The 1,126,396-nt window shown below is 38.7% G+C and overlaps 3 protein-coding genes and 2 long non-coding RNA genes across 11 annotated transcripts; 3 read left to right on the top strand and 2 right to left on the bottom strand.

Moving 5' to 3' along the window:
- Positions 1-63,355: 63,355 nt before the first annotated feature.
- KLHL4 (kelch like family member 4) lies at positions 63,356-139,747 on the bottom strand. Of its 2 annotated transcripts, XM_067549756.1 has the most exons (12): positions 139,329-139,747; positions 107,431-107,447; positions 91,307-91,469; positions 90,718-90,854; positions 86,966-87,162; positions 81,900-82,112; positions 79,360-79,546; positions 74,481-74,705; positions 72,478-72,640; positions 68,930-69,142; positions 66,865-67,036; positions 63,356-65,294 (listed from the first exon to the last, which is right to left on the bottom strand). In XM_067549756.1, exons 1-12 carry the CDS (start codon positions 139,745-139,747, stop codon positions 65,235-65,237), a joined length of 2,166 nt encoding a protein of 721 aa, XP_067405857.1. In that variant the 3' UTR covers positions 63,356-65,234. The 2 variants fall into 2 exon arrangements, with proteins under 2 accessions (XP_067405857.1, XP_067405856.1); XM_067549755.1 differs by lacking the exon at positions 107,431-107,447 and having other exon boundaries at positions 91,307-91,480.
- A 34,659-nt stretch (positions 139,748-174,406) lies between these two features.
- On the top strand, positions 174,407-470,612 carry LOC137153242 (uncharacterized). 5 transcript variants are annotated; one of them, XR_010919735.1, is made up of 6 exons: positions 199,400-199,724; positions 207,408-207,513; positions 299,904-299,959; positions 460,310-460,345; positions 469,094-469,131; positions 470,468-470,612. It is a non-coding gene; the product is annotated as an uncharacterized lncRNA (long non-coding RNA). The 5 variants fall into 5 exon arrangements; XR_010919738.1 differs by lacking the exons at positions 199,400-199,724; positions 460,310-460,345; positions 469,094-469,131; positions 470,468-470,612 and adding exons at positions 174,407-174,460; positions 367,176-367,320; positions 368,680-368,891; XR_010919737.1 differs by lacking the exons at positions 199,400-199,724; positions 460,310-460,345; positions 469,094-469,131; positions 470,468-470,612 and adding exons at positions 175,206-175,256; positions 367,176-367,320; positions 368,680-368,891.
- On the bottom strand, positions 462,798-942,047 carry DACH2 (dachshund family transcription factor 2). Its single transcript, XM_067548387.1, has 13 exons — positions 941,335-942,047; positions 680,285-680,400; positions 660,867-660,938; positions 604,500-604,631; positions 568,050-568,205; positions 563,977-564,149; positions 549,796-549,931; positions 548,038-548,118; positions 485,198-485,343; positions 484,507-484,654; positions 478,445-478,588; positions 475,355-475,420; positions 462,798-463,656 (listed from the first exon to the last, which is right to left on the bottom strand). Exons 1-13 carry the CDS (start codon positions 941,850-941,852, stop codon positions 463,619-463,621), a joined length of 1,926 nt encoding a protein of 641 aa, XP_067404488.1. The 5' UTR covers positions 941,853-942,047; the 3' UTR covers positions 462,798-463,618.
- Positions 476,567-485,148, top strand: LOC137153243 (uncharacterized). Its single transcript, XR_010919739.1, has 4 exons — positions 476,567-476,653; positions 477,629-477,763; positions 479,790-479,839; positions 483,059-485,148. It is a non-coding gene; the product is annotated as an uncharacterized lncRNA (long non-coding RNA).
- Positions 942,048-986,479: 44,432 nt separating the features above from the next.
- Positions 986,480-1,110,941, top strand: CHM (CHM Rab escort protein). Of its 2 annotated transcripts, XM_067548385.1 has the most exons (15): positions 986,480-986,536; positions 1,001,906-1,001,972; positions 1,013,895-1,013,967; positions 1,019,072-1,019,196; positions 1,027,789-1,028,173; positions 1,033,420-1,033,536; positions 1,034,133-1,034,253; positions 1,037,045-1,037,270; positions 1,068,197-1,068,274; positions 1,082,768-1,082,872; positions 1,086,354-1,086,417; positions 1,089,112-1,089,208; positions 1,097,923-1,098,021; positions 1,102,621-1,102,787; positions 1,108,089-1,110,941. In XM_067548385.1, the coding sequence occupies exons 1-15, from the start codon at positions 986,488-986,490 to the stop codon at positions 1,108,293-1,108,295; spliced, it is 1,980 nt and encodes a 659-aa protein (XP_067404486.1). In that variant the 5' UTR covers positions 986,480-986,487; the 3' UTR covers positions 1,108,296-1,110,941. The 2 variants fall into 2 exon arrangements, with proteins under 2 accessions (XP_067404486.1, XP_067404487.1); XM_067548386.1 differs by lacking the exons at positions 1,102,621-1,102,787; positions 1,108,089-1,110,941 and adding an exon at positions 1,101,288-1,102,498.
- Positions 1,110,942-1,126,396: the final 15,455 nt, after the last annotated feature.

Raw genomic sequence — 1,126,396 nt, 5'->3', positions numbered from 1 at the left:
CCTGTGCACTCTGTCCCATGTAGACCCTGTGCAAATTTGCTGTGCAAATCTCAGGGCTGTCCAAATTACATTGGGAGCTACTCTAGTTCTCCAAGCAGGCCAAGACTGGGAGGGCAGAAAAGTGTCTTAAAACCAACATAGCCCTCACCCTCTGGGCTGTGCGCTCTGTGTCATGCCTTTGTAAGGTAGCTCTTAGAGGCACAACACAGAATCTTGCCTATTATTTTATTCCTATTTTTTACCAAATTTCCACCCCAAAAAATCTACCTGGAATGAGATTCAAATGCAACATCTCTGGAAAATCAGTTTAGTTTTAAGAAAATTTGGTATGGGGTTGATCTTGGCCTTTCAATCTTAACTTTTGAATAGGTACTGCCACTGCATCATAATTAATAGATTCCTCACTGTTATTTCAACATATTTTTCATTAATAAATTGTCTGTATAAACAGATCATGATTTTTACAAATTTTTATGTTTTCAATTCAAAGTATTTCAGCCTATGGATTACTGTTTATTTATTTCATTATTTGAGATCTATTATTAATTCTCTGTGGTGGGTCATCTAAGTCATATGGCATTGTTTCAGCTCCCTTATTAGATTGTATAACCTTTATAAACAGAAGAATGTATGAACAAAATATTGGGACTTCATTTCTCAGAGAGAGAGGTACAGCCCTAGGGAATGATCTGACATTTCCAACCTATTCTTCTTCCTAAGGCCTAGTCTACACTGCATGGCTCCGTGGGTGCAAGGTACACAAGTTATGTAATGTAAGTGACATAACTAATGTTGACATATCTTGCATTGAGTAGCCTCGGTGTCTTCACTATGCGATGTCGACGGGAGAGTATTCCAGTGGAGTATCAGAGTTGATGGGAGAAGCGCTCAGCAATTGATTGAATGTTTCTTCACCAGACCTGCTCAGTTGATGCCGCTGCAACAGAGCCACCCAATGTACACATGCTTTAAGAAAGCTATGTACATGGTCCTCCGATTTAACAATACCTGAATTCCATCCTGCCCTGAAGGAGGGAGGAAGCTGCAACCAGTGCAGTTTGTCTGTAGCCTTTAAAAAATATAATACATAAAAACTGATGTTACAAGCAAATACTGTGTGTGTGTGTGTGTGTGTGTGTGTGTGAGAGAGAGAGAGAGAGAGAGAGAGAGAGAGAGAGAGCGAGCTTTTTAACACAGGTTAAACTTAGGGTTTCTGCATTGTTAGTATTCTTTTAAATCAATTTCATAATGCTATTTTAACATAGCTTTTCATATATGGTGCCATATCAATTTTGTTAGGAGTAACAACGTTGTTAATACAAAAATGTAGGCTGTTCTGTCAATGAAATTGATGTATTTACATAAAAAGTCTATGATATGGCAAACATCCATTTCCTATCTCATTTTTCTTGTTGCAGGCTAATTTTTTCTATCCAGTACCAGGTAATAGAAAAATGAGAGAGAAATTGTTTAGTATGCGCCAGTAGATACATAATCTCTTCTTGGCTTCCCTCCCCCTCCCCCTTCCAGAGCAAAACATCTGTCTCATTTTGTGGTAAGTAAAATACATTCTGATTTTCTGTATCTTTTATTGGCACTTTATATTTGTCATTTCACACATAATGCACCGTAATAGTTATAATCTGTTTATAAAAGATTGTGGACATCTGCAGCCAAATGTAATGTAGTCAAGCTTTGTGGGTTTTTTGTGTTTACTACGCTATATTGTCATACATACAAGTACTCAAAGTATAAAAAAAAATATGCTTAATGTGTATTTTGAATGTTCTTTGTCAGGGAATCCTAATATTCACTTCATTGTTTGTTTGTTTTTAACAAAGCTATCCTTTCCCAGAAAGACAATAGTGGAGGTAGCTCCTGTTAATTACATATCATAGTCTTTGTCCATGGACCTTGGAAATAGCTCTAGTGCATTGCTACTTTTTTCCATCCGAGAATTTTTTAAAAAGTTAGCTGCAATACTGTAGTGTTCTTGTGTTGGACTACAAAGCAGTACCAAAACTGAAAGTGACCCTAATTAGAGCTGGTGAAAATAAATGGTCAAAAAGTTGTGATAAATGTTACTTATCATATTTCTGCAATTTATCATATGGATATCACCACTGTGTGCATTGTCTATAGACATATGTGGACACAACTGATATTAAGTAAACTGGTATGTACCAGAGTTTCAGCATATAACTCCATGTATACGGTATCTTCCTTAATATTTACAATATACAGTGCCAGCTAGCTACAGTAGAACAAAAGATGTATTATAGCATTTTTTAGTATATTTATGAAAAGAGGGAATGGGCCACAATATTCCTATGCAAATTATCATATCGGGATATAGACATTAATTAGACATGTGTACCATAATGATTAAGAGGAGTAACTTAGTAGTATTTAGAAGAAAAAAAAATAAGATCTGACCTCTTCATATGATTTCATCCAGGCCAGCAAACATTTACTGTGGTCTGGGCATGCAGCAAGCAGAAACACATTGCAAATTTTAGTATGTTGAGGATCATTAACTTGATTGTATCAATTTGTTAAAGTGCCAAGTAATGATTTTACAGGTAATTAGACTTTAACAGGCAGAAACTAATTTATGTCCTTCTTGTTTTTTATGATGTGTGTTATGATAGATGTACTATCACACAAGCTGTTGTTTTTAGGTACACAACATCTCTTAATGTCCTAAAGCAAATGAAATATTACATGTCAGAAACTGATCAGTGACTGTATAAAACACATTAGTGGCTTTTCTTCTCTTAGCTACTTTTAATCGAAGCTCATTCATCATGTCATAGAAAGATGGAATGTTTCAGGTTATTCTTGCCGCATGGAGAAATGGCAGTGAACCTTTAAGGTCAAGAGGGCAAGACAATAGCTTCAGGTTATTACAATTGTTTTTAATAGTTGGGGCCCATGCTGCCCTAATGGATTTTGAGAAAAAAAAATTTTTTTTTTTGGGTGGGTTTTTTTGTTTTTCCTGACTACCTGAGAGCAGCAAAACATCCACTTTAATTTGCCAGTGGGAGAACCCTTACAGCTGTCATAACAATTATCACCACTTTGTGCACCATTTACAGTGTTGTGAAAACCAGTCAAAGATTGGTATCAGAGGGCCTGAACCTCTTAAGGCTGGAAATAGTCTAGATATCTTGCAAGTTTTCAGTAATTCCTGCTCTTGGCTATATAGGAAATTCTGCAAGAAAAGATTTCCTTGCAACATTTCCCAAATCAGGGAATGCAAATTTCCCTAAGAATTTTGGTTTGTTTTTATTTTCACAAAGTGTTAACTACACTCTTTTTAAACCTTCAAATTATGTTTTAATTTAGTTAGTTCTAAATTTATTCTGGTTATCATTTACATCAGCTTGGTCATCCTTAACTTCAACACCAATTTCAAATGCTCTGGGTGTCAGAAACTTTTCCCTCCGCAAATTAGGATTTATTTTTTTAAACTCTGAGGTTAATTAAAGGTAATTGAGTGAGTCTGTCTGTCTTACTCAGCTGTGTTACCAGCTCTTTCCTAGAGGGCAAAGGGGAAATAAAGAGCATGGATGGTCCATAAATTTCTCACTTTCTTAAATAAAATCTTTTTCTCATGTTTGTTGGCTTTTATTTGCTGACAAGTTTGCTGCCAATCAGCCCTATTGTCAGATGAATTGATTGCCAGTAAAGTGTCAAAGCTGTAGTTTACTTCATGTAGCTTGTTGGCTGACACTTCATAACTGAGGTATTTACTTCAATAAATTCTTACAGGTAATAATTGTGTCCCTATTCAGGATGTTGTAGTTAAAGATCTATCTACATTTCCATTACAAATGCTATTTGCAGAGATGTAAACAAAGTAGCAACTTATTCAAGACTGAAAATTGGCATGCAGTTCAAGAACGTGACCTCAAAGCTGGAGTGGGAAGTTGAGGTCAGGTCAAGTGGAAAGAAAGGGGTAGTGGCCTTTTTTTAAGGGTTTTTCCCCCTCCTTTCGGTCAGAAGGATGGGTAGGGGAAGTATCGCCTCAGCTGGGAGTTGTCCAGAGAGGTTCAGGTGCACCATTGAAGTCCTGCAAGACAGGTGGAGGCCTTATTCTGCTAGATGGGAGCCCTCTCTCATCCTTGGATCTGTAGCTAATTGCTGGTCCCTCTTTGTGGCAGGTGTTCAGTGCAGGTACATTCCATAGGGTTCTAGTTCCCTGGTAAACCAAATTGCAAGTGGATTTAGGTGGAAGGCATCCCCAGGCTCTAAAGTAGCTGGGGAATGGGGCTGAGGCTCCTAACATCAGTTACATTGGGGAGAAAACCTCCTTTCATTAGTCCCTGAACCTACATGCACGAGGGGAGGGCAGTTGGGGTCTCAGCAATGGTCTGGAGACAGATTTGGAGCGGGGGTGAGGGCATGAATAAATTGACATGAGTGCAGAAGGAATGATGATGTACAAGTTATTGCTGGATAATTCCCAGGTGAGTTAAGTTAATGAACTTGTGGCCTAATTAAAGATCTCTCACATCTTGTGTTTCTTCCTGCACAAGCGGGGCCATTTCAGTGATTGTTTGGAGTGCTGGCATTTCCCATACCAGCTGCAGCAAAGTAGATGGCCCTCTCTTCCTCATTTTTCAGACATCATTACACCATATGTCTGTCCAAATGAAAGTGCAAACAGTTAGATTCAGGAGACTCCAACACCATTGATTGAGGTGGGTTTGGACTTTGGTTTGTTTTTTTTCTGTATTGAAGAAAATCATACATAGCTTTTGAAAAAAAAAAAAATTCAGATATAGGTTTCCATCTACCTCACGTGTAGTACGGTGCGACAATAAATATTAGATGGACCTGATCTTTCTAGCCTCCTCCCCACTACTGACTCAGAACAGGCTGCTACATTTGTGCTTCTTAGGTGTTTCTTTCAGTTTCAGTAGAATTTAAACCATAGCCAAAGCTTGTTTTCTAGCCCTTATGCCTACCAACAATAACAAACTGAAGCCCAGTTTACCCACAAAATTGCACCAGATTAATTAAAGGTTCATTTTTAACTGATTTGGTTAAACATCATGTTGACTATCAAAAAATCAAATGAAATGTGGCTTTCATTGATTTTAGCTTAGTCCAATTATTAACCAACTAAAGCTAAATGATGTAAGATTTAGGTGTGTCTGTGTAGGGGTTTTAATTTAAAGTGATTTATAAATGAAATGGGATGGACTTAAGCATTTATTAAAGTTAAAGACATCCTTAAGTGTTTTATTAGATCGGGGGCATCGGCGGCCTTTAATAACTTAGTATCGCCAGATACATGAAGGATGATCGTAATATTCCTTCTGAAAATACATTATTTCATCTGATTACTCCCTGGCCTTACTAGTGACCAGGCAGTAGACTATGATCTCCAGTTCATTTCACAAAGGGGAAGGGTTACTGGTTACATGAATACATTTTAAATTATTATGTCGCATGGCCAAAATCTGCAGACGTGAGTGTTTAAGATTAGGTACCTAACTCCATATTGAGTTCTGATCCTTCAAAGACTAATATGTACACAAAGTTAAGCCCATGCATAAATCATTGCAGGATTGGGGCCTATGGCACCATAATAAGTAGCAGAATTTTGAAGTAGTCAGCACCCTACATGACAACTGAACTAAATATTATAACTTAAAAGAGATTAGTACAAAACTGAAACAGTTAACCACCTAGTCTAATAAATTAGGAATTATACTTTTAAGCACCAATCAGCACTAAAAACCAAAACCTAACTGAGGCTTGGATTAAAAGTCTATTCAAATTGCTGAAGGGAGTTTGGTTACAGAAAACGAGTACTTAAGTTGCAAATGGAAGTCCATGGGAGCTGAGTGGGTTCATTTCAAATTAGGATTCTTATTTTGGTTCATAATATTTATTTAGGTGCCTAAATTTGAAACTTCTGCCTTATATGATTAATTGGATCAATATAATTGCCACTAGTCTATGAACTATTGAATGCAGGTTATTTAATTACTTGCTATCAGCAAGAGAACTGAGATTATATTGAATTGACATTAGGATTCCGCTACAGGTGTTATGTTTGGGGGATGCCCAAGGCTAACCTTTACTTCCAAGTTTCACACAATATTTTTATACTTAAATACTCTGAGGATCCAGAGCAAGGCTTTCCCTCAAGTAGATAAATTGATGTCACTTCCCTTTTGATAGTGTCCCTTCTCTGTGTCACCTGGGACATTATCAAACCAAAAATAATGTTATAGCACTACATTGTGTGATCACAGCATGAGATGATACCTTTTTGTACCATTATGTACTATGGTGAAGATCATGTGATAGTTAAATCCCAGGATGGAGTCAAAAATGGGAGAGCCCCTAGCTATGCTTTTTGTGTAGCTGTCAGGTAGTCTGATTTGAAATCAGTTAACGTCAGCCATTTTGCATAGACAAAAATGTTATCGATGTATGAATTACATTCTGTCAAACACTAACACTTTTGTATAGTTTCTGTCATCTAGATTGCTACTAAATTAGAATCAGTAAAATGCTGCTATTTAGTGCAAAATGTGGTATGATTTTTCCCTCCCTAAGGAAACAGTGTAATAAAAATAAAAGATGGTCTGACGTCAGTATCATGCAAAGCCTTAAAAGGCCCCTAAATAGGCCTGCACGGCTAGATGTTTTTGTTGTTGAACAAGATATTGTAGCTGCTTCGGAATAATGTCTGAGTAACAATATGTTCTCTGTATGGCATGCTGTGATGAAAGAAAAATTAGGACTTTTCTAAGAGTGATCAAAGCCTTATAATAGGCTTTTTTCCTGAATTTTTCTATGAAATACTTAAGTACTGCAAATGATTCATAAAGGAATTTCTTTGAGCCTAGGATTTCATAAGTAAATATTAGGTTTTAAAGCACCTAGTGACTTAAGTCTGTAAGTTCTTGTGCCTCTGAAAATCTTACCTATTGTCTTTTTACTAGCACAAAAGATTATAGAATAAAAACTTTACTGCTTCAGAAGTGACAAAAAGTTAGATGTCAATGGGGTTGCATTGAAAGTAAGTCTGCAGAATTTAGCAGAATGCAGGGAGAGGGAAGTGTTTCTCGCATTTTTGTTAATGCTCTCCAAAGAGCTCTCTCTGTACGGCTATGAAGCAAATTGAGCATGTAGGGCCAAATTCTGATTAAAGTTAGACCAGAGGAATTCTAGATTTATATTGGTGCAGAAGTTGCACCATAAAACAGAAATTGACCTCTGGTGATTGTTGCAGTTACAATATTAGCTGCACCTTTAACCCTGCCCCGTATCTTTGAGTGCACTCTTTTTTCCTCAAGCCTTGAGCCGACACCACTTTCCACAGGATAATTTAAACGTTTTCAGAAAATGAAATATTCCAACAGGAAAACAAAAATGAAAATCTTGTTTTGGATTGGTTCTATCCAAAATTAAATTATATGGCCTTTTTAAGAACATTGTCTTATGGGAGTTGTTGTTCATGGCCCTGTTTGTTTTCCATGGGCCAGGCTCCCTGAAGGACTACATCTCCCACAAGGCAATGCAGAGCTAGCTGACTATGCTACAGGGAGTTACAGGACATCATGGAAGATATAGTCCAGTGGGGGAGCCTAATGGGCCAAGATCCCTATATGAATTACATTTTCCATGAATCCATCCCATAGGCAACTATGAGGGCCCAAACTACAATTTCGCTAACTCAAGAGAGTTTAATGTTGATCTGATTAAGAATGAAGCATTTAATTCAATTTAAAAATTCAATTTAAAAACATCCAGAATGAAACATTTCAATTTCAGAAATGCTGAAATGTTTCATTTTGACTGGAAATGTTGAAAGTTCTCTAAATTAAAAAAAAAAAAAAAATCTGAATTTCTAAACTGCAAAAATGTTCGAAATGTCATGTTTTTTTCCTGTTTTGGAATAAAAACAAGTGTTGAAATGTCAGAATATCCTGAGACACACAAATTTTTAGTTTTGCTTAGCTCTGTGTTCTATGTATCACATGCTTTTTTATATGGTGTTAGCAGTGGAAGGTGAATTTCTGCAGCTGTGGCATCACAGAATTAATAAAACCTATACACACTATATGCAAGATCTGGCTTATCCTACATCTGCTTTAAAGATTCAACTCCAAGATTATTTAGTTTTGTTAGTTCTCGTAATAATAGGAAAGCTAGCTACTCTTGCACTTTTCTTTTTCAAAGTAATTAAAAGGATTTCTAAAGAGTGCAGAAGGGTTCTCAAATTAAAATTAGACTTGATGGCTTTGTAAGTTTTGAGATGGTAACTATATGAGCAAAAGAAGCTAATTCCCAGGAATACTGGAATGTTTTCTTCTTGTCATTGCCACCACCTTGGTATTGTGCTGAAAATCTATAACAGTTTTTGGCAATTTCAACTACCGCTTTTGCAAGTTTGCTATTCACCTGCTGTAAATCACTGTGGATTTTGAAATCCATCAGTTGGCTGACAGTGTGTCAGAACAAGTTGCTTTTGTCATAAAGTCTGTGGCAACCCATTGCTGATTGTAAATGTTTTCTGATACAAGACTAATTCTCAGTTTTGTGGGGCACATGTCATTTCATCCTAAATTATTAAGATTATTTTTTAAATGACTAAAGTATTTTCAGTACACTGTCACTAGCCTATTCTAAATATTTTGATGTTCTTAAAGGGACATTAATCATATTATGTTAAAAAAAAAAAAAGCCTTGCCTACTTCATACTAAGGCTTGTCGTCTACTTGCTATAATTCCTGCTTATTACTTCACTGATAGCAAGGCAACATTCCCCGTGTGACTTCTCTTGTCTTGTTAAATACAATAATGTTGCTTTTTCTAAGCAAGCACATTTATTTTTAAGGTAAAAGCATTACAGAGAAAACATATTAAAAGCAATAAAAGAACCTACATAAATGCTAATAATCTTACCAGAGATTACCCTAAGGCCTCTGGTCATTTAGTCCTTCCAACCCTTCCTTAGGAATTGATGCCTTCTTTTAGACAGAAGGATGCTGTTCATTTGCTGGATCAGAAAGAAAGCTCCGCTTAAGTCCACTTAAACTCAGGCTATTTATCCAAAAGTCCTTTCTTTTGTCTTTGGCCTTTGGAGAACCCATCTTGAACTAGTATCAGCAAGCCACCCCAGGAGGTAGTTTGTGAGAGATTCTGCTTTATCACTCCCCACAGTTCTTAGTTCCTCGAAGGCTGTGGTTACAAGCCTTCCTTGGCCCACAATGATACATAAACTTAATACAGTAAGATCTCCCAAAGATATTGCAGGAAATTGCCAGATCTGTCACATGGATGTCCTCTCTTACGTGTTTCTCCTTTGCATTAACAGTGGACTATTGATGAATCATGAACTCACTCACTCTGACAGGTCCAACTTATTTTCTCCAGTATTCTTTTCTTCTAGTTACAAATTTGCTGTGTGTTTTGGAAATGGCTGGATTCTTGGCCCTTAGATTTTAATCAGCCCCATCTCCTTTCTCTTACAGCAGCAGTCACTCACAATACATTTTTAGCTCAATCTTAATGCTGCTTCTTTGTAGATGTTCTCTATTTACTGGAGGAGAAAATTTGTCCAGAGTCTTTTTTGAATAGATATTTCAGTAATTAGGTAATTTGTTTTAAATTTATTGCACTAGAGTTACTTTGGTTGAATTGTCACTGACAATAAGCTTGATTTGATATAATTTGATTAGCTAACCAATAAGGTCCTGTATTAGGGATCCATAGTTTCATATTGTACCAAAATTTCCTCCCCTATTGGTATAAAAACATTTTGTCTCTTTCATGCTAAGATATTGATTTATTACTACTTCCGGCATTTTAGCATCTACTGTTAAGTTAATTCATTTAAACATTTGCAAACACTATAATATAAATATATTTATTTTTTCTTTCTTTAACGTATTAACATTAGTATTTGTATTGTGGTAGCACCTGTGATCGTGGATCAGTGCCCCATTCTACCATACCAACACAGAGAGATGATCCATAGGCGGAAGAGCTTACTGTCTAAGTAAAGTAAACATATCTTTAAACTTTTTTTTTACAAATAAAACTGTACAATAAGTCCCACCTGTGTACTTTAGCGTATACAAACCCAAATTCATAATAAATGTATTTTTATCTACCCTAATGTTCTCACAACATCTTCCTATAGTTAGAAAAAATATGTGGTATAAAGATTGTAGAAAAAAGGATGTGTCTAATGTGGAGGTAAATTGCTGCATAACTGGCAGTTTTACTGACTGAAGTGATTACAGGAAAAAATGCCCTTGTAACCTATTTTTAATGGGCATTCTTTTATTTTGGAATATTTATTTTGGAATATTTATGTGTATTCCACCAAGCCCACTGACAGCAATTCCATGTCCCAGAGCAAGAACAGTCAATGGTCCCCCTAGAAAGGAATGGTTCCGGTCTGAGTGGGCTTCTATCAGAAGTTTTTACTTATTTATTATGTGCCATGCAGGTCTATAGTTAGCTTTTGTGGGAAACGATATACCCAAGGAACTCAATTGTGTCTTTGTCAAACTCACATTTCTCCAGTTAGGTATAAAGATGGCATTTGGTAGAGTCTGGGGAGAATGTGGTGCACATGCTGTCATGCAGTGCCTGGCTTTTGGAAAAAACATCATCCAAATAAATAACCATGAAGCAGTTTCATATGTCCCAGAAGATATCATTGACAAAATGCTGCAACAGTGGTTCCAAAGAGGATGGAGCTAGGCTGTTCTCAATGGTGGCAGATGACAGAACAAGGAGCAGTAGTTTCAAGTTGCAGTGGGGAAGGTCTAGGTTGGATATTTGGAAAACATTTTTCACTATGAGGGTGAAGCACTGGGTTACCTAGAGATTTGGTGGAATCTCCACCCTTAGGGGTTTTTAAGGCCTGGCTTGACAAAGCACTGGCTGGGATGATTTAGTTATGATTGGTCCTGCTTTGAGCAGGGGGTTGGACTAGATGACAACCTGAGGTCCCTTCCAACTCTAATTTTCAATGATTCTATGGAACATCAGCAGGAGTTGTAGAACCCAAAAGGCATAACTAAATATTCAAAATATCTCTACTGAGTACCAAATAAAGACTTCCATTCATCACTTTCCCTGATTCAGACCATGTTGTAGGCTCCACAAAAGTCCAACTTAGTAAAAATCTTGGTCAAGTAGAACCTCCCAAAATGTCATTACTAAGTGGTGGTGGGGAGGCAGCAGTTTTGGACCATTACTTTGTTCTGAACTCGATAGTGAACACAAGGGTGTAAGGAGCAATCCTTCTTTGCGACAAAGAAGATTGGAGACCCTACCAGAGAAGTGGAGGGATGAATTAACCCCTTCTCCAGGTTCTCACAGAGGTACTCCGGGAGCATCTGGGGTTTGGGTTCAGAGAGGGTATATAGGACCAAAGGGGATCTCAGCTCTCGGTTGCAGTCATAACTGTAATAGGGCAGCAAAGTATTTGCCATATTTTTACCAAAAATGTTAGCGTAATCCTGATATTTCACTGGGACTTTTCACTCTATCAAGGGGGTCAAATGGATGGCAGCAGTCATCTTCAATGTATCTCCTTTTTGTCTCTGAATTCTCAAATAGATGACAAAGATCATAGGGTGGGGCACTGGTCTGGTCCAGAACATGGTTTCGGGAGGCAAAACTGACAGCAGAGGCTTGATGTGAGGCATAACATGCCTCTCCTCTGTAAGAATGTGGGAACTAGAACCGGGTCTTGAGGGCCCGTGGTGGTTGACATTTCCACAGTTCCACTGGGAGGCCTGCAAAGCCACAGCCAGGCAGCGCTCTGGAGAATAATAGGTACTGCAAAAAGTACCACCAAAGTGACCTAGAATGACAGTATCTTGTGGCCCTCTGATTGGCCATCCATGCTATTTAACCCAGGAAGTTGCCTGGCCCACAACACAGACTTCAGGCCTGAGGTGACTCCAGATTTCACTTTGTGTCCTGATTTCTGACCCTGGCCTAAAAATAAGGATTTACAATATGAATAAAGAATACATTGTAAACAGACTACAGCATGACTAAAATATATATTGTTAGGCTACAAATGCTCCATACTCACGCAGCTCCAAACTCACTACTACATGCTTGTGGGAGATGTCCTCTTTAAATTTAAAAAGTCATCTGAACGCTTTGACACATCAAAAAATATCTGTAAAGCATTGAGTACATCTGTCATACTTTGTTTTTGCTGTGATGTTAAAAACAATCACTCTTTTCTGTCTGAGCATTATATCAAAGCACATTAAAACTATTAATCCAAACATTCACTAAAAAGCTCTCAAAATTAGTTTAAAAATTGAGTAATTAAACCCATGCTGCGATGACACTATTTGCTTGTATTACTTTCAAATTATGCCCAATATCATTGCAGAGCCTTCATTAACTTCCCTATGTAAATTGGCTGCTAAAGAATGCCCTATGTTTCAATTATATTTTAATGGAAATAACTATTTATTATCTGGTAGATAGATATTTTATGTTTAAAATGTCTTGCGATCATTTTTGTTGGTAGATTAGTTTGCTATGATTTATCTTTGTAAAAGCCTGATAATTGGTTAGAACATAGATATATAGAAGATTAGTTATTTTAAAAGTACCTTTACCACAAAGTTCTGCATAGTACTTTTTAATGAGCATTATCAGCTAGATTCAACTCCCAGTGACTTGAGTGGGAGTTGGAACACATCTGTAATGGAATGGGTATCATCAAAACAAATGGAACTGATTCTGATGAATGACAGCAGCAAAAAGGGCCTTTTTATTAGATGATACAATATACTGGAAGATGTTCAAGATAAACCACATCAGCCCTTGAAGCAGCTCATTTCACAAGCTGCAGTAACTAAAAACAACCTTTCTAATTTGCAGTACAACTTCCAGTTTTTTAAACTAAATTTCCTCCTGTAAATATAAATAGACTAGCATTTCTGAAATTTGAATTTGTTGTGTATTAATTTATGGGGCATAAGCATTGAACACTCATTTAGAGGAGGATCTTCTTGCTTAGTTATCAGAATTGTTTAGATTGTATAGTGCCCAATAGTTTTACAAAAATATTATTTACTCTTATCTGCAAAAATAAAATTTCAGAATGCATTTGGAAATTTCAGAGTATGTATTCTGTACTACCATATGCATTCTATCATATCAGTGAATTATACAATATTACGGCCAACTATTATGTTTTTATTATACAAACAGTTATCAAAGGTCAGTCGCAGTAAAATATCAGCAAGGGGTAAATATAGTTCCCAAGTTTGATAGAATGCACTAATCAATATATACAGCATCTAAAAAGGTGTCTCATTTTAGTCTCACTACCTCATAACTATAAGTGAAACAGTATAACAAGCTGGGGAATGAGATTCCTACCATCCTCCTCTCCCTGTCTCTCCCCCTGTGCTTGTCTGACTCTGCTGTACCATCTCAGCTGATTAAAGTAAAACAAGTATAATGGACAAAAGAAAATATTAATTGAAGGGCTGGTTCAAAGTTGTACCTCAGCTCTAAGTCTAACAGTAAAATACAAGATGAGTATCATGACTTATGATATGATAATGACATACTATTGTGTGTATATATAGAAATATAATTAAACTGCTGATATCCAACGTTTATATTCCATCATAATTCCCATTTACTTACACACACACCCCTCCCTTTTGCAGTTGTCCATAATTTTCTCAAACATATTTCTTGGGAATGAAATTTTCTCTGCTTGGTCTTAAGGCCAAAGGTTAATTTGTTTAGAAAATTTAAGCTCAGGATATTCAACTATGGGAATTATGCAAGCATGCACAAAAATACTTTCCTCATATGTTCCAATTGACATGTTTGCATTCAAATCACACAGAATTGGCAAAACATAGAAAATATAAATTTGACTTACTTAGTTTTTTCTTTCCACAATAAGAATTATTAAGCTGGAAAAAAAATTGGTTTGGTGGTTTTACAGTTAGGGAAGTTTTGTTGAAATAGTCATACATACATTCATGCACATCAGTATATTTTTTCATTTAGTTTTCATGATGTCCTTATGTTTAACAGTCTGATCAATTCCCCTTCCAGGTAATGAAAATAATCCTATTGATTTCAGTAGGAATTGGACCAAGTTTAAGTGAGCCATATTAGTGTCACCTCCTTGAGCTCTGCACCCCTGATATTTCAATGATACTTTAAAGCTCTGTATTCAGAGACTGGGTTGACACCTCCTAAATCTTGCACCCAAAAAACTCCTATTGTTGTCTAACAATGCTATAACACTGACCGACAGAATCAGTTCCAACATCTGTATTAGTAATAGCAATCTTTTTGTTGCCATGCTGACAAATGCAGAAGGTGAGAAAGAGGCACGGGAAAACAGACAGAATCCAACTGAATTGGACACAAAATGCCAAGGTAATGGAAATTAAGTCCTTGATCTTGAAAGAGGTGGATGAGTGGGGAATGAATTAGCAAATCTCAAATAAAAGGAGAATGTTTTCTGGTTAAGAGAACCATAGAAGCTGTTGATCCAGGTCTTGGAGCTACTATTCCCCGTTTGGAAGTGAGGTTTGATGAACCATTGGCAAGAAATACGTTATAACAAATTGTCAACTTAAAGATCTGAACTCACTTGAACAAAAGGGCTAAATGACTTCCAAACCAAAGGTCCTGAATTTGTGGGATTAAGATGAACCAAATGCCAGAGATTTAATTGAATCTATTTCCCTGGACATTCTCTGCTGTCCTTCCTGAGAGCCCAAAATCTCAAAAGAGTCTTTACAGGCGCAATATTCCCAAGGACAGAAACAATCTAATAAATAAGAGGAATATATCTTGACTATCAAACCCTCTTCAATAAAACTCAGTCTCCATCATCCCCAATGGCACTGAATGCCTCCGGTGGCAAATGCTATGAGTTTTAAAGTACTCTGATTAAGTGAGAGAAAGTGGAGATTGAAATACTTCCTTCTTTACTGCTATTATTTCATTTGAGCTGTCTATGTACCTTACAAGTAGTGTCTATCAACTGCTACTGCCCCATTGTCATTTACATGCTAAATTTTGATTAAGTGGTTTAGGAAGACAGGATTACTGAAGTGCAATTGTCATTTCCTCACAATACACAGTCTGAGGGCCCAATGTATTACCTTTAAGGTCTTCAGTTCAGCATCTGGATTTGTTCCTGAAGTTTTGCGAACATAGAAACTAATATGTAAACTGTTAAGCACAAATTCAGAGGCCAAATTTAAAAAAACCCTCTATTTAAAACTGTTTAATACTTACTCAAGTATGCTTGAAAAATTTCTTATCTTTAGGTACAGCAGACCTACTTAATCAGTAAACAGAGTTAATTTTGACTTCAAATAAAATTTATACCCAAAATTACTTACTTGATCTAACTTAAAATAGAATGTAGCTCATTGTTTAACCAATGACTAGTCTGATTATATAAATTTGTGCTCTTGAGATTTTTAGTTGTTTAATATGCTGTAGACTGTAATTAGGTGGTAATAAATAATTGTTTGGAATACTGAATGCACAATATTTTAAGAATATAAATTACAAACAATCATTTGAATGAAAAATGTTTTCTAATGATGAAGAGGAAGTTGGATTCTTATGGGAGGAGGCACCATGAAGCTCTAGTTGTATTATTTACTCAGTCCACAGCTGTTGTTATAATGGAGGTTTTTACAGTCTTGGCACTGAAGTTAACTTGATTTAGTTATCAAGAGCAATGCTAATTATAGAGACTCTGGTAGAGCCTCCATTGTTTGGGATATTTGGAGGCTTCTGTTAAACTTGAGGTTGAATATTTTAACAGTGAGAGAGCAGATTATGAATATTAAAATCTTTGCCTTATTGAAGGTCTCAAATATGATTTTTTTCAAAATTAAGTACCTTTACATTTTTATCATTTTTGTCAAATCTATGACATACATAGTATAAAGAATAAATGTTGGTTTTAATTGACTTGTTCAGTGTTTTTTTTTTTTTTTTAAAATGTTTGACTTGTAGGGCCCAGTCCTACAGTGGTTACTCAATCAATCTCCCAGTGACATCAACGGGAGTTTTGCCTCACTAAGTATTGTAGGGTCTGGACCTTAAATTATATATCTAATCATATGCAAAATAATTTAGATTTAATTTTTAGCGCAAGATCATTTTTTAATAAAAGCTAATAAATATAGAATGGTGATACAAGTGGTCTACAAAATGAATGCACTTGAAACAATAACAAATGTTTTCACATTGCATAGCACAATGGAGATACAATCTAGGATTGGGGCCTCCAGGGCTCTACTGCAGTACAAACAATCAATTAAAATAATAAAGAAATAAAATGTCAATTTGTTGTAATGCTACAATATTTATTATATTAAACTTGTTTTAAATTCCAACACCTAATGACAATACAATAAAACCAACAGAATCATGGAATTAATAATTTGGTAACACGCTCTTAATACTGTTAGTATTTTTCTTCTCTGCCAGCATTAAAATTAGAATTAAAATTCTTTTGTTGGAAACAAATTTCTATTAAACTCTAGATACTCAATAAGCCCTTATTTTCAGATTCTTTATCTTTAAGAATGTTTACAGTTATTTATATTCAATGACGTGTTAAAATACAAATTTGCATAAAATAATTATCTAAGAACTTAGTTGGCCTCAATCACAGTATTTTCAGAGCACTTCAAGTATTTAAGAAGAGAGATCACAGCAACACACTCTCTCCCTTTCTTCCTTCTGAGCCTGTAGGAGAAATACACTGATTAGCTCTTAAGTTTTTTGTTTGTGAGTGAGTATATTGTATGTCTATGAGTATAAGGAAAAGTTACTGAGTAAGAGCTAAGTGCAAGATATGCCTTTGGTTCAGAATTTAGTTCCACAGAAAACGTTGGTTGACACTTATATTCCTCCTGTGAAAAGCAATTGATATAAGGATACAGAGCTGATTCTAGGAGTGGGCGAGCAGAGTGGTTGCCCTGGTTGTCCTGGGGTGCCATACTACTGTGACCCTCAGCTATGTTTTTGGTTTGGTTTTTTTGCTCAGCTGCTCCTGGGTGATGGTGCAGAGTACAGAAAACATTTTTCACCCTAGTGAGAAAAATGCTTAGGATCAATTATGATCATGGAAGGAGAGACAACCTTTCAAACATCTAGGGACACTTTGATTAGGGTCTAAGGAAAGAGATATTGAACTGAATTGTGTTAGAGAGCAAGCATTGGAGGTGGTACATTCAAAATGATTTGTATTGCTAAGTAGATAAACTTCTCTGTTTTGTACCAGTTGGAGCTTTTTCAGTGTATGTGGCTTCATTCCTATAGATGAGTCGTAATAATGAAGTCTGCATGTCATGAGCATGTGAATCACTGCAGTAGGTCTATGGCCAATAGGATTTTATGCAGTCTTCTCAGTCTCAGGTGAAAGTGGGTGTTTCTTGCTACCATTGCTATTTGGTCTCCTGGTAGCATGGAGGAGTTCAAAAGCACTGCAAGGTTGCAGACAGACATAACAATCTAAGGGCAGATGCCATTTCTTTAACTGCCACTTATATTGAAGGTAAATTCTTCCTGCTTCATAACATCATCACCTTAGTCTTGCTTGGATTCCACTAGCCGGCTGTTCTTCATCCAAGTGCTGATTTTGGCTAAACATGGAGAAAGCTGATAATATTTTCTTTTGCTGAAAAGGAGATGTAGAGCTGGGTGTTTGAAGGAGTACTGCTTACACTTCACCCTATATTTTCTTGTCAAATCTATCTAACTGCTTCACATCTGTTAACAGTCTGAGGAAGAATTCTAAATCAATTCTGTTTACCTCACTATTTCTTGGAACAGGGACAAGGATATTTGGTGACCCACAATATCAAATGCTGCAGAGCTGTCCAGTAGCATGAATATGGAGGTATTTTCTTTGCCTATGTAAAGGGAGGACATCATTCACTGCAGCAACAAGAGCTGTATCATGTCCTGGCCTGATATAGCCTGACTGTGAGTGATTCAAGACACTGCCAGCTGACAAGTGGAATTAGAAACTTCTCTTAGCTCTCTCCTCAATATTTAAGGTAAGCTTATCATAGCTGCCATGTAACATGAATCCCAAAGTGAAGTCAGTGAGTGCAGAGGTTTGCGCCAGTTGATTCTGATGCAGGACTGGGTCCATCGCATGGTGGGAAGGGCATTTCCACCTTTTAAGGCGGTCTTCTGAAAGGAATCCCTAACATTAGCCACAAAATGAAATTGCCAGAAGAACACAGTCTTTGGCATCATAAGCTACCTGAGGTCATTTCATGTACAACAAAAAAGAGCAAAGTTCCGAACTACTTTGCAATGAGATTGGATGAAGTTAGATCTCTAGAATCCAGTCTGTCTCACTCACATAAGAAGCTTCCTCCCTCCCCCATATGACTGGAGAGGTGTTATCAAGCCACTTCACCTTGAATGGTCCCTTGAAATATGTGTAAACTACTTATGCTAAACAACCTGTTCCAGCTGGTGTCTAGCTGTGACACTCAGTACATTTCCCAGACCTAAGAAGAGCTCTGTGTAGCTCAAAATCTTCTCTCTCACCAACAGAGGCTGGTCCAATAAAAGATATTACCCACCTTGTCAGCCACCTTGTCAGCCTACAAAATGACATTCACGGCTTTAAAATGTAGCCATAGTTTGAATGTAGTTTGAAATTTGGCAAATGATGACTGTGCTTGAAGAAATTTTTAAACTAAATACTGAATTAAGTATTTGGCCATTTTAAGTAAATAAGAAACTTTCGTCCTTATTCTACCATCTTTTCAGATAAATAAACCCTACGCTATCCTACACATGTAATGGCTTCAAGTTAGAAAAAGCTTTGAAGTTCCATTTGAAGAGGGACCTAGATGTTCAAATCTTAGGCCTGGTCTACACTAGTGATGGAGGTCGACATAACATCACTTACGTTGATCTCTGAAAGCCTGCGTCTACACTGGTACTGCAGTTCCATCGACTTAAACCACAGCAAAAGTCGACGTAATGAAACCACCTCCGCAAGCGGCATAGCGCCTAATTAAATTTTATTGGGTCAGTTTTGCGTCAGTGTAGACAGAGCGTAACGTAATTTGACGTTAATGGCCTCAGGGAAGTAGCCCACAATGCCTCGTTGTGACTGCTCTGGACATTAACGTGCTGCTGTTATGTGGTCACACTACCTGGAAATGGCCCTTCCCCTCATGCCCCAGGAAAATTTGAATTTTCATTTCCTGTGCAGTTAGCATAGAGAGAGCCTTGTCACTGGACTCCTCATGGCTACTGCAAGGCCCACACGCGCTCCAGCATGGAATTGACCAGAGGCCTTAGATCTCATCAGTCTGTGGGGCAAGGAGTCTGTAATGGCTCAGCTCAGAGCCAGCAAAAGGAATTTGGACATTTATGGGAAGATATCCCAGGGCATGCTGGAGAAGGGACACAACAGGGATATGCAGCAGTGCCTCATGAAGATCAAGGAGCTGTGGCAGTCAGCTTCCCTGACTTTCTTATATAATAGCCGTTCTGGTTCCTCGCCAAAAACATGCTGCTTCTACGAGGAGCTGCATGCAATTCTCGGCGGCAACCCCACCACTGTGCTGCCCCGCAGCATCGATACTGCCGCTAGATCCATGGACAATGATGAGGACTCTGTGGACGAGGAGAAGGAGAAGGCTGAGGAGAGCAGGGTGCAGGAGAGCGGGGTGTAAGTTCTTCCAGACAGTCAGGACCTGTTCCTGAGCCCAGAGCAGTCCAGCAGCACACAGGACAGCAATAATGATCCTAAGGCAGGCACATCTGGTGAGTTTTTTTCCTTCTGAACAGTTCTGTCCTTTTTAAAGAGGGTAGGGGGGCTAGGAAGGGGATTTCAGATGTTTAGCGAACTTTACTTTAGGGGTGTTACTCCCAGAACAGATTATTGATGGTACGAGAATCATCAGTTGATATCTCATGGAAACTTTCATGTAGGTAATCTGTTATCCTTTGCACAAGGTTTCGGGGGAGTGCAGCCTTGTTCCTTCCTCCCCTCCTCCTCCTCCTTTGTTGTGCCATGCTGCAAACAAGGGAGCCAGCATCGTGGCGCAACACAGCATAGTGGCATAAGGACCAAGCCGGTACCCCACTGTGTGCAGCAAATCTTCCCTTTCCTCGTGCGTTACCCTCAAGAGACTGATATCGCTTATGGTCACCTAGGGAAGATGGCACATGTTTAAAATACCAGAGATGTACAGCAGATGCCCTGCACCTTTGTATTCCCCATTGTAGTATCCTACCAAGTCACTTTAATTATTTTGATTTGGTTTCAGAAGAGACTATAAACCTCCCTGCCCGGGCCTCAGATCCCCTGTGGCCACCTTGTGACAAAACGGTCATCTAAATTAAACCATGTTGCCCAGGGTATTTGAAATTAGCTTTTTAAAGATCATTAATCCTCTCTATAGCACTGTAAAGTGCCTGGCTTACCATCTCTATAACGGCACAGCGAGCCGACCCTTCTGGGATGTTAGGAATGGAATCAGGGTCTGGGTTTGCCTTGTGCACAGCAAGGGGGAGTATTTTATACATTGTTGCAGTTGTTTCATTTTCCTGCATCTGCTAACAATGGCAATCTTTTGCGTTTCTTTTCGTTCTGTAGACACCTTGGCCTTGGCCCAACCCTCTAGAAATGCTGCAGAAAGACTACCGCATATTAGAAAGAGGGGGAAAAAAAATCAAGAGACGACATGTTTGGCAAGCTCATGAATGCCTCCGTGGCTGCAGAGACAGAACTCCAAGCATGGAGGCTGACCTTGTCTCAGAATATGGACAGGGAGAGTCACAGAGCAATGCAGGAGCATGATCGCAGTACCACACAGGAGATGCTGCGAATCATGCGTGACCAGGCAGACATGCTCTGTCAGCTTGTGGAGCTTCAGGAGGAGCGGAGGCCAGACAGAGTCCTGCTGCAGCCCCTCAATAATGCTCCTCCACCTATGGCTTTGCTGCCCTGCCCCTCCTCCACCCCCAGGAGGTCTCGGAGGAGAATGGCCAGGCTGCAGTACGTGATGCACGCCACCCCGGTGGAAATGAGCAGAAAGCTGCAGCTTCCCTGCTGACAGCTGCTTGCAAGGAACCACGCTGCCCCTTGAGACTCTGAATGAACACTACCTCCCCACCCCCTGCCCCCATGACTCGAATGTTCATAAATAAATTTTGCATCATTTCAACACGTTCCTTTATTAATTCATATTTTGTTTGGGTGGGATTTGGGAGAGTACTGATATCGATGGTGGGGGGGAGGGGGGATGTTGAGCAAAGGCAAACAACATACAGGAACAGAAATCAGTCCTGCATCTCATTGCAGAACCTGGTTTTCAATGCTTCCCTAATGCAAAGCGCTGCACGGTTAGCTCTCAGCATAGTGCTGGCATCTGGCTGCTCATAATTGGCGACCAGTCTTTCTGTCTCCACAGCCCAACCCTGGGGGAACCTCTCCTCCTTCGCTTCACATAAATTATGAAGAACACAACACGCACATATCAGTGACGGAAGGTTCTTTTCATTCATGTCCAGCCTAGTGAGCAGACTCCTCCATCTGGCCTTTAAACGCCCATTCAACAACCATTCTGCAAGTGCTTAACCTGTTGTTAAAACACTCCTTGTTGCTGTCAAGGTGCCTGGTGTACGGCTTCATTAGCCAAGGGATCAAGAGGTAAGCTGGATCCCCCAGGATCACTATTGGCATTTCCACTCCCCCAATGTGAATTTTTTGGTCAGGGAAGAAAGTGCCTGCCTGCATGTTAAAGAACAATCCCGAATTCCGAAATATGCATGCGCCATGCACCTTCCCAGACCATCCTACACAGATGTCTGTGAAACAACCCCTGTGGATCCACAAGGCCCTGCAGGACCATGGAAAAGTACCCCTTGTGGTTTATGTACTTGGTTGCTAGGTGGGCAGGCACTAAGATAGGGATGTGCGTCCCATCAATGTCCCCCTCACAGTTGGGAACCCCATCTCAGCAAACCTGTCCACTATGTCCTGCACATTTCCCAAAGTCACTAGCCTTCATAGCAAAAGTCTATTGATGGCCCTGCACACTTGAATCATGGCAGCACCCACTGTACATTTACCGACTCCGAATTGATTTCCAACCAAGTAGTAACAGTCGGGGGTTGCCAGCTTCCACAGAGTGATGGCGACTCTCTTCTCCACCATCAGAGCTTGTCTCAAACGAGTATTCACGTGCTTCAGGGATGGGGCCAGCTCCGAGCAAAGTTCAAGGAAAGTGACCTTTCACGTATGAAAATTTTGCAGCCAATGGTCATCATCCCACAGCTGCATAACAATGCGGTCCCACCAGTCTGTGCTTGTTTCCCGGGACCAGAACCGGTGCTCCATGGACTGCAGATGATGCATTGCAGATTGCAGCAATCAGGAATTGTTCTGCTTGATGGCTCGTAGCAGGGCAGCCTTGGTGGCATCGCAGTTGCCTATGCTTTGGCTTCTTGCTGTATTTAAAAAATACTCAATAAGCCACGATGTATTTGTGACTCTCACAATAATAGTGCAGAGTTGAGCTGGCTCCATGTCTCCTCAGCAATTTTCAATGTTTCTCACCTTGTTCATCTAGTCTTACAGTTTGAGGAAGAGGCAAAGGCTTACTCTGATTAGGCAAATAGCAATTTAACAAAAGTAAACATGATCTTTTTTAGCAAACTATCCACCTCAAGACGTTGCACAGTGTTTGAAACCTAGATCGGTTTCCTAAATCTAGCCATATTTTTTCTTATGGATTTTCACTGGTTTTTTTGGTCTTTGTAGGGAATAATACTTATCTAAACCATGGCAAAACAATCAATCATTTAAAAACAAAAACTATGAATTGGTGTTATAGTGGATTGAATAGTGATATTGAAGAAGATATGAAAAAGCTGAATATTGAAATAATATTTAAAATAAAACTGTATGTACCTAGTAAGTTCAAGTGGAAATCTTGAAAAGGTTTAGTATGCAAAACAAAGTAACTGAAGATGGAATAAGGGGGGGACCAAATAAAAGCAAGCAAACACACACAAATGTTCTCGTACCATGTTATGGACATGCATTTAGAAAGTGAAAATGCATTATTATTATTGCATTGCATCAAAGAGACAGCCATAAGTGTTTTAGTAAATGTCCTATTTATTAGATTATGCCACCATCTAGTGGATACCTGAAAATGATACAGTACTGAGCTGGTTTCAGTATCTTACGTAATGCTTACTGAAAACTTACAAAAGACCGTTTTCTCTAGAAGCTTTGAGCTTTTCATATGGCCTTTGCCTGACATATGTCTCTAACTCTTCGTTGCTGATTTTAAAGAAAGATTTAGAGCCTTATTTTTTCCAGTTTAACACAATGGAATTACACTGGTGTAAGATGGAGGGTGGAGTAGGGAATGGGGTGGAAGGGAGGGAATGGAGAAACCATTTCTCAGCATACAAACGTCCAAATTACACCAGCAGTCAGTGTTAGAACGTTATCAAAGCTTAATTCCGATAGAATAAAGAGATCCTATCCCTTTCATACCTAGCGATTAGAGTAAATGAAAGTAGGCCCCACTTTACATACTCTATTGTGGCATCAAACTTTTAAAATTGCCTGAAGCCCTTCCCCATCTGCCATTGATAAGACTTTTGCTCCTACGTAATTTAGGAGATTTTGAAAATCCCCTTAAGCACCTAAATATGGACTTCGAAGCCTAATTATAGGCTCCTGTTTTTGAAAAATTTGGAATATTTTGGACCATTTCTATAGATGTATGCCTAGTACTTTTTAAAAAAAAAAATAGGGGTGAGAGATTAGATTTGTTTATGAAATGAGCTCTTTGTTTGTGGTGAATTCAAACCAAAATCTACATAAGGATGCTTTCCTTTCCTCTCCCCCCACACACCACCCAAATTAAAATTATAGTCCTTTGTGAAAACAGCTGTAGTTGTGGCAATGATAGCCACATAAACATCAGACTATTGTAAATGCATGTTTGGCACTGACAGTGTGCACAGCACTGTACAAAACAAAGATATTAAAATAAATTGTGCAGCAGATAAGAACTGTTGAAGGCATTGTGACTTTCCTGAGTTTATATATCTATTTATATTACACTCCTATGTCTCTCCAAAGGAGCCCCTTGAATTAGTCAGTAATTCATTAAAAGAAATGGGAAAAAAAAATGAAAATGAGTCCATTCACTAGTATTCGCAAGGTATCTTGTTCCCCTTCCTAGGTTTTATATCTCAGTCTGTGCCCTAGCAATTTCCACAATGATAGCAGCGTATACGCCTATTATCACTGTGGTAGTCTCCTATAGCAATTTCTACAGTGATGGCTTCAAGAGGGCACAGTGGTAGTGGACACAGCCAAATAATTTTTTGTCTACCCTTTTTCTTTTCATAGTTTAACTGTCACTGTAACTGAATATCAAGTAGAAAATTGGCAGTTTTTGTCCCTAACATGTTTCTATCCTCCGAAATAATATAGATAAGCTTCAGAATCTGGGATGTTTATCCAAACTGAACACTTGAACCTCTTGAGATTTGCACAGCACTAATTAAAGTTTGGAGATGCATGTGCCTCTAATTAGCACTGGGTTGTTTGGGGTTTTTTCCTGAGAATCCAGAGATAAAACTCTAGAGACTACAGTGGTCCAGTATCCTTCCCTAGGGTGGACAGACTTGTGGATTTCAGAGCCCAGAGGAAAACTCTAAGATGACTTTATAAAGTTTTCTGTCCCTCTCCTGCTTCCTACAGGTTTTCTCTGAGTGGGAGGAGTTGTTCCTGTGCCATGTGAATAAATGACTGACAGGCATTGTCGCAATCACATGCCTCACTAGCACCTCATCCCACTGTGAATCTGCAATATTTTGTATAATCATGCCCAATTCTATAACAGTTCTGTTGTTTCACAATGCAGTGTCAAACTGTGCTCCCCCAATAGTATGAATAGTGGGGCTTTGTCTGGCCAGAGGAAAGAAAAGGAATTGTGGCTTCTCTGAGTTCCCCTCCTCCTTTGGGTTCAGAGGAGAGGACTGGGAGTGTTTATCCACTGAGCCAGAGGCTGACTGAAAGGAGCTCATGAAGGCCCCTAGCTCATGTGCACTTGTGGGAGGGAAGGTATTTATACATTAGGCCCCCTTTCACCCTGAAGCACTTTTGGCCAATATTAGGGAGGGAATTGTTCACGATCTGGGAACCCGACTGGGGGTGAGGAGGAGTCAGCCAAGCTAATTACTTAGCACCTCCATGTGGAAGGTGTCCAGTGAAGGTACTTACTTGTTCCATAGGGCAGTGGTTCTCAACCAGGAGTAGGCATACCCCTTGGGGCATGCAGAAGCCTTCCAGGGGGCACATCAATTCATTTGCCTAGGTTTACAACAGGCTACATAAAAAGTACTAGCAAAGTCAGTACGAACTAAAATTTCATACAGACAATGACTTGTTTATATTACTCTATCGTGACCTGCACTATACAATTTATTGCCGTGTATTTCCCAAATGTGTCAATACAGTTGCAGTGTAATTAAACCACATCCTTTGCATCTTGTCTTCCTTCCTATGTTGGGAGGATAATAGCCTGATGTTGAGCCAGGTCTATAGCTAAGTTATTATTCCTACTGATAACTAGAATTGCTGCTCATTTGTCATTCTGGTGGCTCTGCACATGCATTAATGTGGCAGGTGCTCGTTATGGCAGTGTTGCTGAAATTGGGTCAGAGGTCAGTGGGTGATTTGTGCTTGGAAGACCAGAAAGCATGATGATAGGAAGGGAGGTATTGTGTAGTTATTGTTTAACAATTCATCAATTGCACACTAGGATCCAATACTTCCAAAACAGTGAGAGTCCTGTGGCACCTTAAAGACTAACAGATTTATTTGGGAATAAGCTTTCGTGGGGAGAAACCCATTTCGTCGGATACGTGAACATTTCCAAAGGCGCACAGCCTCCTGCTGCATACACAGGTATTTTTTGTAAGAAGATCCAGTCACAACTTCATAGGTTGAAAGGAGTGTACTTGAATTCTTTGTCTCCTCTGCCAAAAAGAAATGCATCAATTGATTTGAAAATGATCTGTAGATTTAACCTGAGCATATTTTTAAAAAGGTCACCAACTATTATAACTTTGTCATTATGTAAAAAATAAAAAAATTAAAATCTTAGAGAGTATATTGAAATAGTCCTAATGAGTCTTGGCCAGCAAGTCAAATAAATGGCTAATTTAGATGGAAAACCAGTCAGTTTAACTTCAGTACCCAGAAAAACAATAATTAAACAATCAATTTGCAAACCTCAGAAGATAATGTGATAAGTAACAGTCAGCATGGATTTGTCAAGAACAAATTATGTCAAACCAACCTAATAGCTTTCTTTGACAGGGTAACAAGCCTTGTGGATAAGCAGGAAGCTGTAGATGTGGTATATCTTGACTTTAGTAAGACTTTTGATACTGTCTCACATGATCTTCTCATAAACAAGCTAGGGAAATACAACCTAGATGGAGCTACTATAAGGTGGGTGCATAATTGGCTGGAAAACCGTTCCAAGGGAGTAATCAATGGTTCACAGTCAAGCTGAAAGGGCATATTGAGTGGGGTCCCACAAGGATCAGTTCTGGGTCTGGTTATGTTCAGTATTTTCATCAATGATTTAGATAATAGCAAAGAGAATACACTTATAAAGTTTGCAGACGATAGCAGGCTGGGAGGACCAAGTGCTTTGGAGGTTAGGATTAAAGTTCAAAATGATCTGGACAAACTGGAGAAATGGTTTGAAGTCAATAGGATGAAATTGAATAAGGACAAATGCAAAGTACTCCACTTGGGAGGGAACAATCAGTTGCAATGGGCTTAAATAGCAGCAAGTGGAGTTTAGGTTAGACATTAGGAATAACTTCCTAACTGTCAGGGTAGTTAAGAACTAGAATAAATTGCTTAGGGAGATTGTAGAATTTCCATCAATTGGAGATTTTTAGGAGCATGTTGGACAAACACCTGTCTGGGATGTTCTAGAATCTAGATAATGCTTGGTCCTGCCTTATGTGCAGGGGATTAGACTAGAAGACTTCTTGAGGTCCCTTCCAGTCCTATGATACTTTTATAAGAATGGCATATAATTGAACATCAGTAATAAAATGATTTTTCAATAGCAATATTAATTTTCAAACTACATTAGCAAAACTCAATAGTACCTATATAACTAAAATAAAATTTTATGTATGAAATTGCTTGAATAGGATGAAACTGAAGGTTATGAAGTTTAGAGAGTCAAAATTTACCCTATTTAACATTAGTTGGATCTGTTTTTGGTGATGCCACTGGCTGAATGCTTAGGAATCATCTAATTTGTGAGAAAAGAAATCAACAGTGTCAGAATTATTCTAGGGGTATGAAGGCTATTTTTCCTAGGATAATGCTCACCTGCAGAGGACAAGTAATGAACATCCTTTTGTGAAATTCTGGTAAACGATGTACATCATTTCACTGAGACAGTTCCACACTCGTAAAAGTTTGGGCACTTTGAATTTATGTTTTAATTGTTTACCTTGACACATGAAATTGCAGAAGAATACCTTGTGGCTTAATTTTTTCCTGGCTAAAACTGCAAACTGAAGTGGTACAGCCCTGAGTTTCTGCCATGTGAAAAAGGGGCCAGTGGTGTCATGTGGTGGCGCTTCTGCTTTTCCTAACCCTCAAGAGGAAGCAAGCAAAATTGCTGCAGATCAGCTTCAGCATGACTCCCCACTAGCTGAATCTTTGTGGTTATGGGACTGGGGGGATAGAATGGTCTTAGGCAAGCATGCACCATTGCACTGCAAGGAATTCAGTCAGATCAAAAAGGGTGACACTTTACTGGGTAAAGACAGTCTAATCAGTGATTATACTAGTGGCAACTGCAATGTCTTGTAAATAAGGTACACATGCAGAGCAATGTAGTCTTATTAGCAGAGCTCCAGCAGTCTGTTTGTGCACTAAATTAACTTTTATCAGTAGGTTTCTTAGATTAAAACACAGTGGTACAAGCACATTTTATGCTGCGATTTTAGGGCTAAATTTCTGATGTGTGTCAAACAGCTGACGATGTTGCCGTGTTTCACAGAGTGTTGCTGTTACCCAACCTAAAACAAGTTAGCTAATTAGGAAAATAATCAGACACTTGCAAAATTGTGATTAAGTAATTTATTCTTTACCTTTTTCTTATGCCTAATATGCTTTATTCATAGATGTTCATAAACAATTCTATATACAAGATCAAGCTGATATTTAATATACTGTTAAAACTGTATGTATAGAGAGATAAAAGTATTGGTTAAAACTTAAGTAACTGGAGAACTAAGGCTAGCCACGGAAACAATGACTATAAAGAACACTGCAAATAGTTTAGACCATGCTGGATATTTAGACATGTGATTGGTAAGAAATATACATCTCTAACTAATCAACAGCAAGGGTATAACAAGGTATTTGTATTGTGTTAAAGAATATGATACATTTATTTGATCTCTTAAGAAGCCAATATAAAGAAATATCCCTTACAGTGAAACTTACAAAAATGATTTCTGACTACAAGAGAGACAGACAAGATGGGTAAGATAATATCTTTTTTTGTGGACCACCTTCTGTTGAGGAGAGAGACAAGCTTTCAAGCCACACAAGGCATTTGTGGTTGATTGAGACTGGAACCAGACACAGCTTAACATAGAAAGTGATTCTACAGATTTACAACTCAAGGGATGGGACTAGCTAAGTAGTAGTGGACAAGTATCTACAGCTGTTTTTCTTAATGTTTCATTAATTGTTATCAACATTAATAGTGATGAACTGAGCAAATGAGTCAAATTTTTGTAAGTTGCTGCCTAATGAACTACTAAACAGTATAGAATGTGAAGAAAAGTGGAAGGGACATGAGGTGACTCTATAGACAGACTCTATTCTAAGTTCAGTAAGGATATTTCTGCACATAGAACAAGGTACTGACCAAGAAATTGTAAATTGGAAAATAACATGGAGTCAGGCTAAGCTGGCCAAGAACCACACCACAGGAATTCCCAAGGGAAGCAACCTCTTGCTAGCAACCTACTTTCATAGGCTAACCAGTGCATGTTGAATAGTTGCCATGCTATGATGTCTTTTTACAAACTGATATGGCCAAACATGTCTTACACAAACTGGTTTATAAGATGTTTACATGACAATGTATGAACTTTGTTCTGGCTTCTAAGCAACAGTGTATAATTGCAAAAATAAAATGTCACAAAGGAGATGCCTCATTTTCTCTTTGCATGGGAAGAAGAGACCAAACTTGTATTTTGAGGGGATTTCAGATCTTCTACAGGAGCCAGGATCACCCCGCACATTGTTTGCCAAGAAGAGGAACTAAGGTAAATACATGTGTTTCATTCAGCACTTTGCTCAATGAAGCTAACATATCCTGAAAAAAGGGACTGAGAGAGAGAGAGAGAACACATAGCCACTGAGAGCATCCCTATTTGTGAGCAATTTAAGGATTGATCATAAGACTGGCATCCTATTAACTCATTCTTCTGCAGTCCTGTTTAGGGACTTCAAAATCCAGAAAGAGAACAAGAATACAGCTGGCATAATACATGAAATTAAAAAATACTATTAAAATAGCTCTGTCTATATCATGTAGCCATTCATTGTAACTGTGAATGTGACCTGCAGAATACACCTTAAATAGATTTACTTTACCCAAGAGATGGCTTGGTTACATTCTACTAAATGCTTCTCAGGATGTACATACTTGAGTTAATACTGGCAAATGACTTAAAAATGTAATGTATATTTTTAACAAGTTTAATTTTACTTGTTTAGAAATAATGCTAACTTTAAAAGTAGTTCAGTTTACTTTTGTGTTAAATTGACATCTTTAATAAATAAGCAAATTTAACTTTAGAATGGTTTTGAACTGTCAAGGACAGCCCAGTAATATAACTGGCATATAAGATTGACTGACTAAGCTAAAACAGACCCCATGTTTCCTACCTCACAGCTGGAAATAGGCTTTTATCTGGAGGTATCCTTCAGAAGAATCCATTTAAAAGATTCAATGGTCTATAAAAGAGAGGAGTACAGAATCCCAAGTTACCTGTCTTTCACCTAAGAAGGCAAAGACACCAGCCCTTTAATTTTGGGAGATAGATTCTATCTTAGGAGCTATCTTGATGGAAACAGAGTGGGGATTTTATCCAGAACCAAGTCTAGCTTTAAGTTTTAGGTACTAGAAAGCGTTTTTCTTTTGCAGCCATTTTTTACTTTAATCCTTATTCTTGTATGCACTTAAAATCTGTCTCTTTGGAACTAAATACATGTTTTATTTTTAATCTAAACCAATCCAGCACTATATTTGAACTGAACTGATTGCTAACTCCAGTTAAAGTAACAAACTGTTGGAAATTGAGTCTTTAAAGGAACAACAAGCTTTAACATTCCTTTGATTGTTCCAGGACAAGGATGGACATTACAGAACACACGTGTCGGAAATTCAGAGCTCGGAGGAGAATGGAGTCACATTACCAGTTACGAAGGCAGTTAACAAAGGCTGGTGGAAACCAGAGAAAGTCTGTGATATTACAGGTAGACTCCTGTCCAATACATAGACATAAACCTCATGCTTGTTGCTGACTATAGGTATCCCAGGCAGAGAGCTACAGTAGCAAATCTTTAGGCACAAAAGTGTTATAAGCAGGGATCCTAGAAATCCATTTCCCACCGAAAAATGTGGAATTTGCATTTTTTACAGAGAATCTTTAGGTTTTTACATTTTGTGGAAAAAAAACCCATATATTAACTACTAACTAAATTTTACTGAAAATACCAGTGTAACTTATAATGAAAACAACCTTCTCCTCTTGTGGTTGATTTTTTGAATGTGCTTTAAATTTACATAGCTAAATATACTCCAATAAATTGCGTCCAGTGTATAGAGGTTACTCAATGATGTATAGGGGGTCAAGTTTTAATACATCTCAAATTTCACTTCAGCCTCCAGATGTGAGTAATTAAAGTTATGAAAAGATGCCAAAAACATTAAAAGTCACCCTTAAAGACTATGTCACTGAGTTTGGCAAGGACAAATTTCACGTTGATGGTAATGTGCTGTTCTGTACCATATGCAGCAAGGCTGTAGATTACATTCAAAGTCAGACAATTGTAGAACACATGTAAAGTGCGAAACATAAACTGAATGAAAAGAAATGAAAAAAGAGGTTGAAAGAGCAGGGCCATTGACAAGAGGAATGACAATGCCCTTTGACTGGAACATTCTATTAATTTTATTTTATTATAATGATTGATGGCACTGGGTAGACTTTGAACTTGCTTAAAAATTTTAAAGATTTCAATAAAACATTATATTCAGCTGATACCTATTTATATATAGTGTCTAGGGAAATTAAAGTTCAGCATTTCATTTTAGTCATAGAAAAACATGGATTTTTATGGTTTTTTATATGAGAAATTAGGTGTTTTTTTTAATCACACAAAACTAGGATCCCTGGTTAAGAGGTAAAAGATGATACAACTCTTCATTGATCTTGATTGCACCCCAGAATATAACACTTGGCTATCTATTATGATCATAAGAGATTTCCCTTTTCTTTATTAGAGTTTGAATTCTGTCCTCTGGGATAGGTATTCTACTATGTTTGACACTATATACTATAGATGAAACTTCATTCCAAATGCTGGGAAGACAGAATATCTCTCTCAGTGGGGATGTGACCCACTACATCTTTTACAAATATTTTGAAACCCATTTTTTTTTTCTTGAGACTTACTCTGTAAAGACTTCAGGCTTCTATATCTTTAACATAACTCTGTGGGTTAAATAAATCACCTTATGAAAGAAACATGGGCAAAGCCTACATGTGTCTTGAGCCTTCACCATATCAACTTTGGGAAGAAAACGTGGACATGGAAGGAAAGGGGAGAAATTGTCACAGCATTAAGATATGTGTTTGGAAGCAAAAGGCAGACAAACCATAATTTAGTTGTAAATATTTTCACTTGAGAATATTATAGCTATAATGCAACCTGTAGGACTATTGTAACCAGATGTAGTTAAATATTTAAATAATTTTCATTATAAATGTAACTTTCACTTTCTTTTAATGAGGGTTGCCATAACTGTGGGTTAGAGAAATTACTCCTATTTTTTCTGCTGAAAGAACATCTTACAGTGCCAATACAGAAGAAATGAAAGGCATATGCTGAATAGGGAAATGACTCTCAAAAATTTGGTCAAAATATTTTTATTATATCTAAGAGATATATAGTATAATTTATGTCAGAACTGAACATAAATTCCTTTGACACAGAACTATACTGTTTAATGAAAACAAGTTATAGATGAATGGAAACCGCCACTGAATGCTCTGTCAACCTCCTGCATTCCAAGCATAGTTGGTGACAATAAATATGGAGAAAAGGTAAAGATCTTTTTACTCAATTTTACACATCATTTACTGTACCTGCACTGATTCCCCTATTAAATGGACAGTTTTCAATGTCAAATGCAACATTTATGAGGAAAAGTTATTTTATAGGTTACCTGAGCTGCTCAAAGTGAGCCACTTGTCAGTATTGGACGGACAAACCCACACACACCAATTTCACTTTCCACTATTGTTCATTACTGGTTTTTTCAGATTCTGATTTTTTGCAGGGACAGAGCCTCAAACTGGGGCTGGGCTTCATGGGTTCGAGGGAAGCAAGCATCATCAGGCTGTCAGATAGGGGGTTGGAACATGACTGTTCCGATAAACCCTGCAGGTTTGAGGTCTGAGAGTCATGACATCTATCCTGGAAATCATCTTTCATACTGGCAAAATAAACTTTCACAACAAGAGGGTTGTTTGAAACTTGGAAAATTGAGTTAATGTAGGATGGAAGAGCTACCCAAAGGAGTTGTACTCTGTAGAAACATTTCACAAGACCTCCTGCAAGTCTTGGTGAGAGTTCTGGCATGTGAGTTAGTGATTGCAGGATCAGATCCCTGTTGGTAAAGTATTGTATTGTTTCTCAAGCTGTTCTCAGCAGCTTGAGCTATATGCTTAGTTAAACCCTGTAATTTGAAGACTCATGTAATGCATTTTTACATGCCAGAACTCTCTCAAAAAAGATTAAATGAAAGTATTTTAAAACAAAAAGGGGAGGAGGCAAGCTTATATAAACAATTGTACAGTTACGTAGTATCACTGAACTCTAAAACAGCAATCTCCTGAGTAATTACCTGTTACAAATGTATCTTATGAAAGTTCTAAAACTTCAAGACTTGCAGGAGGTCTTGTGAAATGTTTCTACAGAGCACAACTCTTTTGGATAGTTCTTCCATCCTTATTAATATATGTATACTACAGTACATGAAACCAAGAGTATATTTTACCTTGAATTTAATAAAGTATAAAGGTGTTACATGCTAGAGTGCAACTGTTTTCTTGTAGCAACACAGAACTTAGGGCTTGTCTTCACTTACCTCCGAGATTTGGCGGCAGTTGACTGGAGTTACGCAAGCTATGCAAAAAACTTGCGTAACTCCCATCGACTTCTCTGCTTCTCTTCTGTGCACCGTTTTCACTGCACTGCGCCAACGGGAACAAGGTTCCCATCGATGCAGCGCTACACTACTTGAGAAGGTGGTCTTAATATGTCAATTTCTGGATCAATTGAGTGGGTCTTCACTGACTGCTCAGTCAATCCAAAGAAGTCGATCTGATGGCAGAAAATTTGCAGCTGTCACTGAAGCCTTAGACTAACCCTGTTGGCTACTGATTTGTGAGTCATGTGTGGTATAAGAATATTGGTGTTGATATTTTGCCTGTCTCATTAGGATGATTATTTGCAATAGCTTCAGCTAAGTGCGTGTTTAAAAATGTAGATAGGTGCTATTTTGTACACATAAGCAAACATTGCAGAGAATTTCCTATAATCTGTATAAGATCAGTGTTTCATACCTTATTGAAATGAAAGGTACCATACAATCCCCAATAGCCAGTTTTCACTTTCTAAATCCTATCATTAATATTAATCTTTTAGTTTAAGAATTTAAGTGACTTGGTAGGCTGGAAAAGTTACCATAAAAAAACCAATGTTGCATTATGCAATGCTTCTAATCTCTAACCTGCCTCTTCAGTCAATCTCATTTTATGCCATATTTTTCTCTCGCTATCTCTCAAAACTTTTTTCTTGTCTGAAAATGATGATCAAAGATGCCTCACTTTCTAAGAACCCCAGCTGATAAGTTTGCTGATGTGGTGGATAGAGCTGCCCCAATTGCTTCTGATGACACGTTGCCACCAGAGTCCTCCCAGCTGGTTCTTTGTAACTGGGATGGTTCCTTTGCTGACCAGCCAGTGTGAACTCTGGATACAAGGGGGAATTTTAATAACTTGATTTTAGTAGAGGAACTAGTGGACTGAGGTGTGTTAGTGTGAATAAAAGATGGCAGAATTAGGCTCTCACAGTCATAGTATGAGTTGTGTTTTAGACTTTTTCTTGTCCCTCATGACTGTACCCCTCACGTGACAAACTTGTCTTCTTTCACCTGTCAAGGATGAAACCCCATGGTTCAAAGATCCTTGCATTGGATCTCTGTGTTGCAGCTTCCCTGTTTCCCAGTTGTGTGAACAACTATATCTGTCATATACAAGAAAACTCTCCAGGAGCCTGTGAGCAATAGCTGATTAAAGTGATTCAGAACAAATATATAGTTTATTCACCCTAAGGTATGTAGCAAAGAGGGAAAGGGGAGAAAACAATAAAAGGCCTACATGCCTGTATCTCACCTAAAACTATATCCTTTCCTTTCAAGTGTTTGGTAAGTTCCACTTACACCAGACCCCCTTCTTCTGGGTTAGGAGAAGTGGACTGCATTGCTTCATTCTGTCCATGACTTTCTCTCTCTGAATTCCTATCACCCCTTTTTCCTCTCAAGGTAGGGGGTTTTTAAGAATTTTGTGAGGCTTTGATCAGAAGGTCTGGTTTTAGAGAAAATAAATATTTGAAACTGGCTGGAGCCAGGTAGGTTGGCATTTCTCTATTAATAACCCACCCATTGTTCTCTTACAGACTTTTGATGTTCTTTCTGCAGTCATCTTATTTCAGTGTTTCTTTTCCTGCTTGTTTTCCCTAATAGCCTCCTTTATTTTAACTCCATGTAGCTAGATATCAAGCAGGTAAACTGAGATAAACATTATATCCATAAAAATAATAGATATCTCCTTCTTTCTCCCATAACAAAGTAGCTAAGGTGGTCACAGAAGAAATGAGCTGTGTAAATACTATGCTAAGGTTCAGGGCCAGATTGTCAAATAATTTAGGTGTGCAGTTGTGAAGCTGGCTTGCCTAACTACCACAACTGTGTGTGCAAATCAGGTAATAGGACATTTTACATGCAAACACAAAAATAAAAAAAAAAGATGGGAGAAATGACTCTTTCGGAGTGGGTTGGGAGATAAATGAGAAACTCAGACGACCTTCTCCATTTTTCTCAAGGCATCACTGTGGAGGCTGAAGGTTGTTTCGAGTACCATATTTGCAAATTTCCATACTTCCTATTTTGTTCAGATTTCTTGTAATTTTAATCTTAACTTTGAATTTTTGGGATTTCTAATATTTTTAAATACCCTTGAAAAATAATAGAGACCAAAACACCGATATTTATCTGCAGCTTAAACTCTATCTTATAAAGAAAAATTTCAGGGGTCTAATATGTATTCAAAATTTAAAAAAAAAAAAAAAAAACCTCCAAACTTATAGATTTAAGGTTGAAAGTGTGTTTCATTTATCCAGTTATTACGCTGAACATTTTAAAAAGGCGCTTACATAGTAATTTGTTTACTTAAATTGCAGGGTGGGAAATCTCATCCTCAAAGGATGTATATATGTTTGCAGAGAGGAAAGGGACTGGGGAATATATTCACTTAAGCAAAAACATTTTCTCATATGAGCTAAGAAGCACTTGGCAAACTAACATTATTTGCCAGGTGCTGGAACTGGTTACAGTTCTCTAATCTCTGTAAAATATATTGAGAATAGTGGCAATGTAGTACAATATTGAGCTAATATAATTTTGAAGGTGGATGAAGTGAAGAGGTTGTAGGGAGTTCTGGGGAGAAAATATTTTGAAATATTTTGGCTCAATTTAGTCTATTCCTAAATCAGAAATAAATAAATTACTCCCCAAAAGTATTTTGACGCAGCCCAAGGATGATTACACAGCATCTAGAGAGAGGTGAATTCCACAAAAGGCAAGGAATTCATTCCATGTCTTCCTTCTAGATGGTAGAAGAATTTCCCCAAGGGGTTTGAGACCCCACTCCAATACATCAGATAATAGAGGGTTCTGCGCTTGGGTTCTGCACTTGGGCCCTGGCACGTGTTCTGTCCTGCCATCACTTCCCCTACTGCACAGAAGAACCAGCTTCCCCAGTAATAATTGACAGCAACAATCCACCATGTCTTCATTAGTATGTTCATTTACCTGTCTTTAACAGAGGTTCTTCAAGTCTTGTTTCCTATAATTTCTGTCACCAAAGTGCAGAGTGAAGCCACCTCCATCCACTCTGTACCTTTCTCCATCGCCTTTTTCCCTCTCTTCCTCCTCCATTGCTCACTCTCTCCATCTACCCTCTTCTTTCATTAATCTCAGAGGTGAAAAAACCGTAAAAGCTGCTATAAAAAGCTGCACAAAACAAAATTCAGTGAGAGGCCCAAAATTAGTTTTCCAGGAACATTTTGAAATATCAAAATTTGTGCCCATGAATGTTTACAGAACAGTGAAGATGATGATTGAGGATGTTTGATTCAAAATGTGATTTAGAATGATTTTGCAAAAATCAGTCTCCACCATTTGCCTAACACTAATCGCCATTACTACATAATATATTTAGAGCTCTCAGAATGAAGGACTTGCAAGATTTGTCTCCTGTGGCATCTACTCAGTATTTGTTTTCCCTCTCTGTATTTGCAGTAGACTTTAAACACCCAGATTTTTGGCTGATACACCTTCCCCCATACGGTGGTGTTTTTAATGAATAATTGTTTTATATTTCATAATAACTTACACTCTTGTAACTGTGTTAGTGTGCAGAGTGGTAACTCATTCAGCTTCAGTGAAAGCAGAATTCTTAATTGGTTCTTAGTGCGCAGCTCAATTGATGGACTGAAACAGAAATTTCAAAGCATGGTCATTTCTGTGACTTTACAAAAAGCTGCCATGTCTACTAGGAAAGCATTAGTTGAGCTAGTCAAATCTTGACTGCATTGTAATTTATGCCAATAGAAGTCTGCATTAGCATCAATGAGCTACTGCTAAGTGCTAAGGTCAGTTGTGCATTTCATACTTCAGCTGTAGAGGAAGAATTTTATTGCTTTTCATAGTCATGCTGCAGTGAAAAAGGTTCTTTATGATGCCACAGACAATTAATTGAGGTACATTACCAAGAAACTAAAAAGGTCACACATGGAATATAATCGACACCTCATAACCCCTATTCCTGATTATAGAAATGCAAATTAGTACTTCTCAGATTCCTCTGAGTAGTATAACTCTTCTCAGCCCTGAATTCTCTCCATTTTTTTTACCATTTTTATCCTTTAAAATGCTTAATTTACCTTTTTTCAAGTAATATCAGTCTAAGTTAAAAAATTGTACATCCCTATTCATAAAAAACCTATTAAGTTGCAATTATATCTTTGAGTAATGTGCACAAAGAAAGGAACAGAACATATATTATAAATAAAACACTTTTTAATGCTTCAATAAGCCCCTTCAAGGCCACATGTAGTACTTGTGACATAAGAACTCAAAAACGGTCAGAGATGAAGGGAAACTTGGAACTCTACCAGAATTTAAGGTAATGAAGAACAGTGGGATTACTTAACAAACATATCACAGCACGTTTTATATGCAAAAAAAAAAAATAGTAACATCAAGAATGGGGGTGGATTAACTAAAGGATAAGATAATGAAGGATAGGAATTGAGTTCAACCTTCTATATTTAATGTAACATCAAATGGTATGATGGGACAGCCTAGTTTGACAATTGACTGAACTTTGACTACTGGTGGCAGTTTTGTCAATGGTCTGGGAAGGGGTGCTAGATGGGGTGGGTTCTGAGTTATTACAGAGAATTCTTTCTTGAGTGTCTGGCTGATGAGTCTTGCCCACCTGCTAAGGGTTTAACTGATCGCCATATTTGGGGTCAGGAAGGAATTTTCCCCAGGGCAGACTGGGATAGGCCCTGGTGGTTTTTTGCCTTCCTCTGTAGCATGGGGCATGGCTTACTTGCTGGTGGATTCTCTGTACCTCAAAGTCTTTACATCATGATTTGAGGACTTTAATAACTCAGTCATAGGTTCGAGGTTTATTACAGGAGTGGGTGGGTGAGGTTCTGTGGCCTGCATTGTGCAGGAGGTCAGACTAGATTATCATATTGGTCCCTTCTGACCTTAGAGTCTATGAGTCAGATCCCATTGACCTTAGTAGGAATTGAGTGCTCAAAGTAACTTTTATATTATCATGGTGTTCATTTTTAACACATCTACACAATGATATTACAATGTCATATCATGATGTCACTGTAGCATTGTTGGATTGTGACACTCCATTGTTGTGTAATAATTGTGCAACACATGACACTTAAATGCTGACTCATCATTGTGACTAGCATTTGTTGGAAAAATTCCATCAGAATTTTCCAATTTTCTGTTTCCATCAAAAAAGTACCTAGCTCCTTGTCAGCCAGTGGACTGATAGGGAACTGAAAACCTGGAAATCACCAGTTTCCAGGCTTGCGACTGTTTGGCAGCCCAAACTCCCAGAGTTTCCAGTGCCAGTACACCCTTCCTAATCATAGAAAATTTGGAGGGTTTGTTCCGAATCAGAATGAAACCAAATTCTGAAATATTGAAATGCTCTCTGAAACATAATTACCTTTCTCTTCCCTGCTTTAATTCTGACTTAACACTGTGCTGCATGGAGGCAGCTCAGATCAAGTATGCCCCTGTATGCAACGTATTCTTCCTTCTCCATTTTAATTTCTGTGCATACAGAGTTCCATACTCCTCCTTTAAGTAGGCTCAATCCATTATATCTTTTAATGCACACAGATGTATGCAAATAAATTATAGCAGTGAGAACAATTAAGAATGTATATCCATTTTACCTCCTGACATTCCATGTCATAAAGTCATTCAATAATTCTGTCTACCTTCAAGCTAATATTAAAAGCAGACTCCAAATTTTACCTTTCTAAAACTATCGCATTTCATGTACATTTGTACTGCCTTGGGGACAGTTCCTGTGGGAGGATTCACCCACAGGGACTACAGAAATCTTCTGCCTTCCCTTGGTGACCGCCCTGTGCAGAACAACTTGAAAAATCTGGCCTGGGTCCCAGAGCAGCTTTGCTGACAGGTTGCCTGTAGGATGTACTGCATCTTTGCTTTCCTCATGTTGCCTGGCATCGTCCTGCCTGAACAGCAACAATCTATGATTGGCATTATGCTGGTTGGCCCTGGGTGCCCTAGAGAAGCAGGAATTTTGATCATTATCAGCAGATACCCTCTATATCCCCCATAGAGTTCTGTGGTCCAGATTCCACCAGTGTAACCTTTGAAGGAATTACTGTCTGAAAATCAGTAAATGTAGAATTCATGTTCACTATGAATCATATCTCCACTTGTATTGTTGATGTTCCTACATCTGCCACTCCTAAGACACCCATGCAGCCTCACACCTGCCTTTTGCTGCATTTTAATACATAAATACCTATTAAAATATCCTAATCCATTCAAGTTATATTAGCCATCTACCCTGTCTTCTTCCTGTGAGTCAGCTCTGCTGACGCTTTGTCTCTAATCTTGCGTGTACAGAGCAAAGATTTCTCTCTCCATCCTATATTTCCACTGTTGTCATGAGTCTGCAGTATTTCCACATGCAGTCCCCAAGCACTCACCATTATCTACCATGTAGGAAAGCTAAGTATAAAAGCCAGTACAAATGACTTATTTCCACATACAGTTCTCTGTCTTGATGCAAATCTCCTGGGTAAATCAGAGACATAGATAACAGGCTTTGACTCTCACTCAGAGGATTTTTTAAAAGTACATAAAATATGGGGGCAGAGTTAAGGCTGACTGTCGAACCTTAGGTCTGACTTCCTAGACTTTTCAAACAATGTATTTTTAAGCATCCTTTTGCATTAGAACTAGATTATGCTATGCTTACAATGAGTAGTACTTTGTTCCACAAATAGGCCCAGATCCTCAGCTGGTGTAAATAGATGTAGCTACCTTGACTTTAAGACAACTATGCTGATACACATCCATAGACCCAAGGATCTGGCCCATTTATTGCAATAGGACTATTTATGAAATAATGAAGGGTAAGTGTGGTAAAAAAATTTCCCGTACAATTATCTGATTTGCAAAAATACAAACATTTTTATAATGTTCTAATAAGGCTTTTTTGCTCAAACAATTGATCTGTCTTGGTAACCTAAAATCAATCTCAATGAAGATTTTTGTTTCCTGGCAATATCTAAAAATGGGGCTGCATTAATATCTGGGCTGCTATTCTGAGATTTAAAAGCAAATGTATATATTTAAATAGTTTAAAGTTAGTAACTTTGTTTTATTTATAAGACAGTTTGAAAAAGCTGATTAAGAAAACAGTATAAAGCCTTCAGCTCAGGTCTTGGTAAATACAGTAAGCAAAGTGTGGAGGAGCACGGTGCCATAGGTTCAATTTGCATTTAAGGTACTATTTTCCTCCTCCTTTATTAGTAGTAGTATTTATTTATTTATTTATTTAGACAAAGGAAGCCTCTTCAGCACTCTTTTGACCTCACAATGCCATGATACAGGTAGGGGTGCTTGGTATTTTGAGATAGAGGGCAATTGCAGGAAAGGGGTAAAGGATTTGCCTTCCAGTACTGCCACATAGAGGAATCCAAGTTGAGGAAGTCTTATGCCTGCACTATTACAAAGCCATGAAAGATCTACCATCCCACAACACTACGCCCCCCCTGCCTTCCATCCATGATATAACTGATGAAGGGGAAAGAATGTTGGAGAGTCATGGCCAAAAGAAGGGGACCTAGACAGTGCTACTGCCACAGGAATTCAAACTAGCAACAGACAGAGTAGGGATCATACAAGCATTGTGACTGTCAACTAGCCAGTTGGTGTAGGTATTAATTCCCCTGTTAACATGTCACCTGACAAGCAATTTAATTCAGAAAAATGTAATAAAAACACTTACGACTAATTTTCATTAAGGTTGACCAAATCTGATGTTTGACATGTCAGTTTTCAGCTATTGCACGTCATTATAAGTAAATAAACATGGGGGGTAAGTCTTGCCTTCTCTAAAGTTTTCATTTTGCCCATTCTGATACTGTCTCCTAATGAGTGATGAAGATTTATAACTTTTTAAACTAACTAAATCCATCTCCTATTAGTCTTTTTAGTAAATGACCAGAACATTTTATAGAAACAACATAATGTTTTCTCCTTAGCAAGAGCCACATATTTTTTCATCAGTTTTCTTAGTTTTCTTAAATCCAGGATACATGCAAGATGCCATGTCTTCAAAATTCCAATTACAATACTTAAAAATCTGACCTCCTAGAGCACATGGGTGTTCACAATCAGGGATATGCAGCCCCATTACTGAGCAACATTTCAGTGAGTTTATTATTTACACTCATTTAAACCACTAGGAGAGGTCAAATGTTTGATATGATAGAACCCTCAATTTCTCGTGCTGTTCAATTGTTGCAATTTGTTCCAGTCTACCTTTATGCTGTCAGGCAAAGTGCTTGCTTGCTGTGGACTTTTCTATGTCAAAAAGCTTTAGGCATATATTTCCCATATTGTAATATTACTATTCCTTAATTTTTTTAGAGCAGCCATTTAAACCATTGTCTATATTGACATATACCATTGTCTATATTGACATATCTATGTGGTGTCCCTTGTGGCAGAGAAGAAATAAAACTTAGTTGTAATGAATTTTAAAAAGGTTATTTATGCCATTGAACAGACACAGGAGATGGCGGTTCACCCTAGGTCCCAAATTAACTAACCACTTACTATTTGTCATCACACCAGTTTTCCCTAAAAGCTGGTCTGTACTAAACTCTTATGAAAAGGATTACTGATAAATCTACAATATCAATATTAATAAAGTGCTATTTCCTTTTCCAAAAAAAGAAACAGAACTAACCCTTCCCTCCCCCCCCAAAAAAAAAAGAAATACTCTAAAGAAAAAAGCTTTATTATTAAAAGGCAAGATGCCCTCAAAGTCAACAAACTTGTGCTCTGTTAGACCATGTGGAGATGCAAACTCAAGTTGAGACCCCTAATAAGACTCCTTAATTACAACCTTCATGAGAAAAGATAGTAATGTCACCTCTATTGTTTCTTCTACTTGTCTTCTACATCTGTCCAGCATCTCTGCTCTCACCCAGACTCCTGAACAAATGAGTGACCATACCATCAGAGAATCATTAAATGGAAGCATAAAGCTGTGTGTCATCCACTGTATTGATTTTACTGTACCCAAAATTCTCTCTCCTAATAATCCTGCATGTGCACCTAGTGGGAGGGTGAGCAGAAAAGAACTCCGATTTCTTCTTTGAGCAGTCTTTTCACATTCACAAAAATGAGACATGTTCCAGTAGTAGTGGAGGTGAACTGGTGGAAACCTCTAGAAGCTGTGCCTCTTGGGCCACCCATGTTGTCACGCTGGCTGGACGGGGGGGGGGGGAAGGCATTTATTATATTATTTAAAAAAAGTTTGTCAAAATCATAATAATTCATATGAGATATGCTGTGTCAGGTACTGTTAGAAAGGCTATAATGTGCTAAGTAAGATGATGATGTTTATGTTCATGTGTTAGATGTGTAATGAAAGTTATGGATATGTTTGATATATCTGTATTTCAAATTGTGCTGTGTCTGGGCGGACACCCCAGACAGGATGGCTGCAGCACTAGCCTGCTTAATGGCCCTTAAAGAAATTCACAGGTACAATGGGCCAGGGGGAGAAGCCAGGGATATACCTGATGAGTCAGCAGTCACTCATGTGACCTTGGACTCCATTTTATTCCTGTAAAATTCCACAAGCAGCATGGCAAAGGTCAAAAGACATAAAAGGCAGCTGCACAACATCCATTTTGTTTTCAGTCATCACCAGCCTTCAGCCACCTCCCTACCTCTGGATCATCTCATCTACAACTGAACGGAAGCTGTGAAGCAAAGGACTGAGACCCATCCAGGTACTGGATGTATACCAGAGGGACTATACAAGCCTGCAAACTCCACAATTCTATTAGAAACCTGATATATATGGACTTTCAAATCATTTGTATGTGTCTGATTGCTTTAATCCTTTAACGCTTCTCTTATAGTTTTGTTTGTTTCTTTTTATAATAAACCTTTAGTTTTATTTCCTAAAGGATTGGCTGGCAGCATGGTACCGTATTTTGGGTAAGATCCAGAATTATATTGATCTGGTACTGTGGCTGACCCTTTGGGGTCAGGAGAAACCTTTATTGTAAAGAGCATAGAATTTTAAATAACTGGACTCTTTACTGGACCTAGAGGCCGATTGGGAGCCAGAGACTGAAATGCAGTAAAGGGGGGCTGTGTATATTTTTATTTTGGCTTCTTGATAACCAGTGTGGGGGATCAGAAGCACTATTTGTAGCTGGTTGGGAAGTCTGACTTCAGTGCTGGGAGAATCTGCTCTCCTTTTACAGCCTGCCTTGACCTTGGCATTTTCAGGGGGTACCCTAGGCACGGACGGGTCATACATGTGTTCTCCTTCCTTACATCCACGTTGTGGCTCTGAATATTTCAGATATGATGTTATGAAAGAGGTTGGACGCGTCAACTACCTGTGTTCCTTCCAGTCACAGTAGTGTGCAGACGTGGAACTTTGGCTAGCTCGCTGTACATTTTGTTTCCCAGTGACTTTAACTTGCTGTTTTAGTTTGGTTTTAGTTAGTTTAGTAGTCTTTAGATTATTTTCAGGTTTTCACAGGCCTTTGCACACTGGAGTGCATTTATGGATACATGCTGGCAGACCCAGTTATTAGTAGGACAGGGTTCAAGAGATGTGTCTCTTGCCCCACTGTGTTTCCAGGCTCAGATGCTCAACAGATTGTGTCTGACCTGTTTAATCTGGGGGTAATTCCCGCTGCTGATGTTCCACCCAATTTATCATCTTCCTCTTCTAATATCACTAGTGAGGCAAAATGGTTGTCTTTGCCAAAGTTCTGCCTGAGGAGCAGAGAAAATTAGCTACAGCCCTAATCAGTAAAGGTCAGTTGGGTTTGAAGTACACAGTGAGGAGATCCTGTTATTCACTGGATAGGGTCTCCAGAGCAGTCTTCTCAGCTCTTAGCCTGAGACAATGCTTGGGGCCAAAGGGTGACAAAGTGGGACAATTGTAATGGGGCCCCATGCTAGGGAGAATTCCCAAAACCTCTAACAACTGTGTAAATAAAATGGGTGGTTTACATTTACATTTACTTTAGTAGGAGCTAGACACATGTCTAAGGGCAGAATTCAACTCTACATTCAAAGAATGTGCCTGTTATAGGGTGGCCGGCCCTTGTGACTGAAGTAGATTCTGTTTCTTTGTGCCAGAACAGGAGCTTCCCATTGGGCCTATTAAAGAGAGAGAGAGATCCAGTGAGTCAGAGCTGACAGAGAGAGAGAGAGCTTATGGGATCAGCTACAGAACCATCAACAAGAGGTAGAGGATGTGAGCACCTCCCAGCAGAAGATAATCAATCGGTAGGTCTAGAACAAGGATTAGTATGGATTAGGGTGGAGGCAGAAAGTGGGAAATAGCAGTGCTTAATGCTGGAGCAGGAGCTGGACAGACTAAGGATAGAGAAGAGGGCTAGGGATCAGGGTACAGTGAAAACTCAGACAGAGTCTCATGGTCAGCAGGGTACAGTAGGGACCTAGATGGTACCTCATCAACAGACTGGGTCCCAGATAAGAGGCCAGGGGTGAAAGCGGTGGCCCTTTGAGGGGGACAAAGACAAATGACACCTGTTTTATGGGTTCCATTATGAGGAATGGCCAGAGCTACTGGTGGCTGCAGATGATTTGGCAAGAACAACAACAGCTTGGCTGTAGAACATCAGTTCACACAGGAAGAGAGGTCACCTGATCCTCATAGTCAATGAACTTGAGGGAGAATTAGAGACTTTGAAGCCCTGAAGATGATGAGGCCATTTGAACGGTGCCCTGTGAGGAGGTCAAGAAATGTGGGCTTGCATTCCTTCCCTAAGTGGCTCAACTCCCAGGCCAATTGAGTCCAGCTGAGCTGCAGCAGAATCGATTGATTGGCTGGCCCACCTGATTGGCTGCAAGGAACGAACAGATGGATATTTAAGCTCAGAAGCAGTGGCAGGTCAGCAGCTGCTCAGTGCTTACCTGTAACTGCAATCTCTCCTGTGCCAGCCTTGTTCCAGTCCCACTCCAGTTTGCTCTAATGACCAGTTTCTGACTCCATTTCTGACCTTGCCTCTGACTCCTGTTCCTGGCTCTGACTCTGATCACTAGGTCAGACCAGCCATGTCCTGGTCCCTGACAGAGGGCTTGGATTTTAAGACTGGCTTCAGGGACTGTAGTGAACATTGATATGTATGAATTGATATAAAGTCATATGCTTTAGTCTGGGGATAAGAGCAGTCCAGAAAGGGGCCTGCTAGGTCAGAAAAATCTTGCCTGTGAAAGAAGCACCTAATAGGATGGCTGGCCCCTGTAACTGAAGTAGGTTCAGCTTACTTGTGCTAGAACAGGTGTTCCTAACTGGGCCAGTTAAGGGGCTGCACCTGGGGCTATAAAGGGTCAGGGAGAGACCCAGAGAGTCAAAACTGGCTAAGAGAAAGGGAGAGTAAGTGAGTGAACTAACTAAGATGCTGCAGGAAGTAGGACTGCCAGGGGCCCTTGGGATAGCAGGTAGTGAGAGCCTAAAATGTAAAGGGTGAGCTGAGGAACGTTGTAGGAGTTTAGACAACAAACTTGCCTAAAAGAGACTGTGTGTGTGGCAGTGAGTCCTTAGCAAGCGGGACTGCCCTGTGACAGTGTCTTAATAGAAAATTGAAAGAAACTATTTGGATAAAGAATGATAAGGAAAACCCCTGTCAATACAGCTATTACACTTGAATCTTGAAATTGTATGTGCAGGCTTCAGACTATCAGATGATATGTTTGTTGAAGAAAGTGCTTTTACATTTCAATGAAGGAAGAAGAATTTAAATAAAGTTATGAAAGTGAATTTGAGAGACAGTATAAAAATTGCTGGGACATTAATTGGAAACTGGATTCCTTACCAGCATTCACTGTGAAGAGAATAAAATGTGGTATGCGTTAAATGAAATATTACTGTACAGGTAATTTATCACACAAAATGGGTCTGTCTCAGTCCATTTAATTTTGCTTCATTAGTTCCTCCCCTTTCTCCTTTCATTCACCCTCATCTCACAGTCATACACACAGTTATTTGCTTTCTCTCCCCTCCTCATGTAGAGATGATTTTCTTTTGGTGTTTAAGGAAAAGCTAACATATTCCTGTTGACTAAAACATGTGTGGCATAGATATTATATAGATGGACTTTGTCTGTGTAAATATATAAAATTCAACTATCTTAATGGTAGTATTACCTTATGGAAAGTGGCAAAAGAGGCATTGTGTGAAGACTGATTGCTACTCTGTTGTTTGTTTAATAGCTGTTACAGGTACTTTGTCAACTTCCTTTTGTTTCCTTTTGGTTGTTGTCTGTCTGTAGTTTTGTGTGCAGCCTGAATAATCTGGGGTTTTGATGTCAGCCAGGCTTGGTTTTTTTATTCTTAATTACTAGCCCTTATGCTTACCTTTCCCCTCTCTTCTATACTTATACCTCAAAAATGTTTAAGTATGACATTTCATGGATACTAATGAGCCACCAATGGCAAGAAGAGCTTTAGGACTTTATTTTGAATTGAAATCAATATGTGCATAGCACTAAAAAGCAGAAAAACCTATGAATAGGAAAGTTGATACACATCTGTAGTGTCCTACAGTTGAAAACTAGAGTTGTCTTCTACTTTGTGTAGGTCTGGCTTGATATGAGTAACTGGACATGGTTGAGTCCTCATTTTTTGGGAGACAGGATTAGGGAAGTAAATGGATCAATATAGTAAAAATAATGTAATGTATAAATCTGAATAAAGGAAGAGGTTTACTGTGTAACTTTAGATGAGTGGTATACACTTCACCCACCCACTACACTTCAAGCCTGATCAACTCAAATGTAGTCTGATATGCCAGTAAAGGAACCTGAGTGACAAGACTGGAGTGAAATAAATTCTTGGAGAACTGAGTGGAAGAGGTCTCGGGGAAACCCAAGAAGCACAAGAACTTTAAGCACAACTATTGAAGCACAAGAAATTTTATGTTCGTGTACAAATAACTTCCAGCTTATCCCCAGACAAAATTAGACTAATATGGAGATAAGTTTGAGAGTGTATATATAAGTAATATACATTAGAGAAATTATCCTCAAAGCAAGCATTATAAACCCAAGAAATTCAGTCATGTTTAAACTTAAAAGAAATCCTGTGGAAACAAATCACTCTAACTCTTAAACTGTTAATTACGTTATGGTGCTTTAAAAGTTTTAGTTTGCATATGAGATTAAGTTTTATGGCATGTCCAAAGAAAACAGCAAAACCCATGTCTGCTTTAACGAATATTTCCTAAATGGAAGAAACTTTATTGCAAATGGAAGAAGTTTAACAAATTGTTGACAATGTTAAGAAGATTAACAAACAATAAATAATGTTTGTGGCATCATGTGCTATAATTATATTAATTTGAGTTGTGCATAGCAGAAGTTATTAGAAAATTTAAATTTTTCCATGATCTTTTACTTTGCTCCTTGCATTTTGCCAGGATTCTGATTCCAAGACCAAATCCAAATTTTTGGGGCTACAGTCACAGCTATTTTTCTCGCAAAATTACATGGGATGGGAGAAATACTATGGAGTCAGTTTAACAATAAACTGCATTTCCGTATGGTGACACATTATCTCCTGGGAATTGTAGTTTGCATAGCCAGTTTTACCTTTTCTATCCTATGGGCTAAGCTCTCTGGCTGGATGATATCATCCATGATGCATCTGCAGTCGTGTGACTCCCATGATGCACCATACCATTCAGTCAGCAGGGAGACTGTATTGCATCATGGGAGATGTAATCCAGACAAAGATCCTGGCCCATTGGTGAGAATAGAGCATCAGGAATCTGAACTGCACCTCTCATGAAGCAATGTGCCACAATAGGACGATGCAATTAAATGTTGAACTGACTCAAAAAGAAATTTTTAAGTCAATTCAACAAATCAAAGTATTTTGATTTTGGCTGAACCAACCTGAAACTAACTATTTTGTATAAAATCAATATTTTTTGGAAAAATTCAAATTTTTGTGTGGAAAATTTAGATTTTGTAGAAATTGAGGGAGTTTTCCAACAAAATATCATTCCGATAGAAAATTTCCAGTCAGTTTTAATTTACACTCTACCGCTAATACAAATTCTGAAATTTTCCTGTACATTTAGGGTCCCCCCAGACTTCTGCAGATATTGGTATGTTATCGAACCATTGCTCTGCCCTACTCCATTTGCCTTCGGGTTAGGGTTGCCAACTGTCCAGGCTTTCCCAGGATCATCCCTTTCTGAGGTGCTATAATGGTGCTTAGTACATGCTGCCAGTTATCCAGCTTCATGGGCTCAACGCCATCCTGGATGTCCTGAATGTTTATACCTCAGAGGTGGCATCCCTGCTTCAAGTTCATTTAGGAGGGAGATTTTGGTAGCTGTTCCCCCAAAACCTCTCTACGCACCCCCTAATATCAACAGCATTTGATAGGACCTCTGTGATGCATTCATTCTATTTTCTTTGCCTGATACTGGGGGCGGTGATGGTTGAGAGAGCCATCCTCAAATGGCAGTGGAGGAGTGCCATGTTAGGTAACCTGACACAAGGCATAACCACTTCTTTGACACAGTTTTCACACACTGGAGAACAGGGAATACTGACCTGGCTATTACATCCTGACAAAATTTCCCTCCAGGCCTCAAAGAAACTATCCCCTTCTTACAGCCTTCTGGTAGTATGGCCCTGCATCTGAATTTCAGTGGCAAATAGGTTTAATTCGCATTATTTTCTGCAGAATTTAATTTGAATAAATCCAATTATATCCTGGTAATGAGACTACTACATTTTAATGTCTTTAATGAGTGGTAAAATACACTCAAAAATAAACTGAACAACTCTGTCTGCCCCAAAAGTCTGTAGAGATTAATGCAATTAATTGGGAATTGCATGAAATCAGACTGGATGTACAAGAAACTATTGATTTTTAATAGCCCCTAAGCAGGCCTGATATTAGGATTTGGTAGCATAGGTGAGGATAGGAGTGTTCTCGAGGGAACAGTGTCTTTCCTTCAGCTGGTTGAGGAGTGCAGAGCAGGAGAGTTAGTGCTGCCTGACAAAGATAAGTATGGAACAGAAATAGAGGGATACACATAACCACACAGAATCAGGAAAAGGTTGCTTGTAGGATCAAACTTTGGCCAAGATCTACTCTTTGCTTTGGTTTCAGGTGCCGCTTTTCTCATCGCCAAATATGCTGTGACTCTATGTTTGGAGGCGTGGATTTTGTAGAGGGAGCATTTCCTCCATCCCAGAAGAGGTTGTTTGTGTAAGGACACCAGGAATAAAAACAAATGAAGAAATGATAGTGAGCATCTTGCTAAGGACTACCAGAGCTGGAGGAGAACACATACATAGTGTTTAGATCAACTCTCAAGTTACTGAGAGTTAGAAAGGCCAAACCAGGAAAACTGCATTTTAAATCACTTGAATCTCAGAGGAGGGGAATACATGAAGCCCCAATTCCAACCATTCTGTATGACTTTTAGTTCCAGAATACATTACAAACCAGAAGAGGGATGTTTGTGAATGTATGTTTGGTGTGGTCCAAGATGTTAGAAATCTCATAAGAACATCTGATCTCTTCACATCCCTCATGTAAAATGGCAGAAATTTTGTGAGCTGAGGTAATTATATAGGACTTCAAGTATTTGAGGATGATATTTTGTGACATTTCAGCACTATCTAATACAAACCCTGAACCCTAAACTATATAATATCAGGAGCTCTATATACTGTCTTTTCTGCCCATATCTACTTCAAAACTTCAGAATACATAACCAAGAGAACTTTATATATCCAGATCTCCATTGGGTAACAAAATAGAGCTAAACATGCATCAACAAAGGTTCCTCATTTATGTGGAAGACAACTTTGTTGCAAACATTTTTGTAGAGAGGTAGGTAAGTGGTAATTTGGTTCAGAATTGATGTCTTATTAGGCTGAATGAATAACAGTATACTTATCAACCAAAGATTGAAGTTGTCAAAATGTTAATATAAAAAAAATAGTGTTTAAAGCTGTCAGGCAGTGTTTCTCCCACCCAGCTGGAGAATTTAATGAATTAGAGTGAGGTGTAGGTATCGGATTTCAGCCTTTTATCCCTGTAAAAAGGAAAATTGTCAGTAGATCTTTCCTTCTTCTTCCCCTTCACAAGTAATCCAAGCAACTCAATTGCTGTTGTTAACTGATTTTGAAATATTAATTCTAATGCAACTGTCCATAATGTAAGAGATTGTACTAATTTGTTGTTGCGTTGGTCCGATTTTAAGGCCATATTGAGTTTTTTAAAAATGGACAGTCACAACCAGAAAGCCTGATATAGCTGTTAGTAATTGAGCTTTTCAAAATGTGGTGGCTTTGTATTTTCTTTGGTTTCAGTCCATGTGAGATCTCATATTCCAGGTTTGCTTTTGTTTGTTAATTTCATTTGAGGTTCATTTGATACTGAAATTAAAGAATCAAGGGTCAAGTTTTCCTAAATTCATGTGAAACCCAGGCACAATGGCATATGTCACATATTTTCAAAGTAAAATCATTTGCAGAGTCAGTCCAGGTTTAGCTCACAGACTGAAGAACAAGCTTGTGCTACATAGTGTCACCACACCGACTACTTACATCCTGGTCTGGATTAAGCGATCAAGGAGCAGATGTCTGAAAATACTACACAGCTCCTGCCAGTCAGTTACCTTATATAAAGGTGGGTAGTAATCCCTACCATTTCATAATGCTTATTCAGATTCATAGTTCCATTAAAACCACAGGACTACTTACACAGGTAAAGATTGCCGATCTGGGCATTGTGGTAGTTGTGCTAACTGGCCAAAATCTGCCCTTGTGTGGCTCATATTGTCTGCGTGTTTTAGGAAATTAGTATATTTGTAGCAGAACTTTGGCCTCAATATCCTACCTCATCATGGTGTGATTACATCTAGTCAACCTCTAGATATTTTAGATTCTGAATAATTTCACAGAAATGAAGTAAACTCACTTATGGTTTATTAATTATAGCATTAAAACCATGTGGATATATGTTGTCTAGTTGTGATGGACCCTTATTTCTAGGCTGTGGAAAAATAAACAATCTACATACTGGAATAGATGCCCATCAGATGTTTTGTTTAAAAACAGCTGCTGTTATATGGAAATTCTTATGAAATGTGGCAATTTAAATAACAAATGTTATGTTTTTATGAAATCTGGCAACTTAAATAACAAAATCTCTGTAGCAAGTGGGCAAAGTACAGTACTGTACTAAACATTTCATCCCACAGGGAATTTTGTAGCTTGCATTTATAAACTGCTAAATAATGTAATGGAAGTACTAACAAAAAACTTAACTATAACCTTGAGAAAGTAACAAGTTTGAATACCAGGTATTTTTACAGATCTTCTAATTGTACTTTCTAATTAGCTCTTAAAACTCCCATCATGGTTTCAACATCCTGGTAGCACATAGAAAGCCATTTTTAAAAGAAAATCTTTCAGAAAAAGGCTTTTATCTTCTATTTTTGGAAAGCTGAAATTGTTACTTAGCACACTGGCGGTGTTACATCTGCTGCATCACGTTGTATATCATCAGTAATATTCAAGTGCAGAGTTTGATGCAGGTGAAACAGTCATCCAAAACCTGCACTTGGGAAATAGGAGTTTGAAAGAATTGAAATTGAAAGCATACAAGAATTTATTATTGGTTCATTTTTCACTCTTAACTTATTCAGTAGTTTTCTGTGAAAACATTTTCAATAGCACCTATATATTAGAATGCCTTAATTAGTAGTACTTTCAATGCCAAAAAAAATTGTGGTTCATAGGCACTCATTGCAAGGGCTCAGCTCTACAAGGTACTGAGAACCTGGCATGCTCATATCCTTAGAAGTATAAACTTTCAAATGGGAAATATAAAGATCTATTAGGCATTAATAAATTAATAGGAAATAACTCAAAATTCCTAATAAATCTTGTCTTTCCCTAAAATGAGTTCTCAAGGCCAAAGCTGGATGTGAGCAGTTGCTGAGCATACAGTGGTTTCTCCACATGCCTACATATTCACTTCAATATCATTTTCTTAAGTATTTTGGGAGGTTCTGGACATATAATTGGGTGAAATGAAAGAAAAGTAGGCTTGCCTACAAGTCATTTTGCGGGGAAAGTACTACATCAAAATAAGTGAACTATAAAGACATTTCAAGGACTTTTTCCCAGGAAGAATAAAAGGTTCCAAATAAATCATGCTATGAGGTTATAAATGTTGCAAGATAGTGACAATTATCTAATCAAATCCCCAGCACCATTCTTGAAATAACTGTTGCTCAGGTTTTCTTTCATCGCTAGATGCAATATGTTTCTGACAAGGTGACAGTGTAGCCAAACTCACATATCTGCATCTTGAGGGATGAACAAACTTGACAATCCTGAGAGAATTTTAAGTATTTTAGGATGGCAAGGTACTGGAGAAAAACAAAACTGACAGTGAACAGAACACAACAAATACAATGAAGTTAGAAGAAAAAGTATATGTAAAATGAGCTTCTCAAGGCTGAACTTGTTATACAGACTAAAAAATCCAAAGTATCTTTTCTTTTACAAAGAATCAGGTAGGTCCTTTGGGGGGGGGGTTCAAATGCTGAATGAAAAATAAGATGTTGCTATACTATAATTTTAAAATTGAGTTATCTATGTATATGCCAGATAAGGTGACTGGATAGCAAGTGTGAAATAGACACACTGGGTAGGGAGTAATAGACCCCTACATAAGAAAAAGCCCTGAATATTGGGACTGTCCCTATGAAAATGGGACATTTGGCCACCCTAATGTCAGATTATTAGAATTAATGTGACTTTTATTTCATATGTTTTGGAGGCAAAGTAGTGGCTGTAGTAGCAAAGAACCATGGGCTTGTGCTTTTTTCTAGTGTGGAATATCATTTGTTTAAAAGGAAAACAATACTGAACATTTCTGAGTTGTCTCATATCGCTGTTGCTTTCTGCTTTCCTTCATGATTCTTGTTCCTTGTTTGTGTAGTAAATAATGCAATAAGATTGTATTTAATTTAATTTAACAGAGAAGATGTATTTTAAAAGCCCACTCAACTTTTTTGACCCAACCCCTCCGATCTTTCCCATTCTAAGAAAACATTGTTAAGAAGGTGTGTACAGTGGTAGTCTTGCGGAGATAGGAGCCACAATAATTTACTTTTATTTTTTTAAATGTGTTTGGTTCCATAGAAGTGCTGCAGTGCACCCTTTCACAAAAGAAACTGGCTAATAAACGTGATTGGACTGAGTTTTGCTTTATCTGTGGAATTTTTTCCTCCATGTCGGGATGTGAACAGTACTACATTTTTGGTTGCTGAGGTAGTTCTTGAAGATGTGTCGATGCCAACTTTCACAAGAAATCTTTTCCTTTCTTTTTTCAAGTTAAATGTAAACATAGGCTGAATGAAGCAATTATTTTTATCGGCAATGCCTCAGAGAGTACATGCATTTCCAGATACAATCAAGAGTTCAGCAGCTAGATAAAAGTATTTTCCACATCCAGCAGATCTGATTTCTTCTATATTTTGATATCTATGGGTTGAAATCTATTTTAAAAGTTTTTAGCTTCTACTATTGCCTCTGGGACTGATTGTTGGCATCTCATCTTGCAAATTTTTCAGGAAAGGAATGCCAAATAACAGTTCTAGGTCTCTTAAAAATCAGAAGTGGGAGGACGAGAGAGTTGGGGAGTCAGAGCATCTGGGTTTGGGGATCTGGTTCAAGGTATTGGTTGAGTTAGAGGAGCATACCTATGAGGATTCAGGAGTCGATGAAAGCTGGGATAGCCAGAGGTAGGGGAAATGAGGCCTCCAGATTTTGGAGAAAATTGGGAGAGAGGTCGAAGGAGGAACTAGTGGAGTTATCTCATCATTGAGCAGTCTGATGAGGGATTCCTGGAGGAAGGAAGGAGTAGGCAGGAGCAATGCTTACAAAGTTTATTATAGTCTTTTAATATTTGAGGGGAATGTTTAAATTGTTGTGAAAGGTTTATGTACAGAGAGAAGCCATGCTCTAGCTTTCATGATGCTGTTGCATCTTCTGGGATCTAGGGAATTCTAGGTTCTCAGTGTCTCAGGATCTAGTCTCAGAAAAAAGAGAACCTCATGTTAGCACCTGCATCTGGGGAAAAGAGCTTCCTTCCTCTCTGGGTTTTGTTTTTTTTTTGAGCAGGGGGAAGGGGTTGGGTGGTGGGGGCTGGTAGTAGATTTTTCTTCCTGACTTAACAGTGCCCTTTTCACTTAGAAACATGAGTTTACTTTGAATGGATAAGTACTCGAGAAACAGATATTGTACCATTTTCATTCAATTTCTGAAGATGGTCCTTTTTTGAAAGATGTCTGTTTAAATTATACTTTAATGAATGCAGTGACCCATAATGCAGTGGTTTCTTTTTCACCATATGTACAATGCTGTACATGTTTAGTTTCTTAAGTTACGTAGAATATGATTGAAATTTTGATTCTTTAGGCGTTGAATTAAAAGGAAAAAATTAGAGTTTTCAAACAGACTTCTTTCAGAAATCAAGGGCTTGCAGTGATGCTTTTGCTTGAATGCCAGTTATGCTTGACTCATGTGTGTTTTAAGTATCTTCTGAAAATATAAACATAAACCATGCCATAGAGATCTGGTAGCACGACAGAACATTTGTATATTAGCTGTGGTTTTTAAACAGACCTAGGTAAAACAAAAATCTCATACTCCAAGCACAGATTTGTCTAAATTTCAGGCATTGAAAATAAGAACTTAAGAATGGCCATACTGGGTCACATCAATTGTCCACTTAGCCCAATATCCTGCCTTCCGACAGTGGCTAGTACCAGATGATTCAGAAAGAGTGAACAGAACATGGCAATTATCAAGTGATCCATCCCCTGTCGTCCAATCCCATCTTCTAGATTTCTTAATGTAAGCAAAGCCAACAATGCTCTCCTTGAATAATATTTTTTCATTATTAATGTGGTATTAAGGCTGAATAAATATTTTTATTCAGGGCTGCACCCTTCATGAAAAATAGCGTAACTGTTGTGTTCACTGAAAATCTTTGTAGCCTATCTGTTTGGCATCTGCTTTTTGAGAGGAATGCATTCCTGCATAAGCAGTATTGTTTTATGTTAGAATACTTTCTGAACTTCATTAGCAGTAGTGTTCAGTACTTGAATAGGCACTTATGTTTTTAATAATGAGTGCTGAAATATACCCTAAGTGTGTGCAGGAGAAAATCCTGCTTCTGCACATGTAGAGGTCACTTGATTACCAGAGCCAATATAGTGGTTTATTTAGGGATGAGATGGCAGTATTTAGAAAGCCCATGAACAGCTCTTCTGTAAGGGGTGTCTCTGCTAATTGTTGCTAATTTGTTGTAAAATTTCAAAAGCTCATTTTTGTCTTGTGTACTTGTAGAGGTCCAATTTAAAAAAAAAAAAGACTAAACGTAAGAAGTAAGACTGAATAAGGAAGGACAAAGTTTTCTCTGCCCCGTTTTCAGAACTAGCCAAGTTGCCCAGAACAACTTTCCCAGATGTTTGTTTCTTCCAGGCATGGTGGTCACTAAAGAGAAGAGCAAAGTATCCCCGTTGTCTGCTATGTTTCAGAGTAAACTGACCAGTAGATGTAACCCTCTCTTGATGTCCTAAACAGTACAACGTATGTAGTAATTGTATGTGTTTGGGATGTGTGTGGGATCTGGAAGGAATGGAGACAGAGGGCAAACAAATTAATATAGCAGTAAGAAAAAAGTTCAGGTAACAGGAAGAATAATTGGAATAAATATTCCATGAATGATGCTTGGTGTTAATGGAACCTATTGGAGGACGGAAGTAAAAAAGTTTCCAAAATATGGACCTGATTAACCCAGAAAACTCCTCGCTTGTCCACACTTTTCAGTATGTAATATGCTGAATAAATCATTAAAAATTTTGGAAGTATTTGATTTAAATTAACAAATTAAATTTGTTCAACTATCAACTAGCAGCTTATGTACTTGGTATGCAGAATTGTTACACATTATGTAGTTGTCATCCTGATCATTCTGATGAGTTTTTATGATTAGGCAAACTCCCCTCTCCTTTTGGGTAGAGTTCTTATTATCCTTTCAATTCACAATTTTAGTAAGCTGTACAGACTAGAAAAGACAGAAAGGAAAAATTCAAACACTTAGTTAAGTGTGTTGAATGTATAATTAAATGTGTATAGAATCAGCCATGCTTACTGTCACATTAAAAGGACCATGGGAAAATGAGGAGGCTAGTATGAAGTTCAGCAAAGCCTGGCATTGTGTCCAAAGTTGTTTTTTAAAATTTCAGCAATATACCTATGCCAAAGATAGAAAAATGGAGGTCATGTCTTTGACAAGAAGGCAGTAGACTCAGGCTATTCTAAAATGGGGAAGATAGTTTGTCCATTTTATTCACACTTTAAAATAACTATTATTACAATACTATATTTTCATGGTAAGATGAAATTTCATAAAAATCTTATCACACAGCACCATCTTCTGAGCAAACTTTTTATTGCAAAATGTATGCTAAGCTAAAGATCATATAGTTAATATAGTCTTACAGACATTGTTTTAAACTACAAACTTTGGATCAAAATCCAAACATGCCAAAGTTCCAGGATTTTAGTTTGGGCCTATCTCTAATGTTTGTGACATATTGAGCTTAAATATCATTTATTAAGAAAACCTCTAGATTTTATATGTGAAAAGTAAGGTTTATTCTTCGTTCATTCATAAGTTTGTGATCAATGCAATATATGAGCACATTCTGAGAGCAGTGCAGAAGTGAATCTTATCTCTTGTACCCTTCCTTCTTTTCTGCTTCATGCTAAGCAAACCCTTTATTTAAAAAAAGACAAACAAACAAAAAAAACACCCATTGCACTTGTGTAGAATGGTTAGCAGAATGATAGACACATTGGTAGGGCATTTCATGAACATCTGCCCCTTTCTGTTTTAACTCACTGAGAAACATTCACGTTAATGTCAGGGATCAACAATGAACTGAACTGCTGCAGAAAGTCTTATAACATATGTTATCTGGCATTTTCTTTAAAGTCCAAGGATAGGAAATGGACCATGGTCAGTGAAAAGGCTTCTCCATTTGCTCAAGCCATCACAGAGCATCTTAAAATGGATACATATCTTCTCAAAGAACTAACTGAGACTGTAGAAGGAAAAGAAATGTGATTTACTGTGAGCATATTTAGTAACCAGGCTGCAGGCTCAAAACCAGCAACCTGCTTATCCAACCTATAATTTTGAGTGTGGGTTCATAGTGAGGTGAGAATATGACCGTTGAGGGAGAAATATCCCACTGTTATCTTGGAGACTGACTCTCAGACACTTACAGCTTCTCATGAAACCAATGATATTTTAAAATAGAAAACAACATAACCAGACCAAAGTAATTCTACCCGTACATGAGTAACTAAAAACCTGCAAGTATGATAGTGGAAGCTAGCATTTTAAGATGCTGACAGTTATACGTGAGAACACAAAAGCAAAGCATTTTTTAACTCCAGTTAAAATCATGGCATAAACGGAATTCAAAAATAAACTAATGTTTTTAGGTCGTCAGACAGGCTCTTAGTTCTTTTTGCTATAACTGGACAAATAGCAGAAAAAATAATTGTTGAATCAATTATTTGAATTTTTAAATTGTGTTAAATAATTTCTTCTACAAATAGTGTTCACCCGAGAATCTTTGGCTGAACACCATAAAATTATTTATTGAATAAAATATTTAATGAAAAGCAGCAAAATTCACTGACGTATAGTATCCAGCCAGGTCTATTCATCCTATTTAACTTCCATCCATGTACAGTTTTGTCAGTGCCTGAGACTGGGTAACATCCCACAAAATGTTTTACAGTTCTAACCTTTTCTTTATTCTAATCTACTAATCAATAGGTTATTTTTCAATTCTTCTTGCATCACTATGATTGCAAGTCATCTATGCTCCTTTGATATTGTTCAAGTAATCAAGTGATGGAATTCCCACTTATTTAAGTTAAGTTGGACAAAACTGGAGACTATACTGTAGAGAACTATTTAGTCCATCTAGAATCTTATACCAAGACCATCACCATGCTGTGTGTGCAATATAGGATCAAATGAGGTGATGGTGGCCTAGCCCACACAAATGGTTGATTCAATATCTAATTTGTGTAATTCTAGAATGTTTGGTACTGCTGAACTGAGTCTTTGACTTAGAGACGGTTCTTACATTACTGTTCCCTTTCTAGCTACATCGCTGTTTTATTTTAACTCTTTATACATAATTTTAAAACACTTTTTTCTTTTTGGATTATGAATGACCCTTAAACATTTTGTGATGCTGCATATTAAGGACGTTACATAAAATATCAAGTGTTTTGTATCATCTCTCATGGGAAATAGAATTCTTAGTCTGAGGGAGGGGATAGTCAAATACTTCAAAGCTTCACATACTTCAAATGCAAGAGCTTCAATACTTCAAATACAAAAGCTTCACATACACTTGCAGTGTGAAAATCACTGTAGCACCAAAAATTAGTGGTCACGTATGCAAATGCTAGCCTCAATCTCTCCTAGACTCAATTCCCTATTAGTAAAATATGGATATTTGCTCCCTTCACCCATAGCGAGAATTAGGACAATGGGGAATAATTCAATATAGGGTCAGAGAGCTAAGAGAAGATCACTTTCTCCAGAGCTTTATTCAGGAAATGGAGTTTGCAAATGGAATGGAAAGTACGAGGATTGCATGGCCTGTTGCCATATGCTAGTTTGTAAATGATGAAAGCCAGTTGTCACTTCTGCCATTGTTGTAGATTATATCCACTCGTGCTTTTTTAACAGATGAAATCTGAAGTTAAGAAATCTCATAGGGAAGTACCTAAGTTCTTCTCTCACCTTAGAATGGTTTATAGTCTTCTCCAACCCCCCCCCCCCCCACTCCCTCATTTTACACTTTTTTTCATTTCCATCTGCCTTTTTCTGAATTTGGGGTCTCAGTACAATTTCTTCCCAATAGTCCCTAGAGTTTATGCTTTCCCTGGTATGATCCTTCATTCTCCAGCATTTATCAGTTAGTTATGAATATTATGGAAGAACAGAAGAAAACAATATCTTCAGTCTGAGAGAAAATGGTGATTAATATTCAAGCAATTCTGTTTCTCTCTCACTGTTTATATATAAAATAAAATTGAATGATGCTGTTTTAATATTGGAATCTAGGCTTGACCTCACTGCCCTTTTTGATAGTCAAGACTTCTAGATCTAAGCTATATTAGATACCTTCATCCCATCACCCAAAAAATAAATCAGGATACAAGTATAACACCCTGATTTCACTCTTGAATGTTCATTTCAGTAGTCCCAATCCTTCTTGTTTTTACAGAGGTTAACATTTTCTTCATTCTGAAGAGGCATTTTTAAAAATTCATTTTTATTGTTTATTAAGGCTCACCTCTTCTGAGCATGGTAGATATTTGAAGGAGTAGGCCCAGGAAATCTGACGCCATTTAACTACAGTACCAGTCCATGTCAGTAATATGTGACTCAGAAAGAGGGAGAATGCATGTTTCTATTTTGATATTTATTAGCAAGAGGCATTCATTTAGTTCCTCTGTAGTATTTTCATGTTATCAGGAAACAGAGCATGTTATATGAGGAAGCACTGATGGCAACTCTCATAGTTAAGATTTTCAGTTAAAGCGGGAATTCCACCACTTCGTTTCAGAAGATAAACACAACATGTGCACTTTGAATAACAGAATTTTTTTGAGGATTTTCAAGACAACCTTGTAGACTTCAAATGAATTAATAGTGGGTCCCATTAAGAAATTTGTCCTGGTGAATCTCACCTTGTTTAGTATCCCATTAGCAAAAAATCTTTTTCAAACTCAAATTTTAAAAATATATTTTAAACAAGGTATTTCCCCTTATTTATCAAATCATGTTTCTTTCTCCATTGTGCTGTTTGTCAGTGAATAGGTCAAGCATCCAATGGCTCTCCAGAAGCAAGACTTCCATTTTCTATAATCTTCTAAGACTTCCAAATCTTCTAGTACTTATGACTGTGAAGAAAACTGTACAAATGGCGTCCACTGCTTACAAGGGGGAGGCCGTTGAGGGGTGGATAGCATGTAGTGGGTGCATGAGAGGTGAGCAAAGATGTCAGGGACAGGTACAGAAGTTAAGAGGCTTGTGGGAAGTTTGGGGCTGGGGGAATAAGTCTATACAAGGGACCAGACTGAATAGGTTAGCTCATAGCAGTAGCAGCTGCACTTCATCAGCACTTTGCTGTTTCCTTGACTTTCCACTGCAGCATAGTAGAAATTAGTGGAGAAAAGCCACAAGAAGTGGAGGGGGATGATTGGAAATATGAGTGGGAAAGAGGAGCACAACTTTATGTGGATGGCATGGGGAGAAATGGGCCTTGAGGTTCCTATATGTGGGGGAGGGGAAGTGGAGAAAAATGTTAGAGCAGAAATCCTTTCTTTTCCCCTCCCTCTTTCTGTGTGAGGAGCCGGCAAACAACTACCTTCCACTTTGGGCTTGAAATGGTCATTCTCACTCTAAGAGCAGGGACATGCAAAATTATTCCCAAACACAGAAGTTTTCATGCCCTTCATTTCCAAACTGTGCTCTTTTCTAATGAAACAGAAAAAAACATGGGTTTTGGCATTGACCCTATAATCCTATATTCTCCCCCATGACTCTCTAAGGACTCTTTTAGATCCTCCCATTTGCTGCTTTATGCCTTTTCCCCCCCATTCTATATTCTTGGAACGCTTTCCCATTCCTTGCAGGACCCTTCTTCTCCCTCTGAGACCCATTAGTTTTGCTAATTTAATCAATGTCTCTCACCCTTTCTTCTTGCACCTGAGACCTTTTCCTGTCTCCCATATTTGACTTAGTTTGTAAATTGTGGAGAGAGTTTGAGTTTGTGTTTTATAAAGCTACGTATGTATACATGTAAGCAAGGTCTGAGTGGCCCTCCCTTTGCTCTGCCAGATGAAGGGGGGGCACTTTATTTGCATGGGCTCTGTATCTGCATAAGCATGAGCAGCATGATGGGAAATGGTCATTTTGGCTGGTATTGAGTTACAAATCACTGGAGTGTTAACTGCAGGGGTAATGAAATTTTGTCTCCCTAATGTATAAACAAATGGCAGCAGAACTGTGCTTAGTCTGTTTTGATGAAAGATTCACTCTCATCTGAACAGAACTCAACAAAGGAGGCATTTGGATGCCAGAGACTGTAAAATCAGGCAGGAAGAGATGGGGTCATCACTCTGGTAAGGTTGCACTAGCCCTGACAAAGGGCTACTCTCATACATGGATTGACTATCTCCTTCCCCTGTTAAAAGATAGAATAGATTATTCCTTTTGGAGTCTTTTGTCTCATTAAAAAAGCAGGGACATTGTTTCTCTGTTAGTAGAAGTTTTTCCCATGAATGAAAGCTGATAGCTGAAACTCAGTAAGAGTTGAAATCACTAAAGGAACTGGCAAACCTTGAGAGGCTGGCCACCAGGAGAGGGGATTCAGGGAGGCAGTGGGAGCCAGTGTGATGGGAGCCAGCAGAGGAGACTCAGTGAGGCCCAGAAGCAGCAGCAGCTTGCAGACGGCAGAAGCCAGCAGTGCAGGGGGCCTGCAGGCAGCGGGTGCAGCAGAGGGGACCAGTCAAGCCTGCATCTGGCCAGTGGCAGGAGCTTCACCATCAAGAGGTGGACAATGCAACTACGACGGTCAGTAGGGCAGGGGAAAGCAAGAAGGGAGAGGTGAAGGACACGCCCCAAGTACTTTGGGGTAGGTTCAGCACATTGTGTTCATGAATTCTGCTTGCACTGTTTTCTCAAACCAGTGCTGTGTTACTGCCTTCCTTTTGTTAAAAGGTTTACTTTCTACATTCAGTGCTTGTGATGGGGGCAGTACTACCTTTTAGAGGCGCCCAGGGATAGTGCGTGATTTCCCAAGTGATTGGATGGGGGCTCAAGCCGGATTGGTGTTGTATCATTGACAGAGACCCCTAGATATAGAACCCAGCCCTTTGAGGCTGCTGGCTTTGCATGGCAGAAAGATTACATACATGTAAAATAAATACTCTATGAATAGCAATAAAACATTAAATCACACTAATTAATTGAAAATACAGCTTTTGCTTTTGTTGCTTAGACTGTACGTAGCTGATTAAGTCATGAATAACTCCAAAGTGATTTGGATTTAGAAACCCATAGACTTGAAGTTTGTTCAAATCTGATAAATGTAGTAAGTGAGGTTCGATGTGCTTCATGGAGTGCACTGTACAGTGGCCCCTCTAAGTGAACTTGTCAAATAGTAACTCTCAGCACTTTGCAAGTGAACCATCTGGGTCTGCTGTAGAAGGATTTGGAGCCCTTGAGAGCCTATTTCCTGCATCCATAGAATGAGGGGGTCTCATGTAATATCCTTCTTAGAGGCTTCACAGGATAGAGGGGTGAGGTTGTTAAACAGGATTTGGACATAGAGGGGGAAAAAGATAGATCTTGGTTTATTACCTGAACCTAATGCAGTGCAGTTTGTCTCACACGCTTGAGTGAGCAGGAAGAGCAGCACAGATCCCTAATGCAGAGCAGGATCTAGTGTGATGAGGGCTAGTAAGATTTTCTATTTCTTTTAAAAACATCATTTCTCAGCTACTCAAAGGAACACATGACCTATATTGTTGCAGCATCACAAGAAAGGAGAGAGACTTGCCTACTATGTGCAACATCTGATCTTTTATATAAAACTACTTTAGAAAGAAAATGTCTTTGTCACAAGTACTGTTGGAAACACATGCAATTAGGAATCACATAATTGTTGAAATACTATCTAAAATTGCACAGAGACTTTCTTATCAGAGAAAGTAAAATTTATTTTAATTTGCATGCCATACTATAACCAAATTTGTATGAATTGATTTGCAAGTTTAAAAACATTTTATATTTTTTTATATAAATAATCCATGGTTGGTAAGTCTTAGAACTCTTCGACACAGTTTATAGTATAAAGCTTGTTAAAATAGCATATTGCAGAGTTCTGAAAATGCAACATTCCATCCTCAAAGTTGTCTCCGTATTCATAAAGCACATTTGTCACTGGATTTTCTCATAATGAAACGATGAGTTTTAAAAGCTAAAACAGAGATACTACCCAAATATGATGTTTTACAGTATAGAACATTTTACATATACTATAACATTCCCTCATGTATAATTCCAGTACACAAAAATATCAAAAATGAAAAAAAAAATCCTTCATATAAACTACCACACAAAAGAGAGATGTTATGCATGCTGAATATTATGTGCTGTTTTTCAAGTGATTCTTTGACTCTGAAGTTTATCTTCATTCTTAGCATTTTATACCATTTCAGATAAAATGTAAACATGCTTATTTTAATGGTACATAATGTTACAGTATACATGTACAGGATAAAGTATTGAAGTGAAGGAACATGTGAGGAAGCTTGCACCCTTCAACTGAGGTCATAGATTGTCATATCAATATGATATAATTTTTTTAATTCTGTAAGCTATATTTGATTAATGTAGTTAAACTAACATTTTACTGGTGATAAGTCTAATGTGTGGTGATTATTCCAAGAAAAGCCAAATTGCTTTTAACATGTTCTGACAGATGGTTAGTGGGCAAAAATGATTCTGTGTATAAACCAACTGTGTGATCAGCATAATGCTAGTGCATATCAATTCATTGTCAAATACCAATTTTTAGATACTGCAAGTTACATTAGCAATCTCTTTGTCACTTTATAAATGTGATTTCATTTCATTGGCACAAACTTAATAAATGAATGAGGTCGTCTTTGGGCTGACATTTTTAAATGGTTGTTAGAGAATTTAATCAGTGATATTGACAAAAATGATTATTCTGTCATAGTGTTTAATAATAATAATAAAAAGTTTAACAGTATCACATTTTTATTATTGGAAACTGGGTTTTGTAATTTTGCATAGAATCAGTTCCACAATGTACTGATTTAATTTGTTTCTATATACTTTTTAAAAGTGTAATAAATATTCCAATTTGTGAAATTAGAGGTTGTTAAATGTGATCATGCTGTTTTATTGTGATTTTCTGTTGCCAGTGTTACTTCTCAAATTATATTGCCTTTTGCACAGTTATCATTGATGATTTATTTTATCCAGGGTCTGCTTTTTGCTTACTTAAATATAAAGCTCTTGTTTTCTAAACATGTTAACATTGCTTCTGATATGGATGAGAAAATGTATACCAAGTCTCATTCAGTGACACATAGCTATCACTTTAGCTGCTGTTGTATTTTATTAGTAACAAGTAGTTTTGTAATAGACTTGAACCATTTAAACATATTGTTGTATTACCATGTATCAAGTGTAATAAACTATTGATACTTCTATATGATTGATGTTTTACAAAAACCTGTCTGTGCAATGGAGATAAACTTCAGTTTTATGCTCAAACCACACAATGGCTCAAATTGGAGACTTCCCTCCAGCAGAGAGCTGCGAGAATGTATGTAGTTTGTATTACTTTCTGGAACTTGTTTCTTTTCCTCCTCTCACATGGATTTTATGGAAGTGTGCTCAGGGTTTATTTCACACCAGGGATATCCATCATGGCAATTTCACAACAACAACACAAGCTCCAGCTCTTCCAATATTGACAGGGACTTCCTGAAAGGAGGAAACACATTTATGTGTTTAGTTAATGTCATGTAGTCACTCACAGATTCAAAGGCAAGCAGTTTGCTTTATCGAAAAAAAATGTTTTGCTAGTATATGTAAAATAACTATATTTAAATAGAACTGTGCAGAAGGGTTTTTTTAAAGTCATGCAATATTTGTCGTTAGCATAATTTTAATGAATACCCTCAAGATTTTATGTCCATACAGGACTTTTCAGTTGTTAGTGGGCAGAGAACTTGGTATCTTGTGCTCCAGAAGCATGGGACATGCATGCTAACGACAGGAAAATCTCGGACAACTATAAGTAATATCTGGTGGTCTAGAAGTCATAAAGTTGAATAGATCTTAAAAAACCTGCCAGTAGAGGCAATGGTGACAAATATTAGTCAAAACAATACTAAATCTATGCAAGTTTCAGTATTTTGATCAACATGTAAAATTCCACAGAACAGGATGAATCTACATGAAATTCAATTTTTAGGTGGAAAGAGAGAAGTGAAAGAATCAGTAGGTTCATTATAAAGTGAAGGCGTTTGCTTTGACCTTTCAGTTCTGTAGTTCTGCTGTGCTTGACACATTATATTAGGAGCAAATAGTCTTCATTGATTAAAGCTGCCTTTTTATTTGTTTACATTTTCAAATGTTGCCTTTTTTTCTTGTATGTCTCAAAATCTTTTAGATTATTACAGCAGAAGAGGATTGTGTATAAAGTTGCGTAGCTACAATACACAATATGTAGTGGTGCACTACAGCAAAATGGTAAGTTTTTACAGCAATCAAACTTCTATATAGTGTACTTCAGGTGTTCTGCTCAGCGGACTCTGAAAATGTCTGTGCATACACTGGCTTGGGAAGGGGGGGGACTGTGTTAATTAACATTTGATCAAATACATCTCAGCAATAATCTTATGTTCAACAGAGTGTATAATGAGGCCTGCATAAGTATAACAGCCCAGTGTTAAGAAAATTTTGGAAAATATTTGAAGTTTAAAAAAATATTTGTTGCACATTACAGAACATTTAAACACTGTTTAACACTATAAGGATAAAAATTAAACCATCTTACTTGTCTTTAAAAATCAGCTTTATCTAATCTGGGAACACGAATGCTAATATACATTAATCATAATTATATGCTCCTTGCATAACATCACTACAGAGCCAAGTCAAGGTTGTTTGGGTGTTTTAATTGGGCTGTTCCAAACATTAATATGATTAGATTTCTTTTAAGGTTAACATTATCTCTGAATTTCCTAGGTTCATAATGCTTGGTTTTGAGATTATCATTTCCCTATAGTGTATGTTACTGTAAACTATTATCATATGCTCTTAACCTTAACTCCATCTTAATATATTTTTTGTTTGGGAATTAACTTGAGATTGTCAGATACGAGGCAGTACCAATATTTTATATGTACAAAATCAGAATAATACTTTGTGTATGTTCCAAAGTACAGTACACAGTTACTATTTAGATTTTTTTTTAATGTAATCACTTCTATTCTCCCTGCAATAATTAATGTAGTGTCAAATTTTAAATTTATTTCTATGATGTTACCTCTGTCCATTCATTATTTTGTGCATCATATGACTCCACAGTGTCCAGGTAAGTGTGTCCATCATAGCCTCCTATTGCATATAACCTGTCCCCCAGAGGACAGACCCCAACAGCATCGCGTGGTACACTTAGAGGTGCCACTGTTGTCCAGGTGTCTGTTTTAGGATCATATCTAGGATATTTTATGACAGTGATTAGAAAAATAATTGGTCACAGGTAAAGTAACAATCATTGCATTTTTAAATTCTAAACAACTCCAATTAGATGAACTACAGTACGAAGAAAAATGAACCAATCCATGGACAATTACCATTACCAGCAGAGAGAGAGAGAAGTAAAATGGTTTTAATATTTTTATATAGCCACTAGAGGGCTCTTCAAGCACACATACAAAAAATCTATTCTCATTTTACAGGATATAGTCACATTCTGTCTATTGTCCTATGAGGTTAGATACAATTATTTCATGCCATGTAATATGAATGAAGGGTTCAGCACTAATATTGTGACAGTAGCTTAATCAGATAAATTGCTGCAGATTTCAATGTATTCTTCTTCCCCTTTGCTCGTAAAACATGCATCCACTATTTCAAACCAGAGTTAGCATTTAAAGTAAACTTCATAGTTAGCATTTAAAGTAAACTTCATTGCAAAAAGTGAAACATTTCACATGTAGATAATACTCATTTTGATTAAAATATTTACTTTGATAAAAGTCTGCAACTCAAAATAGACACAGTAAATTTAACATGAGTTTTCACTTTGCTACTGGCTATATAATCTCTTCAGGATACACTGACATAAATCTCAATTCCCCTGGAGTTAATAGTTATTCCAGATTTATACAACTATAACAGAAAGCAGAATTTGACCATTCTGTCTGTCCCCTCTGCTGTTTTGCATGTTCACCAGTGTGTTTCCCTTGTCTTTCTCAAAGCATCACACTGCATGAAACTCACAACACCTCTCTCTATACATATTGTTAATTAAATGCCCAGATGAGTCACTGTTTAATCAGCATGTCACCGTCTTTCCCCAGAGTGTGAGCATACTCTTACCCTAGTTCATATTGCATCCTGAGATGGTGGGGGAGTAACATATAACAAAAGAATACTATTGTTCTTAAAAAGAGGTGTCCAGTGTCCTCATTTTTCTGAGACTGTGTGAATCTGTTGGTAGTATCTCATAGAGAAATACGCTTAAAATAAGGATCATTTAAAAATCTTTCCATAAAAGGGTAAATTTGGAACTTTAAATTTCCGTGAATAAATGCATACAAATCCAGCAACTATCTTGTTTTATCTTGGTGCTGTTCATAATTAGCTCATGGCTCTCTGTTCAGAAATAAGAGTAAAAGCTTTGAGAGTTTAAGTGGGACTCAAAGGAGCATATAGGCCTTGAGTTGGGCATCTGAATAGGGATGAAGCTCACTTTTGAAGAACAGTAATTTAGGGAGGGACTATTCCACATGCGATCAAGCTTAGATAATGTGCTTCTAAAACAGCTTTGTAAAGGGATGAACAAGTCCTCCATTAGCCATGATGTTATACAAGCAAACTAGGGGTTTGGTGAAAATATACTTCATTCAATTTACTTTCTAGAAGTAACACACAAATAGGGCTGAGAAAACTTTGCAGGATTCTGCTCCTGTTGGTTACATAAACCCAAACTTGCAAGTATAGTTCATTTGTGTTTTGTATGAACCCTAGCCTTCAAAAAAGTTATTTAAATTCAGCTATCGCTTTTGGCTCTGCTTACTAAATAAATGTAAGATTAAAATAACTCTGACTGTTTCATTATACAGCTAAATATGTAAGACAGGAAAAAGCATGTAGCCATTGATTTTATAAAGCAACACCTAGACCTAATAACGTGAACGCAGGATAGAGCACCTACCCTGGATATAAATTTCCTTACTTCTGCTAGGTAAATCAGACCCTTGACATTTTTTTTAATTTTACTTTTGTAATATGTTTTGCAAATCTAATGTCTCAAGCTAAGAGATTTCCTTTGTTACACTAAGTAAATTGTTTCCAAGGATTAAAAAAAAAAAATAGATCCTTACCTTTCCACACAATCAGAAAGTCTAGAACAGTGGTTGGAAGCAGGTGCGTCATGACCTCCCACTGCATATAAAAATCCATTGTAGGTTGCAACACCAACACCGCCTCGCCTCTTAGACATTGCAGCACACATACTCCATTTGTTAGTATGAGGATCAAAACACTCCATGGATTTTAAGCAGGAGCTGCCGTCCCGCCCACCAACAGCATATAATCTATAACAATTCACATAAGGATAAACCAGTGCTGTAAACGTACATTTTGTCTTCACTCATTCATTTTAACAGAGATTTTAGTTGCTTAGCTTCACTTCAAAATGCTTCAAAATAATCTTACAGACTGGAATGTGGAATCTAACTATGTAATAGGGTTCTTTTTCCATAATGCTTTTTGGAGAATATGACACTAGGCTCAATGGAAAAGAATGCTACCATATTTTTGCATGCCTCAATATTAAATATTTTAAGTAGTACAGAAAAGAAAAATAAGATTAAAGAGCTTTTTCCACATATGAGCTATTCATTAAACATAAACTGAAGAGACAAAACAGGAAACAGGTAGTCTTAAAAATAATACTGATTTCCTACAGATGCTACAAATGTTTATTTTTGGATAGCTGACTTGTTAACATTGTTTAACAATGCCATGGTTATTCCATTAATAATTAAAAACTTTAATGAACTGAGTCATATATCAATTAAATTATTTCACACATCATTCACTGTATCTGAAAGTCCTCAAGGTAGATATCAGCAGAGACCTGTTAGATCATCCCTTCTATTGAACATGTATGTGAAGCTACTGGAGGAAATAGTGATGTAGTTTGCACTGTTTTCCCACTATTAAGATGACATTTTCCTTTCAACAGTATTGTCTTTGTTTTTCTCATGCCTGGCTAACATTAGGGCCTGGATTAAAGTGACCTGACTCGAGTTCAACCCAGATAAGACACAAGTAATGCTGACTGGTTAAGAGAAACAGAGAATATGGTGTGATTGGTGCTTGCCGCATGATGGAGGGTGTTTTTTTCAGCCTTTTGTCAATAACTTTTATAAATCCTGGAGCCATTCTGGATCTCCAACTGCTTCTTGGAGGTTGTTCCAGGCAGCTGCAGTGGCTTGATGTGATTAGTGTGAGAATTTATTTTAGATGCGAACCTTATCAGTTATCCATGCTTCTTTCACTTCCAGATTAGACTGATAGTAGCTACTTGCAAATTACTCAGACATTGTATCTGGTGCAGAAGGCAACAGTGTATTTACTTAATGGTACCAGAGGCAGGGAAAATTGAATGTGTGCTCTAAAGACTGCATGAGATTCCTATTTACTTTCAGATGTAGTTCAAGTTTTCACATTGAACTTTCAAACTTTGCATGATATTTATCCTATGCATCATCGATCTCCATGAACACCATCATGACAGGTGAAATCAGCTGATACATTCTCACTAGAACTGTTCAGCAAATGTTTATTGAAACCAAACTTCTTACTCTTGGCACCTAGATTTTAATGTTTGTATGGCGGTGGCAGGTTCTTTGACGCCGACACTCTTTGTTGGTTGGCCCCTACAAAGCTTGAGTTTTTTAATTCTGGGCAATGGATAAAGCTTACCAACTTGCACAGTTGTTTTGGCTGAGGAGATATATATCTGAATAGGATATTTTATTCTTAATGTAAGAATATGTACCCAGCTGCAATGCGTTGGGCATGTTTTAAAAATCAATGTAAAATGTACCTCTCCCTTTCTCTGAGGGAAAGACCTAATACCACTAAAAACTAGCCTTTTTGTAGGTGTTTCCTTGGACAAAACACATTGTTTGTATTGAAATTCAATTAAAATATTTTCTGATGTGATTAATAATTGATGATCAAATATTCTAATTTCATTACCACTGCTTTAAAAAAAATAGATCCTGTGTATACAAAGGAGCAAGTCTTTAAAAGGCTAAGTGGAAGCCTTTCACTAAATTGGAGTGCAGTAATGGGAGCTAAATGAGTTACACTTGATCTCAGCATATTCCCTGTTGTACAGTAGATTACCTCACAAAACTAACAGACATAATTTAGGTCAGGTTGGAGACAGGCAGCCTGTTTCAGGAGTGCTTCAGGGCTGAGCCAGCATGAGGCTGGATTTCCTCTTCAACAAAGGAATTTCCTGCATATCATTGTAGAAGACACTAAGAAGAGTTTCTGGTAAAATGTACACTGAGGATGTCTGCAAGATATTTCCTCTGTGAGAAAATGGACTTGAATAGCTAGTTCTGCTTCTCTAAATGTTCTGAGTAAACATATGCATTAAGCTCTTCTATTGTCTAAATGCAATATCCTGAATTTTACGTGTAGAAAATTCATACCTGCAAGGTTAAGGTCATTTGCCAGCTTCATTCTGCCTTTGCATATATTGGGTTATAATTCACTTGAATTTGAAAGCTATATAAATGGATTAGGCAGCATGGGACGGGTAGGTGTATGGGCCAGGGGATCTTTTCATCCATGCCCCACAAAATATCATACCTTGAGGAATCTACAGAATCAAACCCCTCTCTCCAAAATGGGCCATTTCCCCTGGTTTTACAGTTTCCTTCCTATCTGGGGTGTGGGGAATGGAAGGTAAAATTGACCCTATCCTATATCAATTTAGGAATTGCTCCACCAACCACTGAAATCCTGCAGCCCCCTTTTAAATTGGAAAGTAGAAGAAAATAAAGTGAAGCAAACTGCACAATACTGAGAAGAGGGGTAATTTTTAGCACAAGATACATGGATAAAATGTCTAGTTTTGTGAAGTCCCTGGGGATCTGTCGTGTCGCTGGAGCAGATACAGATAATCTATTTTAAGTTCACATCTGAAAGACCCATGCACAATAAGCTGCATGGAACTCAATTTGTCTAGGTCTGATGGAGGGAAAGGCTAAATAAACTCTGACAGGATTAAAATCTGTGGTTTTGGGGAGATAAATTATTTCAAACCTGATGATTAAAACTTTTCCTTCCCTCTCTCTTTATTCAGTATTTTTCCCCTTTGTTTCTTTTTTTAGCCTTGGTTTTGGACTTGCTAGGGAAGGGGGTAGTGGGGTATAGGTTTACAGTAGTTATTTACCTTGTTTGTGGGCAAGTATTACTTTTAGCTTGTGACTCCTACTAGACATTGTACCAGCACTCTATTGCCAATTTTAAAGGGTAGAAGTAAACTGAAAATGTTTCTTTAAAAAACTAATAGCTCAAAAGACCAAAATCTAAAATTCCGAAGTGACTGCAGTATCATTTCAAATTAGCATAACTATGAATAGCTAAAATACCATAAAGATACAATTTACTTATGAGTGGAAAATTTGAAAGGATATTTACCACAATAAGTTGTTGTGGGTTTTTTTTTTGAGGGATGGAGAGTGGTCTGGGATGATATGTCTTTCTGCTATTATACAATCTTATAAGGTCTCTTGAGATAAAAAGTTATTAAACATTGGAAGTAAATTGTGACAAATATATAGCTGAGCAAAAGTAAGTAAACAATCCCACCCCCACTCCTTCAGCTTGTCTGTTTACATACTTGCTATTTAATGCCGCAACCCCGACTGTGCTTCGAGGAGTTGACATGCTAGCAACATAATTCCATTGCCGTGCCTGGGGGTCCCATCTTTCTACTGTATTAAGATAACTCCATCCATCATGACCGCCAACAGCATACATTGGTCCTTCAAGCATTGCTACTCCTTTGACAAAAATAGAATAAGGGACGGAATTAGATGGGTCTGATATCAGGACATTTCAATATCTAATATTTATTCATTGCCTGCTTTAGTTATGGCTTTTCATTCCTCTAAAAAACATCTTTACAGAAAAATAACCTCAGCTCATATAAATCTATATAAAAGCTGCATGACACTGAGCAGAATGAAAATCACATACACTTAATGCAAATAGTATTTCTGCTTGGAGAACACAAATTTTTATTCAAAGGTCAGCAGGAAAGCAGTTTTAACACTGAAATTCCCCTCTCCAGGGTTTGGCCATTTCCATTTGTACTGAACCCTTCAGCTTAGTAGTAGTAGTATTTATTAATATGTTTAGAAGTTGCACATTAGCTCATATTGATGCTATGCATTTAGATACAGAACAAGTTTATTCAACTGTCATGGAGCCTTTGAATTATCTCACTTTCTTTTAGGGATGGATGGCCCGTCAGATTGTTTAATGTGCTTTATATTATGTTTCATTTTTGTTTGTTTTGTTTGACTCTGGATGCCTAAAGTTAATCTTCTAAATCCATATTTACAGACCTAAATATAAATGGCCTGATTTTCAAAGGCACTAACTCTTCACAAAATCTCACTGAAGCTAATAGCAGCTATAGGTGCAAGATAGCTATGAAGATCCAGCTGATAGATTTAGGAACCTAACTTTAAACATTCATGTTTTAATAGTGTAGCCTAGATCTTGGATGAATCCTGCCCCATTGAAGTCAATAATAAAATTCAGATTTAATTGTGACCAGGATTTCACCTATTACACAACACGTAGCTCATCAAAGCAAAAAGTTGACAGACTTAAAAGAGCACTAAGCTGTGATATCACAGGTAATGCATGCCATGAAACCTGGGATGTTTGAATGGTTATGAATCTAATCTGGTCAGTCTTTTGATTATTTTTAAAACTTATTATTCTTATTGTTTTTACTGGCAATGCCTATCTTTGTGAACAGCTCAACGTTTTTCATGAAATATTTGTTTCTAGAATTGAGTCCCCCCTCAATTCACATGCTACAAATTGTCCTACAGAAGGATTTTCAACTTTTTAAACCCTGCTTATAGTGCCTGCCCAGACTTAAATTTGTCCCTGTTTTTATTGTTCTGTACTAAGAATACACAGTTGTATTTTTACTGTTGATTTCACATATGTGATTAAATGTTTATTAAAGATTTATAGAGGGCTGTAGTTCCAAGACACGTTGTATAAACTTTCACACAATGGGATGATTGATAAAATAGAAGAATATTTTTCTGAATAGAATTGAAAGAACAAATTCATTGGGGATTGTGAAGTATGTTGATGATAGGAGGTAGATGTTTGTAAAAATATTAGTCTTTGCACATGTATTTTATTAACTATATTTACAAGTGTTAGAGGTTCTTATTTTCAGAGGTGCTGAGTACTCCCAGTGCTAATTGGAGTCAATGACATCTGCAAGGGTTGAACTTTTTTTTCTGAAAATTAGGTCCATCATATATTGCAAAAAGATCCCTTAGAATAGATAGTCAATGAGATTTTAGAATTTCCTACTAATTTGTTACTTTTACCTTTGTATGTATTTTTGCAAATTTTCAGGGTAAAGTTAACACTGGAAGGCCAGTGCAAGTTTGTTAGCATAATAACAAAAGAGGAAGGATTTTATAGCAGTGGGAAAGTAGCTGACTTTGAAAAATATCCTGTATAAACATTGTTTTATATTGTGTGAATATAACAGTTAGCATTTACATTTATCATCCTTAAAACCAGTATTAGTAATCTGTAAATGTAGTGCAATATATATTGTACAGTAACACTAATGCTTACCTAAGCCATGTCTGTGAGTTGACATAGGAGGCATTATAGTCCAAACTTTGGTAGTTGGATTGAAACATTCAACTGTATTAGAGGTTTTCAGACCATCTCTTCCTCCCACAATGTAGAGCTTGTTGTCAATTACTGCTACTCCAAACTGCAATCGTCTACCATTCATGGTACCAATTTGTATCCAACTGTTTGTCCTAAGGTCATATTTCTCAATTGTAGTGGTACCTGTTAAGAGTATAATGATCAAAACTATAATGATCAAAACTTAAACTACATTAGGTGGTCCTTAGTGTTTAACATTCAGTAGTTTCTGTGCCAACACACTCTCCACCCCCTCTAAAGCCCCTTCCCCTACCCTAGGTAACATTACTAAATTTGAAGACTTAGAAAATGCTGTGCACTGACTCTTGTTGAGATCTAGTTCTTAGGTTGAAAATCATGTACCTACTAAGACAGCTGCATTATATGCATTGGTATAACATCATCAGGAATATAAGAGAAAATAAAGCATTAGAGAATGCAGGATTTGATGTAAACAAATGATTGGCTATAGTAAAATTTGCTACGTTGTTAAATTCATGAATTATTTAGTTAATGTGTGGTTCTCTTCACTTCATTTCCTTATGAGTATGATATATCAGGGCACTGTGGTGCCTAGCAATATTTTGTACTTAAATTGTCAAACCATAAGAAAAATTGCAAATGCCATGGTTAAAGATCTGCCCTTTAAAATATTTGATTGTATGAGTCCTGTGTGTGCATCCAAAACAATGTTTATGATGCTTTACTTTTTACTTTATTAAAAACAGACAAGGTAAAATTGTGTTCATGCACACTGCTGGCTACTACAATGTCCAACCATATCATGGCCTTGAAATAATCCCATATCTGCAATAATACCTGAGCTGTATTTTTCACTTTCTTTTTATATTGGTGTTTTCTCATAATGCTTACAGTAAAAGGTTCCTTTCTACTCTATTATTAGGACCCTGACTCCTTGCCACTCAAAATTGACACTGTTCAAAGCAATGGCTCCTGTCAGTCACTCAGTCCCTACTGCTGCTTCCATAAGTGCTGATTTAACACAGCAGGGAGGCCACTGCCCAATAAATAAGGTAGGCAGGAGGCTATGGTTAATCACACCTATAAGAGTCCAAAGACACCTTTTAGCATGATTGGGTGGTTTCATTCATGCGGTCCTGAAGGCAACCAGATGAAAAAAGCAGAACTGATGTGTTGCCTGTCTCCTAATCTGAATAAAATCTGCTAATTTTCATAACAGTCAAGGTGAGTACCACAAAACCTGCAATTAGTAATTAAAGTATGGTTTATGGCACCAACACAACAGCAGGAAGAAACAGAAAGGAGGTTTAGTATTTGCTGCATAGTACTCTAACAAATCCAGTCTAGAGTGACTCCTTCACCACACTCGGTAAATTATTGAAATAACCAAAACAATATCTAATGTTATCTTTTTATCTCCTTCTGATGACTGTTCTGATCTGCATGCTTTTCAAAGTCCAGTATCTATTAAAACTAATCTGCCTAATCCCTATTACTCTAACACCAGGGAAAGAATCATGGGGCAATGGAACTAAAGAGACCAAGAATTTTAAAATAATATTTTTAATTGACTTGTCGTCTTTTTATATTTTGACTTCCCCTCCCCCACTTTCCATTCTGATCTTGTCCCTTTTCCTGGTTTTAAACATTCTTCGTCTTTCCTCTTCGGTCCTTTTATTCTGAATTTGTAAATCACTTTCATTATCTCTTCATTAATCTCTCCATTTTGTTCACCTATTTGCTCTTTCTTTTGACCGCTCCCTATTTTCTCTACTCTTCTTATGGGTGAGTTTTCCCAAAGTCTGATTATTTTAAAAGATTTAAAGAAACATTCCACACACCAGTTTTAAAACTAGGTGAAATTACATTAACTGTGTACAGTGCATCCGTGCATACTGTGCATACCACCATATAATTTTGCAGAAGCCTAAAGGTGTTAGGCACGCAGAACCCATTCAAATTCAATGGGATTTGGGCACCTATGCAACGCTGAACATTTCAGCCAAAGAGCCTAGTTTTGATCTTTTTTTGAGCTGTTTCAAAACATCCTCTGATAAACATTAAATCTCTACCTAGTACCCTCATATTTTGTTGTTCTCCTTTTATCACAGAAGTTTATTATTGGCAGAAGTGGTAATTTACTCCCCTTCCCATGTTGTTGTGTACAGTAGTTAACTAGGTGTTGCTTTTATTTTACAAATCCAATTCAAGTTCAGTGCAGATGTGAGTCACAGCTGTCATGGGAAAGTGGGGAAGTGAGGAAATACTGACTTCCTAACCCATCAAATGGCAAAAGTTCAAACAAATGGACTTTTTCCAAGATAATAAGTGAAAAGAGTCACTGATGGGAAGTACACATGTTCATTAAAAAGTAGTTTCTTTTTATAGTTCTTGTATGGAAAACAAATTGGAATTTTTTTTCTTTTGATGAGGAAAAAACCATTAGTTTATCTTTAAACTTCCATTTCTTGGTAGCAAATGATTTATACAGTTCATTAATGCTTCATGTTGTTTACCAAAACACAGATACTCACTCCAGCCATTACAATTTAATGTTGTTTGAAGAAACTGACTTCAGGAAAGAGCCTCAGTTTCTTTCCTTCATCTAGTGACAGGTGCCATCATGTATATTTCACATTTAAGATTGCATAGTTGCAATTATTTCAGACTCTTCAGGAAACACAAATCAATTATGCTAAACATTTTGTTTGCTCTTCCTAACACTAGCTGTCATGCATATTTAATGTTTAGGAGTGAACTATAACTTTTAAAGGAGCTCAGTATATTTAATACTTTTTAAATCTAAAAGTGGAATGGGCAACTGTCTTGAAATGCTATTAGCATTCATTACATATAGCAAAATGTAATAAAGTAGCAAATCACTAGACTTGAAACTCATTATAACATCCTATCTTGCTTCTTATTTTCTGAATAGCAGGAGCTCTGTGACGTAACCCTATGGCATTTTGGAATAATTGCATTTCCAGGCTCATGCACTGTAGGTATGAGGGTCCTGAAGAATGTTAATTAGCATGTTTCCTAATGTATGAACTATTCCATTTTTAAAGTGACATACATAAAAGTATTGTAATCCATATGAACTTTTACTTCAGGCCTTTTTTTTTTTTTTTAGTAGTTTGAAAAGGCTTAGTCACAGAATACTACTGAATGACAATTCTTAGTAAATAATTACAGAATAGGATGCGAACTGTGAAAAGAAACTGCTAAGTGACATTTTGTTGATTTTGTTCGTGTATATATCGTTATGTCTGAATGTGACTTCACATCTGAGCGTGTGCTCAACACAACATTATCCTTTGGGTCTTTCTCCAGCTGGTTGGAAGACAAGGGTTTGTTTCACCTTGAAGGGAAATATGCACCTTCTGCAACTGGCAGCAGAGGGAGAGGAAGGGGGAAAGCTTACCTGTACAGAGCAAGAAGGAGCAGGAAATGCCTAGATCAGGTCAGGGAAAGTGGAAGATGAGGGTGCTATTTATATTTCATGTAGTTCCAGAGAAAACTCTACGTCACTTGGATCAGGGTTGGCAGCAGCACCGCCTCCCCTTCCCCCCCGCTTTTTAACCCTCAGAATCTAAAAGAAGTATAGGGTTCCTTCATGATCTACTGTGACTAGTTGCCAGTCTTCCTTGGGAGCTGTGAAATAATTTTTCCCTCACTGCCAGATTGGCCAAGACAGGATAGGGTTTCTTACCTTCCCCACAGCAGGTTTGGGACCCAGTAGAGTGGGGCAGGGGGATAAGATTATAATGTTGCAACTTAAGTAAGTAAAACTTGTTGCATTTGTCCAGTGCAGGTTCTTGTTATGAAAAGGATACTGTTATTGGATAAAATGGATTGGACAAGAATGCAAAGGAAACCATTCCTTATGGGAGCTGAGGAAGGGAAATTCAGGGCACCTACATCTGTTACACCAGGGAGCCAACCTCCTTCCTCTTCTATCCCTTAACCCTTTTACAAGGGGAAGGCAGTGGGGTCCCAACAACAGGATGGCTAGAACTTTGCTGGGGATTATGTAGAAATGATTAAGCAAATGATGATGACCTTCACTGTACAACTTACTGATGGGTATTCCCAGATATTTTAAGTGAATGAAGTTTTGCCCTAATTAAACGACATCCATTCTCTCCTGTTTTTCTTCTGCCAAGGCCAGACAATTAGTCTAAATACCCAGAACACAGCTGTAACAATTAGCCTTCAACTACAAGCTCTAAGAATTTTCTGTGCATTACTAAAAAAATGTTACATTGTTGCAAGAGAGGAAAAACAAATGAATCTAGCTAAAAGTTCTCTTATATTAAAGATGAATTAGCTTTGTTTAGAAGGCATGCAATTTTTAGAACCAAAGATGCAATAAACAATATTTTTAAATAGTCCAGTAATTATGGAGGGTTTGTTTTTCTTTTCTATTTTTCTCCCTCTAACCTTTGAGGATTTGGTTGAAACTGGAGCCTGAAGTTCCAAAATAATATAAAAAAGATTTTCACAGTATTTCCAAACTGGCCATATGCAAGAAATAGTGTAATTTTCTTCTCATGGTTTTTGCAGAAAAATTCTGCTATAAACCTCTAAATTTCTGGGTGCTCCTCTGAATTGAACCTGAAGTCTAAACTTTGAGAGATTAATCTATCACTTACAGCTGTGGGTCTTTCTGCTGGAAGGCAGAGCACAGAGTGGGTGGATCTTTTGTTCTTTCATCCCTAAATGCTGTGTTTCTATTAGAAACTTTAGAATAATCCTATACCTTTTCTGATGTCAGTTATCATCTGGGTGTTCCTAAAATAACTTCCAAACTTGCCTTTAGTAGCATCCATGCCTCCCACAGCATAAAGTGCACCCACTGTAGACTTCCTAGGTTTAGTCCGAGGACTCTGCATCATGGACCTTCTTTCCGGTAGGAGATGATACTTCATGGCTTCCATAAGAAGTTTCTGACACTCAAGGTCATGGGTGAACATTGGGCTATTTTCAAGATCTGCTAGTAACTGAGAAATGAAACAGATTGATCTATACTCATTTAAATTGTAAAAGATGGGATACAACTTAATATCTAAAGCAAAATCACAGATCCAACTATCTTGAGCCCATCTTTCATTTGAAGTTGACCATCATCAAATAAATTATTTTATGCAAAATAATGTAAATATATGAAAATAAAATCTTTAAAAAGTTTTTATTTACACTTTTATGAACAGCCAAAATCTTGCTCCCATTGAAGTCAATGGCAAAACTCTCTTTGGTTGACTAGAAGCTGGTCCAATGTAATATGGAAGGCAACTTTACTAACAGGAACTAATTAAAATTCTCTGTCTTTAAAATGAAATATGTGCAATATTGATACCCAGCCTGTGACTATAGAATCTTATGCTGTTTAGGAGCCTACATGCAGTATTTGGAGTCTCATTTGATCAGCACTTCATATTCTGACATTCAGACAGAGGGGTCCACTTCATGCCTTTGAAGAAACCAGGAAGGAAAGAGGAATGCCCCTTGATTCTAACTAGTGTGGTTGAAATGAAGAAAGTAAAAAATATTAGAGAATCAGAGAGAGCCATAAAATAATTATTAAGTGATATCTTGACAGTGCATTTCATATAATGCATTGCAACACATTGCATTATGTTTTGATGTTGGGATGTATTGACAATCTCATACCACAAACATCACAAAGCTGTAATAAGATGTCAGCTCACTACAGAACTGTACAACTGTCTCTGTGATTGCCTTTCATAAAGTGTCCATTTTAAGTAATGATGTATGGAATGAAATGGTTAGTGCTGGTCTCTACATTGTCTGGTACACCGCTAAAATTCAAGGACAATACATTTTTTTGGTCTTTTAAAAATTCGTATGTCTCTGAATTATTTTGCAATTTGTTATGTTAGTGTGTTTGTTTGTAGAACGTCCAAGTTTCTGTTACTAGATGAGAAAATACAACAAATCATTTACTATATTTCAGTTAAATATGTTTAGACTGGAAATTAAAACATTTTCAGCACAAATAAGTACATTGGCCTTACGATATCCTTTTAATATGTTTATTGGATTTTTGCAAATCAATAGTCATATTTTCTTGATCATGTACAAAAACATCAAATCTATAGTATAGAAATGTTCCTTTCCCAAAACTGTAAATACTGTGTCTGAGTGTGACAGAATACACTCCTGTATTCACACCCTACACACTATTGTAATAATCTTTGTACAAAGTATGCCTTGTTTGGTGTCGTTTAAAAACTCATCATTTGCTGGCCAGTATCATCCTGGCAAAATATATGTGGCAACAGTGTATTTCCCTGTATGATCTTATAACATATGTTCCAAACCCCACAGCCCTGCCCAAACAGAAATCAGCAAACAGATAAGTCCTAGACAAAGGAATGTGTGCTTGTCTTAATCTGCACTTAAGCAATAAACAGAGTCATCAAACAGGGAGGGAAACAAAGAAACCTCAACCAGATGAGAAAAAGCCATCAGGATACATGTCCTTCCACGTAGACTCTTTGTCTCCTAGTTCCTAGCTGGAAATGTTTTTCAAGAGGGGGACTGAAATTTATAAAAAGGAGGGACAAAGACCCCAAGGGATCCCTCTCTCCTCTCCTCCCACCCGCCGCCTATCACATTCCCTGCACTTGAAGAGAAAAAGGAATCAGGTGCTGGACTCTCTGGGAAGGGTCCTGACCTGAGAGGTTGGTTGGTAATCTGCTGGAGCATGTGGTAAGAAATTTGCTTGAATTTAATGTAGTTTAAGTTACATATTAATAAATATCTTCTCTTTATTTTCTTGTAATCATTTCTGACCTCTATGCCACCTTACTTGTATTCACTTAAAATCTATCTTTTTTTTTTAGTTAGTAGTGATACCTCTTTGTAGTTTTTACTTTTATCTAATCCAGTGTGCTTAAATTGAGGACTCTGAATAACTATTTAAAAATAATAACCTGGCATATTATTCCCTTAGAGGAATAATAGATTTAAAATATTTGAGATGTCCAGGACAGGGCTGAGGAGTACAGGACACACATGTTGGGGGAGAAAAGTGAGAATGGACTGTGGTTGGGGGTCACCGTGAAGAATAACCGAGGATGTTGAGAACCAGAGTGTAACCCAAGTGTGGCTGGCAGGCTGCAGTTACACACAGACACTCCAGATGTGACTTGCATGCTGGAAGGAAGTTGTTGAGTGGCCCACGTGGGAGCTACTTCAGCAAGGCACTGCACTCACGGGTGCAGGGCAGGGGTGACACAGCCCCTGTTGGTCTGGACTGTACTCTGGTACGTTACTGTTGGAAAAGGTTTTGAGCAGGTAGTGATTTAGAGATAATGTACATTCGTATACCTGTGGTGGGAGTAGTGGCAGTCTAATGTAAGAGAGGAGCATTCCTAGCTCTCGTTGCCTGTTTGGTAAATCATGTCTCACCCACATCATTAAAGCTTGGAATATGGCTTCTTCATCTGGTACGTTGATGTCATCACTGGACAGGAGTTTTGCAATTTCACTAGCAGGAAGTAAAAGAAATTCCTGATTCTTTATTACTTCGGTGAAGTGTTCCTAGAAAGGAAGAGATTTCAATGAACTCATGGTATTGACACACTGATAGTGCATTCTGTGCTCAAATACTGTATTTGCATAGACTGTATACCTGTTCCCAAATAGAATCTAGGCAAATGTTCTACAGATTACTGAATCTAACATGGCTTTTTAAGTACAGCCAAAACTAATTTCTTCAAGAAATTGGTTTCCATGCCTAAAAAGAAATGTATATAATTGGAAATGTAGAATGCAACACAGAACCAGATAGGAAAGGTCTAGAGGGCGGTACTGAGTTTGTGTGCTAACCTTACATTTGTGAATTCCAGACAGTGACTTATAACTTAGGTGAGATAGCAAAGTGAGTTTTGTAGTTTTAGCTTTCTTTAAAGATACTATCTGAACAGGATTATTCCTACATAGAATGTTAACTCTAGGGGCCAGGGACTGTTTCAGATCCCCCAATCCCATGAGCCCCCAATCCAAACGGGGCTTCTGGACACTGCGGTAATATATAAATAATAATACACCAGTACTAACAGAGTCGGTTGGAAATCTTTGTTCTGTGAGATGCTGGCAGTTTGATCTGAGCATGCATTCCATTCCAATTATTACTGCCTCAGCTCCCTCTAGAATCTTCTCAGTCAGTCCCTTTATGGTTAGCAAAAGAGCTCCCACACAGCGACTGTGCGCTGGATTTCTTTCCATGTCTACTCCAGCTTTTATGAGGAAACTATTTTTAGGCAGCTCCCTCATCTCTCTTAAGTCATTGGACTCTACCTCATCAGTGGCATGGAGGGCTGAATGCAGGAGAGGCCTGAAGCCTCATCATAGTTGTCTTGGCATTTTCATTCATAAGTAGAAGAAAAGAACTATGTTGTTTCTGCCTTAGCACACTAGCACCTGGCTGGCTCAGTGGTCCTCCTTTGACTCATTTACAGTGGGATTGTTAGATTGTTTTACTATTAATCATAGGATCTTTCATCCAAGATTAGAAGTAAAACAACTCTGTTAACCTCACAAAACTTCTGCAAGTTACACTCATTTTACAGAGATTAATGGCCTGAGTTTCAGCTGCAGGAGAATCATGGTACCTCTGAAAAAGTAAGTCTGTAAGCGATTTGCTCAAAAGTGTACAGTAAAGTTAGTGACAAAATCAGGACTACAATTCAGGATTCTTGACTCAGTCTTGTGCTCTTAATTAAGATGGCATGGTTTAAATCAAGTTATTGAAATCCCTTATTTTTGAAGAAATCAATATATGCTTTTCATTAACAAGCTTTTCTGTCTCAATTTAATTTGAGACTTTATCTGTAATCCACTAATCTGTATTCATTGTTAAGCACATGCAAAAGAAGGAGGAAATTACCAATACCTTTTGTTAGATAATGGAAATTCAGTTCTGGTTATACATTTCTGCCACTAAAATCTAAAATATTTGGGGACCGAGGCCTGTAGTTCTTACACAGGTAAAATTCACCATGGATTGCAGGATTTGACCAATTAATCTTGGTGTTCTAAAAACTTTCATTCAAACGAATATTTTTTATTTTCACAAAAAATACTACTTAAGGAAATCTAATTAGTCAGTATTAAGGAAAAGAAATTAAAGATATGCTTTATGTTGTACTAACATAGCCAAGGAAAAAGGTTCATTGCTATGTATGTTTGAATTCAGTGGATATACTTGAAATATTAATTTATATCTACAATTACATAAAATATCATACTGGGAAAATATAATGCAACCTGGAACAAGGAGATGAATACATTTTCCAAGTTGACAATATAATGCATATTGCTTGTGGGCAGTAATATGTTAGACTTTATTATAGTAATGTTAGAGACTTTATTACTATCAAACTTGCAAAGAGAGTTAATGTATTTACAATAGATACAAAAATAACAGCATTGGGGATTTAAAGGAGATGCTAACTTTGCTCCTTAATACACATCCTGTGCTAAGATTGTGACAACCAGGGAATAGGAACAGGAAGACAAGTCCACTTTTACTTACAAAAATAGTACAAGCTGTTTATCAGAACAGGCTTCATCAGCATGAGAAAGATACTAGGCAGGAAACTGTTAATACTTTGCATCAATAATTAAAGTAATTGAACAGAAGTTCTCAGGTTTGTTTTTTGTGGCTATTTACTGTTAGCATCTAATGCAAGGAAACTCTCTGCAATATGCCTTTATAAATTGCTCCCTTAATTTGGCTATTTTTACATGTTTTAACTGGAGATGGGCCAAAATCAGAATCTTTTATTTCGCTCCTCCCCTGAAGTTCAGGGTGTAGGCAGTGTTACCTGATGTCCCCCCAATTTTTTTTTTTTTTTTTTATTGTAAGATCAGGTTCAATCTACTTTAAAACAAATTTTCTTTTAAATTTATTCCTAAATTGTTTCCTGAAGGTGCAGGTTTCCTTTCTTTCCCCTAAGCACTTAGTGAGTGGGCAGTATGAGACCCAGTTCTGCAGCTGCAGGGTTCTTCTCTGCCCCATTTTGTCAGTGCCATGCTCCATTTTGTAAGCAAGAATGGGAGCCAGTTTTGGGGGCTGGGATTTGCTCCAGCTAGATAGCAGGGAGAAGGGAGAGTGGGAGTAACATCTGTGCAGAGTGGCACAGTGATGACTTTACCATGATCTTGATATATTATATGTTCTTTTGAAAGCCTAAACTCCTGGATTCATGTGAGCATTATGCCCAGAATCGTGTGTGTGTGTGTGTGTGTGTGTAAATTACATTTCTAGCCTTTGAGATTGCTGAGCAAAGCTCAACCACAGCATACTCTAAATGCTCAAAGACCAGAAGCAAATAAATGTGGGCTCTTATTTTTAATAAACTTATTTTTAAGCCAACCTCTTGACTTTGGCAGGGAGGGGGATGTATGGACTCATGATTTTTGAATGCTTGGGGTTGGCAATACTAACTATGGGAAAAGAGCAGGGAGGACAGCTCCTGTTACTGACTGGAAGTGTAGTGGGGTATGATGCATGCATGTGCATAGGACTGCAGTGCAAATAGCAATACTGTAGGTAGTATGTAGTCTGACTAAGCTACAGTTGCCTTTGTTTTACATACCCATCTAAAAACTTTAAAATACAAAAGGAATCAGAATTGCTGGTAAATAAAATGGGGCGGAGATGTGTTGTAATATGATGGGAAGGAAACAATCTCCTTATGGCACCCACACACCTTAATGGGTGGAAAACTAGATGAGGCCAATAGTGATTGAGGAAGCCCAGTAGAAACAGGAAGGAGAACACACACGGGGGGAATGCAGAGGTAGCCTTTCCCGTTGCTTTGCCTCCAGCCACTCATTGGCCAGCTGGGGCGGGGGGGATGATAGTCCCTCACTGATCCCCTTTCATTAATGTAAACCCTGGCCTAGGCCACGTGGAGCCTCCTTTTCCCCCATTTCAGCAAAGCCATCCTCTCCACCTTGAACTGGTAGCTTCCGAGCTGTGTTATTGCAGACGCTGAGTGGCTGACCTTTTTGGGGTCAAGAAGGAATTTTTTCCTTCCTATAGGACCAAATTGGCTTAGACCTGGTGGGGGTTTTTTTTGCCTTCCTCAGAGCATCCCGGAGGAGTTAAATAAGAATAGGATTTAGTAATTAGTGGTAGTACTTGGTAGGGTTGTTAGTTCATCACAACTTGTAGCCAGTTTCCAATGTGGCTAAAAGGAAAAAAGCAACAGTTCTCAGAAGTAAAAAGAAGCCTGACATTTTGCTGAAGGGCCTTGTGCTTGTGTGAGGGGGAGATTTTGTGGCCTTTGGGGGCTGAGATCTCCCCTTCAGTACCCTCTCTGCCGCTTGCAAGGAAAGGGGTGGGGTGGTAGGATTCAGAAGAGCGAGCTGAGTCCCAGGGTAAGGCTGAACAGTTATTGTAGAAGCTCTGTAACCCTGCACTGGAACCACTTAAAATGCCTGATGTGAGAGTATAGTTGGCAGGGAAGGTAATGCCCCTCCACTGTGTTAAGTTTAATAAAGTTGCAGCCTGTCATTGAATATCTATCCCAGCGTTTGTCTTCATTTGCCACCATCTCCAGATTAACTTACTTCAGCATGCAAAAGCATTCTATCTCTGGAATGGCTTTTGAAAATTGTGAAGCCTCTATGCTGCTCCTAAATTTGTTGATATCTTATAATTTGAGAATAAAACTGCAATTTGTTGCCTCAGAATGCTTCCTTTTACATTTATTTTGCTGTAATAATTGCTGCTTTTTTGTATTTTTTTTTGGTAAATCTCACCTGTCTATTCTCTTTCACCTTTCTTCCTGTTTGCTTACACCCAGAAAGCAGGGCTGGACTTTTCTTTGCACTACTGTAAATCAGTAAAGATGAACTGTTGTTCTTCCTTGACATCAGGTAGGCCAGAATCCTATTGACTTTTCAAAGGGTACTGTATTGTATCTTCTTTAAATATAAAAAGATGGTTGTTCATACTTTTCTATCTTTTTAAGGAATAACAAGTCAAAAATATAAACAGCAAAATCAAATGTTTCTTTCTAAAGTTTTTAATCCACTCCCAGTTTTGTCCCAGTAATTACACCTATTACACTTTCCTTTCGAGGATGAATTGTGGTGCATATTTCATGTTAGGCATTATGCAGGGTAGTCCTGTTAGGGGGATCTCCTTGGTGCCTTAGCAAGGCTCAATGTCTCTGGATCTCACGAGTGCAAATGGAAAGCCCAGCCCTGCATCATTCTGAGAGACTGCAGCTTCCATAAACCTCAGCACTCAGCTAGTTCTGTTGCACTAACCTCTGGCCGCCTTCCCATCACCCCATTGATTTTATAATCAATCCAATCTAAAATTCATGCCTACTCTGCATACTGTCATTTCAAAACTGTTGCATTATTAATCTTACCATAGTGTACATATGCGCCACCCTCAAGAGTTCCATGCAACCCTGCGCATCTCCAAAGGATCGAATCCCTAAGCAGTTTGAAGGATGGAGCTGCTTCATGAGAAAGTTGCAACACACTTCAATGACTTGAGACAGCTGAAGAAGACAAGCTGCAGCCAGCAAACTTTCTATAGTGTCTTCCTTTAACTCTAAAATACCTGTGTGGATTAGATCAAGAAAATTATGCATTAATTGGTTTGCCAGTCATTTCTCTTCTACCCATGGCTATACCTGCACTTCTAGCATTGGGTGTGATTCCCAGCTCCCATGCACATACTCATGCTATTTCTCATCTGAGCTAGCACACTAAAAATAGTGTTGCAGCATGGACTAGCCACCCCAAATACATACCCACGGGGTTCAGGAGGACTTGTGTTTGAGCCAGCTAACCTGTGCCGCCATTGCCTGTGTTACCATGGAAACACTAGTACTTTTAATGTGCTAGCTCAGATGAGAGCTAGCACAAGTAGGTGTGTGCAAGCTGGGAATCACAGCCAAAGCTTGTAGCATAGATGTACCCTACGTATCTAGTTGCATGTTTTCCCCCTAAGTATTTCCTCATTGGGAAAATCTGGGCAAGTCTTAAGGTTGAATCTCTGCCCCTCCATAGCAACTGTTCTAGCCTAGGGGCTGGTTCACATTTACTGTGCGATTCGGCGGCAGTCGATGAGAGTTACGCAAACTACGCAGAGTAGTTTGAGTAATTGACATCGACTGCTCAGCTTCCCTTTTGCGCGCTGTTCTCACTGCACTGAGCCTGTCCCGTCGACTCAGCGCTACTCTACTTGAGGGGGTGGACTTACTCAGTCGACTTACTGATCGATTGAGCAGGTCTCACTGACCGCTCAATCGATCCAGAAAGATCGATCTGGCAGTGGCGATTTTGCCGCTATCAGTCTGAACATAGCCTAGGTGACAACTGAGCCAGCAGTCATCCTACACCTATTCTGCATGTATTTATGAGCAACTGGATCTAATTGTTGGTCCCTCCCCCAATCTACTTCTGCTAGACCACTCCATGTCAATTCTGAGCTAAGATACAGAAGTATTTTTGCAGAATCATTCTGAGGTTAGGTCAGTTGCCAACCAGGATATAAAGTGTATCTCTGTATAGAGGAAACAAGGAGTTGGGATGGAAGAGGACCTATAGGGAAAATCTAGAAACAGCTAATCCAGAGAGACAGTTTAGGCTGAGATTCATGTTATCTTGTTGGAGTAACCCACTCACCCAAACCCCAGAAAATGGGTAATTTTGTGTTATATAGGGGCTGGATAGATTCTGTTTAATGCAAGATAGTACTGAAGGGGTCATTTTGATGTGAGGTTTATTTCAATAGATAAGTAAAATATTTGTGTAAAATCTGGGTTGTAGGTTGCACTTCTGTCTTTTGGCAATGATCTCTTTACACCTGATATTTGTAAAGGTTCTAAGAGAATCAAACTATAGTCTTCTGTTTTTTTTTAGTACTGTTTTAGCAATAACTCAGTAAATGAAATGGGCACTTGGAAAACATTTTAAATGTCTCTTCTGTCTCTTAATTTTACTTATATTTATCATGAAATCATTTTTTACTCTCTGTAAAATGATTCATGGAAAGGTTGAAACCACTCAACAAACTAGCAATTAGGTATGATCCACAGTTTTTCATTTTCCATCTGTCCCATTCTGGAGGCTGATGTTTGTAAAAAGTTGTCTCATTCAAAGCCAACCAATGAGAGAGCGCACATATGAGAGAGAGGGAGAATGGAATGAATGGTGGCTAAGTGGGAGATAGTTTATCTCCATACCATACACTCTTCAAGGGTGTTGTTCTGGTAATGTGTGCTGTTACATTTTGGAAGATTGTTTTTTCCCATTCTCAGGATTCAGGCATGGGAGAAAGAGTTCCTTGGGCATCTATGGCAGAATGACCATTCATTTGACTGGAATAGACTGCCAAAGAGCTAGTATCTACAGCTCTTCAGTGATTGCATAACTTTGAATGCTGTGGATATTTTGAATTGGATTACACACTAGAGTAACAGAAATCTGTTCTACACTTTTTTTCTCCACAGATTTCAGAGCAGCAGAAAAATGGCAATTCACACTTCTTTGGTTTGGCCTTTTTTGGCTATTGACTAAGGTCTCAGAGGCTATTGACTAAGGTCTCAGAATCAAATTAATAATGAATGTAAACATCGGGGTGTAGTGCATGATAAGAGGAAAGAAGAGAATAGAAAAACTGGAATACTTTGCTACTAAGAGAAAATATCTTAGACAAAATTTTTTTCAAGTAAACATCAGTAGTTAATTTTTCAAATTTATGGCTAGTTCATGCCTTTAAGGAATACATCTTATTTTCCTCGCTATATTGGTTCTGCTCCAAGGATGAGCCTGCCTCCTCTTCCATGGAGGAGGTAAGTTGCTGAAGTTCTACCTGGCCATTTCTACAGCCATCCAAATCAGAAAGCTTGTTGGTCCCAGGATACTAGAGAGAGAAGGCGAGTGAGATAACATTTGTTATTGAACCAACTTCTGATGGTGAAAGAGACACATTTTCAAGCTATCCAGAGCTCTTCTTCAGGTATGGGTACCTTTTCCAGACCTGAAGAAAAGCTCTATGTAACTCGAAAGCTTCTCTTTTTCACCAACAGAAGTTGGTCCAATAAAAGAATGATCTATTTGTCATGTATGATGTGGAGTGTGAGGGAGTTGTCTGTTTATATATATCAGGGGCACCCCAGTTTACCTGTTTAATATTATCCTGCCTGATTGCAAAGAGGTAAATCAAAGGAGGCTTGGGGGTGTGGAGGAGAGAAATAGTAAACAAAACAACAGCAAAGTGAAGGTACAGTCTGAGAAAATACTATGGGAGCCCTTCAGGAAACAATGGAGTAGTTAGTAATAGGGGAATACCATCTGCCTCGCTCCAGAGTTTGGCAATGTTTATTCTTCCCAAAGCCAAACCTAGGACCAAAGGGGATTCTGAAACGTTAAAGATGCTGGCATAGGTAAGAAGAGGGGTTGAGTCAGTTGTCAGAAGCTGCCCCAGATGGAGATGCCGATGCAGACCCATGGAACAAGGGAAAGAATGCAGCAAGGCAGTTTGCTTCTCCCAGCTGAAATGGACATAACTTACCAAAGCTTGCAAGGAAAGATTTGGGTATAGGTAAGAAGAAGTATGCATATATGCCTTTATTGTTTTAACCCTTGTCTCTGTTTGCTTTGTACCTTTGGATGAATGAATGATGTTTTGCTTGGCTTTTGAAGAAGCTGTATCTGAGTCATTTTAATCAAGTGCTGGTCACAGGTCCCTAAAGGAAAAGGGCTTATAGGTGTCAAACACTGTTGTATTAATATGGCTGAGAAACAGGAGTGCTGCCACCCAGAGATCCAGTCCCAGAAGGGTTGAACCATGATGTTCCACCCTTCAGAGAGATGAATGAAGCCAGAATTTTTGTGTCATTTGAGTGCCCCCCCCTGCCCCTCAGGGTAAAAGTGCCTAAAGCACAGTTTACTCTGTAACTATGAAATATTCCTATTTTTCCTCACAATAAGAGCTAGGGTTGTTGTGGGTTATTTTTATTTTGTTAATCAGTACACCTCACAAATATATTTTCCTGTATTGTGTATGTATCTAAATAGTAATATAAAATTGATGAGGTGAAAAATGTTAGCACACTGGACAGTGTTCACCTTTCTTGACAGAATTAGAGAATGGGTTAGAAATTACCTGTATAGGCATAGTGCACCAAAGCTTTCAGTGCATCTGGGTCCACTCCTTCCATTTTGATCTCCTCTTGTTTTGCTTCACGCACATCATTAGTAAACATTGCAGCAAAATAATCAGACACGGCACTAAGAACCAATCTTAAAATAGAAACATTTTAGAGAAATCTAAATTAGTTAATAATCTCAATTGGAAATAAAAATTGGGTCCATTATTATACAATTCATTTGTGTGTGTAGTAGAAATATATATTCTTTCTAAGACTTTATCCTTACAGTGGTGAGCAGTGAAGTTAAAAGGGTAATTAAGTAATCTAATTTTCTTTCAGAGGGTGTGTTTTGCTGTTGGCTTCACTTGTCTCTCTAAAGCTTGACTGTAGAAAAATAGAAAAACTGGTTCATGCTTGAATTTATTTCTATTTACAATAATGAATTTGAAACTGTGTTCATGTTATTTAACTGTCGTCAGCTGATGTGCTAATTATTGTAACCATTCATTCATAACTAATCAGGGACAAGTTGAGAACTCACATTATCTGAGCTCTTGGAACTATGAGGCTATAAAAGCTTGTAAACAATAAGAAAAATTCCACCTGTGAGCTGGAATCTTATGATTTCCAGCAATGAGAAGAACGTCGCACAGCTGCTTCTGCTGGAGATAGTTCTCCATTTTGCGGAATGTCTGCTCTGCATGATTTGTAGATTGGAAATATTCATCTGAGCCATTGGTGTTCATTCCAGGGGGTGAACAACTAGCTATTGATAACCTGTTAAAGAAAGAGATAATGAGTTTACTGTAGCATTATCAACCTGAGTATGCGTTTAACTTCATCTTTAATCAGGCAGTGGAAATTGCAGTATAATAGAAAGTCCTTAAATATATTGATCTGGTCAGAGTGGACTTAGTTTGTCATTTTCCATATGTTTCTTTTAATTATACTTCATACTTTTTGTAAACTAGTATTTTAAAACTTATTGTAACTATTATAATGTAATAAACATGATCTAAATGAGAAAAAACAGAATAAAAGGAAAAGGGGATCATCTCTGGCAAATATAAATAATTTAAAGATTATATTATGCTATTTTAATAAGTTCTATGAAGTCAGGTGGAGGGTTCTAGATTTGAGTAAAAGAGATTATGGTTTGTGGGCGGGGTTGGTTTTTTCCTCCTGATACTACTACCTTTTCATTTACTGAGCTGATTTTATTAAATCATACAGCAAATATAATTCTGATGGGTATTTCAAATTATTTTAAATTGTTTTTGGTCAGCAGATGAGTGTTTTAGGCACCTGTTATAAGTATGTCTATCAATTTATTAAAATGAATCCTATACTGATAGTTAAAACACTTGATTTTAGAATTATTGCCTGTGACTCTCATCCCGCAAGGACAACTAAGTGCAGCAATTTCTACCAAAAGCAGTCCCATGGGCATCAGTTGGAGAACTATTCATGCTAGTAAGTGTTTACATGGGTGTCATGGTCATGGCAAATCGCAGACTTCAATACAAAAATAAAAAATTACATTACACTCCTAAAAACACAAAAAAAGACACTGGAATTTGGCCATCAAATATTTGATAATTTATATTATTTAAACAGCAAGCACAACAATAGATGCTTGGGCGGCCGTATGGGCATTATTTGTTTGATATGCATATAACTTTCCCCAGGTCCTTCATCACCTGTCCAAATGACATCTTGTTTTTATTTTTTTGTGAACTTTTAATGAATGTTTACTTTTTCCTAACTCTTCTAGAGTTAAGATTAACCATTTTTGACCATTTATTGTGTTGATGAAATCTACTTTGCTGTATCTTTTCTGCTGCTTGGTACATTTAAAATGGAAAATTATCTTTACAATTACATTTGGATTTAGAGTGAGCCCGATGCGGTCAAGAACCAGCATCAAACCTTAATTCTTTTGGGTTCATGCATTGTGCATGTGAAAATCCAAGTGAAAGAAACAAAGCAACTTTCATGATGTTAAGGTCTTTCAGCAACATGTTGGGGTGTTTTTGTAGAATCAAAACTTCCATTTAAAAGAAATTTCTCACTTTCACTGTTTTTGAAAAAACAACGAAAGTCCTGTAGCACTTTAAAGACTAACAAATTTAATTTCTGCAGACATAAGCTTCGTGGGCTGCAACCCACTTAGTGAGATGCAAGAAATACAAATCAGATGGGGGGTATATATTAAGAATATATTATGGATTACAAACAGGAGGCTGGCAGACAACTCTCCAACACCACATTCTACAAGCCACTACCATCCAATCCCAATGAGGAATACCAAAAGAAACTAAAACATCTACTTAAGAAACTCCCTAAAGAAACACAGGAACAAATCTACACAGACACACTCCCTGAGCCCTGACTAGGGTTATTCTATCTGCTACCCAAGATCCACAAACCTGGGAATCCTAGACGCCCCATCATCTCAGGCATTGGCACTCTCACAGCAGGACTGTCAGGCTATGTGGACTCTCTCCTCAGGCCCTATGCCACCAGCACTCCTAGCTATCTTCGTGATACCACTGACTTCCTCAGAAAACTACAATCCATCGGTGATCTCCCAGAAAATACCATCCTAGCCACCATCCTAGCTCTCTACACCAACATTCCACACAAAGATGGATTACAAGCCATCAGGAACATTTTCCCTGATGATGATATGGCACACCTGGTAGCTGGACTTTGTCCTGACCCACAACTACTTCAGATTTGGAGCGAATCTATACCTTCAAGTCAGTGGCACAGCTGTGAGCACCCGCATGGCCCCACAGTATGTCAACATTTTTATGGCTGACCTAGAACACTGCTTCCTCAAAACTCGTCCCCAAGCACTTCTCCTTTACCTACGCTACATTGATGACGTTTTCATCATCTGGACCCACAGGAAAGAGTCCCTCGAAGAATTCCACCGGGATTTCAATAATTTCCACCCCACCTTCAGCCTCAGCCTGGACCAGTCCACACTTCCTGGGCACTACAGTACAAATAAAGGATGGTCACATTAATACCACGCTACACTGGAAACCAACTGACCACAATACATATCTTCATGCCTCCAGCTTCCACCCTGGACACATTACATGGTCCATTTTCTACAGCCAAGCCTTAAGAGATTTGCTCTGATCTCTCAGACAGAGACAAACACCTCCAGGATCTCCATAAAACATTCTTAAAATTACAATACCCACCTGGAGAGGTGAAGAAACAAATTGACAGAGCCAGATGGATACCCAGAAGTCACCTACTACAAGACAGACCCAACAAAGAAAACAACAGAACACCATTGGCCATCATCTACAGCCCCCAGCTAAAATCTCTCCAATACATCATTAAGGATCTACAACCTATCCTAGCAGATGATCCCTCACTCACTCAAGCCATGGGAGGCAGACCTATCCTTGCTTACAGAGAGCCCCCCAACCTGAAACAAACACTCATCAGCAACCACACACCATACAACAAGAACACTAACCCAGGAACCTATCCCTGCAACAAACCGCATTGTCAGCTCTGCCTGCACATCGACTCTAGTGACACCATCACAGGTCCTAACTATATCGGCCACACCATAAGAAGCTCATTCACCTGCACATCTACTAATGTTATATATGCCATCATGTGCCAGCAATGCCCCTGTCATGTACATTGGCCAAACCGGACTGTCACTATGCAAAAGAATAAATGGACACAAATCAGACATAAAAATGGTAACATCCATAAACCAGTCAGAGAGCACTTCAATCTCCCAGGACACACTGTAGCTGACTTGAAAGTTGCCATACTTCTACAAAAAGACTTCAAAAACAGACTTCAGCAAGAAACTGCAGAGCTGGAACTCATATGCAAACTTGACACAACCAAACTGGGTCTGAATAGGGACTTGGAAAGCTTATCACACTACAAGAAGTAATTGTCACTGTTCACACATTCTCACCTTCTAAGCAATGGTTGTGAACAGGCATCATGTATTCTAACTGAATGGACTTTGCTAACACCTACCCTCCCCATTGTTGCTCCTTACCCTTGGATGAATATATAATACCCCCTACCTGATTTCTATTTCTTGCATCTGACAAAGTGGATTGCAGTCCACAAAAGCTTATGCCTGCCGAAATTAAATGTGTTAGTATTTAATGTGCTACAGGACTCTCGTCGTTTTTGCTGCATACAGACTAACATGGCTATCCCTCTGGAAACGTTTTTGAAGGTAGTCTTCATACTGTAACACTTTGGTTCCATAGGGTTACTGCCATTCTGTGTCTGCATTACGCCAGGTCTCCAGTAGAAATGGTTTGCAGGTATAGTTATACCGCTTATCCTTCTCCTGTAAACACGTCTTATGCTGGCAAGAGTTCTGTTGTGGGTATAGCATATATCAGTTCTCTGAGTGAAACTAGCTACTGACAAAAGCATTTTTATGTTAGTATAACTGTGTCTAGACTAGTGCTTTTGCTTGTATAGAAATATTATGAAAATATTACACCCTTTACCCACATTACTATACCAGCAAAGTTTTCTAGTGTATACCTTGCCACTTTGTATTACTAAGATGTGTTTATGTTTTGGCATTATCTCCACATTGTGTAAGACCTATTCACTTTAGGGCAAGTCTACACTTAAAATATAACAACAGCTGCACCTCTGTAACTGTACCTTTGGTAGTGCTTTAATGAAGACACTGTAAGCCGACGGGAGAAGATCTCATGCCAACATAGCACTGTCTACATGGGGGTTTAGGTTGGTCTAACTATGTTGCTCAGGTGTATGAATTTTTTACACCCCTGAGCAACATAGTTATATGATACGATATAGGTCTGTGGTTTAGACCTGACATTCGATAAAATGGTAACTTCAAAGTCTAGTTGAGACCATTAATTTTGCAGCTAATTCAACTTCTATTGAAGTGAATGGTGGGCATTCCATTGACTTAAAAGAGAATTGAAACAGGCCCCTATACAACAACAAAACAAACATTGTACTGGAATGAAGCAGCACTTCCATGTGCACTTTAGCTCTTTTTGTTTTGTTTTTTTCCCCAAAAAACAACAGACTGAGCTCTTTTCTTAGTCTTAAAAGTGAGATTTTTTTTGGTCACATTAAAAAGTTTGGAATAAGATTTAGATTTTCCCTCTCCATTCATCTTTGGAATCTCTTCATTTTATTTCTCATTCTTTCCTCCTTTATAACAACTGCAATTATTCAGTTTGTCTTATGAAATGGAACAGGATATAATTTATCTGGTTCTGTTTGTTCACCATACAGCATGTGCAATCCATTATTACATGGAAGAAATAAGGTGAGGTAATAAGAAATTCCAGAAGCTTGCACATAGTTCCTGTTGCTAAGAAACTTCTTCTGCTATGCATATGTCCACAATGTCTGAATCCTTCACAGTCTAGCTGTCCTAGAGTGCAAACCAATTTTTGTGATACCAAGGATGAAACTAGAATAATTTTATCATATACCTACTACTTAGATTGAATATATTTTTGTAGATGTTTCTGGATTATGGAAGTTACTCGTTGTTTCCTGGTTAAGGGATTGAATATATTCCTGATTTATTCCACTGAAGGTTTTTCTATGTTTTTTCTTTTCTTTTTTTTTTTTAACACGAAGGCAAAGTGCAGGTGCTGTAAGTAATTCAAAAAATATTCGATATCAAACCTGTGTAGTCACAAACAATCTTATTATTTGGGTACATCATGCCAGATCCAGAAAGCTGAGGATAGAGCTTTCGTCACATATGATAGATGTGATCTAGTATGCAATGAAGCAAGTGTAAATTTCACTTTAAACATAAAGTGAAACTGAATAGAAACTAAGCTGGTTTCTCTGGTGCCAAAGCCTCTCTCCATTGGCTCCCCCTTGCCAAAGTCTTTTGGTGCTGTGTGTAACTTTGCGCTGCATTGTGGATACAGCTTGCCTTTCACTGAAGCATGTAGCTACATGTACCCTGGCCTACATACCACCACCAATGTAAACAAGGCCAGGGTTCTTCTCTTCTCATTTGGCAGAAAGAATAAAACATTTGCTTTCCGTGGCTATCATTAGGGGAAAATTTTTCTGACTCGATTTGCCAGTATAGGCACAAGCATTCCAAGTGAGAAGCACCACAGGTATTGTGTCCAAAGAAGGAGGATAGCAAGGAGGCAAATGAGTTTGTACCCTCAATTGTTCAGCCTCTGAGTACCTGTCAGACACTAGTTTTTAAATAAACCTGCAAACAAATATTTCCTCTTAGTTTCCCAGATGTGCAGAAATCATGATAAAAATGTATAGAAATGCTCTTTTTGGTTGATTTTTTTTAATTATTTTTTTTAAATGTATTTGTTATAGTTTCTTGTCCTTCAGTGATCAGTACAGACTCGGAAACAGTACAATAAAATCACACATCAGAGAAGGAATCTGTCATGGACAATAGGGTGACGCTAGTGTCTCAAAGAAGGAAGCCAATGGAAAGGCTACAGACAGAGTTGGATGGCTGTTACACAAATTAGGTCTATGCTAAAGTGGCTCCAGTCTTATTCCTTCTCTCTGCAAAATACCAAACCCTACTCCTGTGTGCCACTATACTTTTACATTATTGTGACCACTATTACTGAATAAATAACACTTCTGCTTTAATGAGAAATAGTGATTCAAATGCCTTAATTGGTATTTAAGTTAAGTGTGATAAGTTCTTTTTTTAAACCCTTGTGTCTTTAATGTTTTAGCACTTGAGAATGCACATACAGTGATATTTTTCCACCGAATAAATTTCTTCTAAAGCATTCCATTAACTTTTATGCTGACAGAATAGTAATGTTGCTGAAAGAATTTAGAAGTGTTTTCCATTTAACCACTTGTTGTATCTTTTTACCTAAACAATAATTTGGGTATCCTGTCAAATAGGCATGTGAGCACAAAGATTTGTAAAGCATTACAATAAGGTATCTTTCCTTCAATCTTTGAAACTATAGTGTGCTCTCAGGAATTCATAATGTGTATTGTTTCTGGCCAAAGGAAAAATTAGCTAGTAGTATTATGTATGTTCATATTATATATATATAAATGAAATCAGCAAGCCTCATAAATTTTAGGTATGGGTCACAAATGTTGTGGGTCTATAGTTTATTTAATTTTGTTAAAAAATGCATCAGAGCTTTAGAAGTAGTGCATCTTAAAGAATTAGTGCCAAATAATTTGGGAAGTTTTGTAAATGTTTTGAAGTGGTGGATGAAATTTATGAAATTTAAGTAAAATCCATGGTGGATGAAATTCTTCATTGTACAGTAACCCATTGTGTTGATCGTCTTGTAATGCACACATATGCAAACATACATACACATAATGCACAAAATATAAATAAGGGGTAGGTTACTGGTGCTTCAGAGGGTGGCTGCTATTATGTATGTTCTTTTAGGAAATGCAGAGGAGCTTTTTTATCTTTTTTTATTTTTCCTTTTTTCCCTTTTTAAAATTGATATGGAAATATTCCTTTCTTTTAGGTGTTTCATGAGCTCAAGCCAGCTCTATACCACAAAGTTTTGTTGGCATACTTATTTTGGTTGGAGGAGTGAGAAAGCTAGACCCCTTAGCCGATATTGCTATACTGGCAAAACAGCCACAAGAGTGCTGCTGTCAGCATAGTTAATGTGGTTCAGGGAGGTGGTGGTGTTATGCCAACAGAAAAACTCCTTCCATTGTCATAAGCTATATGTGCACAATGGGCACTGCTGGAATACTATAGTTATACCAGCAAAGCATTTGTACCATAGACATAGCCTCATTGTATGCCATTCTATATATTCTTCTGCCATTTAATGCTTTGTTGGGATTTTCTTTGAGAAATGTGAGTAAACTTTGACAAATAATCTATTGTTACACAATTCTACTTACGTTAGAAGATGACAATGATTGATAAGAAGTGAAACATATAGGCATGGTTATAAAAATATATTAATTGAAAAACAAAGGTAGGCAGGAGAAAAACAATATCAAAATCGTTTGAATTCTCCTCCCCTCGCAATATCTGATATTGTTTTGTAATCATATAGTAAAGAATTAAATTGTTGCATAATTTTACATTTGGTTGGTTTGGGAATTGGATGCTATAAAATGTTTGTTTGTTTTATGCAGCAATCCATGACTGCCTAGCAGCTTGTGTGACAATTTACTTTTGTAAATGGGTATGCCACCTCTTCATGTGCCTTTCTCTCATTTTTCATTTTCATACATCTGTGCATTTAGTATACAATAAAAACTGTCTACTTACGTTTCCAAAAAAATCTTTAGCAAACATTCTTGAGTATGAATGTCCACTCACCATTTCACCTGGTGATTTAGTGAGTGTATATGTATGTATGTGTTTCCAGCATACAACGTAGATTGCAGAGCTGCAGAAGTGCTTTAAAAACACATTGAAAAGTCCAGTTTCTGAAGAGTTTATGGCTAAACTACCTAATCTGCAATATTAGGGGTCCTCTGGATCTGCACTTACACCACACTTTGGAAAAAAAAACAAAACACTGGGACTGAGGGAAAAACTCAGTGAAAATCTCCTTCTGGAATTTTGGTTAAACCATTAAGACTAACAATTTCAAAAGTGGCCAATGATTTTGTCTCCAATTTTAGTAGCCTGTGGATAAAACTGCAACCATTACTCCTTGTGCTGTGATCTCTTCCCATTCTCACAAACTACTGTGGTCTTAAACATGCTCATAGCAAAATAATATCATAATTAGAGATAATCCAAAATTTTCAGAATGTTATTGAATAATGTAGATAAAAATGCAAACAAAACATTTTTCATAACTCGTTTCACATTTTTGACCAGCAGTTCTAATATTACATTATATTCAGTGTTTAAGAATTCAATGAGTTCCAGCCTCGCATCCTCTAACATTCTACTTCTTATATAATAATCATATTTATGCTTTCTTTTCCTCTGACTTTTCAGAATATAATATAAATTATATGATGCTTTTGTGATTTGTTAAACCTTCTTCCAAAAAAAATGAGTTGCTCTCCTCCTAAGGTAACAGATCACGAGGGAGCAGGGGAACATGAGGGAATTACACAATTATCCTGCTTCAAAAGGGAAGAGTAATCTGAAAAACATTTGAGAAAATAAAAGATGTTGAAGTGAGTTATTTGGGGCAGGGAGCATGTTATTTTTGTGCTATGCTATTGGCCACCTTTATTCATGTTGAGTAGTACTTTATTCCTTGAAGAATCCCATTGAAACTAATGCCACTGCTTGATGAGTAACGTACAACACACCATAAATAAGGGGGCAGAATCTGGCCTTATGGGTGCTACTGGAAACAAAAAATAATTGCCATGCTGATGGCCCAGTGTAACATGCAGATTTGGGAGAACAGAAGCCTCCAACTCAGTTCAATAACAGTGAAAGATTACCTTATCAAATGTGCTGTCACAGATTTACCCACATACTCCCACTTTACTGAGAGAGAGAGATTACATATTTTTATCTCTTTTCTCATAAAATGTTTGTAATAAACAAAAGGAGAAATAAAACAGTCCAATTGACTGATGGGGGAGAAGTATTCAATATCATGCTTAACAGAGATTAAAAAATAACTCTCAGGTCTGTGCATTCCCATTCCTTTGCCCTTTAAATCAATCTATAATACTAATCAGTGACATATTCAGCTTTCTTCTATCTTCTTTATCCCATTCCTAATTATGCTTCAGACTTTCTTTTCAATCATCTTTACAGTACAGCACATTAAACAAATATGGTTGAATTTTTTTATTTATTATTCACCATCCATGTGGCATACCCATGTTGTATTCCTAATGGCATATAGCACTGGCTGCCCCTCTTACATTCCTTGTGTTTCATGCTTCAAATAGGCATGTCACATTCAACTTCACCTCCAAATTCTAACTTTAAACTTCATTATAGTGTGTGCTCATCATTTATTCTCTTTTATGGAATTAGCATCCATGAAGGGCTTCTAGAAGAAATTGCTCTAAAAATTAAAATGACATTATCACTGAAGAAAATCACTAAAATGATTCATTAGAAAGCTACAGTGTAATGTTTTATCCAAAAGCATGCTCCATATTTAGCTAACAAACAGCTGAGGATAGAATTGCTTGATGAGGGGAAAAATGATCTGTAAGTTAGAAACCATCATTTTGTTCTTTTGTCATCTGCCTTGTACAAATACTTTTTTCATACAATAAATATGGATTTTCACTGATTGGTCATCAGCTCAGTGTCACTTGAATTTGTGTAATATTATAGGGAATAAAGCAAATAGTCCGTGTATTAGTATTGTAGATGGTTTATTACCATCATTATGGTGGTTGTTCTCTCTAGTCCTATAAGAATATCTCACCATGCTTTTTGTTCACTTACCAATACAGAGAGAATATCATTTAGTAGTAGATGGCTACATAACTTGTAATTTAATGTTGTCTGTCTTTACAATGACAATCTTTTTAAATAAAACAAAATACTCAAATAGAGAAACATTTCTGTAAGCAAATCAACAGCTGATGTGTTATCATTTAATTCAGTGGGCAAGTTAAATTGCTTTACCAATGCATCTAGAAATGTAGCTATGCGAGCTAAAGACAAACTGTAGTATGTGGCATATTGAAATATGAGCTGTTAAACAGTTATAGATCACAAACAAGTATTAAATATTCCTTGTTACAACTAACATTACTATATAAAAATGTAGGTAGCAGTGAATTTAGATTAATGCTTGGTGTCTCTTTCTACTACAGATGATTTCAATTTCTCTACATTTGTGTATCTAAGTATCTCCCCGCAATACTAACCACTGGAATCATTGTGACAGGGACGGTAACAAAAGCCTTACCCAAATCAGATGACTGGGTTTAGGAAATAAAGGTCAATGTTCTGGCATCCATCTTGTGTTTCAAATTTATTATAATTCCTATTATAATTCTAACTGAATACTGAGTTCAGTTTGGTAACGCCATCAAGACCAGAGCCTTACAGATTTCATTTAGCTCTTGCAGTAGTATAATTACACTGAGTTAGTGAGTCTAGGACAGTTTTATTCAGAAAAACTACATTGGAGAAGCAGATTTTATCAATACTTATATCATTTCATTAATTATTTGCATTACCATAGCACCTAGGAGACCTAGTTATGAACCAGAAACCCACTGTGCTAGGTGCTGTGTACACACGCAACAAAAATGGTACCAGCTCCAAAAAGCATACAATCTAAATATAAGAGAGAAGACAATGTTTGGACATAGAAAGATAGATTGGGGAGCACAAGGAAATGATGAGACCCTATTGGTCAGCAGGATAGGCAGTGGTTACAGTATACCAGCAGCCTAACCATTGTCTAGTTTTTTTGTAGGCATCATGGCAAATGACAGTATTGAAGGAGGATAACGATGTAACTTTGTGTACGTTTCCAGGGAACTCCTCCCAAGTGTAAGGGACAAAATGAAAGAAAGCACAGAGGTGCTTGTTTAAACACTTTAAAAAGTGGAAGTTGACATCATGGAACGATTGAGATTGAGTTCTCAGATTTTGCTAAGAAGAGGTCATTAGGGATTTTGGCCAAGCGGTTTCAGTGAAATGCAATGGGGAGAAGCTCGATTAGAGAGTGTCGAAGATGGAAATGGAGAACTCCAGACAATTGTAGACAGCTTATTCACTGATCTTAGAGATGTAATGAAAGAAAGGAGATGGGGCAGTAGCTGGAAAGCAAGTGCAAGTTTTAAGCTAGGAGAGAGTAAAGCTTGCTTGCATCATGAGGGGAAAGAGCCAGAGAAGAGAGAGAGATTAAGAAGAAAAGCAAGGGAGTGGGTGAGAGCTGGTGAACAGCAGATCAGGAGATGTGGCAAGGTTACTGGGGCAAGTGGAGGAGGAGAACAGATGAGAAACTTCTGTGTTTGTGACAGTGAAGAAGGAGAGTGTTATAGAGGGGAAAGCAAAGGCAAGCTAAGGTGAGGGGAAGGTAAGGTAGTATTTTGTCAAATTTCTCTTGGAAGAAATCAGCAAGATCCTGTGCATGCAAAGAAGTGGTTGCAGGAGTGGGGAGTGATTGAGGAGTGAATCAAAGGTGATGAAAAGGCAGCTGAGATTGTAGCGTGGAATTCAGTTAAGTTGAAGAAATGCTAGGAAGGCAGAACCAAAGGAGGAAAGAATGAATTTGTAGTGGAGAAAGTCATTCTGGTTATGAGATTTCTGCAAGTTATGCTCTGCAGTGTGAGAACAACTGTGGAGAAAGTGTATGGGGAGGGGGGAGTTGGTGGGGCTGACCTTGCAGTGGGAGAGAGGGGCAATGGAGTTAAAATTGGAGGAGAATGAAGCCTGGAAAGAAACAACCATCTCAAAGGAGGAAAGGAAAAAGACCAGGAAGAAGAGGAAGTAATGTTGAATTAGTAACCAAGCCAGAAAAATCAAATTTGAGTTGGATATTTGTCTGTATTTCAGGTTATTACTTTTCTCCTATTTATTCTTATTGACAGAGTACAAGTTTTTCTTTGCTTGATTTTAAAGTTGTCTTATTTATTTTTGCTTTTTATATTATTGGCAAACATAATAATATGGTCGATGATATGTTACAAAACCCACTTAAAAGAAAATTAAGAATGTCTCCTTGCATTAGTAATGTGGTAACGTGCCTGCTGGTTATATAGAGGACGCATCTGTGCTCAGATCTTTAGTACGTTATACCAAATGCCTATTATACACAGAGGAACTGGAGAAGAAATGCTACAAATATATTGTTAGCAGGGGGTTAGGGAAATTATATTGTGGGAAATCTCTGCAGTTTTGGCATCTCATCTTGTCTGCACCTGTCAGCTTTACACACCAGCTGACCACTTCCCTTTTCTAATAGTGATGAAGAATAAGAATATTACCATTACAAGTGGTGTGTCTCCGTCCAGTATAATAAGAAAAGCATGGATCAGATGTAATATGTTTCATCTGGAAAATATTTTGGGTATGTTACATCCATTGCCTGTTGTGATCATGTGCTATCTATTATGAGGTGGAGTTTACTGTGTTAATTCTGCCTGCATCAGTTCCCTTGCACATCTGTTTGTGTGCATACAGGAAACAAATCCTTATTTATATTTATGAAGAAGCAGCTTTAAGAGAACTCAGTGTGGAAGCCTGAGTACAGTAAATCTTTAACAGAACGAAGTGGTTCACCAAGTACTTTATGCTGAATACAACAAGGATCCAGGGACCAAATGTTTTCTTGTCTCATTACCAAGAAAACCCACACCTTTAAAACTTTACTATATCATAAAATCCATAATTATGCAGTCCTTGAGCAGTCAATATTCTTGTTTGTTTTCCAATTAAATCACCAATAACCGTTTGATTGGCTGAACAAACCCATTGGATGTAGGAAATACAGAAGAAATATTCTAATTGGAAATTCATCTAACATAAATCCTCCATGCAGCACATAGGAATGGCAGAACTGATTTATCTACACTGATTACCTGCTGGGCTAATTATGCTAGATTCAGTAATTGTTAGCCAACTGCCTGATGATAATTTCTTTTGAAATTTGTGTTTTTCTTAACTTCATTATTTACTATTTATGAGCATAACTTTAAATTTTTATTACAGTATGGTGGACTCAGGAATGTGACTTATCAGATAGATAAGACCTAATGAAATTGATCCACCCATCTTAAAATCTCTGTGAGAAAGACTACTGAGAATAATAATAATAAAAATATCTCCCATTTCTAACACACACTTCACTGAATCACTTTCTTTTGGTTTCAGAAAGAGCCTGCTAATGATGGTGCTATATATTTTTCTGGTGACAACATTATTTACTATTTAATTGATCTTACTTGAATGACTATGCTGCAGTTAGTAAAAGTAATTGGAACTATTAACAGCCTCATAATCGAAAGGATGATAAGAAAGACAGTGAGTGTTGCTGATAAATAGTGTAAGTGTGAGCCTCCTTGCACCAAACAGCAATATGCTATGTAACACTAATGTTTATTGTGAAAAACATAAGTACTTGAACCTCAAAATCACCTTCACAATTCAATTGTCTTTTATAAAGCAATTGTGCCACATTTGGAAACTAAGGCCCGATCCCTGAAATTCACAACTTGTATGGATGGGGCTCCTTGCTGGTGCAGTAGTGTGCCTGCAAGCTGTAAAATGCATGATCAGGGCTTGTATTCACTAACTAAGCAAACAAATTATAATCTAGTTTTAAGTGAAAATCTCTATACAGCCTTAATTACAGAGGTGCTACCAGTACTGTTATAATATACAAACACACTTAGTTTTTGTTTAGTTTCTCTTAATGTGCTCATTTTTCCATAACTAGTTTTAAAAAAGTAGATTTATTTTTATTCCATTTAAAATGTAAATGTACTGTTGTCCCTTTCAGACCTAGGCTATGCCTATATTCTGATCTGGGGTCCAATTCCCAGCTCACACAGACATATTCACATTAGCTCTTATTGAGCTAGCCCCCTACAATAGAAGTGCAGCCCACGCAATATACAAAGCTGCTTGAACCCTATGGGTGATCATGCTGCCACAGCTACACTATATTTAGCTCACTAGTTTGATGCAAGCTAGCATGAGTCAGTCTACGGGATCTGGGAATCGCTCCCCTAGCTCCAAGTGTAGGCATAACTCTAGAATCTTTGATAGATGCTCTTGTTTCTAGTGTACTCATAGGGTATGTCTACATAGCAAAGAAAAACCCATGACTGGCCTGAGCCTGGTCTGTGACTGATTAAGCCTCGTGGGGCTTAGGCTATTTCATTGTTGTGTAGATGTCTGGGCTCGGGCTGGAGCCCAGACCCTAGGACCTTGTGAGGTGGGAGGGTCCAAGAGACTACACAGCGATGAAACAACCCTGTAGCCTGAGCCCTGTGAGACAAAATCAGTTGGCATGAGCCAGCTGCAGGTTTTTCTTTGTTGTATAGACATATCCATAGACTTTAAGGCCAGAGGAGACCATCATGATCATCTTGTCTGACCTCCTATGTGTTGCATGCCACAGAATCTCACCCACCTAGTCCTACAGTAGACCCATAATCTCTCACTGAATTACTAAAGTCCTCAAATCATGATTTAAAGACTTCAAGTTATAGAGAATCCACTTTTTCGTCTAGTTTAAACCTGCAAGTGACCCATGCCCCTGCTGTAGGGGAAGTTGAAAAGCCCTCAGTGTTAGGTTCCAGTTATGCAAAGTTGTTATAGGATTGGGGCCTAAGTGAGTAATGCGTAATAGTAATCAGGTGTCCCTAATTGACCTGAGGTAACCCCTTTTGAAAGTTCTCAAAATCTTAAGCACAGACACCAAAACTGAAGAATTATAAGAAGGGTTACAGACAGATATGTATGTTTTTGTGCAAAAAAACCCAACAACACTGGGCCAAATTATTCTCTGCTGCATTTGTACAAGCCCAATGAATTTAGTGTGAATGCACATATGCCTCACAGCAAATGGGCTCACACGGGTTTGGTATGCATGTTTAATTCTGTCTTTGTATTTAATTGGGACTATTCCTTTTAAGATTAAAAAGCACTGCATGTTTCTAACCTTTAAAAAAATGTACCCTTCTAGAACTTGAAGATTTTAATACTCTTTGATTCTAAACGTAGGAATGCATATCCTTGTTCCCCTAGCAAGTCTTATGTGCTGCAGACTGCTAACTCATTATAGGGGAGATGGGTGAGAGGAGGAACAAAAATGCAATGAGCTTCTCTTTGACAGGAGTTGTCATAGGTTATATATAGCAAGATGTTTCAATATTGTATTTCATTTCTCTCTCGTTGCTGTCTTAATTCCTTAAGCATGCTGTGACAAAGTCAGGCTGGATGGCTGCAAGAGAGTGAGCCTATTTGTGCATTGGGGTGTGGGCGGGCTTATGCCAGCCCATGGCTAAAAGCCCCTCCCCCAGCCTAAGGGGAGGAGCTACTGAGCCTGGGATTCAACTGGTTATGGGGAGGGGGGGAACAAATGAAAAAACAGGAACAGGCGTGAAGGTCAAAGGGCTAAACAGAGGGAACCTGAGGGGGACATGGAGCAGAGAACCCCGGACAATGGAAGAGAGTGAGACTATTTGTGAGCTGAGAAGTGGGAGGGCATGTTAGCCTAGAATGTTAAAGGCCCTTTTTCCTGCAAGCTGAGAAGGGGTTACCTCAGTCAATTAGGGACACCTGAGTCCAATTAAGGGTTGCCTGAGACCTTTGAAAACCCCACGGGGGAGGGTTAACCTGCAGCAAGGCTACTGGCAGCAGGGAGATAGGTTTCTCCAGGGTGGGGGGGAAACGTCTAAAATGGAGACCCTGTTTAGGGGAAGGACTGATACTCTGGGGCTAACAACAGGACAACACCCCCTCCCCCGTGAGGAGGCAAAGAAAGGTATCCTTTGTTTTTTGTGTTTGTTTCTTTGATTTAGTGGAGGAGCATTTCTTAAACCTGTCCTGAGATGTAACTTGAAAACACTATCCAGGGTGGGGTTGATTTACTCCAGGCCAACCACTGTCAGAGGGGGAAGTGCTCAGTCCAGCAAGATGGGGAAGGTGCCTTGTCGCAATGCATATAATAATTGGAGAAGCTGCAAAGATTAAATTAAAGTCGAGTGATATTATATTCTGTCTTCTTTTGAAGCTAATGAATGTGCTGCTTCTGTGGTACTATCTACAAACTCACTTGTAGTCCAGTTTTTAGATATAGGTAAACAGTGTTGATTAGTGAGCCTCAAAAGTTCTAGAGGTTCAATTAAAAAGAAAAAAAGTGCTTTAAAATGTTGCTGATTATCCTCAGTCATAACAATAAGATGTCATGGTATAAAGCAGAATGTGCTCCACCAGGGTGATGTGAGTAGGGAAAAGAGAGTCTGAAGTAAGAAAGGTAGAAGTCTTGAAACAGTTAAAAAATAGACTGGCAAATTGGGAACCCTCGCCCACCCCGTGCCACCTAATTACTTTTGATTGCCTTTCTTTGAACTTCTAAAACCAAAATATATAGAAATAATAACCAAAATGCACACACAGGTGTGTAAGGGTCTCAATCTCTCTCCTTGTATGAAAAGGTGTCCATTGAATGTTTTATTTTTAGATATTGATAATCCTACAAATGTTTGATTTCATTGTCAAGTTCTATCATTCACCACCACAGGCACTGTTAGCTAAAAAAAATTAGCCAAATGAAAATTCATTTTTCCCCCTTCTCATTCCCTATCTGGCTTTTAAAAAACTATTTTAAGACGATGAAAAAGCCACCTAAGCCCAACAGAGCTTTCCTTTTCTACACTTTCCTCTTTGTCAATTTAACTCCATATAATAGGTGGGCTGGGTAGCACAGGCAACCTTAATTCTGGCGTTTGACTGCTTGACTTTGCAACTTTAATATTCTTTTAACATAACTTTTATGTGTGTAATATTATATATGTTAGTTCATCTTCTCGATGTCCTGTCATGTTGATTGCAATCTACCAGATGGCTCTTGTTGTCCATCTTTTTAGCAAGAACTAAGTTTTCTAGGATGGTCCGGTGTATATTGGATGGATAGGCAGCTGTATATTCTCAGTTGAGGACCTATAACCCTGGAATTTGCTTCCAGTGGTTCATCAGAGTCTGATTGATTGTTCAAGCCATGCAATACCTAGCTGCTTGCTCAGGCCATTAATTAACCTTTACTATACATCAGTTTCATAGCACTGAGAGAGGACTGAAGACTATTTTTTGTTAATGATGTCAGTGGCATGGTGATGCTGTGATATTTCACAAAAGTCTAAATAATACAATTTTAGTTTTATTTTCTTTTTATCCTTTAATTATGTCTTCTTAAAAATGTGAAACTCTTATCAACTTTATCAATGATATTCATTCTTTTGAAAACTTTGTCATTTAAACTTTTTTCCAGAGAAAATAAGCCCAAATAACTCATACAAACTTTTCTTATAAATATAACCTTTCCTTATATATAACCTATATTCTTCAGATCTATCTTCTTTACTGCCCTATTCTACATGGTCTCCAAAGCAATAACATCTTGCTTTTAGTGTGGCATCCAGTGCTGCATTCTGTGTTCTAAATAAGTTCGAAAAAAGAGTATTTTACAGTCAGTCACACAGTGACCAGTCCATTTAAGAAGGAACAAGGTCCAGTGCACCTGTGACTGATTACCTGCTGCCCAGCGGGGCTTAAGGGAAAGCATTTGGGCCTTACTGGAGGGGAGAGGGAAGCTGGCTACCTACTGACCTTTCTCAGTCCATGGAGGAAGCTGTGGCTGAGACTAGAGAATATGGAGCTCCTGCAGCCCTGAAAGAAGGGGAAACTGAGGCAGGCCTCTGCAGAGCCACTCTCAGCCCACTGGGGCTGTTACACTCACAAGTAGACCTGATCAGAGATTTTTCAATTGAATGTTTTCCATTGACAAATGCTGATTCTTATTTGTAATGAGGTCCATAGATCCATGTCACTGGGTCTCTGCTATGCATAGCCATGAAGGCAGACCAAACCTGTCGTTTGCTGCCAAGAGAGGTGTGTGGCTCCATCTCCGGGAAGCTACCAGTTTTCATCTGCTTCTTCAGCTGCAGGCAAATCAGCTCCTCTTCCCCGCAGGGTAAATTTGAAGAAAGAAAGAAACCTTACTTAAAAATCTCCAGGCTGCCAGGCTCTGCTTTTATCATCCGAGATTATTCCCTTTCTCCTCAGTCACTGGTACATTCTGTGCTCACTGTTAATCCATGTGGAGTAGAGAAAGGTAGAGAAGGCTGAGAAGAGGGGAAAAGTCAGACAATGTCTCTCCTGCAACCTCACTGCATTTTGAGTGGCTAGGTGAAGATCCATGCCTCCTTCTTTGGAGACCCAGGCCCATCTCCAGTGCTCCGGGGGGAGGGAGAGGGGCGGGGCTTCTGCAGCTTATTTCTGCAAGCAGGCGAGCTCCCAGGAAGAAGCACCTCAGCAACAAACTCTCTGAGCCTGGCATATGCAGTGGCCCCAGAAGCAGTGACTCCCTCACATCCTCTAATGTGGGGATGAGGTTTATGCACAATATCAAAGAGCTGGGGAAGGTTCCGGCCCAGCTGCTGGAGACTGCACTCTCAGTCCTAATGTTTGGTCATGGAACAGCAGTCCAGCACCTCCCCCACAGCTGTTGCTGTAGCAATGAGCTACTGACAGGAATCTCAAGTGGACAGCAAGGAGAACTTGGTAAGGGGCCCTTGAGACCAATTGCTCTCTCCACTCCCCAGAGCCTTCCAGTGGCCCAGAGCTACTCCCTGCCAGCAGTGTGAGCCCAGTTCTGTCCCCCACTGCAGAAACAGACAAGGACTCCAGGGTTGGAGCCTGGTGCCCCGGGATGAAATCAGCCTATGTCCAGGCTATGTCCTGGAATCTTCCTTGAACAAAACATGGGGCCCTGAAAAATCACCTACTGGACTTGGGTTAGCACAAACCTCTGGTCTGAACTGCTCTGTTAAGGCAAGAAAGCCGCTCAGAAGAGGTCTCACACATCCCAACCGCTCCCCCCCCCCAAAAAAAAAACAAAAACAAAACAAACAAACAAACAAAAACTAAAGGAAGAGGAGAAAAAGCCCCTTGATTCCCTTTGTGTTCTGAAGTGTCTGATGCAGAGGATTTCTCTAGGAGGTGCTATAAGAGTTCCAAAGGAAACACTCTAAGAAGCACAAAGTGAAATCTGTTTTCCCTCAAGTCACATAAATCAGCAGCGTGCGGCAGGGCAGGCAGATAATCCTTAGCATCTTTTCCCCCCTACTCACCTTCACAGTGTTTAGCATGAGGAAAAATCATCAGTGCCTGGTTCCCAGGGTAACCCTCACAGAGTGCAGCAAGGGAAATCAATGCAGAAAAGACCAGACCATAGAGATGTACTGATTCCTCTATGCGTGCATATGCTCCTCTCAACAGAGACAATTCTCCTTGCATAGGGCAGGAAGGCCAGCGTTCCAGATTGGATAAACAATCAAAAAGTAAACTTAAAAAAACAACCCCCCCTCCCTCCCCCGAGACTTTCAGGTAACAATGTACTAAATATTGTAAATTATGTTTAGGAGGTCTGCAGCTGCCCTAGAGAAACTACATATTCCTCATATCTTGGGAGGTTTAATTGCACACCTTGGGAGATTTAATAGTGGGTTAGGGATTTGCTACCACTCCTTGAGATTGGGAAAGTATTGGGTTGTCTTCCCCAGTTGCTGGTTTGAATCACTATGTTCTAACTACTGGGCTGTCATTCCCGGTTGCTGCTGTGGGTCACCATGCCTTGATGTTGAAGTTATTGCTCCTAGCTCCTGTTTCAGTTTGCCATGCCTCATCACCACCTTGATGATGAATTCCTGTTTACAATTACGTTTTGAGACTGCCAGTTAGGCAGTTTTTATCCGTTTCATGTGTGCCATGCTACTTTTGTGTGGTTCTAGGTTTTTTTTAACCAAAATGTCATGTGGTGCTATGTCAAATGCCTTAGCGAAATCTAAATATATTACATCAACACTTAACTTTTTTATGAGATTATAAATGTGGTTGATTATCAAGTTAGTTTTACAGGATCTATTTTCCATAAACCTATGTTTCTTAGAGGTAGGACCACTATTCACTGCCACTGATTGACAAATTTGATCATCTTCCAGACCTTAGAGAGCAAAGACCCAATGTCACAGATCTTTGGGCCTTTTTACTCCAAGAAAGGAAATTTTAAGATAAGGCACAGATACATTTTACTATTAATTGGTAGTGAAACATTGTAGAAATGTATTAATTTTCATTACATTGCATATTGGAAAAAATGGGAATGAATGTTCCGATAACACCAAAATGTTACATTTCAACCATTTTCAAATGAAACATTTTGATGTTCCATTTCAAAATAATTTTGTTTCAATATTTTAAGATGTTATATTGTGGAATAAAAACATTTAAAAAGTCAAAATTACAACAAAATATTTCAATTTAATTGAAACATAATATTTTAATTGATCCAAAACAACCTTTTTCCAGAACTTTGTTTCATGGTAAATTTCAGTTGTTTTGGTTTTGATCCATTTTGGAATGGACACGATATCCAAGTTGTGGAATTTCCCATGAAACAGAAAATCTAGTTCCTGCCCATCTCTAGTCACAAGGTCATCTTTGTTTTATGAATGAAATGCCAATGGAAGCTAGTATGTTGTTTGCATTTTGCCTTGTTACTTTTCACTGATTGATTTTTGTTTCATCATTATAATCCCAAGACCTTTTCCTGATCCCTATACTGAATAATTTTTCCATTTAGCAAATATTATTTAGTTTGTGTCCTTCCTCCCAAACTAATTTTATGTTAATTAGCTAAAGTAAAGATTGCAGATGGTAGAATTGTATTAGAAACATAGTAATTCTCTTAGGCCCTGATCTCCAAGCTTCCACATGTAAGCACAGGAGTCTGCTCTCATGTAGCTTATTATAACAGCAGGACCTTAAATTTTTCTTATGATATTACTGAGAGACGTCTATTTCCTGGTAGGAGTACAATAACTCTAGTACAATCAGTAGTTACTTCCGATCATAAGAGATAGCAAATTATATGTGCAGTTCTCTTGCTTTGCTGAGTGTTGCTGAAGTGCTGCGTATTTAAATCAAAGTGTAAAGTGGTAATTTTACAATGCTGCCTGTTTTTAGTAATGTTTTTACCTCATTATTGAGATAATCTTGTCACTTCTCAATGTTGGAATTGGTTAAAATAAGTTATTTCCTATGTTACCAGTACAAATGTGAATACTATTCTATATTTACTCGTTAACATTTATACTGAAATTTTCTTGTTCAAAGTGTGGCAGTTAAAAAATATATATTAAGAAAAAGTACTGCAGTTGTATCTCCTCCATCCTCCCACCCCAACCCCCCAATACAATAACATACAGAGAAATGCTACTATAATTTGCCCAAGACACAGTTTGGGAAGATCGTATCTTAATTCGTCCTATATGAGGAAGGTAATAATGTCATTTCTGAAGTTAGTCCACTGGCACACAATGAAGCTGGAAGCACTGGCAGGATACAAAAACATTTAGTGCTGCCATAAATGATAAGCAGAGACAAAATAATTAACTTGCTATTCATTCTGTGGACCATTCAGGAAAATGCAAAAAGATATAACTGTACCTGAAATGCTCATAGGAAGTTGTACCCCAACTCTTATACCAATATTAGGCTAATTGTGTGGTTAATTGTAAAAAATTAATGTTCAGGACTACTGTAATGCAGATTATTAATTAATGTGAGTATTCCCATTGTTTAGTTTTTGCTACTAAAATGGCAATTTATCTGAAACACATTATCCAAACCAGCATGTTGTGGGGTTTTTGTATTGGCATCAGGCACCTTCATTATAGTTTTATACCAACAGTTTGTTTTCTAGGGTATATTATAGAACTAGGATGCTTTAATGTAAAATGGTCACTAGTTACTTATTGGGCAAAAGGGAAAAAATGAAAATAACGTGGTTCAGTTCTCCTTTGGCTATGGAAACTACAGATCTCTAATAACAATAATAAAATATGAGTGAAATAACTGAAGAGTCAACATACGCAGTACTGATTTTTCTGCTGCTGTTTTACGGCTCAGTCATGAAAGTTGCTAATACATGTCTCTGATACTTCAAAGAACTTCGGCAAATCCTTAAAATTAAGGATATGAGTAGTGTGTTGTCTTAAACAACTTGTGGCTCTGATCCAAACCTTAGTGAAATAAATGGAAAGACTCTTGTTCGCATCAGTGAGCTTTGGATCAGGCCTCATGTGCTTAAAATTAGTCATGTTCTTAAGCAGTTTGCTGGATTAGAGACAATGTTGAACCCCTGGCAGTTTATACATAAAAATCTGGAATCACACCTACCCAGCATGTTGTACGGGCGATATGTTTGCTTCCTATGGTAGAAGAGAACTTGTATTTAAAAATAATGTCATAAGGATATGAGATACAGATTATTTTCTCTGATTCAGCTACTTTGTACTATTAAAGGACTGCAACCATCTGGCATAAATTCCAGCAGTCCCGTGAGTGCTCTAACTCATGCTGTAGCCATAGAATCAGGGACCAGTTACTAGCTATTAACACCCCGCTAATCCAGTCACCTACGAATCTTGATGCAAAATAGAATTTGCCTCACAGCATATGTTAAAAAAGTCTTGAACAGTGAATTTGAATTTGTGATTATTTTTGCACGTTCTTTTTTGGTACAGACAGTCGCTAATGATTGTGCAAGAAGAACTATGCAGCCACCTCTTGCAATGCATGACTTATAGTCCAACTTAATGTTTTATATTACATGACTATATTGTGAGAAATTAACTCTGTCAAAGAGAAATACAGTGTAGTTGTTTTCTTCTTATTTTGCTCAATATTTTTCATTAAGCTCATGGTGATATAGTTAAGTAGTTTAATAACCTCTTTCTGGAGAGCACAATAAATGAAATGACTAGAAGGCTTGAGCTAACACCATATCAAAAATATCAACGAAGGTAGAAAATGAAAAGTAATTACTCTAGTTGCTGGACAGTGATGGAAGTTTGTTTGTTTGGGGAAATGTAAACAAAGTATTTTGAGGAACAAAAATTAGACATATGAATGCTTCCTGGGAGGGAAGGGGTATTAGAGGGCAGAGGAGTGGTTGTATCTGTGGCTGCAGCAAGGGAAGAAGAGTTATGGGCAGGGAGATGAATGAGGATGGATGGCAGGGGAGGTGAGAGGTTGGGGGCTCAAGTGAGGAAGGCACAGCTCTGCCAATGAACCCCAACCTGCCTGCATCCCCCCAGCTCTGCTAGGACACCTGAACCCCATGCACGCCAAGGTTCTGCCAGTGTACCCCAACATTGTACAAAAGCAATTAAGTGTCAGTAGAACATAAATCAGGAAATTGGAGGGTTCATGGCTAACTGGAAAATGTGTACTGTGTGGTAGAGATACAGTACAAACTCACACCTCATTGTTTCTCTGAGACGGGACATCTGCTGTACAGATGTCAGAGGATGTTTATTTCAAACACAAAACTATCAGTATTTTAGAAGAGAAACCCTACCTATAATTTCTCTCACCGGCCCTGCCACAAATTCCACACTCTAATCATTGAGAAACATGACCAGGAACTTATTCCACTATAATATAGTTGTCCTTTGCTCCAGGCAATCCTTGTGAGCTGGGTTATAGGAGGGGATAGTAACAGCAATAGAAACATTTGTATGCGAGGGAGTGAAAGTTTTAAGAAGATGCTTTCCCTGCTTGAGGTGGGGAAGCTTGGCTACAGAAATGGAGAGGGGACAGGTTGGAGGGGGAACACATTGAATGAGTCAGGGCCATGGCTGGGTATGTGTGTCAAAGCAGGGCTGGTTGGGCACAGCTGATTTTGCAGGAAAGGACATGGGGGAGGGGAGGCTAGCTCAATATGCCAATAATAATAGTCACTCAGGCCGTTGTACATAACGCCTAACAACATAGCTCTTCCTGTTTTTTTAAAAAAAACCCAAAACCTAGGAAATTCAATGGCAAAAAACTGTTAATGCCCATGCAACCTTAACTCTGTTCTCTTTCAGCAATGCCCCAATACATCCTATTAATACACATACATTTGCTCCGTCAGTAATCTTAATATTCTGATTACTCAAGCTCTTATTGTATCTCCAAGATCTGTAGATGCATGGACACCTCTATGTGTGGATCTCCCACTTTTTATCATGGACCTGGTCTAGTAGATAGGTCACAGGAGTGGATCTAAGGATAGCTGGGTTCTATTCCTGGCTCTACCATTGACTTGGGCAAGCCTCTTCTTCTCTCCATTCTCCTTGTTTCCCCTCTGTCACCTCTGTCTGTTTTGTCAATTTACAATCTACATTGTTTGCGGCAGAGACTATCTTACTATGTTTGTACAGCATTTAGAACAATCGGGTCCCAATCTTGGTGAGAGACTTTAGGACCTACTGTAATATTATTATTATATATAATTATTAATATAATTATTTAAAAATCATGCAAAGAGTGTAAGCACTTAATGACACCATCTTTTCCTGCCTCATACTCCAGATCTTAGAGGTACTACAGGGATTTGGATAATCAGAATCCGAGGATTGTTGGGAGACCAAAGTTAGGTGAGTTAATAGGATGCATCATTACTGAAAGAGGGCAGAGTTAAGGTTGCATGGGCATTAATATAGTTTTTTGCCATTGAATTTCCTAGATTTGGGGGAGGGGGGTTAAACAGGAATAGCTGTATTGTTGTTAGGATATCAGTCGCATCATCCCCACTTCCCGATGTGCACATCGGGGCACAGCTCAGAACTGTGCTCCCTAGGGAAGGCAGGTGGCACCCAGCCATGCAGAAGTAGCCTGGCTCGTGGAACAGGGCAGGGAAGGCTGCTGGGCAACTGGTCAGCACCACAGCACGAAGAGTCAGGGGCCCAAGCAGATTGGGTGGCTCCTGGCAGGAGGTGACCGTTTTCAAACTTGGGCGGGTATGCCCCCCTAGAAATTTGTGCTAAATGGAAGGCAGAAATCTTGGGGGGGGGGGAGGATATGTGCCCACTCCCACCACACTGCCCCTTTTTTTCCCCCTCCACCACCGCTTTGCACTTTAGGCAGCTGCCCTGCTCGCCCTGTGCTAAGCAATTTGTTCCACTTGTATTTAGCAGTGAGACTCAGAGTTAGTTGCCCAGACCTGCAGAACAGCTCTGTGTAAGCTCGTAAGCCTGCCTCTCTCACCAACAGAAGTTGGTCCAATAAAAGATACTACTTCACCTACTTTGTCTCTCTAATAATCAGTGCTAGTCACTTTTTAGTGTACTAGTTTAATGGTGTACTGGAACTGTAATAGTGTACTATTAATTAGGTGAACCAATTGCAATCAGAAGTATTGTTCATGGTAATTGGTGGGGGGAGACTGGTTGAGGATGTAACTAGGCAAATTATTTATTGTGAAGCAATTATCTGGTTAATTTAGACTTTTTTCCTGTTGTAAAAAGGTCCCAATTTCTATACATACATAGGTTATTTGTAAATAGTTGACAAGTAGCTTTCATGAACAATTCTCATAGTATGGTTGATAGTGAAATATTGACTATTCACATTTTTTTATTTATGGTGTGTGATTGGTCACATAGGTCACCTTATATTGATTCTGCTCCCTGAGCAGATGACTGAAACTTCTAAAATAGGAAAATAATGAACAGTGAATAAAGCAATACTTTATTGGTAGGAAGTTTCTTAAATAATCATTCCTAGTACAATTTTTAAAACTTAAGTTTTAAACATTTTTTATGATTAAACCTGTGGTCAACAGAATATTCATAAATAATATCCTATGAATAATGGCAGAGTGATTTCATTACATTTATTCAAGAAAATATTTGTGGTTCTCTTCTTTTATAACAATGGGATTTAAACTAGCAGAGAGTTTTTTAGGTAGACAGAACTTGATTTATATTTGGCTTGTTTAAGGTTTCCAGTATGCAACAAAAGTTAGACCTTTCATTACATATAGAAAAAATAAAATAAAGGGTCATATTCAGCCCTGCTGGACCTTCAGTGACATCAGTATAGTGACATCAGGGAGGAATTTGACAAGACAGCTAAATGTCTAAGAACGAATATTCATTTTGATTGTCTTCTCAGAGCTGTGGCCATTTTGCTCTCTCAGAGAGTGAATGGAAAAGATTGAAAAAATGTTAGTCTATGAGATAGTGTCCATTAAATCCCATCCCCGAAGAAGTCTTGCTGTCTGGACACTACATGAGCAGGTTTCATTAGGACAGCTTTTCTGTTCCTGCCATCAATGAACTTTATTTTTCTCCTCTAAATTAACTCAGAGGAATGCAGATGACAATACTAAACTACTCAGTTACAGATACCAGGAAAGATTTATTGACACAGCAAAATGTCATGATGAATATCTTCAAAACTGATTTTTTCAAAAGGAAGTCAAGTCCTGGTGTGTCTATGATTAGTACAGCATCTTTGTATTTCAAGGACATTATATGGCACACTGTGTGGTTCAAACACGTAGTTATCTCATAGACTTTTCCTAAGACAGTTGGTGTGTTTTCTTTTGTAGTTGTTTATTCATGTCTGGCTAGATCAAGAGTTAGCCTCCTAGAAACATGTACATTATATCAATATACAATGTTTGATTAATAAGTCTTAATTTCCTTTTTGAGACTGTTTCCCAATATTATTCTATTAAATATTCCAGATATGCTGTTATGGTCATGTTGTTTGCTCTTAATAGTTGGTCAGCAACTCAAAATTTGGTTCCAGATTCAAATGTTCTCAAAGTCTGTGATTGCAGCTTTTGCATTTTGATTTGCAGCCTATCTCTTCTTAATACTGATATTTTATTCTATTTGAACTCTGTATGTTGCCAAACCAAACAGAAATGAATAATCCCTGCAACAATTCTACAGGCATTATCTAAAACTACTCCAGGATACCTAATTTTTGCCAGAAGTCCTCAGTTTTTATACAGAAATCCTTCAAAATTCCTTTGCCGAGTTAAGATGTGGTACTGTCAGAGATTGAGGTGCTAGAAATACTAGTGCTGGAACCAAGTGATTAATTGAAGATCAGCTGATCATTGGGGCTGGATGGTATTAATCAAAGAGTTCTAAAGACTTAAAAATAAGTGGCTGATGTGCTAACAGAAATCTGCAATCTCTCTTTAGTATCATCTTCCATAACAAAGGACTGGACAGTAGCAAATATTGTACCTTTTGTTCAATTTGAAAAATCTATTGTAGCATTAAAGGAACCAGAATGAAACTGAAATTATAGATCAGTGGGTCTTCCTTCAGTAATAAGTAAATTGCTTGACATTTGTGATTCTACTTTTTTTTAAATTATAAACACCCACGTGAACAAACCAGCATAACTTCTACAAAAGAAAACAGTGCCTTTTGGGTAGTGGTTTGTTGGTGTTTTTTGCATTTTAGCAATAAAAATAGTGGTCAAAAGAAAACCAGTTCAAGCTGCTAATGTGGTGCCTAGGACTATGGCATTAGGGCCTTTGTCTAGCTCTCTCTAGGCAAATTACTCCCTAATTTTGCACACAAGTTTTCTTTCACCTTCCTCTGAAACATCTGATACTGGTCCGAACCTGTATGCCAATGCATATTTTTCTACTGGTGTTAGGAGTACAATTGCTTAATATGGCCTATACTAACTTTTATCAAAACATTGTTATTCCAGAACTGATGTAACATTTTTAGGACAGGTCCACCATTTTTTATACACTGTCTTCTGTTTAAAAACATACATGCTTTTGAACACAGTCTGTTGGAGAAAATTCAACATAAAGTGATGATGTAAGACATGGAGAGGCAAACTTAAACCATATTTATATTTTATCTGGTCCAGGACCCTTTTTTCCCCATGTTGCTTTCCTTTTTATCCTGTATTTTACAGATCACTGAAAACTATGGCAATCCCTTCCTGCTGTGTACCAGCCATTCTTACATTGAAAATTACCTGTAAGTATATCGTAACACTCAGGACAGGAATGTTTCGTTTTTTAGGATCTGTTAATGATGTTGGACAACACACAAGATCCTGATAAATTTACAAAAGTAACAAACAGCACAAATATTTTGCCATTCTCACTTTTAGCATGTTTAGCCTAACTTAAATACATTATATGATTTCCATATTAAAAGATGACAAACAGGAAAATCAGATCAATGCTCACCATCAATTTGGTTTATGAAATGTCGCAGTAGTAACCAGCAGGAATGAAATAATGGCTTTTTCCTTTAATTGTCTCACATGTGGCACAAAGAGAGGATGTTTTTTTGACCACACAGAACTTCATTTGATTCAAGAAGTCATCCAGTATAAATAAACAGATGAAGCGTCAATTTTTGCTAAAAATATATATATTTATATTGTGAGAGATGTACAGATGCACTTTGTGCAGTCCAAGTAGATATATAGGAGCTCAATATCTGACAATGAATACTCTTGAATTCTTAATCAGGTTGCACTGTTGTTCCAGACCTTACCTCACTTTTGTTCTCAGTTGTGTTAAATTCAGTTTTTAATGCACTGTAATACTAACTAAAATAGTGTAATGAAGCCTTAATATAAACAGAGCTAACTAGTAACTGAACTAGATATTGAATTGCTGATAAGGGTTAATGGAGAGTATATGTCTGAGTATAAGTCCCCTTTGCCCCCTTCAATCTTCCCTGTCTAGAGGGCTGATATCACAATCTGAGACTTTGCCTGGGTTGGAGCAACAATAACTGCCTGGATTACTATAATAGGAAACTGGTAAAATTGCTATTGCCAAATGTAGGGATTTACTGTACAAAATACTGGACTAAATATATTGCAGGACTTTTTTAGTAGAGTAGATAAAAAGGTTGAATGTTTCTGACAAGGTAAAGCACAAAGAGATGTCAGATTTAAAATTCTTGGTACTGCTATGGTTCAATGTTTACATCAGTTTTGAATAATAAGACGCTACCAGAGCTAATAAACTGTGAAACAAGAAGAAAATTCTCAATCTCAGAATTATTGGTGCACTGGAAGAGAGAGAATCGGATGATTTAGGAATAATTTGTGTATAATTGCACTATGCAAACTCAGAACTGCAGCTTGATAGCTTTAAATGCAATTTTTAAAATAAGCTTGTGTCCCAGAAGTCAGAAAATTTCAAAGAATGTGGTAAGAGAGAAAAAACATGAGATCCCCTGTAAATACAAGACATGGTTAGAATATAATCAATCAGATATATATTCAAACAATAAATATATTGTAATATAATATACATATATGTATATATAATTCTTAATACTCCAGTGCAATCTAAAATTGTAAGATAATACACAGAGCTTGCTGAGCAGCTGTGCTACATGCCTAGTGTTTAAAAAAAAAAAAAAGAAAAAAAGAAAAAGGTTTCCCTAGCAACACAAACCATATGAAAGATCTGAGAATAGCTGTTCTTCTGCACTTAAGGTTTCTTACATTTTAGTGGTTCACACATCAGCTTTCATTTACGTCCAGGTATGTGTTGCCTAATTCAGAAAGGTGCTGAATTTCCTCAACTTTTATTAAAATCAATAAGCATAGAAAACATTCAGTGCTTTGCAAGATTGGCACCCTCTGCTCTTTACTTCTAATTTGTTAGGTGAACTGAAGCATAGCAAATGGTGACAGTGTCTTCCATCTTTCTCTGATGAAAAGGCTTCAGAATTGCCACTGTATGTTACTAGTATTTAGATCACTGTATTGCAATAGAAAAATATAATAGTAATATAGTGTAGCTGAGATTTTTGTACTAGTTAATGTCATGTAAATATGAGCTTTGTAGTAATATGGTATATTGCATCAACATAATTTATTAAATAATGTTATTAAAATACTTTGCTTCTGTCTAACACCTTTTGGTCAAAGATTTGCAATCACTGATTAAGCTTTACAGTGTCCTTGAAAAGTAGATAATTGATACTTACCTTTAACATCGGTAAACTGAGGCATGGAGAAGTTGGATTATTTGCTCAAGTCTATAGAGCAGGTCAGCAATAAAGCTTGGAAAAGATCCTAACAGTCTTGATTTTAAGACCCAAATATACATAGTCAAAAGGGGTGGGATCCACAAAGGTATTTACTATCACTCTCTCTTGGCATAATGTCTGTTCTACTGTGGATGAATATTTAAATAGTAGTTGTACCACAGAGAGAGAGATAGAAGAATGACTTTGCAGTCCAGTGGTTAGGGCACCCACCTGGGAGATGGGAGAACCCGGATCCACTTCCTCTGTTCCAATCACTCATTCATTATTTATCCACCATGGTTCAGTTGCAAGAAGAGAGAATGAAGGAGCTCCACATCAGAGTACATAGCTCAGTGGTTAGAGCACCTCTCCTGAGATGTGGGGTGACTGCTGTTCAAATCCTTTCTACCCTTTTGGCAGAGAGAGGACAACTGAGCCTGGGTCTCCCATATCCCAGGCAAGTGTACTAACCACTGAGCTAAATGTTATAAGATGAGCACTACTTCTTCCAGCCAGATTCAGAATGGGATTGATCTGGTAGGCAGCCTCTGAGTGCATCTATTGAATCAGGCCCCACACAAGAGACAGCCGAATGCCTATCTTCCCCCAGTTCGTGATTCACTCTGGGATGGGTGGACCAAAGTTGGGACTCAAAGGCCTAAGTCTTGCGTTTAGGCACCTAAATATCTTTGTGGATCTGAGTCTTAGTATTTCTTTTGCGCTGGTGATGCAGACTGTGTTAACAAGCTGAGGTATGTGTTTTGGTTGGCTGTCTGTTTTTGGTTCTGGCCCACTTTCCCTAAGGTAAGAAACAGCAGATACATAAATGAGCCTTATTCTTTACCTGATTCACCAGAACACCTATGTCAACAACTACAAGCTGAGTCAAGTACTCAGGTCTGTTGACAACAATACAAAGAAAAATTAATACAGTCCCATATTATATTAAATTTTCTTTGGGCTTCCCCTTTAGAGAAAAATCATGGCTAGAGAAGCACCTTGGATTCATGGTTCCATTGGAGCTATGTTGGCAGAGGGCTGTGGAGGGCAAACCCCCTGCAGGGGCACAAGGCATTCTGGATGTTCCCTGCAAACTGCTAGGTTTGGGGTGACTTTTACACAGGAGTGAACCTCACCGCCTTGACAGTATGTTACAGGAGAATTTTATCAAAGAAATCCCTTTCCATTGCTTTTCATGCAGGAAGGAATGATCTCCTTCGTATTTTCCAACATTACCCTTGGTCCTTGCCCTGCCTGTCTGGCTAAATTTGTTTCTGTTAAATTGCCTCTGCCTTAGTTCTCCTACCTTTGCCTCACAAAAATTAAATTATGTAAAGGTGATTTTCCTTTGATGATGCAATTATAGGGTCTGTAGACAGTGTCACTCTTCAACTATGCTCAGTCTTTGTTTAGCTGCTGTTTTTTACTAGCCTCATACTTAGTTCCCATCTCCACCCTATTTTCTGACAATACATCCACACTTGAAAACTGAAAACAGAAAAAAAATTGCCATTGTTCTCATGTCAAAATTAATAGGATAAAACACGAGACAGCAAACGATTTCAATTTTGCTATTTTAAAGCTTTAAAAACATTTTTTTTCATTTTCTCTCTGCTTTTTCTCAGGAGTACAATATGCCCTAACAAATGTCTTCTCTCTACCCTTTTGTATGAATGGTTATTCTGCCCAGAATCTCATGTACGTTTCCTCTACTGTTGATGTAGCACCTGTTCTTGCAATAATTTTTATGATTTATGATCCTCTGTACTCTACCTGTGGCACAAGAACAGCAAGAGAGAAAAGAAAAGATCAAAGGAAAACTTCAGGGTGAGATACTTAATGAATCCTGAGATTTAGGGACAAATGAACAGTTCAGATTAAGAAGAGACAGGTCTTTGCTAACAGTTCCAGGGTTCCCTAAAATCTTTCTTCTAAAATGTTTTGATAAAGGGAAGGGGAGAGATTGCCTGTGGTAGCCATAATTTCCAGTCAGTCAAGCCTATAACTCTTCCATGGACAATGGGCCCATAAAATCTCTTGGGTTATCCTCATGGAATGCAACATCTTCCCTTTGACTTAAATGTTGGTGGTGGTGGTGATGTACAAGTGCTGTTTTTATGTAATACAATAAAATTATCTCGGTGTAGCATGCTTTACAAGAGAAAAATATCAAAATATATTAGCAAAAATGTGAAAGGATTGTTTGGTGAAATGTCTTTCACTGATTTTGAAGCAATTTTAATTCACAAGGCTTCAGCAGAACTCTGGCAGTATGGAAGTCAAGGATAGTACTCTGCTTTCAAAGAGGCTTTTTCAAGAGCCACTAAAATATGCACAGAAATTAAATGAGCTGTATGAAATGTTTTAATCAAAACGTGAAATATCAGGTTTTGTTACAAACTCTAAACTCAGCTGATGTTTATCAAAAGATTCACTAATATTAAACTTTTTGTTTTTGAAGGAACCTGTGCTGATACAGAGTTTAACATCATAGCCAGGTACAACTCTTACAAATTGAGCCTTAAGAAACACTAAAGGGCCATAAAGTGACCAGGGCCAAAATATAACCTCAGTCCCTACCCCTCCCATGGGGTACAAAAGAGGTGGTACCAAAACCCCCAGACACAAGAACCTCCAAAACAGAACATGACCATAAATTGGAAGGGATGGTATGGGGGATGGGGAGCACTATAGGCATAATTAAGCCTACTTAGAAGAAGGAGGGGGATGAGGAAGCTCTGTCAGCATATGGAGCTATGGTTAAAAGAAGAGGAAGCTCTATGGGAGTATAGAGCTCTGGTTAGTGGGGAAGGAAATTCTATCAGCGTATAGAGGTATGGTTATGGGAATGGAAACCTGACTGATATGAAGGGCTTTAGTTTTATGCTTGCTTCTTTAGCTCCAATAAACATCACACTGCCTGTGGTTTGGACTCTGAACTGCTGCTTTCAGTCTGTGAATGTGTCTGGGAACTGAGCGAGATGGGGCAGGAGAGCCCTAACAATGGAATTGTCATATTTTATTTTCTTAAATTAATACAAACTGGGATTTTTCCCACTCTTAGTTAAAGCTTCAGCAATGAAAAGTGTGTGTGTGGTGTGATGGTATGTGCCATGTAAGAGTCTGTACATGCTATATTTTTATACAATTAGTAGAATTATTAAACCATATTATTTCTTGTAGATTTAATTAGGGATGAGCAAAATGATTTGGATAAAAAAAGAGCCCGTTCATCCAGGGGCTAGACACAAAACACAAACCGAACTTTTCTTTGGTTCTTAATGGCTGTTAACTTCTCTTAATTTTTTTCAATTTTACATGCATCTGCCCTTCCATTTTCTTCAGGAGATGCCATGGAGATACTGCTGTATGTAATTTTCTAGTTCTTAATTGGTGTAATAATTTTGGTTTGTTTGTTTTAAATGTTTGTTTGCCTCTGTTTGTGTCTAACCTTGGCTTTATCTAACATAATGTGTGTGTGCTGTGAACCAGAACTTTTCCATTTAATTCATTTACAAGCTGTAGGGATACCAATTTAAAGTTGCACTCATATTTCACAGTAGTCATTTTAAAAATGTGCTATAATTATTATAACATAATGAAAATTGCCTTAAATAACCGCCTAAGGGACCAGCAAAAGCCAGAAGTGACCTTTAACTAAAAGTCAGTCAAAATTGAAGACTTGGGAGATACTTTAAAGAGGTCATTTGGGACATTCTAACAGATTTCCTATTGCAGGTGATCCTTGCTACAGTTTGTGCTGTAAGTGAAAAGACTGGAAAGGGACAAATTCAGCCCTGTTGTCCATGGTCAGAATACATAATACATGAAACAATGAACAAAGCATGAATTTGCTGTAGCCTTGTAAATATGTAGCTGGTTGAAAAGAGATAGGAAAATGAGCAATGTGCAACAGACCACGTGTGGTCCATGAACAACTCATGATCTATGAGAGATTGGTTCTCAGAAATTAATGAACCAATGATAGTGTGTGGTAAGATGCGGACTAGAGGGAAGCATACAGCAGTCTGTTTTAGAATGTGTATCGAAGCTGATTAATTATTTTGTGTTTTGGATATGCTGTATCCCCTGTACCTACCCACCGAATGGGAGTCTGATCAGCTCCAGGAAGTTTGATTCTATGCCAATAAAGAACCCTCAGTGACAAGTTCAGAGTTGACCTGAGTTCTTGGGAACTGAGTGGATAAAATCTTGGAAGCCACCCAATGTACTCATGAATGGATAATGCCTCAGAGGCTACTCCAACAATCCTAAGCAGATGCATCTCCCATTGACCTCAACTTGTCTGCTTATGCCAGAGCTGAATTTGATCCTATCTATTTTTCTTATGAGTGGAGTGAAGAAATGTATAGCATATAGAATAATTAATCTCTGATTAAAATGTCAAATTATTTTCTTTTCACCATATCACACGCTAATATACTTGCACATCTGGATGAGGATGAGAATAACTAGAAGCACTTTTTTGACATCCAGTACTTGTTTAATGTTGGAATAAGTGATTGTTGGTAGCAAGTAATATCTGACACAGAGTTAAATTCAAGCGTATAGTTAGTAATTTATATGGAAGAAGTTAAACATAAATCAGTGCTCGGGGGGGAAGAATCTCTTTCTACTTGTACCTAAACTTTTAAATGCATTGTAGACATTAAAGATTGTTTAACAAGTTTTATTAGAGTAATTTTAAATGAAGAGTCAGCAGAGTCAGGGGCAACAGAGCTTGTGAATGTACATCGTGATGTACAGTAAGACTGAGACAAATTTGCTCGATAAAATAAGAAATCCACGTGTTTCAGACAGTGACTCAGAAATAAGGAGGCTTATTTGAACTTGCTACAAAACTGGAATGGAAATCATGAGAGGCTTAATTAAGTAATGGATTCAATTTGGGGTTCTTTTTATTTGGTTTTTTGGTTTTAAGCCTTTAAAGTTTAGTTTTTCAAGCTTATCTCACCAACCCTCAAGGCTAGAAATTAACTTTATTTTTAATGAAAGCTCAGATTCTCACAGAGCCACAGGACTTCAGGAGTCAAACTTTCAAGAAAAATGCAACTAGAAGAAGATAAAATCATGAGACTTGCCACACTGACTCTCATACAAATCAGTTTGTTTGGTATTCACATTAGTCATCATTACTCAGTAAGTACTGATTTGATTCTGTCTTTAGCATAAATTGCACCAATCCAGGCATTGCTCCAAGAGGCAGTGCGATTCAGAAAGGCACAATTTCTTCCCCACCTTCCTTCTAGCTTGCAGGAAGTACTAATCTACTGCTGACCTGACCTATCCTTGTCCCATGCTGACTTGGCTACTCTGACCTGCTAGTGTACCCATTCATTACATGCTCTGAATTGGACAAATAACTCACTCTATACCTATGTTCCCAGATCCAAAGTCTGAGCAGCCTGCAGAGGGATGTAATGGGCATTCTTACTCCTTGTGCATGTCTAGTATTATAACTAATTTTTTTCTCGCCTTAATCAAGGCTGATTGTCAATTATGCAGTCTGTTTTTTTAAAACATATTTTCCTCTATTTGTGCTTTTTCGTTTTCTCTGGGACCCAAAATCAGATAGGAAGGTAATATTAAGTCCCATTGCTGCAAAAACTTATAAAAGTGCATAATTTTATACCCATGAGTAATACCATTAAATGTAGTGGTACTATATGTGTAAAGTTACATGCATGTATGAAGGAGTGGGGCCTATTTCAAATGTGAAATACCTTGCAATTAAATGAACCAAGGCATAGTGTTACACAAATATTAATCTACAAGCAATTGTGTTCTTAGAGCTAAAGCTGATTTAATACTAAAAAGAAAAAGGCATTTAGACCTCCCAGTCCATATTCCAGGCCACATTTCCAAGTTACTGTATCTGGTATAGGTTGTCTATCAAGGGATCTTCAAACACTTGGTAGTAATTCAGATAATATGAGCTAAATACCTCCGATGTAGCTCAGTTGATCAGAGATAAATTTGGTCCTACATATTTGAAGAAAGTGTATCTTCTCTTTCTGTACATCCCACTTCAAATGTACTAAAGGCATTTAATTGGAAAATTATTTGCAGGTAAATAAGGCCAAGCCTGCTTATGTACATGAGACAAAGCTATTCCTGTAACAAAATAGAGCTTACATATATAAGCGTCTAACACAACTGCCAATCTGCTGTCAGCATTTGCATAAGACATGAGCTAAATTAAAGACAGATCATTTTATTTGCTTTTCAAATACATGGCATGTTCATATCAGCCTTGTATCCAAAGTAGCTGTAGAAATACAATACTTCCATTTCACATGGTATAAAAAGAATAGGAATACTGTGTTTTCTCACTGAAAACAATCTGTTTAGAACATTTTTTGCAATAAAAGATTTTTCAAAACTTTAAGAAACCAGTAGAAAAAACTGTCATAATTGTGCCCCTAGCTTCTATTTTTTTACAATATGCTCATTACTTTATCTGAATGTCTGAGTATACCCCACACCTTATATAGATATGAGAGACTAGAAGATCCATGTAATGGAAGATCTTTACCCCCTACCATATATCTTCTTTCAGAGTCCCCGAAAAACTGAATTCCGTGTGAAGAGCATGCAAACCCTATGAACGGGTTCCTAGATTCCTTGCCCTCTCAAATACAGAGCACCTAGGAATGCCCTGTCCCAGGGACCCACAGGGAGGCCATACAGCAGCACAGCCAGGGAGCACTGTGGAGAGCAAGTACTGCAGGTAGTTCCACCCAAAAGACACAGAGTGATATTATCCTGCAACCATCTAATTGGCTAAGTGCTGTATTTAACCCCAAGGGTGGTTGCCCCAGGAAGTTGTCTGGGCAACTACATAGACTTTGCCTGCTGCAATGAACGACTTTGCTTGATCTCCTGATTTCCGGTCTTTGACTGTAGTCTGACTCTTACCTCCAGATTCTAGCCTGGTACAGCCTCTGACCTCCAGTCTCTGACTCCAGCTTGACTCTGACTCTGGTCTCCTGATTCCAGCCTGGTGCTATCCTGATCTCCAGCCCTGGCCTGACTCTGACCCTGACTCTTGCTGACAGGATCTGGCTCTTGCTATTTCTTCTATTCCTTCTCAGCGACCACCATCCCTGGTGTGCAGGCCTCAGCTTGGCTGTAACCACTAGGCCAGACCACCTATCTCCTGGTCCTTTACACTCTGCCACCACAGAAGTGCAGCAGTTAGGATTTGAGCCTTAAAACAAAATATAATTTAACTTTGACAGTCAACATCCACATCTAGATGTGATTCATTAAGAGCCTAAACCATATCTGTGATGTGCCTCCATGAGGCAGAGCATTCAAGACTTGCATTTCTTTTGTGCTTTTTGGAGATCCTCCAGAAAGACCCCTTCCCATCCCCATGGCTGATTCACAGTTCATATACTTACACTCAACTCTGTCTCCTTCCTACGCGGGGAATTGAAATGTAACTTGTGGGGTTCTAGCAACATTAGGGGAGACTTTACCTCCCCAATGCATAATTTCTTCCTTTTTTTTTTTTTCTTTTTTTCTTTTCTTCTATGGCTCACTCCTCATTCCTGGTCTTTTTTCTCTCTCTGCATGCGAGATCAACTAAGGTTACTATAGCTTTGAAAGCTACATCACAGGAAAGAGAGTGGGACAGGATCTGTGGAGGATTGCTCATGTGGAGAGGTAGTAAGAGTTCCCTGTCCATTCAAGCTGTTCATCAAATTCTGATCTCAAACCTTAACGCCCTATTCTATACTTGGCCCAACCCCCATTAAGATCAGTCCGCTCAGTGTGGTCAAAAGCTATTGTAGGAGAGTAAAGAGTTAAAAGCTGGACAAGTGGTCAGGTCTAAATTACAGGGAATGGGGTCAAGGAAAGGACAAACCTTGTTTCTGTTAATTGATGTGAATTTTAGTTAATCTGTTATCTCTCTCCTTCTCCTCCCTTCCTGGCCATCTGCGCAGGGGATGAGTCTATCGCCATTCCTGTGCAAGGCCTTTTGGTGGGAAGAAAGCATTCTCTTCCTTCTCCCTCTGGCATGCCTTTACTTCAGAGACATTCACAGCTTATAGCTTTCGAGAAGTCTCTAGAATAGTTCTGACCACACACTACTTCTAATATTTGTTTTCATTATTTTTATTTTCAGTTTTTGTAAAATTTGATCTATGGATCTTTCTTTACTTATTTATATTTGCATATAATTCTTAGCCAAAGCATCACATCTCAGTAAGAGAAATTAATATTAAGAACTTTTTGACAGCTTTCAAAGGCGAAAAGAGAGAGGCCCAGATCATGGTCTTTCATGTGTGCCAAAGCAAGGGGAACTAGAACTTGTAAGGTACCACTGGTTTGAGCTCAAGAATGAAAGTTAGCTCTGTACTGCCCCTGTTTCCCACCTCCAATGCAGTTCCCTTCCCCACTTCCAGAATGAAACATTTTGTCGTCTTGTTTTAAAATGACTTTTTGATTTTGTAAAAATGAAATGTTTTGATCCAAAATGAGTTTCCCCACACCCCCCTTAATATATTTCTTTGCAGAGAATTTATACATTTTGGGGGTTGGTTCCAATTTGGAATGAAGCCATATTTCAAAATCTTAAAATCCTTTGTGAAATGAAACTTCCATCTTCTGCACACTCAATTTTTTTCTCCAGTATAATAGACCTTTGGTATAGTTTAGAGTTTCCTTTTTGACTTAGAATCAATGAAAAAATTGTCTTCAAAATCTTGAGCCCTCAGTTTTATTTATTTCTGTTTTCCAAACTTCTTCCTCTGTCTTGCATGACTGTAGCTTGCCTAACATCCTATAAACACTTTTATATCAGTTTATTCGGCTATTGATGACGATCAGAAGCAAATTATTCCTTGTCCAGCTACATTCTTAGCATTCTTCATTACATTAATGTATGTTTCAGATAGTATTGAAAGGTTTTCTTTACAACTCTATTAGTTCAGTGAAAGCACGGGATAAAATAAAACAGCTAATGCCTTCGTATAAAAATAAAGATTGCTGATGGATGAGACTAGCAACATCTTTGCCTGAAGCATCAAAATTGTCTTATAAATCTGACTCAGTTTCCTGATGGAGCATATTGAACACAATAGTTGCTCACCTGTTCTGCTAAATATACATTGGTCTATCCATGTACTAGTTAAGGTTGGAAAGAGAGTGCCTTGTCATTTTGATTCTTTAAATATTGTGTATTGAGACAGTTACTTAGTAGCCTGCTCAAATGACTAAAAAAATGATGTGTTGCAGACAAAATACTTTAATTCCTGGGTGCTATATTCAATTAATTCATCAGTTTTTCTTTTTATTTATTCTCAAGCATTATTAACCAATCTAGAACTTCAACTTTAAGTTGAATACTCAGAGTTGTATTCTCAGTAAAGAGAGGGGTTTTTTGGCCTGGATGTGCTCTTGTTGTGTGTGTGTGTTTGTTTTTAATCATATTTTCTGTTTTCAAAGAAATATCAGCTCTTTCTTTTTTATAGGAACTGATCTTTTGCTCTTGAGAAATGAAGATGGCATCATGTGTCACAGAATGTCTGTTGCAAAACTTAGATGGGTATGATGAGTGTGTAGTGTGAAAGCTTCCCCCAAAGGGTGCTTTATTAATAAGAAATGTGACAATCTGTGCCACTGGCAACTGCCAGATTAACTAAGACAAAATGACATTATTATGAACTGGGAATTGGAACCAGACAACTCTTATTGATTCATTTTCCATTTTTTAATATTCTACACTCTCCCAACCTGTAGGGATATTGCAACGATCAAACAGATAATTCTTTCATTATGTTCCTTCCTGAAAAGTGTGAGCTCTGAAGCTTTTTTATCTGATATCACAAATTAAAAAAATAAAATAAAATACAGTTCTGTATCATATTCACAGCTAGTGTGCCCCCTTCTGTCAGGATGTGATATTGCAGGGATGTTTGTCTCTGGTGCCCTCTGCAGGTCATCTCTCTTTGCACACCACTCAGCCCTCCAGCTGAGTAGTTGCTAAGCCAAACCCCTTCTGGGGCAACAGATGTACAGGTGGTATAGTCTTAAGTCCCAAAGAGAATCAACCTGTCTTCTGGGTCTGGGGCTTAACCCCTTTCTTGGGGTTCCATTGCCTCTTCCCAGCTCTGGTATCAAGTCTTCCTGAGACTTCCAGCCTCCAATGGCCTCTGGTACTTCAGCCTTTCATAGGACCCTGTGTGCTCCCTATGGCTTCTCTGTTCAGAAAGAACTCTCCTGCCTTTTTGGGGGCCCCAGTGTCCACTAAGTTATTCCTGATGCCTCCCATATTATGTCCTGTAGCTGAGATTGCACCTGTACCATAATTAACTTTCCCTGACCAGCCTGTGATGGGTTCCACCCCATTACAAGTAGCTACCAGAGAGACACCTCCACTGTTATAGATAATATATGAGGGGGTCTACTACCTTCCAGTATAAAACGATGGCTATCAGAGAGTGTGAGGGATAGGATTTGTGAAAGTTATTTCTGTGTGGACGGCATACGTACCTGACATTTAAATGAGTTTTCAGTCTTAAGAAATCAACTAGACGTTTCTTATGAGATATTTCAGACTATCCTCTCAGCATTTCCTCAAGTGAAACCACAGAAACATCAAAATCTCTCAAAATGAATTAGTGGACATAACTGAAAATTGTAAATGAAAACTACAGAAAATATATTGTCTCGATGGAGGAGAGTCCCGTTGAATATGTACTTCACCATGCTATACACCATTACTAAGACTTTCAAAACTATCTTATAATTTAGATGAAAATTCCTTCTAAAATTAATGAGAGTTGTACACCTAAATCCCCAAGGCTGAGATTTTTCAAAAGCCCCTTACTTGTACAGTGTTCACATTTACCCATATATAACACAGTGATATCACAGACACCACCATTCTCTCTGCTTAGAATTGGAAATAGCTGTGGTATCTTGGATACTACTAGGCAGGAACATTGACTTTACACTCATGACACCAGTACCCTCCATATCTCAATACTTTGTTAATTCTGATTCTCACATACTTACAACAACGTAGACAAACATAGTGTTAAACAATAGGCATGTCTTGTTGTGTTTCCTGGAATAATTCATATCTGCTTTTATAGACACCATATGCTTCCACAAATCTGGATTCATAGTCACCTCTATAAGGCATCAATTCCAGAAGAATGTTTTCATAAAAAATATCATGAGCAGATCTTCAATATCCAGGTTATATATTGGTTTGATGTAGGAAGTTGCATACAGAATATTACCTGGAATTTATTTGCTGCCTCAACGTATTGGTTTCCACAGGCCTCATTCTTCTATATTCTATTTCAGGAGTTCTTAACCTTTCTGGACTACTATACCTCTTTCAGGAGGCTGATTTGTCTTGCGTACCCCAAGTTTCACCTCACTTACAAACTATTTGCTTACAAAATCAGATGTAAAAATATAAAAGTGGCATAGCACATTGTAATGTAACGTATGTAATGTAAATTGCTTACATTGTCATCTTTACCATATAATTATAAAATAAATCATGACCCCTCCTGGGTAGAGAAACACGGATACAGTATATAGAGCAGTATAAATGACCAGACTGCAACTTCAAGCAGGGTAGATTTTGTCCAGCTGATCAAATGAAGGGAATTGTGCTGTACTGGTGTGTGAGAGGAGGGAAGAGAGATCAGAAATTGCTGCAAAAGGGGAGAAGTCAGAATGGTTGCTGACTCATCCCCTGGGAACCAGAAGGGCAGAAGGATTTGAAAGGGACAATGAAGCCTCTTACACAGAGTAGGCTAAGGCTACACTTATCCTTTAGGTGAAATGCCCAGCTTGGTCAAGACCTGCTCTCGGGTATTGTGCTAGTGGCCCCTTTTCAGGAGGGCTGGGAAGGAATTTTTCCCTCACCACCAGTTTGGACTAGGTGGAGTTGGGGCATTTTCCCTTCCCCACAGTGGGTTCAGGGATGGCTTTGCTGCTGAGTTGCAGATTAAAATCATATCAAGTGTCTCTGTCATTCTTTCAGTATAGCCAGATAACAAGTCACTTGTCTGTATGAAATTTTAGTTTATATTGACTTTGCTAGTGCTTTTCGTGTAACCTGTTGTAAAAGTAGATAATTATGTAGATGAGTTGATGTACCCCCCTGGAAGATCTCTGTGTATTTCCAGAGGTACGTGTACCCCTTGTTGAGAACCACTGTTCTATTTTGTTAGATTAAAATGATCTTCCAATTAGTATGACATGGAAGCAGTCTGTGCATTTTCCCTTCTCTATTCACCCCACTGGAGTATTGTAATATAAACTCCATGCCTGTATGTGCAGTTTGTTTATATTTTTTGTGTCCACCCAAAAATGACTTCTACAATATAAGTAGCCTCCATTTATCAGACTTCACTTCTGCATTTTCTCTCTCTCCATACCTAACATTAACCTTTTAAAAAATGAGGTATCATCTCAGCTTTTTGGAAAGTTCCCTATTGTTTCTGGCTTATAGAGCGTCTGAAAAACAGTTTGGCCTAAAAGTACCAAGTAGTTTATTGTATTTGGCTGCTCTAAAGACTGGTGGTTCCATGTACTTAGAAAGAGTATGCTTATTTAATAAACTATGTCTCCTATATTGAGAAATGCCAGTTATCAGCAGTTATAGCTGTATCTATATAAATTTATAAGTATATCTATCTGTCTATCTTTATCTTGAGCCCAGTACATTCCAGAAAGAGGGGAGGGAAAAGAAATTCTGGATTTGTATCCAAATATTCCCTCAGGATTTCCTTTGATATCTCTGGCATCACTGCCAGATCTCTTTCTTGGGGTTTGCCTGCCTCACAGAATTGTAGTCTTTCTGAGGCCCAAGGCACAGATCTCTACAGCTACAAGACAGATGAGGCCTTAGGAAAAAAATGAAAACATCAAACTCCCTGGCCAGATCTTCAGGCTTGAGTCAGTTTGTTTTGTGCAGGATATTTTCATTTAGATTCCATACAAGATGATGTGATGGGGTGTTAGCCCCACACTGGCACTTAAGGGGTTAAAAACAGCTGTAGGAAGGCTGCATGGGAGGCAGCCAATAGGAGAGAAGCTGGGAGGAACAGCCTATCAAAGGCCAGCAAGCCCATATAAAAGGAGCTATAGGGTAGAGAAGAGCAGTCTCTGCCTGGAGCGCAAGCGGTGAAGATTGTGTCTCTTGCAGACTGAGAGGCCTGCAGCACCTTAGACAAAGTTACTGCTGAGAGTGGGTAGTAGCAGGCCCTGAGGGTGGGCAAGGAAGGTGCTAGGGCCGGGGGAAGTGGCCCAGTGAGACAGCAGCTGGGAGAGGAATTCAAGACACAGCAGGAGGCTGAGATCCACAGGGTCCCTGGGGCCAAGACCTGGAGTAGTGGGTGGGCCTGGATCCTTCCCCCTTCTTGCCACTAGGAAGTGGCAGGACAAGTAACTGCAGGTGCCACTGAAAAAGTGGTGGGATATGAAACTGCAATGGCCACTGAAAAAGTGGCTGGACTCCTGAGGAGCCAAACCTCCCCTGAAAGGGGGAGAACAAAGATCACGAAGAAGACTCTGTAGGTCCTAAGAGCTGTGGGAAGGGCCACAGGCAAACTGGGAGGAAGAGTGATGGTGCGCAGATTGGAGACATGGGTGTCGGCTTGAAGATAATCTCCAGACAACCAGCAGGAAGCGCCAGTCTGGCAGTGAGTGCTACGAATCCATCACAGATGGTTTCAGCATTCAGGCAATAACTACCAGAAAAATACCTCAGGTTCCTGGTGGTCTACAGCCCTTGCCAGTACCTCCTAAGATAGATGTGGTATTCACCAGGACCTTAATCTAAAGTCCAATGAAGTCACTGGAAAAGCTTCCACTGACTGCCAGATGATTCAAAGTGCTTGGTAGTGTTTGCAGCCTATCTGCTTCATCACATCTTGCAGGTATATCTGTATGATGGACCACAGCCCCCAATATTCATGCCCTGTCAGGTACTTGGTCCCACTTCTGTAAGATCTACGTTGGCATCAGCTCAGGTTTTAACCAATATTCCATCGTAGATTCCACCCAAGAATAGGTTCCAAGATCCCATCCAGTCAGTGGACACAGTCCAATCCAGGCTAGAAGGCCAGTGAGATTTTTATCTGTCATTGCTAGGCTTGATGGCTGACTGCACCTTTTATCCTCTCTGCAAATTTGCAGGCCCAACTCTTACAAGTATAATTTAAATCCATATGCAAACCAAGTGTTGATAGCTTTGACCTGGTGTTTCTCCTTCAGCAGATCAAAGACCTTCTACCAGGACACTGCCAGAAGATATCTTGAAGGGAATGGTTCTCTGAGCTCCTTCCTTAGATCATTACAGACACAAATGTTCCCAGTCCAGGTTGGAGAGTACATCTTGGGTCTTTGACTAATCAGGGTCTTTGGAGATCTAAGGCATCCAGACTCTACCTAAACTTGTTAGAATTGAGAGCCACCTGGCTGGTTCTCAAATATGATTGCCACAGAGTTAAGGGTAACTAGTTCAGATTCTCAGATGATATGATTGTGATACATTACCTGAACAGACAATGGGATGTTAGCTTGCCTCCTGAGATGGAAGAGTTATCTCTTTTCACCTGCCAGGTATTGGAGGGGTAGTGGAAAGAAACACGCTAGCTGATGACTGCATCTTTTGACTTAGGATCATTATGAGTAGTCATTCAAACCCTCATTGACTTCTATATTAGTTGTCAAGTGAGGCCATCCAAGCATGAGCTTGTTTGGTAGAAGTCAGAACAACAAATATCTGAAGTTTTGCTTGAGAATACACAGTGATCCACGATACATATTATATACTCTCTCATTTTCACTGTGCCTTTGTGTCTTGCTTCCATTTCTTTTTTCCTCCAGACTATTGAGGAAGATTCTGCATGATGGAGCCAGAGTGAATTTTATCATGTAAGAATGGGTATGGCAGAACTGTTTCTTGGAACTTTTTTTGCTCTCCCTAGAAATGATCCATTGAGTTTTCTCCTAAATCAAGAACTTTTGTTCCAGGAGAACAAAATGGTGGTGCATCTGGATTTCAAGTCCTTTCATCTGATGAACTGACTGCTAGGTTTCTAAAACAAGATGTCTTATGTTTTTCCTGAGATAAAGACGGTCATATTAAAGTCTCAAAACTTTTCCACTAAGAAGAGTTATACTGCCAAAAGGAAGTGGTTTCAAGAGTCTGTTTATGGTAAAGGCCATGACCTGGTTTCCTGTCCTTTCCTATTTACCACAGAGTTCTTACTGTGTCTAGTATTGATAAAGTGACCCTTAGCAATTGGCTACTCACTCCTCCCTCTTCTTTACAGTCCGGCTACAAATAGGGCTTCTGAAGCTGGAGAGGGATGGTACTTACACATTCTGGTTTTTTTAATACTGGGATTGAAGTAATTCTGCATACCTCCCGATTGCTAACTACAATAGTAAATTAATTCCATGGCTGTGTGACTGCACAATTAGCATATGGTGGCAATATACTCCTGTGGAGGCATTACACTCCTAGAACAAGAACTACTGTTGATAACACCTTTTGTATGGATTCAGGCATGAATGTGAAAGTTGGAATGTATGGCTGTGATAATCCTTAAGCTTGGCATGCCATAGCTTTAACAGTGTAGTAAAATGTATTAAGCAGATCCAGAAGACTGAGTGGGCCTGATTTTTCAAAAGTTCTGAACACTGGCAGTTCCCAGTGACTTCAATTTAAATGTGGCTTCCTAGCATCTCTGGGGAAAAATCAGGCCCTGTGTGGTTTAAGATGAGTGCTTTCACAGGTAACTGAACAACTAGAGTATTAAAGAGGAAAAAAATGTGTGCCAGTTGACAACAGCAACAACCTATATTGGTAATGTAATAAAGGCTTTGTCTTTGTCTTTGTTATGAATTATAGTGCACCTACTATTTAATTTCTACTCTTGCAATGACCACATGAATAGTGTGTGATCTGTGTATGGTGTTGTATAGCATCAAATAACATTTTCTTTATTTTGGAGGGTGTAAATTGAGATATGGGAGCTAAATTAAGATTGCTTGGGTGTATTAAAACTTCTTTTAAGGTATTTCCCCCCCTTGAAGTCAGATTTTATATTTTCAATTTTAACAGGCTTTTTTAAACATATAAAACAAAGCAGAATATTTTCCTAATATTTCTGTGGAAAAAGCATTAGCCTGACTAGCTGCATTATTTCATAAGAGGCTTATCTTTAGTTTAAAAAAAAATTGATAGGTTCACAATATAAAACATTTCCAAGATAATATAAAGGAAGAAATGTCAAAGTTTTTCTTTCGCTGTGTGCACATATTAACATATATATATTCTATATTTTTGGGGTGGTTTTTTTCCTTTAAAAAAGTAGACTTTAATACTTTTACACATTCTTGAAATAATTCATTGGCTGAAAGTAGGTCATGGAATTTTGTCAGATCATGATAGAATGTTTATATACAAAAAAGGTTAATATTAATTATTTTGGGAGACAGATTCTTAGCTTCTCTGGTTGAATTTGATCAATTGTTTTTCTTCTTCACGTCATAGGGAAAGGATGTCAAAATTAATTTTTTTAATTTGATGCTCTGTTAGTTTAAAAAAATTTCATTGACACTTCTCTGATGCAATACATTCCTTGTTGATGACGATTTCATTCATATATTTTCTCAGCAAATTTGTACTTAGATCTAATTTTTAGGAAACTTTGACTGTTTATCATGACAGTTCAAATTAGTATTATTAGTATTAAACTAGTATTATTTTAACAAGACATGTTCTGAATATACATTTAGATCTTTCAGACCTCTTACAAATCACTAGCCAAGTTAACGTGCATACACCTACATTTATCTGTTCTGATTGCCTGTAAGAACATCAGTGTTTTGTTTATATACACTGTTCCCTATTTAATTTTGTTTTGTGATAAATTTGTATAATAAATGCTGCCTGCTAAGATGCTACTTGAAAAGAAGTTTCAGGCTAAGACATTTTAGAATGCATCTTCTTTTGTACAGACATGTTTAAGGAATCACAGATGTCCTATATGCCAGATATCACAATTTGAATAAATAAGAACTGCTAAAAATACACAAACTCTCAACTGTGTTTTACTGCCAGAAACTGTCTTTAAGTAAACTAGTTTTCCATTTTCATTACAATGTAAAGTTCCTCAATTATCCTTGTAGAGTGGTAGCAAAACCATAAACTAAAATAAATCAAATAAATTGCCACATAAAAATATATACTTGTTTGGATCCAATTTTATGTGGAATTGTACAAAGCAGGATAAAATTGCTTAATAATGTTGGTATCTGCCTAGAAAAAAATCAGCAAAAATAAAAGACTATTACATGCCACCCTCAGTCAAATAACTTGTATAAAAATCTTATCCCTCAGTATTAACATTTTAAAATAACTCGTACCCTGTGCTTCCTGCATTAAGATCTTATAGCTGTAAGTAACAGTTTATTACCTGAGCTTGCAGAGAGTATTTAGTCTCTCACTGTTGCAAATTAGCTATGAAAGTAATACGATTTGAAATAAACCTTTTAAAAGCCAAGCCAAGTAGCTCCCTTTTCACATGGTTCAAGGTTAATTATATTTATCAAGGAGGCAGTAAAAAGGGGCAGTGAAGATGTCAACAGATTGGTGGCAATAACATAATATATGCATCTCCAAAATTTCCATTTTTCAAAGTTTTATTTACTGATAAAATCAGCATGAGGACTGTGTTTTGTGATGGATCATTTTTCATTGTTTGCATAAGAAATTAGGATAACAAATTTAACATACTTTTCAGAGCTACTATATGCAGTAACAGAGGAAACTGACATATCTTATTTATTAGGGACTAGATCTCACAAATGAAAAATATTAACCATAAAACATATAAAAAATACATGGCAAGGTTCATGCTCATCTTGAAGACTTTGTTTATAAATATGCTTTCATTATCAGTAATCTCTGTATTTTACATTGCAAGTTCAAAGAATGTAGTAGGCAACTCTAGTTAAAAACAAAGACATGTTTCAGGAATAATTTGAACAGGAGTATAGCTTTCATAGTGCAAACATCTAAAACTCCTACCTCTCAGTGGATTCATCTGTATTTTCCTCTGTGATCATCTGCAACTCCTGTATATTTTTATTTGAATCTTCTTTGACACAATTTTCCTCTGTGCTTGCTTTGGGGATATCCTCATTTGCTCGCAGCTGTTTTATGAGGTTTTGTTGATGCCAGGTTTGAATAGATCGGTGGTGCACAGGGGTTGGACCTGGCACTGGTGCCAGTATATTGTGGTGCACAGGACTGTTGTTCTTCTTTAGCCCATTTCTGTCCCGAGAGTGGCTCTTCAACCTATTCTGAACCGGTGTCCCTCTATGCTCATATCCTTCCTGAAGGCAGCCTCCAGTGCCTGCGGAACCTTGAGAGGGGTGACTGAACCACCTCCAGCGTAGCCTTAGGATCTGTTTCACATCAAACTCTTTCTTTCCAGAAACTGACATTTTTGCAGGGCAAAAGAACAAAAGCCTATTCTTTTAGAAAGGAAATAGATTCTTTGTTATCTGTTGTGTTTCAGCACCTCTTCTTAAGAAAAGACAACAAAAGAACAAATACCAGTAACCCTCTTTTTTCCTGACTAATATACTGCTAGCACTTCAAGCCGATGCTAAGCTGCTGCTAACTATATAGGTGGGAATCCATACTGACAGGATGATGAGGTCAGACCTTAAACAAGTAAATCAGCTTAGCACAGGAAAGCAGCTACCATAACACTACCCAGCTGCTAAGCTTACATAGTCTCAGCACCACAGCACAGCGCTCTCATATATAACCTAGCCTCACATGATCCTAAGGGATCTTAGGCAGCAATTTAAGATGCAGGGAAGCACATACAAATAAAGTGGTAAGACATTGTTTCCCATGAGGTTTTGCATGAAGCCTGCTAATAAACAATACTGCATTTCACTAAAAAATTATGAATGGTGAACTATTTGTGGATTTTGCTAATGATTCATTGTGAAAGTATCCTGCAGCTCATGTTTTCCTCAACAGATTTACTACATTTATTGTAGTAGACCTCACTTTATTATGTGAAATTACTGTAAATAGCCTTAAATATTGAAGTGCTTACCTAAAAGAAAGTGAAAGCCTTTAAACCACATTGTGCAGTAGTGTATGAAATATTTTCTTAACTAGAGAAAGCATTTCTTGTATCATTATGAGAAAAGAAAGCGCTTCTAAAAATCAGAGGAGAAACCCTGTCTAAATGACCATATCTGTGAAAAACATAGTGTTTCCTGGCTGACTGCCTGTGTAAACACCCTCTTGCCCTCTTACAGACTGTAAAATGGTGGGATTTTTTTAAACCATTCTTTTGATAGTGTGCATCAAAACATGTTTTGAACAAAATTCATTATATTCTAGAGCTTTGTTATTGGATGAGCATTAAATGTTCGGAACTGTGTGAAGTGTATTATAATATGTAGTAATGTACATAACATTGTGGTACACAAAAACTGATAGTATTAGAAAAGACACTGTTGTACTTTGAGATATTTCATGCATAGTTGTCTGTGTACTATGCTTTAAGGACTATTTTAGATAACTAGTAGTGATATGCAAGCCTCAAAAGATTGAGGTTCAGTTTGGATAAACCCTGAGAGGTGTGGGTATTAATCCAAACTTAATGGAGCACTTCCCCCATCTCCAATATTTTTGCCCTCTCTCCTCCAACCTACTGATATTTTTCTCCAATTTCCTAACATTTATCTTTTCTTGACCTCCAAAATCCCACTGTCCAACAACACTCACTCTCAAATCTACTTTACCTTTTTCTTTCTGCCCCTTCAAGTCAAAGTGAAATCCAAGGAGTATGGGTGAAAACAAAGCAAAATGAATGAGAAAGAGGACTGAAGAAACATCCAACTTTATTTATGTTGGGCTGTGTGGTTTCATTCCTACTCACATCATCCATGCCAAATCCAGATAGCATCATGAGTTGCAGCAGTATGATATTAATTGGGGGACAGAGAAGAAAGATTTTGAGGGAAGGGAGAGAAGGGAAATAATGGAGGAGGACGACAAGGGTGAAATAGATACATGGGGGAGGGGAAGAAGTTATTTCCAGGTGTGGTGATTCGGGGAATTATCTGTACAACCTGTGAATTCTGCTTGGTATTGCAAAGTTGTTATGAAATTGCTGTATCATGGAACACCTCTCTGCATGTCCACCATTGCTGGCAAGGTTTTTAGAACTCAAGGACCACTTATTAAGATGGAAACACCTGAATAACAATGGGCTGACTAGACCTGGGGACTTCTCCCAACTTGTCTGCAGGGAGTGCAAATGTGCAAAATTCCCAAACCAAACTGAGATACAGATGACAAAGCAAGAGTTTAAAAAGGACTCTCAGAAGGGGGTTTGAGAGCTGCACAGGAAGTTTTGCGCAGGAAAGGAGAAGGGGATGGACTAGCCAGGGCCAGAGGAAGCAAGCTGAGGAAAGAGGGTTCCTTGTTGTTCAAGGGATTGCATGTGTCCATTACACTAGGTGTGTGCACCTCTTGTGCTTTTGGTGCTGGAGAGTTTTTCCATAGCAGTACGTCTAGGGGTAATGACATCTGTGCCGTGGTGTGATCCAAGCTAAAGATATAAAGGGCAGTGCCATCTTGCCTCTCCTTCAGCCACCCACAGACTTACCCCCTGTGATCACTGGTCGGCATCTACTGTCGCTTGTTCTGTGAATGTGCAGTTAGTGTATTTTGCTAGTTAGTGGTATTTGTTTGGGGGTATTCAAACCCTCTTCTTTCTTTTCTTTCCCTTTACCTATTTCCTTCCACTGTTCATAAATCAGGCAGTTTCAGGCTCTGCCTGGTATCGGGGGGAGGGACTGTGCTTAGGTCCCCAGGCTTTAAACCTTGCTTCAGAGAGGCTTGTGAGCAATGTTCTCACTGCCTTAAGTGTTTGGGTGAGGGTCATGTCAGGAACAGGTGTCCGATTTGCCCAGGCTTCAAGACATGAAACAAGAAGGTGAAAGAAGAACCACTCAGGTATATTGTTATGGAGGCCTCCCTTCATCTGGCATTGTCTTGTTGCCACCTCAGTCAATTATAGGGAGTTCCTCTCCACCCAGGAGTGTTTCCCTGGCCTTACCAGAAGACGGAGATAGGAGGAGATCCCCTTCACTGAGGCAGTCTTCAAAGAGACATAAATACTCAAAGCCCTCTCAGCCTTTGAAGCGAATGAAATTGACAGTTTCCATGTTGTCAAAATCTTTGGTGTGGGAATGCTCAGTGTCAGAAGCTAGCTACTTGGTACCAAAGGTATAATGCACCCTTTCGTTTGGCACTCTCCAATACTGCTCCCTACTGGCTTGATCAGGGCAGAGCCATTGACTCTCTGGTTCCCAAGCTGTTACCATCAAGGCTGGCTGCTTCCTTGGAGCTGGCACTGGAGTTGTCACCCTTGATCAGGTAACTGTGCAAGAGGCCTGCGCAGCTGCAAAAGATCTCCTGTCCCTCTCAGTACCGCCATTGCTCATTAATCAGAGCAGTAGTGTCTTCTCGGTCCTTTTGCACATGATGCACATGTCTTCCATGTCGGTGTCAGTTATCACATTCATCAGTCATCATGTCAATCCGATACTAACAGTAACTGCTCTGCCTCAGCACACAGTACTGATAGCCAGGAAGCCCCTTATGTTGCCTCTGGTACTGTAGTCCAGTCATAGATGTTGGTCCCAAACCCTGATGATGCCACCCAGTATCACACCTCCCAGGCCTGCAAAGTACTCTTCCTCCTCCTCAGAGTCTGAAATGGGTTTCTCAGTCTTCCACTACAGGGAATCCAGGGCATCCTTCAGAAAATGGTTACTGCTCTCATAGGAGCCATCCTGACAAGAGCAGATGAAGAGATCGGAGGGCCTGAGTTTAAACATAGTTGGCCTCAAATATTATACCAGCTCCATCACTGGCCCTGCTGGGTATTGTGTGGGATGCTTCTGGAGTCTAGAGCATCATCATCTTCACTATACTGCAGAAACCAATCCCCAACAAAGGAAGTTTCTCCTTTTGGTACCAATAAGCTGGTTAGAACTTGGGACCAAGCAATTGTTATGCTATAGAAATAAATCCCTTCAGGATGAAGTCTTTCCCATGTGATTCTGACAGGCTGCTTGACCCCAGTAACAATCTTCTGTGGGGCACCAAGGATTGTTACTGCCTGCTGTTGGTTTCAGACAGGCTTTCTGTGTCTGCGGTTTTCAACCAGCCCCAGGAGGGTTCTAACCTGCCCCCTATAAATACATTGTCCTCATTGGGAGCAGGTTGTCACATTTCCTAAGTGTGTGGCAGTCCATCACATCCAACAAGTGGGTGCTAAGCACAGTGGAATCAGGATACTCCCTCCAATTCTTGTCCTCCCTTCTTACCAACCTTCCCTGTCCCTTTTCAGGCACCCATCTCATAAGTCATTTCTAAGACAAGATGGGCAACCATTATGTTCTTTGGGAACCATAAAAGAAGTGCCCCTTCAGTACCGGGACAAGGGTTCTACTCCCAATACTTTCTAATACCAAAGCAAAAGGAATCTTGGACCTATTCTGGAACTTCAGAACCTAAACAAATATATCAAGAAGTTATAGCTCTGCATTATCATCACTACAACTATTATTCCTTCATTAGATCCTGGAAATTTGTGAGCTGCCCTTGATTTGAAGAATGTATATTTCCATGTGGTCATTCACCCTGGCCACAGAAAATGTTTAAGGTTCATAGTAGGAGAAAGATCACTTCTGATGTACATTTTGGATGTTTTAACGTATCACTTGCACTGAGGAGTTTCAACAAATGCATGGCTGTGACGGAAGCATGCCTCTGTTGATGTGATGTCCAGGTATATTCCTCCCTGGAGAGCTGGCTGCTGTGGGACCACTCCTATCAGCATGTGGAGGAAAATATCCATCAAACATTCCTCCTGTTTTAATGTTGGAAGTGAACAGGGAGAAATCAATCCTAGTGCCCTTCCAGAGAATAGAATTTATCAAAGCAGTCCTGAATTCAACTCTAGCCAGAACAAGATACACTCACACCTAGTGTAATGGACATATGTATCACATCTTGAAAAACAGCAGTTATGAGAGGTGAGGAACTATTCTTTCCAGAACACAAGCCATGCACTGCAGCAGAAGGACCCTGACCCCACCCTAAAGAACGCTCTGGAGTGGTAAATTATGCAATTAAGTAAAGAGTAATGGTTTTAGAGTCCTGTGAAAGTCTGTCTCTGTGTTATGCTCTTCTTATGCCCTTTGAAGAGGTAAACTGTGGGCCCAGAACATTGTTCTTGAAAAGAGAGAATTTAAACTATGGAGGGAATCTGAGGGGTGGTTGCCTCTGGTTCCCAGAAGTGGGCAGTAGGCCATATGATTACAACTCTGAGGAAGGAGTACTAGATAAAGGATCCGCACACCAAGAGTGTGTCAAGTCCCCAAATTAGGGAGACCGTGCATGGACTCTGCTCAGGCTCCAGAAACCCTGGGTGTTTAGTCAAGGTCACAGCTTTTTGCACCTTAAAATTACTGGCAGGCCTTGGTTAAGATGAGCACTCATCCATCACATTCTGGAACTGTCTAATTTGAGCTGTGGTCTATACCGTATTTTTTTAATCTATGTTGTAACTATAGGCTTTTCCTTTCTCTTGTCATCCAAGGTATCTAGTTATGGCAAATTTCACCTGGTAGTGCTGTTAGGCATAGTCTTTCAAGCTATTTTTCTTTGCATGGTAGCAGATGTTCAATCTTAGGAAGACATGCTGTGCAATGGTGTGAGTTTTGTTATGTAAGGTTCTGGGTAAGGAGAGATATGTAAGCCACAGGAGAGTTTACTTTCTTGAGTTCCAAAGGGGTAGCCGTGTTAGTCTGTTTTTAGCAAAACAGCAGGAGTCTAGTGACTGTGAGTGGCTAGCCCACTACAAAAAATAATGTTCCCTCTTTTGACATTCACATTTCTCATCAACTGTTGTGAATGGCCTCATCCATCCTGATTGAATTAACCTCGTTAACACTTGTCCTTCTGACTGTGATGTAACTCATCCATCCTTGCATGTGTGTATATATACCTACCAAACTGAAGTTTCCACTTCATGCATCCAACAAAGTGGGTTTTTGCCCACGAAAGCTTATGCCTAAATAAATTTGTTGGTCTTTAAAGTGCCACAGACTCTTGCTGTTTTCCTTGAGTTAGTTTCTGATTGGATTCACAGTTGCTCCCTGGCAACCTAGCATTCTGAGACTCTTGAAAGAAGGGATTGGGGTGCATGCTGTTTGTGACCACCTTTGTTCTAGGACTGGTGTATGGGTTTAAACAAAATAAGCTACCTTTAGAATATACTCATTCATCCCTGGTTTGGGGGGATATCATTATTAACAATATGAAAATTACCAGACACCCTAATTTATTTTATTTTTGTGTATTTATTTTGCATTGTTACTGTTTTGTAATAGGTTTTATTTAATTTTTACTAACCATTGTACCAAAAAAAAGTAATCCTAAACTCAGGATTTCAATCTTAATATTTCTACTTTGGTATATTCTTATCATTTTCAAAGAAGCAACAGAGAAAACATGAATATATGCCTTGCAACAATCTAACTACTAGTTTAGTAGGTATATTCGCTACATATTAAGAGGTTAATGAACTAATTTATGGTGGGATGTTGTTAAGATGGACAAGGACCATTGTGTCTCACTATATCCTCTTAATCAGGTCACTGAGCTACAGCAGCAGCTCTGTCAGTTCTGCTTAGCAGCAACTCTGCTATATTTAACCAATATTTCTTCAATCGTCTCACAAAGCTTCAGCATTTCTGTTGCTCCTTATCTCCTGTTCATAAGCCATCTCCAATAGTAATTTAGTGTACTTGAAGTGATCATGGCAGATTAAAAGTACATTACTTGAATGGTGCTTAAGCATGCACTGAAGGTGTTCCAGTTTCTGAATTACAGATTATTTTCTGCTAAATCAGCATGTTTCCAGACAGATGTAAGGAGTGTCATGGTGGTGTTAAAAAGTTAATAGTAGATGTTTTCTGAACAATCTTTCCAATTTAGAATGCCATCTTGAGGTGCAGAGCACACCTCAGGTAGAGCATAAATGGATTATTCGTCATGCAAATAAGGTATAGTATATTTATTTGTGTTTGTAGCTTCATATCACCATTCAAAATCTCAAAGCATTTTACTAGTAAGGTAAAAGTGAACGGATGTTCTAGGCCTTTTAGCATGGAACATCACCTCCATTTTACAACAGTATGCCACATGCCTGCTTCTAATTATTTAACCTAAACCTTGATATTTGTACTATAGAATATGAGAACGACCATACTGGGTCAGACGAATGGTCCATCTCACTCAGTATCCTGTCTTCCAACAGTGGCCAATGCCAGGTGCTTCAGAGGGAATGAATAGAACGGGTAATCATCAAATGAGATGGAGGGAATAGGAATTCAGACTTTCGTGGGTTACAGAAATTTAGACTGGAATTTTCAAAGGAGTCTAAGGAAATTAGGCACTGAAGGCCAGATCCAAAAAGATATTTAGGCACCTAATTGTCTCTTTACATCCAACTAACCATCTCAAAAATATCACTCGCTTGTTGCCTAACCTTGTAGGCACCTAAGTTTCTGCCAGTAGCCACAAGCAAATTTGCCTAAACACAGCTAAAAAGTTGTTCTGGGCCCCCACTCAAGATGAAGCCACGGCAGCCCCAAAGCAGGGATTCTCATTAAGATGACGGTTCCCCCACCTACCTCACCAGTTGGACCTGATCTTGTTGGCATTCTCAGAGCATGCCTAAGACCTGATGCAAAATACAGTGGGAGTGAGTAGGTCAGGAATTTGTGTATGTATGTGCATAAAGTAGTCAGGGTACTGAACTAGGATGTGGGGAAACCCAGGTTCAAGTCTCTGCTCCAATTAATATTTATTTATACAAAGTGGAACATCTCTAACTGCACAGACTGAGAGAGAGAGACTTCTCCAACTACCCAGTAGCCTGGTAGGTAGGGCATTCACCTGAGATCCAGGCAGACTTGAAATCAGGTGTACCACATCTCAAGTGAGTGCCCTACCCATGAAATGTCTCAAATTTTGATTCAATATAAATACGCTTACAAAATTTCAAATATTTTTCACCTCTTCAGGCAAAACCAAATGCTATATTTAAGAGTGTTAGAACATTTTAAAATAGGTTTATTGAGGATTTCCAACTCATAAAAGGTTCTAGTTCCATTTGGTTCAAGCCTCAGGTAAAAGTTTTGAATGGCTTTGGCTAGTTTCCTATTTTAGTTGAATTGGCTCACTCCTTCCTTTAGCATATTAGAAATAATTCTTGTTCTCAGAAGTAATAATATTCACAGTTGTACAAAATACAAATGCAGGATTCAGAAATTCTAACTACTCAGTTTGTATGAATATAATAATAAAAATCAAGTAGATTATCACATTTGAGAAATTTCTGTTCTTGAAAAACTCTCTAAATATGCCATTGTTCTGCTATTGCAACACCATTGTGTTTTGCCAGTTGTTTACCATAGGATTATCAAAATCGACTTTTTTCCTAGTTCCATCATGGTGTAACTAGTGCTGGCTGGAAAAAAACTTTGAAACAGTTTTTCATCATCAAAATGTGCTTTTGTCAAAATCTAAATGCTTTGTGAAATCTTATTGATTTTTTTTTTCCTGGAAAAAAGGGAGGGAGGAGTTCCAACAATGTAGATACAGTATATAGCATTTAACATTCTGATGTTTGCCTTTTGAAATGATTTGTTTTGAATTTTATTTTGTTTTATAATACCATATAAAATGTTAAATCAATGTTGAAATGAAATGATTCAATTTTGTGAAAACAGAGTATTTCAGTTGCTCTGAAAGAAAAACATTTCAGAATTTTCTTTCATGGAGAATTTGGAAAATTTCAGAGTTTGTTCTGAATCAGAAAAAAAACAAATTTTGAGATCTTTAAAAAGATCTCCATTAAAAAGAATTTCTGTACCTGCCCTGCTCTAGTCATAACTTTGTATCAAAGGCAGAAAAGTGATAGAAAGATGAGAACTACACAGGATATGTCTACACTGCAATTAAACACCTGTGGCTGACCATATCATCTGAGTGGGGCTCAGTGGGTTTGGGGTAAGGGGCTATTAAATTTTGGTGTAGATGTTCAGGCTCGAGCCCAAAAATCTGAGAACCTCCCTGCTCATGGGAAGAAACGTTTACACTGTCCAAGACCCTCGAGCCCAAATTGGGTCAGCCATAGGTTTTTAATAGCAGTGTAGACATATCCATAGTAAGCATGAACCGCTAAGTAACTGATAGTTTGAGTTGAGACAAATATCGAAAAATTCAATGTTAATCCATATCTGTTTTTAACTCTCATCATCCAAGTCACACAAATCCTGTTAGTCCCAAAATGCCCCACTTCCCCCAACTTGTTGGCATATCTTTTTGTAGAGGGACCCTTTTCCAATGTCATCTCCTACTGACATCTTAATCTTCTTCCCCCCTCCTCTCCCCCCCCCCGCCCCCCGCCCCCGACCCCTTGAAACCCATTTCTTGAGATAACTGGCTGATAGGCCTACCTATTCCTCTTTTCTAACTTCTGGGGCCAACCAACTGAAAGCCTCATGAAAGTTTTTAAAGAGCTAGCCAATAAACCCATTCCTCAAATCTACACTCTGGGGAAAACTTGCTGTTGGTTATAGTCAGAATATCATGAGACAAGCTTTCAGCACATCTGATTCCAGCCAGAAACAGGAATTGGGAGATTGGGAGGTAAATGTATCAGAATTTTTCAGAACCTCATATTTTGGTTGGACTTAATTCTATACATGGAAAGGGACAGAAATAGTCTTTTTTGTTTCTCCAAAGCAGACTGCACAACCCCAGCTTTAAGTTTACCATAATAATAAGAGTTATGTTAAGATTTTTAGCAGGACTATCTAGGAACTGTAAGACGTATCAATTTTCTACCACTGCTCCAGGAAACTGCAAATATAAATGCCACCACATTAATAAATTGTTAGCTCTTTAAGATGTGGACTGTCTTTTTGTTGTGTTTGTACAGTGCTGTCACAGGATGACTTGCCTTTAAAGGGAACATAGCTATCCCCGCCTGTAATACACTTAATTCATTTTCTATCCTCTTAGCATCACTAAATAACTTGTCCCTTTTTTACCGGGCCTGCTGCTAGGCAACTTCCAACACAGCAAACTCCTTCTTCCATTTATTGGTTACTGCAGCCAGGCCTTACAGTGATCCCCTTTATCTCGTACTTCTGCCTACAGATTTAATAAATACTTATTAGATATTTCAGTGCTTTGGTCACTCTTTCTCATGGCCAGTTCCCTCTACTACTTGGTGTCCTTTGCCCAAGCCTGCAACACTCTACTTTCCCTATAAGCTTTTATGCTTGCTGGCTTTTAAGCTTCTAGATTAACGACTCAAAAGAACTTGAGATAGTCAAGTTCTAGAACAAAGGAGCATGGATAATACTTTCAGTTGCTTCAAGAGTCTTTCTTGTTCAAAATATGACCTGCCTATGAGACCAAATTCAAAAACCCCAAGCAATTAATTAGTATTTTAAAAATGAAATGTTGATAGTTCTTTAAGACAAAAGTATTGTAGAAAAGTAAAAGCAAAGCAGATGTTGTGAAGAGCCATGTAGTTATTTATTATCCCCCAAATTCCTATTTATCCATCAGTATTAAGGTTGTATTTTTAAGTGATACAGTTGCAGCTTTCAAGAAATCCCATTACTGTCTGTCTGCACTTTCAAGTTGATATTTGATTTTGGGGAATACCTTATTATTTAAATCTGTTGACAAGTAGTTTGAAACTGAAGTTAGCAAGACTGTGTGAATGAATGGTAGTGAATAAAATATGACTGAACTGAAACTGTTCTATACATTTGTAAAGGTGTGGTAATTTTTTTAAACTTGTTTTCAGTTTTGCATATGTCTTTACTTCCTGATTCATCCAGGACAGGAAGCAGGAGTATGAAATACTATCTCTTCTTGCATTATGGCTGTTTTTCAAGTATTTCTAACTGTCTAGAAAACAGGAAGCCCTGGAAATCTCAGAGGAGGACTCTTTCTATTGAGATTTTCACCCCAATCACTAGACCAAAGAGTTTTGTATAAGCTCTTCAGATACTTACCTTAACTAAATCACTCCTCTAAGCCTTTTGTGAATTAAGTGTCACTAGTTAACATGTTGACAACTACTAATAAAATTGTTTTGAAGATTAAAAGGTACATTATTAAGAAAATTATAATTGTCTCCTGTTTCCAGAAACTGTAAATTTATTCAATTAAAAGGAAAGATCAGTCACATACAGCTCATAAGAAAAGTACATGGTTCCTTTAACTGCAGAAGCAAACTAATAAGGGGACTACGTATTTTGCACTCAGGCACAAATTAATGATAAATTAGATAAGTTTTTGAAAACTGAATCCATTAAATTTAGTTTTTAAACAGGGGTAATTCTTCTTTCTTTCTTCCATATGCAGCTTTCCAATAAACATTTAATCAGTAACTAGCTGGAACTGTGTAGTTTGTTCTAGTACCAGTGATGGAGCCACGAAAAATGAAACAAAAAACAGATTCTGTAATTTATTTTCCAAGGGTAAAATCTGTTAACTTTCCACTGTAAGATTATCAGTGTACACAAGGGCAGAGGACATTATCTAACCTAAACAATCTGCAGCAGATAAATCACTACTTCAGCAATTTAAATATGATGGCTATGAAAGTGAAGATGAGAAAAATGGCTTTGTCAAAAGTAATGACGAAATATTTGTTTGAATATTTTCTATAAAATGTAATTACTTAGTTGTTCTCACTTGTAAGTTTTGTTACCCTCTTGATCTATTTGTTACTCATTTAGTCTTATTTGATCTATTTTAGATGTATACACTTTGTACATTTCAGTATTTGAAAATTTGAATTCAGAAACCACAATAAATAGTCATAACATTTGACTCCAGCAGCTTAAACAGTTTAACTTCAGAGACAATCAGGGACATCATAGATAAAGGACTGCACCTATGTCTACTGTTTGTAAATTATTCATGTGCAATAAATAAGGCCAAACAGTAAGTACTAAGTACTAAAAAAAAGTCTCCAAAATAAACATATTTATTCATATAGAACAAAACTGCTTGGTGCTTTACAGGCAGGTATGAAGATATGTTCTCTGCTCTTAAAGAGCTTCCAATTGAAGTGTCCTGTCTTGATCCTGACATTAAGCTTAAGCATTAAGATCTGCAACCTGGATGACTTCTGTACCCATGGAGCACTAAATGATCCTCAAGACCTTCCCTCCCCCTGCACCTAGTGGAGCCACAAAGCTATTTATAGCTGCCCACCTTGTGGGGGAAAATATTACATAATCAGAGACTGTATCAAAATTCTTATGCACAAGGGGGTTGAGACTTTATTTTTGTCTTTTTCTAACTTAAGTTCTTGCCATGGTAACATTAATGTTGCTTTAACATAGTTAGCTTTTTTGAAAAAATAGGAAATTAAATCTAAAACATGCTGACAAAATAAAAATTCCATCATATGGCTCCATAATGACTACCAAGTCATCAGCAAAGTTTGGACCTTTAAATCCATAGTATAGACCTTTTACTGTTTCCACTGAGTAACTAGTAACAACAATAAGCTGTTATCTTGTATATGAACCAGCCACTAGAGGGAGGATGAGACACATACTTTGCTCTTGGGTTTCACAGCTATTTGCTGACAACACAGGAATGTAGAGACTCTTGGTTTCAAATCTTGTTTCTGGGAGATAGTGTTCTCTTGTGGCTATAGACCCTTCTGCCTCTGTCTCCCCAACCTTACTCTGTCCCCTTCTGCTTCTATCCACCCTACACTAGTTCCCACCTTGTCCCTCTCTCGTCATTTACCCCCTTCCCAAACACCTAGCTCCTGTTCCCATTCCTCTTATCCACCCTCTTTCCAGTTCCTGCCCCTCTCCCCTTCTGTTCCCATTGTCCCCGACATGCCCTGGGTCTCTGTTTCCTCCCAAACCCTCTGTCTTCTCACTACTACTATCCCCCAGCTCTTGGTCCTCATCCCTTTGCATTCTACTCAGTCACCTTCTGCTCCCTTAGCTGCTTGAGTGCCAGTAGCAGGAGTACTGAAAGCAATAGAGAGAGACAGTATCTCTGCTCATGTGTGTAGTGCCATAGCAGCCTCTGGCAGCATGGTGAAACAATTACTGGGAAACTTCTCAGCTCCTGCAGCCCTGGGCTGGAGCATGCCTAATACAGACCATCTTTTCAGAGAATTTAGCTGCAAATTCTAACAAGTCTTTACTGAACACATGCAAACTGCAATTTTTTCTGAAGCTTGTAACTTGGCCAAAATTTGTTGAATTTCGCAACAAAGGCAAAAGGCATGTCCCTGACACCATGGTGACATTCCCTGCCAAATGTCAAGTCTCTACACCAAAATATGGAGGTACATATTTTTCTCTTATCTTTACTCTTGGAAATGGCTTTGTTTTAGCCGAAAACCTTCCAAAAAAATTTAGCTTGAGGCTAACACCCACCATGGAAAATTTCAGCTGTAATGGTTGAAGTCTGGCAAAGTATAAACAACTGACATCCTTAACTTTAACCAGCTCTGCCAGTTCCACCTACGATACTCTAGCTTGCTACCATACATAGGTTATTTACATTTGAGAAAAGAGTTATCATAGGGATTAAGAGTACTCATTTATTTTGTGTTAGGTTTGTTGTGAGTATTTTTGTGTGACCACCGTTGAGAACCAATTTTAGAGTTTGTTGGGAAATTTCAGGATTTCAAAATTAATTTCCATTCTGAACTGTAATGGAAAGTTTAAATATTGAAAAATTTTGCAGAACAAAAAGCTTAGAAAAGATCCTAACAGAAGGTGTTTCAAGAAAAATTGCAACATTTTCAATTAAAATGATTCAACATTTCAAAATGACTTTTTAAAATTTGATTCTGCCTATCAGAAAATCCAAACATTTCCTCAATCAACATTTTTTCCCATGGAAAATGTTGATTTTTGACAACTCATATTTTCTGCAGGAAAATATTTCAAGTAAAAAATACTGACCCAGTTTAACAAATGACTCCAATAAAATCCTATCATTTTAATAGTACAGAGAAAACTGAGTAAGTTTAACAATTTGAAAGCAGAGAGTGACTATTCTCAATGGTGTTAATATTACACCCATTGTGTGTACTTTCTTTATTTTATCAAAATCATATTTTAAATATATTCAAAATGTGCTTGCTGGAATAGCATGAGATACTTGGCACATGTACTTGAAGATCCACAGTGGACAAGGACAGACTCTTTTTTTTCATGGGGCAAAATTGTTTATGGAAAATGGCAAAAAATTGCTAGTTTCTTTATAGCAATAAAATTTTGGGGATGACTTCCTTCCAAGAGAGAAAATCTGAGCACTGAACTGATTCCTGGTGCACTCTATATACTTGTCTATATAGTTGGGCTCAACTACAGGGTTTTTTTTTAAACTACTTTGAAAATGATTGCAATGAAAAACTATTTAACAGTATTTCATCTGCACTCATTGCTGACACCTGTCATCAGCAACAGATAAATATCTGTGTGGATTAGGCATATCTCAATGTCCTGAGATGATAAGATGACAAAATGGAGCATTAGAGAACTTGAATACTTTTATTAATTACAACAAACCTATATGGAAATGAATACCTGTATGTATTATATTAAATGAATCTATTGTGCACTAAATATAGTCTATTATCTCCATCCCTGGGAAAGTGTCTGTCCTCCTTTGTAAATTTCCCAAGATGGACAGTGTAGTGGTGTTCAAGTATACGATAAAAAAAAATTACTAACATTGTGTGACTGCAAAAAGCCCTGGAACTAAAATGTGACTATAGATTTGCAATAACTTGTGAAAAGATATATTTGCTCTGCCTCTGCCCCACAGCTGTATTGCATTTCATTCATTCTAACTTTGACAAAGCTCTGAAATATATACAGTAGTATAAATAATGGAATAGTGAATCCATTTTGAATGACTAAGCACTTGCCTGAACCTTCTCTCTCCTCCACAAAATGATTTTTAGGTTGGGGATAGTTTGGTTAAGTTTCACTACCACTTCCTCCTCCTGCTATTTTTAATGATTGGAACAAGCAGATACCTTACTGCTAATCCTGCTTTGTGAGTTTCTTCATTGTGATATCTCAGGCTGTGATAGGCAGAAGGAGTTTTTCTGCTGGTGTAGGAACACCACCTCCCCAAATTACCTTAGCTATGGCTTACAGAAGCACTCTCCTTTCAGCATAGCTGCATCTACATTGAGTAGGGGGTCTGTTGGCATAGCTATGTTGGTCAGGGGTATATTTTCTCACACCCCTGACTGACATACCTATGCCAGTATGTGTTTCAAGTATAGACTCAGAGCTGGTCTACACTATATAATTATGTCAGTGTCTACACTACAGTCTTCCTCCTGCCGATGTAAATGCCCTACTACACCGACTTCATAACTCCACCTCCACGAGAGGTGTAATGCTTATGTGGTCTAGTTAGGGCAATGCAGTGTCTCTGTAGACACTGCATCCCTTACATTAGCTATTGACTGTCTTGTTAATTTCATGGTGGGAGCCCTGAAATTGACAAGAAAGCCAGGCAGCTAGAGCCCAGCTGCTCCCCGACTCCTCTGGAGAGTTGGGCAGCTTCGGACCCTGCTCTGGGCTGGGAGCCAGGGCGAGAATCCTGAGCGGTTTCAGACCCCTCCACTTCTGGCTGGCAGCTGAGAGACCGGGCTGTCAGCTCCCCACACTGCTTCTCGTTGGTTGGTGGAAGCGCTTCTAATGAGGACGTGCACCACCAACCCAAGAATGGTAGTATGGACATGAACCACCTCAGTAATTGCTGCAGTGGCTGTAAGTTGATATAATGTAGGTTGACCTAATGTTTCTGGTGTAATCACACCCTCAGCCATAGAGTGCACTTGAGCAGTAAATCTTGTGCTTACTGTATTTTCATGGTACTCTGGGGCATCAACAAAGAAAATCATAGAAAGCCCAAAATTCACATTTGAGGTCAGCATGGCTAAGCACCACTGCCTGTTGCTTGGGAAGTGTGTGTGTGCATGCGTGTGCATGTCTTCAGAACCTCCCATCCCTAAGGGACCTGACAGTGGCTGGAAAAGACACTTCAGCCTGCTCTGAAAAGTGTTCAGTAACTATATTGTTGAGATGTTGTCCTTGAAGATTCTTCATCTATTTAGGAGACTATGGTGGGGTTATATATGATGGAAGATAGGAAAGTTAAGGAGGTTTCAAATGGTTTGGATAAGGGAACTGAACCTTCAGGACCTTTGTGAGAAATATATTTTTCATATTATCTGAGCAGAAAAGAGTTTTAAGAAGATTAAATTGGCTAGTATGGCTCTTGAATTAGGAGATATATGAAATTGTTTTTAATATAAACTTCCTCACAACAAAAGGTTGTGTGTCTTTTCCTGTTCCCAAGCAGTGTTTTAAGCACTTTTCCAAAATAAATGTTTGTACAGTTTCTGAAAATAGGTCATTAGCATTTTTTTTAAAATGAAGACACCTTTCCTGTTCATTTGTTTAAAAAAATGTAAAGAAGCATTGTTTAATTCATTTTGGAACATTAGTTTTTTCCATGATACCATCAGTATTGACTGCTAATGATTTTTTTGAGAACGAGTGCCTCTGAATAGGGGCAGGGATTACTATTAGCAGTTGAAATACTTGTGAAAATTTTGAAGTTGCAACCCCATGTGAATTTAAAACATATAACACAAACGGAGGTTCCAAATCAAGATGTACAGTTTACTTGGCCAAATTAATCAAAAAGTCTACTCTTTTCCATGCATGTGTAAGCAGTGACAAATTTCTCCTGAAATTTAGGGATGTATTTTGCATACCTTAGATGAGAATCTGGCAGGCAGTCTGAGAAAATAAGAAAGATTTCCAGAAAGCTACAGGTTAATAAGTTTAAACCTCTGTCATATATTTATATATTTTATGTTGCCTTTCTCAACCTGGCAGATTATCAAAGTATTTTAGAATAAACAGGAGCTTTCCCCTTTCTTGGTAGCCTATCTTTCTCTTCACATCTATTGTTCATAGAGTGATGCCAAAAACCATGGTCTGTATTATCATTATTGGCCCTATGGTGCTGAATTTTGATATCCGAAGGAATGGTTGTGTCCTCACTGAGTAGGTTAAGCAGAAGGAAGAGGCTGGGAATGGAGGGGATAATTTGATTTACATACAAATACCTTATTAAGAAACAAAAATTGGGAAGAAAACATAAGGAAAAAAGATAACCACATTACATGTTAAGATGGTGTAGTGGAAGAGAAGTAAATATGTCGTCTTAGGTTTCATCACTTTTGCGTGAGTGACCGTGGTTAAAGGAATAGTTAAATGGTGGAAAGTTAAGTAATGATTGCTTATAGATAACAATTGTAGTTCTACAGCGAGAGTCCTGTGGCACCTTAAAGACTAACAAATTTATTTGTGCATAAGCTTTCGTGGGCAGAAATCCATTTCTTCGGATGCAGTTCTGATTATAGTTCTAATTCAGTACCCTGTTTTAAACTTCATTTTTCAGCTTCACATTTCTTTGCCCACATTTGCTTGAACCATAATAATAGGCTAATGTAAGTAATCTTTCCTGATTTCAGGTTTACAAACGTCACAGCTAAGAAAATAACATTCTCTAGACTTGTTCTGGACATCACTTGATTAAACCTGTTCACTTTCATCTTTATAAAACCTAATGTGATTTGCTTGATATTCCAAAGTGCTTCACTCCAGAAAAGTATATACAAAGCCTTTTGTTATGAATTATGTTTCATTATTTATTGATATAGAAGATCACAGCATAATGCAGCATTCAAAAAGTGGAAGGGAAAGAAAAACTTAACGAAGTTGCCTCCCAGAGGATTTGTTCAAAACAATTACATGAGCAAATGTTTGACATGCCATAAAACAGTTACTGCAATTACATTCACACATAGGAAGCAGACATGCTATTACTCACCTAAATAATACAGCAGTCTCCCCAACCTTTACCACCAAAACTGCCACGCACAAATTACCTGCATAGTTGCATGTTGTAATAATGTTTCAAAGGTAAGAATACAATGAGCCCTGGGAAAATAACTTCACTGTCACTAAATATATGCTGGTTCCAATTATGTAGATGGAGCTGCAGTATCCTAGTATCTCCAGTGCTGTTGCAGCAGCATGGAAGCCATTTAGCAATACAATAGTTACATTCATGGAAGTACCACATTAAGTCCCTTGTAGCACCTGTATTTCTCATCCACATAACAATGTTAAATCAGTTCCTTAAACTGATAAGTAGTTTAAGTCCAAAAAAGAGTGTTCATCATTTGCATTTCAAACTCATGTGCCTATTGCCACTTCAGAAAGAGTGGTTATATTCCAATGGCTGTTAATGGTGACAAAGATTTTGGTCTCTAGAACCACGATTTTCCAAAGTGACTATGATTTTGGGTATCTAATCTGCCACACCATCTTGGAGACTGGTTTGCTATTAAGAGAGAGTTCAGCACTTTCTAAAAATCATTGTTGTTTTAAGTTAGGTACCTAAAATTAATTATCATGCTTGAAAATCTTCCTTCATCACACTTTTTTTTCACACTTAAATTAAATTAAATTAAATTTTCACACTTTTGCTACAACACTGCAAACTCTACCAGTGGTGTTTTCCAGAATCCACTGGTTTAACTCACAGATAAGCCATGTAATATATCCCTTCTAGGGAGGCTATTTCTATCTGTGTGTGAGAGAGTGTACATAAATTCTATGTAGGTGATTCCCCTTTCCCATACTGACCTAATCAAAGCCTAATGAGAGACCCCCCCTGCACACATTTCCCCTCATATACAGTCCTATTATGGGATATAAGCTAAGAAGACTTGCACTGACCAGCTGAACATAGGTGAATCCTGCCCAGTATGCAAATATAACACTCCTTGTGTTAAGGAGAGTTGCACTATCCTGATAAATAAATGACCCATTAAGCTTGATGCTTTGCTACTGTGTATAAAGGAGAGGATAGATGGGTTCATTTTGACATATATTTAACGATTTTTAACTATATTTAAGTCATCTTAAAAAGATTTCAGTACATACAAGACTTAAATTTTTTCTTATCTCTTTTTTTGTACTGCTAGTTGAGGTTTTTCAGCCAAACTTATTGACCCAGTCCTGAGAGGTACAATGCCATAATTAGGAACTGCTGTACTCAGCACGTCTCAAAAACAGACTTTTTATTTTATGACTTCACAAAATCTTTCTTATTACTTAGATGTAATTCTTCATAATTTATTATAAGCTCTGCCCTGTACTTCGTAGAGAAACTAGTCTAAATTTAATACCTAATAGTTACCTAAGGTTTTTTCCCTACAATAATTTAATTTTAGATTGTCAGATATTACAATTATTTTTTTTTTCATAGCTTTGAAATTGCTGGGGTTTGTGCAGAAGGCAAATAAGGCAAATTCCTACAAGATGTTTAAGACCACTAAAAAGAAAAGCTGTCTGAAACATGCATTATATTTCAAGCTGGAACCAATGTTAGCATGCTGCTTGTAAGAATAATAATTTTATTTTGGAAGTACCCTCTATAGTGTTTCAGAGCTCTGAATGTGGTTAAAATACCATGAAAACTTAGTTAAAAATCATGCTCAAATAAGTTAGTAGGTTCCACTGCAAAATTCAGGAAAAATTAATCAGATACGGAGTCAATAATAAAACAGATTTGTAATAGGAAAGTCTTACAGTGAAGAGAAGCAATCTGTGGTGGAAGACGTTCTACATCCTACTGCCTACCACTAAAAAGGCATGGTCACTGGCCAACTTAGAATGTGACTGCTGGATACAGAATATGTGTCTGCTCAGCTACCAGTCAACATGAATGTATACGTGGCCTACAATATTTACAGCTTTAAAATCAACTGGACCAAACTAGTCAGTTTGCCACTCTATAGACAGTCAATGTAAAGAACAGAGATTAGGTCCAATGACTAAATGTGTCTCTGTATTCTGAACAATCTGCAGGTAAAAGAGATACTCCGCTAACAGAGCATCTCAATAACCGAACCTTGTAGTCATTAGTATGTAAGTGCTGCAGATCGTCATGTGATAAATGTGGGTGCAGCCTTGCTAACCCATGACAATAAACAATAATTTGTACCTTGTGACTTTTTAGGCAAAGTGCAAATTTGATTGTGACATTAAGATCGTTACCTCAACTCCTTGTAAACAAGTCCATGCAATTAGGTGGACCATCAAGAAAACGAGAATATCTTCACAATGACAACTTCCACCAAACTGCAGATCTATTTTCCCAGGTGAGGCTATGGAAGCTAAGACACACCTAGTATCTAAATAATCCCCAGGATAAAATTGCAATATTTATAGCACAAGACACATGGCATCTTGATAATACTCCATCATGTGTTTATAAACTACCTTGCCAAGGGGCCTCAGATGTTTTGCACATCATAGGAGATCCTTGAGATGCCACATTCCAAATCCCCAGGTTGTGGTACAGAGATATCAATTAGTGATGGACTCTTATAATGTCTTCTAGTTATAACACGAACCACTGGACAGCAATTCAACTATGTTTCCTTGTCATCAAAACAGCACCCTTGTTTTTTCATATCAAACATCACAGCTGACCATAATGACCTACTGATCTTCATTTAAAAGCAGCAGAGCATTCCCAACATCTAAGCAAAGCCAGAATCCTACTGGTGACTGAGCGCACCTGTAATTGAATAGCCCTCATATTCTCGATCATTTTCCCTTAAAAGGGGCAAGAGACTGAACAACTGGAGGACAGTTCCAAAAACATTAGCAATGTCCTTTGTCAGTGAAGGAAGAACACCCTCATGAAGAGATGTCTCCTCCTCAAAAAACAAAACCTCTGTCCATTTGAGGAAGGTTGACACCTTCTTTTCTCTGCATAAGGCATTATTAATGTCTGCTAGTAAAGGTACCATAGCCACATTATTACTCTAAGCAATCCAGGGGCGGAGTCTCAAGGAACTCAGAGGATCATAAAAATTATCATAACAAATCCAAGTTTAATTCAACCAGAGCACCACAGTGTATCAGAATCAATGGCACTTTCAGTCAGAAGGTCCAGAAAGGCCATTCTAGAGCTAATCTATGTTATGGTTGAATAATATAACGAATATATCACACTCACCATTTTGTTCAGCACAAAGTTCATGTCTCAATAGCCCTGTATACACAGGCCACAAAAGAAAAGGTTTGTTTTTCAATTGTTAGCTTAAATCAATTGAATCTTTCCCCTCACTTAAGACCACAAAGAGGTTTAACATCTTTAAGACCGTTTGTATTTGTATGTCCTCGCTTAGGTGGGAGCCTTAGGTATTTTAAATCTCTATTGGGGGGTGGGAGACATTCATTCACCACCTTTTTTTTTTTTTTTTTTTTTTTTTTTTTTGCCAGTAGACAGACAGGACTACGGATTACCAGACTTGAAGCGTCTTTGTCAAAATGAGGCTGGTGACACTGTACAAGAAAGTGTCAATGTAACTTGCCAGATATGAATAGTGAAAGAGAGGAAAAGCACTACTTTTATTTTCACTGTAACTGCTTTACATTTTATAGCATATGTTTCCTGCAAGATGTATAAAGTGCTGGAGAAAAGCATTGCCTTTCTTTTTATGAATGTAGGAAGAGTCTCTTTATCCGTTAACCTTGACAAGGATGGAAATGTCAAATCCCCAGTGATAATATGAATAAAGGTGAATTTCCATCTCATATGAATTCATTGTTGATTCAACAGTTTTTGCTTTGGCAAGATATGTCCCTAAAATATTCTAAGAATTTCAAGTAATCAGAACAAATTCACTGGTATCTCCCTTCAGTGATCTGTAATTACTCTTTCGTAAAACACTCTTGTATATTATTGTTTTAAATAATTTAAGCCACCTCTTCCTATTACAAAAAACAATGTGCAAATCACTAGCATATAAACAAGAATGCATCAAATAATTAGTTTTAGTCATATATTGCAATAAGTTTGAATGCTAATTAGCCAGTTGAGGTCTGAATATAAAAATTCATTGCTATATATTTGTTCTGAAAACAAATAGTGACCAATTAACTTCAACAGAAGATGAATATCTGAGAAGTAATTGTTACAAGTTGATTTTTTTTTCTTTTCTAAAAAAATGTGTTTGCATCCAATTTTTAAGTGATGACATTTTCTTTTTCGGGTTGTGTTTTCAATCTACAAAAGCAGTTTTCAGGGGAGCAGATTGGAACAGTTGCAGATATACCCACATTGGTTGCTTGTTAAATGTGTCAGCAGTTGAATTGCATTGCCCATGCTTTGAGATTGTTATAGAAGCTGGGATACTACTTTTTTTTCCCCATTGATATTCCGAATCAAAGGGGAAAACATTTCCCCTGAGGCTGAGATTTTGAGAATTTGGCATTGTTAGCCATGGGGAAATTCAAATCAACACACTCTATTTACAGTTTTATTTTAACCTAAAATACACTGTGTCAAAATAAAATACGTGGTATCAGCCTTATCTTTACTGTCATTGGAACTGGTAAGTATAATAAGATGATCTGTCTTACTTTTAATTACACTAACAAATCACATGCAATTAGTATATCATAAATTATGCTTTGTTAGTAATGACCACGTATATTCCACAATGGACTTTGATACATGAGAATGATAATAGATTGAGACATGCATTCTTATTTCTAAACTTGCCAGAATTGAGAGATGTAATTGTTTTTCAACAATTTCATTCAGTGTTCATTGCTTTTTAATGTCTGCTAATTTAATTTAAAATATGATACTCCCTAAAGAATAAATAGGATGCACCCACTGAAAAGATGATTAATGGGTATTTTCCATCCTAAGAAAGGATGTCTTGTTAGAAAGAGAGAAAAAAATCATTCCTCATGCATGAGTTATACATATTTCTAGGCATCTGCATTTCACCTGCAGTGCAATTTAAGATAGCAGCTGGTACACTGAGTTGACATTTCAGAAAACTGTACAACAGAATTAAAAAGCAAATGGTGTAGAGTTGATGGCCTTAATAGTCCCTTACATTGTGCTAGGTAAATGCATTAGGTTAATGTATGTCCTTTTATGTCTTTCAGAAATTGTTTACTTTTTTCTTTGATATTTGTCTGTGTGCTTTAATGTTAAACAATTTTATCCATCATTGCCACTGATAATTGAAAGATAATAAGATGCTGCTTTTGGTGATGTGTAATGATTTAATGATTTGGAAGAAAAATATAAAATCATTGCTGATAAAGTTTGCAGATGACAATTTGATGGAGTAGCAAATGACAGGTCATTTCTACTGGGCAATCTGGATAGCATGGTAAAATGGGGTCATTTGCACACCATACCTTTTAATATAGCCAGATGCGAAGTCATACATCTAGAAACAAAGAATGGAGGTCACACTTTAAGGATGGCAATTGTTTTCTGCAAAGTGTAATAGGTGGTTCTGAGAAGGATTTAGGGGTCATGGTGTGATGATGTAGCTAAAAAGGCTAATGCGATTCTTGGATGGATAAGCAAGGGAATATTGATTAGTAGTAAGGGGGTGCTATTACTCTGTAAAGCTGTGTATAGAGCATTAGTGAGACAATTTCTGGAAGAGCGTGTCCCATTCTGATGTCAACGCTTCAGAAAGAATATTGACCCATTAAAAAGGATTAAGAGAAGTCATGCAAGAATTTGAGGTCTGGAAAAAACATTTTACAGTGAAAGATTTAGGAAGCTCAATCTGTTTGTTTATCAAAGAGAAGATTAAGAAATGACTTGATCATTGTCTCTAAGTACCTATGTGGGTAGAATTTTTCTGATAGGAGGGAGCTCTTCAATCTAGTAGGAGGAGGCAGAATATGATCCAGGGGCTGGAAGATGAACCAACACTTTGAATACTGCAGGCTAGATATGTATACATTTTTAAGCACAGGAGTAATTAATCATTGGAACAATTCACCTGTGAAAGTGCTGGATTCTCAGTCTCTTAAAGATTTAGGGGGAAAATGGCTCCTTATTCTGTTGGAGAGGTTATGGTCTTAATGCAGGAATTACTGGATGAAATTCTTTGCCCTGTGTTTATACAGGAGGTCAGAAAAGATTATTATAATGGTCTATTATCTATCTATAATCTATACTTTTATATGTTTTTCTTCTCACCAGGACTGGGAGTCTCACAAAGCTCCAGCCAAACCTTAATTTCAGCCTAAGACAGTAAGAAAGCATCCTCTCAGTAAAAATTGAACTGATAAATGAAATGCTTAATTGTTCCCTCTTTGCAGTTTTTTTTTAAATTGTAGTTTTGACATTGTTATTGTCCATAGATAAATTGAATGGTCAATAAAAATTAAACTGAACCTCAGGAACTTGGAGGAGAACTAAGCATCTTGCAGAATCAATCTCCCATATCTCTCTAGTTTAATGCTATGATGCATAGATGCAGTAATCTAGAATAGGCATGACTCCACTATCTATCACATGCTCTGAGTCAAAAGACACTTTTTCAATATAATTCATGAGTAGGAACTGTCTGAAGAATGTTGTGATATGGAGCCTTTTACCTTCAAGCCAGTATTTAAAATCCAGCCATGTTTGAAAGGGAGTGAGAGTCATTACATGTGCATGGACTAAATTAAATAAGTTAATTATGTTACAATTCCTTCTGGAAACATCCATATGTAATTTAGCACTGTACTTTGCTTTAGCAGATTAAAAATAAAGTGCCTGATCCTAGAGGCAGTTGAACACTCTGATCTCTCATTGACAGCACTGCAGGTTAAGGCCACTCATCAGCTGGCTGGGAACACTCAGGCTCCTTTCCCCTGGGGGTCCGAATACACTAACCAAGCAGTAAAAGCAACAATGTATAAGTACTGGCTACATGAAAAGTGTCCCTAACTTTCTTTTGGCTGTGGATAATGAATCAGTTTTTAAGGCAAGGTATTGAATGAAGAATTTAAAAGACAATTATCACATTGAGCATCAGGTAAGAGTTGCTTTCAGATGCAGTAGGTTTAAATGACTCCTTAACTGTAAACAAGAAAACCCTAATTAGACTGATGAAGAATATGTCTGGAGATGACATTTCACTTGCACAACACTCAGACTCAGTTTTGTGGTTCTATGTGAGGGTAATGATTTTTAAGTGACAGGGCAAGCATATGTTCTTATAACAGGGCTTCAATTTATTTGGACTGCAGCAGTTGGAACCAGTACCTTGGAGGAGAGGCAATGAGTGAAATGGTATGGATAGAGATTTTGGACACAGCTGTATATTACTGGAGTGAGAATATTTTGTACTGGTATATTTTAAGTTTTCTTCTTTTTTCATTTTACAATCACTGATCAAAGCAACAGGAATAATGTGCCTAAACAATAAAAACAAAATAGGAAAGAATGACTCATCCACTTCTCTATCAATATGAATTAACCACTCCTTGATATAACTCTCTTTGACACCTCAGAAGCAGAACAATACCTTTTAAAGGTGACCTGAAAGAGGAAGTTTCCCTTCCAAGACATGAATTCAGATATGTTTTCCCCTGAAAGTATCAATGGAAGCACAAACACCTAAGCAACGCATAGAGCTTATGCACTAACTTAGTGTTAGCAATGTTGGCAACAAAAACATGGACAGTCAAATATTGCTCAGCTACATCTGTGTAAACCCTTCATTTGCATTATTCCAGATTGACACCAGTGTAACTGAACAGAATTAGGTTCTGAGCCATGAAGTCAAGACTTACTGAGTAAAGAAACATTTGTCATCATTTGCTGTTTGGAAAAAGAGAAGGACAATTTCTACTTGTGCCTCTCTCGTGAGGAAATTCAGAAAAAGTCATTACTATTTAAATAAAATTAAATTCTAACTTTTTATCAGGTATATTCCTCTTACATTGCACAAAAGATGGTACTGTCCATTTTTCCATAATGCAACCATAATTTTGGAATTACTTATTTTTAAGTTGCAAAAATTCCCAATTCAAAAATAAAATTTGGGAAAAGAATATGACTAGAATTAATAGCTGCATTTTTATGCAGCTTCCATTTCTATGTATAAATAATAACTGCACATTAACAGTGTAGCTGGTAAGAAATCTTCAAATCATTCAACACAAAATGGTGTTCATATCCAATATCTTTAAAAAGATAAGAAACTGGCACAATTCAGCATGCTTGATAGTTTTTCTAAACATGCATTTTGCACTTCTGCTAGAATATTCCTCTTATCTAACTTTAGAGCAATGTGTATAAATCAGAGGTAAGGATAAGCTTAGAAATAAAAAGTGAAAATTGGAGACATTATAGGTGCCTCAGCATCCTGTAATTTAAAGATAACAAAATTGTGAAATTAGTTAATTCAAAGAGCTTTCTTCTGCTTCTTTGAAGGGAGTTATTTCTGTATTAAATATTTGTACTTTTATCTTCTTTCATCTAACAATCTCAAAACATTCCTACATATTATGTCTCGTAACATCACTTTAAAGAAGGTAGGTAGATGGGTATTTTATACTTATTTTACAGATTGCTAAAATACCTCACATGAGGTCAAAGTGGCAGTGCTAATGTTGGGAAGTGAAGTTAGACCTGACTCCCAGTTCCCTGGTCATGTGTAGTGTTCAAAATGGGACAAAACAGGAGGTGTGCATCATTAATAACTGATTTTTTTAGGGCAGCATGAAATTTGCATACATTTGAGTGTGCTTCGGTTAGACTTTTTTCATCCCCCAAATGATCTACAACTATCATTGTGACTGACAAAAATGTGATAGTGAGTATCTTGGTCTATATAATAGGATGAGAAAAAACAATGTTGAAAAGCATTAAAAGCTAAAACAAAGTGCACAAGAAATGAAAAATCATAGCTGAATCATTTCTGTCTCAGACAAATAACCTCTTGTACTACAAGTGGGAGTACTAAAAACATCATGGATCCTGATAAGTGAGAAGGAGGAGCGAAAGGAAATGCTAGTTCCATGATGTGCTTCCCTCTTCTGTCCCCGGAGAAATAGCTCTATGGATGCTTTTTGGGAATCTTGTTCCATGTTGCTTATGGAAAAGTCCTGCAAGGTAGAACATCAATATAACACTACTTCATGTCAAATATGTATCTGAACACACTTTACAAACATGAATACGTATTATTAACCCCATTTTAAAGTTAACCTATTTCATAGACTTTAAGGCTGCAAGGACCATGATCATTTAGTGTGACCACCTGTATAACACAGGCCATAGAATTTTACTCCCTGTACATAGCCCAATGTCTTGTTGCTGAGTCAGGATGAGAAAGTCTTGATAGAAAAGACTTCAAATAACTGAAATTTTATGACATCCCTTGGTAATCTTTTGCAATGGTTAACTACCCTTGCTGTTAAAAGTCTACACTGTTTCTCCAGGGATGTTGGAGCTCCCCCACTGGGTGGCCAAGTTGGTGACAAGACTCTGGACTACACAGGCCTACTAGTGCTCTGGGTAGCAGCCAGTCAGTCTGTGGAAGCCTCCCAGCAGTGTGATTCAGGGCAAGTCCAGGGCCTTGCTGATCCATTGCCAGCTGCAGGGCACAATACATCTGAGTCGGTGTCTTTGGGGGATCTGCCACCCTTACTCCCCAGCCAGGGGCCAATTTGTCCCTGATAAGGTCTGCATGGAAGTGCAAGCTCCTAGCTCTGGCATTCCCAGCTAGGGGAGATATGGACTGGCCTCGCCGTGGGGCAGCTCCAACCCTCAATGACCCCGTGCCTTCCTGAACACAGTGACTTGCAAAGGCAAGCTGCTGGTAGACTCCTGCTGCTCTGTTCGTTCCCAGTGCCTGGCAGGGTAAAGACACCCCAGGACAAATGCTTTGGCAGAACCTGTGGCCAGCTCCTGGCAGCTCCAGGCCTGGCTAGCAGACAGGGTACACAGGGCACCGTGTGCCCCCTACTTATTGCCAAGATGCTGAGGTAACAGCTCTGGCAGAGACAGAGGAAGCAGACCAAACGGAGTCAGTGCACCTCTGCCCTAGAGCCAGTTCTGCATCAATAAGGATGTGACCTCTGTGACCTGTCCTGGTTTTCACACTCTGAGCAGACCTGATGCCTTTCAGGCGATCTCCCCCAAGCCTTGTCTGTGCTGACCAACATATGGGGCTGCCATTGTCCCACGGCACATGGCAGCAAGGAGAGGTGCGGCAGGGAAAATCAGGGGAGCCCCTTGTCGGTTGCTGCTACTGTGTGAGGGGCAAGTGTTCCCTTACCAGGCTGTGATGTATTAAGTATTACTGGTTGCTCTGAGTAATACAGGGGTCTCCATATGGTGACTCTCCACTCCACTTGCTGGGCTGCCCCTGTCCTGGACAGCCTCACACCCAGGCATGGAGGCTGTGTGGTGACAGAATTACTTGAGATTATTTCTGCAGGGCTCCAAAACAATAAAATTTAGCATTACATTACTGGTTAGGAACATTCTGCTAGGGCTCCGACAACATCGATAACATATCTTAGAGGGGTCCCTATATCTGAGATACATAGAGCACCTGCTTGGATTGTCACTTATATGTTTATGAATCACTACTCCATTGTGGCAGTTTCTAGCTTAAATGCCTGGTTTGGCAGGGCTGTCTTACAGTTGTTGTTTAAAAAGTAGTCCCATCACCTACCTTTTTGAGAGATGACATGTAGTTAAAAACTTTCAGTGGAATCTGTTTACACAACTGGTTGAAAAAGAAAAGAGGTTACTTACCTTACAGTAACTGGAGTTCTTCATGGATCCAATGAGCTGCCCTTCTTGCTCACTGATGCAAAGTCCTTTACCTGGGTATCTATATTGGTGAAGGAAATGATTGGCAGTTAGAGCTGTTCCACCCTTTATGCCCTTAGAGGAGAAGGTGTGAGGGTGTTCAGGGTGCATGCTTAGCCTCAAAAGACACTGCAGACTAGAAGATTCCAGGTTTATGTGCATGGGGTGCATACACCTACCATGGGGCCTGTGTAGACAAAAGCATCTTGAAGAACTCCAGTTACTGTAAGTAAATAACCTTTCTATTGTATGTCTTAGATGGAGATTGTAAGAAATGCATAGCACCAAATGCACTGTTATATCTGATAAATAATTATTAGGTTTTTATAATACATTTTGAATGAAGTATGAACTGTCCAACCATTGGGCAGCTAATAATCTGAGCAGAGGGATTGAAACTTCCATGGATGGTTGGTATTTCCGTGTGCAATTTACCTGGAATTTTTCATTCATTCACAATTGATAAACAATGTGTGAGGGATGTGGCATACCTCTCACCACAGCTAGTATGTACCCATCAGTATAGATTTTCATTAAATGACATCTCGATGCCTTGACAGAAAAGGATTTATGCCTAAGGTTAATGTTTCATTCTCTGGTAGTTCTAATGTTCATCTTTTGGAGAGTAACTTTCATCCACTGTCACTTAAAACACAGTGAACAGTGTCTCTAATCTTCAAAGAGTAGGTTCCAGAGGTGATTGCATTTCAATGATGGGTGAAATGAAATCCTTTCTAGATTTATACAGTTTTTAAATCCATAATGCACTTCTGAGGCTTCTGAAAGGTGTCATATAAATCAATAATTAATAATAATGAAATAAGTATGGGAAAGCATCTAGTTCAAAGCTCTAGGGATAGAGATGTCTGAGGTTCTGAGATGAGTCATATTATTATGGCAGGGGCAGGCAGGTCTGGTAAGCTCAGGAAATGAGGACAGAAGTGCTGAAGTTTGTATGCCTACCGTCACTCTCTAGGCTTAGAGAGGGAAAAGGAGGAAACCAAGAAGGGAGTAGAAGTCCCGGGATTCTGGCCCTGAAGGAAGGGTTTACACCGAGAGGTGGTGAAGAAAGAAGCCTGATAGAATTGGAATAGGAAGCCACCCAGGAAATGGTAACAGAGTTTTGGGATGAAGCAGACCTCGGCTGCTGATAGTAGGGTCCCTGGGCTGGAAGTCGTAATAATGGGAGGACCCAGGTTCCCCTTACAGCCACTAGGGAAATGGCAGAGCCTTGAGTTGGAAGACTGCCGGGAATGATGCCTCATCAGCTAGCTCAGTGAGTCTTTGTGTCATTCTCCCTGAAAGAAGAAAACTTAGAGTGACCTGGCCAGAGGGCCAAGCCACAAAGAAAGAGCATCCCAAGTCACAAAGAGGAAGCACTGCAACTCCTGGAGTGTGAGAGGGGCTGCAGCGTGAGCAAAAAATGAAAAGGGGCATCAAGCTGGATGGAGCTATTCCCCAGACACCGCCACAAGGAGGAAACCCAACATTGAGTAGAGAACCCCATGACAAAGTCCAGATTGAAAGTAGGAGGTGGACAGGCTGCCTGTCTCTCAAAATATGCCCAGGTGGAGGGACCAAGAGAGGATTCCTGACAAGCTCCCGAAGAAAGCAGAAGGATGAGAATGTATGCCTGACTACCCACAAAGGATCAGGCATGGAGCCTTTTTCTTTCCCTTGAGAGAGTGAAGCAGGCTGTTCTGTGTGTCCCCTATGAAGAACAGAAGAATGTGTTCTCTGCCAGAAGCAAGGATACAAGATGTGGCTGTGAGGCTGAAAAGGATCCTGAGGAGAGTAAGGAAAAAATCCACTGATTTTGCTGCATGTTGGGATGAATGACGCTGCTAAATTCCCATTGGACAGGACCAAGGAAGACTCTGCTCATCTGGATAAGATGCTAAAAGAAGTGGAATCTTGAGTGATCTTCAACATCAATACATCTGGTTCCCAGAGAAGGAGGGCAAAGGTATAACAACTAATGATCATCAGACGGCTCAAGATTTGGTGTTATAAGGTAGGTTTTGGGATGATTGACCATTGGGAAGAAGACTTTTCTAGATGAATGGACTCCACTCAGAGCTTAAATTCTCACCCAGTGTTTCTCAGAGTTGTGGGGCTCAGAGCTGCAGTCCTGCGGGGCATGCCGGGACTCCTGCAGCTTTGAAAATATTTACCAGAGCTGTGCTCTGGAAGGCGCCATCTGAATTTGAGTCCTGACTCCACTTTTGTAGCTGGGATATTAACCTTCTGAGATCAAGCCTGGCATGATTGATAGAAGGGCTTTAAACTAGGTAATATGGGGAGAAAGTTGGGAAGGATTAGTGAAATCTCCATGCCTGGTTTCAATACATAAGAGCAGGAAAATCAGCTAAATTAAGATGTAGTAAGGGACAATGGAATACCACAAGGTAAAAATATGGACAATAGGGACAAAGAAAATACAAAAATTGATTGGAGTAGTAATCAGTTAGTGAAAGGACTGTACACACGCTGGTTAGAAAACTGGATGAGGTCTGAGGGAAACAACTGAAATGCTTATATATGAAAGCAAGGAGACTGGGCACTAAAACAGAGGAACTGGAACTATAGGTACAGGAGGTCAAACTGTACATTATAGGAATTAGTGGAATAGCACTGACTGGAATACAGGTTTTGAAGGGTAAGTACTGTGTAGGAGACACAGGAATAAAGACAAAAGTGATGGGGTAGCACTGTCCATCAATGAAGCGGAATACTGTGAAAAAATAAGAAGTGATAATATGGAAAAATAAAATCTCTTTGGGTCAAAATCACATTGGGAAAGAATTGTAAAAGAGGTTCTATTAAGACAGTGTTAGGAGGGCTATACACTTCCCGGGGTTGGACTCAAAGATAAATACATCTCTTTAATATTAATAGGGAGATTATTCCTATTGGGGAATTGTGTCATCATGGAAGACTTTAACTTCACAGATATAGATTGGAGAATAAACACTATTAATAGTGGTAGGGCCTATTTATTCCTTGACATTATAGATGACAGTTTTCTTCATCAAATTGTCATTGGAACAAGAAGAGGTGATGCAATTTTAGATTTGATTTTGGTAAGTAGTGAAGCCAACATAGCAGAGCTTGTTTTAGGAAATAATCTTGGATCAAGTGATCACAAGTTGATTATTTTAAAATTAAATGGAAGGATAGTCAAAATCAGGTAATCAATTATGGTTTTAGATTTCAAAAGAGCAGACTTTGAGAAATTAAGGGATTTAGTTGAAGAAGTCAACTGGATCAAAGGGCTCAAGGGCTTAAATGTGGACGAGGCTTGGAATTTCTTCAAATCAATTATCCAAAAACAATCTGAAATTTGCATCCTCAACAAAGGGAAAAACTTGTAGGGAATGAATCCAGACCCAGCTGTGTGAATAACCACCTCCAAAAAAGGAGTTAACAGAGAGCCTATAGAGATGTGGCCCACAATCACAAGAATGATCAACTAGTCCAGGCAGAAACTGTAGATTCTGGAAAATTAAAAAGAGCTGCAGAATTGAAAGAGGATTAGAGCATTGTTATTTTATACAAGGACAAGATTGTGTAGCAGTTGAAGTCCATTACCATAAATCGTGTTCCAGAAACTATACAAGATATTTTTACAAATCACCAGATAAGGCTAAGCCTACTTTTGCTGAGTAGATGTACTATAAAGCCTACAAGATTTTCAGTTCCACTATCATCACCAGAGGTAGATAAGGAGGTGTTGTGGATGACAAGACTTATCCAGATTTTCAACAAGCTTGTAAGAAAGAATTCAAATTACAAGTAAGCGATGCATAATATGATCTGACTACTTACATTAAACTATCTGTTCAATCTTGTATTTAGCTGTGACATTGAGAAACTTTCCCAGACTGGAAGAAGAGTTCTGTGTAGCTCAAAAGCTTGTCTCTTTCACCAACAGAACTTGGTACAGTAAAATATACTACCTCACCCTCCTTTTCTCTTATTGTATAGGCAGCCACTTTCATAATCATTTAGGTGCAATCATGGTAGAGAGAGGGAAATTTAAACATCGCAGCATTTGTATAACCTTTAAGATTTAGTAAATCTTGAATACAGTAGCAAAATATAAATTTAAAACACAGTAGCAAAACTCATGCCTTACATCTACAATCAGTGTCCCTGTGGAGAACCCAGTGTTTAGAAATCATGAATGTGTTTGTACTACAGAACTGACATACTGAACAATCATTGGAAATGTGACTTCCCTTAGCCCACCTTTACATAAGACCACAAGAGTGGCCATCTGGGTCAGGCCACCGTCCACAGTGGCCAGTGCCAGACGCTTCAGAGGGAATGAACAGAACAGAGGAATTAGTGAGTGAACTATCCATTCAGACACAGCATACTCAGAGATGTTGAGGATACCTACCTACATCTCATGGGTTATGTCTAAAATTAGACCTTCATCTGAAATGAGGCATTGCCTGAGTGACTCAAGCCAGTAGGTGTAATAGGATGCCATACTGTTCTGCCACGAGGTGGGGCTGTGGGTAACATATGTAGCAATGCCTGGCTGTGCATTAAAGGATCTTATGGAAGACACATTTCTAGTATCTGTCTCTATGAATGAAGCTCTGTAGTCAGTCCATATCTGGTACAGTAGCCTGACCTGCTAGTAGCTACTTTGTGCAAGGTTTACATGAGAGCAGGAGCAACTGCAGAAGCAGATATAACAGAGACTACTGCACTGGAGGTGAGAGGGGAAAATGGACCCAACCAGGGCCACCCCTCCCACTAGCATGCCCTAGATGCAGGGGAGACCTGACATACTCTTGTGATACTAGGACTCAGGTGGAGCTTTCTCTTCTGCCCTATGGCCTTGGGGAAAAACTGCAGGTTGGAACCTAACCAGCCAGACAGTTCAGTCTGTCAGCTGCACATGCAGCAAAAGCAGAGATATTCAGACATTCTGAGAATTTCCTACGTTTTTGACTGGACTTAATCTGCCCTGTGCCAATTGGCTGTTTGTTCCAACCGTCTCCCTCCCCATTTCTGTCTCATTTCCTCTGTTTTTATTACACACCTGCCCCTTTTTTTACCCTCTTCTCCCATGTCCTGCACCCTTCTCCCTTCCCTTGTTTTCTGTTAGTTTATCCCCTTGTAACAAAAACCACCATTGTTATCCCTCTCCCCAAAAAATCAGAGCACTAACATGATGTTTGCCACCATCACAACACAGTTCATTTTGCTTGTGGGTTGTTGCCCTTCCCCAACCTCTGCCTGTCTTGTCTAGTTAGATTGTAAACTCTGGGATAGGAACTGTCTGCTTCTATGTGTTTATACAGTGCTACAGTGTATAGCACAATGGTGCCCCATTCTTGGTTGATCTTTAGGAACTACCCTAATAAACATGTTTATTAATAATAGCAGGATCTAGTCTTTAAGCCCTGACCCTGCACTTCAATGTGGACAGGTGTATTGTTGTGCCTATGTGGAGTCTCTCTGACTTCAGGGGGCCTTTACATGGGTGCAGCCTTGTTAATGGCAGGTTCAGGGCCTTACAAAGCAATGTCTTCTGGGTTTGAACTGAGAGGTTTTTTTAAAACCCCTAACTCACGACTGGGTGTCTGAGTAATGTGCATATGTTCCTATTCTGTACATCTGGAATTCAGTAATTCTAGAAGTATGACTGCTTCCAGTGTCACTGCCAGATAGACATCACCGTTTTCTGCCAGTGCTATTTCTGACACTGACATACAGGGTGCTGTAAGAATAGATTATAAGTGCCGATCTGTGGTGGAGTGGGTATAGTCCTTGCCAAGGAATTGGCGGAGACAGGGTTAAAATTTTCTTTCATTTTGAGTAAGGGAAATGTCACAGCTGCATGCCATAACTGCAGTGATTGTCAGTATACCAAAGCTGGACCAGCTGTGATAAATTAGTAAACTGGCTCTGGTGCTTAGGGTAGCTGAGGCTGGCTGGCATTAGGAAGTAGTCTCCTTGAAGTAAGTAAGCTGTATTAGTTGCAAATGGCTTATTATAGTGGGTGGCTATAAGCACAGGGAACTGCCCTTTGTTGATTAAATTCATTTGGAAACCAGGCTGAATTAAGTCTTTTTATCTCAGTTTAAATCATTGACTGTAGGAAGTTTTTGACCAGGCACTAAAATGCCTGGGCAAATCAGTCAATTGGACTTCTAAACTTGTTGGTGTTTGTCCCCTAGCTGATTATGCCTTCCTTGATTTATTGCACCCCATGCTTTTTGGATACCTTGAACTTCTGTAAGTAGGTAGGTATCCTCAACATCTCTAAGTAAAAGACTCAGTTGACTTAAAGAAGGGGTTCTTAAATTCTGTTTTCTGTGTGGTGGTGGGATTCATGGTGAGGAGAAGTGCATCACCACAATATTTCCTCCACTATTTTAAAGGCAATAGGCAAATAACCTTTGAAATTAAAATAAGTATTTTCTTTGTGGCTGCTTTTGCTTGTTGTAGGTCATATGATGTACCTTCAATCATTTCTTTTAATTAACTGCTCTGTCCCATGATTACATTGTGTATTTATGAAAAAGCTATGCGGTAAGCCAGTGCCGAATAAAAACTGCTGGACTTTACTTATCTTATAATCCCCTTCTCACTGATTCCTCTGGGTATTTTTTCGCTTTGTAAAATTGCATTCTGTATGCTGGAGCAGGGCTCATTGTTTTTCTGTCTGACTCAATTTTATCAGCTTGGATTGCAGATCTCTCACCCACGTAATAAATAGCTGTGTGCATGTGACAGGAAAGATTTTTCCATATTAATACAGTGTACATTTATATGGAAACAATCAGTACTTTCTTTTCTAGGGTAAAAAATGCAAAAAGTCCTACAAAGTTTTAAAAATCATGTTTGTGATTCAAATGATTCACAGGTCAAGAACCTTTTGAATCAATCTCTATTGTAGAACTTGATAGCCAATATGCTAGTAAAATAAAAGTGTGAATTACACTTATGCTACTTATACCAATATAACAATTATTTTCTGTTCACATCAGCCTTGAAAAATTCTACTTGCTTGTTCACCTAGGACAAGGTTTTTTATTGGTAAGTTAAATATGTTAATTTTTCTCAACCTCTTGATGCAAGGGTGAGCAAATCTGTTTTGTGCTCAGCTACTGCAGATAGTTTTCATGATTTTTTTGCAAGTCTTCTGTACAATGGCATAAAAATAAATTAGAAGTACTATTTTAAAGAAGGACACAATGTCTCCCTTACTTTTTAAATGTCTGTGTGTGCTAAGCAGCATCAGACTGAGGCATGACAAAGGAAACTTTGTAACAAAAATTCTCTCTTGATATATACCATCTGGTAAAGATAACTTTATTTAAGTATGTAAAAGAATTAAAATGTAAGACAGTTAACTATTGACTGTAGATGATGATGAATTTCATCTTCTATATTAAAAATTCATCAGTTGGCAACTACCCTAGCGTTTATTTGGCACCACTTTGCACTGCAATTCTATTGATGTAAGTTTGATTCCTATATATATATTTTATATCTGTGCAAATGGAGATAAGATAGCTCAGGGGTTGACAATGAGAAATTGAGCCTTTGGTTTACTGGTCAAATGTCTAAATTAATCCTATCTTGGAATTAGCTAACAGTTGTTGTTGTGACAAACTGCCATAAATGACCTATTTATCTTGGGTTTTGGACGTTCTTGGGGCTTACCTCTAACCTTGGCTTATAAAAGCCAATATCCACAAGGCATCCTCAACTTTAAATTGGAACTTTAATTGTAAAGAATCAAAATTACATGAACATGATAGATTAATAATCACTTTTCAGAGGGTTCGTTGAATGTAGTTGAATCTACACTCCGTCAACCTCTCCAAGCCGTGACACCATTAAAACTAGCACTGTGCCATTTTGGCTTTAACCATTCCAGTAGCCTAGGATTTATTAGCATGCTGACTATTCTTTCCTCTCACATATTCTGTAAAATTAGACTCCTTGCTCATCTCACTGGGCTGTTAAGAGCATTAAGCAGTTAATATTTGAACAGCTCTTTGAAGATGAATAGTGCTTTAAGTGCTGTCTCATTGTTCCTGCTTAATTGGAGCCACCGTGTAATGACTTCTCCCCACCTCAGCTAATTAGTTTTGACTTGAAAACAAATCTTTTTTCTATTTCTGCCCCTATGCTCCCACCTGAGCATAGGATGCCTTGTTGATACCAGTTTTAAATCTCTCCTAAAATCCCACATCTCTTGTCTGACATATGTGAGTAGCATTTACTATTAAAAAACAGAGAATTTTAAAGGCACAATAAAGATAGGTACATTCTGTAAATGAATCCTCTTGCGATATTACTGTAATGTCTGTCCTTTCTTACCCCATGTACCTACCCTATCTCCCCATTGTTTTTTACAATTTCAAGGAGTCAAATCTAAAACAAGATTGTAAGCTCAGAGTCTCACTGTTTCCCTGTTTAGGCCAAATTGGCAGGGGTCCAGAGTTTTTTAGACTTACAGTATTGTAGAGCCACAGTTCAGGTTAAAAGGAGTAAGAGTAGGAATTTTAGTGTTGAGAGGATAATATATGAATGTTTAATTCATGGCAACTTGTGGCCAGTGTCCATTGCAGATAAAGGTAAAAAAGGCCAGGACTCAGAAGTGACTTAGACCTGGAATTTCGCTGGTGGACTTTTTTCTTGTAAAAGGAAGGTGAGATCTGTAGTCTTCACAGACTGAGGTCCCCCATGGTATCATCTACCCCCACTTGTGGGAGGGAGATTGAGAAGATTCAGGGGTGGGCTGAAGAAAGTCTGCATTGGCTGTATGGTGGGAACCTTGTCAAATGCCTGACATCTGAGAATCAGACATATGATGTGAAGTCAACCATCTAGAAACAAAGAATGTAGAATAGGCTGGGATACTTTGTTTTGGAAAGCAGTAACTCTATAAGGGACTTAAGGGCCATAGTGGATAAACATCTGCATGTGAACTCGCAGTGCGCTGAGGTGGCTGAAAGCTGGTGCAGTCTCTGATTTTTATGAGCAGAAATAAAGAGAACATATGACCTCTATAGATGGCATTAGTGAGACCATTACCGGATATTGACAAATTGGAAAGGATTCAGAAAAGAGCTCCAAAAATGACTTGCGTGTCTGCCTCGTAGTGAGAAGATAAAACAGCTAAATCTATTTAGTGTATCCTGATTACCTACTTTGTAAAGCTTTTGAGCTTTGAAACTTGCTAATGAAATTGTATATCAGAGCTAGGTATTATTCTTATCCTGAACAACCAATGCATATCTGGGGAGAAGATTACTAATTTATTTTAAATATGTCCTCAGGAGTTGTACCGATTTAACTAAATCTATTTTTTTTAAAACTTTATTTAAACTGGTACCAGACTTGTGTATAGACAGCCACTATCTTAGGAACCTTTTATCACTACAAAAGATTAGCAACCCACCTGTTATTTTCTATGCCTCTAAATGGTTGCAAATGACCCCTCAATGCTCTTAGAATTCTTTCTTTCTTTAGAAAGTAATGATTTTTTTTTCTGGGTATACTGATGCATAGCTTATTTTGGATTAAAAAAATCTATAAAAGCACATAAATGCTTCTTGATTTTTTTTAAATGTACTATAATAAAACTCCTGTTATGGTGTGCATTAGTGGGCAACTAGTAGACTTCTCATATCCCTGAAGGAAGGCACGATAGTTATAGTAGTGCACTACCGGTGATTTTCTCAAGTGGTTGAGGCACATAACTCAGTAATGAATAAAGTATGTAAAGATGTAGAATTGAGCTGACTTCGTTTTCTGTTCCTGTCAGAGTAGTTTTATAGCTTGCTATATTAATATGAGACTCCAGTTCATCCTTTCTGGCGCCCAATCCTCAGCTTCTCTAAAATCAGAGCTATAATAATCTATGCTAGCTGAGTGTCTGGTTCTTAATATTCATGCTGATCACAGTGAAAGTGTCCAGTTGATCTGCATTAGACTTGAACATTATTGGCAAAAATTTGGACACTGTACACATATGCTAAACTTGAACCCTGCAGAATTAGAATGACTATGGATGTCTCTTTAGTTAAGCATTTTAGATTTAGAAGAGAGAATCCATAAAACGTATGTGTGAGCCCATTAGAAAATAGTAACTACATAAAAAATATATCAGTGACTCAACATGTACAGAGAGTCATTTTTGCCCACTGCTAAATGTTTGAGACCAATACATAAACATGCTTATAAAGAATGTGATGCCTTTGTCCCTATCTGTGACATTTTAGAAAATCAGTACAAATATTGACACTTAATAATTAGTTTATTTTTTGCAAGAGTTGTGTATAATAAAAACTGCATGACTCCAAAAATAGTGTTCTAAGGATTTTAAGTTAAACTTGGAGGAGAAGGGTGTTGTTTGGAGGCATTCCTAAACTTGGATTTTATGCCAGATCAGCCGGATTTTTAGTGCAATGAAGGATATGATCACTCCTGGAAGCATACTTCTGAGACTGCTCATGCTATGGAGTGAAAACACAAGTTCTAGAGTACATAGACGTTCCCATAACACAAACGTGCATGGTAGTTGAAGCTATCCATTAAGGAAGGCACTCTGAACATGATAGTTGTAGACTATTCTAGTGCACTGCCTCTAATTGAATATTTTAGTTCTGGCCTCTCACTAATCAAAAAGTGACTATTTATGATTGGTTATTACTACTCAGAAGTATGGCGGTAGAAGAGCAGAATCAACAGTAATGATCACTTGCCCCTGTTAATCCAGTTGCTTCAATCAATCTGCTCAGTAGTTTTTCAAATAACAATTATTTATCTGTACTTACAAAATTTGGCAGATCTGTAACCTATATATATATATATAGGAATCCAATTTTCAAAGAGACAGATGTTTTTAGACTGGGGTGTGTGAATTAGGAAAATGTTGTTAGCATATATTTTTTCTCTAAGGTTATATCAACTACTTCCAATATTCTGATATATTAATTACCAGGTCAAGGAAGTTGCTTATGTGGCCCAACTAAATGAATTTCATGTCATGCCATTGAAGCATGTTTCCTGATACTGATAGTCTTGTCACAAAGCCTTTTGTTTAGTTACCTGTGGTATATGCAGTTGGTATATATTCTTCTAATGGGGGTACTTTGCTACCACCAGCATTTCATGAGATTGTACTTCTGAGGCGTATGTAGCATGGTGAGGTGAAACTCTAGACTTTGAAGTTGCCACTGGTACCAGCTATGGGAATGTGACTTTGAGGAGAAACATTGCTGTGTGATTTCCCTTTTCTCCATCCCCATCATATCCAGCAGTAACAGGAAGTCCTAACAGGCATAATTGCTCCTTGTTCTGCTTCTGTACATGTAGTGCTCTGAGCAGAAATGAAAAGAGTAACTACATAGCAACTACAGCTGGTCAGAACATTTTTGACAAAACGAAGTTTTGTGTAAATATGCTGCATCTCCACTACCCTTCCTCCTCCCCTCTACTTCAGAGTCCTCGCTATGACTCTGTGGTAGAGAAGGAACTGAGGACGGTTAGCCCATGTGCAGTAGCTAGCCTCATGGGGTAGCACGAGGAGAGAGAGCGCTCATGTGTGGGCTCAATGGACACTACTACCAAAGTTTTCCAATCAGCACAGGGATGCAGACACATCTACAGTGGAGCATCCATAGGGACACTTATCTTGAAAAACTATCGTTACTGCACAATCTGAGTAATTTCTTCATCTCCCACATCACAGGCGAGAGCAATGTTTACGCCTTCAGGTTTTGATGCAAAAGTGGATATTATGACACAACTTTGTTTTCACAAAAATGTTTAAAACATTCTGGTTTCATTCCAAAGTGGAACAAAACTTTTGAAAGTCACTTGCCCGTCACAAATTAAATGGAATCGTAGTACTCTAGTCAGCTCCAATGTCATGCACACTCCCTTTGGTACAGCCACTGTGCATCCCGTACTAAGAGAAAATACCAGCACTAATATCCATTGCAATAAGCCCTTCCCCTCTCTCTCTCTCTCTCTCTCTCTCTCTCTCTCTCTCTCGGTCTGGAGGAAATACAGTCTTCCTTATGTATAAATACTTGTACTACTACTAAATGCCTCTTCAGGATACTGAGTTCCCTATGCAGAAATGCAACTGGTGGGGACGGAGAACATAATACATATGAGGCCACCCAGTAGAAGCATCCGCCCAATATGTAGGTAGGAGGGACACTGGGAGTATCAGTCAAACAAAGGAATTAAGAAGATCTATCTGTTTCCTATATCTGTGTTCAATGACAGTATTCACAAACAGGCTTGAGCTTTAGATCTCAAGATTTGCAATACTTTTATTAAATTTTAAACTGATTTGTAAAGAGACTTTTAAAGAGATGAGACCTCAACTGAAGCAACCCAGGGATTCCCAATGTGATGCAAGAATCCATTTATGATCTGTAACAACTAAATCCTTCAAATCCAGTGAGGTAGAAGAATGTCCTGATTCAATGAACACTGCTAGAGGCATCATAATCACTGCAGAAACTGCCGAACATTGGACCTGTTTACTGTAGAGGAAGGATAGCTTGAAAATGAGCCATGGCTAGGAAAGTCTTTATAGAATCCCAACTTTGGGATAAGAATAGTTTCAGAGAAGTGTGTTTTCTTCCCAACTCCATCACCAGTTCAGTTGGGTAGATTTTTAAGAGAACCATTGTAAACTGTAAACTATATTTGTGGGTGCTAAGAAGTTATTTCCCTACCCTCTACTAAGTGGATTACAGCCAAATAGTGAGCTGTCGGTCCCACATAACTCTTATAGTTGCATATGTAGATAAGTTTGAATGACTTTTTTATGTTCACATTAAGCAAGCAAAGGCTCCCTTATGTTTGATAATGAGATAGTGAGTTGGAGGAAGACTAATAACTGTAATCCATGGTGACCTAAATGTGCAAATTTAAAGTAATGAGGCTTGCATAAAAGTGTATATAGAATTCACGTTGAGGCTTGTATTCATGTATTTGGTATGTATAGTTTGACATGTCACTGTTACCATTATGATGATAGAATTGTTAAATTCTAGTGATGACTAAGAAGTAAGGAGATACTTATATTTGCTACTTAGATTGAAGCTAGTGAGCTATCAGTCAAGTACAAGAAAAACCAGTGAGTATCTGCACAGGGAGACAACTTGAAGGAATTCTGCAGGGAACCGCTCCTGTCAGATTTGTATTTTTTAATCCATTTTGTAATTGTTTGCTTCTTGAAGAGAATTCTGAATTCCAGAATTCTGTACATTTTTGGAGCCAGGATTGGTTGTCTGAATGTTACACCAAACAAGCCTTTAAAAAGCAAGGTTTGCTGTGGTAAATACCAACATCATAGGATTAGCAACCAATATTATGTTTATACGACTAACAGAGTGTTGTATTTTGAGTTAATGAAAGCACAGTATTTGAGTTTTCTACATGGGGGAATTATAGTCCTATTCAATGCTCCCATGATATTAAAAACTCTGTTCTATGCCATTACGTTATAAGCAGTAGTGAAACATTTAGCAAGTGTCATAATAGTCTATATTTCTTAAGGGAGAAGGATCTATGCAGGGGAAGCTGAAAAATTTTGAAAAGACAGTTTATCTGTGATCTAGTACTCCATATTAAGTTGTTAAAATATTGTAAGTGAATCTTCCATCAGAATATCTAATAAAGAAATATCTTTGCTTTCTCAAAAGATATTTTAAGATGAGTATTTATCTGGCAATGGAGTGAGCAATAGGAGAGATTTGTGAGAGAATCTTCATTGGAGAGATTTTCTGATGGCATTCCACATTTCACTTCTTTGGAGGGTCATATGGTGCTGTTGTGTAACTGCTTTATCTAGTAGAGATAGATGTGAGACACAGTTTCTATTTTTTTATATAACTCCTGCTGGAGATAGATGAAAATACAATGTGGTCCATTCTGAAGGTATAAAAATGTCAGTAAATAGTGGAATTAGAGAACTTAACTTCACAGTGCAATAACAAAGCTTGCAGGTCCTGCTCCTGAAAGTATTTATGCATGAGTTTAACTTTAAGCACATATGCCAATCTAGTGGGACAATACATATATGCTTAAAGTTAATCACGTGCATAAGTGTCTGCGCAGTTGAATTTTAGGTTGGTTATAGTCAACCTTCCCATTTTGTATGGTAAAGTTGCTGCTTTTTTTTCCTCACATGAAACAGTCACATTTTATTTCTAAGGCATTTATGAATGTACATAGTATCATTTGAAAAACACACAGATGATGGTATGTTTATTTTGAGAGGAGTTGCCCTACCAAATAAAAATGAAGACCGACCCATTTTGTTTTAGATCCCTTCTCATTTTCTGCAAAAGGGTCCTGATCCACTGAATTCAGTGAAAATACTCCTAATGACTTCAATATTTATTGTCAGACCCTGAATGATTTATACTTTAAATATTGCATAAATTGATTCATTTGCCATTACCTATATTCTTAACAATGCTTTAAGAAATTCCTGACAAATCAAAATGGTTCATCATTTCACAGTACCAATCTATCGTTAAACATTTCTCTCCTAAAATGTTGTCAAAGTACACTCTTTAAAAAATGTTCATGCTGTTGTGATTCTTCTGGATTTTGAATCATATAAAAATATGGTACATAGGGTAAACTGAATACCTAAGAAGACTTAACAGTGTAGAATCTATGGTGGCGTATTTTATGTAAAGGGGAATAGAAAGTACATTCTTCATTGTTGGGATGTTTCTTTGTGAATGCATCTTTTAGATTCAGTATTAGGTTTTGTTTTGTTTTTTTTTTGCATGGAGGAAGGGCAGATCTATAGGGGGACAGAAAGAGTCTGATAGTAATAGTTTACTTTCTTTCCCATATTTTGGATTGATAAAATTAAAATTCCCTCCCAAATTAGGGGGTTGAAATTCTACAAGAAAATTTAAAAAATGCAAAAGGTACAGATCATCCACACCTAATACGTGTATGCATCTTACTCAGATTTGTTTATAACTAGGCTATTGTGCAAATAATCATACTTAAGATTTACTTTTTAGTCATTTTAACATTTTTAGCTATTGCAAAGGAAGCATTTTTTGTTTGCTCATTCATTTAATCTGAAAAATTCCATTTTCAGCTAAATTGTTGTGGTTGCTTATTATAATTGTAGCAGTTATGTAGTGCTTTACAATTTAATAGCATTATGCAAACTTAGTCTCTGATTCTGCAATCTGATCTATCTGAATAGACCTTTATGCACTAAAGTCAAATAGAGTTTTTATTTTTTATAAACACACCTTGTAACTTTTTCTTGTTGCAAAATTACACTTCCTGAATCTGAAATGTCAAGTTAGCACTAACTTTTTGCTTAAAAACATTGTCTGGTTTAGAAATTTCCCTGATTATTTACTTTACCATATCCACTTCATTGATGTATCCACTGAAAAATGTTACTTATTAAACAAACAGCTGGAAGTGCTCTAATTTTCTGACTCTAAGTATCAGTAGAATCCTGTCCTCATCAGTATGTTTTGTCTTTCTTACTAAATGCCTAACACCCAATCAATCAGCAAGATTGTTAGGAATCCTTGGCTTTTCCTATTCTGGTATCTTTCATTTATCTGTATTGGAAAACAAATTGTATTCTAATGTCTGTGGGAGCTAAAAGATATCATTTTGCACTTTTTGATTCTCTATTAGAAGCTGTTGATAGTTCTCAATAACTATCGTTTATTTTCTGTTTTTCACTATTAGGTTGATTTCTTTTAAAAAAAAAAAAAAAAAAAAAAAAAAATTCATCTCTCCAGCTCATATTCTATCAAACTGGAAATTCAGCTTTCATTCTTTTGGTATTCATAGAAGTTAGAAATGGGTGAAATCAGTGGGCTACCTAGTTCTGCTCATGGTCAATGCTGGCTTGTTGGAGAAAACAATTAAGAATATAATGTAGAGAACAAGATTTTAAATAATTGAAGTTGTAAAGCTTCCAATTTCCCCATGAAGATAAAGTCTTGCAGATGCACCCCACTGAATTTCCTGAAATTCAACTTAAATTTTCCTGTGCATAACTTCATGCTATTATTCCTGTGATGGGTCTACTAATTCCATAGAGTTGATCAAAAGCCTTCCTCTCTTTATTAGGACTTTTTAGCTCAAAGCAAAAATCAACTGTTGTGCTTTGTTTCCTCTGTCCTTGACAGCTGATTTTCCACATAGCAATTTCAATGTCTCTACTACAGTAGGTCACTTATCATGCAGAATATAATATACTTCTAGGCAGCCCACATGTTTCCCACCTTCAGTTTAGATAAAGCAATGGAATTTAAACATAAATCTAACAGGTTAAGGCCACATGCTTTTATTTTGCTTTACTTTATTGCTACAGAAATCCATTATTAGCTTATTTTATAAAATCAGTTCTTTCTGAAGTGTTTTGACACACACTCCTGAATTATTTGCCTCTTTTTTTTTTTTTTTTTTTTTTTTTTTTTTTTGAGTAAATATAAGCAATATATAAGTTATTATAGTTTTTCCTTAGTCAGGAAATGATACGGTCCACCAGTACAGTATGCTTGGTATGTTCTTGTTCACTCTTGTCAAAAAGCTCTTGGGTTTCAGCAGATATTTCCCAAACCATAAATCATTCCTGATTTCTATTACTTCTGAATTACTTCGTATAGCATGCCTGTTTGCAGATATTGTATAGTGATTTACAGTTTCAGGTGAAGTTTTTGCTAGCAAGGCTATATAATGACAACTTAGTAAGTCTCAGTCATGCATTCTTGATTAGTTTAAGATACAGCGCTCATTACTTATACAGTTCTAAGAAATTGTTTTTATGTTGATATGTACAAAAATGAGTGAACAAAGGCTTAGTTCAGTAAGCATAACATATCTGCTACATTATTGCATATCATAAAGAGCAAAGTAAATAATGCAGTTTTATTGATTTTCAGCAACGTTATAACAGAACACGTTTTTCTAATTACTGCTTCTCATTTTGAATCAATGTTGTCTAGCTATAAAATCAAGAAAACAGCTCATTTTCAGAATACCCTTATTAAAGGACATGCACATTAGGTCATTCTTAGATCAAATGGAGAATTTTCATATATGTCAGGTTTTGTATATGCTTTGACAGGTGATTGATGCTAATAGGTAATTCTATTTTGTAAGTGCATTATAAGTAACTGGTCTACAATCATATCTGATTGAGAGAGGGAAAGAAAAATTATGTACTTTTAATTTGTTCACTTATCCCCCAGTCAGAATATTTTCTAGTTATATGATGATTTTGGGTTTATTCAAGACAAATTAGACTGGGTGGGGGCAAGAACTGTCCTTTTGTCTCATGTTTGTACAGTACATAGCACAATAGGGCCCAACCTGCTGTGGCCTTTAGAGGCTACCCCAATATAAATGTTGGACACGGGAAGTTATTAGTAATTCTTTTGAGACTTAATGAAGTTAAAGGGACAAAATCGACTTAAAAATCACACCTCCGACACTTTTACCTATTGCCAGTAATTGTGTTTAGTGTTCGCCCCTATAATAGGATTCCCTGCCACTGGCTCCATCCAGTTTGCATCCAGTGGCCCTTAGCCTGCTAACAAGTAAGCTGATGGAGAAACAGATTCCTTCGGCCTACATGGCTGCTTCTGCATGCCCAGCTATTCCAGGGTTGTATATGGAGTCTACAGCGCAGGGGGTCTTGCACAGACTCTTTGTGCTCATTACTCCTCTCCCCTATTGTGAAGGAGTCAAACCGCATGATGTAGCTTTGTTGCTATTATGATCTCTGTGTGACTGAAAGGCAAGATAATGTGCAATGTCAGATTCTCAATGTCATCAGTGTCACCATCGCTATTTCTTTTTTTTTTTTTTTTTTTTAACATCAGTGCTGGCAGCACTAGCCTGCTGACAGTAAAGCCTCTGATGTCTCATTGTAGCACTGACTGGTAGGGGATGTGCAGAGATCTTGATATTAGGATGTTCTTATATTCTGAAACAGCCTGATTTTTATAAACCAAACAAAATGCAAGACAATTAAAAGGCTACAGTGCTCTACTATGATGTTTAATTAACTTGATGTTCACCTCAGGATGTGGAAAATGTCAGTTTTCATTGACTACACTCATGATGAGCCTGGGTATTAGGCTACAGATGTCAATAGGGTAATAAACCATTTTCATGGTTAGAGAAGAGCAGGGGAAAGAGATCATAAAATTGTAAGCTCAGTGCCTTTGATAATTACTTTAGAAGTATATCGTTTCTGCTTTTGGGCGGTATATGCAGAGCCCATGCTCATAGATTTGCCAGAATAGTTTGTATATATTGCAGTTAGTGAGCACGGGATTGAATTCACTGCCACACACATCAAGCCCTGGCACACTACTCAGGTATTTTAGGAGTTTTTGGTATATTCCAGGGCTGAGCAGCTGCTATAATTACATCACTGCTAAGGAAATAAGCTGATACTGAAGGTCTTCCTTCACGTTGCCCATTGCACACAGGACACCCTCCTTGAACTGACTCTTTAAAAGAGAGGAGACTTAAGTTCTTCCTCATTAATATTTTTTTGTTAACAGCAAACCAGATGTGCACTGTTATAAATACAGGAAGAATGAAACTGCCCTCTGTGTGAAAGGCCAGCATGTTTGTGTGCCACTTAATTCCCAATTAATTCCTCAGAATAGGCTTTTTATTGGGTGAATTGAATTGTGCAAAGTCTTTTTGCTAGCCCTCTCCATAGGGATGAATTTCATCCTAAAAGAGTAGTTCTAAAGTGTGTGGTCCTGGAAAGTCGGATGGATTATTTTGTTTCCTGTAGTTAAAGATTTTCATAACCTGTGAAGGAAGATGGAATTTGTTTGGAAAACAAATATAATGGGAATTTATATGCACAATGTGCAAAGAAGGAACAGGAAGAAGCATTCTGACTTTAGCCAATGTGTTCTGTATAATAGACATGCTAATTAACATAAAGGAAAGAGAAGAGATTTCTTCAACAAATATATTTTTCATAAAAAATACTGATTTCTTTTTATGCATGCATCAGCAGACCTTAACTTAAACTTCCCTCTGGTCCTTAGGATTTTGTTTTGTTTTGTTTTTGCACTAGTTAATTCTCAGATATCTGAACTTCTCAAAGAAAGGAGTATGTCATGTACTGATTGCTGATACTGTACTATTTTTCCCTAGACTAGGATTTGATAGCTGACATCTACTTAATATGCAGTTCTGTAGCCATGTCATTCCCAGAATAGTGGAAAGACAAGGTGGATGAGGTAATATCTTTTATGGACCAATTTACTTCATCCACCTTATCTTTCTAATCTAGCTAATATGTGATGTTGGCAAGGAGGACTCTTTCCACTGAGGCTTGTCTAGTTACATATTAAGTCATTCTGATATCTTGGATAAAAGAATATTACAAATAATCCTAATGTAATAATTTTGATTGAATGCTGACTCTCAGTGGTAACCATTTTATATATAGATAGAATCATAATGTTTTGTAGTATACAGAAAAATAGACATGAACAAAAATACTTTATTCCATCTCCTACTCCCCAAACTTTTATTTCCAACTCACTTCTGAAGACAGAAGGAGACATTTTCAAGCTATAAGTAATGCTAATAGTTATATGAGGCAAAGTGATTACGGAAATTAGTGTAGAACTCTAATAATGTTTCTAATATAAAATCCATAATATCATCTTCCATAACTTTAATTCCTGAAACATTATTTAGTGAGGTATAGTGAGCTTGTGCTGAACACATTGGCTAACTTGTAACATCATATTCAAGAGGATAATCAGCCACCTGTTTTTTTTCCCCCCCATGAACAGGGTACTGTTTCGATCATTTGCACTTGATATCTCATTTGACTTTGCAAATGTATTAATATTATCCCAAAGAAATTTGAGATACCTATGTATCATTCTTTCTAGCCATTGAATCGTTGATTGTTAATCAGTTTGACATGCTATGCAGAAGTAGTATTCTTCATGTAGTATAGGAAATTCAGGCATCCAGTAAAAACAAGAGTTCTGTAGCACTTTAAAGACTATCAAATTTAATTTCTGCAGGCATAAGCTTTCGTGGGCTGTAACCCTCTTCGTCAGATGTAAGGAATAGAAATCAGATCGGGGGTATATATATCTACATCTAAGGTTAAGGTACAACAATGGGGAAGTTAGGTATAAGCAAAGTCCATTCAGTTAGAGTAGTTGAGGCCTATTCACAACCATTGATTAAGAGGTGAGAATGTGTGAACAATGACAAATTGTAATGAGAACCATTCCAAGTCCTATTTAGACCCAGTTTGATTGTGTCAAATTTGCAGATGAGTTCCAGCTCTGCAGTTTCTCGCTGAAGTCTGTTTCCGAAGTTTTTTTGTAGAAGTATGGCAACTTTCAAATCAGCTACAGAGCGTCCTGGGAGATTGAAATGCTCTCTGACTGGTTTATGGATGTTACCATTTTTATGTCTGATTTGTGTCCATTTATTCTTTTGCATAGTGACAGTCCGGTTTGGCCAATGTACATGACAGGGGCATTGCTGGCACATGATGGCATATATAACATTAGTAGATGTGCAGGTGAATGAGCTTCTTATGGTGTGGCCGATATAGTTAGGACCTGTGATGGTGTCACTAGAGTCGATGTGCAGGCAGAGCTGACAATGCGGTTTGTTGCAGTGGTATGTCCCTGGGTTAGTGATCTTCTTGTATGGTGTACGATTGCTGGTGAGTATTTGCTTCAGGTTGAGGGTCTGTCTGTAAGCAAAGATAGGTCTGCCTCCCACAGCTTGCGCGAGTGAGGGATCATCTGCTAGAATAGGTTGTAGATCCTTAATGATGTGTTGGAGAGATTTTATCTGGGGGCTGTTGGTGATGGCCAGTGGTGTTCTGTTTTCTTTGTTGGGTCTGTCTTGTAGTAGGTGACTTCTGGGTACCCATCTCGCTCTGTCAATTTGTTTCTTCACCTTTCCAGGTGGGTATTGTAGTTTTAAGAATGTTTTATGGAGATCCTGGAGGTGTTTGTCTCTGTCTGAGAGATCAGAGCAAATCCAGTTGTATCTTAAGGCTTGGCTGTAGACAATGGACCGTGTAATGTGTCCAGGGTGGAAGCTGGAGGCATGAAGATATGTATTGTGGTCAGTTGGTTTCCAGTGTAGCGTGGTATTAATGTGACCATCCTTTTATTTGTATTGTATTGTCCAAGAAGTAGATTTCTTGTGTGGACTGATCCAAGCTGAGGATGATGGTGGGGTGGAAACTATTGAAATCCCGATGGAATTCTTCGAGGGACTCTTTCCCGTGGGTCCAGATGATGAAAACGTCATCAATGTAGCATAAATAAAGGAGAGGTGCTTGGGGTCGAGTGTTGAGGAAGTGGTGTTCTAGGTCCACCATAAAAATGTTGGCATACTGTGGGGCCATGTGGGTGCCCATAGCTGTGCCACTGACTTGAAGGTATAGATTGCCTCCAAATCTGAAGTAGTTGTGGGTCAGGACAAAGTCACAAAGTTCAGCTACCAGCTCCAGCTTCCATCGTGTGTGTGCGTGTGTGTGTGCGCGCTCACACGCGCACCCAATCTGATTTCTATTCCTTACATCTGATGAAGTGGATTACAGCCCACGAAAGCTTATGCCTTCAGAAATTAAATTTGTTAGTCTTTAAAGTGCTACAAAACTCTTGTTGTTTTTTCTGTATACTGACTAACAGGGCTACCCCTCTGAAACAGGCATCCAATGTAAGATATGCCTTAAGCATTTCATGTTAAAGATTAACATATGGTTTCTATTATATGGCATATAGCAGATGTAAAATAATGTGTGGCCTGCTGAAATTATAGTTTAAAATTTGGATTAGCATTTAGGATCAAATTTTCAATTTTGTTTCAAACCTTTCTATAAATATGCAGGTCCGAAATAACTTGTCTAAAATTTGAATTGTGCATTTAAATGACAATTGCAAATCAAAATCAGGTGCTTGTTGCATCTCAGTACTTGTTTTGTGTGAACAAATCTAAATTTTATTTCCATTGAAAAGTAAGTGCATTCTTCAGGTACACAAATTTAGAGACTGCTCTTTAAACTTTGGCCCTTCTTGTCTAAGTAAGAATATTGGTTGGACTTAGTTTAAGTGGGAAATTTATGCAGTTGATCCTTTTTAGAACACTTGCCATGTGCAGTCGTTATCATGATTTAATGGACCACCTGGAAATATTTTAATTATTTTAAACATCTGATATACTTACTATTTTGTGCATAATATATACACTATAATACATTCTGAACATATATTCAGGTTTGGAGATACTGGAGCTTTGCCATGAGTACAATAATGTGAGGAAATGATTCAGTAGTATTTTATATTGGTGACATTGGTATGTGCTAGCATACACTGGAATTAATTTATCCTGAAGCCTCCTGAGGTTATGTATTTAAAAAGAAATCAGCTGGATTCGTGGTGTCCTGGCTAATGGTTCCATGTCACTTTACACAATAGCATTGGTTTCCTGCAGTATCCCAAGATGCACATCATAAGAGTTTGTCTGGGAAGCTATAGACGCACAGACAAATGTATAGCTCAGTTTTATTTCATGGGGTGCATCAATTTAGAAATGTGAATGTTTGGTAGGGAGCCATACATTCTGAGCCAATTTTCAAGTCCAGGGAGTCCAAGCTCAATGAAGAAAATAAAGGTTGCAATAATAGGCTAGGAAAATATGCAGTCTGTACAGGGCAATGGATTAGCAGAGATACCAAGACAGCTGAAGACATCTGGTAAATAGTTCTTAGTTATTTTCATGCAAAATCCAATCACCATAAGAGTTCCCATGAGACTAGGCACCACTGTTGCTCTTATGGAAACCCCAGGATGTAAGCACCAGGGCTATGCAAATCACGTCCAGTCCCCCAGTATTAGAGGCTTTAGAGACAGACATTTACAAATCTTGATGTGCTTACCATACTTATATCAGGATATATTGCTTTGACCCCAAATCTTACATTTTTCTTAGGTTTGTCACTGTATAAGTTTTAATTAGTGAGTTTGGTTTTTTTGGCAGAGTTGTTTTTTGTTTGTAACAAAACATGAAACTACAGCAAAATGTAAGATTGTATAACTATGCTAAAGTGCATATGCAGGTAAAGTCCAATGCAGGCACCATGTTGACATTTGGGTCCATCACGAAGCATCAGATTTTGATAGATTATGAATCTTGGCTGTGAGATTGGAAATCTAGTATATGGTTGCGATAACACCATATAAATGTATGCAGTTTATTTTGTATTTGCTAAATAGGATAAACAGTTTGAGAAATGTTCTTAAGAATACCCATGCTTGTTTCAGAGTGGAAGAATTTAGAGTTTGTAGGGTTTTTTAATACAAAAATGTCAGTGATTGAGCCACTATATCTCTCCCTATTCCTCAGCTGATCTCTAATTTTCTTGCCTTATCCATAAATGAAAAGATGGAATTAGACATGCATAGGTGGCACTACTATATTATTCAGTTTCTTTATATGTAATACTTTCTACAAGTCTGTCTTTGTGTGTTAATTTTGTTACAAAAAGCTCTTGGTGATTTAATGCTCTGTTCAGTGGTGGAGAAAAGAATATGGGGCAACTGAATGACACTAAAGAGCAACTGTTTTTTTCCAAACTGGCAAATAAGACTGTATTTTGCATTTTATGCAGTGCTTAAATGTGCACGTTATAAATTTGTCTTGGCTCACTTTATATTGGACTCTTCTGCCTGCTTTATCAGGGTCAAAAAGATTTTGTATATCACAATAAATTTTGAGTACCTCATTTTAAGATCTGTGGCACCTTTTAGTTATCCAGTGGAATCTGTCTCTGTCACTACTGCTACTGTTCTTTTAAACCACCATGCTGCTTACAGGTATAAAACAGCAGGGCTTCTTATAGGTTCTACTTGCATCTATGTTTTGGTACTGAATTCACCATTCCCCTTTTTCTTCTGTAAAGGCTTTGAGTTTGCACCTCTGATTTGTGCATTCCTGTTGCTTCACATCTTCTGCAGTCCCTTGCTAGTATGATGTACACATGCTCAATAGGGAATATGACAAGAATACATAAATATCTGCAACCACATGAAAGGGATGATTGTACCCTTTGAGGTTCACATGCATACATTCTTCAAAACACTAGTACAATTTTGAATTGGGATCTCCTTCACAGCTTTGTCTTATCACTGTAACTCCACTAACTTCTGCAGTTCTACAATGTCTTAAGAACAATCCTAAAGATGTTTTGAAATCATAGATCTGTTTGCTCTTAATCAGGAGTCTAAGGAAACAATTAGAAAGTTACTGGGATAGTTAGGAAAAGTCCTCTTCAATTTAACTTTTAGCAGAGTGCTGCTAACAGGAGACCAGTGACACAGGTCAATGCATCAGATACTTTGAAAAGCCATTATGAGAATCACCTATAATCTCTATTTCTTACACTAAGAGTTGATGCTCTGATTTATCTTCTGCATGTTTTGAATAAAAATATAAAAGAAAACTTTCCATATTCACAGCATTTTAATGACTCCACACACTTGACAAACTTTTGATTTTACTGCTTGATTCTAAAAGTAGCAAAATGTTAACAGCATATTCATAGTGGGTTAGGTAATTTAAGTATAATAGTACACATATAGTTATGGGTAATTTGAAATCATATATACCTGAGATTATTTTTAAGAATTGTTATGGTAATCTGATACCTTGGGAAAACACACTATATCCATCATTTGCTGGCATATATAAATAAAACTATTAACATTTTCAAATCATATATATGATTTACTATAATACTTGTGATTTATTTAATCAATAGTGTACTTCTGTATTTTCACTGTTTTAAAACTAAATTCTATAATCGTGGGAGGGGGGTGTGCATAAAGATGCCAACATTGCTCAAGAATGACATAAAGAATGAAAATATCATAGGTGAACACAGCTTGGGCCAAATCCTCTGCGGATGTAAATCCATGCACCTCTACTGAATTCAATATAGCTGCAGTAATTTACATTGGTAGAGATTGTTTCTTAGAAGGTGTATGTGGTGGTTTTAAAAAAATGGGGAGAACCAAATTGCTTTTACTCTGCTGTAATAAGCAGTATTAAAGGGTGGGGGGCGTGTGAGAGAGAGAGAGAAGCTAGTCTATATTATGACTTCTATAAGGTGGAGAACATTTGGGCAGTCACTTATGATTTATGCAACAAAAATAAATGGAAAAGGGGTCTATAAAGCAAAATGGCAATTCTGCAATACTACATTTGAAGGAACAGAGCTGTGACTGTGTCAAAAATAGATCAGTCAATGTTGCTTATATCAGATGTTTAGATGCATAATGTGCAGATACTGAATGTTTCCTCTCCTGAGTTGGTTTAATATTCTTGCCTTATATACTGAATGAGGAATGGCTACAAATTATTAAAAATCAAATTTGAATGTGTTAGCCAATACGTGGTAGAATTTTTGGAGTACAACTCTCTTCAGATGTTGGGAGTTTGTTGTTGACAGTGCTCAAGACTGCAGTACAATCCTGTCTGAAATTTATAGTGGACTCTGAGTGGACTGAAGTATCATGAGCCAGATTTTCAACATTATCCTTCACCCAGCAGCTATGGGGCATTGTTCAACTTTCAAAATCTGGCCTCTTCACGTAGCGGCCTACTTAGGAGCTCAGCTCTTTTGTAAATCTTGTGCTTTCAGAATTGCTACTACTAAAGTCTCCTGTGATGCTTTGCATCCAAGGACCTCAACACTTCACAGGCAATGAATCAAGCCCCACAATATTCCTGTGAGGTAGGTATTATTAGCCCTATTTTACAGATGAAAGAGAAGCACAGATGTTGAGTCATAAAGTCATACAGGAAGTTTGTGACAGAGGTAGGAATGGAATCCAGATTTTATCTAATTCCCAATCATGCTAACTCATACCTTAATCACACAAATATCCTTTTTCTCTTCACACACAAAATAGATTTTGGTTTTAGAATAAAAAAACATAAATATCATAGGAGTACTGCAATAGTAGGTTAAAATTCAGTGTGCACATCTTTGAGTTCCATTGAACTGAAAGCAGTCAAGAATTCTTAGTAACTGAGAGAAACTAGCTTCCCACAGCATGGAAATAGCGACATTAAAATTTCTTATGGGATTTCTGGGAGGACAGAATAATATTCTGCCTTGTGCGGCAATAGAACTTTGTGAGGTTAAGATGGAGACCTTTCTTTGAGATTAGCATTTAAACTTCAGCTCCAAAGATTAGGGGAAAGCAGATGTGTTCCCAAGGTAACTCATGACATAAAACCTGAATCAGTGAACCTCCTGCCAACTCATCCACAGTTGAGTGCTGATGACAGCTTTAGCAGGAGATTACATGTTCTTCCATGAAAGTAGTGGGACACAGCCTTCTCCAAATAGAGGGACTAGGATTTGGAAATGGGAATTAAAAGTAATATTTGGCTTAATCATGCATTGGACCACATTGTAGCACTGCTCTTCTCTAAAGCAAACAAAAATGATGATAAACAAAATTACTTATAAAAACAGTATGTAATTGTTACAAAAATATTACTATTATAACTTAAATTACTGTAATGTACAAATTTGCTCAGATTTAACATACAACTTTCCTGTGCATTTGGCTCTTCTCCCATAAGTTAAAAACCACAACATAAACAAAGGGCTGCCCATAAATCTATACATTTCAGCCTACATCTTACTGAACAAACTCAAAGAAGAGAGAAAAAATATGGGCTTGGAACCATGCCCTGCAAGTTAGTAAATCTGGCCACTGGCAGATGAAGTTGGGGGCTGAGTTCCAAAACAGAGGCTCCCTTACAGAGAACGTTCTTCCAGCAGTCTCCTCTTGTTTATACTGAGAGAAGTCCAGCTTGAGTGCTCAACTGAGCATCTCTCCCACACGGCATATTGCTACAGTTGAGATCTCTCACAAAACTAAAAATTAAATTCTGTAAAATACTCTGCAAATGAAATGCTGTTACAAATTGATACTGTAACCAATTAAAATGTTGTGCAAAGTATTTTAATAGTTTCAGGTCATTCTACCATGCCTCTTGGAAAAATACAAAATTTAACTTTCCTTACATTTGACCTGAATAAAATACTCAACACTTGATCATACCCAAATTTATTTTGAGCAGCAGGAATGAGGGGCATTTGCAGAGCCTGCGCTTTCTCATTGCATCATTTCAGTACATTTCCTGAATGTAAACTATGGATGATCAAGAATTAAAAGTACATGTGCCTGTAAAGGACTTACTATTGCAGTGTAGAACAGGAAATATTAGAAATCTCTTACCATATTTCATTATCTATTTCTAGACCTTATTTGTCTTGTATGTTCTAATCAAACCAGAATGCATTCTGGGATATCACTCCTCTCTCTCGTAAATATAGATGTCTTTAAATGGCAATCAAATAACAATCTGAACACACATCTTATGAAGTTGGTAATAAAACGTTAAATATTATCTCTATTTTTAGATTTATGTAATACTGACACTTATACTAATTAGGATGAAATTATAATAATGACTTGTATGCTAATGGTGTGAACAATCACCAGCTGGGATCAGAAAATATTTCCAGCATGGTATATATTTGTACACTTATTGGGGGTTAATAAGATTATTCCTTCTTCCAAAGCTCCTATAATGAGCACTTTCAGAAACAATGCTGGACTAGCAGTCTGTTGCAGTATAGCATTTCCTATCTATTTAGGAAAGGTATAAAAAGACATTGAACATATTAAAATAAGAAAAAATATTATGAATAAGATCTGTGAGGCACTATACAAGTATAAAATACTACAGTACTAATATTTTCTCCAAACATTTTCTATATTTTATTTGGTGATGAGTAGAGGTGGAACACAGAAATTCTAGTGTATCACTTTGAGTATCACTCCCAGGAATACTATCCTCCATGCATCAGGAGATAAACTTGTATAAATTCTGTTCTTAGGAACCTCTCTGCATTGCAAATGCAGTCAGGTCAGGGGACCCATTTATGTTTTAGTTGTCTCTGGACCTAGGCACAACACAGCTTCAGTTTCCTGTGTAAACAGGACTTGAACTATGTTCTCCCACTTAGCTAAATTCTTAAATCTGCTCAAATTAGCTCAGTAATAAACATGGCTACAGTCCCATCTACACTACAAATTAGAAGAGTGATACCAAGACTCCTGAATTCATTTTGTTAGAGTGGGCAGCATCTTAGTAGTTGGTTCTAATATATCCAAACATAAAGTCTGATTTGACCAAAGTCTTCAGCTAAGGTAGGTTTTCACATGCATAATCTTTTTCACTCGCTTATACTTTCTAACAATTCTTCACTTTACACACAGACACTCTGCTAGCAAGTCACCTAAAGAAAGATAGAGTAGGTTGCCTGGCCTTTATCCAAAGCGTTCAGGTCTCTCTTCTGTGTTTATATTTGTATTTTTATTCCTGTTCTAGAAATGGCTACAATTATTTGAACATTCTACATGTGCACAGCTTTCCCATTGAAACAATGGTTAGTCCAAAAGGCTCATTGCTGTGCATTTTTATCTGGGTGATTTCAGTAGCTCTTGCATCCTAAGCCATTTCTTTATGACAAAGACATTTTGAATTTTTTCTACCCTGCTACACTTGTCAGGCTAGAATATAAGCAGAAAATAAACCTTAGCTAGAAATGAATGTCAAACAATGCAAAAATGACAGTTTCATCAAATTGATGATGACTAAAATGATTTGCCACAAGCATCAAAGCCTTCATTATAAGTAGTGGACATGGTAGGCTGGAAAAACAAAAATAGTCTAACCTGGATGTTTTTCCCCCTGACTAGTAAGAAATGAAGAGCAGTTTATATTTATATAGATTTGTTAATTTGATATTTAATTTATACTTCAGTTGTATGATTACACTCTTTAATGAAGTATGTCACAACTCACCCATTCTACTATATTTTTCCTTGATTCAGATAGAGTACAAGATTAAATGGACAGTCTGTTGCTTTCTCATTTAAAATAATGAGTTAAATGCATTATCAATGAGGTCTTACTTTTTTTTTTTTTTTTTTTTGGCTATGACTTTTTTACTATACAGGTAACACAATTAAATGGCAGCTAATTGTTTCAGTATTTAAATAACTTTGTTTGGGTTTTTGGTTACTTTTTCTTTTCCCCCCCTTGACTTAACCAAGTAACAGACTCAAGTATGATGCTATGTTTGATATAAACAGAGCTGTGATATAATGTCAACAAAATCCCAAACCATGTGAATGTTACCTAGTTTTCAGTTTTATTACCTTTTCACACGAACCTGGGCAGACTCATGGTTTTGGTTGTTACCCATATTCCCCAGCAATGGGCACACAAGACATACTGAGACAAACAGAAGGCACAATTTTACATTCTTGACATGATACTTGTCAGTGTCAGCTGAGTTTGGTTTTCAATATGTTTCCATTGCTTGAGACCTGAAATTCTCAGGGATGTTGAATGTGCATGGCCGAAAAAACAGTTTCCATGAGCCCATGTATGGCAGAATCATCAAGTTTTGCACAATCCTAACTATATATGCTATTGGAATTCTTTCTGCAGAAACTAAAACATTTAAGTGAGGCATTTAAAGCTGATTGTTTAGAATTTGTTTGACTGAAATGTTGTGTTAGAATATGTCATGAGAATATAACGAGCTAAATCTTCAGCTATACCAGAGCAGAGCTTGACGAAAGGTGACTAAACTGCCTTTCTTCCTGCAGGCTACTGGTGCTGGCTAGAATCTAAACCAGCTCCAGGCATAAGTTAAGCAGTATAAAAACTCTCTAAATTCTATGGGTTTGTAATGGCCTCCAGGAGTCAATAACAGTGAAGACTGCCAGAGCGTAGCTGCCCCTGGCCTGGGAAGAGACCTTTATGTTGGAAAGGGGGGGCCCAGAAGCAAGTGGCAGAGAGCTATTGCAACCTGCTTCATATGTGAATCAAGGTAATCCCCAGCTGCCACATTAAGGGATGCTTGAACATTGCAAAGCAATCAGGCAGGAGACCAAGGATTGGCATATTATGAATGAGTGATAATTCACTGGTTCAGACTTCTGGATTATGTTGCAAATATCAGGAGAGTGCCTCTGCCTGTTTAAATTGGCATGTCTTCATTTGACTTAATAGCTACACCAATTTAAACCAGCTGAGGAGCTGGCCCATAATATTTAACTTGTACTTAATGAGAAAATGCATGAAGTGCATCTTCATTTTTCCAATTTTAAGGAGATGGAGGGAATTTAAGGAGGAGAAAGGAGAAAAATTCCCCATGCTGCTAAAGTGTTTTCCCTCAGCTTCCTCTAAATAGAGCTGCAAAAGGCTAGTTGTTGTATATTACTACAGTGGACTAATAACATACAATTCCATTTATTATTCCAGTTTATTATTTCTGTCTGATATCTTACAAGGTTTTGAAGGCTAAGGAACAGCAATTCAATCTATAACTTCATTTTAGGGACTCTCCTGCACCATTGGCAAGTCAGTTGCTACAGAGTTGCACACACCAGTGGCAATCACCAGAGGCATTCTGCCTAGGGACTCCTGAATCATGCATTATACCACCATGCGGCATCTGGGAATTACGCTTCCACCTCCTTTTTGTGCCCTCCCAAGTAAGCCCTCTGATTGACAGATGTCGTACTAGTCACTTCCCCTTTAGGGTGTGTAGACTCAATACCAGTGACATGACTTCTTGTACCTTGTATTCATAGCGCACATAAGACAAGAATGGCAGCTTCATCTGCAGGAGTGCAGGGATAAGAAAGGGCTCTGTAACTTCTTTCCTCTTGCACTCAGTGATGAGGTGTTCACCCTACATCAGCCTGGAAAGGGTTAAGGGGCCAATTAAGTTTATAAGCTGCACCTGAGGGAGAGTCACTTGATTTAAAATTACTAATGGCTGATCAAGCCCAGCTGGGGGAGAAGCTGCATAAGGCATAAAGCCAGGAAGTTTGCAGCAGGCAGGGGCTGCAGGGACAGAGTCAGCAGTCACTCTCTGGGCACTGAGAAGTGGGGAGAAGGAAGAAACCCAAGATAGAGAATTAAGCCCCGAGATCCTAGCAGTGGAAAAAGTGTCAACCCCAGAAGAGTGGTGGGGGAAAGAGACTGAGAAGGCATGATACAAAGAAGCCCAGGGAAACAGCAATAAGGAAGGGGACTATATAGACCTTACCTGCTGGTTATAGGATCCTTGGGCTAGAACCCAGTGAAGAAGGTGGGCCTTGGAGCCCCTAGCAGCCACTGGGAAGTGGTACAAGACTGCTGGCGGTGAATCCAGACATCTGGTCCAGGGCAACTTTGATACTCCAGTGTAGTGGCTGAAGGGCCAAGCCATGACGATGGAGTAACCTGACTCCTGAGGGAAATACCACCGAGTGAGGAGCCAAAGGAGGGAGTATCAACCTGGCCAAAGATAATCCCCCAAATGAGCCACACAGAGGCACCTCAGCTGTGAGTAGTAAACCCATGACACAATCACACACAGGCAGCTTGAATGTGGCCCAATGTCTATATTAGTAAAAGGAGGAGAGGCTGTAAATGTTAGTAAAACTGAAGATTGCCCATGCCAAATGAAATCTGTGTGACCAAGTAGGTGATTTCTGAATTCTTTTTTTATTTCTATGTTTTAGATATCTCCCAAAAGATAAGATGGGTAGGGTAAGGATGTGTCAATAGAAAAGGTTATGGAGTGTAATATTTGCAATTCATTGTTTTTATTAGAAAAATAATGTTCTAATTCTCACATTTAGGCAGCAAAAGTAAGGAAAACTACTTTTATACTGAAATGTTTGCCAGTGAGTTGTACTGGTTTGTAATTCCTCCATTTTCTCCCAATTCTCATAAAATGGAAGCATAAACAATAGTAAGTGCCATTATACTGCATTCCTTCAAACCAAGAGCAAGCCCAATTTTTTTTTAAAAGTCTGTTCTCTGCTAAATATTCAAGATGCATAAGAAGAAAATAAATAGACTAAAATGTCACATTTCTGCAACACACAGTTAAAGGCTCATAATTTATGCAGTTTTTACAAGCCTTCTCTTTTATTCAGCTTTCAAAAAATGTCCTTATATCATGCTTGCATGTTACAATGATGGGGGCTGTATTAGCAGATAGATGAATTGTTCACATTACCTCTGAATTGATTTCCCAACCGAGTGGTGACAGTCGGGGGTTGCCAGCTTCCAGAGAGCGATGGCCACTCTGTTCTCCACCATCATAGCTCAAGCAAGTGTTCATACGCTTCAGGGGTGGTGCCAGCTCCGAGCACAGTCCCAGGAAAGTTGCCTTTCATATACAAAAGTTTTGCAACCACTAATCATCATCCCACAGCTGCATAACGATGCAGTCCAACCAGTCTGTGCTTGTTTCCCTGCACCAGAACCTGTGCTCCATGGACTGCAGATGACTCGGTACAGCCTGCAGCAATCAGGAATTGTTGTGCTCAAAGTTTTGTAGCAGGGCAGCCTCTGTGGCATCGGTGTTGTCTCTGCTTCGGCTTCTTGCTCTGTTTTTAAAATAATCAATGATAAGCCATGATGTATTTGTCACGCTCACAATTACGGTGCAGAGTTGAGCTGGCTCCATGTCTCTGCAGCAATGGCGATCGTGGGGAGTAAAAAAAATGGTGCGAAAATACTTTTCATGTTTGTTTGGGTAGGGGAAGAATTGGGGAAACAGCGTTGCATCCTGGGACAAAGACACTCGTCCCAACAGCCACTGTGGCTAGTTGCACTGTGGGATAGCTATCCACATTGCACTGCTTTCTAATTTGAATTAAGGCTGGTCAGTGTGAATGCAAGAGACCAGCACAAACATCGTAGTGTGTACACTCTGCTGAGATTTCTAAAAATTGCCTGCTGAAAGTCAAATAAAAGTCAGCTTCCCACGGCAGTGTAGACATAGCCCCATTGTCAAACACAGAATCTTTCGTCCTTATTTTTAAAGCCCTCCACAATTTAGCAATTCCCTACTCATCTGACTTAGTATCTCATTGCAAGGTCAATTCAATGCAAGGCATTTTTCTGTCAGTGATACCAGCTGTGACTGTGTGATTCTCTACTTCTCCAACAAGTACTTACATACTTTCTCCGATGCCATTCCTTCCAAATGGGAAAAGCTTCCAGTTAAAAACTGCTAAGTCACAACCTTATCCTCCAAGTTCCCCCTCAAAACTTAGCTCTGCCTGAATGCACATGTAATCCACTAGCAAGTGTGTTTCGGGTCACCTTCTGTGTGAATGCACAGAAAATAGGACTTGTTACAGTCCCCAGCTTCAGAGCCTTGGCTCTTAATATAAGTTGTGGCAGTTCATGCTTTTAGCTCTGGAGGTTCTCAATCCCCAGAGTGTTGCACAAGAGGACATCCTTCCCACATACAGGAAACTGGCACTAGATAATGGCTAGAAGGTGTCTGATTATGATCAGCACTACTGAGTGGCTAAGAATTGCACACATCCTAGCAGATTTGTTATCCTGTCTCATATTTATTTGTCAGAAAGTTTATGCAAACATATTGCATTCTATAAGTTCTCAAACTTTTCACTTATATAGTTTACTTTGTGTCATTGGACACTGACAATTACATTGTTTGTTTATGTTCCTTGAATGGATAACTGAAACTTAAATAAACACTAACCCCTCTCCCCATCCAATAAACTCACTTGCTGTTTGGTGACTATTTCTCATTGGGTAAATATTAATTGTTGACAGGCTTTTACCATCACATTTGTAACAGTGTAGTTTAAATTGTAGTGGGGAAAATCTTGGACCCAGATCTGCCACCTGTGGTGGCACAGTGCAGGTGCAAATTAGGTTGATCTGCCTTGATGGGGATTCACTTTGCATGAGGGGGAAACCCCCAGGTGGTCTAAAGCTGGTGTAGTCAGCTCTTTGACACCACAGTCCCCTGTATACATATGTGGCTAGAGTCATCTCCCGCTCTGGCAATCTCCAGTTGCAGCAATGGCCAATTATCAGCTGGTGCAACTTAGAATTGTCTCACTTCTGCCCCAAGTTGCACCTCAGGACTGGATTGATGGCTGGCAGAATCAGGATTGAGGCGGCGTGATGGTGGCTTAAATCTATGTTCATGCCCTTACCTCCAGAACTGCACCAGGTCCTGAGGATCTGGCCCTTGTTATCTTGTGTTATGAACAATAGCATGGTAGATAATCTAGGTTTGATGTGATAGGAAATGTTGGTTTTACTTGTTTTGCATTTGTAGTATATTTTAATATTTCACCATTTGGGTCCAGTAAATTGAGCCACTTGATTTTAGAGATATTGGGTTATGTAGTAATGATTTTTGCTGGTTTTTAAAAATGATGCGATTAGTTGGGATTTTTTCTTTAGATGTTGAAATTTTTTTCTCCATTTGGAAGTCCAGAATTTGTTGTTACATCTTTCATTATGGTAGCAATCTTATTTATACAAAATACATGATTTTATGTGTGAAAGAGCCACACAGCTTGTGGTTAGATAAATTCTTCTTTTAAGGAAAAATGTACTGTGCCTTTTAAAGCATATGCTATCACATATGTCTGAGGCTTTATTCTTCTATATTTATAGGTTTCTTTCCAGTTTTTGATTTGAGTCTCCTTTAGAAAACTGCAAGTGTTTCTATTCATTATCACTTTTAATTTATTTCTCACTGAGATTTTTTTTGTTTTATTACCTTGATACCAAAAAATAACCCAACATAAGATTTTAAGAGGTAGATAATTTTAAGTGGCAGGCAGGCATGCAATAAAAAAAGTCTGTCATGTTAAAAATATCTCTGTGTTGACACCTCTCTAGTGGAAGTGTCAGCTTCCTGGGAGTATTAAAGACAATTTTCCATCAGCATTCTGCTCTCTCTTCCTTTATACTTTTGGATATTTTTTCCTTCCTTCCTAGTTTGTTCTCCTCTCTCTCATTATTTCCCTCAATCTTTTAAAGCCTGATCATGTGAACACACATTCAGATGCCTAATTTTACTTAGAGACTCTCCACAGGAGTTAAGTTAGGCATATGCATAAATGTTTCAGGATTAAGCTCCTATATTGTAAGCTCTTCAGGGCAGGGATTGTTTTATTTTTGGGCACAGTACCCTCAGATGACATAAAACTTGCGCTTCCCCATTATCCTATTAATTGGGTTTTTTTAAATGTTGCTGGATTAGATCAGAAATTAACCTCATTTTGAGGAGTATTTGGGTGAAGTTACTATTTATTTAGTAATAACTTTAACCTGCATTTGTTCTGTACGGCAGCTCTTCTGTTGTCCAATCATTTCCCTTTGTTATAGAAGATATATGAAAAGATGCTTTGTATAGAGTTAATTCAACTGCTGTATAACTTTTCTTTTCCATCACTCCAAATTTATTTCATTAATATGGTAATTTGAATGGAAACATGCTCTTCATTTCTTTAGTGTTCACCCATCATTCCTTCCATGGTATGTTCACTCATTTTTACATTACATTATGTTTTCTTTCATGTAAGCACTCAATTAATCCCTTGATAGTTGTGGGGAAAGCTTCTCTCAGACACTATTCTTTGTGCATCATTGTGATACAACGGAGACGCCAATGAAGAAGTCTTCCCCCCCACACACACACACATTAGTCTTCTGTTTGCTTTTCAAAGTGCTGTTTGTGTATAATATGGATTATGCCTATTCAGCTTCCTCTCCCTCAGCAACTCCTCCAGCTTCACCTGTTTTTCCTTTTCTTCCACCCAAGACTCACATCTCTCATGGTTATGAATGCATTGATCCATTTTCTCTTTATTTATAGGTTCATCCAGCCCACCACCAAGAGTCACAACTTCAGAATAATTTTTTTCTTTGCAGTCTCATGGCAAACCCAGACCAAATCTAATGTTTAAAGAGTGAATAGAGGTCTGCATTTTAATGTAAGGCAGCCTTGCAGTTCTGAACTGCCAGTGTTCATATTTCTAACAAATAGCTCTTAGAAATTCTGTTTCAAACACCCAAGTTCCCTTTTCATCCTCAAATTATTTTAACTGTCATTCACTGTATGAAATAAACAATGATCTTTACATTAAAAAAACCCCAACGTAATAAAAAAGCACAGTGAAGAATAGAAAACTAAATGCGTCTTACATAATCACACAAAAAACAAAACAAAACCCTGAATTTGAAAAGGTGTTTTTGTATTATGTATCCAGAAACTCTACTTTAAACTTGTAACTAATTTCATATTTAATTATCTAGAGTTTGAATGGGGAAAGAAAAAATTTTAATAACTTTAAAAACTGAACTTAGTGTAGGTCAAGAATTTTGATAATCTTTGACCATTGCTTAGTCTTATATCCAAGGCTTAGTTTTATATCCATTATCTTTGTTTTCTAGATCTTGTGAATTGTTTATATCATTCATAACCATTTTAAGTGTAACAAAGACATTTATCCATTGTTAATAAAATAAATTTTAGCCACCACAGCTAGTCCAGTCAAAACCAGACTCTTGTCTATTCTACCTAAACTGATCTGTGGTGTTGAAATATTTTTAGAAAGAAGAGCCTGTATGAAACATACTAATCTTTCAAACACAAACTGATCTTTGTTTAGTTTTTATTAACTGAATTTTTTGAGGCTCAACACATTAATTTCTAAATGAAATGTGATAACAAAGGATATGCTCCTAAGGAATTCAATCTGGACCTTGGTAATTTAGCAGGTTTATGTATGCAAGGTTGCCATGGAGCTCTGTCGGCACTTTTGATTCAATGATCTTCCATATTGTGATACTCTCTTTTAGGATATTGTGACGTATACCATTAATGAAGTATATATATGATGACTTTCAGTCAGTTTTAAAAATCTTAAGCACAGAAATTTGTGACAAAACACTTATACTTAAATTAACCTGCAAGTAATGTTGGTGAGCTAGAAAAATATACTTCTGAAGCGAGAAGCTATCTTCATTATTAATTTATTCTGCCTGACAGACTATGGGAGGTTGCTAAATGCTGAAGAATTCTTTTTTTTTATGCCAATTACAGCTGTGATATAAGCATAGACCTTTAGCCAATGGTAAAAGGATTATATAAGAGTCTAGCCCACTCTAATTATCGTGTCCCCCAGAAAAATATATGAATCTCTGATGTGAGGTTAGAGTACAGCAACCAGTTACAATAATTAGATTTATGCTATTTCTTTGGTCTTATTTCAACCCTAACAGAATCTTTCCTGATTCTAGAACAATATTGAAAATAAGCTATTTTGATATAAATTTGTGATCTTTAGCACTATAGTTGCAGTGCCATGTGATTTGAGACCACTTAGCTGGATAATACCACTTGTTTAATTGCTGCACTCAGTGTCCATCTACATAGACAAATGAATATCAGGCTGCCTAACTAACTGCATGCATATAGAAATCTAGTCCAAAATTACTTGATTTAATTGAAAATCTGTGTTAATTGTCACCAATAATAGCACGTATCTTCTATTCAGTCCTGGGGGTCATAATCATTGTAAACTGATTAAACTGTTATTTGTATTAATATGGTACCTAGGAGCCCTAGTCATAAACGAGGATCCTGTTGTGCTAGGTGCTGTATAAACACAGAATAGAAAGACAGTCCCTGCTCCAAAGAACTTACAATTTTAAACTGAGCAGGTTCCAGCATATTCTACACACTGAAGAGCAGTGACACAACTTTCCAGTTAATACATTAGAGAAGAACCTTTACTCTGCAGTGAATCTGAGGATCTCTGGCCAAATAATGGCTTTGAGGCAAATAGTTCATTACATCATTGAACATGAATTTGCCAACATTAGAGATTCTTCAGAAGAAATGAAGACTATGACAGCATTTGATGCACTTTCCTTGGATTTGATTTTTTTTTTTTTTTTTTTTTTTTTGAGATTTTACCTCTCAGATAATTTACTAATGTCTAGGCCTTTAGGCCAGTGCTGCTAAAGCATGCATTCACAGGAGTCTTTGAAAAATCACATTGCCTCCCAGACATAGCCAATCTACCCTTACAGTGAATGGTTTTACAAATATGAATAAATGAATTGCTCTATTTGTAACATTGTGTGAATTCAGTTATTTGTTAACCACCAGGGAACATACACCGATGCAGTGCTCATACTAGTGTATTTCCCCAGTATGTGGAAGAAGAGGCGAGCTTGTGCTTCTTATAGATAAGAAAACTAACATTGCTTATCCATTGACACTGATATCAATATGAGGGGGAAAGAGCCAGAGAAAATAAAGCATTACTGCTTGTATAGATTTTTATCCATAAAACTATGGAGATACTTTATTAATTCCTTTATTTAACTTAGAGTATTTGATACCAAGTCATTATCATTAATAGGTTTTCTGAATTAATGTTGGTTCGTGTATATCTTCATCCTGTGAAAACAGGATGTTCATCCCCTTGCTAACATACACTGTACATTTACAAGCTACTGGTTTTTAAAGCATTTTTCTATACTTGCATGTATTGTAGAAGCATGTGTCTTCAGATTTGACAGTTATGCTGTTAAAACCCAGTGTGGAAAGACAACTGCATGCGCTTATCACTAAACATGGAAAGATAAGGAATCATAATAGAGATCTTGGTCCCCTGGCTGGATACCACAGCAAAGCAACTCTTTTAAGCAACCTTAGTGATATATGATATCTAGAGTATTAGTCATAGTGATATAGAGATAGAAAATAGTTTTTATTTCATCATGGCATGGGGTGTCTATCAATACTGCTCTTACTTACTGCCGAATCCTGAAATCTTCAAAAGGAAATGTAGACACATCAAACCATTTTCATCAACTCTATACTGATGTTTTGAGGAGAAAACTGGTAATGTCTTAGGGTTTTATGCTGGAGAGTTGATGATTCACGTTTTGTTTTTGCAAAATGTCTGTTCTCTAACCCCAGGAAGTAGCCTGAACAATTCCAAGGTAGAACATAAGGTCTTAATAGTATATTTTAAACTTAACTGAGGGTGAACTGAAAAATATGGACATTACGAAAACAAAACCAAAGAAAAATATTTGCTTAAAATGATGTCCCATGAGAGTCTTTGGAAACTGGATTTGAGTGAACAGAAGATGATTTTTAAATGTTCATTGTGTTGGGCCTATTTTTAATGCGCACAAATAATTCTCTGTTTTTAGGACATCTCTCTGCACCCAAACAGCAGTAGATTCAGAACTGGAACTATTGACAGAAGCCTGCAACCACATGCCCTTCTCATCTCCTGTTTTGTGAATACCTAGAAAGGTAAAGCAATATTTTCTTTTAAAGTAAGCTTCTCGCTCTTTTCCCTTTTGAAGGGCATGTTTGAAAACAAAAACCCATCACTAGGCTTGGAAATTCATATTATTCACTGTCTATAGCTACCTAGGTCTGGCTATTGGTGTCCATGAAAATGAGTACACATTCTTCTATTTTCAGGAGGACTCGAAATTAATTCATGTCTTTGGGAACAGTATTGCCAAGGCCTTCATTATTGGTAATAGTGTATTTCCAAGGTCCATCACAGTTGGCTTTATGTAGCCAAGCTGATTCCCCTGATGAGCAGCCAGTGTAAACAGTTCCAAGAAGAAATGATCAGTCTAGGAGTATATGAGGGAGCATAATCTTATGGAATAAGCATGTTCTGAAATCAAGAGACTTTGGAATCTTGGCTTAGATACTGACTCCCTCAATTCACTTAACCCTGAGGTGTGTTCCCAAAAGCCAGAGTACGATTATGTTAAAAAAGACAATGGACAAACTGAGAACTAATTTTGCACTGCTGTGGGCTAGGCTGTTTCCACCAAAGCTGGTGCAGAAGTGGAAGGGAACCATCCACAAGCTATATGGACAGTGACAGGACAGCTGCATTGCCATGCAATCTTCATGCCAAAAATAGAGAATTATCTTTGGTTTAAAATGTCTATAACATCAACAGCTCAGCACAAAGTGCACTGCAAAATAAATAGTATTATCCAGTAACCCTAAGCAGGGGTGTACATGGATATATTTCCTTTTTTGAATGTCTGTGAAGCCTGAGTTGGGTGATTTATCTCAAAACAGCTCAAGTTTTCTCAAAGCTGAGGACACAAATGAGACTGAGAATCAGAAAAATAGTTCTAGTGCTTTTCTTTTGTGTATCTGCCGCTACAATATATGCACCTTTTGTTCAATCACACTTGCTTTTAATCCACATGGTGCTGCAACCTTGGATGGGAAGCAATAAGCAATGCAATAAAGGGTGTGGGGCTGGACTGAGTAAGCTTCAGTGATGGTTGTGTTTGCACACTTTGGAGAAATAAATGGTACAATGTGTTTTTAATCTCTGGCGTTGCTGCAATTTTGAGCATCAGATAGGGGGATTAAAAGCTAAGGAGGCAGCAGAGGCTAGCCCAACATAATGGTATCCTAATGGTGCCCAGAACTGAGCTGTTACATCCTGCACTACAGATGTATTGTAGTTTAGTGCATAAAACTTACTGCACAAGATCCTCTTCCCAGGTTGATCCTCAGTTAGTGATTCAAGTTGGTTCTCTGCCTGTGTGTGGAAGTACAGGAGAGGGTCTCAGGTCTCCAACACTGCACCTGACCCAAATTTCAGCAGGTTGAGTGAATTGACAAGATCCTGTATTTAAGGATCATTATCCTGTGTGCTTCTCGGCATTCGGAGGGTTGTCCTCAAAGTCCACAATTCAGTGATAGTCTATCTGCCAAAAATAAGGTCCAGCTCCTCATGGTAGTTGTGAGCTCCTCAAAGATCTTATTATTGTCCCTGACATTCTTCTAATCCATCTGGAGTGCCTTTCCCTTTCTGTGTCACTGGCTTGGGTCCCAGGAGTGCCCTCTCTCATGCATTTGTCCCGATAGTCACTTATAGATCTGTACATTTTGATGTATTCAAGATGGACCTGGACACAGTCCTCACCCTAGAGGGCAGTGAAATCCAGGATCTCAGTACAGAAGCACAAGGCACAGCTGCTGTATAACAATTCTTTGATTCCAAGTGTGTGAACTCACCATGAACTGAAATCACAAAGGCCATACCTGGCTGCGTATCAGCATTTAAACATTGAGGTGACAACTGGTCAAGATGACCCCAAAGCAGTACAGGAGACACACAGATAAACTGACTGGCCAATCCAGCTAGCCCTCAAAGCAGTGTGGAATACCAGTGGGAGGACTGCCAGAGGCAGAACTGTTGTTTCAGGATTGTGATGCAGCCATACCTACTTTGTTGAAGGTATACTCACCTTGCAACTCAGTAAACCTGCTTCCAAAATGAGTGTATTAATGTGGGTTAAAACACCAGTTAATTTGCAAATAAAAACTTGTGTGTGGTTGCAACACGCTTTATTGTGAAATAACTTGAAGTTAACCTGCAACAACTTTCAAGTGTAGACAAGCCTTAACTAAATGTTTGCAAAGTGCTATGTACTACAAAGTTCTCTAGAAATTGCCCACAATCCTCTAGTGGCAAGGAGTCTCCTGGTACACAGACTCCTCTCTCATTTGGACAATTGCTCTTAGCAAAATTTATTTAAATGTTGGCAGCTTTGACCAGTATCCAGCACAACCATCTGGGTGGCTGTTGAGTAGCAGAATGCTGAGGAACCAAAAGGTTATTTTCCCCCTCCTACACACGTGCACTGTTAATATAAGCGGAGGGCATCTGTTTGAAGATATACTCCCCAAAGAAGTCTCTTGGTGACTTGTTTTCAGACCAGTGAATAGTAGTGTGTTCATGATGGCTGGGAGCTAGTTAGGTTTTGGGGGGAAAATATTGCTTCACAGGCCCACTCAAAAATGGTAAGTCTGGCTCTGATAAAATAAGATTTCCTAACAGACCTGTAATGAGGATAAAAAAAACTGTGCTCCACTGAGTAAAGAAGTGGACTTGACAACGCTGTGTTCAGTCCAGCGGGACTTAGCTACTTATAGATTTTGTTGTTGTGGATATGTGCAATCATGGTCTATTTAAGGAAGGCGTAAAAAATAAAACTTTGTTAGCAATCTTGTCATCCTGCATACTGACTTGATTTCATGAGTCAGACTCTGTATTTCCCTTCCTTGTTCTGGGTGGTTGTTAAATATGACTTTGGTAAGCTAATAAATATTTAATAACTTTAATTTGTCTCTTGGGCTGTATTAACACTCATTCTTACTCTGTAAGAGACTACAGCCTCCAACTGTGAAAAACTGACTGGTAGCCTGGCTCAAGCTATCTTATTAAATCTTGTCTGCTTTTATGAGGTTGTAGTGCCTATGAGACGCTGTTTGGAATTTAAGCTTTCTCTTCACAAAGCTGCAAGTAGTTTCTGTCATTTGACATTATACATGTTGATATCTATTTTTTGCTCATCCTAAAGGAGCAGGATTTTTTATGATTTTTCTCATTGGTTTTTACCAATTCAAGAAAAGCCTCAAATGTGTTATAGTAGGCTTTGTACCCAAGTAAGCTTCACAAAGTCTACAAGAATTTTTATTTTTCAGGCAATAGTATATTTTGTCAGTTATTCTGATTTTTAGTTCAGCTTCATTGTTGTTTGGGAAGAATGATATAGGAAATCCAGAAAATAATGCCTGAAACAACAGTATACATGAAAGTTTGATATCTGAAGTTTGAGATTTCATAATTCATCACCAAGGAACTAAGAACAAGTTTAAAGTCTCTGAACAATAGGTGCACACAGTCGAAAGCCAGAGTCAATGCTACAAGATAAAAATATTTTTTTTAAAGAGTGAGGGAGCTTTCCTTTGTTCCTTAGAACTGTGCGACAATACAAATGCCTACTGCATAAATCTGTAGGTCACCTAATTTACAAAGCTTAGGATTCCAGATATCTCAGCTGAAGATTCTGTACCACAGATCTTTTTATACCTAAAGAATAAGCTTAAAAGAGAGAGGGGGGGGGAAAAAAGAGAGAACTTCGTAGAAACATTTTGTGGTCACAAAAGAATCATCTTTTGGGTAAATGTGTCAGGGATCTTTGTGGGGACAATGCCTTCCTGAAGCATTGAATAGGGGTTAGCTTTTAAGATCAAGTGATCATATTCTATAGGATTAATTTATTGGAATTATAAAGTAGCCAGGGAGGGATGGACATTGGGGTGGACCTTGATCTTCTGTGATGAATAGGTTTATAGTACAAGTGTCCCTGTCCCCTTAGAATATGTTACCATATTTCCATATATTCTACTGTAATCCTGTTTAAGAATACCTTCTCTAGGAAGAAGCAGACAGTGGAGGAGAGCTGGTGAGAGAATTGGGCAGAGTTCTATGGTTTTTATTAACCCAAAACCAGATCAGTGTTCTGCATTATTGAGATTCATGATGCACATTTCACACAACACTTCTAAGCAAAACTTGGGTCAAGAACAGCAAACATTGTGTTAGTGACATCAGATATGATGATGATGAGTTAAAGCCGAATCTTTGGTGTCAGTATTTACCAGTTTGAATATTAAATATTTACTCCTCAATATTTGGAGACAGCTGATGTTGGAACATGAAGCTTTAGAATGTGATCTGTTTGTAGAGCTGGTTGGGAAATTTGCCTGCTCATATCCCTCCAGCTCAATTTAAATTTCAAGTATCTATGTTTAGGAAGTACATTCTGATTTCAGTATGCCAATTAAAATCCCCTGCCAGTTAACCATATAGTATTTTCCATATAGAAAAAATTTCCCATATAGTAAAATTTTTCCATATTTTTCCATAAAGAAAACCTAATTGAAAGCCTACTGTGCTCAAAAAACAGACTTCAGTTTTATTTTTGCAAGCCGTGTAGAACAAATAGGTTCCATTTTCAGCACTAAATTTATATTCTGACAGACACATGCAGGCTGCTCAATCAGAGAAACTCATTATTGAAGATACACAGTGGGTATCAATGGTAAGCATGTCTTTTTCATATTAAATGTATTATTCTGGCAGAAGAATATTTTCACTTCCAGTTTATAGCTGAAGTAATTAAAATTTTCGGCATTAATTATACCTTAATGAAAACCCAACCATATTTCATACTTTTGTTTTGACAGCATAAGAGAAAATTCTGTCTCCTCAACAAATAGTGTGTTGGTTCAATGACAAATTACGTAATCTCTATAAAGTCAAGAAGAATTGTGGAACTGATTCTTGTGTACACTTTATCTTCCTTGGTCTGACAGTCCTCCCCCATGGTGACGCTGAAGTTGCCAAGACCAATTTGCTGTGGTTAACTTCAATATCGGTGCAGATGATGTCTTATGAGTTAGCTGAAGATCTCGTGGTCTGTATGACAACCATGAGACTGTCACAGATGGTTATTGCTCCATTCACGCATCTGGCCATACTACTATTGAACCTAGTCATGGTAGGTTCAACTAATGCAGCTTCTCTTTATTTAAAAATTATTTGCAAACAAGCTTTCTTTTATTATGGATCTGTTTATTAGCCATGGACTGCATTTGAGAATAGATTTAAGATTTCAGAATATGATGCATCCGGTGAGGGAGAATTGATGGGGGGTGTTGAAGTGGATGGAGGAAGGCAGTAAGCTAAGTGCTGTGTTTTTCCATTATTGTTCAGCACACTGTGTTCTGATGCTGTCAGTTCCAGCAGGGCCTAATGTGTGCACCAACTTTAATGAAGTCTGATCTATAGTCACTGGTGCACCAATGGGAGAGTATGAATTTGAATTAGACCAGGAATCATGGTGCAGTTGAGCATTTTGGGTAAAGAATTAGTCACACTAGTATGGATTCTGGAGAAAGGATTATTGTGCTGTTTGTCAGGGATTGCTAAATGCATTCTTCCCTGTTACAACTTGCAGGTTGGCTAATCAAGCTGTGTTTTGTTTATAATCAGTTGTGATGATCTGAAGAATCTGTCCATATCCAGCTAAAGTATTCTTTTTGATACTGGGGACTCCCTACATGTGTCTTTGTCACACTGCAAATTTCATTTGGAACGCCTGGGTCTTGTTGCTTTCTCTTGTCTTTTTTCCCCTCCATGCTGGCCTGAAATTTCAAGGGGTCATTTCAATGGAAATTTCAATGAAAAGTCACAAACCTGAATGGCTCCCATTCAGATGGGAGCACCTTCGGACAGTGGGATGGCTAAAAGTTCGAGTAAGCCAATTTTCTCAAACTGCTCTGCAGAGACTAGGGTGTAAAGCAGTGGAATTTGGTACAGTCCTTTAAAATACAAAGGCAGGGAAAAACTAGGGAGGAGACTCACAGAAAGTTTGGGAAGGAAAGAGAGAGAGCAAGGAGCATAGTTTCATAGCAGGGGGTCTTGTTCAACTGTGAGATCAACCAAGAAGAAAGAAATTGGCTCTACCAGAGAGATCCTCCATGATTCAAAGGGGAAGCCATGTGCAGGAATGGGATTCCTGGACTCTTTAGTCCAGAGGACACTTCTCAGTGATGAGGGAAGTGTGTGTGTGTGTGTGTGGGGGGGGGGGGGTTTTATTTGTCTGGATTTGTATCTTCTGTGGTGTCTAAAGAATAAGTATGTTTAGAAACCATTGCCAAGCTTGCATGTCTGATTGCTTCAACTCTCACGTATCCCAGAAGAGGTGAATTATAGACTCAGAGCTCCCACAAGGGCGGAGCTTTGGGAAAGAATGTGTTTAACCTACTGGGGTTACTTGGGGCAGATGGATGTTGGAACTAGTCCTGGGGACCTAAGGCAGCTGCACTGGGAGGTCCCATTTCTATGGAGGGGTAGCAGATAGTCAGTACCAAGTGTGTGAGAGAAACTGTATAAATAGACAATATGGTGTATCACAAAGGATATGGAATCCTTTATTGTAGTCATACAAAGTTTTTTACTGTAGTTTTCTCAAGATCCTCAATTATTTTTCCAGTTTTTCACACTGAAATGTATTAAATTCATTTTGACATTTACCTTTTAATGAAGCAGATGAGCTATCAAAGTAAAGATCATTTTTATTAGCTTGGTGTATATATACTCTATCTCATAACTTTTGAATTAAAAAACTAATGCTTTGGAATCTGATGGCTTTTGTCTGTGGCACTGCATCAATAAGCCATGCTGTTCTCATCATTTGACTCACTGTTTCTATAAAAAGAACTAACATGCTCAGTAAGAATTGTTTTTTGGTTTTAGTTTGAAAATGGAATTGACCCATTCTAAATCCTGCCTTCCAGACAAGAAGTTTTGTGGTTCAGAAAGGACAAGAGATTCAGAAATATGTATCAGGTTTATTTTTCTGGTAGTTCATAAGTTAACATGTGTCTCATAAGGTGCTGTGGCATTACCAAGTGTCCAGTTGCTTTCCTCAGATAGCCAACATGATCCCTTTCTTCCATGTCAGCTGGGAACAAAGTGAAGACTGCAAATCAGCTCTCTGGGATAAAGAGATTATCTCATGTTCTCCAGCAACCACTATGACATGTGGAGTGGTGTTGATGAGTTTCAAAAGGGAAGTCTTCCTGGGCTTGGAGGAAATTAGACAGAGGTGGAAGGTGAGGTCCTTTATGACACTCTCAAAAACTACTTAAATATAAAAATCGACACTTATCTCTGGAATCCAGTTCTATCCCTCAAAAATCATTTAATTGAGACCTTGTAAAATACCCCACTATTTAATCACTATTTAGTCATGTCTAACCATGTTTCCTAAAATAGTAGTACATTTTGTTTAACCATCTGCCTTTAAGAAGCAGATAGCAGTAAAAAAAAATTAGTTCACATTACATCGTGTGTATGTGGGGGAGAATCCACATTTTCTAGCTGCCATTGCATTCTGCTCTAGTGTATTTAGAGTGCAGTCAGTGAACATTTCATGCTGTTAAAAGTCCCTTCTGTGAAGCAAACTGTTCCTCAGAAGCTCTTGTCATCATTGCAAATGACTTCTATCCCATTTAAATATTGTTTGGACTGCAAACCACATCCTATATGCATATACTGTACTGCCTGAAAGATATTTCTGGGAGACAAACTTCTGTTCTAACGTAATGAAAATGTTGGCATAAGCTGTTACGCAAAAGAGATGTAGTTACAAAAATTGAATAGTGTGCCATAAATGAGGCAATTTACATACATATACATAAAATCCTTTTTTCTACCTCTCTTCACACACACAAATCAAGGGAAATGGCTTAATAAATGACAATATTAAGGGAAGAAACTACCTACCTGTCTTTTTATTATAAAGCAATAAACATTTACTTGTTAGGTTTTTTGGTGATAGCCCACTCCAGTGAGGTCCAGTACGGCCTCATCTCCCATCAAAGTCAATTGGAGTTCAGGTTGCCTAGAATCTCCTTTATTGCATGTTATGTTTACTCTGACTATATTGTGATCTAATTCAGTTATTTTATAGGCTAGTGTAAAACAAAATGCACCTTCTTAGACTACCCACTCATATACTATTAAAGCAGGCCTCTTTCCTTACCTTTTTAATAGCAGATGTCTATCCTGCATGTAAGCTGTAGTATTTATGACAAGTTTGTGATCTTATTGCTTTTGAGGTGGATAGCTAGTGAAGAGACCCAGTGGTACTAGGTGCTTGGTTTTTTTTTTTTTTTTTTGGGGGGGGGGGGGGGTTATTCATACTTTATTCATTGAAAAGATGAAACAAAAATCTGACTGAAAACTCTGCCTCAGTTTACTCATCTATAAGATGGATGTAATACTGCATATACCTGATAGAAGTGTTACAAAAACTGTAAAGACCCTGAAGATGATGGATGAAAAGACCCTTCTAGACATAAAGTCAAATTATTACTATAAATTATTTCCCCTTTTTCCTTTTAAAAAATAACCCTGTGCAGCTCTCTGCTGGTATACTCAACTCTAAGAGTATGACATTGAAGAACTCCTTTTTCAGTTACCTTGATAAGGACGGTATGTACATTTTGTCTCAGGTAATACTATGAGAAAATTCCTAGACTAGATATACAGTGGAATCTTTGAGTGAAATGGTCAAATCTTCAACAAAATATGTTTAAGTATAGAATTTTTTAAAATGTAAACTATATTGTTCACTATTTGCAAATAAATCAAAATCCCACACCCTACTGAAAATCTAATGGATATAATATGTGAATAGACAAGGTAATAACAGACAATGGTCAATTTGATTTCAAAGGGCTTTGTATCAGGCCCTTTAATAATAATGAACATCCCCAAGAGCTGCTAATAATAATGTTCAAGACTTCCTAATATTTTGCTGTTTACTGTAACATCTGTGGGTGTGCGACAGCAAGCCCTAAAACTCTCATACCACAATTGCATCAACCAAAACACATTGTTCCACTGCTATTCAATTGAACTGACTAAAATCATGTTTTCTCATGTATTTTTTTACCAAACAAAACCAAGAGAAAGAGGAACAGATTAGATTAGCAAAGAGCAATGGAAAGCAAGACATTTGTAACTGAAAAGCCAAAACCACTGTTTTATAACAACTGAAAGTAATTAAACTGCTTTAAATAAACATAAACTGTAATTTCCACTGCATCTTCCTGAAAGATGATAGGAAAAGAGTAAGAAAGAAAAGTAGCAAAATAAATAAAACTAGAACTACTACTGCCATGCAGGCAGAACAAGCTAGATGAAATGTTTCCTAATATTTGTTGTTTTCTGTGATGTCCCACCTACCAACAAACTTTTCATTACTGCTTCACGAAGATAGGAAAAGGGGAAAAGAGGCCTCATCATGCTAAGGCTGTCTTAACCACTTCATTGATACTCCAACACAAATCCTCCCAAGGTTCCAGGCTGCTGTCAGTGATTCATTTTATTTGATTTTTCAAATCTATTCTAAATGTTAAATATCCATGATTCATGTTGCCTCAGCTTTAGTCACTTGAAACTTAGTAAGTGATTAATATGTTGCACTATTTCTTTCCATGGATAGTAAGGTATTTTGTACTATGATCTTCTGTTAAATGTAGATAATATAGCTCTTGACAAGATTATTGTTTGCAGGTATTTTATATGCATAGGGAAAAAATACCCAAGATGGATTCATTATTGTTAAAGAATACCAGCCCAATTTTTCAGTTTCCATGATCTGGGATATTAAACTAACTAATAATATGCTCAAATTATAACTTTTCATTTATCAAACTGTTGATATCAACATTTTGTAGATAGTTCAACTTAAAGAATTACTGCAAGTAGCATTGAAGTTAAATTGTATAGATCCTCTGGATACAAAATGAGGCCTTCCTTGGTGGCTTTTCTCTTCCATCTTACTGCACATCGAAGTGGAAAGGAACGCCAATTATCTCCAAGTTTATGGAGAAGCTCCTGTCCTCTTTATTCATTTTTTATCCCAACATTGTTTGAAATATATGAAATTTTTCCTTCCTTCCTTCCTTCCTTTTCAGTAATCATGTATTTCCCTGTCATCCAGTTAGATCTCACAAACTAGGTTTGGGGCACCTCAGTATGGGAAGAGTAGACCTTCAAGTTAAAACAAAGGTGCAGCAGGAAAAGGTGTTTGTGGACCAATAGGTGACCTGATTCATAAGCCAGTATTGAACCAATTCTACTGCATAATGGTGGTATTAATACTAAATAATTTTTTACATTGATAATGCATCCAGTGCTTCAAAATACAAACAGTTCTCCCCCTCCCCCCCACCTTTTGTCATTCTGTTTAGACTGAAAGTGCTTCAGGGCAGGGACTATCTTTATGCAGTGCAGTACACTGCACCATGAGGGCTCATTCTCATTTGGCCCATAGGTAGTATCATAAGACAAATAACAATAGCTAAACTAACCTATAGCTATATGGCCCTAGTTATGTATACATATAACCCCAGTTTTTCTGAAGCAAGGAAAGAGGATTTCAGTATTCAGTGCTGTCAGTTTGTCCCCTAACTTTCAAAGCATAGACCACCCCGTTTCTCCTCCACTTTAAACAGCAGTCTGAGCTACCAAGAGTTTCTATGCCTGACAATGAATACATTTTGGGCTAGTGATTTATTTTAATTGTATTAATGGGGAAATTATGAGCATATCTTATAAATGAATTACGGTTCAAATCTTCAGAATCACATGAAAACAAATGTATGCACAATTACAGCAACTGCATGTGCAGTTATGGAAATTTTACATGCAAAATATATGCACACCATTTTTAGGATTTAGGTGTGCAAAAAGTCCTACTGGCAAATACTTACTATACTTGGCCCTGGCTTGAAAATGTTTATCTAGGTGAGTGTCCCTTTGAAGTTAAATTAACTTCTCAGCTTGTGCAAGGAATAGTCACATAAGGAACAATCTCGATGCAATTGTTTGTGTGACTACCCTGCGGTAGTACTAGCAGCATTTTGACAGGTGATATGAAAAACTCTCCAGTGTTCTTCTGCACAGTCATGTCTCTCTAATACTGCCTTTTGCTGATTGAATACGGAAATTTGTAGTTAATTTAGCATTGGAATTGTCTTGCTTGACGTTTTTCAATACAGCATTTTAATCTCTAATTTAGATATGTACAAGATAAACCTGGATAGGTGACCTTTCAAGAAATGAAATGTTCCAAGTTGATCTAGAAAGCTAGAATGAGGGTTGAGTGACAACTTTCAGAAGGATAGCACTGAGCCTGAGGAGGTGGTGAGAGAAGAGATAAGACTATTTTACAGAGACAGTATTTCCGATTTCATTTCTAAAGATAGAATGTTTAAGAAATATGCATGTACAAGAGAGGAAAAGTTTTTACTTCCTGAGATGTGGCTCAGAAAGCTGTTTCCCATTTAATTAAATTGTGAGACAGTCATGGCATGTGCCTCAGAATAACGAGACAGTTCAGTGAATGGCATTGAATGCTATATCTATTGTACAATGAAAAGTGTAGCATAAAACATTAAATGGTTCACTCTAAGGTTATTTTAGGAGATCCCTTTTTCATTTTATAATGTTTTTTTTCCTGTTCCGTGTGTTTTGATAGTCTTTCTCCTCCATCTGGAACTGGTTGACTCCAGTTACTTTATTTTATGGTCAAATATGAAATTGATTATGAAATAAAACCTTTAATTAATGTATCAGAATGTATTTCACACACCTTAGAGCTTAGTGAAAAAGAGAAATCCTTTACACTTTACTCTCTCAATGTCACCTTCGTGGAAAGCCTGGAGGTAGATTGTCTATAGCTAGTGTTCATTATGATACACCTTTAGGCTATTCCATTTCAATAACAAATTGAAAAAGGAACTTTACAAGTTTAAAGGAATCAGGAGGGAAGGAGAAAGCCCTTTATTCAGGAGCACATTTTAAATTAGAATGAAAGGGTTATAGATGAGGTTCACATCCTTGAAGGTAGGATTTTGGTGGATGTATTACAGGCATCTTTCTGTACAATAGAGAGAGAATCTTACGCTTCAGATAGCTGAGGAAAAAAGATCACTCTGGGCCACCGCCAAATGTACTTTATTCACACTGTAATTGATATAATATCTTTGCAGTTTTACTAAGGAATGCTTTGAATTCTGATTACTGGTAATTCCTTATTTGATCAGACTACAGTTTTGTATTAATTCTAGTTAAATGAATGAGCTCTTTTCACATGCAAGCACCCACTCTACTATAGGGTTAGGAATGACTGAGAAAATATAAAAATCATGTAAGGGCTACAGCTACAAGAAACAGACTTTGTTGTTCAGTGGCAAGAGTCTTAGCTGTGAATAAAGCCAGACCTGTGGCCATCAGCTTTTTGCTATAAATAAAGGGACTAGAGCCCATCCAACTCCCATTACAGTAAAAGAAAAGAGTTGGTTCTTAGTTGGTATCATTTATTAATTACACAGTTTTCTTGAATCAATTGGAGTTGCAGCCACTGTGATCAACTGCACCAATGTGAAATAGATTGATTAAACATGCCATGTGGTCATCTTGCCATAAGCAAAATTTGAATAAATCAAAATGGCAGCAAAAGCATTAGGTAGACATGTGTATTTATCACATTTTAAATTGGTTCACACATACACCAATTATTCAATCTGATGTAGTAGTGTATCTGAAATGAATTGATGATAAAACAATGACACCCCAATAGTTGTGACATTTTCTTTCATAAAGTTTGCAGGGTTTCTGGCAGGTGTCATACAGTGGAACAAAATATGGAAATAATATTCATTGGAAGGAATATTCATTAGTGCTGATTTCTTTACAGCATGCTTTAGAATAGGCAGTGCAGAATCTATATAACTGCTACTTATTTGTAGCTGTTGGCATGGAAATATGTCTGAATTTCTGGGTAATTCTTCCCATTAATTGCCACATAAAATTAGAATGAGCTAAATATTTTAAGGTATTATAGCTCTTTTTCTTCTGCCTTTCTTTTTTAAAATAAAAAGGGAAAAAAGCAGTAATAACCTCTGTTGGAAAACGCAGTTTTTTAGTTGTTTATGTAGTTACCTCCACGCATGCACACACACTATTTATTTCAGCAATCACCTTCTATTGTAATATGGTTAAACGTGGAGACTACATTTTTATTAAGCTATAAACCAAGGATGAACCACTTCCTGGAGCAGCCCTTCCACTGCAGAATTTAGCTGGGCACCATTGGCTATGAGTTCTACAAACCTGAGGATGTGTAGGAGGCCAATACCCTTTTCTATATCACCATGCTTGCCCAGGGACCTGGGCAGGAAGCCATAGTCTCAACTCATTCCCCTCATCCACACCTGAGGCACAAGAGATGAGATGAGGGGAGCCCCACACTGTGCAAGACATGGAGCTATGCCATCTCATCATGAAATGTAGTTTGGGTCCCATGCCCAAGCAGCCCACTGAGTTACATCAGACCTTTCTTAGCTCACCTACTGAGTTGTCACTCCTCTATGATAATCAGCCTGGATGTCTGTCCTACTTTTCTGGGCACCTAGAAAGGAATCCACCTATTCCCTGAGGTCCTCCAAGAAAATATCTGACCCTATGTCAGATAAATATACTCTATCCATTCTAAACAGTTCTGGCATGGTATACATAATTCTTGAATGGGAAATCTCTGCACCCTCTAAAGTGGTAATATGCTTACTAATTTCTTGGTTCACTTCTTCTGCGCCTGATGGATCTTTACTGGTCTGGGAATTGCTCACTGAAACCAATCTTGGAGTAATCTCTGTCCAGACCAAGACTACATCAGTACACTATCAGAGGGACAGCCCACCCCCACCAGGAAGGAGGAGAGAGCTAATGAACTGGAGCCAGAGTTTTCCCACCCAGAGGGTACATTCTCTCCTTAAAACTCTCTTCTTTCTATGTCAGGCTGTTACAGTATTTAGAAATAGGAAATGGTTCTTCTTCTGTTTGAGACAATGTAAAAGCTCCTATTGACTCTAGAAGGAGCAAACTCATAAATATTCAATATAATAAAGTAAAAACGTAAGGTCACAAAGCATTGTTTTAAATTATATTTCGTTACCCTACAAATTAAACCTGTGATACTAATTTCTTTTGTTAACATTCTAAGCTTTGATTAAGCATCCAGAATGTAGGTGCATCTCTGATCTGAACTAAATCCAGGCCCACAACCTAGTAACAGGTGATGGGGCTGCTGTGCAATCCCTGGGGCTGCTGCTGTAGCCTATGAAATGCAATACTATGGGGGAATGTCACAGTAGAATGAAGGGTGGCATTGAGGGGATTGATTAAATAGATCCAGTGTCTATTTGTGGCTGACACTTAGACACCTTCCATTACTCACAGGATGTAGAAGTCTTCCTGTGTGACCACTCTCTCTTCTGCCCCACTGTGTGGCTGGCATGATGAAAATGGCCTCCTGTGAGCCCTGTGCATCTGTGTGGTTTTGAACTGAGGGGGGCAATTAATAGGTAGATGGATGCAGTAGGATAAATTAAAGAAACAGCAGCAAGACTACAATTGAGAGATGGGAAACAATGGGGAAAAATAGTGGGTGCTAATCTTTTAGATATGGAGAAGGAATTTTTAAGAGTTCATCACACAAAAACAGTCTTACTTTTTTAGTAGGATTTTTAAATTAAATACACTATTTTTTTGACTAATATGAGGAGGTGTTAAGAAAATTAGAGGGAAATCATTTCGGTCAGAGGTGGTAGATATTGGTATTAGGCAACTGTTCTTTTTTGTTTCTTCATTTATGTCTAAAAGTGACCCCACATTTTTTCTTATTTTTGTACTAGAAATAGCTTAAGGAATTTACTAATAAAATAGCTATGCAAAAAAAAAGGGGGGTGGGGGGCAGGAAAACCTGTGTAGGAGATTCCAAGATATATTTTAGTCAGTATTGTTTTCCTGTCACTGATAACACGTTATGTTTCTAGTTCATAGAGACAGACAGAAGTATCAACCCATTATAATATACATATTAAAATAAGATTGCTTTTCTAAAATTCACCAAAAAGTGAAAATATGAACCTTAGAATTCATAATATGAGTTTTTAGGCTTTGACTGACTTTATTTGAAAACATTTCCAAATCTTTATGAAAAATACACAAAGTGAGAAAATAGATGGAAAGGGAAATTACATGTGTGGGTGAGGGAACTGAATATTTCATGTAGATTCCTCTAACAACAGTGGTTTTCAACCTGTGGTCCATGGACCTCTGGGGGTCCACAGACTACGTCTAAGATTTCTAAAGGGATCTGCACCTCCCCTTGAAATTTTTTAGGGGTCCGCAAATGAAAAAAGGTTGAAAACCACTCCTCTACAATAAAATTATAACATTCCTTAAAATCTTTGTGAAATTCTAAATGGGTGATTCCAGTGTGAAAATGGTGACATTTCTTTGCAAAAATGACTAATTTTACTTAATAGAAATAATGAACATTCATGCTTTTTTCCAGAAGAAGGAATGTTGTTTTCACCTAAAAAGTCTTTCCTAATGGAAATTGTGACTTTTGCTGCAAAATAAAACTCAAATAGTGAAAATAACACTTTAAAAAATTAAGTAAAAGCTGGTAGTTTCATACACATTTCACTTCATGCTGTGCCAGTTTCAGAGAGTGGCTCTCTAGAGCTGTATAAGTAATGGATTTTTTATTTAATTGGTAATTCTGAAAAATTGGGGGGAAATTTTGCTTTGGGTTAAATTGAAAATGATTTTTTTCATTTTCAGTTCATTGAAAAGAAAAAAAGAAAATGCATTTCATAAGATTTGATAGATTGCAATATAAAAATGAATATTGCACACTGATTGTTTTGGACAGCAGTAGAAGAAAGCGAGTGAGTGGAAAAAGTGAAAGTATGAGTGTAGTTTTAAAAATGTGTGATTTTTATTGTTTATGAAAAATGAGTGAGGCCTTAATTGAATTTAAGTCTGGAGGTACAAAGGCATTAAACAGTTATGAAATTTTGGCTCTGTAGGAATTTTGGAGACAGTAGTTTCTCTAACATAGTACAATATGACAGTTTTACACAGTTTCCTTCATAGCCGGTTACTGCTTAAACTGATTGAAAATTTTACATCAGAATAGTTTTTTGGCAGAAATTACGATTTTCTATTAGTTCTAAAACATCACCCATCCTACAGGAGATTTTCTGCCTTGCAGGCTGAATCACATTGAATCCCTATTTAAACTTCAAAATCTATACCTCCTACTTTCTGCAGTGCAGGTAAAATTATAAAGCTAGAAAACTGTAAGAGCATTGATGGGATTTGGAGGCATTAGATGATGAATTTTCCTTAGGAATCGTTATGGCATAACACCACAGTTGTAAGCTCAAAGTTGTTGTTAAAAATACAAAAGCAGTGAAGATAAAAAATAGTACTCTTAAATGAAACAAGATGGAAAAGAATCTTAAAGCTGGTACTGTAATACTAATGTCAATATTAAAGTATTGATCCATAGGATACATACAGTCTTGTATATGCAACATCCCATATAAGACTAATTAATAATGGTGGGGAGACACAAATTTGAATAAACTATTCTTGCTCAGAATATATGTCTGTGCATATAGATGTGTATATCTAGTATTAATGGTGGAATCCCATTGTATTTAGAATAAAACATATTACAAATTGTAAAAGTAATGATTGATTATAAAAAAGCATTGCATTTCCTTCCACCCCTTAAGACAATTACTTAGTGCTGGATCAATAATCTAAAACAATTCATTAAGCTAAATCAATAATGGTGGGTGGGTTGTAATTTTATCATTTAAACATTTCATTTGTTACGCCTTGTTTTTATTGATGCACAAACATTTTAGTGTGTTTAAAAAAAAATTGCTCTTGTGCCGAGACTAAGGCTGTATAAAGTTACATGTTATAAACCCGTGATAATGTTGAAACAGCCATAATTCAAGTACAGTGTCATAATCAAGCCTTCAGCCAAACACACAATGTCCATATCAATATAGTATTCCACATACATTATCTTCTGCTCCTTTTCCTGTTTACCAAAACAAATAATGATTGAAATGATGTAGATTGTTGTATTCCCACCAGTATACCAAGCGACATTCTTTGAATATTAAGTGCCCCATGTAAATTAGTTTTTAAAATTATTTGTGCTGCAAATTACTAGACCGTCTTGCTGTATAAACAGACCAGATTTCAAAAGAATTTTAGGCAGAGCTGATGCAAGCTGTGTAGTACTATACACAGAGAACTGATGTGTTCTCCCTTCCATATTCCTCTTCCAGTTTTCTCACAGGCCTCCTATTGTATATTTAAGTTGTGCTCTTACTGGCTCTGATGGCACTAGTTCTTCCATTCTGTATTCACCAGATACATTGCACACTCTTTTCTTGTTGCTGCCTTTTTCTCATTACATTCTCCCCTTTCGTCATTTTCTCATGCTGCTCCAACTGGAATAACATCTGTTCTGTGTTCCAGAAATCTTAACTCTCCTTCCTCAAAACCGACTTTAAACTTTGTAGAATATAATATATATGTTTAGTAGTAGTAATGCAAGGAGGAAAGAGGCCATGGTGCCAGCTTATGACAGTATGCCTGCTTGCTTTTTGCACTTCTTATATCAACTACCCATATTTCTTAAAATGGTCTTTTAATCATCACCAATTTTGAATACATACGAGCCATATTAAAGGTCTTGCTTCAGCTTTGTTAGTTAACAATGAAGATTTTAAAATGATTCCACATCCCAGAAATATTTAATGAAACCAGAATAAGAGATTGTGTACAGATTAGAAATTGAGGGCTCTTCTTGAACTGAAACACACAAGAGAATATAAAGCAAAACGTAAAACCCTGAAAATTGAGAAATATATATGGTAGGAATATAAAATACAAGATCTGGATCACTTTTCTCTCAGTATACTATTTTCCTGCTATTTTTTTAACCCTTTGCTTAAGTCTTCACTATTCACTGTTTTCTTAACTATCTCTCTAGATGGCTTAATAGTGTTTCTCCAAGGTATAATCTTGAGGAAAACTTCTTGACACTGAGAACTAGTAGACTGGAGCATTTATCCACCAGTTTCCCTTGCAGGTTGGGTAAGTGGGGAGACCATCACTCAGAATCTCCCCTCCCTCATAAATTATTGAGGAGATTTGGGAAGACAGTTCTACCTTGATTTAGGAAGAGGGGGAAGTAGCTCAGCTGGCTGTTTCTGAAGAAGGGAGGACTGGAATGTTGCCTTACCGCCCATGAGCCATTTGCAAGTGAGTGGAGGATTTGCTTGGGGTGCTTGTGTTTGCAGGGGAGGTTTATAGATGGGGAAAAGCATTCCCAAGTTGTTGGGGAGTAGGGAAACAGAGGCAGGTATTAAGATTTTGATTTTATCTTTATTGTGGTTACTGTAACAAAACTAATATCCTCTGACACCAAAAGTGATACAAAATTGCTTCAAACACATTTACATTTGATAATTTTGGATTGAAAATATTTGGACTACACCAATGAAAAAGGTGTGGCTCAGAATTTGATTTCAACTGTGTTTTGGAAAAATAAACGCATCTGAACAAAAAAAAATTACTAAGTTTTGATAAGAATAATATACCCTAATGAACCTATTTTTCTAGTTAAACAATAGCCATATACAATATGTCTGAGTAGAAAGATAATGGGAATGTGTTCAGTACGGTAGAATCTCATGAAGAGTTGCCATGACTCAAACACAATAGGTACAGCTAGGGTCTGAGAATTAAAAATAGACAAAGTGGAAAACTGCTGAAAACAAGCTGGTAGGAAATATTCATACAGCTTTCTCGAGGCAGTCTATTTGTGTGACATTGAAAATAGATTTTAGCTCAAAGTTCCATGAAGGCATGCAACTGAGCTGCTGTTTGGTTTTGAATATACTGCAAGGTGGAAGAAGTGCAGAAATATTCCTGCTACACTGTCATCAGTTAAGAAGCTGTTTATCAGCATAAAGTCTCAATCCTAATCCATCTAATGATTTTAGTTAGACTGTAGGCTGGTATAAGAGTTCACCCACATAAATTAAATGGCAGTACTGGTGCCCAATTTTTTTTTTTCATATAAACTAAGATAAAGATCTGGCTACTTTTATTCTAAATAAGAGTGCTTGCACAGGAAGTTATGCTGATATTATCATACTGGTATAGTAATGCTTGTAAAATTCTCTGTGTAGACCAGCCCTTAGACAATGAAAAGGGAATGCAAATGACTACACAAGATGCAATGCAGTGGAAAATCAACCCAACTGAGTGGCATCTTGTAATCTCATAAAGAGCTGCTATGCCATCAGGTTTTTGGGTTTTTTTAAACAAGAATTTGCCTTGACTTAATTAGGGCAGCTACTAAGGCAAAACTGAAAAGAATTCTTTTGATTTGTGACCGAGACTCTTTCTTCCATAGCTGCTTTTTACTCAGTACTGCAGATGAGACTCAGTACATGGAGGGAACAGTGCTTTAAAAGAAAATGTGCCATTTTTACATCGTTACTATTTTGAAGAACAGTATTGAGATTAGTGCCCTGGTTAAGTGTGTAATGTGCCACAATAATCTCCCTGTTGCCAAAATAATCTGAGTGGTCTGGAAACAGTTTTACAATGAAATCAAGTAGCCAAGAGGCAATAATAATTGTTCATAACTTGCTGTTAAAGCATTAAATATCTTTGTCAGATCATTTCCTATGAATTAGATGTTATTTATTACTCAGACTTTATAGGATCAGGAATAAAAATGAGGACACTAAATAATTTGATTTTGTTACGTTATTCAGTTCCATATGAATCTTTGCGTGCAAGCCTTGAAAACCATATGTGGCCAGTTAAATGAGCTCTTAAAACCATGTTGTTATAGCTTTTAAAGGATTTTTGCTTTTTGGCAGTACTATAATGGCACAGTTCAAAAGGTTAATTACCTAATGTGAGTGCATTTTCTTACCAAAAATGTTCCCCATTGCTCATTGCATCAATATTTTATTAGTTTTTATTTCTTTAGATCTTTTCTGGATTAGTCAAATAATTAATATTTACAATGCATTAGGATTTAAGCAAACTAAGTATTTAAGCTTTCGTTATACCACATGCTGGGTATATTTATACATATGCTCATGTCAGACTTCGTAACAAGATTGTTAAACTAGCATATTTGAGCTTTGACCTATTAAAACACCTTTCTTGGCTATAATGCAGCAAGGCTTTTTGAGTTTACTTCTCTATATAAATTGCATATAGAAGGATTAGGACTGCCTTTTGAGAGCAATCACAATTCTCTTAGGGAAATACCATTCCTTTCCCCAGATAGCTATGATGTATTTATTTATAAAATAATGCTTTTTTATTGATAGGGGATCTTCATTGAACATAAAGTTAGCAAATCACATGGTAAATTCACAAACGTTTTCTTACAACTACTGAAAAATTGAAGTGCTCAAAACGGAGAAATGAAAAAGAAACCAAACAAAAATTCATAAATGAGTTAAGGATTGCATAGCGTGACCATGTGCTCCAACCAACTGGAAAACTTGTGGATTTCAGGAGACATTCAAGCCTAATGTTAGGATTTACAAAGTAACCCTAGTCTTTTCCTGGTTTTTGTAAACCCACTTAGATCTGTTTCCTAGCTCTCCTGCTATTCATTTTACCACACAGTCAGCTCCCCCTGCTAACAGTCGCCCTCTTCCCTTAGCTCAGTCAGAGCAGTAACATAGTTGCCAATAGTTTACATATATGTGAAATGGAGAGAAGACTATGGGTGCTGGCTCCTCTGGGGACTGCTACTCATATCCCTAGCTCCTCATTTCTTTTCAAGCCACTTAGTTTCACTGGAGAGAGAATGAGTAGAAGAAAGGGGGAAACAAGCAACAGAAAGCTGGGCAGGAGATGTGTTTCCCATCCAGTAAAAATGTTCAATAAATTTTCTCCCCCCCCCCACACCACTTTGTCTCTGACTCCCCCACCCCCAGGTTTCCTCTATGCAGTTCTCTCTGTGGTTTTCCTTCTGTTTCCTTTCTCTCTGGCTGGTTTTCCTCACCCCACCCTCCCTGTCTCTGGCTGCCCTCTTCCCTTCTTCAGTTTCCCTATCTTCCCCTTTATCTGGCGCCCATCTCTCTCACGCATTTGACCCTAGCCTCCCACAAGGTGCTTCCTGATCATAAAACCAATTCTGGCTTAATGGGGAAAAAGAGATATAGATGGTTGGCGGGGAAAGAGACACAAGAGGGGCCAGGAAGCAAAGTAAGAGAAAGGAGGAAGGCATGACCCCAGAGAAGAGGAGAGCAAATAAGGCAGGGAAATGAGCAATTAGGTTGATGGAAACAGGAAAAAAAGACAGTAAAAGTATGGGTTCTAGGGGAAAGAGGAATGATGGGGATGTTAAGGATTAAATACTTTCTTTTTACCATCCCCTACTATAGCTTATCTTGGCTTTTCATACTGAATGTAAAGAGGATGGTGGAGGAAGGCTGTCTGAGGAGGTGTAGAAGGAGCCTTTTTTCCTTTCCTCAGATGTCAAAATTCTCATTGTCCTGACCCTCTGCAAAATCACCTCCCGCCCACGTCCCCCCCCCCCCCCCATGAATTCATTTCCTACTCCAAAAATATTTCCCCGCCTAGACGTGCAGGGAAAAGATAACAGGGATGGTTCTGATCTCATCCATAATCTTTTAGAGATATGTTAGGGTTGAAATAAATACTAGTGACAAAGTAGTTCTGTTTATAATCTGAGCTGGAGACTACAAAAGATTCTAAAATAGATGATGATGCTGGACAGTTTTTTCCAGTTCAGTCTTTCACAAAAAACAGACAGACATACACACGATGTATATTGACAGTTAGAAATGAATGAGCATCCTATAAAGCTTGACTGAAAAGTGTATAGCAGAATACTAGGAAAATTTGACAATGGAAATGAGTTCATCCAAATAAAACAGATGTGGAAAAGAATGCTTAAAGACCAGGATGCAAGCAGTTGCATCATCATTACCCCCACTACTATTGTTTTAAATTAATCAGACCCTACTGATTAAAAGATAGGGCTATGGCTGATAATGTTTGTGGGAATTGAGACCTCAATCCAGCAAAGCCTGTAACCATATGTTTAAAATGAAGTCAATGGGACTATCCAAATGCTTATAGTCAAAACTATGCTTATCTGCTTTGCTGGACTGGGGCCTACATCTGCATTCAAGAGCTGAGTGTTGGCATGTTATTTATTTTGAAGAGATAAAATCTAAATATGCCTAAGAAGTTGGGTGTGATTTAAAATGAGACAAAGTTACCACTTGTGCTAAAAATTCTTTGACAGAATTAAATCTGGAGGACATCCAAGGGTACAGTGTAAGCAGAGCATATAAGTAATTTGTTTATCCAAAAGCTGACAAATATTTATCCATTTTGTCTCTGCAAAATAAGCTACAAGCATTTACTCAGAAAACTTCATCTGAGCTAGCTACAAAGAGACACCTCATGGGCATTTTTCCAAATTATAAGTAGGACTTTTTCATCCTGCATAACTATTTGAGTTGTTTCGTTTATTGCTACCAGTAAACATGCCAGTTTTTGTGGTGTGACAGTGAAATAATGAAGAGTGCCATAAGTGTGTGTGTGTGTGTGTGTGTGTGTGTAGTATAATATAGTTCTTTCAATCATTATCTTTCTGTGCTTACACCTGAACTTGTGAAACTAGCAGTCACTTGATGCCATAATGGCTGTCAGAAGTTATTAGCCAATTTTTAAATCTTGTCATCAAGTTGTGTTGGTGAGATGACGTGGGTGGGCCAACAGTCTGTTCAAGTGAGCTCCAACAAAATGTTTACTATCTTCATCAGAAAAGTGATGTTATCCACCTGCAATAATAAGCCGACAAAATTTTGCCCTGTAAGTTTTAATTTTTGGTAATAGCAGAGGGCCCTGCTGTGGTTCTGAATGATGTCTGCACTGGGTTCGTATTTATTTTATGTGGTTTCAGAAGCAAGAGGAATTACTCCAAAAGTGTCCAATTATCATAGGTCATATATCTGTGTTCTCCTACTGCATGCTACAAAACACACAGTTTGCGCCCATCAATGAGAGCAGTTGCAATATTAATTCTGTATTTCTCAAGAGTTAGTCAATATAATATACTGGTTGTTTGAAGTGTGAAGTATTGCCAGAGGTGTAGAAAGTTACATATTTCTCCCTGTCTTAATTCATTATAGTACTATCTCAGAAGTTGCCATCTCACATGGCCTTTCACACAATAGTTTTATCTTTAAAGCTTCTGCACTGATCTTGCTACTATCAAAGTATGGCAAACAGAGTTTGACAATCATATGGGTTATGAGTAAGGATAAGATTTTGATACAATGTAGTCATGGAAGTAATGGATTCTGTATTTTGCTGGACCTCTGAGACTTCTTTGGCTTCGGGACTGGAACCAGAGCCAGAGCCAGTGCTGTGCGCCTCTGCCCCAAGGCTGGAGCTGGTGCTGTGCGTCCCTCATCGGTGGCTGTGGCTGGAGCTGTGTCCCCATGGCAGTGGGGCTCAGGCTGTCAGTCCCCCTGTGGAGATCCAGATGTCATTCCTATCCCTTATCCCTCCCTGGTTATTTTTAGTAGAAGTCACAGACAGGTCACAGACTCCTGTAAATTTTTGTTTATTGCATGCGATCTGTCTGTGACTTTTACTAAAAATAACCATGACAAAATCTTAACCTTAGTTTTGGGATTTGTACAGGCTTACCCCAGAACCCCTGTATGTGGAAAGGCTATTCTGAAAATAAAAAAAATACAAGAATGTTACAATGTAAAGCATTGTAAGAGTCTGAGTACAATATGGAAGCCTTCGATATTTGGTTGATTGCAGAAAATTTTTCTTAAGCACACTATAGAAGTATTTTTGTTAAGAAATTTCTATTTAAACTATTTAGTCTCTTTTAACTTAGTGGGATTTCTTTTATTTGAAACTTCTTGGCTTATAGCCATATTCTGTAGTGAAGCTGTACCAAATTAAGTCATTCCAGATTCTCTCATACTCATTGACTATTTCACCCTCTCTCAAAGATGACCTGTGATAACACAAAGCACAGTTGAGAACATTTCACTGCACTGTGGAAAATTTCATGATACTGTTCTGTTTCCATTGTCAACAAATCCCATCAATTGCTATTGTTTCTTCTTAAAATGCTTTGTTATTTCAGGGAGATGACAATCAAAGCATTATTCCCAAACATATATCCTATGACAGTAAAAATTTGTTTAAAGTTCCTCCTACAGTTTTGACATGTTCTGAATTTTGCCCTATACATTCTTATTTATTTAAAAGTCTACTATTGTCAATGACTTTTACTTTGAAAACATTAAAGTTGCTGATTCTTTTCTTCTTTTTAACATGCTTTCTGGTACCCTTTATTAATAGTCCCAGTTGGAAGATTCCATTATTCAACCCTGAAACAATATCTAAAACCTTTATTTTTTTCAACCATACCACTGGAAAATGGATAAGGATTTCTGTAACATAAAATATTTCATTTCAAATTGTTCTATTATAATGTATAAGTACAAAAGCAAAAAAGTAAAATTGGCATGCATAAGTGAGATAGAGGTGAAATCCTCTGTTTAAATGCAGGTGCAAAAATGTTCCAGCATTCTCAGCCAGTAGCAGAGATTATAAATCTCAACTTCTGTAATGGTTTGCCTAAACTTGTGCAAACAAAAACAGTGCAATCTAGATGATCCATGTAAAACAGTGCAACCTAGATGATCCATATAAAGCTTCTGCACTGATCTTTCTACTATCAAAGTGTGGCAAATAGAGTTTGACGATCCTGTGGCTTATGAGTAAGGATATGATTTAGTCATGGAAGTCAACTGACTCTACTCTTTTATTATAATTAATGTGATTTGCTTAGTGGTGGGCTAGAAGTATCTGGCTCGTGAGAGAATTACTGGAAAACTGAGAGTGATGGGTTAGTTTGGTAAGAAGGGGGCTGTTTTGTCTCCCTTTGTGGCTGAGAGATGGGTCCATGCACCTTGGGATAGAGCCTTGTAACTGTCGGTAAGAAGCTCATAGAGTTTTGGCAGGGAGAGAGTATCTGTGATCCCTGTTACAAAGGGAGTAAGAGATTGAGTGTTATTAAATGGGGGAAGGGAAGGAGACTCTAGATTTGAAATGTGGGAGAGTGTGATCTCATTCTTAGTTTGTTCTTTCATCCAGTTTCTTTAGTTGGGGTGTGTGCTCAGCAAAAGACTCCTGAGAGCTCTTCCTGGTATGTCAGCAAAGCTTCTTTCTAATCCCACTTAGTGAAGCATTTCACAGAAAAAATAAAAGTTGAAAGAAGAACTGACTTCTATTCTTAGGAAGTTGAGCTCATGGAGATTATAAACCTTTTCCTCTGCTGGCAGTGCCACAGAACCCATACTTTGCTATGCAGTTGTGCTCTGGAATCTAAGTTCTTGTTTGTTTCTATCTCTAGTGGTTATGAAGACAAACTTGAAAACCTGTTGCACTTATAATCAGTGCAGTGTTGTCAGCTTCTGAAAGAGATGAGAAGTAAATCTGTGTGTGTGTGTGTGTGTGTGTGTGTGTGTGTGTGTGTGTGTACTAAACTTAAGAAGGAAAAATCAAATGCACAACTATAGAATGGGGAATAAATAGTGAGGCAGCAGTTCTACAGTAAATGATCTGGGAGTTATAGAGGATCGCAGACTGAATATAAGCTAACAGTGTGATGCAGTTGCAAAAGAGGCAAATATCATTCTGGGGTGTATTAACAGGAACGTCATATGTAAAACATAGAAGGTAATTTTTCCTCTCTATTTAGCACTGGTGAGGCCTCAACTGGAATTCTGTGTCCAGTTTTGGGGCCACCTTTTAAGATATGGACAAATTGGAAAGAGTCCAGAGGAGAGCAACAATTTTAAAACGTTTAGAAAAGCTGACTATATGGAAAGGTTAAAAAACTGGTCATGTTTAGTCTTGAGAAAAGATGACTGAGGAGGGAGCTGATAACATGCTATCAAATATGTTAAGATACTTTATAGAGGACAGAGATCAATTCTTCTCCATGTCCATAGAAGGTTGCACAAAATGTAATCAGCTTAATCTTCAGCAAGGGAGATTCAGGTTTGGTATTACAAAAAACTAATTATAAGGATAGTGTAATAGGTTACCAGTAGAAATTGTGTAATCTGCATGATAGGTGGTTTTTAAAAACAGGTTAGAAAATACCTGTCAGGAATGGTCTAGGATGACTTCTCAAGGTCCCTTCCAGCCATACATTTCTATGAATCCCTTCTTCAAGTGGAAAATTCAATATATCTCCGTAGCATGGGGATGATAAACATGACTGCCTCAACATTTGAACCCTTACATCTTTCAAATGTCCTAACCCCAGTTTTCCTAGTATCTCCCTTCCCCCTTAAGATTTTTTTCCAGCAAGTTTGTAACAACCAGAACTCAAATTTTACTTAAAACTAGTTAAATTCTCAGGTTTGTTTTGATTTTAGATTTCAGTTAAATGGTAACTTTACTTGTTTACTGGTTCGTTCTCTGACATGGTTGTGATATAATTGTGAAAACACATTTGGATTTGGGTTTCCTCTAGATTTTTCTCACCATGAATATATTTGAACCACACCATTTAAAACAACTTTGGTTGTGTCTATTGTGTTTTACTTTGATTCAGGCTTGCTATGCTGTTCATTAAAATATTTTTTTTTTAATAATTAAATATGAAAAATAAATTGGCATAATCTTAAAGTGGTGAAATAAATGAAAAAAGTGTGCGTATGTGCCTTTTGTTGATTTTCTTCATATCCTTAAAATATATAGTCAACACAATATTCAGTTTTCTATACAAAATGAATATACTATTCTAAAATAAAAAAAATACTCTTTACTACACAAAAATAATAGCTTTAAAAATATGAAATATTTGACAAAATTAGAGGAAAAGATCAATTTGTATATCAAATGTATATTGTAACACACAGACTGAGATTACCCATTTCCTTGCTTGGATTCAGAAGAAAAGCAGGAACTTTATTATGGAGTCAGTGGTGATCTATAATGTAGGCTGCATTGAAATTTGCACTTAGAGATTTTAATCCTACTTTATTTAAAAATTCAGGCATTGAATTTAATCACGTGTTTTCCATGGTTACTTTTCAGTTCATTGGGAGAGTACCTGAAAAACACCTTTATCCCCCACAACTGCAGAGTTGTACTGCAGTTTTTGTCCACACTACAGCTAAGTATCAGAACTTCATCTTGAGTTATGCTAACTCAAGTAAAGATAACAATTACAAGAAGTATCAAACCTCATACTTCAGTGTCTGTATACATAGGCTTGCCAGACTTAAATGTTTGTATTTTTATAAATTTTAAAGATAATGTTTATTTTTAAGCTTTTTCTGTTTTTATTGATTTAATTTTTAACAGTTGCGTAAAATTGTGGATTTTACTATTTTTATTGATTTAAATGTTTGCAGTTGATGAGGAGATCAGATAATTTCATAACAATAGATGCTGAGATTCAAAAAGTTAAAGCTTTATAACAGTGAAAACACAAATTATCAACATCATATGTCAACATATGTAAACTAAAATATCCTTAAACTCTAATACATTCAGAAGAAGCATTCTTCTTATTTTGCCTACCATTAAATGTTTATCAATGGAAAATTTTTGTCAGTTGTGTATGTGGTGAAATGGACGTTTACCAACATTAGCTGATAAAAATCCAATTCTTCCCAGTTTAGTTTTACAGCTGGCCAAACACATGATTTCTTGCCTCCCTATGAGAGATCATTTGTGAGCTAGACAGACCATTTGGTCAGGTATTACAATCCTTATGTTCATAGAAACACATGTAAACAGAGGTACATCTCAGAAAATAATATCATTGAATTTTGTCTTTTTAAAATTCACAAATAGCTATTATTTTCACTACTTTTCTTAAAAAATCAAAAATGTGTAACTATTAAAATATTTTTAAATAATTGCTAACTTAAAATATGACATTTAGGTGACTTTCTGTTGCCTAATCATCTTTTTACTGGTTCTTTCCACTCAGATTCACGTTCCTTTTTTCATCAAAACCTGATTCTCTCTAGCTATTAAATACTTATAATTAATTAATTCCTTTGTGACATTTCAAGGTAGCTTATGAGAACAGGTCCTGGGGGAAGATTACTAACTCCCATTACTGTTACTGGGAGTTATCCGCATAATTCCCTTCACAATGATTTTCAAATATACTCCTCATTTAATGCTTTGAATATTATTTTTGTTAGGTGATAAAACTGGAAAAGGTCCTGGTAAAGGCCATATTTTATCTTCTCTTTTTATTTGCATTGGTTCAGGAACTGAATAGTTTCAAATGGCAAGCCATTGATTCCAAAGCTATAGAATTAGGAATAATTCATTGTTCACTTGAAATATCGATCAGATATTAAGCGGTCCTAGACTATCATCAAAACTAAGTCAACTTCTTTCTTGAGATACTGGATTATTACTTCAATGTTTATTTTATCAGCAGATTTCTTGATAAATATAAGTAAATTTGCAGTGCACGCCAAAATCGTTAAGAAAAGTGGTATCAGTGTATGCATACATGTCATAACTATGTCAAAACTGACATGATGTTGACCAGATTGTCTGTCAGTGTAAATTGGCATAACTGAAGTCAATAGAGCTATGCTGAATTACATTAAATGAGGATCATACCATATGTTTCAAAGAAGCGGTGGCTCATGGTTTACCAAGAGTAGAAGAAAGGTGGATAAGGATAAAAGGAAGACTGAGATACTTTGTGGTGTTAGTCCTTCATTTTCAGGACATCAATGATGCACTCCAGGATTAAAAATGTTCAAAACCTCATGAGCCTCATTGAAAGGCAATGGGACTTCAGCTTCTGCCACTTAGTTGCTTGTGAAATTTTATTTAAATGCATGTCTGTAACAAATTCCAGTCCCAACCCACCCCTTGGCAAGCCAACAATATGTGAGAGGTCTTTCAGAGGGAAAGAGAAGTTGCTTGATGTTTGAGAGGGATATTTTATGAAATCTTGCAAGTCTGAAATATTCAAAACAATTTCCACAGCCCTAGAAACCAACTAGAATTACTTTTGAGAGAGCTTCACGCATTCTTCATCAATGATATCTTCAGTGCCTCCTTGGTGCATCTCTTCATTGAAAGTGAAAAATGAGTCACAATTTTGGAATATGGAAGTTACCCGCCACCAACATATCTTCCTGAACCAAACCTGTCAGAACTGAGCTATTCAGTCGTAGCTTAAGTTCTTTGAGGCTTTAGACCTTCAGAAACTTCTGTGAATCTTCCATCTGTCTAGAGAGTTGAGTTCCCTGTATTCGAAAAGAGTAGACTGCTTATTGCAGTGCTGAAGGTAGTCTAAGTCCACTGCATACTCTGTTGCCTGTAGGGTGACCAGATAGCCAGTGTGAAAAATAGGAACAGAGGGTGGGGAGTACTAGGCGGACATATCAGGAAAAAGTCCTGAATTTCAGGACTATCCCTATAAAATCGGGACATCCGGTCACCCTAATTGCCCGGACTGTCTTTCCACACTGGAGGCAAGAGAAAGTCAATGGCATTTGTTTCTCCTATGTGCAACATATCCTTGAGTTTTTGCTGCCAGGGTTCAAGAGAAATTTTAATGTGAATTATCTGCAATTTTCTACTGTAACAAGACCTGCAGTTTTGTGTTCCTGTCTAGGGTAAGAAAAATGGATCCCATCCCTGTGCAAAACAGCTGCTATGTTTCTTGTTTTACTACCACCTAAACACAAAACAATAATGAAAGATCACAGTAAGGAGTTAGTTTTGAGTGTACTTATTGGACTCCTTTTCAATAAATGGGGGAGATTCCCTGGAAGCTTCTCACTTTCAAAGAAATATTTTGTTGCCATGACTTCAGCTTTTAGGGAGAGAAAACTGAGTTCTTTTGTTATCTCCACATCCTATCTTTAGTTTTTTATTGGATTGAGTAATGTTCCCACAGAGTTTATTCCAAAAGTCAATATGTACTTTCATATAAATTAGCTCCTAGCTTTACTGACCCTGTGGCCAGAGACAGCTAGCTAATGAGAGAGCTGCTGGCTCTGGACATAAAGAGAGACTTTGTTTGTACCTCTTTCATTAACTAACTGTTTGGAAAATCTAAACATCTAGTAATTTGCTTTGAGGGCTCATAACAAAGACAAAATGGTGTCACGCTGGCTGGATATGGGGGGGCATTTATTATATTTTTTAACATCAATACATCAGAATCATAATAATTCATGTGAGATATGCCATGTCAGGTACCGTTAGAAAGGCTATAATGTGCTAAGTAAGATGATAATGTTTATGTTCATGTGTTATGTGTGTAATGGAAGTTATGGATATGTTTGTATCTGTATTTCATATTGTGCTGTGTTTCTGGGCAACACCCCAGACAGGATGGCTGCAGCACTAGCCTGCTTAATGGCCCATTAAGGAAACCCACAGGTACAATGGGCCCAGGGGGAGAAGCCAGAGATGTACCTGATGAGTCACCAGGACTTACTCATGTGACCCTGGACTCCATATTATTCGTGTAAATTTTCACAAGCAGCATGGCAAAGGTCAAAAGACATAAAAGGCAGCTGCACCAGATCCATGTTGTCTTTAGTCTTCAGTCTTCATCCTTCACCCACCTCTGGATCAACTTATCTACAACTGAACTGAACTTAAGCTGTGAAACAAAGGAGTGAGACCCATCCAGGTACTGGATGTATACCAGAGGGACTATACAAGCCTGCAAACTCCACAATTCTATTAGAAACCTGATATATATGGACTTTCAAATCAATTGTATGTGTCTGATTGCTTTAATCCTTTAACATTTCTCATGTAGTTTGTTTGTTTCTTTTTATAATAAACCTTTAGTTTTATTTTCTAAAGGATTGACTGGCAGCCTGGTATTTTCGGTAAGATCTAAACTTATATTGATCTGGTACTATGGCTGACCCTTTGGGTCAGGAGAAACCTTTTTGGTAAAGAGCATAGAGTTTTAAGTAACTGATCTCTTTACTGGACCTAGAGGCTGATTGGGAGCCAGAGACTGAAATGCAGTAAAGGGGGCTGTGTGTATTTTTATTTTGGCTTCTTGATAACCAGTGTGGGGAATCAGAAGCATTGTTTGTGGCTGGTTGGGAAGTCTGACTTCAGTGTCAGCCACCAGTTCTGGGAGAATCTACTCTCCTGTTACAGCCTGCCCTGACCTTAGCATTTTCAGGTGGCTACCCTAGGCACGGACGGGTCACAAATGGCATGCCAGATTTCCATTTCCTGTTTCGCAAAGAATTGCAACCTATCATTTTAAAAGCATGTTGATAAACCACATTGGAAGTTATTCAAAATGTTATTCAAAATATTACTCCAGCAGAATGTCAACTTTAGGGGCTCAAAGGGCTGAGATCTGTCTCCTTCGTCTGTGAGACAGCCACCCGACCCTGATTCCCCTACATTCACGCTCACACGCATGCACAACTACTAATTGTTCCTGAAAACAATGGTGGATTTAGAATTTGGGATACCAGGCTTCCCATCTCCACTCTGAATAAAGCCTTCCCCAGAGGCTTCTGGGCAAGCTACATCTGCTGATGGTCAAAGCAGTTGGTTTGTAGAATGGGAGAAGAGGAAATCCGGAAAAGAGAAGATTAGTTGCATTTGATTGACAGAACTTGCTTCCTCTTTGGAGTCATAATGCTAATAGTTGAGGCTGTTCCTGGGAGGAGTGAAAACTATGACAAATCAGATAATTGGTGAGAATCTTCCCTTCCTCTCCTGCTACAATAATAAACTTAGAGCACTGGATTGGGACTCGGGAGACCTAGGTTCTATTCCCAGATCTGACATTGGCCTGTTTGGTGACTTTAGGAAAGTTGCTTCACCTACCTGTTCTTCAGTCTCCCCATCTTTAAAACACTTGAGTTCTACTGATCAAAAGCATTATATATGAGCTAGGGGGTATTATCCCTTAGCCACTTTCCACCAAATTTAATTAATTAATTAATTTAAGCAACGCTAATACTACTGTGTTGTTTTACCAGATAATAACCCCGCATGTGTAAACAACATTTAATATCACTTAATCCCAGGGGAAGTCGACTATTATGAAGTAAAACAAGAAATGGCAACGTTGCTCCTCATAAGCCAAATATTTAAATTTGCTGCACATTTTAAAATATATGTTTAGGAAACAATTAGCTGAGGACAAATCTTGAAGTCTGTACTCACTTTCTCAGGATTCATTGTCTCCAATTAATTTTGTGTAATTCTGTTGAAGTCAAAGTTACTCAAGGAATGGATTTAGCCTACTGTCCTCAATAGAAATGGGAATGGAAACACTGCTCATCTTGGCTTGAAGAAGAGAACAAGAGAGCAAATAGAACCCAACCATGCTTTTTAGTATGTTTTGAATTTATATACATATATGTCAAATACACACCACACCACACCATCCCATCCTGTAAAGCTTTTTCCCATATGAGTTTAAAATGGCTGGATTTTAAAAGGAGATACAATATAACCACATTCATCTCTGGATTAGAGTGCCTATAAGTATAATAAAGGTTAAAGCACAAAATGAGTTATACCTGGCAAGAGACACAAAAGGAATTAAGAAGAGGTTCCTTAAATACATCAGAAGCAAGAAAAATATGAATGAAAGGGCATCTCCTTTGCTTGGCAGGGAACGAGAGCTAATAACTGATGACTTCAAGAAGGCTGAGGTGTTTAATGTCTGTTTTCCTTCAGTCTTCACTAAAAAAAGTTGGTGATCAGATACTCAACTCAATTAATATTAACAAGGGGGAAGGAACGCAAGCCAAAATAGGGAAAGAACAGGTTAAAGAATATTTAGATAAGTTAGATGTATTCAAGTCAGTAGGGCCTGATAAAATTCATCCTACGGTACTTAAGGAACTTACTTAAGGAACTAGCTGAAGCAATCTCAGAACAATTAGCAATTATCTTTGAGAACTCATGGAGGATGGGTGAGGTCTCAGAGGACTGGAGAAGGGCAAACACAATATCTGTCTTTCAACAAGGAAACAAAGAGGACCTGGGGAATTATAGACCAGTCAGTGTAACTTCAATATCTGAAAGGATACTGGAACAAAAAATTAAAAATGTAATTTGTAAGCACCTAGAGGGCAATAGGGTTATAAGGAATAAGCAGTGTGGATTTGTCAAAAACAAATAATGGAAAACCAGCCTAATTTCCTTCTTTGACAGGGATGCTGGCCTACTAGAAATGGAGGAAGCGGTAGACATGATGTATCTTGATTCTAGTAAGGCTTTTGTTACAGCCCCACATGATATTCTCATGAGCAAAGTGGGGAAATACAATCTAGGGCACAACTGGTTGAAGACTATAGTCAGAGTGGTTTTCAATGGTTTGCTATCAAACTGGGAGAGTGCATTTAATGGAGTCCTGCAGGGGTCAGTCCTGGGTCTGGTACTATTCAATATTTTTGTTAATAACATGTTAATGAAGTTGAGAGTTTGCTTATAAAATTTGTGAATGATGTGAAGATGGGAGGGATTGTGATTACAATTTGGTCTAGACAATTTATTAGACAATATAAAATAAATCATTATTAGTTTTTATTTTTAAAGTGAATTTCATGTCTAACAAAAAATGTTAAAATGATACCTCCTGGAGTGAGGTCTGAATCCCATGATTATCCATACAAGATACAGCGATGGGATTGCAAACTTCCTTTGATATTTCTCATACCTGACCCAAAGGGACCACTTCTACTGGTGTAAGAGAATTCAGTCTTTATACCCAGCCAGGTTATGGCCAATCTAATAAGACTGCCATTATGGTTTTTTATTATTTGAATAGCTGTCCAACAGAAACAGATCAAAGTTCACCATCTCGTTGCACGTAGATCTGTGAACAGTTATTATGTTCTAATTCAAATGTGTTTGTCAATGACAACATAAGTTAGATTTCAGTCAGTGACCATTTTAAAAAGTATCTAAATATGTATGGACTTTATAGCACTTGGAGGTAACTGTATAGACTGATGGATTATTATTATTTTCTTAATGTAGGTAGCATTATTTAAAGACTTATTAGAAGCAAATCCAAGTCTCTCTTTTTTTAATAAGTTCAATTTTGTATATACATTTTAGATTGTTAGAATTTTAATGAGACCACTCTCACTTACTGACAGCAAAATCTGGGAGGGGTTGTCTCATGTATTATTGGTAAAAATGGAGATTCAACCATGCAACTCATTCTCTCTCTCTCTCATATATATAATACACACACACACACACACACACACACACAGAGAGAGAGAGCATATTCCCAATTGCCCCAACCTACTTAAAAAAATGTATTTCAACAGCTCAGACCATGAACCCCGTGTGTGAGTGTGAAACAGTCCTCCTCATCCTGGGGTGCTTGCCCTTCATTGGGTTAGAAGGCCACTGAAACTCCAAAGGTTATCCCGCCGCTACCAGGGGGTAGAAGTGGATCTGTGCTGGTGTCATATATAAGAGGTCCAAGTCCACTGTTGATCTTCCCATTTGATTTTGCAGTCTTCCCCTCATTGGTCTTCCTGACGGCCATGTGCCCTGTCAAGACCATTCAAAACACAGCCACTAAGATAATCTTTCTTTCCTTTTGATCTGAGCACATCACTTACCCACTTTGGGGCCCTCCAGTGGCTTCTACATTTGCTGTACATCAATTTCAAACTGATAGCCATGCGCTTCTGTCTTATTGTGTCACCTTCTCTCTCCTGGGGACGTCAGCCTTCATGCCTCATTTATTTGCCTCATCCATGACCATCTAGAACCATTTTGCACATCACACCATGTATGGGAGATGCCTTTATGAGCTAGTCTCCTAAGCCACTATCCTCTCCTCATTGAAGTCAACTCCTAAAGACCCATTTTTTCTGCTACAACTGCAATAAAGTAGGGCCAAATTTGGCAATGTCCTTACAGCATCTGTCTAATTTTAAGCACCTCAGTGGTCCCAGTACCTTGCTGAAATGAGGCCTAGTTGACTAAGTCATCTGCCTAACCAATTTCACTTATTTAGCTCATGTACACAATGTTCATCTGTATTATGGATGAAGGAAATAGAGAGAGGGACATGAAGATACTGGAATTTAAGATGGATGCTGGTGTGGGGGGAAAAAAGACATAGGGTTGAATTGTGAAGAGGGGATAGGTAGGAAGGAATTTAATGTATTAAACTTAAAAACAAACAACTGCTATGTCGATAATCACCCTGACAATTTTGCTTGTGTATATTCCTTCCTACCCAACCTTCTCTGTCCTCTTCAGTGTAGAGACTGTGTTGTCATGTAAGTTTTTGGAAAGCAGCTGTACCCTAACGACACTAATACAATCTGAATAATAGAAAATATTATGTAGGATAACCGCTGTATAATACAAACAGTTAAATTCTCTCAAAGAGATATAAAACAATAGGGCAGCTGTCACGGATTTTAATTTCATTTTAACCCTTTAAAAAATTTTTTTGGAGGGAGGAAAAAGGAAAAAATATTTTCCTTTAAATTCTGACTGCCGGATGGACCTTCTAGATATTTCACTGAATGAGCGAGTGTTTTTTTATTTGTAAAAATAACTGGGTGTTGCTCAACCAGTTAAATTATCAGGTAATGAAATTATTATTAAAGCACAGAAGCTAAACCTCAATGCACATATTAGTCAATTGCTGTTTAATTAACATAGAAGACCATCCTGTCCTATTACTTCTAAATGAAATTTTTATAAAGGAGAACATATTTAGGATTCAAATGCAATCTAAATGTTCTCAAACTTAGAATTGTTAATCATATCAAAATAATAAGGAAGAGAAAGACAAGATTTAAGAAGCATCCTCTTCTTGCACTCCTGTGTAGAGGTCCAGTAGAGTCTTAACTGGAGAGTGGTCACATTGCTCTCTGTCACTAACATCAGCTACTCAAAAGAATACCCACCCACCTTCCTCAATGGAATGTGAAGCTGCTATTGCAGTTTTTCCTCCTTGGGAGCAGACGCTAGATTTTGGGTGAATCAGACAGAGTTCTTGCTGCAACACAGCCTCTGTGCTCCCCCCAGCAGATTTTGCCTGCCAAAATTAGAATTTTAACCCTTCAGAACTCCTTATCTCTATACCATAATGGTCCTCTAAGTGTATAGTAGAACAAATAATGGTCCGTATTTTGCCAGCATTACAGCATTTTCTAGACTTTTTTGTTTTAAGATAAAATCAACTGTTCAAATGCAGACAAACCTTCAGTTTGCTTGATATGATAGTTTTTCCTATGAGTTGTCCAAGCATCTTCAATAATCAACATACTAGTGATGTGTCAAAATAGCAATAAAATTAATGTTTTGTCTTACCTCTGAGTTTGGCATGGAAGCCGAAAATGTCAAAAGAGAGCACAATGCTGCAAAAAAAGTCCTGAGTTGTGGCACAATTTAAAATAATAAATAAGTGCCAATATACACAAGTGTTTTCTCACTGTTCAGTAAGAGAAGATTTCAAAGAACTCTCTAATCCACTTCCTATTTCCTTTGCCCTGGGTCTGCTGACTAATATTTGCATTTTCCCTAAAACAACATATCTTCCTCCCTGGATGGAAATTCCTGATAAAGGCTTTCCATTGAACTTCCCTCAGCATTTACATTAAACAACACTGATGCCAGGGATCATTTCCTGAGGTCTTAGCTTACTTTCTGAACAACATGCAATATCCTCAAGAGTCCATCATGCCTGCCTGCGACCAGCATTTTTGTTGTTCACTCTTGGGAAAATTTCCAATCTTAAATATAATTATTTCAGGAATTGCTCCAGAAATGATCTCCTGATGATTCTTTTGGGAACTTCTGGCTATGAGTTAAAGGAAAATAAAATGACAATTTGAATAAGCTACTATTCTTAATCAGTGATTCATGCATTAAGCCAATTCTAGGAATAACTTTAAGAATCATTCTACCTTGGTTAGGAGTATAGCTCTGAAATATTTGCAAAAACATTTTGAAAATTAAATGAAACTGATTGCTTTGTAGTTTCATTAAAAATCTTGACTCTGAGACCATAGTCATTAAAGGTTTTGCTTAGGTTTCATGTTTTGAGAGAGAAACATACAGTTGTGTGTGTGGGGGGGGGAGGGCGGGGGTTGTTGTTTGTTGTTTGGTTTTGGGGTTTTTTGTTTGGTTTTGATTTGTTTTTTCACAGAACCCAGGTGAGACTGTGTGCTAACAGCTGGGTTTTGTTTTGAGTTTCAGGTTCAAATGAATCCAAAATTCAAAGTGAAACTGGAATGGTACAAACCAAAACAAACTGAAATTGAAGTATTTGTAAAACCCCAGATCATGTGAGTTCAGTGTTTCACACAGGGCTAGTACTTTAAATTTAGCTCTCAGAAAAACAACCATAAAAAAGGTAAGACTACAGAAAATAGTAAAGATACAAATAAATTGAACTGAACTGAGGTTTGTTAGGGGGAAGGGATTGAGCATGAGTCCACCAAACACACAGGGGGGTTAGGCCTCCATCAGTAGGCAGTGGTGTAGCTGCAGTGCAAAGCAGGGAGGTGAAAGGGATAACTGCTCTGCATAGCGTAATTTGTCTTCAGACCTGTTGGAAAGAATCTGTGGAAGATAATGCTGACCCTTTTAATGTTATCTTTCATGGAATCCCTCTCTGCAGTGTCAAAAAATTAGGCAATTCGGTGGAAATATATGTATTGTGATAGCACCTAGGGGACACAGTTATGAACCAGGACCCCATTGTGCTAGTCACTGTACACACACAACAAAAAGACAGAAATAGGCAAGGGTCGATGTCAACGCAGTTCCCCAGAGAGAAGGGGGGGAGAATCAGGGAATGAGGAATAATCCAACAAATCCAGCTGCCCTGGTTTGCTTGGTGTTCCCAGAAACATTTCTGTTTGCCCTAGACCATTTTATTAGGTGAGGGAAGAAGAAACTCAGTAACCCTAAAGTGAGATAAGTAGGAAACACGGGATATGGCTCCTTCAATGTTTCTCCAACCAGCTTTAGTCCCCTGCATGCCAAGGTTTTAGTTGCATATCTCTTAAATGTTAAGAGTTACATGCATATATCCCTATGCATCAAAATGTGACTATACCCTTAGTATGCCTCCAGCTGCAGGTTTTGATAGTAATATGCTGTCACAAGCATAACTGAATGTTTCTTGAGAAGCTATAATGATTTTAAAGGAAATGAAGCAGAATATGGTCTGTGCCTCTCTCTCTCTCTTTTCCTAAACAGCATTTTCATTACTATCTTCTTCTTGCATGACATGGCCAGGAAAAAAGGATTAGAAGCTGCTCCCACTTTATTCATCCTTCCTACAAAACAAAAAAGCATCTAATGACATGTGAACCTGAGAAGGCGGTGGGGCTTCAGTTTAGATAAGCATGTGAACTTTTGATGTTTATCAGAAACTTATTGGAATTTATTTAAATAGTTTTGTCTGGAAATAGAGTTGGAACTCTAAGAAGAACAGGCCATCTTGTGATGTTCTGACAAGGTGGAAAATATCACCAACACTTTACACCTCTTTGTTTCTTCTCTCAACAGGCTAGTTGCAGGTTCTCTCTGATGAGTGCTGCTGGTACTCTAAATGGTGTTACTTGCACTACATCCTCCACCATCCTGCCTAGCCCAACAAAACGGTTTCTATTGACTAGGACTGGTCTAATTGTTGGTGTGCATCTCAGGTCACTTGAGAATAATTTGTGAGCCAGATGGGCTCAGAGAGGATGAGGGGTGCAATAATCAGCAGATAACATAATCTGTGTCAGTGGCAACATGTGCTGGAGCTGGTGTATGTGCCTGCTTTTGCCTTCACTCTGTTACTATGAAACACCTTGGTGAACCAGTCAAATGATGCAGAGGGCCACCACCAAACCAGAGCATCAAAAAGGAATAAATCTGTAATGGGAAAGAGGTTACAATCAGAGAGGGAAGGCAGAATAAGAAAAACAAGGGACCTTGGGACTCAGTGGGCATAAGAACAGAAGAGAAGGGAGTTCAATGAAACAGATAATGCAGGGAAGAGAAGGAGGAGAAAGGGCCTTTAAGGCAGATGGGGAGCAATGCAAATGGAGGAGGAGAAAGGCGCATGGCATACTCCTAGGTTTTGGGCATTGAAGCAAGGAGAGTAAGAGGAGCCCTTGAGGGCTTGGTGTGAGAAGCAATGGAGGAAACGAAAGCACTTTGTTGATTTAATTCATAGCTCTGTACTTCAACAGAAAGCCAGGTTTTAATGGTTAGAATGATTGTTACCCAAAAAAGTGCTCTTTTTATTACCCAAAAGTACCTTTTGTTACCCAAAAAAGGGCTCTTTTAATTGTTAGCCAAAGGATGATCAGAATGACCAGAATTCAAAGGCTTAAAAAAAAATCTCTAGGAAAAAAACTATTTTAGGAAAGAAATCCTAAGGTTAAAATGGAGTTGAGTGAAGAATTCATTCGAAAAATGTCTGTTTCCTATAGTTTTAAAAACAAATAACAGAAATTCTTATTTCAGTATACTTCCTCAGCGAATTATTCTTTGACAATGCACGGGTCACAATCCTTTGTGAAAATTTGCAGTTCAGAATTTGTTACATAATTCACTTTGTTTGGTCACTGTTCTCTGGATGAATATCTTACATCACTAGCCAGTGGAAAAGAGAAATTTTAAAATAGAAGTCTAATTTAGAGAGGGATTTTCAAAAATGCTCAGGTTTGCCTTTATTCTCATAAAGATCAATGGAAGTTTGACTTCAGTAGAAGAGTTAAGCCAATGGAAGCATTGTTTTTGAAAATCCCAACCTGGTAAATATTCTTCCTCAGTCTTAAAATTTGCTTTTTCTGAATTTGAGCACTTTAGGGGAAGCAAACCCAAAAGGTAACATGCAGAGCTGAAATGGAAATTGCTAAGTCTAATAATTGCATATAGTATTTTCTATTATTCATTAAGCTTAATCACAGATTTAATATGAATATAAAAATCTTTGTTGAATCAAGGCTCCATCTCTTAAAAACTAGAGAGGAGATTGAGATCTATGTCAGACAATCAATAGCACACTGTACTATATTATATAAGATATAATTTTGCAACTGTCTTCAGCACTTGCTCCTGAGTTGAGGGAGATGAAGTATGTCAAAGTGATGTGCTTGATTTGTGAACTAAAGGGAAGGCTGCTAACCTTGCTCTTCTTTCGTATCTTGGTTGTCTGATTAATAGAGTGTCAGTAGTGCCAGTCTGGAGGACAATGTGTCACACCTTCCAAATTAACAAAAATGTGCTCCCAAGGTAGTCAGCAGAAGTAGATTGGTTTAAAAAAAACAAAACAAAAAAAAAAAAAACTCTGAGAGATAAAAAGATTTTGATCTTAGAAGTCACATAGTAATTAACACCACAATTCTGTCATCCTTATTCACGTTGAATAGTAATTTACTGTGTGAGTAGTTGCCTTAAAATAAATGGGCCTAATTCTGGAATAACTTACTATGCAGTTTGAGTAAAGGTGGCAGGACCTGATCTCCATCATTTGTTCATTGAAATGTTGCCACAGAATCAATAATCAGCCTTGTAATTTCTTTCTAGAATCTTAAGCCTCCTTGAACTGATGGAAAACTTTCTTATAGGATACTGTCAAACCTAAGGAATAGACATCCCCTACTGTTTAGTGAAGATTTGTTTTAGTTTGCTTGCAGTATATAAGAAATAAGGTAAAACATAGGACTGTATAAAGTCATTGTATGTATAATTTCAGGCAGTGATTTATTTTGGAAACCAGAGGGAAGAATTAAGATAAGGTTATGAGTGACTAAATTGTATCTCCTTAAGAGATGGTATGAGTGTTTTTAGATTTTATACATTTTGAGTGTATGTATACATATTTTACCACCTTAAGTTGCATTTGTTCCAAGGAGTACCCAACTCTTCTGTAGGTGTGTAGAGTAGTTCGTTGTGTTGCACAGTCTTCACTACGAAGTTGTCTTTGTTAAAGCATTTTTTATTATATAATGTCATGTCTCAGTACACAAGGCTAAAGCAGGATGAATAATATTAATCACTTTATTCAATTAATATTAAAATAGTTTTTAATAAATATTTTAATAAAATTATTTATAATTTTGCTATCACTTACCCAGTTACTTTTCTTTTTTTTTTTTTTTTTTGCAATGTATTCATTCCATTATTTGACAATTGTCTTGATCTAAAACAAAAATGTGAAATATTCAGTAACTTTTCCCATTGTTTGGCCTGCTCTACTGTAACCTGCTTTAGGCTCAATGACTTCAATAAAGTATGTCCTTAAATACCTCATTAATTGGGATCTTGATGATCACAAGCTTTTGATATGAAAGAAAAATGCATATGCACATTGATAACTGCAGATTTATTTACATTGCATTATATTTAATTATATATTATATTTAATAGCATTCTTGTTACACCTATCCATATGATATTTAAGTGCCTGTTAGGCTTGACAGTTTTGCAGTTTAATTATGAAAACCAAGTTAGTATGTGAGTCACCTACATGCTAAGAACTAGAGTGAGCTTTAATAAAACAAAAGATATTAAGGTAATCCTTGCAACATAGTGTGTAAAAATAGATTGTTACTCTAAATCTTACAGAAGAGCTGGAAAATATAGCAAAAGACGTTGCATATAAATATACTTTTAAGAAATAAAGTTTACTGTATTAGCCCCATTAAGGTAAACCGTAAAGTGTTTATTATAATACTCATCTGAGGCTTCCTTTAAAAATTCTTAAATTATTTTTGGGGACAAACACATTTTTCCCTAGTACACCTCTGTCCTACTGATGATTCTTTTTGACACTGCTCTGCAATTTCAGATGTTAATCAGTTCTGTTAAATATGTTTTTGAGAAGAAAGGGGAGGAGTGCTGTGAGTACAGTAGGTGTGTAAGGTTGCTATTTATTTAGCTTGTCATGGCACTTTTATGACTTCTCCTACAAAGATTGTGAAATACATTCCCCTTTAAATGTGGCCCACATAGGTTTTATATTGAAGGAGTTATAATAATAGAATCGCCAAATGTCTCAGGTTACATCTAGTATGTCATATTTTAGTTCGTACATTGAAGCACATTTACACTAAAACTGTAGTGGCAATCGATACAGAATTGCAGCGCTAGAACATTAAGAATTATTTTTAAATCTTCGCAATGTATCATAAAGGACTGCTTAGTCAATATTAAATAGCGGTGTAGGACTTTTGCTTTATTGCCTTATTTTATCATAATGTAGAAAGATAAAGTATTGTATTTGTTTTTATATCCTCCAATATAATGCAAGAATGTCAGTTTTAAACAGTAAGATTGCATGCCTATTTTCTTATTGATTATAAATTAAATAGGTATGTAATGCAATAGTTGAAATTGGTTTGGGGCAAAATAAGTGCAGCCCAAAATAAAATATTTTTCTCGAGTAAAATAGTAATATTTTAAGAAAATAATGCACAGCAAGTACATCTGTCCAACAGAGCTTTTAGAAGGTCTTTTACCATTTGTATTTGACATGTTTGTGTCTTTAGTATACACTGCACAGACTTCGACTTGTGTCAGTGCACCCAGTTACTTCTAGAAAAGGTGTACAGTACTCCATGATGTCAGTTTGTTGGGCGTTCACCTATTATAGTCAGCCTTGGCTTTAATGTGTTTATGTCTTCTGGGTTTCAGTGAAACCAAAGATTTATAGCTAACTGGGGACAGTTTTGCTTTATCTGGAAAAATACCAAGTTTCTCCCTGAAATAAGCTATGTCTGGCTTAGTCACAGTTCAACTCAGGTTCTACAAAAGCTTTGTTAAATTTGGCAAAACGTTCTGGGAAAATTGGACATGTCTAGTTGGTTTTTATCTTCTGTGCTGTCAAGTAGCCACCTTTACTTTGTTTTATTTCTCTGTTACAAAGATAAAGCATTATTTGATCCCATTCTTGAATTAACAGTCAGAGTAAATGCTGAGATAATGAGAGATAATAGTTGGTTCTTTGGAAATCCAGGAAAGAGTGAAAAGAAAATGCTTAAAAGCAGGAGACAGAACAAGATGGAAGCTGGAGGCTGGAGCTCTGTATAGTAGCATTGCTGAGCACAGCTGTTTCTTGACTTCAAGTTTTGCAATTTAAAATAAAATTTCTAGTAACCACCAATGCTGAAGTCCCAATCAATAAAAGACTTAATATGCACACACAAGAGCTTGTATCTTTTATGACCTTGTAATTGGATTGAAATGGAAATGCAAATAGCCATAGCTCAAAAAACACTGGCAAAAAAACCCCACCACCACAATACCCCATCCACGTATGCCTGACAAGAAGACTATACCTCCTTTTATTGGATTTTGAATTGGTTGCAGAAATTTACATATTTGCAATCTCCAGGTTTGCTTGTAGCTGTTCATTATCTCCAAGACTACTCATTCCATATTAATTTCTTCCTGGATAATTTCTTATATCTAAAATGTACTTATAAACTTACAGTTTTAAGATCAGTATTTCTTAGTTCAATTGAAATAAATAACCAAGAGTGTTACATACAGTAAACATATATTGCCACTCGGCACCATTTTTGCTTGAATTCAATATTCTTCCTTCCTAATTTGTGTACCTTTGAATTCTTAATCCTCTGGGCATGCACTGATGTTTCCATTAGTTGCAAAATGTGAGTGCATTATATGTTCATCTTAATAACCTTTGAAGATAATTAGTTATCAGTGAAAGATTCCTCACCAAAAAAATCTCCCCTTCAGGGTACTGATAGATTCAAACCAAAATATCCCAAACTTTGTAGCTGTGGTAAGAGGGAGTTGGGATCTGAATTTTGCAGCTGGCCTTAACTCTGTAAGATTGCAAGTTCTTATCAATGTTTTGAGTAAACATGACCTGTTTTTAAAATGTTGTTTTCTAAGAATGATTTAGAATTTATTGCAAAATATTTTTTTTTACATTTCAGTTTAAAGAGACTATTCTGTGTTCAGTTAGACATCTTTAATTGGAAGCAATCAATTAAGAGAGTGATGTTGAAATTGAAATTGATTTTATTTATGGACCAACTGTCAATCTTCTGTTCATAACTGTCTGGCCTGAAAGGTTATTTAAATTTGTTTTCTGTTAGTAAATGCCAGCCTGAGACTTTGGACGTGCTTTAAGTGTAAATGAGTGGAGGAATGGCACCTCAATCTTTCTGTCTAGATGTGTGATCAGTAACACATTTATGTATGCAAATATTGTTTTTAGAATGGCTTTAGTAATGTAAGACACCTGAAAAATATATGTAATTGTATTTAATTTAAGACTACATAATGCTTCTGCATTTGTGGCTGTGTCTATCTGGCTAGGTACTGATATGCCCTTCATTACCATATTAATTATTGTGAGAAACTGGCATAGTACTGTGATGAAAGCCATGCATCTGAGCAACATGCAATCATAACTGCAGCAAGGAGGGCCATATAGGTACTTCGTACTTTGCAGAATCAAGCTCTTAAACTTTGAACTTTTGAAATAGCAGCAAATCTCTGCTTTTAAAGACTGAAAGTGCCTATATGTGCACCTAGACAATATATATACCTTGTATTTTGGAGGTGTGTGCAGAAAGCAAATCTACACTGAATCTACGCAAGGCATTTTTTAAGTAAATTTATTACATTTGATCTGCAGGAAGCCTAGTTTCTACTGAAGCCTTTACAAACCACTGTTTGTATTTTGGGATGACCATTTAGTGTATTGGCATTTGTTGTCTGTGAGGCAACCTGAAATGTTCAAAATTCAGGCCCTCCCCCCAATAAAGATTGGCTTAAAATAATGAGATTTTTAAAAATAATACATTTGGAGTTCTTTTAATTTGCCTTTTGGTTTTTGAACCTGTGGGGTTTGTGTTTCAAGATCTAAAAACTTATTGATTTACTTGAAAGATGAGATGTTTCTGTATTTCCATGACTCCTGAAGATGGGGCTTTAAGAAAAACTGTAAATATAATAATACAAGAGTTGGTAACACTCGTTGAGTTTGTCATTATTATTCGAGTGTGCCCTGGCTCTTTTCAAGAAACACAATTTTAATTATGAATTTCCAGGCAGCTAACATATTTGTGTTTAACAGATAAAGTTTTTGAAAAGTAATTGAAGTACAAAAGACTGATATGTGCCTTTTACCTGAACTTCACATTAACAAAGGATTTTGTGTAAGAATTTTTTTAAAGATACTAAGATCCACTGAAGATGTGCCTTTTTCCTGCAAACCCTAAGAGGATGTCAAAGAAGTGACTGCACTAATCAGCAGATCTTAATAGATTTGTTGGGAAAATACGCCCTCAGTTTATTGGTCATAAAATCTTTTGCTGATTAGTTTGCATCCACCATCCCAGGAAAGGGTGTCCTGATGCTGCACACCATTTAATCTCTGCAAAACTTCTAACTGTTCATATTAGGGATCCTAGCATGCAGATAATATGCTAGGAATTATGTCCAAGTATAGCTTTCCCATTAACTTCCTAAAAGAGCTGTTTTTATAAAATTCTGAACTTCTCTATATAGCAAATCCAATTCAGCGATTGACTCTGAAATAGACTCTTTAAATTATTTTGAAACATTTTTGTAGTTGGTCAGCTACAGAAAATATTATAATACCTGCCATCTGTGTCTTCACTAAGTTTTCATGACCTGACATCTGTTATTTTTTTGCTCACCATTAGATTTACCTCTCTAGTCCCTTATCAGAGTATAATCTGTAGTATATGTTCAAGTTTGTGAGGCTAGTTTTCATTTTCTTCTGTCAGGGCCCTGGAAAAGGACAATCCTGGAAGTAAGAGCAATATGAGAATTAGAGAGTGTGTCGGTGGAGAGATGCATTTATATTTTCTCTTAAATGAGTTCACATACTGAAAAACAAAATGAAATATCTGCCATCATGAAAAATGAGCTAAAACTGCCCTAAAGTAAAATAATATTTTAAGAATTCTTCTCTGCAAAATTATTTAACTATTTTTTCTCCACTATTTCTCCATTACTAGGTTTGTAAACTTGGCAATCATCTTGAAGGAGTTAAATAAAAATTACTTCTCACCTTAGACTCAGATTAATTTTTTTTCAATACAGCTGATCAAAATATAAAAAAGAGAACCAACTACCTCTTTATTGAGGCTCAGTTCAGCTAAGTATTTCTTTATATGCTTGTCTATCCCTAGTCATCAAAACAGTTAAGCGTGTTTAAATTTAAAATGCTTTGCTGAATCAGGACCATATTGAATATGTGGATAACCTGATTTACGAAACACTGACAGTGGCCACAAAACCCTTTTTGCCCCCTAAGCAGTTTTGTTGCCTACATCCATCTTTGACATTTATCAATATATGTTATGGAAACAAGATAATGCAACTTACATTTATATTAACTGAAAATTAGATTAATCCTTAGAGCCAGGGTGTAATAGTCAAACACTATTAAGGACCAATCACAAGGTACAGTACTCTACATAGTACACGTCTTAAAATATCCTGGAGCATTGAACAACTAGCATGGTTACAAGTTATTTTGTTTTTTGTATCCTCTTTTCCCCAGTTCTGTGTTGGAGGAATTTCATTGCTGATAAAGTTGCCAAAGTAAGTTTTCCTTGAAGCACAGATTGCTACAGATATTGCAGCCTACATAAATATTGGTCACACATAGTTTTGCTGCATATGAATTGATAAAAATGGTAACTGAAAGCTAAAAACTATTTGGGAATCCACATGTATTCAGATTCAGAATAAGAAATAGAAAATTACAACAGCAATTTTGAGTTCCTGCAATGTGAGAATTTAAATATATTTAAAACTAAAATAAAAATTGTGTGAGCTGTCAGAACTATAACAAAAGATATCTTCCCAATAAAAACAGAGCCCAAATGATCATAATTATTGAGTGCTCATACCAAAAACATATTTAATTAAATAGATTTTCAGAAAAAATCAGCTTTCTTTAATTATTATCCAACTGTTTCTCAGCCTGAGCACAGCACTACAAAACAAAGTTGTAAGGCTGAATTCTGCATTCAATATCCCTCTTGCTTCTCCTATAAATTCAGCAAGAGTGTCCTGAATATCTGACAGTAAAATCTGTTCCATATGCTTAAATTTCGACTGCTGTTTTACATATTTTTAACTGAAGAAAAGGTTTGTGGTATAGAGAGGGTGTTTACTACCATTGAAAACACAGTACGATGAGTCAGAAGTTCTGGCTTCTGTTTCTGATTGTCATTGTTTGACCTTGGGCAACTCACTTAAACTCTCTCTACTTCAATTTCCTTATCTTTAAAATCTGTAATGTTAGTTTTCAGCATTGCAAAGGTATGTGAAGCTTAAATAATAATTGTGAGATGCTTTTTGGTTGCAAGGTGTTTGAGATAGGACACATGCCAAACACTGGCAAATAAAGGGTTAACAGAAGTCTGAGGGCCTAAATTAGTCTAAGAGGTTGTGGAGGGAGTCTGGACTAATTTAGTATCGTGCCCAGCTGAGGAGGAGGAGGAGGAGGAGGAGGAGATGGTTCCATGACTACTACAGGTCTGATGTAGTAGGGGGAAATCTCTGGAGTTGGAGGCTGACAGAGAAGCTTGAAGTGGCCTTCAGGAAACTCCTCAGTAGTAGGCTATGGAAGAAGCTATATGAGGAGACAGAACTCCAGAGGAGGAGGCTTCAATCCTGTGAGAGAGACTGATAAACTGTCAAGAGGTAAGAGCAGCCCAGCAAAGCTGCAAGGGATAAGGAACAGCCCATAGCTGCCTAGCATAGGGTCTCTGGTCTGGAACCAAGAATAGAGGGTGAGCCTCGGTCCCTCTCCCTCTCCCCCACTGAGAGGAAAAGTACAAGCATTGGGACTAAAAGAGGTCAAGAATGATGAGTCTCTGATGAGGGCTGAAGGCCTGGCATAAAGGCCAGAAGACTTTGGGTTGTTTCTGTCTGGACTCTTCTGATACCCCAAAAGGGGACTGAATTGAAAGGTGATCTGACTGGAAGGCCAGGCCACAGAAGCTGCAGATGCCATAATGACAGACAACGGGGGGGTGTTAGAACAGAAGCACCCCATACTGGCACGAGGCAGCATTCTGGCAGTGAATATATCCCAGATAGTGTTATAATGCAAAGCAGCATAATTTGTTCAGTATTTATTGTATAACTTGAACGTATAAGAAAACTAAAGAAGATTTAACCATTTTCACTTACATCTTTGTTTATGTCAGTGTTAAGAAAAAGCTTTATTCACAGATGATGTGTTCTTACTAAACAGCCTAAGGTGGTTCATCGAGGAGTGTCTCTTTGGGTGCTCCACTTTAGGTTTTTCTCTATCCTGGTCTCGGACGTGTATTCAGTGTGTCCTCTGCCTTGCTGAGACGGGCATCCTGCAGAAGTGCTCACATTGCCATTACCTGAAAGCCAGCGTCAGGAAGGCAAGAGATTTGCAGTTGAAACACCTCATTCTGCAGAAGTCTCTGTGCCTGGCATCCGAGCCTGAATCACGGACTCCTCCTGAATAATGGTCTCCTACAGCAGCCTCTGACAGAAGCCCTTTATTGGCTCAGGCAAAAGAGCACTCTGCCAAGAAGGTGATGGCTCCGAGTTTTCCTTCCCTGGAATTTGACAAAAAACAGTGTTCCCCACCTCAACATGTTCTGTCAGTACTGACTATACAGGGATGTTCCACTGCCCAGGTAGTGGGACCATCCAGTACTGTGGGTAACACAAGATCAAAAGACCCTAAGCAGGCTAGCTCAGACAAAGGCAGCAAAGGGAAATCAAAACCCTCTGCTTCAGCACCATTGGAGACGACGAGGCACTTGGCACCGAGCAGCTCAGTACCACTACAGACCGTGGCACCACCTTCTGTTGGTACAATCCACATGGTGTGATCCTCGGCAACAACCACCACCCAGCAACCATCAGTTCAACTAGAAATGCCTTCAGCAGCTCTGATGCTCCCGGTACCACAGCAATTCTTGCACCATAGACACCTGATGATCTCCTCAACACTGGAATCACCTATTCTCGGTAGTGACATCACTTCAGCATGGCTGGTACCGAGTCGTCCGACCACACTGCCCAGATCTGCTCCTCTCTTCTCAAGTAATGTGGACAATGAAGAAAAAGGAGAAATCTCCTCCTCACACCACTTCCCCTCACACACACACACACACACACACACACACCCCCAACCAGGTTCATCACACAAATTGGCTATCACATGGGGTTTGAAAATCAGCTACACACACACACACACACCCACACCCCGACCAGGTTCATCACAGCAAATTGGCTATCACATGGGGTCTGAAACTCAGCTGGTATGGATGCCATTCATTCATTTCCTACCACAGTGGCCTTACTGAAATTCATGGGCACCATACCCCCACGACATCGCAAGCCTCCCAGTCCACCCAGAGTGAGACCACAATATTCCCCTTCACCTTCAGTACCAGGACCCTCTGAGCCCCCAGAAGAGGCAGTCGAGGAGTCGGATGAAGTTTCAGACCAGGAAGCTGCACCAGCAGTCAATTTCTTATCATCTTCCCCAGACAAAACCATCATGCCCCCCCACTTCCCAGCATGGGGATGACTTTAAACAATTCCAGGAGCTCTTTAAGAGAGTGACAGACTCTTTGGACATTTCACTAGAGGAAGTGGCTGAATCCCAACATAAGCTGCTATATATTTTACATTAATCAACATCCTCCAAAATTGTTTTACCAATTAATCATGCACTCATGGAACCGGCAAAAACCATCTAACAGACCCCGGCAACAATCCCACTCGCCTGCAAAAGATCAGACAAAAAGTATTGTGTCCTCTGAGGGAATGGAATTTCTTTTCTCACACCCTACACCAAATTCTCTGGTGGTGGAGGCAGTGAATGGGGCAGACAACACCATTCCAAAACCAGCCCATATGATAGGGACTGGAAGAGACTAAACCTCTTCGCTCGACCTAACAATTCAGGATCGCCAACTGAGGCATTACTGGCCAGGTATGACTACACAAATGACTCAAAACTGTTAGAATTTATTGAATTTCTGCCAGAATTAAAAAAAGAACAATTCCGTGCCTTTTTGTCCTGTTACTGTCAGTGTTGACAAGGTATGCCGATCTGGGAAATGCCATTTCTTGGCAAATTCCTGGGAAGGAGATGTTGGAGCCCGCTTTTTGGTTGCCTTCTTGGCAAAGTGCTCTTTTCCCTAAGCCAATAAAGAGAGCCTCTGTTAGAGGCTGCCATAGGAGACTGTTGTCCAGGAGGCATCTTTCACCTTCCTGTCATGGGTTATGGCAATGTGAGCACTTCTGTGGGATGCATGTCTCTCCAAGGCAACAGACACACTGTGAATGCAAAGACCAGGATAGAGAGAAAGCTAAAGTTGAGCATCCCAGGGACAACTATCTCGAACCTCAATTATGGCCTACAGTGAGTAACCTTCCCTACTGTACTCAGATGAAGCCCTCTCTGAATTTTCAAGCAAGGCATGCAGTTTTGTTCCAGCTGTTGACTCCTGACATTCAAACATTTACTGTTTTTAATTTTTAACTCAAGGTGTCCCTCTGCTGGCTTATCTGTTAACTGATGAGACAAAATAGTGTGCTTGGGTTTTTAAAAAAAATACAAATAGGGTATTATAAATTTAGGTAGCTGCTCTTGTGATAGAAATATAATACTGAGCAAATAAATAGTTTACACAGTTGCCTTCAGGTTGCTGTAGATATCAACTATACCAAGGTACATGCAAGCTGATTCATTTTTCCTTAATACTACAATATATCTCTTATTACAATTGAAAAATAACAGCTTCCATAACCAATGTCATCCTCTTTATCGTTCATGCAGTCTTCTCTTTTAATTTTCTATCCTCTTGTTCTGTTTCAACAATCTGCATTGGAAACAGGACAGCTGAGTTTTACTAAGAAGACTTCACTTTTCAGGAACTAAATTGACAGTGAAATTTTGGATGGGTGTTGGATGAAATTTTGGCCAGTTTACCAAAAGTACTGCATACATTTCTACCTTTACCCTAGAAAATACTAGAGTTATGTAGAAAACAAAAGTATTGCTAGCAAAAAAAAGTCTTTTTCTAAAAAAAAAATTAATTACTTTATATTGCTCTTTTGCTCAAAAAAAATTTGTGGGGAGTGTGTAGATATTGAAATGATAAATATATCTTTTGAGGCAAATTATTCGGTTGATAAATATTGAGTCTTGGATTTCAAAGAGTTTTGAGTTAATTGTGTAAATTGATTCAGGGAGATGGTCTTGTGACTAAAGCGCTGGGCTGGAGTTTCAGTTCCTGACTACTATAAGCTTGCTCTATGAACTTGGTCAAATCACTTATTGCATTTCACTTCCCCATCTGTAACATAAGGATAATTATATCATACTGGGGTGTTGTGAGGATACATTAACTAATGTTGGTGAGATGCTCTGATACTATGGTTATGGGTACCATATAAGAGACAAGATATATCAGTGTTCATGTAAAGACTTAAAGAATGGTATTTCAAAATTTGCTCAATTGTGTTATGTAACTGAGATTTCTATTTAGCTAACCTCAATATAAACAGTATTCAAGGTAGAACTGGCTGAAATTTGGGATTTCTGATTTGCAGGACATTTCTACATTTAACAATTTGGTTTCAGTCTTATTTAGACCGAAAACAAAATTTTCTAAATTTATTGTGAGCCAGGATGCCAGAAATTGTCATTTTGGAAATTTTTGTCAGCAGCTGATGGGGATGGTGGATCATCATGAGTCATGTCAGCAGTTGTCAGAGATCCCAGTGTTTGTGACTCTGGGGCAGCCCCACCACGCAGACTGCCTGGCGAGGACAGGGACTACAGGGTTTCCAAATCCCTGAGGCACCTCGCTCCCCAGGCTGCCTGACTCCCACAGCTTGGGAAGCCAGCAGTCCTGGTCAATAGCATGGGGCCTCTGGCTCCAGTCGGGCTCTCAACTCTTCCAAGCTCCCTGCTGCAGTGCTAGAAACATACACCCTCAGAGGATTTCAAGGCTCCCGGGCTCCCTGCTGTTGCGCTGGGGCTCCCAGGGCTTCAGGTGCTCTGCAGCTCTGGGTCTCTGGCCCCAGGGAGGTTCATAAGGCAGGACATAAGGCAGGAAGTCTGGCATCCCCCCAGGGCAGTCTGCATGGTGGGGCAGCCTTCAAGCCCACCAGGTGGCAAACAGGGTTCCACCAGAACCCTGCCTGTGATTCAGCGAACATATGTCAAACCCATCTCATTTTCAAAAGAAACTTCTGACTCAACAAACTAGCATTTCCATTGAAATCTGTTTTGCTTGAAAGTTTCCAACCAGCTTTAATGCAAGGTACTCTGTATAGTAAGTATAGGGAAATACAAGGAAATATTGTAGATGCTGAAGTAACTATTTTATCTAAGGTAGAATTGACCAATATCTGTACCACCAGTTTAACAATGTGCACATCCAATTGGGCTGGAGGTCTACTTAGAAATACTTTTTAAATTCCAATCCCCAATTCAATGAGGTGCTCAGTGCTCTAAACACCAAAAGAAGTCAGCAGTTTGCAAAATGTTCCCTATAACTGTCAAATCTTTTGATTTTTTTTTTTTCAAGTAGTGGTCACTATTTTATTTTCAGTACAGGTAAGGAATAGAGAGGGTTCTTTCAAGAATATAAGAAGCTGAGTATGAAGATTGTGCAGACCTGAGCAATTTATATTTCAGTTTAACCTGACGACAGAGGCCAAGAAAGCAAAGGAGCTCCCATCCTATTCTCAAATGCTTTTTCTCAATTTCTGTTGCTAATTAAGGGAAAAAACCTCAAGATTTAGTTTGACTCCAATAAAACAAAACTCAGTATTCCACCTCATATAACCATGGGCATAGAGACTCCTTACTTGCACTTTGTCATATATTGTGTATCTTCTCTATCCCTTCACTGGAGTGAGCTTGGAAAGTATCCTCCAAATATTCCAGCATGAGCGTGTTAGTCAAGAACGGGTATAGAAAAAGTATTTTTGAAGTACTTAATAAACAAATGAGAAGCAGTAGTCATAGTGGAGCTAGATGTCTCAATCTCTTCTAATACAGTATCCAAAGAGGTCTTGGTAATAATTGGTAAGCAATAATTAGTAAGCAAGCTGTGAAGGAGAGAGATGCAAATGCAAAAGATGCAGCCCACCCCATCAATAGTGGGCCAGTTTAAATAGGAGAGATTGAGGGAGCTCCACATCAGAATATCCTATATCAAAATGGTTAGAACACTTTCCTGAGAGGTGGGAGCTACCTTTTCAAATCTTTCACCCCCTGTAGTAGGGAGGCAGAATTGAATCTGCTCTAACCACTAGGCTAAAGTTATAAAATGGACAATACCACCTCCTCTTCCTCCTTCAGTGGCCATTTTGTATGGAGTGAGACAAGGGCCTAACTCATTCCTGCAAGAAACAACTTAGGCTCCAAGACAAGGGTTCCCATTCGTGGATCACTAAGCAGAGATAGGTGCTTCTCTACAGCATGGACTTAGGTGCCTATCTCTGGGAGGGGGGCTTTAGGATATCTCCTCTTGTTGGCATCTCCCACTGGCTAGCTCACATGGCTCCCCAAGTAGCGTTTTGGCTTTTGTGGATTGCATTTGAAGGCACCTTGATCCCTAGGCAGTGGCTTCCTTCTACAGCCAGGGGGATGGGAGTTCAGTGCTCCCCTCCCTCTGGTTTCAGCAGGGACCCAGCGCCTAAGGACCCAGGTGGAGCATTTTGCCATGCTACCTGCTGGAGTCAGGAGAGGGGAGTGTTGATATCTCATCCCCTTGGGTGCAGGAGGGAGCCTACACTGGTCTTGTAGCCCCGCGGCAATGCGCTCCACCTGGGTCCTTAGGCAGTAGTTCCCATCTGAAGTCTGTGGGAGGGGAGTGGCAGGCCACTTTGGAAGACCCCACGGGGCACTCTTGGCCCTCAGGCCACTGTCTGGGAACCACTGGTTTAGCCTGTGCTGATGAAAAAATTCACACTCCTCTAAACAGAGCTCAACAAGGGTGGCGGATGGATTCTTGAGCATTGTAAGGGGAGCCAGGGAGGTGTTGGGGAAAATCTCCTGCTGAGACCATACTAGTCCTGGCAAAGGGCTACCCTCAGGCATGGAGTGACTATCCCCTCTCACTGTTAAAAGGTAGAATTTAATGATTCCGTTGGGAGTCTTTTGTTTTGTTAAAAGCTGGAACATTGATCCTGTGTCAGTAGAAAGTTTTCCAATGAATGAAAGCTGAAATTCACTGAGAGCTGAAATCACTAAAGGAACTGGGAAACCTTGACTGACAACCAGCAGAGAGGACTCAGCAGGGCCTGCAGACAGTGGGAGCAAGCAGATGACGACCGTAGATGGGGGGAGACAGCAGCAGGGACTTGGCCCAGCCCGCATCTAGCAGGAGCCTGGAAAGGGGACTGGCTGAGCCCATGACCGAGAGGTAGACAGTGCAATTATGATGGTCAGTAGGGCAGGGGAAAGCAAGAATGGAGAAGCGAAGGACATTCCCCATGCACTCTGGGGCGGGGGGGAAAAGGGGCTTTGGCTCATTGTGTTCATGAATTCTGTTTGTACTGTTTTCCCAAACCAATGCTGTGTTACTTCCATCCTTTACTTTCTACACTCAGACTCAGTGCTTGCTAGAGGAGAAGTATTGCCTTTTGGGGGCACCCAGAGGATACCTGATTTCCCAGGTGACTGGGTGGGGGCTCAAGCCAGTTTGCTGTTGTATCATTGACAGGAACCCCTAGATATAGAACCTGGCCTTTGTTGCTGCCAGCTCTGCCTGGCAGAAGGGTTACAAAAGCAAGGAAACAAATGTCAGTGTTGTGGCTGATAATCCAGGTTGCTTTAGTCTTCACTTGCATCAAAGTTGAGAATAAAAGGTATATTACCATGAATTATATGGCCAAGGTTTTAATCTTAATTTTTATAAATGGACCATGAATTTCTTCAATTTGTGAGTAATCAGTTCCTTCATATAATTCAAATGTAGGTTTGCTACTCTGAATCATTTTATAATGTTGTTAAAAGAGTATGATCCTTAATAGTTCTGTGTGAGAATTGCCTCAATAGATTGTAAAACCTATTTCAAACAATAACAGTTCATTACATAATTAAGTAATTATGGGTTTTAGAAATAGGAATTATTTTTTGAACAATTTGTAATGTCTCTTAGGGAGAAAACAGGATCTATTATGTCAAATCTTAGTGACAGAACATAGTATTTAGTCTGCTGTTCATTGCTTCAGTAGACCATTATGATGTATCTAGGAAAGTGCTACACATAATTTCTAAGACTCCATTCTAATTAACCTTTCGACACTTCTGATGACAAGAAAAAGACTTTAATCATTTAATAAAACAGTTCTTTTGTTTAATTTTTTTAGTAATGAGACCATCTTAGTCTAAATTATGGCTGAATGCCTGAAAATTAACAGTTACAAACAAAACTTTCATCATGTTATTCCTAAATGTGTATAAGAATAGAAAAAAATAGTGATATAGTGGAAATAGTGGTCTGTTTGTTAACTATAGCCAGTTTTGTAGTGTATTATCTGAAATCCTTCCTGTTTGACAGCAGAAAAAGATAAGAGGTTATATAGATGTGTAGGTTAGAGTATAAATCTGAAAATCTATTCTGGATTATTTATAATTATTTTGAAGTCTAATAAATGTCTACTGTGCCTCAGAAATATACAACACAAAACACCTTCTCAGAGAGTGGATGGTCAGAATTTTTAGCCATTTTCCCTTCATAATGGGAATAATTTATCTTTGAAAAATGACTTTGTAAAAATAGCATTTTTGAAGTTCTGGGTTTTTTTCAATGATTCCATATTAAATATGCTCAGCATACAAGTAAAAAGAGGATTTTTTTTCTTCTGGCAACCCTACAAACTCATTTTGGGCTTGATCTTTCATGCATATCTTTCCCAGGAATAAAAGTACAGCTGGCTAAAGTATGACTGCAGTGATACCTACATAATCCCATTGTCTTTGCACATGTTTCACAAAAACTGAGTAAACAATGCTGTTGATCAAGCTCAAAAAGGAAGAGCATCAAATATTCTTTACTCTTTTGGCTCTGCAGAGCTAATGGGAGTGAAAAGCAATAGAATGAGAACTGTAGACACTAAGATCTTGAGACACTCTAGTTTATTAATTCAAACCTTTAGTTTAACCCAAAGCATTCCTTGTGATTACAATTACAATTAAAGTAAGAAACAACAGACATACAGTAAAAAGCAAGGGCCCAGTTACCTTCTCCTAGGACATAGGCAGGTCACAGAGGTTTTCTTGTATGATGCTCCAACTGCTCTGACAATCTTTCATATATTTATACACATCCAAATTAGTTCTCTTTCATTGATCTTTAAGTATCATATTGTGACTTTCCCCAGGGTACAATCTGGACAGTTTGAACAGCTGTGTCCCCTTAATTCTCTTTCCTGGGGTGCCTTTTACACTGCTTTGTTATCAGAACAGTCACTGCTGGCCTGCTCACATAGCCATCAGCATGCAAATTCACTCCCAGCTAAATACATGAGCACTCTGACCAGTCAGTCATGAATTACCTTCAGGGCAACACCCACACACTCAATCCCAGCCTTGTCCCCCCAGAAATGTGTGTCTTGTACTGTCCAGTACACTACTCAACAATATGAACTCATAGAAAGTCCATCATTTCATAAAAGGAAAATTATATATGCACCAGCTTTGCTATCCCAAATGCAGTTTCTCATACAGTTTAATCCAAACACACTGGTTAAGATAAAACAAGATAAGTTTATTAGCTACAGAAAGGTAGATGTTAAGTGATTACAAGTGATGATACATAAGTCAGGATTGGTTACAAAAGAAAATAAAAGAAATGTGCAAACTAATACCTAAACTTAACAAGCTTAGGCAAAACTTTTGTTTTTAAGTTCACTATCTCACCATACACTGATCTAAATTTCACAGGCAGGGTCTCCTTTCAGCCTGGGACCAGTCCCCCTTAGTTCAGTTCTTTGAGAGTCATTGAGGTGAAATGGAGGCCACTGTCTGTCTGTCTGTCTGTCTCTCTCTCCTATACCACCCTCCCTTCTTTGATGATTACACCCAACTGGGGTGCAGACGACAGGTAGTCAGTCTCTTGTGGACATGGGGGTTGAACCATCCCTGTGATGAAATGTAAATTTCTCATTCACACCTTCCTGTTGATAGAGAATGGCTGCTTAAGTAAGCAATAGCCCATTTGACTTTATTGATACCTGTCTGGGGATGCCAGTATGTCTTTATCTCTGAAAAAATGATCCGAGTCTACCTTTCTAACTCTGGAACATGTTACAGCAATGTTAAACAGTAAAAATGTATAACTTTACATACAATGCTGATATGCATATTTTACCAGGACAATAATGTTCAGCAGATTGAGTTTTCAAATGATGCCTCACAAATCATAATTGTACAAAATGTATCATAGTCTTGTAAAAGTGGTGACCATAATAATGTAGACTGTCATATACATGTAGCTCATACACGTGTATCATATGCAACTCATACACATGCATAAACTTTTTCATTTGAATAAGGTTTTTGCTGGTTTTGCCATTTTCATATTCTCTTTTCTAATTGGTTGATTATCAGTTGATTATTGGTTGATCATGTACTAATGGTATTACCTAGCTAGATGAATGTGACAGTACTATGCATAGGGACTCTTGGGGAATTTCCAAGTTCTCTGCACTTTTCTTTTTCCCTGATTGTTTTGGCAACACATTTTGTGTATCAGGGTGTCTTTCTTTCTTTGAATTGCATCCTTTAATACAAAACATTCTGCAATACTGCTTATTTAGACAGATTCTGCAACACTGCTCTGTTATGGTAGGTCGTGTTGCCCTTTTGGGGGAAAGGAGTGGCTAACCTTATAATATGTTGCCAATTGAGTCTATCTCTACCAATAAGTTCTGCACCATACCACCCTTTCTCAAATGTAGATTTTTACCTCTATAAAGCATATCTAGCTAGGAGAGGACTGAGGGATAGCTTTCATATTCCTATTTACAAGCAATATGGTCAGTTTTTAAACATATCTGAGGCTGTGTGTGTGTGTGCGCGCGCGCGCAATAAACTACACATAATTAGAGATCTAGATAGTCACTTTACTGTCTGCCATGAGCAAAAGTTGTACATAGCTGCACTGGAGCAGCTGCTTCAGGAGCAGCTCACAATGCAGACTGTAATTGTCATTTTTTGTCCTGGTCCACACCCTGCTCCAGGTAGAAAGTAAACCATGCTATGCTTCTACCTGATACAGTGTATGCCATCCAACTTGCTGGAGCAAATACACTGGCAGGCATGCTGGCGGTGGGACAAGGCTCCATCTGGTCCCTTATCTCTCCTGCCTACCTTTTCAGGTTTGATGGGGTGTAGTACCTCTCCTGTGGTGTGCACTTACCCTCCTACACTGCAATCCATGGTACAGGTAGCCTGCACAAGATATTAAGATAGAGGTAGTCAATAGGTGGACCGTGGGCCAAATCCAGACCACCAGACACTTTTGAACAGATCACAAAATCTTTTTATTTACGTATTATCATCATTATTGCTATTGCGGTGTAGAAAATGTTTCTCTGGAGTCTGGACCTTGACCAAGAAATTTGGACCTTGACAAAAAATAATTGACTACCTCTGCATTAAGAGGTCATTTTATTCAATCCCTTGGTTAGGTGTGTAAAACTAGTGGCAATCTAGCCAAATGTTGAGTAAATCCCTAAAAGAGTCTCAAAATACAATTTTTAAGAAATCAAGTTGGAAACTGACATCTTTAGTGTTATAGTTCAGATTAGACCATGGAAAATACAGCACACTATTGGAAAGCATGGAAAATATAGACTTTCCTAACTATAATAAGGAAAATGTGAACACTTTTGCATTAAAATATTATTTATTCCTTTAAAAAAAGTTGTTAAAGTTAATGTTGCAAAGTGAAATTCTTAGAAATCTGTTAATGTCAGTTACAGTTGCCCACATAACCTTACCTTTACTCAGATGTCATATGGAGCAAATAGTGTAGAGTTGTGCTTATACACAAAGGGCAGAGTTAAAGCTGCATGGACAACAGTAACTTTGACATTCCTAAACTTTGAGTGCTTCATTGTTCTTGTAACAAGTCACTTTTTATATGGAATTCTTGGGTTTTTAAAAGTGACATATAAACTATATCATGTGAATCTGTCTATATAGCAATAATGCTATCCAATATATGGAATGAGGAAGGATTGATTTAGCTCTAATTCAGCAAAATACTAAAAATGTGCTTAACTTTTAAGCATGCTCTTAGGCCCCATTCACTTCAAAATAAGTATGTATTAAGCTGCTTTTCTCAATTGTCACTTCAAAGCCTGTCTCACTGCACACTCATCTACACAGATTGAATGGTAGGAGAACAGAAGAGGAATGTTCTATAGGATATTGGTGCATTGACTGTTGATCTGTCCACAAGATTCTCCTTTTCTCACAGGGGAAGAAGTTTTTCAGAGTTAGGATAGGTCTTGCCAGTCTCACACTTGAAGCACAGACTCCTACAAAAGGTATTAGTCAGTAAATTTTCTAAAAAAGCCAAATGATAGGTAAACTCTTATCCTTGTTTCACAAATGGGGAAACTGGTCAAGATCAAGAGAGTTCTCGGATTTGCCCAAGGTTACACAGGAAGTCTATGTGGAACCAGGATTAGAAACTGCATCTCTTGAAGCTTTGACTCCCTCAGGGAGCTGATGGGCAGGATCCCTTGGGAGGCTAATATGGGGGGGAAAGGAATCCCCCTGGCTGTATTTTAAAGAAACCTTATTGAGGGCACAGGAACAAACCATCCTGATGTGCAGAAAGAATAGCAAATATGGTAGGCATCCAGCTTGGATTAACAAAGAAGTATTTGGTGAATTTAAACACAAAAAAGAAGCTCACAAGAAGTGGAAGTTTGGTCAGATGACTAGGGAGGATTATAAAAGTACTGCTCGAACATGCAGGAATGAAATCAGGAAGGCCAAAGCACAATTAGAGTTGTAGCTAGCAAGGGACGTGAAGGGGAACAAGAAGGGTTTCTACAGGTATGTTACCAACAAGAGGAAGATTAGGGAAAGTGTGGGCCCCTTACAGAATGGGGGAGGCAACCTAGTGACAGAGGATTTGGAGAAAGCTGAGGTACTCAATGCCTTTTTTGCCTCTGTCTTCACAGACAAGGTCAGCTCCCAGACTACTGCACTGGGCAGCACTGAATGGGAAGGAGGTGAACATCCCGCAGTGCTGAAGGAACAGGTCCAAGACTATTTAGAAAGATTGGACATACACAAGTCCATGGGGCCAGATGCAATGCACTAGAGGGTGCTGAGGGAGTTGGCTGATGTGATTTCAGAGCCATTGGCTATTATCTTTGAAAGCTTGTGGCAAATAGGGGAGGTCCCTGATGACTGGAAAAAAGCAAATATAGTGCCCATCTTCAAGAAAGAGAGGAAAGAGGATCCAGGGAACTACAGACCAGTCAGCCTCCCCTCAATCCCTGGAAAAATCATGAAACAGGTCCTCAAGGAATCCATTTTAAGGCACTTGGGAGAGAGGAAGGTGATCAGGATTCAACATGCCTGAACAACCTGATTGCTTTCTATGAAGAGGTGACGGACTCTGTGGATGTAGGGAAAGCGGTGGACCTGATATACCTTGACTTTAGCAAAGCTTTTGATACGGTCTCTCTCAGTATTTTTATCAGCAAGTTAAAGAAGTATGGGTTGGATGAATGGACTATAAAATGGATAGAGAACTGACTAGACCATAGGGCTCAACGAGTAGTGATCAATGTCTCCGTGTCTAGGTGGCAGCCGGTCACAAGCGGAATGCCCCAGGAGTCAGTCCTGGGGCCGGTTTTGTTCAACATCTTCATTAATGACCTGGAGGATGGGGTAGATTGCACCCTCAGCAAGTTTGCAGATGACACTAAGCTGGGGGGAGTGGTAGATACCCTGCAAGGTAGGGATAGGATACAGAAGGACCTAAACAAACTGGAGGATTGGGCCAAAAGAAATCTAATGAGGTTCAACAAGGACAAGTGCAGAGTCCTGCACCTACGACGGAAGAATCCCATGCACAGCTACAGACTGGGGACCGATGAGCTAGGCAGCAGTTCTACAGAAAAGGACCTGGGGGTAACAGTGGATAAAAAGCTGGATATGAGTCAGCAGTGTGCCCTGGTTGCCAAAAAGGCTAATAGCATATTGGGCTGCATTAGTAGGAGCATTGCCAGCAGATCGCGGGAAGTGATCATTCCCCTCTATTCGGCATTGGTGAGGCCGCATTTGGAGTATTGTGTCCAGTTTTGGGCCCCCCACTATGAAAAGGATGTGGAGAAGTTTGAGAGAGTCCAGAGGAGGGCAACAAAAATGATTAGGGGGCTGGAGCACAAGACTTATGAGGAGAGGCTGAGGGAACTAGGCTTGTTTAGTCTGCAGAAGAGAAGAATGAGGGGGGATTTGATAGCAGCCTTTAACTACCTAAAAGGGGGTTCCAGGGAGGATGGAGCTAGGCTGTTCTCAGTGCTGGCAGATGACAGAACAAGGAGCAACGGTCTCAAGTTGCAGTGGGTTAGGTCTAGATAGGACATTAGGAAACATTTTTTCACTGGGAGGGTGGTGAAGCACTGGAATGGGTTACCTAGAGAGGTGGCGGAATCTCCATCTTTAGAGGTTTTTAAGCTGTGGCTTGACAAAACCCTCGCTGGGATTATTTAGCTGAGGTTAGTCCTGCTTTGAGCAGGGGTTGGACTAGATGACCTCCTGAAGTCCCTTCCAACTCTATAATTCTATGATTCTAAGCTATTAGGACACAGTGCCCCTTATGCAAACTCTGCATCTGTGAAATCATAGTGCAATATGTTGTTGTTTTTACTTTCTTAAGATTAATTCCATCAAGACACTGTCACCCCTTAGTAATGTCAGACACTCTGAGTAAGCTTGCACACATGATCCTTGGACACCATTTTGTCATTGACAGATTAAGCTGGCTGGCATACTGGCAGGTGGGGGTGGGAGGGACACTGCAAGACTTCACCTGATCTCTTCTTTCTCCTGCCTACTTGCACAGGTTTGGTGGGGTGCAATACCACTCCTCATGATGTCAGCTTCCCCTCCCATGCAGTAATCCATGGTATAGGTAACATGCACAAGACATTAATGGGTTGCCTTATTCAATCCCTTAGTAAGCGAGTGAGGTAATATCTTTTATTGGACCAATTTCTGTTGGTGAGAGAGACAAGCTTTTGAGCTACACACAGCTCTTCGGGAAGAAGAATAAAATTTAAAATAAAAAGAATAAAATACAATATTATACTTAGTTGTTTGCAGTGTTGTTGTAGCAGTGTCGGTCCCAGGATATTAGAGAGACAAGGTGGGTCAGGTAATATCTTTTATTGGACCATTTTCTGTTGGTGAGAAAGGGACAAGCTTTTGAGTCACATAGAGGTGTCTTCTACCATTCAAGGTAGAATGTGGCTTGTTAACACTAAACACTAAAAAATCATGGACTGAACAGAGATTGGATTTATGACTTATTACAACAATCTCTAACCCACTAGCCCCCTCTTTTTGTCCTATGACTGCAGAGGTGTTAACAAGCCACTCTATCTTGAATGGTCCTTTACAATATGTGCAAACTGCTTATGCTAAGCAATCTGTTAACCTTGCATCTTGCTGTGATACAGGGAATTCCTTTCCCAGACCTGAAGAAGAGCTCTGTATAACTTGAAAGCTTGTCTCTCATCATCAAAATTTGGCCCAATAAAAGGTATTCCCTCACCTGCCTTGTCTCTCTAAGTATAATATTGGCATTTAGATTTAGAAAGTATTTCATAGCAAGTTTAGACCTGAGCTTTAATCAATCTATAATGACCTGACAGTTTATCTTGTTGTAATTGAAGGTAGTGACATTTAAGTTTTCAATAAACATATCTACTTTAACCACAAAAGTAATAGTTCTCACTTCCACAAGGGAAAATTGATCAAACTGATAAATTGTGATAAAGCTATAATTGTCAGAAAAACACTCAAGATATTTCAGAAAATATAAACAGACATACAATTTAATTCTGGGTAGATTACTAAGCAACCAGTATAATATATGACAGATGTTGAAAAAGTTCTGAGTGAAGGGGGAATAACACTTCCTTATTTAATTTCTCCACACTATTCATGATTTTATAGGCCTCTATCATATCCCACCTTAGTCAACAGTTTTCCAAGGTAAACAGTTCCAGTCTTTTTAATCTTTCCTGTAAGATGTTCCTTACCCTTAATTGTTTTCATTACCCTTCTCTTTTCCAATTCTAATATATTTTTTGAGATGGGGGCAACCAGAATTGCATGCAGTATTCAAGATGTGGGCATACCATGGAGATAGATAGATAGATAGATATAGTAGCATTATATTTTTTGTCTTATTGATATCTTTCCAATGGTTCCTAACATTCTCTTACCTTTTTTTGGTTGCTGCTGAATATTGAGTAGATGTTTTCAGAGAACAGTGAATCCCAGATTTTTCTTGAGTGGTAATAGCTGATTTAAACCACCATCATTTTGCAGGTAGAGTTGTGATTATTTTTCCCCATGTGCATTACTTTGCACTTAACAATGAATTTCATCTGCCATTTTGTTGTTTTCAATCAATTTGCCTAGTATCAAAGTTTAATTTATGGGCCTGTAATTGCCAGAATCACCTCTATTTTTTTAAAATAGGCCTTGTATTAGCTATTCTCCAATCATTTGGTACAGAGGCTGATTTAAGTGATAGGTTGCATATCACAGGTAGTAGTTCTGCACTTCCATATCTGAGTTCCTTGAGAATTCTTAAGTGAATACCGTCTAGTCTTGGTGACTTATTGCTGTTTAATTTATCAAATTGTTACAGAACCTTCTCTATTGACACTTTAATCTGGTCAGCTCCTCAGATTTGTCATCTAAAAAGAATGGCTCAGGTGTGGGAATCTTCCCCATATCCTCTTCAGTGAAGATCAATGCAAATAGTTCATCTAACTTCTCTGCAACTGCCTTGTCTTCCTCGAATGCTCCATCAGCACCTTGGATGTCCAAGGGCCCCACTGACTGTTTGGCAGGCTTCCTGCTTCTGATGTACTTAAATTTTTTTGTTGTTAGTTTTATGTCTTTTCCTGGTTGTTCTTCAAATTCTTATTAGCCCTGCCTTATTATATTTTTACTCTTGACTTGCCAGAATTTATACTCTGTTCTATTTTCCTCAATATACATTTAATTTGAGCTTCTTATTATGTTTTAAATAGTCTGCTGGCATTTCACCTTTGTGACTGTTCCTTTTAATTTCCTACCTCATTTTTGTGTAGCTCCCCTTTTTGAAGTTAAATGCTATTGTGGTGAGTTTCTTTTGGAATTTCTCCCCCTCCACCCTACAATGATGTTATATTTAATTACATTATGGTCTCTATTACAGAGCAATTCAGCTATATTTACCTCCTGGACAAGACTGCATGCTCCACTGAGGACTAAATTAACAATTGGCTCCCCCTTTGTGGATTCCAGGATAAACTGCTCCAAGAAGCAGTCATTTATAGAGTCTAGAAATTTTAACTCTGCATCCCTTCCAGAAGTGTCATATACCAAATCAATATGAGGATAGTTGAAATCCCCATTATTATTGCATTTTCTGCCTTCATAGTTTCTCTAATCTCCTTGAGCATTTTACAATCATCATCATCCTGATCAAGTGAGTGGAAGTATATACCTATGCTATACTCTTATTGTCCAAGCATGAAATTTCTACCCATAGAGATTCTATGGTACACTTTGGTTCATTTAAGATTTTTACTTTATTTTATTCTATGCTTTCTAGATTAATAGACATTGCTTTTGGGAAAAAAATAGAATATATTATAAAAACAAATAGAAGTGATTTATGATGGACTACATAAAAGTTTCTCACAATATCACTCTTGGGGACTTAGTTCCTTGAGCTCCAATAGTTCTTAAGAATTTTTGACTCCTGAGGAATGAGGTAGCAGGGTAGAGAAAGAAGAGTGACCTTACTGAACTTTGTGTGTTGCCCCCCTCAGCAAGGTATGAATAGTGTCTTCTGAATGGTCCAGTCCATTCCTTTGGTGGCAGGGGAGTTGAAACTCAAACTTAAGGGAAAGAGTGTAGGTGAGTGAGATTCCTGTTGCAATGGTATCTACGGAAAAGCTGATTTACAATTAAGTAATTGTCCCTTGCATATAAACATATCCATCAGATTGGACTATATAACTTTTCCTATAAATCACTACACAGTGTTAACAAAAGTACTACTTATCAATGTTATTTTAAAGATTTAGTCTTTCATGGTTTATTTTCTGTTCCTGTATAATTCACATTATGCCACTAGAGGGTACCAAAAGATTTCCAGGGAAAGCAAAATGTTTTTCAGTTGCTGCTGTGACAACTGATCTGCAGTGGAGGTTTACAGTTCAGTTAATATTAAAAGGCCTCTTAGCAAATAAATATGCACTGATATGTGGTGAAATCCTTAAATTGTTCTTTGTCCTGTATCCTCTTTTTAGGATGTTTGCACTTTTGTAAATATATATTTCTTTTTCCTTCTTTTGACTATGTTAAAAGAAATGATATATAGGCCTACATTTTCAAAAATGACTAATGATTTTGGATGTCTCAATTTCTGAGTGCCCAGCTGATTTTTGAGTGATCCTGTATGGTGCTGGGAGCCCTTTTCTTCCATTTTAGTCAGTGGGAGATGAATGAGGGGAAAGTGTTGAACAATTCTGAAAACTAAGCATCTTTTAGATCACCTACCCATTGAAAATCAAGCCCCTTTCACATATCTCAAGTTGGGCTCCCAAAATCACATTACTAGTCACTTCTGAAAATCTTGGATGGGTGCCTAAAGTTAACTCCTAAATCCATAATAAGTCATCAAAATATGTGGCCTGATTCCCAAAAGAATATTGAAATCAATGGATGCTGCAGATGCTTAATACCTTTGAAAATCAGGCCTTATGTAAGTCACTACGTATCATGTTAGGAGTCTAACTTTAGACAGACATGTTTGAAAATTTGGCCCTTAGTAGTAGTACTATTTTGGAAATACTCAAAGGCCCCAATCAGGACCAGAATGACACTGTTTTAGGTGCTGTACAAACACACAAGAAGACAGTCCCTAAAGAGTTTACATTCTAATCTTAAAAAAGACAAAGTGAAGGTAACAAATAATAGGAAGAAAAAGAGAGAAAATATTGTTAATATACATATGTAAGTCTGATATAACTATATTTCTTGGGTTTTAATTTACTAATATATTGGCAATACCTAAATAAATCATACATTATTGCATCAGGCTGATATATTTCTGATAGTCTACAAAATGTATGAGTCTATATATATATATATATATATGACTAATATCCAATATTTTCAGAATATTGCAGTCTTTATAGTTTACATGTATTTAAAGGTTCCGTTTATATTATTTATTTCATTATGTGTATTAGGGGCTAGATCCCTTTACTCTCACTGAGTAGTACCTTACTGAACAAGTAGTCCCAGTGACTTCAGTAAGTTTGTTTATTGATTGACACTTTTCAGTCTGATTAAGAAGATCACAATTCATGGTGATATGGTCTGTTGACAATATCTTGAATATTTTCCTGGTGCATATTACAAAAATATGTTTCTCCCACATCCTGTAACCGTCTTTGTTTAAACAAATGCAAGGGTTGCCTTTTATCTTTCTGCCTTGTTGCCTCTGGGGTTAGTTGCCTGCTGGTCATGTATGCTGTATCAAAGTGAAATTCACTCTGTGCAGAGGGCACATACAAGGCCCATCTATGTACCATTTAAATTCCACTTAAGCCCTATTTTGTGGATTTAAATGGTTCATATACATGGGGTATATTTCACTCTCTGTGAACAGCTTGTTTTTATTATCCTCTGAAAGCAGATAAGCGCAACACTTTTACCCTGTCAGTCACTTCATCATATCTTTCCCTTGGTCCTTAACATGCCTGTGATTTAAGCAGTGTCTTGGAGCCTGATCTTGTGAAGTGTTCCACTCCTTTATCTTCAGCTATCAGTAGGAAGTGAAGGTCTTCATCTCTCGAGCTGGGAATAATTTTGTCAAACAATATAATTTGTGTTTAAATCCACGTAATTTTGGTGAGAAACATTTTTGGGACTTAGGCGTCATTTACAAAACAGCTGAAGGAGGAGCAAGGATTTGAACAAAATATTTCATTCAACCTGAATTATCATTTTTGGGCTTTTTTGATTTGCTGATATTTTTCTGAGTTTTCTACCTGAGGTCTGGTTGAACTGATTATTTCTTTTTCAGAAATGCCAGTGAACTGCAAAATATGATTCATCCAGCTCTGTTCATTACCATGTTTTGTAAAATTGGACCCTCCGCCCCCACTTTATTATATTTGGCATGAAATGATCCCAGCTGGGATTTATAAACTTGAAAATAACTAACATTATTTGGGGGCTTAATTTACACTTATTCTATCTCCACTGCAGTTTCACCTAATCTGCATAATAGTTTGTTGATAATGATGCATAAAAGGTTAGTTGTCAGACTATTGCCAATGAGCCCACGAGTTCTCTCAGTTACGCTGGTGTGACTCCATTGAAGTCAATAAGGAAATTGGTCAAATATGAGTAAGTTTCTCCTGACTTATGCTTCTATCAATTTATAGTTAATTGAGTGCTTTAGAAAGAAATAATGTTCTTTGGATATTGTAGGTGCAAATGAAATCACAACAATTCATACAGTTGATTATCTTTGTGTCACGCTATGTCATGCCCTCCTTGCCATCTTGTGTTCTGTTGTTTTATGTAGCATATTTCTTTGAATTACATTTAAGCTCATTGAGGCCTTTACTTCTAAACAGATGCTCAGATAGTACAGTGACGGAGACCATATACATACTTACATAGACTAGTGTCTGTATATAACCAAGAATACCTGTGGCTCTGTAAGAATAATGGGAATTTCAGTGATTAAAAGAAGAAAAAGAAATGGTAAAAAACAGTGTATTGAAATATTGGGCTGTGTGTGAAATCTCATTAAACATTGTACGCATGAAATTCAATGAAGGAAAGTCAAGCACATTAAATATTTACTGTATTTCTAACCTTTAGAAAATATGGTAATGGCAGCATTCCATTCTGGTAGTCATTTTGTAGGCAGCTACTTCAGTCAGTCTTTTATTAAATACGATTTTGATAAATCAAGAAGTAAAATATATCAACGTAATTAAAAGAAGTATAGATTCAAAATATTGTGACACAGCCAGTACTCCACTTACTCTCCCATTGAAAAATTCTTCTAGAAATATGGGATATGAGCCAATATTAGTTCAGGTAATTGCAAACTCTGAGGTATAATTAACATCTAATTTTTCATTCTTCTTAAGTTATCTCTATCTATTTGCATTTAATAGTGATTATTCTAATTCTAAATATGTGAAATTTCTTAAGTTGTGCATAGTTTATATGTTATAAAAATATTTTGCATATTGTGGTGAGCTTTAATTAAAACAATTACAGACATGAAAAATGCTGAATGTGAGAAAGGACATATGTAATCAAAAACACCTAGTGTACCTCATAGACTCCAGGAGAAAATATTATTTGATGCTTTGAGATGGTCTCAGTTGTTACATGTGTTTGATTAAACAACAACAGAAGTCAAATGTAATATTATTGTAAAATAATTTACCTTATTTAACCTTCACCTCTCAGATTATTTGGTTTTGCTTCTTTGTTTGGTGTTTGAGAGAATTCTCATTTAAGTCATAGACTATTTGGTTCTTCTGAATTATTTTGCAAAGCTTTTTTGACTGCTTTATATCCCATTTCATTTCCTTTAATACCTACACAAGCTGGGATCCATACAAAAATGACATAGCCGCTGTGACATATTACCATATTATAGACATCAATAATTTCCAAAGCTATACCTCCTCTGGTGATTGAAATTTCTAGGATGATATCAATGGCACTTAAAAGATCTGGAAAAGTGACAGATTGTAAAGGTTGTACTTCAGCAATCTAATTCAGTGCCATCAGGACATCAAATAACTCAGCACTATAACCAGATAGATAATCTAAAACTGACTTCAACCCAAATTCACACATGCTAAGTTGCTGAATCTTATCCTTTCCTCCCTTCCCCCCTCCTCCTCCAACCCCAAAGAAAACCAAAAAGCCCACAACAACACCAATCCCGGAAGACTAACCTTAGAATATTAAAATAAAGAAATAAAGATCTAAAATGAAGTCACACTTACAATTTTATTGTTTTAATTGAATTTTCATCCAGTTAAAGACTTTGCACGATGCAGAGAAGGAACATTGAAGGAAGATTTCTAACTAATGCTAGGCTAAGCTCAAAGATTTAAAGGCTTGGTTCAGTTTTAGTTGATTCCTTATGTCAAACATCTTAGAATAGAAGACTTAGACTTCTAGACTTAGTCCAGAATCTGGACTGCATGAAATTTTCAATACTGTTGGTTTCATCTGGGTAAAAAAATACGACAAGAATAACCTGCATTACATTATCTCAGTATTTCCATTTCTGTTTATGGACAAAACCGGAGAGTGCAGCTTTGAATGCAATAAAGTGATTCATCAAGTTGTATCGAACTTTACAAAATGTTTGAGTTTTGTGTCATTCCAGTAATGGATGAAGGTTTAAGCAATTCATTATTTTATCCAAACATGGTGCAAATTATCTTTGATTCATTTATGTTTCTCTTTTGTTCTACACAATGGGGCTGAGTTCCACTGCTGTTTCTTCCATAACAATTCTAAGTCAAATTTTCTTTTTCTGTACATATATAGCTCAAACTGTTGTTCAGGTTCTCACAATTTCCTATCTTGTTTACTGCAACATCTCCTTTTCAGGCCTGCCCAGTAATGAAATGGCTTCCTTCTGATGCATACAAAATGCAGCTGCGAAGAGCGTATTACTTGCCTATTGCTCTGACTATAACATCCATCTCTTTGAATCTTTTTATTGGCTACCCATGTTCAACTGTATACAATTAAAGCTTCTCGTCCTCAACTTTCAGATTCTTTATAATGTGGCTCCTCCTTCTATACCATATTGCTGTCTTTTATCCATCACCCCTGCTTCTTCCAGTCTGTCAATGATGCTAGCTTTGACTGCCTGCTTAGCTGTTCTTCCCACAAATGTCTTTACACTTCCAGTCTGTCCTTCAGGAAGGTCCTCTCTGAAATGATCCATAAGGCATTGCCAAGACCCACTCTTCTGCAATTGTTAACAAGGATAATAACATATGCCCTTTTTTTGTTATCAGTTTGTTACTCTTCATGATGATACTCTTTTGTCTCCATGATTCCTTTCAATTATATTTTTGTAAATTAATATTTTAATTATTATAGCTCTTCTTTAGTATATGACCTGCAATAAAGAAATTATTATAGAACTACATGGTCAATAAAATTAAACATAGCTTTTAAAAATCAGCTTTTTGACGCTTATAATCAAATCATTTGAATTTGCTATAATAATAAAAGGGAATCTTATCCATTTCCTACATTACTGTCTCAATGTTCAATTACAAAACTGAATTTGATGACCCCAAGATAAGTCATTATTCAGTCATACTTCTAAATATTTAAATTCTGCAGTAAATGTCATTCTTTCCTTATGATTGGAGATATGGAGATAATGAATTATCAGTGGCTTGAAAGAATTCATAGATAATTTAAATTGCCCATTTTTTGACTACCTGATCTGCAAATTACCTACCCCATTTTTATGCTGAAGTTAGACTGGGTATTGTAGGAAAGATGACAATGTTGTGTGTTCTTCACTTTTGACATTTCATTATGTTGTCACATTATGATATGTACTTGGAAGAGGAAGTAGTTTTAAAGCAAAACTTAACAGTATAGTTATAGAACATACCATTTTAACCCCTCTCTATTTCTTTTTTAAAAGTAGAAATATCTTTCTTATCTAAATGCATAAGACTCAAGAATATATAAAATGTATCCATAGGAGAACCGTTTATATCAAATTTTAACACTAGCAAATTCTTAGGGTACTATAGAAATGTTTGTTCTAAAATAAATCCATTAAGATAATTTAAATTACTATTACATTACTCATATGGTTTGCACCTATAATTACCATTATCCTTACTAGATCGTCTAGTTTCTTAATGTACCATTTCTTAAGGCCTTGTCTGCACTCATTCTGCCACCAAATCTTTTGTTGCTCAGGGATGTGAAAAAAACACACCCTGAGTGACATACGTTTTGCCAGCATAAGCGCTTGTGTGGACAGCTTTATGTCGGTGGGAGATGCTTTCCTACCAACATAGCTACCACTGCTCGTTTGGCTACACAAGTGCTCTTACAGTGGTAAGTTTCAAGTGTAAACTAGCCCTAACAAACTGTGGGTCTCTCACATACCCTAAATGCTCTAGAATTTTAAGTTGTACCAATGCAAACTTTACACTTTATTTTCAAAGGATATTACAGGTAAAATAATCCTTTCTTAAACAACCTATTATAGTTTTTCACTGTCTATAAATACAACACATAAAAACTCCTTATTACAGAATGCTTTATTAACATCAGAAGACAGTCTTATGACATGATCTATGGTTGATTGATTTTCCTGAAAGCCACTTTAATACTGAGGAAGAAGATTATTCATCTCCAGAAAGAATGACAGCCAACAATAAATCATTTCCTCCATCATCTTACATTGCAATGAAGTTAAGGCTATCAGATAAGAACCTAAATCAGAACATGATCCTTTTTTTAAAAAAATAGGAAACATAAAAGATTGCTTTCCCATTTTTGAGCCTTCCAAAATTATAAACATAATCAGTATAAATATGATGAGCTATGTGAAATAATTTAAACATTGCTGACAGTCACTCATTCCATTGCTTTTTATTTGGGTCTGTTTCAAATTTGATGATTATCTGGTTTCATTTTTTTAAATAAAAGTATCCTAAACAGTAGTGTATACTGTCTCATCAAATTAATAAACAGATTAATGCCTCAAGATAAATGGTGCTGTTATGGTCATTGCAGCTAGTTGACGTGCATGTTTCAGTAAATCCATATACAAAAATACTTTTTTTCTGTGCATCTAAATTCCTTATGAAGTTTCAACTTGAAAAGATATTCTGCACTTTCTATCCTAAAAAACAGAGTAGTTTATTAAAGAGCTCTTGTCTCACTGAAGTTCTAAATAACTTGAGCAATATTACCAAGTGTTTTCTATAAGCATCACAGTTTAGGGAAATTAGCAGAGTCAGGGGATTTTCCTACTTCCAAAGTGTCTTCAGGAACTCCCTGGAAGAATGGACTGTCTGCTGCTATTTATCTTAAGTTCACAAAAGTGAGGCTTCATCATGTATACCAGGTACAATGTAAAACTTTGTGCCAAACTTCTTCCAGGATAAACTGCCAGAGAAACACCCTTGAAACCTTCATGCATTCAATTTTTCCATGTCTTATTGATTTTAAATTTCAGGCTTCATATTTTTAAGGGAAATTCTCACCAAGAATTCAGTTTATGGCACGACCGTAACTATAAATTCAAGTAAATTTCTATTTTAAAAATGGTTATCTTCCAACTTGGTAAGTGTAAATCCTTCCTTGTATTTATAATCTTGTCTATGGATGCACATGACCGTCTTTAATTACTTTTTGCTTCTGTTAACCGTTTAAATTCTACACAGTTTCAAAACTGATGTTTACTGAATGCCAATCAGTTACTCCTGAGAAACCCTATTAAAAACAATGGGATTACTGAAGTATCAGTGGGGGCATAATTTGAAGACAAGGAGGTTGTACAAGTGTACCTGAACTTCTATTTCTGTGATTAGTAGCAGCCAGGCTGAGTTTGTAGGGCTGGCAATTAGGGGGCAAAATATCTTTGTTAACCGAGAACATTTTTTAATGGAAATTTGTGAGACAATAAATATTGAACCCAACAATGTCACTTTTACAAAGTCTTTTCACACTAGAAATGCACTTTTACATAACTCATACAAAAGAAAAAGATTGTTGCAATTGAAAAAAAACATAAACACTCAAAAGGATGGAAATGACAAATTAAGATACTGAAATATGCATGTAAATTACCATGACAGTTATGGTATGCAGAATCAAGAAAATGAAGCTCAGAGAGGTTAAGGGCCAGATTTTTTAAAAAAGAGCTCAGACCCCAAAAGCTGCCTTTAAACACCGAAGTAAGTGACTGGATTTCAGAAGGGTTTAGCTCCCATTTAGGTAACTCTATGAAGTAACCAGATTTTAAAAAATTGTTCTCAAAGATTGCTGCTGGGTTTGGATCTTTTTAAAAAAAATCTGGCTAGAAGTAACTCTCCAAGTCCATACAGAAAGACTGAGCTTAGACTCCAATTTTACTTATTGCTAGGTGATGTCTAATATGCTAGTTTAGTCACTAGATCAGAAGTAGCACTTTAAAGACTAAAAAATTAAATTTCTATAGGCATAAGCTTTTGTGGGCTGTAACCCACTTCGTCAGATGTAAGAAATAGAAATCAGATAGGAGGTGTGTATGTATATATATATATATATATATATACATCCAAGGGTAAGGAATAACAATGGGGATGGTAGGTATAAGCAAAGTCCATTCAGTTAAAGTAGTTGAGGCCTATTCACAACCATTGATTAGGAGGTGAGAATGTGTGAACAGTGACAGTTACTTCTTGTAATGAGATAACCATTCCAAGTCCCTATTCAGACCCAGTATGATTGTGTCAAGTTTGCAGATGAGTTCCAACTCTGCAGTTTCTCTTTGAAATCTATCTTTGAAGTTTTTTTGCAGAAGTATGGCAACTTTCAAGTCAGCTGCAGAGTGTCCTGGGAGACTGAAGTGCTCTACGACTGGTTTATGGATGTTACCATTTTTTATGTATGATTTGTGTCCATTTATTCTTTTGTGTAGTGACAGTCCATTTTGGCCAATGTACATGGCAGAGGGGCATTGCTGGCACATGATGGCATATATTACGTTAGTAGATGTGCAGATGAATGAGATCCTTTTGGTGTGGCTGATGTGGTTAGGACCTGTGATGGTGTCACTAGAGTTGATGTGCGGGCAGAGCTGGCAACGGGGTTTGTTGCAGGGATAGGTTCCTGGGTTAGTGTTCTTGTTGTATGGTGTACGGTTGCTGGTGAGTATTTGCTTCAAGTTGGGGGACTGTCTGTAAGCAAGGACAGCTTGCACGAGTGAGGGATCATCTGCTAGGATAGATTGTAGATCCTTAATGATGTGTTGGAGAGATTTTAGCTGGGGGCTGTAGGTGATGGCCAGTGGTGTTCTGTTGTTTTCTTTGTTGGGTCTGTCTTGTAGTAGGTGACTTCTGGGTACCCGTCTGGCTCTGTCAATTTGTTTCTTCACCTCTCCAGGTGGGTATTGTAGTTTTAAGAATGTTTTATGAAGATCCTGTAGGTATTTGTCTCTGTCTGAGGGATCGGAGCAAATCCGGTTGCAATTTAGGGCTTGGCTGTAGACAATGGATCGTGTAATGTGTCCAGGGTGGAAGCTGGAGGCATGAAGATATGCATTGCAGTCAGTTGGTTTTCGGTATAAGGTGGTATTAATGTGACTATCCTTTATTTGTATTGTAGTGTCCAGGAAGTGGATTTCTTGTGTGAACTGGTCCAGGCTGAGGATGATGATGGGGTGGAAATTATTTCAATCCTGGAGGAAATCTTCGAGGGACTCTTTCCCATGGGTCCAGATGATGAAAATGTCATCAGTGTAGCATAGGTAAAGGAGAGGTGCTTGGGGACGAGTTTTGAGGAAGCGTTGTTCTAGGTCAGCCATAAAAATGTTGGCATACTGTGGGGCCATGTGGGTGCCCATAGCTGTGCCACTGACTTGAAGGTATAGAGTGCCTCCAAATCTGAAGTAGTTGTGGGTCAGGACAAAGTCCAGCTACCAGGTGTTCCATATCATCATCAGGGAAAATGTTCCTGATGGCTTGTAATCCATCTTTGTGTGGAATGTTGATGTAGAGAGCTTCTACATCCACAGTGGCTAGGATGGTGTTTTCTGGGAGATCACCGATGGATGGTTTTCTCGGGAAGTCAGTTGTATCACGAAGATAGCTAGGGTGCTGGCGGAATAGGGCCTGAGGAGAGAGTCCATATAGCCTGACAGTCCTGCTGTGAGAGTGCCAATGCCTGAAATGACGGGACGTCCAGGATTCCCAGGTTTGTGGATCTTGGGTAGCAGATAGAATAACCCCGGTCAGGGCTCAGGGGGTGTGTCTGTGTAGATTTGTTCCTGTGTTTCCCTATGGAAATCAGTAAAGTTGTTTCATTTTTCATTTTGTAAAATGAAATAATAAATGTAATACTGTGCACTTATAGCACACTCTCAGCTTTATTTCCAAAATGCAAGATAAAGGTAGTTTCCTATTATTGTCCCCCTTTCTTATATTGAGAAACTGAGATGCAGACTTCCTGGGGAATACAGTAGTCTAGTTGCTTAAACATTGGCATAGGAGGTTGTAGAACCTGAGATTTTTTAACTTGCTTATGATACTGACTTGCTACAGGACTATATACAAATAGCTTTCCCTTTCAGTGCATTTTTGACTTTTGAATGCTTTCTTTGTGCATCCCTAACATTACACCAATAGTGTTTTGCATGTAACCTTTCAGTTATTTAAAAAACAAGAGTTTTAAAAAAATTAAAAATGGAGCTGACTAGGCAACAGTTGGATGAGGCAAACTACTGCATATTGCCTTCATTAACCCACAGCAAACCTGTAGACTTAATATGCATCAGTCAGCCAAAAGACAACTAATGTCCATTATTCATAGCTAAGCATACATTTCTGCAAGTGCACATGAATGCACAATATTTCACAGAAAAGGAAGGATGGGCTTGTGTTTAAGTCACTAAACAGGGACTTGAGACCCACCTTCTCTTCCTGGCTCTCCCACAGACTTCCTATCTAACCTTGGGCAAATTTCTTATCGCCATTAGTGCCTAAATTTACCCATCTAAAATGGGGATGATGATAATTCCCTACCCTACGGCAGTTTGTGAGGAGGATGATTTAATGTAAACATTTTCATGCTTTTTATATTTGAGAACTGCTAAGATAGCAAAATCTATAAAAAATAATCTATAAATACTTTTAAAAATAACATGTCATTGTTCATCAACACCTCATTTATTTGCAATAGGGGAATGCTCAGGTGGGTTTCAGAAAAGAGAAGTTGACATAAAGGGGAGTGCAGATGTCTTTACCTGCTGCATTCCTGCTAAGTGACCCGGCCACCCAGACTTCTTATAGCAATATATATTTACAAAAGAAAATAAACCAAAAAACAATCTCTCCCAAATAAACAACCCCTCCCAAAGCAAGACACTCCACTGCACATGTTTCTCCCCTGAGGGGGGGGGGGGTGAGAGAACAAACACCACCTGACAGATGTTAGTCACAATGTTTAATGCACTACTGGAGGGCACTCAGATATTATGGAGATGAGTTCTGTATTAAAAGCTACATAGAGTTGTTCTTGTGGGTGAACTGAGCCTTGAGCTAGGAGTTTGAGAGGTGGGGGGAGGCGGAGATTGGCAAAGGAGCCAGTAGGGGGAACTGGGACTGACTAGTCAAGAAAACTGGGTACAAGAAGTTTCATAGGTTTCACAGCTTAAGGCCAGAAGGTCCACTAGATCATCCAGTCTGACCTCCTTGTATATCACAGTGCATTAAATTTCACCCGACGTACCCCATATTGATCCCAAAGACTTCAGTTAGACTAAAGCATTTCACTTCCCAGGAGATAAAACTGTTGTGTGCCACAGACAGAAAACAGAAGAGACTGATTACTGCTGGTCAATTGTGCATTGGAGGAAAAGATTATTTCCTGACCCCAGCAGTCAAACAGCTGAAGCACTGGAACATGGGGTTTGACTATAGCCATTGTCTTAATGCAGAGATGCAAGTGTTATGAGCATATTGAGCCCAAACATATACACCACAATTAAACAGCCCCTTTGCCCAAGTCCAAATCAGCTAGCATAGGTCAGCTGTGGGTTTTTAATTGAAATGTAAACATATCCTAAGTCTTTTTCTGCTTTCCAAGACAGTCTCCCCATCCTGTAGGTATGCCCTACATTCTTTGTTCCCATTTGTATTACTTTGGCATATGACTGTATTATTATGCATTTGGTTGGTGTGCTCATTTAACTGGGTGATTCAGATCAATCTGTAACACTAACCTGTCATCCTCATTATTTACTATCCCATTAAGCTTTGTGTTATCTGCAAATATCACTGGCAAAGATTTTATGTAATCATCAGGCTTGTTGATAAAGTTATTAAATAGCATTGAGCAGGAGATGGAGAACTGGGACTAGCTGGGGAAGGAGATTGGGACTGAGGTATGAGAAGGGGGAGAGATTGGGACTGTAAATTATTGAAAAGCTTTACCTCAATAAAGTGAAAACATTTCATTTCATCTTTATAATTTCAGCAAAATGTTTCAGCCTAAACAAAATGTTTTGATAGTCATTTTGTTGTTTTTAAAATGAAGTATTTCAGAAATTTTGTTTTGTGGTAAACTTTTACTTTTCATTCTGGTTTGGAATGAAAGCAAATTTGGAAATATTACAAGTTCATTGGAAAAGAAATTCCATTTTCCAACCAAATCTAATGGGTGCCATATGATGCAATATGCCATATGATGCAATTTTTTTTCCAAATTAATCTTTTTTTTTATCTATGGAATTACACATATATATACACACAAAAACTACATTAAAAGAACATTATTAAGTTTGCAAAGTCAAGCACATAAAAGTTAGGAAATGACAAATAAGGTTACTTGTACAACTTTAATTCAGCCCTCTTTTGCATATTCATTATGATACAGTCTTTAATTACATAATCACATACTACTTTTTCCACAGGACCACAGCCTCATTCAGTGCACAGTATGTACCATTTCTGGAAATGAATCAGGTTGGTGTGCAAAGTTGTCTATAGCACCCCTCTCTCATTTATTGCAGAAGCTGAAAGGTATGTAGCAAATGAGGCAGGGATTTTCAGGCAAAGAAAGGACAGTTTTATGCATCCAAGTGCTGCCCTGGAGAACTGGATTATATCCCTGCCTCTGCCACAATATTCCTGTGTGATGCTAAGCAAGCTACTTAAATCAAACTTTTCACAGATGGTCACTAATTGTCTTTCTCATTTTCTGGGTGCTCAATTTGTGACCATGATGCCTGGTTTGCAGAAGTGCTGAACACTTGCAACTGCAACTAAAATCAATAGGAGCGGAGCTTGATTATATACAGTGCTATATAATGCAAAGTAATCTGCAATATCAAGTCTAGATTTCTCAAATTGGGCACCTAAAACTCATATTTTTACCTTAATCTTTGTGCCTTAGCTCCCCACCTGTAAAATGGTATCATATATCTCCCTTACCTCACCAGGGATTTTGTGACTATAAAGTGATTATTTGTGAAGCACTCAGATAGTCTTTGAGAAAATTAATTCATCTTCAGACCAGGGTTTCAATAATATGTTGTAATTAAAGCCCATAGCCACACATTGAACAATAAGGATAAAACAAAATATGGAATAAATACTCAGTGAATAATTGAACATTGTTCATCCAATGCACTGAAGGAGGCAGGGTTTCTGTGGGAAAAAAGCATGTGAAAGCATAATTAAAGACGGTATGATAATACATATAAACAAGTGACACAAATTAGGTAATCTCACTGCACAGGCAACCTTAATTCTGACATTTCCTAACTTTTGAGTTCTTGGCTTTGCGATCTTAATCATGTTCTTTTAATGTAGTTGTTTCATGTATGTAATTGTAACTGCTTTAAGAAAACTTAAAAAATCTAGACCTAAATTTATTCTGTTCATATGCACATGCAACCTCAGGATCCCTTATACTGAGCTAGGCCCTTAAGGAGTTTTTTCAAAAAATAAATAAATAAATAAATAAATAAATAAATATTTATGCAGACATATGCAGGAGGGATTGGGGGAGAGGAGATTAAAAATTCCCAAAGTAATCAAGTTATGTAATACAAATATACTGGCTACATTTTTAGCAAGGCCTCTAGTTCTTACCCTCTGGTACATCTTGAAGTTTTCATTTGTAATTTATTAAATGTTTTATAAAAAACTTGGTGGACATCTAGCCTGAATAATAAATGGCCTTGATAATAGTTAAATACCATGCTGAGAACAACAATATCATTTCTCAAACCATTTTCTGCATTGCCCTTAATTTCATTTTCAAATGTTGCTGAGGTTTTTTTTAAGATTTTCCTAATGCAGTAGGTTTCACCACATCAGAAAAGAAAAGGTCACTCAACTTTGTAACGTCAAACACATTTTGCTTTGGAAGTGGGTTTTGTGACAGAAAAAATTAAATACTCATGTTAGATGCCAGATGGACATTGTCATAGACTTAAGCTGTCTATTCAAACACAGAGCATGTGTAACATTGCAACAGTTGTGCAAATCTCCCTATATTCCCTGAGCTACAATTGATGTAACTCAACTCTGATGTGGCAGGCCCACCATTAGAGTGCAAACAGCAATTCTTCATATCCAGTTCTAATGTTAAACCTTTGTGAAAAGTGCTAACAAGGATAACCAATTGGTGTCAGCTGTGGTGGTGGTATATGTGAGGAATACATCTGTCCACTGGGAAGTGAACTGAGACCAACAAAAATACGTTTTTCTTTGATTATTCCCCATTTTAGAAATTAAAATAAAACAAGACATTGTTATGATGAGAATATTGCCTCTTCATTTTCTATTTCTGATCCTCGGCTGAGTCTCTGCTCTTACTTTGAAGTTTATATAATCAACCAAATCAGGGATTTCTTGGTAGTTTTATATGGCTTTTTATCCATACTGAATTTATCATCCTAAAATCTTTATTGAGGTTTTGATTTTTCTTATTTGAATGCAATAAACCCATTTAGCATTGCCTTATCAAGTGCAACTAATTAACATCAAAGATATTGTTATTCATTATCATTCTATGATTGGTTATGTATACCATAAATGCTGAATTAGCTTTTCTGAATCTCATTCAATACACTAGCTTTAAGTTCCATATAGATTGCCTTCTTCATTTGCACAGTACTATACAAGTTAATAATGCGTATGCATTTAACTGGAAAATTACCTTTTCCTGAAGAACCATCAGACCTTTCAACATTTTATAGAAATTAAAAGTACAACTATTGTAGTGCTAAAGGACACAGTATTCCATTCCCACATATATATTTTGACATGCATGGAGATCCCTGAACTAAACCAAACTTGTGCATTTCCACGAAGCCATGGAAGCAGAATTCAGTTAGCACTTGGAGGTCTGCTTTCCCACTTGCCAAAGAGGATATGGCTACACTGTGTTTTAAAAACCTGTGGCAGTGAGTCTCAGAGCCTGAGTCTACAACTTGGGCTTGTGCTACAGCAATAAAAAGGCAGTGTAGCCATACTATAATTACTATAATAAGCTGGACTTTGTGACAAATGGTCACTTACACCAAAGATCGCAGAATATCCAGGTTGCTCCCATTCCCAAGAGGCCAGTCACTTACTCAGCTCAATTTGTACCTCAGACCTCACACCAAAGACAACACTTTGTAGCCAATCCTATAATAAATTAACTAAGGATTTATTAACTAGGAAAAAGAAATGAGTTATTTACAGGGTAAAGCAGGCAACTTATATACACAAATGAGTTAGTCTAGGATTCCAAAAGATGACAGAGTTGTATAATCTGTCAGCAATGAATATCTTTTACGGCTAACCCAGGTTGACCATGGGAATCTCTGCTTTTATTTTGTAGTTCCAGTCCTCTGAGGGAAAACAGAAAAAAGATGAAGAATTTTCTTGTTAGCTATCTTTGTTTCGTTCTTCCAGAATTCAAGCTCATGGGACAAGCTTTTTCTCACATAGCACCTTCATGGTGTAAGAGGACCCAGTCTTTGTATCATGATGTTCAGGATAGACCACTTAGTTTTGATGGTCCTTGATGCGCGGGAGGATCACTCCTCTTGCCTGGGTTTACAAGTTCAAAGCAGATATTTTTACAGTTATAAGGCAAAACTTATCTATTATCTTTATAGCATGGGATATAGACATTATAAATAAGACTAATGCATGCAGCAACTTACAAGCATTTTATAGAGTCTAAACACCACCTTACAAGTCTAACATCTATCTTGAACAATACTAACATGCAGGTGAGCTGGTCTGGTTTCTAGCTATGAATTCTACAGCGCTCAGCTGATGCCTACAACTTGGCAAACGCTGACACCTGTTCTACCAGCATCATAATGCCAGCCTCCATTGCCTACTTGTAAACTTTCAAGCAAGCACCTTTGTGCTTTCTCCCATCCTGCCCCTCGCACGTGGGAGGAATGCCTCATAAACTTCTGTAAAACCTCGTTATTGTTCTCTTCCTCCTCTAAACTCTCCTTTGCTGTGGTGCCTATAAAAAACTTGGCCATGGTTAGACTACTGGTGTGCCAAGACCACAGCCTATTATGTTGACCAGTACTGTCTCATTGTTTCCTTGTATTGTCTGTCTCCATCAGTTGTCTCTTGTCTTACACTCTGATTATAAACTCTTTAGAGTAGGTACTATTTTTTGTTCAGTGTCTGTACAGCATTTAGCACAGTGACTGGTCCATTACTAGGGCTTCTAGATAATAGCGATAATACAATAATAAGTCATCATTATCATCATGGGTCTGCCCTACCTATATTATGAGCTGGGTTTAAAATGCTGCCTCTACTGCAGTATTTTCACTCTGCTGCAGAATTTCTATACTTAAAATGTAGGCTATGGCTACTCTTTTCTTACATCTATATGTGGATTCTGTATGAGCCTGACCAATCCCAAGGATGATCAGGCTTGTTTAGAAGGAGTGCAGAATGCTTCAGTATATACAGTGCTGCTGAAAGTTGTGGAGCGTTCTTTCAGCTCCACATCTTTCCTGCTCAGGCTCCTCAGAGATTATTGGAGCTCTAAGACTGTGCGTATTTTTGGCTATTAATTTGCCAAGAGGAGGCCATTCCCCAGCACAATCTATATTTACAGAGAGAAATTTCTCTCTTCCTAAGCCATAAGAGATTCAGAATATGAATTCTACATATGTGGAATATAATCACACCTCAAAGATTTGATATAATTCCACCTTGAAAATAGGGTTCTTTCTCTCCTGTCATAATATATGTACATGACATGCTATTGGCACTCACAGCTACTAACTGCCATCATGGAAATAAGCCCAGTTTTTAATTGGACATTATGTTCCAATTATTTATACCTTTCCTTTGGATTTCCAACATCTATATATATTTAGCCAGCTGCAGCCTTCTCTGACTCTTTACACTGACTATAACATTCATCACCCAACTCCCCAGTTTGCCCTGTGGTATCGTCATCTGGAAATATTTTCCACAGTTTATTTTAAGTGTGTCTGTGTTCAGCATACATACACATTGTTGTATGGGACTTTGCCACATAGCTTCTAACATCTTCAGTGAGACTAGAGATCTGTGGCAAAGTGCTGTGCAGCTCGTAAAACTTAGTATGTTTTTTTTCTTACATTTTTATGAAGATTTTATAGTTGGAAACACTTATGGATACTGAATGAAAATTGAGAAACTGTAAGACAGTTCTGTATCAAATAAGTATTTTGAAAAGGACTAAATAAGGCGCAATATCAGAAAATGCCCTTATGTAGATCTGATATCAGTACTGCACCATGAGTAACTACCTGTGGGGTATTGCAGCTTCTGTAGTGGAAAGATCTGCAGTGCCTGCAGAAGACATTTCTGAAAATGTAATTGTAGTACAAAAACAGATGGTCATGAATTTATTTAAATCCTTATTCATTTAAGATGAGGGGGGGCGGGGAAGCAAGTGCACTCGGACTAGTAATCTTCACAGTATGAAATAAGCTACAGGGAAAAATAGATTTGTACAGATTATTTCAAAAGATCAAGGTGTGCGTTGAGTGTACATTTGAATGTCAAGTTTCATGCACAGTTGCTGCAGCTGAAGTCACAAATCGGGTATTTATATGTTCAAGGGACTCTATGTATAACTGGCAATTTGGATGTTCAGATACCAGATTGACATGTTTTGGTAGTTGTGCAAGCAAATCAGACTCTTCTTGGTTGCCAATTCGAGCTAGAGAAAGTGTGTGTGCGTGCATGTGCATGCGTGTGTGTGTGTGTATTAGGTTCTAATTGTTGTTTGCCTGCTCACAAATTATATTTGCTACTCACACCACTGCTAATTCTCATCTACTTGGTTTTGTGGTCAGCTGTGACAGCCTGGGAATAAACATCTCTGTTCATTCTCCTTGACTGAGACTGAGAGTGGAGGATATAAGTCCAAAACTCTTTACTGTTCAGCATCTCTTTTTAGAGGTTATCAGTTCTGTTCTCCTTGGGGACCTCTGCTTGTAATTACTTTCACAAAATAAAACTTAACAAGGTTTATTAAAAACCAAAGAGAAAAGAATAAAGGGAAAAGAAAGTATGTTCAACACTTGTGTGCTGAATTAAATAAGGTATTTCCAGCCTCGCTTCAGATGAAATAAAAGTAAATAGTTTACATCCCTTGAAAATAATCCTCTCTGTCTGACCCTCCTTGTTCGGCCTATTGTATTATTTGCTGTTCAGAAACCACACAACTTTGCTGTGTCCAGAACACATTTTCAAGTTCCTGTGACTAGGTAAATATTCAGACATGCCTCTTCTGACTTTTTTCATCCTTTGCTCAATTGTCAGACTCCATTAAAAACATCATAGTGAAGTTTCCTGTATGATTACACAAAAGGAGTCTTTGATCAGAAGTCCCAACTGAGGGAGAGAGCGCCTCATGGCTACTTTCTGATGACCTCTGAGATTTTCCCCCAGCCTTCCTCTGGTTGGTAGGTCAAAAGTCCCAGTGATTTTTGGTTTTTTAGACAATTATAGTGAACAACTTTAGATCTATACCTTGTTCCTTTTTATAGAAGTTAGCTCACAACCTCTGACTAAATATACTCGGTCTCCATCTTGTCTGGATAGAGAGAGCTTGGATGTGACTCTTTCTAAAATTTTCTTCTTTTAAATTGTCTTAGTATCAAACATACATTAATGATACACTCTAGACTCTCTATCACAGTTTTTCTTTAGCTGATTATTTAATCAAGTAAATATTTTTTCTCCTTTAGAATTTTAGGCACATATATTAAAGAGAGCATCTATCCATACATTCCTAGGCACTGTTGATTTATTTATATTTATATTTTTAACTTAAAAATACCCATATCAAAAGTAAAACTTATGGCTGATGCACAGAAGGCCATCTCCATTTCAGAAGTTCATTCTTTTACCCAGGTATTTGTTTAAGTGCATGCTAGTGTATAACGTCAGACCAGCAGTCTGTACGTTCTGGGTCTTATTCAGTTTTTAACATCTAATTTGTGACTGAAGTAAACCATGGTGTGTCTAAACTAAACCAAAGAGAGGGCATCTCTTATGAGAGCATTTGGTGGTCTCTAGGGATGTATATTCAGCTAAGTGCAGACTTGGTGCAAGTCATGACTGATATGGCTAAATCTGTACTCTAAATTAGCTTACCGGAGCTACCTCTAGAGAGTTTGTGATGCATGAGAGCATAGTTATACCAACTTTGAGAGCGATCACTAGATACTCCCAATTATGCACTTGAAGAGATATAGCTGCTCCCTACATGTTCCTGTCCCTACTCCAGCATGCTCATAAGCTAGTCCATAATGCTGTATCCAGGGACCAAGCAGGAAAGAGACAAGGGGAACAGAAATTTCCATTTTAAATTCAGACTTTTTCCATTTCAAATAGCACAGAGATTGGGTGATTGTTTGTTTGTATTCAAATGGGTGAAGTTTATTTTAAAAGTCCTGTATCTAGGTCACTTTTTTCTGACAATATTGCATTTCATGGCATCTTTGTAGCTCTTCAAGAAATGCCCAAACCTAAAACCAGGGCATCTGAGACACGTTTTGCATCAATTCTGGATCATTACACCTTGAAATGTTCCTTCTTCAAGGAACACTCACAAGTCAGGATTTTCCAAATGAGGATTAAAGTTCAATCTGATGTTAGGAAGGCTCAGAGAAAGCGAGTTCCCAATTGAACATTTAGCAGTCGTTACAGTTACTCTGAACTCCTTGCATCACTTTAGATGATAAAAATGACTGGATTGCATGCTTAATTGACAGTATATGAATAGAGCTAAAAAGATAATGCAGATTTGCATTCACTGAGGAATCAAACCTTGCAGCCCAAATTTCAAAGTACTGTTGTATTAGACTTTTGGCAGTAAAATACTAGGGATGGATTTTCAAAAGAACGCCGCAGACAGCAGGTCCCATTTAGACACCTAAATGAAGCAACCAGGTTTTCAAGAGTGCTCAGTATCCAGTAGCTGTTCTTGAAAACTTTTGCTTTAGATACAAGACCATCCTCCCTCCTCTAATGTGCATTTTTTGTTGACTAAGGGTGTTTTCTAGGGGCTAAGTTTAATTTTAAAAATGTGTATTTCTTATGACTAGAACAAGTCATAATTTGAAAATTACATTTCCTGTAACACAGCAATTTCAGAATGAACTGTAACTTGCCCAGAACACCAGAACCAGAGAACTTTGCCTAGTGGTACCTGTAGGGGTGGCGCTCAGACCCTGCAGTCCTATCCCCTTCCACAGTCATATAATGGCAGTGCTGTCCCAACCTCTTCAGTCCCTTCACACCAAATGTCAAAAGAACAGATTCTGATGCAGAGGGGCTGGAGGGTGGATCGTGGTATACAGGCCTGCATCATACCTTGAAGAACAACAGTTACAGTTAGGTAACCATTTTTTCTTCTTCAAATAGCTGCAGCTGTGTATGGTACGTAGGTGACTCACAAACAGTACTCATAGGAGGTAGGGTTCAGAGTCTAATTAAACAAGAACTGCAGCATTGCCATCCCATCTGATCTGGATGCAGCCATAATGGCATGGTCGTTTGTAAAAGTATGCAGGGGACCAAGTGGCAGCTCTGAAAATGTCCAGCATAGGATTGTCACTTAGAAATGCTGCTGATGTTGCCTGGGCTCTTGTGGAATGAGCTCGCACCCTTCGAGGAGGCATAGCCTGGGCTACTTCCTATGCTGTGATGATACAGGAAGTTATCAATCTGCATGTCCCTCAGTAGAATAAATACATGTCTGCATCACAGCAGTTACAGGTAGGCAACCATTTCTTATCAGCATTTTCATTGTAAATACGGTATGATGAAATACAAATCCATTTGCATGAACCACCAAAATAGATTAATTCCAACACTTTACACTCAGATGTACCCTGCTCTCTGAACATCACCTTTCCATCCTCATGTTCATGAGGAATGTTGATTTAGAATGTGAATATCCATCTAGTGATCAAGTGAATTGGTTTTCTTAAACATTTTAATCATTTTGAAATTGGTGTATTAAATATGGTGTCCTGTTGAGTTTTTCATTGTTGTTGCTATAAGTTTGGAATAAGTCATATTGCATTTTGCAATAACTGAAAAATATAATTTGACATTTTTAATATTAAAACCATCATGGTATTAAAGATGAACTTGAGCTCTGTTAATTCTATTAAACTGTTGGCTGCCAATGAGTTATAAAGTCTAATTAATCATTTTGTCAGCTTTGCCTGCTGAACCGAGTCAATATAAATTTGAATAAATAGAAAGCTGTTGATCCACGAACCTTTGAATATTCTAAATAAAGATGTACCAGTTGTAGAATACTGTAACTGCTACCTGTTCTAACTATAGGTAGTAGAAATACATACGTTTATTGGGTATTACACAGCTTGATGTCAACTTACAGACACTCAGATAGAATAGTTTTCTTTTAAATTGCCAAATTGGGGGGGGAAGATGGATAAAGTAAGCTAGGGTCTGTAGTAGTATATATAATTCTTTTTAAATGTGGTAAAGCATCAGGCTAAAATATAAAGGTTTTGAGGATGACTAAAAATATTTTTAAAGTTTGTAGCTGATATTGCACTGTGACCTGTCATTTCAGGTTTTATCAATAGATCTGTGTTTATGTAAAAGTAATGAAATGTGACTGATGGAACCCAAGCTACTGTAACTTACTGTAACATAATGTGTCAGCATTTTTAATGGTGCCTTTCAAGAATGCATTTTGTTAAGATGCAGTATGTGTTAGATACCTTTAAAAAAAGCAGTTAAAGATGAACATATATAAAAAATCTGCTATCTATTTCCATCCACACATACTAAATTATCCACTAAGGGTTTTGGGTTTTTTTTGTTTTTGTTTGTTTGTTTTGGTTTATGGTTTTTTGGTGTTTTTTAACCCACCTCTGACTTTCACTGAAGTAAATTGTCACAGAATGGTTGAACTAAAATTGTCCCATGGTTGCTACAATAAGAAACAAAATTGAGGTTGTAGGATACTTAAGTGCTGAGCATTGGAATCAAAATTTGACCTGGAATTGGCACAGGGACATTGTAGATTTACCCAGTCTGTGGCTGAAAAGATGTACACTGAAAAGAAAAACATTATTCTAACCTTAAAGTCCTCTGTAGACTGTACCCTGCTAGAAGGTGTGGGATTTACTCCTAACATGCTGAACCTAAATCTTAGTTCCTTAAATGAAATGGAAGAAAGAGAAGGAAAACCTAGCTTGTACAATGCAACTTCAACAGTGGCAAAGTCGTAGGAAAATAGCACCTAAGATCTGTGTTCTCATTTTGACTGTAAGCCTTGTATCAAATGCTTTCTGATTTTACAAGTTTTTGTATTCAGTTTAAAAATGTAAGGAGAAAAAGTCAGTGCTGCTTTTTTTGCTTATATCACAAGATCTACACATTTTAATTTATCCACTCTGTAGCACTGACAATTTTAAGTTACACATCTCAAGATCATGCAACAAGGTTAGAAAAATACAAAATCTCACAAGGGACATATGAAATAACTGAAATAAGTCAATTTCCAGAATAGATCCATAACAAATGTATATATTTTATACATTGGTAAATCTCAACTAAAATGAACATATATGTATTATTACAGCAAGCTCTGATCATATGTTATGAAGTTAACTTACACTCCCAATTGCTTTATTGGCTTCTATTATTTTATTGTAAGTGCTCAGTCTGTCATAAAACTCTGATTTCTATAACATTTTCTAATTAGTTACTAAGATTCACTTTTATAAAACATGGAAAATAAAAGCATTAGTTTTTTTATAGAGGTCGAATTCCATCTATTTCTTTAATATCTCACTAAGCTTTTGAACCAGAAAGCAGAATAGCATTTCATGAAGGATGTGACATATAAAAAACACCATTGTCACTGACATCCTTCTGAGAATGAAAGACAGTAAACTGTTTGTCTTCAGCAGATTAACAGAGAAGGTTGTTTTTGTTTGTCTGACTGGTCAAGGATAATTTACAGTTCAGTTACTCTGAAGGAAAGACTTGTTGATCTGAGTACACTCCTATTATAGCTCCAGGTAGAGGATGATAGATTTAGCCGTCATTGTGATAAACTGCAGCCTATATGCCTGCAATACCCAAAATAAATACAACACTAGTAGATCTGTTTGGCTCAGATACTTGACAACAAGCAGTGGCATGTAGGGGTAGACTTCTTTAGAGAAAGTGCTGAAGATTTAAGTCCCCTGCGTCCAAACATTTCTCCTCCTTCCTATGAACAGTCAATATTTGTTCAAATTAGTTTTTTCTGTTTAAAAATAAATTCATTCTGAATCCTGTTAGCTCACCGGAAATGTTGTACATTATATTCCATCATAAACATTGCTAACCTCATTTAAACTTTTTGTTTGCCTTTCTTTCTTTCGCTCTCTGATAGAATTTCAGAATCAAAAAGAGCTTGTATATCATCTGGTTCACCGCAGCCTGACCACTAGACCAGCTAGGCATCCTGCTACAGTATTCCATCACTGTTCATATTGCAGCTTTGTGAATCATCTCTCCAAGCTTCAACTAAGAAATACTTGCTATCATGTAGTGTTCATTTGGGCTTATTTCCTATGAATAAACAAAATATGTTGTAAATATTTCAGTGGAGTGTTAGTAATATCCCTGACACTCCAGCCACCTACCCACTTCCAAAATGTAGATTTTCTTTATGAAAAGTTTGCACTCTTTTAAGAAATCAACAGCTAAAAAAATCTGGAAATTAGTGTGCTTTTTATCCATGATTTTATTCCATCTCCAGGGCCAGGCCTATTTTATAGTTCAGGGGTGGCCAAACTTACTTACCCCCATGACTCCCCTCCCCGCTGGGCAGAATCTTCTAGCCCCAGCATCCTGCCGCAGGGCAGAAGCTCTGAGCAACCCACTCCAGTCTGGTAGGAAGAGGTCTATAGGGGGCTCCACGAGCCATACTTTAACTGTAAAAGAGCCACATGCGGCTCATGAGTCACAGTATGGCCACCCCTGCTATTCTTCCTAACTAAATCTTCCCTTTTGTCTCCCTTGCTCTACTAGTCTCTTGCCCTCCTTTCCCACAACACCATGTTTCATTTACTCCTCATGCTTAAACAGATTAACAGAATTAAACAGCATTCATATATGTTTCTTTTCACCTTATCTCATGGGTCATCAATAATGTTTTCCTTAGTATCCATATTAGCGTAACATGCTTATTGAAGTTAAAAGAAAGTTCCTTTTGTTTAAAACTCTGCAATAGTTGAACCTAGAAAGTTCTATTTATTCTTCTATTTGGTTTAATGGAGACTTCAGATTTCTTTAATTAAATAAGGCACTGAAACTTTGCTAGAATCCAGAACCCTTTCTACCACACTTTATCATTGCTTCCAGTGTTTGGAATCACTTTTGTCCTCTTTTCATTTAAATTGGCCTAACTCCGTAGAGACAGAAATTAAAATTTTTCTATGTGTTGGTGTGATTTTAAGAGATGATGCCTGTCTCCCTCCCACAATTAAGAAATCAAGACTATTTCTAGATCTGCCAGTGGCTTCCTGTGTAACTTTTGGCAAATCATTTAAATTCTTGATTGCTTAATTATCTCAGGAAAATGGGCCTCATAACATTTTGCTGGAGTATAGCAAAGGAGTATGAGTTTTTTTTTCCAGGTTCCTGGAATTTCCTTTCACTTTATAAAGTTAATGCAGGTTGATGAGGAAAATATTCTGTCCCCGTGGTTTTTTTTCTCTATCAGCTTCATTGACAGAGACTCGTGTAGTTTTCAAATGGCAATAATTTTAAAACATGTTTCTATTTCTACCCTTGCAAACTGTGTGGTGTAATGTGATTTTTCTGCACTGTAGCTAGCCACCAGCCATTAGAAGACACATTCTTGCTCACACAGTGTGTGAAAACAAATCTTGTTCCTATTGAAGTCAGTGGTAAACAAACAGCCATTGACATTAGTTGGAGCAGGTCTGAGCCTCAACCATCCACTACAGAAGTGTTCATAAGTTTGCTTACTTACAGCCTATTTTATTCCAATATATCTGGGGTGTTAATTTTCAAGGAAAATCAATACAGTTTGGAGGATAATTAACATCAGTTTTTTAGCATAGGGATCCAAAGAAATATTAAAGGAAAGCCAGACTTCAAATCAGGGAAAATTTTACATGGCCTGTGACTCAAAAATCTGTTGACAAATTTTCTTCAGACATAACAGAACCATTCTCTGTGCCTTCAGAGAATATCTGGCAATTATCAGGCCAAACCAATTTCCCAAACCTGTGTTATGAGGGACAAAACCATGACTTTATAATGGAATCTAATTGCTACTTTAATATGGAGAGGTTACCACGTCTCCATAAAATGTATGCAGATACACCTTTCCTTTCTTTTTGTACAAATTTTCAAATTGATCTGTAGTTTCATATCTTGTTTTAACTTTATATTTTGTTTGATTTTTCATTATTATTGAGTAGACTCTAGTACGGAGTCTTGTAAGAGAGAAGTAATTCAGCTGAACTTAATCTTGTATTTGTATATTTCCTTTCCATGGAAAAGTTGCTAGTAATGCCATAACAATTGCTGTCCAACAGAAAAGGTCAAAGAACAGACAATAAATAAAAATCTGAATACTGAGTGCCAATTACAGGATGTCAAACTATAAGCCATGCAAAAGTTTGAAATGTTAAAGAAAGTTATTAAAAACAGTACTGTTTGTGTAAAAAAGCAAACTGCATCTTTGCCTAATTATAATTGTCATCTTCAAAATTTCATGTCATTTAGAGGAAGTATTAACCTTGGAAAACAGTAGTTCCAAGGATAACATGAGAGATGTAAAAATGCTGACCTATTGATATTTAGGTATAACACTAAAACCATGGTACACATAGTAAACGAGTACATGTAAATCTCTAGTCTAAATAGGATCATGAACTGGAGATGGGAGGAAACTAATGTAAGACAGAGACACAGGATTTACCCTGCATTTTCCATTAAAATAATAGAAAAATTACCCAAGGAGAGACACGGTAGTATGTGATCCTCAAACAAAATGTCTGTTGAGATATAAAAACACTGAGGAATGTGCGAGAGAATGCCGTCTCCAGAAACCATCACCCTGATATCACTGTTGAGTAAGTTGACAATTTTGGATCTGTTTCTGAGGCCAGTCATAAGCCACACTAATACAGTTGCATCCCTTTGTTCCTCTTTAGCATTCCTTTCGCACCACATGTAGAAGATTATCCATCTTCTATTGCTTCCAAATAATAGATCTGGTCCTGTAGCTCAAGCAGTAGGAGCTAATATATACAGAGATCCCATATTCAGTCCATGTACACAACCCATCCAGAGACATAGTTACATAATGATCTGCTTCTCCCAGTAGCTGGAACAATTTGAATGCATAGCTTGTCAGAAATGTTTCAAAAACTTGTAGTCAACAACTTAAATATTAGACATCTCTCCCTACGCATGCCAACTAGTCCCTTGTACCACATTTTTTGTTTACAGTAAAATATTCTGTGGGATCTTTGTTATTCTTGAGATACATTTTTTCCATTAAAGTGTCATGAAGTCAGGCAAAGATTCATTATATAATTCACTTCTGAACAGGACCTTTTGATCTGAATGGCATGTGATTATTTTATAATTTTGCATTAATTTTTTTTTTATGCAGAGGGAATTCAACAAAATTTGCTTCTTCTCTAGTCCAGAAAAAAGTGGTGAGAACAGGTCAGTATTTCAATTCCGCTTTTTTCATTTCTTTGTCTTGATCAGAGTTAAAGTAATCATATGACAGTTACGACACCATTATATTGGAGATACCATAGGTATATTCTGTTTTAAGCATAGGGAAATGCTGTGATATTTCAGGTACCATACTGTGGTAAATATTGACACTTTAATAGCGACCATTATATATTCTTGTGGTCAGCAACTCTCATTCTTATGGAGTGGAAGTCTTTAGAGGCTTGTATGTGTGGTCATGGGGGGGGAAATGAAAACATAATCAGTAGATTGCTTAAAGTAGGTACTTATATTTCTATCACTTCCTAGTTCATACTTGTGTAAGTGTTCATATCTGTATGCTACTGTGTAGAAAATTAGTTAAGAACTCTTAATGGAAAGGAAGGATGATGGGACATTGGAGAGGTGTGTTTTTTCACATTCAGAAGCCTAACAGGAGACTTTAGTTTTTTTAAAAGAGAAGACTTTATTTAGGGATGAAGGGCAATGATAAAGCTCTAGTGAGTTGGCATTTATAGATAAATAATCAATACTAACAAAGATAGAAATAATGGCAGAAGAGGTAAGATCAGATGCAATGGCAGCATTACCAACAGTAGTGTTTCATCCTATTTACGAATGCAAGGGTGACATTGGGAATTAGGGCTTGGTTCTCAGAGGCAGATAGTGTTGAGTACTAGGACCTCTGCAGGTGGTATCAATGACCTAACTATTTAGCAAATAACATATAGCAAATGAAATGAGGATTTATCTACTATTGTTACATTCTCCGCCAGCTACTTGTTGCCCTGAGCTCTTAGCATGCTATCAACAGTGTAAGTGCAGTTCACTTAAAAATAGAGCTGGTCAGGAATTCTGAACAAAACGGGGTTTTCATCCAAAAATGCTGATCTGTCAAAACCCAAATGTTTAATGGAAACTTATTGCGTTTGACCAACTTTGGTGCAAAACACAGGCAGAGTTCCTGGCAGGCTACTGGAAGCCCTGGAACTTGCAGTGTCTGGGTTGTGCTCTGCCATGCAAACTGACCTGGGAGCCCCAGCTCAAGCTGGGGCTTGGCTCCTGGCTCAGAATCAGATAGCCTGGAAGCCCTGAGAATCCCAACTCGAGCCAAAGAGCTGGAAACACTGGGGCCTGTCAGGTCTTTAGGACTCCCTGACGCAAACCTTGGGGAGCCACAGCTGAGCTAAGAACAATGGAGCTTGGACTTCCAAGAACAATTTCGTTCTGAAACAAAAACATTGCAATTATTTCTAAAAAAAAAAAAAAATTTCAGACTTCCTTGGGAAATTTTGAAATTCATACTCTTTCAAAACTGGAACCATTTTCTTTTTCAGAATTTTCCATGCAATGGAAATTCCAACTTTCAACTAGCTCTACTTCAGAAGCTTTAAAACAGACAAGTTTCACCTGGCTTTGACTTTTGTTATATGTTCTTCACAGTCTAGTCTTTACTTTGTATTAGTTGAATTTTAATTTCACAACTAACCAGCCTACTTCAAATAGACTGTCAGATATTCATTGTGCTTTGTAATCAATCTATAGAGACAAAAAAATTGAAGTCAAAATACGAGTAAATTAGTATAATGACTAAATTGGAGCTAATTGTGCTTGCAGACATTGCACAAGAAAAAGATTAAATTCCTTGAGTAAAATGTTCCTTGTGAATTATTCACTCTGCTTTATTTAATAGAGTATTTATACTGTTTTCTTACACTTCACTTTAGGAAAATATACAAAAGTGAAAATGAATAATTAAGTAATGCATTAGTATGGTTGGGTGGCAATCTAAGAGGGATCTTCATCGTGCAGCTGAAGTTTGAGAGAGCTGGTATTCTAAAAAGGTCCTGAAGCAGTTTGACTTCCACTCCAGAAGCAACTTAAAATAAAAACTTCAATGTATAACGTGACTTCAGAATAAGGTGATTTGCCAACAAAGAGGTTTCTTTAGTAATGTGTTAACTAAAAAATGCGAACACTACCATTTGCAGAACTTATTGTAAATGCTCCAGTATCACAGGCTATTGTATAATTTATTGGCTTTTTCTCTGAGTAGAGGAAGCAAACAAGTGCAGATCTTTGCATTCAAGGTAATTAGGAAATCAATTTCATGGAAGGGACAGTAACAAACAAACGGAAAATCTCTAACCCCAGCATGTGAATATTCACGTTTACAAAGTTCTGCAGACCAAGCGAAGAAGTTTCTTCTTTAGCATTGCAGTTTTTTTTCATTCTGCGGTACAGGCTCTTAGAATTATTAGATGTCTGAATTTTAAAGAATGGTGTCCTCAACTATAACCACACTTTATGAACCAAATTTTGCCCATTGATATGCAAGTGTCATTTCTTTTGATTTCAATATGAACTTCTTATTTGTGTTTGAGGGCAAGTAGTTGTGTCTGTTGGGTTTTAATGTAGAAAATGATACATCCATTAGAATTCTAAATGTTTAAAAAAGAATTTTAGTTCATATACTACAGCAAAATGTCTTCAAAATAATCCATATATATTATTTTATGAAACAGAAAGGAGCAAAGCTTCATTGAAATTTAAATATTTTTAAAAATTAATATAACATTAGTTACCGAAGTTCAGTTAGCCAAGATTATACTATTTAGCTGGATTTTTATATACTTTACTGTATACGGGTCTGATCCTGCACTCACTTATATCGTTTTGAACATGCACATTGTAATCCTATATGATTACTCATGTGCATAAAGTTTCTCACCTGCATAATTATTTGCCATGGGATTGAGACTGAAAACTACCTCTTTATTTCATGGCTCCACTTTTATCAGTAGTATAATGACAATTTTAGAACGGGGTATTCAGTTCAGTGCAATGTATTCAACTCCCATTTTCCTGAAACTCCTTCATATCCAGGTTTTTCTCCAACATTAATCGCTTTCCTAGTCTTGCTCTCATTTATCTGAATTCCCATTTATGCAATTATTTTGATGTTCTTCAAACACTCAAAATAATCAGGGTTGTACTATCATGTGCAATATATTAGATCTTTTTCAGAACCACAAGCTCCTAGACCCCTAATGCAATCTAGTAGTGGACTCCAAACATAGAATATGGGAAAAGTACATCTTTTTAGTACTAATCTCCCCCTTGCTAGCCAACATAGAAACCTAAATGGAAAGACAGTAAAACTCATTTTAAAATAAATCAGAAATTATCCTTTTCACAACAGCAAAAACTTTTTCTTTCACAGATTGTATTTCAAAACACCAATGATTTAAAGGCTAAATTATCAAACACTGGTGTCTGTTTTTGCAAAAAAATTATAGGCACAAATTTTCACCAACAAGTTTGGCACCCACAATTTAGATGACAGGTTTTCAGGTATTGTCTGGCATTTAGATGTCCAAATGACCTAAATTGCTGGTGCGAATAATTGTATGTGCATAATTACGGCCATGTTCACTTTACGCTTCTACTTTTGCTCCCTCAAAAATTGAGGGCTAGATAATGCTGGGCGAAATAATTAGCCAATAATAACTAAGTTTACAGTATTCACTGGCACAGTTCTACATTTATGAATAATGTCTTTTAGCAGGGTTTGTTTGCTTTGTTGCTTTGGGTTCTTTTTCCTTTCGATCTTGAAATTATATTTTATTTCCACTAGGGAGCAGCAAATAACATAGAAAAAAGGGATATTTTTATCGCTTGTCTCTCTAATCCATTAGAAACTAGTCACACACAAGTTGGATAAAGGTTATTTTAATGAAATAAACTGGCAGCATTGGCAGAAGTTTCTTCTCCCTTCAGTTTCAAAATGTTTTAAAATAGTTATGTTTTTTTACAAATTTCCACTGTAGTCTTATTTTCTTTTCTCTATTTAGCTAAATCTCCTTTATTTCTTCCTTATGGACAGTGACATGCAGTAAGTTTTCCTTGTTCAAGCAGCTGTCTAAAATATCAATCCATGGGTTAATGAAGAGCTAGGATCTTTGTGGGGACTTGCAACATTATCACTTGCTACAAGATGTCATGAAAATAATAGAAGAGCCATCTTTGTTATAAAAGCATTTAATTTTGGTTAAATACAAACACTAATAATATTCTACATATTTCTCGTAATCGTGTAGACTTTAGTACAGACTGGAATAGGGAACATAATGAAAAACATGACTGTCAACTATTTTATCTTTTATCTGTGCAGTTATTTAATGGTTTGCTCCTTTATCCTTCTAATTACTCCCACCTCACCAAAACCAAAATAAAGATCCTAGCAGATATTGGACAGCAACAAATACTAAATACTTGCACATGAAATAGCTCTATGTGCCTGTTCCTGCTAAAAATTAAATACGTATAGATAATATGTGAAGAGCATAAACATTAAGAAGAGAGACCATTTAGGATGGTACAGGGTAGTTTAACCAGGTCTATTGGGATGAGATTATGAAAATAAACTAGTTTAAAATACATACCTGATAATGATGAGAGCAATTAGACTATGGAATAATCTTCCAAGGAAAGGAATGAAAATTCTCTTGCTTGAGTCATTTAAACCGGACTATGTAAAGCTGCAGACAGTACATTGAAGGAAACAGTCTTCACTAGTAGAGAGATCTATGTTATCACCATCTCTTACTTTTGATGTCTTTTTTGCTAGAGAATGTTCAGAATGGATACATTAATGAGGGGGAGCCAAGACCCGTCCGGTATTCCTTGGGATGTAGAGAGCTGCTTCTAACCCCCGGAGCTTATCTTCACAGCAGCAGGGCAGGATTCTACACTAGCATTTGCGGGTATTTGGAAGGGACCCATGCTGCTGAAGTCACTAGCATGCCATCATTCCAAGGGTCTTGTTCAGGCCCCCCAGATATGCAGCATATGCTAGCAAGGGGTTCATTGTGCTCTTATTTGGAGCAGCAATATCACTTTACTACTTATTCCTGCGCTGAGTTCCGTAACAGGAGGATCACTGCGGCCGGTGGAGGATCTCCTCTCTCCCTGCCACACAGCTTTCAGGGCAGGATTTTGCTCATGGAAGACACAACATTCTTTAGAAACTTTTCAAAAGCGTTCCATAACACTTCAATTAACTCCCCCATATTATAGCAGTACTACTGATGTGTTGCTAGGACTGTTTGATCCAAATAGTCAGTTTGAGGTAATGAGTTAGAGTGACAAACACATGATGTGAGTGTTTTGTAGGTAACTTTCGGGTCAAGATACCCATCAGAACAAGATCTTTCATGGACATGAATGTATAATATATAGGGCCAAATTCTGCCATTTATTAGTTCCATGTATGCATCTCTCATGCCAATGGGAACTGTGTTTATGCAATTTTGGTGGAACTTCTGATCCATAATTATTAGGAAAAAGTTAACTGGTGAGCTACCTTTCTGTACTTGAGGAAAGCTTACTTATAGTACTTGTGTACTGTGCTATCCAGGTTCATGAATCTGTGGAATAAAGTTAATGTTACTGGGAAAATTTAAGACAGAGCAGGAAAAGAACAGCAGAAAAGGTGTAACAGAAACTAGCAAACAAGAGAGAGTGCAATAGAACAGTGAAAAGACAATCATCTTGTTGCGTGATAGCCCGTTTTTCTAATGGAGCCACCTCACAATTATAAGTAAAGTAATCGTGGGGGGGGGGGAGGGCTCTGAAGCCGAGAATGTAAGGGACAGGTGTTTGGTTTAATGTCAGTCTTTGAAAAGTTTATATGAATTTTTGGAGTCCCTGCTACAAGTTTTGAATGATATTTAAAATCAGATTTCCTGCCTAACATAGAGATGATACAGATATAGATAGTATGCTGTCGCTACTATGTTCTTCTTTTTGATATGTTTGTACTGAATGGTGCTGGATTTAATAATGTTAAGATATATCTCTGAAAACAAAAAATAAAATAGCATAAACCGGTATTTTTAAATAGTTGTCCTTTGAGAAAACGTGGGTGCCTATATCCATATAGAGATGCCTAACCTTAGGCACCCAAGTTTGAAATTTTGGGCCTAAATCTCTCTCCTCTCTAGCTCATCATGGAGATATAAAAAGAAAATATTAATCTTTTCCTGTTGATTCCTTGTAAAGGCTTTGTGGTCTGGAAAAATGTTGTGGCAGGCATGTTTCAAACATCATCACTTCAACGTTCAAGTGCCAGGATCATGAGGCAGCTCTGATGGTATATTTTGCCCTGTGTTAGGCAGCTGAAGGGCCTGTTAATGCGTAATCTACTTTCCTCTTTACTTCTGCTTCTCCACTTTCAATGTCTGCCTTTAGATGAGAAATACAAAACACTTAAATAATTTCTTTCCAAACTCATTCTACACTTCCCCATTTATTCCATCCTCCTCCCAGTTCATATGCTATATTTGCATTATATCACCTTTTACAAACTTTATAAATATTAAATCCCAGCAAAGGACTCATCCCATCCATGACATGGCATCCCCTTAGTGGCATAAAACTGTTTGGAATGGTGCTGTCGTTGGATCCAAACCCTGCACCTGCACAAATCCCTTCTATTGGCAAGGGGTTGCAGGCATTGCATCTATGCAGTTCATAGAAAGCATGCTGCAGAGTGCACCTCTTTCTCAGTTCTAAGCACTGGTTAATATGCCCATGCTCATGTTGCAGAGACCTGATTGTCCCAAGGGAACCGTTCAAGGGAGAGCATGCAACAGTACTGCTTTCCATATTGAGGCCCATTTTTCTCACCTTCACGCTGCCTAGTAGAAGGAAGCATGTAGAAATTGACTAGTTAAAAATGTGAGTGTTATCAGCAGAGAAATAAACACAGGGGAAGATGTGTTAAACTATTTCATTTATTTGTTCCTCTGCCAACATAATCTCTCACACGCATTGAATAAAAAGTAGTCTGTATGTATTATGCATGGTAATTATTAGAATAATTTCTATTCACACATCTGTTGTACATGTTTTTCACACTACATTCAACATTTCTAAACTGTATCTCAAAGCTACAGCAGATAGTGTGGTCAATGCTTTGGGTGCAACAGAATTTTTGGGTGCATCTATAATTGAATAACAGGCTAAAGGTATATAAAACTCAAAAATTATCAACAGCTACTGGCTGGCTGTTGTACTTGGGGTGCAGGGAATCTAAACTCTTGAATCACATCAGAATATTTGTATTGCCGTGTGACATAGGATTCATGCCACTCTGCTGGCTGTATTATAAGTAGGAACTCTAACTCCAGTTTCAAGTTGCACACAAACTGAAAATAAGTTAAATAAGATCATGTTGCTCTATATAAGTATGCTGAGCTCCTTAAATGTGAAAATTATTGCTTCTACTGCTCTGTTGACACAGAGGCTTGAAAATGTTGGAATTTTGCACTGGTTTAGTAGAACAAATTTTGGCAAATATTATGGGTTCGTTTTCATTGCAAGTCTAACATATGATCAGCAGTAACCTTATGGGTTTGGAGAACTTTTATAGCAGAGTCCAGACCTCTGATAAATAGCCTTTTTTCCCCGAGCAGTGCTGCCAGCTCTGAAGAGGTTTGGGCTAGAATATGATGTCACTCACATCAGTATAATCCATAATAACTCCATTGAAGTCAATGGAGTGCATCAACATAATTAAGACCAGAATCTGGCTCAATGTATCCAGTATTTAAACATTTTGTTTTTGTTTCAGGATTTCTTTACATGTAGGAAATGGGTCTGGCAGAAAGTTTTGCTGATGCATACAGCCAGCCTTGAGAGTTCAAAAGGATTTATGTTCATCATTCTTAAGTAGTAATCAGTTTTCTTACAACTGTTCTCTGGGTTTTTCAAGATTTAGTGTCAGCAGCCTTCCATTCTCTTGATTTGCTTTCCTTAGTAAAACTTCTAGTAGAAATAAATTACCCTATAACTAATACAGCTTGCATATTTTATCAGCATTCTTTCTATCATTTTTTTTCTTTCAATTTATTTTAATCTTTCCTGTTTAGAAGCTCCTACAATATAGTGAGTTAACAGACCATCTATCATAAGGTTTCATTGTTGCCTTTGAAAAGGGAGTTCTGCCTGAGTAGGGGAAGCAGGATCAAGCCCCTCCAATGGAGGGGCTCTTTTATGGGAATGTGGTTTGTTCTGGAAGTCACACACATTATCCAAGGGAATTCATTTGTTAGAGAGTCATTTTTAAAACAAAGGCAATACACTTTCAGATATAAAATTTCACTTCTTTGTTTGCATCATGATCTTTGTTTACAATAATTTCATTATTTAATATATAATAGTATGTGATACAATTTTAAATAGTTTTGTTGTGTTTTTAAAAGATATTACAAGCTGTAATTTTATATAGCTTTCATTCAGACACCTCAATGACATGCACTCAGTAGGGTATGATCATGCTGTGAATGAATATTTGTATGAACTCAATATTTTTGAACACATAATGAACATCTGGTGACAAGGTACTTAGAGTATCAGCAGTAGCAACAAAAAGATTTGGGGGGGAGAAGGTAGTAAACTCTTTCGCATGCTGCTACTTTTATGGTTTAAAAATATTTTTTCCCCAATCAGTGCATCCAGGGAAACTTTTTTAAATCAATTTTAAAAAGAAAAAAAAAAAGCTGAACACATAAATATTGTATCTATTAATTGTGAAGCTTAATGGAACATTTTATGTTTCTGAACAACTCGTTTACATAATTAAAATCTCCTTTGATCTGTGAGTAAATGATTTAATCATAATGCTCATTAGGCTAAGTCTTCCATTCAATTGTATCAAGATGGTGTGGAAAATTCTCAGACCTTTAGAAAATATTTTTTTGGTTGTTAAGTAAACATAGAAACCTACTTGTGAACAGATATCTTTTCTTTTATCTTTATGAATATAAGTGATTCAAAAATTATTCAAATTAAAGCATTTTTATCTGATTTTGTTTGTTTTGGGAACAGTTCAGTGGATTACGTCCCTTCTCAGTCAATTTATGTTCACTAACCACTTCACTGCAAAAATAATTCATTATAAACCAATCCATTTTGTGCTGTTTGTGAAAGATGTATGAATTATTTTCCTTGTAAAAGAAATATAACCCTAATACAATTTTAAACCTTTAATAATAAAAACGAAGGCATTAAATGAACAAAAGTAACTTCAAGAATTAGCTTAAGGCTTAAATTGCTTAAGGCTTAGATTTTTAAAAGTATCTAGGTGTTGCCATGCTCAGCCAATGGGATTTAGGTTTCTAAGTGCCAAAATCCCTTTTTAAAATGAGATTTAGACTCCTAAATCAGTCAGGGCCCAGATTTTCAAAGGTATCTAAGTACCTTCCTTTCTGTTTTTCCCCCTGTAATGTTCATACAAGATCCATATTCTGGTTTAAATTTAATATATTTTTTTAAAATGACAGTCCAATATCACACTCTATAGAGAAAATATAACATCTGTGATATTTATTATTTAGGGAAGTGGTGTGGATCCAATGATCTATATGAAAGTATGTAGGATTCTTCTAACACTGAAGGATTATTTTTTATGGCTAAAGTTGATAGTGTAAAGAGATCACTATTTAAATCATGGCAATTACATGGCATTTGTTGCACATTCTGTGGTATTCTGCATTTGAGTATATATCAACTATAAGAATGTTATGAATACAATGAGAAAATTGTTTTTTAAACTTTCCATGGCAACCACTGTCTCTAAATGATTCCTAACATAAATATATGTGCATTCAGTTAGAACTGCTGACTTGAAAGTTATTAATGACATGCTTGAAACTGGTTTTGCTGTAACTTAGTTATTTTTGGAGAGATGTCAATAACTATGTGCTGAACAATCAGGTAAAGAGATATTTGAAATAGTGTGTGAATATACAGATGAAAGAGGTACAGTGGTCAAGGTTACAAGTTCCCACCTGATACCACTATCAGAGTAAAGTCATCATTAGACTGGCCAGCCTTGTGCATTCTCACTGGGAATCCATGATCCTTTATCTAATTAAATAAATAAAGGAGCATAGATGCATATCCGAATTAAATATGAATTTGTGCAACTTTGGAGGCTTTAGTCAAATGAATATCTTCCTTATGGATCTCAGTAATTAAACTCTTATGATATAATCCCTAGTTATATTTTGGAAATAAAGGGCCAGATTTAGATGTCAGATACACTGGTGTAAATCCTGACTAACTCTATTGACTCTAAGGACTTAATGACTAATATAGTCAAGGTTATAATATCCATAAAGGGGCAAGCTGTGCCGGATTGTTTCTAAAACATGGTGTTACATTGAGAAATCTGTAATGATTTCTGTGCAAAACGTTAAAGGAGCAACATGTTACCTATTGTCCTGGACATACGGGAAGAAAGTCATGATGTAAGGGATGTGGTTTTGGTTTAATTAGGCCACAGCTGTATTAAGCTCAGTCATGTTGGAATTATCTTGAAATAAGGCATACAGTGCATGCCATGATTCCTTTCTCATTCATTTCCACTGATTTGGGGAGGACTGCCATCAGCCACTCCAAACTTCGTCCCATTCTGTGCTGGGATCCATCACCCTCCCATCATGTAAGGATTAAGGGACTGGGGAAATAGATTGTCTCCTCTCTGAATCCCATTACCTGCTTCTTCAGAGCCCCAACCCCATTACTTGTTTCTTTAGGGTATGCCTTACCCTAAGTCCACTACCAATTCCCATTTCAGGAAACTGGACGCCTCATGGAATGAGTACCTGCACTGGATGCCTTCCACTAGGCAGTGCCAGCAATCGGAACCAGGTGTGAGAGGGCTCCATTGAGCCAGATAGGACATCTATCCCCTCATCCTGGTGCTCAGGGAACTAATGGCTTACCTGACCCCCTCTGGCCAGCCCCCAGCTCAGATGGTGACTGTCCTGGACCCTTTCCCAACACAAAGAGGGAAACCCATAAAGGAGCCACACCCCCTTTCTTCCCACTTGACCAAGCAAAGCCCTCCTACCTTGGAGATTGTAGGAGTTCCATTGTGAGATGCCCAGGGCTAGTACAAAATACAAAATTAGATAAGGCTCTTCAGCCAGCAGTTAAACAACTGTCCTGCCTCTTTCAGGACAAAGCCAAAAAAGTGTTCCAATCGGTGATAGATATAAGAATGGAAAAAAGAGCCAGTCTTACTTCTGCCTTCCTTGCAGTGCAAGGGCTTGCTCTGTTCTAGGGATCCCCACCCAGGAGTGTCCTTCACTTCTTACTGAGCTTATCTCCTTGCTCCTTTTTGAGGGAAACGGGAAGGAATCATGAATCTTCTACAACTGACTATACTCTTCTCCCTGTGCTAAGAGCAGGCAGTTGTGGTCCTTTGGAAGAAAAATAGGGTGTTTACAATCCATTCCACTTAAAAATAACAAAAATATATCACTTTGTTGTTAACCATAAGTCAATATATCCTTGATTAGAATTTTAAATTACTGTAGTAGACATTCAATATAAGCCTAAAGGGTATTGCAACACAGATACAGAAATTGGTGGGATACCCAGACCAAGTACACCTTTTACACTGTGTTCATGCTTATTTAGACATTCAAAATGTGTGTGTGGTTCCTCTATACAACCTGTTGGTTGTATATTTCTGCAATATGTTTTTTAGCTGCTCTTCATTTATAAACACACTGCATTTATTTCAAAAGCACTGATATTTGAAAGATTAGTTCATAAATTGGTTTTTTACAATTTTATGGTAGTAGATCATAACTGATTGGTTTCAGCAACTAAATTGGGCTTCATGGTTTGTTATTGGTTGGCAGTGTTCTCCTTGCACTGTAGGATGAGACCAAAGTCTACTCTTAGTTATACCATTGATTTCAATGGAGTTATACCAGTATGACTGAGAGGGGGATTGAGCCAGAAATTTCTATTCAATCACTTTCACTTTAGTATATTTGATTTATCATTTTAACCAATAAGGTTTTCAGCATCACTTTAATGAAGAGCTTCAACTTTGTGCCCAAGATTGCCCTATTAATTATCATAATATGTAAAGGTCAATTCCGATACACTTGTGAGGTTCTCTAGTGCATAAGAAGAGAGATATTAGCTACTAGTTATATTCTACGATTCTGAAGGCTGTAAAGAGTTAAAATTTAAAACAGTCAATGAAATGATTTTAACATGGAAAATAAATCTCGCAGGAGTTCTGTTTTGAGTATTAGCATCAGCTTTTTTCCTTTTTAATTATTTTAATATAACTTGGATAAATAATTTTTTCTAGTTCATTCCACCAAGTGGTGGTGATGTAGTGGTGACACACACAAAGCTAAGTAAATAACCACCAATGGAAAGTTATAACATTGAGGGCACATTGGGGTAGACTTCCAGTTTCACCAATAATAAAATCAAAACAATTAAAAATTTGAGATTAAAACAGAGTAATTTAGGTTAAATGTATAGTATGTTAGGCTAAATATAGTACATGTTGTATCCAGCCTTATTAAAGTAACCAAAACACCTTATTAAAGCAAGCCTTTATTTGCATGAGACTACAGAAAATACAAAACAGTTATGGAATTAATATCTTTACAACCAGTACATTTCAGGATAAAAATTTAAATCCAAACAGATTAATCATGGAGAAAATGCTATGTATGTGTTAAAACTAATAGTGCATTAAAAATTGATTCCACAAAGTATTTATACTTTAATTCTGTTACCAAATTTAATTATGCTTGAGTAAGATTTTAACCCACTCACATCATAATTTAGAAGGAAGCAAAATGGATTCCAGTAATACTGTGTTAACAGAACATCACATAAAGCTGTGCAATTTTATCACCTGCTTATTCAAGTCATGCATTTTTTTCCATTTAGTATCAATTGCAAAATTACCCATGACCTTAAGTGAAAGGCATTCTTTTCAATGGTTTTGAGTAAAGTTGCATAGAAGAAATTTGCCTGTTTATAATATCCTGGGTCATATGATGAAAAAAGGTGTATTTCACTCATGTTCATGTGTATTTTCAATGTAAAATCTGTACACTGAAATAAAACCAATTACAATCGGTGACATAAGTTTTTTAACAGCATTTTTTAAAATTATTCCAGTAAAAAAATACAAAATTAACCTGACTAGAATTTACACCATACGTGAAATCTTGGCTCCATTGCCATTGATTTCAGTGAGACCCGATTTTACCCAATGTCTCGCTTTGTCCTAAAATGTAGGAGTTGGTGTTATGAACAAATCACAACAAGTTGTTCTAAAGTTGCCTAACTAAACCCTTATTATTTCTCTTTCTGGCCCTTTTTACATCACGCTGTAGATCCAGGATTACATTTTATAAAGTAAAGTCATTACTACAAAGCCCCATGGTAGTCATGGAATGTGATGGATGATGGTCAGAATAGAAGCTTTTTAAATTAAAGATTGTATCAGAGATGTGTGTGTACATTATTATGTGGGTACATGAAGTATTTGGATTTAATTCCTTAACTAGCCATTGTAAAATCATGGGAAGGACCCGAGACAAATTGATTCTGATCCACAATCTTTCATTGGCCAAACTTTTCTTTGAGAATCTAGACTGCTGTTCATATAAAAACAAGGAAGGTAGTGGAATCATTGTCATAGTATGTTTCTAAGAATAGGTTAGAAAAATGTCTGTCAGGGATGATCTAGGTTTACTTAGTCCTGTCTCAGCTCAGGAGGCTGGACTATATGACCTCTTGAGGTCCTTTCCAGCCCTATATTTCTATGATATAAATAGGGATAGTCCCAACAGCAAAAATCATCATCATCAACAACCAGTCTATACACATACACAGAGCGAGAATATTGACACGCACACAGAGTAAGAGCAAACGAAAAGGAAGGACAATATGGTCAAAAATGAATTGACACCGAAAAAAGACCATGTCACAGTTCATGAATAAAATAAATGAGCATTCTGATGGATGTACTCAGAGAGAGAGGGAGTTCATACCTAAGGCTCAAGATCTAAAAAGGTTCATTCCCAAACCACAGGAACCATAACCAGTAAATGCAAAATAATTGGTCCAGGGCCTCAAATAGAAAAATATTGGAGAGAAGTGAAAAATGTGACAATTATAAACATACAGTTTGTTCATAATGATCCAGTAACAATTTGCGCCTGAGTTCCCAGATCAGTCACTTGCTATAGGTCTGGGACCACAGAGGAGGCAGTCTGCTCCTCTGGGAATGTATGATAGACATTGATAGACTCTGGAGGGAGCTGCAGCCAGTCTTCCTCCACAGTGGAAAGGTCAGCAAGATGGCTGCTAGTCAGAGTGATGCTTCCTTTTCCCCCTCCAAAGTTAATATATAAAGCCATGAAAATTAGTGTTAATTAAGAAAATTAATTGAAAAAACGTTATTTGTTCATCATCACAGTCTATCACTGTACATTCAGTAGGACTCAGCTCTCCCAAAAGAATCTCTCATTTTGGAAAATGATTTGTTGTCGGCAAATAAAAGACAAATGTATATATAATTTTGCTGTCATCTGCCATCCCTTTTACTTAAGATGAAACAATGACACTTAGTTAACTGTTTGGAATTAGTGGAAGCATGAAACATCCTGTTTTTAATCTTTTCTGTGTTTTATATTTCAATTTCACTACTGTTTCTGTGATAATTAGCCATTAAATCAGAAACAAATATAGTGCAACATACAGATGCGTCTGATTATGTATTGCACTGCTAGCAAATGTAGACACCTATCAAATATAGCTGTCCCCACCCAAAGCACAAATGCAAAATAACTCTCTGATGAATATAGAAATGTTTGATTTAAGATTAAATTTGTGGAGAATTTTTCACTTTCTGCAGATTCAACGGTTGTTTGAAGGTAGCTGGGGTGCACTATTCTTGCAGTAAATGGGGCAAATGATGAAGTGAAGGGACTGTACAGCCAACTTTATCTTTGCAATGACTATTTCATTAATCCTTTTGCACTTCTGTCAGATAGAGAATTGGGAGCTAGGTTTGAGCAACACCTGTTCCATACTTTGACTCCGTTATGAGCACTCATTTGAAACATTTTTGAAAAATAAAGACTTGACTTTACTCCATTAATCCTAACTGATCATTCTCTACTCTAGTATGACAGCTGGAGGTGGAAAAGCACCGTTGAAGAACTTTCATAGCAATGTTAGCCTATCTACTTCTGTTGTGACTATAATTTCCCTTATGGCTCTACTTTTGAGTAATTTCAGTACAGCTGATGATTGATTAACCTGCAGATTTATCAGGGGTTTTGTGTATCAGATGCTGAGTTACTCCAAGATCAAATGTACACAACGTGGTACATGCCCAGATTCCTGAACTGCACATGTTCTCATTTTTCCTACTATACAGCGTATTTCCTCAGATTATTATTGGGTTTTATATTATGCAAATTTCAATTGAAATCAATGGTGCAAGGCCCCTATTTGTTTAAAAGGGACTTTCATTATAAAAATAACACACAATGAAAATGATAGAGAATTTAGGGCTCAAACTGCCACCGAAACAACATTCTAATCTAGTATGATGAAACAACTCTTCTTTTTTCCATTCATTGTTTCCAATGTATTATTCTTACCATGTGAGAGATTATTGGGCATCTAACCACTAGATCCAGGAGCAGACAATGAGAGAAGAAACATTTCTCTTCTTTTACTATCTTATCTATGCCCAACTATCCTGTAAATATTGGAGGTTTAACAGCACATGCTGTGTTCTTACCTCAAAATACATACCATATAATATACACTGAAAACTTAGTGGTAAAATGTAGGGGTCACTGAACCCAGACAGTGAAGGTGGGCAGGTTCCATCACTTTCCTATCTTTAATTTAGACGTTAGAGCAGGTAAGGTTATGGGGACGTGCATGTAGAAGCTTGGGTTGCTTGCGGAGAAGGAAGCATTGCTGTGTACAAAATTTCACAACAAAACTCCACTTTGATTGATTTTGGGGTAGATTGTGTGTTCAGTTTTCTTCAGAATTCTAATAATTCTTTTAAAAAAAAACACACACCTTCAGCTGGTATTAAAGTTGAATGTATACATCAATAACTTAAGGACAGAAATCCTTACAAGAACAATCATTAAAAAACCATATGATTCAGAATTAAAGTTAAATGTATCAGAATCCCAAACTTTGGAAAGTAAGGAAACTTACATTTTAGTTAGTCGTACAGTCTTAAAATTAACCCTCTTAGCAGTGCCAGGAGAGAATCAGAAACTCAGACTTCTTGATATATGGGATTAGTTGTGAGTCCCTTGATAAGCATACTAACACTTATGGGAAGTGAGGAAGGGAAATGGGAGTAAATGTCAATGGACCTAGTAAAGCTTGCAGTGTCCTAAGGCTCACAGGAGGCCTCCCAATTAGTATATGTGAGAACTGGAATGCCCCCTGTTCTGCTGTACCCCATGCTTTCCTTCTCCCTCTCTCACCAGCTCACTGATCCACTTCTCTCAGACCACATGTAGAGGCTTATCTTTGCAAAGAAAAGGGTTAGAAGTATTTTTAAATAGTATTTAATTCTGCCAGACCTGATGTGCCATTCTCACATTAGCACTTAAAACCTTAACTTATAAAAGTCGCTTGATTGACCAGTCTGTATACTTCATTTGAACCCAGCTGTATCAATGCAGTAAGTTAAGTAAAATATTGAACAGCTTTTTGGACTCTGATGAATAGCTCCATAACTATGATGTCATAGTTAATAACTGGCTCCATACTTAACCTACAAAATTTGAGCCTGATATTTCTTGGTTTATGGACTTTGTTTAGGTGGAAGACCAATATCAATCTTGTAATGGAAACTCAGATGCAACCTTAACTATGGAGTCATAGGCAGCAGATGTAAGTGATTGTCTAAGAATATTGTCAGCTTTAGAGCCCTGGTTAGAGTTCAAGAGGTCTTATTTCTGTGTCCTGTGTGCAGATCACAAATCTAGGCCTCTCAAAATACTCTTTTCCCCCCTAAATATTTGTTGTTTGGGTTTCAGGGAGGGAGGGGGGAAAAGGAAGGTTGGTGATGGATTACTTATCTCAAAATCTTTTAAAAACAAAGCTATTGTAAGTAACTTGAAGTGCAGAAAATAATCTTAAAATAGTTGAACTGTTCTCTATTGGGATTCCTCCATTTTAAAAGTGATCAAATGTTTATAAAAAGTTTCCTTTTAATATCTTCCCTGCCAAATTTTGGCTCAGAGCGTATCCCTCTGATAAAAGTGGATGTTATAATCTACAATGTCTGCACTTACTGTTCATGCTAGTATTTGGTGTAGCAAAATACAACTTGTTCTCTTGCTCCAACCCTCGCCAAAAGAATCACTATATTAGAAGTTTCAAAATCTTTTTTTCTTTTAAAATACCAGAGGGCATCTTAATCCTGATAAGACTGAAATTCACATTTACAATTAAGGCCAGTATTTATCGCAAGCGTAGGAAACCACTAAAGAGACTGACTAGTTTTTATATTATAATGAAGTATAACTTAATGTTATGCTGTGTGTGTCTGGTATGACAGCTGATGATTCACTGAGTTTCAGATAACTTTTGAGCGTATAACTGTTTTTAAACCACAAACACAGGGATTATGATGGATATGTTGAAAGAGTACATTTGCTACCATTTACTGTTTTGAGAGTTCATTCTTGAGAAAATGACACTTCATATTGCACCCGTGCACACACACAGAAAAGTATTCTGTCTATATATACCTACCAGTAGATTCAGCTGACATGGTTCACTTTCCACCTCTCGACTAGAAAATGGGATCAAGTCGCACTAGAATTTAGATCACAATGCACTAGTGCCTAATGACTGTTTTACCAATGCAAAGACAGTGTGAAACTAACTATAAATTAGTTTTTGCACAGTAAAATTCACAGAACAAAGAATTTTGTGAAAACTTGCAGATTAGGTCAGTTGTGAAAAATCATCATTCATGAGTGCAAACATTAATTTTGCTATGAAAATAGTAATATTGTCAAAGAACAAATAGTGAAACCTCACATATGCACTCTGAGGGAAAATTTAAAGATTCTTACAGAGAGATTTTGCAAAGTTTGCAGCAAAACATTCTTTTAAAATGGTTTCTCAAATGCTGCCCGCCATTTGAAGGGGGAAAAAATGATAGCTCTGAAGTTTAATCCCCAAGTGTTTTGATTTTGTGTAAGTATGTATTTTGTAAGTATCTATTTTATTTTATGGTGGTGCAAATTTTATTCACGGGAGTGAGTACTGAACTGGGTAAGAGTTTCTGGCCTGGGGCACAAGACCAGTGAAATACTTAGAATGTACAAGACACTGTATAAACCAAATTTTGTTCTAGCCTACTGTTCAAAAGGTAGTACTTATGTGGGAATTAGTAGGGGAAAAACAACCTCACCCCCTTTGATATGGAATTCCTACTACTTTGATCCAATCAGTGTTTGCTGTACTGTGCACTTTGCGTAACACAGCTGTCAGCAGTGGTAGACAGATGAATCACCTTGACACTTCCACTTCAGTACAGCACCTAAATCAAATGCATCTGTAAGTGTGGGCTATAAACTATACGTCACCTTCTTAGGGGAGATGGTGAGTGAGTGATGCAGATGACAGTGGCATTTCCTTCATAAAAAAAGTAACCTAGTTGGATAATGTTTAAATCCAGCATGTGGGACAGACTCTAGTGAAGTTTCATTGTGGACAGACTCCCAGGATTCTTGACTGCTAAGCAGTTAAACTGCTTTAGAGTAGCTACAGTTAAAGAAAAAAAAAAGACTTTATTTTTGTCCTTTTTAAATTTTTAATTAGTGCTTTGTCAAAACAGTTAATCTTTTTAAAAGTTCATTCGAACACCACCTGTGTTAGCCAAGCCTTCTACTGTAAGAGCAACGGGGAAGAGTGTATGCAATATCAGTACTGTACTGTAACAGGGCTAGAGCATGCAAAAAAAAATGAACAAGTAGCCAAACAATAGACAAGAAGTCCTGATAGAGCATTTCTAGTTGTTTAATGTTCTTCTTCATCAAATATGACTTAAGTGATAGGCTAAATACATGCTCCTAAAAGAAAAGCGGTCAATATTAAGGTTCTCCAAACAGGCAGTGTAAATAGGGATCTAAGCCAAGTTATTTAAAAGAACAGACGTCTATTCAAACAAAATCTATACAGGGTCTCAAACTTTAGTTCTATGCTTCTAGACTTAAGCTCTTACTCATTCTCAGAGTAAATTCATACTCAAGGACACTGCCTCAAATTCCTCCTCCCTCAGCCATATGGAAATAGCAGTATAAGTAACAATTGCTTCCTGAACCCACTATGGGGATCAGTACAGTTTACATGACATTCATTTTGACTGTGAAGTACTTATCTTTATTAGGTTTGATGTGGGATAATACATTCTAGCTAGGGACGCTTCTTGTCAAATATGTGGAAATATTTAACAGTTCTTTAAAGAATTAGTTTTAAAATAGTGTGGTAGTAGTAAAAGCTATACCTTCTATAATTTGAGTAGGGAAAAAGACTTTTATCAGGTGGAATTCTACCATTTGGATTAGAAAATGTATCTTCTGGAACCAACACTATTACTTTCATTTTAAATCACACTATGCAGCCACTAAATAGTGTCTTTTTTATATTCGTCATACAGCTTCACTACAATCCATTAAAACTTTTCTTAAATTCACATGAATCTCTATGCTACAGAAAACAAGGCCAGCTTTGAATAGCTACTTTTGAAGTTGAACACCTTTGCTAATACATTTAGCATAGCAGTAGAAATAGTGCAGGAAATTTGAATGCTTTTAAGGATATGACTATAATATTTTCACTCTTGGTATTCTGCCATTTTAGCCTTCATTGTTTCGCTCAAATGTCATGGACTATACAAAACACAATATAAAGAGTTGTTGATTAGTCAGCTGATGAGGCAATTGGACCAGAGGAAATGCACAGAAAACGTGACTTCTCTGCATCAGAAATATTTTATAAACGCAGAGTCTAGCCCTCAGAAGGAGCAGTATTATATGAAGACAAGTCTGCTGATATCGACCTATAAATTTAGTTGAGAACTAAAGAAGATTGACACAGTAAAGAGTTCTCCTAATTTTGTAGGCTGAATTTCTGTTTCCACTATTAAGGGCCTCTAACGTAATCCTAGGACGCTAATTACTAGAGATAATGAGTTGAAGAATTGGCACAGTAAGCAAAAATAATGGACAACTTTTATATGTTTGCTGGAAGGTTCACTAACCCTTCAGTATGTCTCAATATAGAGAGGTACTACTGTTGATTTTTACAGTAGTTTATCTCAGTATAGTGTGAATTAAAATGAAGTGGGACTTTTATTTTCAAACCTGCTTAGAGGTACAGTATACACTAATTTAAAGGTATTGTACTTGCCACTAAAGGTTATTACTGAGAGATACCTAATGATCGCTCTGTTAGCATATTCCTAATAGTTGCAGATTCAGTTTTGTTCTTTAGAGGCTAACCAGTATAAACAAGTAGCATGTAGCCAGAGTAAGGGAAACAGTGTGGTTTTTTTTTTTTTTTTCTTAAAGTCCTAATTTAGTTCCACATAATGAAATTCTCTTCATCAATGCTATTGACCTACAGGGTTGGGTACAGCCTTTCTTAGTCCTTTGAGGTCACAAGAAGAAAAAACTCATTTCAGCATCACAGGTGCATCTTATTAGACACACAAAGCACTTGTTAACAGAGAATATGGGATAGCTCGCATTTATCAAAATTATCCTTGACATTTCCTTTTGCTCAGCTGAAAACAGTATCTAAGCTCCCAAAGCTATATGTTATTGGCTAGAGAAAAACACATTTTTGTAGAGGACATCCAAATGAATATCTAGTGAATAAGATTTGTTAACTGCAGTTATTTTAATTGCCTGATTAGCAATATTTTATGCATATATTATATGTATGTGGATTTTTTAATTCTGGAGACTTCTAACCATACAGCATCTCCAGATATTTCCATAAGTGCAGCTAAATACTTACCGTTTGTTCTGTTTAAAAAGAAGATGCTTATAAACACCACATAAGGTGTTGGACACCCCTGAAAACTAACATATTCCAATTATTCACAGAGCAGGTAATGTATATCATTGGCAGGGGAAATGCAAGCTTTGCAGTTATTCCCCATCTGGCTGCCTATGTCTGTCCCAGAGGAGACTACATTTAGGAGCAATTCAGTCTTCATGCCCATTTAGTTGATGGCCTCTTTTCAGTGACAACAAAGGTGCATGTTAGTTTTTTAGAGAGTTTATGACTTTGAAAACCTAGCCTGCATGAAATTTATCTTTGTTTTTTAATTCCAGACTGTCACTCAGACGCTAATAGAAGTGTTTGTGTGTGTTAATTGTATGTTGGTATTGCAAAATGTAACATAATATATTGTTGAAATTGTGATATGTATCAATAAACAAAACAAAGCAGCAAAAAAATAAATCTCTTTACAGAGAGAGGAAAAACAAGGTTTAAGAAGGGAACACTGCATAATTGTGAACTGCATTATTATTAAGACTGACAAATCTGATTTTGTTGGCATGCTTGCTTTAAATTAATAATTATTATATATCAAAATTTGGTGTAGGCAAATATGATTACTATTTCTTAGTGCTGGGGTGCTACTTATAAATGGTAGTTACAAATAATTTATTTTTTTTATAAATTGTGGCCTCTCATTTGTTTTCAAACATTTCTGGTAGCAGCTGAAGATACATAGGTAAGAGGATCTTGCAAAAAAACAGTTACTTAACTCCAGCAAAGTTCTTACTAGATGTTGTCACTGGCTTCCAGCTATAAGGAAAATTAATTAATAATGTGACAGGTTGTGTCTGTTGCTATGGCAAATTCAATCAAACAACTGAGCAAATCATCAGTACAAACTGATAATCTGGAAAAGTTTACCACCTGTAGCCTAAGGAAAGCATTAAACAATCTCCACATTCCCAGCAACCTAGTTTCATGTTATCAAAAGGAAATCTTTCCATATGATGCGCACACACCTTATAATGCTGGTCTAGTTTACTACATTCCTTCATTAATGATGAAGCTCCTTTCCAAAGCTAATCCCTTCCACATACTGCCCCAACCCCCTTTTCTCTCTGTCAAGAGATGTTAATAGAGAAGCTTAAAATTTAAGTATACTTGAACATGAAGTGAATTTTCTGCCTTTAAGAACGTAATCATTTGTGTATAATCAGTTGATTCAAAACAGGTTTCAAATAATTTAAACATCTCTGTGCTTATGATTCCCCTTTATCCTGGCCTAGTGTAGCTCGTTCCTCTTTTGCTAAATGGACTCACTCTTCTCCTGCTGTTCCTCTTCTACCTCACTCTACATCTTAATGGCGTACATCTGTTAGCGGACAGATTGCACAGGATGAACATAAGGCTCTCTTTTCCAGGGTCACCTAAATTGCCAACTAGGTCCATTTAGCCTATTGAAATGTACCTTCAAAATTCCAGAAATTCTGTTAATGACAGATACCTTGGAATATTGTGCTACATAATAAACATAATTGTGCAGGCCTATGTTGGATCTGTAAAATCCAATATCTCATCACAGATGTATATTTGTGCAGGCCTATGTTGGATCTGTAAAATCCAATATCTCATCACAGATGTATATTTGTGTGTTTATAATATATAATTATACTAAAGTGTGTTCCCTATGATTTCAAGTAAAGGAGTCATAGTCTGATTGAGGTTGCATTCAGGATAAAGGAATATGAATGAGTTCAGGAAATTACATAACATTAATAAAAACGAGAGTTCTGTGGCACTTTAAAGACTAACAAATTTAATTTTAATTTTAAATTTGTTAGTCTTTAAAGTGCCACAGAACTCTTGTTGTTTTTGCTGTACACAGACTAACATGGCTACCCCTCTGGAACATAACATTAATGTTGTTTTAGGGGCCTGTTAATGTTTTCATAGATTTCCCTCTTGTATACGGTGGTCATCTTTAAAATGCCAACAGATGTCATATGACAGTTTTAACATACTGGGGAAACCTGAGTTATCTATTGGCAAATGTTACCTTTTTTGATAATCACTGTGTTTTCTGGAGATTTTAGAATAGCTCTGCTGTCATATTTGGGTGTGCTAAGAATAGAACCCTGGTTTTCTTGATTCTGCATATTTAAGAGCTGGGCAAACAACTCCCAAAGCATTCAATAACAACGAAATGGCATACAAGTGAGTTGATTGCACTCATATTTGTCTATCAACAAACACTTCAGTGTTGTAATTAGAGCAGTGCCTCTCTGTACATGCTTACCTCAGATGAGAATGAAACAATCATAGTAATTTTTGTAGGTGCTAGATTTTTCTGCGTGGTTGCAAGATATGTTCAAGTTAGTACTGATTTCTTAGTAGTGTACTGTATATTGTAACTAAACCATTTATATTGTAGATTTTTATGGTTGTAGACAAGTCTGCACCTCTTTAAATATTAAAAAAAAAAAATCAAAAAGTGACAGACTACTATACTGATCGATAATCAAAAATATCTATCTCACCCTATATTTACATTTTTTTAAATGTACTCAGGAACAGCAGATATCTGTGTAAAACATGAATCATTGTTGCTCTGTTCATTTTAGAAAAAAGGGTCCCTGACCTGCTGAAAATATTCTCTTTTGTTTATAGATCCTGGAAATAATTCAGTCCTAGGTCTGTCTTAGCTCAATGGGAGTTTGACACAGGTACTACTAGAGAATTGAGGCCTAAACTATATTTGCTAAAAGTCAATATAAAGCTTACCTTGAGCTATCTCAAACAAGAACCAAACTATAGCTGGGATGTATAGGTTGAAAGAGTGAGATGACTGTACTAGAGAAAATTAAGGCTTGCCTATCCCAGAAAGAAAGCAAATTCACTGAAGGAAAAAGAGGCCTATGGTTATGAATAGGGGCTTAATAGGGGCTGGTGGGTGGAAAAAATAGTTTGTGTTTATTTTGGCCTGGTGATATATATGTTCACAGTGACCAACAGGAACTTATAGTACAATATTCTCATTACAATAGCATAGCTGTTACTTATCTTATCATCATTCATGCACATAGTGTCACTGCCAGACATTTAGATCAAACCTTCATTGGCTTGTCTTCATCTAAAAAGGAGTAAACAGGAAAGGCAGGGACTGATAAAAGATGTAACAAAGACCAAAAAATCAACTATAGATATTACAAAAGGAAAGGGTACAGAAACATAGACAAGAGATGATTTACCAATTAGCTACAATTATCAGATGTGCCTCTTAGCATATTCTAACTTCTTTAGTCCTGCTGAGAAACCTAAGTAAACATTATGGGTGTAATTGGCTTTGCAGCTAATGTATCCATCCTTCGTTGTTTTATGAGGTACAGGCAGGGAATTTGAAAAGTAGTACCATATGGAGTGATGTTGTATTTGTCATTCTAAAAGTTATCAATGCACTTTTCTGTAAGTACTGGTTCTATCAAGGATTTGTCAAGTGAAGTGGCGGTATTAAGTATCCATTCTATTGCACCAATTGAGTCCATCAGTAGAAGTAAATCACACTGGTAAGTTTTTGAATCTTTAAGTAATGCTTAGGTTTTTATAGTCCTGCGTAGTGTATCTTTAAATTCATTATTTAAAATATAAATTTAAATTGCTGTTTGATAAATATGCAATAAATGTCCCACATACTGTATATATCCTGTTATAGACCAATAAGTACAATGAGGTTTCAATCATACATATACAATCGCTTCCATTAACCCCTGGTGTTACATATATTTTGAGATTTTATATATATATAGATAGATAGATTGATTTTATATCTATATATATATATTATACAAAGATATGTAGAGGAAACAATATTAAAAGATTTGAACTTTTTGCTCTTTTTTGTTAATAGATAAGGGACTTAAAGACTTTTTGGCCTTTATCTTACCACTTCTATTAGAGTTAATAAGATGACCACATTTATTGACCAATTTTCTTGACCTAATAACTGATGCAAGTTAGAGGGACTCAGTTCCAATAACACTATTGATTTTCCAGTGAAAGTACCTTTCCAAAGTTTAATTTAAATCCTGGGAAACGTGGAAGTAGGAGTCCTCTGCTTCCTACCATGCAAAACAAAGAAAAAATAAATCCCATTCTCGGGAGACTCTATTCTTGATTTCAAAATGGTTCCTGGAAAACGCAGCTCTCTGTTAACTTCAGTAATGATTTGCTAAGAGAAAATATAAGGGTGAATGAATAAATGCAAATTGATCCCATCAGTATCTGGTAAGGTGGTTTGGATAATGGGCCAAATTTCCAGCCCAGCAATATGCAAGCTTCCATGTTTGTTTCCAGAATGAATTGTTTTGATGCTTTAGCTCATTTAGACTTCTAAGTATTTGATTTGTAGACTCAAAAATGAAGGCCAGCTTCTCACAATCTACCTCAATATGTGAAAAAATCATAATTTATTGAATGATCTGTTAACTTCCTGATGCTTGTGGTAATGGACTCTTGAAAGTAATAAGAACCACTTTTGTTCAGACATAATCCACTGCCTCATTGACTCTAGCATAGTGGAACAATAAGATTCAGTGCCTGCTAGAGCTGCGTCACCAGGAGTATGCTTATAGTAATTTCCATGGCCGCTGCTGCAAGTACGCTAAAAGTTGGAGAACAATGGAGCATGTACTGTGCCACTGATAGTACAATAGGTTCTGTTGTCTGTCATGGCATATGGCTGTGCCTTGTGTCATGATTTTATTAAAAGGGTATTGTCAAATAACCTTTTATATTTCTCTTTTTCTGTCTGTCTGTCTCTCTCTCAAATACCATTTTAGAAGCTTTAAAATGCTCCTTACCAATTTTGTCCTTTTTCCATTTGATAAACATTGATTTGTTGTCTTGTTTCTAATGGAGCTTGAAATTAACACAACCCTCTTTATTTACGTCCTTGTTTGTGCAACCACCATCACTGGTAATATCATAGTGCAAGAAATACTTCATATACCCACCACTACCCACACATACACACTCGCTCTCCTTTGTGAGCAACAAATCTGGGAGCAGTAATAATTAGTTTATTCCTATTGACAGAGTCAATAAGAGCAGAAAAGCTATGCAGAAGTCTTACATAAGCCAGGCTTTTCATGTTAATAGTCTAATAGATTAAAATAGATATTTACACATTGCATCCTGATGATAATTAAACAATGTATCTTACATTTTTAGCCCAAAGGGATTAATATCTTTAGGTATACTTTTTTGTAAATTAAAATTTATCAGAAATATTCATAAAAAAGCGCTAAAAACAACAATTAAGCCATTAACTTCAACTAATAACTATGGATAATAATGGAATGGTAGAAAAGACAAAGAATTGTAAATAAAATAATGGTCTAACGATGAGACAACTTCTATAATATCAAATATTTAATATCCTCCATTTCTAGCTAATTAACTGCTGTGACTAATTGCTCAAAACAGTCCTAGAGTAATAACAAATTGTCAGCATATCAAAAGAATATATTTTTTAAAATAAGCATTTCCACTCAACTAAACCAAAGACATGGTGTACATTTTTATAGTTTACTTGAAGTCACTTTAGATGTAATCTCTTACATCAGGTCTAAATTTGCCCTGTTAACTCTACTTTTCATCCTCTAAATGTAATAATTCTTCTAAATCTCAGTTGTTAGGTTTAGGGTAAATTTCAGAATCAGCCTAACCCTGCTCTGAAATGAATGGGAGTCTTACAATTTTTTTTTTTCTTGCACTGAAATCTGATTTCTTTTTGTCTGATTTTATATGGATCTTTATTGAATAAACAAACTGATTTTTTCTTCAAAGATATGCAGTTATACGCAGATCCTGAACCACGTAAATTTTATGACAGTGTTCACTGAAATTCTATTATATAGTTAGTTTGAAAAATATTACTTAATCTACTTGGTTCATTCTCAATACTAGATAATACATTTTAAAAGTTGCAATACATGTATTAATCTAGAGGACATCCAGTGATGTACTTATGCAAGAGTGCCCACTGCATTTTGTAGGGATAGATCTTACTGGTGTTGAATATAAATAGGCTTTTCAATACTGTAGGTTGACACAAGTAGTTTGCTGGGCAGAGTGATAGCAGTGTTGTTATTGTAGCATAGCAGTGTTAGGGAGTTTTGACACTGATTAAAAGAATGCTTGGTAAGTCGAGAATTCAAGCAGTCTTCGTTGGTATGAGAAGGAGACAATGATTTCCAAATATCTTGTGTTTTAAAATTTATGGAATATATTTATAAAATTTGGACACAATGTAAGTTGTGCACCCAAAACATGAGAGAATGGTTACAACTAGTTACATTACAATATGAAGTTATTGTGACTATTTTGCATGTGGAACTTTTGTATCTAATTTTTTTAAAATGATTTGCATTCTACTCAAGCTTTCTGTTTCTCATTAAGGATGTGGTATAAGATTAGTTTTTCAATTCTCATTTAAGGTGAATCTGAGTTTACTTAAGAGTTCCTGTTAGGCATCCGTTGTACATCAGTATGTCCATTAAAAATTGGAGCCAAATTCTTCAGACCATATTGGGGCAATAGGAGCACCAGGAGACATGTGCCTCCCCTTTAAAAGAGTACAGAGTGCAGTCGCTCTCCTCGTCCAGGGAGCACCACCAATTGATGACTGAGGCCCCATAGGCCCATCAGGACCATATCCCTTTCCGGTGGGGTTTGTACCTTAGTGCTAGTAGGGAAACACTAAGGTGCAGGGACATGATTTGTGGGTGGCACCTGCTTAGGCCAACCACAATCTGGCTTGAGCTAAATAGTCTCTGTGTGCAAGTGTAAACTCTGTTGATGTGTAGAGGATTTATTCTCTTTATATAAGGAGGGGACTACACCTGTACCACAGTTACCTTCCCGGACCCTCAACAAGGGCACCACTAACTCATTTTCCCCTCCTTTTCTGCCCTTGGGTAATCACATGCCACACAACTTAAAGTTCCAAATTAAACTCTCCCCTTCTGTGATCTACTTTATTAATTTAATTAAACAAAAGATATTCAACCCTTTGCTCATTTGATCCTTCCTCAGGGTTTCACCACAGTTCCTTAGCAAGGCCTCCCATGACTCTCCTGAATCCTTGGCCACTGCTCTTCCACAGTCAGCTGTCCTTCTGCCAGTCTCTGTAGAGAAGACTTAGTTCACTAGCCCTTGTCCAGATCCTGGTCTCTTCTCAACTAAGCAATGGACCCTGCCTCTTATTTCCTACGTTGCTCATATGATCAGTGATATGACTCAAGGATTGCATGTTACTTCCAAAAAAACATACTCATTGGGTTTTAATTAAAGAAAATGAGCAAACTGGCCACGAAGTATGACTTTTGCAATGGGAAATCTTTAGAAATCTCTTTAGAATTTTTTTTTAAAACTCTATTACTTTGTCTATTAGAATCCTAGGGATTTCTATATAGAGATGGATGAGCTATTTTGATAACAGAAGCACCAGGCCAAACCTTATCAATCCCTCAAATCAAATTATACCATCCTTGATGTTGACAAACTTTTCATTACAATTTTCCTTACTTTTTCATTTGGAAATGCATAATTAGCCATGACTAGAGCAGAAATATTAAAATACTGTGTGAGAGAAACTCTTCTCATCGTTTATCTGACCTAAACACAAATATGAAGTACCATAAATGTCACAACACCCTATTTCATGAGATATCTAACATCTGAACTTCTGGATGCTTATTCAGATCAACTGAATCTCTAAACTTTTAGTGGTTCATGCCATCACAAGCTTTATTTCAGAAAGTACTTAAGGTCCAGTCCTGCAAACACCTACTATCTTGAGCCATCTTATAGAAGAAGTGTCATTAAATTCAGTGGGACTTCTTCTATTTGTAGGGATTACTCTCTTGAATTTCTGGGACTGGGCACCAAGTGGTTCTATAAACCACTTCAAGGGAGAAATGCTAAAGAGGTTCGAGTTGGTGCGATCTTTGTTGTGTGGCGAAGGACAGGGAGGATTGGTATTCTCTGCTCATTGTAGAAGCCAGCCATTGGGATCGGTCACTGCCACTATTATTAATCTTTATCTTGTGTTGGCACTTGGCTATCAGAACACTGCTGAAGTTTGATGGGGCCTGGAACAAATTATTTTGTTGTAATAGAATTTTTATGTCTCTGACATAAAAGGAAAGAATTTTGTGAGCACAGGGTAAATATAAAGCAGAACTTTTATTTTTCTTTCGTTTTAATTTATTTTGTTTTGTATCTGATAGCACAGAGAAAGCACAGCCTTTCAGTCAATATTCTTTGCTCATGATTAGGAATATTTATTTTCTTAATTCATAGTTCTTACAGTAATTCCATAAAGCACTCTAATGTAATCTTACTCCCATAATATACCAAGGAATTAATAAATAAGGCACAAGAGCATGTGTGCCTTGTTGGGATTGTTGTGTCTCAGGTGAGCTGTTTGATTGGAGGTCTGAAAAATTTGGATCTATAATGTATATATAATATAATCTCAGCTGAGAAATCCAAAGATTGGTCCAAGGTTTGTGTTGATACAGCCTTATAAAAATCTGAACCTGTGTAAACAAGTGAAAAATACAATCCAATTTTTAAGGATTGTTCTATATCCATTATACATTCATTAGAAAGGATACTTGTTTATTCATTAGATAGGTAATTATTTTTTTACTATAAACAGGGTAGTCTACTACAATACAAAATAATCTAAAGGTTGTCTAATGCCTAAAGGCCCACTTCTGACATGCTTATTCTTAGCAAATAGTCCCATGGAAATCAGAGAACTCATGGAATAAGGTTCTAATGAGGGTGGAACAGTGCACTAGTACACTAAGGATCCTGGAAATCTATAGGTTGTTTTGGAATCTGGGGGAACACTAGAAGTAAAGACAATAAGGAAGCACACAATGAAATCTTTTCAGTGTAATAGGTGTAACCCTTCTGCCAGGTGGAGTCGGCAGCAACAAGGGCTGGGTTCAATATCCAGCAATCTCTTTTAACAATACAATACAGAACCCACTCAAGCCCCCACTCAATAACCTAGGAAAACTAAACACCACCCCTGGGCATCTCTAAGAAGCAATACTTCCCCGCTCGCAAGCACTGTGCCTGTGTGTAGCAAAAGAACTTTTAATAAAAAGGGGAAAGGAACTCCACCTTAATTTGGGAAAACACCATAGCCACAACTGGAACACATCTGACTATGAGCAAAACACCCATCCCAGAGTATGTTGGACAGTGTCCTTTGCCTCCATTTCTCAATGGTCTAAGGTGTGAAAGCCTGACAAAAAATGTTCCTTTAACACGCCACTCCCCTCCCTCCAACTCACAGCTGCAAAGCACAAGAGTTCAGAGGTGTATTCATGCACTTCACTTCCCAACCCTGGGGAGGTAGGGGGAAATGTTGGCCAATGCCTCTGCTACCGCTACCACCACTGCAACTGACACCATTCACTCAGTGTCGCTGGCTGCTGCTGCTGCTGTACCATCGTTCACTCTGTCATACCTCTGTTCACTCCACTATGCCGTCATCCTCTCCAACCACAGAAAAACCCCTTGGTGGTGTTTGAGGGACTGTTCACCAGTCAGAGCCTTTGTTGGCATTGGAGTGGTCTCTGACAACCTTATTAGTACGTGTGTAGGTTCTTTTATTGTTTTAATATGTTTTCGATGTAATACTTTTACTTTAAGAATAAATTTACTTGTTAGAAAAAGCTGTGTGGAAACATAACTATGGCAGTTACAGTTTTTAATGTTTCATAAGTAGGCAGTCTGACTTTGTGAGGGAATTAATAAAATAGGCAAGGAGCTGTGCAGCCGGGAAATGCACTGGTCAGAAGGGAGAGAGATGCATATCTCCTCCCAAAAGACAGCTAAAGAGTTGCAAGCCTAAGAGTGGGTGCCCTTGCTGGACCACAGAGGAGGAATTCAGGTGCAGTTTCCCTGAATTGTGAAAAATACAATTTTCATGGCTGTTAGGAAATTTTTTGATAGAACAGTACATAAAAGACTAATCTGCAAGGTCTGTAAATTTGGGGACTCATAGCAGTTGAGGTATGTGAATAGACAAGCTACCTTCTAAGAAGGTAGATATTAGAGGGTATTTGTGGGTGGGTTTTGGTTTGGAAAGGAGGGAATTGTTTAAGGGAGTGCCACAAGGATCCAAATTGGGACCAATTTTGTTAATTTTGTAAACCAATGGTTTGGAAAAAAAGAACATGCAATCAGATGATATAATCTTCAGTTTCGTTGTAGGGGAATGGCAGTCAAAGAAAGTTAGGAGGCTACACAACCAAATCAAAAAAGATTTGCACAGATTAGGAATTTGGACAGAAAAGCAGTTTTCACAATTACATGTAGAGGCATATCAAGTCATGTGCTAGAGACCAACTGAAATCAAGTACCTAAAAATATATGAAAAGCCTACAAAAGTCAGGTGGATAACTAGAAAAATAAAACGCAAGTAAAGGAAAATACTTCTAGCGTATTCTGTTTCAGTTTTTGTAAAAATCAGCTATCTAAAGCTCTGGGGGCACATACAGTCTTGTTTTTAAAGCATAAGTACAAAAAGTAGTGTTTAAAACAATATCACCATTAATGTCCTCCCAAGACTTAGACTACAACTTTTCCTCTTCACGTTTGATTCCACAAAATGACACTGAAAAAAATGGATAAGTCTGCAACCTGTGTTGACAAATTCAGGCTCTGTTGGGCCAAGTTCTTGTAATATTACTGGGAGTCCCAAGTGGCATTATTACAGGTAGTCTTCCAAGTTCTCTTTAACTGACTATATTAGCAATTAGATCTTTTTGACGTGCTGGCAGTTAGTTGTATTACAGTTCTTTCTAGAAACTATACAGGCCCAGTAAAACTGGTTCCCTGAATGAATTTGACTACAATAATTTCATAGGTGCAGAGCTGCTTCCTATGTGTTATATCCATGTCAATAAATGAAAAACAGTTGCTGGAGTCTGGTGGCCCAGCATGAACTGGGAAAGTATGAACCTTTCTGACTTGAAAAAAATTCAAACAGCGTGGATAGCTTGTTTTCCAGAGGCCTTAATGAGGCCAAAGATGAGGAAGAAAAATGATGTTGCATGCTAATGTGTAAAATATGGCAAATAAGTCAACTAACCAAAACAGTTGAGGTTATATTCCAGCATGTTTATGAATTTCACCCTCAAAAGATAACTAAATGTTTGCAATCTAGAAATTGCATTACAAAGTACAAGGCTCAAGAAATCCCATGGTAATTGATGTTGTGGTTTATTATTATTTCATTTATTTATGGAAGCGCACCCATTATCACCTAGGCACTTTCCAAAAACTCAAGAAAGATTAATCCTGGTGCAAGATGTTCACAATCTAACCGCAAAAGAGTTACGGTTGCAGTGTGGTTAATGGTTGCTGATTAAGGACTGTACCCTTCCTAACACATACAATTATTTGCGAGAGAATCATGTTCAAGTCAGTTTTATCAAAAGTACATGAAAAGCTGATAGTTGAGGGAGCTAAGCTTGATATAAAGAAAGAGGTAGATGTTGCTAGAATTCATGAAATGGAAAAAGCCCAGCTAAAATCCATGTCTAAAGAGGAGGCTGATTTTTTATTTTGCTTATTTTGCTTTATTTGCTTTATTTATTTATTTATTTATTTATTTATTTATTTATTTGTTGCTTTATTTATTTGCTTTATTTGCTTATTTTGCTTATGTTTTATTCTTTCAAAATCTTATTAAGGAAATGGTTCTTGAGGTCACTAAGAATTTTACCTCTGTAAGGACTTTAGCATCAAGCTTCATGACCTTAAAATTGTTTGCTAAAAATCTTTGCTGCAGTAGATCCCTTCAGTCCCCAAAGGTTTTTTCAGTTGTTTTAAGATGATGATAGCTTATTTTGCCTGTTTCCCTGAGTATCTTGAGTCCTGTGATATGACAAAAAAAAATCATACAATACATTTTAAAATACTCAACATTATTTTGAATTTTGGCCTAAAAAGTGAAGCTATTTGTCTTTCAGCTACAGTGGCTTATTTTTTAAATATGGGCTAAGGTTTGTTCGTGCTCTTTCTATCGATAGAGAATCCCTATGAGCAAGAGCGATGTGCGTGCACAGTCACGCATACATCATACTGGACTTGTCTATGTGCACTTTATTTATTCTGTTCAAATATTTTATTAACTAAAATATAAAGCATGCTTTGAAAACTAATTCAATTTATTATTAATTTTGAGATTGTAGCATTTGGTTTTCTAAAAGGCTTAAGTAGATTCCAATGACTAAAGTATGTTTATTTTTTAGTAGAACGTTAGTAAAAAAAGCAACTGCCAAAAGAGGAAAATCTCTCTATAGTACTCATTTCAATTAACTAAAAGAGCTGTTTATTAGGGAAACATAAAACCTCAAACTTATAACATTTGTTCACTGCAATATCATCTACAAGCTATTGTTGAGTATCACCATTTGTAATATTTCTCTTCAACCTATGTATGAATTTATAACAACCGAAATTTCATTTCAAATATGTCCTGAACCAAACAGCTTAGTATATGTCCTGAACCAAACCAAATCAAATATGTCCTGAACCAAACAGTCTACAGTACAGTAGAACCATTTGAGAGGATAAAATGAAACTTGTACTAGGAATAAAAAACTAGCTACCTGGAAATCACTGACTGATAAACAGGCTGTTTTCAGGAACTTGTCCTGTAATATCTAACACTCTTTTTAAACCTTCTTTTCCATTATTTTTGTTTCTGCTTAAAAAAACCCCAACAAAATGGTACACTTCAATAAAACTATTGTTTTGCCATCTTAAATCAACTTTTTCCTGGTAAATAACTGAAGATGGCCTACTTGCTATATATGAGCAACTCTTTAGTGGCACAAACTTGTTTTCTCCATTTTTATTTTTGATATTACGTATTACTTGTGTTACTCATAAAGATGTTTGCTATAATGTTTGGCATCTGACGAAGTGGGTTGCAGCCCATGAAAGCTCATGCCTGCAGAAATTAAATTTGTTAGTCTTTAAAGTGCTACAGGACTCTCGTTTTTGCTATAATCATTATAATTCTTGTGCTTTTTTTAATTTACAGCTATGTTGAAGTAGCATGTGTTTCTCTTGTTGACTAGAGAGATTTTGAAGTGATGTTTGTAATAAGGAGCATCAAACCTGATTTGAAGGCTGAAAATATTTGATAATTTGCATGAATGTATTCTATCATGATGAATGTTGAAGACAACAATATAGTGACTGCAGGGTCCAGTCTGATTTCTGTTGAAGAACAGGGTTGAGAACTGGACCCTTTATCCTTAATATAGTTAAGATTGTTACCAGATTAGTGGGTAGGCAGCACAGAGAAACTTATTTGGACTGAACAGATTGCCCAAATTACCCCAAATTAATATATGAATGTACTGTGGCATATCAAACTCCGGCCTGTGCTCAAGGGCTATTTCTACAGTAATTTGGAAAACTGCTGTACATTAGTTACTTCTGTTAATCAGTTTTATTATGTTGAATGTATGGTCCGGAAGTGTACTCCCTCTTTCTTCAGCATATAATACTATGGCAATTTCTTTTATTTTTGCGACAGTAATGTTACCTTTTAATTTGTTTTGGGCAGTGTTGGATTTGTAAGAATAATAAATGTCTATATCAGAATATTCTTGAACAAAAATATTTAAATCTGCTATCCTGTTCTTCTGTTGGAGTCCAGGGTGTTGTCCACAAGAGCCTATAGTAATTTACTTTCTGTTATAAATATGCAGTTGACCTATTTATATAATGTTAGGAAGAGAAAACATAAAAGCAAATGTATTTGTCTTTCTGGAAGGGTTGTGTGTAAGAAATCTTATTTGTTTCACTGTCCTTTACATTTCCTATTCACTTTTTAAAAGCTGCAGGTTGTGACAAGCTTCTTTCAGCGGGGGATGGCTGTTTAAGATTCACCCTAGAAGCTTTCATTACTGATCTTCAATCAGTGGGGCAGGTGGGTGGGAAGAGTCAAATGCAGTTATGTGGGGCAGTTCTTCCATCTTCCACTAGGGGTTATGTGTATTGAACTCTCAGGTTGCGTAGGCCTCAGAAGTTAGAGAATGCAATCCAATCTTGCTCCACTGATATCTGTCAATGGGATTTATCATTGACTTCAATAGGCACAGATTCAGGCTCTGGATGAGGGAACTGAGCCTGAGTCTCTTACATTGGAGTGCACAGCACTTTAGAAATAACATTTAAAAAAAGAAAGTTCCCAGGCCTGAAGAGCTTACAATCTAACCCCCAGTTTTAGGAAGACTTATGCATGGTAAGTTCACTCACACAAGAATACTTTGGAGGTGTGAAACAAAACACAGATAAGAGGTTTTTTTAAAAAAATGGTATGCAAAATGGGGGAAAGAAATGAAGAATAAAATTTTGATTTTTCACCCAGTCTTCTTCTTATACTATTATTATTATTATTATTATTACAATAGTGCCTGTGGCCCAGACAAGACCAGGGCCTCATTGTGCAGACACTGTACAAACATAAACTAATAGATAGTCCCTACATTGAGCAGTTTACAATCTCAATATGAAAGATAGACAAATGGTAGTGGAAAGGAATATAACATACGTAAATAGAATGATGGTTTGTTGGTTTAGACTAGGGTTTCTCAACCACGGTTGGGATCCAAAATTGGGTCATCTGAATGTTTCAAAGGATTGCATGGCAGCCCTTATGGCTCCTGTCCCACAGGCTGGCTGGGCTCGCCTCTATTCCTGGCCCTGCAAACTGTGGGGTCTCAGCACCACTTTAGGTTTGGTTATTCCATATTCACCCATTCAATGGCATTGAGGTTCCTCAGAGGACTTGGAAATCTCTTTCCACCAATCAAATATCCTACTGCAGCTTGGTACCTCAATCTGGTTCTTAAACGTCTTACAAGATCTCCGTTTGAATCGCTGGCTACCTGCTCACTCCTCCATTTGTCGATGTAAACAGCATTTCTGATAGCCATCATGTCAGCTTGACAAATTGGGAAAATAGGGGGCTTTCACAATATTTTTCAGAGACTAGGTTACATTACAACCAAACCTCAAGGGTTTACCAAAAATTTATTTCAATTTCATATTAACCAACCCATTCATCTTCCCCTCTAAACCTCACCTGGACAAAGAGGAGGCATCGATACACACACTTGATGTCAGGAGAGTCCTGGCCTTCTGTCTTCATAGGACTGAACCATTCAGAAAGATTCCCAAATTATTTGTCTCAATCCCAGACAGATCAGAAGAGCATGTAATCTCTAAACAAAGACTCTCCGAGTGGATATCCAACTACATTAGCTGTTGCTACCAATCTTGTAATCTCCAAGCATCCTTGGACATACGAACTCATTTATTGAGATTTATTCCACCTCTTCAGTCTTTCTCAAAAATGTTCCCATCATTGAACTATGTAGAGCCAAGACATGGGTCTGTATACATACCTTTGCTGAGCACTATGCAGTAACTCACGACTCAGCTTCTGAAGCTGCATTTGGCTCAGCTATACTTTCTTCAATACTGGACTTGACTCCAATGCCCCTCCTCCTTAAAGTGAACTGCTCGATAGTCACCTAGAGGGACACTACTCAAAGAAGAAGAAATGGTTACTCATCCTGTGCAGCAATTGTGGTTCTTTGAGATGTGTGTCCCTATCAGTGCTCCACTACCCACACTCCTTCCCCTCTGCTTCAAAGTTCTCAGCTTTGGAGCTTCACAGTAGAGGAGTAGGAGGAACTGAAGGTGGTTTGACTGCGCAGTGCTATATAACAACAGCATGGAGCACAAGACTGAGTAACACACATGCACAGGCCAAATGGACACTGCTATGAGAAATCTCTAATCAAAAGCACAGGGGGGCACAAACGCACTTAGAGTGGAGCATGCTTCGGGGACACATCTCAAAGAGCCACAGTTACTGAACAACATGAATAACCATTTCTTTCTTGCATTGAAATTAGATGTGTTTATATAGAGATCCCAAAGCTGCAAACGCTTATGTATATGAGTAACTTTGCACATGTGAGCAGCTTGTGCGTTACTCACATGTCTGTGGGAGCAGGGCTTTAACAATAATATGTTAGTATATGATCTTTTATCAAGTTTAGTTTTCCTGATTTTTTATTTGTAATTTACCTAGTTTTCTTTTGTGATTGTCAGTAATGCCACAGAAATATTTCTGTACAATAGATTGTTGATTTCTTTCTTAAAAATAATAATTGAGGGGAAGAATATTCTTATAGCTAAAAGCACAAGGGGACTCAAAAATATCTGTGTTCTATGTTGGCTCTTCCACTCTTACTATGTGATCTGGGGCAAAATACATAGATCCACTAATGTTTTTCAGTACTTCTCTTGAGACAAGTAACACCTACAGCCATTGATGTCAATTAAAATAGTAAACAGACCTTGGTGTTTCAAGTAATGTATTCCGAAGTAGTGGATACTTTTTTAAAAAACATAGGCCTTATTGTCTTAGTGCTTTCTTTTTTTCCCATTTGTAAAATGAAGATAATAATTTGTGCATTATGAGGCTTAATTCAGTACAATTTCTAGGCAACTTCATTTAAATAGAAAACGCCATAGAAGTTCAAAGTGCAGGCATCTGACTTTCTGTATTCACATCTCCCATTGCCTGAAAGATCTACATGCCCAGAAGAGTTGTAGCATAAAGCCCTTGCAAAACAATAGTAAACACCACGGAAAATTAAATTGTTTATTAAAGAGAGGGAATTCTATTGTCTGTGTTGTAGTTATGTGGGACCATAAGATCCTCTGACTGGGCTGAAGAGTTAAACAGATTCTAAAATTGAATTGTATTAAGTACAGAAAATATGTGAAAATATACACTCTATTCCATAAGCATTAGGGTAAATTAATAGACTAGTACAGTACATGGTTGAATCAGTGAGGGATATAGTGTGATGTTGTATATTTGCCTAAAAGCTTGCACTGACAGCAAAAAACCAATGTTCTACAGTATGTTTGTTTCTTATCTAATGGAAAGAATAACACAATCTCAATTTTTGAAATGTATACCCCCACATTAATTTTATTTTTTGATATGTCATTGTAATTCAAGAGATGTTTTTAATCTCAGGATTGCGAAGGCACAATAAACCATTTTAAAAGTATTTGGCAAGGATCCCTGTGCTTAGCAACAGCTCCTTTTATTTAAAATTGTTTTTTGAACCCAACCATTCAAAGCTTTGTTCCACTTATTAAAATAAAGTATCTACTTCAAACAACTCTTTCAGAGAATATAATCAAGAGGATAGGGTTGGAATACAATGCACAGAAAATATAAAAGGGAAAATACAACTATTATACATCTTGTACATATTTATACATCTTGTTTTTCATTAAGAGGGATATATAAAAATACAGAATACAGCTTACTTTTGTGTGGCTTTATCAGGATGTCCAATACTCCCCATTGTTTTTATAATGTCTTGAAATTCATTATCAGATTTAATTAAACTGATTTTTTATTTTGAATGAGAGATTTTGATGGATGAGAGACTGCATTATTTTGGTGAATTTTCTAGTCATACAAGTGATGTAAACACAAAAGAGAAACTGCAATACAAAATGCAGGATAGGTTCCACGTCTCTTGCTGTTGGTTTATATAATTAAGTGAACTGCACAATTAACATGTTTGTATGTTTTGATATGAGTCTCTTTCAAGTGCACTCACTTTCTGTACACACTGTTCAATCTCATTTTTATTTTGTAGGCTAATTTACACTTCATTTCACATTTTTGTGATTGTAAATTTCACTTTGTTTTCATTCTGTCTTAATTATTGTTTGTTGGGTTTTTGCTCTGAAAGTATTGCTAAGATAATGCTGGCTTCAGGAACAGAATGCAAATGCTCCATTTGCTTCCATAAATGACCCCATGTGATTCTTTCTTCACTCCATCCTATTTCACATGCATACCTCAGAAAGTAGAAGAAGATGTGTAATGCAACACAATAATCCTATTCAAACTATTTAGTAATGCCTTACAGTCAAAAAGCCCTCGTAGGAATTTTGTCAGAGAAAGGAATGAGGGCCAGATCATCTCAGGTGCTGATTGACTCCTAGAGAGTTCTGAGTGCTCTCAACTCCCGGTGAAGTGAAGAGAAAAATGAGCTGAGGGAAGTTAGAACAAGAGCTGTGCAGAGAAAGATAATTACATTTCACTAAGGATTTTAATATTACAAATTCGTGGTTTTGTTCAGATGAGGAACAAAACACCAAAATTTTGAAATTCTCTTTGAAAGGGAAAGCCATAGGGTCTGCAACTCCAGGGCAGTCTGTCTATCTGGCTGCCCTAGACCCACAAAACATGAAACTCCTGATCCAAGACAGTCCATATGGAATCCTGCCAAATTCAAAAAGCCTCTCTGAAATGTTTTAATCTAGATAAATTGGTAAATTCTGATGAAAAACTGTTTCATCAGAATTTTTCTGCCCAGCTCTAGTCAGCATCTTCTAGGGGGCAGACAGCATCTTACAGAGTAGTTCCCTGAGTAGTGTGTGAAGAAGGTGGTCCTCCAAAAGATAAACATTTGATACATCTTAAAAATCATTTCTGAGTATATGCAACTTTTCTTAGATGACTTTTCTTCATTCTTCAAGAAAAGTCTCTTGTCAGCGAGATTGACTGTGAACATAATTCTGATAAACTATAATTTGCAGATAGTACATGCCTTGGAGTCTGGTAGAGTGGGTTAACATACTGTTCTGTCACTTGTAGGAAAATTCTATTGATCCTGTGCTAAATCACAAATGAAAGTGAGTTTGTTTTCATCTTTATCCCCCAAGTAAGTGTAATCACTCCTCAGAACCACTTCACGTTTGCCACTCACCCCTCAAGAGAACCCCATCCCAGTATTGTGATAATGTGCTCCTTGGAACAGGGTCTGTCTTTTTCTGTCTGTATAGTATTTAGCACAATGGGATCCTGATTTGTGAGATTCATAAGCACTACCAGAATACAAATAACTAATAAGATTTCATCAGGTCAAGAGTGAAATATCTATGAGTGACAAAGCTATAGTGGGAATTACTGTATATCTTGGTACTACCCGCTGCTGTTAGTTCTTCACTCAGCCTCACAAAATTAACTCAATTTACCAGAAAAAAATAATTTGTTCCCCCACATATTAAGAGTAGGAGTATCATAAAAATCTTAACAGTAAAATTGGGGCAAATTTTTAAAATCAGCTTCTGCAATGTTGTCAGTTTGTCATTCTCAAATGGGCATTCAATCACGGAAACCAAGGTATTAAATGTCTACCTGTCCCACTTGTGTGCACAAAAGTAGGTTTAGCACAAAATGTACAGGTGCACATTGAGGCAAGGTGAAAATTTGTCCCCATATGTTTGTAGGACATAGCCTCTTTTTTTCCCATATAGATACTCTTTACCCAAAACTAGTGCAGATGGATGACCCTCAGGCATACTGGCAAGAGAAGATATAATAAAGGGGAAGCTTTGGAATAGTCCTGCACACACACACAGTGCTCACTGAGGAACTGCAGGATAATTCAATGACCCTCCCTGTTAATTTTAGTTTCTCTGGGAAGCAATGACTTTTTTCTGCAGCACTAAGAGATTTCTCAGCTCCTCTCATTGACTTCAATGGAACTGACAATTGACACCACCTCCAGTTCTGTGTTGGAATATTATAGACATGGAGACAGCTATATTATTTTATTGTTTTGATCCCTTTCATTCCATTTCATGTTAACACCTCATTTTTTATTTTTTAATGGCATGATTCCCAAGGTTTCTAAATGACCCTATTCAAGGTCCAGAGCTTTCTCTTTTCCTTTTTTGTTTGGCTCCCTAAGCCCACCAGAAAATGTCATGTAAATTAAGGGTATTCCTTTTTAATTTTGACCACTCTGTCTCTTACGATTGATTATAATCCCAATGGTCACACGCATGTTTGGGGATAGATTCATAAAAAAAGAGTTTAATATAATGTAAAGCTCACAAGAAAAGTTTTCTATAGTGTAGTGTTGGTATTTATTGTTACATTTTTTCTGGTGGTGCCCATCATTGTAGTTTCTGGGTGCATTTTAATCTCAGATTCTGTTGGCATCTTGTGGAGAAAAATGTTATTTCCAGGATGTTAAAATGCTAAGTATATTCTGATATGTTTTTGTATCTTGCATAAATGTAGCTTTTTTTTTTTTAATTTTGCAAACCAAATTTGTAGCCTTGACATTTATTGGGCCCCCATATTTTTCATTTGTATTCTCCCTTGTCTTCACCATCTGTTATGATGGTAAATAAATTTTAAGTAAGCTATATCTTCCTCAGCATGAGTTGCTTTTTCTGCAAAGTTTTTTTTAAAGTTGCAGTTGGATACCATATTTGAAGTCACAGCTTGTCTTCAAATATTTAGTAGAGTATTTCTGTGCCAAGGGATATCAATCTGCCATTTGCATTACTTACAGTATAATTAAAGATTATCCATTCCTTTCTTTCATACATGTATGTAGAGGTTTTTCATTACTAATATTAAGGAATGAAGGTCATCCTACAGCATTTTTCCAGTTTTCAGGGTGTTGAAGTGGTTCCCTCTGCTGATTTTGACTTTTGTAGATAACCTATAATTCTCACTTTTTGATGCAAATTGCTTAGTTGTGTGGCAAGTAGGTATCTTTTTTTTTCTGAGAGCAGCACTGATTTTATCTTTGTGTATATTCCCCCCTAAGAAATTCTGTAGCTAACTTCCCTTTTTTGTTTTATATTATACCTAGGCAACAGTACATTTCAGTATATTTACTATCTATAGTTATTTCTTATCATAAGCGTATGCCTCTGGAGACTTCAGCATGCTGTATTAGAGAAGAGCTTTGACTCAGAAGTTAACTTTACTCAGGAATGTCACTTTAATTTAATTTCTTTACAAAGGAAACTTTCTATACAGCCTAGTTTGCCAGTTTCCTTTATTACAACCTTTTCTGTGGATATATGTTACACGGAGTCTTTCTCTCAGTCCTTTGAGGGAATGGAAGTAAAATGGTGGATTTCCTTTCCTGGTAATACAATAAATGCTTCCTTGAAATTATAACTGGGTTAAAAAAAGGATTAGAGAAGTTCATGGAGAATGGGTCCATCAATGGATATTAGCCAAGGGTAGGGACACAACTCCATATTCTGGGTATACTTAAACCACTAATTGACAGAAACATGGAATGGGCAACAGGGATCGATCACTCGATGATTGCCTGTTCTGTTCGTCCCTTCTGAAGCACCTGGCACTGATTACCGTCGGAAGACAGGATACTGGCTAGATGGACCATTGGTCTGACTCAGTATGGGCATTCTTATGTTCTTAAACTTTTTTTGAGCTATCTCCTTGATAAGGAAAATGCTTAAAGCTCAAAGTACCAGTAGTAGAGCTCACTGCAGATCTTTCACATGGAATGGGTTTTTTTTACATTCTCATAAATTGTTCAACTATTATGTGTTTGCCAAAGAAAAAGTAATTCTAGCCCATGAGTTTCCCAAAGCTGTCAGCAGACATGCTATGATAAATTGGTAATGATAGTTGCTCCTTCTCCCTCCTGCCCCAGCCACTTAACCCCTAATGTTATTTGCTTTCATGGCCTTTTATACTGATGTCAGGTGTATAACATGCCCCAATGTGTCTTTTCAGCTTCCTTTTGTTGATACTTGTGTGGTAAATGGTGCAAATGGCTCCATGTATATTTGCTATATAAATTTTGAAATCTATTGCATTCATCACTTGCCTCATCCTGTGTTACCAATGGATTATTTGTGAAAATGGTTCCTAAAAGAAGAATATTAGATGAACTTTAGGTTTGCCAAGGCTCAGAGGAGTTAGTGTTCGCATTGTGACTTATGTGTAAGGCCCCATGTTCTATGTCTCACATAAGACCTATAGTATGCAGAAAGGCATTCCGATTAAAGAAAGAGGTTCTTGTGCATTAAAATAAAGAATGTGTGCTGCATTGTTTTAAGGAAAAAGAAAACTGATGAACAATTAAGATTAACCCTTTTGTTTGTAAAGGATTCTCACTATCAATTTGGTATTCATTAGCTTTCTACTATAGCAGTAAAGCTTTTTATTCTTATTTTTATTAATGCAATCACCATTTTTCCTTTTTCTACCTGTAAATGGAGTAATTGCACTTTTTATGCTTTTCCAGTGAAATATTAGACTAATTTCATAGCAAATTCTGAAAGTTCATTCTCTTTCAGCATCAATCTGTTTTCCTTTTATTGCAGAATTATACTTACAAATAGCATAATTTCAGAACAGTAACATAAAAATGTAGTTAATGCAATATCATAGTTACAGGTTTATTGAGTAAACATTTTATTTGAAGGAATATTTTATAACTTATCTACTATTATACAAAAGTGGCAAGGTCAGGGTTAGTGGCCTAGCTATTCACACCTGGAGACATGGGTGCAAATGTAAGTCTATTCACTAGGGATCAGTTTGAGGCTGCAAAACTCATTTCTATTGAAGATTTTTATTACAAACTTGTGAAAAGTATATAAAGGAAGTTGTTTATCCTTTTCTTAAAGCAGGCTCGTGGATGAGGCATTGCTCTTATGATAAGAACTTATTGTTGGATAAACTTTAACAAAACCAAATGTTGTTTAAAAAAGTCAGTATTTGGCAGCTCACGTTGGCTAGTACCTGCTGCTTCAGAAGAAGAACCCAAAATGCTTACCCCCAGATCGTAAAGGTATAAATTCTTTCCTGGATAGAACTGTGTGACCTTTTATAGTAAGAACTCACAAGGTTTCAGTTTTCATGGACAGAACTCTGCCTAGGTTCACTGACATTCATGACACTTGGAACTAAACGCCTGAGTCCAAGCCCACCCAACCCCCAGACCGAAGCTCAGGTTGTTAGCCCAAGCTATCAAAAATGCTTCGACATTCACACTGCTGTTTTTAGCTTGCTAGCACGAGTGGAGCTAACATAAGTATGTCTTTGGGACTCCCATCTCCATGCTGCAGAGTAGATGGATCCTTGTAGGCTAAATTTAAAATTAATCTGAAGCCCAGGTTTTCTGTACTTGACCCAGGACACTCTCTACTACTATTACATTTTCTGGAGTGCATTTGGAGGAGGTAAAGAATGCAGCCAGAAGTAAGTAGCCTGTTTAGCAGTAGAATTTAGATTTCTGCTGCCACAAACAAGGGGAGTACTGGCAAGCAGTCCATTCAACTGACAAGGATTTTTATAGACTGGGGGAACTGCAATTAACTTGCTTTCCCCTCCTGTCTGTAGAGGTCAGTCAACTGCTTTCCAAAGATAGGTAGCGAGATAGATAAATTATCCTCGTAGCATCTGGGAGCCTCAGTCTTGGATGAGGACGTTGTTATGCCAAGGCTTTAAAAAGTGACCCATGGTTTTAGGTGCCCAACTTAAATGGGCCTGATTTTCAGAGGGTAGATGCTCTGTTATGGGATTTTGCAGTGTGTTGTCCACACTCTGCCCCAGAATATAGCAGAATTTCATATGGTTTCCATCTAAAACCTCTGAGTGCTACTGTGACAGATAATAAAAATAACAGTCTACAAAACCAAGCCCTCTGTTACAGAGCTCTATTCCTCTTTCCCTGATCATACCCTCATTCTCTGAGTGGGAGATTTGAGGATCCCTTCCCTCTCCATTGTATAATTACAAATATTGTTCTTGGTCATAATACTATCCAGTCACTGTAAAAGTCAAGTATAATATTTAGCTGTGATAGATTAAACACATAAATATACAGAGTTGATTTGTTTAACAGCTATCTATCACTATTCTTCATCACATGTACTGTGCTGCACATTACGTAAGCACTATTTTCAACCCCAAGCTTTCAAAAATCATGATAGAACCCCCAAATCATTATTTTTTTCTTCTAAAAAATATGCTTTTTATTTCTTTCTGGGGCTAGACACTTAATTTAAAAAGAAACCTAAAATAAGATTCTCACTTAATGTCTCCACTACAGGAGCTGGGGCTTTAAGAAAAACACAAAATATTGCAAGACTAATAATAAAATGAAAAGAGTTGGCAATACTATTTAACATTTAAGCTGGATGCATTTTAAAGTTTTGATTTCTGAATATTGAATTCTGTCTCAGTTACATCTCACAAAGAGAACTTCAGTTAAGATAGTGGGATTGCACAGATGTAATTTCAGATAGATTTCAGCCTGTATAATTTTTTATAGTTGGCAATGATGTAAGAGAAGGAAAGAGCTCAGCTTCACCTTCAGAGCCCATGTTTGACCCTAGAGGACTGGCAGTTAGAAAAAACACTGTTTTATTTGCACATAATCTGGGTAGCACTGAGAGGAAATAAAATGGAGCCATGCAATGTCATTTTTAAATAGAGTTTACAAACATATAATGGAAAAGTATTTGAGTCACATAGCCGTAAAGAGGAGTGCAGTCTAGTGGTAAGCATAGCTGTCTGAAAGTCAAGACTCCATGGTTCCTTTTCATGATCTTCCTCTGCCTCACCGTGACTTAGGGAAAGTCATCTGAATTTCTGTATGTAAGTTTGTTCATCAGTATATGCGTGTAATAAATAGCTTCTTTTCAGGGTCTAAATATTTCCTAAGCACTTAAATGCTTCAAATGAAAGGCAGCAAAAAAAGTGCAAAGTAATATAATTATAAACAAGTGTAACTTGCTAAGTATTACTGTCATTCACCTAAAGCGTTTTCATTTTCCTAATAGATCCTTAGTATGGAAGACATAGTTCCTATTGTATGCGATTGTGTTCTTTCATCACTGGATACCCTTTCAAGAGTTGTCGCTTAGCCTTTTGAAGATTCTGTTTTAGAAATCAAGGTCGGTATTTGCAAGTCTCTTTCCCCACCCCCGTCCTTAAGTAAAAGATCTTTCCAAGGTTAGTTTATTTGTTTTAACAGTGATTTCATTTGCAAAGAAGAGAAGTATTAAACCTGCTGTCAATTAACTGAATTGATAACACCTGATTGAGCAATTGGTGAGGTGGCTTTTTCAGCTGGGCTTCCTAAATATTTATCATCTCAGTTTAAAGTCAAGAAAAAATAAGTTATGAGGGAAAAAGAAACATCAGACATACGTTATGTGTTACTGTCTTAGTAGCCATTGAGGATTTAATAACGATTTTTATTTTTAACAGCATTAGAGAGAGATTATTTTTTTTAAAAAAGTGTCTATTAGAATAAAAAGACTGGTGGATATGTAAATATCACCTGTATCTGGGAAGAGCCTGGAGGGTGAGGGGGATGAAAATAACTCCCTCTGGCCATGCTGTAGCCAGCTTAAAAATAGAATAAATGGGCTGGAGAAAGTAATAACAATAGTTAGCATTAAAACACACTTGCAGCAGACTTGAGAATTGATAGACTACACACACCCAAAAAGGGACTTCATAATAGAAAGCATTGTTTCTATTTTGATCTCCAGCATTCATAAAAAAAATAGTAATATGTGTGGGCAGGTAAATCATTCTGTGAAATGCTCTGATCAACAGGAAAGCACTACTTAAAATGGTGAGGAAGGGTGCACCAGTACTTAGAGTGCTACCCTAGAACTTGGGAGACCTGGGTGCAATTCCCTGCTCTACAACAAATTTCCTGGGTGACCTTTGGCAAGTGATTTAGTCTCTCTTTCTGCCTCGGTTCCCCATCTGTAAAAAGGAACCTTATAATGGCATTGTGAGGCACTGAGATACCATGGTAATGGGGATTGTATAAATATTGTCTATAGATAGAAAATGTTGACAAATTGAAGGGTTTTAGGAAGGTTGTTATAAGCACTGCCTGATTAATGATTTGAGTAGTTGTTATATTGGAAAACCAACTTAGAAGAACTGTCTAGATTCTGCAAGAGTTAAACTGGATTAAAAAATATCCACATACTGCAAATGTTTCTAGGACAGAGAATCTTGACCAGTTCAATGTTAAAATTACGATGCTCCAACTTTTAAACTGTGATGTCTAAGAAAACCTGGGAGGAAGGAGAGGAGGATCATGGGGCAGAGACCATACGTTTCTGAAGGATAAACTGGACATTACCAGCACACTGTACCGAAGCAGAGGAAATAATTGCTCCAAACAAATTATCATCCCACTCTAGGTTTCTTGTCTTTTCAAGTAACGTTTTCATATTGCTATAAATTGGCATGAACACAAAGGGGTAAATATGAATCAGTGACTATTTACTTTAATTGTTTATGAAGGACTGAGTACCCATTTCTCCTCTCTTTGCTCTCAGCCAGACAGGCAACAGACCAGCACACACAACTGAAAAGACTAGGTTATCTGCATATACCTACACGGATAGGCAGCTTTGTCAAAGTTAAAAAAGGAAATATTTCACAGTGTATTGGGGTTTGTTTCCCAGAGAGGGTGATATTACATGATGATGCTACATTTAAAAATCATATACAGTCGTCCTAGTTTACTCACTCCTGTGCACGTCATTAAAGTCAATGGGAATTGCAGATGCTTAGCTGTCCCAAAAATCAGGCCACGGGACTAACTATAGATTTAGCTTCAGATTCTGCATTGTGATCCTCCCTGGTGGACTGATGGAGAACCGATGCCTTGTGTGCCTATCTTTAGGCAACTGAATTAATTTTTAAACTTAACTTATTCAGCCTCTACTGATCACCGTGGGCTGGTTTGGAATTTGGGGAAACAAGTTATCAAGAAGCGGCAGGTCCGTGAAGCTGTAAAATAACAACTTGGGTCTTGTTATGGGAAAGTATATTAAATTATATGAATACTCTGCAGGAAAACAAGAATCCACAGGATCAGCAAATCAGTCAGTAACATCTTTAACCCTGATCATTTTCACATAACCCTGATCATTTGCTCAGGCCTGACAACTCTAAGAATGAAAGTGCCAGCCAAAGTTTGTTTCTAATAGCACATTTAAAAAATAATAAGTTCAGGAGCTTTGTTGCACTCCGTTTTAAAAGAATACATTATATTAACTAGATACAATTATTAGAAGCTATGTTCCTATATTCATATTTTAGCAAAAATATTTTTATTATTCTACAAAGTAGATTATGTTGGTGAACAGATGTGAATGAACATGCAAAATCAATCATATTTTTATACTAGATAGTATTTGTATTTTCAGTTTTGATTTTTGGAGTTTTCTTGGCTTTTTAAAAAAAATCTATATAATCAGCACTTCTCCTATTGGCCCAATTTCTCTCTTCAGAAACTGTTACCCAAAAAATGTTCCCCTCCCTGAATAAATTTAAATTGGACTAATTTCTTCTCTCATCATCCTGTTTTCTGCCGGATTTAGCAGCCTGGGCAATATAACAAAATGTATAGTGTTAACTGAGGCCTGGTAGACCTACCCCAGTTGTGAGCTTAACTGGGGGAAAATAGGTAAAAATTCATAAAATCTTACAATAATGTACAACAATGAATATTGATGGGAAAAGGTGTAAAAGGGAGACAAACAGACTAAATTAACTTAAACAAAAAGTTTACTGAAATAACTCAGTCTGTGTTAAGATCATGCCTGATAAATAAGAAGAGTAAGAGACTGGAAAGAGACTGAATCAATTCATGCACTGGAAATTATAATTAGTGGACAAAATAATGAGGGGATGTGGTATTCCACCAAACACTCCCCTTTTGTGTCATCAAAAATAGACTTTGGGGAGAAAACTGGCAGACACAAACGTAAATGCTGGCTGACTGAAATTTGGGAAAACAGGAAAGTGCAAGCTTGATCATTATGGCTGCCACGCCCACTGTTTTCTGGAACCCTGGGATACACTGCGATACCGCTGGGCCCTTATTATCCTTGTCCTGAGAGATGTCCTGACCAGTCTGGGCCAGAAAGAGGGACCCAGATGACATCAGCTCCACCAGCTTAGATTGAAATCCTAGATACCATCTGGGATGAGACTTTGTTACCCACTGCCATGTGTCCTTTTCCTTCCTCACCTTACTACTTCTCTTTCCAATTCGTCTTCTTTGGTTTCCATTTAATAAGAGTCTGGCTTAGGTGTCCAAGACTGTATATTTTGCAGCACAGCTGTAAGTTTGTGACTAGAAAAGGCTATTAAAAAGCCAGTGCCCTAGCTAGCCTGATGCTGCATGTTTGCCAGATCTCAGAGTGACTTATAAGACTGTGCACTGTGCTTGTGCTTTTCCAGCAGTAAGGTTACAAGCGAAAGTCCACACCAGAGGTGGAAATTGCATTTTTTATCTTTGCTGTTCTCTTCTTTTCCTTTTGTATGTGTTTATCTTCCCTGTCACCTAGGAAACAGGATCAGACTTTAACAAAAACAGCTCCAACCCATTTCAATTGACTTCTCTTTTTCCTTATAAGGACAATTATTACCATCTTTGATACCATCTAAAAGACTGTAAAAAAAAAAAAAAAGGAAGTTACTTGTAAAAATTATCTACAGCTATAGGGAAAAGGAATAAGGGATAAGGTTAAAATGAAAGCCTTTTTAATACTTTACATCTCAAATATTTTAGCTGTTTTTCCTTCTTTTTTTAATCTTTAATAACAAAAGTTTATGATCGTGTGTTTGTTATGGTGCTAAGCAGACTGAGGTCTCTGTACACCAAACCCCAAACTTTGTTTAAAACAGTTTAATGCTGGACGGTTACAGATCATGTTATCTCTCTGCTTTATGGGCCCATATCTTCCATTGAACTTAAATTTTGTTGTATTTGTTTTATCGTTGTATTTCTAGCTATATATTTGGAGGTGGGGTAGGTGATTGTGGGTGAGTATTGGGTGTGGGTGAGTAGATGTTCTTGCTGATTTTTCTGTTCCTTTTTCCATATCTATTTGTCCTTTCCTTCCATTTCTTCCTGCCATTTGTCCCCTTTCATTCCTCACTTTTATCTTCTCTCCATATTGTCCTTTTTGTTGTTTTTCTTTTTGTTACCCTGTTTCTCTTTTCATCCCTTCTTCCACTTATCCTCCGGTCTGTCTTCTTCCTGAGATCCCCCTATCTTTGTGTACCTCTGCCTCCAATTATTAGTATAATATCTCATCTATACAAACAAAAATGTTCTAGGTACATAAAAGGTAGACTGAAGTCCATGCTCAAAGAATTTAGAATCTAAATTTAGATATGAGATAAGGAACTGCAGGGAGACAAACAAACAAACTAGGGAGGGAAGTGGGGCAAAGAAGATCTAAGGTTACATCAGTTTGATTCTTATAACTCAGTTTAGGCATCTCTGTGTCATGATGATTAATTTAAGAGCTTTGTTTATTTGTTTTGATTAATTTTTTTTAAAACAGAAAACCAAAGTTAGGAAATCGTCTTGACTCACTGTGGGCACTGCAGAATAAATAAGATTTCAGGAGCATTTAAATCAGGGGTGGGGAACCTTTTTTATGTCAAGGGCCTGATGCTGGCCCTGGCGGCGGGGGAGAATTTGGCAGCGGCGGGGTTCCATGGGGGGCGGGGGGCAGTGCCCGCCGCCGAAAAGGGACAAATGGCGGCAGGGTTTTTGGCGACAGGGTTTCGGCGGCGGGCATTGCGCACACACACACACACACACACACCCCCGGAACCCCGCCGGTGCTGTGAAACCACGCCGCCGCCAAATTCCCCGCCGCCGCCAGGTCCAGAACAAATTATTTCGCGGGCCTTATACGGCCCGTGGGCCGGACGTTCCCCACCCCTGATTTAAATAAAGAGAAAGATAATGCAGCTGCTCCTAAGAGGAGTCACGCCATCCCCAGAAGGGGCTGCAGAGGTCCCAAGTGTGCGAAGGATGCCATTTTACTTTCCACAGCATGACAACAGCAAGGTCCATTACAGGAGTGGGTTGGTGAGGTTCTGTGGCCTGCATTGTGCCAGGAGTTCAGACTAAATGATCTTAATGGTCCCTTCTGACAAAGTCTATGAGATCACGATGCAAGGAAGATATAACTTTGCTCTACAAAATGGCATCCTCCACATGGTATGACCTCGCATGTGCAGTGTGTGCAAGGTCGCACTATGTAGCGGATGCCATTTTGCTCTTCAAAATGGAGTCCTGTATGCTTTCTGGGATCCCGGGAAAAAATAAGTCATTAAAATGGGGTTGTGTTGGCAAAACGTTTGGGAACCGCTGGGATAGTGGCTTAGCCCAGGTCTCCCACATCCTGGATGAGTGATCTTAACCATCTGGCTAAAAGTTATAAAGAGGGTGCCACAACCTTCTCCTGCTGTTTTGTGTGGGGTTAGGTGTGCTCAGAGAACTCCTACTAGCTTGGGCCTCACACATGGAATAGGCAGGGGAATGCCTAATCTCAGAATGCTGACAGGGCATGAGGTAGGTACCCAGGTGCTAGACCGAGGTGGCTGTGCCCACGCTCACTCACAGAAACATAGAAGCCAGGGGGCTTTAACAGTAGAAATGTAGGTGGCTTCAGAGTTAGGCAGCAGCTGAGTGCTGCTTAGTGGTGCCTAAATGCTGGAAAAAATCATTTGAAAAATCATGCCCAAGTGCTGTGCTAAAATGGTGTGGACACTGAAAATACACATATAGCAAGTTAAGAGGGAAAAACAATTCAGGGGAGGTGTAACTGACTTCAAAACAAGCATTACAAACCCAGGAATTCAGGGTTAAACTTAAAAGAAAGTACAAGAAGGTAATGGAAATGCATAGTCAAGGTACCTGACCGTTAACCACAAGGACAAAAATCTGAAAAAAATATACCCCCTGTCTTTAAAAAATAGTTTAAACTCCTGTGGGACCAAAAACAATAACATGCATTAATCATAATTATGTGACTATTGAATGGCCTCAATAGCAGAGAGTTAAGGATTGGGAGATCATAGAATTATAGAATATTAGAGTTGGAAGGGACCTCAGGAGGTCATCTAGTTCAACCCCCTGCTCAAAGCAGGACCAACCCCAAAGCTAAGTAGTTTTGTGAAGAAATAGTTCATTTTGTCATATCCCTCTGTTTGACATGAATTAGAACAAATACCTCAGGTACTCAGTAATTATTTTTTCCACTGTATGACTCAAGTTAATTTATTTGGACAGGTGATAATTACTTATTTTTAACAGGTGAACATTTAGTATTTTTAGAAGGGGTAATAAAGGAAGAAAAAATAGATTTTAACAGGATGGTTCTAATATAATGGAAGCAATATTAAGTATGGAGGACACCAAATATAAAGCCCTGGAGGACTCCAACATAGCGAAGGAGAAGGGAGAGCAAGTGAGAGAAACATTGAAGGAGTGAGCTGGAGAGGTAAAAGAGAACTAGGAAAGCAATTAATAGTGTGAGCACAAGGAGGACAGAGAAATTAGGAACCATGGTGATCAACTGTGCTAAATGCAATTTGGCCAGGATTTGGTCATTGGTATTCATAGTAAAAGCAGGTTCCGGCTGTGTAGAGGGGCTGGAACCCAAACTTAAGGAAGTTCAAGAGAAAACTAGAAGAGAGGAAGTCAAGGCAGTGTTATCAAAACACATATCAAAGATGTTTGCAGACAAAAAGGAGAAAGGCAATTGGCTGATGATTGGAAAGGCAGGTATAGCAGAGAAGTGTATTCTTTTATTATTATTTTTAAATAAAGGGAGTAATGAGTATTTAGCACATTCCCTACTCTCTTGAAAATAAAGGACAGTAGTTAGCTGAGGATGGAGGAGAAGATGAGGGGCACAGAGGGAAGAAGGTGGAATAGGACTTAGGCAGAAGAATGAAAGATTTTAGAAGTAAATAGCTGCAGGACCACTTCAGAGTTAGAGACCAGTGAAGAGGGCTCTGAGTGTGTAAGAAGGAGTGAGAGCTTTCATTGAATTGCATTTGTTTTATACTTGCAGAAATTGTCTGGGCAGAGTTTGGTGTGGGGAAGAATTTGAGTAGAGAGGAAGTGTAAAGGGCATATACATAGAAGTTGCTCTTGTTGAGGAAAATTTGTTTGATGGAGCTGATGCAGAAGAGACCAGCTTTATAGTGAAGGAATACAGCTTGATCCCAGGATATTCTTCAGTGGTGCTCACCAGCATGAGCACAAGAGCATCTGATCTACTTTCTTCATGCCTTTCATCATTTGATATATTTTTTATTTCTTCCCCCTCTTAATTCAACAACTTTCTAAAGTAAACAATCTCAATCTTTTCAATCTCTCTGCATATGAGAGATTTTGCAGGCTTCTAATTCTTTTCATTGCCCTTCTCTTAACCCCCTGTATGTCTGCATTAACATTTTGAGACTAGTACTGCATAAGGGGGGACCATTATAATTTTTCCATATTCTTCATCATTCTAACGTCTCCTAGTATCATCTTTGCTTTTTTGGTTATAGTTGCATATTGAGAGAAGGTCTTTTTTGGCTAACAGTGATGCCCAGGTTCCTTTCTCAAGATTATATAGTTGATTTAGAATCCTTTAAGTTGTATAAGCCATACAGTTTTTTTCCTACAATATAAATGACTTGCTTTTATAAACATTGAAATTCATTTGCCATTGTGTTACCCATTCCCCCAACTTGGTTAAGCACCTCTGAGGTTTCATGTCTGGACTTGACTAACCTAAATAACTTTTTGTCATCTACTAATTTTGTTAATTCTACTGCTCCACCCCACCCCCTTTAAAATATATTAAATGTGAAAATCTAAATAAATAATACCTGCCACAATTAGTCAACAGAACTTCAGTAGCTCTATGTAAGGTTCTTGCATCTACTGACTGGATGGGTCGGCTACAGAGCCTCGACTTATCCTTATATGTGAACAGCAATACTCACAAACCCCAAGTTGTGGAGCTGAAACTTCATGTTCCTCTACCAGTCTCAGGGCAGAAGTAGAAGTCACATACAGCTTTGGAGCTCCCTTGCGCCTAAGCCATAGTTATGGGTGCATCTTGTCCCACACAACTTTTAGAGCTCCACATGCAGTGCCAATTTACTCAGGCATTGTGAAAAGAGGAGGGTGAATTCCACCTTTTGAACATATTATTCTCCATCAATGATTTTCTTGCCTTGTCATTTCTTGGATAAGAAGCAATTTTTAAAATGTGTTGTCAGATCCATCCCTTATGAAATAAAAAACTAAAAATCTGTGTCTGATGACATACAAGATGTCCAGATCTGCACTGGCTCCTTCTCTGCAATCTGTTTACAAAAGTTAAAAGACACAGCAGAATGGGTTGATGTTTGGAAAGGTGCTTTGTAGAATGCTAAATCATTTATGGAAAACTGAAACACTAAAAATATTTTTATTTCATTAAACAGGAGTTTACTGAGATAATTTGTAATTAAATTCAAAACTAAAAAGCGCCCACCCCTCATTTCAAAATACATTGTTTCTAAATTAGAGTATAGTACAAATGTATCACATAAAGATCTTTTTCCCTTATTTAAAATATAATTAACCAGAAAGTGAGACACTTTTGTGAAGTTAAAATGGTGCCTGTGTTAGTACATAATAAATATAGAACATTGGAGACTTCTGTCTGAACAAATATTTTTTCAAATTGTATTTGTATTAATCTCTCATCTTAATGAGAATGCCTTTATGTAACTTAAATTCCTTTAAAGACTTCTCTCTATCACAATTGTCAATTAATGTTCTCATTTTAAAATAAAATAAACATCAGCCAAAGTTTTTGAAACTTGGCTGCCTTGATGTTAGACTTCAAAATCAATTATCCGATTTTTTGAGAGATGTTAACTACACTAACTTCAACTGATTTAAATGGGAGTTACGAAGGCTTAAAACCTCTGAAAAAGCAAATCACTTATTATGGTGCCTCTTTTAACATCTCATTAAGCTGCAGACAATAGGAAATTATTAAATAAGTCTTGGGAAATGCTGTTAATGAAACAACCCCAATCGTTAAAATGTATGCAGGTTTTGTGCATAACTTCCCTTATCCACTATAAATGTTTTGCCATTTCAGCAGCATGGCCATAAATTTCTTGCAGTATATGCAAGACGGGCTCAACCCCACTTTTTTTCTCTGTCGTACACAAGAACAATGAAAGGTTTGATGATTGTTTTTCACATCCGTATTCATAAAAACAATCAGCCAAAACCTCAAATGGATGGGAGCAGTATGAGTTGACACTGGCTCCTTGTTTCATGAAAGGTCAATGCAAGACCACTCCCTATTACTTACTGCCATTCATGCCTGGGTTATAGAGGCTTAATCAAGGCTCCAGTATTTTCTTATTAACCCACTGCCTACTAAAATAGCTGTTTTGATCTGTATGAAACAAAGGCCTTGTTTTACAGGTGACTTGATTTTTTTTTTGACTAGTGATGGGTATAAATCAAACTTTCTGAGGTTAAATTTGGTAAGCATGAAGCAATCAGGGTGCTTCTTCAAAACATATCCAGGCACCTTGATTCTGTAAAATTTGTTTGGGACCTCACAAGAGCAGGATTTGTCATGAAATTTCCCTGCCAGAACCAGGAAGTGCAGAGGTATCCCCAAAATGAAAAGTAATAGGAAGAAAGTTTTCTAAAAAATGTTGAGGATAGCCTGGATATGTATTTGAATGGGTTCACCTATTCCATCTAAACTTGGGACCTGATCCAGCAACTAATAGGACTATTGGAACTAACTGGTGAAAAGCTGTATCTCTTGTCCTATTTTTAATGCTAACAAAAATGAATTATCATTTCAAATTCTGAAACAAACAAAACCAAATGGGTGTGACACTGCCACTGTAACATCAGAAAATCAAGATATTATCCTGATCTGTTTGGTTAAGTAATGGCCATAAATTCATTGATATCTACAATACTAAACAAAGCCAATAACCAGTTTCTTGACAATACAGCAGTGCAATGTATAGTTCTTATCATAGGCATAACATCCTGTTAGATCACAAGATGACAGAACATAACCATACAATCTAGAGATAAAAAAGACAAATTAGGGCTCAATTAATCCTGTATATTTGCTAGTGTTTTATGGATGCTGGCAAAGTAAAAGACCACCACCTGCCCTGATCTGTTAGACAAAGAATTAGACTCTGATTAACAGAGACCTTAAATCTGTGCACCATAGTAAAGCCCAGCTCAAAATGCATCCTCTGGTTCACTCACTTCCTCAGGCTTGAGAGAAGATATGGAGCCAGACATTCCACCAGAACCAAAACAGACTCTTGCCATCTTCTGTGATTTGACCAAACAAACAAAAATCTAGCATCCCAAAAGAGTGACTACTAGATAGTGAAACAAGTAGCAAGCATAACCCCTTACATGATCCAACCAAACATTCTAACTCAGTATAACTACCTACATTATTGTATGCATACTGTAGAGGAAGGTAAAACAAATCCATAAACCAAAAAAAAAAAAAAAAAAGCCAACCCAGCTGTGGTGAGGGAAAATTCCTTCCAAACCTCAAAACTAGAAATCAGCAAGAGTCTTAAGTATACCAGAAAGTCCCACTGCAAAATTGACTGTGCCACCATGAAAAACTTAATCACCCCAATATATAATGGTACATTGTGCCAACATACCCCCCTCTATTGTCATATCTGAAGCCACAGCAAGCAAAGAAGAGACAGAGTTGCTTCGGTCCCTGTGCATTAGCATTGCACTCCTTCACCCAAGTGCCCAGGAAATGAGCAAAGCCTCACATCCACCAGAGCCAATTGAGGCTTAATGGGCAATTAAAATCTAGATCTCTCCCTTTGGTAACTCACCATAATATGATCCCTTTCCAAGTCGGTATCTCCAAACAACATAAAGAATCACGTAAAAAGAAAAAATGATTGGAGTGCAAAAAAGTGAGGTTCCAATTTTTAAAAACTCCTTCTACCACTTAAAAATAAAGAACATTTTAAGAACATTGTGTTCTATTTCACGTTTCTACCCAAAGTGAATATTTATAGCCAAGTAATGAAACTTTGAAAATTACTCCTTAACTGCAGTTCCACTAGCAGGACTTGTTAGAACAAAATGTGTTAGAACTGCTATCCAAAAGTCTACATTTCTTATCTTGAAACATAAGGCCTTGAGTGCCACACATTTTGGCATCAAGGCTGCAGGACTTTCAAGTCTTTCCAAATTGCCACAGTCAGAAAACATCATTTGTGACAAAAGGCATGTTTTTTATAGGATTCAATTAATTTCCTTTTGGGTGAAGGAGGCATGCAGTGGTGTCAGGGTATACTGTGAGTTCTTAGTTATCGTTTGGCTTTGTGTCCGTCACTGAGTTGTAATAGAACAATAACCTTCTTTTCATGCTTTTTCAGTAATAGTCCAAAAATCAAAATACATAGTTAGGTTTCTTGTTGGTTGGACTTTTTGTATATGACCTGTAACTCTTAGTGTAACTGTACTATTGTATTATTTTTGAAAAAGCTGTGTGACATAGTATTTTAAATATGTTTTTACAGAGTAATGATGGGGGGGGAATCTGCATTCCAGTGGTAGGTCACATATAGGTTAAAAGAAGGAACAAATATACATTCTGAATCTCTATCCTGACTGCCTGCCATGGGAGCGATGAGAATCTAAATATTCAGGTCAGGCGTTCTATACTGAATAGTACCTAAAATATACCACTCAACACAAACTAGAGGTGTAAAAAATATCACAAAGTAGGGGCAATTCATCCTCATGGTATGAGAGGTCATTTACTGAAAGGTAAAAGTATAGGGTGAGGTAAAAATAGATTATAGGCTTTGAACAGATATGACTTGCTAAATCCAAGCTCCTAGTGTGAGCCTCAAAAATCATATTCCATTTAGTGATGAATGTGTAGTTTCTTTTATGTGCTTTCCATAAGGATGCCTTACAATAATCTGTGCATCAATCATTGACTCAATACAATTTTCATTTCTAAAGTGCTTTTTATACAAGCATCTTAGGGTGCTGTGCCAAAGTAAATATAAAATGCTAAACATTAAAGAACCAAGATATAATCTTCGGTTTCCTATTTGTAATTGGTGGCTTTTCTCCTTTAAAATAAAAACATTTCTGCAACTATTTACCTATTTCTTTATGCATCTCTGTATTTTTTCCACAAATTATCTATATATGGGTTTACCACAAAATACACAGGATGTTCCTTTGAGGTATGGCTTTTGCAATGTTTCACAGAAGCTCTCTAAGGAATAATATTCAGTGCAAACTACTAAATTCTACTAATCTGGCATTATATTATTTAGTTCTTTGACACACTGCTAGTCCATACATGCTAGTAATTACAGGGCTTTCTGAATAATACAACTAGTTGAAAATCCAATGACTATTTTGTTTCTGCAGCCCACGATGCTGCTGTTAGGTTGTGAATATTCATTCCTTTTTTTGCTTGTGCTTAATGAAAAGATTCAAAAGACTGTGAACAATTACACTAGTTTATTAAGTTAATTTTCTCCCCAGATCAGCCATATGGAATCTATTAAGGAGAAGTATTTTTGTGTAGCTGTTCAGCTAGAGAAAAACAAAATACTTTGTGCTACACAGGATACCAGAATGATCTCCAAAAGGATAATATTAGGTTAAAATTATAAAGATCCCGAGTACAAAATTCAGATAGATACTTCAGTAAGGGCATTTTAGGGGGAAAACCCATCTTAAAGTCCATGAGGTCACCTTATGCAGTGTCTTCTGCATGCTCTTTTCAAGGGGGAAAGGGCTTGCAAATCATGCAAGAGGTGTGGACTGGAGACCCTGCAGAGCTGTAACTCAGAGCAGATTCCAGGCTCCATCTGTGTATGTCTGAGGTGCTCCCTGCTCTTCACATTTCCCAGCAGCACAGTTCTCTTACTACTAAGGCTTCTTAGGAGTTACTTTGCCACAATAACTGCAGGGAATTGAAATCTCTATTAAAATGCATTGACTCTGCCATGGGAGTATCAGCAAGGCAAATTCAGCCATAGGGGTATCTTCCCAATCTACATCTCTGCCTTACTCTGACTCCAAGGACACAGTAAGTATGTGGACAAGCTAATGCCTGTCTCAACAACATCAACTATATAATCTGTCAGCTGTTGGGAGGAAAATGTCTCAAAGAGTAGCTATCACTCACCAGCTCTGATCCTCTATCCCAGCATGCTGTGCTGATCTGGGAAGCCCTATTGTGCAAAATGGGGGCAGAAGGACTTCCACTGATTCAGCGGATGGAGATGCAACCAATTTATCTAGTCTCATATTTGTTCATCTGACTAATAGGTAACAAGCTGTGACCTGTGCTGGATCAGGCCAAGCAGCATTTGGGGCAAGCAGATGGAGTAATAATCTGATTCCTATCCCTCCAATATATGTGGTGTTCACCATGACCCTATCATCATGGATAAGGTTGGGAATCTTGGAAGTGCACTCAAATGTACTAAGTTCTGTAAAAATTCATATGGATAAGACAGGCTTGAGGAATCTTCAGGCCTCTTCCTTGTGTCCTGTTTTAGGAGAAGTGAAACTAAGAGGCTTGTGCTGAGATTTTGTGTGGCAAAACTTATTTTCATGCACAGACTGGCTCCTTTGGTCCACAATTGAATTAACCAAAAGGCAGATTAAGCTCATGGCTAGAGCTCCAAACTCAAGATCATGTTACACCATCATGTGAGCCTGAAAGCCACAAGGAACAAGCCCTGTTGAGGGAGTTTGCTTCATCCACAGCTGCCAGGAAGGAGAAGAGAAAGTCTTGCCTGCCTTCTGGCCAGTTCTTTTCCACACTCTGACCACACCTTTTCATGTAAACTCATGAGAAAATTAGGTCACCTAAAGTGATGAGTAGGGATCAGTCACCACTGCAGCTGGGAAGAGAGGGCCTCCCAGCTGTCACTCCAGTGGGAAGAGAGCCCTAACTGTTGCATGTGGGAAGGGGAGACTGAGCTTCTACTGCTGCCACTTCTTGGAGTTGATGGAGTTTTGCTGGCTGCAGTTGCTCCTGGGCTGGCTAAAGGGTGGGGAGGGAAAGAAGAATAAAGTGAGAGAGACACAGGAAGTCACTTTTCAAAAATATTTCATAAGAAGTTTGTATAATAAAATGTTAAAAACACATACCGTATTGTGCAAAATTTTCATTACAGATGTAAATTTGCACGGGCCCTAACCAAATTGCTCTGCAGGGAGTTCTGAATTTGTGCCACTCTAAAATGTGGTCTGATCCCATCAATCTGACCCTCTTCAAAGGTTTATTTCAGGTGATTGAACACTCTGATGCTTATCTGAATCAATTTGGTCTGAAAATCAAGATGTAAACCTGAGAAAAACAAGCTTCTTTGTTCCAGTGGGGTAGCCTTCTTTGTGAAATTTCCCGTACTCCTGGTTTCAACTGGATTGGGAAATTTGCTCTAATAGCCTGTCTCGCAATGTTTTACTGTTTCCACTCCCAGTCAGAGCTCATGGCGTAGTTCCATTGATTTCAGTTGAATTATGCCCCCTTGAACTTAGGATATTCATTTGGACCAACAGAGGCATGTGACCGCTAGAAACAAAAAATTACATGTGGGTTTTTTAACTTAAAAAAATGTCTTTTTTTTCTGTTTGAAGGGTTCTGGTCATTTTTTAATCAGTCTGAAATGTCTAGCATATCTTTACAGTGTAACTCTTATGTTTGTCTATTGAGAAAGAATACACTCCTAACAATCTCATTTTACATGGCCCAGAATGCCCTTTTTCAGGAGTGATATCTAATCTAATTTAGCTGCATCAATATTTGGTCCCATTCAGTTTAGAGCCTATTTTCATCTCCTAAACTGAAACTTTGTATCTTTTTAAAGTAATTTATACAAGGCAAAATTAATATTTACGAAAATAACAAGTTTGAATTAGATTAAAATCAAAATCTCTGTTTGCCTATAGAAATATTTGTTATGGATTCTTTTCTGAACTGGATGACAGACAGATTGATGTGTCAACAGTAAAAAGAGTTATAACCATCAATGTGTCTCATCTTTTATGACAGTGATTTACTACTACTATTCAGCAAGTCTGTTAACATAACTTTCAGATTAGGCAACTATAGGAGGAAATATTCAATTGGGGCAGATATTCAGCTGTACTAAGAGCATCACTTGTAATGTGCCTATTGAAGCTATAAAACATCTGAAGCCCCAATCCTCCAAAGTGAACCAGGAAGAAGAACCCTGTGTTTGCACGGAAACCCGTTGAAGTCATTTGAGCTCCACAGTCGCCCGGAGCAGTTGTCTTTTCAGGATAAGGACCTAAGCTTGGACTCTGAGAACCAAAGAGTTCCAGAATTCTTTGCCTATAGGACATATTGGCAGTTCCACATTTGGTCAGTGTTCAGCCACTTAGGTAGCTTAATATTTGAGACTATATTTAATACGTTTGGTGATGATAATAATACATATACATTTCTATGTGCCTACACCCAAAGGGCACTATCCTGCACCCCTTGAACCAAATGAGAAATCCCCCATTCACTGCAATGGATGTAGATTCATGGCCATAATTACACTATAGTGGATCATTATTAAATAATCAACAGTTAGTGTATCAGAATATTCTAGTTTACCCTGGTAGTTGCACTATTTCCCATTTTAAGTATAGGAAATAGCATAATAAATTTAAATATCATTACACAGTAAATATTTTTAATTTGCTTAGTGGAAACCACTGTAAAAAGGCAATTTTCCCAAAGAAATCCAAATGGAAAAGAATGTGTGGGAGGTTAATTCTAAATTCAGAAGTATACAAAAAGCCCCACAGCAGTCCTTGTACAAGAGTACACTGATAAACTTGCTAACTAGGCATAACATTTTTAAAACATGACTCTACACTTAAAGATAATAATATCAACAGATGATCTAGAAAGATTATTCCATGATGGATTACTCCAGGTAGATAGTACTGTATAATGGGATTTAAATTTCTTGTGCTATTTCCTCTGCTAAACACCTTTCAGTGATATCAGTAGATATCTAAATAAAGTGCACATGACTTGGTTCACACTTCTCCGATAGGATGTGAAGAGAACGAGTTAGGGTTCTGTCTCACTGTAAACAGTGGGAGGAGCATAATTAGGAGAGGTGGCATTTTCACTTTAAAAAAAATAATTTTTGGGGAAAAGTCAATTCTGAACTCTGTCATTCTGAACTCTGTCACTTAGAGAGAACACTCCACTTTCTTCCAGGTAAGAACCATGATCTCTGAATTGAAGGTGCCATCCCAGCCACTTCACACTCGGCAGCAAAGCATTTGAGTGCACGTCGGAAATCACAGCCTTAAAAAGCAAAAAGAACATCATCTGCAAATTGGCCATCTACAATAGAAACACTGCACATTGTAAGAACATAATATTGTTATAAAACACAGATATTACAAGGTCATCTCCAGATCATAATTAGTTCCCTCCCACAGAATATAAGATCAAACTCTATTCCATGTTCAAATCCATTGGAATTTCATGCTGCCTTCAGAGTGCTTTTCATTGTAGCTGTGGAATTCCTAGGACATAACACCAGAATACTTAGGACACAGAACACGATAATAAATCAGCTAGTTTATTTTCCTGTCACCTTTCATCTGAGTTTTTTTTTAAAGCATTTTACTATCATTTATTAATTAAATCTCAAAACACTTTATGACAATTCTTGTTGAAAAAACCATTACTGTTCCTAATCACCAAAATTTATAATATTGCCAAAGTTAACAGCACAAATACAGTTCACACTGAAATTGTTTGGATAGCCCACCTTCTACTGTGGCATTTTGAAATCTCCCAGAATCCACAGTTCCTGTGTGGACATTAGAGGCCATTGCAACTGAAATGATTTAGAAGAGCACACTGGCATGGATATAGGTCACTACAGTAGGTCAGAAAATTAAACAGCTTGTGAACACAGTGAAGCAGTGGCACTTAAACTGATGCAGTCTCATCTGTTCAATTTGGAATGGTTCAGTTCTCTAGTGTGGGCATGGCCTTATTGACGGTGGTGGTTTCTTCTGAATTTCTTCTTTCTTTATCAGTAAAAGAGCACTGCTCATACCAATGTTATAATTTACTCCAAGTCCTGGGAGGTGGGTCCTATTCCTGTGTCTGCTGCAGATTTCATATGACAGAGCAAGCCATTAAACCATGATGTGCTTTAGTTTCCACATCTTTAAATAGGGTATAATAGCAACCTACATCTCAGGGGTGATATGAAACTAAGTCCATTAATGTTTGTGAAGTATACTATGAAGTACACAAATAGCAGGCACTATAGAAAATATAACATAGTATTATGAGCTATCAGCATATACTGCAAGTATAGATTACGCAAGGAACAGGAATGGTTACAAAAATACGTTAAATAATATCTACAGGTAGGAGCTCAAGAACTAGAGTCCAGTGCACTACCAAGAAATGTAGCTTTCGCATAGTGTGTTAGCATAGAGTTTATAAACATTTGATAGATATTTATTTTCAAGTTCTTTTGGCATAAACCCCTTAAGGTTTTTTTTCTCATATTAGTGTCCGGCCAAATCTTTTTTCCCCTTTACTTTTTTGAGTATAGACTTTAAAACTATCGCCTGGGGGAATTTTTCAGAGAAAGCTGACTTTTTCATTAAGAACCAATAGAAAGCATAAATCCTGGCATCAAATTAAAAGACAATCACTTTTGTTTTAACTACTAAATTAATTATCTTCAAAGGTTTCATTAACAGCAGATTTCTTATCACCAAAGTCAACTTCAGAATTGGAAACTGGACAAGTTTCTCTCTTTATCAAAGGAGAAAATATTTTTATGGCTCTTTTTTTTCCTCTTTGTCCTTTTAGAAGACTTCAGCACCTACAGTGGGATTCACAGTGAGTCTTCAAATAATTTCTTTCTTGTTTTTTACCTGGAGTTAGAAAATGTTATTTCAAAGCAGCAGCTGATTTACCAACCTGATTTCAATTAGAAATTAATTCCTGTGACTCATTCTGGGATATGCTGCTTCTGTTGCTAAAGAGAGAAACATCTATATAAAATGGCCTGTCCAGTTACAGACTTCTATTCCACTCACGTGTGTGCACATCCAGTGCACTGAAGCCATATAGCTGTGTGCACTTACATGGTCCAACATGCAAGATTACACCTTCTTCTTCTTCAGTGGTGGTTGAAGTTGGTCTATAGCCCAAATTATCAGTCATTGGACCGGCCTTTCCGAGTGCAACTGGCGACCCTCTTGCAATGATGGGGATAGATTAATTCAGTATTTGCGAAGGTGTTAACTTTGCCTGTCCTCCATTGATCAGAATCATAGTTACTGATGTCTCCACAGTAGGTTGGGGAGAGTATGTGGAGACATAAAAGTGCAGGGTTTGTGTACAGAACTGGAATCAGATCAGTGTCCTGCAGCTTCAAGCCACTTTTCCCAAAAGACAACTTTTCTTGTTGCCATAACTTTAGTAAGATGCAGGCCATAATGGCAGAGCCCCCATATTCTCAGTTTTTCTAAGACATCGTAGCCTTGAAGCCACACCCTAGGTTTTTGTCTAAGGTGGTTTCACAGTTCCACCTTAATCAAATAATATACTTACCTGTATTTTTTCCTAAGCCTCACTCAACTGCTGATGAGCAGCCTCTTCATTCATTGGATGTAAGATGATCATTGGCATTCTATCTGGAAAGGACTAAAGCCTTTTAGGCATTGCCTCAACTGTTTGTGTTTTATGATGATCGGATAAAGGGTCAGGGGGTTCCACACAGTTTCCAGAAGGATTAGTTCTGCATTACCATAGCATATGGGGTTGGTCAGGCCATACCTGCCCAGAGACTGGTGGATCATTTGAGGAGAGCTCAAGCAGCTTTGGTCACTTTTCTAGGTGATCTTTCTATATTGGGCATTTGCAGGGCTATTACCTAGTCTTCCATATGTACTTTTGCCAAACATTATGCTATTACAACAGCATCTAGACCAGATGCAAACTTTGGACAGGCAGTTCCACAGTCATTATTTAAGTAAACTCCAAGCTCCACCTCCACTGGTTACTGGTTGTAATCTAAGGATATGCATTTCAATATATTGCATTCACTTTGCAGGCCAGTTGGCTACATTTGGGAGCTGGTGGCCATAAACTGATTGTTAGTGTTAAATTAAAAAATAGTATTTAAAGGGCTCACCAAAGACTTACCAAACACAGTGTAATGCAGGCTTACAACAAGGTAGATTTCTCTGCAGCCCTCATCCTCTGTCCAGGCTCACCTTCTGAGATTCCTTTTGAGCTGCCCTTGCTTCCTATTCCTTCCACTTACATTCTCCCAATTACCTCGTTAGCCCAGTGCTCCAGCAGTCGTTTTCAGGCTGCAGAAATGTCAGTGATCAGGGTGGTGCTGATAGTATCTGTCACAGGCGTCACTAGCTGATCAGGGGCAGGAGTGGACATTTTGATAGGGAAAGTGGGGATAGGTATGAAGGGCCTTGAAAATGAAGACAAGCTACTTGCATTTAATATGATAGAGAAGAAGGAGGTGTAGTGGAGGGATGAAAAGAGGGGGCAACGTGCATATAATATGATAGAGAAGAGGGAGGTAGTGGAGGGATGAAAAGAGGGGTGACTTGGTCAAAGTAGTAGCCTAGAAGATTGATTTGTGTAGCAGCACTATGAATGGAAATGAGCCTGGCACAATTGCATTTCTCAAGGCAGAGAAAAGGATGTTGCAGTAATCAAAACATAAGATGATGAAAGCCTGAACAAGAGTTTTAGCTGTGTGGATGGATAGGAAAGGCCATACCTTAGAGATGTTATGCAACAAGAATCTGCAAGATCCAGACACAGCCTGAATGTGAGGCTTTAGAGAGAGGTCCAAGTCAAAGATGATGCCCAAGTTACGAGGCTGGGTGACAGGTAGGATGGTAGTGTTATCTACAGTGATCAAGAAAGGAGGTGAGGAGGGAAGGGCTGGGAGAAAAGAATAAGAGCTCAGATTTAGCCATGTTAAGATTGATCTGATGCCTAAACATCCATGAACAGATGTCTGAGAGAGAGGCTGAGATTTTACTTTGAACAGAAGCAGACAGTTATGAAGAGAGGTAGAGCTGTGAGTTGTCAGTATCTAGATGGTAGTTGAATTTGTGTTAACTCATTACTGTATTAACAACCGTAATCTTGACTTTGCAGCCATCATTTGCTAATACAGATCAGTTAACACCTATTCCAAGATTAGGGGAAAGTTGTTGTAATCTCAGATACTACTGTGTGGTAACAGTTGCTAATGCTGACTTTTTCTTGGCATCTGGTGTTGATTCTGTATTTAGGACACTTCTAAATTTTGACAATTTATTTATAGGTTTTTCTGTCACAACGGTTACACAACCTTAGTGAATTTAGTCCTCAGTGCCCCATATGCATAGGAAAGTATTATTATTCCTTTCATAGAGGAGGAGCTGAGGCATACAGAGGTTAAGTGACTTCCACTAGAAAGTTGGTTGCATAGAAGGTAACAAAACCCTGATCCACACGATCATTTCTTGTCCTAAAGTTTACTCAATAAATCACCTTCTAGGCTGAGGCTTTTCATGTTTGGTTTCAACCAAGCCAGTTTTTTCACTAAAGAACTGAACATTTTGAAATTAAACCATTTTCACAAAATATTTTGATTGAGTTGAAACTTATTGTTGTAATGAGAGAGAATTTGGTTCAAATAACTTCAATGAGCTCTCAGTATTAAGTGAATCAGGGCTGGGGGAATAGTAGGAAGTATCACAGGTGAATACTGGGGAATATATGAAAGCTTTGTCATCAGCTCTGTTTCTGCAAAATTTGATAGTGCCGTTAGATAGACGCTCCAGTTTTGAATAGCTTACCAATTCTGCATGTTCCTTAGTCATGGAGGCTCTCTCTACTGCTGAAGAGTTTATAAAGTGCAAGTGAACAACACCCAGTGCTGGTAATTTCTGTAGAATTTATAAGCTCCATAGCTGCTGATAGAGCCACTGCAAAGTTTATGAGCTAGTAGGTGGTTCCAGAGGCTCTTTCCGTCCCTATGGAACTTAGTGAATTCTTCAGTCTTCTTCATGGCAGCAGGCCTTTTTGCTCCCAAGGCTCTTTTTGCTCCTATTCAGCTTATAAACTGTAAAGGGTATTCAGCCTAAGGGGATCTCTACCATAAGCTATGAGAGTGTCACTCCAGGGAGTATATAAGCTCTCTTTGAGATTTGGCTCCCTTGTGGAGTTTTCAAACCTTGAGAATAATAGTTGTGCCTATTTAAATCAATGGTGAATTTGACCCAATGTATATAAAAATATTGCAGTTATTGGTGATCTATGATGTTAGTAACTGAGTGTACTAGCATACTTGCTTTTTAAATTCTATACACATATTCCACAGGTCAGATGAGTTGGATCAAGCCACTTCTTTTTTCAGTGGATCTTGTAGCTATTCACAGTTACAAATGGTATCTTGGCATTGCTGTAATGAAAGGTGATCACATTCAGAGAAAAATGGAATAACAGCAAAGGATAAATTATTGCAGGTATGAGAACTACATTTCATTTTCTTGTAATATATTTTAAATGAAATTATCATTATAGTGTGAGTATGAATTTTTCTCACAATGGTTAAAGGTTAATCACCAATGCTGCTAGATCTACCTCAAACAAGACTATATACCAACCATATGCATAGTAAATGTGAGTTTGGCTAACTCCTTAAATCTTGGGGAAATAGAAGAAACAGAACTCATGCCGGTTAGCCTTTCTCTATATGTTTTTTATTCCAAAGTGTTTAAAAAATAAAGTCAAGTGCTGGTAGTTGCATACTTTTTAACATACAAAAGGCAACGTCTAGCTTTCATATATTTATCCCTTACTGGGATAATGTTTTCAAGCTTCACATATAAAAGGAGTAGAAATAGTTTCTCAATTAATAAATTCCAATACCCAATTTATTGTGCAACAAATGGAAGAAAGTTTTGACATTCATAAATTGATTTCCTGCTATAGTCTGAATAGCTAGCTGGGTAGCATCCATTTGATGTTGCAACTTGAAAGGGCAGTGGTCATGTGTTCCAGGTGTTCTGAGTTAATATTTACACATAATGTGGTGTAAAAAAATATACAGTTAGCTAATAAATAGTTGATTGCTGGCATTAGGAATAAAAAGGATGGGTTTTTTTTTTCAGTCAAAGCTGTGTTTCTACTTTAGTGTAATATTACTATTGGAAGTTCAAATTTGAAAGATCTATAGACATCACTTTTGCACCACTCTGGATTATTATTTGTAATCGGAATGGTGATTTTGCTTAATAAATAGCTTATTTCAGAAGTAAGTAATAGAAAAAATGAAAGTTTCTCTTTTGGGAAACTTGTTTCACGTAGTAGTTTGAACAGCCAACTGATAAATAATTTGGAGTTTTTCTGTATAAATAAATGGTCAAAAGGACTTCATCAGTTGTCATGACTACATGAATGAAACCTTATTTACTAACCTCTTCGATGGTACTAGTTACAATCATTGGCAACAACATCAAAGAGGTAGGCAATGAGAGAAGTGACAAGAATATCATAACATAAAGACAGTATAAAGAGGTGTAGGCTTTTAGGTAAGCAAACAAAGGACTCAATCAGGTCTGAATCACATCTGTCTGTCAAGATAGCAATTGACAAGGATAGTTGGTAACTCCCACCTGCAAAACTCATTTTGGAGCATTGTTTTTGAAAACATGATTTTTATTTATAAAATCTCATTATTAGTCTAATATATATGCATTTTTAAAAATTATTTTTTGTCATCATAGCAATGGAGTAGGTATGGTATGAAAGAAAGAAATACTCCTCTATTTAAAAAAGTTAGTTTTTCTGTAGGTGAAATTAACTTCCCCCTTTTTCATCAGGGAGATCAATCTCAACAATTGCTTAATCTAAATGCCATTGGGATTACTGCTGGAATTCTTTGGGGGGAGGAGAGAGAAGAAGGAAGGATTTGTGTCTCTAAATATCTAGTGGAGCAGAAGCAAATGGATCAGTTTTGTTTATTTCATGTTTTGTGCAACAGCATCATTGCTAATGTCAATAAAAATGGACAGAGCTCTGGCAGTTGTGTGTAACAGGCTCCAAGGACAGATGTGTTTCTTAGTATCTGAGTTCTTGATTTTTTCTAAATGCAACAAATTACAATGTTTGCTACATACAAGTAAGTGGGAAAATAAAGCAACTGGGTCATGGAAAAAACTTTCGGCAGATCATATGTACTGCTTTTTTTCCCCTCATATGGAGCATCATGCTGCTCTTAATGAAGTAAGTAGCAAAACTAATTTAATACACTGTAAACTGGATCAGGCCTATCCTCCTGAGATTTCATTTCTACTGCCTCTTTCATATTTTCCAGTAGTTTCCTCCTTCGGTATTTAACTCAAGCTCTATCCTTTCATTTATTTCATCTATTTTATTGAACTAATAATGTCGATAAAAATAATACGAATTCATTGAAAGATCATTTTGAAGAGAAATCAAATACAGTTTTGTAAGTGGGCTACATAAAACTGAAATAGAAGGTAGCTGAACAAAATGCTAATATTGTGCAGCCTACTGAAAACTTTAGGTATTAATGTAAGAGGAAGGAAAAATTCTTTAATGGGGGAGAGTAATATGAATGACTCATTCTAGTTTTAGTTCTCAGAATTATTCCTAATGTTGTTAGGTTAACAAAAGCCTTAGACACCTTTTTGTCTAAGCTTAATATGGTTATCTCTCATGTCGCAGTGGATTACAAGCATTCCTCTCGTGGTTCACTGCAGAATATGTACAAGAAAAAAAAACATTTTCCTGTACAGTACACTGAAGGCCAAATTTTGGCAATATGCCCAAAAGTCAGTTCATTATAAGCAATGGTGCACACTGAGATATGCTGAAAGAAGCATCCAATACAAGAAAAGTCTTGCCATACTAGGGCAAGATGCCTGCCATCATGGGGACCCAATACTCTGCTTTTTTGTGTGTGTCAGAGCTAGAAAGTTATAAAGTAACAATAAAAGCTCCACATTGTTCAATGGAGAGGCAAATTAGTGGAGTAGAGTAAGGTAGCTTGTACTGCTGATGCTCATGATGCTCATGATGTATCTATTCTGTGAATAAATGAAGTACTTTAGTCCCCAAGAATTTCAGCCCAACACCTTTCTGGAGCAGATCCTGTATGCCAGATATTCAAATCATCTCTGTACATACAACTTATCAGTTGCTTTATGATTCCTGTGTTGGGAGAAGGAGCAACACTATGTTCTGTCTTGCTCCTCTGTTCTTTAATCTGCACATTAACATTTTCAATTGATTTAATTAAGCTTATTGTGTGATCACCAGCCTGGCAGTTTAGATTGAAGTATACTTGACCTTGCGATGAGCCACACTTCATGGTCTTTTAATGTACATCTGTATTCTCTTTTTCTGTATTCTCTTTTTAGGTATAGAACCTCTTAAACAATCAGTAAAAAATAAATGGATTATATATAGGTCGATATTGTGAGCTAAATTCCACCATGGAGTAAGCAGGCAAATTCCTGTTTATCCCAGGACTGAATTTGACTCCATATGTATACATCGACTGTTGTGGATAGAACTGTATAGAAATATAATGGAGCTACCCCATTAGTGCATATGTTGATAAACTGAATACATTTTTATAAGTGTAATAAATTAATCTGTGGCAGAGGTATTGCATGAGCAGCAGCAGTGCAGACAAATTTACATTTGTTCTTTTAATTTGCCTCAACACTGAACTGGAGGGAGTACCTCTAGGGCTGGAAAGACTGTTTCATTTCTATGCCAGTTCCATCCTTGCTCTGGCTGCCAACACTGGGGCCAATTAATGTCAATTGTGATGTGTACATCTGTTCTTTTGGAACTGAATTGAGACCACCAACTCATTTAATGTAGGCCACTAAATAGTGTGATTGGATGGTATCAATGTTCACAAGATACTTATCTAGACAATATTTGAACTGGTGACCGGAAAGTTTGTTTCTGTATTCTAATACCAGTGCCCTGAACCATTTAGCCTCCCATGTACAAAGCATTAAGACAAAGGGACTACCCAGAGGATCAACAACAATGTTGTCTCTTGAGGGAGATGAATCAACAAAGGTTGCTAGGAAATTCACTTGAAAAACTGAAAGTAGTCTCATAAAAGATTAAATTATACTTATGTGATACCAAAGTTATTCTATTGTTTATAAAATACTGAAAATATAAGTACTTTTATTTTCATAGAATAGTTGAAATACAAGCTTAATACAGACAGGTTTTATGTATTTAAACTGTTGTTTGAAGCAGAAACATTGCTCTGTCCACCAGTTACCACAGTCATAATTAAAACACAAATTTAAGATGTATTAAATTTAACTGCTGTCTGGCATTTCAGTATAAAAACTTGAAGCAATTCACAAACCTCTGTAAAGTGCATCAATGCCTGTGCATAGCAGTATATACTGATTAGGGGGCTGGAGCAAAGGACTTATGAGGAGAGGATGAGGGAACTGGGCTTGTTTAGTCTGCAAAAGAGAAGAATGAGGGGGGATTTGATAGCGGCCTTTAACTACCTGAAAGGGGGTTCCAGGGAGGATGGGGCTAGGCTGTTCTCGGTGTGGCAGATGACAGAACAAGGAGCAACGGTCTCAAGTTGCAGGGCGGGAGGTCTAGATTGGACATTAGGAAAAAGTTTTTCACTAGGAGGGTGGTGAAGCACTGGAATGGGTTACCTAGGGAGGTGGTGGAATCTCCATCCTTAGAGGTTTTTAAGCTGAGGCTTGACAAAGCCCTGGCTGGGATGATATAGCTGAGGTTAGTCCTGCTTTGAGCAGGGGGTTGGACTAGATGACCTCCTGAGGTCCCTTCCAACTCTAATATTCTATGAGTCTATGATACTTTCCAGGGTCTGCAGTCCAAAATGGTTCAACTGTATCTGGGATTAATTCTGAGTGGTCACTGGATGCTTCAGCAGTACAAGGGCAGATCCTCAGCTACATTAAATTGATGTGTGTCTATTCCAATGGTCACCTAATACAAATAATTTAATACTATGAAATGCCTGGCAAAGACTTGGGATGATTGGTTGAGTTGTGCTGAGGATGAATAAATGTGGAGGGGGCCAATTTAACAGTTGATATATAACGTGGTGTGAGTTAAATTTCCTTAGGCTCTGTCAAACTCAGACTCCATAAACCCACAGGTCTACTTAAACCCACTGTACTGTTATGAAAGGAAGTCTACACCCCGAGTGACCATAAAAAGGTCTAAGCAAAAGAGAGGTGGGGTCTACTGTAAATTACACGTACCATAATTGGCACTTTATTTCATCTTCTAAAGTGTGAAATCAACATAAACTCCCTATACATCATCAATGTGGATATAATTAGGTGTGACCAGACTAGGGTCCCTATCCTATCCTCCACAGAGAACAAAGACCATAATTTGGTGTCCAAACTTAAACCCCTTCCTGGATCTGGCTAAATTGGTACCTCAGAAACAACAACAAAAACTTCAGCCTAAATTTCCTCCCTGAGCTTGGCTTTTCATAAAACACCTTCAAGATTCCTCTGAAGCAAATTGACACGTCTATCCCCATTTATATTTTAGGATTTTGCATTGCTGTCCATCACCATAGTATCAGAGTGCTGATGGTAATCCTGTTAGGAGATAATTGCAACTAGAATGACTCGGCAATAATCATTCAGTTTTACCACTTGAACTCAATAGAAGAGTTCTGCATTTTGTTACAGTAGATCTAAAGGAGTTTAAAGGTAATAAAAGGGGTCTAATTTACACCACCTTACACATCACCTGAATTTAGCCCACTTTACTGTGGGTTTCACTATATCTAAGTTCAGAAATACTTAGATAAAGTATATGAAGTACTAAAAGAAAAGAGTTTTTTTCACCTTGTTCTTTTTTGGACTGTAGGACTTCTCTGGCATTGACAGACCATTCGCCATATAATAAGCCAAAACAAAACAAAAACTGGTATGAGACTTACCTGTGAATTTTACCATTGAAAACTGGTAACTAAAAATACATTTACAAATGTCAGAGAGATGGAAACTCTCTGTTTTTATTCATTTTGAATAATTTATTAGCATACACTTTTCACCTTAATGGCTAATCCCACAGTGAATTCATGTACCCTGCCAAAATGGATTTCTCACAGGCAAGATTAATTTTCTACAACTTCCCTATTTTTCCCTATTTAAGGGCTCCAGAAGGCCTGCATATCTTTAATGATTAGCTCTCTGTATATAAGACTTCAACATTCAGTTTAAGCAATATTGCTATATATTGAATATTTTAAAATTGGGTGTGACTTGCAGGAGGATATGATTCATTTTCATGGAACAGATTCTAGGTATCTGTATTGGTGTTTATTAATTACTTTAGCAGAAGTGTTTTGTTCCTTTAGTTTCTCTTGAGGATTAAATACCACACAACATATGTTAGATTTTGGCAATCTTATGTTTACAGAAGTTTAAAAAATATTTTGAGCAGTTGTGCATGAAATTATTTAATATCCCTCATGAGAGGAAATGCTAACAATGTTAAAACCAAATACAACTGCTTTCTATGAATACTTTTTTCATATCTCGTGAGAAACAACTGAGAGGAATATGAAATTTCCGGACTTACTCAGGCCTTGGAAAAAAAAAGACAACAATGATACCTGAAAACACATGTTTTTAGAAGAAAATGTAATGCTGAAAATAATTCAAAATGACATAACTTGACCAGATTACAGTCCTAAATTAGGAGAAAGTAGCTTTCTTTCTAAAGCAAGACCAGGTTAACAATTTAATAGTACAGGAATTCAAGTGATAAAGTAAATGTACTTTAGAACATAGTGAGTAGGTAATTGCTCATTTAAATTTAAATTTCCCTCTGAAAGAGAAAAGGGAGTCCCTGACTGAAGCTGTGCAAACAACTGGTTTTTTTTTATTATTATTATTCATTGGCAGTTCCAAAAAAAATTAGGGGGAGAGGGAATAGCACCTTACGGCCAGGAGAGGGAGCAAGGTACAAAAAGGGAGTGGGTCAGCATGCTGACTCATCCCCAGGGACTGGATGGGCTGAAGACTTCAAAAGATCAAGTAGGGCAGGAGAAGGCCCTTTCCCCTGGAACAGGTAGAGCAGCACTCTCCCTCCCTCCCTCCCCTTGAGGTGGCAAAATACCAGATTTGGTCAGCTCATGTACCTAAGGTGCAGTCCCCATAGACACTGCTGGGTAGAGGAATCTGATCTCTTGTGGAATACCTGGGAACAACACATTTTGAAGAACCACAGTTACTAAATAAGTAGCTGTCCTTTTCTTTCATCCAGTGATAATAAGTTAATAGGATAGAGATGGGTCAAGCATAGTTTTGTTCAAAGAGGATACAATTTAAGCAAGAAATTAATAGTTTGTATAAGGAAAAACAAGAGTGAAGCCGTGGAAGACCACAAGAGAAAATTAAAGTAAAGCCAAAAACAGAAAAAGATGGAGGCACAGTTCAGGGAAAGCAAAAGTCAGAGGCAGTTTCGACCCTACACCATGTCTTAATCTGTAATCACTGTCGATCCTGCCACCCACACAGCAAAATGTCTGGGCTTCCTGTGCCTGGTTAATATTATTTTTCTCTCCTGTATAAAGCAGGAATTATAAATCAGTGTTTATAACAATATATTAGTAGCATAATATTAACAAGGATTGGACACATTTTAACTTGATTATTGTCTAAACAGGCCTTGCAACTTTCAGAAGTTCACTGTGAGGAATATATTCTGATCTATTTGTCTCCCAAAACTTTAATGTACCAAAAGTGTAAGTGAGAGCTTTATTTGTCTTAGGTTATACATTCCATCCTGCACAAAGCTGTCTTCACTTTTGCACATACATATATTGAACTGTCCTTGATTTTGCTAATTGTAAAAAAGTTAGGAGGGAATACTCATTGTAAGTAAGAGTTGCCATCAAAGTGGGGACTGTAATAGGGTGTTCTGTCCTTTTAACCTAAGAGGGGCCAGAAAACCCCTTTTGAGCACAGGTTTAGGAACCAGCCTAAACTGGAAGAGAAGAAGTGGTCCCAGGGAGCTAGCAGTAGGATGGAAAGCTCCCAGGACACAATTACTTTAAGGACCTGGGATCAAAAGCCTTGTAGTGTAGGTTGGGCCAGGGCTCCCCTCTCTCCTGGTCAATGGGGAGGAGCTCTCTGAAGAGAGGTGTATATGCCACCTTCCCTCTCAGAACAGAGAATGTGCTGGCACAGCCAGAAGTCTAAGTTTCTATTGGACAGAATAAAGTCTTGTGGTTGGTAGGAGCATCAGAGATGGGTATGAACTATGGGATTGCTATGATAGACCTTGTGTTTGGGATACTGAGAATTATCTTGAATTACTTTTGGCTACTGACCAGTTTCAAAGGAGGGCTGATGATTACTCTGAGAAAGACTCTCTGGCGCTCCTAAGAGACCTCAAAGAGGATGCAGATTGAGAGAACTGTGGAAACACTTCTAGCTGCAGGAGAGAGCCAGGCAAATGGTGTCCCTTCTACAGGGACCATTTATGCTCCTATTGAATTCAATTGTACAGTTCTGATTAACATCCAAAGAAGCAAGCTTTAATCCTTCAGGGCAACTTCTAAGTGAGGAATAATGGGGGGAAAGGTTTAATGCACCCTCTTTCTTTTGGGCAATTAAAATTAGAATTTATTACATAAATATGAATATTTCACTATAGCAAATTTATGTCTGCATCTAACCAGATATGTGCTAATGCTAACTTTTTACCTTTGTGTACAAAGCTTTTAAAAATGATGAAAGATGGACTTAGGTTCAAAGCATAGGACAAGTCACTGGGAGATTGGGTTTCTATTTCTGGCTATATCGCAGTCTCAGTGCTGCTTAATCTCTGTGTGCTTCAGTTTCCTTTTTGAAAACAAGAATGATGATAATTAAATACATAAGGGGGATATTATGAAGATTAATTGAATAAGAATGGTAAAAATTTGAGATTCTTGGATCCAGGTTGTTCTAGAAATGCAAAGTGTTTTCAATCCTAGTAAGTAAAACATTTTTAAAGTAATTCTTTTCATCTTCTAGTTCTTGTTACACATTTATCACTATTTTTTTAAAATGGTACAGCAGTTTTAGCTGTGCAATTCCTCAGCAAATTAATGGAAATAGGAAAATGTCACAAATACAGTATTGTATCATTTTCCACTGTGAACATTCTCCCCATCATTTAATGGCTACAAGAAGTGAATTTTTCCTCCTGTTGTGTTATTAGACATACAATGGACATTGTGGTAGAATAAACATTCTAGTTAAATAAATTTACCTTCCAGCATTTTATCTCATTAATGAATTCTACATGTTTATGTCATAAGCAAAATTTAGAAGATGCATCTACATAGAAAAGGAGCTAGATGGGTAGATACATATGCAATATATTTAAAATTAAAAGTGCAATATATATTTGAAATCACACCACACAATAGAACACTCTTACATTACCTAACCATTGGTGTGAATGATAGCTAGTGGGCTAGATTCATTGGCTTGTGATGGCATAGAAGATGGTGGATGGTGATACGAAAACTCCACCAGGAAGAAGATTGTGGCAGAGCCAAACGACGTCCATCTTCCTTTGCTGGTGGATGGGAACGCTAAGAAACCAGTGAAGCACAAAATGTAAAATTCACCACAGCGCAGAGGCCTGTACACCACTTACATCTCACGTAAATCTTCAGACTAGAACTGGGGTATGTGTACATCTAGGGGTATGCGAGCTCTTGTTAGGGATAACGCGAGAAAAATCCTGTAATGACGGACTTATTCCTTACTGATCTTTTTTTTTTTTTTTTTTTTTTTTTTTTTTTCCTATTCCTGTTTTCATAGATGTATTATGACCCTGTCTCAGATGGTACACAGTAGAATACATTATTTGGAAAGGGATATGCAGCCTAAAAAGTATGAAAACACTGACTTAGAAGATTTACAGGATTTGAGCCAGCTCTTTGTAGATGAGCAAATTTTACTCCCAAAACTTCTATTCAGTCAGTAGGTGTTTGTCTGAGTAAAGCATTGTCTTTTTATCACCTTATAGTCTGAATTAGCAAGTCATTTCACAGCTTCTTTGCATTACCTTTATTTGATAGAAAGATACAGCTGAGGCTGTTGGATTTCCTGTAGAGGAGCTTGTAGGAGGATATTTTCCACTTTAGGTTTCTTGGCTTTTTTCTCTGGCCTTCAAAGAGAAAACATTTTCTAGACAAACATATGCAGCTTGTGGTAAAACAATACATACTAATAAATAAAATAATAAAGAAGATGGAATGGAACCTCATCTATAAGGTTTCCAGGAAAACAATCAACTGCAAGTTACTTCAAGCCAGAAAATACTTTTTTTTTTTGTATTATACCTACAATACTTGCAGAGCAGCAAACCCTAAAACCTTTTTCCTCCAGTCACAGTAGGAATTCAAAAACAAACAGAAAATTTAAATAGTTTTAAATTTTAAAATGTTGGTATGTGATGGGAGGGAAAGTTGTACATTTGTGGAATTTCCTTAAACACATGGAGATTTTGCATTTTGGAAAAAATGAAGTAAGCAAAAAAACAGTCCTTTGTTTACACTGTTAGGGAGATCCAGAGTGTTTGTGTTAATTAGATATGTGCCATGCTGATTAATAGTATAGAAATAATAAAGATATGAGCATAATATGATAGATATATTGTGTACCATGTGAAAAAAATTAAGAGGGCATATTCCACACAGTCTAACCACTGCAGAGAGCCAGATCCTATTTGTTTCATTCATGGCAATAATCCCAGTGAATTCACTTCAGGGGTTGAGCAACATTGGATCAGAGAGTTGAATTTAGAGGCACAGATTCTGCACACACAATGTGCAGCTTGGTGAAAGCAACATTCTAAGAAACATTTAAAAGTAGATTAGAAAATATGATTCTACTGATTTTATGATTTTCTGTAGGTGCTTCCATCTACCAACCTGCTAGCTGGGATATTATTCCAGAATTTAATTATGTTAAAACCCCAGTATTGGGTTGTGTTTACAATATTTGCCCATGTTTTCCTGTTTTCTGCCTTTGATTTTTACTTTATATTATAGATACATATTCATATAGATAAAACTAGAAGAAAGTACATAAAAAGGTGTAGGAAGACTATAGACAAGTCCTCAGTTAAAGACAGATGATGAGTGGGTGGGTTTTGTTCATGATCCATCTGTAAATCATTTTAAATATAACACCCTACAAATATTTGTTGGAGTGGATGGATTCAGGTCTGAAGATTAGTTTGAAACACTTGGGACAGATCCTCAGCTGCTGTATGGAGCTATGTAAATTTACAACAATTGAGGATCTGCTCCTTAGAACCACAGCTTGAAATATCAGCAGATTTGACTTTCTGTAAGGGCTGCATGGTTGGTGTCTTTTGCCAACAAACAGTAAGAAGAAAGTACAGGGAGGATTAATTCCCTGATCCAATAAAATACTTAAACATGTACTTAATTGAAGTAAATGGACTGTTAGTGTGCTTTTGAAATAAGAATATGGCTCAATATTGAGGATATTTTTCAAGTAAAAAAATGGGATCTTTAACATCAATTGGCTGAAAAAGCCTTGGAACATAATTCCAGTGCCAAATGCTTTTTTGTTTCATTACCCTTTATTTTAACATCACATAACATGTAGAACTCACGGGGGGAGGAAATTCAAACTAAGATAATAATGAGCAGCATTTAAAAAAAAACAGTTTGGGGGCACACCAATCCTATATATTCTTCGGCTTTGCATTTTAGGAATCATAGTGAGTAAATGAAAATCAAATAGTGGTATAATAAATGCTTATGGAGAAAATCCAAATGTACCATTTGCAGAAGGTAATGTCTAGTGTTGGTACTTGGATTGATACATTAGTGATTGTTGACTTATTTTATTATTATTGACTAAGAATAAGAGTCACTGAAGGAGAAACTTTTGTTAAATATACCATGCTATATTACATATGTGAATGATTAAGAGACTATTCCTGAGTGCATCACATGTCCTTTTAAGAACAACTGCAAAGCTGTTTTAAATTAAGCTATTCAAATTGAATAATGAACAAATCTTTGGGTACATCATCTACAATTCAGCATCACAAAGCTCTTGGACAGTAAAGAGAAAAATATATACTTGGAGTGCAGCATCACAAGGAAAATAATTTGCTTTGGGTTTTGGAAGGTTTGCATCTGCTTCCCATATTGTGATCAATAGAAAACTTCCTTATGGTCTACAGGAAAATGGGCAGCAACATGGTGCAGCCAGTCCAAGACCCCTATGTGCAGGTATAGCCAGGATGTCTCAAACGTAAAACTGGAACTGCCACTAGGGTCTGCTGCCAAAGCTGCTCTTTAAAGGGAATGAATTTTTATATGCCAGGACAGCTGCCCTGTGGGAAGATAGAGTAAGAAAGAACAAAGCTGGAGTGAAAACTTGGAAGAGGCTTCCGTGAGATCAGGGCTTCTGAAGTGCAAAGATTAGAGTAGAAATGGGTTTCAATGAGAAGGGTTGTGACTGCAAGTGTATAGAGGGAGGAGAATTGAGATTCAGTGGGAGAGGACTGATTTTGACTTGGGAGAATAAATTGATCTTGTGCACATGTATGTGGGGATTAATTTTGATTTGTCTAGGGGTGAGGGAAATTGACTTGTGAAAACTTGATTGTGGGTTGAATTAATTTTAAGGGTGTTGGCAATAAGTAGTGTTCAGTTACAGAGAGGGAATTTGCTAATAGATGAACGATGGAGGACAGATTAACTGAGGGTTTTTTTAACGTGGAAGCAAATCGACTGAAGAGGTGGGAGAACAATCAAATTGATGGGGATGGTGTGGAATTGATAATGGGGGAATTGGTTTAGAAGTGATGGGGACACTTGGTTTTGACTGAGGGTTGTGGTCCCAGACTTGTGGCAGTGGAGGCAGCAAAGGAGAATAGTCCATGAGATGGCCTCACTGCTAAGTGATGGCCTACATTATGAAGAAGTTTGAAAGCCCCTGCTCTGACACACACACACAGTCCCCATACCCATGGAAAGCCATATTCTTTTAGAATAGATACCCTCGCATGTGCTGCTCTAGCCTCTCTTGTAGAGACCTTTGTACTTTCTGACTTCTTGGCATTTGTGAATGGGATATTTGAGGCACATACTTTGAACATCAAAGAAAATGTGCAGCATGCAAAGAACAAAATAGGTTACCACAGGTCAGGCTCAATTATTGTTTTTAAAAGTATAATTTGGATAAATTTGGACACTTTTTAAGACTTAATCTGAAAAACAGTGAACAGATCAACATTTTGCTCACAAAGCTTTTGTGGATAGTCATGCTGCCTGCAGCAGTCAGTACACATTCTCAGTAAATAATTGATGACAGATAAGTCTAGTTGAGAGAAGCAAATTTTGATAAGGATGGATATGTCTGACTTTTCATTTTATGGGAGATTAAAAGGACTTTACTCACACCCTACACTTGTTGCTGTTGCATTTTTCCCCCAACATTAATGTGTTGTGATAGATCATGATTTCAAACATTAGGTCAGTGGACAAAAAAAAAATTATAAAAATGTCTAGGTCTTAATTCGTTCTTTTTAGTGATGCCACTTCCAAAACTCTGAGTACTGTCTTAGTACCGAAACTTACAGTTGGCAATGACATCATTACTCTTTAGAGAATTAGAGGTTGCTTTCAATTTCTTTCAAAGTCCATTCTTCTCTTCAGTAAAATAAAAGAGAATAAAAGTAGCTTTTAGAAGACAAAAGAAGAGGAGATCAAAGAGTGAATGTTGGACCCTTTATAGGGTGACTTCATCTCCTCCCATACTCTCTTTGAACACCTTTCTTGTATGGTAAAGACTCTATTACTCCATCCTGACCCCTCCCACTTTGTCTAGGCTTGCATCTCTTCCTGGGGTCCTCATGATTTTTCTTCCTGGATGTCCTGCCTATTTCCTTAAAATAAGCATAACAAAATCCAGAACTTCTCCTCATTCCTTCTAAACCTTCTCCCTTCATTGCCCTTTTTCTATGACCACTGACCATTCCATTGGTACTCCCTGTTGCTCAAGCTCACAACCTTTAGGTTATCTTTGACTCCTCTCTTTCCTCTTCTCCTCACATCTTCATTCTCTCTCCCATTTATAATATTTTAAAAGCTTCCCCTCCTTCCTTCCCCTGCTAGCACTCTTCTATATGTCATACTGTTTTCTCATCTGGTTACTATTGTAACTGCCTCTCTGTTCTCTGGCCTCCTTCACTATCATCTTTCCTGTTGAATAGGGGTCCCCAAACTACAGCCCACGGGCCGCATCTGGCCTGCTGACACATTTTGACAGGCCCGCTCCTCTCTCTTGGCCCCGCCCCTTCCCCTCCCCACATGTGACGTGGACCCAGCTGCTCTGGCCCACAATAAGAGCAAGACTGAGTGGTGTGGCCCTTGCAGCTGAAAGTTTGGGGAGCCCTGCTGTGGAACATCAAATATAGTCATCTTTTCCTGCTGTTCTGTCTCACCCAGTCTCCTGTCCTCACATCAGGTTCAAACCACTCAGCCTTATCTATAAATCTGGGACAGCTCGCCTGACTACATCTCATCTATCTTCTCTTATTGATCCCCATCTTGCAACCCACATTCTGCCCACTCTTCTTGCCTCACTTCTCCCTTTGTTGCTTGCTTCCACACATGCCAGAAATGGTTCAAATCTTGCAAGAACATCTTGAATGGCAGACCTCTTGGGAGATTTCAGTTATCCTGGGCCAAAGTCTCATGGGAATGACTCCTCTAATGTGATTTTGGTTGCATTCAAACAGCAGCAGGCAAATATAGGTCACTTTCAGCTACACATTTAACCAGATCCTTCTCTTGTCCAGGCCTTCCCAAAAGTTGAATGGGTGCAGATTTCGGTTTTGGTGCATCTCTAGCTGAATTTGAAAAACTATGTTAGAGCTTGTTAATTTAGTATACAGCAGAAAATTGGATGTCAATACACCTGCATCATGCTGAGATTTGTGGGTAAATAAATATCCCAGTTGTACAGGTCTCCAGACCTGCTCGTTACAAAATAAATGATAATTAAATAACTCAGTATTTGTGGATCCATCACCCTTTTCACAATATGCTATTGGATTTACTGATACTAGAAAAGTGAGCGCTAAGCCTTATGAAATACCCCACTGCAAAGTGTTGTTGCCATATGTTGTAGGCTCTGCTGTTCAAGCTTTACCAAAACTCTAATGCAAACTGAAGAATTTTTTTCAATACTTCTTTTGTGAGCTATGGGGAACTGAAAAATCTGAATGAAAAATTGCTGTCTGTGCTGTTGCAGGCAGAAAATTCATTAATTGATTGTACTAATCTGTGCTAATATGAACTTGGTGCCTTTCTTCTAGCTTAAAATCAGATGTGACAGGTACACAGCTTAATATAGCAGGCTTCTTCAAAAAGACGGTAATGGAAGGAACACATTATCAAACGTATTTCAGCCATGTGTGGTTTCCAAGATTTGAAAGAAACAATAAAATGTTGAAGTCATTGGTATAACTAACATTCCATTGGGGTTGAAGAGTTCTCTCCATTTCTATCTTGCATTGTTTTAGTCTTAGTTCTGTATTCATGTCTCCATACATGCACATTAGCAAACACCTTTTCCTGGGAATATCATAGCTAAGCCCCTGCTAACACTGCCTGTTCTTCTACACAAAGCAAGATCATTGACAATGGTGTTGATCAAAAGCTTTGATTCAAGGATGGCAGCCTGCAAATAGCACTCAGCACAATGTAGCATAGTAGAGAGTTGGGATATTGGGTCAAAAACATCAAGAGAAAATCCTTATTTTATTAAATGTGCCATGGGGACTTTTCTATCTGTGTAGGGCAGGCAAGACTTCAGATTTTAAATATCCACATACAGAAAATCAAATGGTAATCCAATTACTTATTCAGGCAGTATACAGTGTTGAATTGGCTATGATGGGATTTGAATCAATCATAAAAGTGAATCTTGATATTTCATATCAGAGGCTGAAACCACTAAGACATCTCAATGGGAATGCAGTGTTGTGATAAAATTGTGGATGTGTCGTCTGGATTTTAAACTGCCTAGCTTTTGTCCCAACTGGTATAATGGTTCTTAATATCATGTCAGTTTAGCTATTGTATGGCTTTCCCTCAGAACTCCAACATCCAAACGGTTCCATGCAGGAAAATGATGTTGACTGATTTAGTTTTTTCTCAAGCAAGTGTCTCACAATTTCATCTACATGGAGTTGTCAGAGGGCAAGAGTTAAGATGCAAAAGGCCATACTAAAAATGTGCTTCTCAGTGGATCAATTTTCAGTTTTTGCTTTGCGAATAAAAAAACCAGAGCTGGCAGTGGAAGAACACTGTCCAGTTTAGCTGATTACACCTAAAATAGCTGGCCTGAAATACAGCGTGGGTCTTGTTTCTAATTTACTGAAATAACATGAAGATGAGTAGTTTTAATACAGTCTCTAGAGGTGACTTTGATTTTGGTAAGAAAGAAAACTGAATATATTGTATATGCTGTAGAGCTTTGCTGAATAGTTTGGTAAAAGAATGGAGTTAAAGGCGAATAGATATTGGCCCATTAGTAAGTCAGTTCTGTTTTTATATATATATAAATTAAATTGAGTTTAATAGCAATTTAAAAACACTACACTAGCAAAATAAAGACAGTGAGACTGATACCTTTATGGTGCTATGGCCTGAGAGCTGTGTCTTTGGGATTCAACTTTCCAGTAGCATAGCAAGCGAGTAGAATAACAGCCCGCTCTTGCTCTCATTGAAGTCATTGGGAATTTTGACATCAAAGCAAGTGGATAATTAAAGCTGTAATAAATAAAACAATTGTCCAGAAGTACCCTTAAATGGAAAAAAGTGTGCTAAAAATGAAAATAATAAAATGTTTGACAAATTTTAGCCAAATAACTCAATGTGTACACAATGACCCGAGATAAACAAGTGAAAGACATCTTTGATGCCTGTTATGTGAGACTGGCTACACAGTAGCTTGCATGGACTGTAGCAGCAAAACATTAGCACTAATTTGTTCCATAGAAAGGTCATTTTAAGTTCTTGCTCACAAGTTGTTGACTCCGAATTTTCAGGTTTGCATTTATTTTTACATCTTTAAGAAAGATGAAGTACTGATTTATTTAACATTCCTGCTGACATTCCAAACTAAAGGAAGGTCAGGTTAGTCAAGGCTGAAAATAATGAAAAGAAAAAATAACTTGAGAAAGTTTGATATGCTGCCAACCATTGTGCCTATTTATATTTGGCAATATTCATTGGCACCTGAAAAGCATTTTTTTTCATAAAGATTTGTTTTCATGTTTAGAACAGACTGTAGGACACACTGGTAGGAAATACTGATCTTAGTTTCCTGAATTAGTTGTGGTGGAGAGATGATGAGTCTTTAATTTTGGCAGCAGGAACATGTTTTAACCTTATGTCACTTTCACTGCTACTGGCCAGAGAACGTACCAGGATGTTTCCTATGTGTAAGATGTATCACATGGTGTTTCCATGCCAGAAAATTGTGTGTAGGTTAAATCCCAGAATGAAACTTCTGCTAAAAGAAAAGCCACTGCCCATGACATATATGTTCTGAAGATAAACAGAAGACTTAAGTCTCGGGGGTTGTATCTGTAGAACCTTTTATGAACAGCAAATGCATTTTTTTAAACATGAAAACAAAGCTAGGAAGCTTTTCATTTTGGTTCAGTTGTATCTGAACCCTCACATTTCTGGTTTAGACCCATTTCTAGTCCTCAATCCGATTTAGTACTAGCTACTTCTTTTGCCATCGTGTCCTCCCAAAAGTTACATTTCACTGGAACTAAGAAGCTGTCAACCAAGGTGAGGAGGCTCATGTGTGCAGGATCTGGAACTTTCTCTCCTTTTACTATAGAACTCACTCCTGCAAAAGATACAGATTACTACAGACCTCAGTAATTTCATGGCTAAATGCAAATCTCACTTCTCCATCCCTCAGAAACTTCTTCATGGACACTTACACTCACTCACACTGTCTCTCTCTTTCTCACACACAGTCATTTAAATATATCAAGCAAAAACATTATACAAATAATTAAGCTATTTCTTCTGAAGACTAGAAAGGAATAAAAAGATAAATTAAAAAAAATGTATTTTGAAGGTGCTCATATCAGATGTAGATCACGCAAGTATAGATCTAAATTTATTTGATTATATTTAAATGAATTGATATCAAATATCTCTATTATAGGATGATTTTGTTAGTCTGATTTTATTTTTGAGTTCATCTATTGTTGTTGTCATTAATTTCTTGAGCATTGCTGAAGACTGGAATTTCATAATGTCTTTCAGAGATTTTTCTTTTGCTCATTTACAGCACTTTTTCTTTTATTCTGATAAGTCACTTTCTTGGAATCCTTAATTAACTTATCACAAGCCTTCGATATTTGTTATTTATGCATAATGAGGAAAAATAACAAGATAGGTGTATAGAAAATGTGCAGTATTTAAAAAGCCAAATAACAAATGCAATTTTCTTCAGCCTTGATGTAGTTAAAACCTACACACGTTTAACTTCAGGCACATGAGTATGTCCTATGTGACTACTCATATGCTTAAAGTTAAGCATGTGTGTAATCAATTGTAGGATCAGGGCTTTAAATGTTTTCTTTACCACAGAGTAGTAATGTTGGAAGAGAGTAGTAGTTTTAAAAAAACTGAGGAAAAATATGTCTACAGTGGTTTGGCAAAATATCAGTGATGACAGATATTTTTATACAAAAATGGTATGCTGTTGACCTGTTGATCAAAGGAAAGGAAACCTCTGTGGTACAATATGATTTATATTATTTTGTTCAGGGATTATATTCTCTCGGTTTTGCATGATTATTTTTCATCACACTAGAGTATATTTAGTTGACGCTGAACTAGAAAAGGTAAATCTAGAGATTTCAAATTTTTCAATTTTTCTTATCGTTTAGAGCTATGGTGATAATGTTACAAAAGGTAGCTAGGTAGACTGGATAGTTGATAATGGGTTACACAGCTAAATCTTGCTAACCTTACTCAAAAACTAAATACTACTGCTTGTGCGGGAAAAGATTTCTCCTGCTCAGCCATATGCCAATGACGCTTCTAAACCCTAATTCTTCTAAAACCATCATGTGAGTCTTTTCCCCCAAGGAATGTATCTTGGTTTTTCACTTAAGAAGCTGGTTGCCCTATGCCATGGGGCATTCTACTTATCGTTAGGATGGCACCTCCTCCTGGCCATTCTGGCGATTTGCTTTGCATGGTCGACAACCCATCCTATGGTTGCATATTGTGTCTCTGTCTTGATCTGCAGCCTCTCTCTAACTCCAGGAGCTCCTGCTGCTGCTGCCTCTTCATAAATCAGTCCTCCAGCCAGGTCCCTCAGCATTTCCTCCTTCCTGAATGGTCTTTCAAAGTCTCTTTCCACCTGCAATGTCAGGCAGTCTTCTAGTTCACTGCCCCTGTCCAGGCACCACTTCCCCAGTCCCGGATAGAGGAACCCAGGATTACCCTCTAATCCAGGTTCCAGCCCAGAGATCCTACAACATGCAGCCAAGGACTGTTCAGTCCCCAACCTTGCTACTTATTCCATGAGCTGCTTCCTACCCAGTGTCCCACAGGCTCTCTTCTACACCCTGCTCTCTTCAGGGTATTCCCTTCCATTGGGATCTCTCTACTAAACAGAGGGAGGCCACATACTTCCTCCCAGCAACCCCCAGCTGCTGCCAGCTTCCCTGGTGTATACTAGCCCCATCCACCTCTGCTCAAATGAATTTCCCTCTAATCAAGGCTCTCCACACAGCCTAGATCTCCGTTGTTTGCTGTTTAATGGGCTGAGAGGGCCCACCTGGCCTCTCAGAGTCAGTGTGGGAAGTACACCCCATCACACCCTGTAAATAATTTTTATTTTCTATGATTAAACATCACAAACTATTAAATTACTGTAAAAGTTTCCTGCAACTCAAGCTCAGGTAGCTCAAAGTTTAGAGGGAACTTTCTGATTTTTGCACAGGAATTCATTTATCATACTCCTGAACTTAAAGCTTCTTGATTTATAAATTATACCTAGAGCAGGTCAGAAATTTTCCATCAGAATGTTTCACCATTGGAAAATTCCAGTTGATTTCAACAAAAGTTGATTCCAGTTGATTCAACAAACGTTTGTTTAGAAATAAAAACTGGAAAAAATATTGTAATAACAGAACATTTTGATTTCTCTTTTCAGATAAAATGAATAAAAGTTTTGATTTAGTGTGAAAAGAAACATTTCAAGCAACCTGAAATAATTATTTTTTCTGATTTTTGTTTCATGAGAAATTTTGATATTTTTGTTTTGTTTAGTTTTTTAATGGGAAAAAATTCAAATTTGCAGATTCTCCCACAAAACGAAAAATCCAGTTTCCACTTAGTTCTACTTATATCATCACAAATTCTCAGGGTTTTTTCTGACTAAACGAAAACCTCAAGTCCTTCTTGTGTAATGAGGCTTCTGCTATGAAGCCAACTAATGGCTAGATAAAGCATCAGTTGGGGATAGTTGACATTTATAAAGGACTAAATGTTGATTTTATATTTATCCATCTCCCTTGATCTTTTGTTTGTTTCTTGCCTTTCTGTATTCTGAGTTCTTTGCCTCAGGGACTGTGTGTTACTACCAGTCCTCCATTTACTCCATGTCTAGGTAATTTGCAATGGAATCCATTCCTTGAATTGTGTTCCAGAATCTGAGCTTTCATTTATATAATTTTTAAAAAGATTCTTTCCCTTATGGTTGTAAAGAAAACCATGAAAATATAAGTAATATATTAGTGTAAACTAATTCAGTGTTGTCTTTGTGAGTCTGCAGATAGCAACTGTCCACAAGTCAATTGCCAATACCTGCAGCTTTACCCTAATAAGTTCTAGAATGTAATTAGGCATTATCAGTGCAGAACTCTGCCAAATGAAAGCATGGGGACAGAATAGAACACTTTTAATTTAATACTAAAATAAGTAATGCCTGTTCTGTTTCATGTTTTATTAATTAAAAGCTTTGTTTCTTTATTTAAGTTAGGCTTCCATCGAATTTCAAGTTTACTGCATCAAAGTACTGCAGAATCTAGCAAACTTGTTGCAGAATTTAGGTCCAGCTAGTCACATACCACATAGGGCCTTGCTCACTATATGTTTGGATGCTGCCTAGCACATTATGAGTGCTACCACAATACAAACGAGAAATAAAAACAATAACAGTACATTATGTAAAATCTAAGTTTGAATCTTTAGGTTCTGTCCTAAATAAGATGGGGCTGTTAGGTCTCCAGATGTTTGCAGGGTTTTGTATATATTCTGTAAGTATATAGCATTTTATAAACATTAGCTTCTAAATGTTCATTCACTGGTATATAAAGTTGTGTCCAAATCCATGTTTATATATTCGGACTTATGCACACATCTATTTAAAAGGATCATCTATCTGTTGCTGTAGGTACTGCTTGACAATTCTTAAAAACACAGTCCTGAAATAAACCACTCCTATATCTCCTCTTCAGCCGTTAGTTAGTTAGTATATCCACAGCAACCAGTCATTAACTCAACAGCTAAAAACATACTTAAGGCCTTTAAGATCTCTCACCAGAGCCATCACATTCCCTCACAGACAGGAAAAACAATGGGCCTAAATAAACGTGATCTGATTTGCAGAGGTGCTGAAGCCCTGCAGCTCCCACTGAAGTCAGTGAAAGCTGCACATACTGAGCACCTCTGAATGCAGCCCCTAAATGTAGGCCCCCAAAATTTGAAAATGTTGGTCCATATGAATTGACAAATACTAAGGAAGTCAGTGTCAGAGCTTGCTCTGTCCATTGCTTAGCCCTGTAGACCATGCTGCGACTCATACTACTGAGCAGCTCCTGCTTGTAGCCAAATGTCATGTTGGCTGCTCGCACAGGGGAGCTGTTTTTGCTGCTATTCAGCTGATGGCTGCTAGAGAGCTTATAGCAGCACTAGTGCTATTAGTGGCAGCCTGAGCAGCCACTAAACAGCTGTGAGCCACTCTGGGAACATCCCAGAAATCAAGCAATCGATGGTTATGGCTTTTCCTGACTGCAAAGTCTGGCTTTAAGTGGTACGTAACTTGTGAATAACCAGTGATCTTTGGGAAAAATCAGCCTCAAGTTTTCATCCCTACAGATTGGCTTGCATCGGTTTATGTTTTGAAGACTATCTTCACAAGGAAAATAGACTGCAACTTTAAAAGAAAAAATGCTGAAATTTTCCAAACCAAAAAGACCTGCAGCCATGGGCTTTGCAGGACTGCAGAGGTCAGAGGTTGTGTTCCTATAGTCCCATTCTTAGTGATCATGTGTCCCCATTCAAAAAAGCAACTCTGCTGTCAGCATTAGTTAGAACCTGTGTTAGCAAAGTGGGGATGTACTGAATGGAAGGATCATGGGAGATTCACACCTAGTAAGGGGGTCTGCAAACAGAGGATGTGGCACATTGACAGAATGGTTTGGAATTTGATTATGCCTGTTTGCTGAATAAAGACAGAGGTTTTCATCTCGTGACATGATAATATTTTATAAGAACTAAATTCACTTCAAATTTAAAAGTTCTTAATTGTTCGAAGCCAGAAGCATTGATACTGGAATATGGTTTCTGCAAGAAGAATGACAGCTTCAAACTAAAAACTGATATCAAGTAACATTGTGGGGCAAAACGTTGTTCAAATATAAAATCAACATAACTTTTAATTTTGGTGATTGTTTAATGTTATATAAGATGTATCTGTTTCAAAGATGCTGGAATAGGATTATCCTGGGAAAAAAAAGAATTTAGTTAGAAACTAAATGTAATATGGAAAGATACGTAAAAAAGTGTTTATCTTCTTAGAAGAGCAGAATATTTGTTTGGAGTTGATGTGTTTTGTGGGCTCTTTTGTTGTTTTTGAGTTCCAGAGGGGTAGCTATATTAGTCTGTTTTTAGCAAAACAGCAAGAGTCCTGTGGCACCTTAAAGACTAACAAATTTATTTTGGCATAAGCTTTCGTGGGCAGAAATCCGATGACGTGGGTTTCTGCCCACGAAAGCTTATGCCCAAATAAATCTGTTAGTCTTTAAGGTGCCACAGGACTCTTGCTGTTTTGTTTTTGTTTTTAACAATTTCACACAGTCTTAAATTGAGCAGCTTGACAACAATGTTAATAACCATCTGACTCCTTAATAATACTCTTAGAAGGTTTGAACTGTTATGTTAGATGCTGGATCTAGAAATGTGCTTGTCTACCTCTCTCCCTCTATTTCTCTCTCTTTCTAAACATATCCCCAGTTTCCCAGCAGGTTCAAACACAGATGGCTGCCTTATTGCGACAGAAGCAAAAATGCTACATTAATGTTTAAAGGGATTAAAAATCCTCTTGGCATCAGCGGCATATGTTACCAGTTAATTGTAGCACTGGAAGCTTTCCTGCTGTTTTAAAACATGGACTCATTTTACATGCTTTCTGTACAGCAGTATGAAATGTCAAATTTGTTGGTATAAGTTTTGAATCCAGTCAGACAAAAATGAGTCATAAAGATAATGTTGTGCTATCTAAAACAGTTTTTGAATCCAAATAATGTTTTACTGCTGTTCCAGCTATGATGGAAAGCTGGCTTGCTGCTCAAACACTGCAGTTGTGTTCATGCTTATAGCAGAGGGTACTCTCCTTTGGTAGATGATTTTAGCTTTTCACCTGCATTATTTCAGATTATTGTCGTTTTGGCTAAAATACCGTGTTTCTGTAACCTTATAATCCTTGAAAATAACTATGGCTTGAATAACTTTTCATAGCATGCCCTGAAAGTTTTGAAAGGAAATTTACTGTAGCATCTCAGAGAGGAAAAACTAAAAGAAGAAAAGGTAAACAAAGCTTCATCTCATATTTACTATAATCATTTTTTATTCGTTCATGGCCATATGTGCACATTTTCTTTTATAGAGAAGACATTGTCTCTGCCCCAAAGTTAGATATCACATAGAGAGATGACTCAAAGCATGGGGGGAATGAAATTTGCTCTCTTGTTCTCAATCTCAGCAGGAAGGCCAAGGCTAGGATAGGTATGAAGAGTAAATAATCTAGCTTGCCTAGAAGTGGTCCCTCCAGCTCAAGGTTAAAGCACTCAATGACAGAGAAGAGTGCACAACTACTGTTCCTAAATACTTATGAGAGGGCTTCAATCTGAAGGACTACCAGTGTGGCATTGTTGTCAGGCACTGAGTCAATGGTTTGAAAAATCTGTGCTGGCACAAGTGGCCTGTTGTATGCTCAAAAAGGGGCACTTGGGGGATTTTTCAGAACAGAAGTTCAGTCATAGCCATGTGCCCAGAGAGCTTTGGGTCCTAAGCACTCATAGACTTTAAAGCCAGAAGGCACCATCATGATCATCTCCTGCACATCACAGGTGCTCACTCACCCTCTCCTGCAACATGCTCCTAACCTCTGGCTGAGTTACTGAAGTCCTCAAATCATGATCTGAAGTTGCAGAGACTTCACTATTTATCTAGTTCCAGCCATCAAGTGACCCATGCCCCATGCTTCAGAGGGCAAAAGCTCCCCAGGGTCTCTGCCAATCTGATCTGGGGGATAACTGCGTCCCGACCCCAAATATATTGATCAGTTAGACCCTGAGCATGTGGGTGAGACCCACCAGCTAGACAGGGTGTCTACCACCATATTTTCTTTCCCATTTATATAAGAAATGTTTGTCTCCTTTATCTGTTTACAGTCTCCAGGACATAATATCAGAGAGTATCCCTAATTTCACCTACAGAGTAGTTACAAACGTGTCAATGTGACATTAATGATCTGTGTGTTAGATTTCAAATGATATATGTCACCTTTTAAATGGATATCATGACACCAGTTTGTGAGGTATAGTGAGTATGTCAGGCCTGCCAAGAGTTGTTAACACAGAGTAGTGAACCATAAATGAGCCTCTGCCATAAGGGATGCACAAATGGTTGAAAGATCATACTGTAAGAGTAGTTATCAATGGTTCACTGTCAAACTGGGAGAGTGTATCTGGTGGGGTCCTGCGAGGGTCAGTCCTGGATCCAATGCTGTTCTGCATTTTCATTAATGAGTAGGATTAATAGAGCGGAGAGTATGGTTATAAAATTTGCAGATGATACCAAGCTAGGAGGCATTGCAAGCTCTTTGGAGGACAGGATTAGAGCAACAAAAGGAGAGCAACAAAAATGATAAAACGTTTAGAAAACCTGACCTTATCTCGAAAGGTTAAAAAAATTGGCACGTTCAGTCTTGATAAAAGAAGATTGAGGGGTGGGGGGGATCTGATAACAATCTTCAGATATGGTAAGGGCTGTTATAAAGAAGATGGTGATCATTTGTTCTCCACGTCCAGTGAAGGGAAGACGAGAACTAATGGTGTAATCTTCAGGAAGGGAGATTTAGGTTAGATCTTAGGAAAATTAATATCTAAGGGTATAACGGTAGGTAAGACCTGGAATAGGGTTCCAAGAGAGGTTGAGAAAGCCACATCTTCAGATGTTTTTAAAAACAAGTTGGACAAACACCTCTCAGGGATGATCTAGGTTTACTTGGTCCTGCCAGTGTAGGTTGGAGGATAGCAAAACACTCAGATTAAACAGAAGTGATGGATCCTTGACTATACTATATGTCAAATAAAGACCTGGAGATATGTTCCATTGTATGTATAGTGTAGTCAAGGATCCATCGCTTCTGTTTAATCAGGGCAGCAAGGAATCTGTTAGTCTGTTCTTTTCCGTCCTGTCTGTCACTGTCATTGTGCTCCAGATCATAAAATTCAGCCATGCCCACTTAAGATTTTGTATTAAGATAAACTAGTACCCTGACAAATCTGAGTCACCATAGAGACTGCAGGTACACCATATTCTGGAGATGCTGTATCACTTATTTTACCAAAAGACAATTTGTATTGTCACATCATTCTTGTGGAACCCACTCACATTTGGTGACTCAAACATTCTTGCTTTCTTCTCCTGCTGCTTTTCCTAGCCTAATTTGATTATATCAGAGACTTAAAATGTACATATTGAGGAATCTGGCTTAAGGCCTCTAACTATGAGCAACAGCACTAGTTTGCTAACAGCACAGATACAAGGTGAAATCCCTACTGTTCTTTTATGGATTTCTAACCCGTGTGCCTTGTTGTTACCAAATACACATACTAATTGAGATGTTGCTAGAGGAGCATATATCTTTCCCAAGTTCAAAAGGCTCTTTATTGGTGAAAAATAGCAGTTATTAAAACCTTGTATGTGTATGCTATTTAATCTGAACCTCATAAAGATGGGCAGGAGTTAGAATACCAGAAATTACTAGGAAATTCAACCTAATTTTGAACTCCTAGACTGCTGGTAAGAAGGTAGTACTTTTGGGAATGACATAACCATGAATATGGTGGTGTGACAGCTCTTTTGGCTTTAAGTTCTCCCACAAACAACATCCCTGCCACACACAGTTTTGAAAAGTCATACTTTTCCCATCACATTTATTTCAATATTCAGTCCAGTGATCAAACATTCTGTCTTGGCCAGGTATATCACAGCAGGCTGATCCTTAAAGCTTTGACGGTGTTGTTGCTGGCATTTAACCTCTATGAGTACAAAAAACATAACTAAAGTAATTACTTCATAACAGTTTTCTGGAATACTCCATGGAATGGTAGTTTAGACTTATACCAAGATTTTGAATGCAGAAATTGTATACCATAAAATCAAAGGGCCAAAAGCATTCTTATGGAATTTCCTTAGACCAGGGGCTGTAAATTTTAATTTTTCTAGGCCACAGGTTGTAAACTATTTAGTTAATTACAATTACTTAATTGTATGTTAGTGCACAGTACATTTATAAAATATTTTATGAAATATCTATTTTAAAAAAATCTAATTATTTCATAGAACGCCAACCTTTTCAAATATTCTCCTATTCCTATTAAAAGTTGAAAGCAGTATGCAAAAATAGAATGAAACCACTGGTGGAATTAATGGTTTTAACTCTGTGTATTGAACATTTCCCCACCTCCACCTGCCTGCCCACAAGCTGTACCAATAATCTCTCAAAATAGTTATGCCATTACACACAATGGACTAGCCTCATCTCTGATTCAACTCTACTGGCCTAATTTTATTCACTAATAGAGCAGGTTTAGTTAGTGAGATCAACCAGAATATTAATTAAATAACCAAAAGAAGCTGCCAGTTATAAGAAATGTTGCCCCTGGAAATTCAAAATAAAAAGATGGGGTGGGAAATGCTTGCCTACATCCAAAAATGAAACTGATACACCCAAAAAAAAGTCTTTGCAGTTTTTTTTTTAATCAGGTTCCCAATCTATGCATTGTGCTCATCATATTTTTTTCCCAATAGTAGTGCTAGTGGAACATGCTTGCTTTTTTTTTTTTCAATGGCCTTCATTTATGTATAGGCATCTTTGTGTGATTGATCATTCATGTGCACTTTTGAGGATCATAATTTGTATGCAGGTGACAGAATTGTATATTTAAAACCGGTCTGGTAAATGGAATATACACATGCAAAATATATACCTTGCATTCACTATATTCACAATCATTGTATATTCATTTTTGCACTGTCACTTGTGCATATGCAGGTGATTGATTAGTCCAATAGGTTTTGCATGTGTAAATGTTGTCACCCTCACACAAATGATAGTCCTCAAGAGGTACATACAGATATTTGTAAGCACTAGGTAGGTTATGTTTGAAACAAAGGCTGAGTTGATTGTTTATAGATTGCATCCCAGTTTCTTAAACTATTTCCTCAAACTTCATAGACATATTTTATGTGTGAGCGTGAGAAGGTGGCATGGTAGTTCAAGCCTAGAAGATATGAAATACAAAGACTCCCTTGTTCTACACATTCAGATTCTGACACAGATATCAATACGTTAATCCTTCTAAAGTAGATAAAGTAAGTGTCACACAATTGACTCTCTATGTATCTGTCATTATAATGAAACCTTTAAATTCTGTCTATTCTGTCAGGACATTTTGTTCTGTGAGCAGGATTTGACTTCAGTGTTATTGGCCATTATTTCCAAGTTTATCCCTAATGTTTTGCAGTGTTCTTTATGTCTATTGTCTTTCTGGTTCCCACCTTTCAAATTCAGATGATTCCTGTCTATATTATTTTTTAAAACTCTGTGGGACTAAAAGTGCTATAGAAAAAAAATAAAATACTTTATAACAAATGTACTAACTTAAATATATTCAAAAACCACTGTAGCTTTTTCTTTGATGAACAAAGTAGCACAAGTATGCCTGGAAGTAAACCTATCTTCAGATGTTTAATAATAGTGTCCAAAGTGAACCGTCAGTCCATTCCATGGCATGTAAAATTGGAGAAAACATTCAAGTCTTTTACACCTACAGATACATTTCATATTAGGTCAGCACCACAGAATGACTTAGCACAGATGTTTCTGTAATTATGATAATTAAATATTGGAAATCTTCACTGTGTTCATTGGCCCACAAACACACACTTTTTATGGGGGAGGGGCCTGGATGAGGAAGTGAATTAAGCTGCAGTGTGAAATAGGAAGAATTACTGGCTCACATCCAGACAAAGATAGGTTTGTTTTACATTGTTTGCATTTCTGTTAGCACATCAAAATAGAACAAAATACATACATGTGAAGATTACATAAGCTCAAGATCAATATGCAGTGGTTGCCATTAGAAAGTCTGGGGTATCGCAGTATTTCCATACACTTAGAGTAAAAAATAAAAGTAGTAGCTGTGTGGTATCTGTTGGCAAATGTTGAATTTTCATGATGATCATCATATGTTATATACATACAATGGTCTTTTTCCAAAAACATGTGGCAAATTTTCAGACAGTAATAAATTGAGTTTAGCAGCATCACTGAGTCTTATTTTGGGAAATGTCCAGATGTAATTTTAAAAAGATGCTGTTTTGTGAGTTTCTGCAAACATTCCAAGTTTTGCAAATTTGCCCTAATTTTGAAAATGTTGCAGTTGTTTTGCACATTTGTCAGATTTTATGAACATCGCTTTGCCCTTTATTAAATTTCTTGAGTTCTCTTTAGTCTATAATATCCCTGCCTCTAATCCCCCCCACCCCCTTCATTCTGTAGGTTCTCTCCCCCATGGTTCAACCCAATCTAATCCTACTTTCAGGTCCCTTTGCTGAAAGCAGTCAAGTACAGGAAGCACATGGTAAAATGGGATTGTATGTACAGACAGCTCTAAGGGAATCTCCAGGGAGCAGTTCCAGACACCTTTCAGTTCTAACTCTATTTTATGTTCACATTAGTGTCTTCAAGAAACTTCCAGGTTCTAGTTAAATCCAGGATTTGCTGTACTTGTGAGATTGAACCAATCAATATATAGTAGAATATCAGTCTGAAAGCAACAGCATCATTTAGTTAAGACTAGTAGTGTATGAATTTCTTTGTGTGTTAGAAATACTAAGATTTAAAAGTGAAGTCGTACTGTGAATGTGGAAGTATCTGTCAAATTATGAACCAGTTCTAGAATCTTAACACATTTTGTTTCATTGTACAACACAATACAATACCATTTATATTTTGTTTTGTTGTGCAATACAGTACAATGACATTGCTTGTTTAAATGGTAGAGGTACAAATACTTTCCATGCATAAATTGAATATATTTTACTACATTTCTGCATCACTTTGAATGGTCAGATTATCTGTTTACTACATTTTTTAGAAGAGTAACAAACTACAGTTGAGCAAAGATATCAATTCCTTGGAATTCACCTCACTAAGTTAAGAGTAATTACATATTCTCTGATTTCACACTTTTCTGACTTCACTTTCTGTATATATTTCAAAGGAAGCCTACAGTAGCAAAAAAGCTATCATTCACTAATGTTTTGTTCATGCTGTCACATTTCTGCAAAATTGTAATGACAACACCAAATATGCAAGTATTAGTCTTTACATAATTCTGAAGTCATAATGAATCTATTAAAGATATAAGCAAGACTGTTTAACTAGTTATTTACATTATTCATGTAACTCTGGCAATAAGATTCACTCTGGGGTAGACAATTATTGTATATTAACATCATGCCTTAGAGCAGTTGAAATGATCTTTAATGAGGTGTTACCAATCCTGAATATTTTTCAATTGCCACTTGACCCAACCATTATTTTTAATTGGGTCATTTTCTTGACTTAAAACACTTTATTTTAGGGATTTGATTAATCACTTGCACTAGTCATAGCATATTTGGGGTAAGAAATGCTTCTTCTATTGTCATGCAAAGGGTTGTAAAGGTTTGAGAAACCAGCAATAGCTATAATCTATCTTTAGGCTTTTATACAGCACCTATTACCAGGATAAAAACTCATTCTGTATTTTAAAGACAAGTTTCAGGACTGTGTTCCAGTAAAGTCTCCTTTATATGAACACGTTTTTTCTTCAATTCAGAAAACAGACATACAATCACCTTCTTTCAGCATGTAACTAAATAGTCACATTTAACAGAGTATCATAAGAATGGCCATAGTGGGTCAGACCAGTGGTCCATCTAGACCAATATCCTATCTTCTGACAAAAGCCAATACCAGATGCTTCAGAGGAAATGACCTGAACAAGCAATCATTGAGTGATCCATTCCCTGTTGTCCACTCCTAGTTTCTGGCATTCAGAGCTAGGGGACACCCAGAGCATGGGGTTGCATCCCTGACCAACTTGGCTAATAGCCATTGATGGACCTATCCTGCATGAATTTATTTAGTTATTTTTTGAACCCAATTATAGTTTTGGTCTTCACAGCATGTCCTGGCAATGCCACTGGTTCACTGCGCATTGTGTGAAGAAGTACTTCCTTTTGTTTGTTTTAAACCTGCCCCCTATTAATTTCATTGGGTGACTCCTGGTTCTTGTGTTATATGAAGGAGTAAATAACACTTCCTTATTCACTTTCTCCATACCATTCACAATTTTATAGACCTCTATAATATTTCCTCTGTCATCTCTTTTCCAAACTGAAAAGTCCCAGTCTTTTTAATCTCTCCTCATACAGAAGCTGTTTCATGTCTTTAATCATTTTTCTTGCCCTTCTCTGTGCCTTTTCCAATTCTCATATATCTTTTTTGAAATAGGGTGACCAGAACAGCATGCAGTATTCAGGGTGTGGCATACCATGGATTTATATTGTTGTGCATTATGCTATTTTCTGTCTTATTATCTATCCCTTTCCTAATGGTTCCTAATATTCTGTTGGCTTTTTTGACTGCCACTCCATATTGAATGGGTGTTTTCAGAGAGCTATCCACAATGACTCCAAGATTTCTTTCTTGAGTGGTAACAGCTAACTTATATGATGTTATCATTATCTGAAGTCATCATTTTCCTTAGAAATTTTTTTCCCTTCAGTCTGTCTTTTGATTTTTCTTGTCACTAGATACTGTGGCGGGGTGCGCCTGTTCCGCCCTGTGGATCCTGCGCTTCACCGGCTACGCCAGTGGTGCGGCTGGGAGGGGAGTGAAGTGGGGGGGACCCGGTCCCGCCCTCTGCCCCGGGCCCCCGACCCAGGGACCCTGTGAGGAGTGGCCTCACCCTGCTTAGTCCCTGAGACTGACTACCTTCCGTGGGTCGCCTGTCCGTGGCCCCCCGGCCTGTAGCCTGCTCCCTGGTACCGGCGTGAAGGGTTGTTCAGCCTTCCCCGACTGGAGCCTCTCCGTCTCAGTGTGGTAGCAGCAGCGGATGATAGTGCCAAGCCCTGCGGCTATCACTGCAGCAGGACAGGGCAGCGGCTATCACTGCAGCAGGACAGGGCAGCTCCTCTCCGCTTTGCTTTGCTTTGCTTCTCTTTGCTCTGCGTCGCTTCGCTTCGCTCTGCCTTGCCTCGCCTCGCCTCGCCTCGCCTCGCCTCCTCTCCTCTCCTCTGGCTGTTAACTCCCTTTCAGCCCTCCTGGCCTGCCTGAAGTGGAGGCTTTTAACTGCTGGGGCAGCTTCTTTGATAGGCTCCAGGTGGCCTAATTGGCCCAATTGTCTTGAATTAGCCCCAGCTGGGTTACCCAGGGAAGAGGGCTTTATGGAGCCTGGGGCTAATATATATGCCTTCCAGCACTCTTTCATAGCCCTGCGGTCTGGCCCTGTCACAATATATTATTTGGAAGAAATAATATTAATTCTAGTGATCATCACATTTGATTTAATATTTGCAGTATTTTCACCTTTTTGTCTTTGTCATCTTTATTTTAACACTTGATTGTCTCCCATAGCTATCCTTAATTTTAAGTAAAAATATAAAGATAAATTGGGCACATCTTTTGTTTTTAATAAGTAATGTTTATATAGTTAGTCTCAAAAGATGGAGAAACCTTCACTATGTCTACCTTACAGTATGATTTAAGCTAAAAAACAGGGACAGAATTAATTTGTCACAGAATAAACAAATGTAAATTGTATAATTTCTAGAGTAGGGTTTGATTTCACAGGCCCATATGGTAATTACATTTTAAATTTGTTCCCCTAGAATTTAAATGAAGTTTGACAATTAGTAAAGCAAAAATCGAGCCAACTTGCTATGATTTCTCTTTTCATCATTAGAGGTATCAATATCTCATCAGCATTGTGAATGGAGGTGCTCATATAGTATCTGATTATTATTAGAAACTGACTAATATCATATTACTTGATGTTCCTTTTGTTTCAAAAGCAGATTACCTATATAGTTCGCTGTCACCATAACAGTAATTGTCTGTGATTATCAGAAAAGAAAGTTATTTATTAAATTAACCATGTTGTTGTAATAATGATAGCCCAAATAACAAGTCCAGAATCAAATGTCCCACTATAGTAATAAACGCAAGGAAACATGACCCAAAACAAATTGTAAACCAAATGATAATATTTGAGAGTAAGTTGGCCACTAGTTCTTTTTCTTGATGGAGCATATAGTCAGGGCCGTATTATCCATTAGGCACAATAGGCACAGTGCCTAGGGCCTACGAAACTTTCAGGGCCTACGAAAAACAAATTTATGTATAATTTTTTATTTTTATTTTAAAAACTATTTATTAATAGCTTAAAATCAAATTAGCTATTTCGGTCGGGGGGCCTACAAAGGCAAGTGTGCCTAGGGCCTACGAAGGTTTTAAAACGGCCCTGCATATAGTACATGAATATTATATACCCAGTGAGTGGTAGTGGGTACAGAGTGAGAGAGATTCTTTCTGGCTTATGTATAGGTACAATGCCAGTAACTGTACTGAAGTCTCTTTCTCCCTGTTTATATAATCTATATTTCATTAATATGATGACTTTCAAACACATCAGGTTCATTTTCATGTAGGTGGATGGGATTTTCTTTCGGATCAGCTCATTATCTTAATCTTCCATTTATGTTTTATGGTTCAGCAACTATTAAAACTTTGCATTTGCAAGCCTGCTTGGGAACAGTCTGACTTTGCTACTGTATGGTTTCTTCTGTTTTTTTCTCTGTGCCCTGGACTGTCTGTCTGTTTTCGGCAATTAGTTTGTTTCTGATCTTTCCAAGGATCTTTGTTGTAGGATTTTTTGATGGGGTGTTGTTTTGGTTTGCTTTTTTTGAGATGGTGAAATATTGTGTGTCTCAGAAATGGCTGCAGCTTTTGTAGCTGAGACTGAAATGGTTCCTTCTAATCTTTCAGAGCAGGGCTAAACAGACTTGGAGGGGGAACTCTCCTGCCTGAGCTGTTAGTCTCATAAAAAGCTCCCTTGAGAACTCCTATCTTCTTTTTCCTTGCATATCCTAAAGAAATTTCCCAAGGGGATTTTCTCCTTGGAGGCCCAACCAGAGACAGGCCACTCTACCACAACCTCAAGTACTTGGATGCCAGATAGAAATATCTGAATGCCAATTAAATCTGTCTATGCTTTTTATATAGAACAGCTAGATATTTTACCCAAGCGATCCTGGAGTCAGGAAATATCAGGCAGAGGGCTAGGTAGTTCAGTATTCTCCAAGTCTACGAACAATGTGCCATTAAAGATAATGCAGTTGGAAAGTGTTGGCTTATGCTTTGATATTTCCCTTTGAATTTTTCATACATGATTTAATAGTTCAAAGCAACATTTCCCATACTTCAAACTGGCAGAAGGTTGCACTAGGGTTTTCCTTGTCTTTTCATAATGTGGCTCTTTATCTAATCTCTCAGTATTTTTTCTAGTTCATTTCTGTCCTTTGAAAAGTTTATTATGGTGTCCTGAAGATGGGAGGTAAGACTGACAAAAACAATAACAAAAATAAATTTCTTCAAGTGGCTCTGCGTATTTCCACTTAGGCGTCACCAGGCAGCACAATTCCCCATAATAGCAGAACCTTTTCCATGCAATTCACGTTAGAGTATATAAGCGCCTCCTCGTACCTCTCCCCTCATCATTTCCGAATGCTCCAAAGGGGAGGCTGTGTACCACTTCAGTTCCTTCCAACCTCTGTGCCAAATGGAAATGAACCACTCCTGCCCTTCAGATCTGTGTTTTTCTCCATTTATAGTGCTTTGATGGCTTGTAGTTATTCTTAGTATAGTTTTTAATATATGGTAGTTTTAAGTATAGATATTTTCATGTAGATGGTAAGGTCAGTTCTCTTTGATGGTGAACCACAGAAGAAGAAGAAGCCAAGCTTTAAGAGATGTGCTTCATGCCCAGCTGTCTTCCCAGTCTCTGACAGACACGTTAGCTGCCTTAAGTGCCTGGGAGAAGGCCACTCTCCTTCTGGATGTTCTTTTTTGCTGGACTTTCACACCCACAGCATGCAAGGACAGGCAGAACAGACTATGGGTGCTTCTGTTTAAGGAAGCTCTTGCTGCTAAGCTGTTCAGTTGTGGTGGGTCATCAAATCCAAAAACTAAGATGCCTGTTTCAGCTCTAGTGATTTCCTCCAGCTGGGATAAGTTCTCTAACAGCTCCAACTTCTCAGAATATTTTTTGGTGCTGGGTCCGATCCTTTGGTTAAAGCTGTCTAGGATTCAAAGTTGGTAGACAAGGGCCAAGTGCCTACTAAGGAGCCTAGAGTTATTTCAGTTCTAACTGCATCGGTTCTGAATAAGACACTGAGGGTGAAGACAGCCACTGTTAGCAGTGCCAGATGTCATACATCAGAATTATCAGATCGATCTGATTCTGACATAGCTTTGTTGTTCCAACTTTGAAACGCAAATTGGTTCCATGTTTATTTCAAAGTCCATGGTTGTGGAACTGAGTATTTTTCCAGGCTTTTGGTGCTGTTCCATCTTCCACTCCAGTTCTGGGACCATCCTCAAATTCAAAGAGGATGTTAACAGTGGTGGCTGATGTGTACCTTACTGTATCTGAGCATTCTTTAGAGTCAAATGACAGGAAGTTGGTAAAGAGGAAGCGCCAGTCTTCTCTGGTTCTGCGATCTGCTTCTTCCTCACTTGAAAACAGGAGAAGAGCAGAGGAGATTCTTTCTCTGGATCCATCTATAACGCTTCCTCAGATTCCTATGGGATTTCCAAGCAGATCTATCTCATCTTTTTTCTGTCTTCATCCTACAGTTCCATGCTGTCTTCATAGCAGATCTGAGGTTGGATCTATTTTAATGGGGGAAAGAGGAAGAATTAAGAAATCTGATTCAAGATGAAAATGAACAAAAAGGAAGTATTTCTTCACACAACACACAGCCAACCTGTGGAACACCTTGCCAGAGGATGTTGTGAGGCCAAGACTATAATGGGGTTCAAAAAAGAACTAGATAAGTTCATTGAGGATAGGTCCATCAATGACTATTAGGCAGGATGGGTAGGGATTTCTGTTTGCCAGAATCTGGGAATGAGCAATGGGATGGATCACTTGATGATGGCCTGTTCTGTTCATTCCCTGTGAAGCACTTGGCATTGGCCACTGTCAGAAGAAAGGATACTGGGCTAGATGGACTATTGGTTTGTCCCAGTATGGCTGTTCTTATGTGCTTATCCTGGTTTATGCCACCTTTTCCTTTTGTTCCTGCTCCTATGGGTATGTTTCCGGATCCCAACTACGGGACAGACTGTCAGCCCTGGTATTCATGGCCCTTTTGAGTTCTACCGCAAAAATGTTTTGATCATTCTCCTTATAGATGGAGAGGTGATGTTTCATCCATTAAGGATCCGGTGGCTCAACAGTCCTTAAATCCAATTCCTCCAGATCCATCAGCAGCTCATACAGTTGAACCTGATGCGCTTTCTGAGGATGAGGAGATAGCTCCTCTTTTTTTTTTTTTGAGCAAGAACAAATTAATACTGACTTCATCTCAGTTTGTCAGATCATGAGCATGTGGATAACCACATGCTTCCATTTCTTCTCCTTCTAAGGATGCTTTGAAGTTCCATGACTTTGTAGATTTCATAATAGCCAAATTGAACTTCTCTTCAATGGCAGAAACCTCCCATCTAGTATTTGACAAACTGTTTGTCCATTCTCTTGGAAATAGGCTGACAGGAAGCAGGAGTTGACCAATCAGTCTTAGCAGTCTGTAAAAGTCAATCCAGGATAGAAAGTGATATACAAATTGTGAAGGTAGTCACAAGAATGTCAAATACCGAGTGGTCACTGAAGGATCAAATAGCACAAGAAATATTTCCTGTTGGAATCAGATCAGTGTAGGCCTCTTAGCTACAAGGTTCAACAAAAAGTGTTCTCTCTGCTATTCCCTCTCTTCTGGGAGGAACAGTCAGTCCATCTCAGATGCCTTCCTTCTACACTGCAAAGGAGCCTTCCCCCCATTTCCATTGATTCAGAAAGTGGTAAAGAAGATTAATCAGAATAGGGCAAAAATTATATTGATTGCCCCAGCTTGGCCGAGACAGCAGGGGTATACATATATGTTTCAGCTGTCAGACACACTTTACATGTCTTCACATCTCTTGTCACAGCAACAAGGCAGGATCCTTCATCCAGATCTTCAGTCTTTTCATATGACAGTCTGGGCTATGAAACTCTGACTAGCCTTGAACAGTCTTGTTCCTCATTGGTGCAGAATTTACTGCCTAATTCTAGAAAACTACTAGAAAATATTGCTATTTAAAATGGACTAGATTTGTTGCTTGGAGGTAGTGAAAATCTGATTTTCCAGTTTCAGCTTCCATGCTCTGCATTTTGGAATACTTATTGTACTTAAAATCTGAAGAGTTATAATTGTTCTTTAAAAGTTCACTTGGCAGCTATTTCAGTTTCCAGTTTGTGGTCAATGGTAGATCGTTGTTTGTACATGAGTCTGTTCAAAGATTTGTGAAGGTGTTATCTAACACGTATCCTCCTTTAAGAAACCTTAATCTAGTTATATCTATGTTTATGAGGTTGTGTTTTGAACCCCTGGCAGTGCACTCCTTATTTTATATATGTATTATCTATTAATCTCTTTATCTAGAACATCAGCCAGAAAAGTGAACAAATTGCATGCTTTCATGGCTAACCTGCTATTTATGATTTTTCATGAAGATAAGTTAGGTCTTAGATCTAATGCCAGGTTTTTACCAAAACTTCATGCTAATAAAGGGGAATCTGTATTACATACCTTAGATGACAGAATGGTTCTTGCATATTATTTAAATAGAACTCACAGTTTTAGGATTTCATCTAGGATGTTTGTTTCTTACGTTAAGAAAAATAGGGATCAGAGTATGGTTGCTCAGACTATTTTGTTCAGTGTTGCAAATTTTCAGAAATTCCTTTGCATTCTGTTGTATGGTCTAATTCTAGTACGACTGTAGCAGCATCTTTTGCTTGTCTTAAACATATTCCTTTTAAGGAAATTTGGAAATCTGTTACCTGGAAGTCATTGCACACATTCACTAAACATAGTATGCTCTGGCTCTAGCTTCCAGCGTGGATATCAACTTTGACAGAGCATGCTTCAATCATTATTTAATTGGGACTCTGTTCCCACTTCCTGGGTTTTCAGTTCTGCTTGTCAAACTACCCTTTGACTGCTAACTCAGAGACACTATAATAGGACTCTGAGAAAGAGAGGAAGGTGGGCCGGAAGTGGGAATATACAGGGCCACTCAAAGAAGAGAGTTACTTACAAAGTAAGTTTGAGAGTTACAAAGAGTTAGTTACTTGTAACCAGAATTCTTTGAGATGGCTATGCATATTCATACTTCCCAGTCACCTTCCCCTTTTTGTTATGATGTCTCTGGGTTAGCAGTTGGAAGGAACTGAGGTGGTAGAGGGTGCAGCGCATTGCATAGCCTTGCCCTTGGAATCCTTGGAATCGCTGAGGGGAGAGGTACAAGGGGGCACAGGAGCGTGCTACGGGGCACTGCTTAGAGAAGGTTCTGCTGTCAGGTGTCACCAGGTGGCGCAATACCCCATAAGTGGGAATATGCTGCGTCAACTCAAGGAACTTTGATTAGAGGTTCATTTCTTCCAGCCTCACACTTTAGCTGCAGAGCCTTCAGAAAGTAAAGAAAACAGCTTTTAAAGAATTTAAAAGTATGTTTGCTAAAACTGTTCTAATGCAGGGAACAGATATTTATTGTAAGGTAAAGGAAAGAACATTCATATGTAACAGCTATACATTGGAGTTTAATGAGGCTTGTATAGAAAGTGAATGTTTATCAGATGTTGATGGTTTAAGAAAATAAATAATATTTTCTAGAAATTAAAAATAGGGAGATTTTGGAGAGACCATGTATCATTATATATGTAAGCGCTAAATCATTCTTAAACGTACACATACTTTTGTCTATGCACATCTCCTCAATTTGAACATACATCAAGAATTGTGGAGACACAACTTGCAAAGCTGTACACATTTTGTAAAATGTTGGTCTATTCCAGCAGAATGTTACTGAATATCTGTTGGGCCAGTTATGATATTTCAAGACCCTGTGCATTTTTTCATTTCATATTTCCTGTGACATGATGACATCTTAATAATTATAATTAATTATTATTTATAATTTTTATAATTTTTTATAAAGTTATAATAAATGTAACTTTTCTTTCTGTGTTAGGACAGAAATTTAAAATAATTGTGCTATTGCATTAAGTATCTTGGAAATGCAGTTCAAAGTATATCTCCATTATAGGGAGGGCAGGGTAGTAACTGTTTTAGAACATCTGCTACATGCCCTGAGGGCTTCACATATAAAAGGCGGAGAATGGCACAAGAGACAATCAGCTCTTCCTTTCCCTTCCCATAGCCTAGCCAATGGCAGTAGGAAGAGGCAGAGAAATCTCTTCTCTTCCCCTGCCAATTTCCCAACCTCAGGCATGATCTCTACATGTGTTCTGGACAGGAGAAGTAGGAAAGTGGGGAAATGGAGAAGACCCCAGAGCAGCTGTGCCATCCACTCTCTTTTCCATCCTCTTAGAACTCACAGCATTGTCATTCTTTTGCTGATCTCATCAAACATCTCCTGCCTGTGACAGGGGAGGGGGGGGAGAGATTTAATTGTGCCCTCCCGCCTATTCCATTCTCAAGGACTTCAAAAGCCTGTTTAAAAAATAAACTGAATGAGGGCTGATATTTTATACTAGGGCTGTAAGTTTTTTTTTAATTTTTAAACTATCACTAACTGTGAGACTCTGCAGGGAAAAATGCTGACTTACACCTCAATCCTGTGATGGAACTCCACCTGGGCTCCAGGGTTAGGGTGACCAGACAGCCTGTCATTTGTCCCTATATTCAGAACTCAGGTAAAATTCAGTTCCTAGCCGCTGCAGGGGGACCTGGAACTCCCAGCTGCCATGGATGGCCCCACAGCTCCCAATCTCCCGCTGGGTCCCGTTGGCCACTCACAACTGCTGGGAGCTCAGGGTCCCCGCGCCTCCTGCGGGGGCAAGGCGCACCAGATCCCCATCCCTGTTGACCTGAGACTATAAGGATGATAAAATCAAACCAGTTTTTAATTAATACAATGGGTTAATTACCAATTCACATCTACAATATATTGTGTTAGCAATGTTGTATTGTAATTGTTGAGGTTCTGCATATAACATTACTATTAATACCAATTGTTTTTTAACCAATTTATGTATGAAAAGGTACATCACCCCACCTCCACCCGTCCCAATATTTTACTGTTGTGATCTGCTCACCCTAACCAGGGTTTACACACCCAGAGATTATTACAGGATCATGAATGTAGACTGTACACTCTTCAAGGCAGACTGTGCCTTCTTGTGCATAGCCTGGATAATGCCTAGCGCAATAAGGCCTCTAGGAGCTTCCAAAATATAAATGTTTAATAATGTGATAAACCTTCAGGCCAAGGTGTCTTAAATTGGGAGCTTAGTGTTAGGCTCCTAAATCCACATTTCAACTCCTAAAGTTGCTTAATTTTTAAAGTGCTGATCACCCACTATCTTCTATTTACTTAATTAGGAGCTTCTGGGTGCTCCACTCATTTGACCATTAGGCCATTTATTTAGGTGCCTGAATGTGCATTTTGGAGCCTTATTTTAGGCCTCTATTTTTAAAAACTTTGGCTTCAGTCCTAACACAAAATTGTGATATTAAAGATTGATGCACCATGTTTAAATAGTAAAATGAAAGACCTAGACAGCAATTATATTGTCAATATATGAAAACAAAATACATATTTCTCCAAATTAAAAAATATCTATTTGGATGGCAACTTTTGTTTTCCTTTTTAAATACTGATTGTCAAGCAACTGGAAGTGAACTGGAGAGTTCAGGTCACAGGGCCCGATTCAAAGCCCAGCAAAAGCAACAGGAGCCTTTCCATTGACTTCAGTGGGCTTTATACCTGGCCTGTAGTCATGTGATAGAAGAGGTATCAGATATTAAACTGATACTTCGCTTAGAGCAAGATTCTTCATGGCCCTTTGTAGGGAAAGGAGAGGGGGAAATGAGCCTCCCCAGTCCATTGTGCTGCTATACTGTTAAGAAGCACGGGCCCTGCTTCATGGTAGCATTGCTCCTGGCACTAGCTAACAGAAAAGGGGACATGGAGAGGCACAATGAGCTGCTCTGCCTCTTTGACAACCACCTAGTCCCTAAGAATGAACCCTGTTGCCAGGCTGGCAGAGCTGCTACTCCCTGGCAAATTCCAGTGGAAATTGAGTCAGATAGAATTCTGCCTGTGTTCTGCTTCTGCCATCCATACCCCCTCCAACATGCTTCTGGTTCTAAAAAACAGCATCTATCCTTTGATTTTAGCTGAAAGGCTGAGATGGGCTGAGAAGTTAACATCTGTCTTTGTATAGTAAGTTCAAATATTCCTTGACAGAGATTTCACTAATGATAGCCACATATACCCTCTACAGGCCTTCCATGACCTTCTTATATCACCCTCTTAAAATATTTAATGTCTTCACCCTTTTCTATGTGAAAACATCCAGAAGATGTGGCTTAGAGTGTTCTCTTTCCTCAAAAGAAACCTGTGATAAATATTCATATTAACCTGAGGCACTGCCATTAATATTCGACCTTGTGCTTTGGAGTTCCACTTTGCTCACAGAGCTCCTCTTTAAAATGAGGATAGACTTATCAAGATCCCTGCTTGTCCTGGAAACTGCCTTTTAGATAGATATTTTGCAGCTGAAGTTACACTTAACGTTCCAAATCTTTTGTTAATGCAGCTGCTTTGGTCAAAAAGGCATGAGGTATGAAAGCATCTGAGAAATCTTACCCCCCTCGATTTAGCTGAAGCCTCAGTAAGTAACATCTGCTCATTTGCTCTGCTACAGACAATTGCTTCTTACACAACTGTCTTAAGTCATTAGTCAAACTTATCAGTACTTAATGCAATAACAATTAGACTGTAGTAAAGTTACAGTGGAGTATTATCTACAGCACAAGTAATGATTTGGAAAAGTGCCTTGTGCTCTGTAAAAATGCTGTGATGAACCCTGAAGTGGGGGAGAAGGAGGAAAAGGCCAATCCTGGCTCCAAGCAAGAATAGAAAAAGGGAGCCAATTGTGATTCTCTGCACTGAAAATACCAGAAGCATAGAACTTCTGCTTCATAATGGCCTGTCTGCCAATAGGCATTGGCTATATTTATGATGCAATTCTTGTGGTAGGAACACTTTGTCAGGTTGTGTGCACATATGCTCTGAATTGAGGGATTAGGAACTTGGAAGACACCTTGCAATACTGTGTTATGCAAAAGATTCAAGGAGAAAAAACTCAAAGGCCCTAATTCAGTAAACATTTAAGCACATGCCTAAATCCATCCCTCTTCAGCAAAGCATGAGGTTTAAAATATGCCTAAACATCTGTGAGATTTAAAACAGCCACAAAGAGAAAGTCAACAGACCATATCAACAGGACAAACAGTGACTATTGTACAGGGTTGGTTTTTTTAATATGTTAAGAGAATGTTATTTAGGTTGCAAAGTCAAATATTCAAAAGTTAAGAAATGCCACACATGATTACCTGCACAACCTTAATTTGGCTCCCTTGTGCATAAGCATTATGACACACAATTTAATTATACAATTACATGCTGTTTTTTAAAGACAAGACCCTTCCCTTGTTCATAGCTCAGAAAGGGCACATAAGGGAGCAGACTTAAGGTTGGAAAAGCAGTTGTAAATCTAGTATTTCCTATCTTTTCAGTGCTTGACTTTGCAACACAATAACATTCTTTTAAAACATTTTAAACGTAATCATTATTGAGAGTAATCACTCATCTATTGGTCTGCATTGTAGGATGTACAGCCACACTTCCTGAGCATCATCAAGCTTTCTGTTGTTTAGTGGGTGTGTGGTCACCCATAAGGGGTACATTGTGCACTCTCCTTCTAGTCCAGCCAGCTTCTCTGGTTTGTTTAGTGGGACTTGAAGCCATGCTTTCACTTTCTCTTTGCCTCTTTTGAGGTGGCTAGTGCCCAAGGAGCATAAACTGGGAGTGGTCCTGGTACAAACTGAGTTTGTACTCAGTGAGTGTGTTGGACAGGGAATGTGGTACATCATCTTAGTCTTCAGAACACACTTATGAAATGGGAAAATATTCCTGTTTACAGAAGGGGAAACTGAAGTGCAGGGCTACATGAATCCATGCCAAAACCAGGATTAGGAAGAAAGATCCCCTGATACCTGTTGCTATGACTTGTTCCACTAGACCATTGTATCCCCCAAGAAACTTAGTATTAGGCAAAAGTGCAGGAGAGTGATGCACATATACACACACACACAAACACTGCATGCAAATATTTTGGTTGAATAATGAGTAATCTAACAAATTATAGAAAATTAACTTGTATACATTTACAATTTTGTTTCATGCACTTTGTACTAATATCCGTAGTTATAAACTAATCATAAGAGCATGAAAACTTTATCAATTTTCTAATATTCACATCTGCATAACTGAAGTTCATCTGCAATAAATGTTTTGTACACTATCAAAATAACAGATTTATTTTCCACAGTATCTCAGAATGTTCCTGGTGAGTCTTTAAAGTAACATGGTTCAGTATCATTTGCCACACTCTATAATGCATTTATAAAGACATTTTAAAATTGCCTAAGATATTTTTCAACACTTTTGGGTCATAATTCAATTCATTTTTATTAGGGATCCTCTTCAGATATAGTATGTAGAGAATTAGCCTTGTTTTGTTCTTTTTCTATGTCACTAATTAGGTATCATGGAGTAGGAAAAAAATTAATGATATTTGGCCTCCAGGTAAAACAAAAGAGGATGTTGAATTTTCTGAATAAGAGTATATTTTCCCAGAGGTGCAAAATATATTGTGATTTACACTGAAGAAGAACTAAGAATGTGAAAATATGGATGCAACAGGCATGAGTTTTAGCAGACTTGGCCTGCTTCTTCCCTCATACTGCTTTTACAGTGGTGTATTACTACTCCCATTAGCTTCACCACAAATTCTTCTTTCATCAGTGTAGCTGAGAGGAAAATCAGGCTCTTTGCCTTGTTCATACAGTAGCATTTTACACATTTGGCACAAGTTAAATTTGTAAGGTTTAGTGGAGTACCTTTTAACTTACTAGGATATGTGAAAGATGGCTTTTTCGTCTTCACCCTCTGCATATTTAAACAGAGGAAACATTTGATTATTGAAGGAGCATATGAATGTGGAAAATGGATAGTCTGTTTCTTTAAATTATCTCTCTAGATATTTTTTCCTCTATGAAAGTAGCAAGAGCTTAAGGATCTCCTGCTGTCTTGTTGTTCAACATCCACTACTGCCCATCTGCCTATTGATTGGTAGGAAACTCCAAATGGGAATTTCATCTCATTAATCATGTCACATCACAGAGATTAGGACAAAAAAAATTCTTTTATGCTTCACAGCAGCCATTTAATGCCCAATAAGACAAGTGAACAAATATGATATGGATAGAATATCTTCATACTAATTAAAGATCATCTGCTATAAAATTGTGTATCAGACTTGCTTAGATTATGCCATAACCTGTCTGCACATACAGTACTTTGCAATGTGAAAAGTACAGTAAAAATGTATTTGTAATTGTGTTATGTAGTATAGACTTAGCAATAGTGGAGTGAGGTTGTAATCAATAGTTGTGACAGTGCTTATGCCAGCAGCTCTTTGGAATAAATGTGAGGCCAGATTCTGTGAACTTCTCTCATTCCTTCCTCACCATCGTCCACGTAACCATGGCATTGCCCACAGGCCTTTTCTCTTACCCCCAGCATCACTACCCATATAGTCGCTGTCCTAGTCAGAGCCCTTCTTTTTCTACCCCCTGACTCACATTGTCTGCATTGCAAAATACCTGGATTTTTCTAAAGCTGTTTGTTCCCATAATGAGCAAGAAAAAAGCAATTAAAAATGTTGAGCTGTGATTGAGCAGGTGAGATGCTGTTTCTTTACTATCAAAGCACTATGGCAGATGAGATGGACACACACAGACTTGGAAAAAGGCCAATTTATTAATGGAATTTGACCATGCAAAACTTGTTGAAATCCCTCTAGAACATCAAATGCCACATTATAATGTCTTTACTGAGGCCCCTGCCGTTCCCAGGAAAGACGTAATTCCCTTTTTCAGAGAATGAATGTTCAGTAATACTTTCCAGAGTGAAATTTTTGGGTTGCAGTTTGTTTCTACTTTGTCTGCCTTTATTCTCCCTGCGTGAGAGATCTCACCAGTGAAAAGAGGGGCTCTGCTTTTAGCAGAGAGAAATTTTTGAGGAGATGTGATTTTTCTTTTTATCTTTTAAACTAAAAATGATTATAAGTTTATGCATTTGTGTCCTATTGAAATCAATACTGTTTACAGCACCTTATGCCAAACATTGGTATTCATCTCTCTCACAATAAAGTCTTAAAATGAAGGTTGCAAGAGAACACGTTTTAAAAGAAACCCACAACTGCTATGATAAAGTAACAATGGTCCCACTTAATACCCCCTGGACTCAGTTTCCCTTTCTAAAATGAGAATAATACTACTACCAACCTCACATTGGTGATGACAATGCTTGTATACTATTATTCTTATTTGTATTGTGATAGCAATTACGAGCACCAGTCGTTGACCAAGAACCCATTGTGCTAGGCACTATACAACCACAGAACAGAAACATGGTCCCTACCCCAAAGAACTTATTGTCATGAAGATGAAATGTGCTGTGTTTGATCTTCGTATTATTATTAGTTTCCTCATCTTTGTAAGTTTAACAGGTAAAACTGAAATTCCATGTCAGTCAATGTTCCTAAGTCCCTCCATTTGCTTAAGTACTGTAGGCAAAACATATTAAAGTACATAGGTTATAGAAAGTAAAATCATCCACTGCTTTGGAAACTCTAATGCCTAGATAGAGTATTATGAGTGAAGGGAGACTTTTGAATTTTAGCTGCATTCCCTTGCTTTTGTGTGCTGCCTTGCAAGATACTAGGATTTTTCTAAACCTGTTTGTTCCCATAATGAGCAAGAATGTCAAGCTTCTATATGACTGTCAAATTTTATTTTTTTTTGTGTGTAATGGGGGATTTAAGAAAGAGAGAGTGCAGAGGGCAAGGATCAAATTATCTGCATCTCCTTGATTATAGTTGTGTTGGCAGACTGTGACATAACCCCTGAATATCTGTTTCTCTGATATGCAGATTACTAATGCTATAGACCATAGCGTCTAATTTTCAGTTATTAGGCTAATTTGCATAGTTGTGGATTTTAAGAATGCGTATTACAGGGATGATTTGATTAAACTATATGCCCATAAGGTTTCATGACTGACCACATTACTGCAAGTTATTGTTGCAGTTGCTTTAAACACAAATAAATTACACTGATTGTGGGGACAAGAGCTTGGCTGGTTTGTAGGAAGAAACAATAAGATTTTGCTCCCATTAAAGTCATGGGCAAAGCTCCCAATGACTCTTGTAGATGCAGGATTGGGTCTGAAAAAGGAAATGACTTTTAAAATATTTATTTAATAATTTTCACTTTAAGAAGTCTCACAATCCCACTTTCTTCCTTTTTCCTTCCTCCCTTTTCCTGCATGTTGTTAATATGTTCTGGATCAGCTGACAGGAGTGACTTCCTAACACAACATCTTTGTTGCTGACAAGCAGCTTGAAACTTTGAGGAAGGGGAGACAAAAGTAGCCAATCAAAAGTCATTTTTTATATTTGCATAACTAAAAAATGACCACTGTAGGACATAATGCTTCTTTCCCACAGTCAGGTTGAGTCATGCCATTATCTGTGAATAATCCAAAGAATGGAAATATTTACATAGAGTGGAACTACTTACAATGAATAAGGCTCACTGAATTGTGCCCACAGTAATTATGAAAATCAAACACTCACATCCAGCCAGAGCTCAGGGAATTGCATAACTGAGAAGAAATTGTACTGTGGAACAGTATCACTGCACTCTGATTGGCTCAGACAATTCCATTTCAGTATGATGTATATATGGAATAGATGTCACCTTAGAATCATACAAATACAGGGCTGGAGGGAAAGAAATCATCTAGTCCATTACCTTGTGCTGAGGAAGAATTAAGTATAACTGGATCATCCCTCACAGGTGTATGTCTAACATGTTTTTTTAAATCTCCAATGATGAAGATTCCACAACCTCCTTTGGTAACCTATTCCACTATTTAAGTATTATAGTTACAAAGCTTTTCCTAATATCTGTCCTAAATCTCCCTTGCTGAAGATTAAGCTAATTACTTCTTGTCCTACTTCCACTGGACATGGAGAACAATTGATCAGTCCTCAGTCTTCTTTTCTCAAGATTAAACATACCCTTTCTTCATGGATCAGATTTTCTAAATGTTTTATCATTTTTGTAGCTCTTTTCTCTCCAATTTGTCCACATCTTTCTTAAATATTGAAAACTGGACACACTATTTCACCTGAGCTCTCACCAGAGCTGGTAGAGCAGAATAATTACATCCCTTGTTTTAGATAAGACACTCTTGTGCCTCAAATATTATGCCTCAGAATATTATCCTTTTTTGAAGCTGCATTACACTGTTGGCTCATATTCATTTATGATCCATTATAGCCCACAGGTCCTTTTCAGTTGTATTCCCTCTTAGCCAGCTTTCCCCATTTTGTGTTACCTAAGAGGAGTAGTTTGCATTTATCTTTATTGAATTTCATCTTGTTGATTTCAGACTAATTCTCCAATTTACCAAGGTCGTTTTTAGTTCTAATTCTGTCCTCTAAAGAGCTTTCAACCCATCTGAGCTTGGTGTCAACCACAAATTTTATAAATGTGCTGTCCACTTCATTATCCAAGTCATTAATGAAAATATGGAGTAGTACCCAAACCAGAAAAGACCTCTGTAGCCCATTAAATATGTCCCCCCAGTTGAACAGCAAACCATTAATAACTACTCTGAGTACAGTCTTTCAATCATTTGAACAATCATTTTATAGTAATTTAACCTAGACCCCATCTCCCTAGTTTGCTTATGAAAATGTGAATTGTGTCAAAAACTGTATTAAAATCAAGATAGATTATATCTACTGCCTCCTCCAATCCATTAGGCATGGTTTGTTCTTGATAAATCCATGTTGGCTATTGCTTATAATCCTATTATCCTCTAGGTGCTTACATACTGATTGCTCAATATTTTGTTCCAGTATCTTTCCAGGTATGTTAGGCCGAATGGTCTATAATTTCCCAGGTCTTTTTTGTTTTCCTTTTTAAAGATAGGTATTATGTTTCTCCTTCTACAGTCTTCACCTGTCCTCCATGAGTTCTCAAAGATGATCATTATGGTTCCAAGATTGCTTCAGTTAGTTCCTTAATTACCCTAGAGTGAATTTTGTCAGGTACTGCTGACTTGATTACATTCAATTTATCTAAATATTCTTTAACCCTATTATTTTCCCTATTCGGGCTTGTGTTTCTTCCCTCTTGAGGTTAATATTAATTGTATTAAGCATCTAGGCACACTTAACTTTTTAGTGAAGACTGACGCAAAATAGTATTAAACACCTCAGCCTTCTTGGTGTCATCCATTATTAGCATGCCTTCCCTGCTAAGTAGTGGACCTACATTTTCCTTCATCTTTCTGTTGATCCTAATATTTAGAGACCCTCTTCTTATTGCCTTTTATGTCTCTTGCTAGCTGCAACTGATTCTGTGACTTAGCATTTCTGATTTTGTTCCTGCTTGGGCTGTTCTTTTGTTCTCCTTCTTAGCAATATGTCCATGTTTTCACTTTTTATAGGATTCCTTTTTTATTTTGAGGTCAATAAGAGCTTATAATGGAGCTATATTCATTTCTAACTATTCTTTCTGTCTTTCCTTTGCACTGGGACACTTTGCTATTGTGCCTTTAATATTGTTTCTTTGAGAAACTGCCAGCTTTCCTGAACTATTTTTCCCTTACATTTTCTTGCCATAGAACCTTACCTACCAGTTCTCTGAGTTTGTTAAAAGTCTGCTTTTTTTAAGTCCATTGTCCATATTCTGTTGCTCTGATTTCTCCCTTTCCTTTGAATCATGAAATCATTATTTCATAACCATCTTCACCCATGTTGCCTTTCACCTTCAGATTGACAACTAATTCCTCTCTGATAGTCAGAACTAAGTCTGAAATAGTGCCCCCCTGGTTAATTCTGCCACCTACTGACACAAAAAATTGTCCCCAGAACATTTCAAGAACTTATTGGACATTTTGTGTTTTGGAGATTTAGAACAGATACTCCAAAAGATGTCTGAATACTTAAAGTCCACCATTACTAACAGGTCTAGTGTTTTGGATATTCCTGTTATTTCTAGAGATGTGCAGTGAGGGGGCATGGCCTCCCTCTGAGATGGACAGGGAGGGATGGCCTGCCCCGGGTGGGTGGATCCAGAACAACCCTTCCCGCCTCACCGGAAGCAGAGTTGCAGGACAGGAACTATAAAAGGAGAGGCCTCTTCCTCAGTCCAGGCCAAGCTGCGAGAGAGGAAGGACACCTCTTCACCCACTCTGAGGCTCCAGCCTGACTGCAGCGCCACTGAAGGGCTGCTTGCAGCCTGTGCCCTAGAGGGGCTGCTGGAGCTACTGGCCACCTACAACCCCACAGAGCTGCTGGAGTTGCCAGCAGCCTGGACCTGAAGCAACCACTGGCCACCTGGGACAAGGAGGAGCTGCCAACCACCTGTGAGCTCAAGGAGCTGCCATCAGTCGGCGACCTTGAAGAGTTGCCAGACCTGCGGCCAGCCAACAACATTGTAGGGCTGTGGAATCTACCTCTAGCTTGATACCCCAAGGAGACTGAAATGGGCCACCCTCCTGGCCCCCTACCTGACGGGCCCAGCCCACGACTATAAACTAGTAAAGGCTGCCATTATGGATGCTCTGGATATCAACCAAGACACCTTCTGTCACCGGTTCCGTGGAAGACCTATCTGCCAGGAACCCGACCCCAGGCTGTGGCCAAGGATTTGAAAGACGCCTGTTGGCAATGGCTCCAACATGAGCTACACTCCACCACCAAATTGGTGGAACAGGTAGCGGTGGAACAATTTATACACATCCTCCCACCTCGAGGGAGGGCATGGGTGCTGCACCACCGACCAGTCACTTTGAAGGCAACTGTGAACCTGATGGAGGACTTCCTGGATGCTGAAAACCCCATTGCTGCCAGCACTGCAACCGCCATTTAAACATCTCCCCTCAGCGGGTAGGGGACCCCCTGGTCCTCAGGCCACCCCTTCCTCACCGCCCAGCCAGGACAAGACTCGGCACAGTGGGGGGACACAATGACCCACTCCAAAACTTCCTGGCACCCAGGCGAGCTGCTGAAGAAGGCTGCCCCACCAATGGAACCCCTAGGCCAGCCACGGGATCGGGAAGTAAAGAGGGAGTCGGCTAAGCTCGGGCCTTGTTTCACATGTAGCCATTTTGGACACCTTCACCAGCAGTCCCCCAATATGGACTGTTCCTTCAGGCATGTATGCACGGATGAGACTCAGGCCCAGTGCCCCTCCACCCCCCTCACAACTGTTCCTATACTCCTCGATGGGGAGCGACTATCCACCCTCCTCAATTTGGCCTGTGGACAAACCGTGGTGCGATGGCAATGATGCACCCAGGCAGCTCACCCAACTGGGGACCCTATCCAACTGTGTTGCATCCACGGGAATGTAAGCACGTACCCCAGCATATGAGTATCCCTAATGGTCAAACAACTGACCCAAGAACTAACCATCAGCATTGCTATGAGATTCCCGTATCCCATCATCCTCAGCTGAGACTGGCCAGAGTTCACCCGGGTGCTGCATTCTGTGACATATGAAGACCCACACGAGCAGGTGGCTCTGGAGTGAGAGCTCCCCGATGACCGCACAGAGGAATTGGAAAGGCGACCCTCATGAGGCCCGCAGACACTCTGCCGCTGCCCTTGGCACCCTTGGCCCGACTCGAGGATGTGGGGCTCTCCCCTTTGACTGATAGCACCAACTTCAGCAGCCAACTTCAGCAGAGATCAGAGGGAGGATCCAACCCTCTGCCACACCTATGACCAGCTGACCTACATCAATGTGACCACAACAAATCCCCAGTGCACCCCTCAGGGCCCTTGCTTTGAGCTGAGAAGAGAATGACTGCACTGAGTGCTGCAGGACCCCTGGATCCGCGAACCCTGCTCCCAGCTTGTCATGCCCCAATGCCATTGACGAGCTGTGCTTCGGATGGCCCATGACCTCCCAGTTGTGGGCCATTTGGGACAGGAAAAGACCTTGACCTGGATTCTGGCCCAGTTTTACTGGCTCGGGGTGCATCAGGAGGTCAAGAACTACTTTGCCTCCTGTCCAGAGTGCTAGCTTGCAGCCTCAGCCAGCGTCCCAAAAGCCCCTCTGGTGCCCTTGCCCGTGATGGGAACACCGTTCGAAAGGGTAGCTATAGACCTAGTGGGGCCCCTCACCAACCCCAAGAAATGCCGAATCGGCTTCCAGGAAATGACATACCTTTGATACATCCTGGGGCGCGGAAAAGTTTGCCTACCTATCAGGAAGATCCAGGCTATCCATGAGCAGCCAGCCCAAACCACAAAGAAGCAGGTGAAGCAGTTCCTGGGGCTGGTGGGATATTACCGCCACTTCATCCTCAACTTTGCCTCCGTTGCCGCTCCCCTAACAGGCCTCCTGACCAAGGAACAGCCACAGTGGGTCCAGTGGACACCTGAGCGTGAAACAGCCTTCCAAATGCTCAAAGCCTGCCTGTGCCAGGAACCTGTCCTGTAAATCCTGGATTTCTCCCATGGTTTTGTTGTCCAGACTAATGCCTTGGCAGTTGTGCTCGGAGCCGTCCTCTCGCAGACCACTGACAGAGAGGAACGCCCCATCCTATACATTAGCCGGAAGCTGTTCCACCGGGAGTGAAACTACTCCACCATCGAGAAGGAAACCCTGGCAGTCAAGTGAGCAGTGGAGGCCCTCCGGTATTATCTCCTAGAAGACACCTTTGTCGTAGTGACAGACCATGCCCTGCTCAAATGGCTCCAGAACATGAAGGAAACCAATGCCCACTTCATGAGATGGTACCTCGCTCTGCAGCCTTTCACACTCTCCATACTACACTGAGCCAGAAAGGAGAATGTCAATGCTGATGGATATCAATGTTCGGCAAGGGAGGCCTCCTCAGCCCCGATGCCCGGGAGCTGGACTTCAGGGGTGTGTGTGTGTAGTGAGGGGGCATGGCCTCCATCTGAGATGGACTAGGAGGGATGGCCAACCCTTGAGTAGGCATAGCCAGAACAACCCTGCCCACCCCACCAGAAGCAGAGGGGCAGAGCAGGAAGTATTAAAAGAGAGGCCTCTCCCTCAGTCTGGACCAAGTTGCCAAAGAGGAAGGATGCTTCTCCACTTGCTGTGAGGCCCCAGCCTGACCGCAGCACCACTGAAGGGTTGCCTGCGGCCTGGGCCCCAGAGGATCTGCCGGAGGTACCAGCCACCTACAACCTCGCAGAGCTGCCGGAGCTGCCAGCAGCCTGAGCTCAGGAGCAACCACTGGCAGCCTGTGACCTGGAGGAGCTGCCAGCCACCGGAAACCTTGAGGAGTTGCCAAACCTGCCGCCAGCCAACGACATTGTAGGGCTGTGGAATCTACCCCTAGCTGAATACCCCAAGGAAACTGAAGGTGACCCAGAGAGCCAGGTAATCCAGGGAAAGGGGGAAGGAAGTAGCCCAGGGGAACTGGACAACGGTCCAGTTGCATTACGGCCTGCGGCTGGGTCAGCGATTTGCAGCTGAAGCCCTGATGACTCAGTGGCAGAACCCTCTGCCACTGATAGGCACCTGGGCTGGGATGCAGTGGAGTCGGGTGGGCCTGCATCCTCCTTTCCCCTATCCTCACCACCACTGAAGTGGTTGCCTCCTCCTGACCTGTGAAGCCTTGGACATCTATAGACTGTTTGCCCAGACCAGGACTATCAACTGTTTGTTTGCCCAGACCAGGGCTATCAACTGTTTGTTTGCCCAGACCAGGGCTATAGACAGCTGACTTGCCCTGCTAAGGGCTACAGACTGCTGGTTTCCCCACCCTGCTTAAGGGCCAGGGCCTGTAGACTGCAGACTTGCCCTGCCTGAGGGCTTGGGCTAGAGACAGCTTGTTCACCCCACCCTGCCTCAGGGCTGGGGCTATAAACTACTTCGATGCCCATGGCCTGAGGAAGGGACCAGGAACACTGGCCCGAATGCTAATTCCCCTTTTTGAGTCCACACCCACAGGGACGCAGTAGTGAGGGGGTGTGGCCTCCGTTCCAGATGAACAGGGAGGAATGGCCCACCATTTTACAAGATCCACCTCCTCTTCCTGACTTAGTGATCTATAGTAGGCCCCTACCATGTTGTGTCATCCCTGTTCTTGTCCCCTTTTATTTTCACCCGGAGACTTTCAGTTGGTCTGGACCTCAGAACAAGTGTATACATTCCTGCTGAACAGTGCAACACCTCTCTTTTTTCCCCTATCTACTCTTCCTAAACAAGCTATACCTTTCTAAACCAATATTCCAGTGATGAGATTTATCCCCAAGCCTCTCTGATGCCAGTTGTGTAATTATTTATCTAGTTACTAATACTTGCAGTCATTTGTGTTTCTTCCCCATATTCCTTGATTCCCCTATTGTTTTTCTTCTTGTTGCTCCCATGACCCTACTGTAATTTTAAATTTTCCCCCAATGTTCAACCCTCGGTCAAGATAACTTTTTTTTTTTTTAATACTTACCTGGCTTTTTTCATCTGCCTCCTTTGAATTTATGTTAAAGCCCTCCTCACCAGGTTGGCAAATTGGTGTCCCAAGACACTTTTCCCTTTCTTCGTCAGGTGGATCCCATCTCTTCCCAGCAGTCCATCTTCACGGAACAGCTCCTGGATGCTACACAGATGAGACATCTTCTCCTGCTGCTCCTACCTGCTTCTTGAGACACCTAGTCTTTAACCTGTTCTTTCCCTATTCTGGCTTGTTTCTTTCCTCTTGTGATTAATATTAATTGTGTTAAGCATCTATTCAGAATTAACTTTTTAGTGAAGACTGAACCACTATGTGGTTCCCACAGCCTGGCTTTCTTCAGCAGGGATATGCAGGCCACATTCCCAGCAAGTCAACACTAGCCTCCAGGGTCAAGGTGTCTGGCTCACTGCCCTCATAGGCGCAAGTAGATGAAGGGTTAGCAGTGGCGTTGGCAGCATGCTGTTTTAGAGCTTGCAGGGTGCAGCGTACAGCACTGAACCCTGTAAAACAGCAGTTCCCAGGGTTGCATCTGGGACTGGGGGTGTTTGCTGGGGGTAAATCCCATAAGCAGCTGACCAGAAGCGCTCCTTCACTGTGCCAGGGACCAATTACTCTCAGGAGGCTGGGTGTGGGCTGATCCAGGAGTGGTTCGTTCATACAGCAAAGCGGAGTAAGTTGGGGCCCAGGAGTGAGGAATTTGGGTGACACAGCTACACACCAGTCCAGATTGCAGGGGGGGAAACGTCACACCCTCATGGTGGGTGCTTCCTTGCAAACTACCTGCAAGTAGAAGACAAAACTATCTCCCTGCCTTCCTCAGCTGGTGAACTCAACTGGTTAACTTCCTTAGTTTTCCAGCTGCCTTTGTCTCACCAGCCACGTGTCTTAATGTCCAATTTGATAAGTATTTCAGTTCCCTTTCTTAGTTGACATGGTACAACTTCTTTCTTAGCTCACTTTCATAGAAGTCTGTCTTTCTAGAACTCAAACTCTCATGAGTTCTCTTCCTGAGGCTACCTGCTGGTAATCACACTGTCTGTATGTTTGTAGTTATGAATCATTATATGTCAGCACTATTTTATTTCCTACTGCCAAGTGCTGTGGCCAGCAGTGATGTTAAATCTATGCAGTGCTATTGTATTATCATACAGCTTAAAGCAATGATACTTCTCATCTACAAGTCTCAGATACTTTATCCATCATGTCATCACAACTAGATCACAGTGTGTGTAACCCAGCCTATATTAAATTACACACAAAAAAGTACATTAAAAGAACATTATTTCTGAGTACTTGAGTTGGCAACCTTGACAGAATTAAGGTTCCCTGTACAATCTTAGTTCTACTCCCTTGTGTATATGCATTATAATACAGTCTTTAATTACATACTCACACACTATTTTTTCAGCAGGACCTCTGCCTTATTCAGTGCACAGGTTGTTTAAAAAAAAAAAAAAAAAGGGGGGGGGGGGGTGTGTAAAAAACCCCAGAAATTCCACTGTGTCAACGTATTGACACCCTTATGGTTCACCAGCAGGCTTGGAACCTTTAGATCCACTGCACAGACCTTTGCCACTTGAGCTAATGCACTAACTGATAGCAATAGTACAGGCAAGAATCCCTCACATTGGAGGCAGGGGGTAACCAAAATGACTCGGTCCTGGGTGCCCCAAGAATCATCACACTCGCACTCTCTCTCATTGAACTAGCACTAAAAACTTGCACTATTACTGAAAACAGTAATGTAGCTGCAGTAAAACTGGCAGCAGCGGCATGGGCTAGCTGCCTGAGTACCCACCCAACTGGACCCCAGGAGTATGTAGTCAGGGTGGCTAGCACCAGCCACTGCTCTCAGCTGCCTGTGCTACCACAGCCCCACCACTATTTTTAGCAGACCAATTCAATGACAGCTAACGTGGGTACATCTACACAAGCTGGGAATCCTACCCCAGTTCCAAGTATACATGTAGCCTCGGACTGTAGAGCAGGGAATGATACAAAAGTGCTTCCAGTGGCCCAGGGCAGCAATTACTGCCAGCAGCTGGCTCCTTCCCTTGGCTCCATCTCAGTGACTACTGAAACATGCTACCCTCACTTATCCCTCTCCTACTCCACACACATAGGAGAAACATTTCAAGAACAGTTTATCACTGCAGGCTGGTGGCATACTTTATTTGACCCTAATAAAGAAGAGTAGGGAAAGCCTCAAGTGCTTCACGACGTGTATTATACTGTCAATCAGTGGAACCTGGGGTGATCAGCTACATTTAGACCATTTTTATATTTTACACCCACATTTTCCAAAATAGCTGAATGGTTTTGAAAGGAAAAGAATGCAGCTTGAACATTTAGATCCTTTTAAATGTTTGCATGTACCCATATTTTCACTCCTTCCTTCAAGCATACACCTGGCACGTTTCCTGAACTACATGTCTAAATCTGGTTCAGAATGCTTCCACCACACAATTTGAAACAAGAATTGTGTGTCACACCACAGTTTCTTTTAAATTACTGAAAAATCCAGGCAAGATAAGGACATAAGTGGGATGAGAACATCCCTCAGGATACAAAGTTTTCCTAGCATGTATTGCTTTCTAGTGATTTATTGTGAGCAAATATTTATCAACCATATTTTTATGAAAATGACAATTGAACAGGACATCTGGTGAGAATTCATTTATGCCTTTTTACATTTTAAACAACCTGGCTATTTTTACTCTCTTCATCCTCTCAAAGGGAGTGCGATGTAATGAAGCATGGAGCTGGAACTAGGCCACACCTCAGTTGGAAAATGTCAAATTCTATTATGTAGCCCTCAAAAGCATAAATCATGCCTGCACATTTTTAAAGGTAGAAAAGACCGAAGGAATGATTATAAAAGTACATTACCTGAATGATATACAGCATGTTACAATTAAGAGGATGGCATTTTTATTTCAATGAATGAATGAAAGTAATAAAATATTTTCTTGGTTAGTCTATTGTATATAGTGTTTTGTTTTTGGTGAGGAATTGTTTTTAACATCATTCAGTTTTTCAAATCCCACTTCTTATTATATTGGCAGTATTAAATAGACTAACTTTAAGTCATACTATATGTTGTTTTAAAGCCTTTAGTTTACTTGTAAAATCAACAACAGAATTTGGATCTGAATCCAAAGAATCCCAGACTTAGGTCAGGCCCATACAATTACACCTATTAACTGTAAAGTACACTCATCTCCATTTTGCCACAGAAATAGGGCTGGAACAACCTGAAAGAGAGCAACCTGAAAGAGATATTTTAGAGTAACTGCTATATACGTAAATCTTCCATGGGGAATATGTGACACACACATTGGTGTGCCTCAATTTAATGTTCAGGTTAAACAAGTGCTCATTTTCATGTGCAATACATTTTCAGCATGCAGACACTTCTGTCTGCAGTATATTCCAAGCTAAATGTTGGAAAGTTCAGAAAAGTGCATGGAAAGCATTTTAACTGGACACCTGCTGTTTTTATCTACAAAATGATTGTAGGATTTTGATGCCAAATTATAGTTGTTTCTGATCATCTTTTTAAATTATCCATATTTAAATAAACCAAGTTGCCACTAAACAAAAACATTTTTGGGTAAGTATAGTTACAGGAAAATGACATCTATTCTTCCAGGAAATATTCATTCTGATGTTTGCCTCTAATTTCAGATCTTGTTTGTGTAGGTAACTCTGCTATCTTGCTGTCAGTACATAATAGTGAGAGAAATGAATGTAAATTGCATCACAACATTTCATGATCCTTACAGTTCACTGTAGTGAGTCTCTGTTAGACACTATGTCCAAAGATGTTCACTTGATATCAGATTATTCTGATAGTAGATTTCCAGTTTATATTTCTTTGTATTGCCAATAAAAAGAGATCACATCCATAGCTGGATTCTGTGGCAGGTATGTCATTAAACTATGTCACTGACTACTGATTGACTGATTTACAGGCTATGACTCTGGCTCTCAGAATATTCTTCTACGGTTTCAATAGAATAGAATCTATGGGGCCACCTTCTCAGCTAGTTCAAATCAGCGTAGCTCCATAGATCTCCATTTGCTTACAAAAGTTGAGAATCTTCCTTGTAACTTTTATATCTATCTGTGATCTCTGTTGTGACTTGCCTGGTATATTGTTCCTGTTTCCCAGTTCTGTGAGGCAGTTTTAGGCCATCTAGCTGCGAACTACCTGGGCTATTGTTGGGGCTGAGTAATTTACTATTGACATTCTTTTTCTGTGGCAATATAATCTGGAATCTGTGTGAGTATTGTTTGAAAGCATAATGTATAGCTCTTGTAATGAGGTAACTAATGTAAGCAAGACAGACTTGCTAATAAACTCCAAATATGCATTGTGCCAGCAAATTTCTATGAAACACAGGCAGGGTTTTTTTTCCCTAACAAGCAGTCAGCTTCTACTAACCTGTACTAACTTATTCTTAGGTCTGCAGTTGAGCAATATGTTTTATACATGCAACTATACTATATTTCAATAACCTTGTGTCTAGTTTATAAATATGAATTTTTTCTGGTTTTGTATTTTATTTATTAGCAGATCCAATACATTATTTTTAAAACATTTTTGCAGCACTAGCTTTACAATTCCACAAGAAATAGGTTTGGTGCACACACAAATTCTGGTACATAAATTGGGCTTCAGAAGTTGGTAATGTAGACTGGGGACCAAATAGTAAGGTAGAAGCTTAACAACTTATCCCATCCTCAGTATTCAAAGACAATCTTCAATCTTTCAGGTTTAATGGTGAAGGATGATTCTTTCCTAGTGAATTCAAGGAAATTTCTCAAGGTTTCCAGCAAGTATCTTTTTTCCTTCTTCCCTATAGAACTCCAAATTTAGGGTCAGCTTTTCAAGTACTTATATTTCCCGTACTACTTGGAACCAGTCAATTAACTTAAGGGAGTCATGTCTTTTCTGCCGCCATGCAATTATGATTCTTGCTGCAACTAACAAATGGGTAGTCACATCTTTGTATCACTTACACAGCACAGAATTTTCAGGAAAATTGTATAAAATCATGAGTGGGTTAGTTGGCAACCTGTCATCTCCTTAATGGAGTCTACAGCCTCTTTCCAATTGTCTTAATTTTTGGACAAGTTATCCATATCTGAAGAAATCTGCCTGTTTCATTTCACTTTCTCCAATATGCCTGTGTGTGTGTGTTTCAGGAAAATGTCAAAACAAAACCTAGCCAACAGTCATAACCAACCAACTAATTAATTATTTGCTTATATGCTCCATTACTTCTCATACTACTGTAAAACACTGACTCTGCCTTGTATACAAAGTATATTAGTAATACCAGCTAACACTGGCATAAAGTCTCCATAACTATATAGAAGCCTGCATTGTGATAAATCTATTATTTTCCTCTGCAACCATGTAATATTAAATGCCGTGTTGTTGACATAAAATATAAGTTGATCGGACAGTCAAAGAATATTATTCTGACAACTGAGTACACAAGGGGATCGTTGTACACTGAATTTCACTGTGTAATATGGTATAAATCTTCATAAAAAAACTTTATTGGCTTCACAGAAGGTGCTTTTGCTTATTAAACATAGGAGATAGTCAGAGGGAATTTGAAGTCTTTTAAAATATCTTTATGATTTTTTTTTCCTTCTAGCCTATGGGCCCTGGAAGGTTGACAGATACAGTTTAGTAAGCATTCCCTGTTATTCTCCAAAGGTAGTAAACTAGGACAAATTCAGTGTCACACTGGTCTACCTGAAAACTAACACAATTTTATTTGAGACAAGGTGGGTGAGGTAATATCTTTTATAGGACCAACTTCTTTTGGTGAGAGAGACAAGCTTTATAGCTTACTCAGAGCTCTTCTTCAGGTCTGTACTCAGTGTGTCACAGATACATACAACATGAAAAAGATTATTTAGCATAAGTAGTTAACTCATATTTCAAGGGACCATTTAAGGTGAAATGGCTCATTAATACCCCTCCAGTAATAAGGGGAAAAGGAAATGGGAGGAAAGGCAGCAGGGGTGAGGAGGTTAGCGGATTATAGATTGTTGTAATAAGCCATAAACCCAGTGTCTCTTTTCAGTCCACGATTTTTAGTGTCTAGCAAAGTTATGAATTTAAGATCCCATGCTCATCTTTTGAAAGTGTTTCCAGGTTTCCTTTGAGGATGAGGATTTATAGATCAACTATAGAGTGATCACTTTGTGAAAAGTGTTTGCTCATAGATTTACCCTCATAGATTTCCACCACAACTTCAACAACCACCACTCATCCGTTAAACTCTCTCTGGAGAACTTCCAAACTAGCATCAACTTCCTGAACATCATGGTTAGCTTCAACAATGGAACATTATGGACAACTATACAAAAGAATCCCATGGATCATTGTCGGTGAGGACAAAGCTCAGCTATCAGGTGTGCCATGGCATTATCGGGGATATTGTTCCTGATGGCTAGTGTGACCCATCCGTGCCTAGGGTAACCACCTGAAAATGCCAAGGTCAGGGCAGCTGTAAAAGAAGAGCAGATTCTCCCAGCACTTTTGGGTGACACTGAAGTAAGACTTCCCAACCAGCCACAAACAGTGCTTCTGATTCCCCACACTGGTTATCAAGAAGCCAAAATAAAATATACACAACCCCCTTTACTACATTTCAGTCTCTTGCTCCCAGTCAGCCACTAGGTCCAATAAAGAGATCAGTTATTTCAAACTCTATGCTCCTTACCAAAAAGGTTTCTGCTGACCCCACAGGGTCAGCCACAGTACCAGATCAATATAAGTTTGGACCTTACCCAAAATACCATGCTGCCAGGCAATCCTTTAGGAAATAAAACTAAAGGTTTATTATAAAAAGAAACAAACAAACTATAAGAGAAATGTTAAAGGATTAAATCAATCAGATACATACAAATGATTTGAAAGTCCATGTATATCAGGTTTCTAGAAGAATTGTGGAGTTTGCAGGCTTGTATAGTCCCTCTGGTGTACATCCAGTACCTGGATGAGTCTCGGTCCTTTGTTTCACAGCTTCAGTTTGGTTGCAGATGAGTTGATCCAGAGATAGGTAGGTGGCTGAAGACAGACTGAAGACAAAATGGATCTCGGGAAGCTGCCTTTTATGTCCTTTGGTCTTTGCCATGCTGCTTGTGGAATCTTACAGGAACAAGATGGAGTCCTGAGTCACATGAGTAAGTCCTGGTGACTCATCAGGTATATCCCTGGCTTCTCCCCCTGGCCTCTTGCACCTGTGAATCTCTTAATGAGCCATTAAGTAGGCTATTGCTGCAGACATCCTGTCTGGGGTGTCACCCAGACACAGCACAATTTGAAATACAGATATACCAACCATATCCATAACTTCCATTACACATATAACACATGAACATAAACATTATCATCTTACTTAGCCTTTCTATCAGTACCTGACACGGCATATTTCATGAGAGTTATGATTTTGACATACTGATGTTAAACAATCTAATAAATGCCCTCCCCATCCAGCCAGAGTGACAACTAGTAGTCCATCTTTGTGTGGAACGTTGGTGTAGAGAGCTTCTACATCCATGGTGCCAGGATGGTGTTTTCTGGAAGATCACCAATGGATTATAGTTTTCTCAGGAAGTCGGTGGTATCCCAAAGATAGCCTAGAGTACTAGTAGCGTAGGGCCTGAGGAGAGAGTCCATATAGCCGGATAACCCTGCTGTAGGAGTGCCAGTGCCCGAGATGATGGGGCATTTTGCTAAAAACAGACTAACACAGCTACCATTCTGGAACCTAAAAGTGAAATTTTCGAAATTTCCAGTTAACCAAAAAATCAGAAAATATTTGTTTAGATTTTGAGCATGTTTTAAAATAAAATTAAAGGATGTTCCAAATCAAAATTGTCATTTTAAATTGAAACATTGAAATTACATGTTTAGAAAATGTCAAAATGAGACAATTTGATTTTTCCAGGTTTTTTTTAAGGATTTTTTTTTCCCCTCCAACTCAAACAATTCAGCAAAATCTATACAAATTCGTGCAATGTTTCATTGTCAATGAATCTGAAAAAAACATTTTGGGAGAGAAATGTCTCCTCTCTCTAGTCTACTCTAGTATTCTTTTTGCAGAATGAAAACCTAAGATAAGTGGGTCCGTCTAAATGGAGGCACTGACTAGAGATTAGTAGAATGATAAAAAATGATATGCCAATATGCAAATGCCTGCTGTTTCCAAAAGTTTAAATATGCAAATAAATCCAATTATTTTCATATCTGTTCCACTTAGCAACTTGTACAAAAGTGTAAGAAAATATATTTTACAGCTGAATTATTACATCAATTATATAGCTGTACTATTTTTGGTGAACAGTTTGTCTTATCTTACAAGTAAAAGTGGTACATTTTAACTGAACAAATAAAAATGTATGCAGTATTATTGAAGTCATGTCACACCCAGGATGCTAGAGAGACAATATACTCTGTGACAGGGTGTATAAACTTTGCACCAGCATGGAAGGGGTTAAAGAACTGCTTTGGGCTGGAGTAGCCTCATGATGCTGTGCCTGCAACTCATGGTGGGAATGGAGGAGGAGTTTTTAAAAGGAGGAATTGCCCCTCCATAGTGAGCAGCCTTTGCCCTCACAGAAAGGGAACAGAGATCCCCTGTGCTAAAAAGGGAGAAGAGACTGTATCCTATAACTTGTCCTGAAGACCCAGTGCATGTTGGAGTGGACTGTGGCCCATCCAGTATCCTGGGTAGAACTACCTACTGTTTTTGTTGTATGCAGTGTTGTAGCTATGTCGGTCTCAGGATATTAGAGAGACAAGGTGGGAGAAGTAATATATTTTACTGGACCAACTTCAGTTGGAGAGAGAGAGAGAGAGACAAGCTTTTGATCTTACACAGAATGCTTCTTCAGGTCTGTGATAGCGAGATACAAGGCGAAGAAGAGTTCTGGGTAAGCTGGTGTCTCTTACTAACAGAAGTTGGTCCAATAAAAGACCCTGCTGTCTCTGCTGTCTCTGCTGTTTTTGTTGGTTTTTTGTTTTTCTTCTTTTTCTTTGCCCTTTTGTTTCCTCTCTTTTGCAGATCTTGACTTCTTTGTTTGTTTCACTTGGAACGCTGGGAAGGGAGATGCAGCCAGAAGGCTGTGGCTAGAAATCTGAGAGCCTGTCATTGCTAGACTGACATTGGAATGCCCTGATGGCAGGACTGGACTTGTGTGAGAGCGCTTTCCATGTAGCATCCAAATGGGCTGCTCTGATGGGGACAGACCCCTGACAGGCTCACTGTAATAAAGCTCTCACCTAGCATGTGTGTGTGGTTTTGTTGTTTGTTTGTTTTTAAAGTAAAACAGCAGCACATAGTTAGCTTTTGTTTGCAAATTAAAGGTATTAAATGATTCACAATAGGGTTTTTTATTGTGTATTTTACTAACTAGATCCTGGCTTGCTATTTACAGATTCCCATTATATGAGCCTTAGGGCAGGTCTACACTTAAAACGTTGCAGTGGCGCTGCTGTGCTTCTGCAGTGCTTCATTGAAAATGCTGCTATGCGGATGGGAGAGCTTCTCCCAGGGGCAGAATTAATCCACCTCTCTGAGAAGGGGCGATTATGTCGATGGGAGACGCCCTCAACCTATCACTGTCTACACCAGGGATTAGGTTGGTATAACTGTGTCACTCAGGAGTGTGGATTTTTCACACCCCTGAGTGACGTAGTTATACTGATGTAAGTTCATAGTGTAGACCTGGCCTAAGAGATCGAGGCTTAAAAGTGTGAAGAGCGCAGTATGGATGTATATTGCACACATTGTACTGAGCTACTGTCATTGCAAATTACTATGATGAAATCTGATTTTCAGAGGTGTTAAGCAATGACCGCTCTCACCAACATACCATCTGTCTTCAAGGCATATTTTCCTATCTCCCCTTGTCTATTTTTATATTTGAGTAAAATCAGAAAAGAAAGTTGCGGACTCAGGTGGAAAACTTGATTTCAGTGGGAGTTGTGGGCGCTTCCCTTAAGAGGCGGGAAAGGTGTCTAGCAAGGACTGTGTGGTGTAGCAGGACTGGTGGCTAGTAAAGAGAGCTTTAAACATGTGTGGAGTCAAGGGTGGATCTGAGGAATGTCACAAGGTAACTGGCCCACTGAATGGGTCAGGCAGCCAACCTACCTGTGACAGATTCTGATAAGAAGAATGTCAAATCAGGTCCACCTGTGAGTAATTAATTGCCTAGCTGGTAGTGGCAGTTAATTAACTATAGAACACCTGGACCTAATATAGGTTTATGAGCGGTCAGTCAGGAAGTCTCAGAAGACTTGAGATGAACAAGGCAATACCCACCTCTCAGAAGTATTGTTTCAAGCTCTCTGCAGGCTCAATCAGTATCAATTGGTTACACTCTTAATATTTTCAAGATTTTATTCACAACCATAAGGGCTTGGTATTAGAGCTGTGTGAATAACTGACTTACTGGTTTGGTGAGACAAGGTGGGTGAGGTAATATCTTTTATTGGACTGACTTCTGTTAGTGAGAAGACCAGCTTTCAAGCCATACAGAGCTTTTCTTCAGGTCTGGGAAAGGTGCTCCCAGTGTTACAGCAAAATGCAAGGTGGAACAGATTATTTAGCATAAGTAGTTAGCACATATTGTATGGGGCCATTCCAGGTAGAGTGGCCAGTTTGATGGCAGAATAGAAAAATCGGAGGGTGGGGGGGAGAAAACATTTTGGGTCTACGCAAATTGAAATTTTGTTTTGACTATTTCAACAAAACAAAAAAGTTGAGCGAGTCATTTTGCTTAACCAAAAACAAAATATTTTGTTTCATGCTTGATGGGTTTTTACCACTTTATTTTAATAAACATGAAGTAAAATTCAAAACAGTCATTTTGTATCAAAACACTTTGGAACTTTTTTTGCTCGAAACAATTTGGTGAATTTGATAATCAAATTAACAAAAAGTTTTGGTTGACCCGGCTATGCATTTTTCACCAAAAGATTTGTATGAAAGATTTTGCCCACCTGTACTAGAGACTTTAGATTTATACCGAAAGCTTAGATTCTGAGGCACAAGATGGTAGCTCAAGAGAGATTGAAATATGCATATTCCCCCGCCCCTTCTCCCAGTTCAACCCCAATGCAGCTCACTGGTTCCTGTATTTTAAGGACCCACATGCATGGGTCCTTGGCTAGTATACCTAGGGCTAGCTAATGAGAGGACTCAGACTCCAGATATGAGAGATGTTGGCAAGATTACCTGATCCAAAAAAAGTGTCACTTCTCCATTGGGATGTTCATGAACTCTGGATTTAAGGAGGAAGTCACGTGGCTGTCTCATCCCCATTCACAACCCCTCTTAGGCATTTCCATTATATGCTTTTAATAGTGTGAGTGCAACACATACAGCATGGCATCCAAGGAGCTATGGTAAGTCACCGCCTTCCCATTGCTTAGGACCAGCCTTTAAACAGTCCTCCCTCCTTCTCCCACTTCTGTATGCTCCAGTGACAGGGCAATAGTGACAGAAAATAAGGAAAAAAAAATAGCCAGTTGTCCCTCTATAGTCTTATCTATTTCATCTCACTAGCATCTTTTCTCATCTATTTTAAAGTCCCTCACTTCAAGCATTTCCCTCCTCCTTTCTCCCCAAGCCTTCTCTCTCCTGACCAGTATTCCTTTGTCTCTTGTTTGTCTATCTTGTCTTAATTACATAGTAAGCACCTCAGGGCAGAAAAATGTCTTATCTATTTTAGAAAAATTCTGTGTAAACTTGCAATCCTAAAGTAAATAAATGTCTTATGATAAAATGTCAATGCAATATAAATTATGCTGCAGTATACATATAGAGCAGAGGTGGCCAAATGTTGGCTCATCAGCCACATGCGGCTCTTTTACAATTGAAGTGCAGCTCTTGGAGCCCCCTATGCGCCCTCCCTCCCATTCTCCACCTACCAGTCTGGGGTGGGGAGATCAGAGCTTCTGTGCTGTGGTAGGGTTGTGGGGCTAGAGGATTATGCACAGCGGAAAGGGGGGAGGGGTCAGTAAGTTTGACCACCCCTAATATAGAGTGCAAATTACTGACCAATTAACAGAAAGCCTTTGCAGTCGTATGGTGGAAGTCAGCACAACACACACACGAATTTAAGAGAGCTAATTGTGAACTCTCACTGGTGAGCAGATAATCCCAGGAGTAGTGCTATTGCTAGCTGTGCAGCTATTCATTTAGTTCAAAAAGCTGATGTCTGAAAACTTAAACACCAGAATTTAAATGAGAAAGTCTTTAGAAATCTACATTTAACAATCTTTCATCTGGAAGTAGGTGTCGCTGTTAGGTTTTGCTTCCTTTTTCTTGATTTGTGGAGTTTCCATTTCAGACAGCAAAATTTGATATCTTCCATTGCTGTATGCAGTGTTGTTGTAGCCATGTTGGTCCCGGGATATAGAGAGACAAGGTGGGTGAGGTAATATCTTTTATTGGACCAGTTTCTGTTGGTGAGAGAGACAAGTGTTCAAGCTTACACAAAAGTTGGTCCAATAAAAGATATTACCTCACCCACCTTGTCTCTCTAATATCCTGAGACCAATACAGCTACAACAATACATAAAACTTTCATTTTTCAATTTCTATGGCACAAAGAGAAACATTAATGATTAATAATATTAATTGTTTTTTTTAACTAAAAACTAGTTTATGCACAAGACTTCATTTAGATTTACATAAAGTTTTGAGTCCTGAAATAAAACCATGTAAAGTATGTGTCTGAAAAATATAAAAAATCATCCCTAACATAAAAAAGGCACATTTTTTCAGATTACTAAATGGCTTTTGGATCTGATCCAACTAGATCTACATGGGTGGAACCTGATATAGATCTAACTGCAGGATATTATTTATCTTCTAGAAAAGTGAACTTAATTATGGAGTTACTACCAATGCTTTGGTAATGCACATGATGATCTGTGCTACTGACTTTTTTTCTTCTTCTTCTTGGGAACTGCAACAGAGAAGAGGGTGACAGATAAATCTATCACCACTTTCGCCTCTTCTATAAATTATATTGCATATGCTACAGTGGGTAAAAAATTTGAAAAAACATTGGGTGAAGATAATCATTTTACCATGTTTGAAATCACCTTTTTTTATGATCAAGACACTTCTAGAATAGCAATATAAAATATATCAATAAGTACACAGATAACACAGCCCCTTTACTTCCAGGGTCTTGTTTTCTCTGTCTCCCATTACTGTTCCCCCATGTTTTTGTGTATGTGTTTGAGGTTCACCCATCGCTATTTCCTACCATCTATAAGCTCCAATCCTGTGAAAGTTTGCACACATGCTTAACTTTAAGTGCTGTGAGTAATCCCCTGGAAGTAAATAGGACTATGCACAGTGCATAGATAAGAAAATGGTTAAGTCTTTGCAAGATCAGGGCCTTAATTTGTAATTTTAATCGGTTGAAACTCTTAGTATGTAGCCCTCTAAAGTTGGTCGGTCAGTCAGTCAGCTGTATGCATCAGTAAGAAGAGCCTGCCCCAGTAAAACTATTGGTCTTCCCACTCTTCAAGGCAAGAGTGGAAGTTATACAAAACTTACTGCTTTTGGAAAATTATGTGGACTCTTTCCCACCCGCCTTTAAAATATAATGTTATGGAATTAATTTTTTAACTGCACAGGGGCAGGTGTCATAGTTGTTGTCCTAGAGTTTAACTCTCTAAGGGACCGGCAAACAGGTGCTGGGGGTGCTGCCACATGCACTGGCTTGAAGTGATTTCCATCATACATAGGATTTACTGTTTGGTTCAATGGCTTTCAGCAACCCCACTATACACATTGTTCCAGAACCCCTGCCAGCAAATCATCTAGTCTGATCTCCTGAATATCACAGGCCACCAGCACCACCCATCATCCAAACACTAAACCCCACAACCAATATTAGACCAAAGTATTACAGCCCACAGGAGACTAGACTAGACTAGTATATGCCACAGACAGAGAATAGGTGGGACTGAGGTGCACCAGCACGAGGCCCCTGCAATGGCAGGGAAATGATTAAATGACATATGTCCAGTTAATTGCAGAGGAAGGCAAAGAAAATCCAAGGACACTGCCAATCTGATGTGTGGGAAATTCCTTCCTGACACCACATATGGTGATCATTTAGACCCTGACCATGTGAGCAAAATCCAGGTAAATGCAACTGTTCTTGATTTGTTATGATTAGTATTAGTGCTAATATTTATTTGATGTTCATCACCATGGCATATGAGCACATTTGCAAGGCTTAAATTGAGTCATGCAAGACCTTTTTAAGAGATGTCTAGGAAACCAAGATTTAATCCATTTGGGAAAGCCATAGCCAAAAATATTTCACTGTTTTTCTGTGACTATTTCTTCTGAGAACAAATCTCAAAGGTGTTCTCCCTTCTTGCACCTTATGCCCAGTCCAGCAAAGGCTTATGTGTATGTTTAAGCATTTATAAGATCAGAGTCTACAAGGGCACTTAACAGCAATAATGGGGCAAAAAGTGCTATATTTCTGTCATGGGGCAGTGGGAAAGCAAGGAGCTATGGCCAACGCTAGAACTTCCCAACAAAAGAAGTTCTTTAAGCAGCTAGCCTCAGAAAGGAGTTGGTGAAAAGTTCATGTCCCATGTAATTAACTGATCGGAAGCAATAACGAGCAAACTTAAGGTGGGCACTCATGTGGGCCACAGACTGTGGTGAAAGTCCAGCTCCACAAAGGGGGACTTACACACCTAAACCCAGCTTTAGGGGCCTAAGTCCTAGTTTTAGGCACCACTGTCATCCACAAAACCCCCATTTGGCTGCCACCCAACCCTAGAGGCACCTAAACTCACTCAGCACCAGAAGTGGACAAAGGATGGAAAAGTGGTGGAATTGCTAGGTCCTGATCCTGCCATTCTGAGAATAATAGTTGATGCCATTGGGAGCTGCACTCCAGACTCAACACAAACCTTACTAAAAACAACTCCCTAGCGTGGATTTATAGAACCAGGTGGTCGTCTCTCTCTTTCTCTAGCAATAGGCTGAACACTCAAGGGCACTTCATTTTTTAATATACTGTATTAAACAGAAATTGTAAAACTTTTATTTCTTATAAAGCCCATATGGAAATGACATGTATGGTAAATACTCTTCACTTTTGTAATATTATTTACAAGCTGTCATCATGGGCATCCAAGGACTAAATAAATAAAAGAAATGAAGCTATTAACATGCTAAATCTTCATGTTCTGTGGCTTGCTGAGCAACATCTGAACCACTCAAGAAGAGTATGCTTTTCCCTCACTAACTTCTTAGACTTGCATTAACAAGCCTCCAGTGTTGTTACATTAACCCCCTACAGCTGGTTAATTAGCCCAATACCAGGTGGAGTTGACAGCATCACAACCAGCAAAATCACTTGGACAGAGTTTACCTGCATTGAGAGAGAACCTGGAGTAATTATTTCCTAGTAAGCTGTTAAAATAATGTAATCCAAAACTAAATGTTAAAACAATGAAGCAAATTCTAAACATAACTGTTTTCCCATTCTACCCTCCTATTCCACATTTGCTGTCTTATATGGCAGCCAATGTGCCTAGAGAAAGCCTATATTGAGTGTACTCAGAATATTTTCAGACTCTTCATTACAGGAGTAAGCTCTCTAAAGGTAAATTCTAAACTACTGCATGCAGGGGAGTTTAGGGAACACATTGGAAGTCAGATCTAGTTAATGTGTACTTGGTGTATCTTGGGCTGGCTATCTAAACCCTGAGCATACAGTAAACTGCAATCTGTATGTACCAGTGATTTGTTACATGTTTTAAAATCAAGTTTATTTGGGTTCAGATTCTAAAGACCACTTAGTCAGGTATCAGTTGGGTTTTAGTATTGCTTAATGTTGTTTTTTATTTATGTTTAGAGTTTTAACAATACAGCAAAATGATTACAAGTCAAGTGAGGATGAATAAAATAAACCCAAATCAAAGCCTTTCTGTTGTATCTGATTTTTGTCTTGACTGTTTTCTCTTCCTATGCAGAAGCATATAATTTTATTTATGTGTTTAGTTGGTGGAGAATGAGTGACATCAAGATACCCCAAACTAGTTCTCATATAAATAGACTCAACTTCATGTTTATGAAAAATAGTCCATAAGTATTAGTTTTCAGCAAAAGCATTGGACTGAGACTTGGGAGAGAGAGACAGACCTTGGTTCAGTTCCTAGCTCTGCCATAGACTTTCTTTGTGATCTTGAGAAAAGTCACTTAGTGTTTTTGTTCTTCATTCTGTACAAATAATGATACTTAATATTTCTGTATCCAATAGGATTTTTGTGAAAATAAATTAATGCTTTTGAGGTGCTCAGATACTACGGTGATGGGAGGAAGACCTATGAGTACATATATAATAGTTCTTTGGGAAAACCCATGTTCGCTCATTCTGAAGGGAAGATCAATCTTCCTAATAGGCATATTTATAATCTATTCCTAAAAATTAAGGGTGCCCAACCTACAGTCCACCAGAGCATTTCATAAGGCCTGTGGCCTGCTTCAACACAATATACTAACGAAACAGCCGATTCATCATTTTAGTTTACACAAGTGTGTAGATAGACAATATTGTTCATAGAAACAACCTATCTAAATACATACAAAACAAGCTGCACTTAAAATATAAATCAATACAGGTGACTTTAAATCTTATTAAAATATGTAGAATCTGCTGGCACACACAAGATTGTGCTGAGGTTTATATGGCTCTCCTGTGTAATAAGGTTGGGCACCACTGCTTCTTAAGATGTATACCAGATGTTAGACTAAATATTAGTCCACCTTTACTGTAATCATAATTATTTTATTTGCTACTTTTTAAAGGTCAACAATATCCTCAGTACTGTGCAGAACACAGACGTCCTTGCCCTATGGCAGTTTTGATCCAAGTGAAATACAAACTTCACAGTCCAATCAATGTTTTATGTGTACTAGGCACATATATTAGTTAGGTATCAACATGACTATAGACACATTAAATAATTTATACCTTTTGATTCCTAATCAGCATAACTGAGGCTCCATGCATGGTGTACAATCCTTGATAAGTGGTGAGACAGAAGTGTGTTTTGAGGAAGAACTTGAATGTGGAGAGAGTGAGTACAAAACAAGCTCGTTTACATTCCTGTCCAAAATCTTTAGCATGACATTTTTCAAACAATAATTGCAACTTTTAAGTAGGCAAAATTTCTGAAAAATTATAGCTGTTTTGGAGGGGGGGAAAGCTGTTGAAACAATCAAAGGAATGCTCATGGTGAAGAGGAAGAGATGACTGTACCCCAGAGTCCATATTATCTAGAGAAATGAGCACCAGAGCTGAGAGACAGGACCCCCCGAGTCCTATTTCCATACTGTACACTAATATACAGTTTTGCAAACAGTATTTAATTAACCCCCACAACCACCCTATGACACAAGGAAAGATAATTATCTTCATTTTACAAATAATCTCATTGCACCTTGGTTTTCTTAAGGGGTTTACCCAAGCTCAGTATCAGCACGTAAGTCAATGTCAGAACTAAGATTCAAAGACAGGTTTCTTGAATTGCTCTATTAATAGCTGTATATTTTAAGATTTTACCTACCCTAATTTTACAAATAAGGAAACTGAGGCTTAGTTGGGTTAAGTGACTTTCTGAGTGACAGTTCTAGTGAATTAGGCATGGTCTTGGGAATCAAGATGTGTGGGGTTTTAATGCCTATGGATTTCCTGTGTGATTTAATCTTTGTACATCAGCTTCCCTATCTGTAAAAGTGGAATAATAATAATAAATAATATTGATTGATTCCTACATACTGTGACCAGATCAGACTGGATGGCTACCGGAGAGTGCGAGAGGGTCCATATATCAGCCCCAGGCTCAGTAAGTCCCTTTTCCCCTGGTAGCTGAGCAGGGATTACTCCAGGTTAATTAACACACCTGGAGCCAATCAAGGCCCCACCTAGGATTTGTGAAAGGCTCCCCTCCAGAGAAAGGGTGTGGCTGGAGTTGTGAGAGTGAGGTGAGTAGGCAAGACACTGTCAAGAGCCAGGAGGTTTAGAGGCAAAGGATCTTTCCCAGGCCTGGAGACCTAAGGGAAGAGAACCTGCCAGAAGGGAAAGATTGAACTGGAAATTTGGTTTGGGCACTTCTACGCCTTTGGGGCTATCAGGGGTCAAGAGCCTTCCCTGGCAAGGAGGCCAGGAAGGACCCCTGCCTGAGCAGGGTATGAACATTAAGTCAAGGGGCATGGAGAAGTAACCCAGGGAAGCTAGCATGGCTCAAGCAGTAACTTAAAAATCAGATATTACAAAATGTTTACTGTTGACAGATATGTTGTTGTTGCTCCTGCTCTCTACCTGTCTGTTACACTGTCAGTACATACATTAGCAGCACTGAAAAGATGTTTCTGCAGCATTGTTAAAGAGAGAGTGCTTTTTTCAGAACCTACTACAATGTGTAAGATCATAAGTAGTATTGGTCACTGCATAGCTTAAAACCTCCACTTCTGATGTTACAATATTTGTGGTTTTCAAGTTGCACAAATTCAATCAGAAATCTCCAGCATGCAACTTGAAGTGCTGCTCATACTTAAAGTTCATCCAGTTGCAGGGTTGAGTGAACATGTACTCATACAAGAACAGAGACTATTTTAGCACTTAGTTCTGCTCAGCAAAGAAATCGCTTTTCTGAGTTGAGACTAGTGTACCTTATTCACTAACAGTTTCAGTATGAAGAATTGGTGGACTGTGTCGATATTTAACTTACTATCTCTTAGGGTGTATGTGCAGATTAATATTAGTCTTTACATGCTAGGCAGCAGTTCTGCAGAAAAGGACCTGGGGGTTACAGTAGATAAGAAGCTGGATATGAGTCAGCAGTGTGCCCTGATTGTCAAGAAGGTTAATAACATATTGGGCTGCATTAGTAGGAGCATTGCCAGCAGATCGAGGGAAGTGATTATTCCCCTCTATTCAGCACTGGTGAGGTTGCATTTGTAGTATTGTGTCCAGTTTTGGGCCCCCCACTACAAAAAGGATGTGGACAAGTTGGAGAGAGTCCAGCGAAGGGCAACAAAAATGATGAGGGAGCTGGAGCACAAGACTTACGAGGAGAGGCTGAGGGAACTAGGTTTGTTTAGTCTGCGAAAGAGAAGAATATGGTGGGATTTGATAGCAGCCTATCAAATAGGAAAGGGGGTTCCAGGGAGGATGGAGCCTAGGCTATTCTCAATGGTAGTAGATGACAGAACAAGGAGCAATGGTCTCAAGTTGCAATGGGGGAGGTCTAGGTTGGACATTAGGAAAACGTTTTTCACTAGGAGGGTGGTGAAGCACTGGAATGGGTTACCTAGGGAGGTGGTGGTGGAATCTCCATCTTTTGAGGTTTTTAAGCTGCGGTTTTTAAGCTGCGGCTGGGATGATTTAGCTGAGGTTAGTCCTGATTTGAGCAGTGGGTTGGACTAGATGACCTCCTGAGGTCCCTTCCAACTCTAATATTCTATGATTCTATGTTTTTCACAGGGCACTTTAAATGCTGGGTAGGTAGTTGGAGACAATATATACATGCAAAAATTGCAGCTGGAAACATTTTGTTTTTGTGCCCTGTGCCCTGTTTTATTACTAGACAGTAAAGACGTTTTTTCTCTCTCTCTGTCCACACATTTTCCTTGCCTCTCCTTTTTCCATGGCCTACTTCTCCTTTCTATGCACAGACCTGTTCCTTTTGTAGAAACTTTTAGCAAACTCAGACTACTCCAGTCCTGTGTGTGACCTTCCCTAGACACTTTTTTTTTTAAACTTACAACAGATTTACATTTTGTCTTCTCAGTTAAAATGTTGACACTTGTAAATTGCAGACATGACTGGAAGGGGGCACTTGATCACTGCAACTGTTTTGCAAACTTCTCCTCTTGAATCATAACAGCTATGCTTTAAGTTTCAACTGTGTCTGGGAGCCACAAATACAATAATCTGATAGAATTTCCTTTTTCCAGAAGATTGTCAGTAGAAGTACTTGTATTCTCGGAAAGTTTGTGTTCTGGAAGTTATTGATGTGCTCACCGTCTGTTCCAAGTATAGACCTGGTTCATTGGAATGGAATATATTAGATAAGTCATCTGGTGGAAATTGTATGGTATTTCTCCTGCATATCTCACTGACTTCATCTGTCCAGGGTGTTCAGAAAAGACAGCCTAGCCCAGCAGGAGCTGTGTTTGGGGAGTCAACATTTCAGTTGAGTGCATTGATCCAGCTGGAAAACTCCTGCAGTTTTGGCTGCAAAGGTAGGAGCAACCGGCAGCATATGATACTGTGCATCAATGGCCTCAATAAATCAGAACTCAATAATAGCCTTTTGAGAACATTTCTGATTGGAGATTTACTTTCCAAAGTTACTGCCAAAGTTTGTGTGTTCAGATCTGGATAAATAATCTCTAACTGTCAAACACAATATTTTCTGAAATAACTAACTGTTTGTCAAGTTTTCATGCTTATTCATATACCAAGGGTGAATTATTTTGATTTCTTTTATTTTTTTTACGTTTGGTAACATCCCACTCCTCCATTTTTGAGATTGCTGAACATGAATGAATGGGGGTTATTCTCTAGTCATTATTCTTTTTCAGGCACATTGTAAAATTTAGGTAACTCAAAAATACTTTATTTTTAAAATTTTAGACTTTAGAATCAAGTGTTCTTGGCAGATTTCAAGAAATTTAGGTTAAGGTATAATAACTTCATTATAGTTCATTAAGTACTGTGCATGCTAGCAGATTTTTTTAGCTGACTGTTTCATCCATGATTGTGGTGTGATTTTGTTGTAGTTTATTCCAAAATGCCAACAGTTTGTTCCAAAATGGCGTATAATCGAAGGCATGAGTCATACTAGGATGAAAAAATCCTGTCTTTAGAATTGTGTAAAATAACAATAACTACTTTTAAAAACTAATAAATGTAAATAGATTTTCAGGCTGAGATTTTGTAGTATCAGGCTTCAATCTAGTGTGAATAGCTTTTTAATCTGATTTACACACCCTTAACATCAAACTTGATCAAGGAAAAATTTTCCACCGTCTCCCAGGGTGAGGCTATTGATTGAACAGGCAGTGGAATAAACAGCTTGGAAAGAAGGGAGAGAGGCCTTTCCTCATCCCTGGGCTCTCCACCTCCTATTGGACAGCCAGAAGTGAGCTGGGAGCTGATAGGTCACACACCCACCCCGCCCCAACACACCATTAATTTAAACTTCTTTTAGGGTTCGGTGTCTCCTTTTTATGTGTGATTTGCGAACCCTTAACCTCAGACTTCATAAATGAAAAATCCTGAATAGCATAGCTGCTGTGCATAGCAATTGTGTCACCGTGAGGTGTGTTTTCAGTTGGTAAAGTCATTCACAGTAGAATATTACTCCTACCCTGTTGCAGCAACAGCGGCAGATTCACATGGCTATGATGGAGCCTGGTGGCGCATACGATGAATTTCCATCTTGAACAATCCCTTGCAAGTCTTCTTCCTTTGGTGAAAGTTAGTGTGGGACCGTTTAAGTTTTTCATATCCCTCAGATTTACGTCTTCCAACTTAATTTGTGGTCAGCCTCATACTCTACTTCCTTCAAGCTCAGATCTATAAATCTTCTAAAAGTATAATTTCTTATGGACATTGGACATTTCCCCACCATTACAGTCTTGTTCTCAACTTGTGCAAGACTGCAACTTGCTGGGGTTCTCTAAGTCACTTCTACTTTGTAATTCAGTCTTTGCTTTTTCTAAAAAGAGTGAGAATTAATTTTTTCTAAATGTGTTGTGTATATTTTGCCTCTGATCAAGCTTTGGGAAACATAAACATCTGACAGGAGATCTTTTTGCAGACTGTAGATATTGAGCTGGTAAGGACTTTTTCCATACTAACACCATAGTGATTTGACTTTCTGTTTTTATTTTTTGATTATATAATTGTGTATGGAAATATGTGGGCTTTATAGCTAAAATCAGCATGCAGAATTTATTTAACTCATCCATTTACAGTTATTTTCCTGGTAAAATACAGTAAATCAGAGATGTTACTGTATGATTTTGTTGTTCTGAAGATGATATGCCAATTATGCCACCATATTGGTCCCTATAATGTTCTTCGTGGGTATTTAATGAAATGATAATAAAAATTTCTCTTTGTCATTCAGGAAAGCTTAGTGGAAATACTTGTGACTTTCATTCTGAGTTAAATGTTTCTGAATATTTAATGATTCTTCTTCAAGTGCTGGTCCCTATTTGTATTGTAGGGGTGGGCGTATGCTCCACATACCTGAGACTGCAGAATTCTTGCAAGTAGTGTCTGTCAGTCTGTACCCTGCACTCCTGTTTTCCTCAGACTCTGAACCAAGGATATCAGAGGCAGGACTGCCTCTCCAGTTACTTCTTACTACTGCATGGCCTCCAGCATCTGGAACTTCTCCTTTCTCTTCTTCCTGTAAATATTCGAAGTTTTGATATTATTTTTAGTTTTGTTGTTAATGTTTATATAGTTCTAATTAACTAGCATTATAATCCACACCCCGGGGAACTCTCCTGGTCTCCTGGCACAGGACTTAGATTATGCTCAGGATTCCAGGCTTCAAAAGTGGAATTTCCTGCTCTTTTTTGGTAAGTGACAACAACTGGTACTGCCTCTACTGCCATGGGGAGGCACATATCTCCACCATGTGCAGGAACTGCTGCTCCTTTCCCAGCTGAATGTGCCAGGTGTGAGAGCTCCAACTTTGAAAACATCTTATAGAACAAACAGTGAGACCCCAGACTGGGGAGACCACCTCTCCGTACATCAGCCAGAGACAGCAAGGTGCACACCCCATATTTCTATGTCTGACTCCAGAATGGAGGGGCAGAAAGAAGGATCCTTACTCTCATGAGAGTAAAGGGCACTCTCACAAACACAAAAACAGATCCTCTAAAAGGGGTTGAGAATTTCATGGAAACAGCATTGGCCATACAGACGAAAATTTCCTCCTTGGGTCTGGTGGTATCCTATGCCTTGGTATCACCACAGCCTGCCCTCAACCCCTCATACTGGCCTTTTTTGCGGACACTTGAACCCTTACACAAGTTAACTTGGAATCCATCCATTCCAACAGATAATCTTATCACTCCTCTTCTCCAAGGAGTCAGTCTGAACCCTCCGAGTCCATGGAAGAAGGAAGGAAGATGAGTTGAATCTGCCAGTACTTCTGGTTCTAATGGGTATAGTCCTCTGTCACCCGAGGAGGTTATTGCTCCAGCCTCCCTGTCTTCTCTGAACAATCATAGACAGATTCAGCAGCTGTTACAGAGAGTAACAGAAGAATTCTGAATCTTTTTATAGGAGGTCCAGGACCCTCAGCATAAGCTCCTGGATATCCTGTAGTCTATGGGCTCCAGCTGAATTGCTCTGGTGGTAAACAAAGCCATACTAAACAAGCAAAGGCTGTGGGTCAGTCACTGGCCAGCTGTGCCCCTACCCCTGAGAGGGCAGAAAAGTGATCCATTGTCCCAGCTAAGGGAGCAGAGTTCTTATTCACGCTCTCTGCCCCAAACTCCTTGGTGGTACAGATGGCCACTGACAGATCCAGGCAAGCAAGCCCAAGGGCCAATGGGCAAAGAAAGTCTTTACATTTACCAGTCTTCAGTTTAGGATATCAAATTATCAGACCCTTCTCACCAACTAAGATTTCCTGAACTATTCTAAGTTCCTGAACAAATTGCCCCAGAAAGACAGGGCTCAGTTTCAAGCCTTATTGATGTGGACAAAAGTAGTGGCCAGAACTACTTTACAAGCCACAGTTTGTGCAGCTGATAGGATATCAAGATCCATGGCTGCCATTGTGATATGATGGCAATCATAGTTACACTATTTGGGGTCCCAAGCAAGATTCAAAATATGGTTGAAGATGTAACTCTCAATGAGGCAGACAAGTCTTTATACTCATTGAAGGACTCTAGGTCAACCCTGCACTCCCTGGATATATGTACACCTGCCCTGAAGAGAAAATATCATAAACAGACCTGTAAACCAAGGCTCTTACCTGAACCATTTTATCACCAACTCTCCTACGAGCCACATGGCAAATGACCAAAGAAGCAGAGACCAAGATACCTGGCATCTTACATTTTAGCTGTGACTACCCTCTAACCAAGAGATATTTTTGACATGATGCCAATGAGCCAATATCAATGCCGTCTCCACCTGATTCTGAGATACATTTAGGAGAACACCTAGCAATTTTTTCCCCAAACTGGACATCAATAACAGTAGACAAATGGGGCCAGATAACATCCATTCCAACAATACCATCAAGTTTCTCCACACACCTATCCCAACCCCCCCCAAAAATTTAAGAATTACTCTTAAAAGAGAATTCTCTTTTACGAGGTACAATCTCTTCTCCAGCAAGGAGAAATACAGCAGGTACCCCTCAACATTTGGTAGGGAAGAAGGAGGAAAAGCATTCTATTCAAACTCTTTCTTTTTGGGGCCAAGGAAATGAGGTTGGAGATGCATTCTTGACCTGCATCAAGTGAACTTTTTTATTAAAAAACTGAAGTTCTGTATGGTTACATTAGTGTCAGTGATACCATCTTGATATGAAAGACACATTTTCATGTGGATATTCACCCCTTTTGCAGATGATTCCTAAGGTTTGTGATATCACTGATATCAATACAGAATGTTTCCATTCAGGCTTTCTACTGCTCCAAGAGACTTCACAAAAGTGTTCACAGTAGGGGCTACTAAGCTCAGACAAGGCAGCACCACCGTCTTCCCATCCTTGGTTGACAGGCTTCTAACCATCATGTCTCGCCTGGAAGTTTTAACATTAACTTAATTGCTGCTCCATCTTCTAGAATCCCTGGGGATTTGTGTAAACATGTAAAAGTGTACCTTGACTCCAACACAGACCATAGAAAATGTAAGAGCAACACTGGATTCAGTCAAGATGAAGGCCTGCCTTCCTGCAGATAGATTGCGTGGTAGACCTGGTTATGTGCAACCCTCGAACATCCATTCAGATGTGCCTTATTCTCCTGGGCCATGTGCTGTCATATACTTCTGAAATGCCATTTGCCAGACTCCACCTTAATTGCCAGGGAGGCTGCAGGCTTGGCTCTGAACCGTATATACGCAAAACAAGCACAGCATGAATACCATAGTGACAATTGTCCTCAAGGTGTGGGCCTTATTGGCATGATGGAGGCACTCTGGGTGTACATATGTGTGTGAGTTCCCTTTCTGTCCCCCCACACCCAACAAGACAATAAGCTGGAGAGCTCACATGGATGATCACACAGTGCAAGGCACTTGGATGTCTTGGGAGGCCACAATGCACATCAGTCTTCTGGAACTCAGAGCAACACAAGAGGCTTGCAAAGCATTCCTACCATTCATGGAATTCCAGCATGTCCTGATAATGTCAGACAACATAAATAGCACATTAAAAAGAAGGGACGGGCACACTCTGTTCTCTCTGTGTAGAAGCAGTTAACATGTGGAACTGGTGTTTAGAAAACCACATCACCCTTTTAGCAATGTATCTACCAAGCACCCAGAGTTCGCTGGCAGACAGCCTCAGGAGACACTTTGTCACTGATTGAGTGGGGAACTAAATAATTGAATAGTGTTTATATTAAAATAAAAACAAACACATCTTCACTCATTGGGGAGTCTCCATGGAGAGGCAAACAGGAAATGCAAAATATACAGCTCCAGGGGAACCCAGGTCAATACTCCAGGGATGATGCTCTTCTCCTACCTTGGACAAATCACTTCAGTTATGCCTTCAAATTAGTTTCACATCAGATCACTACAGTAGACTCCTGAAGATATTATATTTTTGTCGGAAAATCAAATGAACATTTTGCTCCTTAAAATTTTCAGAAAAGCCAGAGGCCATTTCTGCAAATAGAAAATGACAATTTCATGAAAACTTGCAAGATTTTTTCCCCTTAAAAATGGCTCCTTTCCTTTGTGAACGGCATATCAGGAAATTCATAAAAATTCAAGATTAAGAGGAGAGAGAGAAAGTTGCTGATTTTTTCCACAAAAATCTGTTGAACTGGTGGAAAATAGAACAATATGTGAAATAGAAAAAAAAACCTCACTTTTGGTGTTAAAGATGAAAATTAGTAATTTTTCACAGCAGAACTCTCAACTCCCTCCCATTCTATAATAGCAGCTATCAGGGAAATCTGATTTGCTGCACTAAAAGATGTAATTACATGATGTTCAACATGCATTAAACTATAGATAATTTGTTTAGAGATATATGTTCATTCTATGAAAGAAGCTACTTAACCAATCTTTTATATTTTCTTTTATTCCTACTTAGCGGTAGCCTGCTGTTGGTGTCATAGTACTGAAAAAGATGGAGATGCAGTTTAAAGTACCCATGGTTTTTCATTTTAATTAAATAGAAAAATAGCAGGTGGCCCCATAGTGCACACCTACTTTAATTTAATGTTTAATATTGACAAAAGTTCTTGAGTGGCATAATCCTAAAAACCTAGCTGTTAGTGTACAGATTGCAGAGTCATGCTGCTAATGTATTGCTTCTGTTTTCTCCCCCCAGTCTGCTCCTTTTCAAGATGTACAATTTTGTTTATACAATTTTCATGGAAAGAAGGTGCCCTACCACCTCATTAGTTAAGATTGTGTTACTTTTTACGCTTAAAGCTATGTATAAATCCTTAGAATTTGTTATATTGCTTTATTTTTAACCATCTGAAAAGTTCACTTTGAGTTTCTATATAATTATTTCACTGGGTTTGCCAACAGTTTTTATCTTCTAAACACTATCTCTTCCTGAAATCCCATTCCCTCCCTTCCTCCCCCCCCCCCCCACCACACACACTTGGGTCCCCTGTAACTGAAATATATAACCATTTCAAACTTCCCGCAGTTATCAGTCTTCACTAAAACACTGATATACAGACACAGACCCAACCCACTTATGATGAATATCATCATAATGTGTTTTCTTTGTTACCATAGAAGCCGATGGAGACTGTCTCCCCAGTGTGCTTCCCTGCACAGAAGCAGGAGACAGGACTCATTGACAGCTCGAGCCCCATAAAGGGAGCCATGAAAGGTAAACATTGCAAGAGCTTGTATTCCATCTGATCTTACAACCCGGTTACACCACGGGATAAGTGGATAAGCACAGTTTGTGTTACAGCGCACCTAGGAAACAGTGGATCTGTGGGTCAAGTTTCTACCTACCGTGACCTGCAAGAATGTTAGCCTGATTCCTCCTGGGAAGAAACATGAGGGAGATGGATTAAAGCTATGAATTTCTGGGAATGCCCTAATGGAAATCTGAGACAACTTGGAGTAGCACAGATGAGGTCATTAGTGTAGTTATTTTGGGGAGGTAGAGAAGTTAAATATGGGGTTCTGGTTGAAACTTATGGAGAGAGACCCTAATTTTCAGTTCAAGTTTGGGTTCAGATCTGGATTTTTAATTCCTCTCCAAAGTCTGTAAGTATCTGCATTGATGGTTCTGATTAGAGTCCAGCATTGATTATTTTATTATTATGAGAGCTATCAGTGTCTTCAGCTGTGGTTGGAGTACATGTATTATGTTGCTTATATGTTATCACATTTAATTAATAAAAGTTGTGACCATGACAGTTTGCCATAATGAATCTTGTGATTTAATTTTGGAAAGCTGTAGCATTTCCAATTGAAAAGATGAACCATAGAAAATAGTGATAGGAAAGATGTATTAGCTATCTATCTGCCTGTTATTGCAGTATAAGCAAATTGGTTTTAATAGGTGCCATGTTTATGTTGAAATAACTGAGGAAAGTCCTATTGTTTTGTGGGTCTCATTCAGTTTAAATTTAAAAGCCCAGTTACACCTGGACAAAATTAAATCCAATTTCATCCTTATCTTCTTGGGTGATCTTGTCCAGTATTGGATTGTTACTCCCATTCCTTCATGTATTTCTGTGTATTGAAGAAACAAGTTTCACACACTGAAAAGTGGGATATTCCACTGTAAACAAATAATTACCCCCAACAAGAAATATACAGAGTACTTTGGAGCATTTCAGTATTTTCCTTGGCACAAGATGCTTCTCTGTCAAGGTTTCCCATGCCTTTCTATTTGTATTGTTTATTTGTTCTCTTGCACATCCACAAAAAGCAAATACATTTGTGTTTCCGATTTTCTCGTTAGTGAAATCCTTTCCTTTGTGTTAGAAGGAAGAGAGTCAGAGGTGGACTCATTTGGAGCATACACAATTCTGAAGAGGTGAGACAGGTAATATATGCCACAAAAGACAAGGAGTAGAGGTCCCCAGGGATGTGTCCCACCTTTCCTGACTCTAAATCCTGTGACTTCACCACCATAATAATAATGCCCAGCTGTTATGTGGCATTCTTCATCCATAGATCGCGAAATGACTTACAAATGAGGATAGAAACCATCATCCCTATTTTAAAGAAGGGGGGAAAAGGTACTTGCCTAAGATCATAACAGGTTAGTGACAGAGCTGGGAATAGAATTCAGAGCTCTTGTTGGCCACATGAAGCCAGACCCTTCATACAACTCAATGGCATGTCCGCTGTCTGGACTGGGATAACTTTTGAACGTTGCATCCCACCAGTAGTAAAACCAGTAAAGCCTGATTTCCACTGGTGTGAGAGGAAATTCAGGCCCGCAGAGTGCCCATTAGGTGCTGCAAGCACAGCAATCTTTTTGGTGCACCCTGTTGCTACTTACACATTCACAGGCAAAATGTGCAACTGTCTAATTTATTGCCCTGTAGGAAATGGAACAAATTCTTGGAGCAACAATAATATGTTACCGTATACTAGCTGAGTCTTCAAAGAATGGCTGCAGACATAGGTGCATTTCCTGGCTTCCATTCTTTCCAAAATTACATGGTTGCACATAAATCAGAAGTATGTAGGCTTATACCTTATAAATTGTTTTACTGCATAAATTTCTCAATCTTTCGCATAAGAGATGAACAAAGGAAGTGGAAACATTTTATGAATTGGGCTCTTAAATTGCTTACTTTCTTTAAGCCTTGATGTTTTTGCATACTGTGTGCTAGAGAAGTATGCAAACATTTTCTTATAGGGGGAAAAATTCTAATTTTCTTTTAAAAACTGGCAACCTTATGACTCAAAAACGTGATAAAACATCACAGTCGCTTTCTAAATGCTTTGCATTTTAATATGGTTGAAGTTAAGGCAGTAAGCAATTTCAGAGTTTTCCCCTTGAGCTGCGTAGTTCTTTTCATATGTAATTATTCTCTGAGTGCATTAGATAATGCTATGGTTCCCACAGCTGTATACACATCTATAAATCATTAATGAGGCAGTTAACTGAAACAAAACTATAAAAGATTTGCATTACCCGGCAGAACCCAGCCTTAATTGACTTCCAGTTATTTACAATTAATTTTTCCATTTGGAATAATGATTACAAGTAACTTAGGTTTTTTTTATTGCTGAGAGATTAGATGCTGCCTATTCATCAAAAGTTTTTAACAACAAAACTCTCTCAATGGTCAGCAACAAGCCTGAGATAATCTTATTTTTATAGACTATATGCACACTTGCACTCCCAGTGATATATATAAATCATGCATTAAAAACATTGTGTGAAAACAGTGAGTTGGGGAAAAGTGGTAGTCCAATTTAACATTTTTTAAAATCACATTCCTAAATTAAACATTAATTTATGTTCATTTCCTTTTTACAGTAGGTGTATGAAAGGAAAAGTGATGAATGAAAATGCCTGTATGGTAAATAGACAAGGTGGATGAGGCAACATCTTTTCTTGGACTAACTTCTGTTGGTGAAAGAGATGAGCTTTCAAGCTTACACAGAGCTCATCTTCAGGTCCAGAAGCAGCATCTTCTTCACGTCTGCTCTTCAGGAACCGAGGAAGAGCTCAGTATAAGCTCAAAAGCTTGTCTCTCACCAACAGAAGCTGGGCCAAGAAAAGATATTACCTCACCCACCTTGTGTCTCTAATTTTGTGGGACCAACATTGCTACAATGTATGGTAGATGACAGACTAAACCATGTGTATTAGGAATGAGTAAAGTCAGATTTATTCATATGCATTTTTTTAGTCTTTTTTTTCTTAGGCTATAATTTAGACATTAGGGCATAAATGCTCCAAAGTCTATTAATTTAATGTGTTTTGTTACTCTCTTTTAAAATAATATAGAGATGAATCTGATATATAGTGTAAATCTTTGTTTGCAGATCACTGGCTCAATAAATGACCACAATCTAGGGTGCCAGTCTCTGGTAGATATGTACAACTAAGAGACCTGTTCTCTTATCATACATGCATGTCTGACATTGACACTAATGGTTTGCATGTGTTTATCAAGAAGGGAATAGACCTTTAAGTCATGTTGAAACTCCTAATGAAACTTAAGGTGAAAAAAGACATAGCCCATGGATAGCAGCTGATTTTAAATTTGATTATCTCAGCTGGGTTTTAATTTTCCAAACAGCCAAGCAACTAGGCCTTATTAAGAGTAACTGCTGGTTAAATTTCAGATTTTAAATTAACAAGCCCCCCAAATACACTGGCATCTGATGAATATATAGCACTGATCTTGGGAGCCTGTGCTCCCCTCTGTGCCTACCTAAACCAACTGCTTCCTTATTTCCCCCAATGCACCCCAGAATAATAGAGCAAAGCAAAAAAAAAAATTAGCTTTGGCCCAAAAGAGGGATTTCCCAGGAGGAAAATGGCTACGTTTCTTTTTCCAAAAATTTTTAAATAATATTGTTGTGCTTTGTCTTATATTTAAGGTTCCCTCCTCCATGCAAACTTCTTAAGTATGGCACAAAAGTAATGGAACTAGGATTGGAAATTGGAAACAGAGTGAATATGTGAAAGTGCTGTCACAGTATGAACTAAGATTTATAATTTGGGTGGATGGGAAGAAATATCAGAAAACTCAATGTCGAGTGACGTTAAGGCTAATGGTTGACTTCTTAGCCTTACCAATAAGTGCCAGCTAAAGGTCACTATGGTGGTTGCTGTTCAGCTTTTGTAGATCAGACACTTGTAACCTTGAAAAATCTCTCAATTTATTACAATTTATTAGAAGTAATTTTTTTTTCAGGTTATGTCAAGTTATGTTCCATTGGAACATGTTATAATTTGTAATGTAAAGTAACATGACAAGTCTAGACATGGATGATTCAGTCTGTCAGTAATTCAGATGCTGGCAAATTGGTCCTCCCTCTTCACCAGTCCATGAACTTCACAGATTACTTAATTTGTTCATGCTATGCTAGCTCACTACATTATTTTAGCTGGGAAAGCCACTAAGTTATGTGAAGACAGAGAGAGGCATTTCCAGCTGAAATTGTGGTGTCACCTGATGGGAGTAAATGGTTTTGTTGTTTGCACTAATACATTATATACTTCAAAGTGAACAAAAGCATGAACAATAACTACATAATGCAGTACAAACTGTGTAACATAATTTCAGATTTATATTAGGTACCCATAGTTTCATATTAATAGCATAATTTTCCAGTTGGAATTAATTTTCTAAGTGTGTTTTTACTTTTGTATCTCAGATCTTATTCTATATAAGTCTGTGACATTATCTGCTTTTCTTTGCCTCAAGAGGCAGTGTTTTGAATGTTTCTATAAACTGTGATTTTACCAACTTCAAGCAAGTCCTAAGTTTGTGACTCCTTTTCCTCCCAGACAGAGCGCATTCATATATACATAAGCAACTAATACGAAGCAATCCATTTTACATTACATCTATGAATTAGAGTGAGTCAGAAAAGCAAACCTTTTACATTTAGAGAGAGAGAGAGTGTATGTAATCCTAAACTATTTTTCAATGAAAATAGATTTTTTTAATAAAAATTTCTATTTAGCTGAAAAGTAATTTTCCATCAGATGTCTGAACAAAAAGTTTTCAATCAAGTCTACTACACATCAGACATCTCAGTCCTACAATGTTCTCATCGCAACAACAGACTTCTCCTACTCCTTTTGAATATTCTGCTTCTAGCATGAGAGTTCACCCATCTCATTTTTGTTTCAGAACCAGAATTTAATTGCCTGTAAATTAAAACACTTCCTGCAATTTATGCCTAATTAATTTTTAGTTGAGCATCATAACCTTTGCAGGAAACAAAAAATTCTATCTTGGGAAGGGGAAGTATACCAAGGAAATGTTCTTTTCCTACTGAGAATAGATTACAGTATTTAAACATGGGGAGAGGCCATGAACAGAGTGGATGATCTGGAACTGCTTTCAGCTTCTGTAGTTGCTTACACTTGTGCAAAATAGGTGTGAAATGCAAACACTCACTTTACACATGTGTCAGTGACCATACAAATTGCAAGACTTCTCCCTTTCTCATAGTTATTTTAGAAGTATTAAAAGAAGAGTGGCCAGTAGGGAGCTCTGAGGTTTGATTTTGTTTTTAAGTTTTTAGTTACTGCATTATTTCCCTTTTAATTTTTAAACGAACACTATAATAGCTTGAAAATAAAAGTGCCTCCTTATTTCTTTATTCTTCTATTTGGTAAAGATAGAGGAAAAGCATCATTTATGTAAAGCTGAATTGGACATGATTACTTAAAACATTTTTTTAAAACTACTAGCAACTAATGATATGTCACCACTTCCTGCCAAAACATCTGTGTGTGTGCCCAGCATCGTTGACTCATGGCCGCACAACTCTGGGAATAAACAGTTAACAGCGAGAGTCAGTACAGGGATCACCAAGCAGGTTGGTTGTTCTAGTTACAAAATAAGAAATGTCAAGCTCTGTTGGTACTGGATACAATTAGCAGATTTTACTCTTTGTTTCTGCATGAAAGATTTTTTTAAAAATCTTTACATTTCCATTCTGTTTCCTTTAGATTCGGTTCTCATGTTTCATCATTTTTTATTCCTGTTTTCTGGCAAGTGGATTCCCCCCCCCCCCCCTTCAATCTCCCCTTTTGTATAGTCAGTCATTTTTGGGTCAATTGGCATATAACTGGCAACAAATTTGTATCTTGATGCTAAAAGCCTGACCCTGCACAGAGACCTGTGCATGCAGAGCTCTGTGCTCACATGTGCTTCTATTAAAGTCCAGCGTGTGCTGCTTCTATAGCACCTGCAGGACAGCTGATGTGATGGTGAATGTGGGCCTTCCACTCGCAATAATCATTGTATCTGGGTGTGCCTCATAGGATGTTATGCCATAACTTGCTAAGAACACTTAGCACTTGTATATGTGCATGCACTCTGTCTAGAAGTCACACTTAGCACTTGTATAATGCTTTGTATTTTCCAAGTACTAGTATTAATAGAGATTTATATGGGAGAGGAAAATCATGGGAATATTTGCTGCAGTGCACTCGTTAAATATTTTACAACATTAACTCCACAATCTAAAGTTTGTTATGATGGAAACTAATATATTTGCATAACATTGACGGGGGAAATGCTGTAGTATTGCAAACCTCAAGAGATCAAAAAGCAGGAGTCGGACGCCTCAAAAATCATAAAGCATGAGATTAAAAAAAAAAAAAAAAAAAAAAAAAAAAAAAGTCTCCCAAAAATTATAAAATGGGGGTTATAAGATGTAAAAAAACAAACAAACAAAGAAAAACGTGTTTTTTAGTTTGTCTTTTGATTTCCCCTCTACTCCTCTGCCACTGAGAGTATGTCTACAGCGCCCACTCCTTCTCCCCAACTGCTCATTCTCCTCCTGTCTAATTTCCATTCCATTTCCTATTTCAGTCTTGACTCTATATCAACTCTTCCCTGCCTCCCACTGTCCCAGCAGCACCACTTTGTCTCTGCCTGGGTACCAGCAGTACCATTTCCCTGACTCCCACCCCACTCCACTGCCTCGGGACCTCTCTCTGCTGTAGGGGCATACACTCAGGCAGGGCTCAATGGCAAGACAGGTCTGTGTCCAGCCCGGAGCTTCTTGCACAGACCTCTGCCCCACCCCAGAAATCATGGAAGTGGAGGAGCTTGTTGCTTCATCGTGAGAACTCCTGCTGCAGGCACCAAAATCTTGTGACTTGAAAATGTCGTCACTGTTCAAGCTATGGGAACTAGGGTATTTGCAACCTGAATGTTTATTGGGCCTCATCAGTGTTAAAGGTTGTAGCAGCTGATACTCCTTCCATGCTTGCCTCCAAGTCCTGGTACACCTGGCACACTACTGACTACCTTAAGTAAGTGGTTAGACATGCCTCTGCACTGGCATCAGTGACTGTCTTTTTATTCTATATGTGGTGCCTAGAGCTGAAGGTAGGCAGCGATGAAATAAACTAATACATTTTAATCTTAACATGCTAAAAGCTGCAGTTTCATTGAGACACCTGTGCATGGAACTGGAGCAAGGATAGGACCCATCATGCTCTATACTATCAGGAAATGTCTCCATACTAGAAACAAAACAAACCACCAAACAAGGTTCCTACAAGGTGAGCAGCACCACGATACAAGAATGTTCATGGCCACCGCTGACCTAAATCTGTGGATTTGTCTCATTTGTTAACTAAAACTGTCCTGAAAATTCTTAGAATTGCTGGAGCCGTTAAAGAATACAGTAGTCAATGTTCCGGAGAAGTCAGTCTTCTAAGCTCACTTCTCTTCCACTCTGATAAAGACAGAGATGTATGACAGATGAGATAAATAAGTGTAGAGCACTATCAGTTCAATTAAAGGTAGGTTGGTACTAAAGATGGCTTGCCCTGTCAGTTTCAGTTGTGAAGTTCCCCAGTGTTTGGGAGGAGTGGGAGGGGTTGCTCTTGGGTTTTGGTTCAGTCCCCTCTCTGACTGTTCTAGAAAACTAGATTCATAACAGAACATTGTGTATCTGTATTAGCAACAAAGACTTAGGCCTCAGATTTAGTATCATTTCATGGGAAATATACTTTTCAGGGATTTTGGATTTAAATGCTAAGGATGCTCCATATGTATATAGACAGATAGTAGTCTATTTCTAGTAGAGAAAAACTGCAGGTAAGACTGGCAGAGATACTATAGTCATATTCTTGGAGGACTTATACCAGCTTATAAGGACTTTCTGGCTTTCCTATAAGAGTGGAGGAGAGGGAAGAAGAGCAATTATCTTTTAAGGCAAACAAAATTTTCATTTCCCCAGAACTGAACCCACTTACAGAAAGCCGAAGGAAGGAGTTGATGCCAATTAGAAAGGATTTATTAACCCAAATATACAAGTTTTATTTTGGCTCAAGCTTAAAGTCTTTACAAAATGAGTGCATATTTCTTCAGGCATATTACTGGAGCCAAATGTCTTTAAAAAATACTCCAAAAATTACAAGAGATCAACTCTTGTATGGAGAATTTTTAGTGCATAAATATCAGTTATCACTGACTTAGACAACATCACATATTGGAAGATATATTAATATCTCATTATATTTCCAATTGCTACTCAAAGTAGTAAAGTTCCTTTTTATTGATAATGAGCCCTGAAGCGGACTTTTATCCTTTACCAGAGAACATAATTTGTTTCAGAAGTAGTTTGGGTTATGATGAAAACAGCAACTAGCAACCCAGTTGCTTATACTGACTATAAGACTTTTTATTACTTTAATTGATTTTGCTGAGATTAGAATATAAAATGTAATGTTTCACAAAGAGTCAATCAATATTTTAAAAAAATCCTGCATTTAAATTCTTCCACCCCCCAAAAAATGGCCGAAGAGTCTCCTACAAACAGAGCTATGGCCATCTTTTTCAAAAGAAAGTTCCTGAAGTTAGACTCCTAAATCCACATATAGTGGCCTGATTTTCAGAGTTGCTAAGCACTCGTAATTTTCTTTCACCACACTGAAAGTTGTAGGAGCTCAGTAGATCTGAAATTCAGACCAGTTATTTAGGCTTATCACATAGTATCTTAGCACCTCACAAACACTGAGTGACTTACGTTTCAGTAAGGAAATACTATTTCTTATCATGGATAAAAGGACTGAAAGCAAATTTCACTACGAAAGAAGTGGGTATGGCTATTACACAGGGAAATTTAAAATAATCTTTGTTGATTTTAATACTCTTAGGCCCAAACCCTGCACCAAGCCCCAATAGGTGGGCTGGGCAATGAAAAGGAAGAAGGGAAAATCTTTCCCATCTCAAAGCCATGGAACAGCAGAGGAGGAGCTGCTCCATTTTCTTTGGGCCCTTTCCGTGGGAGTTAGGGGAAGGGATAATTCTGCCTGCAGAAGTATCCTGTTGCACAGAGAGCTCCTACAGAACTAGGCTGTGTGTCCTGCAAGGGATACCTACCCTCCTGGGTGGCTCACGTCTATTGTATAGCAGAACCTCAACAGTTTCTCTCTGAGAGCCCATTGTATCTGCAAACATGGAGCAGGAATGAAGGCATTGACTTAGGTTCAACTGTAGCTCCCATTGATACCAGCGTCAAAACTTCCATTCACATTAGCTGAAGTAGACCTATAATAGTCAAGGTTTTAAGCACAGGTTCCTGTACTGGGATGCAACACATGCCTGTGCTCGCATACAGGTGCCATTGTCTGTTTCCAAAATGCACAAAGTGTATGTAATGTATGCATAGTGGCCTATATGGTCTTGAACATTTGATTCAGTGTGGGGATGGAGGTTTGAAACCAATCAGGTTTGTCAGTTGCCCTGGGAGTTTAACAAACTACATTATATGTAAGTATGTTAATGCACCATTTGTGAGTAACCCTTCCTTATTCTAGCAACCAGGTTTTGTGTATATCAAGCCTTTTCTAAAGGAACATGTTTATGCTGTGCATAGTTGTAGATCTAGATTTTAAACTGATAGTGTTCACTATTGATTCTATTCCTATGGTTGTTACCTCACACACGAAATATAAATTCATTACGTTACTAATAGAAATATACTGTGCATTAACTTACCTGCACCACATCAAGATCCCCTGCATGGGCAATTTAAGGAAGAGAAAACAGTGACTAAAACGTCCATGGATGACATGAAAGGATAGAAAGGGTGTCACTTTAACATGTGAGTAAATACTGGTCAGTAGCATACTGGCTTGTCTTACAGGAAGATACATAAGGTATGCCCATGTCTGTAGATATCCACATATGCACTGGGCACCAGAAACCATTCAACTTGCTGTACTGTTGAGAGACACTTTTTCTGTATGCTTGTTATTCAAATTGTTGTAAATGGGATTCACATTAAAACTTAAGGTACTTAAAAAGACACATTAAGGAACATTCAAACAGTATTCCAAGCATATATTTTCAAATACTAAATTGTGTAATGGGAATGCCATGCGTGTTATATCTTAGCGGAATGCAACATGGCTATTGATCCTTAGGGCTTTTTACAATTAGGCTCATCAGGCTTCTTTCACAAATCTACATTTCAGTCTTTCAAGGATATCCATCATAGTGTTAGGTAAAGCTTTGTGCCAAATGAAAATCACACTGAAAAGACACAACTCCATGTAAAGCTTTTCCAAAGCAGCTGAATAAGCATGTTTGTCACTTGGTGGAACAAAATGTTAATGGGGTGACAGAAGATAGTTATGAAATGTAAAATTTTGGAATCTGCATTTTTATATAAAGTAAGCGATTGCAGTTGGCCACATTTAATATTTATTTACTATTTAAGTATGTTACCTGTCTGCAAAGAATGTGTTAGTTACAAGTTGGCTCATTACCATGGGTTGCAACATAAAAGCTCTGTCTTGGTTTGTCAATATTTATCAGGAGTTAGCTAATAAAAACTTAACAACAGATTCTTCTCTGAAGCTTATCAGTTCCCTAAATCTCATTTGCCAGTACTTTGACATTTAAAACTATTCTTGGAAGGGCAAATTAGAAATCAATGAAGTGCTCACGAACCTAATATCAATGCAGTACGAAGAAATGTAGATCAGTCTTTGAGGAAAAATGCTGATTGCCTTTATGGAGGATAAAGAAAATGCACAAATGTTAAGATTTCAAAGTTCTTCCTTAATACTCCTGCATTAAACTTTACCTTTGGCTCTCCATATTAAACTAGCTGAAAATTTGAGATAATAGAATGATTTAGGAGATAATAGAGTGGTAATGCTAATGATTAGCCCCTCCGATGACTGCGTAATAGAATAAGCTGTATGTGAAGCTGTTTGTCTTCCACCCTAGCAACAAGGTCAACACAATCAGTGATGCAGGGAAGGTGAATGGTACAGATAGGCCTGAACTATTTACTTACTTGGAGTCTTGCAGAAATACACTGTTGCAGACATAGTCTCTCCAGAATCCATATTTTCTAGAAAAAACATCCCAGTGTTTGCCCATTAGCATTCCCAATGCTGTAACCTCCTTCATCAGGCCATAGTTATTCAAAGATGTACTGTCAAAGCTGCTAATGCTGTTCTCATGACCACTCACTGTGAAGAAAGGTCAGCAAGGATCAAAACTACAACTTGTCCTGTGAGCTGAGCATCTTATTTCAGTTTAATGGGAGTTGGGAGGTTGTGCAAATGGCAGGAACCAAACAGTTGTTAACAACCAAAATGAACACATTCTCAGAAAATGAATGTGTTTGCCATGCATGACGAGCCCACTGAACACCCCTGATTGAAAATTCTTTCATGTCTGCAAACATGATCATTTGGAGAATTATTTCCAAAAGCTGGCCTCTTTTCGTAGCCATGAATTAACAGACGCAGTAATTGCGGGTGCAAGTTTGCACTTGCATTCATTTGTACCCACAGGTAAGGTCACGCCAGTTTTGGTGGTTTTCAAATCACAATTTTTTTTGTTTTTAAATATTTTTTCTTCCCTGTTGTGTTTCAAGTCCCATACAAACAACAGGGGGGGGGAATTGACTATGCATGGAATACAGTAAAAGTACCTTTACACAAAATTCTATCCAGTGCAAAGAGTGCAGGAAAAAAAAAAAGAAATATTTTCCATCCTATGACAGAGAAAATCAGAGGCAGACCTATTAGTAGTTTTTACAAAAGAACTATGAATGAACCCCCTCTTTTGACTAAAGCCCAGTTTGCCCCCTCTTCAGTTCTTTTATCTCCTTGGCCAGGAAGTATGGCATCCTCACTCCAAATCTCCACTGTATCAACTATTTCCTAATTCTTTCTTCCTTCTCATTTACACTTCTCAAGAACTAGAGGAAGGAAGGAGGGGATGGAAAGAACCAAGACAGCAGACTCCTTTTTGAGATCCAAAAGCAGAGGAAGAGATCAGAAGAGACAGAGTACCCCATTCTACATCAGCTTTGCCTGTTGAGGGCAAAGCCCTGTGGTCAGGAGATGCTGCTTCCCTCACTAGCGCTTCTCCAGATGATGACAAGGACATTAGAAAGGGTAGTGGTGGTATTATTGGCTCTTTGGGGTCCTTGCCAGCCATGAATCTTGGGTGAAACAATTTTAGATTCTGTTTCAACCTCACTGCCTAAAATGAAATGTCAGGAAATTGAGTGTTTCATAGTTGAGTCCAAATGAGATGCACCCTGGAGTTCTTCACATTCCTTTCCTGTCCTTGGAGGTTCAGGGAATCATGCCTCTTGAGGCATTACCAAGGCCTTGAGAGCTGAGGTCTCTGATTCATTGGTGTGTAAGGGCAACTTTATAGCCTCTGTACTGAAAGCTAAGCAGGTGGCAAAATAAGCCTCCTCCCCTCCAAATCTGTCTTGAAATACTGCTTGCTATATTTACCAACTATCCCAATTGTTTCTGTTGCAGGATGGCAGAATGAGACTATGATAAATACAATTACTGGTAAGTAGTTTTCCTTTTGATCTTCCAGTCTTTTCAGTTTTAATAATCTTATCAGTAGTTGCTAAGCATTTCCAGAAAGATTTTTTTTAATTTTCCAAAAGAGTTTTCATTGACAGCAACTCACCACAGACATTTTAAAAACTTTATACCTCTTATTAAAAATCCGTTTTAGAACCCGAGGCCTGATCTTCATTCCCAATGAAGTTAATGAGAGTGGCATCTAGCCTGAAAATAATTTTAGGCTGTCAAAAAAAACCCTACATTTTCTAGTGAATCCAACTTGACTCTGGCATGATCCTAGACCTTCATGATTTTTCAAATTGTCAGTGTTGCACAGGAGAAGGAAAATATCTGTCACTAGCATGGGTTAGCACAGGCATAATTATTCTGTGGATCACTTGTAATGCAGTCTTACAATCTAATTGTAAATAACTAACCATAGAATTACAGTTCATCGACTGCAGCGCTTAGGCACAATGAGTTTTAATTAAGGGTGCAGTAGTTGTCTTAACTCAATGTGCCCCTGCTTTTGATGTAGTTAAATGCATTTTGTTTAATCATATGGAAATATATTTGTTACAGATATTTTAAGTTCAAGTGCCCTGACTTTGTTTTAGAGCAAACAAAGCAATAATATAAAAAGGAATGTTTTTGGAACTTTTAAATTACGGCATGTCCTGTTTTTCTTCCTTGTATTTGTTATTGTAGTTAGGAGATACATTTTCAAAGTTAGCTGAAGTTTACCCTCATATTAAAAAAACATTATTCTACAGAGAGAAACTGAAAATGGAGTTCTATACTCTTATTATATTTCTAAAACATACAGTTGAGACATTAATGTTGCCAGTTTAATTTTTTTCAGCATTACCGATAGGCACATTGAAAAGATCACGTAATACGATTATTCAGGCATATTATGGTACATGAGAACCAGTACAGTGGTTGCCATTGAAAAAGCCAACATTTTCCAAGCATTACATATGTCACAATGAGAGCTACTGCAGTTATTTCCTAGTTTACATGTGCTGAAATGCTGTGGCACCTGCGGTACAATCACTTTTTGTAGAGTTAATGCCACTGAAAGCCCTTTAATCATCTTTTGATACAAAGCACAGATATTACTTCCATAAAATATATGAAATATCTACAATTTAGAACAATTAGAGAGACTAACTTTAATTTTATATGCTCCTGACTAGTTCATTTTGGTATGTTAAATAAATGTGTATTTATATATAGAAATCCAAATTCAGCCCTCACTTGCAACACCCTGACTTCACTCTGCTAGAAGACACTCTACCTTGATTTGGCCCTCCTCCCTGGGAACTATGTCATCATGCCTGTATTTAAGAAAGACGAACCTTCTTTCTGTAAAAGGATCTCTCTATTTCTAGTCATAGCTTGCTTTCATGCTAGTACCATTTAATTGTATGTGTGCGTGCATATGCAGGTGTGTGTGTAAAAAGAGCAGTGCCATTGAACTCATGTGAGTATAGGGAGAGGAATCTGACATTTAAGCAGTTGAACCAAGTGAGAAACTTATCCTGTATGCATTTTGTTTCTTCTTTTATTCTTTTCTGGCAATTGGGACACACAGCATTTTGTACTTATTTTTAGTTTTTCCCTCTGTGGAATAGTTGCAATTCTTCATGTTCATGATAAAGAATACAAAATCTGCTATTTGAATACTTCTAAGCAAGGACCAGTGCAAAGAAATGGATATCTAGCTTTTGATCAGCAGCCAAATGCACCGCTGGTGTAATTCAGTAGAGTTGTGCCTACTGTGCCAATGATGAATTAAGAGTCAAAAGCCCAAATCCTGAACTGCTCATAAATCAGTTTAGCTCCTCTGAAGTCAATGGAGCTATGCTGATTTTCATCACCTGAGGATTGGGGCCAGAGTCTTCAGTGGAACTCCCTTCAAAATGTGTCAGCGCTATTACATAATCAGCTGGAGGGGCTTCTGTTGAATTACTAACAAAAGGGGAATCTCTCTGCTTAGCAAAGGCTGAGCAGCAACTTGCCTTTCAACATGGGGAGCAAAGACCAGACTAGGTGTAGAACCTGAGGGTTCCTACACTGGTAGTGCAGAATGCAACTAAGAAGTTACTGTTAACCAATGCTTATCTTCTCCCTTTGAAAAATCTTATACATTTGATATTTTTCTAATAACTACATAAAACATCTGTAAATGAAGGAGTGGAAACTAAACTGACTGGTTCCGCCTAACCAGTGCATCTTTCAGTCACCTGTTTTAACAGAGGAATAACTCTGGTAAGTTTTCAAATAAATGTGGAATTGTGACATACAATAATTAAGAAAAATGTTTGATACTAACCCCCCTCCTTATTAAATCATTTCTTAAAATAGTTCGTGCAAAATATCAGTTTTGAATTAGCATCGTAATTGTGGGAATCCATGTCCAAAAAAACAAAAAAAAGATTTCCAAAGTCAAACAAAAAGTTTTTAATACTGTATTCTGAACAAGAACATTTTAACAAAGAATGTGTACTTTAACTTAATATGGTACAACAGAGAAACCATACTTAAAAGTTTCCATTATCTAACACTCTACTGCATATTCATTTTTTTTATCTTAAAAGACCAAAAGCCAAGCTGAACTGAGCATAAAAAAGCATCAATTATAATCCTCATATTATGTCAGCTATTAGGGTTTAGCTCACACTCTTGAATTGGTCATCTAATGAAAGGACAATTTTTACATCATTGTTTAAAAAAATGTACACACATTTTTCTTTAAAACGTAATATATTGAGTATCAGCTTCAGTAAACAAAGCTTAATTTATAAACACAATTGAAACAGCTCTATGTTGAACAGTTTCAGTGATAAACTGGACTTGTATGATGTACAGCCAGTGAGGACATTTGCGGCTTAATAAAATCATTGTGCCATTGCTATACAGTAATAACTATCTCCTTTAAAAAAAAAAAAGGGGTTTGGGGGGAATAATTCCTTTATGTGCTTAAAAATACTACAACTTCTTTCTATCTTCTGGGACCTAAAAATGATCAGTTGCAACAGGCTTGGTTTGGTATGGTAAGCTTGTAAAAAGTCTCAGTATTTCTTAATGACAATACGGCAGTTTTCGATGCAGCAACAGTAAATTGCTTGAAATTGTCCTTCAAGTTTCATGCTACAAATCCTGTTCTTCACACAGTACTGAAGGCATCAAAGGTTGGAAGGGATGTCTTTCATGTACTATATGGTCTTCAAATAGCGATCATTACACGTTTTTCAACAATAGCTTCCTTCAGTACATAATAGTAGGTTTGACGTATGTTCTGTTCTCTGGAAAAAATAAAAAGTTGATTACACAGCGATTCATATATTTTATAAATGAAACATTTGGGGTTTTTTAACCATGCAGTTAAGTTAACTGATCTCTAAATGACATAGCAGTTGGGTCAAGTGAGTGTCTTTTACCTCCGGAAAACAGACACCCATGTGCTATGGTGATTGTGGCCTTAGAAGGAACTAGAAGGAGAGAAGCTTGTTTGTGTCAAAATTGGAAATATGCTTAGTATCCAAGCAGATCCATCTATTGGTGCATTGACTGTCCTCCTGCAACTGGTCTGAGTTGCAGACTTTTAAACTGGGTTATAAATATTTGTAATCCCAGCAATCTTATTATAAACATAGTAGAGGCTAGTCATTAAATATTCAAAATATCCACTGCCATGTATCACCTCAGCTCCTGTTCCCATCTGCTGCCCCATCTGACTTCTGCCAACCTCAGCTTTAGCCATACCAGCTCCCTCCTAGAACCCCAACATAGCCCCAGATTCACTCCATCCCTCAGCTCCTTCTATCCCGTCCCAGAATATCCTCACTTCCTACATGCCACTTATGAACCTTTTCAGTCAAACCCAACCCTGATTCTAGAATCATAATCCCTTCTCCCCACACAGACTCCCTCTTCATGGTAGCTGTCAGTATCTGGATTTGGATTGTGTATCCCCTGAAAACTGAGAGTCACTATCAATGACTTGACAAATCCCAAAAATCTGGATTTAATCACATCTATAATTTTTATCCCCTGGAGGACAGTTTTTAAACCAAAGGAGTAATAGTTTTAATTCTTTACTTAAAAGTCTACTCTATGGCCCAATTCCACACTTACAGTCTGACCACACTGTATTGCAAATGATCTGCAAGGCAGATTTCGGCTGTACATTTTTTTTAAAGGAGAATTGAGAACAATTTTCCTCTTCCCTTCCAATTCCTGACTGACTTACCCCCCTCCTCGTACCTCCAACTATGGGCCAGCTTCTTATCTCTGGACTACAGCAGTCTGGCTGCTTTGTAAGTTCATTGAAATCAGCCACATTGTGGAACCTGGTATGCTTCTAGTGACACCAAACATGCTTACTGCTATAGCTCAGCAAAGAAGAGAGAAGCCACTGTTTCCTTATGTATAAAATCCTTAAAACCTAAAAGACAGTTTGTCCTCTGATTTCCTCCAGTTTTTTAAAAACATTAACTTCAGAGGGCAGAATCATGATGTACTGAATACAGTGTTCAGAGTAAGACAGAAATGAACATAGCTGATGTTGTGCAGAACAAAATGTGATTATTGCAGATCCAACAAACCCTTCTGCAAAACAGTGCTTTTGAAGAATAAAACTACACTGAAAATCAGCACGGTAACAGAAGTAAATCAATATGTGTTCCTTAGAAAAATGATGTTTCACTCAGAATACACCCCCCCACACACACTTCTCGTTTAATTATTTTCTTTATTTGAAAAACAGACATCCACCCACACATATCATAAAAATTTCCTTGAGTACAGAGCCTATCATGTGTAATCTTCACATTCAGCAGCTTTAAGTCCAAAGAAAAATAAATGTTAAAATACCCACAGAAAGCCAAATGTAATATGAATCCATATTCCTATCCAATATACATTGAATCAACAATTCATAAAGCTATACCTACTAATACTGATTTTGAAGATGGTAGCAAAATGATAATCTTGAGTAGCATTTTGTATAATGTTGACATCTATCCCATACTGTTTTACATATGCCAATACTGAATACTTATAAGGAAAGAGCCAGTATTGACCTGCTAACTGACACTGATTCTTGGAGCAATCTCAAAGTTTGCCACATTTCAATTTCAAAATGCATTTCAGCTATAATATGAGTGATTTATCATTTAGCAGTAGCTGTCAAAGTAACCTCCTAGATAAAACAAAAACATCTGGAACCATAAACAGAGGAGAGCAGTAGCTGAATTTTAATCCAAATCTGACATGCTCAGTTCATTAGGAACAGGAAATAGCTAATTAGTAATTGAATGTTTGATGTTTTGAAGAGAGATCATCTCTGCTTGGAGAGTAGGAGCCAATATGTATTTTGGATGTAAACAAGAATAAAGATCAGGAAGCGCCATTGACAAAACATCACCCAAGGAATGTTTGAGACGCAGGGAACCTCAGTAAGAATTAGAAAAATGACTTTTGGGACCGATGACTGTTAACATTTAGTGTCTTAAGATTTATGGAAGCAAGTCTGGGGAGTGGGTAACTAGAAATGCACATCATGTGGCTTTTTTTTTTTTTTTAAGCGTATGCACAAGGGTTTCTCACTCATATGGACCTATTGACATAGCAGATATCGATTGTCCTTGAAAATCACACCAATGCTTTCAAACGGGCTCTTCTTCATCCTAAAGGCTTAACTCCTATTGTATATGCTTTCATGTGGGAGACCTGATTCAGTAACACAAAAGCTCCGTTGTCTGTAAGGAAGTGGCTTCCTTCCAAATCCCCAGGAATTAGATTTTTAAAGGTATGTAGGTGCCTAAAGATGCAAATAGGCATTTTTGTAAATTCCACTAGGCTAACGCTCATTGACTTGCATTGGTGTTAGGAACCTAACTCACTTTAGTGCAGGGCCACACTACAGCCGTCTTCCAGCATTATTGCTATGTTGATCAAAGTGAGAAGACCTGTGATCCCTGCCCACATGCCTGTGCCAGCAGAAGCCCCTATTATAGTTGCACTTATACCGGCAAAACTGTGCTTTTTCCAGTCTAGTATGTTTTTCTTGTGGTGGCCGGTTTGCTGGTATTGCTACATCCACACTGGGAGTGCTTTCTTAGTATAGTATACCGGTAAGACCTGCTCTTGGGCACTCTTGAAAAATCCCACTAGGCACCCATCTGCAGCTTGAGGCCCCTGACTATGTTTTGTATATCTGGCTGCAAGTGCCCATAGTATTCGGAGAGCACACTCACAAAGTTAGACTTATATGGAGAGCTGGATGAATACTGGATTTTTCAGTCAACACGCAATTCCAAAAAATAAAAATGATGCATTTTTGGTGAACCTGAGAACAAAATGTTTAGTGGAGTGAAAAGTGGGAAAAAAAAATTAGTTTCAGGTCAAACAAAACATTTTATGACCTAAATCAAAATGTTTTCTGTTTACTTTTGACTTTTTGAAAAAAACTTTTACAAAAATTTTATGTGGCCAGAGGGCAGAAGTTACTTTGTTGAGGAGGAGGAGGAGATGTGAAAGATCCCTTCTTGTCACTCTGAACAAATTAAACAGAAAGCTTTTGTTATGACAAGCGACAGGTTGAAGGATATCCAAGGATTCATGTACTTTTACAAGTACACAAACATTTCAAGGAGATTTTTTTGTGACTGTATTTTAACATTTCACAATGACTTAGAGAAATTATGCAAAATGGGCTGAAATGCCTTTTGGTAACCCTTCTGTCTCCAGGGTTCATGCTCATCTAGTCAGTAACTGGCACAAATATCAGATGATGCGCTAAAACCAACCCGAATAGGAATTTTGGTTTAAAAATGTGAAAAATAGCTACAATTTTTATGTAGCCATCAGAATAGGAAAAAATGATAGCTTTTGTTCTAAAATTTCTTAAACAAGCTTCAATTTTGCAAATTTGAAAAAATACGTAAATTTGGATGAAAAACATTTTGCAGTGAACAGTTCAGCTACTTCTCCCCACCTACACACTGGCAAGGGGATAGAGGCTGTGTGTATAGGCACTCCAAATTATTGGTCAGTATGTAATTACCCAGCTGAGCTACCTTACTCTCCTATGCAATGCACACTGGATGAAATTCACCCTATTCACAGAGCTAGTACAAGAGCTGTGCACTCTTTAAGTTTCACTTAAACGTTACTGTAGCGTTTCAGTGACCCCCTAAGTGGAACCATAGGCCTTGTGTTGGTCCTCTGCATAACGCTGAATTTCACTCTGAGATATCCTGTGACATAAGGCAGTAGCAAAATGCTACATATACACTTTGTGTAATCTGGACACATTTAACTGGAAAACCTGCTTTTTTCAAGACATCTCTTAGAGAAACTATGGCACCAACTGCCACTCAGTGTTAAGAGTAATTCCAGTTAACTGTTCTACCTAAAACGCTTTCGCTGAAGCCTAGTTCTGTGGACACGTTTTGTATATTTCTTGAGCTTATTCTTGATAAATGTCAATACCTCTATAATAAATATTTAAAAGTTGAGGATCGGCAATGATTAAGTAATTTGCATGCATTGAGGGCAATAGTGTCTAGTGGTCTGGATTTTAATTCAGTGACTTGCTATTTAAATTTTGGCACTAACATCTCTAAGTTTCAGTTTTCCAAATTGTTGAATGGCAACAATGCCATTATTTCACTTCATAGGAGTGTTCTGAGACAAAATCAAAAGTGTGCTCTTAAAGACGAAAAGAGAGGACTAGAATTAGACCTCCTGGTTCCCAGTTGTTCTTCTAGACCTGAGGTTCTTGATTTTTATTTTTTTTTAAAACAAACCACAGCTTTATTTACCACACTAGGCTGGGAGTCCCTATTCTAGCATATCACCAGTAGGTATGTGGCGTTTATATTCAAATATCAACACTTCAATCATTTATTCTTTCAGAGGTCTGGCATTCCCTTAATGGCTTCGGTGAAGCTTAGGGCTTGTAAATGTGAATGTGAATATGAAGGCTCTGGCATATTATGGCCATACTGTGTACAAGGTTCTGTTTGGCAATACACAGATAATGAGTAATTTAAACATGTCTTGTTTCAAGAGCACTTATCAGACATCAGAAACAAATCTGTATTACTAGTTGTGCTATTAAACTTCCCTGTATGGTATTCTATAATTCAATACACTCCTTACCTACAAAAAGTTCTAGTTTTAAAAGCATCTTTGATGCAGATTGTAGGAGAAAGGCAATGAGATATGGTCAAAAATCCATATTGCCAAAGAATATTCAGTATCTCTTCCCTGTAGCTGACTGCAACCGACATATCCTGTTATAGCATTTTATGGTATTATATAGTCAAGATCTGAATAAATCTGCATGCAATAAATGTATTCTTTTATTAGGTTTATCCCTTAATCAAATATTCATTTATGTGGGCTTCATTCTATTAAAAATGAAATTATACAAAGGTGAGCAAAACTGTAGATTTACAGTAGTTTAAAGCTCAATCTCATTCTCTAGGGGTAATATTGACAATATAAAAAGTACATAATATTCCCTAACACTAAAAAATGCTTATGAGCCCCCTGTGCATGTTATACTGCTTTACAACCTACAATGAAATGCATGATTGGCTTAATAAGCAAGACCTTTATAAAGCTTTCCTCCTTTCTCCCCCCCCCCCCCTGCAATGTATAACATGAGTAAAGATCTCACAATTCCTGTGTGAGCCAAATCCTATATTAATTATTGAAATTTTCCCATAGGATTATGTTTTCTTTCCTGACAGAGTGGTCGTTTCAAGGTATGTGTGTCTCTCTTTTTTTCACAACATAATTGTTAAATTTTTTTGAAGGCTTAATTTATATTAACCAGAACAAAATGTACAAGCAGCAGTTCCATGTCCATTTATATTCACATTTCATATTTAATTTTCCCCTCTTTTTTCTGCAAGCCCATTTTTTCTGGTTCTTCTCCTTCCCCCACCCCATGATAGTTTGCAAAGTCTGACATTTTCAGCCTACTGTTCTTGACAGTGCTCCTTTAAGAAAAATGAGGGAGGCAAACAAGCACAGAATCACCTTCATGTAAAACATTTTTCTTTGCATTTTTTTCATGAATAACTGTATTTTGCTTGTTAACATAGGACGTGTCTCTTTTCCTAACCCCATGCCGGTTGTGGGTTGCACATCTTTGTGGAGAGGGCTGACAACTTGTACATAAAATAAGATATTTTAATGTTACAGAAGTTACAGAAGTCAAGGGCAAGTCTACCGTACATTGAATACAAGATATGCAGATGCTGGACTGCAAATGCCCATTTGAACGCATAGGGAGATAATGTTGTGGTTCCCGCTGAGAAAAGATGCTAGCCTACTGAAGCTTCATCTCTGATTAAAATGCTCACATCTCCTTCCTAAGAACTGAGGAGTGGGGATTGCCACATAGAATATTGTGAATGGGGAAGCCTTTTTGCTGGAAAAAATCCATTTTTCCCCCCCGAGTTTTCTGTAAACCAATAAAAACAAAACAAAACCCACTCTCTCTTTCAACCCCATCCAAAAAATGTTTCATATGAAATCTCCAATTAACATGCAGGTTAAGAGTAGTGGCATAGTTATTTTAAAACCTCCATATTTATATTTTACTCAAAAGACCTCTTGAATAATATTTTAGAATTGTAAGCGCCTCGCTGTGACTAGGAAACAAGCTGCTGTGGCTTAGAAATCTCATGAGATGCATACAGCTTTTGCTATCCTTATATCAGGATGTAAAGCTTAGTTTCTGATGCTTTTGTTGCAATACATGAAATAAATCATCTGACACTTTAATAATTGAACCATTACAGTATTTTTTTCAGAACAATTAATCTTTACATTACAGAATTAAGTAGTACAAATTATCCACTGGAACGAACCCCTTACTCATTCATGATAACCAGGGTCGAAATCACCAATGGATCCACTGACTTTCCAAAAGGAGCTCTTGGGGTGGGAGAATTTTACAGAACAGAGGCGCATCATGTGTCTGCCTGGGGAAGTTACAACCATGTAGGGGGTCTCACAGAACAAAAAGTTCTGTTGAACATGAAGGAAATGTCAGACACACTGATTGATTTTTTTTTTAAACTCTATTCACAGTTTAAGGAACCCTGCCAAAAATACCATTGTAACCAGAGTCAGAAGAGTGCTTTATGGGAAGAGGCATGAACGAGACAGGGCAGAACACACATACATGTGATAAAATGAGGCTTGGGCAGGAGAAAAAGAAAACTCTCAGCAAACAAAGAGGAAGGTATCTGACAGCCTACTGGGCAGCAAGAGAAATATTAGGGCTCTATTAAATCAAGAGGCAAGATGCCAGTCTCAAAGCTCCTGATCTGATTCCACCCCTTCTACCTCAGCCACTTGTACAGGGACTGGGCCTGTTCTTACTGAAGCACTAACATTGACTTCAGTGGGAGTAGGACCATGAGACTCAGTCTGACAAGATGCTGAACTCCTCTCTTGTATCCTCAACCACCACTGAATGCAACTGGTGTCAGTGGGATTGTAAGGTGCACCTGGAGGCAGAATTCAGTACAGCAACAAAGGGCTGGACTAAACTGATTTTTTTCAAAAAAACCTGACTTGTTTCCATTTGTCACAGAGACTGGATTTTACGATTGACTTTGGTACACTGGGATACTGAAAAAGTAACTCCTGGGTTCCAGCAGATTTAGGAATAAATAATAAAAGGCAAAATACATTATAAAGATAAATAGTCCTGTATCTTTGCCAAATGTGTAAAGAAAAAGTTATTGACAGTCCTCTTGATAAATCTATTCCTGGCTTTTTCAAAAACAAAAATTGCAGCAGCACTGTCACCTTGCCCTTGTACTTTATGGTGTATTTCTCAAGTTTTTTTTTTAATTACAGAAAAGTCAGCTCCCCAATAATGTTACCTGTTTACTGAAATTTAGGGCTTTCGTATTTTTTGTATTGGTTCACCTTGTATTAAGGAATTATCTGTTTATTAAAAAAAATAAGATAATGTGCTTTGATGATTATACCACTATCCCCCAACAATGAAATATAGTCATACAAAAGTTAACTAAGGTATAAACATGCAAAAGGAGAAGTCTCCCTGCGATCATAAAATGATGTTATTTTCTGTTCAGCAGTTCATGTTACTGCTGTTCATGCTAATTAATTAAAGGAGCTGTTGCTGTAATGTGCAAACAGGGAATCTGAGAAACTGAGAGGGCTTTTAGGTCTCTGAGTGAAGTTAAGTCAATCTGGGCGCGGGCAATCAAATGTAATGAAATCACTTGTCAGTGCTAGGCTTGCAAAAACTGTGAAGTTTGACTAGGGAGTAAAAGGATTATAATTAGATTTCCAATAGGATAATAACTAAATGGCAGAAAGCAGTAAAGAGAAAATATTACTTTGTTAGCTAATGGTGCTGCTGTTCAGTTTTAGTTTTTATCAGCACACTTGTAGTTGTGCTAATTTAATTTGCTTTTATCAGCAAAAATGCACTACTCAAATGGTACTTGAATGTCATTTGCAAAAATCATTGATCTGAAGGTGCACTTAATGACACCCTGTATGTTTATTTTATGTGAAACGGAGATTGGCTGATAAAAAGGTTGATGTGCTATCTTTCTGGCCCACAAGTCAGTTATGGAAGGGTATTCGTGTGCATCTATCACCCTTCCTTCACCATTTAACTATGCAGTTGGACATCGCCACAGTAGCGACTGTTTCTTTATTTTGTCAGCAGAAAAGATTTACCTGGCCTAAGCCTTACTCGGCTGATAGACTAAGCATTTAGGAGGACTGCAGGTATAATTACTGAAAAAGTTACATTGCACTATATATACTATATGGACAAAATTTCAGATCAATTAACATACAAAGCATAGAGAAAAAGAACCAACTAAACTGAAAAAATGTATAATGCATATCAGAATCCTGGTATATGAACAGTGTGCATTAATAAAATCATGTTAAGAAATTAGCATAAAATACGATGACTTAATTACTGGGAAAAGTGGTCATGCAATATTTTTGTAATTCTCCTTTAAACCTTCTTAAGGAGATACTGGCAGTGGAACTAATTGAATTTCAAAGGAAAGGCACTGTGTGAATGATAGATTTCTGTCCAGCAGAGCTATTGACAATAGAAAAAGAAAGGTCTTTACTTATGCCAGAGCTTTTTGCTATGAGCTGTAGATATATTTTGGGAATAGCTTTGTGTTAGGGATGCATGAATTGTTACCCCCACGAACAAAGAAAGCACATGAAGATGGTGATGGAGAGTATATTCAAATTGTTAACGACTAAAGGGCAGTTTTAGCTGCCAAGTTTTGTAAAATTGTAATCAGCAGAAAATGGAAAAAGATAATACAATATAAACGTAGAGTAAAAGGATATGGGACACAGAGCTACATAGCAGAATTGCAGTGAAAGCCAAAACAAAGCTTAATACTGTATTAGCTAGAGAGCGCTTCATAATAGCTATTTTACTAGCTTATTGAGGATTTGTAAGTACTGTCTAAGCTCACAGCACTTTTAAGTATGAACAGAATTGTCTGGAAAGGCTCGATAGGCAGTCATTTGTTACTGGTGATGTACTATGTTTAAGATGAGTTCTGATTATATTTCTACTCTTATTCTCTGCATGAGGGAATGAAACCTTTTTTTATGCTTGAGACCTAACCTTTTGTTAGAGTTGAAATTGTGATTCTGTGGTGCTGTTAATACTGGACAGTGACTGCACCAACACAAAAAGATTCTTGTAATCTAACAGTTGCAAAATTCCAAAATAATTCTTGCAGGACAGTTAGTTTCATCAATGTTAACCACTATGCTTAAGAAGGATGCAAATTTACACAGTTTTGTGGACCCATTTTAAATAATAAGAGAACATTGTCTTCATCTGATATAGATCAAGATAATGATTTGCCCATTGAAGAGTATCTAACAGATCTACAACTAAAATATATAGAGTCCTATTTTATGTTGTCACTTATATAGGGGAGCACCAAACTGAGAGATGCTCAACCTAACCCCTGAACGTCCAGCCTCCCTTCCTCAAATTTGATCATTTAGGGCCTGATCCAAAACTTACTAGCTCCTCCCAATTGAAAATGTTTGCTTTTTCTTCAAGTAAATATGGAAATTTACTTCCTTTTCTGATGGATTCAATCACACCTTTGATTCATAACTCCATTGTGTGAACAACAATGATGTCAGTGCTTTAGGGCTTAGGTTTAAGTATATTTTCAGTTTGCCAGATTTGAGTGAGAAGATTCCAACTCTTTGTTTATTTTTTAATATTACTTTAACTAACTTCCAAATTTCAATACAAAATGTAATTATGATTTTTCCCCTTTATAGGAGGACACTGAAATTGTCATTAGAAATACAAAACTAGAAACCCAAATGTCAATAAAATCCCTTTAAGCAATATTGTAGGCAGAACTGGTACATTGGCTATTATTAAGGTTGCATGACACTTTCCATTAGGAGACCTCCTAAAGGGTTGTTTATACCTTTGCCAATCTTTAGCTGTTTGGGATGAAATTTTCCATGCTGGGTGTCTGCTTCAGAATGTGTTTGTCTGAGAAAATGTCACCCAAAATTGTTAAACCATTTCCAAGAACAAGGCTAAGAAAAAAAATACATTGTTTGCCTGATATTTGGGCAAAACTGTATCATTCCCATGCTTTTCAAGAGAGACTTGAAATTCGACAGGGAATGATGACCTTTGTGTCAGGGATATGCCATTTGCTCTCCCATAAAATTCTGCCCAAATTTGGCCACATTATCGACCTTTTAAAAACTTGCAGTTTGCACATGCTCATTAGTGCCTTAGATTTAGCAGCTGCATCTCCTGTAGATGCTGTCCATACTGGGCATACTCTGTTGTGCAGGACTTTCCCTGTAATTAATTTGCAGCTCTGGCATGCTGTGGGCTGTGCCATGTCTGGGGCTGGATAACCCGCCTGAGAGCAGGGAGATTGTGCGCTCAAATACCCCAAGTTGGGCCCAGGCGTCACGGAGGAGGAAACTGCTTGATTTGAATGTAGAGGGAACATGAACCGGACCTGTGTAGTGACGGGGGAGTAGAATGGGGCAAGATGCCTGGGGAATGAAGGGATGGGTTCAGAAACAGACTGGTGTGAGGAGAGAGGGAAACCGAGGGTATGTCTACACTGCATCTGGGAGCGTGCCTTCCAGCCTAGGTAAAAGATACTGTCTAGTTCTGTTTGAGCTGGTGTGCTAAGAACAGCAGTGTAGATGTTGCAGCCTGGGTGGTGGCACAGACTAGCTACCTGTGAACAATCTTGTCCAACCCACTGGATCTGAGCTCAGGTGACTAGACAGTTCCACAACCATCCATATTGCTATTTTTAGCACACTAGGTTGAGTGGACCTGGCATGTGTCTGTCTACCTGGACTCAGAAGCACAATGACAGCTGCAGAGTAGACATACCCTGAGACGGAGAACACATTGTTTGTGTAAACAAACGCAGGTGTACATATAAAATATGTGTAGAGAATATACTTTGTCATAATTCTGGCTTTTTTGCTTAGCTATATTTGCATTTCTAATTATGATTAAATATATACAGCGTGTGTATATTTCTGTGCATAATATACACATACACATGCCTCTGATTTTGACATGCAGGTAAATAGTGGGACTAAAAATATCTCAAAAGATATACAATTCTTGAAGGCATGTAAAACTACAAGGACATTACACCTTTTGGATTAAACCTACATACATGCTAGATTGGCAGTTACGAGATTTGCTCACACTGTATTAAAAATAATTTAATACCTGCATATCTAAATTTACTGATTTTTAAATGGTTTTCTAGATTAAACAAAAAATGAACTAACAGACTGTTCTGCACTTTCTGCATTTGTCATCAGGCATGAAAAATTAGACAGAGCTGATGTAGCACTGAATCTCATTTCTCGGGAATACCACAAATTATAGATTTTTAAATAACAGCATGAAGTGTACTGCACCTTGCATTGCTGCACTGTCATGTTGAGTTCCATTGTGTTCTATTTCCATATCTGGGATTCCAGCATCTGAAAAATGTGACACTTAAGATTAATGTCTTTGTCCTTCCTTGATGCAGTTGTAGAAAATACTTATTCCAAACCAGGGTGATCTTTAAATGACACTAGTCCTGCATAAAATATGGGTGTTTCACAGAATTTCCAGTAGTAGATTGTTTACAAAATGTGAAAAAGTATTGCCAGTCTTATAGTGAATTATTTTTAACATGATTCACACATTCTCTGGTGATACGATAGTAATCAGCATGTCAGTGAGATTCTCTTTTTGGAGTACTGTTGCCATCTCTCACATGAAAAGAGTAGAAATTAAGATATGGAAAATACTAAACTAAATTGTACTATCCTAGCAGCATACTTGCACAGCAAAGTATTAAATAGGGTAGCCAATGCCGTTGACAGTGTCAAATGATATGATTTGAAGCCATAGTACACTGTTACCTTCTTTTAATTTTGTCATGATCATGTCTTTAAAATATCTCCCTAAGGAAGACTAGTAGTATACTTGTTATAGTTATTTAATGTTTTTTCTCAAGCGTGTTAACCTCTAGTATTTTTACACACACACACACACACACACACACACACACACACACACACACACACTTCAAGCAGAAATTGTATAAGATTTCTTTTCTAGGAATGCTTTACCTCCCAAAGCAAAATTATATATTTTTAATCATTTGAAATGTGAAGTATTTACAAATCTCTGAAAAGAAACTGATTGTGCTCTTAATCCCAAATTAAGAGATACATTCCTACTGATGTAACACACACAAATATGAACCATAGTTTAATGCTGATAATGTTTTTGCAGGCACAGTGTTTCTGGGTGCTTTGGGGCTCAAACACCCATGAGTATTGGGATAACAGATGCCACTGTACCGCCCGATGCCATCAAGGATTAACATGAGGAGTATGTGATTTGAATTCATGGCCCTCCCAATCCAGTGGAAACATCTGCTTCCCCTTTATAATACGGTACTTAGAAACTTCTGCAGAGTCCATTTAAAAGGGTCATGTAAATACAGTTTAAGAAGTCATACAACTTTAGAGTTTTGTTCTAAATGCCCCAAATAATTATTCTGCTAGTTTAAAACGTATCTTTATTTTTCTTCCTCTAGGTCTGTGACATCCGGACTTGCCAGTAATTGACTGCGTGCTAGTCCATAATACCAATCAGCTGGGCACCTCACAAGCACCACTAAACCCTCACTAGGGCCCAGTGCAAGTCTACAGAAGAAGGTAAATTCCATATTTTATAGTGATGCAAAATTTCGAATATTTTTATCACATAAATAGAATAATATTTACAAAAAAGATCACAAATGACTGTAACCAAATGGGCTTTGTCTTACCCAAACTGGTATTTGGGTGGGTTCGATGTCACCAGCAGAGTGCATGCTGGTGCATCGCGCAGAGAGGGAGTCACTGGGTCTGAATGTCATGGATCTGAAGGAATAAAGAAGGACAAAGGCTGTGTTTTAAACTAGTAACAATCTGAATGTCCTCTTTTCCTAATTATCTGGGGCATTCAGCACATAATTCTAAAAGGTTAAAATATATGCTGTATTTTCAGAAAATAACAAAATCATCTGTAACACCAGTATCTGTTACAGGGATAGACCATCAGAGTTCCGTTTTTTTTAAATTCCTCACAAATTTTATGGGCATAAAATTGCACCCACAATTCAACTGTGGTGTTAGTAGGGCTACCACCCGTCCGGTTTTTACCTGGACAGTCCGATTTTTGGCTTCTGTGTCCAGGTACCCCGGGGCAGTGGGAGGCACCGGGTCATTAACCCCACACCAGTCCTGCTCATCCAGGGCCACCTCCTACTTGCAGCAAGCTCCTTAAGATGATCCAGCGAGTGACAGGACGGGGAGGTGAGAGGAGTGAGCGATGGGGGCAGGGCTTTGGGGGGAAGAGGCAGGGTAGAGGGAGAGGCCTTGGGAGTCTGGTTACCAGCAATCAGAAAGATCGCAAGTGCTATGTGTTAGGTGCTAATGAACCACCTGGTTTGCCACTGAAATCAGATTAAAGTCTAAATACCAGCATTTGTGCTTCTTGCAGGTGCTAACATACAAACATTTACCTGAATGTGTCTACAAATTAAGTAGTTGTCTAAATGTTAGCGTCTAGGCTCACAATTAATTGTAGATGTAATTGTATGTTGATAAAATGAGTGGAGTACTGACAAATCCTGATGTGATTTTCAGAATGAAAAATGCTGAGCATCTACAAATTCTAGTGAAGTCAATGAGAATGACAGATCTTTGGCACCTTGGCAAAGCAAATGGATCTGTCTTTATATCAGGATTCAATTTGCTCCAACACAGTCATCAGGAGACTGGGTGTGTTAAACTTTTACTATAGAACCTGAAACCAAGTGAAATTAGCTAGTTGCAGTTTGTAACACAGAAACAGAAGTGCTCATTTTTGTTCTGATTTCTTTAGGCTCAATATTTTTAATATCACTTGATAGAACTTTTTGTCCTTAGTTATTCACACATTTCTGGAGATAAAGTTGTGTGGATTTGTTTTATAGTACTTGAGATGGCCATGAAACCTATCAGTCACAAAGGTTTACAAAGTGTAGAAAGCTTAATAAGTCTTAAGTTTGAACAAGTTCATAATTAGTTTGACAAGTTGAACATTTAGAATGAAACTCAATAGCTATGAAACTGAACCTGCACAGATGGGAAAGTTCACAGAACCTCACACAAACTGAAACCAATAAGTTTCACACAGCCTCAGCAATCATTGTAACAAATTTCTATGGTAATAATGTCATTCTTGCATTATTTGTACATCTGCCTCTCTTTCTAGATCTAGACTTACTTATTTTTTTCTCGTTTAATTCATGACCCAAAGCACTTGACTTAAATTTCATTTTTAATTATTTCTGGACAAGGCTCGTGTTTTTAAAAACTAGACTTTGTGTGTGTCTACAGCTATTTTATGTTTTCCAGTTCCAGTTATGAACTGATAAACATAATTCTAACTTCATTGTCAAAGTCCAACTAAAACATTACCATTTAACATCCTGAGACCATCACCCGATGTGGCCTGTTTAAGTGCCTGTTCCACTTGTTCTCTCCTCTTTGATTCAAATTCCAGGGCTTCCTGCAATTTTCTCTTTGCTTTTTTCTCTTTCTTCAAGCGCTTTTGAATTGTTGCTGAAAAGTAAATGTAGGGAACAGACTTCATTATATAGTTTCAAGTAAGCTACAAATGACACTTTCATAACAAAGATACTTATCAGCTGACATTCAAGCTCTGTGGAGCCAGGAGAGAAAAATATAAAAAATAATGGGTCTGTTACAAAAATTATAGATCCATATCCAGATTTAAAATGTGAAAACATTTGTATCATAACATTTTAAATGTCCTGATCCTGCTATCCTCACTGAGTGTGAGCAATCCCATTGATGTCAATATACTGTGTGTGCAAGGGTGGCAGAATCAGGCTGAGGAACCAGCTGTGATCCACAAAATTTGAGGGAGTTTGGATTTGGAGTTTTGGTTTTCACCCATTCTAATAAAAATGTAATTTCCTCAGCAATGACATAAGTGTATAGTGTTCCATTCCAACACTTCCCTTCATCATTGAAAATATTAGACCCATCTTCCCCAATGACTGTATATAGAAAACAAAAAACCTGCAATCATATTAGTAATCTCCTCAAAACATGAGTTAGATGCTGGACCCAGTGATACCCATGTAGACATACCAGAGCATTTATTTACTACTTTGACATCCAGTGGTATTTTCCAATATTAAAAGGAAATGGCACAAAAGTAGATAATATGAGAATTTACTATGTTTGAATTCCCAGTTACCATAAAACCCAGAATGAGCAATAATAATAAAATTACTTATGGAGGTGGGATAAAACCTTATTGAAGCTGGTGGGGATGATAGCATCCTTCATTCATGATAAATGTAAGAAGCAGTCAGACTTGGAGTAAAATAGCTGAAACAGTAGGAGCTACTGCAATGTGCAAGGCCAGTCAAAAGCTGAGCTATGTGGGTGGAAGCACTGCACTGGGGAATGAATGCAAATGCAGGGGCTTGGTTATTATTTGGTGGAGGTGTGTATATTTGTGAGCAGAAGCAGCCAGTGACCAGGCAGAAAAGGAGAAACCAAGGAGAAAGCAGAAGAGTAGTGGAAGAGTACTTCTGAGAGAGAGCCTAGAGAGCGAGCTTTTTGGGCATAGTGTTAACAGGAGGCTTGGAACTGTGAGCAGTGTCTCTCTCCTCCTGTTTAATTCCTACTGTGTTCATGGAAACAGGCCTTTGTATATTTGTGTTTAAAGAAACAAAACAGGACTGCATCAGACATATCTGATTCTGTAATCAATTTCTTCTCCTAACAGAAACAACCCACTAGACCCTGAATTTTGGCCAAATGCTCGGGTCAAAATAGGTAGAAGTATTATTAGAATAATATCTAACTCTTATATACTGCTTTTTCATCAGTAGATCTTAAAGCACTTTACAAAGGAGGTAAGTAGTATTATCCCCATTGAACATATGGGGAAACTGAGGCACAAAGAAGTGCAGTGGCGGAGCCTGTGGTATTCTGAATCCCATTGGAATGCCATTTTCTTTGCAGAACTCAAAAAATGAAAATGTTTTCAATGGAACTCTTTCAGTATCCTTTACAGAAGTTGGAAAGATTCAGAGCTAGATGTTGCCACCCTGCTTCAAGATCAGTTTAGCCTTACTCTGCATGAGGTCCAATTGTTTCATTGGGGTTGACTGTGAAAAAAAAGAGTTACATGTCTTGAGGAAAGGTGAATCAGTCCTTCAAATATTAACTGAGAACATATTTCAATGAGAACAAAAGCCCACAGGTTAGTATAAAAAAGGCAAGGTTAACAGAGGTTTAGATTTTGGTGGGAGATGGAAAATTACATTTGGGTCATATGAGCAACAAGAGAGAAATCAGTGAAGGCATCCGCCCAACAGCTTAGATGCCTATATACAAATGGAAGGAGTATGGGAATAAACAGGAAGAACGTGAAGTATTAATCCATAAGCTAATTTGTGACTTAATTGGCATCAAAGAGACTTGGTGGGATCAGTCTTGAGACTGGAATATTGATATACAAGGATATAGCTTGTTCAGGAAAAACAGGCAGGATAAAAAGGGAGAAGGGGTGCTATATTATATATATAGAATATATGCAGGTGTTTTGAGGTCCAGCAGTAGATCTCTTAGTAAAGGCAAAGGGGGAAAGAATAGGGGTGATGTCATGGTACGGGTCTACTATAGACTATTCAATCAGGAAGGCATTGGATAAGGAATTTCTAGAACAAATAAACACAAGACAGGATAGTAATGATGGACTTGGGTAAACCCAAACATCAGCTGGGAAAGTAATATGGCAAAACACAAAATTTGCAATGCGTTTTTGGAAGGTACTGGGAACAACTAGTTTCAGAAAATGGAGGAAGTAACCAGGGGAACAGCCATTTTAGGTCTGAGTCCAACCAACAGGGAGAAATTGGTAGTGAACATGAAAGAGGAAGGCAATTTGAGTGAAAGTGTCTATGAAATAATACATTTCATGATTCTAAGGAAAGGAAGGAGTGAAAGCAGAAGAATAAGGACAATGTAATTCAAAAAACAGATTTTAACAAATTCAGAGAACTGGTAGGTTAGGTCCTATGGGAAGAAAATCTAAGGAAAAAAGGAGTTCAGGAGAACTGGCAATTTCTCAAGGAGAGAATATTAAAGGCATATTTGAAAACTACCCAATGCAAAGGAAATAAAAATAAGAAAGAGGCCAATATGGCTCTAGGAGGAGCCCTTTAATTATCTCAAAATGACCTTGACAAATAGGTCTGAAATCAACAAGACAAATTTTAGTAAGGAGAAGTGCTTTAGGAAGGAAAAATCAAATGCACACCTGCAAAATGGGGACTAACTGGCTAGGTCGTAGTACTGCTGAAAAGGATCTAAGGCTTATCATAAATTGAATATGAATGTGATAAAGTGATAAAGTTGTGAAAAAGAGGTGTATTAAAAAGAGTATCATATGTAAGACATGGGTGGTCACTGTCCCGATCTGCCTCAGCAGGCGTAATGTGTCCAATGCTGGGCGCCACACTTTAGGAAAGATTAGGACAAATAGGAGAAAGTCCAGCAGAGAGCAACAAAAATGATAAAAAAAAAGTTTAGAAAACCTGACCTATGAGCAAAGGTTAAAAAAACTGGGTATGTTCAGTATTGAGAAGAGAAGACTGAGGGGGGACCTGATTGATAAGTGTCTGTTAAAGGCTGTTAGAAAGAGGACACTGGTCTATTTTTCTCCATGTCTACTGAAGAAGTAATGGGCTTAATCTGCAGGAAGGGAGCTTTAGGTTAGATATTAGGAAAAATGTTCTAACTATAAGGGTAGTTAAACTCTGGAATAGGCTTCCAAGGAGGCTGTGGAGGCTCTGAAATCCCCATCATTGGTGATTTTAAAGAACATAATGGACAACCACCTGCCAGGGATAGTCTAGGTTTTCTTGGTCCCATTTCAACATAAGGGGCTGGACTTGATGACTTCTCGAGACCCCTTCCGGCCCTACATTCTATGATCCATTGCCTCCACCCCTTTCCTTCCCACCTTCCTTCTTTTGCATGCTATAAAGGAAGGGAAATTGGGGTGTGTCCACTATTGCTGCTAACGGGGCAATGGACGTGGTGCGAGGTCCAGTGATTGGCTGCCACCTGGTGGATAGGATAGGGGAAGGAGAGAGACAGTCTGCTTCCCAAGCATGGTAGCCATCCTTAAAATAGGATGCTGGATCTCTGGTGATGCTGAAAGCTATACAGATTGTCAATTTTGGGATCTGGAAACCCAGCTGTATGGATTTTTCATGCATGCTGGAGATCAGTTTGGGGTGAGTGGTATCAAATTACAATTGTCATAACTTTGGTGGGTTCAAAAGGATCTAACTGAGGGCCCTAAATCCAGTGGGCTGTTTGGCCATTGGTGCTGACCACACATGGCATGGCAAAGGAGGTATATGTCAATGTCTGCTGCAGATTATGGCTCCCCTCATCTTTCCTTCCAGCATGAAGGTAGGGAGTGAGCTGGGGCCCCACACTCACCCCAGGTTTACAGCACATCAGGGCCATTGGTTCATAGTGGACAATTCTGCCAGGTAATTTGGGGTGGTTACCCCAGTCAGGTAATACAGTAGTTTTAAGTAGAGTCATGGCCTCTGCATTTAACCATATTATGGGGTGTCACTGTTGCCATGTTCACATCAATTGTTCATGGCAAATACTTTACCAAGTTCTCTCTAGCAATCTAGTTAGAGGGCCAAAACCCCCACAACTTTGTTTACCCCCACAAGTAGTCTCACTGAAGTAACTGGAAGTACTCAAAGTCAAGCACTGAAAGACTTTTCAACTAACTTCATACTAATTTTAAAACTGAAGTTATGTATTGAAGTTCAGATCATCTGAGATGATATATTGCCAATCTCCATCTATCTGGTCTAACATTACAATGGAAGAAACTTTTTAATATTTTAAAATGTAATCAAAATACTTCCTTAGAGTGTAGAGGGAATGGTTCTATTATCACGTAGGCTGTAGAGCTATGGCAGCTGTATGAAAGTATTTAATTCTGTTCATTTTCAGATACAGCAGCATCTTGAGACAACCAAATCATGATTCAGTTTCCACCTTCCAACATGCAACACAGGAGCAAATCCTGCCACCCTAGCCCTTTCAGCCATAGAGGTTCCTGCCTACAGCAGAAGTGCTGCAGTTTTACTACAATGTGAGAAAGGGGACATGATGCTGGGAACTTCAGCAATCTGTGTGCACTCTTTTGCGTAAAAGTCCAAGCCCTTGGTGCTCATTCTGCACTGATGCCAATGATGGCATGGAGATTCTCTGGGAGAGGAACAAAACTCAGTGTTTGTTGGTGAAATTCAGTTCTGGGCTGGAGGCCAGCAAAGAACAGCATCACTTAAGTCTCACATAAGCCTTACGATGGTTTAAATTAAACTTAAATGATGCACAGATGTTGTGCTGGCCCTTTACCTTATGAAAATATATCAGACTTTCTTTCCTTTGGATGGCAGGGGTACAACACTTTGCAGGTCCACTGTAATTTACTTATCTCAGGAGAGTTTTCTCACCATTCACTCCTGACTCCTAGAGTTCCCATTTGCCACACCCATCTACTCAGGCTTGGAACTGAGGACAGGTGTTGTCCCCAGAGTCTAGTCTCAACTTCTGTGAAACCCAAAAATTCTACCATTGTATGCAGCTTTATCTAGTTAGGACTTTCTAATTTAACACATTCACTATTGCTTCTACCCATTTAATGTTGCCTTTTAATGCATATGCTGAACTTTGGAGAAGTCTACTCTCTTTGCAATACCACAGTGAGAAATGTTACACTTTTATATTTAAAACTCCATATAAAAAAACTAACACCATCAGGGTGAAGGAGTGGTTAGGCTACATGTTGCAGCCTTACAAGAAGTTTCAGAGCTATATTGTGTTTCCTGGTATGGTATGACAGGAGAATTACTAAGGCTATTTGCTTCCAATCTCAGTTTGGAAGGACAGTTTGGGTAAGAATCTCCTCTTTCCAACTGCTCCATGGTGTGGCACTGCAAATGAAGCTCCTACTAGAGTCGTATTTACCCACAAAAAGATGGGCTAGTTCAGAGGGAAGATGATGAAAGAAATTCCAGTAAACACACATTTTAAAAACATACTTTCCTTGTGAATCTTTCACAAAATAAGACTGCTCCTCACTGATGAAGATAACGGTTGGAAACACAAAAAGCTGCCAAATCAAAAATTCAAGTTGAGAACCCACAGATGGAATGGTAATAATAAATGTGAAAGCCATGGAACTGAATCAGCTCTCATCTAGGGGAGCTGTCAAAACATTTTGTGGCCAGTTTCCAAGTCCTACAGTCAGTTTTTTCCTGTCTGCATGCAGAAAAGCTTGTTTTACATAGTTTTTATAAATCTTTCATTAACAGTGTTTGTCCACTCCCCCATTACACTAATATATGATTGCTAGCTAACCCCAAGTCACCAGCAGCCATTCTTCACTGACTTACCTCTGCTTTGCAGCTCAGCTGTAAGTTGTCTTTCTAAGCTCTCTCTCAGTTCTCTCTCTCTACAAAGCTCCATCTTCAACTCTTTCTTTTCCTGCTGTATCTGTTTTTCCTGGACTCTCGCATTGTCCACAGCCACTTTCAGTAGACCCTAAAAGCACACAAATCAGAAAACGACATCTACTCTCAACAGTAGCATAAAGCAACTTCATTTGATTTTACTATCAGTGGAAGAATAGAAAAAATGATGACAGAAAACTTGTAGAACTTTGCATACAATTTAGGCGATTAGACAGCTAGCTCATATACCACAGAATAGAAAACTTTGGAGTATGGACTCATTCAAAAAAACTTGTTCAAATTCATCCTGCTGAGGTTTTTTTATCACACTAACTTAGTAAAAGAGAGGTGAGGATTCAAGAAACACAAACCTAGAGAAACAGCATATATACATTCTGTACAATGAGGAAAAAAAAAGAAATATTACTGCTGTTCTGAAACGTTTCTCTCTTAAACAAACTATCGAGTATAGCTAGCATTCTTCAGTTTGTTTGGATCTGACTTCACAAATTACTCTGAATTAATAGGAATATGTTTTTGTAGACTCTATGGATTACTAAATAAATGGGAATGCTGCATGTTCAATCTTTATGAGTTAATTTATCATTATCTAGCTCTGGTCCCAATAATTTACCTGAATGTTGGTTAATAGAGTTTCTACTGATGATAAACTGTCAGCAAAAAGAAATGGTGCAGGGAATCCAGGAGGCAAGGTCTGTCCAGCCAGTTGGACTTTATCTAAAGTTGGTTTCATTATTGGAATAGCAATTTGGACCTCTTCTGTAAAGACATTTAGAAAACAACATCAGAAAGTTAATATATTGGCAATGGTCACCTTCTGATCCAAGCAGGTGACTGAAATTTTTAAAGGCCAAGACTTAATTCAACTGTTATAGCAAAATTAGCATTATTTGTCTTAAGGCAACAAGGATTGTTGTTATGTAAGGCTGAAAAATAGTAGAAATTAAAGAAAAACAATGCTGAGCAGCCCAGAGAAGGTGCATAAATAGTTATACCCCAAATGTCAGTATATTACAGAATTATAGCTATATTACACAGTTCATTAGATTTGAATAGTTCATCAGAGAATAATGACAAGTAAGGTTTTTTTTTTTTTGTTACAACCAAAGAAATCCTCAACACTCAGGGAATTTATTATTTATCCTCCTCTTTAATTTTCTCCTCCCAGAGTCAACAGTATAAAATTAAATTTATTCCCTCTTGTCTTGATGACACCAAGTCTCAGTTGTAGGTGAAAGGTCAGTGCAGCTTTTTCTATGGAGTACCTTGCTATTGTCATCCTTTTTTAATGTTCAGCATTAGCTAAAAAAAATCTTTGTTGAGTATTTAAATGATACAACTCACTTTGAACCTTGGCATATCTAGAGTAAAAAGAGAAAGAGTGTGTTCTTAAAGGAGTCAGTCACTGGAAAGGGGGCAGTAATACAGTAGAGTAGTTTTGGGCTAGGGAGCCAAACTTGAATGCCTTTTATAAACTGTAGGATACTGGCCTAATATAGTATTTCTTATTTGACAGGCAACACATTGCCCGTCCATTATGTAAAGTTTCATCTCAAAATCATTTAAAAATGTTTTTCACCAACCTGTCTGAGCCCACAACTTTTTTTTTTAACGAATTAACACAGTCACTAATAAATATTGTTGAGCAATGGTCTATGGATCCCCTGAGGGTCCACAGATGATGTTTAAGAATTCCGAATGGGTCCACACCTCCCTTCAAAAATTTTTAGGGGTCCACAAATGAAAAAATAATAAATTGAAAAACACTGTTGTAGAGCAATAATTGACATATCATCTCTTTTCAGACCACTTTAAACCCTCCTCTGCTGGTAATGGCTTTAAATATCAAGCTTACTGCCGAAACCTATAGAACAAAAAATTGTAATCAATTGTTTTACAGCAGGTGTTGTACCGTATGCTCCTTGAATCTGAAATATCTAGAAACATATATGTGCAGTGTTCCTGGAATCCATAAAACATCCCTTTAATTTCTTTGGCAGTTGCAGAAATTATGAAGAAAATCTTCACAGCAATTGCTTTTTAGTAAAGCTTGAAACGAATATATTGATCATAAATTCACGATGCATGTGTTTTCTAAAGGCAATTGCACAACCAATCCTGATAGTTTCATTTGTCAAGTGCCTTGGTCATATTAATTCTAAGGTTTACAATTAGATCACATCACATTTACAGGGTTTCCCCCCACCATTTAAAAAAAATTCCAGCAGGAATCAGGACATCAGTTACAAATACTAAGACAAATTAAACTGCAGGGTTTTACTATTGGTAATATTATATAGCTTGAAAAACAAATTCCTTAGGCATCGCCTGAACAGGATAACTGTTATGTTTCTGAAATACATTTGCTGACAACTAACCCAGGAGTGCTAGTAGTTTTCCTGTATTTGTTGAAAACTATGTTTAGGGAGTATTTTGTCTTCACTAGTGAGTGCATTAAATGGAACATCTTCATAATGATGCCTAACAAAAGCCTACATTATCTTCACATCTATACAGCTAACATTTTTAGAAGCTGGGTTTATGTCACATAAATTATCTATTTTCAAAAGCCTGTGAATCAGTAGGAACACTGGTCTGTGTGTGTGTAACCAAAGACTATATATATATATATATATATATATACTTTCTCCTGCTTAAATATTTTATATAGGAAGTAGAATTCTTAAAATTAATTGATTAGTTGTTGCATATGGTACTACACAGAAATAACATCTATGCTACAGCGTCAAAGCAGACTAAACAAAAGTGGCATTTGAAAAGGAGAGCAATACATAAAGTATGCATAACGGAAAACTATAACAGCTTTAAAATATATAGAAATCTCTCCTACTTGGGAGATGAAAGTAATACTATTAAATTGGCTGAAAGGAAAATTACTATTGACTGGGAAGACAGGTTGCATGGTCTATGGTTTGTAATGTTGCTGTACAGTAGATTGAAGTTTCAAAATAGTATTACTCTTCTTTAAAGAGATAGACACAGCTAAATTAGGTGCTGCTTGCTGCAGTGAGGATCAAATGCAAAAAGAATCATATTTCATCAGACCTAGTCAACACCAGGAAAATAAATAGAAATATAAGAGGCATGCAGGCAATGATTCATTTTGATAATCTGGCCCAAGAGAGACACAAAGAGACAGCACACAGATCTAAGCTTCTACCAAAAGACAAATAGGACACAGAGGGTGGGAATTGGGATGACAGTGTAGCAGAGGTCACATCGATTTTCAGCAGCAGTTTTCACAGAGATGAGATAACCCTGGACTCTATTTGGCCCATTGTTCATATCCTACCTGTCCCACAAGCAATAAATATCCTAGTCCCAGAAAAAGAGCAGTAAAGAAGAAGGATTCTACTTATGACTTCTTATGATTAAGTTTTTGTGCTAACCAAACATGCTTTGCAGACCAAGGTCACATTGCATGTTAAAGTCTGTAATAGCTGAAAAGTAGTAGAAGCATATTATGATTTGGCGTATGTGGGTGGAAACTGTCAAACCATTCATCATTTTTTTCTGATTGAAATCACACGCTGCAAAGATGAATGATAAATGCATTAGACATCTATTTCAGTCTTGTAATAGGTCTTCACATTTGAATGGTGTCTACATTTTGTCCATAGTCTGAATAAGTGAACACAACGGCAGAAATTTATTAGTTAAGCTTGGGAAATCTTAATTGGCAAAGTAATTAAAAAGCGGGAAAATGCTGGAAGCATCTTTTGTGGGTTAAATAAATACATTTTTTTTTTACAGTAAAAGGAGAAGAGGTTTTGATTAAAGCATTTTGCTTTTACAGCCCACTGGAACTGTGCCTATTAAAAGCTGCATTTGTACATAGAACACAATAGGATAAACAAGAAATAAAGCTAGGACACCTATCTAACCAAGGACACAAACAACTTTTCCATTTATTGAGGCAAAGTGAAGACTGCTTTTATTGAGCCTGTTTGTTAAATCTGGCATACTTTGTAATAGCATGCAGGAATCCATTTAGAGGACAGTCTTTTTATTTTAATTTCTAGCTTAGGGCCCCGCTGAATAGACATATAGGAAGGCAAGAATTATATTTGCAGAAAATACCTATACTGTAAATACCAAGAATGAATAGAGTCTTACTCCTGAAAATTACAGTGGAGACTGTCAGGAAAAAGATCTGTAGTTCCAACAGACTGTAGTTCATCTTCCTTCTCACCCGTGCCTTCACCAAGGAATGGAATATAGGCTTGAAACTCCAGCCTATGGACTAAAAATCAGGACTGGGAATAGAAGCTACATGGCGAGTCCCCAACCTCAGAGAGTGGGGCACAACAAATAGGCTAATCAATAATTTTATTAAAGAACAAACCTGTTTGTTAAGCACATTCTTTTAACTCTATGTGATTATCACACACGTGATGAATCAGGAGTCTGAAAACACTCTAATCACCTTCTACTCACAGCCTGAAACATTGGTTAACATTTGTAAGCGTACCAAGTTGGCACCCATTGCTCCTGATTGGCTAAGACCTACACAACTCTGATTAATTTTGTTAGAGTTGGATCCACTTGGTCGGAAAGACAGGAGTAGCTGGTAACCTGCTGTAAGCAAAGGTATAACGTGATAGAATTCGTTTTAGTTGCTAGTGAGTGTGTTGTGTTTTGTTTGTAACCATACCTGTCTTTTTTCCTCTTGTTTAGTATCACTAAACATTCTGGTATTTATTACTAACCCAACTCAGTTCTGTGTCTTACAATGAAGTCTTCAGTTAAGCTAACAGGCTGGTGTGTGCTTTGTCTCTTTGGAGGCAGCGAATATAGTACTGTCTGTGTATTGAGAGGGACTGGACCCTGCAGGATGATCTCGCTGGAGAACTCTGGATCTGGGGGTGTTAGCGGCATACTAAGGCAGCAGGGTAACACAGTACTGGAGCTTATAGTTCTGGGTGTCCTGAGCAGAATGCCACACCTCGCTCCCTCTCCCCACCAGCTTTTTTTCCCCCATGTGCTTTCCTGAGCTTTTGTGTTTCCCTCGCTCTCTCACATATAGCCCGGCCCATAGTTATGCCCAGCATCCTCCAAGGGGGTGTGTGTTTTATCTGCTCTTCTGTGTCCCTCCCACCTACCTGAACTTTGGGGGTAGGGAAGAGGAGCTGGAGCTAATGCTGGGCTGAAAGGGGTGTGTGCTCAGTATTTTCTGGAGCTGACAGCTCCTTGCCAAGCCCTCTGGTCTGCACAGGGGGAAGGGGCGTTGCAACAGGTAGAAATGACACTGCTAGAGACTAAGGAGAGCTGAAATGTTCTCTCCTTCCTCTGCTACCTCCCTTCCTCTTGCTTCTCCCCGGGGGGGCTGAAATTGGGTAGATATCCCCTAATATTCCCCTAAAATTACACTTATGTGCCCCGCTTGTGATGGACAAGATTTCTCAAAGGGTATCAGGAAGAAACAAAGAATAATCATGATATTTTGTGTTTTTTTTCCCTCAACATGGTGAAAACCTACATCTTTATAGGAACGCTGTGGACTATAGAGGTGGTCTCTGAATGGGGAACAGGACTGAAGAGACAGTTAAAAATACTTACTTTTCCTCTGCACCAGCTGACGGAAATAGATTAAAATATCTGTCCACTACTGAAAACATTAAATTCCCTTTCAAGATTTAAAAAAAAAAAATCAAATTGCCCCTTTTTTAGAATCAGGGCCTATATGTGTCATTAAAAGAAAAATATTCTACAGCAATGTAGTCTATCCTGTACCCATTTAAGAAAAGATGCCTTCAGCTACTTATATAGTAGGGGTGCTGTGCACCTAACTTTTAGGAGAACTAAATACCTACAACTCCAATTGAAGGGAATGGACACTCCTGACTAGTAAGTACAACTGGGGCAAAAATATCTCATCTCCCTGTACACAGATTTAGACCCTGATACTCCAAAGGGATGCACCGATAAGGATATGTATGTCTGTCAAGAGTTCCACTAACTTTCAATTGTCCATTTACTTTAGTTGGTGTCTCGTCGAGCTAAGGGACACCTGTGGATCCTCCTGTAGGATCAGGCCCTCAGAATCACGCAGTGCTGTTTCTCAAAATGAAGATTTTGTTTTAATTATTTTTTTAATCTTCACAGCTCCAATGCTCCCTTAGTAATTCATGGGATTGGGCTAGTGAGACAAATATTAAAGAAAACAAGTTTATTTCAAACATTTATAGAAATTAGTCTGCAGAGACAATTATCTGTCATTTTGAGCAATGGCTTAATGGCTCTGCAAACCCTCACTGTGTCTCTGCCAGGAGGTGAGCAGTTCTTTTTGTCAATGAGAAAAGCAATGTCTCCTCCTAACCTGGTACACATCAGACAGAGAAATTTACTGTTTTCACCTTGTGATTCCAGTACCAAATTTAAAGTCACTCCTTTTTTTCTTATTTACTCTCCCTGAATACAGAGGATCATTGAGGGCAATTGGAGAGCAGCTGATTATTCCAGTACACCAGCTTTAAATCAAACTTTTGTTCATTTAAAAAACACTCTATATCACTTTGTCACAATAGTGTTTTTCACTAGTGAACGTTGCAATAAAAAAAAACCCTCTAACAATAAAACGTCACATTATGTATGAATTTTCAGGATGCCCTAAAAACTTTGGAAGCTAGCATAAACCAGTAATGGCAAATATCCTCCACATCACCTTATTCAGTTCCCTTGTGGTTTTCATCCACTCACTCTAAAAATCAATTTATTTTGTTCTGAAGAACTGTTGATTAACACCTTGTAATTGTTTTCAACACATCCAGGGAAAATCGTAGATCACTTCTATAACACTTGGAGCAAAGTAAAGGCTTAAGAAAAGCAGACTAAATAAAAGAAAGAAAATAGTATAAGCAATACATATACCGCCATTTCTATATTGCTGTTTTCAGGAGTTATGAGGGTAACATTTACCAGGATTTTATAAAGCACATACTTAGGAAAGAACGGTTACTTACCTCGTGACTGTTGTTCTTCGAGATGTGTTGCTCATGTGTATTCCCAATTTAGGTGTGTGTGCTCGCCACATGCACGGGTGCTGGAAAACTTTTTTCCCTTAGTGGTACCGTACAAGCTGGCTCTAGTGCACCCTGCAGCAGTGTGCACGTGCGCCCGCATATAGGTGCCGCCGGCTCCCCACTCCCTCTCAGTTCCTTCTTGCTGGAACTCCAACTGAGGAGAAGGAGGGCATGTGTGGAAAGGACATGAGCAACATATCTCGAAGAACAACAGTTATGAGGTAAGTAACCGTTCTCTCTTCTTCGAGTGCTTGCTCATGTCCATTCCCAATTTAGGTGACTCACCAGCAGTGTCTCTGGAAGTAGACAGGAGTTCATGGATGTGACCCTTGAAGCACCTCTTTACCAAAGTCAGCGTTGTCCCGAGCTTGCTGCGTCAAGGCATGGTGGACACAAAGGTATGTACCAATGACCAGGTAGAAGCCTTGCAGATGTCTAAAATGGGGACATGCACTTGGAAGGCTGCAGATGATGCCTGCGCTCTCGTTGAGCGGGCTGTCAAGGACACTGGAGGTGCAACTCCAGCCTGCTCAGATAACAGGCCCGGGTGCAGGCCATGATCCACTTTGAAAGACGCTGCAAGGAAACCAGTAGACCCTTCATCTGGTCTGCAACCACCACGAAGAGCTGAGTAGAGCGATGGAAGGGCCTAGTCCTGTTGATGTAAAAAGCCAGGGTCGTCCTCACATTGAGAGTGCACATGCCTCTCCTCACTGGAGTTGTGTGGTTTGGGGCAAAGAACAGGCAGGAAGATCTCTTGATTCAGGTGAAAATGGGAGATCACCTTAGGCAAAAAAGCTGGGTGCAGGTGTAGCTGGACCTTGTCCTTGAAAAACACCATGTAGGGTGGTTCCGATGTTAATTCCCTGATCTCCTGGCGGATGTGATAGTGACCAGGAAGGCAACCTTCCAGGACAGGTACGTAAGGGAGCACGAGGCCATAGATTCGAAGGGCAGTCTGGTGAGTCTGGAAAGGGCCAAGTTCAAGTCCCGCTGAAGAGAAGGCTCCCTTATAGCCAGGAAAAGCCTTTCCAGACCTTTGAGGAACCTAGTCATCATTTCATGTGAGAAGACTGCCTCCCATTCCTTGGTGGGAGGTAGAACAGATATGGCCACCACATGGACTTTAACTGATGAGACGGCCAATCCTTCTTGCTTCAGGTGAAGCAGATACTCCAAGATTGTTAGGATCGATGCTTCTGTCCAGAACACGCCACGTTCAGTTGCCCAGCAGATGAAGCGCTTCCACTTGGCCCTACAGGCCAATCTCCACTGAACTTGGGTTGAGCAGGCCTGCTCCTCCTGGTTCAGCCACAGAGCATCCAAGCCGTCAGGTGGAGGGAGGCCAGCTCCAGGTGGAGCAGGTGACCTTGACAGGTGGGACAGAAGGTCTGGGTGCAGCGGCAGGGTCCAGTGCCTGGGTCCCGCCAACTCTAACAGCATCCCAAACCAGTGTTGTCTGGGCCACGCTGGTGCCACAAGGATGACCAGTGCCTTGTCTCTCTTCACCTTCAGGAGGACTTTGTGGACCAAAGGTATCGGCAGGAAAGCGTAAAGGAATTCCTCCAACCCAGGGAAGAGAAAAACATTGGTGATAGAGCCTGCACTGAGGCCCTAACAGGAACAGAAGCGATGGCATTTACTGTTGGCCCTGCTGGCAAAGAGATCCACTGGGGGGATTGCCCCACCTTTGGAAGATGCGAGTCACCACCTCTGGATGGAGGGACCACTAGTGGCAAGAACAGAAGGACCTGCTGAGATGGTCCACCAAAGAGTTATTGACCCCAGGGAGATGAACAGCTATTGGGTGGATATTGTGGCTGATGCAGAAGTCCCAAAAACGCATGGTGTCTATGCATAGAGTAGGGGATCAGGCCTCCCCTTGCCAGTTGATACAATACATGAAGGATGTATTGTCCGTGAGAATCTGCACCACCCTGTTGGGAAGATGTGGTAGAAATACTGCACTGGGTAAATGAATTGCCCAGCGCTCCTTGACATTGATATGTAGCCCCAGTTCCTTTGAGGCCAGAGAGGTAAGTATTTTTGGAGAGACCATAAGTATTCTGTCCAGGTGGTGCCTGAGCGGAGAATAAACAGGCACCAACCACATCTGGAGTGGTTTGAGGGGCAGCCTGACCTGGGGGATCATGTAGGTACAGGCCACCATGTGGCCCAGGAGACTGAGGCACACCTCATTGTGAGGGGACAAGCCGAAATGCGGGTAATAATCTGCCATTGCTTGGAATCTTTCCTCTGGAAGGAATGCCCTGGACCTGGATGAGTCCAGCATTGTTCCAATAAAATCTATTCTTTGCACAGGGACTAATGCCAATTTCTATTCATTTATTAGGAGGCCCAGCGCCTAACAAACACTTCAGGTGATCGAAATGCTGGCTTGGACCTAGGCCTGCCCCTGATGAGCCAGTTGTCCAGGTAGGGGAACACCAGCACCCCTCTCCTCCTGAGGTAGGCTGCTACCATCACCATGCACTTGGTGAAAACTCTTGGCACAGTTGAGAGGCCAAAGAGGAGCACAGCAAACTGGTAGTGGCGGTCTCCTACCATAAATCTCAGGAACCTCCTGTGTCCAGGGAAGATTGCAATGTGGAAGTAAGCGTCCTTTAAATTGAGAGCGGTGAACCAGTCTCCTGGATCCAGAGAGGGAATGACGGTGGTTAGGGAGACGATGCAAAATTTTAGTTTTCTGAGGTACTTGTTCAGAATAGTTCTCAAGTCCAGAATAGGCCTGAGCCCTCCCTTTGCCTTCAGGATCAAGAAGTAACAGGAGTAAAACCCTCAACCACGCAGATCTCTGAGAACCTCTTCCACCGCACCCACTTGGACAAGTGCTCGCACCTCCTGTTCGAGGAGTTGCTCGTGAGAGGGAAGGCGGAAGTGAGGCAAACTGGAGGGTATAACAAATAGCCACTGTGCTGACCACACATCTGTCCAATGTTATGGCAGCCCAGACTGGGTGGAAACAGGCTAGAAGAGAAGGAAAAAAAGGGGGTTTGGATCCATGGAAAGAACTAGTAGGTCACTCCCTGGCACATGATGAACGGCCCTGGTGTCTCTTGTAAGTTTTGTTTTTCTTTTATAGGAGTCTCTGTGGGGGTGGTCTCCAGAGCACTGTTCATGCTGGGGCTTAAAATGCCTCCTAGAGGAAGAAGGCGTATAGAGGCCGTGTGACCGTAAAGTAGCCCTAGAGTCCTTCATGCCATGCAGTTGGGCATCTGTCTGCTCAGCAAAGAGGACTGTACCATCAAAAGGAAGGTCCTGAATAGCTTGCTGGATCTCTGACAGGAGACCTGAGGACTGGAGCCATGATGCCCATCTCATCAATATAGCTGAGGCCATGGTCCTGGCTGCAGAATCCGCCGTGTCAGAAGTTGCTTGATGACCCCTCCTCTAAGATGGCCTCGAACTCCTGATTGGAGGAGAGGGAGAACGAGTCTGTGAACTTGTCCAGCGACTGCCAGATATTTAAATGGTATCTACCTAGCAGCATCTGTTGGTTTGCCACTTGTAGCTGCAGGCTGAACGTAGAATAAATTTTTCAATCAAACAAGTCAAGTTTCTTCGCATCCTTATGTTTAGAGGCCGAGCTGACTTTCCCGTCTGTCCCTTTCTTTGGCGGTCATGACAACCAGGGATCCTGGTGCTGGGTGGGTATAAAGGTATTCAAGCATCTTCGCCGGCACATAGTATCTTCTTTGTCCTCTTAGATGTGGGGGCAGGGAGGCCAGGGTTTGCCAAGGGGCCTTGGCTAATTTAACACCCCTTCATGGACTGGTAGGGCCACTCAACTAGGAGCTGCTGAGGCCAAAATTCTGAACAGTTCGTCAGCCGGCTCATCTAGCTCCTCAATCTTCAGGCCCAGATTGGAGTCCCAGTGCACCTTAAAATCATCTAATGGCACCGCAGAAGAGGGTCCCACGAATGCCTCATTCGGTGACAATGAGGAAGAGGCTGGCACCTGTGCTGGGGGAGGGGCCTCTCTTCTGGGTAGGGTAGAACCCGTGGGGCCCAAGGCACGCGAACCTTCATGGTCCGAATCCAAGTCCAAGTGTGGTTCTGTGCTCTGGGAGATGGAAGACCACGGCACCAACGTTCCTCTTGCAGAGATGGTTTGCAAGATCCCAGAGCGAAACACCGCCATTGGTGGTACCATGGGGAAATTAGGCACCGGAGCCAGGGGTTGCCTGGTCTGGGCAACTTCATAGTTGTCCAAGGATGAGATGCTGATATGTAATGGCCATGGCGGTGCCATCCCTGAATACCTCGCGGTGCCGTACAGGACACGTTGTTCAGGCGCTGGATGTGCAGGGACTGGGACTTGTCCTTGGGCTTTCTGTATGGGCTAGACCAGGGGTGGACAACTAGTCATAGACGAAGAGCCCAAAAATAGCTATAGATACTGCAAAGACCCACATTTACCTTACCCTCCACCAAAAGTTCGCACTGATCCGTCAATTTCGGCTGCAGCTTGTCAATTTCACTTTTCAGTTTCCCCTCCTCTCTTACCCTCAGTGGAAAGTTCATGCTGAACCGCAAGGGTTGGCCACCCCTGGGCTAGAGAAATGGGGTTGCAGTGCCGGGGAAATGCGCCGTGAGGCTGGCGATCTGCATCGCTCTGCTCCGTAATGGTGCTCCGCTCAATGCCGGTCCTCCGGAGAACGGAAGTGGGAGTCCAGTCTGGCAGTATCCTGATCCAAAGAGCGTGACCTTGACTGCCTGCACACTGGTGAATGGTGCCTCAGTGATGGGGACTGTCAAGCAGATCTGTCCCTTGATAAGATGTCGGTGCTGGATCTCAGTGATGTCCCTCGGTGTCTGCAGTACTGGCAGCGCAAGGAGGTCCTTCATAGCTTGGAACGCCTCTGGAGTCGATGGAACCACTAAATGATGAGGGCCTCTACTGCTACTCAGAGTCTGTAGAGGGCCTGGTGCCGGAGTCGATGCTCACTAAGGCGAGGAACCCTTCTGAGGCAGGGAGGGTGGTGGCCCAGCATAGATCTTGCAAGGTCCCCCTTAGCATTTCTCCACAGGAGAGTCCCTGTTCCGAGCGGATCTTCTTGAACCTCTTCTTCAGAATCGGGGAGGGAGATCGGTGCCACGCACCTGACATAGGTGCCGGAGGGGCACTGCACACCGAGGCCATTGTGCTTGGTGCCGAATCTGATATGCCGGGCTCTGAGGCCGGTCTAAGGGATGCCCCAGAAATGGTTATCCCAGTCTTGCTTGATCCACAGGTGAAAACTTTTACAGATTTCAACCTGTTGCTAACGTGGGCTTCCCCCAGACACTTTAGGCAACTTTGATGAGGGTCACTTCCCAGCATAGGCCTCCTACACGAAGCACGGGTTTAAACCCGGGAAATGGGGCATGCCCCGATGCTGGGATTCTAACTACTAACAAACTAGGACTAACTGTAACTGAAACAAATAACTATATACACTAAACGATGAATAAACCACTAGGGAGGTTGAGAAAAGACTTGCAAAGGCAAGGGGGTTCCAGCACCATCACTGGTAGGAAAAAGGACCAGAGAGGGAGGGGGAGCTGGTGGTGCCTATATGCGGGCACATGTGCGCGCTGCTGCATGGGGTGCTAGAGCTGGCTTGTAGGGGTACCACTAAGGGAAAAAAGATTTTCCGGCACCGGTGCACGTGGTGAGCACACACACCTAAATTGTGAATGGACATGAGCAAGCACTTGAATAAGAAGTGTTTGAATGTAAAGACAAATCAGAATCAGAGATCGCCATGGAATGGAAAACTTGACTAGAATAGATTGAAACAACAATTTACAGTTTGTCTTTAGATGTACACTCTTTAACAAGGGATGCACACATAATTATACAGCTTTGATCTTTACAATGGGCTCTCATTAGTAACAACGAAAATTATACCTATTTATAGTTGCACATATTTAAAATATATTTGGCATTTAAATGAGGGTCTTTTAAACCTTAACAAGAAAAGAATCCAAGTTAGATGAGATTTATTTTGCAATACTGAATAAGAAATTGAGGAACAATGCATAATGTTTACTGGTGTCAAGCCTGGGAAGTGAGCTTGTAAGCTGCTATACAAATAGCTTGAGTATAAAACTTGACATATAGGGTTTAATAAAAGTAAATTTAAAAAAAAAAATCCCATCGCCACCTGGATATAGTCCTGTTCTTTAACAAAACTCATAAATGCAAACGAATTCTATTCCTACAATAACCATTTCTTATAAAATACTTACCAAACAATGTATTAAATAATATCCTGCTATTTACAATTTGTAGTCTGGTTATTTTATTCTCATATTTAGGTTCTAATAGGAGTTGTACAGCTTTTGTAATTTGGATGATGAGTTTTGAATTGATGTTGCTTTAAGGGACTTTTACAAAGCGCACCTTAAGCTTACGTGAAAATTCAAGTACTATCAAATTTTATTTGCCATATGACAACTTTCTGAAGCTGTATTAAAATAACAGGCACAAGCAAATAATATTAACCTGGTCATTCCCCACACAAACACACAATTCTTACTTCTAGTGGCCAGCTACAGAAGCAAGGATTTGAAACATGCTGTAAAAGGCAGCCATACGTTTATAACAAAGTTTTCCAAAGAATTCTCATTGCCCCATAGCTCTTCCCCACTGTGGATCAGAGGGAAGCAAAATAACAAAGAAAAAAAAAAACATGGTGGCTACAAAATATTTCTGAACTAACTCTTTTCTATTCAAATTCACATGTTCGTCTCATGGTAAGGTTTAGATTTCACTGCTGTCAGACTATTCTTCCAATGAGATTTAAACTCTCGGATGAGGTTGGATGGGTAGAACTTGCCAAGAAAAAAAAAACTCACTTCAGTTTTCTTGGCGGATTCAATCTTTTCCTATTAATGTTGAGATTATTTCTTCAACTATTTTGTTGCAAATATTTATGACTCCATATGGAGCAACAGATGTTGAAGGAAAGGCATGGCAGAAAAGACTTCTTTTTTCAGCAATTACCCTACTACTTGTTGTCATACTGTAGGTGTTTTAAGTGCCTCTCTTTGCTCACTGCCCTGTCCTCTCACACACTGTAAGAACGTCAGTTTATATAATTAGTATAATAACTTCAGGACCTATCTATACACAGAGGGAGTAGTACAACAGGCGGTAGAGATCAGGGAGGATGGGGAACAACATGCATCGTTCCTTCCATCCCTTTGGAAAATCTGCTCGTTAATTAATATAGTGCATATCTATATTAGCTCCTTAGTGCAAACCCTCCCTTCCATGCCTTTAAGGGATTGGCTACAGCCAGGAGAGGAAGCCATACCAGGAGCCATGCTGACAGGGAACCAAATCAGGCCAAGAGGCAGCACAGATCATCAAGGGGACATAAGGTTTTTAGACTTTGAATTCTTTCTTTGAGAGGGGTTGCCTGCTGAGGAATAATCAAAGAAAAACTCGGGATGAAATTTAAAGCAATTTTCTTTCTGAGCCCTCAAACAAAAGAGATAGTGATCTGGCTGGTCATTAACAGCTCATTCACGCTAATAATAATTTGGCCAGTTATCATATATAAACAATATATTTTTGTATGTTTTCCATTTTCCCTCCATAGCCTCTCTCTTTAGTCTTTTCTTCTGCAGTATCCATGGCAATAATGTTACGAAGCAGAAGAAAGGCTGCAATATTTTAGATGATGCAGCAGTAATCTTAAGAGTAACAAGAATTCAATAATTTAAAACTAAAAACCAAATTGGGAAATTTTTATTATTTTTCTTATTTATAAAACCAAATCCACTGTATAAATCCTTCCTGATTCCCACAACACCCAAGGCCTAATTTTATGCCAACACTACATACATGTTTACACATCTACTTGGCACCCACCCAGCTGCATGTGAAAGGGGATTTGGACACATAACTAGCTAAATAAATGCACTGCAAGTTGGCTGCGTAACCAAATGTCTGTACAAATCCCAGTTTTGTGTGTACATGCGGTTGTGTGCACAGAACGTAAGTGCTCAGTTTCAAGATGAAAAATAGTCCTTCATTGGCTCCCATGAAGTCTATGCTACTAATCTCTGGTAGAAACAAACTGGAATCAAGACACTTGCTACCTTCCAGGGTTCAGAAGTAGTCAAATCTACTATAGGGAAATCTAACAGGTTGTGACATTATTCTTGTAGATGAGAGTGACAAAGAACATCATCATTCCTTGACATCAAAACATGAAGACCGGATAAGTCTACACAGTGTGCAGAAGTGAGCCTCTCAGCCCAGGTTGACAGACTCATGTTTGCGGAGTTCACACTAGAGCTCTGAAGCCTAGGAGGGGGTGGACTTCAGAGGCCAAGCTCCAGCCCAAGTTCAACTTTAAAGTGCTGTCTGCACAGCTATTTTTCACGGGCTGTTTTGAGCTCCACTAGGCCAAATCTGTCAATCTGGGCTGAGAGGCTCGCTTCTGCGGGATGCGTAGACATACCCACCCGTCTGGGACTTCTAGGTACAACCAGAATATACATACTAAACAATCACAAGCCTCAGAAAAAATTCCCTTCTAGGTAACAAGTGCAAGCATTATTTGCAATAGATTTGTTTCCTATATAAACACTTTACATTAATTTATGTTAACACAGCAGTTGACATACTGGGTATCTCACAGCTCTTAATATGCTTAAAATAGCATCCTAATACTACTATTAATGTTCAGTTCTATTTTTAATGTAGATGCATAAACAGCAGTTAAACTTTCAGAATCCTTAAAAATATCTGAAGCCGTCAGGATACTACAGTTCCTACTCCTGGGTAATTTTTTCTGTTTTATTAAGGTTTATTATACAACTGTATAAAATAGGTTATAAAAAACAATTCTGCTATTATGTCCTCTCTTGCTTAGGCTTAATAAATATTATATCCCACACCATACATTAAAGCCAAGCAGTGGAGAAAATAAGAGTGGTAGTAATCCCCTTCGCAAATGTAAAATACTCTTAATAAAATAGGCGTGTATAAGAGTCAGAAACAAATTACTCAAGTCTGCTTTAATAAAATAGTACCCTTAAAGCAGTATTACTCTTAAGGTAGGGACATTCCCCTTGATGCTGCAACTGTATCCTTTCAAAGCTGTATAGCCTGTTAAAATAGCAAGATATCTTTTTGCAATAGAGTGTTTGTGTCCAAGCAGATAGAGAATGCATCCAGGGAGCCATAAAACTGGTAGGAAACATATTTCTCAGTGGTATTTTAGTACTTTGAAAAATTCAATCACTGGGGAAAAATGTTTTGCTGTAAACATCTGAAGAGCCTTTTAAAAGCAATGGCTTTCCACAGCACCTTCTTAAATAATATTAAAAGATGGAATATGTCTTTGCTCATCTTCTAAAACTCACAGAGAGCTTCTCCTGTTAATTTCCCTGGTGCTGTCAGGCCAGGGCATTTTTAATCAGGAAATAATTATTAGAGGAAATAGGGAGAAATTCACCAGCATGATCATTACATTTTAAAAATAAAGCAAGTCTCAAAATTGATTACTAGAAAATCCTTTACAACATGATTGGGACCCTACTTTTGGCTTTATTTAGAAGTGTACATACACACAGTAAGACTGTTATCTCGCCACATTTCAGTTTCTGTGATGCAGGGTAGGAATTCAAAACATGGCCAACAAGGAGCCTAGCATTCTGTTAATATTCCAGCATTTTAAAATACTTCATCTTAGTCATGGTTTTACATACACTCACAGATATGAAACACAAGGCATTATTTCCTTCTTGGTTACCAGCTATCATCTTTAATTTAATAGGTGAATTAGTGGTGCTATGTCATGGACAGCACAAATATGCCTGACGCAGTAAGGTCTCTGGCTGCAACCTTATTAAAAATTTGCATTTTATTAAACTTCCAAATAAAACTTAAATTACCTACCAGCTCCTTAGTCCCTACAGGCTCTTTATCTGCTGTTGACAATTAAGACCTACTAGTCATCTTGACCCTAAAACTGTAAGCATCCAACCTGGCCTTTTTCCTGGGAGGAGGCTGTAGCGAACTTATGGTGGGGATGTATGCTAGGACCTGGTCATAATTATGCTTCAATCTCTGTGGAGAACTGAGCAATTTCTAATTTATTTTTATAACTTAGTTTTCTCTCTCACTTTTATGCAGGTATGTGGGTGACTTAGTTTTCCCTCTCACCACCAAGGGTTAACTTCTAATAAGACAAGCAATTCAATAACTAGTGAGAAGTCACTTTAGTTACTAATAGTCCTTTCATGCTAACATCACTAGGGGTAATTACTGCAAATCTCTAGACACGTAAACAAGTCTACAGAAGTTCCACTCCTGGGGGAAGCTGCATATACAGGTTTTGATCAGCTTCAAGAGGCCCAGCAGAGAAAGGGCAGAAACCTGTATAAGGTGGGCAGCCTGCTGTAGAGGAGGGCTTATTCTCATTGGATCCAAGACCTGACATGAGACATTAACCAACAGGGACACACACTGCTGGAAGAGTTTAAAGGACTTTGAAACCTATGAGGGTCTCCAGGTGGAAGGCAGGTAACACCTGGTAAAACAGGCATACATATAGGGATACTGTTTTCTCTGTAATGCTTCTGTTCTCAATAAATACTTTGCTTTGTGAAGGGTAGTTGGTCACTGGCCCCTGGGAGACAGCGGCACAACAATTGCTGAGTTAAACTTAGCCCTACTAAAGTGATCACAGTGAGTTGCAAGAGGACCTTATAGCCGAATTCCCAATCTGGAAGGAGAGAAATGCAAGATCCAGCCCTGAGAAAAGTGACAGCTCCAGCCCTGAAACCTTTCAAGGAGGCCACAAAGGGCCCAGAGGTGCAGTTATTCTGGAGCTGTGACAGCCACTCCTCCCGTCCACAATGCTGGAGTTTGAACTAATACTCTAGGCATAGCCCCTTCTACCACAAGTTTACCCTACTTCCTTAAGCTTTGACATTAAATCTCAGTAACAAGGTGACTAGCAGGCACAAATATGTCAATACTACAACAGCGTCAGAAGAGCTTCCTATGTTTATAGCAAAGTCGTGGGTCAGGGCAGAACTCTTTTACCAAACAATGTTTGTGAGATACTCCAGAGAAAGGCAAACTCTTCCTAACTGTCAGCTAATCTGCCAAAATGGCAAATTTCTTCTTGACCCAAGTGGTAGGTGGGATCAGAATATCAATAAAACCCTGTGCATGTGAGCAAGAACCAAGTGATCAAAACTTACTGCTTTACAATCCAGTAACTGCTCAGGCTACTCTTTTCAAACTCATACTGGGCTCTTCAAGAAGGTTAGAGCCTACCAGAAACCAAACAGAGTGAGGGAAGGAGCATAGAAAGAAAAACTTCAGCAGGAAGAGGGTACATTTCTCCCCACGCACCCTGACCTCTATCTGTTATATCCACAGGTGAATCAGAGCATCAGGATGGATTTAGCTGTGGGGAACAACAAACCTATCTACTTCCTCCTGGCATCACCCAAGTAGGGTTATCGTAAACCACAGTGAAGGGCAAGCAGACATCTTTTTATCTGAAAAGTTCATTGGCATGAATACATCAAAAATGTGACAGATGAAACATCCCTTAACTAATGACAAATTAAAAGATATTTTACATGCTGAAAGCTGAGATCAAGAGTCTTAGGCTTTTCCTGAGGCATTTGAGGGCTTAAACTATTAAAAGAGTGCAGGGAGCTGATTTCCCCAGGCCTTGATTAAAACTGTTTATTAACTTTCAGAACTAAAGTTACCTGGTAGGCGCTGATTCCCTACCGTCTTTATCGCTCTGTAGGCCCTACAGGTCCATATGGGACTCTGTGCCTAATCAGCCATGCCCTAGGCCTAAAACTGAAAGCCAACATGAGGAAAAACAGACTCTTCTTTCTGTGGGATGCTAATACTAATGTTTGGCAGTAATGCTCAGCCCCACATGTAAATTCTGATAATAATGTGCCAACAGCTGCTGCAGGCAAAACACAAGCACCTGAGCTCTGGTCTGGAGAGGTAAATGAGGGATGAATAGTATTAACTATTTTGTTCAAAACACATTTATAATGATGAAATGTTTGCATATCTTCATCATCGGTTTGGGATCTCAACTTTATGTATTGCTGTTTTAAAAGCTTTACAATAGGAGCATTGAATGGAGTTTGAGTCTGAGGTTGAAACTTTTTCAAGTTTCATGAAACATTTTCCCATTAATGTAGGCTATTATTTTTCAAGGGAAGTGAAAAGACACACAAGAGATATTTCTTACTAAATGGAAGCCTTTAGCTTCCTGTTTAAAATTAGTCTTGCCTGGCTTCTAAGACTAATAGGAATATAATTAAAACAAAACAAAACTATTGATGCAACTATGCACAATCCAAAAAATCATGGCACACTGCTGCAGCTGATCCTTTAGTAGGACATTTCCCGGGTAATTTGGGGAGTATGTTATCATCAGTAATAATTTTTCTAGTTAGTGGATAAATGCAAACATCCTTTTTAATTTTCAGTTTTTGTTTAAGGCTACTACAATTCATGGGTTTTAATAACCAATCCTTTGTAAACTGACTTGTTCATTTCAGCAGTATTATATTTCCATTTTGGTTTATGGTACCTCTCCCTGCTTTGACACTGCACACCACCCGGGTGAGTGCCTGACATATCTGTTCATGATAGCGCAGGAAAATGAAGTTTAATGAATCCCACCACTAGCAGCGTACTGTATGTGCTAAAATCAATATGCATTCCATCCTACAGTTTCCCCTTGTAAAATTGAAGTGTTTGCTCTGAAATTTCTCTCTTGACAGGGCCTTTTATTTTTTGTACTGTTTAACTGCCTTTTGCCGGCTCTTGTCTCCCTCCAGTGTTGCTCAGATGGCAATCTTTTATTTCTTGTGCAAACTCATCTGGATGATACAGGATGGTCTACAGCTGTGTATTGCTATTTAGAATCTAAACTATGTCAAACATATTTGAGTAAAGGCAACAAAACTTAACATTTTAATTGAAGATTATTAAAAAAGGCAGGGCTTTGTTTTCTACACTGTAATAGTATTTGAAATCAGCATAATCAGGTTTCATAAAATTCGGAAATGTCTTAATGCTGTCAACATTGCCTCTTGAGCTCCAACGGTTTTACAAAGGTTGTTGCAACCCAGCATAACAAAACATAGTTGTGAAGTTCATACAAACATGCAAGTCAGTAGTCAGTCCCCAAGCAACCATTAAGTACTGGATCAGAAAGTTTATCAATATTGATTGTAAATGAGTTTTTCTACACTTCTTATAAAGATTGAGAAAAAATCAGGAGCCACTCTGTGCAGATTAATGAAGTAGTATGTAATTTCTCAAACTACTGTTCTCAAATAACAAAACACATTCTTACTTCATGACCTATCTTGTTTGGGTAGCTTTAATAAAAACTACTGACTGACCTTCAAAAGTTTTGTTTTGGCCCTGGTGGTTGCTTCCCTGCGCCTTTGCCAGGGTTGGGCTACTGGGGCTTCCTGTGCCTGTTGCTCCTGCCCCATCTCCTGGAGAAGTCCTGCCGAGGATGCTGAGGATAAAACCTTTGCCCAGACAGGGGCTTAATGTGCTTCTTCTGTGTGGAGGGCATATGTAGCACTAAGGATTTCAGGGTCGCTCTAGAGTCTGTGGATCTTGGAGTCTGTTTGCTCTGAAAATAGCCCTGCTCCGTCGAAGGGAAGGTCCCGGATGGTGGACTGGACTTTCGGAGGGAGGCCTGACACTTGCAACCAAGAACTTTTTCTTATGGCCAGTCCTGAAGTCCTTGCTACAGAGTCAGCAGCGTCTAGTGCAGCCTGTAATGATGTCCTGGCTACGGCTTTTCCCTCCTCCACCATGGCTCCAAACTCCGTTTTGGACTTGGCTGGAAGGTGGTCTTTAAACTTTGCCATTGTGTCCCATGAGTTGAAGTTATATCTGCTGAGGATCACCTGCTGATTGGCAATTCTCAGATGCAAGCCCCTAGTGGAGTAGACCTTCCTCCTGAATACGTCTAGTCTCTTAGGCTCCTTTGCCTTTGGTGTCGGGCCCTGCTGCCCCTGCCTCTCTTTTTCATTCACCGCAGACACGACGAGCGAACCAGGCTGAGGGTGGGTAAAGAGATACTCATATCCCTTGGAAGGGGTGAAATATTTCCTTTCTATCCCTTTTGCTGTAGGTGGGATAGAGGCTGGCGTCTGCCACAATGTCTTCATCGTGGACTGCACCGTTTTAATCAGTGGCAGGGCTACTCTCGAGGGGCCCTCTGGAGCCAAAATGTCCACCATAGGGTCTATGGACTCTCGAACCTCCTCTGCCTGTAGACCCAGGTTTTTGGCCACCCTTTTCAAGAGCTCCCGGTGAGCCCTATTGTCCATGGGAAGCTTGGTGGTCGATGTCCCTGCTACTGCTTTGTCAGGGGAGGAAGACAACGAGGCCCTGGGTCCTCCTCCTGCCTTGGGAATGTACTGGCCCATCAGGTCTTCCATACCCAGAACCCCCCTACAGGCGTCGGATTTTGCCTTGGTACCTGGATCCTCCACCTCTTCGGCACCGCGTGCCACGCAAACTGCCCTCGGCAGCACTGCCTCCCTGCGCCCACTGGCTTCAGTGCTGCACGGCATGGAGCTGTGTTTCGGGGTGCCAGTCGCATGGCTCCCTGAGATGACCAAATAAGGCCCCAGGGGCTGGGACACTTGGGCTTGGTGGTATGCCCACGGGGTCCAAAAGGGCCATTGCTGAGGTGCCTGCCACTGCATAGGCGAAGGTCCAGCAGGAGGTGCTTGCTGTCTGCCCGCCTTATAATATCTTCCCTCCGACTTGTGTCTCTTCAAGGCACCAGAGTCCATCTCTGAGTCTGATGACCTGGACGCTGACTGCGGGGACCACGGTGGTGCTGAAGTAATTGCAACCTTTGACTGGTGCCGTGGTGCCAGTGATCAGTGCCAAGAGGATGACTGGTGCCAAGGCAGGTTGACCGGTGCCTAGATGTGTCTGACTGGTGTGGGGAGGCTGATCAGTGCCAGTGCCACAGTGAAGGTGAACGGAGACATGGGGGTGACCGGCGACGGGGCGCCAGCCAATGCCTGGGCGAAGACGACTTGCACCACATCATGGGAGGGCTGCTGCTAAATGTGCTGGGGTTAGCAGTGCTGGAGGTCTTTGATCTGGCACCTTCGCTCCCAAGGTGGGGGACTGTTGCACTGTCATGGCAATCAAGTCCTGCGCCGCCTCAAATGTAGTGGCATGGAGGGGAGGTCCAGCTCTTCCATCTTTCTCTCCCTTACTGGGGAACCCGCACTCACCAGGCTCGGAGGCATTCTCTGCGGAGCCGCCATCGACAGTCCCAGGGACCCTTGCGCCAATTACTCCTGTGGGCGCAATGGCTCAGTACCCTTGTCCCAGGGCCGCACCAAAGGTGAGTGCCCCTTGGCTGCCCTGTGCTTCTTATGGCACCAGTGAATGGGATCGGTGCTACACAGTCTTTGCCACTGGCTAAGGACAACGGAGAGAACTTGCTGAAAGCAAGACCGAAGCTTCAACGATCATCACAGGCGGTAAGAAGGAACCTGAGGGGCGGTGGGTTGGCGGGCCCCTAAATATAGCGCCATGGAAGAGCCACTCCAGGGGGCACCTGCACCAACCTGACAGGTACTGTTGAGGGAAAGACCTTTCAATGACTGTGCACGTGGTGCGCGCACACCTGCTTGGTATCGACATGAGCAAGCACTTGAATAAGAATATCTTTAAAAAATAACATTGTGCAGAAAAACTCGTGAAAAAAAATAAAGGAAACCACAAACAAAATCATTTGAGCCCAAGCTAAGTAACTGCTGATGGGGGTGCTGAGTGTAACTGACTGGATTTCAGGCACTCAGCACCTTAATGGATACCGCTTCATGCAGGATCATACTTTTTTAAAAAGTAAAATTTCAAACTGTAGATGATATAAATGATTAAACTGGAATCAAGACCCTGAAGCCAAATTGTGCTCACCTTATTCATGTGAGAAAGTCCCATTGACTCCATTAGGTCAATGGGAATTATGGGTACATCTACACAGAGCTAAAAGCCCCACGGCTGACCCAGGTCAGCTGATTTAGCTCAAGATCTAGGGCTACAGGACTAAAAATTGCTCTGTAGATGTTTGGGCTTGGGCTGGAAAGTGAGCTCCGGGGCCCTTCATCCTCGTAGGGTTCCAGAGCTCAGGCTTCAGCCCAAGCCCCAAACATCTACACTACAATCTTTCAGCTCTGGAGCCCAAATCCTGCCAGCCCAAGTCAGCTGACCCAAGCCAGCTGTGGGGTTTTTCTTACTCCTTTGTAGACATACCCTAATTGATACACTGAAATTACTCCTGTGTTAAAAATACCTGGTGCAGGTAACTACATTTCATTTTCTTTTTTCTTTCTTCAAAACAAACAAACAAACAAACGCTACATTGTTCCTGAAATGTAGGGAATAGGAACTGATAATCTCTGTTAAGTGGCAATGTGCAGAACCCTCATTAGCTTGAAGTACATGGATTATCAGTCAAAAAAGAAATAAGCACGGAGCAGATGAAAATGGCAAACTGCTATAATTACAAATACTATTATTTGCATGACTGTGTCTCAAGAACTGTTACTGGATACTTGTGAAAACAAATTAATTTATACTCACAGTCTAGAATAATATGGTCCATTACAATGATGTACTTTGGAGCAGGAAATGTCATTTATTATGTCTCACGTTGTTTCTGTTCTATCCAGTGAATCTATATTTATTTTGCTTTTTAAAAGGTACAAATTCATTTTACAGCCCTGACAACTTTTCTATTTTTGCTTGCAAGTACCAAAATCCATACTGTATAAAACTCAGGATCTACTTCAAATTATTTTCCCTAAAATGTGTAGTTGATATAAATGAGGTGTTATTACTCACTCTGTATGAACATATCCCCCCGGATATTTATTTGTTAAAAGTTGTATAAAAACAAAGAGCCAAATTCTCCTCTCAATTAAATCCATTCAGCTCCACTAAAGTCAGTGAATTTGCACCAGAATAATTAAGAGGAAAATTCAGCTCATTATTCCAAATGGTTGAGTGGTAGTACTGGCTGAAAACATGTATTACTTTAATTCTTTGTCAGCAATTGTTCATCAGACAAGAAACAGCAGCTATGCAGTCAAGACCAGAGATAGGAACAGAAATAACGGATATGCTACATCCACTCAGTTATTTATTACTTGGGGTCAAATTCTGCACTCAATGTACATGCACAGTTCCCACTGAATACTAGGGCACAGGTTTCCATTGACTTCCCTGGGCAAAGAATTGGTTTAATTTTCTTTAATGGGAGTTGTGTGCACATGCAGCTCTAACTTTCCCATGAATAATATGTTTACAACCATTTTACATGTATTCACTAAAAAGAGAATGTATTAAGTTTGTCCAGTAGAATGTCTTAAAGTAATCCCAGCTATGGGGAAACTCTATTCAGAATGGAAGATAAATTGTCTTGATGTATTAGAATGTGCAAACTGAAGTTCTGGTTATAGGAGACCACTGCTTATAGTGAAGTTGCATTACATTAGGGTTTCACTACATTTTGATTGATTATGTTTTTCTCAACAGAACTTGCATGAAAAACCATTCAGCTCAAAGACTGTAGTATGCAACTGCAGCTAGGAACAAGGTAGTGTCTCTTGTCTGCCATTCCCCAAGAAATTATACTTTACAGCTTGTTAGTGGGAAAGTGCTATGTTTAAGATTTAAGCCAGTGTTTTCAGAAATATCATAGATTGTCTTTATTGCTGAAATAACAACCACCCCAAAATATAATACAAGTAATGTGATCATTGCCCTTGGCAGCACCATTAAAGAGGGCACTGAACTATTTCAAATAGCTGTGAGTGTTAAACATTAGTTCTGCCTTAAGTAGGTTGATTTTAACAGCTAAATGTGCACTGCAGTCTATCTGAGCATTAAAAGCACCTTTCAAACTTCATTTTACAGAAATGTTAATGACCAGAACAAAATATTGAAGGCAAAAAAAGAAAAGTAATTATTTCAACGGATGAAAGGAAACAGTAAATTAAGGCTCCTGTTTTAAGAGGTGTGCCCTAACTTATCTGTTTTAAGGAAATGTCATAAGATGAAGGTACCATGGAGATATTAGTTAATTTTTTCACATTTTTTTCTCTTTTGTCTTTTGAACGTGCGATTGGGGTATAAGAAAGAGCTTTAAATCTTTAGTCAATATATGATAAATCTCAGAAATGTTTGACTGAAAAAAAACCATAATGGTTTCTTAATGTCTTCTTTACATGCTGTCTAGTATGAAGATACTTAGAAAGACATTGCAATAGTGACTTACTGAGATCAAAAATAAGATACATGAGCTTCTTTTAAGTTTATCAGATAACTGGTAAATAAAACAAAAAAGTAAGACGTATCAGAAGTAATGTATTGCTAATGTATCTGATCTGTTGACTTCTATGCAAATGCACTGCTAAAGAGAAGAATGCAAAGGTGGGGGGGAAGTTTAATGTAGTGATTCCCTTTCCTACCAATGGGTGTGTCTATAGATTTTTTTTTTTAATGCTAAGGGATGAAGACAAGAGACTAAGACATTAGAAATATGGGAATTTAAACTAATGCTAGTTCAATTAGTTAGAATTGTTGAGAAAAATCTCAAAGGAAGAATATTTGTAAACACGAAATACATTTTAACATACAGCGATTTTTGTGTAGGTTAGTTTTGTAGACACAATTTAGGAATTTGCTTAGAAAACTGTCTTTCGCTTTCAAGCAACACTGATTCCAAAAGGAATTTCAGACATATATTTAAAGAATTTGTAAAATAAAATTTAGATTCTGATTTCTGTGTAGAGAACACAAATATTGCTCATTATAAAGAAATACTTTGATATGAATGAGATTTTTTAAAATAATTTCCTTTCCTTACACTTTGCTGCAAATGCTTTTCATTCTCAAATTAGCCATTTATCCAGTTCAGATCTTTAAGGGATAATTTCTCTTATGCATTTGTAAATGCAAAGAGGCATACATGCAAACATTACGGGTGCAATTTGGGAGACTCCTTTGAAAATCTGGCTCAAATGTCAGGGCAGATTCAGTGAAGCTGGCACAGCCCAACTGAATTTGGCTCATTGTGTGAGGGGTGGGGGAAATCCCAATTAATTAACAGAAACTAGCAAATGTTTTTTTAATCATTTTACACTGATTAAAATACAAGACTAAATAACTCTAATCTGTTTTTTTTGTTTTTGTTTTTTTTTCAATATTAAAGCCTTCTAAGGTATTCGGGTAGATAAAATGGTAAGGTATTCGGGTAGATAAAAAAAGTGTTATTTTATGTACATATGTATATATAAATAGACACGTATACACACACCTCTGAATATATCAGAGGTAAGGAAAGAAATTGGATTTGAAGGTAAGCCTGGAGTAGGTGAAGAGGTCAGAGGAGGGACAGTCTGAGGGTATGAGAAGTTAAGTTTCAGGAGGGATGTGGACATTGCCATGCTCCTGAGGTTTTGATATGGAAGCTGATAAAAATGTGGTTCATGGCTACATTTTATCTAAATCCGTAATGTTTTGGTCATTTCAGATAATTTTTTTTAAAAAGAGGAACATAGAGTATTAGTCAAATTAAAAATATCACAGTAGGGAAAAAACAGTAGGGATAAATTATTTTTAATAAACCAAAACACCTGGACAACATTTTTTGAATATCAAGTTAATTTAGTTTAATTTTGATTAATAATTTATTTGTATGCATACTTAAAACAAACACCCGTCCCTGGAGCATATTAAAAGATGTACGAGGGCGTGCTGAAAATAAAGGCTCAGGCAGTAACTGAAACAACGACAAAGACCCTCAATGATATTGGCATTAAAGCTCTAATTCAACATGATTGATCCAGCACTATTGAAGTTTATGTAAGTTTTGAGATTCATTTCAGTGGGACCAGGATCAGACCTTGACTCTTAGTAAAATCTGCTATGATGCTTGCAAAAGCTAGAAAGGAAAGACTTTTCTGTTGAGGAACAGAATCATAATTTAGTATTGACCTGTGATAACTACCAGACCACTCAAGATTTCAAATGATAAATCCTAGTGTCACTAATACAGTTTGGCCATATTGCTCCTATGAAAACATCTGTATCAAATATTTCAGTAAGTGGCTTTTGTAAGCCAACAGACTAAAATCATAAGTTTTAGCTGCACCCAGCAAGGTATACTTATTTAAAAATAAATGTGAAATTCACTCTTCCACAAAAGAAGCAGTGTCATGAGAAAACTTAGGCTTTAAGTTTTGTAAACGCTGCATTTTCAATATTAGAGTGTCAGTCTTCATTCACTCTCTGACAAGGTTGTCAATCAAAGAGCAATCTAGTTTTGTAAGACTTTAACCAAAGATCAGAGCAATGATACTGCTGAGTTCATATTATCTTCCCAAAGATAACTACTTGAACACTTTCAAGAGCTGCATCAATAATACCTTTGCACCATTCTTTCCAACTAAATAAAATGCTACAAAGTTTGGCAGTCCATCTTGGTTCCATTTTCAGCCTTGATATAAACTGATACCCCCAACACACACCCTTGCACAGTTGCTGGGTGATTAGTAGGACTTGCATTCAGTTAAACTTATGTAAATTAAAAAGGAAAGGAAGCATGCTCTCTGGTTCCTTCTTGAAATATACTGAACGTCTTTTATTCAATATCTATAGTTAGGCAATAAAAAGATGAGAGAGCAAAATGTGGTATATCATCGTTTTGCTTCTGACTTTAGCCCAATGGCAAATGAAAGGCATCCAAAATCAATTTCAAGAACCTAATAAATTCACTCTGTGAAAGCAGTGAAAATATAACTTTTGCAACCTCATCATCAAGCTGATTTGTAAGCAAAGCTGGGCCCAATTCCTGAACATTATGTCACCTACATTTTTCAGTTTCAAGCACGTAATATAACATTTCTACACAGCTTATATTCCGAGGCTAAACATGTTTATATCTGTTTTCCCCAAACATATGTCCTGGTAATATCATCATAAAAATCTAAATGTTCTATGTATAGGAAATAATCATGCTGATCTCTATCAGTTATTTCTTCAAGTAATAGAAAAGGTGAAGCCTTATGTTTGAAGCAAAATGACTGAGTGTTCTGCACAAATTCTCCATGGTCTTTGAAACAGACCTTTTAATGGGAACTGGGATTTTTTTTTTTTTTTATTGGCGTGAAAAGCTCACCTACCATGCACAGTCTCAAAAAACAGATAGCACTTTCTAAAGGGGAAATTAATAGATGTTAAATTACGATTTAATTAGAGATTATCCTGAGCGGTGCTGAGTATCCTCAATTCCCAGCTGTATAGAGTCTGATCTTAGTCAGACGGAAATAAACATGGAGGAACTCCATTTACTTCAAACAGTTATTTCAGATTTCCATGAGTGCTCCTAAGAATACAATTTATCCCCCAGACTGTGTTATATGTTGAGGGTACTTTTCACCTCTCTGCTGTGTATCATATTCCAGAATCAAATTCTAAATCCACATGGATAGCCAAAGAATTCAAAATGTTGTCTGGTATTGGTAATTGCCATTAAAATAAGAACAATCATTCTTAAAGATTATTAACAAAGGGAAAAAGTGTACCTGTCACTTTTGTGCTTCTTTATGCAGGGATAACTGGCCAGTTGGCACTAAGCCCCACAAATAAGGTCCCAACTGTGTAGTGTGGCTGATGTCCCACAGATGTTCCATGTACTACCTTGAGCTAGTAAGGCTAGACATTTTTGTCCCTGGGAGGCTGTAGTCTATTTGGCTGCCACTGGAGGTCATTGCATCACAGATTGCAGGTGCAGAAGGAGGAGTCACACAGACGAGAATAAAGGTTTCTGTAGGGACACGTCATTTTTTCCCCAGGGGAACTATGGGGAAGTCTATATATGTACTCCGTAGCCTCTATTCCGGAGTTGAAAGCATGAGAGGAAGAAAGCAAGAGAGCTGTATTCAGCTTCTGTGGGGTGATTTCAGACATGCACATGGTCCCTGCTACCTCTGCTACTGTTTTTTCAGACCTAGCTACAAGTACGGACAATAAAAGATGAACCACACTAATGTAAATTATTTGGGAGAATCATCTACTGTAGTTGCATTTATTCTTCTGTTTGCTCGTTTAAAAATATATACACACACGAGTATATACGTTTCTGAGCCGGAGAGTTGTGTGCGCGTACAGGGACTCATTTTAATCCTGAAAGAGATCTGGTAGAAGCTGTGGAGAAATTAGGTGCGGGGGAGGGAGTTCTCAGCCTGGGAGGGAGAAGAGAAAGTTTCTAAGCAGATGGGAATTGGGTTGGGGTGAACTGAGAGCACCTGCGGACGGAGGGGGAATGGATTGGGGTGGCAAGTTAAATGCAAGGGGGAAAGTCAAGAGATGAAAGAGGGTGTGGGCAAACTGGTAGCATGTAGGCGTTTGTAGAAAACAGTAGGTGGAGATTGTGGGATACAATTATATTTGAAGGGGAGAAACTGCGACTATGTGAGAATAATAAAGGAGTCATACACACAGTGATACTGTTTTTTGCTATCTTGTGTTTTTTGTAAGAGTCCCAGTTTTTCCATTCTTAAAGAGTGAGGGGGAAAGGATTGTCTTTTTACTTTCCACTTCATCAGCCCACCTTATCCGTCAGCATAACATCCCCTTCACCTGACCACAATGTTCTAGCTCGTAACACTGAAAATATGATCTATCTGTCTTCATGGTTTACACACAAAGATTACATTTTAAAATATGTTCATGCTTGTGTTTACATTCAAAATATCAGGTCTAGTTTACTCTATTTTTTCTCTTGGACTCTAATGATCAATAGAGAATGAGGGGCATTACAAGAGAAAAGTGACTGAAGTCTGAAGAAGTGAGAGGTGAAGAATAAGACTGTTGTTACCATCTAGTCATCTCAAACCTCTTACAAACAAGTGAGAGAAAAGCCTTTTTTGTTGAAGTTTGAAACACTCCCTTCCTTCAACTTTGCATGGAGAACTCGCCTATGCCAGTTCACTACTCTTTCAACATCAAGGAATCCTCTAGCAAAAAGCAGGGACTTCAAAAATGTATATTCCTGATATATCTGTTGTTGAAAACAAGATAAGAAAAAAAGCAGGCAAATACCTTTCAGTTCTCCTTTAGAGGCAAAATAGGGCAGAAGTGCTTTTTGGTATATGCTTTTGTAGGTCGTTTATAAAATAACAAAATGTTCAAGCTAATGCATAATGGATTCACTCTAACTTTCTGTATAGTGCTTCCATGCTTGTGTCTTTATTTCCCAAGGACCTGTTGCTTGGTTGAATGAGTGCATGGCCTGCAATGTATTTAGCAGAAAACTAACAATCTGATCACACATTGGCATGTGGCCAGGGTTTGACCAGCTGTGTGTATGAACAAGACTTTCAAATACAAGCAACAAGAGCCTTCCTTTTGAGAAGCAATAGCAAAAGCTATACAGCTAAATACATAGAGTACTCAGCAACAAAGGCCTTGTAGAAGCAAATCCTGCCCTGGCTTTTGTGGCTGAAGAGGGGTCTAATGTGCAAGGATAGGGGGCAGGATTCTGAGGACATACAGGTGGTCTGCTGGTGTGAAACTGTGCTTTGTTAGGGCCTGCTGCACACTACAGCGATCCTCTTCTTTCCCCTGCTACATCCCCCAAAACATTCTTTAGCTCCACAAACCCCACCTGGGGCGCAGGAGCATACAGCCTTGTACTGGTGCTGTGTGCTGTTGCCCAGGATTCAGATCTAAATATAGAGTAAACTGGACCATGGGCTGTATACAACCAGCTAACATTTTTAAAGGTGATAAACTTTGCCCAAACTAAGTGTGAACATGTTTTTAAACAGCACTTCATTGAAACATGGCTGCTGACATTTTTTTAAACAGTTTTTTCCTACTTTAGGCAAAGCCTATGGGACTGGTCCTATAAAGTGCTGCACCCTTTCTTAGCTCTCATCAGGTATGTTAAACTGCAATTTAAACCCACAGCTGGAAGATAATATTAAACAGTAGACTTTTGCAAATTTCCACTAATGAACAAGAAAAGTTCACTGGAAATACTGAATTTTATGAATTAGAAATTAAGCAAATTAAATTTTTTAAAAAGGCACTTGCATCAAAACTCATCATACATTGTTCATGTATTTAATTTCTAATTGTTTATGACAATTTGGGATGGGAGAATTAATTTTGCCTATTTTTGATTTAAAAAACTTGAACATTGATTAGTTTATATCAACAGGCTATGAAAAAAAACTGTGAAGAAAGGAAGAGATTTAAACAATTTGGTGAAATAACACTGTGAAAAATGGGGCTAAGAATGGGATAGTGTAAAATAAATATGACACTGTGAGTGAGAGACAAAAATCCAATGAAAAAATAATACTGAGTATTCATCATCTACACTGTGGATACCACTTGTACCAGCATTATATTTGGGGTGCTCATTCCACCCTTTATACATAATATAGACCCTCTCTAGGCAGAAACAAGTTATTTTAATTGCATCACATTTGGGGGGGTAAAACTAGGACCCTAACCCTCAGGTCTGGTGGAATTATGGTTGATATAGGCCTCAAGGACACTGTGCAGCAACTGACAGCTGGTTTAGCACTGAGCACCACTCAGAACGTCCTCAAGGCTGCTTTAAATTATGCTGACTGGTAACAACCCTCTAGCAGCAGTTCTACTGGTCAAGAAATGCCAGAGCACACAGCATTCCAGCCACAGCCCTTACTACTTCCAATATACCATCTATGCTAAAATTGCCAAGAGCTGCTATGCTGGTTTTATGCCACTTGAGGAATCTCCTGGCTGTGTAAGCCCACAATCCATCCCCTGAGGTGCAACAGAGCTGGGGCAAGGATCTAGCCTCTAGTGCAGTGTTTCTCAATTAAATTTGGCCATGGAACCCTTTTGAACTCGATAAATAATTGAGTGTGCGTTACAGGATGCACAGATTAGCAATGTGAAAATTAGAGAGATTCTATTGTATCTGTGAAACTACATCAATACTCACTCTGTTTCTTGATGTTTTCCAATAGGAACTTGAAAGGGGATCTTGAATCCTTTTTTATTTATATTTCCTCTTTCCCCCCATCCCACCCACTGCCCTTCATTGCTGTCCTTGTGACATCTTTCTAAAACCAGAAAAAAAGGATGCTATTAAATATGCCTTTGCTACATGTGTTAGCACCATTACAGGAAATAATTGCTGATTTGGATGTTCTATCCAGTCAATTAACCCCCAATTCACATCTCAAGTAGCAGAGCAGGCACACAGTAAATAAGAGTAGGGGTTCAAGTCTCACTTAGGATGATATTGTCCCCTAATAATTTAATATTTTGATCAATTAAGTAAGTCCCTTAACTCTGAATTAATTGTTACAAGAATTGTAGGCAACTTCTCATTCAAAAGTTAGTTATGGTGTACTGTAGTTGGACCTAAGTACTAGACTTCTTCTCACTCAAATATTTTTGAAATTGCAGGTCAATTCTACTTAAAGGGGAAAAAGCATTCTCTCTTGCAACAGGAAAAGAAAATGGCTTTATATTGTACTTACTAAACCACGGAATACATCTACATCTGCTGTAATTTCTATGCCAAAGACAAGGTTACATTTATGCAACAGATCTATTAGAAGTAAGTTTACTACTCTACCACGCACTCATGTCACTTGTCATATTAAGAAGGATTTCAGCCTTAGAGCTTTAAAAGACTAAACTCATCTCCATTCTACTTAGGTTGTTTCACACATTGCTGGGCACAGCAGTTTAGAATAGTAGCTTGTTTTTCCATCTGCTAGCCACCTAGACACTATCAGTTTGTGAAGTACTTTCTTGGTACTCATTTTAGGAGAATAAAGTCCTGGACTGCCTCATGGGAAGAAAAAGACATATGCTGATGCTCTACAGTTACTGAGTTGCTGCAGAGATGAATTCTTCTTGGACAGCATTCTGCTGAAGAGGTTCTGGAATCATATAAAACAGACACTTGCACACACACACACAAAAAAGTAAAATGGTGAGTTCCTCGGCCAAATCAGTGATCTTCCTTCAACTAATTATTTTTTTCTTGCTCAGAATGAAAACAGTCTGTCTTTGAAAAAGTCTGTCTATCATTAAAAAAGAAAAGTATTGCAAAGTTTTTGAAACAAGTATAACAGATGTCATAGTAGTTGAAAGTACAATTAGAAAGCGCAGCGCCGCAGAAATAAAACTTCAAACAAAAGCGGAAAGAGCTCTTTGTGCACATCAATAATTTAAAATGATTTAAGAACTGTTTTATAGATGCAAGTAGAACTCTTTCTGTCCATATATAATACACTTTCAATATATTGAATGTGATCTTTATAGGCAAACAAAAAGAGATACAGTCCTTTTAAATTATTTTTAGGATAATTGTTTCCTCAGCAAACATAATTATTTACCAATTTTGACAAGAAGCCAACTGCTAACAGTTGAAATGCACAAATTTTGGCACACAACATAGAAAATGATAATCTCTCCCCTTTTCAAAAACAGTTTTGCATCTATTTTACACATTTGTCAAGTTCTTATCTCAAAGCCCATGTAGTGTTACCCATTTCCATCAGAAATCATTATACTCCTTTTCTAATCATTTCCCCATAGCTAATTTGGTGACATAGAAAAGGAAACATTCATTGCTACCAAGTGCTGTTACCTTCTTGGTGCTTATGTAACACTAAGTTAACTGCAGGGATTTGAAGGGAAATAAATGGTTTAATTTTTTTTTCTCTTTGTTTTTCTCTTCTTTGTGTTTATTTTTGTCTCTTGGATTCATTTTCTCTCTAATCTTTTTTGAGATAACAATCTCATGGCGGTGGTCTAAATGCTCTAGTTTTTATTTATTTGAGTTAAGAGTATCTCTCAGACAATCAGGAGAGATACATACAACAGCCGGATCATCCTTTTTGTGGAGGGAATCTCTGAAAGGATCTTTTTCCGCCCTTTTTGTGGAGGGAATCTCTGAAAGGATCCCCTTATATTGTCCTTATTCCATCATTTTGTTGGGAGCAACAGGAACAGCCATAAATACATGTCTCAAATCTGACAGAGCCCTAGGGATCTATACACAGCCTGAAGGCCAGTTGTTATTTTTGTTTTTAAACAAATTACATGATTGATTCTAGGTTCCAATTCTTTGTGGCAGAAGTGGGTATTCAGGAGGATTTAGATGTTGAGGTAATTTGTGTACAAGAGAGTTCCAAATGGAAAACAGCAGTGCAGGAAGAGACATGAAGATGCAGTGGTAGTATTTAAGAAGTAGGCTTCAGGGAGTATACACTGAAGAGGAGAAAGAAATGAGAAGAGAGAGACAGGTAGATATACAGAGCCTTGCAGGTAGAAGATGAAAAACTGGTCCCCCGACAGCTTTCACTTATGCATGTAAAAATCAGGAGTAATTCCATTTAAACCAGTGAAGGGCTAAGTGAATGGAGAATCAGAATCCAAATCTCCAAAGTTTTGGAATGTTCCAGAAACTAAAACTAAAGCTTCATGATTGTCAGTACATTCAAAATAATTCTTTTAAAAACACCTCTAGTGAACTGTCATTGGAAATTCCACACCAAATGACCTTCTCTGAAAATGGCCTGTCTTTAATACCCAGGCAAACATACCTAGGGATTTCCAGCAAATTCACATGAGCTGATTCTAGCTTCCATACTTATGCATAACAATACATAAAATAGACAGATCCAAACCCATATAAAAGTTTTTAAAGTTTGGAAACAATATCTTGAAATGCACCAGGAAGCGGAGTTTTATTCATTAAACTACACACTGTATTCTTAGGAAAAGTACATTCTTTCAATTAGAAAAAAATCTGCTTTAGAAAGCTATGTGGAATTAACTAGAACAGCAAAAGGAGAAAATAAACTAGGTGGTGTTTGAAAAAAGGAGCATGTTAAGGATTAAAGTACTTGAATAATAATTCACACTTTAGCGTCTGAATTCACTAGCTTTCAATTTCTATATCTTTTTCATGGCCAAAAAGATTAGATGTTGATGTGTTGATACTCCCTATCCACCTGCTACTTTTCTCAGAAACATAGTGAGAGTATGTTTTTCTAAAGACAAACTTTGGAAATAGAAAAAATATATACAAACTGATTCTCACTGCCATGAGAGTTATCAGAAATCTGTCACAACTGAGTAAAATTTTCAAAAGCGTATAAGTGATTTAGGAGCCCAATTCCTATTTTCAAAACAGACATATATATAGGAGCCTAAGTCTCATTGAAAGCAATAAGGTGCTTTTTGAAAATGCAACCCCAGTCCAAAAATGCTCAAATTTCCTGTCTTTCATTGTATCTTGTCAGATCACATCATTCTCACATACAGCTTGTTGGTGTAACCTGACAAACCATGGTTTTTGTTTTTTTGGGGGGGGAGTTTGTAACTAACTCATTGTACAGTTGGGGCAGGTAATGGAGAAAGAGGAATATGGGAGAATGAACCGTTCTGGAAAAGTCAAATCGTGATCACTTTTCATATTTTTCCCTAACATTTTCAGGGGAGAGATTACTTTGCGGGGGATACTCTAATATGAAATTGAAAGGACACAAAGTTGGATGTGGCCAGGATCACAATAAGACAAAACAAAAAAATATGTTTCCTTTTCCTCATCCCAGTTGGTTTGTTTTATGATTCCTTCCTAATACTCACTTATTTTATGTACCATACAAAATATACGTCTTGCTCATTTGCTGGTTGCAAAGCTGTCTCATCCATACATCTACTTCACTAAGACCAAGTAACACTAAAAGCTAATGTCTTATGGTAGTAAGAATCCTGAAAAGAATACCAGAGCATAAATAACCTTATACAGTGCTGAATTTACAGAGGAATTCAGGGGGTGGCTTTGTGAGGAGAGATGTCAAAGTAGGTGCTATTTGTTCTTGTAAATATGCATTTCAGACCAAAAATTGCCCCAAATTCATATTTGTAAATTGTTCCAGACACCTGCTCTATTCTTCCAGCTAAAGGATTCACTATTTCAAATACATTTACTTGTGATAATACTAAAATGTCACTAATAAAACTGCCCATCACCAGAAAGACCAGAATGCTACTGTGAACAGGTATTTAATACAGTAAGATTGTAGTGAAGTCTCTTGCCCCAACATGAAACCTAATTTCCTTGAAATCATAATCTGAGCTGGCTATAGTCCGGACCTCCCTAAATTCTGCAGCCCCAGTGGTTTTTGAGGTCAGTGTACAGGTCACATCAGCTCTGCTAAGCTATCATGCATCCTAACTGACGTAACCCAACGCAATGCCTGAAATATAATGAAGAGCACCCTTATGCCAGATTCATGCCTAGCAATTTCAAGCATTCAATTTTTTTACTACCAATGAGAGAGTTGTTCACCTTCTTAAATATCTACGGAAGTGTTTACTGCTTTCTATTCCAGGAAAGTATATCCTAGTAGGGCAGGCACACAAATATTTTGGAGGTCCAGGAAATGTGGATGTGTTTGTGTTCTCAAATCTCTAGTTGTCAACGGGAAATAGATCTGTGGGCCTTGATACTACAGCAATGGATATTAAGGGGGGAGGGAGAGAAACAGAGAGATCATGTTTACAGTGTACTTATTCTGCTTTTATGCAAGATGTGACCTAGGAGAGGCAGGGGAGTCGCTTAAAAATACTCAAAAGGCTATATTAAAGAAGAGAGAAGAAAAATGTGCTCACTGCATGAGTGTTTGGCTGGCTACAAAAAAGAAGTGGGGACTCTTTAAGAAGCTGTATTCAAAGGACTTGTGAAGGGGGATGGGATACTCACGTGAACAGTGCCAAGGAGGAGCGAGGCAGGGGGAAAAAGAAGTGGCAGGAGTAGACATGGGAAAACACTAACCCAACATGTGCCCAGGAGGAGGGAAGGTATTTATGCACCATACATCATAGCAGGAACTCGCTCCTTCTACCTCAATCCAACAACACCCTCCACCCCACATGATATTGGAGTAAGACCGGGTTTCTAGGATCACTGTGGGACATTACACTAGTTTCCTTGTTCCTTTGATATGGGAAGGAATTTTTCCCACTCTGCCACACTAGCAAAGCAAGGTGGGTTTTGTTTTTTTTTGCCTTCCCCACAGCTGGTCAGGGACAAGAGTTTGGGAGGCTGGTGGGGTCCCAACAATGGGTTGCCCGGACCAGACTGGAAAGCAAGAGGTACTGACAGCAACCCTCCCAGATAAGGCTGGATGATGAAGGAAATAATGAAGAATTACACAGCACAATTTATTGCTACTGGGTATTCCCAGAAAAGTGAATGAAGTTGCCTAATTAAACCACATCCATTGTGTCTAGTCTTTCTTTCTGCGTGGATGAGACATAATGCACACATTATAAAGAACACCCACCTGTGCCAGCTTTGGTTTTGGGGCTTCTTCACAGCAATGTCTCCCTACGGGTTGCAGTGCACTCTGGCCCCCAGCTCCTTCTATGTCCCAGGAATGCCCTCTACTTTATATGTGGGGGGACCAGATCCACTGGTATCACATCAGCCACATTTTCCCCTAAGACAGTGTTTCTCAATTAAATTTGGCCACGGAACCCTTTTGAATTCGATAAATAATTGTGGAACCCCCCAAACTCTTACATATGGGGCCAAAAAAAATGTCGAAATAAGCAAATTATATACAAACAACTAGGTCAGCGTTTCTCAATTAAATTACACTCATACTCAATATCCTCCGCCGAAAAATCCGGGACATCTTCCCTTTTTCGGCGGCACGTAGAACAGCTGCTCTCAGCAGCGCGATGTCACTTTCTCGCAGAACCCTAACAGTGTTCCCGCGGAACCCCAGGTTTCCACGGAACACCAATTGAGAAACACTGCCCTAAGCAATAGGAATCCCCAGTTGTCATATAAAGCTGACCTATTATGCCATAGGAGTGATGCAAAGGGGACAAAACAGGGGGCCAAAAATCCCTAAACTTTGGCAAGCTACTACAACTATTCTCTGAACAATAAAAACACTTTACTATATTTTACGATAATTAATTCAGTGCTTGTAAAGGATTTGCAGCCCTAGAGACTGAAGTTCTCTAATTGTTCATGTACCGGGTGCAACATGGAGAGCATCAGTACAAGTTTCTCCACATTGCTCTGCCATACCTAAATCTTACCCAAAGGACCTCCCTCTTAGGCTGTAGGTTTGGTCGGTCATGTTTTTTCAACACTTGTGCGCTCCTCTGTCACTGGAAAGGGACAGATCACCAAGACTCACTATATATTAGTTACTAAACACTCATCAGACAGGAAATATTTTCATTGCTTCAGCCCTTATTTGGGTTCAGATCAGATACCTAAAAGGGACAGAGTTTGAGATCCCATTATCAAAACTGAGAGTCATCTCACCATTTCTATATTAGATATGAATATGTTGTCAGAATCTACATTTTTAAAATACAAATAAACTGCCAGTCATAGTGTGCTAATCAATATTTTAGTGACGTTTAATTTGGATATTCAGACTTATCTATGAGTATCATGAAAAAAACAGGGTTACTTACCGGTAACGATTGTTCTTCGAGATGTATTGCTCATAACCATTCCAATATAGGTGAGTGCGCGCCCCATGCACTGGTTCCCGGAACTTTTTTCCCCTTAGCAAGCCCTGTAGGGCCGGCTTAGGGGCCCCCCTGGAATCCAATGCTCATGCTGTGGTTTATGAGGCGCTGCCAGTCACATAGTCTCTTCTTTCTGCCAATTCAGACAGCGGGGATGGAGGGTGGGTGTGAAATGGATATGAGCAACACATCTCGAAGAACAACAGTTACTGGTAAGTAACCCAGTTTTCTACTTCGAATGACTGCTCATATCCATTCCAATATAGGTGATTAAATAGCCATACCTTGGAGGTGGGTAGGAGTCATCGGCGAGCTGCTCTCATCAGTACCGCCCTGCCGAAGCCCGCTGTCCTCTCTTGCCTGCTGCACAATGGCGTAGTGGGACATGAAGGTGTGGACTGACGACCAGGTAGCTGCTCTGCAGATATCCTGCAAGGGCACTTGTTCCATGAAGGCCACCGCCGAGGCCTGGGCTCTGGTTGAGTGCGCCGAAACAGTTCCTGGAAGTGGCATCTTCGCCTGCTCATAACAGGTCCGGATGCAGGCAGTGATCCAAGCGGAGATACATTGGGTAGAGACAGGTGAGCCCTTCATCCAGTCCGCCACGGCCACGAACAGCTGCGTCGACTTCCAGAATGGCCACGTCCACTCGATGTAGTAGGCCAGGGCTCGTCTCATGTCCAGCGAGTGCCATCTCCACTCCTCCTCCAAACTGTGAGGTTTAGGAAAGAACACGGGGAGGAAGATATCCTGGTTATAATGAAACTGGGACACCACCATAGGCAGGAAGGCCAGGTGGGGTCTCAGCCATACCTTGTCCTTATAAAAGACAGTGTAGGGGGGCTCCAAGGTTAAAGTTCTTATCTTGGAGACCCTCCTAGCCAATGTAATGGCCACCAGGAAGGCTACCTTCCATGACAGAACGAGCAGCGGGCATGTAGCCATGGGCTCTAAGCCTAAGGGGAGTCCCTGTCAGTGTGGCGAGCACCAAGTTCAAGTCCCAGGGAGGCACTGGGTCACTGACCTGCGGGTATAGCCTCTCCACCCCTTTAAGGAACCTGACTGACATGGGGTGTGAGAATAATGACCTCCCTTCCATCGGCTGGTGGAAGACCTAGATGGCCGCCAGGTGCACCTTCACGGGGGCCAATGCTAGACCCTGGAGTTTCAAATGGAGTAGGTATTCCAAAATCACCTGTATGGGCGAGCAGCTCGGTGGGATATCCCGGGACTCCGCCCAACAGGTAAAACGCTTCCACTTGGCCCAGTAAACCACCTGAGTCAAAGGTTTTCTGCTGCCCAGCAGAACCTGTTGGACCTGCGCCGAGCAGGCGCTCTCTCCCTCCGTCAGCCACAGAGTCTCCATGCCATCAGGTGGAGGGAGTCCAGGTCCGGGTGCAGCAGGCGACCCTGATTCTGGGAGAGCAGATCATAACGGCTCGGGAGCGGCACTGACAGGGCGATGGACAGGTCCAGCAACATGCTGAACCAGTGCTGTCTCGGCCAGGCTGAGGCAATCAGTATGACGTCCGTTTTGTCCCTCTTGATCTTCAAGAGGACCTTGGGCAGCAACGGAATGGGGGGAAATGCATACATTAGGGTCCCCGTCCATTCTATAAGGAACACGTCGGAGATGGAACCCGGCTCGTGGACCCAGGAGTGAGCAGAACCTCGGGCACTTCCTGTTCCAGGGCAACGCGAACAGGTCCAATTGGGGAACACCCCACTTGTGGAAAATAAAAGTCACCACCTCCGGGTGCAGTGACCAGTCATGACGGGGTAGAAATGACCTGCTGAGGCAGTCCGCCTTGTCGTTCCTGCTCCCCGGGAGGTGAGAGGCAGATAAGTGAAAGTTGTGCCTCACCACAAGGTCCCAAAGTCGAATGGCCTCCTGGCAAAGGGCTGAGAAGCATGCTCCCCCCTGCCTGTTCATATAGAACATGGCCGCTGTTTTGTCCATGAGGACCTGCACTATCCTGCCCCTCAGAAATCTGAGGAACACCGTGCAGGCCAAGTGGACTGCCCTGAGCTCCCAGACGTTGATGTGAAGACACCTCTCGTCTGCCGACCACAGCACTTGGATGCTCAGGTCGCTACTGATGTGAGCCCCCCATCCCACAACCGAGGTGTCTATAATGAGGGTGAGCGATGGGGCCAAGTCTCTGAATGGGACCCCACTCAGAACTTCCCCGGGAGTCCTCCTCCAGTTCAGGGAGGTCAGGACCTGTGTGGGAACCGTGACCACCCTATTTAAGGAGTGTCTGGCTGGTACGTATACCGAGGCTAATCACACCTGGAGAGGCCTTAGTTTGAGGTGAGCCAGCCTCACCACGTACATATAGGCCGCCATGTGTCCCAACAGCTGCAGACATTGCGTGGCTGTCATCATGGGGGACATGTGGAGTTCGCTGATCATGGCGGCCATCGCCTCGAAGCCAGGCTGTGGGAGGAAGGCTCTGGTCTGAGTGGCATTCAGGGTGGCCCCCATAAAGTCTATGCGCTGCACCGGGGTGAGAGTGGACTTCTGCTCGTTGATGAGCAGCCCCAGTCTGGTGCATGTCACGCAAGTAAGCTCCAGGCTGTTCATCACGTGGGCCCTGGACCTGCCCCGGATCAGCCAGTCATCCAGGTATGGGAAGATCTGGACCCCTCTGCAGTGCAGGTGGGCCGCCACCACTGCCATACGTTGTGAAAACCCTGGGGGCAGACAAGAGGCCAAAGGGCAGGGCCGAGAATTGGTAGTGGCAGCCAACTACCACGAAGCGCCTGTGTCTGGGAAGGATGGAGATATGGAAATATGCGTCCTTTAAGTCGAGGGCGGCGTACCAGTCCCCTAGATCCAGTGCGGGAATGATGGAGGATAGGGAAACCATACGGAACCTGAGACGTCTGATGAACCTGTTCAGACGACGAAGATCCCCTTTGCCTTGGGGATGAGGAAATACCTGGAGTAGAAACCCCTCCCTATTTCCTGTGGAGGGACTGCTTCCACAGCTCCAAGGAGGAAATTCACCTTCTGCAACAGGAGTTGCTCGTGAGGGGGTCCCTGAAGAGGGATGGGGTTGGAGGAGGAATCCGGGGGGAAGGCTGTAAGCTGAAGGGCATAACCCTTGAGGACCCAACAGTCTGATGTAATCTTTTGCCACTCGATGTAGTAAGGCCTGAGTCTGTGGAAAAATGGTCGGGCCGGATCCAGGAGAACGGCATGGGTGCCACCCTTGGGCATCAAAATTGTCTCTTATTATTTGGCCCCTTTGCTGGGGCCCTGTTAGGGGGCCGCCGATGACCCCAAGCGGTTGCGACGATTCGAGCCCCTATATCTATCCCAGCCCCTCTTTGGTTGAGCGGGCCTGGGCGGCGGCCTAGGAACCAGCTGGGTCTGGTGTTGGGGCCAAGACTGATGCTTCGAGGCCTGCAGAGTATATAGCCCCAGGGATTTGAGGGTGGGCCTAGAATCCTTCAGGGCATGCAATTTCTCATCAGTTTTGTCTGAAAATAAACCTGCTCCATTAAAAGGCAGGTCTTGGATGGATTGCTGGACTTCCTGTGTGAACCCAGAGGATTGCAGCCACAAACACCACCGCATTGCAATAGCTGAAGCCATGGCTCTGCTGGCGGTGTCTGCTGCATCGCTGGCCGTTTGTAGGGCAGCCCCTGCAACAGCAGTGCCTTCTTCTAGGACGGTTGTGAAGTCCGTTGCCTGGTCTGGGGACAACCTCTCTGCGAACCTCTGCATGGAGGTCCAGAGGTTTAGACTAACGGCCGAGGAGCACCTGGTGGTTGGCGATCCTCAGCTGCAGGGCCCCTGTCAAATAGACCTTTCAGCTGAATAGGTCCAGCTTTTTATTTTCCTTATTTTTGGGGGTATTGCCCTGGGCGCCCTGCCTGTCCCATTGGTTGGCCACATCAACCACAAGGGTCCCAGGAGCCGGGTGGGTGTAGAGGAGCTCAAACCCCTCCAAGGGAACATAGTACTTTTTCCTTGGAGCCCTTGGATGTGGAGGCCATCGAGGAAAGGGTTTGCCAGAGAGCCGTGACCAGCTTCAAGATTCTCTCATGGACCGGCAGGGCGACTCTGGATGGCCCTGCTGACCCAGCCACCCCAAAGAGGGGATCCTCCTCCTCAGAGAGTTCTTCGAGCTCTAAGTTAAGATTAGTGGCCACCCTCTTGAGGAACTGCTGGTGGGCCTTAAAGTCTGGAAGGGGTGCCCTATGGTCTGTGGCGGCCGCATCGTCAGGGGAAGAGGAGGGTTGCGGGAGGGGCCCCGTGGAGGGACCCTCCTCAGGGTCTGATTCCTCCTCCGAGGAATGGCCCTTGTCCAGCTGGATCAGTGGGAGGGGGCCGGCTGGGCCACTGAAGATTGCACCGAGACCGTGCCCTGACCCATCTGTGCCCCCCATAGTCCCCAGTACGGCCACTGACACGGCCCCTGTGGCCATGCCTGTGCCAGCATCGGTGCCGACTGTGATGCTTCCTGGCGGTGGGCTCGGGACCTGAGCCACTGGAGTGGTGCCGGCAATGCTTATGGCTCCTGCCTGCCTTCGTTGATGATCTGCTCTAGGAAGACATTGACAAGGAGGAGGATCGCCGGTGCCAACGCTTGCGGTGCTGGCGGCGGGGCGAGAGGCTGGAGGAGCTGGAAAACGACCTCCGTCTCGGTACCGAGGGGACTGGGGGCAGTGCTGGCCGTACTGCCTCGGTGCCAGTTCCGACTCCGACGATCGTGACTGGCAGTGCGGTGCCGATGTCGCTGCTGGTGCCAAAGCCAGGATCCATGCCGGACTATGGTCCAGGAATCGGGATCGGTGCCATTGTGCCATCTCCTCCGGCACCGGGATCCGTGCCGGACTACGTGCCAGGGATCTGGACTGGTGCTGTGCTGCCATCTCCTCTGGAACCGGGATCCACACCGGACTACATGCCGGGGTTCTGGACTGGTGCCGTGCATGTCGTGCCGTGTCCTCTGGCGCCAGGATCCGCACCGGGCTGCGTGCCGGAGATCGAGACCAGTGTCGCATCAGTGGACACAGTGCTAGGGTGCAGGATCTGGAACTCAAGTGCAAACCTCTGGACCACCTTCGGTGCCACGGTATGGAAGAGCTCGACAACCCGGAGTCGGAGCTATGAGGGGAGCCCACATTCTCTACCCTCCGTGACCGCCTGGGTGAAGACTTAGACTCCTGTCTCGACCACCCACTGGGGCCACCCAGCGCGGGTTTACCATGAGACACCAGTCCCTGCACCCTTGGCCAAGGGGGGGACAGAGATGTGGGCACGCCCATGAGGGCGCGTGCTGCAGCGAACACCTCTGGCATCGACGGCCCTTGCAGGGGCGCTCCCCCACCCCCAGGAGTCGGGGGAGGCTCCCTGCGAGGAGATGCAGGTGCCAGAGTAATCTCAACAGCATGCGGCTCATGCATCTTCTGACTCCCCCCAAGCCGGACGGGCAGTGCGGGGGAGTCCTGGCTCACGGTGTCCCGGCGCTTCTTTCTCTTCGGCACCGGAGCCTGGTGATGGGTTGATGCCGGTGCCAGTGGAGCGCTCCACACCAAGGAGACGCTCGGTGCCGCAGGGGAACGCGCCGATTTGGAGTCCAGTCGAAGCATGGACTCCATCAGGATGGCCTTCAAGCGCGCGTATCTCTCCTTCTGCGTACGCAGCTTGAAGGCCTGGCATATTTTACATCTGTCCTTTCTATGCTGCTCTTCGAGGCAGCGGAGGCAGCGGTCGTGAGGGTCACTCATGGAAAATGCCTTGTCACAAGCAGCACAGGATTTGAAGCAGATTGAGCGGCATGGCCCAACCTTAAGCCCCTGAGGGCTGTCTAACTAATCTAACTAAACACTTAACAACTATGCTAACTTAACAACTATACTTAACAGCTACTTATGCTAACAAACAACGATATAACAACAGGGAGGCTACTTGCTAAAGCAAGGGGCAAACGTTCCAGCAACTGTCACAGGAGGAAAGAAGGAACTGAGGGCCCGCAGGGCCGGCGGCCTCTCATATACCGCGGCATGAGCACGGCACTCCAGGGGGCGCCTAAGCCGGCCCTACAGGGCTTGCTAAGGGGAAAAAGTTCGGGAACCAGTGCACGGGGCATACACTCACTTATATTGGAATGGATATGAGCAATCACTCGAAGTAGAACTTTAAAATTAATCTAACGCAGAACACAGTCATTGCAACCATAACATAGGATTTAAAAAGTGAAGCCACCATAGATTGCTTTGAGATCTTCCCTTAATACAGATATTGCAGCCATTTGGGGAAAATGCAATTAATATTGTCCTTTAACTTGGCCTCAAATCAGATGCAATGAAACCTACCAAATATTTTGGCTGATAGTATACACCCTCCTAGAAGCAAAAATTGCTAGCTTATAAAAGTTTTCCAATGAAGAACGACGTTTGACCTCAGCCTTTATTGTCCTTCCTGACATCAGCAGCTTTTCCAATAAAAATGTGCTGTAGGGGAAGCCAAACTTTCAAAATGGGATGGTCTAATCCAGACCAGGTCAACTCAGATTGATGAATACAGCATATCAGAAACTAATCCTTCTCTGCAGGCATGCATAAGCAGCACGTGCATGTCCATACACACAGGCATACACAAACACACTTTCTCAGAAGGGACAAATCTATACAAGATTTTGATGATACGGTAATGGAAAATATAAGAAATTCTTCCAGAGAGACTGAAATTTTTTCAGAGAAGCTTAGGAATCTCTCTATTTCAGAATTTGCTACTCTCTAGTAGCAAACTTATCAGATCATTGTTGTGCATTAACAAGGGCACCATGTTGCGTTTTTAGCAGTTAATACTTGGCTATCACAGATAAATGATTCCAGAATGAACCAGGGAATGCAAAGTCTTAACACCGATATGATTGCCTACACAATTCTAAGGAAAAGATTATTGGGCCAGATTTAAAACACTTTGAAGTGAATGGGAGCCTTTGGATCAGGTCCCTTATGCTTTCTTAAAGATTCATTCAGGAGTAGCAAGAAATGCAATGTTTGACTTTGCACTTTTATACTTTTCAAACCTACTGCAATTCAATAAATTCAATATATTGAAAATTAATTACATAATTTTGGAGGGAAAAGTAGACATGATAAACTCTGACAAGCCAATATGATCCTGTCCAGTAACCATTTTTTAAATATTTCATAATGGTCTCATTTCATCCTTAATTGCACATTTACTTTATGGCCCACAACCTTTTATGTAAAAATAATTCCAACATTTCACCATATGTCTATGGATTTGCTATATATTACTTGTAGGCACGAATATATTCAAATAATTCATTTTGCAAATAAAACACATCAATACAAGATATATGAATAAGTACAAAAATGTCTCTCACTCATTTTTACCCAGGACACCTGGATAATTATGAATCAACTGTTCTAATCTTCAGAAAAAAATAAAATTAAAAAAATAGATATTTAATTTGAAAAAAAAAATGCCAATGACCTTATTTACCTATGAGGCCTAAAGTAACTCTCATGTACTTGTTTTTCCTTTCTTTGTTTTACATTTCTTTTAGAGAAGGAACTTAAAAACCACAATACTATTTCAACAATGCTTATGGTACAAACATCAATAAAGTACACATGTAAAAAATGAACATTATTTACTTGTAACCAGAGTTCTTTGAGATGCCTCTGCATATGCACACCTATGGGTATGCATACTAGTGCCCAACTGTAGAACCTTCTCCAACCATTGTTCATTAGAGCACCTGTTTGCCCCTTCGCACGCCTGCCCTCAGCGTCTCCTAGCAGTCTGAGGGTGAGGCTGTATAAGGGGGCGCAGGACTCTCTACAACCTCAGTTCCGATCGCCACCTCAGGGATAGAGAACAAAAGGATTTTGAGAAAGAGGGGAAGGCCACCGGAAAGTGTGACTATGCAGAGCTATCTTGAAGAACTCCAGTTACAAATAACCAACTTTCATTTCTTTTTCAAGAGTCTATGCATATGCCCACTTATGAACTGTTTGACAAACAGTGCTGAAAATAACCTGGAGGAGAGAACAGCGTCTTTATTAAATAGAAACTGAAGCACTGCTCTGTCAAATCTAGCATCAGATCCTGAAGCCAAATCCAGAGCACACTGTTTAGTAAAAACGTATACAGAACTCCAGTTTGCAACCCTGAAAATTTCAGTAACCAGAACTTGCTTAAGGCAAGCAAAAGACACTGATAAAGCTTTGGTGGAAGGAGACTATACCATTTTAAGTACAGGAATTTCTGTTACTGAGTAACATTTAACAATACATTGTTTAATCCATCTAGAAATAGTCTGGGAAGACATATTATAACCCATGGCGATTCTGAGCATAAAACACATATAATCTAAATGGATATCTGAAAACTTGTAGTTCTATTCAAGTAATATGTGAGAGCTCTTCTTGCACTAAAGTATGTAAAATGGATTCCTCCTTACTAGAATGTGGTTTTCGAAAAAATACTGGCATATTAATTGTCTGATTGAAGTGTAATTCAGAAACCATTTTTGGCAAAACCTGGGATCAGATCTAAGGAAGAACGGTTACTACTTACCTGTAACTGTTTTTCTTCTAGATGTGTTGCTCATGTCCATTCCCAATTTAGGTGCGTGTGCGTGCCACATGCACCGGTGCCGGAAAACGTTTCCCCCTAGTGGTACCTGTATAAGACAGCTCTAGCGCCCCTGCAGCAGTGCGCACATGAGCCCGCATGTAGGCGCTGCCCACTCCCTCCCTCTCAAATCCTTCTTGCTGGAACTCTGACTGAGGGGAAGGAGGGCAGGTGTGGAATGGACATGAGCAACCCATCTCAAAGAACAACAGTTACAGGTAAGTAACCATTCTTTCTTCTTCAAGTGCTTGCTCATGTCCATTCCCAATTTAGGTGACTCACCAGCAGTGTCTCCAGAGGCGGGAGGAGTTCATGGACGTGACCTTTGAAGCACCTCTACTGAAGCCAGTGTCATCTTGAGCATGCTGTGTCAAGGCATAGTAGAACGCAAAGGTATGCACTGACGACCAGGTAGCTGCCCTGCAGATGTCCAATATGGGGACGTGTGCCTGGAAGGCCTCAGATGATGCCTGTGCTCTTGTTGAGTGGGCTGTCAAGGTCACTGCAGGTGTGACCTCAGCTTGCTCATAGCAGGTCTGGACACAGGCCGTAATCCACTTCGAGAGACGCTGAGAAGAAACTGGTAGCCCCTTCATTCTGTCTGCAACTGACACGAAGAGCTGCGTCGATTGGCGAAAAGGTTTAGTTTTGTTGATGCAAAATGCCAGGGCCCGTCACACATCGAGCGAATGCAAACGCCTCTCTTCATGGGAGGTGTGAGGCTTGGGATAAAAAACAGGTAAGAAATTATCTTGTTTAAAGGTGGAAGTCAGAGACTACCTTAGGCAAAAAGGCTGGAGTGGGTGTAACTGGACTTTGTCCTTATAGAACACCGTGTAAGGTGATTCTGATGTGAACGCCCTGATCTCGGAAACTCGCCTGGCAGACGTAATAGCCACCAAGAACGCCACTTTTCAGAACAGGTATGTAAGAGAGCAGGAAGCCATGGGTTGGAATGGGGGCCCCATGAGCCTGGAGAGGACCAAGTTCAAGTCCCACTGAGGAGAAGGCTCCCTTATTGGTGGGAAAAACCTTTCCACTCCCTTAAGGAACCTGGCTGTCATCGCGTGCGAAAAAATTGTTCTACCCCCTACTAATGGGTGGAACGCAGATATGGCTGCCACATAGATCTTGATGGATGAGAAGGCCAGACCCCCTTGCCTCACTCCAAGCTCCAAGCAAGCACTCCAAGATAGTTGGAACCAACGCCTTCATCAGGGAAACGTCACGCTCAACAACCCAACAGAAGAAGCATTTCCACTTAGCTCTATAAGCTGATCTGGTAGACGGTTTCCTGCTCTCCAAGAGCATGCGCTGAACTTCAGATGAGCAGGCCTGCTCCTCCTGACTGAGCCATGGAGCAGCCACGCCGTCAGGTGAAGGGAGGCCAGATTTGAATGGATCCAGTGACCGTGGTCCTGGGACAGGAGATCTGGTCACGGCAGCAGGGACCATTGCCTGGATTCCTCCAGCAACAGCAGCATCCCGAACCAATGTTATCAGAGCCACGCTGGTGCCACAAGAATAACCCGAGCTTTGTCTCTTTTCATTTCAGGAGGACCTTGTGAATTAGAGATCACTTGTCGCAGGCTCGTCCACCTAGCCAAGAAGGTAAGTATTTCTGGAGGGACCGTAAGCATCCTGTCCAGGTGGTGCCTGGCTGGAGAGTACACCGACACAAGCCACATCTAGAGGGGTCTGAGGTGCAGTCTGACATGGGGAACCACATAGGTGCAGGCCGCCATGTGGCCCAGGAGACTGAGGCAGACTCTTGCTGTTGTTAGGGGGTGGGCCGAAATGCAGGATATGATCTCTGACATTGCCGGGAACCACTCCCTTGGGAGGAACGCTCTGGCTTGAACAAATCCAGCATCACCCTAATGAATTCTATCCTCTGCACAGGAACTAATGTGGATTTTTGCTTGTTGATTAGGAAATCCGGTGCTTGGCAAACACATCGAGTAACCGTGATGCTGGCCTGAACCTGAGATCTCGACCTGCCCCTGATGAGCCAATCGTCCAGGTAAGGGAATACCTGCACTCCTTTTCTGGGGAGGTATGCTGCCACCACCGACATGCAATTGGTGAAGACCCTTGGCGCAGTCGAGAGGCCATAGGGGAGCACCATGAACCGGTAATGGCGATCTCCCACCGTAAATCTCAGGAATCTCCTGTGGCCAGGGAAGATAGCAATGTGAAAATAAGCATCCTTTAAATTAAGAGCGGCGTACCAGTTGCCCAGATCCAGAGAGGGAATGATGGTGGCTAGGGAAACCATATGAAACTTTAGCCTTCTGAGATATTTGTTGAGGCACCTTAAGTCCAGGATAGGCCTCAGATCTTCCTTTGCTTTCAGAATTAAGAAGGAATGGGAGTAAAACCTCGAGCCTGTAAGTCGCATGGGACCTCTTCCACTGCGCCCACCTATGGAAGCGCTCACACCTTCTGCTCGAGGGGTTGCTCATCAGAGGGGTCACTGAAGAGGGACGGGTAAGGAAGATGGGAAGGCGGAAGTGAGGCAAACTGGAAGGTGTAGCCGGTGGCCACCGTGTAGAGCACCCATCTATCTGAAGTTATGGCACCCCAGGCTGGGAAGAAATGTGCCAAACGAGAGGAAAACAGAAGAAGGGGTGGATCCATAAGCGCAACTGGTAGGTTGCTCTTGGGCGCATCTTCAAATGGCCTGTTTCCCATCTCGATTATGACGGCTAGAGTCTGGGTGAGGGCCAGCAGATGACAATCGGCCCTAGCATCTCTTATAGTCTTTATTTTTCTTTTTATAAGAACCCCTGTGGGGACAGTCCCCAGAATGCTGCTCCTGCTGGGGCCTGAAGTGCCTCCTAGACGAAGAAGGCGTATACAGGCCAAGGGACCTCAAGGTAGCCCTCGAGTCTTTCATGCCTTTCAGCCTGGAGTCCATTTGCTCGGCAAAGAGGGACATGCTGTTGAAAAGGAGGTCCAGGATGGACTGCTGGACCTCTGATGGAAGATCCAAGGATTGGAACCAGGATGCTCATCCCATCGATATTGCAGAGGCCACTGTCCTGGCCGCCGACTCCGCTGCATCGGAGGCTACTTGCAGGGATGCCCTTGCCACCGATCTTCCCTCTTCTAAGATTGTCCCCTTCCTCTGAGCAAGAGTTTGAGGCAATGAGTCTGCAAACTTGTCCAATGACTACCAGTAACTGGAGACTGGCCGTGGAATAAATGTTTTGACAAAATAAGTCGAGTCCTTGTGTTTAGAGGTCAAGCTAACTTTTCCCTGTCTGTCCCTTTCATTGGCATCTGTGACAACCAAGGATCCCAGGGTGGGTATAAAGATATTCAATCCCGTTAGCCAGTACATAATATTTTCTCTTTGCCTTCATGGACCAGGAGGGCCACAGCTAGGGGCTGCCAAGGCCAAAATTCCAAAGAACTTGTCGACCAGCTCATCGAGCGCCTCTATTTTGAGGCCCAAGTTGGAGGCGACTCTTTTCAACAAGTCCTGATGCACCTTGAAGTCATCTACTGGCACTGCAGATGAGGGTCCTGCAACTGTCTCGTCCAGAGACAATGAGGATGAGGCCGGCACCTGGGCTGGAGGAGGGGCCTCTGCTCTGGGTGTGGTGGTTCCCCCGGGCTCAACGCATGTGAGCCGTCCTGGTCAGAGTCTGAATCCAGATGCAGTGACGAACTCTGGTGAATGAAGGACTGCGGCACCGATGTTCCTCTCGTGGAACCGGTTTGCAGCATCCCCGTGGGAAAACCCCACCAATAAGGCCACGGACCGGGCCATTGTCCCTACGGTCACACTCCCATAGGCGGCAACATCAGGAAGCCCAATATCGGGTCCAGAGTCTGCCTGGTATGAACAACTTCCTCGCTGTCTGAGGAGGTGTCGCTGTCAGTCAGCCAGGGAGGTGCTGACTCTGAGTATCTCACAGTGTTGTGTGGAGCTCGTTGATGCACTGGTGAGAGGTGCGGAGAACCTGAATGATGGGCATGATGGGACTGGCTTGTCTTTCAGATTCTTATAAGGGGTGGGCGAGCGGGGCCGCAGTGCTGGAGGAACATGTTGTGGACCGGGCGACCTTTGGTGTTCAGCCCGGTGCTGAGTCTCCGGAAACCGACAGTGGGAACCCGGTACAGCTCTATCCTGACTCGGAAAGTGTGGTCTTGACTTCGGGGAGTGCCTATGCACCAGCGAATGGTGTCTTGAAGACAGAAACTGTCGAGTCGATCTGTACCTCGGTACATTACCCGCCAGTGCCAAATCATGGTGCGGCGGCCTGCCGTCCCTCAGCGTCGGCGGCATGGGCAGCGCCAGGAGGTCCTTCATGGCCTGGAAGGTCTCTGGCATTGACAGCACCACTAAACAGTGAGGGCCTCTACTGCCACCAGGAATCAAAGGAGGACCCAGTGCTGGGATGGGTCGACACTCACAGCGGCCAGGGACCTTTTGATGCGGGGAGGAGTGGTGGCCCGATGTGGGTCTCACCTGATCCCCTTTGGCTTTCTTTGCAGGGGAGCGACTGCCTGCTCAGTAGCAGCATCACCGTCACTGGCAGCAAGAAGGAACTGAGAGGGAGCGGAAGCTGATGGTGCCTATATACGGGCGCATATGTGCCCCTCTGCAGGGGGCGTTAGAGCCGGCTCGTATGGGTACCACTAGAGGATAAAGTTTTCCAGCACTGCTGCATGTGGCACACACACACACCCCTACGCTGGGAATGGACGTGAGCAACACATCTCGGAGAACAAAAGTTACAGGTAACAGAGTACATAATTTGTATCTTTATGAAAAGATGAAAATGGTGGATCAGCCATCAATATACATAATTCACTCACCTTTCTGTCTGACACCATGGCAATTATTATGAATGCCTTAAGACAGGGGTGGTCAAACATACGGCCCGTGGGCCGCATCTGGCCTGCAAACCTTTTTGATCCGGCCCGCGTTCGGACAGTGTAAGTGCGTTGTGCTGACGCATTTCTCTGTGTATGGCATTGCCACTTTAAGAGATTTGTCGGCAGAGGGCATTGCTACTTTAAGAGAGTCTTAAAGCGGCAATACCTTCCTCCGCAGAACCCTGCCGCCAAAAAGCGGAAGACAGCCTGAATTTTTCGGCAGAGGGCATTGCTCCTAGAAATCCCTTAAAGCAGCAATGCAGTTAGTCCAGCAACAGGGTCCACCATGAAATTCTACTGCCAAAAAGGGGAAGATGGTATTGCATGGCCCATGTGGAGTGCAGTTTATGTGAATTTGGCCCGTCACCATCAGCGAGTTTGACACCCCTGCCTTAAGAGATAAATATGAGATCCAGATGAAGAATCCTGCCCTGTTCCTTAGGCAGAAAATCTGGAGACAAAGGAAGACATAGAAGATACAGCTACACAGTTGACACAGAATTTTCAATCACTGCAGACACAGCCAATCCAGGGCAATCAGATCTTTCCATTGATCCAGAAGGAAGATATGTCAGAACAAGGTAAAGGGAGGAAAGCATATAGTGGCTTCTTCATGAAGAAGAAAAGCACTCAAGATAGATTCACTGTCCCTTCCCACTCTCTAGTAGAAGTGGCAACACTTTCTGTTGAACCTCATAGCAAACAGGTCCATATCTGGATAGCCCCAACAGGAAAAGAATCCCTGATTCAATTGATTCTTCAGGGACTAGTCGTGCATCCGACAGGTGTCCCTGCTGAGATGATCTGTAATTACATTGTTCTGTCCTACTAAAATCAGGGCCACTGGATAAATGTCATGGGGAATACATCAGTCTCATAATCTGATTGCCTCTATAATATAGCTGAGCACTGTGAGTACCCCCACCCCCATTTTTTGAAATAATACATAGCAGATATATTGTCTTTTACTACTTGAGGGAAGGAGGAATGATCTGAGGGCCAAACTAATAGCTCTGAACTCCAACACACTGATGTACAAGCCTCTCTCTTGAGAAGTCCAGTGACCTCAAACTGTAAGATGAGTCAGATGTATTTCCATTGACACATCTGAAGTTACCCCTCACCAATGGTGAAGGGGAACTGAACTGGACACTTCTGAGACCATTACCTCTGACTGACTACTATGTCAATAAATCCAGAATGTTTCAAGGCATCTGTGAATTGTCCACATTTAGTCTGTAGACCTAAGACATCCAATGCTGCATTGGCCTCATTCTGAGACATGCAAACAGAATCACTTAAGTAGCAGCTGTCATAACACCCATGAGATCCAAAAAGAAAATTGCATTCTGAGTTTGACATATTTGAATGTTTAAAACATACTGAACTATTTTTAAAAAATCTGTCCTCTGCTAGAAAAGGTTTTCCCTGCTACCGAGTCTCATATGGAGCCTATGAATAAAATTCTCTTGAGTTGGACAGAAGTTCAACTTTCTTACATCCAGGTCTGAATAAAGGTAGTAAAAACAATGTGATTTAACAGATTCATGTGAACAGTGGCCTTCAACATATCCAAATATGAGCTGCCTTCCCAAAAAGGCACTTCATAAAAACCCTTGGTGCTGTGAACAAGCCAATTGGAAGCATCTTATACTGAAAATGGAATCACCTCTCCACAAGATGAAAATACTTTTGATGACTATGTCAAATGGAGATATGAAAATATGCATCCTTTAAAACGAGAGTCACAAATCATTCCATAGTTGAAAGTAAAGGGATTATGGAAGCCACAGTGATCATGAAACCGAAACTTCCAAATGTACTTGTTCAGGCTTCTTAAATCTAAAACTGGATGAATTGCCCCATCCTTTTTCTATACTAGAAAGTATCTAAAACCTTCCCAGGTGCCCAGATACCACTTCATCAGCCCCTATCAGAAGCAATTTTTGCACTTCTGAAAGTAGAATTGTCTTATAGAAATTTCCCTGAAAAGGCAAGTGCAGGGGGAATGTAATTACTAGGACCCATTTGTCCAATGTAAGAAGCCTCCATTTGCTGATAAAAAGGGCTAACCTGTCCCCAAACGGAAGAAGGGAAGGGGCTTTGCTGATTGGTTCTTGACTCTTGACCCTCATATCCACTCTGAGGCCTGGTGTTCAATCAAGATGACAGAGAGGGAGCAGTTTGCTTAGATTTAGGCTTTGATTTAAAAGACCTCTCTTTGTGTTGGCTCTGGAAAGACAGTCTACTGCTGCTGTCATTGAAATCTTTGATTTCACGAGAAATAAGACAAGGAAGACTGTAGATAATGCTGTCTCTGATAACAGAAGGAAGGAGCAGGTCTCCTAGAAAAAATCAAGTTCAAAGAGGAGGCCATCGATCTTGTGTCATTCAGCTTTTCCAGCAACTCATCCATCTTTTCATTGAAAAGACCATCCCCTTCAAAGGGGAGGTCTTCCCCTTTAATTCTAGTATCGAAAGCCAAAGCAGAAGAATGAAGCCAAACATGTCTCCTCAGAGTAACTGCAGAAACCAGTGCTCTAGCAGAAGAGTCTGAGGCATCAAATGGAGCCGTGAAAACATGCTTTGCCACATTTTGGCCTTCCATTATAATCACATCTGCCACTCTCTTTGTGTAGGATTTGCAGGATGACAAAAGCAGTACCATATTTTCCCACAGGTGGAATTGACAGTGGGCCATAACTGCTTGGTAATTTGTCACCCTAATGCCATGACAGGAAGAAGAGAACACCTTTCTCCTAGGGAATCAACCTTTCTCTCTTCTCTATCAACAGGAGTGGAAATTGCATGTCCAGTCCTCAGCCTGCTACTGGCTGCAACCTCAGCTAATGAATTAGGTACAGGGTGTGTGTGAAAATACAAAACCCCCTTCGAGGGCATCCGTTATAATTTTTCTGCCCTTTTGGAAATAGGCTGGCTAGAGGTGGGGAAGAGGGTGGACCAAACAATCTTAGCAGGCTGCAGCAGACCACTGAGAACTGGTAACAACATCCTACCATGGAGATAGCTCCAAGAATGTTGAACACCAGATGGGAGGTCTCCGTCACAGATACTGAAGGTACGTTCAATGTGGATGCCATGAAATCCACCAGGTCATGAAACTGCTGAGCATCCTCAGATAGGGAAGAGGCAGAAGTTCATCTGGTGACAAATCAAAATCATAGTCTGTGTTCAAAAAAAGGAACTATGTCTTCATCTTCCTTCTCAGACAGAGTATGTGGCACCCCTGCCTGGTAGAGGCAGATCCATGGATTTTTCCCCTGCCAGATTCTTTACAGATGAAACATCAGAGGGACAACTGAAAAATTCCCACAGTGGCCCCCAATAAGGCCATGGAACAGGACTGCCAATCAAGCAGCAACTGCCATTTGGGAACGTACATGCAGCAGGAGGACCAAAAGGGAGCATGAACTGAGAGGAAACAGGTCTCTATTCTTCCTCTCTCCTCCTCTGGAAATGGATCCAGCCTCAGATCCATGATGGAATGCACCAGACACAACAATAGACACGGAAGATGGACTGAAATAAATGGACAGAAAGCTCTTCATGGAGACCCTGTAGGAATCGTAGGAGGAGGAAGAGATACAGATGGATCAAGAGAAAAACTAATAATATCTGATGTCCTTTTTTCAGGTGAAAATGATGCAGCCCTCAGAACTGGCAGAGCTTGTCTCTTTCCTTCAGACCATCTGTTTCTTACTCAGATCTGAGGAATGCTTTGAAATAGAATGGTGTATATCAGCCACAAAGGAAAAGTCCTCCTCTCATCCAAAGATGGACCTGGAATCTGAACAGGGGTCAAAGCTGTATCCAAACACTTGGATGGCACAGGATCTGTGAAATATTTAAATCCCCCTCTCCTTCTTGAAACTGAAGCTGGAACTAGCCTTAGTTTCAGAGCCATACAGGCCCTTTCAGATCAGACGGGATCTGATAAATTGGACATGCGAGGTTCAGCACTTCTAACAATTGCTGTCTTTTCCCTTGCCTTCTTCCTCTTGGGAACTGAGATAGCGGAGACAATAACAGTCTGCCCTTTTTCATCAACACTGCCTTGGAAGACCTGATTGTTTCAACAGCAGAATTGATGGCCAGACCTCACAACGGTTCCAATTTCCTGGAACCTTTAAGCAGCTTCAACTTGCTAGAGGAACTCACAGGAGCCGAAACAGGCTTCTTAGATCTTGGATATAACGAATGCCCAGATCCAGTGGGTTTAGCCTCAAGGGCCTCCTTAAGGAGAAACACTTGCAACTTTTTCTGCTTCTCCTTTCAAACTCCGGGTGTGAAAGTCTTGCAGAAGGAACACAGAAAAAGAGAGCAGCCTACCCCCAAGCACTTCGGGCACCTAACATGGTTGTCCAAAGCCAGAAGGCAGCCAGGAATCAAGCATCTCTCTTGAATCCTGCCTTCTTTTATTTCAGTCTTGCCATAATCTGTAATTGAACTAATTTAATTATCTATACTCATCGCTAACCTATAAACTGTACTAAACAAAAAACCCAGATTTGAAGGGACTGGAGCAGTTCATTTCTGTCTGGCACAGTGGTTAGAAGGAACTGAGGTGGTAGAGGGCACTGCATCCCCTTATATAGCCCTGCCTGCTGAACATTTGAAGACATAGAGGGGAGCGCTAGAAGGGAGCAAACAAGTTCTCTAATGAACACTGCTTGGAACAAGTTCTACTATTAGGCATCACTAGGCAGCGCAATACTGATAAGTGGGAATATGCAGAGCCACTAGAGGAAGAATTAAGTCTTGCCAGTCCTTAATTCACCATATTGCATGGCTGTGTTTGTTTTCTAACAGCATTGAGCATCAAGTGTTAATACCAAATTTGCCTTGGTCTTATGCAAATTTTAAGGCTCACTGAAGGAAGACCACATTATTTAGGTCACCAGGTTTACGATTGGCAATGACAGTTCATTTCCAGTTTGAATTTATCAAAAAGTTGGGTCAAAATGCCTCTACCCAGAATAAAATATTGTGTTTCTATATATTAGGACCTTCCTAGGGTAAAGGAAATAGAGCCATATGACTGAATTTTACATTTCCATTGAACACTTGAGTACTCTGGAAAATGAAACCCCATGACCTTTTTTTAACCCTCATATATTATTGCTTTCAGTTGTTATGAAATGACCCAAGAGTCTGTAGTGCCTGCTGGGAGATATCAAAAGAAATATGAATTTATTTTTAATCTGGGAGTTTTCAATATATCTCAAGAGGAACATTCACAAGAAATAAAAATTAAATATTTCTTGTTTCACAGAATGTCTTGAACATTGTGAAGTACTGGTATGTTGACAACACAGTCAATGAGTGAATAAAGATATACCATCATGAAAATTTTGAATAGGTGTTGACATACACTGTACGCTTTCTGTACTTCACACTCACTGTAAATTTCAGCTTCATGCCCCTTAGTTCTTTTCTTATTCCTTGTACACTACATCTGGATGCTTTCAGTTTAATTGTTTGAAAAATTCTGTCTGAAGAGAGCACATCCTCCATATCGCATGGTGGCTCTTGCTGTTTCAGGTGGTCTGCACCTGTTCTTACTCCGCCTCTTACACTGTAAACAACCCACTCCTCCTTTGGCAATGATTAATTCAAACTGTATAAAAGTCTGTTGTCATCTAATGAAATGTGTTAAACAAAAAGGCTTATTTTTCAGTTGCGTCATTCAGTTGCGTTCTGTCATTTTCAGTTGAACTTCTGTAGATGCCTCAGCTGACAGAAAAGATGCATAATACCCAGTTCCTTTGAATAATATGGGAAGAGTATTAAAAGGAAAGTAACAGGTACCAGATTTACTGCTCAGGAGACCAAAACTGTCTGTAGAAAAAGTAGAACATATCCCACAGGGCCTCAGCATAAGGGTGCCAGAGAGCAGTTTCCAGAGGTGGGCAACTAATTCAAAGTAAATAATTTCTTCAACAAAGTTAGCCTCTTTTCAACTTGAAGTAGGACCCTGAGCATGTCACATTATCATTCAATTTCTTTTTTCAAATTTATACAACCTTTTCTTGCAAGATTTTTACTTTGTTGCTCGGTTATGAACACTTCACTGAGAATATCAGATACTCAATAATCCAAATTTGTGCTGTGATGGTTAGCTGTGACTGGCCAAAGATATAGCATTGTTTCTGTTTAACTCAGTCAGGAAAAAGCTGCTGAAGCTTTGAACCTCTCATGATAAGGGAGTAGTTTTGATAAACGTAGGAAACAGGATTAAATAAAATTTTAAAACTTTTCTAGGGAAGCACAGGAATCTTTGCTAGAAAAAATAGGCTACTGCATGATTTATTGGTTGGTTTTATTAGCTGGGGTAGGATTTTTAAAAGTGCTCATCATTGGCCTAATTTTACTCCCTTTGACTTCATTGGGAATAGTGTACACATTGGCTTTTAATAAACTCACCCTGGGTGAAGAGTTTAAATTTATTTTTCTATTGATACAGTCACACATAATAATTGCAGGTGCTTGCATGATCCTAGTTGTGAAGGTAATGGCCAAATTCTTGTCTAGCTTATTTAAGTGTCAGTGCTAGGATTCTGATGAAGAGTTTGGGAAGCCTATTCTCTGCTGGGTTGAGCACTGTCTGTCCCACACAAAAGATACTATCTCCATTTGAGCTCAAAGTTCACTTTCTGTGTGCATTTGTACAGGTGAAACTTGATTGCTCAAAAAGCAAACACAAAAAATTCACAAGCACAGCCAGGATGAATTCTTTTTTTAATAACTTTAAATATATGTGCGGAAAAATTTGTGTGAATTTGCCCAGCTCAACTATTTTCATTTGTAAGAGCCCACCAACTAATTTCAAATAAATTACAAAACAACATTTAAATATGTTTTTCAGCCACATATAATATACTGGCTAGTATGTCACAAGAGTCGTCCACCAAAGGGAACTTCAGAACTGTTAATATTCTGAGGATTAAAAACCTCACTATAACTGAGAGTTGATGCTGTTTCTCCTTTAGCAAGCTAAAAGTTATGCATGCGCTTAAATACCCTGAAGAATCAAGAACTAGATGCCGGCAGCCACAGTTTTATTACTCACTACTGACCCTACTAGATTTGAACTGCCAGCATGAAGATGAAAACATCCGTAACGTATCACTAATCCTCTGTGCCATCTGGTGTCCTGACACCTCAGTGGTATTTTTATTAAAATACAAGGATAATCTGTAACCTATTATACAGGTCTGTACATATAAATTGTCATGTCATAACAACAATTTCACTACATGCATTGTAAAGCTATTTTTCTCTTCAAAACTGACAATTAAAATTACTTTGATTAGAGCATACATTTTGTCTGTTTCTGACATCATCCAGATGATGGGAGGAAAAAAAGCCGGAAAGATGCTTATTTTAAAGTGTATTACGATATTCACTGATAACAACTAGCATAACCTCTTATTGTTTCTTGTGCTGAGATTTTACATTAGTAATTCCAGCAGCAGAATTTGAGTTAGTTAATTTTCATTTTGTTACTCCCCTAATTGTGACAGAATGCTCAGATTTGTATAAGTTATAAAGAGGTGTATGCCACAAAAAACATGTTCTATACATATCTTCAATAATTTCTTTATTGTCTGAAAATTTCCAAGTTACAGCAAAGCTGGCATTTTATAGCCTGCAGAGCTATAAATCATTTTTTAAATCATGATGATATTACTCAAAACAGATGTGAAAACATATGTTTGCCACGGCTGTATAAACTGCTTACTTGTCATACTTAATAAATGTTTATACTTTTCTTTAACTACATTCGTTCCTAATAATTTTGAAAATCTTTTCGCTGGTAAATATATTTTGCCGTGGTAAAGGCAGCATCAGTGTTTATACAAATGATATCTGTAGTATTTGCTGAGCAGTCCAACATATGTCACACTCGTCTATTATTGCCACACCCTTTTATGAGAAAACCATGATTTCATGGAGAGGTGTGACATGCCATTCTTAAATTTGTTGGTTCAAATTACTGTGTAACTTCTAAATCAGCTAATGTGCAGATGCACAAATTCTGCACTTGATTTTTCATGTTATATGGCAATGCACTGTCTGTGTGCAAGAACCTAACTTTTGGGAATAAAGTTTGTGTTAGGGATGAGATACTTGAAGGGAGGAATAGTATTGTGACGTTTACATGGGACGAGAGAAAGGTCTAACCTAGAAGGTTTAGGGGCTTTCACAGGCAGAGTGTTGATTCAGTCCATTATCCTGGGGGCAGCCCTTGGATCACTATAGCTAAGGTAAAACAGAATCCTCCATTCCAGGGAGATTTTTCCAGGAACTGTAAAATAAACATGGAGGCCAGTCACTATGCTAGTGAAGTAAATTTGGAATTATTTGGATATACAGTATTGCCAACACTCAATTTTATCCTGAGTCTCATGATATTTAGTAATTTTCATAAAGTTCCAGCTCCTGGAGTCATGGGATTACATAAGGGTTTTGACTTTTTATGCCTCATTATTTCCGAGAAAATGTGACCTGAGTGCACCATAAAGGCTGAAAAATGAAAAGGCAAATAAAAATAACCCCTCAACCCTTTTTTAAAAATCTCATAATTTTTTACCCAAACTCATGAATTTTGGGGGGCTTGATTCAAGATTTTTTAATGGTAGTTAAATGGTAGACTGTAGTGACCTGGAATGTGTGTTTGGGCCAATCTCTAAACAGCAATTTTATCCTAAATATCCTTCAAGCACTTACATTATTAGATATACATGTATAAACATGGGACAATTCCCTGAGCACTTAAAGTGGGTGAAACAAAGCAGCATTACATAAAAATGTAGGACAAGAAATGAAAATTACTATATAAATTGAAACTTCAGGGGAAGTTGGCTAGGACATTGGTGTTAATACCCCCATTCATGCAAAAATTTACAAGGTATGTTTAATGTCTACAAGAAGGTCAGGATTTGTATTTAAGTTCTTAAAATGAATTTTACATGGGTTTTGGTTTTTTGGATTGACTCTTTTGTAGTTCATTATGTAGTACATGATGTTCTCTGCCTTGAGTGATAGACAACTACTATCAGTCAAATATATAATTTGCATCTTGGAACCCCAGAGGGTTTTGCATTGGTTTGGCTGAAAAATGACTAAACATGTGGATCCAGTTGATCCAGAAATCGGCCTACTAAGACCACCTTCACAAGTGGTGCAGTGCAAGTGAAGATGGCGTGCAGAAGAGGAGTCCAGAAGTCGATGGGAGTTACGCAAGTTTTTTGCATAACTTGCAAAACTCCCATCAACTGCTGCCAAATCCTGGAGGTAAGTGTAGACAGGGTCTCAAATACTCATCTATCTTATTACTGCAATAAATCCAGTTTGTTATTTTAAGAAGGAAGTGAAGTGGATAACTTTACTCTTTAGCTCCTGGTGTTCATTTGTTCAACACTGCATATCCGATTGAAACTGTTAGGAGAAACATCAGGGGACAACAGGGAAGGACTTAAGCAAAAGAGCCTAGTAGGCAAATGAACTCAAGATATTTAGTGAACTCAACACGAGTTCTCATATGAACTCAACGGGGCCCATCATTGGGATCCTGGAGGAAGAACTGCAATGACTAGACAAACATCAGAAAATGGTGAGTAGGAGGAATGGGACAGTGACCACTTGAGACACAGATAAGTAAAGGTAAGAACATGCATTCTCTTCCCCAGAGTAGAAGAGACCAGGGATCTAAAGAACCTCTTCTTCATTAATCTGTTAAAGGAATGTGTTGGATTCTCCCCAGCTTAAGCGATTCTACATATGCCAAAATAGGAGAGTATATGTAGCCCCGAATTCTTTGTCCATAACTCCTCTTCAATATACCAAAAAATGTGTATGTGTTACAGACACACCATAACCCTAAATTGAGTAGATTCTGGTTAAATTTTGTGCATAGATTAAAATGAATTAACTCAAAAATAAATTAAGTTGTGTTTTCATTTATGGTAAAATTTTGGTATTTAAATTTGAATAAATAAATAAATTTAGTTTACTCCATCTCCCTTCCTTTGATAACTTACTTATCCTTCTTTTCTCTGTTCCCTCACTCTTGTTCTTCCCAAATCCTGTATCTTTCCCCCACACTTCACTTTTCAGTATTCATTTTCCTTCAGATCAGTTCATTCATCAGTTCCTTCAGGTCAGTTTCTTCTTCATTTCCTCCTTCCTCTTTCTACTATTTCTTTACTTTTATTGTTTTTCCCCCTCTGGTTCTTTTTGTATGTACTGCCAGAAGAACCACCCTTTCTTTCAATAGCTACTTTCTTCCATCGTGACTTTCCTCTTCCTTCTCTCTCCCTTTTCTTTCTGATCCACAGTTTCTCCCTCTTTTTCCACTGTGTGACCATAGGTATCATTCACACTTATCCATAAGACACACAGAGGATGTATTCCTGTACATTCTCTCTCTCTAATTCTCAACTGGGGCTGTAAAGCGAAGTAGAGTTGGACATCAGGTAAAGGAGGCAGCTACCCGGCCTTGCACCCCTCCTCTACAGGACAGAAACAGAAATGCCATAGCATTTCCCTCGCAGCCCGGTTCAGCTTTGAAAGGGTTGGGGCCAGCTCTGGAAGCCAGCAAGACATAAAGGAATTGGAGTGTGACTGGGAGGAAGGAGCAGGCATACTAGCGAAGACAGGGAGGAGCAGTAGAGCCTGCAGGAGAACAGTTGCTCATCAGTCATAAGACTGGACGCTGCAGAAGCCTCAGTTCTTCGTTTACATTAGCAGCAGGGAGACCTAGTTAACATTTCCCAACAATATTTAGGCAACATATTGCCTAAAAAGTATTCACAGAAATTAAATTCACATGCACAAGTATTAACACTGAAGGTGCTTCCACACCCACACAGTAAACGAACAGAAATGGTACCACGTAGCTAACCAAATATTTGCAGACAATTGTTTATAATCAATGAACAAAGTTTAAAAGATTTTTCAAATATTTCTCCAATAATGAATAAATACAAGGAAGTACAGATCTGATTGTTTATACTTCCTAAGCAGAAATACAGGCTAAATTCACTGGATGCCTTTTTCATTGCAAATTATGTATTCAGGTCCATAAACATAAAATGTTATGCCACTGGATATATTGAAATGTGAGCAGTGTGGGTGAAGTGCATTATTAATTGCCTTACACACTGAGTAAAAAAACAATAAAATGATTATACCTTTTTCCTTTTGGAGTTTTTTTAGATTGGTCCCACTATCTTGATCAATGAGTTCTCCTTCTCTGGTGTTGGTCAGAATAGCTAAATAAATCAGAGTGCACATGTTATGTAACACTGTCAGTAAAGAAAAAACAAAATACAGAACAAAAATATTAAATGAAATTTTTTTCTGCCAATATTCTAGCAATTTTGCATTCTTATATTGCGAATTCTCAAACAGTGGGCCATTTTTTGTTGTCTCGTCTACTAAATATCAAATTTTCCAAATTTAGAGCAAAGTATTAACAAACAGCAGAAGCAAATTTGCTTAAGTTGATTACACAAAGACACTATAACAGAACAAGAATTACCACTGAAATGAGTGCAATTTCCTACAAAATGCTCAAATTAACTAATTAGGAAAGTGCTTCCCAGAAATCATTTTGGGGAAAAAACGTATTTAATAGATGAGAGGATTTAAAGAATCAGTAATTATCCATAATCCAGCTATCTTAAGAAAGAAATACAGACAGATATATGCTTAGCAACCCAAATTGATGGATGGCAACTGAAAGACAATGCTTTATGCTGTTGAGAGAACAATTCTCCTGATCTGGAGTGACTTCAAATTCTATAATCAGTTAATTGTGGAAAAGGTAATGTTTTAATCAAATAAGAACAAAGAAAGTAAGCATTCTGAAACCACAAACTCCAATTTTCAAACTCCACTGATTTTCCAGGTTAAATAAAGAATTAAATAAAGAATTGCTAACAACTTTATGTTCATTTTTTTGACAGTGTTTACCTGGAAATAGCAGGAGTTAAAAAATACTTATATATACTTCTAAAACCAGTACAATATGGGCAAACAGTGCTATTTGACATAGAAAAATATTTTGGTGCAGCATAAATTTAAGTGCTACCTCAAAAAAATTTTTGGCAACGATACTGTATTTAATAATACCTTACACTGCAGAAGCACAGGGGATTTCCAAGTGTATTATTATTAATAATCATTTATATAACAATGGCAAACAAAGGCCACAGTCTAGATCAAGGCCCCATTGTATTGGGAGCAGTACAGACAATTGAAGAGACATCCCCTGTCCTGGAGAGTTTTATAAACATGAATTAATTAAGCCTCAACACCATGTAAAATGAGGAAATATTATCCTAATTTGCAAATAAGGAAACTGACGCACACAGGGATTAAGTGATTTGCCCAAGGTCAAAGAGGCTGCTTGTGGGAGAGCCCAATCTCCTGTGTCCCAGGCCTGTTTCATGCACAAGGCCGTACTTCATCTAAATAATGCACACACCCTGATGCCTATGGTGGAAATAAAAAAAAACCCCTATGATAATGGGAAAAAGTGGAGGGTTTCTTTTTATTTATATATAATATTATAGTCATGATATCATTTGCTATGTTTGAGATAAATACAACAAATGTACATTTAGGAAGAAATGTCATGAGACATGTATAAGCTATATCACAGCAGGGGCAATATACCATGACACTGAGTTGCTGTGTGCATGGTATGTAGTCTTCTGATTGGTCAGGCTCTCTGCAGTGATGAGCAAGCATGAGAAGAACAGGCAGCTTTATATCCTGTATTCTAATGCCTCTCTAATTTTTTTGAATGATAAATAACTACTTCCCAGAATCAGTTTCAAAACTAACTCTCAATTTTCCTTTAGTGAAGTATATCACAGAACACTTCTCAAATCCACAGAGTAATTGTCTGAGTAAGGTGAGGCTGGGAATAATAAAGTACCAACCAATTCTATCTGGTGTGTTGTCAAGTTGGGATGGAGAGCTGGACACACTACTGCTCTGATGTGAAGAAGCATGACTCCCAGGCCTCTGACTATCTTCCAGAGATGGAGCAGGAGAAGGGCTGTCTTGAATCCTCTCCTTAAAACAGAAAACAAAATGTCTGTTGAACTGAGCAGTTTGTTTTAATTTACTTTATGTATGCAGTGGTGTTGTAGCCGTGTTGGTTCCAGAATATGAGAGAGAAAAGATGGGTTAGATAATATCTTTTATTAGACACCTAGTCTCTCTCTCATCAGCAGGAGTTGGGCCAATAAAAGCTATTACTTCATCCACCTTGTCTTTTAATGTACTTTAGACTTATCAAATTAAGGTAGCTATAATACCAAATCTCCTTTCCTAAGTAAATTAATGCTGCTCTTTGTGAACTCACATTCAAAGAGCCATTACAGTCTTGTACACGTATAGTATCTGGGCACCTTGTGACCATTTAGGTATGACACCTTATTGTCATGACATAGCAGTTATTATGCTACTTGCTGACTTTTTTATTTTTTTTTTAAGCAATTCAGTTAACTTGGGAGTACTTTTTATTTTGTATCTTCATCTGTAAAAATACAAAAATGTACATTCCTCCTCAATACACTACTAATCAAATAACATACAGAAGAGACAAATTTCAAATACCAAATTAGATTAAATTGGCCATTTCAGATTCAAATCAATACTAATGCTAAACAATTGCAAATTCATAAAAATGATCATTGGCATATCTGAATAACTTTTATCAGTCCCTGCTAAAAGCATATCAGCCAGATTTCCAAACCTATGCATGCAAAAGTACACAAAATTTCTGTGTAAAGACAAAATGTGTCTCAAACTCTAAATATGTGCTCTGAAATTCACAGGAAGAATTAAAATAGCTTCAACACTGGTGTGCTACATCAGGACTTGGGGTTGACTTTCTGATGCAAATTTGTTGTCATCTGGTCAAGAAGTTCCCAAGATGCACACCCTTCCCCCCCAAAAAAAGAACTGCTTTTAATTTTCAAAGTGCTCTAAAATCCACATCTATATGGAGATTGTCTTGAAAATAAAGAGTTATAGTAAGACTAATTTAACATTGCACATCCTAGTTTTCAGAGGTTTAAGCTTAATAGATCAGGGAATCTACCAGCTCTTGGCAATGCTAACACTGCATTAACAACATTTTTTAGAAGTAAATTCTAACATAACATATACATGGGCACTTTAGCACACACAACTTTGAAAATCTGGGCCATAGTTCAAAAATACCTGATACTTGGGGCAGAGAAAAAGGAGTGAAACAATAAATGGCAAAATTTTTCAAAATTTTACCCAAAATGAAATTCTCCCATTCTGTCCACCCGTAATAATAATATTGTATATATTGTTTCTCTTCGAGCTTTCACAATTATAGCTGTAACACATATTTTCATCATTTGTCCCCTCCCACCCACTCCCACATCCCATAACCATAGAAAATCCACTGAAAAACACTTATTGTAGGCGGAGACTGTACTTTTCTGGTCATTTTTCTGTGGGGCCCCTTCCATGACGTGGACTACTTATAGCACACTCCAAAAAGGAGTTACTTATGGGAGAGTCCATGGCAGTCTGGTTGAAATCGAGCCATGCTACTAGGAAGGAGGAAGGGTAAGGGAGCTCCTGAACTTGTGAACTACCCTGGCTTTTGGCAGCTCCCCGATATCCATGAGTTTTGGGAGCTGAATTCTTTGCTTCTTCTGTGAGGACAAATTCCCCACCGCTTTACAGTATAATCTGGGGAAACTGAGGATAACCTTACAGCCTTCTATTCCTTCCCTGGTATATTCCCAAAGATTTTTCAGTGAAATGGTGTGATCTAGCCTCTTCTTACCATGTGCTGGAAAAAAGGAACTCAATAGTGACTGAACTTCCCCCTCCCCTCACCGAGGTTGGGGTAGAGAACATGACAAATCAATAAAATACCTTTAGGTGCAGATCCGTAGATTCTAAAAGTCTCTCTATTACAAATGATTAACTTAATAGTTTCTGTTCATTATCTACTGCTGTAACTCATCAATACCAATGGCAGTTTGGTTAGTGAGTTAAAAGTATTCTGTTACCCATTAAAACCCTATCTCCAAAATACACTCAATTTTATATTTAGGGACACATTGTAGCATGAATCACAGGAAATTTAGGAGCATCTCCTCTTAACAATAATGGGTAGTGTTTGTCTATTCTAGTCACACCAAACTGAAAATGTAGTCTTGAATGCGTTTTTAATAGGTTAGTTATTATACATTAAATAAAAACTGAGCCTCAGAATCATGTAACTGATGCATATCTATTACATAGCTGTTAATTCTCAATGGATATGTTTTCACTAATTATCTGTTATTTAATGAACATACAATAATGAATAAAACCTAGAGACATTTTTAATTGCAGTAGTTTTGGTATGCTAATTAAAAATGTTTATTAAGTTTTAATAGATATGAATCTATTATAGGGATGTCAAACCTCAGTAGCTTTTAAGTTTTGAAAAATCAACTGTTTTCAGCATGTAATATCCCACCACTCCAAACACTGCAGAAAATCAGTACAAAAAACGTCAATCCTATTGGCCTTAAAATGACCAGGCTTTCCCCCTCCATGCTCTGAAATACAACCTGTAAAGGACTTGGGAACTTGTGGCTGCTGATGAGTCTATGGGCCAGGAGGGAGGCCTTTATGTCCTGGATTCCTGTCTTGAAACTCTCTCTATTGTGTCACGTTAGAAGGCTTTCATCCACCTCCTAGAGATATCTTTACTATCCACACAATGAATTTTACAAACACACAGGCCTGATCTTGTAGGTTTTCTGTGCATGGACCTTCTATTAAATTAGTTCAAGTTGCAGCTTTATGATCAGGCCCCAGGTGAACACAATAGTGAGTAAAATTGCCTCCTTTTATTTGTTATGCCCTACTTGTCATTAGCCCGATACTGGGTACCTAAAAGGGGTCTACACTCATTTTAACTCAGAATGTGGAAATTATTAATTTGCCACAAAAAATGTCATTTAAATAAACAAAATTGTCTATAACAACCATGTGAACAGCCAGGGAAAGAGTCTGCCAACTGCTCTACAAAAGAGCTCTGAACAAAACAAATTAAGACACAGAAATTACATAAACAGCAGTATTTGCTATCCTTAAATGAAAAGTATTGGAATAATTCAGAAGTTGATGATTTCAAACAACAGCTCTCTCTCGGATAACTGCTTTTTCTCATTGTCTAGCCATCATCCTTTCCTTAAACCATTTCAAAATAATCCCAAACCAGGTCCTGACCATTCTACTATAAAAAGATGGGAGTCAGCTCCCTGCTCTTCCATGCATCAGAGCCCCAAACCCCCTACCTCAACTCCTTTACAGGGGGCTAGGTAAAAGAGGGGAGTTGGATCCCCACTGTATGAGATGTAGGAGCCTAAACTCCCTTTACTGCTCCCTTACGGGATCGATTCTTTTACATCCTTTTCCAATCCATTTAATCTGATATTAATATTGTATCCCTTCCATAATGAGTACCGGTACTGGACATCTGCCACACGTTTTCAAATACGAAGTTGCAACTTTATAATCTAATCCCTTATTCCACACCATGTGCTTCTACAGTTTCTGGGGGGAAGGTGAAAAAACCCACCCAACCTCAGCCAATCTGGGAGTCAAGGGAAAATTCCTTCCCAGCCCTGAACAAAAAGAGCAACTAGTATAATTCCTCCAGCAGGTCAGGAGGGAACTCGGTCCTTTTTGCCAAATTCATGGGTGAGTGCTGCCAGCCCAATGAAGGTAAAAGAGTGCCTCCACAGGGCTGCAGGGCATAAAAATACCATCCCCTGGCTTCTGGCCATCAGGAAGGACAGTGCAGTGATGTTCTCCTGATCTGGCCTTAACTGCTTCCTACCATTCTCTATAAACTTTCTTCTTCTTCCCACACATTGTAAGTAAGTCCTTAAAAGGGCAGTGCCACTTTTCTTCAAGCTAGTAGTAGAACAAAGATCTCCCAACTCCATGAAGATTGCAACGCTCTCATTATGTCCCACTATAAAGCAATCTACTTAAAATAATCTGCCTTACAACTCATACTATGTTGGATTTAAAATGCTCAGGTAGAAATAAATGTGTCAAATAATAATGTCATGCTTAATTACACAGTGAATAATTTTGTAAAAGAATTTGTTGATTATGTCATCTAACATCTTACTGCCTACAAGAATTTACATATACCAGGAAGATACAGTTTTCCTCTAGACAACAAAAGGGCTGGAATTTTCTCTACATCATATGTACTATATAGATGATAGAGTATTAACACCTGAGCCTAGATATTGATTGAGAAATGGTCTATTTCAAAGTGTTTGTTTGGAAATGTATGAGTTTCTCCTACCATAATGAATAGCAGGGAGCAGTTTCTTCCTTGCAAGTAAACAGATCCATTTTTCAGTCCTATAATCAGTATGCATCTATTTAGCTACTTAACAGCAATGTGCTCTGGTTCATTAGGTAGCTACTGTTGTGTCTCAGCCTAGTTAAAATTTCACAGCAAGTTAATCTATTTTATTACAAATGAGAACACAAGTGATAATGTCCTCACCATTTTCCAAACACAGGGTTAACAGTATTTGTAACAAATCAATGAGGGAATTTAAATGGGAAAATTGCAAATCTAAAATCTTAATTTTTTTTTACACATTCATGACTTCATTTTATGTAATTTATTAATTTTACAACCCTGTCACTGTTCATATATTTTATTTTTTCCTCTTAAAAATAGCTGTAGTTCCACTACAGTCCAGTCTGCTTCTGAAGAATTAAAACATGTCTGAAGATCTCATCTATTTATCTATCTATAATACCTACTCTATATATCTGATCTTTCTCTTCTCTTTACCGAGCTGTACCATAAATTCTCAGAAAAAACTTTTGCAGTATTAAATCGTTTTGAAGGAAAATATATTTCTGTCTTACTAAAGGACATTCTTGCGTCAGAAAATGTAGCTACAAAGCTTGACGTTGTTACTTTTAGTTATGATTTAGGTTAATGGAACTAAAGTCATCAACTCGTCCAATTATCAGGGACATCCTTGCTTTCACCTCAGTATCCCCCCCTTTGGCATCCCTTGTGAGGTGCTATTCACAAGGAATGTGAAGCACTAATGTAACAGTTACATTCAAAATAATCATATTATAAATGCATATGAACGGCTTACCCATTTTTGACATAATCATCTTAACTTTAGGGTTTTTAGGCCTTTTTATTTTTATTTATTTTCAGTTCCAATGTAGCTGCAATTACTCTTCCAAATGTTAATCTATTAATGAGCTCCTAAAGGATTTAATGGCATTTCATTGCTGACAAGTTGGTTTTGGACTGAATGCTGGATATTTTATTCATACATTTGTCTTGATATTTCATATTTAATTGATGTGCTCCTTCTGTACTCTACTGGGCTGTATAATGGCAAGACAGCTTGGAACTTAACAAACTTTGCTAATGAAAATGGAGGCAGGGGAAAATGTGGTGGGTTGTTGTTGGTTTTTTAAGTTCCAGATCAGTATTTGCCACTAATCAGAGAACAAACTTGGGAGCTGCTGAATTTACTGGAAGAACCATAATTCATAGATCCTTGAAGAATAACTTTTTTACTTACTTGTGCACTATCTCCAGTTAGAGTTTCTACAATATTACCCCTGCCTTCCTCAAGACCTACTTAACCATCACTCAGACTTTCAAAACAGTTACCATGAAATTCCCCCCAAACCTGCACAATCACCAGGTAAATGGGCTTTGTATGTCAAACCACACAGAGGATAAAGTTGCAAAACGTGTATGCAGGACATAGGACAACTCAAAAGCTCATTCTGTGGCTGTTATAAAAACTTCAGGACTGAAAGAGGGGGTCCAGCAACCACTTCCTAACCCTCAAACTTCTCTTCAAAAGTGTATATACAAGGCAGAGATATAAAAGTGGTGGAGAGTCAGCTTGGATGCCTGCTCCATTGCTACCTACCGTTTGTACAGATCAGCCAGAGTTTTTCTACTTTGAAGGCCTACCATTGCCTCTACATTCCTGAATTTCATCCAAAGTGAATAGAGAATATACAAACATTACTGTTTTAGTTACCAAATAATATAATTATCATCAGTTGATAAGAGCTAATAGTAGGATTCATATTTCTTTCCCAGTTGGACCTTGGTTTAGTATTATAATTATTTTAGTTTCCATGAAAAATAATGTTTAATACTTGTTCTAAAGTTTAGTCCTAAATTAATGCATTATAGCTGAAGGCAAAGCATGTGCATTCTACTTTTACAAGGCAGATAATAATTCAGGTTCAGTCAAAAGAAGAAATCATGCCAGATCAATGTACACCTGGACAGCATGCCAATCCCTTAGAGCAGTGTTTCTCAATTGGTGTTCCGTGGAACCCTGGGGTTCCGCGAGATGAATTTCAGGGTTCTGCGAAAAATTGAAATCGCGTGCCGCCGAAAACAGCTGAAATCGCGTGCCGCCGAAAACAACCGAAATCGCGTGCCGCCGAAAACAGCTGAAATCGCGTGCCGCCGAAAACAGCCGATACCGCGCCACCAAAAAGGGGAGATGTCCTGGATTTTTCAGCAGAGGGTATTGCATGGCCCCGCAGAAGTCAAAAAGAGTTCCGCAACCAAATTTAATTGAGAAACACTGCCTTAGAGAGATGATGGCTCAGGGGAAGACTTTGGGTAAGTAGACACCAGGCTCAAAACTTAGAAGAACCTGATCTGGGTGAGGGGAATAAGCAATGAGATCAGCAGACTCGGTATCTTCCTCTGGTCTCCAAAGCTAGAGCTGTGATGAGTGCAATTGCCACAAGATCTGGGGATCACATTTTAAATAAGGAAAAAGAATGACTGAGATGTGTGCTGGATACCTGCCAAAAAAGAGTCAGCTGGATCCTACTATCATCTGCTCTGACTCTTATCCCACATACATGTACACTGCAGTAATATTTTCAATTGTGTGCACCAAACATTTTAGCAGTATTCAACTAGTATTTATTTTCCCACTGAATTTAAGAAATCCAAAAAAACTCTTCTGCGTTTACTAATTTTTAATACCAGATGTTCACTTGCTAATTCCACCGCCTTGTGACTATTTCCTATTAATTCATTAATTGCCAGCTGCTCAGCCAAACAAAAAAAAAAAAAAAATCACAGCTAATCAGATGGTATTGGTAAACAGCCAAACAAGAGCTTCCCACTTTGGTGTTTCTTAAATTAGTAATCAGAAGGGAAAATATGGCAGCTTTCACCCATATATTACAAAGTTGCCTTTAAATTTGTTTATCAATATTGTCAATGTGCAGAAGTGTAAAATTGACTAATAATGGACAGGCTGTTGTGCAGGGGAATCATGATACATATCCCTGGTCCCTTGAATTCTGTCATGTCCGGTGCTGTAACTGAATGAAAAAAGGGCACTCCCAGGCCTAATGATGATATATCAATCTAAGTTATAGCTATATTAGTTATTACCTACAAATGCTAATAGCTGAGCCAATGCTAAAAAGATCTGAGCCAGAACTAAAGGCTAATATGTGCTTGGCCTAACAATATTCCCATGCTAGCTTTGGGGGAAAAAGCAACTGTGTTTGCAATGTATAATGTCTTTTCTACCCTCAGAATCAATGCAAGCATTCACTGGTTCCCCTTTATTTGGAAACATGCAGTTCCCAATGTTAATAAACAATACATACTTGATGTCTGGAGGAAAGTGTATGTCTAGTTAACAGGATGAGAGATAGAACAGTATATTAAATGCAACGAGGCTAAATAAGATTATAGAGATGTGGGTATCTCTAAACATTACAGTACCTTCATTGCAATGGATAGAAAGATACATGACTGCACATCCACTGCTTTCTTGCAATGGACTCAGCTGTTTAAATTAGCCAGGAAGAAAGACTTCTCAAATAACTTCCTCTGTCATATGATCTTTCCCTGACATTCCAGCAACAAGTTGTCAACAATGAATTAATGCTATAAGATGGTAAATTATAAAAATAAACTTGATCAAAAGTTATAATTTTTATAAATTGAGATTTAAAAAGTTGAACTTTATTCTGAATGTATTTCAAAATGCTGAGTGGGCATACAGAGGAAAAAGTAAAAGTAAACCTATCTTAAACCTTAAAATATATCTATATTGTTATATTTTGGGGAACTGGTTTTGAGAATCCTGAGTTTGGGAGATTTTTCTCTTGGTCATATAAAAATAAAATACTGGTATGAGAGTTGTACAGCACACAGAAAACAGCAACTCTCAGTGATAATTGCACAGCCCATCTTTGTTCTCATTAGGGACTTTCAAATTTATGTCATATGTCCTTTATATGTTTACATGTTAAATACACACACATATGTAGGAATGTGTGCATATGTGTATTTTATATTTATATTTATATAAATAATGTATGGAGGTGACAGAATCACCCAGCATTCCCCATTAGAAGACTCCAGTTTCAGTTGCTTATAACTTGGGCTACTTTAATCTTTTGGGTTGAAATTTTTCATGCCGGATATCTACCTGAAGATGGGTGAGTGAGTGAGTTAGTTTTGGGGGAGTGGTGTAGGTGGAAGAGAATTTCAGCTAAAACAGTTCAGTCATTTCTGAGAATGTTTTCCCATGTTAAAAAAATTCTTACAAGTGTTTTGCTGACAAGAAATACTACCTCTGTGTGTATTGTCACTAGACCACACTCCTTCCAAAACCTGGAGTTGAAACCAGTAGTCTTAAGTCTTTCCTTTCTGCCACTGTCAGCAAACAGAGAGTGGGGGTTAAAGGAATCAGAGGGTTGGAAGGAACAAGGAATAGGCGCAGAGAAAGAAAGGGACAAGAGCTGAATGGGCAGAAGCAGAGAATATGGCAGCAGGGAAGGGGACGAGGGCAGGAACAGAGGAGAGCGGAGGTGGGGGCAGGAGACAGGGAGAGGTTAGGGGCAGAACAGCATGGTCTATATTCACTAGAGCACACTCTTCTATAGAAACTGAAATTGCACCCATTATTCCTGAGTATAAACATTCTTTTGCTATCCTGTAAACAACTTTGAAACCGATGGCTTTTTTTACTCCATTCCGCTCTATGGAAGGTCTACATACAAGGCAGCAGACTTCTACTGCCACCAGTTAGTATGATGGCTCAAGCAACAGAGGACTGTGCAGAGGATCGAAAGATCCCAACCCTATTGATGACCAATGTGGGGTCAATCTGATTCCATATGATGGAATTTTTGTTTTGTCAATATTTAAGTGTTTTAAAATGTAGGAAAATACATTAAAACCCTACATGAAAAGAACAGTATGAAGGTTGTAAAATTAAGCAATCCAATGTTAGGAAATACTAGAATGAAGATCTCCCAAGCAAACTTCCTTCTGCCCCTTTTGTTTATGTGTTATGATTAAGGATACAGTTGTGACATGGAGGTTATGGATTCCGTGACTTTCCGGGACCTCTGTGACTTCTTCTGGGGCAGGGCTGGAGCATCTCTCAGTCCTGGGACTGCTGCTAAACACTTGAACCATGGGCAGTCCCTGGGCCACAGAGCAGCTGATCGACAGCCAGTCCCAGGGCCACAGCCACCCAACAGCTGACCAGAGGCTCCCAGCTTACCGGAACAGTGGCCCAGGTTGGGTCAGCCCCCGCTGGGGCTGGAGTAGCAGCTGATAGCCCCCACTGCAGGAGCAGCGGCAGGGCTGGAGCAGATGTGAGCCCCAGCAGTTCTTTTTGTCCCCCCGCTCCCACAAGGTATTTTTAGTCATGGGCTTCCCTAAATTTTTGTTTATTGCTCGCAACCTGTCCCTGACTTTTCCTAAAAATACCCCTGACGGAATCTTAATCTTAATTATGATACAGTCTTTAATTACATGTTCACAGTACCCTTCTGGCCTTAAAATGCATTAATCAATTTCTGGATAAGCAGGCTCCTAGTTTACCTAGTGGTGTAGGAGGAAAAATAGTTCCTGTGATGATGTTTTTAGATTTAGGACCAGGTTCCCTCCCCTTGTTCTGGCTTCTTTTTGCTGTGTAAGAAAAGGAGCAGAATCTGGCTGCAGCTGCCCTCTGAAAATTGTCACTCAAATGGTGTGAATCCAGTGGAGCTCAATCCTACATCTCACACCCAAACATCCATCCTAGAGTAAAGTATGTGTCAGGAGTCGATGGGCCACAGTTCTGCTCTGCCAACATAGCCACGTGAGCATGTTGCTCTAGGGACCATAGCCAACTGGAGTAAGTAAATTGCTCTAACTTATAGTAGCAATAGCAATGGAATAGCTGGTGCTTGAGAAAAAGAGAGTGACAATTGGCTCTATGATGGGCTTTACCCAGTTATCCTGTGCTCAGTGGGTCTTGGTACAGGAAAGCATTGGATGCTTACAGTTAATTTTTTTAGCCTATCTGAGCTTGGGTTGGATAAATTGGGGGTTGAAGTCCTACTCTGGTTTGGTGACATCATTGGAGGCATCCAGACCTCATTGCTGAATATAGGTAGAGGGCACCCAGCAGGCCTGATTCCACCCATGGGAATGATTAGGATGAAGACTCTGAACTGGTTAAAGGTTCAAAATCTGTTATCAATAAGGGTTGGAAATCGTTAACTCAGACCTTGCTCACTCCTTTGTGTGACATCCAATCAGTGGCACTTGGCATCTTTAACAAAGCTGTGTGGCCTCCCTGTGAGGCCAACACCAAGGGGCCAACGCATGCCACCTGGTGGGCAGGCATGGGTACCACGCCACTTCCAAAAAGGAAGTACAGGGGCGGGACAGGAAGTATGAAAGCCAGGCCCTGTAACTCAATTTGGGGAAAGCTGTTGAAGGAGAAGGAGGTCTCTCCCTCAGGGCTAGGACCTGAACTCAACCCCAACCCTCTAAAAGGGCCACCCAAGCTACCCATCGGATGGAGCTTAGAAGGCCCTGTGACTGGGTAGAGCTGCCTGTGGCCAGGCACTGGGAAGAGTGGCCAGCTGCTAGCGATTTGGAGGAGCTGCTGCCGCCAGCAACCTGCTGGAGCAACCTGCCTTGAATGCTCTGTAGGAGCTGCCTGCCGCTTATGACCTGCTGGAGCTGTCTGCCCCAAATGATTTGGAGGAGCTGCTGGACGCTAGTGACCCCGAGGGCCTGCCCCTCGCCATCTACCTCAAGGAGCTGGACTATGCCATGGGCTACGGGTACCTGGGTGCAGGGGCAGAAGAAGTGGCCCAAGGATAGCCGGCCTCGGTCTGGCTCTGCCCATGCTGGGCCACTAGTCAGTGTGTTTCAGCAGGAGCCCCACTGACGGGATGTTCTGCCACTGTTAGGGCCCTGGGCTGGGACACAGTGGAGTTGGGTGGGCCTGCGTCCCGCTCCCCTCTGGCCACCCCAACCCTGAGGTGACTGCCCCTCAGTCTGCTAAGCCTCAATAGGCTGTAGTCGGTTGCTCTATTTTGTTTGCCTCACCTAGCCTGAGGCCCTGGGCCTTAGACTGAGGGCCTGGGAGTATAGACTGTCTTGGCCTGCACCCGCCCTGTTGGAAGGGCCAAGCACACTGACTGTGTAGAGAAGTGGTGTGGCCTCCCTCTGAGGCCAACACCCTGGTCCAACCCCAAACTATTACAGCATCCATTAATATATTGTGAAGGCTCAGCTCCTTTGGACCCAATATCATTTTAATGGACCTGAAAAGATTTAGCCATGTTTTAAGCATTCTATTTAACATGTATTCTCAGTATAAACCTTAATGACTCCTTTATGTGTACTGTGTGCTGTGCATGCATATTAATAGTCCTATATATTTCCATATTATACTTCCATATTATGTTACAGGCACACCAAAACAGCATTAGATCACAGCATGCTATTCTATTTATTTCGTACTCTTGTAACTTACCTGAACAGAAACTTCTGAAATTTTTTAGCCAAGTTTCAGTTGGAGTAATTTTTTACAGCTGAGCTGTAAATCCCTGAAAGTAGGGATTTATAATGGAAGACACTGACAGACCCTTAAGTATAGCAGCGTTAGCAGGTGCCACTGTAATCACATTAGATTATATTATAGATGGCAAAGAAGGGTTTGTGAGTCTGGCCATTGTGACTGCCTAATTTATAGTGTTCCTGTCAAGAAGAAATCAAATTTCATAGTTATGACATTTCTTTCTGGAGCGCTAAATGTTAACTTTGCTGATCATGCATATTTTGGTAGGACAGCTTATTTCTAAATGGCAAATGTGATATAAAAAGCATGATGACTTCATTCAAATCCTTTTTAAAGCAGCCCATTCGCACATTAATAGGAAATAGGCTAAATGGTATCTTAGACATCTAATTATGGAATTAGGTAAATAGTATATTCAATTCAGTTTTACATTTTAAGTAGCCCCATCATGTCATAATTACGATATGTATAAAACATGGTTGGTTTTATGCACTCATATTACATGGTTTTAAATAGTATTAGGCTGGTGTGCTATACCAACAGAATAATTAATAATGACAAAAATAATACTTTGCTCATATATAGTTAATTTCATCTGAGAATCTCATTGCACTTTACAATCATTCAGAGCCAGACTGTGGTGCATGAGAGTAGAACAGAACACAGGGGAGTCTTTCATCTTCCTTTGAACACTTACACAAGGGGCACCCCCAGTCTTAGTCCTTGTGCAGTCAGAACACAAAGGGGAGAAAGGCATCACTAAACACCCCCAAGTGGAACAACACAGCAATGGATGTATGCTATATCGTTTGAAAGGTCGTGGCAGTGGCCACTCCTGTTGCATATTCTGGTACCACAGACAGAATAATTCTGGCTAGAATGCCTCCAGAACCTACTGCTGCTGAAGAGGTATTATACACCCCCCAAACTCAGGTTGTAACAATAAAGTACAATGGAGTCCTAATTGATTTATCTTCACAAGATTCCTATGTGGTAAGGGAAACTGTATGCCAGCTTCTTCTTTTATAAAATGGGATAACATTGAGAGGTTTGATTCAGGAAGTTAGTAGTAGAGCCAGGAATAAAAATCAGAACTCCTGATTCCCAGAATGGTAGCATTTAACACCTACTTTGTAGAGATGAAAATGACTACACAACAGGCAAAGCAACAGAAATTAGGCCCTTATATTCCTAACATTTAAATTAATATTTTTAAAACACACACACACACACACGTAAAAACAGACAAAAATGGGAATATAATTACTCCATAATAGTGCTACAATTCTAAAAAATTTTATTTTTAAAAATTCCTAGAGAAACACAAATGCTGAAATTAAAACTGACAAAAGCTCTCTATTTTTTGCTCAAATAAAAAGGTGATAACTGCAATGTGGAAGTTTTTGTAAAATTTCAGAAAAATTGCTTTTATTTGCTCTTCCAGATAATCAGTCAGTCTTGTTCCCTCACATACCCATTTCTACTCCTTCCTGTGAGAATGTATTCCTGTCTCTTAACGTATTTTTAATCCATAACCGGACTTTATTCTTTCAATGTGGTTACCAAATTTTCCTAATAGCCTACTTGCAAGAGTCTTTATCAAAAGTCTTTGAAAGTCTAAGTACATTTTATCCATCATTTAAAAAAGCAGGAGTACTTATCACATATTATACTCATTAAAGTCCTTTTAATGATTTTCTGAACTATTTCTGGGATACTGAAGTAAGGCTCACTGCACTAGAATTCCTGAGATCACCTGTAGCACTTTCCTTTAAGTACAAAATGAAAGTATGTTTTTAAACTACATTTTAAAATACATTATATAAAATATAAAAAATATTTTATAAAATATATTTAATTATATATATAATGTATAATTATTAGGTGCAACACTGGCTACCATCCCAACCTCTGGTCCATGTTAGTATTTGTTTTTAATGGTATTACATACTTGTATCGGTAGCAGAGCTGCTTTTCTCTTTATTTGCTTAGTTATTATTGTTATTGATATTTATTTGTACTGCAATAGCACCTAGAGATTCCCACCAGTAACCTGAACCCAGTGTGCTAGCTGCTGTACAAACACACAGCTGCTCACTTATGTTCCTAAGGAATCAGTATAATGCCACTGAGAGTATTTTTATCCATAAATAATCAGCTTTCTAAATCAAATATTGAACTCACCTTTATAACAGAGGCCCCTGCTCTGGAAAGAGGACTGTGCATCTGGGCTGCAGCAGCCATGTTAGCTATAGTATTGAGGTGGTTCATCTGATTCATTGCCATTGCAACTGAAGCAGGAGGTAGGCTGACTGGGAGGAGAGGATGGGGCATCATCATAAATGGCAGATCTATCCCTAAAAAAGATGGTGGGTATGATGGTTTGTTAGTCTCTCATTTCATAATCCAACACTTTACTTGAAGATCATGGGTATCATACTACAGAACGAGTAATGAGTCTCAATCACCATTAGAAGTTTGAAACTTAATATAACTAATATGACAAACAGGCAATACTAACAAATCATATACACCACAGTCTGCAAGCTCAATGACCTCTTTCATCAGCAATGTAAAAATCCATGGGACATGCAGACATTGTACAAATATATTCAAACAAATCAAGAAGAATGTTAATTAATACAGTCTATTCTGTCATCAGTATACACTTACCACCTATTAACATTACTGAGTATGACACATATGCAGCAATTTGAGACTAGATTTTGAGATGTTATTGAACATGATTATTCTGATAAGGGTTGAATACAAAATGGTAGCTAAATTTATGAATTGAGATGTTCAGTGTTCCAGTTTAAGATTAAAATAAACAAATTTCCCGATAAGGAAATTTACACTGAGGCCATTTCACACTGCTATGACAGTATAAAGGGGACTTGAAGAAGGAGTGAATTACATGTATGTCCACCTTAAGGCTAGCTGACAATACCAGAGTGGTGTAATGTAGTCTTAGCGTAAATGAGAATCAGATTCCAATACCGTATGTTCCCTTTACATGTGTATATATACTTCATCACCTGTTTTACAATAGACCAGGAGTTTTCACTTAGGTGGCACAAACAGACTAAACAACTGAGAGTTTTTAACTGCTTTGACTTTGAGTAAGATCTAATTCTTAAGAGTTCTCAGAAGAGACTACTTGATTCCATTTACCTATGGGCATTTCCTGATTTTCTCAACACAAATAGGACCAATTCTACCACTACACAAAATCAAAATGGCTCAATAATTTCTGCAAAGAGTATTTAGACAGATTAGAAATGGTCATCAATGATCTCTGGCAAAATATGAAAATGACAATTGTATAGCCTGTCATAATTGTAAACTATGTGCCTATCTATCTTAGATATTACTCTGAGTTTATTACCATGGTTCTATCTTAATCATTTCCTATAACAGAGTAAATCATTGTTTTTCTACATTATATTCCTACCATATGAGTGCCGTGAGCTGCTTGCTTACATAATTTCTTTCATTCAAAATATAATTTCTTGGTCAACCAGACACCAAAAACATCCCACAAAGGGCAGAATCTTCTGTATACTGAACACTCTTACTATCCCTGGTCAGTCATCAGCCAAACACTATTATATCCATTCACTGTGGAGTGTTATGCTTCACATTAATTTGTTTATGAGATGGCCCATGCCATTGTTAATCAGAATGGTAACAAGACAGAGTCCATGGACATCTCCCTTTACTTCAAACCATACTGACAATCCCCTTTGGCGCTTATATACATAAGCTTTTGTTCCCTCGTACATCTCCCTTAGCAGCCTGATAATCTTTCCTCATACTCCATAGAGTTCCAGAACTCCCAGACACCATCTGTCCACACTGAGTTGTATGTCTACTTAAAGTCCAATTGACATGCAAACTAAATGCAAACTACAAACAGAATATAACAGCACATCACCAGTTTTAAGACACAATCCGTCAAGCATTTCAGAGGACTATAAAGGAAATACATCTTACACTTGCAAATCATCAGACATAATGTCTGATAGTCAATAAACCTTTTAATAGCCTTTAGATAACTACTTAGAATAAAAAATACTGAAAAATATCTTGAAAGATTACCAAAACAGGGAAGAACACTATAGCCTCATATGTAAAACATGTGCAGACACTGAATTATGTAAGTCTGCATATTTCCCAGATAAGGAACATAAAATGAAAGAATCATCTACAGTACATAAGAGTCCTACAATATTCTCCATTTAATCAGATGCCAGAACCTAACTGTGTGTGAAAGGGAATGAGCATCTATTGTAAGAAACATTTAAATGGTCTAGACTTTTCCACCAAATTCAGTGATGCTACATAGATAGCAATGATGGTATTTGTTCCTAAAATATAAGATGTTTCTGACGAACAAGACATTTCATACACTTGTGAAAAGTAACTCCTTGAAATCAATTTATAAAAAAGTCTCAGAACAAAGAAATACACATGAACAATGGAGGATTTGTCTAACTTTATCAGTGTTTTCATTTCTTCATCCTACTTTTAGTAATCTTTTTAGCAACAGTTATCATGTCCCTCCTGTTCCTTTAACCAGTGCTTAATTTGTGCCAGGGCTGAGTCCTGGCCCCTCTAGGTTTGGCAGTTCATAGCCCCAGCACCTCTGGTGCTTGCTGCATCAGTTTTGAATGTAAAAAAATTTCTTGAGCCCTGGTACCTTTCATTACAAAGCAAGCACTGCCTTTAACACTTATTCTATTTTTATTTTGGCCTGGACAATAAATTCTTCCATACACTACAAAAACTTTGGGACCAAATTTTTTGCTGGATTAACTCCATCAACCTCAGTAAAGTTATGGCAGCAGAGAACTTGGTCCTTTTAGACTCCAGGATTTGGAGAGGATTTGTACAGTATCTAATCCAGGAAATTTGAGATTTAGGAAAAAGAGCAAAATTACTCACCACCATTTGAATACTCATTTAACAAAATGAATGCTAATTGCCTTTTATATAAATGCCTTCATCTAGAAAACTTGCTACTGTTTGTGATTCAGAGCTCTTACTAGATAATTAATTAAAGATAATTTCAGGAAAACTTTCAATGATTTGAAAACTATGAAACTAAGATATATAAAAGTATACTGATTGTATGAAATAACACTAGCTCTATATTTTTTTAAGAAGTTAAGAGTCAGCAATAAAAGAGCCATTCAATTCATTAGAATTATTATGATAGCATCTAAACAGTGAATTAATCTTGAAGTGGTATTTATAACTTGGTTGTTTATTTCACACTCTGGTATATCTACACTAACATTAAGTCAAATCATTAGCTGCCCTGTGACACAGTATAAATGCAGAAGACTTAGTTAGGCAGGCTTAACGGCAAACCTCACTAACTGGAGTGTGTAAATGATAAGTATGGGAGTAGTAGGGCCACATATGCCATGTGCACTCCCTATGTTGGGAAGAGAAGGAACTCAGATGTCTGCTGATTACCACTTCCCCCCTCAAGCAGTAGAGTGTGATGGTTCTAACAGTCTGGGCTCTGATTTCTCCCAGCTGCTCCTGCTGCCACTGGATGATTATATCAGACTGGGTATATCAGACAGGGTTATATCAGACTGACTGACAGGCTCTCTCCTGCAGAAGTAGGGAAGGAAGGAGTTGTTTCTACCCACTGCTGCCATTTTGGCTTTGGTTCCAGCCCCATCCTTTCCCACCTTTATACGATATGCTGGATCTCTTAGGATGCTGTGGACTGTGATGATTTCCAAATTTTATTTAGTGTCTGGAAGAGATTTTTCCCATTTGGCAAAATTGGCAAATGACTGTGTGGGTTTTTTCACTTTCCAATCAGCATCCCGGAGCTCCATTTTAGGGATTTACATGACCTTTGTCGCATGTTTGGTGTAGCCCAAGCGTTGTCCTCATATCCAACCTCAGGTTTGTAGAAACCAGGGCCATTCTGCAATGGAATGGCTCTGCCAGCTTGTTCAGGGACTGGTTTCCCATTGGTTAATAGTTTTAAAGTTGCAGCCTCAGCATTTACGTATGTGTGTCTTACTGCTTTTGTGTCCACATCAGTCGCCTCTAAACTCAGTTCTTCTATTACACGTGTGTAAATTCATCTAGGACATTTATTTATTTTATTTTATTTATTAGTTACCAACTTCTTGTATATCTTTCCTTCTTTACAGACAAACAGTACAAGACTGAAGGTATCTGAATCTTAGAGTGTTTTCTTACTATTTATAAGACAGCATACGTACTGTTGGTGAGCAAGTGATTTTGCTGGAGAGGACTGAGGGGATGTGCACTTCCAAGGCTGGATTGCCCTGATAGCGTGGCATGACCAACACCATGCTGTGATCCTGTTGTAATAGGAGATTGAAGTTTCTCTTTATCCCAGGAGGATTCACTCCCACCTGAAAAACAATGTACAACGATACTGTCAACACCATATTCTTCTCTTGAAGAGATTTTGCTGGCTTCACTGCAAATTGTTTAATTATCCTAAATTACTCAATGTTTGTTTTCAAATATCAGCATTAGAGTACTCAGCACCAAAAAGGCATCTGGATGCTGTACCTGAAATAAGTGAATAAATTAAGAATTCTAAACCAAGCCAAATAACCTAGCTAGAATACCATGAACCCCTTCTGGAAACACAGAAAGCTAGATGTTTAAGGATAAAATGACCCAAGAAGGAAGGACTCCTTTTCAAGAGCAGTTACTAAATAAAAAAAATTAGTAGTAGTACTAATATAGCAATAGGTGGGGAAACGTGTGCAGAGAATTTAAGTTATTTGCCTAGGGCCACAGAAGGGGTCAATTTTAGCATCAAGATTGAATTTAGTAGCTCCTGGATCCCAATCCTGTGCTCAGAGAACCAGATCAGGCCCTTCTTAAATGCTAAATTCTAAATATAATTGAGACATTCAGAGACTGAGCTTGTAGTAGTCCGTTTTGAGGCATTCAGATGTAGCATTCAAGTGTAAATTGTGTTCACAGTAATTGATGTCTGAGAGAAAGCAAAGTATGTCAGATTAAACAACGTAATTCTAACCTATTTGTTCTTTTAGAGAGGTCTTATTTGTATTGCTTTTATGGCAATTCCTATGTGGCAGTTATGCACGTGAATAATCGCATGCTCCTCTTATTAAATCCCGGTAAGGTACAGTGTGGTATGAATTTTGCAATGTGTCTGATCCACAAAAAAAAGCCTTTATAAAAGTTGAACATTTCAGGGACACAAAGAGGACAAAAGGCTAACGTAGGTACATTCCTTTTCCTTCCATCATGGATGTTTTAGATTAGATTAAAGATTGATAAGAAAATGTGTATGTGCAGTATTGTTATTGTCCAGAATTTATTAACTTGAATTCCAATTAGAATCAGTAATACACTGTTGTGATGCAATGGACAGATGCAGCAGGAAAAAATGTATTTTAATTGAAGATGAGAGTAACCGCACAGAAACATTAAACATTCTTTATGGTAACACTCAGCTAATAAACATGATTAATACTACCAAATGCAAAAGACTGAAAGATCAATGATTGAGCAAAATGGAAATCACTCCATCATTTTAATACTATGTCCAAGCCATGAATTACCTTACCATTACAGATTTGTAATTTGTAAAATGATGAGCAACGCCTTGACAAAGAAAGATACATTTATATAGCACTAAATTATACCATATGATATAATATAATATGGCATAATTACAGCAGTGCTCAGTGGCACTGCTATTGTTAAGATTGTATCAGCATTTGAATTACCAATTGAATTGTTGTTGAACTGAAACTTCAGTTATTTTACATGGGACTATTATGAAAAGACATTAATCTTTAATAAAATATTCCTCAAGTTAAACAAGTGAGGAAAAATGATTTTCTAAGAAAAAACTTTTAAAGAACTGATTTACTAAATGATTTCTATCATTTTCCAGATGCTTTTTCAATAAATTTTAGTTCGATGTTTCAATTTTTTTAAAAGCATTATTGTTCAAAGTGCACGTTGTATGTAACTAAGTGACCTAAACTTTCACTGCCACCTAAATGTTTAAAAATAGATTTTCAAAATGATGTAAAGAACATACACAGACATGTTTGTGAGGTATTAATTTATCAAGTAGAAATATCACAACTTTTATTGTGAAAAATAAATTTTATTTATTATTCTCAACTGTGCCATAAACTTTTATTTTACAAAGCAGAAGGCCTAATCCTATAAACATTAACAAAGCAGCTTGATTTTACACATGATTAGCCCCAATACGACTACCCGTGTGCATAAGGGTTTGCTAATCGGGAGCCCAGAAATTTGTGTGTCTTTTTCTTTGTGAAGTTAGAGCTATCGACTTCAATGGAGATCTGCCCATTTTAACAGATTGAGGATCTGGCCCACTGCCTTAAAATGTAAACTGATTGATAAGGAAGTTTGTCACAGTGATTTTTCAAAAAGAGGAAAAATCACAGTCCTTGCCTAAAAGCATACCCTACCAGCTGTGCTCTCTTCCCTCATAGCCTACCAGTGGGCCAGAGCGCCAACCTCAATTACCTACCTGTAACAGTTTTTCCTTCCTCCAATACTGAACCACAGGCCCAGGTTCCAATAAAATCTTTTTCCCCTGCACATTCCATTCAGTACCACCAGGATAAACTGGTTTATCCATTTATAAACCATTTATCCCTTATTCCATTAGCCATTGCAAGTTTTCTCCACCAACACCTACTTCTCCCTGCTGAGAAAGATGTCTATAAAACACTCAAAGATGCATGGTAAGTGAAATTTATCATATAGGCTAAAATTTACACAGATCTCACCACAACCTGCTGTGTGACACACAGTTTCCATAATTAAGCTATATGGTGAGTAATTCATTGAAAGAGGAAAGTATTATTAATAACGCCTAGCTCTTACATAGCATTTTTCATTAGTAGATAGCAAAGTACTTAGCAAACAAGGTGAATATAATTTTTCCCATTTTACAGATGGTGACACTGAGGCACAGAGCATTGAAGTGACTTGCCAAGGCTATAGCTGAAATTAGAATTCAGGTTTCCTGAGTCTTAGGTAGTGCTTTGTTGTCCAAAAATCCCTTTTCCTGCCACTATACACCCGACATTGCAGAACTTGTTAATGGAACTGTCACTAAACAGGTAAAGACACAAACCTTAAAAGAACGATTTTATACTTGCCTGAAAATAATTCTCTCTTTCTTTGTGTGGCTTGATACAATATGAAAAATTTAAATGTAAGTTAAATATTAGGCAGAAGCCTAAAGTTCCCTTCCAATCTCTACTTTCTATTCAATCGTTCTTAAGAGCTAATTGTACAAAAAGAGCAATGAAGTAATTTTGACTTTGATAAAAAAGCAAATAGCTCATTTTATAAGTTAAATATGCTTAATGTAAAGGATCCAAAATTCACACACTATACTCAACTCTTCTAATTTCAGATACCTATTCAAAATTCAACAGAAATGTTTGTGCATAAATATGCACACACACATTCACATCAAATGCTAAAAGCATAATATAATGTACAATTATTATACATAAGAATAGAATTGTGAGCCCATCACATCAACAGTATACATATTCTCAAATTATTGATTAATATCATAATTACAGGTCAGTACCTACAGGAACTAAATCAGTTGTAAAATTTGAAAATCAGATCCAGATATAATTTTTCATCAGATTTTTTTTAACTGTTCCCATATTTTGTGCAAAGAGAATATGCAAAATCAATATGGCAAATGTAATTATCTCTTATAATATAAAACAAACACATGATACCAAATCCTGCCTTCAGATACAAAGCCTTGTACGGGCATAACTGAAAGCAAAATTAAGTCTGTGGTCTTCACCATGTGCAAGGTGCAACATATGGTAAAAAGGCAAATCTGTCCCTCAAATACATGGAGGAGTAGATATATTTAAGCAGACTAGATAAATCTGTCTTTTGCTGAATCCAAAAAATGTAGCCTTTGGAAAAACACAACATATTTTCTGTCATAATTAAGCTGTCGAAGACCCACATTCTTTACTAAACAGCGGATGTGGAGTGTAAATTAAGACAATGATCCATGTCTGGATGCATGCCAAAAAACGTCTCTACAATAGATGCTGAACAGGAGAGAAGAAAGAAAAAAAAAAAAAGAGACAAGAAAACCAACAGGCAATACCGTTTAGGGAAATGAGGCAAAAGTCTCTTACAATAAAACAGTGATGTGAGCTGACTGATAGTTTATATACAAAAGAACGTAATTTATTATTCATTTTTAGTGATAAGATTTAATATTTTTGAATAAAAGTTAAGAAAAATGTAGCAGATTCCTAAATGTCATACAGTTATTATTAGGTTCCTGTTAAGCATTTTTATTTGTCAGAATGCAAAGAAATGTATTTCTGAACATTACTAATGAGCAAAGAGCTTCACATTTAAAATTGTCACTCCTGCGCACACAATTCCTTCCCCCACAAACAAAACAAAACACATGAAGGAAACTTTCTTTTCCTATCTTGCTTCCATTCTTGTTGATCTTCATTAGGACTAGACTCTCAGTCTAGGTGCACAAAAGGGGAGGAAAGTCCCCATCTTGCACAGCACATGCCAAGGGTCTATTACAGATTCAGTCCTCTGCTCAGCAGGGACTCTCCCTCAGTACACATGGTGACCACAAAGGGGCAGGGAGACAATAGGGTCAGGTTCTGTCTATCTACCTTCACATTTCAGCCTGCAGTGTAGAGCGTATTGCTTGCACAGTGGAGGAGACTAAAAGAAGGTACAGCCTACACAGTGCCCCTTGTGCCCCAGGCCATTCAGATTCGCGAGGAGCACAATCCCCTCCTGAGCTCCCTCTGGAGTGGTGTTGCTGCATATTATCCCACTCATTACTGCTATGTTTCAGCAAACACACAGAAAAATTAGATAAAAATCTTAATACTCCTGCTGGAAGACTGCAATGTAATACTTACCTTATTTCTGAGAATTCAGAACAGTAACACACAAGAACCAAAACCAGAGAGACAGAAAAATCAGCTGCTCCCTAAAACAGAGAGGTACAACTCTCCCCACTCTATTCTTAGGCTGGCTAAGTGGCTAACTGCAGACAGTACTTACTTCCATGATTTTGCTGCAAACTTGAGCCCTCTGGCTGGTAAGGCGGCTCTGGAAACAGGTCCCTACACCCCACTCCTGTGTTCTTAAAGTGATTACTCACAATTCCAACATAGTCCTCAATATATTACAATTACTCAAACTATCAGCTAAATGCCAAAATTTGGCCCAAAACAAATAATCCCTTTTTACTGGATGCATATTATATAGCAGTTAAAAGACATTCTAAATCTAAAACATAAAAGTATAGCAGCTAAGAAACAAATGTTTAAGCATATGTTTGGGACAGCACTGCTACGGGCTATGATAAGTAAAGCCCAGGAGCTAAATGGATTTAGTGAGAAAAACCTTATTTATAATCTATTTATTAATTAAAACTAAGTATTTATCATAGGCTTAACAGAAGATTGTTTGACATAACACATGTATCAATCCAGGAATTAGGCTGGCATGTTCCAGTAAGCAAAGGTAAAACTAAAATAGCAAGTCCCAGGACATTCACTTCTAAATTAAATGCTGCGAGATGTAAGTATTCCCCTAGTACCACTTTATGGCACAGTGGCTAAAGTCTGTGCATTGCTGTTATTGAGTTCCTAAGATTCGTTCAGATGCACAGGGAATTAAATTGCAGGTAACAGAAGAAAACGTGAAGTCAATCTAAGCAACACACACACATTTTCATTAGATGATGTACGGTCTATTTACAATTTTGTGATAAGCTTGTAAATGTGAATATTCGCAATTGATGAAAGTTATGTAATTGAAGGGCCTCTGTTTAAGTTTCATTTCATCTACCTACAGCAAGAAAAGGATATTATCATTCCATTGCTTTATCCTTCCAGATGACAAACAAGTTTTCATTCTTCTGTAGATGCTGCTACTCACTATTTTTATTTTTCATAGTTATAACATCACTACCGAAGTTGAATTAAAAAAAAAGTCAAGCTCTATCTAAAGTACTTTGCTTCTGAAACCAGAATCTATTAACTTTTTTTGACAAAAATAGCTCTGTGAAGATTAAATTACCTTCTTGATTCTCTGTGTTGAAAGATTTTCAAAAAGTAATATAAGTTCAATTCAGTGACAGTACCTTCTTATTTGGGTTCAAGTTCCAGCTATCAGCCTCAAAACTATATGGTCTGCCTAAAGGAAATTCACACTGAACAATCACAGTGATTCAATGTATGTCTGTTATTTTATTTTTTGTTATACGTGTCAGAAAAATGTAATTCAAATTTTGAAAACAATGTCTTCCGTGCCCAATTTTAATGTAAAGCATTTTTTAAACGAACTTTTTCATGTTAAGTACACTTTCAGCACCTTGTTGAAAGAATCTATATGTTGTTGTTTCAGCATTGTTAATCCAGAACATTTATCACTAATGACCTGATTTGCAAAGATGCTGATTACCCACAATTCCTATAGACTTCCTTGGGATTTGAGGATGCTCAGCATCTATGAAAATGAGGCTACAAATTCTGCCTGTGCAGTGTCTATTAACATTGATTGCCACCAACATGTATGTGAGAGCAGAAATTGCCCCAAATAACAAATTTTTTCACTTTTTTCATTCTTTAAAAAAAAAAAAATCCTAGGTTCATGAGGCAATTTTCATATGTTAACAAAATTTCAGTTTAGCCTTTAAATAAAATACATAGTATTTTAAAGCCTAATCATTGGATTTTAACAGATGCCTAAATTATAGGAACACAAGACACGGGTGTGAGGGTCTAAGTGCAGCACTGGTGTCCAGTGCTCATGGCTAGTTACTGCATTTAACACGTAATCTGCAGTATTCTGCACTAGTTTCAGATAGAATGAATTCAAGGTGTAACTCCATGTAGTGCATAATGCTAAAAGAAACAAAGGCAGGTATCATGGAAATAAGGTCTGCATCTGTAAGGAAGATTCACAACCTCTTGGCCAGACACAGATGGAAAGGATAGCACAGTTGATTATTTCTATTTGATCACCTAAAAGCAGCTGGGATTCTAACCAGGGTACCAAGTTTCAAACTTTTGTTATAAAGAATGGGTGAACATCCTCATTTAGTGGATCCGATGTAATTCTGCCAGCTCCACCACTTACTTTCCCCAGCGCACCGTAATCATCTCAATGTTCTCAGATGTCCCTGCCAATTTTCAGTCATCCATGCCCCATCTCTCCTAGATACTGGGAAAGACAAACACCAGATATATGCAGCTGAGTATCATCAGCATACTGAAAACACTTCAGCTCATATCTCCTTACTAACTCACCAGACAGCCTGCTAAACATACTGTATTAGTGAGATAACAGTAAAGACCTGAAGACATCACAGGAGGAGACTATCAGGTTAGAAGAATAATTGTTCAACAATACCCTATGAAATCTCTGATCTCTTGGTGAGAAAAGAACAATACCACCAAAGAGCACTCCCACTAGGGACCATAAATGTGACAATCACACCTACCTACCAATCTCCATGGTATCAGACAGCTCTAACAGTATCAGCACAGAAATATGATTTTCATCCTTCAACAGGAGATCATCTGCCAATGTGACAAATGTAGTTTCCGTGCCATATCCAGGTCAGAAGACTAATTGCCAATGCTCAAAGAGCCTGAGGCATCAACATATTGTGAGAGTCATCTCATCATAACTGTTTCCATAATATCCTGACCAAAAATGGAAAACTATGTATCAGTCAATAACTGGAAAGATTTGCTGGTCAATATTTGGCTAGTCAGTATCAAGACGTGGCTTTTTAAGCAGAGGCCAAACACATGGTTCTTTTAGAGCAGTTGGCACTCTGCCATTCTGAAAGGAGGCACTGACAATTTCCACCAACAAATTGGCCCAGTATTTATCCGCTGGCATCCATCAGTCAGGAAGGACAAGAATCCAAAGCATACGTTGTGCAATGGATCCTTTTCTTCCAAAACCTCTGTAAGCTACACAGACACACACAAACACACAGACAGTCTAGTCTGAATCAAATTAGTGTGATCAACCAAATAAGCAGAAATCTCCATATTTTAGGATGAACTCACATGAGCAACCAAATGAAGACAGTTCAGATTAACCAGACTATATACCAACCAAAATGTAGGTGAGAGTCACATTTGATAAATTTTATACTGAAAATGTCTTCCCCAGTGAGGGTGACAATGTCCCATACTTGTTAAATCGCTGGCAAACTGACTATTAAAATGTGTTTGATTTTTTAAAGCAATCATTTGTTTCAATGAAATCTATTATTAAAATCTATTTTGGACAAAGCTGTCTCCAAAATAATGAGACCTGTAAAAATCTCAAAAACTAAATTAAAGATGTACAAAAGCATTTTATCTTGAATGTATTGATTTGTGTAGCTGCATGTGTATTTGGCTGTATCATATGCTGGACTGTGCTTTAGAAGTAAAACTGGGGAGAGTAAGGTATTAAAAATGGAGAAATCTAGTGATGGCTTTACTGGGTTACTTCCAAAAACTTATCAAGTGGTTCAGCAGATGTAATTACTGCTTAGTCATGCCAAGGTTTTGAAATGTGTCCATTAATTCAACAATTCCCAATCTGTCCATCAGTCAGTCATACTTAAAAAATATGTCTGTCACAACTTAGGTGAAGTAATCTATTGATAATTGTACAATAAAACTCATTTGAAAATCTGAATATAATTTCAAAACTTTGTAAAAAACTAATGACAGCAAAATTAAAGTTTATTTCAAAGCAAAGGAAATGCTGAAGATAATCATGGACATGTCAGAGTTTTAAATGCTTGTGACTAATATTAGATTTTTAAACTCATACATGTTAAGGAGAACACCACAGTCATGACTTTCTAGAGGGGAAATATGCCTGACAGAAGCTGTATAGGGAACTATCTGTACCTGCCCAAATGGTATTGCCCCTTCTCTTTCATGGGCAGGTAGAAAAAGGAAAACAAGAAGAGGGTGAAAGAAAAATGGTTTTAGAAAAAACTATACATGTAACATTTTAAAAATTCCTAAATTATTCCTATCACAAATTATATAGCATTTTTACTAGTGGGTCATCTGTTCCTGCTCAAGCAGGTCTAAATTAAATCCGGTAAAAATGTTGGTGGTCACTAAAATACTGCCTAGACTTGTGCTCACACTGACTTCACCACCACTGGAGATGAACCAGTGTTTACAGTAGCTGGAAATTTTTTGGCAAAAAAACCAAACAAACAAAAAGCCTACTTTGGATAACGTCCAAGAGATAGCCCTTTCCCAAAAGAACCCCAAATCTTTTTTTTTTTTTTTTTATAAAGGGAAACATTGAAAACTGTGATGGAAAAATTACACTGAAACATATAGGAAAAGGAAAGAAAAGGTTAAATGAAGTAAGGGAAAAGATAAAAGGGGGGAAAAGAGAACCTGATCTTTAACGGGTCTGCTAGCTCTGGCAGCAATACTTTGGGATTTATTTGTTTGTCTATAAAAACAGAGTTTTATATGTACAAATTAGTAGTAATTAATAGTATTAGTACAAAGCCAGCAATTACTTAATTTGCATGAAGGCTCTTTTAAGGTAACCTATTAAAAATTTAGACCAGCTAGTAAAATTATTATTTTATAGAAAGTTTGATGCAAAAATAGCACAATAAAAACACAAAGAATATGCTAATATTCATACACATTTTAAAAGTGCCTACCAAACTCCATCCTCCTAATTTCTTTTGCTGGGTGTGCATGCATATTTTATATTAAACAAAACAGTTGCTTCTTCCTAGCTATTTAGGGAAGTGACAAGACTGACAAAAATTTGAACAATTGACAAATGAAATCTTTAGTACTAAACCTTTGTAGTTCTGTCTGTGCAGAATTAGCTAAAAAAAGATGATTAAAAAAATCTCTTCTAAATTTAACATCAGCAATTGGACACTTAATTCCTCCCTTTCTAACTGGGGCATAGGTGCAATACTTCAACAGGGAGCGATGGAGTAAACAAAGGAACAATGGTTGCCACAATGATGGGATATGTAAAATATAGGTTCTGTTCTAATAGGTTTTAGGGGTAAATTTTCCTGATACAAATGAATTGCACAATTAAAAATGACAAAAGTATGTGCAAACTGAGTCCTATTCTGGGTGGTAATAAATTACCTCTGTTCCCATTGACTTGAGCATTTTGTCTGGAGTTCAGCACAGCATAGGTCCGATCTATCTAAAGGAGAATCTACTTCCGCATTCAAACAAATAATCTATTAAAAGGAAAAGGTTCTATTTTGTACCAGCTATCCTATCTCCAAAGGTTTAATTCTTAACAGTTAATTTTTTTGCTTATATAGAAATGTTTCAATAACTTAGCATTGCCCTATATTAAGTAATTTTTCTTTTTTATTATTAAGCTTGCAACTCATTAATATTTGGAATAATGTTTTACAGCTTGCAATGGCACAGAGTCTAATCCTGAGCTGACAGTCAAAGCCAGATTGTTCACATGATTCAAAGAAACAGAGAGATGTTCAATTCTCTAAACTAGGAAAGAAGGTCCAGAATATTCATGCAGCCTGGTGGTATCCAACTACTGCTGAGCCGTAAGTAGATATGGTTCCATACAGCGTATGGACCCAACCAACATGGCATTCTTGGCGCATCTACACTCCTATGCTACACAGTGAACCATGGAGGCCTGCCACAGAGATTTCCACAGCAGCACACAGTAGAATCTGAGTCTTCACTGCTTTTGCCTCATCTTGCAGAGGTGCTGATTATAAGCTGCATCTGACCCTTGTATGTCCCCATGAGGAGCTTGTGGACTTAGCACATGGTGTAGTATACTAGTACTGTACTGATACAAGTGAACATTAAAATGTTTAGTGATTGCATTCAGACAATTACCCAGAACAAGGGATGCTTACATGAGCCAGACAAAATAATGAATTTGCTGTTCTGGGCTAGGCATCTCATGAAAACAAATTTTTGCTTGAGATTTTTGGTACTTCTTATTTCACATTCAAAAATACTTGAGCACTTCTACTTCTGGTCCATGATTCAAGGGAAATGGCAGATGTAAGTTAAAAATAACTTTAGTAAACAGTTATCCAAACTTATTAAAACCTGAAAAACTGGTTCAAATTCAAATGAAGTTTTGAGTTAAGGTTCAAGTCAGTTCTGTATGATCCCACCTGGATCCTATTTACTCACAATGAGAGAAAAGGCTATTTTGATTGAAGAATTCAAATCTCCCATGAAAGAAAATGAAGCATAAAAAGGAGCAATTGGGTAAGGGCTGGGACTAGCTCTGCCAACCAAAAAACCATCAACACTGCATGAATTCTCCCTCTCCCCATCTTCACCTTTCATGTTTTATTTAGAACTATAACTATCAAGCAGAAACAAAAATCTTCATGGGAAAAAAAAAATCAACCAAATGAGTGATTTCAAGGATACTGACAGCCAATTTACTGGGGAATTCCCTCTCAGAAAGCTAATAAAAATGTATATAACAAGGAAAAACTGATGTTACATAATACTACCTGCTACCAGTTTAGGCAACTCTCTACTGGATTAACAGGCCAAAAGAAACCTTCTGAACATACAGAGCATTTGCGTATGTTAAACCCCCAACATTTTAACTAAACACAATGGGCCCAATTCAATCCTTCACAAAGCCAAAAGCTTTACAACCTGGGATTAATCTTCCCCACTCTTTCTAAAGTAACACTTTTCAGTGATGCTAGATCAATTTACAATTTCCTGAGGAGAAAGGGGAAAAAAGCCAATATCCTAGAAGCTGAATACCCTGGCTCATGGGGCCAAAGGTATATAGTGCTAACCTCTCTCCAAGAAAAGACTATCAAGAGCTGAAAACCTCATTTGATTGACTGAATCTAATGCACGAACTAACATTACTGTAAACAGAGGTACTAATATGAATGAATGAAACAGACAAAAACCCAAACAGTAAATATAAGAAAATATGGTCTTCATAAAAGTGAACTAGTGCAAAACATGCAAATGTCCTTATCTCCATATGACAAAACAAAGAACTTAAGAGAACCAAATCCATCATAAACTCATCAGGGTCAGCCCCATGCAAAGCAAGATACCTGAGGCTTCAGGCAAATATCCAGAAACACATAGCATATCTCAGGAAGAATGATTTGACAGCTGGGTGTGTTAGGGTTGCTTGAAGGATTTAGAAGAGTTATCAGCTATGCTGGGACAAAGGGGTTTTGGTGGCTGAGATCCTAACTGCATGTAGAGACAAAGCAGGTTCTGACAAAGCAGGGCTTCCAAAAATGTGTCCACATCACATATCATTATCCCAAATGCCACCTGGCATGCAAGCAAAGAGGATAAGGTTTATAGCACAACTCTAATCTGAAATGTGACAATGTGAAGATGGTGCTTTGTTACACAACAGATCTGCTCCCCATGTGTATACAGTCATAACTAACTGCTGATATTTTTAATAACCAATATAAGATTTTACTACTTTATACTCCTGTTACTAATGAAGAGCTAATAATGCTGTGAGAGAGTGAGCTGGATTCTCTTCTGATTTAGCACCAACAGAACTGTTAAAGTTCCATCAGCAGGGCCAAATTGTGCCCTCAATAGCTCCTGCACAAATCTTCCAAAGACAAGGGATTTTCCCAGGTGCAACTAAAGGCAGAATTTGGCATGAAGTATCTACTAATGTTGATGATGCACAAATCAGAAATAAAGCAGCTTGACTTTCATATCTCAGAGTCTGCAGTGTTGGCAGTTAGAATAAAATATCTTTTTACTTCAAATTTCCTCATTTTATATCTGGAATTCACCGAGACCATAACATTTTTACAAAAGACACGTATAAGAATAGAACTACATTTTAAAATGCAAAGAAAAATCAACTAAATTTCATTCCTAGAAATTATTTATAAACTGGATCTGACACTCTTTGCATTCATAAAACAAGTACTTTATGAAGAAATAAAAAAAATATTTTCCCATAGTTGACAAATGAACTGAAATAGCCAATGAGATAAATATCTTGTGCATTTGTAATGTGTCTATTTTGATGGTCTGATTTTCAAGGCTTTGAGTATTTGCAGCTCCCACAACTGCGGGTGCTCTGTATTTGTTAAAAATCAGGCCATTAAAGTTTCAAGAGTTTATAATTTAATATTTCTTTTAAAAATCACTAACAAACAGAAGAAATTATAGACTTTAATCTGCTGAGTTAAACTGTAGTGGCATACATAAACGATGTGTTTATCTCTTCAGAAATTCCTATCAGAGAAGAATCCTACGTAAAAAATATAGAGGGATGCCTTTAAATCTGGTTTGGGATAGTTCATACTTATGCATTTGGACAACTTTCCAAACTTTGCCAGTTTGACACTAATCCACACAGAGCTGAATGACATAGGAGATTTCATTAGAGAATAATGGATTGCAAAAGTGCTGCATAACTATAATCATTTTACATTTAAGATGAATGAGTTTAGGTGCTCTCCAACAAAATTTACTATCATAAGCCAATCTTGGAAAGGGACCAACAAATGTGGCCCCTTATTCTTGCAAAGTCCCATCAACTATCCCAGTGTGTGGGATACGTAGGGTATGTGCTAGTTCTAATGTTACAGAACTGTTTTATATGTCGTATTTACTACATGGCTCTATACTTTCACTAACTCCCCCAAAATCTGGAGTCCCTGCCAAAACCATGAAAGCTTGTCAGTATGCTTAACTCACCCAATAAAGGTCAACAATGAAATCCACAATGCTTCAGTTAATGTCAGTTTAAAAATAAACATGCAAATATGTAAAAACCTTGACTCTGCCAATTACCAGAATACTTTATACCTCTTTTTTTAATTCTGCTCTTAAAAAATAGGTATATACTTAGAAACAGTAATAGAAAAAAGCTAACAACTGAATACACATCTAAAACTGAACTTTATGGAATTATAAAACATTGAGGGAAGTTATCTTATTTTTCTGATTTTTTTCATTTCAAGTGAGGCTGGATTTTCAAGTCATTTTTCTAGCATTTCAAACCTAACCATCAGGATATCTCATAGATTTTGACGGGTCTGGTCCTCTCCATGGAAATGAATGGAGCTTTGCCAGTGAATTCAACTGGAGAAGGATTAAGACTTTAGAGATAACCAGCAGTTGTAAGAAAAATATTCAGGTTATTGACAAATCCAATCCTTGTTGTTGTGTAAAATGTATTTTAGATTTTCAAAAGTTATATGCTACCTTTAATCATACAAACATCTCAATCTTAGCTACAATATGAGAATACAAAATTAAAATATGGTAGTAACATTTGATAGAGGGAAAGTACTGCTTTATTGAAAGGCTCCAAAGAAAAGGAGTTTTAGAAGCACTGAACCAGCCTACACTTAAACTAAGCTCTTAGGTTTCTGGGTAAGTTTAATTTCTGCTCATGGTGCAAATATGCACCACCTTGATTAAAAAATATTGACAGCTTGCATTCTCATACCAATGCCTAGTAACAAATTCCAAATGTTTTGTCACATTTCTTGTGAGCAATGCCATCTGCCAGAGGTGGCATTTCATGGCTGTTTACCCTGACTCCCTCCAAGAATTCATCTGCCACTATATAATGCTGCCTGAATAAAGGGGATTAAGACTCTGATGCAACAGAGACTATTGATAATTTGGGATAATTGGGAAGAAATGAAGATAAATGAGGTTGAGGATGGAGAGGCAATTAGTTGAGCTGCCTGTACAGCTGTGTTCTCGGCCTAGCTCCCCTGGCCTTTTCTTTGGTGAGGTATGCGCAAATTAAACATAATGACAAATACACACTCCACAAAGCTCTTTAGTTTAGAAAACAAACATATGATTTTCACTTTTGAGATCCTATGTAGTTTTCAATGAAAATGTAATATGTTCTGTAGAGACTGCTAAAAGAGTGTTGCACTTTATAATCCGACTTCTAATATGCACATATACTACTGTTCATAGGTGTCCGCTCATACACTGGCTTTGGTTGAGGGCAGGAAGGCCCACTATTCACCTAAATTCTACAGATGGCCAGCTCTGAACATTCCTGAACTTTGGCATTATTCAAAATCCAAATTCAGATCCACGTGTTGCAAATATCCCCCATCTTTATAATAGCCCCACCCAAAAAACCTTGATCCTAACATCCCTAAATTTCAGGTGTTTGAATTCCATGTCCAAATTCTGCAGCTGGAGCCTCTTTATATAATGTGACTATTTTAAAAAGTATTGGTCAATACACCTCAAATAATAAACACTTTAAAATTAGAAAGGGCTTATAAGTGATGGTCCTTTAGCTGTGAACAAAACAGAAAAGTAGTTATCCAGGGAATTAGTTCCACTTTCTAAGAGTCATTTTAACGTAAGGCAAAGTAGTCATACCTATTGCACAGAAACTTAAATCTAAAATGAACAAGATTGCAATTCAGATTCATGGAAGAAGGCTCAGAGCCAGACATGTGATCTAAATCAATATGACATTGAAATTTTTCTTTAAAATACCAAATTTATATTTTTGAAAGTAACCTGTTTTTGGTCAAAAAGTTAACGGTGTTTGTTTTGCAGAAGTCTTAACAACAAACAGTGAATTTTTGCATTACAGAAACATAAATGCTACTTAGAAAGAAAATCAGTGGGTCAAAGAGCACTTTGGCAGCTTTTTGGAATATTCGTATTGAAAATTAAAATACTTGAATTGGCCCCCTTCCAAGGTCACAGACCTTTTACAAAAATGTATTGTTTCCTGCTAATTTTTTTGCATCAGCAAAACTTTCTTCAATGCTCAAAACTAGATTCTCTCCAACTACCTGGAGGTCAACAAAAATTTCAGGGCAGTTTATTTTGATGTATTGTTGTAGTTTGGGCTGGGATGGTTAAATTGCATCCTAGGGCTGATGACACAGTTGGTATTACATAGAGTATTATTTTAGATTGGGAGTTGCAAATCGGAAGGGGAAACTTGGAAAATGTAAAAATATTCTATATTCAAAACCTAGTTTTTATGCACCTGAAAATTACCTTGTGTTTAGCTATTTCTTTAAATGTAAAAATAATTTATATATGAATGGGTGGGAATGGCCACGTTCTCCTATTAGTCCCCATTACTTTAATTTTACATTTTATATGTGGTCTATTATTGAAATTCTCGTTAGTATCCTGCTATGGTGGAAGCAAGTTGATTTGTTGCTATTGTTTCTACTGCCTGATATTTTATTGAACTTTTCTAAACTAATCTTCAATCCTGTGTCTGACAGTGTACAGTGCACAACCTACTTCAGTCACATTCACTAACGTTTGGCTTTTCATTAGAGTTAGAAGGTATCCTAGTGGCAGAGCAGGCCAGCCGCTCTGTCTAGCTCTGCCCTTGCTTCTCACACCTGCACCACAGATGCACACACTTACTGACATTTGTATTGGCAACCTCCACCTCTTAGGATAACAAAAGATTGAGCACTCACAAATAAGGCCAAATGAACATATTTGTGTGTATTCTTGAGATGCAACAACATTGCTGTAGTCACTATGCACAACCAGGAACTTACCTCCTTCACAATTTCTCTATAGTTAGCATATCAGTGCAAGTCTTATCTCAGATGATATATCCCCACACCTTGGCCACACCTTGGTATTTTATGCACAGTTATAACATTATTATTTAGATTACTATAGTACGTAGAGGGGCCAACCAAGATCAAGGACTCACTGTACCAAGTCCTACACAAATAGTGAGAGACACTCCCTGTCTGAAGAGTTTACAAAATGAGCAAAAGGCAGGAAGGGAAACAGAAGCACAGAGGGGCGAAGTAATTTACCCCACGTCAGACAGCAAGTCAGTGACAGAGCTGAACACAAACAAATCTCAGCCTCCTCCCTACATTTGTTATCCTCTCTGCACCCTCCTCCTTCATCACTGTAATAATGTGCATATAATAAGCTCCTCGTATGCTGTTGCTTTCTCATTCCTTTTCCTACCTCATAAAGGAAAATTTTTGCAGATGGGTTCTATTCTATTCTATTCTATTCTATTCTATTCTTAAATTTTGCGAGCACAACATTTAGGCCCTGATCCAAAGCCAGAAAATGAAAGACTCCCATTAATTTCAATGGCCTTTAGCTCATGCCCTTAATGAGAAAGTGGCTTTTCTGTGTTTTCATATGATCCCCCATAACACTACCTTTCAAATGCCTTGGCTGATAAAAGCCAGTGTTGTGAAATTAACCGTGAATTTTACTCCACTTCCTCTTAGTCATAAAATTTAGAACAACTCATAACAATATATCTGACATATTTTATATATATATCAAAAAAACCCTGCCTGCCTGGACTGGCACTCTGTCTCCCTCTAGTGGTGGTTAGGCCAGCTAGAGATTGATGAGCCTGTTATAGCGGTGCCTAAGAAAAAGATATTTTTAGCTCAGGTAGTAGAGACTCATGCATTTAGCTGCAAAGGTCCAGGTCTGATCCCCACTGCTGATGCCCTTGTGTGATTTAGCAATATATTATATATAAAGGTTGAACAGAGATGAACTATTTTGACTACTAGAAATATACTTCCAGAGGAGTAGCCGTGTTAGTCTGCATACAGCAAAAAAAATGAGTGTCTTGTAGCACCTTAAATACTAACAAATTTCTGCGGGCATAAGCTTTCGTGGGTTGCAGCCTACAAAAGCTTATGCCCACAGAAATTTGTTAGTCTTTAAGGTGCTACAGGACTCTCGTTGTTTTAAGAAATACTTAACTTTCATATACCTTTTTTCTGTTTATGAACAAATGTACCATTATTTACCTAGGCCATAGTGGAAGATGTGGCCTCACTAAATAACTTTCGTAAACTTGTAAGTAAGGGCAAAGTATTGAGACCAAAACAGCCATGATTTCACAAAGATTTTGTGAACTGGAAAACAAAATTCATGGGTAAAGAATTTTTGCAATGCATATTTCACCCAGATCCCTTAAACTAGTTCGCAAATATTTAACTGTTGTGCTTTAGGTGAACCTGTTGGCAATGACATTGGTATTGGGTGTGCCTCCAAAGGGGTACAGCTTTTAATCATATCATAGCACAACACAAAGAACACAGATAGTCTCTTCTTATAATCAGAGAATAAATGTTCCTGTGAAAAAAATGTTTTTCTGAATAAATGCTGACCAGATCCATGAAGGTGACTTGAGACAAAGTAATTTGTGGCCTACTCTTCTATTTGTAAGAATGAATCAATGACACACAGTGCAAGATAATGGCCATGGATTTCAAGAGGCTTTTAGGGCTCATGGTATTAGACTGAGAACAAAAATATAAAAAGTTCTTCTCTCTAGCACTGCTGGTGTCAAGGTTAATGAGCTAAAACTAGTTAAATTGATATTACCAAATTAATGACTTTTTTATAGTACGCTGCATGGATGTTAACAGACAGGCTAATGTGGAATATGGCTAGTCTTAATTGAATTAGAAAGTATCACATGTATACAATTAAGATAACTGAAGACTGTGGTGCTATAAAGTAATTGTATCCAATTCCAGTTCTATCCATTCCATCCCATGCCCATCATCACATGCTATGTGTGCTATATCACAGCAAAAATGTGCTTAGAAAATCAAATTCAATCAATAAATTCCAAACAAATTCAATTACAGATTATAAAAAAAGGGAAAAATGGAAGTGGCCGCACAAAAATTGGTTGGTGCCAATGCTATGATGTCTACCTTAGAATTATTATTAAATGTGAGCTTTACACTTGAAAAAGTTGCTAATTCTGAGCTCTACAAAGTGAGGTGCATCAGTGAAGCAAAAAAGGAATAATTTGGCCTTCAAACTTTTGTGCTTGAAAATTGCAGGCCAACCACTCTCCTAGCATCAAGATATGCTCAAGTTCAGGACAAGCAGGGTTAGTTGATGCAGTTCTCATGTTGCCATTGCTCTAGGGGCCATATGCCAGATGACACCTGTTGTAGAGGAGGAGACCATCACCTTGCTATGCCTGCTTCTTCCCCCAATAGAATTCTTATGCTGGATGGGTGGGAGCTGACAAATTGATTGGTGTAGAATCAGCTCTGCTGGCTTCTCAACAGTTCAGAATTCTCCTCAACTGGTCAGTCACGGCTAGATTACATGCAGCACAATGAGTATGAAAGTGGATCTAAGAATTCGTGTAAGAAAGGAAAAACCAGCTTGACTCAGATTCTAGGATGAATTTGCAGAGAAGCAATTAGAAAAAAACCCACATCCCTCTTATTTATAAACTGAACAGTTTTCTTTGGGAAATTATCAAAATAAAATGAACACAGAAGCGCATGATGCCATTTTTAAAGTCATTTGTCCAAGTACAATTCCAGAGTACATATCACATGTTGATATAGAGGAAAAAGGAAAATAAAGTATCCACATTAAAAATTTGATAGCTACAGCTTCAGAGTAGAACATAAACCCTATTCATACAGCAGAAAAAATATTTTTGTTTATGTGTGATGTTAAAGAGGAAGGAGCATTTAAGGAAATAAATGCAATTTGCATATGGTTACATTCTGAAGAAGCATTGCATAACTGCAACAACCTTTTATTGTGAGCATATTCCTGTCCAATCAATAGGGAGACCAGGTGTCCTGATTTTTAAGGGACAGTCCTGATATTCCAGGCTTTTTCTTATAAGGTGTCTATTACACCACCACTTCCTGACCTGATTTTTCACACTATGTTCTTATTATAGAATAAGAGAAAAAGACAAAGAAAATATTATTTTTTTCTTCTGACTACAACTGAAAGTTCAGTGCTTGTTGATTGTTTGAATTTTTCCATTTTTGCCACTTTGGGGACAGGGTTTAGGTGAATAATTATATGAGGTCCGTTTCAAAGAGTAAAAATTGTTCAAGAATTGACTGGGTGAGAAAGTAATATTCTGTTTGCATACTTCAACAACTAGACAAAGGAGTTCATTCATCTATCCCCTATATAAATATACTGTAATACTATAGGAGTTGCAATGATAATATGTTATTTGAAATATAGTCTATACCTACATAAGATTTGATATTTATGCAAAAAAAATCTTGAAAATCATTTGCTTCGCTTTTGCCAACATATTTGTTTTAGCTATTTTCTAAAGCACTCAGCTCCAGGAATCTGGGATTCTGTACAATTCTGAAAAAAATATTAAAACTGGATTCAATGTCCCCCCAAATTAGCCACTTTATCAAAAACAAAAACAACAATAGAAGATCTGTTGTAAAAGAATGGAAAATGTTCACAGAAAAATTGAACTGACTCAAACAAAATGGCTTCACACCAAAACTTGGTGACAATCATGAAGAGATTTTAGTTAATAATCCCAGGAAAGAGTTCCAGAGGCATAGGCCTTAATCTGTGAAAGCCCAGCCCCATTCCCCCAATCAATTAGAACCTCAGAACAGAAAGCAAAAACAATTCAGCTGATATCAACTGTCTTATACAGGTGAAGGGGGACATACAATCACTTATCTACAACTATATTATTAAGGGTTTATACCCTATTCTGATTCTGTATCTAAGATTTTAGGTATTTTAGAAGTTTCACACCTGTTCAAACTAAAAATTTTGTGACCGGTCAGAACAACAACATGATGTGTGTTCTCCTAAAAAATAAGTCTCTTGATTTCCCAAGTTTTAAATATCAATGTATGTCTAATATAAAAGGTGAGCACAACATTTATGTCTTGCCTTGGTATAAAGTTCATGAATATATAATGAGAATGGAACAACTTTACTACTGATTAAATGTCAAAAAAAAAGGTTTTTATTGTCAAATATACTGTAGGTATAAGAAGATATAGAACAAAGAACACTAATTGCTGAAAGCTTTGTACCGTTAAAAAATCTCACATCATGTATAGAGGAAATGTTGATTCTCACTGTGCCCACTATCAATTATAAGTTGCTTTAAAATTTCATTCAGGCTGAACCACACTACTCTACTCTAACCACACTCTGATGAGTGAAATGTTTCACATTCAAGTGTACAGATACCATCTATATAGCAACTAAGGCTACGTCTTCACTACAAGCTAGGGGTGTGATTCCCAGCTCACATATGCACACTCATGCTAACCCGATGACAGCTAGTGCCAATATAAATAGCAGCATAGCCGTGGTAGCACAGGAAGCAGCAGCAGGGCCTAGCCAAGTACATACCCACAGGGTTCAGGTTTGTACTCAGCATGGCTAATCCATGCTGCTGCTGCTGCTGCTGCTATCATGGCTACACTACTATTTATTCCAGTGCTAACTCTCATCAAGTTAGCACGAGCATGCATTCATGAGCTGGGAATCTCACCCCTACTTCGCAGTGCAGATGTAACCTAAAATTAGAGTATAAATGGTAAATATAGCAGAGGCAGCATACACTGTACAAGAACAGCTGCTTTCAATCACGCAATCCAACCATGCCAGAAGTATTAAACAATGCTACTAGAAGATTTCAATAATAATTTCTCATATTTTAAGACTTTTTTTGTTCACTATTTCTTGATAATATATTGTAGGAGAAACCACAGAAACTATTCTACATCTGATTTGTACTCTTGAGATCAAACAACACTTTTTAAACATATAGGATATACTAAACTGCTCTGCAATGTTTGTCTTGGCAATAGCTGTGAAGTCAACTTCCAGTTTTCGCTTTTGCTAAACAACAATCTTTAAACTACTGCATGTCTCCATTAATGTTCAAAGCAGATGAGCTGAGAAGTCAGACTGACAATATTATAGCACCAGACATTTACCAGAAGTTTTACAAACGTACACCAAGACAAACGCCCTGCTGCGAAGACTTTATAGTCTGCTGCTAGATATACAAGACAAACAAAGATAAGGCTCACTTCACAGTGGAATTATGGAAGGGCCTGGAATGGCAGAAAGTCTTTCTGCATAGCAGCAGCAGCATAAGCCAGCATAAGCCACACACAACTCCGAGAATGTCAGGGGGACTAGAGACAGGCAGTGCAGCCCCACAAGTGTTTCGTGCTCGCTAGGGAAGGAGCATGGCCTAGATACCCAGAAGATGAACTGATTCATCACAGATCCAGGACCAGTCTTACCTGGTGGTGCTCCTGTAGGAGCCTCAGGCTATGTCTACATTGACAGCGGCAAAATCCCTGCCATCAGACCGACTTATCTGGATCGACTGAGGGGTCAGTGAAGACCCGACGGGAGTTACGCAAGTTTTCTGTGTAGTTTGCCTAACTCCCGTCGACTGCCACTGAATTGCCGGGGTAAGTGTACACCAAGCCTCAGAGACAAATTAAAAATCCCCACCTCTAGCAGAACTTTTTACAGAGGACAGCAGTGCCTTCCTCTGAGAATGAATGCCCCTATCACAGCCATGCCACTGGGGCTGAGGTTTGGAAACTGCACACATAATCCAATCCCACCCCTATGCTTCTGGGGTGAATCAAGATCACAATACCAGGTGCATTTTGACATCAATATTTGGGAAAGAAGTTGTAGCAAGTGGGAGGGACAGCAAGGTAGTGGGAAGGACTCAAAGAGTGGATAATAAAGGACAAATTTGGAGAAAAGAGAGGACATCTGGAGATAGAAAAGAAGGATGATATTCCATGCTCAGGGAGCAGTCTGAATCAGGGTACAAAGTGAGGAGTAGGAGAAAGGAGGGAGTAGGAGGGAGCAGTAACGTTAGACAATGGGGGGGCTTGATTGGGAGAGTACCCTTATATATTCTGGCAGAAGTCTGTAGCATAGACCGAGCATACTTCGGCTAGGTACTTCTGTTAGGCCACGTCTACACTTAGATTTCTGCCAGCATAGCTATGTTGGTCAGGTGTGAAGAGGCATGATCTCTGAGTGACAGCTGTGGAAGAAGCGTCTAGCTATTGCATCTATTCTAGCACAGCTAGGCTTTTACCAATATAGCTTGTTTCACTCATGGGGAATGGTGTTACTTTATCGGTGCAAAGCACAGCTTTGCCGGTACAGCTGCATAAACACGGAGAGTGTTTTGTTGGTATAGTGTACTAGTATTCCTACACCAATAAAACACTTTTAGCATAGCCCTCACCTCAGACACCATCTATATGCCATTTCAGTAGAATGTACTCAAAGTTGCCGAATACTCTGCTGCCAAGTGTATTGCATATTTTAGTATTCAGCAAATCTCTTTTCCCTATAGTAATTCAACTGGAAGCTAATGATGGAGAACCCTCAAAAGTTTCAATTCAGATAAGCATCCAGAATTATGGATCTTTATCAAAACTTACCCGAATAACTGTGGACATAAAGATAATGCTTGAAAAATTCAAGCTTAAAATTTCACAAGAATGGGCCTTCTAATGAAACTCCCAGTAATTTCGGGCTCCAGCCAGATCACAGATACCATACAGCAGCCTTAACCTACAGTATTCCAGTGCTTCCATTTCTGATTAAACCTAGGAAGTGTAACAAATTTTTTTTTAAAGTTAACTCAAAAGTTTTAGTCTGAACTTAGAAGTCTGAACTTCTGCAGAGATGCAGCTCAAATTTGGGTCAAAGGTCATAATCACTACCAATAACTAACTAACATTCATATAGCATTTTCCAAACTTCCACACCAATGTCCGACTAGGAAGGCAAGAGCCTCCAGCGGAACAAGGGAAGAGGAACTTCTGAGATTGGTCTGGTCTGGACAGCAGTGATTCATGTAGTGCCATCACCACTACCACAAGGTTTCAAAGGAATGGGGATTGGCTTTTCCTCCCACTTCAAATGGAGTTGAAAGAATTGGTGTCATTGCTTCCTGTTGTGGTTCTCTGGTGGGCCCAGCTGCATCACTGACTGGCCTACCAGGCGTTCTATTTCCTGCTGTTTGTTGCTGTCTTTCTTTGACTTTATCCTGGTATTATATGGGACATGATCAGCCAAACCGTAATATATATAAACCCAGCAACATGCTAAGTTAAAATTCAAGAGGCAACAAAGATCAACCAAGACAGCTTTCTCTGAAGCCCCTCCCCATTCTATGACTCCTGTTTCCATTCTTCTCCTGTGATGTCCAACCCAAACCTCAACATGAATCAATGGATCTAAGTTCTATTGGGCCCTGGACACCTACCAGCCAGAACTCAGATCAGTGACATCTGTTCTTGATCTATGGTTGCTTGGATGGGTGTTGAGTGGTCTCCAAGACTTAGGGTGTACTCGAAAGCCTCCTTGCAGGCTGGTCCAAGTCTGTTTAAAGCATTGTGTTAACATTACCCAATTAATTCTTAACACACCCCTGTGATGTAAGTGAGTATTTAATGGTCTAAGACATCTCTTTTGGCATTCGTCTCCTATTAAGCACACTGAAGATGCTGGAAACCAGAAGAGAGCAAAGTCAGTGAAAGAGAGGCATAAGCCCAACACATTCACAAATTAAATTTACTATTATATTTCAGATTAAAACACAGATAATAGGTTACATTATAGTCTCAATTTAAGAACTGATAACAGGTAACTTAGGTATTTATCCTTATATTCATACACACACTGTGGCCCCAATTCAGAAAAGCATCTCTATTTTGAAGTACACTTAAGCAGGTGGTTATCTGCTTTTTTGAGTTGGGGCCTATGTCTGGAAAAGCTAATGTACAAATTGGCTGCCTTAAAGTATGTATGTACTAGCCACTTTTGTAAACACTGGATCAAATAATATTCATGTTACCTCTAAAATAATAAACACCTTCTCAGAGCAACACACTCAAAGTGTAATAAAATATTTTTGGTGTTTTTACCTTATTTTATGGACAAATTAATAGTTTCCAATATACATTACCAACATGATTTACTTGTTCATTGCTTTAGTAGTTTACTAGTTCATTGCTGGACTAGTTTTTCATATTTTTCTAGTTTCTTGTATTTAAAAATTAGACAGTTTATATTTACAAGGGGTGGTGGAGTTAAAAATAAAGGGGTCTAACATGGCAATACTTTGTCCTTGGCTGCAGTCAACATGACAGCTCCTTTTCAATCTTAACTAATGTTGATCTGGCAAACTTCTGCTGTGAATATACAGCCAGGTCTTTTACTCTGTCAAAAACATGGAACACTCACCTGCCCCTCTGGAATTTGGTATTTTACACATGCGCGCGCACACACACACACACACACACACACACACACACACACACACCCTAAAGGGTACAAGCTCTCTTGTAATGCAGGCTCCATGTAATTTTATTAATTAACACCTTAAAGACAGAAATCAGAATTAAATATTATTACTCAGCTAAAGCAACCCAATTCCATGTTCCATAAATCTAAAATAGGGCTCAAGTTAAATACTTATCTAAGGTATTTCTAGGCATATTTCACCATGGCTTCTAAGCCCCTATATGTGTGTATATGTACACAGGAAACTAAGGGCCTGAATTTTAAAACTGGCCTCTCATTTTAGTAAAGTAAAGACAGACTCGTGTCTGTTACTTAGATATCTAACTATCTCACCAAGTCTTCACATGAGGTAAACACCTGAACAGTATCAACTGCACCCCATTTATAGCTGCAAACAAAGATGTACTCCAAGTTCTTTGCTCCTACAAAACTGTAGATGCAAAGACACCAGCAAAAGGCTCTTTGCAAAATCAGACACTGAATCGCTAATAACCCATATACACAAAGAAATTCACAGTTAAGAGTGAAAACCTGAATGGATGTTGTGCCCTTGTGTGAAAAAGCATACAGCATTCTGAATGTGCACATAAGAGGTATTTCTTTCTATGTACGCACGTGAATTGTATTTTTTTTTTAATCTGATTAAAATTTGGCATTTATGAAATTCCTGCTGTTGGCAGCTGTATTGCGACAGTAACACCCTCAGTATGTGGGCTCTGCATGTAAGATTGTGTGCCAATTTACATCCTAACACATAAGTGAATTAACAAGCAAGAGTTGTTTTAAACTTTAAAATTTTATTTAAACAAACTTTAAATTTAAAAATTTAAAGTTTAAATTAAACTTTCTTCTGATTGCTAAAATACCATTAAACTGAGATGGAGCTGACTCACTAACTTTGACTCTGGACTTCTTATAATGACACAAATAATGTCACTTTTTATGACAACATGGTAGCTATCATTAGCTGGATGTTCAGAAATGCCACTTTGAATCAAAAACATCTTTTCCCTACCCATCTGAACTTTCGGAAAGTGATGCTGAGCAAATAGGCACAGTTTTATTAACAAAACATTAATAAGTTAAGGGAAAAAGTCTTTGACTTATTTGGCTGGAGGGCTAGGCCAGATATTCAAGCCTAGGTTTATTTTTGGAGAGCTTAAGACAGATAATGGAGCGTCAAAACAAATTTTTGTAATAAAAAAAAGGCTTTAGTGGGCTTTATGTAAATAAAAATAATATGTAAAGAGAAAGGGGGGTGGGGGGAAGGACAGCCTTCTAAAACCTTTATTGTGTTTTAAGCATTGATACCTTATATTATTCAGACAGATGCACTGCATGATGTTATCTGACAGTTAGACCAGGATGAGTGAAGCAGGAGGGCTGAAGGCAATCCCCATACCCCCTCTATCCCTTCCCGCGAGGTATATGTAAATAATTATGGAATTACCTGCACTGTACATTTTCATCTGCTGGGTACTCCCTGACATTTAGGAATAAAATTGCAGCCTAATTAAACCACATCCAGTGTCTCCTGTCCTCCTTCCATCATAGCCAGAAAAAGCAGAGTACCAGCCTTAATGTTTTCCCCAGAATGTGTAGTTTTCCTTCACAGACGTAACACTAAATATGTTTTTTTCCAGATCATTTGCAATTTATAGTAAATCATATCTTAGTCACCTTTTCAAAAATACACAGATGCACACAAAAGGCATAATATTCTGTTTAAAATCTTCAAAAGCCAGTGCACACTTGAGGACAACAATTTATTATATGCCACTATTAGTAAGTGTGGGTACAGATGTAAAATATATATTAAGTCTTAAACACTTAGAGCCAATTCTTTCTTTCTTTGACCTACTCCCAGTGCAATCCTTTTTCTTGCAACGCCACTGCACAGAAAGTAAACATGGGCAAATTTTGTCATGTAAGATATTGCCCATATTCTTTTCATTTACCATGGTGAGTATCTTGGAGTTACTCAAGATTTATATTGGGGTAAGTATTGAATTTGGTCCACAGTCTTTATTCTCCTCTTGATAAGCACAGTTCCCCCTGATGGCATGGAAATTACTCATATGCCTTGGGGAGAGAGACTAGACATAATGAGTTACACACTTTTGGACAATCTGCTTTCCTTTGGCAGGTTCATACCGAACATTAATACTTGTTATTATTACCAGATATGAAAATTATAAACAAGGAAAAAATGTAGTCCTGAATCTACAGTGGCCAGTATGATTTATGTCATCAAAACCTAGCAAAGAAGACTAATGTTCTGAAGGGGTAGCTCTGAGTTCAGCCTGCACTCCCATGTACTATACCCCCTCTTAATTACTTCATTTGCGACTGTAAAACTGTATTAACAGACAAAATTAATTATTTTGAATAATCCTTCTGAAATATGATATGCATTTTAATTGTATACACCCTGTCATTAATTAAATTTTTGTACCTTTTTGGTGTATTAATTCAAAGATAATATCCCTGGCAAGGCAACAATTATGAAAGGTTGTTTACTAAAATTAAAAATATAGTGAAAACATTAATGTACCTGTGTAATATATTTAAAGTAATGCTAAAATATTTTGATTGAGGGTTTTATTAGATATTATTTTCCTTCTTTTTAAAATCAATCTCTTTGTTCCTTGAACACATTTCCTGTCAATAAAATGAGAAATGATGTAGATTTAGGAGGATAGTGGTCTCAGCGTAGCATCTCTCATATTATTATTCCAGTATCATCTGTTACAAAGTAAGACCAATTCCCACATCTAATTACAAACAGGATTTCAGAGTCATTAAACAAAATACATTTCCATTAGTGCTGCTGTAAGAAGATAGGGGGAAAAATGAAGATTAGTTCATGCTGCACCTCTGTTTTTCAAGCTTTGAAGATTTAGACCTCTGCACTCTGAGACTATAAATTTGTAAGGGATCGGAAAGGTGACAGACATGTGAAAGCTCTCAATTCTGAACAGTTTAAACCATACTATTTGCATTTTGTCATTGGTCTATCTTGTGTTCCATTTAGTTCTGCTAGAAAATATAGCAAGAACCCAGAGACGTTGTATATGATTACAGTGAAGGTGCTTCAAGGTATTTTACTTGAATTCAGGATTTTTTTTTAAATACACATTTTTTTGATTATTTAAACTAAACTTGTTCCAGCAGAATTTGAGTATGTAAACATAAGATTACTTGTAGGTAATTTTATCTTGATGGAAAAAAATATTTTCTGCTATTAAAAATGAGTATAGATTCTTAGAATGCAAGAAAGATTAAATAAACCAAGTAAATAGATTATGCAATATATCTAAATGGCTGAAATGCAAACTAAGAGGTATATATTCTCCCTCCTCAATGAGTGCATTCAGCTACCATTAATTGTAATGCGTCAATGGAAAAATATATCCCTAAGAATTGCTAGTTGAATAAAGCATACACACAAATATGCTTTTACACATTATTTAGTGACAACATTTCTTGCCAAAAGTCTGTCTCGGGTAGTTTCAACATTTTGCTGCCTATACTTTGAGACATATATCAACTTACCTATTTTAGTTAACTGTTGTTATATACATAATATTTAGCATGTGAGAGATGAGAATCAACAAACAGAAACTATGTTTTTTTTTCTCCTTTACAAGAAAGGGATGCTGTAGTTTTGGCTGAAGTATAACAGAATTTCAGTTTTACCTTTATCCATAATTGTATCTTCTTCATATGTTTTAAAACTATACTGTCAGTTATTTTATATTGTTTGAAGTTGTTTCTCAGTTAGTCCAAATGCAGAAATGTTATCTAATCAGCTACTATTACCTTATGAATTACAAGACGTGCCAACCATATTTTAGGCCCTGATTCAGCACAGTAGTTAAGCACATGCCTAACTTTAACAAAGAGAGTACTCCCACTAAAAACAAGAAATCTACTTACGTGCTTCAGGATAGGCATGTGCTTACGTACCTTGCTGAATTGGTGCCTTAATCACAGCTTTATAGCTTACATATTTCATAAATTCTTAGGGCCAAATTCTGATCATAGCTACACATCACGATATAAATCAATTGGGTAATACAGCAGAATCTGGCCACTGGCATTCATTCAGAGAATAAATCTATTTGCAAAAGACAAATATATTTGCATTTTGCAAGCTAGACTTGAGGTTTCAAATTTTCACATATAGGGCTGGACTCTCACAGGCTGACTGAGAACACCAATAAAGCCAGTTCTATAAATATCCACCATGCAGGATTACAAACTGAATACAACAAAAAAGGCTGTTCCTCTTATTGGAGCTCACATGTGTAAATGGATCTTCCAGGAGGATGATCAATTTGCCAGGCACTCCCTCATTTTTCCTTCCTCCGAAATTCTCATTCCTTTATTCTCCCTGCAAACTCTTCTGAAACTCTGTTCTTCTTTCCTCAACATTTCTCCAGCTCTGCCCACTCCTGAGCTCTTCCTCACTCTCCAAAAAATTCTGCTCCCCACTTTTTCACAATTCCTTCTGTCATAGTTACCAGGCAAACTGCTCCTCTGACCCCCCTCTTAGTTTCTCCTAGTTTAGGTCTCAAGCCTCAGGCCATTATCTGTCTCATGGGGTGGAATCATGCATCTCTCTCTCTCAAACCAGGGCCTGGGTTGCAGTCCCCTGGTTATCAACATGACTTACCTCAGCGGGTCTGACTTGTATCCAGACCCTGCAATTTTGTTCCCCCTGGAGCAATGACAGTAGTCATCAGTGATTAGACAGCCTCATTAAAGCAATGAATTATTTATTTAGAACAAAAGCATTTCAGAGGAAACATATAAAAACAATAAAACAAATTGTAGGCATATCTCGCTTAGCTTTTCCCTAAGGCTTACAATTCCCTGGCTCTGGGAAGGCCCAGCTTCTTAGGCTCTCTGCACAGTGTCTCTCTCTTACTCATTGAGTCTCTCACACAGTTTTCTGACCAGTGACCCTCCCCGCTCCTTCTTTTTCTACCCTGAGAAAGGGTTTTCAAACTCTTTAGTATTCTTTTGATCTCCATGCTCCTAGGTTTGGGAAAATAAGGCTTGCATCTTGTTCGAAACTGGAGGCATAATTCTTGAAGCTAACAGCTTGCCCTGCTGTCTTTCAAATATATGCTTGGTGTTCGTATCTGGAAAGCCACTGTGTCTCGATCATACCCAGAATCCACTGAATTTGAGTATTATAGACATAAAATAAACTTTCCACTGCCCCTAACATACAATAAGTTCCCCTCTCCCACTAACTAGGTCATATACAGTGTTCATAAAATTATAATTACAAAGTATAATTCATAACATTATTACATATAATCCCCACATCTTTCACACCTTCCATCTCAGTTACCATCCCTACAAGAAACAAAACTCCCTGCAATGCTCACTCCATCTGCTGTCTCTCGCCCCTTTCCTCCCACAGTTGAGCAAACTCTTTCTAAAACTTCTGTCTGATCTCTATAGTAATCAAAAGCAGCACCACTAGAGGGAGCCATGCTTAGCAGCTGCCCCTACTGCTCTCTCCCCTCCATCATGTGATCCTGGCTCACAGGGGAGAATGTCAGCTGGAGATGTGGACAAGATGGTGCATAATAAGTGCCTCTATAAAGTGACAGCCTAGTTTCTTCTACCTGCAGTTTGGAATACTAAAAAAGCAAATATCCTCACCAGCCATTGAAACCAATACATAGCTGTTCCAATTAGTTAGGAGAAAGGTTTAACACATTTATTTTAATAAGTTGAAGAGGTGTGGAAGTCAGTAGAGCATACCTTGAGATCTAGGGTGTCAGGAGTCAAACAAAGGTATCTTTTGGGTAAGATGGTGTGGAGAAGTAGCTTAGACTTTCTCTTATTTCAAGACTCTATGTAAGTTATTTCAGACTTAAGGTCAATTAATACAAATGAAATACATACCTGGTTATCTTTACAACTGATCCTAAAAATACCAATACAGTATCTGACCGGTCATAGAAAACAATCCCAAAAACATTCATGATTTTTTAAAAGAAAATTATACCCTTTGAAATAAAGTCACTGTTCATATAAGATGAATGTGTAAAAAATACCCAATTTAACAACCGAAAAAAACTGACTTCATGAAACCGGCACAGCATTCAAAAAAGATAAAAACAAATTCTGTTCTTTGGTCTTGTCATCTTTACTCTTACAATAAAACAACAGCTTAGGCATCCTGCTTTTTAGAATAAAAGACGTACCTCTTTTGACTTTTCAAGCACTTGAAAATTTAAAAGAGAAAGACTAAAAATGCTGACCGTGTAATAGCTGGGTATTCATGGTAGGTGTAGAACATGAAAGGTTACAATATGGATCTGTGCCTACGCGTTTCTTTTCAACTTGAGCAGCATCCTCCTGCTTCTGCTAACTCGGCAATCATACAGCTGACAGATTTCTGGGTTTTCTAAATAATGCATGGGATTTTCTTTTAACATGTCAGTGCAAAAATATCAATTCTGCCCCTGTGTCGTTTGTGATGCTGATTTTCCTTGACAGCATTCCATTAAACCAATGAGTTTTTTCCCTCCTGATGGTTCCTTAAATATTCCTCTGAGTGATGTATTTGTGGTTTTTTAAACAGATTGTGAAGGATGTTTGCATTTATGAGAAACCTGCATGGCAGGTACTGCAAAAAAAAAAAAAAAAAAAAAGGAAACACTTTTTTCTTCCATAAAGACACATATCTCTGACTCCTTAAATGTCAAAAGGTGTGTGACGGAGGGGTGTGTGTGCGCGCGCGTGTGTGTGTGTGTGTGGGGGGGGGGGGGGATATTTTTAATTTTAAGCTTACTTAATATAGTTTGTTTTCTGGAAATTAAGCAACAACAGAGTCTACATTCAGAATAACATTTGGACTTCCTAAGGAAATACCATTGTAACACTTAGTACTGTTTGATACCACTTTTGGGAAAACAAAAAAAGCATTTATGCATGTTAAATCCAAAAACCAGCAAAAGGAAAGCAACTGCTTCATTCCTTGCATAGTGGTTTGTACAAACAAGTACTGTCCCTGGTACTCTACACTGATATTTCTTGATTACGCCACTGCAGTACATAGTATCCTTAAAGGATAACAGAATAATGCCAGCTGCACTGTATTTTTGCACCCTACTATACATGTTTTCCACTTAATCTACTGTCCCATATACTTTAGCTCTTGATCACCTGCAGAAAAGAATTTCATTTTCACTGTGAAAACTACTCTGATTCAAATCAGTTTCAGGTTTCCCTAGTCAATGATATGTTAATTTTCCATAATCCACTTCATCCTAATATTAGGATTGTATGATGATATGATGATCAAATATATGATTTTGGAACCACTTCTGTGCAAGCAAAGAGGTTTTATACTCTCAGCTGGCATAGCTAAGTTCAGCTGTGAGCTTTGGACTCTTGCTCTTATTTATTCTCTGGAGTGGGAGGAGTAGGAAAGGCTATACCACTTACATTGCACCTATTACCAACCAGTCTTTGGAGCATTACTCGCATTAGTCATATTAACTCTTCAGAATCTAGCCAGTTCCCAAGTGCATCATCTGTAAATTGACTATCTCCAAGGATTTATATAGAGCAATTGAGAAGGAGGAGGAGAAAAAAGATTAAGAAAGATGCAATAAAAAAATCTCTATATTTGTGTTTCCAAGTAAAGCTGTAGCCTTCAAACTCTTTGTTACAGTAAAAACCTCAAAGGAAACAAAAAAACCTCAGCTGCTGTATAACTATATTTCTGATTTGACAGCTACAATTATAATCATTCAGGCATCTATTTCCCCACAAACTCTCCACAGCCATAACCTTCAGTGATTAATTATAAAGTTCCAGGAGCAATAGTACATAGACTAATTTCCTAAACAATAAAAGACAGGATTTCTCATTTGGAGCTAAATGAAACACGAACAGGTTGTTATTCATGCTGAAATCTAGATGCAGAGTCATGTTGCAGCCATTACAGAAGCTATTAAACACAACCTCGAATCAAAGAAATTGTAAGTCTGTCTCCTAAAATAAAATAAAATGTTTTGCTCACAAGATAATTCTGACTTTTCCCCCAGTTTGTTAGTTAAAACAAACAAACCAAACAAACCAAAAACCTTTCAGAATCCAATTTTCTTTCTCATTTTGCATCACCATTTTGTTTAATAGTAATTTAAACTGAAACAGTCTAGGTCAAAACAAACTTTTGATAAAGCTTTCATACACACAGAATTACATGGGGTCATTTAAAAGTTTCACAATACCCATTAATCAATCAAAATTATAAAGTGTGTACTAACTCCTGATCTAAATGCCAACTGTTTTTTCAACTGTTAAGCCCCTACTCTGATCATTTAAGGACGTTTTAGAGTTTTCCATGCATAAATGGGTGAAAGTTTGATGAGTAGTCTGTTGCTCTGTACAGTAAAATCAGTAGTTGCTGATCTGGTGCCCACAGCCCTCTTGGAAAGTTTTCTATTCCTACACATTTTTCTGTTGGACTTGAGATATACACTTGTTTTCTGCACAACCTGTCCTTTAACAATAATTATTTAGAGCGTGAAATCAGCCCTGCTTTATACAAATGATCCAAAAAGTGTCATGTTACAGAGATTAGGAAGAATGAAAATCATGATTTTTATTTTATTTTATTTGTTTTGTTTTAACAATGGATATTTTATTTTTCATCAATGAAGCAACTTTTGGGCCCAATCCTGCAAATATGTACTTGAGTAACTTTACCCAATAAGACTAGAGGTATAAATAAACTGTTTACACACTTAATTTTCCTTTTGTCATTTGATGGGATTCTATGCAACTACACGGTTATTATTGAATTTGCAACAAATTCAAGAACAAGAAAAGCTATCTTTGAACCCTATGTACTTAAACCCCAATCCATGTCCAGCAGAAGTCAATGGAAGCCTTTACAATGATTTCAATGGGTGCTTAAACAGTTCCAGAAGGCAGATAATCTCACAACATACATCGAGTATCTTCAGCATACTTTGGGGATGCTTGAATGATGGTCACCCATAAAACCTGACCATTAGGTAACCAAAATAATGTTAACTCTGTATTTAAAATATTCCCTAGTGTTCTTATCATAAGTATACAAAATATTGCAAATGTACAGCTGATAGCTCTGCCTATTATTAAGGTTGCCTGACACTTCCCATTGTAAAACCCTGTTATCACTCGGGTTGAATTTTTTGGAAAATTTCAAATAAAATAGTTGAGCCATTTCCAAGGGGTGCACATTTTGCCATTGCCATGAAATCTGCCCCAAATTGGCCAAGTTATAAGCCTTTGAAAAATCAGAGTTTGCACGTGCTCAGTAGAGACTTGCTAGAGTTTAACAGCTAAAATCTCTGAAGGCTCACACACTTCCTCATACTGACCGTATTGTGCCCACATCATCCACACAGGACAACTTAGTATGCTTCATCCTTTCACAGCTGTTATGGTGACAGAACTGCATACCTACAATCTCTACAGAGTACCTGAGCATGCACCAGCCAGGGTTACAGGGGGGAAGCAAGACTTTCCCTATAATAGCTATCTCCAGCTGGGGTGCAGAGGAGTGTTGGAACTGAGGGCAGGGAACCTGACACTCCTTTGCTCTCAGTGAACCCCCTGCTAGCACACAGGCAGCTTGGAGGAAGAAGACATCTGATTCAAATGCAGAGGGGGAAAACAGCCAGACTTTAATGTTGTGATGGACAGCCAGGGGAGTAGACTGGGAGAAAAAGCCTGGCACAGCAGAGACAAGGACTGGAGGCTAATGGAGGATGGACACTTGGAGTGGCGGAGCCTGGAGCCTAGGGATGGAAACAGGGAGCCAGTGGGTAGGGAGAACACTGAGATAGGATGAGGAGCCAGGAGAAAGTGGGACTGGCAGGGCAAGAGGAATCAGTGGGGCACTGGGAAGACAGATCTGACAAGGAGCCAAGTGGTGGTGGGGAACTGATACTAGTGGTGCAAAGAAGCTGGGGCAAGGAGCGGGGGCAGAAAAGGACATGGAAACTGGATGAGAAAACTGGGGAGGGAGTTTTATGAACACTGTATGTGACCTGGTCAGTGAGGGGAACTTATTGTATATTGGGGACAGGGAGACTGGAAGCTGAGGAAACAGATCAGGGAATGAGACTGACTGGGCAATGAAACTGGAAGTGGGAGTGGAGGGGAGATTGGAAGGCTGATGCTAGAATTTACTGGGAAAAGAGACTGGGATCAGAAGCCTGAGGACTGGAGACTGCAACCAGCAAGGTAAGGAGAATAGGAGAGGGACAAGGAGCCAATGGTGGATAAGGGACAGGACTGCGGCTGAGACAGGTTGAAGAGGATGGGGTGGAAGTGGTCAAGTTTGGGAAGAATGGGCAGAGTCTGTACCCGCTAGAGAATACTCTCCTCCAGAGCCTGGAATGGAACCCAAGATACCGGAGTCTCACCATTCCTCTACTATCAAAATATTTGTGAAGCCTAGAACAAGTTGGAAATTTTTTTTGTCAAAATGGGTTTCCTTCGCAGAAAGCGGTTTTGAGAAACAGAATTTTTTTAAAGAAATTGCATTGATTTTAATGACATTTCTGTCAGAAAAAAATCTGAAATGTGAAATTTTTCATTTCAGAAAACTTCAGGAAAAAAATAATTTCAGAATCACTCTGGGCTGGTGATACTTATTACTGACTGAAACATCTTATCTTATTTTCTATATCAAAGTATCTCCTCTTTGTGTTATTGTAGCTCTATTAGTTCCAAGACACAAATGAATTAATCTTATTTTAGATTCCTTGAGATGTCCTGGGAATACTTCCTCTATATTCCTGACACAAACATTTTGATCTAGAAAATAAGATAAGCACTCAGTATTCTAATTAGAAGAGAGGGTGTTTTCAATACCCTAGAAAAATTATTCCAGGGTTATACAAGGATAAAATAAAATAAAAATTCAAAATGAAATTTTGTTCTGAAATTTCAAAATTTTTCCAAATGGAATTTTTCAAAAGATTTTTTTCAGAATTTCTATTTTGCAGGAAATGTCAACATTTGATTTTCTGAACTGAAATGAAAAAAAAATGAAATGTCAAAATTTCCCAAAACAGAAATTCCAAATTTCATAGATTATAAGGCCAAAAGGGACCACTGTGATATAAAGTCTGACCTCCTGTCTAACACAGGCCATAAAACTCCCTCAATTAATTCCTATTTGAACTAAAGCATATTTTTTTAGAAAACATCTGATCTTGATTTAAAAATTATCATCCATGGAGAATCCACCACAATCCTTGCTAAACTGTTCCAATGATTAATTACCAACACAGTTAAAAAATTGTACCTTATTGCAGTCTGAATTTGTCTAGCTTCAAGTTCTATACACTGGATCTCATTATATCTTTGTCAGTCTACCAGAGACTCTCTCATTTTTGCTTTCCATGCATAAACGATAGGAGACAAAGCCCCCTTGGAGTTAACATGTGACAAAATATTTACCTGCATTAGAATTAAGCTCTTCATTCTCTGATTCTGTTCCATTTTGGCTTCCACTTCCATGGAGGCTGTTCATTGCCATAAGCTTCATCTTCTGTAACTTCATTGCCTCAGCCATGGCAGCTGCTGTTAGACCTAGCAAATATAAATAAATAAATATAATAAAAATAAATGGAGCATTCCTTTCTACAAGTATGAATAAAACACATTCATTCAGTTCACATCCCTTTTCCAATTACTGTACTGTTATTTTGATTATCACCCTGAAACTGAGTCACTTGAGATATTCAACTATATTCATTTCTTTTCAAATATATATTCTGGAAAGCAGCATTTATGGACTGGATCTGATTTTATTTTTAAATATCATTTCCTGTTCACATTATTATAATAGAACTGCAAGAAATTCCTGAATGTACATTGGCTCTTAATTTCAAAATGCCACTTAAAATAAATTAATACCACCAAAAAAAAAAAAAAAAAAAAAAAAAAAAAAAAAAAAAGGCATTAAAAACACAATTTTGGTATTTTTCCAAAGTCAGCAATGTGATCCAAACAAAATTTTTCCTTTCCCGCTGGAAATGAGCCAATGCCATTAGAATTCAGGTAACTATAAACTTGACCTCCAAGCAGCTCAGGAAAGATGTTACAGTGCTTATCAGCTAAATAGACTCATAAAAACATACAGCATAAAGCAGGTAGGGCTAGGAGATTTTCAAATGGCTCAGAAGTCATTTTCTCTACCATATAATCTGAAAGGAAGCGAAATGAGGGGAGGTGAGGTGAGAGTAGGCCCTGGATATTGGTTACTTACACACACACACACACACACACACACACTTTACTGATACTGTCTGTAGAGAAGAATGACTCAGAAATTTTGACATTTTGGCTTAGCTCAGTACCCAGAAATTCCATGTCTAAATTCTGATGCCTGAAAAGTTGAGCTGGAAATCTTTTATCAGCAGTTTATCTCCCTACCAGGAATATGAAGAAAGAGAAAACTAACAATCAAAAACAACTCTACAAATATCATGTATAGTTCTGGTTGTTTGTTTTGGGGTTTTTTAGAATCCTAGGCTAAAGGGGCTTTTTTAGCTCCCTTTCAACAGAATATTGTATAATCTGTCCCATGTCATTTGCTGTGACTCTACAAACTGCACTGTACTTCAGTGGCAGTGTGCTGGGATGCTTTATATCAGACATTATTCATAAATTGCTACAATTGTTCCAAAAAAAAAAATCACTGAATTACTTTAAACACAAAAAAAGAGATATTGCAGTGCTGTAGTCAGTTAGAAAATCGGAACCTTTAGGAACAGATTTTATTTTCATTATTTCACAAAAGTGAAATGCCTGCAAGGTGCATGGAATTTTTAAAACGCCACAGTAACTCAATATATAGCCCAAATTTAAAAAAATAGTAACAGTCCAAAAAAATGCCACTATGGCTAAACAACAGAATAAAAGAGGTGAATTAGAGGCAAAAAGGCATCCTTTAAAAATTGAAAGTCTAATCCAACTAAGGAAAATAAAAAGGAGCATAAACTCTGGCAAGTCAAGTATAAAAGTATAATTAGGCGGCCAAACAAGAATTTGAAGAGCAACTAGAAAAAAAAAAACTCAAAAACTAACAACAAAAAATGTTTAAGTACATCAGAAGCAGGAAGCTGCCACACCATCAGTGAAGCCACTGGATGATTAAGGTGCTAAAGGAGCACTCAAGAAAAACAAGGCCACTGCGGAGAAGCTAAATGAATTCTTTGCATCTCTCTTCACTGCAGACAGAGGATGTGAGGAAGAATCCCATATCTAAGTCATTCTTTTTAGGTGACAAATCTGAGCAACTGCCCCAGATTGAGGTGTCAGCAAACGAGATTTTGGAACAAACTGATAAATTAAACAGTAATAAATCACCAGGACCAGATGGTATTCACCCAAGAGTTCTGAAGAAACTCAAATATGAAATTTCAGAACTACTAGCTGTTGTATGTAACCTATCACTTAAATCAGCTTCTGTACCAGATGACTGGAGGATAGCCAATGTGAAGCCAATTTTTTAAAAGGCTGAAGAGGTGTTCCTGGTAAGCTTAACTTCAGTACCAAGCAAACTGGTTGAACCTACTGAAGAACAGAATTATTGGATACATAAACATGACTTGTTGAGGAAGAGTCAACACAGCTTTTGTAAAGGGAAATCATGCCTCCCCAATCTATTAGAATTCTTTGAGAGGGTCAACAAACAAGGGTGAGCCAGTGGATATAGGGTACTTGAACCTTGAGAATGTCTTTGATAAGGTCCCTCACCAAAAGCTATTAAGTAAACTATGTAGTCATGGAGTAAAGGGAAGGTCATCTCATGGATCAGTAACTAGTTAAAAGGCAGGAAACAAAGGGTAGGAATAAATTATCAGGAGAGAGGTAAATAGCGGTGTCCCTCACGGATCTGTATTGGGACTAGTGCTGTTCAACATCTTTATAAATGATCTGGAAAAAAAGAGGTAAACTGTGAAGTGGCAACATTTTCAGATGACACTGAATTACTCAAGATAGTTAAGTCCAGAGCAGACTACGAAGAATTACAAAGATCTCATAAAACTGTGTGACTGGACAAGAAAATGGCAGATGAAATTCACTGTTGATAAATGCAAAGTAATGCACAGTGGCAAACATAATCCCAACTATCCATACAAAATGATGGGGTTTAAATTAGCTGTTACCACTCAAGAAAGAGATCTTGGAGTCAGTGTGGATAGCTCTCTGACAACATCTGCTCAGTGTGCAGCAGTAGTCAAAAAAAGCTAACAATGTTTGGAACCATTAGGAAAAGGATAGCTAATAAGACAATAAATATAATAATGTCGCTTTGTAAGCCCATGGTATGTCCACACCTTAAATACTGTGTGCAGTTCTGGTCACCCCATCTCAAAAAAGATATATTAGAATTTGAAAAGGTACAGAGAAGAGCAACAAAAATGATTAAGGGTATGAAACAGCTTCCATATGAGGAGAGACCAAAAACACTTGGACTGTTCATCTTAGAAAAGAGACCACTGAGGTATATATATGATATGATATAGAGGTTGATAAAATAATGAATGGTGTGAATAAGTAAATAAGGAAGTGTTATTTACCCTTCACATAACGCAAGATCCAGGAATCATCACTCAATTAAATAAACAAACAGGAGGTTTAAAACGAACAAAAGAAACTACTTCACACAACACACAGTCAACCTATGGAACTCATTGCCAGAGGATTTTGTGAAGGCCAAACATATAACTAGCTTCAAAAAAGATTTAGGTAAGTTCATGAAGGATAAGTCCATCAATGGCTATTAGCCAAAATGGTCAGGGATGCAATCCCATGCTCTGAATATCCCAAAGCCTCTGACTGCTATATGCTGGGGGTGGATGACGGAGCATGGATCACTTGATAATTGCCCTGTTCTGTTCCTTCCCTTTGAAGCCTCTGGCACTGACCACTGTCGGAAGACAGGATATTGGACTAGATGGACCATTGGTCTGATCCGGCATGGCCATTTCTATGTTTTTAATGTTATGTCCTAATGTTGTATGATGAGCTGAAAAAACATGTCCCCCAAAAGAATGAAATGTTCTGTTGTTTCTGGAAAGTACACTTTATTGAGACATTAGGCACTGATTTCACTGCATTAATATATATCACAGTCTTTATTGTCAGACATCATTAAACTAAAAGTAAAAGAAGACATCATTTTAAAATTTGCTGTTTATGAGCTTGATACTTAATCAGGTGTTGTGCTTTTCAGAGTAGTTCCTTATATAGGCTTCACAAGAGTTCTCACTGTAGTTTGGCTTAAGTAAGCAAGAACCCAAAAGAATTAAAACTGAATTCTTTGGTCTTGATTTTCTTTTCAAATCATTTTACACTGGTATAACTTCACTGACTTCAGTGAAGTTACTCCTGATATACACCAATGGGTATGGATTCAGAATTAATCATAAACGACTCTCCTCCATATAGATAGTTCCTTCTCTCCTTTTCTGTACTCCTTATCTAAGAGCCTTCTGGTATTCCCAAGTATGGACTTCATTTACTCACTTCTCTATGCCATTAGCACTAGGTACAAAACCTACTGAACATCACCTGTATTAACTAGGCACCTGTTTTATAATCCTGTCACTTACATGTGAAAACCCCCACAGTATTTTAATAGGGAGCTTTTCAAATACTCTTTTAAATACAAATAAGAAAATTTATAAATATAATTCATTTCAGAAAACAGCATCAGAAACCTTGTTATTTCAATATTTTAATACAATTCCCAACCCAGCACACATTAATCACTATTCAAACAATAACATGCAATCTCAGTTTAAATGCAAAATAGTTAACTACTTTTGCAAATGCTGACCGTTAGTAACTCAAGTATGAGTTAGAGGGTCATGATACTACTTCTGTTGCTATAGATGCTCAGACCAATATCACTAAGATATATTCCATTAGAGAACACCTCTTGAAGGACAAAATTTGACCTAAAACTCAAACTGTTACAGGACTTCAGGAAGATTTGAAATATTTTGTTCCCCCCCACTCATCTACAGACTCATAGACCCATAGACTAAGGTCAGAAGGGACCAATATGATCATCTAGTCTGACCTCCTGCACAATGAAGGCCACAGAACTTCACCCACCCACTCCTTTAATAAACCTTTAACCTATGACTGAGTCATTAAAGTCCTCAGATCATGGTTTAAAGTCTTTAAGGGACAGAGAATCCACTAGCAAGTGAGCCGTGCCCCATGCTACAGAGGAAAGCGAACCCCTCCTCCCTCAAGTCTTTGCCAATCTGCCCTGGAGGAAAATTCCTTCCTGACTCCAAATATGGCGATCAGTTAAACCCTGAGCATGTGGGCAAGACTCACTATGCACCTCTGTACACCTTGGTGCCAATCAGAACAGCAATGTCAGTATCTTGCTTTCACATTATTTCTGGCTAGACCAAAAAACCCAAGAAGAAACAAAAATTTCAGGAGAAATCTTCCAATTAAAGATTTCCAGTACAAGATGCAGATCCAATTAGGGTGGGTAATTCAGATAAACAATATGGATGAACATCTAAACTTTTGAGTGCTTATCCCAATCTAATTAAAGTTTTGAATATCATTCATCACTAAAATCAATATCAGTGATAACCTACATACAGAAATGATACCTATTCACAGTCTGTTCTCTCTTCACTTCTCAACATAAAACAATCTGCAAGAAATATTCAGATTTCTTGTAGAGTTTACAAGAAATAAGGAACTTGCAAATGTTAAATTTGGAGTTATTTAGTGTAATCACATCTACACCCACATATGTAAAGGTGAAGAATCCTGTGCTGGTGAATGGATGAACCAGATGTCTTAATATGTCTTTTCATCTTTAATTTATAGAGACTTTTTGACAATTTCAATCATTAAAATTCCTTGTAAGATGAATTAAAAGATGAAAAAGGTTAGAGGTTGAGTGTCAGGGAAGCAAATGTGAATGCAGGATCTATTTAACAGATCTAGTGGAAGGCAAAAAAAGTGCTCTTCTCCATCTCACTTGCCTATCATTCAGGGTTAATTCAAGAGGCGTTTTCCATGCTATTGATTGCATTGTTCAAGGTAGAGGAACCCTACACTTAGTACAGTCAGAGCTGAGTGCCTTACTTTTAAAATAAATACATATATGGAAAACATCCCAGATTACGCATTTGCCCCTCTAATTTAGAACTCAGAAGACAAGGCTCAGTAAGAAGCCATAATTTGGCTGCCATAAAATAAAATAAGTACAGACACTCCTGGGAACTTAGAAAATGATCCGCAATATCACTAATGCAAACAGTCCAAACCAGTTTTGTTTTCTGAGTGAGCTCTAAAAGTATGAATCTTGACTACAGCTGGGTAACTGAAAATGTCAGAATGCATGCTCATATACACCTGTGTTGCATCATTGACAAAATGGCTAATCATCATTATTAATTTCCATTTCATGATTTATTTTTGTTAGGGCACTGTATACTCTCCCTTTTACAAGTGTACATAACTTCTATTATATCGTACATTCATTTTTTAACTAAACCTTCAAATACACAGTAACCTATACTGTATACTCTGCTGTCAGGTTTTACCCAGAGAGCATATATCAATCAAACAGGGATGGAGAAACTATGGATGCAATACCCAACCCCCCTACCCTTCTGCACTGGCCTACACAGGGTTTTTTAAGGGACAATGCAGCATACACACAGTCCGTTCGGACACCAGGGAATTACCAAGTGGTAGTTTGTGTCAGGCCTGTGACTAAATACCATAAAAGACATTATGAAATACCTTTACAGAATAATATCTAGTTCTTATATAGTGCTTTTCACCTGCACATTTCAAAGTGCTTTACAAAGGAGGTCAGTATCATTGTCCCCCATTTTGCAGATGGCGAAACTGAGGTACTGAGGGGTAACATGACTTGTCCAATGTCACCCAGCAGCCCAGTAGCAGAGCTGGAAAGAACCAAGACGACATCCTGAAACAAAGTTAAGTTACACCCTTGCAACCCCACTGACGTAGATAAGGTAGCTCAAGTGCAAATGAAGGTAGATTTGCCCCACATATTTAACATATATCAGTGAAAACCGGATTCACACAGTCAACAGGAGGACTAAGTCAGTTCCTAAAGAGAGAGCTCCAAGGTGACAGAATGTATCTAAGTAATCCTGTGCTCTAAGTAAAGCTATTTTTTCACTTTCCTAATTAGTTATACTGTGCCCATCCCTTCATATTAGTCTGAAAGCTTTTCTGTCAAAACTGTGAACAAGCAAATTAACTAAAGGGGAGCTATGAGTAATCAAATCTCGAGGTTTGCAATTAATTAAATGAAATGGTGAGTCAGTGCACTGCAGTATGGTCTTATATTAAAACAAAACATTTAATTAAATTAACAGTCAACACATTGCAATTAATAATGTTCAAAAGAAAAAAATGAAAGGCAGTTTAGCCCTGCCATATTATTTTAGTCTAACAGTCAAACACTGTTTATCAGCTTGTTATTTGCGTTCAAAGCTGCTATAGGTCAAGTGGGATGTGCTAAAACACGAATAATGAAACATCTGGTGGTATGAAATGTTAATATGAGATACCATATTGCAAACAGTAAAAACAGTTCTGAAACATCTTATAAAGTATGCTTTTGAAGATTGGGGGTGGCGGGCTTTGTTCAGTTTTTTCAAAAATAAAAAGACAATGCTTACACAGTGCTTTACGTTTCAAAGTGCTCTGCAAACATTTACTAATTCATTTTCACATTAATTAAATAATATAAAGTGGAGGCCTCCATGTTGTTAAAACATAAAACCCCTACTCAATGATCACAAGTGGTAAAAAAGCTGAGGCTTAAAATAAAACCCTAAATAAGAACATTAGAACACTTTAGATCTGAGTCCCAATCCAAGTCCCAGCATTGCAGCTTTTGCCTATCTCTGTTAATTGACTAAACTAGGAAATATAATAAATAAAATTGTAGGTACTAGAGTATATGCTTCTCCTAGAGTCTTCTATTCTCAAGGGAGGTACAAAAATATGCTGGCTACCATTTCAGAGGAGCCACAGAAAAAAATAATCTACCACACCAAAATAACTTCTGAGAGTGTAAAAGTGGAATTTAGTGAACAATTTATCATGGAGGATGGGGGACTTCTTGTTATGCAAACAATACATTTTGCATAATCTCAGCCATAACCTTCATTTACTAAGACAATCACTACCTAACCACGGAACCCTATCTTTAGGATAAAGCAATAGGGAAACACAATCATTAACTCAGTTCATTGTGGATTTGCAAATCAATAGCAACAGGAATCAATTAAAGAGAATCTGGGATGATTTGATGCCTCTCGGCATGTATCACTAAGAGGTAACAACAAGAGAAAGCAAAGTGACAGCTAACAAGTACTAAAAGGGAGGAGAAAACAGATGAGTTAGAGAACAAATCACAGAAACAAAACATGCTTGTCTGATTTTACATAAGTGAAAAACAAGAAAGGGAGCCAGTGAATAAGAGAGTATATGTCAAACTCCAGATTTTAGGAAAGGAGAAAAATAAAGATGGAATCAGCTACAGATAAAAGGACCTAAATCTACTCATGTTCCATCAGTAAACCCAAGAAGGCTTCTCTTGATTTATGCTAGAAATAGGAGAGCTGAATTAGCTCCATTGTGTTCCTTTTATAAAAGTAAGTGGAATTATTAGTATTATTACACCCCTGCAACTGAGAATAGAATTTGGTCCCAAATCTTTTTGATTTAATCTACAGATTTAATTCACTAGTGTATTGTCTCTTCATTACTAATCTCTTCATAATAAAGTTTATCATTATTTTCAAATATTATATTTCATATATGATAAAATAAAGTAACATTTTCAGTACAAAATTGAAATACTGGTGCCAAATTCTGGCTGACAATTTGCACACAAACATGAGAAAACCTGCATCCAGCGGCAGCAGTTCTTGGCAGAAGTTCACTGCTCCATGTTATATGTCTGCCACAAAGCCACAGACATGTATAGAAGATTTAAGAAGCTGGAATAGGTTCATGTGTGTGGTCCACAAGTATGTTTTTTATTTCACAGGGATATTGTGAAACTCAGCTCATGGTCTAAAAAGTATGTTGAGACCCTAGGACACATAAAACATTCATAAAATAAAGCTTTCACTTGTAGAACTCAAAGTCCTTCATAAATGTCGTTAAGATTTGCCAAGGTCACAAAGCAAGTCAGCAGCAGAGCTGGGAATTGAAACAATGTCTCTTTCCCTCCCAAATTTATGATGTAGTCTAGTCATTGGTCAATGCTGTCTTCTGAAAGCCTCCATTCAAGAAAGAGAAGGAATATTTACATTAGTATTAATATAAAAGCTAGTATACTAATAAAGGTGCCTGGACCAAACAATCCTCCCTATGCAAAGATTGTCATCCAAATCATTCCTCCTCTAAGGAGGGATAGAATGAGTTAGTACTTGAGGATGGTGCAAGCAGAACATGGCTGAATATGAAATGGAAATTTGGTCAATAAAAATGAGTTAAAATACATTTCTGATATTCCAGTTGGCCCAAGACCCACAGCTAATTGTTGTGATTCTACAACAACATACAAAAAAAAGTTTCTCTCTCTCGTCTTGCTGGGAGAAAAACCCTCACAAACAACAGCCAAACTGACTCACTAACTATTATAAAGTAAAAAGTGAACATGTTTAAACAAAATGTGCAGCATGTGTACAAAGTAAACACACTGAAAAATAAATAAAAGTTATCTAATCTCTTTCAGTTAGTGTAACTGTAGGTGTAACCTATAATACTGAACAAAAATTTTCAAACACCACAATTTTTCATTGAGAGTGTCCTTTTAACACCACCATTTTTAATATATTACGCACAAAAAACCCCTATGTTAAAAGAACATTATTAAGGTGGCAAAATCAAATATTTAGAAGTTAGGAAATGCCAGACATAAGGTTTTCCAGGCAACCTTAACTTGGCCTTCTTGTGTGTATGCATTATGATCATATACTATTTTTCCATGGGATCCCTGCCTCATTCAGTACACAGAGTGGCTAGTGCTCACTTAATAAGCTCTATTTAGCTATATCTAGTTATCAGTTCCTTGTTCAGAGTGTGGTGCCAGGCCTTCTTTACTGTACACTATTCAAACCCTGCTATGAAAGCAGAATTATTTATTATTTCACAGGCTTTTATGAGATGCTCATCAATATAGAATCTGAGTGCATCACAAACATTAATGAATATATATTCACAACACCCTGTGAGATAAGAAGGTTGAATTTTCCATATTTTACAGCAGGGAAGTGAAGCACATAGCGATTGATGTCAAAAGTATACACTAATTTTAGTTCACCCATTTGAGACACATAGGGACTGGATATTTCAGAGTACTTATCTTTATCTGATCAAGATATAGCTCACATTGACTTTAGTTGCATTTATGAGTGCTCAGCACTCCTGTAAATCAGATTGCAAAAAATGAGGTGATTACATAGCAACTACTTTTAGAAGATTGCTTTAAGTGATTTGCCTAACCTTACATAGGAGCTCTTTGGCAGAGGTGTATGGATAGACTAATCCTCCACGGCAGCTTGAGACCATTCTTTCTCTTTTTGCAATCCCCTGCTTCCTTCACTACACACCTTTCAACTTCTCCAACAAATGAGCCATGAGTCCTACAGATAAAACTCATTCACCACACAACCCTGATTCATCCCCAGAGCAGATCCATCCTGTGCACCTACTGAAGCTGGAGTCCTGTGGAAAAAATAGCTTGTGATCATGTAATTAAAGACTGTATCATAATGGATACATTAAAGATGCTGAATTAAGGATGCACAGGCAACCGTAATTCTGATATTTCCTAACTTTTGAGTGCTTGACTTTGCAACCTTAGTAACATTCTATTAACACAGTTCTCGTGTGTGTAAGTAACAACCACATGGGTCATCAGCAATGTGGAACTCTTTAGATTAATCACACGGACTTCTGTCACTCGAGCTAATAGAGTAACTGATAGTAGTAGTTGTCATCCTCTGCGTGGACCAGCACTACCGGAGGATGACACACACTGCCAGTAGGTTTCATAGATATTTTCGGAGAGCAGAGCAATGGTGAGACTCAGGAATCATGGATTCCATTGCACGCTCTAGAGGGGAGTGTGCTTTAGTGGGCACAGATTCTTCTGACCATTCTCCTCGAAACATGACCCTTTCTGCCATCTATCCTCCAACTTGTCATCATCTTAGTCCTGTCTCCTCATTCCAGTCCTAGTATCCTTCCCCTGCCAGTCCGTTTCCACTCCTCAGATTTCTCACCCTAGCTCCATCTCCTTGCCCTTCAAGTCCTAATTTAACACTCCCAGCTTCACCCCATCCACCAGCTCCTTGTTCCCAGTCTCCTTTCCCAGCAAGTCACAGTTCCTTTCATCCTGGCTCCTCTTCCAAACTCTCTCTCTCTCTCTCCATCCTGGCTTCCAGTGTATCCTTCTCGTAGATGTTCCTCATCCGCACTGGCTCCCAGTTCCAGACTTCCTCCCTAGGCTCCTGTCCAATCTCCATGTGTGTTAGTGTCCACTCCCACCCCTGGCTCCTTGTCCCAGTCTCTTTGCCTATCCAATCCCAGTTTTGCCCTTATACCCTAGATCTTTGTCAGATCTGTCTCCACACCTCCTTTACCATTTCCAATCATGTTGCTCACCCAGTCCCTAGATCTCAGTCTCTTCTTGAACTATTGGCACCCTCTTCCCAGACAGAACTTGTCTGTTTGTACAACTAATCCTAGTGTCTCTTGGTTCCCAGTCTCTGTCTCTACCCTGGCTCCCAGTTCCAGTCTCCTTGCCCAGCCGGTCCAGTTCCCCGCACCACAGCTCCCAGTCAGTTTCCCCTGCCAATCTCTAGCCCCAGTTTGAGCCCCCAACCTCAGGCTCTTTGTCATAATCTACTAACCCACCCCACCCTTGAAGATCCAGCTCTTCTTCCCTCTGCTTTTGAATGAGCAAACTTCCCCCATCATTGAGAGACAGGCTTTGTGTTCTCAGTTCTGCTTCCTGGACCTGGCACAGCCTGCAGCAACCCAGAGCTGTAATTGCAGGGAAAATCCTGTTCAACCCCAAACTGGAGCATGCTCAGTGCAGATGGAATCCCTGTAGAATCTGCCGGCTAAAATCAAAGAAGTCTCTATTGAGCATGTGTGAACTGCAATTTATTGTAAGGCTTATAATTTGGACAAATTTTCATGGGGATAGCAAAAGGTACCTCCCTGTCACAAAGGCCACCTCCCTGCCAATTCAATTCCCTGTTCCAAAGTATGGGAGCATGAGAGCTTTTCAAAGAAAATAAAATGTTGGGAGCTTTTCAAATAAAAGAAATATGTTGTTGTGGTGAGCTTTTCTTTAAAAAACATATTTCTTCCTTGCTTTCTCCTTGGAAACAACAGAACAATGTTAGCTGAGATTTTCCAAAAATACTCAGCACAAGGTAGATGAGCACTATGGAAAATTTCAGCACGAACAGTTAAAATTTGTCCCAGTAATGAGTAACTGAAAACAGGGCCTTATAATGGAAAATGTCAGGCAACCTTAATAATAGTTCTACCAGACCCACCAATAAGAAGTTATCACTTTATTTGGAACCGAGTTATGCCACTTTCCACAAATTAGCCAGAATTTGGCCCCTTGTATCTAAATGTGAAAATTCATATTTTTTTTGAAGAAATAGAGACAAATTATTCAAATTTGGATATACTTGCATATGTTACAGAAATCATATAAATGAAATGGTAAAAACAAAATGAGAATAAAGTAAGTTTTACCTCAGAAGGAAAAAAAGGAGCCCTAGGGATGAATATGTAGTAAAATTTTAAAAATACGAGTGAGACAATTTTAAGAACATGAAAAACAGCCCACCTGCTGAAAATTATAAACACATCTAAAGTTGTCTGGGAATTTAATTAACACTACTGTATCTGATGTTGTTTTCAGTTCTCTTGTACATGTACCATGCAATGCAAAAGCTTCTGCATGTGAGATATTTCTGACATGCAGAAAGAAGCAAAAGTACAGGGCCTCTTGGATGGACAAGCCCAAAAGTACTCAGTTTGAAATATAATTATATCAAAACATTGATCCCAGATGAACTGTCAACTGCTTATTATGTGTAGTGATGTATAAAACTTTAAGGCCTTGATTAATGTTAAAATGAATAATGATGCTGAAACCCTACATAAGAATACCCAACTACATCTTTTACAAAAGGTCGCATGTCTTAAAGGTTTCATGTCATATCTTATTACAATCAAAAGTGCAGGTTATAATATCCGAGGGAAACGAAGAAATCAGAATTACAAAGAATGGTAAAAGGATTACATTGTATTTTTTCTTTGTTCCTCTTATAGCGTCTCTCATGAGAATTGAATAATTTTCTGACATTTTCTGTTCTTTCTACAATCTATGCCATGAGAATGATTTGTCAAGATGGTACTGCTTAATACTTTTAGCATGCTGTACTACAGTGACCTTTACCTTACTCTGTATATGTGATTGACTGACAGACTGTTCCACAGGCTATAGAAGATGTAAACTGGAGAAAGACAGGCTGGCCAGCCAACTAAATTATGGGTTGTTGAAAAGCTCACGCTCATTTTTATAGAGTTTTGTGAACTATTTTATACATATGTATTGCAAATATAACCACCCTGTTAAAAGCCTTAACATAAAACACAAAAATCCCAATACTAATTTCAGGTAAAAAAAAATCTGAAACAGCATGACATACATCAACCACTGGGATTCAGATTTCAGCAAAGATTAAACAAATTACACTAATGCATGCAATTAGCAAAATTCTATGATTAATCAGCTTGTGGTCTTCACAAAGCTGCAATAAGGCCCAGCTCACAAATGCTTTGACAGGGGACTACTTTTTTAAAAATTTAAAACGTGGTAATTTAGTCTCGTCTTTTTAGTAGCAATATACAAAAATAAATTACATTTATAAGAAAAAAATGCTAATTTCTGGGCTCTAAGCATATAGAGATCAAGGTAGAGCACAAACGTGGCATTCTCAGCCTCTGAACAGGGAAGCACATCACTGCAACAGCCCTCCTGACATACAAAGACAAGATGCATCAGTAGTAACGACTCGCTTCCTAGATGGCGAGAAACAAATAGGGTGGCAGTCCCTCTCTGTATGCACTGAGACCCAAACAGAAGTACTGGATTCTGAAGTGGGGAAACATTCCTAATGTGCAGTCTGTGACTTTGTCAGGTTAATCTCAGAACTTTACTGCAATATACTCTGCTATCAGAAAATTTTCTCATGGGATCTTATGTCACTGATTTGTGCTTTTGATGTCAGGACTCACTTGTCCTTTTTATAATAATATTGATTCATGAAAACTTCAAATAATGCAATTAATAAATTCCACAAGACCATCCACTGTGAATGTATTTGTCCTTTAAATTCTATAACCCCAATATTATATAATATAGTTTGTCATAAGGAAGAGATACATGCATGTGCTGGCATGTGAGATTAGATTTAACTTTGTTGTGAATCCTTCCTCCATGTTTATTTCTTTATTATTAAATCCATGTGTGTGATTTTAAATCATTTGTCTGTAAGCTATAGTGATGGACAAACCTCTAAAGTTTTAGAGGTCCTTTTCAGTAAAGCACCAAAAAGCATGAAAGCTTATCTGGCATTGATGCAAACCTCTTCGATATGCAAAATTAATTGGGCTGGAAATCTTGTAAGAACATTGACATTTTTGTGTGAGATTTCAAGCTACTTCCTGCTTCTAATCAGACTAGAAATACTGTGAAAATAATTTTTTGCACTAGATGGAATAGCTCAGTTGTCTAAGAATCAGGTCTCTCAAGTCACAGCTTAAAATCCTGCACATCTGCTTCTTGTGAGATAAATTTGGATTTCCATCAAGCACCAGTGTGTGAGAGATCTCAGATAAAATCTTAAAACCGAGGTCCTTCTGTGCATGGGTGTCGATGGTTGGATTTTTAAAAGTGCTTAGCACTGACATGCATTTCAATGGGAACAGAGTTTGGCCAACACTGAATGCTTTTGAGTAGCCCACTCTTAAGTTCCCTTTGGCACCTCACTTCCCCAAAGCCTCCTAGGGAAAGAAGTCTCTATGCCCACTCTTTCCCTAGCCTCCATTTCACCATCCTGTTTGCTCTGAATAGCACTGGTGAAACTGAGCAAACATTAATTTCCCTCTGCTACTTAGCAAAGCTATGAGCAGCAGCAGAGGAATTGGCTCTACCTCTCTGCCAATTCAGGAAGACAATGCCACAGTGAAGATTATCATTGTGACCACAAAGGCTAAGAGCAACTTTGTTTTTTGAATGAAAACTTTAAATTCTACAGTAGTTGACGGGTTAAACATCCATACTCATTAAGGTTACTCACTTTGACTAGAGCCTTAATCCATTAGCAGTCCCATTGAAATCAATGGGAGTATTTGAACAGATTAGGTGCTTGTTAGCATAAGGTTACTGAAAACAGGGCCTAAGTGAAGCTTCCCACTCATCACTAGTGAGTGAACAAGAAGGATTACTTGGGGGACACAGGCAAATGAAAAACAGATACAGGGATAGATTTGAGGCTATAACATTATTAATTTAACACCGGGGAGGAGCATTATATGTCTCCCTCCCACCCCCTGCTATCACATATCAGGCATTTAACTGGTTCCAGTGTGGCTACAAGGCTCCCACCATATAACCAATAACTTGAGGTAGATCCTTCTCAAACTACCCCTAGGATTCAGCTCACTTCTGAATCCATTAGTCTTCCCCACTTGGAAGTGTAGAAGGTACCAAGGAGGCACCTCAGTCCTTGAAGACTTCAGATGTCCCATTCTCCTACAAGCACAAGGCCCACCAGTGAAATCCTGGGTCTCAATTAATGGTGGGTGCTGCTCTTTTAGCTATCCCCCACACTGGACATTGTACAAGTTGCAACAAGTTCAACAATCTTAAAATTTTAATAATAGGAAATGTAAGTCCCATTCTTTCAGCCCAGCTGTGCCTCCATGATGCTGTGAGGAAGGTGAAGAAAACCACAAGAGGTTGGCCAATTTGGCCATACAGGAAAAAATTATTTCCTAATCCCCAAAGCGGCAATCGGTCAGAGCTGTAGCATTCTGAGAAACACAGCTCTTATACTACAATTAATGGGAGAGAGAGTGGGACAGCTGAAGGACCAAGAAGCTCTTTAAAAGTCCGAGAAAGCTTTAAATAAACTGGGAGGTGGGGTGGGGTGGAAAAGAACCTGAGAGCCAATCAGCTCCCCCAGACTCCCCAGCCAGACCAATGGGAAGCAGAAGGCCTAAGGAGGAGGAAGAGCCCAGTTTCTGCCTCATCAAGAGTCCACTGTCACCTCCCAGGCACCATCTCATCCCTGCCAATCCAACCCACACTGAGACAGGGGCATTTTCAAGTTATGATAATGATGAAGATGATGACAGGCTTTTTCCCCCAGCATTGCTGGCCAGAATTTGCTGACCTCCTGTACACTGTGTTATAACTTCTTGGTTGTTGGCTGCTCATCCTCCATTAGTATAATCATTGACTGATTGTTCAGTGCTGAACTCAGTAATGACAAACAAAGGAAAATATGATCCATTTCCCAAAGAGCTTACATTTTAAGTCTCTACTGCAGAGACAGCTATATGAAAGAAGTCATTGTTTTTTTTGTCTGTGAAATCTCTGAGTTTTTTCAGTTGCAAAATAATCATGACAGAACTCTCCATTGTGATTTCATTTAATTTGGAACTTAAATAGAAGAAGAAAAAATTAGTTATAGAGAATATTCTTGTACAACTTTTAAATTGAAAACATAGAAGAAATGCAGGCTAAATCCTTTGTACATTTAATAATTTATTTTCTGTGCAAAGACTATCAAAAAGGTGCTAGCAGCACTGCTGATGAAACTACACTGAAAAAGTTGCAATGCTACTCTTCTCTACATGTACTGTAGTTCTCTGATACTGTTTCTTCTATCTTCAGCCTACAGTATTTTCAAAGTAGAATGTAATTAAGGGGCTATATACTGCCAAGCACATTGCCATTGCAACCACTTTTTCACACCACTATCACAGTTTGACAAGATGTAGGAGGATCATATCACTAACATTTTTCTAAATCAACACAAACTTCTGCAATATACAAAAATTAATAAAATCAAGTGAAATCTTGTTTGCAAAAATATCTGCACATTTAATTTTACTATTAAATATTTAATATGATCATATGGAATTTTTAAATAATATTTAGCAAAATTCATTTAAAACAATATTAACTGAAATATAATGTACATCCTATATTTACAATGGATCTATGTTATACTGACCATTACACTGAATGTGACCAAATACAGGTCATTCTTACAGACCCACTCCATGCTGTGCTTTTTACAACCTCCAAATGAGGAGCATTGCTGAACTCTATAAGAACAAAACACTACATGATATATATACTATTCTGTTGCTTTTGGTAGTACTTCTGTGTATCTAGATGAGGATAAATTTTTCAGTTTTGTGCTTCTGCCAAATTTGGAAGCAGAAAGGAACAGAGATGAGATTATGAAGGCAGAAGCAGAAGGAGAAAAGTCAAAGTACATAAACAAATGCTGTGAGAACAATAGGAGAAAAACATAATTCAACTGATTGCCAATAATCATAATCCCAGGGTCTGTTTTTTCCTCAGGTCAAAACCTAACTGTATTTATATATGTGGGAGAGAGTTCAGGTTGCAATCTTAATGTTAGAATACTCAGAAGTAAAAAATGCTAATATTTCAACTATAAAATTCTCTTAAAACATTTTTGTATGGAATGTATATCTGTACATTCCCCCAAAACAATAAAATGCTAAAGATTAGGACCAGATAATTCTGGGTGGCATTGTCTTTGATGGTGGAAGTGTACTGGAATATTTTGTGCTTCAAAGAAACAGTAACAGTTTTACCCTATGCTGAACTTTGAGGTGGAGAAGAACATTATTTCCACTCCACCCTGCTTCAAGAGGCTACAAGTGGTACTTCAGCCAGGAGGGTCCCACCTAAATCAACAGGAACCAATGTCATTGATTTCAATGGGTACTTAGATTAATGTTTTAATGCATAATTGTATCTTTTCTTTCCCTTTAACATGTTTTTATTTTTCCCTCCAATATTTATGGCCCAAAAATGAGATTTACATAACTGGAAAATGATGCACACTCACAGTTAATTAGCCAGAGGGCAGAATGATTGTAGGGGGAAAGGTGTGTTTTCTAAACTGACTAGTGAGGAAGGGAGTCAGAGCCAAAGAGAAAACATTAATTGGTTCAGGCAGTGTGGATTAGAATGCTGAAATGAAAGGAGCTCCTGTGAAAACACATACAGACTAGTATCCCTTGTGGTTCTCAGTTTATTCTCCACATTAGTACCATATTCTGTCATATGGATTGCAACATTTTGCAGTTAACAACTGCAACATTTCAGAGCATTTGACATGCATCTAACTGAACTGAAAGACATATCACAAGTCCTCCAGGTGTCAGAAATACAGATACTGTGGTATAGCAACCCCCCTTGGTCTTGCCTATTAGCAACAGTCTCCTTTGGCAGCGGGGCCTGTGGTAACTCAGCCCCAACCTGGACCAGTCCTTTGGCTCTTTCCCTTGGCACCTCTCTCGCTGAGCATTTGGCGCAGGCCTTATTTCAGGCCGGGGATGGGAGGGGGAGGACAGTCCTTCAACCCCACAGGGGAGGGGCAGGTAGCCCCAGTCCATGTACATGCCCCAGAGCAGTACCTTTCTGTGGCTCCTTCTCAGGGCTGTAGAGGTGGTGGTAAAGCCTTGGAGAGTCAGAGACACTGGTCCCTCCTGCACACTAGGGCCGGGGTTTTTCCTCTCTTTGCTTCTCTGGCTGAAGAGAAGCACTATCTCCTGGTCTGGAGGAGTCTCTCCTCCAGCCACCAGCCTTCTGGCAGCTCCTTTCTCTCCTTCGTTCCCCTCTACCCTTTCGGGAAGACAGGGTTTAAGGAACCTGGAGTAGCCCTTAATTGGGTCCAGGTGTCTCTAATTGACCTGCAGTAACCTCTCCTCTGCTTGCAGGGAAAAGGGCCTTTAACATTCTAGGGCTCACGTACTGGCCCTGGTATACCCTTTTGTAGCCATCTGGCCTGACTTTACCACAATACACAGACTATTATATTATGCATTTAGATTCCTGAGTTAGGATATAAATGTGTAAAATCCCAAAGAATCAGACAACTCCCTGTTGGCTAGGTATTTGACAAAAAATTCTTGTGCAGTCTTCCGTCAGATGTCTAGAATATGCTCATTTCATACAGGAGCTTATCAATAAGTGGCTCATTGGACCAAAACCTCCTAATTTTTGGTCAAGATGCACTTTTGGTTTGTGGGGACTCTCCCAGCACACGTTACATAGATTGCACTTCTGGAAGATGCAACAATCTAATGTATAATATACTGTTTTCCCTCAAGTGCATAGATCAAGTACATCCATACTTTGCTGCTGCATACATATGGATCTAAGATCACGCTGGAGTCCTTGTTATAAATTAAACTAAGAATCACAACTGTACTATCAGCAAATGTGATTTCAAACGTGCCAAATGAGTAAATCACTGTCTTACTTTTCAGAGTGAATTTAGAGTGCCAGTGGGTAACCCAGAGAACAATTTCTTTGTTGGTGACATCATGTTACATCCTATTTCAAGAACACCACATTACAAGAACAATATTTCAAATATACAAACTTCAAATCAGAATATAGGACATCAAAGTATTATAGTTTTAATCCAAGGAAAATTCATATAAAATGTAGGGCATTCTTGGTCTGATATTTAATTTTGTTGCACTAATGTAAAACAGTCTCACACTTTTAAAATTAATACAGCCAGGCTAAATTCTATCAAGGATTATTTCTGGTAATACCCTGTGCTGAAGAGTTGTAAACATTTTAAATTAGTTTGGAGAGCCCAGCACTAGTGATAAGTGATAATGATTCTCGTTATCTTTTTATAGCTGAGAGGTTTAAGGCTGCTGTAAGATGTTCTTCCACATTGATATACTGAGTATGGTATGTTATAATATACATATTTGGGAAACATTCTAAGTTTCTTCACTATGCATTTAACTTAGATTATTATATATTAATGTAAGCTTGCCACCAGCTGATTATAACATTTATCTGGATTTGATAGTTTAGGCAAAAGATGATCCTCTTTCTTCCATGCATATTTCTCCTAATTAAATGTTTTAGACAATCATTGGCTAGGTCTATTTATTTAAATTGCCATAACTGTCACACTACATCTAAAGAGTTAGATTTAATTGGATAGTTATTACAGGTTAATTAACAATTGATGATTATTCAAATCTAACTGCTGTGTTAAAAATATATCTTTCTAGTGGTTTAGGCCCTGTCTAAACTAGAGACTTTTGTCGACCAAAATCAGCTTTTTGCACCAAAACCGTGGTGGTGTACACACTGCAATCACCCCTCACTGACTCAATTGCCCTGATTTTGCGATAAAATAAAACCACGTCAAAGAGAGGCGTAGAGCTTTTGGCGCCAAACTTTTAGCTACAAAGCATCAGTGTAGACACCATGCTTGGTTATGTCCAAATAAATGGCCCCCAGGAAGTGTCCCACAATGCCCATCCTGCCTGCTCTGGCCACAAGTTTGAACTTTGCTGCCCTGCGGCCATCTGCCCCTACACCTTTAAAGCCCCATCTCATCTCATCTTCCCAGCTGATCATGGCGTCTCCATGCACCAAACGCTCTCCCGCATAGAGCAAACCGGAGTTTCTGGATCTGATCAGATTTGGGTAGAGGAAGCTGTGCAGTCCCAGCTCTGCTCCAGCTGAAGGAACTTCAATACGTATGGTCAAATTTCTCATTTAATGGCAGAGAAGGGCTATGAATGGGATACACTGCAGTGCCATTTGAAAATCAAGGAGTTGTGGCAGGGGTACCAAAACGCTAGGGTGTCAAACCATTGCTCTAGTACAGAGCCAAAAACCTGCCACTTCTATAAGCAGCTGGAAACCATCCTCAGTGGCAACCCTAACTCCACTGCCAAGAGATCTGTGGATACCTCTCTGGGCCCAGAGGCAGCGGACGTCAGATTCAACCCCAACAAAGAAGTTGTGAACAAAAAGAGATCTCTAGGAAACTTTCCTGGAGGTACTTGCCAATACTTTGCCAGAGATTCCTTGTCAGAGCTACTTTGTTTTTTCCCCTGTTGTAGGAAACTTTTCCACAACAATCAGAAATCATTTGTGCAGGGACCATGCCACACACAGATAAGCAGCATAGGGACCTGGACTGAAGCTGCTCACATGGAGAAGATGCACCCTAGCATCCCAGCTTACTCTCAGGAGTGAGATATCAGTTTCAATGGCCCCCGTCTGTGGAAAATGGTGGCACAATTTGAAATTTTGTCCTTATCTACCGATCAATACCCCAAACAACCATACAGAACCTTTTCCCCAGCTTGAGTGCCCCCTTCTCCCAAGCACAACTCACCATGCCTGGCTGATCGTTGAGCTATGTGCTTGCCACGGGACAGTGAGAAAGAGGTGTATTTTACAGTAATGCATCAATGCTGTTATTGCACTCACAATAATGCTTCTGTTCATTGTGCTTCTACAGATGTGCCCTTAAGGGGAAATGCCTCTACACCTGCTGAGTGCCTGTGGCTGATAAGAAAATGACCATGGAGAAGCAAAGAGGAGATGTTCCAAGAACTCCTCTAGTCCTCTGAGGTGGGGAAAAAAGAAAAAAGGGCATGGAGACAAACTGTATCCGAAAATCAGAAAATTGATAAGCAGGAGAAGAGGGAAAACCAGGAGTGACGGATAGCAGGTCATGTACGCATGATAAAAACCATGGAGGAGCAAACCGAGCTGCTGAAGTCACTCATAACGCTGCAGACTGAATTCATTCATGCTCACTCCCCCTTGCAGCCAATACAGAACTGCTTTCCATGTGCTCCCCAAACTCCACCCACAATTCCTACCAAACTCCTGACCCGTCTTGGTACCCCATTCACTCGACCCATTCAGACACTTTCCAGAATGAAAGCTGGACCAGCTGTCATAGATCACACTGCCCCTCACTGCTTTCTCCCCTCCAATGCAGCTTTTCTTGTGTGTTGTGAATAATTGTTATTTAATAAAGACATATTTTGTGCAGAATAAACAATCTTTATTTGTCTTTTGCATACGGTGGTTGCACCTCACATTGATACACCGGACAAGCTGGATAGCAGTCATAGCATGGCACAGTGCTGTTTACAAAGACATCTTACTGGTGCTCCTTGTCAAAATAGTTCCTAAGGCTTCCCTGATTCGAATGTCCCCCCATCGTGCCCCTCTAATAGCCCTGACATCCAGTTGTTCATATTCAGCCCACAAGATGATCCACCTCTGTGCTCCACCCATGGGGAAACTTTTCACCATTAGCTTCACAAATATTATGGCAGGCAGATATAACCATGGGAATATTTTCCTCATTTAGGTCTAACTTGCCATAAAGGCATTGCCAGAGAGCTTTTAATTAGCCAAATGCACATTCAACAGTCATTCGGCACCTGCTTAGCCTGTTATTGAAGTGCTCCTTGTTGCGATCCAGGTTGCCTGTATAAGGCTTCAGGAGCCATGGCAGTAAGGGGTAGGCTGGGTCTCCCAGGATCACTATGGGCATTTCAACATCCCACATTGGAAACTTTTGGTCAGGAAAGAAAATCACTGCTTGCAGCTTTCTGTACAGGCCAGTGTTCCTGCAGATGCGTGCATCATGGACCTTCCTTGACCAACCTGCTTTGATGTCAATGAAATGCCCACAGTGATCCACAAGCACCTGCAATATCATAAAGAAGTACCCCTTCCTATTGGATATACTCCGTTGCAAGATGATCCAGGGCCAAAATTAGGATATGTGTGCCATCTATCACCCTGCCACAGTTAGGGAATCCCATCATTGTGAAATCATCCGCTATTCTCGCACATTTCCAAGACTCACAGTCCTTCATAGCAGAATGCGATTAATGACCCTGCACAGTTGCGATAACACAGTTCCAGCGGTTGTCTTCCCGACTCCAAACCGATTAGCGACCGACCGGTAGCAGTCTGGAGTTGCCAGTTTCTGCATGGTGATCACCACACAAGTCTCCATCAAGAAGGCAGCTCTTATTCTGGTGTCCTTACACCACAGGGCAGGGGCAATCTCCACACAGGATTCCATGAAGGTGGCTTTGCACGTTCAAGTTCTGCAGCCACTGCTTGTCTTCCCAGATCTGCATAATGATGTGATCCCACCACTAAGTGCTTGTTTCACGTGCCCAAAAGTGGTTGTGCACCATATGCAGATGCTCCGTGAATGCAAACAGTAATCCGCCATCGTTCGTTTGCATGGCACACAGCAGGTCAGGCACCCCGGATTCCAGTTCCAATTGGGAGCTCATGATATACTGCATGACCAGCTGCGGTGTGTTCAGAACACTGACAAGAACAGTGGAGAGCAGTACAGGATCCATCCTTTCAGATAGAGATGGCGGGCACTCAGGAAACTGGGGCCGTTGAAAAATGCTATGAAACGCAGTCAGAAACCCATGGAATTACGGGACGGAAATCACTGCATCATGGGACATTGAGCCCGCACCCATGATGCACTCTGATCCTTTCCGCCTTCCCATTACTCCTAGCAGCACAAGGTGGCAAGCTGCACAGTGTTGAGCTGCCCACAGTGCACTGCTCTCACTGTTGATGCTTGAGCACCAACTGTGGATGTGCTTTGGCAACACAATGAGTGCTGTGTGGACAGATACACGTATTGCAATTACAGCACTTTTTGATCATCGTTGTAACTTGCATTGACAAAACTTTCTAGTAGACAAGGCCTTACTGTTCTGTATTAAATATACAATTACTATCTTATTACATCTAAATTACAAGTGAATCTGAGGCAGTTAGGACATTACAATCTGTAAGACTCCACAGATGACCAAGAAAAACAGGGTTACTTACCAGTAACTGTTGTTCTTCGAAATGTGTGGCTCATATCCATTCCCATATAGGTGAATGCACGCCCCGTGCACTGGTTCCCGGAACTTTTTTGCCCTTAGCAAGCCCTGTAGGGCCGGCTCAAGAGCCCCCTGGAGTGCCGCGCTCATGCCACAGTATATCAGGCACCACCAGCCCTGAGGGCCCTCAGTCCCTTCTTTCTGCCGACTCTGACAGCGGGGATGGAGGGTGGGTGTGGAACGGATATGAGCAACACATCACGAAGAACAACAGTTACTGGTAAGTAGCCCTGTTTTCTACTTCAAGTGATTGCTCATATCCGTTCCCATATAGGTGATTAATTAGCCATAACTTGGAGGTGGGTAGGAGTCAGCATCGAGCTACTCTCATCAATACGGCCTTGCCGAAGACCACGTTCTCTCTCACCTGCTGCACGATGGCATAGTGGGACATGAAGGTGTGGACCGACGACCAGGTTGCTGCCTTGCAGATGTCCTGCAGGGGCACTCTTTCCAGGAAGGCCGCAGACGAGGCCTGGGAGCTGGTTGAGTGCGCTGACACAGCTCCTGGAAGCGACACTTTTGCCTACTCGTAGCAGGTCCTGATGCAGACGGAGATCCAGGCGAAGATGCGCTGGGTGGAGAGAGGTGATCCCTTCATCTGGTCCGCCACTGACACGAACAGTTGTGTTGACTTCCGGAACAGCCACGTCCGCTCGATGTAGTAGGCCAGGGCATGTCTCCGCTCCTCCTCCGAACCATGCGGTTTAGGAAAAATCATGGGGAGGAAGATATCCTGGTTATAATGAAACTGGGACACCACCATAGGCAGGAAGGCCGCGTGGGGTCTCAGCCGCACCTTGTCTTTATAAAAGACAGTGCAGGGGGGCTCAAAGGTCAAAGCTCTTATCTCGGAGACCCTCCTAGCCGATGTAGTGGCAACCAGGAAGGCTACCTTCCACAAGAGGACGAGCAGTGGGCATGTAGCCATGGGCTCGAAGGGGGGTCCCGTTTGAGCGATGAAGACCAGGTTCAAATCCCAGGGAGGCACCGGGTCACGGACTGCGGATACAGCCTCTCCACCCCCTTGAGGAAACTAACTGACATGGGGTGCGAGAATAGTGACCTCCCTTCCATCGGCTGGTGGAAGGCCTAGACGGCCACCAGGTTCACCTCCAGAGAGGCCAGAGCTAAACCCTGCAGCTTCAGATGGAGCAGGTACTCCAAAATTGCCTGTATGGGCGAACTGCTCAGTGGGATACACCGGGACTCCGCCCAACAAGTAAAGCGCTTCCACTTGGCCCAGTACACCACCTGAGTGGAAGGTTTTCTGCTGCCCAGCAGAACCTGTTGGACCTGCGCCGAGCAGGCTCTCTCTCCCTCCGTCAGTCACAGAGTCTCCATCCTGACAGGTGGAGGGAGTCCAGGTCCGGGTGCAGCAGGCGACCCTGGTCCTGGGAGAGCAGGTCGTAACGCCTTGGGAGCGGCATCGGGGTGGCAACTGACAGGTTCAGCAGTATACTGAACCAATGCTGTCTCGGCCAGGCTGGGTCAATCAGTATCACGTCTGCTTTGTCCCTCTTGATTTTCAAGAGGACTTTGCGCAGTAGCGGAATGGGGGGAAACGCATACATGAGAGTGCCTGTTCAATTTATGAGGAACGCGTCGGAGATGGAGCGCAGTTCGCAACCCCGGAGCAAGCAGAGCCTCGGCACTTCCTGTTCCAGGACAACGCGAACAGGTCCAGTTGGGGAACACCGCACTTGAGGAAAATGGAAGTCACCACCTCCGGGTGCAGTGACCAGTCGTGGCGGGGTAGAAACGACCTGCTGAAGCGGTCCGCCTCGTCGTTCCTGACCCCTGGGAGGTGAGAGGCAGATAAGTGAAAGTCGTGCCTCACCTCAAAGTCCCAAAGTCGAATCTCCTCCTGGCAGAGGGCCGAGGAGCGCACCCCTTCCCCCCCGCTCTCCCACCTGTTCATGTAAAACATGGCCGCTGTGCTGTCCGTGAGGACCTGCACCATCCTGCCCCTCAGGAATCTGCAGAACACCTTACAGGCCAGACGGACCTCCCTGAGCTCCTGGACGTTGATGTGGAGACACCTCTCCTGTGCCGACCAGAGTCCCTGGGTGCTGAGGTTGCTGCTGATGTGGGCCCCCCAGCCCACATCCGAGGCATCCGTGATAAGACTTATTGATGGTGCCAAGTCCCTGAAGGGAACACCTTTCAGTACCTCCCCTGGGTCCCTCCACCAATCCAGGGAGGTCAGTACCTGAGTGGGAAACATGACCACTCTGTTCAACGAGTGCACGGCTGGCACATACACCGAGGCCAGCCACGCCTGGAAAGGCCTGAGTTTGAGGTGAGCCAGTCTCACCACGTACGTGCAAGCTGCCATGTGTCCCAACAGATGAAGGCAATGCCTGGCCGTCATCGTGAGGGACCTATGGAGATTGTCTATTATGGCAGCCATCGCCTTGAAGCGAGGCTGTGGGAGGAAGGCTCTGGCATGGTTGGCATCCAGGGGGCTCCGATGAAGTCTATGCGCTGCACCGGGTTGAGAGCAGACTTCTGCTCATTGATGAGCAGCCCTAGTCTGGTGCATGTCACACAGGTAAGTTCCAGGCTGTCCCTCACGTGGGCCCTGGACTTGCCCCCGATCAGCCAGTCGTCCAGGTAGAGGAAGATCTGAACCCCTCTATGGCGCAGGTGTGCCGCCACCACCACCATGCACTTGTGAATACCCTGGGGGCAGACAAGAGGCCGAATGGGAGGGCCGAGAACTGGTAGTGGCAGCCAGCTACCACAAACCGGAGGAACCGTCTGTGATCGTGAAAGATAGTAATATGAAAATAAGCATCCTTTAAGTCGAGGGCAGCCAGCTACCACAAACCGGAGGAACCGTCTGTGATCGTGAAAGATAGTAATATGAAAATAAGCATCCTTTAAGTCGAGGGCAGTGAACCAGTCCCCTGGATCTAGAGCGGGAATGATGGAGGCTAGGGAAACCATACAGAACCTGAGGCGTCTGATGAATTTGTTCAGACGGCGGAGATCTAGTATGGGGGCCCCCCCTTTGCCTTGGGAATGAGGAAATATCGTGAGTAGAACCCTTTCCCCTTTCCTGTGGAGGAACCTCTTCCACGGCTCTGAGGAGGAGGAGAGAGTTTACCTCCTGTATGAGGAGTTGCTCGTGAGAGGGGTCCCTGAAGAGAGACGGGGTACGGGGAGAGTCCGGGGGGAAGTCCGTAAGTTGAAGGGCGTAGCCCCTGCGGACTACACCGAGGACCCAGTGGTCTGCGGTGATGTTTTGCCACTTGGTGTAATACGGCCTGAGTCTGTGGGTGAACGGTAGGGTCAGATCCCGTGGGATGGAGAAAGTGCAACCCTCGGGTGCACCATCAAAACTGCCACTTGTTATTATTCCCCTTGCTGGGGGCCTGTTAGGCGGTTAGGCGGCCTGTATCTGTCCCGACCCCTCCGGGTTGGGCAGGCCTGGGAGGTGGCTAGGGGCAGGCGTCGGGCTTGCGGCCGAGACTGACGCCTCAAGGCCTGAGGGGTGTATAGCCCTAACGATTTCAATATGGCCCTGGAGTCTTTCAGGGAATGCAGTTTGTCATCGGTCTTTTCAGAGAAGAGGCCAGCACCATCGAAAGGCAGGTCCTGGATGGACTGCTGGACCTCTTGTGAAAGTCCCGATGATTGCAGCCAGGAACACCGCCACATCACAGTGCCCAAAGCCTGGTCCTGTGGCAATCCCTGCGCGAACCTCTGCAGGGAGGACCAGAGGTTCAGACTGTAACGGCCGAGGAGCGCCTGGTGATTTGCGACCCTCAGCTGCAGGGCCCCGTGGAATAGACCTTGCAGCCAAAAAGATCCAGCTTTTTATTTTCCTTATTTTGGGGGGTATTGCCCTGGGCCCCCTGCCTGTCTCATTGGTTGGCAGCATCAACCATGAGAGTCCCCGGAACAGAGTGGTCGTATAGGAAATCAAACCCCTCCGCGGGAACATAATATTTCCTCTTGGCACCCTTGGACGTAGGGGCAACCGAGGCAGGGGTTTGCCAGGGGACCTTGAGCTCCAGGTTCAAGTTGCTGGCCACCCTCTTAAGTAGTTCCTGGTATGCCTTGAAGTCAGGCAGGGTTGCCCTATGGTCCCTGGCGGCCACATCGTCAGGGGAAGACGAGCAGGATTGTGGGAGAGGTCCCGTGGAGAGACCCTCCTGAGGGTCCGATTCATCCTCCGAGGAATGGCCCTTGTCCGGCTGATTTGGAGGGAGGAGTGCTGGTTGGGCCACTGAGGACTGGACCGAAACCATACCCTGGCCCATCTGGGTACCCCAGGACCCTCAGTAGAGCCACTGCCATGGTCCTTGAGGCCACACCAGTGCCGGCAACAGTGCCGACTGGGAAGCATCCTGATGGGTGCGGGATCCCGAGCCACTGGAGCAATGCCAACGATACATGTGGCCCCGGCCAGCCCTTGACAACGACCTGCTCCGAGATGACGAGGAGGAACATCGGTGTCGATGCCTGCGGTGCCAGCGGGGGGGGCGAGTGGCTGGAGGAGCTGGAATGGGATCTCCACCTTGTTGTCAAGGTCTTACGCTGGCGCTTGCCCCTAGGAGATCGGGAGCGGTGCTGGCCATGACGTCTCCGCCCCGGCTCCGACTCCGAGGATCTTGACCAGTGGCAGGGTGCCGAGTCCTTCGGTACCGGGATCCTCGCTGGGCTACGGCCCATGGATCAGGACCGGTGCCGTTGAGTCTCCGCCGGTGCCGGTAGTTGCGCCGGGGATCTGAACCGGCATCGCCTGTCTGTGTCATCAGGAACTGGGATCTGCGCCGGGCTGTGAGCCGGTGATCTGGACTGGTGCCGAGCACGTTTGGCCCCCGTACGCGACGGGATCCGCATCGGGCTGCGTGCTGGGGATCGAGACCAGTGCCGAGCGTGTTGGGTCTGGTCAGGTCCCGGGACCCGGGCCGGGCTGCGTGCTGGGGATCTGGACCGGCGTCGTGCTGGACTCGGTGCCAGGGTGCGAGATCCCAAAGTGGGATCTCCGCGCGAGGCGGAACTGTAGTGATGTTGCCTCACGCATGAACCTCTTCACCGCCCTCAGTGTCGAGGAGCTCAACGAGTCGGAGCTGGGAGGGGAGCCCGCACTTTCTACCTTCCACAACTGTATCGGGGGAGACCTGGACTCCTGCCTCGACCACCCACCGGGGCAACCCAGCATGGGTTTACCCCGAGACACCAGTCCCTGCACCCTTGGCCGATGGGGGGAAGGAGACGTGGGCATGCCCATCAGGGAGCATGCTGCAGCGAACACCTCCGGTGTCCACGGCTCTTGCAGGGACACTCTCCACCCCCAGGAGTCAGGGGAGGCTCCCTGTGGGGAGATGCTGGTGCCGGAGTACTCTCCACGGCATGTAGCTGGGGCACGTCCTGACTGGCCGCCGGCCCGACAAGCGGCGCGGGGGAGTCCTTGTGGGTGGCTTCCTGCCGCTTCTTCTTTTTCGGCACCGAAGGTTGCTGATGAGACGACTCCGATGCCAGTGGCGTGCTCCGCACTGAGGAGATGCTCGGTGCCGCAGGGGATCGCGCTGGTTCGGCATCTGGCCAGAGCGCGGACTCTATCAGGATGGCTTTCAAGCGGGCGACTCTCTTCTTCTGCGTCCCCAGCTTGAAGGCCTTGCAAATTTTACATTTGTCTTTTTGGTGCTGCTCCCCGAGCCAACGGAGGCAGCGGTCGTGAGGGTCGCTCACTGGAAAAGCCTTGCCGCAAGCGGCACAGGCCTTAAAACCGGTTGAGTCAGGCATGGCCCAACCTTAAGCCCCTGAGGGCTATCTATCTAATGTCTAGCACTAACACTTAACTATTCAAACTTAACTGCTATACTTAACTACTTAACCACTATAAACTAATTAACAACGAACAATGAAGAACAGGGAAGCTACTTCCTGTTAGCAAGAGGCAAACGTTCCAACAACCATCACAGGCAGAAAGAAGGAACTGAGGATCCTCAGGGCCAGCGGCGCCTGATATACCGTAGCATGAGCACAGCACTCCAGGGGGCGCCTGAGCCGGCCCTACCGGGCTTGCTAAGGACAAAAAAGTTCCGGGAATCAGTGCACGGGGCGCGCATTCAGCTATATGGGAATGGATATGAGCAATCACTCGAAGTAGAACATCTTTGTAATCCTACTCAGGCAAAAAAGGATGCAATACCCACAACTCAACTTGTTTCTACTTTAAAAACAACAAAACCCACTAAACTTCTCATATAAACCCTTTTTTCCTGATTAATCACTAGGCAGCTTTGACTGGTGAAGAGAAAATTGTATTACAAATGCACAGCTACCTGTTATCAAATTACAAGGCATTTTCATCAAAGAACCAAAAACAGCAGCAAATTGACCAGTTAACATGTTTCCACTGACCTGGAGGGATTTTTCCAGTTAACAGCCTCTGAAGAATGCTTTCTTTTGATTCTTGTCTCTGCCACAAAAATGATTGTCCCATTTAACCAGTGTTCTATCACATATATCAGGGAATCCTATTTACTCACACACTACTGGAACATTAAAACACAATAGTGTGATTGTCCCTGGAAGAAAATGTTAAAGATTGACATTTTTTCCTTTTTTATAAAAGGGGGGTGAGATCAAAAGCTAACTTTAATAGATGTTTGACTAAGGTCATACTGCTAGGAAATGGAACACTGAAGATGAAAGAGAACAAATAGATTTGGCTTTTGATCTCAGCCAAATCCATTTGGCATTGTTTAGTTTTTATATAATACTTCTGTTTGAGGTGATATCATGACAAAAATGAATTGGCTTTAGTCTTGAGGTTCCAATAACTGTGTAATACCTTTGCATGTACCAAAGTTTAGAGTTTCCTACTTTCTTAACTATTAGACTAGATTTTTTTTTTAATAGGATGCAATCAGGTTAACCCTGACTCTAATGACAAACATAGTGAATATGTAAATAAAAATATTGAAAAGCTAGCAAGTTACACGCTGCTTGTAAAAAGCCTGGTTTGATTTGTGATTTGTACAAAGCAGATATCCTTTTTAAGGATGCTAGTTAATTATGTACTGTTCTGACTTCACTGAGACCAGGATTTGGCCTTTAGAGAAATATCACAGAGGAAACAGAGTAGTATTAATTGCATTTACAATGATGATGATACCCTTTTTATTTTAAGCTATTTGGACCATGTTTAAACTTAGAGTAGTCTTGTGGTAAGCTGTCAGAGTGAAATGCACCACTGTGCAGAATGCCAGTACAAGATGTTATGCACCAATTAGGTCCCATTTAAACCCTAGTTTAAGATTAAGGCTTCTGGTGACGTCTGTGGGGCAGAATCAGAACCACTCATACTGTCATTTAGAATTTTTAACTTTTTTTGTGTGGGAACCAGTGGGGGAACCAGAAGGGCAGTATTCTGATAAATGAAATTACTTGTAGTATGTAGTAGTATGTATGTATGTCTACAAAATAATGGCTAGTTCCCCTTACCCAGTAGTTTTTTCTATGGATATCCAACTAATATGTACAGAACCAAAAATTTTCATAACCGTTTATAAAACAGAGAGTTAGGTCAAGGATCTTAAGGAGACTCAGACTTCAGAGGATGAAAGAGTGGACCTAGTGGTGGAAACAGGGGTGGAAACTTTCTGCCTGGAAATTTCTGCAATTGCCGTATCAATTGGTTCTAGAGAATAGCATGTCTGGCAAGTAGCAAGTCAACCAACAGTATCCTTTTCCTTCAAGCCTGCAATCTTCACACATTTTGGGTGGTATTTATGCGTGGAAATAGTTCCTTTGAAGTCAGTGAGCATACTCAGGTGAGGGCTACTCCATATGATTAGGGCTGCTAAATAAAATTCTTAGATAGTATGTATGGTAAACACTCTGTTCTGGGGCCAAATTTACCACTTAGCTACTGGCCTGAACAAATTGTGGGGTGATTTTCACTAGCCCAGGGAAAGGCCATTCTTTTCTGGCTCCCAAACCCTTCCCAAGCAGCACTATGAGCACACTACATTCACCCTCACTGAAAGAGAGGGGGAAAGATTCTCATTCAGGGGAACAAAGAATAGAGGTTTCATAAGGACTCCAACATTCAAGAGGAAGGTAATATCCTTTAATTTTATCACCTCCTCCTTAGTAAATGTAGAATCAGATCTGTCATCCATTTATGTCTTCCCAGGGGCTAACAATGATTCTTTTTCAGCTTCTATACTTAGAACCCTGCAAATCCACAGATATCCACTTTATATCTGCAGCCCATTTTTCCAGATTGTAGAGTGGATGCAGATACAAGTTTTGTATCTAGAGCCCTGCAAATCTGTGGATATCCGCTTTAAACCTGAGGACCATTTTTGTAGATTGTGGATCGGATGTGGATACAAATTTTGTTTCCACACGTGGCTCTACCTATACTCCTATAAAATCTAATGCTCCTCTCTGAGCCGGACGTGCTAAAATATTCTACCCTTTGAACCAATGCAGCTATTGAGTCATTTTGCTGACTTGCTCAATATATAATATTATGCTGACTCAGGGTGTGTTACTTTCAAAACTTTCACACAGCAGGAGTTTAAGATTCTAAGATTTTTTTCTTCATGGATGTTTCATTCTGTTTGGCTTGTGTTTAGAGTTGCCTTTCCCTAAAGAATGATCGACTGTCTTCTTAAACCACTGAGTTGCTGTATATGAAAGGCAGATTTCTTGTTATCTCATCTATGTAGAACTCTGTACAGATAAGATACAGTTAAAAATAAATCTAACAATAAGTTTTATATTATAATAATTAACTTCTTAGGGTGATCAGGCCCTAGAGTCAAATTGTACAGCAAATTATGATAATGACAATAGAAGTAGTTTCCAATCTGACTTCCAAACTTCTGACTATCTACTATGCCCTCTGGGAAAGGGCAATATTCTATCCAACAGATAATAGTTTAACTCTAAAAAAAATATTTCCATTATTATAAAAATATTGTCCACTCTTGATTTTACACCACAAAGAAGTTGTATGTCCAAGGAAGGAGGATTCAAAAAAGTGTTCAGCTTTTAATTAGAATTAGTCATTTATGATACTTTCATAGTATGGTTTCCCACCAACTTTTTTGGGAACCTCATGGCAAAACCCTAGTTGTCAAGCAAGCTTTGAAAGGCATTAGGACAAGGTGACATTTATCTCTGAAAAAGAGGCACTGGGGGAACGGTCCTGAGCACCAGGAACTTCTGCATTCTAATGCCAGATCTGAGACCACCTATTTCTTCGGTTGCCTTAGTAAATCACTTATCCTCATCTGTGAAATGGAGGTGATACAATTTACTTACATACTTCAGAAGGTGTGTACTGACAGTTAACTAGCTAATGCTTATAAAGCGATTTGAAAATAACACTATAAGCACTACGTTCCGGGTAGATCTACCAGAAAAAACCTAATGTGGTTAAATTATTTAAAGCTCTTTTCATCCGCACAGAAGGAGCTCTTAATCTTCCTGGAGCAGGATAAAGCTCTTGTTAATTAATTATTATTATTAAAATGACTGGCAAAAGACAAGAAATTCCACAGAAATAAATAAAATCATGCATTTATCATCTTTACAACAGAAGACAAACTATGCAGGAGGGGACTGCCCACAAATCCTAAAAGTAATCTGGAGAAGAAAGAGATGACTGTTCCTACACATACCTCCGCTCATAAGAGCACCATTCAAAATATGGCAGAAACCTCCCAGTCTCCTGCTACCCAACCTCTAATCACAAATTGCAGTATATCATTTCTTCCTCCTTTACATTGTGCACATCTCAGAGGCTTTCCTTTCTGCTGAAAAGGAAAGGGTAAAGTTCTCAATTACTTCATAGATGGGATTTATTGTTTTACTTTCTACATTTCTGCTACTTAGGCAATTTGCAAGATTTGCTAAGCCTGCTTGGAGTCTTAAGATCTGTAGACAGACTAAAAAACCCCAATAAACGTGGATCTGATCCTGACAGGTGCAGAGACTGTGCAACTCTATTTTACTGATCAATACTTTAAATATGTAACTTCAAATACTCTCAGAATTTATTACCCTTTATGCATTGGTGTAACCTGCTAGATAATCATGTGTGAGTTAGGAGACACCTATAACAAATATACCCCTTCTCTGAACTATCACTATTCAGCATCTCAAATCAGTAGATGTTTCAATTTACTCTCCACCAAAACCAGCATATTCAGACATACTGGTGCCTCTCTCACTCTTAGGCTACGCACCTTAAAATGCCAGCACATACTGACCTATATGATCATATACTACACAGGATTAGAAGGACTACAGGCTAAGACAAAGAATCTACAAAGAGAATTGGTATTTAAACAACTGTAGAGATTCATTCGGTGAAGTAAAAAGTAACAAAACATTTTATTTTGCAGATAATTGACTCTGTGTGAACACATACTGTTGAAACAAACAAAATGCTCTATTGAAGTTTACCAAACTGGGCATCAAAATCTCAGAATCACTTCTTTATCTGTATATTTCTTGATTATCTTTCAGTTTTAATACACCAAAGATTATATATTTAGAGATCATTCGAGTTGATTTAGCTTTCCATATGTGGTATTCTTTCCATATGCGGCATTTCAAAGAATAGGAATTTTTTAAAATACATGAAGTTGACAATCCTTCCAGAGTAGCTAGCTAGATATTAGCTTTCAAAATTATTTTTAGACTATTTATAGGATTGTACCACATCCATCCCTAGAATATATTCTTATGAAGCTGGCAATTTTATCCTGGATATTTGCCTTTTTGAAAAGAGATGGTCATTACTTCCACCAAGAGTATTTTAAAACTACATGTCCTCAACATCAATGGCCCTTTATAAGTAGTCAGGATGCTATAAATTCCTGCCAAGATATTAGCTTCCTGCCCAAATGCTACAAATATGGCAAAGTTAAATTGGAATCTCTTTCTTTAAAGTTTATTGTTTAGAAAGACCAAAATTACAAGATTTGGTGAATGTACGTGGTCACAAAGATGCATCTGAAAAGAACCAAAAAGAATTCGGGGGGTCTCAGAGACTGGGCTCCAGCCCAAGCACAAATGTCTACATTGCAAGTTTATAGCTCCACAACTTGAGCTGTGCCAACCGTGACACGGGTTTTCTACTGCACTGTAGATATACCCTCAGTGACTGGCCTTCTTCAAGATTGCCTACATGCATTACCACCTATTGTTCCCTGTTTGAGTTTGAATTTAGATCACCATTATGGAAGTATATTCTACCATGCTCTAAAGCATGCTACATGCTAAATTCAAACACAGGAGACAAGAGCGGGCTTCCCTAAGATGTTCTTTTGGGCCCTGACCCTCCTGCCAACTAGCCACGATTCAGACCTACAGATCAATGGGATCTGTGTTTGATCTGTCCCTGCTTCCATGGATATTCAGTCTCCATATCCTTGAGCCTTCTGAGAAATTTCTTGTAGTTTATAGGGCAATATAGAATGAAAACAAATTTGAAAGCCTCAAACCTAAAATGGAATTGTCATCCTCTACAAAGCATCTACATCATGTGTTCAGCATCCTAAGACTTTATATCCATGAGAGAAATTCTAAGGACTGATTCTACAGACACTACATACAGTACATTACACCAAGAAATAATTCTCTCTCTCTCTCTCTTTTTTTTTTTAAAATAAATTGTCAGGTTTTTTTGGCCACAGTAATCTCCTTAGAAATAGGGCAAGATGTTTAGCGAGTGTAAGAGGCAAACATATTGAAGGCTAAGGAGCTGTACACAGTTACACTAGCACAGGATCTGGACCTCGGATTTTTATGGCATTGCAAATCATTCAGGGTTGGGGTTTTTTTTGTTTGTTTAGGCTTGATTTTTAAGTGTTCTGCTACATCACTTTGAAGTTCTAGATGTTTCCTGTATCTCAAACAGACTTTTGATTTCATAATCCTTAATGTCTGGGTATGCAAGAAAAGGTATTTGAAGATGGAAATGTAATTATGCAGAACAAAAAACAAACAAACAAAAAGTGAGCTCTGCACTTTTAAAAAATAAAGTACACAAGAATTATGTAGAAATAAGCAAAATAATGCTTCAGGAATTAGGTCTTCACTATGAAAATAAAAGGACCAGCCCCATCTGCTAGAACAGGCCACATGACTGATTTATGCCATGATTATGGAATTATTGATACATATGCTTATATATTATATTTTATAGGGGGCATCAAGGGATCACACCATCTGGCAAGAAGACATCAATGATAGTACCTTTTTCTAAAGACACTGTAACAGCCAGATACTAAAATGATCACACAGAGGTTTTTTTGTTTTCTTTTAAATTATGGTAATTTTCCAAGGAAAAGCAACCACAAAAAGATAGAACAAAACCAAATGCAACTGCTCTAAGAAGCTCTCTTCTCAAAGCAAATGCTGGGAATCATCAATATTATTATGCCAGCAAGGATGATGTTGCTCAATAGTAATAGAAAATTCTAGACATGGAAATGTACTGTACTGCTGCTGTATTTAAACTGAAGATAAACACATTATTCTTCCTAAAAGAGTAATTTGTGTTAGGTAGAACAACAAACATGCACATATAAACAATTAAAATTAAATATGATAATTCACTAGCTCCATGAGCAAAATATCATTTTAAATCATTCTTTTCCAAACAACATGGAGATTAGTAACAAAACTTTGGAAAAAAAATTTCAATTACACATATATAATATCACTCAAGATCTTGGCGTCATCATGGATAATTCTCTGAAAACAGCTCGGTGCACAACAGTGGTCAAAAAGGCTAACTGAATATTAGGAACTATTAGAAAAGGGATAGAAAATACAACAAAAATACCATAATGCCACTATGTAAATCCATAGTGTACTCATATCTTGACTACTGTGTCCAGTTTTGTTCAACCTATCTCAAAAAGGTTATAGCAAAACTGGAAAATGTTCAGGGAAGGGCAACAAAGATGATTAAACATATGTAGCAGCTTCCATTCAAGGAGAGATTAAATGGATTAGGGTTGTTCATCTTAGAAAAGAGATGACTGGGGGGGGGGGGGGTGTTATGATAGAGGTCATGAATGGTGTGGAGAAAGTGAATAGAGAAATGTTATTTACCCTTTCACACAAAACAAAAACCAGGGGTCACTTGATGAAATTAACAGGCAACAGGTTTAATACAAACAAGAAGTAGTACTTTTTCACACAACTAACCAGTGTAACTTATTGCCACGATGTTGTGATGGCCAAAAGTATAACTGGTTAAAAAAAGAACTAGATAAGCTCATACAGGACAGGTCCATCAATGGCTATTAGCCAACATGGTCAGGAATGCCCCACCATGCTCGGAGCAACCCTAAACTTCCAACTGATAGCAACTCTGAGGGGAAGACATAGTGGATCAGTCCAACTGCCCTGTTCTGTATACTGCACCTGAGGTTCACAGAAAGGATACTGGACTAAATGGACCATTGGTCTGACTCAGTATGGCCATTCTTACATTCTAGTAAAGAGTATGCTGCTGTATTTTGCTTATTTATTGGTTGAAGAGCTCCACACAACGTGAAGTTGTACAGAACAGAAAACAGTTTCCAAAGTTCTTTATTTACATATAGACATTGCATATGACTCCAAGAATCCTTTTCCCCACTCACATTTCAAATTCTGGTGAACAAGCCTTAAGACCGCAAGAATTAGCTTACTACCACCCAGATTTATTTGATGAAGTATCTCACTGCTGTTATTAGTAGTGTATTGCTTATACTGCTATTTTAAGGGCTTAAATGGATCTTGCACAGATTATCTGTCTTCATTGAACTTCAATCTAACAGATTTTATGGATGCTGGGTATAGAGCTTCCAGATGCCAGGACTTGTGGAGAAGAGCTAATCAAGCTTCATTGAGGAAGAACTGGTTTCCTAGCCAAGACCTATAAGGTCCAGGACTTCCATACTTTTTTTGGACAAGAAGGGTGGGAAATTAACAAACAGCAGATATTTATGAGATGATTGGCCTCCAAAGTCAAAACAAAATATGAATGGTTTTGAAGGGTCTACCATAAACTGTTTTAAAAAGATAAGAATTTACACTTTATTCTCATGATTTTCTCAGCACCATGGTGTCTAACAGAACAGAAATAATTTTATACTTAAATATTTAATCAATTAAATCTAGCATCCCTTGAACTCAGATGAAGAAGATTAGTAAATGAAGTTGGTATGAGACATGCTACCATTACCAAGCTATTTCTTAAATGAACATTCATTGCTGTCTTGGAAATAAACATCAAAGAATGGAATCTAGCTGTGGTTGTCACTGCCTTCACAGTCTCTTTGAAGGATTTAAGTAGATGCTGCCATCTTTAAGGTAGGAGAACTGAATAATCACTTAAATCTTTTCTCAAATGTAAACCATTGTTTTAAGCATTATACCTGAGCACCTTCTAAAATTACATGGATATACCACATCTTCTTATAAATATTGATATTTAGTTCTCTCTTTCACAGACAGGAATTCAATATTTATTATTGTGGCATAGCTTTGCTTTGGTGAAGAAATGAGTCTTAGACATTTTGTTGGACAAAACGTACAATTTCATCAGTGATATTGCAACTCAGAACAAAAAGATACAAGACGTGAAATTGAAGTTCTGATAACATGGGCTGGTTGTATGGTATAAGCCCTCTAGCATCATGTCTAAATTCCAATTTGGGTAATTACAAAATATCTACCTGAAATTTTCTCTGTAACTTTAAATTAATATAATATTGATCAGAACACACCGGCAAATGAATGATGGACACATGGATGGATTTAAGTGGCAGGCCACAATTTTATTTAACACTAGAGAGGGGTGTTACATACTCCCACCTCCCGCTCTCACATGCAAAGCATTTAAACAGGGTCCTGTGTGGTGTTCAGGACTCCCACTATACAACCAATAGCTTGGGGTAAACCGGCATACTCCTCTTCCTAGGACTGAGCTTGCTTTTGAATCCTCTCTACCTGTACCAATGCTGGGGGAGGGTAAAGATTACCCAGGGAAGACTTCAGTGTAAAGACTTGAGGTCTCCTCTTCTTCCCATAGACAAAAGAACAACCATCAAAACCCTTGGTCTCATTTACCTCCGATCCCTTTTAGGCTTATCCACACTAGACACCGACCAGAAACCACAACAAGCTAAATAGTTTTACTTCTCCTAATATTAAACTTTTTAAGTTTCACTGCTATCTGTGCCTCCACTATGCTGTAAGAAAGGCAAAAAAACCCAAACTTCTTGCCACTTCTGACCAACAGGAAAAATACCTTCCCGATACCAAAATGGGTGATCAATTAGACTCCCAACAGCCTAAATAACACAGCACCAACACTACAGCTAAAGGCAAGTAGGAAGAGAGGGATAGCTAGGGGTAGTGATGGGAGAAGCATTTTCTGTATATATTCTGTATATACTTTGAATAGCATCTTGGGATCGTTCAGTATGAAAGGTGCTGTGTGAATGCAAGAGACTGCCAATAACAACAGAATATTTATTTTAAAAAGATGTTAAGGATGGTTACAATAGAAGTATAAATGAGATTTGAGGTAGAAGCCAGGCTGTCAAGTTCAGATCAAAATTTCATCAAACATTAGCAGTGTTCAGATTGGGAGATGTGTTGTGTCCCATTTCTAAATAATACAATTTTCACTGAAAAACAAACCATGAAGTGCCACTAAAAATGAAGTCTACATTTATCTACTTAAACCACTGTTTTTTTTATGTAAAGCATTCTGTTATTGATTTAAAAGAAACAAAAATTAGATCTGATTAGCTGAAGGCCAATGAAGGAAGACTTGTAAACCAGGAAAAAATGACTGAGCAATTTTTAACAACTGCAGGTAAAAAGGTTTGTATTTTTATAAAACACAAATGAAAAAAGGAAATTTTGTTGTATCTATCTGAGTGATATGGGCACTCAATCTCACTGAAGGTAGCATTGTTTTAATTTTATCCAGAACATTAAGTGCTCCTTCTGTGGGCAAAAATATCTAGTCTCTACTTGCAGCTACCAAAAACAAAACAAAACAAAACCCTGTCTCAAGGAAATGAGCTAGTTTTCCCTTCCTGAAAAAACTCATAATATGAAAAGCATAACATCACCAATAATGAGATGAAATGGCATTGTAAACCACAGTAGAAATAACAAATCTATTATGAAGAACTCCCACCAGAAATCTTGGAAACTGGACAACTCACTGTCTGTTCTTATTTTATTTAGTCAAAGCAGAAAAATGAGAGGGAGTTCTATATGCCTGCATTTCAATTGGCTTTACTCATAACTTCCAATTGCATTCGCTCAGATATGACTAATTGTTGTCTTCCGTTCTTGTCTTTCCTATTTGGCCAAACTGAACAGAAGGCAAAGATGTCTGCTGTCCCTTGACACATTAGTATTCATTAAAGTGAAAAGTAAATGAGAACTATTTCATCTTCAGAGCACTATCCTAAGACATTAACATCTAATAACAATATTAAAGTCACATTACAGGTCTTTAATGTGTGGCAGTAATAACTCTGTCTAGTTTAATAAAAATATGCATTAAAATAAATATTTTGGCTATCCACTCTTAGGAGTTTGCAAACAATATTAGTAGTAAGTTAAAGAGACTTCAAGAGAGTTGAAACTAAATTGTAACAGAGCAGTGCTGGATGTTTTAATTGTTCTTATAACAACATATTTCCTTCCTCCTCCCCTTCCCATCACTTTTCCAGTACATAGGAATAAAAGTTTTTACAAATGTATCTTATGTCGGTAGTCTTTTAACAAAATAGCGTGCAAACTCTGGGACTAAATGTAACCCCTGGAATTCTGCAGACTCAAAGTCCATAACCACAGCAGTCAATATCTTACTAAATCTATAGCAATTCCTCACCAACTTCAATAGATGTTCTACAGTGAAGAACAACTCTAACAGATAAGATTTGTCATGCTGCAAGTGAAATAGTACATTTTGAACATTATCTTTGTTTAACCAGGAAAGGAAATCTCTGAGATAATGGCCTCTTGTACAGGAGATGTCTGGTTAAGACAGCAAGCCAGAGAATACGTTACCAAGTCATCTGTCCAACATGGCATAATTATAGCTTAATTATATCCTTGATTTATTATACTGACACACCTTATAGGTAAAAGAAAAATACAAAGAATATACAATGCTAATTGCTGCTAATGGTAATTTCCAACTTAATTCGTTAACTACTTGGAAATGTATCACACAGAGATGAGTCTATCTATATGTCCTGTCTAGCACACGTGGTTGGATTGGATGATTTCTCAAGGTCCCTTCCAGGCCTATATTTCCATGATTCTATGGCTACAATTTGCATTTGTATATTTGTGTTGATTCCCTCATTCCCTTTCCTTTTTTGATAGAAAAAGAAGGAATTTAATTTACTCATAATTATTAAGAGCCAGGAATAATTACTCCTAAAGACACACTAATGTGGAAAAGCACAAAAACTGTAACAATATGAACACTGAATTGCGAAAATACTACTTAGAATAACTACAATTAGCACATGATTTATTGATTGCTCCCCTTCAAATGAAGAGCTAGTTGGAAAGTAAAATTACAAAAGTAAAATAATAGCAGAGGGAGATAAAAATTAAGACGTTCAGGTAAGGAGAAAAAGATGAATTTACTGCAAAGATAGTAAATGAAATGGAGAGTCAATGAGACAGAGAGATACAGGAAGGCCCTTCCAGACTGTAAAGTAATTACAGAAGAAAATGCTCTTGTAGCAACTATTTTATGTTTAGAGAGAGTCAGTACTAGAGAAGCAGAGTAGACAAGGTAAGTCTTGAGGAAGGTGAAGCAACCCTCATTTTTAGAGAGTATCTATTAATAACTTCCTGGTAACCCAATCTGCATGGAAGGCCAGACAAGAGTATGATGGAGTCAGAATAGACTAAGTGAACGTGAACATTGTGTCAAATTGAAAACAAGTTTTGTAACAACTGTAAATGGATGAGTTAAAATCAGCATAATCATATAAGAAGGCATCTGGAGTTCCTTTGAGTACACTTCCCTTCCCATAGTAAGTCCCACTCCTTTTCCCTACTCCTTGTTTCCACCACACTACCTCATCTTGCCTTCACAACACTTCCTAAGTTCTCTCTCTACATTACTGATTATGGCTTTCCTTCTTCCTACACACACCTGTAGCGATTTGCTACCAGCTGAGGGCTGGCAGGGGACAGTTGAGGTTCCAGCTGAGAGAGCAAGGAAGCAGGAGGCATCAAAGGAGTTAGGTGTGGTGAGCCTTTGCCTAACTTTTAGGCACCCAGCTGACAGTGGAATCCTTGGCCCTGAGTTTGGTGCCCAGGGTCCCTATACAATCCATGCGGACAGTCAGGGAATCTTAGAAGCAGGCTGAGTTGGGAACCACCTAAACTAGCCAGTAGGAAATACTGAGGAGAGGGGTGTATCCTAAACCATGGCTCCCAAAGAGAAGTTAAATACCTCCATTCAACCCAGAGGTAGGTGCTTATCTCTGCTAGGAATTCACAGTCACAAATTCTCTCTCCTGGAGTTAGGTGACTAAGCCAAAACAGCCTTTTCTCGTGAAAAAAAATAGACAGACTCCTTTCCATTGTAAGCAATAGCCCGGGAGCTAGGGCACACACCTGGGAGGTAGGAGACCTGTTTTCAAATCCCTGATTTGGAACAGGAACTTGAATTTAGGTCCTCCATTTCCCAAGTGAGTGGCCTGATTTCCAGGGCTATGGGGTAATCTCAGGTGCATCTCTCAATCTCTCCTGTTGAAACTCTTCCACTTTGTATGAATAATTAAATATTCACTAGAACATGTACTTGAACTTGGTTCACCTACATCCCAAAGTATACTTAAAACACTGGGCTACAGAGTCAATCTCTCAATTTAATTATTCATACAAAGTGGAACTGCTCTAACACAAGAGATTGAGAACAACTCACTTCAGAATACCCAATACCCGGCTGTTTAGGGTGATCACCTGGCATGTGGGAGACCACTATTGCTCCAAATCAAGCAGAGTGGGGGATCTGAAAACAGGCATTTCATGATTGTATACATGTGTTTGATGGAATATTTTTAATTACTCTTATGAGCTAGCTATAAGTTTTTAGTTGTATATGTCCTTTGGTAATGTGTCTATATTCTATGGAAATGTGTATGGCCCTCTATCAATTATGTGCACCAGGAATATTTGGTTATAATCACTGTGGAATCCCTAGTGGCTGCAGTTTTTCACGTTTATAAGTGTTGATTAACAGATTTAACCATGCATCATATGGAAATTGAGTTGTGTCCTTCTGTTTATTTAAAATCACCTTGAGACTGACTGAAACGAAAATGTTGACAATCGATTGCTTTTATGGATATTTTCATATTTATATTTCATATATATAAACTTGTTGTGTCTCATTTTTTTTTTTTTGCATTTGGTCCTATCTATGAACATAAAATGAAATTACAATGTATGTCTATGTTAATTTGTGGTATTTATTACTAGCCATATGCTATGGCTAGATTGTGCCACTTAGGCACAGCAGAGCCACCCAACCATAGAGAACACACTGGGAGACAGTGAAAGGGGAATATAGAGACAATGTAGATGCACAGCAGGGAGTGCGTGCACTGCTACAGCCCTTTGCGGGGGTGCAGATTACGCCCCTCAACTGTCTGACACCTAACAGGATGGTGCCTACTTTCCACCTCCAGCACCCAAGATGCCATGTATTCTCAGGAAAGCAGCGAGGGAGCAGTCCCTGTAGTGTCTTGAGCACAAGGACTGCAGTTTTCCCTGACTCCTATGGGAGCTGCTCCGGTGGCAAAAGGAAGCTGCCCAATCCCTGTGAACACTATACAACCATGGAAAGACTAAGGAGAATTTAGCCCGCGAATATTTGTGTATGTATGTCTCAATAGACATAATACAATTACAAATAAGATTGTCGTGTTGTATATATCTGATAGGCCATGTCCTCAGGTCTTTACTCACTTTTTACTGAGGCCTTAATGAAGCAGAATTCCCATTGAAGTCAACAGGAAGTTAACATGAGTAAAGACAATGAAAATTGAGGGCCCGATGAAGAAAAATAGAAGACAAAATGGGAAAGAGTTTAAGGGCATGGAGGATAGGTCCATCAAGGGCTGTTAACCAGGATAGGCAGGGATTGCTGTTTGCCAGTAGCTGGAATAGGGCAATGGGATGGATCACTTGATGATAACCTGTTCTGTTCATTCCCTTTGAAGCACCTGACATTGACCACTGTCAGAAGACAGGATACCGGGCTAGATGGACCATCAGTCTGACCCAGTATGGCCATTCTTATGTAAGGGCAACCACTGTATAAAAATCATAGAGTTCATTTATACTCCACTACTGAGCGCATGGGATCCACGGAACAGGCCAGGTGTTCTATGATCAACACATAGATTCCTCCAAGGGAGAAAGTCTCACTTGTGCCAAGACTATTTGCCTTTATATTGCCATTTGTCTTCCACCAGGCTATGAAAAACAAAGTTCCTATAGGAACCATCCTGCAATAGGCTCCCCAAACCATTGCTGTCCTGGAATCCTCTTCATGGGACACAACCTGTAGTTAATTTGTGAGTATCTGCCATGCTTTTGATGGAGAGAAGAGAATCAGTCAGTAGCTGGCTAGCCCCCCTCAACCCACAGATCCCAAACCCTCACAGGGTCTTCTGCAGTGCTGAGGGGAAAAGTGAAGCATTCCATGGAACCGGCAGTCCTCTAATGTCCCACCCTACCACACAAGCACAGATCCACATCAAGTGTCTCCCTTTCACATTAATGCACAGAAAAGAGCCTGGAGGGGTTAGTTTCTACATTAGGATTGTATCCTATGGGTTTATATTATGATATATACAATATGTAAATAAATATAAATGTATTTGAATTTGTATCTATGTACCTACATTCTTATGTATATATTAATTACAAATACATTGCATAAGTAATAAAACCTTGTAGTAATAAAACCTTGTAGACACTGCACATGCCAAGATGTCACTTTTCAAGTATTACTTAAACATTTTATTCCCCAAATGTCAAAAGCGATTAAACAGCAAATCTAGACTATAGACTTGCCAAATCATATCTAAATCAAAGTAATTGTTTGGACTATTATAAACCCCCCACAACTGCATTTGAAAACGACTAGCAGTTTGTTTTAATCTGTAATTTAGGATTTCTCTTCACTGCAACAGTTAGCTCAATTTACTACACTTGAGTTATTCCATTGGAGCCTGCCTAGCTCACCTGAGAGCAACCACATTGTGAAACAGCACTGAAGCTATGGAGAGTGATTCGATTAGCACATGATTGTGCTAAGTATGAGGCAAACCCAAAGCCAAACCAGGGCTGCTCACTCAGCTGGCCCTGCAAATGAATGCAGGTGAGTCACCACTCAGACACATGGAACAACAACATAGCTGTACTGACTTACCCTTCCAACAGAGCCTGCAGTGACCCAGACCTCAGGCATGTGGCAGCAACCTATCCCTGAGTCAAGCCTGGGTCAAATGACCCCAAATTTCAGGTATTTCCCCAACCTCAGCAGACAGAGCTGCAGATCAGTCAGATCACTACAGGACCAGAAACCCTCCTGCTACCTCACAGTATTTCAGACTCTTGAGACTCTAAGCCCTGTTCCAGCCTTGTCCTTGCCCTACTCTGACCTTGCTTCAGCCCTGATACTGAGCAGCTTCAGCCTTACTTCTGCTTCCTGACCTTCCTGGGATTTCTGAACTGTGACTACCTGGCTTCAGCCTTTGGCCTGTTTCTGGACCCGGCTACAGGCTTATCCCTGGACTCTGACCACCTGAATTTGACCTCTGGCTTGCACCTGGACTCTAGCTATGCTGCTGATTCTGGCTTGTTTACACACTCTGATCTCAGTTCTGACACTCGCCTGTCCCCAGCTCTCAATTCCAGCACCATTCTTGGCCCAGTCCCGACCCTACACCTGGCTTTGACTTCTGCTCCAACCACTACGCCTGACCACTAGAAGGCAGTGCCTGACGCTAGCTCAAATGCGTAGACTGCAGCTGCATCCCACTACACTTGAGCATTGCAGCACTTAAGCTTCAACCCATAGCCCTTTGCAGGCCATTTAGCTCGTGTTTAAACACAGTAGAGATTTATGTGTGGGTGTTAAAGACAACTCTCAAGTTATACCTTGAGCTAACACTACAGTGAAGACAAAGCCCTTAAAAGCAGTCAAATTATTTGTTTAACTGAAAATTTGTAGAAGAAAAAATCACTCCCAGGCTCAGTTCTCATTAGTTAAGTTTAAACCTACCATTACTTGAGAGCAGATTTTCACAGCTCTGAAAATAGGAAAGAGGTTGGAGTGGTTTGCAATGGAGATACAAAAATGCATTATTAAAAGTGATGGTGAGAGACTATTAGAAAAAATACAAGTAACATGATAATTTGATGCATATCTTAAACTCAAATATATTCCCTCTCCCCAATTTTGTGTTGGTTAATTACCTTTAGGCCACCTCATTTGGCTGAAAAAGACTGGAATAGACAACTTGAACACCAAGTATTCATTAGGTTAGTGAGAAGTTTTAAAGTCTGTCCTTTCTTCTTCTGGAGTAAAGAAAACATCTAAGTATGGCAATTCATTATCATTCCTACCAACTGCACTAAATTAGATTTTCAAAGAATGATCTTTGACATTCTGTCTGGATCTGGGAAACATGAAATTAAATATAACTTTTAAAGTGGGTTTATGACAACGGAAGCAGCACATAAACACTGAAATATGTGTATCATGCCTGTGGTGGTTTGGGGTGCCAGGGAGACGGAGCTTTATAAATCCTTTGAGCCTTGTGGAAGCCCTACATATAATTATTACTCCTATACCTAGTGCAGCCTTTCCTCATCTACGGTGGGTTTGGCATGGATGCTGCTGGTGTTTATCAGCCACATTCTTAGTATCACCTTAAGGGATCAGTAGAGACTGAATCAAGGAACTTGCCACTCCAAGAACAAAAAACCCAAATGCATATCCTCTACATGTCAACATGTGTCATTTCCACTTTATTACTGGACCACCGCAGAAATAAGTATTGAAATAAGTTGTGCAAACCTTTCAGCTGCAACACTGAAAAAACGCTTCCAATATAGAGGGGACATGTCTGAGATCAGGGGCCCAATCACCCTAGTATAACTAACTTGTAGCAACATAATTTAGGCCTAAATGCTCAGCTGCCTCTACGCTGAACCACCTGTTCCCAAAAATAACTACAAATGTATGGAAAAGAACTGAGAAAGAAGAAATTATTTTAATAACAATCAAATATCTCTGACTGAATCATCACCTGTGTCACCAGCCCTAATATCCTTACAATGGGACATAAAGACTGCATTAGGCATTTGCTTTATTTTTACTTTTATATTCTCCTATTTTGTCCTGTAAAGCATATCCATTCTCTAGCTAGCAAAATAAAAAAAAGGTATAATTATGACCTCACTTGAGCTTGTTCGGCTTTGCTGTCTGGTAGAACATATCCCAATAGACATTTTATTTCTAAGAAATGCATTAAAGGCCAAGAAGGAGCCTACTCAAGTAGATTCATGGTATAAACAAATGTTATAATAATAGTGGGAAATAAACACTTAACCCTTGTTAACATCTAATGGGGTAGGATAATACCATACATTACTTACTTCGACAATCGGTATTTATGTGATACTATAGATATGATGCCCTTTTAAATTACTTTTATGTACTTTGATGAAACCTATCATAATGGACCCAATTATCTTTAATATGACAATTCCCTGTGGAAAAAGTGCTCAGAACACATAATTCAAGAAGGCTGAGAAGTCTAACTGACAGATATTCAGACAACAAAAAGAAAAGGTGAAAGTACTTAGAATAAATAAAAGAGAGTTATCTACTTTGAGACTGATGTGATTGCCCAAAAGCAAAATCCAAAACATTTAAAAAACAGTTCTGGGACCCCAAAAGGCCCAGTGTTAAAGGGAATAAAAACAAATATTTTTATTTCTTTGTTTTAACCCCAACAAAGCAAAAACGTAAGAGAAGATATTTCTATATGCTCCTTACACCGATGAGGCCCCATCCTACTGATAATTGTATCAGCCGAACATTCACTGTATTGTTGTTTAAATCACATATATGATGTTTCAGACCAAGAGACCTAAGCTTTGTGCTTTATTTGCATGATGGAGAAAATATAGTTACTTCCACGCTACACTAGCTTAGTAGCTTCAGAGGTTGCCATCACAACATATAAACCTTCTCTTTGTAACCACTGTCCCATCTCCTCTGCTCTTTTACTAAAGCAAGTTATAGTAATAGAACAACCTCGCTTTACAAAATGCACACCTGGTAAATAGAACTAGATGCAGCAATTAAAGGTGCTTCTTTCCATCTAAATTGTAACCCCTGCCTGTACAGAAATATACAGGGTTGTACCAGTTTGAAGATTTCATATTACATCTTTAATTGTGGGCATTTAGCAGACAGCCTCTTATTATTAAGATACTGCTGACTTTCATTGACAATGTGGCCACAGGACAAGGCTAATAATTACCAGCACCAGAAGCAGCTTGCGGTTTTATATTACATTGAGGTAAATTACACTGGAATTAGAGTGGATTACTTTTATCAAATGGGGAATAAGCTGTTAATTAACTCCCCGCTGTAGCAATCTTTTTCTGAGCTTGCAACTGTTATTAGCTCTAGATTAAACTGTTGAATTAATTTCCCACTTACTTACTATTTCAAGAGTTTTTAATTTACCTGGCAGCAGTTTTAATAGGAAATTGTATTAGTGAGCATAAATTGTTTTGGGGAAGGGTAAACAGTTTGTGATAATGTTTATTAAGTCGTTTTGTTTGAGCAAAAATATAATTGCAGTTTTAATTAGTGCATGGTTGTCAGAGTATTAGGTTTGAGATTACATTATGGGTTTCTGAGAAAACAATTGTGCAGGTAATCCCAGCATTTATAACTGATAGCAAATAAAAAACCTATGTCAATACTGCATTGACTTGTTCTTGTGTGTGTGCGCGCATGTGCTATGTTTTGGAAAGAAAAACGAATACGTAAGTCAAACTACCCTTTGTGCTATTATCTGAAAGCTTATGGTTTGCATTTAATACAAGAAAATTGAGCGGATTTAAACAAAGCAGGAAACTTTTGTCTACTGTAATGTGTGTGAAGCAAAGCTCTCACTTTTCACATTTAAAATTTAAAAGATTGGGATCTTTCAACATGGCAATAGTCCAACCTACTTGCTTTAAATGTATTGCATTTTCCAGTCCAAAAGCAAGCAGTTGGGTGTAATGCTGAGCCTGAGGGATTCCTTTAGGTCATAAAAGAAAAATTAGGGAAAAAACAATTCATCTACCATAACAAATTGCATAGACCATTTACTTTGTTACTTATTTGCTGTATTTATGGCTATTCGTTTTTAGTTGCTTGCTGTTTTCAGATGTTTGCAAATCCTATATGTGTTTCATAATATGCTTTTGGACAGTAATATACACAGATTATTTTCTGTCTATAATATATTATGTGAATGAGAAATTTCAGATAGTTATAGCCAAGAAAAATTCAGCATTATCCCGCCTTACAAATGCAATTAAAACATTTACTGACATTGTATGCCTCGTTATCAAAGCTGGCATCCATGGCAACCAATTCTACATTTGGACTCCATATTGGAATTTAGGGCCCAGAATTTCAAAAGGTTGGCTCCTGAGCCCATATTCAAGCACCTAAATAATTGACCCAATTTTCAGAAGTGCTGAGCATCCAGTCAACAATGCTTGATACTTTTTTAAATATCGGCATGCCTATTTAAGTATCGCTGGTGAAACCTAACTATAGGCATCCATTTGAAAGGGCTGATCAAGGTGATCAAATATTCTGTTTTTAAAACTATTATTACACAACATGCATATATTGCTGTAGAATTAAATAAGGTATTTAAATACAGGAAGAAATGCCTTCCTGTCCTCCAGAGTTTAGGCACCCCAAAGAGATCTGAGCGCACAAATGCAGAATGGTGTTCTTTAATTTAGATCCAAACATTGTAACGGTCATGCAGGAAGGAGGACAAGATGCAATGGTCATAGTTTAATTAAACCACAACTTTATTCATTTAATATATCTGGGAATAACCAGCAATAAATTGTACAGTGCAAGTGATCATTCTTTCCTTAATTGTTTCCACATATTTAGGGGGCTGCTGTCAGCCCTCTCCCTTTCCAAGAGGTCCCTGCCAGCCTGTTGCTGGGACCCCACCCTCCCCACTGAGGGTTAAGGGGGATGGGGAAAAAAAATGGGGGTTATCTCCCTGCTGTCGCAGACAATCTTATAGAAGTCACAACCTCCCATTTTCCAGTTTCTTAGAGAATGCTTCCCCTAAATCGACTTTAACTCCTATTTATCAGGGAACAATAACTCCTCTATAACAAGTACCTGCACTGGACATCTACCACATCTGCTACCTCCTAAATTGTGACAATCTTGACCTAACCTCCTTACCTACCTCTCCTACCTTCTGTTGGGAAGGTGAAAAAAATTACTCACCCTGCCTTCACCAATCTGTCGGTGTCAGAAATCTTTTTTCCCCCAGCCCCAAAGAAAAAAAAAAGCGACTAGCGCAAGCCTACATCAGAGCACTAAACCCAGTTCTACTCCTATTCCATGGGTGGGTGCTGTAGATTAGTACTGAGGGAAAGAGAATTCCCTCCAGAATGCACAGGTTATATATACCCTCCATTCCCCCCAAGGCACATGGTGGGTTGGTACCTTTACCTGGTCTGGCCACTTTCTATTCCTCCTTTGGCTCCTTTCATGTAAGTCCCTCCCCTCTCCCACCCCCCACACTCTCGTAACCAAATTCAGCAGGTACCCTTAAAGGAGCCCTGTCCTTTTTTTCCTACTGCCCACAAAAAAAGTCACTGCATTCAGTTGTGGTGAGATTATTTTACAACTGGTTGCCTAAGGACAGATTCTTGTGAGGTGTTGAGTGAGGTCAAATCCCACTAGGTCAATGAGAGTTGAAAGTGCATAGCACCTCCCAGGATCAGGCTTCATGTATTCAATTACAACACTCCCTTTAAATGTAAGCCACTTCACCAAACAGCTATTTACTTTGTAGTTATGCCCTCAACTGTTTAGTCACAGTCAGCATTCTCAAAGAGACATCAATAGAAACTCCAAGGAAGCAGCAGCACAGAAACTTCCTTCCCTCACAAACAAAGCAAAAAATATATTTTAAGTTGTGGGGTGTTTTTTTTAATCTTTTTTCCTTGATATCTAGGAGGGTCAGTGTTCACAGCAGTAAATATGTAATAAACTCCTTAGGCAAACGAAACAACCAAACAACCAACCAGCTTCGCTTCAGCATTTAATTACCCACAAAAGTTGTTTATTGCCTCACATTGCTGCAAAGGGCCTCCATAAACATTAGTTAACCTTAGGTAAATTTTAAAAATGTCTCCCTATAAAACCATATGTTCCCTAAAATCTCCAGGAAATAGAACGTTTGGTACAGCCAAGCTAGATATGTGTATCTTAATTTAGACTGCAATAGGGTTAAACATAACATTGGATGATAGGGACTGCCTGTGGACTTAGAAATTTTTTTGGCATTTTGAGAACTGAAACCAGTCTGGTTTATGGCTTACTAAGGCCTAGTCTTGAGGTCCAAAATGTTAGATTCCAGTTTCAATTACTTTTAATCCTTTTGAACACGGTATCATTAATTACCTTTTGCTATAAAGTGTTTTGGACTATGTCTAATATTTGTCATTTTCTATATTCATTTATTTCTTCCATCATTTAATATAACATATAACATGATCTTAATATATAACATAATATATAACATATAACATGATCATAATATAACATATGACATGATCATTGGTTCCAAGAAAATCATGTACTTTGGAGACACAAAGACAGCAGGAGATAATTAATATCCATTCACATCTTCCAGCCATTAGAAATAATGGCTTACAGACATTACTATCCCTGTTATTTTTCAGGGGGTGGTAATTAGCTTCTATTGTATATTCCAATATTACCTTTTAACTGCAATTTGTACTTTCCAGTTTATATTTTTGGTCACATTAGGATTTATGTAAATGCACATACATTTATGATATATGCACGTAAATTGAGGAAAGGCATGGGGAGTCCTTTCTCACCAGAGCTTGCACTGCATTTACAAGGTATAGGGTAGAATGGCTAGATATACTCCACATTTCGGGGGATCTTGGTTCAGGGGAGCAGAGGGAAGGACAGGGCCTCAGCACACCTTTACATCAGCTGGTGGTTGATGGCTGGTGCCACAGGAAACGCTTTGCACCTTTAAAAGGAGGTATAAAAGCTGCTTCAAAGAAAGCTGCCCCAGCAACATTCTGTCTCCTTCAGCACTCCACAGACAGAATGCCTTAGGCACAATTACTGATGAGATATAACTCTATACTCCCTACCCCACCTCAGCTCTTGTTGTAAAATACGCAGTAGTAGTAACAACAACAGAAGTATAAAAGCCATAACAGAGCCCTAACAATCAAGAAAATAGGAGATATGAAGAATTTAAGGTCTCGATTTAACACAGCTTAAGCACGTGGTTAGCTTTAAGCAAGTGAACGGTTTCACAGACATTCAATGGTACAAATCATTTGCTTATAGGCAAGTATGTGCTTAAGTGCTTTGATGAATTAGGCCATAGGTGTTTCTGATAAAATTACACCTGTGATAATTTCCTTGAGTAATTGTTGTAATAAAATATAGTTAACTCAATGATTACAAATAGTTTGAAAGCCAACATTTTTAAATTTAGCTGCCTAAAGTTAGGTACCCTTCCATCCATATTCAGCTATCTTAATTTAGTGGCCTGATTTGCTGAGATGTTATACTGAGAGATGATTTCACTGGGAGGAGTTCTCTATTGAACATCACAGAATGTTAAATCACTTATTTTAATGCCTAACTACAGGCCCCCAAGTTTGAATGTTTTGGCTTCAGTCTGTATTTCAGCAATTTCATATTTTGGTTAATGAGTAGGCAGAAGTGCCACACAACCTGAGGAGTAGAGCCTACAGTCCGTATAAAGTGACAACTCCAGCTGAATACCAAGCTTTAAGACCTGATATGGCTGTTGACCTTAGGGATTCTGTATTGTGTGGGGAAATAAAATTTAGATATAGATACCAGCAATTACAGCTGTATTACTTAGATAAACATAGTAACTCTGAGAATTACTATTGAACATTTGTTGATATTTGCTCCCCTACATCAGCACTATTTTTCCTGCCCTACATTATCTCAGTGAGGTGTGGTCAATGTTAAGTGCCATCATTTGTTGTGAAAAAAGTTTGCATTGTACTTTTTTAAAATGCAAACAAAAAGAAAAACATTCAATGGGAGGTTAGTCAATTAATTTTAGTTTCCAATTTATAAAGATTTTACTATTCATGCAAAGGAAAATGAGAATTAAAATGGGCCTGAATATGCAATGTGCTGACACCAAGCATAGTTTTACAGCCTTTTTAATATAAAAGTAATTTTAAAAATAATAGGCTTAAAAGAGAAAAAACCAAAAACTAATAGTTTTACTAAATTACCTTTTTATTGCATGGTTTCAATTAGCATTTTTTCCTCTCAAAGATACAAATTACTGTTTTCTCTGGAAGGAATTAGGAGACGATAGAAATACAGAGAAAACTTCAACCAAATGCTAGACTTAACCCCAATTGAAAGCATACTTCCACATAATTTCCAGAGTGGATTTGTTCTTGCAAATACTGCAAACATTAACAATTCTTACAAGTGTACATGAGTTAAGCGACATGCTTCTCGCATATGGTAATATATATTATTCTACTAAACTCATTAGTTATTACATTTAATATATACAATGCTAAGAATTACAAATAATAAAATGCTTTCCATCTGAATATGGTTTTCCGTTTCTTTGAAGTCATAAGAAAGCTGCTGTGATGTTAGTCAAGGTATTATACTATAGCATAAGGAAAATATTACACTACAGGTGCAGAGAAGATTTATCCCACATGTTATGAGGCTACATCTGGTGTATAAACAGTGGATTAATCTTTAGTTCCTTTGGGGTTTGAATCTCACAGGTCAGAAAGAAAATGGTTCAACTCTTAAATAATATGGCTCCGTGTATTGTCAGAACCTTTTACATCATCTACCACAGATTTTGAGATACAATGTTTTCAACATTCATTTCAGAAAAATGAAGAAGCTCAAAGTGGGCAGATGAAAAAGAAAAGAAAATATCCATAACCGGGGGGAGGGAAAGTGTTGCTCCTGCTAACATTACAGCAGAGTTTGAAAACATACTACATTTATATTGGAGGTTATGTGTTAGCTCAGGATTCCCATGGTAAAAAAACAGTTTTTGTTTTTCAGGGGTTAACAAATCCATTGTAAAAATATGCCCTAATACAAATTTCATATAGATTATACTGTATCTGCCTAAACTTTTGGAATGTATTTGTGTTTTTGAAAAGTTGGACAACTTAAAATTTTGTCTATAGAAGCACTTTTTAAAAACAATCACAAAAAAGTTTCAGTTTAAGAAAATAGAAAATACTGCAAGTGGTTTGTTCATACTGGAGCTGAGCTAATAATGCATAGAACATCATTCATTAAATTAAATTAGCCTCTTTTTTGGTTCAGAAATTGTCCTCAGCTAGCAGACAATCTTCTCAACTTTGTTTTTTATTTGAAATTATTCACTAATGATAAAATACACACCAGGCAGCTTGCACAACTTAAATCCAGCATAAATGCTTCTGCTGGTCCTCTTCACAAGGGTGAATTTCACCTCAAATAATTTCTGCAGCGTGTTCCTGAACTTTGGATAGTCACAACTCACAAATTCTGCTGACTAGATTTGATTACACAGCTATTTTTTCTGTTCCCTGACTGGTTGAATTCAACTCTTAGAATCAGGATTCTGGTGTGAATATTTGCATTTAGGAATTCCAAATGTCCCTTCAAAAATATTCTCTAATATTTAGCCTATTTATTTATATTTATCCTAATATCATGTGGCCTAAATATTATGGAACATATTTGAAAGCATTCTATGTCACATGACCCCATATAGTACCATACTGTGAACACAATGCTGTTGAGTAGAATGACGGCACTTTAGCATTCATTATACAATTTCTGTTTATGCCATTTCTCATTCTCTGTTAAACAGAAAACAATAATCATTCTGAAAAGTATACATATTTTGTAATGTGCATAAATATTCAGCAGAGGCTAGATTGTGTTCACAATACTCTCACAAACTGAAGGGCACAGTTTTGAAAACTTACCAGGTTGCCCGACTCATCATTATTCCAATAGAGAACTGCACACATATATAGCTAGTATAAGCTAGAAATTAATGTGTATATATGAAAAAGAAATAGCATAATTACAGCAAACACATGATGGTTTTCTCTGGAGAATTTCACATATACCACTCCAATGGTATATACTATACATATTATACTAAAAAGTATGCCTATCAAAAAATATAATCACCACAGGACTGTATTAGGTTTGCCTTTGTGTTAACTTTCTCTCTGATACAAAGCATACTACATATTATAGTACTAATCATTAATGTAATAACAGTGCTACTGTCCAAATAATTTTGGCCCAAGAAAGTTAGAGATATAGGCTATTTTGTTCAAATTGTCATAGCTAGGAATTTGGGAGTGTAAGAGTGAACAAAATGAATGAAAACACATTAGAAAGCGTATAAACATTTAGGTACCAATTTCACATTAACTTGATGTACACACACAAACACACACTACATATATATATATATAGGGTCACAACGGGTCCCACACCTAGGAAATAAAATTTCTAAAAAGTGAGCTGAGTCACTGAGGCACAGAATTTTAGTACCATGGGAGAGAGGGGAGGGTGAGGTGGAGTCTCTTTTATGGTCTGCTTTCTCCGTTTGCCCACCTCCTGAGGAACAACAGCCAATCAGGGCTCCTGAAGGAAGCAGATAGAACCCTTTCACTATTCTCACAGGAGGGGAGGGAGGGAGGAAGGAGCAGAAAGCAACTCAAGGCAGTTTTGCAATGTTCCCTCCCCACCCAACCCCATTCTTCCTTGCAATACCTGTCCTTGCAAGGGGGAGAGGAGATCCTGAAACAGCTCTCCCCAGACTTGAGAGGTGGGTGAGAAGCTGCATGAGGAATGGGGAGAGCTGCGAAAGAAAAGTGGGAAGGGGTGTCTGGAGGGTACAACAGATGGGGGTGCAGAATTAATGGGGGGACAGAAGTGATTTGGAGGTTTGGTAAGATTTAATTGCTGGGCAGAGGGACACTCAGATGTGAGGGTGATGACAGACCCATTCTCCCTCCCCTCCCCCACTTTTTTCAGGCTACTTTAAGCACTGCCCACAGGTATAGTTATACTGATGGAGATGGAAAAACGCATGCATCTTCCTAGTCATCTGTCTAGCAATTTGAAAAATGCAAGCCTCTTAAAGTTAAAGGAGCAAAATTCTATGCAGCTGTATAAAATAATAGTTAAACAGAGCTTATAACTAGAGCCAAATACAGTCATTGACATGAGATATAAATAGTAGTAAACACCTTGGATTTGAAGAGTCTTGAGCTTTGCAAACTTTATCTGGGTTTCATCAGGAAAAAACAAAGTTCTTAAATCTGGAAAAAAAAAACACTGTTAAAAGCACTTATATGTTACTGAAATAGAATTCCATCTGCTAACAATATAACTTTTTTTATTCTATATATACAGACTGACCAGATATCACCAGTTTAAAAAATCTCTGGATAAGCTAATGAGTGGCAAAGGTATGTTTTCATTTGTTCATCTATATAAGTGTATGAGGCACTGTGTCTATATGAAGTGGTTCCCATTGGAGTTTAACACTGATGACTCTCCCAAGGCAAAACCTCAGAAAGCTTCATTACTCACAAAAGCACATGTTCTCCATGAGGCGATCACAGAGAAGAAGTGTCATAGGTTTGTTTACCTCTTCAAAATGACAGCTGGGGATCAGTACAAGTAAGCAAGACTCACTGTGACTGGCAATCACAACATGGAGCCAATATACTACAAACTTAGCTCAGTACCAGCAGCGTTGTATATGAGTCAGGTATGCTGTAAAATTTCAATGATGCCTTTAAATTCTAATGGTTTCAAGCTGCTGTAAACTTCTGCAGCAATCAAAATAATCTGTCATGGGACTGAGGGGTATGAACATCGTGTCATAGCCACTCTGCTGTTAGATTTATTGGAGGGTAAAGCATGTCATTTATGCACCAACTCACAGGAGAAAAAAGCAATCCCTATGAAGTTAATCTAATAATAGACTGGAAAGCAATGATTACTGTTTCATGTGCACTAGCTATTTGTAGCAGTGATTGGCCTAATTCAGCAGGCCTCACTTGTCAGAGCTCTGGGATTAACAAGTGTTTAGCTGAAAACCTATTGGGAAACATCAAGAAATGGTTTAATGAGGAATAAAAGTCTTCCACTTCTGGGTTGCTGAAACCCTCCCTTCTCCATCTCCATCTTTAAAGAGCTTGTTGGATATAACACAAATGCTGTGGAATGATAGTTTTAATGCATCTACACTGTATCAGAACATTTGTCACAATAAATACGTTTGATCCGGCAATCCTTATTCAGGCAAAACTCTCAAGAAAGTGAGCAGAATTTTTGCCAAAAGTATGACTGCAGGATCAGGCCCACTGTAATACAACATATGCAGCCCCTTCCACTAACAGAGCACTTTACAAACACTAATTAACCACCTAAATCTCAGAACAACTCTGCAAGCTAGTTAAAGATCAGTATTATTAACCCTATGCTATAGACCGAGAAACTGAGAAAAGCAAATCAAACTAAGACAGTGGCAGACCTGAGACTGGAACGCAAAAGATCCTGATTCCCAACCCCAGGCTCAGTCCATTGGACATGCAGCCTCCTGCTAAATGTTCTTAAACATTTCTCAATTCTGAAAACAACTTGTACTAAAGCTCAGATCCCAAATTATTTATGTGCAGTATGGTTAAAGAATCCTGGGAAACAGTTTGCCTCTCATCTTGCTACATCCGCTAAAAGGAATCCAAACTAAACTGCAGGCAGGAGGGTGCTATTCTCCTTCACACACAGACAAAAGGAAAATCAGAAGTTAATCCTCCCCTCATCATATAACTCTTTTTTTTTTCCAGATAAATTAAAACTTTCAGCATGTAGTGGAGCAAAACTGCCACCAAAAAAAAAAAAAAAAAAAAGATAGTGCATGTGTATGATGGGGAGCTGGCAATATCACATGGAGTGGAAATTTAGTTATAGCAGATGCCCCCTTTCCACACCAATGTAGCTGCCTCCATTTTTTTGGCAAGAAAAATCACATAAATTACAGGAAGCAGCTGAGAACAATAATCTGTATGGACTAAAACCTACATAAAAAAAAAAGGAAAGTAGATAGTGATACTCAAAGCATCATTAACATCCTCTCTCTGCACTATCCCCATCAGAGAGGTCACAAAAGACTGGTCAGGAGCGAATGGCAATGCTGTCATTGTTTTGGTGGGTCAGACAGAAGAGTGGATAAACATCACCTTTGTGGATCCAGTCAGAGTTTGAAGGGGTGGAGCTAATGCTTTGTACCACTCCCCAGTAGGCTGCTAAATCAGGCTTCACACTCTCCTCTGGCCAAGCCATTCCCCTTCCCTCCCGCCCCTTGGTCCTACACAAAAGAAGAGATGATATGTTGGGCCAGCAGATCAAATCCTCTGTCCTTTTCAGCTACCTATTCCTTTCTTACACCTTTTTGCAGGCCACAAAAATTACAGCTCTGTTCTCAATAAGGAATAGGTTTCAATTCAAGCCTACTAAATTGTTAAATGCGACCATAATACCCCATAGAACTATAAGTAGATCCTGTCTTTCAGAATATTCTAATTGCCAAACTTCTCAGTAGCCAGGGAATCAGGAGCCCCAGATGCATTCTCTGATATTAAAACAATGAAAACAAGTTTTATGTAATAAAACTATAACTAAATACCCTTTTTAACTGTAAAAGTATTCTCTAGATTTTTAATGTTTTGCCTTATATTAATGGAAAGAACATTTAGAATTCATTATCACTAGATATGCACTGGAAATCTAATCCTAAGAATTATGCTCATTTAGATATGTGACCTATCTGTTTAATGAAATCAGGTCTTTTACTTGCACAGATGAAAGCAGGATAGCCAAAGCTATCTCAAAATATAGCCCATAAAAAAGTCAGACTTGGGTCAGTGGTTCTAAGTGAGTGAAACAATTATACAAATGCAGACCTGCTTCTTTATCAATGGCAATATCTGGCACTATAAAAAGTCAACAATGACCAGCAATGTTAATATACAGTATCAACCTGCTAGATCCTCAGAATCTAATACAGAAATCACCTGGGTCACTGTTAAATTAAGATTAACCTAGAGTGCATGCCTTTTAATGTAGAAAATGCTTAATTTTTAATCTGATATATAGCACAGAAACTCAGGGGAAAATATTTGTATTTTACTTGAACTCTGTTGAAAGAGTAGAGTCATTGTGAAAAATGCCACAATGCTGACACATTCAAATTACACTGATTTTGGTAATTGGTTTTACACACAAAAGGATATCATCTTGGACCTTGTTTGGAACTCAAGAAGATTTACACAGTAGAAATTTTTAAGTTTAGAGCAAAAAACAAATTTTAGTTGGATTAATTTGCATATATATTGCAACATATGTAAAGTTGTAGTAAGAAATCAACTACAAAGGAGAAAAACCCTTTTTTTCTTGTGTATACTTTGAAAGTGAGGCATGTAGTTCCTTAACTGGTTTATGCTAGGAAGCATGTATAATTCCACCACGATATTGCATTGTTTGTAATTACAATTCATGGCATCCCGAGAAAGCATTTCAGGAATAGCATTGATATTCCACAGAAGACAAATATTGATTGAACCAGATAGAGCATTTATAATGACAGGGATTCCACAACCAAACCTGCACATCTTGACACATGTGAAAGCAAACCTTTGAGATGCCAAACAGAAGATGTGAAGCATGGAAGTCACATTGCTAGCTGTCAACTAGCAAGAATGTACATGTGTGACACGTGAGTGATAACATCAGACATCACAGCTCGCCCCTTTCTGTAAATGCCCTCTAATTTTCTTGGACAGGAAAGTGTAGCCGGAATGAATGCTTTAGTAAAAACACTCGGCAGCTCAATATCCACTTACCTGACTAATCAATTTGGCATTAAAAAGAACAAATAAATAGCAAATCTTAAAGCTGAATGCTCTTTTACCATCTTGTAAACTGACTATTTGCATTATTGTCAATTATTTGCATTACAGTAGCATAATATATGGTACATGCGCTACATATAAAAAGGCAAAGATGCTGCCCCAAAGAGCTTACTATCTGAAAAACAGGCCGTTACAGATGAAGAGTAGAGAAAGAGGTACAAGAATAAGAAAAAGTGGTCAAGATTATAATAGAGCACATCTTGATAGTTCCATCATGTCTTGACGGTGATGACAATGACGACGACATATAGCTGGCTATTTGTTTGTACTCATCAGGATGGATCTCAATGGGGATTTGAATGCAGAAAGGGTTGGGCCAGTCCAGCATTTGATATATAGGGAAAGAAAAGCACAGTTGTAGGAGAAGCTGACAAACAGGATATTAAGGTTAGCATCACCGACTGAGTAGAGAAGACAGGAGATCAGACAATAAGAGACAAGGACGGCGGATAAGTTAGGAGAGGCAGAGTAATACTGAGCCTTGAAAGCAAGGACAAGAATCTTGAACATGATGCAATAGAGAAAGGGGACCAGCTGGAAGAATTTAGAAAAAAAGGTCATATTGATGAGCAAAGAAGCTGATTTCAGCGTGAATTCCTGTGTACTAAACTGTGCTTGACTAATATTTCTCTGGGTACACACATTTTTATCAGGGATGGGACTTTTGGTCAAACAGCACCCTTGCTAGGCAAAAGACATAACTAAAACTAGCAATTTCCTCCTCACATAATAAGCTAATGTGGAGAAACATTCACCTAATAACTCCAGATGATAGCTCCTAGTTACAAGCAATGCTCCAGACCCGGAAGACTGAACTAAATCCTGATAACATGTCTACAATGCTTAATAGATTTTTCACAGTCAAGCCTGGCAGCAAAAAACTTTCAGCAATGTGAAATTGGCAAACAGTTGCCATTTACAGAACACTGAATGAATATCATCTAGGTTTTTATAAAGCCTAAATTATACTGATATATTTCAAATATACATCCAAGATTTTATCATCAAATTTTTTAAGAACCAAATTTTCACATATAAACACTAAAACAAACCAATGGCAGGACCCTTCAAAATATCACTGGAAGATTGCACTATCTTCCTATGACAACGGTGCTTAAACAATAGGGAGCACAAAGATCAATGAATCCACTATTTTCCATAAATCACGTATAGGGGCTCTCTCAAGAACCTGCTGGAGCTAGCAGAAGCTGGTCTCATGCCACCAGCAAAGCAGATGCATCCATTTTGTTAACAGTGTGAGCCTTCCCAGTCCTTTCTAAGACTCTGCTTGCTTTTGAGACTTCTGCCTTCCTTCTCCTCTGATCTGCGCAGGACATATTCTAACTCTGTGTACTGTATCAACAGCAGTGGAAGTTTCTCTCACTTACTCCTTGACCACATCTCTTGTTTCTGCATCTTTACATTTCAAAGAGTCACCATTCAGCTGCCATTTCATTTCAGTAGTGATACACAATGTTCCAGGATGACTTAACTTTGAACTGTCTGACACTTTATATTTGTTCTCTCTTTTGTTTGCTGTTTTGCTTTGTATGAAATAAGAGACACCAACATATCTTAATTTTTTTGTACAGGACAACATATCACTGTGCACCCGGAGGCACAGAAAAAATGTGGGGCTGCCACATGGACAGAATTATATCCTGGTGTGGTACCTGCGATGCACCATTTATATAGGTAAATTATGTAGATCTTTGGTCTCATTTCTGCAAGGCCCTTTAAAATTTAAGTCCATATTTAAAATTAAAAAGAATATTAGAAGCTTTCTAAGGAAGTATTTGTTCTGCCCAACTCTTTAAAATTAACTGGTATTTAATGGCCTGCAATTAATAGCAGATATGTTTCTAATTCTTAAAAGTGTAAGTGTCCCCTCTGAATTATATCTGCTATTAAAAAAAAGCTCAGCCACGAGTAATTTTAGCCAATTTTAAAATCATATTTAATCTTTTCTTCTCATTCTGTCTCATTTGAAAATCTGAAGTATTACTTTCTAACTATATAGGTCATAACAGATTTGGAATTTTCCTCAATGGACAACAGCCTCAAGTATTTCAGCATCACCGCATGAGAAGGTCGCACATCTGAAACAGCTCTAGTATGCTCTCTGATTTACATTTACTAAATGAGTTAGTTGAAATAAGCATAATAAATAAAAGAGAATAAAATAAAAAACAATTTCACACTAAGTGAAGGCTTGACTTATAGGAAGTGGCAGCTCTGATGGCCCAGGGCGTAGAATTAGTTTTGCCACTTGATAATTTGACTGATTCACTTGAGTGGCCAGAAGAGGACATTTTCTGCCTGATTTCAGTGTAATCAAGTCACCTGCTCTGCGATTGCTGGGGCCAAGTCAATTGCACTCTGTTGAGCACTGAGCATATGCAGTAAGTAGCAAGAAGAGTGTTTTCTGCATTTGTGTGTAGAACTATTGAGCTATCAATGATAGTGGGATTTAGCTGTTTCTGTATATTAATGTACTCGCTTTTGAGATCATATGTATAATATGAAAATAATCTATTCAAATTTACTCCTTTATTTACCCACCATTTGGGAATCAGCGACAGTATTCATAGACTCAGATTCTGAAGCTAAAAGGGATCACTGTGATCATCTAGTGTGAACTTTAACAAAATAATTCCTAGAGCAGATCTTTTAGAAAAACATCTAATCTTGATTTTAAAATGATCATTGATGGTGAATCCACTAATACACTTGGTAAATTGTTCCAATGGTTCATTACTGTCACCGATACAAATTTACAGTTTATTTCCAGTCAGAAATTGTCTTGCTTCAACTTCCAGCCATTAGATCATATTATACCCTTTCTCTGCTAGACTGACAAGCCCATTATTAAATATTTGTTTCCCATGTAGGTACTTTTAGACTGTAATCAAGTCACCCCTTAACTTTCTTCTTGTTAAACTAAATAGATTGAGCTCCTTGAGTCCATAAGACAGTTTTGTAATTCTTTAATCATTTTCATGGCTCTTCTCTGAACTCTCTCCAATGTATTAACATTCTTCTTGAACTGTGGGCCCCAGAACTGGATACAGTATTCCAGCAGCAGCTGCTGTCTGTTGTAGACACACTAGAAAAGATTATCTATATCATTTTTATTTACACTTACATACATGGATCCCATTTGATAGATACTGATAAAGAAAAATAAATAATTCCAAGAAACTGAAGGTAAAATTACAAAAATACCTCTTCTGCTTTATTTAGGAATTATTGTTTCAAATTCTTTATGAACAATGAAAAAAAGTATTTGTTGGACAATATTTTTAAAATGTGAGCACAAGAAAACATCGTAAGGATATGAGCATGGAAAATGATATGGTTGGCATCTTAAGTAGCATTACAAGGTGCAAAACTCAATCCATCAAGATGCTGAGCACTCTGAGCCTGTTCCAGTAAAGCACTTAAGCACGTGACTAGTCCTATTGTCTACTGTTTGTAGCTATCCTTTCAAAGCTCTGATTGTACACTGTATGTCAAATGGAAAAGATTTCTCATTACTTCTGAAAAGGAGATTTCCTTCCTTTATAAAAATATTAAATACAGACTTGCAGGATAATCCACTTACTAAATATATTTTAATATTGTTTTTATTACTTGAAAAGCGTATCTAATTAATAGCAAATTACACAGCCAGTAATTAAGCACTTGACCATTTTTTTACAAGCACCTAATGCTAAAAGCAAAAAGTGTAAGCTATGTAAAATTGATTTAGCATTGTTTCAACCTACTTTCTTCTTGACATATGTTACTGCGTGATTCATCCACATTTTCAGAATCAAAGTCCATGATCTGGCAAACCTAATCTGTTAATAAAATGAAAAGGTGACCTTGCCTAATTTAATAAGTCAGTGTAGAAATACTCTTTCAACATATTAAAGAATAAAGGAAAGGTTATCATAGCTTGCTTTTATAGGAGGGTACTCCACCTTTTCCAGATCATTTCTCAGACTTGCATTACTGTAATTCATTTGATTAAATAAAAAACCTTGTAGATCATTATATTTTAATAAAGGCTTTGTTTTGCTAATAAAAATGTCTGTTATTTACATTTTAGGCATGTATTATATATATTACTTTTCTTTCTGGAGTCAAGTTTTAAATATTCTGCCCATCATTAAATGAGCCTTGTACTTTGGGGAACTTTTTTTCCCTTGCAAACTATTTTTTGCATGAATTCAGTGCTGGCTAAAGAGTCTATTTGGCCTGGTAGCATAGGGAACTAAAGTCCTGCAATTATCCTTAGCACAGGTACAATATGACAGCAGCAGTGCAAGCTGTTCTGTATAACCCCATGAACATGCCTCAGCCTTAACTGGAGGGGACCATCTCCAAGAGTGTAAGGGTAGTTTGGGATCTATGCCCATTCAGACACTGGCCTCTCGTCTGAGAGCCCATTAGTAAATTAAGGTGATTCTGTGCTATGGACACATTTCCACGTAAGATGGCTCATCAAGTCATTTAAGATGGCTCATCAGACATACCAACACATTTCAATTATGCTAGATCAAAAATGGAGTTCAAATTTGTGCCCAGAACTGGGTATTTGGTAAGCATAATGGGAAGTAAATATATTAGTCTTTATAAAGTTATAATTTTTTTGTCCTAAATGCATTAAACTAGATCAGTGGTCCCCAAATTTTCAGAGGGGCACAGGAGGGCAGCCAGACCCAATGCGGGGCAGGGAGGGAGTACTACCCAGCCCTGCTCTGCCCTCAGCTCCACTCCGGCACTGGTCCTGGTCCCAGCCCCAGCCCTCAGCTCCACTCCCAGCCGTGGCCCTAGGCGAAGCCCTAGCCTTGGATCTCAGCCGCAGCCCCAGCCTCAGCTCTGGTCCTCAGCCCCAACTGCAGTCCCCGACTCTCGACCATTGCCCCAACCACGCCCTGCTCCTGGCCCCAACCGCGGCTTCCAACCATGTAAGGGGGAAGCAAGGGAAAAAGTTTGAGGACCATTGGGCTAGATGGAGCACCTGCCCAGTTGCTTGATGAAATGGGAAGGGTTGGAAAGAGGGGCACACAGAATGTGCTCTCTGCACATACCCCTTACAAACTTCCATGCGAGGACTGATAACTACAGCCCATGCATTTCGTATAGCACAAGGTCTGCTCAGGAATACGGCCTCTGAATATGCAGCTTCTCCAAAAGGAGCAGTGAGAAAGCAGATTCATGCTTTTCTGCTTCATTCAGCAAAGCTGGTCTTACTCAACATATTGCACTCTTCTAAGGGATAGGCACAGTGACCACCCTCCCCAGTAGCTCCAATGCAACTCTGCCTTACTCCATACAGAGCTGTGACTTCATGGGACAGTCTGGCTCACAACTCTGAATTTTGCTGGATTGACACTCTCTCTGGTTACTTCCAGCAGTAATTCCTGTCTCTGAACCCAGCCATTCCCACCCTTTCAGCATATGTGCGACTTTATTGACAATTCCAACACAAGTGTCAATCCTAAAATTCTGAAGTAATAAACAAGCATAAATGAGCTATTAAAGTTGTGAGATGTAACATTTAAGTAAATCTGGACAAATACTCTCCTTCCCAAATTCTTATGCCACTGGTCAGCCAGGTCACAACTTGCATTCTTGTGACATGTGAAATAGAAATCTTTGTGGTAAATGAACTTCTGCATGAGCTGTTTGTCTAGCTAATCTGAAAGCACAGAGTATTATTATTAATTATTATTATTATTAAAAGCTCTGCTTGCAAGTTACAACAAAATCATTTTAATGTTCATCTCTTAGGCTCTGGTGTATTTTTTAATGTAATTATTTTTTACTTACATTTGGTAGTTCTCTTTTATTTTTTCTTAAATAACAAGCCTACAGGTCACTCCTTCGGTGCTCACAATTTGGATAAAAATAAATCTATTAATGTTGCAATTTCATGATTATTTATACTGTATAGTATTGAAATAAGCTCAGTGGATTATACTTAACAATGAGAAGTTAACTTTACTGAGTACTGCGTATTAATATGCAATCTTTGCTACAACTAATACTCCAAACTAGAGTAAGATTGAAGTGCAGCAAAGTGGCATTTAATTGCCAAGCAGGCACACACTAAACATACAGTTAGGTTCAAACAGCCCAACTCAGTATTAGTATATGGGCTAAACTGGACAATAAAGTGTGATCAGAGAGAAGGACTAGGAAAAAGAGGTATCACAGACAAAGATGTGTAAAAAAACAATATTCTAAATTACCATTTGCTACAACTATACACTGTATAAAAGCCATTTTCATGAAAAGCATGATTTTCACTTAACCATTGTTCACCCAAATTTTAAGTATCTCTGACTCGGTGCATTAGTAAGTGATGTGATAAGATCAGCAAATACCATAAATCGTATAATTTATGGAAAAAATGTAGAGAAAAATGCTTTCTGGAAAACTTATTTATGTAATTCACACCTCTGAACAATAAACAAAAAATCATATATTTCCAATATTATCTACTTTTTAAAAAATATTATCAAATATTTTCTTAAGTAAGAGTAAGAGCAAATGACTGTTGGTATCTATAGGCTATCAAAAATACTGTCAGAAAATCAAGTTCTCCCCACACAACATATGCCAACCCTAATCCCATGGATATATTGCAGGTTAAAATGAGAAGGTAACAGATAATATCAATATTGGAAGTTTAATTTCATCAAGACTAAATATTCTTGGATGCCAAGAAAGCATTCCCACAGAATTCATAAACATATGGACTATTATTTTTCTAGCAGAGTAGTTTTAAGTTAATTTATTGTGTTTTTATGGTGTGTAGACTCACATATTATTCATAGCCTGTCAGTGCAGCAGCAAATTATAGCAAACATAATACTAAACATTACAACAGATAGCAAAAATTTATCTAATTTAGATTCTGTAATTTTTAAAATAGGTAATTGCTTACTTTAATTATGTCAAAAGCAAATAAGTGTGGCCATTACTTTTTTTGGTAGTACAATATAAAAGAAGTATGGCTATCAGTCAAGGAATTTCCATTGTAGCCATTATCACTTATATTTTCACTATAGGAATTGTTTTCTATTCACTTGAAAAGAACCTAGGCCATAAACTATCCAAGTACTTAAACATGTGCTTAACTTTAAGTGTGTAAGTAGTCCCATTCAAGTCAGTAGGACTAGCTGCATGCATAACTTTACTGCAAATTACAAAACTCTGTGCAACAGATTGAGAAGAACTGGCATTAAATTAATAATATCCAACTATTATATTCCATCAAGAGGAATTAATCACACAGGATGAAATACCACTAAGAAATCACTTGCATTTAAATATGGTGTGTTTTTATGTTATTTGCTGAGCTTTGTTTTGTTCCCTATCTGAATTTTCTGGTCAATTTGCAACAGTACAGTTACACCAACTGTTCACAATTTTGTCAAAACACAGACTTAGAAGACTTTCCTATGAGAAATCTCACTACTCAAATCTAATTTAGATATGGAGGCTGGCATTAAAGATCATGTTATTTGAGTAAACAGATTGGATTTAGACAGTGCAAATAGATGGCTGACTATATACTTTACTCCATAGATCAATGTTTTTCTGCAACCATTATCTCTGTGAGGTATGGTCACTGTAACTGTCGACCCTGCAATGAAAAGTTTACAATTGTGTTTATTTAAATGGATTCTTAAATTAAATTTTGGTTTCCACTTTATTACAGACAATTACTAGTCAAGCCACCGAAAATGAGAATTAAAATGACTGAAGATACAATGGGCCTATGTGTCTTTTGCTAAACACCACTAAAATCAACTGGATAAATTTGACCCAGAGTGCAGACACCAGTGGAGTGACAAAGGATTTATATTCTTTTTCTGCAATGATATACCCATCATTTTCAGAGTACTGTTTTAGCATACACTGCCCTATTCCCAAACAATGGAGAATCAGGATTAGGCATGATCTTGCCAAAAGGTAGCATCTCTAGAATCTGAAGTTGTTCGATTTGACTACAGGAGGATTATCGTACTAGAGTGCATTTAGATGAGCCTCAAAACCAGCTGAGTCAATAAGCTGATCCCTATTAATGTCAGTGGAAAATGCCTCAATGCCAACTTAATTTCAATTAATTCAGACATTTAATCAAAGCTAGTATAACTCCTAGAACTAAGAGTTAAGCTAAAACCCACAAAACGATTTGAGATTCTTAAAGGAACACAATTAATTCAGACATTTAAATGCCAGAATATGTCCTGTACTTTAAAGCTAAATTTATTGGATGGAGAATCTTTCAGAATCCAAGTATTTTTGTTCAGTTTCTCCACTATGAAAATGAAAAATGAAACCCAACAGCCACTGTTCAGCCACAATATTACTATTTTGTTGCTACTAAGGAAGCCATCCAAACTACAGAGGGAACTCAAAATAACAAGATGTCTTCCAGAGCTTTGTTGTCATCATTGCTAACTTTATCTCTATTCATGATAATTCTGAGTAATGAGTTATATAGAAAAGAAACGTTGCCAAGCCACACTGGTTTCCTCCATAAGAAGCAAAGCATGAGCCTTGGGGAGAAAATCAATATCAGCTAAATGGAAAAGGATGACGCCATTAACAGAAAACAAATTTATTATCAATTTGTTAAGAGGGATTCTGAAAACCATGAAGAAAAATAAAGAGTATGAATTATTTAAAATCTTGACTTGTTATGAATTTATCTATTTATGCACGTGAAGAAACATTCTAGCGTTTCCCTACATTCCCAAACCAGTCTACAGCTACTCTACAAAGCACCCAGTCAGAATATAATAAAGCAATTTTCATAACAAATCCCCCAAAATAAATGAAACTCTCCTGATTAAGAATTTTGTTACCATCTTCAAGTTTCCCAAACAGTTCACTGACACTAGCAAATCTGGCCAAGTTGAGAGCAGAGGTGGACTGAATATTTAAGTGCATTCATTTTTTCTGCCAGTTCTCAACACAAAACCAAGCAAAACTTGGCCATTTTAGCTAAGCGTCATTTTGAGCTTTGTGATCTCAAAGAAGCTTTGAACTCAGAAGGATCAAAACCAAAAACAGCTTTGCACAAACCCTTACACCTCTTTGACAATAATTAGTAGCTGAGACCATGTTTAATTAAGTTCTCAAAGAATTGAGATTTAATGATATATTTTTGGGCAGGCTGAAGCTCAGACTCTTTATTTCTAGGTGCAATATGCATCTGCCTAAAATGTCCCTGTAAAACAGAGGCAGACACTGAAAATGTGGACCTTAAAGACAGATAATACAAAACAGAAAGGGAGACTCTGGATTATTGGGTATGTTTTTTTCAAGATATCAGTGCTCCTGTAAGGAGTTGCACTTTAAAGACTAATGACTAGTTTAAAAAAAAAAACTGGTCTCATACTCGATTCCTCAAACACTTAGAACTCCCATTCATTTCAGAGTATTTACCCTTCACAGAAAGCTGTAGGCATCAGCATTTTGGTTTGTGGTTTTGGAATCAAACACTTGGGTATTTAAGAATTCAATATATACAGAATTTGACTTTAAAATCAAATCAAATAGGTATTTTAATGATCACATGTGCACCCAACACCAATTATTGCACAATAAAATAAAATAGTGACAGTGTAACTTATTTGTCAGTTATATAATACAATGGATAGCTTTCCTACATTATTTACACATATTTTCCTTTCTCAGGAATTGCATTAGCTATGGTAGTAACATGCATTAGCTATGGTATTAAAAAGGAATATGATTTTTTATTCTTTAAAAAAATAGCTCTTTTAAGGTCTAGCTCGTAAGCATGTCATTTGTATAAAATATTTCTAATTTTGGGGACATACCAGATGGAATGCAGGGCACTGTGGGATATGCCATTTATCACAATGACAGTGTGTAGGTAGCAGTGATCCTCTCACCACAGGGGGCAGCTAGAACTGCAAATCTGGAGCAGCATTAATAGCTGGACTAGTGGAGTTTGGCAACACTTCTACTACTCATTAACTGAATCATATTAATTTATTAGCCATATATATCAAAGTAATTCACTACAGAATTGTCACCAAGAACAGTTTATAACCCCACAGGCAGAGAAATCTTGCAGTCATCTTGAGACAGTGTGTATGGCTTGGATTTTTTAAAAGATAATAATTCAGTCAAACCAGGTAATGCCAATAATGACAAAGTTGTCCATATGCTTCCTATTAGAAAGGGAACTTAAAAAAAGAACATCCATTATTACCAAAAAGGGATAATGGGAAACAACATAAGGGATCTGGAGAAGTGAGATGTAAACATACCAAAATGCTCAATCTACTACGTTGATGAGAACAGTTCACTAATCCATATAATCATTTGCTTTCTTTGCTCCTAGGCCAGTTACAATGGGACAGAGGATTCAGACTTCTTTCAACATTTTGTTAGCAGCCATCAGGCATGGTAGCCTTAAATCCAGCTACTTTATGTGGTGAAACGAGTCAACAGGTATTCTAAGTTGACCAGAAGCGTGTGCTTATACTATAAGTAACAGCTGCTTCCTCTCAGAACTCAATCAGCTCAGCTTCACAGCAAGAACAGAGGAGCTTCTAAAGATTTGGTGGATTGTACATTTTTCTAGTTTGAATAAAGATCAGAATTTTCTAAGTTTATCTGAATTTCAAACATTTGAGCCAATGCCACATATTGCTGTTGACCTCCATGCAACGAAGCCCTCTTTTTTGGCAACAGATTCAACTCTGTCCCGGCTGCATCTCTCAATAAGCATGCTCTCATTCCTCCACACACCCCTTAGCTCTGCAAGCTTTCATAGCAAGTCTTGCAGCTTTTCTGCTAGGCCAGTTCAAGTACAACTGGGAAGCAGATTTGGGACCAGGTATGGGTAAAAGTGGGGAGATAAACTGTGATTAATAAAAGGCAGATGGGTATTGATGGTGGTGGTATACCTCACATCTAGTTCTCTTCTCTAACATATAAATCCTAAATTAAAGTACTGGGGAGGTGAAGAAACAAATTGACAGAGCCAGACGGGTACCCAGAAGTCACCTACTACAGGACAGACCCACCAAAGAAAACAACAGAATACCACTGGCCATCACCTACAACCCCCAGATAAAATCTCTCCAACACATCATTAAGGATCTACAACCTATCCTAGCAGATGATCCCTCACTCGCTCAAGCTGTGAGAGGCAGTCCTATCCTTGCTTACAGACAGCCCCCCAACCTGAAGCAAATACTCACTAGCAACCGTACACCATACAACAAGAACACTAACCCAGGAACCTATCCCTGCAACAAACCCTGTTGCCAGCTCTGCCCGCACATTGACTCTAGTGACACCATCACAGGACCTAACCACATCAGCCACATCATCAGGAGCTCATTCACCTGCACGTCTACTAATGTAATGTATGCCATTATGTGCCAGCAATGCCCCTCTGCCATGTACATTGGCCAAACCGGACTGTCACTATGCAAAAGAATAAATGGACACAAATCAGACATAAAAAATGGTAACATCCATAAACCAGTCAGAGAGTACTTCAATCTCCCAGGACACTCTGTAGCTGACTTGAAAGTTGCCATACTTCTATAAAAAAACTTCAAAAACAGACTTCAGGAAGAAACTGCAGAGCTGGAACTCATATGCAAACTTGACACAATCAGATTGGGTCTGAATAGGCCTCATCTACTCTAACTGAATTGACTTTGTTAGCACTTGCCCTCCCCATTGTTGTTTCTTACCCTTGGATGTATATATATGCCTCCTATCAGCGATTTCCATTTCATGCATCTGACGAAGTGGGTTGCAGCCCACGAAAGATTATGCCCGCAGAAATTTGTTAGTCTTTAACTCTCATTGTTTTTGCTGGAAAGACCAAATTATTCTTAACAATTTTTCTGAGCATGCAGAAACAAAAAGAAACTACTGTTTAATGTAGTATTTGGAAGCAAGGCAACACTTAAACTTACAGTATTCCTGTAGCCACCACTGTATTGATTAAATACTCAAAGGCGCTAAATGGTATTCATTATCTACTAATTGAACTATTTCATTTACACTTAACTTTTAATAAACCAACAAGAAACTAAGACAGAGGAAAAAATGCACAGGTTTGTGAACAAAAGTGTTGAGTTTTCTATCCACACACTTGAAGCCAAAAAGTTAAAGCTGCAAAGTGCATTATGCCTAATTTAACTGCCCGTTTATTATGTTAAAATGATCATGTAAACTGAGCTGTTACAGCCCAAATGGGTGATGAAAATAGCAACATGTATTACAAGAGGTGAAATGCAGATGGCTGACTCAAGTCTAGAGAAAGCTGCTGACCGTCACTCTCCAGAGTGATCTGTGAATCCCCAACTCACAGAAGCAGCTCCTTGGGACCTATCCATCCACCCAGCAGAATAGCTGAAGGTGAACTGCTGAGATTTTGAATTGATAGATCAATAAAAGAAGGAGGGACTGAAGAGCATAAAAGGAAGGTATGAATCACATAATTGCTGATGAGGAACTCAGTGTTTGCTATGTGGAGTTTAAGTGAGCAGTGAACAACTAGTATGATATTTTGTAGAGAGACAGACAGACTTTGGAAAATTTCAAAGCTACTCAAGCATAATGAGTTTGAAATTTCCTATCTGAAGCATGAAGGCAGATTTACATAACCATCTTTGTGTGCTTGCTCCACCAAGATATGACAAGATCAGAGGCTGAGTTATTTAAGGGGAGAGAGTTCAGAGGAGATGTAGGGCTGAGGAGGCCCAGAAGAGGAAAGGAGGCCTAGGGAGGAAAACTCTGTTGCATGTACCACGAGAAAGGAGAAGAGTTAAAGCAGCACCAAGATATAAGGAAAAAATGCTCCCCAACACCATTTCTAAATCAATGGGAAGAGGGGGTTCTCCTGAGGATCTGCCAAATGGCTGCATTCTCTCCCCAGTCACGCTCACAGCCTGGGCTGTTTTCCTCTCTACGATGCCTGTTAAGTGCAGCTAGCTGGCCCAGCAAACAGGAGAAAGTGCTTCTACCTCCCACGTGGCAAAAGGCTGACATTGTTTTAGACAAAAGTTTTGTAGGACACTGGTCTGGAGGACTATCCCTAATTAAAGAATAGATAGCCCAGGCTAAACAACAAATAATGGTAAGTGTGAGAGAACTTAAGCACCCAAACTGATATATGACCAGGAGACAATGGGTTTACACCTCTGTGATCACTCCCTGGTTCTAATTTACTACACATCACCCAAGTTTTATAACTACCCCACCTTCTTTGAGAAGCGTTTACATTTATTAGTTTTAGTTCAACTGGGGAGAAAAAAAAGACAAATGTCAGAAGCCTTTCAGACAGAGTCTGAGAGATGGTTTAATCCAATAATTAAAAGTACACAGATATAAATAAAGAGCACAGAGGCTTCATGTCCAAGATGCCTCATCCAGATACATACCGCAAATCCGCAATGAGTGTGGAAATGGTTCTTGTAGTACCTTTCTTTCCTTATTCAGAGACTGTCCCATCCCTCCATTCTTTGAAAGAAGGCTTGCTTTGCTCTCTCTCTCTTTTTTCCTTTTTTTTTTTTTTTTGCAAATAACATGCAGCTGCCTCAAGTAATTAAAGCTTCAGTAAGATCCAGAGGCACTGTTTCAGCTTCCCTTAGGAAGCCCACCTCAGGAGCCCACCTGTACCACTGTAGTGAAAATAATGTGGAGAGTGCCATGACCATATAGGTCTTCATCTGAGTCTGCAAAGGACTTGTATCAGTCTTCACAATCCCTCTTCTTTGTGAGCAATATCTTTGCAAAAGTAGTTTTAAACATTTACTTTAGTATTTGGTTAAACATCTTCAACATTTTCCAAAAGATTGTCTAGTAATTTGGAGTTCAAGCTTTTTTATTTAATTTTACCAATTTTTTACTTTTAAAGCATGTTTAATTACTTTCTGTTGGCAGAGGAGCACATATTTCCACATGGATTCATTTGAATGCTATTTTACTAAGCATACAATGCACACTGGGGTTCTAACACACTCCCAGTTCAATTCAATATGCCTTTTGCATAGCTTTAGACCCCATTTGCAAACACAGTGTCAATACCGTGTACTTTTGACAACAATTTTATCAACACTGGTTGCCTCTTGGACACGTTATCACAAATACCACACAAAATATATAAAAACCCTTAGTCTGGGAATGAGATATAGTTTTAAAAAATTCTAAAAATAAAAATGTGTTTATGAAAATCAGTCTTCCGGGTGAATGCATAATTCTAGAGCTTCAATACAGTACAAATGAATTATTAATTACACATTGTCATAATTATACAACAGACTGAGGACCAACTGAACTGAGGGGGGGAGGGTTGAATCTAGCAAAATGCTTTCAAACTTTGAGTACATGTTTAATAAAGCAATTATTGATGTTATTATTGCTTAAGAATGTTCATTCCTGCTTCCATGATGGCACTTTATTGTACAGCAGTGGGTCAAGAGAACTGAAATTCTTCATTAATTTCCCACTCACTGCACAATGGGACGTGAGAGGATTTAAGGCCCTGATCCTGCAACCTCTTGAAAGTGGGTGGACTGCTGTGCCCACACAGAGCCTCACTGAGCTCAATGGGATAGTGCAGCAGCCCATCCATGTTGCACAATCATGGCCTAAATTAATATGCCCCAGGCACTCCCTTAAGAACCACATATTTGGGTTAATGACTAAAGAGTAGCTTATGCCTTTCAGTCACAGCCCATCCCTTCAAAATTCTAAACATCTTCCTCAACTTGCTCTATACCCTCACCTCCTGCTAAACACCATGCAAGATTGGGTCATTACTGAGACACAAGCAATGTATTCAATGCCTGGGGTGGTTCTGTACTGTACTGTTGCAACATCATTATGATTGCTAGACCTGTGGAATATTTAAATCATTGGTTACATTCTATTGTATATTAATAAAGTTGTGATGGTTGACCTTAGCAAATAAACACATGCATATTGCACTATTAGTTGGTGGCAATTATAACAAGAAGCTTCACTAACATTTAAATTTTCTATGCTTTTCATGTACATTGCCTTAATAAATTAGAGAATAACAGCAAAACACTATTAATTATGTAATATTTTAGGTGTATTTACAGTCAACGGATGGTATTATTATGCTATTATTTTATATTTTGTGATATCAAATTAAGAGTACTAAAACAGAACATCATGACCAACTGCATTTGGTTTTAGTCATCCTTTTGATAACCACGATTTCCATAGTTTGGGTGACCAGTTTTACATCTTCCTAACCTACAATAATGATTTTATAGCATACATATTAGTCACCTTGTTTATATCTCTTGAGAACTAAAAGACACATGCACCAAAAAGTAAAAAATGCACACTATAGAACCCTTTAAGACAATGACTAATTTTCTGAGGTTTTTGTTTTTTAAAGAATGTATTTAATGGAATTTCCTGTAAGGAAATTACAATTAATAAAGAACTAAACTACAAATCCATTAGATTTTAGTCACTGCAGCAACAAAACATAGTTTTAATAAATACTCAAAAAAATCCAATAACGTAACCTCTGGTAAAGCTTGAAAAGCCCTGAAGGACATGGTATTTGGATCAATAATAGTTTATTTCAACTGCTATATGGTATGAAGAAACCAGGCTGATCATCTGATGGATTTTATTACCTGTCGGGGAGATAAGTCCCGGTGATAACAGGCCTGGGACTCCATGGGGAAGAAGACGTGCATTTTCTTGTATAGCAACTCCCAAAGAGCGCTTCGGGGGTCTTCCTGGCCGTGAGCTGTTGAAATACGAGGGTAAATTTAAATGCATTTTCTTTATGAAATGTTTGCTTAATACATGTTGTATTCATTTGTATTATACAAGTATGAACCATATGTATATATAGAGAGAGAGAGAGAATGAGAGAGACGCACACACACTTGCCTAGGAGAAAAGGACCGCTTGTAGCAGGTTAAATATAAAAAGCATTGTACTGTACTCAAATGATCCATCAGTGAAATACTGAGTGACATGTACCCTTACAGAAGCATGCACTCAGAGTCATATGGAGTGACTGTATGTTAAAGGATAAAGAGCTAAGTAAATTTTAGGATAAATCACTAGACTGGGAACAAGGAAATTCTGACTGCCAATCCTGGCTCTGCCACTGACTTTAGACCTTGAGATGGTCATTTAATCACTGTTTCTCAGTACCCGCATCTGTAAAATGGGGCTAATGTGCCTCACAGGGATGCTGCTAAAATCATATGATTTATCTTTACACCATGCTTTGAGAAGATAACTACTTCTGTAGTAAGGATTATTTTCCAGATTGCTATCACCAAATTGGGGCCTGGGAGTTTGAGAACTGAGTCCACTAAAAATAAGAAACCAAAAGACTTGAATGCAACATGTATTCATTCCTTCTAGTATCCTGTCGCCTCCCCACCCCTCCCTCTATCCAAATACCTTTTAAACCACACTACATAATAATGCCAACTCTTGAAGTGGCTATAGTAATTTAACTATCAGCCTTTTCAGTCCTGATTTCCCTTCCTCACAGACTGACTGGTGTTTCTGACTGCTAGGCAAAGGCTAAAACAATGTTGGCCTAATGTAACAAATTCTCACAGCTTATGAATTTTGATTACAAGTTTTAATTCATAATGTAAAGAAGTAAAAGATCCGTGTATTTGTCTATTCCATTCCTAATGCAGTTTGTGTATCTGGACTACCATCCTGCAGCTGTCACCACAACAGAGATGAACAGAGCAAAGACCATTGGAATCATCTCTTTCTCACGCCAATTCATAAAAATATAAGGTTCTAATGTTTGCAAAGATATTGCCACTTTTCTTTGGTAAAAATACATTTTACTCAGCTGAACAACAGAACTTTTGACAAAATACTGTGAAACATTGTATTAAATAACCAAGCTGCAACAATAAATGAGGTTCAAATAGAGAGCATATCCAAAGGAGACTTTTGGTTCACAAACAAATTTAAGTTAAAGTTCATTCTATCAACTTTGCAGTGGCAAAGCTCTCCATCAATGTAAGACAAACTCTGTGTTTAAATGAAGACAACTTCCAGTACCACTACGCAGAGGTACCATTACCCTGTTCATTTTTCACACCATGTGCTAGAGTTATTTTGTTTTATTGTACATCAAACTAGCACAAAATCATTTTTTCTGGTTTACTATTTTCGGTCTATAAACTCCTCTTCCCCCCCTTCTTTTTAGCTTAAGTTTAGGCAGTTTTGAATTTTACTTTATTGAATTATTTTTCCTTTTTGTGTTTACCCTGTTTTAGGGAGCCCTATCACTGGAATGGTTCTGAAATGAAATCTACTGTAATATCCAGATAATCATGGAGTAGGAGTGTGTATATATATATGTGAGTATGGCACAGGAAATTTGGACACATTTTTCTATTATCTATTTTCTCTAAAAGAAGCATTATTATGCAAATTTACCAAGTAATCTGTACAATTTCACACTATAGTTTCTCCTGTGTTTCACTACTACTACACCATCATGTGATTGGGAAACCTCCTCACTATGCTAAATTCAGTGAAACCTCTTTCTATTGCACTAGGAATACTTCTTCCCATTTTTAACACATCTTAAATGTAATCTTTTCTCAACATATACAAAGTATATGCAAAGTGCCATAGGCATGCTATTAAGGTATATTACACCATATATTTTCATGTCTTAGTTACCTATTGACTAGGCTGTCTATAGAAATCATTCAGTATATTTCACGTAAAAGTAAGATCTCAGGTTAAAATAAGTCTTGATTTTAGGCTTTGTTAAAGACAAAAAAATGTTATTTTCTGATTTATTAAAAGATATCTACCTAGCATTCTAAGTGCTTTTGACATAAATTACAAAAACAAATCAGCTGAAATTAGTAGCTCTGCCCACAGACAGCCCACAACAAAGTGCAACCCTTAACAGAACATTTATAAAACTTTCCACCTCAGCCTCAGTTAGCAAGTGTTTTACATAAAATCCTATTTGTTTATATTAAGTTAAGAAAAAATCTTTTAAAATCTAAACATAAACAGTTTTGAAGGAAGAGGAAAACGGTTGGATTTTTGTCCTGATCCTGCATTTTTTGCATATGTGTAATTTTACTCACATGAATAGTCACTTTGACAGGACTACTCACAAGCCTAAGTGTTTACAAGGTCAGACCCTTAAATATTTCTCAGTACTGTTTGCTAGACAAATACAAGTGTTGCACAAAGTGTCAACACTAAATAAATATAAAAGCTGGAAAGTGAATTAGCCCCTGAATTCTGGCTTACATTAATAGTTCTATTGACTTTTAAAGGGCTACTCACGTAAGTAATGTGAACAGGATTTGACCCTTAGATTTTTAGAATGCTTTTTTTGGTTTTGATGATCTCTGTTACTAATAATAGAGAAGGAAATCTGTTTTGTTTTGTTAAAGATCCTCCCATGTGGTTTTTAATCTGTTTATGTCCTTTTAGCAAATACTATAATAGTAATTAGGCCCAATGATGATCTTACTTACACAGTTGTAACCTTATTGATTTGAGTAACGTTATTCCTAATTTACAATAGTCTAAATAAGATCAAAATCAAGACCATAGTCTCTAATTTAATATTAAAGTTTAATTTAAATACTACAGTCTATCGCTCATTAGACATCTGCCAAAAATTCTATTATGGAATTTTAACATTACATTCAATAAGTCTATATGAAATTCCTTTATCTTCTCTGCTAGTATGAGACTCATAGCACTAACACGATATCCATTAAAGTAAGAGTGTTCTACAATGAAAAAGTCACTGGGCTAAAGTTACTTCTTTACTACATATTAACATCTCCTGTGTTGGAAACTCTGGACTCAATTTCATCTTTAAATCTGTGATGACACAGTGCCTTTTCGTCATTATTTTAGATTACAAAGGTGTAGTTCAGCACTGCAGAGTAAAATATATTGAATGTCAATATTAGAGCTGACAGACAACATTTCCCATGAGGCATCAAATTCTCCCCACTTGGGAGGGACCAAAAACTCCCCAAAAGCAGCATATCTGAATCAACATATTTTAGAGAAAAGTTGAAAACTTCAGTTTTTGAGCATTTGGTAGTTTGATATTAAAATCAAAATGTTCCATGGAGACTAGATACTTCTAGTGAAAAATTTTGTTTAACTGAAAACTTAATTTTTCATAAAAATACAGTTTAGATGTAATATTTTCAATAAGCCCTAGTTGATATACTTTATTTTACTATTTCTCTACATACTGCTGGCTAATTTATTGTGATAACCTCAGCATAGACTATTGTAGGCATTTCACTGTTACCAGCTCTCATGCATATATCACAAGGACACTGTTTGGTGTTTTTTTCTTGAAGCAAAACTCCAGGAGTCAAGTGATTATGTGGGAATCTCAGCTTTCCTGTTCAAAAAGAAAAAATAAGTTTCTAGCCCTCATGCTGAGGAGAAAAGTTTGAAGAACATACCCCAAGCATACACTAAAGGCTCAGAAACCAGAAGTCAAATAAAATGAATCACGACTTCTTAAAAAAAAAAATCATCCCATGACTTTGGGGAGACCTGACATGATTTTTTTTGACAATTTGGGATTAGAAAAACTGGCATTTTAATTTTCCTTTTCTTAATCCTCTCACCCCACGCTTGTTTATACCTACATTTTTGGTTTATAAGGGGTCACTTTCACCTCCTTCTTTTTTTCTATCTCATTTCAGTAAAGATGTACAGGAAGGAGGTGCAAAAGAAATATTCTGTACCTTCCTATTAGTCAGTGATGATCAAGAGAGCAGAAAACATGATGAGGAAGCTTTTACTCACATCACAGTTTCCTACACATTCACAAGTCATACTATCATCTGAAAAATATTTTTCTTGTAAATATGTAACTATTGGGTTTTTTCCCTTGAGGCTTCTATGTAATCGCTATATTTGCTGCAGTCAATCTCTGCAAATAAAAGGTGATTCATCTGATTCTAAATTAGATACTATTTCACTTAGGATGACTAATGTAGAACGTTCTGTTGATTCTGTAGATAAATCTCAGAAGGATTTTTGTTGTAAAGTTAAAAAAAATCAGAATCACAAGTCGCAAACATTAAATCAATAACAAAAGTACTCAATAAGGAACTTTAAAATTGAACTAACCTAAGGTTCCAGGAGAACTGAAATATCTTACAGATTTCAACTTTATTCATATTTCTGAAATTTTTCATACTCTCAACACTCTTGTTGCATAATCCATACTTTCATAATCTCGATACTACTGTTTCACATTCCATCAGGAGGGTTATTGTTTCCTTAGGAATTACCACTGATTTTGAGAGTATCATGGATTAAGTTTAGAAAACTAAGGGTAACATTTTTTTAAAGTAAGAAATTACTTAAGCTAACAAAAGGAAATAAAAGGAATAGATTTCACTCAAAAAGGAATAGTTTTCTTACTTGAGAACTCAGCTTCAAAGTTGTAGTTTCCAAACATCTGTTATATTTCCTGCTAAATTCAGATTAGTTAAGGATGACAAGTGGTTCTTTTTTTATTACTATAATTAGGCTAAGGATTTCTTGTCATCCCAATTGCCCAAAAATAGGCATTATCTGTAGAAAAAGAAAATGAGGAAGCAGTAGAATATTCAATCTTACAAAAACACAACTCACTGCAACTATTTTTTTTATATATCTGGAAATGACCTTTGACAGAATATAGTAATGGTTTGGTTTTGTTTTTTTGGTGGCTACAAAGTTATGTGACAAGGTGTTGGGAATCAGTAATTAGTGTCTTTTTTTTTCTTTTGTTTTCTATGCCTGCTGAGAGCTAATTATTACCTTTTTCTTTTTAACATGTATGTATTCCCTTGGTGGCTTGGGGAATATTTTTAAAAGGCCACTTTTCTGATTTTAATAAAATTATTAATCAGCTGCATCCTCTATAAAGTTTTATGCTTGTTATAGACAATTGCATATTTTGCAACTTTATCAACATTTTGTAAACTATAATTCATCAGTGGAATTTTAAAGCAGATTACTCTTGATGTATGACAATGTTGTTCATTTGTGCCTTTTAATGTAAAAGATTCACTAGAATCAGAAATAAATTTCCATATTAATCAAAACAAAACATGTGCTGATTTAACCAGGAAACTATTATTTGGATGACAATTTAATCAGCTCAGGTTGAAAGGTCCATCCCTGCAGCATCCTGTTTCTGCTAAAATATTGATTGCATTACTGATTTCAGTAATGCTTTATTTTACAGGGCACAAATAACCATGTAATTACTCTTTAATTGAATGGTAATTGCTTGCTGGCAATTATTTTTTAAGTTTTGCAGTTTAATTACAAGATTATTTGTGCTCTGTAAAATAAAATAATATTCTATATTTAAGTGGCTCAGAAGACTTTCCATCTGTATAGTCTGTCAAAACTACGAAGTTAGTTACGAAGGTACAAGTCTGAAAAAAACATAATACTGTATTATTAAAAGGCTCAGATGAATCTTTGAATCCTTCAGCTTTACAGAATTAACATTAGATGTAACATTTGTAAGATTAATGGAGGAATACTGTACCACAGAAGCATGATTTCCTCTGGGGTCTAGTCCACCATTTAGCATAATTTATCCTGATGTTTTGCCTTTCATTCTCTGGGCTTTTTTAGATGAACTGAAATAGTAACCTATTCCCTTGAGAACAAAGAATAAACCAACTAGAAATACATTTCAACAGTACTTCATATTTCTGCAACTGAAGTGGATTACCACCATCACATTATTTTAGCAGCCTATAAACTTTGTAGACTTGGCAGTTAGGTAGATAACAAGGAAAAAACATTATGTCTTGTAGTGTCAATGAGATATTACCCATTCCATGATATATTTATTCCGAGTTGTGATAAGTGAGGTACCCAATACTTTGATCATTACAATTTTGAATTTTAGTGTTGTACTTCTCATTTGTGTCATCAACTATTTATGAATTGGCAGCAGACAATTTAGTGAAGACTGTGCTGATTTTGTTTTTTTCAAATGATACCCAGTTAATAAATTAATTATTGATTCAATGAGACTATAAGCCATTTGACATAAAAATATGTTACACTTTTGATTTAGTAAGCTTGCCCATGTATCACAGATTTCTTCAATAGCTACATATTTTGTTAGGCTTCAAGGGAAAATTCTGAAGCAAGCAGACGACAGGCTGTGTAAATTGCTCTGAATATAGTAGCAGTAACTCTGGTGCCAGTACTTACTAGTGAAAAACCATCACAATTGGTTTATTGAAGTTGGAACAGTAACCACAGCCTCATCTTTCACTTTCCTATAGATCACTGGAATTATTAATTTATTACTTCAACCCCTGAAGGTGTCATCCTTCTCATGTGAATTTATTTGTATAAGTTAAGGAAAATGTGAAATGTAAGAATTTTTAAATATTATTTGGGAGTTTTACCAGTAAAAGTAACATTCTTGCTATCTTGAACAAGAAATGTTTATTTTTAGGACTATAAGATTTTTAATTACATCACGGATTAATAATAATCTCTCTGCTCTGGCATTTATTACAACATTTCAAAGATGCCAATGGTAGTTAAACTCTACTTGACCTTTCAGTGTTTAATAGGAGAAACAAATTCTGACCTCACAGCAACCTGAGTCTGTCTCTTCTCGGTGTTGGCAAACTGATCACTTGTCTAACTATTACACTACATTGTATTACCAATCAGATCAAAGGCAACAACATCCAATTCAGCAGCAGGGAAAAAGTCATCCATACAAAAAAAAAGCAAATTACACAAATCCAAGACTCATTTCTATGTACCCTATGAAAAAGTCACATAGAATTTAGTATAAAATAATACATTTTTATAGGCTTATTTAACCATCTTATAGAGTTTAAAAGAGTGATGTTCAATTTAATAGGATAGTTCAAAGAGAAACAAAAAAGAGATCACTCTCCCTCTCAAATTGTATCAGTTTATGGAGTAAAGTCTGTACGATCCTATTGGTTTCTTTCTATTAAATTCTATAGATCTTTTCCATAGAGGTACAGTGGAAAGAAATACCTAAACACTCAGTATTCAAAGGGTATTTTTTCCTCTTTGATGATTACCAGAAACCACTCTAGCTCTGAAAGCCACACACACACACTTTTAGTGGGCGATAGGCATTTCACTTTTGAAAATTTAAATTGATTATGAGGACAGGCATTTTAAAATATCTTCTAAACCACGATAGAGGCTGGAATTTTACATAACTCTTTTCTAATTGCATCTGATTTAAGACACAGAAGAACTTAATCTCACCAGCATAAAGCAAGTTCTTTCACTTTCCTTTTTCCTGTAAAATGACACTTGGCAAATTTCCCTTACTCAAAAGCTCAGTTAAAATGCAGAAAAGAAGAATGGAAGAAGAAGTAGAAGACAATACTTCAGAGAGAGAGAGAGAAGAAAAGAAAAAGCATGATTAAATCACCAGGAGTAATTAAGAGCTTGTCTACACAGCAAGTTGCTCTGATTTAACCTAATATGTGATTTTAAACTGATTTAGTTAAACATGTGGCAAACCCCTGTATGGACACACTTTAATTCAGTTTAAGATTGCATTTATTTTCAGGTTAGTCATTAGGAATTGGTTTAGACTAAACCAAAACAAGCCATTCTTAAACAAAAAAGTTTCCACACAGGGGTTTGCACCAGTTTATCTACTGATTTTTAATCAGTTTACAAACTGATTTAACTTAAACTAGTGCAACTTTCCCACAGACCAAAACTGTAGTAAAATTATTGTGGTGCCATATACCTCATGAGATTGCACCATATATCTAATGAAATTTGCCAATCTAAGGAGCTTAGAAAATGTATTTAGCTATAAAAGAACTCTTGAATTCTGAATCAAATCTGAGCTCTGAACCATTTGAGGTTTGCCCATCATTAGGCAATTTTGCAATAACATTACCTTTTTATTTACTAAAATACCTGTTTAAGGAGTGTGCAATAAAAAAACAATGGCACTGGCATCCCAAAAAAATGTGCTAAGGGACACTTAAACCTGTGTGAGAGAGCTCTCAATGACCCAAATCAACTTCAGAACAGACAGAATGGCACCGAAGGAGGCACAATGCAGCTGCTCAGCTGGTCAACAGTCTGGTTCTGCAATAGTACAGAATTGGACAGGGAGCCACTGCCTCCTCCATGGAATTACAGAGCTGCTGGGAAATTCAATAGCCTTTCCCTTGTCCACAGACTGACATTTTTGAAGTAGGACACAGAAGCATGGGAGTCTCAATCCCTAAAAAAATTACCTGTGTACCTATGCGGATGATTGGAAAGGGCTCTGGAGGTCTTTGTTGCCTACCTCTTTGTGCAGCTTGTCTATTTTAGCCTGATAGGCCAACTTTCCTGACTGACAGCTCAATTTCAGAGCTGTCAGTTGGCTGCACTTCTGGTGTGGTGGGTATCACTCAGTCCCCTCTCTGTCTCCCTGTTGTCTCTCCCTTGAACACTCCACTGGCGTAAGAGCAGGGCAGAGTAATGAAATCTTTGAGCATGAGAAATAGATGTTTGGTGCCCATGTGGTGACTGTGTCCACCACATTCTGGGTTTGGCCTAGTTATCTTTACATTTGATTTCAATGGGAAAGTTGCCTGTGTAGGGACAGCAAAAATGTATTAATAAAAGTTAAGATAACTAGACAAGAGAAGACAGAATTAATCTTTCTTATTAGTGTAACTGACACACAAAAAGATATTTCAACGCACAATTAAATTTATATAAGAGAGTAATGCAAAGATCTACCAGAAAGATGAGCAGTTGCAAGTCTGTTTGCAAGCTGGGAACTTGAGCACTAGTTTTTCAAGCACCTCATTTCATACTGTGTACTATATTTAAAAAAATATTCAAACCAAAATTTTCAATCAACCTATAGAATGACCATCAAACAGTAGATATGATCCTTTTGCATGGTGACTGTCTCAATTTCTTTTAATGTCTTTCAATTGTTGCTTTTTTGCATTAATGCATAGCACAATAAAACTCAGTCCAATGAAGCATGTCAAAATAGGTGACTGTTTAAACCTGTTATGTGTAGAAAAAACAACAAACTCTTGACAAATATTTAGAGAACTGTGGATCAAAAGACACACCTGAAGTGCTAACTTTAAATCAGTGGCATGTCCCAGTATGCTGGTACAGTATTTTTAATAGTAGTTTAATCTGGATGTTATGGAAATTGCTCTTCCTTTAGCAGTTTTAGTGTTTGAACAATTTTATAGTCTCCTTTGTGTTAGGAAATAGAAATGAACTTTCCATAGACCAACAAGCAAAAGAACACAAAAATGGCTCTATAACACTTTCCACCTACACCCAAGATAAAAGGTAGAACTATTCAGAGTAACAGAGATGAGCCCAAGGTAAAAAACACACATTTGCAGCTTGGAACTACTGTTTGAGGAGTGTCCACGCTGACTTTTATAAATGTGGGAGCTGTTTTATTCGCAAACAATGAAACTGAATGAAGTTAAATTGAACAAGTGAAACATTATTAAACCCTGGGTACTGCTCTGTCCATGTGGCTGTGTTGATTCCAGCTTTATCTCTCATATTCCCTGTTTTCCTCGAAATGTCTCCTCTGTAACAGTCCCTCCAGAACATTGGTTCTCTGATTTCAGTTTCACTAATCATGATACATCTTCCCTATTTTACAAACATTTTAATATAAACACTAAAAGAACACATAATCAATACCTGGGTTCCCACCCTGTATTCTTTGATTAGAGGCTGCTAGCACATAGCTAAATTAGCATCTTGTCTTTACCACAGACTCATCTGGTTACATAATCTGAGATAATTTAATCTAGTCTACAGGCAATATTGTCTTCCTGTCTCTGAATCTAGTAAACTCTCTCTTTCTGTGGAGCCTCCTGATGACTCTCTATCTCCATTCTGTGATTTCTGTCATCTCTTTCTGGGGATTGTGTCTGCTGGTAAGTGTCTCCTGTTCCTTTGGATCATTTGTCCTCTCTCATTTTCACCTCATATGACCTAGGTGCCACTGTACTCCTCACAACTCCTTTACTCCACTACTTCTGGTGTCTCTCTCGTGGCTAGATCCTCCCAGGAGCGCCTGTCTCCAGGGCTGGTAGGTCCTTGGCTGACCTGTTGTACTCTAGTGCCTCTTTTCTCTCACCGTTGGCCATCTCTCTGAGCAGTGTCTTCATCCTTCTGACTGCCAGGTCTCCCCTCACTGGCAGCAGAGTTTTGGTCTATTATTCCATCAGTGTTTGCACTGGATTGTTTTGGCACCCACTGAAATGGAGTATTCCTGTGTGCCAAAAATACTAACAAGAAGTCCAAAACAGAAAAAAAATAGGCTTGTATAGCTGTCTCTTAGCTGTTTTCATAATTGATTCCACCATACCATTACTCTATGGGTATGCCGAGGAGCAGATGTGGTAGTCAAATTCCCATTAGCATGCAAATTCCCTGAATTTTTCCAAGGCAAATTGGAATCTGTTTTCGGTAAATACAGTGTTTGCAATGCCATATTTTGCAAAGTAGGCCCCCACTTTGCCAGTCACTGACTTGCTTCTGGTATCAAACACGGCACCAGCCTCCACAAAATTTGAGTATTATTCCACTGTAATCAAGGCTTGCTTTTCCTTTAACATAAATAAATCTACTCCCACCTTTTCCCCACGGTAGGGAGTGCAGCCTATCTGGTAACAGAGTCTCTTTCTGCTGTAGTTATCACACAACCGGCAGATATTACATCCTTCTATCAACGAATAGAGTTTTGTATTCATTCCTGGACAGTAAACACACTCAAGCCTGTAAAAAGACAGCTGTCAATGTCCAGGGACATGAAATCCTTACATAATGATGAAGGGACAGCCGCTCTCTGTCCTTGAAATATGATTCCATCTGTCAAACAAAGCTCATCTTTAATTTGAAAACATAACTCTGCTCCTATTGGTACTTGGCTTTTGTCTTCTGGCAACCTTGCCAGTAGTTTGATGTTGTTGTTTTCTGTAGACTCTTTGACTTACCTGTTGAAACTGGGAGACAGCATGACATGTTAATGGATTCAATGTCCTGATCCCCTTCCCCGAACTTGCTGATGCTGGGTATATATGCCCTGCTAAGGGTGTCAGCTAACTTCAATAATTCTCCTGGACAATATCTGATCTCTACCTGATAGTGCTGAAGGCACAACAACATGCACTGCAGTCTCTTTGCAGCACTAAGAAGGGACTTTGCTTTTCTTTTCTGTAGGAATTTGTGTTCTGATTGCATTACCACCACGTGTACACTGATAGAATCGCTCCACTCCAGCTATCACAGTCAGAAGATCTTCTTCTATTTGGGTGTACCCCTGTTCAGTATCTGACAGTGCTCTGATTCCTGGCATAAGCAACTAGCAGCCCCTGCAAAAGAGCTACACCCAGTCCAGTTTCTGATGCATCTCACTAGAGTGTCTGTGGCCCTCCTGGCTGGTAGTACTTCAAGACAGGGGCATCCATTATCATTTGTTTCAGTACATCAAATCCTTGCTGTTTGAGACCTACTCAGTCCCACTCAACATCCTGCCTTGTGATCTAACATATGGGTTCCGCAACTGCAGCCAGGTGTGGACAGAACTTGAACAGAAAATGTATCATTCCTATGAATTGCTATGACCCTTTCACATCCATTGAAGTTGGTATGCCTCTGATGGCCTTGATCTTACTTGGTTCTGCTTTCAGTCCCTCTGTTGTGAGTAGATGTCCAATATATGTCACCTCACACTTTTTTAATCAAATTTTTTCTGGGTTGAGTTTTATGGTCTTGTGCCTGCATCATTGTAGAAAAGGATGCAGTTTTCTGACATGCAATGATATAGAAGGTGAACGAGTCCTTCCTTAACCTACAATGAGGATATCATCTGCAATTATTTTCAACCCAGGCAGTCCTTCCAGGTTTGGGTGAATCTTTTCTAGAACACCTCTGGTGCTGGATTTATGCCCATTGGCATGCACACCCATCTGTAGCAACCAAATGGTGTTGATAAGGTTGTCAGTATGCTCAACTCTTTATCCAGAGTTATGTGCCAGAACCTGTCACTCACATCACAGACTGTAAAGATTCTGGCTTTGGAAAGTTATAGCAAGCCGTGGGCAGTGGACATTTCTTCAATGATCTTCTCAGTGGCTTTGGATCTATACAGATGCATAATTTGCCTGATGGCTTCTTTAACATCATCATGCTGCTTACTCAGGCTGAACTGGCCTCTACAGTTTCTATGATATACCTGCTCTGAAGAATTTCTAGCTTTTGCATACTGGATTAGGCAGTGCCACTGGAATTTTCCTTTGTGATAAGCACACAGGTTCCACCATGGGGCCTACTTCCAGTCAGTTTTCCTAAGATGCACCGGTCACCTTTGAAAACATTCCTCTTTAAACTTGTCCCCAATGTCCATGAAACTCCCCTTTGCTTCTTCCAATAACGCGTCCTCATCATTTTCCCCACTGGGTTGTTTTCCTATTAATACTGTTGCATGCATGGAAGTTGGTATTGTCCCTTGTTGCTTTCCTATCCTGACAGCCTGAACTTGATGTGTTCTCAGATTCAAGGAGAGAGTCATGGTGTCATCTGTCTTTGCCATCCCTCTTTTGTACAAGTTTGACTGAATCTTTCTGAGATCTTCTTCTGCCATTGCACACACTACTAACACGGTTCAACTTGCAACATTCCTTGCAATGCTGTCCTAGTATAGGGCACTTCTCCTTTAGCCACTCAGGCGGTCTCCCACAGTAAATGCATCACACTAGGAACACTGAACACTGGCTACTGGCTCAACTTTGCTGTTGTCTCACTGCATCTGCTTCTGGGGGTGTTATGCATCCTAAGGCTTTTGTCCTTTTTCTAGAGGCTCACCCTACATGCCCCATGCCTAAGCATCTGTCTAACATGAGTTCGCCTTCCCAGTGCAGATGCTTCCGAAGTGATTATCATAAGTGCCACAGACTATCCTGTCCCAAATGAGGGAGTCTGTCAAGTCCCCAAAATTGAATGTAGCAGCCAGTGTGCATAAGGCAGTAACATGGGGGTCTATCCCCTCCCCTCTGGATTGGTCTCTAGTGAAAAACCTGTGTCTCTCCACAGTTTCATTCTGCTTTGGGGTGCAACAGGTCCCCACGGCTCCTAGGACTGCTGTGAGGCTTGGGGCAGTGGCAAGCTTCAGTGTGGTGCAGACCTCTCTAGCTTGTTCACCAACAAAGTGAAATAATAGTTTTCCTTTCCAGCCATGTTCTCCAGGTCTATGTACAGCTCAGACTTCTCCTTCTACTGGGTACATCACTGGGCTAGGTTTGTGTCCACAAAATCCACAGCTCCAGGGACTTCAGACTGAGTTTAATGGCTCACACTGCCAGCTGCTGCACTTCAGAGAACTCACCGCTCTGATGGCCACCTTGTTTCATTTGCAAAGCGAAAAGCTAAATTCAGTTTAAGCTGAACAAGTGGAACTTTATTAAATCATGGTCATTGCTCTCTCTGTATGGCTGTGTTGCTTCCAGCCTAACGCCCCATACTCCTGTTTTCCTGATGTCTCATTAATAATAGTCTCTCCAGAACACTGAAGTCCTCTGAAGTCAGTTCCCCGGATCATGATATGGTAACCACCTCAACTTAGCTGGCACTGAATTAACTCAAGGCAAAAAGGTTTAACTTATTGACTTTCACTTTCCTGAAACTTGTGATGCCACTATTTCATTGATTCACCAACCACCACAGAGTCTGTCAGGGCAGACAAGAATTTCTAGTGTAAAAAATAAGTGGGGGGAAGTGGGAGAGGGAGGGATAGGGAAAGGAGGCAAAACTTTCAGCCCCTTTAGAGAGAACAAAGGGCACAAGCACAATTTTTGTTCTTTACAGGTTACTTTCAAAACCATCCTGTGCATCACATCAGCTCACATAGTACAATTAGAAGCATATGCATAGCTAAATTCTGTGTTAATCAATCACCTATGATTTCCCTTTATACATATAAGACGTAAAGCAAAATTAACTTTTACCCGAAGAGCTCTTTGTAAGCTCAAAAGCTTGTCCGGCTCACCAACAGAAGTTGGTCCAATAAAAGATATTGCTGCACCCACCTTGTCTCTCTAACTTTTACTATCATTTCATTAGAAGTACTCATTAAAAAACAAAATCTACAATTAAAATGGTATCAAAAGATTTTACTTTAACTTTATTTCCTCCTCTCCAAATTGAGTATGTCCCTTACTTGTGTATTCATTGAATAATATTTGTGCCAGAAGTGCACTTGACAAACATAAAACAAATAAGTACAGTAGGTGATTCCTCTACAGGTTTTCTTCACATACAGAAGAAAGTCTCCTGCACTGGGGACTGAATATTGGGTGTCACAAGTTGTCTGGCCCTTTAAGGCAAGCTGCACTCAGCCTTGCCTGTGACCTGGCAGCTATCTCTCAGTCATGTGGATGGTCATAATTAATGATCCCAGGTAGGTACTATGGAGACTTAGTTATACCCATCTGCATGGGATGAGAGAGAGTAATACTTAAACTGAGCTGTGAACTCAGTCAGGGGAAGGAGATCCTGGAGAGAGGAGCAAGGGGATTTTCCTCTCTGGGAAGAGCCTGGGGAAGTCAGGCTAGAAGAGACCCACAGAAAGCAGGATAGGATAGGATAGGAAAGGCTCTGAGATAGGCCAATAAGGAGCAGGGGGCTCCCTGATCAAAGCTGCCAGAGTCTCTGGGGAGGGGAGGAAGGGGAGAAACCTGCTGGGAAGAAGCAGCTTAGGAGAAACTCTGCAAGGACCAGAAGTGGGAGTCAAGAAAAAGAGCAGTGTAACCCAGGAGGGGTGAAAGAATGATTAGTTTGAATATTTATTTGGACTTATGGTTGGACCTTTGTTGTCCTGGGGACTGAATGCTGAGTGACCTGGCTGCCAGGGCAGAGACAGGCCATCCTGGGGCCAATAAAGAGGGCACCAGGAGGTGCTAGGGATGAAGTCCCCTGAAACACAGCAACCTGATGCCAGGAAGCAGTAAGAGCAACCATGTACAACTTCCCATATTTAAAGATACTAAATGTCATTCCTTTAGTTCAAGGTTGGAACTACAGTATTCACAACTTCTGGGAATGAACGAATCTAGTAAGGTCACCATCTCCGTCAAGGTTTTAGAACTAGTAAATCGCTCCCTCTCACACCTAGTTTTTATTTATACATTGAAAGAGGAAAACAAGCTTTCCTGAATTTTCAACTCCCAGTTGGTTTCTTAACTTTGAATGACTAGTAATTGAACTGAACTATTTGAATAAACTGAAATAAAGAAAATATTCTCTCTATACCTACAATAGGGGCGATTGTACACAAAAGCTGATTTAGCACTTCAGCACACACTGGTTAGAGGTGCTTAGCCAGTGACTTCTACCAGTTCATTGATCTGACGTTCTTTAAAACTTCAGCAGCAAACATGCTGTTTAATATTATATTAACTTATTTTAAATTATTTTAATATAGTAAATTTAGGCTTTAGAAAGTTGTCAATTTCAAATTTAATATTAAATAAGTTCCTTTGGTTTATTTTTTAAAATAAAGCTGTATTTAATTTAAAATTTAAAAAGACCATGAGAGTTTTTTGTGTTGTTTCCCCCGTGTTGATATGTCAAGATATCCTTTCATCACTCCATGATCCATATACTTCAGGAAGCACACTGTAAATGGTAACTTATTAATATTGGTTCTGTTTATATAATATTTAACTCTGATCCAGTATAAGAGAAAAATGTTAAGTGTTTGTTTGATTTGTATGGCAAAGGTTTTGATGGACACAATACAGCGCCCAGTGAAGACACTATCAGTTTTGCTACTGACTTCAAAAGAACAAGAATTAAACCCCAAATGTCCTAATTTGTTGCTTCTTTATGAAAATATAAATTTATTTTTTTATTCTTTGAAAAATGACTAAAAGATTCACTTAAAAACATGTGTGAACAGATTTCCTGCATATTTATGAAAGACATAAGTTTCCACTTATGCAAGCCTGTTAAACTTTGCAAGCACAAATATTTACCTAGGACTGAGGGGGAAATGGAGGGGGAATAATGAAGAAAACTACCATCTAGTCCCTTCAAAGTTTTAAAATGGAAACATAAGGGCCATTATTTATAAACAGCAACTGGGAATGTGGGTCTTTTCTGTGTACATTGTTATGTTTCTATCATATTATTTATCTACTCCATCTGCATTCTATTCTTATACTTATTCTATTCTTAAACCAGAAAATAATTTATTTGTCACTTGCTCACATTGTATGCATTAATTTTCATTAGTCTTTCTTGTGGTTATTGATTTCCTGTTTCCTTGGAGTGGTTTTGTTTCTTGCTCAGCAGGCTATCCTTTAAAAAAAATGGTTAAACTAACAAAAAAAAATCCTAAAATTAAATTAGTTTTATCTTCATTCAATATAAACCTAAAAGGAAATATTTAATACCTTTCAGAATTAGGAGTGAAGCTCCTAAAATTTTGCTTTTTCAATATGGGATACTTATTTTCAGTTTGGAAACATGAAAAATAAAAAAAATAAAAAGTTAAAAGCCAAATATTGCTGTCCCCTGAAACTATGAGTCCTACTGAAATGAAGAGATACAATTCATCCCAAATGTGGCCCTTTCATTTAGGCTTCACCACTTCAAGAGACTGCAACGCTAGCACATCTGACTCCTGGGCTTAGGGTATGGACCACCCTGGCTGGTGGACAGCTGGCATAACCAGCTCTACACACAGTAGGTATCTGTGCTTTTCCTAGGGGACTGGCCAGGCTGCTGCTATGCTCTGACTAATCCTAGCTGCTGTAACAACCTCCTGAGGCCACAGGCAGCTGGTCCTCTGGCTGTTCTAACCTACACTGCATATTAAAGTAGCCCCTAGGGTTATATTTACACTGCAGCTGGGAGCATGACTCCCCACCTAGGCAGATAGACTTGCATTAGCTTGGCTCCAGCTATCCAGGCTCCAGCTATCCAGCAAGCTCAGGCTCACCACCCAAGATCAGACCCACATAACCCTCCTGGATCATGCTGCAAAATATATAAATAATAAATAATGATGAAGAACAGGAAAAGGGCTCAAAGTCCACCGGATGGTGCAGTTTTTACAATGGCTCTAAAGATGCAGATCAATACATAACTCCCATATGGCGTTTGCCTGCTCCTGGAACTTAGGACTGAGCCTCTACAGGTGCTACCCTATGATCTACAACAATAATAAACCAGAACCCTCTGATATCGTTTATTGGCACGTTTGGAGTCAGGAGTGGGGACAGAATGGACTAGAAACTCCTACTGAGGCCAGTCAGGAGACTTCTGAATGGGGTGATATGGACAAGCAGTTTGCTGGACTAGTGATGCATTAGGGCTGCTCAGCCCCTCAGTAGAAGGGAACAGCCTGACTCAGAGACAAAGACTAGTTTTAGTTTCAATTTTGAGCTTGAGTTTGGGAACTGAGAGAGAAGCAGAACAGCTTTGATTAACTTCCTCTCCCCACAAAGGGATTCCCTGGACTGCTGTGGGATCTATTGCATGGATCAAGCAGCTCCAGCCCTGCAGAGACCATCATCCAGCATGGCAGAGATCTGACCTGGTGCTGGCTACTGAGAGCAGTCATGATCTCCGCAGGACTCCAAACTAGGAACCAGGACAGGAACGAGTCTTACGTGCAGCAAAGACACTGTTAGGGGACCCCAAAGTTCACAGTGCTGCAGCGTTCATTTCAGGACTCCTGCTCAGTTTATCATTTGTGTGGGAAGATGCCAGGGAGGAGTTGGGGGCTAGCAAGAGTTGAGCATCAAGAGGTGAGGAACTGGTTGACTTGTTGACGTTCAGTACTTATTTGTTATTCCTAAACTTTCCTTCCCCAGATTCTATTTTCCTGCTCCTGCCAAAGTCCCCCGTTTTCATTCTGTTACTTTTGGGTGTGTCTTTCCTTTGCTGGGCTTGTGTTGATGTACTTTATTGTTTTACTGTGTACTGGGTTTTATAACCCTTGCCAGCAGTGGTAGCATTATCCATTTTTCCATGGGGCAGCACCCCTTGTGCCTCAGGTACAGTGAGGAGTCAGCTTGCATGGAGGAATCAGAAACAGAAGCCAGGATCCGATCTATGCAAGGAGAGGGAAGAAGCCACTACCAAGTAGCAAACACCAGTAAGGATGCTTGAGTCACACCTAAGGAGAGGGGCTACAAATAAAACTATTGTGTAATTAAATGTAACAACAAAACAAAAAGACATTTTAGAGAAAATGGCTGATATGCAAAAAGTTCTCTCTGGGCCTCCCTCACCTCCCACTTACAAACTGAAGTCAAATTTACAGAAAAAAAGCAGGATACACTCTCTATGTTAAGACAGACAGTGTCAGATTTTATGCAAGGGGAATATTATGAAGAATTATTAGTGATCAAAAAGATTCTCCATAAATCCTCATCCTTATCCTGTTCTTCCCTGCATACACCCTTCCTTCTTCTTGGAAGTAATCTGCACAATATCATCATCATCTCTCTCTAAAGAAAAAATACCTCTGGCACATTATTCATAGATAACTTCTCTCCAAAATTACTGACCTTATATCTCATTCTGTTATTGGACAGCAGCCTGAAACTCATCCTCTGCATGCAAAAAAATTGCCCTACATGGAAAGGGACATGTTCCTTAATATATACAACACATATGGAGAAGAACTATGTTCCCAAAACACCCAGCAAGGATTCTGCCAATAATGCAGTTAAATTAGGGGGCCAGAGATAGTGAGTGCACCCTTCACAGCTAGGCCTGCCTAACACCACTGGCCAGAGCTCTGGCACAGAGGGTACTGTAAAAGATCCAGTTGCAGCCTTCACAGCTGGGACAACATAGGCCCACATCACATAACATTATTTTGTGTGTGTTGCAAGTGAAAATTATTTATAACTTTCCATTCTTTATTATAGCTATACTCATGCAACCAGGGAAGAGAAACAATATGTGACTAAGACAACAAGTTACACAACATTAACAAAGATTAATCAATATCTAATGTATATTGCAAAAAGAGTTGACAAACAACCCATAGATGAATATTTCATGGAAACAGATTTGAGTCTATCAGTTATAAATAGCAAACCAATTATTAAAAATAAGAATGTTTGTAAACAATTCATGAAAAGAAATTGATGAATTTCAAAACAATTAATGAAAAAGAAAAAAACCAAAGTTTGTGTAACAAATTGTTTGCTATGGAATCAAGAGTCACTTAATATTCCAGTATAACAGATAACAGCAATAGCTTTAAAACACTAATCTTCTCCACCTTTTTGAATTGTTCATTTGCCTACCCCACAACCTTCAAACTTATGTGCTATACTACATAACTATAAGTCTAATTCACCGCTAGTGTAAATAACTAAGTTCACTAACTTATGCTAGTGGTAAATTAGACCCTACACTTCATTCCAGGCACTTAAATAACTTTGCCAACATTAACTAACTGAGCCTCATAATAATTCTATGAATTAGGTGAGTATTTTTATATGTATTTATAGATTGGTAAACTGGGATGCAGAAAAGTACCCTCTACTTTTACACTTAATAACCACAGGTGGCAAGTTTACAAAACTATACAAAGGAGAAACTAGTGTGTAAATATGTAGTTTAAATTTAAAAGGGAAACGGTTTTTAAAAAGTTTGAAGGATATAGGAAACCAAAAAGAAAAAAAAATGTTTTCTTTCAGTTTCCTGTTTAGATGTAAGGATAGATTTGCTTCAAACAGATTAGATGAGCCACACAGAAGTTCAGTTTTTAGGGGTCAGATGGTAACAGTTTCTATTTAATGCATGACTTACATTAATTTACAAGAAAATTAATCATTTTAAGAAGGCATCAAAGTAAGCGTGAGGAAGTAAGTCTTTAACTTTTTCCCAAACTCTGGCTGAGTGGCTATTGTTTCCATTATCTGTCTTCCAGAAAGTGAGTGACTATGTTTAAGTTAAACTATTCATTTAGCCTTCAGATACAACATATTATGAGCTCCTTTTCAATGAACGTTAGCCCCTTAAGAGTGCAAACTCTCTGACAGCTTCCTTTAGAGTCTTGCGGTTACATGAACATTTCACAAAACCACTCTTCACAGATGTACAAGTTATAATTTACACATTAAATACATCAGATTTTCACCTTACGCCTATTGCCAAGAAAAATCTTTTAAAAATCTTTTTATCCTTTTGTAAAATGATAATTATAAATGTGCAATTAAGCAGCAAAGGAAAGGAAAGCCTTTAGAATAATCTTCTCTCCTTTAATAACTGCAGCCTGATGATGAGGGGAATTAGTTGAATCAAAGAAAATGAGAAGTCAATTTGTTTGGTCGGGATAACAAATCAAATGCAAAACATGACACATTAAATTGAAGGTGTCACAGGCCCGTCTAACCATCAGAAATATAACCAGTCTTCTGTGTTGGAAGGACAAGAAAGTTGTAAACATCATTGCTGATATGCATCAGTACAAAGTCATGGAGAGTGCACATGCACAAGAGTTTAATTTGTTGCATTTTTTTCCATGAACTGAGTCTATCCAGTAACTGCTGTTCCCCAAGGATAAATAATATGCACATTTTGTCTTTTGTTACAATTTAAATTTGTATGTTCTAATCTTGGCGTCTCTTCCTCTACAAATACAGGTGCTTCCCTTTTGCTAATTAAACATGACTATTGTATAATTGTTGACACCCTGAAATCAATGTAATCACTCTGGACTAAGTGACTGACAACATTTTCAAGTTATTTTATCTGGACGATAACTACAAACCTTTAGCAAAGCTCTAAAAAATAAATTAATGAGAAGTCCCTGCTGTTTCAAAATGAACCAGGACTATTACACTTCAATAATATATATTAATTTTTCAAAATTGTACTATATTTTGATTATTGCTTAAAAATCCTGCTTAGGTCTAATTATTTGGGAAAATTATCAAATATATCACAATTAGCTCTCTCATTCAACAATAGGCTCTTTTGCTAAACTTAATTCCACAGTAATAGTCATCTGGGAAAATATGTTATTTAAATAATTTCTGTGAACAAGTGTTTCAATATTGTTCAGTTCTATCATTTCAATTTATGTTTTTTCCTTGAAATTAAAGTTGTTGGTTTTCAAATGAACTTCAGGAGACACAGCATCAAGTGATGGATAACATCCATGCAAGGCATGTTCGCTCAATGTGTTTATAAGAAAAGAAAAGAAAAATATTAACAGCCCTGAACATTTTTTGGTAAACAATCTGATTTGGTATTATCTGAAGAAATGCATAAATCTAAATACACCAATATCTAAATTACTTTTCAGTGATCATTGTCTAATAATTAATGTCTGCTTTCCCAAACCTCAGATCAGATTATGCACACTATTCTCACGTAGCCAAGTGCATGAACACATATTAGCAATTAACATAATGTAAATAATCAAAATTCACACTATTAATAGAACACTGCTCTTTTCTGTAATTTCAAATTCTGTGTTAGTGAGTATCTTTAATAATGAAGGCATCCAAAATTCCAATTCTGCAAACCCCAAGGAAATAATAGTGGTTGAAGGCACTCAGAACCTTTCAGGTTCGTAACTAACTAAATGGATGTTAAATTAATAAAACAGGCCTTTCTATTGTAAGCCTGCTGTCACAGTTGCAGTTCATGCTCTAATCTTCCCTTGCAACTCTTCAGAAAGTAGGTAATACCAGTTTATACCTACTTATAGGCACCCAGTTACTGGTACACAACTTGACCAATTATTCATTCCTTCTGAATTTATCCCTATTTCTTTGGGTTGCAATAATGGCTTGCCCGCCCCATTATTGACTTGCAACAGGAAGGGAAACTGACACTGACGGCTGTCTAAAGTACAAGTATTTTTTTGCTATTTAGCTTCTCTTTGAGGAAAAAGAAAGAATGTAGGAGCATAAAGAGCCACGGGCTGAAAATGAATGATATAGGATGACAGATATATATGTTTGGTCTACACTACAGAAAAATCCACACCCCTCAGTGACATAGTTATACCGACCTAAACCCCTGTGCAGACAGTGCTATGATGGCAGGAGAGCTTTTCCTGCTGACATAGCTACCATCATTTGGGGAGTAGGATTAACTATCCCAATAGGGCAGCTTTCTCCCATTGGCTTACAGTGTCTTCATTAAAGTGCTACAGCAGCACAGCTGCATCGGTGCAGCTGTGCCGGTGCAGCGTTTTAAGTGTAAACATGCACATAATTGATCATCAAGTGCTCCACTTCTGATAGGAGAGAGACTTCAGATGTTACCTCTCCATCAACTATACAAAAATAGGATAAGAAGACCTGAGAGCTTTATGCAATTTCCACAGAGTAAGCAACCATGTTCTGATTTTTATCAAGTTTCCACATATTCTACACAACCTGCTATAGAAAGTCAAAGATGGCTTCAGTGTAATTGTCTCACGTAGGCACAAGCAATACATGGAATTAACCAACAGCCCTCATGTTCTATGGTGGCACAAGCAGATAATGAAATGTATAAAAACAGGAAGCATTCCCAAAATAGGAGTATGCAAATAGTGCATAGAATACCAGGAACATAGTTATCAAATTTCTTTTTAAGTTATCCATACACAATACAGGCATATTTCCATTGTCAATAAATATCCAGAAACCACTGAAGTCGTGGTTATATGGCTTTGGCTAGCTGCTCAGTGAATATGTTCTAATTTTTGTCTTAACATTTTATAGTAACTATATATAGTTGCAAAGTGCTATGCAGTAGTTAAGTATTTAGGTATTTTTTTAACCCTCTTTTATAAAGATTTATGAACACTAACATATATATTCACTCTGCACCAGAATTTGGATCTTCTATGATATTTTAAATTCATAACTGAGGTTTCAAATGTAATTCTCTATCAGCTATATGTAAGAACATTTTTACATTAGTTCAGAACTTATGAATGTGGAAAAAATTATCCATTTGAGAAAGGTACCTAGGACTTCATTCCTTATCGTCTTACAAGTTTTAATAACATTAACATTTAAGTTAAAAGAATATAATTAATTTCTGTCTTTCATGTTCCTTTAATTTTTTAAAAAATAGATTTTTTATCAAATGAAATGTTATAGGCTCCTAGACTAGTTAGCGTTAAAATGTGATTTTATTTTAGAGTCTAATATATTACTTCTTTTCTCTGACTTATGTATTGTATGTCTCAGACCCTCAGAGTGGCTTCCACCTGCTAAGCTACTCAGTTTCTTCTTATCAAACAGATTACAGTGCAACACATCTCAAAAAACAAGTCACAGAACAGGTTAGCAACTGTATTTTCTTCTTTGAGTGATTCCACATGTCCATTCCACTTCAGGTGACTCACAAGCAGTTCATACTGGATGTTGGATTTGAAGTATACCTGAACAAGGACTGAAGAACTATTCGACCAAATTGCAGCTCTACAAGTGTCTGTGATAGGTACTTGAGCCAAAAAAGCTGGAGAAGCTGCCTGAGATCTTGTAGAATGTACTACCGCCCTGGCCAGAGAGTGAACGTGGCAATGTCATAGCACAAGCATATATGCAGGACAAGCTCCAAGACGAAATCCTCTGTGTCAAGAATGAAAGGACTTTCATCCTGAGATGAAACTGAGATGAACAGCTGTGCTGATGACCTAAAAAACTTAGTCCTGTCCAACTAAAAAGTCAATTCTCATCTAACATCAAAGGTATGGAATCTTTCCTCCTCTTTATGACAATGTCATACACCTTGTCCTCATAAAAAACTGTATAAGGAGGATCATCTACCAATGCTCATAATTTTGCTTCCCTTCTTATGGTAATAGCTACCAAAATCATGACTTTCATAGAGAGATGCAGCAAAAGAGCAGGTGGTCATCGGTTCTAAGAATGGACCCATCAACTTTGCTAGCACAGATTTAGGTCCCAAAGAGGAATGGAATCCATGATATGGGAATATAATCTTCTCCAATCTTTTAAGAATCTGATTGACATTGGTTAGAAAATACTGACTAGCATGAGATAGGAGGGTGGAAAGTGGAGATAGCTGTGAAGTGAATCCTAACAGAGCTATTTGATAGGCCTTGTTATTGCAGGTGGAATAAGTAGTCCAAAACATGACAGACAGACATCTGGACTCATGAAACACTCTTCTGTTTTGACCACAACGAGAATCATTTCCACTTCAAGAGGTAAGCGTATCAAATAGATGGCTTTCTACTATTCAGGAAACGTTTTGCACGTTCACCAAACACTCCACCTCTGGAGGTGTTAACCATGGAGCAAACAGGCCATAAGATGGATATCAGCCAGGTTGCAATATAGTATGTGACCATGGCCTCAGGAGATCAGGTTTTGAAGGTAGTGCTCAGGGAGCCCTGGCTGAGAGGCTCAGCAGACTGGATAACCAATGCTGGTGAGGCCATGTTGTTGCTATGAGATTCATGAGACCAGGATCCTGAGCAAGGAAGGAGTGGAATGGGATAGTAGGCATATAGCACTTTGTCTTCCAAGTAACAGGAAAGTGTCCATCAGAGATCCCTGACTGTCACCTGCCTCAGAACAAAAAAGTTGGCATTTTCTGCTAAGACTAGTAGCAGACTGGTCTATGTGAGGGACCTACTTCTGAAAAATGAATCTTATGATATCAGGCCTGAGAGACCACTCATGGTTGCTGCTGAATGATCTGCTGAGGCAATCCGCCAAGCTTTTCTGAACAGCAAGAAGGTAGAAGGTGTTGAGATGTATTGCCCTGGTGATAGAAAACTCTCAAAAAGATGATCTGATCTGATCTGGCCCCTCTCTGGCTGTTCACATCAACATCGCCTCAGTGTTGTCCATGAGGACTTGTAGAGTGTCTCCCTGGATCTGAAGAAGAAAAGCCTGACAGCCCACATGAATAGCTCGCTACTCCCACACGTTTATGTGGAGAGCCAAATCTTCTTGAGACAACATAATTTGAGTTGTAGGTTTCCTTGGAAAGTTTCCCAATGTGGAGTGTCTGTAATCAGAGTAAATGTGGGTTGGAGAGGGAGAAAGGGAACTCCCATACATGTTGGCAGGATCCATATTCCAATCCAGGAGTCTAGTACTGTTGAATCAGTATGTCCAGTGTGTGATAAGCTTGGGTGTACACTGACTTAAACCAGTCCTGCAACTTTCAGACACAAAGTCTGGCATGCCAAACCACATACATGCAGGAGGACATGTGTCCCAGTAGTTTGAGGCAATTTCTTACTGTTTTAAGTAGATGGGCTTTGAAATCTATGGAAATGTTTAATATGGTCTTGAAACTAGCTTGAGACAGGAATGCCCTGACTACTGTAGAACCCAGAATCGCCCCTATAAATTCTATTTTCTGAACCAGGGAGAATGTTGACTTGGCATCGTTGATCACCAAACCCAGAACACAGAAGAGGGATTGGTTCCTGGTTAAACTGACTTCTGCCTGGAGCTTGGATCAATTCATACCAGCCAGTTTTCCAGGTAACTGCACCTCTGTTCTCCTTAGGAATGCAGCTACTACTGCCATGTATTTTGTAAATACTCTCAGGGCCAAAGGCCAAAGAGCAAGAAAGTAAACTGATAATGGGTGTTGTTGACCAGAAATCTTAGAAATCTCCTCTGGTGTTGAATAGCCACATGGAAATAGAAGTCCTTCAAGTCAAGGGCAACATTCCAGTCACCAGGATCTAAGGGGGATGATGGAGGCCAGGGTGACCATGGAAAACTTTATTTTATTTAAATATTCATACTAATTTCACGGGTCCATGATGGGTCTGAGACCTCTTTTTGCCTTTAGAAACAAGAAGTAAGATGAATAAAACCCCTTCCTTTAGTGAAGAATGGGAACCTCTTCTATAGCTCCCAAGTGGAAAAGAGACTGTACTTCTTGGAGGAGAACATCCTCATGAAGGGGAATAGGAAGAGGAATGGAAATAAACTGCAGGGTGTATCTCTGTTCCATAGCACTTAGGACCCATCAGTCTGTGATAACATGACACTAAGCGCATAGGCCTTCCCTGCCTATTGAGCTAGAACATGGCCACCGTGTTGTCCATGAGTACTAGAATGCTTCTGCTCATAATATGAGGCAGGAATGCCTGACAGACCAGGCGAACTGCCCTGAGCTCTCTGACATTGATGTGTAATGAGAGGTTTTCTGGGGACCACAGGCCTTGGGTATTGAGGGGCCACAGGTGAGCTCTCTAACCTAGCTCTGACATGTCCAAGACCAGGTACATCAAAGGTTGGGGCCAGGTGAAGAGAACACCTGAGCAAACCGCCAGAGAATCCAGCCACCAACCAAGGGAGGCAAGGACCAGGGAAGGCACTGTGAGAACCAAGTCTAGAAGTGGCAGTTATGTGAGTACACTGAGGCCATCCAAACCTAAAGAGCCTGAGAAATAGTCTTGCATGCTGCACCACTTATGTGCATGAAGCCATGTGACTTAAAGTCTCAGACAGTAACCAGTCATAATAAGGTCCTTGACATGTGCTATTGTGACATGATCGTGTGAAACCAGCCTTCTGGGAGGAAGGCGTTGGCCTGGGTGGAGTTGAGCACCGCTTAATAAACTCTTATCTTCTGCACCAGAGTGAGGATAGACTTCTGCTAGTTTATTAGTAGACCCAAGGCCAGGAAAGTCAACTGTATGAGGTGGATGCTGAACTCTACTTGAGCCTTGGATTAGCCTTTGACTAGCCAGTCATCCAGATACGGGTAGACTTGCACTCTCCACCCATCTCCCCAGGAAGGCCACCACTACTGCCATGCATTTTGTAAATACCCACATGAGCACTGACAGGTCAAAGAGAGTACTGTGGCCAAGGCTATGGAAGGATTATTTCACTGTCTCCACTTGCAAGCCTAAATTTGAGGCCACTCTCTTCAGAAGCTCCCACTGGGCCTTATAGTCATCTTGAAAAGGCGACACACCCACCTTGACACCATGTTGACTGCGGAGGAGGAGACCTGCATCAGCAGAGGGCGCTCCTTTCCCTCTGCACCGACAGGATCCCGCAGATCTGGATCCTGAAGCTTGGCATCTAGCTCTATACTGGAGTCCAGGTCAGGCACTTTAGCATCTTGAATGGGACACTGGCATCAAGGAAAACCTACACAGGTTCCAAAAGGGCCCTGCTTAGGCATAGGGCAGTGACCACTAGGCCAAGCACACCTGTACCAGGGTCCACAGTGAGGCAGAGACGACTGGAAGCATAACAAAGGTGACTCCTTGTATGAGAGGAGTATGACCCAACCTCCATATCAGACAATGAGCCTTCCTCTGGGGCCCATGGAGGTAAAATTCCTAGCATTGCCAGAGATTGAAATGCTTGCACCAGGCCAGCAAACTGGGGGTTTCCCTCTAGACAGTACCGCAGGGCCCGGAACCAGACCGCAACTGGGGGCTACATGTTCCCTCTTGTACTGCCAGTGACGGTAGTACCGAAAGTGCCATCAGGTCTTTGGCTGCAGCAAACACCTACAGAGTGGACAGCACAGTGCTGGCACTGGTGCTGTACTGTCCCTCCCATGCTGACAGCTCATCCAGGACTGAATTCAATAGTACCTGCATATGGGTTGGAGTGAACAGCACTGCCGCAATGCCGAGGCAGTGGAGTTGCCTGACTTAGGTTGTACTGCACTCTGCTCCCCATGCCTGGCCTTCTTTGGAGTCGGGGAATGTCCTCTCTCGGCCAGCTGCTTTTTATACTTCTTTCTCGGTATCAGGGATGGCAAACAATGCCTGGACTCCTGTACAGCGGGAGGAGAGCTACGCACTGATGCTGAGGTACTTAGTGCAGAGCCCGACCAGCTTAGCTTGGAAGAAGGTCTGAGTGCAACTGATTGTTCCTCCTTAAGTGGAGTACTTTGCATTTGTCCTTATTAAATTATTATTTAATAATATTAAATCCTATTTACCTCAGACCATTTCTCCAGTTTGTCCAGATCATTTTGAATTTTAATCCTATCCTCCAAAGCACTTACAACCCCTCTCCCCTTGGTATTCGGAAATTTTATAAATGTACTCTCTATGCCATTATCTAAATCATTGACGAAGATATTGAACAAAACTGGACCCAGAACCGATCCCTGGGGGACAGTCCCGCCATGTTCAGGATAAACTAGGCCTATCTAAACTGTCAGTTAAGAATAATATTTTTTGTTAATCCTTTTCTCTCTGATTGCTATGCTCCTACAGATAAATAAATAACCATTTGTTTTGAAAAAACTGTTCAGTTACTGCAGTTACCTATGATCTAAGCTTCCAAAGAGATCTCTCTCTTGCAGGCACTAAAACCCAGTGGTTCCTTTACCCATAAACTGTATCTTGTCAGGCAAATGAGATTGCTCTTTTGACACAATTACATAATTAGTGCATGATGGGAAAACAGTAGATTTAATATATTTGGACTTTTACTATAAAAGATAGTGTTAAGAGGAAATGTATTAGTCCAATCCTGATTTAATTTCTTAAATGCTCTAATACAAAGAACAAAAAAAAAAGTTTAAAAAAATTAACACGGTTACTAACTTGTGAAGAGTTGCTAATACCAGCAAGAACAGAAGAAATAATATAAAAAGCTGTAGTGAGACTAGAACATGACAGCAAATATCCAAAATGAGATTCAGTTTGGAAAAAATAAGTTAATGCAGTTAATATAATGTAAAACATCGCTATTCAATGGGAAGACAAGAACTGGAAAGTAAGTATGCTAAAAGAGATTTAGGTATGACAGTGGATAGCAAATTAGACAAATGTGATAGGACAACAGAAATGGTCATTGTCATGTTGGGTTGAATACTGAGGGTATGTCTATACTGATGGTGGCAAAGCCACGGCCGTCAGATCAATCTTTCTGGATCGATTGAGCGGTCAGTGTAGACCTGCTCAATCGATCAGGAAGTCGACGCAGTAAATTCACCCCCTCAAGTGGCGTAGTGCTGCCTAGATGGGAACACGGTTTCCATCGGCGCAGTGCAGTGAAGACGGCGCGCAGAAGGGAAGCACAGCAGTCGATGGGAGTTACGCAAGCTACTCTGCATTGCTTGCGTAATTCCCGTCGACTGCAGCCGAATTTCCAGGTAAGTGTAGACCAGGTCTGAGAAGTGTCATGTCAGAACAGAAAGAAATGGTCTCTCTCTCTATCCTGCTCTTGTGTGGTTATACCTGGAGTGACGTGTATAGTTCTGGGCATCACATTACCAAAAAGATATTACCAAACTGGAAGGAGTTTAGAGCAAAGTGATAAATATAATTAAGTGATGGGAAGGACTGATTTACACAGAAAGATTAAGAGTTATCTAGACTGCGGGTTCGGGGAAGGAGGGGATGGTAACACTCAACAAATATTTGAAGAGTGAAAATGCCAAGACAGAACAGAAATTACTTAGCATGCCATATAGGAGTAATGACTGGAGAAATGGGCTTAAATTAAGAAAGCGACAATTTACAATGAACAACAGCAGGAACTTCCTGATAATGAGATTTATTAGCCTATTCTCCCAAGGGATATGGTAGTCCTACAACTCAGTACATCCAAAACTAGACCAAATGAAACATTAGTAAAAGTATAATAGGGAACTATTTCACTTAAAGGGAAATAGAGTAGATGACCTTATACAGCAGGTCTTTTTCAATCCTATATTCTGTTATATAGATAGGGTAAAATTTTTAAGTGCCATTGGAAGTCAAGTTTGACCCTTTAAAGTTCTGTGGTCAAAATGATATCTGCCAGCAGATATGGAATTGGGTGATGCAAAAGGTTATATAAGTAAAAGTTTTAAAACTATTAAGCACTGGTAACAGGGTGCACATATGTATTAAAATATTTCTAAATACTGTGGAGCAAGATGCTCAACTCTGTCTCATAAGAAGGTAGGGTATGTTAAACTGATCTTAATAAATTATAAAGGTATTTTATTTGAGTGCACAAGCAAGAATTTGCATAGTCTTAGTCTTTTCATCCTTAACATGTTTGTTTCTTTCTTGCTTATACACTAGCACATTTAAAATGACTATACAGTACAATATTTTCTTACTCAATCTACAACAGCAATAAATTTATAAATTCCAATAGTTGGAAATGTCATACTTTTCAGAATTTTGCATGTTTTAATTATAACTTTAAAACTTTAAAATATATAACTAAGTTAACTGGGGCATTAAAAATACCACACCATGATATAGACATTTTAAATATCATATTAAAATTTTGCATTCTTATCTACCTTCAGTTTGCTGGTTAGACGATAGAATTAATTATTCCACTTTTGTCCTTGTTACATAAGTGAAATGCTAGCAGTCACAGAAGTTATTTTAAGAGGCCCTTTCCTTGGTTATCTGTGATACTCCTAATCTCCCAACCTGACCTTTCTTTTTAAGCAGACTTCAGAAAATTCTCTATGTGTATTTGAGTCACCTTCCACTCTCCCTCCTCCACATTTCTCTCTTCTGACAGTAAAGGAAGCTGATGATTATTTGGAGTCTCCTGTTTCTGGAAAACGTGTTTTTTTGGTGGAATCGTATTTCAGTATTTTAGGCCTCAGAAGGTTGAAATTAGGGATGTAAAAATTCATTTTAAAAAATCCGTCTAAACATTCTAAAAATAGAATAGTTAAATGGTTAAATGTGGCGGGAGCTGTGCTGGGCTCTGCTCCTCAACGCCAAGCGAGAGCTGCCTAACTACGGCTCCTCTGCCACAGAGCCATAGCTGGGCAGCTCTCGCTGGCAGGGAGCTGAGCTGAGCCCAACTGAGGCTATCCACCCACCCCATGGGCTCCGTGCCTCCCCTATCCCTCCCTCCAACGGGCTCTGTGCCTCCTCTATCCCTGCCTCTCACTGGGCTCTGTGCCTGCACAGAGGCCCCCCCAGCTCCATGCCTCCCCTCCCCCACCCACTGGGCTCCATGACTCCCCTACCCTACCCCCAGTAGGCTCTGCACCTCCCCACCCTTCGCTGGGCTCCACGCTTCCCCCCACTGTACACCTCCCCACGAGCCAGAGCTGCCAAGCTGCTCTCGCTCAAGGAAACCCAGTCCCTCCTCCCAGTTTAAATGGTAATCAGATGTTTAAAATGTTTGATTACTAGCTGATTGATAATCAGCTGTTTACCATTTAAACGTTTAAACTTTTACATCCCTAGTTGAAATACTGGATGATACTCTGGCCCCATCAATTCCATTTCTTGAGGTTGCCAGGGATTTCCACCTATTACATTGCATGCCTTGTCCCAACATGTGATGAGGATAGCAGCAGCGAATAGCCAAATATCAGATTACAGATTAGCAATCCCTAAAGCATCAAAAAGAAACAATCTGCAGATTGCTCCAATATGACTTATCTGTTTCAGGACAATGCCCTGAGAAACTGACCCAGTTTTTGTTTTGTTTTTTGTTACAGCAGTTTGCATTTAATAGACAGATTTCAAAGGAGAGGTTGTTAAAACTATTTGTTTTTAAAATAAGAAAGTATTATAGAGGCATTTCACCACGTATATATAAAATTACATAGACACACAAGTAAAATTAGGAGATTGAAGTTGTTTAAATTCTCATATCTAATCCTGTTCTGGACTGCTGCCCCTACTACAGATACATTCAGGGGTAGTACCCTCCATAGGTGAATATCCCATTTCAAGGGTCTGTGATCCATACTAGTGTGGGACCGGAAATGCGTGAACTGGGAGCAGGGCCAAAAGGGATACAGATCTTTCCCCCTTCCAGTCTCATGATGTTCCCCAGAAAACATAACACACCTGGGGGCTGTATCATGTTCTCTGGGCATAACCCCCCATATCCTGAGGACCTAGGGGAGTTATAATGAGGGACTCCTCCTGGTAAGGCTCCAACAGATACTGAGGTGGAGCTAGTGGGGTCAGAAGTGGTGCAGAGGCACATACCCCACAGGTTTGTGTGCTGGCCCTATGGCCTACTCTGTGGATGGGAAATATTGTGGTTGGGGCAGATACTGCCTCCCATTTAAACAATGGGGAGTGGAGGGAACTCTGGAAAATAACCTTTGTAGAGATTTTATCACCCAGAGCCCTCTTACCATAGATTTTAATGCAGGCGCACATGATCCAAGTCAACATGATTTGAATACTTCAGAATCAGAATATGTTCAGTGTACAAGATTTGCAAAGTACACAACAGTTATATGTCTATATTTTGCACTGATAGCAAAAAGGGTTTTTTCAGGGGACGGGAGAAGAATATTTTTAGATTTCTTCTGCACTAATGCACACTGTAGCTTCCTGGCTTTGATTACATAGCTTTTCCTTAAATAAACATTAATGACAGAATAAATTCCCTTGCTATCTGAAATGGTTATTTTCCAGTAATTGTCTAATATATAGTATATGTGTTCTAAGGCCTCATGTTAACCAGTTTAAACTTAATACTTAAGCAACTGTAAAGTACATAATGTTATACATTTTAAAGTCTATTACAATCAGTCTATTTCTAAATGGCACAAGAATTCACTGTCTGGGATGGATTTAAACTTAGTTTGTGTTGTTGTAGCCTAAAAGTGAAATGCATGAGAACATATTTTCAGCAGATCACTAAGAGGCTATTTATTCTAAAAAATTTGGATATATTGGGCTTAACAAACAAATTCTCATCACGTTAATTTTACTATAGCTGGATGTGGGGTAGATATTGAATTAAAAACTGTGAACTCTTGTGGAGATTTCTTAGCTGTTAGCTGCTTCCCATGTGTTTTCCCACAAAAATAATAATCAAGGCTATATTGTTACATTTTTATGTTGTTTTCTTTGGTCAAAATTTGCCAGTATTAAATCACTTAACAATTATACATTTTATACCAATATGGGAATAGCTTATAAATTATTTAAAGTTTTAGAAAAGTTAACCATTCACTTGTCGGTCAAAATGTGTTAGTCTTTACTCAGATAGAACTTTTTTTAATCTAAGTAAGGACTTAGAGACTGATCCAGTACAATGCTGTCATCCTCTAGACCTTGTGGGAGTGAGGTGTTCAGCATGTCAGTCTTTCCTCTGACCCTGTCAAAATAACTTAAGCATAATTCCTGTGTACATTTCTTAGAACAATTAAACTTTGCACCATTATTCAAATAGATCTAATTACAGTACACACTTATTTCTTGTAAATTGACAATGCGTTTGAACCAATTAAAGCAGTTTAGAGCTTATTCCCTGCAAGTCACAGGTAGAGAAGCACTCTTATCCATACATGTTTTATTGGAGCTTTACTAACATACTGTACTAAAAATGAAAAGAACAAATCAGAAAGCAGCAGGGAACCATTAAAGAAGCTATACTGATGAAATATAGCAAACTGGGATCAGTTCCAATCAATTCCAGTATAGTTCCAATCAGTTCCAGTACACTCAAATCATGTCAAATGACTTATAATCAAATACAATTCCTGCAAATTTTACAATGTAGTTTTTAAAGCAAATACACTTTTCAGAAAAAGTCTCTCTTTTTTGGTGTTATGCAAATACCTAAAAGCTCTCATCAGGATTGTGTTGGATGCTGTACAAACTAATAGTGACAATTAAAAATAACTTTCATCTTTCTCTTTTTGTATAGATTTTGAATGTAATCAAAACTTTTTAATATTTATTATAAACATTAGCATTTACTTGCCATTATAATTTTTCTTTTATATGTTTAGCCCTAAAAACTTTATTTTTACAATTATTTCTAGCTCTTGTTTTTTTAATCTTGCCATATAAAATAAAAATAATCCCTGACCTTTTTCTTAATTTAAAAAAAAAAATACAAGTTCAGAATTGGATCTAAATCAGTCCCATGTTCTAGCATAACATGCACATGACATGTAATTAAATAATTCTAAACAACATAGAACTTTTCCATTTTATAAGATATTGGTATTTTCCTTTTAAAAGTTAGAAAGCTTTTTTATTTTACGTAGCAGTGGAAAAGCAAAGATAATTGTAGAATCATAACATCCAGGAAAAGTTAATAAATTGCCAATAATATGAGTTCAGCATATTCATTCCACATAAATAAATGATGCAGTAATAATTTGTCCTCTAAATCAAAGTCACTTGGCAGTGCCTGAATTTAAAAGGTATTTACAAGGACAAGGCTCTGCCCTCAGATTCCCCCCCAGTTCTTGCTGACTCACTTTCATGCAAGGGAAGAATTTTGGGATGTGCAAGGTCCAGAAGGCTGTATATAGAGGCTACAGAATGGGCTGATGCAGCTCACAGAATGGTCCAACTACTGCAGAAAGTCAAAGATTTACAAAACACATAGCATCCAGGAGTTGCACTGCTAAATGGGATTGGAGAATTCAATTCCCTTTCTCCAGCATGTTGTAACTCCTCATTCCAGGACCAGTTCTGATTTTGTATTAGGGAGCAATTAATAAGATTTTCCCTTCTCAAAGTTTTGCAGACGGGTTTGGGGGGTTCATCAGGGAAAATCACTTGGTTGTTAGAGATAATTATAGATCCCTAACTCTATCTTTCAATTTCAATCACCATAAGCTGCTATTGGGGTGGATGGCGGAAAGAACTGACTTAGTACATATCATCTCGTCCAACTTACTTATGATTAAGCACTATTTCAGAACCTTTAAATATTTTTCCTATAGATTGACTGTTAATGAGCCAAGAAAGAATCCAACAACATGACTACTAGGTGGCTTGCAGCCTTTTTTATAGGGAGAATACCCATAGAGGTCACCCTCTAAAAAGAGGACAGCATCCACCACCGGAAAGCCTTGACAGGTCAGAAAGCAGAGAAGTAAATTTTGGCCCCAAGCCACAAGATGCTCTGAATGTGTGCAGGGCTCCTCCCATGCAACTCTTTGCAGGATCAGAGTCTACAACTGAAGAAAGCCTCAAAGAACCACCCAAATGGTTCTAATTTTATCCTGCATAATTACCTCAGTGTATGGTATTATAAAACTAAAATTATTTATCAGGGTGGGGCGTGGGGGGAGAAAGATGAGACAAGAAAAGGCAAAAAAGGCAAAACTATTCCTGTAGAGTAATGAATAATGTTTAAAAACAAAATGGGGTAGAATAAACAAGAGTTCACAAATGGAGAGATCTGGCCAACATGTGTTATTAAAACTTCCTTTCTTTGACAAAATAAATGTCCTGTGCTATCTGTCTCTCTTTGCAGTCATTCCAAATCCATTTCAAAAAGCTTTTAGTTCATTTGTCTCAATAACAAAAGAGCAGCATGTCAAAATATATGGAGAAGATTATTTGCACTAAGAATAAATCATGTCTGGTGAATTCAAATTTTTAAATTTCTATGACCGAAGGATGTTTTAGTTGTGATATTTATGATTTTTCCTTTTTTGGCACTAGGGACTACAAGCTTGTTCTAAGATCTGTTATCAACATCTGAGCAACAGTCAACAACTTTAGATAATAAGGTTCTAATCCTGATAACCAAACATGCCCCTTTTACCCCTCAACAAACACAGAAACTCAGCAAACATGTTTACCAGGGGTTGTGTGTACTATTTTCAGCAAAATATGCAGACCTCAACATTTTTGCATGTTTTTCTAGATTTGCAAAAAAATTATCTATTTGCAGTTTTATTACTGTTGCAGGTAAAAATCAAAATCATGACAATGAAAAATTATGCTAGTTTCAAATAAAAACTAAATTTCAAATTCAAAAGTTGATTTGTATAAAAATCAATTTTTGCAAACTAAAATCTCTGCATGTTTCGTTGTAAAAGATAATCTAAGTTTGTGAAAGAAGCTGAAAAAATGAAATTGAAACTGCAATAAATGTAATCACAAAAATTCTTATTGCTTTACTGATACTCATTCTGAACTAATGAGAAATTTAACTTTGCCTCTTTTTACAGCACTGTGGGTAATTAAATTCACCTCATATATACTTCCGCTTTTATAGGTCAGAAACTAGAGCTTGATGCAGCATTGTCAGCCCCAATGGGTCAAACCTCATGAGACTAAAAGAAGCTCATGATTTTGAGACCAAAGACTATACTGTAATGTAGTTTTTGATGTGTGTTTCTTTAGCTCCTCAGCCCATTGCCAACGTGCGTATAGATGTTATATTGTTGTTGCTAAAGTGTCTAAATTTTCGAATACCGTAATTTCTGACCCTTGCTGCAGGAGCTTTTGCTGTCTGCCTGATGATGCAGAGCTTCTAGCTTCACTCAAACCCAAAAAGTCAAATTCATTCTGTCCCCCTGCAACCCAATTTCTGACCATCCCCCAGCCCAGCAATTAATTATCCAACTTCCCAGGCTCACTTCAACTTTGCCCCCACAGATCTACATCAGTTAATAATGCACCTCTGCAGCCCCCCACATCAACTCTGTCCCCTTCAACCCCCACATCAGCTCCTTGCCCTCAGTGCACCTTCATTCCTCCTGTAGTGCAGGGGTTTTGCGTCCCCCTCTACCTTCCCAGGCCTTGGGTCGTAAGGATGGAGAGGGAAGGGGGGGAAAGGAAGACACAGACACAGAGAATGAACTGACCCATTTTTAATCAGGAGGGGAAGGGTAAGAAAGAACCCAGGGAAGCTCTGTTCCTTCTGTTCTCTGAGAGAAAGGTGTCAGTTCTTCCCTCTCTCCCAACCCCACTCCCCAAAGAAACACCCTCCTCTGGCTTTTAAGAAAAGAAAGAGGAAGCCTCAGCCAGCCTCCTTCTGCATCCTGGATTGGCTGTTTCTTCCCCAGGAGGCAGTTAAGGCAGCCAATCTGAGGGGATTCTTCCTGGGCCATGACTAGACCTACATGAAGAGTGGAGTTTCTTAACTCATTGTAAGTGTGGCTACAGCAGGGGCCCAAATCCCATGAGAGCAGTGTAAGAGTTGGCCACACTGCGGTCTGTCACAAGCGTATGAGTAGTTCCAATGCTTAAAGTCTGGCATATACTGAAATGGCTTACTGAATTGGGCCAAACTTCGTAGGTGTTTGAATTTTCCCTCATAATTTCCATTTCCTTTTACATGTTAATACTTACAAGGCAAGATTACGGTGAATCTTGCATGCACATATGATGGTAAAAAGGGCACAAAAAGTCTGACCTTCCCATTGCTCATCTTTTGTTGAGGCCAACCATAATTTCAATTCCTGCACTCTCTGGTCTACATTGGTGGCGGTGGTTGACGGGAGATACGCAAGCCACATAACATAGCTTGCATATCTGCTGTCGACATACTTACATTCATGTAGTGTGGCATCTTCACGGCACTGCATCGATCATTGACGCAGCATTACTCCTTTTGGGGAGGTGGATTAATTCAGTCGACCGAGAGCGTTCTCCAATCAACTGAGCAAGTCTACACAGACCCGCTCAATTGATGTCGCTGCATCAATGCCTGCATTCACCTTGGCAGTGTAGACATAAAGCACTGTACATCATCCTAGGAGCTGCATAGCAGGAAAACTTCCCCCAAGCATAAGAGCGTATCAGGAAACATTTTGCCTTATCGGTACAATCTGGCTCTTGGTATTTATACTACATTGTTTATGTGCTTCATTCACAAAGATACCTTAGCAATCACTAAAACTGATTGGAAGTTTTTTGATTTTGCTATCCTATTTTGCCAATTTTTCCACTAAAACTTCCAATTGTTTGGCTCTAAATAACTTTTGGGTATGAAATTGAAGTTATTTTATCATTTTTAAAGTTTTTTTAAAAATATCAAAATCTAAACAACAAATTTGAAATTTTCAAAACAAAATGTTTTAATTGACCTGATCTGATTTTTTTTAATGAAAATTTTGATATATCAACTTTTTGTCTCAATTTGGGATGGGATTTTTTTTAATCTAGAAAATTCCCACAGGACAGAAAAATTGTTTCCTGCCGAAATCTATTAATCACACATGAAAAATATCAATCCTCGAAATTTTTTTTGTAAAACAAATATATATTTACTACTTAGCATATTTTGAATGGTGATTTAGGACCTGAGTCTGCAAGTCTTCTTCCCACTGAACAGCCACCAACGTGTTATTTATAATGTTTATACTTCACTTGAATGGAAGCGCTGTACGTAGATACCTTTCAGCAAGCGTGTAATTTGTAGATATATCAGACATTTTAGCTATATGATCCAACAGTGAAGGAAGAGTCTATTGTGTTCATCTTTTTTTAAGCATTTTAGGTCAGTTGTAGTATTCCAACTTTGAACATAATTTATATACGTATAAATTTTACACACACAATCTCTCTCTCACTCTCTGCTCCCTACAGCCCCTTCAGAATGAGCTCAATCCTTGCATTCTGGCCCTGATCCAACAAAACATTTAAGCACATGCTTAACTTTAAGCAAACAAGTACTGCCACTGACTTCAATGGGCCTACTCACATGTTTAAAATTCATCACTTGCTTAAGTGTTTCACTTGCTCATGGACAAGGTGTTCATCTCCTTTCAGGATCAAGACCATTTTATACATGTGTTTGTGTGTATGTGTATATATTTTAGATGTTCAAGAGCTTCAACATATATATGTAAGAGATCTTGCACAGCTGCTGTATGCCAGCTGATTTAAACCAGCTGGGTATCTAGCAATACATGTCTAATATAAGTGAAAAGTATCAATTAATCAGTTTTTGTGTGACAACTTAAAGGGAAATCTAACTCATAAAATCCAAGTACAGCATTACTTTTTTACTTTTTTTTAAACACTGCAAGCTGTCTCTGGAATTTGAAATATAATGTTAAATAATTAAATTGACTTAAACTTGAACATTTATTCTCTTTATATTTAAAGTTGCCAGTGAAGTAGGTTTATTACTTTTTAAAAATTTTTTAACATATTTTAAGCCACAGGTATATACTGATTACTGTAGTTATAATATATAACAGAGTAGCTAAAATATATATTTCAGTGTTCTTAAATTTGTAAACATAGTTTTTATTCAAGAAGTTTAGTAGAAAAATAGTAAATACTATCCCCGCATATCCCAAAAACAGCAGCCAAAAAAATGAATAAGTCAGGGTGCCTTTGAAGATATTTAATTAAAATCTAATCCCACATTCTTAAAGGCTCACATAAATTAAGCTGTCATTCAGGAGATTTATGCATTCACATTTGCATATTACATACAATTCATCAATTACTCATGTTTGAAAGCAATGCCTTTCTCAGGGAGCTGAGCTGCCAAAAGTCCCAACAGGCACACTGAGACACACAAACTGTACCCGCTGGTACCTTAGAGAAAGCCACTTCCATATGTCTGTTCTTCTTTTGCACTTCCACACAGCCCCAAGCATGTTCACAGAAATCTGACTTTAACATGATGGATTCTTTTCAGCTCAATCTGTCAGCTAAAGATGAACATTTTAGTTTGTGTTGTAGCAACCATATTAGAGTGAAGGGTTGACATTCTTTTTACTGCAGAATGTAAGCTTCATAACAACAGCTAGTATACTATATGATTATTCTATCTAAGCTCTACCATGGCAAGGCACTTCAAACCAAGGACATATCCCTCGGCTTCTTCAAAAGGTAACAGATAATAGTACACTCCTATGAAATGACAACATTTTTCCAGTAAGATTCTGTGTCAAATTTAGTAAGTAATTCTACTAAATTCTGGCCCAGTGCATACAGGTCCCTAAATGAGAACACATTTTTTTTTATAAAGCCATATTCTGGCAAGCTGTGGCCCTATGTATAGCCCCACCATCACCATCTAAGTAGGAATAATTTGCTTTACATTGCTTTAAATTCACATTGTGATAGATGTTTTTGTATAGATAGTTGCCATTGCTCCAGTGGGTGGGAGGTCAAAGGCACACAAATATGAAGATAATTCTCTCTGACTTCTAGACCATACTCCAGAACACCACTCCTTGGTTCGTGACATGAAAGGACCTGTGCAAGGGTCTCTCTGCAGTTGCTGTAGGGGAAGTCATACTTAGACAGAAAACTTCAACCCCAAATTTCTCTTCTACACACAGATCTTCCTGGGGGGTTCATAAGCATCATGTCCCAAAAGCAGTCCTTAAACACCAGATCCTGAATTCATGTCATTAAATGAGAATCTCAGCTTTCATTTAAAAAATGAAGTATGTATCTAGCTCTCATGGTTGCAGAGAAAATCATGCAACTGTGATCTGGAGGCAACCTACATGCTCAGGAACCAGGAAACAAATAAAACAAACCACACTTTAAAAAAAAATCTCATTATATTTTAGGCTTCATTCACTATTTTTGAGCAATTTTGGGGTTGGCAATATTGCAACAGAATGTGGTCAATAGTTTGATAGGTAACCTCTGGGTCAAGATTCTTCCCTTCAATAGAACAGCTCTTTTTCTATAGCTAACTAACCACACATTATTTTTTTAGCTAAGGTCTTAAATGGCCAGTCATCATCCAGTTGTTAAAATCAAATTAAGCATTAATTCTGCATTTATTCTGAGCAGTCACGGTTTCATATTGTCTCCACTCTTGCAATTTTAGAGTGTATGGCCTCTGGGGCAGGGTTCCTGCTCACTGTTTGGCACACTCTATCAATTATACCTCCAATGAACCCCCAGAATTTTCAGGTATAAGTGAAAGCAGAATTTGGCCTTTTGTCTGGAAATACAATAGGATGAACAATATATTACTATTTATTCAAGTGACAAACTGTCCTTTCATGAAAGCACAGCCCATTCCAGTGAACCATTCCTAAATTTAACCTAATTTTCCCACCACTGACACTATGAGGGAGCTGGCAGGGTTTGGGGAGCAAGTTGCATATCTTTCACCTGGCATCTAATTTTTTTAAAATTTACTTAAATAATTATCTTGTCACTGTTTAAAAGAAGCAATGTAATCAGTCTTAAGTAGGGGATTTGAGCATATAGTCTGCCACAGACACTTACTGCAGTTAAAGTGTGTAAGAAAAAAGGATACCAAAATATTGAACACCTTTCTCTTATCCTTTTTTGTAGCATTATAACTTCCAAACGTTTAAAGTGCTGAGAGTTGGGAATTGATCAAATAAAGAGAGAACAGAATCATGGTGAATCATAATAAACAAGACCCAAAGCCGCAAATAAATAAGTCTCTACTAAGCACACAAGTGTTAATACCAGTGATCCTTCTGCTCACTATTCCACCATTATGTATTATATTTTACTACATATTTGTTTCTCTTTGTCCATTGGGATTAATTTATTGTTCATCAATGTAATAAGGGGCAAACTGAATTAAGTCAGACAGAATGCAAATAAGCATTTTGCAAGTTCTTCCATACAGCTTTGCATAACAGAGTTATAACCTGCAATACCTCTGCTAAGCCAGACTGGGACTCTTTAAAACAAAGGCTGACAATGATGCCAAAATGAAATTAGTGAAACCATCCAACTCAGTTCAACTGTAGCCTCAACCAGGACTTACATTCAGATCTCAAAAGGTGAAAGGCTAATGCAAAAATCCACTGTTACCCTGTCCTGTCACCACAATCCTTATCTCTCCCCCCACACACTCAACCCAGAAGTTTTTGTTCTAATTATTACTTTATTTAAACAAGCTTGTAATTATTGGCGTTCTTCCATCTGACCCTTTAAAAACAGTAACTTCAAACAGCTCATTTCCATCAAAGCAAATTCGCAACTTCCAGCTGCCACTATTAAAGAAAAGTACAAATAATAATTTGTTAACATCTGATGGCTGGTCAGGGACTTATGTGAAATGAGCTGGTAGACCAGTGGACAAGTACATCAGAAAAGAAACACAATTGGTGTTAACAAGAAATTTTCTCAGGGACTCTACTTTAAGGGTGTTTACTAATGGGCACTGAGACTGAATTATCCTCTCATCCATAGAGGCAGACTCTTGGAAACAGAGTTGAGGACACATTGCTGGGGCAGTTCAGAGAGGCTGGCTCATACTGCAACTGCCCATAATCTACCTTTTCTTCAGATAACAGCGCTTCAGTCTCTAGATCTGGCATGATTCCCAAACACTAAAATCATTTTAAAATATATAAACAGACACTAATTAAAAATACCACAAGCCATTTTAGGAGTTATTTGTCCATTTGTTTTAAAGGTAACCTGCAAAGGGGAAAAATGGGGTTGCACCCTGTTTCAACTTTTTTTTGAGTACTATATAAAGAAGTGTAACCCCCTTCTATTTCTGGGTTACTTGGGAGCCGGCAACACTCACCTGTGTGCAAGGGCGCCTAAGGTTGTTAACAACAAAGGAGATCCTGAGTATCCCAGCGGTGATGTAGAATAGGTGGGAATCCTCTATCCACCCCCCTGCTGCAGTCCCTTTACTTTTAAAGGAATTTAAACTTGGCGGTGCCTCCACCTGGCTGGCCCCTGCACACGCTTAATAGCGGGCCTTGGGAGCTTCCAGGACTAAACCTAGTCTGATAATAATAATAATAATCTGAGACAGGCCTAACTTAACAATTACACTTATGCAAACTAAACATCCAATATACTTACATTAGAGTTAACAAAACTTTACTTAACAAATTAAAGAAACATGGCATAAAAGACTGAAATTAAACATCACTATTATGTTAAATCCACAGGGCAGCTGAATAAATCAATTAATAAAAATAGTATGAAAACAAATGAAACTTGTCTAAACTTGCATTTACACTGCCACTGTTTACCCCACCTGCACAGTGTACACTCCCCAAGAGTTCAGAGCCCTAACCCCTTGCTTGCATGGGCGCGCTTGAAGATCTGAAGAAGACAGCACTCTGTGGGTTCGGTGTTCCCATTCAGCCCAGTTGTCACGCTGGAGATTTGGAGCTGGCCCAACCAAATGTCTGCAGTACTGGCCCTGCTTGAAAGGACTCTCTCTCTGCCTCTTCTCAGGCCCAGTGAAAGTCTCTCTGCAGTGCCCTTCCCTTACACGCCCTGCCCCAAACAACAGGGGGGGGCACTCACACTACCTACACTGCAGGTGCACCTCAGGCAGCTCCAGGCTCAGTCCCTGCCCTGGCTTGGGCAATACCACCAACCTCCGAAGCTCCCTGCTTGATCAGGCTCCAGCAGGCTCTTAGCAGCAGCTTTGGGACTCCGGCAGCAGGCAGTAGCCGGCAGCTTCCTGCCTCCACTGCACTCCACCCTAGCACCAAAATGGAGTCCCCCACATGCTATTCCCTGTCTCTCTGGAAGGGGAAGAGTCTCTCTCCTTTTTCCCCAGGCATCATGGAAGTTGTATTCTCCCAGGATCTTCCCAACTGTAAACTCCCAATCAAGTTCCAAGGCCCCTGAAGTGCAGGGTGCCTACAGAAGGGTTGAGAGGTATTTGGTTTCCATTTTTGTTTATTTTAAAATCTGCATGTAGAAACTCAGCTCGTCTACCTTAGAAATCTATGGATAAGTGAAGATAGTGGGGCTATAAAAATTATAAGTGACAGAGGGAGCAACTGAAAGGGAAAGAGATTTTCAGTTTGATTTTCTACAACTCTGTGTCTTTGTTTTTTGTTAAGTCACATTTAACTCCAACATCTGAGGAATATTTTTTGGAGGGAAAATGGTATTTGTTCCAATTCAATTCAGGGATAAGAAAACGCATGATTACTGAGACTCGAGTCTTCCAGCAAAAGCAAAGAAAACCTTTCTAATATTTCTATCATACCTTAAGAGTTGTTGAGAACCCTCAACTCTCACTGATTTCCCAAGAGGCATTTGGCACCTCACAGCATCATCTCCTTAGGTTGCAGCAGAAGTTTGCTAAAGAAAAAAAATGTATCTGATGTGCTGGTTTCACAAATATGGGCCAAACTGTGTGAGGAGCTGAGCATTCTGACACAGAATATTTCTGCATGCATTAGAGTGAGTAGTAGTAAAGATTTACTGTTAAATATGAGATTGCTGGTAAAAGGGACAAAATGTATTTAATTTTAGCACTTTATGCACCATCAGCAGCCCATGAATTTCAATATATTATGTCAGTGGTATTTTGATTGACAGATTTTTTTTCATTTTTAATAGTGTTTTATAAACAGAACATATAATAACGTAGTTTCACTCTGGGCGGGGCATTTATCCTTGCTTGTTATGTGATGACTTGTCACAACATATGAACAGCTCAATCACTCATATTGTATATAATGACGTCTTCCTCTAATTCCCGAAGATAGCTTCATTTTACCTATGGCATTTAAGCTTCATTTTATCTATGGCATTTATCTATAATATATGTGATTTATACAACAGCTATATTAACATGAAAAAGAAGAAATAAGAAGTGGGAAAATATTTTACTAACAAATTGATGCAATTACTTGTATTAGAATTGAAGCACACTATATGTTGAGATGTTACACATGAGAAGACAGAACACATTTAAAAAACAAACTTGTAAAACAATCAATATACCAAGCCTGGCAAAATACTACAAAAAGGCAAAACATTTTTAGCTTAAGAAAAGCAACATGCCTTTGGGCATAAACTAAAATAAAAATATTGATGACCTGCAAGCTTTGCTTGTCTAGCTGGTGTTGTGCAATTTATTGTAAAGGTACAACCGTTCAAAAGGTTTTTTTCTCATTACTTCAGTCTCACAATAGCTATTAAATCACTAGTTAATTTTAATTAAAATTTAATATAGCTTATAAACTTGGAATCCATTGTCCTGTATCTGGTAAATAGAAATCTCTTTTATTCTGTTTTTAAAAATGATAAAAAGTTAACAAATGGCTTGATTCATAAAACACAACAGAATTTACAGTACTTTTCTCATACATTTTGATTAGCAAAATGCCTAAAAGTTTGTGTCTCTAAAACAATGTTAATAGTGAGACACCCTAAGGGGGGATACAGAGGAGTTTTTCTCAGATGTTCTGATGGGACACAATGTTCAGGGAACCAAACTCAGAGTTTGCTGAAGGCCTTGTGCCTCCACATGCCTTACCAACACTAGATCGCCAGCGTTGTGCCACACATTACTTTTTTTTAAAGGGCCAATCCTACATGGTCCCTCTTATTTTCCCCCTCCTAAATCTTGGCATTATATCTTTTCCTTCTGGCCACATGGCCTTACCCAGAAAACACTTACCCTCTTCCCTAAACCCTACTTGCCCACCTTTTCCCCTAGTGTAGCTCCTCTTTGCCCTGAAGCACTACACCTACCAACCATACTCCAGTCCTCCCCTCCTCCCAGCAAGACTCCAACCTCAGTCCTCTACCCCAGACAAACTCCAGCCCCTTTCCCCTTTAATTCTAACAAGCGCTAACTCTTAGCTCAATTTGTACTCTCTCTTCCCTTCCAGCAAGTCTGCAGACCTGGGCCCCTTCCGGTCCCCCTTCCTTCCTAGACTGACTCCGGCTCCTGGGATACTTTCTTCTCCTGATCCCTTTCCACTGGACTCACCATCATCTAGATTACATCCAATTATTGAGGAAAAGAATGAAACCTTGGTTCCACAGAACCATCTCCTGAGTATTCCCCCTTCCCTTCCAGAAGCAACCCCGCCCTGTAGAAGTGCAGAATGGTGCACAGGAACTGCAGAGAGCAAAAGATGCTTCCTGCTCACAAAGAGGAACAGCAGCCTTTGGGAACCATAGAGGTACTGCAGGCTGTTGAAATAAAATTGCTGTGCTGCCCGCTCCTCCTTGTGTGACCAGAACCATCTTGGAAGAGTGGTCCAAAATCACAACTGATAGCAACCCTGGTCAGTTGCAGATGGAAATGCATTGTTCTTTGCTGCCATGATTATTTGGGCATCTAGTAGCACTAGGAAGTCCAAATGGATCCCAACATTATACACCAACTTTAACTGAGGGCAGATACCTTCTCTATAACAGACATTAAGTCATTTATTGCAATTCTCTTTTCCTACCAGCATCACCTTTGTTCTACCTGCATTCAGCTCTAGGCAGCTGTTTATCATTCAGCAACTGATTTCTGCTAGTCACTGAGAAAGCTGAGATACAGTACTGTGTATGTTTGTTCTAATGGTGATTTAGAGCTACTGTATATAGACAGTAAGAAAACAACCAGCTGTTGTGTGCTATAGTACTGAAGTAAAGAGTGACCATTTGAAAAAGATAAAAAGAGTACATAAGTAAATTGTGTCTTAGTTCTCTTTACTTATAGCAGTATGAAACTCTGCATATAGGGTTCAAAGGGGTTCACACAAAATTTGTGTAATCATTCCCCACTGTCAGCTGCTTCCAACCATTACACTTCTCCCACACATCCTGTCCTTGTATCCCCTCTTCACCAACTGTCTTCCAACAACCAAGGAACCTTCCATGACACATTGTTACCAACTGTCACAAATGTATCGTGAGTTTTGTGATATCTGGTGTTTTTATTAAAATTTCAGCTCATGGAGTCAGGCGATTATATGAGATTTCATCCTTCATTTTAGCTCTCATGGTGTGGAGAAAAGCTTACAAACATGAATTATAAAGGCTCAAAACCCAGCAAGTTAATAAAAAGACCCAAAATTATATTTTTAAAATCTCCTGATTTGGGGATGTCTGTTTCATGATTTTTTTAATTCCTGAGGATGGCAATACTACCTCCAGATAGACCTGTTACTTTCCAGTAAGAAGAACAGCAGTAGATTCATTACTTTGCCTCTACTAACCTATTTACTCGGCAGATTCACCATACTTTTTGCTGTTTTCATTTTATGTGAATTAAAATAACCTCTTGAATTTTGTTTTGCGTTTTAACCTAACATTTCAAAGCAAAACTCAATTGAACTGCCCAAGTTTCACCTTGATTCAAACCCTAAACAGTATATAAAACCAGAATGATTTGAAAATCAGCCTCCTTGCACAGATCTCAGTGAACCTGAATCAAGTTTCAGGATTGTAATGAAACCTAAGTAGCAGGCTGGTTCATCTAGCTTAGGGATGTTGTTACAAAAATTTAACATAACTCTGATTAGCATAACAGTACCTGTTGTCTTACATCATTATATGTAGCTTTATTATGAGCGAGTGTCATTGCCTATTGTTCATTCACCAAAGGTGTCCCAGAGCTTTTGGGAATTTACTTTTTTTTTTTTTTTTTTTTAATTTAAATGGAGCGATGCGGTGTTAAAAGGCAAAAAACATTTAAGTGCTCATTAGATTGGAAGGTGACACTAACAAACATCTGGCTACAAAACAGAAAACTATGACTGTTTAAAATTAATAGCTTTCCATATTTTAATTTATCTTGAATTTCTACTGTATAAACATTAAACCGCAGTTTTCCACCATTTAAATAATGTTAAACCAGGTCTATAATTTCCCTTTGATAGTTGTTCAAATAGACAGATGGTTGCTAGCCATATTTCAAATCAAAGTACAGACCCTTTGGTTTCTATAGTACATCTTCCTGGAGTTTTAATCATGAAAATCTTTGCTGTTTTCACCCCACCTGTAATATTTCTGTCCAGGGAAAAAATGCAATTAATAGCCCACCACTGGGATACCTTTAACAAGTTAGTCTCCAAACTAAGATGTCCAAATTACTTGCCATTAAGATAAGATGTGCATATTTTACATTTACCATAATTATTTATAGAAAGTAAAGTATTAGTTTTATCTGTAGAAGTTTGAGAGCCTGACAAGAAAGTTACAGTTGTATGTACCAATTTTCTCTACATTCAAACAAATTACATTTTAAGTTTTAATTTTAATTTTTTCAATTAAAGAGCAAACTCAAAATACAGCTATAGACTTCCACTGAGAATTTGAATTGGCTGACAGCCAGTTCAAGCCATCAGTATTCCTTTCTGCCAGAGAAAAATGCCATAAAATAATCTTCAGAGCAGTTGCTGCTTTTTAGTATTGAATTTGGCCACTGTGAGCAATGGGCTTTAGGGATACAAGAGTAAAGAGAAACAGTAGAACTATACACCAATCTTTTTCACAATAATCAACACATTTTATTTATTTACTATACCATGAACCTCAGCTGATAAACTTCTTATTCTTTTATCCATTGTGGCTCCCACAGAATTGATCTTTATTATCTCCAGACAGTTATTAACTACCTGCTACATATATAATTCAAGGAAACTAAGTGTGATCGGAAGGTGCTATACAGGTAAGATCTTAGATATCAAATGACCTTTTACTCTTAATAAAACGTTATACTTTCAGTGTTATTAATGAGTCTGTACTAAAGAAGATTATCTGTCATCTACCAAGGGACAGAAATATGCAAGGAAACAACAGAAACATTGATATATTACAGTAGCACATGGAAGGCTTTGGAATATTTTTTCACTTCATGCCAAGCCATTCCACATATAGTACAACTAACATACTAAATATATTGTCATAGAATAACCTCTCATGAGAGATCAAAAGATAATGGAGATTTCTGGTCTAAATAATTATACTGAAATGGAATTATCTCAAAGCATCAGAGTACGGGGATGCTCTACAGTTACTCCTGCGTAACTGTCCACTCATTTCTAGTTATCCCATTTGCTGACCATATTGGCTAAGGAGGTCTGACATACATAATTGTATGGAGGTCTGACATACACTGTTGTTATAACTTGAGGGTACTTCCTGGTTATGAGGTAATAACCATAATCTGCCCTAAATAAACTCTGCAGCCAAACACAGAGGTGTTTACAGTAAATACTCAAAGATCAAAGGCTAAGGAGTTTATTATTCCAGTATACATACATTCACAGATAGGAGGAAGCTCCCTCACATTATCATTGTATAAACATTTTAACAGCAAGAGCAAGGAATTACAAAAACCAAAAAGAGTTACTGATGTGCTGAAGAGACTTTTTCAAGTTAAAAATCCCTTTGGCCCTTTCCTTCCTCTCCTATCATCTCCTGCTCTACAGTCTCAAAATAACTGCAGCATATTTCTGTTTACACTGTGCTTCAAAACTGATTTGAGAGGAAGGTTTTTGGATTCACCCAATAAACAATGTCAACACAAATATATGACCATTGTTCTTGAGACTGAAAACCCAACATCTTCTACAGAGGGAAGGAGTGAAACAAGTCCAAGAATTTAAAAATATCTTCATTCCAAATATTTAATTTATTTTTCTGTGCTTTATTGGCCTCAATTTCTCCTTTTTATTGCTGCCACTCACTCTTCTCTTTCATGTATGTTTTTAAGGGGGGGTTTGTGTCAGCTAAACAGTTTGAGAAGTTGAGGCAGCATCTTTTTTGCTGGTAAACAGCTTGAAAGTTCCAAATACAGGAACCAGTCAGAGCAGAGGGATTATAACTGCCAATTAATTTAGAGAGATTTGCATATTCATTAGCATGGTTATTAAGAAATAACCATACTTTGATTGTGTAAATCAGATACCCAGATCCAACCGGTGTAGAAGGAATTGCCTAACCACAAGGGAAAATACTGTGTAATTAAGTAACACTAACGCTACAGCACCTATGCACTCTGATTGGCTCAGACAATTCAAAATGCCGAAAAAGTATGCAAATCCTGGTACTTTTATTGTGACTCAATAGCCAGTCACAGTGAAGGCATTTGTATAATCACTGTACAGTTATTTCTATTAGAAAAAAATTTGTTATGTAAATCCTTCTATTCTGATTGGCTACTGACCTCCTATTTTCTTTGCTGCTCTTCTTAACTCAGTAATAACCATATCTGATCTCATAAACATCTCTTTTTTCCACCTCAGCTTCCATGTTTATTTATTATTTATTATTATTTACTCCAAGATACAGTTATCACAAATAGAAGGTACTCCCAGATTGCATTTAATTGTACTGAAATGAAATAGTCTTAATAGCAGGATTCTTACTCACAAATGTATGGGAGCTTACAATAGTCGTATTGTATGAATATACCTGACCAGAGCTTTGCTACTTCTCTTGGAACTCACCATCCATATGTCCATAATAAACATATCCACCTCAACTTCTCAGCTTTTCTTCCACTTAAAGGAATTATTTTTTATGAAATAGGACCCAAAGTTTCAAAGTATCTCCTGCAAGGAAATGAGCACTTAGGTATCACATAAACACATATAACTGCAGTTGAAGTGGCACCTTGCAATGTGGGGCATTATAGTAATTAGATATGTCATTGTAATAACTTGCTGTGTTTCCTTTTAACTCAGCAGTCACTTTATCCTGGTATATTAGACACTTTGGGTTTTGGTCTTAGAGATACTTTAATAATAGAACACTATCCAGTGGATAAACTGCAAATGTGAAGTACTCACAATTTCTCATGTAACAATGCAAAATTAAGACTGTGGATATAACTGGCTGATATTATACCCCTCTGTCCTCTACATTCCCAAAACACTGGCATGTAGCACCTATGTATATGTTCCAATAAAATTAAGCATCTGACTTAAATCCATACAAAAAGGAAAATCTGTCATAAGAGGTGTAATGAGTAAGCCAGACTAGTTTTTGGCTAATTTCACTGCCAACTTCTGTGCTATGCCTATCTCTTCCCTTAACAACTGCAAATATGACGACTTGTAAAATTAGATTTTTGTTATTTCTTCTCCCCTATCATTTTGTATATTACCTTCCATTTAAAAAATTCAGTTTTCCAGTCACCTGCCTCATTTATTTCCCTCTGCTGTCTTACTCTAATTTTAAAGCAACAGAAACATATCTATCTGATTTATAAGGTACCTATCACTATCATATCTCAGTCCCTAAGAATAGTAATTAGGACTCAGTGTTGTCTAAGTGGACATGACTGTTGATTCTTCTCTTCATCCCTCATTTTCTTGACATCTTACTTTGGTTTTTTTTTTTGGTTTTTTTTTTTTTTTTTTTTAATACTTTTGTTTGTGTGTAGGTGTTCCTTCTCTGGTTATTCTGGGAAGGCTTTGGCAAACAGGCAAGTATTGCAATTTTATATGAAAATGGTCAGGCTAAGGCTCAGTTTATTCTTCTTTCCTTTCACCCTTGACCAAAAGTGTTTTATCTTCAGTACTGTTAGCTGAATTGTTCAAGAGAAGCACACTGTTTCGGTTGGCCATGAATGAAGAGGTGATCTCTCATGCAGCTGACTCTTAGTTTGTTAAAGGGTTTGAACTGGGACTGGAAGCAAACTGGAAGCTGCAAAACACTGGTGTATTGTGTTTTTGTAGCTGTAGTCTCTTTGAAAATGCTTCTACTGTGTTCTGAAAAATTGGAGTCTGTGTTGCCTCCACCTCCACCCAATCACAGCATTAACGTATTTCTGCAAGTCTTTTGCTGTGATCAGGCAGATAAGAATATTTGCTGAAAATATTCTGTCTTTGTGCTTCATACAATGTATCTTGTTGGTGAACCCTGATGATGGGAGCCTATTCATGCCATAACACTAATGACTGCAGTCACCAGTTGGTTATAATGCTCTTTCAGATCACTAGCACACAGATCCTGAAGTTTGATTACTTTCTCTTCTCAGAAATATGGAAAGCTCCTAGGATTCAAACCCTGTACAGGCAAACAATTATAGATAGCCCAATGCCCAGGTGGAAAAAAGGAAAGATATGGCTTCCACTTGAATGGTGGTAACAGTAGGACTAGTAGAGAGGCATGTTTGCTATGTTCTCAACATCTCTTCCCAGGATGCAACTTGTTGAATGTGTGAGCTGAGAGACAGTGAGGGAGAAAACCCTGCGTCCCAGAACAGGAGATTAACAACGAGAATATTGTTAGCAGCATCTGAATGGACACCAAAACCTCTGAAAACAATGAATCTCAGGGACTACATTATCAGGAGATTAGCTACACAGCATGGATAGCCTCATCAATTAGCATCTAAGAATGCTTTAAAGCAATAAGAAGGGTTTGTAGAACACCAGGAGACCTAGTTCCCTCTGTCCCTTGCCCTGCTGGTCACAGGGGCACATAACAAGAGAGATAATAAAAATACTTCACTTTCTCAGATATATTTCTAAAAGTCTTTAAAAAAAATCCCTATTTGGAAACTAGAAATCAGTCTCTTTGAGATATTGACGCATGCTTCCCTCTAGAAGGTTATTTTTTCTTAAATTTTCTCTCTCATGATATTGCACCCTTCCGATTAGATTTGTTTTCATATTATTAACATTCTTCACAGAAGTGAAAAAATCCCTGCATTCCAAGTTTTCTGCTAGTGGGAACCTGTTTGAATGAAGCTACTGTATTGATATCCCCCCTTTTCTTGTTACAGATTTTGGTCAGTGTTCCATTAGTGTTTATCCAAATTAATAATCTTATTCCAAGAAGTGAAATTTAAAACCTCTTTTTCTATAGGTGAGAAGTTAAAATGTTATTCACAGTGAAAGAAGCCAATATTTTGAAAGGTAAAATTGTCAGGACAAATTTAGATACAACTCCCTCGCCTCCCCTACCTTAGGCATGAACTCCTCAGAAAATTATATAATACTTCTACTATGTATTTGTAATTGCATCTCAGAAAGCAAAGAATAAGATAAACATTTTTCTGTTTGTTTTTCACTTTCACAGTGACGCCATCCTTACTTGCTTCTAGATGGTCACATTTTGCTGACATTTACAAACATTTCATGTTGATCTTACATGGGTCACATCAATCATCTATACAGTTTCAATGACACTTTGTTAAATAAACTGTCATGAAAGATTTATAGAGAATTTGATAAAAGTAAAGAAGATGTAGTTTAGCTCTAAAGATGCATTACCCCTTTTCTGAGGTGTAATATCAGCTCTAAAACACTATTAAGCTTTTTTCTGGCAGGAACTGAAGTGGGAAAATAAAATGTACTCTTTCACCAGCACTCACTTATTTGCATCTCTGTATTCCCACAAAATACAATTGTAGCAGGGACCTTATACTGGACTCAGAGGAAAAGGGGCACTGAAAGTCTTATTTGCACTATGCCTCCCCCATTTTCTGTTGTACTTTCTATTACTAATATTAAGCAGAAGCCATTAATGTTCAGCTAATACATTAAGAATAATACCTGTATAAGAGTCCAAATAATTATATTGCAAAATCATTGTTTAATACAGGGAGCTGGATATTCTAGGCTCACCATTCTTAAAACACTGAGATGGATGATGCCAAGGTGACATAACTGCATTTGATATTAGAATTAATAAATATGGCATAACATAATTATGGTGTGTGAAAAGAGTTGCATCAATTTCTAGTCTTATTACATAGTGAAGGTCATGTTAAAATAAAATATTTTACCACATTTAGACAAGGCCCCATGTGTCACCATTTGCCACACAACTATGCTCCAGAATTTCAGCTTTCATTTTTTAAAATTATGCTTTGAGCCCTTATGGCTGTAGAGAAAACCTTGGATCTGTGACCCGTGTGCAAAAAACTGATGCAGTAATGTGTGCTGGGTTTGCAGCGAGCCTGAAACTATAGCTCTAAGAGGTGTGACCTGTCTATTGCTCTCACTCAAGATCCTGGGGAGTCTTCTGCAATGGAATTCAGCATTATTCCAGGATGACACAGAAGAGAAGGTTACTCAGCCGGTGCAGTAACTGAAGTTCTTTCAGATGTGTCCCCCTGTAGGTGCTCCACTTACGGTGTTAGTGCATCCTGGTGCCATTGATCAGAGATTTTTGGAGCAATGCCTGTCGGGGCCGCACATGCGCAGTGGGTGTCTCACAGCCCCATTGGCACCTCAACCACCCCTCATGCAGCCTGACCCCCTCAATTCCTTTTCTACAGTGGAGCTCTATTTACAAACTCTGAAGTAAAGAGGAGGAGGGTGGGTAGTGGAGCACCCACAGGAACACACATCTCAAAGAACCTCAGTTACTGCACCAGGTAAATAACCTTCTCTTCTTGAGTGCTGTCCCTATGGATACTCCACTTCAAGTGATTGTAGAGCAGTGCCCTGCCAAGGGTGGGGGGAACTTCAGAGTATTCAAGTAATTGATATTAACACTGTAGAATGTAACAGTCTGTTGTTGTGAAATTTTGTGTGATTGCATAGTGTTTTATGAATGTGTGTTCAGAGGTTCATGTTGTTGCTCTGCAAATATTGGCAAGGGGTACATTGTTCAGGAATGAGACCAAGGTCGCCACTGACCTCATGGAATGAGTTCTGATATGGGCGGGTGGTTGTGCTTGACATTGTTGATAACAGAGGTGTATGCAGTTAGAGATCCATTTGGATTGTCTCTGGGTGGATATCATGGTTCCTTTGGAGTGTCCTGTAGTTAATACAAATAATCTGGGCGATTTGTGAAAAATTTTCATTCTATCTACGTAGAATAATAGTTAGTGCACGTCTAACATCTAGTGTGTGCCAATCGGCCTCTCGCTGATTTTTATTGAGTTTAGGGTAGAATATGGGGAGGTGTATGGCCTGGTTAATATAAAAGGGTTCCCATCACTCCCACCCTTCTAGCCGAGGTGATTGTGATTAGGAACAAGACCTTCATCGACAAGTGAAGGAGCAAGCACGTGTCTAATGGTTCAAATGGAGGTCGCGTGTGAGCTTTGAGTACTAGGTTCAAATCCCATTCTGGTGTGGGGTCATGGATTTCTAGGTACATGTTCTGCAGTCCAGTTAGAAAACGTTTAGTGACGGGCGTGAAAATATTGTTAGCCCCTCTGTCTTTTGATGGAATGTACTAATGGCTACTAAGTGTACTCTGTGGAGCTCACTGAAAGACCTGATGTTTTTAGTTCTAATAGGTATTCGAGCACTAGGGGAAGGGGAGATGAGGATTCATTAGTAAGTTTTGTTTGGCACTATGTATCAAATCTTTTCCATTTTTGTGTATATGTTTTCTGAGTAGAAGGTTTTCTGCTACTGATTAGCACGTTTTACTTGTTCCGAATAGCACATCACTAGTTGTTGGAACCAAGAAGGGTCATGCCGTTGGAGACACTTGTCTAGATTGGTGTGGAGTATCCTTCCCCCATCCTGGGATAAGAGGTCTTTCCATATTGGAAGTTGCTGAAGAGTCCAAATCGACATCTTCAACAGGTGGGGATACCAAAACTGTTTGGGCCACACTGGTGTGATGAGTGCAACAAAAGCCTCATTGTGATGAATTTTGTGAATCACTTTTGATAAGAATGGGAATGTTGGAAACACATATAGGAGTGGCACTTTCCATTTGAGCATAAAGGCATATCCAAAGGATTGGTGATCCAACCCGGCTCTTGAGCAAAACCAGGTGCATTTTGTGGTTCATCAAAATTATGAACAAACCTACCGTTAGTAACTCCCCAACATTTGACTATCTCCTGTACGACTGTCCTTCATTTCCCATTTGTGTTCCTGGCTGAACTGCCTGCTCAGTGTGTCCGCCATAGTATTCATATGACCTGGGAGGTATGAGGCAGAGATATTTATATTGTGGTTTATGCACCAATTCCAGAGTCTTATGGCCTCCGTGCATAGCTAGTGAAATCGGGCATGGCCTTGCCAGTTTATGTAGAACATACAAGCTATATTGTCGGTCATTACCTGGACTGTTTTGTTCACTATTTGTGGTAAAAAATGTGCGCAAGACTTGCATACCACCCCTAGCTTGAGTAGACTGATATGCATATGAGTTTCTGGTGGAGACCACTGCACCTGGAAAGTGAGGTTCTGCATACAGGCATCCCATTCTATAAGCGAAGGGTCTGTTGTGATTATCGTGGATGCTTTCTGTGACTGGAAAGGTACTCCACTGCAGATGTCTGAGTTCATCCACCATTGTAGGGAGTCCTTGATATTGTTCGGTAGCACTAGTTATCTGTTTGAGCTGTGTTTGTTTGGAATGTACACCGAGCTTAGCTATCCTTGTAGTCAGCGCACATGTAGCCCAGCATGCTGTACTATGAATGTAATGGCCGCCATATGCCCCAGTAGCCGGAGGCCGGTGCATTCTGTTATGTATGGGCTGTTTGTGACTTCCGGGATGAGATTGGTCAGTGCTAGGAATCTTGGAGTTGGAAGATACACTTTTGCTCTCAAGGAATCGAGATGTCCCTATAAATTCCAGTTCTTGAGTGGGTAGCATGGTAGACTTCTGTTCATTTAGTTGAAGGCTGAGGCTTTGGAAGAGGTCTATGGTCTTCTGTATATTTTGTATGGCCTCTTGAGTGTGTGGGGCTTCACAGAAGTTTTGTTGTCCAGATATGGAAAGATGATTACGCCTTGTCTGCAAAGGGGTGCTGTAACTACTGTGAGTGTTTTTGAAAACACCCATGGTGCAGTAGAGAGGCCAAGGGACAGTACTTTTTATTGATAATGTTCTGCTCCGACTGTGAATTGGAGGAATCACCGATGTGCTAGGTGTACTGTAATATGAAAATATGAGTCTTGTAGGTAGGGGCTGAGAAGCAATCTCCCCATTCCAGCGCTGGAATTATGGTGACTAGAGTGACCATCTTGAACTTTTGAACATGGACAAATTTGTTGAGCTTCCTGAGGTCCAGTATTGGTCTCCAACCTCCACTCTTTTTCTGCATTAGAAAGTATTGGCAGTAGAATCCCTTTCCTCTGTTTTGTGTTGGGACCTGTTCTATTGCTCCCAGTTGTAGGAGGTGACATAGTAGTAGGTAGTGTAGTAGATGCTCTTGAGATGGGTCCCTGAAGAGAGATAGGGAAGGTGTTTGGGTAGGTGATATGTAAGTGAAAGGAATGGAGTAGCCCATTCGGATGATTTCTAGGGTCCACCTCTCCATGGTAATTGACGCCAATTAAAAAGAACAAAATCAGTGTCCAAAGATGGTTTGCGTTGGTGTGGGGAGGTCTCTCAGACCCTCGACCAAAATCTCAAAACGACTGCTTGGTCTGGGATGATTGCACAGCAGGTGCTTGAGTCGAAGTTGGTCTCCTCTTTGTAGTCTCTGCCATTGCTTGTAGGTGTCATAAGCCCTTTGATGGAAGTGAAAGAGGGCTCTCGTTGTTGGTAAGGTTGATACGTCTTATGTTTGAACGCTGGAGTGTAGATTCCCAGGGTTCTAAGGGTTGCTCTAGAATCTTTCATAGGTCTTTTTAGAGAATAGTTTGTCCCTGTCGAATGGCAGGTCCTCCACTTTTGTCTGCAGATCCTTTGGAATACCTGATGACTGCAGCCAGGATGTGTCACATGATCACGACTATTGCTGTTGTACGAGCTGCCGTATCAGTGACATCGAGCGATGCTTGTAAGGATGTTCAAGTGATGGGATGACCTTCATTCATGAGGGCTTTAAGTTGTTCTCATTTTTCTTCAGGTAATACTCTATAAAGCTCACTGATTTTACATGTAATTGTCATGTTAGGGCACTGTAATTGGCTAGCCTAAATTGTAAGGTTGCTGACGAATATACCTTACAACCAAATAGATCCAGTCTCTTGCTGTCCTTGTCCTGTGGTGTGGTCTTATATTGTGTTTGTTTGCCCCTTTGATGAACTGAGTCAATGACCAGGGAGTTTGGAGGAGGGCGGGTAAACAGAAATTCCATACCCTTTGAAGAAATATGGTATTTTCTGTCTGCCTTATTGCAAGTTGGTGGAGCTGATGCAGGTGTCTGCTACACAATGTCAGCAAGTTGCATTAGTGTGTTGTTAATTGAAAGTGCTGTTTTTGTGTTGGTCATTGTGTGTAATATTTGGACAAGTTTATGTTGATTTTCCTCGACTTCCTCCAGAAATGTTTCTTGCCTTATGGCTACCCGTTTAAACAATTCCTGGAATTGTTTCAAATCATGTGCTATATTAGGTGATGGTGGGACGATAGCCTCGTTGGGAGATAATAATGAATTAAGGTGTGGTGAGGTGTCTTGTTCTACCCCTTCATCCATCTCATCCAGTGTGTCCTCCTGCATCTCAGACAGTTCTGGTCCTGGTAATAGTGAGATTGGTCTTGATTTGACCTGGCAGGTGTTATGGGAGCTGAATTGGGCTTTATAAGCAGCCCCTGGATCCCATGGAGGCATTTGCATGGGAAATGGCATCTGAGGAAACATTCCCATTTGTCTGAACCATTCCCTCATCAGTCTCTTGAGTGTGGACTGTGATTTGCAGGAGGATATCAAGTTCCTCCTGATTGGTGATGAGGTGTGGTGAAAAATGCCCTCTTGTATGTTGTCTTCATCCTTGCTTGAAAGAGGAGTAGCAATGGGAGAGAACGAGTGGTGTAGCTCTGCGTGTTCAGGTGACTTGTCAGTGCTAAAGAGTGATGAGGTTGGAATAGGTAGTGCATCCTCATGCTTCCGACAGTAAGTGCCGTTGTTTTGGTACTGCTGGTACCAACCTACTTTTTTTGGTTGGTGCAGCCATAGATTTGTTCTTTGCTTTCACTGGTGCCAACGGTGCCGGTGCCGACAGAGTTGGTGCTGGAGACATTGGTGCCGTGGTAGTTCGTGGTGCCATCTTCACTGGTGTCAGTGATGCCATGGCGGGCTCCAGCTTCCAAATCGGTGCTGCTGGCTTCCTGGTGCCAGCGGTGCCTGGAGTGTCAAACATGCTCACTCTTGTTGTAGTCAGCATAGAGGGTAAAGACCTGGCTGCAGACCACTTTCTTTCTGGCATGTGTCTGTCAGGTTAGGTCAGGGCTCATTACCTTGATTCTACAGAAGGTTGAGCCTTATTGCTGCCTTTTTACCTGTTGGAATTGGGTTCTAAGGCGAGTTTGAGTGATTTTTCAAGGAGGATCAGCTTCAGGCATAGATCTCTGTCACACCTCACCCTTGTTTTTAAATTCATGAAATGAATACACTTGGAAGTGACATGGCCCACTCTTAGGCACCTGACACATAAGGAGTGTTCACTGGAGATCAGGATCGCATCCCTGCAGGAATTGCATCTTTTGAACCCTGGTGATCCAGGCATTCTGGGTTATGACCTCCTTGTCTTAAGGGAGGTGATTACTAACCATAATGAAAAAAGTTGATTTTTTGGGGGGAGGGGGGAAATCTATGCCTTATACTAAAACTAAGCTAACCATGACTAAAAACTATGGTTAAGTTAATACTAAATTATTGGATTATTTGTTTTTCTGTCAGGGTCAGTGCTACGGAGCTCCATCTCTGGCCAGGGACAGTTGAGAAGGAACTGAGAGGATTGGGCCATGTGAGCAGCAGTTGAGGCGCCAATGGCGCTGCGAGACACCTGCTGCGCATACACGGCCCAGACAGGCACTGCTGCAAAAATCTCCAATCGACAGTGCCAGGACACACCGATACCTCAAGTGAAGCATCCACAGGGACAGCACTTGAAGAAGAATTCAGCATTTTTCTGCAGTCAGGTGCCTGGCATTTTGTTTTCTTTCTCCCTGCCACACTGGGACTTGCCTGAATATGCCTCTTGTTCTCCAGCTTTCCCCAGAAGGGAGAGTTAATCAAACTATAGTGCATACTCTCTCAACTGTTCAACAGAGCCAAGCCCTGAGGAGCCAGAGAGATGAGCTGCTGATGCTGACTACTAGCTTACCTCATTTCCCTGGCACACATGGGGGAAAGAGATTCTGAGACAGGGTCCAAGGCCCAGAGAATAGTGATGAGCTACCTGAAGAGCATAGCAAAGAACTTCATCCTTGAAAATAATCACTGATTAATTTTATATCAACTGTCAATCATAGTGTGTCTGTGTGGGGGTTAAGGGAATGCAAATGAATAGTACATCATGACAATAGAATAAATTAATATTGCTATATTGTGTAGGGGTTATTGATGTGGAATTACATTCCATTGCACCATGGAGTCCTACATATCAGAAACACTTTTCTCTGAGCTTAACTTATCTTTTTCTTCCCCGTTATCAGTTAAGACACTGGTACATCTCTAAATTTATCATAAAAACAAGCAATGTTATGTCTTCAGGTTGTAGTAGTATGGAGTAAGGCACTTTCTCAAAAAAAGACAATCAACCCTTGATTTGTGTGAATAATTCTCATAAATAGTAAAGACTGTTATGTACACCAACCAAGAAGAGAATGGACCTTAATGTGCAAAAATATTGGGTGTAGCATCAATTGTAATCAGTTAATTTAGTTAACATGAGATGGTTCTAAACGTGCATCATTAGTTATTTACTGAAAAAATTCCAATATGCATGAAGGCTAAGCTTCTATTCAATCCTAAGAAAGCAATCATATACAGAATAGCAGCAGGAGAGAAGCAGGGACCAGGCCTAATCCGCTCCCTCCAGTTTTGTTTTGTCTATTGTTTCTCTGGATAACACAACTGACATCAAAACAAAAGCTACACACTAAATATGGTCTACTGTACATTTATAAAACTGTATAATCATTTTCAGTCTTTAAAGTCTGTTGATTAACTTTATATTTGAGATACTAGCCCCATTCCTAGAAAATATTTTAAACATTTCTCAATGCAACAAAAAGAAAGCAAAGTTTGCATCCACTGCTGAAAGATACTTGATTTATTGATTTTTACTCTCTAAATGAATTATTTGGTAGCTGAACTAAATCATCACACAAAGTTATTAACAAAGCCTGGTTGGTACCCACACTACTATTCTGCAACATTTCAAATTGTTATAGGGCCTACTAATGACAAAGCAAGTGTACGAAATCATGATTTTTTTCCCCTCCATTTTGACTTGACTGGCAAATTAAAAGTTCGTAATTGACAATGGACTTAATAGTTTAGAGAACTGATAGCAGGATAAGAAATGTCATCTCTATTCTAGATCAGTACTTTGAATACAGCCAGAAGGGGCTATGTGAAATATTTCCAACAAAATTAAAAAATCTTGTGCTTGCAAAAGAGGTGTTTCATTCAGGGAGTTGGATATCCATTTAGTAGCTACATCACAATCATAAATAATTTTTGCATGTTCCCCTCCCATAAACTTTCTATTAATTTTAACAGGAGCATGATTGGGCAAAAAATGCTATAAAGATCATGTTATTAATCCATTTCTGCACCCAACAGAAAAGCAAAACAAATAACAGGATTCTAATTGTGGAAGGGTTTTTTGTTTTTTTACAAACAAAAAAAAGTGCCATATTGCAGACAAAAAAACAGTAAACAAATACAAATAACTTAAGCAGGTCAAACAAACATTCCTCCATCAACAATAGATCCCCATGGGAAGAGAAATGTAGGGAATTGCCTTTCACTGGATATTCTACATCTGTTATCTGCTCCTAATTTGAATGTACTTTTACCAGTATTTATCTTCTTTTAGTCATTGTGACCACAGTATATATTTCATGATTTGAATATCCATCTAGAAGAACACTCAATTTATATCATGATTATATTCTTACTATCCATGGTCTCATGATGACCTTCTATGCAGCTATCTTTAACATCTTTTTCAGAGTAAAAAGATAAAACTGTATTCTTCAGCTAGCATCACAGAGCTGACCTCATGCAAGCCAAATGTCCTCTATTGCTATATTTCTTCAGTCCATTATCTCCTTCATTAATCACATTCCATCACCCCTTGATGCTGGGTGAGCGGCTTTATTTTCAGATTGAGTGTTACCCTTTCACATTACTAACAGGGTCTTAATCTAGTCTGATTTAAAGACCCAGTGTTCTTATTTGGAGACTTTAAACTGAAGCAGCACCTTTGATATTGAGGTTAGCCAAACTAATTTAAGAAAGTCAAATTAAGACACTCAAAAAATCTGAGAGAGAAATACTGCATATTTGCAAAACATTATACAGGGTACTTACTAGCCATGAGATCCTCAGTCATATCAATCATAGCTAAAACCCCATGAACATTTAAAAATGTACTCCTACCAATTGCTAAAAATCTGACTCTGTATGTGAAAGGATGTGTCACTCTTCTAAATTCTAGGCCATTTGTTGAAGAGCGCTTAGTCATAGTAAAACCTAATTCAATGTGAGTTTAAATCAGAGTTTAAACTAGTAATACACACACACACACACACACACACATCTCCTGCAACAATAACTGATACCTCAACCATAGAATGATTGTATATAGTATCATAGGCGTGTACCCAGGACTTTTCATTAGGGCGTGCACCCAGGGACTTTTCATGTTCTTTATTAAGGGCGTCAAACTCAATTCCACCAGCAGGCCACATTTGAATTAACGGCCGGCGGAATTCTCACCACGTCGTAGTCTCCGCCGAGAAATATCACGAGGATCACAGCATGCTCCCATCCGCCGCAAAATCTAGTGACTCCTTCTTTTTCAGTGGCAGCTCACTCTGTCTTGCCGTCCGCCAAAAAATCACTCGCCCTCTAGTCTTTCGGCAACAGATCTACCCTCCATCGAGATGGCGTCGCAGGCCACATCAAAAAGGTTCGCGATCCGGATGTTTGACACCCCTACATTAGGGTGTGCCTGGGCACACCTGGCACACCCCATGTGCATGCCTATGTATAGTATATCAACTATACTGTCAATATGTATGTTTGAGACTCCATGAACTTACAGGAAAAAATATGGTTACAGCAGTTGCCAGTTTAAAGACAACATTTATACAATTACCACACAGCAATTACTGAGATGTTCCTGAGTGGAAATTTTACATAAATGCTGACTTTTAATGACAACCACTATAAACATATTTCTAGACACTCTGAAAAGTGGTAGTGCAGTGAATTCTGGATTCTCAGTGTAGGTTCAATTTTTTAAAAAGAGTAATTAAAAATTCATAAATTTCTACATTAAAAATGTTTGTCATGTATCTGCATAGATACACAGAATGCAATGTAAATGCATCATATTTACTGAATGATATGTGGTCTTTAGAAAAGATCACATCAGCATGGGAGAGTAATTTTTGTGATATTTCTTGATTTCAGATGCTGACTGAATTATTCTAGCTAAATGTTCAGGGTCCAAAGAGTCCAGCATTCAACCCCCAAATCATGTGTCTAAAGTTTAGCCTGTTTCGGAAAGGCATTTATTTGCATTCAAAACGGCAAGAACTGAATGTGTTTCACCTACTCAAATGATGCATCAAACACAGAAAGCAATTTTCAAAGCGAAGTTGTAAGTTACACAGGAACTTTATTTTTCTATTAAAAATAAAGTAGTAATCATCAGATATATCAAATACCAAAAATACCACTTGGTTATTTGGTATTTTTGGAGAGCCAGCCTTCTGTCTAGCACAGACTAGTAAGAAAAATGTTAATTTTCAAGGAAAGACTAATGATGTGAGCATGAAAAGATTAGATGAGTGAGGGCCCAACATTTTTAATTGTCTTGCAGCCTCCCCGTCATCATTTTTCTCATGCAGGAATAGAAGACTGTATAACTGACAGATCAATAGAATTAATGCTTTTGTCCTGCCATCAGGATGTGTTAAGGTTTCAGCTCTATTTGAAAAATGCATCACATATTTTGAAATAATGAAAACAGGCACAGAAAATTTCAACACGTAAACAATGGGGGAATATTCTCATGTTGATGTATGGGAATTTACACTTCCATCTTCATACCACATGTAAGGAGAACATTCAAACTATATTCCTCACATGAAGTGATTTCATTGCAAAGCATCATGTCTCAACTAGTTACATCATATGGCTGAAAACTAGGTGTTTTATTTCAACTCCCTGATGCTAACAAAGTAAACTTTGGTACTAATAACAAAAAATGACATTTAAATTAATGGTATTTGTTTAATTATGAAAAATCTCAGAGTTTTGTTACCCTTGCTGATTGATAACATTTCCTCTTCATCCACCACATGTAAGTAGGATAAATTTTGAAGTACAAGCTCAGTTTATGAACATATCTCACATTTTTAAACACTGTAATTTCCCCCATAATACTAAATGTAATTAGCTGAATTTTAAAATGCTGGGATCACATATTTTCCAACTAGTTTTACTTTAAAAGAAAAAGAAAGAAAGAAACCCCTTGCTTTTACCATTGCTGTTGTGGAGGGGAGAAAAAGTAATATAAAAGGTTTTTTGATATTAAAAACTTCACTATGTCTTAGATTCTGCCCTTTGGCAAGCCCTACTCTCATTCAAAAGGGAAACCACATTTGGAAAAGAGGAGATTAAGTGGGGGACATGATAGTGGTCCTCAAATACTTTAAAGGCTACCATTAAAAAGATGGAGAAAAGTTTTTCTCTTGCTACAGAGGGCAGGACAAGAGGCAATGGGTTCAAACTAAGCATAGCAGATTTATATTAAATCTCAGGAAAAAGTCGTAACTGTAAGAACAGTAGGACAATGGAACAGACTGTCTAGAGAGGTCATGGAAGCCCCTTCACTGGAGCTCCTTTCAAAAGGAGGCTGGATAGCCATCTGTCTTGCATGGTACAGACATAAAAAATCCTCCATCTTGCCAGGGGCTTAGACTTGATGACTCTTGCAGTCCCTTCTAACACTATGGTTCTATGATTCTGGGTCTGATTCTATGCTCATTGAAGTCAATGCAATGTTCCTATTGACTTCAGTTGAGGAGGAGCAGGGCATCATTTTCTAGGGCAGAATTTGACTCTTAGTGTGCTTGAAGTTCTTCCTTACAATATCATAAGTCAACCTGGGACTTGTAGGGCCATATTTCCAAAGGTATCTCAATATGACCTCCAACTTTGTGCATGCTTGTTTTAAATTTGATCACCTGGCACGTGGCATATACACAAGTTAAGCCTGACCTGAAGGGCTTAAATAGATCTTAAGTGCTGCATACCTCTTGAATAAGATGATGAAAATTGTGCTAACTTTCTGCAAAGGGTGAATTTTTCTTTTAAGTTCATAGTTGAAAAATATTTAGTCTCTCTCATGTAAATTCTATTGCCTACATGTACAACTGCTCAAAATACATACACACAAAGGTTTGTATACATGAATGGAGAGATCATATTCTGAAAGGACATATAGTACCTGATAAATGTTAAAGAATTCTAATGAGAATATATATCTTTCAACATACAATATGTCTTTTTTATCTAGATTGATGCAGATATTTTGCAATGGCTTACTGCTGCACTTATGGCACATCCTTATGATCAAGATGATCTGAGTGGCCTCTTAGTCTGACATTTCTGATTTTCCTAATCTTTATCAACGTGTGTTACAGGATGTTGAGGGAACTACATAACAGGATTTACTAATGGCAATAACCCTCTTTTGTCAGAGAGGATTACTGTCATTCAGCACTAGAGGAAACTGAAAACCATGAGTTTCTTTTGTGGTGTTTATTTAATATTCTACTCCATAATCTGTTTGAAACCGTATTAGTGCAAAATGTCATGGGAAGATGTAAACACTCACTAGATTCTTTTTTGTACCTACAAACAGCCCAACTGAAAAACAAAAAACAGTTTGTTTCCTGTCGCTTAAACTGTTCCAAGATCTGATGCTCCATGTTATTTACTGTTTCAGCTGACTTTGGAGACATTGCAGACTGCTCTGATAAGGCATGTTCTAGTGTCAGCCAATGGTTTATCCTAGGCACGCCTGTCAATCAAAATAAAACTAAGAGATGGCTTTCTTTGTTTCAAATAGGTTTTCCCTGGTCATTAAAATTCTCTTTTTATTACAAACTCTGCTATTATGACAGAGCAAACTAAAACGTTTTGTGGTCTCTATTGAAAATGATTGGCACAGCAAAATTTTAAAAATATGAGAAATGTGTTATCCCATTGCTTGCATGCCAGATGCCTTCCTTTAGGAACGCAGGCAGAAAGTTATAACTGACCTCACTGCTTCATGTTTATGCTTACTAACCTTTCCTCATGTTGTGTCAAATCCTGTAATCTATACTTGGGCAACTGTCCTATAAGATTTTGCCTATAATCTCAGCATTCTTTTGGGGATGACACCAACACATGATATACTGTAGTGGAATATGATTTCTCCGTGGGGGATGGCAACAGCGTAGAGAGATAGTTGAGGTGTACAGACACAGGTGGCATAAAACTACTGTGATCACCATGAAAAGGTCAACTTTTGCTAAAACACATAAATAGTTTTTATTAGTGGTTTGTATTAATTAAATGGTTTGTTAAAATGCAGAAATGGTTTGTGTTAGTTAAGTCCTAAATCAGCATAAACTTTTAAGACAAATGTGTTACTTCTAATTTAGAGGAAAGGACCATATGGAAAGCAATGTCCAGAAATCATCCAATATTCCTTGAACTGAATAAATCTTAGGCATTTTTAAAACCATTGGAAATTATCAAGATAAGCTTTGTTAAATTGTACTGAAGGTTGAGAGTACATATCAACAATTTACAGGTTAAAAAGAATACCAAAAAGCTATATTCAAAGGCCAGGAAATTGACAGTTTTAAGTAAACAATCTATTTTAAGCACTTTCATACACACTCTCACTTTCATAGTACTTTATAGTCTTCCATATGGAGTGAATTAGTAAAGCAGTTGTGAAGAAAAATGTTTATTCAGATTTTATAGTGAGACCACTGGAATTATAGTGGATTCATATTACAATTTCATTTCAGTTATGCTTTTGTTACCTGTAATTATGACAAATTCGTATGAGAAAGTTCATTGCATAGTTTGTGTGTAAATATAAAGTAATTAATATACCTACACTGTAACTGCATTTGTATTGAGAACAAAAGGGAAATGTCAGTCATGTAGTTAACCTTCCAGTTATCAGCTCAACCTTGGTTTTGCCACAGGGCCTGAATCAAAGGCAGCGTACTGCTGCACTGCCAATGGAGCACCCCCACTGGACTCTCTGCTACTCTGGGGGAGAACATACTGTGTCAGGTCTATACTAGCTGCAGCATATGCCTCTTAAGTTGGCCAGGTAGCTGTGCTGTCAAGAGTGTAAGGGAAGGGGTGCAGTGTGGCACAGATGGGTTGCAGGGATCAGAGTAGCTCTGCAGAGCCGCATCCCCTCCCACAATGCTAACCATGGTGCAGGTTGCCAGCACAAGAGCATATGCGATTGCTTTTTACCTCCTCAGACTCCTGCACCATGGTATAAATTATACCATAATTAAGCCTTATATTAATTAGTGGAAATTACGTATGGGAAAGGAAAAGCCCAATATAATGACACAATAATGGCAATGTAACTGCCCTTATTTTAAAATGCTAGTAAAAATTTACTTTTGTTTGAACAGAGGTAATTTCTTTGTACCTGTGTGAGTGGAGTTGAGTAGTTGCAGATCTAACCGTTTGCTCATTTGACTCTGCCTTCCATACCCAGGTGTTGGGTTTTTATTTTTTTTAATATTTACAAAACTTAGTGTTTGGTTTGTTGACAAAACATCTAATCCAGTGTCTACACTTCATAATTTCTTGAATGAAATTAATCAAAACCTGTCGTTACTATACATAAAATTTCTGTCACATACATGGAAGACAACACTTCCTAGAGTAACCAAAAGCATGAGTGAGGTGCACCATATACCCAATCTAGTGCCAAATTAACTACACGACTTGAAATTCACTTAGGGATTGAACTGGCCCCTAAACGTCAATCTACACCACAGTCTTCCATTAAGGATAAAAGGCTGCCTAGTTAATGTAATAACAAATTGCCCTTTTAAGTTACTAAAAATCTCTATTATCTGCAATGACTCCTATTAGTATGCAGCAACAAAATGAGGTAAATGAAATAACAACAACAAAAAGATATGTAGTCTAAAAATGATACATCACTTCAGCATTTTAACTGAAATGCTGCCTCCAAGTGAAATTCATAGAAAAAAACAAAGTATACCAACTTTCCCTTGCTTTATTTAGCAAAATGAGCTTTATTTTTATTGAATGTTAAACCTGATATGTGTATGAGGTACTTTGTTGGGTTTCGAGGATTTTTTGTTCATTGGGTTTTTTTTTTTTTTTTGCCACTTCACAGAGTTGGTATATATATTCAAATTAAAGAGCTCTAAATGCAGAGTAGGTTTGAGAGATCAGGCACCCCTTATCCTTAGGGCTAGAGGAATAAATCCCAGCTCTGACAGCCAATGATACTGAAGGTTCTAAACTATGATGACAGGATGTAATACTCCCATTTAAAAAAAAAAAAAAGCATCAGAGGAAAAGGATAGGGCACTAATGGTATAATTTTCAGTTGTTCTGCTTCCAAACATCCAAGTGTTATAGAGATAAAATCCTGTATTATTTTATAGAACCAGAGAATATAAGACATGGATTAATGAAAGAGAACTCACAGTGGGGTTTTATTACTTAGTATTTATATATTATTAATACTATAATAATATCACATTAACTGCCCAGTACCATAATTCCCCTTTTTTCCCCCTAAACAACCTATACCTACATATTCACACACAACTAATCCAATAATGCAGGCCTGATGCCTTCCTTATGTATAGGAGCACTAGCTATGTTAAGCATATTATGTGATTTAACAAAGGAAATATGTGAAATACAAATATTTTACTGATTCAGGCACATCAAAATAAGGGGATGTGGGTTTTCAGTGTGTGGCTACCAAATAAGAATTTCCCAGCAAACAGGAAGGTGATATTTTTCTCCCTATAAATCTAACAATAAAGAAAAATGGAAATATCAAATAATATCTGCAGAGAGGTAATAATCATTAATGAAATCTTTATGTAGAAAAGAAGATACACTACACCTTTTTAAAACTGTAAATAATTTTTAAGAGTATTATCAGCCTGAAATGCTATTTCTCAGAACACCACTAATTTTTTACTATTTATATTGTGGTAGTACAAAGATGACCCAATGAGGATTGGGATTCCATCATGCTAGGCACTGTCCAAACAGAGTAAAAGGCAGCCCTACCCTGACAACACTATCATTTTTCTATGATAATGAAAGGATTCCATGTGCAGGAAGATACTCTTTCAATCAGCAGCAACAGTTTAGTAGCTCAGAAGCTCCCCAAAAAATTATCAGTGATTTTACACTGCATAATCACCTTTTTTTAAATCTTATGTAATACAATATGACCACTTATAATCACAATTGTAGGAAAAATTTTCAAATAGTATGAGCAAATTAATTCTTATCTAAAAGCTTCCATTTCTTTTAAATATATAACCTGTTAAGTGCCAATAGTAAAGACAGTCCCAGGAGCCAAAACAAGGGAACTGGCAAAACAAGAAGTCAAAATAGGAGAGAACCAACAGATACAAGGGAATAAGAAAAAGCCTTACATTATCAGGAGAGTTATTGGTCCACCTACTGATATGGCTACGGTATAATTTCCTTGTGTGAGTACTAGGTGATAGGTTGCATGTAGTCCTGAACTAGCTGAGAAACAGTGAAAAAACATCTCAATAGATTTAATGTGTATTCAAAAATAATTAAACACTGTGGTATAACCTAATATTTAGGCACGATGTTATCTTTTCTTATCTTAAATCTTTAGCTTGAGGTTTTTTCCCCCTGTACCTTTCAGAAAACATTTCTATGGTTTCTGACACTGCAGATTGCTGTGTGGCCAATGCTGAGTGTAGTTCTTCACTGTTTACTCAAGAAACCCTCCTTGGTCAGATATAGATGTACAAAGGTTGCTGTTGAGCAACAAAAATAATGATCCATAAAAATGATCTAACACAGCACTAGAGAAGGAGATGGGTGAGGTAGTATCTTTTATTGGACCAACTTCTGTGGGGAAAAGACAAGCTTTTGAGCCACACATAGCTCTTCACGTTAGACCTGAAGAAGAGCTCTGTATCACACCAAAGCTTGTCTCTTTCCCCCACAGAAGTTGGTCCAATAAAATATATCACCTCACCCATCTCCTCTCTCTAATATCCTGGGATCAATATCCTATTTAAAACAACACTGCAAACAAGTTATAACATTGCTGTCAACTTCAGCTGTCTTTCCCACTTTATCAGTACGAGAACTCTAGCATACAGCCATATTTTACCTAATTATATAATTATATTTCGAATTTTCTTTCATTAATTTAACGCACATCTCTTTCTTCTCACTTGACCAAACCCATCCACCTTTGACGTTGCAGGCATTTGCAATGTGATATAAATGGGGATTTTTCCAGTATAAGTTTGGAATGAATGGTAAAACCATGAATGAGTTAATTGGGTCATCACAAATAAGTGCCAATGAAATCTTTATTACACACCATCTCATCAGATATTCTATACACATGTATATTATAACAAATAATATAGTTCAACAGGCTGAAGAGAGATAAAATTATGACTGATAAATTTCAGATTAAAATGAACTGATTAGCATTACTGAAAACAGCTTTTCCATACATAATACGGTCCTGATCAGTATGTTGGATCAGTTGGATCAGTATGTTGATTGAATATTCCCCATTCTGCCTGTTAGACCAACTGCAAGGTTTTGGTTATGGGGGTAAAAAAAGCTATTGAAGCTGTTTAGGTGTTTGGAATGTTACAACTAACCCTAGCAGTAGGGATGGATTCACTGAGAAGAGAACAGATTGCAGGTTAGGCAGTCAATGGTGCATGCTAAATACAGTGTCTCATATGGCTTTATATTCTATCAAGTGAGTATTATACGACATAAGTGAAAGTATCTTTGTGAGTTACAGTAGAACTTCAACAAAGTTACAAACTGACCGATCAACCACACACCTCATTTGGAACTGGAAATACTCAATCAGGCAGCAGCAGAGACAAAAAAATACAGTACACTACTGTGTTAAAAATAAACTACTAAAAAAAAAAAAGGAAAAGCAGCATTTTTCTTCAGCACAGTAAAGTTTCAATGCTGTATTAAGTCAATGTTCAGTAAACTTTTGAAAGAACAACCATAATGTTTTGTTCAGAGTTACAAACATTTCAGAGTTATGAACAACCTCCATTCCCGAGGTGTTTGTAACTCTGAGGTTCTACTGTATGTACATTTATTATATGAATTTTAGTCTGTCTTTAATTGCTGTATAAATTATACTGGAAAATTTATCATTACATGATATTTTTGCACATTTAATTAGCTATAGTATGGTAAAAAAGTATTTCAAAGAATTTTGAAACTGTAAATACCTGCAGTATGCAAGTGTGTACAGGCTACTCACAGTGTTGAAATTATTTTCTCAATACAGAAGAAACAAGATCATTTAAGCTATATACATTGTTATACAAAACTTCTAAGCTTTCTCAATGTTTATTAAATGTTTAAATGAAGCAAATAACTATTTTTTATGTTTTTCCAATTATTTTACAAAAAATGTAAATTAGGGATATTATTATTAATTTCTGACACTAAACAATACGTTAGATACATGTGAATATTATTAAGGGTTAGATAGAGAATAAATTTTCTGTAACACAATTATAGTATAAAAATAAGCTGCTGGAGAAATCTTACAGCTTCTAGGGGTGGCTTGTTTTTTGTTTGTTTTTTCATCATGTGAGTATGTTCTATTAGCAAAAAGAAAAATCCTCAAGCATAAATACATGTATAAATCTTGCGATTTTATTAGACAAGGCATAAACTTCATGGAATAGTTTAAGGAAGCCCTCACTAAATAGACTAATTTATACTTTGATTGAAAGAAAGTGGGTGCGAATGTGTGTCCATGTGCGAGTTTGTCACAAAAATGTATTAAACACTCTGCTACTTCATTTATGCACCATACAATAATAAAGGCAGAGAAGTTTATTTCTGATAAAGCTGCGCAAATTTGTGGAGAATTATTTATTACATTAATTTTAGGTCTTTCTGATTTTAAATTGTCTATGTGCAGCTTAGAATATTCTTGAATATTCAATATTTTATATCATTTCTGAAACTAAACTCTTGGTTTGTTGATTGTTAATGAGCAGTCCATTGTGAATACTTAATATGGAAAATTCAAGTTATGCTAGCTAGTTTTGATTGTACATGTAGAAAATATGGTATTGTTTCTGCTCTGTTGAATGAGCTTAATTCACACAAATGGGATTCCAGTGTAAGGATTTAAAACTACCAGTTTAATATTTTCTTAAAATTCCCTATTTTCATAAAGAACTTTGCATGTAAACTTATTCACTGGATTAGCCACATAAAGAACACACTTACGAGCTGTAAGTACAGCCATGGCTAGGTTCAGGATTTTATTTGAGCAAATATTTGAGGGGAAAATATGCCCAATTCTAATTTCTGGTCAAAAGGAAAGTATCATAATCTGGGTACAAAAATTGTACTAGGCTGTGTAACAGGGCCAGATGTGACAGCTATAGAAGGGTGCTACTATTTGAGTCCAGGGTGGGTGGAGGAGCCACCAGATCCAGGACTCAACTGATTGCGGGGGACAACAAATGAGAAAACAGGAAGGGGGAGTGAGGGTCAAAGGGTCAAATGGAGGGAGTGAGGGTCAAAGGGTCAAATGGAGGGGTGTCAAATGGGACACCAAGCAGAGAGCCTCAGACAGCGCCCACTGCTCCCGGAAGGTGTCAAGGGAGCCAGCGGACACCGCACAGAGGAACTCCGCCAGGATGCATGAGTGCACAAGGGAACAGAAGTAGACCCCACAGTCGCACACCTTTCACTTCCTCACCCTCGTGTCCCGCCCTGACACCAAGTGGCAGGACCTGTTGCCACCTGCGGAGGACGAGGACCCCTGGTGGGCCAGTCTGTACTCCACCTTGACCCCACGGCCTGCCGGGGACATCAGTTGGTGGCTCCTCCATGGAACCGTGAGCACAAGTGTGTACCTGGCGCGGTTCACCCTTCGCCCCGACACCTGCCCCTTCTGCGGCATGAAGGAGACTCTGACGCACGATTATCTGGAGTGCGCCTGGCTGCAGCCCTCTTCCGGCTCCTCCAGAACCTCCAGCTGAGGTTCTGGCTGCACTTTTCTCTACACCTGTTCATTTACGCACACCCCGTCCGTGGCCCCACAAAGTCACGGGACCTCCTCGTCAACCTCCTCCTTGCTTTGGCCAAGCTGGCTATCTATAAGACCAGGGAGAGGAGGTTGGCAGGGGGGGCGCTCTGCGACTGTGGGGCTTATAGGAGGGTGCTGGAAGGCATATATATCAACCCCAGGCTTAACAAATCCCTGTTCCCTGGGTAATACAGCCAGGGTTACTCCAGGTCAAATAGCTCTCCTGAAGCCAATTAAGGAGCGCTTGCCACAGCAGGTAAAAGCCTCTGTTTCAGGCAGACAGGGTCAGCTGAAAGGGAGCTGGGTGAAGGAGCAGAGCAGAGCAGAGCTGCTACAAAGCTTGGAGCTAGTACTGTTGCTGCCACAGCACCAAGGTACGGGAGTTAGGGAGAATCCTGTCCAGGCAGGGCTGAAGGACGCAGGCCCAAAGGCTTGAAGGAGGACCCTGCCACTCAAACAGCTGGACGGAGGGACTCAAGTGAGGAAGGGGGAAAACCCTTCTCCACCCGATTCCAGGGAGAGGACTGCAAGCAGGGGAGCCACAGACAAGCGACCCAGGGAAGGAAGTAGCTCATGAACTAAGCAGTTTGAGGCTACCCCTCGCAGGGTCCCTGGGTCGGGGCCCGGGGTAGAGGGCAAGACTGGGCTCCCCCCCCCCGCTCCCACCCAGCCACACCACCAGTGTAGCCGAAGGGAGCACAAGACCCATGGGGCCAAATAGGCCTCCCTTGTCACAGATGGAAAGAACATACCATTAGGTGTTAGTTCTTAAAATGATGTATCTCATTGGCTCATGGTCTTCTCTCATCACAATAAATATGATCCTGACCATATGACCAACCTGACCAATATATTCCTCAACTACTTTGACATTGAATGAATACACTGGGCTGAACCCACCTCTAATGCTGTCCAGCATAGTGTAAAAGAGTTGTTGATGCCCACCTTGCACTCTATTTTTAAAAACAAATGAACAGTGTAAAATTGTTACTTACACTGCAGTAACTGTGGTTCTTCTTATGGGACTCCGTAGTAGGGGGTTTGTGTGGCAGGCTGGACAACACATATCAAAGAACCACAGATACTGTAGAATAAAAAATTGTTTTTTCTTCTTTGAGTAATTGTCTCTATATATTTCATTCTTGGTAACTCACAAGCAGTAACCTGATGTAACACACGTGTGCTCAGAGTCTACCTGAACAGAAATTGTAAAATTGCTCTGCCAAAGGAGACATCCAGCAGGAACAAGCTTAGGTAAACTGATGGATATCTTCATCAGCTAGCAGCATCGGAGGGCTGCTGCTTTTGGACTCGAAGAAACTGTACTGAGGAGGAAGATCTAGTCCTAGAGAGAGCAGAGAGGAAAGGCTTCCTGGCATGATAGAAGCCCCACAGTGTCCTGTACAGCCACGGATGACAGCTATAAGTGAACGAAATTGGAAGCCAAGGGGAGGATATCAGGTGAGATGTCTCTCCTTATATTCCCAGTATTTATTAGAGTAATTATGAACCCTCAATTCCCTGTTGGATGTATAAATATCATATAACAGAGGTCTTGGGTAGTACATAGGTGAACCTCCCCCACTGTAAAAGTAGCAGAGGAATGCTTCTCAGGAGGTGGAGGACTTGAGCTAGTTGTAGAACTCACAGTAACTGGGCCAATGCTTGTGAAAGCCTGTTCAGATCTCAGTGGATTTTGTTCACACAGATCCAAGACAGATCTTATGGATTTGTCCAGAAGATAAAGTTTTAGGTGAGCCTTCTTCGCCTTTTGGGCTCTCTTAGAAAAAATACAGATAAATTAAACACCTGTCAATAACATGTCTCTTAGCCAAACAAAACAGGTGTCTATAATGCCCATCATTGAGGGTTATGACTCCCTCATGTGAGGGGCAATATTTGAACCCTAGAGATTTTTTCTCAGACATAATGGCTGAAGCGCAGAAATGGGTAATGAAAAAAACAAAGAAAAACTACCTGGAATGGAAACCTAATAAAAATATTCTTAACCCAACTCAACTACAAATATACACTAAACATATAACTATGCACAAAAATATTTTTTTCTTTCTAGATTCACAAGTGTGCAAGAGATAGAGACATACTTCTAAGTTCCATCTGACAGCCACAGGGGAACTGAGGGTCAGTTGACTGCATTCTCTCCTATGATCTCAGATGCAGGATGCAAGGGCACTCATAGCATAGCCATGGCCCAGCAAACACTCTTAGCCAAAAGATTTTGATCTTGGGCATGCGAGGCATTTGTGCATCCACAGAGGAATATATATGGAGAAGCACTCAAAGAACTTCCTGTTCCAACCTTATTTATCAAAACACCATCAATAATTCATCTGATTGCTACAGAGTCACATTTATTGCAGAATAATGTTGTGGTACATATATATGTTCAGCTAACTTCTCTTCTAAAAGAAGCCTAGGAAATAACAGTTACTTTACAGTAACTATGGTTCTTCAAGATGTTGTCAGTGTGGATCCCACTGTGGATGCACATATGCCTCACGCATGCAGCAGTCAAACAGAGAGCTGCCCTGGATGCTATGTCCAATGTATAATGTTTGACATGTCACCACTTAGTAGATTTTGAATATTTGTACATGTCTGAAGTAGGCAGAGAATTTGATGCTGCTTGAGCTTTGAGCATTGATGTTCAGTGGAAAAGATACACCTGCCAACTGGTAACGTGTCAAAATACACAGTGTTATTCACTTCAATATTCTCTAGGTTGAAATAGCCTGGTTTTTGGAACAGCCAGCTATTGCCAGAAATAAGCAATCTGAAAGATTTGGTTCTCTCACTGTAGTAAAGGAAGGCTCTGGAAACATCCAGCATGAGTAGCTTTTTCTCTCCCAGTGTACAGTGGGGGTTTGAGGAAGAAGAAAGGTAAATTAATCACCTAATTTAGATGGAGATCTGAGACCACACTGGGGATGAATTTGAATGAAATATCAACCACACCTTGCCTCTGTGAAAAGTCTAGTACACAGGGTCAACCGTCAGTGCTTCATACTCATTCACTCTCCGGACCGCAGTGATAGCAACTAGAAAGATCATCTTCAGAGTGAGATGACTCAACCTGGAGTCAGTCACAGCTCCTGTGATCTCTACTGTCTGTAATGAGATGAGAGATGATTTTTCATAGTTCACCTGGAGCATTAGCTGGGCAAACAGAGAGAGAGCATATTATAGGATTGCTAACATCTCCTGGTGGGATCTCCTTCCGATCAATCAATCATCAAAGTAAGGGTAAAAGTGGGCTGCCACTTTCACTAGGCATTTTGTGAAGACTCTTGGTGCTGTGGAGAGTCCAAATGGCAGTACCTGCATTGACAGATTTGGCCCCAATGTGAATCTCAAGTACTTCCTGTGGGCCATTTGGAAAGTTATATGGAAGTACACGTCCTGCAAATTGAGAACCAAAAACTGGTCTTGAACCTGAAGAAATGAAATGATGGAGGCAAGCATTACCATCCTGAATTTGAAGCAGCTTATGTCTTTGTTCAGCCTCCTCAGGTCTAGGATAGGACAAAGACCCCTTTCTTCTTCAGGGTAATGAAATACTAGGAGTAGAAATGTCTTTCCTGGTACTTCAAATTTAGCTCTCCTCTGGCTCCTGAATGAAACAATGAAGCCAATTCTTTTTGTAACAAGGGAGAAGGTTCCCTAAAGATGAGGTGATTAAGAGGTAAGGAATGGAAAACAACTGGGTACCCTTGGGTGATAATGTCCAACATCCACGTGGTTGTGATAGTAGACCATGCCTACTGAAAAGGGGCAAGGTGGCTCCCAAAGATGGTTCTAGATACCCCCATAATACTTGCTGCCTCAGAGATGGTACCAGGGGAGGACGATAATAGGTATCTCTTGTGGTATCAAGGTCTTTTCCTCTATGAGTATTCAGGCAGTCAACCCTGGGAGTAGGATGGTGCCTTTTGCTTCTTCAGGGATTGATATTTATACAGCTTCTTAGAGAGAGAGAGAGTGTGTAGATCCCCAAGGATTGCAGTGTGGCCCGTGAGTCTTTTAGTAAATTGAATGCTTTGTCTGTGTTGTTGCTAAAGATCCCCATCCATTCAGAGGGCAGGTCTCCTATGGTGGATTGCACTTCTTTCAGGATGCCTTAGGACCTCCTTGTGACAGCTGTGGCCATTGATCTCACAATTGTGTTGGATCCATCCACAGTCACTTGCAACACCATTCTGTCACCATCTGACCCTCATCTCTTTTAATTCTTCACTATTCTCCTGTAGAATTCTGGATAAAGGCAATAAGGGAGTGACTCTTTTCCAAGTAAGGAAGTTATATATTGCAAACAGGACCTGAAAGTTTGCAACATGGAGCTGCAACAAGGTGGAGGAATGGCTGCCTTGTGCCTAGAGAAGTCCAGTTTCTGGGTCTTTTCTTTTGGGATGCCCTTTCTGGACCTGGACTTCTTTTGCACTGCTGACACTACCAGAGACCCCAGATTTGGGGGTCCACAGAAATGTTCAAAGAACTTTGATGGCACACGGTACCTCTTTTTCACTGATTTAGATGGGAGGGTCAAGTGGCCAGGGTCTGCTAAAGTCCCTTTGATGGAGAGGGCAATTTGGAGCAGTATGTTGAAGAGCTTGTGCGACTTTTCCTGGATCACTGTGGTTTCAATGTCAAACATTTCTGTGATCCAGTACAGGAGGTCCAGGGATATCCTGAAATTATTAACCACAGATGCAGGTGTTGGTACCACTGCCTCATTTGGCGACAATGACTCTTTACATGGGGATGGAAATTGTCACCTGCCCATGGAAGCTGACATCTGGCTTGGACCTGAGTGGCTGAGTAATGATGCTCCTCAAAAACAGGATCGCCTCCTCTCTCAATGGATGTGGGGAGGATCTACCAGGACCTGTGCAGTTGTGGTACCCCGTAAAGCCAAAATGTCTAAGGCAGCATGCTGTAAAGATACTGGCCAAATTGCAGTCAGTCAGCCCAGTGCTACTTGTGTTTTGCTTGAGGTGGAGCCTCAGATGGGGGGACAGCACTTCCTGGAGTTCCTCTCTGAAGGTAGGGGAAAGGGATCTCTACTCAGAACCAGCAAAAACAAGTATGTCAGCGAAGGTGATGAGGAGAAAACAGCCGGGTCATAGACTGATGAAGTTCCAGTGCTGGAGATGCCAGTGCTGGCTGCCACATGGTACAGAAGATGTAAGGTGACCAGAGAGCACGTGTCAAAAATCGGGAAAGGGTGTAGGGGGGTAATAGGCACCTATATAAAACAAAGCCCTGAATATTGGGTCTGTCCCCATAAAATCGGGACATCTGGTTACCTTAAGAAGATGTCTCCCAGGGGCATGGCAATTCCTCTGTTGGGCTATACCTCAGGCCCTTGATTGTACCAATGCCAGCACTAGGGTCAGCTTCTTTCTCACATCCTGTGCCAGAGGTCAAGCTTACATCTCCACAGCAGGGTGCAAAGACGGTTTTACCTTTAGAGGAGTGATGTTTACAGATGATCCCACATGGTGTTTGGAGCTGTGCCTATGCTCCATCTAGCCCTGACAGTGCCACCCTTGGGTGTTGGGGGCACAGGCACCAGAACTGCTGGAACCAGCAGTGAGGTTACTAACACAGAGGTAGTTAGTATGGTGTCTGCTCAAAGGAACATTCTAGTAGTTAACATTCCCTCTGGGTCAGAAGTGACCCCAATAGATGTCTCTAGCTTGACCCGAGCATCCCTGGTGACAGTCCTCAAGGAAAAGACTGGCACACAACACCTATCTGGGGAGTGACTTTCTCCTGAGCAGAACATGCATCCACTATGTCCATACACAACAAGAATGAGGCAGTCACACGATGGGCAGGTTTGAACCCTGAAGGCTTAGAGTCCACCATGAGGAAGACTAGTTAGTGAAAAGCACTCCATTTCACCTGTTCAAGAGAATATACAGGGGGGTTGCCAGGCAAGGTAATTTTGTTGGGGTTTTATTTTGTTTGGTTAGCTGTTTTTTGGGGGGTGTTTGTTTTTGGTATTTTTAATGTCCAATTTGAAGAAGGGGAAAAGATTAAATTTTGTACACGCTTTTGTGGAAACAAAATGTACATTTTGAAGTTTGCAAGAGAGTAGTGGGCTGGTTATTTTCAGGATTTCAGGGAGGGAAAGGAGATAAGGCTTGGCGAAAGCACTAATGAAAAATGTTGGATAACAAATTCATATTTGGACAAACTTAACATTTCAGATTCAAAGCATTTACAAATTTGAAAAAACTTACTCATTTGGATGGATAATTTTAATTAGTGTAATCCTTTAACAAACTGGCCAACTGAAATTCAGATAAAAAGGGCCTATTTTTTGCTTATGTTCTATAATATTACTTCAACTGAAATTCTGTTCCCTTGTTCACCTCTAGTGCCACCAGAAGGCAAGTTTTACACCTAAAAGAGTGTGGGATGGAGTGGGGTTTGAATTTTTTTTCCCCAGTATGGAGCCTTGTGAAATCTTGATTACAGCTTTGCTATAAACCACCAGAAGACAAAGTCATCAGTTCCAACTAGGAACAGCTGTTATTTTCCAATTAAAAAGTCACAAGACCAAAATATTAATTTATTTAGCAACAGCATTTAGTTTCAGCAGACACAACTACATTTGCTAGCAATATTATCTTTTAGAAAAAGATGCTGTCATGATTTCTTTGGCATAAATAATTGAATGTGACAAAACAGTTTATTGTCTGCTGCTGATATGCAAACAACTCCATCCCATATTGTGAAATATTGCGCTCAATATGTAACCAAGTGTAAAGAATTTTCCTTTCAAGGAAAAACAGAATTCACTGATATTTTCCAAATATTTCACCTCATAAAATATTAGTTGTGTTAGACAGTAGAAAGATTATCATTTGCTATCATAGAAGCAAGTGAATAAAGTGACAGTAACAAACTGATGTATCTGTCCAAGTTTATAGATAAGGATGTCAAGCTCTAGGTTATCAGCCTACAGTACTGACACTGTTCATATATCATGGCCCCCCAACACTCTCACTGCCAGAGTTGTTTATTTTCAGGCAGGGGTTAAATAACGACCATGTACTAAGAATGCCTTGGGGAACTGCTTTGTCTTACATACAGTTCACCTGTTTACTTCAGAGCAAGTTTTCAGTTGCTTTTGTTTAATTCTCTGTTTATACAGCTGGTATTTATCAATTTCAAATGGGCTTCAATTCAACTGTATGACAAATAAGGTTTTTTACTGTGATTTCTACACTTGCTATGTACCCTTTGCATGGGAAATGAGGTTTCTTTGAATACGTGAGAATATTACACTATACCTAGAGATTCCAGTTTTCAGGGTGATTATGAAAATCCCAATGATTATTGAAAAAAATTAATATAGAAGAAGCAAACAAACAAGCAAACAGGAAAACGGGGGTTCTTTTATAAGGATTTATAATAGAATTCATCTCCTTTTTATACTGCCCAAGGTAAATGACTGTATTACTTCTTGCTCATACTCTGTAATTTCTTCATGGTTGCAGACAGCAGAGGCTTGGTAAGCAAAGAGGTAGGGTTTTTTTTTATTTTTGAGGTTTGTTTGTTTTTTGGTAGTTACAGAGTGTAGGATGCAAACAATCAATTTCAGATATTCCAGGCCAGATAATACCATTATGGGCAGCTAGTCCAACGTCTTGTATAATGCAGGCTAATTTGACTGTTTAAAAGATGTTTCTTGTTTATTTACTTTTGTGTTTATATAACTGAAAGCACCAATTTCTGCTCAAATGTATGCAGATATCATTCAAATAAATCTATAAACACTTATTTTTCTAGGAAGTTACAAGGCACTAAAGGAACCAAAAATTAAACACTGAAAATGCAGAAAATCAGAATCCCTAGTTATATCCGATTACAATTCAAATCGCTTTATTTATTAATGTTCAGTTACTTTTGCATATTTTTATTTCAGATACAATCTATCAAGGTGACCCAGAGACTATATGATCTTATTCTACAAGAAATCAACATTTGGAATTGGCTTTGCCAACCGCACATTTGACTATCCAGATAAAAAATGTGTTGCTTGAATCCCCTTCCTTTCACAGGGCCAGATCCTGAAATCCTTACACAGACAAAACTGTTAAATTTGTTGGGACTATTTTTGAGTAAAGAGTTTAGGATATGGTCTGTACTGTAAGTATCATCCTGAGGATGCTATTTGTGATGGGCTGAATTTTGTTATTCACACATCCTAAACTGTCATAGACAGTGTGTGTAATTGGGATAGAGGAACAAGGGCACACATCTAATCTTTACTTAATAACAAGTGAAAACAATTGTCATCCACATATGATGCAGAAGCTTACTAGAAACACTTCAAGTTAGGGTTTCTAGGCCCCAAATTCAGGGACTAAATGTGTCTGGAATTTGGGGGAATGGTGAGACAAGGCTCCTTGTGCCCTGCGCTCCCACAGAACACTACACACAATCTGGTCCTTTGACATTTAGAAAGATAATAAATAGCTTAGACCAATACACTTAAAACGATGTATGGACCTGAACAAGGAGGACAGATCCTAACTTCCCAGAACTTACAAGCAAGCAACTGGATTTTGACTCATATCAAACTTTGGCAGCATCCACATCCATATATAGTTGAGTCAGCTCATTTCTCCTTAGAAAATCACATTAGCCAATTTAAGTGAAGATGTTCCATATTTCATAAAATAAGGTTACTGATAATATCTTTAAAACAACAGGCTGGTAATTCTTTTAATAATTCTGGTTCACCACCTTCCATTATTGTCTTTTTCCCATGGTTTAATTATGCTGGGCAAAAATAACAGCAAACCTTTCATCTATAAACAATATAACAGCAGACACATGGGGTACCCATGTTACAAAAAAATAAACCACAAGTATACAACAGATTTTAAGTCTTATTAATTTTTCGAAGAGATATTAGCCAATTCTCAGTAACAAATGTTCTTAACGTTTTTAGAAAATGTAATAATTTTTTATAAGAAAAGCTCAACACAAAGCAAATATACAGAAATATATTCCCTTAGAGGCAGACATTAATAAACAATTCTAATTAACCTTGAAAGAAGGGCTTTTAGAATCTAAATGAAGTGTTAGCTTTAAAAAATTATGACATTCATTTTCACCGACACAAAAAATGCAAGAAAAGGATTAATTTAGACAAATCGAAAAAGAGACATTCATTGTTAAATAAAAATGCTACATGAAATATACCACCCCCAAAGAGAACTATGCCACACACCTTTAAACATCAGAGCTTGCACTCAACCCTAAGAGGGGGGATTACTTTTCTTTGAAAGGTTCTGATTGACACCACTCTGATTTCTGCTACAAAATATGCTTGTAGGTCTTACATGGCTTTTACATAAAGCATTACAACCTTTTGATTTGTAGGATGATTTTGAAAAATCTCTGCAACGTTTTTGACCCTCACTAAATGAGATCTAATGGATTAAGATTCTAGAAGACCTCCTGATCTTGTGATGGAAACTTTTCACAAGAGTCTACTAGCCCATTGTATAAAAGTAACCAGGGGGTGCTGAAGGAGTTGGTTGCTATGGTGGCATCTCATAAATCATCAATTATTGTCTGTTATTATGAAGGTGACAGCCTCATAAAGAGATTTGCATTTTCGGCTAATTTTAAGATTTTTTTTCCAGACATCATTTGCTTTGTAAAAGAAATGTCATGACAACCACAGAACACTTAAGCTTGTTATCGGGTAGTCAGGCATTCACCGGACCCTGTCAGTTTGGCATTTAAGCATCCCAGCCTCTTTTGCATTATTGAGTAGTTTATCTTTACAGTTCATAAATATATTTCTAAACATGGGGATGGCATAACAGACAAAAGCCAGCAAAAGAAATGGAGGTCTTCTGGTTGCTATGACAACCTAAACTGATCAATTTCCTGTCACTGTTTTAAAAGAGGCACTCTCCTGTGGCTGTAAATACTAATTACAAATGCAGACCGTTTGCTAACATGTTCAGCTTACAGATTAAAGCAGTTCATGCCTAATTTATCATTTAACTTGTCCTCCCACATTTGTAATGCAGTACAGAATGAATAATAACTTCACTTGTTTACAGCATTTTCAACTTAATTTCACTAATTAGTTTTGCAGTTGCAGGAATTTCAGATGTGCTAACAGTTCTGTAAGGTCTGCACAGACAATGTTCAAAGTATAGTCTCTTAAATGCAGATTCCTACCTACTGTCCGAAAATCACACTGATTCTGACAATTATTACATTAGGAATTTATACCATCCCATTTTTGTATAAAATATATAAAAAATAATGTATGAATGTGTGAGGGGTTTTTGTTTGTTTGTGTGTTTGCTTTTTGATGGGGAGGGAATTGGTGAGAAGAATTTTGCATCAACTACCACAATCCACCATGTAATACATTATGTTTGAAACCAAACTACAGTACATGTCTCTTACAAAAGAATAGTGCTGCACTTTATTGGTCTTTCATACTGTACTACTAGCCAGTCTAATTTCATAATGTTTCAGGAATGTAACATGGTTTTATCTAAACCAAATTTTAAGCTGATACTTTTAGTTGGCTAATGATGGAAACGTTAGCTGTTACTGAACTTGAAAAATACTGACACCATTTTTTAAAATGGTTATTTAGCTTCATAAAAATACAGATCTGAAAAGCCATTAGACAGTCTTTTCGAAACTTTCTGAAAAACACTTGTGGGAGTGTTCAACATACCATTATCCTATGAGGTCCTGGTCCTTTCTTTATTCAGGTTTCATGTTTGAAGTTTTGGTCCACAGGAGCATAGAATAATTATAATAAAATATTTGGAAGGAAAAAACCAAAACATGTCATGCATAATAAGCTATCAGGCAAGCCTGCATTAGTAGTTCAAGAATCTGTGGAAAGGAACCTATTTAAGTATTTTGACAACAATCTGGAAACATTTTTTGGCATTTCTGCTAAAAGTGATGATTTTATAAGTTTACATATTCCAAAAACATGCTGTAATTTCAAATGGCAAAAAAGATGGGACCTGAAAAAGTTCACATCTGGGAATATCAACTGTGCAGCTTTATGTTTGAAGACTACTGCCCCAGGGAATTAGGAGAGAGAAGGGATTCTGATTCCCTGGTAATATTTGCACTATCATAGTCACAAAGGAGATCACTTGACAGCCCATGCCCCAGGCAGCTCCTCCCTGTCATCAGTTTTACAAAAGGGCTCCTTCCCAGAACTCCTGTTAATCAACAAAAATTATACATCCAAAGAAAGTTAAAACCCTTTAGTGGGTCTCAAGGGACTTCACAAGAGGGAGCGATGAAGCGCTTCCAACTGCTTCTCAACCCAGCAGCTGCAGCCTGAACACTCTAGGGGCTCAGAATTCAGTCCAACAGTCTGTGCTCACAGGTGCTCCTAGCTTTCTAGCACCAGCTCAGTGACTTTACAGCAGGCTTTCTACATTACCACAGTGTCAAGGTTAAAGCTCCAATGCCCTTATTTCAAAGGGAAATTTGGTCAGCTTGAAGCAATGAAAACTAATCTGAGCACAGCCAGATTACTGATCAGGAGCACATGCTATACAAAACAAGGATTTGAATAAAAGTGTACATAGAGATAGCAAAAATTAAATTTATGGAACACAGCTTCTTTCTTTCCAAACCTTTAAATGTGATCTCCTAAGCCCAGGTAAACCATCAGGTAGAGCATGCAATATTCAGAAGCAATGACTAACAGTATACGGGGAATATTTTGTTAAAAAATTAGCGATCGTAAACCTTTCTTCTCATTTATACTATGCAAACTCTGACGAACTGCATCTGTGGCTTGTGTTTGTTTTGTCATCTTATTTAGGCTGTAAGCACTTTGGGGCAAGGATAGTATCTTCTCTGGGTTTGTTAGGTGCCACGGCATTTAGCAGTGCTCTGTACATGTGTTTTAATTATAATAATCATAGAATCATAGAAATGCAGAACTGGAAGGGACCTCGATAAGTCATCTAGTCCTGTCCCCTGCATTAAGGCACATATTATTTTATGGAACTTTAAAAATACAATACAAATACAAAATTTATATTGTTTTTCCTGTCAGAGAAATCTCCTAATTTATATTCTAAACTATTTGATAAAGAGAGGGAGCAAATAAATAATTCTAATGACCTTGAATGGTTTTAATTTTTTAGTTGAGCGCATTATTTATGTATTTTGTATACAAAATAGTTGGCAAAGGAAGAAACGAGAGATATATTGATGAATTGTATATGCTGGCACCTCTCCAGTTTGTTCAGATATAAGAACTGACATCCACGACAGCACAGGGCCTGTTTCTTTCAAATCTACTGTTGACAATGTTTTATTTGTTAATATATTTTATTTATCCATTGTTGGATTTTTACGTTTTTCCCCCGAGGAATGAATGCTAAAGATACAAAAGGTATGACAGTTTCAGTATTACCATCATTATCATTATGACAATAACAGTTTGATGCAGAGCAAAACTTTATGTTTTTGAGACGCTAGAGACAGTTGAAGATACAAACCTAAGGGATAGAACATGTCACCCTCAACACAACTCAGAGTAAGGGGTACTGCCTGGGTGAATACCAGGAAACACCATGCTTCAAAATTTGTTGTTACACACTCCATTATGGAATGCACCGTTTTTCCCTTTGCATTGGTTCTGCTTTGTGAAGAGCCAGTGAAGAGATATTAGATGGGGTCAGGCTTCATCTCCTCCCTGTCCTGTGCTTTGTGCGGCTGAGGAGGTAGGGACAGAACAGTTTCTGCAGTGCTCTGAATGCAGGGTTTGCTTTTGTGCCTGGCCTTTATGCACACCCTGCAAAAGGGGAAAGGAAAAGTCTTTACACCCTCCCGCACAAAGCCCACCTAATGTAAAAACCAGGCAGACTCTATCCCTAGGTATCCATTCCACAATATGTTTACAAACCTAGAGCTAGATTCTCCTCCCACTGTGTAATATCAGGAGTAACTCACTCAACTGAAGACAACTAAATCACACTAGTACGAAGCTGGTGTAAGTAAGATGAGAACCAGGCCCCTAAAGCTCAATCCTTCTGTACTTACTGGGGAAAAAATCCACTGCAGGATCATACTCTTGTAGTATCATCCATTTGTACTTAAACACTGTGCGTTACTTGTTGAATTTCCAGTTTTTGATGTTTTTCTTATGTATTTCTTTTCTCTCATATTCTACAGAGATACAAACATTTGTCAATCCATAATCTGGATGCATAACATTAAAAAGCTAAATACTGATTCCTACATTTTGAACACATAAATCAATGAAGAATTAACCATATAGAGTCAATCACCTTTCTCTTGTTTTCTTCAAGGTATTACTTCAGCTGTCAAACATTTTTAAGGCAAACTGGATTCTTCTGCTATACTTTTGAACTATTTATTCTTGTCAGATATTGAACATAGAATTAATTTAGATACATACTCCATAGGACATGACAAAGCATGAGGAGATCTTTGGGGTCCAGTGTTAGTGGAAAGAAAAGAACAGCTATTGATTGAATTCCATCCATTGTGTCTAAATTCAGTTTAGCAAAGACTCTGTAAGCAGTCCAACTCTCTAGGTCAAATATGCCTAAAGGAGTATGCAGTAGGTTGTACTGATACTTCTCAGTGTTGGCAACTGCTGAATTAAAAACCAAACCAAACTGGAACAATTATCCAGTTTCTATAAAATATTATGCTGTATTCAGAAGACTGCATCACAGATAGTCTTGCTTCTTTGCAATTTTCTGATTTTACATTTATTCAAGATCTTGACTCTTGTTTGAGATCACAAACCAGGGGTACTAGTCATCAGCAAAAAATGTAGGATCATCTGAATGTTAAAGGATAGGACTCTGCAGGCTTAGAAAAAAAGTCACCACTTTCTTAATAAATTAATGGCATATTTATCATTACACAATAATAGGTGGTTATAATCTCATTCTTATCATCTCCCTGTCACTTAGTTTTTACCCACCACCATCTACAGAAATTCCTGGCCCATCACCTACTCACTGGATTAATGGGTATGTTAGTGTAGTCCCCTTAGTTTTGTACTGCCAGTCAAATTTTAGATTTTAAAGAAAAAGAAACTAACATGCAGCAATATATACATTCAAGGAACTGTATCTACTACAACATTTCTTTTGAGCAGGTCTGAAACCTGTTTGCACTAGGTCTAAAATAACAAAAAACATGCCTGAGAATTAATATATTGTACCTTCACATTATTAAATATAACATGCAGAACATGACATTATTATGCTACACATGGCTAAAGAATTTTAGTATTCACGGGATTATGGTAATTAAGTCTTCCTTCACTTTGGGTGATGTGACACTTGCTTGACTATAATGTCACTCCACTTAAAGTCTGTGTAAACAACATTATCTTAGTCACTCTGCATTACATTTCCAACTGTGAGCAAAATTACAAGGTCAAAGTGGACAAGAATGTAGGTAATCCCAAGGAACATCATGCAAATCACTAGCTCAAGGTTCAAACTGGGTTTTCAAGAGTAGTAAAAGGCTTATGTACTACACCAGTATTCTGGTATTATTGAGTAGAACATATCACTAACAAAACACATTGCTGTTCTTAGAGAAAACTGTAAAACAAAGGAACTTGCTATTTTAATATTTTGTCGGTCAGAACATTATGAACCTTTTATAAAGACTCAGCTGTCAAATATGTGCCAGGAGTGAAGAGAGTTAGTACTATATAAACTGAGTATTGTACTAATTAATTTTCTTATTAGCAAAGGTATTTTAGCGTTGAATAATTAATCCTTTCCTTGCCCATGTATAACTCTAAAAAGTCAGATTTATGTTGGTGTCACAGGGAGCTCCCTCAACTACCCACTGTGCCACACTACCTGTTTGTGTGGTCTCTTACTCACAATATACACACAGGCTATTTCTTTTCCCCATGTGTATCTTTAATCTTTAGATCCCCAGCAACATAGAACCACAGAACAAACAGGCACGTGTCAGCTTTCCCTACCACACCCAGTTCACTCTCTGAGATCCCCCCTTACTTCCTGTTCCTGCCAATTATATATCTTCCCTTACTGAATAATTACCTCATAGGACCAATCATTGCCCCCAAGTGTCAACAATCTCACCATAACTGGTAAATTGCCTCCAATTAAGCCTGCAGTTTTCTGTGTTATGCAATTACCTAAGTGACCAGAGTGCAACAATTAGCACTCTACCACAGTTGGGATTTTTGAAATATATTTTTAAATATGGATACAATGGTACAATGGTAGACTTTAAAAAACATTCATTTATCAAAATAAAAACATTTTGTTACAATATTACTTTTCAGAAATAGCAATATCACAACTTGAGGTAATAAGATAAGCTTCTATTTTAATGTCTACCAGGTAGCTGGACAAAATAAGAATGAAAACATTATCCTGGTTGTTAAAAGTTATTTGGTTAATTCATTTAGCTGAATTGTGTTTGGCATTTTTCCATGCAAATACCATACAGGAAAATCATTTATCAGGCTGGTATTTTTAGTAGTTTATGAATGAATATAGCTGGCCAGACAGAAGTCTATTTTCCGCAGAGCAGATGAAGAACAAACAGCATCAAAGCAAGCTTCCCCACTCTGGCCAGCCAATATGCCTGGAAGAACAACTGTAGGGAAAAAGATGATAGTGCATTTGCCAAGATCAGCTGAGTCACTGGACTCTGTTAAGGCTTCCAGGAATGTCAGGTATGGTGACAGTGTTTTTGAAATCTAGGCACTTGTCTAGTTCCCAAAAGACTAAAGTCACCAAACAGTAATGCGATAGTAAAAATTTTTGGTAACCACTTGCTTGTGATGGACCAGCAGTGACCTACATAAGAAAAATCTCATTATGTATTTACCAGATATCTGAGCTAACCAGTCGTCTACCTATTAAAAATGCCACCCAGACTCATCAACAGATGAGGAAACTTAATGGGGCCAGCAGTGAAGAGGGACAGTGCCAGTAGCACGGGAGGAAGAAATTCACTAAGGGACACGAGGTAGCTCCTCCCCACAAGAGTCCCTGGAACCCACTGGCCAGTTTGGGTGGAGGGGTGCAGATTGGTCAACATTCCCCAGCTAAATCCCCAGGATTTAGCCCAGCTCACAGGCCATGTGGAGCGTCTTCCGGCTCCATTTCAGCAGCCCACCCTACTGATCTAAACTAGAAATCGGAACCCAGCCCGACAGATGCTGGGGGTCTAGCCAATCACCTGTTTGAGGGTCAGAAAGGAATTTTTTCTCATATGGGCAAAATAGCAGAGGACCAGGGAGTTTTTCTGCCTTCCTCACAACAGCTTCAAGCCACAGAGGGTTAAATGGGTATGCACTTAGTACCTCACTGAGGTACTGTGGTGGTAGTGTTTATTTGTCCCAACTTGTGGCCAGTTTCCAATACGGTTAAGAAAACAAAATGAATGGGTCCCAGAGGTAAAAGACCTGGGATTTGGGTGAAGGGGCCTTGGGCTCATGTGACAGGGTGAGACACTGTGGCCTTCAGGGGCCGAGATCAGATTTTCTACCCCTTGTGGGCTGAGGTCCGCATCTGCCATACCCTCTGTCCCCCTCACAGAGGGTGTGTGTGTGTTAGGACTCAGAGAAAACTGAGTTCTGGGGGGTAGACTGAGGATATCCTACCCCATGTTATTGGGGAGAGGGGTGGTGGTAAGGAGCCCTGTAACTCCTGCACTGGAACCAACTAAATGCCTGCTATAGGAGAGTATGGGTGACAGGCAGGCAATGTCCCTCCCCACTGTTAAAGCTGAATAAAAGTTGCAGCCTGATAATTCCATGGGTCTGTCCTCATTTTGCCACTGTATCCACATCAATAGACACTGAGTTAATTCTGTTACAGTAAATAAAAATGGATAAACACACAAGTTTTGTTAGCAACCACCAGAAAGACGTTGAACAAAGTGCATGAACATTGTAAGAGTTCAAATATTCAAACCTACAAACATAGGTGCATTTAGAAACCAACCAGGACTGAGGATTTGGCTTGCAATGCCAATAATGGGATTTTAATCATTGCTGGGAATCTGCAGATAAAGTACTACATTTGGGCATGTCACTGCCACATCACATTCTGGGATGGCATTTCCATCATTTCCACCTTAAACAATAGAAATGAGAAATTTAATTAATGACAAACTATATTGTTCCAAGTTCCCAGAGCTGGAGGTAGTGTTTTGAAGCTCGCTGATAGTTACAGGTATTTGTGAGAAATTCAAAGAACAGGATTTGTGCATACTAATCTCCCACTTAGTACTATTACAAGAGTACACTGTCATGTTAGAGCATGATCACTTGATCTTAACTGAGGTTTCTTCTTCATTCTATACTATAAATCACACTAGTTTACATGACAGGACATGAACAAGTACATAAGCTAAGCAACTATATTCCATCTTGGTTTCCTTGTCCCCCTTGCAGCTAAGATTCCGGACAACTTTCATTTTTATTATAAAGCCCAGGATAAGAACACAGTTCTCTTTCAGCTATAGGTATATATTTTTAAAAAATATCAAGCTGACAAAAGTGGTAAAAGCCACTTGTTCCTAAAATGACATGCTTCTGTTCAGTGTAGCATCACTTCTAGTATGGTCAGCATGTTTAAAATTTCTGAAAATTACTCTATCTAGATTATACCCTAGGCCCAACACTGTGGTATCTGAATGCCTCTTAATTATGAAGTATACATACAAAGATATATTTTTCTCTTTCCTTCTTTTTCTACATGCGGGTGCGGGGACAGGATTTTGGTTTGCTTTTTTCTTTCTTGATGTTATTGTGGGGACACCCTGCCAAAGAAATGGAGACTGTATTTTGATCTAAATGCTCTGCAGTTCACACTCTTCCTGATCTCTTCTGAAAGTGACTTCCAGGTCCTTTGGATAGTCATTGAGAAAACTCAGATTCTTGCATATACAAATTTCACTCCATGATCACACAGGAGGAGGCAGTTCCCCCAAGTAACTTGCTCCACTGCCATAGAGGGCTACGAAGATGAGAAATGAATCCTCAACTCTGACCCGTTAGCACAGCAGAGCTCTGGAGTGATGTACGCTCTGCAGCCTGTGCTGCTATCTGGACAGACTGCTGTATTCGGAACCAACTGTAGCTTTTTAAGGGTTGATTTCATTCCTAAGTATGGAAAATTACAATAATCAAAAAGAGAATACAAAGGTATGGTTCATTGTAGCTAAGTCCAAATCCATTAGGAGAGGGAACAATCTTCTCAGTTACTGATGGACATCTGTGGCTATCTGCATATCCAGCTGCAGAGAGGAAGGAATCTAAGTGAATTCCAAGGCTGTGGATTATTTTAACAATGGTAGACTCTCTCAGTACACGGTGATGTCATGGGGATGGTAAGTTCTTTAAAGTGCTGGGAGGTAGAACAAAGCATCATCAGTTGTTATACTTTCAGTGGTTGATCTTAACCATGCCCTTTGTTATCTGGGAGATGGTGTTGTTTGTGTCTGACATGAAGAGGGTATAGAGCTGGGTGTCATCTGGATACCACTGTTTTAGTTCACATGTCACTATCTCTTCCAATGACTTCATATATACGTTAAACTGGATGAGGGACAAGATGGATCCCAGTGGGCCTCCACAGTTGAGAGCTCTGGAGACTGAAGAGCAGGTGCCCATAATGATTCTCAGAGTGAAGTCTGAGGGGAACAAAAGAAGCTCTCAGTGCATTCTCACTAACCCCTACCTTGTCTGACACACCAACTACATCAAAGGCACTGAAGCTTGCATTGCTATGTGTTACAAGAGCATTTACTGTGCTTGAAAATATGCTTGATAATTTAATGTTTCCTGGAAATAACAAATTTGCCCAATGTGCAAAACTATCATCACTGTCTTTAGTTTAATGTAAAACAGTAGTAATAAGCAAGAATTCTGGCTGTAGTTTAGTGCTGCCCTTGCAAATATTATTCTAGTCTTTCTCTGTTTTCCTATTCTTCCATTCTGAGAAAAGGACTGAAAAAAAGACGTGGAAAGTTGGGTCCCACATGCAAGTCAAGGAGAGCTAACAATTTTTTTTTTAATTGAACTGGCAAACAATCAAAATTCGTATCACAACCTTATATATGTAAAGTATTTATAAAGACACCAGGTGAAAGGCAAGACAGATTAAACATAACTGGAGGACAGTAGAGAAAGCCTACAGCAAGACAGTTTTTAGTAAATACTGGCACAACTGTCTATTCAATAATCAGTGAAAACCAACATTCCAGTGCCGAATCTACAATCAAGAAGAAAATCAGCAGTAAACCAATTTCATCCCAAAACTATAGATTATAATTGAGATTATAGAAATGAAACTAGCTCTACTATAAAGCTGATCATGTCCAAAAACATTTTAGTCTATATATAAAATGTGTTCTATTTGCATTAATTATAATTTTATGAACACCATAAACATTAGAATTACGCAAACAAAGTCCTAAATCTTCAATTAGAACACTTTTCTTTATTTTATTGCTGGGATATGTTGAAAAGAAAGGAGATAACTATGAAATGTATGTTATGTGTAACCTTCAACAGATTCTTAAGGGATTTGTATATTTGATAAGAGTAGCAGAATTTGCTTCGATAAGAGTCATTTGGTTCTGACTAGTAGTTCAAATCTTTCACATTTCAAATATTTTAGTATTAATTCAAACAGCTAGCATTATAAATTCTTTTGGATTTTGCCACTTTAAATGTATTTACTTCTTAGGGTTTTTAATATAAAATAAATGAATACTCTGGACCTAATTCACTGCTGGCGATTTTGAGGAAGACTTCATTGAGGTCAATAGAATTATGCCCACTTTTGACAGCAGTGAATATAGTTTTCTGTTTCTAATTTAGTCTGTGTTCCCTCATACCTGACTTTGTGACTTACTTAAGTATGTTTTCTTTGAAAAGTAGATTTTTTTTGTGAGAGATTGGAATATAATTGTTTCCTTTCTAGACAAATATGCTTTTGGATTGATGCTGATGAAAAGGGAATCAGATCTCAAAAGGGCAGCAGTACAGTGAGATTATGTGCTGAGTCTAGGGCAGGACAGCCAAACAAAGTGGAAATCTCAGAACGCTTGAGCAGAGCCCTGTAAATAAAATCCCAGATAATAGACTTCTGTTTATTCTGCATAACTCTGTTTCAGCAGTTCAAATCAACTTCTGTTATGTTAACTACTTAAGTTTCTTTCTTATTAACAAATACTTCTGATAACATAACAGAACCCTCCATTGTGGAATGAAAGAGAAAAGAATAAGTGATTAGGAATAAGATGTCCTGTATCTCTCAGAAACAATCTGTGCTCTTCCCATTAAGGAAAAAGAATTTAAAAATAAAACAAAAAAAGTTGCCGGGAAAGTTACTCTTTGTGACTGAGAATTGGCTATGATAACAACTCATACTACAGAATTCATAGTAGACTGAAGTTCTGTATGCCAGGCATGAAAAGTATGTCCTGCTTCATATAATGTTTTATTGTTGCACATTATGTAGTTCACACTTTTGTCAATTTTTAGGCTGTTTAAAATATTTGAAATCTTTCTTTAGAACTGAGAACCAACACTGAAACTACAATTCACTTGAGTTACTGGGCAGGAACTCTCTCTGTATTTGTTACCAAACAACTCACAAATGAAATTAATACAATTATTGGTAAATAGAATTAATTGAAAAATATATTAATGTGGAAACTTGACAAAAACTAAATAAATATAAAAAAAACTCTTCATGGAAAATTTAGACTTTTAATCAAAAACCCCAAAACCTTTGCTGAAAACCAAAAGTGTCTGTGACACAAATCATGACAAAATATTTTGTTCCAGGTTCGGTAGACCAGACCTGAAATATTTAAATTTGTTGAACCAAACCAAAATGCTTTGTTTCAGGAAAATTCAACATAAAACTTTACAATCTGTGTTGCCATAGTGCCTTATGCCCCTCTTCTCCTCAGTGGACTAAGCTCCCCAGCTGGACTACATCTCCCAGGATGCACTACCGTCTCCCTCATGTCATGATGCTTCATAGGAGATGTAGTTTGGCTGAGGAACCAAACTCTCAGGGGGAATGGAAGCATGAGACACTGTGGTGGCTCACGAACTATGTGATTTAATGTCAAACCAAGCCAAACCAAAAATATTTCACTTCAGGAATGTAACTAGATTTAATTTTGATTACAAATGTGCAAATCAAATGACAACATTTCCAAATAGAAAGTTTCAGTTTGGGGCTGAAATTTTTTGTTCATAAACAGAAACCTTCTTGGTTTTTAGGTGTTCAGTTTTTCAATCAAAAAAGTAAAAAATTTCCTCAGAAAGCAGACTTTTTTTTTTTTTTTTTTTTTGCAAATGTGGTTAGCCCCTTCCCCCCCCTCCAGTTTTCTATCCAAAAATATAGTTTTGATGGAAAATTTTTGAACTAGCCCTATCACTAAACAAGAGTTGCCAGTGCAATAATTACAAATCAAGTTGAGTGTATTGGTTCTTATCTTTAAGGCATTCAATGACCTGAGCCCAGTGCTTAATTTGTGGCAGGGCTTGCCAGGACTGAGCCCAGAATCTTTAGGCTTGGCAGTTCGTAGCCCTGGCACCTCTGAGCTTGCAGCATCAGTTATGAAAGTAAAAAAATTGCTTAAGGCTTGGCACCTAATTGGTTGAGCCCTGGCATTTCTTTCATTACAAATTCAGCACTTCCTGAAGCTAGCACATCTAAAATATCTTCTGAAGCTCCAGGACAAAGACTCTGGTCAACAACTCCACTCCTCAGCCAAAATGGAATATAAGGGTAAAGTCCATCTGTGCCAGAGACAGAGCTTACTTGGGGGCTCATCTGAGACTGTGGAATGAATTCCCACAGTAACTAAGAATCATTACCAACCTTACCACCTTCTTCTTTCAAGGGCAAGGCACAATTCTCAAACCTGCTTTCTCTAACAGCAATTCATACCAGCATGTCGATTTATTAAAAAGAAAACTCCCCCAATGAAAACCTACCAAAACACTATACTGCATAAACAATTATCCCTTTGGTGAGAGGATGAGAATGAGCCGCACATGGCAGACATTGTCAGAGCACTTAATGCACCTCAGGTATGCATTCAGATACTACAGAGATGGCTAATATGGCTAGACTGTGCTGTGCTTTGGAATACACCAGCTGGTGGATGATCTCTTAGGGGCCATAGCCAAATGCAGTAGATTAAAATAACCCAGAGGCTCCTCTGATCTATGCCAGGGTCGATGAAGAACGAGACCCAGAATCAGAGAGCCACATCCATTGCTTTGCCCAACACTACCAACTACAACCAGTAGATACTGGGTGAAGCACAGAATCTTGATCATAGCTTCTACAGATTCCTTTTTCAATGTAAGGCTTACTGTGCTATACATTTTGTCTTATAGATAGTGTTAATAAATATCATAAACAAGCTTATCCTTAACTGCATCGTATTTAAGTGTATAGCTTCCCAAAGTATCTCCTTGAGGTCCATAACCTCTTTTTACCATAGTGGCCAGGCAGACAGGAGTGTGTTTGACATGTAGACCCCACAGTATAGTGAAAGTATATTCTCCTTCCAATACATTGCAAGGAAAGTATCTCTCAATGGTGCAAAACTGGTTAATTGTTAGGGTTTCATGATGCATCAAATGTGTAATCATTGAATATGCTCGTTATTGAGGCATCTGGAAAAGGAGTCTGACTCCTGGAAAGGACATTCTCATGGGCATTTCCAGCCCATCAGAATTAGGGAATACCAGAAACCTGACAAAGAAATATATTCTTTGTGATATTTTAAAACTAGATTTCCAGACACAAGTGGTTCAAGTAATTAGAGTATTTGAATTACTGCACCTCAAACTTTTTCATGTTCTTTCATCACTAGAATTGTTCCTAATTAATTCTCTTCTCCAAATAGTAGTCTCCTTAGAATACCTTCCAGGATAGCTGGGCTTTGCTTTTAGACAATCTCATAATAAAATTCAGAAGCCTTTAAATCTAGTGTCATAGTATTTCATCATTACTTTGCAGTCTTCCTATCATCATCATCATCATCATCATTCAGGTGTTCTACCATTTCTTGCCAAATCTACTTTTTTTTTTTCTTTCTTCCACTATTTCCATGTTTGTTTAAGCAGCAGGGTGAGGGAAACAGCTAATCATTAATGTTATTCCCTTTCCAAATACTGAGTAATTATCAATTTCAATATAGTAAGGTCTACAACAATGTTAAATTTAATTTTGTTGTGTTGGAAGGGGGCTTTACATGTGTAAATGGAGAGTATCCACAAATTAAAAACTAAAAGGAAATAAGGTAAATGCCTATCCTTAACTCATAGCTGCAAAACAGACATTTTTCCAGTGCCTACTAGCATTCCCCTATGTTGTGAGAACCTCTAATGGAGCACCTTTTTACCTGAAACTTAATATCAAAAAAAAAAAAAATTGCTGTAGATAACAGAGATTGACTATATATAACATGTCAGTACATGTGATATCACAGTTCTGAGTGTTGTAGAATATTTGTATAGGTATTTGTACAATATTATAAACATGTTTTATGTTTTGTGCACCCTTTTTTCTATGAAGACTGAGTAGAAAGACCCTAGGCCAACCCCAGATGCCAATTTAAAATTTTGCTAGCTTGCAAGTTAAGAAAAACAATGATTTAATGTATACACCAAGATAAATTCACTGTTCGATATAGGAACTCTAAACATAAAAATATAAACTGCAATTAGAAGCTTGTCGTTATTTTACTCAAGGCTCTGAGCTGACTTAGTCCATGCATTTTCTTTTGTCTGTTATTAATTCAGTCCATAATAAAGCCTAATAATAAAATTATAAACAGAACTGGACATCTCTGATAATGGGGGTAATGTGCAATGTAATGGGAGGGTAGTTAGCTACCTCTTATTCTAGAGGTCACTTAACATAATAATTACCTCAATAACACCACTACTTTTGAAAATGGTAATTAAATTAAATAGACTTTACCAGTAAAATGGAGGTAACAGAGAGTGGGTTCGTAGCAAGTGACTTGGTTATGTGAACATAACTAGTAAAGACAAAGACAACAAAAGTTTTTATTTAAATTATCTATAAATGGGTTTGTAATTAGTAGCTAATGGAAACAATTTACATTTGGTTTTCCTTTGGTGAAAATGTATGCTATAGGCATACCCCACAGTCAACACAACTACTTACCATGGGCCACATTCAGGGTTAGTCAGTGCACTTCTGTTGGACTCAGTGGAGGTACACCTGCTTAAACCAGGTTTTAATTTGATTCCATCTCTTATATAAAAGCTATATACTCCTAAATATCCCAAGCTGCATCTCCTCCATTTTTTCTGTCTGTTGGCTATTTAAAGGCTAGATTATGCAAATAGACCTATGTGGGTGCAAGAATACGCAGGAGTATGGAGTAGTTCTATTTGAAGGATATAGCCTTTACATTGTGTCACTCTGGGGAAGAGAAACTATTTTATATATATAGAAAAGTGCACAACACTTTTTTATGTTAACAAAATATAACAATCACAAGCAAGCATAATAGTGTCTAATGTGCAAAGTTTGGGATTTTTGAATAATTCAGTGTTTTATAACAACATCATCTTCTCACATCTTGGCAGAAGCACAGTCAATAAAAAAGCTTTTTGGAGCCAACACTCCCTAAGCTCCAATTTTCATGCACTTTCACTGGCTGGGCCTGCAGAGGATCAGAACATGTGAAACAGAGATTCAAAGTAAAAAGACTGTATCAAGCATCTATCCTCCTGAATAATCAGTTAAAAGTAGTAGTATTGGAATAGGACATAGTGGACACCAGAATTCAGGGAAACTACAGAGTACTATGGTTGTACCATGGGTAATTAGGTTTCATTATGAAAAAGCTTATTTTAAATTACCAAAAATGGAAGACTCATTACTTGACCAAGAAAAATTCAGAATCCCAAAATTACTATTGAATAACAAGAGATGCTTACTTGAAAGCACCTTAGGAGGCAAAATACTAAATATCTTTTTTTAAAAAGACATTAACTTTTATTACTTTTATATTTAAGTGAATTTAAATATAGTTTTTTTAAAAACTAGTTTAAAAAAATGAGGAAATTGAGAGGCATGGGAGGGTCAAATGATTTGGGAATAAGCCAGTAGGCAATGTTAAGACATGTTCCAAGTCTCCTGAAACATAATTCTGTGCTCCAACCACTAAAACGATGCTGAATCTGCAAGATATTTACCCATATAAGGTACTTAATGCATCATGTGTCATTAATTAACACTACCATCACTAGAAAGATTAAATGTGGGGGCTCATGGAGCTAGTGACACACTCTCCTCTGTTTTGCATCCACAATTACATGGAGTAACATTCACCCAAAGATCACAAGCAAGGCACAAAAACATGTTTGCATTGAGTGAAATAGCATAATTCACTCAGAGGAACGAAATTAAAATCCACAATCAGTACCCACACTGTAGAAGAAGTCACAGTATATCTTTAAATAAACTGAATGTATTCATTTGTTGGACTAGTTTCTACTTATTGTATTCTTACATTTACTAAGTTGGCCTTTAAGTGGTTCATGGGTGGTCACAAAACCCTTCCTGTTTCTCTTGGAAGCAACTTCCATGGCCCTACGTACACTCGATGACACTGTGGATTGAGGACAGATGTAATAAATTATAAGTAATCCAAGCAGAAACTCCTTCCCTTCATTTTACACAGCAGGAAATGTAAGTAAATACTTGTTTATAAGCAACTTTAGATTCTTCACTAAGATGTAACTTAACCATTTCAACTGCTGCCTTTGCACTATCTTGGAGGGCATTTGCAGACTTTCCTGTACACTTCTAAACTGATAACTTTATCCATTACATATGCCAGATATCACTATGTAACAGCTGTTGCAAAGCTATTTAATCTCTGAGAATGCTCTGTTAAAGTCTGTGACTTGCAACTATGTTCTGCGAGAGAAAAGAAAAATGCCTTGAAAAATCTTCAGTTTTAAAAGGACAAAAGGAGTGCGACACATGTTTGTAATTGCTTATGTTTCTGAGACGCGCTCCAAGCAAGTCCTTTCTTGTCTGTTTCCCAATCCCCTTTTCCTACAAGAGGGATATTAAGACCAAAATAACTGACAATTGCCACTTTTGCAATTTCTTATTTTTTAGAGTGGTTAGTTTACCTGAGCCTCTCGTGATTTTATAACCTTGATCTCAAACAAGTTAAATCTTTTGTTTTTTTCCTTCTTTTTCATAAGAACACTGTAGTGCATCCTCCTGACTATTCTCAAGGAAGACAATGTGGGAAGGAAAATGAATAGATTTTTTGGTAATTAGGCAGCTACATTTATGCCTGATTTTTTGGTAATAGAATCCAATGGCTATTGATATAGAAGGGCTGCTAAATATGTCCACTTGAAAAATACCAACGTTTAAGTCAAATGCTTCTGACAGGTGATCCTTTATGCAAACAATACTATTAGGTCAAGTCTGTACAACTTCAATAGGTTTAATGATTTTCTCCGATGTGCTGTAACAACAAAGAATCTTGGATTCAGGTTTATGGTTCATAGTGTCAAATGTCTTTTAGAAGCCAATGTTCATCACAAGTAGAAGGACTTCTTCATCATAGGTTGCATCAATAAGTGTTTCAGAATGTGATGTGATCAATGTAGCTCCCATCAAGAACAATCAAACTAGATATCTTCTAATGGGAGCTTCAACATGCTCATTAATCCTATTCATATTCATATTCAGCAATATGACTCAGTCAATAGACCCGTGAAGTGACCAGACATCTCTCTCAGAAAGTGCTACAAATTATTAAATACAATGACGATAATAAAATCAAAGATGCTAAATGATCATTAAAGAGTTCTAAGAATCTTGTAAAATTCCACGTCATTAGAAAGCTGCTGAACAGTACCCACCACTGCAGAGTGGCACTTAGGTGCTGTACCAGGATGTAGTCCTCGTTTTTTAAATGCAAGTATTTGGCCCCTGCCATTATGACACCTGCCCCCAGCACATTTCTGTCCTCCATGTGGCCTGACCTCCACATGCAGAGTGTGTGGAGACTCAGTTTCCACAGCTTGATGGCAAAGTTAAGTGGGCTCAATACTTTCTTATATCACTGGGAATTGCTCCTGTGTAACCAAGCTAAGAGTTGAGCCCAATATCTTTGGTCCCTCCCTTCAATAATTTTATTTTTCTCTTTACACATTTTAAAACATGTTTCTTGGATAACCAGTCATGCAAGAATGCTAACTGACAAGCTACGGATATTAAATTTTATCACTTAGGATCTTCTGTTTGGCAAACCATCAGGCACTGTGCCCCTGGGAAACTCAAGGTCAAACTGTCTTAAGACAGACCTCCATATGTAAAGGATGACACACAGCACGTATCCATAAGGACACACACTTTTCTTGGGTATATTTATTGATCTCAGTATTTCATACTTGGTTTTACCACTCTCTTTAAACTAACATCATCATTTAATCAGTGATGGCAAAACACCATATAATTAGACAAAACTATTTCTGGATAGACTAGTTTAAAAATTCATTAATTTTACAGTAACTTTTTAAAGAGCTTGTTTACATGTGTGATGAGTCTTAAACCAAATGTTAAATTTTGACAATTCCATAAGCTCAGATAAGAGATATGTAGTGTCCAACAAATCTGATTCATTTACCAGTACTAAATCAATTTGACACCCTTATCTTTGCATCTACATAAACAGTAATGAGTGCATTACAACAGCTAGAAAGACTGAATTCAAAGTCTCATCTAGAAAGGAATAACCTTTTGAATAATATGGATACTTTTACAGATCAAAGGAGCCTGATTGTGCTGTGATAAAGTATATACTGCATTATTTAATTTCCACATTTTCTCTCTCTCTCTCTCTCTCACACACACACACACACACACACAGTTAATGTGAATTTTTGCCCCATCTTCCTATGGGTCCAGATTTAAGGTCCAAACTCTTCCCCTGTGGCTGAACTTAGCTGATAACTCAAAAATACCACAGCAATAAACTCTACTTCTGAGTTTGGTGGATCCAAGATTTTCCCTTCCAAATCACCTCTGCCCTTTTGCTCTCTATCATTAAGAGACAGTCCTATCCCACTTTATATTCTGGTTGGAGCTAACTGGCTCCACCTACCAGCATGTAATTCCAATAATGACCTTGAATCTTAAAGTGCGGCTTCATAATTTGAGTCTAGTGTGACATAATAAAGAATCCTTCATTCTTGTACCTGAAGCTCCGAGTTTGCCACCTTGTTGTTGTACGCAATTACCTCTACTATGGACTGTAAGCAAAGGACTAAACCTATAACCTTTGGCACCAAAATAGAGGTCTCAATCATTTGAGTCAGTGAATAAATTGTTAATTAGCAGTACAGGAAAGCTTTGTACTTCTTTGTACTACACACTAGATGGGGACACAATACACTTAGCCAGCATGCCACGCTTACAGGAAGTTGTCAAGTTGTTTTTTTATATAACTAATAAATGCCCTTAAATATTCTCCTACTAGAGGGCGAAACTAACACATTCAAAACATGCAAAAATATACTTAAACTCCAGTGATACCCTTAGGTTGGCCACTGATGATTCCATGTACCATCTACTTACTTTGCATCAGTTGGTCAGTTCAATGATCTCCTGATATAAAAGCAATTCACCAGTGAAATTTAAAAGAGGACAGCAAACATTCTCCAGTAACACTAGATAGAATCAAGCTGTTTCTACAGCTAATGGAATAATATCTGCAAATAAGTTTAGACTATTTTTCCATTAATTAAATAATGAATACATTATTTATATTTTTATTATTCCACCAGTTCTAATTGTTTCCATGATTCTAAAAATGAAAGAAAAATCTTCTTACTTTTGACTTCATGCAGGAAATCTGATCCATTATTCCTTTACATTATATAACTGGGTAGACTGGAAAGAAGAAAAAGCTCAAATGTCTGAATTAAGTTTCTCTTCAACTGAAATTTTTTTTACAATAAACTGTGCTGTGATAAAAATAGAGTTGACATTATCTATCTATCTATATTGAAGAGAGCTTATATTTTTAATTAAATACCCTTTAACCTTTGCTCTTTAAAGGTTATAGAAATTCAGGATTTCAGTCTCTCTTCAGAGTTCCTAGCTTTTAGTCCTAAGGTCAATCAAATCCCCCTTTTCAAAGGCTACATCATTTTAAAAAATATGGTAACCAGAACTAAACACAATATTCTAAGTAAGGTCAGAAGATTTCTAGAACATCATTATATATTCCTTAGATTTTTCATTCCATCATGGATCCTCTTTTCTCTCTGTCCTTTTGTTTGTTTGTGGCTATTTTTCTAACTTCTACATACTCTAGTATTATTCACAAATCCCATTCACTTTAGCTCTTTTAGGACTGATTTTTGCTGCAATCGATTGTAGTAGAATATACTCTGCCTAACGTCCTCAGTTTGAGTAATGTTGTTCTACAAATAGTCCCACTGAAATATCATAATTGTTTAAAATTGTGTAATAGTTTACAGTTGTACACCATGGATCAAATGCTCCATACAGTTCACTTTCAGAATGGGGTCATGACAAAGGACACATGGATTTGATAAATCCCTTCATCAGTTACACCCATATAGTACTATTCATGTTGCATAAATCTAAGTCAGATTTACAAACCGAGACAAATTATTTGGTGGTTTAAGTCTCCATTACAACCAATGGAGTTATACCAATAGAAAATATCATCTAGTCACTCAAAAAAACGTGAACACCAAACTGCTCAAAACCTGTGCCACGTTTAGACCATTCATGAAGACAGTCCATATCAGAAAGTCTTAGTAACTTTCTAGTCAATACAGTCACGGTGGTAATTATAAACCTCTTTAGACTACTTCATGACAAATCATAGAAAAACTCAACAATGATATAAAATAATTTGCTAAATAATTTACATGTGAATATAACAACTGAAAGCGAAATTCAGTTTTGTTTCATGTTCTTTGTAAATTAACTTAAATTAGGACTGTTGTTTAAATCAATTGAAAAGAAAAGGAGAACAAATTAGCAATGGGGTTAAATAAAATGGTATAGTAAATGACTAATTTAAAATAAAATTTTAATTTTGAAATATTTTATTCTATTTTGTTAAAGAAGTTTATTATTGTATCTTGTACAGCATTATTTATTTGTACTTCAGGTAGTGTCAAAAGACCCCATTTGACTCAGACCCCCTTGTACTGAGCCCTGTTAATATGCACAGCAAGGCACGGTCCCCAACAAGAAGATTTACTGTCTATTTTGAGACAAGACGTAGTAAGTGTAACAAACAATAGGAGGGAGGAAGTATAAGGGTAATGATAAACAGATCATGTGGTTACATTAGTTACATTCACAACTTGATGATTTCAAGATATTTAAAAGGTATTGTTCCCTTAAAAATAAATAAAATAAAATAAAATAAAAATCAGCTCTCCCCAAATGCTGCTCAATCTAGCCATCATTTCATTTACTGGCTTATTTATAGTAAGGGTCACAAGAGAAGTGGGTCTTAAGTAATGACATAAATCTCCCCCAACTCTCGAAGGGGAATTTTCATATTAAATATAGTCATTGCTTTGAAAAGAATGGGTGTTGGTCAGATTGCCACTTCTGATCAGTCCAAGCACATTAGCACAATAATGCTTCTCATTAAGTGCTGAAGGGTGACCACTGGATGTGGGTTTTGGTTGGGTCAGGACAATGATACACCAAGTGTGTCATTTCAGAAAATGTTTCCCCTATTAGGGTCTCATCAGTTACAGAAGTATTGCTTTGTATGTTCTACTCCCATATTACTAATGTCTAAATCTCTAATCTGGTTAACATATTGTGCTGACAGGGTCAGGATAAACCATCTGGACTATTTCCCTACAAATTCTTCCTTGACTAATTGTGGTTTTTATTGTAATTTGCCCACATTTCCTCCTTACATAATAACAGAATGCTGTTTGTGTGGACACATTCTGGCAACCTGACAGTCATACAATCAACTTCAAAACACCTCACCATATATGTATTTCCTTATTTCGTATCCTCAACTTTTCTTAAATAGTTAGTTCAAATGGTCTAATCTGATACTGGAATATGCAGTGATAGTTAACTGCTTCAGCGTCCCACTACTATCCATGTATGCCCTGAAATCAATCAATAATGGTTTGAATATTAGTACAGTTAACTTGATTCTCTTTAGAAAACTGCCTAGAATATGCATGCATGTCCTGTATATTAGCTAGAACACTAAGCTGGTCATCCAAGTTTTATTTATTGTTTACTTGCATCCCTCAGCATCTGTTACTTTTAATATAATTGTCAAGGAATATTCTCTCTAGATCATATGTCAGTGACTTAAATGGTAGGCAACTTGCAATATTTATAAGTCTCTTCATACAATTTTTACAATGCTATTTGGATAGCTATATTAGACCTCTCTTTTACTGTGAGGATTCCTCTTTGTAGATTTAATAAGTCAGTGTATCTTTGAATACTTTCCTCCCCCTTTAGCCACTCTTTACCATCAGGTCTAGAGAGAGGGAAAAATAGATCTGATTCTCTACTTCATTATACCTGAATAACTCCATTGAAATCATTAGAGTTACACCAGTGTAAAACTGATGTAGCAGAATGGAGAATCAGGCCTGGTATGCTTTTCATTTATTATTTAGTCCCATTCAGTGTCTCCCAGTTCCTCCAAAGCTTCTTCTATCCAAATCTGCCTTTAGCTGTTTGATTTCACTAACTAGATTGTGGCCACTACTGCCTAAAACTCTTCTACCTCCCACATTCAATCCATTATATTCCTCAAAATTAAGCCCTAGATTATTTCAGTGTCAATGCTCATTTATTCATTGGACTTACTAATAGTAGAGAAACAAGGGGTCAAATAATACCAGTTATGCTGGCAGGGTACATTTTTAAGGCAATTTCCAGAGATTTTGCTCTATTACTCCTATTTAAAAAAAAAAAGTCAATGGGAGTCACATGAACCACCTCTATAAATTAAACTGAAAATGCACCCCCTTCCCATCTCTCTGATCCACTATGCTCTGTCATGTTAATTTTAAATTGTTCTAAAAGAATTGCAGAACCTCTCTTTTGACTCATTCTCCTTGAAGAACAGGCTTCTTTCATACCACCTCAGTTCTTTTCCAATCTAAACTTTTAAAGCATAACAAAAATAAAGCATCTAGCAAATATGAACGAAGTGTTCTTAGTGCACCACGCAATAGATAATATCCTAATCTGTGGTTTGCATAGATGAATATGGAGGGATTGAAAGGAGTTAGTTATATTAGGATGAACACAGCCCGGTGCTTTTGTGAAACACTTCCTCTCAAATGGACATTGGAATGCATCAGGAACATGGACGGGAGTCTTCGTTTAAAAATAATAAATCCCATAATTTACTGACTAAAGATGAGAGCCTCCAAATCTCCAAATATACAAATTTGCTTATACAATGAAAGGATTAGCATCTGTGGGTGTCCAAATTAGTACGATCAAAGAGGCTGTTCTTTCCAAAGTCTCTCCTTCATGTAGTTGCTCTCAGAACCTCATAAACTGCATCAAATTCCCCAACAACCACCCTGTGAACAACCAGACAATCACTACATTCTCAAATAAACTGAGAAAAATGATAAAAGACAAAAAGACACCCTATCACTTGTGGACAAACACTTTTCACAAAGCAATCACTCCATATCTGTCCTATCAGTCCTAGTCCTCAAAGAAAACCTACACAACACCTTCAAAATGAGCCTGGGAACTTAAAATTCCTAACTCTGATAGACACAAAAATCATGGTTTCAACAGGGACACTGGATTTATGGCTCATTACAATAATTTGTAACCTACTAACCCTCCTTTGTCCTATGACTGCAGAATGTGGTTTATTGCAACACGTGTTAACGCTTTATATTTAACAATCTGTCCCACCTTGTATTTAGCTGTGACACACTCGTTATCTTTTCCAGGCCTGAAGAAGATCTCTGTGAAACTTGAAAGTTTGTCTCACTCACCAACAGAAATTGGCTCAATAAAAACATTACCTCATCTACTTTGTCTCGCTCATATGCTAGGACCAACATGGCAACAACAACACTGCAAACAATGTATGTGCATTGTCCTTTAAATAATACAACAGCCTCCATACTTACTACTTTGCTATATGGTGCATTCATTTAATTCTACACTGTGCGAATTGCTCTAAGATATTCTTGGTACAGAACAAAAGTATGTCAAAATTAAATATATCCTTCCTTCCTTAGTGCTTATTTTTTTATTTCTGTTATGATTTAGAATGGTTAAAATCTTAGATTCTAACACCCAAAAAGTGATTGATGCAAGTTTTCTGAGAATCAAGAAGAATTATAGTCAATTAACGTCAAAGGTGGTATTTGAGCCAGTAAGGGAGGTGCTACTTCCTATGTGAGGACATGCCACTTCCTCAAGAATGAGAGAAAGGTAAGTAGGTAGAAACATAACAGCAGTCAAAATAATTTACTAACTAAAAGGGATATAGGTGCAACATCCAACAGTCAACTGCAAAATGGCCACAAATGCCGTTGCTGGTGCCTTTTCCTAGATTCTCCTTCTGGAGATACTAGTTTTGGACACATGCAGTGCCACCCTCCCCCCAATCCATGTGATCTTGAGAAAAGAGACTGAAAGGATGAGCCAGCCACAGACTGAAGCTTGGTCTGCACTTGAAAGTTATATAGGTATAAGCTACATCAGTCAGGGGTATGAAAAAACTCTGACTGACACAGCTATGCCAACATAACCCCCAGCATAGACATAACTATGCTGACAGAAGAGTGATTCTGTTAATGTAGCTAATGTTATTCAGGGAGGTGGTATTCCTACATCCATAGAAAGACTCCTTCTTTCAATGTAGGCTGTGTCTACACTAGGGGGCTATGCCAATATAGACTCTAAAGTATAGACATACCCTGAAGCCAGCAGAGCAAATGAAGAAGCATCTTAAGCAGGGACTGCTTAATAGTGATGTTGTCGGAAGATTTTCTATTGTTTTGAATAAACATTTTCTGCCCTGTACCAATTGGCTGTTTCCTGCACATACCATCCACATAGAATCTTCATCTCAGCCTCCCACCATCTGCCAGTCATACCTTTCTCCTTCCTCCTACTTCTCCCCTGCTCTCCCTCACCCCTTCAATATCCCGTCTTTCCATTTAGCTAATCCCCTAACTAAACTCCCCGCCCAAAATATTACAAAAAAAAAAATCATGAAACTAACTTGACATTTGCCAGCCATCAATTTGTTCACTCATTTGTGCCATCACACTGTTCACCTATTTGTGTGTTATATCCCTTTCTTCTATTCTTTATCTGTCTGGTGTATTTAGACTGTAAGCTCTTCACGGAAGGGAGAGTCTGTTACTCAGTGTTTGTACAGTGTCTACTACAAACCAGCATTACCATAATGAACATAAGAAATAATCAATAGATTTAAAAGGTCAGTTAGTAAAAGAGAGCATGCTGTACAAAGTCCAAAGACTAAATCCAAAGTAGAGAATTCAGTGGTTACCAGTCTAAAAATGAAAGCTCTATTTTTTATTAGTAAAAGGGGCTAAATTCCCAAAACTGAGAACTGACAATTCAGATCTACAATTCAGAATTCAGACGTACAATTTAAAGGTAATTAACACTCTGAAAAGTGACTCTATAAAAATGGCACCTTCTTATTACTTCCTGAATGTATTCAAGTCATATATGAGAAGGAAAGAATCTTGTTTGACTCTCAGGGCCCAGGTTGAGTTTGCAAGGCTGACCATAAGAAAACCTCCTTTTAATTTGTAACCTGAGCAGGTTTAATATAAAAATTATTGGGAACGTTAATATAAATAAAAACACATTAATTGAATTTTTTCCCAAAGAGTTATTGATTTACCAAAGAAATTTCCAAATGGCTATGGAAAATAAATATGAAATCTTAAGAGCACCAACAAAGCTTAATGTATTTTTATACAACTTGCAAATACATAATTATTATGCAGTTCTGTTCAGTTTACAGTGATGTAAAGTAACACAAGGGATATTTCACACATAGCTAAGACTTATGATTACACATATTGAATAGCTGACCATAGCATCACTAATTCTTTTGAAGGCTAAACCCATCAAAAAGTATCAAGAAAACGCTTTACATTCTCTCTCCTTCTCTCTCTCTCTCTCTCTCAAAATGTATAATATTCAGTGGAAAAGTACTTTCATTTACAAAATATATGTAAAAAAGACTAATGAATCATGTTCATGGCAATTTTAGCTTGATAGATACAGATTTAAACTATGAGCTGGCAACTGTCTATTTGGAAGACATCCTTGCACACAGCTTATTTTTTTAAATAAACTAGAAGACAGGTATATTTTAAAGAATTTTTGCAAAATTTAGCAAATAGCCAGAGGGATATGAGAAAAAGACAAGCTGTTCTTTCAATTCTAAAAGATTATTGCAAGTTTCATTCGTGTTTCATCTCATTAATGTTTGTGTTCATGATAGGTTTTTCAAGGGTCCCTCAGAACACATAACCAAAGAGTACATTGAAATGAAGCTCAAAATATTTCTGCAAGCAGAAAACTGTAGTCTGATCTGTCATTACAAGCGTAAACCATCCACTAAAATTTACATTATATTTATTTGGCAAACTTTGTAATGTTATGCTAAAAAAGAGTGCACACTTCCCTTATGAGAGCAAGTAAATAGTTAGTTTTTAGTTATAAAATAACTTCATAACTTTATTATTTGGAAAATATTTTTCTATGGGTCCTGAACTTCTAAGCTGAACTCTCCATTGAATAGATACTTTTAATTCTTATTAACATTCATGAGTAGCACATTACACAAGTACACTTGAAGAGGAGAATATAACCTTTAGTATTAACATTTTCTGGAACAACTGCATATTGTTTGGTTTACATTATTTATGGTTTAAGATTGCAATATTGAAATGTCAAAGAGCATCTATTTCTCTTTCTGTGTACTTTAAAGGCTAAAAAGCCTATTTTTTCTTTGATGTGTAGTGTGAGGAATTTACACGATTAATTCACATTAGCATCAACAGGAATTGCATGTGTAAATCCCTTACACTTTGAGAGGAGATTAGTCTTTAAAAATATCCAACTTATTATTTCAGCAAAGAATGACTATTTTTGTACCTGGGTAAAGATCGTATCAGTGGTTCAATATGAATAATGAAAGACACATATACAGTAGATATATACAATGGAGATGAACATAGTACACACACAGATTAGACATATGTTAGACATAGGTTTGGAATAGGTTTGTTCCATTAAAAAGTTAGAGACTCAAGGGAATCTGGGTGCAGATTTCCATAGGGAAACCTGTAAGTAGTAACATAATTCATGACACGGTAGAAATATGCAAAACTCTGCCTATATTTTTATTTTTACCATAAATTAGCTCCTAAAAAGGAGCTCCTAAAAAACAAAGCTGAAGAGATAAAACAAACAAAACTGTTGCTGCTCTCCACAGTATGTGACAAACTGGATTAATTTACCCATGTCAACATTCGTTTCAAACTTCACCTCAAAGCAAGAGGTCCGTTTTCAAAGGGAGACAGCTGTCTACAGTCACTTCCCAAGGAAACATGCCTGCCATAAATACAACTTTATATTCCTCCCTCCCACCCACAAAAAAGCCACTTTGAACATAGTGGTTTTAATAAAAAAAAGATAATCTACTGGGATGAAATTCCACATTTTATTTACAGAATATGAATATGTTTAATCCCATCACTTCCTATAACTCACTAAAGTGTGTATCATGGGGACTGGTGGGCTGAGGGACACAGTGTGATGACTGTCCCTAAAGATCTTGGACTTGATTCTCCATTTCCTCACACCTTGCGTACGCATTTACACTTGTGTAAAGTGGGTGTAAAATGCTTCTAAATCAGAATAAAAGTGTTTTACACCCACATATTAGCCTCTGTATACAACGTGCAAAAATGGTGAGACTTGAGCTGCAAATCCCTTTTAGGATTTTCGCTATTTTCCTCCCTCTAAGAGAAAGTCATTGTACCCTGAAATAGGGAAAGGTAAACGTATGAGGAGGAGGTAAGGTGGATGCATTTCAAGTGAGGTGTTTCCCTCATCGTCTCACTCAACATTTTAGTAAAGGTTTCATAAAGAATCAAGTATCTTTCTCTTTGGGTAGGAAAAATGTTGGTGTATTTCATGTTAGGGATCATTTCAAAGCATATCTTCTCACACCAAAACCCTATTTTTTGTCTTGAAGAGATTTTTTTCCTCTCCCATCTCATATACAGAGGACTTCAACACCCCTGCTGCCTTCCAGCTGTAACATAATACAACATTCCTTGGAGGAGGAGGACTACATGGAATTCCATTTCCAAGGTATTAATACTGTTTCTCACTTGGACACAGTAGTTGCTGTCAAGGTATGAAATACTATTTGGCCTTGCTAGTGATTGCACGAAGAGCTAAGCATAGGGACACGTGACTAGGTCCTAATCTATAATCATATAACAGGTCTCCTCAGTAAGAATAAGATACTCCCATGGTGAACACGGCCAGAACAAACCCTCTCCACAGTTTAAAAGATTACGTGGGGATGAGTAGGACAAGGGGGAACGTGGCAAGGGAAAAGGAATTTCCCCACAGTTCCTACAGAAGTTGGTACGGAGAATAGCTATGTGGCAGGCTGGAAGCAAACCAAGGAAGGAGTTACTGGATTTATGTTATGTGGATCCACTGGTTCCTATAATCCCACCAGTGGGACTGTGATAATGCACCTGCTACTTCAGCCCACAGGTTAAAGCAGCATTCACAAGCACTACACTGCATGGCCTGACTCTGGGCTGGATTTTGCTTCCCCAAGCTACCTACAGTTCACCCTCTAGAGTCTAATTATAATAGACCTTTGTGGAGACAAAGCAGATTTCACTCCAAGAGGCTATACTATATGAAGTTCTGGAATAAAAGCAAGTCTATTTCGTGCTCATAAAAGGTTCATGTGTGTATATTAGTGAGGTGGATGGAAAGGTAAGTGTGGTATGTGTATTAAAAAAAATTAAACACATTTGAATTTAATCGTGATTAATCTTTCATATCAGGAGATAAGATGAGCACATTTAGGTCTGCATTTTTCAAAGGCTTGAAAAAGCAGCACTATTTCGCTCTGGTTTTATTTAAAAACGTGGAGAATTTCACATAAATAGATTTCCACTTTAGGAGAGGGAACAATTTTAATCCACTGTACAGAACTGTGGTTTTGGCCTAATCCTACTTTGTTAAATAACAGCCTATTCTGTGAAGTTTGCTTCAAAGCAGGAATATCTCAAAGAATACAAAAGAAGGGAAAATCTTCTTTTATTTACATCAGTTTTACACAATGTAAAAATATACTCCACTGAATTCAATGGCTTCACTTGTACTTTACACTGGTGTGAAAAGAATTAGGCCCATGATATTCACAAGCAAAAAATGAACACTGTTGTCAGGTTTGATTGAACTGAGAGTACCCACACAAAGTACAGCATATCTGGCCAACACAGTTCATACAACTTATTGCATACTTGTTGCAATCCTATATATATATATATCTCCATCCATCCATCCATCCATCCATGAAATCTACTATCAAAATGTTTCATATAAAAAAACAAAGGATTAAGTTCAACAAACCTTTCTCATGAAAGCTTTGCACTCTAATCTGAACTTTTACTGTAAGAAGTCATTTTCAGTTCAGTTCAATTATATTTCAGTGGACATTTAACCAGATAGCTTGGAAAACTTGACCTGTTCTTGTCTACTTTAGGAATTAGCAGGGACCAGAGTTCACAGCTGTCTGGAACAAGATTGTGTTTATAAAAGACAAAAATATTAAAGATGGGAATACTTTTTAAACAAACAAATATAAAAATCTCAAAGCAAACACAGATATCTTTCATCTTGTTAAGAAAACATATGACCACTTCCTTTTTCATTCTGTAGAAAACCATCTTATTTGGTTGTATTTTAAAAAATGTAACTACCATCTCACAAATCTAAGATCAGATAGTCTTAAAACTTTTTTTCCACACAAATTTCAGGAGTGTTTTGACCATAAATTGTGTGGCAATGAAGGTTAGGTTGAACAAATGGTTCTGTAACAAAATAAAATGCACTGATCACAGTATAGTGAGTTCTTGAAAGGATTCCAAGATTAAAAGAACATAAAAAATGAATTATCCTTTTTCACCTCTCAAGAGAGTAATCCTACAGGTCAACTTTGAGGTACATCTGAAACAAATGGTAAACTGGTTTGTAAACACAAGGGTTTTTCAGCAGCTCTTTTTTTTTTTTTTTAATAAAAAAAAAAAGAATCATGGGAAAGTTTAGATCTAATCGCAATGTACAGGAGTTCAAACCAAGGTTGGATCTATTTTACATATCCTGCCTATAAAGTGCACAACTCAGAAAAATTGCAGGCTCCAATGATCCCACTCATATTACTGTCTGATTGTCTTTGCTCATGACCCATTCAAAGTACTTCTAATTCTCAAATATATTATTTTTAACCATATACCTTAGCCTCGCCCAACAGCACATATTACTGGTGTATCACTTCCTTTTCACTTAGCAAAAAAAAGCTGAGAGCCCTAATTTACCTGATGAAAAGCATATAAATTCTAACTGCTCTCATTTTTAGGTACTGAGAATGCCCCCTCCCCGGCTCCAAAATTAGCCAAGTTCACACCATGTTTTTCAAATAACCATATAGCTACCTTCAACATATGTGCAAAGCAGAATATCAGCAACTGACATCCAATTCTATCCAAGGATTCTACGACTGTATCACATTCAATTCAAAGAAAATGTTTTACCTACACTTAAAAACACAAAAACAAAAATGTTGATTTCTCAGCTGCATTGATGTTTGTTTGAAGAAGGATGGTAAGTCTTTAATTATTAAACCAATTGCATTTAGCAGATGGTCAAAGAAAAGTACTTTTAAAAAGTTGCCCAGAGGGTTATATAAACGAACAAGCAAAAACAGCTGGCAGCTGGTGCGTGAAATCAATAATGAGAAAATGAGTTCTACTGTATCTTTGTTTTCATTGTCTGGCTAGAGACAGAGAGGACAAGGGAAGGAGAACTTCACAAACTGGTTGAATGGATTACGTGTATCTAATTAGAAAAAGACAAACATCTGAAGTTAGCCTGTAACAGGAGAAACTGTGCGAGCGTGTGAGGAAGAAAGAATAGATGGTGCGGGGGTTTACAGTTGTAAATGTATGTCCTGTTTTTTGCACTGACTGATTCATTGCTTATTTTACAAGCCTGGGAAAATTCAAATTGCACTTAATCAGAGAAAACATTTTGAGACAGAATACGCAAACCTAAAGAAACATAAACAGTTGGAAAGTATTAATGATTTTCCTTGTTAGATGTACTTCTAAAACAATTTAAGTAAATGAAGAAGAAGAAAGTTAGTAAGTGGACTAATTTGTCAGGTGAAAGCTTTTCCATTCTTAATTACAGAATCTAGCTATTTGGCTCAGAACATAAATGGCTATTAGGTTTCAATGCCAAACGCCAGTGTCGTCAGATCTCAGTTTCTGAATATTATTTATGATCCAAACTGCATCCCGGTTCCCTGTTTTCGGATCCAGATCAGAATTTACACATCAGGCTTATTTAACATCTTAAAATAAATGTTGAAATATTTACACCGATGTTTTAATCTGGTAACACGGTATGTGAGAATCTAAGGCCAAAGCCTAACAGACACTGATCCCTTAACTATCTCAATGGGAGTTGCAGGAGCTTAACTCTTCTGAGGAGGTAGTTAGGAGGACAAGGCCCTCTTGGCTTAATCTTGCCCCATTTAAATCAATGAGAATGTTGCAATTAATTTATGTAGCAGTATGATTGGTCTGTCCAAAGATAACAAACATAATTAAAGTGCCTTTATTTTGTGGCCAACCCTGTTCCCAAAGTCTTGCCTACAAACAACAGAAGGCTGCTTTTGGTCCAGAGAGAAAATAACTTTTGCACAGATTAACACAAAAGGAAGACTAACTGACTAGTGGAAGGAAACAAAGCACAAACAAATACACAAAGTAAACAAACAAGAAATCGAGAAAAACACTTATTCTCTAATGTTTCGGTTATAGAGTTTCCAAGGGTTGTAATAATATATTTAAAAGTTTCATACAAAGTGCAATTCCTAAATTGCTGGTATCCCTTTTAGTAAATAACCAAACTGATACATTGTATTTTGTTTCCAGTCTACTGATGAGACAGAAAGGCAGATTAAGAAAGCTAAATAAATTACTAATTGCTGCTTGAGACAATCATAGATCATTTAATATGAAACATTATAAACTGTATTTTTAGCATACAAAAAAGTACACTCTGTTCCAACTTGGATCAGTGGTTTTATTGTATAAGATTTTATCTTAAGATGAAAACAGGACACACTGCTCCAACTCGCATCAGCTGTTTTATTTTGTAGGATTTTATTTTAGGAAGCAAATAATACTGTGTACTCCAACTATAATCAGCTGTTTTTCTAGTTATTATTGAAAAGGTAAATCGGAAAGTTCATTGTGAACACAAAGACCCTTTGAATGTGTATTAAAACATGGAAGTGACACTTCCTGTGGACATCAGCACTAGGACAATGCAATTAACATTACATTATTTGGTTTATGCAGTAGAATGTTTCCCATTGCAAATAAAACTTTGGCTTTCAGCCTGTTCATAAGGTAGGCAAGTTTACATCCCAGCTAGAGACTGTGCAGGTTGATAGTGGACTATGTCCCAGTGTTCCAAATATGATGCACCACCATTTACATTTTGACATATATTAGATTAAAAGGAAGAGGTATGTGTTCTTTGATGTTACTGGGACTTGATTTTCATAGTCATCACAGCCTGGTTTGTGTTTTAAAAAAAACGATTTCCAAACCAGGTTTATTTTCAGAAACTCAATTTACCTTCTGTTATCACATAAAATCTGTATAAATAAAGTACAACCATCATTTTTCTTTTCTGCTATTCAGCAAGTCTTACTTTCAATCACACAATATATAAAATGTAGATTGCTGGCACTGAGCATTAATTTTGTCTGTTCATTTATTTAGGAATCCTGAAATAAGCTTCTGAAACATTGCTTACAGCAGAATTGTAAACTAAAAGGCACTGGAATAATAAAGATAAGGCTGTCCCATTTAGAAAGGAAAATTTCTACATTCTTGAGTAAACAGAGTGCTCTCATAAATTGTGCTTTTAGTGTTGTCAATGTGACTTGAGTCTAGATGGCCCATTGTGTTCTCTAAGAAACTTAATTTAAATACTTATTGTAGAATTGTTTTACAAAGGATAAGAGATAAATTAAACTCTATTTAACAAAATAATTTAAAATCTACCTCTGTTATGAAGTTATTTTCAAAATCTAGAATAAATACATTATTTGTAGTAAGTAAATTGTAATGTGCCATCTAGATTCCATGGTCATGTCTGTATCAAAAACACATAGATGGTTCAGCAAAACACATAGATGGTTCAGCACATAGATGGTTCAGCAAATAGGAAGCATAAATGAACAATTTATCTTCTCACTACATTTAGAACTATGAAACATAGGGATCCACTTCATTGCAATTCACACGTATGTCTCTCTGTCCCCCTCTAGTGGGGGAGGGGTCACAATGATTTATGAGTCGGATACAAATAGAGAAATTTGACATAGGTCTTAGCTCAGACGGTAGTGGCTCATGATTTTAGATTCAGAGGTCCTCGGTTTTGTTCCCCCATGCCAATGATCCATCCAGGGATGCTGAGTTACATTATGTTTAACCGGATAGCCAAAGGGGACTTTCAGAGAGCAGTATGTGAAGTAACCCCTTGACACCCATTCCTTTGGACACCAGGATATGGAAAAAGTACAGGGAAAATAATGAGGAGTGGAGAAAGAGGATGGAAAAGTAGTGTTGCTCTCTAGCACCACCTAGTGGTGTGTTTGTTGTAATATTACAAACATGCAAGAAGTCGCAGTACCTTACTGCAAAAATTAGCTGAGGTGCAAGAGAAGGAAGAATCTGTAACTTGCAAAGAGAAAGTTGTGACCCAGGCAGCAGAAAGAAATAGCAAAGATCATGAGAGGCCACTCAAACTTGCCTAAGATATAAGTCACAGTCTCTGGATGGGTCAGTCACGGTGTCTGGTGGACAAAAGAGAAGTCTGAGCCTCTGAGCCTATAATTATCTCAAATAAGTCATAGTAAATGAACTTCAGTTGCTGTAGGTCTGTGGTGACAAATACCTTACCATCTGAAAGATGTTTGTTGGCCAGTGTAAAATAAATCAGTGCTCAGCCCAGTCCCTAGTAGACAAACACATCACAAAAGCTACCGCCATGACTAGTACCTCTCTTGGCAGACTCATCAGAGGTCAAGTGTTGTACCGATTTGAACAAATAGCTACCCTGTCAACTCTCAAGGGCTCACACCATGTAAAAGGCTGAGACTTATTCGTAAAGCAGTGTGGGGAAAACACAACTGGTGCAGTAACATTGGATCTGTTTTGCAGATAAATTGAGGAAGTCAGTCGCCAGACCTATCATTCCAACTTTCACATGCACTACATCCACTTTTAAAGACGATGACTAAAGAAATAAATCTTGTCAAAATCAAAGCAGAATCAAAGGATATGCCACAGTGCTTAGGGTAAACATATTTCCTATTTGAAATGTTCCTGAATTTCAAAACTTCAAGTCAATTCTGCCCCAGCAATTTAATCTCTAATGCTGTGACAGTAGGGTATGAATTCTTAAAACAGATCTAAACATTCTCTCTCTCATTAAAAGATTTATATGACCCTTATCTTCACTCTAAAAGAGGACCGTATAGCTTTCTAACCATGATGAATACTATCATCAGTTTTTAACCTCAGCTACAACACTTAAAATGAACTATTTGGTTTTAGTAAAATTAACAGTTTTTCATATGTTAACTGCCAGAATATTTACTTGACATTCATTTTCTTTTACAATTTAAACAGAGTTAAATACATATAAAACTGTAAACCAATTTACCTTTTTCTGCCACCTTATCAAATTACAGTGTTGGGAGAAAGATGTTTCTGATTCTTCAAAAATGTTTCTGTGTCTAATACAGTATTTGCTACTGGATAGTAACAGAAACAGCAATCTATCTTCTGCTTTATATTACCAATTGCATTTGTTAAATTTAATGTTTTAAGACATTTTAAAAATCACTGGACTTTCTAGACTGTTTTGCAGTTGTTTAAAATACTGCTCCCATTTAAAACAAACCAAATACATTTTGGACTTTTCAAGAAAATTTCTAAAAACAGAGGAATATATTTTTAATTAAATAAGTAACTTAATTTAAAAAAAAAGAGATACAACTGTCTCACTCTTGGGAGCACTTGATATCAGTTATGGAAAAATGTACTGACTTTGCTAAGATCATCAAAGTTGCATGGGTACATGGTGGTAGTATTTTAATTCCTTTCTCACTAATGTTTATAGAAATTAAAATTTAGGTGAATGTCATGCTATATGATAAACAAAACAGCTCTTCTAGAATACATTGTAATTAAAAATGCATGAACAGTCTGACATGAATGGAAAGACCCCTAAAATACAGAGTTCAATAGCACCCACCAGATGCGTAATCTCCCAAAAGCATGCTCATATGTTTATGGAAATACAGCATGAATAACATTTATACTTCTGTACAGGATGAATTACCAGAGGAAAAAAACTAAAACAAACAAAAGAAAAACAAAAACTAACACCTATGCTAAAATGGAGTTAAAATTGAAAATAGTTTTCAATAACTTAACCATATTAAAAATAATTGCAAAGATAATTGAATTATCCCAAAAACAAGCATTATAAACCCAGGAAATATACATACAAATAAGGTTACACTTAAATTCAGACATATTAAGTTGGAAGTACACAGGAAAGTTATCCACCTTAACTCTATCCTGTAGTGATGTCATGTAATAATCACACATTTTACAAATATTTTATTATTTGTGATCCCAGAGTAGATTAAACTGATTTTTAAAGATACATTAAAAAATTTTCTCGCTTATGACAGGGCCAACTTAAAGAGGTTTGGGTGCCTCAACTTTGCATTTTTATCTTAACATGTTTGAATTTATTGTAAATGTAATCTTAAATCTGAATTTCCTGAGTTTATAATTTCCTGGTTTGGGATTAATTACAACATCACTATAATTTTATTTGACCATTAAACTAGTAATACATACTCTCAACCTTAACATAGTTTCTTTCCCCGTTTTAAAAAATAATTAAAATGTTATAAATGAACACCAAACAAAAAACCCAAAGAGATTGCTATTGTGCGATGTTTCTAATGATTTGAAAATATGTACTATTAAGGGCAGATTCACCGGTATACCAGGTCAGGCAGAGTGTATCAGCTAATTAAACCAGGTTTACCGCCACTTTGCATTGCCAGAATGGCACAAAGCAGCTAAAACATATTGGTGAATCTGGCACTTAATTTGCCCTTGACTTATTGGTTTTTTTAGAGAGTTATGTTAGTGAGATGCTATAGAAAGTCCCAGCGTATTTTTCTGTGCTTTCAAGATTCCCTTTGCACTCCTGTCTCAGTTCCCTCTGCAGTGTTGCTTCAATGCAGCAGTGCATGGGAGTCTTTCCAGCACTGATGCCCAAGCTAGTATTCAATCAGAATCTTCAAAGAGCAGTGATAGCTGGACCAAGTGCTCTACAAGTAAGAATACATCATGGATCCAGTTTTCCTCCTTACCTCTCAGTTATTATAACCAATAGAACTGCTGCATGCAAATAAACTGTAGGGGAAGGGTGATGAATGAGTTAAATAACCTATGATTTCACAATGGCCACACATAAGAGTTACTTGAGCTGTTGACCCAAGCCTGTATGAAGCCTACATAACCTTAGCAGTTCGCTACAACAATCATTAATAACTTAGCTTAATTATAACCTAATTGTTTCAATACTTTATCTATGCACAAGTTTTCAGTTAATTTTAACTACATGAAAAGTTTGAAGTGTATGTGTCATTCTGTCATTAAGATCATTTGAGATGAAGAAAAGACTGACAGATACTACATTTTTAGTGATTTCAGGTTTTAATTATTTTAACTCATATACCAATTAATGGATTCACTTGCAAATTCTCAGAAAATTCATTTTATACACAAGATTAAGTGCTGTAAGTTTGGGGAAGATATTTTGTATTTTTCACACAAAAACAAAGAAGATGAATCCCTGCTTTAAGAATAAAATGGAACTCAAATTTAACTATGAAATTTTGATCGACACCTCTATAAAATGCGAGTCGATCTTTATCTGGCTCGATGGAAGAAGAGGCATTCCCCCTTTAAGGGTTCCCAGGCAACAGAGGGGAGAAGAGAGAAAGCTTACAGTGATGGACAGGAAGGGCAAGATGCAGTTGGGAATAAGTGAAGGTCACTGCATTGCCTGTCCTGCTGACTGGAAGAATGGGAGGGTTATTTATATCCCATGCAGCTATGGAGAGGCCCTCTTTACCAGGATCAGAATGGAAGCAGCCACCCATGTACTTGGAATAAGATTGGGTTCCCTTCTGATTCATTGTGAGCATTACACTTGTTGCTCCTATTCCTTGGGGCACTGGGAAGGAATTTTACCCTCACCACCCACCTGGCCGAGGCAGGGTGGGTTTTTCTGCCTTCCACACAGCTGGCCTGGGGACCCCAGAGGGTGAAGTAGGAGGATTAGGTTATCATGTCATAGCTTATACGTAATACTTGTGGCAGATGTCCAGTGCAGGTACTCGGTATGGGAAGGGATACAGTTATCGGATAAATTGGATTGGAAAAGGATTTGAACTTTTTGGGTGAGATTCTGAAAAGCACTCTGTGCTGGCCTAACCTTTTTCCCACTGAAGTCAATGGTGAAATGCCCGTTGACTTCAATGGGAGCACTGTTTGGCCAAAATGAGTGCTTTTGAAAATCTCACCTTAAAAGTTTCACCTGTAAGGTCTCCAGTTCAAATCTAGCACAGGCCAGAAGTGCCCAAAAGGTGCTACCATATAATGGTTATTTGGTGGCTTTTGTGAAATGTGTTGGGGTTTCAATCTAGTTCCTTGTAGAAAATATCTCCATCACGATGACTTCACTCACAATTGGCATTAGTCATTACTTTAGTATTAGTGATTAGTGGCACGTTTCAGCAAATATGAAGGACTAGATTTTGCAAAGGGTAGGGGGGAGGCATAAGTAATCTTGCCCCTCCCATCCCCTTGTGCGTATAAAGGCCAAACAGAATTCCAGCTCTTACACTCTTGGGAGCATAGGAACTGCTGCTTCCCTCTTTCCTTGCAGACATTTGATATCTTGAAACGTAGCAGTAGAGGGACAGGTAGGTGGTAGCCTACCTACACAGCTCAGCCACACAGTGGAAGTAAAATGCACCCACAAGGGGCACTGTAGCAAGCATGCAACCTGTGAATGGCATTCTACCTCTCTAAGGAATAATGCTTCCTGGTGATCCCTGCACACAATGGACTGGGCCTAAATGGCACAAACTTATCCTATCCTTCACAGTTGTAGAGATGGTCCCTCCAAGAGTAGGTTTGGGGCACATTAGTGGGGTAGCATAGGGAAATCTTGCCCTTCTGCTGCTCATGCTTTGAGTCTCCAGGGCTATCAATCTGGAACCTCTCATAAGCAATAAAAATTAAGAGGGGAGAAAAAGTAACACCACCTCCAAAAAAATCACTAGCATTGCTGACCTTTTGGAGATTCACTGATTAAGAAACCTTGATGCCTGCCAGAAGGCGTACAATTAAGTCATACTTTATTTTGTTCTTCAGTGAGAAAATCTCAGGGAATTTAGAAGCTGAAAGAAAACGGGCAAGAGAAATAATCCAAAAATAATGGTAAAAATCTCTATGTTAGCAATGTCAACTTGGAGGGCATACACAAGTCAGTGACAATTAGACTACAGACAAATTGGCTTTTGTTTTTTCTTCAGGGATTTACACTACAATTTAGAGTATTTAAATACTCTGAAGCTCGATGTTATGACAAAAGGGACTTGCCTGGAACATTATATAAAGTTCTTGTCCTTGTGATTACTTTTCATAACAAATATTTTTCAGTAAAGAAATTCAGTATTTGGTTTGTTTGCTGTAAGTCTTCTATATTAACAATATGCACTAATGCACAATATAGCTCTGCTACTGTCACTTTCTAAACACCAGATTGCCAACCCTTTCATCCAAGAGAATGTGACAGCAAAAATTGTGTACGCTTTGAAATGTGTAAACCCCATGGTGAGCTGGTAAGCTTTGAAAATAGATTTACAAGTTCAAGTACAACACTGGTATTTTATTGTTTAAAGTACTGTTTATAAGATATTATTCTACATCGTGTAAAATCTCTACCCATCTTCAAGATTTTCCAAACTACAGAACATTTTCTGTCTATCAAGGTCAGATATGTAAAAATATCCAGGTCATTTAAACTTTTCATAGTTTAGTGATTTCCAGTTCTGCAATATGAAACATTCATTCTTGTTTGGTTAGTGGCCCAGCAGTGTAAACATACTGACTGGTTCAAAATCTCCCTTATGGTACAATCATACTAATGGCAGCAAGTCTAATTTGCTACCTACAGTACAGAGCATGTCATTCCTTTAGATCCACCTACCACATTCTCTTAATACTGAGTTTAATGTGAGTTGAATCCTATTCTCATCAAGTGCAAATGATATCTATATAATTTCCTAAGATTTTCTCAAGACTAAGATTTTACAATATGTGAATTTTCGCTACAAAATGGTCTTATTATTCAAGTTTTGTTAATTTATAGCAACCCCCCCCTCTCCAGCTTTTGTACAAGGTTTGACTTTTTCCTCAATCTTCCCCCTCAATAGTATATGACAAAGGACATCTCCCAAACACCTCATCAAGAATAGATATTGGACGGTGTTAGCTAACATATTGACAGCCTAGTGCAGACAAAGCTGCATGCCTTTAACACCTAATAAATTGGTCTAGTTACAGCCTAGACTCCTAGGTTTTTAACAATCTCAGATTAATACATGTTAAAGGTATACTGCCTTGTCTACACCAGGCTGTCAAATGTTAGCCAACACTTTCCAACTTTAGTTTAGACAAGGCAAAACTAGAAATTCAGGTTACAAAATTTAGCTAATTAGGGTCATTTTTCTGAACCTTGGTCTACGACATTATATATAATGCCTTGATAATTCTTTGTATAGCATTTTCACATCCTCTGTTGAAATGCCTTACAGAAGTACAAACAAATTAAATGTCACAAAACTTTTTTAATGTATGCAGTGTTGTTGTAGCCATGTTGGTCCCAGGATATTAGAGAGACAAGGTGGGTGAAGCAATATCTTCTTATCTCTCTCATCTACAGCAGTTAGTCCAATAAAATATATTACCTCACCCACCCTGTCTTTTTAAGATCAATAAGTATTACACCCATTTTACAGTTGGGTGTCTGAGGCACTGAGAGGATAAGGTCAAAATTAATAGACAAAGTAAGCATTGGTTTGGGATGCCTCACTTAACTATTTATTTGGCCTCATTCTCAGAGGTTCTGAGTACCCTCAATTCCCTTTGTCTCCAATGGGAATTGTGGGTGCTGAGTTCTTCTGAAAAATCAGGCCTAAAGAGTGTGACAGTGACAACCAAAACAGTGGACATTTCCAAAAATGTGGGTCTAAATGACTTGTTCATGGTCACTACCAAGACATCCTGTCTTTCAGTCTCTATTCTCACCACTAGATTACACTACTGTCCCTATTATTTTCTCAATAAAAATCCATTTTGTCCATATATGTAAATGCAAAAAAAAGTGCTCCCAGCATATCTTATTCTAATTCTGACTACTCCCAAAAAAGAAACAATTCTGCCATGTTTTCAGGCCTTCTAAGTCAAGGGTATTCCTGAACCTATGAATGACTAAGCTATAAATATTTTCCATATGCTCAGTTCAAGCAGCAGTAGTTTATAATAAATAACTGCATTCCCAAGTGAATTCTAATGGGATCTCCAGTTTTAACTGGCTGTTGATAGTCTATCATCACATGAAAGTCCCATAACATGATCTAAAACAACACGATGTGTTGCTATTGTCCTTGAAACCTGCCTCTTCAGTTCTTTGTAATCAGGCTGCTCACAGATACACACAACCCCCCTACCCATCTACAACTGAATTCAAAGCTCACCAATACTTGTATGCAGCAAGGTCAGAATTTTTTTTGGAACATTCTTTGATTAATGCTGAGAGCTGCAGCATGTTTAGACAGGGTCATGACCCCAAGCATCCATTTAATCAAATTTCTCTGTTGCTTGTCCCAATGGAGCCATCGCAACAAGAAACTCTCTCAATGGAAAAAAAAAAAAAAAAAAAGGAAAAAAAAAGGAAAAGAAAAAAAGCACACTTCACATCTCACATTGTTTACATGCTGTTAAGTAATTATTTCACTCTTCGACCCCCACTGGCCATCAACAGACAAGTCACCTCCTTGGAGATTCTGAAAAGCTTATTCAGCTGTATATAATTCATTTTGTTTCTCTCCTTCATAGTGAAGCTAACTGTTTAGCTTAAAGACTTCTTTGTGAATACTGAAGTACATGGTGTCCATGCTAATGATCTTGCTAATTATAAGTGTATTTATCACATTATTAAATGTTCTCTGCTATTCTTTACTAGTGGCATTTTATTTGAAGTATACTGTATCAATAATTACTGCCTCCTTCCTCATCACACCTTCCACCGAAATGAACAGACTCCCTCTCACACGTGCATGCTACCTTTCTAAGGATTTCTGTCATTACTTGAGTGACCAAACAAGTTACTCAATATTTGTTCAGTTTTCAATAACATTCTGATCTTTTATGCAGCTCTTTTCCAGGGCAAAGAGCAGAAATGAGCCTGGCAAGTAATAAAGAATTACAGTTTGCCTTTATTTAATAGCTCCATCAGTCAGAGTAATAGAGATGGATAAAATGGTAACCTATTCACCCAACCCTTCCTAATTGCTATCCTAAAAAGCATAAAGGGAAGTGAATACTAGAAAAAAGTTTATATCTAATTGCAGTTCAGAAATTAAGGATAAATTACTAAGCATAAGCATAATCTACCCATCTTTTAACTCCCCTGAAAACTGGCTATTGACAGCATTAGAATTAGAAACTGAAGAGAAGACTGAAATACAGACCTAGGACCTTGAAAAACAAGGACTATTTTACATTCTGCTTCTATTTCTTTTCTTTTTTTTTTTTTTTTGTTCCCCTCCCAGGTAAAGTAAGTATATTCAGGTTACTTTGTTTATCTGAGGAAAATAGAAAGAGTAGAAAGGTTTATATGAGAATTTTTTCTTTACAATAATCAGTAGAAGATAAAGGAAACTATGGCGAAAGGCTTCCAAAAAGTAATGTGCTCATTAGAAAATGGAGTTTTAAGCTCTGTATTTGATAACTTAACAAATATTCAGTTTTCATTTTCTCTGGCTTATCTGAATGTTTCACAAATAAACTCCCTGTCAGGGTCCCATTGTAGAGGCTAAAGTCTGTCCAGTATTGGTAGGCTCCAGAACAATGGTGTTTTAGCTTCACGCAGCTTGTTCCAAGGGCTACAGTTCTCACACTACATCTGAACTTTGCAGCTCAAGCTCATCATTAGATAAAGGGGTATCTAGACTAAAGAAAGAGAGGAGAAAAGCAGAAAGGAGAGTGAATTTAAGAAGGCTGAAAGATTCAAAGAGGAGGGAAAGAAAAGTAAGTGGCAAGGATGAAATAAATGAGATGTAGAAAGGGTGATGTAAAGGTGAGTGAGAATTCGGAAAAGGAGGAATTTATGATTTCCCTAAAAAGGATTGAAACAACTTATGACAAAAAATAAATGTAATTAAAACATCTTAGGCTTGTTTATTTCAGCTATTTTATGGAAAATTCCACCTCCTCTAAGACTGAGTCACTTCAGTGTATCAAAAGCAAGGTCAATAACAGCATCAGTGCAACCAAGGAATGGAAGCACACAAAAAAAAGCAAATGTAGAATCAGCAGCAGGGAGACCAAGTGCCATTGTGCTCAAAGATTAACATTTTTGCAAATATGAAATGATGGCATCACAAATAATAATGTCCCTACTACACCATTTCTCCAAGTAACCAATTAAGCCAGCTTTTTCAGCCCCTTCACATGGCCAGCGTGGTGCCAAAGACTTTAATTGACTAGAGACTCTGATCCACAGACCCTGATTTTCAACTTATTCCCCTTGCATAGTCATTTGCACCTGGACAAAGTGAACACAAAGTGGATGTACAATGTTATCAAATTAGAAAGGTAGTGTTTTACATCTGCTTTATGCTCACTCTGTACAGCTGTAAAGGACAAAGCAGAGGAGAACCTAGCCCAGATAGGACAGTCCAAACACAATATCCATTAAGCATACCAAATACATTCGCTGGGTTCAAACCTTTAAATCTTCATGGTCTCAAGCATTAGGTTTGACGCTTGTTTTTGTTTAAATTAATTAAGTGTGGACACGGCATGAGGGATGTTGCAGTAGAAATCTGTTTTAAAGAGGAATTTGAACATTGAAAAAGACGACTCAAAATTGTGATATTGTTCTCTTAGTCTCTAAGACTCTAAATTCATTGGGAGCAGGATCTTTGGCAAAACTCTCATTGATTTCAGTGGTGGAGAATTAAGGCCTAATAGCCCTATTTTGGATTCCTTAGTAGGAATCTTGGATATACAGAGGATGCACAATCAAGGTGTCAATTTAAATTATTAAGAATTGCTACAATGGGTCTAAGTAAAACCAGCAAAACATTAGCTTCTTTCACTTTTAAAAACAATAATCTAATTATACTTTAAACATTAAATTATTAAAAATAAATATTTTGGGATAGGGATTTTTGTTTGTTGTAGTTTGAAACAAACATCATCAATGCTATTTTTCTAGAGCTAAATTTCAAAATTAAAATCAAGTTGCATGTCTTGTGTAGCCATAAGAACCTATATAACACAGGAAAATGTTAATTTCTGGGAACAAAAAGATTATCACAAAGTGCCAGTAGTGTGGATCTGACCTTCGATTTCTTCAGAGTCTTACAAAAGTATTCTTCCGGCAATTTGGGTGAAGTTTTCTGTTTATCTGCCTTTGACATGCTCTCTTACAAAACATATTCTCAGTACTGTAGTTATCTTAAATCTTTCCTGCAATGTCACTTTTAACTGCTAACTAGCTTTCTTTCGAAATGTAAGAATTGCAACAATGGATCTAAGTAAAACCAGCAAAATATTAGCTTCTTTCACTTTTTAAAAAAATAATCTAATTATACTTTAAACATGAACAAGATTATATCCTATGTGCAGGTGCCTGGTTACTGAATTACCTACTGAGATAGGGATCTGGATGAAAGTACCGGTTATGACTCATCCTGGATAACGTGGAAGTGATGCTGGTTGGCAGCAGGAAGAATTTAGATGCAGAAGCTTTATTATTCACTGCCTTGCTCTTGTGTAGTTGTTCATACCTGGCAAAAGTGTGTATTAAAAAAACTATTAAATCAGAATGGCACCATTTTAAATCCGTTTTTCACAGATGTAAATCACTATAAGTGCTGCAACGCAGTGGAAAGTCAGGCCGAGTCTGCAGTGTCTTTTTCAGGTGTGTATTTGCTTTTCACCAAAATGGCTGGAAATCTCAGGATCGTACTAGATCCTACCCTACTCCTGGATTTTCAGATAGTAAGAATGGCCCTGTAACATCTTTTACCATCTCAACTCTGAAACCATGACATATGCTCTTGTCAGCTCCACACTAGGCTACTGCAATGTGCTTGAGGGCTTCCCTTACATCTAAATGGAAACTCCAGCTCCTGTTAACACGTAATGCAATATGACCTTCTCCTGAATGGGCTGTGATGTAGCAAGTACTTAACACCTGTATCCATAGATTTTATGGCCAGAAGGGACCGTCATGATCATCTAGTCTGACCTCCTGAACAACACAGGCCAGAGAACCTTACACAGTAATTTCTGCATCAAGCCTCATGCATCGTGTTTTTGCTCTAGTCAGAACAGGTTCCTTCTGCTATCTGTGGATCAGCCACGAAAGGGGGAAAAAAACCCCACAAATACACACAAGCACACGTACCCAGTGTGTCACAATCCTATTATCACAATAAGATCAGTAGGAATCCTTTTGCTGTGGATCCTGGGGTTAAACACTTCATGTTCAATGACATGGAGATCTGCCAAATTCTAAACCTACCAATATTCAGAGCATGACGTAAGATGTTTGTATTTTCTTTAGCTTAGTCTGTTTATATGGCATGGGTTATTTTTATTCCTAAAAACAGGATGTTTTTTTTTTATTTGTAGGTATGTAATTTATTTATAATACAGATTAAAAAAATAAGTCCACAGATGCTTTGATAGGCACTTTAAAAATCTTTGATTTATGGGTCAAGATCCTTTTCTGCAATGTGGAGGAACATGTTACATAGCTGACAGTGCTGTGTTAACTATAACTTTGTTAGGACTGTTAGATTTACAGACCTGCATGACTTTTTAAATGGGATCCCTGCCCATAAAAATTACTGGCATACTTGTGTTGGGGGCAGGGTCTTAAAGTTTCTCCTAAAAGATAGGGTTCCTTTCCCTTTTGACAATGTGTTTCTAATAAGTGTTCTCCTGTTCAAGAGACTTTTTTTTATTGGGGCATAATGTCTGTCAAGGTGTTTCTATAATGCCCCATCACTGAGGTACCCAAGTGTAAATAACAATATGTGTCTTAGACAAATACAGACTAGAGCAGATAAAACAAAGCATCCTTTTCCTTTTTATAAAATATGTTCATGTTTATTGGCTCAGGTCACCAGAAGCACAAATAAGTCTTAGCACGGTCATCAGTGCATTCCAGAAATTGAGAGATAATTTGTGACCCTCAAGAATACCTTCAGTGCCATAAAATATTAAAATCTTAGGTGGAGAACTAAGGATCTGTCTATAACAGTTAAAATAAATATCTTTTGACCATAATACATATCAGCTTTAGTAATCACACGTTATTAGTAATACTACTGGATTCCAGTCCTACAACAACGATTGACTGAAAAAGTTAAACACTGTGAAAGACAGTTTTTTTTTCCTTCATCTTTTAAGCATAAGAAATAGGTTCATGTGTCTTACTGATCTAAGATCCAGGTTTGAAATACATAGACTCCAAAGAACGGCAGGTTAGCAGGTTTGACTTAGCCCTTTAGCCATAGGTAAATAGAGTTCTATGCTATTTACTGTGTGTAGGTCTTTTGGATGAGTCCTCAAAATTACTGGTCATGGCTCTCTGCATAGATGTTCAAAAACTGCATGGTGTTTTTCACATGTGGTCAGCCGTCCGCTGCCTTTTCTCCCAAGAGGTAAGTGAATTTCAGTTATAGGAGAAATCATTCCTCTATATGTAAAGTTTGCAAAGTTTTTTAGGTTTCTTTAAGATGACAGGTGCTGTGTGAAAATATATTGCTGTTATTGCTGGGTTACACAGGCAGTTATCAAGCCATTGTGCTATTCTGAAGGAGTCTCTATCTAGCAGGTTGGTTATTTTCCTGGATCCCTGTGAGCATTTCTACACTGCAAAGAAAAACCCACAGTGCTGATTCTCAAAGCCCAGGTCAACTGATTTGGCCTTGCAGGGCTCGGGCTTATGGAGCTAAAAACACCAGTGTAGATGTTTGGCTTGGACTGGGAACCAGATCCTGAAACCTGGCGAGGTGGAGGGTCTTGAAGCCTGGGCTCCAGTCCGAGTGGGAATGTCTACACTCTTGTTTTTAGCCCAGCAGCCTGAGTACCGCAAGCCCAAGTCAACTGACCCTGGCTCTGAGTCTTAATGCCTTGGGTTTTTGTTTGCAGTGTACACATACCAAGTAATCCTTGGCAAATCACTTAAGACTTCTGTCCTGCAAATACTCATCCACCTTTATAAAGCAATCTGAGATCTATGTATGGAGAGAGCTAAGCAGTGTTGCCATTCTAAGTGGAAATTTAGATGTGCCAATGGCTTCTGATTTAACCATCAGGGTCCTATTTTTCAGTTGTTTTTTTTTTGGCCAGCCATTCATGTGTTTTGTAAAGCTTCCATTTCTGCAGCGAGAACCTCCTCAGTAGCATTCTGCAGACAAAACATCAAGGGGAAAGAGACCCTACCTCTATCTATGAAAATAGAATGTAGCAGGACAATTTCAAACCCACTCACAAACAAATGCATCTAAATATTTTTCTCTCTCTGGAAGTCCAAGATATTTGTCACTGGAAGTAGTAGGCTAACTTCTGACTAATAAATTCTGTCATATGCCTTGAATGAACACTTGCATTAAAATACTCATTTTGAGACAAATTCTGCCATAAATTATGTACACAGATATCCCACTGACAACAGTGGGATTTATGTGCACACTACATAGTGCAGAATTTGTTCCCTCATCTTTATGAAGTAGTAATGCTTAAATAGTTAATTATTTTAGAGAGGTATTCCCAATTTCAGTGATACCTTCCATTTTAAGTATAAAGAATCTCTCTCAAATCCATAGAATCTTTCAAAATGGAAGGAGCTTTTAAGTGTGACCTTTGCAGAAAGTGGAAATTGTGTTACAAATAAAATGTAGAGCTGAGAGAATTAATTTGCAACAACGTTAATGACAAATTTCACCTTTTTATGATCAGAAATTATCCATGATCATACAGAAAAATTCTCGGTTGTATTCATTATTTGAAATTATTCACAAACATCTTCAGTGGATAATTATTGGAATGAAAACCATACAAGATATGAATATTAAAATCAAAAATGCAATTTGCAAATCATGCTGTAAAATAGCTAACTAATTTATTTAATATATAGAGCTTATGCAAATATTTCAACCAATGAACAGAGCAGGAGTTATTAATTGTATTTTCATTATAATTTGCATTATGCCAATTAGCTCCATAACTCATCCAACTAGGTAATAAAAACAATACTAGGTGACATATGTAACTAACCAATACCTGTAAACTGCAAAATTTATGAGTTATATCATTCAAAATACGCTTTTGCTAAATATTCAAGTAAAAAAATTGCCTTCAATGTGAATTTTTTCTTGGAAACACTGACTATCTGAATGTTCACTGTTGAATGTGTGGAATTTTTTGGGTTTGGGTTTTTTTTTTGCACTGTTCATTCAGCTATAACGGAAAGCATAAATTCAAAAAGAACAAAAGAATCTAATACAATCCATAAAACTCAAAACTATACAGTATTCTCCACATTTCGTAGGCAGTGCAGTGGGGTCCCTTACTTGGTGCATTTTGCTTTAAAAAAAACCTTACTTCTTATGAAAGCCAGTGAACTCATTTCCAACCAAAAAATCTTCCTTTTTGTGAGGGGAAAAAACCCTATAAGCCCAAATCTTCTCATCTCATCAACAACTGACTTCTGGTAGCCAGTTGTCATTTATCATATATTCCCTCTCAGAGAAAAGGCAAGCATTCTTTTCCTGAATAAAAACACCAAGGGGAAAATTTGTTGAATATTACACACCATTTACAAACTGCTTCCAAATAAATTAAGGACTTCTAGAATTCATTAATCCCCAGGTACTGCCATTTTGCATTTGTGCTTAGTGTTAGGAAATCCAACTCTTGGCACCAAGGGGTAAACCTCTTCTCCCCCAGCACACAGATGGTGATCTTTCTTAAGCACACCCAAGGGATAATATACAATATAACTCAGAAATGAAGAGGGGTAGGGGGGCAGATGCCAGCAGAAAAGAAATCTGCCCAGCACACATGGGAGGAAGGAGAAAAGTAAAATTCTAGCTTGCTTGAGGCAGAATTAACTTTCACATTGACCATTTACTATTTCCACAACTATTCTAAGTTTATTGAATAATAGACAAGCAGCTTATAACTTTGACAAACTTTAATTGTTCTCGTTGAAATTTTTTCCATGCCACATATCTGCCTCAGTCTCATTTGTTTGGTTTTTGACAAGTTTCGTTTACACAGTTCAGCTATTTCTGAGAATGAGGTTAGAGGAAAATACATTATTCTGCCTATGTTAAAATTCTGATAACCATTTCATTGAGACACCTTAGCACCTCTTTGCTTTGGACAGGAACTTGAGATTTAGCAGGGGAACTGACCTAGTTGCAACCCTGCAACATTAATTAAGGCATTTCCTAACTTTTGAGCGCTTGACTCAACAAACTTTAACATTTTTTTACATAATTTATTTTAATATAAATTTATGTAAGTGTATTAAAAACACCTATTCAGGGATGTAGTGGTTCAATAATCATCACAATTTCAAATCTAGGGCTATTTTGAGCAACCTTTATGTTAGTGAGCACTTCTTTGTGTTGGTACTCCAATTAACTTCAATAGGATTTCTCACATGACTAAGGGCTCACCAATATGAGTAAGGGTTCCACAGTATAGCCCTTAGTGAAAAGGCAAATACTATATTTCATGTTTGCCAGTAAGAGCCTGCCTGATACAGCATTCTTAGTGCACCTCCAAGCTCCCACTGGATTTCAGAGCAGGGTGGAAATTCCCCTTGTTGTTCTTATATACTGGTTGAAACATAATATGACTCAGGCCATGTCTATACTGACAGTGGCAAATTTGCCGCCGCCAGATCGATCTTTCTGGATCGATTGAGCGGTCATTGTAGACCCGCTCAATCGATCAGGAAGTCGACTGAGTAAAACCACCCCCTCAAGTGGCACAGCGCAGCGTAGATAGCGCGCAGAAGGGAAGCAGAGCAGTCGATGTGAGTTACGCAAGCTACTCTGCGTAGTTTGCGTAACTCCCGTCGACTGCCGCTGAATCGCCAGGTGAGTATGGACCAGGGGTTAGAAGGTAGATCAAATTTAGGCCTCTTACCCTAGAATGGATGTGTAGCGTTAAAGGGAATAGAAAAAAGGAAAAGTAGATAACTTCATTTATTTATTTATTTATCTACACCAGTGTTTCTTAACCTGGGGGTTTAGAAGGGTCGCAAGTGCAGATCTGGTATTGGGGGTGGCAAGAAAGGCAATTGCCTGGAGCCACAGGGGCACCATGAAACGAAGTTACATGCCTCAGCCCCGTGGGGGTGGGACTCAGGCTTCAGGGGTACAGTAGTTTGGAAAGGTTAAGAACCACTGATCTACACTAACAACAAAGACAAAGATGGACAATGAAAAATTAAAAAGCCAGTGACTATTCACAGAACAAAAGGAGCAACATACACAACAAAAAACATGAAAACCAGTATTCAATCTATGAATACACAAATGTATCCATGTCTCCGTCTCAACAAATGTGATATAAAATATGGTCCCTCCTTCCTACTGCCACACTAATTGTTCAGTATGTCTTAGAGAAATTTGTGTATGATTGATGGCTGGCTAGAATGCTCTTTTTTCAAAGAAAAAATTTCCACTAAATTCATGAGAAAAAAGATCACAATCTTCATCAAGCTACACTCCCCCATAACCAATTTTTTGTCAGTTTAAATTCTACCAGAGCCCAGAACTGCACTGATCAGACACAAAGACGAAGACAGACAAAGGGATGGATTTAAGCAACAGGCCTCCATTTTATTAACATTTGGAATGGGCGCTATGCACCTATCCCACCACTGTCTCCTCTCATGTACCAGGTATTTAACTCAATCCAGTGTGGGATATAGGGTTCACACTGTGTAACCAATAACTTGTCCTACCCTGTGTTTAGGCCTACCTCACTCCTGCCCTCTCCCTCCCAAGGAGGGTAAAGGGGAACCTCAATCTGCAAAGACTTCAGATTTCCCCCATCTCCCAGAGCAAAATTCCAGGTCTCTCATCTCTCAGAGCCAGTCCTTTTAGGCTTTATCTGCACTAGACATAGGCTTGCAAGTTGTGACAAACAACATTCCTATGAATTCTTAATACTGAATTTCCAAGTCCTACTCCTAACTCTGATGCCATGATGGTGTAAAGAAGGAAAAAATCCACCAGGATTCTGCCAGTTTGGCCCAACAAGAAAAATTCCTTCCTCATCTCAAAATAGGTCACACCCACAGAATCTTAAAAATACAGATAAAGGAGACAAAAGGCTAACAGGGGAGGGGAATGCAATATGGGGCCAATCAGTTCCTAATTCCCAGAAGCAGGCCAATGGAAGGTGGGGCACACCTGGACAAGGAGGGGCCCAGCCCTAGATTCTCAGGCAGGCAATCTCATTCCCTCCCTTCTTTCTGTGTTGCCTATCCCATTGCCAGTCCCACCATGCTAAACTGGGGAGTGGGAGGCAATGTAGGCCCTGAGAATGTTAAAGTCTGCAGATCTTTCTCCTGTCACAGATGTAACCTTAAATAATTTCTACAATGACAAATTTAATGGGCAGTTATGAGTTTATATGCATGTTTTAATAGTAATTATTAACTATTCCCTTTCCCCCACAACCATTCTCAGTTTTTTAATCTTTTATTTCCTGTAATAAAGAATTTTAAGTTTTGTGATAAGAAACAAAGTGGTTCTGGGTAAAGGTGAGCGTGCTGTAGGATTTTCATCTTCTACGGCAATGTCTTGCCACTGCTGGAAAAATGGAAATGACACTACTATCTTTCTGGCCCAAGGTTAGGCACCATTAAAATCAACAGGACTTTTGCATTGACCTAAATTTGAGTAAAATGAGACCTTAAGTCAACACAAATTCCACTTAAATTCCATCTCTGAATATACAAAAGGCAAAATATAATGGTTCTACCATATTGACCTAGAATATGAACTTCCTTAACTCCATCCCTATGTCAGTGCCTATGTAGGTTTTCAGTCTCAAGTGGGCAGAAAGTAGTCTCTTTAAGAATTATATAAGAGGTTCATGGCCAAATCACATAATACTTTCATCAGTTATTTTACCTTATTACAGCTGATAGACTTCCTTTATAGATCTTGCTAAGAGTGATTCTTGAAGGAAAGCAATTGGAAAATTCTGGAATTCAGACTTCAGTTGCTTTATTTATTTACTAAGCCCATATAATAAATAAATAAATAAATAAATAAATAAATAAAACTTTGCATTTTCAAGTTCCCTTTCTGTATGTACAGCATCCCCTGCAACTGTCCAAGCCTTCAGAAATTTCAGAAGCCCTTGCATGTCTGTGCTATATTGGGATAATTTAATATAGTGTAAGATATGCTGATAAAATAAAAATTCCAACCATGTAACAAAAATGCAGTTGACAACATGTATATTATGCAATTATGACTGTCATTTTATTACTGTTATTAATTTATTAGTATAATTACAATTTTTTTCAATGTCATAATGTGATAATAAAGGACTTGTCATTACTAAGTTAACCTCGGAACATCTCTGACCTCAGGGGAGGTAGCTGTACGCTTTCAGTCCAAAATGAGCTGTCAGTTACCACAACGACATTTTGATGACTACATTATCTTGTAATTAAATGTCTCAACAAACTTCTCCTTTTGATTGACAGGTAGTTAAGACTATCTTTGACCACAGGGCAGTTTCTTTATTTTTCAAGAATAATTTTTCAGCAAGTGGAGAATAAAAACAAGAGTTTAAAAATTAAAATGTTTTGAACTATATAATAATCTATACTTACTACTAATAAAACAGTGAAAGCTCTGCCACATTGTTTTCCACTGCCCAAGCTATTGTATAAAAGTGACAACTTTGATTGATTAAGGAATTTTTATGAAGTTCTTTGTTAACATTTAGATACATGAAGTAAATTGTCTTTACTTCCCTTCTCTTTCATCTCCATTCTTTACTGGTAGAACAATAATAAAATGCACAGAATCAATGCTGATTACTACTTTAAGATTCAATATAGAACATCTAAATAGATCTATTAGATACTTATAAGGGCCCGATCTTGAAAGTCTTCCACTCACAAAGAACTCTCATTGAAATGAATGGGAATTCAATTAAAAGATCAGGCTGACATTGTTCAAGAAGTCCTATCCACTTAACTCATAAGTGCTGTTGTGGCTAAAAGAAAAATGTTGCTCCACTAGTCTTGTAATTAAGTGAAAACACTACCTACGCCAATAGGAGGGAAACCCATTGGCATTGGTAATCCACCTCCCTGAGACGCAGCAGTTGGCTGACAGGAGAATTCTTCAATCTACCTAGTGCTGTCTACACCAGGGATTAGATTGGTTTAACTGCATTGTTCAGCCATATAGATTTTTCACAATCCTGAAGTATGCAGTTGTTGCAGTTACAAGTTGTTGTGTTGCTGTAGCTGTGTTGATCCCAGGATATGAAAGAGACAAGGTACAGATATGATAAAATAATGAATTAAGCCAAACTTTAACAGAAAAAGCCAATCCCTTTGAAATGCAAACCAACATATCAAATGGTAAAAACAGAAATAGAAAATAGAACAGAAAACTGACTGAGAATAGAATACAGAGACAGAGAGTTTCCCATACCAGATTAGACCAGAAGACAATCAAGTCTGATATTTCTGAGACATATGTCATCAAGCTACATGACTCCTTCTTACTTTAATTGAGTTATTACTAAAATCTTTAAAGGAGTTGGGCAATGTTTAGGGAATTTTAGAATAATTGTCTGTTACTGTCATTTAGGCTGAAAAGCCTGTGGTTTCAGGATGAATGTTCAGGGAAGCACTCCATGGACCAGGTATTGGGAGGGTCATGACATTATAGATAGCAAACTAAAAGTCGCATATGCTGATGGATCCATTGCTCCCCACTCTCAATATACTCCTATTTTCCACACACATATACCATGACACACTATACGACTGCTAAAGGCCCAATCCAACTTCCAATGAGGACTCAGTGTTGACAACTCTTGTAATTTAACTATGACTCTAATGATAGGTAGTGTTTCTATTATATCCCCTGCTCCTGGAGTCATGTAATTATGCGAGAATTTCAGTTTTAATTTAAAGAAAACGTTTCTAACCCAGATAGATTTAGAGAAAAGCTTGAAAACATTAAGTGTGAAGAGTCAAATATCAGAAGGCAAATAAAAAACCCCAAACCTATTTTTCAAAATCTCAATTTTTAAACCAAACATGATTTTTAACACCTTGGGTTAGCAGCACAGGCTCCTATTGACTTCAGTGGGAGCTGGACTGGGCCCCAAGAGGTCAGGTGTAGTCAGAAAGAGAGGTCTAATGAATGCTAATAAATGGCCTGATGAAGAACAGAAGAAAAAACAGCTGAAGAACTAGAAATGTTGCCCCAGAAAATTTTACACCATAATTTATGGTCTGATGGGGATGCAGTTCAACTGAATTTTTCAATCCAAAATGGCAGATCACAGCTACATTGGAATTCACGTTGCTGGGTTGAACACCATTTGCACTTGGGCTACAGGACTTCCTGAAGCTTGGTTTTCTTTCGTCCTCTAAACAATACGTAAAGTTAAAATGTTTTAACGTTTTAAAAGTTAAAATTTATTTACTGAAAAGATATGACATTGTTACACCTACTTTCTTTTATCTTCATGTACCACCAGTGATTAGTTTCTACAGTTAGCTACATATATCTATGTACATGATAAGATGTGGATAGCAGGCTACATGAGGTAATTAAATCATATACATTTAAACCCCTTGACAAGCAGCCAAGTAGTTAGGATGGTACAAAAGAACTAAAGGTAGATCTAGTGTTCCAGAAGTGAAATATCAAACCTTTCACAATGCAAAACATACTCTCGATTACTACTGCAGTTTTAATTATTTCACAGTTGATTGAATGCTAATATGTGGCAAATGAGATACTGGGCATCAAAGTAAAAAGCTTTTAAATCAAGCAAAACAAAGACAAAGGATGTTGACAAGCAAAAGAGGAACTTTCCACATTCATAACATCTCAGAATGAAATGACACCAGTGGAGAAATAACCAAACCCAAGAAAATACTGAAACAATAAAAACATTAATTGCAACAGATGGGCATGCTCAGCACCTCTAAAAAATTAGGCCATTTATTTTAATGTCCAGTATTAGGATCAGGTTTAGCATATTAGGATATTTCAGTTATAGAACTCTGAATTAAATCAGTCTGAATTCAAAGATCCATTTAAGTTCTGGAGTGTGATTTCTACATTTTCACCTGACTGAAAATCAGGCTGCAAACTGCGGAATAGGATATGGAACAGTTAAATAATAAAACAGTGGTACTCTACTCCTGGTACATATTTACGTAGGGCGATGCCATTAATTCCAGAATTGTTACAGGAAAACCTGAACCATCTGATCTCTGTACAGTAGAAATTGTGAGCTGTCAAAAATGATTCAATATGTAATATTCATGAAGGTCACTGATTAAATTAAAAATATATACATAAATGTGTTTCATATTTGACATATTAATTAGAAATAAAATATTTCTTTGAAAAAATGACTTTAGTTAAATTCATTTCAGTATAAAGTTTAACTAAAAAGCTTCTATATTGATATCAAACTGAAATAATGGGTTCCTAAAATAGAAATTAACTATGAAATAACAATACAAGAAATGTTATGACACAATCTCTTATAATGTTTCTTCAGCTATAAAGAAGACTAACTCAGATAATAAAAGTCTTCCTGGTGTGGCATACAGCGATTGGATAAAACCTAGGAGAAAATTAGGCAACTGCAATACAAGATTCTTCATTCTGCCCCACTAGAGCTATCAATACTGACCTGCAGTGATCATGTTCTCTAGAACAGGCTACTGAAAATGTGCAAAGTCAAGTATCTCATTTAGTTTTATGATATCCTGATGGGCTCGTTTTTAAGTACTCAGTGTAATATGATTATCTCACAACCTTGAAAATATTTTCTAGTGAAGGAAAAAGTACTGGGTTCTTTGGGGTTTTGGTGTATTTGTGTGTTTTTTATTTTGTGTGTTTTTTTTAAGGACTGTGTTGCCAACAAGACCACATACATTCAGGAAACTTTATTTTAAAAATTAAGACCAAATATTGCTACAGTACTCCTGAGAGTAACATAAGAATGGCCATCCTGGATCAGACCAATGACCCATCTAGCCCAGTATCCTGTTTTCTGACAGTCGTCAGTGCCAGATGTTTCAGAGGGAATGAACAGAACACAGCAATTATTCAGTGATCTATCTATCCCATCATCCAAGCCCAGCTTCTGGAAGTCAGAGGCTTAGGGATGGACACCAAGAACATAGAGTTACACCCTGACTATCTTGGCTAATAGCCATTGAGGGACCCATCCACCATGAATTTGTCTAATTCTTTTTTGAACCCAGTTATGCTTTTGGCCTTCACAACATCAACTGGCAACAAGTTCCACAGGTTGACTGTACGTTGCATGAAGAAATACTTCCTTAAGTTTGTTTTATATCTCGTATTAATTTCATTCGGTGATCCCTGGTTCTTGTGTTATGTGAGGGCTAAATAACAATACTTTCTTATTCACTTTCATCACACCATTCATGATTTTATTGACTTCTATCATAACTCCCCCTTAGTCGTCTCTTTTCTAAAATGAAAAGCCCCAGTCTTTTTAATCTCTTCTTATATAAAAGCTGTTCCATACACCTAATTATTTTTGTTGCCCTTCTCTGTACTTTTTCCAATTCCAATATTTTTTTAGATGGGGTGTCCAGAACTGCACACAATATTCACAGTGTGGGCATACAATGGATTTATATAAAGGCATTATGATATTTGCTGTCTTATTATCTATCAATTTCCTAATGGTTTCCTAATGGTTCCAAACATTCTGTTAGCTTTTTTGACTGCTACTGCACATTGAATGGATGTTTTCAGAGAACTATCGACGATGACTCCAAGATGCCTTTCTTGAATGGTAACAGCTAATTTAGACCTCATCATTTTATATGTATTGCTGGGATTATGATTTCCAATATGCATTACTTTGCATTTATCAACAATGAATTTCATCTGCCATTTTCTTGCCCAGCCACACTATTTTATAAGCACCCTTCATAACTCTTTGCAGTCAGTTTTGGACTTAACTATCTTGAGTAATTTTGTATCTGTAACCTATGCCACTTCACTGTTTTCCCTTTTTTCCAGGTCATTTATGACTATGATGAATAGCACTGGTGCCAATACACATTCTTTGGGGTGGGGGACTCTGCTTTTTACCTCTCACACTGTGAAAACTGACCATTTTCCTATCCTTTGTTTAATATCTTTTAAACAAATTACTGATCCATTTGAGGACCTTTCCTCTCATACCATGATTGCTTACTTTGCTTAAAAGCCTTTGGTGAGGGACCTTCTCAAAGGTTTTCTGAAAGTCCACGTACATTATATCCACTGGATCACCCATGTCCACATATTTGTGTGCCACTTCAGAGAATTCTAATATATTGGTGAGACATGATTTCCCCGTACCAAAACTGTATTGACTCTTCCCCAAAGTATCATGTTCATCTAGGTGTCTGATAATTCTGTTCTTTGCTATAGTTTCAATCAATTTACCTGGTACTGAAGTTAGGCATATCAGCCTGTAATTGCCAATAGTATGGGAGTAGTCACATTCACAGGACTTACTGACCCTTTCAGTACTTATTACTAATGAGTTCAAGTTAATAAGTGAAATAATTTGGCCCTAGAAGTGACAGCATTTAAACTTGGCTGATGACAAGCAATGGCCACAATTTTTTTACAGTAAAAAGGGTGGTTGGCTTGATGTACATTATAGGTCTGATGCGTAAAAAATCCAACTGTTCACTTTTACAACTATTTCCATAAAGTTTTAGAACTAAGCCTGTATTAACAATCAACAACTGGAGGGGAAACAAAATTGTCTCAGTCAACAGGCACAATACTATGAGCTGCCTGTGTCTACAATGCATGTTTCCTCCATTTAGAAAAGTGCAGTAATTCATCAGTGATTTAACCTATAGACTTTTGAAGGTTGGAGAGCACCTCAGAGGGGCTGTTGACCTTCAGCAACTGAAAAAAATTGGAGCTCCAGCCTCAGTCAATATATATTTATCTTTCTGTTGGGACTATTACTACTGTACAAGTAATGCTGACCTTGAAATTTCCTGCACATGATGCACTAGAATAATGATCCCTGAAGGAAGAGTATAAAAATACCTAAATAGAATATCTAAATCCAAAATGCACACAAAGATGAAAGAAAGGATTCTAGATAGTAAAGCTACTTTAAAAGGGATCTTATTTTTGAGATTCCTATTAATTATGATTTGCATAATGTACCTAAATATTATCATTAAAATATTTAAAAATTTGTAATGCAAGAATATTACTTTACTTCAAGGACTATGTTTGTTTCATTGTGAAATAATTTTTCCCCTTTTTAAAAATGAATTTAATATTGGATTGACAGCCTTGTAAGTAGAAATCCTTCATCCACAGAGCAGGTACAGCATGGTAACAAGAGCACAAGCTTCCCCACTCTGCTCCATTAGCATTCTTCAACCTAGCTATCGCCAAACCACTTTAGGAAACAAAAGGATCGCTTTTATGTAAATTTATAAACCTCTATCTCCACCTCATTGATTGGAGGTATTTTTTGTGCTCACAGATTCGAGGACCAAGAGACAGTTGTGCACTGGGAGTGGAGGTGCATTACCTGGACATGCCTGAAATTGCTATGCTTATCTAAGGCACTACGACCAAAGTTACTGCATTGTTTGTCCTCTGGGTCTTTTAGCAGTGCTACAGAGATACCACTAATTCCTTGGACTCTCCACTGCCTAATGCCAAATTATGGCTGTCCTCTGTATGGACTGCTGTGGGTGAAGAAGGGGAATACACCTCCTTGACTCCTCTCCCTTTTCAGCACCATCTGGCCAAGCCCAGGGGCAAGGTCCTGTCCATACATAACAGGAGACTCTCTCTGATACAGGGAACAATCTCTGGCACAAAGTAAGGTCACTTCATAAGGCCCTCAGTTCTTTGGGCTGCTTATTCAAATAAGGTTCACGTATTAGTCAGAATCAAGCCTAAAAGAACCATTCTTCTGGTTACTTCCTCCACCTTCTGAAACAAAAAGTTATCCCCAATACAGTCCAAGAACTTAATGGACATTTTGTGTTTTGCCATAGTCCATTGACAACAGATGCCTCTATAGTTAAATCCCCTATTAGTGCCAGGTCCTGTATTTTGGATACCTCTGTTATTTATTCTAGAAATGCCTTATTCACTTCTTTCTCCTGATTTGGTGGTCTGTAGTGGACCTTCACCATGAAGTTACCCATTTTTTTTCTCCATTTTATCTTCATCCAGAAACTTTCAGAAAATTACTCTGTCTCTCACCTCCTTCTGAACCCCAGAACAAGTGTATTTATTCTTGATATTGTGATGCAGCAAGGACAGGGGGCAGTAGCAGAGTTATAGAGGGGTGGTATGTAATCCCCAGAATGATCCGGGCTTTATTCCCTGTAGACTAGCCAGAGTCATTAGGGGGCAATTAGGAGCAGCTGAGGCCAATTAAGGACCAGCCAGGTACTTCATAAAAACCCTCTGCTCCAGACAGACAGGGCAAAGCTGGAGGAGTAGGAGTGCCATACTGTGTGCAGGAGTGCAAAGTTGTGTGGAAGAGCAGTCTGGAGTGCAGAGTTGTGTGGAGCAGCAGACAGGAGTGTGGAGGAAGATACCTGGCTCAAGAAGCCAGAGGGACAGAGGGAGGAAATTAGTCCAGGGGAAAAGACTGCAGGTGTGAACACGGTGCCAGCAGCACATAGCTGCTACTCATAGGGCCCATGGGCTAGGATCCGGAGGAGTGGGTGGGCCTGGGTTCCTACCCCTCTCCCTGGGGAGACGGAGTAACTGGCGACTCCCTAGCCCACTACAAGAGGCAAAAGCATGAGACCCACTTGGGTGAAAACAGCTGTTTGCCATACGTGGTGTCAGGAATGGGATTTGATCGTGCAGTGGACTTAAACCAGAGCAGTTCTAACCCACCCCATTCCCAAGATGGAGGATGTGGTAAAAAGCCTTGGCGCAAGCCATGGCTGCCCAGCAGGAGGCTACCCGGGTCCAGGCGGCCACCCAGCAGGAGGCTGTATGGTTACAGCAAGAAACCAACCACCTGCTGATAAGCCAAGCTGCCAGGATCGGGCCCTACTTCAGGAGGTGGTAGGCCAGCTGGAAGTCATGAGGTCGCAGCGATGAGGAGCGGACCATACAGGCCAGCAACTACCTCCAGAAAATGACACAGGAGGATGATATAGAGGCATTCCTCCTGGCCTTTGAGAGAACAGCCCTGCAGGAGGCCTGACCCCGAGATCAATGGGCTAGTATCCATGCCCCTTTCCTGGGAGGCCTATTATGATATGGCAGCAGAAGCTGCTGCAGACTACCTCCAGCTGAAGGCTGAAATCCTGGCCAGGTCTGGAGTGACGGTAGCAGTACAAGCCTAGAGGTTCCATGAATGGCGGTACAGTGAGGACAAAGCACCATGGTCGCAGTTGTTCGACCTAATCCACCTGACCCGGAAGTGGCTGTGCCCTGAGGCCCTCAGCGCCGAGAAGATGTTGGAGCTCCCAGTGATGGACCGATATACACGGGGGTTACCATCAGACCTCCAAGCCTGGGTTGGACAGAATGACCCCTCTACCTACGACGAGTTGGTCACCTTGGTGGAAAGGCAGCTGGTGGCCCGTGAATTATCCCCGACCCTCTGGGAGAAGACAGGGTGGGCGTGGAGGCCGGCCCCCAACCCCGGTTCCCAGATTATCGGAAGACCCAGGGAACGGGGAATGGACACAAGGACTCTCAGGAACAGCCCGAGGACAGGAAGGGACCTGGGGACTCGGGGGGTGAGGACTGGGGGACCTGACCAAACAGCCCAAGGCAGAGGGGAGCCGCTAGCCTAAAGTACCAGTGCTATGAATTCGGGGAACTGGGTCACATAGCAGCCCAGTGCCCCAATGGGAGGAGCCCATGAAGTGCAACCTAGGAGGTCACAGGGGGTGCTGTGGTCTTATCGGCTTGGTAGGGGTTGTAATGGCCCCTCGTGGATATGTGAGGCTGGTAAAGATGAATGGCATTGAAACTATGGCATGGTAGATTCTGGGAGTGCAGTCATGCTGGTCTCTGGAAAATTGGTGGGGCAAGACCAGCTGACCAGGCCAAACACACAGGGGTGACCTGCGTGCATGGGACGGTAAATTTCTACCCCTCAATCCCGGTACAGATTGAGATCCAGGGGAAGGCCACCCGGGTGACAGCAGGAGTTGTCCCTAGGCTTCCCTATCCGGTCTTGGTCGGTAGGGATTTTCCCGGGTTCGAGAACCTACTCCCACCCCGTAGAGCCCGCAGCATCCAGCAAACCCCCGGCTGAGGCCGAGGCACAGGAAACCAGCGCTGCCCCCATTTCTGCTGAATTTGCCCCGGAATGATTTTCATCCCCTGGAAGTCCAAGAGGAAAAGGAGGGCAGACAAAAGATTGAGGACTCGAATACTGGCTGAGAACCAGAAAGCCGCCCTGGTTACTAGGCCAACCCGCTCGGGAGGCCAGGAGGTCACTCAAACTAGGGAGGAACCAGAGGTGTTTCCCAGAACTAGTAGAAGCAACCCCGGGGAGAAAGATGAGAATGGGACCCTACAGGTAGGCCAGTTAGGACCCCTGTGGGGAAATTTTGAGCAGGAGCAGGCCAACGACCTGTTATACGTAAATGTAAGGGAGGAGGTAGCGGAGATCGATGGCGTGCCCGTGGAGGGGAAGACTAAGGGCCCTGGACCATACTATATCATCAAATGTGACCTGCTGTACCGTGTTCCACTTCCTTCTTCTGGACTTGTGGTACAACTCTTGGTGCCGCGGAAACACACCAAAGCAGTGTTGGAGCTCACCCACAGTCATTTATTCGGGGGTCACCTAGAGCAGAGAAGACTCTGGACTGGATCCTGAGAAGGTTTTATTGGCCAGGAATACAGGCGGAGGACCAATGCTACTGCGCCTCCTGCCCAGAGTGCCAGTTGCACAGTCCCCGGCCTCACCTGCGAGCCCTATTAGTGCCCCTACCCGTTATCGGAGTTCCTTTAGAAAGGATAGCTATGGATCTGGTGGAATCACTAGAACTGTCGGCCTGGGGCCACCGAAGCGTGCTTGTCATTCTGGACTACGCCACGCGGTACCCCAAAGCTGGAACGTTCCAACCCTGCCTGTCTTTCGTGAACAAGCTATACCCCTCTATACCAATAGTCCTGTCATGAGATTTATCTCCCACATCTCAGTGATGCCAGTTAAGTCATAATTTAGCTTATGTACTAATACTTCCAGTTCATTCCACTTACTCCTTTCATTTGTGTATAAACATCTAAGCTGTTGAGCAGATTCACCTGCTGTTTTCCTTTTTGTTTCTCCTATTACCCTATTGTAATTTTCCAGTCCCCTGCCCCACAAATCTAGTCCACTTAAGGTGTCCTTTTTTTATGTACGTACCTGTGGACTGTTGTCCCTTTTGAACTTAATGTAAAGCCCTCCTCTCTAGGTTGGGAACTGATGTCCAAAGATGCTCTTCCCCTTCTTCATCAGGTGGACCCCATCTCTTCCCAACAGCCCTCTTTCCTTTCCATAGAAGAGCATTCTATGGTCAAGGAAACCAAAGCCCTCCTGTCAACACCATTTGCACAGCCATGAATTCACATCCAGGATGCGTATGTTCCTGCCTGAGCTCTTATCCTAAATCAGGACTATGGACAAGAACTCCACCTGCACCCTGACTCTTTCATGCTTGCTCCCAAAGTCCAGCAGGCAAAGTCCTGGCAGTATCCTTAGTGTCTAAATGAAGGAGCAGTGTGAGGTAGTAGTCAGAGGGATGGATGAGCCTCAGCAGGTTTAGTAAACCTTTTATCATTTTTGTTGCTCTCCTCTGAACTCTCTCCAGTTTGTTAGGGAAATAAAACGTAGGCAGTATTTCTAAAGAAAAGGATTTGATATATGTTTCCTTTTGGGAACCTTTTTTTTTTTTTTTAAAGAGTAAGCTTAGAATTATGTTATGGTTACTTTAAGAATGGTATGTGACAACAAGTACAGACCCTTTAGGACCTAAAATAGGTCTCTTGAGGTCATGGTGTCTGTACCTCCTAGCTTTCCTGATGAAAGGAATCAACACTTGCATGGGGTGTGGGAAGATAAGACCCCCAGGAGTTCCCTCAGGAGTTCAAGGCAAGGGGATTGGACAGCGGCATCTGATTTTCAGAGAGTACATCTAAACAAGACAGTCTCCTATGAAGGCTGCTCCTGCATGGAGAAAACTACTCTACATTCCTTGAAGGGTTGCTGCACACATGTACTTTTATTGCTGCAAACATATGTATTTTTATCTTAGACTTGATTCTGACTAATATAGAAGATAGATGCAAATCTGAAGGTTGAAGGCAACTTAGGTGAACTGACCATGAAATGATAGACTTCATGATTCTAAGGAATGGAAGGAATGAGAGCAGCAGCAGGAGGACAAATGGACTTCAAAGAAAGCAGACTTTCACAAATGTAAAAAAACTCAGAGAACTGATAGGTAAGGTTCCATGGGAAGAAAATCTAAATGAAAAAGGAGTTCAAGAGAGCTGGCATTTTCAGAGATAATATTAAAGCCACAACAGTAAACTATCACAATGTGAAGGAAAGATAGAAAAAATAGGAAGAAGCCAAAAAGGGCCCATCATGAGCTCATAATGACCTGAGAAATCACAAAAGGAATCCTACAAAATGTGGATAAATTGCTAAGGATGAGTACAAAAGTATGTAGGGAAGAAGTTGGAAAGGCTAAGGAACAAAATGGTTACACCTAGCAAAGAACATAAAAGGGAATCTCTAAATACATTCAGAGCAAGAGAAAGACAAAGTGTAAATACACTATATAGTGAGGAAGGAACGCTAACAACGGATGACATCAACAAAGTTGAGGTTTCAAATGCCTAATTTACTCCAGTCTTCACTAAAAAGGTTAATTGTGACCAGATACTTAACACAATTAATTTTAATGAGAAGGAACTCAAGGCAAAATAGGGAAAACAAAGCTTAAAAAGAATATGTAGATACATTAGTTGTATTCTAGTTGGCAAGCCCTCATGAAATTCATCCTAGGGTCCTTAAGGTACTAGTTGAAGCAATCTTGGAACACACAGCAATTACCTTCAAGAAATCATGGAGTTGGTCCCAGAAGATTTAGATTTATTGTGCAGGTACCGGGTTTAGGGTGCAATTTCTGAGTGGTATTGGTGGCCTGTGATATACATGAGGTCAGACTAGATGATCTGGTGGTCCCTTCTGGCCTTAAATTCTATTACTATGATTGGAGATGGGCAAATAGTACCTATCTTTAAAAAGGGGAACAAAGAGGATCCAGGAAATTATAGAACATCAGCCTAACTTCAATATCTGAAAAGACACTGGAACAAATTATTAAACAATCAATGTGTAAGCACCTAGAGGATAAGAGTGATAAGTAATAGCCAATATGAATTTGTAAACAAATCATGCCAAACCAACTTAATTTCCTTCTTTATCAGGGTTACTGGCCTAATGGATAGGGGGAAAGTTGTAGACATGATATAATCTTGATTTTAGTAAGGCTTTTGGCGGTCCCATGTGAGATTTATATAAACTAGGGACATATGATCTAGATGAAGTTACTGTAAGGTGTGTGCATAACTGGTTGAAAGAGTAGTTATCAATGATTCATTGTCAAATAGGGAAGACATATCAAGTAGGGTCCCACAGGGGTCTATCCTAGGTCTGGTACTATTCAATATTTTCATTAAAAACACTTGGATAATGGTGTGGAAAGTGTGCTTATAAAATCTGCAGATGACACACACTGGGAGGGGTCACAACCACTTTGGAGGACAGGATAGGAATTCAAAATGATCCTGGCAAATTGGAGAATTGGTCTGAAATCAGCAAGATGAAATTCAATAAAAGGCAAGTGCAATGTACTACACTTAGAAGGAAAAATCAAATGCACAGCTATAAAATGGAGAACAACGAGCTAGGCAGTAGTACTGCCAAAAAGGACTTGCAGGTTATAGTGGATCACAAATTGAATATGAGTAAATAATGTGATAAAGTTGTGAAAAAGGCTAATGCTCTGGGGTGTATTAATAGGAGTGTTGTATGCAAGACACAGGAATTAACTGGCCTACTCTACTTTGCTGCAGCTGGGTACTGTGTCCAGTTTTAGATGCTACGCTTTAGGAAAGATGTGGCTAAATTGGACAGAGTTCAAAGGATAAAAACAATAAAAGAAAAGAAAATACAGACTTCAAATGTATTAAGGACTGTTATAAAGAGGGTGGTGATCAATTGTTCTCCATGTCCACTGAAGGTAGGGAAAAAAGTTATTAGCTTACTCTGCGGCAAGGAAGATATAGGTCAGATATTAGGAAAAACTTTCTAACTTACAAATACTTAAAGACTAGACTACACTTCCAATGGATGTTGTGGGATCCCTGTCACTGGAGTTTAAGAACTAGTTAGACAAATACCTGTCAGAGATGGCCTAGGTACACTTGTCCTGCCTCAGCGTACGGGGGGTAGGCCTCAGTATGGGCGGCTGCACTAGATGACATCTCAAGGTCCCTTCCAACCCTACATTTCTTTGATTCACACAATGTTCCAGAACTCACATCAAATAAAAGTTTGCATTAAAAGAGCAAAAAATTATTTCATACATACTCTTCTGTAACCTAATGACTTAGTCCTGCTTTGAGCAGGGGGTTGGACTAGATGACATCCTGAGGTCCCTTCCAACTCTATGATTCTATGACTTGAGATAATTAAAAGTTATCGTTAGGAGAGATCTCACTGAAAATTGTAACATGGATTTATGGTTAGACTTTTGTTATACACTATGTACTTGTTCCTCATACTATCCTCCTCTCTTTTATGTATACAGTATAGAGCATTACCACAACTCCAGCCAGTGTCAGCAGACCGAGACATCAATGCACAGCAAACACACCAAAAACTATTATCAAGCAATTAGTTTGCCTGTTTACTAGAACAGGGTTAGTCACATACCCTCTCTTTCAATATTTTCCTTCTTCTTCAGAAGAAGAGACAACTATGTGAAAAAAATAAACTTCCTGTGGGTTTGTCAGGCCCTAGAAACTTGGTCCCCAATGTGACTGAGTCAGTCACCAATCCCAGACAGCCAAAGCAGTGTAACACTTATACACCCGACAATTGATTATTCAACCTTTATTTTCCTATTACAGATTTTATAACACTGATGAGAATTTTCTGACCTAAAAACTTTACAAAATGTTTTGTCTTATCATATCAAACCATATTTTCTGTACTGCTGAATCATTCTGAGGCAATAGCCTGAAAAACAGCACACATTTACTTCATGGTAACATTCTTAAAACAGAAAAGCAGCTCTTTGTCCAAGTGTTAGATGATATGCACAAAGTATTTAGTTACATTCTATACTATTTGTGAAAATTAAAAAATAATGTTAATACTGAGAGACACTGGTGACTGCATGGATCACAAACCCCATTGGGATTGATGGGTATAAATGCACCCTTTAATTAACATAACTGTTAGGATAACAATCACAAATCCCCACTTAAGGCAAAAGGAGTATGTGAACCCAACCAGGAGCTTTGAATTGAGTGGATTGAAGAGTTTCCTGAGTATTTTTGGGTGGGTGGGTGTGAGTGAGACAGCAAGCTCACAGAGAACCAGAGAGAGCAAACAGATAGCCTGAAGGAGCAGCTGAAAACACAATGTATGATCCTTACAGAAGCCCACAGAGAGATTTTTGGGTTATGGCACAGGCTGAAAAATTTGTTCTTGGTGCTGTGAGCAAAAGCTGTTTCCTGCTATATGATTCCTTCTGTGTTCAGAGGTACATACTTCCTATATTCTTTGTAAAAAAACAAAACTGTATCAAAGAAATGCCTATCACCAATTTCTCATCCTAACTGGAGCAACCTACTAAATCCTGAATTTTTGGCTAGCCACTCAAGTCAAAAAAGATAATAATCTATGCAAGTGTTTCCTTATACCGAATACAGAGTAAAAGGATATTGTGGATCAGTCAATTGTTTTATTGTTCTTGAAAACTGGAGATCCTGCAATATTTTGATCTTTGTTTCATATGGTTTACTGGTAGTGACCCCCCCATTTTTGCCAGTGAACTCCCAGGCAGAGACAGTAAGGAGAGAAGAAAGTTTTCTAGCGATGGAAAAAAGTGTACATAAAAAAATTAAACAAAGAACAAAAATGCACAGCATGGAAAAGTAGAGGGGCTTTACAATTAAAAGAAGGTGGAACAAAAGGGTTTATGAAACTGGTCTCCAGGTCAAGACAATGTTGATTAGACCTTAGTACAATGGTTTTAGCTAGATGCTATTTTTAATTTTAAGATGCATTTTATGAAGCATGATTATTTCATATTATTTTTATTACTAGGACTTAAAAATATATTATAATTTCTTTACATTTGATATTTACATTGAGCTCTTTATTGTTGTTCTTCTCTTCACTATTTCCATGAGTCTATAGCCTATATCTAATACATTACAACTGTAGTGTGGTGATCTCCTCTGTTTAGTGAGATAGGGGGCAGCTGCAAAGTCTAAAATTCAGAACTGGGATTAGTACTAAATCCTCCATCCTAAACCTAGATGTTTTATTCTAGGTATGTCTTTACTCCCACTCTTACGATTCCTAAGCCTAACTGGTTCATCACTGTAGCTTATGAATCAAATAGGAGGTTGGTGATAAGAATAACAGATGTGAATGACTTGCAGGGGGAAGATGGCTTGTTGAAGGTCAGGCTTTGGAACAGCCATTTTTCTGTGTGTTAATTTAACACTAGTGAATCTGCTGCCCTGATAGCTCTATAGAAAGTTTTCTTTATGGAGCACTGTCTGCAGCAGGATAAGCTATTTAATGTTGCCCACCAATGTATTTCAACTTTTAGCTATAGGGACCATCTCCAATGAGTATTTCAGCCTGCATGCTTATTTGGACTTTAGCTTGAGGATAATAGTTAATGACAATTGTGGTGGTGGTTTAGTGATGCTGATACTTTCCTGTTAGGAGCTGTACTAGAGCCTAGAAGGCCATTAGACAACTGATAAGATAACTTTCACATACTTTTAATCTTGGTTAAAAACTATATTCTCATGGATCTTTAACTTACTAGAATAATATCTGAAAGAAGTTTCTCCCACATCTTGATACTGGACAGTGTAAGAAAGCAATCCTAAACTATTTAGGTAGTGGAGAGAAGCTTGTGTCCTCACACACAAGTTTTCTACCCTTAACTTAACTGAAAACAATTCAGATGGTTTGGAAATGAAACTCTAAGCTGATGCATTCTTCTTTTCCATAACTGTCAATAAATCAAGTCATAAACCAGACAGAGGAGCTGGCCTGCAGCACAGCCTATCCACAGTTTTGCCTAGCAATTGAAGTCAGATAACCATGTTCAATGTGTTTATAATTCCCCAAAGTGAATTTGTCATATCAAACCATCAGGGTAGATGAAGTGATGGAAAGGGAGAAATTATGGATTGCTTATGGTAACTGCAGTATTTGTAGCATACTTATTCTTTGAACAGGAGGTAGCCTTCAAAATCTAGAGTTCAGAAAGATCGTATATCTTCTGTAGGGCCAGCAGTGGTGAAGCATATTTCACTGAGATCACATCTATGTGGCATCTCCATTACTGGAGGTTTGCAACCATGGTAGCCCATTCTATATGATCCTCTGCTAATCTCTTTATGGATGAACAGTCCTTATGATCCACCCAGGATACCACATCATTTACCCAAGATGATCTTTTTCTGCCCAATGCTCTTCTGCCATCAACATTCCCTTCCAGTGCCCATAAACATGCACCACCCACTGAAATTTTTAAAATGTGCACTGCAAATTGAATCTTTCTTTTTATAAGAAAAGTTATAAAACTTTCCATTTATTATTGTTCTGTTAAAAATGCTAACAGTGATCCTTTACTTAGGTGATTAAGAAAAAAATCATTGCCTTAATCATCATGATGCAGCTGCCATACTCACAATAATACTATTTAAATTACATTGCATTTAATAGCTATCAACTATCTACATTACCTGTAAAATGAATAGGTAATTTTTTGTGAATTAAATAGACATGCCTATTGCTGGTTTGGTTAAGACCCTCCACTGACATTAATTTCATAATTCCACTCTGTCAATGTTTCCTTTATTCCTTTTAAAATTTACTGTGTACATACATTTAGCTCTTGTAAAATGTGAGGGACTCACCACTCTAGAAACTGCAACTGTTGTTCGTATTCAGTATAGGTACAGCCATGGGCATCAAGCACTACAAACTTCCCTCCCTCCAATGGAACCTATCACACCTTGAACATGATCTAAAGAGATCATGCTTGACTGTTTAAATGAGCATAGAGGCTGCTCTCAGAAAGCTGGACTTCAGGGGCAAAGTGGCTCAAGACACATTTCTTCACTGATCCACAAAACGGAGTCGCTTGAAGATGAGTGTGTTTGGGGATGTGTATAGTAAAGTGCTTTACAGAGGAGGGGGTAAGATTCTTGTAATGGAAAGAAAACTGGGATTTCAGTCAACAATAAATTGTTTCAAACGTATGTGCCACTAGCTGCATTTTGTGGTACATCAATAGCTGAAACTCCAGCTCCTTTCACTCTAGCAACAAACGTAATATTTAAAAGAATGTTAAATAACCAGAGAAGTCTGAACAGCACCAAAGACAAGAAGTCTACCCCACCAATTCAAATACCAGTTTTACATGCACAATTGTGCATCTTATCATTTGGAATGCAATTTATTACATATTACCTTGCTATTTTTCTATTGCTTTTCTCTCTCTTTACTCCATTCTTTTATTCTATTTATATCTTGTATTGTTTTTCTATCTTTAATTGTCTGTTATTCCCTCTTGCTTTGTTTCCCTCTTTCAATATAGCTGTTAAGTTTTTTCCTGCAATTCATTCACTCTTTGATCACCAAAACTTATTTTAATATTACCAATCCCTCCCTCCTTCCTCCTCCAGTTCAGCCTTTGCTCACTCAGTACTTCCTCAAACATCCACGCCTCAAAATTCTCCACCTACCCTTAGGTCCCAAAACTCATCTGCCCTTAATCAATCACCCATCACAGATCAAGTAGGAATGCAGTGACAATAGGAATTTATAATATTTAATTTAAAGTGGTTTTTAAATACCTCATATAGTCCAGCATATACTCTACATTCTTTCTGCAGATTTTTCTTGGATCATTGTGGGTCACCAATGTCACTGTGGAAACTGAACTCTTAGATCATGCAGAAGTGGTAGATTCCTTAAATGAAGGCTGCAGTCAGCTTCCTTTGTAAAGTTCTGTTTTAGCCCCTTTTATAACCTTGATTTAGCAATATAGTCTGACCTGAAAACTGTCAGATTTATCCTTAAGGAAAAAATGGTTCTGTAAAGCATACAAACCTTATCAAACTATCCATGGCTAGTGGTCATAAAAAAAAAAAAAAAATTACTCCACTGATTTTTTTTGGTCTGGTTGTCTCCTGGCCCAAAAAAGAACAGTTACTTACCTTGTAACTGTTGTTCTTTAAGATGTGCTGCTCATGTCCATTCTGAATTAGGTGTGTGCACGCTGTGTACACCAGTGCCAGAAAATTTTCCCCTAGTGGTATTCACAGGGCTGGCTCTAGCACCCATTGCAGTGGTGCACGTATGAGTTTGCGTATATAGGGCGCTGCCGGCTCCCCTTCCAGGTCCTTCTTGCCGGAATTAGGTGACTTACCAGCTGTATCTCTGGAGGTGGGTAGGAATTCATGACCGTGGCACTGCAACACTGTCCTTCCGAACCACACATTGTTCTGAGCTTGCTGCATGATGGCTTTGTGGGACACGAATGTATGGACCGAAGACCATGTAGCGGCTCTGCAAATATCCTCAATGGGCACGAGATAGAAAAGCCACCAAAGATGCTTGCACTCCCATGGAGTGGGCTGACAGTGATGCTGGGGGCACTGCCCCTGCCTGTTCATAGCAGGCTCAGGTACAAGCTGTGATCCACGACAAGATATACTGCAAGGAAACCGGGCAACCTTTCATACATTTGCCAATTGCGACAAAGAGCTGCATCGAGCAATGGAAGGGCTTGGTCCTGATAATGTAGAATGCTAGAGCCCTTCTTACATCGAAAGAATAGAGCTGCCTCTCTTTGCTGGAGTTATGTGGCTTTGGATAGAAAACTGGCAGGAAAATATCCTGGTTGACATGGAAACAGGAGATTACTTTTGGCAGGAACGCTGGGTGGGGGGGGGAAATTGAACCTTATCTTTGTAAAAAATTGTGTAGGGAGGTTCTGATGTAGGGCCCTAATCTCTGATACCCTCCTTGATGAGGTGTTGGGCACCAGAAATGCCACCTTCCATGACAGGTGCGTGAGCCAGCATGAAGCCAGGGGCTCGAAAGGGGTCTAGTGAGCCAGGAGAGGATGAGGTTCAGGTCCCATTGGGGAAATGGGTCTCAGATCAAAGGGAAGAGCCTCTCTCATCCCCGTAGGAACCTAGCTACCATCTCATGTGAGAAGATCGTCCTACTTTGGACAGGTGGGTGGAAGGCCAAAATTACTGCCAGGTGTACCTTAACTGACAAAAAGGCAAGGCCTTCTGGTTTTAGGTGGAGTGAATAGTCCAATATTATTTGAACAGGCATCTTTAATGGAGAGGTTTCGATTCACTGACCAGCAGGTAAAACGCTTCCATTTAGCCTGATAGGAAGCCCTCATGGATGGGTTCCTACTTTCCAATAGAATCTTTTAAACCTGAGTCAAGCAGAGTTGCTTCTCTGTACTCAACCATGTAGTTTCCACGCTGACAAGTGCAGGGAAGCCAGGTCGACCCCAGTCCTGGGAAAGGAGGTTGGACCATAGCAGGAGCTTCCAAGGGCGGGCCACCAATAGTTCCAGCAGCATGCTTAACCAATGTTGGCGAGGCCAAGCCAGGGCTCCCAGGATGACCAGAGCCCTGTACCTCTTGATTTTTATGAGGACCTTATGCAACAATGGGATCAGGGGAAAGGCATACATGAAGTCGCCCAACCACAAGAGGAGAAACGCATCAGTCAGAGAAGCATTGTCGATCCCCTGGAAGGAGCAAAAGAGACTGCACTTCCTGTTCTTGAAAGTCACAAAGAGATCCACCTGGGATGTGCCCCACCTTTGAAAGATAGAGTTGGTCAGATCCGGATGTAGCAACCACTCGTGGTGAGAGCAAAAGGACTTGCTTAGACAATCCACTAAAGCATTTCTGGCCCCGGGAAGGTGTACTGCCTCCAATGCAGATACTGTGGCTCATGCAGAGGTCCCAAAGGCACAAGGCCTCTCAGGCACAAGGATCTGGCTCCCCCTTGCCTCTTGATGTAGAATATTGCCTCTGTATTGTCCGTGAGAACCCGCATGGTCCTCTTGGAGAGGTGAGGGAGGAACACCTCACATGCCAGTCGCACTGCTCTGAGTTCTTTTACATTGATGTGTAGAGCTGTCTCGTCCTTGGACCAAAGACCTTGAGTTTGAAGCACTCTGAGGTGAGCTCCCAACCCAAGATCCGATGCTTCCGAAACCAACAATAGCATCGGCCTCAGGGCCGCAAATGGAACTCCCGCCATTATGTGTTGGGGTTTTGTCTATCAGGACAGAGAGGTGAGTATTTGTGGGGGAATGTTGAGTATCCTGTACAGCTGATGTCTGGATGGGGAGTACATTGATGCTAGCCCCATCTGCAATGGTCTGAGATGTAGTTGGGCCTTCTGAACCACATAAGTGCAGGCTGCCATGTGCCCCAAGAGACTGAGGCACACCCTTACTGTGGTAAGCGGGTGAACCGACAGACTAGCTATGAGATCTGAAATGGCCCGAAATCTGGCCATTGGTAGGACTGCTTTGGCTTGCATAGAGTCTGGGACTGCCCCAATAAACTCTATCCTCTGAACCAGTATAAGCATTGACTTCTGCTCATTTATCAGTAGAATGAGAGCTCAACACGTGTCTCACACAACCTCGATCCCGCACTGGACTTGCAACCTTGACCGACTCCGGATAAGCCAGTCGTAAGGGAAGACCTGTATCCCTTGACACCTAAGGTGGGCTGCCACCACAGCCATGCATTTGGTGAATACGTGTGGCACCATGGATAGGCCAAATGGGAACACACTGAACTGGAAGTGCTGATTGCCCACAGTGAAGCAGGAATCTTCTGTGCCCTGGGAAAATGGAAATAGGCTTCTTGAAGGTTGAGGGTGGTGTACCAGACACCTGGATCCAGAGAGGGAATAATGGCAGCCAGGGAGACCATGAGGAACTTCAATTTTCCGAGATATTTGTTGAGATTTCAAAGGTCCAAAATAGGTCTGAGCCCGCCTTTGGGATAAAAAATAATGGGAATAGAAGCCTCACCCTTCTAACTCTTGAGGAATCTTTTCCACCACATCCACCTGCAAGAGGGACTGAACCTCTTGAGTGAGTACTTGCTTGTGAGAGGGGTTCCTGAAGAGGGATGGGAAAGATGGATGGTGGGATGGGAGGGAGATAAACTGTAGGGTGTAGCTGATAGCCGCTGTGCTCAATACTCACCGGTCCAATGTTATGGCTGACCAGGCTGGGAAGAACGGGGTGAGACAGGAGGAAAAAAGTTTGGAATCTGGATCTGCAGTGATGGCTGGTAGGTCGCCCTCGGGCGTACCCTCTAAAGTTTCCTTTACCCCCTGAGGGATGACACCTCGAGCCCAACTGGTGGGTGGAGGCTGGTGAGTGGCTCTGGCGGCATTTAAACCCTGTGTTCTCTCTCCTATAGGGTTCTCCTTGATGATGTCCTCCAAACCGTTGCAACTGGTATGGCTTGAGATGTCTCTTGGAGGAAGAAGGGGTGTACAGTCCCAGGAAGTGCAGTGTGGCCCGTGAGTCTTTCAGCCCATGCAGCTTCAAGTGCGTCTGATCAGCAAACAAGGCTGACCCATCAAAGGGGAGGTCCAGGATAGACTGATGGACCTCTGCAGAGAGACCCAACGACTGGAGCCAGGATGTTCTCCTCATAGAAACTGTGGAGGCCATAGCCCTCGCTCCTAAGTCTGTTGCATCCAACGCCGCTTGTAAGGAAGCCCTGGCTACTGTTCTCCCCTCCACCAGGATTTCCTGTCTGGAGATCTGGGATAGGGAGTCTGTGAACTTTTCAAAGGACTTCCAGATATTAAAATGGTATTGCCCCAGCAATGCCTGCTGGTTGGACACTCTCAGTTGTAGACTTGCTGTTGAATAAACCTTATGGCCAAAGAGATCCAGTTTCTTAGCCTCTATTTTTAGAGCATAGAATTCATTTGGCTCTGTCTGTCGCGCTCATGAGCGGCCACAACCATCAACATTCCCAGTGAGGGGTGAGTGTATAGGTACTCAAAGCCCTGGGCCAGCACATAATACTTCTTTTCTGCCCATTTAGACGTGGGAGGCAGCAAGGCTGGGGTCTGCCACAGTGCCTTGGCCAGTTTTAATACCCCATCTTGCACCAGGAGAGCTACTCTAGATAGGGCTGCAGATGCCAGAACGCCAAAAAGTTCATTGACCGGTTCCTTGAGCTCCTCTATCTTGAGCCCTAAGATCCTCCCTACCTACTTTAACAAGTCCTGGTGGGCCCTGAAGTCATCCAGTGGGGCTGATGTGGAGGGCCCTTCTACTGCCTCATCCGGAGACGAGAAAGAGGAGGCTTGTACTTGAGTGGACACTGGGTCCATTTCCCTGGGTGGGGTAGCCTCTGATTGACTGGCTGAAGATGCCCCTTCCTACTCCAAGTCCACATCTAAGTTTGGTGCCACTCTCTGGGCTACTGAAGAATACAGTATCGAGGTTCCCATCGTTGAGTAAGTCTGCGGTACCGCGGACAGTGGGAACCTCAACGGGTTCCAAAACTGCCAGGGACCAGGCCATTGCCTCTGAGGCCAGGAACCCATCTGAGGAAGCATGGGAAATCCGACCAGCTGGCAGGCAGGTTGACCCTTCGGAGGGACTACTACTTCTCCTTACAAGTCTGAGGAAGTGTCCCTGGGTGACCATGGAGCCAAACGCTGCTTGCCTCTCCCCATCTTCTCTTGAATGCCAGTACTCTGGCATTGGGGAGTGGTGCTGGGAGCTTTCACGTTGGGAATCCTGCGACCGGATTTTGTCCTTAGGCTTCCTGTAAGGATTTGGCGAGAGGTGTCGGAGATTCAGGGACTTGTCTGGAAGGCCAGATTGGTCTCAGAGAATGATGGCGCTATAGTGAGCTAGGCTGCTCTCTGTGGTGGCAGATGACAGAACAAGGAGTAATGGTCCCAAATTCCAGTGGGGGAGGTCTAGGTTGGATTTTAGGAAAGCTTTTTCACTAGGAAGGTGGTGAAGCATTGGAATGGGTTACCTATGGAGGTGGTGGAATCTCCATCCTTAGAAGGTCTTTAAGGCCCGGCTTCATAAAGCCCTAGCTGGGATTAGTTGAAGTTGGTCCTGCTTTGAGCAGGGGGTTGGACTAGATGACCTCCTGAGTCCATTCCATCCCTAATCTTCTATGATTCGATTCAAAGCAATTAAGCAATGCTCCAATGGGACTCCTTGCAGGCGTTCTGGATTAAGGCCTGCATCGACACATAACCATGTTTCCTTTATTGGCTGGCACAGCTCAGAAGGAAAACAAGGGCCTTTTAGAAGGGCATTCTTATATTGTATACACTGAAATAAGCAAGGGTTCTTATACAGCTAGCAGCTAATGGCTCTAGAAAGAAAAACTATAGGACTAGAGTTCTAGCCCTGGCTCTACACGTATGGTTTATTAGGAGGTAGTGCCTTCACTGTTCAGGATGTGACCGTGTGGGAGATTTTGATCCCTTTAACTCCAGAAACCAAAAATCAGAATCATGCTTTCAAAATCAGAGTATGTTTCACTCAGTATTTATTGATAATGGTGAATAAAATGAATTACTTGAGATTAAAAGACCTTACCATTACTTCTTCTGGAAATGTTTGTGAAGTATTCAACCATCCAACAACAAAACAAAACTTGACTGAAAATACAGTTAAGGTTGCAAAATGATCTTTCACATCATTTACAAAACCCATGAACTTAAAAAGCAAGAGAATAACTAATTGAAAAAAAAGTTTAAACTTTTTCATGGAGGTAAGGAGTATGAATAAAGCTGGCAGAGGGTGCAGAGATATACCGAAAGCATTTTTTTTTACTAAATTAATGTTTTCCTAAATTTTGTCATGCTCCCATCCTAATGACATTTTGTGTCATTAAAATCCAATCATAAACAAACAAACAAACAAACCTGATATGGGACTATGCAGCATGGAGAGTCCAAAGAGAAGGTTTTCCCACTGTGCTTCTCCTACTCACTGAATGTTTTTCCCCCCCAGAAAATGAATATTTTTTGCATACCTTTATGCCAGTTGGGATAAAATGTTAGTTGTCAAATTCTTGTTGGCACCTCACCTACTGGGATTACAGGTCCTAATATTCTTGTTCTGCTATGCTATTATGCAAATGTAATGCCATTGACTCAGTACTAACTTATTTTACATACAATTATCTTGGATTCCATTGTGGTTCACTGAGGTTTTTTTATTTAACATAGGAACATGGGATTTTGCCATACAGATAACTGACCTATCTAACCAGGTACCTTATCTCCAAACAGCAGCCAATAAAATGTACTTCAGAAGACAACAACAAAATCCAGATTGTATCTGCTCAATTATCTCAGTCCTAGGGTACATCTCTACTTGCAGCTCAGGTATATTAGCTTTGATCCAGTCAGTATGGTAAAAATTGAACTGAAGCCATGGCAGCACAGCCAGAGAGACAGGCTAGCCAACCCGAGTATAATGCTGGTACTCTATGTACTGAACTTGGGTGACTAACCCATCCTGCCATTAATGCCAATGCGGCCATGCTTCTACATTTAGCATGCTAGCTCAATCAAAGCTAGCATACATACATCTGCCTGAGCTAGAAATTGCACCTCCAGCTCAAAGTGTAGCTGTACCCCTAGAAGTTGGCTTCAGATAATTAGTTCAGCATACTAACCTAGATTTTCTTGTAGAGATAGCACAATTTGACTGTATTGTACAAGGAGAAAAAATGAGTCAATGATTTTGTAGATATGAGTGGCAAAGCACTTGTACCTAAGCCTGATAGATGAGGGTGATCTTTCACCATGAATGTTGCTGTTCATGTACTACATGAACTAATCTGAGCTAAATTCTCTGTCCTGCTTTTGCTTGGGGAACATGGGATGTGTGTTCGGTAGTCTGAAAGAGGAAAATGCCGTAGCATGTTACCAAGTTGCCACACAGAGTGAAGGATGGAAGGAGCTGAACAACAGACCTTCCTGTCCTGTCCCAAGAGAAAGGAAGGACGACCTAATGGTTTGGTGCTAGGATTTGGGGGACCTATATGCAAGTGCTTGCTGTGCCCCAGATTACCTATGTGACCATGTATATATTGTTTAGCCCATCTGTCTCAGTTTCCCGTCCGTAAAATGAGGATAATACTTCCCTACCTCACAGAGTGTTATGCAGATAAATACATTAAAGATTGTGGCGCATTCAGATACAATGGTAAAAGAGGCCATATAAGTACATCAGATTCTCTTATAGCGCCTGATGTGTTGTATGAGCAGACTAACACATATGGAACTCCTGCAAGGTAGAGCTTTGCACTCAATACAAGTTGCACACTAGTTGCATATTCTTCCCCTACCTTCCCCTTGTACACAGAAGTACTAAGTTTCACTTGCTGGGGAGCATGGCCTAGTGGTCAGGGCTTAGGCCCTTCAACATGCAGAAGGAGTTTTATCAGGGGAGGCAGAGCCCTTCCACTCCACTGGGTTCCGGCCCAGGGCCCTGTAAGGGCAAACACAAGGCTTTGACACGCAGGAGCACCTTAAGGCTGCCCTGCCTGGACCACTTCCTACCGTTCCGCTATTGTCCAAAATTCAGTGTCTATCACAGGAGGCTGTGAAGGAGATCAGCTCACCACTTGACACCTCTTCACAGCCACATGTGGCATGCATATCTCTCTGCTCTTGGTGCAGCAGTTGCCTTCTCTTGTGCTTTGGCCCGTTGGTGTTGAGTGTGGCCTGTGTCATGTCTTCAGAGACACCCAGTTTGTAACTCAAACCCATCCCAGCTCTGCAGATGAGTCCTCACGTGGCTGCTGAGAACACAGTCCAGTTCATCAAAGAAGTGATTACTAGGGCACCACCGGATCCCTGGCTTTCCAGTAAGCTCACCTTGAGCCCCATTCTCTTCTCTCTGCACTGCTGTCTGGTCTGCTCGATCCAGTGTTCTTCCCGCAGCTTCTTACGTATACTTTCGCACAGTTCAATGTTCCTCTCTGTGCTGTCAAAGTCACATGTTTTGCTCTCAATGGCCCAAAGTCACACGAAGATTCTGGGGAGTTCATATAGCCAGGTGGGTGCACGACAGCCTTATAAGGGGCTACTATTCTGCAGTTTCAAACAGAGATGGGCAAGCCTGGGGAAACTGCAAGCAGGCTGGCACTGGGGATATTGAGCAGAGGGATATAAAAATTGTCCTCTTCTGGTAAGGGGTTACAGCACAAATAGCTCAGGTAGATGGGAAGTAAGTAAAAAAGGGGTACGTTTGGAGGGTTTATGGGAAGGGACTGGAGAACCATGATATCTTGGCCATTAAGGGTGCCTGTTGCTGAACGTATTCACGATATTAACCTCATAGCAATACACAAAACACAATCTCACTGACTGCCTTATTGATCAGAGCACAATGGCTGCCTCACTGTGTGGCGCTGATAGTGTATGTGACTGCGTACCATGTAAAGGCGTAAAACTGGGGTTGAGGATAAGGTTAGTATGCAGTGAAGACAAGGCCTTACTCTGCTAATGCCTGTGCAGTGCTCCTTCTACAATTAAAGTGTCCACAACTGTTTCCATCCAGCACTTCTCACAAACACCAAATGCAAATTTCCTTTCTATCCATCTCCCCCAAAAGAAAACTGAAACTGGCCACATATCTTTTAATCCATGATATACATTTTATTTTTCAAATGCATAATATAATTATTGCACATTTTGTCCATAAAATAGTAAGTTGGGAGGCAAGAAATAAGATTATTAGTTTTATTTAGCCTGTGGACTATCTCCTTTTCTTGTTGTTCCTGATTTTAGCATGGGTAGTACTGGACAACAATAAAACTTAATGGGCACCAATACTTAGTTACTCAAAATTCAAGGTCATTGGGACACCAGGTGCTGTAGAAAAAAGTGCTGATTAAAGAAACAAATACACAAAATTTGTTTTGTTTCTTTTGTATCACATGTGCAGTTTTAGTAGGTCTCTATAATGCAAGGTGTTGACTCAAAGGAACTGAATACCTCAAACGCTACCTTTTCTTCAAATAGTACTTCTTGGAAATCTGTAGGTCTAACTGGGATAGGGAACATGCATAGGTACTATTCAAACACGACTTCTAACAGTGTTAGTTTTTCAACATCCATCTCCCTATTTTTTTTAAACTTACCAAGTGTATTGGCAAGTGGTTCTTTATCTTTTAAATTCACGCAGGAGGGTAATCGGCCCTCCACCAGGCTAGAGGCTATGTTAAGCTAAATATCTGCAACAGAAAAAAAGGTGACCCAGAGGAGATTTAATCACTGTATGCAAATACCTAATGGGACCATGCTAAGATCTACAAAATGACATGTTTATTATATAGAAAAAGTATGAAATTAAGAGAGATTAAGGTTAGATAAGGAATTGGGATTTCTCAACCAGAAGTACCTCACTAAAATGCCAAGAGCCTCTTTAAACGAACTGTGAGGAAAGCAGTATTATAGAATTTTAGGCTTTAGTGTGACATATCTGTTTCAAGATATGTAACACTCCTGCTAGGTCTGGTTGCTGAGACACAACTTATTTCTGTTGCAGCCTAGGAGGATTTTGGTTCTCTCCATCCATAACTTAACTGTTTCTGTTTTGGAACATGTAGAACTGAGCAAATAATTAACTCAGTAAATTTATCCTCTTTCTGTCCATGAATTGGCTGAGCTTCTGACAATTTTCTCTAATTCACTGATTATCTGAAATTATTTGACAAATATTTTCTATTATTAATCTTTGTTCCGTAGCCCATTTGAATTTTGAACATCAATTTATTGCAATTAATTGCTTGTGAACTGTGTTGGTTATTTTTGACTGAACACATAGGTCACACAATGTTATGTCTCCAGTGCTAGAGGAGTGCAGCTCTTAGTATGGGTTTGAATACTATCATATTAATTTAAAATTTGCTTTCCACAAATATTCTGATTATACCTATTAGCAAGTTCATTCACTAAAATACCATATGAAAATGAACACAAAAGTGGAATGAACAGAGCTGAAACATTTAATTTTTTATTCAAGCAAATACTGGCAGAAATTTTTCTATTTGGGGATTTTTGAGGAAGTGGGATTTGTATTTACCCAGCTATAAGTAGGGGTTCTGCGAACTGATAATGCTGCTATGGGCTGAGTATATCAAATATGTAACAGTGTGTGAGACCCTAGGCCACGCTGTATTCACACACTTGTGCAATGATTTTTGCACAAAATATGCCTTGTGAGGTATCATTTGAAAACTACCACCACACTGGTCAATAATATCATTGTAAAATACATGTAACAATGCTGTATGTGAAATTATGATATTATGCTTTAAAGTCTGTGACTAAAAGGTATTTATGAACTCCCCCTGACGTGCCTTGTTTAAACAGGTTTTCCCCCAAGCAGAGGGAAGAGGCCAACAACTCAAACCAGGTGTGGCCAAATTCAATGGACTATTCATTTGTACCAGTGGTTGCAGCAAGAAGAGATAATTTCAACATCTTCATCAATGATCTGGAGGATGGGGTAGACTGCACCCTCAGCAAGTTTGCAGATGACACTAAGCTAAGGGGAGCGGTAGATACCCTGGAAGATAGGGATAGGATTCAGAAGGACCTAAACAAACTGGAGGATTGGGCCAAAATAAATCTGATGAGGTTCAACAAGGACAAGTGCAGAGTCCTGCACCTAGGACGGAAGAATCCCATTCACAGCTACAGACTGGGGACCGACGAGCTAGGCAGCAGTTCTGCAGAAAAGGACCTGAGGGTAACAGTGGATAAGAAGTTGGAGATGAGTCAGCAGTGTGCCCTGGTTGCCAAGAAGGCTAATAGCATATTGGGCTGCATTAGTCGGAGCATTGCCAGCAGCTCACGGGAAGTGATCATTCCCCTCTATTTGCCATTGGTGAGGCCGCATTTGGGGTATTATGTCCAGTTTTGGGCCCCCCACTACAACAAGGATGTGGAGAAGTTAGAGAGTCCTGCGGATGGCAACAAAAATGACTAGGGGGCTGGAGCACAAGACTTATGAGGAGAGGCTGAAGGAACTAGGTTTGTTCAGTCTACAGAAGAGAAGAATGAGGGGGGATTTGATAGCAGCCTTTAACTACCTGAAACGGGGTTCCAGGGAGGATGGGGCTAGGCTGTTCTCAGTGGTGACAGATGACAGAACAAGGAGCAACGGTCTCAAGTTACAGGGGGGGAGGTCTAGGTTGGACATTAGGAAAAAGTTTTTCACTAGGAGGGTGGTGAAGCACTGGAATGGGTTACCTAGGGATGTGGTGGAATCTCCATCTTTAGAGGTTTTTAAGATGCGGCTTGACAAAACCCTCGCTGGAATTATTTAGCTGAGGTTAGTCCTGCTCTGAGCAGGCGGTTGGACTAGATGACCTCTTGAGATCCCTTCCAACTCTATGATTCTATGAATTTGCATAGCAACCATAAGTGGAAGCAGCATAGAGACCTCATGATGCCTTCAGTCAGCATAAACTAATGAACTTTATCTGGGGGTACCCTTCAGAAGAATATATTTCAAAGATTCACTGGACTATAAGGAAGGGCAAACCTCTAAATGCCTTTTCACCTTAAGGAGACAAAGAAGCCAAGCGATTTGATCAGGCCAGGCCAGCTAGTAAAAAGCTGACAGCGAGAAAGGCCATCTTGAACAAAGATTGTATCTTGATAAATTAAGTTTTAGACTTTTAGATAAGTATTTACATTTTTATTTGCTTGCGACCATCCCTACACCTTTATCTCTTTTACTTAGTATTACTTAATCCATGCTCTTTAGTTAATATACTTTACTTTTACTAGAATCCAATTTAGTGCCATGTTTGAAGGGAAGGGTGTATTTACCCCAGTTAAATTAATAAACTGTGATATACTGACTCTGACAGAGCAACAAATTTATTATCTTCTGAGAATACACAGTGGTGGACTGTGCACTGCCAAGAAACATCTCTGATGAGCTCAGGGGCTGGAGGTAACTGATGGTTACCTGCTAAAGTAAGGCCTGGGCCAGGAGTGCCTTCAGGATATTGCTGGTGAGGAAGACAGGCTGGTGTGGCAGAGAGCTAAACACCAGCAAAACTCACTCTTGCTGAGGCAGAGAGCTAACAATGGCTTACAGCTCTGGGTATTCCCAGCAGTATATTACAGTGTGTGCTCCCTCTTCTGATAGAGAGAGGAGTCTCTAAGAAACTATTGCCTTACTGGAATGTCCCAGTTCCAGAACATTTTGTAGTTGTGCAGGATTCCAAGCCTCCAAGTCTTTACAAGAATGGCTGTAGTGACCTCTACTACATTCAGAAAGTAATCAAAAGCAGATATTCCAATACCCCTATACCAGGAGCAGAGAACTTTGCTGGGAGACACACTTAAACGAAGGCTAAATCTGCTCCCATCCCAGAAAAAGACACAGGAAACCCACAATGCCAGGCATCTTCACAGAGCAGGGATGTGAATGCAAACTACTTTACCTTCCCCTCCAGCTTGTATTAAATAGCCACTGAATATTTTTTTTTTTTTTAAAGGTACACAGTCTCTGATGTGCACTGTTTTCCTAAACAGCTGTATCGTTCCTAAATATTCAGGCAGTACTATTTGCTATTTGATGGGTTTGGGTGAACAGTAAATACAGTATCCTATCAATATACAGTATCCTATCAATGTATTTATCACACATTCTGGAACAAATTGGTGAAGTCAATTACTACTCCAGGCTACAGTGATTCAGAGCTGCCAGCTCCACTGAGAATACCTGAATGCACTGTGCCCTTCAAGAATTCCCCAAACTATTAGGAGGCTACAGGGTGCATTGCAGTCTGGAGAGGTCTACTTTCATTCACTGCACTTCAAAAAACTGTAGAAAAGTGTCTTATTGGAAATCTGCATATGGTCACATAATCGGTAGCTTAACATATAGGGATAAGAGGGCGGAATTAGTCATGTTTGCAATCCTAACTTTGGCATTTCCCATCTAATGAGAGCTTCATTTTGCAACCTTAGTGATATTCTACTTTAGAGGGGGGTTTTACTGGGTGGGGATGGAATATATTACATCTGCTGAAATCTATATGGATCTGGGACAATGTTTTAAACAAAAACTTCCAGCCAACATTGTATAGCCGGTATGTAGCCTTTCCATCTTTATCACAACAAATAAAAATGATGTACAGTATACTGTGGAGTTATTCAACTAACAATTCCTAGGAATCACCTTGACTGCAGAGTATGAAAGAGATTGAGAACTGTTTATACGATGTCAGAGGTTTACTGAGCAACAACACACTCACAGCTGGTTGTTATGAAAAGGATCAGGCATTAGGTAGATGGATGTGTTTTAGCTCTGAACATTGCATGTCAATGAAAAAACAACAGTTGTTGTGGCAGTATATTCTCCAGAAGAGTTGCTTTTAACTTCTGAAGTGGTATCCCTGCTCTCACATCATGCAAATGTACGTCAAACCTTTCAATTTTTGCCACAAAAATGAGTGATCTATAGCATTCTCAGGGAGCAGGGCACCAGGTGTTGAGAATATTAGAAGGTGAGTGAATGAGATCAACAGTCACCCTCTGAATTCAGTGAACTCACAGCCCTGCAGTGTTATGTGACCTAGATAGAATAATTATGACATGAAAAATCAACAGAACATTTCAGCTTCAAATAATTGAGCTTTTTGTTTTTTTATAAGTTAGAATCTTTTTCTCTTTAAATGTATAAAATAAAATAGGATCAACTTAATAAAAGCATAAAAAAATTAAAATTTAAGTAAAAAGGAACAAGACATTTTCTATCACATCCTCAACTGTGGCAGCAGAAGGGGGGAAGAAATTAGAAATATAAGTGTCTTTAATAAATATCCTGTGTTTTAGATTTGTAAGGTACTCAGGTACTATTGAAGTAGTACTATATAAAAGTACGATATAAAATACGAAACTTTAGAAAGTGTACTTCTTGCCCCCAAAATAGGCTCAGCATTTCAGAAGACAATCTGTCTAGTGGTTTGCATCAAAAAGCATCTGCAATAAATATTCCAATTCAGTGGGGAAAACTGTATAGACATTTTCTATATATATGTATATATACACAGAGAGGGAAGTATGAAACAACTTAAAAAGTGGGTCTAGAAGTTTGCATTGCTTACCCCACTGTCATCAGATGACATGCTGCTGTGTCATCACATTCTGCAATTCTGAGGTAATCCCATGCCACACAAATAAAGGTCCAACACAGAATCTCCCCTCCTGAGGTTTGGTTTGTTAATATACAAAGTATATCCTACTACTTCTACAAGAAACCCCCTCCCATTCACATCTTCCCCTCAGCCTTTCAAAGCGCCTCTGATTAGGGTTTGTAAATAGTCATCCTTCTCTTGTATCAAGTAATCATACCACCACCTCTAAGAGGTGTCTTTCAAACCAGTACTTCCTTTGTATCGTGATCCACACCATCCTTCAACTACAACTGACTCCTTCGCATCTGCAAATATTATTTTCACTCGTCTGTGTAGACTTGTCATCTCTGAGCCGCAGAAAAAAAAGACCACTAGCAACAACCCTCACCTACAAAAAACGCTCACTAGTCACCCATACACACACACACACACACACACACACACACACACAAAAGGTCCTAATGCCATTTATAGCTAATAATGACGAAAACATTTCAGAAAACCATTTTACACAAATTTTAACTAATTAATCAATTAACACAATATGTGTATATTTCTGTTATTTTATCATTTTTCTTACCTCCTGCTGCCAAGCTGCTGCAGCCTGGACTAGATGGGGTGTGAATTGGGGAAGCGGGGGGGGGAGGCGGAGGCACATTAAATCTTTTAGCTGGCAAGGCAGAACAAAAACCAGACAGGCCAGTTAAAAACTGGTCAGGAACCAATATAAATACCTTCATATGGACATAACTGCATCCAGACTTGGTTAAATTGGTGCAAAAACTCAGTGTAGATCAGCCCTAAGTCTATTGCCTAAATATATTCATGGTGAAACCCACACACTAACACACAGGTCAGTTTAGATAATGACTAACAGTATTTTCAGTACAAGGAAAATAAGTAAATATATCAATGTTTAATCAGCCAAGTTATCCTAATTAAGACCTGATCCTGTACCACTGAAGTCAGAGGGAGTTTCACACTGGATCAGGCCTTTATACCAACAAAGTGATAGCTTTCAATTGGCAAATGCTAAGAAACAAAAATTCTATATACTGAGTCCCACAACAGAAATGAGTCGCATTAGGGGCTCCTGCAGCAAGCCATCAATACATGGAGCTCCTAGTTATTAAAACACCCGTATACTCAATACTGACAATGTTCTAAATTTCTTGACCTTCCAGGTGGCATTATTTGGCCGCTACATGAGGTCATGTCTTCTTTGATAATGCTAACAAACATTTAATGCAAAGCTTGCAGCTTTATCATAACCATAATAGTTCCATAGTACAGTGCATACTTACTTTTTTATGGCTTTGCTAGACCCTCACTTTTGAAAAGTTCAGATAAATATTTTATTCATCTACCCTTCTATTCACTTTCTAAATACAAATTTCTAAAAACACAGAGCATGACACTTAACTTGCTAAGAACTGTTTTTTGAACTAAATGAAACATAATTGTTCTTGAATGTATGACAAAAAACAATAAACTTTGTGTCCTTTAAAATTCTCTTTCTGGGTTCCCACATAATACCAACATACATGTTCTAACAATGAAAAGCCCAAGGACACTCATGAAAAACTTAGATAAACTTTCCATTTATAGACAATTGTGCTTCTTTGCAGTATCATATAGTTATGGTATTTCTTTTCCCTTTTGTTTGAGGAGGTGTTTTGCTTTGGGGTTTCTTTGTCTGTTTCCATGACTAGGGTTGGTCAAATCTGTCAAAAACTAGTGAGTGCTGACACTGTTAATGAAACCTTAGGAACAAAATTCACTGGTGTCAGGAGAACCCTCGCCCTCAACTCTTCATTTTGCTGTGTCAGGAATCAAAAAATTGAAAAATGATTTTGCAAAAGGTTAACAAGAATCTTGGCCTGTGTCACTGACAGGCAGAAACCAAGTAAGTTTCGCCTTGCTTCAGGCTGTTAGGAAATTTTTGCTCAGATCTAAGAAAGAATTGATCAGCACTTGTGACTTACTTCCCACTTTAAGGTATAAACCTCTTGGCTCTCAGGATTGTTGACTGGGAAATTATTATTAAAGTAATAAATGAGGATTTTTTTTAAGCAACTGTCTTATACTCTTGTAGCCACACTGGTCCTTCCTTTTCTAGAGTTTCTGCATCACACAGACACACCTGAGCTACAAGCCAGAGCATAATCCAGATTCCAAGTCCCATCTTGTTCCAATGCCAGTAAAGCAAAACAGAGAATGAATTCTCTAGCTGCCCTCCCACAACAGGAAATGTATGCTTCCACTTCATGTTATGCTTTTCTGTTATAAGTAGGAATAATCAGAGACCACGGAGCTTTGAGTTTCATGGGATTTGACAAGAGTCCAATCTAGGGCAGAGTGACTATTCATCCCTTATTTGGTGCCTAATGTCGTGTGGTCCTCAGCAAGTTACTATAGGATAAACTTTGTCTCACATTTCCATCAATAAACATGCAAAGGATGTGATGAATAAAAATTGTAGGGAGCTATACTTAAAAATAAGTTTGTCCTGTACTTTTCATATAGTGGTCCTTTATTTCCCTAAACCATAATTGCTCAGTATAAACAAGGTCACAGACAGACATGGAGAAGCAAAAGGGAAGGAGGAACAATGTCATGAGTAAAGAAGTGGGGATGGAACTTGTTACAGATGTGACTGTATAAGCTGGATGAGCTCCTTATCCATTATATTACAGACAGCCTCAAAAAACTTGTGCCAAGGTTGATTATTACTTTGACTCAGGAATACGCAGCATTAGATGAACTTCCATATAACAATGATTCTCTTTTCATTCCAATTTCTTTATTAATAACAAATTAATGAAAAATCCCAATGTACCTCCACTAGGAATTATAATAAATAAGGACATAATGGTTAAGAGAATTTTTTCAACTTTCCACCAGGCTCTTTAAGGTTTGATTTTTGTACATTTGAAAGCCAAGAAAAATAGTGCTTATATCAAAATCAATGTTATGGCAAAATTTGGGAAGCAAAGGGGGCCATCCAGATGAAAAACCCATGAATGTTTTTTCTCCTGAAGAGAATATTCATAAATAAAATCATTAGTGTCTTGATATTTTTTTATAAATCTGGAGGATTCAAACACCTTTTGTGATTTGCAGTGACATGGTCTCACAGTCCTTAATTTTACAAGCATGTACACCCACTGATATCAATTGATCTACTTTACATGGTACAGGTAGCAACCACTATATCAAGGAAAGCAACTTTGACGAAGTTAGATCCAGAGGTAGTGCTTGCCCACTGAGGGCCCTAGATAGGAATATTTTTGGGGCCCTACCCACACAATAATAAAAAACTAATATAGGGGCCCCCTTGAACTGCTCAGGGCTCTAAGCAATTGCTTATTCTACATATGACTGCTCTGGTTAGATCTAACAGTCTGTAAATCAACTCTATACAGCTTTCTGTTTTTATAAACAGACATAACAAAAAATCCAAGCCCACACTCCCATCAAAGTATAACCTTGGTTTTTCTGTTGTGCATTCTCAAAGGGATGCAGATGCTCAAAACAAGATGTACTTAGTTTATTTTTAAACATTCCAGAATAAAAGTAGATAAAATAAAATACTTTTTCAAAACATATTCCCCCAATATAATTTTTAAAAGCTATTCTAATGAAATAAAGTTCATTTTAAAGGGATTGGCTATTTAGTGTTAAACATAAGTAGAAAATTCGCTTTAAAAAATTGCCCCATTTATAATATTTAATTTCCATCTGTAATCAGGAGCACTGAAGTACATATTCAGAGTTGCTTTCCTTTGACATAGTTCTTTTATTACTGTCTCTTTTCCTCACATAATGTCCCACAGCAGCTGTGCCATTATGATGCTCTCTCTCTCTCTCTTTTTTTTTTTTTAAAAACAGCTTCTCCAGCACAAATAATTAAATCATGTGTTTACCTTCCATTGCATGGCTGAAACTAAGTGAACATTTTGTGTGTGTGTGTGTGTGTGTGTGTGTGTGTGTGTGTGTGTGTGTGTGTGGGGGGGGGAGGGGGAGGAGGGAAGGGGGGCGAGCGCAGTTATTTGCTTTTTTTAATTTTATTCTGAGCAGTGACATATTGATGTTTCAGATAATAAATCATTCCAATTTGTTCATCCCTGCCAACAATGGTTTTAATCTTCGTTTACGACTTGCAAAGTCCGTTTTGTTGGAAGCATTTGATAAAATACTCAATTACTGTTTTTTTTATACTGCAGTTCAACTCCTGCACTGATAAAAGGCTCTAGCTCAGAAGATAAACTGCAAATAATTCCTGAAGAACAAATATCAGAGGCGGTTTACAATGAATGGGATTTCTTTTTTTTTTTTTGGAGCAGATTATTCTCTCACCAAAGTGACAGGGCAGTTCAATATTTATTTTGTTGAGAATGTCATTTAAATATTGTTTGACACCTGCTCCCTACTGTCAGCTATTCAGCACATTACTATTTAAAAGGGTTTAGAAGTGAGGTTTTAACTCTGCATGTCTACTAACAAATTTCAGGAATTCAGTTTAAAAAGCAGAAATGTGACGTGAGCACTAATATTCAATTACACTAGTGAAACACGTGGAAATCAAATTGATTTAGATGTAAAGGTGTGTGTATGCATGCACATATATATAAAAACGTACACAGAAAGAATGGAAGTATGTGTGAAGATATGTGTACTTACAACAAAGATTTGATTCTTCTCCTAATCTAGGCATGTTGACAGTTTTTTAAAATGCCACCATATTTATTATTTGCAGATTTTTTTTTCAGATTACCTTTCATTATTAGATCAACTGTGAGAAAAGGCAGGTTATTCTTTCCATTTTCCTCTTGTGTGTATACTCTAGATGGCACTGCTCATTGACTGGGAAGACAACTCACACTATTTTAGTCTATAACAAAATTTTCTTGAAAGGAAAAGGGATTTCTTTCATTTGTCTCCAGTTTTTTAAGTTACAAAGTTCCAGTTAAAGGGAGCTACAAGAATGGAAAGTTACTTCTTCAACTAGCTACCTCAGAAGAAAAGAGTCTTCCATTAAGTATTCTCCCCCAACAAATAGCACTTTTCAGTTCTTAAATTCTAAATATATCTGCAGAATCAAACTAAGCATATGTCATGTCACTGACGTCAGTGGAGAATTTTGCTTAAAAAATTATGCCACAATATGGCCCCAAAAAAGCCAAAGGTGTATTCTGAACATTTTCTAAGAAGGTAATGTATATGGTTTCTGCTGTTTCAAAGAATGACCCATAAAGTGCTATTTAGCCTGGCTGGACCTTTAGTCCTAAAGGTACAGTTGCTCCCCTTAGATCAGATACTTAAAAAAAATTCTCGTTTCATCTGCCCCAATTTATTTGTATGCTTTGCTCTATTTTCTGGTAGGACTCTTGTATTAAATTATTACTTATCTGCAGGGATACCACTGAACTCTTGAGACTTAACCATGGGGTCTTCCTGTCTTTCATTCACACTCTTAAAATGTTTGGGAAACTGGAAGCTCTATAGTCATTTGACACACAGTACTCCTAGTAAGGTCAATGAGAGTTTTGAATGATGACCAATTTCAGGATTACAATTTATGCTGTACTGGTAGGAAGTAAATGTGAAACAATTAGTGAAAATCTCTAAACAGCTACACTACCACAGTGATTCTGGGGTGTCTTAGACTTGTACAAGACAATGTATGGGTCAAGGAAACAAAGATTACTATTCATATTTTTAGAATTGGATATAGAGGCACATCAGATCAATGCATCTTACCCCTTTATTTAAAAACCAAACATAAAAGTAATTCCATGTGCAGCAGATTCATAATAAACTCCACAGTCTTAAATATAGATTAATGGTCCCCATAGGCCCATACATAAATTCTTTTCACTTGCAGAGTTCCTATTTACCTCAATAGGAGTTCCAAAACAGAATATCTACAAAATTTGGCCCTTAACCTGCAGTTTTAATGGTTACTTAAACGTGAAGACCTGTTGAATAATCACATATTGCAGCAAAAGAAATTCAAGAGGTCAACTTCATGTACTAAGTAAAATGAACAAAATGCTAATACAAGATTGCTTGTTAGAGGCAAATCAAGTCCGTTTAAATGAAGTCAAAGATGTTTCTTTGCTACCACTAATAAGCTTTAGTCTATCTCAGATAGTTGGCTTTAAGAAAAGAGATTTTAGACTGAAAACATTTTTAAATGCAATTATATGAGTGCTTTCTAAATAAATCTAAATATAAAGTACAATAAATAAATAATAAATAAAAATGTGAAATAAGATCAAAATAATGGGTCAAAACATATAAATAGGGCTCTATAAAGAAGAGGAGGAATATTCTTGATAAAAATTAAGTAATAAACATATACTATTAAAAACAAACCCAAAATTTCACTTTTTAGAATGATAAATTATTCTATTTTATGCCACTGCATTCTTACAAATTTAGGCCCAGATCCCACGTACACAAACTCATGTTATTAACTTTAAGCACAATGAGTAGACTTACCAACGTCATAGGTCCAGTCTTGTGTCTAAAGTAAAGTACATACGTAAGTAGTGTTCGCAGGTTTGAGTCCTTAGGCCCCAATCCTGTAATGGCATGCACACAAGCAGAGCCATTGGCCGAAAAAAATGACAAACAATTGACTTCAAGGGAAACAGGATTTGGCACACTCTTATCTAACACTAACATGCATTATCACAGAGAAAAGACAGAGTATCAAACTTCTGATAATGTTTACCATTTAAAAATCCATTATTGCTTTTTCACTAGCCCCTTACAAAGTATTAAGGTTAATGAATCATTATGTTTCCAAATCTTTCTTATTTTTCCTCTTAGCTCTGTGTAGTTCAATATAGACATCATTACTTCTCTGCCAGTATAGTGATTCTGTTCGTCATGCCTGAAACAACTACAGCAGAGAGATTAAATACAATCTATATCCACATAAATCATTGAATAAATGAATCATGAAATTAATATGTAAATTGTGTGTTTAACCTCTATTTATACAGCACTGTCTGTCACCATGTTGTAAATCTAAAACTAATTGCAAATTCACAACTCTGCAAAAGAACACCATGGTAAAAGCTTGACATATTTATTAACTAAATGTTGAACTACATTGAGTAAGTAATTAACAGTCATGCCAGAACAGGGAGAGAAAATTATATTTAAGCACAGATGTCACCTGTATGAAATGGCTAAAACTATTTTAGATTAGATTTTGATATGAATCAAAGAATACTGCTATTTAATTTTTGACAGACAAATCTGTTTCCTTTTATTCATGATATCTCTAAACACTCAGTTTTTACACTTGCATGTCATGTCCATCCAGTCTGAAATGTTCCCTTTAATATGTCTTTTAAAAGGGAAAAAACTCCCCAAAGGTAAGGTTTAGTGATGATAAAACCTTTACACAGTCTAGACAAAACCCCTCTCAATAGAGTAGCAAAAATAATTTAATATTAGATCAAACTCTGTGATTATATACAGAATCAAACACAATTCCTTCATCTTAAAATAACAGACGCAGTTTCACCACTATATATTTCAAAGACTTCACCCTAATAAATAAGAGGCTTTCTTAATTTGAGAATTGTGAAAGGTACCTGAGCTACTAACACCAGCCCCCATAAATCTTTTAAAAAACTTAATTTTGTTCTACAAATGACTAATTATATGAAATCCTTATATTTAAGTGGCAGGAAGAAATACATTTTAGATAGAGCACAGACACACATCTATGAATTAAACTGTGACTCACAGTAAGTGAAATGCTGGTGAGGAAGAGACATGGAGAGAAGCATTTTACCTTCAGGGAGCAGAGGCAGGCATGCTGTCTCTGGGACACTGCGGGACTTGTGCTAATCAGCAGCATTCCCAACTCTTGTGATTTTATTACTAGTCTCACTACAGTTAGTGTTTTTCTGAAATGCTCAACTGCTGGAATCAAGAGACTTCCTAAGACTCTCAGCCTTCATAAATCAAAAAGCTTCTAACCCTCATGAAAACTTGAAAATTGAATGAGTGCTCCCTAAAGATCAGATACCAGATGATAAATTAAAAGAAGCCAGAACGTATTATTTATAAAAACTCATTATTTTTAAGCTAATATGTTTTTGGGGTCCTTATTCATGATTTTTGACTACACGGTGTTAGCAATATTGAATACTTCAGTGATCTTCACTATTTTTCAAGCGGGGTCCATTTTGGCAAAAAATCTTCTATGTGAGAGCCACATCAACTATTAAATTAACATGGTAGCTATGGTAATATTACTGTTATTATACAATGGACATACTTAGATGTACTTATTGGCACACAACATACCATGTGGTCAATGTGACATGTAAAGAAGGCAGACTTTGATAGGCTCGGTACATATTCTAATGTTAAAAATAAAATAAATTGGAATATAAGCAATTAGTTGGGAAGCCACACTTAGGGTTGATGGGAGCTGCCACTGGCTCCTGGGTCTTGCAATGAAGAACACTGGACTACTTGCTACATCATGTCAGTAAGGCTACGGCTACATTGACGGTGACAAATTCGCCGCTGTCAGATCGATTTCTCTAGATTGACTGAGTGATCAGTGCAGACCCGCTCAGTCAATCCAGAAATCAACTACTAAGATCAGCTACACAAGTAGAGTAGCACTGCGTTGATGGGAACGTTGTTCCCGTCGGCACAGCACAGTGCAGACGGAGCGCAGAAGAGAAGCTCAGCAGTCGACAGGAGTTACGCAAGTTTTTGCGTACTTTGCTTAACTCCCATCGACTGCCGCCGAATCTCACAGGTAAGTGTAGACAGGGCCTAAGTGTAGAGGGTACTCTCCACTATGCCTCTCCTGAACCCTAGCCAGTATGTGAAGGGGTTGTTCTGGTCTTGCTCTCTGCCACACTCCCTGCCAAACATTCTCAATAATGGGGAAGGCAGTGCCTCACTCTTCTTCATTTTCAAAATCCCATTAGGTTTATAAGAAGATATTGAACCAAGTTCTTCTCAACTATACCAGTGTAAATCTGGAGTAACTTCAAAGACTTCATTCATTTCTCCAAATTTACACTTTTGTTTCTGAGAGAAGAATTGATTTCCACTGATTTCCATTGAGGTGAATATCAAGATTTATTGAACAAAGAGGTAAATATTGACCAAGATGAAGAAGAGATCTATATATTTTAGAAGGACAATATGTCTAAAATCACAGAAACAATTTTGTTACATATATTCATGGCTAAAATAATTCAAAGTAGGATAGGATTCCAGCCATATACATATATCACTAGCAAGATTTTTTTCATTTTAAGATAGCATTCTAAAGTCTGAGCTCTAGAAGAAAACACAGCCCAAAGCCTGCAGAACATTATTGATTGAATTTAGCACAGACAATAAAGAAGAATGTGTTGCCTATCTAACCTGATTGGCTCACATTCCTTCAGACTGTCATGTTACTCACCTTCAGCAGGTGAATAATGGAAATTTACCAAGTATATGACTATTTATATCCAATGATTAAGTAGTATTTTCACCTCGTATCTTAAATAAATATATACAGTAGCACATATGCAAATATAATATATACTTTTGTAAGCTAGCTATACAATAAAGAGCCATATCATACCTGAAGTCCATGCACACCACTTCCATGTAGGTTGAGGGCATGGAATAGAGTTCATTTTTCAGTTATGGGTCTAAGTAAATCTTAACAGGACAAACAAAAACTGAATTTATAATAAATAATAAGTACGTTGTTACAGTTGGTACTCATTGTGATAACTGTGGCTTATAATTCCACTACAATATAAGACAGTTTCAGTTTTACTTTCTAGGCAGGGACAGGTAGGAGTTCTTAGGAATGGTCAAACTTGAGGAGAAAGTTTAGACTGAGTTTTATATTTTATTGGTTTTTGTCACAACAAGTCTGCAGAATTTACTTAGCAGGTTTTTTTGCAGTTTTATAACATTTGTTAAGAAGGCAGTACTTATGTATTATAAATTCAGTTTTGATTTCTCCTGTTAATATTTACTTTGGGTTCATTTTTCAGTTATGAATTTATCCCACGCAAAAATCTACTAAGTAAATTCTACAGACTCATTGTGAGAACTGTGGCTTATAATTCCACTACAATATAAGACAGTTCAGTGTTACTTTCTAGGCAGAGACAGGAATGTTCAAGCTTGAGAAGAAAGTTTAAACTGAGTTTTATGTTCTGTTGTTTTTCTGAGCTACCAATAAAGACAAACCAAGAGAAGGCAGAGAATCTCAATGCACTTGACAATATGTATGTTTGCATTAGCATCCCCATTTCACAGCTGGCAAATCTGAGGCACAAAAAAGATTAAGTGACCTGCCTAAAGTCACAAAGCAGATCAACAGCAGTGGGCAATAGGTCCCAGGTACCTTGACTCCTAATCTGATGCTCTGTGTACCAGACCATGATACCTTTAACTGTTATTACAGCAAACTATTCCTCATGTCATCCATATCACGGCAATAGGCCCCCTTAAATTGTATGAGCTTTCTGTCATTTCCATGGTAGGATCATACCTCACGATGAAACTGAATACATTCAGAAAGTTTGGGATGAAGAACAAGCATGGGGAAACATTCCAAGTTGATGGAAAATATAGAATGCAGTGAGCAGAGCTGTTCAAATAATGAGAAACACAGATTTGCAAATATATTTGTTAATATAAACAGGCTAACTCTGCTTTACTGATAGTTATGGGGTCATCTTATTCTTTATCAATAAAGTCTCTGGAAAGCCACTCATTCGTGAATCCCAGAAGTTAGATTAATTTTAGCACAAAATGGTTTTCTGAAAATTCACACTAAAAATTGCTATTTACTATTCACTACATCTTATTCCCTAAGTCATCTGTTTTCTTCTGTTCCAGAAGTTTCATCCATCTAATTAGGAAGCAGAAATAATACTATGTGATTTAGGTAGTCACACATCACAAATGAAACAACAAAGAGTGACTAGCAATCAGACAAAATAAACACTGTGCAAATAACCCAAAAGTTGAAAATTTGTTCATTCAAATTGTTTGATGGTTTACGAGTAACAAATACATGGGCAAAAAATCAAGCATGACTTGCAAAATATTCACAAATCTTTTTAAAAGGCATATGTAATATTATTCAAATGATTAATTTGACTAGCTGTAGTTTGAGAGTACAGGACAGAAAAGAGCTGCAGAAAAAAAGACAATATGCACAAAACCATTGCATTGCAATCTCATTGTAGAGGCTTGTCTTTTTATTCTTTTTTAAAGCAGAAGGGAGGTGAACCTGATCAAGGACAGACTTGCAACTGCAGAGAAAGTGTCTGAAGCATTAAAGACTGTAAAATAGTAGAGCAGCACTTCAGTGTGATTTCTTCTCCAGAATCAAAGAAAGTGAAAAAGAAAACCAGGCGGAGGAACAACCCCCGAGAGACATCTTTTAATGCCTCTTTCCCAGAAGGTATTTAAAGCAAAATATCTCCTTTAAAGTACATGCTTTGGGAGAGAGTATTGTCTGGTAGTTAAAGTGGAGAATTAAGTGTGAAGACTTATGACTTCCATTTCTTAGTCTGCCACTAATTTTCTGTGACCATGGGCAGCTGAATGCTTTTTTTTAAATTTGACTTCATTGGGAACTTTAGGAGCTTTGACCCTTTGAAAATCAGGCCCTATGTGTCTATATTTCTGCTTCCAACCACGAAGAAACTAAAAATCAGAGTCCACTTTTGAAATTTGGCAGTCAAATCACTCTGTCTCTCAGGTTTCCCCATCTTTGAATTGGGGACAATACCACCTACTTCACAGGGATTTTGTGGGGATTGATTAACATTTATAAAATACTTTGAGATTCTTGGATGAAAAAGGCTATTATTATTAATACATTTAAATTGAGCTAGTGTAGCTGAGGAGTTTGGATAATTTTATATGTAAAAAGGAAAAGTCTGTCCAGCACGCTCTCAGAGGTACATACATTTTACATTTTCAAAGTTTGTGTTCCATTGTTTACATGTGGCAATATACATTTCAGACCCGACCATATCAACTATCATGTTTCTTTTTTAAATATAAGCATAAGTTTTCATGGTGCTTGTTTGCTTGTTCAATCAACCACCAGGAGTGCTGTACTGTATGGGTGAAATTGCCTTGCTATCGTCATACTTCTTTGTCTCTATGGCTCAGGTCCTCTACAGTCTTCCAAACTGGGAAATGAGCAGGCAACATAAATAAGTCAACTTCAATGCTCCAACACTTATCTAGCCTTCTTATCCCTCCTTCTCTATTACTCTTGTGAAGGGACAAAATTCAGAATAACAATGGGCATTAGGGACTGCAACACATTTTAGTTTGAGCTTTGCAGGGATGTGAAGGAAATTAAAGAAAGCATTTGGAGTAGAAACCATCATTTTGGGGGGAAAGGGAAGCACTGTACGGTGCCTAGCATAATGAAGACCTGATTAGGACCAATAGGCAGTATCAAAACACAAATATTTAAAATATTTGAATTGAGAATAAGCAAGACAAGTTTTACAAGAGAAAAAAAAACATGTCAGAGGAATGAAAATAAGCATGCAGGAATGAAATACAAATGACAGCAGAAAGAAAATTACTGAAAAGGAGAAAGAGTAAAAATATGATAATATGAAACATTTGACCACAGAATTACAGAAATCCACAAGAGAAAAGAGATTAAAAGGATGGAGAAAGAGGAGAGAGGGAAACCCAGCAGCTTTTAAAAGTGTATATATAAAAAATAGTAAGAAGAAAAAAGAATAAAGAGACAAAGCAAGTTTATTAATTATATTGAAATAGTCATTACTCAATTATTCAATTTGCCAAGTTTACCAGAGGAGGTAGTATTTTACATAAATTGAGAAAGTGATCTCACACATTTCAGTCACATACTGCCAGCTTGTGATATGATGTGAAAAGTCTATTCAGAACCCACTCACTAAAAGGTACCCTGAATTCCCCTTATGAATTATAGAAAGTATCAAGCACAAGCATTCAAACTTTGTGACCATGACGGACATTATAACAAGCTACCTAGGTTTAAAAATGTGAACATAAACTTACAGTGAGTTTTAACCAAAAGGTAAATGAATGTAATCACAATACTTGATTTTTCTCATATCTTTCTATTCCCCAAGGAAAATGAAGGAATTGTAATTTGAATACATTAGTAATAAAATCAGGTTGCTCATCAGCTTTGTCCCCATCTTTCAAATAGAGAGAAAGGGTCATGAGCCATGTTTCAAGACTCCCTAAGTAATACCCCGCCATTTTAAAGTTCCACCTGTTCAAAACAAATTCCAGCACAGCTGAAGTGAGCAACTGCACAGTTTCCTCACATCAGATAATAGATAATACAAATTAGGGAGGGTGCAGAATTGGGAGCAGCAGGAGAGAGCAGGGAAAAGCCTATTTCTGCCCAATTTCATGGGTGGTGCCTGCTACCCACTGACTAATCCTAATGTCTTTCAAAGTCATCAAAAACAGACAGACCAAAAGCACACGTAAACAAAGGTCACTGGCCAGCAAGCACGGCAGCTCTATTTTAGGAGAGCGGCCCACCCTCCTTCATCTGCTTCAGAATCTGATACTATATGGCACCCGCTGTGCACAGCAAGACAGGCATAAGCATTTGATATGGCCATGCAGTTTTATTATAACTTTAGACAACAAACAACATTTACTCCCTATCATTGTTGCCAGGATGAGTGGACAATAACTGCTTGGTTTTCACTACCTTAGACCGCCCTTTCAATGCTCAAATCCAGAGTATATCATATATGAATTAAAAAAAATACTAGAGAGGGGGTGGAGAAGGAGAGGATGTGCCATAAAAAGACCTTTTCTTTTTGTGACTATGGAGAAGACTGGCAGAGTGCTGTTTTTCAAATTACTAATGGGTCTGATACTGCTTCCAAAGAAGATTTATGTTAAAAAGATAACTTTCCTCACTTTTTCGTTTTCATCTCTGCCCCTTGTCTCTGTCCGACATTTCATTCTAGGAAGGAGAAAGAGCTGCTCATCTCTATGGCAGGAAAGAACAATCTTAGATTTATAACTTACTAGGAACCCATCACTGTGATAGAGCAATCTTTCCACCAGACATCTCTCCATTACTGAAGCTGATGCCTCCCTGCCCTGATGCCACTTCTGGACTGATCTGTCAGCCTTAACAGGGGAGCTAACAGCAGCACCTACCCACACACACACACACATTTTTCATCTTTATCTCGGCAAGCTTTGCAGTTCTTCTTAAACTAACTGTTAAAATATACTTTCACCGGGTTTATTTTTTAACATATATTGCAACAACATGTGCTCAGCAATACATCTTATGCTGACTTTATTTACTTTCTGTTTTTATTACAAAGTTTCTTGAGTTTTTATTAAAAGAAATAAGGATGAAGGCTTCACTCACACTGTACTAACATACTGGACTGAGATATAGGATAGTTAATAAAATTAATTTGATGTATGTAACCATAACACGTTTGGGAACATCTTTTTCTGGAGGACTAATTTACATTTAGCTGTTATTTTGTGTTTTTGTTTATGATTTTGATTAACCACTAAAATGAGCTTGCTTTATGCTAAACTGCTTAAAAGCAAAAAAACCCCAAAAAACTAAACAAAAACCAAAAAAAGAAAACCTTATTGCTTTGTTACCTTCTCAGATTATCACCATAAAACCCAATTATTTAGGTTGCTAAGCACCCTCAAGCTACCCACAGGCTCCAGGGGAGTAGAAGGTGCTCAGTGTCATGCATGATTGGGTTCAAAATAGCAACAGGAAGAAGGCTTTGCCCCATTTTCATGCCATTCCACATGCTGCACATAAGCCAGTTACTTTAAGTATGTCAGTTGTTCTCCGTGTCCACTTTCAAATCCTGCCTCAAGACTAACTTCTTCCTTGAAACCTTCCTTCACTAATCTCACCTGCGGACTTTCCTGTACCTTAAATGCTCACCGTAATAATTTTTTATTCCCTTTTTTTTTTCTGGACGCCTGCTAAGACTGGATTCAAAAGCTATCAATTTATAAAATCAAACTAAGAAAACACAAATACAGGACAAGAAAAAAAAATTGCAGATGTGATCACTTGGTGAGTCATGTGTTTATAGCTAGCTCCCTTAGCATTCCTGAACAAAAACCATACAATCCATTATTTACCTCTTCTGTCAAAACTGGTTTAGACCTCTATTTTCCATTGCTATTGAGATTTTAAATTTGAATCTCACAAGGCCTTTATGAAGGCCTTTCAGAAATTCTTGTATTTTATCAAAAATATGACAGTCAATGCACAAAAAAGCAATACATACTGATTTCAACAATAAAAAGAGCAATTTATTAACCAAAGAAACATAGATGGCTATAAAAATTTTATGGAAATACAGAAAAGAATCCAAAAGGATTCTGTAGATTCAACTTCATTCAAATAATTATTTTAAACTTCTAAAAAGAAAAAGTAACTACAGTAAACGAATAGGCTACTGAAAAGATTTTCACAAGCAACTAGTGATTTTAGGCGCACAAGAGATACCAGAAGCACTCACTGAAAAACTGGGTTCTTTAATGGTGCCAAGTTGGGCATGCAAAATCACTAATCACTTTTGCTTTTCATTAGCAAAAAAAAAAAAAAAAAAAAGAGAGACAAGAGACCCCTATTAAATTTTCCAAAATATTTTTCCAGTCATCACTGGACCATGTATATATTTAGATCCTTTTTATACAGTCTTTTTGATTCAAAAGGGAAAAAAAAAATCACACTATCACCACAAATGCATCTTTTGAAAGGGTTTGGGTTTTTTTTAAACACAAACAAATTCTAAGACCATGTATGAATATTTCACATCACTGAAAGAACATAAATAGCATTTGGAAAACAAATGTCATTATCCTTAAGGAAGCTCTCGCTGGCGGTCATAACTGTATTTGTCAAACCTGCTCTTTGTTCAAACTACACTGGAAACTCTACTTTACAGCTTCAGTAAAGATAAGCAAGCTAATCACCTGATTTAAAGGTAGGCTGCGCTTTATATTATCTCAGAAGTAAACTGAGAGCAGTAAGGCTTTTACAGTGACAATGTTATGATCAATGCTGCAGTTTTAGGTGTTAATGCTTCATTTACCTTTAAAAGCAGATGTAATAATCCAGAAAGATCAATATTATAAGCTCTTTATTCAGTGTTAAATTACTGTGAATTCATTGCATTAATATATTGCAGAATTTCTTCAGAAACATTAACTGTAGTCTCAAAATACATTAATACAAAACAGCTTATTCTAGTTTTCTTTGCTACAAGATTTTAAACACTTGCAAAATGTGGCAATGAACTGCACAAGTAGTTGAGGGGAATTCTGACAACATTGTTGAATTTTGCTAGAATGAAAATAAACAAATAAGCTATTTGGGAGGAATGAATGGTTCAAGAAATTGGTAGTAGAATATGGATCCTTTCACCTCTAGATTGCTGGTTTAAATGCAACCCATATGAACAAAGACAAAGAGCTGTTACCATATGATGACTAGTTTAGCAATGTTCAGTTTAAGGTCAGTATCCCAGTCTTTTTTCCTTTTGAACAAAGGACAGTTAGGGAATGAAATGCAAACAGTGTAAATGAAGGAGGAAAACAGAATAAGTGAAGAACATAAACAGTCTACTACTTTCCTGTTTTTCAAATATTTGCCTTTAGTTAGCAGGAAAAAGCACCAGATGCTGTCCTGTTCTGTTGAAAGCTCTGGATTATTATTTGTTAAATATATTATTTGACTAAACGTTTACCACAAAGCACAGAACAGTAAAGATGGCTTCTATTTTCCATCACCAGGTGTTCTGTGACAGTGCAATGAGAACTATGGAGAATAATCTCAGGTATCAAAGATCAACTGCCTTCAGTGGATACCACTGGCGGGGAACCAGGCGACTTGGAAAGAATAGAAACCCAAGCCAGCAGCCTTTCTGGTTAGCATCACTTTTAGTATGTGTCACAGCCTTCCAAAATCACAGTTAATCCTCATAAATATACTCCCACTATATCACTCCTGACATAGCCGAATAAGATGATCAGGATTTACATTTGCTAGTTTTGTTTAAAGAACCAGGTTAATAATTATTTTTAAAAGTCTCTATTAGATTCTAATACAAAACTCAGTTACCTAACCAAGTCAATGGAATTCAGCAAAGAAAACATTCAGTGAATATTAAAAGGCAAAAAACATCTTATATTTTGATTAATTTGATGCTCATATTATGCACAGAAAGGACCACTCATTCATTATGCCCTGAAAACTGTTATTATATTTGGATTGCTCTTTTATCCAAGTACAGACACTATCAGAGTGAAGCAGTGAGCAATTTTATTAAAGTAAACACAAAACAAATGTAGCATTTTCATTATGTAAATACTGCTGCAGTCCTTTAATAAATGGATCCTTTTCGCTACATTATAAATATTTTCAGACATATATAGTATATTTTCAAAATTTAAAAGTAGGTTTTATAACCCCATATAAAGCTTTTGTTTATCATGATGGACATTGATCATTTTACATTAAAAAAGCATGGTTAGTGACTTTCATTGTTTTAGATATCTAAAGTTTTCCAAAGTAGGGAATAAAATTATAATATCCAGTCTAGCAGCCAACATAATAGTAGGCTTCTTATCCACTAGGCACTGATTCATTCACTCACTCTGACACTTTCTACTCATTGCCAGGTATGTGCAAAGAAATACTGTTTTGCATGTTAACTTTGCTGAATTTCCTCATTTAGGAAAGAAAAAAGAGACAACAGTCCTGGCCCACTGGAACAGGTTCTCTTCTAAGATGGATGAGCAACATCTGAGAGCAATTTCAAAGCTAAACAGTGTGGTGGGAGTTATCCAATTCCCAAATCCAGTAGAAGAACATATTCATATAGCTATGACAAGAATACAGAATACAAGAGAGCCTCCCTCCTTCAAAGAGTGTCATGAAAAGTCACACAAAGTGGTTTCAATTTTGTAAGAATGCACATACTAAAAACACGTTTCTGTTTACACAGTTGTAATTATTCTTTAATGAAGCTGAAAGACATAACAGTTGGTATCATTAGCATTAGCCAGATCACTCAAAAGCAGTATTCACCACAACTCACATGCATAAGATCATTTAAAGAATATAACAAAATAAATATTTTTTATTTTACCAAAAAGGTAAAATCTCCATTCTCTAAGAAGTTGAATGCTGCTAATTTGCATAAATTCTTCACCATCCCAATAAGAAAAACCACCAGTCGATTAGAAATTTGTATCAGTTCAAGCAAGTCCACAACCAGAATTATTAATAAGTTTTTGCATTAAGGATCTGATCTAAAGTGCATTAAAATCAATGGAAAGACTCCTATTGACTTCAATGGACATTTGATCAGGCCGTTATGCAGCATCTTCTGAGGATTTCAGTGCATTTTACAAGCATTAAGACTCTAGGTGGTATAATGGGTATGTATTGTTGTTCCATACAGAAAGGAAAGCCTATCTGAAAACAATCATTTGAAGTGTTTGCAAATCTTTACTATTTACTGATGTCTAGGTAAGTCAGATCACATACGCATGTCAAAGCAGCATCACTGGCTGGAGTTGTCTATTTAATTTTAATTGTCTTATGAGGTTAAAAAAATTCTTCATGGACTTCTAACTTCATCTCGTTTTTGGAATGAGCATATCAAAAGGAAAAACTGCTGCACTAGTGATATTTATGACCATTTCTGATTAAGACATTCAGGATATGTATAACAACAGATACACTGACTTCCTATTTCAGTTAACAATAAAATTAAATTATCCCTCAAGGAAAATATTTACCTCATCACCACCTCAGATCAATAAATCTTTTTCATTTCAGCAAAACTTCAGAAGCATTTCAACATTATTTCCTTATTATCGCCAATTTACGTTTAAGGAAATGAGGCAGAGGGTGATAATGTGAATTTTGCAAGGGCATTTAGTCCCAAAGTTGGCAATTTTACAACTACTGTACAGACACACTGCCTTCCCCTTCCCCATGTCAAAAAAGCAGGTACATTATATAAGCTTTTCTAAAGGGCTACACGGTCTTACTGCCATCCTAATGTCTACCTACCGCAAAGATGAGTTCATTGGTATTTAAAGAGGATGCTGTAATAAGTACATGCTGCTACTCTCAAACATTAGTAGTTTCGTACTGAACTTGGGTTTACAATGTGCTTTTAAGGCACAGCATTCAGAGTTGTGCAGAAGCACACTACTCTTCCCGCAGCTCCAGGAGGCAGTGTGACTGGAGCCTCTCAGAGATCCTGGAGACACACAATAGGCACTGCTGAAGATGATGCACTGTCCCCCCTCGTCTGAACCTGGCCAGCTTTGCCCTCCTTATGTTGACTTTGCAGAGGCCAGTGCCAGTAGTGATTGGACACTACTTCTAACTGGTCCTTGTGATTTGAGGGGCATGAAGACCACAATTTGCTCAGCATCTGAACAGGTTCAAAAAGGGCCAGATTCCTTGTGCCCTCTTCCCTCTTCTGCAGTTATATAGGGCTTGTATAATTTGTCCTATGAAGTGCAATCCCTAATTTGGCAATAACACTAAAATATTAGAACCTGGATTTGAAATTACACAGCACGCTTTTATTCCAGGAACTTAAAACTACTAGTCATCACTGGTAATAAGAAGTTGCGGGGGGAAAATGTTTGGGAAAAATATTTCAGCATTTAATAGGAAATGGGGATCAAGAGAAAAACCTGACTAGCAACTGGAAATGGCTCAAGTACCACAGCAAATAATGTAAAAATGCTCAAGTACCACAGGCCTCCATAATGTAAAAATGAAGATGTGCACTTTCTCTTTTAGCTTTGCTAATAAACTAGTAGTACAGCCACTACTACTCGTACACATTTAACTGGAGAATTTGAGCCAAATTCCATAGTTTTTATTCATGCAAAACTTCCACTTCGTGTTAATGGACTATGTCTATATGGAATTTATCCCTAAATTATTTAGCTTTTTCATAGCCCTAGTCAAACAACATTGTCTCTAAAACAATGTTATACAAACAATTTTTAGTTTTTTATATTGGTTATTCCTTTTGACTTTTTAAATTCAAATACTATTTTTGGGGGAACACAAATCTTTAGTATAAATGGAACAAAGATACTGGTAAATCACACACACTTACCCTCACACAAACCAAGGCCTACACAAATGTACATACTATACATAATGCTTCTATCGCCTTGTAGGCCGGCAGCACTGTCCGGCCGGGGCGCTGCAATCCTTCCTTGGGCCCAGGCTCCATGGAAGGCCCCGCTCCCTTAAGGGGGAATAATCTGTGCCTGTTCGTGAGTCTTTAGCCCCAGTCCCCAGCTGGGCGGGCTGGCAAGCTGTCTATGGCCTCCAACCCTCAGGCAGGGTGAGGCACGTAAGCAGTCTATTGCCTCCAACTCTCAGGCAGGGCGAGGCAGGTAGGCAGTCTGTGGCCTCCGACCCTCAGGCAGGGCAAGGCAGGTAGGCAGTCTGTGGCCTCTGACCCTCAGGCAGGGCGAGGCGGGTAAGCATTCTGTGGCCTCTGACCCTCAGGCAGGGCGAGGATGGTAAGGAGTCAATTGCCGCAGAGGATAGCACTTCTTCCCAGGGTGAGTAGGGAAGAGGGGAGGGGGACACAGGCCAACCCGTCTCCACTGAGTCCCAGCCCAGGGCCCTGTCAGTGGCACAGCCGTTGCCACTGAATCAGCGGGGCTCCAGCTGCAACACGCTGATGGGGTTTTAGCCCCTGGCTCAGCCGCCATCTAACTGGCTGCCCCCTGGGCTACTTCCTCCCCTTAGTCCCTGGGTACCTGAGTGCTCTGTTTCCTCTGGGTCACTGGGTACTTGGCAAGCAGCAGGCCCACCAGTCCCTCCTCGTCGATTGGCGGCAGGTCCGGGAACTCCTCAGTGGAGGGTAGCTCCTCCAGGTCACAGGGTTCCCGTAGTTTCCCCAGGTCGCAGGGCTCACTCAGCTCCTGGGGTTACTCAGCATCAGGCAGCTCCTTCAGGTCAGCGCCGGCCTCGGGGGGGTATTTCCCACCCCTGGGCCATGGGTGGCTCGGTCCAGCTGCTAGGGCTTGGTGGCCCGGTCCAGTCACTGGGGCCCAGTGGCCCTATCTAGTCACCGGGGCCTGGCACACCGGGCAGGGTTTGGAGGCTCCGCTCCATGGGGCGGTTGCTCCGATTGGCTGCTCAGTCGGGGTGAGGCCTAGGTCGCAGCCTGTGGGAGGGCACGTCTGCCTCCGGTGGCAACTTCCTCCATACTGAGTTGCTAAGCCGGCCTTTTGTATTTCCTCTTCCTGTGGTAGCTCCGTCACCCTGTTGCTAGGCAGTTTGGCCTGTTGGGCCCGGGTCTGCCCAGCAGGGGTGCCGTGACCCTTCCTCGGGCCCAGGTTCCAAGGAAGGACACCGTATCTTCCTACACTCCTATTGCTCTAAATATACTTATTAAAATACACAGACACATTCACAGCCAAAAACAACCTGGTGATTTCATGAAAAATTCCGATCCTTCTTTACCAGCATTTTTTTTTTCCCCAAACACTGCCTTACATGAAAAATGTATAAAAGTAATGAAATTCCAGACTGCAGCTTTAATCTCCAGTCACTTCTACAAGAGAGGGGTAGATCAGAGAGTATAATTTGCCCTTATCATACTACTCATCTCCTGTGTTGACAAAAGAAATCCTCCTGTTAGTTTTTCTTAGACAAATGTGACCTCAACCTGATAGGACACTTTATTTTTTCAGCTGTGTAACAACACTTTAAAACCAGGTGTTTCTTAAGCTACATTATCCCATTTTGGGAAACTTTTGTATTACTATCAATAAGCTAACATGTTTTTTAAAATAAATTTTGTTTTATGTAAAGTTCTACTTTTTTTTCTAGCCCATTAAATTCTATACATTAACTTCTCAACATTTCCAATAAATAGAAACATTCAACTACTTAAGGTCTCCCTTTTGGTTAAGTTTAAAATAGGGATATTGTATACTTTTAAGGAAAATATTGATATAGTTTCCCCAATGAGTGAAAATCATTAATGCATGTTAAATATTTGTTATTTTTCTTAAAATTGAGCATTAGTATTTTCTATTCATAACATGTTTGGGGGTTTTGGGCAGGGGGCGGAGGGAGGACATGTGCTTTCTTCTTTTAATCTCTGCATATTCATCAGTTAAAAACAATTTTAGAGCCCAGTGTCTTTGTATTGTGTTTTAGTACTTGCTAGTACTGGAATTTTGCACCATAGCTCTGGATTTATAGCCCTCATTTAGCCATCATGCTATTCAAAACCCTGACTTTAAATATCCGCCACACAGATATGAGTAACAAAAAGAGACAGAGTATAGCTATTGTGCCTTCAAAGAAAAGCAATAAACCATTCTGCTTGCTCTCCTTCATGTTCTTTAATTCATTTCATTTCATTTTAACTACCCAGAACAATTTCACCAGCCATTAGCCTGGAATGAAACCTTACAAAGGCTGATTGTTGTTATAAAGATGGGCTCCAGCACTCCCTCCCCCTCCTTTTCATAAGTTTTAGGACAAATAGCCTACTTCATAGCTTCAGCTTTGTTTTTTAAAGCTTTGTTACTTGTGAAGCAAAGGCCTGACAAACTGCTTCAGATCCACACTCAAAAGATTCCAAAATAATATCCACTCAGTTGTTCTGACTCACAGTTTGTAAACTGAGACCCTGTTAGGAGGAAAGAGACAACAAAAGAAGAAACTCTTGAGTTATTTCTAAACAAGATGCTATATAAACCCTCTCAAAATGGAAACATCAGCCCGCATGACTTCAAATCCTGGAGAGTTTGATGCCTTTTTTATAATTAAATCATTTTCTATAGTCCCATAATTTAGGTGGCTATATTTTAATGTGCTTTTCTAGAGTGCATTTATGGTTCTGTAAAGAGATAAACCTTCATGGGTGTCATTCCTAATACTTCACAGTCCAATACAACATCACCCAAAGTTCTGTTTCTACTGTATGCATACTTTTCAACCAGATTAAGATAGAGTATACTCTGAGTTCATCCTTTTATTGAAAAGCTTGTGGAACTGGAAGTTCATTCTAAAATGTATTAATGTGTTGCTTCTGCCTTTCCTAAGAGAGGCTATTTACATTTTATTAGATCTAGTCAAACTATTAGATTGAAATTTAGGCCTTGATCCTGTAAAGACCTACGCATGTCCAAAAATGTATCTAAATTGTAGCTCCATCTGTTAGCAAATTGTTCACAATCCTGATCTTCAAATTTATTTGTTTGGATGTATTTACCCAATAAACAGATTGAACAAATCAGTTGCAAACTATAGCCTGTCAACAAACAGTTGACTACTCTTTACTTGTGTTGTATTTTGAGTGGTTAGTATTGTTTCTGTTCCCTCAGTAAAAGGTTAAATTTGTCCAAACAGCAAAAACTGAACACCTCAATTCTAGTACCAATATGATTTTGTGCTAATAGTTGTGAAACTTTCAAGGTTTACAAACATTTTCACAAACATCCATCTTTGTTCAAATACTCACAAGCAACACGACCCCATAGATCAGAGTGAACAGAACTCTATATTTTTATTCATTAATATATTCACGTATTGGTTATGGAGTTGAGGGGTGGAGGTTGTGTGGAGGCAGGGAATTGACCAGTTTCCGTTTCATCATTTCAGAAACACACCTATGGCTTAGAAAAAATCCAAAGTAACAATCTGAGCCCAGGCTGACTTTCCAAGTAGGGATAAAAAACTTGGAAGGCAATCTCATGCTCATGCTGTATTGTCCCAGATGAGTTCTTATTTGTGATGCTAATAATCAGGGCATTTTAAAGACTTTCTGTAAGAAAAAACAAGGTTACTTACCAGTAACTGCTGTTCTTTGAGATGTGTTGTTCATGTCCATTCCACTATAGGTGTGTGCACGCCTCCGTGCACGGCTACTGGAACCTTTTTCCCCTTAGCAGATCCCATAGGGCCGGCTCCGGTGCCCCCCGGAGCCCCACGTGCACATGTCGCGATATATGAGGTGCTGCCAGCCCCACGCCCTCTCAGTCCTTTTTTTCCCCGCCAACTCCGGCAGTGGGGATGGGGGGGGTGGGTTGTGGAATGGACATAAGCAACACATCTCAAAGAACAGCAGTTACTGGTAAGTAACCTTGTTTTCTTCTTTGAGTGCTTGCTCATGTCCATTGCATTATAGGTGACTAACAAGCAGTACCTTGGAGGTGGGCCAGAGTTAGCAGTGAGCTGCCTGCAGCACAGCTCTGCTGAAGCCCACGTCTTCCCGTGCCCATTGGACAGAGGCTTGATGGGACATGAAGGTATGTACCACCAGCCTGGCAGCTGCTCTGCAGATGCCCTGCACTGGCACTTCCACTAGGAAGGCTGTAGATGGAACTTGAGCTCTGCTGAGTGAGCTGTGGTGGCACCCAGAAGCGGCATCTTCATTCACCTGCTCGTAGCTGAACTCAATGCAGGAAGTTATTCACAAGGAAAATGTACCGGGCGGAGACCAGTGAACCTTTCATCCGGTCAGCCGCTACGACAAAGAGCAGCATTGCTCTCCAGAACGGCCTCATACACCCAATGTAGAAGCCAGGGACAGTCTCATGTTTAGCAAGTGCCACCTTCTCTTCTCCGCCAAACCGTGTGGTTTGGGGAAAACATAGGGAGAATATATGTCGGTCACAATGAAACTGGGAAACCACCTTAGGCCAGAAGACCAGGTGCGGCCTCAACTGAACCTTATCTTTATAGAATACAGTACCGGGGGGGGGGCTCCAAGGTCAACGCCCTGATCCTGGAGACCCTCCTTGCTGAGGTAAATACCCCCAGGAAGACCACCTTCCCGGAAGACAGGAGTAGAGGGCATGACACCGCAGGTTCCAAGGGGGCCCGTGAAAGGACCAGGTTGAGATCCCAGGGAGGTACCGGGACGTGGACCTAGGGGTACAGCCTCCCCACCCCCTTCAGGAACCTAACCGACATCGGCTGGGAGAACAGCAATCCCCCTCCAGCGACTAATGGAAGGCTGATACAGCTGCTAGGTGGGCCTTCAGGGAGGCTACAGCCAGTCCTTGGAGCTTTAACTGTGGCAAGTATTCCAGGATCGCCTGCACTGGCGAGAGACTGGGCGAAATATCCCAGCAGGCAACAGCCATTTCCACTTAACCCGGTACACGACCTGTGTGGAGGGCTTCCTGCTACCAAGCAGGACTCGCTGGACTTGCTCCAAACGGCTCGCTCATCATCCCTCGGCCACCGATCCACCACTCCCTGAGGTGCCGATGGTCCAAGTCTGGGCACCGCAGGTGACTGTGATCCTGGGAACTGGGATCATGCTGTCTCGGAGGCTTCCAAGGCAGGCGATCGAGAAGTCCAGCAGCATGCTGAACTCGTGCTGGCGTGGCCAGGCTGGAACAATCGAGATGGCATCTGTTTCACCCCTCCTCATCTTTAGCAGGACTGTATGCAGGAGGGGAAAAGGCGGAAAAGTGAATATGAAGCTCTCTGATCGCTAGACAGACAGACAGCGCTGGCAATCGCCCACGCCCCTTGACCACGGAGAAAGCAGCACTGTGGACACCTCGTGCTCCAGTCCAATATGGACAGATCCCCCTTGGGGAAACCTCCCCCTCCCCCAGGCAGTCGTAGACACCCTTTGTGGGCGCAGCGACCCATAATGATGAGGAAGAGCGACCCCTTGACATAGCCTGCCTCATCGTTCCTCAGCCCCAGGAAGTGATCACCACCAGGTCCTAAGGACAGATAGCTTCCCTTCATAAAGCTCCCCCCGCCTGTCGATCAGCACCTGTACCACCTTGCCCTCTATAAAGTGGAGGAACATTCTGCAAGCCCTGCAAACATTTTGTGGATCTTTACATTGGTGTGCCGGCACCTCTCCTCCCATGGCCAGATGCCTTGTGAGCTGAGGTCAGTGCTGATACGGCACTTCACCCTCTGCCCAAGGCGTCCGATATCAGGGTAACTGAGGGAGCCAGCTCCACAAACAGAATGCCCCTTCACACATCCCGAGGAGTCATCCACCAGTCTAGGGAGGCTAGGGCTTGCTGCTCTGTCTTTTTTTTTTTTTCTTTTTTTTGGGGGGAGAAGGGAGGGGTGACGACACCGTAGCCTCCCGGTGCAGAAGTTACCTGCTCGGACTGTACACCGAGGCTAGCCATGACTGAAGCGGCCTAAGCGTCAGGCTAGCTAGCCTCACCACATAAGTGCAGGCTGCCCTGTGACCTACCAGCTGTCGGCAATGTTTGGCTGTTGTTGTAGGGCATTTGTGCAGGTGGGACATCCTGAGGGATGCTGTCTCACAGCGCAGCTGGGGCAAGGCCTGACCCGGGAAGCAACCAGTCACACCGATGCATTCCATAGGCTGCACCTGAGTTAACATGAATTTTTGTTTGTTTACCAGCAGGAACCACCAGCCGCAAGTGGCGACTAACCAACTCACACTGCTCTGAACTTGGGACCTGGACCTGTCTCTGTTTATCCGATCATCCAGGTATGGGTAAATCTTGCACCCCCTTTTGCCTCATGTGTGCAGCTACCATTGCCAGGCCTTCGATAAACACTCTCGGGGATGAGAACAGGCCACAGGGTAAAGCCGTAAAGCATTAGTGGGAGCCAACCACTACGAAGCAAAGGAAGCGTTGAAGATATGTGTCCCTGACATCCACGGCAGCATACCAGGCTTCTGTATCCAGTTGGGAATACGGGAGCTCGGGAGACCATGCGAGACTTGAGTCCCTTGCGGTATTTTTTGAGACAACGTAGGTCTGATACTGTCCCTTAAATCCCCTTTTTCTAGGGGACGAAGAAGTACCTCAAGCAGGACCTCTTCCGCCACGCCCTGAGGGACCTTTCCCACTGCTCCAGGCTGAGGCAGTCTCAACATCTTGGATGTGGAATTGCCATTGAGAGGGAAGAAGGGGGAGGTGCCTGACACCTAAAGATCTGTGGCATGTAAAGGCCCAGGGAACAGAGTGTGGTCTTGGGAGTCCTTCAGACCATGCAGCTTTGCATCCATCTGAACCGAAGACAAGGCTGAATCATCCATGGGAGGGCCCGGATGGGCTGCTGGACCTTTTGGGACAACTCGGGATTGTAGCCACTAACATCTGAGCATGCCGATGGCGGGGGGTATGGCTCCACCCACCAAATCAGCAGCAACTGAGGATGCCTGGAGTGCTGCTCTAGCTCCCGTGGTACCCTCTTCCGCAATGGTATACAAGTTCAGCGCCTGCTGCTGGGCAGAGCCTCACAAGGTCCCACAAGGGCCCACCTTATACTTGCTGGTAGTGCTATTGAATAAAATTTTTTCTCCAAACAAGTCTGGCTTACAATCGCCCTTGTTCTCTGGAGTAGAGCCCGGCTGCCCTGCCTATCCCTGTGGTTGGCAGCAACCACCACCAAGGACCTGGGGCAGGGTGGTGAACAAGTATTCAAACCCCTTGGCTAGGGCGTAATACTTTTCTCAGCTCATTTAGGTATCGGGCTACGGTGGAGGGGGTTTGCCACGGGGCCCTCAGTATCTTGAGCTCCCCTTCATAGACCGGGAGGACTACCCACACTGTGGGGGCCCACCGCTAGCACATTAAGGAGGCTGTCTGACGCCCCTTTAGCTCCTTCGCCTCCAGCCCCAAGGTGGAGGCCACCTCTTGAGCAGCTCCCAGTATGCCCTAGAATCAACCAGGACTGGAAGTGTGCTTCATCTGGTGTGGAGGAGTGGGGGGATTGGAGGGCTCTGCAGGATACAGCATCTCTTCCCGTCGACAGGAGGTCCCCACAGAAGTCCCTACCCGTGGGACCAAGTCGTCGTCCGAGGGCGAATGGTGGCCCTTTCCCTGTACCCGAGGCACTGACTGCACCCCCGAGGGGTTGATGGACCATGGTCCCGTCCCGTCCCCACCCCGGGAAACCCCATAGACCTCCATACAGCCATTGGGGTGACCTTGTCTCTGAGGCTATCGGAGGCTACCTGCCCCTGGGGCTTTTGTACCTTTCATTGGTGGTGACTCACCAAGCAACTACCTCCCAAAGGGGAGACTGAGACACTGTCAAAAGACCACGGTGGGGCTGCCCTAAAAGGTTCTCACTGTGCAGTACTGAGCCCGGGGAAGGGAGGCAGTGCCCTGATCCACATGTGCCCCATTGCTCTGGAGAGCGTCCCCTCAACTTCGACTACCAGGTTAGACGTGGGTGCCACGGCCGGAGCAGGCACACAGACAATGCTCCGGCGAGCTGAGCTGACCAGAGCATCATCTCGGTACTGAAGACTTTGCGCTCTGCATGCATGTTGGCGCCGAGTCAAACTCTGGCGATCGGGTTCTGCGTGGCCTCGATGCGGGGTGAACTCCTCAGTGCTAAGCAACCGAGTTTGGCGCAGCCTTGGTGCAGGGCAAATGCCTCAGTGCAGAGGCTGTCTCCAGTATCCAGGTTCAGTGCTGCCTCGGTGTGGGGGGCAAACTCCTTGGTGCCAAGTCTGTCTCTGGCAGCCAGGTTCGGCACCGCCCAGGCAAACTCCTCAGTACCGAGACTGTTTCTGGTGATCGGGATCAGTGTCACGTCATTACAGGCAAACTCTTTGCTGCCAGAGAGCGGGAACGGCGAGTTCCATCCGGGGAACGGGTGCCGCCTGCTGGGGTGGACCTCACCCGGTGCCAGGGGGTCAAGACTGGTGTCGGGCGGGCGAGTTCGCTCTCCACCTCGATGCAAGTTGATCTGGTGACTGTGCCCTGGGATAACTTCTAGGGAAGCACTTCTGCTCTAACCCAGGAAACCGGCCAGCAGGAGATCTTCCTCCCCATAATGGGGGATCTCCTGAGCCATTCAGGGGGTCCCAACACGGGCTTCCCCCCATAACGCCAGCCCCTTCTCTCTCATGGAGGTATGGGCGACGGCAGCATATGCAAGGACAACAAGGCTCTTGCTGCCCGATGCCCTCCGAAGTCAACGGTGCTGTTTGGTGGCTCCGTCACTCCCAAGAGTTGGGGGAGGCTCCCTGGCTGGAGATGCTGGCTCAGGCAGCGGGTCTTCGTGATCCGACCTCAGTATGGATCAGTGCTCAACCCCGCCTGCTTAGATGGTACGGGGGAGTGTCCGCACTCCGAGCACTGATTCCGTCTCTTCGCAGTGCCGAATCAGGTCAGTGCCAATGGTGCCCTCTGCACCGACGGCACATTAGGTACCGAAGTGGAGCGGGTTGGCTCAGAGCCAGTTGGGGTCTCCATGAGCAAGGCTTTCAGGCGGATTTTCTGGAGGTCTGAAAGCCTTGCAGATCCATTCTTCTCCTTACAAAGGGCTTCCCCCCCCGCGCTTCAGGCAGTGGGGGTCACTTAGCGGGAAAGCCTCCCCACCAGAAGCACACGGCTTGAAGCCATGAGACCAGAGCATACCTGCTCCCGGTAAAGTCAGCCAGACTATCTCAAAATCTCTAACTACCTAACAACAGTTATTAAGCTAACAAACTAACTAAAAAAAATCATGCTTAAAGTCAAAACATGGGGAATTAAGCATTTGCAATGCAAGCACAGGCAGTTCCAGTAATCGTCACGGGGGGAAAGAAGGAACTGAGGGGACGTAGGGCCAGCGACGACTCATATCGCGGCATGTGCACAGGGCTCTAGGGGGCGCCAGAGCTGGCCCTACGGGATCTGCTAAGGGGAAAAAAGTTCCGGTAGCCATGCACAAAGGCATGCACACACCTATAGTGGAATGGACATGAGCAAGCACTCAAAGAAGAACTACATATTTTACCATTCACTCGAACTATGTACATCAGTTCCACACGAAGTCATAATTTCAGAAGTTTGATTGGTATGACAGAATGATGAATAAGGGGAAATAGTAGTATGATGAACATCCGTCTCAGATGACATGAAATGACAGAAGTCAATCAATACAAAAAACATTTGAATAAACACTCCTGTTACTTGTCTTTAATTCTGTTTGGATAGTATTTGGCTAATATTTGCAAAAGATATTTACTTAAAGAACTCCTGTTTACTTTCAATTACATTCTGCATACATTTTCATTCCAGTGATCAGTGCTATTTGCCATCTCATTTTTTAAAGCTCTTGAACATTATTAATTTCAAACTAAATCAGAGCATAATGCCTGGATTTCCTTAAAGATGAGTACTAGGATTTCTAAATAGCTCGGGGCTTACACTGAAGCTGTATTAGTGATGCTTGAGAGCACAGTGGGCCTATTGCATAAAAAAATTAGCTACTTGGTGTGGCACATTGAATCCACAGAAGTTTTATGTGCAAGTCAGCAACATACATGCAATCTATAAAAGAAAAAACATGCAATTAAAGTGCAAGTTTCATAGTAAGGAAGTAGAGTAACAATGCACGTTAACATATTCAACAATCAAATACATTTTTGGGTGTTTGCTTTTCTATGTCCACCCAACACATCTGAATACAGTTTTCAGTGCAGAATATTCATGATCCCTTATAAACAAATATTTAAAAGGTGTAAAATATCTTTAGTAACCAGAGGCCTTCTTCACAAAGTCAAAATAAGGACAGGGAAAACCACTAAGTGTACATTTTCAGAGCAAGGAATAGAAGTTACATGCACAAATCTTGTTTATTTCTACCTTCTCTGCAATGCTTAAAAAAATACTCTCCAAATAGCCAGCATGGGTTTTTGAAAAAAAACAATCAAAGATTGAAATGACAACAAGAACCCAGACAACAATGGGAATTTTGCCTTCAAATTCATAAGGAGCTGGAGAAGGCCCCAAGACTAAACAGAGACATCCCAAACAGAGATAAAAGCTCAGTAGATATGAATAGAACCAAATACAGTAAAATTTGGTTACTAAAAGCAACAGTTGCCTCTTTGATAAATAAAGAATCACTTTATTCTGCCAGCATAGATCAATGATCACAAGTCTCATCACAGATGTTCTAGCTTCTGCAAAGGTAACAGCACTCTTCTTCCCAATTTGAAGTCAAAGAACTGGGACTATTAGCCAGGATAGGCAGGGATTGTTGCTTGCCAAAGGCTGGGAATGGCCGACAGGATGGATCACTTGATGATTACCTGTTCTATTTATTCCCTTTGAAGCACCTGGCATTCACCACTGTCGGAAGATAGGATACTAGGCTAGATGGATCATTGATCTGAGCCAGTATGGCCATTCTTACGTTCTTATGACTACTGCTATTCAATTCCTGGATGCTCTTGCACTTTTCCCCACAGAGATATAATCCTGTGAGGAGAAGGAGGAAACAAGGATAACACTCTTTTCTTCGACATTCACTGAAAAAGCTACATTATCAAGGGAACATAGAATCTGCTTTGGAAATTTTGATAATGGACATGACTCCCGCTATTGCATGAATTAAAAATATATTAGTTGGATAGTGTATACTGTTAAGCATGTGGTAAATAAAATAAAATAAAAGTGGAGGGACATGGTGAATTCCTAAGAATCAAGTAATATCACAGCTGATGATGTGATCTAACAAAATCATCATGATTTGGACTTTCACTAGAAACCTGACAAGAGAGAGTAAATAGATGATAGTGCAGCAGAAACAATAAGACACATCAAAAAGCCTCTGGGCCAAATTTTGCTCTCTGAAATGCTGATGTAAATCTGGAGTAACACTAACAGCTTCAACAGAGTTACTCCAGATTTAGTCCAGTATAACTGAGAAAAGAATCCAGACCTCTTTTTTTGGAGAGCACCCAGCACATTTTGATGCTACCGCAACGTACATAAATAATGTGAATATCCTCAGGACTAGAAATCAGGACCCCACCCCAAATGCCAGAAGGAAAACTAACGTAAGACAGAAGTATGAGGGAATAAAGTAGCAAAGGTTTGGGATCTTGGTATGATAAACACTGAAGGTTCCTGAAGGTGACAGCTTGGGAAAGATTATATATGAAAGAAAAACATTTCATGGCTTTTAAGTTACATGAATGAAAACGTAACATAACAGGCACTGAGTTATTGTTTATGGAAAAAGCATCAGTAGACATATTTTTAAATTAACTATCCTGTGCTCACGCCTTCATTTCCACTCTTTTATTTGTTTAAATAGTAATATTTTGCTTTATATGTATACTATGGTTTACAAACACAGTGCCTTGTGCTGTGATCCCATCAGATCTCACAATTAAGCAGGGTCAGGCACTTGGATATGAGGCCTCCACAGAGCACGTAGATGTTGCAGAAGGTAGCATTGAAGGTCTAACAGATTTACTGAACCACCACCATCGCACATGGTGTTACTTCAATCTGTTACTGGACATGCCACTTTTCCAAGAGGTGTAAAAAAATTAAGATTCTGTCTAAGTCACTTTGTTAAAGATCTACGGCATTTTTAGTATAATATGGATGGAGGTTTTAATCCCATTTTCCTGGTTAAATTCCAGCTTAGGTAACAGTCATTTTGCATACCTAAATTTTCCCTTCTCTTTCAACTGGATATGGTATTATTCTTCACTTCCTGTCTTAAACCTTGATGCAGGTGGCATTGCTGAGAGCTATTAAATTGAAATACTTTATACCATAGTGTATAAAGGGATCATTGCAACTATCTCTGGGCTGAAACACAGCAAGTGTTTAAGTTTCTACAGCACTGTGGAAACCCTTCAAATATTATTAAATTGCAGGGTTTTAATCTTTCTGGCTCTAAGTACACTTCGTAGGTCTTAAATTTCTGTAGTAAGCATGCTGCACTAATTAACACAGATGAATGACAGTACTCTAACGTATATGTAATTGTCTAAGACAGAGATAGATTAATACTTTGTTGCCCTGACCTAAGACTTCAGCATTCAACAGCTGAAAGTTAAAAAATTTGCATACCTGTTCCTTTCCCCCATAGACTCCCTAGTGTACAGTAACCACATTTTAGGTATATATGAGAATGCACAGGAGCTAATGTCCAAATATTCAGAAATGATCCAGTAAGACATAATTAAGTTGTCACATTCTGGTCAAGCTCTCCCTACTGGACACACTCCAAGCTGCTTTGTTTGGATCCCTAACACTGGATCCATGTGCTTTTAAAGTTTTCTTGAATCTGAGCAGAGTCCAGGCACTGCTTCTAGCTCTCTTTCTAGCCACACTGTTGAGGTGCATATTATTTTTCTAGCACCACTTTCTGTGAACAGAGAACCCATGATCCAACTATGAAGTCCCTGAGACTGTGCTGGTTTCCCCAGACTTCCCCGTTGCTTAATCACTTCCTTTTCAAGAGCCTCAACCATGTGCTCACTTTGGTTTACAGTTTACCTGTCCAGGGACACATGATAGTTGAAATAAACATATACAAGCTTTGAAAAATGGATTTCTAAAACAGTTACTCTTTGGAAAGCATAAGAAATACACAGATCTAACTAAAAACAACAAGACATCTATATGCCATTCCTTGCCTCAGTTTCCTCACCACTCTTGAGCGGTCTTTGGGATTTGGTCAGAGACCTTTACAGTCTTCATAACCTCCCTACTGCAGGTCAAGGCTTCTCCTCCAATATATGGTGTCTTTCCCTCTTCTGCACCCAGCTTTATAGAATCATAGGGTTAGAAGGGACCCTGGAGCCACCTCTCCACCTCTGCCCTTAAGCACGAGTGTGAAGTAAGAATACAGTAAAAGACATTCATAAGAATACTCAGTTATTAAAAATCAAACAAGAATTCATAAATTATACCTAGACAGATTCTCCAAATCGTCACAGGAATATAAACCTGAATCTGATAGAAGGGAAAATGGAATAATTTTATAAATAAAATAAATGATATCCATATCCACATATTCTCACTCTCTTAAGTGCTAGATGTTGTTGGTTTAGTAATGGTCCAGGCCATGGGCCATCTGGTTCATAGGTATAACCAGCATTGTGTCTTACAGTAACCAGAATGTGTATTATACTCATTACATCAGCTGATCTGTTACCTTTTTATAATCAGACTTTTTCCTTTAATTAAATTCTGTGACTTTAACCAGCATAGCAGGCAGAGGTCTCACTGCATACGGACCCACAAGCATTTGACATACAAAGGAAAGTAAACAGCTCCTTCATGCTGTTTCGTGGGGCATGACATCCTCATGGTTGTACTCCACTTCAGGTGACTCCCAAGCACTTCCCCCAAAAGGAGGAAGGAGCTTCAGAATCTAGTCCATAACTGAGGAAGAACTGAATTGACTACTGCCACATCCAATCTAGAGGAATTAATTAGGGTGCAGTGTCTGGAGTAGGTATGTACCGAGAAGCATGTAGCAGCTCTGCAGATCTCAGATACTGGGTCATTTTTAAGTAGGGCAGTAGATGTAGACTGAGACCTCACAGAATGAGCTGACACACCAGAAGGAGGTAGACTCCTGGCAGCACCGTAACAAGCGATAATACATCTAATGATCCATTTTGACAGTCTCTGGGTAGAAATAGCAGATCCCTTAGATCTGTCCACAAATGAAACCAACCGTCTAGAAGATTTTTCCGAATTATTTTAGTCCTGTCTATATAGAAAGCTAGTGCCTTCCTGACATCCAGAGTGTGAAAAGCAGTCTCTAAAGAGGAATTATGTGGTTTCGGAAAAGAAAACTGGTAGCTAAACAGTCTGATTCAGATTAAACTCACAATATTTGTACTTGTAGAATACCGTGAAAGGAGGGTCTGCCATAAAAGCCCCAATTTTGCCCACTCTTTGGGCTGATGTAATAGCCACTAAAAAGACTATCTTCATAGGTAAGCTCAGTAATGAGCAGGTTACCATTGATTCAAAAGGAGGTTTCATGGGATTTCTCAGAACCAACTTGAGGTCCCAAACCCGAGTAGGGGCTTTCACCTGTGGAAAAATGTTTCTCAAACCTTTCATGCACCTTATCGTTACAGGATGATCAAAGAGCAAGAACTCCTCAATCATGGAATGAAAAAGCTGTTTAGGCAGCTAAATAAACCTTGACAGAACTAACTGACACCCCATTTTCTTTAAACAAAATAAGTAGTCCAGAACCAGCAGAAGCAGGGCAGATTCAGGAACAACTTTCTGGAGGACACACCAATGACAAAATCTTTTCCATTTTTGAATGTATTTCTGGTAGACTCTTTAGTAATTATTTAGTGATAGTCAACCTATTCTGCAGAGCTACAGAAGCTAACACAATGAGCCATTCATGAGACCTGCCTTGAGGCAGAGAGTTCTCAGATTGGGATGCAGCAGTCAACCAGTGTCCTGCAAGAGGAGCTGAGAAACGAATGGAGGACTATTGCTGGACAGAAAGCTAGGTGAAGCAGGTAAGGAAACCATGACAGTCTTGACCATGACTGGCTATTAGGATAACTCTGGCTTTGTCCTGTCTGATCTTGGTCACCACCCTGAGTATAAGAGGCATGGAGAGAAATGCATAAAACAGTTTCTCTATCCAAAGGAAGAGGACGTCATTCCCCCAATGAATTCCGGCCTAAGACTTCCGGCCTAAGAACAGGTGTCATTTTTTATTTGAAGCTGCGGCAAAGATGTCCACTTCTGGGAACGCCTAAGCTCAAAATATGTTGATAAAAATCTGAGTCCAACTCCCATTCGTAGTCTTGGGGGAAAGTCCTGATGAGAGCATCAGCTGTGACATTTTGCTTGCCAGGGAGATATATTGCCAAAGATTCTTATGTAATGCCTTATACACTAGTTCCATAACTTTAATGCTTCAACACAGAGGGAAGGGGAACTTGCCCCTCTCTGCCAATTGAGGCTAAACATGCAGACCACATTGCCTGTCATGATTCTGATAGATTTGTCATTGATAAGAGGCAGAAAACGAAGGCAGACATTTGTGATTGTCCTCAGTTCCAACAGGCTGATTGATCCAACAGGAGGATGGTTTCTTGGGGCAATCATCTGTCCTGTAGCGTATACGGCTTGAGGTGTGAACCCCATCCCAACAAAGATGAATCTGTTACCATTAGCACTGGTTGGAGGAAAGGGACTCTTGCACCTACATTGTGATGATTCTTCCCACAGTCTAGAATGTTTTGGTTGTCAGGGGACTGACACTTGTTTGTCTAAGCGGTGTCTACATGAGTAAACTGTTCTGAGCCATCCTTGGAGATAGCAAAGGTGTAATACTGTATGATCTGTCACAGAAGTGCAAGCCACTATGTGACCCAAAAGACAGTTTCTGATTGAGGTTTGGTGGCTCATCTGAATAGTCTTGACAGGGTTTGACAGTGCTAAAAATCTGTCTGTGGGAAGAAACGCCCTGGCTGCCAGAGAATCCAGGGATGCCCCTATAAACTGCATATTCTGTACAGGAATCAATATGGATTTTCCCACATTCAATTGAGGGCCCAAATCCAGGAATAAGGCAAGCATCCTCCACGTGGCAGACAGCACCTCCTCATACGATTGATCCTTGAACAGCCAATTATCAAGGTACAGAAACACTACACTTGCCTATCAACACAGGTAGGCGGCCACTATATCTAAAACTTTTGAGAATACCCTCAAGACAAGCAGAGGCTAAATAAGAGCACTCCGTATTCAAAGTGATCTTGGCCTATAACAGAATGCTGGTATCTTCTGTGGAACAGGTGAATCACTACATGGAAGTATGCATCTTTGAAAGTTGAAGTCCAAAACCAATCCTCTGAATCTAATGACGGAATTATAGCTGCCAGAGACACCACCCTGAACTTTTTGGGCCCCAAAAATTTGTTTAGGAGTCTTAGATCTAAGATCTGTCTCCACCCTCCATTTATCTTTGGCACAGGGAAGTACCTCAAGTAAAAACCTCTTCCTTTGTCTGAGCAGATTCTATTGCTCCCATATAAAGACAGGAGTTTATTTCCTGTCTTAGTAAGAGCTCAGGAGAGAGGTCCTTGAAGAGGGATGGGGAAGGGAAATGTGGAGGAGGAAGGGAAGTAAAGTAGATGTTGTAAAAAGTTGTTACTACTTCCAGCACCCATTTGTCTGAGGTGACCTATTCCCAAGCTTGTCAAAAAAGGGGAAGAGAGTCTCCAAATGAGAGAAAGTAGGCAAATGATTGCAGCTGACAGTCTAAAGAAAAGGGAGGGTCTGAACACACAACCATCCTGTAAAAACTGACACTTCGAAGAAGAAACCTGCTGTAAACTAGCATCAGATGGATTACAGGATTTTTTTCTCCAGAACCTGTGTCTTTCTTGTAGGCTTTCAAAGACCTATGCAACCTGAGAACTACTTTGGGTGGGATCATTGGACCATTTGGGATCTACTAAATTTCCTTTTGTTTGCAGGAGTGTAGATGCCCAATGAACACAACATGGCTTTAGTCTTTTAGTGTGTGGAGCAACTCTTCGGTATTCTCTGTGAACAATGTCAGTCAATCAAACAGGAAATTCTCTACTATATTCTGGATTTCTCTCGGGAACCCAGATAACTCGAGCTAGGATGCCCTGCACATCACCACCCTTGTGGAGACAGAATGGGCTGCAGTATCTGCAACCTCTAAGGATGCTTCAAGGGCTGTCCTGGCCAGTAACTGCCCCTCAGCAATAATAGCCTGGAATTGTTCTTTGATCTGCAGAAAGGTGCTGAATAAGAGACTTAAACCTCATATAATTTGTGAAATTATGTTTGGCCATTAGTGTCTGATAATTTGCAATCTGAAATTGTAAGGCTGCAGATGAGAAAGATTTTCTCTCTACAAGATCCAGACATTTCTGGTCTCAGTCATACAAGGTGGACATATGTTGGTGTTGTTTACCCCCAAAGAGTTGAGTGCAGCGTGACTGGATAGGAACTCAGAGTCCTTGGAAGTAACATAATATTTTTTTTAATCGGCCCTCTTACACATAGGTGGCATTGTGGTCAGGATTTACTAAACTGTTTTTGCAGGTTCTAATAGAGACTTATTAATAGGGAGGGCAACTATGGATGGAGTTACAGAATGGACAAGATCCGGCAATTTTTGCTCTGATTCCTTGACCTCCTCAAGAGGTACCTGTAGGGAGCCTGCGACCCATTTGACAAGTTTATGGAATTGCCACAAATCATTGGCAATAGAAGGAGGCAAAGGAAATACCACTTCATCAGGTGATGAGGAAGAGAGAGTAATCTGAGGCATAAACTCTTTGTCCACCCTAACCTCCTGATCCTCAAACATATCCTCCTGTTGAGTGACGTGTCAGCAAGGAGACGCTTGGGTCTCCCTATCATCCTGAAGAGAGAGGATTGGGGCTTTGGAGAATTGATGCCAATAAGCTGCCCTATCTGGTTACTGAAGTCAATACAGTGGAGTGGGTGGCCTCCAGGGTTGTTCTTATCAAGTCTGATGAGCTCCCCTAGAGTATCCCTGAATCCTCAGGAAAGCAGGTTCCTGTACAGGTAACCAAAGGAACTATTGATAGATATTGAGGAGATCGAAGGGAGGTCACCATCATCATCATCATCATCTTCTTCCTCTAATGGGGGATCTCCCACCAAAAAGGGTGGTGAATCAGGCAGTACCAGAGATGTGTACAGGTCCGGAGACCGAGTGGTTCTTGGTACTGGCAAGTAATGGACACTCTGGCACAGAAGTCACAAATAGTTGTCTTTTGGGTACCTAAAGTCTTGTGGTATTACAGGGAGTTGTAGCGCCAAATGGACAGCATGCTTGTCCCTCCTGGAAGGTACCTACAGTTTTGAGCACTTCCAGGTAGCTACTGATGTAAATGGGGGCTTACTCTGCCCATTTGTTCTCCTGATCTGGCTCCAAAGTAAGCCAAAGGGAGTGCTCCATCATTAGTCACAGCTTGATTTCTCAGTTTTCTTGCCCTGGACTTGAGGGCTAAACAGAAATTACATTTCCGTGAGACATGCAACCCCCCTAAAACAGCAAACGCACTTAAAGTGTCTGCTGCTGACCAGGATTCCTCACAGGATATGAGGCAGCATTTAAAACTCAGTGACCCAGGCATGTCCCTCTCCAGGAGAAAGGCCTCCAATGAGGGAGAAAATAAACAGTCCTCCAAATAAAAGTCAACTAACTAATAAAACTAACTAATCTAAACAAAAACAGAAGAAAGGCCATAATGTGTCAAACCAGTGGCCCATCTAGCCCAGTATCCTGTCTTCGCACAATGGCAAGTGTCAGATCCTTCAAAGGGAATTAATAGAACAAGCAATTTACCGAGTGATCCATCCCTTATCATCCAGTCATAGATTCTGGCAGTCAGAGGTTTAGGGACATGCTACAGACATGTTAAACTCCATCTCAGACTTAACTGGTTGAGAAGGAACTGAGGTTCATTCACGTGTGCAGCTCTATATTATCTCAGTGCGGGGCACAAGGATGTCTAGCACACATGTGAAGGCTGAATGGACACTGCTAATGAAAATCTCCAAACCAAAAGGCACGTGTGGTAAAATCTGGTCCATAGATTATAATATCTTTGGGACAACAACTTGCTTAGATTTGTGCACTAAGTGCCGGGCATATTTTTGGTACTACACAAACAATTATCGATTTTTACAAACACACACTTCTACACATATATAAATTTCCACGACTGCATATATGACACCTGGAAGTTTGCACATATATGTTGTTGAAAGGAAGATTTTTTTTCTTGAGGAATAAAGAGGGAAATACAGAGAAGTTAAAGTTATAGGAGAAGTTAAGAGAAGAGAGAGATCAAATACCTTGCTGCATTGTTGTACTAGTTTTGTTAACTAACCTGGTTAATATTGTTATCCTTCTCTTTTTGGTAATCTTTCCAACAAAAATTATTAGGCACCCAAAAATAGAGGTTCTTTTGTTAATGTTAATTCAATATCACACTTTAAATGTTACATGTACTTGTTTCTTGAATAATACTAACACAATCCCAGAGTTTGGCTTGCTTTGGGTATTTATCAATATGAGAGCTTTTAATAGGATTCTGTTCAGTTTGCATAGGTTATTTAGGGAAACATGAAAATCCCATAGAGTCACAACACATGATTTGCTTTCCTTTAAGTAACTTGTAAATTTTCAGTAACTTCAAATGTGATTAAAATATAACTTTATTATAAATACAGGTCATATTCTGATTTTGCTTTCAGTCATGCATTCCCATTGACCTCAGCTGAGATGCACAAGTGTATGTAAGGACAGATTTTACCCCTAATATTGGGCTTTTAAGAACCTTATCTAGAAAAAATATTAAAGCTTATAACAGTGCTTTTTATAACTGTGTTTATGACAAATGCCAGTTGTCTCCAAGAGCTTATTATTCCAGTGAATGCCTGTAAGAATGGGAACATAACAGAATCAGACCTCTTCACAGACAATTGCTATCCTGTTCCCAACATGTCTTGCCCCAGCCAGTTTCAAACAACTGAAACTTTTAAAGTAAAATGCCTGGATACCATTACACCTGGCAAGATAATCCCTTCACGAGAATAGAATCAGTAATTATGAGGTAGAGGAGAAAAGGAGAACTGAGCTATCATCTCCTTTGCCACACACTGTACAAGTCATGAAGCCAATCTAATACATGAGCACTGGAAGACAGCTACTACAGGAACACCAGAGATGCTACTGGTCTTTTTTCAGTATAATGCTGTGATATAAAGATGGTCTTGGGGAATACATTAGGAAGCTAAAAGAAGGTTAAATATATTGTAGATTTGTGATTTTGTGTTACAATGAATCTGTTACAGTTTTTTATTACAATGAAGGATATGATATCTTTTCTTTTTAAAGCTATCGTATATTATTCCTCTGACAAAATATTAAATATAGGGACTGATACAGATATTGACATTCACTGTTACAACTATTTCCATGTGGATAAAGTGTAAAGTATATTTAATTTGTTTAAAGTCCATACAAACAATATAACAAGATATAATACCTATTGCTATAAATTAACAGTTAATTTTCCATCCTTACTAATTAATTGTTGGAGAAAACGAAAATCAGTAATTCAATTGGTTGAAAACTATGTTAGCACATTTTATGTTAAAAAGTTTGTTAGCACATAAGCAGTTTCTAAACAAACTAAAGTAGTTACAAGTAGGATTGAAGATCTGATGTAGGGATTTTTCTTTTAAACTGAACATTCCAGTTTATTGAAATATCATTCATTCAATTTTAATATCCATATTAGTTTTACAAAACAATCTATAAAAATTATGATGGGTTTCACTCACAGCATAATATTATCTAATATTCTTTCTAATTACAGTTGGTTAAAGGCAATATTTAAGTCATGAGTACAATCTAAAATAGTCAAATAGATGTTTAATTGTAACATTATCCCTGGAGCCAAACACTGCATATTTTTATGACAAGATACATGTTATATGAAAAGGCTAAATGCTCCCCTTTTCACAGCAAAACCCACAAGGGGGGGATGTTCAAATACTCCAAATACCCTCTGGAATTAATGAAAAACACTCCTCTCATGTGGGAGAGATTTCTTTGTACAGGGATGGACAAAACTCACAGCCTTCAGACTCTGGGAAGTTGGAGGATCAACAGAGAAATCATGTCTCAAAACTGGCAAATTCTAGAGTTGCCAACGCTCAATTTAATCATGAGTCTCACAATATTTGGTACTTTTTCTAAAGCCCCTGTTCCTGGTTTCATATAATTGCTGAGGAATCTCAGCCTTTTTTTTTTTTTTTTAAAACCAAAGTGCATTTCTAACATTCATGGTTGCAAAGAAAAGCTTGAAAACATGACCCAAGGGAGGTAACCTCAATGCTAGAAAACTACAAGGCAAATTAAAAAAAAAATCTGTTTTTAAAAAATGTCATTGTGTATAAGCCAGTCTCATGATTTTTAGGGCTGAACTCATGATTTTTTTTAAACTCTGGGGTTTGGCAATACTGAATAATCCCTGCAGAAGGACTGACACTCCTAAGTGCTCTTTAACCAATCTGTGATTCTGGCAGTAATGCAGCTCATTAAGAAAGAAACTGCTGCTCATTGTTCCTTCCCAAATGACAGCATACTACTGTACTTACTTTTATGAAGCAGCAGAAGCCATGGGAATAAGAATTAACCCACATGTGGATTTCTCCTGGGAAATATGCTACAGAGATTAGCTACTCCCTGACCCATTCTTCCCACCTTCTCACAATTCAGGACGCTTGGAGTATGTGGCAATTCCATAGACGTACTTCCTTACTCTTGGGAAGCAGCGAACAGACCATGTAGCTGACACTGCCCCTTCCATACCACACAGAGGAAATACCATCTGAAGATCAAAGTAATTTGAATGGGCCTTAGGTCTAAAACAGGTTAAACTGAGAGGAGGGGAAGAGATTTCTTTTCACATCAGAGATTACATTGCACACAGGACCTAAATGAACTACTTGTTTTATGTTAAAAGTGTTGGCTGCTAGAAAATACAAGCAAATTTGCTTGAAAATACCATGTGCTATGGAGCATGTAGAAGAAAATTAGGTGACTTCTATCCACCTGACTTAATCCATACCTTTCCCAGGCAAATCTTAACGTTATTAAGCACACACATTGAAACATGCATCTTCTGCAAAGCCTTGAGTCCAGATGCTTTCCTATTTAGCAACAATTAAAGAGCAACTAAGTAGTAAACATTATCTACAAACCGGACAATATCTGTGTCATCTGCATCTAGCTCTGGCACAGAACAGACAGAAAACTGATGTTCCTGAGCCAGTACTGCATCCTGCAGAGTACAGTACAGAGGAAAAGTACAAAAGACAGCAGTATGTATTTCCCATTTGAGAACAGATGATAAAAAATAAGTTTAGCCTATAGTAGAAACTAAGGCACTATATTAAAAAAATATGTAATTTTAAACAAAGAGAAAAATTTTTAAAAAGAAATAGAAGACAAATGCCAATAATATTCTGCCTGACAAAAATGTCAGTGTCTTGCCCAAATACTTAACCTAAGGCAAATATTGTTAAATTTAGAGTAGTTGATACATTAATCAAAGAAAAACATTCTTGAGCACTTGTATTTTATTTCAACCGACTCTTTTAGTGAATTGCAAGGAGGAAAAGCAAAATAGCATCCTACTCACATAAGATAAAAAAGGTACATTCTAAACAAATACAAAACTAAATGTAAATCTGGGAAGCTGGACAGTACAGTTCATGACATACTTGGATTCACTGACCTTTTTCTAGTTTGCCTACACATCCCTTACCACAGAGCATCTATTAAACACACTTTTGTTAAGAAATATCTGCACCAAGGTTAGTCTTATTCAAATAACAAATATAATGTATGTGACATTTTAAATGAGGTATGCAATTAACAACTACCATAAAAACATTTTATATACAACATGGATACATCCTCAAAAGTGGTACTGTATCTAAAATGACCTCATTTCTTAGTACACATACAATACTTTTCTTTTAGAAATAAAATAGAAAATACTGCTGCTTTTTTTTTTTTCTTTGATTCATCAAAAGAGAAAAGCCCCAAGGTCACCTGTCAATAACAGAACAAACCCTCAGTAAATCACAGTGCTTCACAAATAAATTCCTCATCAGTAATTAAAACCAGGCCTCTCTGGCCCTGTGTTATCAGCTCATCAAATTCATTGCTCATCTAGAATAACAGATCCACATCTGCAGTCATTACAGCACGCCAGATAAATCAATCCTCTCAATGATGCTTTGAGCCATCTCTGCTCCCTTTTAACCAGCCCGATATTTATTTCCCCCTGACACTTCTGACATTCTATTTACTGTAGGCAAATGGAACTCATACGGCACCTTGTAATGGCTTTACCAAATCCCATTGTGGGGCATATCTTCGAAGACTGATGGTTGCAATAAACAAGGTTTTATGTTGTAAGTGTGAGCTTCCAACTTTTTTTCCCCGGAATTTGACTTCTGCAGTGAAGGTTTATTACATTTGATTGCAGGTGGAAGAGCTGTACCCATTTAGAACCTCGTTAACTAAAAGTCAGCAGAAAATTTTCAAGTTGATGTTATTTTTGTAATTTTACTTTTGAATCAAAAGCAATGTTGGACAGAAATATTTATAGCTACATTTTAGCTATCAAAGAGAAAACCATCAGTTAACCAGTGTTTCCTCTACTCAAAACAGAACAGCTATAGCAAGTTTCCAAGTGGAGTACAAAAGAAATATTTAGTTTCCCTAATAAGTACAGTATATCATATATATTTTTTCCATATAAAGATTAGGTTTAGATAAACATTGAAGATGGAGTGTGTTTATTTAAGCATATGCTTGTATATATTTACATACATTCACATAGGATGAAAAAAACTTATTTTGACAAATTTTAATGCAGGAAAAATCCTGGATTCTAGATTGATGGAAAACCCATAACTTTTCAGCTTTGAGGTCTCTTAGGCTGGTGTGCAATATACAAGCTCCGGGTTTCTGGATTTTTTTAAAACACTGTTCTCTTGAGAGTTCTGAAAACAGCGCAAAAATTACTTTTCAATATGAATCTTTATTGTTTACATACCATAGGTTTCCATTCAATTTCCCTTAAAAACAAACAATAGTTTAAATGAAGGAGTTAATGGTTTCTGAAGCTTGAAAATGTTTCCCAAAACAAAACTTTTTATTAAAAAGAAGATTTTAAAGGTTTTGCAATACTCAAAACACTACTAGATAATCCTATCATTAACACACATGTATATGCACACACACAATCATAAGATATATTCCAAACAACATTAGTTTAGTCCCAGTGACACCAGATCTGTAAACAGTATCAATCAAATAACCCAGTTACTACTAGTGATGATTCTGTATGAAATGACAGAGACACTTCAGACTGCTACCTATGAATAATGAATAATTTGATTGACAAAATGAATGTCTGATATAGCAGGAACTAGCAGTCAGTGAAGAAGGCATAGTCCAGCTTGTGAAAGCTAGAGTTACTCTGTCTAACCAACTGTACCTCAGTTGGATCTATGCCACTTTACAGAAACCATTCCTTAGAAGTGAACTGTGCTCCACATCATGACAGTAATTATGTGTGGCTCAAAATTGACTTGCATTAAATTACTGTCAGTGTGTTTGTGGATCTCTCCTTTAGCATATATTAAAATTTTATTTCCCTGTGTCAAATGATGCCTCACTCACAATAACATTGAAGAAGCCTGTCAACTAGTTTTTTCTTGCTACAAGAATAAAGTTAAAGCATACTGCAGGTTGCGAATGCTGAGATCCTCTTTTGAACATTGATTCAAAAATGACAAGATATAGTCTTTTTCTTAATGACAATTCTATATTTACCATTCTTCTGTTCTTGTGTACTGATCCTATTGCTCTCTAAGGTCAAAGTTTGAATATATCAGATTTTGAAATAATAGCCCAAGGCACTAAGTTGCTAAGTCATGATACATAAATGATGGGAGGGTTGTCCCCCATTCCCCACCCCCAATCACAAAAAAGGACACACACATTCTAAGTTGAAACTCTTAGAAAATCCACTTATTTGCAGCAGAAAGGAAATTATGTAGTAGTCTTCAGAGAACACCAAACAACACAACCAGGATATTCTGAGCAAGATAAATCTGCCTACTGTATAACCTACCAGTAATTCCTTGCTTTCAAGTCACTAAAATAATATCCCATTGTTACCCTATGCTAACATTACATAAGGTGCAGTTTTAGTTTTAGCAAATTTAGTTACTTTTTCTGAATTCCATTTCAGATTTTTAAAATACTTTATCACAGTGCCTTGTCATTGCAAAAATTGTAATTGACTCTCTCCAGATAAGAATATGTCTATGGGTTTATAAAATTCTGTGCATTTTCTCTTTTGCTTAAACATCTCTCAGGATAAAATCAACACTTTTATCAACACTTGAGGTTACATTATGGCCAGTCCCTGAGCAGGCATGCAAAGTGCATGAGTGGGCTGGAGGGAAGACAGGGCAGAGATGAAGTTGCAAGTAGCCTCTCACTTTGCATCCTCCCAACCGTAATTGCAGCCACAAACACAAAGAGAGCTCCCTTCTTGTGCCCCTGAGGGCAATAACCAGCCCAGAAGGATAGCGGAAGAGATGGAGCCATGGCTCTGCCCCCCTTCCTTGCCATCCAGCAAAACTGCCTGGGCAGAGAGAAGAGAAGAGAAGAGCACAGGCTGCAGCTTTCAGGGGCTGCAGCAGTGGGTTCAGTCCTCCAAATGCTGGGTAAGTCCAGGACACACTGAAAGAGAATGATCCCAATTCTGCATTCCAGCTGACCTGAGATGCACGTTGCACCTCCCACCACCTTTGTGCCTCCAAGAATTAGAAGCCAGCAAGAGATCAAAGAAACAGTAATCCAATTGTGTGCTCCAATCACATGCCCTCCTTCATTCAACACATTCCTCCCTGCCCCAGTACACCGTATGCCAGGGGTAGAATGGGGAGGCAAGCAAAGAACCATGTACCAGCCCTATACTAGCATGGAGTCCCCCTTATGCCTAAGGTTTTTTTTCAATGGAGAAATTTGCCCTTCCCCACTTGTTTTATTCTTGTTACTGTTTATTTCCCTTTGTTATTTGATGCTTAAAAATCTTGCCAAAATAGATGAATTTAGAACACACTAGAATCTCAATTATCTGAAGGTCTTGGAAGAGAATCTTAAACTAATCAAACTCTGCTGAGCTAGCTCCCTTGATGATCCAAACATTGGAGTCCACAGTTAAGTTCTCCTACTTCTGACTGCTGATTTGAAAGTCTCCTGAGATAGAGCACGTGATCACCAACAACTTTAAAGGAGAAATTCCCGCTTAAAAAACAGGTACAATTTGTCCCCTGAAACTGAAGGAGATTCTGAGCAGCCAGATGATTTCCTAAGATTGGTGTGCATCCATTTTTATTTTATCATGTGCTGCTGAGACCAAAAGATTTCGGAAAACTAGCTCCTTTTTGCATGCTCTCATTCAGTTTCTAGTGAATATGATTTTAAAGAGCGGTCATCTTTTCTGAAGCAGGGGAATACAGGAGCCAGATTCTCCTTTCACATAAATTGGCCTAAATTACAAGTAACTCTAGTGAAGTGAATACATTTACTATTGGATAAGTGCAATCAGAATCAGTCCCTTCAAGGCCAAACTTATCAAATTCCCACTTATCTGAAAGTGCCAGGGAAGAAGACTCTGGGGTTTCAATAAGGGAGGTTCACATATCCTAGGTTCTGATGACATTTTGAGCCACCACAATCATGATGCCACATATTTGGTAGCTTCATACAAATTACTGGACTCTTGGTAGGAAAGATGTTTCTTTTTTCTCTCTGTGAGAATACATTACTAAGATGGAAGGGCCTATAAATTAACCTCATAAATCTGAAATTCTAAAATACCCTTATCACACAAAGTAAGTTAAGCAACTGTGCCTCCTCTGCATGTGTTCATAGTTAATTATGTAAGTTTTCCCTGATTTCGACGTGCTGCTGACTTAAATCATGAGACGATTTAACTATCTGTATTAAACAACCATTTTTACAATAGTTACTGGAAACTGGATTGTCTATTTCCTGTTTTTTTCCAAATGCTGCAGCATCCCTGAAATGTGCTTGCAAATGAAAATGTCAGGAGAAGTAGTGCTCAAATCAAATCAGTATTTTCTGGTACTTTTTGCCATACCAGCACTTTCAATGAGACTCTCATCCCAACACTCTAACCTGGGACAAATGCAGCTTTCCCCATCACCAGTTCAGGACATAAAAATGTGGTACAGTACATACTTCCCTCCAACACCTGTATCTCCAGGGGTTTGTCCTGTCTTCTTGACAGGTATCACCTCTCCATCTCTTCCTTTTTAAAGTGCAGGTAGGAAAGTTAGGGAGGCACAAGTCAGACTGCAGTAACCACATCTAGAAAGATACTGCCCTTTATTAAAAGCAACTATTAATTTCATTTACAAGCAGTCAGTCAAATTAGTTGAGCTGTGGCAGCTTGGTTTTATACTACCAGAGGCAAACAACAGGTAATTCCAAACAGAGTGATCTAATTATCTAGTTAGTGATCTAGTTAGTTTCCTGCTTAGAAGAGGGTTACCTTCTCTTAATTTTAAGGTTATTCATAGAGCAGGAAGAGTTTATCACACTGCAGTTCACAGCAGATCTGACTTCTGAATAACTAACCGGTTTCAGGATTTAGCTATCAATATAATATAACAGACAAAATTGCATTAAAAGAAACTTCATTCAGTAAGAACCTGCAGCTTGAATTCAATGATTGACATCTGTGTGTTGTGCTGATTCTATGGCCACACCATAGTGTAAATGGGCTGAGTGGCTTCTTTGGGTCCCCTACAGGGAAAAATGCCATTTTTATAAAAAATAATTACTGCTTATTTTCTAACTCTGAGTGAACGCTGTAAGATGTGACTATAAATGTTGTACATGCAAAATCTTTACATAGTTATATTCATGAAGATTTATTGTTTTCACTTTGAAAGCATGAACCTGGAACTTTTACTCATGCAAGTAGCCCCACTGATTCTAGTAGTGTTACTCATGTGATTAAGGGCTGCAGAACAGGACTTAATTATTCATTAGATGGTGAAAGAAGTAACTATTTACCTTTGTGGTTCATATTATACATTTAAGTTAATTTACAAAGCAGACAACCCTTTTCAGAAATCAATTAGAAAACAAAAAGAGTGAATGTAATGAAAGGATTATACCAGGAAAGAAAAATAATGTAACCCAAATTTGACCCTTGATATTTGAGAATACAGATCAAATGCTTTCTCCTAGACTAGTTCAGTCTCTCCACTTTGTTGTGTTTCACTGAAGTACGTTATTAGCACAATCTCTATCTTGAAGAAACTCGAAAGCAGCAACTAGAATCTCTCTCTGTAAACATAGAGAGGGTTTAATCTACTTTTTACATAGGAAAGCAGTTGTAGAAAGAAGGCAGGCAATTTTTTGTTTTACTGAATCAAATCTGATTAAAAATAAAAATATTGGCTAGCTTTTCTGTAGCATATCATTTTCTAAAATATAATGAGGAACCCTATTATATTTCCCATTTAAAGTTCATATTAAGGATAATGAATTACCAACAAAAACAGTGAAAAAAAATTTTAATCCTAAAATGGACACTATGCTACCTACTGAAAGATAAATCAGAGTTTAGCACCCAATGCCTGATTCTACTCCCACTTTGACTAGATTTACATGAGTGTAACTCTGTTGACTTGTGTGGAGTTGGTAGATCTGCAAAAACGTAAGTGAGGGAAGAACCATGCTCAGAATGTCTCACTTAAATGTCCTTAGATAGGAGGCTTCCAGTTTGTAACATTCTCCTTTGCATTTAAACTAACTAGTAAATAAAATACAATCCATGAAAATAAAGTATATGGAGAACAGGTTTTTTTTAAGACTATGTTCAGATAAAGCCAAAATTGATTTATCAGGATAAAATATATAGCATACTATAATATATATAGGTTTGGCAGAATTCAATTTTTATTTTTATTTTTTTTATAATTTTGACAGATAATATCAATGTTTATTTGTAAGAATTTTTAGATTTTTATCTATATTTATCTATTTAAATATTCAGAGTTGCACAAAATTATGTGTTTAAAACTTTTTTTCAGTTTTTACAGATTTAAATGTTCACGGTTGCAAGAAATTAGGTGGGCAGGTCAGACAATTATTTAATGACAGGAGATGTTGAGATTCAAAAAGTTAAAGCTTTATAAACCATTAAAACAAACTGCCAACATCAAGATTCAAAATATATAAAGTAAATATCCTTAAATCAACAAATCATAACTTTTTCTACTATTTTCGTTTGGTTAGTCCATATGTAACATATGTAAGCCTAATTTCAAAGTCTACATCAGTGGCTCTCAACCTTTCCAGACTACTGTACTCCTTTCAGGAGTCTGATTTGTTTTGCATACCCCAAATTTCATCTCACTTAAAAACTTACAAAATCAAAACATAAAAATACAAAAGTGTCACAGCACCCATCCTATTACTGAAAAATTACTTATTTTGTAGTTTTTACCATATAATTATAAAATAAATCAAAATAAGGATATAAATATAGTACTTAATATTTCTGTGTATATTATGTACAGCAATAAAAACAAGTCATTTTCTGTATTAAATTTTAGCTTATACTGACTTCACTAGTGTTTTTTATGGAGACTCTTGTAAAACTAGGCAAATATTTTGATAATCTGATGTATCCTCCTGGAAGACCTCTGCATTCCTTCAGGCGTATGCCTACCCCTGGTTGAGAACAACTGGTCTGCATCACTGGATTTCAGGGTGGATCAAAATTAATGTTTGGGGTTTTTTTAAATCCTTTTTTTTTTTTGGTAAATCATCAATAAAATACTAAATTTCTCTTTTGTTTAAAAAATAGTTACAATTAAATCCCATCACAAACATGCTAAACCTACACTTACAGTCTCATAAAAATGAATTAATGGCTCTAGTCTGTCCAGCCTAACTACCAGCTCTTGCTTCTTGAAAGTTCTGGCCTTTCAGTTTCTGTTTCTCAGCAGACTAAAGTCACATGTGCAAAGAAAGACACAGGCTGGATAGGACTGTTGTTGTTCTGGACTTATGTGGTGGTGGAGCTGGGCCAAGGAAGGCAGAGGAGTTAGTTAAGACACTGTCTTAAAGACAGAGAGACAAAGGACGGAGGCAGAGTAGAAAGGAACAGTGGTATGGACAGGAAAGAAAAAGAGAAGACATTCAGTACACACACAGCTTCCTATATTTCCCCACACTTTTCCAAAGAAAAGCTGATATGGCTTCTGGGCGTAAGAGAGATCCTATGTGGGAATATTTTGAAGAAATTCCTTCCCTGGGTAAAAAAGGAAAATGTGTCAAGTGTAAGCAGTGCAAGGAGAAGACGCAGGGACTAGTTGCAAGAATGAAACATCATAATGAAAACTGCTTATTGGGAGAAAATGATGTGGATGAAGATGTGGATATGTCTGAAGAACAATGTGGATCAACTGGTCAGTAACTTATATAATTCACTTTGCAATGCATCATTCTTCAAGACTCTATGCCTTTTAGTATAAATGTGATTTAACAATTCCCAAGCTGTTTGCTATGTTGGATGTTTCTAGAAAAAAAAAAGTTTAGCTTAGCTAATCCTTATGACTTCTTTAATTAGTTAACTAGGTTTAGAATCTATCACCCAAGTATATGGTACAGAAAACTGCAGTAAGAGAAATTTAGAGTTGCCAATTATTTTATATACATAATACATGCCCCTTATTTTGGAACATCATGGCCACAAAGCATAATGGTGATGCCGTAAGTCTATTCCCTATTTTACTTCAGCACAACTCAGCTTTCCCAATGAATCCCATCCTATACTTGTTTTCTCAAGTAACAGAAGTGCCATTGAGTTCTATGGGGCTTACTCCAAATTAAGTGCACTCTAAGTGCAGTCAGTCTTAGCTTTTTTGGTAATTTGGAATTGGATCAGCATCCTGGCTGAAAAAAAAGTAAATGATTAATTGAATAATAGAGTGAGAACAACTGAAAAGAATGACTATTCAAAATCATTTTTGAATTTTGTTTCAGGATCCCATTTAAGCATAAGAGACTTTGACTGTGACTGTCTATCTGCAACAACTTCAGAGTCATTGGTTGACACTTTTAGCAGCAGTGTTGCGACTAAACATATTTCTGACAACAAAGTATCAGTAGCAAGCAAAAGATTTCAATCATCCAGTAAAACCACTACCATGGATGGGTTTGTAGTAAGGACCAGGAAATACCACCATAGATGAAAAGATTGCTCTGTTCATTTATGCCACAAATTCTCCTTTTCCCATTGTTAACAATAACCACTTCATTGACATGGTTGAGTCCTTACGACCAGGCTACACTCCATCTGGTAGAGCAGACATTGGTGGAAAGTTGCTAGTTACAGTGTATAAGAAGGAACTTGAACAGTGTGCACGAAATATTGAGAGGAAATTTGCCAGTTTAAGCCTTGATGGATCGAGCAATGTACACAATGATCCTGTAATATCTGCCTGTGTGACAACAGAAGATGGGGTTGCATAGCTTTCAGAAACAACTGATACATCAGGAAATGCCCACACAATAGAATATTTAAAAGAAGTGGCAGTGAAAGCTGTAATAAACTGTGAACAAAAATTCAACTATCACATGTGCAGGTTTGTCACAAACAATGCTGCAAACGTGGCTAAGATGAGAAGGTACTTAGAAGAAGAAACAGAAGGATGCTCCTTAATAACATATGGCTGCAGTGCCCATTTAAGGCATCTTTTAGCCAAAGGCTTAAGTACATCTTCTCCAGGAATAAAAGAAAATGTTGCTGATGTCGCAAAATACTTCCGTAACAACCATTTTGCTTCAGCTATACTTAAGAGAGCAGGAGGATCCAAACTAATTCTCCCTCAAGATGTTCGATGGAATTCTGTGGCTGACTATTTTGAACAATTTATTAAAAACTGGCCTATTCTCATAAATCTTTGTGAAGAAAAACGTGATAAAATAGAGGGAAGCATCTCATCCAAAGTATCTAACATTGGATTAAAGAGGAATGTAGAGGATATGCTCAGTATACGGAAGCCCATATCATAGCCTTAAACAAACTTCAGAGAAATTGTTTCTGTACTGATGCTGTCAAAATTTGGATGGCACTTCAAGAGACATTGAAGAAAGAAATACCTCCCCAGAAAGTTAAACTGCAGGCAATAATGAAACGAATGGATCAAGCACTAACTCCACCTCATTTTCTTGCGAACATTCTCGACCCCAGATATAAAGGTAGATGCCTAACTTCTGAAGATGATGCTGCTGCAATGGCACGGGCATCTCAAAATCACTCCTCAGTTATGCCAGTCATAATAAACTTCAGGGCTGGAGCGGAATCATTTAAACATGTTTACTGATGATGTTTTGAACAAAGTCACTCCCCTGAATTGGTGGAAATCGTTAGCCAGGCACATTGAAACAGAGTTCCTTCAGTTGCTAAGCCAACTTTTCACAGCAGTAGCTTCCTCTTCAGGCACAGAGAGAATATTTTCATCATTTGGTATTATTCACTCAAAGTTAAAAAATTGACAGAGTTGACAAAGCAGGAAAACTCATTTCTGTTTCAGTCTATGAATAAAAATGATAGCGGGAGTGGAGAAGATGAGAGAGAGTTGTAAAAGTTTTAAGGACAGTGCATTTAGTGTTGTGATGACTTGTCTGTTAGAGTTAATAAAATTTGAAAATAGCAACACAGGAGACGCTGCAATTGCAAATGTGAAACATGTATGAAACATTTAAGATTTAGTTTAATAAAATATAAGTGCTATTGTGTTTGTGTGTGTGATTTAGTTCTTACCATTCCTAATGTACTGCTGCTACATCTGCAGCTTGACACAGGTAATGAATATTATGTACTATTTCCTAAATTAATAAAAATCAAGTATACCCTCCTCGATGTTGTAAAATACTGTATTGAGTTGTAAACGAACATGTTTTAGTGATCAGATTTGCACCACTGTTTAAAAAATCTGTGAAGAAGTATCAGTGGGAAACTTAATTTAAATCAATGATTTTCTCTTGGTGATTTAAATCAATCCACCCTGCTGGATTTTGACTCTAATAAGTTCTCAGGGAGCATTTTTGTTATTTTTCCCATCTGTAAATTTCCATTACTACTACTGATGGAAATATTTTTTTGTTGGTTTGTGTGTGAAAAATCAATGCTTACTGAGTGTTACTGATAAAATTCTAACCCTTCCACATCCCACCCACTCTAACAGCTCATCTAGAGACTCAATTTTGCCAACACACACTTACACACTTGTTTAACATTACTCATATGAATAGTCCTTTTGACTTCAATTGATTTGCAGGATCAGGGCCTAAATCAATACTCTATATCCAGGGTAAGAAATTCATAATATAAATGTGCTCACTGAAAAGACCATGAAAGCTCAACTATATTTTCTCTTGTCCAAAACTGCAAAGACATTCATAGTAAATAATAATTTATATTTATAGATCACCTTTCACCAGAGATATCAAAGGTCATCACTAATAAATCTTAACAACACTCTTCTGAGGTATTTCAATCATTTCAGAGATGGATAAACAGAGGTACAGAGAGATTAAGAGTCTTGCCTGATATCACAGAGTAAATAAGTAGCCGGTAACAGAATCTAGGATCCCAGCTTTCAATCTTATGCTGTAAACACTATACCACATTCCCCAGTAAAAAAAAAAAAAAAAAAAAAAAAAAAAAGAGTAAACTAGGTACAGGATATCAAAGTTCAAACTCAGCTCAGGGGTATCAAACTCATTCTTTAGATACGACCAAATTACAAAATTTATTACGGTCCCTTGGCTAGTACTGCAAAATTAGAGTCATATCCTACTTCAGTTCCCAGGAAAACTCCTACTCATGAGCTACAAAGAGACCAAGACTAGAAAATAGCCTTGTGTAGTATAACTAACCTTTTATTTAGTAAAGTTACTGTTGCACATTCAGTAGCATCCAGTGGGAAAAGACGATGTAGTGTCTATTTAGGACCACCACTTCATCTGCCTTGTTTATTTGGCCACTTCAATTGAAGTTATCTGATTTGGCCACACACATGATGGGTAAATAAAACATGTAACCGTGTACCTATTTTATTTCAAATCTGACCCTCAATGTTTCATAATAAGATTTCAGTATTAACACCTGTTGTTTCAGGCTGCTAACTCAACGTTACATCAAGTCTCAGTCAAAGATGTCAACCACAGGGACTAGAAACTTTAAAATTCTAAAAAGCTTGCATTCTGAAGAATCTGAACCTATCACTGGGGTCAGATAATTATGCACTGAAGACCAAATGTATAATATGATCTGGAGTTTGAGACCCATTATTTAAAATGAATTTTTAAGTAAACTGAATGCTCATGAAAGGTGTCAGCTGACTGTGCTGAGAAAGAATTCCAGTCCTCTACCTACAGAACAGATACCAACCAGCTTTCTAATAATCATCTTAATTAAAATGTACTAAACCTCTTAACTTTCTATAAACTTAAAATTTGTATATGAAGGATTACATGCCTGATAATAAATTAGACATGTTCATTTGTACTTAAATTCATTCCTTTCTATGACTGTTTTTCTTCTGCCACCTATTGCATCATTTGCAAATGTGACCATCATACAATTAAAAACCTGTTGGTTCTCTCCAACATTCTAAAATGAAGCGTGTCCATTTTCATCTGTGTTAATCCAGCAAAGCATTTAAGCATATAAGCAGTCCTCTTAAAATCAATGGTACTACTTACATGCTAAAAAAGTGCTTTGCTAAAATGATGCCTTAAAGATTAATTTATCTGGTGAGTGTGCTCATGCACAGAGAAATTTTCCCATTCCCCATGCAACCCTCTCTTCTCTAACTCTAAATGTTTAGTAACTTCCCCAGCCACTAAAGTGCTTCCTATTTATATTTTTCAGTAGTTTGAATTCTCATTTTCTAAATATATTCCTAAAACACAAATCTGTCTGCAACTTTGAGAACTTTCTGTGGCTCCGTCCAGGAATTTCATAGATAAATCAGTTAATAAATGGAAGCAAGCCATGAGTAAGCCACTCTTCCTTGAGGAAGGAAACATTATTAGTACGAGAAAATTTAACATTTATTTATCCTTTTCACCTTCAAAGCATTTTACAAGTATTACTAATTAATCACCAACTATGAATATATTAAATGGGAGGTTGTAGATAGGGCTTCTGTTTTGGGGGGTTTATTAATTTCAATTTTCAGGGTTTATTGTTAGCAATTTTTGAGGCCTATGTAGATTTCCAAAAATCAGAGTTTTGTGGGGCTTTCTTCTTTTATATACATGTACAAATATACATGTTTCAAACAGCACTATGATAAAGCGCCCTAAGGAACCTTTAGTGCTCACCAGCAGAATCTACTTGAACCAATTCATGTGCAACACACTAGTATGCTTTAGAAATTACACTACTATAGTCTACATTACTGTTTCATGCAGACAAGCCCTCACATATAAGTCAGGAAGCAGGACATCACCTATAAACAAACTGCACTGGGAAAGGTGTGAACTGAGCAACCATTTTGGGTGGTTTGCCAATGTTTATCCAATAAAAACTGATTTTTATTTTTTATTTATTTAATCAGCTGTGTTTTATCGGTGTTTATTGTTTGAAAACTAAAATCAGAAATTCTACCTATGGACTACACAGTCATCTAGTATAAGCCTATTCTTTCTCTCCCCAAAATATTACCACTCTTGGGGCAAAGCCCTTCTCTTTTGTAATAACCATTCTGTATCTCTTTGGTTCATCAACTCAATCTATTTTCAAATCTCATCTGAGAACTCTCTTTTCTCTTGCAGATGCTTTGTATGGCTGCTCTACATATAGTTTTTACATTGCTATACCTATATTGGTTTAGAGGCTCATATAGTTAAATCAGTGTATCCCAATAGTGTGGACAGTTATACTGGTTTTAAGGTTCTTCTACTGGTATAGCTTATTCCCATAAATTTAGTGGAATAAGCTATATTGATATAAGCACCTTTATACCAGCATCCACATTAATAGGATGTACTGCTTTAAGAGCATCAGTTTCTAAACTAATATAGTTATAATAGTACAAATAAAACTGTGTGGAGATCAGCCCTAAAGACCTCTGCATTCTGCTTTCATACTCTAATTTTATAAATGTACTGTTTAACTTTGCAAAGCATTTGGAATACAACTTAAAATGATGACAAATGATTGTGACACTGAATTACTATGTTATATGAAATACTATGTGGTCTTTAGTAACCAAAGTTTTAACCTCAGTTCTACTGCCCTCTCCTCTTACACAGGTACTCATAGCAAAAATTATAGAACAGCTTACTGGGAGATACAGGGACAAAAAACTTTGGGGAAATTTGGGCTCCACACCCAGATGTTGTATCTCAAGCTCTGCTAAACTATTCTGATCATGATAACTTATTTTATGTTATTGTTATAAACACTTTCACCCCCTGAGGAAAAGACCTGGCTGACCACAGCTGTGTTTTTGCAGCTAAGTTATTCCACCAGCACTACAGAAAAAATGTAATTTCTGATTCTACAATAGTAACCTGGCTTTTGTCAATACAGGTTAGAAATGAGATACACCACTTCATACAAACTATGTTGAGACCATTATGGGGTACCTCTAAATACACGAGTATTCATGGTGGGTAGGGACTTCTAACATGGAGAAAACTTCTATGACATTAGGCCAGGGGTGTCAAAGTCACTTCCTATCGCAGGCCAGACTGGAATCAAATGGACTCCAAGTAGTCCATACCCTCGCGGCATCTTACCATCCACCGAGAAATCTTGCGGCGTCCTCCCTTTCGGCGGCAGCTGGCAGCAGCTCACGGCATCTTACCTGCTGCCAAAAAATCTCGCTGCGTCCTCCTTTTTGGCAGCGACTTGCAGCGTCTTACCCTGCGGTGGCAACCACTAGGGGCCGGAACAAAAAGGTTTGCAGGCAGTATCTGGCCGACAGGGGCCGGAACAAAAAGGATTGCGGGCCGTATCCAGCCACCCACCGGCCAGACCAAAAAGGTTCGCGGGCCGTATGTTTGACACCCCTGCATTAGACCATTCCAAGACTTGGAAGGCTTCACAACCAATTAAATACATGATATTAGTATGCTGACATGTTCTGTGAGGGTGAATGCAACATGAGCACCTGTCATCCCCAAATTATCACTCTATCTACTGTCTGTAATTCAATTTTAATTTCCAGCAACATAAATACCAGTCCTGAAGGCCTTCTACATGAATACATTCCTGATAGGGCTCGATGACACCATAAAGAGATTATTGATTTGCTAATATATTCAGTATATTACATATGATCATATATGCTTTTGATTTGAGATGCATGATGTATGTCATGAATGAGAACCCACCTGTACCAAATATTAATCTGCGTGACAGAAATACACTAAATTTATTTTAAACTTATAAAGGATCCTTTGAAATACCTTCATAGTATTTTTATCACTTCTTATCTTCTTATCACATCATAGTTCATTGCTAAACTTTCTTCTTACCTAATCTTTTAAGAATCTCACTGTGGTCGGATGAGCAAATACCAAGAAACCTTCTACTGGCACATGGAAAGCTGTTACTGCTGCTAAATTAACCTTGATGGAACTCTCAGAAAGGCCTGATTTTTTCATTTCAAATAGGTAATCCAAGACTGAGAAAAAGAGACAACTGGATAGGAGAAAGATGCTGATGACTCCAAAAGGTCCAAAAGGAGAAAGGTGCTGGTGACTCCAAAGATTGTATTGTCTCCATTTCTGGAGTTATGTTTTGTAGATCCCTTTCTGCTTTTTAAAAGTACATTTTGTACTTCTGATGAACAGGCGGCCTCTAGTCCCGGGAACCATTAAGGAACCAAGCTTGCCACAGTAAAAAACATTCAGACTGGGGTGAAGCATCTCATCCACACATCCTGAGACATCAGTTGAGATTTGATCAGGAGCCACCCTAGAGGATGAGAGGTAAGTTTGATGAGGTAAGGAAATCAAATTTTCTTGGCCAAGCTGGTACAATGAAAATGACTGGTTTGATCCTGTCTGATCTTGATTAGGACCTTTAAGAGCAGTGAAATTGGAGAATATGCATGAAAAAGACCTTTTGTCCATGTAATGAGGAAATCATTTCCTAGAGATTGGGAATCTTGTCTCCCCTTTTACAAAAGTATTTCCTGAACTTTGCGTTGGCTGCTATGGCAAAAAGATCGACTTCTGGAAATCCCTATGCTAGGAATATTTTGTTGAGGACTCAAGAGTCCAACTCCCATTCATAATTTAGAGATAAATGTCTGCTGAGGTCATCCACCATGATGTTTTGTATACTCAGGAGATTGGCTATGCAACAGTTCCAAAGCTTTATGGCTTATGTGCAGAATGGGCGCGGGGGGGGGGGGGGGGGGGGAGGGAGGGAGGGAGGGAGAGGGAGGAGAAGGGAACGTACTCCGCTGTGACAACTGCACACTATGTTGTCTGTCATGATCCTGATGGACTTGTTTTTGGGTAGGGGAAAAAAATGGAGGTAAGCTTTTCTGACCACTCTTAACTCCAACAGACTGATGTGCAAGCACTGTTCCTATGTAACCCTTTGCCTTGGACTATGGGAAGACCCAAATGCGCTCCCCAGCCCCAGAGGGAAGCATCCGATGTTAGCATGACCATTGAGGGATTCGATTGACCAGGATTGCTACACAAACCTTGGAAGGATTCATCCACCAGGTGAGTAACTGTAGGACCTGGCTGGGTACAGATACCTGCTTGTTCAGACTATGTTTGTTGGATACATAAACTGTCCTGTAAACCAAGAGCTTCATCCTCATCCTCACCTTTGGTCAGGAACTTTGGGTAATGACCGAAAGGACAAGATGTTGTGTACAAGGTACAGAAATTAGGTTTCTCTGCAGGGTGGAGGGCTTGGCTATTCCGAACAGCCTCGGAGTAGAGTTGCTGCTCCTTCTGATCAAGAGGAGTCAGATGAGGTGATCTGGGCACTTGATAAGGATGCCCTGTGGTAGGCTTCATTTGGACCTGTACCGGGCATGCCCCATTGGGAGGAGGCTCCGAGAACATGCTAGAGGGATTATATCTGCTGGCTGGCCTATGAATGGCTGGGAATCCCCCAGGAGGCACTGGAACCTGTTGCAGAAGAAAAGGTGGGTCTGATCCTCCCTACGCTCCATGCTGCCTCTGCAACCCTCATCAGGAAAAGCAGCATAAAGGAAAAGAAGATAAACTGTCCTGAGCCACCCCTGAAGACATCGAAGATGCAGCCTGGAGTTTTAGGCCACAAAAATCAAGCTGTTATGTGTCCCAGCAGTTGCAGATATGTCCTTGCTGGAAATGAAAGTTGAACTCTTTGGATAAGGTCATTCAGAGCAAGGAACCTGATGAGAGAAAGAGAGAGAGATAAGCTCTGCCCATTACTGAATTCAGAAATGCTACAATAAAGAGAAATCGTTGTATAGGGTCAATTTCCCAAGATTTATCTGCAGGCCTAGATTTTGGAATAGTAAAGTTGTTGCTTAAACTGCCGACCAAACCTCCTGATGTGACTGACCCTTAAGGAACCAGTCATTGAGGTAGGGAAAGACAAGACAACATATACACCCTCCTCAATTTGGACACGACCTCTTTCTTAACTCATGAAGTTTGGGAGGTTATAACGTCGGACAAATGAGTACTAGAGGCCATTACTTTGGTTTATACTATCCAGTTTATCTCCATCCTGCCCTTCTAACCACCTTCCCTGTCCCCCTTTAGGGACCCCTCTCACAATCAATTGCTGACACAGGAGATGGTTGGTAGGCAGCTATGACCACCATGATTTTTAAGAACACCCTTGGTGAGGATGACAGGCCAAAGGGTAAGACCCCGTAGTGGTAGTGATTGTGATTCAATATGAAACAAAGTAATCTTTTGAAAGAGGGATGAATTGTTATGTGAAAGTAGGCATCTTCGAAGTTGAGGGTCAAAAAACCAGTCCCCTAATTCCAAGGAGGGAACTATTGCTGCTAGGGACACCATCCTGAATGTCAGATGTCTGACATGCTTGTTCAATTATCTGAGACCTAATATCAGTCTCCAACCCTTGTTTTTGTTGGGTATCAGAAAATACCTGGAATAGAACCCTTTCCCCTGTTTTGAAGTGGGACTGGGTCTATGGTTCCTAGACTTAGGAGTGATGAGATATCCTGTGTAAGCAATTGTTTGTGAGAGGGATCCCTCGTCAGGTGATGGTTAGAAGGGCAGGATGGAGATAAACTGGATAGTATAACCTAAAGTAATGGCTTCCAGTACTCATTTTTCTGATGCTAGCTCCCAGACTTCATGAAATAAGAAAGAGGTGGTGTCCAAACTGAGCGGGGGGGAAGGGATGGTAGGGGCTGTGTCATGGAACTGAGAAAATCTGGTTAATGAATGGTCTGGACTCTTGACCAAAGCACCAGAACTGATGTTTGGATGATGTTGAAGGCTGGTATGAAGCAGTCGAGGTAGTTGCAGGAAAAACCTTGACCTCTTAGCCAGTGGTTTTGGTGACCTATTGAAGGCGGAAAATTGAGCAGGATGTGATTTTTGTGCTGAATGAGACCTGCTAAGCTTTCTTGTATTCGTAGGTGTGTATATCCCTAAAAACCTAAATGCTGCTCCAGAGCCCTTTAGGATACGAAGGAAGTCATCCATGTAATCTGCTAAAAGCTTCTGATCATTGAAAGGTAAATCTTCCACAGTCAATTGTACCTCCCACACAAACCCAGAAAACTGAAGACAGGAAGCTCACCTCCTCACTACTGCAGTGGAAACAGACCTGGCCGAGTGTCTGCCGCATTAAATGAAGCCTGCAGTAAAGTTTTTGCAAAGATCTGACCCTTCTTTATTATGGCGCTGAACTGTTCTCAATGTTCCTGTGGTAAATGGTCAAGAAAAGCATTAAACTTCTCATAGTTCAGGTAGTCATATTCTGACATCTTTGCCCAGTGGTTAGCTATCCTGAACTGAAGTGTCGCAGATGAGTAGCTCTTATGACCAAAAAGATCCAGATGTTTCTGGGTCCTTATAATAAAGGGTGGCCTAAAAAGTATGTTGCCTGCCTCTTTCATTGATTGCATCCATGATTATAGAATTTGGTGCTGGACTGAGCAAATAAAAAATTAGAATTGCTGGCCAGGATGTAGGGTTTTTGTTTTGTTTTTTTTACATCAGCCCTCTTTGTATGTAAGAGTGGGGCCAATGCCGGAGTTTGCCAAGTGGAATTGGCTGAAGGAGGGCTTCATTAATTGGCAGTGCCACCCAATCTGAGATAGAAGTGTGCAATGCGTCCAGGACCTTACAATGGGAATCCTGAACTTCTTCCAAGGGAATATGCAGGGTGTCAGCAACCTGTTTCATCAGGTTGTGGACTAGCCTGAAATCATCAGCTAACGATGGCGGTGATGGCATGATTGTCTCATCAGGTGACAATGACAAGATGTTTGTAACTTTTCCACCTTTGACACTTGCTCCTCAGATATCCTTGGGTTCAGAATGGGGAGAAGGAATAGATGTTACCAGGGAATGAGGTCTTCTGTGTTCCATGCGGGACTGAGTTGAGGTACCTCAAAATTGCTGGTGGTACATTGCCCCTGAATCCCAGAAATGCCAATGAGGGAGACAATAAGGCATGGAGGGAGGTAACCAATGCTGGTCATCCCAAGTGTTGGAAGGCAGAGGTCTGGTGTCCTGCCTTTGTTGCATCCGCAACAGAGAATAACATCTTCTGGAATAAAGTGGAGAGATCTGAACAGTAAATTCAGAGTTCGAGTCAGAATGCTCCTCCACATATTGTATTGGAGGTGACAGCTCCTTCTCCAGGATAGTGGAAAATGGAGAAGAGTTACCTCTCACAAAAGCCAAGAGCAATTAGTGATCCAGTCAACCTTGGTACCGAGAGGTGTTCAGAGGTCACAAGGAGTGGAGGCTCAGACTCATTCAGTACCACAAGGCCTTTCGGGTCTTTTGTGTACCAGAATTCCTGTGGTACCAGGAGTACAGCAGAACATGATACCAGCACCAAAGATGTTGCAGAAGGCATGCATGATGTTGCCATGTGAGGCACTGATTTCGGTACCGAGGGGGTCAAAGATTCCAATTAAGCCGGTCTCTTGATGATAGTAATCGTCAGTAATAAGCCCTTTATCGCTGAGGTATGGAACTTAACTGAAGTCTTAGTGTGCTTCACCAGAAGTACTCACAGCCTCACTAAACTCCTCTCCAAACCAGATTTTATTTGATGAGGAACTCTGTTGTGCTCCTCTCACCCCCTTCCTTATACTTTGAGCAGGAAACTCTTGGTACCGTTGGCTCAGTTACTGGTACCTCACTCATGGAGAGCGTTGCAGACCAGAGTTTCAATGCTATCTTCCCCTTGGAAGCTCCATGACTGTGACCTCAATGATGATGGGGCATTGACAGAAGTGGAGGGTCCGTGTACAGGGGGGTTCTCTGATCCGAGATCAGAAGGCAGTCTCAAGGCTTGCGCCATCATTAAAAGCCTATACTTTATTTCCGTGTTCTTCCGGGATCTTCCTTTAAACGAAGATCTTACACTTACTGAGAATGTAAGACTCTCCCAAACAATGAATGCACTGGAAGTGCATATCACTAACAGGAATTGCTTCTCAACAAGAGAGGTATCTTTTAAAGCCTGGGAAGCTCAGCATCCCCAGAAGAAGAAAATTTGTTTAAGCCTCTCAATAGGGGAAAAACAAAAACAAAAATGCATGTATGCACGCATATATGTGTTTTAAGAAAAGAAAGAACAGGGAACAAATTTCCAACACATATAAGATACTAAATCTACTACTACTGATAACTCATTATAAAAGGTGAAACACTTATACAAGAGGGAGAACAGGAACAAAGCAAACAGGCATATGCTAGACTGTCTTTGACCAAAGGCAGTTGAGAAGGAACTGAGGGAGGTTCACCCATTCAGCCTATAACCTCAGTATGCAGCATAAGGATGCACAGAGCACATGCTCAGGCCGAACAGGCACTGTTAATGAAAATCTCTGATCAAAGGTGAAGTGAAGTACCCACAGGAAAACTACTCGAAGAAGAGTAGGAGCCCCATTTGTAGCCATTAGAATGGGAAATGCTAAGGGCTACTGAATAGTGTCCTCAGTGTGTACATCCCAGGGGCAACTGAATGGTATATTTTAGCTAGTGGTTTTATTAAGATATTGAAATGGGTGAACATACATTCATAAAGGCAAAGATGGTGCACACAACATGGGTGATGAATGATTGTTTCAAAAAGCACAAGTAGTAAGTATTACAGGAGGTATATGAAGTGTATCCCTTTTATAGGTTAGTGAGCTTGCATTTCTCCTCCTCCCTCCTGATAACTAATGACCTGAAAATTACTGCCTAGGGTGAGACCATGTATTCTCTCATTAACATTCAGTACAATTGCCACAGCACGAAGGGGAAAAAACAGATGCAAGAGAAGACAGAAACATGCAAAGGACATTCTCATAGCAAATTGTTCAGCAGTAGAACAAAGTTCAATAAATATAGTGCACAAGTGTTTGGTTTTCCAGCACCCAGATATTTTGGGACAGGCTATTCCATACACAGGATTACTGTGAAGGGGAAGAGAGACACAGAAAAAAAAACTACATTAATCCCCTTCTTTCCTCTTTAGTATAATTCTTTGAGTTATAAATTAGAGGGCTGATGAATAAATAAGATGGGAAGTTTTCAAAATATATCCCTAAAAATGGAAACTGAACTAAAACTCACCCTTGGCTGCTCTAACATTTGCACCAAGTACTGTACATGCACTATGGGCAGCTCTAACAATAGCTATTTTTATCAGAGGTGTCACTGGTAGACTTTCCATTATCTGCATATTCATCCAATAACAAGAATGCACACCAGCAGTGTGGATAATGCGTCCACACTTCAGTTGAAGGAATTAAAACCCAAGAAGTTGGGGGGATTTTGTACCCACAAATGACCGGAGTACAATGGGATTAGCTGGTGCTGGTTGCATTTCCTGGGATGTTTCCATGCATTATTTTTCCAGTCTCTTTTTCACTGTGGGATATTCCAGAAAACTATAATTGTTTTTGTCATGCTATCTCATATCTCATTTGTCCTAACAAATCCTGTAAGCTGAACTTAGTCAGCAGGTTATGTGCTGCAGGAAGTGGTAGCACTAATGTGTACTGAACCAATGCTCCAGCAAGGTGTTAGGGGGCATTGCGCTGCCGAAGGTGATGGCTGAGTTGTAAGGCTTTGTAATCATTAAAGATCATAATAGCAGTCTTCTAACTCAGAGTACAAAATTAACCCATCTCCCATCTGAGAGACGTAGCAGAGGTCCAAGGGAACACACTAAAATGATTTAAGCTCTCCTTGAAGGGACATGTCCAGTATAATGATGGTTACTGTACCTCCACCACTAGACCTCTCACTTGTGGAAACCCATAAGGATCAATTCTCTCTGTGATCCTATGCAACTTCTCACATAACACTAGATTAACTGGTAAAACAACTTGGACTCAAGTGCTAGCAACATGCAGATGTCACACGGCTCTAGCTGTCCTTTACCACATATGACTAGTTTTGACTACAAACACTACCACCAATATAGCCCAGTGTTTGGATGAGATCAGCTCACGGATAAAGAATAGCTGTTTGAAGTTGAACCCAAGCAAAACAGAGGTTATGCTGATGTGCAGAGGAAAGCAGCCACACTGCAGTCTCCTTTGGCTAAACGTGCACACCCACAACTGGTCAACTCAGTCCATAATTTAGGAGTGTTCCTAGATTCCTCGCTGATGCTAAGCTTTTACATAATAGCATCCAGGAGAAATGTTTTCTACCATATTTGACTGGCTGGGAGACTCCATTCTCTACTGGTTGCTGATGACCTGGACTTGGTTATATACTACTTTCTCATTTTGTTGTCTGAACTATAGCAATGAAACATACCTGGGACATAAGGCCATCAGCCACTAGGAAACTCCAACTAGTAGAGACTACTGCAGCATGTCCCCTCAACAACATGGACTACCATAAGCACATCAAACTTGTCCTCCACTCTCTCCACTGAATATCACATCAAATTCAAAGTCTCAACCCTTATCTTCAAAGCACTCAATGTCCTGGGCCCAGAATATCTAAAAGATTATCTGACCCTCCCAAATAAAGACTCCAGTTGACAACTGCACTTCTCAGGCACAATGGAACTTTCTAACATAAGGACAAAACTCACCTGTGCAGGAAACAGGGCTTTTTGGGGGGCTGGCCCAAAGTTATGGAATGAACTCCCACAGGAACTAAGGACCATCACAAACCTCACCACTTTCCAATTCAAGTGCAATATGCATTGCAACTTGTCTTCTCCATCTCTTGTATAAATGAAGAGCAGATGTACATTTTAAATAAATAAACAAAAGCCAAAACACAACCAAAACAAAAACAATACACTGCACGTAATTCGCCCGGAGGGGAGGATGAGAGAGGGAATGAACCACAGAGGTGATGAAGATTAGTCACATCGCCTAATGCACTATTGGAAAGCAATACTGCCCTGGAGATGCAGGCAGTGTTAAAAGAATCTAAACAGAATAGACTAGAACAGAACAAAGTGCCAATCTCCTAGTCAAATGCTAACTCATGTACTCGCATAATGCCTATAATTTTCCATGGGGTTTCAATCTAAAAATATTCTTCACTTTCTGCTCTAAAGTTGTGTAAGGTTGCTGAGCTTGGTTAAACAGTTGCCATTTTTCACCTTACAAACAGCTGCATTTCAGTAGCAGATGAAATAATCCCTGTATATAGTTTCCAAATCAGTTTATCAGTGGAAACATTTGTAATAAAGTTGGGCAAAATATTTGTAGTCATTTTTTTGTTGTTGTCAAGATGGACTTTGGTTTTGGAATTGTTATTTATTCATTAAAACAGAACTGTATGAAATTTCTCCCTTAATTTTTCTCCAAAAGCCTACATTGTAAAGAATAGAGACACTGGTTTTATGTATCATTACAACAATCTGACTGCAGAGATGCTAATTGCCCATTTCATTTTGAATGATTTCTTGCAACACGTGTTAACTTCTTACACTTAACAATCTGTTCCTCCTTGTATTTAGCTACAACACTCTGATTATCTTTCCCAGGCCTAAAGAAGAGCTCTATGGAGCTCAAAAGCTTGTCTCTTCACCAAGAGAAGATAGTCCAATAAAAGGTATTACCTCACCCACCTTGACTCTCAAAGAAAGCTGTAGTCATGCTTCCACCTTTAAATCTGACTGAATTTTTTTTAAAGGCAAAATTTTGAGGTAGAAATGGATTGTACAAACCTGTGTGTGAAAAGTTTTTAGGCCCTCAGAATTTTGTTAACCTCAAACAAAACAATCACAAAATTTTTGTGTAGAATTTTTCACCAGTTTTGCCCAGGCTTTATTTGTAAAGCATTTTAAGACCGTTAAGGATTACAGTAAATGTAAAGGTGAATGTAAAGAGTTTATGAAATGCATTTGGCTTTGCTGGGAGCCAAAGAAAGAGAAGGCAAATAAATATGTCACGCTTCCCACCCTCAATTTGTTTATGAAGACATTCTGCCAGTAATTTAGGTCTGTGATTTCAAAACAATGTCAGAACTCATATTCTTCATTTTAAAACATTCTGCTCGTTCTGGATTTTGAAGACAGTTAAGAAAAACTAGGTTATCTACAAGGGTCAGCATTTTAAATTGCTTTCAAATTCACTTTGCATGTTTTTCAAGTGCACAGGGCAGACACTAGATCAGTAAACACTACCATTATTATTCTGGCATCATCACCACTACCAAGTTCCTGACATTTCAGTGGGACACCTGACTTTCTAAAGTTATGTTTCCCAACCTGTGTATAAGCTGTTCTGGGAAAGCTTTTTACCTTCCTACAGTCAAATCAGTATATTTTTCTGCCATGAAAAAACAGACAATGTTCACAAAGGTGCTTCTGCAAGCAAGCATCCCTATTCAAGTAAACCCTTAAATACATGCTTGATTTTAAGCACATACTTAAGTGCTTTCTTGAACCAGGGCCAGACTTTCCATACCACACATCCCTCAAACACACATTCAGAATCAGATCTCACCACAAACAATATTCCTTTTCCAATCCATCAGCATACATTCCTCTGACTAAAAAATGGCAGCTGGTGCAGTAAGGATATTCACTGAATTTGCAAGGCACAACTCTTTACAGTTGGTCCATGGCTACATCAGACCAGTAGGCTCAATTCTCCCATGTAGCAGGTAGTTTGTACACAGTAGCCAGCTGCTTGGTCTCCCTTCATGCTTTCACACATCTTCAGGTATGTAAGTACCAAACCAAGTGTTTTGGTCTAATTTGGCTAAGCCCTAGGAATCTCCTTAGTTTTACAAAACTGATATAATGTATTTTTAGCAAGTACCCTAAGCTGTCATCTTATTTGACCATGAGGTTTAACATTTGATGTGGACAGTTTATCATTTTGACATTGGTATAAAAATACTGTTAATTTGATTTTACTGTAGATGAACAACAGTTGTTGGTCTCACATTTGCCCAAAATATAAAGTGATGATTATGTCTACACGCTAAACAGAAACTGTCTTAATAACTCATCATATACAGAAGTCCAAAATTTTAAGTTACATAACATTATTACAGAAGCTCTCAATTCTCTTTGGAATTCGCATGTGAAAATTTTTAAATTAAAGAGAAAAGTTATTTTCAGTAAGCAGTTGGGTCTCAGAGAGATTGAATTAATTGCATTAATACTCATTTTATTTACAAAAATCTGATGAACTTATGATGTCTAGCACTGAGTATAAGGCACACATTTTTATAAAATAATCTACAAATACCTATATATTGTTTTCCAGATAATACAGTTGGTGAAACCAGACAAAGATGCAGAGGCTTTCACATTCTCAACACTATCTTTTCCAATTCTTATAAACAAGTGACTGGATTCTTGAAGCCCCTTTACTAAATTTTAGGTAAATACAGAAAATTATGAGGCATCAAACAGCGTAAAAGCAGAACTATCCTCATATGAAATGACACCACAAATCAGAAATAGCACAACAGGCCCTTATTATTGCTTCTTTTAACAAATATTCAGATTCATCTTGTACAAGTACAGTACCTTCAGACATTTCATTGTCAGCTCCCATTTTCCGCTTCCTGCATTCCCCCCCCCCCACTCCCTTCCTGATTCAGAACCATCCCTTTAACACATCATTCCTAATTAGATGATTAGTGCTTCGAAGGGCAGGAGATAAGTCATTTGCATAATTTAATCATAAAAAGAAGTTAAAGATACAGATTTTGCTGTTCGTTTGTACAATTATCTTCTCCGGCCTGGGGGGCTGAGATATTAATGTGATTAAACAGTATTTCTGCAAACAGGCAACTGTGTGTCCTCTACTAAAGCAGAGCTGGAGGCAAATGAAAAATTAATTTTAGAAGACAATCAATTTTATTCTACATGACTGTAATAAATAACAGCCCATCTGCAGACAAGTCATTAGGCCTTGGGAGGGTACATGTGTCACAAAGTCTAAATGACACACAACGCTGAATTTTCCACCCAAACAGAATGAGTAATAAATGGTCCACCAGCTGCCATTTCAACCTAGACAGTCAATGTGTAGGATTTCCTAGAAAATCAGGTATTCATGTAAAGTGCTGATCATAGACCACCAGTTAAAACTGTACTGTATGCAGAGACCCAGGCAATTGCTGGTTTAACATGCATCATGCTTTTAAGTCCAGCTTATGAATAGTAATTTCCATCCATATTAGTATGTACTACACTTATAATGGACAATTCCTTGGCTTTTGTGAACACTAGTAGTGCTCTGAAAGGTATGGTTGTTGGGAAGCACAGGAGAGCAGGAATGAAATGGAGGAGTCACACAGGTTTAATTTCCTAATGACTAATTCTCCAAAAGTTGTGTAAAACTTTCTGTAGTTAATACACTGAAATAAATTTTAGCGAAACAATTATAGCAAGAATCAGCTGTTTTTAAAATGTCTAGGAACTTTAACCAAAAGCCGCCAGATTCAGATTTTCCAAACTATCCTTAACAATAAACTTTCTTTAAAAAAATTTTTAGTTCCCTATGCAGTGAGTATTATATATATGACAAATCTCCTTAGTGTGTTTGTTCTATATGAAAACACATACTTGGCAGTTAGTAATTTTGAAGGCTCTCTTTTTATAGTATATTTTCACATGTACTCTTTTGTAATACATTCTCTCACATGTAGTCCTCTCCAAATGAATATAATGGACACTAAATAAAATGGGAACATGGACAAAACCATATCTCACTGAGATTTGTTATCTGGATATCTGAATAGCCCTTAGATTTATATGCTAACAATTTACAGTTTATATTCATTTATAACTATACAGAGCTATATTAACCATCCAGTACGTGCAGTCTGCATAGAATGAACTGCTTTGTTTTCCCAAATACAAAAAGAACATATTTTAATTAGAAAAATGATTTAGGTGCACATTCATTTAAAGAGCAATGGTCAAAATTTAAAACACATATTTACAAATATTCTCAAATTAGGTTATTAATAACATTTTAAATTATTACTATCAAAGCACTTTAAACATCTATATTGGCTTTTACCATCGGCACCGTTAATTTGCTTTTTGCACGTCAGCTACCAGGTCAAGTGAAACTATGCTGGTCTGTTCATAGTCACTTTCACATTTTGGTTCTCATGCACAACAGTAGCACAATGCTGCTGAGTTTGGGTTATGAATCTAATAGGGGAATGTTTAAACTGAAAATAAAACTTTTAATTGAGATTGGAAAACCATTAATGAAAACATTCAGATTCACATTACATTTTGTTAACCCTTTTACTGAAAACCTATATTTTCATGCCCAAAATTATTTTATAGTGTCCTTTTAACTTTTTTTTTTTTAATGTTACTTTTCAGGAATTGGCTGGGAAATATTGCTATACAAACTGAAACTAATAAATCAAACTCACAGTAGCTCAGGGCAGTGGTTGCTATTTGAACTGAGCAAATAATTCATAGAAAATTAGTAATAACTCATAGTAAATTATTTGATAAACAACCTCTTTTTCACAAATTGTCCATATACACATTACAATATTCTTAAATGTATTTGTTACTCAAAAGTGATCACCAAATAATTTCTACATATAATCATGTTGAGGTTGTGATCCACCACAACTCCTAGGTCCTTCTCAGCAGTGCTACTGCCAAGTCAATTTATCCCCATTCTGTATTTGTGCATTTGGTTTTCCTTCCCTAAGAGTAACACCTTACATTTGTCTTTGTTGAATTTCATTTTGTTATCTATAGCCCACCTCTCCAATTTATCAAGATCCCTTTAAATATTAGTTCTATCCTCCAAAGTCTTTGCAACCCCCCTAGCCTTGTGCCATCTGCAAATTCGACTACTATGTTCTATAGTCCTACAGCCAGGTCATTAATAAAAGATATTAAATAACACCAGAACCAGAACAAATCCCTGTGGGACTCCACTTGAGACCTCCTTTCCATCTGATATCATTCCATTAATAGCTACTTGGTGGTGGTTGTTTAACCAGTTATGTATCCACAGATCTGCCAAGCCCGCATTTCTCCAGCTTACTTATCGGAATGTCATGTGGGACTGTGTCAAAAGCCTTGCAAAAGTCCTGATATACTTGTCCACCGCTTTCCCCCATCCATCAAACCAGTTATCCTGCCAAAGAAGGAAATCAAGCTGGTTTGGCATGATTTGTTCTTAGTATATCCATGCTGGCTGCTAGTGATTACCCCTTCATCCTCTAGGTATTCACAAAATGAATATTTTATACATTGCTTTAGAAGCTTCCCAGGTATAGAGATCAGGCTGACTAGTCTATAGTTCCCCAGCTTCTCCTTTTTTCCCCTTTTTAAAGATGGGCACTACATTAGCTCTTCTCCAGTCTTTTAAGACCTCTCCTGTCATCCATTAGTTTGCAAATATTATTGCTAGTGGCTCCGAGATTTCTTCAGCTAATTCCTTCAGCACCCTGGGATGAATAACATCAGGCCCTGCTGACTTGAATTAATTCAAATTAGTCAGAAGGTCTCTGATGTGTTCTTTACTTATCCTGATAGCATTCCTTCCCCTTTATTGTCTATGGTAACTTTACTAGTGGTCCGATCTCATGTTATTTTTTGAGAGAAGATTGAAGCGAAATAGACACTGAGCAGCTCTGCCTTCCTATCATCATCTTCTGTTACCAGCTCACCTTCTTCATTGAGCACCAGGCCCACACCATCCCTGGTCTTTCTTTTTTGTCTGACATACTTGTAGAACTCCTTCTTGTTGATTCTAACATTTCTTGCCAACTGTAACTCATTCTTTGCCTTGGCTTTCCTGATTTTTGTCCCTACATACTCGCACTATTCCATGTATACTTCTTAGTTACATGCCTCTCCTTCCATTTCTGGTATGTATCCCTTTTGATTTCTAGATAGCAAAAAAGCTCCCTGTGCAGCCACATTGGCCTCCTGTGACTCTTCTTATCTTTCCTCTGCATAGGAATAGCTTGATGCTGAGCCTCTAATATTACATCTTTTAGGAGCTGCCAGCACCCTTCAACTCTTTTTCTTCCTAATTGGTCTTTCCATGGAACCTTGCCTACTATTTCTCCCCTTTGGCTGAAATCTTCATTGCTGAGGTCCAGTGTCCTTGTTTTGCTGTTTTCATATCCTCCTTTCCTTAGGATCTTCAATTTAATCAGCTCATGATCACGTCCTCCCAAGTTTCCAACCGCCTTCACATTGGCAACTAATTCACCCTAATTGCTTCCTCAACTTTCTGAATTAGAAAGTTGTCCCCTACACATGCTATGAACTTGCAGGACATATTATATTTTGCTGTAATAGTCTTCCAACAGATATCAGGGTAATTAAAATACCCCATTAACACTAGCTCATGTGGGTTAGCTAACCTTGTTACCTGCTTGTAGACTACCTCAGCCACGTCCTCTTCTTGATTTGGTGATCTATAATAGACCCCCACCATAACATCGCTACTATTCTTTTCCCTTTTTAGCCTCACCCAGAGACTCTCAGTAGATCTACCGCTCACCTCCTCTTGGACCTTGGAACAAGTGTATACATTCCTGACATACAGCACGGCACCTCCTCCCTCTTTCCCCATACCTATCCTTCCAGAACAAGCTATATCCCTCAATGCTATTACTCCAATCATGAGATTAGTCCCACCAAGTCTCTGTAATGCCAATTAAGCCATAATTTTCTTCATATATCATGGCATCCAGGTCATCCTTCTTGTTCCTCAAACTCCTTGCATTGGTATACAGGCACTGAAGATATTTTGTATACTGCCCTGTTGCTTTTCTTCTTGAAAGAATTTTAAAGTATCTGTTTCTCATCCATTTTATTCAATAACCACATCCCTTCCATAACAAGTACATATACTAGATATATGCCACAAGAAGGAATCAGCAATTTGGCCGGCCTGCATTCTTCCTGTCCTCTACATACCAGATATTTACTGATTCTTTCCTTAATTTATCTGCTCCCCAGCTGGACAGGTATATCCCATCTCCCCTAAATAACTCGGGTGCACAATAAGATATGTTCAGATGAGTAATTACCAGTCCCCTCTAGTCACATATGAATTCAGCCAGCCCCCTTATTCATGTATCCTCATAGCTTTATCAACTGCAGAGGCTTTTGCAGCTCCCGACCATACTCTCTGTTCCAACTTTTCAAACCAAATCATCACCCTGGGGACAAAATATTGGATCTTCCAGAATTCCCTCTCAACTCTGCTCAAGTCGACCCCCTTACACACTCCTAAATCATTTCTCCTGAGGTAAAAAGTAATCACATCGAATGCCTGATCCTGAGCTGCCAAAGAATGTATAAGGGGCATCAGTTGGTCCCAGAGCATGTCCCTCCTTCACTCTTTCCTTTGCTCACTTTGCACCCTCCATCCATGCCGACTCAGAACTGCCTGGCTATTGAGGCCCAACAGTGAACCAAATGCATACTATTATGCCCACACATCCAGTCACTAACTCCTGTGCCCATTCACATGAGCCTGAAGGAAGGAAGGAACAAACATGACGAATTTAGCACATAAACTACTGAATTATTTGCCTTAGCGGGTCTCCTACCTTGTATGCATTTGTATGCTACCTTTGATAGGTTTGATTTGTTGGGATCCCTAGGTTTGATTTGTTGGGCTCCCATTCTGTGTTGTGGATGTAACAAATAGAATCCTGAACAAATTCACATGGGAACCTCAACAATATGCATTCTTTTACTTTGCAATGAACTGAACTTTTCTTTTCCAAAGTAACTCTGTGAGGAAACAGTGGCAACTACAATAAGCAAGTCTGTGCTGCTTCAACTAAGCAAATCCCAGCCTCCCCCACACTGCATATTATGACTCTCCTTGTCATCTCTTAATTGGTTTGCTGATACTCTGCAAGTCAGGTCCCTCCTGCCCATTGCAGATCCATGAATTCCAAAACCCTACCTAAATCCCTCCTTGCTGAATCTCTCATTAACTCTGATAAAGACCATCCCTCCAACCAATCCCAGCTTCCCCACACTCTTGTGGCATTATGACCCACCTTGCCCTCTCAATTAGTTTTTTGACACTAATAATCAGGGAGTCAGATTCCCAAATTCTAAAGCCCTATCTAATCCTTCCTTGCCAAACACCTTATTAACCATGATAGAGAAGTGGAGTAAATTACACCACATCCCCAATATACATATGAATGTTCCAAATGCTAATTGCTTTACATTAAGATAAAATTATCAATAAAAGAACCAGGCTTCCATTGGTCTCACTGCACCTGAATGGGCTTCTCACTGGTTCCCTGCACCAATTCTCAAATTCCTCCCACTCATACTCTGAGTGGACCCCTGCCTGAATTGCCTCCCTCACCCCTGACTTCATTCTTATAGGCAGTCAAGACCACTAGAATGGGAGAGAGCTCCCATAGGATTATGCACCCATCCCTTCCCAGATCCAATGAACACCACTAAACTTTCAGGTCTGACTCTGGCACCCCATCCTCCCTTCAAGGACTGTTCAACACAATAAAAACTCCACCTCTTAATCTTCCCTCAAAAAAATTGGAGTCTGGCTATTACTGAGGAGGCCGCCAAGTGTAAAACACCCATCCCAAGGGCACTACCTGAAGATGGCCAAGCCTGTAGTTCACGCAAAGTAATCTTGGATGCTCAGTTCTCCTAGCCAACTCCCAAAAGCCTGCCAGTTTATTAACAGGGAAAAGAGATACCTGCCCATCTCTAACTTGTCTGCAGATAAGCAAATCCAGTGAGAAATGAAGTCACCTTGCTTGTATCTTCTTTTGAATCCACCCTTTCTGCAAACAAATGTGTACTCCAGTGGCCCACCTCTTGCAAAGCTGGTTTTAAGTAAGTTGTTACCCCTGGGCTTCAATTACTCTGTGTCAGGTGGGGAAGGGATTCATGACCCCTTCATCCATTGCTATGGCATGCCTTCCTGAAGGCTTGTCCCTACCCCTGGACTGTGTGTATATAATATGAGGAAACGATTTCCCCTCTTCTGGGCTAACGCTATGTTCCTTCCCCAGGGACAGCTTCCTCTCTCTGCCCTACCTCAGTGTGTGCTTGACAGTCAGGGTCCTTTGACTGAGGTGTTCCCTAAAATCCAGGGTCACCCACTGTACATCTATTACAGGTTTCAGCTCCCCAGATGCTGAACATATATGTTGGATGTCCTGGCTCAGTTCATCAATTTTGACTGGGATCCTAGCTGCAGCAACACTGGGCTGTGTGCCAATTTCCCTAATTTCCACTGGAAACTAGTGTGGCTGTGTAGCAGAGGTTTTTGCGTGGCTGGGGGAGATGAGTGGATTCCTTAGGGGACTGTGGGTTGAGGATATAGCTAAGCTCCCCCTCCTATTCCATGTGCAGGAGCATGTACAGTGAGAGAAGAAAGCTTGGAGAAGCAACAGCTTGATCCACAGGAGGAAAGGCAAGTAGCTCCCTGCAGGGCCAGGGGGGCTGACCAGGCGCTCCATACCACAGAGTAATGGGGGGCATTGAGTGGGAGTTGGTTGAGCATCCCATACTACAGAGTAGTGAGTGGCAGGTTTGGGGGAGCTATTTGGGCTCTCACCCCACAGAGCGTGCACATGCAATTGGGGCAGGGAGTCCAGTGTAGCACTTTGTAGGGAAACACATAGGTGAGTGGGGCAGGATAGCTGGCTATGCTCTTCTCATCACACAGTTCAGTGGCCCCTTTTGGGGGAAAGGAGAGGCAGGGTTGCTACACTTCTAGATAATCTTGGACATTCTGACTCTCAACTTCACAGAACTTAATTTAAAAATTCCTATTAGTAACATGTTTTTAATAACACCTGTCTTTAAAAAAAAATCTTTAAACTTTTTTATTAAAGTCTAAACAAACATTTAGCTTATAGGAGTTTTCTGTATATCTAAGTAATTTGTTACATTAATCGAAGATTATAATGTTTTATATTTGATTGATTATAAACAACTGATTGAAGTACATTCACAAGATTGTGCTAATAATGAACACAATGTCTTGAGTTATAATGTCTTAAGTAAGAACCACTGAAAATTTCCTATTTGTTGAATAGATATGAATGTAACCACCCCATCCTGACAATGTTCTGTATTTATTACACCACTGTCATAAACATTCTAACTAGCTAGTCCTGGCTAGTGACTGGCTGCACTCGGACATAAAATCAGTTGAGAGGTCTGTATTACAGAAAATTGTTGCAGAATGAGCAGATTTAGGCCCTGATCCTGCAAGCTTATATCCACAAGAGGGCCCTGATCTTACACAAAGCTGCACTGAGGTTTGCTTGCGTAATTGAGGCCTTAGTATTGACTGTTCAGTCTCTTTTATAACATTCTGAGGAAGGTTTATTCCCAAATGTCAATGTATGTGTTTCTTTCATCTAAATGTATTCTAAGTATTGAAAAAGCATTCATTCTTGTATTTACTCGCTCTGATCCAAAGCCCATTAAAGTCAATTAAGACTCTCATTGACTTCAATGTTTTAAGGCTGAGGACCACAATTGCTATACTCCATATATAGCCTCATCCAAAAGCCATTGAGTTCCATAGCAAGACTCATTAATTTCAATGAGAGTAGGCTGAAACCTATATTTTCAATCTACAGTACTAGAAGCAATAGTGGAACTTTCTAACTTCACTAACTATAATCAAGTAGCAGAAGAAACAGTTACTAACCTTTTCTGTAACTGTTGTTCTAGATGTGTCGCATGTGTCCATTCCACTGTAGGTGTGTGCATAGCCAATGCACAGTTGGAGATATTTTCCCCCATCACCAATACCCAGCAAGGCAGCACAAGCTTCCTCACACTACTCCACGCAGATATAAAGGGAGGAGCAGCCTCTGATCCCTCAGTTCCTTCTTACCAGCTAGACTTCAAAAGAGAGGTGGGTCATGGAATGAACACATGCAATACAATTCAAAGAACAACAGTTAAAGAAAAGGTTAGCAACTGTTTCTTCAAGTGATTGCCCGTGTCTCTTTCACTGTAGGTGACTCACAAGCAATTTGAACTGGAGGTGCTCTCAGAGTCTATTTAAATAGGCATTGAAGAACCACACATCTAAATTTGGTATCGTCTCTGGATTGTTGGCAGATGGCATAGTGAGAGACAAACATATGGACCAAAGACCAAGTTGATGCCTAACAAACAGCCAAGACGTACACATGAGGGCCCAAGATGGGCACAAAGGCTGCTGAAGGTGACTGAGACTTGGCTGAATAAGCCAATACTCTACTAAGGGACATAATGCTAGCCCGCTGGTAGCATAAATGAATACAAGCAAAAATCCAAGAAGAGATTCTTTGGAGAATCCTGGAAGGCCTTTAATTCGGTCGGTAGTAGCAATGAACAGCTGTGATGAAGACCTAAACAGCATCATCCAAACCAAGTAAAAAGTCAAAGCTCTTACAATGTCTAGAGTGTGTAGCTTTTCCTCATCTTTATACATATGAGGCTTTGGAAAGAAAGTCAGTAAATAAATTGCTTGATGCATGTGAAAATTAAAAGCCATCTTAGTAAGCAATGTCAGGTGCTGGTGAAGGTAAGCTTTGTCCTTAGAGAAAACCATGTTTGGGAGGTTTTGATATCAGAGCTGCAGCTCCCCCTTTCCCCTGAGGTAACAGCTATCAAGAAGGCCAATTTCAGTGAAAAGTGTAGTAGTGAACAGGATGCCAACACCTTAAAGGAGAGACTCAACAGATTTACTTGTATTAGTTTCAAGTCACATGAGGACACTGGGTCCTCTCTACCTGTGGGTATAAATTGTCCAGCCCCTTTAAAAATCTGGTAGACATTGAGTTGGAAAAAATAGAGACGTTATCCATGGGAAGCAGAGTTAGCATTAAGGTGAAATCTAATTAAACTAACTGCCAACACTTGCTAATTTAGGTATAAAATAAATAGTACAATACATGATGGATAGTAGCCCGAACCAGGAATCATACTGGATCAGATCAATGGTCCCTCTAGCCCAGTATCCCGTCTTCCAACAGTGGTCAATGCCAGCTGCTTCAGGGGGAAGGAACAGAACAAGTAATCATCAGGAGATCCATCCCATCGCCCATTCCTAGATTCTGGTTAAACAAAGGCTAGGGAAACTTTACAACATGGTTTTGAAACACCTTTCTGGTGGGACCAGAGGGAGAATCTTTTCCATTTTGCCAGGTAAGTACTCCTAATCAAAGGCTTTTTACTATTTAGAAGCACTTCCTGCACCCTTGAACAAACCCTTTCCTAAGGCATCAGATATGAAACATCCTGGCTGTCAGGTGGAGGGCCTACAGGCTGGGGTGGGGAAGGCCTCCTTTGTCCTGGGAGATCACAATTGCATCAATGGGGGAGAGAGTGAAAATATGACCAATAGGGCAAGCAACACTGAGAATCAGGGCTGTCAGGGATGCATTGCAGCTATAAGTATGAATCGAGCATGGTTTTGTTTGATTTTGAGCAAGACTCTGAGCAGGAGCAGAATTGAGGGAAAGACATCCAGTAGGCTGTTCGGCCATGTTAGCAGGAAGGTATCCATGAACAAACCCACACTGCAACTAACTTGTGAACAAAACTGATGTCATTTTCTGTTGGTTCTTCTTGCAAATAGGCCCACGTGGGAAATCCCCCACAGCTGGAAGATGGATCTGGCCATATCTGGAGGAAGTAACCAGCTGTGGTAATCAGTGAATGACCTGCTCAACTGATCTGCCAGTGTATTCTGCACACCTGGAAGGTAAGGGGCTCTCAGGTAAATGGTGTTAGCTATGCAGAAATCCCAAAGGAGAATCACTATTTGACACAATCAAGTGGGCCAACCCCCTCATTGTCTGTTCTCACAAAACACAGATTCTGTGTTATCTGTTAACACCAGCAGGTTATTTCCCTCAACATATGGAAGGTCAAGCGAGCTAGATGGAACGCCTGCAGTTCCCTGCCATTTATATATGTTTTTTCATCTTGAGTAGACCAAAGACCCTGAGCCTTAGGGACCGCAGATGGGCTCCCCAACCTAGGGCTGATGCATCTGCATCTAAGGTAAGTGCTGGTTGCAAAGGAGCAAAGGGAACCCCATGAAAACTTTCAAGGGGTCTATCCACCAGTCCAGGGAAGACAAGACTTGCACTGGCACTTGAACCACCATGTCTAGATGATCATGGCTTGGGGAATACACCAATGTTAACCACCCCTGTAGTTCTCAGGTTCACTCTGGCATGTTGCACTACATAAGTACATGTCACCACATGCCCCAGAAGATTGAGAAGTTCTGCACTATGATCACAGGACATGCCTTTACATCTATAGTGATGGCCCACAACATTTGGAATCTCAACTGTGACAAGCAGGCCTTGGCCTTCATAGAGTCCAGGGCCATTCCAATGAATTCTATCTTCTGTACAGATGTAAGAATCAACTTGTCCGTGTTGAAGATGGACTGAATAATGGCCAAACTGGACAGTACTTGAGACCTGAAATGGCCCCTGCCCACCCAGCTGTCCAGGTAAGGGAACACATGGATATCTGACTTGCAGGAATGCTGCCGCCACTGCCATTTATTTCATGAATATGTGAGGAGCTGCTGAGAAGCCAGAGATAAGGAAGTAGCAGATAAGGAAGTAGCAGGAATAAAACCCCTTTTCCATGACAGCTGAGAGAACTTCCTCTATGACCCCCACACAAAAGGTCAAATTGCACCTTTCTCAGTAGAATGGCCTCCTGAGAATGGTCCCTGAAGAGGCATGCGAAGGTGGGTGGGAAGGAAGAACAGAGAAAAATTGAAGGGTGGGGAAAAGATGGGCAGAAAATGATAGCATTTTGAGGACTGGTAATCTGTCCTCAACCAGTGTGTCAACACACTTGTTTGGAAGAACCAGCTTATCTAGAAGTAGCAGCTGCCAAAGACGAGGGAGGAGGCAGATGCCTCTTGTAATTTCTGCTCTTCTTTCTAGATAGGTCATGGGCACGAGGCATAAAAGTTGGACACCGGTGAGGTTGTAAAGGGTGATACTGTTTGCTTTTTGTTGCTGGCGTACTGATACACAGAGATTTAAGCCCTTGAATCTTTGAGGCCATGCAGCATATTAACTGTTTTGTCTGAAAAAAAGAGTGAAGGACCCGCAAATACGAGATCTTCCATGGTCTGTTGAACCTCTAAAAGGAGACCAGAGGACTGGACTCATGAACACCTTTGTATAGTGATGGACAATGCCATGACACAAGCAGCAAAGTCAATCATATCTAGTCTGGCCTGGAGAGCCATCCTGGCCACGAATTTGCCCTCATCAACTATTGCAGCAAATTCCTGTTATATCTCATCTGGTAACCTGTCCTTGAACTTTAAAACAGAGTCAGAACATTAGTGCCAATACATCGGACACTGGCACCAAGTGCAAGAAATCCTGAATGGCTAGGAAACCACTACCAAGCAGCTCTCGAACCACTGCATAAACTTCCAGTGTAGACAGTTAATCCTTTATAATGGGACCTATATGTACATACAGAATTAGAATACTCCAAAGAAAATAAAAGCCACCTCCCCAGCTCCATTATTGTGTTGGATATTCCTAGGAATACTCCAGAAACTAAGTTCAGGACCCTTGCAAAAGCCTGTAATTTAAAGATATATCATGGTAATGTGCATGAGAACATAATGAAAATATAATTGTCAGCACATACCTTTATTTTTCATTATATCTATCCTATGGATGTGTCTCAAAACAACTGTATGTCTATGTCCTTGCCTTAATTATACCAACCCTCAGAATATCTTTAGTTATATGTTTTTTTCTGTTTACCAAGTTTCCAGGAAAGTGGAACTGAAACAACCACACTTGATTATTAATTACAAAGTTAATCAAAATTATCTTACCATGAATGTAAATAGAGTGTGCAGTCCAGTATATTTAGACAATACAGGGTAGTACATTGTGGTGGGAAGGTTTATTGGTGTGAGGTTGGGATGATCACATTATGTGGCAATAGTAAACCCATTAATATATGCCAAACTAAGCCACTGGATAGAACACTGGTACACATCTTCCTACTCACCCCCACAGGTGAATGCTCTGCTGATACAGCTGCCGTCACTGAGGTAAGGTACAACATGTAACCCTCTAATATTTAAAATGAGAAGAAATATCTTTGCACTCCTTTTGCCTCCCAAATTACTTTCTAAATTTCTGAGGACACACATGTTGATGAAATAGTGTGGATTTTGTTTCCAAGGGGGAATAAGTGCAGCAAACACATTCTGTTCTGACCATAAAGAAGTCTATTTTATCTTTTTATAACAGCCCATATCCCAGCATTAGAAAGATTTAGTTACTTGAATGTAATAACATGGGTGTTCAACACTGAGAACATTAAAATATTTTAAGTAAATATACTGTACTGAATCCATATCCTATTAGTGCATTTTAAACTAATGTATATTATGCATTTGGTAGTGGATAAATGTCAATGACACTTTTTTTGCCCAGTTGTAGGTTCAGACATTGACTACTGGACTTAATTTTTTAACAATAAATGCTATCAGGATCCTGCTCCAGGCAAACATGAACTCCACTGGTTTTTGCAAAGTTCTTGGACGTATTTCATACTTCAGAGCTTTGGAGGTGGCTTTTTTGTCTTGGGGATTATTTTCCTCATGACGCACGTGTAGTTCCCATCTAACTTAAGGAAGCTATGATCACACATTGTGTTCTTTGAAACACTGTTGAAGAATAAAAATTAGAACAATTTTTAAACTTTTCATCCTCCTTGATTCCCCTTTCTCTCTGTTTCAGAACGTACAAGTAGACAGCTATAATCAAAACGGTTGCAGATATAAAACAAGAGTATATATAATCTGAACAATACCTTGAACACTAACCTAACATCAAAACCACAAATCATTTTAAAAAAACTGTTTTTTCTCTAACTGATGAGCATATTACTGAAACAGCAGGCTTTTTGTAGACAAAGTATATTTGTTTTCTATGGCACTTCCATCTCAGGGCTTCACAAACATTAAATGAATATTGCCTTACAGCCTCATGTTAGGCTGGGAAGTATTATTACAGAATATTTTGTACAGAGGAACTGAGGCACACAGAGAGTAAGTGATTTGCCAATGTCATACAGGTAGTCTGTAGAAGAACTAAGAACAGAACACAGACTTCTTGAAACGCCAGTCAGTACCTTAACCACAAGATCATCCTTTCTTTACCAAGTTTTCTATTATAAGACCGGTTTTCTTTCGGCTGAAATTTCTCAAAGTTGCTATCTTTCGAGGGAAAAGTATTTTGGGGGAATTTCACAATAATCAGGCAAGATATTTTGAATAAATGAGTTTAAAACTAAATGTTTTAAATCTTTCAAAAATCTTGACTTTTTTTTAACTTTGTATTTTCAAAACTTCTTAAACTAGAAACGGTGAATTAGTTTTACTTGTTCATTCTCACTGAGCACTGGGTCTTTTTAATATTTTGGATGATTTTAAAGATTTATTTCTTGTTTGTAGAACCTATGAAAAATTTTAATTTGGCCACCTCTGTCATCTCCAATGGATTTTACAAATTTTGTTGGTAGTTGGTCAAAACTTTGGGGCGTATCTTTTGTAGCTTAGCTTAGTCGAGAAATGTACAGGTTTTTATGGAGTTATCATAGTTCAGATTACAGTATTGGGCGGTGGGGATGGATTTTAAGAACTCTAAGTTCTAAAGCATAAGAAGGAAGGTGGATTCTGGGACAGGAGACACTACAGATGTACTCTGATGCAGGTAATACAGAAGAGCATGCAGAGTTATAAAACCTTAAATAAATCTTTTCTGTAGAATGTATATGGACACTCCATCATCTCCAAGGTTGCGAAACATGTGAGTGTATGTGTTTTAAACTTTAATTCTGCAAAAGGGTACAGCCTTGTCAGAGTTTGGAAACGGTGCTGGTGTGTCTCTGATTTGAGCCTAACAGCTCAAGATATTGGAGTTTACAGACTATGCTCATGTAGTACTTTGTTTGAATACCATGTTTTGTGTTTCACTGAACAATAGTTAGTTTTTATACTGCATTTCTAATTATAGCCAAGTACATTATCTGTTATATGTTTTTCTGACAATCTAGAGCAAGTTTGTACGTATTAGCATTGTAAATGTTTTCTAAAATGATAAATCCATCAGTTGGGAACATGAATATCAACCCCACTCCTGCTGACAGCCCCTTTTAACCCTCGCCATTGATAGGGAATGTCATGTGAATCCCTGTGGTCAGGAAGCAAATTTCTGCCATCTTTGAATTGATCTCATTAGGAAGCCATATCTCCTCCTTCTCACACCATTCACTGAAGAGATAAAGATGGGCCACAGAAGACCACAGGCAGCATAGTTTATTGGTGGGCAGTCACCATACCAGCATCATCCGTATCCACTTCTGGAGAAAGAAAATAGAAAGGAGCTGAATTAACCCTAGAAACTACCAAGCTCACTGGCCATCTGCTGTCAAGCCTTGTGCCATCTACAAGGTCACAGCAAGATTGCTCCCTACTGAGATGCAGATCTTCATTTAATAAAAAATAGCAAAGCAGCCTGGCATACAGCGATGTAATTCCATTGTGAGGTTCTGGCAATATCAGAAAGTAGGATAACGGAGTATGTTTGTTTAATTTCTTTTACTGAACCGTTGCAGATTTGTTATTTTCTTATAAGGTTAAAATGTTTATTCTGAAGACATTATGGACATTTTCAAACAAGAGTGTAATGGGTACTCCCACCAACATGAATGTGTACCTTTTGCACATGCAACCCCCCATACTTGCCCAAGTTCTCATTAGCATGTACAAATACCTGGTTTTCTCATGCAAATGTGGGATTCTTGCACGAGTGCATCCTTTGTTGCACCTTTGCCTGAAAATATGGTCCTATTTGTTTACATCTTATATTAACAAAAAATCCTGTGTTGATGTCACGTGTTCCAATGTGGCTATACGTGATGTTTGCTGTTCTACGGATTTCATAATTATATATTTTATTAACTCAATTGTAAAAGGCTGTTTTAAATGCACTGAGTATTAAAACTTATATTTAATAGTGCAAGATTAATTGCATAGATCTTCAAGTGATTGCACATGTCCATTCCACTGTACATGTGTGTGCCCCTAGGGCTGGGAGCAAAAATGATGAGGAACATTAACAATGTTCACAAAACTAAATAGAAAAAAGCCAAAGCACTGGATTTTTTTCCTGAGAAACTTGGTTGTTCTTGACATTGAGAAATATAGCCCTCTGTTTAGAGTTTTAAGTGTAGAAGTGGGTCATATCTCCAAGAAACTAAATGAGCATTTGATAGAGGACGCAAACAGAATCAACATAATCTTCTGACATGAAGAACAGAGCCATTTCTTCTGCTTGGTATGGGATACTCTGAAGAGTCTTATCAATCTGATAAGCCAGTGAGATGTGGCCTTCTGAATACAACAAAAGGGAACATGCATTGATGATGCAAGTTACGACGCAGTTCAACTCATTCCAATCATAAACATAAATGACTGCACATATTTTTAAACTAAATAAAACCTGAAATATTTTACTTCTAAATATATACTTTTCATTCAAAGAACCCTGAAGCCATTACTGCATTATTTCAATCTATTTTAAAACTGATATCTAAAAATAAACACACACACTCCAAATGCTAGCTATTGCAGCGCTATATTTCACAATGATAACACAAACAACACCACTGTATTATAAAAGATGATCCCAAACCTCCAAGAGGTCTATTTTACCCTGATGTGCTACATATAACATTATGTTATATTAATGTTGAGTGTAATTAGACATGTACACTGAAGGGAAAAGGACCTCAAAATATTTAAGATTTTCACGGTGTTTGCGGCTGCAAAATGTCATAGAAATTATTCAGATTAAGGAGGACAGCAAGTCACCTGAATTGCTGGATAAAGTTGTCAAAATTTACATTATGCATCTGTATATTATAAATATAAAACAAGACTATATTTTATCTCAGTATTTTGGTGACATGCAAATAACTACAGAATTGCAGTATGAGTAAACAGTAACACCAGAAACCCCCAATTAAAAATAAATAAATAAATAAATAAATACAACCTTAGGCTGCAAAGATAATATATCACATGTATAATATTGTCAGATCTCTCGTTTTATACATCACAAGTATAATATTGTCAGATATCTTGAGTTTTATATATTAATAAACCATAACAGGTGCATTAATAAAGAATAAGCCAAACAAAACAATGTCTGTCATGGTATTACCATACCTTCAAGATAAGCAAAAAAGAGACTTCCTTCTAAACAACAACTAAATGCTCAGGGTCTAACATATTGCTGCAAGCTATAATGGTTATAACTGTTAATCCAATACACCTTTTATACAAACCCATAAACACATGAGTGGAAAAATAGCACAGATGTTCATCTCTAATGCAATTTCCATTCAATTTCCTAAGTGCGGTCCCTGTGTGCAAACTAGCTTAACGTTATGTTTAGCTTGCAAATTCTTTTAATAAATAATGAGTGCAATAAAACTGGTAGATCAATGGCAAGCTGAGAAATCATAAAAAAAAAAAGCTTTTTGTGTTCAGGTTGTTGCCGATTTCAAACTTTAATTCAGAAACTGATCAATATTACTTTTTCTTTTTAACCCATCATATAAATAGCTGATAGACTAAATGTAGCTTAAATGCTGTTACCAGATAGCTGCCAGAAACTTGATAAGATCATCAGACACAATTGCAACTGAACATTTTAGACCTTATCATACATACTATATTATACACCATTAAACAGCAGACTTGTTAAAAAAATCATTGTATGAAAGTAAAATTGGTGCTACTCGTTTGTTTTGGTTCTTTGTACTTTGGGAGGGGGCAGTATTTATAGCTGAATAAAGGAGGCTCTGACAATACACTAACAAGCAAAACAGGCTTAACTGGTCAAAATAATGTACAGCCATAGGAAATGTAATCTCCCTAAGCTTGCTTGTGACAGTAAACTTTATATATATGAACACATATACGCATACAAAAAAAAGGCAACATAGCTATGCCACAAAAGAAGAGAGGAATGCATGTGAATATAGTTTCATTAGGATTGGTATCTTGGAACATTTCAGGGTAGACTACAAAGTGCACTACTTAATAGGTATCAATGTTTCTAATTCACAGGTTGTAGAATGAGAGAAAAAACGCCTATTACCAAGTCACTTTGGATAACCATGCTTTACCAATAGGGAATCAAGATCAAAAGTGCACTGCCCCAAGGGACAGTTCCAATATCAAGCAGGATAAATCTAAATCACTGAGAATCATTACATACTAGTGTGTTTGCTGTACTTGGTAATTCACGTTTAATCATAACACATAAAAAACTTGCCTTAATTTACACTGAAAAACTGTCATAGTACAACAATATCTCTAACACACTTTTCAATACAGTGTAAGGAATCTCAAATTGTAGATGTTTACACCATATGAATTGCCATTTGTACTTTTTATTGTTTGTAATTTTTTATTCTTGTTGCCATTATAGTTTAATATTATTAGAGTACTTCAGATAAAGATCTATTAAAAACTATGCTTTTTGTATCATCTCCGTTTACATAAGAAGTTTTAAGATGAAGAATAATCACATGAAGAACTCTTCCAAAAAAAGGAAGAAAGAATCCTGACAGGCATCCTATTTGTTAGACAAGTATTTTAGATTTAAAGATGTGTACATTTTTGCTCATAACTTCAAAAAAATGAAAATTATATTAATGCAAGAATATGGAAAGCAAAGAATAAAGGTCCTGAGTTCTGTGGGAGAAAGATCAGGCCCAAAATTATTTATGGTATATTAAAGAAGAAATACATTACAAACCAATTCTTTCCTTGATACTTAACAGACTTAACAGTTTGCAAAGAAAATCAAATGAAGGTTTTAGCAATTAGGACCAATTCTGAAGACAAAGACTCGTATATTAAAAAGATCTATAAATAAGTTCTTACTCAGCCCTTGCTCTGGCAAACTTTGATCTCACTGAGAGGTTCACCTGAGCAAAATCCAAGTAAGGACTTTAGGTCTCAACATCTTTCAATGTGGGTGCTGACAAACTCTTCTGACACAATCAGAATTCCAATTTGTAAAATTATATTTAGCCAGGATCTAACAGCTACAGAATTCCCTAGCAAAATTCTTCATATAATTGTCATAAAATAATTTGAAGTAAACAATGATCTTCATCTCTAAAAGTTTGCCCTTTTAAAAGCGCATACATACCCAAGAGCAGCACTATACAGAATATAATTTAATGACTGTAGAGCTGGTCACTTCTGGAAGCTTTGTAAATTTAATGTTATATTACATATTGATATATTGGTAAATAAAATAAAAGGTACATGTAACAATGTTAACGCTTCAGGTTATTTGCATATACTGCATATTTCTATTACATAGCATTTCCTTTATCAAATGGGAACTGCTATAGCAAAAATACTAAGAAGACCAACATAAATCTACATCTATAACCGCTGATTTTTCCTACTTATCCTCAAAAGATTTAATGAAAGGAAAGTTTTTTAATATATATATATTTAAATGTGCATGATTAGTCTTTTATAAACATAAAATATTAATATAAGAAATGGAAAAGGATAAAAAGTTGATTGGGAGATTAGATGGATACATCTCACAGGGTTCGCAACAAATCACAAGATATTAAAGAAAAAACAAGGAAGGCCATTAAAAGATAATATAACAATACTAATAAAAATCGTGTTTAATGTAGTTGGGAGACAAATTACAGTGTAATAACAAGGACCTTTTATGATTTATATAAGCTTTTTTTAGAATTTAAAATATTTGGAGAAAGTCAGAATATTCCAACTTATTTTATGGTCTGTGATGCATGGGTTCTACCCCAAAATAGTGGATACCAGACTATGTGGATCAGAAATAAACTGTGATCTACAAGTTTTCTAATATTTTCTGCATTAAATGGGGAAAATAAAAATGGAAGAACAAGACAAGTTGCTTCCTCTTCTGCATCAAACAAACGTTAAAGCTAGATGCATTAAATCCAAAATAAATTTATTAATAAGGATTAAAAAACTAACTCCATCCTGTAATCAATTTGAACACAATTATATTCTATTTATAGCGACATTTTCAATGTGTCCCAGTCTTATATTACCTATTTTGGTCATTCTTGTTACAATGAAATATTAATGTTGAGAAAATGGTTACACTATTAAAAAGCTACACTACATTTAGATTTTAATATTGATTTCCTCCATTTTAGAATAATTAATCATTCAATACGAAATTATACATGTTTATCTTTGTATTACAGTGTGATCAGGAGGTTAAGATTTTCCCAGATTAATCCTTTGACTAAGTTTACATTTTTGCCCTGTTCCTAAAAGACAATTTAGTTATTCTAACAGAATTGAAAAAAGGGGATACCGCCACTTTAAAAGCTTCAATCTCTTTGACATTGCTGGCAGTGTATGGGAACATTAATGCATCTGTCATGATAACAAGCTAAGAATAACATCTAGACATCAAACCGAGCAGAGAATCCATCTGAAGTGATTCATTCAGATCTGTCTCATTGATTTATTAAACACAGGGCAACATCTGCAGCCTCACAGAGCCGCCTGGCAAAATTAATGCAAGATCAATTCAAATGGAAAAAAGTGCAAAAGAGATAAATCAAAACACAATTTGCATGCAGTTCCACAATCAGGCTTATTGGGTGCAAATGCTCTATTTCTTTCCCAAAGCAAATGAGTTTAAATGTTGTTTTATCTTTTTAGAATTGTGTGATTTGAAGTGACAGTGAAGAGTTCTGCAGGTTGAGATGGTGAAAAGGGAAAAAGGAGAAGAAATGCTTGCAAAGACCTTTTGAATATGCAACAAGAATATCATTAATACTTAATTGTTTTGCTTTTTGTCTTTGCTCCAGAAACACAGTATTTTCAATTTGTAGAAGTTACACAAGGAAATTTAAATAAATGTAGACGGGAAAACTACTAAATTTCCATTTTTTGAAAAAAGCCCATTACACTACAAATGGAAAGCTCTACTGCTCACAGAAAAGTAGAGAATTTCGATTGTGGTTTCTTAAGCTTAGATTTGCCTATGATAAGTGTTTTTAAAATATACAAGGATTTTGAGACAAATAAGATAACTTCAAAATGTCTAAAGATGTTCATCTTAATTATTTTTCCGAAAGGTGTCAGTATTTTCCTTTAAAATGGAAAAAATATTTTTCTGCATCCTGACAAAATCCACTACATTAGCAAAAACCCTCAATAAAATGTTTTAAGTAAATTTCTCCACCAAAAAAGAAAAAAAGTGGAAAATCGTTTATTTTTATTTTAATATACCATCACGTAGTAAACTGACAAGTTTGGGCAAGTATGAATTAATGCTAAATATTTACTTAGGCAAAGGCAAAGTAATTTATGGAAGCATAAATGTATATTTAAAATCAATATACACATGGAAGCTCTGTGCAGTGGCACATGACTGGATTGCTTTAATTATAATCTTGACATCATTCTTCTAATAAAAGACAGAGCATTGTTGACTATGGGGCTGCTTTTAATAGACAACATTACTAGACCATCATTATGCCATGAAATAAAATGTCTGCATTTATTGCCTAAATTTTTTTCTAAAGCCTTTTATTGTTTGTGAACAAGCCAAAGTAATATGAAATATTAGCTTAACAAAATAGTTTTAATTAATCACGGAAAATAAGCCATGTGTTGCTCTGCATCTCCCTTTACCTGAAAACACTTTTTCATGTGAAATATTTTACAATATGTTCACCAGATAATCTAGAGCATACTACCACAACAGACTACTGCATCTATCTAATACAAATGCCCAGAAGAATCCTATCAAAAATGTTTTATAGGTTGGTTATGAATAATACATATGTAATTGTGATATTAAGGGTCTACTTTACATGGTTGTACAAACGTACTTACTGTAGTTGTATATTAAGTTGTAACACAACCACATTATACATCTTCTGCTTTTAAATCTTAGAATAAACTTTATAATGACACAATTAGAATTAATCATTTTTTTTCTGATTTGAGTAATCTTCCAAAACAGCACAAATTATTTCTTAATTAGGCTCTGCAAATAGCCTCACTTAAATTCTTGAAGATGCTACTAGAATGAATTGACTTACAAAAATCTTAAAGTTTTATTTCACGGTTCCTAAAAACAAATTACATGTTAATGGCTGATGACAACCAAGACTAAGAATGTTGTTTATGGGAATGTGTGTACAAAATTATATTTGTACCACACAAAAAACCTCAAATAGGTTGGTTGAGGTTTCTCCCCCAACCATACATAAAATGGAAACATACTAAAACTTTCACTTGTAGATGCATTTCTCTATAATTCTTCAGAACTCTGTAGACAAGTTCAATTAAGAAAACGTGTCAGAGTAAAAGTGAGAAAAAGATAAAAATGTCCATTCTTTGATTAATCTACATTGCTGCATTTTTCATTCTAATGAAAAAGCGCAAAATGCAAAATTGGAAACAAGTGCTAGCACTAAAAAAAATTTTTCTAAATCACACTAATATAAAAAGAAAAGAAATTTCAGCTATGAGATCTATAATTGCTTTTTCCAGCAATTCTCAAGTCTGAATACATTTGAACATGATTTTAAATATAATCTATATAGTAATCTGCTATAAAATTGTTTTGGAACAAAAACAATGTACAGCATTTTGGAATTGCAGGATATAATGCTTAAGTAATGTGGTGGAACAATACATTTTCAAAGATTGTATTCTAACTTTTCACTGATATCACAATCTTTCCTAACTTTACTTCCCAGGTATAGGAATGTAATTATTTCACATTGTATGACAAAATGAATTTAAAAATGCATTATGTAATTTGTAAAATATGTGCAATAGTGTCCAGGATATGTCACATATAGTAAGACTCAGGAGAATTCCATTACTTATGACAACTTATCTATTTCTATTAGATATATTTGGACATGAAGTATCCTGGGCTCTTCAATAAATAATTTGATCAGCAAATTAAGTGTCAGGTTAAGCATTTCAAATTATCGTGATATGATACAATTAATATTGCTAAGTCGCTATAGTTCACTTTAAGATAATTCATTTGAAAAAAGTTGGTTTTACATGCACTGGTAATAGCTATTATGCACTACATATGCTGGTCTGTATGCAAAATATATTGATACCCGTGGATTTATTTCCACATATTGGTACTTTCAAAAGAAGAATACCACATATAAATGGCAAGATAGTCAGCAGTGACATTAAATGTGAAACTTATCTTTAAAAATATCTTGGTTGCAATTATCCTGAAACAGATTAAGATAAATTTAATTTCCATAATTAGGTAAAAGGGGCTTATACGCAGGAAACATGCACTTTCCCCTATATATCCTTTAAAACTGCTTTTGCCCTTGGATGGGTATGTGCTTTATTTCAGTCCTGTTGGTCTCTTACTCCAATGCCCTATCATATTTTGCATTTTTCTGACTGCATCTCTTGGTTCTTCTGGCTGCATCTTTCAAACCCTCCTACAGCATCTCTCAGCTCCTATGTTCACATTTAGAGTGCCTCTGCTCTTGCCTCTCAATCTCTCTCTGCATATCTTATCCCCTCTCCCAGCCCCAGCCATGAGAGTTTGGTGAAGAACAAATTGAAAAAAACCCCATTTATTTTAATACTTTGTGCATCTCATGCCGTTTTTTGTGAAAGTGCACAAAACTTCAAGTCGTGTATAACAGGGGCTGTATCATCCACCCACCTGTGTGCAATTACATATTTCCACTAATCAACTTTTTCATGCTGTTTGAATTGCCCAAAAAAGGTGGTTTGAAGGTCAACTTACCAGTCAAATTTCAGAAATATGTTATGTTAATATTAGTTTGAGCACCAAGATTTTGTGATTATGTTGCAAAAGGTCAAAGATAGTTTAAGTGCTAGGTATACTAAGGGTTCCTTATGGAATTTTGTTCCCATCTTTTTCAAATGCAGTAGTCACAAACCTTGCTTATATCAAAACTTTAATCTGGCAGGAGTTCTGATGTCACAGAAGAGTATGACTTGTTGAAATAAATGGGCAGCAGAAGAAACTGAAAGTGAGCAAGAAAAAGAATATGGTTCATGTAGACACACGTAGGAATGGAATTAAAGCAGCTCTGAAACGACACCTTTATAAGTGATAACAAGACATAATTTGAGGAGGAAAAAAATTGCCATACAAGAATCAAAAGCCTAAACCTGCTCCTATTTAACCCATGGCAATGGGAGCAGGATCAGACCCCAATAAATGAAACAGGACTTTTAATTTCATCGTGTGCATGCATTTACTTAAAAACATGAAACCATCCTACAGCAGAGTCTAAGAGGTAAGAACTAACCACCTGACTTCTAATGTAGAAAGTTAACTTTTCCCTGCCATAAGTCATGGGCAGCCCTAAACAAAGTACTTGTAAAGAGCATATGCAAAAATAAAGTTTCTTGCTAAGACAGAAAGAGGTGTCTGAGTTTTTTCCTCAGAAATTGCTGATTTAACTACAGGATGTCATCTAGAGTTCCCTCTCTTATAATTTACCCCTTTTTACTACATATTTTTACTAATCCCTGAGAATTTTTTGTTTATGAGATTATTATCATTTCTAAAGCAAGAACTATGAGGTCACAAACAAAGATTATGACCCCCATGTATGAAGAACCCAGCAGGGATCTTCCATGAATACAATCAGCTTTGGGCTTAGTCGTTTAAGCCCAACAGGACAAGGTCTATAACAGTAAAACCTCTTTGATTAAATAATGTACCATTATTCTAGAGTTATACTAAGCAACAGTTTGTCTGTAAACTACTCATACTCCACAGGCACACATAGCACATCTTCTTTGGCTATCATTATTTCATTTACAAGACTTATGACTACTGTATCACAAGTTATGTTCACAACCCAGGCAATTAGAAATCATAAGTTTCAGTAAAAGAAAAAAAACATACAGCTACGAACTTTTTTTCCTGTAATAAAAATGTTAACAGAGCTTCAGTCTTACTTAAAGCAGAAAGTACTGAGTTTCTTTTATAGGTAGTCATTTGAAAGATGATCTAGATACTTTGTGAGAAATTGAATAATCATTTAATATAATTTGCCAAGTTGCTGTTTAGTGCTGTTACCTAGCACACAGTTTTAAAAAAATCTCAGCAAGAAAGTTCACCAGTTTAAGAATTTTCTGTAATCACCTGCACTAAATCACTTCTCTTTCTCTAGAACAGATTTGATACAATTTTTTGCGTGCTTTACACCATCTAATTCTGCTACTGTCTCTTCTGGCACCATGTATCATAAAGTGCATCGCATGCGCCTACTGCTTCTGCAGTTAGAGACAATGATTTAAAGTGACCATACGGTCCAGTAAACTTGTCTAACTGTTTGCCAAAGTGAAGGGAGCATCCTCTGAACATTGCCCCATTCATAGCCTGACTATTCGTGCCAAAGTGGGTTTTCCGTTTTTTAAAGCGTTGCTTTTTCTGCACCCGGGCATCTCAACCCTCCCAAAGAATCCCTCTCAGGTTAAATGGCTGTTTGCAGTTATCAACAGACCTTCCTGGATAGCCCTGCAGCGGAGACCCACAGGCTGGGCAGTGCTTCTAGGCGCTCATCTTCCCTAAAGCGGAACCTGCAGGACAGCAGGCACCTGGCAAGGCGCAAGGAGGAGCGCTCAGAGCCCTGGAGGGCACGCAGCGGGCTTGGGAGAGCTCCGCAGCTGCTCTTTGCTCTGTTTTGCAGAGAAGAGCCTCTGGCACGGTTGGCCTGGCACGCGCAAACCGGGTGCACGCTCACCACCCACCCAAGGCTTGGGACTCCCGCGGAAACAAAGTTTCCTGGAGCTGGCAGGACTCTACCCAGGCAGGGCTCCGGCCGTCACAGCACAGGGTGCCCAGGCTCCCACCCTCACAGGCGCACGCTGAGAGGAGGTTGAACATCCCCCCCACCCCACACACCTTGCCCTAGGCCAACGGGGCAGCCAGCGGCCCCAGGGGGAAAGGCGCGGAGCCGGGGCGAGAGGCGTGACAGCGAAGTTTGCTGCTCACCTGGCGTTGGTGCAGTCGTTGTACAAAGTTTCGAAGTCTTTCCTGGTGATGAGCTTGCAGCGGTTCACGCCGGGCTGGATGGCGCCCAGCCCCCGCAGGATGCGGACCTGCTCCACTGTACACACCACGGGCGATATATCCAGCCGCTTCAGCTTGGTGTAGACCGTGTGCAGCCCCCCCACCAGGTGCTTGAGGAAGAGATCAAAGACCTGCGGCAGGCAGATCAGCTCCTGCCCCTCCACCAGGAAAGACGCCACCTTCACCCCGTGCAGGTCAACCATCTTACACTCGTTGCTGCCCCCGCCGCCGCCGCCTCCTCCTCCCGTGCCCGCTCCGCCGCCGCCGGACGCCAGGAAACTGTTGACCAGGCTGTTGGTGAGCCTGGGGGACTCGGAGGGGCTGGAGGAATAGAGGGGCTCTGCCCGGAACAAGCCCCCGGGGCCCCCCACGCTGCTGCCGCCGCCGCCGCTGCCGCCGCTGGAAGTTGCCGAGAGGACGGGAGGCGCGGAGACAGCCATGGTCACTCTCTGCGGCGCCTCAGCCCCGCGCGCCCTGCCGCGCTCACTCTCCCCAACTGCTCGCAATGCGCGACCCAAAACAGAGTCGGGCTCCCACTCGCTCGCTGGCGCGCGCAGCAGCCGCTAGCTCAGAGCCCTCCCCACCTCCCCCCGGGGGGTGGGGAGGGGTGGAAGAGTGACAGCCCCCTCCAGCCAATGCGCCTGGCCCTCGGCGAGCGTGGCCCCGGCTAGTGGCTGCTGCTGCTTGCGGAGGGGAGCCAGGGCTGCTGCGGCGGGAGAAGGGGGAGGAGGCGGTGGCTGCTCGTGTCGCTGCCGCTGCCGCTGCCGGGGAGGGGGAGTGGCGTGGAGCCCTGCCTCCACCTCATGCCCGCCCCCGCCACTCCCGCTGACCGAACTAAGTGACCATCTGCCGACCAGCCTCCTGCCTTCAGCCGCCCGCCCTGGGGTTGCCGCAGCCTTTCCACTTCGCTCCGCCCGGAGTGCGTGGGGTAGGGTCGGGTTGCCACCTGGCCAGGTTTGCCCAGGACCGTCCCTTCTTTGCAACAGCTGTCCTGAGTGCTCGGTCCATGCTAGCAGCTGCCCAGTGCTGGGGGCTCGGGACCATCCTGGCTGCCCGGAGTTGCGGTGGGTTTTTTTGTACCTACAGAGGGGGCAACCGTAGCGCCAGGGTGCACGTGTCTTTCTCACACTTTCCTCCCTTTTCTCCTCTCAGAGTTCGTGAGAGCTGGTGGGCCTCCTGCTCCCTATGCTTGAGCACCAGCCCCCCCCCCTTGTGGTTCACTGCCCCCATCTAGCATGGACCCCTCCCCTTTGCAATTAGCTTCCCCACTTTCTCACATGCCCCCTCCCTTTTGTGGCTCATGTAGCCCTACGGTGACCAGACATACCGATTTTAGGAGCTTTGTCTCATATATGCAACTATACCACCAACACCCCCAAAAAAGTGTCCTGATTTTTCACACTTGCTATCTGTCACCCTATGTGCCCCCCCCCCCCCCATCTTGCACGCTCCCATGATCCCCTCCCTCTCTCCAACATTTTGTTGCTAGGCAGGCCATTTGTCCGATTTGAAGCTGGACAGTCTTGTTTTCCAAAGATTTGTCCCTGTCCACCGGCACTGATATAAAACCAGACATGGTTTTAGCCAGTATCATTGAGTGCTACTCCACCCCCACCAGCGTGACCTCATATGCACGCCAGATGGGGCAGGGTGAGGTGCTTTGCAAAATGGAGTCCTCCATGTGGCATGATTGTGCCAGTGGGGGCAGGGTCACGTAGGTGGCGGCAGGCCCATGCCGTTCCAGATGTCCCATACTCTGTCAACGCATCATGGCCGCCCTATTTGTTGTCTACCTCCCTGCCCTGCCCACACCACCCCTCCCCTTTACTGTTTGTTGTCTCCTGCTCCTGCCTCATCCACTGTCTCCCCTTGCTGTTTGTTGCTGCCTGCCTCCCCTTAGCTGGCCCTGCTTGCCTTATGCACCTGTATATTCTTCCTGATTGTGATTCCGCTGTTTTGTTTGATCCCCCATTCACACACACACACTTATATGTGCCCACCTATACTCCCAGTGTAGACGGAGTAGCCTCCCACACTGCTTGTAGTCCACCCATCCTTTGGGCTTGTCTGCACCCTCCACCTCCTCCCCCACACAGCCTAGTGCGAAAGAGTGGTCTTAAATTCCATTCTCTCTCCAACCACCCTTCCATTATTTACATGTCCCCCGCTGGTGGCTGTTCCCATCACCTGTCCTCAGTAGTGGCCCTCGATCTACTCAGAAAGACTGAGGAAGGGTTCCCTGGCTACCACTGTTGCTCCACCACAGCTTTCTCCCCCATCCGCTACCACAGCTACCACAATACCTCAGCTGACACCATCCTCACTTCCACTGATGTGGCGGCAGAAGGCACAGGAAAGGACTCCGCTGCCAAACCACCACCATCAACGAAGCCCCCTCAGTCAGCAAGGGGCAAGAAAAAGGGCAACAGCCCTACACAGAAGGTTCTGCAGCAGTGGCTGCTATTGCCATGGTCCACTGTCCCCCTGTTGTCCCTTCCATCTGCTCTCTAGGGGTGCCCAACCTTCAGCCCCCAGGGCATATGCCTCAATAGCTGCAGACCTACCTGCTGCTCCAATGCAATCAGCTGCAGCACCTCTAATCATTACTGCTGCCACCGGCTCCTCCTTTTCCATATGCAGTGGCTGGGGCACCTTCCCCACCCAGACAAGGAGGCAAAGTGTCTGCTGGTAGCCACCCTGCCCCACAGTGAAACCTATGTGTGGGTGTTGGCAAGGGTGGTGGGCCACCACAGAGATCCCAATTCCATTCCTAACCCGTTCCCTCCCACTTCAAATGTTGCTGCTACCTCTGGACTTGTAGGTGCTCTTGCTGACATATGCTGATGACATGCTCCTCATGGCTCAGGACCTGGGTACCTGGCATGGGTGGGGGCAAGACCTCTGGTCAATGTCCCTCCCCAGTACCAAGTGGCAGGACCTGCTGCTGCCTGTGGAAGGTGGGGAGCTCTGGTAGGTCAGCATGTATTTCCACCCTAGTCCCACGGCCCACTGAGGATCTCAGTTGGCAGCTCCTCCATGGAATCATGAGCACAGGCATGTGGTTGATGCAGTTCACAGAGTCTCATAAGAATGGTCATACTGGGTCAGATCAATAGTCAGTCTAGCTCAGTATCCTGTCTTCCAACGGTGGCCAGTGCCAGGTGCTTCAGAGGTAGTGAACAGAACAGGACAATTATCAAATGATCCATCCCCCATCAGCCACTCCCAGCTCCTGGTAGATCATGGGGTTGCATTCCTGACCATCTTAGCTAATATCTATGATGGACCTATCCACCATGAACTTATTCTTTTTTTAAACCAATGATAGTTTTGGCCGTCACAACATCCACTGGCAACGAATTCCACAGGTTGACTATGCGTTTTGTGAATAAGTACTTCCTTTTATTTGTTTTAAACTGGCTACCTATTAATTTAAGTGGTTAACCCCTGGTTCTTGTGTTATGTGAAGGAGTAAATAACACTTCCTTATTCACTTTCTGCACACCATTCATGAATTTATCAACCTCTATCCTATGCCCCTTCAGTCATCTCTTTTCCAAGCTGAAAAGTGCCAGTCTTTTTAATCTGTCCTCATATGGAAGCTGTTCCATACCTTTAATCATTTTTGTTGCCTTTCTTTGTACCTTTTCAAATTTTAATATATCTTTTTTGAGATAGGATGACCAAACTGCGCACACTATTCAAGCTTTGGGCATACCATGAATTTATATAGTGGCATCAGTGGCATACTGAGGGGGGGGCCCAGCCCTTCACAACGCGCAGGAGCCGGGGGGGCGCAGGAGGCTCTGAGAGGTGCAGACCTCCTGCAACTCCTTCCCCCTGTGCATCGTGAAGGGCTGGCCCAGCGACACCCCCTCCCCCAGGCCAGGGGTGCAAGGCCACCCCATCTGAGCCAGCACCAGGCTGCGGGGCTGGAGTGGTGGGAAAGTGCGAGCCGGGCCAGCCCTTCACAACGGGAGGGGGGCACAGGATGCTTTGAGGGGCAGCCCTCAGTGCCTTCCCCCTCTACGAATTGTTAAAGGCTGGCCCAGCCTCCCTCCCCAGGCCAGGGGGTGAGGCTGCCCCGTCTGAGCCGGTGCCGGGATGTGGGGCTGCAGCGGGAGAGGCAGGCATCGCACGGCGGGTAGGTGCAGGGAGTTGGGCAGCAGAGCTAAGGCTGCATTTGCGCCCCCCCCAAGCCTCCCCCTTCCCCCCCTGTAGGTACAGACTGGGGCAGCTGGGGGTGGCACCAGGACCCCTCCTGCCCTGCGTGGGGGGGGAGCCGTGAGGCCTGGGGGTGGCGCAAATGTAGGCTTGGCCCCCAGGCACCAGAGACCCTCAGTACACCACTGAATGGCATTATGATATTTACTGTCTTATTATCTGTCCCTTTTGTAATGGTTCCTAATATTCAGTTAGCTTTTTTGATTGCCACTGCACATTGAGCTGATTTTTTTCAGAGAACTATCCACAGTGACGCCAAGAACTCTTTTCTGAGTGGTAGCAGCTCATTTAGATTCCATCATTTTGTATGTATAGTTGTTATTATGTTTTCCAATATGCGTTACTTTGCATTGATCAACATTGAATTTCATCTGCCATTTTTTTGCCCAGTCACCCAGTTTTGTGAGATCCCTTTGTAACTCTTCGCAGTCTGCTTTGGACTTAACTATCTCGAGTGATTTTGTATCATCTCCAAACTTTGCCACTTCACTGTTTACCCCTTTTCCAGATTATTTATTAATATGTTGAAGAGTATTGTTCCCAGTACAGATCGCTGGGGGACACCACTATTTACCTCCCTCCATTGTGAAAACAGACCATTTGTTCCTATTCTTTATTTCCTATCTTTAAGCAGTTACTGATCCATGAGAGGACCTTTCCTGTTATCCTTCTTTAGCCTTCTTATCATCTTGGCCAGCCAAGATGGCCATCCACAAGACCAGGAGGAAGAAGCTCAGTGTTGTGGTGAAAACAATTCTCTACAGCTGTGTGGCCTGTTTCTGTTCCTTTATCACTTTAAGCATCCAGCCAGAGTTCCTCTTGGTAATGTCCACTGGCTCCTTGAACTTCTTTGAGGAGCAGGGCATGTTGTCCAGGTTCTCTGCTCAGGGTCCCCATCTGGATCCCTTGTTGTAGCCCTATGACCTTCACTCCTGCCCCGGTTTCCTCATTTGTTGTCCCCCAAATTTAGCTGTGGTCATGCTCAGCAGTTCGTCCCCCTTGGTTGAAGGGATGGGCCTTTAGTTTTGCGCGGGGATGCTAGTGCCCTCAATAGGTTGGAGAGAGGAGCAGCTCAAGTCCATTCCTGGCCATAATATCTGAGTTTCAAGCACTCTGCCTGTGAACAGAGGTTGACATTAGAGCAGTCCAAAGAGAGAGAGAGATACATACACACACGCAGAGCACTGCTATCAGCAAACAGCTCTCAGGCTAGTTAATATAGAATTAGTTTGTCCATACAGGTGATCAGAAATGTCTACTGGACCCAATCCTCCCTCTGACTCAGGATAGTAAGGACTCTCGCTAAAAAAACAGATTTTATCTCACTCTTTATGTGCTATGGTGAGAAAAATTGTGAATCTGTATTCACACATTTGCAGGGGAATCTCCCCATCCAGGAGCACTTCAGCAGCTTATGATAACTTTAGCAAAATAAATAACTAAGATCTGAAAAGGAACCTGGCAGGAGAGAGGGAGGGCTATTGCAAACTCGGAGCTAGACCATAAGGTCAGCCCACTGTTAACAGTCTCCCACTTCTCCTTCTCCCCCTTCCTGACCTCCACCTCTTTATCCAAAAGGTGACTGCAGCACTTGCAATAGTGTGATACTTTTGAGTCCTAAAAACATCTATGACCCTGCAAAAGGCAGAAAGAAATAGGGAGAGCTCCAAAAAGAAGAAGGACAAGCCTTTCTGTGGCTAAATAATAAATTGGGCTCATTATGTTACTAGAGGAACAAACAATATATAGTTTTTCATTTTTGTGAATAGACAGCTAAGATAATGGCTGTTTACTGCAAGCGATCTCATCTAGGACTACTGTAGAGCAAAATCCTCCAGAAAGTGGAGATGCATTATGTTAGCAGCATGAGAGTAGACTAAGAAAGAAGTGAAATTTGGTGATCATTAAGTTGTTAAACACCTTAAATTCTCAGGAGACCTTCTATATAATTGGCCACTCTTTCCAGCAGCAAGTGAAGCATCAACAGCATGTTTAACAGAAGGAGGTCTAGCTGGGATCTTATTGACCTTCTATGTCCCTTGAATACAGAGCACACCCCAGAGACACTTGGCACCACATGTGGCCCCTGGCTCACTCACATGAGCTCACGGAAAGTAAAACCAATTGAGACTGACTCCTCTAGCAGCAACTGCACTAAGAGAACGGAAGAGAAGAGGTCCAGCCAAAGTCCCCTCTCCCCTCCACATGGACCTGATCATGCAGCACCCTCAGTAGTACCAAGCTCCATTTGACCCTGTCCCCAGCCATGTTAACTCAAGGGAATGCAAAGCAGAAACCCATAGAGAAGAATCAGCCTGAGAGGTGAGAGATAGTCCTCTAGCAGCAACCAGAGCAGCAGCTGCAAGTCACCTAGACATGGGAAATATCATCTGACTGACTTTTTGCAGTTCAGAACCTGAATATTATTTTTAATGTTCTAATTCACTGTTTGCTCTTGATTTCCTCCCACAGCCTTCTCATTGCCCCTGTGCTCCCAGCCTCATTCTCCCTTTCATCCATTCATCACCATCCTATCCTCCTCTCTCTTTTCATCTCCACTTCATTGTCTCTCTTCTCCTTCGACTTTCACACTCCTTTGATGCTGTTAACTCTCCCCTGCTCCCTTTCCCACTTATCCAAATCTATTCCATTATACATTACAAAAATAACCACAAAAACAAACATAAATATTTAAAAATAAAGTGAAATTAAAATTGAATTTTCCAAATATCCCCTTGATTACTCTCCTTGCATGCTGCATCCCTTTCTCCCATTCTTTCAGTCATGACTATTTAGGCCAAATCCTGCAAAGATTTAGGCATATGCTTAACTTTATACAGTGTGAGTAATCCTACTGAAAATGATAAGGCAATTAAAATAAGTATGTACATAAGTCTTTCCAGGATCAGACCCTTAGATTGGAAGTTCTTTGGGGCAGGGACTGTCACTTATTATGTATTTATGTACAATGCCTAATGCAATGGGCCCTGTATTCAGTTGGATCTTGGCATTATCATAATACAAATAATATGAAACGTCCCTCAAACAGAAAATATATGCAGCTAATTTATTGGACATAATTGCTATTAGAAGATTTAATAAATCAGATTTAAAGGTTTCTCATTGTTTTTCTCCTTTACCCCCTTTAAAGACATTTTGCTTTGAGATTAATGAGACAATCAAATTCCACTCTCAGGATTTTTTTTTTCTTTTTGACTTTAATGTCTTCCACAAGCTAAACATATTTCTAAATAAGGCTGAGTTTTTGCAAGGCCAGAGGAAGCCTTGCGCATCAACACCCTGCAAGTTGGAGTGGCATGAAGCAATATAAAATCATAAAGACTGCAGTAAAAACAGTACCCTTGAGAGGTGACTATCCATGGAGAAAAGAACTGCACGTAGACTAAGAAAATGCTCAAGGTTTGAGAAAGGTTTGAGACCAGGCAGCAGCCCAGATCAACTAAGCATATAAGAACCAACTATACCAGTGGACATTATGATTTCCTTGTAATTTTACTCAAGATAAGGCAAAGATGCTAAATCAAAAAAATCATACTGCAAAATCTTGTCAGTTGTAAAATATCCTGCATTTGTCAATTGGTTTAGTTGACTGGGGTCCAAATGTGTAATGTGAATGTGTACAAACTATTAACTCTCCATATATAGTAGTAATTAGCTTTTTAGAATGATTATTTTTAATCCAATATTCAATATTTTTGTCCATTTCAGCCCCGAGGGCAAAATATTCCATTTTTCTTGACATTAACAGCCAGTGAAATGTTGGTGCAGTTTTAATTACATATAAAAATTGACCGCCAGTTTCTGGATTGCAAAACATCAAGCAAAGGGGTTTGCTTGTGTTTTTTATGGTATGTGGCCAGCTGGAATGAAAGCGGGGACCAGTTCTTTACAAATGCCAGAGGAGAGAGAGCAGAGCCCTGGTCAGGTTCAGGCCCGTGTAGAGGGCTAATCCACAGCTCCCTGTAAATTACCTATTACCAGTAGGTATTATTTTGGCCATTGGCTCATCCTATAGAGAAAATGCTGGGTGACACAAATTGACAAGGGGGGTAATGATAAAAGCCTTTTAAAGAAAACAGTAGAGAAGTTTCGTTAACAATAATAATATCTAGTTCTTTTATACCACTTTTCACCTGAGTAGATCTCAAACTGCATTACAAAAGAGGTAAGAATCATCCCCATTTTACAGATGGGGAAACCGAGGCGTGAGGCAGTGAAGTGACTTGCTCAAGTTCACAGAGAAAAAAGAACTTTTTTGCTAAATGACTGGAAAATTTAGTAGTGACATATGTGTTGCAGTTAACTGTTTCTCAGTTTGCCAGTGGCCAAATGTGGGGCAGGATACCAAATGAATGGACTCAAGAAAAGTTGTAATTTAGGAAATTAAAATGATGCAAGATTAATTAGGTTACCATGTAAAACATATTCTATAAACTATCATGATACAGTGTGTCTTATGTCAATAATATACAGGAATAAAATTTAGTTCATATCCGTTTCGTGAAGGACCTAGGTACATATAGGATGGAATTCACATCAGATTTGTGAGTGATGAACATAACAATAGGTTTGTGAGGAATGAGGTACATGTGGCCCAGAATGAAGAATAAAGGGATAGTTGAAAATTGCATATTTCCTACTCAATTTTAGCTATCTGAGACATCCCTTTTTTTCTCCATTTTTTTCCAATCTGATGAGTACGTAGTACGATGCTGAGGTTCTTCTTGCTGACGTTATCAAAAGTCCATGGGAGTCAATGAAAATATTCCCACTGACTTGACTGGGCTTTGTCTCAGGCCCTTAGTGCATAAGCAGTTCACATTACTAAATTTATGAACACAAGCTGGGACAGGAAGGAAAAAAATAATTATGAAATAATTTTTCCAAAATTAGTCTAAACTTATTTCTTTAATTTGTATAAGATGTGTAACTATGATTATATTAACAAATAGAGGTCACTAGTGCATGAGAAAGAAGATATTGAAATAGACATTTTTACTGCCCATATTTTGTAGTGGACTAATACTGGAGGCTTGAATTCAATTTATTTTTGATGTTTCAGGAGTTTTTAATGAAGCGTGGATTAAAATTTCCCACCTAAACAGCAAGATTTAAAAGAGAGAAAAAAAGATGAATCTAAATGTCTGAGTATCAATAGAAAAATGATCCCTTCTCTTGTGTAATTAAATGCATTGTATTAATGTGTGCATAATGCAAAATCAATAAATAATGAATTACCACTGATTGTAATTGAATGTTTTCATAATTTTATTGTCAGCCATGATAAATAATCAGTACATTTATACTGCATTAAATTAATTAGTGTGTCATTTCTATTACATACATCAGCAGTGAAGTAATGCAGTGACATCTGTTTCTAATGTTTTAAAGATGTGGTATCCCTTATTAAGTAAAAGAAATAGTTATTAGAGATGTTTCCAGTGATTGGCAGTTATACTGGCATATTCAGGGGGATCTAATAAAGGAATTTATCCTCCTAGAAAGTGCTGCATTTTAACCCAATGATGGTTGTGAATAACAATGATTGGAGTGAGTTTTGCTTCTTTGGGCATTTAAAGAAAAGAGTTAGTGGAATTCTGTACTCTTTTTATAGAGAATAAGACTGGGCCCTGACACCTTCCTCTTAGCTAAATTCCATCAATATAATCAGGGAAGATTCAGTTGAACACAAAATAGCAGACACTTTGAAATAGGAGTCTACCATCTTTATCTGTTTTCTCTGCCTCAGTCCCCAATGATCTCTCCATGGACACAGGGGTCTGCCCTGCATGGAGCTTATTGGAGGACCAGGGCAGTGATATGGTTATGTAAAAAGAAAATAGTGTGATTTTGATGTACTAGGAAAATTTTACAAAATCCAAAACTTAGGAGAAAGCTTTGCATTTTAATACAGTACATTTCAGTGCAGTACAGTAGATTTCTTACTGAGCACACCATCCTGCAAACAGTTAAGCAATGTGCAACTTAGTTTAAATGAGTGGTATGTTGACTTTATTGAGACTGCTCATGTGAGCTAAGTTATGCTACTGTAAGTGTTTGCTGGAGCAGGCCTTTAAACTTTAAAAGGAAGCCATATTCATAATGCTCAGGACAGTGCTTTGAAATTCCTCATGCTGAAATATATTTGTTATCATGCATCAATGTGCACTTCCCATTGAAGTCAGTTGTTATATAGCCTGTGAAAGAACAGCAACACAGGATCTGAAATTCTTAAGATAAGCATTTCTGATCCTCTGGCTGGCACTCTCCACCTTGCTGTAAAATAACTATTTATAACATGGCCAATTGGAGGTTCTGATGTAATATATTGTAATCTAGTGTTTATACTACTTGAATTCCTTATTTGTTAACTCAGTCAAGTGCATTTTAAAAGTAAACATTTTATTATTACTTCATACCAATATTTTCCCCTTTCCTTAAAACAGTATTCAAGCAAAATCAAAACAGTTTTACAATCTTTTATTTTGGGTTTTCTTAATTCCAGATAAACTATCTCACTTGTCAATAAAAAGTTCCAAAATGTCCATTTTAATTAAAATAATTGAGCCAAATTATGGAGTTATTTCTCAGGCAAACTCCTATTGACTTCTGTATGCTGTACTCCTTATTGAAGTAAATAGGAAGACTTCACTGGGAGTTTTCCCTGAATAAAACCTCCAAAGCCATTATCTACAAAGGCCCTATCTGCTTTTCATGATAATTAAAGTTTTAATGGGCCTTATTATAAGAGCAGAGTTTTGCTCTGACACAGTTAACCAAAATTTCCTCTCTCCGAAGTGATGTGCAATGTGTTATGCCTCAACTGGCTGTCATCCTCCACCACAGAGGTATCTGCATGTCAGTTGTATAAGAAAAATTTTATAGCACTTTAATATCCTTCACAATGAAAAGTGTTGCAAAAATACAAGTGATATTATTGTTAATTAAATGAACCATCATCCCTAAAGAACCAACTCAGAATCTTCACATTAAACATATGATTCACCACTTTAATCTTTGTCCCAATTTTGCATTCCATTGGGAATCTGCATTGGCAAAAATTGCAAAGTCAGGACTTTATTAAATCATCAATAATGATGAAATCATTAAGCTATAATCTTTCTTGAACCCATTCTTCTTCATGGAGATAGGCTAGTACTAGTAGACATGTACCAAAGATAAATCTCTACACTGTAAAATCATGTATATCTACTCACATTTTTAAATACAGTTAAGTTAATATCCACGAGCAGAAGGGAGAAAGCACATATAAGCTGAACTCATCTCTCTCTCTCCCTCTCTCACTCTCTGGCAGCCAAATACAGCAAAAGTTTCCCTACACTGTTTGTTGCAGTATCTCAGCCCTGACCTGGAGGCACCACCATCTAGTGGGACGAGAAGGTATTTCAATTTTCTATTTCGTAGATTTTGGGATTTTTGAAACAGACTTTGAACTCCATTTAGAGTAACAATAAAAAAGTAAGTTTTTGTTGATTTATATTTATATCAGAAGATACAAACATATCTTCTGTAGATCTTTCATGAATTTTCATATCCTTTGTTGTGAGTGCAAAGTATTTTATGACGACAAAATATAAGAGATGTGATAATAGGGTTTCATAAGAAGAATTTGATTAATGAGAAAAGAAGTTCTACATATCCAGATGCCAGTAGAAAATTAACTAATGTATCAAATAACTATTTGAACATTTCATTGAATCTATTTTTGTGAAATATAATTGTCAGAATAATTAATATTTGATGGGTGGTAAATTTAAGATAGTTTTAAAACCAATATATGTCTACAGTACCAATGATACCTATTTGTAGAACTATATGTAGCCATTAAATATACAGTATTTTAAATTATACTCTAACCATTAATTCACATCAAAAGCAAACTTCAAAGCTCTGAATGAAAAGCATACATTTTATATTGGGTTTTAAAAGAGTCCATTTTTTGTTTTTTGACTTATTGATATATTGGATTGAGTTACATGATTATATTTCACTTTTACTGATTTATCAATTATTTTCAAGGATAGCAATAGTTTTTGTGTTGTTTCAAAACCATGCATGCATATGCAGCTAGTATCCTAAGATGCCGCCTTGCATATTGAGGTCCACTGATTTTGTCACAGCATTGCACATGCATTGTGACAATTGATTTCCATCATTCATAGATACAAAAAGATAATCTTGCATTGACACTAGAATAAAGGTTAAAATTTTGTCAAAATATTCAGAAATTCCTCCCAAAATATTGAATTAAATTTATTATGGCTAATAAAGATAATAAAATAATTAAGAGTTAGATATTCAATAATGCTGAAAATATTTTGAAATATTTAACAACCTACATTATGTCTTGCTCTTGCTCCCATGGAAGTCAGTGGTAGTTTTGCCACTGATTTCTGTGGAAGCTGGACCTGACACCAGTCTTAAGTACTACTATCCTCAACCCATGTACAGAAATTCCATGATATAATTTGGCATCAATGGGTATTCTGCATTGTAGATCAATGCTAGGATATGCCTGTTAGAATTATACTATATATCTTCTAAGAGCCGTATTGCTAGCATTAAGACACATTTGGAACTCCATATTGATTAGAGCAATGCATAAAAATTAATGTCAGTAGATGGTCCTAAGTGTCTCAAGTGGTGCCTGCTATTTTGCCCTTCTGACCTCTAAAATACATGGCTGAGAAATTGCACGTTGGAGGCATAGCCCAATGTGCAATTTAACACATTTATACAAGTTTACAGGAAGATACCTATTTGCACTTCATAAGGGCCCATATGTTTTGCCTCCTGCTTTCTGAGAAGAACAGAGAAATTTGAAGACTACCATGGAAGACTAGCCAGGAAGTTAAGATCAGTGATCTGCAGGAGTGTCAGCCCCCAGATTTGCATTCAGCTCTCTCCCTTAGTGCTCCCATCTATCCCTTCAACAATCCATGATATATGGCTAATTTGGAAGTTGTATTCCATTGTCTGCTGGCTCCTGTTTGTGCTCTATAGCAGCTCTGAAGGTAGATGATAGAAAATGCAGTTGGACTTAATACTGTGTTAAGCAACATTAACTAGATGTTTATGTGCACCAGTTCTTGGCAGGGCATGTAGAGAGAAGCATGTCATTCTCATCTCATGCCAGTTTTACACAGGTGTAACTCCTTTGGGCCTGATGCCAGTGTAAATCTGGACTAAGTTAATTTAAGACAATGGAGTTACACAGGTGGAAAGTGAGATCAGATTAAACCCATACTGTAGCTTCTGCTGCTGATCCCATCCACGATTTTTGTCTGGACAGTTAATCTCAAGCGAAACAGAGTCAAAAACAGCTACATGGAAAAGGAACAGTATTATGCATACCTTCTCCTCTATTCCCATACCAAGATTAATGTGAAGAACATACTATGCACATAGGTCATTTTTTCTATATCCTGTAAAGACATGCAATGACTGATTCTGATCTTATAGTGGTTTTACATTAATGTAACTCCACTGCCTTTCAGTGAAATTACTCTTGATTTACACTCACGTAAGTGAGATCAGCATCAGGCCCAGAATTAGAAGCACAGGTTAAAATATTCGTAATACATGAGGATTATTACTGTTGAAATTCTTTCTTTCCTTCAGTTTGTCTTTGTAAAAATTATGATTAGCCATCTATGATGCTGAGGTCTTTCTGTATTGTCTGATGTGGCCATGGATATGGTATATTATGCAAATATTTTTGCAGAAATACATCAAGACCAATTAAATATATTTCTCAGCAATACCGAAGGGCTGGCTTAAAAGTGATTTGAAAAAACCAGGATGTCTAAAGATCATGCTGCTCAGATTTTATTAGGAATTTTCACTAACATACATAGTCATGCATACATACATAGTGCTTTTACTAAAAAAAGGCAATTATTTCAACAAAAAGAGACTTAGGTACTCAAATGACAGAAAGTATTAACTCTTTCCTTTTAAATTGAAAATATAACTTGAGATTCCTGGAGTACTTTATTCATATAGCCAAGGATTATCAGTAGATTCACTGGGGAGTGAAGAGGGAAGAAGAAAGGATGTGAAAAATTCTGAGGCCACGGTGATTGCATTTCTCAGACTCAAATGCAAGATAAGCATCACAAGTTCTGAGTTGATATTTTTCTAAATCAAGTGGTTAGATGGCTAAAGATAAGGGACCAGATTTTCCTGTTTCTATTCTGTAACGAGTCAATCCTCTATTCCTGATTTATAATTGTATTAACAGAGAAAATAGTTTGGCTGTAATGTGAAGAGGGGTTGCTACTGTTTGTGGGAACAATGTTTAACTGAAAAGGAGGGAGAGAGGGATGATGATTAGGGGGACCAATGGGTCTAGCCTCCATTGGCAACAGGATGCTGCAGTCCACACTACCCAACCAGGGAGCTCTGAAAACTTAGTGCCTTTCTGCTCAGTGCTCTCTCTGTCCAAACTGCAGAGTGTACCTAAGTGGCAAAATTTAGCACACTGAAAGTAGAACTGAATGGAATGTGATTGTGATACATGTTATCATAGTATATTCATTATAATAGGATTTCTTTTAAATGCAAAATAAAGGATTGTTAATATTGATTGGTAATTACCTTTTTTTGTTATTATTTCAGAATTATAGAATATTGTATTCAAATAGTATTCAAATAGGTCTCCCCATATCTTTTAATGAAGGATGCATCTATATTTATCATTGCATTAAATATGCTGTGACAAGATCTGCCATCATTTTATTATATCTTGCAATCTTTGAATTCAGTCCTGTTCATAGTTTCATTTAAACCATGGGATTTAAAGAATTTTTTCAGAAAATGTATATGTAAGCTATAATTTTAAATACACATAGGTATTTAGGCTGAGAAGTTTCTTATATTTTACCTATTGTTTTATTTGCCGTCAAATAACATAAAAAACATGATAAAGTATATTAGGAGTTAAACTTTAAAACAGTGTTAATTTTAAACAGTGTTAAAAAAGTGATATAGCAAGAGCAAGCTTCAACATTAATATTCTGTACTAGTAGCTTAATAATTACAGTTAGTTATAAAAGGAATCTGCATTACCAAAAATTAAGGCTTGCTTCAGCCAGAGTGTAAACAAAAAGGTAAATATTCCATCAGTCAAAGGCAAAAGTTAAATCTTCCTATACTCATCCAGTTCCAGTACAAAGGTGGAGAGCTGCCTGCAACTCTCCCATTTCCCCCTCCTGCTCTTTCCCTCTTGCCAATTTAGATCACCTGTCCTCTGTGGAATCAGCTGTAACTGCCAGTTAGGAATGTGAGCAGCAGTTCTCTTGAGGAACCTTTGCTGTTTAATAACTAGCTTATCTGTGGGACTGCAAGCAGCAGTTGTTCTCTGCAGTTACTATAATGGCTGAGGGAATCCCTGGCAGCCTGAAGCTGCATTTCTGGGTTACCAGTCCTTCTTTAAGGTCCCTCTACCTCTCATAGTACACCATCAACAGAAGATGAATTAATGTAAATAAAAAAATATATTTCCAGTCAGGATTGAGAACATAAATACGTAGCTGTGGAATTTAAGGCTGCCGAGTTACTATTCTGTATTTCATACTTAAAGAAAAGTGTGCTCTCTTGAAATTAGTCTGTTCCATACTATCATATATCTGAGGATTACATTCAATCCCATCGCCTTCCTTTAACCATCTTGCAACTTATTCCAGGAAACACTTATGCATATGCTTGACTTTATTCACCTGAGGAAAGTTAACCACATTCGTGTTTGCAGGACTGAGGCCTAAACTTGAAAAAATAAAGAAATGATTGATCTGATTCTCAATTGCACTGTCCCTTATGCAATCTTTCACACAAGCGCAAAGTGGATGTAAAATGCTACTATTTTGATTTGCACAAATGTAAAGGTCTACATAGATGCAAGGTGATGGAGAATCAGGCTCCTAGTCCTTTGCTTTACAGTAGAGAGCTATTATGATTTATAATTTGAAAAAAAAATTCTCATTTATTTTAATACACTCTGTATGAACTAACATTAACATTAAAGACCAATTGATGACACCTAAGATCTGGTGGTGAGCATCCACAACTCCAGTTAACTTCACTTGGAGCTACAGCAGCACGCTGGTGTGATGTTTTATTTATAGACAGTATGTTCTTTCCATAACAACTTCAAAGTTATTAGGGAAATAGTATGTTGGTTTTAAGTCATTATGGAAGAGTCACCAATGAAAGTAACATTTTATTAATGACATTGGCACAAAAAGTGGAAGTGTGTTAATAAAATTTGCAGATGACACACCTACCTTATGAAAAGCCTACCTTATGAGAGGAGACTCAAAGAGCGTGGCTTGTTAAGCCTAACCAAAACAAGGCTGAGGGAAGATATGATTGCTCTCTGCAAATACATCAGAGGAATACATACCAGGGAGGGAGAGGAGTTATTTAAATCAAGTGTCAATGTTGACACAAGAACAAGTGTATATAAATTGGCCATCAATAAGTTTAGGCTTGAAATTTGATGAAGGCTTCTAATCATCAGAGGAGTGAAGTTTTGGCACAGATTTCCAAGGGCAGTAGTCGGGGCAAAAAACTTAACTGGCTTCAAGACTGAGATTGATAAGTATATGGAGGGTGTGGTATGATAGGACTGCCTACAATGGTATGTTGCTGATCTGCTACTACTAGTAGTAAATACCTCCAACAGCCAGTGATGGGACACTAGATGGGGAGGGTTCTGAGTTACTACAGAGAATTCTTTCCCAGGTGTCTGGCTGCTGGGTCTTGCCCACATGCTAAGGGTCTAACTGATCACCATATTTGGGGTCAGGAAGGAATTTCCACCCAGCTCAGATTGGCAGAGACCCTAGGGGGTTTTCACCTTCCTCTGCAGCATGTGGCATGGTCACTTGCAGGTTTAAACTAGTGGAAATGGTGGATTCTCTGTAACTTGAAGTCTTTAATCATGATTTGAGTAATTCAGTAACTCAGTCAGAGTTTATGGGTCTATTACAGGAGTGGGTGGGGGAGGTTCTGTAGCCTGTAATGTGCAGGGGGTCAGACTAAAAGATCATGACGGTCCCTCCTGGTCTTAAAATCTATACATCTGAATCTATAAATACAAAACAAAACAAAATTTGTGTTTACATTTATTGTTGGCGATGTAAGATTTCTGGTGTCCATAACTATTAATTTCCATACTTTAATATGCTTGGATTTTGTAAACTGTGAGAAGTAAGTATATTTGCATTAGCAACCTCAACTAGTTTCTATACAGTTTTTTTAGGTTTGATTCAACATATTCATTATGAAGTGGTAGCCCAATATTCTTATAGCACAAGACTCTTAATGCATGACAGTATCCTATTAGGTTCCTTACTGTTACTGCACATGGGACCAAGGATTAAATATTGATTCCATACATATAGTTACTCCAAAATTTTCAAAGATAGCCACTGATTTTGGGTGCCTCTATTTTTACATGCCTAAACTGCTGGGCCTGTTTCAGATTGCTGATTTTGTGCAACTCCAATTAAAATAGGGAATTTTATTTCATTCTGCCTTAACCTGAATAAAGTAAAGCCTATATTGGTCCTGCTATTGATCTGTATCGGACTTGAGTCATTGTTAAAAGCATTTTTCTGTTTTGTCACAAAGACTGGGCTCAATGTGGAACCTACTACTCTGAATCTTTTTATGGAGTGCATTTGGAGGTGCTCTCATACAGTATCAATTTTCTCCATATAAGATGGTTATTTTTTACTGAGAAAAATGCAGTCATAGTCATATGAAACATCTCTTCTAGTCTTTATTTTATTTGCAAAGGACTTTTTTCTTTAACTGCCTGTATGCTGAAAAAATGACAATAGCTTCCATGAAAAGTTCAGAGGCTGAAGAAAGCAAATAAAAAAACCCAAGCACTAGAGCACAAAACAGAAAAGAATTACAGTGACATGTGAAATATGTTAAAATTCTTCTTTGAATCAGTCATTTAGACATACAAAGATAATGATGATGATTATGATGACAATAATTATAATCAGCTAAAATTTAAATTCATCCATTTTCTTCTATACAAATACAAATTATATTTCTTTTGTCTAATCTGAATGTGACCATTTTAAGCAGTTATTCTTGCAAACCTTCCCCTAATAATCTGCTTCAACACTAAGAACTGCACAGCAATTCTTTCAAAGTGAAAGCTCCTTTCTTGGCTTTTAAGTTATGTGAAAGGGTATAAGATATATCAGCTAAGTGGTGTTAATGTTTGTACTTCCATCTTTACAAATGTGAAACACTATGGCCCCCCACTTTCCACTCTGGTTCCACAAGTAAAGAGGATTGTCTGTGCTTCCCAATATAGGCTGAGTGGTGCAAAAGAGGGAGTGGCCCCTAACAATGTGTTCCTATCATTCTTTTTTATGGGGGCTCTGTGTGGCTCTAGCTCCTTAGGTAAGATAGAAGGGTTAAACGGGACTTTAGGTCTCTGCCAGTTTCTCCTTCTCTAAATATAGACCTAATAAAGTGTGCAGTAATTTGTTCTGCAGAGTCTGCTCTGGGTGGGGTTGAGAGGTGGTTCTAGAGGCAACCAAATTTTGGGGAACGGTTTGCAGAACAACTCCTCCAGAAGCAGATGCTCCTGGAGACCACGGAGAGGCAGTGTGGAATTGGGGATATGTTGCATTTCGGATGTCAAAACTCCATCTTTCTCTGGGAAGGTCAAACTCCAAATAAATACCAAACTTCAACCTCCACTCTAATAGAAGAATTATAAGAAGATGCTGTGAATACAGAGAAAATTTTGGTCCTGAGTTAGTGCTGTGTATTATAAATTCAGCATACACCTGAAGTCCTAACTCAGGCCAAATGGGAATTTTATACATGGTCTACAGATTTGACTCATTATTGTTTATTTACTTTATTCATTATCGTTCTATCTGTGGAATATACAGACTAGAGAATACCATTCTATTTTGGCAATGGTGTATTTGAACTGAGATTTCAAATTCTGTAATTTTTCAATTGTGCCTATCCCACAACACAGATTAAACTACATACTTTAACAAAAAATGCAATATGCTTTAAAATAACCAATAATTCCAACACATACATTGCTTATGGCATGGGCATTCCCTTTCTAACCATATAAAATGCAACAAAAGTTTAATAGATGTACACGTCTCAATTTTCTGCATGAGAGAGAAGCTGTCACTGTAAATGAGGTATATTGTATTGGTATGGCTTGGATTAATGAAAAATAGATGGTAGGTCTTCTCATGCTGGAGCTTCTAATAATGTCCATTTCATTTCCTCAAAAGTCACCTCTCCACATAATCTGGTGTCAGTTCACAATTTCTGACAGTTGAAACAAGGGCACACTCTGGGTCTACATGTGTCAAGCTGAACATAATTCCCTTCTACCTTCTACAAAAAGTAGAATGATTCTTTTTTTAAAAAAGAATGAAATGCCGTTGCTACTTTGGCCCTAAAATCCTAAAGGCAACTCCTCTAAACCATGCACAAAACCCTGCTATTTTATTTTCATCTTTAAGGTGCAATGCTGTAAAGGAAACACTTAATGATGAGTGGATTTTCCTGGTATGGCTTCAGTGAATTTATTTGTTTAAAACAAGAGATAGAATGGACATGTCCCTTGTTCCCTACAAACAAGGCAAGAAGACAACAGAGGCTGATGTCTTCCTTTTTGGTTGTGGCCCCACTGATATCACCAATCTTCCACAAATCACTTTCTGTCAGATGACAAATATGGTTCATATATGACCTTTTTGCTCAAAGGCAAAACACAATAGAAGCGACTGCTTTTGCCCCTGCAGGCCATGTCTACGCTAGGGAACTTTAACAAGAAATTCTCATTGTGCAGCTGTAAAGTCCAGACTCAGTCTCTCCCCTCACCACAGACATCAGATGAGAGCACTAAAAAATACAATGCAGCATTCAAACTGAGGCAGCTTTAACTCACATACCCAGTTTGTCAAAGAGTTAAAAAAAATTTTTAAAGAATATTTTTAACTTTCTCTTGTGCTAGCTTTTCTCCATTTTCTACTTTTGCTGTTTCTAATTTAGATATTAACTTTATACCGGTGTTAGCTTCTTGAAAGTACTCAGAGATTGTTTAATCTGTAAATTGGATTCTCATCATTATTCATTCTTAAATTGCAGGTGTCTGTTGCTGATGGTTTCATGTTTGAGGCCCTGGTGAGTTTAAGATAAGTGTGTCTTCACAAGGATCTGAGCTTGCAAGAACTCATTTCATCTGATGCCTTTATAGCCTTTTGTTTATGATTTCTCTGTTGAAATCCAGGTTAAAATACTGCATATGAGAGTCATCAATTCACTCAGCTTTATGGACCACCTTAAACCTTTTTAATTATATGATGATATTTATGATGAGATTCCTAAAGGAGCTTTCTCAGTTTCAAGAACTTTAAAGATTAACAAATTTTCTTTTTCCAACTTACTTTCCTTTTCAGCCAGGCATCATTTATGATAGTCAAGACTATTGCTTAAAATAAAATATTTCAGATTCTCATTTTCTTCAGATGAAAGACGGAGTCTTCTAACCTGATTGTATCTGTGTGTTTACTGTGCCATATTATCCATTTCCTGGACAAAGCATACCTTTTGCAATATTTATATTGATACATAATTTTAAATACACAAATGCAATCAAATACTGTATAGCCTTCCATGTCATATGTAAAACAATAAACATTTCAAACCTTATTTGAATTAATTTTTTTCATTAGTCAGAGAAGACCATGATACATTGTTTTCATTTGTTTGTTTTAAAAACATGATAATACTCGAAGCCTACTCCCACTTAAGTCACTGGCAAAACTTCTATTGACTTTAAAAGTGCAGGACGAGGCCTTAATGGCTAAAGAATCACTACTGGTGAGTTAGCAACAAGTAGGAAACAGAAGAATATGGGGAAATCCAATGAATAAAAATACCCTTAACAGATACTAATAACATAAGAGGCCAGTTCTTGCTCTTGTTGAAATCAATGGAAAAACTATTGGCCTAAATGGAAGCAGGATCAAGCCAACTGTATTGTGTAATATATTTTTTCTTACTCCTTGAATATATATTTATGTACAAATATTAACGTTTTAAGCGGTTTTAGACATTTTCTCTTTTTTTCCAGATGGCATAAAGTAATCTTGTCTCTTTGAAAAACACATACAAAGTAAGCAGATGCACTGAGCATGTGGAAATGAGAAAAAAATTGCCTAAAAAATAATAAACACATGTATTCGCTCAGATCTTGATCATTCATAAGGTTTTGGAGTTGTGATTTCAACTACAACACTAAAAATAACTACAAATGACAAACATCTGAAGACACACCAGATGTACAGCATCAGAGAGGAAAAATGGTCTTGTGGTTAAGACACAGAGGTGGTCAAGAAAAGTCAAGCCCTATTTCTTATTCTATTTCTGGTGCAACTCATTTATATCTGCTTGTGCCTCAGTTCCCTCACCTGTAAAATGGAGTGATAATATCAAACCACATAGAAGGATTGGAAGATTAAATTGATTCAAGGATCACTTTGAAATTCTCAGTTGGGAAGCAATATAGAAATGCAACTATTATTATAATTATAAAACAACAGTATCAAAATTCCATTTCCTGAAATGTTAACATGATCTGAAGCAATTTTTGTATGAAATTTAGCAAAATACATATTATACGATTTGAACAAAAATACCGTGTATTCTGCATGATGACAGCTAATGTAAATTAGAAAAAAGGATAACCTTGTGTCCATTCTAACAAAAGATCATTCGTAAGATGTAAAATGGAAGGACTTCTTAATTAAATTATTGTAACATTATTATTACATGGTTGTCCTTTCCAAGGCAACACTCTAACCGTATAGCATGACTAAGTATATAATAGGTAATTTGTGCTATGAGGATCTTCCACAGCAAAGACTTTAGGAGAATGGAGCTGACTTGTCATCTGTGTCCTTCCCGCAACCCTCCCAGGAGCTGAGATCTTCAGATTTCTGTTTAGAACTGTCCTTTAGGTGGGGCTGCAAAACATGATTTGTCACTCAACTTTACTCCAAATATAACTAGTTGTTCTCCACAGTGATCACACTGCTGTGCAGAAGACCAGCCTGAGGATTTTGAAGAGGACTAGGGAGATAGTTCTTTGGGATATTCCCCAAACTTAACTGACTTTTTCTACACTAGGAGTCTTTGTGAGGGAAATCTTCAATTTAGTATCAATCATTTCTACCATACCCTTCATAATGCTGTATCTAAGTGCCTGCTGCACTATAAGTGTTATGTTTTCTTTCACACAGTAATAAGCAAAGAAATTCTTTACATTTAGAGATGCAGTACACAGAAAACAAAATCATAAAATTTAAGAGTTACATACTATACACAGGGCCTATGTTCTGATTGTATCAATGCACTAAAAATACCCTCTCCTGCTTCCCCACTTGACACCAAATGCAATTTTTTGACAGTTTCAGCGGAGAGTATAGGACTGACTAGATCTTGAGATAGGGTCAATACTAAGGGTGATCTGTCAAGATTAAGATATATTGCCATACCAATATGATCATGGTCTAACTATTGCCATACTCTACTTGTTCTGTGGCTGGAGGACTTCACTGTACAGAGCAGGTACAACTTGATTAGGTATAGAAATGCTCCACCTCTGAACTTCAACTCTGACTATTCTGGGAGAGACAGCAGAATTCATTATATATAAGTGGAAAAGCAACATTAATGCAAACCTAAGATTATGAAATTAAGTACACAGGTCAGGGTATGAAAAAAAGAATGTCTACAGAAAAGCAGATGATGGCAGAATCCACAAACACACTGTCATCTGCAGGAAGGACACATGGGGACATCTACTCCTGCCCCTCTCAGCCATGGTGGTAGCACTTATCTGCCCCAAGAAGGGGTAAAAAAAGTCATAGAGCTCAAAGGAATGGATAAATCTGTGATTCTGCAATGCCTTATACATGTCCTTTAAGGAAAGGGCCACTGGGAAAGACAGAGAAGGCAGAAAAAAATAGAAAGCACAGTGGAGAGACTCCTCAGCAATTCATGGTTCTAAAGAGAGATAATAAATGACAGAGCTTGTGCCCTACCTCCCACAACCTATTAGTGCCAGAGAACATACTACCAAAACTCACTCTCAGCTATAACTCTTTCATTTCCTCAGATCATATACTTTAACACTTTACTGTTGTCCAAATTCTTCTCATACAGTACTTAAAAAGAGCTACAACTTGAAAAGATCTATTGGTAAAATTCTCTGTTTAGCTGGACAGGTATACTTTGTTTTAAAAAATATCAAACAAGTATGCACAATTAGTAAGACCGTTCTACTTCCAGTAGCAATAGACATCTGTAGAATTATGACTGGAGAACAAGCAGGCATGGCACTGAAAACCATTCCCTCTGTCAAATAATACCATCTGTTGATTCATGATGACCTTGCAGAAAATTACAGGACGAGTTGATAAACAATTCAAGAAAATTTTGCATTGCAGCTTGACGAATCCACAGACATAGTCTACATGACTCTGATTCTGGATTATCTGAGATTTATCAAAGCAGGTATAACAAGTTGAAGAACTTTTTTTTTCTTGTGGTGAAATTAGCAACCCAATGATTTCTGTGAAAACTAAGCACAGAAATCTTTAAATTTGGAAAATGACTTACATCTGCAGCTATAAGAAATTCAACCAAAAATTGTGCAACTATGCAATTTGAAACAGGCCTATTTTTTCACTAAAATCTTTGGTATTTGTTTATGGGGAGCCACCAAATTTGAAAATATCTGTAAGAGCCACATTACTAAAAAGTTTAGAAACCACTGGTCTAAGAAGTAAGAAATGTTTTCCTTGATAACTGTGGGAAAACCAAATTATTGCTCATTGCATATCTGCTCACTGCTAGCTAGATCACAATTCAATGTATATAGTTGTTATCACAGAACTTCCTTACATCTTTCATGGTTCCATTGCCATAAAGCCTAATCCTAATTTAAAAATACTGAAGGATTTTTGGACAGCATTCATGGAGATGGTACTTCTGGTTTGGGCATCAACTTCTTGATTACTGCATAGCAGGAAGTGACTCTGCTGCACATTCTCCATATATGAAGTGCAGTGCTCTAATTATGGGGGGGAATGTAGGGGTGCCCTTAATAAATGTGGACAGTCCTAAAGGTAGCATTGAGCATTGAGGTGCCAGGGTTTCCATTGGCCAGCTCTGTCTTCTTCCCTTTACCCTTAGCCCTCCACCTTTTGCTCTACCTCCTCTCCTACCCCTAACTACCCCTCCTCCTTTACCTGTTACCCCCACATCCCTTCTGTCTCTGCCTCCTCCCACACAAATAATTCCCCTTCAGGACCCTCTCCTCGAGCGCACACAGTCCTTCTGCCCATCACTTCCCTTATACTCTGTCAGACTGCTCACGTCTCTAACCTGCCTCCCTGCCCTTAGCTCCAGTCCTGCCTCCCCTAGCCCTCCCCCCAACACCTCGTAGCTCACCTGCTCCACTCCTACTTCCAACTTCCCCTACACCTCCCCTAGCCCTGCCCTGCCTGTCCCCCCTTCCACTCAGACCCCCCCACACCACTGCTCTCCCCAGTGTGGAGATTCTAGATGGGCAGGGCTGGATCTTTGCCCTCCTCATCCCAGGGGCCCCTATGGTGACAGCTCCCATCCTCTGCCATCTTCCCTCCCATAGGCTGCCCGGGGCCTGATGTTCTGCCTCAGGGCCTGCTCCCAATCTCCCTCCCCATGAATCTCCCTCCCCATGAAGTGGCAGCTCCAGGGCCCCTGACTGCCCTAGACCATCTCCTTGCTGCACCCCAACAGCCTGCAGCACCTTTGTGAAGTGGGTAGCCCCTAAAAAGTAGTAAGGGAGCCCAGCCCCCTAATCCCCCTGTCATACACCACTGATGGAGCGTGGCTCTCACGTGCTCAAAGAGAAATATGGCTTTAGCACCTGAGCAGGACTTCGTGTAGCTTCATTGGTCAGGCCATCTGACTGGCCGCACGTTTCAGCTTTGGACATTTTCCCCTGTGAAATCATTGACAGGTTCAGGATCATGGCATTCTTCTTTGAGTGATTGCTCATGTCCATTCTTCTATAGGTGAGTGCACGCCTCCGTGCATGGTTCCTGGAACTTTTTTCCCCTTAGCAGATCCCATAGGGCTGGCTCCGTCGCTCCCTGGAGTCCTGCGCACATGCTGCAGTATATGAGGCGCTGCTGGCCCTACATTCCCTCAGTTCCTTCTTTCCGCCTTGCTCTCTGCAAGTACTATTCCCCTTCTTTGAACTTATTTGTTATTCTAAGTAGTTTAGTTAGTTAAGTAGTTGTTAAGTGTAGTTAGAGATAAGGTAAGTCCCTGTGGGGACTTAGAGCAGCTGGGCTACGCCCCCGTTGCCAGGATTCAAGTCGTGTGCCTCCTGCGGGAAGGCCTTCCCGCTTAGCAACCTCCACAACCACTGCCTTACGTGCTTGGGGGAGGCACACAGGAAAGACAAGTGCAAGATCTGCAGGGCTTTTAAACCGAGGACTCAGAAGGACCGAGAAATCTGGTTAAAAGCCCTGCTAATGGAGGTAGCACTCCGCACGGCATCCATGTCAACCTGCTTCACCTCAGCACCAAGTGTGACCTCGGTGCAGAGTGCACTGCTGGCACCGGTCTCGACTCAACACCGCGCAACATCACCGGCACCGAGGAGGAAGAAGCAGCGCGTGGAGCGCAGACACTCCCCTGTGCTGTCTGTACTGGCAGGGTCAAGTACAGAGATGCACCAAACTTGGCCCGTCAAGACTTTTTCTCCAGGGCCTGCATCTCCGGTCAGGGAGCCTCCCATAATTCCTGGGCATGGAAGAGTGCCCCTGCCAACGCCGTCGACAGCGGAGGCTTTTCAGGTGGCAAGAGCCTCATTGGCCTTGCCTATGCCACCTCCGCTCACCTCCTCAAACAGCTCCCACTCCAGATCCCTGGCACCAGGGAGTTCGCCCTCACCGAGGCAGCGCAGAACCCGGTCGCCGTTGGAGGACCCGGCATCGCGCAGTCCACAACGCGGAACCTGGTCGCCAGAGTCCGGTTCGGCACCGTGGAGTTTGGAGTGGTGCCGGTCTCGGTCACCAAAAGGCAAGTGGCACCAGAAGTCATCAGTACCAAGACAACTCTCCGGTACCTCTAGCTCTTCAGAGTGCACCTCCGGTCATTGGCACCGCTTGCAGTGATGGAGGTGGTCCTCGTCGTTCTCCAAGTCGGAGGCATCTGGGTACGGAAGGGCATCTGGGACTGAGGACATGCATGGCACCATCGGCCCAGTGGCTCAGGGTGTCCCGGGGGGACAATCATCGGAAGAGCCGACACCCCCTCAAAGTGTAACAGCCTGTGGCGCAGTCAGCCCCGGTTTGGCCCCAGGGTCAATGGCCACAACAATGGCCTTATTGGGCCTCATAGGGTATCCAGATAGGTTACGGGGCCCCAATCCATCCTGTCATCAGGGCAGCAGTCCGTGCCTCCAGCACAGGAGAAGGCCCGTAGACACCACTCCTCGGACAAGGAGTCGGACCCCATGGAGGGACCCTCAACAGATGCAACTCTTCGTCAGGAGGGGGAGCACCCACATGACGCGCCTCAGCAGTCCTCATCCCCCTCCCTGGATGAGGCAGTCTCCCGGGACCACATGGTGTCACTGGAGGATTTCAGGGCGCACCAGGAGCTGCTCAAGAGGGTGGCCTCCAACTTGGGGCTGGAGGTGAAGGAATTAGAAGAGGCCGAAAATAGCCTCTTAAATGTGCTGGCGGCGGCTGCCCCAGCGAGAGTGGCCCTACCAGTCCATGAAAGGGTCCTCAAAATCGTAAAGACCCTGTGGCAAACCTCTTCCTCGGTCACCCCTACATCAAAGGTGGCCAAGAAAAAGTATTATGTCCCGGCCGAAGGGTTTGAGTATCTGTTCACTCACCCCGCCCCGGGAACCCTGGTGGTAGACGTGGCCAACCAGCGGGACAGGCAAGAACAAAGACAACAAAAAGCTGGATTTATTTGGAAGAAAAGTTTATTCCTCGGCAAGCCCTCTTGGGTAGATATAATTTCAACTTGTGGGACTCCCTCAGGTGGTTCGCTGAGGCCTATCCCAGGACCAGGCCGCAGACTTTACCATAGTCATGGAGGAAGGAACCACGGTGGCTAGGGCAGTGCTCCAGACATCCAGTGACACTGCTGACTCAGCGGGCAGGGCCATAGTCTCCACCATATCCATGAGAAAGTGCTCGTGGTTGCAATCCTCAGGCCTGTCCCAGGAGGTGCAGCAATCGATTCAGGACCTCCCCTTTGATGGGTCAGCCCTATTCTCTGACCTGACCAATGCAAAGTTGCATGGTCTGAAGGACTTCAGGGCTATACTTCACTCCCTGAGCCTGTACACACCCCAGGCTTCCAGGCATCAGTTACAGCCCCAGGCGCAGCAGCAGCCAAGGCCTCCGCCCAGGCCCTTTCAGCCCTATATAAATAGGGACAGGGGGTTTAGAAGACAGAATCAGCCCCCCAGCTCGTCCTCACATCCCCAGCAGGGATCCCTCAGGGGGTCGGGCAACCAGAGGAGACAGTTTTGATGGTGCACCCGAGGGTGGCACCCCGATTGCTCTCCTGGATCCGCCCCTCCCCTTCCTAAACAGGTTAAGGCCCTTCTATCCTGAATGGGCAAAAATCACATCGGACTGCTAGGTCCTTGGGATAGTCTCAGGGGGCTACACCATACAGTTTACCTCTACGCCCCCCCCAACAAGCCCCTCCCTACACCCTCTTCCAGGACCCCTCTCACGAGCAACTTCTCTTGCAGGAAGTGGATACCCTCCTCAACATAGGAGCGGTGGAAATGGTCCCTCAAGACAGAAGGGGGAAGGGGTTCTATTCAAGGTACTTCCTCATCCCCAAGGTGAAGGGGGGGTCTGAGACCCATATTAGACCTGCGTCGTCTAAACAAATATGTCAAATGACTCAGGTTTCGCATGGTTTCCCTAGCCTCCATAATCTCTTCCCTGGATCCAGGAGACTGGTGTGCCGCCCTCAATCTCAAGGACTCATACTTTCATATATGTATCCTCCCTAGCCACAGGCGCTTTCTTCGCTTCATGGTGGCTGGCTCCCTCTCCCAATTTACAGCTCTATCCTTTGGTGCAGTTGAGGCCGCATCCAGCCTTCCTGCCCAAGGTGGTTTCCCAATTTCATTGTAACCAAGATATTTTTCTCCTCGTATTTTTTCCCAAACCGCACGTTCGGAGGAGGAGAGGAGATGGCATTCACTGGACGTGAGATGAGCCCTGGCCTTCTATATCAAGCGTACAAAGCTGTTCCGGAAATCGATGCAGCTCTTCATCGCAGTGGCTGACTGGATGAAAGGATCACCTGTCTCCACCCAGGGCATCTCCTCATGGATTACATCATGCATCAAGTTCTGCTACGAGCAGGCGAGGGTGTCGCTTCCAGGAACCATCACAGCACACTCAACCAGAGCTCAAGCCTTGTCTACGGCCTTCCTGGAGAGAGTGCCCTGCAGGACATCTGCAAAGCTGCCACCTGGTTGTCAATGCATACTTTCACGTCCCACTACATCATCGTCCAGCAGGCGAGAGAGGACGCGGGATTCGGCAGAGCGGTGCTGAGGGCAGCTCACTAGTAACTCCTACCCACCTCCAAAGGTATTGCTTGTTAGTCACCTATAGTGGAATGGACATGAGCAATCACTCGAACAAGAAAACTAGGTTACTTACCAGTAACTGATGTTCTTCGAGATGTGTTGCTCATGTCCATTCCACAAACCACCCCCCTTCCCTGCTGCCAGAGTTGGCAGAAAGAAGGGACCGAGGGGGTGTAGGGCCAGCAGCGCCCCATATACCGCGGCATGTGCGTGGGGCTCCATGGGGCACTGGAGCCGGCCCTACAGGATTTGCTCAGGGGAAAAAAGTTCCAGGAACCATGCACAGAGGCGTGCACTCACCTATAGTAGAATGGACATGAGCAACACATCTCGAAGAACATCAGTTACTGGTAAGTAACCTTGTTGTTCTAACTCAATTTCTGGCTACTATCATGCATATATCTTCTAATGAAAACAGCAGTGGTGCAGATTAAAAATGAGGAAAGCCTTTTGTTGATTTGTAAATGTGCCTGAGTATGAACAGCTGTGATCCGTTGCATGTGATACGTTTCCCTGCTGTAAAAGGAGAGATGGCTTTTGCTGTGTTATACAAACCATTTTAACCCATCATTGTATAGTGTCTTTGGTAGGGATCCAACCAACTTACACAGTGCACTCATGTCATCTAAACAGATGGACGTAAGTGTAGGCAGTCAAGAGACCATGGTGGCAGCAAGAGACCATGTGTGTGAAGATGGCATAATTTTTGACTGATACATAAAAAGCTGTCTGGTCTAAAGCTTGTGCAACTATTGAAAAGTTCATTTGCTATTGGTAAACCAGTTCTGAGCTGGAGGAACTTTCTGAAAGAGCAAGTAGCTTTCAAAGCTTTATGATATGAGTTATAGGCCATCTTGAGAGAAGTGTGTTGCTGCACAGACTAGAGGGAAGAATTAAAATAAAGTAATTAAGACTTTTGAGCTATTTGCGGAAGATCCAGTGGCAAAGCTTTGTGTTAATACATTAGGACAGTAAGGTGTGAAGATCAGTTCTATTCCTTTTGCACTCATCTGCACAGGAAGGAGTGAAATATTTAGTATCAATTAAACTTTGTTTTATTAAAGAAAGGTTTATGTTGGAGAGCCTTTATAGCAATGTATCATCCAGTTTCATCAATCATTGTGAATGCAGTGAAAAAATAAACAATTAGCATAAATTATTAAAAGTATATTAGAGTTTTTAAATTCCCACAATTTTAATAATTTAAGGTAAGAATAAGGACATTTCAGGTAAGGACATTTGTTTTCTATTGTAAACCATAACATGATGATGCATTTCCTTGCTGCTATAGTTAACATTCTAAATAAATATCTTTGTTTTCTAACTGTGAGTGAGTTTATCCCAGAACAAAATATACTAGGGGTTTTTTTTAATCAAAAAGTGAGCTAATCTGTGATCTTTTATGTACAAGAGACCAGATTGTCTGGATCTGTGGGAAGTTTCAGAAAATTTGTATCTGAATACCCTACTTGTCCAAATACACTAAAGCTGAGGCTGGGTCTTGTTAAGTTCATTTTGTTGGAGATCACTCAGTTACAAAGTAAATGACTGATTATTTTTCATTGGCATTCTCTTCATGAAGGTGAGGAGATGGGGTGTGAAATTATGGATGACATATGCTTCTCTTTTATATGCTATGACTTGTCTATTTCTGAGCTATTCAGAACTGCACAGAGAATAGCCATCTGCCCTTTAGATTTGTCTTTCCTTTTCTGGGTCTTTGCAATTTGTTCTAGATCTTGGACATGAGTGCTGTATGTCTGCCAGTCCATTCTGATATAGAGGTAATATCAAAGCTGGAGTATTTATAAAAATAAGAAGTTAATATTTATTTTTTATTTATTATTTATTATTATTTTATTATGTCAAAACAAACAAGTAAACCTCATCCTCCAAAAGGCACATAAGGTAGTTTTAATGGGAAGCCCTCAGGGTCCAGATAGTATAGGCAGAAATATATCAGCCCTACCCAAGAGTGACATTGGTGACATTTTTCCATATTATCTTTCTTACTTCCAACGGCATGACTCCATTTAATTAATCTTTAATGATGTCTTTTGCAACATCAAAAAGCCAATTTTGGACCTGTATGCAGGTAAATTCCATGGATAAGTTAGATTATAAAGTAACTAAGGCATCTACCACATGCATATTGTCTTCTTCCTTGTAGCCTATAGAACTAGACTGCTTGCTTGCACTTTATAGATATATATCTTTTCTTATAATTTAAGTATGATTGTGTGATTATAATAGAATTATAAATTTATATATATTTTGCTGTAATGCAAGGTACCTTACAGGACATCCTGGATGACAGCTATGTTATTATTATTATATACATATTCGGGAACTAGTGTTGAAAGTGTTGACGGTATAACAAAAACAAGACATATATGGTCATGTTTGTCCTAAATGAGTTAGCAGTTAGCAGACATACTCGGGACCTTTGGCCTAGACAAGTGTTGAAAGTAATGATGTCAGGCATAAAAGGTGAGGTAATGGAATCTTTGAAATGGGAAGTAAAATGTCATGGATATCCTTAATATTCATGAACCTACCAGCCTATAGAGTATGCATACCCCAATAATTTGGGGGTGGATAATCCAAATATGGACTTAGAAGGAGGACCCATATTCTTGGGGTATAAGAAGGGGAAGATCGTGCTATTTGGTGCGATCGTCATCTACTCTTGCTTGAAGCTTCTTTTAGTTTGTGTTAAGATTTTCCTTCTTCATTTTTATAGTCTTATTTGTAGTCTTAGTTTATAGCTCTTAGCTCTCTAGCAGTGCTTATTCCACCCCTCTGCTCAAGAGTTGAGGAATTAAACATCTCTCTCAACCAGGGAAAGGTGTGAGTATAAGAATCCAAAGCATATAATAGAAATATATATATCATATGAGTCTTTAAATTTAAGGTTGTATTATCCATTATCCATTTGATTGTTTATTTTCTATATCAGTGCACCTGTACATTGAGATACTAGTAGAGGCACTCTCTGCCAAATGCCCTCTGCCACAGAGATCAACAGTGCCTGACCTGTTCAGCGTGACTGCCACTCAAAGGTCTCTACTGGTGCTTGCTCACCACTGTCATGGGGTGACTGGCCCCTACTTGGTCCTAGCAGTCAGCTCTACTGGCACTCTGGTGCTATTGCTTCCCTTTAAATTACAGCGACGGTTACCACTTCATGTAACCCCACCCATGAGGTAACTGAACCTTTACTCTGGTTCTTGTGCAACTAATAATGACTAAACAAAATAAACAAAATTCCCTAAGGCGACCAAAACAGGTCCTGTCGTGGTCACCAGAAAATGTTACCAAAATGAAAGGGGAAATCAGGGATAATCAAAGGTCCCACACTCCCACCCAGAGCCAATAAGGCCTACTTCCTCCAAACCCAGATTGATAACAAGTCAAACGTTATTTAAAAGACCTCTTCAGGTTCACCCTCTCTGGCTTCTCTCATCCGGGAACATACCAAGGAAATGGATTAAAATAAACAATTAAGTGATTTATTAACAAAACAACACAAGATCAGAGATCACGGGCCTAAAGCCCAGGAACCCAAGATATAATGCAGTAATCAGGGGTTAATGAACAGGTTAACAATAAAGGTTTCTCTCACTGATGTCTTCTAGGAACACACAAGCAGAGATGGACACATACACATAGATTGAGCAGGTATATGCAGGAACAGGACTGGAACAGATAAACAGGAACAAGTGAATGGGAACAGGTGATCAGGAACAGAAACCAAATCATGTGAATAGGTAAGCTCTCAAGATGTCTTCTTTTTTTATCTGAGGCAATGGAACAAAAGGGCTGCCACCTGGACGGACAGCAACCCTTATGTGGTGCAGTGCATCTTATATACTAATTGTCCCAGCCAATCCAAAAGTCCCATTTTCCTGCCTTTATACTCATTCCACTGATTATGCACACATATGGTGACCAGATGTCCCAATTTTATAAGGACAGTACTGATAGTCAGGGATTTTTCTTATATAAGTACCCAATTATCCCACACCCGTCCTGATTTTTCACACTTGCTAGCTGTTACCATAATATTGTGCACATGACATTACAGCTTATGCCCACGACATTTCAGCTATGCACACATCCCTTAAGGATTGTGCACTCGGCCCATAAAGTTCAGATGTCCCATGCCCAGGCCTGCCTTTCTAAATATAAAGATCAAAACAGAAGGATGCCAATTGGTATTTGAGGTCAACCAGGGTTCATATTGTGGAGTGTTCCCAAAACTGCTAAAATCAGATAACAATAGTACCTCCAAGGTGAGTTGTAAGGATAAAATACATTAAAGATTGTGAAGTGCTCACATATAGTGATGGGGGCCATATAAATACGTTAGCTAGATTAAGGAAGGTTTCCTAATGGAAAGGGGGCATCCAAATCCTTTTTGACTGTAGTTAACATAAAAGGATTTGAGAAAGCAGAATTTGTGGATATGACTTCTTCTGTGGCCCTAGGCATGTGACTTAAAAGTTTTGCTTTGGTTTTTTTCCTTTTATGAAGATAAAAATACTTTACTTCACAGGATGTTGCAAGGATAAGTGTATTTGTAAAGTGGTTTTGCAAAGATTAAGAGCTAAGTATAACTATTTTATGCTACCTGTGAGAGGTAGACTTTTAAAGTCAAACATTAAATTCTACATGAAAATGCTTGAAAAAAAGGCATAAAGGAAAAAAACTTTTGAGATTTATATAAGGTCCATATTTTGCTGAAAGTTAACAAAAATATGGAAAATAATTGATAGAAAGGGAAAATATGAACATCAGATGATTGCTGAACATGGAATCATGACATCAGATTTGCATATCTTTCTGAACTTCTATTATTTTAATGATGCCATATGAATCATTTGTTAAAATACTGTGCTCGATTATGAATTAGTTCAAACCTTGTTGATAAAACAACCAAAACAAAGAAAACAGATTAATTTATTGAATGTAAATAGGTACAATTTTTACCTTTAATCTTGTCAATATGCATTCTTGAATGTGTTTAGGCAATTCTAATTGACTGGTCCTAGCTCAATAAAATATAGGGAAATTCTGCAATGAGGCCACTGAATGTGCAATTTAATTATGCTGGTGTGCACTTCTATTTGTTTCTAATGCAGAGGATCTATTGGTAAAATGAATGCCCATTTTGTGGTCTGTTATGCAGAAAATGTTTAATCCAGTGTTTGATTTACTCTGTTAAATCTTCTTTATTGAATGCGGTTATTCATCCGTGCAGAATTGGGTATGCTGCTTTCTGTTACTATGACATTGCAATTAAATAGCTAAAGAAAAAAACATGGTAAGACATTTTCTAAAGGTCCATGATGTTCCCATAAAATTATTCATATTTATATATAGTTTTTCCCCTTTTTGTTTTGTTTTTACAGTTGCCAATATTAAAACTGAAAAGTACAGAGAAATATTTCTGTATTGCAGAGGTTGACAAATCCAGCAGCTAAGGATCCTAGATGATCATTTTGTCAAATAAACTAGTACTAAGAAGAATTTCTGGTCCAATGGATAATTACTGTCATTGTGAAATAGGATTGTCGTGACTGCCATCTTATGAATAAAGCTAACAGAAGCTCAGAGAACCAAACAACAGTATTTTGTGGTAGAATAAATACTTGGGCACTTTGGAAACAGGAAGACATTGACAGCGAAATAACTCTATCCCTGTACACTTGTAGAATGGTATTAAATTATAAAACATATTCTCAAGTTTAAATATTTGAAATAATGTTTTCATGCACACTTCCTTTTCTTAGCAAGAAAAGGGTCAAAGAGGAGAATTTATAATCTCTTTCTGTCACATTTCATAAAAAATTACATTATAGATTATTAAATTCTCAGTGATAGGATGGTATTTGCTTCTCAGCTCAAAACATTTAGGACAGGGATGATCAACACTCTGAAGTATTTGGGGCTGAACTTTATTGTCAAAGATCAAAAATAAAGGAAAGATAGCCTTTGTTAATAGGATAGGGCTACAGGGACTGCAATGCAAGAAAACTGTAAACAAGTTTTTGCGAAACATCTGCTAGGATAAATATAAGAGACGTAAGATTTGGTCTTACTGCTTTTATATCATTAGAATCCATCCTTGTTTTTTAAACTTAAATATCATACCTATTAGTTTTCTTCATCAGTTATTTGTTTCTTAGCCTATTGAGAAGTACTGATGTGTGAACACATTTTATATTTGTCTTTCATGTTGTTTGAAGTTTTCTGCTAGAACACTGTGTTTCATAAGCTTTCCTGCCTGTGTCCTATTAACAAGGATCCTGTTGTGTATGAATTTTACCACGTCTGGTGAAACTTTTGGGGTGAGGTGGTCTCTGGTTTCCATTAGTTGTTTTCTACTATTTTTTCCATTCTTTTGCTATGTGAGCAAGGGACTTGTAATCAGGTGTTAACGGGCCACTGGTTGGGTTATTATTACTTATGATTAAAAGTGTTAAGACTTGAATATATTCACACACACATTCTAATAACATTAAGATACTAGTTTAAACATACACAAGGCAATAAATGTAGAATAAAAATGAAACTGTGTCTCAATGCTTTCCTTTTATACTTAGGGTAGGTATTTCTAGCTCTGTGTAATCTTGCTTAAATTACTAAGACTGACATTTTCAAAATTGCTCATCTTTCATTTAGGCACCATAATAAATACTAGATTTTCAAAAGAATCCAGCAAATTTGATGCCAAGCTGTTTTGAAAATCTGGCCAAAATTGTTACAACATGATTTGCTGGATGTTGAGCTCTTTTGAAAATCTGGCTCCAATTATGGGAGTGAGCATTTAAAAATCTGGCCAGATACACAAGGTACTGAGGTGCCTAAGACTCTGGTTTAAATGCCTAAGTCCCACTCTCCACTGTGATCCACAAAGCTGCTGCCAAACTGTGTAGGTGCCTAAACTTACTCAGCACCAAATTTTCAAAGTGAAAGTTCCCTAGGTATCTGATTCTTCCTCTGGGCGTGCAGATTACAAAGTCATTCTTTCTCTCTCTCTCTGGCCCAATGACTGTTCTACTGTGGATAATATTTAAACAGTCATTGGACCAGAGAGAGAGAGAGAGAGAAAGAATGACTCTGTAGTCCAGGGGTTAAGGAACCCCCACCCTCAGGATGTGAGAGGCCCTAGGTCCAGTACCCATGTTTCAATCTCGCTTTCATTATTTATGCACAGTAGAACAACTTCAACAGTAGTGACTGAGAGAATATCCTATAGCTCAGTGATTAGAGCCTGCTCCTGGGAGACCCCTGTTCAAATCCTTTCCCCCCCTCAGGTAAAGGCCAGGGACTTGAATCTGGGTCTCCCACATCTCAGGCAAGTACTGTAACCATGGAGCTAAAGATTATAAAGTGGCCACCACCACCTCTTACTCCTCCAGCCATTTTGTGTAGTGCAAGCTAGGCACCTAACTAGGAGGACCATATTTTCCCAAAAGGAAAACAGGACACTGCATGGGGCTAGCCCAAGCCTGACTCCCCCCACTGTGCACAGGGCTGGCCCAAGCTCCCACCTGCCACCCGCCTGCATGGGACCGGGCTGATCCAAGCCCCCCTTGCCACCTGTGCACTGCTCGTCCCTGCCACTCACCTGTGCAGGGCTGGGCTGGCCCAAACTACTCACCTGAGAACCTCTATCCCCCGTGGGGCTGGCATCACTTCTCGCCATCCTGCACATTCCTCCATACCCCAGTAGGGGTTGTACCCCGCTTTTTTGGCAAAAATGGGCATTTGTCCCGCTTACTCTTGACAACTGATCAGTTGGCAAGAGCAAACAGGACAAATGCCCAGTTTTGCTAATAAAGTCGGTATGGCCAGGACAGAGCTTAAAAAAGGGACTGTCCCGGCCAAAATGAGACTTATGGTCACCCTACACCTAACTGAGCAGGGGGTTGGACTAGATGACCTCCTGAAGTCCCTTCCAACTCTAATATTCTATGATTCTATGATTCTAACTCATTCCTGCAGGAAGTGGCTTAGCTACCTAAGTTGCCGACTTCAGGCAATGGGTTCCTATTTATGAATTGCTCAGCAGATATACAAAGCACCTTAAAGACTAACAAATTTCTGTGGGCATAAGATTTTGAATATCTAGTATTTATTATGGTGCCTAAATGAAAGATGAGCAATTTTTCGTGGGCTGCAACCCACTTCATCAGATGCATCAGGACTACAAGACTCTCATTGTTTTTGCTGTATAGTCTAACACGGCTACCCCTTTGGAACTTTTCAGCAGAAATAGTTGCTTCTCTGCAACCTGGACTTAACTGCCTATCTCTGAAAGAGGAGTGGGGCTTAGCACATACTTCTGTCATCAGCATCTCCTATTGGCTAGTTTAGGTGATTTCCCGGATAGCATGTTGGCTTTTGTGGATCACATTCTTAGATGCCTATCTCTCCAAGTTCATTGTATAGGTTCCTTACTTAACTCAGGATTTGTGGATCATTCATAGGGTTGTTCCTGTGATTGTCTACGACGCCTAAAAGTTAGGCACTCAGCACAGCAACTCCTAAGTCCCTTTGAGGATCCCACCCTTAGCCACTATAGCTGTATCTACAGAAGGTTTTTGTTTATATCTCCTGTCATTCTTGGTGCACTACTTTGGAGCTAGTAATAGTGGGACCACTGGCCGCCTTTTCTTTTGTTTAACCAAAAGAAAGTTTTAACCACTCTTTTGATTAGATCTCCTTGGAAAAGGAGGGAGGAAACCAAATGAGTGCTAAGAGTCTGTTACCGTTTTCAGGGAAGAGATGATGACAGAAAGAAAGAAAGAAAGAAGGAGTGAATGCTAACTGAAGGAGTTAAGGAAAATAAGAAGGGATTTTAAATATAACAGAAAACAAAGTATACCAATACTAGAAATAATGTTGGCTTATTAATAAATGTAGAAAGGAATTACATTAATGATTCAAAAATGGTTGAAATTCTCCCTTTTAAAATCTGTCTTCACCAAGAAAAATAAAGGAAAGAAGTATGGACAATTAAAATTGAGGTAGACTTTGTAAAACATATATTGTCATTAATTAAATAATGAAATAAATATCATGAGAAAAAATCATTAAATATTGCAAACGGTAAGATATGTTGAGTAAGAGTATCATAATTTAGCCCTAAACTTTATAGTATAATAAGCAAAAGACAGAATTAGTTTTAAAGAACATCTTTTGCCAAACAAATCTGACAACTTTTTTGACAGAATTTCTAAATTAGAGGATGAGGTAAAGTAATACCATAGACATAGCATATCTGTAATTTAACTAAGCATTCAGCAGAGTGGTCTATGAAATCTTACTTTCAGTATTAAATAAAATCAGCTGGATACGAACATTGTCACATAGATTTTAAACTGGCCAAAGGATCATAAACAGAGGTGTAAAAGATATAACATATGATAAATGCAATATATTAAACTGGGAATAGGTGAGTTGGGAAGAATTGAGTGATATACTGCTAATCAGTGAATTTTAACTTTTTAAAGCATGCATAGATTGTAAGTCTGGATTGCCATAAGTAACTTGACATAAGTAATTTGCCAGTTTCATAGTGGGCATGTTTTTGGGAAGGTGAATGGAAGGTTAAGTTGCCATAACAAGCAGTATGCTGGAGTCAAGATGACTAGCTAAGATCAGCAGGAACATCCTGGTATTAGTAAACAAACCTAAATTTAGGATAAGATAGAGGTCAGATTATGCATGACATGATTATGCATGACAGATATGCATGACATGATTATGCATGACAGATTATGACATGACATGATTATGCATGGACATAGCACACTGTCCAGGGATAGGTTCCTACAAAATAACCAAGCCAATCCAAAACGTGATGCAATGTATCGTAAATGCAATGTAGTGTGCAAATGTATATAAAGGAAGAGGTTTTCTGTGTAACTTTGGATATGTAGTATGCCCTTTACCTGATCAACTCAGTGTGGCTTTGCTGTATGCCAAATAAAGATACCTGGGTAACAAAATCTGAAGTCAAACTGAGTTTTTGGGAAGCTGAATGGAAAGAGGTCTCAAAGGAAATCCCAACACAAACTAGTCCCATTATTTGCAAATTGATTTGTTATCACAAGCAAACAAACTGCAGTCTATAGAGAGTATTTGTGAATTATCCAGTACTGTTATTTAATATTCAGACTTCAGAATCGGCCACCCAAGTATTTTAATGCGTAAAATACATTAACTGTACTTAGAATATGTGTATTTGCAAGTAAACACATGCCTCTGATTTTGAATTTATGAGTATTATTGAATTATACTGACCAGTTTCAAAGGTTCACAAAGGTTCACAAAAGGGATTGAATACGGTCAAATTGATCTGAAGCCTTTGCATTCACAAAATATTAATATTTTTTCCATTATTGAAAATGGAGCAGGCTCTAGGGATCAGTGATTTGTCCAATTTTACTTAGTATCTTCATAAGTGATCACCAATTACATTTGCGATTGATACTAAATTAGGAGGAGATGCAAAGACCAGTGAGGATAAAGAAAAAATACAAATGGATCTAAAGAGACTGGATACAACATAGGAAGAAAATAACAAAATCAGATACATCTTGGAAAAATAATCCAAAACACAGAAAGAGGGAGAAAGCTAGAAAGCAGTAATCCTGAAAGAGACTCTCTATAGGAGAGAAATTAGGCCTCAATTTACATACAAGATGTTAGCAAAAAAGGCTGATGCAGTTTTGAGCTGGGTAGGCATAAGTATAAAATCATGAAGTGAAGAAGTAACAGTTCCCTCTGTAATACAGTATTCAGTCCAGGACACCTCATTACCAGAAAGATATTGCCAGTTTGGAGAAAATTCACAGAAGAATAACAATTGTGGGGCTAGAGGGATCGCCCTAGAAGGAAATACAGAAATAAATATGTGTACTTGGTTAAGGAATGTGAAAGAAGGGGAAATAATAATCAATCAACAAATATTTTGGATATTGAAATAGCATGTAACTAAGTGTAATGGGATGATTTTAATGTAGGCAGAATATTCCATGGGATAGATAGCACTGTCCGTGGCTGTGTAACTTGGGAGGTTTCCAGAGTCGCTACAGATGGTGGAGAATTTAGGATGGACAGAGGAGACTTGCTATTTTTAAAAATAGAATTGTATAGCTTTTTTCTTTCCGCTGTGGATTAATTGTTTTCCTTTCCTCCTCAAAGGACAAAACGATTGAGGGAATCATCTGAGGGAGGGGACATGCAGCAGACTAAGGGCAGTGCAGCAAATCTTTACTCATATTAACAGCCACACGCACTCTCACTTTTTGGTGACTGTTTCTGAAAGACACTTGCAGAGCAATAGATACACTCATCTACATCTTCCAGAGAAGGATAGTGAGAGAGGGTACGTTTACACTGCAGACTGAAGTCTATTTAGTTGAAATCAACTTTCACCTGTCGAATTTTAGAAGTTGCAGGAGCATGATCATACCACGCTCGTTGTGCTGTGCTCTTGCGTCCCCACTCGCCAGGCTTGGGTCGACATTCAAAGTAGTGCACTATGGGTGGCTATCCCACAATGCAACTAGCCGCAGAGGCTTGTCATCCTCCCATGATGCGAATGTGCTCCTTCCCTCTCCCTTCTTGTCCCAAACAAACTGCAAATGCTTTTTTGTGCCGTTTTTCGATGCCGTGTGCATGCCGTTGCTGGAGAGATATGGAGCCCGCTCAGCTCTGCACTATCATTGTGAGCATCTCAAATACCTCACGGCTTATCCTGCAGTATTTTCAAAGGCAAGAGAGGAACCGCAGCACAGAAAATGTTACTGAGGCCACCCTACTACAAGCCAGAGAGTGGAACAATTCCCGTTTGCTGCAGGCTATCACAAATCATCTTCAGTCCGAAGAGCGCCGGTTCTGGTTCCTGGAAACAAGCAGAGATTGGTGGGATTGTATCATTCTGAAGGTGTGGGATGATGAGCAGTGGATGCAGAATTTTTGTATGTGAAAGGCCACTTTCTTTAAACTTTGCGCGGAGCTATCCCCAGCCTTGAAGCATGTGAATACTCGCTTGAGACCAGCTCTGACCATGGAGAAGCAAGTGGCCATTGCTCTGTGGAAGCTGGCAACCCCAGATTGCTACCGGTCAGTTGAGAATCAATTCAGCGTGAGTAAATCCACTGTTGGAGCTGCTGTGATGCAAGTGTGCAGGGCCATCAGTAGGCTTCTGCTAAGAAGGGTAGTGACTTTCGGAAATGTGCAGGACATAGTGGACGGGTTTGCCACAATGGGGTTCCCAAACTGGGGGGAGAGAGGGGCAATAGATGGCACGCATATCCCTATCCTAGCACCTGACCACCTTGCCACAGAATACATAAACTGGAAGGGATACTTCTCAATGGTGTTGCAGACCCTCGTGGATCACAGGGCATCACCGACATCAGTGTGGGGTGGTCTAGAAAGGTGCATGATGTGTGCATCTTTACGAACTCGGGTTTGTTCAATATGATGCAGGAGGGCACTATCTTCCCTGACCAAAATATAAACATTGGGAATGTGGAAATGTCAATAGTGATCTTGTGGGATCCTGCCTACTCCTTGCTCTCTTGGCTAATGAAGCCCTACTCCGGGCACCCAGACAGTGAGAAGGAACATTTCAATATCAGGCTCAGCAAGTGCAGAATTTTGGTTGAATGTGCATGTGGCCGCTTAAAAGGCAGATGGAGATGTCTGCTTACTAGGCTTGACATCAGCGAAAAGAACATCCCAGCAGTTATATCTGTGTGCTGTGTGCGCCATAACTTGTGTGAAATGAAGGGGGAAAAGTTCCCCCAGGATTTGACCATGAGGCTAATAAGCTGGCTGCAAATTTTGAGCAGCCACATTCCAGCACTACGCTCAGAGCCAATCATGGAGTGCTTTGGGAAGCATTGAAAAAACGGTTTTGCAATGAACTGCAGTAACGTATGTCTGTGCTGTGCCTTTATTTCCCATCCGCCACCCTCACTCCAGAAGCCCCCCTCTTCTCTTCCCACCCTAGCTATGAATGAATAAAGACAGATGTTTTTTAAATGCTACAAAGTTTTATTTGTGACCCATTTTAATGGGGGGAAAAAGGAGGATAACTTAACATTGTAAAGTGTCACTGTGCAAGCAACTGTGATTATGTGCAGTTCTTAAAGGGGCCATCGCATTCTTCTGCTCGCCTCCACCAGGGTGGACTGCAGCATGTACTGCACTCTGCTCAGTGTCCTCCTAGACTGCTTGGGAGTGGGGGCTGATAACAAAAGCAGCAGGCGGTGGAGCATTTTGGAGGGGCTGCAGAGGAAGTCTGTCCTGACGCTGCTCTTCCTGGAGCTCTTCCAGACACCTCAGCATGTTGGACTGATCACTCATAATATACAATATCTCCTGTTGCGTATCACGCTCCTGATCCTGAGCAGATCTTCTGTGTTCCATGTCCATGTCTAGTTTTTCAGACAAGAACATCCTCCAGGCTCTGAGCTCTGTGTCAGCAGCCGCGGAGGCGTTCATTAGTTCACTGAATATGTCATTCTGCGGGGGTTTTTCCCCCGCTTCCTAATCTGGAAGCTTTCTTTCAGCTGGAGTTCAGGAAAGGGGACTGAAGGCTGAGGTGTCTACTGTAAGATATACAAAAGCACAAAGTTCCCATTGTTAGCTGACCCACTGTAGTAAAGTAGTCCCCTTCATGTTCACAAAGCTAAGCCGCATTCCATTCTGTATATCTCGGAAGGGTCGGACTGGCATTACAGCCATTGTAGGCAAGGCGCCCTTGCATCTGTATAGAGAGGCTTCATTAGCACTAAAATCCACAGTCCGCACTTGAGCAAGGAGAGGGATCACCGGCCTCCCCTGTAACATACCAAGGTTTGGGAGGAGGTGGGCAGAACAGATTAGAGGACACTGCAGGTGAATTATAGCAGCAGAAACATAGGGCAACCAGTGTCCTGATCCATAATGCCCATTGCAACATTACTAGGATTAGGAATAGTCTTGGGGAGGCACCCAGGGACCCTGTCCACAGCAGAGGAATAAAATGGAGTGACTGTATTCGTCGGGTACTTTACACTTGTGCCATCTTCCCTAAGTGACCATGTATGATATCAGTCTCCTGAGGGTAACGCAGGCGGAAAGGGACGATTTGCTGCAAGCATCGGGATACAGGCCAGGCCCTTATGCTGCGATGCTGTGTTCCACGATGATGCCTGCTCATTTAATAGCAGAGTGGTAGGGAAAAGTATCATACTGTGGTGGAAGAAATAAGGCTGCCCTCCTCAGAAATCTTCTGCAAAGGTTAACAGATTACCTGCATGAAAGTTTCCTTGAGATATCCACAGAGGATTCTCAGAGCATACCTCTGCACATAAATAGTCTGTTTCGGGAGTAACCCTCCACTGAAGTTTGCCACCACCCAGTAACACCCTCCCCTCACAAACTCCTTTTAAGAAGCTGGACTGGGGATATAACCACAAAAAAAAGATTTCCCCCTCACGCTCACCAGATGTGCCTTCCCTGGCATCTCGATCAGTCCCACTGTCTTGTGTGTGGCTGGACTACTCTGGGGTAACGAACAGGTCCTGGCTCTCAGGGAGAATGGATAGCCCGCTCTCCTGCACCCTGCTGTCCTCATCCTTCTCATCCACAGAGTCCTTCTCATTCATTCTGGACTGGGATTCTACGAAGGTATCAATGCTGCATAGTGGCACAGTGGTGAGGTCACCGCCGAGAACTGCATGCAGCTCCTCATAAAAGCAGCATGTTTTGGGCGAAGAGCCAGAACGGCTGTTAGCTTCTCTAATTTTCTGATAAGCCTGCCTCAACTCTTTGATCTTAACGTGGCGACCCTGTTGTGCCCCTTCTCCAACATGCCACGAGATATCTTCTTGTAGGTATCTAAATTTCTTTTGCTGGCTCGGAGCTGAGCCAGAACAGACTCTTCCACAGATCGATGAGATCCAAGACCTCCGGTTGACTCCAAGCTGGAACACGTTTGGGCTGTGCAGTCACCATTAGAAGTTTAGCTACAAAGCTCTCTCCACGCTGTCTAAACCGGAAATGGAAATTCAAAATTTCCCAGGGCTTGAGGGGAGGGGCTATTTCCCATTTACATGGCCACATTACAGCAGAGCATGAATGTCCAGAGCCATCACAACGGGGCATTATGGGATACATCCCAGAGGCCACTGGTGTCAATTTATATTGCGCTCTGCCTACACTGACGCAAATTCGCCCCATGGAATTCGACTTCAGCGCTACACCACTTGTGGAGGTCGTGTCATTAGGTCAACTTTTACCCCGCTTCAAATCGACATAACTGACGTGCCAGTGTAGACCCATGCTTTAGGGGGTCGACGGAAATGGCGTTACATCAACCTCCATTGCCAGTGTAGCCCAGGCCTGAGTGGCCGGACTGCGGCGAGGTCCGGAGCAGGCTGACCGGAAGCAGCAGGGGCAGGGCCCTGTGATGATGCTGGGACCCGTTTAGCCACCCAGCCATGCTGCTGGTAGCGGGATGAGGACGCAGGTGCAGGACGAGCACGAAGCTGACTATGCCCTAAATGCCATAAACACACAGTACCACACAGCAGAGAGTCCCCGTCGCTGTCCCCGTCTGCCTGCGCTCTCGTGCTCCCGCCCAAGTCTCTCGGGTACAGTCAGCAGCTGTATAACGTCCGGACAAGAGCGCGATTCTTACATGGCCTGCCGCAGCCGCTCACACGGCCCGCCGTGGCGGGGCGCTGCCCCCAGTCTCGGTACCGGGACCCTCCCACTCATGCCGAGCGTGTTCGCTCTCCCGCGCGTCTCCCGGCCGGGACCGGCATTGGAGAGAGCCGCCCGTCGCCCTCCCTTGACTAGTCGGGTGGCTCCGGGATCACACACGACACCAGGTGGTGCGCACTGCGGTGGGCGCGACTGCGCGAGTGTGTACCGCGTTTGTCCCTTTAAGCGATTCGTCCCTCCCGCGAGAACTACACTCCCCACAATGCAAGGCGCGCCAAGCAGCGGCAGCAGCAGCAGCAGCCAGCCTTACTTCCGGTAGCGTAGCAGGTCACATGATCTGTCAGTCTTCTTCCAAGATGGCGGACAATCTCCCTTCGGAGTTTGACGTGGTGGTGATAGGAACCGGTATGAGAGTCTCATCCTCGGGCCAGATCTGGGGTGTGGGTTTGGACTTTGGCGCTCTGGGACGCGGGGCCAGAGCTGTGTGGGTGGGGCCAGGGAGGTGGGGGCTGGGCAAGGGGTCGGGGGTTGTGGGGCTCTAGGATTGAGGTGTCCTGGTGCAGATGGTCTGAGGTGTCTGAGAGGCGGGAGTTGTGCATGGGGAGCAGAGGGTCTGGCCGTTTGAGGCCCGTCGCAAGGGACAGTATCTGCAGGCGTGGTTGGAGAGCTAGAGGAGATGAGGCTTGGGAGGAGGGAGGTCTGGCTGGTGTACATGTGGGGTAGGAATTAGAGCAATGAGGTGGAAGTAGGGTGTTGAGTAGGTGGCTGGGGTGATGATACCCAAAAGTGAGAATTAGACACTAGGGTAAGTGATGGGACCAAAGACTTGTGCTGCTGCTAGGGAACAGAGATCAAGGCAATGACGCTGGGGACATGTTGCTGAGTTAGGGGTGGGACTGGGACTTAACCAAGGAGGTGGTTAAGGGAATGGAGGATGGATCTGAGGCATGGGTTGGAGCCAGGAACTGAGAATCAAGAGGCATGAATGGTGCTTAGGAAGAGGGAAGCTGAAGTCTTGGTGCCAGGGCCAGGTGTTCCTTTGGCATCTAAAGCCTTCTTAGACTCATATAGACCTGTGACTATAGCTACATGAAGCGGTCTTCTTCCTGGTTGAGTTAAATATTATCCTTAAGACCTGAAAGCTTTTAAAAATTAAGTTTTAGGTGGTAGAATCTTCTTAGTGTATGTGGTAGATATTGACAATCTCTCTAACTTTTGTTTAAATTTCACTCACATAAACAAGAGCTGATGAAACCGCAGAATATTTACCAGAGAATCAAACGGTTAAAAAATTCTTTTTATATTCATTTTGAAGGGAATTTTCTGACCAAATGATTGACTTGAGAACAGGTGTGTTGAAGTATTTCCTGCTTCACATAATGCTATGGTGACAAGGACCTGGTTGAAATAACTCTTGTGGTTTATTTCTGTATTTCCTCTTTCTTTGAGATTCACCAGCTTTTGAGCCCAATCCTGCAATTAAGTCTGGCTGGGTGGATCCCAGCATCTTGGCTTTATTGAGTATGTTCAGAGAGATCTAACTGAAGAACTGGGATCTATCTCTGTAATTTTTGTCTCTTTTTTGAAGTAAGCAATAATATTTGTTGTTTTTTTATCAGGAAGTATTGATTTAAATCACTAATTTTTTAAACAGTTATTTAAATCAGCAAACAGGAAACATTAATTTAAATAATCAATTTTTAATAATATTTTGCATTTGTACTTAGTTATTTTCCTAAAGAAAGGTTGACTCTCATGGGTTGGTACCCATTAAAACATGTTGATTTGCAGATATAAATAGCCTTTATACTAAACTTGGTGTCTCTCTTTGCTAACCAGGAGGATACACTATATCTGTGCATATTTATTTAAGCTATAAATAAATATTTGCTTAACTTAAAACTATTCAGGTTCATACTTTTTCATTTTTTATGATAGTAAATAGTGAATGATCTATTTCTTATTTACTAGAAGATGATTAATTTTTTACTTGCATTTTATGTCAGGCTCTATTTGGATGGAAATTCATATTCAATTAAAGCATAAAATAGTATTAAAAATTAAAACTGACTTAAATGCACTGGCAAGGTAAGAAAAAAGTTTTTTCAAAACATGTTTTGTGTATGAAACTAACTCATTTATTAAAACTGTGTATCTAAACTATTTAATTGTATTTGGTGAATTGAAGTGATGGTGACCAGAAACTATATGCCCTTCAAGATTTTAGAACTAGAAGATCTCATCCTCTCACACTTAGTTGTTGTTCATAGATTGGAAGAGGAGAACAAGCTCTCCTGATATTTTCAACTCCCATTGGGTTTCATAACTTTAAATGAATTAGGATTGAATTGAACTAATTGAATAAACTGAAATGAAGAAAATATTCTCTCTGCACCTGCAGAAGAGGCTACTGCTGTCAAAAACTAGTTTAGTACTTTAACAAATTCTGGTTCAAAGTGCTGTGCTAGTGACTTACAGCAGGCAAGGATTTGACTTTCTTTAAAATTGGGCAGCAAACAAGTACTGCTTAATATTTTTATTTAATTTATTTGAATAGATCATAATAAATTCAGGCCTTAACATAGGCTGTCAATTTCCAATTTAATTTTAAATGTTTCTTTTTTAAAAATAAACCTCTATTTAATTTAAATGAAAATCAGATTTAAAAAAAATTATTGTATCCATTCTGTTTTTATGAAAGTATCGTGTGCTATTCAAATTAATTTGCAACCTTCTGAACCTTTAAACTGCAGTGTTTGGGAATGAGAGAGAGATTTGTATTGATAAACATACCTACATGGAATATTCTGGGAATATTTGCTGTGTAAAAGATTTAGTAGAAAAAACATATTCCTACTGTGTGTGCGTTATTGCTCAAAAGATTTCTTGGTTAATACAGGGGCTTGCAAAAAATAGTAAAAGCAGGCTATTTTTCCATTGGTGAACAGAACTGATATGAAAGGTACAAAATCAAGATTGTTGGGTGTTAAACCAAGAGACCTCTATGGGCTGTTCATGTAGACAAGTTGCAGGACTGAGGCAGTGGATAAGCTGTAGTAGTTTCCCTGGCCATTCAATTCTAGATGGTCGGATAGTGTGAAGAAGAATGGAATGGAATGGTAGTCAAGGTATATCAAAACCCCATTTGTTTTTGTTAAAATTTAGTGATAAAAGGCAGCCAAACCTCAATATCAGTTTACATGCTTCTTTACATATTGTGAAAAAGCTTAATTATACTAGGGGGTAGCCGTGTTAGTCTGTATACAGCAAAAACAATGAGAGTTCTGTAGCACTTTAAAGACTAACAAATTTAATTTCTGCAGGCATAAGCTTTCGTGGGCTGCAACCCATTTCGTCAGATGCCACTGACGAAGTAGGTTGCAGCCCATGAAAGCTTATGCCTGCAGAAATTAAATTTTAGTTTTTAAAGTGTTACAGGACTCTCGTTTTTGCTTAATTATACTATTTACATATCTGTGATGTATAAACAGTTTAAAAAAAAAAAACCAACAAAACCTTGTTGGAAGTCAAATCAGTGTTTTACCAAGCTAACCCATCTTGCCTCTCAGATACCAGAGTACTGAGAGTGGTATAAGAACCTAAGTAGGACCGAGTATAAACCTATATATCTATGATGGAGTTGTTTTGCTTTTCAAGGTCACATAACATAAAAAAGAAGGAAAGCAATTGCCTCACTGCTTCAGCTGAATTGTCAGTGTAAGCCAGTGTCCTGTCTCCAATGGTGGCTAGTACTTGATGCTTCTCATAAAAGGTGCAAAAATACCTTATAATGGCCAACTATGAAATTCCCTTTCTATAGGGAAAGACTTTTTAACTCAAGTAAATTATTGCCTAGCTTTTACTCTGAAGCCTCAGGGGTTCCTCTCATTTTTTTTACTGTTGTGGTGTACTTATGTGTGCAGATACCCAATGTGCACTAATACAGCCACTTGGATGTTATTTGCTTGTATACTTTAGGTATCCCCCCACCCTTATATTAGTCATATGCAGGTGTATGTGCACTACTGATTTTGGAAATGTCATTCATAGCATAAATATTTAAAAATGTAAAAGAATGCAAAGAATAACTATCTGCCCAAGTGATGTAAGTAGGAAAATATTGGCACACGAATAAAATTATGTTTGCCATTCTCTAGGTTCATAGTAAATAAAATTAATTTTATTTTAGGAATAATCAATATTCCTGTACATGTTCATGCTTGAAATGTTTTCCCATTCATCTCATATTGCTGCAGAATTTCCAGTTTGTTGTTAAATTCACCTCTATATATTTCTCTTTCTGAAGAAAAAGTGTTGCTGGCAGGTTTTAACCTATTAACTCTTTTTAGTTAGGTTACAAGTAACAAGTTCCCCTCTCATCAGTCTGAGAAATGTCAGAGAAATGCAAGAAAACCAGAATGTTGTATAGCTTTGAAAAGTGCTTTCTAATTCTGAAGCCTGGCATTGAAAGGGAAGTCTGTTTTTTCTACTCTCAGACCCCAGAAGAGCAGAATTATGACTTCAGGGAGAGGGTTGCTCCTGCCCATAAATCACAAGTTCCAGCCAGTCTTTTTGTGGTTCCCTCCACATCATCATCATGATCTCCCAAGTTTCATGTCATTTTCTCTTGTGGCTTTGTGATGTTTCGGATAACTCAGGTTTCAGTAATTAAAATCAATTATGGCTGCTCACCATCACATTCTCATATTTAACATAAAATCCCAATACACAGAAACAAGTATAAACCCTTATGATTGACTTGCTGTACATGGCAAATAATTTGTTTTACATTGCAATTTGCCATGTCTAGACTGAAATGTTAAGGTGTCTCTGTTTCTTTCACTTGTGGTTCTGTAAGTATTTTTGAATAATGGAGATTATTAGACCATGAAGACTGCCTGAGGATAGGACAGCTACAGTTTTTTATATGACTGAGTAAATAGGGATTTTTTTTATCTTTGTAACACCTTGATATTGTGAAGATTAATCTTTGTGGATTAGTAATTGCTGTGGTCTAAAACAAAGGCTATGCCCTTTGGAGTTGTTAGTCCTTGCTGCATGGAAACTTGTACCTGTAGTTAGTGATATGATAGATCTGCCATTAAGAAGGAGTTGGACTCTGTTCAGCTTCTAAACTGAGGGCTCTTATCTAATCTTATCTGTTTCAATTTATAAAAGAGCCTAAGACATAGGCATTTATACAAAAATTAAAATAACAATCAAATACAAAAATTTAGATATTATGTTGGAACAGAGTTTCATGGTGTGTTCAAAGCAAATCAAGGTCATCTTATATGTCTGTATTTTGCTAGTGCCCAAAGACTCGAAGCAGAATTAGGGCCTAAGTGTACAAGGCACCATGCAAACACAGAGACTTGGTCGCTGTCCTCAATAGTTTATAGTCTAGCAAACAGTTGGAGATGAAGTAAGATTAGGGAACGGAGATAAATTACTTAGATTAGCTCTCTGCAAAATTTTATTTTTATTTAAAATAAAATATTTAAGTGGTTCAGAACCATAATCTATCCCTAACTATACGTCACCATACTTGTTAGTTGGCTGACTTCTTGCAGAAATGAGGTTTGAAGGGGGGTTAGAAGGAGAAAGAATACATGCATGAGGGTAGACTGAAGAATGTATAGTGGCATTTAGTGAAAGGCAGACAAAATGGGTGCTGAAGGCAGGCATCTTTAATGGTGGGATAAACAGTAAGAAACAAGAGGTTAGTAGGAAGGATCATGAAGGATCTTGAAGAGCTGTACAATTTGATGTGGTGGAAAGTGGAGTCAATGGAAGGATTGAGAGAGGTGGGTCTTACGGTCAGAGCAAAATACAAGGAAGAGATTAGCAGCTGCATTTTGTATGGTTTGGAGAGGGCATGATGTGATTGTAGAGGAGCTAAAGTAATCAAAATATGAAATAACAAAGGTCCAAATAAGTCTTAGTTGTAGAATGTAGTTTCCTGGAGGGAATCCTTAAAGCAATTATTTAAATCTATTTCTCTTTCTCATGCATATTAACTAAATTCTCAGTTGACTTTGGGAGATCCAAGTGCTTGACACTTTGTGCATCAATAATTATATAGGTGTATCAATAGGTATCACATTGTTTAAATATGATCTGTATAACTTTCAATTAAAAGTAGCAGTGGTTTATTTGTTTTAGTTATTTTTTCCTTGTACTTTAGAAGATATCATATTGTACGTACATTGTATTTTTATTAGCTAAACACATTCATATAGGAAATAAGGCATATTTTTAACAGGGCAGTAAGGCATCTGGAAAAACTGACAAGAAATTTGGTGGACTCTCCATCACTTAATCTTAAATCAAGAGTAGATGTCTTTATTAGACTGTGGGGGAGAATATTATGAGCTCTTAGATAAAATTACACCTATTCAGAATAAGCATAAACTTATTTACTTGAAAACATTTAGCAGAAAGAATATCACTTTCAGGTATCCAGAGTCATACATTTAGTGGCAGTTTTTCTCTTTAAAAGATGATTAAAAAAAGAAAATCAGAGACAAAAACCAATTCAATAGTATTGAAGTTATGGAGGAAATCATTGTAAGTTAAGACTGATGCTGTCTCTAAGGTAGTGCCTCAGCAACAGCACAAGTTAAGGATGTAGTGTCAGCCTTAAGTTGAATTGCTTTGTTTGGTTGGATTATACTGTAATATTAACATTGCTAAAATGTGTCTGATATTGTAGAAGGGCTATGTTAGCTTCTGTTTAAGTTGTAAAATAAAGGATGTTGTTCTCTAAAAGGTGGTTGTATTCACATGTTTTGTCTGCCAATAATTCTAATTTTTTTAAAAGAAGTTATTCTTTATAAAAGCAGTCACAGTAAATTTTCTAGTTCTATGCAATTTTCTTTCCATTCTGGTCTTCACTGGTTATAAATAACACATGAAATGACTTTCAAGGTAGAAAGCAGGAATCCATTTTGAAATATTCTATAAAATAAAGAGTGATTTATGGTTTCATATGATTTTGGCTGAAAGCACTCGGGCTTTGCCAGGTCATCAAAGTCCTGTCAGGGGAATCTATTATTTATTGTTCGATATGTCGGGAGTGGTGTAAGTACTTTATTTTATGTTTATCTTATGTAAGGGTAGTGTTAGAAAAAATCAATTCCAGATACTAATACAGTTTTTAAGATATATCATGGAAAACTAATTTAAATATTACAGATTGGAATTATGAAGCAAAACATTAGGGATTCTGATTAAAAAAGAGAATTTTGAAAAACAATAGTTCCAAATGTTTATGGTGCTGATATTTTTAGGTTATACCTAAGGAATTTTTCTTTGTAATTTGATAATATGCTTTCTCTGCCCATATTTTGGTTGCTCTGCTTTTCATAAGTAAGCAGTCTCCATTTTACACAGGTAAATATTTAGGCATATGGTAGGGAAAAGCTGGACAAGGTTAGTTTATTGTAAAAGTGTATGATATTCCTGTGAGCTTCTGAAATGTTCTAGTTTTGTGATGCCACCTTTGTAAATAAATGGTAACTAAAGATATTTGTTTAATCTCATAGGCTGGTTGAGTGGCACTGACTTGAAGTATTAAAGTTTATAAATCAGGGAACAGAGCCACATTATTTTGTAAATGAGCAGTCATCTATCCTGTTAAGTGTCAAGTGAGCAAAGATGATTTTCACAGCCACATGTGAAATTTTTGGTATCCCCTTCCTTTGCCTTCTCAGTGACTTTTTCACCTGACTGGCTTCGAGGGGTCACTCTTTGCTCTGCCTTTCAAATGTTCTCTCTGCTTGGATTAGTAAGTGTTTGTACCCCACTGATAAATTCATGTTGAACTTGGACATTGCATCCAAAAGCTTCTCAGACAATGGAACTGCTATGGAAGCCTTTTCAGAGGCCTTTAAAATTGATAGACTTTTGCTCCAGCGAACTTTAGCACAGGATATCATTACAGATATTCTGTATTACCCCTTACCCCATGTAATATAAGTGTTTGTGGTTCTGTGAACCCTTAACTTTCTTCTCGGATGATCTTGTTCAGGTATTCTTGCCTAGGATCCTGATGCTATCAAGACTGAAGAGGGGCAAAAAAAGGCTCCATCAACTCTGCAACCCTGTCTCCAGCCCCATGAAGTGTGGTTGGTAGACTACCACACATCAGAGTTTGACACCAGAGAAAAATTCTCTGCTGAGTATTTTGATTGGATTGGTTATTCTGTTGGAAAAGACTTTTTCCTCTCAAGGTCAAATGTTAGACCTCTGTACAGCATAAAGGGGAGCCTATCCGGTTTTATTTAAACTCCTGTTTGCCTTTAGTTTGAAATCCCATTGAGCATTATGAGAAAAATGTCAATTAAGTGTAAAATATGGGGGAAACTTGTATCTGGTCATCTTAGACTGTCTAATCTGAAAGATATGTCTGTGTAGTTTTTGTATAGAAAATTTGATTCCAATAGGAAGAGGACTAAAAGTTTAAAATAGGACAGATTACCAAGACCCAGTCCACTTTAAAGTCATTGATGCGTCCATCCCCTGTTCCAAAAAATGTTTGACTGTTGGATTATTAAGTCCTCTTGTGAATCATATAAAGATGTTTATATAAGTAACGGGGTGAAGACAGTTTTATTAATAATGCAGGATCAGACCACCTTTCTGCAAAGAAGCAGAAGAAAAAGGTGGGAGAGATGTCTTCGAAGACTCAGATCACAAGTCAAACAAAAACAACTGCTTCTTCTGTTGATCTCCTAAACTATCTTTGGATTTTGTCCACTAATTTTGTTCAGTGCTCCCCAACTTTGTTAATGACTTTTTCTTTTCCTATCTTGGGAAATGTTGGCTTAATATTTTCTATATTTATCTGTTATATATAGAATCACTGCAAATCTAGTGTTCCCAGGACTTTTTTGTCCTTATTTAAATACCTCTGATTTTTGGTTTATAAATAATACAGTTAATCTCTTGTAGTTTGTATGTATTCAGAGAACTGGTCATTCAAAGACAATTTCTGCATGATTAATCTATTTGATATCAATTTATTTATGCAAAAGCTTTTAATATAACTACCACTGTATATATGTGTATGTATGGAATGTCTGGCTTACCTCTCTGATTTTTTTGATATTATAATGTGCTCTTGTGAGTTATTTGGATAAAACTGTAAATCACAGGTGAAATAATTTTTTGAACTACACAACTCTGTTGCATGCAGAGAAGATCTGTTAAAAATCACCAATGAGTTTTTAAAAGATGATACTGCTAAGAAGAATAAGTATTTATTTAGCAGTAGAACTAGATCGTACTTAAGAAGAAATAATCATTAAAATAAAATTAAGTAGTATTTTAGTGAAACTGAACCATGCTTGTTCTACAGAGAAAATGGGCCCTGAGACTTTTCTAAAAGAGGAGTAGAATGGACAAATATGCTTGCTATGATGATCACTGTAAAATAACTTTTTATTATATTGCTTTAGGGAGAACCTTGCATAATGCTTGGTTATGATTTCAATCATCAGTCTGACACTTGATTTTTTTTATTGAAAGTTGATATATGTATAGTCCTGGACACTTCTTTTGCTGTGAGTTGCTCACATCAATTTTTAAGTCTAATAGACTACATTGGGAACAAAAGAGCAAATTGTTGAAGCTGTGGTGTTTTCCCTCATGTTACCCTGCCAGATTATCTGATCCATGAATTGAAGTTGGATACAAAGCTTGCATGTTTATTCAGCTTGGTCACTTTCAAAGAAAATCTCTATGTCCATATTTCCCCTCTAATGTTCCTTCATTGGAAGTTCCATGTCATTAATTCTATGTTTAATCATGTAAAAAGCTAAAAAGGCATATGCTCCAGCTTCTCCCAGTTAAAGGATCTTGTTTTAATTTATAAGTAATCTTTCCTTTCCTTTCCAAATACTTCATTCAATTACTCAGTTTGGGGCTGCTGTAGCACCAAAAACGTGTTGCCTTATTTTTCTGTAGCACCACCTACAACCAAAAAAACCCTGAAACAAAACCATTTGTTACTTTATAGATATTTTCAGTAAAAGCCACTAGCTCCTAACATTTCTAATCTAGGTATTTGTACATTGCTTGTCACTGCAGTACCTCAGTGCCTTACAAGTTCTAAATATTGCAGGGATCTTGCTATTAGGATTATCCTGTGAAATCCTTCAGAGTTAGCTTTCTACTATGTTTAAATACAAGTAAAATTTATTACAGTGGGTCAGTTGTCTGACTATAGAACGCTGCTGTATTGAAAGTGCCTGCTTGGTTCCTGCATTTCTTAGCTTAATGGTTCCCTCCAATACTTTTTTATTATAAAATGCCTCTCGTGGCTTATTTAATAAATATATTTAATTGAATTAAATGTTTAAACCTTTTGGTACAAAAGACTTGTGTAGTTTGGTACAATCATATTAGTTGTACAGTGGAAAAATCCAATTCCATTGAGTAATTCAGGAACTGAGACTTTTGCTACAAACAATTGCAGCTGTTTTTATTATGTAAACTGCTGGGGTCAGGAAATTTGTCCATTGTAATTACTGGAAAGAGCCTTGCACGTGTGAGGCAATGTATAATAATAAATGGTTGCTAATCAAACTAAGAGTGAAGTGGGAAGCTTAAAAGTAGATTTTGGATTGTAATAAGGTTAATTATATATTTTTGCTGGAGAATTTTTTTTCCCCTTTGAAGTATTAAATTTTTGACTGGATAGCCTTGAGAACTGAACAGTGCGAAAGCTTTCTGAATTGAAATGCAGTCATCCTAACTCTTATTTCCTCATGGAAGTGGAACAATAATTGATATTGGCACCTTACTGACATTCCATATTTAATACATAAATACTAAATTTTGAGGCAACCTAGTTACATAATGCCTGTATATTTATTGCATTTTTACTTATGAATCATATTACCATTAATGAAATTGAGTCTGATTCTTAGTGGGAAGGAAAGTTTGCATATTCTTTACAATAGGTCTGAATTCTAGCTTACAGCTCATTGGAGGCAGAACTAGACCTGTCAATCTAGGCAGGCTGGGTGTGGCCGCACCTGTGAAGATTCAGCAAGATTAATCTATGTCCAAGAGCTGCACATAGGCTTTACCAGTCGTCTTGCTCAGAGCAAAAAGAAAACAAAACAAAAAATGTTCTTCTCACTATTTGTCTTATTAGATTGCAAGTATTACTGGCTACCCCTTTCTGGTACTGTTGTACTAGCTGCTGATGCTTCCAGTGCAGCATGTCTGGCCAGGCCTCTCTGTCAGGAGTACCACACAGGCAACTAGAGAAATAGCAAAGTTTTCAGGAAAGTGCGCAAAAATGCCTGGGCTGGCCCAAGCCTAGTTGCAAGTTGGTCTGCCATGCCATCTGGGCTAACCAGAGCCCACTTGCTGCAACTGGGCCATGCCCCACCACTTTCTCAGTCAGCATCAAACAACCAGCTTTGGAAGAATGTAAGGAGGATCAAGCAGGCAATAGGGGGCTTTATTTCGGACCATTTTTCTCCTATCTTCCGTAACAAGGTATGAGTCAGCCCTTGATGATGCTTGATCAAACAGATGTATGGTATGCTGTACTCAAGGTGAGCCTCTATTTCTGTCTTAACACCAGAAGGTGCAAGTTCCACAGTTAGAGACCCTCCTTCAAAAAGCAACCTTCTGGGTTTCAAGAGGGAAGATCTAGGGACTCTTGGGAGGGTGGGAAGTATCTCAGATCATCTCCACTGTCACATGGGTCCTGATCCCCCAAACCCATTGACGTCAATGGGAATCTTTCTATTGACTTCAATAGTTTTGGATCAGGCCAATATGCATATTGGGGAAAATATCTCTAAAACATAAAGCACTGCACGGGAGTAATCCTAACCTCTGAGGTCTTGGAAAATTTACATAATCTACCAATGCAATTTATGAATATTTCATACCTCATGATGTCTCTTTCTTCACAATCTCTTTCCTATTACATCCATTTTAATATAGAAGGAAGTATCATCTTGATTGACAAAAAGAAATCCAACATTCCATGTAAGGAGAGAATTTAAGAACAGCTAATCAATCAATATTTAAAAGAATAAGTCTTAATTTTTTTTCATCACTTATAACTTGATCACCACCACAACTGTCCACAGGCATTCTTTTGTCCACAAATTACCTCCTTATAGATTGCTAACACTTTGCCTCTTGTAGCAAAACATGAAGCTTTGTGCTGGTCTCATCTGTCAATACTAGCACATAGCAATAGGTGGAGCTACAGATTGGATACTTAAGTGCAGCACCCTGGAATAGTTGCTAAAGAAAGGCTCTATGAAAACATATCTAGGGCAATGTTAAATGCTCTATCAGGACTGTATGTGACTCATGAGATATACTTTAGCTATCCATAAATTGCACAGCTGGCACAGAAAAGTTATGTAAATTGTATAGTTAATCGAAAATCAAAGAAAAAGACTCTTTAGATGATGTAAAATGAACAGAATTAGGAAAATATTTTTAATCTACATGTATATTACTAAATAGGAATAAAATATATTTAAGTATTACTCAGTAGTTAAGATGGGTATCAGTCATGTCATTCAATGTTGCCAGTGTAGTTAAAACAGTTGAAACACACAATGTGATATAGTCATGTTATTTAAGGTGTTAAGTACTTGAGTTGAAATTGGGACCTACATTTTTGTTTATGAAAGTAGCCATGATAATTGATATTTAGGAGGCTTTGGTCCTGGCATCTTTAGGGTATATCACAGTAATCAGGCATTCTTATAGAGCCAACACTCCTGCCATTAGTTATCTGCTATACTAAATAATTACCTAGTATTGCTGTTACTTTCAGCCTTAGAAGATGCTGCACTTGAGTGGTGAGCCTACATGTTTATAGTTTGTAAAATGATTTCTGGATGTTTGAGGGTGAAATATACTAAATGTAAAAAAGAGTATTAGATTGCAAATGCTGGTTTTGAAATCTTTTATATGCATTGCTTTAAGATTTAGAGGCTCCTGAAACTGCTGGTGTAGCCAAATGGCACAAACTGCAGGTGTTGTCTTTTGAAATAAGGTATTGTGCTATACCATGCACTGTATCAGTGAAAGAAATTGGAAACTATGCATAATATTATTCGCCAGTGGACATCAATATGCTAATTGGCTCAATGTGCACCTATAAATGGAATATTTCTTGTAAATTTGAAACACTGCTATAGGGAAACTCAGTGCCTACTATTTGAAGTGCCCTTTGCCTATGGAATTGTCTAGTAAACAGAATGACCTTTCCCACAATGGATGCAACTGTTCTTTTTTCTAAGATAAAAGCCATGTATAGCATGGTATTTCGTGATAGGAAAGCAGTCAGTGACATAACAGAGATGCACTGAATCTTCATAACTTCTATTTTGCTAGTTGAGATAAATTTTTTCAATATCCCTCAAAGTGGTAGGTCTTAAAAATGAAAAAGTTGCAAGAAAATCTGAAATTTTGCCTGAGTGCATATGATGATTTGAAATAGAATAGCCTGTGGTTCACACTGATTCCTGAATTAGGAAAACAGTGTCAGATTTTATTGATGTAGTACAAAAGTCATTAACATATCAATTTGATCATTTTAAAGACATGAGGTAGGCATTTTGTTGTGACCGAGTATTTAAAACGTTATACAGATTGCATACTGTATTTAGTTCTTAATAGTACTGGACAAAAGAAACTTTTCAAGGAAAATTAAGCTGTTTGAAAAGTAAATTATTTTTCTTTTTAGGTTAGCTAAATATTGTGTAAAAATAACATCTTTTTCTCTCTGCTTTTTTTCTGTAATCTGATTTTTGTAATTTGAGAATAAAGTGGATTATAACATTCACTTGATTCTGGGAGGGAAAGGGTGGAATTTTTAAGTGCCCTAGTGAACATGATCTGGGTAGAAGAGCTGTGTCCAGATCAATGTCTTAGGACAGGGGAAAGGACGCAATTGAGTTTGCATTTTGTAGGACCAATCCAGCAGACTTTATTCTGGCAAATAATTTGTTGACTTCAGTGTGAGCTAGCTCTAAATAAGGACTTGAGGCTGTGGCTACACTACAGGGAGTATACCATAGGATATTATAGGTAGACATAGCCATGGTGCTTGAGTGTGGAATAGTCCTGAGTTCAAGACCCTAGAATGTGGCCTTTGATGTCTGGATCTCTAGGTCTTACCTAATCTTGGGTTCTAGGGTTAATCAGGACTGGGTAAAACATTTTAAAACAGAATATTTAATATTTATTATTTTTAATTTTGTACACTTCTTCAGTTTTCCCTAGGGTTTGAGCTAGACAGACGACGATAGTCTGAGAGCTCCTCACACCAGCTCAAGGAGGACTGATGTTAATTTCCTAAACACACTTTTAAAGTTAGTAACCACTTGTCCTATAGCCTTTTAAGACGTATTTGAAGTGAATTATCAGATTGGCCAGGTGAAGAAACCATACTCTGTCCTCTGTAAGAGTGGAAGTGGTATTGTGCCTGAGGAAATTGAGAAGAGAGAGGACCTACAGTTCTTTAGTTTCTCTCTCTAGCTGAATATATAGTTTAAGGCAGCTCTAATAGAAGTCAGGCCATGATTCCTAAGAATGGGTGATGGTAAATCATATTGGTTCCCCTGTTAATTAGACAATCAAAAATATTTGAAGCAGACTTTGAATTGGGCTGGCATCTGGCTATACGGTATACCAGTGTCTTTTGTGCTACGACCTTGTTCTCCAAAGCTTTAGCTTTAATTTTTAAGTCTATAGCTGTAATGGCTGAGGCCTTGTCTATACTAGCACTTATGCAGGCAAACTTTTTGTTGCTAAGGGGTGTGAAAAAAACACCTCCCTGAGAAACGTAAATTTTGCTGGCAGAAGCACTTGTGTGTACAGCGCTATGTCAGTAGAAGAGCATCTCCCACTGACATAGCTACCGCTGCTTGTTTAGGTGGTTTTATTATGTCGGCGGGTGAGCTCTCTCACGTCAACATAACGCAACTACACAAGTGCTCTTACAGTGGCACAGATGTACCGATACAGCTGTGCTGCTGTAAGTTTTAAGTGTAGACTAGCCCTGAGATGCTAGGTAACTATTGCAATTACATCTTCCTGCTTTTGAAGAATCTGAAAGAATAGTTGCAAGAGGTGTGAACTGCCCCCATTCATTTCAGTTAGTGCTAACTCAGATGCCCAAAGGAACCTAGCATTGTACAGAGTTCCTGTTGAGTGAGGAGCAGCATCTAGAGAATATGCATAATCATTTTAAACATTACGTAATCTACCATGAGTGGTGACTTGCGGGCAGAGGACCACTACTCCCATTTTTCAAGTTTGGTTCCTGGGCTGAAGTATAGTGAAAATAACTTTCATTTTCAGATAACTCATGGGTCTATATAACTAAGGGGGAAGCTTCCAAGTATGCCATAAAAGCTTCAGGCAGTATCCCCTAGGAAATGCTGAATTGATGTATGATATCAAGGCATCTAGGAGAGAGGCTGGTGACAAAATTCCAAGAACAGATGCTAATAGCATTTGCAAAGACAAAATGCTGTGTAATGTAAAAATAAATTCTGTGGCTATGGTATTTTCATAAGTTCTTTAGGATAATATTATAAAACCACCTATTGACACTGAAATTTTGTTTGATATTTTAGCATGAATGTATAAAACTTATGGCTTAAACTGAAGAGATGTGAGCCTTTTTTGGCTAAATTGTATGGCTCTGACATAGTAACTTTCTTATTCTGCTTAATACACGTACTTGATAAACTGTTAACTTATATTCTTTTATAGGTTTGCCAGAATCTATTATTGCAGCTGCATGTTCAAGAAGTGGCCAGAGGGTTCTGCATGTTGACTCGTAAGTTACTCCAGTGATATGCTATGTTGATCATTTAAGTGTTTGGAAATAGTTTAAAATTTCTAACTTGAACTGATTCTAGGATTCTAAAATATGTAGCCCAAGTTACTGTTGCAAATGTAGCTTTTGGAGGGGGGAGCTTTGTGAGAACCTCAAAGCGCACCATTAACTGAGTACAAAGAGACCAAATTCTTTTCAAATGTAAGTGCCTAAACTTAGACACTAAGGGCTTGTCTACACACACACTGCTACAGTGGCATTGCCTCAGCTGTGCCACTGCATATTCACTGAAGTGCTACTACATATGGGGTTCTCTCATTGAAGTAGCTAATCCACCTCTCTGAAAGGTGGTAGGTAGGTCAATGGGAGAATTTTCCTGTTGACCTAGCGCTGTCTACACTGGGGCTAGGATGGTTTAACTGCATCGTTCAGGAGTGTGAACCTTTCATGCCCCTAAGTGACATAGTTATACTGACCTAATTTCCTAGTGTACACCAGGCCTTAAATTTAAGTGACTTGGTTTTCAGAAGTGCCGTGCACAGATTGCTGCTGTTGACTTTAATGGGAGTTGAGTGCCCAGCACTCTGAAACTGTAGGTCACATTTTTAGGTGATTACCATTAAGATACCCAAGATGGAAAATTTTGGTCAGACTATCCTTAGAACTCCCTATGTCAAATGGCTTCTTTTTCCATGCATGACTAACATCTGTTGTGTATGTTCTCTCTCATCCTCTGCCCACCAGTATCACTTGTCCTGTTTGGGTTCATCTTCAGCCAGCTGTTTATCCATGAGCTGATCCCATGCAAGCAATAGGCCATCTTGGTGGTAGTGATGAGGTGGTAGGTGGTGAAGGTGGATAGGTAGAACTATGTGTCATCTGCATATTACTGGCATTGAGCTCATGTTGTCTGATCAGTTCACCTAGTGCTGCGTGTACACATTGAAAAGAACCAGAAAGAGAATTGATCCTTGTGTAACTTCACAAGTGAGGTGTCCTTTCGGAGAGATGTAGTTTCCCATCAATACTTGTTTGGTATCTCCCTTTAGAAAAGATTGCCACCTCTTTCAAGTGAGACAGTAGTATCTTATGGTTGACAATGTTGCATGCTGCAGAGAAGTCCAGGAAGTTGACAATGAATGTTTGCCCTCTATCCAGGAGATCATCCAAAAGTGTCACTAAAATGTTTTCAGTTCTGCTTCTCTTTTGACTGTTTGACTCATGAATTCAAGCAGCAAAGGCGTAGCCAGCAGTGAGAGGAGGGGAAGCAGTGTGAACAGCACTATTGCAAATGTTCAGATCATGAGTCTACACCAAAAATTACGAGATTGGCTTAAAAATCACATTTAAAATCATGAATATTGAGTTGTTTGCCTTCTAGCATATCTTGAGTGCATGGGCTCCACATTTGCAAACGTTTCTCTGCAACCCTGAAGTCTAGATGCTTTTCTTTTAAAATGAAAGCCAAGATTTTCATGTAATGTGATTCTAGCAGTTGAGATTTAAAGAAAATACTAAAAATTGCAAAAACTTATACAAGTAAGTCAGTTGAGGGGGCACAGTACTAGCACATGCCCCAGGCTCCACACTGTGCACCCACAACCCCCAGCAAGACCCTTTGCATCTGCAGCCAGACATCTGACACCCAGGAAGACCTCCTGCTTCATAGCCAGACCCCAGCTATCTGCCTCCCAGAAATCTCAGCTAGATTCTAGCCCCTTTCTCTTCAGGGAGAGCACAGCCAGTAGTTCCCCAGTTACCAGGGCCCAGACAGAAACCAGCACCCACCCAGCTACTTCAGTTCCTCAGACATCCCAGTACCCCTTCCAGCTACCTTTAGGTAAACTGAGATATCTGAGCCTTCTCAGTTACCTGAGATACCCTTCAGCACTCACCTAATTTAGCAATCCCAGCACCTCTATCTACCCCAGCACTCTTAGACACTTATTTTCCTCCTTTCCTGCTCTAGCCATATAGCTGCCAAGCTTTGTACAGCTCCCTGTCCTCATCTTCCCCCCCTTCCCTCAGCTGGTTGGGAAAGGATATATTGTCTATAAACTGAAATTTATGGTCATATGCAAATTATATGAAAATATTCAAAATTAGTTTATTAAACATGCCAAAACTGTCACGTGTAGATGCACAAAACTTGGCAACTATGTCCTAGCCTCTATCAGATCCAGAAGTAGCAGCAAAAGGGAACTGTACTGTGTAGTCAGAGGAGATGGGGCACTTCATGAACAGAATAGGGTTGTTCAGCAGTGGGAGATAATGTGGATCAACCTGGCCCTTGCTATGGTGACTAGAGACCATCCACCAAGGTATCCCAAAAACTTTGGAAACTGGCCAGTCCCTATACTGGCTAATCCTAAAGTGTTTTACATCCTAAATGTATGTGACACCACACTTCAGTCTTCAAGTTTAATGTAATTTGTAATTTAGTTGAATGGAGACTGTCTTGTAGATTAGAAATAGCTTTTTCTTTAAGAATCTTTAACTATATCATCAAGAAACGCCATGCAGTAGAGAATCTGCACCAGCACCAGCAAAGAGAGGGTAGAATCCTGAGAGGTGCTGAATCCTGCAAATCTCATTACTGTGCATGAAGCATCCATAGAGACTTTAAACAGGAGCCGTGTTAATTACAAACCCACTTGGAGCATGGAAAAATGCGATTTTTGAATAATAATAAAACGCTAAATTTGTAGGGGAATATAGTAAGAATTAAAAAAAAAAACAAAAAAAGACCATTAACAGGCACCTTTTAAGACCTAGAATTAATAAATTCTGGTCAGTTAATTTTAGACTTTAGATTTTACCTCCCACAGTAACACAATATTATGAATGTACTGTTATGCTTGTTGAATTTGATAATTGCTTCTCCCCTAATTTCTCCAACTTTAATATCCAGGGTCTATTAAACTCTGTAATAATGTACTGTAGCTTTGATTTAGAGTATCCATGTCTTTTTTGTAATGGTGAAAGACCTGCAAATTACAGCCTCAAATCTCGCAGTAGGCAGCAATTAAAACTGTGGAATGCAGATTTTTTATTAGTGTTTGCTTAATTGTGTTCAGTTACATTCACACATGCTTTTGCTTTCATTTTAATGATGAAAATGAGGAGTTCCACATCTAATGATGCTCTTCTGCTGTGGAGTACATTTTCCAAATCTTGTGCAGGTGATAGGCCTGTCAGGTCATGATGAATCATAATCTAGAATCCATATGTTGGCGGGAGGAGAATCTGAAATGTTTATACTGTACAAAAAAAGTAATAGGCAATCTTTACAATGGTCATTTTCTTTTTAATCTTAAAAAAATTAAGCACTACTGTAAAAAGCCATTCTCAATGGCATTTTAGATTTTATTTTGGAGGAGTTAGAGTTCTGTTAAGGTTTTCAAGATTTTGTCTGACTTGAAATAGCGGGGAATATTCTTATATTATTCTGTTGCAGTATTCTATGATTTTCTAGATGAATTTACAAATTCTTTAATTGTCTTCAAATAACTAATTTTCAATATCAGAAAAAGTCTGTGTCCAAAACATTGTATTTTATATTTTGATTTATTGCCTTTAGAATTATGGATTTAAGTTATTTGTAAAGATGGGAAATTGAGTTTACTGAAATGCTTGTTTGTGTTATCTACTCTATTTTGATGAATGTCTACCTGCCTTTCTTCTGCAAATGTTTAAAGAAGTTAGATAAAAACTATGGAATAGGTGTAAGTAGAACTTTTGAAGTATTTTGTGTGTATTGCTTGCATTCATTACTATGTGTAGATCATTGTAGTACTTTTAATCTCCATCCATGGTTTGTATTGATCATACTATACTGCATAAGGGTGAAAGTGGTTGATGGTTCTGAAGTGGTCCATTATAAAATTCTGAGTACTAGCCTCTGTTGATTTATAAACAGTGTCCAAGCATCACCATCAACAGCTGCTAATCTTATTCAAAATAGTCACGTCATTGCAGTGTTGCCATAAATTCCTGTAGACAGATTTTAAACTAAAGTTAGCTTCTGCCAAAGTGTAATTGAAGGAGCCCTATTTCTGTGTGCCAGCTATCTGTCTCAATAAATGTAAAATCTGTGGTTCTTTTCAGAGAGTCACATTTACTGTAGATATTAATGAGCTGTTGACATGTGAAATTTCAAGGATAGATGTTAAGTGATTTAGAAAAGTAATTTGCAATTCAGAATGAGATCGGCATTTAGTTTAAACTTGAAGTTACTAAAGGGAGGTATGTCAAGACTAAAAGTTGATTACTTTGTGAACTGTGAATGTAGCTCCCACAATAATTGTTCATGCTCATGGAACTGTTTTTCTTAGCATTTGCTGTGTTCTATTTTTATTGTAACCTTGCTTATTTTATGTTTAATTTCTGAGCATATTGGTGTGGATGGTAGAGATAGAAGGCTTCCAATCAGCTATGTTTCTATTTAGTTTCTGGAATGAAAATACAATTTAAATTCCTTCTTTGTCTTTCACAGAAAGAGTTATTTAAAATTTCAGATGTTTTTATATTAGCTTGCACCATCTCTCTCTCTCTCTCCCGAGATAAGATGCTGCTTCTCTTCCTGTTGAGATTAAAGGTGTTTCTAAAGCTTTCAATCAAGGGTAGGTAGAGGTAGATACCAAAATGTTCTGCTTTTGTAAAGGGTCAGTGATAGTAATTTCAAATGCTCCTGTTTTATTTGTTCTGATGACTTCTGGGCATATTAGTGATGTAAGTTACTTTAAATTCTCTTTGGTGGGCTTCTGTTTTTAATAGAGCAAAGAGAAATATCAGACTATGTTCTGAACTCTTAGGAGCTGTCTTCTGTACTTCCGCCTAAACAATAAGTTCTGTGTTGCTCAAAAGCTTATCTTTCACCAACAGAAGTTGGTCCAATAAAAGATATTACCTCACCCACCTTGTCTCTCTAAAGAATTAGAAAAGTTACAAAGGGATCTCATAAAACTGGGTGACTGGGCAACAGAATGGCAGATGAAATTCAGTGTTGATAAATGCAAAGTAATGCACACTGGAAAACATCCCAACTAATCATAAAATGATGGCATCTAAATTAGCTGTTACCACTCAAGAAAGAGATCTTGGAGTCATTGCTGATAGTTCTCTGAAAACATCCACTCAATGTGCAGCAGCAGTCAAAAAAAGCGAACAGAATATTGGGAGTCATTAGCAAAAGGATAAATAATAAGACAGAGAATATCGTATTGCCTCCATATAAATCTATGGTATGCCCACATCTTGAATACTGTATGCAGATCTGGTAATCCCATCTCAAAAAAGATATATTGGAATTGGAAAAGGTACAGAGAAGAACAGCTAAAATGATTAGGGCCATGGAAAAGCTTCCATATGATGAGAGATTAATAAGACTGGGACTTTTCAGCTTGGAAAAGAGACAACTAAGCGGGGATATAATAGAGGTCTATAAAATCATGACTTGTGTGGAGAAAGCAAAAAAGGAAGTGTTATTTACTCCTTCTCAGAACACAAGGACTTGGGGTCCCCAAATGAAATTAATAGGTAGCAGGTTTAAAACAAACAAAAGGAAGTATTTATTTCTTCACACAATGCACACTCAACTTGTGGAACTCCTTGCCAGAGGATGTTGTGAAAGACAATACTATAACGGGGTTCAAAAACCTCTTACTCGATAAGTTCATGGAAGATAGGTCTATCAATGGCTATTAGCCAGGATGGGCAGGGATTACTTTTTGCCAGAGGCTGGGAATGGCTGATGGGATGGATCACTTGATGATGATCTGTTCTATTCATTCCCTCTGAAGCACCTGGCCACATTGGCCACTGTCGGAAGACAGGATATTGAGCTAGATGGACATCTGACCCATTATGGCCATTCTTATGTTCTTAAGAATGAATGTCAGTCAAGCACATGTAGAAACTACACCTTCCTCAATATATTACATTAGTTTCCCCTTTGTTTGCTTCTCTGCCCCAGTTGTGTGTTTCTGATATGTCCTCCTGGATGTTTCTTAAACTGAACTAGTTATCAGTTTTTTGACCCAACTGTTGAGCCAACGTTCAGAGACCTGCTTGTTGTTTCTGTTAGGAGGGATTTATGATAGTCAGTTATTTTTGATGCAGTCCTGTTTCTTTACAAAGAATGTACAAAGTTCTGTTTCGCTGAACGCAGGAGAATTCAAACAGCAGGAAGCACTTCCAAGGATCTTTCCAAACAGTACTCTACCCAAAAGCGTGCTCTCAACTTTTTTTCAGGGTCACACTACAAATCCTTCTCTGGTTAAGAGTGTCCTGCTGCTCCCTCTCTCAGTTACTCTGGTCTTTCTGCTGTCTCTCTCACAGATGCACAAACCTTCACAAAACAATAGCCAGCAGAACCTCTCCATGTGTGCCTTGCATGTACACTTGTTTTAGATGGTGACAGGTGCCTGTTTTGGGACTGGAGTACCCCATTATTTTAGCTCTTTTATTCTATAGAGCAGTGTTTCTCAATTATATTTCGCCGCGGCACCCTTGCGCGGCCATGCGATACCCTCCGCTGACAAGTCCAGGAAATCTTCCCCTTTTCGGCAGCGCAGTGTGGGCTGGTTTCGGCAGCGCATTCACATCGGTTCGGCAGTGCCATCTGCTGTTCGGCAGTGCACTGCCGGCTGTTCAGCGGCGCGTGATTTGTGTTGATTTCGGCGGCGCGGTTCCGCTTTTTCGCGGAACACTTCAACTCAGCCGGAACACTATTTGAGAAACACTGCTATAGAGCATAATGGCTTCTTACAACTGTTAAATGAATGGCAACAGGTACACACCCCACTTTTAAAGAAGTTTGATCCAACGCTCACCAATAACAGAAAATGAATTTTTCTCCCTACTTTCTCCAGCACCCTTGAAAACACTACTGTCCTTATCTGTCAAGTGCAAAACTTGAGAACTCTGACTCTTCACTTCTGAGGCTCTGAGCTTATACCAAATCTTTTTGCATCTGTCTATTACATTTCTAAAATCTACCCTTTCCTCTCTGTCCCCACTGCATAAAATCCTGCTCATTATTTCACCTGTAACATGCTCCTTTTTAGATTTCTGGACTCTCACCTCTCCTTTTCTCAACACATCCAACTTTCAGCAGCTAAAAGTCTTTGCTGCCACAATGAGGATGATGTGTGACATAATCATTCACTGACTTCCTGTATCTTTCCACATAAAGTTCAACCCTCTCATCCTCACATCTAATGCTCTGCCTTTTAATTAATCATATCTCCCATCAGACTCCTCCATGCCCCAATTTGCTCTGTTCTCTTTTCACATTTTGCTCTTCTTTCTCTACTTCCTCCTTCATCTTCATTCACTTTTCTCCTTATTCCAAGTGTCAAGTACTCAGTGTCCTCTCACCTTAAAATTCCTATTTTAGATGAACATCCAAAGTATGCTAGGTAACTATATGCTTCTGCCATCTGCATCTCTGCCATTTGTCCTGCCTCTTTCTGTGTCTATCTAAATTTATCTGAATGGTAAGATCTATAATATAGTACAACTCACATTATTTGTATTTGTTTTAACGTCCCTCCTTCCTCTTTGCCCTTTCATGAATATGAAGTTATGAATCTAATAAATATTTAATATTAAACCAAAAAGGGAAATGGACCTTTCAGTAAAGCAGTGGTCTTCTGATTCTTCCCCAAGAAAAAGTGAGGAAACTGGTATTGTGGGTCAAAAAGATTTAATTCAGATATCTTTAACCTTAATAAATAAGCCCGAATGACAAGGCTTTTTACCAAATGAAACAAAAAGTGGTTCTGATGAATGTTTTCCACTTGGGAACCAAGAAAGGAGCCTGTCATTCTACTTAGCTATGTTTTGGAGCATGTAGGTAAGGCAGAATGGGAACTAAGAAGAGGTTTAAGAGGTAATACATGAAATTTTAGGATTTGAAACTAGTCATTTTGTGTACAGCTTCTTAAAATCAGTGTGGCAATAGCTTCTCTTGCAAAAGACAGCTGTTCTGATAGAAGGAGACTTTTTTCTGAGAGATCAAATGAAGGATAGACACATACGGGCAGCTCTCAGGAGAAATCGTGAAGCATCAGCAGCTTCTCTTCAGAATCAGCAGCTTTGACTTGTTTTGCCACAGCTATTGTGGCATGACATTCAGAAAGGTAACCTTCCTAACAGAGAGATCTTCTATAAAAGATGTTACCTGCTGCTGTTTTTGTATTGCATGTATTCATAGGTGCTCTGAGTTTCTCGACTTGATTCAGCTCCTCGAATGACACTGTAACCTTTTGATTGAGGCCCAGGAAAGCTGATAAGCAGGAAATCATTTACATTTTCAGTTGGAATATTTTGGTCTGGGTTTTGTTAAACTGTTCAAAGAGATGCTAGACAAAATGATAGTTGGCAGATCAAGAAAACATCCTACACACAATTTAGCAGATGAGAAAGTTCAAACCATTTCCAGAACCAAAGCAGTCCTTTGTCAGTCTTGATCACCCAGAATTTCAGAAGATATTCTGTGTATTCTACTAGTACATCAGGACTTCAAATTCAAGAACTGGAAAATCTGAACAAAAGTGTGGTCTTCAGTTAGCCTCAGACAGCAGTTTAATTTGACTACAGATTCCATAGTAGAAGCAGTGAGCAAATGGCACTCAGAGAACAGATGAAGTTGGTTCTAGAAGTAAAGTTATCCCAGTCTTCAATTTTCTATGAGAAAATTAAATCTGTAACAAAGAAATAATAAACGTTGAACCAAGCAGGCAGTACTATTTGTAATATTTCAGGTCCATAGCCAGAAGATAATTGAACTTGCTCCAGTGCTATTCTGACTTCCCCGTTATCAATCAGTCTTTTTTTGTAGTCTGCTAGGACAGCAGTAAAAGGGAAAGATTCTAGTTCTTGGGAATGTAAGATAGTGTACTACACAGGATTGGACCTCTGTCACAGATTGATGAACACTAATCGCAGAGAATTTCCTGATCTTGATTGCTCTCCAAAATAATACAAGGATATCGCCAATCTGATATGACCATTTCTTAAATTTATTAAAATCCTGATAGTTAATAAGTCTCTTCCCTTCAGACTGTCTCCCTCTTCATGGGTTTTTATTAAGAACTTGACTATCGCTGTCAGAACTGAAGATTACATCACTAATTTTATCTGGACACCATTCTTTTCTGAGTATTTTGAGGGGTTTCTATTACCACATAATGCAGGTCATACACTGATCTATTATAAATCTTGAAAGGAACATATTGATGCTTTTAGAAAAGATCCAGACTTTAGGGTGACATGGCATTAGATTGGGAAAGGAGTTCATATCAGAGGACAAGACTATCCTGATTCATTTTGCAATACTGGCATGCATGCGTAAAGAAATCAGATACTCCTGTGAATAATGTTTTATGGGTCATAAAAGACCATTAGAGACTTTTGTGTTTAAAAAAAAAAAAAATCAGAGTATTGGCAATAAAAAGATGAAGCTTTATCTTAAGGTTTTAGATGTCTCAAAGGTGCACTCTACTGACCAAGACAGAAGAAAGATGAGACCACCACTATCAATTTTTCACAAAATGTCCCATCATTTTCTTTGTGTGTTAACAGTACTAGTTCCTCTTGCTGAAAATGTGTGCATTTCAGATATTTCAAATAAAGGATGCATAAAGTTAGACTAGTGTTAAATTTAGGAAGAGTAGTCTTACTTGGTTTTACATAGATTTTTTTGAACATTTTTTGGGTCTACTGCTTGTTCTGAAAGCCAGATAGTGTTCCATATTCAGGGAAACTTACAGCTAAGGTGGCAGCTTCCCGCGGCAAAATAAATCTTGGTAGCTACTTTTTTTTATAATCCCAGAAAAGGCAGATTAAATCATTTATGGGTATTTAATTTGTTTCTGTAGTACCTCAGGAAAGAACAAAACAAAATTAACCAGTTTATCTCTGCACCTTGGAAATGTGTGTAAGAGTGGGGGTATACTTGATTGATAACTGGATAAAGGACTGCGATATTATGAGTCAAACTACTTCTTGATGGACTGAATCACGTAAGCATCTTTTCCTCTCAGATGCTATTGATTCCAGATAATAAATATTTTAAGTTTTCATTTTTTTAGAGCCTTCTATGAGTATGAATTCTCTCTGTGCCTCAGTGAAGCAAATAAAATATTTGCTCCCTTTTACAGATATGTTGGTTTTCCTGGTTGGTGCTAATGTTGAGAGCACTGCAGCTCTTTCCCCGGCTTAAAATGAAAACCCTGGTGAAGAAATTGTACAGCACAGTGGCTCTCAACCTTTTCGGACTACTGTACCCCTTTCAGGAGTCCTATTTGTCTTGTGTACCCCAAGTTTTACCTCACTAAAAAATTACTTGCTTACAAAATCAGACATAAAAATACAAAAGTGTCAACTCACACTATTATTGAAAAATTGCTTACTTTCTCATTTTTGCCTCATAATTATAAAATAAATCAACTGGAATATAAATACTATAGTTACATTTCAGTATGTATGTGGAGCAGTATGAACAAGTCATTGTCTGTATGAAATTTTAGTTTGTACTGACTTGGCAAGTGATTTTTATGTAGCCTTTTTATGTAAAACAGGGCAAATATCTAAATGAGTCTATGTACTCCTTGAAAGACTTCTGCGTACCCCTAGGGTTGAGAACCACTGTCTTAGAGAAAAGACCTAGTTCACTTGGATCGTAAAATCTTAAAACTCCATATTCTGTTAAATAAGGCCAACTTTAATTCAGTGATTGTCCTATTTATGCTCCTTACTATTTCCCTGAAGTAACTGAAGGACACTTTTAGGTCAGTTTCTAGTCATGAACAATTAGACATTGTTTAGCAGACATCTGTTTTTCATGTGCTAACTAAGCAACATAGTACAGAGCATCACCCTCTTGTACTACAAAGAAACTGACATTTTTAATGAAGTCTTTGTCAGTGCATATAACTCCTGTGAAAAATATCCTCCTTTAAACAATTGAGTTGAACTCAAACCCTCATCTTAAACTTTTCCATTTCTGAATTCAATCAAGGAGGAATTGTCTGGTTCTATTATGTTTGGTGCAAAATGCAACCTGCCTTTTTTCTTATCTTCCTGAAAAGTTTAAGTAATTATTACTCAGTGTTTTAAGCTTCTGTTATACAAAATTTTTAAAATCTGTCCTCAGCAACTCCATGACAAAAAACAGTACAAAAGAAATGAGTGAAGTGTGATAAAGAAACAGACTTCATTTCAGGTTTCTATGAGCAATAGTTTTCCCTCTGTATGATGAAATAATAATTACAATATTCTAAGCTCAAACCCTATCTTTCTTCCTAAATGTGAGTTTTTTAATCTTTAATGTCATTTTACGGGTCCATTGAAGAAGGCATTCTGGCTTTGGTCACTTCTCAAAAGTCCCAACATACTTAATGTTAAATCCTGTGAGGTAGCAACTCTTTTATTATAGGTGTGGTAGAATCCTTTCATTTTATTAGTATGTTTATATTATGCTTTCTTGTTTCCTTCCCATAAAAGTAACGTTTAAGTTTTACTTAATCTCTTCTGCATATAATGGAAAAGCTCACTAGTTAGTGTGATGTATAGACAAGTGTCACTAGGAAAAACTTAAAAGGGGAAGACCAGAGGACCAGTTACTTAAATGGAAAAAGGTACAGCTATTTACTTTTTTGTGGTGAAATTAGTAAGTGGATAACTTCTTTTCAAGGGGGAAAGAGTAAGTATGCTGGAGAGCATTCAATGAGATGGGACAAATCAGCAGACATTGGTTCTTTTGGCTCAGAATATAGAATGTGTAATTCTGTAAATTAAAAATGATTTCCCCCAAAGTTCTGCACAGTCCTATAAGCAGCATTATAGGTACCCAGTAGCTATTTTTTTGGTTTTCTGTCTATCAAATTTCATTTTTTTTTAAATTTTTCTTTGCAGGAGAAATTACTATGGGGGAAACTGGGCCAGTTTTAGCTTTTCAGGTTTATTATCCTGGATTAAGGAAAACAAGGTAAGGAACTAGAATTACTTTTATTTCTCATTTATATAAGGTTTCTAGTATTCAAGTTTTTGTGAAAACCTACATATACACACATAACTTAGAAAGTACCTAGTACTCTTGGTCATTACCTATTTAATAATATTAAAGCCAGCAAAAGAGAATTACCATGCATCTCATTTTTATACACTGTACAAAACTGGTAACATTTTATTTAACATAGATAACTCCTAAACTGAAGTACATTTAGTAATCTCAGTATTATAAGTGTTAATTATAAACTCATTATCAAAAAAGCCATCTTTGAGGCATATCTTAAAATAAGATGGTACTGTTTTATATTTAATAAATCAGTACCTTAGTTTTCAGTAATACTGAATTCTCTTTGATAAGAATATAAATGAGGCCATACAGCCACATAATCAATATACTTTATTAAGTGAGCTTTTATAGACTTCAACCATCATGGATATATTCTGAATTTATTATATCTGTTTGTAGGAAGTGTTGTGTGTTCTGTTTCCATTTCACTACCATCATTGGATAACAATACCACTTTGTGCTCACATGATACATTCCAAGTGAGGATTGCAAAGCACTCCATGGATACTAATGAATTACACCTCACATCACCCCAGTGAGGAAGAGAAGTGTTATTAGTATTATATAGAATATCAAAACTATTTTTGTGCTTACATAGTTTGAGACCAGACTTGCTAATGCACACTACGAGACTTCTAGTGTGTAACAGCAGGGTCCACATGGGCCAGTTAGTGTGCAACATGCTACCGTAGATTAAAATTTTACACCCCTCTGTAGCCAAAACCACCATGTAGACAAACTGTGCTAGAGCTAAGAATATAGTGCACATCTGTTTTTGGAGGATCATGTGGGAACATAGCTCCTTATGCTCAAACTGTATCCTATGAAGGCAGTGAGGAAAATATACTTATATTTATTTTATATATAAAATATAATCAGCACAGATTGCCATGGTTTTGGTAATTATCAGATCCTGCCTCTGAAACTTGTCCTGTAACCAAGATAAACACTTTAATTTTAATGCAGATAATGCATTTTTCTATAGCCAGGGCTTATGTAATTCATGACAATCCACTCAAAGCTTTTTAAAAAGGGCACTCACTTAGAACAAGCGGGCATTTGAACTATATTAGCAAATGGATATGCACAGTTACTGCTTTATTGCTTTTAAATTCCTGTTGGGATTATGTATTGAAGTGTTATGAAGCCTGCTAATCCATAGGAAATAACCTCTCCAGTCACATGTACCTATTTATATTGATTATACCAAAAGGAACACTTTGCAGAAGGGCTGCTCAATATCAGAACTCAAAATTGGTAGATAAAGCACCACTTTCATAAAGTGCCACACAGTGATCCATCTGATTCATGGTTTTCTTCCTGAACACTGTTACTCCTTTTGAACCAAGCAGTTAGCCAAAATTCAGTCCATCAGGTTGTTTCTGTTAGGTGGAAAAAATGGTGGTCAGGTATTTTTCTTAAGTGCAATCAAATTAATTTACAAAGATTGTACAAAGTCATTTCCTTTAACACAGGAGGAATTAAACATCAGGAGTCAGTTCCCAGTTTGTTCCCAGTTCCAAACCTCTTTCCAGTCAGCACTCTTATTTAAAAGTTCCTTCAAATTTTTCTCAGGGCCTTGCTACAAGTTGTTCTCTCGGCTGTTTTAGGGGCTTCCCTTTTGCCTTCTCTGTCTGCTTCTATGCAGTTTCTTGCATGCATAACTCAATTTAGCAATACCCAACCTCCCTAGATTTGCATTCACTGAAATCACTCCACTTCAGATTAGGTTCCTGCATGTGGCCTGTGTTTTGGATGGTGGCTTCTATTGTTTTGTCTTTCTAATTCCATAAAGGAGCATAATTGTTTCTTACAGCTATCCTGAATAAAGGGTGGCTGTTACATCCACTAGCTTCAGTTAGGTTTTACCCAAACCCAAGCATAACAGTGCACACACTAACTCAAACTTCAGTCTACTTAAGGTATATTGTAGTTTTAAGTAATATAAGTATCACAGAGATTAAGCGTTTTAGCGAAGTTTTAGCTTTACTTATCCTAGCCAGCTAATTCTAAAATCTTCCTATTCATTCAGTTCTTGCGAAAGCTGTCTAGAGAAGTGTACATTGAAGAATAATGTTAAATATTAACATTTTCCATAACAAGATAATGCTTTGCTCTCAATCAGGGTGACAAGGTGGGTGAGTTAATCTCTTTGGACTAAATCTGTTGTTTAATATTGCTATAGTTAAAATCCTGGTTTGAGATTTTGATACATTATTTTGGAGACCAGACAATACCCCATAACTTTTTAGATGTTTGAAGACAATCACTTTTTATTTCACATTTGCTTTTTAAGTGTCCTTGATGTCTAGCACCCTGTAACATTGGCAGATATTAATAGAAATATATATTGTAACTTTTTTCTTTAATTCTATATACACTTAAAATTGTAATGTTTCAGTAATTTTTAAAATTTTGGAACTAAATGGTACTTTTTAAAACATCATGGAAAATAAACTAACACACAAATACACATCAAGTAGATAAGGCAGTTGTTATGAATAGGGTTGAATTTATCAGGAAATGTAAAAAATAAAAAACCAAAAAACTATTTTAATATGGAAATCTCTTCATAATTTTATCCTTATGACTTAAGATATCTTAAATCTTCCTTTTAACAGTGTTTGCTATCTTCTTTCTTTCACTTGCCCCCTTTGGTAGCTACAGTAGAAGCTTCTTGTTGTGATTACAAGAACTTCTACAAGGCTGCCTCCTTGTGATACTGCAGTATGTTCCACAGGCACTGGAAAAGTAATGCAGACGACCCAGATTTGTGACTAATTTGAGAGATTATCATTTTTATTTGCCCTGTGATTTTCTTATTGTTGAAAAGAATTCAGAATTGCACTTTATGCAGCGCTACAGCATCAAACCCACTAGAAAAAATTATCCCAAATGCTTTGGGTATTAGGTAAGAATGCGATCACTGTTTACATGCATTCTCTCTCAGGCTTAAGAAATTGAGACCCATCATTCTATATTTTTCTTTCCTTTTTTCACTCTTTCAATCCTATCTGAATCTCCTCTTTAGCAGAATCAGTTCTCTTCAACTTCTCCTTTTTAGGGTGAGCATGATTGTTGCTGCACTTTCTTTTACCTCTGAGCTAGCTCTCTTCCCACATCTCAATCAGCCATTGGTTGCAGATGCCTCTGTCTTACAATCAGCCTAAATGGACGGAGGGGAGGGAGCTGCAAATCCTGATCCTCGATGTACACATTACAGGCCCTGGAACATGTTTCCTTCCACAAAAGCACGTGGATCAACATGGTCTTTCAGCATTTGCTGAAGTTCAGTGGTTTGGAGCTAGTTTAGACCCAGGGTTTGGAGTGAATTCTAAAGGTCATATCCCCTTCAGAGAAGGCCCTGCCAGTATCTTTCTTCTAAACACTTCCACTATTGATTATTTGGGCGTTGTGGATCCTGAACTACTACTAGATTTCCTTTTGTCTAAAACCTTGACTCCAGAAAAAGACCACAAATATTGTGGGACTCTAACTGCAGTCAGTTCTGGATGAAGAAAAGTCTGTTCTTCAAGGTCGGTCAGGAAATCCATGGCACAGAGGAGATGGCTGATCTCAACTCCCATTTTATGCATAAGACTGTTTTTCCTCGTTCCCTGCTGTTATACTTTTGCACAGACAAATCGGTCTATTTTTCCATTACCTTCTACTTGAACTGTGTGACTGTTCAAATCCTTTGTTTCACCAAGCCATTTGTAAGATGAGTAAACCCTTAATTATTTGACAAAAGCAAGCTTTACAAAGTGTCTAGAGCAGACAGGTTAATTTTAAAATACATTCCTACACTAAGGTTTCTCTGAAAGGGGAAGGAGGGGGTGAGAACTCCTCCTGGAAAAGCCTACCTACCACTCCTCGTACATACAATATGCTACATCAATAGGTCAGATCTCCCCCACCCCAAAATAAAGTGATAGAAACCTCAGTGCTCTCTCCAACAGCTCTACTTTATAGAGAAATTGACGAAATTGCACAAAGTAAATGAGTTATCAAGAACTGAAAGGAAATGCTAGCACGCTTTCTTGTAATGAGAAACAGCCAGCACAACTATGGGGATAATGGCATGCTAAATAATCAGCAGTATATCATACCTATTTTACTATTATGCTGAAGATAATTGCATAGACTGAGTGAGTACTTTGCACTAGCAGGGCCAGTAAGCGTTCTTAGTTTTGTGAGGATGCCTTGTCATATCTTAGATCTTTCATGACCTATTAATAGCTCTTAAGGAAGTGGTGAAAGATCTTGTCACATATGGCCTCAGTTAACCACAAAGCGAATGTTTTGTACATTTCTTAACCATTTTCAATAATTTTATGGAAATATGAGTTTCTTCACCCTCAGTAGTTTGTGTCTCTTTGCCACTGAGGCATTTGACAAATGTCCTTTGTTTCAGGTATTCTTCCAAAAATAATCTAATGGTTCTTGTTGTACTTAAATGAGCTGGCTGGTATCAAGAGCTAACCTCTTAGAAAAAGACTATTGCTCTCATTTTTTTGCCAGGGAGAGGTTTCTTCCTAAAATCTGATCACATTACTTAGGTACATTTCTAGCATGACTAGCTAATTCTCAAATCACTTTATTCCTAGGTGTGGTCTTAATACAAGAGTTTGCAGCCAGAATCTAGGCATCAGAATCTTTGGGTATGGCTACATCAGTTAGAGGTGTGATTGCAGCTTGGGTTGGCATCCCAACCAATTAATCTAGCTAGCATGGCTAAAAAGAGCAGTAAAGATGTGGTGGCACAGGCTTCCATCTAAATGGAATTAATATCTAGCTATGGGAAGCTACACAATTAAGTCGTAAAGTATCATAAAAAGGAATTTTTCCTCAAAATCATCACTAGAAGTTAGATTTGATGGAACTGAAGGTTATTTCAATTTACATTAGCATCCAAGTTGGTAACATTTTAAGTTTAATTAAAAAAAAAAAAAAAGCACTCTCCTAGTAAAGTACAGTTTAAAAAAATCCCTGTCATTTTGTATTTTTTTGTAAGCAAAAGACTGATATCAGAGAGGAAAGGGAAGATTGGAGAAAACTGATCCTTGAAACAGAAGAAGCTATTTCTCTGAACAAGAAGGATAAAACCATTCAACATGTGGAAGATGTCTGCTATGCCAGGTAAATATAAGTAGTATGGAAGATGTATAAACAAAATTCCTTAATATAGCTTCTTATACTGTGGATGATTAGTTACAATATAATCTCCATTACAAATGACTTTTTTTTTCTGTCTCCTGTATCTATATCCTTTTGGACTCATTAAATAACTAAGAATTAGAAATTGCTCTCCAAAAGTTCCATACTTAAGTTTTTTGTACTGATCTTTGGCTGATCCTTTACAGGCTTTGCTTCAGATTTGATGTAATAAATGTTTTAGACAATAAAAGGCTGATAGTTCACCTCTTATTGGAAACCAGTATTAAGGTGTGTTTGGAGGTGCTCACTATCTGTGAACTACTATATTTATTTGTTGTGCTTTACATCTTCCTGCTCTGCATTTAGGTAAAGATGCCTTAGAAAATTATTTTTAAGTTCTTACCTAAAATCTCCATTTTTTTTGGTAGTTGTAAATAGAAAAATATAGGTAAAATGAATGGGTCCAACCTGTACTTCAGTAATATAATTAACATTGATACAAAAACTGCAAGAGTGATAACCAGTTTCAGTTCTTAACAGTTCAGACAATAAACAAATTTAAGATTAGCATGATATTTTAGACTGAATTGTCATGAATGAGTGTTGTTCAAAAAGAAGCACTCAGGACTGTTTCAAGGGGAAAAGGCAGTATGCCGCATTTATTACCAGAAACTAAATTAATAACTATCTTAAGCCTATGTGTGTGTGTACACGCACACGCACCAACCAGGGAACGTTCTGTGGTTATATAGCTATCAGTCCTGATCGTGGCTTGAGGTCGTAGCTTGGGTCCATTGCTGGAGTTCGTGGTTCGTGGCAGCTACCTGGCCAGGGAAGCTTGGCACAAGGAGAGCTGGGTCTTTGTTGGGTGCGCACCAACGCTCTTCTTTGATGGTGTGCAGAACGTTTACCCCTCTCCTCCCCCCCCCCCCCCAAAAAAAAAAAAAAAAAAAAAAAAAAAGCCTTGCAATCTCACCCAGTCTTTTATAGGTTTTTGACTTCGGTGCAAACTTATGAGTTTGGCTGTGTCGCGTCGCTTCTCTGTGACTGTTGATTACCGGACAATAGCAGACATGACTTTCAGCTCGTTCTTGGTGTCTTGATTAAGTTTTTCTTTTGTTTTCTGGGGTGGATTCTTCTTTTGCTTTTTAGGGATGTGTTCGCACTCTTCAGCCGTTAGGGTGGACTCCACACTTCATCAGCACAAGCTGGCAGTTTGGGTCTGATTCACACATACATACACCCTCCATTCACACCTTGTTCAAATAAGGTTACCTATTCATCTAAAAGTTTAGAAAGAGTTTTGTACAAGATGGAATACATTTGGTCAAAATGGGGTTTTTACATTTCCAATATGGAGTATGGCTGAGAGGAGTTCAAATGTTACAGACAGAACTGTGAGATGGTGATTATACATTCTGGGTATGAAGGGTTGGAAACAGCTTTAATAATAATACTACTATATAGAGGTTGACACAAATAAGAGTATGAATGAACAAAGCTATGAATGAATCTACAGGGTGTTACAATTTTATTCCTACATGAGGACCCCTTTTAATTTAGCTAAGTATTCCTGTAGTATATCTACTTTGTGAATTTGAGAGCCTAATGTAAGTATCTGAAACCAGTTTGTATTTATTCAACATCTAAAGGTGATAAAGTATTTAGCCTTAGTTTAAAACCAATACAATTATTTCAGAATCCTATATTAATACAATATTGGTTAGATACACAAATCAGGCTGTTCGAAAGCTAACCGTTTCACAGCAGATAGTCAGCTAAAGTACAGATATAAAACCTAAACAGATTGCTGTTTATCACCATTACTAAATAGTACAGAAGCACAGTAATGCAGAACGAACATTATTAGCAAACCTCAATTTCAGAACTGAATAATTTATGTGCATTTAATCTTGTATTTTGTAGCTTTTGCATTGAATTAAATTGTTTTTTTTATTCTTGAGAGAGAGAATATTAGCCTCAGTTTCTCAAGTTATTTCAAACTGGACTAGACAAAGCATTGAAGGAATATTTATTCATTTTTGTAAATAAACGTGGAAACAAGTTTGCTGAATGTAAAAATAATAATAATAATTATGCACCATGAAGGTTGCAGAAATCAGGATATTCAAAAGTTGAGGTTCTCACACTTGACCATGATGCAGATAAAATTTATAGCTTCCATTTGTCTTTTAAAATTGCTGTCTAATACTAATTATATAATCACTACGTTAACTTTATCATAATAAATACTGTTCAAAACCAGTATTAGAATAGTATTAAAAGTTTTTGTCTCTCTCAGATATGAATAATTGCCAAAGGGGTCGCATGCTGAAAAATGGTCCTGACCAACAGCAGGCTGAAAATGAGTTAACTAAAATTTTTTTTTAAATATTTCAGTTTGTACAAGTGAGTCTTAAATCTGAATTTCCAGATTAGTTCTAGTTTTCTTTAAAGCACCTCACTCAGTCTAAGTCATTTAATAACATAATGCTTGCTTGTCTTTCTGCCATTAAAAAGAGCTGACAGTTGAAGAAAAATAGCAGAGAAAAAGTTCACCTGAACAACTTAAACTTTCTTTTTTTGAGACTTCATCATGGCACTTCTGACAGTTTACATGTTCTGGTTAGATTTTGTTGTTGTTTCTTAACTTTGAATGCCTATGAAGTAACCATTAAACATGTACTTTGAAAGAATAAACAGCTGGGTAGCAATATAATATATACTGTGCAAATCTGAAATGAATGGCCTCAGAACAAAGTGCATCCATCAAAGAAAAAGAATACTGTTTCTGCAACAAGCTGTATTGAAAAAAGGCAAATGGCTGAAAAATAAATAGTGAACACCTGTGCTGAATAAATTAACCAGCTGGTTGGCAATTTTTCATTTGACCTATCTGAAGGGGTGGCTGTTACAAGGCATTAATAAGACACATTCACTTTGAGATATTCTTTTGTTACTACCATTAATTGATGAATGGTGGTAGATAATATTCAAAATTTACACAACAATTTGCTTGCAGATGTATCCTTATTGTGAATTAGTAGAAAGTTGTCTGCCCAAAGTTTTAATTTAAGTGATTTTTCTTTTTTTATAGGCACAGTTGTTACATTATTCAGGGATGGTTATTCCTATAGGAAAGATGTCATGAGTTCAGTTTTTATATGAAGAGGCTGGGCTTTTATTATAAAATGAGTAGCCCTGCAATCGTACAAATGCAGTTGTTCGTTAAGGCAGAATTGAACAGATTTTAAAATATGTAAGTAGAGTGAAACTTCCTTATATAGCTATATAGTGAAACTTTGATATTGTAAACTTCTGTTTAGAGTGATGTAGAATAAAAGTCTCAAGTGATTTGCCAAGTCCAAATTAAACTCCAGTTATAATGATTTTCTGCTTAAAGTGAAGTAGTTCTATGAATTCGACTTGAGAGGCTTCCACTACACCTGCATTTTGACAGAGCAGAATTTCTTATGTGAGGATGTAACACCTTCATTTAACGCTTAAATAAATATTTATAGCTTCCTGTAGGAAGGCGCAGTGGCCTTCCTCGGAGCCTGGGCCCGAGACAGGGCCGCAAGCACCGAACCAGATCCTGGACAGGCTGTCAGCACAATCTGCCCGGCAACCAGACAGCTGGGCCCCGATAGGTCCTGCCAGTCAGCCAACCCGGCAGCAGGGGGGCGGGGCCTCAGGGAGGACGGCAGCCATAAAAAGCAGGCCCTGTAGCTCAGAAGGGAGAAGGCTGCCGACGGAGGCAGACGTACTGTCTCGCCGGCTGCAGCGAAGGGCTGAACCACGCCAGGCCTCCGCCCCAGGTAACCCTCTCCTGGCCTTGAGGCCCCAGGAGCGACCCCGGCGGCCCGCCTCTAAGGCCTGGATCGGGCCTCCGGGCCCACTTGACTGGCCGAGGCCTACAGGCCCAAAGCGCTGGGCCCAGTCTCGGGGCCGCAGTGACTGGAACGAGCCCCCTGAACCGGAGAGCTGGGAGTTCCACCCAGAAACTGGTCCGGACTTGGAGGAGCTGCCGGATGCCCAACCCTTGGAGGCAGGACCAGACCTGGAGGAGTTGCCGGAGGCTGAACCCTAACCCCAGCCCTGTGATCTGGAGGAGCTGCCCCTCGCTGAGGAGCTTCCCACTCTACCCCCCGTGGACGCAGAGGGACTGACTGGTCTACCCTGTGCAGTGTACCCCGGCGACCCGGAGGAACTGGCGGACACAGGTACCGGAGAACACGGGGAGGAAGAAGCCCAGGGACAGCCAGAGGCATGGCTGTAATGGGTAAGCACAGTCAGCGTGTTGCGGCGGGAGCCCCGCCGACTGAATGGCAACGCCCATGCCACAGCTAGGGCCCTGGGCTGGGATGCAGTGGAGTTGGGTGGGCCTGCGTCCCCCTTCCCTCCCCCTGATCCTTGTCAACCCCAAAGAGTGCATAGCGTCTACCGCTCCCTTGACTTGAGGTCACTGCTCCTTGCTCGCCCGCCCTGCCTGAGGGCCGGGGCGAAAGACCCCTTGCTCGCCCGCCCTGCCTGAGGGCTGGGGCGAAAGACCCCTTGCTCGCCCGCCCTGCCTGAGGGCCGGGGTGAAAGACTGCAAATACTAACATTCTCCTTTGAGATAGGAAGGTGCAGTGGCCTTCCTCTGAGCCTGGGCCCGAGGAAGGGCCACCAGAACTAGACCGGGCAGGAGCCCGTCGTACACTTCCCCATTAAGTTTACATACACACAACATCTTATTACACAAATAAATACCACACAATATTGAATTGATTTCTACAATTCTCAGTTAGCCAAGATTAATTTTTAAAATATTTTCTAAGGGGAAAAAAAAGTTGTCATACTGTATCATTAAGATATTTCGATAGACATTTAACACTATCTGAAGCAATAGAGAAAACCCTAGAATATTAATGTATAAAAGTTTTTATTCTTCATTTAAATCAAACTAAAAATGACAATTATCATAAAACCTACAGCAAAACCATGATCATTTCAACTTCCATATGAACACTCTTGTGTGTATTATTTTTCATCCGACTGTTCCAGTATAACTGTGTGTAATTATGTATGTATATATATATATATATATATATATATATATATATATATATATTTGATTCTAATGCTATGATATATAAGTTTTATGGACATAAGTTTGGAATAGCTTCATTGCTCATGTGCACTGGAGCCATATGTAACTTTTAGAAATCAAACAAGTACCTTTCTGCCAAACCATACAGATGTTTATGCACTGTTTTAATAGAAAAATTATTTGGGGAGTGTTTAATGTGTTCAATGTGGTGTAGCTGTTTTTTAATGTTCTCAAAGTCCAGTGCCTTAATACCATAAGTCCAACTGTACAGGTATCAGATGGAGAAAAATAACTAAAGGATTAGAAACGTCTAAATTTTCATAATGACTTTCTATAAATTATGTCATGAAGCCAGAGTCTAATCTCTCTCTCTCTACCAGGGTTAGAAACAGAGACCTCAAATATTATTACAGAGGGAGAGGTATTCCCATCTTTCCATTTGTATAAAAAATTTCTTTTTAAAACTGGTTGTTCGTTCCTGTGATTATGGGACCATAAACTTGTCTATGAGTCCAGGACTGAATATTCACTATCATGCTCCAATGTGCAAGTTTGAGGAAAATTTCCACAGTGGCCTTTGGGAATGAAAGTTCGTGTAACAATTTTAAATAAAAATGATACCTTGAAATCTTCTCAGATTTTCAGCTTGTCAGTCAAAGGTATATAATAATGTATTACAAGGTTCTGCAATGTGTAAGTTAGCTAACACTACTTTGGATGGGAGAAGTGGGTGTACTATATTTGGAAAAAGTCTAATATTGAAAAGTGATGTCTACACATGACCAACAAAAGTAAAGTACTAAAATTCCAATAATTTTAACGAAGTGTAATGTTCACATAGCTGTAAACCTTTTTCTTTCATTTCCACAGCCTGTATCCCATCTGAAGTTGACTCCATTTAGAATATAAAATTAATAGTAATAAATATTGGATGTTATGCTCTATCTTGAAATACCAGTTCACTCAACTCTCTGTGGGCTGGCTCTAATAGGGTTATGCTATGATTTCTGCATGGTGCTTGCTGGGGTATTCCCTTTGAGTGTGATCTGGCCAGCTATGGTGGGGATGGATGTTGGGAGTCTAAAATAAGAAAAAAGGGCATAAGTAAGTGAATGTCTGCATACGTTGCTTCCTCCTCTGCTTCTGCCTGTGGCAAACTGGGTCTGTGTCACCTCCACAAGCCAGTAGGTTTATGCTGCACTCTTCTATACGACCAATCAGTCACAGAACCCTCCTCAAGACTGTGGGGTGAGGGTTTGCGATCCTTAAAATGGTCAAGAGTTTTCTTCCCATTCTGACTCTGACAAAGCCCCTCCACCTTTGACAAAAGGGTTGCATTTAGGTAACTGTGCTGAATACTCCCTTGCATGTAGGGGAATTTTATTTATATAGATATAGATAGTCACTGGAATTATAAATTGTACCTTTGCAGGTCACCTTTAAAATCACAATTCATTAGTTTTCAGATGAGCTTAAAATGTTTATTCAGTGCCTTAATGGCTTGTGGTAGAAAGATAAAAAGATAATGCAAAATTATTGCTGAATTTCTGTCACTTACAATGACATTGATTTGATTCATCTCAGTTGGTAGCATAAACTAAAATTCCAAGTTCAAAAGTACTAGTTGCTGAGGTAGACATCACTGAAGTCTAAGATAAAAGAGACAGATGTGAATAAATATGGAATTCTACTTTATAAGGGAAATTTTAAATTATTTTTTCATTATGAAAATGAGACTGTGTAAAATACTTGCTACTTACGGTGACCTCCCTTTTTTTTTTTTGACCAAGTTTCCTTTATGATAGGCATGTGACAGATTAATCAGAACTGCACAAAAAGATATGCCTTTGTTATAATATTTTACTTAAGCTTATTTTCTGATTAGCTAGCATCTTAGTTAAATTGTATTTTGGGTATATGTCTGTATTTGGCTAACAAGTGAACTCTACTGCGTTTTAAAAAAATCAAGTCTTTGATAGTTGAGGAAACTGGCCATTTCCAGTATCAATATCACCTGAGTGGCTAATATCTAGGGTTTTATTAAGAGATGTTGAGGAAGAAGAATCTATGGCTGCTGGGAGGCAGGGACAGGTTGGGCATCTGCTTGCAGTGAGTCCTAGCTAGTCCTGCTTCTCTTCTGCCAGGAACCTTCCTGTTGCTGCTTACTGGTCCTCTTTGTGAGAGTCTCCTGTTCTGATTGTAGGTCCCACCTTATCCTCAACCCAGGAAGTAGTAGTGAGCAGAATGAGCCTGAGGCAGGGGCATGATGGGCTAACCCTAATGTCAGGATTCGCCAACTGCTGAAAGCAGGGAGGATGAGGCTCTCTACTTACTTGACAGACTCTTCAGAAGACCATAACAAGGGCTAGGAGGGAGAAAACTAATCTGGAAGTGGGGATGAGCCACATTTTGTAGGAAGTCCAGGGGCCAAGGTATGCATGACATTGATACCAAGCAATAGTAGAACTTCTCCTTGGGCCTCTATGGGTTTACAGAATACATGTATCCTGAAAATTACATGGATATATGCGTCACACTTTAATATAAAGTTCCATTTATTAAAGGGTTAATATATGATTAATAGATGTTATAAGCATGTTACATACACAAGTAGTATGTATTATAGATGGTTATAAGCACATCAAAAAAGTAATAGATGATAAATCATGATTATAAGCTACTTTTTGGATTCTATAAGAATCTGACAATTGATTATTTATTCATTAATCCTTTATATTAAGGTATCATACTTTATTTATAAAGTGACTCGTACATACTTAGGCCCTGAATCCTGAAATCTGAACCATAGAGGTCTTTATTGAGACTTCACACTAGAGAAGGGCTGGCTTGCATAGATCAGATTGCATGACTAAGGCCAAAAAATATATCGAAAGCTCTTATGTGCCAAAACTTCAGTTCATAATTCTGTATTTCTCCTGAATCACAGTCATAGTTCCCTAACTCAAATCAAATATTCCTCATTCTGAGAGTAGTACCATTGTCTCAAATTACTTAGGTTTTCAAATATCAGTGATTTAGGCTTTCAGAGAGCTTTTTGTACCTATATAAAAACATTTCAGATTTTTTAGTATCTGTTTATTTTTAATATCACACTCCTTGTTCTATTTTGGCAAGTAACATATGCTGCATTGTTTATCACTGAGAGTTTTAAGAGTTACTTGTTATGTGAATTTGCTTAGTCTTCTTTGATTTTTTTTTAATGGGAAATAAGAATACAGATATGGAGTCTGCAAGTCTATTTGATACATTGAAGTAATCCACATGAGTAATAGCTGTCAAGTAAGAGAACCAGAATAGTTTAGCTGATCCAAATAAAACACTTGATTTGGAGCAGGTAGATGAATCTAACACCTTGCATGAAAGGGCTGCTGAAGCTTTCCATTCCGGGCAGTAACTCATAACGTTGCTTGAAATAAGTTCAGTTTTAAGACTATTTGAAAGACTCTTTCTGTGTTTTTCAGTCAGGATTTAGCTGAAGATGTTAAAGAAGCTGGTGCATTGCCAAACTTGCCTGCCTTTGGAACCTCTGATACTAGTGAGGCTGCTCAGGAGTCTGAAAAAGAGTGCCCGCCTGTGGAAAGCCAGTCATTCGGGACTGCGAGCCGTGAAATATCTCCAGAAAGAGTTACGTGCAATGATGCAGAGAGTACGATAGAAAGGAAGGATGCAGAAATGACCTCACAGAGAGAGAACCTGTGTGATGCAACTTCTGGGCAGTTTGCTTTGGAAACAGGAAAAACTGAAAACGTATCAACAACAGAAGCTGCTGCCTTGGAACCAAAGAAAATTACTTACACGCAAATTGTTAAAGAAGGCAGGAGATTTAATATTGATTTAGTTTCCAAGGTAGGAACTAATTGACTTTCTTCATAAAATACATTTTCTTAATGAAAAAGAAAAAATGGAATATACTCTTTGGACATTTAAGGGTTTTAGAAGGCACCACTGGGTAGAATAATTTGTGTTCTAAAGAGGTTTATATGTTATACTTTCTTTATAAATGTCTGTTCAGCATCACAACACAGTATATGATTTAAAAAAAAAACTAAAGAAACCAAGAAATATCAGCTCAGAAGTACAACTGTAAAAGCATATTTCCCTGCAATTGAGTGTTTGTCAGAGGTTTGGAACTGTTTTCTGACTGCAATGTTTAAGATAAAAAGGAACAAAACTATATTTAGCAACTAAAAGTTCATCTAAATGAGAACTTTTGATGTTTTCAAGATGCAGAGTATTTTTCATATCAAGCATATATGTATTTAAAGGGTTCTTTTAAGAATACTTTCCTGAACCCAAGAAATTGCTGCTTTGAAGCCATCATGGTTCTTCATTAACAAGTATTTATTAGAGAATTTTTGGTTTTCTTGCCATTGACACAGTTGATTGCTATAACTTGCTTATTGAAAAACATCATATGCAATTAGTCCTTAATATAACAATTAAGGTGATTGAAACTGTGTGTGTTCTTCTTTGCTCTGAATTCTACTCTTGTGCTGCTTTTAATTAGAGCAAATAATTACTTCTCAAAACCAGGTTCTTTGCTCTTTGGCTACTTCACACTAAATGTACAGTATACTTAAAACTATAGAAAAAAGTCTGCTGCTCTAATGTGCATACATGCACACTTGAAATCTGAACAAAGCCCATAAGTGGGAGCTTCTCTGTTGATTTCAGCGGGCTTTGGATCACATCCATAGTGCATGTAGCAGGTCTTTTCGGAGTCCAAGACTGAACTTTTTTTTTTTTCTCAATAACAGAAGCTGGAAAATAAGCTTTCTTCAATAACCCGTTAAAACCTTAGAGTTAAAATTACAAAAAAAACCCTTTATTTGCCAGATTTCTCAGCACTTCAAACACAAATTTCCTCATTGTGTTGTCATAGCGATATTTAAGCTTTCATGATTACCAATTTACAGTAGCTAAAATGGGAATACTGTGTTAGAGAACATTTTATTCATGTATTCCAACATCTAGGCCAGTGTTGGCAAACGTTGCAAATAATGCTACTTCCACAAAATTCCAGAGCTCATAATTGACAGGTAATGGGCACACCACAGCACCTGGCTGTCTTTATTTGATCTGTGGGGGGGGGAAATACACAGGCAATGGAGAAACACCTGAACAGATAAGTCCTCAACAATGATATAAAGCTAGGGACCTGTCTAGGACAAATGAAGGTAGAATGGAAGGAGCAGAAAAAAGGTAAAAGAAATGGTTTGGTGGGGAAGAGGGGGGGAGAGAGAGAGAGAGAGAGGGAGGCAGAAGGGGTGAGGGCAACAAAAGGCTCCAGTATATCACAGCAGTTCATGTTTGGCATTGAGATTCTTAAAGACACTTCCATGCTGCCCTAGATTCTAGTAGACCTTTATTTTGAAAATGAATCATTAAAACTCACTCGAGAGGGTTGGCTCTTCAGAGCTTGCAAATCTGAGAGAGTAGTCAATGTTTTGCATCTCCTATGAAACTTGGCAAGTTTCTGCACTCAGGGCCACAAAACTTTTAGAATGATAGCACTATCTATGTAATTTTCTCCAGTGAGGCATTACTTTTAAGTTCAGTAATCCATCTTGTGCTAGTGGTTACATTCACGTCTTCCCAACAGTGTGCAATAAATTTCTAGCTTATACAAAGAGTAAAAGTAAGCAAGTTATAAGGTTTTATGGCTAAATACGGGTAGCTTCACTCACCAATTGAATGCAATAAAAGCAGGGACTAAGCTTTTGAAAAACTTTCAGAATCTTTTAATTAGAGGGGACATGCATTTTGGGAAATATGACATAATTATATTTAACCCAGAGAGGAGAGACATAAGTAACAATGATTTACTCAAGAAAAGGAATAGCCAACTTACGTTTGGAAATAAAGATTCTTAAATATAGTTTGGGGAAGCATGATACAGAGAACCCACATTCTCTATGTAATAATAGGCTTTTCAGGACCTGAGTCAAATGCTATAATAATGCTTACTTTAAATTCCTTTAACATTGTTATTACCTAATCACCATTTAATCAGAGAGAACCAATTTCATATTTGTTTACTTTTTATTCAAGAGCAAAAGGAACTAGAAATTTAACTAATATATTATACTTCCCTAAAGCACTGAACAATATGAGAAATATATTAAGGTTACAGTGTATATCAAATTAGTCCAATCAAGGCGTTAACCATGAAACAAATTAAAATTCTTTAATTAAAAAGAAAAGAATTTGGGAACACAATTGGTCAAATCATTGCATGAGCACAATCAGTAATCAAGTCACAAAGTTAACAAAACACCAATGATTGGCTAAGTAAACTGTTCAATCTCTATGCAGTTTACTTAGCAGCTTACTTTCCCTTGTGGATATAGTTGGGGGTTAAGGTTGGAATCTTCACATATCCCAGGTAACCTATGTGGTAAGTTTTATTTTCATCCTAGGTTGTACTGTAGGATTATATGTACATGCTATTAGAATGCTGCATTTTAAACCGGCTCTGTGTAAACCCCTGCTTGTGGACTCTGTTTCCAAACCTTCACTTGGCATCTACACTCCATTGCAAACCTGGATTTAGTGTTGCTGGACCCGGGTCTCTCAACCATGTGAAAATGTCCATACAGCACTATACAAACCACCTGTCTTGGGTCTGCCACTTGAGCTGCATTGATACTGCAAAGTGACAGGACTTGGATTTGAGTTTCAGTGGGACTTGGGCTCAGACACCTCCACCCCCATCAGGGTCTGCAGCCCCGAGTCCTGAGGGCTTTCTGGCCTGAGTCAGACTGATTTGTGTGTGGACAATAGGGAGCTTGAGCTTAAACCAGAGACTGAGAGTAACTATGCTGTACAGACATACTCTTACGGGCCACATACATTCCCCACCCCCACCTCACCCCAAAACCCCCCCAATTGTCAAGTGTTTTCTGGTAGGCATCCCTGCATAAGTCTTCAAGTATCTATTTAAGAAAACAAAAAGAAAAAAGTTACGTGGGGGGGGGGGGGAAAGAAGGGCTCTTTTCTTTGGCTTGCTTGCTCTGTGGAGCTTCAGGGTCAGTTAGGAACTGTAGTTCTGGGAACCTGTCTTCTGGCTCAGGTACAATCATGCTTGTGGACATCATCCTCTGGTTAACTGGCTGGTCTGTGATGTCATTGTCTCTAGTTTCTTTGGGAGGGAAAGTAGAAGTATAAGTCATCTGGCTATCATTGTGATGACCTTGAGAAGCACACTTTTTCCTTGTTTACCTGGTCTTTTAAGGGTGAAACTCAGGCTGGTATCATCCCAAAGGGCCTCCCTGATAATCTTCAGTGTTTCATATGTTTCATACCCCAAATGCATTGTCAAAACCTGGTCAAGTGAAGTCATTCTGACCTTTGGTCCATCTTGGGGCCCTCCTTTCTAGGGTACTGCTTCTTGGTCAAGTCCACAAATCCGTTCATTTTCCCCAAGCAACCAGTAATTGTGGAGTAACAAGAGATGATGACTTGACCCAGATAAGGGGAGTTGAAATAATTTTGGTGAACAGTCAGGGTTCCTGTATGTCTCTTTGACCATTAAGGCCTGGCCACTTTCCTGGTAATAACTTATAACCTACTGTCCTTTGATTTAGAAAAGTTGTTCCTTATCCATTCACACTCTTGTTACACTTTCTCATGGCCTATGAGATCTCATGACCTCAATAAGAAATTATTGATCTGTCACCCTTTCTGGGAAACGGTGAAAGATTATTTTGCTCTGTCAAAGCTCAAAGCTGCCTCACAAGCTTCTTGTTAAAACCTGTTAACATAAATTTGTTAAAATATGGCAAATGAAAGTTAATGCCTAAATTACTATGGGCCTAGATGTCCTACATATAAATGAGTCAGTATAAGGGAGAATTTTCAATATCCCCAAAAGGATTAAAACTAAAAAATTCTTACAGCTCTGTGATTGATAATTCCTGTTATAAGGGAAAAATAATTATCTACTTAAAGCAAGGTAAATGTTAAATACTTCTGTGATGGATTTTCTTGTAATAGAATAGCTCTTCCATAAGTTTTGATCTTCAGAATAGGGCAAAAGGAGAGAAACTTGAACTTTTTTTTCATTTTACTATTTGCACCTACAGAAATGTAACTGTAATTTAGGCATCAGTTTTCTATGGCATTTTACCAGCTTGAAAATAGAAGTAAATCAGGACAAATGCATGGTGTTAACATCAAATGACATCATAACCTCTTCTATAGAAAACAACAATGCAATACTGAATTATTAATTATTTGTATTACATCAGTAGAGGTCCTAATAGAGACTCTATTATACTAGGTGCTATCTAGAGTTAAATTAAAGATGACGCCCAAGTTATGGGCCTAAGTGATGTGGTGTGGTCATGGTGGCAGGAGAGAAGAGAGAGCTTAAAGGGAGAAAAATCAGGAGCTCGTGTTTGGCCATGCTGATTTTTGCGTTGCTGGCTGGCCAGGCATGAGATGTCAGGAAGATGAGCATGAAATGCAGGGTTGGACAGAAGAAGGTAAACTTGGAACCAGAGAGGGGGTAGATTTCTTAACAACTGATGTAAATATTAGTCATGTAAGTAGATAAGATCTCACAGTGAGAGGCTGTGAAGAGAGAAAGAGAGGTGGCCTAAGACAGATCCTTGATATATCTTTCAAATCCCAAGTGACTAGAGCAGAAGACCATACCCATTCTGATGAAGTGGAAAGGAACACAAAAAAATGGCCAGAATTTTTATTGAAATCATACAGAAGTGTTATCTGCCAGCTATCAGTCCCTGTGCAGTACAGAAGAGAGCTTCTCCCTCTCCCCATGCACTGAACCCCATATGATGATTTCTCCAAACCAATAAAACCATATCACTATTGGGTAGGAACATATTTTCTTATGGGATGCCATCCTTCAGCTACTTTGGTGTGCCTCCCTCTGACCAAATATTGTTTTACTCTGTGGTCTTTGTATTTCTTCATATCCTCCTATTTCAGGTATTACTTCACAGTATTTACTTGTAGACAATTATGGAAAGATCCTATAAGTTGGATTCCACTGAGGTAACTGTTTCATTTTGATGAAAGTGCTTTTTTCTTTATCCTCAAGTATTTTATTTTGTTGATTTGTACAGCTGCTCTATTCCCGGGGACTGTTAATTGACCTCCTAACTAAGTCTAATGTTAGCCGATACGCAGAGTTCAAAAATGTCACGAGGATTCTTGCATTTCGAGAAGAAAGAGTGGAACAGGTACTGTAGAATAATGCACTATATAAGTTGAATCTGTTCTTTCTTAAATACAAATGAGTTCACATGGATATTCATGAGATGTTTTGTAGCTGTATGCTAGTATTTTTCCTGGAAAATGTTTCTATTTGCTCTCTGATAAGCAGGTACTACTATTGTCACACCTCATAAATTAAATGTTAGGGAATTGTTCAGCTGAAAAAAAGCATGTAGAACTGAGTAGATTACTGCCTTACACCTTAGGATCATGTCAAACTACTATTGACTCAGCAGTTGGAACTCAGAGAAGAGCCAATTTTAAGTTTTCAGACTACAGAGCTACACTTGATCAGTCATTTGCTCCTGGTTAGGAGGGAAATGCCATTGGCGGAGTTATTTGGCAGAGTTAAGCAGGCGTTCGTATTTAATTATTTTGTCAGTCGGCAGAAAAGCTATTGAAGCTGATAGGAAATAATAAAAGGGGGAATAAAGAAAAACAAAAAGTATTGGGATATTCTGGTCATTGGGAATAGATGAACATTAAAATATTCAGCAGATAATACAACAAATTGTCTTTTTTTCTTTTTCCTTTGAAAAACTGCTAAAATATTATTTTCCAGGTACCTTGTTCCAGAGCAGATGTCTTCAACAGCAAACAGCTCACTATGGTGGAAAAGAGAATGCTAATGAAATTTTTGACATTTTGTTCGAACTATGAACAACATCCCGATGAATATCAAGGTAGTGTGTTTCACTGAATAGTGTGTATACCCCTGAATTGTGTGTTCATTCAGTTATCTGTAGTTTTGATAGCTCTCCTGTCTTTTCACTGTATTTATTTTTATGGATTCAGTTTCACAGTGTTTTCCCTTTTTCCTGACCTTTTCACTTCTGTATTAAGTTCTGCTTCTCAAACCCTCCTACTCCTTTATCTCTCTGTTTTAATTATTTCTTTTTCCTTTTTTCCATTGGCAAAATTGTATATTGCTGCTGGTTTGCAAGATGTTATAAAGTAACTTTTTCACGGAGTTATTCGCTAACATGGTATGATACACATAGTTTTCTTTCTTTTTTGGATAATGCATGTATCTTATTTTTGATACCCTTAATAGATGTTGCCATAAACCACTGTACGAGTCAGTCATAAGTCCTAAAAAAGGTGTTTTCATGATATACCTGGAAGCAGTTGTTCTGGGGGGGGGGGGGCAGGCAGAGAGTACTCCCCAACTCTAGAGTTACATGGTAGGGAGAAAGCAGAAGACCAAATGTGAGTAGAGTTCAATCAGGTGCTGTAAGGAATAGATGGACAGTAGGTCAAAGAAAAAGGAGACAAGCCCAGGGAAAACTATTAAAATCAAAGCTATTTTGGATTGGGTTTTGTGACTGTTTGGAAGCTACTGAAGGTGTAAAGGATGTAGTGATATGCTCTCCAATCCTGGAATGAGAGAGTAATTTGCCTGAGGCATTCTGTGCCCCCTAAAGGTTAGGGGCTGAGTTAGAAAATCTGTGGAAATTAAAATTGCAGCAATGAGAAGAGGAAGTTAAGACATTACAAAGATTTCAGAGACTGAAGAATCCAGATGCCTTAATAGATTATAGAAAACATAAAAATGCATTGCTTTTGAACGAGGGAAGTATTTGAGTGAATATGTCAGTCACACCTTGGAGTGTGTTTAAGGGGGAAGGTAAGTTAAGTTAGAGTTAGTTTGGCTGAATATGACCATTGGATTGGGTGGCAGAAATGATATCAGGCAAGACGCCAAGCACGTGCCAGAAGAAAAGAGAATTGGTCAATACAGATAATGAAGTGATAAAACTAGCAGAGGGAAGTATGTGACGGACTAGTGATGAACTCTGAGAGATCCTGAAGGTAAAAACTCATTAGGCCAAAGTGCTTTATAGATTACAAGCAATTTCAGGTTTGCTGCTGGTAAAAGAAATAGAGGTGCTCAGAGAAGGAATATAGGTGGTATTTAGAAAATTTATTAGGTACAAAAAAGGAGACACCACATCAATTTTAGATGCAATTCATTGATTCATATGCTAGCATGACATTAGATTTATTTTACTTCCAGAAATGGTTGCGCAGACTTTACCAGATTTTAAAGCAGCCTTTGAAATAATTGGATATATTTTTAGTTAAGTTTAACTAATTGAAAATCCTCAGAACTTTAAAGCTGTTCCTCTTGAGACTGTTATGTTCATTAGGGAAGGCAGACTTTTAATGGGGAGTGCATGGCATTGCATTTTTTTAAAGCTTTTTCTCTAAAATATATTATTATATCGGAAACCTAAAACAGAGAAAGACTGAGCTACATTTTTTATAAAGACAATATAATAAAAGAACATGTAGTGCATTTTATGATTTGCTGCCTGGCTGTACGTAGGTTGAAAAATATATTTGTAATAAAACAGTGGCTGAAGCTCAAATAGAACATATACTTTTGTAATATTTGTCATTGCACTGTAGGAAATGTCTGAATTCTGAATCCTGAATTCTGAAATAAGCCTAAAAAAAGACTTTTTAATGATATAGAAGACATGAGTAACTGAAATACCATGGGTGCCATTTTAAAATAAAAATAAAAATGTATTAACCATGGTAATTAAACTTAGCACAATATTTGAGTTTCCTATTGTAAGTATGGGAAGTGTTGCAGACCTGCAATATATGCATTCAGGTATATTCTTAAGGACTTAAGTATCTACAAGTGCATCAACAATAATATTAATAATTTATAAAGGAAAATAAATCCTAGTCATCCCCTCTTCATTTTCTGGAACATCCCATCTCTACTCAGTTGTTGGTTTTTTATGAATAAAAGTCAGCCATTTGCAATACATTCCAAGTGTGAAGAATTAAAATGCTGTGCTAAGGGCTTGTACACTTTAACTATTCCCATATAATTAAAGTGGTACAACACCCATGCCTCCCAAGTGGATGCAGTTATACCAGTATTAAAGGTGCCTCATCCTGGTTGAACTTATACTGTTTCCCTGTGGGATTACCTATATCAGTATAAAGGCACCTTTATGCTGATATAATTGTCAGTGCTAGGGATTGTACCAATTTAACTATTTTGATAGAAAACTGCATCCCTAATAGAAACAGCTAAATGGTATAAAAACTATATTTCTATCAAGCCTAACTCATTGAATAGATGAAAACTTTTTTAGGTGTCACTACTATTCTGTTTTCCATGAAACCTGCCAGACTACTGGAGTTTCTTCACAGGCGGTAGATCTCTGTCATTCTTAAAGTTCATTTTTTATGAGATTCTTTTTTTAATTCAAAGTCAAGGCTGACAGTCCATTTTTAACTTTTGTCACTTTGGCTTACCCATTTCTGATGAGAGAGACTGAAAAATTAAGTTGTTACTAAAAGGTAATCTTTGCTTTTCTGTTCACCTTTAAAAATATTTAAATGTAAGGATGAAAATGGAATGTTTCTTTGAATTGGAACTGTACTATGAGAAAAATTGCTGTGTTAAACTGCATCCTTCACTTGAATTGTATTTTTTTTCTGTGACAGACTACAAGGAATGTAAATTTTCAGAATACTTAAAAACCCAGAAGTTAACATCTAACTTGCAACACTTTATTCTGCATTCTATTGCAATGGTGTCGGAGGCTGACAGTAGCACCATAGATGGGCTCAAAGCAACAAAGAACTTTCTTCAGTGTCTGGGTCACTATGGCAATACACCCTTTTTGTTTCCTTTGTATGGTCAAGGAGAGATCCCACAATGCTTCTGCAGGTTAGTGGGACTTTTTATATTTTTTATAATAAATGGAAATATTTGATTATCTAATATTAAACTCATTTGTGTAGACTTCTAATAACATCACTTTTGTTTCTTGTATTTTTGTAGACGAGAAAATTCTCAATAAATCATTCTTACACTGTTTAGAAAAGAGATTTATTTTATAGCAGTGTAGCATTGAATTGGCCATTTCAGTGTGACTGTTTGAAAGAAGGGGGTTAAATTTAATCTGTTTTAATTTAAAAAAGCAGAAATTTTAAGTTTCTGCTAAGTTAAATATTATGGCATATATTTAACAATGACTGTAAATAGATCTTTTTGATTACCTATCAGAGATGGGCCAGTCATGTCAGTAATTTCCAGTAAATGTGCTACATTAACTTTTTTTTTTTGTACGTACCTTTTCAGAATAGTATTAAGACACTTAAAAAAGTTTATTCCTGGAGGGAATTGTTGTTTTTCTTCTTTTATAAGAGGATTCCAGGTTTTAGGCCACTCATAGATGGAAGGGATAGGGTCCTACCAGCATGGGATCCAAATTTCATTGTCTAGATGGTGGACATGATCTCTCAGCACCACAGTGATGGGGGATAGGGGAGTATATTCTCTTTGAATATATGTTGCCAGAACCATAGTTGTGGATTAAAGGGCCCTCATCTCTGAAAGATAAAACACTGGCACTGATAGTTAGCATCAGTATAGAATGTCCTCATTTATCCCTAATGTTTGTGAATATGTGAAAACCCTATGGATTTTCCTTGACAGATGGTTGAATGCATGAAAAAAGGCAACAACCATTACAGTCAAACTGTACTCCTTTAGAGGTGCCAGGATTTCTGCCCCCTCACTGCCAAGCAGATAAATGCATGGATTATTTCACTTAAGTTTGAGACCTTTTCATGCAGGTCAGAGAAATGAGTTTGTAACATCTTTTGAGCAAAGCACTGATAGTGACCAGATAGTAAGTACGTACTTCTCTTGCATGAACACTGAATATGAAAAATAAGTTCCATTGTACCATTTCCAAGTTATGCTCCTGAGGAACTGGTCCTTATACTTGTAGAAGTAACAGCCCTCTAATTTCTAAATTCTGATACTGATTTGAATCAATTCAATGATTCATGTGTCAGTAGAATTTTGTTTAGCAGTTTACTGTTGTCTGTTGTTTTTCCAATTTGTTTCTTTCATCAGGTGTCTTGGGCATGTATTCAATTATGTATTGCAAATGAGTATTCAGTAACTTAATGTGTGCAATAGGCTTTTGTCCATGCTTTAAAAAATGGCTTATTCTTGATGTCTGATTATCTTGGTTGGCAAAATACACAGTTCACCAAATTCTTAACTAAGCAAATGTTTGTGCTTTAGACATTATGACCCACAATCCTGCAGCTGCATCCGTGTGGGTGAGTTGTTATGCTCACTTTTCTTCAGCATGACTTCACTTGGGCCTAGAGGTCTGTGCATGGGCATCAGACTTCAGTGATGGTGACTTCTCACCATTTAGCTGTTCTCATACTCTCCTTACTAATCTCTCACTAGGATGTGTTCTAATATTCTAAACCTCTAACAAGCTTCAAATAGATGCTATTTTATTTTTAAACAGTGAGAGAAATGTTTTCTTCATTTCCCGTCAAAGGTGGAATTTCCTCACTACAGTTTCACTGGCACACCTTTATAGAAGGCCCAAGGAGTTGCTTGATCAATGGCCAGGACAGGTAGTATTCTGTTCTACACCAGCAGTAGGTTTTAAAGGACAGCGTTGTCTTAAACACACTTCTCTCTGGAAATTTTGTACCTACTGTTAATATCTCTGGGACTGTAAGAATTCTTCAAACTTTTTGATTGTGGCCACTGTATTCCACTATTTTGGGTACTTTTGTTTCAAGTAATGGTCAACATTTATAGGTAGAGTAAGGAGTTATATCTGAGGAGCTTGAGGCTAATTGCTTTATATCAAATTGCGAGCTTACCAGTTTTTTTAAAGATTTAAAGTACCACTAATAAAAATAAAATAAAATCTGAAATATTAACATTTGTTGTTTAAGTGAATATTCAAACTATTTACAATGCAGTCACAACTTCCTTTTTTAGGTTAAATTAGTTTTGACGGTTATAAATGACCTACCAGGTGTATTGTCTTGTTAAAACTGAACAGTTTTTGAAGTATATTGTTCAGTCTGTATAGTAAAGTGGTAACACCACTGCCTATACATCATACCCTACAGTTTTTATCACCAGGTTATCAGAATAAGGTGTCACCTGTTCTGTGATTTCTAACCACCGTTCTATATTCTGTTTTAATGTAAGCCTCTTAAGCGTTTCTTGCAGCCAGCTACACTGTGTTCTCATCAAGGCTACTGTTATAAATGGCATGCATGCATATTTATGTGAATGATTCAAAGACGTTTGTAAGTCACATCCTTGCATTCAAAATGGATTCTGCGTAAACAGTACAATATTTTATAACTACTGAAAACATTTCAGTGAATAAAAGCAGCATTAGTTCTTTATTAGTTTAAACAGGTATGTTTTAGTAGAGAAACTTAAACTATTTTATATCACTGTTATGTGCCTCCCAATATGCCAAGGTACAGATGTGAGATTTTTATTTCCATAAATTGGATGTGTGCTACAAGGAAGGTCACTGGAATCTGCATGTTGTTCCTTGCTGACAAGCAAAGGAACTTTTCCCAGCCTGTATTTAAGGCCTGGTCTATGCTGCCGGCAAAATTCGAAAATAGAATACACAAAATAATGCAACATTTCAGTATCTTCTGGGAAACAGAGAAAATAGTGCCAAGATCACAATCAACCTGCAACAGAAGCTATTCTTGCACTACATGGTATAAGGCACTAGTGATTCAGCATTTAAAATATTTAGTATAGTTTTGGTCTTCATATTATAGGGAAATCATTAGAGGGCAACCAAAATGTTTCCTAATTTGGGAGGTTTAACTTGCAAAGAATTATTAGTCTGATGTGGTTAATACAGTAACTTGATTATGGGATATGTTCATTGTCATCTTAAAAACAAGAATGTATGTTAATTAGCCATTTGGTATAGTAACTCCTTTATGAACCAGAGAACATGATTTAGAGGTAAGGGGCTAGTTTGTAATTGAATCAGGCAGAATTTCTTTACATACAGTAGTAGAAATATTAAACTGCAAAGGCAGCAATAGAAAGAAGGAGGCTTACATTGATTTGATAGAGATGGACACTTTATTTTGAGAAGACAAGAATTGGAAAGCACATCTAACTATAAGTCAGTGGTTCCCAAATTTGGGGTGTGTCCTCCCTAGGGGGACGTGGCGGAACGTTTGGGGTGTGTGTGGCAGGGCCCGGACCAGCACCCCCCTCCCCCCCGGGGGGAGGGGAGAGAGTGCCACCCAACCCTGCTCCACTCCCACCCTAACTCCGGCCCTAGCCGCAGCTCTGCTCCGCCCCCTGCTCCAGCCACAGCCCTGCTCTTGCCCCAACCACAGCTTCACTCTGACCCCTGCTCCGCCCTCATTCCCTCTCTGCCTTCAGGCCAGCTGTGCCTCTAGCCCCAGCGCCTCCCCCATCCCAAGTTCTCCCCCAGCTCCACCATCAGCCCAACTGCTCTGCTGAGCCAACTGTGCAATAATGGGGATGGAAGAGTATGGATAGATTCTGTTACTGGTAAGGGGAGACATGACAGGAAAAGTTTGGGCACCACTGTTATAAGGAGAGGAATGTGATATACATTGATTGCTAGGATTTTAGAAGAATTTCTTGAGGAATCATTTGCACTTACTTTGCCCTTAAAAGTTCCCAATAATTAATTATTTTCTATTTCAGACTTTTTTGAAAGACCTATGATTTGGCTCAGAGCAATAATTTGCTCAAGACTCCTGTCGTAGTTTGGCTGCCTCCCTCTGATTCTTAATTTTGCAGAAATAATGTATAACTGATACTGAAGAGAGCAACTCTGAAATATGTGTTTTTTTCATGAAAAGCTTCTATTCTATACTTGCAGGATGAACGTGGATGTGTAACAATACTTATGGGATCATGAGGAAAATTATCTAGAGATACTCAGCGGTGCAGAAACAGTGTTATATTGTTTCATACTAACTTTATTTAAAATATTGTGCACTTCTATACCTATTTAGGTTCACATATTGGCACCCATTACCAATGTATCTAAGCATCTTCCAAGAGTAAAAATGGTGACTCTTTTCCTTTCCTGACCACAAAAGCCAGATTTAGCTTTTAAATTATTATTGGAACTAAAAGAGTGAGAGTGTTGGAATGCATAAAGGTACCATTGTTAGAAAGCTTAGGCAAGAGATGGGTTTTGCATTCAGTCTGAATGTTGTGGAGTTACTGGTCATTTTTTACTATTTCTGATAGTGAGTTCTACAGTCTGTCTCCTGTTAAGGTTCTGTGGCTCCCTATTGGTTGACATATTTGGAACAAAGCTGTCATGGGAGGTTGTGGAGAGAGAGACTTACTCACGTAGCCTGGAGGAATTCCATGCAGGGCTTTGAAAATCGAGGAAGACTCCTGTTTTCAATGGGGAACATATACAAAAAGTAGCAATTTAGAGCGATTTGTTCCCCATGACCTGTGTTGATGAGCAAGTGGGCTTTCATTTTGAAGTAGGTGAAGCTATTTCAAGACATAAGGCTTGATTTTGTAGATAAAGAGAACTGATAGTTAAGCCTAGATGTTAAGAATAAATGGATCATTATGGGCAGATCCTGAGAGCAGTGGGATTGGGTGCAATCTTGTGGCCCAGCCACTGATGGTAGTGAGTATTTTTTGCCATAATGGCTATTTGCGTTTCAGAGTGAAGGTGTGGATTAGGGTAAATTTTTAGATAGATTGCGTTGGGTGAACTTACTGTGGAGGAGGAGGAGTTCTTTGAAGTGCTACCTTCTCTATACCAAAATCACCTTATCTTACTGGGGTTCAGCTTCAGCCATCTATCCTTCATTCTGGTTCTGATCTTAGTTTTTCATTGAGAAATCCAAGAGAGAGTACTGTTTATATTTGATGTAAGTAAAGGTCCTGGAGATGGAGTTAGTTTTCCATAATGGTTCTTTGGACACAATATGAGAGAATAAACTATGTCAGGTCATTTTTTTTTCTATCCCTGATGCCTTCTGGAGGCAAGACAGGACAGTTAGGAGATCAAAGTATCAAATGCCTCCAAGTGGTCTAGTAGCATGAACATAGACATATTACCCCCATCTATGGACAGGAGGAGCTTCTACACTAGAAAAATCCCATCTTTATCCTTTACTCATGCCCAAAGCCTGATTGGGAGGTATCCAGGATGTTGTCTGCTGATAAGTGGCATCCCCGGATATTTTTAGTTAGCTTCTCAATTAAGTTACTTAGGAATGGAAGCTGGGATGTGGATTGTAAGGTTGTTGACATCTAATGATGGCTTCCTTAGTGTTTAGTGTTTGGATGTGCTGTGTAATCCTATTGTTTTAGGGTAAAGTGTAGATAATTTTCAAAGAGGGAGTTGATAATCTCTATAAATAGAGGTTCTGAATGTTCACAATTTTTTACTAGCCAGGTGGGTCAAGGATCACAGTTGCAAGTGTTGACCCCCAGTACTCTCTGCTTCCATCAGTACTTGGAAAGATTGTGCTTTGTTTCTGGCCCTGGATTTGAGTTCCTGCTTCTGGATATTTGCCAGGTAATCCCAGATGGAAATGAACTTTTTTGAGAGAAGATAATTTCTTACAATGCACGATATTATATTTTGGGATTGAATTGAAAGCAATCTGGGTTTACCCATCAATTTATCTCCCAGAAAAGTTCAGAGGAATATCTGTCAAATTTTGCTTTTTCTCCAGTGTTGCTTGAGTTTCCTTCCTACGTTGTTCTGTCACAAATAGTCCAAGAACTAAGCAGTGTGGGTGATAGAGTGGGAGTGGATGCTTTGCTGCCAGAGTGTCTTCTGCTGCACTCTTGGAGAGTTTGTAGTGTTCTTCTAACTCTTCTACTCTTCCGTCACTTATCTGAGCAATATTTTCTGTAAATAGGCTTCAGAATTTGGCATAGTAGAAGTTTGGAGGGGAAGGTAACTTGTTTCCCGGTGGTACCTAGGGATCCTATCTGAAATTATGGTTCCATCATGAAAATGGTGATGGTTATTGTTTCTCTTGTGATGAGGGAAAAGTTCTGATGGGGGTTGGGGGTGGTTCTTGCATTTCCAAAATCTATATGCAGCCCGAGAATCCAGTCTAGGGTATAATTGGCTGTTTTTCAGCCATCCATGCATTTCAGACATCTTGCATTTCAGACATCCATGTGATTGTTCAAACCTTCCAGGATGAATCCAGTAGTGTTTTTGTCATGTTTTCTGGGAAGTTTATAATTTCCCAAGATCTGTAGATTAGAAGAATGCTCATTATCGATTTCTCCCAGGACTTTTGGGTTTGTCCAAAGACTTGCAAGAATTTGTGTTGAATAAGTTTCTTTCTGATTTTTGTACCTCTAAAGGAATAGAATTACTATCCTGACTCCAGATTTGGACAACATGCATAGTTTTTCTGTACATTTTGCAAGCATAAAAGTTGGTATGTTAATAAAATATGGGCAATTCAGACATATATTTTTAATTAGATATGGTATCAGGTATGTGGGGAGATAGCCTTGAATTTTATTAAATCAGCTATAGAGTATATCTGTGATAATATGACAGCTGGTTTTACCAGATAGTATATGTTCTCCATATCTAAGATCTGAGTTGAGTCCTAAATTTAAAAATGTATAATTTGCATATTTATATAGATTTGTATCAGTTTTTAACTTCATTTCTTTGACCTAAAAATCCAGCTTGGAAGTGCTGATAATATGAATCAAGTGAATACGTTAGCACTTAAAGAAAATGCGAAAACAATGCTTACCTTGCTCCTCTTTTTTGAACTTTTCACTTGCATTTAATTTAAATAATGGGGCTCTCGACACAGCAATTTTAAAACAAAATTGACTTCAATATTTTTCTTTAGTTACAGTTTATACTGACATAGTGATGCAACATAGGTAAGTGTAGTTAGCATGATTATTTGTATGATCTGTTTGTTTTTCCCTTGAGGAGAGAATCTTCCTTGGGATAAACATTTGGGAGGTGAGATAATCCATCATTTTGAGACCTGTTCACTAGTGATGGATGGATAGATTGGTAAAGTAACTCAATAATCCTCAGGTTTTTCAGGTTATTCACAGATCAGTGAGCATTGTCGTTAATAAAACTATGGAATGCTTTTTTGTGTGTCCTTGCCCACATTATTTTTCAGGTTTTGACAGGAAAAGACTTTTTAATTTGGAAATAACCTTTATGTTGAAACATACATCCTAAGTATATGAAGATCTTTGTGAATAATAGAACTGTCTTCACTAACTGTGCCATTTGTGTGTGCGTCATTTTAAATAAGTTATTTGAAAGTGTTGGAGCTATTTAAGTCATTACTAACTATTTCACTAGCTGGATACTTGGTCAGCCTATTAGAATATACAGCATGGAATCACTGCAATGGGTGGCTATAAGGATGTTGAGTGGTTTAGGCTAAAAGGGTCAGTTTTGTAACCCAATAGAAATGTTTTCAATAAAAGCTGTTTATTGCACTGAGAGAGGATTTCCCTGCAGTGTGGGAAACAAACCCAGTAGCATTTCTACTGCATAAGACCCAGAAAGTGAAACTTGTGATATGGTTTCACCACTCTGATTGCATTATACAAATAATGAACCTGAAATGTAAAAAGTACATTTTTTTGATTTAATAATTAAGGCAGCATTGTTAATACAATGGTAACACATGGTTACAAAACAAAACATGATTTCTAGTGACTAGTGACTAAAACTTCATCAAGTTACCATCTTTTTGTAAGCCTGTTTCTCACCTATAATCAGTTCCTGCTGCTCTTGGTTTTCATAAGCTCAAAGGGTGCTGCTCCCCTGTTGTCCCCTAGGTGATGAATGCCAAATGGCTTTCTGTTTCTGCTTCTATTTCCCAAAGTCTGTTGTCTCTATTTCAAGATCCAGGATGGCTTCCTGGGGGTGCAGGCTCCATCTCCTGTTGTGATCATTAAATGGTCTTCCGCCCTGCTCCTTTTAGCTTGATAGCTTTGAGTACTTTATATGTAGATGTATTTTTTATTCTCCTCTGAAGCATTACCTGGCTTAGTTTATATTGAAGACACAGGAAAACAGGCGAAACAATGTTCCTTTGTCTAGGACAGTCTGAGCTTATGCAGTGCTTGCAAAACACCTTTTAAGTGCGTATTTCCTGCACACATCTATAATTCTTTATAGAATCATAGACGATTAGGGTTGGAAGTGGGCTCAGAAGGTCATCTAGTCCAGATCCCTGCTCAAAGCAGGATGAACCCCAACTAAATCATCCCAGCCACGGCTTTGTCAAGCCAGCCTTAAAAACCTCTAAGGATCGAGATTCCACCACCTCCCTAGATAACCTATTCCAGTGCTTCACCTCCTTCCTAACATCCAACCTAGACCTCTCCCACTGAAGCTTGAGACCATTGTTCCTTGTTTTGTCATCTGCTGCCACCGAGAACAGCCTAGCTCCAAAAAAAGGCATTGCGTACTTCAGCTTTTTCCACGTCATCTGTCACTAGGTTGCCTCTCCCATTCATACACTTTATACACTGCGGGTACATATGTCACACAATAATGTTAATGACTAGTGTGTTTTTGGTTTGCATATGATACCTCGCATGACACCTTTTAGATACAGCTTTATGACAGCAGTGTATTGGAGGCAATGAGTGTCAGTGTGAGTCAGATGTGAGTTATGGTATGGTGTGTGCTCTGCCAGGTGGCATTGGAGGACTTCATGAACCACACAAGAGTAACCTTGTTGAGTTTACTAGTCACATCTACTTATATAAGTGCTGAATTTGATCCAAAGAGATCTTTCTGCTGGAGGAGAATTTATGCAACTAAAGTAAATTTGTGAACTTTCTAAATATTCACAATATTAACTTGAAGCAGAGTATGGGAAGTGGGGAGCTTGGGAAAGGTATATCAAGATGAGCAGAAAAAGCAAAGGAAAATCAAGAATAAATGCCTTCCATGTTGCATTTGGCTTTGCATTGTTTGGGAAAGATCTGAACTATGTGACTTTGTCCTGACCCACAACTATGTCAGATTTGAAGGCAATCTATACCTTCAAGTCAGTGGCACAGCTATGGGCACCTGAATGGCCCCACAGTATGCCAACATTGTTATGGCTGACCTAGAACACTGCTTCCTCAAAACTCATCCCCAAGCACCTCTCCTTTACCTATGCTACATTGATGACATTTTCATCATCTGGACCCACGGGAAAGAGTCCCTCGAAGAATTCCACCAGGATTTCAATAATTTCCACTCCACCATCAACCGCAGCCTGGACCAGTCCACACAAGAAATCCACTTCCTGGACACTAGAATACAAATAAAAGATGGTCACAGTAATACTACCCTATACCGAAAACCAACTGACCGCAATACATATCTTCATGCCTCCAGCTTCCACCCTGGACACATTACACGATCCATTGTCTACAGCCAAGCCCTAAGATACAACCGGATTTGCTCCGATCCCTCAGACAGAGACAAACACCTACAGGATCTCCATAAAACATGGTTAAAACTACAATATCCACCTGGAGAGGTGAAGAAACAAATTGACAGAGCCAGACAGGTACCCAGAAGTCACCTGCTACAGACAGACCCAACAAAGAAAACAGAACAGGTCTGGGCAACGCTGGTGGAGGGTTCAAAGCCATGGAATAAGCTTCTATCATCAGATTATTCTAAGCCTGAGTTTCATCACTTTCAGGGATCCTGGAAGACCCATTTCTCTCCTCCCCCTAGGTGGTTTTTGTCCTAGGATGTCACATTTATTCTGTGACTTCTGATAAACTGTGCAGGAAGAAGACACACAGAGTTTGCCCCATGGTAGGGGCAATGCATATACAGATAGATTTACACAAAAGCACCCAGATGGTAGTTTTCATAAGTCACGTGAGTTAAGTATCAAGTTTACTGCAGAAGAAATCTTGTTTCCGTTTTGCAATGAAGCTTGCTTGCACATGGCTATCCTAGTCCTGCTCCCTCTTTAATCTAGGAGGACCCCTCCTCTTTTCTTATCACTATTGCTCAGAGACATCACCCTAGGAAACTAAAATAGCAGCTCCTCTTGTATACATTTCAAAGTGGTGTTGTGACCTGTGGGACTAGTTTGTCAACTTTTTACCTCTGAGTTCCAAGAATTTCCCCTTTGTGCTGAGAGAGGTACGCTTGGAAAAAGAGGTGGCGCCACAATGAGTATTTGTGCATACTGTAGAATTACCAGTGTTTGTATTACATTTGCACCTTACTTGTTACTGTTGTAAAATGTGCAGATGCAATATTAATTTCCTAAATGAGGTGTGTGTATTAGGGATATCAAATTATTTTAAACTTTGGGAAAAAATAATTCTAAAATGTTTATAATGAAGCGTTCCCAATAATTACATTTAATTATAGAAAATTGTTACTGTATTACCACCTTTATATTCAATGATTATTTTAAGGAGCATTGTTATGTATATTGATTCTTTTATCTTTAGGGATTTATTTTTCAGCAATGTGTGCTAATGGGTGCAACTAATTGCTTTCCCTGTAAGTCTTCTGAATTATCAGCCACATTCTGCAGCAATTCCATTATGCATTAATAATCTTACTAATATATTATTCAATTACCCTTTTGAACTAACAGTATATGATGCTAAAAACAGAGCTTAGCATAAGTGTTTTTATTGTGTTTCAGTCAGCAGAGTTTTCTTAGATATTGGGATAGCTCCTATGACCTCTACACTTGTGTGGAGTTTATTGCAGGATTGGAGCCAAGGAATATGCAAAAGTCGTATGAACTGGAAAACTACTTTTTTTTTATCATTAAAAGTATGAGTTACAAGAAAATTAAGTGTTTCATGGCTTTGCAAGTTTCTGACTTAAACTGTTCAATTGTGTTGCTGGAGTTTCATATTGACTCTGTTAAAAGTGATTAAAATTTGAAAATGAAGATAAGAACTTTACATCATACTTAAAGTAATTCCTTTTTTATTTTTAGAAATCTAGAAAAATCCCAGTAGGATAATGTACTGCACTAGTGTTATAACATCTCAGGATAGACTCAGGTTTTGAAGACTGCTTGGATTTTATTATTAATCTTACAGTTTAAGGCCATAATCCTGCAGTGAGTACTATGCAGGTGGAGGCTTGTACCCACTCACAGCCCATTTCATTTCAGAAGCTTCTATAGTTGTCCATCCTTGGAAGCCAGTTTTTAAAATCCTAATAAAATTTTGTACTTTAGTGTAGGTGGTGCCATCTGAGGATCTCAAACCACAAATATTAAATGCATTAGTTCTTGCAACACCCATGTGAGAGAGGTTGGAATTATGCCCGTTTTATACTTAGGAAACTGACACACACAGGTTGTCACAAAGGGGCTTGTGACAAAGTCAGGTATAGCACCCAGATGCCTGTCCACAAGGCTTGTGCTTTAACCATACCTGCTCCCAGTCAATTAAAATCAAGTTCACAGTCCTGTACTGGGATTGTGTTAAGAAATATGCAGATACAATCAACTCTTTACCTAAAAAGCAGAGGTAGTTTTATATAGAGTACTTATTTCTTAATTAAAATCAGATTACGATAATACCGGTTTTAGTCCTTAGGACCTTGGGGAGGAATAGATTTAGTAATTTGTTCTAAGTATACTTTTTGCAGGGTTATTTTGTCCCTCAGACATTTCCCCCTCCTGTCACAATGTAACTTGTATCCCCCTCTTTGGTATTTGGTACCCTTTTTTCCTTGCCTTGTGCTCCTACTGTGAAAATAATCCACCCCAAACCCAAATGACTGAAGAGGCTCATACTCTTCATCCTGTATCTCATTCTTCAGCATGGAGCTGCTCCTGGCTCTTGGCCAGAAAGTCCCCCTCACCTAGTCGCAGCTGTAGACCTGAGGCTTCCCGCTCCTTGCTGCTTCCCTGTGTGAGTGAAAGGTCAAGAAGATAACTTGCAGTGGGAACATAAACTGATGAAGAAAACTGGTTTCTGCATCACATTCTCCTGGAAATTAGCTAACCTCTAGGTGACCTCTACCTAGAAACTTGCTGGTTATGTAAGGTTTCAAGTATAATCTAAATATTGTCATTTTGCTACTTATGCTAATATACCAAGCTTTAGAGACAATCCTTGAAGATCTAGTTAAAATTTTACTGGCAAGACTAACATAACCCATCAGAAATAAGGAAAACAATCCAAATAGTTTTCTGCTGATTGTTTGCTTGTTAAAGTACCTTACTGCTGTGTAGAAGATTGGTATCTTTGAATACCTGACTCTTCCCAATAATTCCCTTAACACAAGAGAAGTTACAGGTGGTGTGATGGTCTTACTAGAGAGACTTTTATTCTCTGAAAGAGCTGGTTTAAAAAAAAAAAAAGTCCAAGTACTTAGTAAGCATACTAAGATTTGCTTTTGTATACTGCAATTTTCTGATGGGAAAATTAATCTATTTATGGACATATGGCCATGTTTGAATTATGTTTGTGTTGGCTATAGCCTATTTTTCAGGGTTTTTTTAGAACATATAACAGTATACTTCAGGAAATGTTCAAGTTCCAGGACCTTCAGAAAGCAAAGAATATAATATCAGATCCAGGACCCAGCTTGCCCTGTGTGTAAAAATAAATTGAAAGAGGATAATGCATTAATTCAGGCCTTTGGCATGTTTTTCTTTGGTCTTTCTCCAAAGCTTGCTCTCTCATGGTCACAGAGTAGTCATCTTTAAGGAAGAGGAAAAGAATTGTATATCCTGCTATAGGAAAAACTGTTAGGGCAAGGATTGTACTTGTGTAATCATGACAAACAAATTTTAGAAAATAAAAAAACAGGCCATATACTATAAATAAAAGCTTTTCTGTTTGAAGGATATGTTGTAATCTTGTGATGCATTTTTCTCAGTCCTTTTATGTAGTTTTAGAATGAACTGAGGGTAATCTGTAAATGTAAGTGTGTGTTTGATATTTCTATGTTGAAAATATAGATGTCAGATGAAGAGGCATTTTATTTTTTTAAAATTAAGATCAGGGAGCATTACATCAAAGCAATATAATCCTCTTGTAGCAACAGATGCAGCAACCCTAAAGCCTATTTTCTTTCTTGTTACATTAGTGTTTAATTAAAGAAAACAACTAGTTGGAGGCAGTTACTTTCTGTGAAATGTAATGAAGATTTATTTTGGAAGTGACCTTCACTGTATTAGCTGAAACAGTAATCAGTAGAATTAATAGAATAATCAAATTATATACAAACTCATAAATCATCATGAATATGCTGTCAAAAATTCAGCTATTAATGGGTCCTATTGTTTTTCAGCTGTATTAAAAATTACATCTGCTGATTCCTGCCTTGATAGGAACTGAAATGGCATTTAAAGGCTATATATGATGGGGTCTACCAGGCCGAAAATTTTCACAACTGTTAATTTAGCTGTAATATGATTTGATGTCACCAGGGCAAAGTTGAAGTTGAGTACAGTGTTGGTGCTATCTTTCAGCAAAACTTGAATTATTGGTGGAGGCAGTAGCCAGTTAATTAGAGTAATATCAGTTTAAGCGTCTGTCGTTTAGGGTTAATGGTATCAAAGAGTTACCTTGTACTTCAAGTATAACCAAATAATCCTGAATAGAGTATTGTATTAAGGTAATGTTGGCATGATGATTTTTACTTGACTTTGTCATAAATTATTGGGACTTCATTTAGTTTAGTCCAACTTCAATATTTAAATAATATTGGAGAGTACTGCCAAATTCATATTTTTCACACGAGGCTATTTTAATAGGAATTCCAGTTCTTTGTACTTGTTTAACATGATGCACACAATTCCCTGCTATTTTCATTACTGGTTTTTTTAAATTGGTTTCCACCTGCATGCTTTGAAAACAGGTCATGTCCTTTTCCTCTGGGTAGCAGACTGCTCTTGGAAATAAGAGCCATTCACACTTTTGTGCAGTCAAGCAGTACAGTTCTGTCAAAGCATGTTTAAAAAGTAAGGTGCATTTATCAAAAAGCACTTTACTCCTCAGGTTATAGTGGAAGTCAGAAAAAACAACTATAATTTATTACAAAGAGAGCTTTGTTTTAATTAAGTTAAAATGTAACTAATTTCTAACATGAATCTTTATGAAAAAAGTATTGCTGAGCTCCACCATCGAAAGCCCTGAGGTAAAACGCATGCTTTACAATGGTTAAAGGCCACTAGCTGCAATTTTACTGATAAATAAAACCTGTGAGTGTTGTTAACCCAGTGGTATAGATTGCTACAGTTCTTCATTCTGTTTATCCCCTAAATCAGCCTACTTCTGAAATAGATACGGTATATAGCAGACTGTCTTCACCCAACTTACTCCCTGTGAGGAATATCAATTCCCTAAAAGGGTAGTATTTTCTACTTTGTTCCTAGCATTCAGTGATGTCACTGATACATGGCTGGCCCCACCTTCTTTTTTCAATATAAACCTGGATTTTGGGATACCATACTGGGATTCAGTCATTCTTCACTCAGAGACTCAGCCAACCTAGTTCAGACAAAACAAAGATGACAAACTGCCCAACTCAGGAATTAAACTCTATTGTTATTAAAAATACTCAGATGTCTTCTTCTATATAATTTGAAACCTCTAAAGTGCATAGAGGAAGAACACTCTCAGGGCTTATCTACATGACAAGTTCTAGTGCAGCAAACTGTGACTCTATAGCATGCTGGCTTGCTGTGCAGTGAGTTCTTATGTGGTCCCTCCTACGGAGTCGCAGAAGGCAGCTTAGTGTACTCTACAGTGCACCAGTTTGCCACTTAGATTCACACCCTGGCTTGCAGCACAGTAACTTGCCATGTAGACAAGCCCTCAGGCTAATTTGCCCCAACAGGAAAAATCCTTTCTAGTCTCAACTGCACAGTTGACTACTACACAGTGTAACAAAGAAGAAAGTGGAATTCAGATGGGCAGAACCCTGGACACTTACCAATCACTTAAATTCAACATACTTCCTACTTGGTGAGGACTTGGTGTTATAACCTCTTGCCAGTTACCCATTATTACTGAAGGTGTCATACTGGCTTAGCCAAATCAACTAGAAGGCCAGATTGGTTATATAGTCTGCCTTTCTTAGTGGGTATGAGAACTGAGGTTGACAAACTACCCCCATTTCAGTCCTCTCCAAGTGACCTGGGCAACACTCTGCTGTAAGCCATACCCTGCAATTTCTTTCACCACTAGTTTTGGTTTGGGTTGAATGGTGCTATTAATATTTATTTCATTCAAAATATTTTATGTCAACTATCACATTTCATTTGGCCTTAACATGATATAGTTTTTGCCACACTGTTTCATATTAAAATAAGAATTGCTGGTGGCATCTGATTTAGCGTACAGGATTGTTATATAATAGAATTTTGAGTTAAAGGCTGTTACCTAACTGGCTGAGTTGGAATACTCTGTATAACTAATAAAGGTAACGTAGTAGATGTATTTACCTGAATGTGATCGGGCTTGCGGAGCACAAAGGGAAGTTGGAATCAGTACAATATACGAAGGTAGGATAATCTTGTGGTTAAGTCATTGCCCTAAGGCTTAGGAGATCTGGGTTTATTTTCCAGCTCTTCCACAGACTTCCCAAGTGGCCTTGGGAACATCACTTTGTGTCTCTGTGCCTTGGTTCCCTTCCTGTTAAATAGAAATAATACCCTTTCCCCACCTTATCTGTTTTGTCTATTTAGACTGTAAGCGCTTTGGAGCAAGCACTGTCTCTTATTTGTGTGTCTGTGCGAAGCCTAACACAATGGAGCCATGGTCTTGATTGGTTGAGTCTGGTGATTTAAGGGCAGACCAATAGTCATGCTTCTGAATCTCCTTATCTGTGGATTTCAATCAGGCCCTAACATTACCGTAATTCCATTTTTGTATTTAATGTTGTGTCTAAGAGAATGTGCTTACTACTTCCTCTCTCTGCCACAATTTAAATTGTATTTACACGGTACTCATCTCTTGCAACTATTTTTTTTTAAATAGTTTGACAAAAGTATGTCATCTTTGACAAAGAGTTGATCAGTTATTGTTTCAGCTGGCTATTAGTGGAAAAACTTCTCGGAATATATATTTGGGAAGGGTCACGTGCAATGTTATCAGTCATTAAACATACTAATACATATTTATAACTTTTAGACAAGTATTTGCCTAATAAAATGTTTTAGGTTATTAAACTAAATTGACAAACCTCTTGCCTTCAGTTATGTTAACAAACTGATTAATTGTCTGTTGAAATATTTACTTTCTGAAAGATGAGGTCCAGCTTTCCATTCAGCAATGATAGATTGCATGGTTGTTTGTATAATTTCAGTATCAACTTTTTCATTTAGGTGTAAATTCACTGCATTCTTTTTTCCATTTGAGACCTTCCTTTTAGTTATAATTTAGAAAGGTAGGAGCCTTTAATAAAATAATTCATATTACAAGTATATGTGGTGGCTTTAGTGCCTGTGAATGGTGCTGGATTAACAACTGTGGGGACAGAAGTTTTCTATTCACAGAACAGGAAGTACAACCTGTGTAAGAACTGAGTTTCCCCACCTTTCCAACCTTTGGAATGACAAGGGACAGAGCGTAGCTCAAGTGGTGTTGGTGAGATAGCCAACAAAATTGCAAACTAGATGTCCGCATCACAAAGACCCCCGAGCCCATTCAATAAGAGCTGGTCTAAGGCTACGAATTTTTTTATGTAAACTGTAGAACAGATGTCCGTTGGTAATAACCCCAGCTGCTACTGTGATCTCATTCACCCAGCTGACATAGTCATAAAGGGTACTACATACTATCATCAATCCCTGAACCAACTTATGACAGGTTTTAAAAAATAAAAATAGTGGTGGGCCTTCTACTAGGTACCAGAGAATATCCTCAAGTGCCCCTCCAGTAGGCAGGCAAGGCCCAAGCTGAGTCTTCTAAACCCTTGACACTGAAAAAAGATTTGGCGCTGAGCCTTGAGGGATAAATCTCTCTGCAACAGTACCAAAGTCTGACACTGAGGGAGGCTGCTCTGAGCATTTAGTCAGAGACTCTAAGGAGAGCTCAGTTTCTACTGATGGTGAGACTGCATAAACCTCACGTAGGAAAAATCTGCGTGGAAAAATCACAAAGCCCTATGAGTCTAGGGCACTGTCTACTATAGACAGAAAAGTCACTGTCTACTATAACTGCACCAACAAAACTTATCCTGCACCTACGGCACTGGCACTGACAACTGGGCAACCATCAGCATCACAGAGTTGCTGACCAAACACACTCATCATTGGAGGATTCCAGTCCCATGTTTGAAACAACCCTGGGACTGAGACAACCACCAGTACTGGTGTGAACCCTGGCACCAATAGCACCATGTGCCTCCCTTAGAGGAAACCTGTTCCTCCTCAGTCAGGTCATGCCTTCTCACCTCCCTCTCGCAGGGAACCTACCACTATCCTGGACACAGCAGAAAGACTGGAAAAGTAGTAACAAGTCCCATGGAAAAGATGAATATATGGATGTCCACTCCAACCCAGGCTACTTGCTTGTCTCAGCAGTACAAGAAAAATCAAAGCTTAAAAGAAACACCCCAAAGGATCAACACCCAAAGATGACTGATTTGTTTGGGAGGAAAGTGTATTCTTATGCCTCCCTTCAAATTCAAGTGAAAAGCTATTAAGCCCTCCTGGCCAAATATAATTCTCTAACTTGGGGTAGAATGATGCTCTGTTTTATTTTTTTCCCTGAAGTCCCAGGCAGGTACAGTGATGAGCTCAAAGAGGTCATCAAGAAAGGCAAGGTACTGGCTAAGACAGCCCTACAAGCGACCATGGAGGCCTCAGCTACAGCAGCCAGATTTGGGGCTTTGGCAGTGATGGTGTGAGGAGCATTTTATAGCTCCAGGTTTCAAGAATTGCCAAGGAGGTGCAAGCCACAAGAGAGGGCCTACCTTTTGAGGGGATGGAATTATTCAGCCAACACAATGACAATGCTTTGCATTCCCTGAAGAACTCAAAATCTACCTTGCGCTCCATGGGAGTCTGTACTCTTGCCCCTCTACTGCAAACTATACCACTACCAACCTCAGAGAAACCAGTCATAGCACACTAGAAGGCCCAATTATCCTTCCAAATAAAAATCCAGTTATACAAGGAGATGTCAGTCATTGCCTTCAGTGACTCACCCTGCACAAAGAAAATGTCAGCAAATTTGACAGGACTGTCGGTAGTCAGTTAAGAGCATGTAACTTTTGGAAGTCTCCTTGCCCTGTTTCACCAAATGTGGTCTACCATAATATTGGACTGGTGGGAGTTGGAGATCATATCATGGGGTAGCCATGAGTGATTTCATGAGGTAGGGACCTGTCCTTCTCTTCCTTCCCTCTTCAAAGACCCTTCTGATGAGAGCCTGCTGCAAATGGAATTGGCCTTGTTGCTTTGTCTAGCAGCCACCAAGGAGGTACCACCTGAACACAGGCTTCTACTCCTGTTGTTTCCTTATTCCAAAGTGTAAGGATGCAGGGCCATCCCTCCTTGTCAGCCCATGAGGGATACCATGCCCCCACGCTGTTGCACCTGTACAGGCTGGCTCAAAGCAGAGAATTAGCGCTCTCGGGTGCCCAGGCCCTCAAGCAGAGGCAGGTGACTAAGCAATCTGTGGTCCCAGACCCTCAGGCTGGGCAGGGAAAATAAGCCATCTATGGTCCCGGGCCCTCAGGCAGGTTTGGGCAACCAAGCTGTCTATGGCCCTGGGCCCTCTGGCAGGGCGGAGCAACCAAGACGTTTTAGGCTCAGGTCTTTGGTGGGGTACCTAAGGTTTGGGGTCATCAGTCTTTCCGGGATAAACGGCTAGCGGCAGCTCTTTCGTGACTCCGGCAGCTCCGGCAGCTCCTGAGCGGCCCAAGGTGGCAGGCAGCTCAGGTTCAAGCTTTGGCAATGAAGAGAGATGTCCTTTCTCCAACAGCTTCCCCCCCTGAGCTAGAGGGCCTGCTCTTTATGCTTCCCCTTCCTGTCCCTCCCCTCTGCTTCTGGCTTGGATGCCCTGGCTCCACCCACTAGGTGTCTCTCTGTCCATGTCAGAGGGAGGCCATGGCCCCTTGCTACACAAAGAAGGGAAGTCTTTCTCGTATCCTAGCTCTGAGGATTCTCAACATATATGTATACCGTTTCAGATTCAGGATGGTAATACTTGCCTTGATCATTTTATCTCTTTAAGCTCACGATGGGTTCATAGTTCTAAAGTACAGGAGGAATACTTCCACATAACCATCCACTCAGCCCACAGCAAGTACCTGAGATTCACAGTGGGGCCCAACAAATAGTAGTTCAGAGTACTGCCATTAGAACTATCCACTTAATCAAGAGTCTTCACAAAATGCCTAGCAGTGGTAGCAGCATACTTGGAGATAGGGTATTCCTGCTTACCTGTACTTGGGCAATTGGCTAGTCAGAGGCAAGTCCTAGCAGGAGACCCTGATAGCTCTAGAGTACAGCCTCCCCTTGTTCTTTCAACTAGGCCATTTTGTGAACTACAAGAAAGCATCACACCTTATCACAGATGGTAGTTCAGAGGATCTACAATTGAATTGTAATCAGCAATATTTAATCCATGGGGGGATTCCAACAATAGGCCTGTTTGCTACCAAAGAAAATTACAAATGCCAAAACTTTTGCTTCACTGGTTGCATGAACCCAGATTGCATCCCAAACACCTCCTACAACAGTGGGCTCAAGGCCACCTATGTGCCTTTCCACATATCTTCCTGATACCCTGGTCAAGGTCCAATGGAACAAGAGTGCATTGATCCTCATAGCTCCAGTTTTGTCCAGCAGACCTATTGCAAATGTCCATTTAGGCCCCATCCATCTCCCAGCCCGTTTAAGACACTATCCCAGAATCATGTCAGATATTGCACCCAGACCTGTGTCATCACACCTGATTGCTTGGATGTTGGCTTTTTGAACAGTACTGATAGGCTTCTCCTGATATGTTCAGGTTATTCTTATATTGATCAGAAAGCTATCTGCAAGATCTACTAAAAAATGTTTGCCCTATGGGCAGCCCGACATGATCCAGGCCCAGTAGAGGCCCTAGTATCCAACTACATGCTGCCCTTGAGTATTCAGCTCTCAAGGTCCAACTTATAGCAGAACTGGCATGTCATGCTGTGGTTCAGTTGTTTGGGTTTTTCATGCGTGACCATATCCGCTTCCTCAAAGGCTTTATCCTCCTAAAGCTTATGGAGTCTCCTTTGAGCCACTTTCAGTCTGCTCTTTGCATCTTCTTACCCTTAAAACATTGTTTCTGTTTTCCATCACTTTGGCAAGGAAGATCAATGAACTCCAAGTCCTCCTGGCTGAATTTCCATATATGTCCTTCCATTGAGACTCAGAGTTGCTGCGATTGCATCCCAAGTTCCACCCTTTGGTAGTTCTCAGAATTCCACCAGAACCAGTCAGTCAACCTAAGCATCTTCCTGAAACTGCTCTCAATGCAAGGAGAAAAGTTACACGCTCTGGACATCTATAGAGCCTCATTCTGTTGCTCTTGACAAGACCAATCCCTTTAGGCTCTCTATTCACCTCTTTGTGGCCATATCTGGCTTTTCAAAAGGCCAGGCCATCTCATCACATAGAATCTCTAAATGGAAGTGACTGGCAAGACATCCCTCTGAATGTTAGGGGCTCACTCTACCACGATGCAGGCAACATCTTCAGCCTCCATCAGAAACATTCTGATATCTTCAATCTGCAAGACATCACAGTGGAGCAAGCAACCCATTAATCTTTGTCAAACATTATGCTCTTGAATTAACAGCTAGATCAGGTTTGGGAAAGCAGTAAGGAAATAGAGGCTATTAAACTATATGTTCCTGTTGTGGATCTAAAGGAAAATGGAGTAGTCATTTTTTATCAATAACCTCATAAAAGGAAAAATACTATTATTGTTACAAAACTACTCCACTTCACGTCTAATTTATTTGAATTATAGTTTGACACTGAACAGAAACCTAGTTTGATGGCATACTCCAAGAAATGTTGGAGAGCACTATATGACAGCCTGCCATCTTGAATTTCCTAATGCTGCTGCTGTTGTAGTTGGACTAGAAACATAACTAAGACCAAGTGGGCACTGAAGTAGCTGTAGGCATAGTCATACATAAAAATACACAGTGTAGGCTCTTATATAGTGCTTTCCATCAGTAGATCCCAAAGCACTTAAAGCAAGAGAAGTATCGTTATCCCTATTTTAAAGATGGGGGTACTGAGGTACAGGGAGGTGAAGTGACTTTCCCAAGGTCACCACACAGGTGCAGAGCTGGGAATAAAACCCAGGTATCCTGAGTCCCAGTCCTATGTACTAGCTTCTAAGCCATGAATAGAAATTAGACCTCCATGTATTTCTTTCTATGGAAAGCAGTTTAATTTGTTTCAAACTCTGTGAAAGACCTTTCAACTGTATATAAAGATGATAATTTGTTAAAGGAGATGAAAGATTTCAGAATAGGAAGTCATTGCCAAAAAGCTAATCCCCTTTCCAAATGCTTTAGACCTGGAGGCAAGATTTGGCTAATAGATATGGATATCATTATTGTCTATTCAAATCCTCAGGTGGATATCAGCCCTCACAATCACCAGGTTTCCTTTATTGAACAGAAAATCACTTGAACTAATCTTCCACAAACCCTCTTATACAAGGGTGCCTTATTAATGCTCTGGCATGTATTGCCTCTATATCACATTCCCTCTATAATGTGTCTGTCTTTAGTCTGTCCCATTTCCCAGAAAGGGAACTGCTGCTGTGGGATTGTCACAATATATAGTGTAACCCTGAATTAATTAAACTTAACATAGAACAGAAAGGTAGTATGGACAATATGCAGTGGGAAAAATAGGAGTTGGTGACTTTTTTGAGCCGAAGAAACTGATAAAACTTGACATAACCTTAACTAAGTGCTATGACCATAGTGTTCTACTGAAATACTGTGTATAAAAAACTTGTACCACATAAAGTGAATTAAAGGCATCTGAACTCACTTGACTTCTTTAAAAAATATTTCTATAAGTTCAAAACTTTTGACGAAGGGTTTTTTGCTCAGTGTGTAGATAAATTGATCTTAAGGGAGAGACCAAGCAGCACAAAAGGGTAATGCTTTAGAAGGTCATGAGAACATGTTTAAAAGAATAATATAAACTTCCTTTACTTCTGTAATAATTTTCCTCTACAGTTTTACTTACATGTGTACTTAGAGCCTGGGGTCATGTAATTTTGACTGTATTGCAATGCATGCTAGCAAAATGGCAGAGTTAAGGTTGGAAACACAACCTTTATCTTATTGCCTGTCTTTTGATTGCTGCATTCTGCAACTTAGCTTTGTTACCATTTATTAGCATTGTTTCCTGCGTTTTTATAGAAAACCCACCACTCCTTCAAGTTCAAGACTGCTTTTCAAGACTGTTTTCTTTTCTATTTCTTGGTCAAGAATTGTATGCTAGTGTGTGTCAGGGGCCATTACACTACAAATTCAGAGGCAACAGATGGGCTTAGTGAAGCTGGGCTGATGCCAAATGCAGAGGAACTAACTCTTGACCTCTGGGGTTGTGTGCGCCAATTCCTTGTCTCCCAACTTCTCCATTTAATTTTATTAAATTTAATTCCACTAAAGGAATCCTAACGCACACTGCCAGGACCAGCTATCAAACGAGAGATGAAGACAGATGAATTCTACCATGTCACTGTGACAACATTACAAAGTCTGAAGATGCCCGTACAATACAAACAGCATATTGCCATGAAGTCCAGATGTGCCCTGTCTCCCTGCTCTAACTGCAATTAATGCCAATATACAGCAAATAACCCATACACGTAATGTGACAGTGATATTGTATGCAACCAATGATCTCCAAAGAAAAATGGAAGAATTTTGCAAATGCAGCTGTTGAATCTATACAAGGCCCTTTCTGTCTACTCTCATTCATATACAGGCAAGCAGCTTGTCAGACACAGTCCCAGCACCTGTTTCCATCACCTAATCAGGGATATAATTCCATCCTTGGGCTCACCTCATAATTTGGGTTGGCTGGGAAGGGCCAACCCTCTCTCATATATGCAGGCAGGTGTGTTCTGTATCAACTGATGTTTCTTCAGATGTAGCTCCAAATAAAACACATTACAGTAATTGAATCTGGCTGAAGGTGACAAAGGTAAAGAAGCTTGTATTCAGATTTTAAAAAATGGATAGAGAGCGGAGTGTCATCAAAGTACTAATTGCACTGCAATGCAAATACCTCATCTTTCTTAACTTGCTTATGTACCACAGAATAAAAGGATCACAGAAAAGAATACTGCTGTATTTCAGAGGAGAAAGCCCTTAGTAGTAATTGTCCAGTATTACCTTCTGAGTTCTTTGAGAGAAAAGGATGAAGTCTATTCCTGCTGTGGTCTCCAGGCATGTCAGCAGAACCTTGCAGTCAGTGGTATCAAAGTTTGCTGATACACCTTTTAAAAAAAAAATCACCCTGGATGCTTAATGACCTACTGAAAGTGAAGATTGATCAATTTGTTCACACAAGCAAATCAAATCTTAAAACCAAATTGAAAGGGATCAAGGAAATCTGGAAACTCTACTTCATCCTTAACTATATTTCCACAAAAATGGAAGATTAAAAACAAGAGAATAATCATCCTGCCTAATAAATATCAGTGTCACATATAGCTTCTAGATCATGGCCCTAACAGTCTCCTTCTGGATATCCCAAGAAGGATGTGGGTCCAGATTGCAGGTTGTAATTCAGACCTCTGAGTGCTTCCAGAGACTGAGTGAGCAAATCTGCCTGAAACACAAGAGGAGGAGTAAATTTCTCTCTCCTACTTTTCCCCAATTCCTGTTCTGTACGCACATCTTTTGCCGTGGAGGGCAATAATTCAGCTGCAGATTGGGCTCATTTCTCTCCTAAACAGCAAAAAAGTTACTATTTTTAATTCCTCAGTGACACAGATCAAGAGCCTGGAACATTTCATCCTAAAACACGAATATTTTGCAACCTTACCTGTAGTGCAAATATCAAATTATGTAACAAATTATATACCCAGATGCTTATTCAGTATAAGCAAAAGTGATGACTAAAACCTGACTATTCAGGAAACTTAATTCACAGGTAAGCATCAAACTATCTTTTTAAAGAAATCTTCACACACACACATTGATACTATAAGATCACAAATTACTCTGAAGTCTTTACAATGAATTGCTTTAAGAATGGCTTATTCTGGGACCTTCACATTTTAAGGAACTTTAAAAGTATACTGGAATTGTTTGAGTTTCTCTCTAAGCTATGAATTTTCACGTGGTTTTAGAGCAAACTAGTCATATTGGTTTAATATTTTTGATTATTTAATTTTCCTTATTTGCTGTTAATGGTAGAATTTTTTTTTTAAAGGAAAACCTCTTGATACTGAATTGTTTGGAACTCCATAATATTTAATCATTGATTCCCAAGGCCACTTCAATAGGTCCATTTGTATATTGGGGAAAATTTTTCCATGATCTTTTTTGCCATCTTTTGCAGTTTTTCTGTTAAATTTCACAGGTTAAGCAAGCTCTAGTAGGGGTTTTGGCAGGGAGCTCTCCCATCAGCATAATAAAACCATCTCCGCAAACGGCAGAAGCTCCGGCAGGAGAAGCTCTCCTGCCAACCTAATGCTGTTCATACCGGTGCATATGTTGGTGTAAATTATATCGCTCAAGGGGTGGTTCATTCATAAGCTGTAATGCAGATATAGCCTTAGTAAACACCTAATCATGCCATTGTGTGGGTGGGGGTATTCTGCTTTTGGATAAAATGCAAAACTAAAGCCCTAGTTGCTTGTAGTCTATAAAGCTCCCATGGTACATTCCGTAAGAGCAATATCTTAATTTAGGTGTCTTAAACAAATTCCATCGCACTTCCTACTTAAAATTACACCTGCCGGTTGAATTGACTACTGTGTTTCTCTTAATTTCCTGTACAAAAATGTTGCACAATGTTCTTATGCAGATGCTGTGGGCACCCTCCGAGAAGTGGTGGCGTTTCAGTGGCGAATGACTGACTGAGGCTGACGACATCTGAAAATGGGTGTCCAAATCTGTCTTACTATTTTTAAGGGGACTGGATGATATTATCTAGGAAGATGTTAGGAATACTTCAATTTTAAAATGATTTAATTTAAATAATATTGTATATCTAAATTCTCTTGACCATTTTATAAAAAAGTCTGTATAACAAGATAGGTCAGGGCCAAGGGCCAAATTATCGGACAAATATCTCATTCACTTGTAAAGATAGAGAAAAAGGCAAGAAGAAAATGTTGGCAATGAAAAGGATTCTTTTTCCCTATAAAATGAAGGTGTAGCTAAAAGGAAGGAGGAATAAAAAAGTAGATTTTTTTCAAAACATTCCCCCTCCTCTGGGGAAAAATAAACAGAAATTGGTCATTTCTGTTGGTTCTCTTCTCTAATTGTTTAAACCACATACACAACTGATTTCGTGTTTTGGCTGAACAATTGGAGCTCCAACAGCAAGATGGAAAATGAGAAAGAAGTTGAGGTGTTGGCTTGGCAGGTCTGGAAGCTGAGTATGGAGTATTGCAGAGGGCCTTGGTTGGCACATACTTGATTGTCTTGGTGTTGAAGTTTGGTCTTTGACAGGAGGCAAAAGAGAACAGAAAAACGTAGAAGAAAGGAAATTCTGTTCCTTCTCCCAAAGGAAAACAATCGTAATAAAGCTAGTGCGATTTTCTGTAAAAGAAAGGCAGTGGAATATTTTGTCTGAAATTCTTGTACTTTTTGCTTCCTTCTCTTGCTTTCAGTGGTCCCTCTTATTTTAGTTGCCTGAGGGCTCCAAATCAATGAGATGCAGGTGGAAGGGGAGAGGCTGGGAGAGTGGGACAGGACAAATAGATTTTAGGAGATCATGAACTAGAACCACTTCTTTTCCTCTCCTACCCCATGTCAGATTGTGCCTGTTTTGGACTGTAGCTGCCTCTGATGGGTGTGAAGTGACCCCCCACTAATATAATTTTGTAAATTGGATCTTTAGGATAAAAGGCACTGAATAAATGTAAGCTGATACTTTATTATAGTTATAGCAGCTCAGATTCTTCCAGCTATAATATAGAATTTAGTGGGTATCTATTATAGTACATTAATATAAACTGAATGTGAAATGAGGTAATATCTGCACTGGTCAGCCTAAAAAGACCTGAGTTAGGTGGTGTCACTTTCACCTGATCAGCATTTCAGAATAGTCTCTTCAAATTCATGTTCTAGAAGAGAGTTGATAGACTGAACCAGGGGTTCTCAAACTGGGAGCGTCATCCCTCAGGGTCGCAAGGTTATTATGGGGGAGTTGTGAGTTGTCAGCCTCCATGCATGGCATGGTATGGGGGGAAGTCATTGCTTTTTTGGGGGCTCGTCACAGCCTGAAATATTTACCAAGGGGATCCCAGCAAAAAAAGCTTGAGAACCCCTGGACTAAATATTTTATAACTTCATAATAGGATATAAAATTGTTGGCTTTTTTCAGGATTTATAGCTTTATTGTATTTATGTATTCTTCTTCCACTGATTGCTCATGTCCATTCCACTCTAAGTGGGTGCACGCCATCCTGCATGGTTCCTGGAACTTTTTTCCCCTTAGCAGATCCCGTAGGGCCGGCTCTAGTGCCCCCTGGATTCCCATGCGCATGCCACGGTATATGAGGCACCACCGGCCCTACGCCCCCTCAGTTCCTTCTTTCTGCCCGTGACGGTTGCTGGAACTAGCCTTGCTCTCTGCAAGTATTATTCCTCTTGTTTGAACTCTTTGTTATTCGAAGTACTTTAGTTAGTTTTAAGTAGTTGTTAAGTAGTGTTAAGTGTAGTTAGATAAGAAGTCCCTGAGGGACTTAGAGCGGCTGGGCCATGCCCCGGTCACCTGGATTTAAGCCATGTGTCTCCTGCGGGAAGGCTTTCCCACTCAGCGACCACCACTTTAGTGCCTCAAGTGCCTGGAGGAAGAGCACAGGAAAGATAAATATATGATCTGCAGGGCTTTTAAACCGCAGACTCAGAATGACCAAGAGATCCAGTTAAAAGTCCTGCTCATGGAGGCAGTGCTCTGCAACATCCTCGGTGCCAAAGAAGAAGAGACAGTGCACCGAGCGCGGACACTCCCCTGCGCCATCGGTATGGGCAGAGTCAAGTGCGGAGATGCACTAGCCATGGCTTGTCAAGTCTTCTTCTGTGCTTGCATCTCCGAGCAGGGAGCCTCCCCGGACTCCTGGAAGTGGGAGAGTGCGCCTGCCGACGCTGTTGACACCGGAGGCTTTTCAGGCGGCAAAAGCCTTGTTGGCCTTGCCTACGCCACCTCTGCCCCCCCACCCCAAACGGAGGGAGAAGGGGCCGATGTTTTGGGGCAAGCCCACGTTGGGTCTTGAAGGGCAGTGGAGATCCCTGGTACGGGGAGGAAGATCTCCTGCCAGACAGCTGCCGTGGGTAGAGCGAGGACACTTCCCCCAGCAGCCGGCTGCTTTGACTCAGGATGTGGAGTCTCCCTCTCGGCGCTGACGTGAGTCCCCGGCACCGGCAGCAACGCAGGCCAAGAGGCAGCACCAGTCAAGGTCTGCCAGGCAGCACTCGGACAGCTCCTGCACCAGATCCCTGGCACTGAGGAGTTTGCCCACACCGAGGCGGCGTGGAACCTGGGCGCCATACAAGGTCTCCTCACCGCGCAGTCCCCGGCTCGTCACTGCAGAATTCTGAGCGGCGCAGGTCTTCATCCCAAGGCGGCACGACCTTCTCTCCCAGGACCATGGTCGCCTGTTGCACCCGGGCCTGGACTCCCTGCACCTCACAGCGTGGAGGCTCTGTGGCTGACGGAGGGGGAGAGAGCCTGCTCGGTGCAGGTCCAACAAGTCTTGCTGGGCAGCAGGAAACCTTCTACACAGATCGTGTATCAGGCTAAGTAGAAATGGTTTACCTCTTGGGTGGAGTCCCGGGGCATTCCTCCCAGCCTCTCGCCTCTGCAGGCGATCCTAGAGTACCTGCTCCAGCTGAAGCTCCAGGGTCTGGCGCTGGCCTTATTGAAGGTTCACTTGGTGGCCATTTCAGCCTTCCATCAGCTGCTAGAGGGGAGATCCCTGTTCTCCCATCCCATGTCAGTCAGGTTCCTTAAGGGGGTGGAGAGGCTGTATACACAGGTCCGCGACCCGGTGCCTCCCTGGGATCTCAACCTTTTTCTCTCAAGACTCACAGGGCCCCCCCCTTAGAACCCATGGCTTCATGCCCTCTGCTCATGCTTTCATGGAAGGTAGCCTTCCTGTTGGTATTACTTCAGCTACGAGGGTCTATGAAATTAGGGCCTTGACCTCGGAGCCCCATTATACAATATTCTATAAGGATAAGGTGCAGATGAGGCCACACCCAGCCTTCCTGCCGAAGATGGTTTCCCAATTTCATTGTAACCAAGATATTTTTCTCCCCGTGTTTTTTCCCAAACGGCACGATTCGGAGGAGGAGAGGAGATGGCATTCGCTGGACGTGGGATGAGCCCTGGCCTCCTACATCAAGCGTACAAAGCCGTTCTGGAAATTGATGCAGCTCTTCGTCGCAGTAGCTGATCGGATGAAAGGATCACCTGTCTCCACCCAGCGCATCTCCTTGTGGATTACATCATGCATCAAGTTCTGCTATGGGCATGTGAGGGGCCGCTTCCGGGAACCATCACAGCGCACTCAACCAGAGCTCAAGCCTCGTCTGCAGCGTTCGTGGGGAGAGTGCCCGTGCAGGACATCTGTAAAGCCGCCACCTGGTTGTCGGTGCATACCTTCACGTCCCACTACGCCATCGTCCAGCAGGCAAGAGAGGATGTGGGATGCAGCAGAGCCGTGCTGAAGGCAGCTCACCGGTAAATCCTACCCACCTCCAAGGTATTGCTTATTAGTCACCTATAGTGGAATGGACATGAGCAATCCCGCGAAGAAGAAAACAAGGTTACTTACCAGTAACTGATGTTCTTCGAGATGTGTTGCTCATGTCCATTCCACAACCCACCCCCCGTCCCCACTGCCAGAGTTGGCAGAAAGAAGGGACTGAGGGGGCGTAGGGCCGGCAGTGGCTCATATACCGTGGCATGCACACAGGACTCCAGGGGGCACCAGAGCCGGCTCTACGGGGTCTGCTAAAGGGAAAAAAGTTCCAGGAACTGTGCACAGTGGCGTGCACTCACCTATAGTAGAATGGACATGAGCAACACATCTTGAAGAACATCAGTTACTGGTAAGTAACCCTGTTTTTATTCTTTGAGGGTATCCTGATAGCCCCCACAGGTACAGAAGACCTTTACTGTAGTAGAACGAGCACATTCCTGCATTGGGAATAATGGGTACAGGATACAGGATCCACCTGCATGCTGCAAAGTGCTGCTTGGCAGGTGTTTCTTGTGTGAGCTGTGAAGGAGCATTTGAAAATGTGATGGAGCCAGTGGATCTCTGATCTACTTGAATCTGTTTTATCATTCAGTATACCAGTCACAGAGTTACTGCAGCTGCTCAGAATTGCACTGCCTTGATATTCAAGATGTGTGTCAGGGAGATTATTTGCACCTTTTTTCCTACAATAAACAATACATTCTCTAATTTGGGAAACTGAATATTCCCATGTTTGAGACCTAGTAGCTGTCCCAGTAAAAAAAAATTTACATAATCTTCTGTTTTCCTCATAATGTGTCATTTGTTTAACTAACAGTTAAACATAGTTCTGTTCATTATTAGTACTATTGTGCCTTCCCACAGAGATCTAATATGTTTTACGTTGAATGTAGTAAAGTTAAGAGAAAAATTTACCATACGATAACTGACATAAATATAAAATAAATAGAATGACTATCCTATTATGAACAGCATGTGTTTTACATCACTTATTAATTAAAATGAAATTATCCTTCTTACTGGCTTTTGTAATTTATATGTTTAATATATTGAATACAATTCAGATTAAATATAATTAACCACAAGAGTATGAGAATTTTTTTTGGTGTTGCTCTGTGAGAAATTTTATTACAGATGGTATATCTTTGTGGTAGAGAAGGGAATCTTTGATGATATATAATATAGAAATAGGCAGTTTTTCTTTTAAACACACTATTGAGTGTTGCAGAATTGTGAAGAGCCTTATTAAGTTAGGTGAAATACTCCCTCTCCCTCCCTCCCCCCAACTTAGTCAGATACTTTATTGTAGCTTTTATTTCCAAGTCCTCTACAAAGAACCTCAAGAATAGCAGGGGCTCTGACCCAAGATGAGATGGTCCATGTGATCAAAAGAATACCTTGGATTTGGATACTGGTTTCTGTGCGGTGGGGAAATCTTTTTAAACTAACTGTTGTCTTTTTTTTTAAATAACAATAATCCTTAGATACTCATTTTTAAGTGTTCAGCATCAAGAAAGGATATGGTTTATAGTCTAAAACAAGGCTTTTGCAGGAGACTTTGCAACATGATCTGACTTTTGTCCATATACAAAGAGGTGCTTAGCACTTCTAGATCGAGCCCTTTGAGTGTGCTAGCATGTGTATGCTGGTAATAGCTCAGTTGCATGATTCTGAATACAGTTCTGAAGGTGTGTGTTATGGCTCATGTGGCACAGAGCGATCTCTGATTCTGAGGTTCAGACTTCTGTCCCTCAGGAAGTTAAATTCTGACATATTGCTGTACTTAATTCACTGTGCCTTTCTTATTACAATATAGAAGTTGTTTACAATCAATCACAATGAATCTTTTATTTTTTCTAATATGTTTCTAGGATGTGTGCCGTATTTGGTGGAATCTATTGTCTTCACCATTCAGTTCAGTGCCTTGTAGTGGACAAAGAATCTGGACGGTAAGGGTAATACAAGTAACCTTCTGTTATACACAAAACACAGTTAAAAAATGCTAAAGTCGATTTAAAAAAATGATTCTTCAAAGATCCTCCTTGGTATTAAGAACACATCAACCTTGATTAAAAGTAATTTGTGTATAGGTCCTCCAGAACAAGGAAAGTGGGCCTAGAATATAGAAACTAAATTAATTTCCCTGTGATATTACTACAGCTCCTGATCACCCAAGCTTGGAAGACAAATCATTTCAGCTGCCGGGGGGCTAGTGATGAGTGATGTTAGTTTTCCTTGTGGCCTTACCTACTCTAATTGATTTTCATCAGATGACAACAAAGCCCTCTGTTATTGCATTTTTAAAAATGGAGCTCACCTGAAGACTCATCAGATTAATCTTTGCTGATAATGCATGTCACTCCAAGAGAAAAGACTTTAATGAGTTTTTAGGTAGATTGTTGTCATAAACTATGCTGCCCTCTTATCCTAGGATAAATTTTTTTTACATTTTACTGCAGTATCAGGCCTGCAGGCAGGTTTAAAGTTGAGTGAAGAAAAATCATCCCACATTTTTTTCCCCTGGTGACATTGCTTGCACCTCTATGAATTGTCATCGTTTCCATTATATGCAGCTTTTTTCAAGGATTTAAACAGTCGTAATGTGTCCTAAGATGAAACTTGATCTAAATGTTGGCCTGAAAGTGAACTTGATTTTAAAAACAAAATAAAAACTAGAAAAGTGTTTTTTCTATGTTTGGTGTTTTTAAGTTATTGGAGTGGAAACAGAAAATAGTGTAAGTTAGTGCTTTAGAGTTGCTGTGCAACATTCAACAGCTGTTGAATTCTAACCCAGAGGTATGGTAACTTAGCAATGATGGTTGAAGTGATTCCTGTAAAGAACTTTTGATTTCTTTTCAGGTAAACCATTCTGTCTATGGCAATTTTTGTGTTTTGTGGGTTTTTGTTTTTTGGGATTTTTTATTTTGTTTTGTTTTTCTAGGTACTTTGTGTGAGCTCTTGTACCTGTTTTTTAACTGTTGTTCAGTTTCTTTTGGTGAATATTTCAGAGTTTTGTAAGGAGGATATTGAAAACCAGTTCTTGTTTATATTAAAAAACATTGATGGGCTTATGCAATAACATTTTAATAAGGATAATTGGTTAGTATGTGAATTGAAATTGACACAACTCACTTATCTTGTCAGTTGCAGTACATATTGGATTCTTCTAGTATGTTATCACAGCGAAGCTGTATCTTACCATATTGTGCTTAAATACTCGCACAGTTCTTTGTGGGCTGTTTTTACAGAGTTGTCAGTTTCAGTGCTAACTGAAGGTTGTGGAACACCTGTTCATTGTGTAATTTTTAGTGAAAGGAACCTGAGAAATGTGACAATAAACCATTCTGTAGGTGAGGCTCTTCTGACATTGTCCTTAAATGTACATTTCTTGTACAAAAGAGAATAATTCCCCATTTATAAATTTAGTTATTTTAAGTACATATTACCCCACAAATTTGCTCTTACTAAGCAGATGTAGTACTTACAGTATTGCTTTAACTACTACTCCAAAGTTGATTCAGTAGTACTAATTGCTTAACAGCAGTTCCCAAACTTCAGTCGGTGGACCACTAGTAACCCACAGAGGGCTATTTGGTCCCGTGGTGCTGATGCTCCTCTTTGTTACCAGCCACTTTTGCATGCCTCCAGGAGCTTTCAGATTAAATCCTTCTCTGCCGGTAGAAGCAGCTGGAAATGAGGAGAAGCTGACATAGCTATTGCTAAACGATAGAGTGAAGAGGGGAAACAAAAGTCACCTTTGGAGAGCAAAGCCTCCAGTAGAGCTATGATTCCCAGCCACCAAAATGAGAGCAGTATTCGGGGGAGACAAGGAACAGGAGGCTGGACAACATATGTGATTGCAAATAGGCAGGGAGATATCTCCTGGTCCATCCCCCAATTAAGATGTGGTCCATTTTGTGAAAAAAAATTAGAGAACTTTCTTCATCCCTTTAACCCAGTTATTTGAGATCAGGTCACCTGGTAACTTTTTCCCCCCAGTTTCTTTGCCCTCTCACTTCCTATCCAATTGACCTCTCATCTTTTATATATTCTCCCCAACTCTTTTAATCACTACCTTAGTCTCTCTTGGAGGCCTTATTTTCACACAGTATTCACACAGTATACTTTTTGTTCTTTCCAGTATGGCCCAGTTGGTGTTTGTTATCAGAATTTATCCACCATTGATGCCACCTTTGCCTCCTTTATGACCACATCATTCCTCTTATTTATTTAATTGTCTTGTCAACTCTTTCTGCTGTTGCACCTCTCCAGTTCTCTGTTGTTTTTCTTGAAAAGAGAATCCCTGGAGCAACACAGTTTTAAACATTCCAAACGCCTCTTAGGAACTAGACTCTTGAAGTTACCATTCTTTACCTGTTGGGTGTGTCCTAAATAACGTTCATGTTGTAGATCTATTCACTTCATCAGGGTTCCTGTGAGTCTTCGTGCTTGTATGTGCTTGGATTAGTCCATTTGCCTAATGAACTTGCCTCTTATTATCATAATTTTCATGATTTTCAACAATCATGAACTATAATAATTTTCAAAGCCATCAGTTGACCCAGTTCAGGCTGTATTAATTTAAAAAAAACCCAAAAAAATAAATCCTAAATTTCAATCTATGAATGACTGAAACAGTGTTAAAGTCTGGGACAAAGCTTTCTCGGTTGACAGAGTTCAGGTATGAAACAAACTTCTGGAGGAAATCAGGTGAATCCAGAACCTGACCATCTAAAGGAAATGTTGCAAAGCCTTGATTTGTGACAGAGTCTTTCTACCATAACAAGAATGACACACTCAAAGCTAGGTACCCCTTTCTGAATCTGCTCCTGCTAAATTTTCACATTTGGAGCTTTGACACTGATAGTAGTAGTTTAGGTTAGGGCTTCAGTATCACTGAGTATAAACAAACAGTATATTTTGTATACCAGCATTTCTAGTTTCATTCACCTCATTCCAAGCTTATCCAAATAGTTCATTTTCAAATAATTGGCATTGGATTATATCTGTACTGGCATACAAACACCTTTTGTATTTATCCAAATGAGTATAGTCTAACATTTGAGGCTCACATCCAGAGAAGTGCTTCACCTTCAACATGTGAGCCAAAGCAACTGTCTATATGCTAATTTATATGTCCTATAAGTACCACAGTCTCTTAATTTTCAGCCTGGTCTTCGTTCCTGTAGTTGTTGAATTTTTCTTTCTCTTTAATGTGTTTGTGGTGCCTAGGCACAGGGGATAGCCTCCACTGAGTCCTAGCTGCAAATCGACAGCAACTAATTAGTATATTCCATATTGTTTATGTAAGTTCCAATGCCAGTATTATTTCCTCTTTATTTTTGTTTGTTCCCCCATCTAATCAGTACAGCTACAAATATGGTCCAAGAGTCAGGCTTACACTTTTTTTCTCTTGTGTTCTGTAGGCACAATATCGAACCCTTCTTCCCCTAATGCTGTGGTGCAGAAAGCCAAATTCTATGTTTAATTTTGGTCTGTGGACTGGTGTTATAAATTTGGACCAAGTATCTCCTAAATGCACAGTCGAACTACCATTGATTTCAAAAGGAAGCTAGTACAAAGATCAAGGGTAGAATATGTCCTCTGTGTAGTAACTAAACTTTTAGCTATTATAATGTTTCAGTACTTTGTCACATTCAGTACCACTGAGTGAGAAAACATGCTCACCTTTGAAAACACCACTGTTTCTATCCTTTCTTTTCTTTGTATCTCCTCTTTTCCTTTCCTGTAGGAGTTCTAATTTACACTTCTCCATGGCTTCATTCCCATCTCCTTCCTATTCTTTTCACTTAAATGATCTGCAATGGAATAGTTAATGTTGATGTTTCATCATTTGGGCTTTCATGTCATTGATCCAGTGACAGGGAACAGAAGAGTTCACACTTCTCAGCCATAGTTTCATGCTGAATGCAGACTCAGGAAGATAGTGTATTGATGACATATGGTTTATCCTCATCCTTGTGTAGTACAAATTTTATTCAGATTGTACTGAACTTTAATTATCATTCCATAAATATTATATCTCCTGTAAGTTAGTGCAAGTTGCCAGCAGCAAGGTGGCCACTCAAAGAACTTAAATAAAAACAATAAAATGGACTTGTCTTTGAAGTTTAATGAAGTGATTTTATTTGCTGTTTGGCTATCATCTGACATGACCAATAGCTCGGAACATTTGTATGAATAACATAAAGTTGGTCCTCTTTGTCATAGTGGTTCAAGGATACACATGAGGAGCCTCTCTATCACTAAAATAAGTTCTTCTTTAAGTGCATGCTCATGTCAATTCCAAGTAGGTGTATGCGCACCGCATGCACAGTTGCTGGAAGGCTTTTTTCCGAGTGGTATATGTAGTTTCTCAGTTAGTTGTAGCGTTAGTAGTTAGTTTAGTTAGATAAAACCCCTATCCAGTCACCCTCCCCCCCCTTTTTTTTCCAGGGCTGGGGCATGGCTTGTTCCCCCAGTTTTAAACCATGCAAGACTTGTAAAAAGCTGATGCCCAGGAGCGACCCCATACCACATGTGTCAAGGATGAGATGCATGGTCAGGAAGGCCCCACACTAGGGCAAAGGATGCAAAAAAGCTGGACCTTTTCGGGAGAAAAGTGTATTCTGGGGGACTCCCAACTCTGCATTGCAAATCAGCAAGTGGTGTTGAGTAGGTACAACTTTAACTCCTGGGGGTCCATGCTAAAGTTTGTGGAGTCTATTCCATCAGATTCCAAGGTGGAGTTCACAGCCTTGATCAAAGAAGGCAAGGTTGTTGCAAGGGCCTTCCTTCAGGGGCATTGGATGTGGCAGATATAGCAGCCTGTACAATGGCCTCAGTGATAGAAATGTGATGGAGCTTATGGCTACAAGCCTCAGGCCTCCCCCTCAAGGTCCAGCAAACAATCCCCTTTGAAGGCCGAGGTCTGTTTTTCAAGCAGATGGAATTGAAACTACATAGTCGTACAGACTCTCGAGCCACCCTCAAATCCCGAGGCCTCCATACTCCAGCACCACAAAGGAGGCATTTCAGGCCTCAATTCCTGCCTCAGTTTTACCAGCCTCAACAGAGGCAGGACTACAGCCACAAGAGGGGCAGAAATTATAGGAGGAAACCTCCTCAGCCTGGGGCAGACTGACGGGACAAGCCTCCAGCTCCAAACAGAACTTCTGAGGGTGCTCTTGAGGACGACGTACCGATGCAGGACTTGAATCCTCTACCTTTTCTTTTCTTAGACCGGTCATTCCACTTCTACCAGGCATGGGCCCAAATCACATTGGATTGTTGGGTGCCATGCACCATAGAACTGGGATACTCCCTCCAGTTCAGCTCACTTCCTCCCTCGTACCCTCCCCGTCGCTCTGCAGAGACCCCTCTCATGGGCAGCTTCAAATTCAAGAAGTGCAGGCGCTCCTAAGAATAGGAGCATTAGAAGAGGTTCCTTGGGAGCTGAGGAGTAAGGGTTTCTACTCCCAGTATTTCCTAATCCCAAAAGTCAAAGGTGGTCTCAGACCCATTCTGGATTTATGCAATCTCAACAGATTCATGAAGAAGTTGAGGTTCCACATGGTCTCTTTGGCCTCGGTTCACGGTACTCCCATTGGTCTCTTGGTGGCTCCCAGAGCGTTTACCAAATGTAGGGCTGTCATAGCCGCGTTCCTCAGGAAGTGCAAAGAACAAGTCTATCTGTATCTCAATGTCTGGTTGATCAAATATCACTCCAGGGAACACGTGGAAGCACATGTAAAGTTGATAAGGTTAACCTTTGCCAAGTTGGGTCTCCTGATCAGTGTGCAGAAATAGCCTTTGGCCCCCACTCAGAGAATAGAGTCCATAAGAGCCATGCTAGATTCAAACCAAGGCAGGGCCTACCTCCCGGATTCTCAATTCTAAACCATATGCTCCGTCATAGAAGAATGGAAGTGGTATCCCACTACCATGGCTTGAAACTGCCTGAAACTACTGAGGCACCTAGCTGCATGCACATATATTGTCCAGTATGCCAGGCTATGTCTCAGACCTGTACAGGCTTGGCTAGCCTTAGTTTATTGTCCATCCTAAGACCACTTCGACATTCTCGTTCCCCCGTCTGTGTTAGAAACACTCCACTGATGGCTCAACTTGCAGTCAGTCTGTGCAGGAGTCCCCTTCTCTGCACCGTCCCCCTCTCTGATCCCTGATCACTGACACCTCGATGACAGGCTGGGGAGCTCACTTAGGAGGGCTCAGGACTCAAGGCCTTTGGTCCTGGGCAGAGCTCCCAATCCACATCAATGTGAGAGAACTGAAGGTGGTACGCTTAGCCTGTCAGGCTCTCCAAACTCACCTGGTGGGCAGATATGTGTTGGTAAGGACGGACAATACAACAGTGATGTTCTTTATAAAGGGACAAGGTGGAGCACGTTCCTCTCCCCTGTGCCAGGAAGCCCTTGAGTTGTAGGACTTCTGCATAGCCCACACAATTCAACTAGAGATGTCATACCTACTGGGTTCACAGAACAAGTTGGGAGACCACTTCAGCAGGTCTTTTTCCAACCACAAATGGTCTCTCTGCCCATACATGGCAAACGACATCATCTGGAGGTGGGGAATTCCCCACATAGATGTTTTCGTGATGAAATACAACAGGAAGTGCACACATTTCTGCTCCTTCCAGAATCACAGCCTAGGATCAATCGCAGATGCATTCCTCATGCCTTGGACAGACCACAAGTTCTACATGTTTCTGCCAATCCCGCTAGTCCACAAGGTCTTTCTGAAGATGAGGAAAGAAGGGTCCTTCATAATCGTAGTAGCTCCAGTTTGGACATGCCAACACTGGTACACCCCGCTTCCCAACCTCTTAGTGGAAACTTCTCTGGTACTGGACTTAATCACTCAGGACCAAAGCTGCCTTTGACACCCCAACCTAAAGTCTCTCCACCTCACGGCATGGAAGTTCCATGGCTGAACCCTCTGGAGCTAGAATGTTTGGAACTGGTCAGAGAGGTCCTCCTTGGCGGCAGGAAACCTTCCATAAGGACCACTTACCTGGCCAAGTGGAAGAGTTTCTCCAACTGGTCAACGCAGAAAGGTACTCCACCCACGCTATCATCTATACCTCTTATCTTGGACTACTTGTTACATCTCATGCAACAGAGGCTTTCTGTATCATCGATTGAGGTCAACTTGGCCACAATCTCAGCTTTTCACTCTTGGGTGGCAGGACAATAGGTCTTTGCCAATCGTATGGTAGGCTGTTTCTTCAAGGGTCTAGACGTCTATACCCTCAGACACGTCCGCTGATTCCCCAATGGGATCTTAACCTGGTACTATTCACACTGATTAATCCTCTGTTCGAACCTCTAGCAACATGATCGCTCTCCTACTTATCATGGAAGGTAGCCTTCCTCGTGGCCATCACTTCGGTCAGGAGAGTTTCAGAGCTCACGTCTGAGCCTCCTTATACAGTCTTTTTCAAATATAAGGTTTGCTACGCCCTCACCTGGCCTTCCTCCTGAAGTTAGTATCACAATTCCACTCAAACCAGGACATATTCCTTCTGGTTTTCTACCCAAAGTCACACGCCACCAGCTGAGAGCAGAGGCTACCTACGCTGGATGTTAGACGAGCTTTGGCCTTCTATATTGAAAGGACTAAATGCTTTAGGAAAACAACATAGCTCTTCGTAGAGGTGGCAGACAGAATGAAAGGCCTTCCGGTTTTTTCACAATGAATCTCCTCCTGGATCACATAATGCATCAGGACATGTTATGACTTGGCAAAAATACCAGCTTCACCTCTGACAACTCATTCCACAAAGGCACAAGCATCCTCAACAGCATTCCTTACTCAGGTCCCAATCCAGGACGTTTGTAGAGCTGCAGTGTGGTCATCTATCCACACCTTTGTGGCAAACGACACTATGCCGTCACTCAGCAAGCCCGAGACTATGCGTTTTTTGGTAGAGCAGTGCTGCAATCTGCAGGTCATTGAACTCTGACTATGCCTCCTACAGGTCTGCTTGGGAGTCACCTACTTGGAATCAAGCACTTCAAAGAAGAAAAGACGGTTACTAACCTTCTATAACCTTTGAGATGTGTTGCTCATGTCCATTCGAAGATGCACCTGTCTACTCCTCTGTTGGAGTCAGCTGGCAAGAAGGAACTGCAGAGATGGGGGATCAGCAGAGCCATATATAGGGCACCATGAAGGTGCAACCCCAGGGGTCTCCAGAGCCGACCTTATGGATACCACTAGGGGAAAACCTTCTGGCAACATGGCACGCACACATCTACTTGGAATGGACGTAAGGAAAACATCTTGAAGAACAACAGTTATAGAAGATTAGTAACTCTTTTCTCAAGCCATTCCCCACCTTCTCTGAAGCACATTTAACATCTTACCAGTGCAGGGCAAATAAGCATCAATATTCCCTTCCACAGTACCCAGTGAAATTCCATCTTCACTAGATTATTGTCCACATCTTATACAATATAGAATGGCTTTCTTGAATTTAATTACGTTAAATATGGCCCTTTACGTGTAGTTTGTTATATATGAACCATTAAAATAATATACAAAGAAAAGGTTTTAGAAAGCTGGAATCTTTAAGATATCATTGCTCCAAGACTTGAATAATGTAACTAAAAGGTTTTTCACTATGGCTAGGTATCTTTTTTTGAACAGGTGTAGTATAAATAAGTAATTCTTCTTTAATTAAACATAAGCAAAGAAAGGAAGGAAAAAAGCTGAAAAGGTTACATAAACAAGCAAGCTAAGGTAAATTACCAATTTGAAAAAAGGTTAATTAGTTAAAAGATACCATGTTGCTAGATACTATAAACTTGACATAACTGGTGTTCTGTATATTAGCAAACTGAAAGAGCACCATGCTGTTTGCCCTAAGGGAAATGCAAATTGAATTTCATCACTATTTTCCTTTTATCATCTTTTGTTTTTTAATTCCTGTGTGCTTAGTAGGGATTGTTCATTTGCCTTAATTGGGTAAGATTTAAGGCAGGAGTGTCAAGCATCCGGCCCGCAGGCTGGTTTCGGCCCACCAATCTTTTTGGTCCAGCTCCTGGCAGCAGCGCGATCTGCTGCAACATCTCTTGGTGTTGTACTCTCTCGCGGCAGCGCGTGCTGCCGCCAGAGGGTGCGACGCCGCAAGATCTCGCGGCAGCGCGCGCTGCCACAAGATCTGCGTACTCTGGCGGCAGCACGTGGAGCGCTGTGTGCACGAGACACAGCGCTCCAAAAGGCAGGAGAGGGACAGTGTGGTCTTGGGGCATCACGCAGTACTATAATTCTTAATCATTGATCGATTCTTTTAATCGTAAAATAGTAGTAGTTGTAGAAGTGAATTTACTGCAGTTTTTATATCGCTGATATCTAGCAAATAAAATATAATACTACATAAAAATGGTTGTGCCTAGTATTTTGATTTATGGTATGTATGGCCCACTTGAAGTACATTTAATTCAAATCTGGCCCGCCATAGCAAATGAGTTTGACACCCCTGATTTAAGGTGTTTTAATTTATATCAAGTATATTTCAGGTATGGTTACATTAAAAATAACTGCTAACATTTTACATAGAGCCTCGTTTAAGTGTGTTTCCACTAAAATAATTCTGGTCCAAAAACTGAAAAGATGTGACAAATATAAATTTATATTTCTATAATAAAAAGATATAGCAAACACGTAGTAATTTACATATCTTTCCTGAAATATTGCATACTGGCTTTGTCAGTGCTGGTAAGTCCATTTCAAGGATGTCGCCCTTAGTCCATTAGTTTGGATAATGAGCCCTATAAAGTACATTTATAACTCATGGCACTGCAAGGAGATGGATTCTAATTTTCATCCTTTTATCTAGACACATTGAAAGAAGGTCAATGGAGGGTTCTATATGATTCATTGTCCCAACACATATCAGATGACAGAGACCTGATAATGTCAGTGCATAAGTGTTTTCCTTATTTGGTAACAGGACTTGAAAGAAATCTTCTCATGATCATCCTTTGAAGTGAAGTGGAAACTGATATTAAAAGAAGCACTATCTTTTTTTCTGTTTTAAACCTTATCAGACATATGACTTGCTAGCTATTCCTGAACAAAGGAGAGAAAACAACACTTACCACGAAAATAAAAAGCCTATGGAGTTCCTTTTGCTGGCTTTGAGTGATGCAACATGACATTTAATCAACCTTTCTCCCTCCAGAATGTTTGTGGGGGTGGGGAGAACTTGTTTCATAAACATAGAAAAGGTTATAATTAGATGTGAACTGTGCCAGCTTGACTTGCTTGTTTATTAGCAGTATTTAAACGAGTGCTTTAGAATGAAATTAGTTCAGATCACGTTGAAAAAAAATTTAAAGTAACAAATGAAATGCAAGTAGAATGATTTACATTATATGTATTTCATATAAACTTGATAAGAAAAATATTAAAAGTTTATGCCATTAGATTTTTAAATTAAATGGGATATGATATGCACCAAAGCTATTGAATTAGGACTGAGGGTTAGAATGTTAGACGGGTGGTATGCAAAACGTGCATTGTCCATTATTTTGAAATTCGTATTGTTAGATTTTACCAAACTTTTATATCCTTGTCACTATTATGTTCTTGCTGCCGTTCCAACTAATTTATGGGTCTCTTCCATCTGTATTTTTCTTCTGCCTCTCATTTCAAGCACAGAGGTTCCATGGGAAGTTGGGGTGAAATCATGGGCCCACTGAAGACAATGCCAACACTCCCATCTATTTGAGTAGATGGGACTACATCTTTTGTGGGATTTTTAGGTTTGTTTGCTGTATGAAAGCTGACCAATAAAAGATGTTATAGAAAATGTTGTTTAATTTATAATCAGATGTTGTATTGGTTGATGAGTAATACAAGCAAAGTGGTATGATAACAAAGGATATTTAACCCTATACAAGAGAGAACTCTATTAGTCATCCTTTTACTTTAAGATTTCATTCCAAAGTGTACTCCATTGAGGCAACTGCTTTGTGTCACTTCTTTGGGTAGCCAATTCAGACAGGCTTCACTCTGCAAGTGGGAGATGTTTTTGCACATCACCCAGAAATTAGAAAGAAATAGTGTTGAACATTTTTATACAAAAAATAATCTGACATTATAGAAAGCCTTCAAAATCCCTTTGACAATCCAGGAATAAACCTTAAAGATCTTTGCGATATTTAAAAAAATAATAATAATAATAATAGCCAAGAAGGAAGAGACCATAGAATATATATCCTACTTGAAGTTAAGCTAACAGCATTCATTAAGAATGATGTTCTTTGAAATTGCAGTCTTGTCCAGTATGTTCAGCTTCTCAGCTTTGAGACAGTATAAACGATTGCACATAATGTGGCTTCAGTGAATGTCAAATGGTCAGTAGTGGCAAGTTTTAGTTATTGCCCTTAGGAAACATATTTAAATTTGTTTCTAACAATAAGTTTTATTCTTTAGTTGCTAAGTGTAACTATTTGTTCTTTGAGAGATGGTCCTTATGTGTATTCCATATGTGGGTACGCATTCGCCAAAGTCTGGAATATTTTTACAAGCAGTGTCCATTGGCCCACACATTCATATAGCTCTCCTCTCTGCACCAACAATATCAAGGCCACTGCTTTTTAATCTCTCACATGTGGAATACACATAGGGACCATCATTCAAAGAAGAAATGGAAGTTGCTTACCTGTAACTGGAGGTTCTTCAAAATGTGTGGTCCCTGTCTATTCCTCTACACACCTCCATCTCCTCTGTCACAGATTGTTTGGACTCATGGTAAGAGTAGGAACTGGAGAGATGTCGGCCTGTACCACACTTTTTATATGCTCAGTTCAAAACACAAGGAGAGCTATGGAATATTTACAGGCCAACAGTCACTGTTTGTAAAAACAAATAAATATTCCAGACTCAGGCGCCTGGAGTGCATACTCACATGTGGAACACAGATTGGGACCGCACATCTCAAAGAACCACCAATTACAGGTAAATAACCTCCACTACTAAAATCCTTTTTCTCTGCTTATATTATATTTAAATATCTAAACTTTAGAGCGTATTCCCCACCATTTTAGCTTTCTGCACTAGTATTCTTGTTACTTGTTTTGGATTTTGGACTCAATTTTAGGTCTTGATAAATACAGAAACATGGCTTTGTTGCATTATATTTAAACAGCAGATATGAAGGATTGCTATCACCTCAGGTATTGCCAGACAACAATATCACAAAAGTTATTTGTTACAGATAGCAGCTCTTTTTTACCCAGTAAATGAGTGACGAACACCAGTGACATTTCCTAGAAAATAATTAGCGTGGAAGTATATAGAGGCTGAATCTGTGTTGTGCCTTCCAAGGGATCCCAGGTCTTAACTATAAATTATTATTTAATTTTTCATTATTTTTTATATTATAATAGCATCTACAGGCCACAGCCAACATCGAAGCCTATTGTGCTAGGCTCTAAACATGTTTGTAGTAAGAGAGAGTCTGAATGTCGTACCACTTAATTCTTTCCATGTTTTTCTGGGCGGTTGGCACTTACACCATGTTTACACTTATGGTGGCATGTAGAGTACACACACTGCACACACCCATAGCATATCTATAAATAGCAGTGTAAATGATGAGACAATACTTAGGTGAGTAAAGGCATGCCAGAATCTTAAGGCAGCGGTTCTCAACCTTTCCAGACTACTGTACCCCTTTCAGCAGTCTGATTTGTCTTGTGTAACCCAAATTGCACCTCACTTAAAAACTGCTTGCACTACGTGCAGATAGTATAGTGCTTACAAAAGCTTTTTTCATTTTAAGCGGGCAAGTCAGATACTCAAAGCTTTTTTTTTTTTTTTTTTTTTAAACATTCTTCTGGTTAACCCACATGCACAGGGTGTTTTGTCTTCAAATATCATTGCAAGTGCCCTGGCTTCATATTGTTATTTGATAGTGATCCCCCTCATCCTTTGCAGAGAAACTCTATTTGTAGATGGTGAATCCAAAAGCAATATATTCTTTGGAGAACTGACCATGGTTTTTTCAGTCATTTTCAATGTCTAACAGTTTTCACTGTTGCCATTATCACTGCTTCGAGCTCCTCATTTTAAAAATCTATCCGTTTGTATGTGGCAACTGCATACATACTATGGCAACTTCAACTTCATTAACGTGCTTGCATACGACAGTAAATTTTATAAAACACATCTAATGCAGTGTGTATACGCATATTACTTTACCGTATAATATAGTATATAGAGCAGTATAAACAAGTCTGTGTGAAATTTTAGTGCGTCTATGTAACCTGCTATAAAACTAAGCAAATATCGAGATGAGTTGACCTACCCTCCAAAGGCCTATGTGTACCTCCAGGGCTATGAATACACCTGGTTTGAGAACCACTGCCTTAGGGTGTATAACCTACATGCCCAAATAGTGCCTCCCACGTCTATACTGCTATTTTTAGCAGTGTAACATCCTGCTGCTTCCCACAAGTACCTTTCACTGCTGCATGTAGTTACACATCACAGGATGGACGCACCCTACTTGTCACCACAGTGTGTAGCTACACATACTGTACATGCTGCTGCCAGTGTAGACAAGGACTTAGAGAACTTTTTAATGTTAGATTTCCAAAATTTTGCCTGAAGCAAACTTATTTTTTACTTTTTAAAACATTTTTGTTTGTCTTTAAAAGAGTGTTATCTATCACGACCACGACTGCTCTTAGAACAACATCATCTATTGTGCTTTGTCAATACAACTGAAGAGTTAAATCACGAATGCTTCGTAGAATCATAGACAGTAGGGCCAGAAAAGATCACTTGGATCACTCAATTTAATCCCTTCCCTCAACACCACATTTCTCAAGACTACTCCCTACAGCAGTCAAACTAACTTTCTTTCTAACTTCTCATTAAGTTTTTATTACTACAGTAACCTTGTCTTTGCTTTGATAAAGGATGCCAATGGAAAACATACTATGGTGATGAGTTTAGACTCGGGGTCAGAGTAGGAACTGAAGGTGCCTTGTAGGAAATCATTCTAAGTTTCACTTTTTCATTTATTACAGGCAATCAATATAAACTATCTGCAGTTGCTGTAAAGAGCTAGGGTTAGCAGTATGAATGAAATACAGTATTTTTGTTTATTGAATGATTATAGAATGCTGTAATACTATTTATGGTATAATTTAGGGGCAAAAATTGCACACACCACAAAATAACATTTGTCTTGTCTTCTAAGGTCTTTTTATAAGTAATCAGATTTGTGTTGAGTCATTTCTAGCTATTTATAGGTAAAACACATAACATTTATTTACTAATTGTTGGAAATTCAGTTGAATCCCTCACATAGTGTTCAACTTCATGAACCTAGTGTATTACTTAAAAAAAATTATATCATGAAATTAATCTTTTCCTCTTGTACCTTGCTTCTTTTACAGATGTAAAGCAATCATAGATCATTTTGGGCAAAGAATAAGTGCCAACTATTTTGTGGTGGAAGACAGTTACCTTTCAGAGAAAACATGCGCAAATGTGTGCTACAGGTAAATAGTGAGCAAGAAGCATAGTAAGCACTATTTTAAAAAAATCCACAGTATATATAATACCTTGCAAATGAAACATTATAGCTTGACTATTCAGAGGGCAGCTTCTCGGTAATACGTCCTAATCCTATGTGTTTTTGCCTCTTCTGTGTGAGCATATTATAGAGGGCACTACTATGTCCCCTATATTTAGGTCTCCTAGTATTTTCATTATAAATTTTTTTCTGAAAGGTTTTTATTGAAGAAATCTAACACTTCTGTGGATACAGCAGGAATTTAGTATTTGGCAGGGGAATATTACTTGGTTTAGAGAGGTGCCTGTTCGGATTTGGCTGAGTGTTGAAAACCATCACTTTTTTCCTGTGTTGCTGAGCAGAGCTCATTACTGGCTTTTTGTTTAAAAAATAAAAGAAAGAAAAGAAATCATTCCCTTAGACCTGCACATATACTGCCTTTGTGTCTTCAATGTGTTCCAAATGGGACACAGGCAAAATGTATCAGGTGCAACACTGAATTATTGACACCACTTAGTTTAAGTTTTGAGTCAATATTAATCTCTGTATCTATCTGAGCTGTCATATGTCATGGGAATTATAGTTCCAGGTCCGTTATATCCCCATTCTCCTCTGTGGGCCTTGTTCCCTGGCCAAACTACATCTCTCATTATGCATTATGATCTCTTCTTATGGCCAAGCTGCCATGGCGCGTCACTTTTTATTTCAATATCCCCAATGGAAAATTCTGCCAAAAGTCTGTATTTCCCTGTGCAAAATTACAATGTAGACAAAACCCCATTTTCCGATGGGGAGATATTTTTTTGAAAGTTTTCAACTAGCCCCTACTAAGAAATCTGGAAATTCAGGTCATGGGTGTCTCATATTGGGCTCTTTGACATACCTCAAAGATATGAACACCGGAGTTATGAACTGACTGGTCAACCAAACACCCTGTGAAACCGGAAGTAAGCAATCAGGCAGCAGCAGAGGGGGGGGGGGGAAGAAAGCAACTACTGTGTCTGTATTGCAAGGTCGGCATGCAGAGCAGAAACAGTCCAGGGTCTGCGCTGTTCCTGTAAGCCAAGGGTGCAGTTTCACCCCCTCCCATTCCACCCCACCCCACTGGGAGGGGGAAGCTGTTTTCACACACGCGCACACACATGCTACAGACCCTGGGAAAGATAGCTCCCTGTTGATGTAGCTGTGAGCTGCAAGGAACTGTAGGTTGCAGCCAAAGCCTGGCCTGGAGTGGTAGTCAGTTGCACTCTGGAGGAGTTTTAAAGGGCTACCGTCTATGCATCGATGCGGCCCAAGCTTTGCCTGTGGCTGCACTTCTGGATCCTGCCAGCACCTCTGAGAGTGCCAGGGAAGGGAGGGAGGGGGTGCTGGGAGCAGGCTGGTACCAACCCCCTGCCACGTGCTGTCTCTGGAGTGGGGCAAACAGTGCACTGAGCAGGGCGAGCCCTGAGGAGAGGCAGCTGAGGGCTGGGGCTCGTAGTGCCAAGTATGCAGGACAGGGCTTCCCAGTTTAGCCCAAAGGCAAGAAACAGGAATAGGGCAGGGAGCTGCTTGCAAACCAGACAGTACCGTCAGGTGCCACCTTTGCAGAGATCTCTCCCAGCCTCAGCTGGAAGACACTGACTGCAGGGTACTTTACCATAATGTTTTGTTCAGAGTCACGAACATTTCAGAGTTACAAACAACCTCCATTCCCGAGGTGTTCATATCATTGAGGTTCTACTGTACTCCAAATAGTGGAGATTTTTTGCAAACTTTGGCTTTAATTTCCCTATGCCTCAATTTTCCATTTGTGCAAACCCTCCCAATCTCATACAGGTATTATGAAGTTAAATTCATTAACATTTGTTAGGCTCATATACTACAGTAATTAGTACTATAGGAAAGGATATGAGGAAAATAATTGTTTCATTCAGGATTTGGATGGTGTACAGTAAATAAGGAATGGGGGCATACTCTGTGTATAAACATAAATATTGAATAGCTAACTCATTCCCTGAGCACCATCTATCCTTTACAGTGACTGAGACACGGCTCATGTGGAAATAATGTGTATATATATGAGTGGACTTAATTAGACGATGTAAACAAAGGTGCAGGCATTGGAGTTATATATTACAACATGTTTGCTGTAATATTAATATAATGATTCTGTAATGAACTCAGTGCAAAGAGGCCTCTGTACCTGCCTAGAACTCCAGGGTTGCATGAGCACCCTTAGTTTCTAGCATTTCCTAACTTTTGAGACCTTTACTTTGCAACCGTGTGTGTGTGCGTGCGTGCGCGCGCGCGCTTGTGTAAAATATGATGTGTATATGTGCACATGTCTTATCTCTGTATTTGTGTACAGACATACATGGGTTAATGTTTGCAGTGGAAAACTATTGCTCTTCAGACTGAAAAAGTGATTGAAAATATAACTTGAGGTCACTTTCAATCCAAGCACCAATAGTTTTCTCTACAAACTTAAAAACTCCAGTCTTTGTTGTTACTGCCTTTTTAGGTATTTTTTGCCCTAAATATGTTGTAGATGCAGTTACTGTTCTCCCTTCTGAAATTTTTCTGGTTTAGCTTGCATCTTCATATGATGCTGGCAGCCAGAGGGAGAGCTTTAGCAGTAATAGCTGCCGCCTTACTCATAGTGATTTTGTTGCATCAGTTTCCACCCTCCCCTTCGCAAAAAAAAAAAAAAAAAAAAAAAAAAAAAATTCTATCAGAACAATCTTATGGGGAGCCTTCTGCTGCTCCTGATGTAGTGTTTAAAAGTAATCTTATTCTTGTACTGTTTTTGCTTTATTGTACCATGGCTTTTGTTGCTGAACAGCCTGACAAGAAACACGAAAGCCAGGAAGTTTGCCCTAGATGCTGCAGAAAGTGCAATAAATTGAAATGTCTCAAATATACAGTTTTGGGCATTAAATATGATTCATCTAGGCCAAGTAATTCTTTCTGTTAATTTATATGATGAGTTGCATGTTTCTAACATTAAAAATGTGTTTGACTCAAGATCATTTTCTTTCTTTCCCACTGAATGGAGACGAAATGTGTCAGTAATATAGGTACTCGTGCAAAAAAAATATAAAATTGCCTCAAAATTGTGTTTACTTTGTAACCAGAATGTTATGGAATCATTGAAATGTAGGGTTCTGTTATATTAATTTGGTTACAAAATATATATTTTTATTAATTTTATAGAAGTTAAAGCCCTGATCTTGCAGCCTTTACTCACATAAGTGCTTTTATTTTGGTCAATGGGTATAGTGCATTAATTGAGGTTGCTAGTAGTGGGCCTACTTCATAACACAAAATATGTAATTAATAATATGTAATCATGATGGTTCATATTTAAATAACAAAAATAATTTGCCACAGTGGTAATATTGTAACTAAATTATTTTCAAAACACCTGAATCCAAATATCTGTTTTCTGTTTTATGAAGTACCATAATTGCTTTATTTAATTGTAGGCAGATCTCCAGAGCAGTACTCATTACAGATCAATCCGTACTAAAGACAGATTCAGACCAGCAGGTATATATCAATTCCATATTAGTAATCTCTTTAAAGAGTGGTATATGATCACATTAAACTATTGTGAAGATTTAATTTGTATTTTTGCTTCTATTTGAATCTAACTTTCCATTTAATTGGTTCTATTGATATTATCTCAATCCCATGCTTTCTCCTTAAAGTAGCAAATTAAATGCAAAATCAGTCAAAATAGAAAACTACTAGGTAGCTGTGGAACTGGCCCATTTCCTTGTTTGATAATAGTCACTCTGACACCTTTGTTAGTAGTTTCAGAGAGGTCAAGGACTGAATCAAACTTGATTGTTTAAATCTCAAATATATCCTATGAGAGGTTCCTCTAGGCCAGGAGTGGTGTTAATTTCTGGAGCTCTTTGAGGACGCTTGCATAGTCCTTGGTACTGTTGATCTGGTGCCTTTCATGATCAGTTCATTCCGTATATATACATTGCAATTAGACACCTGCAGCTAGCTCTTGCCAGCTGGCAGGGGCTGCAGGGCTGTTTAATTGCAGTGTAGACATTTGGGCTTGGGCTGCACTCCAAGGTCTGGGGCCGTTTCTCACATAGCAGGGTCCTAGAAGCTGGGCATCAGCCTGACCCCAAATGTCTACACTGCAATTAAACAGCTCCTCATCTTAAGCCCTGCAAGCCCAATCAGCCGCAGGTTTTACATTGCACTGTAGACATACCCTTAATGTTTAAGGAGAAAAAAGTTGTAAGTAGTATAATATATATATCGTTTTTCAGATGCTGTACACTTGTGCTTCTCAACCCATATAGTGCAGTTTGCAGGTTGGTCATCTGTGATGCTCACTAATCAAAATCCAAGGACTGAAGCAAAATTGGTAGATGCAAGTAGCTAGAACCCAGTGGAAACCAGAAAGGAGTGACTCACTTTCTCCCTCTCCCATCCTGCTGCTCCTCTATTCCCAAATCTAAACACAGTGCAGCCTTTAACCCACTTGTACAGTGGTCAGCTCAAGAGAAGATGAAGCAGCACGTCTAGAGGCTATAGAACAGGCTTCACGCCTCTTGCAGCAGCTCTGCCCCAGAGTTAAGTGTTCTATAAGAGGAACAAGGTGAAGAGAAGCATTCCCAACAGCCAGTATCACCCCCCAGTCACAGGAACGTGTGTTTTGCCATACTGGTTTAAACCCAGAATCCACAGAGTCCAGTGGCCTATCTGTGACAGTAGCCAGTACCAGATGCTGCATAGGAAGGTGAAAGAGAACCTGCAGTAGATGTTGGATAATCTGTCCCTCAGGGAAGTCTCATCCTAATCCATAATACTGATTGGCCATAAAGCATGAAGGTTTCTTTATAGCCCTTCCAAAACTTTTTGATGTTTACTATTATAATTCAGATATTTTTATTATCTATATAAATATACAGTCCTCTTTTGCATCTTGCTAAATTCTTTGACTCAACTTACTTTGTGGAATTTACTGCTAGTCTGTCTACTATGTGGATAAAGTATTTCCTTTATCCTCCAATTAAGTTAAATGTCTACCTCATCTTCTGTTATATGAGAGGGAGAATCAAAGTTCCTATCTTCTTTCTCTACATCATTCATTATTTTGTGTGGACATTATTTTATAGACTCCCAGTTCTTCCAACACATTATCTCACAACCACCAGCCCACATAAAAACAAGCCTCCACTAGACACTCGGCTTCCCTAGTTATTTCCATCCCCATGAACCAATGACTCTGCAAATTCAAAGGATTGTATTATTTATGTCAGTTGTGGCAAGAAAATATCGTTTGTTGGACTCCATATGGAAAAAAGTTAAGAACCATTTTTCTAAAAATGGCTATAGTATAGGTTTTTATTGATGTACATCTCATCCTACAGAGCTTACTAGCAAAAGAAGTCTCATTGACTTCAGTGGGACTATACAAGTGAGTAAGGTTAGGATTGAGCTCATAGATTTCTTTCTGAAAGGAGCTTTAGTAGTACACCAGAGAATAAAACTACGTGAAAGTAGTATTAAGTGTCGCCAATTACTTTTTACCTTAACCGTGAATTGCCTTGATTTTGTGGGATGTCTGATCCTTCATGTTACTCTACTTTAACAGACTTGTTTATGAATTTTTTAAAGCAATTCATAAAAGGAAATAAATCTGTCATGTACAGTGTGTATGGGAGTTGACAATAACTGCTTCTCTGGAGCTTTCTAAGTCTATTGCATAAATACATATTTATGGTGTTGATAGATTGCATATTTATTTACCCACTAGTCTGTAATAGCTCTTTTTGTGACCATATAAATACTCAAGTATGAACTTCTTAATACTTACCTTGATTTGAGTCCCACAAATATCTTATTTGAGAAAGTATGGATATTTTGAAACTTGATAGTCAATAACACCATCAACTTCGAATGATATTTTGCAAGTGTATATTTAATGTTAAAATATGTACTATAGTCTCAAGATTATATGTTGTGTAGATATTAAAGAAATAGTTATATTTGACAATATCGATATTTATTGTGGGTCTTTTTTTACCTTTTTGGGTGCTTGAACATTTGTTCCCACTTTTATACCTTATAAGCCAAGGCATTTTTATATAAGTAGTCAATGGTCTGTTAAGTGTGACAAGTTGCAGCATTATAATGTAGAGTAAAGAAATAAAGATCAAATTGCTTCTTTGAATAATCTGATATTTAGAATTTTCTGTTCCTCTCGGTTAGATTTCCATTTTGACAGTGCCACCAATGGAACTTGGGCAGCCAGCAGTTCGAATCATTGAGTTGTGTTCTTCAACCATGACGTGCATGAAAAACACCTGTAGGTACAGAATATATGTAATTTGACCTTTTTCTTTTGCTTCCATCAACTATGAAAACAAATTGTTAAAATATTGGTTTGAATAATTCTTCTGTTGCACAATTATCAAATTCCTGCTTGAGCAAAATTATCTATAATAGCTTACTGCTGTCAGTAGGAAAGGGGAAATTATCCCACTCACCCTCATGTTATTCCAGTACTGTGTAGCGGTATTTCTTGGGCTTCTGTGGGCTGCTTTTTATATTTAAAAAGATGTATTTGAAAAACTCAGGTACCAGAATTGTTTATGTAAACTCTTGCATGAAGCTAGTACCCATAAGAAATAACACTCCTTTATCCAAAAGAGCCATTGGGAAGAGCAGATCATGCAGTTATAGTCCTCACATCCAGTTGAATTAGAACCACATATTGTTATATCCCTTTAACTAATAAGGTATATAGTGTAGTAGAAATATATAGTTCTTAAGCTCTACTACAGAAAATACCCAAGACCAAATCTTGTTCCCTTGACTCATATCCTTACTGTCATGGAGTTCGATGGCACTGATGGTGTGTAAATAAGGCAAGCAGGTTTTTTTCCCAATATCTTCATTATAAAATAGTGCCTGCCTATTTCTTTAATGTAGTCAGTGAAAATATTCTACTTTTAGGTACCAAGAGATTTTAAAAGTAAATTACAAAGCTCCCAAAACAATATTTAAATTGTTTTTATGGTTATTTTTTTTTTAATATAAAGATGCTCCCAAAGTCCCCTTCTTCCTAACTTTTTTCTTTCTCTCTCTCTCTCAGAAATATCAGGTCCTGAGCAGAGCTGTCTGAAAAAAAGGAATCTCTCCCATGAAAAATTTTGTGTTTTTTTGTTTTTGTTTTTGTTTTTAAATTGTCCTATATTGTGACAACGCATCAAAAATGTGAAATTTTTCATGGAAGGAAATTTAAAGAAAAAAAACTGTTTCAGAAGAATCAAAATGCAATTTTTCTGTTTCTTAGTTACACACTGGGAAGGTTCTCATCCAATTACTTGTGAAATTATGAGCGCCTTCCAGCTTGGCTGCCAGAGAAGTAGAGAGCCCTAGCATTTCGCCTGTACCCACAGCTTCAGGAACCAGAGAGACAGAGCTCTGCCTCTTTGTCCCTCAGAACTATGGGAGGCAGAGAGCACTGGCAGAAAGTAAAACTGACAAAAGCTTTTTCAAGAAGGCAGACAGGGAGGTGTTAGTGATTTTTCCTGAGGGGAAAAACAAAACTTATAGACAAAGCCTGACATTTGCTTGTAGAAAAAGTTTTGCAAAAAGGGCATTCTTCATTGGGTAATCATTCTGACGAAAAAATGTTCAAAAAGCTTTAGTCCTGACTTTCATTTTGTAACCAGCCTTTGCTAGTCCAATGCTCTGGGTCAATGCTTCTTCAATTCCTGCGTCTCAGCTGACTGGCTCAGTAGCCAGCCAGCACTGCCACAGAAGTGGCCAGGATTGGGCAAAGAAGGGGCATGGACAGGGTGTGTTGATTCAGCCTTTGCCAGTGATGCAGCTAGGCACCCACCACCATAAAGGAAAGTGGCAATGTAAATGCAATTTCATACTCCAGCAATTGGTAATTTACTGAGGGTACAGCTGCTTTCACCGATTCAGGGAAAGTTATTAGCTCTGTGACTCACTGTGCTTTCAGTTGGAGTTGGGAGAACTGCAGTTTGGTTTCAGCTTGAAGCTGTGATGTCACTTTCTAGGTGCTAAATTATTGCCAAACTCCTCTGTCAAATGAGGAAGTCAGAACCTGATATTTCTCAGTTGACAAATAAATTGAGAAAAATTAGGCAAAAATTCAGAGGAATCTTTGCATTGTAAAGATAACAGTGGAGCTATAAAAAAATAAGTTTATCTTCACTAGCATAGTGGATCTGTTTGTTTGCCACTTAGACTTGTATGCCAGTGTTAAAACTCAATAAAAAATAGTTTGGTTTAATCTCTAGAGATGTGTGTACAAATTACAATATTACCATTAAATCTGAAGATATTTTTCTTATGAGACCCCCAAGATTAGATTAGCTAGATTGTGTGGATTATTTATTAAAAGTTTGGCAAAAGGTGAGGAGGCGTGAACTTGTCCTGTGTTCATTCTTTTGGATGTACAAGGAAGGCCCACAAGGTTGGTGGGTTTTTTCCCCAAAGAGCTTTTTTTTTTTTTCTCCTCCTTCTTGTTTTTTACGTTAGATACTCAGGTTTTGTTTATCCTGGAAGGCTATCAGAATGACTTGAAGAATTAATAGGATTATAATATCACTTTACCAAAAAAGTGAAACTTGAGTTATTGAGAGAAGTGATTTTTATTTTAATGTTTTGTTTTTTGGAGGGAGAGCAAGGGGGGAGGTTTTTGTGACCACTTAACTAAAAATCTTGGGAGAAAATTTTTAAGAATTAAGCACCCTTGTCCCTTGATTTTTATAGTTGAAACAGCTTCCAATAGTGTCGTCTTAGTCGTCTAAGCAATCCTCCAGCAAAATAGGAAGACTCAAAATTTAGGACTTCTTCATGTATTATAAAGATCCAGGGAATGGCACAAGTGTAACTTTTTTCCTTTTTAGATTACCTTTAAGTCTATTAACATAAATCCCATCTTGTGTGGCATATGTTCTACACATGGTTATGCATTTTTCATGTCATAAGCACAGCCTTTCAACATAAGTAGCAAATATATTTACAAGCAGGGATTTTAAAAAAAAAATATTTTGGAGACTGAATCTTTATTTTGTTGTTTTTGTGATGGTCCTGTTGATCTCCATCTTTTTTCCTCTGTGCCTGCATATGCTGTGCAATTAATGTAATTCTATTTGTTTTATTTTAATATATTAATCCAACATAACAAAATTCCTCCTGTCAATAAATAAAGCAGTAGCTATCTGAATCTGATCTGACACCTCTCTTTGGAGTTTGTTCTTGAACGGACAGATTGCTGTGGCACAAATATAATATCTAGCACATGTTAACAGTTTTTCTCTTTGTAACTATAGCTCCAATATTAGATTATAGGGGTGTTTCCATTATAAGCAAAATGAGATCTTGTTAGAATTTTATTGCTATGTTAAATTACTGCATTAGCCTTTAATTTTTATTTACGCACAAGTAAAAATGTGTGAATGAAAATACTAGAAAGAGCCTTCCAGAGTTTCTGTTAAAATTTCTAAGGTATGACTGAGCTGTTAAGATTTGATGTGGTCTGAAAAAGTTGAACAAATTGTTCCTTTTGAAACTCAGAGTAATCCATTGGTTTTTTCTAAATTCTGTTCTAAGGGTTTACCAGTTTGAGACATTTCAAGGAGATGAAGTAGAATGAGGTCGCATTGATTGCTTAACAATTTAACAAATAATAAATAATCTTAATAATAGCCAACTTGTGCACTGTTACCTACATCTGAACTCAGGTCTTCAGAAGTGAAAGGATAGTGAGCTTATCCACTGAGCCACCTAGTCCCTTAAAACTTTATTTCCTATGTGAAGTATAGAATAAATAATAGGAATTTTAATAAACAGTCTGTAATTATGTATTATACAACAAAGTACTTTACGTCAGTTGTGTTGCTAATGCTCATTCATTTAAATGACAGATTTGTTGCCTTGGTTTCTTCAATCTATTATAAAACACACAACAGGAAGTCAAATCCAGAAAGCATTTAATGTTCAGAGTTGGTATAAAGTCATATGCAAGCAATATTCTAAATAGAGGCTAAAATCTAGCACAAGAGCATGATGGAATCTTAAACCATTTCCCCTATCCCACCTCTCCACATTACTTCCACTTCACACACGGTTTTTGTAGCTTTCCTCAGGATGTACTTGTTTTGATGGATTTAAATTGCAATTTTTGATACTTCACTAATTGAATATAAAAAGAAAATAAGTAATGAACTGGTAATTATTTTTACTAGAGTATTGAAATAGTGTGTTGGCATTTGGGTAGAGCTAAATTCTAGTAGCAGGGCACATTACATAAATCTCTTTTTTTATTTTTACATCATTATCTGTAAATGGGTTTTAACCTGACTGATTTCTCCTTCAAACAATTACTTAAGATAAGTATACAAATGCATCTAGTCTTTGATCATAGTGCATAAATGACAGGCACATAATCGGTATTGCCAGCTGAGTGGAACCAAACTCCTTCATTTGCCCTAAAAATTGAGACTCTAATGATGAAATCATGAACTAAACTCATCGTTCTTCCTGCTAGAAGAATTACCTGAAGACAAATGTTGGCAACCACTGTAACTAATGCAGTTATACCTGAGTAAATCAAACATAATCAAAATATATACTGATGAGACTTTGTGACTCATAACCATAACCTCATAGGTAATAAAAATGATTTTATAGAAAGTAAATGATGTGAACTTCAGTGATTTATAGCTGTGTTTTTTTGAGAAAAAAAATTGTATTACAATGTTTGAGATAATGAACGTTTTGGTTAAAGTTGCAAGAGAACTTTCATTATCATCACCTTTTTTAATTTACCTGTATTTTTGTGATAAATTCTGCATTTTTGGCTGAAAGTTTCCATTCTAGTTTGAGCCCAAAGGTGAATTACTTTTTTATATTCAAGAAAATGTCTTTTGATTTTTTTTTCTTTGTTACCCAAGATGTACTTTTTTTCACTGAAGGATTGAAATTCTGTCCCATTGAAGTCCACGTCAAAACTCTCATTGACTTCAGTGGGGCCCAGATTTCAGCAAAAAATATTTTTGATACATTTGTAAATGAAATAACTTAACTTTAATACTATCCTAGACTGCAGTTTAAAAAAAAGGTGCCATGATTTATATTTTTAAAAAAACACTTTAAATTACAAAGCTGTATACAATTTTTAAAATAAGGTTTGTGTATGTGCAGTAACATTTTAATTAAATTTGCCTTTTGTACTATGGGATTGATCCCATATATGTAAAGTATAGTGACATGAGAATGGCAAGCTGAAAACCTATTGAGAGTTTGAGTTGAAAACTTGTGGAGATGCCTATGGCACAGTTATGCATCTCCACAGTGCTGCGACTAGCATTTTACTTTCTATTTGCTCCTTGCTCTCCCTTGAGACTAGGTTGTCCTGTCCTCTGAGGAAACTATGGGAGGGAAGAAGGGCCAAGAAATATTGTGTGGTTGAGAGTTCCATTTAACTATCCACTTGATTAGGAAGAATTGGAACTAGTGAACCGAGTGCATATCCTCTCCATCCATTGCTGTACCTCTAAAAGGCTTCTAGTCATAGAGGCACCGCTCCTTCAAGAACTGTGAGATCCATGAGTTCCCGTGTAACTGCTTGACAGGGGAGAGGTCCAGCAGGAGCTATTGCTTGCTTCAAGATCTTTAGTCCTGAATAAAGATCTATGGAGTAAGATAGGGACAATAAAGTAGAGTGGCTGGCTCCATCCAAAAAGAAGACCCTTTGGAGCAGAGAAAAATAACATGAGAAATTCCAGCCTTTTTTCAGCAACCAAGAAAATTAAATGTAAAACCTATATTCTTACAGTAAAGTTGCAAATTTGATCACATGCAGAAAGTGCATAATTTTCGGTTCAGTAGCAAGGGTGACTTGCCCATACAGTATATAGCATTTTCAATTCGCAATTTAGATTCACAGATGATATTGACATTACACCATTGACCAAGGAGGATTTACAGAGAATAACTAACAAGGTAGATGGGGAATGCAGAAAAATTGAGGGTCAACATGGAGAAGACAAATTATGGCAATTGGAAGAAAAAAGAAAGAGGTAAAGATCAAACTCAGAGACAAAGATTTAGAATAAGTGGGAAAAATTGTGTACCGTGGAAGACTATTATCAAAGAATGGGAATTGTGAAGATGACATAGGAAGAATCAGACTAACCGCTGCATTCAGAAATGTCTGGAAGATCTGGAAGACTTTGAGATTTCAGTAAAAACAAAACTCAACATATGAGAGACAACTGTCATGCTGGTACTGCTTTGCAGGTTGGAATACTGGCATATGAGGAAAGCCAATTGAGCAAAAGATTTTGGCTGCAGAAATGAACTGGCTGAGGGGAATACCGAGAGTTTCAAGACTACAGAAAATAAAAAAAATGAAAAGATATGAAAAAGGGCAAGAATTAACACTGTCACAAAAGATTCAAGAAAGACATCTGTGGTGGTTTGGAGTTGTGTGAAGAATGGACCTGGACAGGAAACTGTATTTGGCGACACCACTGTGCAAGGAACTAAAAAACAGAGGATGCGTTGGATAGACACAATACATAATGACATAGAACAAAAAGATTTAAAGATGAATGAAGCTGGTACAAGATAGAAAGTCATGGAAAGACTTTATCCCATCGTTGCCATTGAGCTGACAGGAATCTAGATGAAGGAGGTCTAATTTCACAAGCTCTTGTGCTTTTAGAAAATAAACAAAAAGGGTAGGGAGAGGGAACTTGTTAAGATGACCTCTGTAATTCATACTCACTTGGTTTATGAGAATGTGATGAAGTTGAGTGGGAATTTCCTGTCAAGGTCAATGTCTTAATATGCAAATTCAGAAATTCTACTTGTACCCAAAAAACTAAAAGGTCATCACCCCCGTATGTGATTCAGCCTGCTACAAACTCTTAATACAGAGCATTGTACCATCTGAAAAGAATATTCTTGCTGAGCTCACAGACAGGAGACTAGGACCTTCACTGAGACAAAACTTGGATCCAGTCACCTCAGGTCTGAGAGTATTGGTTGAAACCTGTTTTTGCAGGGATGTTCTCAGTTGGGAGGCCATTAGGAGTACAAAATCAAACAAAAACCTACATAAAATCTACTTTAAACTAGATTTTTCTCTAGCAGCATGTTTCAGGAATATTTCACCTGACTATGATTTGCTGTGCAATTCTGGAGGGACTGCAGTTCTATCTGTGGAATTCGGATTTGCAGACTAACATCTGATGACCTCCTTCCCAACTACTGTTGTTAATCTCTTTGGGAAGCATAGGGACAAAGCAATCATTGATGCCATGAACAAGTGGAAATAGGTCTTGTTTAAAATGTTGGCTAGCAAGTGTTTTCAAGTATAACCTGATTTTAATAGTTTAGACAGGACCTTATTTAGGTACCTAAATAGAACGTGTTGGGAGCTCGGAGCTCTTCCGAAAATCTGGTTTAAAATTAATGAGTTATGAATATATTCCTGTTGACATCAGTGATTGTAAAAGTTGAAAACTCTGACACAGATCTTTATTCGGGGCTTTAGTAAGCTTCAGACACGTGTCTGATCTATCATCCACTTTTACAAAGTGCTCTGACGTACTTACAGAGACACCATGCTAATGTGTCCAAGTATATACATTGCTTTTTCTTGCTGCTGTTTTTTTAATGTGGTCATATCCTGATGTCAGAAGCCTTTTCTGTAAGTATAAAATCTCTTCTCTATATTTCCCCATAAATCTCAAATCATATTCTGCTCTCCCAACACCCAGAGAATGCTTACTGACATGAATATGAGATCCATGTATGTAAGGAGGACAGATCACTTTGCACAGATGTCACCTACATCTGAGAGGGGAATATTGCACTAAAATTGATATTGGTGACTTTTGGAATGGACAGTATTTCATGTGCTAGGTAATAACTTGAAAGGACTCCATGCTTATAAAACTAAAGTTGATCTTTTGTAAGAGTAGAGTTTACAGAGATGCTGCAACTTCTGGTAGCAATCTACCATCTGTTCAGATTGATTTGTCTGGTGCCTCTTCCAAGATCTTCCCTCCTGCAGCCTGTGCTCCTCCCTCCAAGCTCCCTGCAGGTTGCTACAGACAAACCACTTAAGAAAATTCTGGGTATTAAACTATTATATCAGAACTATATTGAAATAGTTGTTTGTCTGCCACTTCCACTCATGCTAGTAAGACTGTCACTCAAGAGCCAAGTTAAACCTATTACAGGCAATGCTGTGCTAATAATTGTAGCTACACTTCTCTGTTCAGACATGTGATTGAGCTACATATATACCTTTATAGTAAACTGCGATCTCAGTATTGCTTTAAGAAATTGATCTGATATTTTTAAGTAGTGTCAAATGGAAACATCACCTTAGTCTTTAGGCTTAATTGCTTGAAAACACATTCGCTCTCTGATCTCCTTTTGAGATTTTGTAGGCACTTCACAGGCTACTTTTGTTAGCATTAGGAAAGGAAGGAAATAGGAAGTTTGAGGCGCTCAGGTACAAATACTGATGTGTTTGAATGAAGTGCTTGAAAATATTCATAAAGATCTAGAAAAGGAAATGTACTGTTGTGGATCTGTTTTTAGGTAGATTTTATATTGTGTATAATTTTTATATTATGTACTGTATAAGTTTAAAAAGCAGATATTAAGAATTTAAGTGACTTGCTCTATAAGAATTGGAGAGAGCTAAATTTGTGCACTGTAAGGGTCAGACATGGATAGCAGAGTTGTTAGTTCCAATAATGTTTACAAAAAGATAGTCTACCCCCCAAAAGTTTAATTTATTTATGTTTGGGGATCTTTCTCAGGAATTTATCATTACTTTTCCTAAATTGAATTCTCTGCTCCCAGAATGCAGCTCTTACCTTAGTTGAGAGAAGTGACATCTGTTAAGAGAAGTCATTTCTTGGGCCTGTTCTTTTTTTAAAGTTGTAATGAATATTTGTATGTAAGGGTAGAAGTGGTAATAATCATAATAAATCTGTGTTTCCCCTCCAACAGACTTGGTTCATTTTACCTGTTTATCAACTAAAACTGCTAAAGAAGATTTAGAGCCTGTTGTACAGAAGCTGTTCACCCTGAATGCTGAAACAGAGAGAGGTAAGAAAAATAGATGGAAAGCGTTATGGAAAAAAATTATAAATATGTTTACCTTTTGAATTTAACATTTCTTCTGCTGAACATCTAATTCCACCATCAAGATCAAAATATGTGGTGATCTCCACTTGGTTGCCTGTTTTGGGTATTAATGCCCTAAAGTGAAGGGATGGGTTCAATATAATTGAGAGTGAGAGAACATAATTAGATAAATGTCAATCCTATCTCTTTCCTTGACCATGATTTAATGTTCTTGGGTAGTGCTTCAGACAGTGTTTAGGTCCAGCAGTTCTGACTGAGCAGAGTAAAACTTTGGAAATAAATGTCCATCGTTGAAGAAAGCATGGGAGACCTGAAAGCATTTTCTGATCTTTACATTTCTAACAAAGGTTTCATTGCACAGAAAAGGTTTGTTTAAAAGAATCCATAAAAGTATGCACTTGCACAGACAACAATGCTGAAGCTTCAGTTCAGTTACCAATGCATACTTGCGTCCCATCTTTCACTTATCCTTCTTTATTTCTTACAATGATGTCCATCATTTTAGTGTTGCATGCCTCCCAAGATAAAATAAAATCACAGCAGGCTAGTGATCTACTTTTCTGTTCTGATTCCCCAGAGCAATCAGGGCTATGTGCTTTTTTTGTAATGGTGTTTTCCTTTCTCTTCTCCCTCCTCTTATGCTGCTTCTCGTCTTACTTGTTTTCATCTTTTTCCTCCACTTCTCCTCTTGTTTGCTGTTTGTAACTGCCGTTGTGTGAATTCTAAGTTGAATAAGTGAATTGTACATTTTGTCCTGAAGGCAATGAGATTTTTAGTCATTCTTATCCCCAGTAATGAGTCCCAAAGCCATTTCTAAGAAAGCCCTGTCAGATGTTTTCATGACCTTCGCCCTTGACTTCCACAGCTTCATAGTTCCTGGGGATGTAGCTGTTGAAGAATGCAGTTGTTGAAAAGAGAGAGAGTCTCTGAGGTGTCTTAAGCCAGTTCGATGAAGTATCTCAAAAATCAATTGCAGAATTTTGAATTTAACCTTGTATTGTATGGGGAGGCAGTTGTAGAGAATGGAGCAGCAGGGTAACATACTCTTGGTGGTTGCGTTCTGAAAGAAATAAAGCTTTCTTTAATGTTGGAGTGCTCAAACTCAACTATAGTGAGTTGCCTTCTCATAGTAAAACATTGGAACTTTTTTAGTCAACAGGAGTATTATTGTAGATCATTCCAATACTCATTGCTGATAACATAATAGTTGTAAAATGCTCACTGTCACACTACATTCTTTCTTAACTTTCTGGAGTTGTTACAGTTTTCCCACATAGGGATCCACTGTCTCTTTTCCTTGTTGTTTTCTGTTCCATCGCTTTTGTCTGCATATTACAGTTAAACAAGGTACATACATACACCTCCAATCATAATTTTTTTTTTAGTGTCTGGACTGCAGTCTTGTCCTTCACCCCTCCTTTTTTCTACACCCTGCAGCAGATAGTCATAAACATTAGCACATCTGCTATGAGGTCTTTTATAAATGGCATCATTATTAAGAGAACACACAACTGGATTAATGCATTTCACCATGGATTGTCATGATTACTTGTTTCAGTGGCTAAGGTTTCACAGCCTATTACCATGTTTTGTGAATAGTTGATATTTAACTTTTCACTCTTTTTCTGTTTCTTCTCTTTTCCCCCCGATTTAATTCTCTTTTGAAGCTGCAAGGCTAATTGATAAACCAAGTTTCTTTTTGATTAAAAAAAAATGAAAAGCTATTATTGCCTTCATCAGAAGCTTTGATTTGGTTTGAGCAGCACATATATTTTCATAAATATTTTTTCTTCCATTTTGATGTATGGTACAGGCAAATCTAATTTTTACAAAAGTCTGGGGAACAGCAAAAGTTTAAAAATCAGGTTTTTGTAAAATTTGAGGAAAATGCAATCACCTACCTATTAGACTTTGGAAGGCAGACATTTTGGACAAAAAAGGGATGTTGTATATACAAGTTTGTAAAATAGGAGATATCTGTGTTTTATTTCTTTTATTCAAATATTTCATTACTAGTGTGCTCATTCAGTTTAAGCCCACAAAGCTGTATGCTACAGGTCTACACTTAAATATATCTTCTGTAGTTTGCATTTAAAAAGCAGTATTGTACGCTTCTTTGAATATCAAATAGTAAATAAATGATTAGCCTACAGTTTAGTGTCTTCTGTTCCTTTGAGGGTTTTTTTTACATTAATCTTAATGTTTAAAGTGATCTAGCTATGAAATGATGTATTGCTTAGAATCTGACTGAAATTCTTCTATAAGAACTTTGATGATCAGAAGGGGTCCTTAGGTGCACTGAGGCACTGAAAAGCTAGTTTTCACTGACGTGTAGGCCTTTTTATCATCAGGATGAGGGTAGTGGTCGTATTTTAATTAAAATGTCAGAACAAATACTGTTGGAGTTATTGAAAATGAATCACCAGATAAAGTGAGCACTGGGCCATGGCAGGTCAAAGAGGGAAAGTCACCTGGAGAAGAGGACTCCATTCATTTTCCTGCCTAAATGAGGAAAAAGTAACTTTTATGAGCAATGTGAACTTTTTAATATATTAAAGTGCATCTTATTCTGTATTAAGGCTCATGCTTTCACAGGCTGATGGATTTAAGTTGTTTTCAAATTATTCCGTAAGATTAACACCTATTTTTAAAATAAATTAATTGATAGTTGTAAAAAAAATAGATGCTGAAGGAATGATATAGAATAGATTTATCCTTGCTGTTTTGTTTACAATAGTGCATTGCTAATGTTTTTCTGAATTTCAGCATTATTATCTAGCATGAAAGTTTGTTCTTTAAAAATGAATAAATCTAACATTCTTTTACAAGAAATAAAGTTGTATGCAGGATTATAGCCCTGGCAGCATTTGTTATAGAGGATATAGAATACCAAAAAAGGACAGAATGAATTTACCAAAAATAACATCTAAAAGTCTCAGTATCAGCATTGTCCATCAGCGTCCATAGTCTTTTAAAAGGTGTTGCTGGTTGTGTGCTGGTTGACACACAATATATTGAAGAAGAATACAGATGGTAAACAAGGAAGAATTAGTTTATGGTAGTTTCTTGTGCATTAAGAGTAATGTGCATTCTTTGATCATCAGAGAGAAATAGAAATTCACCTATGATTTCAATTTAATCACAACACAACAAAAAAGACGAAAAATAGAATGACTAAGCTATCTGAAATTGGAGTAATTTGTTATTTTTATTGTTCTCCATTATAGAATCATAGAACTGGAAGGGACCTTGAGAGGTCATCTAGTCCAGTCTTCTGCATTATGGCAGGACTAAGTATTATCCATGGTGGTGGTGGTTTATTTTCTGTATTTGTTGCCTATTCTTTCATAAGAATGTTTTTACATTGGAAGCTAGGCGCCTTATTTCCTTACGACCCTTTTAAAAATCTCAAACTTTGTCAAACGCTTTATCCCCTGAAAGATGCTGTATAACTGCAAACTGATAAGTCATTAAGTGGGAAATGACAAAATAAAATGTATATTGTGAAGCAACATGTGAGATGGGCACTGTTGCTTGATAGCGGCAGTTGACATGTCATACGGAGGACCTGTGTTCAGGAACAAATTCCATACTCTCATTCCCATGACCAGTGGAAACAAATGGAGTAAGGCAAAAAGACACTTGGGAGCCAAATTCAGAACTTGTACAAGCATGTATATTTCCTATGTAAATTTCTGGATGAAACTCAAAACAATAGATCTAAATTAAATAGTTTAATTTACATTTATTTGGCATTTGGTTGATATACAAAACAAGTGTAATTTTTCATACTTACGGAAGAGATGGAAAAGGGGAAGTGAAGCAGAAAAAGCACTAGGTGTAAGATAAGATGAAATAAGGGGTCGGATAGTTGCACTGTTTGACCACTTATACATGTCTTGTGATGTACAATTTCATATCGACATAAAATATGACTTTTGGTTTTTAGACATAGGAGAATGTACAGTCTATAATCACACCTTTTTTCCCTCATGGAGAAACCCTTTTCTAAACAAGTCATGGAAAAACATTTAGTATGATTTGCTCTTGAAATTGAAAAGCAAGCACTGATGGAAACACCAGTTAGTGAAATGAGATGGGAAATGTATTGAACTTCAAAATCAGCAACTCCAGAATGAGGTGATCAACTTAGCACATATTGTAAGAGGACCCTGCTGAGGTCAATCAAGAGCAATATAAGGCATGATCGATTCAAATTAACTTGAATTTTTTTACTTTAAGGAACACTGAAAACTTTTGAATAAAGTTAAAAATAGTAATAATCCAGCAAGATTTAAAATGTTAAATGGCTAATTAGTAAATTCCTTTCTAGAAACATAATAGGAAGAATGTATTAAAAGCACTACCAGTATGCTTTAGTACTTTTTAGTGTGTGTGTGTGTGTGTGTGTGTGTGTGTGTGTGTGTGTGTGTATTTATTTATACTCTATTACAGTAATTTCATGCCAATAAATGATTTGACTTTTTTATTATGATAAATTACACAAAATCTCTTATTAGATTTGAATGCTGGTCACTGAAAACCTTTCTTGCCATTTAGAGTCCAAATATGGAGGACTGGAAAAGCCCAGAGTCCTATGGGCAGTATACTTCAACATGAGAGATTCTTCAGGCATTGACAGGAATTCATATGACCGTTTACCCTCAAACATCTATGTCTGTTCTGGGCCAGATTGTGCATTAGGAAATGACTATGCTGTCAAACAGGTAAGGGAACTCACATTTTTCAACGTTGTGGTTGAAGAGCTTTCAATGTAAAGGCCTCAGCAGGTGCTGAGTATAAAACAGTACATTATTAATCAGAACAAATAGAGTACATTGACAATATAGCAGGAATGTGCTTCATAGAACTGGTGAGTGTTGAGAAATTTTTTGGAAGAGAAGAAGTTGAAAATTTGGGGCACAAAGAGGCCAGCTAATAAGGTGCAATGTGGAAGACTTGAAATTGGGAGTGGGAAAAAGAAAGGGACTATTAGAAGGCACTTTGGTGGAACACTGGGTTATAACGTAAGATAGGGGCATACATTTAGACATAGACATAGCTATGGTGTGATTTGACAATAGAAGGAAATCTTAAACTTAATGGATGGGGGAGGAAGCCGAGGAATCAAGAAAGCAGACATAACTGAAAAGGATGATCCTGATATCAAGATTTTTGGCTGTATTGCATGTGAGAGAAGGGAAGACCAAAGAACAGAGGATAGATTTAATCATGTAGGAAATAACCAGAGAACAGGCAATTTTTTGGCAGTGGGGATAAAGAGGATAGGATCAATTCTGGTGTCTTTGTAGAGAAGACAGCAGCACAAACTAAGAAAAGCCAGAAAAATTAAAAGTAGAATTGACCCTTCAAAGTAAATTTTCAAAGTACAACAGGATATAGTCATGCAACTTCTGTTACCTTTATGAAAAGATATAAGAGAGCAGTGCTCAGCCTAACACATGCCTTCCCAGTGCTTTAGAGAAGACAAAGAAAGTTACCGGGCAAATCTAGATTTGTCTATCAGAGCAGCAGGGATGTGTAGAAATAACTTTGTCCCTTCCTGCCGCCCCCTCCTAACAATGGGTGGAACAAACAGCAGCCCAAACATCCAGGGTGCAGATAGTGCAATACCTGAGGGGCAGCCTATCACCTAGCCCCTCTTTGCCTGTTCTCCCTACTACTGTGCAGCAGAGGAAGAATAGACCTCATTGGTATCCAGGCCCCTGCCTCACCTAAAAAAAGGACCTAAAAGGTGTCTCTCTTCTGCTGTTCCCTTCGAATATCCACGCTGGTAGGGTAGATGGGCAGTTCAGACCTATATACTGCATTTATCACCATTATGAGTGCCTTCAGTGCTAACCAATATGAACACTTTTTACACTTACATAATATTAAGTAACTATAGTAGTTTTTTTAAGTTGTTTTTTCAAGTGACTCTAGCCAGAGAACATAGTCTCCAAACTTCTATCCAGTTTTTTTTTATGACCAAGTCATAAACCCCTTAAAATAGGGGTTTAAAATGGAATGGCTGACACGACCTGAACTGTAGTGTCAGAACTGTATAATTAAGGGCTAATAGTATCCTTCACTTCATTTTACAAGACAATAATTTTTTTCCTAAGAGGATAAACTATGATGATAAAGGATTATTCAGAGAGAGATGGTGCAAATCAATTATTAAGGTAGCACTGATACATTGTAAATGATTTGTATAAAAGTGAAATTTAAACTCGTTTACCATTTTAAATTGTGTGCAAATTAAAAGCTGTTTTTGAAAGCTATTTTGACGCATATTTACAGCACACTTTTCACCCAATGAAGAGCTGTGGTACACCATATGCACATCATCCTGTCCACACCCTATTATCCACCACCTTTCCTAGGATAGTCATTGTTTTTCCTCAACACCTTTTCAATATGAGTGATATTACCATAACAGGAAGCTCCTGCTGTTCTTTAAATTTAAAAATTCAAGTTTCTGTAGTTCCTCTATATAGCTTTGAAGTGACTGCACCTAAAATAATGTATTCTCTTTTGGACAGTGACCACTGAAAAGGTATTCATAAACTAGATTGAGCTCCAAGAAGAGCCAAAGAAATGGTTAGAAGCTGGAGTGGTTGATTTATGGAAATAATATATTTAGTTTATTTAAGCAATGACTAGCTTTTAAGTGGAGCATAGTTCATAAATACATAAAAGATTTAAACAGCAAGGAGGGAGAGGAATATTTTAGTATGAAACAAGGATGTAACTAAAAGTAGTAATGGGATTAAACTAAAATGGAAAATGTAGGCTGAACATAAGGCAAAGCTTCCTGAAAATTAGATTAATCTTGTAATAATTTGACTAGGAATGTGGTGAAAGTCCCTTCACTTAGAATACTTTTAAACGGTATAGGACAAAAGCACTAGAAAATGCACTGTAGGGAGCATGCTATACTGGCATGGTGGTGGTCTGGATGATCTATCTCTAACATAGGTGATTGCTTTCATGCTTGCTCTTACTTTCTGTGAGTTCCATTTGCACTACTTTTCAGTATTATCAATTCTTGTGAATCATGTGGTCTGATTTTTGTATAATTAGTAGTATGTTCTATATGACTTGATAGTACCACAGTTTCTTTGTAGATCATTTTACTGCCAAAAATCCAGTAAACAAGTGTTTTAAAATAAACCTCAATTTTTAATTGATTCATTTGCCAGTATATCATAGTGTTTTTAATCTGATGTGATGTTTTAATTTCCTCTGGGATTAGGCTAAAGAGAGGATTTGAACTGCTATTTGCAGTTCCCTCTACAAACAATAAGAGCTATGAGTGAATCAAGGGCAGAATTTGGCTCCCAAATGTATTTGTTCAACAGCATAACCTGATTATAGATGAATTGTAGAGTAGTAGGTCAGTGTTTTGGTTGAATTCTATTTGGTTTCATATTTAGTATAATATACCTGCACTGTATATAAAATGCATAAGATAATATTCATGTGAATTTAATAGTAGTATGCCCTGAAGACACACATCAACATTTGTGGCACTGCATGCCTTTTCCCATTATCTGCTGGTATTTGGAAGAATTTGAGAGTTACGAAATTATTGGTCGTTTTGTATTTCATCCTGTTTTTAGTTCAACAGGATTCTGTGTACATGTTATTAAATAAGGAAGATACTTTATTAATTTAAAAACTCACAGATTAGAAAGCTATTACCCATAACTACTAAATATTAAAGAAACTATTTACCATATGAGTTACTTACAGTGAATACCAAAGTATTATAATGAGGAGGCTGTTAAATTATTATTGGTTATTCTGCATGGTTTCAACTGAATAAGGTTAACTCTAAATTGGTAGACCTGAAAGTACTCTGAAGTATTCAGTTGCTCAATTCCAATCAGAGTCATGCTGTCCTATGTAGCATACTCAGAAATGCTGTCCATGTTCAACCTCGTAATTATCTGATCAAATTTTGGATTGAGAATTTGCTGGCTAATTTGATACTGAATATCAGATACTGAAATGTTGGTCTATTTTAGTTGGTGTTTCGCTTTAAATATAAGATGCCATTACATTTTCTTCATCATAGCGATGTACACCAGACTCACTGTTGTTAAATTCTGCTGTGGTTTAAAGTAGAAATGTTGCGGGTTTTATTAAGAGTTTTCTTACCTTACCTTTAAAATTTTCATTTGAGACTTGATATACAGAGTTTGTGCCTTTTTTCCAATCAAAAAATTATTTTGGCTGATTTTTAAAATGAAAAGGCATGGTTTGTATTGTAAAATAGATTTTGTGTATTAGATATGCTCCCTATAGTCTTGATTTGTAACTGAAAACAGTTTTTAAAGAGGAGGAAGATGTAAATTAGGGAAACCAGAGTTTTACAATGATACCAAATTGAGTCTGTGTCACTTAGATAAAAGCTTAGTAATGGAAACCTTCATCTTTGGAATCTCAGTTCAGATCCATTGCTGGTCAGTAGTGAGTGAAGTTCATCATCAGAAAGCTGTTTTGTATATGTGGACTGGTTAATCTCAGAACAGTTTCAGTGTAGACAGGCAGCCACATCACAAAACCCACCTTTGCAATTGGCACTAATTGACCCCTTTGTTGGCATTCTCGGTGAAAAAGCCAGTGATTGGAGGGGCACAGAAACTGAGTACAAATCTCATCTCATTGCAGACTTTATTTAGACCCTCATCATGCAAAGAGATACACTCAGGTGGATCCCTGTGCTCTTGTAGAGCCCCATTGACATCAGTGTGTGCTAGTGCCAGATCCACTTGTCTTAGAGTGCAACCTCTTAGGGACAGGGAACTTGTCTGTACAGTGTATATTATTTTGGTGTTATCCAAATAACAATCTCCAAACTATAAGATGTCCTTAGCTCTCCTTGTAAATCAGTATCACTTGTCCAAATGGCCTATAAAAGGTGAAACCTCTTTGCTCATTCTTTAATGATTTGGGGAAAGCAATTTAAATTGAATGGTAAGTTAAGTAATGATACCTTTGCATTGCATTTCCATGGCTCTCTTGGATTTTGACAACCCCTTCCCCCCCCCTTCCCCCTGATCTTGAATCTATGCAAAATGTATGTTTTGCAGGAATTAGTGTTCCTTTGCAGTTCCATGCTTACCCAGTGTATTTACTGTTGTAATCCATGTGTTATAATAGCATCTGCCCTGATTCTAACTACAGTAAGCATTTTTTAACATCAGTCACTGCAACAGTTGACAGTTTAACACTGTCTCTTTTAAATACTTACTTATTGAACCTTAACGGTGTGTGGGATAAATGGTTTAATAATGAAATCATTGCGTTACTTCTTAAAAGTAACTTCATTCTTATTAAAATATAACTTATTATGTATATAGACACTTTTCAGAGAGGTGGTTTGTGTACACATGCATGCAAACACACACTTCATAGATATATAAGCATTTATATACAACTCTTTTTGTAAAATATAACAATACGCCAGACCAAAAAAAATGTATATTTGCCAACAAAAACAGTACATTGTACAGTAATAGTAATGTCTATTGAGCTATGCATTTAATCAGAAAAACAGGAGTAGTAAATACTACATAGATTTTTGTGATTTTTAATTTTAAAAGGTGGTATTTGGGGGATAAATCATATGTTAAATGTTAACATTTTAATGACTCCAATGGGCCTGTGAAATTCACTCCTCTCGAGAGGGAAATAGTTAGTTCCTACCTTCATTGCTTCTGTTGCTTGACTGAAACCCAGTGGATTTTCGTAATGGAAAAAGATTCATACCTTTTGCAATTGAAAGCTACATTTGCAGAATACCGTAGTATGCACCAACAATTGCTGAGAAACGCTAAAAACTACAGAATCTGACTTTTCACACCATTGGTTTTCTTTCTGATTTTGATCTGGTTTTAATAATACTGTCAAATGATCATTACAATTTGATAGAATTTTAATCTTAAATAACAGAAAAATATTTTTGTAATGTATTAAATTTCAACCTAAAGTTAATTTTTTGTGTTTTCCTTGAACAGGCTGAGACACTTTTTCATGAAATGTTTCCTAAGGAAGAATTCTGCCCACCACCACCAAATCCAGAAGATATTATCTATGATGGAGATGGGACTCAGCCAGAAGACCCTGGATTCAGTAATTCATCTGATATGAAAACAGAGCCCTCCTCTGAGGAAAGCAGTGATGGAAATAGCGCTAAAGTTTCAGAAGAACATCATGAAGAATAGAACACTCTGAAATTAAACCCAGTATCACTATCATCTCAGTGGAACAGTTTGACTCAGTTTGGGAGGGAGCAGAGAGTAGTAAACAGTTGTATTTATTGTATATGATCTCCTTACTTAGGTTGAGTAAATAGCCTCATTTGATTTTAATGAGACGGTTCATAGTTGAGTAATACTCAACCTGTGGTGGGAAAGTTATCAGAACTGAATCCAGAATCATAAAATAAAATGTTTCGTTTTAAAATCTGATTTGAATTTCCTTGAGAAGACTCTTGGCTAATTTAGAAAAGATTCCTCCACCTCACAGAGAGACACTTCACAATTATCAGTAGCAACAAAACTTGATAATTAGTTTAATATAATTGATGAAGGGACAAATCATCAGCTGATGTAAATTGTCATAGCTCTGCTGACTTAAATTTACGCCAGCTGAGGATCTGCCCCAAAGTCATTGCCTCCTTTCAATTGCTTATAGGGAAGGGACATTACACAGTATTGATAGTTCTAGGGTGTTCAAGCAGATAAACTTTTATTTGCTGATACAAGTCCTTTATTTGAAGGCTGGTTTTGGAATACCTAAAATCACATTTACTTACTTCTGATATATATTCTATACTTGATTTTGAAATTGGTGTCAAGTTTATTCATATTAAGCAGAAATAGTGTATACAGTAAATACAATGGTCTCAGTTGAAACTATGTAAATATTAGTCCTTAAAACATTAAAAAAATTAACACACTCCTATTTTTGATTGGTGTCAAGAATTTAACCATGTTTGCCAGTGACTTTTACAATCTAGTTCTGAAGAAAATACAGTTACTTAAAATTACTGCTGGACTTTCTTACATAATTAAGAACCACCAAAAATACAGCATGTTTTGAGTTCCTGTAAACATTTTCTTTAAACAAGACTAAGGCCCCAAACTTTCACATACATAAGGGTGTGCAGGACTAGGGTCTGAAAAATTTAAATAGTTAAAGTAGAAAATTTTGGCAAGAGCTTTGGAGGGAAAATGTTGGACTGGTTATAATTACAATTGTTTTCATCCAGATAATCGGTCTAAAAGTAGTGTGATAGCTGTAAATTGTGCATTTTGTAATGATAAATCATAAAACATATTTATACAAGAAAATTTGTAAATGTATTTATAAACTTGATTTGTGTACAGAATTACAAAACCAGAAAAAATTAAAAGGTTAATGATAGTAAATACTCTCTCACCCTCTTCTAAATAATATTGTGAAATTATAGTCTAGCTAAAGAAAGAAAAGTAAGTAGAGGCTTTTAATTACAAAAAAAAAATGAAACCTGCGTGGGGGAAGTTTTACTGTAAAATCTAAAAGATTTACCTGAAGTCAAATACATACAATATAAATCAGCAATATGTATAAATATACATGGTGAACAAATGTTGATGGTCACAGTTTAAACTGCTATATCTAAACTTAGATATGGTTATACCACTATACAGCAAATTATAATACTGTTTAAAATACTGTACATCAATACAAATAATGCCATCAAGTAATGAATATCCAGTACTGTCTGAAATTATTGACACAGCTAGGACTTGCTACAGTTCTACGGTTTTACAGTGAATGTGCCTGCCTTGAAGATGGCTATGTGCCTAAGGGTCAAGTTACTTATTTTTTTACAACACACCTAACACAATTTAGAACATTATTTTATGTCTTGCATCATGCTACAATATTCAAGATGCATTTATTAAATGTTTGTTAATGTTTACATTCTGTCACATTTCTTTTTATTAGCTAGGTATCTCACTGTGTAACTGTAAAGTCTTCAGAAAAAATGTAGATTAAATCCATTTTGATTGCTAAATAATAGTGATCCTTGGTATGCTTGCAATTAAGCAGCTAATTACATTTGATAACAAATAACCTGTTCTCCTTTTCATTCTCAGCTATCATTCCCATGTGTATATCAAAAAGCATGAATGTAGGTTAATTATTGTTAACATCTACAAATCTGGAAAGGAACTAAGAAAAGGACCTGGTTTCTATTTGCCTTTCAGTAAAAGGGATCATGTTTGAGTTTTCATCTTTTACGTTTACAAGGAAATTACATTTGTTGTTTGAAAATTGAAGATTTGCTTGCATGTGCATTTTTCTGTTTTTTCTTTCAGTTGCACAAGAAAAGCAGTTTAATGCTAACTTCTAAAGTTTTGCTGTACTGTTTGTTAATGTCAGTTTATTGTCACATTGCTATTTGTGATGTGATGAAAATTTACATGCATCCTAAGAAATTTACTTAATAAAGATATTTCTTGCATTCATACCAATATAAAGTAAAAGGTTGGAATGTTACACATTTGATTTTTAGATAAAACAAGGGCTGCATAACCTACAAGTCATAAGCTATGACTTTACAGTACATTGATTGCCTAAAAACTGTTTTCATGTCCTCTTCATATAGTGAATGAAATCTGAAATGTTTTTTCCTATGGTAGTTGAGTACCCAACAGCTTGCTTACGACATGAGACTGTTGATGATCCTTTATTATACAGAAATCATGTCTTGAACTGTAGTTTGTTCTCAAATTAAATGATCTAAGCATACAAAGTGAGGGTTAAGCTTATTTGAAGTAGTTTTTAAGGTTTGTCAGACAGGACATATTCAAAAGATAACATGACTTTTTAAGAACCAGCAATTTATCTGTGGGATTATTAATAAATCAAGTTAAAGAAAGATAAGGTTAATTGAATTTTTAAACAAGTAGCTGTATTATCCTTCAAGCACCTTGGAGCTCATACAATATTCACACCTTTTTTTCTAACGAGTGCTTTGATATGTTTAAATTCCTTTTTTTAATGAGTTCTTTCTTTTTAACTTTGGTTAATCGGATTAACCCTTAATATTCAAATAGGCAATTTGATGCCATTTTTCCTTCCTGGTGTTCAATTGCCTGACCTCTTGACAGCAATCAGTTACCCTCTCCTTGGCAGTATTTTCAGCCAAGAAGCTGCTGTGTCTGCTTTTTCTGTAGATGATGATGCTTAGGTCCATTTGACAGGTAATCATTAGAACTTGGATCTTTGCAGACTGTGGGGTCTTTTCTCCTATCATTGCAGGGGATTTATGTGGGTAACTCCCATTAATGCTAATGGACTTGCATATGTAAATCTTTCTTGCATCAATGGGAAAATTGACCGCTAAAAGAAATCCCCTTTGTGTTAGACTTGCTGATACAGAAGTGTGCAAGAATTTCTAGTCCTGAATGGAGTCCTGAAGAGTGAGGCAGATGCCATCACTCTGTCTTCTCAGAGGAATGCCATGAGTAGGAAGTGGGGAATTAAGAGGTTTGAAAGGAACTTTTAATGTTTGCACTTTTAATTTTCTGTTATACTTTCATAGCATATTGACAGATTTCCCCTAACAATTTTGTCTGTTTTCCATGTAGTTAACATTGCTTTCTTTTCTTTTTCTTATGCATCTTAAAATGGCTGGTTTTGCCTAACAGATTTAACTTACATGTTGCCTTATATCCTGCCAAAAAGATCTTTATACATGAGCAGTGTCATTTGTGTCAGGACAACTTTAGGAATAGTGTGTTAGTAATCCATTGACTAACAAGCAAAAGGTGCACTAAATATTGTTTTTGTAGGATCTACAAAAGTTTTGGCCATTTCATTTTTCTAAATTATCAGCAGAGCAGTGATCTAAAAAAATTAGAGCTAGCTAAAATATTTGATCTCTTTAAAAGTGGACATTTTTGTACCTAATCTTACTTTTAAGTAGGCATAGAAGGCTTAGGCACACATTTATTTTAAGAGGGTGGAGTATCTCAACTAGTCCAGCATCTCAGAAGTGTGTGTGGAAGCAAGTGGAGCTATAGAACTAGGCATACAAAATGGAAAATTTAAGTGAGTGACTCCCACCACTACAAAATTAATTTCTTAAATACTGCAGCTTTTCCGTAGTTATTGGGAATCTATGACAGACCTCTATATTCTTCACACTATCCATGGGGAGACAAGCTTGACATGCTACAATGTTCTACTTAATTCTGAAGAATATCAGGACTGTTACCCAAATCTTCTATTTTCTGAGGAGCAAGTGGAATATCTGAGCTGGTCAAACAGCTGTTGAAAATAGACCATTCAGATGCCCCCCAGTACTTTGTGCAACTACAAAGGAAGTAGTTGGAGGAGGAGAATAGTACCAGCTCCTATATTTAGGTTGCCTTAGCTTTGTTATACATTTTTCCTTTCAGAAACTCTCATCTCCCTAGCTTACAGCAGGCCTTTCTTATTCAACAGGGGGCATAACCTCAAAGTACAGAAGTGCTCTTTTACTATGAAATTTTGTTCAGCTTCTGCTGCGACATAAAGTGTTAACAATTACTATTTCTCTGCCCTGTGTTCATCAGGAAAATTTTGTCATCATTCCAAGAAAACTAAGGGCCTCTGAATGTTGGCTATCATCTATACTGTGGGCTCCAAAAAAGCCCCATCTGCTATAAGGGCATAGAACAAGAGCCTTATATGCTCATTGTAGTGTATTGAAATCTGTGTTAAAATTGTGTTCCATCACTGTAAATTCCCTTGGGTTTTCCTGGTCCTGCTTGCAGGCTAGAGAGCTCTAGAGGAAAGCATGCAGTGGGCCTAGTAAGAGTTACTCTATAGACAGAGCCTAGAGTAAGGTGGGGGTGAGTTGTGCCTCTTTTTGAAGGCTTTGTCCCTCTCTGGTTTGGAATTTGTATGTGTTGTAGTTCTGAATTCTCAGAAATGAAGTAGTGTTATGTTGCAACCTTCAGGCAATTAAAGGAGGGTTAATCAGAGGATGTGATTTTTATTTTTTATATTTAGCTCAGGAGTGCGTGTGGACCAGCCAAGATCAGGGTCCCATTATGATAGTAGGTACTGTACAAGCAGAGTAATAGACAGTCCCTGCCCTGAAGAGCTTATAGTCTAAATAGACAACATATAAAGGATGGGGGAAAGGGATCTAACTTACAAGCAGAGTGATGGTTTGTAAGCAGTATGTTATTTCCAAGATTTTGTTTTGTTTTTAATTTCTTGGGTGGAGTGTACTGAGGAAGAGATTATACCTAAATAGAAATCCAAGGAAAGGGAGAGGGGGCATTGAAGGCAGTGGTGCCTGCAGCAGTGCACGTGTTGGTTATGCACAGACCGTTGGCAGTGGTGAGGAGAAGCAGCGCTGCCCTCCTCCCCCCACTGCCACTCAGGTTTGACCCCACAGTCCGTATGTCATGACCAGGGGGCCATAACGGAGTGAGTGGCGTTGTGACCTGGTGCCTGGGGGTCGCAGTGCTGCTCAGGTTTGGCTCTGTGGCGGCTCTATCACGACATGGGGGCTGTGGAGCTAAAAGTGAGTGACCTGGTGCACAGCAGTTGCAGTGCCAAACACCAGGTCACAACACCGCTCTGTTTTGGTCTCACCCCTCACCTTCTCGCATCCTATTATGAGAGAGCACTGGCGGGGCCAAAACTGAGTGGGTAGCGGGGCAGCCAGCACTGACTTTCCTTGCCACTGCCATGGGTTGGCTTCTATACCAGGCTCTCCCCAGGGGCCCACCTGGCTTTGTTCCACTTCCAGCAGCCCATGTCCCCTCTCAGGGAGAGGGAATGACACTGCACCTGTCAGTATGGGCTGGGAGGCAGGAGCTGAGCCTGGCATGGGCTGTGGCAGGGATGGCTCTACAGGGATTGTCTGTGCCCCTGGCTGAAGGGGGGTGGGGCGAAGGAGGGGATGAAGGGCAGGTGGAGGGAGGCTGTGAGGGAGAAGTCCAGCGCCCACAGCCAGTCAGTGCAAGGCAGAGAAAGCGGAGGGAATTATCCTGGTCTGATGACATCATTAATGCTTGCAGGTCCCTGCTGCAGAGCCTGCTGAGGTGGCTGCTTCTCTGCCCACTTGAGAGTGTGGCTTACCCAGGGGACCAGCTCCTCTCTGGAATAGTTCCCTTGCTCCAGCTTCAAAGGGGGAATGGGGGTCAGAATGGGCCCTGGTTGCCCTGGAGAGCAGGGGTGCCACCCCTGCACAGCTCTGGGTCCAGGGGACCTGGGAAAGGTGAGGTGCTGTAGGCCTCATCTGTCCTCTTTCCCTCCCCCTCTCTTCACAATGCTGCAATACCTTGTGAGACTGTTTCTATGTCTGCTCTGCTGGCTTGAGTGTTTCTCTGGCAGAAAGGCTGACTTATACTGTAGAATGGTCTTCCTCTCCAAGACTGGAGGCTTGAGACCAAGAACGAGAATCCTGTGAGATGAAACCTTCAATGAAGCAGAATTCTAGGTAAATATTTTTTCTTGTTTCTGGGATATCCTTAGTGTAACCCTTTTGCCTGGTGGAGTCAGCAGCAACGGCCTGGGGTTCAATATCTAGGAGTTCCTTTTGACAATATAACACAGAACTGGCTAAACTCCCATCCCAGCAATCTGGGAAAATTACACAGCACCCCTCGGCGCCTCCAAGAGGCAATACATTCACTCTCAGAAGCACTGAGTCTGTGTATGGAAAAGAAAACTTTTAATAAAGGGGGAAAGGAACCTGGCATTAATTTGGGAAAACACCACAAGCATGATTCAAAAACATACAACCATGAACAAAACACTCACCCCGGAATACTTTGAGAGCGTCCTTTTCCTCAGTCTCTTGTCTTGCAATGTGAAAGTCCAACAAACAAATGTCTCTCTCACATGCCACTCCCCTCTCCCTCCATTGCTCCCCACTCACAATTGTTGTCCTTGGTCAGCAAAGACCCAGAGTTCAGAGTTACAGTTGTATTTGCATGAGTTCAGCTCCCACTCCAGCTGCTGCTGATGTGCCGTTCTCTCTGTGTTGATGCCCGCTGTTGCCATTCTACTGTCGCTCAACCCACTGTTCCTTGTTCCGCTGTTTGCTCCACCAGCAGCTGCTCTGCCATCACTCACTCTGCTGCCAGCTGCTCCATTGTCATTCACTCCACCACTGCCCTATCTACTGCAACCTCTGGGATGTTTTGAGGTCCCGTCACAGCACAGCTCTCAGTGGTTTCAGCTGTTAGTAGGGGGAGCCTCTCTGCTAGTGCAGGCTGGGCAGTTTTTTATGCTGTCCCACAGCAGGCCTCTAGGGCTTAGCACTTAGACCTAGTTACCAGTGATTTCAGCTCTAGTGATCTATAACAAAAGACTCTCAATTGAGTCTAATCAGCTCTGCCATTAAACAGTGAAGAGAGGAAGGGTCAAATAGCATCTAGGACTCTTATGCACAGCCCACAGTACCAGATAGGAACACCCGTCCCCACCCTCTCTCATCTTCACTGGACTTTGGCACCCCTACCCACTGGTTAGCGAGTGCAGTTCAGTTGAGGGTGAACCCCTCAATCAGGGCATGCCAAGCACAGCTCTGCTGCCCTTTATTCACACACCAAGGATAGCACCACTTTAGTAGCCCTGCACTCAATAACAAGGTGACTTGCAATCCGATACCAGCCAAAAGTGATCATTTGGTTATAGCAAGTCCATTATGCTGCGCACCGAGGCAGAGTGAGTGTATCTATACAAACAAGGTCAGTTCCTGCAGTCTTCTCTCCCAGCTCATCACTAGATGTCAGTGGAAAGCTCATTCAGACCTTCCTTACATCAGTATGTGTTCTGGTTTTAGTAGTTTGTCCTCCATCATTTGGGGCGTCATGAAAGTTTTACATAATTTAAAGAAAAAAATCCCATTTTGTAAAATGCAGCAATCTGAAAGGTCTAAAGGCAAGGAGCTCTTCTCATCACCAAAACTGTAAAATGTATTTGGGGGGAAAATAAAACAGTTTGCGTTCTCATTCAAAGAGATGGTAGTAAGCACTTTTGCTGAAAAGTGGGAGTACCCATAACAATGGAAGTGTGAGGCCAACATTAGAGATTGGCTAATAGTTTCCAACCCACTTTGGTGGTGGTTTAATAATTGGGTGAAAATTATGATATAGAAACTAAATGCTCATTTATGAGCAGATGTTAAAACCAACTTTTTTTATGCAAACAAATTTTAGATACCTCAAATTGTCTTATAAGAAGTAGGAAATTGTGAACCATGTGGAATTCATGAATCCAGCCTCAGATCTAGCAATAAAATTATGTTTGGTGGAAGTAGAGCTTGTTAGCAATTCCACTATTATCTTTATTTACAGGCTGCCAGTCCCTGTTTATAACAGAGACAGGTTCTTCAAAATCTTGATGGGGAGCCTGCAGGTATGTTGTAAATCTTAGTGGCATTTGAGATTTAGAAAATTGACAGTGAAGTATCAAGAAGATGCAGTTGTTGAGTGAATGGGAGGTGTAATCAAAGGAGACTTTAATAGAAAATACTCCTCATGTCATAATTCTAACAGACACATTCTAAGATGGTTGTATACATTGACAAAAAAGATGGAAGATATCATCCTGAATGTATATCAAACCCAACTGTATGTAAACATCTTCCAAGACGATGGCTGACTCCCAGTGCTTATAACAATGCCCAAATGGGTGGTTTTATGGAGATGACTTCTCAATCTTTGGGAGGAACATTTTACAGACATTTCATTTCCTTTAAACTGATTAATTTATTAGGATTTCTGTTTTTACCTGGGTCTCTGTTTTTCTCTTAATATGCAAATATTTATTTAAAGTTATAAATCTAAAGGATAAGCAGAAAGTAAAATTAATACTTCCATTAGAGTCAGCATAGTCTAGTGATTAGAGCAGGGACTGGGAGAGCCAGGAGACAAGGATTCATTTATTAGTACAGATGGTAGTAACTTTTCCCAGATGTCAGAATGTGCATGTTTTTCAGCTACAGATTTTGACTGTTTATGGGTCTCATTGCTTCAGCATGAATTATGTATAAGTCTCCATTCATATTTTCAGTCCTCTGAGGAGCCTGTAGGCTGGGTTGAGGGTCCCCAGAGATTGTGAGGTTCCAGCCAGTTTCTTTCTGAATGTGATCAGTGAAAGATCCTTCTGCCAAGGAGCTGCTTTCTCGATGGTTCTAACCGATGTGGTCCAGCTCTAATAGCTGCTGCTCCTCTGAGGAGCTGAGGATTTCTTCCTAGTTGTATTCTCATTTCCAGTCAGTGCTGCTTCAACTCCCTAGAGACACAAGGTCTCATCTCGTTGTTGCCTGGGAGAATCACATAGAGAAGAAAATAAATGTAAATCTATCACTCTAGGTTTCCTGAAAATGGAGTTAGGCCAGTTAATGATACTGTGTCAGATGCAATCTGTGTGTTTAACTCTATGTCCTGTGATCCCCACTTCAGTACAACCTGTTGGTGCAGCAACAGAACATCTGGATAGGTGTGAGCCTGGATGCCTCAGGACCCTGCTCAGAGGCCATCAGCCAGCTACTCCAAGAGAATGACAGCTTGGTGCAATATCTCAGTCAAGTCCCCAGCTCGCTGTATAGATGCCTCAGTTCTGGCAAGTCTCATGCGGGATACTTGAGATCCTCAGAGGGAGACACCTGTGAGAGATCATCTGCAGAAGGCAGAATTACAGGTAAGTAATTTTCTCATTTCTGAACTGGTTCCATGGAAACTTTGCTCTAGGCTCTGTCCCCTTCACTCAGGGTTTCTCAATCACTGGGCTGTAATGCAAAATTGGGTTATGGGAATGTGTCCAAGGATTGCATGGGAGGCCCTTGGGGTATGTGTTGCAGAACCCACCCTGTCCTCCGCTCTGGTCCTGTGAGGCTGGCTAGGTTTGGCTCCCAGCCCCCGGCGTTGCAACCTCATGCATGGGGTTGCAGCACTGTTCCCCTCTGTCATTATGTCAGGGGAGAGCTGGCTGGGCCAAATTGGTTGGAATCAGGGCCGTTTTAAGACCTTTGTAGGTCCTGGGCAGACTCGCCTTTGTAGGCCCCCCGACCGAAATAACTAATTTGATTTTAAGCTATTAATAAATAGTTTTTAAATAAAAATAAAAAATTATATATACAAAGTTTTTCGAAGGTCCTGAAAGTTTCGTAGGCCCTAGGCACTGCACCTATTGTGCCTAATGGATAATACGGCCCTGGTTGGAATGCCACTCACACAAATTTGATCTGGACGACTTCCCCACCAGGAGAGCCAGGCCAAACCTGAGCAGTCCTGCAATCCAGGTGGTCTCAATGCTTGAAGCCAAAAACCAAGCCCAGCCAACCCCACAAGACAGGAGCTGTGGGGAGCCCCTGCTACGCTATGCACAATGTACTTATTTAGTGCTTATTACATTGTGTATATTGTTAGTAAGAAATACATAGTAAGGCAAATGTTTTTTGCACTAAAGCTATTAACTGGGTCATGACAGAGCATCAAGGTTTACAAATGGGTTTTGAGCCCCAAAATGTCAAGAACCACTGCCATAGATATTCCATAGTGGCCAGTTTAGATGCTGTTCTGTTTCCAGCCCAAGCATTCCTTGACTTAACTCTGGAGAAGACTAGTTAATTATGACGATACCAGCTAACAGATCATTCTAGCTAAACATATTTTTCCGCACTGGGAACTTTTTACCAGGGTGGAAGTCACTGCTAGTCATGGCTGAACCATTTATTGTGAATAAACTAGCCAGTGAATGTAAGCCAGGTTTTTTTGTTTTTGTTTTTGTAGAATTTTTTACTCATAAGCATTTGTTGAATAGATTGGGCAAATAATTTTTAGCCTATAAACTGTTTGCTATGATTGTTGCACAAGATGGTTAGTTGACTTGCATGTTGTTTCTGCTCTGTACCTGGCCTGCTTAAAAGTTTTAAAGTAGGCAAAGAGTGAATAAACAATAGTGGAAAAACACATAAAATAATGAATAGTGAATGTTTGCACAGAAATAGTTTTGTTCTCATGTAAATACAAGTATTCCTACAGAGAATAGCCATTTTGCATGAGCAAAAATATATTTAAAAAATAAAAGGAACAAATCTGGTGGAACTGGACAGTGGTTCAGAGTAGTACAAATGTTTGTGCTTGCTGTTTTGGCACTAAACCACCAGCTGTTGTAACTATAATAATTAACATTAATAAAGAGGATAATTTGGGATGACTTTCCCTTCACATGTTCTCACATGGTATTTCTATTCTAGGATTTAGGAATGAACAGGGGAACAACCAATGATGTTGTTGCCTGGATTTGTGTTTTCCCTCTTTCGTCTTCTGAAATCATTAGTAATTATACTTCACCCATATGTAGCATCTTTCTTCCAAAGATCTTGAAAGGCTTTGTGTATATATTCTATAAATGTGGAAACTAGATTACAGAAAGGTTAAATGATTTGCCCAGATGTGCACATCAAGTCAGTGCCAGAGTCCAAATTGGAATTCAAATCTTCTGACTCCTACTTCTGGGTTAAACAAACATATCTATTTAATTTGCCTGTGTGTTCCTGTATTATTGGTTATTATAGTTATTGTATTATGGTACTGTGTGCATCAGAAATTTTAATGGGCAGGTTCCAGAAAACATTATATTGGTCACATGTCAATTTCCAAGGAAACTCAGGTTAGGTTGTAGGTTCGATTGAGACTACAAACAAATAGAAACTCCAATTTTTAAGGCAGACATTTAAGAGACAGTAGTTTATATTTAAGTTAAGGACCTGATTACCTATTCAACATATTTTAGTTTGTTTTTTCCTGTATATGCTTAAATTGTGATTTTTATATATATTTTCTTTTTCTTTCAGCCAGGTTTACTTTAGGTTTTCTATTTGATTTCCCATATATTGGAGGGAATTTTTTTACTTCATTAAAGATAACAGTAATACTACACTAAAGAGGACAAGTAGTCTGACCTTTTAAGCATATTACCCAATATTACAAGAAGGATCCAGTGTGGTAACTTAGCTCTGGAAAATGTAAACACTTAAAATTTACATTTTTATTATTACTAAATTATTCGTATTACTTTTCAGTTGAAAAGATCCACAGAATTGTATGTGTGACTGGGGATTAGAGGTTGTCATAGTACAAAATAAACAATATTATTCTATTATTTTTCTTAATGGGTGTAGACTCTGAATAATTTTAGTGACAAAAGAATAGAAAAAAATGCTTTTGTTGTTGATAGAGGTCATATTTGGTGGCCATTAAAGGAGCCACAGTAAAAGAATTGGATTTGGCATTTGTAGGCTATGGTATACTATCCCTTTGTAGTACTTGTAAGAATATGGAAATCTGTGACTTCTGAATTGCTGTTTCATCATGGCAATGATTGAATTTGAAAATCTATTCACTTCCTGCATCTGGTAAACATTTATGCCTGACAGCTCTTTAGAGGAAGTAAGACTGCCTTCTTAAAATTTCTAATCAGCAGAATAGACCTTCCATAAACACAAACTGAAGCCTTCAATACTTATACTTACTGCCACAGTAAAATTGTATGCCTAGCTGCACAAGGCAACAGTATGCTGCAAATGCTACCCTTCTGTTTTTGTAAATTATTTGCAACAGGTATAAAATACCTTTTAGAATGGGAATGCTGTTTTTGACCACCTTCCTCTGAGATCATGAGTTGAGAGAAATTGTGCATTTATTGGGTAGATGAGGTCTTCAGGAAAAAATACAGTAATAAAAACAATAAATCATCCTTAAATGCCTTTACCTGAGTGAAATACCTTACCAAGAGCCCATGTAAAGCTTTCATAAATTAAACTCTTGGAATTATTACAATATTGTAGATACCAGAGACTTTTTTCTGCGCTGAGTTTGAAAAAGCGTGGTGTTCAATGACCTGATTTTCCTGTATTGCAATGTCAATTTCACCCAGAAGAACCATGAAAGGCAAATGAAAAATGAGTGAAAGAAAAAAATTGTGTGTGTGTAATATAATGAATTAGTTGTACAAGCAAAATAATGCACAACTAGTTCTTGAAATTGAATAGTAATTTCTGCAAAAAATTTGACCATGCGCACATTTGTTGCAAGGTTTTAAACTACTAAATAGGGTTTTTAAGGTATTACTTTGACATTTTCAGATGAAAGTGGAAGGAATATTAGTTTTTATAAAGGTGAGTAAGCATCATTAATCCTTATTTGCAGATGGCTAAACTGAGGCACAGATAGCTCAAGTGCCTTGCCCAAGATCATACTGTGAATGAATGGCAAAGTGGAAAACAGAACCCCAGGTCTCCTTGACTCCCAATCTGCAGGTGACTAGAATCACACTGTCTCTGATTCACCTCTAAAAGGAGAATGTAAGCATAAGAGAATGCTGCTAATACTTTCTGTTCATTTTTGAAGGTGTGTTCAGCTCTGTTAGGATCTCACAGTGAGCTCCAGAATGTTTACAACACTTAGCATCATTCAGAAATCTGGCTGACAACAGTTAGTCCCAATAGTCTACTCCAATGTTATCTTTGAATGATACCCGAAAGTAGGTATATGTACACTTCTGAAACATTGATAAATGGGGGAAAGTACTACTTCTGACATAAAAAGCAACACCAATTCAATAGCATGAAGTGTTGTTTAGGGGAGAAAGCAAACAGTAAGTGCTAATGATATGCTGTAAATATGTACAGTATATGAGGACCAGTGCAAACAATTTTCTGTGTGGAAAATCAAATATAACTGTAATGATATGTGATGGGATAGCAGATGTTTAGCAGGCCAAGTACCATTTCTACCGCTAACGTGTTCTGTACTTAATAGTAGCTTTCACTGACCACCTGACACTCTACTTTGGTGCTTAATAAAAACAAAAGCAATTTAAGTGTAACAAAATGACATTTTATTGAAACATGTTTTGCTTGCTTGTGGGTCTGTTTTGCTGACAGATTGGAATGTGTATTGCTTCATTGTTTAGTTACGACTTAATGCTAAAGTCATTAACATTCTGTGTGATAATCCAGAAAGTTGCCTATTTTTGGCAAGGTAACAAAAGAAGTCAGAATTTTTTTGTAGCAATGGACTTCTGACTGTGCAAATTAATGAAAAATAACATTAAAGTTCATAGAATCATAGAGTTGGAAGGGACCTCAGGAGGTCATCTAATCCAACCCCCTGGTCAAAGCAGGACTAACCTCAGATAAATAATCCCAGCGAGGGTTTTGTCAAGCCACATCTTAAAAACCTCTAAAGATGGAGATTCCACCACTTCCCTAGGTAACCTATTCCAGTGCTTCACCACCCTCACAGTGAAAAACTTTTTCCTAATGTCCAACCTAGACCTCCCCCACTGCAATTTGAGACTGCTGCTCCTTGTTCTGTCATCTGCCACCACTGAGAACAACCTAGCTCCATCCTTCCTGAAACCCCCTTTCAGTTGTTGTAACCTGATATATTAATTTTTATCTGTATATTGTATGCGGTCAAATGTTTTCCTGAAAATTATTACCATATGCACCAAACACTTTTTTTATTTGTATAAAACTTAACTAATCCTTTTTTTCAAGGAAGAATAGGGAAATATATTTCATTGCACAGAAATCTCAGAAAACTGAGAACCAAAGGATAATATCCTAGCCCCAATGAAGTCAATGGGAGTTTTGCCATTGAGTTTGCTGGAACTAGGATCTAATCCAATGCCTACTATTCTAGAATAGTGCTTATAAATCGAAATAATATCCAGCAACCTATATTTAATCATCAAAACCATACTTTCGGAATTAATATCTGTGCCCCTCCATTCAATTCCTTGCTACAAGCATGCATATCTGTTTGGAATTGACTTGCACAGTTTGCTTCTGTTGCTGACTTTGTTTCCTGTCTCGGGCACTTCCGTGTAAAGACATTCTGCCTGGACTTTCTGCTACACTATTGTTTCCTGAGTATAGCTTAGAATGAGTAGCTCTTGTAAACATCTTATTTATATAAAGCAAATAGGCAGCAGGTTTAAAACGAACAAAAGGAAGTATTTCTTCACACAAGGCACAGTCAACCTCTGGAACTCCTTGCCAGAGCATGTTGTGAAGGCCAAGACTATAACAGGGTTCAAAAAAGAACTAAATAAGTTCTTGGAGGATAGGTCTATCAATGGCTGTTAGCCAGGGTAGGCAGGGATTGCTGTTTGCCGGGGGTGGGAATGGCTGATGAGATGGACCACTTGATAATTGCTTGTTCTATTCATTCCCTCTGAAACACCTGGCATTGGCCACAGTCAGAAGACAGGATACTGGTCTAGCTGGACCATTGGTCTGACACAGTATGGCTGTTCTTAAAAATCATTTTTTCCTTTATAGCAAGGATTTTAAACTAATATCTTCAAGGTGGTAAGACCTTGCTAACTCTGTAATTGTGGTCATGATAAAATAACTTTAATTTACAAGGTGTTTAAAGCTCTGTTAGGAACCTATCATAGATAGGATGTCAGAGATAAAACACTTTCTTTCCTGAACTCTTCCCACACAAGAGCAGTCAGATTTTTGTATCTCTCTCATAATTTGTATTTCTTAAACCCTGTATTATTCTTGTTTTAAGACTTTACTTTCTACACCTTGTAGCATGACCTGCTTTGATTAAACATGTCTCTTGATTGGGTGCTCCACAAGTCTTTAATTTTTCAGATTCAGACAGATAATAATCAAGGGGGTTGTCTAATGATACCAGGCAACAGAAAAATGAATAATACTTCAGTAATGAGAGAGCCAGTAAAAATTTAAACAAAATCATTTTCATTTAAGTACTGTCTCTCATTCATCTTTCTTTCCCTTCTCTCTCTCTCTCTCTCTCTCTCTCTCTCTCTCTCTCACTCACACACACACACACACACACACACACACACAAAAGCCAAGGTGCTTAGGGTGACCAGATGTTCCGATTTTATAGGGACAGTCCCAATATTCGGGGCTTTGTCTTATATAGGCACAGATTACCCCCCACCCCGTCCTGATTTTTCACATTTGCTGTCTGGTCACCTTATGTACATCAAAGCTAACACATTACTACCACTTTACAGAGATGGCAGAGAAGAATGCAGTGATTTGCCTAAAGCTATGTGGCAGTGCCAGAACTGGAAACAGAATCTCTGCAGTGCAGGAATTTCAATAGAACTTACTGCAATATCATAGTTCCAGGAGTCTGTGTGGGACCAAGATGCAGGCAGGCAGCAGGAGTGGAGTCAGTGAGAGGGGATTGGGGGGCAGCAGGGAGTCTTGAAAGTGGATAGGAGAAGAGAGTAGTCCTTGCAGAGTGAATTAAGGAAACAGTTTTAATGGAAGGGAGTGAAAGGAAAGAGTAACTACCTTCAGGAAATGAGAATGGCTAAAAGGGAGAAGGAGCAGCTTTCAGAGCGAGAGGAGAGAGGAACAGCATTGGGTGGGGGAATAAGAGGAAAAGGGAGCAGATTTCAGGCAGGGGCCTGTGGGGGAGGAGGGAATTTTTGGATAGGGGTGGTTGTGTCAGTGCAAATCAGTCCTGCCTGTAAGCTGCTTTGCTCAGAGTTTGCACAATAGTGCTGCTGGAATGCTTCACGCTTAATTTCAGAGAGCCTGTGCTAGTGGCAGCAGCCAGGGGGGATGTGCCCTGGGCATGGGCAGGAAGAGTTGGACCCTGAAGGAGATTGCCATCTGGGCTTTTTTCTGCTGCTTACTTCTCAGCTATTGTATACCCGAGACCCAAGCCAGGGACAGGCCTGCCATTGAGCTGCCAAAAGTGACGGTGGAGGGAGATGGGAGAGACCCTGTTTGGAGAAGGGAGAGGTTTGGCTGCTGACAGTAGTGAGTGATAGCGCACCCATGCCTTCATCTGCCAGGGGACACAGAGGCATTTCCACAGATGCTAGTGGCGGGAAAGAGGGGGAGGAAGAAAACAGAAAAATCAAGAGGACTGGGAGAAACTCTCAACAGCATATCGACCTCTTCTTGAATTTTTTGACTGACATCAACCTGTATAATAATTTACTCTGTAAATATTTCGTAGCCAAAGACACAAGTCCTACAGTCACAGTGCTTTGTTTGCCCTCAAACTACTACTTGCTGTCTTGCACTTTCGAACGTTCTTATTCATAAAAATTATGAATACTGAATTTCACAAAGTACAGTTGCTTTCTCCATACAGAAAAGGTGCATAGCTCATACTTTGGGTCAGACTCCATGCTTGACTAAGCCAATGGGTTGCACCAGTGTAACAGTGAGTTCTCATCTCCTTTCTTCTTTATGCCTTCCTGTTGGTTGTGAACTCTACAGGGGAGAAGCTGTAAATAGCACTATTTCTTAAACAGCTGACTTTGTTGTAAGCCCTCAACAAGTAACTGTATGCAAGGCAACTAATATGTGTTTGTATTTAATACAAAATAGTGCCTAGAGACCCTGACAGACATTCTTAGGTGAGCTGCAGACACATAGTAAGAGGCCGTCCCTGTTCAAAAGACCTTGCAAGCAAAATAAACGATAAATAGGCAGGTGAAGTGACTTGCCCAAGATCACACATCAAGTTGGCGGTCATGCCAGGAATAGAACTCAGATCTCCTGGCTCCCAATACAGTACCCTAGCCACTGGATCATGTTGCCAGATTTGACCCATCGTAATAAATGCTCTCCTTAATGCAAACTCCTTTTCATTTCCAAGAAACAAATACTTAACAGCCATGTCTTAAGAGAATTTAGAGAAAGATGGTTACATGTTAGATTGGGCTAGGTATGCTTATGAATTTTCAAGTCCATATATCAGACTGACAAGTGCTTGTGCACACAGTCTGCTCTTTTTGTATTGGGAATACATTTAGATACACTTTTTCTCTTTTACCATCACCCTTTGTTTTTCATGAACCTTCTAAGCATACTGTTGCTTCTGAATAAATGTATTCCTACTCTGAAGAAGACTGGCTGAAATGAGTTCTTGCCATTTATAAATCCCATAAATATTCTTAAAATTACATGAGATTTACAGAGGATGGCAGCTTTTGATGGAGGATACTTTCGCTTAATTGGAAAACAGTTTTCAGTAGCGTTAGAAACTACAGAATGCTATCAAGTACTGGTAAAAGATAACTGCTAGTATTTTTAAAGTGCTTATTTGTTTGCAGCTACTTAGTTTTGGAACAATGGTAGTTCCAACCACAATGAGGTGCAGAAGCACATTTTTTAGAAGATGTCTTTATTTTACTTTTAAGTATAGGAATGTTTTTAAAAATACTTGAACTTCTCACGTTATGTATAGGTTTGAACTTGATATGCTGCCGTTTCCATAAGTTCTTGATCAGGCAA

The sequence above is a fragment of the Emydura macquarii genome, unplaced genomic scaffold, assembly GCF_026122565.2.
Source record: "Emydura macquarii macquarii isolate MOO-44397 ecotype Brisbane River unplaced genomic scaffold, CSIRO-AGI_Emac_v2 contig_1253, whole genome shotgun sequence".
Taxonomy (NCBI): domain Eukaryota; kingdom Metazoa; phylum Chordata; order Testudines; family Chelidae; genus Emydura; species Emydura macquarii.
This window is presented reverse-complemented; position numbering and strand designations above follow the sequence as displayed.

Excerpts from the sequence above, each read along its gene's own strand:
- KLHL4 (XM_067549756.1), bottom strand. The coding sequence starts at position 139,747 with ATGTCAGTTTCTGGAAAGAAAGAGTTTGATGTGAAACAGATCCTAAGG. Across the intron at positions 90,855-91,306 it reads CATAAGATTCCAGCTCACAG|ATTGGTTCTTAGTGCCGTGT; the intron begins GTGGAATTTTTC and ends TTCTATTTTAAG. Across the intron at positions 87,163-90,717 it reads GGTGCACTATGCCTATACAG|GTATTTTAGAGTTAAAGGAA; the intron begins GTAATTTCTAAC and ends TAATCCACACAG.
- DACH2 (XM_067548387.1), bottom strand. The coding sequence starts at position 941,852 with ATGGCTGTCTCCGCGCCTCCCGTCCTCTCGGCAACTTCCAGCGGCGGC. Across the intron at positions 680,401-941,334 it reads AACGACTGCACCAACGCCAG|CTCACGGCCAGGAAGACCCC; the intron begins GTGAGCAGCAAA and ends GTATTTCAACAG. Across the intron at positions 478,589-484,506 it reads AGCTGAGCTGCAAAGCAGAG|CAACAATTCAAAAGCGCTTG; the intron begins GTAAGTCAGTGA and ends TTTACTTTTCAG.
- CHM (XM_067548385.1), top strand. The coding sequence starts at position 986,488 with ATGGCGGACAATCTCCCTTCGGAGTTTGACGTGGTGGTGATAGGAACC. Across the intron at positions 1,001,973-1,013,894 it reads AGGGTTCTGCATGTTGACTC|GAGAAATTACTATGGGGGAA; the intron begins GTAAGTTACTCC and ends TTTTCTTTGCAG. Across the intron at positions 1,028,174-1,033,419 it reads ATATTGATTTAGTTTCCAAG|CTGCTCTATTCCCGGGGACT; the intron begins GTAGGAACTAAT and ends TGATTTGTACAG.